This window comes from Narcine bancroftii, chromosome 2 (genome assembly GCF_036971445.1).
Source record: "Narcine bancroftii isolate sNarBan1 chromosome 2, sNarBan1.hap1, whole genome shotgun sequence".
Lineage (NCBI taxonomy): Eukaryota > Metazoa > Chordata > Chondrichthyes > Torpediniformes > Narcinidae > Narcine > Narcine bancroftii.
Window position 1 is genome coordinate 124,341,396 of NC_091470.1, and position 1,153,433 is coordinate 125,494,828.

Consider the following 1,153,433-nt stretch of genomic DNA (forward strand, 5'->3'; position numbering starts at 1 on the left):
CAGAGGCAGGGAATCAGATCTGGGGAATCAGTGGCGGGGAAGTAGAGTTGGGGAATCAGAGGCGGGGAATCAGAGGTGGGGAAACAGAGGCGGGGAATCAAACACGGGGAATCAGAGGTGGGGAATCAGAGGTTGGGAATCAGAGGCAGGGAATCAGAGGCGGGGAATCAGAGGCGGGGAATCAGAGGCAGGGAATCAGATGTGCGGAATCGGAGATGGGGAATCAGATGCAAGAAATCAGAGGCGGGGAATCAGAGGCGGGGAATCAGAGGCCGGGAATCAGATATGGTGAAACAGAGGCGGGGAATCAGAGGCGGGGAAACAGAGGCGGGGAATCAGATATGGGGAATCAGAGGTGGGGAATCAGAGTTTGGGAATCAGAGGCAGGGAATCAGAGGCTTGGAATCAGATGCAGGGAATCAGATGCGGGGAATCAGAGGCGGGGAATCAGAGCTGTGGAATCAGAGGTGGGGAATCAGAGTTGGGGAATCAGAGGCGGGGACTTAGATATTGGGAAACAGAGGCGGGGAATCAGAGGCGGGGAAACAGAGGCGGGGAATCAGAAATGGGGAATCAGAGGTTGGGAATCAGAGGCAGGGGATCAGATGTGCGGAATCAGAGATGGGGAATCAAAGGCACGGAATCAGAATCAGAAGCAGGGAATCAGAGGCCGGGAATCAGAGGCCGGAATCAGATGCCGGGAATAAGAGGCCGGGAATCAGAGGTGGGGAATCAGAGTCCAGGAATCAGAGATGGGGATTCAGAGGCGGGGAATGAGATATGGGGAATCAGAGGCTGGGAATCAGACGGGGTGAATCAAAGGCGGGGAATCAGAGCTGGGGAATCAGAGGCAGGGAATCAGAGTTGGGGATTCAGAGGCGGGGAATCAGATATGGGGAAACAGAGGCAGGGAATCAGAGGCGGGCAAACAGAGGCGGGGAATTAGATATGGGGAATCAGAGGTGGGGAATCAGAGGTGGTGAATCAGAGATGGGGAATCACAGGCGGGGAATCAGAGGCAGGGAATCAGAGCTGGGGAATCAGAGGCGGGGAACCATAGTGGGAATCAGAGGCGGGGAATCAGATATGGGGAAACAGAGGCGGGGAATCAGAGGCGGGGAAACAGAGGCGGGGAATCAGATATGGGGAATCGGATGCGGGGAATCAGAGGCGGGGAATCAGAGCTGGGGAATCAGAGGCGGGGAATCAGAGTTGGTGCATCAGAGGTGGGGAATTAGATATGGGGAAACAGAGGCGGGGAATCAGAGGCGGGGAAACAGAGGCGGGGAATCAGATATGGGGAATCAGAGGTGGGGAATCAGAGGCAGGGAATCAGATGTGCGGAATCAGAGATGGGGAATCAGAGGCAGGGAATCAGAATCAGAAGCAGGGAATCAGAGGCCTGGAATCAGATGCTGGGAATAAGAGGCCGGGAATCAGAGGTGGGGAATCAGAGTCCGGGAATCAGAGATTGGGATTAAAAGGCGGGGAATGATATATGGAGAATCAGAGGCGGGGAAACAGAGGTGGGGAATCAGATATGGGGAATCAGTGGTGGCGAATCAAAGGCGGTGAATCAGAGATGGGGAATCAGAGGCAGGGAATCAGAGGCAGGGAATCAAACACGGGGAATCAGAGGCGGGGAATCAGAGCTGGGGAATCAGAGGCGGGGAATCAGAGTTGGGGAATCAAAGGCGGGGAATCAGATATGGGGAAACAGGGGCGGGGAATCAGAGGCGTGGAAACAGAGGCGGGGAATCAGATATGGGGAATCAGAGGTCTGGAATCAGAGGTTCGGAATCAGAGGCAGGGAATCAGAGGCGGGGAAACAGAGGCAGGGAATCAGATCTGGGGAATCAGTGGCGGGGAAGTAGAGTTGGGGAATCAGAGGCGGGGAATCAGAGGCGGGGAAACAGAGGCGGGGAATCAAACACGGGGAATCAGAGGTGGGGAATCAGAGGTTGGGAATCAGAGGCAGGGAATCAGAGGCGGGGAATCAGAGGAGGGGAATCAGAGGCAGAGAATCAGATGTGCGGAATCGGAGATGGGGAATCAGATGCAAGAAATCAGAGGCGGGGAATCAGAGGCGGGGAATCAGAGGCCGGGAATCAGATATGGTGAAACAGAGGCGGGGAATCAGAGGCGGGGAAACAGAGGCGGGGAATCAGATATGGGGAATCAGAGGTGGGGAATCAGAGTTTGGGAATCAGATGCAGGGAATCAGATGCGGGGAATCAGAGGCGGGGAATCAGAGCTGTGGAATCAGAGGTGGGGAATCAGAGTTGGGGAATCAGAGGCGGGGACTTAGATATTGGGAAACAGAGGCGGGGAATCAGAGGCGGGGAAACAGAGGCGGGGAATCAGAAATGGGGAATCAGAGGTTGGGAATCAGAGGCAGGGGATCAGATGTGCGGAATCAGAGATGGGGAATCAAAGGCACGGAATCAGAATCAGAAGCAGGGAATCAGAGGCCGGGAATCAGAGGCCGGAATCAGATGCCGGGAATAAGAGGCCGGGAATCAGAGGTGGGGAATCAGAGTCCGGGAATCAGAGATGGGGATTCAGAGGCGGGGAATGAGATATGGGGAATCAGAGGCTGGGAATCAGACGGGGGGAATCAAAGGCGGGGAATCAGAGCTGGGGAATCAGAGGCAGGGAATCAGAGTTGGGGATTCAGAGGCGGGGAATCAGATATGGGGAAACAGAGGCGGGGAATCAGAGGCGGGCAAACAGAGGCGGGGAATTAGATATGGGGAATCAGAGGTGGGGAATCAGAGGTGGTGAATCAGAGATGGGGAATCACAGGCGGGGAATCAGAGGCAGGGAATAGAACGCGGGGAATCAGAGGCAGGGAATCAGAGCTGGGGAATCAGAGGCGGGGAATCATAGTGGGAATCAGAGGCGGGGAATCAGATATGGGGAAAAAGAGGCGGGGAATCAGAGGCGGGGAAACAGAGGCGGGGAATCAGATATGGGGAATCGGATGCGGGGAATCAGAGGCGGGGAATCAGAGCTGGGGAATCAGAGGTGGGGAATCAGAGTTGGTGCATCAGAGGTGGGGAATTAGATATGGGGAAACAGAGGCTTGGAATCAGAGGCGGGGAAACAGAGGCGGGGAATCAGATATGGGGAATCAGAGGTGGGGAATCAGAGGCAGGGAAACAGATGTGCGGAATCAGAGATGGGGAATCAGAGGCAGGGAATCAGAATCAGAAGCGGGGAATCAGAGGCCTGGAATCAGATGCTGGGAATAAGAGGCCGGGAATCAGAGGTGGGGAATCAGAGTCCGGGAATCAGAGATTGGGATTAAAAGGCGGGGAATGAGATATGGAGAATCAGAGGCGGGGAATCAGATATGGGGAATCAGTGGTGGCGAATCAAAGGCGGTGAATCAGAGATGGGGAATCAGAGGCGGGGAATCAGAGCTGGGGAATCAGAGGCGGGGAATCAGATTTGGGGAATCAGAGGCGGGGAATCAGATATGGGGAAACAGGGGCGGGGAATCAGAGGCGGGGAAACAGAGGCGGGGAATCAGATATGGGGAATCAGAGGTGTGGAATCAGAGGTTGGGAATCAGAGGCAGGGAATCAGAGGCGGGGAAACAGAGGCAGGGAATCAGATCTGGGGAATCAGTGGCGGGGAAGTAGAGTTGGGGAATCAGAGGCGGGGAATCAGAGGCGGGGAAACAGAGGCGGGGAATGAAACACGGGGAATCAGAGGTGGGGAATCAGAGGTTGGGAATCAGAGGCAGGGAATCAGAGGCGGGGAATCAGAGGCGGGGAATCAGAGGCAGGGAATCAGATGTGCGGAATCGGAGATGGGGAATCAGATGCAAGAAATCAGAGGCGGGGAATCAGAGGCGGGGAATCAGAGGCCGGGAATCAGATATGGTGAAACAGAGGCGGGGAATCAGAGGCGGGGAAACAGAGGCGGGGAATCAGATATGGGGAATCAGAGGTGGGGAATCAGAGTTTGGGAATCAGAGGCATGGAATCAGAGGCTTGGAATCAGATGCAGGGAATCAGATGCGGGGAATCAGAGGCGTGGAATCAGATCTGGGGAATCAGTGGCGGGGAAGTAGAGTTGGGGAATCAGAGGCGGGGAATCAGAGGCGGGGAAACAGAGGCGGGGAATCAAACACGGGGAATCAGAGGTGGGGAATCAGAGGTTGGGAATCAGAGGCAGGGAATCAGAGGCGGGGAATCAGAGGCGGGGAATCAGAGGCAGGGAATCAGATGTGCGGAATCGGAGATGGGGAATCAGATGCAAGAAATCAGAGGCGGGGAATCAGAGGCGGGGAATCAGAGGCCGGGAATCAGATATGGTGAAACAGAGGCGGGGAATCAGAGGCGGGGAAACAGAGGCGGGGAATCAGATATGGGGAATCAGAGGTGGGGAATCAGAGTTTGGGAATCAGAGGCATGGAATCAGAGGCTTGGAATCAGATGCAGGGAATCAGATGCGGGGAATCAGAGGCGGGGAATCAGAGCTGTGGAATCAGAGGTGGTGAATCAGAGTTGGGGAATCAGAGGCGGGGACTTAGATATTGGGAAACAGAGGCGGGGAATCAGAAATGGGGAATCAGAGGTTGGGAATCAGAGGCAGGGGATCAGATGTGCGGAATCAGAGATGGGGAATCAAAGGCAGGGAATCAGAATCAGAAGCAGGGAATCAGAGGCCGGGAATCAGAGGCCGGAATCAGATGCCGGGAATAAGAGGCCGGGAATCAGAGGTGGGGAATCAGAGTCCGGGAATCAGAGATGGGGATTCAGAGGCGGGGAATGAGATATGGGGAATCAGAGGCGGGGAATCAGAGGCGGGGAAACAGAGGCGGGGAATCAGATATGGGGAATCAAAGGTAGGGAATCAGGGGCGGGGTATCAGTGGCAGGGAATCAGAGGCGGGAAATCAGAGGCCGGGAATCAGAGGCGGTGAATCAGAGGCGGTGAATCAGAGGCAGGGAATCGGATGTGCGGAATCAGAGATGGGGAATCAGAGGTGGGGAATCAGAGGCGGTGAATCAGACATGGGTAATCAGAGGCGGGGAATCAGAGGCAGGAAATCAGACACGGGGAATCAGAGGCGGGGAATTAGAGCTGGGGAATTAGATGCAGGTAATCAGAGTTGGGGATTCAGAGGCGGGGAATCAGATATGGGGAAATAGAGGTGGGGAACCAGAGTTGGGCAAATAGAGGCGGGGAATCCGATATGGGGAAACAGAGGCGGGGATTCAGAGGCGTGGAAACAGAGGCAGGGAATCAGATATGGGGAATCAGAGGTGGGGAATCAGAGGTTGGGAATCAGAGGCAGGGAATCAGAGGCTGGGAATCAGATGCAGGGAATCAGATGCGGGGATCAGAGGCGGGGAATCAGAGCTGGGGAATCAGAGGTGGCGAATCAGAGTTGGGGAATCAGAGGCGGGGACTTAGATATGGGGAAACAGAGGCGGGGAATCAGAGGCGGGAGACAGAGGCGGGGAATCAGATATTGTGAATCAGAGATGGGGAATCAGAGGCAGGGAATCAGAATCAGAAGCGGGGAATCAGAGGCCTGGAATCAGATGCTGGGAATAAGAGGCCGGGAATCAGAGGTGGGGAATCAGAGTCCGGGAATCAGAGATTGGGATTAAAAGGCGGGGAATGAGATATGGAGAATCAGAGGCGGGGAATCAGAGGCGGGGAAACAGAGGTGGGGAATCAGATATGGGGAATCAGAGGTGGCGAATCAAAGTCGGTGAATCAGAGATGGGGAATCAGAGGCAGGGAATCAGAGGCAGGGAATCAAACACGGGGAATCAGAGGCGGGGAATCAGAGCTGGGGAATCAGAGGCGGGGAATCAGAGTTGGGGAATCAAAGGCGGGGAATCATATATGGGGAAATAGGGGCGGGGAATCAGAGGCGGGGAAACAGAGGCGGGGAATCAGATATGGGGAATCAGTGGCGGGGAAGTAGAGTTGGGGAATCAGAGGCAGGGAATCAGAGGCGGGGAAACAGAGGCGGGGAATCAAACACGGGGAATCAGAGGTGGGGAATCAGAGGTTGGGAATCAGAGGCAGGGAATCAGAGCCGGGGAATCAGAGGCGGGGAATCAGAGGCAGGGAATCAGATGTGCGGAATCGGAGATGGGGAATCAGATGCAAGAAATCAGAGGCGGGGAATCAGAGGCCGGGAATCAGATATGGTGAAACAGAGGCGGGGAATCAGAGGCGGGGAAACAGAGGCGGGGAATCAGATATGGGGAATCAGAGGTGGGGAATCAGAGTTTGGGAATCAGAGGCAGGGAATCAGAGGCTTGGAATCAGATGCAGGGAATCAGATGCGGGGAATCAGAGGCGGGGAATCAGAGCTGTGGAATCAGAGGTGGGGAATCAGAGTTGGGGAATCAGAGGCGGGGACTTAGATATTGGGAAACAGAGGCGGGGAATCAGAGGCGGGGAAACAGAGGCGGGGAATCAGAAATGGGGAATCAGAGGTTGGGAATCAGAGGCAGGGGATCAGATATGCGGAATCAGAGATGGGGAATCAAAGGCAGGGAATCAGAATCAGAAGCAGGGAATCAGAGGCCGGGAATCAGAGGCCGGAATCAGATGCCGGGAATAAGAGGCCGGGAATCAGAGGTGGGGAATCAGAGTCCGGGAATCAGAGATGGGGATTCAGAGGCGGGGAATGAGATATGGGGAATCAGAGGCTGGGAATCAGACGGGGGGAATCAAAGGCGGGGAATCAGAGCTGGGGAATCAGAGGCAGGGAATCAGAGTTGGGGATTCAGAGGCGGGGAATCAGATATGGGGAAACAGAGGCGGGGAATCAGAGGCGGGCAAACAGAGGCGGGGAATTAGATATGGGGAATCAGAGGTGGGGAATCAGAGGTGGTGAATCAGAGATGGGGAATCACAGGCGGGGAATCAGAGGCAGGGAATAGAACGCGGGGAATCAGAGGCAGTGAATCAGAGCTGGGGAATCAGTGGCAGGGAATCAGAGGCGGGAAATCAGAGGCCGGGAATCAGAGGCGGTGAATCAGAGGCGGTGAATCAGAGGCAGGGAATCGGATGTGCGGAATCAGAGATGGGGAATCAGAGGTGGGGAATCAGAGGCGGTGAATCAGACATGGGTAATCAGAGGCGGGGAATCAGAGGCAGGAAATCAGACACGGGGAATCAGAGGCGGGGAATTAGAGCTGGGGAATTAGATGCAGGGAATCAGAGTTGGGGATTCAGAGGCGGGGAATCAGATATGGGGAAATAGAGGTGGGGAACCAGAGTTGGGCAAATAGAGGCGGGGAATCCGATATGGGGAAACAGAGGCGGGGATTCAGAGGCGTGGAAACAGAGGCGGGGAATCAGATATGGGGAATCAGAGGTGGGGAATCAGAGGTTGGGAATCAGAGGCAGGGAATCAGAGGCTGGGAATCAGATGCAGGGAATCAGATACGGGGATCAGAGGCGGGGAATCAGAGCTGGGGAATCAGAGGTGGCGAATCAGAGTTGGGGAATCAGAGGCGGGGACTTAGATATGGGGAAACAGAGGCGGGGAATCAGAGGCGGGAAACAGAGGCGGGGAATCAGATATTGTGAATCAGAGATGGGGAATCAGAGGCAGGGAATCAGAATCAGAAGCGGGGAATCAGAGGCCTGGAATCAGATGCTGGGAATAAGAGGCCGGGAATCAGAGGTGGGGAATCAGAGTCCGGGAATCAGAGATTGGGATTAAAAGGCGGGGAATGAGATATGGAGAATCAGAGGCGGGGAATCAGAGGCGGGGAAACAGAGGTGGGGAATCAGATATGGGGAATCAGAGGTGGCGAATCAAAGGCGGTGAATCAGAGATGGGGAATCAGAGGCAGGGAATCAGAGGCAGGGAATCAAACACGGGGAATCAGAGGCGGGGAATCAGAGCTGGGGAATCAGAGGCGGGGAATCAGAGTTGGGGAATCAAAGGCGGGGAATCAGATATGGGGAAACAGGGGCGGGGAATCAGAGGCGGGGAAACAGAGGCGGGGAATCAGATATGGGGAATCAGAGGTGTGGAATCAGAGGTTGGGAATCAGAGGCAGGGAATCAGAGGCGGGGTAACAGAGGCAGGGAATCAGATCTGGGGAATCAGTGGCGGGGAAGTAGAGTTGGGGAATCAGAGGCGGGGAATCAGAGGCGGGGAAACAGAGGCGGGGAATCAAACACGGGGAATCAGAGGTGGGGAATCAGAGGTTGGGAATCAGAGGCAGGGAATCAGAGGCGGGGAATCAGAGGCGGGGAATCAGAGGCAGGGAATCAGATGTGCGGAATCGGAGATGGGGAATCAGATGCAAGAAATCAGAGGCGGGGAATCAGAGGCGGGGAATCAGAGGCCGGGAATCAGATATGGTGAAACAGAGGCGGGGAATCAGAGGCGGGGAAACAGAGGCGGGGAATCAGATATGGGGAATCAGAGGTGGGGAATCAGAGTTTGGGAATCAGAGGCAGGGAATCAGAGGCTTGGAATCAGATGCAGGGAATCAGATGCGGGGAATCAGAGGCGGGGAATCAGAGCTGTGGAATCAGAGGTGGGGAATCACAGTTGGGGAATCAGAGGCGGGGACTTAGATATTGGGAAACAGAGGCGGGGAATCACAGGCGGGGAAACAGAGGCGGGGAATCAGAAATGGGGAATCAGAGGTTGGGAATCAGAGGCAGGGGATCAGATGTGCGGTATCAGAGATGGGGAATCAAAGGCAGGGAATCAGAATCAGAAGCAGGGAATCAGAGGCCGGGAATCAGAGGCCGGAATCAGATGCCGGGAATAAGAGGCCGGGAATCAGAGGTAGGGAATCAGAGTCCGGGAATCAGAGATGGGGATTCAGAGGCGGGGAATGAGATATGGGGAATCAGAGGCTGGGAATCAGACGGGGGGAATCAAAGGCGGGGAATCAGAGCTGGGGAATCAGAGGCAGGGAATCAGAGTTGGGGATTCAGAGGCGGGGAATCAGATATGGGGAAACAGAGGCGGGGAATCAGAGGCGGGCAAACAGAGGCGTGGAATTAGATATGGGGAATCAGAGGTGGGGAATCAGAGGTGGTGAATCAGAGATGGGGAATCACAGGCGGGGAATCAGAGGCAGGTAATCAGAGCTGGGGAATCAGAGGCGGGGAACCATAGTGGGAATCAGAGGCGGGGAATCAGATATGGGGAAACAGAGGCGGGGAATCAGAGGCGGGGAAACAGAGGCGGGGAATCAGATATGGGGAATCGGATGCGGGGAATCAGAGGCGGGGAATCAGAGCTGGGGAATCAGAGGCGGGGAATCAGAGTTGGTGCATCAGAGGTGGGGAATTAGATATGGGGAAACAGAGGCGGGGAATCAGAGGCGGGGAAACAGAGGCGGGGAATCAGATATGGGGAATCAGAGGTGGGGAATCAGAGGCAGGGAATCAGATGTGCGGAATCAGAGATGGGGAATCAGAGGCAGGGAATCAGAATCAGAAGCAGGGAATCAGAGGCCTGGAATCAGATGCTGGGAATAAGAGGCCGGGAATCAGAGGTGGGGAATCAGAGTCCGGGAATCAGAGATTGGGATTAAAAGGCGGAGAATGATATATGGAGAATCAGAGGCGGGGAAACAGAGGTGGGGAATCAGATATGGGGAATCAGTGGTGGCGAATCAAAGGCGGTGAATCAGAGATGGGGAATCAGAGGCAGGGAATCAGAGGCAGGGAATCAAACACGGGGAATCAGAGGCGGGGAATCAGAGCTGGGGAATCAGAGGCGGGGAATCAGAGTTGGGGAATCAAAGGCGGGGAATCAGATATGGGGAAACAGGGGCGGGGAATCAGAGGCGTGGAAACAGAGGCGGGGAATCAGATATGGGGAATCAGAGGTGTGGAATCAGAGGTTCGGAATCAGAGGCAGGGAATCAGAGGCGGGGAAACAGAGGCAGGGAATCAGATCTGGGGAATCAGTGGCGGGGAAGTAGAGTTGGGGAATCAGAGGCGGGGAATCAGAGGTGGGGAAACAGAGGCGGGGAATCAAACACGGGGAATCAGAGGTGGGGAATCAGAGGTTGGGAATCAGAGGCAGGGAATCAGAGGCGGGGAATCAGAGGCGGGGAATCAGAGGCAGGGAATCAGATGTGCGGAATCGGAGATGGGGAATCAGATGCAAGAAATCAGAGGCGGGGAATCAGAGGCGGGGAATCAGAGGCCGGGAATCAGATATGGTGAAACAGAGGCGGGGAATCAGAGGCGGGGAAACAGAGGCGGGGAATCAGATATGGGGAATCAGAGGTGGGGAATCAGAGTTTGGGAATCAGAGTTTGGGAATCAGAGGCTTGGAATCAGATGCAGGGAATCAGATGCGGGGAATCAGAGGCGGGGAATCAGAGCTGTGGAATCAGAGGTGGGGAATCAGAGTTGGGGAATCAGAGGCGGGGACTTAGATATTGGGAAACAGAGGCGGGGAATCAGAGGCGGGGAAACAGAGGCGGGGAATCAGAAATGGGGAATCAGAGGTTGGGAATCAGAGGCAGGGGATCAGATGTGCGGAATCAGAGATGGGGAATCAAAGGCACGGAATCAGAATCAGAAGCAGGGAATCAGAGGCCGGGAATCAGAGGCCGGAATCAGATGCCGGGAATAAGAGGCCGGGAATCAGAGGTGGGGAATCAGAGTCCAGGAATCAGAGATGGGGATTCAGAGGCGGGGAATGAGATATGGGGAATCAGAGGCTGGGAATCAGACGGGGTGAATCAAAGGCGGGGAATCAGAGCTGGGGAATCAGAGGCAGGGAATCAGAGTTGGGGATTCAGAGGCGGGGAATCAGATATGGGGAAACAGAGGCAGGGAATCAGAGGCGGGCAAACAGAGGCGGGGAATTAGATATGGGGAATCAGAGGTGGGGAATCAGAGGTGGTGAATCAGAGATGGGGAATCACAGGCGGGGAATCAGAGGCAGGGAATCAGAGCTGGGGAATCAGAGGCGGGGAACCATAGTGGGAATCAGAGGCGGGGAATCAGATATGGGGAAACAGAGGCGGGGAATCAGAGGCGGGGAAACAGAGGCGGGGAATCAGATATGGGGAATCGGATGCGGGGAATCAGAGGCGGGGAATCAGAGCTGGGGAATCAGAGGCGGGGAATCAGAGTTGGTGCATCAGAGGTGGGGAATTAGATATGGGGAAACAGAGGCGGGGAATCAGAGGCGGGGAAACAGAGGCGGGGAATCAGATATGGGGAATCAGAGGTGGGGAATCAGAGGCAGGGAATCAGATGTGCGGAATCAGAGATGGGGAATCAGAGGCAGGGAATCAGAATCAGAAGCAGGGAATCAGAGGCCTGGAATCAGATGCTGGGAATAAGAGGCCGGGAATCAGAGGTGGGGAATCAGAGTCCGGGAATCAGAGATTGGGATTAAAAGGCGGGGAATGATATATGGAGAATCAGAGGCGGGGAAACAGAGGTGGGGAATCAGATATGGGGAATCAGTGGTGGCGAATCAAAGGCGGTGAATCAGAGATGGGGAATCAGAGGCAGGGAATCAGAGGCAGGGAATCAAACACGGGGAATCAGAGGCGGGGAATCAGAGCTGGGGAATCAGAGGCGGGGAATCAGAGTTGGGGAATCAAAGGCGGGGAATCAGATATGGGGAAACAGGGGCGGGGAATCAGAGGCGTGGAAACAGAGGCGGGGAATCAGATATGGGGAATCAGAGGTCTGGAATCAGAGGTTCGGAATCAGAGGCAGGGAATCAGAGGCGGGGAAACAGAGGCAGGGAATCAGATCTGGGGAATCAGTGGCGGGGAAGTAGAGTTGGGGAATCAGAGGCGGGGAATCAGAGGCGGGGAAACAGAGGCGGGGAATCAAACACGGGGAATCAGAGGTGGGGAATCAGAGGTTGGGAATCAGAGGCAGGGAATCAGAGGCGGGGAATCAGAGGAGGGGAATCAGAGGCAGGGAATCAGATGTGCGGAATCGGAGATGGGGAATCAGATGCAAGAAATCAGAGGCGGGGAATCAGAGGCGGGGAATCAGAGGCCGGGAATCAGATATGGTGAAACAGAGGCGGGGAATCAGAGGCGGGGAAACAGAGGCGGGGAATCAGATATGGGGAATCAGAGGTGGGGAATCAGAGTTTGGGAATCAGATGCAGGGAATCAGATGCGGGGAATCAGAGGCGGGGAATCAGAGCTGTGGAATCAGAGGTGGGGAATCAGAGTTGGGGAATCAGAGGCGGGGACTTAGATATTGGGAAACAGAGGCGGGGAATCAGAGGCGGGGAAACAGAGGCGGGGAATCAGAAATGGGGAATCAGAGGTTGGGAATCAGAGGCAGGGGATCAGATGTGCGGAATCAGAGATGGGGAATCAAAGGCACGGAATCAGAATCAGAAGCAGGGAATCAGAGGCCGGGAATCAGAGGCCGGAATCAGATGCCGGGAATAAGAGGCCGGGAATCAGAGGTGGGGAATCAGAGTCCGGGAATCAGAGATGGGGATTCAGAGGCGGGGAATGAGATATGGGGAATCAGAGGCTGGGAATCAGACGGGGGGAATCAAAGGCGGGGAATCAGAGCTGGGGAATCAGAGGCAGGGAATCAGAGTTGGGGATTCAGAGGCGGGGAATCAGATATGGGGAAACAGAGGCGGGGAATCAGAGGCGGGCAAACAGAGGCGGGGAATTAGATATGGGGAATCAGAGGTGGGGAATCAGAGGTGGTGAATCAGAGATGGGGAATCACAGGCGGGGAATCAGAGGCAGGGAATAGAACGCGGGGAATCAGAGGCAGGGAATCAGAGCTGGGGAATCAGAGGCGGGGAATCATAGTGGGAATCAGAGGCGGGGAATCAGATATGGGGAAAAAGAGGCGGGGAATCAGAGGCGGGGAAACAGAGGCGGGGAATCAGATATGGGGAATCGGATGCGGGGAATCAGAGGCGGGGAATCAGAGCTGGGGAATCAGAGGTGGGGAATCAGAGTTGGTGCATCAGAGGTGGGGAATTAGATATGGGGAAACAGAGGCTTGGAATCAGAGGCGGGGAAACAGAGGCGGGGAATCAGATATGGGGAATCAGAGGTGGGGAATCAGAGGCAGGGAAACAGATGTGCGGAATCAGAGATGGGGAATCAGAGGCAGGGAATCAGAATCAGAAGCGGGGAATCAGAGGCCTGGAATCAGATGCTGGGAATAAGAGGCCGGGAATCAGAGGTGGGGAATCAGAGTCCGGGAATCAGAGATTGGGATTAAAAGGCGGGGAATGAGATATGGAGAATCAGAGGCGGGGAATCAGATATGGGGAATCAGTGGTGGCGAATCAAAGGCGGTGAATCAGAGATGGGGAATCAGAGGCGGGGAATCAGAGCTGGGGAATCAGAGGCGGGGAATCAGATTTGGGGAATCAGAGGCGGGGAATCAGATATGGGGAAACAGGGGCGGGGAATCAGAGGCGGGGAAACAGAGGCGGGGAATCAGATATGGGGAATCAGAGGTGTGGAATCAGAGGTTGGGAATCAGAGGCAGGGAATCAGAGGCGGGGAAACAGAGGCAGGGAATCAGATCTGGGGAATCAGTGGCGGGGAAGTAGAGTTGGGGAATCAGAGGCGGGGAATCAGAGGCGGGGAAACAGAGGCGGGGAATGAAACACGGGGAATCAGAGGTGGGGAATCAGAGGTTGGGAATCAGAGGCAGGGAATCAGAGGCGGGGAATCAGAGGCGGGGAATCAGAGGCAGGGAATCAGATGTGCGGAATCGGAGATGGGGAATCAGATGCAAGAAATCAGAGGCGGGGAATCAGAGGCGGGGAATCAGAGGCCGGGAATCAGATATGGTGAAACAGAGGCGGGGAATCAGAGGCGGGGAAACAGAGGCGGGGAATCAGATATGGGGAATCAGAGGTGGGGAATCAGAGTTTGGGAATCAGAGGCATGGAATCAGAGGCTTGGAATCAGATGCAGGGAATCAGATGCGGGGAATCAGAGGCGTGGAATCAGATCTGGGGAATCAGTGGCGGGGAAGTAGAGTTGGGGAATCAGAGGCGGGGAATCAGAGGCGGGGAAACAGAGGCGGGGAATCAAACACGGGGAATCAGAGGTGGGGAATCAGAGGTTGGGAATCAGAGGCAGGGAATCAGAGGCGGGGAATCAGAGGCGGGGAATCAGAGGCAGGGAATCAGATGTGCGGAATCGGAGATGGGGAATCAGATGCAAGAAATCAGAGGCGGGGAATCAGAGGCGGGGAATCAGAGGCCGGGAATCAGATATGGTGAAACAGAGGCGGGGAATCAGAGGCGGGGAAACAGAGGCGGGGAATCAGATATGGGGAATCAGAGGTGGGGAATCAGAGTTTGGGAATCAGAGGCATGGAATCAGAGGCTTGGAATCAGATGCAGGGAATCAGATGCGGGGAATCAGAGGCGGGGAATCAGAGCTGTGGAATCAGAGGTGGTGAATCAGAGTTGGGGAATCAGAGGCGGGGACTTAGATATTGGGAAACAGAGGCGGGGAATCAGAAATGGGGAATCAGAGGTTGGGAATCAGAGGCAGGGGATCAGATGTGCGGAATCAGAGATGGGGAATCAAAGGCAGGGAATCAGAATCAGAAGCAGGGAATCAGAGGCCGGGAATCAGAGGCCGGAATCAGATGCCGGGAATAAGAGGCCGGGAATCAGAGGTGGGGAATCAGAGTCCGGGAATCAGAGATGGGGATTCAGAGGCGGGGAATGAGATATGGGGAATCAGAGGCGGGGAATCAGAGGCGGGGAAACAGAGGCGGGGAATCAGATATGGGGAATCAAAGGTAGGGAATCAGGGGCGGGGTATCAGTGGCAGGGAATCAGAGGCGGGAAATCAGAGGCCGGGAATCAGAGGCGGTGAATCAGAGGCGGTGAATCAGAGGCAGGGAATCGGATGTGCGGAATCAGAGATGGGGAATCAGAGGTGGGGAATCAGAGGCGGTGAATCAGACATGGGTAATCAGAGGCGGGGAATCAGAGGCAGGAAATCAGACACGGGGAATCAGAGGCGGGGAATTAGAGCTGGGGAATTAGATGCAGGTAATCAGAGTTGGGGATTCAGAGGCGGGGAATCAGATATGGGGAAATAGAGGTGGGGAACCAGAGTTGGGCAAATAGAGGCGGGGAATCCGATATGGGGAAACAGAGGCGGGGATTCAGAGGCGTGGAAACAGAGGCAGGGAATCAGATATGGGGAATCAGAGGTGGGGAATCAGAGGTTGGGAATCAGAGGCAGGGAATCAGAGGCTGGGAATCAGATGCAGGGAATCAGATGCGGGGATCAGAGGCGGGGAATCAGAGCTGGGGAATCAGAGGTGGCGAATCAGAGTTGGGGAATCAGAGGCGGGGACTTAGATATGGGGAAACAGAGGCGGGGAATCAGAGGCGGGAGACAGAGGCGGGGAATCAGATATTGTGAATCAGAGATGGGGAATCAGAGGCAGGGAATCAGAATCAGAAGCGGGGAATCAGAGGCCTGGAATCAGATGCTGGGAATAAGAGGCCGGGAATCAGAGGTGGGGAATCAGAGTCCGGGAATCAGAGATTGGGATTAAAAGGCGGGGAATGAGATATGGAGAATCAGAGGCGGGGAATCAGAGGCGGGGAAACAGAGGTGGGGAATCAGATATGGGGAATCAGAGGTGGCGAATCAAAGTCGGTGAATCAGAGATGGGGAATCAGAGGCAGGGAATCAGAGGCAGGGAATCAAACACGGGGAATCAGAGGCGGGGAATCAGAGCTGGGGAATCAGAGGCGGGGAATCAGAGTTGGGGAATCAAAGGCGGGGAATCATATATGGGGAAATAGGGGCGGGGAATCAGAGGCGGGGAAACAGAGGCGGGGAATCAGATATGGGGAATCAGTGGCGGGGAAGTAGAGTTGGGGAATCAGAGGCAGGGAATCAGAGGCGGGGAAACAGAGGCGGGGAATCAAACACGGGGAATCAGAGGTGGGGAATCAGAGGTTGGGAATCAGAGGCAGGGAATCAGAGCCGGGGAATCAGAGGCGGGGAATCAGAGGCAGGGAATCAGATGTGCGGAATCGGAGATGGGGAATCAGATGCAAGAAATCAGAGGCGGGGAATCAGAGGCCGGGAATCAGATATGGTGAAACAGAGGCGGGGAATCAGAGGCGGGGAAACAGAGGCGGGGAATCAGATATGGGGAATCAGAGGTGGGGAATCAGAGTTTGGGAATCAGAGGCAGGGAATCAGAGGCTTGGAATCAGATGCAGGGAATCAGATGCGGGGAATCAGAGGCGGGGAATCAGAGCTGTGGAATCAGAGGTGGGGAATCAGAGTTGGGGAATCAGAGGCGGGGACTTAGATATTGGGAAACAGAGGCGGGGAATCAGAGGCGGGGAAACAGAGGCGGGGAATCAGAAATGGGGAATCAGAGGTTGGGAATCAGAGGCAGGGGATCAGATATGCGGAATCAGAGATGGGGAATCAAAGGCAGGGAATCAGAATCAGAAGCAGGGAATCAGAGGCCGGGAATCAGAGGCCGGAATCAGATGCCGGGAATAAGAGGCCGGGAATCAGAGGTGGGGAATCAGAGTCCGGGAATCAGAGATGGGGATTCAGAGGCGGGGAATGAGATATGGGGAATCAGAGGCTGGGAATCAGACGGGGGGAATCAAAGGCGGGGAATCAGAGCTGGGGAATCAGAGGCAGGGAATCAGAGTTGGGGATTCAGAGGCGGGGAATCAGATATGGGGAAACAGAGGCGGGGAATCAGAGGCGGGCAAACAGAGGCGGGGAATTAGATATGGGGAATCAGAGGTGGGGAATCAGAGGTGGTGAATCAGAGATGGGGAATCACAGGCGGGGAATCAGAGGCAGGGAATAGAACGCGGGGAATCAGAGGCAGTGAATCAGAGCTGGGGAATCAGAGGCGGGGAATCATAGTGGGAATCAGAGGCGGGGAATCAGATATGGGGAAACAGAGGCGGGGAATCAGAGGCGGGGAAACAGAGGCGGGGAATCAGATATGGGGAATCGGATGCGGGGAATCAGAGGCGGGGAATCAGAGCTGGGGAATCAGAGGCGGGGAATCAGAGTTGGTGCATCAGAGGTGGGGAATTAGATATGGGGAAACAGAGGCGGGGAATCAGAGGCGGGGAAACAGAGGCGGGGAATCAGATATGGGGAATCAGAGGTGGGGAATCAGAGGCAGGGAATCAGATGTGCGGAATCAGAGATGGGGAATCAGAGGCAGGGAATCAGAATCAGAAGCGGGGAATCAGAGGCCTGGAATCAGATGCTGGGAATAAGAGGCCGGGAATCAGAGGTGGGGAATCAGAGTCCGGGAATCAGAGATTGGGATTAAAAGGCGGGGAATGAGATATGGAGAATCAGAGGCGGGGAATCAGAGGCGGGGAAACAGAGGTGGGGAATCAGATATGGGGAATCAGTGGTGGCGAATCAGAGGCGGGGAATCAGAGGCAGGGAATCAAACACGGGGAATCAGAGGCGGGGAATCAGAGCTGGGGAATCAGAGGCGGGGAATCAGAGTTGGGGAATCAGAGGCGGGGAATCAGATATGGGGAAACAGGGTCCGGGAATCAGAGGCGGGGAAACAGAGGCGGGGAATCAGATATGGGGAATCAGAGGTGTGGAATCAGAGGTTGGGAATCAGAGGCAGGGAATCAGAGGCGGGGAAACAGAGGCAGGGAATCAGATCTGGGGAATCAGTGGCGGGGAAGTAGAGTTGGGGAATCAGAGGCGGGGAATCAGAGGCAGGGAAACAGAGGCGGGGAATCAAACACGGGGAATCAGAGGTGGGGAATCAGAGGTTGGGAATCAGAGGCAGGGAATCAGAGGCGGGGAATCAGAGGCGGGGAATCAGAGGCAGGGAATCAGATGTGCGGAATCGGAGATGGGGAATCAGAGGCGGGGAATCAGAGGCGGGGAATCAGAGGCCGGGAATCAGATATGGTGAAACAGAGGCGGGGAATCAGAGGCGGGGAAACAGAGGCGGGGAATCAGATATGGGGAATCAGAGGTGGGGAATCAGAGTTTGGGAATCAGAGGCATGGAATCAGAGGCTTGGAATCAGATGCAGGGAATCAGATGCGGGGAATCAGAGGCGGGGAATCAGAGCTGTGGAATCAGAGGTGGTGAATCAGAGTTGGGGAATCAGAGGCGGGGACTTAGATATTGGGAAACAGAGGCGGGGAATCAGAGGCGAGGAAACAGAGGCGGGGAATCAGAAATGGGGAATCAGAGGTTGGGAATCAGAGGCAGGGGATCAGATGTGCGGAATCAGAGATGGGGAATCAAAGGCAGGGAATCAGAATCAGAAGCAGGGAATCAGAGGCCGGGAATCAGAGGCCGGAATCAGATGCCGGGAATAAGAGGCCGGGAATCAGAGGTGGGGAATCAGAGTCCGGGAATCAGAGATGGGGATTCAGAGGCGGGGAATGAGATATGGGGAATCAGAGGCGGGGAATCAGAGGCGGGGAAACAGAGGCGGGGAATCAGATATGGGGAATCAAAGGTAGGGAATCAGGGGCGGGGTATCAGTGGCAGGGAATCAGAGGCGGGAAATCAGAGGCCGGGAATCAGAGGCGGTGAATCAGAGGCGGTGAATCAGAGGCAGGGAATCGGATGTGCGGAATCAGAGATGGGGAATCAGAGGTGGGGAATCAGAGGCGGTGAATCAGACATGGGTAATCAGAGGCGGGGAATCAGAGGCAGGAAATCAGACACGGGGAATCAGAGGCGGGGAATTAGAGCTGGGGAATTAGATGCAGGGAATCAGAGTTGGGGATTCAGAGGCGGGGAATCAGATATGGGGAAATAGAGGTGGGGAACCAGAGTTGGGCAAATAGAGGCGGGGAATCCGATATGGGGAAACAGAGGCGGGGATTCAGAGGCGTGGAAACAGAGGCGGGGAATCAGATATGGGGAATCAGAGGTGGGGAATCAGAGGTTGGGAATCAGAGGCAGGGAATCAGAGGCTGGGAATCAGATGCAGGGAATCAGAAGTACGGAATCAGAGATGGGGAATCAGAGGCAGGGAATCAGAATCAGAAGCGGGGAATCAGAGGCCTGGAATCAGATGCTGGGAATAAGAGGCCGGGAATCAGAGGCGGGGAATCAGAGGCGGGGAAACAGAGGTGGGGAAACAGATATGGGGAATCAGTTGTGGCGAATCAAAGGCGGTGAATCAGAGATGGGGAATCAGAGGCGGGGAATCAGAGGCAGGGAATCAAACACGGGGAATCAGAGGCGGGGAATCAGAGCTGGGGAATCAGAGGCGGGGAATCAGAGTTGGGGAATCAGAGGCGGGGAATCAGATATGGGGAAACAGGGGCGGGGAATCAGAGGCGGGGAAACAGAGGCGGGGAATCAGATATGGGGAATCAGAGGTGTGGAATCAGAGGTTGGGAATCAGAGGCAGGGAATCAGAGGCGGGGAAACAGGGGCAGGGAATCAGATCTGGGGAATCAGTGGCGGGGAAGTAGAGGCAGGGAATCAGAGGTGTGGAATCAGAGGTTGGGAATCAGAGGCAGGGAATCAGAGGCGGGGAATCAGAGGCGGGGAATCAGAGGCAGGGAATCAGATGTGCGGAATCGGAGATGGGGAATCAGATGCAAGAAATCAGAGGCGGGGAATCAGAGGCGGGGAATCAGAGGCCGGGAATCAGATCTGGTGAAACAGAGGCGGGGAATCAGAGGTGGGGAAACAGAGGCGGGGAATCAGATATGGGGAATCAGAGGTGGGGAATCAGAGTTTGGGAATCAGAGGCATGGAATCAGAGGCTTGGAATCAGATGCAGGGAATCAGATGCTGGGAATCAGAGGCGGGGAATCAGAGCTGTGGAATCAGAGGTGGTGAATCAGAGTTGGGGAATCAGAGGCGGGGACTTAGATATTGGGAAACAGAGGCGGGGAATCAGAGGCGAGGAAACAGAGGTGGGGAATCAGAAATGGGGAATCAGAGGTTGGGAATCAGAGGCAGGGGATCAGATGTGCGGAATCAGAGATGGGGAATCAAAGGCAGGGAATCAGAATCAGAAGCAGGGAATCAGAGGCCGGGAATCAGAGGCCGGAATCAGATGCCGGGAATAAGAGGCCGGGAATCAGAGGTGGGGAATCAGAGTCCGGGAATCAGAGATGGGGATTCAGAGGCGGGGAATGAGATATGGGGAATCAGAGGCGGGGAATCAGAGGCGGGGAATCAGAGGCGGGGAATCAGATATGGGGAATCAAAGGTAGGGAATCAGGGGCGGGGTATCAGTGGCAGGGAATCAGAGGCGGGAAATCAGAGGCCGGGAATCAGAGGCGGTGAATCAGAGGCGGTGAATCAGAGGCAGGGAATCGGATGTGCGGAATCAGAGATGGGGAATCAGAGGTGGGGAATCAGAGGCGGTGAATCAGACATGGGTAATCAGAGGCGGGGAATCAGAGGCAGGAAATCAGACACGGGGAATCAGAGGCGAGGAATTAGAGCTGGGGAATTAGATGCAGGGAATCAGAGTTGGGGATTCAGAGGCGGGGAATCAGATATGGGGAAATAGAGGTGGGGAACCAGAGTTGGGCAAATAGAGGCGGGGAATCCGATATGGGGAAACAGAGGCGGGGATTCAGAGGCGTGGAAACAGAGGCGGGGAATCAGATATGGGGAATCAGAGGTGGGGAATCAGAGGTTGGGAATCAGAGGCAGGGAATCAGAGGCTGGGAATCAGATGCAGGGAATCAGATGCGGGGATCAGAGGCGGGGAATCAGAGCTGGGGAATCAGAGGTGGGGAATCAGAGGCGGGGAATCAGAGGCGGGGACTTAGATATGGGGAAACAGAGGCGGGGAATAGAGGCGGGAAACAGAGGCGGGGAATCAGATATTGTGAATCAGAGGTAGGGAATCAGAGGCAGGGAATCAGATGTGCGGAATCAGAGATGGGGAATCAGAGGCAGGGAATCAGAATCAGAAGCAGGGAATAAGACGCGGGGAATCAGAGGCGGGGAATCAGAGCTGGGGAAGCAGAGGCAGTGAATCAGAGGCAGGGAATCAGAGGCTGGGAATCAGTTGCAGGGAATCAGATGCGGGGATCAGAGGCGGGGAATCAGAGCTGGGGAATCAGAGGTGGGGAATCAGAGTTGGGGAATCAGATGCGGGGACTTAGATATGGGGAAACAGAGGCGGGGAATCAGAGGCGGGAAACAGAGGCGGGGAATCAGATATTGTGAATCAGAGGTGGGGAATCAGAGGCAGGGAATCAGATGTGCGGAATCAGAGATGGGGAATCAGAGGCAGGGAATCAGAATCAGAAGCAGGGAATAAGACGCGGGGAATCAGAGGCGGGGAATCAGAGCTGGGGAAGCAGAGGCAGTGAATCAGAGGCTGGGATTCAGAGGCAGGGAATCGGATGTGCGGAATCAGAGATGGGGAATCAGAGGTGGGGAATCAGAGGCGGTGAATCAGACATGGGTAATCAGAGGCGGGGAATCAGAGGCAGGAAATCAGACACGGGGAATCAGAGGCGGGGAATCAGAGCTGGGAAATTAGAGGCAGGGAATCAGAGTTGGGGATTCAGAGGCGGGGAATCAGATATGGGGAAACAGAGGCGGGGAATCAGAGGCGGGGACTTAGATATGGGGAAACAGGGGCGGGGAATCAGAGGCGGGGAAACAGAGGCGGGGAATCAGATATGGGGAATCAGAGGTGTGGAATCAGATGTTGGGAATCAGAGGCAGGGAAACAGAGGCGGGGAAACAGAGGCGGGGAATCAGATATGGGGAATCAGAGGTGGCGAATCAAAGGCGGTGAAACAGAGATGGGGAATCAGGGCAGGGAATCAGAGGCAGGGAATCAAACACGGGGAATCAGAGCTGGGGAATCAGAGGCGGGGAATTAGAGTTGGGGAATCAGAGGAGGGGAATCAGAGGCGGGGAAACGGAGGCGGGGAATCAGATATGGGGAATCAGAGGTGGGGAATCAGAGGTTGGGAATCAGAGGCAGGGAATCAGAGGCGGGGAATCAGAGGCAGGGAATCAGAGGCAGGGAATCAGATGTGCGGAATCGGAGATGGGGAATCAGAGGCAGGGAATCAGAGGCGGGGAATCAGAGGTGGGGAATCAGAGGCCGGGAATCAGATATGGGGAAACAGAGGCGGGGAATCAGAGGCGGGGAAACAGAGGCGGGGAATCAGATATGGGGAATCAGAGGTGGGGAATCAGAGGTTGGGAATCAGAGGCAGGTAATCAGAGGCTTGGAATCAGATGCAGGGAATCAGATGCGGGGAATCAGAGGCGGGGAATCAGAGCTGGGGAATCAGAGGTGGGGAATCAGAGTTGGTGAATCAGAGGCGGGGACTTAGATATTGAGAAACAGAGGCGGGGAATCAGAGGCGGGGAAACAGAGGCGGGGAATCAGATATGGGGAATCAGAGGTGGGGAATCAGAGGCAGGGAATCAGATGTACGGAATCAGAGATGGGGAATCAGAGGCAGGGAATCAGAATCAGAAGCAGGGAATCAGAGGCCGGGAATCAGAGGCCGGAATCAGATGCCGGGAATAAGAGGCCGGGAATCAGAGGTGGGGAATCAGAGTCCGGGAATCAGAGATGGGGATTCAGAGGCGGGGAATGAGATATGGGGAATCAGAGGCGGGGAATCAGAGGCGGGGAAACAGAGGCGGGGAATCAGATATGGGGAATCAGAGGTGGGGAATCTGGGGCGGGGTATCAGTGGCAGGGAATCAGAGGCGGGAATTCAGAGGCCGGGAATCAGAGGCGGTGAATCAGAGGCGGGGAATCAGAGGCAGGGAATCGGATGTGCGGATTCAGAGATGGGGAATCAGAGGTGGGGAATCAGAGGCGGTGAATCAGACATGGGTAATCAGAGGCGGGGAATCAGAGGACGGAAATCAGACACTGGGAATCAGAGGCGGGGAATCAGAGCTGGGGAATTAGATGCAGGGAATCAGAGTTGGGGATTCAGAGGCGGGGAATCAGATATGGGGAAACAGAGGTGGGGAATCAGAGGTGGGCAAATAGACGCGGGGAATCTGATATGGGGAAACAGAGGCGGGGAATCAGAGGCGTGGAAACAGAGGCGGGGAATCAGATATGGGGAATCAGAGGTGGGGAATCAGAGGTTGGGAATCAGAGGCAGGGAATCAGAGGCTGGGAATCAGATGCAGGGAATCAGATGCGGGTATCAGAGGCGGGGAATCAGAGCTGGGGAATCAGAGGTGGGGAATCAGAGTTGGGGAATCAGAGGCGGGGACTTAGATATGAGGAAACAGAGGCGGGGAATCAGAGGCGGGGAAACAGAGGCAGGGAATCAGATATGGGGAATCAGAGGTGGGGAATCAGAGGCAGGGAATCAGATGTGCGGAATCAGAGATGGGGAATCAGAGGCAGGGAATCAGAATCAGAAGCAGGGAATAAGACGCGGGGAATCAGAGGCGGGGAATCAGAGCTGGGGAAGCAGAGGCAGTGAATCAGAGGCGGGGAATCAGAGGCAGGGAATCGGATGTGCGGAATCAGAGATGGGGAATCAGAGGTGGGGAATCAGAGGCGGTGAATCAGACATGGGTAATCAGGGGCGGGGAATCAGAGGCAGGAAATCAGACACGGGGAATCAGACGCGGGAAATCAGAGCTGGGAAATTAGAGGCAGGGAATCAGAGTTGGGGATTCAGAGGCGGGGAATCAGATATAGGGAAACAGAGGCGGGGAATCAGAGGCGGGAATATAGAGGCGGGGAATCAGATATGGGGAAACAGAGGCGGGGAATCAGAGGCGGGGAAACAGAGGCGGGGAATCAGATATGGGGAATCAGAGGTGGGGAATCAGAGGTTGGGAATCAGAGGCAGGGAATCAGAGGCTGGGAATCAGATGCAGGGAATCAGATGCGGGGAATCAGAGGCGGGGAATCAGAGCTGGAGTATCAGAGGTGGGGAATCAAAGGCGGTGAAGCAGAGATGGGGAATCAGGGCAGGGAATCAGAGGCAGGGAATCAAACACGGGGAGTCAGAGGCGGGGACTTAGATATGGGGAATCAGATATGGGGAAACAGGGGCGGGGAATCAGAGGCGGGGAAACAGAGGCGGGGAATCAGATATGGGCAATCAGAGGTGTGGAATCAGAGGTTGGGAATCAGAGGCAGGGAATCAGAGGCGGGGAAACAGAGGCGGGGAATCAGATATGGGGAATCAGAGGTGGCGAATCAAAGGCGGTGAAGCAGAGATGGGGAATCAGGGCAGGGAATCAGAGGCAGGGAATCAAACACGGGGAATCAGAGCTGGGGAATCAGAGGCGGGGAATTAGAGTTGTGGAATCAGAGGAGGGGAATCAGAGGCGGGGAAACAGAGGCGGGGAATCAGATATGGGGAATCAGAGGTGGGGAATCAGAGGTTGGGAATCAGAGGCATGGAATCAGAGGCGGGGAATCAGAGGCCGGGAATCAGATATGGGGAAACAGAGGCGGGGAATCAGAGGCTGGGTATCAGAGGCGGGGAATCAGAGGCCGGGAATCAGATATGGGGAAACAGAGGCGGGGATTCAGAGGTGGGGAAACAGAGGCGGGGAATCAGATATGGGGAATCAGAGGTGGGGAATCAGAGGTTGGGAATCAGAGGCAGGGAATCAGAGGCTTGGAATCAGATGCAGGGAATCAGATGCGGGGAATCAGAGGCGGGGAATCAGAGCTGGGGAATCAGAGGTGGGGAATCAGATTTGGGGAATCAGAGGCGGGGACTTAGATATTGGGAAACAGAGGCGGGGAATCAGAGGCGGGGAAACAGAGGCGGGGAATCAGATATGGGGATTCAGAGGTGGCGAATCAAAGGCGGTGAATCAGAGATGGGGAATCAGAGGCCGGGAATCAGAGGCAGGGAATCAAACACGTGGAATCAGAGGCGGGGAATCAGAGCTGGGGAATCAGAGGCGGGGAATCAGAGTTGGAGAATCAGAGGCGGGGAATCAGACGCAGGGAATCAATATGGGAAATCAGAGGTGGGGAATCAGAGGTTGGGAATCAGAAGAAGGGAATCAGAGGCGAGGAATCAGAGCTGGGGAATCAGAGGCGGGGAATCAGAATTGGGGAATCAGAGATGGGGAATCAGAGATGGGGAATCAGAGGCGGGGAATCAGACGCGGGGAATCAGAGGTGGTGAATCAGAGATGTGGAATCAGAGGCGGGGAATCGGAGGCAGGGAATCAGACGCGGGGAATCAGAGGCGGGGAATCATAGCTGGCGAATCAGAGGCGGGGAATCAGAGGTGGGGAATCAGAGGCGGGGAATCAGATATTGGGAATCAGAGGTGGGGAATCAGAGGCGGTGAATCAGACATGGGTAATCAGAGGCGGGGAATCAGAGGCAGAAATTCAGACACGGGGAATCAGAGGCGGGGAATCAGAGCTGGGAAATTAGAGGCAGGGAATCAGAGTTGGGGATTCAGAGGCGGGGAATCAGATATGGGGAAACAGAGGCGGGGAATCAGAGGCGGGCAAATAGAGGCGGGGAATCAGATATGGGGAAACAGAGGCGGGGAATCAGAGGCAGGGAAACAGAGGCGGGGAATCAGATAAAGGGAATCAGAGGTGGGGAATCAGAGGTTGGGAATCAGAGGCAGGGAATCAGAGGCTGGGAATCAGATGCAGGGAATCAGATGCGGGGAATCAGAGCTGGGGAATCAGAGGTGGGGAATCAAAGTTGGGGAATCAGAGGCGGGGACTTAGATATGGGGAATCAGAGGCTGGTAATCAGATATGGGGAAACAGGGGCGGGGAATCAGAGGCGGGGAAACAGAGGCGGGGAATCAGATATGGGGAATCAGAGGTGTGGAATCAGAGGTTGGGAATCAGAGCTGGGGATTCAGAGGCGGGGAATTAGAGTTGGGGAATCAGAGGAGGGGAATCAGAGGCGGGGAAACAGAGGCGGGGAATCAGATATGGGGAATCAGAGGTGGCGAATCAAAGGCGGTGAATCAGAGATGGGGAATCAGAGGCCGGGAATCAGAGGCAGGGAATCAAACACGTGGAATCAGAGGCCGGGAATCAGATATGGGGAAACAGAGGCGGGGAATCAGAGGCTGGGTATCAGAGGCGGGGAATCAGAGGCTTGGAATCAGATGCAGGGAATCAGATGCGGGGAATCAGAGGCGGGGAATCAGAGCTGGGGAATCAGAGGTGGGGAATCAGATTTGGGGAATCAGAGGCGGGGACTTAGATATTGGGAAACAGAGGCGGGGAATCAGAGGCGGGGAAACAGAGGCGGGGAATCAGATATGGGGATTCAGAGGTGGCGAATCAAAGGCGGTGAATCAGAGATGGGGAATCAGAGGCCGGGAATCAGAGGCAGGGAATCAAACACGTGGAATCAGAGGCCGGGAATCAGATATGGGGAAACAGAGGCGGGGAATCAGAGGCTGGGTATCAGAGGCGGGGAATCAGAGGCCGGGAATCAGATATGGGGAAACAGAGGCGGGGAATCAGAGGTGGGGAAACAGAGGCGGGGAATCAGATATGGGGAATCAGAGGTGGGGAATCAGAGGTTGGGAATCAGAGGCAGGGAATCAGAGGCTTGGAATCAGATGCAGGGAATCAGATGCGGGGAATCAGAGGAGGGGAATCAGAGCTGGGGAATCAGAGGTGGGGAATCAGATTTGGGGAATCAGAGGCGGGGACTTAGATATTGGGAAACAGAGGCGGGGAATCAGAGGCGGGGAAACAGAGGCGGGGAATCAGATATGGGGATTCAGAGGTGGCGAATCAAAGGCGGTGAATCAGAGATGGGGAATCAGAGGCCGGGAATCAGAGGCAGGGAATCAAACACGTGGAATCAGAGGCGGGGAATCAGAGCTGGGGAATCAGAGGCGGGGAATCAGAGTTGGAGAATCAGAGGCGGGGAATCAGAGGCGGGGAAACAGAGGCGGGGAATCAGATATGGGGATTCAGAGGTGGCGAATCAAAGGCGGTGAATCAGAGATGGGGAATCAGAGGCCGGGAATCAGAGGCAGGGAATCAAACACGTGGAATCAGAGGCCGGGAATCAGATATGGGGAAACAGAGGCGGGGAATCAGAGGCTGGGTATCAGAGGCGGGGAATCAGAGGCCGGGAATCAGATATGGGGAAACAGAGGCGGGGAATCAGAGGTGGGGAAACAGAGGCGGGGAATCAGATATGGGGAATCAGAGGTGGGGAATCAGAGGTTGGGAATCAGAGGCAGGGAATCAGAGGCTGGGTATCAGAGGCGGGGAATCAGAGGCCGGGAATCAGATATGGGGAAACAGAGGCGGGGAATCAGAGGTGGGGAAACAGAGGCGGGGAATCAGATATGGGGAATCAGAGGTGGGGAATCAGAGGTGGGGAATCAGATTTGGGGAATCAGAGGCGGGGACTTAGATATTGGGAAACAGAGGCGGGGAATCAGAGGCGGGGAAACAGAGGCGGGGAATCAGATATGGGGATTCAGAGGTGGCGAATCAAAGGCGGTGAATCAGAGATGGGGAATCAGAGGCCGGGAATCAGAGGCAGGGAATAAAACACGTGGAATCAGAGGCGGGGAATCAGAGCTGGGGAATCAGAGGCGGGGAATCAGAGTTGGAGAATCAGAGGCGGGGAATCAGAGGCGGGAAACAGAGGCGGGGAATCAGATATGGGGATTCAGAGGTGGCGAATCAAAGGCGGTGAATCAGAGATGGGGAATCAGAGGCCGGGAATCAGAGGCAGGGAATCAAACACGTGGAATCAGAGGCCGGGAATCAGATATGGGGAAACAGAGGCAGGGAATCAGAGGCTGGGTATCAGAGGCGGGGAATCAGAGGCCGGGAATCAGATATGGGGAAACAGAGGCGGGGAATCAGAGGTGGGGAAACAGAGGCGGGGAATCAGATATGGGGAACCAGAGGTGGGGAATCAGAGGTTGGGAATCAGAGGCAGGGAATCAGAGGCTTGGAATCAGATGCAGGGAATCAGATGCGGGGAATCAGAGGCGGGGAATCAGAGCTGGGGAATCAGAGGTGGGGAATCAGATTTGGGGAATCAGAGGCGGGGACTTAGATATTGGGAAACAGAGGCGGGGAATCAGAGGCGGGGAAACAGAGGCGGGGAATCAGATATGGGGATTCAGAGGTGGCGAATCAAAGGCGGTGAATCAGAGATGGGGAATCAGATGCCGGGAATCAGAGGCAGGGAATCAAACACGTGGAATCAGAGGCGGGGAATCAGAGCTGGGGAATCAGAGGCGGGGAATCAGAGTTGGAGAATCAGAGGCGGGGAATCAGACGCAGGGAATCAATATGGGAAATCAGAGGTGGGGAATCAGAGGTTGGGAATCAGAAGAAGGGAATCAGAGGCGAGGAATCAGAGCTGGGGAATCAGAGGCGGGGAATCAGAATTGGGGAATCAGAGATGGGGAATCAGAGATGGGGAATCAGAGGCGGGGAATCAGACGCGGGGAATCAGAGGTGGTGAATCAGAGATGTGGAATCAGAGGCGGGGAATCGGAGGCAGGGAATCAGACGCGGGGAATCAGAGGCGGGGAATCATAGCTGGCGAATCAGAGGTGGGGAATCAGAGGTGGGGAATCAGAGGCGGGGAATCAGATATTGGGAATCAGAGGTGGGGAATCAGAGGCGGTGAATCAGACATGGGTAATCAGAGGCGGGGAATCAGAGGCAGAAATTCAGACACGGGGAATCAGAGGCAGGGAATCAGAGCTGGGAAATTAGAGGCAGGGAATCAGAGTTGGGGATTCAGAGGCGGGGAATCAGATATGGGGAAACAGAGGCGGGGAATCAGAGGCGGGCAAATAGAGGCGGGGAATCAGATATGGGGAAACAGAGGCGGGGAATCAGAGGCAGGGAAACAGAGGCGGGGAATCAGATATGGGGAATCAGAGGTGGGGAATCAGAGGTTGGGAATCAGAGGCAGGGAATCAGAGGCTGGGAATCAGATGCAGGGAATCAGATGCGGGGAATCAGAGCTGGGGAATCAGAGGTGGGGAATCAAAGTTGGGGATTCAGAGGCGGGGACTTAGATATGGGGAATCAGAGGCTGGGAATCAGATATGGGGAAACAGGGGCGGGGAATCAGAGGCGGGGAAACAGAGGCGGGGAATCAGAGGTTGGGAATCAGAGGCAGGAAATCAGAGGCTGGGTATCAGAGGTGGGGAAACAGAGGCGGGGAATCAGATATGGGGAAACAGAGGCGGGGAATCAGATATGGGGATTCAGAGGTGGCGAATCAAAGGCGGTGAATCAGAGATGGAGAATCAGAGGCCGGGAATCAGAGGCCGGGAATCAGATATGGGGAAACAGAGGCGGGGAATCAGAGGCTGGGTATCAGAGGCGGGGAATCAGAGGCTTGGAATCAGATGCAGGGAATCAGATGCGGGGAATCAGAGGCGGGGAATCAGAGCTGGGGAATCAGAGGTGGGGAATCAGATTTGGGGAATCAGAGGCGGGGACTTAGATATTGGGAAACAGAGGCGGGGAATCAGAGGCGGGGAAACAGAGGCGGGGAATCAGATATGGGGATTCAGAGGTGGCGAATCAAAGGCGGTGAATCAGAGATGGGGAATCAGAGGCCGGGAATCAGAGGCAGGGAATCAAACACGTGGAATCAGAGGCCGGGAATCAGATATGGGGAAACAGAGGCGGGGAATCAGAGGCTGGGTATCAGAGGCGGGGAATCAGAGGCCGGGAATCAGATATGGGGAAACAGAGGCGGGGAATCAGAGGTGGGGAAACAGAGGCGGGGAATCAGATATGGGGAATCAGAGGTGGGGAATCAGAGGTTGGGAATCAGAGGCAGGGAATCAGAGGCTTGGAATCAGATGCAGGGAATCAGATGCGGGGAATCAGAGGCGGGGAATCAGAGCTGGGGAATCAGAGGTGGGGAATCAGATTTGGGGAATCAGAGGCGGGGACTTAGATATTGGGAAACAGAGGCGGGGAATCAGAGGCGGGTAAACAGAGGCGGGGAATCAGATATGGGGATTCAGAGGTGGCGAATCAAAGGCGGTGAATCAGTGATGGGGAATCAGAGGCCGGGAATCAGAGGCAGGGAATCAAACACGTGGAATCAGAGGCGGGGAATCAGAGCTGGGGAATCAGAGGCGGGGAATCAGAGTTGGAGAATCAGAGGCGGGGAATCAGAGGCGGGGAAACAGAGGCGGGGAATCAGATATGGGGATTCAGAGGTGTCGAATCAAAGGCGGTGAATCAGAGATGGGGAATCAGAGGCCGGGAATCAGAGGCAGGGAATCAAACACGTGGAATCAGAGGCCGGGAATCAGATATGGGGAAACAGAGGCGGGGAATCAGAGGCTGGGTATCAGAGGCGGGGAATCAGAGGCCGGGAATCAGATATGGGGAAACAGAGGCGGGGAATCAGAGGTGGGGAAACAGAGGCGGGGAATCAGATATGGGGAATCAGAGGTGGGGAATCAGAGTTTGGGAATCAGAGGCAGGGAATCAGAGGCTGGGTATCAGAGGCGGGGATTCAGAGGCCGGGAATCAGATATGGGGAAACAGAGGCGGGGAATCAGAGGTGGGGAAACAGAGGCGGGGAATCAGATATGGGGAATCAGAGGTGGGGAATCAGAGGTGGGGAATCAGATTTGGGGAATCAGAGGCGGGGACTTAGATATTGGGAAACAGAGGCGGGGAATCAGAGGCGGGGAAACAGAGGCGGGGAATCAGATATGGGGATTCAGAGGTGGCGAATCAAAGGCGGTGAATCAGAGATGGGGAATCAGAGGCCGGGAATCAGAGGCAGGGAATCAAACACGTGGAATCAGAGGCGGGGAATCAGAGCTGGGGAATCAGAGGCGGGGAATCAGAGTTGGAGAATCAGAGGCGGGGAATCAGAGGCGGGGAAACAGAGGCGGGGAATCAGATATGGGGATTCAGAGGTGGCGAATCAAAGGCGGTGAATCAGAGATGGGGAATCAGAGGCCGGGAATCAGAGGCAGGGAATCAAACACGTGGAATCAGAGGCCGGGAATCAGATATGGGGAAACAGAGGCGGGGTATCAGAGGCGGGGAATCAGAGGCCGGGAATCAGATATGGGGAAACAGAGGCGGGGAATCAGAGGTGGGGAAACAGAGGCGGGGAATCAGATATGGGGATTCAGAGGTGGCGAATCAAAGGCGGTGAATCAGAGATGGGGAATCAGAGGCCGGGAATCAGAGGCAGGGAATCAAACACGTGGAATCAGAGGCCGGGAATCAGATATGGGGAAACAGAGGCAGGGAATCAGAGGCTGGGTATCAGAGGCGGGGAATCAGAGGCCGGGAATCAGATATGGGGAAACAGAGGCGGGGAATCAGAGGTGGGGAAACAGAGGCGGGGAATCAGATATGGGGAACCAGAGGTGGGGAATCAGAGGTTGGGAATCAGAGGCAGGGAATCAGAGGCTTGGAATCAGATGCAGGGAATCAGATGCGGGGAATCAGAGGCGGGGAATCAGAGCTGGGGAATCAGAGGTGGGGAATCAGATTTGGGGAATCAGAGGCGGGGACTTAGATATTGGGAAACAGAGGCGGGGAATCAGAGGCGGGGAAACAGAGGCGGGGAATCAGATATGGGGATTCAGAGGTGGCGAATCAAAGGCGGTGAATCAGAGATGGGGAATCAGATGCCGGGAATCAGAGGCAGGGAATCAAACACGTGGAATCAGAGGCGGGGAATCAGAGCTGGGGAATCAGAGGCGGGGAATCAGAGTTGGAGAATCAGAGGCGGGGAATCAGACGCAGGGAATCAATATGGGAAATCAGAGGTGGGGAATCAGAGGTTGGGAATCAGAAGAAGGGAATCAGAGGCGAGGAATCAGAGCTGGGGAATCAGAGGCGGGGAATCAGAATTGGGGAATCAGAGATGGGGAATCAGAGATGAGGAATCAGAGGCGGGGAATCAGACGCGGGGAATCAGAGGTGGTGAATCAGAGATGTGGAATCAGAGGCGGGGAATCGGAGGCAGGGAATCAGACGCGGGGAATCAGAGGCGGGGAATCATAGCTGGCGAATCAGAGGTGGGGAATCAGAGGTGGGGAATCAGAGGCGGGGAATCAGATATTGGGAATCAGAGGTGGGGAATCAGAGGCGGTGTATCAGACATGGGTAATCAGAGGCGGGGAATCAGAGGCAGAAATTCAGACACGGGGAATCAGAGGCAGGGAATCAGAGCTGGGAAATTAGAGGCAGGGAATCAGAGTTGGGGATTCAGAGGCGGGGAATCAGATATGGGGAAACAGAGGCGGGGAATCAGAGGCGGGCAAATAGAGGCGGGGAATCAGATATGGGGAAACAGAGGCGGGGAATCAGAGGCAGGGAAACAGAGGCGGGGAATCAGATATGGGGAATCAGAGGTGGGGAATCAGAGGTTGGGAATCAGAGGCAGGGAATCAGAGGCTGGGAATCAGATGCAGGGAATCAGATGCGGGGAATCAGAGCTGGGGAATCAGAGGTGGGGAATCAAAGTTGGGGATTCAGAGGCGGGGACTTAGATATGGGGAATCAGAGGCTGGGAATCAGATATGGGGAAACAGGGGCGGGGAATCAGAGGCGGGGAAACAGAGGCGGGGAATCAGAGGTTGGGAATCAGAGGCAGGAAATCAGAGGCTGGGTATCAGAGGTGGGGAAACAGAGGCGGGGAATCAGATATGGGGAAACAGAGGCGGGGAATCAGATATGGGGATTCAGAGGTGGCGAATCAAAGGCGGTGAATCAGAGATGGAGAATCAGAGGCCGGGAATCAGAGGCCGGGAATCAGATATGGGGAAACAGAGGCGGGGAATCAGAGGCTGGGTATCAGAGGCGGGAAATCAGAGGCTTGGAATCAGATGCAGGGAATCAGATGCGGGGAATCAGAGGCGGGGAATCAGAGCTGGGGAATCAGAGGTGGGGAATCAGATTTGGGGAATCAGAGGCGGGGACTTAGATATTGGGAAACAGAGGCGGGGAATCAGAGGCGGGGAAACAGAGGCGGGGAATCAGATATGGGGATTCAGAGGTGGCGAATCAAAGGCGGTGAATCAGAGATGGGGAATCAGAGGCCGGGAATCAGAGGCAGGGAATCAAACACGTGGAATCAGAGGCCGGGAATCAGATATGGGGAAACAGAGGCGGGGAATCAGAGGCTGGGTATCAGAGGCGGGGAATCAGAGGCCGGGAATCAGATATGGGGAAACAGAGGCGGGGAATCAGAGGTGGGGAAACAGAGGCGGGGAATCAGATATGGGGAATCAGAGGTGGGGACTCAGAGGTTGGGAATCAGAGGCAGGGAATCAGAGGCTTGGAATCAGATGCAGGGAATCAGATGCGGGGAATCAGAGGTGGGGAATCAGATTTGGGGAATCAGAGGCGGGGACTTAGATATTGGGAAACAGAGGCGGGGAATCAGAGGCGGGTAAACAGAGGCGGGGAATCAGATATGGGGATTCAGAGGTGGCGAATCAAAGGCGGTGAATCAGAGATGGGGAATCAGAGGCCGGGAATCAGAGGCAGGGAATCAAACACGTGGAATCAGAGGCAGGGAATCAGAGCTGGGGAATCAGAGGCGGGGAATCAGAGTTGGAGAATCAGAGGCGGGGAATCAGAGGCGGGGAAACAGAGGCGGGGAATCAGATATGGGGATTCAGAGGTGTCGAATCAAAGGCGGTGAATCAGAGATGGGGAATCAGAGGCCGGGAATCAGAGGCAGGGAATCAAACACGTGGAATCAGAGGCCGGGAATCAGATATGGGGAAACAGAGGCGGGGAATCAGAGGCTGGGTATCAGAGGCGGGGAATCAGAGGCCGGGAATCAGATATGGGGAAACAGAGGCGGGGAATCAGAGGTGGGGAAACAGAGGCGGGGAATCAGATATGGGGAATCAGAGGTGGGGAATCAGAGTTTGGGAATCAGAGGCAGGGAATCAGAGGCTGGGTATCAGAGGCGGGGATTCAGAGGCCGGGAATCAGATATGGGGAAACAGAGGCGGGGAATCAGAGGTGGGGAAACAGAGGCGGGGAATCAGATATGGGGAATCAGAGGTGGGGAATCAGAGGTGGGGAATCAGATTTGGGGAATCAGAGGCGGGGACTTAGATATTGGGAAACAGAGGCGGGGAATCAGAGGCGGGGAAACAGAGGCGGGGAATCAGATATGGGGATTCAGAGGTGGCGAATCAAAGGCGGTGAATCAGAGATGGGGAATCAGAGGCCGGGAATCAGAGGCAGGGAATCAAACACGTGGAATCAGAGGCGGGGAATCAGAGCTGGGGAATCAGAGTCGGGGAATCAGAGTTGGAGAATCAGAGGCGGGGAATCAGAGGCGGGGAAACAGAGGCGGGGAATCAGATATGGGGATTCAGAGGTGGCGAATCAAAGGCGGTGAATCAGAGATGGGGAATCAGAGGCCGGGAATCAGAGGCAGGGAATCAAACACGTGGAATCAGAGGCCGGGAATCAGATATGGGGAAACAGAGGCGGGGTATCAGAGGCGGGGAATCAGAGGCCGGGAATCAGATATGGGGAAACAGAGGCGGGGAATCAGAGGTGGGGAAACAGAGGCGGGGAATCAGATATGGGGAATCAGAGGTGGGGAATCAGAGGTTGGGAATCAGAGGCAGGGAATCAGAGGCTTGGAATCAGATGCAGGGAATCAGAGGCGGGGAATCAGAGGTGGAGAATCAGAGGCGGGGAATCAGAGCTGGGGAATCAGAGGCGGGGAATCAGAATTGGGGAATCAGAGATGGGGAATCAGAGATGGGGAATCAGAGGCGGGGAATCAGACGCGGGGAATCAGAGGTGGTGAATCAGAGATGTGGAATCAGAGGCGGGGAATCGGAGGCAGGGAATCAGACGCGGGGAATCAGAGGCGGGGAATCATAGCTGGCGAATCAGAGGCGGGGAATCAGAGGTGGGGAATCAGAGGCGGGGAATCAGATATTGGGAATCAGAGGTGGGGAATCAGAGGCGGTGAATCAGACATGGGTAATCAGAGGCGGGGAATCAGAGGCAGAAATTCAGACACGGGGAATCAGAGGCGGGGAATCAGAGCTGGGAAATTAGAGGCAGGGAATCAGAGTTGGGGATTCAGAGGCGGGGAATCAGATATGGGGAAACAGAGGCGGGGAATCAGAGGCGGGCAAATAGAGGCGGGGAATCAGATATGGGGAAACAGAGGCGGGGAATCAGAGGCAGGGAAACAGAGGCGGGGAATCAGATATGGGGAATCAGAGGTGGGGAATCAGAGGTTGGGAATCAGAGGCAGGGAATCAGAGGCTGGGAATCAGATGCAGGGAATCAGATGCGGGGAATCAGAGCTGGGGAATCAGAGGCTGGGAATCAGATGCAGGGAATCAGAGCTGGGGAATCAGAGGCCGGGAATCAGAGGCGGGGAAACAGAGGCGGGGAATCAGATATGGGGAATCAGAGGTGGGGAATCAGAGGTTGGGAATCAGAGGCAGGGAATCAGAGGCTGGGAATCAGATGCAGGGAATCAGATGCGGGGAATCAGAGGCGGGGAATCAGAGCTGGGGAATCAGAGGTGGGGAATCAAAGTTGGGGAATCAGAGGCGGGGACTTAGATATGGGGAAACAGAGGTGGGGAATCAGAGGCGGGGAAACAGAGGCAGGGAATCAGATATGGGGAATCAGAGGTGGGGAATCAGAGGCAGGGAATTAGATGTGCGGAATCAGAAATGGGGAATCAGAGGCAGGGAATCAGAATCAGAAGCAGGGAATCAGAGGCCGGGAATCAGAGGCCGGAATCAGATGCCAGGAATAAGATGCCGGGAATCAGAGTCCGCGAATCAGAGTCCGGGAATCAGAGATGGGGAATCAGAGGCGGGGAGTGAGATATGGGGAATCAGAGGCGGGGAATCACAGGCGGGGAAACAGAGGCGAGGAATCAGATATGGGGAATCAGAGGTGGCGAATCAAAGGCGGTGAATCAGAGATGGGGAATCAGAGGCGGGGAATGAGAGAAAGGGAATCAAACACGGGGAATCAGAGGCGGGGAATCAGAGCTGGGTTATCAGAGGCGGGGAATCAGAGTTGGGGAATCAGAGGCGGGGAATCAGAGCTGGGGAATCAGAGGTGGGGAATCAGAGGCAGGGAATCGGATGTGCGGAATCAGAGATGGGGAATCAGAGGTGGGAAATTCAGAGGCGGGGAATCAGAGATGGGGAATCAGACGCGGGGAATCAGAGGCGGGGAATCAGAGCTGGAGAATCAGAGGCGGGGAATCAGTGGCAGGGAATCAGAGGCGGGGAAACAGAGGCAGGGAATCAGAGGCAGGGAATCAGACACGGGGAATCAGAGGCGGGGAATCAGAGATGGGGAATCAGAGGCAGTGAATCAGAGGCAGGGAATCGGATGCCGGGAATCAGAGGCGGGGAATCAGAGCTGGGGAATCAGAGGCCGGGAATCAGAGTTGGGGAATCAGAGGCGGGGAATCAGATATGGAGAATCAGAGGTGGGGAAACAGGGGTGGGGAATCAGTCTCAGGGAATCAGAGAAGGGGAATCAGAGGCGGGGAATCAGAGGCAGGGAATCAGACACGTGGAATCAGAGGCGGGGAATCAGGGATGGGGAATCAGAGGCTGGTAATCAGAGGTGGGGAATCAGAGTCCGGGAATCAGAGATGGGGAATCAGAGGCGGGGAATCAGATATGGGGAATCAGAGGCGGGGAATCACACGCGGGGAAACAGAGGCGGTGAATCAGATATGGCGAATCAGTGGTGGCGAATCAGAGGTAGAGGATCAGAGATGGTGAAGCAGAGGTGGGGAATCAGATGTGATGAATAAGAGATGGGGAATCAGAGGCGGGGTATCAGAGGTGGGGAATCAGAGTCCGGGAATCAGAGATGGGGAATCAGAGTTGGGGAATCAGAGGCGGGGAATCAGATATGGGGAAACAGAGGCGGGGAATCAGAGGCAGGGAAACAGAGGCGGGGAATCTGATATTGGGAATCAGAGGTGGCGAATGAAAGGCGGTGACTCAGAGATGGGGAATCAGAGGCGGGGAATCTGAGGCAGGGAATCAAACACGGGGAATCAGAGGTGGGGAACTCAGAGCTGGGGAATCAGAGGCGGGGAATCAGAGTTGGGGAATCAGAGGCGGGGAATCAGATATGGGGAAACAGAGGTGGGGAATCAGAGGCAGGGAAACAGAGGCAGGGAATCAGAGGTGGGGAGTCAGAGGTGGGGAATCAGAGGCAGGGAATCAGATGTGCGGAATCAGAGATGGGGAATCAGAGGCAGCGAATCAGAGGCGGGGAACCAGAGGCGGGGAATCAGAGGCCAGGTATCAGAACCGGGAATGAGAGGCCGGGAATCAGAGGCCGGGAATCAGAGGCCGGGAATCAGAGATGGGGAATCAGAGGCGGGGAATCAGAGGCGGGCTATCAGGGGCGGGGAATCAGAGGCGCAGAAACAGAGGCGGGGTATCAGATATGGGGAATCAGAGGTGGGGAATCAGGGGCGGGGTATCAGAGGCTGGGTATCAGACACGGGGATTCAGAGGCGGGGAATCAGAGGCGTGGAATCAGAGGCGGGGAATCAGAGGCAGGGATGCGGATGTGCGGAATCAGAGGCGGGGAATCAGATATGGGGAAACAGAGGTGGGGAATCAGAGGCAGGGAAACAGAGGTGGGGAATCAGATATGGGGAATCAGAGGTGGGGAATCAGAGGTTGGGAAACAGAGGCAGGGAATCAGAGGTGGGGAGTCAGAGGTGGGGAATCAGAGGCAGGGAATCAGATGTGCGGAATCAGAGATGGGGAATCAGAGGCAGCGAATCAGAGGCGGGGAACCAGAGGCGGGGAATCAGAGGCCAGGTATCAGAATCGGGAATGAGAGGCCGGGAATCAGAGGCCGGGAATCAGAGGCCGGGAATCAGAGATGGGGAATCAGAGGCGGGGAATCAAACACGGGGAATCAGAGCTGGGGAATTAGAGGCGGGGAATCAGAGTTGGGGAATCAGAGGCGGGGAATCAGATATGGGGAAACAGAGGCGGGGAATCAGAGGCGGGCAATCAGAGGCGGGGAATCAGAGGCGCAGAAACAGAGGCGGGGTATCAGATATGGGGAATCAGAGGTGGGGAATCAGGGGCGGGGTATCAGAGGCTGGGTATCAGACACGGGGATTCAGAGGCGGGGAATCAGAGATGGGGAATCAGAGGCGGGGAATCAGAGGCAGGGAATCAGACGCGGGGAATCAGAGGCGGGGAATCAGAGCCTGGGAATCAAAGGCGGGGATTCAGAGGCGGGGAATCAGAGGCGGGGAATCAGAGGCAGGGATTCGGATGTGCGGAATCAGAGATGGGGAATCAGAGGTGGGGAATCAGAGTCCAGGAATCAGAGATGGGGAATCAGAGGCGGGGAATCAGAGGCGGGAAAACATAGGTGGGGAATCAGATACGGGGAATCAGAGGTGGGGAATGAGAGGCAGGGAATCAGAGTTGGGGATTCAGAGGCGGGGAATCAGAGCTGGGGAATCGGAGGCAGGGAATCAGAGGCGGGGAATCAGAGGCGGGGAATGAGAGGCAGGGAATCAGATATGGGGATTCAGAGGTGGGGAATCAGAGGTTGGGAATCAGAGGCGGGGAATTAGATATGGGGAAACAGAGGCGGGTAATCAGAGGTGGGGAAACAGAGTTGGGGAATCAGAGGCAGGGAATCAGAGTTGGGGAATCAGAGGTGGGGAATCAGATATGGGGAAACAGAGGCGGGGAATCAGAGGCGGGCAAATAGAGGCGGGGAATCAGATATGGGGAAACAGAGGCGGGGAATCAGAGGCGGGGAAACAGAGGCGGGGAATCAGATATGGGGAATCAGAGGTGGGGAATCAGAGGTTGGGAATCAGAGGCAGGGAATCAGAGGCTGGGAATCAGATGCAGGGAATCAGATGCGGGGAATCAGAGGCGGGGAATCAGAGCTGGGGAATCAGAGGTGGGGAATCAAAGTTGGGGAATCAGAGGCGGGGACTTAGATATGGGGAAACAGAGGTGGGGAATCAGAGGCGGGGAAACAGAGGCAGGGAATCAGATATGGGGAATCAGAGGTGGGGAATCAGAGGCAGGGAATTAGATGTGCGGAATCAGAAATGGGGAATCAGAGGCAGGGAATCAGAATCAGAAGCAGGGAATCAGAGGCCGGGAATCAGAGGCCGGAATCAGATGCCAGGAATAAGATGCCGGGAATCAGAGTCCGCGAATCAGAGTCCGGGAATCAGAGATGGGGAATCAGAGGCGGGGAGTGAGATATGGGGAATCAGAGGCGGGGAATCACAGGCGGGGAAACAGAGGCGAGGAATCAGATATGGGGAATCAGAGGTGGCGAATCAAAGGCGGTGAATCAGAGATGGGGAATCAGAGGCGGGGAATGAGAGAAAGGGAATCAAACACGGGGAATCAGAGGCGGGGAATCAGAGCTGGGTTATCAGAGGCGGGGAATCAGAGTTGGGGAATCAGAGGCGGGGAATCAGAGCTGGGGAATCAGAGGTGGGGAATCAGAGGCAGGGAATCGGATGTGCGGAATCAGAGATGGGGAATCAGAGGTGGGAAATTCAGAGGCGGGGAATCAGAGATGGGGAATCAGACGCGGGGAATCAGAGGCGGGGAATCAGAGCTGGAGAATCAGAGGCGGGGAATCAGTGGCAGGGAATCAGAGGCGGGGAAACAGAGGCAGGGAATCAGAGGCAGGGAATCAGACACGGGGAATCAGAGGCGGGGAATCAGAGATGGGGAATCAGAGGCAGTGAATCAGAGGCAGGGAATCGGATGCCGGGAATCAGAGGCGGGGAATCAGAGCTGGGGAATCAGAGGCCGGGAATCAGAGTTGGGGAATCAGAGGCGGGGAATCAGATATGGAGAATCAGAGGTGGGGAAACAGGGGTGGGGAATCAGTCTCAGGGAATCAGAGAAGGGGAATCAGAGGCGGGGAATCAGAGGCAGGGAATCAGACACGTGGAATCAGAGGTGGGGAATCAGGGATGGGGAATCAGAGGCTGGTAATCAGAGGTGGGGAATCAGAGTCCGGGAATCAGAGATGGGGAATCAGAGGCGGGGAATCAGATATGGGGAATCAGAGGCGGGGAATCACACGCGGGGAAACAGAGGCGGTGAATCAGATATGGCGAATCAGTGGTGGCGAATCAGAGGTAGAGGATCAGAGATGGTGAAGCAGAGGTGGGGAATCAGATGTGATGAATAAGAGATGGGGAATCAGAGGCGGGGTATCAGAGGTGGGGAATCAGAGTCCGGGAATCAGAGATGGGGAATCAGAGTTGGGGAATCAGAGGCGGGGAATCAGATATGGGGAAACAGAGGCGGGGAATCAGAGGCAGGGAAACAGAGGCGGGGAATCTGATATGGGGAATCAGAGGTGGCGAATGAAAGGCGGTGACTCAGAGATGGGGAATCAGAGGCGGGGAATCTGAGGCAGGGAATCAAACACGGGGAATCAGAGGTGGGGAACTCAGAGCTGGGGAATCAGAGGCGGGGAATCAGAGTTGGGGAATCAGAGGCGGGGAATCAGATATGGGGAAACAGAGGTGGGGAATCAGAGGCAGGGAAACAGAGGTGGGGAATCAGATATGGGGAATCAGAGGTGGGGAATCAGAGGTTGGGAAACAGAGGCAGGGAATCAGAGGTGGGGAGTCAGAGGTGGGGAATCAGAGGCAGGGAATCAGATGTGCGGAATCAGAGATGGGGAATCAGAGGCAGCGAATCAGAGGCGGGGAACCAGAGGCGGGGAATCAGAGGCCAGGTATCAGAACCGGGAATGAGAGGCCGGGAATCAGAGGCCGGGAATCAGAGGCCGGGAATCAGAGATGGGGAATCAGAGGCGGGGAATCAGAGGCGGGCAATCAGAGGCGGGGAATCAGAGGCTCAGAAACAGAGGCGGGGTATCAGATATGGGGAATCAGAGGTGGGGAATCAGGGGCGGGGTATCAGAGGCTGGGTATCAGACACGGGGATTCAGAGGCGGGGAATCAGAGATGGGGAATCAGAGGCGGGGAATCAGAGGCGTGGAATCAGAGGCGGGGAATCAGAGGCAGGGATTCGGATGTGCGGAATCAGAGGCGGGGAATCAGATATGGGGAAACAGAGGTGGGGAATCAGAGGCAGGGAAACAGAGGTGGGGAATCAGATATGGGGAATCAGAGGTGGGGAATCAGAGGTTGGGAAACAGAGGCAGGGAATCAGAGGTGGGGAGTCAGAGGTGGGGAATCAGAGGCAGGGAATCAGATGTGCGGAATCAGAGATGGGGAATCAGAGGCAGCGAATCAGAGGCGGGGAACCAGAGGCGGGGAATCAGAGGCCAGGTATCAGAACCGGGAATGAGAGGCCGGGAATCAGATATGGGGAAACAGAGGTGGGGAATCAGAGGCAGGGAAACAGAGGTGGGGAATCAGATATGGGGAATCAGAGGTGGGGAATCAGAGGTTGGGAAACAGAGGCAGGGAATCAGAGGTGGGGAGTCAGAGGTGGGGAATCAGAGGCAGGGAATCAGATGTGCGGAATCAGAGATGGGGAATCAGAGGCAGCGAATCAGAGGCGGGGAACCAGAGGCGGGGAATCAGAGGCCAGGTATCAGAACCGGGAATGAGAGGCCGGGAATCAGAGGCCGGGAATCAGAGGCCGGGAATCAGAGATGGGGAATCAGAGGCGGGGAATCAGAGGCGGGCAATCAGAGGCGGGGAATCAGAGGCGCAGAAACAGAGGCGGGGTATCAGATATGGGGAATCAGAGGTGGGGAATCAGGGGCGGGGTATCAGAGGCTGGGTATCAGACACGGGGATTCAGAGGCGGGGAATCAGAGATGGGGAATCAGAGGCGGGGAATCAGAGGCGTGGAATCAGAGGCGGGGAATCAGAGGCTGGGTATCAGACACGGGGATTCAGAGGCGGGGAATCAGAGATGGGGAATCAGAGGCGGGGAATCAGAGGCGTGGAATCAGAGGCGGGGAATCAGAGGCAGGGATTCGGATGTGCGGAATCAGAGGCGGGGAATCAGATATGGGGAAACAGAGGTGGGGAATCAGAGGCAGGGAAACAGAGGTGGGGAATCAGATATGGGGAATCAGAGGTGGGGAATCAGAGGTTGGGAAACAGAGGCAGGGAATCAGAGGTGGGGAGTCAGAGGTGGGGAATCAGAGGCAGGGAATCAGATGTGCGGAATCAGAGATGGGGAATCAGAGGCAGCGAATCAGAGGCGGGGAACCAGAGGCGGGGAATCAGAGGCCAGGTATCAGAACCGGGAATGAGAGGCCGGGAATCAGAGGCCGGGAATCAGAGGCCGGGAATCAGAGATGGGGAATCAGAGGCGGGGAATCAGAGGCGGGCAATCAGAGGCGGGGAATCAGAGGCGCAGAAACAGAGGCGGGGTATCAGATATGGGGAATCAGAGGTGGGGAATCAGGGGCGGGGTATCAGAGGCTGGGTATCAGACACGGGGATTCAGAGGCGGGGAATCAGAGATGGGGAATCAGAGGCGGGGAATCAGAGGCGTGGAATCAGAGGCGGGGAATCAGAGGCTGGGTATCAGACACGGGGATTCAGAGGCGGGGAATCAGAGATGGGGAATCAGAGGCGGGGAATCAGAGGCGTGGAATCAGAGGCGGGGAATCAGAGGCAGGGATTCGGATGTGCGGAATCAGAGGCGGGGAATCAGATATGGGGAAACAGAGGTGGGGAATCAGAGGCAGGGAAACAGAGGTGGGGAATCAGATATGGGGAATCAGAGGTGGGGAATCAGAGGTTGGGAAACAGAGGCAGGGAATCAGAGGTGGGGAGTCAGAGGTGGGGAATCAGAGGCAGGGAATCAGATGTGCGGAATCAGAGATGGGGAATCAGAGGCAGCGAATCAGAGGCGGGGAACCAGAGGCGGGGAATCAGAGGCCAGGTATCAGAACCGGGAATGAGAGGCCGGGAATCAGAGGCCGGGAATCAGAGGCCGGGAATCAGAGATGGGGAATCAGAGGCGGGGAATCAGAGGCGGGCAATCAGAGGCGGGGAATCAGAGGCGCAGAAACAGAGGCGGGGTATCAGATATGGGGAATCAGAGGTGGGGAATCAGGGGCGGGGTATCAGAGGCTGGGTATCAGACACGGGGATTCAGAGGCGGGGAATCAGAGATGGGGAATCAGAGGCGGGGAATCAGAGGCGTGGAATCAGAGGCGGGGAATCAGAGGCAGGGAATCAAACACGGGGAATCAGAGGTGGGGAACTCAGAGCTGGGGAATCAGAGGCGGGGAATCAGAGTTGGGGAATCAGAGGCCAGGTATCAGAACCGGGAATGAGAGGCCGGGAATCAGAGGCAGGGAATCAGAGGCCGGGAATCAGAGATGGGGAATCAGAGGCGGGGAATCAGAGGCGGGCAATCAGAGGCGGGGAATCAGAGGCGCAGAAACAGAGGCGGGGTATCAGATATGGGGAATCAGAGGTGGGGAATCAGGGGCGGGGTATCAGAGGCTGGGTATCAGACACGGGGATTCAGAGGCGGGGAATCAGAGATGGGGAATCAGAGGCGGGGAATCAGAGGCGTGGAATCAGAGGCGGGGAATCAGAGGCAGGGATTCGGATGTGCGGAATCAGAGGCGGGGAATCAGATATGGGGAAACAGAGGTGGGGAATCAGAGGCAGGGAAACAGAGGTGGGGAATCAGATATGGGGAATCAGAGGTGGGGAATCAGAGGTTGGGAAACAGAGGCAGGGAATCAGAGGTGGGGAGTCAGAGGTGGGGAATCAGAGGCAGGGAATCAGATGTGCGGAATCAGAGATGGGGAATCAGAGGCAGCGAATCAGAGGCGGGGAACCAGAGGCGGGGAATCAGAGGCCAGGTATCAGAACCGGGAATGAGAGGCCGGGAATCAGAGGCCGGGAATCAGAGGCCGGGAATCAGAGATGGGGAATCAGAGGCGGGGAATCAGAGGCGGGCAATCAGAGGCGGGGAATCAGAGGCGCAGAAACAGAGGCGGGGTATCAGATATGGGGAATCAGAGGTGGGGAATCAGGGGCGGGGTATCAGAGGCTGGGTATCAGACACGGGGATTCAGAGGCGGGGAATCAGAGATGGGGAATCAGAGGCGGGGAATCAGAGGCGTGGAATCAGAGGCGGGGAATCAGAGGCAGGGATTCGGATGTGCGGAATCAGAGGCGGGGAATCAGAGGCGGGAAAACATAGGTGGGGAATCAGATACGGGGAATCAGAGGTGGGGAATGAGAGGCAGGGAATCAGAGTTGGGGATTCAGAGGCGGGGAATCAGAGCTGGGGAATCGGAGGCAGGGAATCAGAGGCGGGGAATCAGAGGCGGGGAATGAGAGGCAGGGAATCAGATATGGGGATTCAGAGGTGGGGAATCAGAGGTTGGGAATCAGAGGCGGGGAATTAGATATGGGGAAACAGAGGCGGGGAATCAGAGGTGGGGAAACAGAGTTGGGGAATCAGAGGCGGGGAATCAGAGTTGGGGAATCAGAGGTGGGGAATCAGAGGTGGGGAATCAGGGGCGGGGAATCAGAGGTGCGGAAACAGAGGCGGGGAATCAGATATGGGGAATCAGAGGTGGGGAATCAGGGGCGGGGTATCAGAGGCTGGGTATCAGACACGAGGATTCAGAGGCGGGGAATCAGAGATGTGGAATCGAAGTTGGGGAATCAGAGGCGGGGACTTAGATATGGGGAATCAGAGGCTGGGAATCAGATATGGGGAAACAGGGGCGGGGAATCAGTGGCGGGGAAACAGAGGCGGGGAATCAGATATGGGGAATCAGAGGTGTGGAATCAGAGGTTGGGAATCAGAGGCAGGGAATCAGAGGCGGGGAAACAGAGGCGGGGAATCAGATATGGGGAATCAGAGGTGGCGAATCAAAGGCGGTAAAACAGAGATGGGGAATCAGGGCAGGGAATCAGAGGCAGGGAATCAAACACGGGGAATCAGAGCTGGGGAATCAGAGGCGGGGAATTAGAGTTGGGGAATCAGAGGAGGGGAATCAGAGGCGGGGAAACAGAGGCGGGGAATCAGATATGGGGAATCAGAGGCGGGGAATCAGAGGTTGGGAATCAGAGGCAGGGAATCAGAGGCGGGGAATCAGAGGCGGGGAATCAGAGGCAGGGAATCAGATGTGCGGAATCGGAGATGGGGAATCAGAGGCAGGGAATCAGAGGCTTGGAATCAGATGCAGGGAATCAGATGCGGGGAATCAGAGGCGGGAAATCAAAGCTGGGGAATCAGAGGTGGGGAATCAGAGTTGGGGAATCAGAGGCGGGGACTTAGATATTGGGAAACAGAGGCGGGGAATCAGAGGCGGGGAAACAGAGGCGGGGAATCAGATATGGGGAATCAGAGGTGGGGAATCAGAGGCAGGGAATCAGATGTACGGAATCAGAGATGGGGAATCAGAGGCAGGGAATCAGAATCAGAAGCAGGGAATCAGAGGCCGGGAATCAGAGGCCGGAATCAGATGCCGGGAATAAGAGGCCGGGAATCAGAGGTGGGGAATCAGAGGCCGGGAATCAGAGATGGGGATTCAGAGGCGGGGAATGAGATATGGGGAATCAGAGGCGGGGAATCAGAGGCGGGGAAACAGAGGCGGGGAATCAGATATGGGGAATCTGAGGTGGGGAATCAGGTGCGGGGTATCAGTGGCAGGGAATCAGAGGCGGGCAATCAGAGGCCGGGAATCAGAGGCGGTGAATCAGAGGCGGGGAATCAGAGGCATGGAATCGGATGTGCGGAATCAGAGATGGGAAATCAGAGGTGGGGAATCAGAGGCGGTGAATCAGACATGGGTAATCAGAGGCGGGGAATCAGAGGCAGGAAATCAGACACGGGGAATCAGAGGCGGGGAATCAGAACTGGGGAATTAGATGCAGGGAATCAGAGTTGGGGATTCAGAGGCGGGGAATCAGATATGGGAAAACAGAGGTGGGGAATCAGAGGTGGGCAAATAGAGGCGGGGAATCAGATATGGGGAAACAGAGGCGGGGAATCAGAGGTGTGGAAACAGAGGCGGGGAATCAGATATGGGGAATCAGAGGTGGGGAATCAGAGGTTGGGAATCAGAGGCAGGGAATCAGAGGCTGGGAATCAGATGCAGGGAATCAGATGCGGGGATCAGAGGCGGGGAATCAGAGCTGGGGAATCAGAGGTGGGGAATCAGAGTTGGGGAATCAGAGGCGGGGACTTAGATATGGGGAAACAGAGGCGGGGAATCAGAGGCGGGGAAACAGAGGCGGGGAATCAGACATGGGTAATCAGAGGCGGGGAATCAGAGGCAGGAAATCAGACACGGGGAATCAGAGGCGGGGAATCAGAGCTGGGGAATTAGATGCAGGGAATCAGAGTTGGGGATTCAGAGGCGGGGAATCAGATATGGGGAAACAGAGGTGGGGAATCAGAGGTGGGCAAATAGAGGCGGGGAATCAGATATGGGGAAACAGAGGCGGGGAATCAGAGGCGTGGAAACAGAGGCGGGGAATCAGATATGGGGAATCAGAGGTGGGGAATCAGAGGTTGGGAATCAGAGGCAGGGAATCAGAGGCTGGGAATCAGATGCAGGGAATCAGATGCGGGGATCAGAGGCGGGGAATCAGAGCTGGGGAATCAGAGGTGGGGAATCAGAGTTGGGGAATCAGAGGCGGGGACTTAGATATGGGGAAACAGAGGCGGGGAATCAGAGGCGGGGAAACAGAGGCGGGGAATCGGATATGGGGAATCAGTGGTGGGGAATCAGAGGCAGGGAATTAGATGTGCGGAATCAGAGATGGGCAATCAGAGGCAGGGTATCAGAATCAGAAGCAGGGAATAAGACGCGGGGAATCAGAGGCGGGGAATCAGAGCTGGGGAAGCAGAGGCAGTGAATCTGAGGCGGGGAATCAGAGGCAGGGAATCGGATGTGCGGAATCAGAGATGGGGAATCAGAGGTGGGGAATCAGAGGCAGTGAATCAAACATGGGTAATCAGAGGCGGGGAATAAGAGGCAGGAATTCAGACACGGGGAAACAGAGGCGGGGAATCAGAGGCGGGCAAATAGAGGCGGGGAATCAGATATGGGGAAACAGAGGCGGGGAATCAGAGGCGGGGAAACAGAGGCGGGGAATCAGATATGGGGAATCAGAGGTGGGGAATCAGAGGTTGGGAATCAGAGGCAGGGAATCAGAGGCTGGGAATCAGATGCAGGGAATCAGATGCGTGGAATCAGAGGCGGGGAATCAGAGCTGGGGAATCAGAGGTGGGGAATCAAAGTTGGGGAATCAGAGGCGGGGACTTAGATATTGGGAAACAGAGGCGGGGAATCAGAGCGGGGAAACAGAGGCGGGGAATCAGACATGGGTAATCAGAGGCGGGGAATCAGAGGCAGGAAATCAGAAACGGGGAATCAGAGGCGGGGAATCAGAGCTGGGAAATTAAAGGCAGGGAATCAGAGTTGGGGATTCAGAGGCGGGGAATCAGATATGGGGAAACAGAGGCGGGGAATCAGAGGCGGGTAAATAGAGGCGGGGAATCAGATATGGGGAAACAGAGGCGGGGAATCAGAGGCGGGGAAACAGAGGCGGGGAATCAGATATGGGGAATCAGAGGTGGGGAATCAGAGGTTGGGAATCAGAGGCAGGGAATCAGAGGCTGGGAATCAAATGCAGGGAATCAGATGCGGGGAATCAGAGGCGGGGAATCAGAGCTGGGGAATCAGAGGTGGGGAATCAAAGTTGGGGAATCAGAGGCGGGGCCTTAGATATGGGGAAACAGAGGTGCGGAATCAGAGGCGGGGAATCAGAGGCAGGGATTCGGATGTGCGGAATCAGAGGCGGGGAATCAGAGGCGGGAAAACATAGGTGGGGAATCAGATACGGGGAATCAGAGGTGGGGAATGAGAGGCAGGGAATCAGAGTTGGGGATTCAGAGGCGGGGAATCAGAGCTGGGGAATCGGAGGCAGGGAATCAGAGGCGGGGAATCAGAGGCGGGGAATGAGAGGCAGGGAATCAGATATGGGGATTCAGAGGTGGGGAATCAGAGGTTGGGAATCAGAGGCGGGGAATTAGATATGGGGAAACAGAGGCGGGGAATCAGAGGTGGGGAAACAGAGTTGGGGAATCAGAGGCGGGGAATCAGAGTTGGGGAATCAGAGGTGGGGAATCAGGGGCGGGGAATCAGAGGTGCGGAAACAGAGGCGGGGAATCAGATATGGGGAATCAGAGGTGGGGAATCAGGGGCGGGGTATCAGAGGCTGGGTATCAGACACGAGGATTCAGAGGCGGGGAATCAGAGATGGGGAATCAAAGTTGGGGAATCAGAGGCGGGGACTTAGATATGGGGAATCAGAGGCTGGGAATCAGATATGGGGAAACAGGGGCGGGGAATCAGTGGCGGGGAAGCAGAGGTGGGGAATCAGATATGGGGAATCAGAGGTGTGGAATCAGAGGTTGGGAATCAGAGGCAGGGAATCAGAGGCGGGGAAACAGAGGCTGGGAATCAGATATGGGGAATCAGAGGTGGCGAATCAAAGGCGGTATAACAGAGATGGGGAATCAGGGCAGGGAATCAGAGGCAGGGAATCAAACACGGGGAATCAGAGCTGGGGAATCAGAGGCGGGGAATTAGAGTTGGGGAATCAGAGGAGGGGAATCAGAGGCGGGGAAACAGAGGCGGGGAATCAGATATGGGGAATCAGAGGCGGGGAATCAGAGGTTGGGAATCAGAGGCAGGGAATCAGAGGCGGGGAATCAGAGGCGGGGAATCAGAGGCAGGGAATCAGATGTGCGGAATCGGAGATGGGGAATCAGAGGCAGGGAATCAGAGGCGGGGAATCAGAGGTGGGGAATCAGAGGCCGGGAATCAGATATGGGGAAACAGAGGCGGGGAATCAGAGGCAGGGAAACAGAGGCGGGGAATCAGATATGGGGAATCAGAGGTGGGGAATCAGAGTTTGGGAATCAGAGGCAGGGAATCAGAGGCTTGGAATCAGATGCAGGGAATCAGATGCGGGGAATCAGAGGCGGGGAATCAAAGCTGGGGAATCAGAGGTGGGGAATCAGAGTTGGGGAATCAGAGGCGGGGACTTAGATATTGGGAAACAGAGGCGGGGAATCAGAGGCGGGGAAACAGAGGCGGGGAATCAGATATGGGGAATCAGAGGTGGGGAATCAGAGGCAGGGAATCAGATGTACGGAATCAGAGATGGGGAATCAGAGGCAGGGAATCAGAATCAGAAGCAGGGAATCAGAGGCCGGGAATCAGAGGCCGGAATCAGATGCCGGGAATAAGAGGCCGGGAATCAGAGGTGGGGAATCAGAGGCCGGGAATCAGAGATGGGGATTCAGAGGCAGGGAATGAGATATGGGGAATCAGAGGCGGGGAATCAGAGGCGTGGAAACAGAGGCGGGGAATCAGATATGGGGAATCTGAGGTGGGGAATCAGGTGCGGGGTATCAGTGGCAGGGAATCAGAGGCGGGCAATCAGAGGCCGGGAATCAGAGGCGGTGAATCAGAGGCGGGGAATCAGAGGCATGGAATCGGATGTGCGGAATCAGAGATGGGGAATCAGAGGTGGGGAATCAGAGGCGGTGAATCAGACATGGGTAATCAGAGGCGGGGAATCAGAGGCAGGAAATCAGACACGGGGAATCAGAGGCGGGGAATCAGAACTGGGGAATTAGATGCAGGGAATCAGAGTTGGGGATTCAGAGGCGGGGAATCAGATATGGGGAAACAGAGGTGGGGAATCAGAGGTGGGCAAATAGAGGCGGGGAATCAAATATGGGGAAACAGAGGCGGGGAATCAGAGGCGTGGAAACAGAGGCGGGGAATCAGATATGGGGAATCAGAGGTGGGGAATCAGAGGTTGGGAATCAGAGGCAGGGAATCAGAGGCTGGGAATCAGATGCAGGGAATCAGATGCGGGGATCAGAGGCGGGGAATCAGAGCTGGGGAATCAGAGGTGGGGAATCAGAGTTGGGGAATCAGAGGCGGGGACTTAGATATGGGGAAACAGAGGCGGGGAATCAGAGGCGCGGAAACAGAGGCGGGGAATCAGACATGGGTAATCAGAGGCGGGGAATCAGAGGCAGGAAATCAGACACGGGGAATCAGAGGCGGGGAATCAGAGCTGGGGAATTAGATGCAGGGAATCAGAGTTGGGGATTCAGAGGCGGGGAATCAGATATGGGGAAACAGAGGTGGGGAATCAGAGGTGGGCAAATAGAGGCGGGGAATCAGATATGGGGAAACAGAGGCGGGGAATCAGAGGCGTGGAAACAGAGGCGGGGAATCAGATATGGGGAATCAGAGGTGGGGAATCAGAGGTTGGGAATCAGAGGCAGGGAATCAGAGGCTGGGAATCAGATGCAGGGAATCAGATGCGGGGATCAGAGGCGGGGAATCAGAGCTGGGGAATCAGAGGTGGGGAATCAGAGTTGGGGAATCAGAGGCGGGGACTTAGATATGGGGAAACAGAGGCGGGGAATCAGAGGCGGGGAAACAGAGGCGGGGAATCGGATATGGGGAATCAGAGGTGGGGAATCAGAGGCAGGGAATTAGATGTGCGGAATCAGAGATGGGCAATCAGAGGCAGGGTATCAGAATCAGAAGCAGGGAATAAGACGTGGGGAATCAGAGGCGGGGAATCAGAGCTGGGGAAGCAGAGGCAGTGAATCTGAGGCGGGGATTTCAGAGGCAGGGAATCGGATGTGCGGAATCAGAGATGGGGAATCAGAGGTGGGGAATCAGAGGCAGTGAATCAAACATGGGTAATCAGAGGCGGGGAATCAGAGGCAGGGAATCAGATGCAGGGAATCAGTTGCGGGGAATCAGAGGTGGGGAATCAGAGGCAGGGAATTAGATGTGCGGAATCAGAAATGGGGAATCAGAGGCAGGGAATCAGAATCAGAAGCAGGGAATCAGAGGCCGGGAATCACAGGCCGGAATCAGATGCCAGGAATAAGAGGCCGGGAATCAGAGTCCGCGAATCAGAGTCCGGGAATCAGAGATGGGGAATCAGAGGCGGGGAGTGAGATATGGGGAATCAGAGGCGGGGAATCACAGGCGGGGAAACAGAGGCGAGGAATCAGATATGGGGAATCAGAGGGGGCGAATCAAAGGCGGTGAATCAGAGATGGGGAATCAGAGGCGGGGAATGAGAGAAAGGGAATCAAACACGGGGAATCAGAGGCGGGGAATCAGAGCTGGGTTATCAGAGGCGGGGAATCAGAGTTGGGGAATCAGAGGCGGGGAATCAGAGCTGGGGAATCAGAGGTTGGGAATCAGAGGCAGGGAATCGGATGTGCGGAATCAGAGATGGGGAATCAGAGGTGGGAAATTCAGAGGCGGGGAATCAGAGATGGGGATTCAGAGGCGGGGAATCAGAGGCAGGGAATCAGACGCGGGGAATCAGAGGCGGGGAATCAGAGTCCAGGAATCAGAGGCGGGGAATCAGAGTTGGGGAATCAGAGGCAGGGAATCAAACACGGTGAATCAGAGGCAGGGAATCAGAGCTGGAGAATCAGAGGCGGGGAATCAGAGGTGGTGAATCAGGGGCGGGGAATCAGTGGCAGGGAATCAGAGGCGGGGAAACAGAGGCAGGGAATCAGAGGCAGGGAATCAGACACGGGGAATCAGAGGCGGGGAATCAGAGATGGGGAATCAGAGCTGGGGAATCAGAGGCCGGGAATCAGAGTTGGGGAATCAGAGGCGGGGAATCAGATATGGAGAATCAGAGGTGGGGAAACAGGGGCGGGGAATCAGTCTCAGGGAATCAGAGAAGGGGAATCAGAGGCGGGGAATCAGAGGCAGGGAATCAGACACGTGGAATCAGAGGCGGGGAATCAGGGATGGGGAATCAGAGGCTGGTAATCAGAGGTGGGGAATCAGAGTCCGGGAATCAGAGATGGGGAATCAGAGGCGGGGAATCAGATATGGGGAATCAGAGGCGGGGAATCACAGGCGGGGAAACAGAGGCGGTGAATCAGATATGGCGAATCAGTGGTGGCGAATCAGAGGTAGAGGATCAGAGATGGTGAAGCAGAGGTGGGGAATCAGATGTGATGAATAAGAGATGGGGAATCAGAGGCGAGGTATCAGAGGCGGAAATCAGATATGGGGAAACAGAGGCGGGGAATCAGAGGCAGGGAAACAGAGGCGGGGAATCTGATATGGGGAATCAGAGGTGGCGAATGAAAGGCGGTGACTCAGAGATGGGGAATCAGAGGCGGGGAATCAGAGTTGGGGAATCAGAGGCGGGGAATCAGATATGGGGAAACAGAGGTGGGGAATCAGAGGCAGGGAAACAGAGGTGGGGAATCAGATATGGGGAATCAGAGGTGGGGAATCAGAGGTTGGGAAACAGAGGCAGGGAATCAGAGGTGGGGAGTCAGAGGTGGGGAATCAGAGGCAGGGAATCAGATGTGCGGAATCAGAGATGGGGAATCAGAGGCAGCGAATCAGAGGCGGGGAACCAGAGGCGGGGAATCAGAGGCCAGGTATCAGAACCGGGAATGAGAGGCCGGGAATCAGAGGCCGGGAATCAGAGGCCGGGAATCAGAGATGGGGAATCAGAGGCGGGGAATCAGAGGCGCAGAAACAGAGGCAGGGTATCAGATATGGGGAATCAGAGGTGGGGAATCAGGGGCGGGGTATCAGAGGCTGGGTATCAGACACGGGGATTCAGAGGCGGGGAATCAGAGATGGGGAATCAGAGGCGGGGAATCAGAGGCGTGGAATCAGAGGCGGGGAATCAGAGGCAGGGATTCGGATGTGCGGAATCAGAGGCGGGGAATCAGAGGCGGGAAAACATAGGTGGGGAATCAGATACGGGGAATCAGAGGTGGGGAATGAGAGGCAGGGAATCAGAGGTGGGGATTCAGAGGCGGGGAATCAGAGCTGGGGAATCGGAGGCAGGGAATCAGAGGCGGGGAATCAGAGGCGGGGAATGAGAGGCAGGGAATCAGATATGGGGATTCAGAGGTGGGGAATCAGAGGTTGGGAATCAGAGGCGGGGAATTAGATATGGGGAAACAGAGGCGGGGAATCAGAGGTGGGGAAACAGAGTTGGGGAATCAGAGGCGGGGAATCAGAGTTGGGGAATCAGAGGTGGGGAATCAGAGGTGGGGAATCAGGGGCGGGGAATCAGAGGTGCGGAAACAGAGGCGGGGAATCAGATATGGGGAATCAGAGGTGGGGAATCAGGGGCGGGGTATCAGAGGCTGGGTATCAGACACGAGGATTCAGAGGCGGGGAATCAGAGATGGGGATTCAGAGGCGGGGAATCAGAGGCAGGGAATCAGACGCGGGGAATCAGAGGCGGGGAATCAGAGTCCAGGAATCAGAGGCGGGGAATCAGAGTTGGGGAATCAGAGGCAGGGAATCAAACACGGTGAATCAGAGGCAGGGAATCAGAGCTGGAGAATCAGAGGCGGGGAATCAGAGGTGGGGAATCAGAGGCGGGAAATCAGATATGGGGAAACAGAGGCGGGGAATCAGAGGCAGGGAAACACAGGTGGGGAATCAGATATGGGGAATCAGAGGTGGGGAATCAGAGGTTTGGAAACAGAGACAGGGAATCAGAGGCGGGGAGTCAGAGGCGGGGAATCAAAGGCAGGGAATCAGATGTGCGGAATCAGAGATGGGGAATCAGAGGCAGCGAAAAAGAGGTGGGGAACCAGAGGCGGGGAATCAGAGGCCGGGAATTAGAGGCCGGGAATGAGAGGCCGGGAATCAGAGGCCGGGGAATCATAGGCGGGGAATCAGAGATGGGGAATCAGAGGCGGGGAATCAAACACGGGGAATCAGAGCTGGGGAATCAGAGGCGGGGAATCAGAGTTGGGGAATCAGATTTGGGGAATCAGAGGTGGGGAATCAGGGGCGGGGAATCAGTGGCAGGGAATCAGAGGCGGGGAATCAGAGGCGGGGAATCAGAGGCAGGGAATCAGACACGGGGAATCAGAGGCGGGGAATCAGAGATGGGGAATCAGAGGCAGTGAATCAGAGGCAGGGAATCGGACGCCGGGAATCAGGGGCGGGGAATCAGAGCTGGGGAATCAGAGGCCGGGAATCAGAGTTGGGGAATCAGAGGCGGGGAATCAGATATGGAGAATCAGAGGTGGGGAATCAGGGGCGGGGAATCAGTCACAGGGAATCAGAGAAGGGGAATCAGAGGCGGGGAGTCAGAGGCAGGGAATCAGACACGTGGAATCAGAGGCGGGGAATCAGGGATGGGGAATCAGAGGCTGGTAATCAGAGGTGGGGAATCAGAGTCCGGGAATCAGAGATGGGGAATCAGAGGTGGGGAATCAGGGGCGGGGAATCAGAGGTGCGGAAACAGAGGCGGGGAATCAGATATGGGGAATCAGAGGTGGGGAATCAGGGGCGGGGTATCAGAGGCTGGGTATCAGACACGAGGATTCAGAGGCGGGGAATCAGAGATGTGGAATCGAAGTTGGGGAATCAGAGGCGGGGACTTAGATATGGGGAATCAGAGGCTGGGAATCAGATATGGGGAAACAGGGGCGGGGAATCAGTGGCGGGGAAACAGAGGCGGGGAATCAGATATGGGGAAACAGAGGTGTGGAATCAGAGGTTGGGAATCAGAGGCAGGGAATCAGAGGCGGGGAAACAGAGGCGGGGAATCAGATATGGGGAATCAGAGGTGGCGAATCAAAGGCGGTAAAACAGAGATGGGGAATCAGGGCAGGGAATCAGAGGCAGGGAATCAAACACGGGGAATCAGAGCTGGGGAATCAGAGGCGGGGAATTAGAGTTGGGGAATCAGAGGAGAGGAATCAGAGGCGGGGAAACAGAGGCGGGGAATCAGATATGGGGAATCAGAGGCGGGGAATCAGAGGTTGGGAATCAGAGGCAGGGAATCAGAGGCGGGGAATCAGAGGCGGGGAATCAGAGGCAGGGAATCAGATGTGCGGAATCGGAGATGGGGAATCAGAGGCAGGGAATCAGAGGCGGGGAATCAGAGGTGGGGAATCAGAGGCCGGGAATCAGATATGGGGAAACAGAGGCGGGGAATCAGAGGCAGGGAAACAGAGGCGGGGAATCAGATATGGGGAATCAGAGGTGGGGAATCAGAGTTTGGGAATCAGAGGCAGGGAATCAGAGGCTTGGAATCAGATGCAGGGAATCAGATGCGGGGAATCAGAGGCGGGAAATCAAAGCTGGGGAATCAGAGGTGGGGAATCAGAGTTGGGGAATCAGAGGCGGGGACTTAGATATTGGGAAACAGAGGCGGGGAATCAGAGGCGGGGAAACAGAGGCGGGGAATCAGATATGGGGAATCAGAGGTGGGGAATCAGAGGCAGGGAATCAGATGTACGGAATCAGAGATGGGGAATCAGAGGCAGGGAATCAGAATCAGAAGCAGGGAATCAGAGGCCGGGAATCAGAGGCCGGAATCAGATGCCGGGAATAAGAGGCCGGGAATCAGAGGTGGGGAATCAGAGGCCGGGAATCAGAGATGGGGATTCAGAGGCGGGGAATGAGATATGGGGAATCAGAGGCGGGGAATCAGAGGCGGGGAAACAGAGGCGGGGAATCAGATATGGGGAATCTGAGGTGGGGAATCAGGTGCGGGGTATCAGTGGCAGGGAATCAGAGGCGGGCAATCAGAGGCCGGGAATCAGAGGCGGTGAATCAGAGGCGGGGAATCAGAGGCATGGAATCGGATGTGCGGAATCAGAGATGGGAAATCAGAGGTGGGGAATCAGAGGCGGTGAATCAGACATGGGTAATCAGAGGCGGGGAATCAGAGGCAGGAAATCAGACACGGGGAATCAGAGGCGGGGAATCAGAACTGGGGAATTAGATGCAGGGAATCAGAGTTGGGGATTCAGAGGCGGGGAATCAGATATGGGAAAACAGAGGTGGGGAATCAGAGGTGGGCAAATAGAGGCGGGGAATCAGATATGGGGAAACAGAGGCGGGGAATCAGAGGTGTGGAAACAGAGGCGGGGAATCAGATATGGGGAATCAGAGGTGGGGAATCAGAGGTTGGGAATCAGAGGCAGGGAATCAGAGGCTGGGAATCAGATGCAGGGAATCAGATGCGGGGATCAGAGGCGGGGAATCAGAGCTGGGGAATCAGAGGTGGGGAATCAGAGTTGGGGAATCAGAGGCGGGGACTTAGATATGGGGAAACAGAGGCGGGGAATCAGAGGCGGGGAAACAGAGGCGGGGAATCAGACATGGGTAATCAGAGGCGGGGAATCTGAGGCAGGAAATCAGACACGGGGAATCAGAGGCGGGGAATCAGAGCTGGGGAATTAGATGCAGGGAATCAGAGTTGGGGATTCAGAGGCGGGGAATCAGATATGGGGAAACAGAGGTGGGGAATCAGAGGTGGGCAAATAGAGGCGGGGAATCAGATATGGGGAAACAGAGGCGGGGAATCAGAGGCGTGGAAACAGAGGCGGGGAATCAGATATGGGGAATCAGAGGTGGGGAATCAGAGGTTGGGAATCAGAGGCAGGGAATCAGAGGCTGGGAATCAGATGCAGGGAATCAGATGCGGGGATCAGAGGCGGGGAATCAGAGCTGGGGAATCAGAGGTGGGGAATCAGAGTTGGGGAATCAGAGGCGGGGACTTAGATATGGGGAAACAGAGGCGGGGAATCAGAGGCGGGGAAACAGAGGCGGGGAATCGGATATGGGGAATCAGTGGTGGGGCATCAGAGGCAGGGAATTAGATGTGCGGAATCAGAGATGGGCAATCAGAGGCAGGGTATCAGAATCAGAAGCAGGGAATAAGACGCGGGGAATCAGAGGCGGGGAATCAGAGCTGGGGAAGCAGAGGCAGTGAATCTGAGGCGGGGAATCAGAGGCAGGGAATCGGATGTGCGGAATCAGAGATGGGGAATCAGAGGTGGGGAATCAGAGGCAGTGAATCAAACATGGGTAATCAGAGGCGGGGAATAAGAGGCAGGAATTCAGACACGGGGAAACAGAGGCGGGGAATCAGAGGCGGGCAAATAGAGGCGGGGAATCAGATATGGGGAAACAGAGGCGGGGAATCAGAGGCGGGGAAACAGAGGCGGGGAATCAGATATGGGGAATCAGAGGTGGGGAATCAGAGGTTGGGAATCAGAGGCAGGGAATCAGAGGCTGGGAATCAGATGCAGGGAATCAGATGCGTGGAATCAGAGGCGGGGAATCAGAGCTGGGGAATCAGAGGTGGGGAATCAAAGTTGGGGAATCAGAGGCGGGGACTTAGATATTGGGAAACAGAGGCGGGGAATCAGAGCGGGGAAACAGAGGCGGGGAATCAGACATGGGTAATCAGAGGCGGGGAATCAGAGGCAGGAAATCAGAAACGGGGAATCAGAGGCGGGGAATCAGAGCTGGGAAATTAAAGGCAGGGAATCAGAGTTGGGGATTCAGAGGCGGGGAATCAGATATGGGGAAACAGAGGCGGGGAATCAGAGGCGGGTAAATAGAGGCGGGGAATCAGATATGGGGAAACAGAGGCGGGGAATCAGAGGCGGGGAAACAGAGGCGGGGAATCAGATATGGGGAATCAGAGGTGGGGAATCAGAGGTTGGGAATCAGAGGCAGGGAATCAGAGGCTGGGAATCAAATGCAGGGAATCAGATGCGGGGAATCAGAGGCGGGGAATCAGAGCTGGGGAATCAGAGGTGGGGAATCAAAGTTGGGGAATCAGAGGCGGGGCCTTAGATATGGGGAAACAGAGGTGCGGAATCAGAGGCGGGGAATCAGAGGCAGGGATTCGGATGTGCGGAATCAGAGGTGGGGAATCAGAGGCGGGAAAACATAGGTGGGGAATCAGATACGGGGAATCAGAGGTGGGGAATGAGAGGCAGGGAATCAGAGTTGGGGATTCAGAGGCGGGGAATCAGAGCTGGGGAATCGGAGGCAGGGAATCAGAGGCGGGGAATCAGAGGCGGGGAATGAGAGGCAGGGAATCAGATATGGGGATTCAGAGGTGGGGAATCAGAGGTTGGGAATCAGAGGCGGGGAATTAGATATGGGGAAACAGAGGCGGGGAATCAGAGGTGGGGAAACAGAGTTGGGGAATCAGAGGCGGGGAATCAGAGTTGGGGAATCAGAGGTGGGGAATCAGAGGTGGGGAATCAGGGGCGGGGAATCAGAGGTGCGGAAACAGAGGCGGGGAATCAGATATGGGGAATCAGAGGTGGGGAATCAGGGGCGGGGTATCAGAGGCTGGGTATCAGACACGAGGATTCAGAGGCGGGGAATCAGAGATGGGGAATCAAAGTTGGGGAATCAGAGGCGGGGACTTAGATATGGGGAATCAGAGGCTGGGAATCAGATATGGGGAAACAGGGGCGGGGAATCAGTGGCGGGGAAGCAGAGGTGGGGAATCAGATATGGGGAATCAGAGGTGTGGAATCAGAGGTTGGGAATCAGAGGCAGGGAATCAGAGGCGGGGAAACAGAGGCGGGGAATCAGATATGGGGAATCAGAGGTGGCGAATCAAAGGCGGTAAAACAGAGATGGGGAATCAGGGCAGGGAATCAGAGGCAGGGAATCAAACACGGGGAATCAGAGCTGGGGAATCAGAGGCGGGGAATTAGAGTTGGGGAATCAGAGGAGGGGAATCAGAGGCGGGGAAACAGAGGCGGGGAATCAGATATGGGGAATCAGAGGCGGGGAATCAGAGGTTGGGAATCAGAGGCAGGGAATCAGAGGCGGGGAATCAGAGGCGGGGAATCAGAGGCAGGGAATCAGATGTGCGGAATCGGAGATGGGGAATCAGAGGCAGGGAATCAGAGGCGGGGAATCAGAGGTGGGGAATCAGAGGCCGGGAATCAGATATGGGGAAACAGAGGCGGGGAATCAGAGGCAGGGAAACAGAGGCGGGGAATCAGATATGGGGAATCAGAGCTGGGGAATCAGAGTTTGGGAATCAGAGGCAGGGAATCAGAGGCTTGGAATCAGATGCAGGGAATCAGATGCGGGGAATCAGAGGCGGGGAATCAAAGCTGGGGAATCAGAGGTGGGGAATCAGAGTTGGGGAATCAGAGGCGGGGACTTAGATATTGGGAAACAGAGGCGGGGAATCAGAGGCGGGGAAACAGAGGCGGGGAATCAGATATGGGGAATCAGAGGTGGGGAATCAGAGGCAGGGAATCAGATGTACGGAATCAGAGATGGGGAATCAGAGGCAGGGAATCAGAATCAGAAGCAGGGAATCAGAGGCCGGGAATCAGAGGCCGGAATCAGATGCCGGGAATAAGAGGCCGGGAATCAGAGGTGGGGAATCAGAGGCCGGGAATCAGAGATGGGGATTCAGAGGCAGGGAATGAGATATGGGGAATCAGAGGCGGGGAATCAGAGGCGTGGAAACAGAGGCGGGGAATCAGATATGGGGAATCTGAGGTGGGGAATCAGGTGCGGGGTATCAGTGGCAGGGAATCAGAGGCGGGCAATCAGAGGCCGGGAATCAGAGGCGGTGAATCAGAGGCGGGGAATCAGAGGCATGGAATCGGATGTGCGGAATCAGAGATGGGGAATCAGAGGTGGGGAATCAGAGGCGGTGAATCAGACATGGGTAATCAGAGGCGGGGAATCAGAGGCAGGAAATCAGACACGGGGAATCAGAGGCGGGGAATCAGAACTGGGGAATTAGATGCAGGGAATCAGAGTTGGGGATTCAGAGGCGGGGAATCAGATATGGGGAAACAGAGGTGGGGAATCAGAGGTGGGCAAATAGAGGCGGGGAATCAAATATGGGGAAACAGAGGCGGGGAATCAGAGGCGTGGAAACAGAGGCGGGGAATCAGATATGGGGAATCAGAGGTGGGGAATCAGAGGTTGGGAATCAGAGGCAGGGAATCAGAGGCTGGGAATCAGATGCAGGGAATCAGATGCGGGGATCAGAGGCGGGGAATCAGAGCTGGGGAATCAGAGGTGGGGAATCAGAGTTGGGGAATCAGAGGCGGGGACTTAGATATTGGGAAACAGAGGCGGGGAATCAGAGGCGGGGAAACAGAGGCGGGGAATCAGATATGGGGAATCAGAGGTGGGGAATCAGAGGCAGGGAATCAGATGTACGGAATCAGAGATGGGGAATCAGAGGCAGGGAATCAGAATCAGAAGCAGGGAATCAGAGGCCGGGAATCAGAGGCCGGAATCAGATGCCGGGAATAAGAGGCCGGGAATCAGAGGTGGGGAATCAGAGGCCGGGAATCAGAGATGGGGATTCAGAGGCGGGGAATGAGATATGGGGAATCAGAGGCGGGGAATCAGAGGCGGGGAAACAGAGGCGGGGAATCAGATATGGGGAATCTGAGGTGGGGAATCAGGTGCGGGGTATCAGTGGCAGGGAATCAGAGGCGGGCAATCAGAGGCCGGGAATCAGAGGCGGTGAATCAGAGGCGGGGAATCAGAGGCATGGAATCGGATGTGCGGAATCAGAGATGGGAAATCAGAGGTGGGGAATCAGAGGCGGTGAATCAGACATGGGTAATCAGAGGCGGGGAATCAGAGGCAGGAAATCAGACACGGGGAATCAGAGGCGGGGAATCAGAACTGGGGAATTAGATGCAGGGAATCAGAGTTGGGGATTCAGAGGCGGGGAATCAGATATGGGAAAACAGAGGTGGGGAATCAGAGGTGGGCAAATAGAGGCGGGGAATCAGATATGGGGAAACAGAGGCGGGGAATCAGAGGTGTGGAAACAGAGGCGGGGAATCAGATATGGGGAATCAGAGGTGGGGAATCAGAGGTTGGGAATCAGAGGCAGGGAATCAGAGGCTGGGAATCAGATGCAGGGAATCAGATGCGGGGATCAGAGGCGGGGAATCAGAGCTGGGGAATCAGAGGTGGGGAATCAGAGTTGGGGAATCAGAGGCGGGGACTTAGATATGGGGAAACAGAGGCGGGGAATCAGAGGCGGGGAAACAGAGGCGGGGAATCAGACATGGGTAATCAGAGGCGGGGAATCAGAGGCAGGAAATCAGACACGGGGAATCAGAGGCGGGGAATCAGAGCTGGGGAATTAGATGCAGGGAATCAGAGTTGGGGATTCAGAGGCGGGGAATCAGATATGGGGAAACAGAGGTGGGGAATCAGAGGTGGGCAAATAGAGGCGGGGAATCAGATATGGGGAAACAGAGGCGGGGAATCAGAGGCGTGGAAACAGAGGCGGGGAATCAGATATGGGGAATCAGAGGTGGGGAATCAGAGGTTGGGAATCAGAGGCAGGGAATCAGAGGCTGGGAATCAGATGCAGGGAATCAGATGCGGGGATCAGAGGCGGGGAATCAGAGCTGGGGAATCAGAGGTGGGGAATCAGAGTTGGGGAATCAGAGGCGGGGACTTAGATATGGGGAAACAGAGGCGGGGAATCAGAGGCGGGGAAACAGAGGCGGGGAATCGGATATGGGGAATCAGTGGTGGGGCATCAGAGGCAGGGAATTAGATGTGCGGAATCAGAGATGGGCAATCAGAGGCAGGGTATCAGAATCAGAAGCAGGGAATAAGACGCGGGGAATCAGAGGCGGGGAATCAGAGCTGGGGAAGCAGAGGCAGTGAATCTGAGGCGGGGAATCAGAGGCAGGGAATCGGATGTGCGGAATCAGAGATGGGGAATCAGAGGTGGGGAATCAGAGGCAGTGAATCAAACATGGGTAATCAGAGGCGGGGAATAAGAGGCAGGAATTCAGACACGGGGAAACAGAGGCGGGGAATCAGAGGCGGGCAAATAGAGGCGGGGAATCAGATATGGGGAAACAGAGGCGGGGAATCAGAGGCGGGGAAACAGAGGCGGGGAATCAGATATGGGGAATCAGAGGTGGGGAATCAGAGGTTGGGAATCAGAGGCAGGGAATCAGAGGCTGGGAATCAGATGCAGGGAATCAGATGCGTGGAATCAGAGGCGGGGAATCAGAGCTGGGGAATCAGAGGTGGGGAATCAAAGTTGGGGAATCAGAGGCGGGGACTTAGATATTGGGAAACAGAGGCGGGGAATCAGAGCGGGGAAACAGAGGCGGGGAATCAGACATGGGTAATCAGAGGCGGGGAATCAGAGGCAGGAAATCAGAAACGGGGAATCAGAGGCGGGGAATCAGAGCTGGGAAATTAAAGGCAGGGAATCAGAGTTGGGGATTCAGAGGCGGGGAATCAGATATGGGGAAACAGAGGCGGGGAATCGGAGGCGGGTAAATAGAGGCGGGGAATCAGATATGGGGAAACAGAGGCGGGGAATCAGAGGCGGGGAAACAGAGGCGGGGAATCAGATATGGGGAATCAGAGGTGGGGAATCAGAGGTTGGGAATCAGAGGCAGGGAATCAGAGGCTGGGAATCAAATGCAGGGAATCAGATGCGGGGAATCAGAGGCGGGGAATCAGAGCTGGGGAATCAGAGGTGGGGAATCAAAGTTGGGGAATCAGAGGCGGGGCCTTAGATATGGGGAAACAGAGGTGCGGAATCAGAGGCGGGGAATCAGAGGCAGGGATTCGGATGTGCGGAATCAGAGGTGGGGAATCAGAGGCGGGAAAACATAGGTGGGGAATCAGATACGGGGAATCAGAGGTGGGGAATGAGAGGCAGGGAATCAGAGTTGGGGATTCAGAGGCGGGGAATCAGAGCTGGGGAATCGGAGGCAGGGAATCAGAGGCGGGGAATCAGAGGCGGGGAATGAGAGGCAGGGAATCAGATATGGGGATTCAGAGGTGGGGAATCAGAGGTTGGGAATCAGAGGCGGGGAATTAGATATGGGGAAACAGAGGCGGGGAATCAGAGGTGGGGAAACAGAGTTGGGGAATCAGAGGCGGGGAATCAGAGTTGGGGAATCAGAGGTGGGGAATCAGAGGTGGGGAATCAGGGGCGGGGAATCAGAGGTGCGGAAACAGAGGCGGGGAATCAGATATGGGGAATCAGAGGTGGGGAATCAGGGGCGGGGTATCAGAGGCTGGGTATCAGACACGAGGATTCAGAGGCGGGGAATCAGAGATGGGGAATCAAAGTTGGGGAATCAGAGGCGGGGACTTAGATATGGGGAATCAGAGGCTGGGAATCAGATATGGGGAAACAGGGGCGGGGAATCAGTGGCGGGGAAGCAGAGGTGGGGAATCAGATATGGGGATTCAGAGGTGTGGAATCAGAGGTTGGGAATCAGAGGCAGGGAATCAGAGGCGGGGAAACAGAGGCGGGGAATCAGATATGGGGAATCAGAGGTGGCGAATCAAAGGCGGTAAAACAGAGATGGGGAATCAGGGCAGGGAATCAGAGGCAGGGAATCAAACACGGGGAATCAGAGCTGGGGAATCAGAGGCGGGGAATTAGAGTTGGGGAATCAGAGGAGGGGAATCAGAGGCGGGGAAACAGAGGCGGGGAATCAGATATGGGGAATCAGAGGCGGGGAATCAGAGGTTGGGAATCAGAGGCAGGGAATCAGAGGCGGGGAATCAGAGGCGGGGAATCAGAGGCAGGGAATCAGATGTGCGGAATCGGAGATGGGGAATCAGAGGCAGGGAATCAGAGGCGGGGAATCAGAGGTGGGGAATCAGAGGCCGGGAATCAGATATGGGGAAACAGAGGCGGGGAATCAGAGGCAGGGAAACAGAGGCGGGGAATCAGATATGGGGAATCAGAGCTGGGGAATCAGAGTTTGGGAATCAGAGGCAGGGAATCAGAGGCTTGGAATCAGATGCAGGGAATCAGATGCGGGGAATCAGAGGCGGGGAATCAAAGCTGGGGAATCAGAGGTGGGGAATCAGAGTTGGGGAATCAGAGGCGGGGACTTAGATATTGGGAAACAGAGGCGGGGAATCAGAGGCGGGGAAACAGAGGCGGGGAATCAGATATGGGGAATCAGAGGTGGGGAATCAGAGGCAGGGAATCAGATGTACAGAATCAGAGATGGGGAATCAGAGGCAGGGAATCAGAATCAGAAGCAGGGAATCAGAGGCCGGGAATCAGAGGCCGGAATCAGATGCCGGGAATAAGAGGCCGGGAATCAGAGGTGGGGAATCAGAGGCCGGGAATCAGAGATGGGGATTCAGAGGCAGGGAATGAGATATGGGGAATCAGAGGCGGGGAATCAGAGGCGTGGAAACAGAGGCGGGGAATCAGATATGGGGAATCTGAGGTGGGGAATCAGGTGCGGGGTATCAGTGGCAGGGAATCAGAGGCGGGCAATCAGAGGCCGGGAATCAGAGGCGGTGAATCAGAGGCGGGGAATCAGAGGCATGGAATCGGATGTGCGGAATCAGAGATGGGGAATCAGAGGTGGGGAATCAGAGGCGGTGAATCAGACATGGGTAATCAGAGGCGGGGAATCAGAGGCAGGAAATCAGACACGGGGAATCAGAGGCGGGGAATCAGAACTGGGGAATTAGATGCAGGGAATCAGAGTTGGGGATTCAGAGGCGGGGAATCAGATATGGGGAAACAGAGGTGGGGAATCAGAGGTGGGCAAATAGAGGCGGGGAATCAAATATGGGGAAACAGAGGCGGGGAATCAGAGGCGTGGAAACAGAGGCGGGGAATCAGATATGGGGAATCAGAGGTGGGGAATCAGAGGTTGGGAATCAGAGGCAGGGAATCAGAGGCTGGGAATCAGATGCAGGGAATCAGATGCGGGGATCAGAGGCGGGGAATCAGAGCTGGGGAATCAGAGGTGGGGAATCAGAGTTGGGGAATCAGAGGCGGGGACTTAGATATTGGGAAACAGAGGCGGGGAATCAGAGGCGGGGAAACAGAGGCGGGGAATCAGATATGGGGAATCAGAGGTGGGGAATCAGAGGCAGGGAATCAGATGTACGGAATCAGAGATGGGGAATCAGAGGCAGGGAATCAGAATCAGAAGCAGGGAATCAGAGGCCGGGAATCAGAGGCCGGAATCAGATGCCGGGAATAAGAGGCCGGGAATCAGAGGTGGGGAATCAGAGGCCGGGAATCAGAGATGGGGATTCAGAGGCAGGGAATGAGATATGGGGAATCAGAGGCGGGGAATCAGAGGCGTGGAAACAGAGGCGGGGAATCAGATATGGGGAATCTGAGGTGGGGAATCAGGTGCGGGGTATCAGTGGCAGGGAATCAGAGGCGGGCAATCAGAGGCCGGGAATCAGAGGCGGTGAATCAGAGGCGGGGAATCAGAGGCATGGAATCGGATGTGCGGAATCAGAGATGGGGAATCAGAGGTGGGGAATCAGAGGCGGTGAATCAGACATGGGTAATCAGAGGCGGGGAATCAGAGGCAGGAAATCAGACACGGGGAATCAGAGGCGGGGAATCAGAACTGGGGAATTAGATGCAGGGAATCAGAGTTGGGGATTCAGAGGCGGGGAATCAGATATGGGGAAACAGAGGTGGGGAATCAGAGGTGGGCAAATAGAGGCGGGGAATCAAATATGGGGAAACAGAGGCGGGGAATCAGAGGCGTGGAAACAGAGGCGGGGAATCAGATATGGGGAATCAGAGGTGGGGAATCAGAGGTTGGGAATCAGAGGCAGGGAATCAGAGGCTGGGAATCAGATGCAGGGAATCAGATGCGGGGATCAGAGGCGGGGAATCAGAGCTGGGGAATCAGAGGTGGGGAATCAGAGTTGGGGAATCAGAGGCGGGGACTTAGATATGGGGAAACAGAGGCGGGGAATCAGAGGCGCGGAAACAGAGGCGGGGAATCAGACATGGGTAATCAGAGGCGGGGAATCAGAGGCAGGAAATCAGACACGGGGAATCAGAGGCGGGGAATCAGAGCTGGGGAATTAGATGCAGGGAATCAGAGTTGGGGATTCAGAGGCGGGGAATCAGATATGGGGAAACAGAGGTGGGGAATCAGAGGTGGGCAAATAGAGGCGGGGAATCAGATATGGGGAAACAGAGGCGGGGAATCAGAGGCGTGGAAACAGAGGCGGGGAATCAGATATGGGGAATCAGAGGTGGGGAATCAGAGGTTGGGAATCAGAGGCAGGGAATCAGAGGCTGGGAATCAGATGCAGGGAATCAGATGCGGGGATCAGAGGCGGGGAATCAGAGCTGGGGAATCAGAGGTGGGGAATCAGAGTTGGGGAATCAGAGGCGGGGACTTAGATATGGGGAAACAGAGGCGGGGAATCAGAGGCGGGGAAACAGAGGCGGGGAATCGGATATGGGGAATCAGAGGTGGGGAATCAGAGGCAGGGAATTAGATGTGCGGAATCAGAGATGGGCAATCAGAGGCAGGGTATCAGAATCAGAAGCAGGGAATAAGACGTGGGGAATCAGAGGCGGGGAATCAGAGCTGGGGAAGCAGAGGCAGTGAATCTGAGGCGGGGATTTCAGAGGCAGGGAATCGGATGTGCGGAATCAGAGATGGGGAATCAGAGGTGGGGAATCAGAGGCAGTGAATCAAACATGGGTAATCAGAGGCGGGGAATCAGAGGCAGGGAATCAGATGCAGGGAATCAGTTGCGGGGAATCAGAGGTGGGGAATCAGAGGCAGGGAATTAGATGTGCGGAATCAGAAATGGGGAATCAGAGGCAGGGAATCAGAATCAGAAGCAGGGAATCAGAGGCCGGGAATCACAGGCCGGAATCAGATGCCAGGAATAAGAGGCCGGGAATCAGAGTCCGCGAATCAGAGTCCGGGAATCAGAGATGGGGAATCAGAGGCGGGGAGTGAGATATGGGGAATCAGAGGCGGGGAATCACAGGCGGGGAAACAGAGGCGAGGAATCAGATATGGGGAATCAGAGGTGGCGAATCAAAGGCGGTGAATCAGAGATGGGGAATCAGAGGCGGGGAATGAGAGAAAGGGAATCAAACACGGGGAATCAGAGGCGGGGAATCAGAGCTGGGTTATCAGAGGCGGGGAATCAGAGTTGGGGAATCAGAGGCGGGGAATCAGAGCTGGGGAATCAGAGGTTGGGAATCAGAGGCAGGGAATCGGATGTGCGGAATCAGAGATGGGGAATCAGAGGTGGGAAATTCAGAGGCGGGGAATCAGAGATGGGGATTCAGAGGCGGGGAATCAGAGGCAGGGAATCAGACGCGGGGAATCAGAGGCGGGGAATCAGAGTCCAGGAATCAGAGGCGGGGAATCAGAGTTGGGGAATCAGAGGCAGGGAATCAAACACGGTGAATCAGAGGCAGGGAATCAGAGCTGGAGAATCAGAGGCGGGGAATCAGAGGTGGTGAATCAGGGGCGGGGAATCAGTGGCAGGGAATCAGAGGCGGGGAAACAGAGGCAGGGAATCAGAGGCAGGGAATCAGACACGGGGAATCAGAGGCGGGGAATCAGAGATGGGGAATCAGAGCTGGGGAATCAGAGGCCGGGAATCAGAGTTGGGGAATCAGAGGCGGGGAATCAGATATGGAGAATCAGAGGTGGGGAAACAGGGGCGGGGAATCAGTCTCAGGGAATCAGAGAAGGGGAATCAGAGGCGGGGAATCAGAGGCAGGGAATCAGACACGTGGAATCAGAGGCGGGGAATCAGGGATGGGGAATCAGAGGCTGGTAATCAGAGGTGGGGAATCAGAGTCCGGGAATCAGAGATGGGGAATCAGAGGCGGGGAATCAGATATGGGGAATCAGAGGCGGGGAATCACAGGCGGGGAAACAGAGGCGGTGAATCAGATATGGCGAATCAGTGGTGGCGAATCAGAAGTAGAGGATCAGAGATGGTGAAGCAGAGGTGGGGAATCAGATGTGATGAATAAGAGATGGGGAATCAGAGGCGAGGTATCAGAGGCGGAAATCAGATATGGGGAAACAGAGGCGGGGAATCAGAGGCAGGGAAACAGAGGCGGGGAATCTGATATGGGGAATCAGAGGTGGCGAATGAAAGGCGGTGACTCAGAGATGGGGAATCAGAGGCGGGGAATCAGAGTTGGGGAATCAGAGGCGGGGAATCAGATATGGGGAAACAGAGGTGGGGAATCAGAGGCAGGGAAACAGAGGTGGGGAATCAGATATGGGGAATCAGAGGTGGGGAATCAGAGGTTGGGAAACAGAGGCAGGGAATCAGAGGTGGGGAGTCAGAGGTGGGGAATCAGAGGCAGGGAATCAGATGTGCGGAATCAGAGATGGGGAATCAGAGGCAGCGAATCAGAGGCGGGGAACCAGAGGCGGGGAATCAGAGGCCAGGTATCAGAACCGGGAATGAGAGGCCGGGAATCAGAGGCCGGGAATCAGAGGCCGGGAATCAGAGATGGGGAATCAGAGGCGGGGAATCAGAGGCGGGCAATCAGAGGCGGGGAATCAGAGGCGCAGAAACAGAGGCAGGGTATCAGATATGGGGAATCAGAGGTGGGGAATCAGGGGCGGGGTATCAGAGGCTGGGTATCAGACACGGGGATTCAGAGGCGGGGAATCAGAGATGGGGAATCAGAGGCGGGGAATCAGAGGCGTGGAATCAGAGGCGGGGAATCAGAGGCAGGGATTCGGATGTGCGGAATCAGAGGCGGGGAATCAGAGGCGGGAAAACATAGGTGGGGAATCAGATACGGGGAATCAGAGGTGGGGAATGAGAGGCAGGGAATCAGAGGTGGGGATTCAGAGGCGGGGAATCAGAGCTGGGGAATCGGAGGCAGGGAATCAGAGGCGGGGAATCAGAGGCGGGGAATGAGAGGCAGGGAATCAGATATGGGGATTCAGAGGTGGGGAATCAGAGGTTGGGAATCAGAGGCGGGGAATTAGATATGGGGAAACAGAGGCGGGGAATCAGAGGTGGGGAAACAGAGTTGGGGAATCAGAGGCGGGGAATCAGAGTTGGGGAATCAGAGGTGGGGAATCAGAGGTGGGGAATCAGGGGCGGGGAATCAGAGGTGCGGAAACAGAGGCGGGGAATCAGATATGGGGAATCAGAGGTGGGGAATCAGGGGCGGGGTATCAGAGGCTGGGTATCAGACACGAGGATTCAGAGGCGGGGAATCAGAGATGGGGATTCAGAGGCGGGGAATCAGAGGCAGGGAATCAGACGCGGGGAATCAGAGGCGGGGAATCAGAGTCCAGGAATCAGAGGCGGGGAATCAGAGTTGGGGAATCAGAGGCAGGGAATCAAACACGGTGAATCAGAGGCAGGGAATCAGAGCTGGAGAATCAGAGGCGGGGAATCAGAGGTGGGGAATCAGAGGCGGGAAATCAGATATGGGGAAACAGAGGCGGGGAATCAGAGGCAGGGAAACACAGGTGGGGAATCAGATATGGGGAATCAGAGGTGGGGAATCAGAGGTTTGGAAACAGAGACAGGGAATCAGAGGCGGGGAGTCAGAGGCGGGGAATCAAAGGCAGGGAATCAGATGTGCGGAATCAGAGATGGGGAATCAGAGGCAGCGAAAAAGAGGTGGGGAACCAGAGGCGGGGAATCAGAGGCCGGGAATTAGAGGCCGGGAATGAGAGGCCGGGAATCAGAGGCCGGGGAATCATAGGCGGGGAATCAGAGATGGGGAATCAGAGGCGGGGAATCAAACACGGGGAATCAGAGCTGGGGAATCAGAGGCGGGGAATCAGAGTTGGGGAATCAGATTTGGGGAATCAGAGGTGGGGAATCAGGGGCGGGGAATCAGTGGCAGGGAATCAGAGGCGGGGAATCAGAGGCGGGGAATCAGAGGCAGGGAATCAGACACGGGGAATCAGAGGCGGGGAATCAGAGATGGGGAATCAGAGGCAGTGAATCAGAGGCAGGGAATCGGACGCCGGGAATCAGGGGCGGGGAATCAGAGCTGGGGAATCAGAGGCCGGGAATCAGAGTTGGGGAATCAGAGGCGGGGAATCAGATATGGAGAATCAGAGGTGGGGAATCAGGGGCGGGGAATCAGTCACAGGGAATCAGAGAAGGGGAATCAGAGGCGGGGAGTCAGAGGCAGGGAATCAGACACGTGGAATCAGAGGCGGGGAATCAGGGATGGGGAATCAGAGGCTGGTAATCAGAGGTGGGGAATCAGAGTCCGGGAATCAGAGATGGGGAATCAGAGGCGGGGAATCAGATATGGGGAATCAGAGGCGGGGAATCAGAGGCGGGGAAACAGAGGCGGTGAATCAGATATGGCGAATCAGTGGTGGCGAATCAGAGGTAGAGAATCAGAGATGGGGAAGCAGAGGTGGGGAATCAGATGTGATGAATAAGAGATGGGGAATCAGAGGCGGGGTATCAGAGGTGGGGAATCAGAGTCCGGGAATCAGAGATGGGGAATCAGAGGCGGGGAATCAGATATGGGGAATCAGAGGCAGGGAATCAGAGGCTGGGAATCAGATGCAGGGAATCAGATGCGGGGATGAGAGGCGGGGAATCAGAGCTGGGGAATCAGAGGTGGGGAATCAGAGTTGGGGAATCAGAGGCGGGGACTTAGATATGGGGAAACAGAGGCGGGGAATCAGAGGCGGGGAAACAGAGGCGGGGAATCGGATATGGGGAATCAGAGGTGGGGAATCAGAGGCAGGGAATTAGATGTGCGGAATCAGAGATGGGCAATCAGAGGCAGGGTATCAGAATCAGAAGCAGGGAATAAGACGCGGGGAATCAGAGGCGGGGAATCAGAGCTGGGGAAGCAGAGGCAGTGAATCTGAGGCGGGGAATCAGAGCTGGGGAAGCAGAGGCAGTGAATCAGAGGCGGGGAATCAGAGCTGGGAAATTAAAGGCAGGGAATCAGAGTTGGGGATTCAGAGGCGGGGAATCAGATATGGGGAAACAGAGGCGGGGAATCAGAGGCGGGTAAATAGAGGCGGGGAATCAGATATGGGGAAACAGAGGCGGGGAATCAGAGGCGGGGAAACAGAGGCGGGGAATCAGATATGGGGAATCAGAGGTGGGGAATCAGAGGTTGGGAATCAGAGGCAGGGAATCAGAGGCTGGGAATCAGATGCAGGGAATCAGTTGCGGGGAATCAGAGGCGGGGAATCAGAGCTGGGGAATCAGAGGTGGGGAATCAAAGTTGGGGAATCAGAGGCGGGGACTTAGATATGGGGAAACAGAGGTGCGGAATCAGAGGCGGGGAAACAGAGGCAGGGAATCAGATATGGGGAATCAGAGGTGGGGAATCAGAGGCAGGGAATTAGATGTGCAGAATCAGAAATGGGGAATCAGAGGCAGGGAATCAGAATCAGAAGCAGGGATTCAGAGGCCGGGAATCACAGGCCGGAATCAGATGCCAGGAATAAGAGGCCGGGAATCAGAGTCCGCGAATCAGAGTCCGGGAATCAGAGATGGGGAATCAGAGGCGGGGAGTGAGATATGGGGAATCAGAGGCGGGGAATCACAGGCGGGGAAACAGAGGCGAGGAATCAGATATGGGGAATCAGAGGTGGCGAATCAAAGGCGGTGAATCAGAGATGGGGAATCAGAGGCGGGGAATGAGAGAAAGGGAATCAAACACGGGGAATCAGAGGCGGGGAATCAGAGCTGGGTTATCAGAGGCGGGGAATCAGAGTTGGGGAATCAGAGGCGGGGAATCAGAGCTGGGGAATCAGAGGTGGGGAATCAGAGGCAGGGAATCGGATGTGCGGAATCAGAGATGGGGAATCAGAGGTGGGAAATTCAGAGGCGGGGAATCAGAGATGGGGATTCAGAGGCGGGGAATCAGAGGCAGGGAATCAGACGCGGGGAATCAGAGGCGGGGAATCAGAGTCCAGGAATCAGAGGCGGGGAATCAGAGTTGGGGAATCAGAGGCAGGGAATCAAACACGGTGAATCAGAGGCAGGGAATCAGAGCTGGAGAATCAGAGGCGGGGAATCAGAGGTGGGGAATCAGGGGCGGGGAATCAGTGGCAGGGAATCAGAGGCGGGGAAACAGAGGCAGGGAATCAGAGGCAGGGAATCAGACACGGGGAATCAGAGGCGGGGAATCAGAGATGGGGAATCAGAGCTGGGGAATCAGAGGCCGGGAATCAGAGTTGGGGAATCAGAGGCGGGGAATCAGATATGGAGAATCAGAGGTGGGGAAACAGGGGCGGGGAATCAGTCTCAGGGAATCAGAGAAGGGGAATCAGAGGCGGGGAATCAGAGGCAGGGAATCAGACACGTGGAATCAGAGGCGGGGAATCAGGGATGGGGAATCAGAGGCTGGTAATCAGAGGTGGGGAATCAGAGTCCGGGAATCAGAGATGGGGAATCAGAGGCGGGGAATCAGATATGGGGAATCAGAGGCGGGGAATCACAGGCGGGGAAACAGAGGCGGTGAATCAGATATGGCGAATCAGTGGTGGCGAATCAGAGGTAGAGGATCAGAGATGGTGAAGCAGAGGTGGGGAATCAGATGTGATGAATAAGAGATGGGGAATCAGAGGCGAGGTATCAGAGGCGGAAATCAGATATGGGGAAACAGAGGCGGGGAATCAGAGGCAGGGAAACAGAGGCGGGGAATCTGATATGGGGAATCAGAGGTGGCGAATGAAAGGCGGTGACTCAGAGATGGGGAATCAGAGGCGGGGAATCAGAGTTGGGGAATCAGAGGCGGGGAATCAGATATGGGGAAACAGAGGTGGGGAATCAGAGGCAGGGAAACAGAGGTGGGGAATCAGATATGGGGAATCAGAGGTGGGCAATCAGAGGTTGGGAAACAGAGGCAGGGAATCAGAGGTGGGGAGTCAGAGGTGGGGAATCAGAGGCAGGGAATCAGATGTGCGGAATCAGAGATGGGGAATCAGAGGCAGCGAATCAGAGGCGGGGAACCAGAGGCGGGGAATCAGAGGCCAGGTATCAGAACCGGGAATGAGAGGCCGGGAATCAGAGGCCGGGAATCAGAGGCCGGGAATCAGAGATGGGGAATCAGAGGCGGGGAATCAAACACGGGGAATCAGAGCTGGGGAATTAGAGGCGGGGAATCAGAGTTGGGGAATCAGAGGCGGGGAATCAGATATGGGGAAACAGAGGCGGGGAATCAGAGGCGGGCAATCAGAGGCGGGGAATCAGAGGCGCAGAAACGGAGGCGGGGTATCAGAGATGGGGAATCAGAGGTGGGGAATCAGGGGCGGGGTATCAGAGGCTGGGTATCAGACACGGGGATTCAGAGGCGGGGAATCAGAGATGGGGAATCAGAGGCGGGGAATCAGAGGCAGGGAATCAGACGCGGGGAATCAGAGGCGGGGAATCAGAGCCTGGGAATCAAAGGCGGGGATTCAGAGGCGGGGAATCAGAGGCGGGGAATCAGAGGCAGGGATTCGGATGTGCGGAATCAGAGATGGGGAATCAGAGGTGGGGAATCAGAGTCCAGGAATCAGAGATGGGGAATCAGAGGCGGGGAATCAGAGGCGGGAAAACATAGGTGGGGAATCAGATACGGGGAATCAGAGGTGGGGAATGAGAGGCAGGGAATCAGAGTTGGGGATTCAGAGGCGGGGAATCAGAGCTGGGGAATCGGAAGCAGGGAATCAGAGGCGGGGAATCAGAGGCGGGGAATGAGAGGCAGGGAATCAGATATGGGGATTCAGAGGTGGGGAATCAGAGGTTGGGAATCAGAGGCGGGGAATTAGATATGGGGAAACAGAGGCGGGTAATCAGAGGTGGGGAAACAGAGTTGGGGAATCAGAGGCAGGGAATCAGAGTTGGGGAATCAGAGGTGGGGAATCAGATATGGGGAAACAGAGGCGGGGAATCAGAGGCGGGCAAATAGAGTCGGGGAATCAGATATGGGGAAACAGAGGCGGGGAATCAGAGGCGGGGAAACAGAGGCGGGGAATCAGATATGGGGAATCAGAGGTGGGGAATCAGAGGTTGGGAATCAGAGGCAGGGAATCAGAGGCTGGGAATCAGATGCAGGGAATCAGATGCGGGGAATCAGAGGCGGGGAATCAGAGCTGGGGAATCAGAGGTGGGGAATCAAAGTTGGGGAATCAGAGGCGGGGACTTAGATATGGGGAAACAGAGGTGGGGAATCAGAGGCGGGGAAACAGAGGCAGGGAATCAGATATGGGGAATCAGAGGTGGGGAATCAGAGGCAGGGAATTAGATGTGCGGAATCAGAAATGGGGAATCAGAGGCAGGGAATCAGAATCAGAAGCAGGGAATCAGAGGCCGGGAATCAGAGGCCGGAATCAGATGCCAGGAATAAGATGCCGGGAATCAGAGTCCGCGAATCAGAGTCCGGGAATCAGAGATGGGGAATCAGAGGCGGGGAGTGAGATATGGGGAATCAGAGGCGGGGAATCACAGGCGGGGAAACAGAGGCGAGGAATCAGATATGGGGAATCAGAGGTGGCGAATCAAAGGCGGTGAATCAGAGATGGGGAATCAGAGGCGGGGAATGAGAGAAAGGGAATCAAACACGGGGAATCAGAGGCGGGGAATCAGAGCTGGGTTATCAGAGGCGGGGAATCAGAGTTGGGGAATCAGAGGCGGGGAATCAGAGCTGGGGAATCAGAGGTGGGGAATAAGAGGCAGGGAATCGGATGTGCGGAATCAGAGATGGGGAATCAGAGGTGGGAAATTCAGAGGCGGGGAATCAGAGATGGGGAATCAGACGCGGGGAATCAGAGGCGGGGAATCAGAGCTGGAGAATCAGAGGCGGGGAATCAGTGGCAGGGAATCAGAGGCGGGGAAACAGAGGCAGGGAATCAGAGGCAGGGAATCAGACACGGGGAATCAGAGGCGGGGAATCAGAGCTGGGGAATCAGAGGCCGGGAATCAGAGTTGGGGAATCAGAGGCGGGGAATCAGATATGGAGAATCAGAGGTGGGGAAACAGGGGTGGGGAATCAGTCTCAGGGAATCAGAGAAGGGGAATCAGAGGCGGGGAATCAGAGGCAGGGAATCAGACACGTGGAATCAGAGGCGGGGAATCAGGGATGGGGAATCAGAGGCTGGTAATCAGAGGTGGGGAATCAGAGTCCGGGAATCAGAGATGGGGAATCAGAGGCGGGGAATCAGATATGGGGAATCAGAGGCGGGGAATCACACGCGGGGAAACAGAGGCGGTGAATCAGATATGGCGAATCAGTGGTGGCGAATCAGAGGTAGAGGATCAGAGATGGTGAAGCAGAGGTGGGGAATCAGATGTGATGAATAAGAGATGGGGAATCAGAAGCGGGGTATCAGAGGTGGGGAATCAGAGTCCGGGAATCAGAGATGGGGAATCAGAGTTGGGGAATCAGAGGCGGGGAATCAGATATGGGGAAACAGAGGCGGGGAATCAGAGGCAGGGAAACAGAGGCGGGGAATCTGATATGGGGAATCAGAGGTGGCGAATGAAAGGCGGTGACTGAGAGATGGGGAATCAGAGGCGGGGAATCTGAGGCAGGGAATCAAACACGGGGAATCAGAGGTGGGGAACTCAGAGCTGGGGAATCAGAGGCGGGGAATCAGAGTTGGGGAATCAGAGGCGGGGAATCAGATATGGGGAAACAGAGGTGGGGAATCAGAGGCAGGGAAACAGAGGTGGGGAATCAGATATGGGGAATCAGAGGTGGGGAATCAGAGGTTGGGAAACAGAGGCAGGGAATCAGAGGTGGGGAGTCAGAGGTGGGGAATCAGAGGCAGGGAATCAGATGTGCGGAATCAGAGATGGGGAATCAGAGGCAGCGAATCAGAGGCGGGGAACCAGAGGCGGGGAATCAGAGGCCAGGTATCAGAACCGGGAATGAGAGGCCGGGAATCAGAGGCCGGGAATCAGAGGCCGGGAATCAGAGATGGGGAATCAGAGGCGGGGAATCAGAGGCGGGCAATCAGAGGCGGGGAATCAGAGGCGCAGAAACAGAGGCGGGGTATCAGATATGGAGAATCAGAGGTGGGGAATCAGGGGCGGGGAATCAGAGGCGTGGAATCAGAGGCGGGGAATCAGAGGCAGGGATTCGGATGTGCGGAATCAGAGGCGGGGAATCAGAGGCGGGAAAACATAGGTGGGGAATCAGATACGGGGAATCAGAGGTGGGGAATGAGAGGCAGGGAATCAGAGGTGGGGATTCAGAGGCGGGGAATCAGAGCTGGGGAATCGGAGGCAGGGAATCAGAGGCGGGGAATCAGAGGCGGGGAATGAGAGGCAGGGAATCAGATATGGGGATTCAGAGGTGGGGAATCAGAGGTTGGGAATCAGAGGCGGGGAATTAGATATGGGGAAACAGAGGCGGGGAATCAGAGGTGGGGAAACAGAGTTGGGGAATCAGAGGCGGGGAATCAGAGTTGGGGAATCAGAGGTGGGGAATCAGAGGTGGGGAATCAGGGGCGGGGAATCAGAGGTGCGGAAACAGAGGCGGGGAATCAGATATGGGGAATCAGAGGTGGGGAATCAGGGGCGGGGTATCAGAGGCTGGGTATCAGACACGAGGATTCAGAGGCGGGGAATCAGAGATGGGGATTCAGAGGCGGGGAATCAGAGGCAGGGAATCAGACGCGGGGAATCAGAGGCGGGGAATCAGAGTCCAGGAATCAGAGGCGGGGAATCAGAGTTGGGGAATCAGAGGCAGGGAATCAAACACGGTGAATCAGAGGCAGGGAATCAGAGCTGGAGAATCAGAGGCGGGGAATCAGAGTTGGGGAATCAGAGGCGGGAAATCAGATATGGGGAAACAGAGGCGGGGAATCAGAGGCAGGGAAACACAGGTGGGGAATCAGATATGGGGAATCAGAGGTGGGGAATCAGAGGTTTGGAAACAGAGACAGGGAATCAGAGGCGGGGAGTCAGAGGCGGGGAATCAAAGGCAGGGAATCAGATGTGCGGAATCAGAGATGGGGAAGCAGAGGTGGGGAATCAGATGTGATGAATAAGAGATGGGGAATCAGAGGCGGGGTATCAGAGGTGGGGAATCAGAGTCCGGGAATCAGAGATGGGGAATCAGAGGCGGGGAATCAGATATGGGGAATCAGAGGCAGGGAATCAGAGGCTGGGAATCAGATGCAGGGAATCAGATGCGGGGATCAGAGGCGGGGAATCAGAGCTGGGGAATCAGAGGTGGGGAATCAGAGTTGGGGAATCAGAGGCGGGGACTTAGATATGGGGAAACAGAGGCGGGGAATCAGAGGCGGGGAAACAGAGGCGGGGAATCGGATATGGGGAATCAGAGGTGGGGAATCAGAGGCAGGGAATTAGATGTGCGGAATCAGAGATGGGCAATCAGAGGCAGGGTATCAGAATCAGAAGCAGGGAATAAGACGCGGGGAATCAGAGGCGGGGAATCAGAGCTGGGGAAGCAGAGGCAGTGAATCTGAGGCGGGGAATCAGAGGCAGGGAATCGGATGTGCGGAATCAGAGATGGGGAATCAGAGGTGGGGAATCAGAGGCAGTGAATCAAACATGGGTAATCAGAGGTGGGGAATCAGAGGCAGGAATTCAGACACGGGGAAACAGAGGCGGGGAATCAGAGGTGGGCAAATAGAGGCGGGGAATCAGATATGGGGAAACAGAGGCGGAGAATCAGAGGCGGGGAAACAGAGGCGGGGAATCAGATATGGGGAATCAGAGGTGGGGAATCAGAGGTTGGGAATCAGAGGCAGGGAATCAGAGGCTGGGAATCAGATGCAGGGAATCAGATGCGTGGAATCAGAGGCGGGGAATCAGAGCTGGGGAATCAGAGGTGGGGAATCAAAGTTGGGGAATCAGAGGCGGGGACTTAGATATTGGGAAACAGAGGCGGGGAATCAAAGCGGGGAAACAGAGGCGGGGAATCAGACATGGGTAATCAGAGGCGGGGAATCAGAGGCGGGGAAACAGAGGCGGGGAATCAGATATGGGGAATCAGAGGTGGGGAATCAGAGGTTGGGAATCAGAGGCAGGGAATCAGAGGCTGGGAATCAGATGCAGGGAATCAGTTGCGGGGAATCAGAGGCGGGGAATCAGAGCTGGGGAATCAGAGGTGGGGAATCAAAGTTGGGGAATCAGAGGCGGGGACTTAGATATGGGGAAACAGAGGTGCGGAATCAGAGGCGGGGAAACAGAGGCAGGGAATCAGATATGGGGAATCAGAGGTGGGGAATCAGAGGCAGGGAATTAGATGTGCGGAATCAGAAATGGGGAATCAGAGGCAGGGAATCAGAATCAGAAGCAGGGAATCAGAGGCCGGGAATCACAGGCCGGAATCAGATGCCAGGAATAAGAGGCCGGGAATCAGAGTCCGCGAATCAGAGTCCGGGAATCAGAGATGGGGAATCATAGGCGGGGAGTGAGATATGGGGAATCAGAGGCGGGGAATCACAGGCGGGGAAACAGAGGCGAGGAATCAGATATGGGGAATCAGAGGTGGCGAATCAAAGGCGGTGAATCAGAGATGGGGAATCAGAGGCGGGGAATGAGAGAAAGGGAATCAAACACGGGGAATCAGAGGCGGGGAATCAGAGCTGGGTTATCAGAGGCGGGGAATCAGAGTTGGGGAATCAGAGGCGGGGAATCAGAGCTGGGGAATCAGAGGTGGGGAATCAGAGGCAGGGAATCGGATGTGCGGAATCAGAGATGGGGAATCAGAGGTGGGAAATTCAGAGGCGGGGAATCAGAGATGGGGATTCAGAGGCGGGGAATCAGAGGCAGGGAATCAGACGCGGGGAATCAGAGGCGGGGAATCAGAGTCCAGGAATCAGAGGCGGGGAATCAGAGTTGGGGAATCAGAGGCAGGGAATCAAACACGGTGAATCAGAGGCAGGGAATCAGAGCTGGAGAATCAGAGGCGGGGAATCAGAGGTGGGGAATCAGGGGCGGGGAATCAGTGGCAGGGAATCAGAGGCGGGGAAACAGAGGCAGGGAATCAGAGGCAGGGAATCAGACACGGGGAATCAGAGGCGGGGAATCAGAGATGGGGAATCAGAGCTGGGGAATCAGAGGCCGGGAATCAGAGTTGGGGAATCAGAGGCGGGGAATCAGATATGGAGAATCAGAGGTGGGGAAACAGGGGCGGGGAATCAGTCTCAGGGAATCAGAGAAGGGGAATCAGAGGCGGGGAATCAGAGGCAGGGAATCAGACACGTGGAATCAGAGGCGGGGAATCAGGGATGGGGAATCAGAGGCTGGTAATCAGAGGTGGGGAATCAGAGTCCGGGAATCAGAGATGGGGAATCAGAGGCGGGGAATCAGATATGGGGAATCAGAGGCGGGGAATCACAGGCGGGGAAACAGAGGCGGTGAATCAGATATGGCGAATCAGTGGTGGCGAATCAGAGGTAGAGGATCAGAGATGGTGAAGCAGAGGTGGGGAATCAGATGTGATGAATAAGAGATGGGGAATCAGAGGCGAGGTATCAGAGGCGGAAATCAGATATGGGGAAACAGAGGCGGGGAATCAGAGGCAGGGAAACAGAGGCGGGGAATCTGATATGGGGAATCAGAGGTGGCGAATGAAAGGCGGTGACTCAGAGATGGGGAATCAGAGGCGGGGAATCAGAGTTGGGGAATCAGAGGCGGGGAATCAGATATGGGGAAACAGAGGTGGGGAATCAGAGGCAGGGAAACAGAGGTGGGGAATCAGATATGGGGAATCAGAGGTGGGGAATCAGAGGTTGGGAAAAAGAGGCAGGGAATCAGAGGTGGGGAGTCAGAGGTGGGGAATCAGAGGCAGGGAATCAGATGTGCGGAATCAGAGATGGGGAATCAGAGGCAGCGAATCAGAGGCGGGGAACCAGAGGCGGGGAATCAGAGGCCAGGTATCAGAACCGGGAATGAGAGGCCGGGAATCAGAGGCCGGGAATCAGAGGCCGGGAATCAGAGATGGGGAATCAGAGGCGGGGAATCAAACACGGGGAATCAGAGCTGGGGAATTAGAGGCGGGGAATCAGAGTTGGGGAATCAGAGGCGGGGAATCAGATATGGGGAAACAGAGGCGGGGAATCAGAGGCGGGCAATCAGAGGCGGGGAATCAGAGGCGCAGAAACAGAGGCGGGGTATCAGATATGGGGAATCAGAGGTGGGGAATCAGGGGCGGGGTATCAGAGGCTGGGTATCAGACACGGGGATTCAGAGGCGGGGAATCAGAGATGGGGAATCAGAGGCAGGGAATCAGACACGGGGAATCAGAGGTGGGGAATCAGAGCCTGGGAATCAAAGGCGGGGATTCAGAGGCGGGGAATCAGAGGCGGGGAATCAGAGGCAGGGATTCGGATGTGCGGAATCAGAGATGGGGAATCAGAGGTGGGGAATCAGAGTCCAGGAATCAGAGATGGGGAATCAGAGGCGGGGAATCAGAGGCGGGAAAACATAGGTGGGGAATCAGATACGGGGAATCAGAGGTGGGGAATGAGAGGCATGGAATCAGAGTTGGGGATTCAGAGGCCGGGAATCAGAGGCCGGGAATCAGAGGCCGGGAATCAGAGATGGGGAATCAGAGGCGGGGAATCAGAGGCGGGCAATCAGAGGCGGGGAATCAGAGGCGCAGAAACAGAGGCGGGGTATCAGATATGGGGAATCAGAGGTGGGGAATCAGGGGCGGGGTATCAGAGGCTGGGTATCAGACACGGGGATTCAGAGGCGGGGAATCAGAGATGGGGAATCAGAGGCGGGGAATCAGAGGCGTGGAATCAGAGGCGGGGAATCAGAGGCAGGGATTCGGATGTGCGGAATCAGAGGCGGGGAATCAGAGGCGGGAAAACATAGGTGGGGAATCAGATACGGGGAATCAGAGGTGGGGAATGAGAGGCAGGGAATCAGAGGTGGGGATTCAGAGGCGGGGAATCAGAGCTGGGGAATCGGAGGCAGGGAATCAGAGGCGGGGAATCAGAGGCGGGGAATGAGAGGCAGGGAATCAGATATGGGGATTCAGAGGTGGGGAATCAGAGGTTGGGAATCAGAGGCGGGGAATTAGATATGGGGAAACAGAGGCGGGGAATCAGAGGTGGGGAAACAGAGTTGGGGAATCAGAGGCGGGGAATCAGAGTTGGGGAATCAGAGGTGGGGAATCAGAGGTGGGGAATCAGGGGCGGGGAATCAGAGGTGCGGAAACAGAGGCGGGGAATCAGATATGGGGAATCAGAGGTGGGGAATCAGGGGCGGGGTATCAGAGGCTGGGTATCAGACACGAGGATTCAGAGGCGGGGAATCAGAGATGGGGATTCAGAGGCGGGGAATCAGAGGCAGGGAATCAGACGCGGGGAATCAGAGGCGGGGAATCAGAGTCCAGGAATCAGAGGCGGGGAATCAGAGTTGGGGAATCAGAGGCAGGGAATCAAACACGGTGAATCAGAGGCAGGGAATCAGAGCTGGAGAATCAGAGGCGGGGAATCAGAGTTGGGGAATCAGAGGCGGGAAATCAGATATGGGGAAACAGAGGCGGGGAATCAGAGGCAGGGAAACACAGGTGGGGAATCAGATATGGGGAATCAGAGGTGGGGAATCAGAGGTTTGGAAACAGAGACAGGGAATCAGAGGCGGGGAGTCAGAGTCGGGGAATCAAAGGCAGGGAATCAGATGTGCGGAATCAGAGATGGGGAATCAGAGGCAGCGAAAAAGAGGTGGGGAACCAGAGGCGGGGAATCAGAGGCCGGGAATTAGAGGCCGGGAATGAGAGGCCGGGAATCAGAGGCCGGGGAATCATAGGCGGGGAATCAGAGATGGGGAATCAGAGGCGGGGAATCAAACACGGGGAATCAGAGCTGGGGAATCAGAGGCGGGGAATCAGAGTTGGGGAATCAGATTTGGGGAATCAGAGGTGGGGAATCAGGGGCGGGGAATCAGTGGCAGGGAATCAGAGGCGGGGAATCAGAGGCGGGGAATCAGAGGCAGGGAATCAGACACGGGGAATCAGAGGCGGGGAATCAGAGATGGGGAATCAGAGGCAGTGAATCAGAGGCAGGGAATCGGACGCCGGGAATCAGGGGCGGGGAATCAGAGCTGGGGAATCAGAGGCCGGGAATCAGAGTTGGGGAATCAGAGGCGGGGAATCAGATATGGAGAATCAGAGGTGGGGAATCAGGGGCGGGGAATCAGTCGCAGGGAATCAGAGAAGGGGAATCAGAGGCGGGGAGTCAGAGGCAGGGAATCAGACACGTGGAATCAGAGGCGGGGAATCAGGGATGGGGAATCAGAGGCTGGTAATCAGAGGTGGGGAATCAGAGTCCGGGAATCAGAGATGGGGAATCAGAGGCGGGGAATCAGATATGGGGAATCAGAGGCGGGGAATCAGAGGCGGGGAAACAGAGGCGGTGAATCAGATATGGCGAATCAGTGGTGGCGAATCAGAGGTAGAGAATCAGAGATGGGGAAGCAGAGGTGGGGAATCAGATGTGATGAATAAGAGATGGGGAATCAGAGGCGGGGTATCAGAGGTGGGGAATCAGAGTCCGGGAATCAGAGATGGGGAATCAGAGGCGGGGAATCAGATATGGGGAATCAGAGGCAGGGAATCAGAGGCTGGGAATCAGATGCAGGGAATCAGATGCGGGGATCAGAGGCGGGGAATCAGAGCTGGGGAATCAGAGGTGGGGAATCAGAGTTGGGGAATCAGAGGCGGGGACTTAGATATGGGGAAACAGAGGCGGGGAATCAGAGGCGGGGAAACAGAGGCGGGGAATCGGATATGGGGAATCAGAGGTGGGGAATCAGAGGCAGGGAATTAGATGTGCGGAATCAGAGATGGGCAATCAGAGGCAGGGTATCAGAATCAGAAGCAGGGAATAAGACGCGGGGAATCAGAGGCGGGGAATCAGAGCTGGGGAAGCAGAGGCAGTGAATCTGAGGCGGGGAATCAGAGGCAGGGAATCGGATGTGCGGAATCAGAGATGGGGAATCAGAGGTGGGGAATCAGAGGCAGTGAATCAAACATGGGTAATCAGAGGCGGGGAATCAGAGGCAGGAATTCAGACACGGGGAAACAGAGGCGGGGAATCAGAGGTGGGCAAATAGAGGCGGGGAATCAGATATGGGGAAACAGAGGCGGGGAATCAGAGGCGGGGAAACAGAGGCAGGGAATCAGATATGGGGAATCAGAGGTGGGGAATCAGAGGTTGGGAATCAGAGGCAGGGAATCAGAGGCTGGGAATCAGATGCAGGGAATCAGATGCGTGGAATCAGAGGCGGGGAATCAGAGCTGGGGAATCAGAGGTGGGGAATCAAAGTTGGGGATTCAGAGGCGGGGACTTAGATATTGGGAAACAGAGGCGGGGAATCAAAGCGGGGAAACAGAGGCGGGGAATCAGACATGGGTAATCAGAGGCGGGGAATCAGAGGCAGGAAATCAGAAACGGGGAATCAGAGGCGGGGAATCAGAGCTGGGAAATTAAAGGCAGGGAATCAGAGTTGGGGATTCAGAGGCGGGGAATCAGATATGGGGAAACAGAGGCGGGGAATCAGAGGCGGGTAAATAGAGGCGGGGAATCAGATATGGGGAAACAGAGGCGGGGAATCAGAGGCGGGGAAACAGAGGCGGGGAATCAGATATGGGGAATCAGAGGTGGGGAATCAGAGGTTGGGAATCAGAGGCAGGGAATCAGAGGCTGGGAATCAGATGCAGGGAATCAGTTGCGGGGAATCAGAGGCGGGGAATCAGAGCTGGGGAATCAGAGGTGGGGAATCAAAGTTGGGGAATCAGAGGCGGGGACTTAGATATGGGGAAACAGAGGTGCGGAATCAGAGGCGGGGAAACAGAGGCAGGGAATCAGATATGGGGAATCAGAGGTGGGGAATCAGAGGCAGGGAATTAGATGTGCGGAATCAGAAATGGGGAATCAGAGGCAGGGAATCAGAATCAGAAGCAGGGAATCAGAGGCCGGGAATCACAGGCCGGAATCAGATGCCAGGAATAAGAGGCCGGGAATCAGAGTCCGCGAATCAGAGTCCGGGAATCAGAGATGGGGCATCAGAGGCGGGGAGTGAGATATGGGGAATCAGAGGCGGGGAATCACAGGCGGGGAAACAGAGGCGAGGAATCAGATATGGGGAATCAGAGGTGGCGAATCAAAGGCGGTGAATCAGAGATTGGGAATCAGAGGCGGGGAATGAGAGAAAGGGAATCAAACACGGGGAATCAGAGGCGGGGAATCAGAGCTGGGTTATCAGAGGCGGGGAATCAGAGTTGGGGAATCAGAGGCGGGGAATCAGAGCTGGGGAATCAGAGGTGGGGAATCAGAGGCAGGGAATCGGATGTGCGGAATCAGAGATGGGGAATCAGAGGTGGGAAATTCAGAGGCGGGGAATCAGAGATGGGGATTCAGAGGCGGGGAATCAGAGGCAGGGAATCAGACGCGGGGAATCAGAGGCGGGGAATCAGAGTCCAGGAATCAGAGGCGGGGAATCAGAGTTGGGGAATCAGAGGCAGGGAATCAAACACGGTGAATCAGAGGCAGGGAATCAGAGCTGGAGAATCAGAGGCGGGGAATCAGAGGTGGGGAATCAGGGGCGGGGAATCAGTGGCAGGGAATCAGAGGCGGGGAAACAGAGGCAGGGAATCAGAGGCAGGGAATCAGACACGGGGAATCAGAGGCGGGGAATCAGAGATGGGGAATCAGAGCTGGGGAATCAGAGGCCGGGAATCAGAGTTGGGGAATCAGAGGCGGGGAATCAGATATGGAGAATCAGAGGTGGGGAAACAGGGGCGGGGAATCAGTCTCAGGGAATCAGAGAAGGGGAATCAGAGGCGGGGAATCAGAGGCAGGGAATCAGACACGTGGAATCAGAGGCGGGGAATCAGGGATGGGGAATCAGAGGCTGGTAATCAGAGGTGGGGAATCAGAGTCCGGGAATCAGAGATGGGGAATCAGAGGCGGGGAATCAGATATGGGGAATCAGAGGCGGGGAATCACAGGCGGGGAAACAGAGGCGGAAATCAGATATGGGGAATCAGAGGCGGGGAATCAGAGGCAGGGAAACAGAGGCGGGGAATCTGATATGGGGAATCAGAGGTGGCGAATGAAAGGCGGTGACTCAGAGATGGGGAATCAGAGGCGGGGAATCAGAGTTGGGGAATCAGAGGCGGGGAATCAGATATGGGGAAACAGAGGTGGGGAATCAGAGGCAGGGAAACAGAGGTGGGGAATCAGATATGGGGAATCAGAGGTGGGGAATCAGAGGTTGGGAAACAGAGGCAGGGAATCAGAGGTGGGGATTCAGAGGTGGGGAATCAGAGGCAGGGAATCAGATGTGCGGAATCAGAGATGGGGAATCAGAGGCAGCGAATCAGAGGCGGGGAACCAGAGGCGGGGAATCAGAGGCCAGGTATCAGAACCGGGAATGAGAGGCCGGGAGTCAGAGGCCGGGAATCAGAGGCCGGGAATCAGAGATGGGGAATCAGAGGCGGGGAATCAAACACGGGGAATCAGAGCTGGGGAATTAGAGGCGGGGAATCAGAGTTGGGGAATCAGAGGCGGGGAATCAGATATGGGGAAACAGAGGCGGGGAATCAGAGGCGGGCAATCAGAGGCGGGGAATCAGAGGCGCAGAAACAGAGGCGGGGTATCAGATATGGGGAATCAGAGGTGGGGAATCAGGGGCGGGGTATCAGAGGCTGGGTATCAGACACGGGGATTCAGAGGCGGGGAATCAGAGATGGGGAATCAGAGGCAGGGAATCAGACACGGGGAATCAGAGGCGGGGAATCAGAGCCTGGGAATCAAAGGCGGGGATTCAGAGGCGGGGAATCAGAGGCGGGGAATCAGAGGCAGGGATTCGGATGTGCGGAATCAGAGATGGGGAATCAGAGGTGGGGAATCAGAGTCCAGGAATCAGAGATGGGGAATCAGAGGCGGGGAATCAGAGGCGGGAAAACATAGGTGGGGAATCAGATACGGGGAATCAGAGGTGGGGAATGAGAGGCAGGGAATCAGAGTTGGGGATTCAGAGGCGGGGAATCAGAGCTGGGGAATCGGAGGCAGGGAATCAGAGGCGGGGAATCAGAGGCGGGGAATGAGAGGCAGGGAATCAGATATGGGGATTCAGAGGTGGGGAATCAGAGGTTGGGAATCAGAGGCGGGGAATTAGATATGGGGAAACAGAGGCGGGTAATCAGAGGTGGGGAAACAGAGTTGGGGAATCAGAGGCAGGGAATCAGAGTTGGGGAATCAGAGGTGGGGAATCAGATATGGGGAAACAGAGGCGGGGAATCAGAGGCGGGCAAATAGAGGCGGGGAATCAGATATGGGGAAACAGAGGCGGGGAATCAGAGGCGGGGAAACAGAGGCGGGGAATCAGATATGGGGAATCAGAGGTGGGGAATCAGAGGTTGGGAATCAGAGGCAGGGAATCAGAGGCTGGGAATCAGATGCAGGGAATCAGATGCGGGGAATCAGAGGCGGGGAATCAGAGCTGGGGAATCAGAGTCCAGGAATCAGAGGCGGGGAATCAGAGTTGGGGAATCAGAGGCAGGGAATCAAACACGGTGAATCAGAGGCAGGGAATCAGAGCTGGAGAATCAGAGGCGGGGAATCAGAGGTGGGGAATCAGGGGCGGGGAATCAGTGGCAGGGAATCAGAGGCGGGGAAACAGAGGCAGGGAATCAGAGGCAGGGAATCAGACACGGGGAATCAGAGGCGGGGAATCAGAGATGGGGAATCAGAGCTGGGGAATCAGAGGCCGGGAATCAGAGTTGGGGAATCAGAGGCGGGGAATCAGATATGGAGAATCAGAGGTGGGGAAACAGGGGCGGGGAATCAGTCTCAGGGAATCAGAGAAGGGGAATCAGAGGCGGGGAATCAGAGGCAGGGAATCAGACACGTGGAATCAGAGGCGGGGAATCAGGGATGGGGAATCAGAGGCTGGTAATCAGAGGTGGGGAATCAGAGTCCGGGAATCAGAGATGGGGAATCAGAGGCGGGGAATCAGATATGGGGAATCAGAGGCGGGGAATCACAGGCGGGGAAACAGAGGCGGTGAATCAGATATGGCGAATCAGTGGTGGCGAATCAGAGGTAGAGGATCAGAGATGGTGAAGCAGAGGTGGGGAATCAGATGTGATGAATAAGAGATGGGGAATCAGAGGCGAGGTATCAGAGGCGGAAATCAGATATGGGGAAACAGAGGCGGGGAATCAGAGGCAGGGAAACAGAGGCGGGGAATCTGATATGGGGAATCAGAGGTGGCGAATGAAAGGCGGTGACTCAGAGATGGGGAATCAGAGGCGGGGAATCAGAGTTGGGGAATCAGAGGCGGGGAATCAGATATGGGGAAACAGAGGTGGGGAATCAGAGGCAGGGAAACAGAGGTGGGGAATCAGATATGGGGAATCAGAGGTGGGGAATCAGAGGTTGGGAAAAAGAGGCAGGGAATCAGAGGTGGGGAGTCAGAGGTGGGGAATCAGAGGCAGGGAATCAGATGTGCGGAATCAGAGATGGGGAATCAGAGGCAGCGAATCAGAGGCGGGGAACCAGAGGCGGGGAATCAGAGGCCAGGTATCAGAACCGGGAATGAGAGGCCGGGAATCAGAGGCCGGGAATCAGAGATGGGGAATCAGAGGCGGGGAATCAAACACGGGGAATCAGAGCTGGGGAATTAGAGGCGGGGAATCAGAGTTGGGGAATCAGAGGCGGGGAATCAGATATGGGGAAACAGAGGCGGGGAATCAGAGGCGGGCAATCAGAGGCGGGGAATCAGAGGCGCAGAAACAGAGGCGGGGTATCAGATATGGGGAATCAGAGGTGGGGAATCAGGGGCGGGGTATCAGAGGCTGGGTATCAGACACGGGGATTCAGAGGCGGGGAATCAGAGATGGGGAATCAGAGGCAGGGAATCAGACACGGGGAATCAGAGGTGGGGAATCAGAGCCTGGGAATCAAAGGCGGGGATTCAGAGGCGGGGAATCAGAGGCGGGGAATCAGAGGCAGGGATTCGGATGTGCGGAATCAGAGATGGGGAATCAGAGGTGGGGAATCAGAGTCCAGGAATCAGAGATGGGGAATCAGAGGCGGGGAATCAGAGGCGGGAAAACATAGGTGGGGAATCAGATACGGGGAATCAGAGGTGGGGAATGAGAGGCATGGAATCAGAGTTGGGGATTCAGAGGCCGGGAATCAGAGGCCGGGAATCAGAGGCCGGGAATCAGAGATGGGGAATCAGAGGCGGGGAATCAGAGGCGGGCAATCAGAGGCGGGGAATCAGAGGCGCAGAAACAGAGGCGGGGTATCAGATATGGGGAATCAGAGGTGGGGAATCAGGGGCGGGGTATCAGAGGCTGGGTATCAGACACGGGGATTCAGAGGCGGGGAATCAGAGATGGGGAATCAGAGGCGGGGAATCAGAGGCGTGGAATCAGAGGCGAGGAATCAGAGGCAGGGATTCGGATGTGCGGAATCAGAGGCGGGGAATCAGAGGCGGGAAAACATAGGTGGGGAATCAGATACGGGGAATCAGAGGTGGGGAATGAGAGGCAGGGAATCAGAGGTGGGGATTCAGAGGCGGGGAATCAGAGCTGGGGAATCGGAGGCAGGGAATCAGAGGCGGGGAATCAGAGGCGGGGAATGAGAGGCAGGGAATCAGATATGGGGATTCAGAGGTGGGGAATCAGAGGTTGGGAATCAGAGGCGGGGAATTAGATATGGGGAAACAGAGGCGGGGAATCAGAGGTGGGGAAACAGAGTTGGGGAATCAGAGGCGGGGAATCAGAGTTGGGGAATCAGAGGTGGGGAATCAGAGGTGGGGAATCAGGGGCGGGGAATCAGAGGTGCGGAAACAGAGGCGGGGAATCAGATATGGGGAATCAGAGGTGGGGAATCAGGGGCGGGGTATCAGAGGCTGGGTATCAGACACGAGGATTCAGAGGCGGGGAATCAGAGATGGGGATTCAGAGGCGGGGAATCAGAGGCAGGGAATCAGACGCGGGGAATCAGAGGCGGGGAATCAGAGTCCAGGAATCAGAGGCGGGGAATCAGAGTTGGGGAATCAGAGGCAGGGAATCAAACACGGTGAATCAGAGGCAGGGAATCAGAGCTGGAGAATCAGAGGCGGGGAATCAGAGTTGGGGAATCAGAGGCGGGAAATCAGATATGGGGAAACAGAGGCGGGGAATCAGAGGCAGGGAAACACAGGTGGGGAATCAGATATGGGGAATCAGAGGTGGGGAATCAGAGGTTTGGAAACAGAGACAGGGAATCAGAGGCGGGGAGTCAGAGTCGGGGAATCAAAGGCAGGGAATCAGATGTGCGGAATCAGAGATGGGGAATCAGAGGCAGCGAAAAAGAGGTGGGGAACCAGAGGCGGGGAATCAGAGGCCGGGAATTAGAGGCCGGGAATGAGAGGCCGGGAATCAGAGGCCGGGGAATCATAGGCGGGGAATCAGAGATGGGGAATCAGAGGCGGGGAATCAAACACGGGGAATCAGAGCTGGGGAATCAGAGGCGGGGAATCAGAGTTGGGGAATCAGATTTGGGGAATCAGAGGTGGGGAATCAGGGGCGGGGAATCAGTGGCAGGGAATCAGAGGCGGGGAATCAGAGGCGGGGAATCAGAGGCAGGGAATCAGACACGGGGAATCAGAGGCGGGGAATCAGAGATGGGGAATCAGAGGCAGTGAATCAGAGGCAGGGAATCGGACGCCGGGAATCAGGGGCGGGGAATCAGAGCTGGGGAATCAGAGGCCGGGAATCAGAGTTGGGGAATCAGAGGCGGGGAATCAGATATGGAGAATCAGAGGTGGGGAATCAGGGGCGGGGAATCAGTCGCAGGGAATCAGAGAAGGGGAATCAGAGGCGGGGAGTCAGAGGCAGGGAATCAGACACGTGGAATCAGAGGCGGGGAATCAGGGATGGGGAATCAGAGGCTGGTAATCAGAGGTGGGGAATCAGAGTCCGGGAATCAGAGATGGGGAATCAGAGGCGGGGAATCAGATATGGGGAATCAGAGGCGGGGAATCAGAGGCGGGGAAACAGAGGCGGTGAATCAGATATGGCGAATCAGTGGTGGCGAATCAGAGGTAGAGAATCAGAGATGGGGAAGCAGAGGTGGGGAATCAGATGTGATGAATAAGAGATGGGGAATCAGAGGCGGGGTATCAGAGGTGGGGAATCAGAGTCCGGGAATCAGAGATGGGGAATCAGAGGCGGGGAATCAGATATGGGGAATCAGAGGCAGGGAATCAGAGGCTGGGAATCAGATGCAGGGAATCAGATGCGGGGATCAGAGGCGGGGAATCAGAGCTGGGGAATCAGAGGTGGGGAATCAGAGTTGGGGAATCAGAGGCGGGGACTTAGATATGGGGAAACAGAGGCGGGGAATCAGAGGCGGGGAAACAGAGGCGGGGAATCGGATATGGGGAATCAGAGGTGGGGAATCAGAGGCAGGGAATTAGATGTGCGGAATCAGAGATGGGCAATCAGAGGCAGGGTATCAGAATCAGAAGCAGGGAATAAGACGCGGGGAATCAGAGGCGGGGAATCAGAGCTGGGGAAGCAGAGGCAGTGAATCTGAGGCGGGGAATCAGAGGCAGGGAATCGGATGTGCGGAATCAGAGATGGGGAATCAGAGGTGGGGAATCAGAGGCAGTGAATCAAACATGGGTAATCAGAGGCGGGGAATCAGAGGCAGGAATTCAGACACGGGGAAACAGAGGCGGGGAATCAGAGGTGGGCAAATAGAGGCGGGGAATCAGATATGGGGAAACAGAGGCGGGGAATCAGAGGCGGGGAAACAGAGGCAGGGAATCAGATATGGGGAATCAGAGGTGGGGAATCAGAGGTTGGGAATCAGAGGCAGGGAATCAGAGGCTGGGAATCAGATGCAGGGAATCAGATGCGTGGAATCAGAGGCGGGGAATCAGAGCTGGGGAATCAGAGGTGGGGAATCAAAGTTGGGGATTCAGAGGCGGGGACTTAGATATTGGGAAACAGAGGCGGGGAATCAAAGCGGGGAAACAGAGGCGGGGAATCAGACATGGGTAATCAGAGGCGGGGAATCAGAGGCAGGAAATCAGAAACGGGGAATCAGAGGCGGGGAATCAGAGCTGGGAAATTAAAGGCAGGGAATCAGAGTTGGGGATTCAGAGGCGGGGAATCAGATATGGGGAAACAGAGGCGGGGAATCAGAGGCGGGTAAATAGAGGCGGGGAATCAGATATGGGGAAACAGAGGCGGGGAATCAGAGGCGGGGAAACAGAGGCGGGGAATCAGATATGGGGAATCAGAGGTGGGGAATCAGAGGTTGGGAATCAGAGGCAGGGAATCAGAGGCTGGGAATCAGATGCAGGGAATCAGTTGCGGGGAATCAGAGGCGGGGAATCAGAGCTGGGGAATCAGAGGTGGGGAATCAAAGTTGGGGAATCAGAGGCGGGGACTTAGATATGGGGAAACAGAGGTGCGGAATCAGAGGCGGGGAAACAGAGGCAGGGAATCAGATATGGGGAATCAGAGGTGGGGAATCAGAGGCAGGGAATTAGATGTGCGGAATCAGAAATGGGGAATCAGAGGCAGGGAATCAGAATCAGAAGCAGGGAATCAGAGGCCGGGAATCACAGGCCGGAATCAGATGCCAGGAATAAGAGGCCGGGAATCAGAGTCCGCGAATCAGAGTCCGGGAATCAGAGATGGGGCATCAGAGGCGGGGAGTGAGATATGGGGAATCAGAGGCGGGGAATCACAGGCGGGGAAACAGAGGCGAGGAATCAGATATGGGGAATCAGAGGTGGCGAATCAAAGGCGGTGAATCAGAGATTGGGAATCAGAGGCGGGGAATGAGAGAAAGGGAATCAAACACGGGGAATCAGAGGCGGGGAATCAGAGCTGGGTTATCAGAGGCGGGGAATCAGAGTTGGGGAATCAGAGGCGGGGAATCAGAGCTGGGGAATCAGAGGTGGGGAATCAGAGGCAGGGAATCGGATGTGCGGAATCAGAGATGGGGAATCAGAGGTGGGAAATTCAGAGGCGGGAAATCAGAGATGGGGATTCAGAGGCGGGGAATCAGAGGCAGGGAATCAGACGCGGGGAATCAGAGGCGGGGAATCAGAGTCCAGGAATCAGAGGCGGGGAATCAGAGTTGGGGAATCAGAGGCAGGGAATCAAACACGGTGAATCAGAGGCAGGGAATCAGAGCTGGAGAATCAGAGGCGGGGAATCAGAGGTGGGGAATCAGGGGCGGGGAATCAGTGGCAGGGAATCAGAGGCGGGGAAACAGAGGCAGGGAATCAGAGGCAGGGAATCAGACACGGGGAATCAGAGGCGGGGAATCAGAGATGGGGAATCAGAGCTGGGGAATCAGAGGCCGGGAATCAGAGTTGGGGAATCAGAGGCGGGGAATCAGATATGGAGAATCAGAGGTGGGGAAACAGGGGCGGGGAATCAGTCTCAGGGAATCAGAGAAGGGGAATCAGAGGCGGGGAATCAGAGGCAGGGAATCAGACACGTGGAATCAGAGGCGGGGAATCAGGGATGGGGAATCAGAGGCTGGTAATCAGAGGTGGGGAATCAGAGTCCGGGAATCAGAGATGGGGAATCAGAGGCGGGGAATCAGATATGGGGAATCAGAGGCGGGGAATCACAGGCGGGGAAACAGAGGCGGAAATCAGATATGGGGAATCAGAGGCGGGGAATCAGAGGCAGGGAAACAGAGGCGGGGAATCTGATATGGGGAATCAGAGGTGGCGAATGAAAGGCGGTGACTCAGAGATGGGGAATCAGAGGCGGGGAATCAGAGTTGGGGAATCAGAGGCGGGGAATCAGATATGGGGAAACAGAGGTGGGGAATCAGAGGCAGGGAAACAGAGGTGGGGAATCAGATATGGGGAATCAGAGGTGGGGAATCAGAGGTTGGGAAACAGAGGCAGGGAATCAGAGGTGGGGATTCAGAGGTGGGGAATCAGAGGCAGGGAATCAGATGTGCGGAATCAGAGATGGGGAATCAGAGGCAGCGAATCAGAGGCGGGGAACCAGAGGCGGGGAATCAGAGGCCAGGTATCAGAACCGGGAATGAGAGGCCGGGAGTCAGAGGCCGGGAATCAGAGGCCGGGAATCAGAGATGGGGAATCAGAGGCGGGGAATCAAACACGGGGAATCAGAGCTGGGGAATTAGAGGCGGGGAATCAGAGTTGGGGAATCAGAGGCGGGGAATCAGATATGGGGAAACAGAGGCGGGGAATCAGAGGCGGGCAATCAGAGGCGGGGAATCAGAGGCGCAGAAACAGAGGCGGGGTATCAGATATGGGGAATCAGAGGTGGGGAATCTGGGGCGGGGTATCAGAGGCTGGGTATCAGACACGGGGATTCAGAGGCGGGGAATCAGAGATGGGGAATCAGAGGCAGGGAATCAGACACGGGGAATCAGAGGCGGGGAATCAGAGCCTGGGAATCAAAGGCGGGGATTCAGAGGCGGGGAATCAGAGGCGGGGAATCAGAGGCAGGGATTCGGATGTGCGGAATCAGAGATGGGGAATCAGAGGTGGGGAATCAGAGTCCAGGAATCAGAGATGGGGAATCAGAGGCGGGGAATCAGAGGCGGGAAAACATAGGTGGGGAATCAGATACGGGGAATCAGAGGTGGGGAATGAGAGGCAGGGAATCAGAGTTGGGGATTCAGAGGCGGGGAATCAGAGCTGGGGAATCGGAGGCAGGGAATCAGAGGCGGGGAATCAGAGGCGGGGAATGAGAGGCAGGGAATCAGATATGGGGATTCAGAGGTGGGGAATCAGAGGTTGGGAATCAGAGGCGGGGAATTAGATATGGGGAAACAGAGGCGGGTAATCAGAGGTGGGGAAACAGAGTTGGGGAATCAGAGGCAGGGAATCAGAGTTGGGGAATCAGAGGTGGGGAATCAGATATGGGGAAACAGAGGCGGGGAATCAGAGGCGGGCAAATAGAGGCGGGGAATCAGATATGGGGAAACAGAGGCGGGGAATCAGAGGCGGGGAAACAGAGGCGGGGAATCAGATATGGGGAATCAGAGGTGGGGAATCAGAGGTTGGGAATCAGAGGCAGGGAATCAGAGGCTGGGAATCAGATGCAGGGAATCAGATGCGGGGAATCAGAGGCGGGGAATCAGAGCTGGGGAATCAGAGGTGGGGAATCAAAGTTGGGGAATCAGAGGCGGGGACTTAGATATGGGGAAACAGAGGTGGGGAATCAGAGGCGGGGAAACAGAGGCAGGGAATCAGATATGGGGAATCAGAGGTGGGGAATCAGAGGCAGGGAATTAGATGTGCGGAATCAGAAATGGGGAATCAGAGGCAGGGAATCAGAATCAGAAGCAGGGAATCAGAGGCCGGGAATCAGAGGCCGGAATCAGATGCCAGGAATAAGATGCCGGGAATCAGAGTCCGCGAATCAGAGTCCGGGAATCAGAGATGGGGAATCAGAGGCGGGGAGTGAGATATGGGGAATCAGAGGCGGGGAATCACAGGCGGGGAAACAGAGGCGAGGAATCAGATATGGGGAATCAGAGGTGGCGAATCAAAGGCGGTGAATCAGAGATGGGGAATCAGAGGCGGGGAATGAGAGACAGGGAATCAAACACGGGGAATCAGAGGCGGGGAATCAGAGCTGGGTTATCAGAGGCGGGGAATCAGAGTTGGGGAATCAGAGGCAGGGAATCAGAGCCTGGGAATCAAAGGCGGGGATTCAGAGGCGGGGAATCAGAGGCGGGGAATCAGAGGCAGGGATTCGGATGTGCGGAATCAGAGATGGGGAATCAGAGGTGGGGAATCAGAGTCCAGGAATCAGAGATGGGGAATCAGAGGCGGGCAATCAGAGGCGGGAAAACATAGGTGGGGAATCAGATACGGGGAATCAGAGGTGGGGAATGAGAGGCAGGGAATCAGAGTTGGGGATTCAGAGGCCGGGAATCAGAGGCCGGGAATCAGAGGCCGGGAATCAGAGATGGGGAATCAGAGGCGGGGAATCAGAGGCGGGCAATCAGAGGCGGGGAATCAGAGGCGCAGAAACAGAGGCGGGGTATCAGATATGGGGAATCAGAGGTGGGGAATCAGGGGCGGGGTATCAGAGGCTGGGTATCAGACACGGGGATTCAGAGGCGGGGAATCAGAGATGGGGAATCAGAGGCGGGGAATCAGAGGCGTGGAATCAGAGGCGGGGAATCAGAGGCAGGGATTCGGATGTGCGGAATCAGAGGCGGGGAATCAGAGGCGGGAAAACATAGGTGGGGAATCAGATACGGGGAATCAGAGGTGGGGAATGAGAGGCAGGGAATCAGAGGTGGGGATTCAGAGGCGGGGAATCAGAGCTGGGGAATCGGAGGCAGGGAATCAGAGGCGGGGAATCAGAGGCGGGGAATGAGAGGCAGGGAATCAGATATGGGGATTCAGAGGTGGGGAATCAGAGGTTGGGATTCAGAGGCGGGGAATTAGATATGGGGAAACAGAGGCGGGGAATCAGAGGTGGGGAAACAGAGTTGGGGAATCAGAGGCGGGGAATCAGAGTTGGGGAATCAGAGGTGGGGAATCAGAGGTGGGGAATCAGGGGCGGGGAATCAGAGGTGCGGAAACAGAGGCGGGGAATCAGATATGGGGAATCAGAGGTGGGGAATCAGGGGCGGGGTATCAGAGGCTGGGTATCAGACACGAGGATTCAGAGGCGGGGAATCAGAGATGGGGATTCAGAGGCGGGGAATCAGAGGCAGGGAATCAGACGCGGGGAATCAGAGGCGGGGAATCAGAGTCCAGGAATCAGAGGCGGGGAATCAGAGTTGGGGAATCAGAGGCAGGGAATCAAACACGGTGAATCAGAGGCAGGGAATCAGAGCTGGAGAATCAGAGGCGGGGAATCAGAGTTGGGGAATCAGAGGCGGGAAATCAGATATGGGGAAACAGAGGCGGGGAATCAGAGGCAGGGAAACACAGGTGGGGAATCAGATATGGGGAATCAGAGGTGGGGAATCAGAGGTTTGGAAACAGAGACAGGGAATCAGAGGCGGGGAGTCAGAGGCGGGGAATCAAAGGCAGGGAATCAGATGTGCGGAATCAGAGATGGGGAATCAGAGGCAGCGAAAAAGAGGTGGGGAACCAGAGGCGGGGAATCAGAGGCCGGGAATTAGAGGCCGGGAATGAGAGGCCGGGAATCAGAGGCCGGGGAATCATAGGCGGGGAATCAGAGATGGGGAATCAGAGGCGGGGAATCAAACACGGGGAATCAGAGCTGGGGAATCAGAGGCGGGGAATCAGAGTTGGGGAATCAGATTTGTGGAATCAGAGGTGGGGAATCAGGGGCGGGGAATCAGTGGCAGGGAATCAGAGGCGGGGAATCAGAGACGGGGAATCAGAGGCAGGGAATCAGACACGGGGAATCAGAGGCGGGGAATCAGAGATGGGGAATCAGAGGCAGTGAATCAGAGGCAGGGAATCGGACGCCGGGAATCAGGGGCGGGGAATCAGAGCTGGGGAATCAGAGGCCGGGAATCAGAGTTGGGGAATCAGAGGCGGGGAATCAGATATGGAGAATCAGAGGTGGGGAATCAGGGGCGGGGAATCAGTCGCAGGGAATCAGAGAAGGGGAATCAGAGGCGGGGAGTCAGAGGCAGGGAATCAGACACGTGGAATCAGAGGCGGGGAATCAGGGATGGGGAATCAGAGGCTGGTAATCAGAGGTGGGGAATCAGAGTCCGGGAATCAGAGATGGGGAATCAGAGGCGGGGAATCAGATATGGGGAATCAGAGGCGGGGAATCAGAGGCGGGGAAACAGAGGCGGTGAATCAGATATGGCGAATCAGTGGTGGCGAATCAGAGGTAGAGAATCAGAGATGGGGAAGCAGAGGTGGGGAATCAGATGTGATGAATAAGAGATGGGGAATCAGAGGCGGGGTATCAGAGGTGGGGAATCAGAGTCCGGGAATCAGAGATGGGGAATCAGAGGCGGGGAATCAGATATGGGGAATCAGAGGCAGGGAATCAGAGGCTGGGAATCAGATGCAGGGAATCAGATGCGGGGATCAGAGGCGGGGAATCAGAGCTGGGGAATCAGAGGTGGGGAATCAGAGTTGGGGAATCAGAGGCGGGGACTTAGATATGGGGAAACAGAGGCGGGGAATCAGAGGCGGGGAAACAGAGGCGGGGAATCGGATATGGGGAATCAGAGGTGGGGAATCAGAGGCAGGGAATTAGATGTGCGGAATCAGAGATGGGCAATCAGAGGCAGGGTATCAGAATCAGAAGCAGGGAATAAGACGCGGGGAATCAGAGGCGGGGAATCAGAGCTGGGGAAGCAGAGGCAGTGAATCTGAGGCGGGGAATCAGAGGCAGGGAATCGGATGTGCGGAATCAGAGATGGGGAATCAGAGGTGGGGAATCAGAGGCAGTGAATCAAACATGGGTAATCAGAGGCGGGGAATCAGAGGCAGGAATTCAGACACGGGGAAACAGAGGCGGGGAATCAGAGGTGGGCAAATAGAGGCGGGGAATCAGATATGGGGAAACAGAGGCGGTGAATCAGAGGCGGGGAAACAGAGGCAGGGAATCAGATATGGGGAATCAGAGGTGGGGAATCAGAGGTTGGGAATCAGAGGCAGGGAATCAGAGGCTGGGAATCAGATGCAGGGAATCAGATGCGTGGAATCAGAGGCGGGGAATCAGAGCTGGGGAATCAGAGGTGGGGAATCAAAGTTGGGGAATCAGAGGCGGGGACTTAGATATTGGGAAACAGAGGCGGGGAATCAAAGCGGGGAAACAGAGGCGGGGAATCAGACATGGGTAATCAGAGGCGGGGAATCAGAGGCAGGAAATCAGAAACGGGGAATCAGAGGCGGGGAATCAGAGCTGGGAAATTAAAGGCAGGGAATCAGAGTTGGGGATTCAGAGGCGGGGAATCAGATATGGGGAAACAGAGGCGGGGAATCAGAGGCGGGTAAATAGAGGCGGGGAATCAGATATGGGGAAACAGAGGCGGGGAATCAGAGGCGGGGAAACAGAGGCGGGGAATCAGATATGGGGAATCAGAGGTGGGGAATCAGAGGTTGGGAATCAGAGGCAGGGAATCAGAGGCTGGGAATCAGATGCAGGGAATCAGTTGCGGGGAATCAGAGGCGGGGAATCAGAGCTGGGGAATCAGAGGTGGGGAATCAAAGTTGGGGAATCAGAGGCGGGGACTTAGATATGGGGAAACAGAGGTGCGGAATCAGAGGCGGGGAAACAGAGGCAGGGAATCAGATATGGGGAATCAGAGGTGGGGAATCAGAGGCAGGGAATTAGATGTGCGGAATCAGAAATGGGGAATCAGAGGCAGGGAATCAGAATCAGAAGCAGGGAATCAGAGGCCGGGAATCACAGGCCGGAATCAGATGCCAGGAATAAGAGGCCGGGAATCAGAGTCCGCGAATCAGAGTCCGGGAATCAGAGATGGGGAATCAGAGGCGGGGAGTGAGATATGGGGAATCAGAGGCGGGGAATCACAGGCGGGGAAACAGAGGCGAGGAATCAGATATGGGGAATCAGAGGTGGCGAATCAAAGGAGGTGAATCAGAGATGGGGAATCAGAGGCGGGGAATGAGAGAAAGGGAATCAAACACGGGGAATCAGAGGCGGGGAATCAGAGCTGGGTTATCAGAGGCGGGGAATCAGAGTTGGGGAATCAGAGGCGGGGAATCAGAGCTGGGGAATCAGAGGTGGGGAATCAGAGGCAGGGAATCGGATGTGCGGAATCAGAGATGGGGAATCAGAGGTGGGAAATTCAGAGGCGGGGAATCAGAGATGGGGATTCAGAGGCGGGGAAACAGAGGCAGGGAATCAGACGCGGGGAATCAGAGGCGGGGAATCAGAGTCCAGGAATCAGAGGCGGGGAATCAGAGTTGGGGAATCAGAGGCAGGGAATCAAACACGGTGAATCAGAGGCAGGGAATCAGAGCTGGAGAATCAGAGGCGGGGAATCAGAGGTGGGGAATCAGGGGCGGGGAATCAGTGGCAGGGAATCAGAGGCGGGGAAACAGAGGCAGGGAATCAGAGGCAGGGAATCAGACACGGGGAATCAGAGGCGGGGAATCAGAGATGGGGAATCAGAGCTGGGGAATCAGAGGCCGGGAATCAGAGTTGGGGAATCAGAGGCGGGGAATCAGATATGGAGAATCAGAGGTGGGGAAACAGGGGCGGGGAATCAGTCTCAGGGAATCAGAGAAGGGGAATCAGAGGCGGGGAATCAGAGGCAGGGAATCAGACACGTGGAATCAGAGGCGGGGAATCAGGGATGGGGAATCAGAGGCTGGTAATCAGAGGTGGGGAATCAGAGTCCGGGAATCAGAGATGGGGAATCAGAGGCGGGGAATCAGATATGGGGAATCAGAGGCGGGGAATCACAGGCGGGGAAACAGAGGCGGTGAATCAGATATGGCGAATCAGTGGTGGCGAATCAGAGGTAGAGGATCAGAGATGGTGAAGCAGAGGTGGGGAATCAGATGTGATGAATAAGAGATGGGGAATCAGAGGCGAGGTATCAGAGGCGGAAATCAGATATGGGGAAACAGAGGCGGGGAATCAGAGGCAGGGAAACAGAGGCGGGGAATCTGATATGGGGAATCAGAGGTGGCGAATGAAAGGCGGTGACTCAGAGATGGGGAATCAGAGGCGGGGAATCAGAGTTGGGGAATCAGAGGCGGGGAATCAGATATGGGGAAACAGAGGTGGGTAATCAGAGGCAGGGAAACAGAGGTGGGGAATCAGATATGGGGAATCAGAGGTGGGGAATCAGAGGTTGGGAAACAGAGGCAGGGAATCAGAGGTGGGGATTCAGAGGTGGGGAATCAGAGGCAGGGAATCAGATGTGCGGAATCAGAGATGGGGAATCAGAGGCAGCGAATCAGAGGCGGGGAACCAGAGGCGGGGAATCAGAGGCCAGGTATCAGAACCGGGAATGAGAGGCCAGGAATCAGAGGCCGGGAATCAGAGGCCGGGAATCAGAGATGGGGAATCAGAGGCGGGGAATCAAACACGGGGAATCAGAGGCGGGCAATCAGAGGCGGGGAATCAGAGGCGCAGAAACAGAGGCGGGGTATCAGATATGGGGAATCAGAGGTGGGGAATCAGGGGCGGGGTATCAGAGGCTGGGTATCAGACACGGGGATTCAGAGGCGGGGAATCAGAGATGGGGAATCAGAGGCAGGGAATCAGACACGGGGAATCAGAGGCGGGGAATCAGAGCCTGGGAATCAAAGGCGGGGATTCAGAGGCGGGGAATCAGAGGCGGGGAATCAGAGGCAGGGATTCGGATGTGCGGAATCAGAGATGGGGAATCAGAGGTGGGGAATCAGAGTCCAGGAATCAGAGATGGGGAATCAGAGGCGGGGAATCAGAGGCGGGAAAACATAGGTGGGGAATCAGATACGGGGAATCAGAGGTGGGGAATGAGAGGCAGGGAATCAGAGTTGGGGATTCAGAGGCGGGGAATCAGAGCTGGGGAATCGGAGGCAGGGAATCAGAGGCGGGGAATCAGAGGCGGGGAATGAGAGGCAGGGAATCAGATATGGGGATTCAGAGGTGGGGAATCAGAGGTTGGGAATCAGAGGCGGGGAATTAGATATGGGGAAACAGAGGCGGGTAATCAGAGGTGGGGAAACAGAGTTGGGGAATCAGAGGCAGGGAATCAGAGTTGGGGAATCAGAGGTGGGGAATCAGATATGGGGAAACAGAGGCGGGGAATCAGAGGCGGGCAAATAGAGGCGGGGAATCAGATATGGGGAAACAGAGGCGGGGAATCAGAGGCGGGGAAACAGAGGCGGGGAATCAGATATGGGGAATCAGAGGTGGGGAATCAGAGGTTGGGAATCAGAGGCAGGGATTCAGAGGCTGGGAATCAGATGCAGGGAATCAGATGCGGGGAATCAGAGGCGGGGAATCAGAGCTGGGGAATCAGAGGTGGGGAATCAAAGTTGGGGAATCAGAGGCGGGGACTTAGATATGGGGAAACAGAGGTGGGGAATCAGAGGCGGGGAAACAGAGGCAGGGAATCAGATATGGGGAATCAGAGGTGGGGAATCAGAGGCAGGGAATTAGATGTGCGGAATCAGAAATGGGGAATCAGAGGCAGGGAATCAGAATCAGAAGCAGGGAATCAGAGTCCGCGAATCAGAGTCCGGGAATCAGAGATGGGGAATCAGAGGCGGGGAGTGAGATATGGGGAATCAGAGGCGGGGAATCACAGGCGGGGAAACAGAAGCGAGGAATCAGATATGGGGAATCAGAGGTGGCGAATCAAAGGCGGTGAATCAGAGATGGGGAATCAGAGGCGGGGAATGAGAGAAAGGGAATCAAACACGGGGAATCAGAGGCGGGGAATCAGAGCTGGGTTATCAGAGGCGGGGAATCAGAGTTGGGGAATCAGAGGCGGGGAATCAGAGCTGGGGAATCAGAGGTGGGGAATAAGAGGCAGGGAATCGGATGTGCGGAATCAGAGATGGGGAATCAGAGGTGGGAAATTCAGAGGCGGGGAATCAGAGATGGGGAATCAGACGCGGGGAATCAGAGGCGGGGAATCAGAGCTGGAGAATCAGAGGCGGGGAATCAGTGGCAGGGAATCAGAGGCGGGGAAACAGAGGCAGGGAATCAGAGGCAGGGAATCAGACACGGGGAATCAGAGGCGGGGAATCAGAGATGGGGAATCAGAGGCAGTGAATCAGAGGCAGGGAATCGGATGCCGGGAATCAGAGGCGGGGAATCAGAGCTGGGGAATCAGAGGCCGGGAATCAGAGTTGGGGAATCAGAGGCGGGGACTTAGATATGGGGAAACAGAGGCGGGGAATCAGAGGCGGGGAAACAGAGGCGGGGAATCGGATATGGGGAATCAGAGGTGGGGAATCAGAGGCAGGGAATTAGATGTGCGGAATCAGAGATGGGCAATCAGAGGCAGGGTATCAGAATCAGAAGCAGGGAATAAGACGCGGGGAATCAGAGGCGGGGAATCAGAGCTGGGGAAGCAGAGGCAGTGAATCTGAGGCGGGGAATCAGAGGCAGGGAATCGGATGTGCGGAATCAGAGATGGGGAATCAGAGGTGGGGAATCAGAGGCAGTGAATCAAACATGGGTAATCAGAGGCGGGGAATCAGAGGCAGGAATTCAGACACGGGGAAACAGAGGCGGGGAATCAGAGCTGGGCAAATAGAGGCGGGGAATCAGATATGGGGAAACAGAGGCGGGGAATCAGAGGCGGGGAAACAGAGGCGGGGAATCAGATATGGGGAATCAGAGGTGGGGAATCAGAGGTTGGGAATCAGAGGCAGGGAATCAGAGGCTGGGAATCAGATGCAGGGAATCAGATGCGTGGAATCAGAGGCGGGGAATCAGAGCTGGGGAATCAGAGGTGGGGAATCAAAGTTGGGGAATCAGAGGCGGGGACTTAGATATTGGGAAACAGAGGCGGGGAATCAAAGCGGGGAAACAGAGGCGGGGAATCAGACATGGGTAATCAGAGGCGGGGAATCAGAGGCAGGAAATCAGAAATGGGGAATCAGAGGCGGGGAATCAGAGCTGGGAAATTAAAGGCAGGGAATCAGAGTTGGGGATTCAGAGGCGGGGAATCAGATATGGGGAAACAGAGGCGGGGAATCAGAGGCGGGTAAATAGAGGCGGGGAATCAGATATGGGGAAACAGAGGCGGGGAATCAGAGGCGGGGAAACAGAGGCGGGGAATCAGATATGGGGAATCAGAGGTGGGGAATCAGAGGTTGGGAATCAGAGGCAGGGAATCAGAGGCTGGGAATCAGATGCAGGGAATCAGTTGCGGGGAATCAGAGGCGGGGAATCAGAGCTGGGGAATCAGAGGTGGGGAATCAAAGTTGGGGAATCAGAGGCGGGGACTTAGATATGGGGAAACAGAGGTGCGGAATCAGAGGCGGGGAAACAGAGGCAGGGAATCAGATATGGGGAATCAGAGGTGGGGAATCAGAGGCAGGGAATTAGATGTGCGGAATCAGAAATGGGGAATCAGAGGCAGGGAATCAGAATCAGAAGCAGGGAATCAGAGGCCGGGAATCACAGGCCGGAATCAGATGCCAGGAATAAGAGGCCGGGAATCAGAGTCCGCGAATCAGAGTCCGGGAATCAGAGATGGGGAATCAGAGGCGGGGAGTGAGATATGGGGAATCAGCGGCGGGGAATCACAGGCGGGGAAACAGAGGCGAGGAATCAGATATGGGGAATCAGAGGTGGCGAATCAAAGGCGGTGAATCAGAGATGGGGAATCAGAGGCGGGGAATGAGAGAAAGGGAATCAAACACGGGGAATCAGAGGCGGGGAATCAGAGCTGGGTTATCAGAGGCGGGGAATCAGAGTTGGGGAATCAGAGGCGGGGAATCAGAGCTGGGGAATCAGAGGTGGGGAATCAGAGGCAGGGAATCGGATGTGCGGAATCAGAGATGGGGAATCAGAGGTGGGAAATTCAGAGGCGGGGAATCAGAGATGGGGATTCAGAGGCGGGGAATCAGAGGCAGGGAATCAGACGCGGGGAATCAGAGGCGGGGAATCAGAGTCCAGGAATCAGAGGCGGGGAATCAGAGTTGGGGAATCAGAGGCAGGGAATCAAACACGGTGAATCAGAGGCAGGGAATCAGAGCTGGAGAATCAGAGGCGGGGAATCAGAGGTGGGGAATCAGGGGCGGGGAATCAGTGGCAGGGAATCAGAGGCGGGGAAACAGAGGCAGGGAATCAGAGGCAGGGAATCAGACACGGGGAATCAGAGGCGGGGAATCAGAGATGGGGAATCAGAGCTGGGGAATCAGAGGCCGGGAATCAGAGTTGGGGAATCAGAGGCGGGGAATCAGATATGGAGAATCAGAGGTGGGGAAACAGGGGCGGGGAATCAGTCTCAGGGAATCAGAGAAGGGGAATCAGAGGCGGGGAATCAGAGGCAGGGAATCAGACACGTGGAATCAGAGGCGGGGAATCAGGGATGGGGAATCAGAGGCTGGTAATCAGAGGTGGGGAATCAGAGTCCGGGAATCAGAGATGGGGAATCAGAGGCGGGGAATCAGATATGGGGAATCAGAGGCGGGGAATCACAGGCGGGGAAACAGAGGCGGTGAATCAGATATGGCGAATCAGTGGTGGCGAATCAGAGGTAGAGGATCAGAGATGGTGAAGCAGAGGTGGGGAATCAGATGTGATGAATAAGAGATGGGGAATCAGAGGCGAGGTATCAGAGGCGGAAATCAGATATGGGGAAACAGAGGCGGGGAATCAGAGGCAGGGAAACAGAGGCGGGGAATCTGATATGGGGAATCAGAGGTGGCGAATGAAAGGCGGTGACTCAGAGATGGGGAATCAGAGGCGGGGAATCAGAGTTGGGGAATCAGAGGCGGGGAATCAGATATGGGGAAACAGAGGTGGGGAATCAGAGGCAGGGAAACAGAGGTGGGGAATCAGATATGGGGAATCAGAGGTGGGGAATCAGAGGTTGGGAAACAGATGCAGGGAATCAGACGTGGGGAGTCAGAGGTGGGGAATCAGAGGCAGGGAATCAGATGTGCGGAATCAGAGATGGGGAATCAGAGGCAGCGAATCAGAGGCGGGGAACCAGAGGCGGGGAATCAGAGGCCAGGTATCAGAACCGGGAATGAGAGGCCGGGAATCAGAGGCCGGGAATCAGAGGCCGGGAATCAGAGATGGGGAATCAGAGGCGGGGAATCAAACACGGGGAATCAGAGCTGGGGAATTAGAGGCGGGGAATCAGAGTTGGGGAATCAGAGGCGGGGAATCAGATATGGGGAAACAGAGGCGGGGAATCAGAGGCGGGCAATCAGAGGCGGGGAATCAGAGGCGCAGAAACAGAGGCGGGGTATCAGATATGGGGAATCAGAGGTGGGGAATCAGGGGCGGGGTATCAGAGGCTGGGTATCAGACACGGGGATTCAGAGGCGGGGAATCAGAGATGGGGAATCAGAGGCAGGGAATCAGACACGGGGAATCAGAGGCGGGGAATCAGAGCCTGGGAATCAAAGGCGGGGATTCAGAGGCGGGGAATCAGATACGGGGAATCAGAGGTGGGGAATGAGAGGCAGGGAATCAGAGTTGGGGATTCAGAGGCGGGGAATCAGAGCTGGGGAATCGGAGGCAGGGAATCAGAGGCGGGGAATCAGAGGCGGTGAATGAGAGGCAGGGAATCAGATATGGGGATTCAGAGGTGGGGAATCAGAGGTTGGGAATCAGAGGCGGGGAATTAGATATGGGGAAACAGAGGCGGGTAATCAGAGGTGGGGAAACAGAGTTGGGGAATCAGAGGCAGGGAATCAGAGTTGGGGAATCAGAGGTGGGGAATCAGATATGGGGAAACAGAGGCGGGGAATCAGAGGCGGGCAAATAGAGGCGGGGAATCAGATATGGGGAAACAGAGGCGGGGAATCAGAGGCGGGGAAACAGAGGCGGGGAATCAGATATGGGGAATCAGAGGTGGGGAATCAGAGGTTGGGAATCAGAGGCAGGGAATCAGAGGCTGGGAATCAGATGCAGGGAATCAGATGCGGGGAATCAGAGGCGGGGAATCAGAGCTGGGGAATCAGAGGTGGGGAATCAAAGTTGGGGAATCAGAGGCGGGGACTTAGATATGGGGAAACAGAGGTGGGGAATCAGAGGCGGGGAAACAGAGGCAGGGAATCAGATATGGGGAATCAGAGGTGGGGAATCAGAGGCAGGGAATTAGATGTGCGGAATCAGAAATGGGGAATCAGAGGCAGGGAATCAGAATCAGAAGCAGGGAATCAGAGGCCGGGAATCAGAGGCCGGAATCAGATGCCAGGAATAAGATGCCGGGAATCAGAGTCCGTGAATCAGAGTCCGGGAATCAGAGATGGGGAATCAGAGGCGGGGAGTGAGATATGGGGAATCAGAGGCGGGGAATCACAGGCGGGGAAACAGAGGCGAGGAATCAGATATGGGGAATCAGAGGTGGCGAATCAAAGGCGGTGAATCAGAGATGGGGAATCAGAGGCGGGGAATGAGAGAAAGGGAATCAAACACGGGGAATCAGAGGCGGGGAATCAGAGCTGGGTTATCAGAGGCGGGGAATCAGAGTTGGGGAATCAGAGGCGGGGAATCAGAGCTGGGGAATCAGAGGTGGGGAATAAGAGGCAGGGAATCGGATGTGCGGAATCAGAGATGGGGAATCAGAGGTGGGAAATTCAGAGGCGGGGAATCAGAGATGGGGAATCAGACGCGGGGAATCAGAGGCGGGGAATCAGAGCTGGAGAATCAGAGGCGGGGAATCAGTGGCAGGGAATCAGAGGCGGGGAAACAGAGGCAGGGAATCAGAGGCAGGGAATCAGACACGGGGAATCAGAGGCGGGGAATCAGAGATGGGGAATCAGAGGCAGTGAATCAGAGGCAGGGAATCGGATGCCGGGAATCAGAGGCGGGGAATCAGAGCTGGGGAATCAGAGGCCGGGAATCAGAGTTGGGGAATCAGAGGCGGGGAATCAGATATGGAGAATCAGAGGTGGGGAAACAGGGGTGGGGAATCAGTCTCAGGGAATCAGAGAAGGGGAATCAGAGGCGGGGAATCAGAGGCAGGGAATCAGACACGTGGAATCAGAGGCGGGGAATCAGGGATGGGGAATCAGAGGCTGGTAATCAGAGGTGGGGAATCAGAGTCCGGGAATCAGAGATGGGGAATCAGAGGCGGGGAATCAGATATGGGGAATCAGAGGCGGGGAATCACACGCGGGGAAACAGAGGCGGTGAATCAGATATGGCGAATCAGTGGTGGCGAATCAGAGGTAGAGGATCAGAGATGGTGAAGCAGAGGTGGGGAATCAGATGTGATGAATAAGAGATGGGGAATCAGAGGCGGGGTATCAGAGGTGGGGAATCAGAGTCCGGGAATCAGAGATGGGGAATCAGAGTTGGGGAATCAGAGGCGGGGAATCAGATATGGGGAAACAGAGGCGGGGAATCAGAGGCAGGGAAACAGAGGCGGGGAATCTGATATGGGGAATCAGAGGTGGCGAATGAAAGGCGGTGACTCAGAGATGGGGAATCAGAGGCGGGGAATCTGAGGCAGGGAATCAAACACGGGGAATCAGAGGTGGGGAACTCAGAGCTGGGGAATCAGAGGCGGGGAATCAGAGTTGGGGAATCAGAGGCGGGGAATCAGATATGGGGAAACAGAGGTGGGGAATCAGAGGCAGGGAAACAGAGGTGGGGATTCAGATATGGGGAATCAGAGGTGGGGAATCAGAGGTTGGGAAACAGAGGCAGGGAATCAGAGGTGGGGAGTCAGAGGTGGGGAATCAGAGGCAGGGAATCAGATGTGCGGAATCAGAGATGGGGAATCAGAGGCAGCGAATCAGAGGCGGGGAACCAGAGGCGGGGAATCAGAGGCCAGGTATCAGAACCGGGAATGAGAGGCCGGGAATCAGAGGCCGGGAATCAGAGGCCGGGAATCAGAGATGGGGAATCAGAGGCGGGGAATCAGAGGCGGGCAATCAGAGGCGGGGAATCAGAGGCGCAGAAACAGAGGCGGGGTATCAGATATGGGGAATCAGAGGTGGGGAATCAGGGGCGGGGTATCAGAGGCTGGGTATCAGACACGGGGATTCAGAGGCGGGGAATCAGAGATGGGGAATCAGAGGCGGGGAATCAGAGGCGTGGAATCAGAGGCGGGGAATCAGAGGCAGGGATTCGGATGTGCGGAATCAGAGGCGGGGAATCAGAGGCGGGAAAACATAGGTGGGGAATCAGATACGGGGAATCAGAGGTGGGGAATGAGAGGCAGGGAATCAGAGGTGGGGATTCAGAGGCGGGGAATCAGAGCTGGGGAATTGGAGGCAGGGAATCAGAGGCGGGGAATCAGAGGCGGGGAATGAGAGGCAGGGAATCAGATATGGGGATTCAGAGGTGGGGAATCAGAGGTTGGGAATCAGAGGCGGGGAATTAGATATGGGGAAACAGAGGCGGGGAATCAGAGGTGGGGAAACAGAGTTGGGGAATCAGAGGCGGGGAATCAGAGTTGGGGAATCAGAGGTGGGGAATCAGAGGTGGGGAATCAGGGGCGGGGAATCAGAGGTGCGGAAACAGAGGCGGGGAATCAGATATGGGGAATCAGAGGTGGGGAATCAGGGGCGGGGTATCAGAGGCTGGGTATCAGACACGAGGATTCAGAGGCGGGGAATCAGAGATGGGGATTCAGAGGCGGGGAATCAGAGGCAGGGAATCAGACGCGGGGAATCAGAGGCGGGGAATCAGAGTCCAGGAATCAGAGGCGGGGAATCAGAGTTGGGGAATCAGAGGCAGGGAATCAAACACGGTGAATCAGAGGCAGGGAATCAGAGCTGGAGAATCAAAGGCGGGGAATCAGAGTTGGGGAAACAGAGGCGGGAAATCAGATATGGGGAAACAGAGGCGGGGAATCAGAGGCAGGGAAACACAGGTGGGGAATCAGATATGGGGAATCAGAGGTGGGGAATCAGAGGTTGGGAAACAGAGACAGGGAATCAGAGGCGGGGAGTCAGAGGCGGGGAATCAAAGGCAGGGAATCAGATGTGCGGAATCAGAGATGGGGAATCAGATGCAGCGAAAAAGAGGTGGGGAACCAGAGGCGGGGAATCAGAGGCCGGGAATTAGAGGCCGGGAATGAGAGGCCGGGAATCAGAGGCCGGGGAATCATAGGCGGGGAATCAGAGATGGGGAATCAGAGGCGGGGAATCAAACACGGGGAATCAGAGCTGGGGAATCAGAGGCGGGGAATCAGAGTTGGGGAATCAGATTTGGGGAATCAGAGGTGGGGAATCAGGGGCGGGGAATCAGTGGCAGGGAATCAGAGGCGGGGAATCAGAGGCGGGGAATCAGAGGCAGGGAATCAGACACGGGGAATCAGAGGCGGGGAATCAGAGATGGGGAATCAGAGGCAGTGAATCAGAGGCAGGGAATCGGACGCCGGTAATCAGGGGCGGGGAATCAGAGCTGGGGAATCAGAGGCCGGGAATCAGAGTTGGGGAATCAGAGGCGGGGAATCAGATATGGAGAATCAGAGGTGGGGAATCAGGGGCGGGGAATCAGTCGCAGGGAATCAGAGAAGGGGAATCAGAGGCGGGGAGTCAGAGGCAGGGAATCAGACACGTGGAATCAGAGGCGGGGAATCAGGGATGGGGAATCAGAGGCTGGTAATCAGAGGTGGGGAATCAGAGTCCGGGAATCAGAGATGGGGAATCAGAGGCGGGGAATCAGATATGGGGAATCAGAGGCGGGGAATCAGAGGCGGGGAAACAGAGGCGGTGAATCAGATATGGCGAATCAGTGGTGGCGAATCAGAGGTAGAGAATCAGAGATGGGGAAGCAGAGGTGGGGAATCAGATGTGATGAATAAGAGATGGGGAATCAGAGGCGGGGTATCAGAGGTGGGGAATCAGAGTCCGGGAATCAGAGATGGGGAATCAGAGGCGGGGAATCAGATATGGGGAATCAGAGGCGGGGAATCAGAGGCGGGAAAACAGAGGCGGTGAATCAGATATGGGGAATCAGAGGTGGCGAATCAGAGGTAGAGAATCAGAGATGGGGAAGCAGAGGTGGGGAATCAGATGTGATGAATTAGAGATGGGGAATCAGAGGCGGGGTATCAGAGACGGCCAATCAGAGGTGGGGAATCAGAGGCGGGGAATAAGAAATGGGGAATCAGAGGTGGGGAATCAGGGGCGGGGAATCAGTGGCAGGGAATCAGAGTCCGGGAATCAGAGGCGGGGAATCAGAACTGGGGAATCAGAGGCGGGGAATCAGAGTTGGGGAATCAGAGGAGGGGAAACAGATATGGGTAAACAGAGGCGGGGAATCAGAGGCAGGGAAACAGAGGCGGGGAATCAGATATAGGGAATCAGAGGTGGGGAATTAGAGTTTGCGAATCTGAGGCAGGGAATCAGAGGCGGGGAATCAGAGGCGTGGAATCAGAGGCAGGGAATCGGATGTGCGGAATCAGAGATGGGGAATCAGAGGTGGGGAATCAGAGGTGGTGAATCAGAGATGGGAAATCAGAGGCGGGGAATCAGAGGCAGGGAATCAGACGTGGAGAATCAGAGGCGGGGAATCATAGCTGGCAAATCAGAGGCAGGGAATCAGTGGCGGGGAATCAGAGGCGGGGAATCAGAGCTGGGGAATCAGAGGCGGGGAATCAGAGGTGGGGAATCAGAGGCGTGGAATAAGATATGGGGAAACAGAGGCGGGGAATCAGAGGTGGGGAAACAGAGGCGGGGAATCAGATATGGGGAATCAGAGGTGGGGAGTCAGAGGCAGGGAATCAGATGTGCGGAATCAGAGATGGGGAATCAGAGGCGGGGAATGAAATATGGGGAATCAGAGGCGGGGAACCAGAGGCGGGGATACAGAGGCGGGGAATCTGATATGGCAAATCAGAGGTGGCGAATCAAAGGCGGTGAATCGGAGATGGGGAATCAGACACGGGGAATCAGAGGCAGTGAATCAAACACGGGGAATCAGAGGCGGGGAATCAGAGCTGGGGAATCAGAGGCGGGGAATCAGAGTTGGGGAATCAGAGGCGTGGAATCAGATATCGGGAAACAGAGGTGGGGAATCAGAGGCAGGGAAACAGAGGTGGGGAATCAGATATGGGGAATCAGAGGTGGGGAATCAGAGGTTGGGAAACAGAGGCAGGGAATCAGAGGCGGGGAGTCAGAGGTGGGGAATCAGAGGCAGGGAATCAGATGTGCGGAATCAGAGATGGGGAATCAGAGGCAGCGAATCAGAGGCGGGGAACCAGAGGCGGGGAATCAGAGGCCAGGTATCAGAGGCCGGGAATGAGAGGCCGGGAATCAGAGGCCGGGAATCAGAGGCCGGGAATCAGAGATGGGGAATCAGAGGCGGGGAATCAAACACGGGGAATCAGAGCTGGGGAATCAGAGGCGGGGAATCAGAGTTGGGGAATCAGAGGCGGGGTATCAGATATGGGGAATCAGAGGTGGGGAATCAGGGGCGGGGTATCAGAGGCTGGGTATCAGACACGGGGATTCAGAGGCGGTGAATCAGAGATGGGGAATCAGAGGCGGGGAATCAGAGGCAGGGAATCAGACGCGGGGAATCAGAGGCGGGGAAACAGAGCCTGGGAATCAGAGGCGGGGATTCAGAGATGGGGAATCAGAGGCGGGGAATCAGAGGCAGGGAATCAGACGCGGGGAATCAGAGGCGGGGATTCATTGCTGGCAAATCAGAGGAGGGGAATCAGAGTTGGGGAATCAGAGGCGGGGAATCAGATATGGGGAAACAGAGGTGGGGAATCAGAGGCGGGGAAACAGAGGCGGGGAATCAGATATGGGGATTCAGAGGTGGGGAATCAGAGGTTGGGAATCAGTGGTTGGGAATCAGAGGCGGGGAATCAGAGGCAGGGAATCAGAGGCGGGGAATCAGAGGCGGGGAATCAGAGCTGGGGAATCAGAGGCGGGGAATCAGAGGTGGGGAATCTTAGGCGTGGAATTAGATATGGGGAAACAGAGGCGGGGAATCAGAGGCGGGGAAACAGATGCGGGGAATCAGATATGGGGAATCAGAGGTGGGGAATCAGAGGCATGGAATCAGATGTGCAGAATCAGAGATGGGGAATCAGAGGCGGGGAATGAGATATGGGGAATCAGAGGCGGGGAATCAGAGGCGGGGATATAGAGGCGGGGAATCTGATATGTGGAATCAGAGTTGGCGAATCAAAGGTGGTGAATCAGAGATGGGGAATCAGAGGTTGGGAATCAGAGGCAGGGAATCAGCGGCTGGGAATCAGATGCAGGGAATCAGATGCGGGGAATCAGAGCTGGGGAATCAGAGGTGGGGAATCAAAGTTGGGGAATCAGAGGCGGGGACTTAGATATGGGGAATCAGAGGCTGAGAATCAGATATGGGGAAACAGGGGCGGGGAATCAGAGGCGGGGAAACAGAGGCGGGGAATCAGATATGGGGAATCAGAGGTGTGGAATCAGAGGTTGGGAATCAGAGCTGGGGATTCAGAGGCGGGGAATTAGAGTTGGGGAATCAGAGGAGGGGAATCAGAGGCGGGGAAACAAGAGGCGGGGAATCAGATATGGGGAATCAGAGGCGGGGAATCAGAGGTTGGGAATCAGAGGCAGGGAATCAGAGGCGGGGAATCAGAGGCGGGGAATCAGAGGCAGGGAATCAGATGTGCGGAATCGGAGATGGGGAATCAGAGGCAGGGAATCAGAGGCGGGGAATCAGAGGTGGGGAATCAGAGGCCGGGAATCAGATATGGGGAAACAGAGGCGGGGAATCAGAGGCGGGGAAACAGAGGCGGGGAATCAGATATGGGGAATCAGAGGTGGGGAATCAGAGTTTGGGAATCAGAGGCAGGGAATCAGAGGCTTGGAATCAGATGCAGGGAATCAGATGCGGGGAATCAGAGGCGGGGAATCAAAGCTGGGGAATCAGAGGTGGGGAATCAGAGTTGGGGAATCAGAGGCGGGGACTTAGATATTGGGAAACAGAGGTGGGGAATCAGAGGCGGGGAAACAGAGGCGGGGAATCAGATATGGCGAATCAGAGGTGGGGAATCAGGAGCGGGGTATCAGTGGCAGGGAATCAGAGGCTGGAAATCAGAGGCCGGGAATCAGAGGCGGTGAATCAGAGGCGGGGAATCAGAGGCAGGGAATCGGATGTGCGGAATCAGAGATGGGGAATCAGAGGTGGGGAATCAGAGGCGGTGAATCAGACATGGGTAATCAGAGGCGGGGAATCAGAGGCAGGAAATCAGACACGGGGAATCAGAGGCGGGGAATCAGAGCTGGTGAATTAGATGCAGGGAATCAGAGTTGGGGATTCAGAGGCGGGGAATCAGATATGGGGAAACAGAGGTGGGGAATCAGAGGTGGGCAAATAGAGGCGGGGAATCAGATATGGGGAAACAGAGGCGGGGAATCAGAGGCGTGGAAACAGAGGTGGGGAATCAGATATGGGGAATCAGAGGTGGGGAATCAGAGGTTGGGAATCAGAGGCAGGGAATCGGAGGCTGGGAATCAGATGCAGGGAATCAGATGCGGGGATCAGAGGCGGGGAATCAGAGCTGGGGAATCAGAGTTGGGGAATCAGAGGCGGGGACTTAGATATGGGGAAACAGAGGCGGGGAATGAGAGGCGGGGAAACAGAGGCAGGGAATCAGATATGGGGAATCAGAGGTGGGGAATCAGAGGCAGGGAATCAGATGTGCGGAATCAGAGATGGGCAATCAGAGGCAGGGAATCAGAATCAGAAGCAGGGAATAAGACGCGGGGAATCAGAGGCGGGGAATCAGAGCTGGGGAAGCAGAGGCAGTGAATCTGAGGCGGGGAATCAGAGTCAGGGAATCGGATGTGCGGAATCAGAGATGGGGAATCAGAGGTGGGGAATCAGAGGCGGTGAATCAGACATGGGTAATCAGAGGCGGGGAATCAGAGGCAGGAATTCAGACACGGGGAATCAGAGGTGGGGAATCAGAGCTGGGAAATTAGAGGCGGGGAATCAGAGTTGGGGATTCAGAGGCGGGGAATCAGATATGGGGAAACAGAGGCGGGGAATCAGAGGCGGGCAAATAGAGGCGGGGAATCAGATATGGGGAAACAGAGGCGGGGAATCAGAGGCGGGGAAACAGAGGCGGGGAATCAGATATGGGGAATCAGAGGTGGGGAATCAGAGGTTGGGAATTAGAGGCAGGGAATCAGAGGCTGGGAATCAGATGCAGGGAATCAGATGCGTGGAATCAGAGGCGGGGAATCAGAGCTGGGGAATCAGAGGTGGGGAATCAAAGTTGGGGAATCAGAGGCGGGGACTTAGATATGGGGAAACAGAGGTGGGGAATCAGAGGCGGGGAAACAGAGTCGGGGAATCAGATATGGGGAATCAGAGGTGGGGAATCAGAGGCAGGGAATTAGATGTGCGGAATCACAAATGGGGAATCAGAGGCAGGGAATCAGAATCAGAAGCAGGGAATCAGAGTCCGGGAATCAGAGTCCGGGAATCAGAGATGGGGAATCAGAGGCGGGGAGTGAGATATGGGGAATCAGAGGCGGGGAATCACAGGCGGGGAAACAGAGGCGAGGAATCAGATATGGGGAATCAGAGGTGGCGAATCAAAGGCGGTGAATCAGAGATGGGGAATCAGAGGCGGGGAATTAGAGGCAGGGAATCAAACACGGGGAATCAGAGGTGGGGAATCAGAGCTGGGTTATCAGAGGCGGGGAATCAGAGTTGGGGAATCAGAGGCGGGGAATCAGAGCTGGGGAATCAGAGGTGGGGAATCAGAGTCGGGGAATCAGAGGCAGGGAATCGGATGTGCGGAATCAGAGATGGGGAATCAGAGGTGGGGAATCAGAGGCGGTGAATCTGAGATGGGGAATCAGAGGCGGGGAATCAGAGGCAGGATATCAGACACGGGGATTCAGAGGCTGGGAATCAGACGGGGGGAATCAAAGGCGGGGAATCAGAGCTGGGGAATCAGAGGCAGGGAATCAGAGTTGGGGATTCAGAGGCGGGGAATCAGATATGGGGAAACAGAGGCGGGGAATCAGAGGCGGGCAAACAGAGGCGGGGAATTAGATATGGGGAATCAGAGGTGGGGAATCAGAGGTGGTGAATCAGAGATGGGGAATCACAGGCGGGGAATCAGAGGCAGGGAATAGAACGCGGGGAATCAGAGGCAGGGAATCAGAGCTGGGGAATCAGAGGCGGGGAATCATAGTTGGGAATCAGAGGCGGGGAATCAGATATGGGGAAACAGAGGCGGGGAATCAGAGGCGGGGAAACAGAGGCGGGGAATCAGATATGGGGAATCGGATGCGGGGAATCAGAGGCGGGGAATCAGAGCTGGGGAATCAGAGGCGGGGAATCAGAGTTGGTGCATCAGAGGTGGGGAATTAGATATGGGGAAACAGAGGCGGGGAATCAGAGGCGGGGAAACAGAGGCGGGGAATCAGATATGGGGAATCAGAGGTGGGGAATCAGAGGCAGGGAATCAGATGTGCGGAATCAGAGATGGGGAATCAGAGGCAGGGAATCAGAATCAGAAGCGGGGAATCAGAGGCCTGGAATCAGATGCTGGGAATAAGAGGCCGGGAATCAGAGGTGGGGAATCAGAGTCCGGGAATCAGAGATTGGGATTAAAAGGCGGGGAATGAGATATGGAGAATCAGAGGCGGGGAATCAGAGGCGGAGAAACAGAGGTGGGGAATCAGATATGGGGAATCAGAGGTGGCGAATCAAAGGCGGTGAATCAGAGATGGGGAATCAGAGGCAGGGAATCAGAGGCAGGGAATCAAACACGGGGAATCAGAGGCGGGGAATCAGAGCTGGGGAATCAGAGGCGGGGAATCAGAGTTGGGGAATCAAAGGCGGGGAATCAGATATGGGGAAACAGGGGCGGGGAATCAGAGGCGGGGAAACAGAGGCGGGGAATCAGATATGGGGAATCAGAGGTGTGGAATCAGAGGTTGGGAATCAGAGGCAGGGAATCAGAGGCGGGGAAACAGAGGCAGGGAATCAGATCTGGGGAATCAGTGGCGGGGAAGTAGAGTTGGGGAATCAGAGGCGGGGAATCGGAGGCGGGGAAACAGAGGCGGGGAATCAAACACGGGGAATCAGAGGTGGGGAATCAGAGGTTGGGAATCAGAGGCAGGGAATCAGAGGCGGGGAATCAGAGGTGGGGAATCAGAGGCAGGGAATCAGATGTGCGGAATCGGAGATGAGGAATCAGATGCAAGAAATCAGAGGTGGGGAATCAGAGGCGGGGAATCAGAGGCCGGGAATCAGATATGGTGAAACAGAGGCGGGGAATCAGAGGCGGGGAAACAGAGGCGGGGAATCAGATATGGGGAATCAGAGGTGGGGAATCAGAGTTTGGGAATCAGAGGCAGGGAATCAGAGGCTTGGAATCAGATGCAGGGAATCAGATGCGGGGAATCAGAGGCGGGGAATCAGAGCTGTGGAATCAGTGGTGGGGAATCAGAGTTGGGGAATCAGAGGCGGGGACTTAGATATTTGGAAACAGATATGGGGAATCAGAGGCGGGGAAACAGAGGCGGGGAATCAGAAATGGGGAATCAGAGGTTGGGAATCAGAGGCAGGGGATCAGATGTGCGGAATCAGAGATGGGGAATCAAAGGCAGGGAATCAGAATCAGAAGCAGGGAATCAGAGGCCGGGAATCAGAGGCCGGAATCAGATGCCGGGAATAAGAGGGCGGGAATCAGAGGTGGGGAATCAGAGTCCGGGAATCAGAGATGGGGATTCAGAGGCGGGGAATGAGATATGGGGAATCAGAGGCTGGGAATCAGACGGGGGGAATCAAAGGCGGGGAATCAGAGCTGGGGAATCAGAGGCAGGGAATCAGAGGCGGGCAAACAGAGGCGGGGAATTAGATATGGGGAATTAGAGGTGGGGAATCAGAGGTGGTGAATCAGAGATGGGGAATCACAGGCGGGGAATCAGAGGCAGGGAATAGAACGCGGGGAATCAGAGGCAGGGAATCAGAGCTGGGGAATCAGAGGCGGGGAATCATAGTGGGAATCAGAGGCGGGGAATCAGATATGGGGAAACAGAGGCGGGGAATCAGAGGCGGGGAAACAGAGGCGGGGAATCAGATATGGGGAATCGGATGCGGGGAATCAGAGGCGGGGAATCAGAGCTGGGGAATCAGAGGCGGGGAATCAGAGTTGGTGCATCAGAGGTGGGGAATTAGATATGGGGAAACAGAGGCGGGGAATCAGAGGCGGGGAAAGAGAGGCGGGGAATCAGATATGGGGAATCAGAGGTGGGGAATCAGAGGCAGGGAATCAGATGTGCGGAATCAGAGATGGGGAATCAGAGGCAGGGAATCAGAATCAGAAGCGGGGAATCAGAGGCCTGGAATCAGATGCTGGGAATAAGAGGCCGGGAATCAGAGGTGGAGAATCAGAGTCCGTGAATCAGAGATTGGGATTAAAAGGCGGGGAATGAGATATGGAGAATCAGAGGCGGGGAATCAGAGGCGGGGTAACAGAGGTGGGGAATCAGATATGGGGAATCAGTGGTGGCGAATCAAAGGCGGTGAATCAGAGATGGGGAATCAGAGGCGGGGAATCAGAGGCGGGGAATCAAACACGGGGAATCAGAGGCGGGGAATCAGAGCTGGGGAATCAGAGGCGGGGAATCAGAGTTGGGGAATCAGAGGCGGGGAATCAGAGTTGGGGAAACAGAGGCGGGGAATCAGATATGGGGAATCAGAGGTGTGGAATCAGAGGTTGGGAATCAGAGGCAGGGAATCAGAGGCGGGGAAACAGAGGCAGGGAATCAGATCTGGGGAATCAGTGGCGGGGAAGTAGAGTTGGGGAATCAGAGGCGGGGAATCAGAGGCGGGGAAACAGAGGCGGGGAATCAAACACGGGGAATCAGAGGTGGGGAATCAGAGGTTGGGAATCAGAGGCAGGGAATCAGAGGCGGGGAATCAGAGGCGGGGAATCAGAGGCAGGGAATCAGATGTGCAGAATCGGAGATGGGGAATCAGATGCAAGAAATCAGAGGCGGGGAATCAGAGGCGGGGAATCAGAGGCCGGGAATCAGATATGGTGAAACAGAGGCGGGGAATCAGAGGCGGGGAAACAGAGGCGGGGAATCAGATATGGGGAATCAGAGGTGGGGAATCAGAGTTTGGGAATCAGAGGCATGGAATCAGAGGCTTGGAATCAGATGCAGGGAATCAGATGCGGGGAATCAGAGGCGGGGAATCAGAGCTGTGGAATCAGAGGTGGTGAATCAGAGTTGGGGAATCAGAGGCGGGTACTTAGATATTGGGAAACAGAGGCGGGGAATCAGAGGCGGGGAAACAGAGGCGGGGAATCAGAAATGGGGAATCAGAGGTTGGGAATCAGAGGCAGGGGATCAGATGTGCGGAATCAGAGATGGGGAATCAAAGGCAGGGAATCAGAATCAGAAGCAGGGAATCAGAGGCCGGGAATCAGAGGCCGGAATCAGATGCCGGGAATAAGAGGCCGGGAATCAGAGGTGGGGAATCAGAGTCCGGGAATCAGAGATGGGGATTCAGAGGCGGGGAATGAGATATGGGGAATCAGAGGCGGGGAATCAGAGGCGGGGAAACAGAGGCGGGGAATCAGATATGGGGAATCGGATGTGCGGAATCAGAGATGGGGAATCAGAGGTGGGGAATCAGAGGCGGTGAATCAGACATGGGTAATCAGAGGCGGGGAATCAGAGGCAGGAAATCAGACACGGGGAATCAGAGGCGGGGAATTAGAGCTGGGGAATTAGATGCAGGGAATCAGAGTTGGGGATTCAGAGGCGGGGAATCAGATATGGGGAAATAGAGGTGGGGAACCAGAGTTGGGCAAATAGAGGCGGGGAATCCGATATGGGAAAACAGAGGCGGGGAATCAGAGGCGTGGAAACAGAGGCGGGGAATCAGATATGGGGAATCAGAGGTGGGGAATCAGAGGTTGGGAATCAGAGGCAGGGAATCAGAGGCTGGGAATCAGATGCAGGGAATCAGATGCGGGGATCAGAGGCGGGGAATCAGAGCTGGGGAATCAGAGGTGGGGAATCAGAGTTGGGGAATCAGAGGCGGGGACTTAGATATGGGGAAACAGAGGCGGGGAATCAGAGGCGGGAAACAGAGGCGGGGAATCAGATATTGTGAATCAGAGGTGGGGAATCAGAGGCAGGGAATCAGATGTGCGGAATCAGAGATGGGGAATCAGAGGCAGGGAATCAGAATCAGAAGCAGGGAATAAGACGCGGGGAATCAGAGTCGGGGAATCAGAGCTGGGGAAGCAGAGGCAGTGAATCAGAGGCTGGGAATCAGAGGCAGGGAATCGGATGTGCGGAATCAGAGATGGGGAATCAGAGGTGGGGAATCAGAGGCGGTGAATCAGACATGGGTAATCAGAGGCGGGGAATCAGAGGCAGGAAATCAGACACGGGGAATGAGAGGCGGGGAATCAGAGCTGGGAAATTAGAGGCAGGGAATCAGAGTTGGGGATTCAGAGGCGGGGAATCAGATATGGGGAAACAGAGGCCGGGAATCAGAGGCGGGCAAATAGTGGCGGGGAATCAGATATGGGGAAACAGAGGCGGGGAATCAGAGGCGGGGAAACAGAGGCGGGGAATCAGATATGGGGAATCAGAGGTGGGGAATCAGAGGTTGGGAATCAGAGGCAGGGAATCAGAGGCTGGGAATCAGATGCAGGGAATCAGATGCGGGGTATCAGAGTAGGGGAATCAGAGCTGGGGAATCAGAGGTGGGGAATCAAAGTTGGGGAATCAGAGGCAGGGACTTAGATATGGGGAATCAGAGGCGGGGAATCAGATATGGGGAAACAGGGGCGGGGAATCAGAGGCGGGGAAACAGAGGCGGGGAATCAGATATGGGGAATCAGAGGTGTGGAATCAGATGTTGGGAATCAGAGGCAGGGAAACAGAGGCGGGGAAACAGAGGCGGGGAATCAGATATGGGGAATCAGAGGCGGGGAATCAGAGCTGGGAAATTAGAGGCAGGGAATCAGAGTTGGGGATTCAGAGGCGGGGAATCAGATATGGGGAAACAGAGGAGGGGAATCAGAGGCGGGCAAATAGAGGCGGGGAATCAGATATGGGGAAACAGAGGCGGGGAATCAGAGGCGGGGAAACAGAGGCGGGGAATCAGATATGGGGAATCAGAGGTGGGGAATCAGAGGTTGGGAATCAGAGGCAGGGAATCAGAGGCTGGGAATCAGATGCAGGGAATCAGATGCGGGGTATCAGAGGCGGGGAATCAGAGCTGGGGAATCAGAGGTGGGGAATCAAAGTTGGGGAATCAGAGGCGGGGATTTAGATATGGGGAATCAGAGGCGGGGAATCAGATATGGGGAAACAGGGGCGGGGAATCAGAGGCTGGGAAACAGAGGCGGGGAATCAGATATGGGGAATCAGAGGTGTGGAATCAGAGGTTGGGAATCAGAGGCAGGGAATTAGAGGCGGGGAAACAGAGGCGGGGAATCAGATATGGGGAATCAGAGGTGGCGAATCAAAGGCGGTGAAACAGAGATGGGGAATCAGGGCAGGGAATCAGAGGCAGGGAATCAAACACGGGGAATCAGAGCTGGGGAATCAGAGGCGGGGAATTAGAGTTGGGGAATCAGAGGAGGGGAATCAGAGGCGGGGAAACGGAGGCGGGGAATCAGATATGGGGAATCAGAGGTGGGGATTCAGAGGTTGGGAATCAGAGGCAGGGAATCAGATGTGCGGAATCGGAGATGGGGACTCAGAGGCAGGGAATCAGATGCGGGGAATCAGAGGTGGGGAATCAGAGGCCGGGAATCAGATATGGGGAAACAGAGGCGGGGAATCAGAGGCGGGGAAACAGAGGCGGGGAATCAGATATGGGGTATCAGAGGTGGGGAATCGGAGGTTGGGAATCAGAGGCAGGTAATCAGAGGCTTGGAATCAGATGCAGGGAATCAGATGCGGGGAATCAGAGGCGGGGAATCAGAGCTGGGGAATCAGAGGTGGGGAATCAGAGTTGGGGAATCAGAGGCGGGGACTTAGATATTGAGAAACAGAGGCGGGGAATCAGAGGCGGGGAAACAGATGCGGGGAATCAGATATGGGGAATCAGAGGTGGGGAATCAGAGGCAGGGAATCAGATGTACGGAATCAGAGATGGGGAATCAGAGGCAGGGAATCAGAATCTGAAGCAGGGAATCAGAGGCCGGGAATCAGAGGCCGGAATCAGATGCCGGGAATAAGAGGCCGGGAATCAGAGGTGGGGAATCAGAGTCCGGGAATCAGAGATGGGGATTCAGAGGCGGGGAATGAGATATGGGGAATCAGAGGCGGGGAATCAGAGGCGGGGAAACAGAGGCGGGGAATCAGATATGGGGAATCAGAGGTGGGGAATCTGGGGCGGGGTATCAGTGGCAGGGAATCAGAGGCGGGAATTCAGAGGCCGGGAATCAGAGGCGGTGAATCAGAGGCGGGGAATCAGAGGCAGGGAATCGGATGTGCGGAATCAGAGATGGGGAATCAGAGGTGGGGAATCAGAGGCGGTGAATCAGACATGGGTAATCAGAGGCGGGGAATCAGAGGCAGGAAATCAGACACTGGGAATCAGAGGCGGGGAATCAGAGCTTGGGAATTAGATGCAGGGAATCAGAGTTGGGGATTCAGAGGCGGGGAATCAGATATGGGGAAACAGAGGTGGGGAATCAGAGGTGGGCAAATAGAGGCGGGGAATCTGATATGGGGAAACAGAGGCGGGGAATCAGAGGCGTGGAAACAGAGGCGGGGAATCAGATATGGGGAATCAGAGGTGGGGAATCAGAGGTTGGGAATCAGAGGCAGGGAATCAGAGGCTGGGAATCAGATGCAGGGAATCAGATGCGGGTATCAGAGGCGGGGAATCAGAGCTGGGGAATCAGAGGTGGGGAATCAGAGTTGGGGAATCAGAGGCGGGGACTTAGATATGAGGAAACAGAGGCGGGGAATCAGAGGCGGGGAAACAGAGGCAGGGAATCAGATATGGGGAATCAGAGGTGGGGAATCAGAGGCAGGGAATCAGATGTGCGGAATCAGAGATGGGGAATCAGAGGCAGGGAATCAGAATCAGAAGCAGGGAATAAGACGCGGGGAATCAGAGGCGGGGAATCAGAGCTGGGGAAGCAGAGGCAGTGAATCAGAGGCGGGGAATCAGAGGCAGGGAATCGGATGTGCGGAATCAGAGATGGGGAATCAGAGGTGGGGAATCAGAGGCGGTGAATCAGACATGGGTAATCAGGGGCGGGGAATCAGAGGCAGGAAATCAGACACGGGGAATCAGAGGCGGGGAATCAGAGCTGGGAAATTAGAGGCAGGGAATCAGAGTTGGGGATTCAGAGGCGGGGAATCAGATATGGGGAAACAGAGGCGGGGAATCAGAGGCGGGCAAATAGAGGCGGGGAATCAGATATGGGGAAACAGAGGCGGGGAATCAGAGGCGGGGAAACAGAGGCGGGGAATCAGATATGGGGAATCAGAGGTGGGGAATCAGAGGTTGGGAATCAGAGGCAGGGAATCAGAGGCTGGGAATCAGATACAGGGAATCAGATGCGGGGAATCAGAGGCGGGGAATCAGAGTTGGAGTATCAGAGGTGGGGAATCAAAGTTGGGGAATCAGAGGCGGGGACTTAGATATGGGGAATCAGAGGCGTGGAATCAGATATGGGGAAACAGGGGCGGGGAATCAGAGGCGGGGAAACAGAGGCGGGGAATCAGATATGGGCAATCAGAGGTGTGGAATCAGAGGTTGGGAATCAGAGGCAGGGAATCAGAGGCGGGGAAACAGAGGCGGGGAATCAGATATGGGAAATCAGAGGTGGCGAATCAAAGGCGGTGAAGCAGAGATGGGGAATCAGGGCAGGGAATCAGAGGCAGGGAATCAAACACGGGGAATCAGAGCTGGGGAATCAGAGGTGGGGAATTAGAGTTGTGGAATTAGAGGAGGGGAATCAGAGGCGGGGAAACAGAGGCGGGGAATCAGATATGGGGAATCAGAGGTGGGGAATCAGAGGTTGGGAATCAGAGGCATGGAATCAGAGGCGGGGAATCAGAGGCGGGGAATCAGAGGCAGGGAATCAGATGTGCGGAATCGGAGATGGGGAATCAGAGGCAGGGAATCAGAGGCTGGGAATCAGAGGCGGGGAATCAGAGGCCGGGAATCAGATATGGGGAAACAGAGGCGGGGAATCAGAGGTGGGGAAACAGAGGCGGGGAATCAGATATGGGGAATCAGAGGTGGGGAATCAGAGGTTGGGAATCAGAGGCAGGGAATCAGAGGCTTGGAATCAGATGCAGGGAATCAGATGCGGGGAATCAGAGGCGGGGAATCAGAGCTGGGGAATCAGAGGTGGGGAATCAGATTTGGGGAATCAGAGGCGGGGACTTAGATATTGGGAAACAGAGGCGGGGAATCAGACGCGGGGAAACAGAGGCGGGGAATCAGATATGGGGATTCAGAGGTGGCGAATCAAAGGCGGTGAATCAGAGATGGGGAATCAGAGGCCGGGAATCAGAGGCAGGGAATCAAACACGTGGAATCAGAGGCGGGGAATCAGAGCAGGGGAATCAGAGGCGGGGAATCAGAGTTGGAGAATCAGAGGCGGGGAATCAGACGCAGGGAATCAATATGGGAAATCAGAGGTGGGGAATCAGAGGTTGGGAATCAGAGGAAGGGAATCAGAGGCGAGGAATCAGAGCTGGGGAATCAGAGGCGGGGAATCAGAATTGGGGAATCAGAGATGGGGAATCAGAGATGGGGAATCAGAGGCAGCGAAAAAGAGGTGGGGAACCAGAGGCGGGGAATCAGAGGCCGGGAATTAGAGGCCGGGAATGAGAGGCCGGGAATCAGAGGCCGGGGAATCATAGGCGGGGAATCAGAGATGGGGAATCAGAGGCGGGGAATCAAACACGGGGAATCAGAGCTGGGGAATCAGAGGCGGGGAATCAGAGTTGGGGAATCAGATTTGGGGAATTAGAGGTGGGGAATCAGGGGCGGGGAATCAGTGGCAGGGAATCAGAGGCGGGGAATCAGAGGCGGGGAATCAGAGGCAGAGAATCAGACACGGGGAATCAGAGGCGGGGAATCAGAGATGGGGAATCAGAGGCAGTGAATCAGAGGCAGGGAATCGGACGCCGGGAATCAGGGGCGGGGAATCAGAGCTGGGGAATCAGAGGCCGGGAATCAGAGTTGGGGAATCAGAGGCGGGGAATCAGATATGGAGAATCAGAGGTGGGGAATCAGGGGCGGGGAATCAGTCGCAGGGAATCAGAGAAGGGGAATCAGAGGCGGGGAGTCAGAGGCAGGGAATCAGACACGTGGAATCAGAGGCGGGGAATCAGGGATGGGGAATCAGAGGCTGGTAATCAGAGGTGGGGAATCAGAGTCCGGGAATCAGAGATGGGGAATCAGAGGCGGGGAATCAGATATGGGGAATCAGAGGCGGGGAATCAGAGGCGGGGAAACAGAGGCGGTGAATCAGATATGGCGAATCAGTGGTGGCGAATCAGAGGTAGAGAATCAGAGATGGGGAAGCAGAGGTGGGGAATCAGATGTGATGAATAAGAGATGGGGAATCAGAGGCGGGGTATCAGAGGTGGGGAATCAGAGTCCGGGAATCAGAGATGGGGAATCAGAGGCGGGGAATCTGATATGGGGAATCAGAGGCGGGGAATCAGAGGCGGGAAAACAGAGGCGGTGAATCAGATATGGGGAATCAGAGGTGGCGAATCAGAGGTAGAGAATCAGAGTTGGGGAAGCAGAGGTGGGGAATCAGATGTGATGAATTAGAGATGGGGAATCAGAGGCGGGGTATCAGAGGTTGGGAATCAGAGGCAGGGAATCAGAGGCTTGGAATCAGATGCAGGGAATCAGATGCGGGGAATCAGAGGCGGGGAATCAGAGCTGGGGAATCAGAGGTGGGGAATCAGATTTGGGGAATCAGAGGCGGGGACTTAGATATTGGGAAACAGAGGCGGGGAATCAGACGCGGGGAAACAGAGGCGGGGAATCAGATATGGGGATTCAGAGGTGGCGAATCAAAGGCGGTGAATCAGAGATGGGGAATCAGAGGCCGGGAATCAGAGGCAGGGAATCAAACACGTGGAATCAGAGGCGGGGAATCAGAGCAGGGGAATCAGAGGCGGGGAATCAGAGTTGGAGAATCAGAGGCGGGGAATCAGACGCAGGGAATCAATATGGGAAATCAGAGGTGGGGAATCAGAGGTTGGGAATCAGAGGAAGGGAATCAGAGGCGAGGAATCAGAGCTGGGGAATCAGAGGCGGGGAATCAGAATTGGGGAATCAGAGATGGGGAATCAGAGATGGGGAATCAGAGGCAGCGAAAAAGAGGTGGGGAACCAGAGGCGGGGAATCAGAGGCCGGGAATTAGAGGCCGGGAATGAGAGGCCGGGAATCAGAGGCCGGGGAATCATAGGCGGGGAATCAGAGATGGGGAATCAGAGGCGGGGAATCAAACACGGGGAATCAGAGCTGGGGAATCAGAGGCGGGGAATCAGAGTTGGGGAATCAGATTTGGGGAATTAGAGGTGGGGAATCAGGGGCGGGGAATCAGTGGCAGGGAATCAGAGGCGGGGAATCAGAGGCGGGGAATCAGAGGCAGAGAATCAGACACGGGGAATCAGAGGCGGGGAATCAGAGATGGGGAATCAGAGGCAGTGAATCAGAGGCAGGGAATCGGACGCCGGGAATCAGGGGCGGGGAATCAGAGCTGGGGAATCAGAGGCCGGGAATCAGAGTTGGGGAATCAGAGGCGGGGAATCAGATATGGAGAATCAGAGGTGGGGAATCAGGGGCGGGGAATCAGTCGCAGGGAATCAGAGAAGGGGAATCAGAGGCGGGGAGTCAGAGGCAGGGAATCAGACACGTGGAATCAGAGGCGGGGAATCAGGGATGGGGAATCAGAGGCTGGTAATCAGAGGTGGGGAATCAGAGTCCGGGAATCAGAGATGGGGAATCAGAGGCGGGGAATCAGATATGGGGAATCAGAGGCGGGGAATCAGAGGCGGGGAAACAGAGGCGGTGAATCAGATATGGCGAATCAGTGGTGGCGAATCAGAGGTAGAGAATCAGAGATGGGGAAGCAGAGGTGGGGAATCAGATGTGATGAATAAGAGATGGGGAATCAGAGGCGGGGTATCAGAGGTGGGGAATCAGAGTCCGGGAATCAGAGATGGGGAATCAGAGGCGGGGAATCTGATATGGGGAATCAGAGGCGGGGAATCAGAGGCGGGAAAACAGAGGCGGTGAATCAGATATGGGGAATCAGAGGTGGCGAATCAGAGGTAGAGAATCAGAGTTGGGGAAGCAGAGGTGGGGAATCAGATGTGATGAATTAGAGATGGGGAATCAGAGGCGGGGTATCAGAGACGGCCAATCAGAGGTGGGGAATCAGAGGCGGGGAATAAGAAATGGGGAATCAGAGGTGGGGAATCAGGGGCGGGGAATCAGTGGCAGGGAATCAGAGGCCTGGAATCAGAGGCGGGGAATCAGAACTGGGGAATCAGAGGCGGGGAATCAGAGTTGGGGAATCAGAGGAGGGGAAACAGATATGGGTAAACAGAGGCGGGGAATCAGAGGCAGGGAAACAGAGGCGGGGAATCAGATATAGGGAATCAGAGGTGGGGAATTAGAGTTTGCGAATCTGAGGCAGGGAATCAGAGGCGGGGAATCAGAGGCGTGGAATCAGAGGCAGGGAATCGGATGTGCCGAATCAGAGATGGGGAATCAGAGGTGGGGAATCAGAGGTGGTGAATCAGAGATGGGAAATCAGAGGCGGGGAATCAGAGGCAGGGAATCAGACGTGGAGAATCAGAGGCGGGGAATCATAGCTGGCAAATCAGAGGCAGGGAATCAGTGGCGGGGAATCAGAGGCGGGGAATCAGAGCTGGGGAATCAGAGGCGGGGAATCAGAGGTGGGGAATCAGAGGCGTGGAATAAGATATGGGGAAACAGAGGCGGGGAATCAGAGGTGGGGAAACAGAGGCGGGGAATCAGATATGGGGAATCAGAGGTGGGGAGTCAGAGGCAGGGAATCAGATGTGCGGAATCAGAGATGGGGAATCAGAGGCGGGGAATGAAATATGGGGAATCAGAGGCGGGGAACCAGAGGCGGGGATACAGAGGCGGGGAATCTGATATGGCAAATCAGAGGTGGCGAATCAAAGGCGGTGAATCGGAGATGGGGAATCAGACACGGGGAATCAGAGGCAGTGAATCAAACACGGGGAATCAGAGGCGGGGAATCAGAGCTGGGGAATCAGAGGCGGGGAATCAGAGTTGGGGAATCAGAGGCGTGGAATCAGATATCGGGAAACAGAGGTGGGGAATCAGAGGCAGGGAAACAGAGGTGGGGACTCAGATATGGGGAATCAGAGGTGGGGAATCAGAGGTTGGGATACAGAGGCAGGGAATCAGAGGCGGGGAGTCAGAGGTGGGGAATCAGAGGCAGGGAATCAGATGTGCGGAATCAGAGATGGGGAATCAGAGGCAGCGAATCAGAGGCGGGGAACCAGAGGCGGGGAATCAGAGGCCAGGTATCAGAGGCCGGGAATGAGAGGCCGGGAATCAGAGGCCGGGAATCAGAGGCCGGGAATCAGAGATGGGGAATCAGAGGCGGGGAATCAAACACGGGGAATCAGAGCTGGGGAATCAGAGGCGGGGAATCAGAGTTGGGGAATCAGAGGCGGGGAATCAGATATGGGGAAACAGAGGCGGGGAATCAGAGGCGGGGAATCAGAGGCGCAGAAACAGAGGCGCAGAAACAGAGGCGGGGTATCAGATATGGGGAATCAGAGGTGGGGAATCAGGGGCGGGGTATCAGAGGCTGGGTATCAGACACGGGGATTCAGAGGCGGTGAATCAGAGATGGGGAATCAGAGGCGGGGAATCAGAGGCAGGGAATCAGACGCGGGGAATCAGAGGCGGGGAAACAGAGCCTGGTAATCAGAGGCGGGGATTCAGAGATGGAGAATCAGAGGCGGGGAATCAGAGGCAGGGAATGAGACGCGGGGAATCAGAGGCGGGGATTCATTGCTGGCAAATCAGAGGAGGGGAATCAGAGTTGGGGAATCAGAGGCGGGGAATCAGATATGGGGAAACAGAGGTGGGGAATCTGAGGCGGGGAAACAGAGGCGGGGAATCAGATATGGGGATTCAGAGGTGGGGAATCAGAGGTTGGGAATCAGTGGTTGGGAATCAGAGGCGGGGAATCAGAGGCAGGGAATCAGAGGCGGGGAATCAGAGGCGGGGAATCAGAGCTGGGGAATCAGAGGCGGGGAATCAGAGGTGGGGAATCTTAGGCGTGGAATTAGATATGGGGAAACAGAGGCGGGGAATCAGAGGCGGGGAAACAGATGCGGGGAATCAGATATGGGGAATCAGAGGTGGGGAATCAGAGGCATGGAATCAGATGTGCAGAATCAGAGATGGGGAATCAGAGGCGGGGAATGAGATATGGGGAATCAGAGGCGGGGAATCAGAGGCGGGGATACAGAGGCGGGGAATCTGATATGTGGAATCAGAGTTGGCGAATCAAAGGTGGTGAATCAGAGATGGGGAATCAGAGGTTGGGAATCAGAGGCAGGGAATCAGCGGCTGGGAATCAGATGCAGGGAATCAGATGCGGGGTATCAGAGCTGGGGAATCAGAGGTGGGGAATCAAAGTTGGGGAATCAGAGGCGGGGACTTAGATATGGGGAATCAGAGGCTGGGAATCAGATATGGGGAAACAGGGGCGGGGAATCAGAGGCGGGGAAACAGAGGCGGGGAATCAGATATGGGGAATCAGAGGTGTGGAATCAGAGGTTGGGAATCAGAGCTGGGGATTCAGAGGCGGGGAATTAGAGTTGGGGAATCAGAGGAGGGGAATCAGAGGCGGGGAAACAGAGGCGGGGAATCAGATGCAGGGAATCAGATGCGGGGTATCAGAGGCGGGGAATCAGAGCTGGGGAATCAGAGGTGGGGAATCAAAGTTGGGGAATCAGAGGCGGGGATTTAGATATGGGGAATCAGAGGCGGGGAATCAGATATGGGGAAACAGGGGCGGGGAATCAGAGGCTGGGAAACAGAGGCGGGGAATCAGATATGGGGAATCAGAGGTGTGGAATCAGAGGTTGGGAATCAGAGGCAGGGAATTAGAGGCGGGGAAACAGAGGCAGGGAATCAGATATGGGGAATCAGAGGTGGCGAATCAAAGGCGGTGAAACAGAGATGGGGAATCAGGGCAGGGAATCAGAGGCAGGGAATCAAACACGGGGAATCAGAGCTGGGGAATCAGAGGCGGGGAATTAGAGTTGGGGAATCAGAGGAGGGGAATCAGAGGCGGGGAAACGGAGGCGGGGAATCAGATATGGGGAATCAGAGGTGGGGAATCAGAGGTTGGGAATCAGAGGCAGGGAATCAGATGTGCGGAATCGGAGATGGGGACTCAGAGGCAGGGAATCAGAGGCGGGGAATCAGAGGTGGGGAATCAGAGGCCGGGAATCAGATATGGGGAAACAGAGGCGGGGAATCAGAGGCGGGGAAACAGAGGCGGGGAATCAGATATGGGGTATCAGAGGTGGGGAATCAGAGGTTGGGAATCAGAGGCAGGTAATCAGAGGCTTGGAATCAGATGCAGGGAATCAGATGCGGGGAATCAGAGGCGGGGAATCAGAGCTGGGGAATCAGAGGTGGGGAATCAGAGTTGGGGAATCAGAGGCGGGGACTTAGATATTGAGAAACAGAGGCGGGGAATCAGAGGCGGGGAAACAGATGCGGGGAATCAGATATGGGGAATCAGAGGTGGGGAATCAGAGGCAGGGAATCAGATGTACGGAATCAGAGATGGGGAATCAGAGGCAGGGAATCAGAATCAGAAGCAGGGAATCAGAGGCCGGGAATCAGAGGCCGGAATCAGATGCCGGGAATAAGAGGCCGGGAATCAGAGGTGGGGAATCAGAGTCCGGGAATCAGAGATGGGGATTCAGAGGCGGGGAATGAGATATGGGGAATCAGAGGCGGGGAATCAGAGGCGGGGAAACAGAGGCAGGGAATCAGATATGGGGAATCAGAGGTGGGGAATCTGGGGCGGGGTATCAGTGGCAGGGAATCAGAGGCGGGAATTCAGAGGCCGGGAATCAGAGGCGGTGAATCAGAGGCGGGGAATCAGAGGCAGGGAATCGGATGTGCGGAATCAGAGATGGGGAATCAGAGGTGGGGAATCAGAGGCGGTGAATCAGACATGGGTAATCAGAGGCGGGGAATCAGAGGCAGGAAATCAGACACTGGGAATCAGAGGCGGGGAATCAGAGCTTGGGAATTAGATGCAGGGAATCAGAGTTGGGGATTCAGAGGCGGGGAATCAGATATGGGGAAACAGAGGTGGGGAATCAGAGGTGGGCAAATAGAGGCGGGGAATCTGATATGGGGAAACAGAGGCGGGGAATCAGAGGCGTGGAAACAGAGGCGGGGAATCAGATATGGGGAATCAGAGGTGGGGAATCAGAGGTTGGGAATCAGAGGCAGGGAATCAGAGGCTGGGAATCAGATGCAGGGAATCAGATGCGGGTATCAGAGGCGGGGAATCAGAGCTGGGGAATCAGAGGTGGGGAATCACAGTTGGGGAATCAGAGGCGGGGACAGATATGAGGAAACAGAGGCGGGGAATCAGAGGCGGGGAAACAGAGGCAGGGAATCAGATATGGGGAATCAGACGTGGGGAATCAGAGGCAGGGAATCAGATGTGCGGAATCAGAGATGGGGAATCAGAGGCAGGGAATCAGAATCAGAAGCAGGGAATAAGACGCGGGGAATCAGAGGCGGGGAATCAGAGCTGGGGAAGCAGAGGCAGTGAATCAGAGGCGGGGAATCAGAGGCAGGGAATCGGATGTGCGGAATCAGAGATGGGGAATCAGAGGTGGGGAATCAGAGGCGGTGAATCAGACATGGGTAATCAGGGGCGGGGAATCAGAGGCAGGAAATCAGACACGGGGAATCAGAGGCGGGGAATCAGAGCTGGGAAATTAGAGGCAGTGAATCAGAGTTGGGGATTCAGAGGCGGGGAATCAGATATGGGGAAACAGAGGCGGGGAATCAGAGGCGGGCAAATAGAGGCGGGGAATCAGATATGGGGAAACAGAGGCGGGGAATCAGAGGCGGGGAAACAGAGGCGGGGAATCAGATATGGGGAATCAGAGGTGGGGAATCAGAGGTTGGGAATCAGAGGCAGGGAATCAGAGGCTGGGAATCAGATGCAGGGAATCAGATGCGGGGAATCAGAGGCGGGGAATCAGAGTTGGAGTATCAGAGGTGGGGAATCAAAGTTGGGGAATCAGAGGCGGGGACTTAGATATGGGGAATCAGAGGCGTGGAATCAGATATGGGGAAACAGGGGCGGGGAATCAGAGGCGGGGAAACAGAGGCGGGGAATCAGATATGGGCAATCAGAGGTGTGGAATCAGAGGTTGGGAATCAGAGGCAGGGAATCAGAGGCGGGGAAACAGAGGCGGGGAATCAGATATGGGAAATCAGAGGTGGCGAATCAAAGGCGGTGAAGCAGAGATGGGGAATCAGGACAGGGAATCAGAGGCAGGGAATCAAACACGGGGAATCAGAGCTGGGGAATCAGAGGTGGGGAATTAGAGTTGTGGAATCAGAGGAGGGGAATCAGAGGCGGGGAAACAGAGGCGGGGAATCAGATATGGGGAATCAGAGGTGGGGAATCAGAGGTTGGGAATCAGAGGCATGGAATCAGAGGCGGGGAATCAGAGGCGGGGAATCAGAGGCAGGGAATCAGATGTGCGGAATCGGAGATGGGGAATCAGAGGCAGGGAATCAGAGGCTGGGAATCAGAGGCGGGGAATCAGAGGCCGGGAATCAGATATGGGGAAACAGAGGCGGGGAATCAGAGGTGGGGAAACAGAGGCGGGGAATCAGATATGGGGAATCAGAGGTGGGGAATCAGAGGTTGGGAATCAGAGGCAGGGAATCAGAGGCTTGGAATCAGATGCAGGGAATCAGATGCGGGGAATCAGAGGCGGGGAATCAGAGCTGGGGAATCAGAGGTGGGGAATCAGATTTGGGGAATCAGAGGCGGGGACTTAGATATTGGGAAACAGAGGCGGGGAATCAGACGCGGGGAAACAGAGGCGGGGAATCAGATATGGGGATTCAGAGGTGGCGAATCAATTGCGGTGAATCAGAGATGGGGAATCAGAGGCCGGGAATCAGAGGCAGGGAATCAAACACGTGGAATCAGAGGCGGGGAATCAGAGCAGGGGAATCAGAGGCGGGGAATCAGAGTTGGAGAATCAGAGGCGGGGAATCAGACGCAGGGAATCAATATGGGAAATCAGAGGTGGGGAATCAGAGGTTGGGAATCAGAGGAAGGGAATCAGAGGCGAGGAATCAGAGCTGGGGAATCAGAGGCGGGGAATCAGAATTGGGGAATCAGAGATGGGGAATCAGAGATGGGGAATCAGAGGCAGCGAAAAAGAGGTGGGGAACCAGAGGCGGGGAATCAGAGGCCGGGAATTAGAGGCCGGGAATGAGAGGCCGGGAATCAGAGGCCGGGGAATCATAGGCGGGGAATCAGAGATGGGGAATCAGAGGCGGGGAATCAAACACGGGGAATCAGAGCTGGGGAATCAGAGGCGGGGAATCAGAGTTGGGGAATCAGATTTGGGGAATCAGAGGTGGGGAATCAGGGGCGGGGAATCAGTGGCAGGGAATCAGAGGCGGGGAATCAGAGGCGGGGAATCAGAGGCAGGGAATCAGACACGGGGAATCAGAGGCGGGGAATCAGAGATGGGGAATCAGAGGCAGTGAATCAGAGGCAGGGAATCGGACGCCGGGAATCAGGGGCGGGGAATCAGAGCTGGGGAATCAGAGGCCGGGAATCAGAGTTGGGGAATCAGAGGCGGGGAATCAGATATGGAGAATCAGAGGTGGGGAATCAGGGGCGGGGAATCAGTCGCAGGGAATCAGAGAAGGGGAATCAGAGGCGGGGAGTCAGAGGCAGGGAATCAGACACGTGGAATCAGAGGCGGGGAATCAGGGATGGGGAATCAGAGGCTGGTAATCAGAGGTGGGGAATCAGAGTCCGGGAATCAGAGATGGGGAATCAGAGGCGGGGAATCAGATATGGGGAATCAGAGGAGGGGAATCAGAGGCGGGGAAACAGAGGCGGTGAATCAGATATGGCGAATCAGTGGTGGCGAATCAGAGGTAGAGAATCAGAGATGGGGAAGCAGAGGTGGGGAATCAGATGTGATGAATAAGAGATGGGGAATCAGAGGCGGGGTATCAGAGGTGGGGAATCAGAGTCCGGGAATCAGAGATGGGGAATCAGAGGCGGGGAATCTGATATGGGGAATCAGAGGCGGGGAATCAGAGGCGGGAAAACAGAGGCGGTGAATCAGATATGGGGAATCAGAGGTGGCGAATCAGAGGTAGAGAATCAGAGATGGGGAAGCAGAGGTGGGGAATCAGATGTGATGAATTAGAGATGGGGAATCAGAGGCGGGGTATCAGAGACGGCCAATCAGAGGTGGGGAATCAGAGGCGGGGAATAAGAAATGGGGAATCAGAGGTGGGGAATCAGGGGCGGGGAATCAGTGGCAGGGAATCAGAGGCCGGGAATCAGAGGCGGGGAATCAGAACTGGGGAATCAGAGGCGGGGAATCAGAGTTGGGGAATCAGAGGAGGGGAAACAGATATGGGTAAACAGAGGCGGGGAATCAGAGGCAGGGAAACAGAGGCGGGGAATCAGATATAGGGAATCAGAGGTGGGGAATTAGAGTTTGCGAATCTGAGGCAGGGAATCAGAGGCGGGGAATCAGAGGCGTGGAATCAGAGGCAGGGAATCGGATGTGCGGAATCAGAGATGGGGAATCAGAGGTGGGGAATCAGAGGTGGTGAATCAGAGATGGGAAATCAGAGGCGGGGAATCAGAGGCAGGGAATCAGACGTGGAGAATCAGAGGCGGGGAATCATAGCTGGCAAATCAGAGGCAGGGAATCAGTGGCGGGGAATCAGAGGCGGGGAATCAGAGGTGGGGAATCAGAGGCGGGGAATCAGAGGTGGGGAATCAGAGGCGTGGAATAAGATATGGGGAAAAAGAGGCGTGGAATCAGAGGTGGGGAAACAGAGGCGGGGAATCAGATATGGGGAATCAGAGGTGGGGAGTCAGAGGCAGGGAATCAGATGTGCGGAATCAGAGATGGGGAATCAGAGGCGGGGAATGAAATATGGGGAATCAGAGGCGGGGAACCAGAGGCGGGGATACAGAGGCGGGGAATCTGATATGGCAAATCAGAGGTGGCGAATCAAAGGCGGTGAATCGGAGATGGGGAATCAGACACGGGGAATCAGAGGCAGTGAATGAAACACGGGGAATCAGAGGCGGGGAATCAGAGCTGGGGAATCAGAGGTGGGGAATCAGAGTTGGGGAATCAGAGGCGGGGACTTAGATATTGAGAAACAGAGGCGGGGAATCAGAGGCGGGGAAACAGATGCGGGGAATCAGATATGGGGAATCAGAGGTGGGGAATCAGAGGCAGGGAATCAGATGTACGGAATCAGAGATGGGGAATCAGAGGCAGGGAATCAGAATCAGAAGCAGGGAATCAGAGGCCGGGAATCAGAGGCCGGAATCAGATGCCGGGAATAAGAGGCCGGGAATCAGAGGTGGGGAATCAGAGTCCGGGAATCAGAGATGGGGATTCAGAGGCGGGGAATGAGATATGGGGAATCAGAGGCGGGGAATCAGGGGCGGGGAAACAGAGGCGGGGAATCAGATATGGGGAATCAGAGGTGGGGAATCTGGGGCGGGGTATCAGTGGCAGGGAATCAGAGGCGGGAATTCAGAGGCCGGGAATCAGAGGCGGTGAATCAGAGGCGGGGAATCAGAGGCAGGGAATCGGATGTGCGGAATCAGAGATGGGGAATCAGAGGTGGGGAATCAGAGGCGGTGAATCAGACATGGGTAATCAGAGGCGGGGAATCAGAGGCAGGAAATCAGACACTGGGAATCAGAGGCGGGGAATCAGAGCTTGGGAATTTGATGCAGGGAATCAGAGTTGGGGATTCAGAGGCGGGGAATCAGATATGGGGAAACAGAGGTGGGGAATCAGAGGTGGGCAAATAGAGGCGGGGAATCTGATATGGGGAAACAGAGGCGGGGAATCAGAGGCGTGGAAACAGAGGCGGGGAATCAGATATGGGGAATCAGAGGTGGGGAATCAGAGGTTGGGAATCAGAGGCAGGGAATCAGAGGCTGGGAATCAGATGCAGGGAATCAGATGCGGGTATCAGAGGCGGGGAATCAGAGCTGGGGAATCAGAGGTGGGGAATCAGAGTTGAGAGAATCAGAGGCGGGGACTTAGATATGAGGAAACAGAGGCGGGGAATCAGAGGCGGGGAAACAGAGGCAGGGAATCAGATATGGGGAATCAGAGGTGGGGAATCAGAGGCAGGGAATCAGATGTGCGGAATCAGAGATGGGGAATCAGAGGCAGGGAATCAGAATCAGAAGCAGGGAATAAGACGCGGGGAATCAGAGGCGGGGAATCAGAGCTGGGGAAGCAGAGGCAGTGAATCAGAGGCGGGGAATCAGAGGCAGGGAATCGGATGTGCGGAATCAGAGATGGGGAATCAGAGGTGGGGAATCAGAGGCGGTGAATCAGACATGGGTAATCAGGGGCGGGGAATCAGAGGCAGGAAATCAGACACGGGGAATCAGAGGCGGGGAATCAGAGCTGGGAAATTAGAGGCAGGGAATCAGAGTTGGGGATTCAGAGGCGGGGAATCAGATATGGGGAAACAGAGGCGGGGAATCAGAGGCGGGCAAATAGAGGCGGGGAATCAGATATGGGGAAACAGAGGCGGGGAATCAGAGGCGGGGAAACAGAGGCGGGGAATCAGATATGGGGAATCAGAGGTGGGGAATCAGAGGTTGGGAATCAGAGGCAGGGAATCAGAGGCTGGGAATCAGATGCAGGGAATCAGATGCGGGGAATCAGAGGCGGGGAATCAGAGTTGGAGTATCAGAGGTGGGGAATCAAAGTTGGGGAATCAGAGGCGGGGACTTAGATATGGGGAATCAGAGGCGTGGAATCAGATATGGGGAAACAGGGGCGGGGAATCAGAGGCGGGGAAACAGAGGCGGGGAATCAGATATGGGCAATCAGAGGTGTGGAATCAGAGGTTGGGAATCAGAGGCAGGGAATCAGAGGCGGGGAAACAGAGGCGGGGAATCAGATATGGGAAATCAGAGGTGGCGAATCAAAGGCGGTGAAGCAGAGATGGGGAATCAGGGCAGGGAATCAGAGGCAGGGAATCAAACACGGGGAATCAGAGCTGGGGAATCAGAGGTGGGGAATTAGAGTTGTGGAATCAGAGGAGGGGAATCAGAGGCGGGGAAACAGAGGCGGGGAATCAGATATGGGGAATCAGAGGTGGGGAATCAGAGGTTGGGAATCAGAGGCATGGAATCAGAGGCGGGGAATCAGAGGCGGGGAATCAGAGGCAGGGAATCAGATGTGCGGAATCGGAGATGGGGAATCAGAGGCAGGGAATCAGAGGCTGGGAATCAGAGGCGGGGAATCAGAGGCCGGGAATCAGATATGGGGAAACAGAGGCGGGGAATCAGAGGTGGGGAAACAGAGGCGGGGAATCAGATATGGGGAATCAGAGGTGGGGAATCAGAGGTTGGGAATCAGAGGCAGGGAATCAGAGGCTTGGAATCAGATGCAGGGAATCAGATGCGGGGAATCAGAGGCGGGGAATCAGAGCTGGGGAATCAGAGGTGGGGAATCAGATTTGGGGAATCAGAGGCGGGGACTTAGATATTGGGAAACAGAGGCGGGGAATCAGACGCGGGGAAACAGAGGCGGGGAATCAGATATGGGGATTCAGAGGTGGCGAATCAAAGGCGGTGAATCAGAGATTGGGAATCAGAGGCCGGGAATCAGAGGCAGGGAATCAAACACGTGGAATCAGAGGCGGGGAATCAGAGCAGGGGAATCAGAGGCGGGGAATCAGAGTTGGAGAATCAGAGGCGGGGAATCAGACGCAGGGAATCAATATGGGAAATCAGAGGTGGGGAATCAGAGGTTGGGAATCAGAGGAAGGGAATCAGAGGCGAGGAATCAGAGCTGGGGAATCAGAGGCGGGGAATCAGAATTGGGGAATCAGAGATGGGGAATCAGAGATGGGGAATCAGAGGCAGCGAAAAAGAGGTGGGGAACCAGAGGCGGGGAATCAGAGGCCGGGAATTAGAGGCCGGGAATGAGAGGCCGGGAATCAGAGGCCGGGGAATCATAGGCGGGGAATCAGAGATGGGGAATCAGAGGCGGGGAATCAAACACGGGGAATCAGAGCTGGGGAATCAGAGGCGGGGAATCAGAGTTGGGGAATCAGATTTGGGGAATCAGAGGTGGGGAATCAGGGGCGGGGAATCAGTGGCAGGGAATCAGAGGCGGGGAATCAGAGGCGGGGAATCAGAGGCAGGGAATCAGACACGGGGAATCAGAGGCGGGGAATCAGAGATGGGGAATCAGAGGCAGTGAATCAGAGGCAGGGAATCGGACGCCGGGAATCAGGGGCGGGGAATCAGAGCTGGGGAATCAGAGGCCGGGAATTAGAGTTGGGGAATCAGAGGCGGGGAATCAGATATGGAGAATCAGAGGTGGGGAATCAGGGGCGGGGAATCAGTCGCAGGGAATCAGAGAAGGGGAATCAGAGGCGGGGAGTCAGAGGCAGGGAATCAGACACGTGGAATCAGAGGCGGGGAATCAGGGATGGGGAATCAGAGGCTGGTAATCAGAGGTGGGGAATCAGAGTCCGGGAATCAGAGATGGGGAATCAGAGGCGGGGAATCAGATATGGGGAATCAGAGGCGGGGAATCAGAGGCGGGGAAACAGAGGCGGTGAATCAGATATGGCGAATCAGTGGTGGCGAATCAGAAGTAGAGAAACAGAGATGGGGAAGCAGAGGTGGGGAATCAGATGTGATGAATAAGAGATGGGGAATCAGAGGCGGGGTATCAGAGGTGGGGAATCAGAGTCCGGGAATCAGAGATGGGGAATCAGAGGCGGGGAATCTGATATGGGGAATCAGAGGCGGGGAATCAGAGGCGGGAAAACAGAGGCGGTGAATCAGATATGGGGAATCAGAGGTGGCGAATCAGAGGTAGAGAATCAGAGATGGGGAAGCAGAGGTGGGGAATCAGATGTGATGAATTAGAGATGGGGAATCAGAGGCGGGGTATCAGAGACGGCCAATCAGAGGTGGGGAATCAGAGGCGGGGAATAAGAAATGGGGAATCAGAGGTGGGGAATCAGGGGCGGGGAATCAGTGGCAGGGAATCAGAGGCCGGGAATCAGAGGCGGGGAATCAGAACTGGGGAATCAGAGGCGGGGAATCAGAGTTGGGGAATCAGAGGAGGGGAAACAGATATGGGTAAACAGAGGCGGGGAATCAGAGGCAGGGAAACAGAGGCGGGGAATCAGATATAGGGAATCAGAGGTGGGGAATTAGAGTTTGCGAATCTGAGGCAGGGAATCAGAGGCGGGGAATCAGAGGCGTGGAATCAGAGGCAGGGAATCGGATGTGCGGAATCAGAGATGGGGAATCAGAGGTGGGGAATCAGAGGTGGTGAATCAGAGATGGGAAATCAGAGGCGGGGAATCAGAGGCAGGGAATCAGACGTGGAGAATCAGAGGCGGGGAATCATAGCTGGCAAATCAGAGGCAGGGAATCAGTGGCGGGGAATCAGAGGCGGGGAATCAGAGCTGGGGAATCAGAGGCGGGGAATCAGAGGTGGGGAATCAGAGGCGTGGAATAAGATATGGGGAAACAGAGGCGGGGAATCAGAGGTGGGGAAACAGAGGCGGGGAATCAGATATGGGGAATCAGAGGTGGGGAGTCAGAGGCAGGGAATCAGATGTGCGGAATCAGAGATGGGGAATCAGAGGCGGGGAATGAAATATGGGGAATCAGAGGCGGGGAACCAGAGGCGGGGATACAGAGGCGGGGAATCTGATATGGCAAATCAGAGGTGGCGAATCAAAGGCGGTGAATCGGAGATGGGGAATCAGACACGGGGAATCAGAGGCAGTGAATCAAACACGGGGAATCAGAGGCGGGGAATCAGAGCTGGGGAATCAGAGGCGGGGAATCAGAGTTGGGGAATCAGAGGCGTGGAATCAGATATCGTGAAACAGAGGTGGGGAATCAGAGGCAGGGAAACAGAGGTGGGGAATCAGATATGGGGAATCAGAGGTGGGGAATCAGAGGTTGGGATACAGAGGCAGGGAATCAGAGGCGGGGAGTCAGAGGTGGGGAATCAGAGGCAGGGAATCAGATGTGCGGAATCAGAGATGGGGAATCAGAGGCAGCGAATCAGAGGCGGGGAACCAGAGGCGGGGAATCAGAGGCCAGGTATCAGAGGCCGGGAATGAGAGGCCGGGAATCAGAGGCCGGGAATCAGAGGCCGGGAATCAGAGATGGGGAATCAGAGGCGGGGAATCAAACACGGGGAATCAGAGCTGGGGAATCAGAGGCGGGGAATCAGAGTTGGGGAATCAGAGGCGGGGAATCAGATATGGGGAAACAGAGGCGGGGAATCAGAGGCGGGGAATCAGAGGCGCAGAAACAGAGGCGCAGAAACAGAGGCGGGGTATCAGATATGGGGAATCAGAGGTGGGGAATCAGGGGCGGGGTATCAGAGGCTGGGTATCAGACACGGGGATTCAGAGGCGGTGAATCAGAGATGGGGAATCAGAGGCGGGGAATCAGAGGCAGGGAATCAGACGCGGGGAATCAGAGGCGGGGAAACAGAGCCTGGTAATCAGAGGCGGGGATTCAGAGATGGAGAATCAGAGGCGGGGAATCAGAGGCAGGGAATCAGACGCGGGGAATCAGAGGCGGGGATTCATTGCTGGCAAATCAGAGGAGGGGAATCAGAGTTGGGGAATCAGAGGCGGGGAATCAGATATGGGGAAACAGAGGTGGGGAATCAGAGGCGGGGAAACAGAGGCGGGGAATCAGATATGGGGATTCAGAGGTGGGGAATCAGAGGTTGGGAATCAGTGGTTGGGAATCAGAGGCGGGGAATCAGAGGCAGGGAATCAGAGGCGGGGAATCAGAGGCGGGGAATCAGAGCTGGGGAATCAGAGGCGGGGAATCAGAGGTGGGGAATCTTAGGCGTGGAATTAGATATGGGGAAACAGAGGCGGGGAATCAGAGGCGGGGAAACAGATGCGGGGAATCAGATATGGGGAATCAGAGGTGGGGAATCAGAGGCATGGAATCAGATGTGCAGAATCAGAGATGGGGAATCAGAGGCGGGGAATGAGATATGGGGAATCAGAGGCGGGGAATCAGAGGCGGGGATACAGAGGCGGGGAATCTGATATGTGGAATCAGAGTTGGCGAATCAAAGGTGGTGAATCAGAGATGGGGAATCAGAGGTTGGGAATCAGAGGCAGGGAATCAGCGGCTGGGGAATCAGAGGTGGGGAATCAAAGTTGGGGATTCAGAGGCGGGGACTTAGATATGGGGAATCAGAGGCTGGGAATCAGATATGGGGAAACAGGGGCGGGGAATCAGAGGCGGGGAAACAGAGGCGGGGAATCAGATATGGGGAATCAGAGGTGTGGAATCAGAGGTTGGGAATCAGAGCTGGGGATTCAGAGGCGGGGAATTAGAGTTGGGGAATCAGAGGAGGGGAATCAGAGGCGGGGAAACAGAGGCGGGGAATCAGATATGGGGAATCAGAGGCGGGGAATCAGAGGTTGGGAATCAGAGGCAGGGAATCAGAGGCGGGGAATCAGAGGCGGGGAATCAGAGGCAGGGAATCAGATGTGCGGAATCGGAGATGGGGAATCAGAGGCAGGGAATCAGAGGCGGGGAATCAGAGGTGGGGAATCAGAGGCCGGGAATCAGATATGGGGAAACAGAGGCGGGGAATCAGAGGCGGGGAAACAGAGGCGGGGAATCAAATATGGGGAATCAGAGGTGGGGAATCAGAGTTTGGGAATCAGAGGCAGGGAATCAGAGGCTTGGAATCAGATGCAGGGAATCAGATGCGGGGAATCAGAGGCGGGGAATCAAAGCTGGGGAATCAGAGGTGGGGAATCAGAGTTGGGGAATCAGAGGCGGGGACTTAGATATTGGGAAACAGAGGTGGGGAATCAGAGGCGGGGAAACAGAGGCGGGGAATCAGATATGGGGAATCAGAGGTGGGGAATCAGGAGCGGGGTATCAGTGGCAGGGAGTCAGAGGCGGGAAATCAGAGGCCGGGAATCAGAGGCGGTGAATCAGAGGCGGGGAATCAGAGGCAGGGAATCGGATGTGCGGAATCAGAGATGGGGAATCAGAGGTGGGGAATCAGAGGCGGTGAATCAGACATGGGTAATCAGAGGCGGGGAATCAGAGGCAGGAAATCAGACACGGGGAATCAGAGGCGGGGAATCAGAGCTGGTGAATTAGATGCAGGGAATCAGAGTTGGGGATTCAGAGGCGGGGAATCAGATATGGGGAAACAGAGGTGGCGAATCAGAGGTGGGCAAATAGAGGCGGGGAATCAGATATGGGGAAACAGAGGCGGGGAATCAGAGGCGTGGAAACAGAGGCGGGGAATCAGATATGGGGAATCAGAGGTGGGGAATCAGAGGTTGGGAATCAGAGGCAGGGAATCAGAGGCTGGGAATCAGATGCAGGGAATCAGATGCGGGGATCAGAGGCGGGGAATCAGAGCTGGGGAATCAGAGTTGGGGAATCAGAGGCGGGGACTTAGATATGGGGAAACAGAGGCGGGGAATGAGAGGCGGGGAAACAGAGGCGGGGAATCAGATATGGGGAATCAGAGGTGGGGAATCAGAGGCAGGGAATCAGATGTGCGGAATCAGAGATGGGCAATCAGAGGCAGGGAATCAGAATCAGAAGCAGGGAATAAGACGCGGGGAATCAGAGGCAGGGAATCAGAGCTGGGGAAGCAGAGGCAGTGAATCTGAGGCGGGGAATCAGAGGCGGGGAATCGGATGTGCGGAATCAGAGATGGGGAATCAGAGGTGGGGAATCAGAGGCGGTGAATCAGACATGGGTAATCAGAGGCGGGGAATCAGAGGCAGGAATTCAGACACGGGGAATCAGAGGTGGGGAATCAGAGCTGGGAAATTAGAGGCGGGGAATCAGAGTTGGGGATTCAGAGGCGGGGAATCAGATATGGGGAAAGAGAGGCGGGGAATCAGAGGCGGGCAAATAGAGGCGGGGAATCAGATATGGGGAAACAGAGGCGGGGAATCAGAGGCGGGGAAACAGAGGTGGGGAATCAGATATGGGGAATCAGAGGTGGGGAATCAGAGGTTGGGAATTAGAGGCAGGGAATCAGAGGCTGGGAATCAGATGCAGGGAATCAGATGCGTGGAATCAGAGGCGGGGAATCAGAGCTGGGGAATCAGAGGTGGGGAATCAAAGTTGGGGAATCAGAGGCGGGGACTTAGATATGGGGAAACGGAGGTGGGGAATCAGAGGCGGGGAAACAGAGGCGGGGAATCAGATATGGGGAATCAGAGGTGGGGAATCAGAGGCAGGGAATTAGATGTGCGGAATCAGAAATGGGGAATCAGAGGCAGGGAATCAGAATCAGAAGCAGGGAATCAGAGGCCGGGAATCAGAGGCCGGAATCAGATGCCGGGAATAAGAGGCCGGGAATCAGAGTCCGGGAATCAGAGTCCGGGAATCAGAGATGGGGAATCAGAGGCGGGGAGTGAGATATGGGGAATCAGAGGCGGGGAATCACAGGCGGGGAAACAGAGGCGAGGAATCAGATATGGGGAATCAGAGGTGGCGAATCAAAGGCGGTGAATCAGAGATGGGGAATCAGAGGCGGGGAATGAGAGGCAGGGAATCAAACACGGGGAATCAGAGGTGGGGAATCAGAGCTGGGTTATCAGAGGCGGGGAATCAGAGTTGGGGAATCAGAGGCGGGGAATCAGAGCTGGGGAATCAGAGGTGGGGAATCGGAGTCGGGGAATCAGAGGCAGGGAATCGGATGTGCGGAATCAGAGATGGGGAATCAGAGGTGGGGAATCAGAGGCGGTGAATCTGAGATGGGGAATCAGAGGCGGGGAATCAGAGGCAGGATATCAGACACGGGGATTCAGAGGCTGGGAATCAGACGGGGGGAAGCAAAGGCGGGGAATCAGAGCTGGGGAATCAGAGGCAGGGAATCAGAGTTGGGGATTAAGAGGCGGGGAATCAGATATGGGGAAACAGAGGCGGGGAATCAGAGGCGGGCAAACAGAGGCGGGGAATTAGATATGGGGAATCAGAGGTGGGGAATCAGAGGTGGTGAATCAGAGATGGGGAATCACAGGCGGGGAATCAGAGGCAGGGAATAGAACGCGGGGAATCAGAGGCAGGGAATCAGAGCTGGGGAATCAGAGGCGGGGAATCATAGTTGGGAATCAGAGGCGGGGAATCAGATATGGGGAAACAGAGGCGGGGAATCAGAGGCGGGGAAACAGAGGCGGGGAATCAGATATGGGGAATCGGATGCGGGGAATCAGAGGCGGGGAATCAGAGCTGGGGAATCAGAGGCGGGGAATCAGAGTTGGTGCATCAGAGGTGGGGAATTAGATATGGGGAAACAGAGGCGGGGAATCAGAGGCGGGGAAACAGAGGCGGGGAATCAGATATGGGGAATCAGAGGTGGGGAATCAGAGGCAGGGAATCAGATGTGCGGAATCAGAGATGGGGAATCAGAGGCAGGGAATCAGAATCAGAAGCGGGGAATCAGAGGCCTGGAATCAGATGCTGGGAATAAGAGGCCGGGAATCAGAGGTGGGGAATCAGAGTCCGGGAATCAGAGATTGGGATTAAAAGGCGGGGAATGAGATATGGAGAATCAGAGGCGGTGAATCAGAGGCGGAGAAACAGAGGTGGGGAATCAGATATGGGGAATCAGAGGTGGCGAATCAAAGGCGGTGAATCAGAGATGGGGAATCAGAGGCAGGGAATCAGAGGCAGGGAATCAAACACGGGGAATCAGAGGCGGGGAATCAGAGCTGGGGAATCAGAGGCGGGGAATCAGAGTTGGGGAATCAAAGGCGGGGAATCAGATATGGGGAAACAGGGGCGGGGAATCAGAGGCGGGGAAACAGAGGCGGGGAATCAGATATGGGGAATCAGAGGTGTGGAATCAGAGGTTGGGAATCAGAGGCAGGGAATCAGAGGCGGGGAAACAGAGGCAGGGAATCAGATCTGGGGAATCAGTGGCGGGGAAGTAGAGTTGGGGAATCAGAGGCGGGGAATCGGAGGCGGGGAAACAGAGGCGGGGAATCAAACACGGGGAATCAGAGGTGGGGAATCAGAGGTTGGGAATCAGAGGCAGGGAATCAGAGGCGGGGAATCAGAGGCAGGGAATCAGAGGCAGGGAATCAGATGTGCGGAATCGGAGATTGGGAATCAGATGCAAGAAATCAGAGGCGGGGAATCAGAGGCGGGGAATCAGAGGCCGGGAATCAGATATGGTGAAACAGAGGCGGGGAATCAGAGGCGGGGAATCAGAGGCGGGGAAACAGAGGCGGGGAATCAGATATGGGGAATCAGAGGTGGGGAATCAGAGTTTGGGAATCAGAGGCAGGGAATCAGAGGCTTGGAATCAGATGCAGGGAATCAGATGCGGGGAATCAGAGGCGGGGAATCAGAGCTGTGGAATCAGTGGTGGGGAATCAGAGTTGCGGAATCAGAGGCGGGGACTTAGATATTTGGAAACAGAGGCGGGGAATCAGAGGCGGGGAAACAGAGGCGGGGAATCAGAAATGGGGAATCAGAGGTTGGGAATCAGAGGCAGGGGATCAGATGTGCGGAATCAGAGATGGGGAATCAAAGGCAGGGAATCAGAATCAGAAGCAGGGAATCAGAGGCCGGGAATCAGAGGCCGGAATCAGATGCCGGGAATAAGAGGCCGGGAATCAGAGGTGGGGAATCAGAGTCCGGGAATCAGAGATGGGGATTCAGAGGCGGGGAATGAGATATGGGGAATCAGAGGCTGGGAATCAGACGGGGGGAATCAAAGGCGGGGAATCAGAGCTGGGGAATCAGAGGCAGGGAATCAGAGTTGGGGATTCAGAGGCGGGGAATGAGATATGGGGAAACAGAGGCGGGGAATCAGAGGCGGGCAAACAGAGGCGGGGAATTAGATATGGGGAATCAGAGGTGGGGAATCAGAGGTGGTGAATCAGAGATGGGGAATCACAGGCGGGGAATCAGAGGCAGGGAATAGAACGCGGGGAATCAGAGGCAGGGAATCAGAGCTGGGGAATCAGAGGCGGGGAATCATAGTGGGAATCAGAGGCGGGGAATCAGATATGGGGAAACAGAGGCGGGGAATCAGAGGCGGGGAAACAGAGGCGGGGAATCAGATATGGGGAATCGGATGCGGGGAATCAGAGGCGGGGAATCAGAGCTGGGGAATCAGAGGCGGGGAATCAGAGTTGGTGCATCAGAGGTGGGGAATTAGATATGGGGGAACAGAGGCGGGGAATCAGAGGCGGGGAAACAGAGGCGGGGAATCAGATATGGGGAATCAGAGGTGGGGAATCAGAGGCAGGGAATCAGATATGCGGAATCAGAGATGGGGAATCAGAGGCAGGGAATCAGAATCAGAAGCGGGGAATCAGAGGCCTGGAATCAGATGCTGGGAATAAGAGGCCGGGAATCAGAGGTGGGGAATCAGAGTCCGGGAATCAGAGATTGGGATTAAAAGGCGGGGAATGAGATATGGAGAATCAGAGGCGGGGAATCAGAGGCGGGGTAACAGAGGTGGGGAATCAGATATGGGGAAACAGTGGTGGCGAATCAAAGGCGGTGAATCAGAGATGGGGAATCAGAGGCGGGGAATCAGAGGCAGGGAATCAAACACGGGGAATCAGAGGCGGGGAATCAGAGCTGGGGAATCAGAGGCGGGGAATCAGAGTTGGGGAATCAGAGGCGGGGAATCAGAGTTGGGGAAACAGAGGCGGGGAATCAGATATGGGGAATCAGAGGTGTGGAATCAGAGGTTGGGAATCAGAGGCAGGGAATCAGAGGAGGGGAAACAGAGGCAGGGAATCAGATCTGGGGAATCAGTGGCGGGGAAGTAGAGTTGGGGAATCAGAGGCGGGGAATCAGAGGTGGGGAATCAGAGGTTGGGAATCAGAGGCAGGGAATCAGAGGCGGGGAATCAGAGGCGGGGAATCAGAGGCAGGGAATCAGATGTGCGGAATCGGAGATGGGGAATCAGATGCAAGAAATCAGAGGCGGGGAATCAGAGGCGGGGAATCAGAGGCCGGGAATCAGATATGGTGAAACAGAGGCGGGGAATCAGAGGCGGGGAAACAGAGGCGGGGAATCAGATATGGGGAATCAGAGGTGGGGAATCAGAGTGTGGGAATCAGAGGCATGGAATCAGAGGCTTGGAATCAGATGCAGGGAATCAGATGCGGGGAATCAGAGGCGGGGAATCAGAGCTGTGGAATCAGAGGTGGTGAATCAGAGTTGGGGAATCAGAGGCGGGGACTTAGATATTGGGAAACAGAGGCGGGGAATCAGACGCGGGGAAACAGAGGCAGGGAATCAGAAATGGGGAATCAGAGGTTGGGAATCAGAGGCAGGGGATCAGATGTGCGGAATCAGAGATGGGGAATCAAAGGCAGGGAATCAGAATCAGAAGCAGGGAATCAGAGGCCGGGAATCAGAGGCCGGAATCAGATGCCGGGAATAAGAGGCCGGGAATCAGAGGTGGGGAATCAGAGTCCGGGAATCAGAGATGGGGATTCAGAGGCGGGGAATGAGATATGGGGAATCAGAGGCGGGGAATCAGAGGCGGGGAAACAGAGGCGGGGAATCAGATATGGGGAACCAAAGGTAGGGAATCAGGGGCGGGGTATCAGTGGCAGGGAATCAGAGCGGGAAATCAGAGGCCGGGAATCAGAGGCGGTGAATCAGAGGCGGGAATCAGAGGCAGGGAATCGGATGTGCGGAATCAGAGATGGGGAATCAGAGGTGGGGAATCAGAGGCGGTGAATCAGACATGGGTAATCAGAGGCGGGGAATCAGAGGCAGGAAATCAGACACGGGGAATCAGAGGCGGGGAATTAGAGCTGGGGAATTAGATGCAGGGAATCAGAGTTGGGGATTCAGAGGCGGGGAATCAAATATGGGGAAATAGAGGTGGGGAACCAGAGTTGGGCAAATAGAGGCGGGGAATCCGATATGGGGAAACAGAGGCGGGGAATCAGAGGCGTGGAAACAGAGGCGGGGAATCAGAGGCGTGGAAACAGAGGCGGGGAATCAGATATGGGGAATCAGAGGTGGGGAATCAGAGGTTGGGAATCAGAGGCAGGGAATCAGAGGCTGGGAATCAGATGCAGGGAATCAGATGCGGGGATCAGAGGCGGGGAATCAGAGCTGGGGAATCAGAGGTGGGGAATCAGAGTTGGGGAATCAGAGGCGGGGACTTAGATATGGGGAAACAGAGGCGGGGAATCAGAGGCGGGAAACAGAGGCGGGGAATCAGATATTGTGAATCAGAGGTGGGGAATCAGAGGCAGGGAATCAGATGTGCTGAATCAGAGATGGGGAATCAGAGGCAGGGAATCAGAATCAGAAGCAGGGAATAAGACGCGGGGAATCAGAGTCGGGGAATCAGAGCTGGGGAAGCAGAGGCAGTGAATCAGAGGCTGGGAATCAGAGGCAGGGAATCGGATGTGCGGAATCAGAGATGGGGAATCAGAGGTGGGGAATCAGAGGCGGTGAATCAGACATGGGTAATCAGAGGCGGGGAATCAGAGGCAGGAAATCAGACACGGGGAATCAGAGGCGGGGAATCAGAGCTGGGAAATTAGAGGCAGGGAATCAGAGTTGGGGATTCAGAGGCGGGGAATCAGATATGGGGAAACAGAGGTGGGGAATCAGAGGCGGGCAAATAGTGGCGGGGAATCAGATATGGGGAAACAGAGGCGGGGAATCAGAGGCGGGGAAACAGAGGCGGGGAATCAGATATGGGGAATCAGAGGTGGGGAATCAGAGGTTGGGAATCAGAGGCAGGGAATCAGAGGCTGGGAATCAGATGCAGGGAATCAGATGCGGGGTATCAGAGTAGGGGAATCAGAGCTGGGGAATCAGAGGTGGGGAATCAAAGTTGGGGAATCAGAGGCAGGGACTTAGATATGGGGAATCAGAGGCGGGGAATCAGATATGGGGAAACAGGGGCGGGGAATCAGAGGCGGGGAAACAGAGGCGGGGAATCAGATATGGGGAATCAGAGGTGTGGAATCAGATGTTGTGAATCAGAGGCAGGGAAACAGAGGCGGGGAAACAGAGTCGGGGAATCAGATATGGGGAATCAGAGGCGGGGAATCAGAGCTGGGAAATTAGAGGCAGGGAATCAGAGTTGGGGATTCAGAGGCGGGGAATCAGATATGGGGAAACAGAGGAGGGGAATCAGAGGCGGGCAAATAGAGGCGGGGAATCAGATATGGGGAAACAGAGGCGGGGAATCAGAGGCGGGGAAACAGAGGCGGGGAATCAGATATGGGGAATCAGAGGTGGGGAATCAGAGGTTGGGAATCAGAGGCAGGGAATCAGAGGCTGGGAATCAGATGCAGGGAATCAGATGCGGGGTATCAGAGGCGGGGAATCAGAGCTGGGGAATCAGAGGTGGGGAATCAAAGTTGGGGAATCAGAGGCGGGGACTTAGATATGGGGAATCAGAGGCGGGGAATCAGATATGGGGAAACAGGGGCGGGGAATCAGAGGCTGGGAAACAGAGGCGGGGAATCAGATATGGGGAATCAGAGGTGTGGAATCAGAGGTTGGGAATCAGAGGCAGGGAATTAGAGGCGGGGAAACAGAGGCGGGGAATCAGATATGGGGAATCAGAGGTGGCGAATCAAAGGCGGTGAAACAGAGATGGGGAATCAGGGCAGGGAATCAGAGGCAGGGAATCAAACACGGGGAATCAGAGCTGGGGAATCAGAGGCGGGGAATTAGAGTTGGGGAATCAGAGGAGGGGAATCAGAGGCGGGGAAACGGAGGCGGGGAATCAGATATGGGGAATCAGAGGTGGGGAATCAGAGGTTGGGAATCAGAGGCAGGGAATCAGATGTGCGGAATCGGAGATGGGGAATCAGAGGCAGGGAATCAGAGGCGGGGAATCAGAGGTGGGGAATCAGAGGCCGGGAATCAGATATGGGGAAACAGAGGCGGGGAATCAGAGGCGGGGAAACAGAGGCGGGGAATCAGATATGGGGAATCAGGGGTGGGGAATCAGAGGTTGGGAATCAGAGGCAGGTAATCAGAGGCTTGGAATCAGATGCAGGGAATCAGATGCGGGGAATCAGAGGCGGGGAATCAGAGCTGGGGAATCAGAGGTGGGGAATCAGAGTTGGGGAATCAGAGGCGGGGACTTAGATATTGAGAAACAGAGGCGGGGAATCAGAGGCGGGGAAACAGATGCGGGGAATCAGATATGGGGAATCAGAGGTGGGGAATCAGAGGCAGGGAATCAGATGTACGGAATCAGAGATGGGGAATCAGAGGCAGGGAATCAGAATCAGAAGCAGGGAATCAGAGGCCGGGAATCAGAGGCCGGAATCAGATGCCGGGAATAAGAGGCCGGGAATCAGAGGTGGGGAATCAGAGTCCGGGAATCAGAGATGGGGATTCAGAGGCGGGGAATGAGATATGGGGAATCAGAGGCGGGGAATCAGAGGCGGGGAAACAGAGGCGGGGAATCAGATATGGGGAATCAGAGGTGGGGAATCTGGGGCGGGGTATCAGTGGCAGGGAATCAGAGGCGGGAATTCAGAGGCCGGGAATCAGAGGCGGTGAATCAGAGGCGGGGAATCAGAGGCAGGGAATCGGATGTGCGGAATCAGAGATGGGGAATCAGAGGTGGGGAATCAGAGGCGGTGAATCAGACATGGGTAATCAGAGGCGGGGAATCAGAGGCAGGAAATCAGACACTGGGAATCAGAGGCGGGGAATCAGAGCTTGGGAATTAGATGCAGGGAATCAGAGTTGGGGATTCAGAGGCGGGGAATCAGATATGGGGAAACAGAGGTGGGGAATCAGAGGTGGGCAAATAGAGGCGGGGAATCTGATATGGGGAAACAGAGGCGGGGAATCAGAGGCGTGGAAACAGAGGCGGGGAATCAGATATGGGGAATCAGAGGTGGGGAATCAGAGTTGGGGAATCAGAGGCGGGGACTTAGATATGAGGAAACAGAGGCGTGGAATCAGAGGCGGGGAAACAGAGGCAGGGAATCAGATATGGGGAATCAGAGGTGGGGAATCAGAGGCAGGGAATCAGATGTGCGGAATCAGAGATGGGGAATCAGAGGCAGGGAATCAGAATCAGAAGCAGGGAATAAGACGCGGGGAATCAGAGGCGGGGAATCAGAGCTGGGGAAGCAGAGGCAGTGAATCAGAGGCGGGGAATCAGAGGCAGGGAATCGGATGTGCGGAATCAGAGATGGGGAATCAGAGGTGGGGAATCAGAGGCGGTGAATCAGACATGGGTAATCAGGGGCGGGGAATCAGAGGCAGGAAATCAGACACGGGGAATCAGAGGCGGGGAATCAGAGCTGGGAAATTAGAGGCAGGGAATCAGAGTTGGGGATTCAGAGGCGGGGAATCAGATATGGGGAAACAGAGGCGGGGAATCAGAGGCGGGCAAATAGAGGCGGGGAATCAGATATGGGGAAACAGAGGCGGGGAATCAGAGGCGGGGAAACAGAGGCGGGGAATCAGATATGGGGAATCAGAGGTGGGGAATCAGAGGTTGGGAATCAGAGGCAGGGAATCAGAGGCTGGGAATCAGATGCAGGGAATCAGATGCGGGGAATCAGAGGCGGGGAATCAGAGCTGGAGTATCAGAGGTGGGGAATCAAAGTTGGGGAATCAGAGGCGGGGACTTAGATATGGGGAATCAGAGGCGTGGAATCAGATATGGGGAAACAGGGGCGGGGAATCAGAGGCGGGGAAACAGAGGCGGGGAATCAGATATGGGCAATCAGAGGTGTGGAATCAGAGGTTGGGAATCAGAGGCAGGGAATCAGAGGCGGGGAAACAGAGGCGGGGAATCAGATATGGGAAATCAGAGGTGGCGAATCAAAGGCGGTGAAGCAGAGATGGGGAATCAGGGCAGGGAATCAGAGGCAGGGAATCAAACACGGGGAATCAGAGCTGGGGAATCAGAGGTGGGGAATTAGAGTTGTGGAATCAGAGGAGGGGAATCAGAGGCGGGGAAACAGAGGCGGGGAATCAGATATGGGGAATCAGAGGTGGGGAATCAGAGGTTGGGAATCAGAGGCATGGAATCAGAGGCGGGGAATCAGAGGCGGGGAATCAGAGGCAGGGAATCAGATGTGCGGAATCGGAGATGGGGAATCAGAGGCAGGGAATCAGAGGCTGGGAATCAGAGGCGGGGAATGAGAGGCCGGGAATCAGATATGGGGAAACAGAGGCGGGGAATCAGAGGTGGGGAAACAGAGGCGTGGAATCAGATATGGGGAATCAGAGGTGGGGAATCAGAGGTTGGGAATCAGAGGCAGGGAATCAGAGGCTTGGAATCAGATGCAGGGAATCAGATGCGGGGAATCAGAGGCGGGGAATCAGAGCTGGGGAATCAGAGGTGGGGAATCAGATTTGGGGAATCAGAGGCGGGGACTTAGATATTGGGAAACAGAGGCGGGGAATCAGACGCGGGAAAACAGAGGCGGGGAATCAGATATGGGGATTCAGAGGTGGCGAATCAAAGGCGGTGAATCAGAGATGGGGAATCAGAGGCCGGGAATCAGAGGCAGGGGATCAAACACGTGGAATCAGAGGCGGGGAATCAGAGCAGGGGAATCAGAGGCGGGGAATCAGAGTTGGAGAATCAGAGGCGGGGAATCAGACGCAGGGAATCAATATGGGAAATCAGAGGTGGGGAATCAGAGGTTGGGAATCAGAGGAAGGGAATCAGAGGCGAGGAATCAGAGCTGGGGAATCAGAGGCGGGGAATCAGAATTGGGGAATAGGAGATGGGGAATCAGAGATGGGGAATCAGAGGCGGGGAATCAGACGCGGGGAATCAGAGGTGGTGAATCAGAGATGTGGAATCAGAGGCGGGGAATCGGAGGCAGGGAATCAGACGCGGGGAATCAGAGGCGGGGAATCATAGCTGGCGATTCAGAGGCGGGGAATGAGATATGGGGAATCAGAGGCGGGGAATCAGAGGCGGGGAAACAGAGGCGGGGAATCAGATATGGGGAACCAAAGGTAGGGAATCAGGGGCGGGGTATCAGTGGCAGGGAATCAGAGCGGGAAATCAGAGGCCGGGAATCAGAGGCGGTGAATCAGAGGCGGGAATCAGAGGCAGGGAATCGAATGTGCGGAATCAGAGATGGGGAATCAGAGGTGGGGAATCAGAGGCGGTGAATCAGACATGGGTAATCAGAGGCGGGGAATCAGAGGCAGGAAATCAGACACGGGGAATCAGAGGCGGGGAATTAGAGCTGGGGAATTAGATGCAGGGAATCAGAGTTGGGGATTCAGAGGCGGGGAATCAGATATGGGGAAATAGAGGTGGGGAACCAGAGTTGGGCAAATAGAGGCGGGGAATCCGATATGGGGAAACAGAGGCGGGGAATCAGAGGCGTGGAAACAGAGGCGGGGAATCAGATATGGGGAATCAGAGGTGGGGAATCAGAGGTTGGGAATCAGAGGCAGGGAATCAGAGGCTGGGAATCAGATGCAGGGAATCAGATGCGGGGATCAGAGGCGGGGAATCAGAGCTGGGGAATCAGAGGTGGGGAATCAGAGTTGGGGAATCAGAGGCGGGGACTTAGATATGGGGAAACAGAGGCGGGGAATCAGAGGCGGGAAACAGAGGCGGGGAATCAGATATTGTGAATCAGAGGTGGGGAATCAGAGGCAGGGAATCAGATGTGCTGAATCAGAGATGGGGAATCAGAGGCAGGGAATCAGAATCAGAAGCAGGGAATAAGACGCGGGGAATCAGAGTCGGGGAATCAGAGCTGGGGAAGCAGAGGCAGTGAATCAGAGGCTGGGAATCAGAGGCAGGGAATCGGATGTGCGGAATCAGAGATGGGGAATCAGAGGTGGTGAATCAGAGGCGGTGAATCAGACATGGGTAATCAGAGGCGGGGAATCAGAGGCAGGAAATCAGACACGGGGAATCAGAGGCGGGGAATCAGAGCTGGGAAATTAGAGGCAGGGAATCAGAGTTGGGGATTCAGAGGCGGGGAATCAGATATGGGGAAACAGAGGCGGGGAATCACAGGCGGGCAAATAGTGGCGGGGAATCAGATATGGGGAAACAGAGGCGGGGAATCAGAGGCGGGGAAACAGAGGCGGGGAATCAGATATGGGGAATCAGAGGTGGGGAATCAGAGGTTGGGAATCAGAGGCAGGGAATCAGAGGCTGGGAATCAGATGCAGGGAATCAGATGCGGGGTATCAGAGTAGGGGAATCAGAGCTGGGGAATCAGAGGTGGGGAATCAAAGTTGGGGAATCAGAGGCAGGGACTTAGATATGGGGAATCAGAGGCGGGGAATCAGATATGGGGAAACAGGGGCGGGGAATCAGAGGCGGGGAAACAGAGGCGGGGAATCAGAGGCTGGGAATCAGAGGCAGGGAATCGGATGTGCGGAATCAGAGATGGGGAATCAGAGGTGGGGAATCAGATGTGATGAATAAGAGATGGGGAATCAGAGGCGGGGTATCAGAGGTGGGGAATCAGAGTCCGGGAATCAGAGATGGGGAATCAGAGGCGGGGAATCTGATATGGGGAATCAGAGGCGGGGAATCAGAGGCGGGAAAACAGAGGCGGTGAATCAGATATGGGGAATCAGAGGTGGCGAATCAGAGGTAGAGAATCAGAGATGGGGAAGCAGAGGTGGGGAATCAGATGTGATGAATTAGAGATGGGGAATCAGAGGCGGGGTATCAGAGACGGCCAATCAGAGGTGGGGAATCAGAGGCGGGGAATAAGAAATGGGGAATCAGAGGTGGGGAATCAGGGGCGGGGAATCAGTGGCAGGGAATCAGAGGCCGGGAATCAGAGGCGGGGAATCAGAACTGGGGAATCAGAGGCGGGGAATCAGAGTTGGGGAATCAGAGGAGGGGAAACAGATATGGGTAAACAGAGGCGGGGAATCAGAGGCAGGGAAACAGAGGCGGGGAATCAGATATAGGGAATCAGAGGTGGGGAATTAGAGTTTGCGAATCTGAGGCAGGGAATCAGAGGCGGGGAATCAGAGGCGTGGAATCAGAGGCAGGGAATCGGATGTGCGGAATCAGAGATGGGGAATCAGAGGTGGGGAATCAGAGGTGGTGAATCAGAGATGGGAAATCAGAGGCGGGGAATCAGAGGCAGGGAATCAGACGTGGAGAATCAGAGGCGGGGAATCATAGCTGGCAAATCAGAGGCAGGGAATCAGTGGCGGGGAATCAGAGGCGGGGAATCAGAGCTGGGGAATCAGAGGCGGGGAATCAGAGGTGGGGAATCAGAGGCGTGGAATAAGATATGGGGAAACAGAGGCGGGGAATCAGAGGTGGGGAAACAGAGGCGGGGAATCAGATATGGGGAATCAGAGGTGGGGAGTCAGAGGCAGGGAATCAGATGTGCGGAATCAGAGATGGGGAATCAGAGGCGGGGAATGAAATATGGGGAATCAGAGGCGGGGAACCAGAGGCGGGGATACAGAGGCGGGGAATCTGATATGGCAAATCAGAGGTGGCGAATCAAAGGCGGTGAATCGGAGATGGGGAATCAGACACGGGGAATCAGAGGCAGTGAATCAAACACGGGGAATCAGAGGCGGGGAATCAGAGCTGGGGAATCAGAGGCGGGGAATCAGAGTTGGGGAATCAGAGGCGTGGAATCAGATATCGTGAAACAGAGGTGGGGAATCAGAGGCAGGGAAACAGAGGTGGGGAATCAGATATGGGGAATCAGAGGTGGGGAATCAGAGGTTGGGATACAGAGGCAGGGAATCAGAGGCGGGGAGTCAGAGGTGGGGAATCAGAGGCAGGGAATCAGATGTGCGGAATCAGAGATGGGGAATCAGAGGCAGCGAATCAGAGGCGGGGAACCAGAGGCGGGGAATCAGAGGCCAGGTATCAGAGGCCGGGAATGAGAGGCCGGGAATCAGAGGCCGGGAATCAGAGGCCGGGAATCAGAGATGGGGAATCAGAGGCGGGGAATCAAACACGGGGAATCAGAGCTGGGGAATCAGAGGCGGGGAATCAGAGTTGGGGAATCAGAGGCGGGGAATCAGATATGGGGAAACAGAGGCGGGGAATCAGAGGCGGGGAATCAGAGGCGCAGAAACAGAGGCGCAGAAACAGAGGCGGGGTATCAGATATGGGGAATCAGAGGTGGGGAATCAGGGGCGGGGTATCAGAGGCTGGGTATCAGACACGGGGATTCAGAGGCGGTGAATCAGAGATGGGGAATCAGAGGCGGGGAATCAGAGGCAGGGAATCAGACGCGGGGAATCAGAGGCGGGGAAACAGAGCCTGGTAATCAGAGGCGGGGATTCAGAGATGGAGAATCAGAGGCGGGGAATCAGAGGCAGGGAATCAGACGCGGGGAATCAGAGGCGGGGATTCATTGCTGGCAAATCAGAGGAGGGGAATCAGAGTTGGGGAATCAGAGGCGGGGAATCAGATATGGGGAAACAGAGGTGGGGAATCAGAGGCGGGGAAACAGAGGCGGGGAATCAGATATGGGGATTCAGAGGTGGGGAATCAGAGGTTGGGAATCAGTGGTTGGGAATCAGAGGCGGGGAATCAGAGGCAGGGAATCAGAGGCGGGGAATCAGAGGCGGGGAATCAGAGCTGGGGAATCAGAGGCGGGGAATCAGAGGTGGGGAATCTTAGGCGTGGAATTAGATATGGGGAAACAGAGGCGGGGAATCAGAGGCGGGGAAACAGATGCGGGGAATCAGATATGGGGAATCAGAGGTGGGGAATCAGAGGCATGGAATCAGATGTGCAGAATCAGAGATGGGGAATCAGAGGCGGGGAATGAGATATGGGGAATCAGAGGCGGGGAATCAGAGGCGGGGATACAGAGGCGGGGAATCTGATATGTGGAATCAGAGTTGGCGAATCAAAGGTGGTGAATCAGAGATGGGGAATCAGAGGTTGGGAATCAGAGGCAGGGAATCAGCGGCTGGGGAATCAGAGGTGGGGAATCAAAGTTGGGGATTCAGAGGCGGGGACTTAGATATGGGGAATCAGAGGCTGGGAATCAGATATGGGGAAACAGGGGCGGGGAATCAGAGGCGGGGAAACAGAGGCGGGGAATCAGATATGGGGAATCAGAGGTGTGGAATCAGAGGTTGGGAATCAGAGCTGGGGATTCAGAGGCGGGGAATTAGAGTTGGGGAATCAGAGGAGGGGAATCAGAGGCGGGGAAACAGAGGCGGGGAATCAGATATGGGGAATCAGAGGCGGGGAATCAGAGGTTGGGAATCAGAGGCAGGGAATCAGAGGCGGGGAATCAGAGGCGGGGAATCAGAGGCAGGGAATCAGATGTGCGGAATCGGAGATGGGGAATCAGAGGCAGGGAATCAGAGGCGGGGAATCAGAGGTGGGGAATCAGAGGCCGGGAATCAGATATGGGGAAACAGAGGCGGGGAATCAGAGGCGGGGAAACAGAGGCGGGGAATCAAATATGGGGAATCAGAGGTGGGGAATCAGAGTTTGGGAATCAGAGGCAGGGAATCAGAGGCTTGGAATCAGATGCAGGGAATCAGATGCGGGGAATCAGAGGCGGGGAATCAAAGCTGGGGAATCAGAGGTGGGGAATCAGAGTTGGGGAATCAGAGGCGGGGACTTAGATATTGGGAAACAGAGGTGGGGAATCAGAGGCGGGGAAACAGAGGCGGGGAATCAGATATGGGGAATCAGAGGTGGGGAATCAGGAGCGGGGTATCAGTGGCAGGGAGTCAGAGGCGGGAAATCAGAGGCCGGGAATCAGAGGCGGTGAATCAGAGGCGGGGAATCAGAGGCAGGGAATCGGATGTGCGGAATCAGAGATGGGGAATCAGAGGTGGGGAATCAGAGGCGGTGAATCAGACATGGGTAATCAGAGGCGGGGAATCAGAGGCAGGAAATCAGACACGGGGAATCAGAGGCGGGGAATCAGAGCTGGTGAATTAGATGCAGGGAATCAGAGTTGGGGATTCAGAGGCGGGGAATCAGATATGGGGAAACAGAGGTGGCGAATCAGAGGTGGGCAAATAGAGGCGGGGAATCAGATATGGGGAAACAGAGGCGGGGAATCAGAGGCGTGGAAACAGAGGCGGGGAATCAGATATGGGGAATCAGAGGTGGGGAATCAGAGGTTGGGAATCAGAGGCAGGGAATCAGAGGCTGGGAATCAGATGCAGGGAATCAGATGCGGGGATCAGAGGCGGGGAATCAGAGCTGGGGAATCAGAGTTGGGGAATCAGAGGCGGGGACTTAGATATGGGGAAACAGAGGCGGGGAATGAGAGGCGGGGAAACAGAGGCGGGGAATCAGATATGGGGAATCAGAGGTGGGGAATCAGAGGCAGGGAATCAGATGTGCGGAATCAGAGATGGGCAATCAGAGGCAGGGAATCAGAATCAGAAGCAGGGAATAAGACGCGGGGAATCAGAGGCAGGGAATCAGAGCTGGGGAAGCAGAGGCAGTGAATCTGAGGCGGGGAATCAGAGGCGGGGAATCGGATGTGCGGAATCAGAGATGGGGAATCAGAGGTGGGGAATCAGAGGCGGTGAATCAGACATGGGTAATCAGAGGCGGGGAATCAGAGGCAGGAATTCAGACACGGGGAATCAGAGGTGGGGAATCAGAGCTGGGAAATTAGAGGCGGGGAATCAGAGTTGGGGATTCAGAGGCGGGGAATCAGATATGGGGAAAGAGAGGCGGGGAATCAGAGGCGGGCAAATAGAGGCGGGGAATCAGATATGGGGAAACAGAGGCGGGGAATCAGAGGCGGGGAAACAGAGGTGGGGAATCAGATATGGGGAATCAGAGGTGGGGAATCAGAGGTTGGGAATTAGAGGCAGGGAATCAGAGGCTGGGAATCAGATGCAGGGAATCAGATGCGTGGAATCAGAGGCGGGGAATCAGAGCTGGGGAATCAGAGGTGGGGAATCAAAGTTGGGGAATCAGAGGCGGGGACTTAGATATGGGGAAACGGAGGTGGGGAATCAGAGGCGGGGAAACAGAGGCGGGGAATCAGATATGGGGAATCAGAGGTGGGGAATCAGAGGCAGGGAATTAGATGTGCGGAATCAGAAATGGGGAATCAGAGGCAGGGAATCAGAATCAGAAGCAGGGAATCAGAGGCCGGGAATCAGAGGCCGGAATCAGATGCCGGGAATAAGAGGCCGGGAATCAGAGTCCGGGAATCAGAGTCCGGGAATCAGAGATGGGGAATCAGAGGCGGGGAGTGAGATATGGGGAATCAGAGGCGGGGAATCACAGGCGGGGAAACAGAGGCGAGGAATCAGATATGGGGAATCAGAGGTGGCGAATCAAAGGCGGTGAATCAGAGATGGGGAATCAGAGGCGGGGAATGAGAGGCAGGGAATCAAACACGGGGAATCAGAGGTGGGGAATCAGAGCTGGGTTATCAGAGGCGGGGAATCAGAGTTGGGGAATCAGAGGCGGGGAATCAGAGCTGGGGAATCAGAGGTGGGGAATCGGAGTCGGGGAATCAGAGGCAGGGAATCGGATGTGCGGAATCAGAGATGGGGAATCAGAGGTGGGGAATCAGAGGCGGTGAATCTGAGATGGGGAATCAGAGGCGGGGAATCAGAGGCAGGATATCAGACACGGGGATTCAGAGGCTGGGAATCAGACGGGGGGAAGCAAAGGCGGGGAATCAGAGCTGGGGAATCAGAGGCAGGGAATCAGAGTTGGGGATTAAGAGGCGGGGAATCAGATATGGGGAAACAGAGGCGGGGAATCAGAGGCGGGCAAACAGAGGCGGGGAATTAGATATGGGGAATCAGAGGTGGGGAATCAGAGGTGGTGAATCAGAGATGGGGAATCACAGGCGGGGAATCAGAGGCAGGGAATAGAACGCGGGGAATCAGAGGCAGGGAATCAGAGCTGGGGAATCAGAGGCGGGGAATCATAGTTGGGAATCAGAGGCGGGGAATCAGATATGGGGAAACAGAGGCGGGGAATCAGAGGCGGGGAAACAGAGGCGGGGAATCAGATATGGGGAATCGGATGCGGGGAATCAGAGGCGGGGAATCAGAGCTGGGGAATCAGAGGCGGGGAATCAGAGTTGGTGCATCAGAGGTGGGGAATTAGATATGGGGAAACAGAGGCGGGGAATCAGAGGCGGGGAAACAGAGGCGGGGAATCAGATATGGGGAATCAGAGGTGGGGAATCAGAGGCAGGGAATCAGATGTGCGGAATCAGAGATGGGGAATCAGAGGCAGGGAATCAGAATCAGAAGCGGGGAATCAGAGGCCTGGAATCAGATGCTGGGAATAAGAGGCCGGGAATCAGAGGTGGGGAATCAGAGTCCGGGAATCAGAGATTGGGATTAAAAGGCGGGGAATGAGATATGGAGAATCAGAGGCGGTGAATCAGAGGCGGAGAAACAGAGGTGGGGAATCAGATATGGGGAATCAGAGGTGGCGAATCAAAGGCGGTGAATCAGAGATGGGGAATCAGAGGCAGGGAATCAGAGGCAGGGAATCAAACACGGGGAATCAGAGGCGGGGAATCAGAGCTGGGGAATCAGAGGCGGGGAATCAGAGTTGGGGAATCAAAGGCGGGGAATCAGATATGGGGAAACAGGGGCGGGGAATCAGAGGCGGGGAAACAGAGGCGGGGAATCAGATATGGGGAATCAGAGGTGTGGAATCAGAGGTTGGGAATCAGAGGCAGGGAATCAGAGGCGGGGAAACAGAGGCAGGGAATCAGATCTGGGGAATCAGTGGCGGGGAAGTAGAGTTGGGGAATCAGAGGCGGGGAATCGGAGGCGGGGAAACAGAGGCGGGGAATCAAACACGGGGAATCAGAGGTGGGGAATCAGAGGTTGGGAATCAGAGGCAGGGAATCAGAGGCGGGGAATCAGAGGCAGGGAATCAGAGGCAGGGAATCAGATGTGCGGAATCGGAGATTGGGAATCAGATGCAAGAAATCAGAGGCGGGGAATCAGAGGCGGGGAATCAGAGGCCGGGAATCAGATATGGTGAAACAGAGGCGGGGAATCAGAGGCGGGGAATCAGAGGCGGGGAAACAGAGGCGGGGAATCAGATATGGGGAATCAGAGGTGGGGAATCAGAGTTTGGGAATCAGAGGCAGGGAATCAGAGGCTTGGAATCAGATGCAGGGAATCAGATGCGGGGAATCAGAGGCGGGGAATCAGAGCTGTGGAATCAGTGGTGGGGAATCAGAGTTGCGGAATCAGAGGCGGGGACTTAGATATTTGGAAACAGAGGCGGGGAATCAGAGGCGGGGAAACAGAGGCGGGGAATCAGAAATGGGGAATCAGAGGTTGGGAATCAGAGGCAGGGGATCAGATGTGCGGAATCAGAGATGGGGAATCAAAGGCAGGGAATCAGAATCAGAAGCAGGGAATCAGAGGCCGGGAATCAGAGGCCGGAATCAGATGCCGGGAATAAGAGGCCGGGAATCAGAGGTGGGGAATCAGAGTCCGGGAATCAGAGATGGGGATTCAGAGGCGGGGAATGAGATATGGGGAATCAGAGGCTGGGAATCAGACGGGGGGAATCAAAGGCGGGGAATCAGAGCTGGGGAATCAGAGGCAGGGAATCAGAGTTGGGGATTCAGAGGCGGGGAATGAGATATGGGGAAACAGAGGCGGGGAATCAGAGGCGGGCAAACAGAGGCGGGGAATTAGATATGGGGAATCAGAGGTGGGGAATCAGAGGTGGTGAATCAGAGATGGGGAATCACAGGCGGGGAATCAGAGGCAGGGAATAGAACGCGGGGAATCAGAGGCAGGGAATCAGAGCTGGGGAATCAGAGGCGGGGAATCATAGTGGGAATCAGAGGCGGGGAATCAGATATGGGGAAACAGAGGCGGGGAATCAGAGGCGGGGAAACAGAGGCGGGGAATCAGATATGGGGAATCGGATGCGGGGAATCAGAGGCGGGGAATCAGAGCTGGGGAATCAGAGGCGGGGAATCAGAGTTGGTGCATCAGAGGTGGGGAATTAGATATGGGGGAACAGAGGCGGGGAATCAGAGGCGGGGAAACAGAGGCGGGGAATCAGATATGGGGAATCAGAGGTGGGGAATCAGAGGCAGGGAATCAGATATGCGGAATCAGAGATGGGGAATCAGAGGCAGGGAATCAGAATCAGAAGCGGGGAATCAGAGGCCTGGAATCAGATGCTGGGAATAAGAGGCCGGGAATCAGAGGTGGGGAATCAGAGTCCGGGAATCAGAGATTGGGATTAAAAGGCGGGGAATGAGATATGGAGAATCAGAGGCGGGGAATCAGAGGCGGGGTAACAGAGGTGGGGAATCAGATATGGGGAAACAGTGGTGGCGAATCAAAGGCGGTGAATCAGAGATGGGGAATCAGAGGCGGGGAATCAGAGGCAGGGAATCAAACACGGGGAATCAGAGGCGGGGAATCAGAGCTGGGGAATCAGAGGCGGGGAATCAGAGTTGGGGAATCAGAGGCGGGGAATCAGAGTTGGGGAAACAGAGGCGGGGAATCAGATATGGGGAATCAGAGGTGTGGAATCAGAGGTTGGGAATCAGAGGCAGGGAATCAGAGGAGGGGAAACAGAGGCAGGGAATCAGATCTGGGGAATCAGTGGCGGGGAAGTAGAGTTGGGGAATCAGAGGCGGGGAATCAGAGGTGGGGAATCAGAGGTTGGGAATCAGAGGCAGGGAATCAGAGGCGGGGAATCAGAGGCGGGGAATCAGAGGCAGGGAATCAGATGTGCGGAATCGGAGATGGGGAATCAGATGCAAGAAATCAGAGGCGGGGAATCAGAGGCGGGGAATCAGAGGCCGGGAATCAGATATGGTGAAACAGAGGCGGGGAATCAGAGGCGGGGAAACAGAGGCGGGGAATCAGATATGGGGAATCAGAGGTGGGGAATCAGAGTGTGGGAATCAGAGGCATGGAATCAGAGGCTTGGAATCAGATGCAGGGAATCAGATGCGGGGAATCAGAGGCGGGGAATCAGAGCTGTGGAATCAGAGGTGGTGAATCAGAGTTGGGGAATCAGAGGCGGGGACTTAGATATTGGGAAACAGAGGCGGGGAATCAGACGCGGGGAAACAGAGGCAGGGAATCAGAAATGGGGAATCAGAGGTTGGGAATCAGAGGCAGGGGATCAGATGTGCGGAATCAGAGATGGGGAATCAAAGGCAGGGAATCAGAATCAGAAGCAGGGAATCAGAGGCCGGGAATCAGAGGCCGGAATCAGATGCCGGGAATAAGAGGCCGGGAATCAGAGGTGGGGAATCAGAGTCCGGGAATCAGAGATGGGGATTCAGAGGCGGGGAATGAGATATGGGGAATCAGAGGCGGGGAATCAGAGGCGGGGAAACAGAGGCGGGGAATCAGATATGGGGAACCAAAGGTAGGGAATCAGGGGCGGGGTATCAGTGGCAGGGAATCAGAGCGGGAAATCAGAGGCCGGGAATCAGAGGCGGTGAATCAGAGGCGGGAATCAGAGGCAGGGAATCGGATGTGCGGAATCAGAGATGGGGAATCAGAGGTGGGGAATCAGAGGCGGTGAATCAGACATGGGTAATCAGAGGCGGGGAATCAGAGGCAGGAAATCAGACACGGGGAATCAGAGGCGGGGAATTAGAGCTGGGGAATTAGATGCAGGGAATCAGAGTTGGGGATTCAGAGGCGGGGAATCAAATATGGGGAAATAGAGGTGGGGAACCAGAGTTGGGCAAATAGAGGCGGGGAATCCGATATGGGGAAACAGAGGCGGGGAATCAGAGGCGTGGAAACAGAGGCGGGGAATCAGAGGCGTGGAAACAGAGGCGGGGAATCAGATATGGGGAATCAGAGGTGGGGAATCAGAGGTTGGGAATCAGAGGCAGGGAATCAGAGGCTGGGAATCAGATGCAGGGAATCAGATGCGGGGATCAGAGGCGGGGAATCAGAGCTGGGGAATCAGAGGTGGGGAATCAGAGTTGGGGAATCAGAGGCGGGGACTTAGATATGGGGAAACAGAGGCGGGGAATCAGAGGCGGGAAACAGAGGCGGGGAATCAGATATTGTGAATCAGAGGTGGGGAATCAGAGGCAGGGAATCAGATGTGCTGAATCAGAGATGGGGAATCAGAGGCAGGGAATCAGAATCAGAAGCAGGGAATAAGACGCGGGGAATCAGAGTCGGGGAATCAGAGCTGGGGAAGCAGAGGCAGTGAATCAGAGGCTGGGAATCAGAGGCAGGGAATCGGATGTGCGGAATCAGAGATGGGGAATCAGAGGTGGGGAATCAGAGGCGGTGAATCAGACATGGGTAATCAGAGGCGGGGAATCAGAGGCAGGAAATCAGACACGGGGAATCAGAGGCGGGGAATCAGAGCTGGGAAATTAGAGGCAGGGAATCAGAGTTGGGGATTCAGAGGCGGGGAATCAGATATGGGGAAACAGAGGTGGGGAATCAGAGGCGGGCAAATAGTGGCGGGGAATCAGATATGGGGAAACAGAGGCGGGGAATCAGAGGCGGGGAAACAGAGGCGGGGAATCAGATATGGGGAATCAGAGGTGGGGAATCAGAGGTTGGGAATCAGAGGCAGGGAATCAGAGGCTGGGAATCAGATGCAGGGAATCAGATGCGGGGTATCAGAGTAGGGGAATCAGAGCTGGGGAATCAGAGGTGGGGAATCAAAGTTGGGGAATCAGAGGCAGGGACTTAGATATGGGGAATCAGAGGCGGTGAATCAGATATGGGGAAACAGGGGCGGGGAATCAGAGGCGGGGAAACAGAGGCGGGGAATCAGATATGGGGAATCAGAGGTGTGGAATCAGATGTTGTGAATCAGAGGCAGGGAAACAGAGGCGGGGAAACAGAGTCGGGGAATCAGATATGGGGAATCAGAGGCGGGGAATCAGAGCTGGGAAATTAGAGGCAGGGAATCAGAGTTGGGGATTCAGAGGCGGGGAATCAGATATGGGGAAACAGAGGAGGGGAATCAGAGGCGGGCAAATAGAGGCGGGGAATCAGATATGGGGAAACAGAGGCGGGGAATCAGAGGCGGGGAAACAGAGGCGGGGAATCAGATATGGGGAATCAGAGGTGGGGAATCAGAGGTTGGGAATCAGAGGCAGGGAATCAGAGGCTGGGAATCAGATGCAGGGAATCAGATGCGGGGTATCAGAGGCGGGGAATCAGAGCTGGGGAATCAGAGGTGGGGAATCAAAGTTGGGGAATCAGAGGCGGGGACTTAGATATGGGGAATCAGAGGCGGGGAATCAGATATGGGGAAACAGGGGCGGGGAATCAGAGGCTGGGAAACAGAGGCGGGGAATCAGATATGGGGAATCAGAGGTGTGGAATCAGAGGTTGGGAATCAGAGGCAGGGAATTAGAGGCGGGGAAACAGAGGCGGGGAATCAGATATGGGGAATCAGAGGTGGCGAATCAAAGGCGGTGAAACAGAGATGGGGAATCAGGGCAGGGAATCAGAGGCAGGGAATCAAACACGGGGAATCAGAGCTGGGGAATCAGAGGCGGGGAATTAGAGTTGGGGAATCAGAGGAGGGGAATCAGAGGCGGGGAAACGGAGGCGGGGAATCAGATATGGGGAATCAGAGGTGGGGAATCAGAGGTTGGGAATCAGAGGCAGGGAATCAGATGTGCGGAATCGGAGATGGGGAATCAGAGGCAGGGAATCAGAGGCGGGGAATCAGAGGTGGGGAATCAGAGGCCGGGAATCAGATATGGGGAAACAGAGGCGGGGAATCAGAGGCGGGGAAACAGAGGCGGGGAATCAGATATGGGGAATCAGGGGTGGGGAATCAGAGGTTGGGAATCAGAGGCAGGTAATCAGAGGCTTGGAATCAGATGCAGGGAATCAGATGCGGGGAATCAGAGGCGGGGAATCAGAGCTGGGGAATCAGAGGTGGGGAATCAGAGTTGGGGAATCAGAGGCGGGGACTTAGATATTGAGAAACAGAGGCGGGGAATCAGAGGCGGGGAAACAGATGCGGGGAATCAGATATGGGGAATCAGAGGTGGGGAATCAGAGGCAGGGAATCAGATGTACGGAATCAGAGATGGGGAATCAGAGGCAGGGAATCAGAATCAGAAGCAGGGAATCAGAGGCCGGGAATCAGAGGCCGGAATCAGATGCCGGGAATAAGAGGCCGGGAATCAGAGGTGGGGAATCAGAGTCCGGGAATCAGAGATGGGGATTCAGAGGCGGGGAATGAGATATGGGGAATCAGAGGCGGGGAATCAGAGGCGGGGAAACAGAGGCGGGGAATCAGATATGGGGAATCAGAGGTGGGGAATCTGGGGCGGGGTATCAGTGGCAGGGAATCAGAGGCGGGAATTCAGAGGCCGGGAATCAGAGGCGGTGAATCAGAGGCGGGGAATCAGAGGCAGGGAATCGGATGTGCGGAATCAGAGATGGGGAATCAGAGGTGGGGAATCAGAGGCGGTGAATCAGACATGGGTAATCAGAGGCGGGGAATCAGAGGCAGGAAATCAGACACTGGGAATCAGAGGCGGGGAATCAGAGCTTGGGAATTAGATGCAGGGAATCAGAGTTGGGGATTCAGAGGCGGGGAATCAGATATGGGGAAACAGAGGTGGGGAATCAGAGGTGGGCAAATAGAGGCGGGGAATCTGATATGGGGAAACAGAGGCGGGGAATCAGAGGCGTGGAAACAGAGGCGGGGAATCAGATATGGGGAATCAGAGGTGGGGAATCAGAGTTGGGGAATCAGAGGCGGGGACTTAGATATGAGGAAACAGAGGCGTGGAATCAGAGGCGGGGAAACAGAGGCAGGGAATCAGATATGGGGAATCAGAGGTGGGGAATCAGAGGCAGGGAATCAGATGTGCGGAATCAGAGATGGGGAATCAGAGGCAGGGAATCAGAATCAGAAGCAGGGAATAAGACGCGGGGAATCAGAGGCGGGGAATCAGAGCTGGGGAAGCAGAGGCAGTGAATCAGAGGCGGGGAATCAGAGGCAGGGAATCGGATGTGCGGAATCAGAGATGGGGAATCAGAGGTGGGGAATCAGAGGCGGTGAATCAGACATGGGTAATCAGGGGCGGGGAATCAGAGGCAGGAAATCAGACACGGGGAATCAGAGGCGGGGAATCAGAGCTGGGAAATTAGAGGCAGGGAATCAGAGTTGGGGATTCAGAGGCGGGGAATCAGATATGGGGAAACAGAGGCGGGGAATCAGAGGCGGGCAAATAGAGGCGGGGAATCAGATATGGGGAAACAGAGGCGGGGAATCAGAGGCGGGGAAACAGAGGCGGGGAATCAGATATGGGGAATCAGAGGTGGGGAATCAGAGGTTGGGAATCAGAGGCAGGGAATCAGAGGCTGGGAATCAGATGCAGGGAATCAGATGCGGGGAATCAGAGGCGGGGAATCAGAGCTGGAGTATCAGAGGTGGGGAATCAAAGTTGGGGAATCAGAGGCGGGGACTTAGATATGGGGAATCAGAGGCGTGGAATCAGATATGGGGAAACAGGGGCGGGGAATCAGAGGCGGGGAAACAGAGGCGGGGAATCAGATATGGGCAATCAGAGGTGTGGAATCAGAGGTTGGGAATCAGAGGCAGGGAATCAGAGGCGGGGAAACAGAGGCGGGGAATCAGATATGGGAAATCAGAGGTGGCGAATCAAAGGCGGTGAAGCAGAGATGGGGAATCAGGGCAGGGAATCAGAGGCAGGGAATCAAACACGGGGAATCAGAGCTGGGGAATCAGAGGTGGGGAATTAGAGTTGTGGAATCAGAGGAGGGGAATCAGAGGCGGGGAAACAGAGGCGGGGAATCAGATATGGGGAATCAGAGGTGGGGAATCAGAGGTTGGGAATCAGAGGCATGGAATCAGAGGCGGGGAATCAGAGGCGGGGAATCAGAGGCAGGGAATCAGATGTGCGGAATCGGAGATGGGGAATCAGAGGCAGGGAATCAGAGGCTGGGAATCAGAGGCGGGGAATGAGAGGCCGGGAATCAGATATGGGGAAACAGAGGCGGGGAATCAGAGGTGGGGAAACAGAGGCGTGGAATCAGATATGGGGAATCAGAGGTGGGGAATCAGAGGTTGGGAATCAGAGGCAGGGAATCAGAGGCTTGGAATCAGATGCAGGGAATCAGATGCGGGGAATCAGAGGCGGGGAATCAGAGCTGGGGAATCAGAGGTGGGGAATCAGATTTGGGGAATCAGAGGCGGGGACTTAGATATTGGGAAACAGAGGCGGGGAATCAGACGCGGGAAAACAGAGGCGGGGAATCAGATATGGGGATTCAGAGGTGGCGAATCAAAGGCGGTGAATCAGAGATGGGGAATCAGAGGCCGGGAATCAGAGGCAGGGGATCAAACACGTGGAATCAGAGGCGGGGAATCAGAGCAGGGGAATCAGAGGCGGGGAATCAGAGTTGGAGAATCAGAGGCGGGGAATCAGACGCAGGGAATCAATATGGGAAATCAGAGGTGGGGAATCAGAGGTTGGGAATCAGAGGAAGGGAATCAGAGGCGAGGAATCAGAGCTGGGGAATCAGAGGCGGGGAATCAGAATTGGGGAATAGGAGATGGGGAATCAGAGATGGGGAATCAGAGGCGGGGAATCAGACGCGGGGAATCAGAGGTGGTGAATCAGAGATGTGGAATCAGAGGCGGGGAATCGGAGGCAGGGAATCAGACGCGGGGAATCAGAGGCGGGGAATCATAGCTGGCGATTCAGAGGCGGGGAATGAGATATGGGGAATCAGAGGCGGGGAATCAGAGGCGGGGAAACAGAGGCGGGGAATCAGATATGGGGAACCAAAGGTAGGGAATCAGGGGCGGGGTATCAGTGGCAGGGAATCAGAGCGGGAAATCAGAGGCCGGGAATCAGAGGCGGTGAATCAGAGGCGGGAATCAGAGGCAGGGAATCGAATGTGCGGAATCAGAGATGGGGAATCAGAGGTGGGGAATCAGAGGCGGTGAATCAGACATGGGTAATCAGAGGCGGGGAATCAGAGGCAGGAAATCAGACACGGGGAATCAGAGGCGGGGAATTAGAGCTGGGGAATTAGATGCAGGGAATCAGAGTTGGGGATTCAGAGGCGGGGAATCAGATATGGGGAAATAGAGGTGGGGAACCAGAGTTGGGCAAATAGAGGCGGGGAATCCGATATGGGGAAACAGAGGCGGGGAATCAGAGGCGTGGAAACAGAGGCGGGGAATCAGATATGGGGAATCAGAGGTGGGGAATCAGAGGTTGGGAATCAGAGGCAGGGAATCAGAGGCTGGGAATCAGATGCAGGGAATCAGATGCGGGGATCAGAGGCGGGGAATCAGAGCTGGGGAATCAGAGGTGGGGAATCAGAGTTGGGGAATCAGAGGCGGGGACTTAGATATGGGGAAACAGAGGCGGGGAATCAGAGGCGGGAAACAGAGGCGGGGAATCAGATATTGTGAATCAGAGGTGGGGAATCAGAGGCAGGGAATCAGATGTGCTGAATCAGAGATGGGGAATCAGAGGCAGGGAATCAGAATCAGAAGCAGGGAATAAGACGCGGGGAATCAGAGTCGGGGAATCAGAGCTGGGGAAGCAGAGGCAGTGAATCAGAGGCTGGGAATCAGAGGCAGGGAATCGGATGTGCGGAATCAGAGATGGGGAATCAGAGGTGGTGAATCAGAGGCGGTGAATCAGACATGGGTAATCAGAGGCGGGGAATCAGAGGCAGGAAATCAGACACGGGGAATCAGAGGCGGGGAATCAGAGCTGGGAAATTAGAGGCAGGGAATCAGAGTTGGGGATTCAGAGGCGGGGAATCAGATATGGGGAAACAGAGGCGGGGAATCACAGGCGGGCAAATAGTGGCGGGGAATCAGATATGGGGAAACAGAGGCGGGGAATCAGAGGCGGGGAAACAGAGGCGGGGAATCAGATATGGGGAATCAGAGGTGGGGAATCAGAGGTTGGGAATCAGAGGCAGGGAATCAGAGGCTGGGAATCAGATGCAGGGAATCAGATGCGGGGTATCAGAGTAGGGGAATCAGAGCTGGGGAATCAGAGGTGGGGAATCAAAGTTGGGGAATCAGAGGCAGGGACTTAGATATGGGGAATCAGAGGCGGGGAATCAGATATGGGGAAACAGGGGCGGGGAATCAGAGGCGGGGAAACAGAGGCGGGGAATCAGATATGGGGAATCAGAGGTGTGGAATCAGATGTTGGGAATCAGAGGCAGGGAAACAGAGGCGGGGAAACAGAGTCGGGGAATCAGATATGGGGAATCAGAGGCGGGGAATCAGAGCTGGGAAATTAGAGGCAGGGAATCAGAGTTGGGGATTCAGAGGCGGGGAATCAGATATGGGGAAACAGAGGAGGGGAATCAGAGGCGGGCAAATAGAGGCGGGGAATCAGATATGGGGAAACAGAGGCGGGGAATCAGAGGCGGGGAAACAGAGGCGGGGAATCAGATATGGGGAATCAGAGGTGGGGAATCAGAGGTTGGGAATCAGAGGCAGGGAATCAGAGGCTGGGAATCAGATGCAGGGAATCAGATGCGGGGTATCAGAGGCGGGGAATCAGAGCTGGGGAATCAGAGGTGGGGAATCAAAGTTGGGGAATCAGAGGCGGGGACTTAGATATGGGGAATCAGAGGCGGGGAATCAGATATGGGGAAACAGGGGCGGGGAATCAGAGGCTGGGAAACAGAGGCGGGGAATCAGATATGGGGAATCAGAGGTGTGGAATCAGAGGTTGGGAATCAGAGGCAGGGAATTAGAGGCGGGGAAACAGAGGCGGGGAATCAGATATGGGGAATCAGAGGTGGCGAATCAAAGGCGGTGAAACAGAGATGGGGAATCAGGGCAGGGAATCAGAGGCAGGGAATCAAACACGGGGAATCAGAGCTGGGGAATCAGAGGCGGGGAATTAGAGTTGGGGAATCAGAGGAGGGGAATCAGAGGCGGGGAAACGGAGGCGGGGAATCAGATATGGGGAATCAGAGGTGGGGAATCAGAGGTTGGGAATCAGAGGCAGGGAATCAGATGTGCGGAATCGGAGATGGGGAATCAGAGGCAGGGAATCAGAGGCGGGGAATCAGAGGTGGGGAATCAGAGGCCGGGAATCAGATATGGGGAAACAGAGGCGGGGAATCAGAGGCGGGGAAACAGAGGCGGGGAATCAGATATGGGGAATCAGGGGTGGGGAATCAGAGGTTGGGAATCAGAGGCAGGTAATCAGAGGCTTGGAATCAGATGCAGGGAATCAGATGCGGGGAATCAGAGGCGGGGAATCAGAGCTGGGGAATCAGAGGTGGGGAATCAGAGTTGGGGAATCAGAGGCGGGGACTTAGATATTGAGAAACAGAGGCGGGGAATCAGAGGCGGGGAAACAGATGCGGGGAATCAGATATGGGGAATCAGAGGTGGGGAATCAGAGGCAGGGAATCAGATGTACGGAATCAGAGATGGGGAATCAGAGACAGGGAATCAGAATCAGAAGCAGGGAATCAGAGGCCGGGAATCAGAGGCCGGAATCAGATGCCGGGAATAAGAGGCCGGGAATCAGAGGTGGGGAATCAGAGTCCGGGAATCAGAGATGGGGATTCAGAGGCGGGGAATGAGATATGGGGAATCAGAGGCGGGGAATCAGAGGCGGGGAAACAGAGGCGGGGAATCAGATATGGGGAATCAGAGGTGGGGAATCTGGGGCGGGGTATCAGTGGCAGGGAATCAGAGGCGGGAATTCAGAGGCCGGGAATCAGAGGCGGTGAATCAGAGGCGGGGAATCAGAGGCAGGGAATCGGATGTGCGGAATCAGAGATGGGGAATCAGAGGTGGGGAATCAGAGGCGGTGAATCAGACATGGGTAATCAGAGGCGGGGAATCAGAGGCAGGAAATCAGACACTGGGAATCAGAGGCGGGGAATCAGAGCTTGGGAATTAGATGCAGGGAATCAGAGTTGGGGATTCAGAGGCGGGGAATCAGATATGGGCAATCAGAGGTGTGGAATCAGAGGTTGGGAATCAGAGGCAGGGAATCAGAGGCGGGGAAACAGAGGCGGGGAATCAGATATGGGAAATCAGAGGTGGCGAATCAAAGGCGGTGAAGCAGAGATGGGGAATCAGGGCAGGGAATCAGAGGCAGGGAATCAAACACGGGGAATCAGAGCTGGGGAATCAGAGGTGGGGAATTAGAGTTGTGGAATCAGAGGAGGGGAATCAGAGGCGGGGAAACAGAGGCGGGGAATCAGATATGGGGAATCAGAGGTGGGGAATCAGAGGTTGGGAATCAGAGGCATGGAATCAGAGGCGGGGAATCAGAGGCGGGGAATCAGAGGCAGGGAATCAGATGTGCGGAATCGGAGATGGGGAATCAGAGGCAGGGAATCAGAGGCTGGGAATCAGAGGCGGGGAATGAGAGGCCGGGAATCAGATATGGGGAAACAGAGGCGGGGAATCAGAGGTGGGGAAACAGAGGCGGGGAATCAGATATGGGGAATCAGAGGTGGGGAATCAGAGGTTGGGAATCAGAGGCAGGGAATCAGAGGCTTGGAATCAGATGCAGGGAATCAGATGCGGGGAATCAGAGGCGGGGAATCAGAGCTGGGGAATCAGAGGTGGGGAATCAGATTTGGGGAATCAGAGGCGGGGACTTAGATATTGGGAAACAGAGGCGGGGAATCAGACGCGGGAAAACAGAGGCGGGGAATCAGATATGGGGATTCAGAGGTGGCGAATCAAAGGCGGTGAATCAGAGATGGGGAATCAGAGGCCGGGAATCAGAGGCAGGGGATCAAACACGTGGAATCAGAGGCGGGGAATCAGAGCAGGGGAATCAGAGGCGGGGAATCAGAGTTGGAGAATCAGAGGCGGGGAATCAGACGCAGGGAATCAATATGGGAAATCAGAGGTGGGGAATCAGAGGTTGGGAATCAGAGGAAGGGAATCAGAGGCGAGGAATCAGAGCTGGGGAATCAGAGGCGGGGAATCAGAATTGGGGAATAGGAGATGGGGAATCAGAGATGGGGAATCAGAGGCGGGGAATCAGACGCGGGGAATCAGAGGTGGTGAATCAGAGATGTGGAATCAGAGGCGGGGAATCGGAGGCAGGGAATCAGACGCGGGGAATCAGAGGCGGGGAATCATAGCTGGCGATTCAGAGGCGGGGAATGAGATATGGGGAATCAGAGGCGGGGAATCAGAGGCGGGGAAACAGAGGCGGGGAATCAGATATGGGGAACCAAAGGTAGGGAATCAGGGGCGGGGTATCAGTGGCAGGGAATCAGAGCGGGAAATCAGAGGCCGGGAATCAGAGGCGGTGAATCAGAGGCGGGAATCAGAGGCAGGGAATCGGATGTGCGGAATCAGAGATGGGGAATCAGAGGTGGGGAATCAGAGGCGGTGAATCAGACATGGGTAATCAGAGGCGGGGAATCAGAGGCAGGAAATCAGACACGGGGAATCAGAGGCGGGGAATTAGAGCTGGGGAATTAGATGCAGGGAATCAGAGTTGGGGATTCAGAGGCGGGGAATCAGATATGGGGAAATAGAGGTGGGGAACCAGAGTTGGGCAAATAGAGGCGGGGAATCCGATATGGGGAAACAGAGGCGGGGAATCAGAGGCGTGGAAACAGAGGCGGGGAATCAGATATGGGGAATCAGAGGTGGGGAATCAGAGGTTGGGAATCAGAGGCAGGGAATCAGAGGCTGGGAATCAGATGCAGGGAATCAGATGCGGGGATCAGAGGCGGGGAATCAGAGCTGGGGAATCAGAGGTGGGGAATCAGAGTTGGGGAATCAGAGGCGGGGACTTAGATATGGGGAAACAGAGGCGGGGAATCAGAGGCGGGAAACAGAGGCGGGGAATCAGATATTGTGAATCAGAGGTGGGGAATCAGAGGCAGGGAATCAGATGTGCTGAATCAGAGATGGGGAATCAGAGGCAGGGAATCAGAATCAGAAGCAGGGAATAAGACGCGGGGAATCAGAGTCGGGGAATCAGAGCTGGGGAAGCAGAGGCAGTGAATCAGAGGCTGGGAATCAGAGGCAGGGAATCGGATGTGCGGAATCAGAGATGGGGAATCAGAGGTGGTGAATCAGAGGCGGTGAATCAGACATGGGTAATCAGAGGCGGGGAATCAGAGGCAGGAAATCAGACACGGGGAATCAGAGGCGGGGAATCAGAGCTGGGAAATTAGAGGCAGGGAATCAGAGTTGGGGATTCAGAGGCGGGGAATCAGATATGGGGAAACAGAGGCGGGGAATCAGAGGCGGGCAAATAGTGGCGGGGAATCAGATATGGGGAAACAGAGGCGGGGAATCAGAGGCGGGGAAACAGAGGCGGGGAATCAGATATGGGGAATCAGAGGTGGGGAATCAGAGGTTGGGAATCAGAGGCAGGGAATCAGAGGCTGGGAATCAGATGCAGGGAATCAGATGCGGGGTATCAGAGTAGGGGAATCAGAGCTGGGGAATCAGAGGTGGGGAATCAAAGTTGGGGAATCAGAGGCAGGGACTTAGATATGGGGAATCAGAGGCGGGGAATCAGATATGGGGAAACAGGGGCGGGGAATCAGAGGCGGGGAAACAGAGGCGGGGAATCAGATATGGGGAATCAGAGGTGTGGAATCAGATGTTGGGAATCAGAGGCAGGGAAACAGAGGCGGGGAAACAGAGTCGGGGAATCAGATATGGGGAATCAGAGGCGGGGAATCAGAGCTGGGAAATTAGAGGCAGGGAATCAGAGTTGGGGATTCAGAGGCGGGGAATCAGATATGGGGAAACAGAGGAGGGGAATCAGAGGCGGGCAAATAGAGGCGGGGAATCAGATATGGGGAAACAGAGGCGGGGAATCAGAGGCGGGGAAACAGAGGCGGGGAATCAGATATGGGGAATCAGAGGTGGGGAATCAGAGGTTGGGAATCAGAGGCAGGGAATCAGAGGCTGGGAATCAGATGCAGGGAATCAGATGCGGGGTATCAGAGGCGGGGAGTCAGAGCTGGGGAATCAGAGGTGGGGAATCAAAGTTGGGGAATCAGAGGCGGGGACTTAGATATGGGGAATCAGAGGCGGGGAATCAGATATGGGGAAACAGGGGCGGGGAATCAGAGGCTGGGAAACAGAGGCGGGGAATCAGATATGGGGAATCAGAGGTGTGGAATCAGAGGTTGGGAATCAGAGGCAGGGAATTAGAGGCGGGGAAACAGAGGCGGGGAATCAGATATGGGGAATCAGAGGTGGCGAATCAAAGGCGGTGAAACAGAGATGGGGAATCAGGGCAGGGAATCAGAGGCAGGGAATCAAACACGGGGAATCAGAGCTGGGGAATCAGAGGCGGGGAATTAGAGTTGGGGAATCAGAGGAGGGGAATCAGAGGCGGGGAAACGGAGGCGGGGAATCAGATATGGGGAATCAGAGGTGGGGAATCAGAGGTTGGGAATCAGAGGCAGGGAATCAGATGTGCGGAATCGGAGATGGGGAATCAGAGGCAGGGAATCAGAGGCGGGGAATCAGAGGTGGGGAATCAGAGGCCGGGAATCAGATATGGGGAAACAGAGGCGGGGAATCAGAGGCGGGGAAACAGAGGCGGGGAATCAGATATGGGGAATCAGGGGTGGGGAATCAGAGGTTGGGAATCAGAGGCAGGTAATCAGAGGCTTGGAATCAGATGCAGGGAATCAGATGCGGGGAATCAGAGGCGGGGAATCAGAGCTGGGGAATCAGAGGTGGGGAATCAGAGTTGGGGAATCAGAGGCGGGGACTTAGATATTGAGAAACAGAGGCGGGGAATCAGAGGCGGGGAAACAGATGCGGGGAATCAGATATGGGGAATCAGAGGTATGGAATCAGAGGCAGGGAATCAGATGTACGGAATCAGAGATGGGGAATCAGAGGCAGGGAATCAGAATCAGAAGCAGGGAATCAGAGGCCGGGAATCAGAGGCCGGAATCAGATGCCGGGAATAAGAGGCCGGGAATCAGAGGTGGGGAATCAGAGTCCGGGAATCAGAGATGGGGATTCAGAGGCGGGGAATGAGATATGGGGAATCAGAGGCGGGGAATCAGAGGCGGGGAAACAGAGGCGGGGAATCAGATATGGGGAATCAGAGGTGGGGAATCTGGGGCGGGGTATCAGTGGCAGGGAATCAGAGGCGGGAATTCAGAGGCCGGGAATCAGAGGCGGTGAATCAGAGGCGGGGAATCAGAGGCAGGGAATCGGATGTGCGGAATCAGAGATGGGGAATCAGAGGTGGGGAATCAGAGGCGGTGAATCAGACATGGGTAATCAGAGGCGGGGAATCAGAGGCAGGAAATCAGACACTGGGAATCAGAGGCTGGGAATCAGACGGGGGGAAGCAAAGGCGGGGAATCAGAGCTGGGGAATCAGAGGCAGGGAATCAGAGTTGGGGATTAAGAGGCGGGGAATCAGATATGGGGAAACAGAGGCGGGGAATCAGAGGCGGGCAAACAGAGGCGGGGAATTAGATATGGGGAATCAGAGGTGGGGAATCAGAGGTGGTGAATCAGAGATGGGGAATCACAGGCGGGGAATCAGAGGCAGGGAATAGAACGCGGGGAATCAGAGGCAGGGAATCAGAGCTGGGGAATCAGAGGCGGGGAATCATAGTTGGGAATCAGAGGCGGGGAATCAGATATGGGGAAACAGAGGCGGGGAATCAGAGGCGGGGAAACAGAGGCGGGGAATCAGATATGGGGAATCGGATGCGGGGAATCAGAGGCGGGGAATCAGAGCTGGGGAATCAGAGGCGGGGAATCAGAGTTGGTGCATCAGAGGTGGGGAATTAGATATGGGGAAACAGAGGCGGGGAATCAGAGGCGGGGAAACAGAGGCGGGGAATCAGATATGGGGAATCAGAGGTGGGGAATCAGAGGCAGGGAATCAGATGTGCGGAATCAGAGATGGGGAATCAGAGGCAGGGAATCAGAATCAGAAGCGGGGAATCAGAGGCCTGGAATCAGATGCTGGGAATAAGAGGCCGGGAATCAGAGGTGGGGAATCAGAGTCCGGGAATCAGAGATTGGGATTAAAAGGCGGGGAATGAGATATGGAGAATCAGAGGCGGGGAATCAGAGGCGGAGAAACAGAGGTGGGGAATCAGATATGGGGAATCAGAGGTGGCGAATCAAAGGCGGTGAATCAGAGATGGGGAATCAGAGGCAGGGAATCAGAGGCAGGGAATCAAACACGGGGAATCAGAGGCGGGGAATCAGAGCTGGGGAATCAGAGGCGGGGAATCAGAGTTGGGGAATCAAAGGCGGGGAATCAGATATGGGGAAACAGGGGCGGGGAATCAGAGGCGGGGAAACAGAGGCGGGGAATCAGATATGGGGAATCAGAGGTGTGGAATCAGAGGTTGGGAATCAGAGGCAGGGAATCAGAGGCGGGGAAACAGAGGCAGGGAATCAGATCTGGGGAATCAGTGGCGGGGAAGTAGAGTTGGGGAATCAGAGGCGGGGAATCGGAGGCGGGGAAACAGAGGCGGGGAATCAAACACGGGGAATCAGAGGTGGGGAATCAGAGGTTGGGAATCAGAGGCAGGGAATCAGAGGCGGGGAATCAGAGGCAGGGAATCAGAGGCAGGGAATCAGATGTGCGGAATCGGAGATGGGGAATCAGATGCAAGAAATCAGAGGCGGGGAATCAGAGGCGGGGAATCAGAGGCCGGGAATCAGATATGGTGAAACAGAGGCGGGGAATCAGAGGCGGGGAAACAGAGGCGGGGAATCAGATATGGGGAATCAGAGGTGGGGAATCAGAGTTTGGGAATCAGAGGCAGGGAATCAGAGGCTTGGAATCAGATGCAGGGAATCAGATGCGGGGAATCAGAGGCGGGGAATCAGAGCTGTGGAATCAGTGGTGGGGAATCAGAGTTGCGGAATCAGAGGCGGGGACTTAGATATTTGGAAACAGAGGCGGGGAATCAGAGGCGGGGAAACAGAGGCGGGGAATCAGAAATGGGGAATCAGAGGTTGGGAATCAGAGGCAGGGGATCAGATGTGCGGAATCAGAGATGGGGAATCAAAGGCAGGGAATCAGAATCAGAAGCAGGGAATCAGAGGCCGGGAATCAGAGGCCGGAATCAGATGCCGGGAATAAGAGGCCGGGAATCAGAGGTGGGGAATCAGAGTCCGGGAATCAGAGATGGGGATTCAGAGGCGGGGAATGAGATATGGGGAATCAGAGGCTGGGAATCAGACGGGGGGAATCAAAGGCGGGGAATCAGAGCTGGGGAATCAGAGGCAGGGAATCAGAGTTGGGGATTCAGAGGCGGGGAATGAGATATGGGGAAACAGAGGCGGGGAATCAGAGGCGGGCAAACAGAGGCGGGGAATTAGATATGGGGAATCAGAGGTGGGGAATCAGAGGTGGTGAATCAGAGATGGGGAATCACAGGCGGGGAATCAGAGGCAGGGAATAGAACGCGGGGAATCAGAGGCAGGGAATCAGAGCTGGGGAATCAGAGGCGGGGAATCATAGTGGGAATCAGAGGCGGGGAATCAGATATGGGGAAACAGAGGCGGGGAATCAGAGGCGGGGAAACAGAGGCGGGGAATCAGATATGGGGAATCGGATGCGGGGAATCAGAGGCGGGGAATCAGAGCTGGGGAATCAGAGGCGGGGAATCAGAGTTGGTGCATCAGAGGTGGGGAATTAGATATGGGGGAACAGAGGCGGGGAATCAGAGGCGGGGAAACAGAGGCGGGGAATCAGATATGGGGAATCAGAGGTGGGGAATCAGAGGCAGGGAATCAGATATGCGGAATCAGAGATGGGGAATCAGAGGCAGGGAATCAGAATCAGAAGCGGGGAATCAGAGGCCTGGAATCAGATGCTGGGAATAAGAGGCCGGGAATCAGAGGTGGGGAATCAGAGTCCGGGAATCAGAGATTGGGATTAAAAGGCGGGGAATGAGATATGGAGAATCAGAGGCGGGGAATCAGAGGCGGGGTAACAGAGGTGGGGAATCAGATATGGGGAATCAGTGGTGGCGAATCAAAGGCGGTGAATCAGAGATGGGGAATCAGAGGCGGGGAATCAGAGGCAGGGAATCAAACACGGGGAATCAGAGACGGGGAATCAGAGCTGGGGAATCAGAGGCGGGGAATCAGAGTTGGGGAATCAGAGGCGGGGAATCAGAGTTGGGGAAACAGAGGCGGGGAATCAGATATGGGGAATCAGAGGTGTGGAATCAGAGGTTGGGAATCAGAGGCAGGGAATCAGAGGAGGGGAAACAGAGGCAGGGAATCAGATCTGGGGAATCAGTGGCGGGGAAGTAGAGTTGGGGAATCAGAGGCGGGGAATCAGAGGTGGGGAATCAGAGGTTGGGAATCAGAGGCAGGGAATCAGAGGCGGGGAATCAGAGGCGGGGAATCAGAGGCAGGGAATCAGATGTGCGGAATCGGAGATGGGGAATCAGATGCAAGAAATCAGAGGCGGGGAATCAGAGGCGGGGAATCAGAGGCCGGGAATCAGATATGGTGAAACAGAGGCGGGGAATCAGAGGCGGGGAAACAGAGGCGGGGAATCAGATATGGGGAATCAGAGGTGGGGAATCAGAGTGTGGGAATCAGAGGCATGGAATCAGAGGCTTGGAATCAGATGCAGGGAATCAGATGCGGGGAATCAGAGGCGGGGAATCAGAGCTGTGGAATCAGAGGTGGTGAATCAGAGTTGGGGAATCAGAGGCGGGGACTTAGATATTGGGAAACAGAGGCGGGGAATCAGAGGCGGGGAAACAGAGGCAGGGAATCAGAAATGGGGAATCAGAGGTTGGGAATCAGAGGCAGGGGATCAGATGTGCGGAATCAGAGATGGGGAATCAAAGGCAGGGAATCAGAATCAGAAGCAGGGAATCAGAGGCCGGGAATCAGAGGCCGGAATCAGATGCCGGGAATAAGAGGCCGGGAATCAGAGGTGGGGAATCAGAGGCGGTGAATCAGACATGGGTAATCAGGGGCGGGGAATCATAGGCAGGAAATCAGACACGGGGAATCAGAGGCGGGGAATCAGAGCTGGGAAATTAGAGGCAGGGAATCAGAGTTGGGGATTCAGAGGCGGGGAATCAGATATGGGGAAACAGAGGCGGGGAATCAGAGGCGGGCAAATAGAGGCGGGGAATCAGATATGGGGAAACAGAGGCGGGGAATCAGAGGCGGGGAAACAGAGGCGGGGAATCAGATATGGGGAATCAGAGGTGGGGAATCAGAGGTTGGGAATCAGAGGCAGGGAATCAGAGGCTGGGAATCAGATGCAGGGAATCAGATGCGGGGAATCAGAGGCGGGGAATCAGAGCTGGAGTATCAGAGGTGGGGAATCAAAGTTGGGGAATCAGAGGCGGGGACTTGGATATGGGGAATCAGAGGCGTGGAATCAGATATGGGGAAACAGGGGCGGGGAATCAGAGGCGGGGAAACAGAGGCGGGGAATCAGATATGGGCAATCAGAGGTGTGGAATCAGAGGTTGGGAATCAGAGGCAGGGAATCAGAGGCGGGGAAACAGAGGCGGGGAATCAGATATGGGAAATCAGAGGTGGCGAATCAAAGGCGGTGAAGCAGAGATGGGGAATCAGGGCAGGGAATCAGAGGCAGGGAATCAAACACGGGGAATCAGAGCTGGGGAATCAGAGGTGGGGAATTAGAGGTTGGGAATCAGAGGCATGGAATCAGAGGAGGGGAATCAGAGGCGGGGAAACAGAGGCGGGGAATCAGATATGGGGAATCAGAGGTGGGGAATCAGAGGTTGGGAATCAGAGGCATGGAATCAGAGGCGGGGAATCAGAGGCGGGGAATCAGAGGCAGGGAATCAGATGTGCGGAATCGGAGATGGGGAATCAGAGGCAGGGAATCAGAGGCTGGGAATCAGAGGCGGGGAATGAGAGGCCGGGAATCAGATATGGGGAAACAGAGGCGGGGAATCAGAGGTGGGGAAACAGAGGCGGGGAATCAGATATGGGGAATCAGAGGTGGGGAATCAGAGGTTGGGAATCAGAGGCAGGGAATCAGAGGCTTGGAATCAGATGCAGGGAATCAGATGCGGGGAATCAGAGGCGGGGAATCAGAGCTGGGGAATCAGAGGTGGGGAATCAGATTTGGGGAATCAGAGGCGGGGACTTAGATATTGGGAAACAGAGGCGGGGAATCAGACGCGGGAAAACAGAGGCGGGGAATCAGATATGGGGATTCAGAGGTGGCGAATCAAAGGCGGTGAATCAGAGATGGGGAATCAGAGGCCGGGAATCAGAGGCAGGGGATCAAACACGTGGAATCAGAGGCGGGGAATCAGAGCAGGGGAATCAGAGGCGGGGAATCAGAGTTGGAGAATCAGAGGCGGGGAATCAGACGCAGGGAATCAATATGGGAAATCAGAGGTGGGGAATCAGAGGTTGGGAATCAGAGGAAGGGAATCAGAGGCGAGGAATCAGAGCTGGGGAATCAGAGGCGGGGAATCAGAATTGGGGAATAGGAGATGGGGAATCAGAGATGGGGAATCAGAGGCGGGGAATCAGACGCGGGGAATCAGAGGTGGTGAATCAGAGATGTGGAATCAGAGGCGGGGAATCGGAGGCAGGGAATCAGACGCGGGGAATCAGAGGCGGGGAATCATAGCTGGCGATTCAGAGGCGGGGAATGAGATATGGGGAATCAGAGGCGGGGAATCAGAGGCGGGGAAACAGAGGCGGGGAATCAGATATGGGGAACCAAAGGTAGGGAATCAGGGGCGGGGTATCAGTGGCAGGGAATCAGAGCGGGAAATCAGAGGCCGGGAATCAGAGGCGGTGAATCAGAGGCGGGAATCAGAGGCAGGGAATCGGATGTGCGGAATCAGAGATGGGGAATCAGAGGTGGGGAATCAGAGGCGGTGAATCAGACATGGGTAATCAGAGGCGGGGAATCAGAGGCAGGAAATCAGACACGGGGAATCAGAGGCGGGGAATTAGAGCTGGGGAATTAGATGCAGGGAATCAGAGTTGGGGATTCAGAGGCGGGGAATCAGATATGGGGAAATAGAGGTGGGGAACCAGAGTTGGGAAAATAGAGGCGGGGAATCCGATATGGGGAAACAGAGGCGGGGAATTAGAGGCGTGGAAACAGAGGCGGGGAATCAGAGGCCGGGAATCAGATATGGTGAAACAGAGGCGGGGAATCAGAGGCGGGGAAACAGAGGCGGGGAATCAGATATGGGGAATCAGAGGTGGGGAATCAGAGTGTGGGAATCAGAGGCATGGAATCAGAGGCTTGGAATCAGATGCAGGGAATCAGATGCGGGGAATCAGAGGCGGGGAATCAGAGCTGTGGAATCAGAGGTGGTGAATCAGAGTTGGGGAATCAGAGGCGGGGACTTAGATATTGGGAAACAGAGGCGGGGAATCAGAGGCGGGGAAACAGAGGCAGGGAATCAGAAATGGGGAATCAGAGGTTGGGAATCAGAGGCAGGGGATCAGATGTGCGGAATCAGAGATGGGGAATCAAAGGCAGGGAATCAGAATCAGAAGCAGGGAATCAGAGGCCGGGAATCAGAGGCCGGAATCAGATGCCGGGAATAAGAGGCCGGGAATCAGAGGTGGGGAATCAGAGGCGGTGAATCAGACATGGGTAATCAGGGGCGGGGAATCATAGGCAGGAAATCAGACACGGGGAATCAGAGGCGGGGAATCAGAGCTGGGAAATTAGAGGCAGGGAATCAGAGTTGGGGATTCAGAGGCGGGGAATCAGATATGGGGAAACAGAGGCGGGGAATCAGAGGCGGGCAAATAGAGGCGGGGAATCAGATATGGGGAAACAGAGGCGGGGAATCAGAGGCGGGGAAACAGAGGCGGGGAATCAGATATGGGGAATCAGAGGTGGGGAATCAGAGGTTGGGAATCAGAGGCAGGGAATCAGAGGCTGGGAATCAGATGCAGGGAATCAGATGCGGGGAATCAGAGGCGGGGAATCAGAGCTGGAGTATCAGAGGTGGGGAATCAAAGTTGGGGAATCAGAGGCGGGGACTTGGATATGGGGAATCAGAGGCGTGGAATCAGATATGGGGAAACAGGGGCGGGGAATCAGAGGCGGGGAAACAGAGGCGGGGAATCAGATATGGGCAATCAGAGGTGTGGAATCAGAGGTTGGGAATCAGAGGCAGGGAATCAGAGGCGGGGAAACAGAGGCGGGGAATCAGATATGGGAAATCAGAGGTGGCGAATCAAAGGCGGTGAAGCAGAGATGGGGAATCAGGGCAGGGAATCAGAGGCAGGGAATCAAACACGGGGAATCAGAGCTGGGGAATCAGAGGTGGGGAATTAGAGTTGTGGAATCAGAGGAGGGGAATCAGAGGCGGGGAAACAGAGGCGGGGAATCAGATATGGGGAATCAGAGGTGGGGAATCAGAGGTTGGGAATCAGAGGCATGGAATCAGAGGCGGGGAATCAGAGGCGGGGAATCAGAGGCAGGGAATCAGATGTGCGGAATCGGAGATGGGGAATCAGAGGCAGGGAATCAGAGGCTGGGAATCAGAGGCGGGGAATGAGAGGCCGGGAATCAGATATGGGGAAACAGAGGCGGGGAATCAGAGGTGGGGAAACAGAGGCGGGGAATCAGATATGGGGAATCAGAGGTGGGGAATCAGAGGTTGGGAATCAGAGGCAGGGAATCAGAGGCTTGGAATCAGATGCAGGGAATCAGATGCGGGGAATCAGAGGCGGGGAATCAGAGCTGGGGAATCAGAGGTGGGGAATCAGATTTGGGGAATCAGAGGCGGGGACTTAGATATTGGGAAACAGAGGCGGGGAATCAGACGCGGGAAAACAGAGGCGGGGAATCAGATATGGGGATTCAGAGGTGGCGAATCAAAGGCGGTGAATCAGAGATGGGGAATCAGAGGCCGGGAATCAGAGGCAGGGGATCAAACACGTGGAATCAGAGGCGGGGAATCAGAGCAGGGGAATCAGAGGCGGGGAATCAGAGTTGGAGAATCAGAGGCGGGGAATCAGACGCAGGGAATCAATATGGGAAATCAGAGGTGGGGAATCAGAGGTTGGGAATCAGAGGAAGGGAATCAGAGGCGAGGAATCAGAGCTGGGGAATCAGAGGCGGGGAATCAGAATTGGGGAATAGGAGATGGGGGATCAGAGATGGGGAATCAGAGGCGGGGAATCAGACGCGGGGAATCAGAGGTGGTGAATCAGAGATGTGGAATCAGAGGCGGGGAATCGGAGGCAGGGAATCAGACGCGGGGAATCAGAGGCGGGGAATCATAGCTGGCGATTCAGAGGCGGGGAATGAGATATGGGGAATCAGAGGCGGGGAATCAGAGGCGGGGAAACAGAGGCGGGGAATCAGATATGGGGAACCAAAGGTAGGGAATCAGGGGCGGGGTATCAGTGGCAGGGAATCAGAGCGGGAAATCAGAGGCCGGGAATCAGAGGCGGTGAATCAGAGGCGGGAATCAGAGGCAGGGAATCGGATGTGCGGAATCAGAGATGGGGAATCAGAGGTGGGGAATCAGAGGCGGTGAATCAGACATGGGTAATCAGAGGCGGGGAATCAGAGGCAGGAAATCAGACACGGGGAATCAGAGGCGGGGAATTAGAGCTGGGGAATTAGATGCAGGGAATCAGAGTTGGGGATTCAGAGGCGGGGAATCAGATATGGGGAAATAGAGGTGGGGAACCAGAGTTGGGCAAATAGAGGCGGGGAATCCGATATGGGGAAACAGAGGCGGGGAATTAGAGGCGTGGAAACAGAGGCGGGGAATCAGATATGGGGAATCAGAGGTGGGGAATCAGAGGTTGGGAATCAGAGGCAGGGAATCAGAGGCTGGGAATCAGATGCAGGGAATCAGATGCGGGGATCAGAGGCGGGGAATCAGAGCTGGGGAATCAGAGGTGGGGAATCAGAGTTGGGGAATCAGAGGCGGGGACTTAGATATGGGGAAACAGAGGCGGGGAATCAGAGGCGGGAAACAGAGGCGGGGAATCAGATATTGTGAATCAGAGGTGGGGAATCAGAGGCAGGGAATCAGATGTGCTGAATCAGAGATGGGGAATCAGAGGCAGGGAATCAGAATCAGAAGCAGGGAATAAGACGCGGGGAATCAGAGTCGGGGAATCAGAGCTGGGGAAGCAGAGGCAGTGAATCAGAGGCTGGGAATCAGAGGCAGGGAATCGGATGTGCGGAATCAGAGATGGGGAATCAGAGGTGGTGAATCAGAGGCGGTGAATCAGACATGGGTAATCAGAGGCGGGGAATCAGAGGCAGGAAATCAGACACGGGGAATCAGAGGCGGGGAATCAGAGCTGGGAAATTAGAGGCAGGGAATCAGAGTTGGGGATTCAGAGGCGGGGAATCAGATATGGGGAAACAGAGGCGGGGAATCAGAGGCGGGCAAATAGTGGCGGGGAATCAGATATGGGGAAACAGAGGCGGGGAATCAGAGGCGGGGAAACAGAGGCGGGGAATCAGATATGGGGAATCAGAGGTGGGGAATCAGAGGTTGGGAATCAGAGGCAGGGAATCAGAGGCTGGGAATCAGATGCAGGGAATCAGATGCGGGGTATCAGAGTAGGGGAATCAGAGCTGGGGAATCAGAGGTGGGGAATCAAAGTTGGGGAATCAGAGGCAGGGACTTAGATATGGGGAATCAGAGGCGGGGAATCAGATATGGGGAAACAGGGGCGGGGAATCAGAGGCGGGGAAACAGAGGCGGGGAATCAGATATGGGGAATCAGAGGTGTGGAATCAGATGTTGGGAATCAGAGGCAGGGAAACAGAGGCGGGGAAACAGAGTCGGGGAATCAGATATGGGGAATCAGAGGCGGGGAATCAGAGCTGGGAAATTAGAGGCAGGGAATCAGAGTTGGGGATTCAGAGGCGGGGAATCAGATATGGGGAAACAGAGGAGGGGAATCAGAGGCGGGCAAATAGAGGCGGGGAATCAGATATGGGGAAACAGAGGCGGGGAATCAGAGGCGGGGAAACAGAGGCGGGGAATCAGATATGGGGAATCAGAGGTGGGGAATCAGAGGTTGGGAATCAGAGGCAGGGAATCAGAGGCTGGGAATCAGATGCAGGGAATCAGATGCGGGGTATCAGAGGCGGGGAATCAGAGCTGGGGAATCAGAGGTGGGGAATCAAAGTTGGGGAATCAGAGGCGGGGACTTAGATATGGGGAATCAGAGGCGGGGAATCAGATATGGGGAAACAGGGGCGGGGAATCAGAGGCTGGGAAACAGAGGCGGGGAATCAGATATGGGGAATCAGAGGTGTGGAATCAGAGGTTGGGAATCAGAGGCAGGGAATTAGAGGCGGGGAAACAGAGGCGGGGAATCAGATATGGGGAATCAGAGGTGGCGAATCAAAGGCGGTGAAACAGAGATGGGGAATCAGGGCAGGGAATCAGAGGCAGGGAATCAAACACGGGGAATCAGAGCTGGGGAATCAGAGGCGGGGAATTAGAGTTGGGGAATCAGAGGAGGGGAATCAGAGGCGGGGAAACGGAGGCGGGGAATCAGATATGGGGAATCAGAGGTGGGGAATCAGAGGTTGGGAATCAGAGGCAGGGAATCAGATGTGCGGAATCGGAGATGGGGAATCAGAGGCAGGGAATCAGAGGCGGGGAATCAGAGGTGGGGAATCAGAGGCCGGGAATCAGATATGGGGAAACAGAGGCGGGGAATCAGAGGCGGGGAAACAGAGGCGGGGAATCAGATATGGGGAATCAGGGGTGGGGAATCAGAGGTTGGGAATCAGAGGCAGGTAATCAGAGGCTTGGAATCAGATGCAGGGAATCAGATGCGGGGAATCAGAGGCGGGGAATCAGAGCTGGGGAATCAGAGGTGGGGAATCAGAGTTGGGGAATCAGAGGCGGGGACTTAGATATTGAGAAACAGAGGCGGGGAATCAGAGGCGGGGAAACAGATGCGGGGAATCAGATATGGGGAATCAGAGGTATGGAATCAGAGGCAGGGAATCAGATGTACGGAATCAGAGATGGGGAATCAGAGGCAGGGAATCAGAATCAGAAGCAGGGAATCAGAGGCCGGGAATCAGAGGCCGGAATCAGATGCCGGGAATAAGAGGCCGGGAATCAGAGGTGGGGAATCAGAGTCCGGGAATCAGAGATGGGGATTCAGAGGCGGGGAATGAGATATGGGGAATCAGAGGCGGGGAATCAGAGGCGGGGAAACAGAGGCGGGGAATCAGATATGGGGAATCAGAGGTGGGGAATCTGGGGCGGGGTATCAGTGGCAGGGAATCAGAGGCGGGAATTCAGAGGCCGGGAATCAGAGGCGGTGAATCAGAGGCGGGGAATCAGAGGCAGGGAATCGGATGTGCGGAATCAGAGATGGGGAATCAGAGGTGGGGAATCAGAGGCGGTGAATCAGACATGGGTAATCAGAGGGGGGAATCAGAGGCAGGAAATCAGACACTGGGAATCAGAGGCTGGGAATCAGACGGGGGGAAGCAAAGGCGGGGAATCAGAGCTGGGGAATCAGAGGCAGGGAATCAGAGTTGGGGATTAAGAGGCGGGGAATCAGATATGGGGAAACAGAGGCGGGGAATCAGAGGCGGGCAAACAGAGGCGGGGAATTAGATATGGGGAATCAGAGGTGGGGAATCAGAGGTGGTGAATCAGAGATGGGGAATCACAGGCGGGGAATCAGAGGCAGGGAATAGAACGCGGGGAATCAGAGGCAGGGAATCAGAGCTGGGGAATCAGAGGCGGGGAATCATAGTTGGGAATCAGAGGCGGGGAATCAGATATGGGGAAACAGAGGCGGGGAATCAGAGGCGGGGAAACAGAGGCGGGGAATCAGATATGGGGAATCGGATGCGGGGAATCAGAGGCGGGGAATCAGAGCTGGGGAATCAGAGGCGGGGAATCAGAGTTGGTGCATCAGAGGTGGGGAATTAGATATGGGGAAACAGAGGCGGGGAATCAGAGGCGGGGAAACAGAGGCGGGGAATCAGATATGGGGAATCAGAGGTGGGGAATCAGAGGCAGGGAATCAGATGTGCGGAATCAGAGATGGGGAATCAGAGGCAGGGAATCAGAATCAGAAGCGGGGAATCAGAGGCCTGGAATCAGATGCTGGGAATAAGAGGCCGGGAATCAGAGGTGGGGAATCAGAGTCCGGGAATCAGAGATTGGGATTAAAAGGCGGGGAATGAGATATGGAGAATCAGAGGCGGGGAATCAGAGGCGGAGAAACAGAGGTGGGGAATCAGATATGGGGAATCAGAGGTGGCGAATCAAAGGCGGTGAATCAGAGATGGGGAATCAGAGGCAGGGAATCAGAGGCAGGGAATCAAACACGGGGAATCAGAGGCGGGGAATCAGAGCTGGGGAATCAGAGGCGGGGAATCAGAGTTGGGGAATCAAAGGCGGGGAATCAGATATGGGGAAACAGGGGCGGGGAATCAGAGGCGGGGAAACAGAGGCGGGGAATCAGATATGGGGAATCAGAGGTGTGGAATCAGAGGTTGGGAATCAGAGGCAGGGAATCAGAGGCGGGGAAACAGAGGCAGGGAATCAGATCTGGGGAATCAGTGGCGGGGAAGTAGAGTTGGGGAATCAGAGGCGGGGAATCGGAGGCGGGGAAACAGAGGCGGGGAATCAAACACGGGGAATCAGAGGTGGGGAATCAGAGGTTGGGAATCAGAGGCAGGGAATCAGAGGCGGGGAATCAGAGGCAGGGAATCAGAGGCAGGGAATCAGATGTGCGGAATCGGAGATGGGGAATCAGATGCAAGAAATCAGAGGCGGGGAATCAGAGGCGGGGAATCAGAGGCCGGGAATCAGATATGGTGAAACAGAGGCGGGGAATCAGAGGCGGGGAAACAGAGGCGGGGAATCAGATATGGGGAATCAGAGGTGGGGAATCAGAGTTTGGGAATCAGAGGCAGGGAATCAGAGGCTTGGAATCAGATGCAGGGAATCAGATGCGGGGAATCAGAGGCGGGGAATCAGAGCTGTGGAATCAGTGGTGGGGAATCAGAGTTGCGGAATCAGAGGCGGGGACTTAGATATTTGGAAACAGAGGCGGGGAATCAGAGGCGGGGAAACAGAGGCGGGGAATCAGAAATGGGGAATCAGAGGTTGGGAATCAGAGGCAGGGGATCAGATGTGCGGAATCAGAGATGGGGAATCAAAGGCAGGGAATCAGAATCAGAAGCAGGGAATCAGAGGCCGGGAATCAGAGGCCGGAATCAGATGCCGGGAATAAGAGGCCGGGAATCAGAGGTGGGGAATCAGAGTCCGGGAATCAGAGATGGGGATTCAGAGGCGGGGAATGAGATATGGGGAATCAGAGGCTGGGAATCAGACGGGGGGAATCAAAGGCGGGGAATCAGAGCTGGGGAATCAGAGGCAGGGAATCAGAGTTGGGGATTCAGAGGCGGGGAATGAGATATGGGGAAACAGAGGCGGGGAATCAGAGGCGGGCAAACAGAGGCGGGGAATTAGATATGGGGAATCAGAGGTGGGGAATCAGAGGTGGTGAATCAGAGATGGGGAATCACAGGCGGGGAATCAGAGGCAGGGAATAGAACGCGGGGAATCAGAGGCAGGGAATCAGAGCTGGGGAATCAGAGGCGGGGAATCATAGTGGGAATCAGAGGCGGGGAATCAGATATGGGGAAACAGAGGCGGGGAATCAGAGGCGGGGAAACAGAGGCGGGGAATCAGATATGGGGAATCGGATGCGGGGAATCAGAGGCGGGGAATCAGAGCTGGGGAATCAGAGGCGGGGAATCAGAGTTGGTGCATCAGAGGTGGGGAATTAGATATGGGGGAACAGAGGCGGGGTATCAGAGGCGGGGAAACAGAGGCGGGGAATCAGATATGGGGAATCAGAGGTGGGGAATCAGAGGCAGGGAATCAGATATGCGGAATCAGAGATGGGGAATCAGAGGCAGGGAATCAGAATCAGAAGCGGGGAATCAGAGGCCTGGAATCAGATGCTGGGAATAAGAGGCCGGGAATCAGAGGTGGGGAATCAGAGTCCGGGAATCAGAGATTGGGATTAAAAGGCGGGGAATGAGATATGGAGAATCAGAGGCGGGGAATCAGAGGCGGGGTAACAGAGGTGGGGAATCAGATATGGGGAATCAGTGGTGGCGAATCAAAGGCGGTGAAACAGAGATGGGGAATCAGAGGCGGGGAATCAGAGGCAGGGAATCAAACACGGGGAATCAGAGGCGGGGAATCAGAGCTGGGGAATCAGAGGCGGGGAATCAGAGTTGGGGAATCAGAGGCGGGGAATCAGAGTTGGGGAAACAGAGGCGGGGAATCAGATATGGGGAATCAGAGGTGTGGAATCAGAGGTTGGGAATCAGAGGCAGGGAATCAGAGGAGGGGAAACAGAGGCAGGGAATCAGATCTGGGGAATCAGTGGCGGGGAAGTAGAGTTGGGGAATCAGAGGCGGGGAATCAGAGGTGGGGAATCAGAGGTTGGGAATCAGAGGCAGGGAATCAGAGGCGGGGAATCAGAGGCGGGGAATCAGAGGCAGGGAATCAGATGTGCGGAATCGGAGATGGGGAATCAGATGCAAGAAATCAGAGGCGGGGAATCAGAGGCGGGGAATCAGAGGCCGGGAATCAGATATGGTGAAACAGAGGCGGGGAATCAGAGGCGGGGAAACAGAGGCGGGGAATCAGATATGGGGAATCAGAGGTGGGGAATCAGAGTGTGGGAATCAGAGGCATGGAATCAGAGGCTTGGAATCAGATGCAGGGAATCAGATGCGGGGAATCAGAGGCGGGGAATCAGAGCTGTGGAATCAGAGGTGGTGAATCAGAGTTGGGGAATCAGAGGCGGGGACTTAGATATTGGGAAACAGAGGCGGGGAATTAGAGGCGGGGAAACAGAGGCAGGGAATCAGAAATGGGGAATCAGAGGTTGGGAATCAGAGGCAGGGGATCAGATGTGCGGAATCAGAGATGGGGAATCAAAGGCAGGGAATCAGAATCAGAAGCAGGGAATCAGAGGCCGGGAATCAGAGGCCGGAATCAGATGCCGGGAATAAGAGGCCGGGAATCAGAGGTGGGGAATCAGAGTCCGGGAATCAGAGATGGGGATTCAGAGGCGGGGAATGAGATATGGGGAATCAGAGGCGGGGAATCAGAGGCGGGGAAACAGAGGCGGGGAATCAGATATGGGGAACCAAAGGTAGGGAATCAGGGGCGGGGTATCAGTGGCAGGGAATCAGAGCGGGAAATCAGAGGCCGGGAATCAGAGGCGGTGAATCAGAGGCGGGAATCAGAGGCAGGGAATCGGATGTGCGGAATCAGAGATGGGGAATCAGAGGTGGGGAATCAGAGGCGGTGAATCAGACATGGGTAATCAGAGGCGGGGAATCAGAGGCAGGAAATCAGACACGGGGAATCAGAGGCGGGGAATTAGAGCTGGGGAATTAGATGCAGGGAATCAGAGTTGGGGATTCAGAGGCGGGGAATCAGATATGGGGAAATAGAGGTGGGGAACCAGAGTTGGGCAAATAGAGGCGGGGAATCCGATATGGGGAAACAGAGGCGGGGAATCAGAGGCGTGGAAACAGAGGCGGGGAATCAGAGGCGTGGAAACAGAGGCGGGGAATCAGATATGGGGAATCAGAGGTGGGGAATCAGAGGTTGGGAATCAGAGGCAGGGAATCAGAGGCTGGGAATCAGATGCAGGGAATCAGATGCGGGGATCAGAGGCGGGGAATCAGAGCTGGGGAATCAGAGGTGGGGAATCAGAGTTGGGGAATCAGAGGCGGGGACTTAGATATTGAGAAACAGAGGCGGGGAATCAGAGGCGGGGAAACAGATGCGGGGAATCAGATATGGGGAATCAGAGGTATGGAATCAGAGGCAGGGAATCAGATGTACGGAATCAGAGATGGGGAATCAGAGGCAGGGAATCAGAATCAGAAGCAGGGAATCAGAGGCCGGGAATCAGAGGCCGGAATCAGATGCCGGGAATAAGAGGCCGGGAATCAGAGGTGGGGAATCAGAGTCCGGGAATCAGAGATGGGGATTCAGAGGCGGGGAATGAGATATGGGGAATCAGAGGCGGGGAATCAGAGGCGGGGAAACAGAGGCGGGGAATCAGATATGGGGAATCAGAGGTGGGGAATCTGGGGCGGGGTATCAGTGGCAGGGAATCAGAGGCGGGAATTCAGAGGCCGGGAATCAGAGGCGGTGAATCAGAGGCGGGGAATCAGAGGCAGGGAATCGGATGTGCGGAATCAGAGATGGGGAATCAGAGGTGGGGAATCAGAGGCGGTGAATCAGACATGGGTAATCAGAGGCGGGGAATCAGAGGCAGGAAATCAGACACTGGGAATCAGAGGCTGGGAATCAGACGGGGGGAAGCAAAGGCGGGGAATCAGAGCTGGGGAATCAGAGGCAGGGAATCAGAGTTGGGGATTAAGAGGCGGGGAATCAGATATGGGGAAACAGAGGCGGGGAATCAGAGGCGGGCAAACAGAGGCGGGGAATTAGATATGGGGAATCAGAGGTGGGGAATCAGAGGTGGTGAATCAGAGATGGGGAATCACAGGCGGGGAATCAGAGGCAGGGAATAGAACGCGGGGAATCAGAGGCAGGGAATCAGAGCTGGGGAATCAGAGGCGGGGAATCATAGTTGGGAATCAGAGGCGGGGAATCAGATATGGGGAAACAGAGGCGGGGAATCAGAGGCGGGGAAACAGAGGCGGGGAATCAGATATGGGGAATCGGATGCGTGGAATCAGAGGCGGGGAATCAGAGCTGGGGAATCAGAGGCGGGGAATCAGAGTTGGTGCATCAGAGGTGGGGAATTAGATATGGGGAAACAGAGGCGGGGAATCAGAGGCGGGGAAACAGAGGCGGGGAATCAGATATGGGGAATCAGAGGTGGGGAATCAGAGGCAGGGAATCAGATGTGCGGAATCAGAGATGGGGAATCAGAGGCAGGGAATCAGAATCAGAAGCGGGGAATCAGAGGCCTGGAATCAGATGCTGGGAATAAGAGGCCGGGAATCAGAGGTGGGGAATCAGAGTCCGGGAATCAGAGATTGGGATTAAAAGGCGGGGAATGAGATATGGAGAATCAGAGGCGGGGAATCAGAGGCGGAGAAACAGAGGTGGGGAATCAGATATGGGGAATCAGAGTGGCGAATCAAAGGCGGTGAATCAGAGATGGGGAATCAGAGGCAGGGAATCAGAGGCAGGGAATCAAACACGGGGAATCAGAGGCGGGGAATCAGAGCTGGGGAATCAGAGGCGGGGAATCAGAGTTGGGGAATCAAAGGCGGGGAATCAGATATGGGGAAACAGGGGCGGGGAATCAGAGGCGGGGAAACAGAGGCGGGGAATCAGATATGGGGAATCAGAGGTGTGGAATCAGAGGTTGGGAATCAGAGGCAGGGAATCAGAGGCGGGGAAACAGAGGCAGGGAATCAGATCTGGGGAATCAGTGGCGGGGAAGTAGAGTTGGGGAATCAGAGGCGGGGAATCGGAGGCGGGGAAACAGAGGCGGGGAATCAAACACGGGGAATCAGAGGTGGGGAATCAGAGGTTGGGAATCAGAGGCAGGGAATCAGAGGCGGGGAATCAGAGGCAGGGAATCAGAGGCAGGGAATCAGATGTGCGGAATCGGAGATGGGGAATCAGATGCAAGAAATCAGAGGCGGGGAATCAGAGGCGGGGAATCAGAGGCCGGGAATCAGATATGGTGAAACAGAGGCGGGGAATCAGAGGCGGGGAAACAGAGGCGGGGAATCAGATATGGGGAATCAGAGGTGGGGAATCAGAGTTTGGGAATCAGAGGCAGGGAATCAGAGGCTTGGAATCAGATGCAGGGAATCAGATGCGGGGAATCAGAGGCGGGGAATCAGAGCTGTGGAATCAGTGGTGGGGAATCAGAGTTGCGGAATCAGAGGCGGGGACTTAGATATTTGGAAACAGAGGCGGGGAATCAGAGGCGGGGAAACAGAGGCGGGGAATCAGAAATGGGGAATCAGAGGTTGGGAATCAGAGGCAGGGGATCAGATGTGCGGAATCAGAGATGGGGAATCAAAGGCAGGGAATCAGAATCAGAAGCAGGGAATCAGAGGCCGGGAATCAGAGGCCGGAATCAGATGCCGGGAATAAGAGGCCGGGAATCAGAGGTGGGGAATCAGAGTCCGGGAATCAGAGATGGGGATTCAGAGGCGGGGAATGAGATATGGGGAATCAGAGGCTGGGAATCAGACGGGGGGAATCAAAGGCGGGGAATCAGAGCTGGGGAATCAGAGGCAGGGAATCAGAGTTGGGGATTCAGAGGCGGGGAATGAGATATGGGGAAACAGAGGCGGGGAATCAGAGGCGGGCAAACAGAGGCGGGGAATTAGATATGGGGAATCAGATGTGGGGAATCAGAGGTGGTGAATCAGAGATGGGGAATCACAGGCGGGGAATCAGAGGCAGGGAATAGAACGCGGGGAATCAGAGGCAGGGAATCAGAGCTGGGGAATCAGAGGCGGGGAATCATAGTGGGAATCAGAGGCGGGGAATCAGATATGGGGAAACAGAGGCGGGGAATCAGAGGCGGGGAAACAGAGGCGGGGAATCAGATATGGGGAATCGGATGCGGGGAATCAGAGGCGGGGAATCAGAGCTGGGGAATCAGAGGCGGGGAATCAGAGTTGGTGCATCAGAGGTGGGGAATTAGATATGGGGGAACAGAGGCGGGGAATCAGAGGCGGGGAAACAGAGGCGGGGAATCAGATATGGGGAATCAGAGGTGGGGAATCAGAGGCAGGGAATCAGATATGCGGAATCAGAGATGGGGAATCAGAGGCAGGGAATCAGAATCAGAAGCGGGGAATCAGAGGCCTGGAATCAGATGCTGGGAATAAGAGGCCGGGAATCAGAGGTGGGGAATCAGAGTCCGGGAATCAGAGATTGGGATTAAAAGGCGGGGAATGAGATATGGAGAATCAGAGGCGGGGAATCAGAGGCGGGGTAACAGAGGTGGGGAATCAGATATGGGGAATCAGTGGTGGCGAATCAAAGGCGGTGAATCAGAGATGGGGAATCAGAGGCGGGGAATCAGAGGCAGGGAATCAAACACGGGGAATCAGAGGCGGGGAATCAGAGCTGGGGAATCAGAGGCGGGGAATCAGAGTTGGGGAATCAGAGGCGGGGAATCAGAGTTGGGGAAACAGAGGCGGGGAATCAGATATGGGGAATCAGAGGTGTGGAATCAGAGGTTGGGAATCAGAGGCAGGGAATCAGAGGAGGGGAAACAGAGGCAGGGAATCAGATCTGGGGAATCAGTGGCGGGGAAGTAGAGTTGGGGAATCAGAGGCGGGGAATCAGAGGTGGGGAATCAGAGGTTGGGAATCAGAGGCAGGGAATCAGAGGCGGGGAATCAGAGGCGGGGAATCAGAGGCAGGGAATCAGATGTGCGGAATCGGAGATGGGGAATCAGATGCAAGAAATCAGAGGCGGGGAATCAGAGGCGGGGAATCAGAGGCCGGGAATCAGATATGGTGAAACAGAGGCGGGGAATCAGAGGCGGGGAAACAGAGGCGGGGAATCAGATATGGGGAATCAGAGGTGGGGAATCAGAGTGTGGGAATCAGAGGCATGGAATCAGAGGCTTGGAATCAGATGCAGGGAATCAGATGCGGGGAATCAGAGGCGGGGAATCAGAGCTGTGGAATCAGAGGTGGTGAATCAGAGTTGGGGAATCAGAGGCGGGGACTTAGATATTGGGAAACAGAGGCGGGGAATCAGAGGCGGGGAAACAGAGGCAGGGAATCAGAAATGGGGAATCAGAGGTTGGGAATCAGAGGCAGGGGATCAGATGTGCGGAATCAGAGATGGGGAATCAAAGGCAGGGAATCAGAATCAGAAGCAGGGAATCAGAGGCCGGGAATCAGAGGCCGGAATCAGATGCCGGGAATAAGAGGCCGGGAATCAGAGGTGGGGAATCAGAGTCCGGGAATCAGAGATGGGGATTCAGAGGCGGGGAATGAGATATGGGGAATCAGAGGCGGGGAATCAGAGGCGGGGAAACAGAGGCGGGGAATCAGATATGGGGAACCAAAGGTAGGGAATCAGGGGCGGGGTATCAGTGGCAGGGAATCAGAGCGGGAAATCAGAGGCCGGGAATCAGAGGCGGTGAATCAGAGGCGGGAATCAGAGGCAGGGAATCGGATGTGCGGAATCAGAGATGGGGAATCAGAGGTGGGGAATCAGAGGCGGTGAATCAGACATGGGTAATCAGAGGCGGGGAATCAGAGGCAGGAAATCAGACACGGGGAATCAGAGGCGGGGAATTAGAGCTGGGGAATTAGATGCAGGGAATCAGAGTTGGGGATTCAGAGGCGGGGAATCAGATATGGGGAAATAGAGGTGGGGAACCAGAGTTGGGCAAATAGAGGCGGGGAATCCGATATGGGGAAACAGAGGCGGGGAATCAGAGGCGTGGAAACAGAGGCGGGGAATCAGAGGCGTGGAAACAGAGGCGGGGAATCAGATATGGGGAATCAGAGGTGGGGAATCAGAGGTTGGGAATCAGAGGCAGGGAATCAGAGGCTGGGAATCAGATGCAGGGAATCAGATGCGGGGATCAGAGGCGGGGAATCAGAGCTGGGGAATCAGAGGTGGGGAATCAGAGTTGGGGAATCAGAGGCGGGGACTTAGATATGGGGAAACAGAGGCGGGGAATCAGAGGCGGGAAACAGAGGCGGGGAATCAGATATTGTGAATCAGAGGTGGGGAATCAGAGGCAGGGAATCAGATGTGCTGAATCAGAGATGGGGAATCAGAGGCAGGGAATCAGAATCAGAAGCAGGGAATAAGACGCGGGGAATCAGAGTCGGGGAATCAGAGCTGGGGAAGCAGAGGCAGTGAATCAGAGGCTGGGAATCAGAGGCAGGGAATCGGATGTGCGGAATCAGAGATGGGGAATCAGAGGTGGGGAATCAGAGGCGGTGAATCAGACATGGGTAATCAGAGGCGGGGAATCATAGGCAGGAAATCAGACACGGGGAATCAGAGGCGGGGAATCAGAGCTGGGAAATTAGAGGCAGGGAATCAGAGTTGGGGATTCAGAGGCGGGGAATCAGATATGGGGAAACAGAGGCGGGGAATCAGAGGCGGGCAAATAGTGGCGGGGAATCAGATATGGGGAAACAGAGGCGGGGAATCAGAGGCGGGGAAACAGAGGCGGGTAATCAGATATGGGGAATCAGAGGTGGGGAATCAGAGGTTGGGAATCAGAGGCAGGGAATCAGAGGCTGGGAATCAGATGCAGGGAATCAGATGCGGGGTATCAGAGTAGGGGAATCAGAGCTGGGGAATCAGAGGTGGGGAATCAAAGTTGGGGAATCAGAGGCAGGGACTTAGATATGGGGAATCAGAGGCGGGGAATCAGATATGGGGAAACAGGGGCGGGGAATCAGAGGCGGGGAAACAGAGGCGGGGAATCAGATATGGGGAATCAGAGGTGTGGAATCAGATGTTGTGAATCAGAGGCAGGGAAACAGAGGCGGGGAAACAGAGTCGGGGAATCAGATATGTGGAATCAGAGGCGGGGAATCAGAGCTGGGAAATTAGAGGCAGGGAATCAGAGTTGGGGATTCAGAGGCGGGGAATCAGATATGGGGAAACAGAGGAGGGGAATCAGAGGCGGGCAAATAGAGGCGGGGAATCAGATATGGGGAAACAGAGGCGGGGAATCAGAGGCGGGGAAACAGAGGCGGGGAATCAGATATGGGGAATCAGAGGTGGGGAATCAGAGGTTGGGAATCAGAGACAGGGAATCAGAGGCTGGGAATCAGATGCAGGGAATCAGATGCGGGGTATCAGAGGCGGGGAATCAGAGCTGGGGAATCAGAGGTGGGGAATCAAAGTTGGGGAATCAGAGGCGGGGACTTAGATATGGGGAATCAGAGGCGGGGAATCAGATATGGGGAAACAGGGGCGGGGAATCAGAGGCTGGGAAAAAGAGGCGGGGAATCAGATATGGGGAATCAGAGGTGTGGAATCAGAGGTTGGGAATCAGAGGCAGGGAATTAGAGGCGGGGAAACAGAGGCGGGGAATCAGATATGGGGAATCAGAGGTGGCGAATCAAAGGCGGTGAAACAGAGATGGGGAATCAGGGCAGGGAATCAGAGGCAGGGAATCAAACACGGGGAATCAGAGCTGGGGAATCAGAGGCGGGGAATTAGAGTTGGGGAATCAGAGGAGGGGAATCAGAGGCGGGGAAACGGAGGCGGGGAATCAGATATGGGGAATCAGAGGTGGGGAATCAGAGGTTGGGAATCAGAGGCAGGGAATCAGATGTGCGGAATCGGAGATGGGGAATCAGAGGCAGGGAATCAGAGGCGGGGAATCAGAGGTGGGGAATCAGAGGCCGGGAATCAGATATGGGGAAACAGAGGCGGGGAATCAGAGGCGGGGAAACAGAGGCGGGGAATCAGATATGGGGAATCAGGGGTGGGGAATCAGAGGTTGGGAATCAGAGGCAGGTAATCAGAGGCTTGGAATCAGATGCAGGGAATCAGATGCGGGGAATCAGAGGCGGGGAATCAGAGCTGGGGAATCAGAGGTGGGGAATCAGAGTTGGGGAATCAGAGGCGGGGACTTAGATATTGAGAAACAGAGGCGGGGAATCAGAGGCGGGGAAACAGATGCGGGGAATCAGATATGGGGAATCAGAGGTGGGGAATCAGAGGCAGGGAATCAGATGTACGGAATCAGAGATGGGGAATCAGAGGCAGGGAATCAGAATCAGAAGCAGGGAATCAGAGGCCGGGAATCAGAGGCCGGAATCAGATGCCGGGAATAAGAGGCCGGGAATCAGAGGTGGGGAATCAGAGTCCGGGAATCAGAGATGGGGATTCAGAGGCGGGGAATGAGATATGGGGAATCAGAGGCGGGGAATCAGAGGCGGGGAAACAGAGGCGGGGAATCAGATATGGGGAATCAGAGGTGGGGAATCTGGGGCGGGGTATCAGTGGCAGGGAATCAGAGGCGGGAATTCAGAGGCCGGGAATCAGAGGCGGTGAATCAGAGGCGGGGAATCAGAGGCAGGGAATCGGATGTGCGGAATCAGAGATGGGGAATCAGAGGTAGGGAATCAGAGGCGGTGAATCAGACATGGGTAATCAGAGGCGGGGAATCAGAGGCAGGAATTCAGACACTGGGAATCAGAGGCGGGGAATCAGAGCTTGGGAATTAGATGCAGGGAATCAGAGTTGGGGATTCAGAGGCGGGGAATCAGATATGGGGAAACAGAGGTGGGGAATCAGAGGTGGGCAAATAGAGGCGGGGAATCTGATATGGGGAAACAGAGGCGGGGAATCAGAGGCGTGGAAACAGAGGCGGGGAATCAGATATGGGGAATCAGAGGTGGGGAATCAGAGTTGGGGAATCAGAGGCGGGGACTTAGATATGAGGAAACAGAGGCGTGGAATCAGAGGCGGGGAAACAGAGGCAGGGAATCAGATATGGGGAATCAGAGGTGGGGAATCAGAGGCATGGAATCAGATGTGCGGAATCAGAGATGGGGAATCAGAGGCAGGGAATCAGAATCAGAAGCAGGGAATAAGACGCGGGGAATCAGAGGCGGGGAATCAGAGCTGGGGAAGCAGAGGCAGTGAATCAGAGGCGGGGAATCAGAGGCAGGGAATCGGATGTGCGGAATCAGAGATGGGGAATCAGAGGTGGGGAATCAGAGGCGGTGAATCAGACATGGGTAATCAGGGGCGGGGAATCAGAGGCAGGAAATCAGACACGGGGAATCAGAGGCGGGGAATCAGAGCTGGGAAATTAGAGGCAGGGAATCAGAGTTGGGGATTCAGAGGCGGGGAATCAGATATGGGGAAACAGAGGCGGGGAATCAGAGGCGGGCAAATAGAGGCGGGGAATCAGATATGGGGAAACAGAGGCGGGGAATCAGAGGCGGGGAAACAGAGGCGGGGAATCAGATATGGGGAATCAGAGGTGGGGAATCAGAGGTTGGGAATCAGAGGCAGGGAATCAGAGGCTGGGAATCAGATGCAGGGAATCAGATGCGGGGAATCAGAGGCGGGGAATCAGAGCTGGAGTATCAGAGGTGGGGAATCAAAGTTGGGGAATCAGAGGCGGGGACTTAGATATGGGGAATCAGAGGCGTGGAATCAGATATGGGGAAACAGGGGCGGGGAATCAGAGGCGGGGAAACAGAGGCGGGGAATCAGATATGGGCAATCAGAGGTGTGGAATCAGAGGTTGGGAATCAGAGGCAGGGAATCAGAGGCGGGGAAACAGAGGCGGGGAATCAGATATGGGAAATCAGAGGTGGCGAATCAAAGGCGGTGAAGCAGAGATGGGGAATCAGGGCAGGGAATCAGAGGCAGGGAATCAAACACGGGGAATCAGAGCTGGGGAATCAGAGGTGGGGAATTAGAGTTGTGGAATCAGAGGAGGGGAATCAGAGGCGGGGAAACAGAGGCGGGGAATCAGATATGGGGAATCAGAGGTGGGGAATCAGAGGTTGGGAATCAGAGGCATGGAATCAGAGGCGGGGAATCAGAGGCGGGGAATCAGAGGCAGGGAATCAGATGTGCGGAATCGGAGATGGGGAATCAGAGGCAGGGAATCAGAGGCTGGGAATCAGAGGCGGGGAATGAGAGGCCGGGAATCAGATATGGGGAAACAGAGGCGGGGAATCAGAGGTGGGGAAACAGAGGCGGGGAATCAGATATGGGGAATCAGAGGTGGGGAATCAGAGGTTGGGAATCAGAGGCAGGGAATCAGAGGCTTGGAATCAGATGCAGGGAATCAGATGCGGGGAATCAGAGGCGGGGAATCAGAGCTGGGGAATCAGAGGTGGGGAATCAGATTTGGGGAATCAGAGGCGGGGACTTAGATATTGGGAAACAGAGGCGGGGAATCAGACGCGGGAAAACAGAGGCGGGGAATCAGATATGGGGATTCAGAGGTGGCGAATCAAAGGCGGTGAATCAGAGATGGGGAATCAGAGGCCGGGAATCAGAGGCAGGGGATCAAACACGTGGAATCAGAGGCGGGGAATCAGAGCAGGGGAATCAGAGGCGGGGAATCAGAGTTGGAGAATCAGAGGCGGGGAATCAGACGCAGGGAATCAATATGGGAAATCAGAGGTGGGGAATCAGAGGTTGGGAATCAGAGGAAGGGAATCAGAGGCGAGGAATCAGAGCTGGGGAATCAGAGGCGGGGAATCAGAATTGGGGAATAGGAGATGGGGAATCAGAGATGGGGAATCAGAGGCGGGGAATCAGACGCGGGGAATCAGAGGTGGTGAATCAGAGATGTGGAATCAGAGGCGGGGAATCGGAGGCAGGGAATCAGACGCGGGGAATCAGAGGCGGGGAATCATAGCTGGCGATTCAGAGGCGGGGAATGAGATATGGGGAATCAGAGGCGGGGAATCAGAGGCGGGGAAACAGAGGCGGGGAATCAGATATGGGGAACCAAAGGTAGGGAATCAGGGGCGGGGTATCAGTGGCAGGGAATCAGAGCGGGAAATCAGAGGCCGGGAATCAGAGGCGGTGAATCAGAGGCGGGAATCAGAGGCAGGGAATCGGATGTGCGGAATCAGAGATGGGGAATCAGAGGTGGGGAATCAGAGGCGGTGAATCAGACATGGGTAATCAGAGGCGGGGAATCAGAGGCAGGAAATCAGACACGGGGAATCAGAGGCGGGGAATTAGAGCTGGGGAATTAGATGCAGGGAATCAGAGTTGGGGATTCAGAGGCGGGGAATCAGATATGGGGAAATAGAGGTGGGGAACCAGAGTTGGGCAAATAGAGGCGGGGAATCCGATATGGGGAAACAGAGGCGGGGAATCAGAGGCGTGGAAACAGAGGCGGGGAATCAGATATGGGGAATCAGAGGTGGGGAATCAGAGGTTGGGAATCAGAGGCAGGGAATCAGAGGCTGGGAATCAGATGCAGGGAATCAGATGCGGGGATCAGAGGCGGGGAATCAGAGCTGGGGAATCAGAGGTGGGGAATCAGAGTTGGGGAATCAGAGGCGGGGACTTAGATATGGGGAAACAGAGGCGGGGAATCAGAGGCGGGAAACAGAGGCGGGGAATCAGATATTGTGAATCAGAGGTGGGGAATCAGAGGCAGGGAATCAGATGTGCTGAATCAGAGATGGGGAATCAGAGGCAGGGAATCAGAATCAGAAGCAGGGAATAAGACGCGGGGAATCAGAGTCGGGGAATCAGAGCTGGGGAAGCAGAGGCAGTGAATCAGAGGCTGGGAATCAGAGGCAGGGAATCGGATGTGCGGAATCAGAGATGGGGAATCAGAGGTGGTGAATCAGAGGCGGTGAATCAGACATGGGTAATCAGAGGCGGGGAATCAGAGGCAGGAAATCAGACACGGGGAATCAGAGGCGGGGAATCAGAGCTGGGAAATTAGAGGCAGGGAATCAGAGTTGGGGATTCAGAGGCGGGGAATCAGATATGGGGAAACAGAGGCGGGGAATCAGAGGCGGGCAAATAGTGGCGGGGAATCAGATATGGGGAAACAGAGGCGGGGAATCAGAGGCGGGGAAACAGAGGCGGGGAATCAGATATGGGGAATCAGAGGTGGGGAATCAGAGGTTGGGAATCAGAGGCAGGGAATCAGAGGCTGGGAATCAGATGCAGGGAATCAGATGCGGGGTATCAGAGTAGGGGAATCAGAGCTGGGGAATCAGAGGTGGGGAATCAAAGTTGGGGAATCAGAGGCAGGGACTTAGATATGGGGAATCAGAGGCGGGGAATCAGATATGGGGAAACAGGGGCGGGGAATCAGAGGCGGGGAAACAGAGGCGGGGAATCAGATATGGGGAATCAGAGGTGTGGAATCAGATGTTGGGAATCAGAGGCAGGGAAACAGAGGCGGGGAAACAGAGTCGGGGAATCAGATATGGGGAATCAGAGGCGGGGAATCAGAGCTGGGAAATTAGAGGCAGGGAATCAGAGTTGGGGATTCAGAGGCGGGGAATCAGATATGGGGAAACAGAGGAGGGGAATCAGAGGCGGGCAAATAGAGGCGGGGAATCAGATATGGGGAAACAGAGGCGGGGAATCAGAGGCGGGGAAACAGAGGCGGGGAATCAGATATGGGGAATCAGAGGTGGGGAATCAGAGGTTGGGAATCAGAGGCAGGGAATCAGAGGCTGGGAATCAGATGCAGGGAATCAGATGCGGGGTATCAGAGGCGGGGAATCAGAGCTGGGGAATCAGAGGTGGGGAATCAAAGTTGGGGAATCAGAGGCGGGGACTTAGATATGGGGAATCAGAGGCGGGGAATCAGATATGGGGAAACAGGGGCGGGGAATCAGAGGCTGGGAAACAGAGGCGGGGAATCAGATATGGGGAATCAGAGGTGTGGAATCAGAGGTTGGGAATCAGAGGCAGGGAATTAGAGGCGGGGAAACAGAGGCGGGGAATCAGATATGGGGAATCAGAGGTGGCGAATCAAAGGCGGTGAAACAGAGATGGGGAATCAGGGCAGGGAATCAGAGGCAGGGAATCAAACACGGGGAATCAGAGCTGGGGAATCAGAGGCGGGGAATTAGAGTTGGGGAATCAGAGGAGGGGAATCAGAGGCGGGGAAACGGAGGCGGGGAATCAGATATGGGGAATCAGAGGTGGGGAATCAGAGGTTGGGAATCAGAGGCAGGGAATCAGATGTGCGGAATCGGAGATGGGGAATCAGAGGCAGGGAATCAGAGGCGGGGAATCAGAGGTGGGGAATCAGAGGCCGGGAATCAGATATGGGGAAACAGAGGCGGGGAATCAGAGGCGGGGAAACAGAGGCGGGGAATCAGATATGGGGAATCAGGGGTGGGGAATCAGAGGTTGGGAATCAGAGGCAGGTAATCAGAGGCTTGGAATCAGATGCAGGGAATCAGATGCGGGGAATCAGAGGCGGGGAATCAGAGCTGGGGAATCAGAGGTGGGGAATCAGAGTTGGGGAATCAGAGGCGGGGACTTAGATATTGAGAAACAGAGGCGGGGAATCAGAGGCGGGGAAACAGATGCGGGGAATCAGATATGGGGAATCAGAGGTGGGGAATCAGAGGCAGGGAATCAGATGTACGGAATCAGAGATGGGGAATCAGAGGCAGGGAATCAGAATCAGAAGCAGGGAATTAGAGGCCGGGAATCAGAGGCCGGAATTAGATGCCCGGAATAAGAGGCCGGGAATCAGAGGTGGGGAATCAGAGTCCGGGAATCAGAGATGGGGATTCAGAGGCGGGGAATGAGATATGGGGAATCAGAGGCGGGGAATCAGAGGCGGGGAAACAGAGGCGGGGAATCAGATATGGGGAATCAGAGGTGGGGAATCTGGGGCGGGGTATCAGTGGCAGGGAATCAGAGGCGGGAATTCAGAGGCCGGGAATCAGAGGCGGTGAATCAGAGGCGGGGAATCAGAGGCAGGGAATCGGATGTGCGGAATCAGAGATGGGGAATCAGAGGTGGGGAATCAGAGGCGGTGAATCAGACATGGGTAATCAGAGGCGGGGAATCAGAGGCAGGAAATCAGACACTGGGAATCAGAGGCGGGGAATCAGAGCTTGGGAATTAGATGCAGGGAATCAGAGTTGGGGATTCAGAGGCGGGGAATCAGATATGGGGAAACAGAGGTGGGGAATCAGAGGTGGGCAAATAGAGGCGGGGAATCTGATATGGGGAAACAGAGGCGGGGAATCAGAGGCGTGGAAACAGAGGCGGGGAATCAGATATGGGGAATCAGAGGTGGGGAATCAGAGGTTGGGAATCAGAGGCAGGGAATCAGAGGCTGGGAATCAGATGCAGGGAATCAGATGCGGGTATCAGAGGCGGGGAATCAGAGCTGGGGAATCAGAGGTGGGGAATCAGAGTTGGGGAATCAGAGGCGGGGACTTAGATATGAGGAAACAGAGGCGTGGAATCAGAGGCGGGGAAACAGAGGCAGGGAATCAGATATGGGGAATCAGAGGTGGGGAATCAGAGGCAGGGAATCAGATGTGCGGAATCAGAGATGGGGAATCAGAGGCAGGGAATCAGAATCAGAAGCAGGGAATAAGACGCGGGGAATCAGAGGCGGGGAATCAGAGCTGGGGAAGCAGAGGCAGTGAATCAGAGGCGGGGAATCAGAGGCAGGGAATCGGATGTGCGGAATCAGAGATGGGGAATCAGAGGTGGGGAATCAGAGGCGGTGAATCAGACATGGGTAATCAGGGGCGGGGAATCATAGGCAGGAAATCAGACACGGGGAATCAGAGGCGGGGAATCAGAGCTGGGAAATTAGAGGCAGGGAATCAGAGTTGGGGATTCAGAGGCGGGGAATCAGATATGGGGAAACAGAGGCGGGGAATCAGAGGCGGGCAAATAGAGGCGGGGAATCAGATATGGGGAAACAGAGGCGGGGAATCAGAGGCGGGGAAACAGAGGCGGGGAATCAGATATGGGGAATCAGAGGTGGGGAATCAGAGGTTGGGAATCAGAGGCAGGGAATCAGAGGCTGGGAATCAGATGCAGGGAATCAGATGCGGGGAATCAGAGGCGGGGAATCAGAGCTGGAGTATCAGAGGTGGGGAATCAAAGTTGGGGAATCAGAGGCGGGGACTTAGATATGGGGAATCAGAGGCGTGGAATCAGATATGGGGAAACAGGGGCGGGGAATCAGAGGCGGGGAAACAGAGGCGGGGAATCAGATATGGGCAATCAGAGGTGTGGAATCAGAGGTTGGGAATCAGAGGCAGGGAATCAGAGGCGGGGAAAAAGAGGCGGGGAATCAGATATGGGAAATCAGAGGTGGCGAATCAAAGGCGGTGAAGCAGAGATGGGGAATCAGGGCAGGGAATCAGAGGCAGGGAATCAAACACGGGGAATCAGAGCTGGGGAATCAGAGGTGGGGAATTAGAGTTGTGGAATCAGAGGAGGGGAATCAGAGGCGGGGAAACAGAGGCGGGGAATCAGATATGGGGAATCAGAGGTGGGGAATCAGAGGTTGGGAATCAGAGGCATGGAATCAGAGGCGGGGAATCAGAGGCGGGGAATCAGAGGCAGGGAATCAGATGTGCGGAATCGGAGATGGGGAATCAGAGGCAGGGAATCAGAGGCTGGGAATCAGAGGCGGGGAATGAGAGGCCGGGAATCAGATATGGGGAAACAGAGGCGGGGAATCAGAGGTGGGGAAACAGAGGCGGGGAATCAGATATGGGGAATCAGAGGTGGGGAATCAGAGGTTGGGAATCAGAGGCAGGGAATCAGAGGCTTGGAATCAGATGCAGGGAATCAGATGCGGGGAATCAGAGGCGGGGAATCAGAGCTGGGGAATCAGAGGTGGGGAATCAGATTTGGGGAATCAGAGGCGGGGACTTAGATATTGGGAAACAGAGGCGGGGAATCAGACGCGGGAAAACAGAGGCGGGGAATCAGATATGGGGATTCAGAGGTGGCGAATCAAAGGCGGTGAATCAGAGATGGGGAATCAGAGGCCGGGAATCAGAGGCAGGGGATCAAACACGTGGAATCAGAGGCGGGGAATCAGAGCAGGGGAATCAGAGGCGGGGAATCAGAGTTGGAGAATCAGAGGCGGGGAATCAGACGCAGGGAATCAATATGGGAAATCAGAGGTGGGGAATCAGAGGTTGGGAATCAGAGGAAGGGAATCAGAGGCGAGGAATCAGAGCTGGGGAATCAGAGGCGGGGAATCAGAATTGGGGAATAGGAGATGGGGAATCAGAGATGGGGAATCAGAGGCGGGGAATCAGACGCGGGGAATCAGAGGTGGTGAATCAGAGATGTGGAATCAGAGGCGGGGAATCGGAGGCAGGGAATCAGACGCGGGGAATCAGAGGCGGGGAATCATAGCTGGCGATTCAGAGGCGGGGAATGAGATATGGGGAATCAGAGGCGGGGAATCAGAGGCGGGGAAACAGAGGCGGGGAATCAGATATGGGGAACCAAAGGTAGGGAATCAGGGGCGGGGTATCAGTGGCAGGGAATCAGAGCGGGAAATCAGAGGCCGGGAATCAGAGGCGGTGAATCAGAGGCGGGAATCAGAGGCAGGGAATCGGATGTGCGGAATCAGAGATGGGGAATCAGAGGTGGGGAATCAGAGGCGGTGAATCAGACATGGGTAATCAGAGGCGGGGAATCAGAGGCAGGAAATCAGACACGGGGAATCAGAGGCGGGGAATTAGAGCTGGGGAATTAGATGCAGGGAATCAGAGTTGGGGATTCAGAGGCGGGGAATCAGATATGGGGAAATAGAGGTGGGGAACCAGAGTTGGGCAAATAGAGGCGGGGAATCCGATATGGGGAAACAGAGGCGGGGAATCAGAGGCGTGGAAACAGAGGCGGGGAATCAGATATGGGGAATCAGAGGTGGGGAATCAGAGGTTGGGAATCAGAGGCAGGGAATCAGAGGCTGGGAATCAGATGCAGGGAATCAGATGCGGGGATCAGAGGCGGGGAATCAGAGCTGGGGAATCAGAGGTGGGGAATCAGAGTTGGGGAATCAGAGGCGGGGACTTAGATATGGGGAAACAGAGGCGGGGAATCAGAGGCGGGAAACAGAGGCGGGGAATCAGATATTGTGAATCAGAGGTGGGGAATCAGAGGCAGGGAATCAGATGTGCTGAATCAGAGATGGGGAATCAGAGGCAGGGAATCAGAATCAGAAGCAGGGAATAAGACGCGGGGAATCAGAGTCGGGGAATCAGAGCTGGGGAAGCAGAGGCAGTGAATCAGAGGCTGGGAATCAGAGGCAGGGAATCGGATGTGCGGAATCAGAGATGGGGAATCAGAGGTGGTGAATCAGAGGCGGTGAATCAGACATGGGTAATCAGAGGCTGGGAATCAGAGGCAGGAAATCAGACACGGGGAATCAGAGGCGGGGAATCAGAGCTGGGAAATTAGAGGCAGGGAATCAGAGTTGGGGATTCAGAGGCGGGGAATCAGATATGGGGAAACAGAGGCGGGGAATCAGAGGCGGGCAAATAGTGGCGGGGAATCAGATATGGGGAAACAGAGGCGGGGAATCAGAGGCGGGGAAACAGAGGCGGAGAATCAGATATGGGGAATCAGAGGTGGGGAATCAGAGGTTGGGAATCAGAGGCAGGGAATCAGAGGCTGGGAATCAGATGCAGGGAATCAGATGCGGGGTATCAGAGTAGGGGAATCAGAGCTGGGGAATCAGAGGTGGGGAATCAAAGTTGGGGAATCAGAGGCAGGGACTTAGATATGGGGAATCAGAGGCGGGGAATCAGATATGGGGAAACAGGGGCGGGGAATCAGAGGCGGGGAAACAGAGGCGGGGAATCAGATATGGGGAATCAGAGGTGTGGAATCAGATGTTGGGAATCAGAGGCAGGGAAACAGAGGCGGGGAAACAGAGTCGGGGAATCAGATATGGGGAATCAGAGGCGGGGAATCAGAGCTGGGAAATTAGAGGCAGGGAATCAGAGTTGGGGATTCAGAGGCGGGGAATCAGATATGGGGAAACAGAGGAGGGGAATCAGAGGCGGGCAAATAGAGGCGGGGAATCAGATATGGGGAAACAGAGGCGGGGAATCAGAGGTGGGGAAACAGAGGCGGGGAATCAGATATGGGGAATCAGAGGTGGGGAATCAGAGGTTGGGAATCAGAGGCAGGGAATCAGAGGCTGGGAATCAGATGCAGGGAATCAGATGCGGGGTATCAGAGGCGGGGAATCAGAGCTGGGGAATCAGAGGTGGGGAATCAAAGTTGGGGAATCAGAGGCGGGGACTTAGATATGGGGAATCAGAGGCGGGGAATCAGATATGGGGAAACAGGGGCGGGGAATCAGAGGATGGGAAACAGAGGCGGGGAATCAGATATGGGGAATCAGAGGTGTGGAATCAGAGGTTGGGAATCAGAGGCAGGGAATTAGAGGCGGGGAAACAGAGGCGGGGAATCAGATATGGGGAATCAGAGGTGGCGAATCAAAGGCGGTGAAACAGAGATGGGGAATCAGGGCAGGGAATCAGAGGCAGGGAATCAAACACGGGGAATCAGAGCTGGGGAATCAGAGGCGGGGAATTAGAGTTGGGGAATCAGAGGAGGGGAATCAGAGGCGGGGAAACGGAGGCGGGGAATCAGATATGGGGAATCAGAGGTGGGGAATCAGAGGTTGGGAATCAGAGGCAGGGAATCAGATGTGCGGAATCGGAGATGGGGAATCAGAGGCAGGGAATCAGAGGCGGGGAATCAGAGGTGGGGAATCAGAGGCCGGGAATCAGATATGGGGAAACAGAGGCGGGGAATCAGAGGCGGGGAAACAGAGGCGGGGAATCAGATATGGGGAATCAGGGGTGGGGAATCAGAGGTTGGGAATCAGAGGCAGGTAATCAGAGGCTTGGAATCAGATGCAGGGAATCAGATGCGGGGAATCAGAGGCGGGGAATCAGAGCTGGGGAATCAGAGGTGGGGAATCAGAGTTGGGGAATCAGAGGCGGGGACTTAGATATTGAGAAACAGAGGCGGGGAATCAGAGGCGGGGAAACAGATGCGGGGAATCAGATATGGGGAATCAGAGGTATGGAATCAGAGGCAGGGAATCAGATGTACGGAATCAGAGATGGGGAATCAGAGGCAGGGAATCAGAATCAGAAGCAGGGAATCAGAGGCCGGGAATCAGAGGCCGGAATCAGATGCCGGGAATAAGAGGCCGGGAATCAGAGGTGGGGAATCAGAGTCCGGGAATCAGAGATGGGGATTCAGAGGCGGGGAATGAGATATGGGGAATCAGAGGCGGGGAATCAGAGGCGGGGAAACAGAGGCGGGGAATCAGATATGGGGAATCAGAGGTGGGGAATCTGGGGCGGGGTATCAGTGGCAGGGAATCAGAGGCGGGAATTCAGAGGCCGGGAATCAGAGGCGGTGAATCAGAGGCGGGGAATCAGAGGCAGGGAATCGGATGTGCGGAATCAGAGATGGGGAATCAGAGGTGGGGAATCAGAGGCGGTGAATCAGACATGGGTAATCAGAGGCGGGGAATCAGAGGCAGGAAATCAGACACTGGGAATCAGAGGCGGGGAATCAGAGCTTGGGAATTAGATGCAGGGAATCAGAGTTGGGGATTCAGAGGCGGGGAATCAGATATGGGGAAACAGAGGTGGGGAATCAGAGGTGGGCAAATAGAGGCGGGGAATCTGATATGGGGAAACAGAGGCGGGGAATCAGAGGCGTGGAAACAGAGGCGGGGAATCAGATATGGGGAATCAGAGGTGGGGAATCAGAGGTTGGGAATCAGAGGCAGGGAATCAGAGGCTGGGAATCAGATGCAGGGAATCAGATGCGGGTATCAGAGGCGGGGAATCAGAGCTGGGGAATCAGAGGTGGGGAATCAGAGTTGGGGAATCAGAGGCGGGGACTTAGATATGAGGAAACAGAGGCGTGGAATCAGAGGCGGGGAAACAGAGGCAGGGAATCAGATATGGGGAATCAGAGGTGGGGAATCAGAGGCAGGGAATCAGATGTGCGGAATCAGAGATGGGGAATCAGAGGCAGGGAATCAGAATCAGAAGCAGGGAATAAGACGCGGGGAATCAGAGGCGGGGAATCAGAGCTGGGGAAGCAGAGGCAGTGAATCAGAGGCGGGGAATCAGAGGCAGGGAATCGGATGTGCGGAATCAGAGATGGGGAATCAGAGGTGGGGAATCAGAGGCGGTGAATCAGACATGGGTAATCAGGGGCGGGGAATCAGAGGCAGGAAATCAGACACGGGGAATCAGAGGCGGGGAATCAGAGCTGGGAAATTAGAGGCAGGGAATCAGAGTTGGGGATTCAGAGACGGGGAATCAGATATGGGGAAACAGAGGCGGGGAATCAGAGGCGGGCAAATAGAGGCGGGGAATCAGATATGGGGAAACAGAGGCGGGGAATCAGAGGCGGGGAAACAGAGGCGGGGAATCAGATATGGGGAATCAGAGGTGGGGAATCAGAGGTTGGGAATCAGAGGCAGGGAATCAGAGGCTGGGAATCAGATGCAGGGAATCAGATGCGGGGAATCAGAGGCGGGGAATCAGAGCTGGAGTATCAGAGGTGGGGAATCAAAGTTGGGGAATCAGAGGCGGGGACTTAGATATGGGGAATCAGAGGCGTGGAATCAGATATGGGGAAACAGGGGCGGGGAATCAGAGGCGGGGAAACAGAGGCGGGGAATCAGATATGGGCAATCAGAGGTGTGGAATCAGAGGTTGGGAATCAGAGGCAGGGAATCAGAGGCGGGGAAACAGAGGCGGGGAATCAGATATGGGAAATCAGAGGTGGCGAATCAAAGGCGGTGAAGCAGAGATGGGGAATCAGGGCAGGGAATCAGAGGCAGGGAATCAAACACGGGGAATCAGAGCTGGGGAATCAGAGGTGGGGAATTAGAGTTGTGGAATCAGAGGAGGGGAATCAGAGGCGGGGAAACAGAGGCGGGGAATCAGATATGGGGAATCAGAGGTGGGGAATCAGAGGTTGGGAATCAGAGGCATGGAATCAGAGGCGGGGAATCAGAGGCGGGGAATCAGAGGCAGGGAATCAGATGTGCGGAATCGGAGATGGGGAATCAGAGGCAGGGAATCAGAGGCTGGGAATCAGAGGCGGGGAATGAGAGGCCGGGAATCAGATATGGGGAAACAGAGGCGGGGAATCAGAGGTGGGGAAACAGAGGCGGGGAATCAGATATGGGGAATCAGAGGTGGGGAATCAGAGGTTGGGAATCAGAGGCAGGGAATCAGAGGCTTGGAATCAGATGCAGGGAATCAGATGCGGGGAATCAGAGGCGGGGAATCAGAGCTGGGGAATCAGAGGTGGGGAATCAGATTTGGGGAATCAGAGGCGGGGACTTAGATATTGGGAAACAGAGGCGGGGAATCAGACGCGGGAAAACAGAGGCGGGGAATCAGATATGGGGATTCAGAGGTGGCGAATCAAAGGCGGTGAATCAGAGATGGGGAATCAGAGGCCGGGAATCAGAAGCAGGGAATCAAACACGTGGAATCAGAGGCGGGGAATCAGAGCAGGGGAATCAGAGGCGGGGAATCAGAGTTGGAGAATCAGAGGCGGGGAATCAGACGCAGGGAATCAATATGGGAAATCAGAGGTGGGGAATCAGAGGTTGGGAATCAGAGGAAGGGAATCAGAGGCGAGGAATCAGAGCTGGGGAATCAGAGGCGGGGAATCAGATTTGGGAATAGGAGATGGGGAATCAGAGATGGGGAATCAGAGGCGGGGAATCAGACGCGGGGAATCAGAGGTGGTGAATCAGAGATGTGGAATCAGAGGCGGGGAATCGGAGGCAGGGAATCAGACGCGGGGAATCAGAGGCGGGGAATCATAGCTGGCGAATCAGAGGCGGGGAATCAGATATTGGGAATCAGAGGTGGGGAATCAGAGGCGGGGAAACAGAGGCGGGGAACCAGATATGTGGAATCAGAGGTGGGGAATCAGAGGTTGTAAATCAGAGATGGGGAATCAGAGGCGGGGAATCAGAGGCCGGTAATCAGACGCGGGGAATCAGAGGCGGGGATTCAGAGCTGGGGAATCTGAGGTGGGGAATCAGAGTTGGGGAATCAGAGGCGGGGAATCAGATATGGGGAATCAGAGGCGGGGAGTCAGAGGCGGGGAAACAGAGGCGAGAAATCAGATATGGGGAATCAGAGGTGGCGAATCAAAGGCGGTGAATCAGAGATGGGGAATCAGAGGCGGGGAATGAGAGGCAGGGAATCAAACACGGGGAATCAGAGGTGGGGAATCAGAGCTGGGTTATCAGAGGCGGGGAATCAGAGTTGGGGAATCAGAGGCGGGGAATCAGAGCTGGGGAATCAGAGGTGGGGAATCAGAGTCGGGGAATCAGAGGCAGGGAATCGGATGTGCGGAATCAGAGATGGGGAATCAGAGGTGGGGAATCAGAGGCGGTGAATCTGAGATGGGGAATCAGAGGCGGGGAATCAGAGGCAGGATATCAGACACGGGGATTCAGAGGCTGGGAATCAGACGGGGGGAATCAAAGGCGGGGAATCAGAGCTGGGGAATCAGAGGCAGGGAATCAGAGTTGGGGATTAAGAGGCGGGGAATCAGATATGGGGAAACAGAGGCGGGGAATCAGAGGCAGGCAAACAGAGGCGGGGAATTAGATATGGGGAATCAGAGGTGGGGAATCAGAGGTGGTGAATCAGAGATGGGGAATCACAGGCGGGGAATCAGAGGCAGGGAATAGAACGCGGGGAATCAGAGGCAGGGAATCAGAGCTGGGGAATCAGAGGCGGGGAATCATAGTTGGGAATCAGAGGCGGGGAATCAGATATGGGGAAACAGAGGCGGGGAATCAGAGGCGGGGAAACAGAGGCGGGGAATCAGATATGGGGAATCGGATGCGGGGAATCAGAGGCGGGGAATCAGAGCTGGGAAATCAGAGGCGGGGAATCAGAGTTGGTGCATCAGAGGTGGGGAATTAGATATGGGGAAACAGAGGCGGGGAATCAGAGGCGGGGAAACAGAGGCGGGGAATCAGATATGGGGAATCAGAGGTGGGGAATCAGAGGCAGGGAATCAGATGTGCGGAATCAGAGATGGGGAATCAGAGGCAGGGAATCAGAATCAGAAGCGGGGAATCAGAGGCCTGGAATCAGATGCTGGGAATAAGAGGCCGGGAATCAGAGGTGGGGAATCAGAGTCCGGGAATCAGAGATTGGGATTAAAAGGCGGGGAATGAGATATGGAGAATCAGAGGCGGGGAATCAGAGGCGGAGAAACAGAGGTGGGGAATCAGATATGGGGAATCAGAGGTGGCGAATCAAAGGCGGTGAATCAGAGATGGGGAATCAGAGGCAGGGAATCAGAGGCAGGGAATCAAACACGGGGAATCAGAGGCGGGGAATCAGAGCTGGGGAATCAGAGGCGGGGAATCAGAGTTGGGGAATCAAAGGCGGGGAATCAGATATGGGGAAACAGGGGCGGGGAATCAGAGGCGGGGAAACAGAGGCGGGGAATCAGATATGGGGAATCAGAGGTGTGGAATCAGAGGTTGGGAATCAGAGGCAGGGAATCAGAGGCGGGGAAACAGAGGCAGGGAATCAGAGCTGGGGAATCAGTGGCGGGGAAGTAGAGTTGGGGAATCAGAGGCGGGGAATCGGAGGCGGGGAAACAGAGGCGGGGAATCAAACACGGGGAATCAGAGGTGGGGAAACAGAGGTTGGGAATCAGAGGCAGGGAATCAGAGGCGGGGAATCAGAGGCGGGGAATCAGAGGCAGGGAATCAGATGTGCGGAATCGGAGATGGGGAATCAGATGCAAGAAATCAGAGGCGGGGAATCAGAGGCGGGGAATCAGAGGCCGGGAATCAGATATGGTGAAACAGAGGCGGGGAATCAGAGGCGGGGAAACAGAGGCGGGGAATCAGATATGGGGAATCAGAGGTGGGGAATCAGAGTTTGGGAATCAGAGGCAGGGAATCAGAGGCTTGGAATCAGATGCAGGGAATCAGATGCGGGGAATCAGAGGCGGGGAATCAGAGCTGTGGAATCAGTGGTGGGGAATCAGAGTTGGGGAATCAGAGGCGGGGACTTAGATATTTGGAAACAGAGGCGGGGAATCAGAGGCGGGGAAACAGAGGCGGGGAATCAGAAATGGGGAATCAGAGGTTGGGAATCAGAGGCAGGGGATCAGATGTGCGGAATCAGAGATGGGGAATCAAAGGCAGGGAATCAGAATCAGAAGCAGGGAATCAGAGGCCGGGAATCAGAGGCCGGAATCAGATGCCGGGAATAAGAGGCCGGGAATCAGAGGTGGGGAATCAGAGGCGGGGAATGAGATATGGGGAATCAGAGGCTGGGAATCAGACGGGGGGAATCAAAGGCGGGGAATCAGAGCTGGGGAATCAGAGGCAGGGAATCAGAGTTGGGGATTCAGAGGCGGGGAATGAGATATGGGGAAACAGAGGCGGGGAATCAGAGGCGGGCAAACAGAGGCGGGGAATTAGATATGGGGAATCAGAGGTGGGGAATCAGAGGTGGTGAATCAGAGATGGGGAATCACAGGCGGGGAATCAGAGGCAGGGAATAGAACGCGGGGAATCAGAGGCAGGGAATCAGAGCTGGGGAATCAGAGGCGGGGAATCATAGTGGGAATCAGAGGCGGGGAATCAGATATGGGGAAACAGAGGCGGGGAATCAGAGGCGGGGAAACAGAGGCGGGGAATCAGATATGGGGAATCAGAGGCGGGGAATCAGAGGCGGGGAATCAGAGGCGGGGAAACAGAGGCGGGGAATCAGATATGGGGAATCGGATGCGGGGAATCAGAGGCGGGGAATCAGAGCTGGGGAATCAGAGGCGGGGAATCAGAGTTGGTGCATCAGAGGTGGGGAATTAGATATGGGGGAACAGAGGCGGGGAATCAGAGGCGGGGAAACAGAGGCGGGGAATCAGATATGGGGAATCAGAGGTGGGGAATCAGAGGCAGGGAATCAGATATGCGGAATCAGAGATGGGGAATCAGAGGCAGGGAATCAGAATCAGAAGCGGGGAATCAGAGGCCTGGAATCAGATGCTGGGAATAAGAGGCCGGGAATCAGAGGTGGGGAATCAGAGTCCGGGAATCAGAGATTGGGATTAAAAGGCGGGGAATGAGATATGGAGAATCAGAGGCGGGGAATCAGAGGCGGGGTAACAGAGGTGGGGAATCAGATATGGGGAATCAGTGGTGGCGAATCAAAGGCGGTGAATCAGAGATGGGGAATCAGAGGCGGGGAATCAGAGGCAGGGAATCAAACACGGGGAATCAGAGGCGGGGAATCAGAGCTGGGGAATCAGAGGCGGGGAATCAGAGTTGGGGAATCAGAGGCGGGGAATCAGAGTTGGGGAAACAGAGGCGGGGAATCAGATATGGGGAATCAGAGGTGTGGAATCAGAGGTTGGGAATCAGAGGCAGGGAATCAGAGGCGGGGAATCAGAGGCGGGGAATCAGAGGCAGGGAATCAGATGTGCGGAATCGGAGATGGGGAATCAGATGCAAGAAATCAGAGGCGGGGAATCAGAGGCGGGGAATCAGAGGCCGGGAATCAGATATGGTGAAACAGAGGCAGGGAATCAGAGGCGGGGAAACAGAGGCGGGGAATCAGATATGGGGAATCAGAGGTGGGGAATCAGAGTTTGGGAATCAGAGGCATGGAATCAGAGGCTTGGAATCAGATGCAGGGAATCAGATGCGGGGAATCAGAGGCGGGGAATCAGAGCTGTGGAATCAGAGGTGGTGAATCAGAGTTGGGGAATCAGAGGCGGGGACTTAGATATTGGGAAACAGAGGCGGGGAATCAGAGGCGGGGAAACAGAGGCGGGGAATCAGAAATGGGGAATCAGAGGTTGGGAATCAGAGGCAGGGGATCAGATGTGCGGAATCAGAGATGGGGAATCAAAGGCAGGGAATCAGAATCAGAAGCAGGGAATCAGAGGCCGGGAATCAGAGGCCGGAATCAGATGCCGGGAATAAGAGGCCGGGAATCAGAGGTGGGGAATCAGAGTCCGGGAATCAGAGACGGGGATTCAGAGGCGGGGAATGAGATATGGGGAATCAGAGGCGGGGAATCAGAGGCGGGGAAACAGAGGCGGGGAATCAGATATGGGGAATCAAAGGTAGGGAATCAGGGGCGGGGTATCAGTGGCAGGGAATCAGAGCGGGAAATCAGAGGCCGGGAATCAGAGGCGGTGAATCAGAGGCGGTGAATCAGAGGCATGGAATCGGATGTGCGGAATCAGAGATGGGGAATCAGAGGTGGGGAATCAGAGGCGGTGAATCAGACATGGGTAATCAGAGGCGGGGAATCAGAGGCAGGAAATCAGACACGGGGAATCAGAGGCGGGGAATTAGAGCTGGGGAATTAGATGCAGGGAATCAGAGTTGGGGATTCAGAGGCGGGGAATCAGATATGGGGAAATAGAGGTGGGGAACCAGAGTTGGGCAAATAGAGGCGGGGAATCCGATATGGGGAAACAGAGGCGGGGAATCAGAGGCGTGGAAACAGAGGCGGGGAATCAGATATGGGGAATCAGAGGTGGGGAATCAGAGGTTGGGAATCAGAGGCAGGGAATCAGAGGCTGGGAATCAGATGCAGGGAATCAGATGCGGGGATCAGAGGCGGGGAATCAGAGCTGGGGAATCAGAGGTGGGGAATCAGAGTTGGGGAATCAGAGGCGGGGACTTAGATATGGGGAAACAGAGGCGGGGAATCAGAGGCGGGAAACAGAGGCGGGGAATCAGATATTGTGAATCAGAGGTGTGGAATCAGAGGCAGGGAATCAGATGTGCTGAATCAGAGATGGGGAATCAGAGGCAGGGAATCAGAATCAGAAGCAGGGAATAAGACGCGGGGAATCAGAGTCGGGGAATCAGAGCTGGGGAAGCAGAGGCAGTGAATCAGAGGCTGGGAATCAGAGGCAGGGAATCGGATGTGCGGAATCAGAGATGGGGAATCAGAGGTGGGGAATCAGAGGCGGTGAATCAGACATGGGTAATCAGAGGCGGGGAATCAGAGGCAGGAAATCAGACACGGGGAATCAGAGGCGGGGAATCAGAGCTGGGAAATTAGAGGCAGGGAATCAGAGTTGGGGATTCAGAGGCGGGGAATCAGAGGCGGGCAAATAGCGGCGGGGAATCAGATATGGGGAAACAGAGGCGGGGAATCAGAGGCGGGGAAACAGAGGCGGGGAATCAGATATGGGGAATCAGAGGTTGGGAATCAGAGGTTGGGAATCAGAGGCAGGGAATCAGAGGCTGGGAATCAGATGCAGGGAATCAGATGCGGGGTATCAGAGTAGGGGAATCAGAGCTGGGGAATCAGAGGTGGGGAATCAAAGTTGGGGAATCAGAGGCAGGGACTTAGATATGGGGAATCAGAGGCGGGGAATCAGATATGGGGAAACAGGGGCGGGGAATCAGAGGCGGGGAAACAGAGGCGGGGAATCAGATATGGGGAATCAGAGGTGTGGAATCAGAAGTTGGGAATCAGAGACAGGGAAACAGAGGCGGGGAAACAGAGGCGGGGAATCAGATATGGGGAATCAGAGGCGGGGAATCAGAGCTGGGAAATTAGAGGCAGGGAATCAGAGTTGGGGATTCAGAGGCGGGGAATCAGATATGGGGAAACAGAGGAGGGGAATCAGAGGCGGGCAAATAGAGGCGGGGAATCAGATATGGGGAAACAGAGGCGGGGAATCAGAGGCGGGGAAACAGAGGCTGGGAATCAGATATGGGGAATCAGAGGTGGGGAATCAGAGGTTGGGAATCAGAGGCAGGGAATCAGAGGCTGGGAATCAGATGCAGGGAATCAGATGCTGGGTATCAGAGGTGGGGAATCAGAGCTGGGGAATCAGAGGTGGGGAATCAAAGTTGGGGAATCAGAGGCGGGGACTTAGATATGGGGAATCAGAGGCGGGGAATCAGATATGGGGAAACAGGGGCGGGGAATCAGAGGCTGGGAAACAGAGGCGGGGAATCAGATATGGGGAATCAGAGGTGTGGAATCAGAGGTTGGGAATCAGAGGCAGGGAATTAGAGGCGGGGAAACAGAGGCGGGGAATCAGATATGGGGAATCAGAGGTGGCGAATCAAAGGCGGTGAAACAGAGATGGGGAATCACGGCAGGGAATCAGAGGCAGGGAATCAAACACGGGGAATCAGAGCTGGGGAATCAGAGGCGGGGAATTAGAGTTGGGGAATCAGAGGAGGGGAATCAGAGGCGGGGAAACGGAGGCGGGGAATCAGATATGGGGAATCAGAGGTGGGGAATCAGAGGTTGGGAATCAGAGGCAGGGAATCAGATGTGCGGAATCGGAGATGGGGAATCAGAGGCAGGGAATCAGAGGCGGGGAATCAGAGGTGGGGAATCAGAGGCCGGGAATCAGATATGGGGAAACAGAGGCGGGGAATCAGAGGCGGGGAAACAGAGGCGGGGAATCAGATATGGGGAATCAGGGGTGGGGAATCAGAGGTTGGGAATCAGAGGCAGGTAATCAGAGGCTTGGAATCAGATGCAGGGAATCAGATGCGGGGAATCAGAGGCGGGGAATCAGAGCTGGGGAATCAGAGGTGGGGAATCAGAGTTGAGGAATCAGAGGCGGGGACTTAGATATTGAGAAACAGAGGCGGGGAATCAGAGGCGGGGAAACAGATGCGGGGAATCAGATATGGGGAATCAGAGGTGGGGAATCAGAGGCAGGGAATCAGATGTACGGAATCAGAGATGGGGAATCAGAGGCAGGGAATCAGAATCAGAAGCAGGGAATCAGAGGCCGGGAATCAGAGGCCGGAATCAGATGCCGGGAATAAGAGGCCGGGAATCAGAGGTGGGGAATTAGAGTCCGGGAATCAGAGATGGGGATTCAGAGGCGGGGAATGAGATATGGGGAATCAATCAGAGGCGGGGAAACAGAGGCGGGGAATCAGATATGGGGAATCAGAGGTGGGGAATCTGGGGCGGGGTATCAGTGGCAGGGAATCAGAGGCGGGAATTCAGAGGCCGGGAATCAGAGGCGGTGAATCAGAGGCGGGGAATCAGAGGCAGGGAATCGGATGTGCGGAATCAGAGATGGGGAATCAGAGGTGGGGAATCAGAGGCGGTGAATCAGACATGGGTAATCAGAGGCGGGGAATCAGAGGCAGGAAATCAGACACTGGGAATCAGAGGCGGGGAATCAGAGCTTGGGAATTAGATGCAGGGAATCAGAGTTGGGGATTCAGAGGCGGGGAATCAGATATGGGGAAACAGAGGTGGGGAATCAGAGGTGGGCAAATAGAGGCGGGGAATCTGATATGGGGAAACAGAGGCGGGGAATCAGAGGCGTGGAAACAGAGGCGGGGAATCAGATATGGGGAATCAGAGGTGGGGAATCAGAGGTTGGGAATCAGAGGCAGGGAATCAGAGGCTGGGAATCAGATGCAGGGAATCAGATGCGGGTATCAGAGGCGGGGAATCAGAGCTGGGGAATCAGAGGTGGGGAATCAGAGTTGGGGAATCAGAGGCGGGGACTTAGATATGAGGAAACAGAGGCGTGGAATCAGAGGCGGGGAAACAGAGGCAGGGAATCAGATATGGGGAATCAGAGGTGGGGAATCAGAGGCAGGGAATCAGATGTGCGGAATCAGAGATGGGGAATCAGAGGCAGGGAATCAGAATCAGAAGCAGGGAATAAGACGCGGGGAATCAGAGGCGGGGAATCAGAGCTGGGGAAGCAGAGGCAGTGAATCAGAGGCGGGGAATCAGAGGCAGGGAATCGGATGTGCGGAATCAGAGATGGGGAATCAGAGGTGGGGAATCAGAGGCGGTGAATCAGACATGGGTAATCAGGGGCGGGGAATCAGAGGCAGGAAATCAGACACGGGGAATCAGAGGCGGGGAATCAGAGCTGGGAAATTAGAGGCAGGGAATCAGAGTTGGGGATTCAGAGGCGGGGAATCAGATATGGGGAAACAGAGGCGGGGAATCAGAGGCGGGCAAATAGAGGCGGGGAATCAGATATGGGGAAACAGAGGCGGGGAATCAGAGGCGGGGAAACAGAGGCGGGGAATCAGATATGGGGAATCAGAGGTGGGGAATCAGAGGTTGGGAATCAGAGGCAGGGAATCAGAGGCTGGGAATCAGATGCAGGGAATCAGATGCGGGGAATCAGAGGCGGGGAATCAGAGCTGGAGTATCAGAGGTGGGGAATCAAAGTTGGGGAATCAGAGGCGGGGACTTAGATATGGGGAATCAGAGGCGTGGAATCAGATATGGGGAAACAGGGGCGGGGAATCAGAGGCGGGGAAACAGAGGCGGGGAATCAGATATGGGCAATCAGAGGTGTGGAATCAGAGGTTGGGAATCAGAGGCAGGGAATCAGAGGCGGGGAAACAGAGGCGGGGAATCAGATATGGGAAATCAGAGGTGGCGAATCAAAGGCGGTGAAGCAGAGATGGGGTATCAGGGCAGGGAATCAGAGGCAGGGAATCAAACACGGGGAATCAGAGCTGGGGAATCAGAGGTGGGGAATTAGAGTTGTGGAATCAGAGGAGGGGAATCAGAGGCGGGGAAACAGAGACGGGGAATCAGATATGGGGAATCAGAGGTGGGGAATCAGAGGTTGGGAATCAGAGGCATGGAATCAGAGGCGGGGAATCAGAGGCGGGGAATCAGAGGCAGGGAATCAGATGTGCGGAATCGGAGATGGGGAATCAGAGGCAGGGAATCAGAGGCTGGGAATCAGAGGCGGGGAATCAGAGGCCGGGAATCAGATATGGGGAAACAGAGGCGGGGAATCAGAGGTGGGGAAACAGAGGCGGGGAATCAGATATGGGGAATCAGAGGTGGGGAATCAGAGGTTGGGAATCAGAGGCAGGGAATCAGAGGCTTGGAATCAGATGCAGGGAATCAGATGCGGGGAATCAGAGGCGGGGAATCAGAGCTGGGGAATCAGAGGTGGGGAATCAGATTTGGGGAATCAGAGGCGGGGACTTAGATATTGGGAAACAGAGGCGGGGAATCAGACGCGGGGAAACAGAGGCGGGGAATCAGATATGGGGATTCAGAGGTGGCGAATCAAAGGCGGTGAATCAGAGATGGGGAATCAGAGGCCGGGAATCAGAGGCAGGGAATCAAACACGTGGAATCAGAGGCGGGGAATCAGAGCAGGGGAATCAGAGGCGGGGAATCAGAGTTGGAGAATCAGAGGCGGGGAATCAGACGCAGGGAATCAATATGGGAAATCAGAGGTGGGGAATCAGAGGTTGGGAATCAGAGGAAGGGAATCAGAGGCGAGGAATCAGAGCTGGGGAATCAGAGGCGGGGAATCAGAATTGGGGAATAGGAGATGGGGAATCAGAGATGGGGAATCAGAGGCGGGGAATCAGACGCGGGGAATCAGAGGTGGTGAATCAGAGATGTGGAATCAGAGGCGGGGAATCGGAGGCAGGGAATCAGACGCGGGGAATCAGAGGCGGGGAATCATAGCTGGCGAATCAGAGGCGGGGAATCAGATATTGGGAATCAGAGGTGGGCAATCAGAGGCGGGGAAACAGAGGCGGGGAATCAGATATGTGGAATCAGAGGTGGGGAATCAGAGGTTGTAAATCAGAGATGGGGAATCAGAGGCGGGGAATCAGAGGCCGGTAATCAGACGCGGGGAATCAGAGGCGGGGATTCAGAGCTGGGGAATCAGAGGTGGGGAATCAGAGTTGGGGAATCAGAGGCGGGGAATCAGATATGGGGAATCAGAGGCGGGGAGTCAGAGGCGGGGAAACAGAGGCGAGAAATCAGATATGGGGAATCAGAGGTGGGGTATCAGGGGCGGAGTATCAGTGGCAGGGAATCAGAGGCGGGAAATCAGAGGCCGGGAATCAGAGGTGGTGAATCAGAGGCGGGGAATCAGAGGCAGGGAATCGGATGTGCGGAATCAGAGATGGGGAATCAGAGGTGGGGAATCAGAGGCGGTGAATCAGACATGGGTAATCAGAGGCGGGGAATCAGAGGCAGGAAATCAGACACGGGAAATCAGAGGCGGGGAATCAGAGCTGGGGAATTAGATGCAGGGAATTAGAGGTGGGGATTCAGAGGCGGTGAATCAGATCTGGGGAAACAGAGGTGGGGAATCAGAGGCGGGCAAATAGAGGTTGGGAATCAGATATGGGGAAACAGTGGCGGGGAATCAGAGGCGGGGAAACAGAGGCGGGGAATCAGAGGCGTGGAAACAGAGGCGGGGAATCAGATATGGGGAATCAGAGGTGGGGAATCAGAGGTTGGGAATCAGAGGCAGGGAATCAGAGGCTGGGAATCAGATGCAGGGAATCAGATGCGGGTATCAGAGGCGGGGAATCAGAGCTGGGGAATCAGAGGTGGGGAATCAGAGTTGGGGAATCAGAGGCGGGGACTTAGATATGAGGAAACAGAGGCGGGGAATCAGAGGCGGGGAAACAGAGGCAGGGAATCAGATATGGGGAATCAGAGGTGGGGAATCAGAGGCAGGGAATCAGATGTGCGGAATCAGAGATGGGGAATCAGAGGCAGGGAATCAGAATCAGAAGCAGGGAATAAGACGCGGGGAATCAGAGGCGGGGAATCAGTGCTGGGGAAGCAGAGGCAGTGAATCAGAGGCGGGGAATCAGAGGCAGGGAATCGGATGTGCGGAATCAGAGATGGGGAATCAGAGGTGGGGAATCAGAGGCGGTGAATCAGACATGGGTAATCAGGGGCGGGGAATCAGAGGCAGGAAATCAGACACAAGGAATCAGAGGCGGGGAATCAGAGCTGGGAAATTAGAGGAAGGGAATCAGAGTTGGGGAATCAGAGGCGGGGAATCAGATATGGGGAAACAGAGGCGGGGAATCAGAGGCGGGCAAATAGAGGCGGGGAATCAGATATGGGGAAACAGAGGCGGGGAATCAGAGGCGGGGAAACAGAGGCAGGGAATCAGAGGCTGGTAATCAGATGCAGGGAATCAGATGCGGGGAATCAGAGGCGGGGAATCAGAGCTGGAGTATCAGAGGTGGGGAATCAAAGTTGGGGAATCAGAGGCGGGGACTTAGATATGGGGAATCAGAGGCGTGGAATCAGATATGGGGAAACAGGGGCGGGGAATCAGAGGCGGGGAAACAGAGGCGGGGAATCAGATATGGGCAATCAGAGGTGTGGAATCAGAGGTTGGGAATCAGAGGCAGGGAATCAGAGGCGGGGAAACAGAGGCGGGGAATCAGATATGGGGAATCAGAGGTGGCGAATCAAAGGCGGTGAAGCAGAGATGGGGAATCAGGGCAGGGAATCAGAGGCAGGGAATCAAACACGGGGAATCAGAGCTGGGGAATCAGAGGCGGGGAATTAGAGTTGTGGAATCAGAGGAGGGGAATCAGAGGCGGGGAAACAGAGGCGGGGAATCAGATATGGGGAATCAGAGGTGGGGAATCAGAGGTTGGGAATCAGAGGCATGGAATCAGAGGCGGGGAATCAGAGGCGGGGAATCAGAGGCAGGGAATTAGATGTGCGGAATCGGAGATGGGGAATCAGAGGCAGGGAATCAGAGGCTGGGAATCAGAGGCGGGGAATCAGAGGCCGGGAATCAGATATGGGGAAACAGAGGCGGGGAATCAGAGGTGGGGAAACAGAGGCGGGGAATCAGATATGGGGAATCAGAGGTGGGGAATCAGAGGTTGGGAATCAGAGGCAGGGAATCAGAGGCTTGGAATCAGATGCAGGGAATCAGATGCGGGGAATCAGAGGCGGGGAATCAGAGCTGGGGAATCAGAGGTGGGGAATCAGATTTGGGGAATCAGAGGCGGGGACTTAGATATTGGGAAACAGAGGCGGGGAATCAGAGGCGGGGAAACAGAGGCGGGGAATCAGATATGGGGATTCAAAGGTGGCGAATCAAAGGCGGTGAATCAGAGATGGGGAATCAGAGGCCGGGAATCAGAGGCAGGGAATCAAACACGTGGAATCAGAGGCGGGGAATCAGAGCTGGGGAATCAGAGGCGGGGAATCAGAGTTGGAGAATCAGAGGCGGGGAATCAGACGCAGGGAATCAATATGGGAAATCAGAGGTGGGGAATCAGAGGTTGGGAATCAGAGGAAGGGAATCAGAGGCGAGGAATCAGAGCTGGGGAATCAGAGGCGGGGAATCAGAATTGGGGAATCAGAGATGGGGAATCAGAGATGGGGAATCAGAGGCGGGGAATCAGACGCGGGGAATCAGAGGTGGTGAATCAGAGATGTGGAATCAGAGGCGGGGAATCGGAGGCAGGGAATCAGACGCGGGGAATCAGAGGCGGGGAATCAGAGGCGGGGAATCAGATATTGGGAATCAGAGGTGGGGAATCAGAGGCGGGGAAACAGACGCGGGGAATCAGATATGTGGAATCAGAGGTGGGGAATCAGAGGTTGTAAATCAGAGATGGGGAATCAGAGGCGGGGAATCAGAGGCCGGTAATCAGACGCGGGGAATCAGAGGCGGGGATTCAGAGCTGGGGAATCAGAGGCGGGGAATCAGAGTTGGGGAATCAGAGGCGGGGAATCAGATATGGGGAATCAGAGGCGGGGAGTCAGAGGCGGGGAAACAGAGGCGAGAAATCAGATATGGGGAATCAGAGGTGGGGAATCAGGTGCGGAGTATCAGTGGCAGGGAATCAGAGGCGGGAAATCAGAGGCCGGGAATCAGAGGCGGTGAATCAGAGGCGGGGAATCAGAGGCAGGGAATCGGATGTGCGGAATAAGAGATGGGGAATCAGAGGTGGGGAATCAGAGGCGGTGAATCAGACATGGGTAATCAGAGGCGGGGAATCAGAGGCAGGAAATCAGACACGGGAAATCAGAGGCGGGGAATCAGAGCTGGGGAATTAGATGCAGGGAATTAGAGTTGGGGATTCAGAGGCGGTGAATCAGATCTGGGGAAACAGAGGTGGGGAATCAGAGGCAGGCAAATAGAGGTGGGGAATCAGATATGGGGAAACAGTGGCGGGGAATCAGAGGCGGGGAAACAGAGGCGGGGAATCAGATATGGGGAATCAGAGGTGGGGAATCAGAGCTGGGGAATCAGAGGAGGGGAATCAGAGTTGGGGAATCAGAGGCGGGGTGTTAGATATGTGGAAACAGAGGCGGGGAATCAGAGTCGGGGAAACAGAGGCGGGGAATCAGATATGGGGAATCAGAGGTGGGGAATCAGAGGCAGGGAATCAGATGTGCGGAATCAGAGATGGGGAATCAGAGGCAGGGAATCAGAATCAGAAGCAGGGAATAAGACGCGGGGAATCAGAGGTGGGGAATCAGAGCTGGGGAAGCAGAGGCAGTGAATATGAGGCGGGGAATCAGAGGCAGGGAATCGGATGTGCGGAATCAGAGATGGGGAATCAGAGGTGGGGAATCAGAGGCGGTGAATCAGACATGGGTAATCAGAGGCGGGGAATCAGAGGCAGAAATTCAGACACGGGGAATCAGAGGCGGGGAATCAGAGCTGGGAAATTAGAGGCAGGGAATCAGAGTTGGGGATTCAGAGGCGGGGAATCAGATATGGGGAAACAGAGGCGGGGAATCAGAGGCGGGCAAATAGAGGCGGGGAATCAGATATGGGGAAACAGAGGCGGGGAATCAGAGGCGGGGAAACAGAGGCGGGGAATTAGATATGGGGAATCAGAGGTGGGGAATCAGAGGTTGGGAATCAGAGGCAGGGAATCAGAGGCTGGGAATCAGATGCAGGGAATCAGATGCGGTGAATCAGAGCTGGGGAATCAGAGGTGGGGAATCAAAGTTGGGGAATCAGAGGCGGGGACTTAGATATGGGGAATCAGAGGCTGGGAGTCAGATATGGGGAAACAGGGGCGGGGAATCAGAGGCGGGGAAACAGAGGCGGGGAATCAGATATGGGGAATCAGAGGTGTGGAATCAGAGGTTGGGAATCAGAGGCAGGGAATCAGAGGCGGGGAAACAGAGGCGGGGAATCAGATATGGGGAATCAGAGGTGGCGAATCAAAGGCGGTAAAACAGAGATGGGGAATCAGGGCAGGGAATCAGAGGCAGGGAATCAAACACGGGGAATCAGAGCTGGGGAATCAGAGGCGGGGAATTAGAGTTGGGGAATCAGAGGAGGGGAATCAGAGGCGGGGAAACAGAGGCGGGGAATCAGATATGGGGAATCAGAGGCGGGGAATCAGAGGTTGGGAATCAGAGGCAGGGAATCAGAGGCGGGGAATCAGAGGCGGGGAATCAGAGGCAGGGAATCAGATGTGCGGAATCGGAGATGGGGAATCAGAGGCAGGGAATCAGAGGCGGGGAATCAGAGGTGGGGAATCAGAGGCCGGGAATCAGATATGGGGAAACAGAGGCGGGGAATCAGAGGCAGGGAAACAGAGGCGGGGAATCAGATATGGGGAATCAGAGGTGGGGAATCAGAGTTTGGGAATCAGAGGCAGGGAATCAGAGGCTTGGAATCAGATGCAGGGAATCAGATGCGGGGAATCAGAGGCGGGGAATCAAAGCTGGGGAATCAGAGGTGGGGAATCAGAGTTGGGGAATCAGAGGCGGGGACTTAGATATTGGGAAACAGAGGCGGGGAATCAGAGGCGGGGAAAAAGAGGCGGGGAATCAGATATGGGGAATCAGAGGTGGGGAATCAGAGGCAGGGAATCAGATGTACGGAATCAGAGATGGGGAATCAGAGGCAGGGAATCAGAATCAGAAGCAGGGAATCAGAGGCCGGGAATCAGAGTCCGGAATCAGATGCCGGGAATAAGAGGCCGGGAATCAGAGGTGGGGAATCAGAGGCCGGGAATCAGAGATGGGGATTCAGAGGCGGGGAATGAGATATGGGGAATCAGAGGCGGGGAATCAGAGGCGGGAAAACAGAGGCGGGGAATCAGATATGGGGAATCTGAGGTGGGGAATCAGGTGCGGGGTATCAGTGGCAGGGAATCAGAGGCGGGAAATCAGAGGCCGGGAATCAGAGGCGGTGAATCAGAGGCGGGGAATCAGAGGCATGGAATCGGATGTGCGGAATCAGAGATGGGGAATCAGAGGTGGGGAATCAGAGGCGGTGAATCAGACATGGGTAATCAGAGGCGGGGTATCAGAGGCAGGAAATCAGACACGGGGAATCAGAGGCGGGGAATCAGAACTGGGGAATTAGATGCAGGGAATCAGAGTTGGGGATTCAGAGGCGGGGAATCAGATATAGGGAAACAGAGGTGGGGAATCAGAGGTGGGCAAATAGAGGCGGGGAATCAGATATGGGGAAACAGAGGCGGGGAATCAGAGGCGTGGAAACAGAGGCGGGGAATCAGATATGGGGAATCAGAGGTGGGGAATCAGAGGTTGGGAATCAGAGGCAGGGAATCAGAGGCTGGGAATCAGATGCAGGGAATCAGATGCGGGGAATCAGAGGCGGGGAATCAGAGCTGGGGAATCAGAGGTGGGGAATCAGAGTTGGGGAATCAGAGGCGGGGACTTAGATATGGGGAAACAGAGGCGGGGAGTCAGAGGCGGGGAAACAGAGGCGGGGAATCAGACATGGGTAATCAGAGGCGGGGAATCAGAGGCAGGAAATCAGACACGGGGAATCAGAGGCGGGGAATCAGAGCTGGGGAATTAGATGCAGGGAATCAGAGTTGGGGATTCAGAGGCGGGGAATCAGATATGGGGAAACAGAGGTGGGGAATCAGAGGTGGGCAAATAGAGGCGGGGAATCAGATATGGGGAAACAGAGGCGGGGAATCAGAGCTGGGGAATCAGATGCAGGGAATCAGATGCGGGGATCAGAGGCGGGGAATCAGAGCTGGGGAATCAGAGGTGGGGAATCAGAGTTGGGGAATCAGAGGCGGGGACTTAGATATGGGGAAACAGAGGCGGGGAATCAGAGGCGGGGAAACAGAGGCGGGGAATCAGATATGGGGAATCAGAGGTGGGGAATCAGAGGCAGGGAATCAGATGTGCGGAATCAGAGATGGGCAATCAGAGGCAGGGAATCAGAATCAGAAGCAGGGAATCAGAGGCGGGGACTTAGATATTGGGAAACAGAGGCGGGGAATCAGAGTGGGGAAACAGAGGCGGGGAATCAGACATGGGTAATCAGAGGCGGGGAATCAGAGGCAGGAAATCAGACACGGGGAATCAGAGGCGGGGAATCAGAGCTGGGAAATTAAAGGCAGGGAATCAGAGTTGGGGATTCAGAGGCGGGGAATCAGATATGGGGAAACAGAGGCGGGGAATCAGAGGCGGGCAAATAGAGGCGGGGAATCAGATATGGGGAAACATAGGCGGGGAATCAGAGGCGGGGAAACAGAGGCGGGGAATCAAACACGGGGAATCAGAGGTGGGGAATCAGAGGTTGGGAATCAGAGGCAGGGAATCAGAGGCTGGGAATCAGATGCTGGGAATCAGATGCGGGGAATCAGAGGCGGGGAATCAGAGCTGGGGAATCAGAGGTGGGGAATCAAAGTTGGGGAATCAGAGGCGGGGACTTAGATATGGGGAAACAGAGGTGGGGAATCAGAGGCGGGGAAACAGAGGCAGGGAATCAGATATGGGGAATCAGAGGTGGGGAATCAGAGGCAGGGAATTAGATGTGCGGAATCAGAAATGGGGAATCAGAGGCAGGGAATCAGAATCAGAAGCAGGGAATCAGAGGCCGGGAATCAGAGGCCGGAATCAACTGCCAGGAATAAGAGGCCGGGAATCAGAGTCCGCGAATCAGAGTCCGGGAATCAGAGATGGGGAATCAGAGGCGGGGAGTGAGATATGGGGAATCAGAGGCGGGGAATCACAGGCGGGGAAACAGAGGCGGGGAATCAGATATGGGGAATCAGAGGTGGCGAATCAAAGGCGGTGAATCAGAGATGGGGAATCAGAGTTGGGGAATCAGAGGCGGGGAATCAGAGCTGGGGAATCAGAGGTTGGGAATCAGAGGCAGGGAATCGGATGTGCGGAATCAGAGATGGGGAATCAGAGGTGGGAAATTCAGAGGCGGGGAATCAGAGATGGGGATTCAGAGGCGGGGAATCAGAGGCAGGGAATCAGACGCGGGGAATCAGAGGCGGGGAATCAGAGTCCAGGAATCAGAGGCGGGGAATCAGAGTTAGGGAATCAGAGGCAGGGAATCAAACACGGTGAATCAGAGGCAGGGAATCAGAGCTGGAGAATCAGAGGCGGGGAATCAGAGGTGGGGAATCAGGGGCGGGGAATCAGTGGCAGGGAATCAGAGGCGGGGAAACAGAGGCAGGGAATCAGAGGCAGGGAATCAGACACGGGGAATCAGAGGCGGGGAATCAGAGATGGGGAATCAGAGGCAGTGAATCAGAGGCAGGGAATCGGATGCCGGGAATCAGAGGCGGGGAAACAGAGGCGGGGAATCAGATATGGGGAATCAGAGGTGGGGAATCAGAGGCAGGGAATCAGATGTGCGGAATCAGAGATGGGGAATCAGAGGCAGGGAATCAGAATCAGAAGCGGGGAATCAGAGGCCTGGAATCAGATGCTGGGAATAAGAGGCCGGGAATCAGAGGTGGGGAATCAGAGTCCGGGAATCAGAGATTGGGATTCAAAGGCGGGGAATGAGATATGGAGAATCAGAGGCGGGGAATCAGAGGCGGGGAAACAGAGATGGGGAATCAGATATGGGGAATCAGAGGTGGCGAATCAAAGGCGATGAATCAGAGATGGGGAATCAGAGGCGGGGAATCAGAGCTGGGGAATCAGAGGCGGGCAATCAGAGTTGGGGAATCAGAGGCGGGGAATCAGATATGGGGAAACAGGGGCGGGGAATCGGAGGCGTGGAAACAGAGGCGGGGAATCAGATATGGGGAATCAGAGGTGTGGAATCAGAGGTTGGGAATCAGAGGCAGGGAATCAGAGGCGGGGAAACAGAGGCAGGGAATCAGATCTGGGGAATCAGTGGCGGGGAAGTAGAGTTGGGGAATCAGAGGCGGGGAATCAAACACGGGGAATCAGAGGTGGGGAATCAGAGGTTGGGAATCAGAGGCAGGGAATCAGAGGCGGGGAATCAGAGGCGGGGAATCAGAGGCAGGGAATCAGATGTGCAGAATCGGAGATGGGGAATCAGAGGCAAGAAATCAGAGGCGGGGAATCAGAGGCGGGGAATCAGAGGCCGGGAATCAGATATGGTGAAACAGAGGCGGGGAATCAGAGGCGGGGAATCAGAGGTGGGGAATCAGAGTTTGGGAATCAGAGGCAGGGAATCAGAGGCTTGGAATCAGATGCAGGGAATCAGATGCGGGGAATCAGAGGCGGGGAATCTGAGCTGTGGAATCAGAGGTGGGGAATCAGAGTTGGGGAATCAGAGGCGGGGACTTAGATATTGGGAAACAGAGGCGGGGAATCAGAGGCGGGGAAACAGAGGCGGGGAATCAGAAATGGGGAATCAGAGGTTGGGAATCAGAGGCAGGGAATCAGATGTGCGGAATCAGAGATGGGGAATCAAAGGCAGGGAATCAGAATCAGAAGCAGGGAATCAGAGGCCGGGAATCAGAGGCCGGAATCAGATGCCGGGAATAAGAGGCCGGGAATCAGAGGTGGGGAATCAGAGTCCGGGAATCAGAGATGGGGATTCAGAGGCGGGGAATGAGGTATGGGGAATCAGAGGCGGGGAATCAGAGGCGGGGAAACAGAGGCGGGGTATCAGATATGGGGAATCAGAGGTGGGGAATCAGGGGCGGGGTATCAGTGGCAGGGAATCAGAGGCGGGAAATCAGAGGCCGGGAATCAGAGGCGGTGAATCAGAGGCGGGGAATCAGAGGCAGGGAATCGGATGTGCGGAATCAGAGATGGGGAATCAGAGGTGGGGAATCAGAGGCGGTGAATCAGACATGGGTAATCAGAGGCGGGGAATCAGAGGCAGGAAATCAGACACGGGGAATCATTGGCGGGGAATTAGAGCTGGGGAATTAGATGCAGGGAATCAGAGTTGGGGATTCAGAGGCGGGGAATCAGATATGGGGAAATAGAGGTGGGGAACCAGAGGTGGGCAAATAGAGGCGGGGAATCCGATATGGGGAAACAGAGGCGGGGAATCAGAGGCGTGGAAACAGAGGCGGGGAATCAGATATGGGGAATCAGAGGTGGGGAATCAGAGGCAGGGAATCAGAGGCTGGGAATCAGATGCAGGGAATCAGAGGCTGGGAATCAGATGCAGGGAATCAGATGCGGGGAATCAGAGGCGGGGAATCAGAGCTGGGGTATCAGAGGTGGGGAATCAAAGTTGGGGAATCAGAGGCGGGGACTTAGATATGGGGAATCAGAGGCGTGGAATCAGATATGGGGAAACAGGGGCGGGGAATCAGAGGCGGGGAAACAGAGGCAGGGAATCATACACGGGGAATTAGAGGCGGGGAATCAGAGGCAGGGAATCATACACGGGGAATCAGAGGCGGGGAATCAGAGTTGGTGCATCAGAGGTGGGGAATTAGATATGGGGAATCAGAGGCGGGGAAACAGAGGCGGGAAATCAGTTATGGGGAATCAGAGGTGGGGAATCAGAGGCAGGGAATCAGATGTGCGGAATCAGAGATGGGGAATCAGAGGCAGGGAATCAGAATCAGAAGCAGGGAATAAGACGCGGGGAATCAGAGGCGGGGAATCAAAGCTGGGGAATCAGAGGCAGTGAATCAAAGGCTGGGAATCAGAGGCAGGGAATCGGATGTGCGGAATCAGAGATGGGGAATCAGAGGTGGGGAATCAGAGGCGGTGAATCAGACATGGGTAATCAGAGGTGGGGAATCAGAGGCAGGAAATCAGACACGGGGAATCAGAGGCGGGGAATCAGAGCTGGGAAATTAGAGGCAGGGAATCAGAGTTGGGGATTCAGAGGCGGGGAATCAGATATGGGGAAACAGAGGCGGGGAATCAGAGGCGGGCAAATAGAGGCGGGGAATCAGATATGGGGAAACAGAGGCGGGGAATCAGAGGCGGGGAAACAGAGGCGGGGAATCAGATATGGGGAGTCAGAGGTGGGGAATCAGAGGTTGTGAATCAGAGGCAGGGAATCAGAGGCTGGGAATCAGATGCAGGGAATCAGATGCGGGGAATCAGAAGCGGGGAATCAGAGCTGGGGAATCAGAGGTGGGGAATCAAAGTTGGGGAATCAGAGGCGGGGACTTAGATATGGGGAAACAGAGGTGGGGAATCAGAGGCGGGGAAACAGAGGCGGGGAATCAGATATGGGGAATCAGAGGTGGGGAATCTGAGGCAGGGAATTAGATGTGCGGAATCAGAAATGGGGAATCAGAGGCAGGGAATCAGAATCAGAAGCAGGGAATCAGAGGCCGGAATCGGATGCCGGGAATAAGAGGCCGGGAATCAGAGGTGGGGAATCAGAGTCCGGGAATCAGAGATGGGGAATCAGAGGCGGGGAGTGAGATATGGGGAATCAGAGGCGGGGAATCACAGGCGGGGAAATAGAGGCGAGGAATCAGATATGGGGAATCAGAGGTGGCGAATCAAAGGCGGTGAATCAGAGATGGGGAATCAGAGGCGGGGAATCAGAGGCAGGGAATCAAACACGGGGAATCAGAGGCGGGGAATCAGAGCTGGGTTATCAGAGGCGGGGAATCAGAGTTGGGGAATCAGAGGCGGGGCATCAGAGCTGGGGAATCAGAGGTGGGGAATCAGAGTCGGGGAATCAGAGGCAGGGAATCGGATGTGCGGAATCAGAGATGGGGAATCAGAGGTGGGGAATCAGAGGCTGTGAATCTGAGATGGGGAATCAGAGGCGGGGAATCAGAGGCAGGATATCAGACACGGGGATTCAGAGGCGGGGAATCAGACGGGGGGAGTCAAAGGCGGGGAATCAGAGCTGGGGAATCAGAGGCAGGGAATCAGAGTTGGGGATTCAGAGGCGGGGAATCAGATATGGGGAAACAGAGGCGGGGAATCAGAGGCGGGCAAACAGAGGCGGGGAATTAGATATGGGGAATCAGAGGTGGGGAATCAGAGGTGGTGAATCAGAGATGGGGAATCACAGGCGGGGAATCAGAGGTAGGGAATAGAACGCGGGGAATCAGAGGCAGGGAATCAGAGCTGGGGAATCAGAGGCGGGGAATCATAGTTGGGAATCAGAGGCGGGGAATCAGATATGGGGAAACAGAGGCGGGGAATCAGAGGCGGGGAAACAGAGGCGGGGAATCAGATATGGGGAATCGGATGCGGGGAATCAGAGGCGGTGAATCAGAGCTGGGGAATCAGAGTCGGGGAATCAGAGTTGGTGCATCAGAGGTGGGGAATTAGATATGGGGAAACAGAGGCGGGGAATCAGAGGCGGGGAAACAGAGGCGGGGAATCAGATATGGGGAATCAGAGGTGGGGAATCAGAGGCAGGGAATCAAATGTGCGGAATCAGAGATGGGGAATCAGAGGCAGGGAATCAGAATCAGAAGCGGGTATCAGAGGTGGGGAATCAGAGTCCGGGAATCAGAGATGGGGATTCAGAGGCGGGGAATGAGATATGGAGAATCAGAGGCGGGGATTCAGAGGCGGGGAAACAGAGGTGGGGAATCAGATATGGGGAATCAGAGGTGGCGAATCAAAGGTGGTGAATCAGAGATGGGGAATCAGAGGCGGGGAATCAGAGGCAGGGAATCATACACGGGGAATCAGAGGCGGGGAATCAGAGCTGGGGAATCAGAGGCGGGGAATCAGAGTTGGGGAATCAGAGGCGGGGAATCAGATATGGGGAAACAGGGGCGGGGAATCAGAGGCGGGGAAACAGAGGCGGGGAATCAGATATGGGGAATCAGAGGTGTGGAATCAGAGGTTGGGAATCAGAGGCAGGGAATAAGAGGCGGGGAAACAAATGCAGGGAATCAGATCTGGGGAATCAGAGGCGGGGAATTAGAGTTGGGGAATCAGAGGCGGGGAATCAGAGGCGGGGAAACAGAGGCGGGGAATCAAACACGGGGAATCAGAGGTGGGGAATCAGAGGTTGGGAATCAGAGGCAGGGAATCAGAGGCGGGGAATCAGAGGCGGGGAATCAGAGGCAGGGAATCAGATGTGCGGAATCGGAGATGGGGAATCAGAGGCAAGAAATCAGAGGCGGGGAATCAGAAGCGGGGAATCAGAGGCCGGGAATCAGATATGGTGAAACAGAGGCGGGGAATCAGAGGCGGGGAAACAGAGGCGGGGAATCAGATATGGGGAATCAGAGGTGGGGAATCAGAGTTTGGGAATCAGAGGCAGGGAATCAGAGGCTTGGAATCAGATGCAGGGAATCAGATGCGGGGAATCAGATGCGGGGAATCAGAGGTGGGGAATCAGAGTTGGGGAATCAGAGGCGGGGACTTAGATATGGGGAAACAGAGGCGGGGAATCAGAGGCGGGGAAACAAAGGCGGGAAATCAGATATGGGGAATCAGATGTGGGGAATCAGAGGCAGGGAATCAGATGTGCGGAATCAGAGATGGGGTATCAGAGGCAGGGAATCAGAATCAGAAGCAGGGAATAAGACGCGGGGAATCATAGGCGGGGAATCAGAGCTGGGGAATCAGAGGCAGTGAATCAGAGGCGGGGAATCAGAGGCAGGGAATCGGATGTGCGGAATCAGAGATGGGGAATCAGAGGTGGGGAATCAGAGTTGGTGAATCAGACATGGGTAATCAGAGGTGGGGAATCCGAGGCAGGAAATCAGACACAGGGAATCAGAGGCGGGGAATCAGAGCTGGGCAATTAGAGGCAGGAAATCAGAGTTGGGGATTCAGAGGCGGGGAATCAAATATGGGGAAACAGAGGCGGGGAATCAGAGGCGGGCAAATAGAGGCGGGGAATCAGATATGGGGAAACAGAGGCGGGGAATCAGAGGCGGGGAAACAGAGGCGGGGAATCAGATATGGGGAATCAGAGGTGGGGAATCAGAGCTTGTGAATCAGAGGCAGGGAATCAGAGGCTGGGAATCAGATGCAGGGAATCAGATGCGGGGAATCAGAGGCGGGGAATCAGAGCTGGGGAATCAGAGGTGGGGAATCAAAGTTGGGGAATCAGAGGCGGGGACTTAGATATGGGGAAACAGAGGCGGGGAATCAGAGGCGGGGAAACAGAGGCGGGGAATCAGATATAGTGAATCAGAGGTGGGGAATCAGAGGCAGGGAATTAGATGTGCGGAATCAGAAATGGGGAATCAGAGGCAGGGAATCAGAATCAGAAGCAGGGAATCAGAGGCCGGGAATCAGAGGCCGGAATCAGATGCCGGGAATAAGAGGCCGGGTATCAGAGGTGGGGAATCAGAGTCCGGGAATCAGAGATGGGGATTCAGAGGCGGGGAATGAGATATGGAGAATCAGAGGCGGGGAATCAGAGGCGGGGAAACAGAGGTGGGGAATCAGAGGCGGGGAATCAGAGGCGGGGAAACAGAGGCGGGGAATCAGAGGCGGGGAAACAGAGGCGGGGAAACAGAGGCGGGGAATCAGATATGGGGAATCAGAGGTGGCGAATCAAAGGCGGTGAATCAGAGATGGGGAATCAGAGGCGGGGAATGAGAGGCAGGGAATCAAACACGGGGAATCAGAGGCGGGGAATCAGAGCTGGGTTATCAGAGGCGGGGAATCAGAGTTGGGGAATCAGAGGCAGGGAATCAGAGCTGGGGAATCAGAGGTGGGGAATCAGAGTCGGGGAATCAGAGGCAGGGAATCGGATGTGCGGAATCAGAGATGGGGAATCAGAGGTGGGGAATCAGAGGCGGTGAATCAGACATGGGTAATCAGAGGCGGGGAATCATAGGCAGGAAATCAGACACGGGGAATCAGAGGCGGGGAATCAGAGCTGGGGAATTAGATGCAGGGAATCAGAGTTGGGGATTCAGAGGCGGGGAATCAGATATGGGGAAACAGAGGTGGGGAATCAGAGGTGGGCAAATAGAGGCGGGGAATCAGATATGGGGAAACAGAGGCGGGGAAACAGAGGCGTGGAAACAGAGGCGGCGAATCAGATATGGGGAATCAGAGGTGGGGAATCAGAGGTTGGGAATCAGAGGCAGGGAATCAGAGGCTGGGAATCAGATGCAGGGAATCAGATGCGGGGATCAGAGGCGGGGAATCAGAGCTGGGGAATCAGAGGTGGGGAATCAGAGTTGGGGAATCAGAGGCGGGGACTGAGATATGGGGAAACAGAGGCGGGGAATCAGAGGCGGGGAAACAGAGGCGGGGAATCAGATATGGGGAATCAGAGGTGGGGAATCAGAGGCAGGGAATCAGATGTGCGCAATCAGAGATGGGCAATCAGAGGCAGGGAATCAGAATCAGAAGCAGGGAATAAGACGCGGGGAATCAGAGGCGGGGAATCAGAGCTGGGGAAGCAGAGGCAGTGAATCTGAGGCGGTGAATCAGAGGCAGGGAATCGGATGTGCGGAATCAGAGATGGGGAATCAGAGGTGGGGAATCAGAGGCGGTGAATCAGACATGGGTAATCAGAGGCGGGGAATCAGAGGCAGGAATTCAGACACGGGGAATCAGAGGCGGGGAATCAGAGCTGGGAAATTAGAGGCAGGGAATCAGAGTTGGGGATTCAGAGGCGGGGAATCAGATATGGGGAAACAGGGGCGGGGAATCAGAGGCGGGGAAACAGAGGCGGGGAATCAGATATTGGGGAATCAGAGGTGTGGAATCAGAGGCGGGGAAACAGAGGCGGGGAATCAGACATGGGTAATCAGAGGGGGGGAATCAGAGGCAGGAAATCAGAAACGGGGAATCAGAGGCGGGGAATCAGAGCTGGGAAATTAGAGGCAGGGAATCAGAGTTGTGATTCAGAGGCGGGGAATCAGATATGGGGAAACAGAGGCGGGGAATCAGAGGCGGGAAATAGAGGCGGGGAATCAGATATGGGGAAACAGAGGCGGGGAATCAGAGGCGGGGAAACAGAGGCGGGGAATCAGATATGGGGAATCAGAGGTGGGGAATCAGAGGTTGGGAATCAGAGGCAGGGAATCAGAGGCTGGGAATCAGATGCAGGGAATCAGATGCGGGGAATCAGAGGCGGGGAATCAGAGCTGGGGAATCAGAGGTGGGGAATCAGAGGTGGGGAATCAGAGGCGGGGACTTAGATATGGGGAAACAGAGGTGGGGAATCAGAGGCGGGGAAAGAGAGGCGGGGAATCAGATATGGGGAATCAGAGGTGGGGAATCAGAGGCAGGGAATTAGATGTGCGGAATCAGAAATGGGGAATCAGAGGCAGGGAATCAGAATCAGAAGCAGGGAATCAGAGGCCGGGAATCAGTGGCCGGAATCAGATGCCGGGAATAAGAGGCCGGGAATCAGAGTCCGGGAATCAGAGTCCAGGAATCAGAGATGGGGAATCAGAGGCGGGGAGTGAGATATGGGGAATCAGAGGCGGGGAATCACAGGCGGGGAAACAGAGGCGAGGAATCAGATATGGGGAATCAGAGGTGGCGAATCAAAGGCGGTGAATCAGAGATGGGGAATCAGAGGCGGGGAATGAGAGGCAGGGAATCAAACACGGGGAATCAGAGGCGGGGAATCAGAGCTGGGTTATCAGAGGCGGGGAATCAGAGTTGGGGAATCAGAGGCGGGGAATCAGAGCTGGGGAATCAGAGGTGGGGAATCAGAGTCAGGGAATCAGAGGCATGGAATCGGATGTGCGGAATCAGAGATGGGGAATCAGAGGTGGGGAATCAGAGGCGGTGAATCTGAGATGGGGAATCAGAGGCGGGGAATCAGAGGCAGGATATCAGACACGGGGATTCAGAGGCTGGGAATCAGACGGGGGGAATCAAAGGCGGGGAATCAGAGCTGGGGAATCAGAGGCAGGGAATCAGAGTTGGGGATTCAGAGGCGGGGAATCAGATATGGGGAAACAGAGGCGGGGAATCAGAGGCGGGCAAACAGAGGCGGGGAATTAGATATGGGGAATCAGAGGTGGGGAATCAGAGGTGGTGAATCAGAGGTGGGGAATCAGAGGTGGGGAATCAGAGGTGGGGAATCAGAGCTGGGGAATCAGAGGCGGGGAATCATAGTTGGGAATCAGAGGCGGGGAATCAGATATGGGGAAACAGAGGCGGGGAATCAGAGGCGGGGAAACAGAGGCGGGGAATCAGATATGGGGAATCGGATGCGGGGAATCAGAGGCGGGGAATCAGAGCTGGGGAATCAGAGGCGGGGAATCAGAGTTGGTGCATCAGAGGTGGGGAATTAGATATGGGGAAACAGAGGAGGGGAATCAGAGGCAGGGAAACAGAGGCGGGGAATCAGATATGGGGAATCAGAGGTGGGGAATCAGAGGCAGGGAATCAGATGTGCGGAATCAGAGATGGGGAATCAGAGGCAGGGAATCAGAATCAGAAGCGGGGAATCAGAGGCCTGGAATCAGATGCTGGGAATAAGAGGCCGGGAATCAGAGGTGGGGAATCAGAGTCCGGGAATCAGAGATTGGGATTCAAAGGCGGGGAATGAGATATGGAGAATCAGAGGCGGGGAATCAGAGGCGGGGAAACAGAGGTGGGGAATCAGATCTGGGGAATCAGTGGCGGGGAAGTAGAGTTGGGGAATCAGAGGCGGGGAATCAGAGGCGGGGAAACAGAGGCGGGGAATCAAACACGGGGAATCAGAGGTGGGGAATCAGAGGTTGGGAATCAGAGGCAGGGAATCAGAGGCGGGGAATCAGAGGCGGGGAATCAGAGGCAGGGAATCAGATGTGCGGAATCGGAGATGGGGAATCAGAGGCAAGAAATCAGAGGCGGGGAATCAGAGGCGGGGAATCAGAGGCCGGGAATCAGATATGGTGAAACAGAGGCGGGGAATCAGAGGCGGGGAAACAGAGGCGGGGAATCAGATATGAGGAATCAGAGGTGGGGAATCAGAGTTTGGGAATAAGAGGCAGGGAATCAGAGGCTTGGAATCAGATGCAGGGAATCAGATGCGGGGAATCAGAGGCGGGGAATCTGAGCTGTGGAATCAGAGGTGGGGAATCAGAGTTGGGGAATCAGAGGCGGGGACTTAGATATTGGGAAACAGAGGCGGGGAATCAGAGGCGGGGAAACAGAGGCGGGGAATCAGAAATGGGGAATCAGAGGTTGGGAATCAGAGGCAGGGAATCAGATGTGCGGAATCAGAGATGGGGAATCAAAGGCAGGGAATCAGAATCAGAAGCAGGGAATCAGAGGCCGGGAATCAGAGGCCGGAATCAGATGCCGGGAATAAGAGGCCGGGAATCAGAGGTGGGGAATCAGAGTCCGGGAATCAGAGATGGGGATTCAGAGGCGGGGAATGAGATATGGGGAATCAGAGGCGGGGAATCAGAGGCGGGGAAACAGAGACGGGGAATCAGTGGCAGGGAATCAGAGGCGGGAAATCAGAGTCCGGGAATCAGAGGCGGTGAATCAGAGGCGGGGAATCAGAGGCAGGGAATCGGATGTGCGGAATCAGAGATGGGGAATCAGAGGTGGGGAATCAGAGGCGGTGAATCAGACATGGGTAATCAGAGGCGGGGAATCAGAGGCAGGAAATCAGACACGGGGAATCATTGGCGGGGAATTAGAGCTGGGGAATTAGATGCAGGGAATCAGAGTTGGGGATTCAGAGGCGGGGAATCAGATATGGGGAAATAGAGGTGGGGAACCAGAGGTGGGCAAATAGAGGCGGGGAATCCGATATGGGGAAACAGAGGCGGGGAATCAGAGGCGTGGAAACAGAGGCGGGGAATCAGATATGGGGAATCAGAGGTGGGGAATCAGAGGTTGGGAATCAGAGGCAGGGAATCAGAGGCTGGGAATCAGATGCAGGGAATCAGAGGCGGGGATCAGAGGCGGGGAATCAGAGCTGGGGAATCAGAGGTGGGGAATCAGAGTTGGGGAATCAGAGGCGGGGACTTAGATATGGGGAAAAAGAGGCGGGGAATCAGAGGCGGGAAACAGAGGCGGGGAATCAGATATTGTGAATCAGAGGTGGGGAATCAGAGGCAGTGAATCAGATGTGCGGAATCAGAGATGGGGAATCAGAGGCAGGGAATCAGAATCGGAAGCAGGGAATAAGACGCGGGGAATCAGAGGCGGGGAATCAGAGCTGGGGAAGCAGAGGCAGTGAATCAGAGGCGGGGAATCAGAGGCAGGGAATCGGATGTGCGGAATCAGAGATGGGGAATCAGAGGTGGGGAATCAGAGGCGGTGAATCAGACATGGGTAATCAGAGGCGGGGAATCAGAGGCAGGAAATCAGACACGGGGAATCAGAGGCGGGGAATCAGAGCTGGGAAATTAGAGGCAGGGAATCAGAGTTGGGGATTCAGAGGCGGGGAATCAGATATGGGGAAACAGAGGAGGGGAATCAGAGGCGGGCAAATAGAGGCGGGGAATCAGATATGGGGAAACAGAGGCGGGGAATCAGAGGCGGGGAAACAGAGGCGGGGAATCAGATATGGGGAATCAGAGGTGGGGAATCAGAGGTTGGGAATCAGAGGCAGGGAATCAGAGGCTGGGAATCAGATGCAGGGAATCAGATGCGGGGTATCAGAGGCGGGGAATCAGAGCTGGGGAATCAGAGGTGGGGAATCAAAGTTGGGGAATCAGAGGCGGGGACTTAGATATGGGGAATCAGAGGCGGGGAATCAGATATGGGGAAACAGGGGCGGGGAATCAGAGGCAGGAAATCAGACACGGGGAATCAGAGGCGGGGAATCAGAGCTGGGAAATTAGAGGCAGGGAATCAGAGTTGGGGATTCAGAGGCGGGGAATCAAATATGGGGAAACAGAGGCGGGGAATCAGAGGCAGGAAATCAGACACGGGGAATCAGAGGCGGGGAATCAGAGCTGGGAAATTAGAGGCAGGGAATCAGAGTTGGGGATTCAGAGGCGGGGAATCAAATATGGGGAAACAGAGGCGGGGAATCAGAGGCGGGCAAATAGAGGCGGGGAATCAGATATGGGGAAACAGAGGCGGGGAATCAGAGGCGGGGAAACAGAGGCGGGGAATCAGATATGGGGAATCAGAGGTGGGGAATCAGAGGTTGTGAATCAGAGGCAGGGAATCAGAGGCTGGGAATCAGATGCAGGGAATCAGATGCGGGGAATCAGAGGCGGGGAATTAGAGGCGGGGAAACAGAGGCGGGGAATCAGATATGGGGAATCAGAGGTGGGGAATCAGAGGCAGGGAATTAGATGTGCGGAATCAGAAATGGGGAATCAGAGTCAGGGAATCAGAATCAGAAGCAGGGAATCAGAGGCCGGGAATCAGAGGCCGGAATCAGATGCCGGGAATAAGAGGCCGGGTATCAGAGGTGGGGAATCAGAGTCCGGGAATCAGAGATGGGGATTCAGAGGCGGGGAATGAGATATGGAGAATCAGAGGCGGGGAATCAGAGGCGGGGAAACAGAGGTGGGGAATCAGAGGCGGGGAATCAGAGGCGGGGAAACAGAGGCGGGGAATCAGAGGCGGGGAAACTGAGGCGGGGAAACAGAGGCGGGGAATCAGATATGGGGAATCAGAGGTGGCGAATCCAAGGCGGTGAATCAGAGATGGGGAATCAGAGGCGGGGAATGAGAGGCAGGGAATCAAACACGGGGAATCAGAGGCGGGGAATCAGAGCTGGGTTATCAGAGGCGGGGAATCAGAGTTGGGGAATCAGAGGCGGGGAATCAGAGCTGGGGAATCAGAGGTGGGGAATCAGAGTCGGGGAATCAGAGGCAGGGAATCGGATGTGCGGAATCAGAGATGGGGAATCAGAGGTGGGGAATCAGAGGCGGTGAATCAGACATGGGTAATCAGAGGCGGGGAATCATAGGCAGGAAATCAGACACGGGGAATCAGAGGCGGGGAATCAGAGCTGGGGAATTAGATGCAGGGAATCAGAGTTGGGGATTCAGAGGCGGGGAATCAGATATGGGGAAACAGAGGTGGGGAATCAGAGGTGGGCAAATAGAGGCGTGGAATCAGATATGGGGAAACAGAGGCGGGGAATCAGATATGGGGAAACAGAGGCGGGGAATCAGAGGCGGGGAAACAGAGGCGGGGAATCAGATATGGGGAATCGGATGCGGGGAATCAGAGGCGGGGAATCAGAGCTGGGGAATCAGAGGCAGGGAATCAGAGTTGGTGCATCAGAGGTGGGGAATTAGATATGGGGAAACAGAGGCGGGGAATCAGAGGCGGGGAAACAGAGGCGGGGAATCAGATATGGGGAATCAGAGGTGGGGAATCAGAGGCAGGGAATCAGATGTGCGGAATCAGAGATGGGGAATCAGAGGCAGGGAATCAGAATCAGAAGCGGGGAATCAGAGGCCTGGAATCAGATGCTTGGAATAAGAGGCCGGGAATCAGAGGTGGGGAATCAGAGTCCGGGAATCAGAGATTGGGATTCAAAGGCGGGGAATGAGATATGGAGAATCAGAGGCGGGGAATCAGAGGCGGGGAAACAGAGGTGGGGAATCAGATATGGGGAATCAGAGGTGGCGAATCAAAGGCGATGAATCAGAGATGGGGAATCAGAGGCGGGGAATCAGAGCTGGGGAATCAGAGGCGGGGAATCAGAGTTGGGGAATCAGAGGCGGGGAATCAGATATGGGGAAACAGGGGCGGGGTATCAGAGGCGGGGAAACAGAGGCGGGGAATCAGATATGGGGAATCAGAGGTGTGGAATCAGAGGTTGGGAATCAGAGGCAGGGAATCAGAGGCGGGGAAACAGAGGCAGGGAATCAGATCTGGGGAATCAGTGGCGGGGAAGTAGAGTTGGGGAATCAGAGGCGGGGAATCAAACACGGGGAATCAGAGGTGGGGAATCAGAGGTTGGGAATCAGAGGCAGGGAATCAGAGGCGGGGAATCAGAGGCAGGGAATCAGATGTGCGGAATCGGAGATGGGGAATCAGAGGCAAGAAATCAGAGGCGGGGAATCAGAGGCGGGGAATCAGAGGCCGGGAATCAGATATGGTGAAACAGAGGCGGGGAATCAGAGGCGGGGAAACAGAGGCGGGGAATCAGATATGAGGAATCAGAGGTGGGGAATCAGAGTTTGGGAATCAGAGGCAGGGAATCAGAGGCTTTGAATCAGATGCAGGGAATCAGATGCGGGGAATCAGAGGCGGGGAATCTGAGCTGTGGATTCAGAGGTGGGGAATCAGAGTTGGGGAATCGGAGGCGGGGACTTAGATATTGGGAAACAGAGGCGGGGAATCAGAGGCGGGGAAACAGAGGCGGGGAATCAGAAATGGGGAATCAGAGGTTGGGAATCAGAGGCAGGGAATCAGATGTGCGGAATCAGAGATGGGGAATCAAAGGCAGGGAATCAGAATCAGAAGCAGGGAATCAGAGGCCGGGAATCAGAGGCCGGAATCAGATGCCGGGAATAAGAGGCCGGGAATCAGAGGTGGGGAATCAGAGTCCGGGAATCAGAGATGGGGATTCAGAGGCGGGGAATGAGGTATGGGGAATCAGAGGCGGGGAATCAGAGGCGGGGAAACAGAGGCGGGGAATCAGATATGGGGAATCAGAGGTGGGGAATCAGGGGCGGGGTATCAGTGGCAGGGAATCAGAGGCGGGAAATCAGAGGCCGGGAATCAGAGGCGGTGAATCAGAGGCGGGGAATCAGAGGCAGGGAATCGGATGTGCGGAATCAGAGATGGGGAATCAGAGGTGGGGAATCAGAGGCGGTGAATCAGACATGGGTAATCAGAGGCGGGGAATCAGAGGCAGGAAATCAGACACGGGGAATCATTGGCGGGGAATTAGAGCTGGGGAATTAGATGCAGGGAATCAGAGTTGGGGATTCAGAGGCGGGGAATCAGATATGGGGAAATAGAGGTGGGGAACCAGAGGTGGGCAAATAGAGGCGGAGAATCCGATATGGGGAAACAGAGGCGGGGAATCAGAGGCGTGGAAACAGAGGCGGGGAATCAGATATGGGGAATCAGAGGTGGGGAATCAGAGGCAGGGAATCAGAGGCTGGGAATCAGATGCAGGGAATCAGAGGCTGGGAATCAGATGCAGGGAATCAGATGCGGGGAATCACAGGCGGGGAATCAGAGCTGGGGTATCAGAGGTGGGGAATCAAAGTTGGGGAATCAGAGGCGGGGACTTAGATATGGGGAATCAGAGGCGTGGAATCAGATATGGGGAAACAGGGGCGGGGAATCAGAGGCGGGGAAACAGAGGCAGGGAATCATACACGGGGAATCAGAGGCGGGGAATCAGAGGCAGGGAATCATACACGGGGAATCAGAGGCGGGGAATCAGAGTTGGTGCATCAGAGGTGGGGAATTAGATATGGGGAATCAGAGGCGGGGAAACAGAGGCGGGAAATCAGTTATGGGGAATCAGAGGTGGGGAATCAGAGGCAGGGAATCAGATGTGTGGAATCAGAGATGGGGAATCAGAGGCAGGGAATCAGAATCAGAAGCAGGGAATAAGACGCGGGGAATCAGAGGCGGGGAATCAGAGCTGGGGAATCAGAGGCAGTGAATCAAAGGCTGGGAATCAGAGGCAGGGAATCGGATGTGCGGAATCAGAGATGGGGAATCAGAGGTGGGGAATCAAAGGCGGTGAATCAGACATGGGTAATCAGAGGTGGGGAATCAGAGGCAGGAAATCAGACACGGGGAATCAGAGGCGGGGAATCAGAGCTGGGAAATTAGAGGCAGGGAATCAGAGTTGGGGATTCAGAGGCGGGGAATCAGATATGGGGAAACAGAGGCGGGGAATCAGAGGCGGGCAAATAGAGGCGGGGAATCAGATATGGGGAAACAGAGGCGGGGAATCAGAGGCGGGGAAACAGAGGCGGGGAATCAGATATGGGGAGTCAGAGGTGGGGAATCAGAGGTTGTGAATCAGAGGCAGGGAATCAGAGGCTGGGAATCAGATGCAGGGAATCAGATGCGGGGAATCAGAAGCGGGGAATCAGAGCTGGGGAATCAGAGGTGGGGAATCAAAGTTGGGGAATCAGAGGCGGGGACTTAGATATGGGGAAACAGAGGCGGGGAATCAGAGGCGGGGAAACAGAGGCGGGGAATCAGATATGGGGAATCAGAGGTGGGGAATCTGAGGCAGGGAATTAGATGTGCGGAATCAGAAATGGGGAATCAGAGGCAGGGAATCAGAATCAGAAGCAGGGAATCAGAGGCCGGGAATCAGAGGCCGGAATCAGATGCCGGGAATAAGAGGCCGGGAATCAGAGGTGGGGAATCAGAGTCCGGGAATCAGAGATGGGGAATCAGAGGCGGGGAGTGAGATATGGGGAATCAGAGGCGGGGAATCACAGGCGGGGAAACAGAGGCGAGGAATCAGATATGGGGAATCAGTGGTGGCGAATCAAAGGCGGTGAATCAGAGATGGGGAATCAGAGGCGGGGAATCAGAGGCAGGGAATCAAACACGGGGAATCAGAGGCGGGGAATCAGAGCTGGGTTATCAGAGGCGGGGAATCAGAGTTGGGGAATCAGAGGCGGGGAATCAGAGCTGGGGAATCAGAGGTGGGGAATAAGAGTCGGGGAATCAGAGGCAGGGAATCGGATGTGCGGAATCAGAGATGGGGAATCAGAGGTGGGGAATCAGAGGCTGTGAATCTGAGATGGGGAATCAGAGGCGGGGAATCAGAGGCAGGATATCAGACACGGGGATTCAGAGGCGGGGAATCAGACGGGGGGAGTAAAAGGCGGGGAATCAGAGCTGGGGAATCAGAGGCAGGGAATCAGAGTTGGGGATTCAGAGGCGGGGAATCAGATATGGGGAAACAGAGGCGGGGAATCAGAGGCGGGCAAACAGAGGCGGGGACTTAGATATGGGGAATCAGAGGTGGGGAATCAGAGGTGGTGAATCAGAGATGGGGAATCACAGGCGGGGAATCAGAGGTAGGGAATAGAACGCGGGGAATCAGAGGCAGGGAATCAGAGCTGGGGAATCAGAGGCGGGGAATCATAGTTGGGAATCAGAGGCGGGGAATCAGATATGGGGAAACAGAGGCGGGGAATCAGAGGCGGGGCAACAGAGGCGGGGAATCAGATATGGGGAATCGGATGCGGGGAATCAGAGGCGGTGAATCAGAGCTGGGGAATCAGAGTCGGGGAATCAGAGTTGGTGCATCAGAGGTGGGGAATTAGATATGGGGAAATAGAGGCGGGGAATCAGAGGCGGGGAAACAGAGGCGGGGAATCAGATATGGGGAATCAGAGGTGGGGAATCAGAGGCAGGGAATCAAATGTGCGGAATCAGAGATGGGGAATCAGAGGCAGGGAATCAGAATCAGAAGCGGGGAATCAGAGGCCGGGAATCAGAGGCCTGGAATCAGATGCTGGGAATAAGAGGCACGTAATCGGATGTGCGGAATCAGAGATGGGGAATCAGAGTTGGGGAATCAGAGGCGGTGAATCAGACATGGGTAATCAGAGGCGGGGAATCAGAGGCAGGAAATCAGACACGGGGAATCATTGGCGGGGAATTAGAGCTGGGGAATTAGATGCAGGGAATCAGAGTTGGGGATTCAGAGGCGGGGAATCAGATATGGGGAAATAGAGGTGGGGAATCAGAGGTGGGCAAATAGAGGCGGGGAATCCGATATGGGGAAACAGAGGCGGGGAATCAGAGGCGTGGAAACAGAGGCGGGGAATCAGATATGGGGAATCAGAGGTGGGGAATCAGAGGCAGGGAATCAGAGGCTGGGAATCAGATGCAGGGAATCAGAGGCTGGGAATCAGATGCAGGGAATCAGATGCGGGGAATCAGAGGCGGGGAATCAGAGCTGGGGTATCAGAGGTGGGGAATCAAAGTTGGGGAATCAGAGGCGGGGACTTAGATATGGGGAATCAGAGGCGTGGAATCAGATATGGGGAAACAGGGGCGGGGAATCAGAGGCGGGGAAACAGAGGCAGGGAATCATACACGGGGAATCAGAGTTGGTGCATCAGAAGTGGGGAATTAGATATGGGGAATCAGAGGCGGGGAAACAGAGGCGGGAAATCAGTTATGGGGAATCAGAGGTGGGGAATCAGAGGCAGGGAATCAGATGTGCGGAATCAGAGATGGGGAATCAGAGGCAGGGAATCAGAATCAGAAGCAGGGAATAAGACGCGGGGAATCAGAGGCGGGTAATCAGAGCTGGGGAATCAGAGGCAGTGAATCAAAGGCTGGGAATCAGAGGCAGGGAATCGGATGTGCGGAATCAGAGATGGGGAATCAGAGGTGGGGAATCAGAGGCGGTGAATCAGACATGGGTAATCAGAGGTGGGGAATCAGAGGCAGGAAATCAGACACGGGGAATCAGAGGCGGGGAATCAGAGCTGGGAAATTAGAGGCAGGGAATCAGAGTTGGGGATTCAGAGGCGGGGAATCAGATATGGGGAAACAGAGGCGGGGAATCAGAGGCGGGCAAATAGAGGCGGGGAATCAGATATGGGGAAACAGAGGCGGGGAATCAGAGGCGGGGAAACAGAGGCGGGGAATCAGATATGGGGAGTCAGAGGTGGGGAATCAGAGGTTGTGAATCAGAGGCAGGGAATCAGAGGCTGGGAATCAGATGCAGGGAATCAGATGCGGGGAATCAGAAGCGGGGAATCAGAGCTGGGGAATCAGAGGTGGGGAATCAAAGTTGGGGAATCAGAGGCGGGGACTTAGATATGGGGAAACAGAGGCGGGGAATCAGAGGCGGGGAAACAGAGGCGGGGAATCAGATATGGGGAATCAGAGGTGGGGAATCTGAGGCAGGGAATTAGATGTACGGAATCAGAAATGGGGAATCAGAGGCAGGGAATCAGAATCAGAAGCAGGGAATCAGAGGCCGGGAATCAGAGGCCGGAATCAGATGCCGGGAATAAGAGGCCGGGAATCAGAGGTGGGGAATCAGAGTCCGGGAATCAGAGATGGGGAATCAGAGGCGGGGAGTGAGATATGGGGAATCAGAGGCGGGGAATCACAGGCGGGGAAACAGAGGCGAGGAATCAGATATGGGGAATCAGAGGTGGCGAATCAAAGGCGGTGAATCAGAGATGGGGAATCAGAGGCGGGGAATCAGAGGCAGGGAATCAAACACGGGGAATCAGAGGCGGGGAATCAGAGCTGGGTTATCAGAGGCGGGGAATCAGAGTTGGGGAATCAGAGGCGGGGAATCAGAGCTGGGGAATCAGAGGTGGGGAATCAGAGTCGGGGAATCAGAGGCAGGGAATCGGATGTGCGGAATCAGAGATGGGGAATCAGAGGTGGGGAATCAGAGGCTGTGAATCTGAGATGGGGAATCAGAGGCGGGGAATCAGAGGCAGGATATCAGAAACGGGGATTCAGAGGCGGGGAATCAGACGGGGGGAGTCAAAGGCGGGGAATCAGAGCTGGGGAATCAGAGGCAGGGAATCAGAGTTGGGGATTCAGAGGCGGGGAATCAGATATGGGGAAACAGAGGCGGGGAATCAGAGGCGGGCAAACAGAGGCGGGGAATTAGATATGGGGAATCAGAGGTGGGGAATCAGAGGTGGTGAATCAGAGATGGGGAATCACAGGCGGGGAATCAGAGGTAGGGAATAGAACGCGGGGAATCAGAGACAGGGAATCAGAGCTGGGGAATCAGAGGCGGGGAATCATAGTTGGGAATCAGAGGCGGGGAATCAGATATGGGGAAACAGAGGCGGGGAATCAGAGGCGGGGAAACAGAGGCGGGGAATCAGATATGGGGAATCGGATGCGGGGAATCAGAGGCGGTGAATCAGAGCTGGGGAATCAGAGTCGGGGAATCAGAGTTGGTGCATCAGAGGTGGGGAATTAGATATGGGGAAACAGAGGCGGGGAATCAGAGGCGGGGAAACAGAGGCGGGGAATCAGATATTGGGAATCAGAGGTGGGGAATCAGAGGCAGGGAATCAAATGTGCGGAATCAGAGATGGGGAATCAGAGGCAGGGAATAAGAATCAGAAGCGGGGAATCAGAGGCCGGGAATCAGAGGCCTGGAATCAGATGCTGGGAATAAGAGGCCGGGTATCAGAGGTGGGGAATCAGAGTCCGGGAATCAGAGATGGGGATTCAGAGGCGGGGAATGAGATATGGAGAATCAGAGGCGGGGAATCAGAGGAGGGGAAACAGAGGTGGGGAATCAGATATGGGGAATCAGAGGTGGCGAATCAAAGGTGGTGAATCAGAGATGGGGAATCAGAGGCGGGGAATCAGAGGCAGGGAATCATACACGGGGAATCAGAGGCGGGGAATCAGAGCTGGGGAATCAGAGGCGGGGAATCAGATTTGGGGAATCAGAGGCGGGGAATCAGATATGGGGAAACAGGGGCGGGGAATCAGAGGCGGGGAAACAGAGGCGGGGAATCAGATATGGGGAATCAGAGGTGTGGAATCAGAGGTTGGGAATCAGAGGCAGGGAATCAGAGGCGGGGAAACAAATGCAGGGAATCAGATCTGGGAAATCAGAGGCGGGGAATTAGAGTTGGGGAATCAGAGGCGGGGAATCAGAGGCGGGGAAACAGAGGCGGGGAATCAAACACGGGGAATCAGAGGTGGGGAATCAGAGGTTGGGAATCAGAGGCAGGGAATCAGAGGCGGGGAATCAGAGGCGGGGAATCAGAGGCAGGGAATCAGATGTGCGGAATCGGAGATGGGGAATCAGAGGCAAGAAATCAGAGGCCGGGAATCAGATATGGTGAAACAGAGGCGGGGAATCAGAGGCGGGGAAACAGAGGCGGGGAATCAGATATGGGGAATCAGAGGTGGGGAATCAGAGTTTGGGAATCAGAGGCAGGGAATCAGAGGCTTGGAATCAGATGCAGGGAATCAGATGCGGGGAATCAGATGCGGGGAATCAGAGGTGGGGAATCAGAGTTGGGGAATCAGAGGCGGGGACTTAGATATGGGGAAACAGAGGCGGGGAATCAGAGGCGGGGAAACAAAGGCGGGAAATCAGATATGGGGAATCAGAGGTGGGGAATCAGAGGCAGGGAATCAGATGTGCGGAATCAGAGATGGGGAATCAGAGGCAGGGAATCAGAATCAGAAGCAGGGAATAAGATGCGGGGAATCATAGGCGGGGAATCAGAGCTGGGGAATCAGAGGCAGTGAATCAGAGGCGGGGAATCAGAGGCAGGGAATCGGATGTGCGGAATCAGAGATGGGGAATCAGAGGTGGGGAATCAGAGGCGGTGAATCAGACATGGGTAATCAGAGGTGGGGAATCCGAGGCAGGAAATCAGACACGGGGAATCAGAGGCGGGGAATCAGAGCTGGGCAATTAGAGGCAGGGAATCAGAGTTGGGGATTCAGAGGCGGGGAATCAAATATGGGGAAACAGAGGCGGGGAATCAGAGGCGGGCAAATAGAGGCGGGGAATCAGATATGGGGAAACAGAGGCGGGGAATCAGAGGCGGGGAAACAGAGGCGGGGAATCAGATATGGGGAATCAGAGGTGGGGAATCTGAGGCAGGGAATTAGATGTACGGAATCAGAAATGGGGAATCAGAGGCAGGGAATCAGAATCAGAAGCAGGGAATCAGAGGCCGGGAATCAGAGGCCGGAATCAGATGCCGGGAATAAGAGGCCGGGAATCAGAGGTGGGGAATCAGAGTCCGGGAATCAGAGATGGGGAATCAGAGGCGGGGAGTGAGATATGGGGAATCAGAGGCGGGGAATCACAGGCGGGGAAACAGAGGCGAGGAATCAGATATGGGGAATCAGAGGTGGCGAATCAAAGGCGGTGAATCAGAGATGGGGAATCAGAGGCGGGGAATCAGAGGCAGGGAATCAAACACGGGGAATCAGAGGCGGGGAATCAGAGCTGGGTTATCAGAGGCGGGGAATCAGAGTTGGGGAATCAGAGGCGGGGAATCAGAGCTGGGGAATCAGAGGTGGGGAATCAGAGTCGGGGAATCAGAGGCAGGGAATCGGATGTGCGGAATCAGAGATGGGGAATCAGAGGTGGGGAATCAGAGGCTGTGAATCTGAGATGGGGAATCAGAGGCGGGGAATCAGAGGCAGGATATCAGAAACGGGGATTCAGAGGCGGGGAATCAGACGGGGGGAGTCAAAGGCGGGGAATCAGAGCTGGGGAATCAGAGGCAGGGAATAAGAGTTGGGGATTCAGAGGCGGGGAATCAGATATGGGGAAACAGAGGCGGGGAATCAGAGGCGGGCAAACAGAGGCGGGGAATTAGATATGGGGAATCAGAGGTGGGGAATCAGAGGTGGTGAATCAGAGATGGGGAATCACAGGCGGGGAATCAGAGGTAGGGAATAGAACGCGGGGAATCAGAGACAGGGAATCAGAGCTGGGGATTTCAGAGGCGGGGAATCATAGTTGGGAATCAGAGGCGGGGAATCAGATATGGGGAAACAGAGGCGGGGAATCAGAGGCGGGGAAACAGAGGCGGGGAATCAGATATGGGGAATCGGATGCGTGGAATCAGAGGCGGTGAATCAGAGCTGGGGAATCAGAGTCGGGGAATCAGAGTTGGTGCATCAGAGGTGGGGAATTAGATATGGGGAAACAGAGGCGGGGAATCAGAGGCGGGGAAACAGAGGCGGGGAATCAGATATTGGGAATCAGAGGTGGGGAATCAGAGGCAGGGAATCAAATGTGCGGAATCAGAGATGGGGAATCAGAGGCAGGGAATCAGAATCAGAAGCGGGGAATCAGAGGCCGGGAATCAGAGGCCTGGAATCAGATGCTGGGAATAAGAGGCCGGGTATCAGAGGTGGGGAATCAGAGTCCGGGAATCAGAGATGGGGATTCAGAGGCGGGGAATGAGATATGGAGAATCAGAGGCGGGGAATCAGAGGCGGGGAAACAGAGGTGGGGAATCAGATATGGGGAATCAGAGGTGGCGAATCAAAGGTGGTGAATCAGAGATGGGGAATCAGAGGCGGGGAATCAGAGGCAGGGAATCATACACGGGGAATCAGAGGCGGGGAATCAGAGCTGGGGAATCAGAGGCGGGGAATCAGAGTTGGGGAATCAGAGGCGGGGAATCAGATATGGGGAAACAGGGGCGGGGAATCAGAGGCGGGGAAACAGAGGCGGGGAATCAGATATGGGGAATCAGAGGTGTGGAATCAGAGGTTGGGAATCAGAGGCAGGGAATCAGAGGCGGGGAAACAAATGCAGGGAATCAGATCTGGGGAATCAGAGGCGGGGAATTAGAGTTGGGGAATCAGAGGCGGGGAATCAGAGGCGGGGAAACAGAGGCGGGGAATCAAACACGGGGAATCAGAGGTGGGGAATCAGAGGTTGGGAATCAGAGGCAGGGAATCAGAGGCGGGGAATCAGAGGCGGGGAATCAGAGGCAGGGAATCAGATGTGCGGAATCGGAGATGGGGAATCAGAGGCAAGAAATCAGAGGCCGGGAATCAGATATGGTGAAACAGAGGCGGGGAATCAGAGGCGGGGAAACAGAGGCGGGGAATCAGATATGGGGAATCAGAGGTGGGGAATCAGAGTTTGGGAATCAGAGGCAGGGAATCAGAGGCTTGGAATCAGATGCAGGGAATCAGATGCGGGGAATCAGATGCGGGGAATCAGAGGTGGGGAATCAGAGTTGGGGAATCAGAGGCGGGGACTTAGATATGGGGAAACAGAGGCGGGGAATCAGAGGCGGGGAAACAAAGGCGGGAAATCAGATATGGGGAATCAGAGGTGGGGAATCAGAGGCAGGGAATCAGATGTGCGGAATCAGAGATGGGGAATCAGAGGCAGGGAATCAGAATCAGAAGCAGGGAATAAGACGCGGGGAATCATAGGCGGGGAATCAGAGCTGGGGAATCAGAGGCAGTGAATCAGAGGCGGGGAATCAGAGGCAGGGAATCGGATGTGCGGAATCAGAGATGGGGAATCAGAGGTGGGGAATCAGAGGCGGTGAATCAGACATGGGTAATCAGAGGTGGGGAATCCGAGGCAGGAAATCAGACACGGGGAATCAGAGGCGGGGAATCAGAGCTGGGCAATTAGAGGCAGGGAATCAGAGTTGGGGATTCAGAGGCGGGGAATCAAATATGGGGAAACAGAGGCGGGGAATCAGAGGCGGGCAAATAGAGGCGGGGAATCAGATATGGGGAAACAGAGGCGGGGAATCAGAGGCGGGGAAACAGAGGCGGGGAATCAGATATGGGGAATCAGAGGTGGGGAATCAGAGGTTGTGAATCAGAGGCAGGGAATCAGAGGCTGGGAATCAGATGCAGGGAATCAGATGCGGGGAATCAGAGGCGGGGAATCAGAGCTGGGGAATCAGAGGTGGGGAATCAAATTTGGGGAATCAGAGGCGGGGACTTAGATATGGGGAAACAGAGGCGGGGAATCAGAGGCGGGGAAACAGAGGCGGGGAATCAGATATGGGGAATCAGAGGTGGGGAATCAGAATCAGAAGCAGGGAATCAGAGGCCGGGAATCAGAGGCCGGAATCAGATGCCGGGAATAAGAGGCCGGGTATCAGAGGTGGGGAATCAGTGCCCGGGAATCAGAGATGGGGATTCAGAGGCGGGGAATGAGATATGGAGAATCAGAGGCGGGGAATCAGAGGCGGGGAAACAGAGGCGGGGAATCAGATATGGGGAATCAGAGGTGGCGAATCAAAGGCGGTGAATCAGAGATGGGGAATCAGAGGCGGGGAATGAGAGGCAGGGAATCAAACACGGGGAATCAGATGCGGGGAATCAGAGCTGGGTTATCAGAGGCGGGGAATCAGAGTTGGGGAATCAGAGGCAGGGAATCAGAGCTGGGGAATCAGAGGTGGGGAATCAGAGTCGGGGAATCAGAGGCAGGGAATCGGATGTGCGGAATCAGAGATGGGGAATCAGAGGTGGGGAATCAGAGGCGGTGAATCAGACATGGGTAATCAGAGGCGGGGAATCATAGGCAGGAAATCAGACACGGGGAATCAGAGGCGGGGAATCAGAGCTGGGGAATTAGATGCAGGGAATCAGAGTTGGGGATTCAGAGGCGGGGAATCAGATATGGGGAAACAGAGGTGGGGAATCAGAGGTGGGCAAATAGAGGCGGGGAATCAGATATGGGGAAACAGAGGCGGGGAAACAGAGGCGTGGAAACAGAGGCGGGGAATCAGATATGGGGAATCAGAGGTGGGGAATCAGAGGTTGGGAATCAGAGGCAGGGAATCAGAGGCTGGGAATCAGATGCAGGGAATCAGATGCGGGGATCAGAGGCGGGGAATCAGAGCTGGGGAATCAGAGGTGGGGAATCAGAGTTGGGGAATCAGAGGCGGGGACTTAGATATGGGGAAACAGAGGCGGGGAATCAGAGGCGGGGAAACAGAGGCGGGGAATCAGATATGGGGAATCAGAGGTGGGGAATCAGAGGCAGGGAATCAGATGTGCGGAATCAGAGATGGGCAATCAGAGGCAGGGAATCAGAATCAGAAGCAGGGAATAAGACGCGGGGAATCAGAGGCGGGGAATCAGAGCTGGGGAAGCAGAGGCAGTGAATCTGAGGCGGTGAATCAGAGGCAGGGAATCGGATGTGCGGAATCAGAGATGGGGAATCAGAGGTGGGGAATCAGAGGCGGTGAATCAGACATGGGTAATCAGAGGCGGGGAATCAGAGGCAGGAATTCAGACACGGGGAATCAGAGGCGGGGAATCAGAGCTGGGAAATTAGAGGCAGGGAATCAGAGTTGGGGATTCAGAGGCGGGGAATCAGATATGGGGAATCAGAGGCGGGGAATGAGAGGCAGGGAATCAAACACGGGGAATCAGAGGCGGGGAATCAGAGCTGGGTTATCAGAGGCGGGGAATCAGAGTTGGGGAATCAGAGGCGGGGAATCAGAGCTGGGGAATCAGAGGAGGGGAATCAGAGTCGGGGAATCAGAGGCAGGGAATCGGATGTGCGGAATCAGAGATGGGGAATCAGAGGTGGGGAATCAGAGGCGGTGAATCTGAGATGGGGAATCAGAGGCGGGGAATCAGAGGCAGGATATCAGACACGGGGATTCAGAGGCTGGGAATCAGACGGGGGGAATCAAAGGCGGGGAATCAGAGCTGGGGAATTAGAGGCAGGGAATCAGAGTTGGGGATTCAGAGGCGGGGAATCAGATATGGGGAAACAGAGGCGGGGAATCAGAGGCGGGCAAACAGAGGCGGGGAATTAGATATGGGGAATCAGAGGTGGGGAATCAGAGGTGGTGAATCAGAGATGGGGAATCACAGGCGGGGAATCAGAGGCAGGGAATAGAACGCGGGGAATCAGAGGCAGGGAATCAGAGCTGGGGAATCAGAGGCGGGGAATCATAGTTGGGAATCAGAGGCGGGGAATCAGATATGGGGAAACAGAGGCGGGGAATCAGAGGCGGGGAAACAGAGGCGGGGTGTCAGATATGGGGAATCGGATGCGGGGAATCAGAGGCGGGGAATCAGAGCTGGGGAATCAGAGGCGGGGAATCAGAGTTGGTGCATCAGAGGTGGGGAATTAGATATGGGGAAACAGAGGCGGGGAATCAGAGGCCTGGAAACAGAGGCGGGGAATCAGATATGGGGAATCAGAGGTGGGGAATCAGAGGCAGGGAATCAGATGTGCGGAATCAGAGATGGGGAATCAGAGGCAGGGAATCAGAATCAGAAGCGGGGAATCAGAGGCCTGGAATCAGATGCTGGGAATAAGAGGCCGGGAATCAGAGGTGGGGAATCAGAGTCCGGGAATCAGAGATTGGGATTCAAAGGCGGGGAATGAGATATGGAGAATCAGAGGTGGGGAATCAGAGGCGGGGAAACAGAGGTGGGGAATCAGATATGGGGAATCAGAGGTGGCGAATCAAAGGCGATGAATCAGAGATGGGGAATCAGAGGCGGGGAATCAGAGGCAGGGAATCAAACACGGGGAATCAGAGGCGGGGAATCAGAGCTGGGGAATCAGAGGCGGGGAATTAGAGTTGGGGAATCAGAGGCGGGGAATCAGATATGGGGAAACAGGGGCGGGGAATCAGAGGCGGGGAATTAGAGTTGGGGAATCAGAGGCGGGGAATCAGATATGGGGAAACAGGGGCGGGGAATCAGAGGCGGGGAAACAGAGGCGGGGAATCATATATGGGGAATCAGAGGTGTGGAATCAGAGGTTGGGAATCAGAGGCAGGGAATCAGAGGCGGGGAAACAGAGGCAGGGAATCAGATCTGCGGAATCAGTGGCGGGGAAGTAGAGTTGGGGAATCAGAGGCGGGGAATCAGAGGCGGGGAAACAGAGGCGGGGAATCAAACACGGGGAATCAGAGGTGGGGAATCAGACGTTGGGAATCAGAGGCAGGGAATCAGAGGCGGGGAATCAGAGGCGGGGAATCAGAGGCAGGGAATCAGATGTGCGGAATCGGAGATGGGGAATCAGAGGCAAGAAATCAGAGGCGGGGAATCAGAGGCGGGGAATCAGAGGCCGGGAATCAGATATGGTGAAACAGAGGCGGGGAATCAGAGGCGGGGAAACAGAGGCGGGGAATCAGATATGAGGAATCAGAGGTGGGGAATCAGAGTTTGGGAATCAGAGGCAGGGAATCAGAGGCTTGGAATCAGATGCAGGGAATCAGATGCGGGGAATCAGAGGCGGGGAATCTGAGCTGTGGAATCAGAGGTGGGGAATCAGAGTTGGGGAATCAGAGGCGGGGACTTAGATATTGGGAAACAGAGGCGGGGAATCAGAGGCGGGGAAACAGAGGCGGGGAATCAGAAATGGGGAATCAGAGGTTGGGAATCAGAGGCAGGGAATCAGATGTGCGGAATCAGAGATGGGGAATCAAAGGCAGGGAATCAGAATCAGAAGCAGGGAATCAGAGGCCGGGAATCAGAGGCCGGAATCAGATGCCGGGAATAAGAGGCCGGGAATCAGAGGTGGGGAATCAGAGTCCGGGAATCAGAGATGGGGATTCAGAGGCGGGGAATGAGATATGGGGAATCAGAGGCGGGGAATCAGAGGCGGGGAAACAGAGGCGGGGAATCAGATATGGGGAATCAGAGGTGGGGAATCAGGGGCGGGGTATCAGTGGCAGGGAATCAGAGGCGGGAAATCAGAGTCCGGGAATCAGAGGCGGTGAATCAGAGGCGGGGAATCAGAGGCAGGGAATTGGATGTGCGGAATCAGAGATGGGGAATCAGAGGTGGGGAATCAGAGGCGGTGAATCAGACATGGGTAATCAGAGGCGGGGAATCAGAGGCAGGAAATCAGACACGGGGAATCATTGGCGGGGAATTAGAGCTGGGGAATTAGATGCAGGGAATCAGAGTTGGGGATTCAGAGGCGGGGAATCAGATATGCGGAAATAGAGGTGGGGAACCAGAGGTGGGCAAATAGAGGCGGGGAATCCGATATGGGGAAACAGAGGCGGGGAATCAGAGGCGTGGAAACAGAGGCGGGGAATCAGATATGGTGAATCAGAGGTGGGGAATCAGAGGTTGGGAATCAGAGGCAGGGAATCAGAGGCTGGGAATCAGATGCAGGGAATCAGATGCGGGGATCAGAGGCGGGGAATCAGAGCTGGGGAATCAGAGGTGGGGAATCAGAGTTGGGGAATCAGAGGCGGGGACTTAGATATGGGGAAACAGAGGCGGGGAATCAGAGGCGGGAAACAGAGGCGGGGAATCAGATATTGTGAATCAGAGGTGGGGAATCAGAGGCAGGGAATCAGATGTGCGGAATCAGAGATGGGGAATCAGAGCCAGGGAATCAGAATCGGAAGCAGGGAATAAGACGCGGGGAATCAGAGGCGGGGAATCAGAGCTGGGGAAGCAGAGGCAGTGAATCAGAGGCGGGGAATCAGAGGCAGGGAATCGGATGTGCGGAATCAGAGATGGGGAATCAGAGGTGGGGAATCAGAGGCGGTGAATCAGACATGGGTAATCAGAGGCGGGGAATCAGAGGCAGGAAATCAGACATGGGGAATCAGAGGCGGGGAATCAGAGCTGGGAAATTAGAGGCAGGGAATCAGAGTTGGGGATTCAGAGGCGGGGAATCAGATATGGGGAAACAGAGGAGGGGAATCAGAGGCGGGCAAATAGAGGCGGGGAATCAGATATGGGGAAACAGAGGCGGGGAATCAGAGGCGGGGAAACAGAGGCGGGGAATCAGATATGGGGAATCAGAGGTTGGGAATCAGAGGTTGGGAATCAGAGGCAGGGAATCAGAGGCTGGGAATCAGATGCAGGGAATCAGATGCGGGGTATCAGAGGCGGGTAATCAGAGCTGGGGAATCAGAGGTGGGGAATCAAAGTTGGGGAATCAGAGGCGGGGACTTAGATATGGGGAATCAGAGGCGGGGAATCAGATATGGGGAAACAGGGGCGGGGAATCAGAGGCAGGAAATCAGACACGGGGAATCAGAGGCGGGGAATCAGAGCTGGGAAATTAGAGGCAGGAAATCAGAGTTGGGGATTCAGAGGCGGGGAATCAAATATGGGGAAACAGAGGCGGGGAATCAGAGGCAGGAAATCAGACACGGGGAATCAGAGGCGGGGAATCAGAGCTGGGAAATTAGAGGCAGGGAATCAGAGGCTTGGAATCAGATGCAGGGAATCAGATGCGGGGAATCAGAGGCGGGGAATCTGAGCTGTGGAATCAGAGGTGGGGAATCAGAGTTGGGGAATCAGAGGCGGGGACTTAGATATTGGGAAACAGAGGCGGGGAATCAGAGGCGGGGAAACAGAGGCGGGGAATCAGAAATGGGGAATCAGAGGTTGGGAATCAGAGGCAGGGAATCAGATGTGCGGAATCAGAGATGGGGAATCAAAGGCAGGGAATCAGAATCAGAAGCAGGGAATCAGAGGCCGGGAATCAGAGGCCGGAATCAGATGCCGGGAATAAGAGGCCGGGAATCAGAGGTGGGGAATCAGAGTCCGGGAATCAGAGATGGGGATTCAGAGGCGGGGAATGAGATATGGGGAATCAGAGGCGGGGAATCAGAGGCGGGGAAACAGAGGCGGGGAATCAGATATGGGGAATCAGAGGTGGGGAATCAGGGGCGGGGTATCAGTGGCAGGGAATCAGAGGCGGGAAATCAGAGTCCGGGAATCAGAGGCGGTGAATCAGAGGCGGGGAATCAGAGGCAGGGAATTGGATGTGCGGAATCAGAGATGGGGAATCAGAGGTGGGGAATCAGAGGCGGTGAATCAGACATGGGTAATCAGAGGCGGGGAATCAGAGGCAGGAAATCAGACACGGGGAATCATTGGCGGGGAATTAGAGCTGGGGAATTAGATGCAGGGAATCAGAGTTGGGGATTCAGAGGCGGGGAATCAGATATGCGGAAATAGAGGTGGGGAACCAGAGGTGGGCAAATAGAGGCGGGGAATCCGATATGGGGAAACAGAGGCGGGGAATCAGAGGCGTGGAAACAGAGGCGGGGAATCAGATATGGTGAATCAGAGGTGGGGAATCAGAGGTTGGGAATCAGAGGCAGGGAATCAGAGGCTGGGAATCAGATGCAGGGAATCAGATGCGGGGATCAGAGGCGGGGAATCAGAGCTGGGGAATCAGAGGTGGGGAATCAGAGTTGGGGAATCAGAGGCGGGGACTTAGATATGGGGAAACAGAGGCGGGGAATCAGAGGCGGGAAACAGAGGCGGGGAATCAGATATTGTGAATCAGAGGTGGGGAATCAGAGGCAGGGAATCAGATGTGCGGAATCAGAGATGGGGAATCAGAGCCAGGGAATCAGAATCGGAAGCAGGGAATAAGACGCGGGGAATCAGAGGCGGGGAATCAGAGCTGGGGAAGCAGAGGCAGTGAATCAGAGGCGGGGAATCAGAGGCAGGGAATCGGATGTGCGGAATCAGAGATGGGGAATCAGAGGTGGGGAATCAGAGGCGGTGAATCAGACATGGGTAATCAGAGGCGGGGAATCAGAGGCAGGAAATCAGACACGGGGAATCAGAGGCGGGGAATCAGAGCTGGGAAATTAGAGGCAGGGAATCAGAGTTGGGGATTCAGAGGCGGGGAATCAGATATGGGGAAACAGAGGAGGGGAATCAGAGGCGGGCAAATAGAGGCGGGGAATCAGATATGGGGAAACAGAGGCGGGGAATCAGAGGCGGGGAAACAGAGGCGGGGAATCAGATATGGGGAATCAGAGGTTGGGAATCAGAGGTTGGGAATCAGAGGCAGGGAATCAGAGGCTGGGAATCAGATGCAGGGAATCAGATGCGGGGTATCAGAGGCGGGTAATCAGAGCTGGGGAATCAGAGGTGGGGAATCAAAGTTGGGGAATCAGAGGCGGGGACTTAGATATGGGGAATCAGAGGCGGGGAATCAGATATGGGGAAACAGGGGCGGGGAATCAGAGGCAGGAAATCAGACACGGGGAATCAGAGGCGGGGAATCAGAGCTGGGAAATTAGAGGCAGGAAATCAGAGTTGGGGATTCAGAGGCGGGGAATCAAATATGGGGAAACAGAGGCGGGGAATCAGAGGCAGGAAATCAGACACGGGGAATCAGAGGCGGGGAATCAGAGCTGGGAAATTAGAGGCAGGGAATCAGAGTTGGGGATTCAGAGGCGGGGAATCAAATATGGTGAAACAGAGGCGGGGAATCAGAGGCGGGCAAATAGAGGCGGGGAATCAGATATGGGGAAACAGAGGCGGGGAATCAGAGGCGGGGAAACAGAGGCGAGGAATCAGATATGGGGAATCAGAGGCAGGGAATCAGAGGCTGGGAATCAGATGCAGGGAATCAGATGCGGGGAATCAGAGGCGGGGAATCAGAGGCGGGGAAACAGAGGCGGGGAATCAGATATGGGGAATCAGAGGTGGGGAATCAGAGGCAGGGAATTAGATGTGCGGAATCAGAAATGGGGAATCAGAGGCGGGGAATCAGAGGCGGGGAAACAGAGGCGGGGAATCAGAGGCGGGGAAACAGAGGCGGGGAAACAGAGGCGGGGAATCAGATATGGGGAATCAGAGGTGGCGAATCCAAGGCGGTGAATCAGAGATGGGGAATCAGAGGCAGGGAATCAGAATCAGAAGCAGGGAATCAGAGGCCGGGAATCAGAGGCCGGAATCAGATGCCGGGAATAAGAGGCCGGGAATCAGAGTCCGGGAATCAGAGTCCAGGAATCAGAGATGGGGAATCAGAGGCGGGGAGTGAGATATGGGGAATCAGAGGCGGGGAATCACAGGCGGGGAAACAGAGGCGAGGAATCAGATATGGGGAATCAGAGGTGGCGAATCAAAGGCGGTGAATCAGAGATGGGGAATCAGAGGCGGGGAATGAGAGGCAGGGAATCAAACACGGGGAATCAGAGGCGGGGAATCAGAGCTGGGTTATCAGAGGCGGGGAATCAGAGTTGGGGAATCAGAGGCGGGGAATCAGAGCTGGGGAATCAGAGGTGGGGAATCAGAGTCGGGGAATCAGAGGCAGGGAATCGGATGTGCGGAATCAGAGATGGGGAATCAGAGGTGGGGAATCAGAGGCGGTGAATCTGAGATGGGGAATCAGAGGCGGGGAATCAGAGGCAGGATATCAGACACGGGGATTCAGAGGCTGGGAATCAGAGCTGGGGAATCAGAGGCAGGGAATCAGAGTTGGGGATTCAGAGGCGGGGAATCAGATATGGGGAAACAGAGGCGGGGAATCAGAGGCGGGCAAACAGAGGCGGGGAATTAGATATGGGGAATCAGAGGTGGGGAATCAGAGGTGGTGAATCAGAGATGGGGAATCACAGGCGGGGAATCAGAGGCAGGGAATAGAACGCGGGGAATCAGAGGCAGGGAATCAGAGCTGGGGAATCAGAGGCGGGGAATCATAGTTGGGAATCAGAGGCGGGGAATCAGATATGGGGAAACAGAGGCGGGCAATCAGAGGCGGGGAAACAGAGGCGGGGTGTCAGATATGGGGAATCGGATGCGGGGAATCAGAGGCGGGGAATCAGAGCTGGGGAATCAGAGGCGGGGAATCAGAGTTGGTGCATCAGAGGTGGGGAATTAGATATGGGGAAACAGAGGCGGGGAATCAGAGGCGGGGAAACAGAGGCGGGGAATCAGATATGGGGAATCAGAGGTGGGGAATCAGAGGCAGGGAATCAGATGTGCGGAATCAGAGATGGGGAATCAGAGGCAGGGAATCAGAATCAGAAGCGGGGAATCAGAGGCCTGGAATCAGATGCTGGGAATAAGAGGCCGGGAATCAGAGGTGGGTAATCAGAGTCCGGGAATCAGAGATTGGGATTCAAAGGCGGGGAATGAGATATGGAGAATCAGAGGTGGGGAATCAGAGGCGGGGAAACAGAGGTGGGGAATCAGATATGGGGAATCAGAGGTGGCGAATCAAAGGCGATGAATCAGAGATGGGGAATCAGAGGCGGGGAATCAGAGGCAGGGAATCAAACACGGGGAATCAGAGGCGGGGAATCAGAGCTGGGGAATCAGAGGCGGGGAATTAGAGTTGGGGAATCAGAGGCGGGGAATCAGATATGGGGAAACAGGGGCGGGGAATCAGAGGCGGGGAATTAGAGTTGGGGAATCAGAGGCGGGGAATCAGATATGGGGAAACAGGGGCGGGGAATCAGAGGCGGGGAAACAGAATCGGGGAATCAGATATGGGGAATCAGAGGTGTGGAATCAGAGGTTGGGAATCAGAGGCAGGGAATCAGAGGCGGGGAAACAGAGGCAGGGAATCAGATCTGCGGAATCAGTGGCGGGGAAGTAGAGTTGGGGAATCAGAGGCGGGGAATCAGAGGCGGGGAAACAGAGGCGGGGAATCAAACACGGGGAATCAGAGTTGGGGAATCAGAGGTTGGGAATCAGAGGCAGGGAATCAGAGGCGGGGAATCAGAGGCGGGGAATCAGAGGCAGGGAATCAGATGTGCGGAATCGGAGATGGGGAATCAGAGGCAAGAAATCAGAGGCGGGGAATCAGAGGCGGGGAATCAGAGGCCGGGAATCAGATATGGTGAAACAGAGGCGGGGAATCAGAGGCGGGGAAACAGAGGCGGGGAATCAGATATGAGGAATCAGAGGTGGGGAATCAGAGTTTGGGAATCAGAGGCAGGGAATCAGAGGCTTGGAATCAGATGCAGGGAATCAGATGCGGGGAATCAGAGGCGGGGAATCTGAGCTGTGGAATCAGAGGTGGGGAATCAGAGTTGGGGAATCAGAGGCGGGGACTTAGATATTGGGAAACAGAGGCGGGGAATCAGAGGCGGGGAAACAGAGGCGGGGAATCAGAAATGGGGAATCAGAGGTTGGGAATCAGAGGCAGGGAATCAGATGTGCGGAATCAGAGATGGGGAATCAAAGGCAGGGAATCAGAATCAGAAGCAGGGAATCAGAGGCCGGGAATCAGAGGCCGGAATCAGATGCCGGGAATAAGAGGCCGGGAATCAGAGGTGGGGAATCAGAGTCCGGGAATCAGAGATGGGGATTCAGAGGCGTGGAATGAGATATGGGGAATCAGAGGCGGGGAATCAGAGGCGGGGAAACAGAGGCGGGGAATCAGATATGGGGAATCAGAGGTGGGGAATCAGGGGCGGGGTATCAGTGGCAGGGAATCAGAGGCGGGAAATCAGAGTCCGGGAATCAGAGGCGGTGAATCAGAGGCGGGGAATCAGAGGCAGGGAATCGGATGTGCGGAATCAGAGATGGGGAATCAGAGGTGGGGAATCAGAGGCGGTGAATCAGACATGGGTAATCAGAGGTGGGGAATCAGAGGCAGGAAATCAGACACGGGGAATCATTGGCGGGGAATTAGAGCTGGGGAATTAGATGCAGGGAATCAGAGTTGGGGATTCAGAGGCGGGGAATCAGATATGCGGAAATAGAGGTGGGGAACCAGAGGTGGGCAAATAGAGGCGGGGAATCCGATATGGGGAAACAGAGGCGGGGAATCAGAGGCGTGGAAACAGAGGCGGGGAATCAGATATGGGGAATCAGAGGTGGGGAATCAGAGGTTGGGAATCAGAGGCAGGGAATCAGAGGCTGGGAATCAGATGCAGGGAATCAGATGCGGGGATCAGAGGCGGGGAATCAGAGCTGGGGAATCAGAGGTGGGGAATCAGAGTTGGGGAATCAGAGGCGGGGACTTAGATATGGGGAAACAGAGGCGGGGAATCAGAGGCGGGAAACAGAGGCGGGGAATCAGATATTGTGAATCAGAGGTGGGGAATCAGAGGCAGGGAATCAGATGTGCGGAATCAGAGATGGGGAATCAGAGGCAGGGAATCAGAGGCGGTGAATCAGACATGGGTAATAAGAGGTGGGGAATCAGAGGCGGTGAATCAGACATGGGTAATCAGAGGCGGGGAATCAGAGGCAGGAAATCAGACACGGGGAATCAGAGGCGGGGAATCAGAGCTGGGAAATTAGAGGCAGGGAATCAGAGTTGGGGATTCAGAGGCGGGGAATCAGATATGGGGAAACAGAAGAGGGGAATCAGAGGCGGGCAAATAGAGGCGGGGAATCAGATATGGGGAAACAGAGGCGGGGAATCAGAGGCGGGGAAACAGAGGCGGGGAATCAGATATGGGGAATCAGAGGTGGGGAATCAGAGGTTGGGAATCAGAGGCAGGGAATCAGAGGCTGGGAATCAGATGCAGGGAATCAGATGCGGGGTATCAGAGGCGGGGAATCAGAGCTGGGGAATCAGAGGTGGGGAATCAAAGTTGGGGAATCAGAGGCGGGGACTTAGATATGGGGAATCAGAGGCGGGGAATCAGATATGGGGAAACAGGGGCGGGGAATCAGAGGCAGGAAATCAGACACGGGGAATCAGAGGCGGGGAATCAGAGCTGGGAAATTAGAGGCAGGAAATCAGAGTTGGGGATTCAGAGGCGGGGAATCAAATATGGGGAAACAGAGGCGGGGAATCAGAGGCAGGAAATCAGACACGGGGAATCAGAGGCGGGGAATCAGAGCTGGGAAATTAGAGGCAGGGAATCAGAGTTGGGGATTCAGAGGCGGGGAATCAAATATGGGGAAACAGAGGCGGGGAATCAGAGTCGGGCAAATAGAGGCGGGGAATCAGATATGGGGAAACAGAGGCGGGGAATCAGAGGCGGGGAAACAGAGGCGGGGAATCAGATATGGGGAATCAGAGGTGGGGAATCAGAGGTTGTGAATCAGAGGCAGGGAATCAGAGGCTGGGAATCAGATGCAGGGAATCAGATGCGGGGAATCAGAGGCGGGGAATCAGAGGCGGGGAAACAGAGGCGGGGAATCAGATATGGGGAATCAGAGGTGTGGAATCAGAGGCGGGGAAACAGAGGTGGGGAATCAGATATGGGGAATCAGAGGTGGCGAATCAAAGGCGATGAATCAGAGATGGGGAATCAGAGGCGGGGAATCAGAGGCAGGGAATCAAACACGGGGAATCAGAGGCGGGGAATCAGAGCTGGGGAATCAGAGGCGGGGAATTAGAGTTGGGGAATCAGAAGCGGGGAATCAGATATGGGGAAACAGGGGCGGGGAATCAGAGGCGGGGAATTAGAGTTGGGGAATCAGAGGCGGGGAATCAGATATGGGGAAACAGGGGCGGGGAATCAGAGGCGGGGAAACAGAGGCGGGGAATCAGATATGGGGAATCAGAGGTGTGGAATCAGAGGTTGGGAATCAGAGGCAGGGAATCAGAGGCGGGGAAACAGAGGCAGGGAATCAGATCTGCGGAATCAGTGGCGGGGAAGTAGAGTTGGGGAATCAGAGGCGGGGAATCAGAGGCGGGGAAACAGAGGCGGGGAATCAAACACGGGGAATCAGAGGTGGGGAATCAGAGGTTGGGAATCAGAGGCAGGGAATCAGAGGCGGGGAATCAGAGGCGGGGAATCAGAGGCAGGGAATCAGATGTGCGGAATCGGAGATGGGGAATCAGAGGCAAGAAATCAGAGGCGGGGAATCAGAGGCGGGGAATCAGAGGCCGGGAATCAGATATGGTGAAACAGAGGCGGGGAATCAGAGGCGGGGAAACAGAGGCGGGGAATCAGATATGAGGAATCAGAGGTGGGGAATCAGAGTTTGGGAATCAGAGGCAGGGAATCAGAGGCTTGGAATCAGATGCAGGGAATCAGATGCGGGGAATCAGAGGCGGGGAATCTGAGCTGTGGAATCAGAGGTGGGGAATCAGAGTTGGGGAATCAGAGGCGGGGACTTAGATATTGGGAAACAGAGGCGGGGAATCAGAGGCGGAGAAACAGAGGCGGGGAATCAGAAATGGGGAATCAGAGGTTGGGAATCAGAGGCAGGGAATCAGATGTGCGGAATCAGAGATGGGGAATCAAAGGCAGGGAATCAGAATCAGAAGCAGGGAATCAGAGGCCGGGAATCAGAGGCCGGAATCAGATGCCGGGAATAAGAGGCCGGGAATCAGAGGTGGGGAATCAGAGTCCGGGAATCAGAGATGGGGATTCAGAGGCGGGGAATGAGATATGGGGAATCAGAGGCGGGGAATCAGAGGCGGGGAAACAGAGGCGGGGAATCAGATATGGGGAATCAGAGGTGGGGAATCAGGGGCGGGGTATCAGTGGCAGGGAATCAGAGGCGGGAAATCAGAGTCCGGGAATCAGAGGCGGTGAATCAGAGGCGGGGAATCAGAGGCAGGGAATCGGATGTGCGGAATCAGAGATGGGGAATCAGAGGTGGGGAATCAGAGGCGGTGAATCAGACATGGGTAATCAGAGGCGGGGAATCAGAGGCAGGAAATCAGACACGGGGAATCATTGGCGGGGAATTAGAGCTGGGGAATTAGATGCAGGGAATCAGAGTTGGGGATTCAGAGGCGGGGAATCAGATATGCGGAAATAGAGGTGGGGAACCAGAGGTGGGCAAATAGAGGCGGGGAATCCGATATGGGGAAACAGAGTCGGGGAATCAGAGGCGTGGAAACAGAGGCGGGGAATCAGATATGGGGAATCAGAGGTGGGGAATCAGAGGTTGGGAATCAGAGGCAGGGAATCAGAGGCTGGGAATCAGATGCAGGGAATCAGATGCGGGGATCAGAGGCGGGGAATCAGAGCTGGGGAATCAGAGGTGGGGAATCAGAGTTGGGGAATCAGAGGCGGGGACTTAGATATGGGGAAACAGAGGCGGGGAATCAGAGGCGGGAAACAGAGGCGGGGAATCAGATATTGTGAATCAGAGGTGGGGAATCAGAGGCAGGGAATCAGATGTGCGGAATCAGAGATGGGGAATCAGAGGCAGGGAATCAGAATCGGAAGCAGGGAATAAGACGCGGGGAATCAGAGGCGGGGAAACAGAGCTGGGGAAGCAGAGGCAGTGAATCAGAGGCGGGGAATCAGAGGCAGGGAATCGGATGTGCGGAATCAGAGATGGGGAATCAGAGGTGGGGAATCAGAGGCGGTGAATCAGACATGGGTAATCAGAGGTGGGGAATCAGAGGCAGGAAATCAGACACGGGGAATCAGAGGCGGGGAATCAGAGCTGGGAAATTAGAGGCAGGGAATCAGAGTTGGGGATTCAGAGGCGGGGAATCAGATATGGGGAAACAGAGGAGGGGAATCAGAGGCGGGCAAATAGAGGCGGGGAATCAGATATGGGGAAACAGAGGCGGGGAATCAGAGGCGGGGAAACAGAGGCGGGGAATCAGATATGGGGTATCAGAGGTGGGGAATCAGAGGTTGGGAATCAGAGGCAGGGAATCAGAGGCTGGGAATCAGATGCAGGGAATCAGATGCGGGGTATCAGAGGCGGGGAATCAGAGCTGGGGAATCAGAGGTGGGGAATCAAAGTTGGGGAATCAGAGGCGGGGACTTAGATATGGGGAATCAGAGGCGGGGAATCAGATATGGGGAAACAGGGGCGGGGAATCAGAGGCAGGAAATCAGACACGGGGAATCAGAGGCGGGGAATCAGAGCTGGGAAATTAGAGGCAGGAAATCAGAGTTGGGGATTCAGAGGCGGGGAATCAAATATGGGGAAACAGAGGCGGGGAATCAGAGGCAGGAAATCAGACACGGGGAATCAGAGGCGGGGAATCAGAGCTGGGAAATTAGAGGCAGGGAATCAGAGTTGGGGATTCAGAGGCGGGGAATCAAATATGGGGAAACAGAGGCGGGGAATCAGAGTCGGGCAAATAGAGGCGGGGAATCAGATATGGGGAAACAGAGGCGGGGAATCAGAGGCGGGGAAACAGAGGCGGGGAATCAGATATGGGGAATCAGAGGCGGGGAATCAGAGGCGGGGAAACAGAGGCGGGGAATCAGATATGGGGAATCAGAGGTGGGGAATCAGAGGCAGGGAATTAGATGTGCGGAATCAGAAATGGGGAATCAGAGGCGGGGAATCAGAGGCGGGGAAACAGAGGCGGGGAATCAGAGGCGGGGAAACAGAGGCGGGGAAACAGAGGCGGGGAATCAGATATGGGGAATCAGAGGTGGCGAATCCAAGGCGGTGAATCAGAGATGGGGAATCAGAGGCGGGGAATGAGAGGCAGGGAATCAAACACGGGGAATCAGAGGCGGGGAATCAGAGCTGGGTTATCAGAGGCGGGGAATCAGAGTTGGGGAATCAGAGGCGGGGAATCAGAGCTGGGGAATCAGAGGTGGGGAATCAGAGTCGGGGAATCAGAGGCAGGGAATCGGATGTGCGGAATCAGAGATGGGGAATCAGAGGTGGGGAATCAGAGGCGGTGAATCAGACATGGGTAATCAGAGGCGGGGAATCATAGGCAGGAAATCAGACACGGGGAATCAGAGGCGGGGAATCAGAGCTGGGGAATTAGATGCAGGGAATCAGAGTTGGGGATTCAGAGGCGGGGAATCAGATATGGGGAAACAGAGGTGGGGAATCAGAGGTGGGCAAATAGAGGCGTGGAATCAGATATGGGGAAACAGAGGCGGGGAATCAGAGGCGTGGAAACAGAGGCGGGGAATCAGATATGGGGAATCAGAGGTGGTGAATCAGAGGTTGGGAATCAGAGGCAGGGAATCAGAGGCTGGGAATCAGATGCAGGGAATCAGATGCGGGGATCAGAGGCGGGGAATCGGAGCTGGGGAATCAGAGGTGGGGAATCAGAGTTGGGGAATCAGAGGCGTGGACTTAGATATGGGGAAACAGAGGCGGGGAATCAGAGGCGGGGAAACAGAGGCGGGGAATCAGATATGGGGAATCAGAGGTGGGGAATCAGAGGCAGGGAATCAGATGTGCGGAATCAGAGATGGGCAATCAGAGGCAGGGAATCAGAATCAGAAGCAGGGAATAAGACGCGGGGAATCAGAGGCGGGGAATCAGAGCTGGGGAAGCAGAGGCAGTGAATCTGAGGCGGTGAATCAGAGGCAGGGAATCGGATGTGCGGAATCAGAGATGGGGAATCAGAGGTGGGGAATCAGAGGCGGTGAATCAGACATGGGTAATCAGAGGCGGGGAATCAGAGGCAGGAATTCAGACACGGGGAATCAGAGGCGGGGAATCAGAGCTGGGAAATTAGAGGCAGGGAATCAGAGTTGGGGATTCAGAGGCGGGGAATCAGATATGGGGAAACAGAGGCGGGGAATCAGAGGCGGGCAAATAGAGGCGGGGAATCAGATAAGGGGAAACAGAGGCGGGGAATCAGAGGCGGGGAAACAGAGGCGGGGAATCAGATATGGGGAATCAGTGGTGGGGAATCAGAGGTTGGGAATCAGAGGCAGGGAATCAGAGGCTGGGAATCAGATGCAGGGAATCAGATGCGTGGAATCAGAGGCGGGGAATCAGAGCTGGGGAATCAGAGGTGGGGAATCAAAGTTGGGGAATCAGAGGCGGGGACTTAGATATTGGGAAACAGAGGCGGGGAATCAGAGGCGGGGAAACAGAGGCGGGGAATCAGACATGGGTAATCAGAGGCGGGGAATCAGAGGCAGGAAATCAGACACGGGGAATCAGAGGCGGGGAATCAGAGCTGGGAAATTAGAGGCAGGGAATCAGAGTTGGGGATTCAGAGGCGGGGAATCAGATATGGGGAAACAGAGGTGGGGAATCAGAGGCGGGCAAATAGAGGCGGGGAATCAGATATGGGGAAACAGAGGCGGGGAATCAGAGGCGGGGAAACAGAGGCGGGGAATCAGATATGGGGAATCAGAGGTGGGGAATCAGAGGTTGGGAATCAGAGGCAGGGAATCAGAGGCTGGGAATCAGATGCAGGGAATCAGATGCGGGGAATCAGAGGCGGGGAATCAGAGCTGGGGAATCAGAGGTGGGGAATCAAAGTTGGGGAATCAGAGGCGGGGACTTAGATATGGGGAAACAGAGGTGGGGAATCAGAGGCGGGGAAACAGAGGCGGGGAATCAGATATGGGGATTCAGAGGTGGGGAATCAGAGGCAGGGAATTAGATGTGCGGAATCAGAAATGGGGAATCAGAGGCAGGGAATCAGAATCAGAAGCAGGGAATCAGAGGCCGGGAATCAGAGGCCGGAATCAGATGCCGGGAATAAGAGGCCGGGAATCAGAGTCCGGGAATCAGAGTCCGGGAATCAGAGATGGGGAATCAGAGGCGGGGATTGAGATATGGGGAATCAGAGGCGGGGAATCACAGGCGGGGAAACAGAGGCGAGGAATCAGATATGGGGAATCAGAGGTGGCGAATCAAAGGCGGTGAATCAGAGATGGGGAATCAGAGGCGGGGAATGAGAGGCAGGGAATCAAACACGGGGAATCAGAGGCGGGGAATCAGAGCTGGGTTATCAGAGGCGGGGAATTAGAGTTGGGGAATCAGAGGCGGGGAATCAGAGCTGGGGAATCAGAGGTGGGGAATCAAAGTCGGGGATTCAGAGGCAGGGAATCGGATGTGCGGAATCAGAGATGGGGAATCAGAGGTGGGGAATCAGAGGCGGTGAATCTGAGATGGGGAATCAGAGGCGGGGAATCAGAGGCAGGATATCAGACACGGGGATTCAGAGGCTGGGAATCAGACGGGGGGAATCAAAGGCGGGGAATCAGAGCTGGGGAATCAGAGGCAGGGAATCAGAGTTGGGGATTCAGAGGCGGGGAATCAGATATGGGGAAACAGAGGCGGGGAATCAGAGGCGGGCAAACAGAGGCGGGGAATTAGATATGGGGAATCAGAGGTGGGGAATCAGAGGTGGTGAATCAGAGATGGGGAATCACAGGCGGGGAATCAGAGGCAGGGAATAGAACGCGGGGAATCAGAGGCAGGGAATCAGAGCTGGGGAATCAGAGGCGGGGAATCATAGTTGGGAATCAGAGGCGAGGAATCAGATATGGGGAAACAGAGGCGGGGAATCAGAGGCGGGGAAACAGAGGCGGGGAATCAGATATGGGGAATCGGATGCGGGGAATCAGAGGCGGGGAATCAGAGCTGGGGAATCAGAGGCGGGGAATCAGAGTTGGTGCATCAGAGGTGGGGAATTAGATATGGGGAAACAGAGGCGGGGAATCAGAGGCGGGGAAACAGAGGCGGGGAATCAGATATGGGGAATCAGAGGTGGGGAATCAGAGGCAGGGAATCAGATGTGCGGAATCAGAGATGGGGAATCAGAGGCAGGGAATCAGAATCAGAAGCGGGGAATCAGAGGCCTGGAATCAAATGCTGGGAATAAGAGGCCGGGAATCAGAGGTGGGGAATCAGAGTCCGGGAATCAGAGATTGGGATTCAAAGGCGGGGAATGAGATATGGAGAATCAGAGGTGGGGAATCAGAGGCGGGGAAACAGAGGTGGGGAATCAGATATGGGGAATCAGAGGTGGCGAATCAAAGGCGATGAATCAGAGATGGGGAATCAGAGGCGGGGAATCAGAGGCAGGGAATCAAACACGGGGAATCAGAGGCGGGGAATCAGAGCTGGGGAATCAGAGGCGGGGAATTAGAGTTGGGGAATCAGAGGCGGGGAATCAGATATGGGGAAACAGGGGCGGGGAATCAGAGGCGGGGAATTAGAGTTGGGGAATCAGAGGCGGGGAATCAGATATGGGGAAACAGGGGCGGGGAATCAGAGGCGGGGAAACAGAGGCGGGGAATCAGATATGGGGAATCAGAGGTGTGGAATCAGAGGTTGGGAATCAGAGGCAGGGAATCAGAGGCGGGGAAACAGAGGCAGGGAATCAGATCTGCGGAATCAGTGGCGGGGAAGTAGAGTTGGGGAATCAGAGGCGGGGAATCAGAGGCGGGGAAACAGAGGCGGGGAATCAAACACGGGGAATCAGAGTTGGGGAATCAGAGGTTGGGAATCAGAGGCAGGGAATCAGAGGCGGGGAATCAGAGGCGGGGAATCAGAGGCAGGGAATCAGATGTGCGGAATCGGAGATGGGGAATCAGAGGCAAGAAATCAGAGGCGGGGAATCAGAGGCGGGGAATCAGAGGCCGGGAATCAGATATGGTGAAACAGAGGCGGGGAATCAGAGGCGGGGAAACAGAGGCGGGGAATCAGATATGAGGAATCAGAGGTGGGGAATCAGAGTTTGGGAATCAGAGGCAGGGAATCAGAGGCTTGGAATCAGATGCAGGGAATCAGATGCGGGGAATCAGAGGCGGGGAATCTGAGCTGCGGAATCAGAGGTGGGGAATCAGAGTTGGGGAATCAGAGGCGGGGACTTAGATATTGGGAAACAGAGGCGGGGAATCAGAGGCGGGGAAACAGAGGCGGGGAATCAGAAATGGGGAATCAGAGGTTGGGAATCAGAGGCAGGGAATCAGATGTGCGGAATCAGAGATGGGGAATCAAAGGCAGGGAATCAGAATCAGAAGCAGGGAATCAGAGGCCGGGAATCAGAGGCCGGAATCAGATGCCGGGAATAAGAGGCCGGGAATCAGAGGTGGGGAATCAGAGTCCGGGAATCAGAGATGGGGATTCAGAGGCGTGGAATGAGATATGGGGAATCAGAGGCGGGGAATCAGAGGCGGGGAAACAGAGGCGGGGAATCAGATATGGGGAATCAGAGGTGGGGAATCAGGGGCGGGGTATCAGTGGCAGGGAATCAGAGGCGGGAAATCAGAGTCCGGGAATCAGAGGCGGTGAATCAGAGGCGGGGAATCAGAGGCAGGGAATCGGATGTGCGGAATCAGAGATTGGGAATCAGAGGTGGGGAATCAGAAGCGGTGAATCAGACATGGGTAATCAGAGGTGGGGAATCAGAGGCAGGAAATCAGACACGGGGAATCATTGGCGGGGAATTAGAGCTGGGGAATTAGATGCAGGGAATCAGAGTTGGGGATTCAGAGGCGGGGAATCAGATATGCGGAAATAGAGGTGGGGAACCAGAGGTGGGCAAATAGAGGCGGGGAATCCGATATGGGGAAACAGAGGCGGGGAATCAGAGGCGTGGAAACAGAGGCGGGGAATCAGATATGGGGAATCAGAGGTGGGGAATCAGAGGTTGGGAATCAGAGGCAGGGAATCAGAGGCTGGGAATCAGATGCAGGGAATCAGATGCGGGGATCAGAGGCGGGGAATCAGAGCTGGGGAATCAGAGGTGGGGAATCAGAGTTGGGGAATCAGAGGCGGGGACTTAGATATGGGGAAACAGAGGCGGGGAATCAGAGGCGGGAAACAGAGGCGGGGAATCAGATATTGTGAATCAGAGGTGGGGAATCAGAGGCAGTGAATCAGATGTGCGGAATCAGAGATGGGGAATCAGAGGCAGGGAATCAGAGGCGGTGAATCAGACATGGGTAATCAGAGGTGGGGAATCAGAGGCGGTGAATCAGACATGGGTAATCAGAGGCGGGGAATCAGAGGCAGGAAATCAGACACGGGGAATCAGAGGCGGGGAATCAGAGCTGGGAAATTAGAGGCAGGGAATCAGAGTTGGGGATTCAGAGGCGGGGAATCAGATATGGGGAAACAGAGGAGGGGAATCAGAGGCGGGCAAATAGAGGCGGGGAATCAGATATGGGGAAACAGAGGCGGGGAATCAGAGGCGGGGAAACAGAGGCGGGGAATCAGATATGGGGAATCAGAGGTGGGGAATCAGAGGTTGGGAATCAGAGGCAGGGAATCAGAGGCTGGGAATCAGATGCAGGGAATCAGATGCGGGGTATCAGAGGCGGGGAATCAGAGCTGGGGAATCAGAGGTGGGGAATCAAAGTTGGGGAATCAGAGGCGGGGACTTAGATATGGGGAATCAGAGGCGGGGAATCAGATATGGGGAAACAGGGGCGGGGAATCAGAGGCAGGAAATCAGACACGGGGAATCAGAGGCGGGGAATCAGAGCTGGGAAATTAGAGGCAGGAAATCAGAGTTGGGGATTCAGAGGCGGGGAATCAAATATGGGGAAACAGAGGCGGGGAATCAGAGGCAGGAAATCAGACACGGGGAATCAGAGGCGGGGAATCAGAGCTGGGAAATTAGAGGCAGGGAATCAGAGTTGGGGATTCAGAGGCGGGGAATCAAATATGGGGAAACAGAGGCGGGGAATCAGAGTCGGGCAAATAGAGGCGGGGAATCAGATATGGGGAAACAGAGGCGGGGAATCAGAGGCGGGGAAACAGAGGCGGGGAATCAGATATGGGGAATCAGAGGTGGGGAATCAGAGGTTGTGAATCAGAGGCACGGAATCAGAGGCTGGGAATCAGATGCAGGGAATCAGATGCGGGGAATCAGAGGCGGGGAATCAGAGGCGGGGAAACAGAGGCGGGGAATCAGATATGGGGAATCAGAGGTGTGGAATCAGAGGCGGGGAAACAGAGGTGGGGAATCAGATATGGGGAATCAGAGGTGGCGAATCAAAGGCGATGAATCAGAGATGGGGAATCAGAGGCGGGGAATCAGAGGCAGGGAATCAAACACGGGGAATCAGAGGCGGGGAATCAGAGCTGGGGAATCAGAGGCGGGGAATTAGAGTTGGGGAATCAGAGGCGGGGAATCAGATATGGGGAAACAGGGGCGGGGAATCAGAGGCGGGGAATTAGAGTTGGGGAATCAGAGGCGGGGAATCAGATATGGGGAAACAGGGGTGGGGAATCAGAGGCGGGGAAACAGAGGCGGGGAATCAGATATGGGGAATCAGAGGTGTGGAATCAGAGGTTGGGAATCAGAGGCAGGGAATCAGAGGCGGGGAAACAGAGGCAGGGAATCAGATCTGCGGAATCAGTGGCGGGGAAGTAGAGTTGGGGAATCAGAGGCGGGGAATCAGAGGCGGGGAAACAGAGGCGGGGAATCAAACACGGGGAATCAGAGGTGGGGAATCAGAGGTTGGGAATCAGAGGCAGGGAATCAGAGGCGGGGAATCAGAGGCGGGGAATCAGAGGCAGGGAATCAGATGTGCGGAATCGGAGATGGGGAATCAGAGGCAAGAAATCAGAGGCGGGGAATCAGAGGCGGGGAATCAGAGGCCGGGAATCAGATATGGTGAAACAGAGGCGGGGAATCAGAGGCGGGGAAACAGAGGCGGGGAATCAGATATGAGGAATCAGAGGTGGGGAATCAGAGTTTGGGAATCAGAGGCAGGGAATCAGAGGCTTGGAATCAGATGCAGGGAATCAGATGCGGGGAATCAGAGGCGGGGAATCTGAGCTGTGGAATCAGAGGTGGGGAATCAGAGTTGGGGAATCAGAGGCGGGGACTTAGATATTGGGAAACAGAGGCGGGGAATCAGAGGCGGAGAAACAGAGGCGGGGAATCAGAAATGGGGAATCAGAGGTTGGGAATCAGAGGCAGGGAATCAGATGTGCGGAATCAGAGATGGGGAATCAAAGGCAGGGAATCAGAATCAGAAGCAGGGAATCAGAGGCCGGGAATCAGAGGCCGGAATCAGATGCCGGGAATAAGAGGCCGGGAATCAGAGGTGGGGAATCAGAGTCCGGGAATCAGAGATGGGGATTCAGAGGCGGGGAATGAGATATGGGGAATCAGAGGCGGGGAATCAGAGGCGGGGAAACAGAGGCGGGGAATCAGATATGGGGAATCAGAGGTGGGGAATCAGGGGCGGGGTATCAGTGGCAGGGAATCAGAGGCGGGAAATCAGAGTCCGGGAATCAGAGGCGGTGAATCAGAGGCGGGGAATCAGAGGCAGGGAATCGGATGTGCGGAATCAGAGATGGGGAATCAGAGGTGGGGAATCAGAGGCGGTGAATCAGACATGGGTAATCAGAGGCGGGGAATCAGAGGCAGGAAATCAGACACGGGGAATCATTGGCGGGGAATTAGAGCTGGGGAATTAGATGCAGGGAATCAGAGTTGGGGATTCAGAGGCGGGGAATCAGATATGCGGAAATAGAGGTGGGGAACCAGAGGTGTGCAAATAGAGGCGGGGAATCCGATATGGGGAAACAGAGGCGGGGAATCAGAGGCGTGGAAACAGAGGCGGGGAATCAGATATGGGGAATCAGAGGTGGGGAATCAGAGGTTGGGAATCAGAGGCAGGGAATCAGAGGCTGGGAATCAGATGCAGGGAATCAGATGCGGGGATCAGAGGCGGGGAATCAGAGCTGGGGAATCAGAGGTGGGGAATCAGAGTTGGGGAATCAGAGGCGGGGACTTAGATATGGGGAAACAGAGGCGGGGAATCAGAGGCGGGAAACAGAGGCGGGGAATCAGATATTGTGAATCAGAGGTGGGGAATCAGAGGCAGGGAATCAGATGTGCGGAATCAGAGATGGGGAATCAGAGGCAGGGAATCAGAATCGGAAGCAGGGAATAAGACGCGGGGAATCAGAGGCGGGGAATCAGAGCTGGGGAAGCAGAGGCAGTGAATCAGAGGCGGGGAATCAGAGGCAGGGAATCGGATGTGCGGAATCAGAGATGGGGTATCAGAGGTGGGGAATCAGAGGCGGTGAATCAGACATGGGTAATCAGAGGCGGGGAATCAGAGGCAGGAAATCAGACACGGGGAATCAGAGGCGGGGAATCAGAGCTGGGAAATTAGAGGCAGGGAATCAGAGTTGGGGATTCAGAGGCGGGGAATCAGATATGGGGAAACAGAGGAGGGGAATCAGAGGCGGGCAAATAGAGGCGGGGAATCAGATATGGGGAAACAGAGGCGGGGAATCAGAGGCGGGGAAACAGAGGCGGGGAATCAGATATGGGGAATCAGAGGTGGGGAATCAGAGGTTGGGAATCAGAGGCAGGGAATCAGAGGCTGGGAATCAGATGCAGGGAATCAGATGCGGGGTATCAGAGGCGGGGAATCAGAGCTGGGGAATCAGAGGTGGGGAATCAAAGTTGGGGAATCAGAGGCGGGGACTTAGATATGGGGAATCAGAGGCGGGGAATCAGATATGGGGAAACAGGGGCGGGGAATCAGAGGCAGGAAATCAGACACGGGGAATCAGAGGCGGGGAATCAGAGCTGGGAAATTAGAGGCAGGAAATCAGAGTTGGGGATTCAGAGGCGGGGAATCAAATATGGGGAAACAGAGGCGGGGAATCAGAGGCAGGAAATCAGACACGGGGAATCAGAGGCGGGGAATCAGAGCTGGGAAATTAGAGGCAGGGAATCAGAGTTGGGGATTCAGAGGCGGGGAATCAAATATGGGGAAACAGAGGCGGGGAATCAGAGTCGGGCAAATAGAGGCGGGGAATCAGATATGGGGAAACAGAGGCGGGGAATCAGAGGCGGGGAAACAGAGGCGGGGAATCAGATATGGGGAATCAGAGGTGGGGAATCAGAGGTTGTGAATCAGAGGCAGGGAATCAGAGGCTGGGAATCAGATGCAGGGAATCAGATGCGGGGAATCAGAGGCGGGGAATCAGAGGCGGGGAAACAGAGGCGGGGAATCAGATATGGGGAATCAGAGGTGGGGAATCAGAGGCAGGGAATTAGATGTGCGGAATCAGAAATGGGAAATCAGAGGCGGGGAATCAGAGGCGGGGAAACAGAGGCGGGGAATCAGAGGCGGGGAAACAGAGGCGGGGAAACAGAGGCGGGGAATCAGATATGGGGAATCAGAGGTGGCGAATCCAAGGCGGTGAATCAGAGATGGGGAATCAGAGGCGGGGAATGAGAGGCAGGGAATCAAACACGGGGAATCAGAGGCGGGGAATCAGAGCTGGGTTATCAGAGGCGGGGAATCAGAGTTGGGGAATCAGAGGCGGGGAATCAGAGCTGGGGAATCAGAGGTGGGGAATCAGAGTCGGGGAATCAGAGGCAGGGAATCGGATGTGCGGAATCAGAGATGGGGAATCAGAGGTGGGGAATCAGAGGCGGTGAATCAGACATGGGTAATCAGAGGCGGGGAATCATAGGCAGGAAATCAGACACGGGGAATCAGAGGCGGGGAATCAGAGCTGGGGAATTAGATGCAGGGAATCAGAGTTGGGGATTCAGAGGCGGGGAATCAGATATGGGGAAACAGAGGTGGGGAATCAGAGGTGGGCAAATAGAGGCGTGGAATCAGATATGGGGAAACAGAGGCGGGGAATCAGAGGCGTGGAAACAGAGGCGGGGAATCAGATATGGGGAATCAGAGGTGGTGAATCAGAGGTTGGGAATCAGAGGCAGGGAATCAGAGGCTGGGAATCAGATGCAGGGAATCAGATGCGGGGATCAGAGGCGGGGAATCGGAGCTGGGGAATCAGAGGTGGGGAATCAGAGTTGGGGAATCAGAGGCGTGGACTTAGATATGGGGAAACAGAGGCGGGGAATCAGATGCGGGGAAACAGAGGCGGGGAATCAGATATGGGGAATCAGAGGTGGGGAATCAGAGGCAGGGAATCAGATGTGCGGAATCAGAGATGGGCAATCAGAGGCAGGGAATCAGAATCAGAAGCAGGGAATAAGACGCGGGGAATCAGAGGTGGGGAATCAGAGCTGGGGAAGCAGAGGCAGTGAATCTGAGGCGGTGAATCAGAGGCAGGGAATCGGATGTGCGGAATCAGAGATGGGGAATCAGAGGTGGGGAATCAGAGGCGGTGAATCAGACATGGGTAATGAGAGGCGGGGAATCAGAGGCAGGAATTCAGACACGGGGAATCAGATGCGGGGAATCAGAGCTGGGAAATTAGAGGCAGGGAATCAGAGTTGGGGATTCAGAGGCGGGGAATCAGATATGGGGAAACAGAGGCGGGGAATCAGAGGCGGGCAAATAGAGGCGGGGAATCAGATAAGGGGAAACAGAGGCGGGGAATCAGAGGCGGGGAAACAGAGGCGGGGAATCAGATATGGGGAATCAGTGGTGGGGAATCAGAGGTTGGGAATCAGAGGCAGGGAATCAGAGGCTGGGAATCAGATGCAGGGAATCAGATGCGTGGAATCAGAGGCGGGGAATCAGAGCTGGGGAATCAGAGGTGGGGAATCAAAGTTGGGGAATCAGAGGCGGGGACTTAGATATTGGGAAACAGAGGCGGGGAATCAGAGGCGGGGAAACAGAGGCGGGGAATCAGACATGGGTAATCAGAGGCGGGGAATCAGAGGCAGGAAATCAGACACGGGGAATCAGAGGCGGGGAATCAGAGCTGGGAAATTAGAGGCAGGGAATCAGAGTTGGGGATTCAGAGGCGGGGAATCAGATATGGGGAAACAGAGGTGGGGAATCAGAGGCGGGCAAATAGAGGCGGGGAATCAGATATGGGGAAACAGAGGCGGGGAATCAGAGGCGGGGAAACAGAGGCGGGGAATCAGATATGGGGAATCAGAGGTGGGGAATCAGAGGTTGGGAATCAGAGGCAGGGAATCAGAGGCTGGGAATCAGATGCAGGGAATCAGATGCGGGGAATCAGAGGCGGGGAATCAGAGCTGGGGAATCAGAGGTGGGGAATCAAAGTTGGGGAATCAGAGGCGGGGACTTAGATATGGGGAAACAGAGGTGGGGAATCAGAGGCGGGGAAACAGAGGCGGGGAATCAGATATGGGGATTCAGAGGTGGGGAATCAGAGGCAGGGAATTAGATGTGCGGAATCAGAAATGGGGAATCAGAGGCAGGGAATCAGAATCAGAAGCAGGGAATCAGAGGCCGGGAATCAGAGGCCGGAATCAGATGCCGGGAATAAGAGGCCGGGAATCAGAGTCCGGGAATCAGAGTCCGGGAATCAGAGATGGGGAATCAGAGGCGGGGATTGAGATATGGGGAATCAGAGGCGGGGAATCACAGGCGGGGAAACAGAGGCGAAGAATCAGATATGGGGAATCAGAGGTGGCGAATCAAAGGCGGTGAATCAGAGATGGGGAATCAGAGGCGGGGAATGAGAGGCAGGGAATCAAACACGGGGAATCAGAGGCGGGGAATCAGAGCTGGGTTATCAGAGGCGGGGAATTAGAGTTGGGGAATCAGAGGCGGGGAATCAGAGCTGGGGAATCAGAGGTGGGGAATCAAAGTCGGGGATTCAGAGGCAGGGAATCGGATGTGCGGAATCAGAGATGGGGAATCAGAGGTGGGGAATCAGAGGCGGTGAATCTGAGATGGGGAATCAGAGGCGGGGAATCAGAGGCAGGATATCAGACACGGGGATTCAGAGGCTGGGAATCAGACGGGGGGAATCAAAGGCGGGGAATCAGAGCTGGGGAATCAGAGGCAGGGAATCAGAGTTGGGGATTCAGAGGCGGGGAATCAGATATGGGGAAACAGAGGCGGGGAATCAGAGGCGGGCAAACAGAGGCGGGGAATTAGATATGGGGAATCAGAGGTGGGGAATCAGAGGTGGTGAATCAGAGATGGGGAATCACAGGCGGGGAATCAGAGGCAGGGAATAGAACGCGGGGAATCAGAGGCAGGGAATCAGAGCTGGGAATCAGAGGCGGGGAATCATAGTTGGGAATCAGAGGCGAGGAATCAGATATGGGGAAACAGAGGCGGGGAATCAGAGGCGGGGAAACAGAGGCGGGGAATCAGATATGGGGAATCGGATGCGGGGAATCAGAGGCGGGGAATCAGAGCTGGGGAATCAGAGGCGGGGAATCAGAGTTGGTGCATCAGAGGTGGGGAATTAGATATGGGGAAACAGAGGCGGGGAATCAGAGGCGGGGAAACAGAGGCGGGGAATCAGATATGGGGAATCAGAGGTGGGGAATCAGAGGCAGGGAATCAGATGTGCGGAATCAGAGATGGGGAATCAGAGTCCGGGAATCAGAGATTGGGATTCAAAGGCGGGGAATGAGATATGGAGAATCAGAGGCGGGGAATCAGAGGCGGGGAAACAGAGGTGGGGAATCAGATATGGGGAATCAGAGGTGGCGAATCAAAGGCGATGAATCAGAGATGGGGAATCAGAGGCGGGGAATCAGAGGCAGGGAATCAAACACGGGGAATCAGAGGCGGGGAATCAGAGCTGGGGAATCAGAGGCGGGGAATCAGAGTTGGGGAATCAGAGGCGGGGAATCAGATATGGGGAAACAGGGGCGGGGAATCAGAGGCGGGGAAACAGAGGCGGGGAATCAGATATGGGGAATCAGAGGTGTGGAATCAGAGGTTGGGAATCAGAGGCAGGGAATCAGAGGCGGGGAAACAGATCTGGGGAATCAGTGGCGGGGAAGTAGAGTTGGGGAATCAGAGGCGGGGAATCAGAGGCGGGGAAACAGAGGCGGGGAATCAAACACGGGGAATCAGAGGTGGGGAATCAGAGGTTGGGAATCAGAGGCAGGGAATCAGAGGCGGGGAATCAGAGGCGGGGAATCAGAGGCAGGGAATCAGATGTGCGGAATCGGAGATGGGGAATCAGAGGCAAGAAATCAGAGGCGGGGAATCAGAGGCGGGGAATCAGAGGCCGGGAATCAGATATGGTGAAACAGAGGCGGGGAATCAGAGGCGGGGAAACAGAGGCGGGGAATCAGATATGAGGAATCAGAGGTGGGGAATCAGAGTTTGGGAATCAGAGGCAGGGAATCAGAGGCTTGGAATCAGATGCAGGGAATCAGATGCGGGGAATCAGAGGCGGGGAATCTGAGCTGTGGAATCAGAGGTGGGGAATCAGAGGCGGGGACTTAGATATTGGGAAACAGAGGCGGGGAATCAGAGGCGGGGAAACAGAGGCGGGGAATCAGAAATGGGGAATCAGAGGTTGGGAATCAGAGGCAGGGAATCAGATGTGCGGAATCAGAGATGGGGAATCAAAGGCAGGGAATCAGAATCAGAAGCAGGGAATCAGAGGCCGGGAATCAGAGGTGGGGAATCAGAGTCCGGGAATCAGAGATGGGGATTCAGAGGCGGGGAATGAGATATGGGGAATCAGAGGCGGGGAATCAGAGGCGGGGAAACAGAGGCGGGGAATCAGATATGGGGAATCAGAGGTGGGGAATCAGGGGCGGGGTATCAGTGGCAGGGAATCAGAGGCGGGAAATCAGAGTCCGGGAATCAGAGGCGGTGAATCAGAGGCGGGGAATCAGAGGCAGGGAATCGGATGTGCGGAATCAGAGATGGGGAATCAGAGGTGGGGAATCAGAGGCGGTGAATCAGACATGGGTAATCAGAGGCGGGGAATCAGTGGCAGGAAATCAGACACGGGGAATCATTGGCGGGGAATTAGAGCTGGGGAATTAGATGCAGGGAATCAGAGTTGGGGATTCAGAGGCGGAGAATCAGATATGCGGAAATAGAGGTGGGGAACCAGAGGTGGGCAAATAGAGGCGGGGAATCCGATATGGGGAAACAGAGGCGGGGAATCAGAGGCGTGGAAACAGAGGCGGGGAATCAGATATGGGGAATCAGAGGTGGGGAATCAGAGGTTGGGAATCAGAGGCAGGGAATCAGAGGCTGGGAATCAGATGCAGGGAATCAGATGCGGGGATCAGAGGCGGGGAATCAGAGCTGGGGAATCAGAGGTGGGGAATCAGAGTTGGGGAATCAGAGGCGGGGACTTAGATATGGGGAAACAGAGGCGGGGAATCAGAGGCGGGAAACAGAGGCGGGGAATCAGATATTGTGAATCAGAGGTGGGGAATCAGAGGCAGGGAATCAGATGTGCGGAATCAGAGATGGGGAATCAGAGGCAGGGAATCAGAATCGGAAGCAGGGAATAAGACGCGGGGAATCAGAGGCGGGGAATCAGAGCTGGGGAAGCAGAGGCAGTGAATCAGAGGCGGGGAATCAGAGGCAGGGAATCGGATGTGCGGAATCAGAGATGGGGAATCAGAGGTGGGGAATCAGAGGCGGTGAATCAGACACGGGTAATCAGAGGCGGGGAATCAGAGCTGGGAAATTAGAGGCAGGGAATCAGAGTTGGGGATTCAGAGGCGGGGAATCAGATATGGGGAAACAGAGGAGGGGAATCAGAGGCGGGCAAATAGAGGCGGGGAATCAGATATGGGGAAACAGAGGCGGGGAATCAGAGGCGGGGAAACAGAGGCGGGGAATCAGATATGGGGAATCAGAGGTGGGGAATCAGAGGTTGGGAATCAGAGGCAGGGAATCAGAGGCTGGGAATCAGATGCAGGGAATCAGATGCGGGGTATCAGAGGCGGGGAATCAGAGCTGGGGAATCAGAGGTGGGGAATCAAAGTTGGGGAATCAGAGGCGGGGACTTAGATATGGGGAATCAGAGGCGGGGAATCAGAGGCAGGGAATCAGATGTGCGGAATCAGAGATGGGGAATCAGAGGCAGGGAATCAGATATGGGGAAACAGGGGCGGGGAATCATAGGCAGGAAATCAGACACGGGGAATCAGAGGCGGGGAATCAGAGCTGGGAAATTAGAGGCAGGAAATCAGAGTTGGGGATTCAGAGGCGGGGAATCAAATATGGGGAAACAGAGGCGGGGAATCAGAGGCAGGGAATCGGATGTGCGGAATCAGAGATGGGGAATCAGAGGTGGGGAATCAGAGGCGGTGAATCTGAGATGGGGAATCAGAGGCGGGGAATCAGATGCAGGATATCAGACACGGGGATTCAGAGGCTGGGAATCAGACGGGGGGAATCAAAGGCGGGGAATCAGAGCTGGGGAATCAGAGGCAGGGAATCAGAGTTGGGGATTCAGAGGCGGGGAATCAGATATGGGGAAACAGAGGCGGGGAATCAGAGGCGGGCAAACAGAGGCGGGGAATTAGATATGGGGAATCAGAGGTGGGGAATCAGAGGTGGTGAATCAGAGATGGGGAATCACAGGCGGGGAATCAGAGGCAGGGAATAGAACGCGGGGAATCAGAGGCAGGGAATCAGAGCTGGGGAATCAGAGGCGGGGAATCATAGTTGGGAATCAGAGGCGGGGAATCAGATATGGGGAAACAGAGGCGGGGAATCAGAGGCGGGGAAACAGAGGCGGGGAATCAGATATGGGGAATCGGATGCGGGGAATCAGAGGCGGGGAATCAGAGCTGGGTAATCAGAGGCGGGGAATCAGAGTTGGTGCATCAGAGGTGGGGAATTAGATATGGGGAAACAGAGGCGGGGAATCAGAGGCGGGGAAACAGAGGCGGGGAATCAGATATGGGGAATCAGAGGTGGGGAATCAGAGGCAGGGAATCAGAATCAGAAGCGGGGAATCAGAGGCCTGGAATCAGATGCTGGGAATAAGAGGCCGGGAATCAGAGGTGGGGAATCAGAGTCCGGGAATCAGAGATTGGGATTCAAAGGCGGGGAATGAGATATGGAGAATCAGAGGCGGGGAATCAGAGGCGGGGAAACAGAGGTGGGGAATCAGATATGGGGAATCAGAGGTGGCGAATCAAAGGCGATGAATCAGAGATGGGGAATCAGAGGCGGGGAATCAGAGGCAGGGAATCAAACACGGGGAATCAGAGGCGGGGAATCAGAGCTGGGGAATCAGAGGCGGGGAATCAGAGTTGGGGAATCAGAGGCGGGGAATCAGATATGGGGAAACAGGGGCGGGGAATCAGAGGCGGGGAAACAGAGGCGGGGAATCAGATATGGGGAATCAGAGGTGTGGAATCAGAGGTTGGGAATCAGAGGCAGGGAATCAGAGGCGGGGAAACAGATCTGGGGAATCAGTGGCGGGGAAGTAGAGTTGGGGAATCAGAGGCGGGGAATCAGAGGCGGGGAATCAGAGGCGGGGAATCAAACACGGGGAATCAGAGGTGGGGAATCAGAGGTTGGGAATCAGAGGCAGGGAATCAGAGGCGGGGAATCAGAGGCGGGGAATCAGAGGCCGGGAATCAGATATGGTGAAACAGAGGCGGGGAATCAGAGGCGGGGAAACAGAGGCGGGGAATCAGATATGAGGAATCAGAGGTGGGGAATCAGAGTTTGGGAATCAGAGGCAGTGAATCAGAGGCTTGGAATCAGATGCAGGGAATCAGATGCGGGGAATCAGAGGCGGGGAATCTGAGCTGTGGAATCAGAGGTGGGGAATCAGAGGCGGGGACTTAGATATTGGGAAACAGAGGCGGGGAATCAGAGGCGGGGAAACAGAGGCGGGGAATCAGAAATGGGGAATCAGAGGTTGGGAATCAGAGGCAGGGAATCAGATGTGCGGAATCAGAGATGGGGAATCAAAGGCAGGGAATCAGAATCAGAAGCAGGGAATCAGAGGCCGGGAATCAGAGGCCGGAATCAGATGCCGGGAATAAGAGGCCGGGAATCAGAGGTGGGGAATCAGAGTCCGGGAATCAGAGATGGGGATTCAGAGGCGGGGAATGAGATATGGGGAATCAGAGGCGGGGAATCAGAGGCGGGGAAACAGAGGCGGGGTATCAGATATGGGGAATCAGAGGTGGGGAATCAGGGGCGGGGTATCAGTGGCAGGGAATCAGAGGCGGGAAATCAGAGTCCGGGAATCAGAGGCGGTGAATCAGAGGCGGGGAATCAGAGGCAGGGAATCGGATGTGCGGAATCAGAGATGGGGAATCAGAGGTGGGGAATCAGAGGCGGTGAATCAGACATGGGTAATCAGAGGCGGGGAATCAGAGGCAGGAAATCAGACACGGGGAATCATTGGCGGGGAATTAGAGCTGGGGAATTAGATGCAGGGAATCAGAGTTGGGGATTCAGAGGCGGGGAATCAGATATGCGGAAATAGAGGTGGGGAACCAGAGGTGGGCAAATAGAGGCGGGGAATCCGATATGGGGAAACAGAGGCGGGGAATCAGAGGCGTGGAAACAGAGGCGGGGAATCAGATATGGGGAATCAGAGGTGGGGAATCAGAGGTTGGGAATCAGAGGCAGGGAATCAGAGGCTGGGAATCAGATGCAGGGAATCAGATGCGGGGATCAGAGGCGGGGAATCAGAGCTGGGGAATCAGAGGTGGGGAATCAGAGTTGGGGAATCAGAGGCGGGGACTTAGATATGGGGAAACAGAGGCGGGGAATCAGAGGCGGGAAACAGAGGCGGGGAATCAGATATTGTGAATCAGAGGTGGGGAATCAGAGGCAGGGAATCAGATGTGCGGAATCAGAGATGGGGAATCAGAGGCAGGGAATCAGAATCGGAAGCAGGGAATAAGACGCGGGGAATCAGAGGCGGGGAATCAGAGCTGGGGAAGCAGAGGCAGTGAATCAGAGGCGGGGAATCAGAGGCAGGGAATCGGATGTGCGGAATCAGAGATGGGGAATCAGAGGTGGGGAATCAGAGGCGGTGAATCAGACATGGGTAATCAGAGGCGGGGAATCAGAGGCAGGAAATCAGACACGGGGAATCAGAGGCGGGGAATCAGAGCTGGGAAATTAGAGGCAGGGAATCAGAGTTGGGGATTCAGAGGCGGGGAATCAGATATGGGGAAACAGAGGAGGGGAATCAGAGGCGGGCAAATAGAGGCGGGGAATCAGATATGGGGAAACAGAGGCGGGGAATCAGAGGCGGGGAAACAGAGGCGGGGAATCAGATATGGGGAATCAGAGGTGGGGAATCAGAGGTTGGGAATCAGAGGCAGGGAATCAGAGGCTGGGAATCAGATGCAGGGAATCAGATGCGGGGTATCAGAGGCGGGGAATCAGAGCTGGGGAATCAGAGGTGGGGAATCAAAGTTGGGGAATCAGAGGCGGGGACTTAGATATGGGGAATCAGAGGCGGGGAATCAGATATGGGGAAACAGGGGCGGGGAATCAGAGGCAGGAAGTCAGACACGGGGAATCAGAGGCGGGGAATCAGAGCTGGGAAATTAGAGGCAGGAAATCAGAGTTGGGGATTCAGAGGCGGGGAATCAAATATGGGGAAACAGAGGCGGGGAATCAGAGGCAGGAAATCAGACACGGGGAATCAGAGGCGGGGAATCAGAGCTGGGAAATTAGAGGCAGGGAATCAGAGTTGGGGATTCAGAGGCGGGGAATCAAATATGGGGAAACAGAGGCGGGGAATCAGAGGCGGGCAAATAGAGGCGGGGAATCAGATATGGGGAAACAGAGGCGGGGAATCAGAGGCGGGGAAACAGAGGCGGGGAATCAGATATGGGGAATCAGAGGTGGGGAATCAGAGGTTGTGAATCAGAGGCAGGGAATCAGAGGCTGGGAATCAGATGCAGGGAATCAGATGCGGGGAATCAGAGGCGGGGAATCAGAGGCGGGGAAACAGAGGCGGGGAATCAGATATGGGGAATCAGAGGTGGGGAATCAGATGCAGGGAATTAGATGTGCGGAATCAGAAATGGGGAATAAGAGGCGGGGAATCAGAGGCGGGGTAACAGAGGCGGGGAATCAGAGGCGGGGAAACAGAGGCGGGGAAACAGAGGCGGGGAATCAGATATGGGGAATCAGAGGTGGCGAATCCAAGGCGGTGAATCAGAGATGGGGAATCAGAGGCGGGGAATGAGAGGCAGGGAATCAAACACGGGAAATCAGAGGCGGGGAATCAGAGCTGGGTTATCAGAGGCGGGGAATCAGAGTTGGGGAATCAGAGGCGGGGAATCAGAGCTGGGGAATCAGAGGTGGGGAATCATTGTCGGGGAATCAGAGGCAGGGAATCGGATGTGCGGAATCAGAGATGGGGAATCAGAGGTGGGGAATCAGAGGCGGTGAATCAGACATGGGTAATCAGAGGCGGGGAATCATAGGCAGGAAATCAGACACGGGGAATCAGAGGCGGGGAATCAGAGCTGGGGAATTAGATGCAGGGAATCAGAGTTGGGGTTTCAGAGGCGGGGAATCAGATATGGGGAAACAGAGGTGGGGAATCAGAGGTGGGCAAATAGAGGCGTGGAATCAGATATGGGGAAACAGAGGCGGGGAATCAGAGGCGTGGAAACAGAGGCGGGGAATCAGATATGGGGAATCAGATATGGGGAATCAGTGGTGGGGAATCAGAGGTTGGGAATCAGAGGCAGGGAATCAGAGGCTGGGAATCAGATGCAGGGAATCAGATGCGTGGAATCAGAGTCGGGGATTCAGAGCTGGGGAATCAGAGGTGGGGAATCAAAGTTGGGGAATCAGAGGCGGGGACTTAGATATTGGGAAACAGAGGCGGGGAATCAGAGGCGGGGAAACAGAGGCGGGGAATCAGACATGGGTAATCAGAGGCGGGGAATCAGAGGCACGAAATCAGACACGGGGAATCAGAGGCGGGGAATCTGAGCTGGGAAATTAGAGGCAGGGAATCAGAGTTGGGGATTCAGAGGCGGGGAATCAGATATGGGGAAACAGAGGCGGGGAATCAGAGGCGGGCAAATAGAGGCGGGGAATCAGATATGGGGAAACAGAGGCGGGGAATCAGAGGCGGGGAAACAGAGGCGGGGAATCAGATATGGGGAATCAGAGGTGGGGAATCAGAGGTTGGGAATCAGAGGCAGGGAATCAGAGGCTGGGAATCAGATGCAGGGAATCAGATGCGGGGAATCAGAGGCGGGGAATCAGAGCTGGGGAATCAGAGGTGGGGAATCAAAGTTGGGGAATCAGAGGCGGGGACTTAGATATGGGGAAACAGAGGTGGGGAATCAGAGGCGGGGAAACAGAGGCGGGGAATCAGATATGGGGAATCAGAGGTGGGGAATCAGAGGCAGGGAATTAGATGTGCGGAATCAGAAATGGGGAATCAGAGGCAGGGAATCAGAATCAGAAGCAGGGAATCAGAGGCCGGGAATCAGAGGCCGGAATCAGATGCCGGGAATAAGAGGCCGGGAATCAGAGTCCGGGAATCAGAGTCCGGGAATCAGAGATGGGGAATCAGAGGCGGGGATTGAGATATGGGGAATCAGAGGCGGGGAATCGCAGGCGGGGAAACAGAGGCGAGGAATCAGATATGGGGAATCAGAGGTGGCGAATCAAAGGCGGTGAATCAGAGATGGGGAATCAGAGGCGGGGAATGAGAGGCAGGGAATCAAACACGGGGAATCAGAGGCGGGGAATCAGAGCTGGGTTATCAGAGGCGGGGAATTAGAGTTGGGGAATCAGAGGCGGGGAATCAGAGCTGGGGAATCAGAGGTGGGGAATCAAAGTCGGGGAATCAGAGGCAGGGAATCGGATGTGCGGAATCAGAGATGGGGAATCAGAGGTGGGGAATCAGAGGCGGTGAATCTGAGATGGGGAATCAGAGGCGGGGAATCAGAGGCAGGATATCAGACACGGGGATTCAGAGGCTGGGAATCAGACGGGGGGAATCAAAGGCGGGGAATCAGAGCTGGGGAATTAGAGGCAGGGAATCAGAGTTGGGGATTCAGAGGCGGGGAATCAGATATGGGGAAACAGAGGCGGGGAATCAGAGGCGGGCAAACAGAGGCGGGGAATAAGATATGGGGAATCAGAGGTGGGGAATCAGAGGTGGTGAATCAGAGATGGGGAATCACAGGCGGGGAATCAGAGGCAGGGAATAGAACGCGGGGAATCAGAGGCAGGGAATCAGAGCTGGGGAATCAGAGGCGGGGAATCATAGTTGGGAATCAGAGGCGGGGAATCAGATATGGGGAAACAGAGGCGGGGAATCAGAGGCGGGGAAACAGAGGCGGGGAATCAGATATGGGGAATCGGATGCGGGGAATCAGAGGCGGGGAATCAGAGCTGGGGAATCAGAGGCGGGGAATCAGAGTTGGTGCATCAGAGGTGGGGAATTAGATATGGGGAAACAGAGGTGGGGAATCAGAGGCGGGGAAACTGAGGCGGGGAATCAGATATGGGGAATCAGAGGTGGGGAATCAGAGGCAGGGAATCAGATGTGCGGAATCAGAGATGGGGAATCAGAGGCAGGGAATCAGAATCAGAAGCGGGGAATCAGAGGCCTGGAATCAGATGCTGGGAATAAGAGGCCGGGAATCAGAGGTGGGGAATCAGAGTCCGGGAATCAGAGATTGGGATTCAAAGGCGGGGAATGAGATATGGAGAATCAGAGGCGGGGAATCAGAGGCGGGGAAACAGAGGTGGGGAATCAGATATGGGGAATCAGAGGTGGCGAATCAAAGGCGATGAATCAGAGATGGGGAATCAGAGGCGGGGAATCAGAGGCAGGGAATCAAACACGGGGAATCAGAGGCGGGGAATCAGAGCTGGGGAATCAGAAGCGGGGAATCAGAGTTGGGGAATCAGAGGCGGGGAATCAGATATGGGGAAACAGGGGCGGGGAATCAGAGGCGGGGAAACAGAGGCGGGGAATCAGATATGGGGAATCAGAGGTGTGGAATCAGAGGTTGGGAATCAGAGGCAGGGAATCAGAGGCGGGGAAACAGATCTGGGGAATCAGTGGCGGGGAAGTAGAGTTGGGGAATCAGAGGCGGGGAATCAGAGGCGGGGAAACAGAGGCGGGGAATCAAACACGGGGAATCAGAGGTGGGGAATCAGAGGTTGGGAATCAGAGGCAGGGAATCAGAGGCGGGGAATCAGAGGCGGGGAATCAGAGGCAGGGAATCAGATGTGCGGAATCGGAGATGGGGAATCAGAGGCAAGAAATCAGAGGCGGGGAATCAGAGGCGGGGAATCAGAGGCCGGGAATCAGATATGGTGAAACAGAGGCGGGGAATCAGAGGCGGGGAAACAGAGGCGGGGAATCAGTTATGAGGAATCAGAGGTGGGGAATCAGAGTTTGGGAATCAGAGGCAGGGAATCAGAGGCTTGGAATCAGATGCAGGGAATCAGATGCGGGGAATCAGAGGCGGGGAATCTGAGCTGTGGAATCAGAGGTGGGGAATCAGAGGCGGGGACTTAGATATTGGGAAACAGAGGCGGGGAATCAGAGGCGGGGAAACAGAGGCGGGGAATCAGAAATGGGGAATCAGAGGTTGGGAATCAGAGGCAGGGAATCAGATGTGCGGAATCAGAGATGGGGAATCAAAGGCAGGGAATCAGAATCAGAAGCAGGGAATCAGAGGCCGGGAATCAGAGGCCGGAATCAGATGCCGGGAATAAGAGGCCGGGAATCAGAGGTGGGGAATCAGAGTCCGGGAATCAGAGATGGGGATTCAGAGGCGGGGAATGAGATATGGGGAATCAGAGGCGGGGAATCAGAGGCGGGGAAACAGAGGCGGGGAATCAGATATGGGGAATCAGAGGTGGGGAATCAGGGGCGGGGTATCAGTGGCAGGGAATCAGAGGCGGGAAATCAGAGTCCGGGAATCAGAGGCGGTGAATCAGAGGCGGGGAATCAGAGGCAGGGAATCGGATGTGCGGAATCAGAGATGGGGAATCAGAGGTGGGGAATCAGAGGCGGTGAATCAGACATGGGTAATCAGAGGCGGGGAATCAGAGGCAGGAAATCAGACACGGGGAATCATTGGCGGGGAATTAGAGCTGGGGAATTAGATGCAGGGAATCAGAGTTGGGGATTCAGAGGCGGGGAATCAGATATGCGGAAATAGAGGTGGGGAACCAGAGGTGGGCAAATAGAGGCGGGGAATCCGATATGGGGAAACAGAGGCGGGGAATCAGAGGCGTGGAAACAGAGGCGGGGAATCAGATATGGGGAATCAGAGGTGGGGAATCAGAGGTTGGGAATCAGAGGCAGGGAATCAGAGGCTGGGAATCAGATGCAGGGAATCAGATGCGGGGATCAGAGGCGGGGAATCAGAGCTGGGGAATCAGAGGTGGGGAATCAGAGTTGGGGAATCAGAGGCGGGGACTTAGATATGGGGAAACAGAGGCGGGGAATCAGAGGCGGGAAACAGAGGCGGGGAATCAGATATTGTGAATCAGAGGTGGGGAATCAGAGGCAGGGAATCAGATGTGCGGAATCAGAGATGGGGAATCAGAGGCAGGGAATCAGAATCGGAAGCAGGGAATAAGACGCGGGGAATCAGAGGCGGGGAATCAGAGCTGGGGAAGCAGAGGCAGTGAATCAGAGGCGGGGAATCAGAGGCAGGGAATCGGATGTGCGGAATCAGAGATGGGGAATCAGAGGTGGGGAATCAGAGGCGGTGAATCAGACATGGGTAATCAGAGGCGGGGAATCAGAGGCAGGAAATCAGACACGGGGAATCATTGGCGGGGAATTAGAGCTGGGGAATTAGATGCAGGGAATCAGAGTTGGGGATTCAGAGGCGGGGAATCAGATATGCGGAAATAGAGGTGGGGAACCAGAGGTGGGCAAATAGAGGCGGGGAATCCGATATGGGGAAACAGAGGCGGGGAATCAGAGGCGTGGAAACAGAGGCGGGGAATCAGATATGGGGAATCAGAGGTGGGGAATCAGAGGTTGGGAATCAGAGGCAGGGAATCAGAGGCTGGGAATCAGATGCAGGGAATCAGATGCGGGGATCAGAGGCGGGGAATCAGAGCTGGGGAATCAGAGGTGGGGAATCAGAGTTGGGGAATCAGAGGCGGGGACTTAGATATGGGGAAACAGAGGCGGGGAATCAGAGGCGGGAAACAGAGGCGGGGAATCAGATATTGTGAATCAGAGGTGGGGAATCAGAGGCAGGGAATCAGATGTGCGGAATCAGAGATGGGGAATCAGAGGCAGGGAATCAGAATCGGAAGCAGGGAATAAGACGCGGGGAATCAGAGGCGGGGAATCAGAGCTGGGGAAGCAGAGGCAGTGAATCAGAGGCGGGGAATCAGAGGCAGGGAATCGGATGTGCGGAATCAGAGATGGGGAATCAGAGGTGGGGAATCAGAGGCGGTGAATCAGACATGGGTAATCAGAGGCGGGGAATCAGAGGCAGGAAATCAGACACGGGGAATCAGAGGCGGGGAATCAGAGCTGGGAAATTAGAGGCAGGGAATCAGAGTTGGGGATTCAGAGGCGGGGAATCAGATATGGGGAAACAGAGGAGGGGAATCAGAGGCGGGCAAATAGAGGCGGGGAATCAGATATGGGGAAACAGAGGCGGGGAATCAGAGGCGGGGAAACAGAGGCGGGGAATCAGATATGGGGAATCAGAGGTGGGGAATCAGAGGTTGGGAATCAGAGGCAGGGAATCAGAGGCTGGGAATCAGATGCAGGGAATCAGATGCGGGGTATCAGAGGCGGGGAATCAGAGCTGGGGAATCAGAGGTGGGGAATCAAAGTTGGGGAATCAGAGGCGGGGACTTAGATATGGGGAATCAGAGGCGGGGAATCAGATATGGGGAAACAGGGGCGGGGAATCAGAGGCAGGAAGTCAGACACGGGGAATCAGAGGCGGGGAATCAGAGCTGGGAAATTAGAGGCAGGAAATCAGAGTTGGGGATTCAGAGGCGGGGAATCAAATATGGGGAAACAGAGGCGGGGAATCAGAGGCAGGAAATCAGACACGGGGAATCAGAGGCGGGGAATCAGAGCTGGGAAATTAGAGGCAGGGAATCAGAGTTGGGGATTCAGAGGCGGGGAATCAAATATGGGGAAACAGAGGCGGGGAATCAGAGGCGGGCAAATAGAGGCGGGGAATCAGATATGGGGAAACAGAGGCGGGGAATCAGAGGCGGGGAAACAGAGGCGGGGAATCAGATATGGGGAATCAGAGGTGGGGAATCAGAGGTTGTGAATCAGAGGCAGGGAATCAGAGGCTGGGAATCAGATGCAGGGAATCAGATGCGGGGAATCAGAGGCGGGGAATCAGAGGCGGGGAAACAGAGGCGGGGAATCAGATATGGGGAATCAGAGGTGGGGAATCAGATGCAGGGAATTAGATGTGCGGAATCAGAAATGGGGAATAAGAGGCGGGGAATCAGAGGCGGGGAAACAGAGGCGGGGAATCAGAGGCGGGGAAACAGAGGCGGGGAAACAGAGGCGGGGAATCAGATATGGGGAATCAGAGGTGGCGAATCCAAGGCGGTGAATCAGAGATGGGGAATCAGAGGCGGGGAATGAGAGGCAGGGAATCAAACACGGGAAATCAGAGGCGGGGAATCAGAGCTGGGTTATCAGAGGCGGGGAATCAGAGTTGGGGAATCAGAGGCGGGGAATCAGAGCTGGGGAATCAGAGGTGGGGAATCATTGTCGGGGAATCAGAGGCAGGGAATCGGATGTGCGGAATCAGAGATGGGGAATCAGAGGTGGGGAATCAGAGGCGGTGAATCAGACATGGGTAATCAGAGGCGGGGAATCATAGGCAGGAAATCAGACACGGGGAATCAGAGGCGGGGAATCAGAGCTGGGGAATTAGATGCAGGGAATCAGAGTTGGGGTTTCAGAGGCGGGGAATCAGATATGGGGAAACAGAGGTGGGGAATCAGAGGTGGGCAAATAGAGGCGTGGAATCAGATATGGGGAAACAGAGGCGGGGAATCAGAGGCGTGGAAACAGAGGCGGGGAATCAGATATGGGGAATCAGATATGGGGAATCAGTGGTGGGGAATCAGAGGTTGGGAATCAGAGGCAGGGAATCAGAGGCTGGGAATCAGATGCAGGGAATCAGATGCGTGGAATCGGAGTCGGGGATTCAGAGCTGGGGAATCAGAGGTGGGGAATCAAAGTTGGGGAATCAGAGGCGGGGACTTAGATATTGGGAAACAGAGGCGGGGAATCAGAGGCGGGGAAACAGAGGCGGGGAATCAGACATGGGTAATCAGAGGCGGGGAATCAGAGGCACGAAATCAGACACGGGGAATCAGAGGCGGGGAATCAGAGCTGGGAAATTAGAGGCAGGGAATCAGAGTTGGGGATTCAGAGGCGGGGAATCAGATATGGGGAAACAGAGGCGGGGAATCAGAGGCGGGCAAATAGAGGCGGGGAATCAGATATGGGGAAACAGAGGCGGGGAATCAGAGGCGGGGAAACAGAGGCGGGGAATCAGATATGGGGAATCAGAGGTGGGGAATCAGAGGTTGGGAATCAGAGGCAGGGAATCAGAGGCTGGGAATCAGATGCAGGGAATCAGATGCGGGGAATCAGAGGCGGGGAATCAGAGCTGGGGAATCAGAGGTGGGGAATCAAAGTTGGGGAATCAGAGGCGGGGACTTAGATATGGGGAAACAGAGGTGGGGAATCAGAGGCGGGGAAACAGAGGCGGGGAATCAGATATGGGGAATCAGAGGTGGGGAATCAGAGGCAGGGAATTAGATGTGCGGAATCAGAAATGGGGAATCAGAGGCAGGGAATCAGAATCAGAAGCAGGGAATCAGAGGCCGGGAATCAGAGGCCGGAATCAGATGCCGGGAATAAGAGGCCGGGAATCAGAGTCCGGGAATCAGAGTCCGGGAATCAGAGATGGGGAATCAGAGGCGGGGATTGAGATATGGGGAATCAGAGGCGGGGAATCGCAGGCGGGGAAACAGAGGCGAGGAATCAGATATGGGGAATCAGAGGTGGCGAATCAAAGGCGGTGAATCAGAGATGGGGAATCAGAGGCGGGGAATGAGAGGCAGGGAATCAAACACGGGGAATCAGAGGCGGGGAATCAGAGCTGGGTTATCAGAGGCGGGGAATTAGAGTTGGGGAATCAGAGGCGGGGAATCAGAGCTGGGGAATCAGAGGTGGGGAATCAAAGTCGGGGAATCAGAGGCAGGGAATCGGATGTGCGGAATCAGAGATGGGGAATCAGAGGTGGGGAATCAGAGGCGGTGAATCTGAGATGGGGAATCAGAGGCGGGGAATCAGAGGCAGGATATCAGACACGGGGATTCAGAGGCTGGGAATCAGACGGGGGGAATCAAAGGCGGGGAATCAGAGCTGGGGAATCAGAGGCAGGGAATCAGAGTTGGGGATTCAGAGGCGGGGAATCAGATATGGGGAAACAGAGGCGGGGAATCAGAGGCGGGCAAACAGAGGCGGGGAATTAGATATGGGGAATCAGAGGTGGGGAATCAGAGGTGGTGAATCAGAGATGGGGAATCACAGGCGGGGAATCAGAGGCAGGGAATAGAACGCGGGGAATCAGAGGCAGGGAATCAGAGCTGGGGAATCAGAGGCGGGGAATCATAGTTGGGAATCAGAGGCGGGGAATCAGATATGGGGAAACAGAGGCGGGGAATCAGAGGCGGGGAAACAGAGGCGGGGAATCAGATATGGGGAATCGGATGCGGGGAATCAGAGGCGGGGAATCAGAGCTGGGGAATCAGAGGCGGGGAATCAGAGTTGGTGCATCAGAGGTGGGGAATTAGATATGGGGAAACAGAGGTGGGGAATCAGAGGCGGGGAAACTGAGGCGGGGAATCAGATATGGGGAATCAGAGGTGGGGAATCAGAGGCAGGGAATCAGATGTGCGGAATCAGAGATGGGGAATCAGAGGCAGGGAATCAGAATCAGAAGCGGGGAATCAGAGGCCTGGAATCAGATGCTGGGAATAAGAGGCCGGGAATCAGAGGTGGGGAATCAGAGTCCGGGAATCAGAGATTGGGATTCAAAGGCGGGGAATGAGATATGTAGAATCAGAGGCGGGGAATCAGAGGCGGGGAAACAGAGGTGGGGAATCAGATATGGGGAATCAGAGGTGGCGAATCAAAGGCGATGAATCAGAGATGGGGAATCAGAGGCGGGGAATCAGAGGCAGGGAATCAAACACGGGGAATCAGAGGCGGGGAATCAGAGCTGGGGAATCAGAAGCGGGGAATCAGAGTTGGGGAATCAGAGGCGGGGAATCAGATATGGGGAAACAGGGGCGGGGAATCAGAGGCGGGGAAACAGAGGCGGGGAATCAGATATGGGGAATCAGAGGTGTGGAATCAGAGGTTGGGAATCAGAGGCAGGGAATCAGAGGCGGGGAAACAGATCTGGGGAATCAGTGGCGGGGAAGTAGAGTTGGGGAATCAGAGGCGGGGAATCAGAGGCGGGGAAACAGAGGCGGGGAATCAAACACGGGGAATCAGAGGTGGGGAATCAGAGGTTGGGAATCAGAGGCAGGGAATCAGAGGCGGGGAATCAGAGGCGGGGAATCAGAGGCAGGGAATCAGATGTGCGGAATCGGAGATGGGGAATCAGAGGCAAGAAATCAGAGGCGGGGAATCAGAGGCGGGGAATCAGAGGCCGGGAATCAGATATGGTGAAACAGAGGCGGGGAATCAGAGGCGGGGAAACAGAGGCGGGGAATCAGTTATGAGGAATCAGAGGTGGGGAATCAGAGTTTGGGAATCAGAGGCAGGGAATCAGAGGCTTGGAATCAGATGCAGGGAATCAGATGCGGGGAATCAGAGGCGGGGAATCTGAGCTGTGGAATCAGAGGTGGGGAATCAGAGGCGGGGACTTAGATATTGGGAAACAGAGGCGGGGAATCAGAGGCGGGGAAACAGAGGCGGGGAATCAGAAATGGGGAATCAGAGGTTGGGAATCAGAGGCAGGGAATCAGATGTGCGGAATCAGAGATGGGGAATCAAAGGCAGGGAATCAGAATCAGAAGCAGGGAATCAGAGGCCGGGAATCAGAGGCCGGAATCAGATGCCGGGAATAAGAGGCCGGGAATCAGAGGTGGGGAATCAGAGTCCGGGAATCAGAGATGGGGATTCAGAGGCGGGGAATGAGATATGGGGAATCAGAGGCGGGGAATCAGAGGCGGGGAAACAGAGGCGGGGAATCAGATATGGGGAATCAGAGGTGGGGAATCAGGGGCGGGGTATCAGTGGCAGGGAATCAGAGGCGGGAAATCAGAGTCCGGGAATCAGAGGCGGTGAATCAGAGGCGGGGAATCAGAGGCAGGGAATCGGATGTGCGGAATCAGAGATGGGGAATCAGAGGTGGGGAATCAGAGGCGGTGAATCAGACATGGGTAATCAGAGGCGGGGAATCAGAGGCAGGAAATCAGACACGGGGAATCATTGGCGGGGAATTAGAGCTGGGGAATTAGATGCAGGGAATCAGAGTTGGGGATTCAGAGGCAGGGAATCAGATATGCGGAAATAGAGGTGGGGAACCAGAGGTGGGCAAATAGAGGCGGGGAATCCGATATGGGGAAACAGAGGCGGGGAATCAGAGGCGTGGAAACAGAGGCGGGGAATCAGATATGGGGAATCAGAGGTGGGGAATCAGAGGTTGGGAATCAGAGGCAGGGAATCAGAGGCTGGGAATCAGATGCAGGGAATCAGATGCGGGGATCAGAGGCGGGGAATCAGAGCTGGGGAATCAGAGGTGGGGAATCAGAGTTGGGGAATCAGAGGCGGGGACTTAGATATGGGGAAACAGAGGCGGGGAATCAGAGGCGGGAAACAGAGGCGGGGAATCAGATATTGTGAATCAGAGGTGGGGAATCAGAGGCAGGGAATCAGATGTGCGGAATCAGAGATGGGGAATCAGAGGCAGGGAATCAGAATCGGAAGCAGGGAATAAGACGCGGGGAATCAGAGGCGGGGAATCAGAGCTGGGGAAGCAGAGGCAGTGAATCAGAGGCGGGGAATCAGAGGCAGGGAATCGGATGTGCGGAATCAGAGATGGGGAATCAGAGGTGGGGAATCAGAGGCGGTGAATCAGACATGGGTAATCAGAGGCGGGGAATCAGGGGCAGGAATTCAGACACGGGGAATCAGAGGCGGGGAATCAGAGCTGGGAAATTAGAGGCAGGGAATCAGAGTTGGGGATTCAGAGGCGGGGAATCAGATATGGGGAAACAGAGGAGGGGAATCAGAGGCGGGCAAATAGAGGCGGGGAATCAGATATGGGGAAACAGAGGCGGGGAATCAGAGGCGGGGAAACAGAGGCGGGGAATCAGATATGGGGAATCAGAGGTGGGGAATCAGAGGTTGGGAATCAGAGGCAGGGAATCAGAGGCTGGGAATCAGATGCAGGGAATCAGATGCGGGGTATCAGAGGCGGGGAATCAGAGCTGGGGAATCAGAGGTGGGGAATCAAAGTTGGGGAATCAGAGGCGGGGACTTAGATATGGGGAATCAGAGGCGGGGAATCAGATATGGGGAAACAGGGGCGGGGAATCAGAGGCAGGAAATCAGACACGGGGAATCAGAGGCGGGGAATCAGAGCTGGGAAATTAGAGGCAGGAAAACAGAGTTGGGGATTCAGAGGCGGGGAATCAAATATGGGGAAACAGAGGCGGGGAATCAGAGGCAGGGAATCGGATGTGCGGAATCAGAGATGGGGAATCAGAGGTGGGGAATCAGAGGCGGTGAATCTGAGATGGGGAATCAGAGGCGGGGAATCAGAGGCAGGATATCAGACACGGGGATTCAGAGGCTGGGAATCAGATGGGGGGAATCAAAGGCGGGGAATCAGAGCTGGGGAATCAGAGGCAGGGAATCAGAGTTGGGGATTCAGAGGCGGGGAATCAGATATGGGGAAACAGAGGCGGGGAATCAGAGGCGGGCAAACAGAGGCGGGGAATTAGATATGGGGAATCAGAGGTGGGGAATCAGAGGTGGTGAATCAGAGATGGGGAATCACAGGCGGGGAATCAGAGGCAGGGAATAGAACGCGGGGAATCAGAGGCAGGGAATCAGAGCTGGGGAATCAGAGGCGGGGAATCATAGTTGGGAATCAGAGGCGGGGAATCAGATATGGGGAAACAGAGGCGGGGAATCAGAGGCGGGGAAACAGAGGCGGGGAATCAGATATGGGGAATCGGATGCGGGGAATCAGAGGCGGGGAATCAGAGCTGGGGAATCAGAGGCGGGGAATCAGAGTTGGTGCATCAGAGGTGGGGAATTAGATATGGGGAAACAGAGGCGGGGAATCAGAGGCGGGGAAACAGAGGCGGGGAATCAGATATGGGGAATCAGAGGTGGGGAATCAGAGGCAGGGAATCAGATGTGCGGAATCAGAGATGGGGAATCAGAGGCAGGGAATCAGAATCAGAAGCGGGGAATCAGAGGCCTGGAATCAGATGCTGGGAATAAGAGGCCGGGAATCAGAGGTGGGGAATCAGAGTCCGGGAATCAGAGATTGGGATTCAAAGGCGGGGAATGAGATATGGAGAATCAGAGGCGGGGAATCAGAGGCGGGGAAACAGAGGTGGGGAATCAGATATGGGGAATCAGAGGTGGCGAATCAAAGGCGATGAATCAGAGATGGGGAATCAGAGGCGGGGAATCAGAGGCAGGGAATCAAACACGGGGAATCAGAGGCGGGGAATCAGAGCTGGGGAATCAGAGGCGGGGAATCAGAGTTGGGGAATCAGAGGCGGGGAATCAGATATGGGGAAACAGAGGCGGGGAATCAGAGGCGGGGAAACAGAGGCGGGGAATCAGATATGGGGAATCAGAGGTGTGGAATCAGAGGTTGGGAATCAGAGGCAGGGAATCAGAGGCGGGGAAACAGATCTGGGGAATCAGTGGCGGGGAAGTAGAGTTGGGGAATCAGAGGCGGGGAATCAGAGGCGGGGAAACAGAGGCGGGGAATCAAACACGGGGAATCAGAGGTGGGGAATCAGAGGTTGGGAATCAGAGGCAGGGAATCAGAGGCGGGGAATCAGAGGCGGGGAATCAGAGGCAGGGAATCAGATGTGCGGAATCGGAGATGGGGAATCAGAGGCAAGAAATCAGAGGCGGGGAATCAGAGGCGGGGAATCAGAGGCCGGGAATCAGATATGGTGAAACAGAGGCGGGGAATCAGAGGCGGGGAAACAGAGGCGGGGAATCAGATATGAGGAATCAGAGGTGGGGAATCAGAGTTTGGGAATCAGAGGCAGGGAATCAGAGGCTTGGAATCAGATGCAGGGAATCAGATGCGGGGAATCAGAGGCGGGGAATCTGAGCTGTGGAATCAGAGGTGGGGAATCAGAGGCGGGGACTTAGATATTGGGAAACAGAGGCGGGGAATCAGAGGCGGGGAAACAGAGGCGGGGAATCAGAAATGGGGAATCAGAGGTTGGGAATCAGAGGCAGGGAATCAGATGTGCGGAATCAGAGATGGGGAATCAAAGGCAGGGAATCAGAATCAGAAGCAGGGAATCAGAGGCCGGGAATCAGAGGCCGGAATCAGATGCCGGGAATAAGAGGCCGGGAATCAGAGGTGGGGAATCAGAGTCCGGGAATCAGAGATGGGGATTCAGAGGCGGGGAATGAGATATGGGGAATCAGAGGCGGGGAATCAGAGGCGGGGAAACAGAGGCGGGGAATCAGATATGGGGAATCAGAGGTGGGGAATCAGGGGCGGGGTATCAGTGGCAGGGAATCAGAGGCGGGAAATCAGAGTCCGGGAATCAGAGGCGGTGAATCAGAGGCGGGGAATCAGAGGCAGGGAATCGGATGTGCGGAATCAGAGATGGGGAATCAGAGGTGGGGAATCAGAGGCGGTGAATCAGACATGGGTAATCAGAGGCGGGGAATCAGAGGCAGGAAATCAGACACGGGGAATCATTGGCGGGGAATTAGAGCTGGGGAATTAGATGCAGGGAATCAGAGTTGGGGATTCAGAGGCGGGGAATCAGATATGCGGAAATAGAGGTGGGGAACCAGAGGTGGGCAAATAGAGGCGGGGAATCCGATATGGGGAAACAGAGGCGGGGAATCAGAGGCGTGGAAACAGAGGCGGGGAATCAGATATGGGGAATCAGAGGTGGGGAATCAGAGGTTGGGAATCAGAGGCAGGGAATCAGAGGCTGGGAATCAGATGCAGGGAATCAGATGCGGGGATCAGAGGCGGGGAATCAGAGCTGGGGAATCAGAGGTGGGGAATCAGAGTTGGGGAATCAGAGGCGGGGACTTAGATATGGGGAAACAGAGGCGGGGAATCAGAGGCGGGAAACAGAGGCGGGGAATCAGATATTGTGAATCAGAGGTGGGGAATCAGAGGCAGGGAATCAGATGTGCGGAATCAGAGATGGGGAATCAGAGGCAGGGAATCAGAATCGGAAGCAGGGAATAAGACGCGGGGAATCAGAGGCGGGGAATCAGAGCTGGGGAAGCAGAGGCAGTGAATCAGAGGCGGGGAATCAGAGGCAGGGAATCGGATGTGCGGAATCAGAGATGGGGAATCAGAGGTGGGGAATCAGAGGCGGTGAATCAGACATGGGTAATCAGAGGCGGGGAATCAGAGGCAGGAAATCAGACACGGGGAATCATTGGCGGGGAATTAGAGCTGGGGAATTAGATGCAGGGAATCAGAGTTGGGGATTCAGAGGCGGGGAATCAGATATGCGGAAATAGAGGTGGGGAACCAGAGGTGGGCAAATAGAGGCGGGGAATCCGATATGGGGAAACAGAGGCGGGGAATCAGAGGCGTGGAAACAGAGGCGGGGAATCAGATATGGGGAATCAGAGGTGGGGAATCAGAGGTTGGGAATCAGAGGCAGGGAATCAGAGGCTGGGAATCAGATGCAGGGAATCAGATGCGGGGATCAGAGGCGGGGAATCAGAGCTGGGGAATCAGAGGTGGGGAATCAGAGTTGGGGAATCAGAGGCGGGGACTTAGATATGGGGAAACAGAGGCGGGGAATCAGAGGCGGGAAACAGAGGCGGGGAATCAGATATTGTGAATCAGAGGTGGGGAATCAGAGGCAGGGAATCAGATGTGCGGAATCAGAGATGGGGAATCAGAGGCAGGGAATCAGAATCGGAAGCAGGGAATAAGACGCGGGGAATCAGAGGCGGGGAATCAGAGCTGGGGAAGCAGAGGCAGTGAATCAGAGGCGGGGAATCAGAGGCAGGGAATCGGATGTGCGGAATCAGAGATGGGGAATCAGAGGTGGGGAATCAGAGGCGGTGAATCAGACATGGGTAATCAGAGGCGGGGAATCAGAGGCAGGAAATCAGACACGGGGAATCAGAGGCGGGGAATCAGAGCTGGGAAATTAGAGGCAGGGAATCAGAGTTGGGGATTCAGAGGCGGGGAATCAGATATGGGGAAACAGAGGAGGGGAATCAGAGGCGGGCAAATAGAGGCGGGGAATCAGATATGGGGAAACAGAGGCGGGGAATCAGAGGCGGGGAAACAGAGGCGGGGAATCAGATATGGGGAATCAGAGGTGGGGAATCAGAGGTTGGGAATCAGAGGCAGGGAATCAGAGGCTGGGAATCAGATGCAGGGAATCAGATGCGGGGTATCAGAGGCGGGGAATCAGAGCTGGGGAATCAGAGGTGGGGAATCAAAGTTGGGGAATCAGAGGCGGGGACTTAGATATGGGGAATCAGAGGCGGGGAATCAGATATGGGGAAACAGGGGCGGGGAATCAGAGGCAGGAAGTCAGACACGGGGAATCAGAGGCGGGGAATCAGAGCTGGGAAATTAGAGGCAGGAAATCAGAGTTGGGGATTCAGAGGCGGGGAATCAAATATGGGGAAACAGAGGCGGGGAATCAGAGGCAGGAAATCAGACACGGGGAATCAGAGGCGGGGAATCAGAGCTGGGAAATTAGAGGCAGGGAATCAGAGTTGGGGATTCAGAGGCGGGGAATCAAATATGGGGAAACAGAGGCGGGGAATCAGAGGCGGGCAAATAGAGGCGGGGAATCAGATATGGGGAAACAGAGGCGGGGAATCAGAGGCGGGGAAACAGAGGCGGGGAATCAGATATGGGGAATCAGAGGTGGGGAATCAGAGGTTGTGAATCAGAGGCAGGGAATCAGAGGCTGGGAATCAGATGCAGGGAATCAGATGCGGGGAATCAGAGGCGGGGAATCAGAGGCGGGGAAACAGAGGCGGGGAATCAGATATGGGGAATCAGAGGTGGGGAATCAGAGGCAGGGAATTAGATGTGCGGAATCAGAAATGGGGAATCAGAGGCGGGGAATCAGAGGCGGGGAAACAGAGGCGGGGAATCAGAGGCGGGGAAACAGAGGCGGGGAAACAGAGGCGGGGAATCAGATATGGGGAATCAGAGGTGGCGAATCCAAGGCGGTGAATCAGAGATGGGGAATCAGAGGCGGGGAATGAGAGGCAGGGAATCAAACACGGGGAATCAGAGGCGGGGAATCAGAGCTGGGTTATCAGAGGCGGGGAATCAGAGTTGGGGAATCAGAGGCGGGGAATCAGAGCTGGGGAATCAGAGGTGGGGAATAGAGTCGGGGAATCAGAGGCAGGGAATCGGATGTGCGGAATCAGAGATGGGGAATCAGAGGTGGGGAATCAGAGGCGGTGAATCAGACATGGGTAATCAGAGGCGGGGAATCATAGGCAGGAAATCAGACACGGGGAATCAGAGGCGGGGAATCAGAGCTGGGGAATTAGATGCAGGGAATCAGAGTTGGGGATTCAGAGGCGGGGAATCAGATATGGGGAAACAGAGGTGGGGAATCAGAGGTGGGCAAATAGAGGCGTGGAATCAGATATGGGGAAACAGAGGCGGGGAATCAGAGGCGTGGAAACAGAGGCGGGGAATCAGATATGGGGAATCAGAGGTGGTGAATCAGAGGTTGGGAATCAGAGGCAGGGAATCAGAGGCTGGGAATCAGATGCAGGGAATCAGATGCGGGGATCAGAGGCGGGGAATCGGAGCTGGGGAATCAGAGGTGGGGAATCAGAGTTGGGGAATCAGAGGCGTGGACTTAGATATGGGGAAACAGAGGCGGGGAATCAGAGGCGGGGAAACAGAGGCGGGGAATCAGATATGGGGAATCAGAGGTGGGGAATCAGAGGCAGGGAATCAGATGTGCGGAATCAGAGATGGGCAATCAGAGGCAGGGAATCAGAATCAGAAGCAGGGAATAAGACGCGGGGAATCAGAGGCGGGGAATCAGAGCTGGGGAAGCAGAGGCAGTGAATCTGAGGCGGTGAATCAGAGGCAGGGAATCGGATGTGCGGAATCAGAGATGGGGAATCAGAGGTGGGGAATCAGAGGCGGTGAATCAGACATGGGTAATCAGAGGCGGGGAATCAGAGGCAGGAATTCAGACACGGGGAATAAGAGGCGGGGAATCAGAGCTGGGAAATTAGAGGCAGGGAATCAGAGTTGGGGAATCAGAGGCGGGGACTTAGATATGGGGAATCAGAGGCGGGGAATCAGATATGGGGAAACAGGGGCGGGGAATCAGAGGCAGGAAGTCAGACACGGGGAATCAGAGGCGGGGAATCAGAGCTGGGAAATTAGAGGCAGGAAATCAGAGTTGGGGATTCAGAGGCGGGGAATCAAATATGGGGAAACAGAGGCGGGGAATCAGAGGCAGGAAATCAGACACGGGGAATCAGAGGCGGGGAATCAGAGCTGGGAAATTAGAGGCAGGGAATCAGAGTTGGGGATTCAGAGGCGGGGAATCAAATATGGGGAAACAGAGGCGGGGAATCAGAGGCGGGCAAATAGAGGCGGGGAATCAGATATGGGGAAACAGAGGCGGGGAATCAGAGGCGGGGAAACAGAGGCGGGGAATCAGATATGGGGAATCAGAGGTGGGGAATCAGAGGTTGTGAATCAGAGGCAGGGAATCAGAGACTGGGAATCAGATGCAGGGAATCAGATGCGGGGAATCAGAGGCGGGGAATCAGAGGCGGGGAAACAGAGGCGGGGAATCAGATATGGGGAATCAGAGGTGGGGAATCAGAGGCAGGGAATTAGATGTGCGGAATCAGAAATGGGGAATCAGAGGCGGGGAAACAGAGGCGGGGAAACAGAGGCGGGGAATCAGAGGCGGGGAAACAGAGGCGGGGAAACAGAGGCGGGGAATCAGATATGGGGAATCAGAGGTGGCGAATCCAAGGCGGTGAATCAGAGATGGGGAATCAGAGGCGGGGAATGAGAGGCAGGGAATCAAACACGGGGAATCAGAGGCGGGGAATCAGAGCTGGGTTATCAGAGGCGGGGAATCAGAGTTGGGGAATCAGAGGCGGGGAATCAGAGCTGGGGAATCAGAGGTGGGGAATCAGAGTCGGGGAATCAGAGGCAGGGAATCGGATGTGCGGAATCAGAGATGGGGAATCAGAGGTGGGGAATCAGAGGCGGTGAATCAGACATGGGTAATCAGAGGCGGGGAATCATAGGCAGGAAATCAGACACGGGGAATCAGAGGCGGGGAATCAGAGCTGGGGAATTAGATGCAGGGAATCAGAGTTGGGGATTCAGAGGCGGGGAATCAGATATGGGGAAACAGAGGTGGGGAATCAGAGGTGGGCAAATAGAGGCGTGGAATCAGATATGGGGAAACAGAGGCGGGGAATCAGAGGCGTGGAAACAGAGGCGGGGAATCAGATATGGGGAATCAGAGGTGGTGAATCAGAGGTTGGGAATCAGAGGCAGGGAATCAGAGGCTGGGAATCAGATGCAGGGAATCAGATGCGGGGATCAGAGGCGGGGAATCGGAGCTGGGGAATCAGAGGTGGGGAATCAGAGGCGGGGAAACAGAGGCGGGGAATCAGATATGGGGAATCAGAGGTGGGGAATCAGAGGCAGGGAATCAGATGTGCGGAATCAGAGATGGGCAATCAGAGGCAGGGAATCAGAATCAGAAGCAGGGAATAAGACGCGGGGAATCAGAGGCGGGGAATCAGAGCTGGGGAAGCAGAGGCAGTGAATCTGAGGCGGTGAATCAGAGGCAGGGAATCGGATGTGCGGAATCAGAGATGGGGAATCAGAGGTGGGGAATCAGAGGCGGTGAATCAGACATGGGTAATCAGAGGCGGGGAATCAGAGGCAGGAATTCAGACACGGGGAATAAGAGGCGGGGAATCAGAGCTGGGAAATTAGAGGCAGGGAATCAGAGTTGGGGATTCAGAGGCGGGGAATCAGATATGGGGAAACAGAGGCGGGGAATCAGAGGCGGGCAAATAGAGGCGGGGAATCAGATAAGGGGAAACAGAGGCGGGGAATCAGAGGCGGGGAAACAGAGGCGGGGAATCAGATATGGGGAATCAGTGGTGGGGAATCAGAGGTTGTGAATCAGAGGCAGGGAATCAGAGGCTGGGAATCAGATGCAGGGAATCAGATGCGTGGAATCAGAGGCGGGGAATCAGAGCTGGGGAATCAGAGGTGGGGAATCAAAGTTGGGGAATCAGAGGCGGGGACTTAGATATTGGGAAACAGAGGCGGGGAATCAGAGGCGGGGAAACAGAGGCGGGGAATCAGACATGGGTAATCAGAGGCGGGGAATCAGAGGCAGGAAATCAGACACGGGGAATCAGAGGCGGGGAATCAGAGCTGGGAAATTAGAGGCAGGGAATCAGAGTTGGGGATTCAGAGGCGGGGAATCAGATATGGGGAAACAGAGGCGGGGAATCAGAGGCGGGCAAATAGAGGCGGGGAATCAGATATGGGGAAACAGTGGCGGGGAATCAGAGGCGGGGAAACAGAGGCGGGGAATCAGATATGGGGAATCAGAGGTGGGGAATCAGAGGTTGATAATCAGAGGCAGGGAATCAGAGGCTGGGAATCAGATGCAGGGAATCAGATGCGGGGAATCAGAGGCGGGGAATCAGAGCTGGGGAAACAGAGGTGGGGAATGAGAGGCGGGGAAACAGAGGCGGGGAATCAGATATGGGGAATCAGAGGTGGGGAATCAGAGGCAGGGATTTAGATGTGCGGAATCAGAAATGGGGAATCAGAGGCAGCGAATCAGAATCAGAAGCAGGGAATCAGAGGCCGGGAATCAGAGGCCGGAATCAGATGCCGGGAATAAGAGGCCGGGAATCAGAGTCCGGGAATCAGAGTCCGGGAATCAGAGATGGGGAATCAGAGGCGGGGATTGAGATATGGGGAATCACAGGCGGGGAATCACAGGCGGGGAAACAGAGGCGAGGAATCAGATATGGGGAATCAGAGGTGGCGTATCAAAGGCGGTGAATCAGAGATGGGGAATCAGAGGCGGGGAATGAGAGGCAGGGAATCAAACACGGGGAATCAGAGGCGGGGAATCAGAGCTGGGTTATCAGAGGCGGGGAATTAGAGTTGGGGAATCAGAGGCGGGGAATCAGAGCTGGGGAATCAGAGGTGGGGAATCAAAGTCGGGGAATCAGAGGCAGGGAATCGGATGTGCGGAATCAGAGATGGGGAATCAGAGGTGGGGAATCAGAGGCGGTGAATCTGAGATGGGGAATCAGATGCAGGGAATCAGAGGCAGGATATCAGACACGGGGAATCTGAGCTGTGGAATCAGAGGTGGGGAATCAGAGGCGGGGACTTAGATATTGGGAAACAGAGGCGGGGAATCAGAGGCGGGGAAACAGAGGCGGGGAATCAGAAATGGGGAATCAGAGGTTGGGAATCAGAGGCAGGGAATCAGATGTGCGGAATCAGAGATGGGGAATCAAAGGCAGGGAATCAGAATCAGAAGCAGGGAATCAGAGGCCGGGAATCAGAGGCCGGAATCAGATGCCGGGAATAAGAGGCCGGGAATCAGAGGTGGGGAATCAGAGTCCGGGAATCAGAGATGGGGATTCAGAGGCGGGGAATGAGATATGGGGAATCAGAGGCGGGGAATCAGAGGCGGGGAAACAGAGGCGGGGAATCAGATATGGGGAATCAGAGGTGGGGAATCAGGGGCGGGGTATCAGTGGCAGGGAATCAGAGGCGGGAAATCAGAGTCCGGGAATCAGAGGCGGTGAATCAGAGGCGGGGAATCAGAGGCAGGGAATCGGATGTGCGGAATCAGAGATGGGGAATCAGAGGTGGGGAATCAGAGGCGGTGAATCAGACATGGGTAATCAGAGGCGGGGAATCAGAGGCAGGAAATCAGACACGGGGAATCATTGGCGGGGAATTAGAGCTGGGGAATTAGATGCAGGGAATCAGAGTTGGGGATTCAGAGGCGGGGAATCAGATATGCGGAAATAGAGGTGGGGAACCAGAGGTGGGCAAATAGAGGCGGGGAATCCGATATGGGGAAACAGAGGCGGGGAATCAGAGGCGTGGAAACAGAGGCGGGGAATCAGATATGGGGAATCAGAGGTGGGGAATCAGAGGTTGGGAATCAGAGGCAGGGAATCAGAGGCTGGGAATCAGATGCAGGGAATCAGATGCGGGGATCAGAGGCGGGGAATCAGAGCTGGGGAATCAGAGGTGGGGAATCAGAGTTGGGGAATCAGAGGCGGGGACTTAGATATGGGGAAACAGAGGCGGGGAATCAGAGGCGGGAAACAGAGGCGGGGAATCAGATATTGTGAATCAGAGGTGGGGAATCAGAGGCAGGGAATCAGATGTGCGGAATCAGAGATGGGGAATCAGAGGCAGGGAATCAGAATCGGAAGCAGGGAATAAGACGCGGGGAATCAGAGGCGGGGAATCAGAGCTGGGGAAGCAGAGGCAGTGAATCAGAGGCGGGGAATCAGAGGCAGGGAATCGGATGTGCGGAATCAGAGATGGGGAATCAGAGGTGGGGAATCAGAGGCGGTGAATCAGACATGGGTAATCAGAGGCGGGGAATCAGAGGCAGGAAATCAGACACGGGGAATCAGAGGCGGGGAATCAGAGCTGGGAAATTAGAGGCAGGGAATCAGAGTTGGGGATTCAGAGGCGGGGAATCAGATATGGAGAAACAGAGGAGGGGAATCAGAGGCGGGCAAATAGAGGCGGGGAATCAGATATGGGGAAACAGAGGCGGGGAATCAGAGGCGGGGAAACAGAGGCGGGGAATCAGATATGGGGAATCAGAGGTGGGGAATCAGAGGTTGGGAATCAGAGGCAGGGAATCAGAGGCTGGGAATCAGATGCAGGGAATCAGATGCGGGGTATCAGAGGCGGGGAATCAGAGCTGGGGAATCAGAGGTGGGGAATCAAAGTTGGGGAATCAGAGGCGGGGACTTAGATATGGGGAATCAGAGGCGGGGAATCAGATATGGGGAAACAGGGGCGGGGAATCAGAGGCAGGAAGTCAGACACGGGGAATCAGAGGCGGGGAATCAGAGCTGGGAAATTAGAGGCAGGAAATCAGAGTTGGGGATTCAGAGGCGGGGAATCAAATATGGGGAAACAGAGGCGGGGAATCAGAGGCAGGAAATCAGACACGGGGAATCAGAGGCGGGGAATCAGAGCTGGGAAATTAGAGGCAGGGAATCAGAGTTGGGGATTCAGAGGCGGGGAATCAAATATGGGGAAACAGAGGCGGGGAATCAGAGGCGGGCAAATAGAGGCGGGGAATCAGATATGGGGAAACAGAGGCGGGGAATCAGAGGCGGGGAAACAGAGGCGGGGAATCAGATATGGGGAATCAGAGGTGGGGAATCAGAGGTTGTGAATCAGAGGCAGGGAATCAGAGGCTGGGAATCAGATGCAGGGAATCAGATGCGGGGAATCAGAGGCGGGGAATCAGAGGCGGGGAAACAGAGGCGGGGAATCAGATATGGGGAATCAGAGGTGGGGAATCAGAGGCAGGGAATTAGATGTGCGGAATCAGAAATGGGGAATCAGAGGCGGGGAATCAGAGGCGGGGAAACAGAGGCGGGGAATCAGAGGCGGGGAAACAGAGGCGGGGAAACAGAGGCGGGGAATCAGATATGGGGAATCAGAGGTGGCGAATCCAAGGCGGTGAATCAGAGATGGGGAATCAGAGGCGGGGAATGAGAGGCAGGGAATCAAACACGGGGAATCAGAGGCGGGGAATCAGAGCTGGGTTATCAGAGGCGGGGAATCAGAGTTGGGGAATCAGAGGCGGGGAATCAGAGCTGGGGAATCAGAGGTGGGGAATAGAGTCGGGGAATCAGAGGCAGGGAATCGGATGTGCGGAATCAGAGATGGGGAATCAGAGGTGGGGAATCAGAGGCGGTGAATCAGACATGGGTAATCAGAGGCGGGGAATCATAGGCAGGAAATCAGACACGGGGAATCAGAGGCGGGGAATCAGAGCTGGGGAATTAGATGCAGGGAATCAGAGTTGGGGATTCAGAGGCGGGGAATCAGATATGGGGAAACAGAGGTGGGGAATCAGAGGTGGGCAAATAGAGGCGTGGAATCAGATATGGGGAAACAGAGGCGGGGAATCAGAGGCGTGGAAACAGAGGCGGGGAATCAGATATGGGGAATCAGAGGTGGTGAATCAGAGGTTGGGAATCAGAGGCAGGGAATCAGAGGCTGGGAATCAGATGCAGGGAATCAGATGCGGGGATCAGAGGCGGGGAATCGGAGCTGGGGAATCAGAGGTGGGGAATCAGAGTTGGGGAATCAGAGGCGTGGACTTAGATATGGGGAAACAGAGGCGGGGAATCAGAGGCGGGGAAACAGAGGCGGGGAATCAGATATGGGGAATCAGAGGTGGGGAATCAGAGGCAGGGAATCAGATGTGCGGAATCAGAGATGGGCAATCAGAGGCAGGGAATCAGAATCAGAAGCAGGGAATAAGACGCGGGGAATCAGAGGCGGGGAATCAGAGCTGGGGAAGCAGAGGCAGTGAATCTGAGGCGGTGAATCAGAGGCAGGGAATCGGATGTGCGGAATCAGAGATGGGGAATCAGAGGTGGGGAATCAGAGGCGGTGAATCAGACATGGGTAATCAGAGGCGGGGAATCAGAGGCAGGAATTCAGACACGGGGAATAAGAGGCGGGGAATCAGAGCTGGGAAATTAGAGGCAGGGAATCAGAGTTGGGGAATCAGAGGCGGGGACTTAGATATGGGGAATCAGAGGCGGGGAATCAGATATGGGGAAACAGGGGCGGGGAATCAGAGGCAGGAAGTCAGACACGGGGAATCAGAGGCGGGGAATCAGAGCTGGGAAATTAGAGGCAGGAAATCAGAGTTGGGGATTCAGAGGCGGGGAATCAAATATGGGGAAACAGAGGCGGGGAATCAGAGGCAGGAAATCAGACACGGGGAATCAGAGGCGGGGAATCAGAGCTGGGAAATTAGAGGCAGGGAATCAGAGTTGGGGATTCAGAGGCGGGGAATCAAATATGGGGAAACAGAGGCGGGGAATCAGAGGCGGGCAAATAGAGGCGGGGAATCAGATATGGGGAAACAGAGGCGGGGAATCAGAGGCGGGGAAACAGAGGCGGGGAATCAGATATGGGGAATCAGAGGTGGGGAATCAGAGGTTGTGAATCAGAGGCAGGGAATCAGAGACTGGGAATCAGATGCAGGGAATCAGATGCGGGGAATCAGAGGCGGGGAATCAGAGGCGGGGAAACAGAGGCGGGGAATCAGATATGGGGAATCAGAGGTGGGGAATCAGAGGCAGGGAATTAGATGTGCGGAATCAGAAATGGGGAATCAGAGGCGGGGAAACAGAGGCGGGGAAACAGAGGCGGGGAATCAGAGGCGGGGAAACAGAGGCGGGGAAACAGAGGCGGGGAATCAGATATGGGGAATCAGAGGTGGCGAATCCAAGGCGGTGAATCAGAGATGGGGAATCAGAGGCGGGGAATGAGAGGCAGGGAATCAAACACGGGGAATCAGAGGCGGGGAATCAGAGCTGGGTTATCAGAGGCGGGGAATCAGAGTTGGGGAATCAGAGGCGGGGAATCAGAGCTGGGGAATCAGAGGTGGGGAATCAGAGTCGGGGAATCAGAGGCAGGGAATCGGATGTGCGGAATCAGAGATGGGGAATCAGAGGTGGGGAATCAGAGGCGGTGAATCAGACATGGGTAATCAGAGGCGGGGAATCATAGGCAGGAAATCAGACACGGGGAATCAGAGGCGGGGAATCAGAGCTGGGGAATTAGATGCAGGGAATCAGAGTTGGTGATTCAGAGGCGGGGAATCAGATATGGGGAAACAGAGGTGGGGAATCAGAGGTGGGCAAATAGAGGCGTGGAATCAGATATGGGGAAACAGAGGCGGGGAATCAGAGGCGTGGAAACAGAGGCGGGGAATCAGATATGGGGAATCAGAGGTGGTGAATCAGAGGTTGGGAATCAGAGGCAGGGAATCAGAGGCTGGGAATCAGATGCAGGGAATCAGATGCGGGGATCAGAGGCGGGGAATCGGAGCTGGGGAATCAGAGGTGGGGAATCAGAGGCGGGGAAACAGAGGCGGGGAATCAGATATGGGGAATCAGAGGTGGGGAATCAGAGGCAGGGAATCAGATGTGCGGAATCAGAGATGGGCAATCAGAGGCAGGGAATCAGAATCAGAAGCAGGGAATAAGACGCGGGGAATCAGAGGCGGGGAATCAGAGCTGGGGAAGCAGAGGCAGTGAATCTGAGGCGGTGAATCAGAGGCAGGGAATCGGATGTGCGGAATCAGAGATGGGGAATCAGAGGTGGGGAATCAGAGGCGGTGAATCAGACATGGGGAATCAGAGGCGGGGAATCAGAGGCAGGAATTCAGACACGGGGAATAAGAGGCGGGGAATCAGAGCTGGGAAATTAGAGGCAGGGAATCAGAGTTGGGGATTCAGAGGCGGGGAATCAGATATGGGGAAACAGAGGCGGGGAATCAGAGGCGGGCAAATAGAGGCGGGGAATCAGATAAGGGGAAACAGAGGCGGGGAATCAGAGGCGGGGAAACAGAGGCGGGGAATCAGATATGGGGAATCAGTGGTGGGGAATCAGAGGTTGTGAATCAGAGGCAGGGAATCAGAGGCTGGGAATCAGATGCAGGGAATCAGATGCGTGGAATCAGAGGCGGGGAATCAGAGCTGGGGAATCAGAGGTGGGGAATCAAAGTTGGGGAATCAGAGGCGGGGACTTAGATATTGGGAAACAGAGGCGGGGAATCAGAGGCGGGGAAACAGAGGCGGGGAATCAGACATGGGTAATCAGAGGCGGGGAATCAGAGGCAGGAAATCAGACACGGGGAATCAGAGGCGGGGAATCAGAGCTGGGAAATTAGAGGCAGGGAATCAGAGTTGGGGATTCAGAGGCGGGGAATCAGATATGGGGAAACAGAGGCGGGGAATCAGAGGCGGGCAAATAGAGGCGGGGAATCAGATATGGGGAAACAGTGGCGGGGAATCAGAGGCGGGGAAACAGAGGCGGGGAATCAGATATGGGGAATCAGAGGTGGGGAATCAGAGGTTGGGAATCAGAGGCAGGGAATCAGAGGCTGGGAATCAGATGCAGGGAATCAGATGCGGGGAATCAGAGGCGGGGAATCAGAGCTGGGGAAACAGAGGTGGGGAATGAGAGGCGGGGAAACAGAGGCGGGGAATCAGATATGGGGAATCAGAGGTGGGGAATCAGAGGCAGGGATTTAGATGTGCGGAATCAGAAATGGGGAATCAGAGGCAGCGAATCAGAATCAGAAGCAGGGAATCAGAGGCCGGGAATCAGAGGCCGGAATCAGATGCCGGGAATAAGAGGCCGGGAATCAGAGTCCGGGAATCAGAGTCCGGGAATCAGAGATGGGGAATCAGAGGCGGGGATTGAGATATGGGGAATCAGAGGCGGGGAATCACAGGCGGGGAAACAGAGGCGAGGAATCAGATATGGGGAATCAGAGGTGGCGTATCAAAGGCGGTGAATCAGAGATGGGGAATCAGAGGCGGGGAATGAGAGGCAGGGAATCAAACACGGGGAATCAGAGGCGGGGAATCAGAGCTGGGTTATCAGAGGCGGGGAATTAGAGTTGGGGAATCAGAGGCGGGGAATCAGAGCTGGGGAATCAGAGGTGGGGAATCAAAGTCGGGGAATCAGAGGCAGGGAATCGGATGTGCGGAATCAGAGATGGGGAATCAGAGGTGGGGAATCAGAGGCGGTGAATCTGAGATGGGGAATCAGAGGCGGGGAATCAGAGGCAGGATATCAGACACGGGGATTCAGAGGCTGGGAATCAGACGGGGGGAATCAAAGGCGGGGAATCAGAGCTGGGGAATCAGAGGCAGGGAATCAGAGTTGGGGATTCAGAGGCGGGGAATCAGATATGGGGAAACAGAGGCGGGGAATCAGAGGCGGGCAAACAGAGGCGGGGAATTAGATATGGGGAATCAGAGGTGGGGAATCAGAGGTGGTGAATCAGAGATGGGGAATCACAGGCGGGGAATCAGAGGCAGGGAATAGAACGCGGGGAATCAGAGGCAGGGAATCAGAGCTGGGGAATCAGAGGCGGGGAATCATAGTTGGGAATCAGAGGCGGGGAAACAGAGGCGGGGAATCAGATATGGGGAATCGGATGCGGGGAATCAGAGGCGGGGAATCAGAGCTGGGGAATCAGAGGCGGGGAATCAGAGTTGGTGCATCAGAGGTGGGGAATTAGATATGGGGAAACAGAGGCGGGGAATCAGAGGCGGGGAAACAGAGGCGGGGAATCAGATATGGGGAATCAGAGGTGGGGAATCAGAGGCAGGGAATCAGATGTGCGGAATCAGAGATGGGGAATCAGAGGCAGGGAATCAGAATCAGAAGCGGGGAATCAGAGGCCTGGAATCAGATGCTGGGAATAAGAGGCCGGGAATCAGAGGTGGGGAATCAGAGTCCGGGAATCAGAGATTGGGATTCAAAGGCGGGGAATGAGATATGGAGAATCAGAGGCGGGGAATCAGAGGCGGGGAAACAGAGGTGGGGAATCAGATATGGGGAATCAGAGGTGGCGAATCAAAGGCGATGAATCAGAGATGGGGAATCAGAGGCGGGGAATCAGAGGCAGGGAATCAAACACGGGGAATCAGAGGCGGGGAATCAGAGGCAGGGAATCAAACACGGGGAATCAGAGGCGGGGAATCAGAGCTGGGGAATCAGAGGCGGGGAATCAGAGTTGGGGAATCAGAGGCGGGGAATCAGATATGGGGAAACAGGGGCGGGGAATCAGAGGCGGGGAAACAGAGGCGGGGAATCAGATATGGGGAATCAGAGGTGTGGAATCAGAGGTTGGGAATCAGAGGCAGGGAATCAGAGGCGGGGAAACAGATCTGGGGAATCAGTGGCGGGGAAGTAGAGTTGGGGAATCAGAGGCGGGGAATCAGAGGTGGGGAAACAGAGGCGGGGAATCAAACACGGGGAATCAGAGGTGGGGAATCAGAGGTTGGGAATCAGAGGCAGGGAATCAGAGGCGGGGAATCAGAGGCGGGGAATCAGAGGCCGGGAATCAGATATGGTGAAACAGAGGCGGGGAATCAGAGGCGGGGAAACAGAGGCGGGGAATCAGATATGAGGAATCAGAGGTGGGGAATCAGAGTTTGGGAATCAGAGGCAGGGAATCAGAGGCTTGGAATCAGATGCAGGGAATCAGATGCGGGGAATCAGAGGCGGGGAATCTGAGCTGTGGAATCAGAGGTGGGGAATCAGAGTTGGGGAATCAGAGGCGGGGACTTAGATATTGGGAAACAGAGGCGGGGAATCAGAGGCGGGGAAACAGAGGCGGGGAATCAGAAATGGGGAATCAGAGGTTGGGAATCAGAGGCAGGGAATCAGATGTGCGGAATCAGAGATGGGGAATCAAAGGCAGGGAATCAGAATCAGAAGCAGGGAATCAGAGGCCGGGAATCAGAGGCCGGAATCAGATGCCGGGAATAAGAGGCCGGGAATCAGAGGTGGGGAATCAGAGTCCGGGAATCAGAGATGGGGATTCAGAGGCGGGGAATGAGATAATGGGAATCAGAGGCGGGGAATCAGAGGCGGGGAAACAGAGGCGGGGAATCAGATATGGGGAATCAGAGGTGGGGAATCAGGGGCGGGGTATCAGTGGCAGGGAATCAGAGGCGGGAAATCAGAGGTCGGGAATCAGAGGCGGTGAATCAGAGGCGGGGAATCAGAGGCAGGGAATCGGATGTGCGGAATCAGAGATGGGGAATCAGAGGTGGGGAATCAGAGGCGGTGAATCAGACATGGGTAATCAGAGGCGGGGAATCAGAGGCAGGAAATCAGACACGGGGAATCATTGGCGGGGAATTAGAGCTGGGGAATTAGATGCAGGGAATCAGAGTTGGGGATTCAGAGGCGGGGAATCGGATATGGGGAAATAGAGGTGGGGAACCAGAGGTAGGCAAATAGAGGCGGGGAATCCGATATGGGGAAACAGAGGCGGGGAATCAGAGGCGTGGAAACAGAGGCGGTGAATCAGAGGCGGGGAATCAGAGGCAGGGAATCGGATGTGCGGAATCAGAGATGGGGAATCAGAGGTGGGGAATCAGAGGCGGTGAATCAGACATGGGTAATCAGAGGCGGGGTATCAGAGGCAGGAATTCAGACACGGGGAATCAGAGGCGGGGAATCAGAGCTGGGAAATTAGAGGCAGGGAATCAGAGTTGGGGATTCAGAGGCGGGGAATCAGATATGGGGAAACAGAGGCGGGGAATCAGAGGCGGGCAAATAGAGGCGGGGAATCAGATAAGGGGAAACAGAGGCGGGGAATCAGAGGCGGGGAAACAGAGGCGGGGAATCAGATATGGGGAATCAGTGGTGGGGAATCAGAGGTTGTGAATCAGAGGCAGGGAATCAGAGGCTGGGAATCAGATGCAGGGAATCAGATGCGTGGAATCAGAGGCGGGGAATCAGAGCTGGGGAATCAGAGGTGGGGAATCAAAGTTGGGGAATCAGAGGCGGGGACTTAGATATTGGGAAACAGAGGCGGGGAATCAGAGGCGGGGAAACAGAGGCGGGGAATCAGACATGGGTAATCAGAGGCGGGGAATCAGAGGCAGGAAATCAGACACGGGGAATCAGAGGCGGGGAATCAGAGCTGGGAAATTAGAGGCAGGGAATCAGAGTTGGGGATTCAGAGGCGGGGAATCAGATATGGGGAAACAGAGGCGGGGAATCAGAGGCGGGCAAATAGAGGCGGGGAATCAGATATGGGGAAACAGAGGCGGGGAATCAGAGGCGGGGAAACAGAGGCGGGGAATCAGATATGGGGAATCAGAGGTGGGGAATCAGAGGTTGGGAATCAGAGGCAGGGAATCAGAGGCTGGGAATCAGATGCAGGGAATCAGATGCGGGGAATCAGAGGTGGGGAATCAGAGCTGGGGAATCAGAGGTGGGGAATCAAAGTTGGGGAATCAGAGGCGGGGACTTAGATATGGGGAAACAGAGGTGGGGAATCAGAGGCGGGGAAACAGAGGCGGGGAATCAGATATGGGGAATCAGATGTGGGGAATAAGAGGCAGGGAATTAGATGTGCGGAATCAGAAATGGGGAATCAGAGGCAGGGAATCAGAATCAGAAGCAGGGAATCAGAGGCCGGGAATCAGAGGCCGGAATCAGATGCCGGGAATAAGAGGCCGGGAATCAGAGTCCGGGAATCAGAGTCCGGGAATCAGAGATGGGGAATCAGAGGCGGGGATTGAGATATGGGGAATCAGAGGCGGGGAATCACAGGCGGGAAAACAGAGGCGAGGAATGAGATATGGGGAATCAGAGGTGGCGTATCAAAGGCGGTGAATCAGAGATGGGGAATCAGAGGCGGGGAATGAGAGGCAGGGAATCAAACACGGGGAATCAGAGGCGGGGAATCAGAGCTGGGTTATCAGAGGCGGGGAATTAGAGTTGGGGAATCAGAGGCGGGGAATCAGAGCTGGGGAATCAGAGGTGGGGAATCAAAGTCGGGGAATCAGAGGCAGGGAATCGGATGTGCGGAATCAGAGATGGGGAATCAGAGGTGGGGAATCAGAGGCGGTGAATCTGAGATGGGGAATCAGAGGCGGGGAATCAGAGGCAGGATATCAGACACGGGGATTCAGAGGCTGGGAATCAGACGGGGGGAATCAAAGGCGGGGAATCAGAGCTGGGGAATCAGAGGCAGGGAATCAGATTTGGGGATTCAGAGGCGGGGAATCAGATATGGGGAAACAGAGGCGGGAATCAGAGGCGGGCAAACAGAGGCGGGGAATTAGATATGGGGAATCAGAGGTGGGGAATCAGAGGTGGTGAATCAGAGATGGGGAATCAGAGGCAGGGAATAGAACGCGGGGAATCAGAGGCAGGGAATCAGAGCTGTGGAATCAGAGGCGGGGAATCATAGTTGGGAATCAGAGGCGGGGAATCAGATATGGGGAAACAGAGGCGGGGAATCAGAGGCGGGGAAACAGAGGCGGGGAATCAGATATGGGGAATCGGATGCGGGGAATCAGAGGCGGGGAATCAGAGCTGGGGAATCAGAGGCGGGGAATCAGAGTTGGTGCATCAGAGGTGGGGAATTAGATATGGGGAAACAGAGGCGGGGAATCAGAGGCGGGGAAACAGAGGCGGGGAATCAGATATGGGGAATCAGAGGTGGGGAATCAGAGGCAGGGAATCAGATGTGCGGAATCAGAGATGGGGAATCAGAGGCAGGGAATCAGAATCAGAAGCGGGGAATCAGAGGCCTGGAATCAGATGCTGGGAATAAGAGGCCGGGAATCAGAGGTGGGGAATCAGAGTCAGGGAATCAGAGATTGGGATTCAAAGGCGGGGAATGAGTTATGGAGAATCAGAGGCGGGGAATCAGAGGCGGGGAAACAGAGGTGGGGAATCAGATATGGGGAATCAGAGGTGGCGAATCAAAGGCGATGAATCAGAGATGGGGAATCAGAGGCGGGGAATCAGAGGCAGGGAATCAAACACGGGGAATCAGAGGCGGGGAATCAGATATGGGGAAACAGGGCCGGGGAATCAGAGGCGGGGAAACAGAGGCGGGGAATCAGATATGGGGAATCAGAGGTGTGGAATCAGAGGTTGGGAATCAGAGGCAGGGAATCAGAGGCGGGGAAACAGATCTGGGGAATCAGTGGCGGGGAAGTAGAGTTGGGGAATCAGAGGCGGGGAATCAGAGGCGGGGAAACAGAGGCGGCGAATCAAACACGGGGAATCAGAGGTGGGGAATCAGAGGTTGGGAATCAGAGGCAGGGAATCAGAGGCGGGGAATCAGAGGCGGGGAATCAGAGGCCGGGAATCAGATATGGTGAAACAGAGGCGGGGAATCAGAGGCGGGGAAACAGAGGCGGGGAATCAGATATGAGGAATCAGAGGTGGGGAATCAGAGTTTGGGAATCAGAGGCAGGGAATCAGAGGCTTGGAATCAGATGCAGGGAATCAGATGCGGGGAATCAGAGGCGGGGAATCTGAGCTGTGGAATCAGAGGTGGGGAATCAGAGTTGGGGAATCAGAGGCGGGGACTTAGATATTGGGAAACAGAGGCGGGGAATCAGAGGCGGGGAAACAGAGGCGGGGAATCAGAAATGGGGAATCAGAGGCAGGGAATCAGATGTGCGGAATCAGAGATGGGGAATCAAAGGCAGGGAATCAGAATCAGAAGCAGGGAATCAGAGGCCGGGAATCAGAGGCCGGAATCAGATGCCGGGAATAAGAGGCCGGGAATCAGAGGTGGGGAATCAGAGTCCGGGAAACAGAGATGGGGATTCAGAGGCGGGGAATGAGATATGGGGAATCAGAGGCGGGGAATCAGAGGCGGGGAAACAGAGGCGGGGAATCAGATATGGGGAATCAGAGGTGGGGAATCAGGGGCGGGGTATCAGTGGCAGGGAATCAGAGGCGGGAAATCAGAGGCCGGGAATCAGAGGCGGTGAATCAGAGGCGGGGAATCAGAGGCAGGGAATCGGATGTGCGGAATCAGAGATGGGGAATCAGAGGTGGGGAATCAGAGGCGGTGAATCAGACATGGGTAATCAGAGGCGGGGAATCAGAGGCAGGAAATCAGACACGGGGAATCATTGGCGGGGAATTAGAGCTGGGGAATTTGATGCAGGGAATCAGAGTTGGGGATTCAGAGGCGGGGAATCGGATATGGGGAAATAGAGGTGGGGAACCAGAGGTGGGCAAATAGAGGCGGGGAATCCGATATGGGGAAACAGAGGCGGGGAATCAGAGGCGTGGAAACAGAGGCGGGGAATCAGATATGGGGAATCAGAGGTGGGGAATCAGAGGTTGGGAATCAGAGGCAGGGAATCAGAGGCTGGGAATCAGATGCAGGGAATCAGATGCGGGGATCAGAGGCGGGGAATCAGAGCTGGGGAACCAGAGGTGGGGAATCAGAGTTGGGGAATCAGAGGCGGGGACTTAGATATGGGGAAACAGAGGCGGGGAATCAGAGGCGGGAAACAGAGGCGGGGAATCAGATATTGTGAATCAGAGGTGGGGAATCAGAGGCAGGGAATCAGATGTGCGGAATCAGAGATGGGGAATCAGAGGCAGGGAATCAGAATCGGAAGCAGGGAATAAGACGCGGGGAATCAGAGGCGGGGAATCAGAGCTGGGGAAGCAGAGGCAGTGAATCAGAGGCGGGGAATCAGAGGCAGGGAATCGGATGTGCGGAATCAGAGATGGGGAATCAGAGGTGGGGAATCAGAGGCGGTGAATCAGACATGGGTAATCAGAGGCGGGGAATCAGAGGCAGGAAATCAGACACGGGGAATCAGAGGCGGGGAATCAGAGCTGGGAAATTAGAGGCAGGGAATCAGAGTTGGGGATTCAGAGGCGGGGAATCAGATATGGGGAAACAGAGGAGGGGAATCAGAGGCGGGCAAATAGAGGCGGGGAATCAGATATGGGGAATCAGAGGCGGGGAATCAGAGGCGGGGAAACAGAGGCGGGGAATCAGATATGGGGAATCAGAGGTGGGGAATCAGAGGTTGGGAATCAGAGGCAGGGAATCAGAGGCTGGGAATCAGATGCAGGGAATCAGATGCGGGGTATCAGAGGCGGGGAATCAGAGCTGGGGAATCAGAGGTGGGGAATCAAAGTTGGGGAATCAGAGGCGGGGACTTAGATATGGGGAATCAGAGGCGGGGAATCAGATATGGGGAAACAGGGGCGGGGAATCAGAGGTTGGGAAACAGAGGCGGGGAATCAGATATGGGGAATCAGAGGTGTGGAATCAGAGGTTGGGAATCAGAGGCAGGGAATTAGAGGCGGGGAAACAGAGGCGGGGAATCAGATATGGGGAATCAGAGGTGGCGAATCAAAGGCGGTGAAACAGAGATGGGGAATCAGGGCAGGGAATCAGAGGCAGGGAATCAAACACGGGGAATCAGAGCTGGGGAATCAGAGGCGGGGAATTAGAGTTGGGGAATCAGACACGGGGAATCATTGGCGGGGAATTAGAGCTGGGGAATTTTATGCAGGGAATCAGAGTTGGGGATTCAGAGGCGGGGAATCAGATATGGGGAAATAGAGGTGGGGAACCAGAGGTGGGCAAATAGAGGCGGGGAATCCGATATGGGGAAACAGTGGCGGGGAATCAGAGGCGTGGAAACAGAGGCGGGGAATCAGATATGGGGAATCAGAGGTGGGGAATCAGAGGTTGGGAATCAGAGGCAGGGAATCAGAGGCTGGGAATCAGATGCAGGGAATCAGATGCGGGGATCAGAGGCGGGGAATCAGAGCTGGGGAATCAGAGGTGGGGAATCAGAGTTGGGGAATCAGAGGCGGGGACTTAGATATGGGGAAACAGAGGCGGGGAATCAGAGGCGGGAAACAGAGGCGGGGAATCAGATATTGTGAATCAGAGGTGGGGAATCAGAGGCAGGGAATCAGATGTGCGGAATCAGAGATGGGGAATCAGAGGCAGGGAATCAGAATCGGAAGCAGGGAATAAGACGCGGGGAATCAGAGGCGGGGAATCAGAGCTGGGGAAGCAGAGGCAGTGAATCAGAGGCGGGGAATCAGAGGCAGGGAATCGGATGTGCGGAATCAGAGATGGGGAATCAGAGGTGGGGAATCAGAGGCGGTGAATCAGACATGGGTAATCAGAGGCGGGGAATCAGAGGCAGGAAATCAGACACGGGGAATCAGAGGCGGGGAATCAGAGCTGGGAAATTAGAGGCAGTGAATCAGAGTTGGGGATTCAGAGGCGGGGAATCAGATATGGGGAAACAGAGGAGGGGAATCAGAGGCGGGCAAATAGAGGCGGGGAATCAGATATGGGGAAACAGAGGCGGGGAATCAGAGGCGGGGAAACAGAGGCGGGGAATCAGATATGGGGAATCAGAGGTGGGGAATCAGAGGTTGGGAATCAGAGGCAGGGAATCAGAGGCTGGGAATCAGATGCAGGGAATCAGATGCGGGGTATCAGAGGCGGGGAATCAGAGCTGGGGAATCAGAGGTGGGGAATCAAAGTTGGGGAATCAGAGGCGGGGACTTAGATATGGGGAATCAGAGGCGGGGAATCAGATATGGGGAAACAGGGGCGGGGAATCAGAGGCTGGGAAACAGAGGCGGGGATTCAGATATGGGGAATCAGAGGTGTGGAATCAGAGGTTGGGAATCAGAGGCAGGGAATCAGAGGCGGGGAAACAGAGGCGGGGAATCAGATATGGGGAATCAGAGGTGGCGAATCAAAGGCGGTGAAACAGAGATGGGGAATCAGGGCAGGGAATCAGAGGCAGGGAATCAAACACGGGGAATCAGAGCTGGGGAATCAGAGGCGGGGAATTAGAGTTGGGGAATCAGAGGAGGGGAATCAGAGGCGGGGAAACAGAGGCGGGGAATCAGATATGGGGAATCAGAGGTGGGGAATCAGAGGTTGGGAATCAGAGGCAGGGAATCAGAGGCGGGGAATCAGAGGCAGGGAATCAGAGGCAGGGAATCAGATGCGCGGAATCGGAGATGGGGAATCAGAGGCAGGGAATCGGAGGCGGGGAATCAGAGGTGGGGAATCAGAGGCCGGGAAACAGATATGGGGAAACAGAGGCGGGGAATCAGAGGCGGGGAAACAGAGGCGGGGAATCAGATATGGGGAATCAGAGGTGGGGAATCAGAGGTTGGGAATCAGAGGCAGGTAATCAGAGGCTTGGAATCAGATGCAGGGAATCAGATGCGGGGAATCAGAGGCGGGGAATCAGAGCTGGGGAATCAGAGGTGGGGAATCAGAGTTGGGGAATCAGAGGCGGGGACTTAGATATTGGGAAACAGAGGCGGGGAATCAGAGGCGGGGAAACAGAGGCGGGGAATCAGATATGGGGAATCAGAGGTGGGGAATCAGAGGCAGGGAATCAGATGTACGGAATCAGAGATGGGGAATCAGAGGCAGGGAATCAGAATCTGAAGCAGGGAATCAGAGGCCGGGAATCAGAGGCCGGAATCAGATGCCGGGAATAAGAGGCCAGGAATCAGAGGTGGGGAATCAGAGTCCGGGAATCAGAGATGGGGATTCAGAGGCGGGGAATGAGATATGGGGAATCAGAGGCGGGGAATCAGAGGCGGGGAAACAGAGGCGGGGAATCAGATATGGGGAATCAGAGGTGGGGAATCAGGGGCGGGGTATCAGTGGCAGGGAATCAGAGGCGGGAAATCAGAGGCCGGGAATCAGAGGCGGTGAATCAGAGGCGGGGAATCAGATATGGGGAATCAGAGGTGGGGAATCAGGGGAGGGGTATCAGTGGCATGGAATCAGAGGCGGGAAATCAGAGGCCGGGAATCAGAGGCGGTGAATCAGACGCGGGGAATCAGAGGCAGGGAATCGGATGTGCGGAATCAGAGATGGGGAATCAGAGTTGGGGAATCAGAGGCGGTGAATCAGACATGGGTAATCAGAGGCGGGGAATCAGAGGCAGGAAATCAGACACGGGGAATCATTGGCGGGGAATTAGAGCTGGGGAATTAGATGCAGGGAATCAGAGTTGGGGATTCAGAGGCGGGGAATCAGATATGGGGAAATAGAGGTGGGGAACCAGAGGTGGGCAAATAGAGGCGGGTAATCCGATATGGGGAAACAGAGGCGGGGAATCAGAGGCGTGGAAACAGAGGCGGGGAATCAGATATGGGGAATCAGAGGTGGGGAATCAGAGGTTGGGAATCAGAGGCAGGGAATCAGAGGCTGGGAATCAGATGCAGGGAATCAGATGCGGGGATCAGAGGCGGGGAATCAGAGCTGGGGAATCAGAGGCGGGGAATCGGATATGGGGAAATAGAGGTGGGGAACCAGAGGTGGGCAAATAGAGGCGGGGAATCCGATATGGGGAAACAGAGGCGGGGAATCAGAGGCGTGGAAACAGAGGCGGTGAATCAGAGGCGGGGAATCAGAGGCAGGGAATCGGATGTGCGGAATCAGAGATGGGGAATCAGAGGTGGGGAATCAGAGGCGGTGAATCAGACATGGGTAATCAGAGGCGGGGTATCAGAGGCAGGAATTCAGACACGGGGAATCAGAGGCGGGGAATCAGAGCTGGGAAATTAGAGGCAGGGAATCAGAGTTGGGGATTCAGAGGCGGGGAATCAGATATGGGGAAACAGAGGCGGGGAATCAGAGGCGGGCAAATAGAGGCGGGGAATCAGATAAGGGGAAACAGAGGCGGGGAATCAGAGGCGGGGAAACAGAGGCGGGGAATCAGATATGGGGAATCAGTGGTGGGGAATCAGAGGTTGTGAATCAGAGGCAGGGAATCAGAGGCTGGGAATCAGATGCAGGGAATCAGATGCGTGGAATCAGAGGCGGGGAATCAGAGCTGGGGAATCAGAGGTGGGGAATCAAAGTTGGGGAATCAGAGGCGGGGACTTAGATATTGGGAAACAGAGGCGGGGAATCAGAGGCGGGGAAACAGAGGCGGGGAATCAGACATGGGTAATCAGAGGCGGGGAATCAGAGGCAGGAAATCAGACACGGGGTATCAGAGGCGGGGAATCAGAGCTGGGAAATTAGAGGCAGGGAATCAGAGTTGGGGATTCAGAGGCGGGGAATCAGATATGGGGAAACAGAGGCGGGGAATCAGAGGCGGGCAAATAGAGGCGGGGAATCAGATATGGGGAAACAGAGGCGGGGAATCAGAGGCGGGGAAACAGAGGCGGGGAATCAGATATGGGGTATCAGAGGTGGGGAATCAGAGGTTGGGAATCAGAGGCAGGGAATCAGAGGCTGGGAATCAGATGCAGGGAATCAGATGCGGGGAATCAGAGGCGGGGAATCAGAGCTGGGGAATCAGAGGTGGGGAATCAAAGTTGGGGAATCAGAGGCGGGGACTTAGATATGGGGAAACAGAGGTGGGGAATCAGAGGCGGGGAAATAGAGGCGCGGAATCAGATATGGGGAATCAGAGGTGGGGAATCAGAGGCAGGGAATTAGATGTGCGGAATCAGAAATGGGGAATCAGAGGCAGGGAATCAGAATCAGAAGCAGGGAATCAGAGGCCGGGAATCAGACGCCGGAATCAGATGCCGGGAATAAGAGGCCGGGAATCAGAGTCCGGAAATCAGAGTCCGGGAATCAGAGATGGGGAATCAGAGGCGGGAATTGAGATATGGGGAATCAGAGGCGGGGAATCACAGGCGGGAAAACAGAGGCGAGGAATGAGATATGGGGAATCAGAGGTGGCGTATCAAAGGCGGTGAATCAGAGATGGGGAATCAGAGGCGGGGAATGAGAGGCAGGGAATCAAACACGGGGAATCAGAGGCGGGGAATCAGAGCTGGGTTATCAGAGGCGGGGAATTAGAGTTGGGGAATCAGAGGCGGGGAATAAGAGCTGGGGAATCAGAGGTGGGGAATCAAAGTCGGGGAATCAGAGGCAGGGAATCGGATGTGCGGAATCAGAGATGGGGAATCAGAGGTGGGGAATCAGAGGCGGTGAATCTGAGATGGGGAATCAGAGGCGGGGAATCAGAGGCAGGATATCAGACACGGGGATTCAGAGGCTGGGAATCAGACGGGGGGAATCAAAGGCGGGGAATCAGAGCTGGGGAATCAGAGGCAGGGAATCAGATTTGGGGATTCAGAGGCGGGGAATCAGATATGGGGAAACAGAGGCGGGGAATCAGAGGCGGGCAAACAGAGGCGGGGAATTAGATATGGGGAATCAGAGGTGGGGAATCAGAGGTGGTGAATCAGAGATGGGGAATCAGAGGCAGGGAATAGAACGCGGGGAATCAGAGGCAGGGAATCAGAGCTGGGGAATCAGAGGCGGGGAATCATAGTTGGGAATCAGAGGCGGGGAATCAGATATGGGGAAACAGAGGCGGGGAATCAGAGGCGGGGAAACAGAGGCGGGGAATCAGATATGGGGAATCGGATGCGGGGAATCAGAGGCGGGGAATCAGAGCTGGGGAATCAGAGGCGGGGAATCAGAGTTGGTGCATCAGAGGTGGGGAATTAGATATGGGGAAACAGAGGCGGGGAATCAGAGGCGGGGAAACAGAGGCGGGGAATCAGATATGGGGAATCAGAGGTGGGGAATCAGAGGCAGGGAATCAGATGTGCGGAATCAGAGATGGGGAATCAGAGGCAGGGAATCAGAATCAGAAGCGGGGAATCAGAGGCCTGGAATCAGATGCTGGGAATAAGAGGCCGGGAATCAGAGGTGGGGAATCAGAGTCCGGGAATCAGAGATTGGGATTCAAAGGCGGGGAATGAGTAATGGAGAATCAGAGGCGGGGAATCAGAGGCGGGGAAACAGAGGTGGGGAATCAGATATGGGGAATCAGAGGTGGCGAATCAAAGGCGATGAATCAGAGATGGGGAATCAGAGGCGAGGAATCAGAGGCAGGGAATCAAACACGGGGAATCAGAGGCGGGGAATCAGAGCTGGGGAATCAGAGGCGGGGAATCAGAGTTGGGGAATCAGAGGCGGGGAATCAGATATGGGGAAACAGGGGCGGGGAATCAGAGGCGGGGAAACAGAGGCGGGGAATCAGATATGGGGAATCAGAGGTGTGGAATCAGAGGTTGGGAATCAGAGGCAGGGAATCAGAGGCGGGGAAACAGATCTGGGGAATCAGTGGCGGGGAAGTAGAGTTGGGGAATCAGAGGCGGGGAATCAGAGGCGGGGAAACAGAGGCGGGGAATCAAACACGGGGAATCAGAGGTGGGGAATCAGAGGTTGGGAATCAGAGGCAGGGAATCAGAGGCGGGGAATCAGAGGCGGGGACTTAGATATGGGGAAACAGAGGCGGGGAATCAGAGGCGGGAAACAGAGGCGGGGAATCAGATATTGTGAATCAGAGGTGGGGAATCAGAGGCAGGGAATCAGATGTGCGGAATCAGAGATGGGGAATCAGAGGCAGGGAATCAGAATCGGAAGCAGGGAATAAGACGCGGGGAATCAGAGGCGGGGAATCAGAGCTGGGGAAGCAGAGCCAGTGAATCAGAGGCGGGGAATCAGAGGCAGGGAATCGGATGTGCGGAATCAGAGATGGGGAATCAGAGGTGGGGAATCAGAGGCGGTGAATCAGACATGGGTAATCAGAGGCGGGGAATCAGAGGCAGGAAATCAGACACGGGGAATCAGAGGCGGGGAATCAGAGCTGGGAAATTAGAGGCAGGGAATCAGAGTTGGGGATTCAGAGGCGGGGAATCAGATATGGGGAAACAGAGGAGGGGAATCAGAGGCGGGCAAATAGAGGCGGGGACTCAGATATGGGGAATCAGAGGCGGGGAATCAGAGGCGGGGAAACAGAGGCGGGGAATCAGATATGGGGAATCAGAGGTGGGGAATCAGAGGTTGGGAATCAGAGGCAGGGAATCAGAGGCTGGGAATCAGATGCAGGGAATCAGATGCGGGGTATCAGAGGCGGGGAATCAGAGCTGGGGAATCAGAGGTGGGGAATCAAAGTTGGGGAATCAGAGGCGGGGACTTAGATATGGGGAATCAGAGGCGGGGAATCAGATATGGGGAAACAGGGGCGGGGAATCAGAGGTTGGGAAACAGAGGCGGGGAATCAGATATGGGGAATCAGAGGTGTGGAATCAGAGGTTGGGAATCAGAGGCAGGGAATTAGAGGCGGGGAAACAGAGGCGGGGAATCAGATATGGGGAATCAGAGGTGGCGAATCAAAGGCGGTGAAACAGAGATGGGGAATCAGGGCAGGGAATCAGAGGCAGGGAATCAAACACGGGGAATCAGAGCTGGGGAATCAGAGGCGGGGAATTAGAGTTGGGGAATCAGACACGGGGAATCATTGGCGGGGAATTAGAGCTGGGGAATTAGATGCAGGGAATCAGAGTTGGGGATTCAGAGGCGGGGAATCAGATATGGGGAAATAGAGGTGGGGAACCAGAGGTGGGCAAATAGAGGCGGGGAATCCGATATGGGGAAACAGTGGCGGGGAATCAGAGGCGTGGAAACAGAGGCGGGGAATCAGATATGGGGAATCATAGGTGGGGAATCAGAGGTTGGGAATCAGAGGCAGGGAATCAGAGGCTGGGAATCAGATGCAGGGAATCAGATGCGGGGATCAGAGGCGGGGAATCAGAGCTGGGGAATCAGAGGTGGGGAATCAGAGTTGGGGAATCAGAGGCGGGGACTTAGATATGGGGAAACAGAGGCGGGGAATCAGAGGCGGGAAACAGAGGCGGGGAATCAGATATTGTGAATCAGAGGTGGGGAATCAGAGGCAGGGAATCAGATGTGCGGAATCAGAGATGGGGAATCAGAGGCAGGGAATCAGAATCGGAAGCAGGGAATAAGACGCGGGGAATCAGAGGCGGGGAATCAGAGCTGGGGAAGCAGAGGCAGTGAATCAGAGGTGGGGAATCAGAGGCAGGGAATCGGATGTGCGGAATCAGAGATGGGGAATCAGAGGTGGGGAATCAGAGGCGGTGAATCAGACATGGGTAATCAGAGGCGGGGAATCAGAGGCAGGAAATCAGACACGGGGAATCAGAGGCGGGGAATCAGAGCTGGGAAATTAGAGGCAGGGAATCAGAGTTGGGGATTCAGAGGCGGGGAATCAGATATGGGGAAACAGAGGAGGGGAATCAGAGGCGGGCAAATAGAGGCGGGGAATCAGATATGGGGAAACAGAGGCGGGGAATCAGAGGCGGGGAAACAGAGGCGGGGAATCAGATATGGGGAATCAGAGGTGGGGAATCAGAGGTTGGGAATCAGAGGCAGGGAATCAGAGGCTGGGAATCAGATGCAGGGAATCAGATGCGGGGTATCAGAGGCGGGGAATCAGAGCTGGGGAATCAGAGGTGGGGAATCAAAGTTGGGGAATCAGAGGCGGGGACTTAGATATGGGGAATCAGAGGCGGGGATTCAGATATCGGGAATCAGAGGTGTGGAATCAGAGGTTGGGAATCAGAGGCAGGGAATCAGAGGCGGGGAAACAGAGGCGGGGAATCAGATATGGGGAATCAGAGGTGGCGAATCAAAGGCGGTGAAACAGAGATGGGGAATCAGGGCAGGGAATCAGAGGCAGGGAATCAAACACGGGGAATCAGAGCTGGGGAATCAGAGGCGGGGAATTAGAGTTGGGGAATCAGAGGAGGGGAATCAGAGGCGGGGAAACAGAGGCGGGGAATCAGATATGGGGAATCAGAGGTGGGGAATCAGAGGTTGGGAATCAGAGGCAGGGAATCAGAGGCGGGGAATCAGAGGCAGGGAATCAGATGCGCGGAATCGGAGATGGGGAATCAGAGGCAGGGAATCGGAGGCGCGGAATCAGAGGTGGGGAATCAGAGGCCGGGAAACAGATATGGGGAAACAGAGGCGGGGAATCAGAGGCGGGGAAACAGAGGCGGGGAATCAGATATGGGGAATCAGAGGTGGGGAATCAGAGGTTGGGAATCAGAGGCAGGTAATCAGAGGCTTGGAATCAGATGCAGGGAATCAGATGCGGGGAATCAGAGGCGGGGAATCAGAGCTGGGGAATCAGAGGTGGGGAATCAGAGTTGGGGAATCAGAGGCGGGGACTTAGATATTGGGAAACAGAGGCGGGGAATCAGAGGCGGGGAAACAGAGGCGGGGAATCAGATATGGGGAATCAGAGGTGGGGAATCAGAGGCAGGGAATCAGATGTACGGAATCAGAGATGGGGAATCAGAGGCAGGGAATCAGAATCAGAAGCAGGGAATCAGAGGCCGGGAATCAGAGGCCGGAATCAGATGCCGGGAATAAGAGGCCGGGAATCAGAGGTGGGGAATCAGAGTCCGGGAATCAGAGATGGGGATTCAGAGGCGGGGAATGAGATATGGGGAATCAGAGGCGGGGAATCAGAGGCGGGGAAACAGAGGCGGGGAATCAGATATGGGGAATCAGAGGTGGGGAATCAGGGGCGGGGTATCAGTGGCAGGGAATCAGAGGCGGGAAATCAGAGGCCGGGAATCAGAGGCGGTGAATCAGAGGCGGGGAATCAGATATGGGGAATCAGAGGTGGGGAATCAGGGGCGGGGTATCAGTGGCATGGAATCAGAGGCGGGAAATCAGAGGCCGGGAATCAGAGGCGGTGAATCAGACGCGGGGAATCAGAGGCAGGGAATCGGATGTGCGGAATCAGAGATGGGGAATCAGAGTTGGGGAATCAGAGGCGGTGAATCAGACATGGGTAATCAGAGGCGGGGAATCAGAGGCAGGAAATCAGACACGGGGAATCATTGGCGGGGAATTAGAGCTGGGGAATTAGATGCAGGGAATCAGAGTTGGGGATTCAGAGGCGGGGAATCAGATATGGGGAAATAGAGGTGGGGAACCAGAGGTGGGCAAATAGAGGCGGGGAATCCGATATGGGGAAACAGAGGCGGGGAATCAGAGGCGTGGAAACAGAGGCGGGGAATCAGATATGGGGAATCAGAGGTGGGGAATCAGAGGTTGGGAATCAGAGGCAGGGAATCAGAGGCTGGGAATCAGATGCAGGGAATCAGATGCGGGGATCAGAGGCGGGGAATCAGAGCTGGGGAATCAGAGGCGGGGAATCGGATATGGGGAAATAGAGGTGGGGAACCAGAGGTGGGCAAATAGAGGCGGGGAATCCGATATGGGGAAACAGAGGCGGGGAATCAGAGGCGTGGAAACAGAGGCGGTGAATCAGAGGCGGGGAATCAGAGGCAGGGAATCGGATGTGCGGAATCAGAGATGGGGAATCAGAGGTGGGGAATCAGAGGCGGTGAATCAGACATGGGTAATCAGAGGCGGGGTATCAGAGGCAGGAATTCAGACACGGGGAATCAGAGGCGGGGAATCAGAGCTGGGAAATTAGAGGCAGGGAATCAGAGTTGGGGATTCAGAGGCGGGGAATCAGATATGGGGAAACAGAGGCGGGGAATCAGAGGCGGGCAAATAGAGGCGGGGAATCAGATAAGGGGAAACAGAGGCGGGGAATCAGAGGCGGGGAAACAGAGGCGGGGAATCAGATATGGGGAATCAGTCGTGGGGAATCAGAGGTTGTGAATCAGAGGCAGGGAATCAGAGGCTGGGAATCAGATGCAGGGAATCAGATGCGTGGAATCAGAGGCGGGGAATAAGAGCTGGGGAATCAGAGGTGGGGAATCAAAGTTGGGGAATCAGAGGCGGGGACTTAGATATTGGGAAACAGAGGCGGGGAATCAGAGGCGGGGAAACAGAGGCGGGGAATCAGACATGGGTAATCAGAGGCGGGGAATCAGAGGCAGGAAATCAGACACGGGGAATCAGAGGCGGGGAATCAGAGCTGGGAAATTAGAGGCAGGGAATCAGAGTTGGGGATTCAGAGGCGGGGAATCAGATATGGGGAAACAGAGGCGGGGAATCAGAGGCGGGCAAATAGAGGCGGGGAATCAGATATGGGGAAACAGAGGCGGGGAATCAGAGGCGGGGAAACAGAGGCGGGGAATCAGATATGGGGAATCAGAGGTGGGGAATCAGAGGTTGGGAATCAGAGGCAGGGAATCAGAGGCTGGGAATCAGATGCAGGGAATCAGATGCGGGGAATCAGAGGCGGGGAATCAGAGCTGGGGAATCAGAGGTGGGGAATCAAAGTTGGGGAATCAGAGGCGGGGACTTAGATATGGGGAAACAGAGGTGGGGAATCAGAGGCGGGGAAATAGAGGCGCGGAATCAGATATGGGGAATCAGAGGTGGGGAATCAGAGGCAGGGAATTAGATGTGCGGAATCAGAAATGGGGAATCAGAGGCAGGGAATCAGAATCAGAAGCAGGGAATCAGAGGCCGGGAATCAGAGGCCGGAATCAGATGCCGGGAATAAGAGGCCGGGAATCAGAGTCCGGGAATCAGAGTCCGGGAATCAGAGATGGGGAATCAGAGGCGGGAATTGAGATATGGGGAATCAGAGGCGGGGAATCACAGGCGGGAAAACAGAGGCGAGGAATGAGATATGGGGAATCAGAGGTGGCGTATCAAAGGCGGTGAATCAGAGATGGGGAATCAGAGGCGGGGAATGAGAGGCAGGGAATCAAACACGGGGAATCAGAGGCGGGGAATCAGAGCTGGGTTATCAGAGGCGGGGAATTAGAGTTGGGGAATCAGAGGCAGGGAATCAGAGCTGGGGAATCAGAGGTGGGGAATCAAAGTCGGGGAATCAGAGGCAGGGAATCGGATGTGCGGAATCAGAGATGGGGAATCAGAGGTGGGGAATCAGAGGCGGTGAATCTGAGATGGGGAATCAGAGGCGGGGAATCAGAGGCAGGATATCAGACACGGGGATTCAGAGGCTGGGAATCAGACGGGGGGAATCAAAGGCGGGGAATCAGAGCTGGGGAATCAGAGGCAGGGAATCAGATTTGGGGATTCAGAGGCGGGGAATCAGATATGGGGAAACAGAGGCGGGGAATCAGAGGCGGGCAAACAGAGGCGGGGAATTAGATATGGGGAATCAGAGGTGGGGAATCAGAGGTGGTGAATCAGAGATGGGGAATCAGAGGCAGGGAATAGAACGCGGGGAATCAGAGGCAGGGAATCAGAGCTGGGGAATCAGAGGCGGGGAATCATAGTTGGGAATCAGAGGCGGGGAATCAGATATGGGGAAACAGAGGCGGGGAATCAGAGGCGGGGAAACAGAGGCGGGGAATCAGATATGGGGAATCGGATGCGGGGAATCAGAGGCGGGGAATCAGAGCTGGGGAATCAGAGGCGGGGAATCAGAGTTGGTGCATCAGAGGTGGGGAATTAGATATGGGGAAACAGAGGCGGGGAATCAGAGGCGGGGAAACAGAGGCGGGGAATCAGATATGGGGAATCAGAGGTGGGGAATCAGAGGCAGGGAATCAGATGTGCGGAATCAGAGATGGGGAATCAGAGGCAGGGAATCAGAATCAGAAGAGGGGAATCAGAGGCCTGGAATCAGATGCTGGGAATAAGAGGCCGGGAATCAGAGGTGGGGAATCAGAGTCCGGGAATCAGAGATTGGGAATCAAAGGCGGGGAATAAGTTATGGAGAATCAGAGGCGGGGAATCAGAGGCGGGGAAACAGAGGTGGGGAATCAGATATGGGGAATCAGAGGTGGCGAATCAAAGGCGATGAATCAGAGATGGGGAATCAGAGGCGGGGAATCAGAGGCAGGGAATCAAACACGGGGAATCAGAGGCGGGGAATCAGAGCTGGGGAATCAGAGGCGGGGAATCAGAGTTGGGGAATCAGAGGCGGGGAATCAGATATGGGGAAACAGGGGCGGGGAATCAGAGGCGGGGAAACAGAGGCGGGGAATCAGATATGGGGAATCAGAGGTGTGGAATCAGAGGTTGGGAATCAGAGGCAGGGAATCAGAGGCGGGGAAACAGATCTGGGGAATCAGTGGCGGGGAAGTAGAGTTGGGGAATCAGAGGCGGGGAATCAGAGGCGGGGAAACAGAGGCGGGGAATCAAACACGGGGAATCAGAGGTGGGGAATCAGAGGTTGGGAATCAGAGGCAGGGAATCAGAGGCGGGGAATCAGAGGCGGGGAATCAGAGGCCGGGAATCAGATATGGTGAAACAGAGGCGGGGAATCAGAGGCGGGGAAACTGAGGCGGGGAATCAGATATGAGGAATCAGAGGTGGGGAATCAGAGTTTGGGAATCAGAGGCAGGGAATCAGAGGCTTGGAATCAGATGCAGGGAATCAGATGCGGGGAATCAGAGGAGGGGAATCTGAGCTGTGGAATCAGAGGTGGGGAATCAGAGTTGGGGAATCAGAGGCGGGGACTTAGATATTGGGAAACAGAGGCGGGGAATCAGAGGCGGGGAAACAGAGGCGGGGAATCAGAAATGGGGAATCAGAGGCAGGGAATCAGATGTGCGGAATCAGAGATGGGGAATCAAAGGCAGGGAATCAGAATCAGAAGCAGGGAATCAGAGGCCGGGAATCAGAGGCCGGAATCAGATGCCGGGAATAAGAGGCCGGGAATCAGAGGTGGGGAATCAGAGTCCGGGAAACAGAGATGGGGATTCAGAGGCGGGGAATGAGATATGGGGAATCAGAGGCGGGGAATCAGAGGCGGGGAAACAGAGGCGGGGAATCAGATATGGGGAATCAGAGGTGGGGAATCAGGGGCGGGGTATCAGTGGCAGGGAATCAGAGGCGGGAAATCAGAGGCCGGGAATCAGAGGCGGTGAATCAGAGGCGGGGAATCAGAGGCAGGGAATCGGATGTGCGGAATCAGAGATGGGGAATCAGAGGTGGGGAATCAGAGGCGGTGAATCAGACATGGGTAATCAGAGGCGGGGAATCAGAGGCAGGAAATCAGACACGGGGAATCATTGGCGGGGAATTAGAGCTGGGGAATTTGATGCAGGGAATCAGAGTTGGGGATTCAGAGGCGGGGAATCGGATATGGGGAAATAGAGGTGGGGAACCAGAGGTGGGCAAATAGAGGCGGGGAATCCGATATGGGGAAACAGAGGCGGGGAATCAGAGGCGTGGGAACAGAGGCGGGGAATCAGATATGGGGAATCAGAGGTGGGGAATCAGAGGTTGGGAATCAGAGGCAGGGAATCAGAGGCTGGGAATCAGATGCAGGGAATCAGATGCGGGGATCAGAGGCGGGGAATCAGAGCTGGGGAATCAGAGGTGGGGAATCAGAGTTGGGGAATCAGAGGCGGGGACTTAGATATGGGGAAACAGAGGCGGGGAATCAGAGGCGGGAAACAGAGGCGGGGAATCAGATATTGTGAATCAGAGGTGGGGAATCAGAGGCAGGGAATCAGATGTGCGGAATCAGAGATGGGGAATCAGAGGCAGGGAATCAGAATCGGAAGCAGGGAATAAGACGCGGGGAATCAGAGGCGGGGAATCAGAGCTGGGGAAGCAGAGGCAGTGAATCAGAGGCGGGGAATCAGAGGCAGGGAATCGGATGTGCGGAATCAGAGATGGGGAATCAGAGGTGGGGAATCAGAGGCGGTGAATCAGACATGGGTAATCAGAGGCGGGGAATCAGAGGCAGGAAATCAGACACGGGGAATCAGAGGCGGGGAATCAGAGCTGGGAAATTAGAGGCAGGGAATCAGAGTTGGGGATTCAGAGGCGGGGAATCAGATATGGGTAAACAGAGGAGGGGAATCAGAGGCGGGCAAATAGAGGCGGGGAATCAGATATGGGGAATCAGAGGCGGGGAATCAGAGGCGGGGAAACAGAGGCGGGGAATCAGATATGGGGAATCAGAGGTGGGGAATCAGAGGTTGGGAATCAGAGGCAGGGAATCAGAGGCTGGGAATCAGATGCAGGGAATCAGATGCGGGGTATCAGAGGCGGGGAATCAGAGCTGGGGTATCAGAGGTGGGGAATCAAAGTTGGGGAATCAGAGGCGGGGACTTAGATATGGGGAATCAGAGGCGGGGAATCAGATATGGGGAAACAGGGGCGGGGAATCAGAGGTTGGGAAACAGAGGCGGGGAATCAAATATGGGGAATCAGAGGTGTGGAATCAGAGGTTGGGAATCAGAGGCAGGGAATTAGAGGCGGGGAAACAGAGGCGGGGAATCAGATATGGGGAATCAGAGGTGGCGAATCAAAGGCGGTGAAACAGAGATGGGGAATCAGGGCAGGGAATCAGAGGCAGGGAATCAAACACGGGGAATCAGAGCTGGGGAATCAGAGGCGGGGAATTAGAGTTGGGGAATCAGACACGGGGAATCATTGGCGGGGAATTAGAGCTGGGGAATTAGATGCAGGGAATCAGAGTTGGGGATTCAGAGGCGGGGAATCAGATATGGGGAAATAGAGGTGGGGAACCAGAGGTGGGCAAATAGAGGCGGGGAATCCGATATGGGGAAACAGTGGCGGGGAATCAGAGGCGTGGAAACAGAGGCGGGGAATCAGATATGGGGAATCAGAGGTGGGGAATCAGAGGTTGGGAATCAGAGGCAGGGAATCAGAGGCTGGGAATCAGATGCAGGGAATCAGATGCGGGGATCAGAGGCGGGGAATCAGAGCTGGGGAATCAGAGGTGGGGAATCAGAGTTGGGGAATCAGAGGCGGGGACTTAGATATGGGGAAACAGAGGCGGGGAATCAGAGGCGGGAAACAGAGGCGGGGAATCAGATATTGTGAATCAGAGGTGGGGAATCAGAGGCAGGGAATCAGATGTGCGGAATCAGAGATGGGGAATCAGAGGCAGGGAATCAGAATCGGAAGCAGGGAATAAGACGCGGGGAATCAGAGGCGGGGAATCAGAGCTGGGGAAGCAGAGGCAGTGAATCAGAGGCGGGGAATCAGAGGCAGGGAATCGGATGTGCGGAATCAGAGATGGGGAATCAGAGGTGGGGAATCAGAGGCGGTGAATCAGACATGGGTAATCAGAGGCGGGGAATCAGAGGCAGGAAATCAGACACGGGGTATCAGAGGCGGGGAATCAGAGCTGGGAAATTAGAGGCAGGGAATCAGAGTTGGGGATTCAGAGGCGGGGAATCAGATATCGGGAAACAGAGGAGGGGAATCAGAGGCGGGCAAATAGAGGCGGGGAATCAGATATGGGGAAACAGAGGCGGGGAATCAGAGGCGGGGAAACAGAGGCGGGGAATCAGATATGGGGAATCAGAGGTGGGGAATCAGAGGTTGGGAATCAGAGGCAGGGAATCAGAGGCTGGGAATCAGATGCAGGGAATCAGATGCGGGGTATCAGAGGCGGGGAATCAGAGCTGGGGAATCAGAGGTGGGGAATCAAAGTTGGGGAATCAGAGGCGGGGACTTAGATATGGGGAATCAGAGGCGGGGAATCAGATATGGGGAAACAGGGGCGGGGAATCAGAGGCTGGGAAACAGAGGCGGGGAATCAGATATGGGGAATCAGAGGTGTGGAATAAGAGGTTGGGAATCAGAGGCAGGGAATCAGAGGCGGGGAAACAGAGGCGGGGAATCAGATATGGGGAATCAGAGGTGGCGAATCAAAGGCGGTGAAACAGAGATGGGGAATCAGGGCAGGGAATCAGAGGCAGGGAATCAAACACGGGGAATCAGAGCTGGGGAATCAGAGGCGGGGAATTAGAGTTGGGGAATCAGAGGAGGGGAATCAGAGGCGGGGAAACAGAGGCGGGGAATCAGATATGGGGAATCAGAGGTGGGGAATCAGAGGTTGGGAATCAGAGGCAGGGAATCAGAGGCGGGGAATCAGAGGCAGGGAATCAGAGGCAGGGAATCAGATGCGCGGAATCGGAGATGGGGTATCAGAGGCAGGGAATCGGAGGCGGGGAATCAGAGGTGGGGAATCAGAGGCCGGGAAACAGATATGGGGAAACAGAGGCGGGGAATCAGAGGCGGGGAAACAGAGGCGGGGAATCAGATATGGGGAATCAGAGGTGGGGAATCAGAGGTTGGGAATCAGAGGCAGGTAATCAGAGGCTTGGAATCAGATGCAGGGAATCAGATGCGGGGAATCAGAGGCGGGGAATCAGAGCTGGGGAATCAGAGGTGGGGAATCAGAGTTGGGGAATCAGAGGCGGGGACTTAGATATTGGGAAACAGAGGCGGGGAATCAGAGGCGGGGAAACAGAGGCGGGGAATCAGATATGGGGAATCAGAGGTGGGGAATCAGAGGCAGGGAATCAGATGTACGGAATCAGAGATGGGGAATCAGAGGCAGGGAATCAGAATCAGAAGCAGGGAATCAGAGGCCGGGAATCAGAGGCCGGAATCAGATGCCGGGAATAAGAGGCCGGGAATCAGAGGTGGGGAATCAGAGTCCGGGAATCAGAGATGGGGATTCAGAGGCGGGGAATGAGATATGGGGAATCAGAGGCGGGGAATCAGAGGCGGGGAAACAGAGGCGGGGAATCAGATATGGGGAATCAGAGGTGGGAAATCAGGGGCGGGGTATCAGTGGCAGGGAATCAGAGGCGGGAAATCAGAGGCCGGGAATCAGAGGCGGTGAATCAGAGGCGGGGAATCAGATATGGGGAATCAGAGGTGGGGAATCAGGGGCGGGGTATCAGTGGCAGGGAATCAGAGGCGGGAAATCAGAGGCCGGGAATCAGAGGCGGTGAATCAGACGCGGGGAATCAGAGGCAGGGAATCGGATGTGCGGAATCAGAGATGGGGAATCAGAGTTGGGGAATCAGAGGCGGTGAATCAGACATGGGTAATCAGAGGCGGGGAATCAGAGGCAGGAAATCAGACACGGGGAATCATTGGCGGGGAATTAGAGCTGGGGAATTAGATGCAGGGAATCAGAGTTGGGGATTCAGAGGCGGGGAATCAGATATGGGGAAATAGAGGTGGGGAACCAGAGGTGGGCAAATAGAGGCGGGGAATCCGATATGGGGAAACAGAGTCGGGGAATCAGAGGCGTGGAAACAGAGGCGGGGAATCAGAGGCGTGGAAACAGAGGCGGGGAATCAGATATGGGGAATCAGAGGTGGGGAATCAGAGGTTGGGAATCAGAGGCAGGGAATCAGAGGCTGGGAATCAGATGCAGGGAATCAGATGCGGGGATCAGAGGCGGGGAATCAGAGCTGGGGAATCAGAGGTGGGGAATCAGAGTTGGGGAATCAGAGGCGGGGACTTAGATATGGGGAAACAGAGGCGGGGAATCAGAGGCGGGAAACAGAGGCGGGGAATCAGATATTGTGAATCAGAGGTGGGGAATCAGAGGCAGGGAATCAGATGTGCGGAATCAGAGATGGGGAATCAGAGGCAGGGAATCAGAATCAGAAGCAGGGAATAAGACGCGGGGAATCAGAGGCGGGGAATCAGAGCTGGGGAAGCAGAGGCAGTGAATCAGAGGCGGGGAATCAGAGGCAGGGAATCGGATGTGCGGAATCAGAGATGGTGAATCAGAGGTGGGGAATCAGAGGAGGTGAATCAGACATGGGTAATCAGAGGCGGGGAATCAGAGGCAGGAAATCAGACACGGGGATTCAGAGGCGGGGAATCAGATATGGGGAAACAGAGGAGGGGAATCAGAGGCGGGCAAATAGAGGCGGGGAATCAGATATGGGGAAACAGAGGCGGGGAATCAGAGGAGGGGAAACAGAGGCGGGGAATCAGATATGGGGAATCAGAGGTGGGGAATCAGAGGTTGGGAATCAGAGGCAGGGAATCAGAGGCTTGGAATCAGATGCAGGGAATCAGATGCGGGGTATCAGAGGCGGGGAATCAGAGCTGGGGAATCAGAGGTGGGGAATCAAAGTTGGGGAATCAGAGGCGGGGACTTAGATATGGGGAATCAGAGGCGGGGAATCAGATATGGGGAAACAGGGGCGGGGAATCAGAGGCTGGGAAACAGAGGCGGGGAATCAGATATGGGGAATCAGAGGTGTGGAATCAGAGGTTGGGAATCAGAGGCGGGGAATCAGATATGGGGAAACAGAGGCGGGGAATCAGAGGCGGGGAAACAGAGGCGGGGAATCAGATATGGGGAATCTGAGGTGGCGAATCAAAGGCGGTGAAACAGAGATGGGGAATCAGGGCAGGGAATCAGAGGCAGGGAATCAAACACGGGGAATCAGAGCTGGGGAATCAGAGGCGGGGAATTAGAGTTGGGGAATCAGAGGAGGGGAATCAGAGGCGGGGAAACAGAGGCGGGGAATCAGATATGGGGAATCAGAGGTGGGGAATCAGAGGTTGGGAATCAGAGGCAGGGAATCAGAGGCGGGGAATCAGAGGCAGGGAATCAGAGGCAGGGAATCAGATGTGCGGAATCGGAGATGGGGAATCAGAGGTGGGGAATCAGAGGCCGGGAAACAGATATGGGGAAACAGAGGCGGGGAATCAGAGGCGGGGAAACAGAGGCGGGGAATCAGATATGGGGAATCAGAGGTGGGGAATCAGAGGTTGGGAATCAGAGGCAGGTAATCAGAGGCTTGGAATCAGATGCAGGGAATCAGATGCGGGGAATCAGAGGCGGGGAATCAGAGCTGGGGAATCAGAGGTGGGGAATCAGAGTTGGGGAATCAGAGGCGGGGACTTAGATATTGGGAAACAGAGGCGGGGAATCAGAGGCGGGGAAACAGAGGCGGGGAATCAGATATGGGGAATCAGAGGTGGGGAATCAGAGGCAGGGAATCAGATGTACGGAATCAGAGATGGGGAATCAGAGGCAGGGAATCAGAATCAGAAGCAGGGAATCAGAGGCCGGGAATCAGAGGCCGGAATCAGATGCCGGGAATAAGAGGCCGGGAATCAGAGATGGGGATTCAGAGGCGGGGAATGAGATATGGGGAATCAGAGGCGGGGAATCAGAGGCGGGGAAACAGAGGCGGGGAATCAGATATGGGGAATCAGAGGTGGGGAATCAGGGGCGGGGTATCAGTGGCAGGGAATCAGAGGCGGGAAATCAGAGGCCGGGAATCAGAGGCGGTGAATCAGAGGCGGGGAATCAGAGGCAGGGAATCGGATGTGCGGAATCAGAGATGGGGAATCAGAGGTGGGGAATCAGAGGCGGTGAATCAGACATGGGTAATCAGAGGTGGGGAATCAGAGGCAGGAAATCAGACGCGGGGAATCAGAGGCGGGGAATCAGAGCTGGGGAATTAGATGCAGGGAATCAGAGTTGGGGATTCAGAGGCGGGGAATCAGATATGGGGAAACAGAGGTGGGGAATCAGAGGTGGGCAAATAGAGGCGGGGAATAAGATATGGGGAAACAGAGGCGGGGAATCAGAGGCGTGGAAACAGAGGCAGGGAATCAGAGGCTGGGAATCAGATGCAGGGAATCAGATGCGGGTATCAGAGGCAGGGAATCAGAGCTGGGGAATCAGAGGTGGGGAATCAGAGGTTGGGAATCAGAGGCAGGGAATCAGAGGCTGGGAATCAGATGCAGGGAATCAGATGCGGGGATCAGAGGCGGGGAATCAGAGCTGGGGAATCAGAGGTGGGGAATCAGAGTTGGGGAATCAGAGGCGGGGACTTAGATATGGGGAAACAGAGGCGGGGAATCAGAGGCGGGAAACAGAGGCGGGGAATCAGATATTGTGAATCAGAGGTGGGGAATCAGAGGCAGGGAATCAGATGTGCGGAATCAGAGCTGGGGAAGCAGAGGCAGTGAATCAGAGGCGGGGAATCAGAGGCAGGGAATCGGATGTGCGGAATCAGAGATGGGGAATCAGAGGTGGGGAATCAGAGGCGGTGAATCAGACATGGGTAATCAGAGGCGGGGAATCAGAGGCAGGAAATCAGACACGGGGAATCAGAGGCGGGGAATCAGAGCTGGGAAATTAGAGGCAGGGAATCAGAGTTGGGGATTCAGAGGCGGGGAATCAGATATGGGGAAACAGAGGAGGGGAATCAGAGGCGGGCAAATAGAGGCGGGGAATCAGATATGGGGAAACAGAGGCGGGGAATCAGAGGCGGGGAATCAGAGGCGGGGAATCAGATATGGGGAATCAGAGGTGGGGAATCAGAGGTTGGGAATCAGAGGCAGGGAATCAGAGGCTGGGAATCAGATGCAGGGAATCAGATGCGGGGTATCAGAGGCGGGGAATCAGAGCTGGGGAATCAGAGGTGGGGAATAAAAGTTGGGGAATCAGAAGCGGGGACTTAGATATGGGGAATCAGAGGCGGGGAATCAGATATGGGGAAACAGGGGCGGGGAATCAGAGGCTGGGAAACAGAGGCGGGGAATCAGATATGGGGAATCAGAGGTGTGGAATCAAAGGTTGGGAATCAGAGGCAGGGAATCAGAGGCGGGGAAACAGAGGCGGGGAATCAGATATGGGGAATCAGAGGTGGCGAATCAAAGGCGGTGAAACAGAGATGGGGAATCAGGGCAGGGAATCAGAGGCAGGGAATCAAACACGGGGAATCAGAGCTGGGGAAACAGAGGCGGGGAATTAGAGTTGGGGAATCAGAGGAGGGGAATCAGAGGCGGGGAAACAGAGGCGGGGTATCAGATATGGGGAATCAGAGGTGGGGAATCAGAGGTTGGGAATCAGAGGCAGGGAATCAGAGGCGGGGAATCAGAGGCAGGGAATCAGAGGCAGGGAATCAGATGTGCGGAATCGGAGATGGGGAATCAGAGGCAGGGAATCGGAGGCTGGGAATCAGAGGCCGGGAATCAGAGGCGGGGACTTAGATATTGGGAAACAGAGGCGGGGAATCAGAGGCGGGGAAACAGAGGCGGGGAATCAGATATGGGGAATCAGAGGTGGGGAATCAGAGGCAGGGAATCAGATGTACGGAATCAGAGATGGGGAATCAGAGGCAGGGAATCAGAATCAGAAGCAGGGAATCAGAGGCCGGGAATCAGAGGCCGGAATCAGATGCCGGGAATAAGATGCCGGGAATCAGAGATGGGGATTCAGAGGCGGGGAATGAGATATGGGGAATCAGAGGCGGGGAATCAGAGGCGGGGAAACAGAGGCGGGGAATCAGATATGGGGAATCAGAGGTGGGGAATCAGGGGCGGGGTATCAGTGGCAGGGAATCAGAGGCGGGAAATCAGAGGCCGGGAATCAGAGGCGGTGAATCAGAGGCGGGGAATCAGAGGCAGGGAATCGGATGTGCGGAATCAGAGATGGGGAATCAGAGGTGGGGAATCAGAGGCGGTGAATCAGACATGGGTAATCAGAGGTGGGGAATCAGAGGCAGGAAATCAGACGCGGGGAATCAGAGGCGGGGAATCAGAGCTGGGGAATTAGATGCAGGGAATCAGAGTTGGGGATTCAGAGGCGGGGAATCAGATATGGGGAAACAGAGGTGGGGAATCAGAGGTGGGCAAATAGAGGCGGGGAATAAGATATGGGGAAACAGAGGCGGGGAATCAGAGGCGTGGAAAGAGAGGCAGGGAATCAGAGGCTGGGAATCAGATGCAGGGAATCAGATGCGGGTATCAGAGGCAGGTAATCAGAGCTGGGGAATCAGAGGTGGGGAATCAGAGGTTGGGAATCAGAGGCAGGGAATCAGAGGCTGGGAATCAGATGCAGGGAATCAGATGCGGGGATCAGAGGCGGGGAATCAGAGCTGGGGAATCAGAGGTGGGGAATCAGAGTTGGGGAATCAGAGGCGGGGACTTAGATATGGGGAAACAGAGGCGGGGAATCAGAGGCGGGAAACAGAGGCGGGGAATCAGATATTGTGAATCAGAGGTGGGGAATCAGAGGCAGGGAATCAGATGTGCGGAATCAGAGATGGGGAATCAGAGGCAGGGAATCAGAATCGGAAGCAGGGAATAAGACGCGGGGAATCAGAGGCGGGGAATCAGAGCTGGGGAAGCAGAGGCAGTGAATCAGAGGCGGGGAATCAGAGGCAGGGAATCGGATGTGCGGAATCAGAGATGGGTAATCAGAGGTGGGGAATCAGAGGCGGTGAATCAGACATGGGTAATCAGTGGCGGGGAATCAGAGGCAGGAAATCAGACACGGGGAATCAGAGGCGGGGAATCAGAGCTGGGAAATTAGAGGCAGGGAATCAGAGTTGGGGATTCAGAGGCGGGGAATCAGATATGGGGAAACAGAGGAGGGGAATCAGAGGCGGGCAAATAGAGGCGGGGAATCAGATATGGGGAAACAGAGGCGGGGAATCAGAGGCGGGGAATCAGAGGCGGGGAATCAGATATGGGGAATCAGAGGTGGGGAATCAGAGGTTGGGAATCAGAGGCAGGGAATCAGAGGCTGGGAATCAGATGCAGGGAATCAGATGCGGGGTATCAGAGGCGGGGAATCAGAGCTGGGGAATCAGAGGTGGGGAATCAAAGTTGGGGAATCAGAGGCGGGGACTTAGATATGGGGAATCAGAGGCGGGGAATCAGATATGGGGAAACAGGGGCGGGGAATCAGAGGCTGGGAAACAGAGGCGGGGAATCAGATATGGGGAATCAGAGGTGTGGAATCAAAGGTTGGGAATCAGAGGCAGGGAATCAGAGGCGGGGAAACAGAGGCGGGGAATCAGATATGGGGAATCAGAGGTGGCGAATCAAAGGCGGTGAAACAGAGATGGGGAATCAGGGCAGGGAATCAGAGGCAGGGAATCAAACACGGGGAATCAGAGCTGGGGAAACAGAGGCGGGGAATTAGAGTTGGGGAATCAGAGGAGGGGAATCAGAGGCGGGGAAACAGAGGCGGGGAATCAGATATGGGGAATCAGAGGTGGGGAATCAGAGGTTGGGAATCAGAGGCAGGGAATCAGAGGCGGGGAATCAGAGGCAGGGAATCAGAGGCAGGGAATCAGATGTGCGGAATCGGAGATGGGGAATCAGAGGCAGGGAATCGGAGGCGGGGAATCAGAGGTGGGGAATCAGAGGCCGGGAAACAGATATGGGGAAACAGAGGCGGGGAATCAGAGGCGGGGAAACAGAGGCGGGGAATCAGATATGGGGAATCAGAGGTGGGGAATCAGAGGTTAGGAATCAGAGGCAGGTAATCAGAGGCTTGGAATCAGATGCAGGGAATCAGATGCGGGGAATCAGAGGCGGGGAATCAGAGCTGGGGAATCAGAGGTGGGGAATCAGAGTTGGGGAATCAGAGGCGGGGACTTAGATATTGGGAAACAGAGGCGGGGAATCAGAGGCGGGGAAACAGAGGCGGGGAATCAGATATGGGGAATCAGAGGTGGGGAATCAGAGGCAGGGAATCAGATGTACGGAATCAGAGATGGGGAATCAGAGGCAGGGAATCAGAATCAGAAGCAGGGAATCAGAGGCCGGGAATCAGAGGCCGGAATCAGATGCCGGGAATAAGAGGCCGGGAATCAGAGGTGGGGAATCAGAGTCCGGGAATCAGAGATGGGGATTCAGAGGCGGGGAATGAGATATGGGGAATCAGAGGCGGGGAATCAGAGGGGGGGAAACAGAGGCGGGGAATCAGATATGGGGAATCAGAGGTGGGGAATCAGGGGCGGGGTATCAGTGGCAGGGAATCAGAGGCGGGAAATCAGAGGCCGGGAATCAGAGGCGGTGAATCAGAGGCGGGGAATCAGATATGGGGAATCAGAGGTGGGGAATCAGGGGCGGGGTATCAGTGGCAGGGAATCAGAGGCGGGAAATCAGAGGCCGGGAATCAGAGGCCTGGAATCAGATGCTGGGAATAAGAGGCACGTAATCGGATGTGCGGAATCAGAGATGGGGAATCAGAGTTGGGGAATCAGAGGCGGTGAATCAGACATGGGTAATCAGAGGCGGGGAATCAGAGGCAGGAAATCAGACACGGGGAATCATTGGCGGGGAATTAGAGCTGGGGAATTAGATGCAGGGAATCAGAGTTGGGGATTCAGAGGCGGGGAATCAGATATGGGGAAATAGAGGTGGGGAACCAGAGGTGGGCAAATAGAGGCGGGGAATCCGATATGGGGAAACAGAGGCGGGGAATCAGAGGCGTGGAAACAGAGGCGGGGAATCAGATATTGTGAATCAGAGGTGGGGAATCAGAGGCAGGGAATCAGATGTGCGGAATCAGAGATGGGGAATCAGAGGCAGGGAATCAGAATCAGAAGCAGGGAATAAGACGCGGGGAATCAGAGGCGGGGAATCAGAGGTGGGGAATCAGAGGCAGGGAATCAGATGTGCGGAATCAGAGATGGGGAATCAGAGTTGGGGAATCAGAGGAGGTGAATCAGACATGGGTAATCAGAGGCGGGGAATCAGAGGCAGGAAATCAGACACGGGGAATCAGAGGCGGGGAATCAGAGCTGGGAAATTAGAGGCAGGGAATCAGAGTTGGGGATTCAGAGGCGGGGAATCAGATATGGGGAAACAGAGGAGGGGAATCAGAGGCGGGCAAATAGAGGCGGGGAATCAGATATGGGGAAACAGAGGCGGGGAATCAGAGGCGGGGAAACAGAGGCGGGGAATCAGATATGGGGAATCAGAGGTGGGGAATCAGAGGCAGGGAATCAGATGTGCGGAATCAGAGATGGGGAATCAGAGGCAGGGAATCAGAATCAGAAGCAGGGAATAAGACGCGGGGAATCAGAGGCGGGGAATCAGAGCTGGGGAAGCAGAGGCAGTGAATCAGAGGCGGGGAATCAGAGGCAGGGAATCGGATGTGCGGAATCAGAGATGGTGAATCAGAGGTGGGGAATCAGAGGAGGTGAATCAGACATGGGTAATCAGAGGCGGGGAATCAGAGGCAGGAAATCAGACACGGGGATTCAGAGGCGGGGAATCAGATATGGGGAAACAGAGGAGGGGAATCAGAGGCGGGCAAATAGAGGCGGGGAATCAGATATGGGGAAACAGAGGCGGGAAATCAGAGGCGGGGAAACAGAGGCGGGGAATCAGATATGGGGAATCAGAGGTGGGGAATCAGAGGTTGGGAATCAGAGGCAGGGAATCAGAGGCTGGGAATCAGATGCAGGGAATCAGATGCGGGGTATCAGAGGCGGGGAATCAGAGCTGGGGAATCAGAGGTGGGGAATCAAAGTTGGGGAATCAGAGGCGGGGACTTAGATATGGGGAATCAGAGGCGGGGAATCAGATATGGGGAAACAGGGGCGGGGAATCAGAGGCTGGGAAACAGAGGCGGGGAATCAGATATGGGGAATCAGAGGTGTGGAATCAGAGGTTGGGAATCAGAGGCAGGGAATCAGAGGCGGGGAAACAGAGGCGGGGAATCAGATATGGGGAATCTGAGGTGGCGAATCAAAGGCGGTGAAACAGAGATGGGGAATCAGGGCAGGGAATCAGAGGCAGGGAATCAAACACGGGGAATCAGAGCTGGGGAATCAGAGGCGGGGAATTAGAGTTGGGGAATCAGAGGAGGGGAATCAGAGGCGGGGAAACAGAGGCGGGGAATCAGATATGGGGAATCAGAGGTGGGGAATCAGAGGTTGGGAATCAGAGGCAGGGAATCAGAGGCGGGGAATCAGAGGCAGGGAATCAGAGGCAGGGAATCAGATGTGCGGAATCGGAGATGGGGAATCAGAGGTGGGGAATCAGAGGCCGGGAAACAGATATGGGGAAACAGAGGCGGGGAATCAGAGGCGGGGAAACAGAGGCGGGGAATCAGATATGGGGAATCAGAGGTGGGGAATCAGAGGTTGGGAATCAGAGGCAGGTAATCAGAGGCTTGGAATCAGATGCAGGGAATCAGATGCGGGGAATCAGAGGCGGGGAATCAGAGCTGGGGAATCAGAGGTGGGGAATCAGAGTTGGGGAATCAGAGGCGGGGACTTAGATATTGGGAAACAGAGGCGGGGAATCAGAGGCGGGGAAACAGAGGCGGGGAATCAGATATGGGGAATCAGAGGTGGGGAATCAGAGGTTGGGAATCAGAGGCAGGGAATCAGATGTACGGAATCAGAGATGGGGAATCAGAGGCAGGGAATCAGAATCAGAAGCAGGGAATCAGAGGCCGGGAATCAGAGGCCGGAATCAGATGCCGGGAATAAGAGGCCGGGAATCAGAGATGGGGATTCAGAGGCGGGGAATGAGATATGGGGAATCAGAGGCGGGGAATCAGAGGCGGGGAAACAGAGGCGGGGAATCAGATATGGGGAATCAGAGGTGGGGAATCAGGGGCGGGGTATCAGTGGCAGGGAATCAGAGGCGGGAAATCAGAGGCCGGGAATCAGAGGCGGTGAATCAGAGGCGGGGAATCAGAGGCAGGGAATCGGATGTGCGGAATCAGAGATGGGGAATCAGAGGTGGGGAATCAGAGGCGGTGAATCAGACATGGGTAATCAGAGGTGGGGAATCAGAGGCAGGAAATCAGACGCGGGGAATCAGAGGCGGGGAATCAGAGCTGGGGAATTAGATGCAGGGAATCAGAGTTGGGGATTCAGAGGCGGGGAATCAGATATGGGGAAACAGAGGTGGGGAATCAGAGGTGGGCAAATAGAGGCGGGGAATAAGATATGGGGAAACAGAGGCGGGGAATCAGAGGCGTGGAAACAGAGGCAGGGAATCAGAGGCTGGGAATCAGATGCAGGGAATCAGATGCGGGTATCAGAGGCAGGGAATCAGAGCTGGGGAATCAGAGGTGGGGAATCAGAGGTTGGGAATCAGAGGCAGGGAATCAGAGGCTGGGAATCAGATGCAGGGAATCAGATGCGGGGATCAGAGGCGGGGAATCAGAGCTGGGGAATCAGAGGTGGGGAATCAGAGTTGGGGAATCAGAGGCGGGGACTTAGATATGGGGAAACAGAGGCGGGGAATCAGAGGCGGGAAACAGAGGCGGGGAATCAGATATTGTGAATCAGAGGTGGGGAATCAGAGGCAGGGAATCAGATGTGCGGAATCAGAGATGGGGAATCAGAGGCAGGGAATCAGAATCGGAAGCAGGGAATAAGACGCGGGGAATCAGAGGCGGGGAATCAGAGCTGGGGAAGCAGAGGCAGTGAATCAGAGGCGGGGAATCAGAGGCAGGGAATCGGATGTGCGGAATCAGAGATGGGGAATCAGAGGTGGGGAATCAGAGGCGGTGAATCAGACATGGGTAATCAGAGGCGGGGAATCAGAGGCAGGAAATCAGACACGGGGAATCAGAGGCGGGGAATCAGAGCTGGGAAATTAGAGGCAGGGAATCAGAGTTGGGGATTCAGAGGCGGGGAATCAGATATGGGGAAACAGAGGAGGGGAATCAGAGGCGGGCAAATAGAGGCGGGGAATCAGATATGGGGAAACAGAGGCGGGGAATCAGAGGCGGGGAATCAGAGGCGGGGAATCAGATATGGGGAATCAGAGGTGGGGAATCAGAGGTTGGGAATCAGAGGCAGGGAATCAGAGGCTGGGAATCAGATGCAGGGAATCAGATGCGGGGTATCAGAGGCGGGGAATCAGAGCTGGGGAATCAGAGGTGGGGAATAAAAGTTGGGGAATCAGAGGCGGGGACTTAGATATGGGGAATCAGAGGCGGGGAATCAGATATGGGGAAACAGGGGCGGGGAATCAGAGGCTGGGAAACAGAGGCGGGGAATCAGATATGGGGAATCAGAGGTGTGGAATCAAAGGTTGGGAATCAGAGGCAGGGAATCAGAGGCGGGGAAACAGAGGCGGGGAATCAGATATGGGGAATCAGAGGTGGCGAATCAAAGGCGGTGAAACAGAGATGGGGAATCAGGGCAGGGAATCAGAGGCAGGGAATCAAACACGGGGAATCAGAGCTGGGGAAACAGAGGCGGGGAATTAGAGTTGGGGAATCAGAGGAGGGGAATCAGAGGCGGGGAAACAGAGGCGGGGTATCAGATATGGGGAATCAGAGGTGGGGAATCAGAGGTTGGGAATCAGAGGCAGGGAATCAGAGGCGGGGAATCAGAGGCAGGGAATCAGAGGCAGGGAATCAGATGTGCGGAATCGGAGATGGGGAATCAGAGGCAGGGAATCGGAGGCTGGGAATCAGAGGCCGGGAATCAGAGGCGGGGACTTAGATATTGGGAAACAGAGGCGGGGAATCAGAGGCGGGGAAACAGAGGCGGGGAATCAGATATGGGGAATCAGAGGTGGGGAATCAGAGGCAGGGAATCAGATGTACGGAATCAGAGATGGGGAATCAGAGGCAGGGAATCAGAATCAGAAGCAGGGAATCAGAGGCCGGGAATCAGAGGCCGGAATCAGATGCCGGGAATAAGATGCCGGGAATCAGAGATGGGGATTCAGAGGCGGGGAATGAGATATGGGGAATCAGAGGCGGGGAATCAGAGGCGGGGAAACAGAGGCGGGGAATCAGATATGGGGAATCAGAGGTGTGGAATCAGGGGCGGGGTATCAGTGGCAGGGAATCAGAGGCGGGAAATCAGAGGCCGGGAATCAGAGGCGGTGAATCAGAGGCGGGGAATCAGAGGCAGGGAATCGGATGTGCGGAATCAGAGATGGGGAATCAGAGGTGGGGAATCAGAGGCGGTGAATCAGACATGGGTAATCAGAGGTGGGGAATCAGAGGCAGGAAATCAGACGCGGGGAATCAGAGGCGGGGAATCAGAGCTGGGGAATTAGATGCAGGGAATCAGAGTTGGGGATTCAGAGGCGGGGAATCAGATATGGGGAAACAGAGGTGGGGAATCAGAGGTGGGCAAATAGAGGCGGGGAATAAGATATGGGGAAACAGAGGCGGGGAATCAGAGGCGTGGAAAGAGAGGCAGGGAATCAGAGGCTGGGAATCAGATGCAGGGAATCAGATGCGGGTATCAGAGGCAGGGAATCAGAGCTGGGGAATCAGAGGTGGGGAATCAGAGGTTGGGAATCAGAGGCAGGGAATCAGAGGCTGGGAATCAGATGCAGGGAATCAGATGCGGGGATCAGAGGCGGGGAATCAGAGCTGGGGAATCAGTGGTGGGGAATCAGAGTTGGGGAATCAGAGGCGGGGACTTAGATATGGGGAAACAGAGGCGGGGAATCAGAGGCGGGAAACAGAGGCGGGGAATCAGATATTGTGAATCAGAGGTGGGGAATCAGAGGCAGGGAATCAGATGTGCGGAATCAGAGATGGGGAATCAGAGGCAGGGAATCAGAATCGGAAGCAGGGAATAAGACGCGGGGAATCAGAGGCGGGGAATCAGAGCTGGGGAAGCAGAGGCAGTGAATCAGAGGCGGGGAATCAGAGGCAGGGAATCGGATGTGCGGAATCAGAGATGGGGAATCAGAGGTGGGGAATCAGAGGCGGTGAATCAGACATGGGTAATCAGAGGCGGGGAATCAGAGGCAGGAAATCAGACACGGGGAATCAGAGGCGGGGAATCAGAGCTGGGAAATTAGAGGCAGGGAATCAGAGTTGGGGATTCAGAGGCGGGGAATCAGATATGGGGAAACAGAGGAGGGGAATCAGAGGCGGGCAAATAGAGGCGGGGAATCAGATATGGGGAAACAGAGGCGGGGAATCAGAGGCGGGGAATCAGAGGCGGGGAATCAGATATGGGGAATCAGAGGTGGGGAATCAGAGGTTGGGAATCAGAGGCAGGGAATCAGAGGCTGGGAATCAGATGCAGGGAATCAGATGCGGGGTATCAGAGGCGGGGAATCAGAGCTGGGGAATCAGAGGTGGGGAATCAAAGTTGGGGAATCAGAGGCGGGGACTTAGATATGGGGAATCAGAGGCGGGGAATCAGATATGGGGAAACAGGGGCGGGGAATCAGAGGCTGGGAAACAGAGGCGGGGAATCAGATATGGGGAATCAGAGGTGTGGAATCAAAGGTTGGGAATCAGAGGCAGGGAATCAGAGGCGGGGAAACAGAGGCGGGGAATCAGATATGGGGAATCAGAGGTGGCGAATCAAAGGCGGTGAAACAGAGATGGGGAATCAGGGCAGGGAATCAGAGGCAGGGAATCAAACACGGGGAATCAGAGCTGGGGAAACAGAGGCGGGGAATTAGAGTTGGGGAATCAGAGGAGGGGAATCAGAGGCGGGGAAACAGAGGCGGGGAATCAGATATGGGGAATCAGAGGTGGGGAATCAGAGGTTGGGAATCAGAGGCAGGGAATCAGAGGCGGGGAATCAGAGGCAGGGAATCAGAGGCAGGGAATCAGATGTGTGGAATCGGAGATGGGGAATCAGAGGCAGGGAATCGGAGGCGGGGAATCAGAGGTGGGGAATCAGAGGCCGGGAAACAGATATGGGGAAACAGAGGCGGGGAATCAGAGGCGGGGAAACAGAGGCGGGGAATCAGATATGGGGAATCAGAGGTGGGGAATCAGAGGTTAGGAATCAGAGGCAGGTAATCAGAGGCTTGGAATCAGATGGAGGGAATCAGATGCGGGGAATCAGAGGCGGGGAATCAGAGCTGGGGAATCAGAGGTGGGGAATCAGAGTTGGGGAATCAGAGGCGGGGACTTAGATATTGGGAAACAGAGGCGGGGAATCAGAGGCGGGGAAACAGAGGCGGGGAATCAGATATGGGGAATCAGAGGTGGGGAATCAGAGGCAGGGAATCAGATGTACGGAATCAGAGATGGGGAATCAGAGGCAGGGAATCAGAATCAGAAGCAGGGAATCAGAGGCCGGGAATCAGAGGCCGGAATCAGATGCCGGGAATAAGAGGCCGGGAATCAGAGGTGGGGAATCAGAGTCCGGGAATCAGAGATGGGGATTCAGAGGCGGGGAATGAGATATGGGGAATCAGAGGCGGGGAATCAGAGGCGGGGAAACAGAGGCGGGGAATCAGATATGGGGAATCAGAGGTGGGGAATCAGGGGCTGGGTATCAGTGGCAGGGAATCAGAGGCGGGAAATCAGAGGCCGGGAATCAGAGGCGGTGAATCAGAGGCGGGGAATCAGATATGGGGAATCAGTGGTGGGGAATCAGGGGCGGGGTATCAGTGGCAGGGAATCAGAGGCGGGAAATCAGAGGCCGGGAATCAGAGGCGGTGAATCAGACGCGGGGAATCAGAGGCACGGAATCGGATGTGCGGAATCAGAGATGGGGAATCAGAGTTGGGGAATCAGAGGCGGTGAATCAGACATGGGTAATCAGAGGCGGGGAATCAGAGGCAGGAAATCAGACACGGGGAATCATTGGCGGGGAATTAGAGCTGGGGAATTAGATGCAGGGAATCAGAGTTGGGGATTCAGAGGCGGGGAATCAGATATGGGGAAATAGAGGTGGGGAACCAGAGGTGGGCAAATAGAGGCGGGGAATCCGATATGGGGAAACAGAGGCGGGGAATCAGAGGCGTGGAAACAGAGGCGGGGAATCAGATATGGGGAATCAGAGGTGGGGAATCAGAGGTTGGGAATCAGAGGCAGGGAATCAGAGGCTGGGAATCAGATGCAGGGAATCAGATGCGGGGATCAGAGGCGGGGAATCAGAGCTGGGGAATCAGACGTGGGGAATCAGAGTTGGGGAATCAGAGGCGGGGACTTAGATATGGGGAAACAGAGGCGGGGAATCAGAGGCGGGAAACAGAGGCGGGGAATCAGATATTGTGAATCAGAGGTGGGGAATCAGAGGCAGGGAATCAGATGTGCGGAATCAGATGCGGGGTATCAGAGGCGGGGAATCAGAGCTGGGGAATCAGAGGTGGGGAATCAAAGTTGGGGAATCAGAGGCGGGGACTTAGATATGGGGAATCAGAGGCGGGGAATCAGATATGGGGAATCAGAGGTGTGGAATCAAAGGTTGGGAATCAGAGGCAGGGAATCAGAGGCGGGGAAACAGAGGCGGGGAATCAGATATGGGGAATCAGAGGTGGCGAATCAAAGGCGGTGAAACAGAGATGGGGAATCAGGGCAGGGAATCAGAGGCAGGGAATCAAACACGGGGAATCAGAGCTGGGGAAACAGAGGCGGGGAATTAGAGTTGGGGAATCAGAGGAGGGGAATCAGAGGCGGGGAAACAGAGGCGGGGAATCAGATATGGGGAATCAGAGGTGGGGATTCAGAGGTTGGGAATCAGAGGCAGGGAATCAGAGGCGGGGAATCAGAGGCAGGGAATCAGAGGCAGGGAATCAGATGTGCGGAATCGGAGATGGGGAATCAGAAGCAGGGAATCGGAGGCGGGGAATCAGAGGTGGGGAATCAGAGGCCGGGAAACAGATATGGGGAAACAGAGGCGGGGAATCAGAGGCGGGGAAACAGAGGCGGGGAATCAGATATGGGGAATCAGAGGTGGGGAATCAGAGGTTGGGAATCAGAGGCAGGTAATCAGAGGCTTGGAATCAGATGCAGGGAATCAGATGCGGGGAATCAGAGGCGGGGAATCAGAGCTGGGGAATCAGAGGTGGGGAATCAGAGTTGGGGAATCAGAGGCGGGGACTTTGATATTGGGAAACAGAGGCGGGGAATCAGAGGCGGGGAAACAGAGGCGGGGAATCAGATATGGGGAATCAGAGGTGGGGAATCAGAGGCAGGGAATCAGATGTACGGAATCAGAGATGGGGAATCAGAGGCAGGGAATCAGAATCAGAAGCAGGGAATCAGAGGCCGGGAATCAGAGGCCGGAATCAGATGCCGGGAATAAGAGGCCGGGAATCAGAGGTGGGGAATCAGAGTCCGGGAATCAGAGATGGGGATTCAGAGGCGGGGAATGAGATATGGGGAATCAGAGGCGGGGAATCAGAGGCGGGGAAACAGAGGCGGGGAATCAGATATGGGGAATCAGAGGTGGGGAATCAGGGGCGGGGTATCAGTGGCAGGGAATCAGAGGCGGGAAATCAGAGGCCGGGAATCAGAGGCGGTGAATCAGAGGCGGGGAATCAGATATGGGGAATCAGAGGTGGGGAATCAGGGGCGGGGTATCAGTGGCAGGGAATCAGAGGCGGGAAATCAGAGGCCGGGAATCAGAGGCGGTGAATCAGACGCAGGGAATCAGAGGCACGGAATCGGATGTGCGGAATCAGAGATGGGGAATCAGAGTTGGGGAATCAGAGGCGGTGAATCAGACATGGGTAATCAGAGGCGGGGAATCAGAGGCAGGAAATCAGACACGGGGAATCATTGGCGGGGAATTAGAGCTGGGGAATTAGATGCAGGGAATCAGAGTTGGGGATTCAGAGGCGGGGAATCAGATATGGGGAAATAGAGGTGGGGAACCAGAGGTGGGCAAATAGAGGCGGGGAATCCGATATGGGGAAACAGAGGCGGGGAATCAGAGGCGTGGAAACAGAGGCGGGGAATCAGATATGGGGAATCAGAGGTGGGGAATCAGAGGTTGGGAATCAGAGGCAGGGAATCAGAGGCTGGGAATCAGATGCAGGGAATCAGATGCGGGGATCAGAGGCGGGGAATCAGAGCTGGGGAATCAGAGGTGGCGAATCAGAGTTGGGGAATCAGAGGCGGGGACTTAGATATGGGGAAACAGAGGCGGGGAATCAGAGGCGGGAAACAGAGGCGGGGAATCAGATATTGTGAATCAGAGGTGGGGAATCAGAGGCAGGGAATCAGATGTGCGGAATCAGAGATGGGGAATCAGAGGCAGGGAATCAGAATCAGAAGCAGGGAATAAGACGCGGGGAATCAGAGGCGGGGAATCAGAGGTGGGGAATCAGAGGCAGGGAATCAGATGTGCGGAATCAGAGATGGGGAATCAGAGGTGGGGAATCAGAGGAGGTGAATCAGACATGGGTAATCAGAGGCGGGGAATCAGAGGCAGGAAATCAGACACGGGGAATCAGAGGCGGGGAATCAGAGCTGGGAAATTAGAGGCAGGGAATCAGAGTTGGGGATTCAGAGGCGGGGAATCAGATATGGGGAAACAGAGGAGGGGAATCAGAGGCGGGCAAATAGAGGCGGGGAATCAGATATGGGGAAACAGAGGCGGGGAATCAGAGGCGGGGAAACAGAGGCGGGGAATCAGATATGGGGAATCAGAGGTGGGGAATCAGAGGTTGGGAATCAGAGGCAGGGAATCAGAGGCTGGGAATCAGATGCAGGGAATCAGATGCGGGGTATCAGAGGCGGGGAATCAGAGCTGGGGAATCAGAGGTGGGGAATCAAAGTTGGGGAATCAGAGGCGGGGACTTAGATATGGGGAATCAGAGGCGGGGAATCAGATATGGGGAAACAGGGGCGGGGAATCAGAGGCTGGGAAACAGAGGCGGGGAATCAGATATGGGGAATCAGAGGTGTGGAATCAGAGGTTGGGAATAAGAGGCAGGGAATCAGAGGCGGGGAAACAGAGGCGGGGAATCAGATATGGGGAATCAGAGGTGGCGAATCAAAGGCGGTGAAACAGAGATGGGGAATCAGGGCAGGGAATCAGAGGCAGGGAATCAAACACGGGGAATCAGAGCTGGGGAATCAGAGGCGGGGAATTAGAGTTGGGGAATCAGAGGAGGGGAATCAGAGTTGGGGAATCAGAGGCGGGGACTTAGATATGGGGAAACAGAGGCGGGGAATCAGAGGCGGGGACTTAGATATGGGGAAACAGAGGCGGGGAATCAGAGGCGGGAAACAGAGGCGGGGAATCAGATATTGTGAATCAGAGGTGGGGAATCAGAGGCAGGGAATCAGATGTGCGGAATCAGAGATGGGGAATCAGAGGCAGGGAATCAGAATCAGAAGCAGGGAATAAGACGCGGGGAATCAGAGGCGGGGAATCAGAGGTGGGGAATCAGAGGCAGGGAATCAGATGTGCGGAATCAGAGATGGGGAATCAGAGGTGGGGAATCAGAGGAGGTGAATCAGACATGGGTAATCAGAGGCGGGGAATCAGAGGCAGGAAATCAGACACGGGGAATCAGAGGCGGGGAATCGGAGCTGGGAAATTAGAGGCAGGGAATCAGAGTTGGGGATTCAGAGGCGGGGAATCAGATATGGGGAAACAGAGGAGGGGAATCAGAGGCGGGCAAATAGAGGCGGGGAATCAGATATGGGGAAACAGAGGCGGGGAATCAGAGGCGGGGAAACAGAGGCGGTGAATCAGATATGGGGAATCAGAGGTGGGGAATCAGAGGTTGGGAATCAGAGGCAGGGAATCAGAGGCTGGGAATCAGATGCAGGGAATCAGATGCGGGGTATCAGAGGCGGGGAATCAGAGCTGGGGAATCAGAGGTGGGGAATCAAAGTTGGGGAATCAGAGGCGGGGACTTAGATATGGGGAATCAGAGGCGGGGAATCAGATATGGGGAAACAGGGGCGGGGAATCAGAGGCTGGGAAACAGAGGCGGGGAATCAGATATGGGGAATCAGAGGTGTGGAATCAGAGGTTGGGAATAAGAGGCAGGGAATCAGAGGCGGGGAAACAGAGGCGGGGAATCAGATATGGGGAATCAGAGGTGGCGAATCAAAGGCGGTGAAACAGAGATGGGGAATCAGGGCAGGGAATCAGAGGCAGGGAATCAAACACGGGGAATCAGAGCTGGGGAATCAGAGGCGGGGAATTAGAGTTGGGGAATCAGAGGAGGGGAATCAGAGGCAGGGAAACAGAGGCGGGGAATCAGATATGGGGAATCAGAGGTGGGGAATCAGAGGTTGGGAATCAGAGGCAGGGAATCAGAGGCGGGGAATCAGAGGCAGGGAATCAGAGGCAGGGAATCAGATGTGCGGAATCGGAGATGGGGAATCAGAGGTGGGGAATCAGAGGCCGGGAAACAGATATGGGGAAACAGAGGCGGGTAATCAGAGGCGGGGTAACAGAGTCGGGGAATCAGATATGGGGAATCAGAGGTGGGGAATCAGAGGTTGGGAATCAGAGGCAGGTAATCAGAGGCTTGGAATCAGATGCAGGGAATCAGATGCGGGGAATCAGAGGCGGGGAATCAGAGCTGGGGAATCAGAGGTGGGGAATCAGAGTTGGGGAATCAGAGGCGGGGACTTAGATATTGGGAAACAGAGGCGGGGAATCAGAGGCGGGGAAACAGAGGCGGGGAATCAGATATGGGGAATCAGAGGTGGGGAATCAGAGGCAGGGAATCAGATGTACGGAATCAGAGATGGGGAATCAGAGGCAGGGAATCAGAATCAGAAGCAGGGAATCAGAGGCCGGGAATCAGAGGCCGGAATCAGATGCCGGGAATAAGAGGCCGGGAATCAGAGGTGGGGAATCAGAGTCCGGGAATCAGAGATGGGGATTCAGAGGCGGGGAATGAGATATGGGGAATCAGAGGCGGGGAATCAGAGGCGGGGAAACAGAGGTGGGGAATCAGATATGGGGAATCAGAGGTGGGGAATCAGGGGCGGGGTATCAGTGGCAGGGAATCAGAGGCGGGAAATCAGAGGCCGGGAATCAGAGGCGGTGAATCAGAGGCGGGGAATCAGAGGCAGGGAATCGGATGTGCGGAATCAGAGATGGGGAATCAGAGGTGGGGAATCAGAGGCGGTGAATCAGACATGGGTAATCAGAGGTGGGGATTCAGAGGCAGGAAATCAGACACGGGGAATCAGAGGCGGGGAATCAGAGCTGGGGAATTAGATGCAGGGAATCAGAGTTGGGGATTCAGAGGCGGGGAATCAGATATGGGGAAACAGAGGTGGGGAATCAGAGGTGGGCAAATAGAGGCGGGGAATAAGATATGGGGAAACAGAGGCGGGGAATCAGAGGCGTGGAAACAGAGGCAGGGAATCAGAGGCTGGGAATCAGATGCAGGGAATCAGATGCGGGTATCAGAGGCAGGGAATCAGAGCTGGGGAATCAGAGGTGGGGAATCAGAGTTGGGGAATCAGAGGCGGGGACTTAGATATGAGGAAACAGAGGCGGGGAATCAGATGCGGGGAAACAGAGGCAGGGAATCAGATATGGGGAATCAGAGGTGGGGAATTAGAGGCAGTGAATCAGATGTGCGGAATAAGAGATGGGGAATCAGAGGCAGGGAATCAGAATCAGAAGCAGGGAATAAGACGCGGGGAATCAGAGGCGGGGTATCAGAGCTGGGGAAGCAGAGGCGGGGAATCAGAGGCGGGGAAACAGAGGTGGGGAATCAGATATGGGGAATCAGAGGTGGCGAATCAAAGGCGGTGAACCAGAGATGGGGAATCAGAGGCGGGGAATCAGAGGCAAGGAATCAAACACGGTGAATCAGAGGCGGGGAATCAGAGCTGGGGAATCAGAGGCGGGGAATCAGAGTTGGGGAATCAGAGGCGGGGAATCAGATATGGGGAAACAGGGGCGGGGAATCAGAGGCGGGGAAACAGAGGCGGGGAATAAGATATGGGGAATCAGAGGTGTGGAATCAGAGGTTGGGAATCAGAGGCAGGGAATCAGAGGCGGGGAAACAGAGGCAGGGAATCAGATCTGGGGATTCAGAGGCGGGGAATGAGATATGGGGAATCAGAGGCGGGGAATCTGAGGCGGGGAAACAGAGGCGGGGAATCAGATATGGGGAATCAGAGGTGGGGAATCAGGGGCGGGGTATCAGTGGCAGGGAATCAGAGGCGGGAAATCGGAGGCCGGGAATCAGAGGCGGTGAATCAGAGGCGGGGAATCAGAGGCAGGGAATCGGATGTGCGGAATCAGAGATGGGGAATCAGAGGTGGGGAATCAGAGGCGGTGAATCAGACATGGGTAATCAGAGGCGGGGAATCAGAGGCAGGAAATCAGACACGGGGTATCATTGGCGGGGAATTAGAGCTGGGGAATTAGATGCAGGGAATCAGAGTTGGGGATTCAGAGGCGGGGAATCAGATATGGGGAAATAGAGGTGGGGAACCAGAGGTGGGCAAATAGAGGCGGGGAATCCGATATGGGGAAACAGAGGCGGGGAATCAGAGGCGTGGAAACAGAGGCGGGGAATCAGATATGGGGAATCAGAGGTGGGGAATCAGAGGTTGGGAATCAGAGGCAGGGAATCAGAGGCTGGGAATCAGATGCAGGGAATCAGATGCGGGGATCAGAGGCGGGGAATCAGAGCTGGGGAATCAGAGGTGGGGAATCAGAGTTGGGGAATCAGAGGCGGGGACTTAGATATGGGGAAACAGAGGCGGGGAATCAGAGGCGGGAAACAGAGGCGGGGAATCAGATATTGTGAATCAGAGGTGGGGAATCAGAGGCAGGGAATCAGATGTGCGGAATCAGAGATGGGGAATCAGAGGCAGGGAATCAGAATCAGAAGCAGGGAATAAGACGCGGGGAATCAGAGGCGGGGAATCAGAGCTGGGGAAGCAGAGGCAGTGAAACAGAGGCGGGGAATCAGAGGCAGGGAATCGGATGTGCGGAATCAGAGATGGGTAATCAGAGGCGGGGAATCAGAGGCAGGAAATCAGACACGGGGAATCAGAGGCGGGGAATCAGAGCTGGGAAATTAGAGGCAGGGAATCAGAGTTGGGGATTCAGAGGCGGGGAATCAGATATGGGGAAACAGAGGAGGGGAATCAGAGGCGGGGAATCAGATATGGGGAAACAGAGGCGGGGAATCAGAGGCGGGGAAACAGAGGCGGGGAATCAGATATGGGGAATCAGAGGTGGGGAATCAGAGGTTGGGAATCAGAGGCAGGTAATCAGAGGCTGGGAATCAGATGCAGGGAAAGATGCGGGGTATCAGAGGCGGGGAATCAGAGCTGGGGAATCAGAGGTGGGGAATCAAAGTTGGGGAATCAGAGGCGGGGACTTAGATATGGGGAATCAGAGGCGGGGAATCAGATATGGGGAAACAGGGGCGGGGAATCAGAGGCTGGGAAACAGAGGCGGGGAATCAGATATGGGGAATCAGAGGTGTGGAATCAGAGGTTGGGAATCAGAGGCAGGGAATCAGAGGCGGGGAAACAGAGGCGGGGAATCAGATATGGGGAATCAGAGGTGGCGAATCAAAGGCGGTGAAACAGAGATGGGGAATCAGGGCAGGGAATCAGAGGCAGGGGATCAAACACGGGGAATCAGAGCTGGGGAATCAGAGGCGGGGAATTAGAGTTGGGGAATCAGAGGAGGGGAATCAGAGGCGGGGAAACAGAGGTGGGGAATCAGATATGGGGAATCAGAGGTGGGGAATCAGAGGTTGGGAATCAGAGGCAGGGAATCAGAGGCGGGGAATCAGAGGCAGGGAATCAGAGGCAGGGAATCAGATGTGCGGAATCGGAGATGGGGAATCAGAGGCAGGGAATCAGAGGCGAGGAATCAGAGGTGGGGAATCAGAGGCCGGGAAACAGATATGGGGAAACAGAGGCGGGGAAACAGAGGCGAGGAATCAGATATGGGGAATCAGAGGTGGGGAATCAGAGTTTGGGAATCAGAGGCAGGGAATCAGAGGCTGGGAATCAGATGCAGGGAATCAGATGCGGGTATCAGAGGCAGGGAATCAGAGCTGGGGAATCAGAGGTGGGGAATCAGAGGCAGGGAATCAGAGGTGGGGAATCAGAGGCAGGGAATCAGATATGGGGAATCAGAGGTGGGGAATTAGAGGCAGGGAATCAGATGTGCGGAATCAGAGATGGGGAATCAGAGGTGGGGAATCAGAGGCGGTGAATCAGACATGGGTAATCAGAGGCGGGGAATCAGAGGCAGGAAATCAGACACGGGGAATCAGAGGCGGGGAATCAGAGCTGGGAAATTAGAGGCAGGGAATCAGAGTTGGGGATTCAGAGGCGGGGAATCAGATATGGGGAAAGAGAGGCGGGGAATCAGAGGCGGGCAAATAGAGGCGGGGAATCAGATATGGGGAAACAGAGGCGGGGAATCAGAGGCGGGGAAACAGAGGCGGGGAATCAGATATGGGGAATCAGAGGTGGGGAATCAGAGGTTGGGAATCAGAGGCAGGGAATCAGAGGCTGGGAATCAGATGCAGGGAATCAGATGCGGGGAATCAGAGGCGTGGAATCAGAGCTGGGGTATCAGAGGTGGGGAATCAAAGTTGGGGAATCAGAGGCGGGGACTTAGATATGGGGAATCAGAGGCGGGGAATCAGATATGGGGAAACAGGGGCGGGGAATCAGAGGCGGGGAAACAGATGCGGGGAATCAGATATGGGCAATCAGAGGTGTGGAATCAGAGGTTGGGAATCAGAGGCAGGGAATCAGAGGCGGGGAAACAGAGGCGGGGAATCAGATATGGGGAATCAGAGGTGGCGAATCAAAGGCAGTGAAACAGAGATGGGGAATCAGGGCAGGGAATCAGAGGCAAGGAATCAAACACGGGGAATCAGAGCTGTGGAATCAGAGGCGGGGAATTAGAGTTGTGGAATCAGAGGAGGGGAATCAGAGGCGGGGAAACAGAGGCGGGGAATCAGATATGGGGAATCAGAGGTGGGGAATCAGAGGTTGGGAATCAGAGGCATGGAATCAGAGGCGGGGAATCAGAGGCGGGGAATCAGAGGCAGGGAATCTGATGTGCGGAATCGGAGATGGGGAATCAGAGGCAGGGAATCAGAGGCTGGGAATCAGAGGCGGGGAATCAGAGGCCGGGAATCAGATATGGGGAAACAGAGGCGGGGAATCAGAGGCGGGGAAACAGAGGAGGGGAATCAGATATGGGGAATCAGAGGTGGGGAATCAGAGGCAGGGAATTAGATGTGCGGAATCAGAAATGGGGAATCAGAGGCAGGGAATCAGAATCAGAAGCAGGGAATCAGAGGCCGGGAATCAGAGGCCGGAATCAGATGCCGGGAATAAGAGGCCGGGAATCAGAGTCCGGGAATCAGAGTCCGGGAATCAGAGATGGGGAATCAGAGGCGGGGAGTGAGATATGGGGAATCAGAGGCGGGGAATCACAGGCGGGGAAACAGAGGCGAGGAATCAGATATGGGGAATCAGAGGTGGCGAATCAAAGGCGGTGAATCAGAGATGGGGAATCAGAGGCGGGGAATGAGAGGCAGGGAATCAAACACGGGGAATCAGAGGCGGGGAATCAGAGCTGGGTGATCAGAGGCGGGGAATCAGAGTTGGGGAATCAGAGGCGGGGAATCAGAGCTGGGGAATCAGAGGTGTGGAATCAGAGTCGGGGAATCAGAGGCAGGGAATCGGATGTGCGGAATCAGAGATGGGGAATCAGAGGTGGGGAATCAGAGGCGGGGAATCAGAGCTGGGAAATTAGAGGCAGGGAATCAGAGTTGGGGATTCAGAGGCGGGGAATCAGATATGGGGAAACAGAGGAGGGGAATCAGAGGCGGGGAATCAGATATGGGGAAACAGAGGCGGGGAATCAGAGGCGGGGAAACAGAGGCGGGGAATCAGATATGGGGAATCAGAGGTGGGGAATCAGAGGTTGGGAATCAGAGGCAGGTAATCAGAGGCTGGGAATCAGATGCAGGGAAAGATGCGGGGTATCAGAGGCGGGGAATCAGAGCTGGGGAATCAGAGGTGGGGAATCAAAGTTGGGGAATCAGAGGCGGGGACTTAGATATGGGGAATCAGAGGCGGGGAATCAGATATGGGGAAACAGGGGCGGGGAATCAGAGGCTGGGAAACAGAGGCGGGGAATCAGATATGGGGAATCAGAGGTGTGGAATCAGAGGTTGGGAATCAGAGGCAGGGAATCAGAGGCGGGGAAACAGAGGCGGGGAATCAGATATGGGGAATCAGAGGTGGCGAATCAAAGGCGGTGAAACAGAGATGGGGAATCAGGGCAGGGAATCAGAGGCAGGGGATCAAACACGGGGAATCAGAGCTGGGGAATCAGAGGCGGGGAATTAGAGTTGGGGAATCAGAGGAGGGGAATCAGAGGCGGGGAAACAGAGGTGGGGAATCAGATATGGGGAATCAGAGGTGGGGAATCAGAGGTTGGGAATCAGAGGCAGGGAATCAGAGGCGGGGAATCAGAGGCAGGGAATCAGAGGCAGGGAATCAGATGTGCGGAATCGGAGATGGGGAATCAGAGGCAGGGAATCAGAGGCGAGGAATCAGAGGTGGGGAATCAGAGGCCGGGAAACAGATATGGGGAAACAGAGGCGGGGAAACAGAGGCGAGGAATCAGATATGGGGAATCAGAGGTGGGGAATCAGAGTTTGGGAATCAGAGGCAGGGAATCAGAGGCTGGGAATCAGATGCAGGGAATCAGATGCGGGTATCAGAGGCAGGGAATCAGAGCTGGGGAATCAGAGGTGGGGAATCAGAGGCAGGGAATCAGAGGTGGGGAATCAGAGGCAGGGAATCAGATATGGGGAATCAGAGGTGGGGAATTAGAGGCAGGGAATCAGATGTGCGGAATCAGAGATGGGGAATCAGAGGTGGGGAATCAGAGGCGGTGAATCAGACATGGGTAATCAGAGGCGGGGAATCAGAGGCAGGAAATCAGACACGGGGAATCAGAGGCGGGGAATCAGAGCTGGGAAATTAGAGGCAGGGAATCAGAGTTGGGGATTCAGAGGCGGGGAATCAGATATGGGGAAAGAGAGGCGGGGAATCAGAGGCGGGCAAATAGAGGCGGGGAATCAGATATGGGGAAACAGAGGCGGGGAATCAGAGGCGGGGAAACAGAGGCGGGGAATCAGATATGGGGAATCAGAGGTGGGGAATCAGAGGTTGGGAATCAGAGGCAGGGAATCAGAGGCTGGGAATCAGATGCAGGGAATCAGATGCGGGGAATCAGAGGCGTGGAATCAGAGCTGGGGTATCAGAGGTGGGGAATCAAAGTTGGGGAATCAGAGGCGGGGACTTAGATATGGGGAATCAGAGGCGGGGAATCAGATATGGGGAAACAGGGGCGGGGAATCAGAGGCGGGGAAACAGATGCGGGGAATCAGATATGGGCAATCAGAGGTGTGGAATCAGAGGTTGGGAATCAGAGGCAGGGAATCAGAGGCGGGGAAACAGAGGCGGGGAATCAGATATGGGGAATCAGAGGTGGCGAATCAAAGGCAGTGAAACAGAGATGGGGAATCAGGGCAGGGAATCAGAGGCAAGGAATCAAACACGGGGAATCAGAGCTGTGGAATCAGAGGCGGGGAATTAGAGTTGTGGAATCAGAGGAGGGGAATCAGAGGCGGGGAAACAGAGGCGGGGAATCAGATATGGGGAATCAGAGGTGGGGAATCAGAGGTTGGGAATCAGAGGCATGGAATCAGAGGCGGGGAATCAGAGGCGGGGAATCAGAGGCAGGGAATCTGATGTGCGGAATCGGAGATGGGGAATCAGAGGCAGGGAATCAGAGGCTGGGAATCAGAGGCGGGGAATCAGAGGCCGGGAATCAGATATGGGGAAACAGAGGCGGGGAATCAGAGGCGGGGAAACAGAGGAGGGGAATCAGATATGGGGAATCAGAGGTGGGGAATCAGAGGCAGGGAATTAGATGTGCGGAATCAGAAATGGGGAATCAGAGGCAGGGAATCAGAATCAGAAGCAGGGAATCAGAGGCCGGGAATCAGAGGCCGGAATCAGATGCCGGGAATAAGAGGCCGGGAATCAGAGTCCGGGAATCAGAGTCCGGGAATCAGAGATGGGGAATCAGAGGCGGGGAGTGAGATATGGGGAATCAGAGGCGGGGAATCACAGGCGGGGAAACAGAGGCGAGGAATCAGATATGGGGAATCAGATGTGGCGAATCAAAGGCGGTGAATCAGAGATGGGGAATCAGAGGCGGGGAATGAGAGGCAGGGAATCAAACACGGGGAATCAGAGGCGGGGAATCAGAGCTGGGTTATCAGAGGCGGGGAATCAGAGTTGGGGAATCAGAGGCGGGGAATCAGAGCTGGGGAATCAGAGGTGTGGAATCAGAGTCGGGGAATCAGAGGCAGGGAATCGGATGTGCGGAATCAGAGATGGGGAATCAGAGGTGGGGAATCAGAGGCGGTGAATCTGAGATGGGGAATCAGAGGCGGGGAATCAGAGGCAGGATATCAGACACGGGGATTCAGAGGCTGGGAATCAGACGGGGGGAATCAAAGGCGGGGAATCAGAGCTGGGGAATCAGAGGCAGGGAATCAGAGTTGGGGATTCAGAGGCGGGGAATCAGATATGGGGAAACAGAGGCGGGGAATCAGAGGCGGGCAAACAGAGGCGGGGAATTAGATATGGGGAATCAGAGGTGGGGAATCAGAGGTGCTGAATCAGAGATGGGGAATCACAGGCGGGGAATCAGAGGCAGGGAATAGAACGCGGGGAATCAGAGGCAGGGAATCAGAGCTGGGGAATCAGAGGCGGGGAATCATAGTTGGGAATCAGAGGCGGGGAATCAGATATGGGGAAACAGAGGCGGGGAATCAGAGGCGGGGAAACAGAGGCGGGGAAACAGATATGGGGAATCGGATGCGGGGAATCAGAGGCGGGGAATCAGAGCTGGGGAATCAGAGGCAGGGAATCAGAGTTGGTGCATCAGAGGTGGGGAATTAGATATGGGGAAACAGAGGTGGGGAATCAGAGGCGGGGAAACAGAGGCGGGGAATCAGATATGGGGAATCAGATGTGGGGAATCAGAGGCATGGAATCAGATGTGCGGAATCAGAGATGGGGAATCAGAGATTGGGATTCAAAGGCGGGGAATGAGATATGGAGAATCAGAGGAGGGGAATCAGAGGCCTGGAATCAGATGCTGGGAATAAGAGGCCGGGAATCAGAGGTGGGGAATCAGAGTCCGGGAATCAGAGGCAGGGAATCGGATGTGCGGAATCAGAGATGGGGAATCAGAGGTGGGGAATCCGAGGCGGTGAATCTGAGATGGGGAATCAGAGGCGGGGAATCAGAGGCAGGATATCAGACACGGGGATTCAGAGGCTGGGAATCAGATGCTGGGAATAAGAGGCCGGGAATCAGAGGTGGAGAATCAGAGTCCAGGAATCAGAGATTGGGATTCAAAGGCGGGGAATGAGATATGGAGAATCAGAGGCGGGGAATCAGAGGCGGGGAAACAGAGGTGGGGAATCAGATATGGGGAATCAGAGGAGGCGAGTCAAAGGCGGTGAATCAGAGATGGGGAATCAGAGGCGGGGAATCAGAGGCAGGGAATCAAACACGGGGAATCAGAGGCGGGGAATCAGAGCTGGGGAATCAGAGGCGGGGAATCAGAGTTGGGGAATCAGAGGCGGGTAATCAGATATGGGGAAACAGGGGCGGGGAATCAGAGGCGGGGAAACAGAGGCGGGGAATCAGATATGGGGAATCTGAGGTTTGGAATCAGAGGTTGGGAATCAGAGGCAGGGAATCAGAGGCGGGGAAACAGAGGCAGGGAATCAGATCTGGGGATTCAGAGGCGGGGAATGAGATATGGGGAATCAGAGGCGGGGAATCAGAGGCGGGGAAACAGAGGCGGGGAATCAGATATGGGGAATCAGAGGTGGGGAATCAGGGGCGGGGTATCAGTGGCAGGGAATCAGAGGCGGGAAATCAGAGGCCGGGAATCAGAGGCGGTGAATCAGAGGCGGGGAATCAGATATGGGGAATCAGACGTGGGGAATCAGGGGCGGGGTATCAGTGGCAGGGAATCAGAGGCGGGAAATCAGAGGCCGGGAATCAGAGGCGGTGAATCAGAGGCGGAGAATCAGAGGCAGGGAATCGGATGTGCGGAATCAGAGATGGGGAATCAGAGGTGGGGAATCAGAGGCGGTGAATCAGACATGGGTAATCAGAGGCGGGGAATCAGAGGCAGGAAATCAGACACGGGGAATCATTGGCGGGGAATTAGAGCTGGGGAATTAGATGCAGGGAATCAGAGTTGGGGATTCAGAGGCGGGGAATCAGATATGGGGAAATAGAGGTGGGGAACCAGAGGTGGGCAAATAGAGGCGGGGAATCCGATATGGGGAAACAGAGGCGGGGAATCAGAGGCGTGGAAACAGAGGCGGGGAATCAGATATGGGGAATCAGAGGTGGGGAATCAGAGGTTGGGAATCAGAGGCAGGGAATCAGAGGCTGGGAATCAGATGCAGGGAATCAGATGCGGGGATCAGAGGCGGAGAATCAGAGCTGGGGAATCAGAGGTGGGGAATCAGAGTTGGGGAATCAGAGGCGGGGACTTAGATATGGGGAAACAGAGGCGGGGAATCAGAGGCGGGAAACAGAGGCGGGGAATCAGATATTGTGAATCAGAGGTGGGGAATCAGAGGCAGGGAATCAGATGTGCGGAATCAGAGATGGGGAATCAGAGGCAGGGAATCAGAATCAGAAGCAGGGAATAAGACGCGGGGAATCAGAGGCGGGGAATCAGAGCTGGGGAAGCAGAGGCAGTGAATCAGAGGCGGGGAATCAGAGGCAGGGAATCGGATGTGCGGAATCAGAGATGGGGAATCAGAGGTGGGGAATCAGAGGCGGTGAATCAGACATGGGTAATCAGAGGCGGGGAATCAGAGGCAGGAAATCAGACACGGGGAATCAGAGGCGGGGAATCAGAGCTGGGAAATTAGAGGCAGGGAATCAGAGTTGGGGATTCAGAGGCGGGGAATCAGATATGGGGAAACAGAGGAGGGGAATCAGAGGCGGGCAAATAGAGGCGGGGAATCAGATATGGGGAAACAGAGGCGGGGAATCAGAGGCGGGGAAACAGAGGCGGGGAATCAGATATGGGGAATCAGAGGTGGGGAATCAGAGGTTGGGAATCAGAGGCAGGGAATGAGAGGCTGGGAATCAGATGCAGGGAATCAGATGCGGGGTATCAGAGGCGGGGAATCAGAGCTGGGGAATCAGAGGTGGGGAATCAAAGTTGGGGAATCAGAGGCGGGGACAGATATGGGGAATCAGAGGCGGGGAATCAGATATGGGGAAACAGGGGCGGGGAAACAGAGGCTGGGAAACAGAGGCGGGGAATCAGATATGGGGAATCAGAGGTGTGGAATCAGAGGTTGGGAATCAGAGGCAGGGAATCAGAGGCGGGGAAACAGAGGCGGGGAATCAGATATGGGGAATCAGAGGTGGCGAATCAAAGGCGGTGAAACAGAGATGGGGAATCAGGGCAGGGAATCAGAGGCAGGGGATCAAACACGGGGAATCAGAGCTGGGGAATCAGAGGCGGGGAATTAGAGTTGGGGAATCAGAGGAGGGGAATCAGAGGCGGGGAAACAGAGGCGGGGAATCAGATATGGGGAATCAGAGGTGGGGAATCAGAGGTTGGGAATCAGAGGCAGGGAATCAGAGGCGGGGAATCAGAGGCAGGGAATCAGAGGCAGGGAATCAGAGGCGAGGAATCAGAGGTGGGGAATCAGAGGCCGGGAAACAGATATGGGGAAACAGAGGCGGGGAATCAGAGGCGGGGAAACAGAGGCGGGGAATCAGATATGGGGAATCAGAGGTGGGGTATCAGAGGTTGGGAATCAGAGGCAGGTAATCAGAGGCTTGGAATCAGATGCAGGGAATCAGATGCGGGGAATCAGAGGCGGGGAATCAGAGCTGGGGAATCAGAGGTGGGGAATCAGAGTTGGGGAATCAGAGGCGGGGACTTAGATATTGGGAAACAGAGGCGGGGAATCAGAGGCGGGGAAACAGAGGCGGGGAATCAGATATGGGGAATCAGAGGTGGGGAATCAGAGGCAGGGAATCAGATGTACGGAATCAGAGGCCGGGAATCAGAGGCCGGAATCAGATGCCGGGAATAAGAGGCCGGGAATCAGAGGTGGGGAATCAGAGTCCGGGAATCAGAGATGGGGATTCAGAGGCGGGGAATGAGATATGGGGAATCAGAGGCGGGGAAACAGAGGCGGGGAAACAGAGGCGGGGAATCAGATATGGGGAATCAGAGGTGGGGAATCAGGGGCGGGGTATCAGTGGCAGGGAATCAGAGGCGGGAAATCAGAGGCCGGGAATCAGAGGCGGTGAATCAGAGGCGGGGAATCAGAGGCAGTGAATCGGATGTGCGGAATCAGAGATGGGGAATCAGAGGTGGGGAATCAGAGGCGGTGAATCAGACATGGGTAATCAGAGGCAGGGATTCAGAGGCAGGAAATCAGACACGGGGAATCAGAGGCGGGGAATCAGAGCTGGGGAATTAGATGCAGGGAATCAGAGTTGGGGATTCAGAGGCGGGGAAACAGAGGCGGGGAATCAGATATGGGGAATCAGAGGTGTGGAATCAGAGGTTGGGAATCAGAGGCAGGGAATCAGAGGCGGGGAAAAAGAGGCGGGGAATCAGATATGGGGAATCAGAGGTGGCGAATCAAAGGCGGTGAAACAGAGATGGGGAATCAGGGCAGGTAATCAGAGGCAGGGGATCAAACACGGGGAATCAGAGCTGGGGAATCAGAGGCGGGGAATTAGAGTTGGGGAATCAGAGGAGGGGAATCAGAGGTGGGGAAACAGAGGCGGGGAATCAGATATGGGGAATCAGAGGTGGGGAATCAGAGGTTGGGAATCAGAGGCAGGGAATCAGAGGCGGGGAATCAGAGGCAGGGAATCAGAGGCAGGGAATCAGATGTGCGGAATCGGAGATGGGGAATCAGAGGCAGGGAATCAGAGGCGAGGAATCAGAGGTGGGGAATCAGAGGCCGGGAAACAGATATGGGGAAACAGAGGCGGGGAATCAGAGGCGGGGAAACAGAGGCGGGGAATCAGATATGGGGAATCAGGGGTGGGGTATCAGACGTTGGGAATCAGAGGCAGGTAATCAGAGGCTTGGAATCAGATGCAGGGAATCAGATGCGGGGAATCAGAGGCGGGGAATCAGAGCTGGGGAATCAGAGGTGGGGAATCAGAGTTGGGGAATCAGAGGCGGGGACTTAGATATTGGGAAACAGAGGCGGGGAATCAGAGGCGGGGAAACAGAGGCGGGGAATCAGATATGGGGAATCAGAGGTGGGGAATCAGAGGCAGGGAATCAGATGTACGGAATCAGAGGCCGGGAATCAGAGGCCGGAATCAGATGCCGGGAATAAGAGGGCGGGAATCAGAGGTGGGGAATCAGAGTCCGGGAATCAGAGATGGGGATTCAGAGGCGGGGAATGAGATATGGGGAATCAGAGGCGGGGAATCAGAGGCGGGGAAACAGAGGCGGGGAATCAGATATGGGGAATCAGAGGTGGGGAATCAGGGGCGGGGTATCAGTGGCAGGGAATCAGAGGCGGGAAATCAGAGGCCGGGAATCAGAGGCGGTGAATCAGAGGCGGGGAATCAGAGGCAGGGAATCGAATGTGTGGAATCAGAGATGGGGAATCAGAGGTGGGGAATCAGGGGCGGGGTATCAGTGGCAGGGAATCAGAGGCGGGAAATCAGAGGCCGGGAATCAGAGGCGGTGAATCAGAGGCGGGGAATCAGATATGGGGAATCAGAGGTGGGGAATCAGGGGCGGGGTATCAGTGGCAGGGAATCAGAGGCGGGAAATCAGAGGCCGGGAATCAGAGGCGGTGAATCAGAGGCGGGGAATCAGAGGCAGGGAATCGGATGTGCGGAATCAGAGATGGGGAATCAGAGGTGGGGAATCAGAGGCGGTGAATCAGACATGGGTAATCAGAGGCGGGGAATCAGAGGCAGGAAATCAGACACGGGGAATCATTGGCGGGGAATTAGAGCTGGGGAATTAGATGCAGGGAATCAGAGTTGGGGATTCAGAGGCGGGGAATCAGATATGGGGAAATAGAGGTGGGGAACCAGAGGTGGGCAAATAGAGGCGGGGAATCCGATATGGGGAAACAGAGGCGGGGAATCAGAGGCGTGGAAACAGAGGCGGGGAATCAGATATGGGGAATCAGAGGTGGGGAATCAGAGGTTGGGAATCAGAGGCAGGGAATCAGAGGCTGGGAATCAGATGCAGGGAATCAGATGCGGGGATCAGAGGCGGGGAATCAGAGCTGGGGAATCAGAGGTGGGGAATCAGAGTTGGGGAATCAGAGGCGGGGACTTAGATATGGGGAAACAGAGGCGGGGAATCAGAGGCGGGAAACAGAGGCGGGGAATCAGATATTGTGAATCAGAGGGGGGGAATCAGAGGCAGGGAATCAGATGTGCGGAATCAGAGATGGGGAATCAGAGGCAGGGAATCAGAATCAGAAGCAGGGAATAAGACGCGGGGAATCAGAGGCGGGGAATCAGAGCTGGGGAAGCAGAGGCAGTGAATCAGAGGCGGGGAATCAGAGGCAGGGAATCGGATGTGCGGAATCAGAGATGGGGAATCAGAGGTGGGGAATCAGAGGCGGTGAATCAGACATGGGTAATCAGAGGCGGGGAATCAGAGGCAGGAAATCAGACACGGGGAATCAGAGGCGGGGAATCAGAGCTGGGAAATTAGAGGCAGGGAATCAGAGTTGGGGATTCAGAGGCGGGGAATCAGATATGGGGAAACAGAGGAGGGGAATCAGAGGCGGGCAAATAGAGGCGGGGAATCAGATATGGGGAAACAGAGGCGGGGAATCAGAGGCGGGGAAACAGAGGCGGGGAATCAGATATGGGGAATCAGAGGTGGGGAATCAGAGGTTGGGAATCAGAGGCAGGGAATCAGAGGCTGGGAATCAGATGCAGGGAATCAGATGCGGGGTATCAGAGGCGGGGAATCAGAGCTGGGGAATCAGAGGTGGGGAATCAAAGTTGGGGAATCAGAGGCGGGGACAGATATGGGGAATCAGAGGCGGGGAATCAGATATGGGGAAACAGGGGCGGGGAATCAGAGGCTGGGAAACAGAGGCGGGGAATCAGATATGGGGAATCAGAGGTGTGGAATCAGAGGTTGGGAATCAGAGGCAGGGAATCAGAGGCGGGGAAACAGAGGCGGGGAATCAGATATGGGGAATCAGAGGTGGCGAATCAAAGGCGGTGAAACAGAGATGGGGAATCAGGGCAGGGAATCAGAGGCAGGGGATCAAACACGGGGAATCAGAGCTGGGGAATCAGAGGCGGGGAATTAGAGTTGGGGAATCAGAGGAGGGGAATCAGAGGCGGGGAAACAGAGGCGGGGAATCAGATATGGGGAATCAGAGGTGGGGAATCAGAGGTTGGGAATCAGAGGCAGGGAATCAGAGGCGGGGAATCAGAGGCAGGGAATCAGAGGCAGGGAATCAGATGTGCGGAATCGGAGATGGGGAATCAGAGGCAGGGAATCAGAGGCGAGGAATCAGAGGTGGGGAATCAGAGGCCGGGAAACAGATATGGGGAAACAGAGGCGGGGAATCAGAGGCGGGGAAACAGAGGCGGGGAATCAGATATGGGGAATCAGAGGTGGGGTATCAGAGGTTGGGAATCAGAGGCAGGTAATCAGAGGCTTGGAATCAGATGCAGGGAATCAGATGCGGGGAATCAGAGGCGGGGAATCAGAGCTGGGGAATCAGAGGTGGGGAATCAGAGTTGGGGAATCAGAGGCGGGGACTTAGATATTGGGAAACAGAGGCGGGGAATCAGAGGCGGGGAAACAGAGGCGGGGAATCAGATATGGGGAATCAGAGGTGGGGAATCAGAGGCAGGGAATCAGATGTACGGAATCAGAGGCCGGGAATCAGAGGCCGGAATCAGATGCCGGGAATAAGAGGCCGGGAATCAGAGGTGGGGAATCAGAGTCCGGGAATCAGAGATGGGGATTCAGAGGCGGGGAATGAGATATGTGGAATCAGAGGCGGGGAATCAGAGGCGGGGAAACAGAGGCGGGGAATCAGATATGGGGAATCAGAGGTGGGGAATCAGGGGCGGGGTATCAGTGGCAGGGAATCAGAGGCGGGAAATCAGAGGCCGGGAATCAGAGGCGGTGAATCAGAGGCGGGGAATCAGAGGTAGGGAATCGGATGTGCGGAATCAGAGATGGGGAATCAGAGGTGGGGAATCAGAGGCGGTGAATCAGACATGGGTAATCAGAGGCAGGGATTCAGAGGCAGGAAATCAGACACGGGGAATCAGAGGCGGGGAATCAGAGCTGGGGAATTAGATGCAGGGAATCAGAGTTGGGGATTCAGAGGCGGGGAAACAGAGGCGGGGAATCAGATATGGGGAATCAGAGGTGTGGAATCAGAGGTTGGGAATCAGAGGCAGGGAATCAGAGGCGGGGAAACAGAGGCGGGGAATCAGATATGGGGAATCAGAGGTGGCGAATCAAAGGCGGTGAAACAGAGATGGGGAATCAGGGCAGGGAATCAGAGGCAGGGGATCAAACACGGGGAATCAGAGCTGGGGAATCAGAGGCGGGGAATTAGAGTTGGGGAGTCTGAGGAGGGGAATCAGAGGCGGGGAAACAGAGGCGGGGAATCAGATATGGGGAATCAGAGGTGGGGAATCAGAGGTTGGGAATCAGAGGCAGGGAATCAGAGGCGGGGAATCAGAGGCAGGGAATCAGAGGCAGGGAATCAGATGTGCGGAATCGGAGATGGGGAATCAGAGGCAGGGAATCAGAGGCGAGGAATCAGAGGTGGGGAATCAGAGGCCGGGAAACAGATATGGGGAAACAGAGGCGGGGAATCAGAGGCGGGGAAACAGAGGCGGGGAATCAGATATGGGGAATCAGAGGTGGGGTATCAGAGGTTGGGAATCAGAGGCAGGTAATCAGAGGCTTGGAATCAGATGCAGGGAATCAGATGCGGGGAATCAGAGGCGGGGAATCAGAGCTGGGGAATCAGAGGTGGGGAATCAGAGTTGGGGAATCAGAGGCGGGGACTTAGATATTGGGAAACAGAGGCGGGGAATCAGAGGCTGGGAAACAGAGGCGGGGAATCAGATATGGGGAATCAGAGGTGGGGAATCAGAGGCAGGGAATCAGATGAATGGAATCAGAGGCCGGGAATCAGAGGCCGGAATCAGATGCCGGGAATAAGAGGCCGGGAATCAGAGGTGGGGAATCAGAGTCCGGGAATCAGAGATGGGGATTCAGAGGCGGGGAATGAGATATGGGGAGTCAGAGGCGGGGAATCAGAGGCGGGGAAACAGAGGCGGGGAATCAGATATGGGGAATCAGAGGTGGGGAATCAGGGGCGGGGTATCAGTGGCAGGGAATCAGAGGCGGGAAATCAGAGGCCGGGAATCAGAGGCGGTGAATCAGAGGCGGGGAATCAGAGGCAGGATATTGGATGTGCGGAATCAGAGATGGGGAATCAGAGGTGGGGAATCAGAGGCGGTGAATCAGACATGGGTAATCAGAGGCAGGGATTCAGAGGCAGGAAATCAGACACGGGGAATCAGAGGCGGGGAATCAGAGCTGGGGAATTAGATGCAGGGAATCAGAGTTGGGGATTCAGAGGCGGGGAATCAGATATGGGGAAATAGAGTTGGGGAACCAGAGGTGGGCAAATAGAGGCGGGGAATCCGATATGGGGAAACAGAGGCGGGGAATCAGAGGCGTGGAAACAGAGGCGGGGAATCAGATATGGGGAATCAGAGGTGGGGAATCAGAGGTTGGGAATCAGAGGCAGGGAATCAGAGGCTGGGAATCAGATGCAGGGAATCAGATGCGGGGATCAGAGGCGGGGAATCAGAGCTGGGGAATCAGAGGTGGGGAATCAGAGTTGGGGAATCAGAGGCGGGGACTTAGATATGGGGAAACAGAGGCGGGGAATCAGAGGCGGGAAACAGAGGCGGGGAATCAGATATTGTGAATCAGAGGTGGGGAATCAGAGGCAGGGAATCAGATGTGCGGAATCAGAGATGGGCAATCAGAGGCAGGGAATCAGAATCAGAAGCAGGGAATAAGACGCGGGGAATCAGAGGCGGGGAATCAGAGCTGGGGAAGCAGAGGCAGTGAATCTGAGGCGGTGAATCAGAGGCAGGGAATCGGATGTGCGGAATCAGAGATGGGGAATCAGAGGTGGGGAATCAGAGGTGGTGAATCAGACATGGGTAATCAGAGGCGGGGAATCAGAGGCAGGAATTCAGACACGGGGAATCAGAGGCGGGGAATCAGAGCTGGGAAATTAGAGGCAGGGAATCAGAGTTGGGGATTCAGAGGCGGGGAATCAGATATGGGGAAACAGAGGCGGGGAATCAGAGGCGGGCAAATAGAGGCGGGGAATCAGATATGGGGAAACAGAGGCGGGGAATCAGAGGCGGGGAAACAGAGGCGGGGAATCAGATATGGGGAATCAGTGGTGGGGAATCAGAGGTTGGGAATCAGAGGCAGGGAATCAGAGGCTGGGAATCAGATGCAGGGAATCAGATGCGTGGAATCAGAGGCGGGGAATCAGAGCTGGGGAATCAGAGGTGGGGAATCAAAGTTGGGGAATCAGAGGCGGGGACTTAGATATTGGGAAACAGAGGCGGGGAATCAGAGGCGGGGAAACAGAGGCGGAGAATCAGACATGGGTAATCAGAGGCGGGGAATCAGAGGCAGGAAATCAGACACGGGGAATCAGAGGCGGGGAATCAGAGCTGGGAAATTAGAGGCAGGGAATCAGAGTTGGGGATTCAGAGGCGGGGAATCAGATATGGGGAAACAGAGGCGGGGAATCAGAGGCGGGCAAATAGAGGCGGGGAATCAGATATGGGGAAACAGAGGCGGGGAATCAGAGGCGGGGAAACAGAGGCGGGAAATCAGATATGGGGAATCAGAGGTGGGGAATCAGATGTTGGGAATCAGAGGCAGGGAATCAGAGGCTGGGAATCAGATGCAGGGAATCAGATGCGGGGAATCAGAGGCGGGGAATCAGAGCTGGGGAATCAGAGGTGGGGAATCAAAGTTGGGGAATCAGAGGCGGGGACTTAGATATGGGGAAACAGAGGTGGGGAATCAGAGGCGGGGAAACAGAGGCGGGGAATCAGATATGGTGAATCAGAGGTGGGGAATCAGAGGCAGGGAATGAGATGTGCGGAATCAGAAATGGGGAATCAGAGGCAGGGAATCAGAATCAGAAGCAGGGAATCAGAGGCCGGGAATCAGAGGCCGGAATCAGATGCCGGGAATAAGAGGACGGGAATCAGAGTCCGGGAATCAGAGTCCGGGAATCAGAGATGGGGAATCAGAGGCGGGGAGTGAGATATGGGGAATCACAGGCGGGGAATCACAGGCGGGGAAACAGAGGCGAGGAATCAGATATGGGGAATCAGAGGTGGCGAATCAAAGGCGATGAATCAGAGATGGGGAATCAGAGGCGGGGAATGAGAGGTAGGGAATCAAACACGGGGAATCAGAGGCGGGGAATCAGAGCTGGGTTATCAGAGGCGGGGAATCAGAGTTGGGGAATCAGAGGCAGGGAATCAGATGTGGGGAATCAGAGTCCGTGAATCAGAGATGGGGATTCAGAGGCGGGGAATGAGATATGGGGAATCAGAGGCGGGGAATCAGAGGCGGGGAAACAGAGGCGGGGAATCAGATATGGGGAATCAGAGGTGGGGAATCAGGGGCGGGGTATCAGTGGCAGGGAATCAGAGGCGGGAAATCAGAGGCCGGGAATCAGAGGCGGTGAATCAGACATGGGTAATCAGAGGCGGGGAATCAGAGGCAGGAATTCAGACACGGGGAATCAGAGGCGGGGAATCAGAGCTGGGAAATTAGAGGCAGGGAATCAGAGTTGGGGATTCAGAGGCGGGGAATCAGATATGGGGAAACAGAGGCGGGGAATCAGAGGCGGGCAAATAGAGGCGGGGAATCAGATATGGGGAAACAGAGGCGGGGAATCAGAGGCGGGGAAACAGAGGCGGGGAATCAGATATGGGGAATCAGTGGTGGGGAATCAGAGGTTGGGAATCAGAGGCAGGGAATCAGAGGCTGGGAATCAGATGCAGGGAATCAGATGCGTGGAATCAGAGGCGGGGAATCAGAGCTGGGGAATCAGAGGTGGGGAATCAAAGTTGGGGAATCAGAGGCGGGGACTTAGATATTGGGAAACAGAGGCGGGGAATCAGAGGCGGGGAAACAGAGGCGGAGAATCAGACATGGGTAATCAGAGGCGGGGAATCAGAGGCAGGAAATCAGACATGGGGAATCAGAGGCGGGGAATCAGAGCTGGGAAATTAGAGGCAGGGAATCAGAGTTGGGGATTCAGAGGCGGGGAATCAGATATGGGGAAACAGAGGCGGGGAATCAGAGGCGGGCAAATAGAGGCGGGGAATCAGATATGGGGAAACAGAGGCGGGGAATCAGAGGCGGGGAAACAGAGGCGGGAAATCAGATATGGGGAATCAGAGGTGGGGAATCAGAGGTTGGGAATCAGAGGCAGGGAATCAGAGGCTGGGAATCAGATGCAGGGAATCAGATGCGGGGAATCAGAGGCGGGGAATCAGAGCTGGGGAATCAGAGGTGGGGAATCAAAGTTGGGGAATCAGAGGCGGGGACTTAGATATGGGGAAACAGAGGTGGGGAATCAGAGGCGGGGAAACAGAGGCGGGGAATCAGATATGGGGAATCAGAGGTGGGGAATCAGAGGCAGGGAATTAGATGTGCGGAATCAGAAATGGGGAATCAGAGGCAGGGAATCAGAATCAGAAGCAGGGAATCAGAGGCCTGGAATCAGAGGCCGGAATCAGATGCCGGGAATAAGAGGCCGGGAATCAGAGTCCGGGAATCAGAGTCCGGGAATCAGAAATGGGGAATCAGAGGCGGGGAGTGAGATATGGGGAATCACAGGCGGGGAATCACAGGCGGGGAAACAGAGGCGAGGAATCAGATATGGGGAATCAGAGGTGGCGAATCAAAGGCGGTGAATCAGAGATGGGGAATCAGAGGCGGGGAATGAGAGGCAGGGAATCAAACACGGGGAATCAGAGGCGGGGAATCAGAGCAGGGTTATCAGAGGCGGGGAATCAGAGTTGGGGAATCAGAGGCAGGGAATCAGATGTGGGGAATCAGAGTCCGGGAATCAGAGATGGGGATTCAGAGGCGGGGAATGAGATATGGGGAATCAGAGGCGGGGAATCAGAGGCGGGGAAACAGAGGCGGGGAATCAGATATGGGGAATCAGAGGTGGGGAATCAGGGGCGGGGTATCAGTGGCAGGGAATCAGAGGCGGGAAATCAGAGGCCGGGAATCAGAGGCGGTGAATCAGAGGCGGGGAATCAGAGGCAGGGAATCGGATGTGCGGAATCAGAGATGGGGAATCAGAGGTGGGGAATCAGGGGCGGGGTATCAGTGGCAGGGAATCAGAGGCGGGAAATCAGAGGCCGGGAATCAGAGGCGGTGAATCAGAGGCGGGGAATCAGATATGGGGAATCAGAGGTGGGGAATCAGGGGCGGGGTATCAGTGGCAGGGAATCAGAGGCGGGAAATCAGAGGCCGGGAATCAGAGGCGGTGAATCAGAGGCGGGGAATCAGAGGCAGGGAATCGGATGTGCGGAATCAGAGATGGGGAATCAGAGGTGGGGAATCAGAGGCGGTGAATCAGACATGGGTAATCAGAGGCGGGGAATCAGAGGCAGGAAATCAGACACGGGGAATCATTGGCGGGGAATTAGAGCTGGGGAATTAGATGCAGGGAATCAGAGTTGGGGATTCAGAGGCGGGGAATCAGATATGGGGAAATAGAGGTGGGGAACCAGAGGTGGGCAAATAGAGGCGGGGAATCCGATATGGGGAAACAGAGGCGGGGAATCAGAGGCGTGGAAACAGAGGCGGGGAATCAGATATGGGGAATCAGAGGTGGGGAATCAGAGGTTGGGAATCAGAGGCAGGGAATCAGAGGCTGGGAATCAGATGCAGGGAATCAGATGCGGGGATCAGAGGCGGGGAATCAGAGCTGGGGAATCAGAGGTGGGGAATCAGAGTTGGGGAATCAGAGGCGGGGACTTAGATATGGGGAAACAGAGGCGGGGAATCAGAGGCGGGAAACAGAGGCGGGGAATCAGATATTGTGAATCAGAGGTGGGGAATCAGAGGCAGGGAATCAGATGTGCGGAATCAGAGATGGGGAATCAGAGGCAGGGAATCAGAATCAGAAGCAGGGAATAAGACGCGGGGAATCAGAGGCGGGGAATCAGAGCTGGGGAAGCAGAGGCAGTGAATCAGAGGCGGGGAATCAGAGGCAGGGAATCGGATGTGCGGAATCAGAGATGGGGAATCAGAGGTGGGGAATCAGAGGCGGTGAATCAGACATGGGTAATCAGAGGCGGGGAATCAGAGGCAGGAAATCAGACACGGGGAATCAGAGGCGGGGAATCAGAGCTGGGAAATTAGAGGCAGGGAATCAGAGTTGGGGATTCAGAGGCGGGGAATCAGATATGGGGAAACAGAGGAGGGGAATCGGAGGCGGGCAAATAGAGGCGGGGAATCAGATATGGGGAAACAGAGGCGGGGAATCAGAGGCGGGGAAACAGAGGCGGGGAATCAGATATGGGGAATCAGAGGTGGGGAATCAGAGGTTGGGAATCAGAGGCAGGGAATCAGAGGCTGGGAATCAGATGCAGGGAATCAGATGCGGGGTATCAGAGGCGGGGAATCAGAGCTGGGGAATCAGAGGTGGGGAATCAAAGTTGGGGAATCAGAGGCGGGGACAGATATGGGGAATTAGAGGCGGGGAATCAGATATGGGGAAACAGGGGCGGGGAATCATAGGCTGGGAAACAGAGGCGGGGAATCAGATATGGGGAATCAGAGGTGTGGAATCAGAGGTTGGGAATCAGAGGCAGGGAATCAGAGGCGGGGAAACAGAGGCGGGGAATCAGATATGGGGAATCAGAGGTGGCGAATCAAAGGCGGTGAAACAGAGATGGGGAATCAGGGCAGGGAATCAGAGGCAGGGGATCAAACACGGGGAATCAGAGCTGGGGAATCAGAGGCGGGGAATTAGAGTTGGGGAATCAGAGGAGGGGAATCAGAGGCGGGGAAACAGAGGCGGGGAATCAGATATGGGGAATCAGAGGTGGGGAATCAGAGGTTGGGAATCAGAGGCAGGGAATCAGAGGCGGGGAATCAGAGGCAGGGAATCAGAGGCAGGGAATCAGATGTGCGGAATCAGAGATGGGGAATCAGAGGCAGGGAATCAGAGGCGAGGAATCAGAGGTGGGGAATCAGAGGCCGGGAAACAGATATGGGGAAACAGAGGCGGGGAATCAGAGGCGGGGAAACAGAGGCGGGGAATCAGATATGGGGAATCAGAGGTGGGGTATCAGAGGTTGGGAATCAGAGGCAGGTAATCAGAGGCTTGGAATCAGATGCAGGGAATCAGATGCGGGGAATCAGAGGCGGGGAATCAGAGCTGGGGAATCAGAGGTGGGGAATCAGAGTTGGGGAATCAGAGGCGGGGACTTAGATATTGGGAAACAGAGGCGGGGAATCAGAGGCGGGGAAACAGAGGCGGGGAATCAGATATGGGGAATCAGAGGTGGGGAATCAGAGGCAGGGAATCAGATGTACGGAATCAGAGGCCGGGAATCAGAGGCCGGAATCAGATGCCGGGAATAAGAGGCCGGGAATCAGAGTTGGGGAATCAGAGTCCGGGAATCAGAGATGGGGATTCAGAGGCGGGGAATGAGATATGGGGAATCAGAGGCGGGGAATCAGAGGCGGGGAAACAGAGGCGGGGAATCAGATATGGGGAATCAGAGGTGGGGAATCAGGGGCGGGGTATCAGTGGCAGGGAATCAGAGGCGGGAAATCAGAGGCCGGGCATCAGAGGCGGTGAATCAGAGGCGGGGAATCAGAGGCAGGGAATCGGATGTGCGGAATCAGAGATGGGGAATCAGAGCTGGGGAATCAGAGGCGGTGAATCAGACATGGGTAATCAGAGGCAGGGATTCAGAGGCAGGAAATCAGACACGGGGAATCAGAGGCGGGGAATCAGAGCTGGGGAATTAGATGCAGGGAATCAGAGTTGGGGATTCAGAGGCGGGGAATCAGATATGGGGAAACAGAGGTGGGGAATCAGAGGTGGGCAAATAGAGGCGGGGAATCAGATATGGGGAAACAGAGGCGGGGAATCAGAGGCGTGGAAACAGAGGCGGGGAATCAGATATGGGGAATCAGAGGTGGGGAATCAGAGGCGGGGAATCAGAGGCGGGGAAACAGAGGCGGGGAATCAGATATGGGGAATCAGAGGTGGGGTATCAGAGGTTGGGAATCAGAGGCAGGTAATCAGAGGCTTGGAATCAGATGCAGGGAATCAGATGCGGGGAATCAGAGGCGGGGAATCAGAGCTGGGGAATCAGAGGTGGGGAATCAGAGTTGGGGAATCAGAGGCGGGGACTTAGATATTGGGAAACAGAGGCGGGGAATCAGAGGCGGGGAAACAGAGGCGGGGAATCAGATATGGGGAATCAGAGGTGGGGAATCAGAGGCAGGGAATCAGATGTACGGAATCAGAGGCCGGGAATCAGAGGCCGGAATCAGATGCCGGGAATAAGAGGCCGGGAATCAGAGGTGGGGAATCAGAGTCCGGGAATCAGAGATGGGGATTCAGAGGCGGGGAATGAGATATGGGGAATCAGAGGCGGGGAATCAGAGGCGGGGAAACAGAGGCGGGGTATCAGATATGGGGAATCAGAGGTGGGGAATCAGGGGCGGGGTATCAGTGGCAGGGAATCAGAGGCGGGAAATCAGAGGCCGGGAATCAGAGGCGGTGAATCAGAGGCGGGGAATCAGAGGTAGGGAATCGGATGTGCGGAATCAGAGATGGGGAATCAGAGGTGGGGAATCAGAGGCGGTGAATCAGACATGGGTAATCAGAGGCAGGGATTCAGAGGCAGGAAATCAGACACGGGGAATCAGAGGCGGGGAATCAGAGCTGGGGAATTAGATGCAGGGAATCAGAGTTGGGGATTCAGAGGCGGGGAAACAGAGGCGGGGAATCAGATATGGGGAATCAGAGGTGTGGAATCAGAGTTTGGGAATCAGAGGCAGGGAATCAGAGGCGGGGAAACAGAGGCGGGGAATCAGATATGGGGAATCAGAGGTGGCGAATCAAAGGCGGTGAAACAGAGATGGGGAATCAGGGCAGGGAATCAGAGGCAGGGGATCAAACACGGGGAATCAGAGCTGGGGAATCAGAGGCGGGGAATTAGAGTTGGGGAATCAGAGGAGGGGAATCAGAGGCGGGGAAACAGAGGCGGGGAATCAGATATGGGGAATCAGAGGTGGGGAATCAGAGGTTGGGAATCAGAGGCAGGGAATCAGAGGCGGGGAATCAGAGGCAGGGAATCAGAGGCAGGGAATCAGATGTGCGGAATCGGAGATGGGGAATCAGAGGCAGGGAATCAGAGGCGAGGAATCAGAGGTGGGGAATCAGAGGCCGGGAAACAGATATGGGGAAACAGAGGCGGGGAATCAGAGGCGGGGAAACAGAGGCGGGGAATCAGATATGGGGAATCAGAGGTGGGGTATCAGAGGTTGGGAATCAGAGGCAGGTAATCAGAGGCTTGGAATCAGATGCAGGGAATCAGATGCGGGGAATCAGAGGCGGGGAATCAGAGCTGGGGAATCAGAGGTGGGGAATCAGAGTTGGGGAATCAGAGGCGGGGACTTAGATATTGGGAAACAGAGGCGGGGAATCAGAGGCGGGGAAACAGAGGCGGGGAATCAGATATGGGGAATCAGAGGTGGGGAATCAGAGGCAGGGAATCAGATGTACGGAATCAGAGGCCGGGAATCAGAGGCCGGAATCAGATGCCGGGAATAAGAGGCCGGGAATCAGAGGTGGGGAATCAGAGTCCGGGAATCAGAGATGGGGATTCAGAGGCGGGGAATGAGATATGGGGAATCAGAGGCGGGGAATCAGAGGCGGGGAAACAGAGGCGGGGAATCAGATATGGGGAATCAGAGGTGGGGAATCAGGGGCGGGGTATCAGTGGCAGGGAATCAGAGGCGGGAAATCAGAGGCCGGGAATCAGAGGCGGTGAATCAGAGGCGGGGAATCAGAGGCAGGGAATCGGATGTGCGGAATCAGAGATGGGGAATCAGAGCTGGGGAATCAGAGGCGGTGAATCAGACATGGGTAATCAGAGGCAGGGATTCAGAGGCAGGAAATCAGACACGGGGAATCAGAGGCGGGGAATCAGAGCTGGGGAATTAGATGCAGGGAATCAGAGTTGGGGATTCAGAGGCGGGGAATCAGATATGGGGAAACAGAGGTGGGGAATCAGAGGTGGGCAAATAGAGGCGGGGAATCAGATATGGGGAAACAGAGGCGGGGAATCAGAGGCGTGGAAACAGAGGCGGGGAATCAGATATGGGGAATCAGAGGTGGGGAATCAGAGGCGGGGAATCAGAGGCAGGGAATCAGAGGCTGGGAATCAGATGCAGGGAATCAGATGCGGGGATCAGAGGCGGGGAATCAGAGCTGGGGAATCAGAGGTGGGGAATCAGAGTTGGGGAATCAGAGGCGGGGAATCAGAGGCGGGGAATCAGAGGCAGGGAATCAGAGGCTGGGAATCAGATGCAGGGAATCAGATGCGGGGATCAGAGGCGGGGAATCAGAGCTGGGGAATCAGAGGTGGGGAATCAGAGTTGGGGAATCAGAGGCGGGGACTTAGATATGGGGAAACAGAGGCGGGGAATCAGAGGCGGGAAACAGAGGCGGGGAATCAGATATTGTGAATCAGAGGTGGGGAATCAGAGGCAGGGAATTAGATGTGCGGAATCAGAAATGGGGAATCAGAGGCAGGGAATCAGAATCAGAAGCAGGGAATCAGAGGCCTGGAATCAGAGGCCGGAATCAGATGCCGGGAATAAGAGGCCGGGAATCAGAGTCCGGGAATCAGAGTCCGGGAATCAGAAATGGGGAATCAGAGGCGGGGAGTGAGATATGGGGAATCACAGGCGGGGAATCACAGGCGGGGAAACAGAGGCGAGGAATCAGATATGGGGAATCAGAGGTGGCGAATCAAAGGCGGTGAATCAGAGATGGGGAATCAGAGGCGGGGAATGAGAGGCAGGGAATCAAACACGGGGAATCAGAGGCGGGGAATCAGAGCAGGGTTATCAGAGGCGGGGAATCAGAGTTGGGGAATCAGAGGCAGGGAATCAGATGTGGGGAATCAGAGTCCGGGAATCAGAGATGGGGATTCAGAGGCGGGGAATGAGATATGGGGAATCAGAGGCGGGGAATCAGAGGCGGGGAAACAGAGGCGGGGAATCAGATATGGGGAATCAGAGGTGGGGAATCAGGGGCGGGGTATCAGTGGCAGGGAATCAGAGGCGGGAAATCAGAGGCCGGGAATCAGAGGCGGTGAATCAGAGGCGGGGAATCAGAGGCAGGGAATCGGATGTGCGGAATCAGAGATGGGGAATCAGAGGTGGGGAATCAGGGGCGGGGTATCAGTGGCAGGGAATCAGAGGCGGGAAATCAGAGGCCGGGAATCAGAGGCGGTGAATCAGAGGCGGGGAATCAGATATGGGGAATCAGAGGTGGGGAATCAGGGGCGGGGTATCAGTGGCAGGGAATCAGAGGCGGGAAATCAGAGGCCGGGAATCAGAGGCGGTGAATCAGAGGCGGGGAATCAGAGGCAGGGAATCGGATGTGCGGAATCAGAGATGGGGAATCAGAGGTGGGGAATCAGAGGCGGTGAATCAGACATGGGTAATCAGAGGCGGGGAATCAGAGGCAGGAAATCAGACACGGGGAATCATTGGCGGGGAATTAGAGCTGGGGAATTAGATGCAGGGAATCAGAGTTGGGGATTCAGAGGCGGGGAATCAGATATGGGGAAATAGAGGTGGGGAACCAGAGGTGGGCAAATAGAGGCGGGGAATCCGATATGGGGAAACAGAGGCGGGGAATCAGAGGCGTGGAAACAGAGGCGGGGAATCAGATATGGGGAATCAGAGGTGGGGAATCAGAGGTTGGGAATCAGAGGCAGGGAATCAGAGGCTGGGAATCAGATGCAGGGAATCAGATGCGGGGATCAGAGGCGGGGAATCAGAGCTGGGGAATCAGAGGTGGGGAATCAGAGTTGGGGAATCAGAGGCGGGGACTTAGATATGGGGAAACAGAGGCGGGGAATCAGAGGCGGGAAACAGAGGCGGGGAATCAGATATTGTGAATCAGAGGTGGGGAATCAGAGGCAGGGAATCAGATGTGCGGAATCAGAGATGGGGAATCAGAGGCAGGGAATCAGAATCAGAAGCAGGGAATAAGACGCGGGGAATCAGAGGCGGGGAATCAGAGCTGGGGAAGCAGAGGCAGTGAATCAGAGGCGGGGAATCAGAGGCAGGGAATCGGATGTGCGGAATCAGAGATGGGGAATCAGAGGTGGGGAATCAGAGGCGGTGAATCAGACATGGGTAATCAGAGGCGGGGAATCAGAGGCAGGAAATCAGACACGGGGAATCAGAGGCGGGGAATCAGAGCTGGGAAATTAGAGGCAGGGAATCAGAGTTGGGGATTCAGAGGCGGGGAATCAGATATGGGGAAACAGAGGAGGGGAATCGGAGGCGGGCAAATAGAGGCGGGGAATCAGATATGGGGAAACAGAGGCGGGGAATCAGAGGCGGGGAAACAGAGGCGGGGAATCAGATATGGGGAATCAGAGGTGGGGAATCAGAGGTTGGGAATCAGAGGCAGGGAATCAGAGGCTGGGAATCAGATGCAGGGAATCAGATGCGGGGTATCAGAGGCGGGGAATCAGAGCTGGGGAATCAGAGGTGGGGAATCAAAGTTGGGGAATCAGAGGCGGGGACAGATATGGGGAATTAGAGGCGGGGAATCAGATATGGGGAAACAGGGGCGGGGAATCATAGGCTGGGAAACAGAGGCGGGGAATCAGATATGGGGAATCAGAGGTGTGGAATCAGAGGTTGGGAATCAGAGGCAGGGAATCAGAGGCGGGGAAACAGAGGCGGGGAATCAGATATGGGGAATCAGAGGTGGCGAATCAAAGGCGGTGAAACAGAGATGGGGAATCAGGGCAGGGAATCAGAGGCAGGGGATCAAACACGGGGAATCAGAGCTGGGGAATCAGAGGCGGGGAATTAGAGTTGGGGAATCAGAGGAGGGGAATCAGAGGCGGGGAAACAGAGGCGGGGAATCAGATATGGGGAATCAGAGGTGGGGAATCAGAGGTTGGGAATCAGAGGCAGGGAATCAGAGGCGGGGAATCAGAGGCAGGGAATCAGAGGCAGGGAATCAGATGTGCGGAATCAGAGATGGGGAATCAGAGGCAGGGAATCAGAGGCGAGGAATCAGAGGTGGGGAATCAGAGGCCGGGAAACAGATATGGGGAAACAGAGGCGGGGAATCAGAGGCGGGGAAACAGAGGCGGGGAATCAGATATGGGGAATCAGAGGTGGGGTATCAGAGGTTGGGAATCAGAGGCAGGTAATCAGAGGCTTGGAATCAGATGCAGGGAATCAGATGCGGGGAATCAGAGGCGGGGAATCAGAGCTGGGGAATCAGAGGTGGGGAATCAGAGTTGGGGAATCAGAGGCGGGGACTTAGATATTGGGAAACAGAGGCGGGGAATCAGAGGCGGGGAAACAGAGGCGGGGAATCAGATATGGGGAATCAGAGGTGGGGAATCAGAGGCAGGGAATCAGATGTACGGAATCAGAGGCCGGGAATCAGAGGCCGGAATCAGATGCCGGGAATAAGAGGCCGGGAATCAGAGTTGGGGAATCAGAGTCCGGGAATCAGAGATGGGGATTCAGAGGCGGGGAATGAGATATGGGGAATCAGAGGCGGGGAATCAGAGGCGGGGAAACAGAGGCGGGGAATCAGATATGGGGAATCAGAGGTGGGGAATCAGGGGCGGGGTATCAGTGGCAGGGAATCAGAGGCGGGAAATCAGAGGCCGGGCATCAGAGGCGGTGAATCAGAGGCGGGGAATCAGAGGCAGGGAATCGGATGTGCGGAATCAGAGATGGGGAATCAGAGCTGGGGAATCAGAGGCGGTGAATCAGACATGGGTAATCAGAGGCAGGGATTCAGAGGCAGGAAATCAGACACGGGGAATCAGAGGCGGGGAATCAGAGCTGGGGAATTAGATGCAGGGAATCAGAGTTGGGGATTCAGAGGCGGGGAATCAGATATGGGGAAACAGAGGTGGGGAATCAGAGGTGGGCAAATAGAGGCGGGGAATCAGATATGGGGAAACAGAGGCGGGGAATCAGAGGCGTGGAAACAGAGGCGGGGAATCAGATATGGGGAATCAGAGGTGGGGAATCAGAGGCGGGGAATCAGAGGCGGGGAAACAGAGGCGGGGAATCAGATATGGGGAATCAGAGGTGGGGTATCAGAGGTTGGGAATCAGAGGCAGGTAATCAGAGGCTTGGAATCAGATGCAGGGAATCAGATGCGGGGAATCAGAGGCGGGGAATCAGAGCTGGGGAATCAGAGGTGGGGAATCAGAGTTGGGGAATCAGAGGCGGGGACTTAGATATTGGGAAACAGAGGCGGGGAATCAGAGGCGGGGAAACAGAGGCGGGGAATCAGATATGGGGAATCAGAGGTGGGGAATCAGAGGCAGGGAATCAGATGTACGGAATCAGAGGCCGGGAATCAGAGGCCGGAATCAGATGCCGGGAATAAGAGGCCGGGAATCAGAGGTGGGGAATCAGAGTCCGGGAATCAGAGATGGGGATTCAGAGGCGGGGAATGAGATATGGGGAATCAGAGGCGGGGAATCAGAGGCGGGGAAACAGAGGCGGGGTATCAGATATGGGGAATCAGAGGTGGGGAATCAGGGGCGGGGTATCAGTGGCAGGGAATCAGAGGCGGGAAATCAGAGGCCGGGAATCAGAGGCGGTGAATCAGAGGCGGGGAATCAGAGGTAGGGAATCGGATGTGCGGAATCAGAGATGGGGAATCAGAGGTGGGGAATCAGAGGCGGTGAATCAGACATGGGTAATCAGAGGCAGGGATTCAGAGGCAGGAAATCAGACACGGGGAATCAGAGGCGGGGAATCAGAGCTGGGGAATTAGATGCAGGGAATCAGAGTTGGGGATTCAGAGGCGGGGAAACAGAGGCGGGGAATCAGATATGGGGAATCAGAGGTGTGGAATCAGAGTTTGGGAATCAGAGGCAGGGAATCAGAGGCGGGGAAACAGAGGCGGGGAATCAGATATGGGGAATCAGAGGTGGCGAATCAAAGGCGGTGAAACAGAGATGGGGAATCAGGGCAGGGAATCAGAGGCAGGGGATCAAACACGGGGAATCAGAGCTGGGGAATCAGAGGCGGGGAATTAGAGTTGGGGAATCAGAGGAGGGGAATCAGAGGCGGGGAAACAGAGGCGGGGAATCAGATATGGGGAATCAGAGGTGGGGAATCAGAGGTTGGGAATCAGAGGCAGGGAATCAGAGGCGGGGAATCAGAGGCAGGGAATCAGAGGCAGGGAATCAGATGTGCGGAATCGGAGATGGGGAATCAGAGGCAGGGAATCAGAGGCGAGGAATCAGAGGTGGGGAATCAGAGGCCGGGAAACAGATATGGGGAAACAGAGGCGGGGAATCAGAGGCGGGGAAACAGAGGCGGGGAATCAGATATGGGGAATCAGAGGTGGGGTATCAGAGGTTGGGAATCAGAGGCAGGTAATCAGAGGCTTGGAATCAGATGCAGGGAATCAGATGCGGGGAATCAGAGGCGGGGAATCAGAGCTGGGGAATCAGAGGTGGGGAATCAGAGTTGGGGAATCAGAGGCGGGGACTTAGATATTGGGAAACAGAGGCGGGGAATCAGAGGCGGGGAAACAGAGGCGGGGAATCAGATATGGGGAATCAGAGGTGGGGAATCAGAGGCAGGGAATCAGATGTACGGAATCAGAGGCCGGGAATCAGAGGCCGGAATCAGATGCCGGGAATAAGAGGCCGGGAATCAGAGGTGGGGAATCAGAGTCCGGGAATCAGAGATGGGGATTCAGAGGCGGGGAATGAGATATGGGGAATCAGAGGCGGGGAATCAGAGGCGGGGAAACAGAGGCGGGGAATCAGATATGGGGAATCAGAGGTGGGGAATCAGGGGCGGGGTATCAGTGGCAGGGAATCAGAGGCGGGAAATCAGAGGCCGGGAATCAGAGGCGGTGAATCAGAGGCGGGGAATCAGAGGCAGGGAATCGGATGTGCGGAATCAGAGATGGGGAATCAGAGCTGGGGAATCAGAGGCGGTGAATCAGACATGGGTAATCAGAGGCAGGGATTCAGAGGCAGGAAATCAGACACGGGGAATCAGAGGCGGGGAATCAGAGCTGGGGAATTAGATGCAGGGAATCAGAGTTGGGGATTCAGAGGCGGGGAATCAGATATGGGGAAACAGAGGTGGGGAATCAGAGGTGGGCAAATAGAGGCGGGGAATCAGATATGGGGAAACAGAGGCGGGGAATCAGAGGCGTGGAAACAGAGGCGGGGAATCAGATATGGGGAATCAGAGGTGGGGAATCAGAGGCGGGGAATCAGAGGCAGGGAATCAGAGGCTGGGAATCAGATGCAGGGAATCAGATGCGGGGATCAGAGGCGGGGAATCAGAGCTGGGGAATCAGAGGTGGGGAATCAGAGTTGGGGAATCAGAGGCGGGGACTTAGATATGGGGAAACAGAGGCGGGGAATCAGAGGCGGGAAACAGAGGCGGGGAATCAGATATTGTGAATCAGAGGTGGGGAATCAGAGGCAGGGAATCAGATGTGCGGAATCAGAGATGGGCAATCAGAGGCAGGGAATCAGAATCAGAAGCAGGGAATAAGACGCGGGGAATCAGAGGCGGGGAATCAGAGCTGGGGAAGCAGAGGCAGTGAATCTGAGGCGGTGAATCAGAGGCAGGGAATCGGATGTGCGGAATCAGAGATGGGGAATCAGAGGTGGGGAATCAGAGGCGGTGAATCAGACATGGGTAATCAGAGGCGGGGAATCAGAGGCAGGAATTCAGACACGGGGAATCAGAGGCGGGGAATCAGAGCTGGGAAATTAGAGGCAGGGAATCAGAGTTGGGGATTCAGAGGCGGGGAATCAGATATGGGGAAACAGAGGCGGGGAATCAGAGGCGGGCAAATAGAGGCAGGGAATCAGATATGGGGAAACAGAGGCGTGGAATCAGAGGCGGGGAAACAGAGGCGGGGAATCAGATATGGGGAATCAATGGTGGGGAATCAGAGGTTGGGAATCAGAGGCAGGGAATCAGAGGCTGGGAATCAGATGCAGGGAATCAGATGCGTGGAATCAGAGGCGGGGAATCAGAGCTGGGGAATCAGAGGTGGGGAATCAAAGTTGGGGAATCAGAGGCGGGGACTTAGATATTGGGAAACAGAGGCGGGGAATCAGAGGCGGGGAAACAGAGGCGGAGAATCAGACATGGGTAATCAGAGGCGGGGAATCAGAGGCAGGAAATCAGACACGGGGAATCAGAGGCGGGGAATCAGAGCTGGGAAATTAGAGGCATGGAATCAGAGTTGGGGATTCAGAGGCGGGGAATCAGATATGGGGAAACAGAGGCGGGGAATCAGAGGCGGGCAAATAGAGGCGGGGAATCAGATATGGGGAAACAGAGGCGGGGAATCAGAGGCGGGGAAACAGAGGCGGGAAATCAGATATGGGGAATCAGAGGTGGGGAATCAGAGGTTGGGAATCAGAGGCAGGGAATCAGAGGCTGGGAATCAGATGCAGGAAATCAGATGCGGGGAATCAGAGGCGTGGAATCAGAGCTGGGGAATCAGAGGTGGGGAATCAAAGTTGGGGAATCAGAGGCGGGGACTTAGATATGGGGAAACAGAGGTGGGGAATGAGTGGCGGGGAAACAGAGGCGGGGAATCAGATATGGGGAATCAGAGGTGGGGAATCAGAGGCAGGGAATTAGATGTGCGGAATCAGAAATGGGGAATCAGAGGCAGGGAATCAGAATCAGAAGCAGGGAATCAGAGGCCGGGAATCAGAGGCCGGAATCAGATGCCGGGAATAAGAGGCCGGGAATCAGAGTCCGGGAATCAGAGTCCGGGAATCAGAGATGGGGAATCAGAGGCGGGGAGTGAGATATGGGGAATCAGAGGCGGGGAATCACAGGCGGGGAAACAGAGGCGAGGAATCAGATATGGGGAATCAGAGGTGGCGAATCAAAGGCGGTGAATCAGAGATGGGGAATCAGAGGCGGGGAATGAGAGGCAGGGAATCAAACACGGGGAATCAGAGGCGGGGAATCAGAGCTGGGTTATCAGAGGTGGGGAATCAGAGGTTGGGAATCAGAGGCAGGGAATCAGAGGCGGGGAATCAGAGGCAGGGAATCAGAGGCAGGGAATCAGATGTGCGGAATCGGAGATGGGGAATCAGAGGCAGGGAATCAGAGGCGAGGAATCAGAGGTGGGGAATCAGAGGCCGGGAAAAAGATATGGGGAAACAGAGGCGGGGAATCAGAGGCGGGGAAACAGAGGCGGGGAATCAGATATGGGGAATCAGAGGTGGGGTATCAGAGGTTGGGAATCAGAGGCAGGTAATCAGAGGCTTGGAATCAGATGCAGGGAATCAGATGCGGGGAATCAGAGGCGGGGAATCAGAGCTGGGGAATCAGAGGTGGGGAATCAGAGTTGGGGAATCAGAGGCGGGGACTTAGATATTGGGAAACAGAGGCGGGGAATCAGAGGCGGGGAAACAGGCGGGGAATCAGATATGGGGAATCAGAGGTGGGGAATCAGAGGCAGGGAATCAGATGTACGGAATCAGAGGCCGGGAATCAGAGGCCGGAATCAGATGCCGGGAATAAGAGGCCGGGAATCAGAGGTGGGGAATCAGAGTCCGGGAATCAGAGATGGGGATTCAGAGGCGGGGAATGAGATATGGGGAATCAGAGGCGGGGAATCAGAGGCGGGGAAACAGAGGCGGGGAATCAGATATGGGGAATCAGAGGTGGGGAATCAGGGGCGGGGTATCAGTGGCAGGGAATCAGAGGCGGGAAATCAGAGGCCGGGAATCAGAGGCGGTGAATCAGAGGCGGGGAATCAGAGGTAGGGAATCGGATGTGCGGAATCAGAGATGGGGAATCAGAGGTGGGGAATCAGAGGCGGTGAATCAGACATGGGTAATCAGAGGCAGGGATTCAGAGGCAGGAAATCAGACACGGGGAATCAGAGGCGGGGAATCAGAGCTGGGGAATTAGATGCAGGGAATCAGAGTTGGGGATTCAGAGGCGGGGAAACAGAGGCGGGGAATCAGATATGGGGAATCAGAGGTGTGGAATCAGAGGTTGGGAATCAGAGGCAGGGAATCAGAGGCGGGGAAACAGAGGCGGGGAATCAGATATGGGGAATCAGAGGTGGCGAATCAAAGGCGGTGAAACAGAGATGGGGAATCAGGGCAGGGAATCAGAGGCAGGGGATCAAACACGGGGAATCAGAGCTGGGGAATCAGAGGCGGGGAATTAGAGTTGGGGAATCAGAGGAGGGGAATCAGAGGCGGGGAAACAGAGGCGGGGAATCAGATATGGGGAATCAGAGGTGGGGAATCAGAGGTTGGGAATCAGAGGCAGGGAATCAGAGGCGGGGAATCAGAGGCAGGGAATCAGAGGCAGGGAATCAGATGTGCGGAATCGGAGATGGGGAATCAGAGGCAGGGAATCAGAGGCGAGGAATCAGAGGTGGGGAATCAGAGGCCGGGAAACAGATATGGGGAAACAGAGGCGGGGAATCAGAGGCGGGGAAACAGAGGCGGGGAATCAGATATGGGGAATCAGAGGTGGGGTATCAGAGGTTGGGAATCAGAGGCAGGTAATCAGAGGCTTGGAATCAGATGCAGGGAATCAGATGCGGGGAATCAGAGGCGGGGAATCAGAGCTGGGGAATCAGAGGTGGGGAATCAGAGTTGGGGAATCAGAGGCGGGGACTTAGATATTGGGAAACAGAGGCGGGGAATCAGAGGCGGGGAAACAGAGGCGGGGAATCAGATATGGGGAATCAGAGGTGGGGAATCAGAGGCAGGGAATCAGATGTACGGAATCAGAGGCCGGGAATCAGAGGCCGGAATCAGATGCCGGGAATAAGAGGCCGGGAATCAGAGGTGGGGAATCAGAGTCCGGGAATCAGAGATGGGGATTCAGAGGCGGGGAATGAGATATGGGGAATCAGAGGCGGGGAATCAGAGGCGGGGAAACAGAGGCGGGGAATCAGATATGGGGAATCAGAGGTGGGGAATCAGGGGCGGGGTATCAGTGGCAGGGAATCAGAGGCGGGAAATCAGAGGCCGGGAATCAGAGGCGGTGAATCAGAGGCGGGGAATCAGAGGCAGGGAATCGGATGTGCGGAATCAGAGATGGGGAATCAGAGCTGGGGAATCAGAGGCGGTGAATCAGACATGGGTAATCAGAGGCAGGGATTCAGAGGCAGGAAATCAGACACGGGGAATCAGAGGCGGGGAATCAGAGCTGGGGAATTAGATGCAGGGAATCGGAGTTGGGGATTCAGAGGCGGGGAATCAGATATGGGGAAACAGAGGTGGGGAATCAGAGGTGGGCAAATAGAGGCGGGGAATCAGATATGGGGAAACAGAGGCGGGGAATCAGAGGCGTGGAAACAGAGGCGGGGAATCAGATATGGGGAATCAGAGGTGGGGAATCAGAGGTTGGGAATCAGACGCAGGGAATCAGAGGCTGGGAATCAGATGCAGGGAATCAGATGCGGGGATCAGAGGCGGGGAATCAGAGCTGGGGAATCAGAGGTGGGGAATCAGAGTTGGGGAATCAGAGGCGGGGACTTAGATATGGGGAAACAGAGGCGGGGAATCAGAGGCGGGAAACAGAGGCGGGGAATCAGATATTGTGAATCAGAGGTGGGGAATCAGAGGCAGGGAATCAGATGTGCGGAATCAGAGATGGGCAATCAGAGGCAGGGAATCAGAATCAGAAGCAGGGAATAAGACGCGGGGAATCAGAGGCGGGGAATCAGAGCTGGGGAAGCAGAGGCAGTGAATCTGAGACGGTGAATCAGAGGCAGGGAATCGGATGTGCGGAATCAGAGATGGGGAATCAGAGGTGGGGAATCAGAGGCGGTGAATCAGACATGGGTAATCAGAGGCGGGGAATCAGAGGCAGGAATTCAGACACGGGGAATCAGAGGCGGGGAATCAGAGCTGGGAAATTAGAGGCAGGGAATCAGAGTTGGGGATTCAGAGGCGGGGAATCAGATATGGGGAAACAGAGGCGGGGAATCAGAGGTGGGCAAATAGAGGCGGGGAATCAGATATGGGGAAACAGAGGCGGGGAATCAGAGGCGGGGAAACAGAGGCGGGGAATCAGATATGGGGAATCAGTGGTGGGGAATCAGAGGTTGGGAATCAGAGGCAGGGAATCAGAGGCTGGGAATCAGATGCAGGGAATCAGATGCGTGGAATCAGAGGCGGGGAATCAGAGCTGGGGAATCAGAGGTGGGGAATCAAAGTTGGGGAATCAGAGGCGGGGACTTAGATATTGGGAAACAGAGGCGGGGAATCAGAGGCGGGGAAACAGAGGCGGAGAATCAGACATGGGTAATCAGAGGCGGGGAATCAGAGGCAGGAAATCAGACACGGGGAATCAGAGGCGGGGAATCAGAGCTGGGGAAACAGAGGCGGGGAATCAGAGGCGGGGAAACAGAGGCGGGAAATCAGATATGGGGAATCAGAGGTGGGGAATCAGAGGTTGGGAATCAGAAGCAGGGAATCAGAGGCTGGGAATCAGATGCAGGGAATCAGATGCGGGGAATCAGAGGCGGGGAATCAGAGCTGGGGAATCAGAGGTGGGGAATCAAAGTTGGGGAATCAGAGGCGGGGACTTAGATATGGGGAAACAGAGGTGGGGAATCAGAGGCGGGGAAACAGAGGCGGGGAATCAGATATGGGGAATCAGAGGTGGGGAATCAGAGGCAGGGAATTAGATGTGCGGAATCAGAAATGGGGAATCAGAGGCAGGGAATCAGAATCAGAAGCAGGGAATCAGAGGCCGGGAATCAGAGGCCGGAATCAGATGCCGGGAATAAGAGGCCGGGAATCAGAGTCCGGGAATCAGAGTCCGGGAATCAGAGATGGGGAATCAGAGGCGGGGAGTGAGATATGGGGAATCACAGGCGGGGAATCACAGGCGGGGAAACAGAGGCGAGGAATCAGATATGGGGAATCAGAGGTGGCGAATCAAAGGCGGTGAATCAGAGATGGGGAATCAGAGGCGGGGAATGAGAGGCATGGAATCAAACACGGGGAATCAGAGGCGGGGAATCAGAGCTGGGTTATCAGAGGCGGGGAATCAGAGTTGGGGAATCAGAGGCAGGGAATCAGATGTGGGGAATCAGAGTCCGGGAATCAGAGATGGGGATTCAGAGGCGGGGAATGAGATATGGGGAATCAGAGGCGGGGAATCAGAGGCGGGGAAACAGAGGCGGGGAATCAGATATGGGGAATCAGAGGTGGGGAATCAGGGGCGGGGTATCAGTGGCAGGGAATCAGAGGCAGGAAATCAGAGGCCGGGAATCAGAGGCGGTGAATCAGAGGCGGGGAATCAGAGGCAGGGAATCGGATGTGCGGAATCAGAGATGGGGAATCAGAGGTGGGGAATCAGGGGCGGGGTATCAGTGGCAGGGAATCAGAGGCGGGAAATCAGAGGCCGGGAATCAGAGGCGGTGAATCAGAGGCGGGGAATCAGATATGGGGAATCAGAGGTGGGGAATCAGGGGCGGGGTATCAGTGGCAGGGAAACAGAGGCGGGAAATCAGAGGCCGGGAATCAGAGGCGGTGAATCAGAGGCGGGGAATCAGAGGCAGGGAATCGGATGTGCGGAATCAGAGATGGGGAATCAGAGGTGGGGAATCAGAGGCGGTGAATCAGACATGGGTAATCAGAGGCGGGGAATCAGAGGCAGGAAATCAGACACGGGGAATCATTGGCGGGGAATTAGAGCTGGGGAATTAGATGCAGGGAATCAGAGTTGGGGATTCAGAGGCGGGGAATCAGATATGGGGAATCAGAGGTGGGGAATCAGAGGCAGGGAATCAGATGTACGGAATCAGAGGCCGGGAATCAGAGGCCGGAATCAGATGCCGGGAATAAGAGGCCGGGAATCAGAGGTGGGGAATCAGAGTCCGGGAATCAGAGATGGGGATTCAGAGGCGGGGAATGAGATATGGGGAATCAGAGGCGGGGAATCAGAGGCGGGGAAACAGAGGCGGGGAATCAGATATGGGGAATCAGAGGTGGGGAATCAGGGGCGGGGTATCAGTGGCAGGGAATCAGAGGCGGGAAATCAGAGGCCGGGAATCAGAGGCGGTGAATCAGAGGCGGGGAATCAGAGGTAGGGAATCGGATGTGCGGAATCAGAGATGGGGAATCAGAGGTGGGGAATCAGAGGCGGTGAATCAGACATGGGTAATCAGAGGCAGGGATTCAGAGGCAGGAAATCAGACACGGGGAATCAGAGGCGGGGAATCAGAGCTGGGGAATTAGATGCAGGGAATCAGAGTTGGGGATTCACAGGCGGGGAAACAGAGGCGGGGAATCAGATTTGGGGAATCAGAGGTGTGGAATCAGAGGTTGGGAATCAGAGGCAGGGAATCAGAGGCGGGGAAACAGAGGCGGGGAATCAGATATGGGGAATCAGAGGTGGCGAATCAAAGGCGGTGAAACAGAGATGGGGAATCAGGGCAGGGAATCAGAGGCAGGGGATCAAACACGGGGAATCAGAGCTGGGGAATCAGAGGCGGGGAATTAGAGTTGGGGAATCAGAGGAGGGGAATCAGAGGCGGGGAAACAGAGGCGGGGAATCAGATATGGGGAATCAGAGGTGGGGAATCAGAGGTTGGGAATCAGAGGCAGGGAATCAGAGGCGGGGAATCAGAGGCAGGGAATCAGAGGCAGGGAATCAGATGTGCGGAATCGGAGATGGGGTATCAGAGGCAGGGAATCAGAGGCGAGGAATCAGAGGTGGGGAATCAGAGGCCGGGAAACAGATATGGGGAAACAGAGGCGGGGAATCAGAGGCGGGGAAACAGAGGCGGGGAATCAGATATGGGGAATCAGAGGTGGGGTATCAGAGGTTGGGAATCAGAGGCAGGTAATCAGAGGCTTGGAATCAGATGCAGGGAATCAGATGCGGGGAATCAGAGGCGGGGAATCAGAGCTGGGGAATCAGAGGTGGGGAATCAGAGTTGGGGAATCAGAGGCGGGGACTTAGATATTGGGAAACAGAGGCGGGGAATCAGAGGCGGGGAAACAGAGGCGGGGAATCAGATATGGGGAATCAGAGGTGGGGAATCAGAGGCAGGGAATCAGATGTACGGAATCAGAGGCCGGGAATCAGAGGCCGGAATCAGATGCCGGGAATAAGAGGCCGGGAATCAGAGGTGGGGAATCAGAGTCCGGGAATCAGAGATGGGGATTCAGAGGCGGGGAATGAGATATGGGGAATCAGAGGCGGGGAATCAGAGGCGGGGAAACAGAGGCGGGGAATCAGATATGGGGAATCAGAGGTGGGGAATCAGGGGCGGGGTATCAGTGGCAGGGAATCAGAGGCGGGAAATCAGAGGCCGGGAATCAGAGGCGGTGAATCAGAGGCGGGGAATCAGAGGCAGGGAATCGGATGTGCGGAATCAGAGATGGGGAATCAGAGCTGGGGAATCAGAGGCGGTGAATCAGACATGGGTAATCAGAGGCAGGGATTCAGAGGCAGGAAATCAGACACGGGGAATCAGAGGCGGGGAATCAGAGCTGGGGAATTAGATGCAGGGAATCAGAGTTGGGGATTCAGAGGCGGGGAATCAGATATGGGGAAACAGAGGTGGGGAATCAGAGGTGGGCAAATAGAGGCGGGGAATCAGATATGGGGAAACAGAGGCGGGGAATCAGAGGCGTGGAAACAGAGGCGGGGAATCAGATATGGGGAATCAGAGGTGGGGAATCAGAGGTTGGGAATCAGAGGCAGGGAATCAGAGGCTGGGAATCAGATGCAGGGAATCAGATGCGGGGATCAGAGGCGGGGAATCAGAGCTGGGGAATCAGAGGTGGGGAATCAGAGTTGGGGAATCAGAGGCGGGGACTTAGATATGGGGAAACAGAGGCGGGGAATCAGAGGCGGGAAACAGAGGCGGGGAATCAGATATTGTGAATCAGAGGTGGGGAATCAGAGGCAGGGAATCAGATGTGCGGAATCAGAGATGGGCAATCAGAGGCAGGGAATCAGAATCAGAAGCAGGGAATAAGACGCGGGGAATCAGAGGCGGGGAATCAGAGCTGGGGAAGCAGAGGCAGTGAATCTGAGGCGGTGAATCAGAGGCAGGGAATCGGATGTGCGGAATCAGAGATGGGGAATCAGAGGTGGGGAATCAGAGGCGGTGAATCAGACATGGGTAATCAGAGGCGGTGAATCAGAGGCGGGGAATCAGAGGTAGGGTATCGGATGTGCGGAATCAGAGATGGGGAATCAGAGGTGGGGAATCAGAGGCGGGGAATCAGAGCTGGGAAATTAGAGGCAGGGAATCAGAGTTGGGGATTCAGAGGCGGGGAATCAGATATGGGGAAACAGAGGCGGGGAATCAGAGGCGGGCAAATAGAGGCGGGGAATCAGATATGGGGAAACAGAGGCGGGGAATCAGAGGCGGGGAAACAGAGGCGGGGAATCAGATATGGGGAATCAGTGGTGGGGAATCAGAGGTTGGGAATCAGAGGCAGGGAATCAGAGGCTGGGAATCAGATGCAGGGAATCAGATGCGTGGAATCAGAGGCGGGGAATCAGAGCTGGGGAATCAGAGGTGGGGAATCAAAGTTGGGGAATCAGAGGCGGGGACTTAGATATTGGGAAACAGAGGCGGGGAATCAGAGGCGGGGAAACAGAGGCGGAGAATCAGACATGGGTAATCAGAGGCGGGGAATCAGAGGCAGGAAATCAGACACGGGGAATCAGAGGCGGGGAATCAGAGCTGGGAAATTAGAGGCAGGGAATCAGAGTTGGGGATTCAGAGGCGGGGAATCAGATATGGGGAAACAGAGGCGGGGAATCAGAGGCGGGCAAATAGAGGCGGGGAATCAGATATGGGGAAACAGAGGCGGGGAATCAGAGGCGGGGAAACAGAGGCGGGAAATCAGATATGGGGAATCAGAGGTGGGGAATCAGAGGTTGGGAATCAGAGGCAGGGAATCAGAGGCTGGGAATCAGATGCAGGGAATCAGATGCGGGGAATCAGAGGCGGGGAATCAGAGCTGGGGAATCAGAGGTGGGGAATCAAAGTTGGGGAATCAGAGGCGGGGACTTAGATATGGGGAAACAGAGGTGGGGAATCAGAGGCGGGGAAACAGAGGCGGGGAATCAGATATGGGGAATCAGAGGTGGGGAATCAGAGGCAGGGAATTAGATGTGCGGACTCAGAAATGGGGAATCAGAGGCAGGGAATCAGAATCAGAAGCAGGGAATCAGAGGCCGGGAATCAGAGGCCGGAATCAGATGCCGGGAATAAGAGGCCGGGAATCAGAGTCCGGGAATCAGAGTCCGGGAATCAGAGATGGGGAATCAGAGGCGGGGAGTGAGATATGGGGAATCAGAGGCGGGGAATCACAGGCGGGGAAACAGAGGCGAGGAATCAGATATGGGGAATCAGAGGTGGCGAATCAAAGGCGGTGAATCAGAGATGGGGAATCAGAGGCGGGGAATGAGAGGCAGGGAATCAAACACGGGGAATCAGAGGCGGGGAATCAGAGCTGGGTTATCAGAGGTGGGGAATCAGAGGTTGGGAATCAGAGGCAGGGAATCAGAGGCGGGGAATCAGAGGCAGGGATTCAGAGGCAGGGAATCAGATGTGCGGAATCGGAGATGGGGAATCAGAGGCAGGGAATCAGAGGCGAGGAATCAGAGGTGGGGAATCAGAGGCCGGGAAACAGATATGGGGAAACAGAGGCGGGGAATCAGAGGCGGGGAAACAGAGGCGGGGAATCAGATATGGGGAATCAGAGGTGGGGTATCAGAGGTTGGGAATCAGAGGCAGGTAATCAGAGGCTTGGAATCAGATGCAGGGAATCAGATGCGGGGAATCAGAGGCGGGGAATCAGAGCTGGGGAATCAGAGGTGGGGAATCAGAGTTGGGGAATCAGAGGCGGGGACTTAGATATTGGGAAACAGAGGCGGGGAATCAGATATGGGGAATCAGAGGTGGGGAATCAGAGGCAGGGAATCAGATGTACGGAATCAGAGGCCGGGAATCAGAGGCCGGAATCAGATGCCGGGAATAAGAGGCCGGGAATCAGAGGTGGGGAATCAGAGTCCGGGAATCAGAGATGGGGATTCAGAGGCGGGGAATGAGATATGGGGAATGAGAGGCGGGGAATCAGAGGCGGGGAAACAGAGGCGGGGAATCAGATATGGGGAATCAGAGGTGGGGAATCAGGGGCGGGGTATCAGTGGCAGGGAATCAGAGGCGGGAAATCAGAGGCCGGGAATCAGAGGCGGTGAATCAGAGGCGGGGAATCAGAGGTAGGGAATCGGATGTGCGGAATCAGAGATGGGGAATCAGAGGTGGGGAATCAGAGGCGGTGAATCAGAGCTGGGGAATTAGATGCAGGGAATCAGAGTTGGGGATTCAGAGGCGGGGAAACAGAGGCGGGGAATCAGATATGGGGAATCAGAGGTGTGGAATCAGAGGTTGGGAATCAGAGGCAGGGAATCAGAGGCGGGGAAACAGAGGCGGGGAATCAGATATGGGGAATCAGAGGTGGCGAATCAAAGGCGGTGAAACAGAGATGGGGAATCAGGGCAGGAAATCAGAGGCAGGGGATCAAACACGGGGAATCAGAGCTGGGGAATCAGAGGCGGGGAATTAGAGTTGGGGAATCAGAGGAGGGGAATCAGAGGCGGGGAAACAGAGGCGGGGAATCAGATATGGGGAATCAGAGGTGGGGAATCAGAGGTTGGGAATCAGAGGCAGGGAATCAGAGGCGGGGAATCAGAGGCAGGGAAACAGAGGCGGAGAATCAGACATGGGTAATCAGAGGCGGGGAATCAGAGGCAGGAAATCAGACACGGGGAATCAGAGGCGGGGAATCAGAGCTGGGAAATTAGAGGCAGGGAATCAGAGTTGGGGATTCAGAGGCGGGGAATCAGATATGGGGAAACAGAGGCGGGGAATCAGAGGCGGGCAAATAGAGGCGGGGAATCAGATATGGGGAAACAGAGGCGGGGAATCAGAGGCGGGGAAACAGAGGCGGGAAATCAGATATGGGGAATCAGAGGTGGGGAATCAGAGGTTGGGAATCAGAGGCAGGGAATCAGAGGCTGGGAATCAGATGCAGGGAATCAGATGCGGGGAATCAGAGGCGGGGAATCAGAGCTGGGGAATCAGAGGTGGGGAATCAAAGTTGGGGAATCAGAGGCGGGGACTTAGATATGGGGAAACAGAGGTGGGGAATCAGAGGCGGGGAAACAGAGGCGGGGAATCAGATATGGGGAATCAGAGGTGGGGAATCAGAGGCAGGGAATTAGATGTGCGGAATCAGAAATGGGGAATCAGAGGCAGGGAATCAGAATCAGAAGCAGGGAATCAGAGGCCGGGAATCAGAGGCCGGAATCAGATGCCGGGAATAAGAGGCCGGGAATCAGAGTCCGGGAATCAGAGTCCGGGAATCAGAGATGGGGAATCAGAGGCGGGGAGTGAGATATGGGGAATCAGAGGCGGGGAATCACAGGCGGGGAAACAGAGGCGAGGAATCAGATATGGGGAATCAGAGGTGGCGAATCAAAGGCGGTGAATCAGAGATGGGGAATCAGAGGCGGGGAATGAGAGGCAGGGAATCAAACACGGGGAATCAGAGGCGGGGAATCAGAGCTGGGTTATCAGAGGTGGGGAATCAGAGGTTGGGAATCAGAGGCAGGGAATCAGAGGCGGGGAATCAGAGGCAGGGAATCAGAGGCAGGGAATCAGATGTGCAGAATCGGAGATGGGGAATCAGAGGCAGGGAATCAGAGGCGAGGAATCAGAGGTGGGGAATCAGAGGCCGGGAAACAGATATGGGGAAACAGAGGCGGGGAATCAGAGGCGGGGAAACAGAGGCGGGGAATCAGATATGGGGAATCAGAGGTGGGGTATCAGAGGTTGGGAATCAGAGGCAGGTAATCAGAGGCTTGGAATCAGATGCAGGGAATCAGATGCGGGGAATCAGAGGCGGGGAATCAGAGCTGGGGAATCAGAGGTGGGGAATCAGAGTTGGGGAATCAGAGGCGGGGACTTAGATATTGGGAAACAGAGGCGGGGAATCAGAGGCGGGGAAACAGAGGCGGGGAATCAGATATGGGGAATCAGAGGTGGGGAATCAGAGGCAGGGAATCAGATGTACGGAATCAGAGGCCGGGAATCAGTGGCCGGAATCAGATGCCGGGAATAAGAGGCCGGGAATCAGAGGTGGGGAATCAGAGTCCGGGAATCAGAGATGGGGATTCAGAGGCGGGGAATGAGATATGGGGAATCAGAGGCGGGGAATCAGAGGCGGGGAAACAGAGGCGGGGAATCAGATATGGGGAATCAGAGGTGGGGAATCAGGGGCGGGGTATCAGTGGCAGGGAATCAGAGGCGGGAAATCAGAGGCCGGGAATCAGAGGCGGTGAATCAGAGGCGGGGAATCAGAGGTAGGGAATCGGATGTGCGGAATCAGAGATGGGGAATCAGAGGTGGGGAATCAGAGGCGGTGAATCAGAGCTGGGGAATTAGATGCAGGGAATCAGAGTTGGGGATTCAGAGGCGGGGAAACAGAGGCGGGGAATCAGATATGGGGAATCAGAGGTGTGGAATCAGAGGTTGGGAATCAGAGGCAGGGAATCAGAGGCGGGGAAACAGAGGCGGGGAATCAGATATGGGGAATCAGAGGTGGCGAATCAAAGGCGGTGAAACAGAGATGGGGAATCAGGGCAGGGAATCAGAGGCAGGGGATCAAACACGGGGAATCAGAGCTGGGGAATCAGAGGCGGGGAATTAGAGTTGGGGAATCAGAGGAGGGGAATCAGAGGCGGGGAAACAGAGGCGGGGAATCAGATATGGGGAATCAGAGGTGGGGAATCAGAGGTTGGGAATCAGAGGCAGGGAATCAGAGGCGGGGAATCAGCGGCAGGGAATCAGAGGCAGGGAATCAGATATGCGGAATCGGAGATGGGGAATCAGAGGCAGGGAATCAGAGGCGAGGAATCAGAGGTGGGGAATCAGAGGCCGGGAAACAGATATGGGGAAGCAGAGGCGGGGAATCAGAGGCGGGGAAACAGAGGCGGGGAATCAGATATGGGGAATCAGAGGTGGGGTATCAGAGGTTGGGAATCAGAGGCAGGTAATCAGAGGCTTGGAATCAGATGCAGGGAATCAGATGCGGGGAATCAGAGGCGGGGAATCAGAGCTGGGGAATCAGAGGTGGGGAATCAGAGTTGGGGAATCAGAGGCGGGGACTTAGATATTGGGAAACAGAGGCGGGGAATCAGAGGCGGGGAAACAGAGGCGGGGAATCAGATATGGGGAATCGGAGGTGGGGAATCAGAGGCAGGGAATCAGATGTACGGAATCAGAGGCCGGGAATCAGAGGCCGGAATCAGATGCCGGGAATAAGAGGCCGGGAATCAGAGGTGGGGAATCAGAGTCCGGGAATCAGAGATGGGGATTCAGAGGCGGGGAATGAGATATGGGGAATCAGAGGCGGGGAATCAGAGGCGGGGAAACAGAGGCAGGGAATCAGATATGGGGAATCAGAGGTGGGGAATCAGGGGCGGGGTATCAGTGGCAGGGAATCAGAGGCGGGAAATCAGAGGCCGGGAATCAGAGGCGGTGAATCAGAGGCGGGGAATCAGAGGCAGGGAATCGGATGTGCGGAATCAGAGATGGGGAATCAGAGCTGGGGAATCAGAGGCGGTGAATCAGACATGGGTAATCAGAGGCAGGGAATCAGAGCTGGAGAATTAGATGCAGGGAATCAGAGTTGGGGATTCAGAGGCGGGGAATCAGATATGGGGAAACAGAGGTGGGGAATCAGAGGTGGGCAAATAGAGGCGGGGAATCAGATATGGGGAAACAGAGGCGGGGAATCAGAAGCGTGGAAACAGAGGCGGGGAATCAGATATGGGGAATCAGAGGTGGGGAATCAGAGGTTGGGAATCAGAGGCAGGGAATCAGAGGCTGGGAATCAGATGCAGGGAATCAGATGCGGGGATCAGAGGCGGGGAATCAGAGCTGGGGAATCAGAGGTGGGGAATCAGAGTTGGGGAATCAGAGGCGGGGACTTAGATATGGGGAAACAGAGGCGGGGAATCAGAGGCGGGAAACAGAGGCGGGGAATCAGATATTGTGAATCAGAGGTGGGGAATCAGAGGCAGGGAATCAGATGTGCGGAATCAGAGATGGGCAATCAGAGGCAGGGAATCAGAATCAGAAGCAGGGAATAAGACGCGGGGAATCAGAGGCGGGGAATCAGAGCTGGGGAAGCAGAGGCAGTGAATCTGAGGCGGTGAATCAGAGGCAGGGAATCGGATGTGCGGAATCAGAGATGGGGAATCAGAGGTGGGGAATCAGAGGCGGTGAATCAGACATGGGTAATCAGAGGCGGGGTATCAGAGGCAGGAATTCAGACACGGGGAATCAGAGGCGGGGAATCAGAGCTGGGAAATTAGAGGCAGGGTATCAGAGTTGGGGATTCAGAGGCGGGGAATCAGATATGGGGAAACAGAGGCGGGGAATCAGAGGCGGGCAAATAGAGGTGGGGAATCAGATATGGGGAAACTGAGGCGGGGAATCAGAGGCGGGGAAACAGAGGCGGGGAATCAGATATGGGGAATCAGTGGTGGGGAATCAGAGGTTGGGAATCAGAGGCAGGGAATCAGAGGCTGGGAATCAGATGCAGGGAATCAGATGAATGGAATCAGAGGCGGGGAATCAGAGCTGGGGAATCAGAGGTGGGGAATCAAAGTTGGGGAATCAGAGGCGGGGACTTAGATATTGGGAAACAGAGGCGGGGAATCAGAGGCGGGGAAACAGAGGCGGAGAATCAGACATGGGTAATCAGAGGCGGGGAATCAGATGCAGGAAATCAGACACGGGGAATCAGAGGCGGGGAATCAGAGCTGGGAAATTAGAGGCAGGGAATCAGAGTTGGGGATTCAGAGGCGGGGAATCAGATATGGGGAAACAGAGGCGGGGAATCAGAGGCGGGCAAATAGAGGCGGGGAATCAGATATGGGGAAACAGAGGCGGGGAATCAGAGGCGGGGAAACAGAGGCGGGAAATCAGATATGGGGAATCAGAGGTGGGGAATCAGAGGTTGGGAATCAGAGGCAGGGAATCAGAGGCTGGGAATCAGATGCAGGGAATCAGATGCGGGGAATCAGAGGCGGGGAATCAGAGCTGGGGAATCAGAGGTGGGGAATCAAAGTTGGGGAATCAGAGGCGGGGACTTAGATATGGGGAAACAGAGGTGGGGAATCAGAGGCGGGGAAACAGAGGCGGGGAATCAGATATGGGGAATCAGAGGTGGGGAATCATAGGCAGGGAATTAGATGTGCGGAATCAGAAATGGGGAATCAGAGGCAGGGAATCAGAATCAGAAGCAGGGAATCAGAGGCCGGGAATCAGAGGCCGGAATCAGATGCCGGGAATAAGAGGCCGGGAATCAGAGTCCGGGAATCAGAGTCCGGGAATCAGAGATGGGGAATCAGAGGCGGGGAGTGAGATATGGGGAATCAGAGGCGGGGAATCACAGGCGGGGAAACAGAGGCGAGGAATCAGATATGGGGAATCAGAGGTGGCGAATCAAAGGCGGTGAATCAGAGATGGGGAATCAGAGGCGGGGAATGAGAGGCAGGGAATCAAACACGGGGAATCAGAGGCGGGGAATCAGAGCTGGGTTATCAGAGGCGGGGAATCAGAGTTGGGGAATCAGAGGCAGGGAATCAGATGTGGGGAATCAGAGTCCGGGAATCAGAGATGGGGATTCAGAGGCGGGGAATGAGATATGGGGAATCAGAGGCGGGGAATCAGAGGCGGGGAAACAGAGGCGGGGAATCAGATATGGGGAATCAGAGGTGGGGAATCAGGGGCAGGGTATCAGTGGCAGGGAATCAGAGGCGGGAAATCAGAGGCCGGGAATCAGAGGCGGTGAATCAGAGGCGGGGAATCAGAGGCAGGGAATCGGATGTGCGGAATCAGAGATGGGGAATCAGAGGTGGGGAATCAGGGGCGGGGTATCAGTGGCAGGGAATCAGAGGCGGGAAATCAGAGGCCGGGAATCAGAGGCGGTGAATCAGAGGCGGGGAATCAGATATGGGGAATCAGAGGTGGGGAATCAGGGGCGGGGTATCAGTGGCAGGGAATCAGAGGTGGGAAATCAGAGGCCGGGAATCAGAGGCGGTGAATCAGAGGCGGGGAATCAGAGGCAGGGAATCGGATGTGCGGAATCAGAGATGGGGAATCAGAGGTGGGGAATCAGAGGCGGTGAATCAGACATGGGTAATCAGAGGCGGGGAATCAGAGGCAGGAAATCAGACACGGGGAATCATTGGCGGGGAATTAGAGCTGGGGAATTAGATGCAGGGAATCAGAGTTGGGGATTCAGAGGCGGGGAATCAGATATGGGGAAATAGAGGTGGGGAACCAGAGGTGGGCAAATAGAGGCGGGTAATCCGATATGGGGAAACAGAGGCGGGGAATCAGAGGCGTGGAAACAGAGGCGGGGAATCAGATATGGGGAATCAGAGGTGGGGAATCAGAGGTTGGGAATCAGAGGCAGGGAATCAGAGGCTGGGAATCAGATGCAGGGAATCAGATGCGGGGATCAGAGGCGGGGAATCAGAGCTGGGGAATCAGAGGTGGGGAATCAGAGTTGGGGAATCAGAGGCGGGGACTTAGATATGGGGAAACAGAGGCGGGGAATCAGAGGCGGGAAACAGAGGCGGGGAATCAGATATTGTGAATCAGAGGTGGGGAATCAGAGGCAGGGAATCAGATGTGCGGAATCAGAGATGGGGAATCAGAGGCAGGGAAACAGAATCAGAAGCAGGGAATAAGACGCGGGGAATCAGAGGCGGGGAATCAGAGCTGGGGAAGCAGAGGCAGTGAATCAGAGGCGGGGAATCAGAGGCAGGGAATCGGATGTGCGGAATCAGAGATGGGGAATCAGAGGTGGGGAATCAGAGGCGGTGAATCAGACATGGGTAATCAGAGGCGGGGAATCAGAGGCAGGAAATCAGACACGGGGAATCAGAGGCGGGGAATCAGAGCTGGGAAATTAGAGGCAGGGAATCAGAGTTGGGGATTCAGAGGCGGGGAATCAGATATGGGGAAACAGAGGAGGGGAATCAGAGGCGGGCAAATAGAGGCGGGGAATCAGATATGGGGAAACAGAGGCGGGGAATCAGAGGCGGGGAAACAGAGGCGGGGAATCAGATATTGGGAATCAGAGGTGGGGAATCAGAGATGGGGAATCAGAGGCGGGGAGTGAGATATGGGGAATCAGAGGCGGGGAATCAGAGGCGGGGAAACAGAGGCGGGGAATCAGAGCTGGGAAATTAGAGGCAGGGAATCAGAGTTGGGGATTCAGAGGCGGGGAATCAGATATGGGGAATCAGAGGTGTGGAATCAGAGGTTGGGAATCAGAGGCAGGGAATCAGAGGCGGGGAAACAGAGGTGGGGTATCAGAGGTTGGGAATCAGAGGCAGGTAATCAGAGGCTTGGAATCAGATGCAGGGAATCAGATGCGGGGAATCAGAGGCGGGGAATCAGAGCTGGGGAATCAGAGGTGGGGAATCAGAGTTGGGGAATCAGAGGCGGGGACTTAGATATTGGGAAACAGAGGCGGGGAATCAGAGGCGGGGAAACAGAGGCGGGGAATCAGATATGGGGAATCAGAGGTGGGGAATCAGAGGCAGGGAATCAGATGTACGGAATCAGAGGCCGGGAATCAGAGGCCGGAATCAGATGCCGGGAATAAGAGGCCGGGAATCAGAGGTGGGGAATCAGAGTCCGGGAATCAGAGATGGGGATTCAGAGGCGGGGAATGAGATATGGGGAATCAGAGCCTCTGAATCAGAGGCGGGGAAACAGAGGCGGGGAATCAGATATGGGGAATCAGAGGTGGGGAATCAGGGGCGGGGTATCAGTGGCAGGGAATCAGAGGCGGGAAATCAGAGGCCGGGAATCAGAGGCGGTGAATCAGAGGCGGGGAATCAGAGGCAGGGAATCGGATGTGCGGAATCAGAGATGGGGAATCAGAGCTGGGGAATCAGAGGCGGTGAATCAGACATGGGTAATCAGAGGCAGGGATTCAGAGGCAGGAAATCAGACACGGGGAATCAGAGGCGGGGAATCAGAGCTGGGGAATTAGATGCAGGGAATCAGAGTTGGGGATTCAGAGGCGGGGAATCAGATATGGGGAAACAGAGGTGGGGAATCAGAGGTGGGCAAATAGAGGCGGGGAATCAGATATGGGGAAACAGAGGCGGGGAATCAGAGGCGTGGAAACAGAGGCGGGGAATCAGATATGGGGAATCAGAGGTGGGGAATCAGAGGTTGGGAATCAGAGGCAGGGAATCAGAGGCTGGGAATCAGATGCAGGGAATCAGATGCGGGGATCAGAGGCGGGGAATCAGAGCTGGGGAATCAGAGGTGGGGAATCAGAGTTGGGGAATCAGAGGCGGGGACTTAGATATGGGGAAACAGAGGCGGGGAATCAGAGGCGGGAAACAGAGGCGGGGAATCAGATATTGTGAATCAGAGGTGGGGAATCAGAGGCAGGGAATCAGAATCAGAAGCAGGGAATAAGACGCGGGGAATCAGAGGCGGGGAATCAGAGCTGGGGAAGCAGAGGCAGTGAATCTGAGGCGGTGAATCAGAGGCAGGGAATCGGATGTGCGGAATCAGAGATGGGGAATCAGAGGTGGGGAATCAGAGGCGGTGAATCAGACATGGGTAATCAGAGGCGGGGAATCAGAGGCAGGAATTCAGACACGGGGAATCAGAGGCGGGGAATCAGAGCTGGGAAATTAGAGGCAGGGAATCAGAGTTGGGGATTCAGAGGCGGGGAATCAGATATGGGGAAACAGAGGCGGGGAATCAGAGGCGGGCAAATAGAGGCGGGGAATCAGATATGGGGAAACTGAGGCGGGGAATCAGAGGCGGGGAAACAGAGGCGGGGAATCAGATATGGGGAATCAGTGGTGGGGAATCAGAGGTTGGGAATCAGAGGCAGGGAATCAGAGGCTGGGAATCAGATGCAGGGAATCAGATGCGTGGAATCAGAGGCGGGGAATCAGAGCTGGGGAATCAGAGGTGGGGAATCAAAGTTGGGGAATCAGAGGCAGGGAATCAGATGTGGGGAATCAGAGTCCGGGAATCAGAGATGGGGATTCAGAGGCGGGGAATGAGATATGGGGAATCAGAGGCGGGGAATCAGAGGCGGGGAAACAGAGGCGGGGAATCAGATATGGGGAATCAGAGGTGGGGAATCAGGGGCAGGGTATCAGTGGCAGGGAATCAGAGGCGGGAAATCAGAGGCCGGGAATCAGAGGCGGTGAATCAGAGGCGGGGAATCAGAGGCAGGGAATCGGATGTGCGGAATCAGAGATGGGGAATCAGAGGTGGGGAATCAGGGGCGGGGTATCAGTGGCAGGGAATCAGAGGCGGGAAATCAGAGGCCGGGAATCAGAGGCGGTGAATCAGAGGCGGGGAATCAGATATGGGGAATCAGAGGTGGGGAATCAGGGGCGGGGTATCAGTGGCAGGGAATCAGAGGCGGGAAATCAGAGGCCGGGAATCAGAGGCGGTGAATCAGAGGCGGGGAATCAGAGGCAGGGAATCGGATGTGCGGAATCAGAGATGGGGAATCAGAGGTGGGGAATCAGAGGCGGTGAATCAGACATGGGTAATCAGAGGCGGGGAATCAGAGGCAGGAAATCAGACACGGGGAATCATTGGCGGGGAATTAGAGCTGGGGAATTAGATGCAGGGAATCAGAGTTGGGGATTCAGAGGCGGGGAATCAGATATGGGGAAATAGAGGTGGGGAACCAGAGGTGGGCAAATAGAGGCGGGGAATCCGATATGGGGAAACAGAGGCGGGGAATCAGAGGCGTGGAAACAGAGGCGGGGAATCAGATATGGGGAATCAGAGGTGGGGAATCAGAGTTTGGGAATCAGAGGCAGGGAATCAGAGGCTGGGAATCAGATGCAGGGAATCAGATGCGGGGATCAGAGGCGGGGAATCAGAGCTGGGGAATCAGAGGTGGGGAATCAGAGTTGGGGAATCAGAGGCGGGGACTTAGATATGGGGAAACAGAGGCGGGGAATCAGAGGCGGGAAACAGAGGCGGGGAATCAGATATTGTGAATCAGAGGTGGGGAATCAGAGGCAGGGAATCAGATGTGCGGAATCAGAGATGGGGAATCAGAGGCAGGGAATCAGAATCAGAAGCAGGGAATAAGACGCGGGGAATCAGAGGCGGGGAATCAGAGCTGGGTAAGCAGAGGCAGTGAATCAGAGGCGGGGAATCAGAGGCAGGGAATCGGATGTGCGGAATCAGAGATGGGGAATCAGAGGTGGGGAATCAGAGGCGGTGAATCAGACATGGGTAATCAGAGGCGGGGAATCAGATCCAGGAAATCAGACACGGGGAATCAGAGGCGGGGAATCAGAGCTGGGAAATTAGAGGCAGGGAATCAGAGTTGGGGATTCAGAGGCGGGGAATCAGATATGGGGAAACAGAGGAGGGGAATCAGAGGCGGGCAAATAGAGGCGGGGAATCAGATATGGGGAAACAGAGGCGGGGAATCAGAGGCGGGGAAACAGAGGCGGGGAATCAGATATGGGGAATCAGAGGTGGGGAATCAGAGATGGGGAATCAGAGGCGGGGAGTGAGATATGGGGAATCAGAGGCGGGGAATCACAGGCGGGGAAACAGAGGCGAGGAATCAGATATGGGGAATCAGAGGTGGCGAATCAAAGGCGGTGAATCAGAGATGGGGAATCAGAGGCGGGGAATGAGAGGCAGGGAATCAAACACGGTGAATCAGAGGCGGGGAATCAGAGCTGGGTTATCAGAGGCGGGGAATCAGAGTTGGGGAATCAGAGGCAGGGAATCAGATGTGGGGAATCAGAGTCCGGGAATCAGAGATGGGGATTCAGAGGCGGGGAATGAGATATGGGGAATCAGAGGCGGGGAATCAGAGGCGGGGAAACAGAGGCGGGGAATCAGATATGGGGAATCAGAGGTGGGGAATCAGGGGCGGGGTATCAGTGGCAGGGAATCAGAGGCGGGAAATCAGAGGCCGGGAATCAGAGGCGGTGAATCAGAGGCGGGGAATCAGAGGCAGGGAATCGGATGTGCGGAATCAGAGATGGGGAATCAGAGGTGGGGAATCAGGGGCGGGGTATCAGTGGCAGGGAATCAGAGGCGGGAAATCAGAGGCCGGGAATCAGAGGCGGTGAATCAGAGGCGGGGAATCAGATATGGGGAATCAGAGGTGGGGAATCAGGGGCGGGGTATCAGTGGCAGGGAATCAGAGGCGGGAAATCAGAGGCCGGGAATCAGAGGCGGTGAATCAGAGGCGGGGAATCAGAGGCAGGGAATCGGATGTGCGGAATCAGAGATGGGGAATCAGAGGTGGGGAATCAGAGGCGGTGAATCAGACATGGGTAATCAGAGGCGGGGAATCAGAGGCAGGAAATCAGACACGGGGAATCATTGGCGGGGAATTAGAGCTGGGGAATTAGATGCAGGGAATCAGAGTTGGGGATTCAGAGGCGGGGAATCAGATATGGGGAAATAGAGGTGGGGAACCAGAGGTGGGCAAATAGAGGCGGGGAATCCGATATGGGGAAACAGAGGCGGGGAATCAGAGGCGTGGAAACAGAGGCGGGGAATCAGATATGGGGAATCAGAGGTGGGGAATCAGAGGTTGGGAATCAGAGGCAGGGAATCAGAGGCTGGGAATCAGATGCAGGGAATCAGATGCGGGGATCAGAGGCGGGGAATCAGAGCTGGGGAATCAGAGGTGGGGAATCAGAGTTGGGGAATCAGAGGCGGGGACTTAGATATGGGGAAACAGAGGCGGGGAATCAGAGGCGGGAAACAGAGGCGGGGAATCAGATATTGTGAATCAGAGGTGGGGAATCAGAGGCAGGGAATCAGATGTGCGGAATCAGAGATGGGGAATCAGAGGCAGGGAATCAGAATCAGAAGCAGGGAATAAGACGCGGGGAATCAGAGGCGGGGAATCAGAGCTGGGGAAGCAGAGGCAGTGAATCAGAGGCGGGGAATCAGAGGCAGGGAATCGGATGTGCGGAATCAGAGATGGGGAATCAGAGGTGGGGAATCAGAGGCGGTGAATCAGACATGGGTAATCAGAGGCGGGGAATCAGAGGCAGGAAATCAGACACGGTGAATCAGAGGCGGGGAATCAGAGCTTGGAAATTAGAGGCAGGGAATCAGAGTTGGGGATTCAGAGGCGGGGAATCAGATATGGGGAAAAAGAGGAGGGGAATCAGAGGCGGGCAAATAGAGGCGGGGAATCAGATATGGGGAAACAGAGGCGGGGAATCAGAGGTGGGGAAACAGAGGCGGGGAATCAGATATGGGGAATCAGAGGTGGGGAATCAGAGGTTGGGAATCAGAGGCAGGGAATCAGAGGCTGGGAATCAGATGCAGGGAATCAGATGCGGGGTATAGAGGCGGGGAATCAGAGCTGGGGAATCAGAGGTGGGGAATCAAAGTTGGGGAATCAGAGGCGGGGACAGATATGGGGAATCAGAGGCGGGGAATCAGATATGGGGAAACAGGGGCGGGGAATCAGAGGCTGGGAAACAGAGGCGGGGAATCAGATATGGGGAATCAGAGGTGTGGAATCAGAGGTTGGGAATCAGAGGCAGGGAATCAGAGGCGGGGAAACAAAGGCGGGGAATCAGATATGGGGAATCAGAGGTGGCGAATCAAAGGCGGTGAAACAGAGATGGGGAATCAGGGCAGGGAATCAGAGGCAGGGGATCAAACACGGGGAATCAGAGCTGGGGAATCAGAGGCGGGGAATTAGAGTTGGGGAATCAGAGGAGGGGAATCAGAGGCGGGGAAACAGAGGCGGGGAATCAGATATGGGGAATCAGAGGTGGGGAATCAGAGGTTGGGAATCAGAGGCAGGGAATCAGAGGCGGGGAATCAGAGGCAGGGAATCAGAGGCAGGGAATCAGATGTGCGGAATCGGAGATGGGGAATCAGAGGCAGGGAATCAGAGGCGAGGAATCAGAGGTGGGGAATCAGAGGCCGGGAAACAGATATGGGGAAACAGAGGCGGGGAATCAGAGGCGGGGAAACAGAGGCGGGGAATCAGATATGGGGAATCAGTGGTGGGGTATCAGAGGTTGGGAATCAGAGGCAGGTAATCAGAGGCTTGGAATCAGATGCAGGGAATCAGATGCGGGGAATCAGAGGCGGGGAATCAGAGCTGGGGAATCAGAGGTGGGGAATCAGAGTTGGGGAATCAGAGGCGGGGACTTAGATATTGGGAAACAGAGGCGGGGCATCAGAGGCGGGGAAACAGAGGCGGGGAATCAGATATGGGGAATCAGAGGTGGGGAATCAGAGGCAGGGAATCAGATGTACGGAATCAGAGGCCGGGAATCAGAGGCCGGAAACAGATGCCGGGAATAAGAGGCCGGGAATCAGAGGTGGGGAATCAGAGTCCGGGAATCAGAGATGGGGATTCAGAGGCGGGGAATGAGATATGGGGAATCAGAGGCGGGGAATCAGAGGCAGGGAAACAGAGGCGGGGAATCAGATATGGGGAATCAGAGGTGGGGAATCAGGGGCGGGGTATCAGTGGCAGGGAATCAGAGGCGGGAAATCAGAGGCCGGGAATCAGAGGCGGTGAATCAGAGGCGGGGAATCAGAGGTAGGGAATCGGATGTGCGGAATCAGAGATGGGGAATCAGAGGTGGGGAATCAGAGGCAGTGAATCAGACATGGGTAATCAGAGGCAGGGATTCAGAGGCAGGAAATCAGACACGGGGAATCAGAGGCGGGGAATCAGAGCTGGGGAATTAGATGCAGGGAATCAGAGTTGGGGATTCAGAGGCGGGGAAACAGAGGCGGGGAATCAGATATGGGGAATCAGAGGTGTGGAATCAGAGGTTGGGAATCAGAGGCAGGGAATCAGAGGCGGGGAAACAGAGGCGGGGAATCAGATATGGGGAATCAGAGGTGGCGAATCAAAGGCGGTGAAACAGAGATGGGGAATCAGGGCAGGGAATCAGAGGCAGGGGATCAAACACGGGGAATCAGAGCTGGGGAATCAGAGGCGGGGAATTAGAGTTGGGGAATCAGAGGAGGGGAATCAGAGGCGGGGAAACAGAGGCGGGGAATCAGATATGGGGAATCAGAGGTGGGGAATCAGAGGTTGGGAATCAGAGGCAGGGAATCAGAGGCGGGGAATCAGAGGCAGGGAATCAGAGGCAGGGAATCAGATGTGCGGAATCGGAGATGGGGAATCAGAGGCAGGGAATCAGAGGCTAGGAATCAGAGGTGGGGAATCAGAGGCCGGGAAACAGATATGGGGAAACAGAGGCGGGGAATCAGAGGCGGGGAAACAGAGGCGGGGAATCAGATATGGGGAATCAGAGGTGGGTTATAAGAGGTTGGGAATCAGAGGCAGGTAATCAGAGGCTTGGAATCAGATGCAGGGAATCAGATGCGGGGAATCAGAGGCGGGGAATCAGAGCTGGGGAATCAGAGGTGGGGAATCAGAGATGGGGAATCAGAGGCGGGGACTTAGATATTGGGAAACAGAGGCGGGGAATCAGAGGCGGGGAAACAGAGGCGGGGAATCAGATATGGGGAATCAGAGGTGGGGAATCAGAGGCAGGGAATCAGATGTACGGAATCAGAGGCCGGGAATCAGAGGCCGGAATCAGATGCCGGGAATAAGAGGCCGGGAATCAGAGGTGGGGAATCAGAATCCGGGAATCAGAGATGGGGATTCAGAGGCGGGGAATGAGATATGGGGAATCAGAGGCGGGGAATCAGAGGCGGGGAAACAGAGGCGGGGAATCAGATATGGGGAATCAGAGGTGGGGAATCAGGGGCGGGGTATCAGTGGCAGGGAATCAGAGGCGGGAAATCAGAGGCCGGGAATCAGAGGCGGTGAATCAGAGGCGGGGAATCAGAGGCAGGGAATCGGATGTGCGGAATCAGAGATGGGGAATCAGAGGTGGGGAATCAGAGGCGGTGAATCAGACATGGGTAATCAGAGGCAGGGATTCAGAGGCAGGAAATCAGACACGGGGAATCAGAGGCGGGGAATCAGAGCTGGGGAATTAGATGCAGGGAATCAGAGTTGGGGATTCAGAGGCGGGGAATCAGATATGGGGAAACAGAGGTGGGGAATCAGAGGTGTGCAAATAGAGGCGGGGAATCAGATATGGGGAAACAGAGGCGGGGAATCAGAGGCGTGGAAACAGAGGCGGGGAATCAGATATGGGGAATCAGAGGTGGGGAATCAGAGGTTGGGAATCAGAGGCAGGGAATCAGAGGCTGGGAATCAGATGCAGGGAATCAGATGCGGGGATCAGAGGCGGGGAATCAGAGCTGGGGAATCAGAGGTGGGGAATCAGAGTTGGGGAATCAGAGGCGGGGACGTAGATATGGGGAAACAGAGGCGGGGAATCAGAGGCGGGAAACAGAGGCGGGGAATCAGATATTGTGAATCAGAGGTGGGGAATCAGAGGCAGGGAATCAGATGTGCGGAATCAGAGATGGGCAATCAGAGGCAGGGAATCAGAATCAGAAGCAGGGAATAAGACGCGGCGATTCAGAGGCGGGGAATCAGAGCTGGGGAAGCAGAGGCAGTGAATCTGAGGCGGTGAATCAGAGGCAGGGAATCGGATGTGCGGAATCAGAGATGGGGAATCAGAGGTGGGGAATCAGAGGTTGGGAATCAGAGGCAGGGAATCAGAGGCTGGGAATCAGATGCAGGGAATCAGATGCGTGGAATCAGAGGCGGGGAATCAGAGCTGGGGAATCAGAGGTGGGGAATCAAAGTTGGGGAATCAGAGGCGGGGACTTAGATATTGGGAAACAGAGGCGGGGAATCAGAGGCGGGGAAACAGAGGCGGAGAATCAGACATGGGTAATCAGAGGCGGGGAATCAGAGGCAGGAAATCAGACACGGGGAATCAGAGGCGGGGAATCAGAGCTGGGAAATTAGAGGCAGGGAATCAGAGTTGGGGATTCAGAGGCGGGGAATCAGATATGGGGAAACAGAGGCGGGGAATCAGAGGCGGGCAAATAGAGGCGGGGAATCAGATATGGGGAAACAGAGGCGGGGAATCAGAGGCGGGGAAACAGAGGCGGGAAATCAGATATGGGGAATCAGAGGTGGGGAATCAGAGGTTGGGAATCAGAGGTAGGGAATCAGAGGCTGGGAATCAGATGCAGGGAATCAGATGCGGGGAATCAGAGGCGGGGAATCAGAGCTGGGGAATCAGAGGTGGGGAATCAAAGTTGGGGAATCAGAGGCGGGGACTTAGATATGGGGAAACAGAGGTGGGGAATCAGAGGCGGGGAAACAGAGGCGGGGAATCAGATATGGGGAATCAGAGGTGGGGAATCAGAGGCAGGGAATTAGATGTGCGGAATCAGAAATGGGGAATCAGAGGCAGGGAATCAGAATCAGAAGCAGGGAATCAGAGGCCGGGAATCAGAGGCCGGAATCAGATGCTGGGAATAAGAGGCCGGGAATCAGAGTCCGGGAATCAGAGTCCGGGAATCAGAGATGGGGAATCAGAGGCAGGGAGTGAGATATGGGGAATCAGAGGCGGGGAATCACAGGCGGGGAAACAGAGGCGAGGAATCAGATATGGGGAATCAGAGGTGGCAAATCAAAGGCGGTGAATCAGAGATGGGGAATCAGAGGCGGGGAATGAGAGGCAGGGAATCAAACACGGGGAATCAGAGGCGGGGAATCAGAGCTGGGTTATCAGAGGTGGGGAATCAGAGTTGGGGAATCAGAGGCGGGGAATCAGAGCTGGGGAATCAGAGGTGGGGAATCAGAGTCGGGGAATCAGAGGCAGGGAATCGGATGTGCGGAATCAGAGATGGGGAATCAGAGGTGGGGAATCAGAGGCGGTGAATCTGAGATGGGGAATCAGAGGCGTGGAATCAGAGGCAGGATATCAGACACGGGGATCCAGAGGCTGGGAATCAGACGGGGGGAATCAAAGGCGGGGAATCAGAGCTGGGGAATCAGAGGCAGGGAATCAGAGTTGGGGATTCAGAGGCGGGGAATTAGATATGGGGAATCAGAGGTGGGGAATCAGAGGTGGTGAATCAGAGATGGGGAATCACAGGCGGGGAATCAGAGGCAGGGAATAGAACGCGGGGAATCAGAGGCAGGGAATCAGAGCTGGGGAATCAGAGGCGGGGAATCATAGTTGGGAATCAGAGGCGGGGAAACAGAGGCGGGGAATCAGATATGGGGAATCGGATGCGGGGAATCAGAGGCGGGGAATCAGAGCTGGGGAATCAGAGGCGGGAAATCAGAGTTGGTGCATCAGAGGTGGGGAATTAGATATGGGGAAACAGAGGCGGGGAATCAGAGGCGGGGAAACAGAGGCGGGGAATCAGATATGGGGAATCAGAGGTGGGGAATCAGAGGCAGGGAATCAGATGTGCGGAATCAGAGATGGGGAATCAGAGGCAGGGAATCAGAATCAGAAGCGGGGAATCAGAGGCCTGGAATCAGATGCTGGGAATAAGAGGCCGGGAATCAGAGGTGGGGAATCAGAGTCCGAGAATCAGAGATTGGGATTCAAAGGCGGGGAATGAGATATGGAGAATCAGAGCCGGGGAATCAGAGGCGGGGAAACAGAGGTGGGGAATCAGATATGGGGAATCAGAGGTGGCGAATCAAAGGCGATGAATCAGAGATGGGGAATCAGAGGCGGGGAATCAGAGGCAGGGAATCAAACACGGGGAATCAGAGGCGGGGAATCAGAGCTGGGGAATCAGAGGTGTGGAATCAGAGGTTGGGAATCAGAGGCAGGGAATCAGAGGCGGGGAAACAGAGGCAGGGAATCAGATCTGGGGAATCAGTGGCGGGGAAGTAGAGTTGGGGAATCAGAGGCGGGGAATCAGAGGCGGGGAAACAGAGGCGGGGAATCAAACACGGGGAATCAGAGGTGGGGAATCAGAGGTTGGGAATCAGAGGCAGGGAATCAGAGGCGGGGAATCAGAGGCGGGGAATCAGAGGCAGGGAATCAGATGTGCGGAATCGGAGATGGGGAATCAGAGGCAAGAAATCAGAGGCGGGGAATCAGAGGCGGGGAATCAGAGGCCGGGAATCAGATATGGTGAAACAGAGGCGGGGAATCAGAGGCGGGGAAACAGAGGCGGGGAATCAGATATGAGGAATCAGAGGTGGGGAATCAGAGTTTGGGAATCAGAGGCAGGGAATCAGAGGCTTGGAATCAGATGCAGGGAATCAGACATGGGTAATCAGAGGCAGGGATTCAGAGGCAGGAAATCAGACACGGGGAATCAGAGGCGGGGAATCAGAGCTGGGGAATTAGATGCAGGGAATCAGAGTTGGGGATTCAGAGGCGGGGAATCAGATATGGGGAAACAGAGGTGGGGAATCAGAGGTGTGCAAATAGAGGCGGGGAATCAGATATGGGGAAACAGAGGCGGGGAATCAGAGGCGTGGAAACAGAGGCGGGGAATCAGATATGGGGAATCAGAGGTGGGGAATCAGAGGTTGGGAATCAGAGGCAGGGAATCAGAGGCTGGGAATCAGATGCAGGGGATCAGATGCGGGGATCAGAGGCGGGGAATCAGAGCTGGGGAATCAGAGGTGGGGAATCAGAGTTGGGGAATCAGAGGCGGGGACGTAGATATGGGGAAACAGAGGCGGGGAATCAGAGGCGGGAAACAGAGGCGGGGAATCAGATATTGTGAATCAGAGGTGGGGAATCAGAGGCAGGGAATCAGATGTGCGGAATCAGAGATGGGCAATCAGAGCTGGGGAAGCAGAGGCAGTGAATCTGAGGCGGTGAATCAGAGGCAGGGAATCGGATGTGCGGAATCAGAGATGGGGAATCAGAGGTGCGGAATCAGAGGTTGGGAATCAGAGGCAGGGAATCAGAGGCTGGGAATCAGATGCAGGGAATCAGATGCGTGGAATCAGAGGCGGGGAATCAGAGCTGGGGAATCAGAGGTGGGGAATCAAAGTTGGGGAATCAGAGGCGGGGAATCAGAGGCGGGGAAACAGAGGCGGAGAATCAGACATGGGTAATCAGAGGCGGGGAATCAGAGGCAGGAAATCAGACACGGGGAATCAGAGGCGGGGAATCAGAGCTGGGAAATTAGAGGCAGGGAATCAGAGTTGGGGATTCAGAGGCGGGGAATCAGATATGGGGAAACAGAGGCGGGGAATCAGAGGCGGGCAAATAGAGGCGGGGAATCAGATATGGGGAATCAGAGGTGGGGAATCAGAGGTGGTGAATCAGAGATGGGGAATCACAGGCGGGGAATCAGAGGCAGGGAATAGAACGCGGGGAATCAGAGGCAGGGAATCAGAGCTGGGGAATCAGAGGCGGGGAATCATAGTTGGGAATCAGAGGCGGGGAAACAGAGGCGGGGAATCAGATATGGGGAATCGGATGCAGGGAATCAGAGGCGGGGAATCAGAGCTGGGGAATCAGAGGCGGGAAATCAGAGTTGGTGCATCAGAGGTGGGGAATTAGATATGGGGAAACAGAGGCGGGGAATCAGAGGCGGGGAATCAGAGGTGTGGAATCAGAGGTTGGGAATCAGAGGCAGGGAATCAGAGGCGGGGAAACAGAGGCAGGGAATCAGATCTGGGGAATCAGTGGCGGGGAAGTAGAGTTGGGGAATCAGAGGCGGGGAATCAGAGGCGGGGAAACAGAGGCGGGGAATCAAACACGGGGAATCAGAGGTGGGGAATCAGAGGTTGGGAATCAGAGGCAGGGAATCAGAGGCGGGGAATCAGAGGCGGGGAATCAGAGGCAGGGAATCAGATGTGCGGAATCGGAGATGGGGAATCAGAGGCAAGAAATCAGAGGCGGGGAATCAGAGGCGGGGAATCAGAGGCCGGGAATCAGATATGGTGAAACAGAGGCGGGGAATCAGAGGCGGGGAAACAGAGGCGGGGAATCAGATATGAGGAATCAGAGGTGGGGAATCAGAGTTTGGGAATCAGAGGCAGGGAATCAGAGGCTTGGAATCAGATGCAGGGAATCAGATATGGGGAAACAGAGGCGGGGAATCAGATATGGGGAATCGGATGCGGGGAATCAGAGGCGGGGAATCTGAGCTGTGGAATCAGAGGTGGGGAATCAGAGTTGGGGAATCAGAGGCGGGGACTTAGATATTGGGAAACAGAGGCGGGGAATCAGAGGCAGGGAATCAAACACGGGGAATCAGAGGCGGGGAATCAGAGCTGGGGAATCAGAGGTGTGGAATCAGAGGTTGGGAATCAGAGGCAGGGAATCAGAGGCGGGGAAACAGAGGCAGGGAATCAGATCTGGGGAATCAGTGGCGGGGAAGTAGAGTTGGGGAATCAGAGGCGGGGAATCAGAGGCGGGGAAACAGAGGTGGGGAATCAGGGGCGGGGTATCAGTGGCAGGGAATCAGAGGCGGGAAATCAGAGGCCGGAATCAGATGCCGGGAATAAGAGGCCGGGAATCAGAGTCCGGGAATCAGAGTCCGGGAATCAGAGATGGGGAATCAGAGGCGGGGAGTGAGATATGGGGAATCACAGGCGGGGAATCACAGGCGGGGAAACAGAGGCGAGGAATCAGATATGGGGAATCAGAGGTGGCGAATCAAAGGCGGTGAATCAGAGATGGGGAATCAGAGGCGGGGAATGAGAGGCAGGGAATCAAACACGGGGAATCAGAGGCGGGGAATCAGAGCTGGGTTATCAGAGGCGGGGAATCAGAGTTGGGGAATCAGAGGCAGGGAATCAGATGTGGGGAATCAGAGTCCGGGAATCAGAGATGGGGATTCAGAGGCGGGGAATGAGATATGGGGAATCAGAGGCGGGGAATCAGAGGCGGGGAAACAGAGGCGGGGAATCAGATATGGGGAATCAGAGGTGGGGAATCAGGGGCGGGGTATCAGTGGCAGGGAATCAGAGGCGGGAAATCAGAGGCCGGGAATCAGAGGCGGTGAATCAGAGGCGGGGAATCAGAGGCAGGGAATCGGATGTGCGGAATCAGAGATGGGGAATCAGAGGTGGGGAATCAGGGGCGGGGTATCAGTGGCAGGGAATCAGAGGCGGGAAATCAGAGGCCGGGAATCAGAGGCGGTGAATCAGAGGCGGGGAATCAGATATGGGGAATCAGAGGTGTGGAATCAGAGGTTGAGAATCAGAGGCAGGGAATCAGAGGCGGGGAAACAGAGGCGGGGAATCAGATATGGGGAATCAGAGGTGGCGAATCAAAGGCGGTGAAACAGAGATGGGGAATCAGGGCATGGAATCAGAGGCAGGGGATCAAACACGGGGAATCAGAGCTGGGGAATCAGAGGCGGGGAATTAGAGTTGGGGAATCAGAGGAGGGGAATCAGAGGCGGGGAAACAGAGGCGGGGAATCAGATATGGGGAATCAGAGGTGGGGAATCAGAGGTTGGGAATCAGAGGCAGGGAATCAGAGGCGGGGAATCAGAGGCAGGGAATCAGAGGCAGGGAATCAGATGTGCGGAATCGGAGATGGGGAATCAGAGGCAGGGAATCAGAGGCGAGGAATCAGAGGTGGGGAAACAGAGGCCGGGAAACAGATATGGGGAAACAGAGTCGGGGAATCAGAGGCGGGGAAACAGAGGCGGGGAATCAGATATGGGGAATCAGAGGTGGGGTATCAGAGGTTGGGAATCAGAGGCAGGTAATCAGAGGCTTGGAATCAGATGCAGGGAATCAGATGCGGGGAATCAGAGGCGGGGAATCAGAGCTGGGGAATCAGAGGTGGGGAATCAGAGTTGGGGAATCAGAGGCGGGGACTTAGATATTGGGAAACAGAGGAGGGGAATCAGAGGCGGGGAAACAGAGGCGGGGAATCAGATATGGGGAATCAGAGGTGGGGAATCAGAGGCAGGGAATCAGATGTACGGAATCAGAGGCCGGGAATCAGAGGCCGGAATCAGATGCCGGGAATAAGAGGCCGGGAATCAGAGGTGGGGAATCAGAGTCCGGGAATCAGAGATGGGGATTCAGAGGCGGGGAATGAGATATGGGGAATCAGAGGCGGGGAATCAGAGGCGGGGAAACAGAGGCGGGGAATCAGATATGGGGAATCAGAGGTGGGGAATCAGGGGCGGGGTATCAGTGGCAGGGAATCAGAGGCGGGAAATCAGAGGCCGGGAATCAGAGGCGGTGAATCAGACGCGGGGAATCAGAGGCAGGGAATCGGATGTGCGGAATCAGAGATGGGGAATCAGAGCTGGGGAATCAGAGGCGGTGAATCAGACATGGGTAATCAGAGGCAGGGATTCAGAGGCAGGAAATCAGACACGGGGAATCAGAGGAGGGGAATCAGAGCTGGGGAATTAGATGCAGGGAATCAGAGTTGGGGATTCAGAGGCGGGGAATCAGATATGGGGAAACAGAGGTGGGGAATCAGAGGTGGGCAAATAGAGGCGGGGAATCAGATATGGGGAAACAGAGGCGGGGAATCAGAGGCGTGGAAACAGAGGCGGGGAATCAGATATGGGGAATCAGAGGTGGGGAATCAGAGGTTGGGAATCAGAGGCAGGGAATCAGAGGCTGGGAATCAGATGCAGGGAATCAGATGCGGGGATCAGAGGCGGGGAATCAGAGCTGGGGAATCAGAGGTGGGGAATCAGAGTTGGGGAATCAGAGGCGGGGACTTAGATATGGGGAAACAGAGGCGGGGAATCAGAGGCGGGAAACAGAGGCGGGGAATCAGATATTGTGAATCAGAGGTGGGGAATCAGAGGCAGGGAATCAGATGTGCGGAATCAGAGATGGGCAATCAGAGGCAGGGAATCAGAATCAGAAGCAGGGAATAAGACGCGGGGAATCAGAGGCGGGGAATCAGAGCTGGGGAAGCAGAGGCAGTGAATCTGAGGCGGTGAATCAGAGGCAGGGAATCGGATGTGCGGAATCAGAGATGGGGAATCAGAGGTGGGGAATCAGAGGCGGTGAATCAGACATGGGTAATCAGAGGCGGGGAATCAGAGGGAGGAATTCAGACACGGGGAATCAGAGGCGGGGAATCAGAGCTGGGAAATTAGAGGCAGGGAATCAGAGTTGGGGATTCAGAGGCGGGGAATCAGATATGGGGAAACAGAGGCGGGGAATCAGAGGCGGGCAAATAGAGGCGGGGAATCAGATATGGGGAAACAGAGGCGGGGAATCAGAGGCGGGGAAACAGAGGCGGGGAATCAGATATGGGGAATCAGTGGTGGGGAATCAGAGGTTGGGAATCAGAGGCAGGGAATCAGAGGCTGGGAATCAGATGCAGGGAATCAGATGCGTGGAATCAGAGGCGGTGAATCAGAGCTGGGGAATCAGAGGTGGGGAATCAAAGTTGGGGAATCAGAGGCGGGGACTTAGATATTGGGAAACAGAGGCGGGGAATCAGAGGCGGGGAAACAGAGGCGGAGAATCAGACATGGGTAATCAGAGGCGGGGAATCAGAGGCAGGAAATCAGACACGGGGAATCAGAGGCGGGGAATCAGAGCTGGGAAATTAGAGGCAGGGAATCAGAGTTGGGGATTCAGAGGCGGGGAATCAGATATGGGGAAACAGAGGCGGGGAATCAGAGGCGGGCAAATAGAGGCGGGGAATCAGATATGGGGAAACAGAGGCGGGGAATCAGAGGCGGGGAAACAGAGGCGGGAAATCAGATATGGGGAATCAGAGGTGGGGAATCAGAGGTTGGGAATCAGAGGCAGGGAATCAGAGGCTGGGAATCAGATGCAGGGAATCAGATGCGGGGAATCAGAGGCGGGGAATCAGAGCTGGGGAATCAGAGGTGGGGAATCAAAGTTGGGGAATCAGAGGCGGGGACTTAGATATGGGGAAACAGAGGTGGGGAATCAGAGGCGGGGAAACAGAGGCGGTGAATCAGATATGGGGAATCAGAGGTGGGGAATCAGAGGCAGGGAATTAGATGTGCGGAATCAAAAATGGGGAATCAGAGGCAGGGAATCAGAATCAGAAGCAGGGAATCAGAGGCCGGGAATCAGAGGCCGGAATCAGATGCCGGGAATAAGAGGCCGGGAATCAGAGTCCGGGAATCAGAGTCCGGGAATCAGAGATGGGGAATCAGAGGCGGGGAGTGAGATATGGGGAATCAGAGGCGGGGAATCACAGGCGGGGAAACAGAGGCGAGGAATCAGATATGGGGAATCAGAGGTGGCGAATCAAAGGCGGTGAATCAGAGATGGGGAATCAGAGGCGGGGAATGAGAGGCAGGGAATCAAACACGGGGAATCAGAGGTGGGGAATCAGAGCTGGGTTATCAGAGGTGGGGAATCAGATGTTGGGAATCAGAGGCAGGGAATCAGAGGCGGGGAATCAGAGGCAGGGTATCAGAGGCAGGGAATCAGATGTGCGGAATCGGAGATGGGGAATCAGAGGCAGGGAATCAGAGGCGAGGAATCAGAGGTGGGGAATCAGAGGCCGGGAAACAAATATGGGGAAACAGAGGCGGGGAATCAGAGGCGGGGAAACAGAGGCGGGGAATCAGATATGGGGAATCAGAGGTGGGGTATCAGAGGTTGGGAATCAGAGGCAGGTAATCAGAGGCTTGGAATCAGATGCAGGGAATCAGATGCGGGGAATCAGAGGCGGGGAATCAGAGCTGGGGAATCAGAGGTGGGGAATCAGAGTTGGGGAATCAGAGGCGGGGACTTAGATATTGGGAAACAGAGGCGGGGAATCAGAGGCGGGGAAACAGAGGCGGGGAATCAGATATGGGGAATCAGAGGTGGGGAATCAGAGGCAGGGAATCAGATGTACGGAATCAGAGGCCGGGAATCAGAGGCCGGAATCAGATGCCGGGAATAAGAGGCCGGGAATCAGAGGTGGGGAATCAGAGTCCGGGAATCAGAGATGGGGATTCAGAGGCGGGGAATGAGATATGGGGAATCAGAGGCGGGGAATCAGAGGCGGGGAAACAGAGGCGGGGAATCAGATATGGGGAATCAGAGGTGGGGAATCAGGGGCGGGGTATCAGTGGCAGGGAATCAGAGGCGGGAAATCAGAGGCCGGGAATCAGAGGCGGTGAATCAGAGGCGGGGAATCAGAGGTAGGGAATCGGATGTGCGGAATCAGAGATGGGGAATCAGAGGTGGGGAATCAGAGGCGGTGAATCAGACATGGGTAATCAGAGGCAGGGATTCAGAGGCAGGAAATCAGACACGGGGAATCAGAGGCGGGGAATCAGAGCTGGGGAATTAGATGCAGGGAATCAGAGTTGGGGATTCAGAGGCGGGGAAACAGAGGCGGGGAATCAGATATGGGGAATCAGAGGTGTGGAATCAGAGGTTGGGAATCAGAGGCAGGGAATCAGAGGCGGGGAAACAGAGGCGGGGAATCAGATATGGGGAATCAGAGGTGGCGAATCAAAGGCGGTGAAACAGAGATGGGGAATCAGGGCAGGGAATCAGAGGCAGGGGATCAAACACGGGGAATCAGAGCTGGGGAATCAGAGGCGGGGAATTAGAGTTGGGGAATCAGAGGAGGGGAATCAGAGGCGGGGAAACAGAGGCGGGGAATCAGATATGGGGAATCAGAGGTGGGGAATCAGAGGTTGGGAATCAGAGGCAGGGAATCAGAGGCGGGGAATCAGAGGCAGGGAATCAGAGGCAGGGAATCAGATGTGCGGAATCGGAGATGGGGAATCAGAGGCAGGGAATCAGAGGCTAGGAATCAGAGGTGGGGAATCAGAGGCCGGGAAACAGATATGGGGAAACAGAGGCGGGGAATCAGAGGCGGGGAAACAGAGGCGGGGAATCAGATATGGGGAATCAGAGGTGGGTTATAAGAGGTTGGGAATCAGAGGCAGGTAATCAGAGGCTTGGAATCAGATGCAGGGAATCAGATGCGGGGAATCAGAGGCGGGGAATCAGAGCTGGGGAATCAGAGGTGGGGAATCAGAGATGGGGAATCAGAGGCGGGGACTTAGATATTGGGAAACAGAGGCGGGGAATCAGAGGCGGGGAAACAGAGGCGGGGAATCAGATATGGGGAATCAGAGGTGGGGAATCAGAGGCAGGGAATCAGATGTACGGAATCAGAGGCCGGGAATCAGAGGCCGGAATCAGATGCCGGGAATAAGAGGCCGGGAATCAGAGGTGGGGAATCAGAATCCGGGAATCAGAGATGGGGATTCAGAGGCGGGGAATGAGATATGGGGAATCAGAGGCGGGGAATCAGAGGCGGGGAAACAGAGGCGGGGAATCAGATATGGGGAATCAGAGGTGGGGAATCAGGGGCGGGGTATCAGTGGCAGGGAATCAGAGGCGGGAAATCAGAGGCCGGGAATCAGAGGCGGTGAATCAGAGGCGGGGAATCAGAGGCAGGGAATCGGATGTGCGGAATCAGAGATGGGGAATCAGAGGTGGGGAATCAGAGGCGGTGAATCAGACATGGGTAATCAGAGGCAGGGATTCAGAGGCAGGAAATCAGACACGGGGAATCAGAGGCGGGGAATCAGAGCTGGGGAATTAGATGCAGGGAATCAGAGTTGGGGATTCAGAGGCGGGGAATCAGATATGGGGAAACAGAGGTGGGGAATCAGAGGTGTGCAAATAGAGGCGGGGAATCAGATATGGGGAAACAGAGGCGGGGAATCAGAGGCGTGGAAACAGAGGCGGGGAATCAGATATGGGGAATCAGAGGTGGGGAATCAGAGGTTGGGAATCAGAGGCAGGGAATCAGAGGCTGGGAATCAGATGCAGGGAATCAGATGCGGGGATCAGAGGCGGGGAATCAGAGCTGGGGAATCAGAGGTGGGGAATCAGAGTTGGGGAATCAGAGGCGGGGACGTAGATATGGGGAAACAGAGGCGGGGAATCAGAGGCGGGAAACAGAGGCGGGGAATCAGATATTGTGAATCAGAGGTGGGGAATCAGAGGCAGGGAATCAGATGTGCGGAATCAGAGATGGGCAATCAGAGGCAGGGAATCAGAATCAGAAGCAGGGAATAAGACGCGGGGATTCAGAGGCGGGGAATCAGAGCTGGGGAAGCAGAGGCAGTGAATCTGAGGCGGTGAATCAGAGGCAGGGAATCGGATGTGCGGAATCAGAGATGGGGAATCAGAGGTGGGGAATCAGAGGTTGGGAATCAGAGGCAGGGAATCAGAGGCTGGGAATCAGATGCAGGGAATCAGATGCGTGGAATCAGAGGCGGGGAATCAGAGCTCGGGAATCAGAGGTGGGGAATCAAAGTTGGGGAATCAGAGGCGGGGACTTAGATATTGGGAAACAGAGGCGGGGAATCAGAGGCGGGGAAACAGAGGCGGAGAATCAGACATGGGTAATCAGAGGCGGGGAATCAGAGGCAGGAAATCAGACACGGGGAATCAGAGGCGGGGAATCAGAGCTGGGAAATTAGAGGCAGGGAATCAGAGTTGGGGATTCAGAGGCGGGGAATCAGATATGGGGAAACAGAGGCGGGGAATCAGAGGCGGGCAAATAGAGGCGGGGAATCAGATATGGGGAAACAGAGGCGGGGAATCAGAGGCGGGGAAACAGAGGCGGGAAATCAGATATGGGGAATCAGAGGTGGGGAATCAGAGGTTGGGAATCAGAGGTAGGGAATCAGAGGCTGGGAATCAGATGCAGGGAATCAGATGCGGGGAATCAGAGGCGGGGAATCAGAGCTGGGGAATCAGAGGTGGGGAATCAAAGTTGGGGAATCAGAGGCGGGGACTTAGATATGGGGAAACAGAGGTGGGGAATCAGAGGCGGGGAAACAGAGGCGGGGAATCAGATATGGGGAATCAGAGGTGGGGAATCAGAGGCAGGGAATTAGATGTGCGGAATCAGAAATGGGGAATCAGAGGCAGGGAATCAGAATCAGAAGCAGGGAATCAGAGGCCGGGAATCAGAGGCCGGAATCAGATGCTGGGAATAAGAGGCCGGGAATCAGAGTCCGGGAATCAGAGTCCGGGAATCAGAGATGGGGAATCAGAGGCAGGGAGTGAGATATGGGGAATCAGAGGCGGGGAATCACAGGCGGGGAAACAGAGGCGAGGAATCAGATATGGGGAATCAGAGGTGGCAAATCAAAGGCGGTGAATCAGAGATGGGGAATCAGAGGCGGGGAATGAGAGGCAGGGAATCAAACACGGGGAATCAGAGGCGGGGAATCAGAGCTGGGTTATCAGAGGTGGGGAATCAGAGTTGGGGAATCAGAGGCGGGGAATCAGAGCTGGGGAATCAGAGGTGGGGAATCAGAGTCGGGGAATCAGAGGCAGGGAATCGGATGTGCGGAATCAGAGATGGGGAATCAGAGGTGGGGAATCAGAGGCGGTGAATCTGAGATGGGGAATCAGAGGCGTGGAATCAGAGGCAGGGTATCAGACACGGGGATCCAGAGGCTGGGAATCAGACGGGGGGAATCAAAGGCGGGGAATCAGAGCTGGGGAATCAGAGGCAGGGAATCAGAGTTGGGGATTCAGAGGCGGGGAATTAGATATGGGGAATCAGAGGTGGGGAATCAGAGGTGGTGAATCAGAGATGGGGAATCACAGGCGGGGAATCAGAGGCAGGGAATAGAACGCGGGGAATCAGAGGCAGGGAATCAGAGCTGGGGAATCAGAGGCGGGGAATCATAGTTGGGAATCAGAGGCGGGGAAACAGAGGCGGGGAATCAGATATGGGGAATCGGATGCGGGGAATCAGAGGCGGGGAATCAGAGCTGGGGAATCAGAGGCGGGAAATCAGAGTTGGTGCATCAGAGGTGGGGAATTAGATATGGGGAAACAGAGGCGGGGAATCAGAGGCGGGGAAACAGAGGCGGGGAATCAGATATGGGGAATCAGAGGTGGGGAATCAGAGGCAGGGAATCAGATGTGCGGAATCAGAGATGGGGAATCAGAGGCAGGGAATCAGAATCAGAAGCGGGGAATCAGAGGCCTGGAATCAGATGCTGGGAATAAGAGGCCGGGAATCAGAGGTGGGGAATCAGAGTCCGAGAATCAGAGATTGGGATTCAAAGGCGGGGAATGAGATATGGAGAATCAGAGCCGGGGAATCAGAGGCGGGGAAACAGAGGTGGGGAATCAGATATGGGGAATCAGAGGTGGCGAATCAAAGGCGATGAATCAGAGATGGGGAATCAGAGGCGGGGAATCAGAGGCAGGGAATCAAACACGGGGAATCAGAGGCGGGGAATCAGAGCTGGGGAATCAGAGGTGTGGAATCAGAGGTTGGGAATCAGAGGCAGGGAATCAGAGGCGGGGAAACAGAGGCAGGGAATCAGATCTGGGGAATCAGTGGCGGGGAAGTAGAGTTGGGGAATCAGAGGCGGGGAATCAGAGGCGGGGAAACAGAGGCGGGGAATCAAACACGGGGAATCAGAGGTGGGGAATCAGAGGTTGGGAATCAGAGGCAGGGAATCAGAGGCGGGGAATCAGAGGCGGGGAATCAGAGGCAGGGAATCAGATGTGCGGAATCGGAGATGGGGAATCAGAGGCAAGAAATCAGAGGCGGGGAATCAGAGGCGGGGAATCAGAGGCCGGGAATCAGATATGGTGAAACAGAGGCGGGGAATCAGAGGCGGGGAAACAGAGGCGGGGAATCAGATATGAGGAATCAGAGGTGGGGAATCAGAGTTTGGGAATCAGAGGCAGGGAATCAGAGGCTTGGAATCAGATGCAGGGAATCAGACATGGGTAATCAGAGGCAGGGATTCAGAGGCAGGAAATCAGACACGGGGAATCAGAGGCGGGGAATCAGAGCTGGGGAATTAGATGCAGGGAATCAGAGTTGGGGATTCAGAGGCGGGGAATCAGATATGGGGAAACAGAGGTGGGGAATCAGAGGTGTGCAAATAGAGGCGGGGAATCAGATATGGGGAAACAGAGGCGGGGAATCAGAGGCGTGGAAACAGAGGCGGGGAATCAGATATGGGGAATCAGAGGTGGGGAATCAGAGGTTGGGAATCAGAGGCAGGGAATCAGAGGCTGGGAATCAGATGCAGGGGATCAGATGCGGGGATCAGAGGCGGGGAATCAGAGCTGGGGAATCAGAGGTGGGGAATCAGAGTTGGGGAATCAGAGGCGGGGACGTAGATATGGGGAAACAGAGGCGGGGAATCAGAGGCGGGAAACAGAGGCGGGGAATCAGATATTGTGAATCAGAGGTGGGGAATCAGAGGCAGGGAATCAGATGTGCGGAATCAGAGATGGGCAATCAGAGCTGGGGAAGCAGAGGCAGTGAATCTGAGGCGGTGAATCAGAGGCAGGGAATCGGATGTGCGGAATCAGAGATGGGGAATCAGAGGTGCGGAATCAGAGGTTGGGAATCAGAGGCAGGGAATCAGAGGCTGGGAATCAGATGCAGGGAATCAGATGCGTGGAATCAGAGGCGGGGAATCAGAGCTGGGGAATCAGAGGTGGGGAATCAAAGTTGGGGAATCAGAGGCGGGGAATCAGAGGCGGGGAAACAGAGGCGGAGAATCAGACATGGGTAATCAGAGGCGGGGAATCAGAGGCAGGAAATCAGACACGGGGAATCAGAGGCGGGGAATCAGAGCTGGGAAATTAGAGGCAGGGAATCAGAGTTGGGGATTCAGAGGCGGGGAATCAGATATGGGGAAACAGAGGCGGGGAATCAGAGGCGGGCAAATAGAGGCGGGGAATCAGATATGGGGAATCAGAGGTGGGGAATCAGAGGTGGTGAATCAGAGATGGGGAATCACAGGCGGGGAATCAGAGGCAGGGAATAGAACGCGGGGAATCAGAGGCAGGGAATCAGAGCTGGGGAATCAGAGGCGGGGAATCATAGTTGGGAATCAGAGGCGGGGAAACAGAGGCGGGGAATCAGATATGGGGAATCGGATGCAGGGAATCAGAGGCGGGGAATCAGAGCTGGGGAATCAGAGGCGGGAAATCAGAGTTGGTGCATCAGAGGTGGGGAATTAGATATGGGGAAACAGACGCGGGGAATCAGAGGCGGGGAATCAGAGGTGTGGAATCAGAGGTTGGGAATCAGAGGCAGGGAATCAGAGGCGGGGAAACAGAGGCAGGGAATCAGATCTGGGGAATCAGTGGCGGGGAAGTAGAGTTGGGGAATCAGAGGCGGGGAATCAGAGGCGGGGAAACAGAGGCGGGGAATCAAACACGGGGAATCAGAGGTGGGGAATCAGAGGTTGGGAATCAGAGGCAGGGAATCAGAGGCGGGGAATCAGAGGCGGGGAATCAGAGGCAGGGAATCAGATGTGCGGAATCGGAGATGGGGAATCAGAGGCAAGAAATCAGAGGCGGGGAATCAGAGGCGGGGAATCAGAGGCCGGGAATCAGATATGGTGAAACAGAGGCGGGGAATCAGAGGCGGGGAAACAGAGGCGGGGAATCAGATATGAGGAATCAGAGGTGGGGAATCAGAGTTTGGGAATCAGAGGCAGGGAATCAGAGGCTTGGAATCAGATGCAGGGAATCAGATATGGGGAAACAGAGGCGGGGAATCAGATATGGGGAATCGGATGCGGGGAATCAGAGGCGGGGAATCTGAGCTGTGGAATCAGAGGTGGGGAATCAGAGTTGGGGAATCAGAGGCGGGGACTTAGATATTGGGAAACAGAGGCGGGGAATCAGAGGCAGGGAATCAAACACGGGGAATCAGAGGCGGGGAATCAGAGCTGGGGAATCAGAGGTGTGGAATCAGAGGTTGGGAATCAGAGGCAGGGAATCAGAGGCGGGGAAACAGAGGCAGGGAATCAGATCTGGGGAATCAGTGGCGGGGAAGTAGAGTTGGGGAATCAGAGGCGGGGAATCAGAGGCGGGGAAACAGAGGTGGGGAATCAGGGGCGGGGTATCAGTGGCAGGGAATCAGAGGCGGGAAATCAGAGGCCGGAATCAGATGCCGGGAATAAGAGGCCGGGAATCAGAGTCCGGGAATCAGAGTCCGGGAATCAGAGATGGGGAATCAGAGGCGGGGAGTGAGATATGGGGAATCACAGGCGGGGAATCACAGGCGGGGAAACAGAGGCGAGGAATCAGATATGGGGAATCAGAGGTGGCGAATCAAAGGCGGTGAATCAGAGATGGGGAATCAGAGGCGGGGAATGAGAGGCAGGGAATCAAACACGGGGAATCAGAGGCGGGGAATCAGAGCTGGGTTATCAGAGGCGGGGAATCAGAGTTGGGGAATCAGAGGCAGGGAATCAGATGTGGGGAATCAGAGTCCGGGAATCAGAGATGGGGATTCAGAGGCGGGGAATGAGATATGGGGAATCAGAGGCGGGGAATCAGAGGCGGGGAAACAGAGGCGGGGAATCAGATATGGGGAATCAGAGGTGGGGAATCAGGGGCGGGGTATCAGTGGCAGGGAATCAGAGGCGGGAAATCAGAGGCCGGGAATCAGAGGCGGTGAATCAGAGGCGGGGAATCAGAGGCAGGGAATCGGATGTGCGGAATCAGAGATGGGGAATCAGAGGTGGGGAATCAGGGGCGGGGTATCAGTGGCAGGGAATCAGAGGCGGGAAATCAGAGGCCGGGAATCAGAGGCGGTGAATCAGAGGCGGGGAATCAGATATGGGGAATCAGAGGTGTGGAATCAGAGGTTGAGAATCAGAGGCAGGGAATCAGAGGCGGGGAAACAGAGGCGGGGAATCAGATATGGGGAATCAGAGGTGGCGAATCAAAGGCGGTGAAACAGAGATGGGGAATCAGGGCATGGAATCAGAGGCAGGGGATCAAACACGGGGAATCAGAGCTGGGGAATCAGAGGCGGGGAATTAGAGTTGGGGAATCAGAGGAGGGGAATCAGAGGCGGGGAAACAGAGGCGGGGAATCAGATATGGGGAATCAGAGGTGGGGAATCAGAGGTTGGGAATCAGAGGCAGGGAATCAGAGGCGGGGAATCAGAGGCAGGGAATCAGAGGCAGGGAATCAGATGTGCGGAATCGGAGATGGGGAATCAGAGGCAGGGAATCAGAGGCGAGGAATCAGAGGTGGGGAAACAGAGGCCGGGAAACAGATATGGGGAAACAGAGTCGGGGAATCAGAGGCGGGGAAACAGAGGCGGGGAATCAGATATGGGGAATCAGAGGTGGGGTATCAGAGGTTGGGAATCAGAGGCAGGTAATCAGAGGCTTGGAATCAGATGCAGGGAATCAGATGCGGGGAATCAGAGGCGGGGAATCAGAGCTGGGGAATCAGAGGTGGGGAATCAGAGTTGGGGAATCAGAGGCGGGGACTTAGATATTGGGAAACAGAGGAGGGGAATCAGAGGCGGGGAAACAGAGGCGGGGAATCAGATATGGGGAATCAGAGGTGGGGAATCAGAGGCAGGGAATCAGATGTACGGAATCAGAGGCCGGGAATCAGAGGCCGGAATCAGATGCCGGGAATAAGAGGCCGGGAATCAGAGGTGGGGAATCAGAGTCCGGGAATCAGAGATGGGGATTCAGAGGCGGGGAATGAGATATGGGGAATCAGAGGCGGGGAATCAGAGGCGGGGAAACAGAGGCGGGGAATCAGATATGGGGAATCAGAGGTGGGGAATCAGGGGCGGGGTATCAGTGGCAGGGAATCAGAGGCGGGAAATCAGAGGCCGGGAATCAGAGGCGGTGAATCAGACGCGGGGAATCAGAGGCAGGGAATCGGATGTGCGGAATCAGAGATGGGGAATCAGAGCTGGGGAATCAGAGGCGGTGAATCAGACATGGGTAATCAGAGGCAGGGATTCAGAGGCAGGAAATCAGACACGGGGAATCAGAGGAGGGGAATCAGAGCTGGGGAATTAGATGCAGGGAATCAGAGTTGGGGATTCAGAGGCGGGGAATCAGATATGGGGAAACAGAGGTGGGGAATCAGAGGTGGGCAAATAGAGGCGGGGAATCAGATATGGGGAAACAGAGGCGGGGAATCAGAGGCGTGGAAACAGAGGCGGGGAATCAGATATGGGGAATCAGAGGTGGGGAATCAGAGGTTGGGAATCAGAGGCAGGGAATCAGAGGCTGGGAATCAGATGCAGGGAATCAGATGCGGGGATCAGAGGCGGGGAATCAGAGCTGGGGAATCAGAGGTGGGGAATCAGAGTTGGGGAATCAGAGGCGGGGACTTAGATATGGGGAAACAGAGGCGGGGAATCAGAGGCGGGAAACAGAGGCGGGGAATCAGATATTGTGAATCAGAGGTGGGGAATCAGAGGCAGGGAATCAGATGTGCGGAATCAGAGATGGGCAATCAGAGGCAGGGAATCAGAATCAGAAGCAGGGAATAAGACGCGGGGAATCAGAGGCGGGGAATCAGAGCTGGGGAAGCAGAGGCAGTGAATCTGAGGCGGTGAATCAGAGGCAGGGAATCGGATGTGCGGAATCAGAGATGGGGAATCAGAGGTGGGGAATCAGAGGCGGTGAATCAGACATGGGTAATCAGAGGCGGGGAATCAGAGGGAGGAATTCAGACACGGGGAATCAGAGGCGGGGAATCAGAGCTGGGAAATTAGAGGCAGGGAATCAGAGTTGGGGATTCAGAGGCGGGGAATCAGATATGGGGAAACAGAGGCGGGGAATCAGAGGCGGGCAAATAGAGGCGGGGAATCAGATATGGGGAAACAGAGGCGGGGAATCAGAGGCGGGGAAACAGAGGCGGGGAATCAGATATGGGGAATCAGTGGTGGGGAATCAGAGGTTGGGAATCAGAGGCAGGGAATCAGAGGCTGGGAATCAGATGCAGGGAATCAGATGCGTGGAATCAGAGGCGGTGAATCAGAGCTGGGGAATCAGAGGTGGGGAATCAAAGTTGGGGAATCAGAGGCGGGGACTTAGATATTGGGAAACAGAGGCGGGGAATCAGAGGCGGGGAAACAGAGGCGGAGAATCAGACATGGGTAATCAGAGGCGGGGAATCAGAGGCAGGAAATCAGACACGGGGAATCAGAGGCGGGGAATCAGAGCTGGGAAATTAGAGGCAGGGAATCAGAGTTGGGGATTCAGAGGCGGGGAATCAGATATGGGGAAACAGAGGCGGGGAATCAGAGGCGGGCAAATAGAGGCGGGGAATCAGATATGGGGAAACAGAGGCGGGGAATCAGAGGCGGGGAAACAGAGGCGGGAAATCAGATATGGGGAATCAGAGGTGGGGAATCAGAGGTTGGGAATCAGAGGCAGGGAATCAGAGGCTGGGAATCAGATGCAGGGAATCAGATGCGGGGAATCAGAGGCGGGGAATCAGAGCTGGGGAATCAGAGGTGGGGAATCAAAGTTGGGGAATCAGAGGCGGGGACTTAGATATGGGGAAACAGAGGTGGGGAATCAGAGGCGGGGAAACAGAGGCGGTGAATCAGATATGGGGAATCAGAGGTGGGGAATCAGAGGCAGGGAATTAGATGTGCGGAATCAAAAATGGGGAATCAGAGGCAGGGAATCAGAATCAGAAGCAGGGAATCAGAGGCCGGGAATCAGAGGCCGGAATCAGATGCCGGGAATAAGAGGCCGGGAATCAGAGTCCGGGAATCAGAGTCCGGGAATCAGAGATGGGGAATCAGAGGCGGGGAGTGAGATATGGGGAATCAGAGGCGGGGAATCACAGGCGGGGAAACAGAGGCGAGGAATCAGATATGGGGAATCAGAGGTGGCGAATCAAAGGCGGTGAATCAGAGATGGGGAATCAGAGGCGGGGAATGAGAGGCAGGGAATCAAACACGGGGAATCAGAGGTGGGGAATCAGAGCTGGGTTATAAGAGGTGGGGAATCAGATGTTGGGAATCAGAGGCAGGGAATCAGAGGCGGGGAATCAGAGGCAGGGTATCAGAGGCAGGGAATCAGATGTGCGGAATCGGAGATGGGGAATCAGAGGCAGGGAATCAGAGGCGAGGAATCAGAGGTGGGGAATCAGAGGCCGGGAAACAAATATGGGGAAACAGAGGCGGGGAATCAGAGGCGGGGAAACAGAGGCGGGGAATCAGATATGGGGAATCAGAGGTGGGGTATCAGAGGTTGGGAATCAGAGGCAGGTAATCAGAGGCTTGGAATCAGATGCAGGGAATCAGATGCGGGGAATCAGAGGCGGGGAATCAGAGCTGGGGAATCAGAGGTGGGGAATCAGAGTTGGGGAATCAGAGGCGGGGACTTAGATATTGGGAAACAGAGGCGGGGAATCAGAGGCGGGGAAACAGAGGCGGGGAATCAGATATGGGGAATCAGAGGTGGGGAATCAGAGGCAGGGAATCAGATGTACGGAATCAGAGGCCGGGAATCAGAGGCCGGAATCAGATGCCGGGAATAAGAGGCCGGGAATCAGAGGTGGGGAATCAGAGTCCGGGAATCAGAGATGGGGATTCAGAGGCGGGGAATGAGATATGGGGAATCAGAGGCGGGGAATCAGAGGCGGGGAAACAGAGGCGGGGAATCAGATATGGGGAATCAGAGGTGGGGAATCAGGGGCGGGGTATCAGTGGCAGGGAATCAGAGGCGGGAAATCAGAGGCCGGGAATCAGAGGCGGTGAATCAGAGGCGGGGAATCAGAGGTAGGGAATCGGATGTGCGGAATCAGAGATGGGGAATCAGAGGTGGGGAATCAGAGGCGGTGAATCAGACATGGGTAATCAGAGGCAGGGATTCAGAGGCAGGAAATCAGACACGGGGAATCAGAGGCGGGGAATCAGAGCTGGGGAATTAGATGCAGGGAATCAGAGTTGGGGATTCAGAGGCGGGGAAACAGAGGCGGGGAATCAGATATGGGGAATCAGAGGTGTGGAATCAGAGGTTGGGAATCAGAGGCAGGGAATCAGAGGCGGGGAAACAGAGGCGGGGAATCAGATATGGGGAATCAGAGGTGGCGAATCAAAGGCGGTGAAACAGAGATGGGGAATCAGGGCAGGGAATCAGAGGCAGGGGATCAAACACGGGGAATCAGAGCTGGGGAATCAGAGGCGGGGAATTAGAGTTGGGGAATCAGAGGAGGGGAATCAGAGGCGGGAAACAGAGGCGGGGAATCAGATATGGGGAATCAGAGGTGGGGAATCAGAGGTTGGGAATCAGAGGCAGGGAATCAGAGGCGGGGAATCAGAGGCAGGGAATCAGAGGCAGGGAATCAGATGTGCGGAATCGGAGATGGGGAATCAGAGGCAGGGAATCAGAGGCGAGGAATCAGAGGTGGGGAATCAGAGGCCGGGAAACAGATATGGGGAAACAGAGGCGGGGAATCAGAGGCGGGGAAACAGAGGCGGGGAATCAGATATGGGGAATCAGAGGTGGGGTATCAGAGGTTGGGAATCAGAGGCAGGTAATCAGAGGCTTGGAATCAGATGTAGGGAATCAGATGCGGGGAATCAGAGGCGGGGAATCAGAGCTGGGGAATCAGATGTGGGGAATCAGAGTTGGGGAATCAGAGGCGGGGACTTAGATATTGGGAAACAGAGGCGGGGAATCAGAGGCGGGGAAACAGATGCGGGGAATCAGATATGGGGAATCAGAGGTGGGGAATCAGAAGCAGGGAATCAGATGTACGGAATCAGAGGCCGGGAATCAGAGGCCGGAATCAGATGCCGGGAATAAGAGGCCGGGAATCAGAGGTGGGGAATCAGAGTCCGGGAATCAGAGATGGGGATTCAGAGGCGGGGAATGAGATATGGGGAATCAGAGGCGGGGAATCAGAGGCGGGGAAACAGAGGCGGGGAATCAGATATGGGGAATCAGAGGTGGGGAATCAGGGGCGGGGTATCAGTGGCAGGGAATCAGAGGCGGGAAATCAGAGGCCGGGAATCAGAGGCGGTGAATCAGAGGCGGGGAATCAGAGGCAGGGAATCGGATGTGCGGAATCAGAGATGGGGAATCAGAGCTGGGGAATCAGAGGCGGTGAATCAGACATGGGTAATCAGAGGCAGGGATTCAGAGGCAGGAAATCAGACACGGGGAATCAGAGGCGGGGAATCAGAGCTGGGGAATTAGATGCAGGGAATCAGAGTTGGGGATTCAGAGGCGGGGAATCAGATATGGGGAAACAGAGGTGGGGAATCAGAGGTGGGCAAATAGAGGCGGGGAATCAGATATGGGGAAACAGAGGCGGGGAATCAGAGGCGTGGAAACAGAGGCGGGGAATCAGATATGGGGAATCAGAGGTGGGGAATCAGAGGTTGGGAATCAGAGGCAGGGAATCAGAGGCTGGGAATCAGATGCAGGGAATCAGATGCGGGGATCAGAGGCGGGGAATCAGAGCTGGGGAATCAGAGGTGGGGAATCAGAGTTGGGGAATCAGAGGCGGGGACTTAGATATGGGGAAACAGAGGCGGGGAATCAGAGGCGGGAAACAGAGGCGGGGAATCAGATATTGTGAATCAGAGGTGGGGAATCAGAGGCAGGGAATCAGATGTGCGGAATCAGAGATGGGCAATCAGAGGCAGGGAATCAGAATCAGAAGCAGGGAATAAGACGCGGCGAATCAGAGGCGGGGAATCAGAGCTGGGGAAGCAGAGGCAGTGAATCTGAGGCGGTGAATCAGAGGCAGGGAATCGGATGTGCGGAATCGGAGATGGGGAATCAGAGGTGGGGAATCAGAGGCGGTGAATCAGACATGGGTAATCAGAGGCGGGGAATCAGAGGCAGGAATTCAGACACGGGGAATCAGAGGCGGGGAATCGGAGCTGGGAAATTAGAGGCAGGGAATCATAGTTGGGGATTCAGAGGCGGGGAATCAGATATGGGGAAACAGAGGCGGGGAATCAGAGGCGGGCAAATAGAGGCGGGGAATCAGATATGGGGAAACAGAGGCGGGGAATCAGAGGCGGGGAAACAGAGGCGGGGAATCAGATATGGGGAATCAGTGCTGGGGAATCAGAGGTTGGGAATCAGAGGCAGGGAATCAGAGGCTGGGAATCAGATGCAGGGAATCAGATGCGTGGAATCAGAGGCGGGGAATCAGAGCTGGGGAATCAGAGCTGGGGAATCAAAGTTGGGGAATCAGAGGCGGGGACTTAGATATTGGGAAACAGAGGCGGGGAATCAGAGGCGGGGAAACAGAGGCGGAGAATCAGACATGGGTAATCAGAGGCGGGGAATCAGAGGCAGGAAATCAGACACGGGGAATCAGAGGCGGGGAATCAGAGCTGGGAAATTAGAGGCAGGGAATCAGAGTTGGGGATTCAGAGGCGGGGAATCAGATATGGGGAAACAGAGGCGGGGAATCAGAGGCGGGCAAATAGAGGCGGGGAATCAGATATGGGGAAACAGAGGCGGGGAATCAGAGGCGGGGAAACAGAGGCGGGAAATCAGATATGGGGAATCAGAGGTGGGGAATCAGAGGTTGGGAATCAGAGGCAGGGAATCAGAGGCTGGGAAAGATGCAGGGAATCAGATGCGGGGAATCAGAGGCGGGGAATCAGAGCTGGGGAATCAGAGGTGGGGAATCAAAGTTGGGGAATCAGAGGCGGGGACTTAGATATGGGGAAACAGAGGTGGGGAATCAGAGGCGGGGAAACAGAGGCGGGGAATCAGATATGGGGAATCAGAGGTGGGGAATCAGAGGCAGGGAATTAGATGTGCGGAATCAGAAATGGGGAATCAGAGGCAGGGAATCAGAATCAGAAGCAGGGAATCAGAGGCCGGGAATCAGAGGCCGGAATCAGATGCCGGGAATAAGAGGCCGGGAATCAGAGTCCGGGAATCAGAGTCCGGGAATCAGAGATGGGGAATCAGAGGCGGGGAGTGAGATATGGGGAATCAGAGGCGGGGAATCAGAGGCGGGGAAACAGAGGCGGAGAATCAGACATGGGTAATCAGAGGCGGGGAATCAGAGGCAGGAAATCAGACACGGGGAATCAGAGGCGGGGAATCAGAGCTGGGAAATTAGAGGCAGGGAATCAGAGTTGGGGATTCAGAGGCGGGGAATCAGATATGGGGAAACAGAGGCGGGGAATCAGAGGCGGGCAAATAGAGGCGGGGAATCAGATATGGGGAAACAGAGGCGGGGAATCAGAGGCGGGGAAACAGAGGCGGGAAATCAGATATGGGGAATCAGAGGTGGGGAATCAGAGGTGGGGAATCAGAGGCAGGGAATCAGAGGCTGGGAATCAGATGCAGGGAATCAGATGCGGGGAATCAGAGGCGGGGAATCAGAGCTGGGGAATCAGAGGTGGGGAATCAAAGTTGGGGAATCAGAGGCGGGGACTTAGATATGGGGAAACAGAGGTGGGGAATCAGAGGCGGGGAAACAGAGGCGGTGAATCAGATATGGGGAATCAGAGGTGGGGAATCAGAGGCAGGGAATTAGATGTGCGGAATCAGAAATGGGGAATCAGAGGCAGGGAATCAGAATCAGAAGCAGGGAATCAGAGGCCGGGAATCAGAGGCCGGAATCAGATGCCGGGAATAAGAGGCCGGGAATCAGAGTCCGGGAATCAGAGTCCGGGAATCAGAGATGGGGAATCAGAGGCGGGGAGTGAGATATGGGGAATCACAGGCGGGGAATCACAGGCGGGGAAACAGAGGCGAGGAATCAGATATGGGGAATCAGAGGTGGCGAATCAAAGGCGGTGAATCAGAGATGGGGAATCAGAGGCGGGGAATGAGAGGCAGGGAATCAAACACGGGGAATCAGAGGCGGGGAATCAGAGCTGGGTTATCAGAGGTGGGGAATCAGAGGTTGGGAATCAGAGGCAGGGAATCAGAGGCGGGGAATCAGAGGCAGGGAATCAGAGGCAGGGAATCAGATGTGCGGAATCGGTGATGGGGAATCAGAGGCAGGGAATCAGAGGCGAGGAATCAGAGGTGGGGAATCAGAGGCCGGGAAACAGATATGGGGAAACAGAGGCGGGGAATCAGAGGCGGGGAAACAGAGGCGGGGAATCAGATATGGGGAATCAGAGGTGGGGTATCAGAGGTTGGGAATCAGAGGCAGGTAATCAGAGGCTTGGAATCAGATGCAGGGAATCAGATGCGGGGAATCAGAGGCGGGGAATCAGAGCTGGGGAATCAGAGGTGGGGAATCAGAGTTGGGGAATCAGAGGCGGGGACTTAGATATTGGGAAACAGAGGCGGGGAATCAGAGGCGGGGAAACAGAGGCGGGGAATCAGATATGGGGAATCAGAGGTGGGGAATCAGAGGCAGGGAATCAGATGTACGGAATCAGAGGCCGGGAATCAGAGGCCGGAATCAGATGCCGGGAATAAGAGGCCGGGAATCAGAGGTGGGGAATCAGAGTCCGGGAATCAGAGATGGGGATTCAGAGGCGGGGAATCAGAGGCGGGGAAACAGAGGCGGGGAATCAGATATGGGGAATCAGAGGTGGGGAATCAGGGGCGGGGTATCAGTGGCAGGGAATCAGAGGCGGGAAATCAGAGGCCGGGAATCAGAGGCGGTGAATCAGAGGCGGGGAATCAGAGGTAGGGAATCGGATGTGCGGAATCAGAGATGGGGAATCAGAGGTGGGGAATCAGAGGCGGTGAATCAGACATGGGTAATCAGAGGCAGGGATTCAGAGGCAGGAAATCAGACACGGGGAATCAGAGGCGGGGAATCAGAGCTGGGGAATTAGATGCAGGGAATCAGAGTTGGGGATTCAGAGGCGGGGAAACAGAGGCGGGGAATCAGATATGGGGAATCAGAGGTGTGGAATCAGAGGTTGGGAATCAGAGGCAGGGAATCAGAGGCGGGGAAACAGAGGCGGGGAATCAGATATGGGGAATCAGAGGTGGCGAATCAAAGGCGGTGAAACAGAGATGGGGAATCAGGGCAGGGAATCAGAGGCAGGGGATCAAACACGGGGAATCAGAGCTGGGGAATCAGAGGCGGGGAATTAGAGTTGGGGAATCAGAGGAGGGGAATCAGAGGCGGGGAATCAGAGGTGGGGAATCAGAGGTTGGGAATCAGAGGCAGGGAATCAGAGGCGGGGAATCAGAGGCAGGGAATCAGAGGCAGGGAATCAGATGTGCGGAATCGGAGATGGGGAATCAGAGGCAGGGAATCAGAGGCGAGGAATCAGAGGTGGGGAATCAGAGGCCGGGAAACAGATATGGGGAAACAGAGACGGGGAATCAGAGGCGGGGAAACAGAGGCGGGGAATCAGATATGGGGAATCAGAGGTGGGGTATCAGAGGTTGGGAATCAGAGGCAGGTAATCAGAGGCTTGGAATCAGATGCAGGGAATCAGATGCGGGGAATCAGAGGCGGGGAATCAGAGCTGGGGAATTAGAGACAGGGAATCAGAGTTGGGGATTCAGAGGCGGGGAATCAGATATGGGGAAACAGAGGCGGGGAATCAGAGGCGGGCAAATAGAGGCGGGGAATCAGATATGGGGAAACAGAGGCGGGGAATCAGAGGCGGGGAAACAGAGGCGGGAAATCAGATATGGGGAATCAGAGGTGGGGAATCAGAGGTTGGGAATCAGAGGCAGGGAATCAGAGGCTGGGAATCAGATGCAGGGAATCAGATGCGGGGAATCAGAGGCGGGGAATCAGAGCTGGGGAATCAGAGGTGGGGAATCAAAGTTGGGGAATCAGAGGCGGGGACTTAGATATGGGGAAACAGAGGTGGGGAATCAGAGGCGGGGAAACAGAGGCGGGGAATCAGATATGGGGAATCAGAGGTGGGGAATCAGAGGCAGGGAATTAGATGTGCGGAATCAGAAATGGGGAATCAGAGGCAGGGAATCAGAATCAGAAGCAGGGAATCAGAGGACGGGAATCAGAGGCCGGAATCAGATGCCGGGAATAAGAGGCCGGGAATCAGAGTCCGGGAATCAGAGTCCGGGAATCAGAGATGGGGAATCAGAGGCGGGGAGTGAGATATGGGGAATCAGAGGTGGGGAATCAGAGGCGGGGAAACAGAGGCGGAGAATCAGACACGGGTAATCAGAGGCGGGGAATCAGAGGCAGGAAATCAGACACGGGGAATCAGAGGCGGGGAATCAGAGCTGGGAAATTAGAGGCAGGGAATCAGAGTTGGGGATTCAGAGGCGGGGAATCAGATATGGGGAAACAGAGGCGGGGAATCAGAGGCGGGCAAATAGAGGCGGGGAATCAGATATGGGGAAACAGAGGCGGGGAATCAGAGGCGGGGAAACAGAGGCGGGAAATCAGATATGGGGAATCAGAGGTGGGGAATCAGAGGTTGGGAATCAGAGGCAGGGAATCAGAGGCTGGGAATCAGATGCAGGGAATCAGATGCGGGGAATCAGAGGCGGGGAATCAGAGCTGGGGAATCAGAGGTGGGGAATCAAAGTTGGGGAATCAGAGGCGGGGACTTAGATATGGGGAAACAGAGGTGGGGAATCAGAGGCGGGGAAACAGAGGCGGTGAATCAGATATGGGGAATCAGAGGTGGGGAATCAGAGGCAGGGAATTAGATGTGCGGAATCAGAAATGGGGAATCAGAGGCAGGGAATCAGAATCAGAAGCAGGGAATCAGAGGCCGGGAATCAGAGGCCGGAATCAGATGCCGGGAATAAGAGGCCGGGAATCAGAGTCCGGGAATCAGAGTCCGGGAATCAGAGATGGGGAATCAGAGGCGGGGAGTGAGATATGGGGAATCAGAGGCGGGGAATCACAGGCGGGGAAACAGAGGCGAGGAATCAGATATGGGGAATCAGAGGTGGCGAATCAAAGGCGGTGAATCATAGATGGGGAATCAGAGGCGGGGAATGAGAGGCAGGGAATCAAACACGGGGAATCAGAGGCGGGGAATCAGAGCTGGGTTATCAGAGGTGGGGAATCAGAGGTTGGGAATCAGAGGCAGGGAATCAGAGGCGGGGAATCAGAGGCAGGGAATCAGAGGCAGGGAATCAGATGTGCGGAATCGGAGATGGGGAATCAGAGGCAGGGAATCAGAGGCGAGGAATCAGAGGTGGGGACAGAGGCCGGGAAACAGATATGGGGAAACAGAGGCGGGGAATCAGAGGCGGGGAAACAGAGGCGGGGAATCAGATATGGGGAATCAGAGGTGGGGTATCAGAGGTTGGGAATCAGAGGCAGGTAATCAGAGGCTTGGAATCAGATGCAGGGAATCAGATGCGGGGAATCAGAGGCGGGGAATCAGAGCTGGGGAATCAGAGGTGGGGAATCAGAGTTGGGGAATCAGAGGCGGGGACTTAGATATTGGGAAACAGAGGCGGGGAATCAGAGGCGGGGAAACAGAGGCGGGGAATCAGATATGGGGAATCAGAGGTGGGGAATCAGAGGCAGGGAATCAGATGTACGGAATCAGAGGCCGGGAATCAGAGGCCGGAATCAGATGCCGGGAATAAGAGGCCGGGAATCAGAGGTGGGGAATCAGAGTCCGGGAATCAGAGATGGGGATTCAGAGGCGGGGAATGAGATATGGGGAATCAGAGGCGGGGAATCAGAGGCGGGGAAACAGAGGCGGGGAATCAGATATGGGGAATCAGAGGTGGGGAATCAGGGGCGGGGTATCAGTGGCAGGGAATCAGAGGCGGGAAATCAGAGGACGGGAATCAGAGGCGGTGAATCAGAGGCGGGGAATCAGAGGTAGGGAATCGGATGTGCGGAATCAGAGATGGGGAATCAGAGGTGGGGAATCAGAGGCGGTGAATCAGACATGGGTAATCAGAGGCAGGGATTCAGAGGCAGGAAATCAGACACGGGGAATCAGAGGCGGGGAATCAGAGCTGGGGAATTAGATGCAGGGAATCAGAGTTGGGGATTCAGAGGCGGGGAAACAGAGGCGGGGAATCAGATATGGGGAATCAGAGGTGTGGAATCAGAGGTTGGGAATCAGAGGCAGGGAATCAGAGGCGGGGAAACAGAGGCGGGGAATCAGATATGGGGAATCAGAGGTGGCGAATCAAAGGCGGTGAAACAGAGATGGGGAATCAGGGCAGGGAATCAGAGGCAGGGGATCAAACACGGGGAATCAGAGCTGGGGAATCAGAGGCGGGGAATTAGAGTTGGGGAATCAGAGGAGGGGAATCAGAGGCGGGGAATCAGAGGTGGGGAATCAGAGGTTGGGAATCAGAGGCAGGGAATCAGAGGCGGGGAATCAGAGGCAGGGAATCAGAGGCAGGGAATCAGATGTGCGGAATCGGAGATGGGGAATCAGAGGCAGGGAATCAGAGGCGAGGAATCAGAGGTGGGGAATCAGAGGCCGGGAAACAGATATGGGGAAACAGAGACGGGGAATCAGAGGCGGGGAAACAGAGGCGGGGAATCAGATATGGGGAATCAGAGGTGGGGTATCAGAGGTTGGGAATCAGAGGCAGGTAATCAGAGGCTTGGAATCAGATGCAGGGAATCAGATGCGGGGAATCAGAGGCGGGGAATCAGAGCTGGGGAATTAGAGACAGGGAATCAGAGTTGGGGATTCAGAGGCGGGGAATCAGATATGGGGAAACAGAGGCGGGGAATCAGAGGCGGGCAAATAGAGGCGGGGAATCAGATATGGGGAAACAGAGGCGGGGAATCAGAGGCGGGGAAACAGAGGCGGGAAATCAGATATGGGGAATCAGAGGTGGGGAATCAGAGGTTGGGAATCAGAGGCAGGGAATCAGAGGCTGGGAATCAGATGCAGGGAATCAGATGCGGGGAATCAGAGGCGGGGAATCAGAGCTGGGGAATCAGAGGTGGGGAATCAAAGTTGGGGAATCAGAGGCGGGGACTTAGATATGGGGAAACAGAGGTGGGGAATCAGAGGCGGGGAAACAGAGGCGGGGAATCAGATATGGGGAATCAGAGGTGGGGAATCAGAGGCAGGGAATTAGATGTGCGGAATCAGAAATGGGGAATCAGAGGCAGGGAATCAGAATCAGAAGCAGGGAATCAGAGGCCGGGAATCAGAGGCCGGAATCAGATGCCGGGAATAAGAGGCCGGGAATCAGAGTCCGGGAATCAGAGTCCGGGAATCAGAGATGGGGAATCAGAGGCGGGGAGTGAGATATGGGGAATCAGAGGTGGGGAATCAGAGGCGGGGAAACAGAGGCGGAGAATCAGACATGGGTAATCAGAGGCGGGGAATCAGAGGCAGGAAATCAGACACGGGGAATCAGAGGCGGGGAATCAGAGCTGGGAAATTAGAGGCAGGGAATCAGAGTTGGGGATTCAGAGGCGGGGAATCAGATATGGGGAAACAGAGGCGGGGAATCAGAGGCGGGCAAATAGAGGCGGGGAATCAGATATGGGGAAACAGAGGCGGGGAATCAGAGGCGGGGAAACAGAGGCGGGAAATCAGATATGGGGAATCAGAGGTGGGGAATCAGAGGTTGGGAATCAGAGGCAGGGAATCAGAGGCTGGGAATCAGATGCAGGGAATCAGATGCGGGGAATCAGAGGCGGGGAATCAGAGCTGGGGAATCAGAGGTGGGGAATCAAAGTTGGGGAATCAGAGGCGGGGACTTAGATATGGGGAAACAGAGGTGGGGAATCAGAGGCGGGGAAACAGAGGCGGTGAATCAGATATGGGGAATCAGAGGTGGGGAATCAGAGGCAGGGAATTAGATGTGCGGAATCAGAAATGGGGAATCAGAGGCAGGGAATCAGAATCAGAAGCAGGGAATCAGAGGCCGGGAATCAGAGGCCGGAATCAGATGCCGGGAATAAGAGGCCGGGAATCAGAGTCCGGGAATCAGAGTCCGGGAATCAGAGATGGGGAATCAGAGGCGGGGAGTGAGATATGGGGAATCAGAGGCGGGGAATCACAGGCGGGGAAACAGAGGCGAGGAATCAGATATGGGGAATCAGAGGTGGCGAATCAAAGGCGGTGAATCAGAGATGGGGAATCAGAGGCGGGGAATGAGAGGCAGGGAATCAAACACGGGGAATCAGAGGCGGGGAATCAGAGCTGGGTTATCAGAGGTGGGGAATCAGAGGTTGGGAATCAGAGGCAGGGAATCAGAGGCGGGGAATCAGAGGCAGGGAATCAGAGGCAGGGAATCAGATGTGCGGAATCGGAGATGGGGAATCAGAGGCAGGGAATCAGAGGCGAGGAATCAGAGGTGGGGATCAGAGGCCGGGAAACAGATATGGGGAAACAGAGGCGGGGAATCAGAGGCGGGGAAACAGAGGCGGGGAATCAGATATGGGGAATCAGAGGTGGGGTATCAGAGGTTGGGAATCAGAGGCAGGTAATCAGAGGCTTGGAATCAGATGCAGGGAATCAGATGCGGGGAATCAGAGGCGGGGAATCAGAGCTGGGGAATCAGAGGTGGGGAATCAGAGTTGGGGAATCAGAGGCGGGGACTTAGATATTGGGAAACAGAGGCGGGGAATCAGAGGCGGGGAATCAGATATGGGGAATCAGAGGTGGGGAATCAGAGGCAGGGAATCAGATGTACGGAATCAGAGGCCGGGAATCAGAGGCCGGAATCAGATGCCGGGAATAAGAGGCCGGGAATCAGAGGTGGGGAATCAGAGTCCGGGAATCAGAGATGGGGATTCAGAGGCGGGGAATGAGATATGGGGAATCAGAGGCGGGGAATCAGAGGCGGGGAAACAGAGGCGGGGAATCAGATATGGGGAATCAGAGGTGGGGAATCAGGGGCGGGGTATCAGTGGCAGGGAATCAGAGGCGGGAAATCAGAGGACGGGAATCAGAGGCGGTGAATCAGAGGCGGGGAATCAGAGGTAGGGAATCGGATGTGCGGAATCAGAGATGGGGAATCAGAGGTGGGGAATCAGAGGCGGTGAATCAGACATGGGTAATCAGAGGCAGGGATTCAGAGGCAGGAAATCAGACACGGGGAATCAGAGGCGGGGAATCAGAGCTGGGGAATTAGATGCAGGGAATCAGAGTTGGGGATTCAGAGGCGGGGAAACAGAGGCGGGGAATCAGATATGGGGAATCAGAGGTGTGGAATCAGAGGTTGGGAATCAGAGGCAGGGAATCAGAGGCGGGGAAACAGAGGCGGGGAATCAGATATGGGGAATCAGAGGTGGCGAATCAAAGGCGGTGAAACAGAGATGGGGAATCAGGGCAGGGAATCAGAGGCAGGGGATCAAACACGGGGAATCAGAGCTGGGGAATCAGAGGCGGGGAATTAGAGTTGGGGAATCAGAGGAGGGGAATCAGAGGCGGGGAATCAGAGGTGGGGAATCAGAGGTTGGGAATCAGAGGCAGGGAATCAGAGGCGGGGAATCAGAGGCAGGGAATCAGAGGCAGGGAATCAGATGTGCGGAATCGGAGATGGGGAATCAGAGGCAGGGAATCAGAGGCGAGGAATCAGAGGTGGGGAATCAGAGGCCGGGAAACAGATATGGGGAAACAGAGGCGGGGAATCAGAGGCGGGGAAACAGAGGCGGGGAATCAGATATGGGGAATCGGAGGTGGGGTATCAGAGGTTGGGAATCAGAGGCAGGTAATCAGAGGCTTGGAATCAGATGCAGGGAATCAGATGCGGGGAATCAGAGGCGGGGAATCAGAGCTGGGGAATCAGAGGTGGGGAATCAGAGTTGGGGAATCAGAGGCGGGGACTTAGATATTGGGAAACAGAGGCGGGGAATCAGAGGCGGGGAAACAGAGGCGGGGAATCAGATATGGGGAATCAGAGGTGGGGAATCATAGGCAGGGAATCAGATGTACGGAATCAGAGGCCGGGAATCAGAGGCCGGAATCAGATGCCGGGAATAAGAGGCCGGGAATCAGAGGTGGGGAATCAGAGTCCGGGAATCAGAGATGGGGATTCAGAGGCGGGGAATGAGATATGGGGAATCAGAGGCGGGGAATCAGAGGCGGGGAAACAGAGGCGGGGAATCAGATATGGGGAATCAGAGGTGGGGAATCAGGGGCGGGGTATCAGTGGCAGGGAATCAGAGGCGGGAAATCAGAGGCCGGGAATCAGAGGCGGTGAATCAGAGGCGGGGAATCAGAGGCAGGGAATCGGATGTGCGGAATCAGAGATGGGGAATCAGAGCTGGGGAATCAGAGGCGGTGAATCAGACATGGGTAATCAGAGGCAGGGATTCAGAGGCAGGAAATCAGACACGGGGAATCAGAGGCGGGGAATCAGAGCTGGGGAATTAGATGCAGGGAATCAGAGTTGGGGATTCAGAGGCGGGGAATCAGATATGGGGAAACAGAGGTGGGGAATCAGAGGTGGGCAAATAGAGGCGGGGAATCAGATATGGGGAAACAGAGGCGGGGAATCAGAGGCGTGGAAACAGAGGCGGGGAATCAGATATGGGGAATCAGAGGTGGGGAATCAGAGGTTGGGAATCAGAGGCAGGGAATCAGAGGCTGGGAATCAGATGCAGGGAATCAGATGCGGGGATCAGAGGCGGGGAATCAGAGCTGGGGAATCAGAGGTGGGGAATCAGAGTTGGGGAATCAGAGGCGGGGACTTAGATATGGGGAAACAGAGGCGGGGAATCAGAGGCGGGAAACAGAGGCGGGGAATCAGATATTGTGAATCAGAGGTGGGGAATCAGAGGCAGGGAATCAGATGTGCGGAATCAGAGATGGGCAATCAGAGGCAGGGAATCAGAATCAGAAGCAGGGAATAAGACGCGGGGAATCAGAGGCGGGGAATCAGAGCTGGGGAAGCAGAGGCAGTGAATCTGAGGCGGTGAATCAGAGGCAGGGAATCGGATGTGCGGAATCAGAGATGGGGAATCAGAGGTGGGGAATTAGAGTTGGGGAATCAGAGGAGGGGAATCAGAGGCGGGGAATCAGAGGTGGGGAATCAGAGGTTGGGAATCAGAGGCAGGAATTCAGACACGGGGAATCAGAGGCGGGGAATCAGAGCTGGGAAATTAGAGGCAGGGAATCAGAGTTGGGGATTCAGAGGCGGGGAATCAGATATGGGGAAACAGAGGCGGGGAATCAGAGGCGGGCAAATAGAGGCGGGGAATCAGATATGGGGAAACAGAGGCGGGGAATCAGAGGCGGGGAAACAGAGGCGGGGAATCAGATATGGGGAATCAGTGGTGGGGAATCAGAGGTTGGGAATCAGAGGCAGGGAATCAGAGGCTGGGAATCAGATGCAGGGAATCAGATGCGTGGAATCAGAGGCGGGGAATCAGAGCTGGGGAATCAGAGGTGGGGAATCAAAGTTGGGGAATCAGAGGCGGGGACTTAGATATTGGGAAACAGAGGCGGGGAATCAGAGGCGGGGAAACAGAGGCGGAGAATCAGACATGGGTAATCAGAGGCGGGGAATCAGAGGCAGGAAATCAGACACGGGGAATCAGAGGCGGGGAATCAGAGCTGGGAAATTAGAGGCAGGGAATCAGAGTTGGGGATTCAGAGGCGGGGAATCAGATATGGGGAAACAGAGGCGGGGAATCAGAGGCGGGCAAATAGAGGCGGGGAATCAGATATGGGGAAACAGAGGCGGGGAATCAGAGGCGGGGAAACAGAGGCGGGAAATCAGATATGGGGAATCAGAGGTGGGGAATCAGAGGTTGGGAATCAGAGGCAGGGAATCAGAGGCTGGGAATCAGATGCAGGGAATCAGATGCGGGGAATCAGAGGCGGGGAATCAGAGCTGGGGAATCAGAGGTGGGGAATCAAAGTTGGGGAATCAGAGGCGGGGACTTAGATATGGGGAAACAGAGGTGGGGAATCAGAGGCGGGGAAACAGAGGCGGGGAATCAGATATGGGGAATCAGAGGTGGGGAATCAGAGGCAGGGAATTAGATGTGCGGAATCAGAAATGGGGAATCAGAGGCAGGGAATCAGAATCAGAAGCAGGGAATCAGAGGCCGGGAATCAGAGGGCGGAATCAGATGCCGGGAATAAGAGGCCGGGAATCAGAGTCCGGGAATCAGAGTCCGGGAATCAGAGATGGGGAATCAGAGGCGGGGAGTGAGATATGGGGAATCAGAGGCGGGGAATCACAGGCGGGGAAACAGAGGCGAGGAATCAGATATGGGGAATCAGAGGTGGCGAATCAAAGGCGGTGAATCAGAGATGGGGAATCAGAGGCGGGGAATGAGAGGCAGGGAATCAAACACGGGGAATCAGAGGCGGGGAATCAGAGCTGGGTTATCAGAGGCGGGGAATCAGAGTTGGGGAATCAGAGATGGGGATTCAGAGGCGGGGAATGAGATATGGGGAATCAGAGGCGGGGAATCAGAGGCGGGGAAACAGAGGCGGGGAATCAGATATGGGGAATCAGAGGTGGGGAATCAGGGGCGGGGTATCAGTGGCAGGGAATCAGAGGCGGGAAATCAGAGGCCGGGAATCAGAGGCGGTGAATCAGAGGCGGGGAATCAGAGGCAGGGAATCGGATGTGCGGAATCAGAGATGGGGAATCAGAGGTGGGGAATCAGGTGCGGGGTATCAGTGGCAGGGAATCAGAGGCGGGAAATCAGAGGCCGGGAATCAGAGGCGGTGAATCAGAGGCGGGGAATCAGATATGGGGAATCAGAGGTGGGGAATCAGGGGCGGGGTATCAGTGGCAGGGAATCAGAGGCGGGAAATCAGAGGCCGGGAATCAGAGGCGGTGAATCAGAGGCGGGGAATCAGAGGCAGGGAATCGGATGTGCGGAATCAGAGATGGGGAATCAGAGGTGGGGAATCAGAGGCGGTGAATCAGACATGGGTAATCAGAGGCGGGGAATCAGAGGCAGGAAATCAGACATGGGGAATCATTGGCGGGGAATTAGAGCTGGGGAATTAGATGCAGGGAATCAGAGTTGGGGATTCAGAGGCGGGGAATCAGATATGGGGAAATAGAGGTGGGGAACCAGAGGTGGGCAAATAGAGGCGGGGAATCCGATATGGGGAAACAGAGGCGGGGAATCAGAGGCGTGGAAACAGAGGCGGGGAATCAGATATGGGGAATCAGAGGTGGGGAATCAGAGGTTGGGAATCAGAGGCAGGGAATCAGAGGCTGGGAATCAGATGCAGGGAATCAGATGCGGGGATCAGAGGCGGGGAATCAGAGCTGGGGAATCAGAGGTGGGGAATCAGAGTTGGGGAATCAGAGGCGGGGACTTAGATATGGGGAAACAGAGGCGGGGAATCAGAGGCGGGAAACAGAGGCGGGGACTCAGATATTGTGAATCAGAGGTGGGGAATCAGAGGCAGGGAATCAGATGTGCGGAATCAGAGATGGGGAATCAGAGGCAGGGAATCAGAATCAGAAGCAGGGAATAAGACGCGGGGAATCAGAGGCGGGGAATCAGAGCTGGGGAAGCAGAGGCAGTGAATCAGAGGCGGGGAATCAGAGGCAGGGAATCGGATGTGCGGAATCAGAGATGGTGAATCAGAGGTGGGGAATCAGAGGAGGTGAATCAGACATGGGTAATCAGAGGCGGGGAATCAGAGGCGAGGAATCAGAGGTGGGGAATCAGAGGCCGGGAAACAGATATGGGGAAACAGAGGCGGGGAATCAGAGGCGGGGAAACAGAGGCGGGGAATCAGATATGGGGAATCAGAGGTGGGGTATCAGAGGTTGGGAATCAGAGGCAGGTAATCAGAGGCTTGGAATCAGATACAGGGAATCAGATGCGGGGAATCAGAGGCGGGGAATCAGAGCTGGGGAATCAGAGGTGGGGAATCAGAGTTGGGGAATCAGAGGCGGGGACTTAGATATTGGGAAACAGAGGCGGGGAATCAGAGGCGGTGAAACAGAGGCGGGGAATCAGATATGGGGAATCAGAGGTGGGGAATCAGAGGCAGGGAATCAGATGTACGGAATCAGAGGCCGGGAATCAGAGGCCGGAATCAGATGCCGGGAATAAGAGGCCGGGAATCAGAGGTGGGGAATCAGAGTCCGGGAATCAGAGATGGGGATTCAGAGGCGGGGAATGAGATATGGGGAATCAGAGGCGGGGAATCAGAGGCGGGGAAACAGAGGCGGGGAATCAGATATGGGGAATCAGAGGTGGGGAATCAGGGGCGGGGTATCAGTGGCAGGGAATCAGAGGCGGGAAATCAGAGGCCGGGAATCAGAGGCGGTGAATCAGAGGCGGGGAATCAGAGGCAGGGAATCGGATGTGCGGAATCAGAGATGGGGAATCAGAGCTGGGGAATCAGAGGCGGTGAATCAGACATGGGTAATCAGAGGCAGGGATTCAGAGGCACGAAATCAGACACGGGGAATCAGAGGCGGGGAATCAGAGCTGGGGAATTAGATGCAGGGAATCAGAGTTGGGGATTCAGAGGCGGGGAATCAGATATGGGGAAACAGAGGTGGGGAATCAGAGGTGGGCAAATAGAGGCGGGGAATCAGATATGGGGAAACAGAGGCGGGGAATCAGAGGCGTGGAAACAGAGGCGGGGAATCAGATATGGGGAATCAGAGGTGGGGAATCAGAGGTTGGCAATCAGAGGCAGGGAATCAGAGGCTGGGAATCAGATGCAGGGAATCAGATGCGGGGATCAGAGGCGGGGAATCAGAGCTGGGGAATCAGAGGTGGGGAATCAGAGTTGGGGAATCAGAGGCGGGGACTTAGATATGGGGAAACAGAGGCGGGGAATCAGAGGCGGGAAACAGAGGCGGGGAATCAGATATTGTGAATCAGAGGTGGGGAATCAGAGGCAGGGAATCAGATGTGCGGAATCAGAGATGGGCAATCAGAGGCAGGGAATCAGAATCAGAAGCAGGGAATAAGACGCGGGGAATCAGAGGCGGGGAATCAGAGCTGGGGAAGCAGAGGCAGTGAATCTGAGGCGGTGAATCAGAGGCAGGGAATCGGATGTGCGGAATCAGAGATGGGGAATCAGAGGTGGGGAATCAGAGGCGGTGAATCAGACATGGGTAATCAGAGGCGGGGAATCAGAGGCAGGAATTCAGACACGGGGAATCAGAGGCGGGGAATCAGAGCTGGGAAATTAGAGGCAGGGAATCAGAGTTGGGGATTCAGAGGCGGGGAATCAGATATGGGGAAACAGAGGCGGGGAATCAGAGGCGGGCAAATAGAGGCGGGGAATCAGATATGGGGAAACAGAGGCGGGGAATCAGAGGCGGGGAAACAGAGGCGGGGAATCAGATATGGGGAATCAGTGGTGGGGAATCAGAGGTTGGGAATCAGAGGCAGGGAATCAGAGGCTGGGAATCAGATGCAGGGAATCAGATGCGTGGAATCAGAGGCGGTGAATCAGAGCTGGGGAATCAGAGGTGGGGAATCAAAGTTGGGGAATCAGAGGCGGGGACTTAGATATTGGGAAACAGAGGCGGGGAATCAGAGGCGGGGAAACAGAGGCGGAGAATCAGACATGGGTAATCAGAGGCGGGGAATCAGAGGCAGGAAATCAGACACGGGGAATCAGAGGCGGGGAATCAGAGCTGGGAAATTAGAGGCAGGGAATCAGAGTTGGGGATTCAGAGGCGGGGAATCAGATATGGGGAAACAGAGGCGGGGAATCAGAGGCGGGCAAATAGAGGCGGGGAATCAGATATGGGGAAACAGAGGCGGGGAATCAGAGGCGGGGAAACAGAGGCGGGAAATCAGATATGGGGAATCAGAGGTGGGGAATCAGAGGTTGGGAATCAGAGGCAGGGAATCAGAGGCTGGGAATCAGATGCAGGGAATCAGATGCGGGGAATCAGAGGCGGGGAATCAGAGCTGGGGAATCAGAGGTGGGGAATCAAAGTTGGGGAATCAGAGGCGGGGACTTAGATATGGGGAAACAGAGGTGGGGAATCAGAGGCGGGGAAACAGAGGCGGTGAATCAGATATGGGGAATCAGAGGTGGGGAATCAGAGGCAGGGAATTAGATGTGCGGAATCAAAAATTGGGAATCAGAGGCAGGGAATCAGAATCAGAAGCAGGGAATCAGAGGCCGGGAATCAGAGGCCGGAATCAGATGCCGGGAATAAGAGGCCGGGAATCAGAGTCCGGGAATCAGAGTCCGGGAATCAGAGATGGGGAATCAGAGGCGGGGATTGAGATATGGGGAATCAGAGGCGGGGAATCACAGGCGGGGAAACAGAGGCGAGGAATCAGATATGGGGAATCAGAGGTGGCGAATCAAAGGCGGTGAATCAGAGATGGGGAATCAGAGGCGGGGAATGAGAGGCAGGGAATCAAACACGGGGAATCAGAGGCGGGGAATCAGAGCTGGGTTATCAGAGGTGGGGAATCAGAGGTTGGGAATCAGAGGCAGGGAATCAGAGGCGGGGAATCAGAGGCAGGGTATCAGAGGCAGGGAATCAGATGTGCTGAATCGGAGATGGGGAATCAGAGGCAGGGAATCAGAGGCGAGGAATCAGAGGTGGGGAATCAGAGGCCGGGAAACAGATATGGGGAAACAGAGGCGGGGAATCAGAGGCGGGGAAACAGAGGCGGGGAATCAGATATGGGGAATCAGAGGTAGGGTATCAGAGGTTGGGAATCAGAGGCAGGTAATCAGAGGCTTGGAATCAGATGCAGGGAATCAGATGCGGGGAATCAGAGGCGGGGAATCAGAGCTGGGGAATCAGAGGTGGGGAATCAGAGTTGGGGAATCAGAGGCGGGGACTTAGATATTGGGAAACAGAGGCGGGGAATCAGAGGCGGGGAAACAGAGGCGGGGAATGAGATATGGGGAATCAGAGGTGGGGAATCAGAGGCAGGGAATCAGATGTACGGAATCAGAGGCCGGGAATCAGAGGCCGGAATCAGATGCCGGGAATAAGAGGCCGGGAATCAGAGGTGGGGAATCAGAGTCCGGGAATCAGAGATGGGGATTCAGAGGCGGGGAATGAGATATGGGGAATCAGAGGCGGGGAATCAGAGGCGGGGAAACAGAGGCGGGGAATCAGATATGGGGAATCAGAGGTGGGGAATCAGGGGCGGGGTATCAGTGGCAGGGAATCAGAGGCGGGAAATCAGAGGCCGGGAATCAGAGGCGGTGAATCAGAGGCGGGGAATCAGAGGTAGGGAATCGGATGTGCGGAATCAGAGATGGGGAATCAGAGGTGGGGAATCAGAGGCGGTGAATCAGACATGGGTAATCAGAGGCAGGGATTCAGAGGCAGGAAATCAGACACGGGGAATCAGAGGCGGGGAATCAGAGCTGGGGAATTAGATGCAGGGAATCAGAGTTGGGGATTCAGAGGCGGGGAAACAGAGGAGGGGAATCAGATATGGGGAATCAGAGGTGTGGAATCAGAGGTTGGGAATCAGAGGCAGGGAATCAGAGGCGGGGAAACAGAGGCGGGGAATCAGATATGGGGAATCAGAGGTGGCGAATCAAAGGCGGTGAAACAGAGATGGGGAATCAGGGCAGGGAATCAGAGGCAGGGGATCAAACACGGGGAATCAGAGCTGGGGAATCAGAGGCGGGGAATTAGAGTTGGGGAATCAGAGGAGGTGAATCAGAGGCGGGGAAACAGAGGCGGGGAATCAGATATGGGGAATCAGAGGTGGGGAATCAGAGGTTGGGAATCAGAGGCAGGGAATCAGAGGCGGGGAATCAGAGGCAGGGAATCAGAGGCAGGGAATCAGATGTGCGGAATCGGAGATGGGGAATCAGAGGCAGGGAATCAGAGGCGAGGAATCAGAGGTGGGGAATCAGAGGCCGGGAAACAGATATGGGGAAACAGAGGCGGGGAATCAGAGGCGGGGAAACAGAGGCGGGGAATCAGATATGGGGAATCAGAGGTGGGGTATCAGAGGTTGGGAATCAGAGGCAGGTAATCAGAGGCTTGGAATCAGATGCAGGGAATCAGATGCGGGGAATCAGAGGCGGGGAATCAGAGCTGGGGAATCAGAGGTGGGGAATCAGAGTTGGGGAATCAGAGGCGGGGACTTAGATATTGGGAAACAGAGGCGGGGAATCAGAGGCGGGGAAACAGAGGCGGGGAATCAGATATGGGGAATCAGAGGTGGGGAATCAGAGGCAGGGAATCAGATGTACGGAATCAGAGGCCGGGAATCAGAGGCCGGAATCAGATGCCGGGAATAAGAGGCCGGGAATCAGAGGTGGGGAATCAGAGTCCGGGAATCAGAGATGGGGATTCAGAGGCGGGGAATGAGATATGGGGAATCAGAGGCGGGGAATCAGAGGCGGGGAAACAGAGGCGGGGAATCAGATATGGGGAATCAGAGGTGGGGAATCAGGGGCGGGGTATCAGTGGCAGGGAATCAGAGGCGGGAAATCAGAGGCCGGGAATCAGAGGCGGTGAATCAGAGGCGGAGAATCAGAGGCAGGGAATCGGATTTGCGGAATCAGAGATGGGGAATCAGAGCTGGGGAATCAGAGGCGGTGAATCAGACATGGGTAATCAGAGGCAGGGATTCAGAGGCAGGAAATCAGACACGGGGAATCAGAGGCGGGGAATCAGAGCTGGGGAATTAGATGCAGGGAATCAGAGTTGGGGATTCAGAGGCGGGGAATCAGATATGGGGAAACAGAGGTGGGGAATCAGAGGTGGGCAAATAGAGGCGGGGAATCAGATATGGGGAAACAGAGGCGGGGAATCAGAGGCGTGGAAACAGAGGCGGGGAATCAGATATGGGGAATCAGAGGTGGGGAATCAGAGGTTGGGAATCAGAGGCAGGGAATCAGAGGCTGGGAATCAGATGCAGGGAATCAGATGCGGGGATCAGAGGCGGGGAATCAGAGCTGGGGAATCAGAGGTGGGGAATCAGAGTTGGGGAATCAGAGGCGGGGACTTAGATATGGGGAAACAGAGGCGGGGAATCAGAGGCGGGAAACAGAGGCGGGGAATCAGATATTGTGAATCAGAGGTGGGGAATCAGAGGCAGGGAATCAGATGTGCGGAATCAGAGATGGGCAATCAGAGGCAGGGAATCAGAATCAGAAGCAGGGAATAAGACGCGGGGAATCAGAGGCGGGGAATCAGAGCTGGGGAAGCAGAGGCAGTGAATCTGAGGCGGTGAATCAGAGGCAGGGAATCGGATGTGCGGAATCAGAGATGGGGAATCAGAGGTGGGGAATCAGAGGCGGTGAATCAGACATGGGTAATCAGAGGCGGGGAATCAGAGGCAGGAATTCAGACACGGGGAATCAGAGGCGGGGAATCAGAGCTGGGAAATTAGAGGCAGGGAATCAGAGTTGGGGATTCAGAGGCGGGGAATCAGATATGGGGAAACAGAGGCGGGGAATCAGAGGCGGGCAAATAGAGGCGGGGAATCAGATATGGGGAAACAGAGGCGGGGAATCAGAGGCGGGGAAACAGAGGCGGGGAATCAGATATGGGGAATCAGTGGTGGGGAATCAGAGGTTTGGAATCAGAGGCAGGGAATCAGAGGCTGGGAATCAGATGCAGGGAATCAGATGCGTGGAATCAGAGGCGGGGAATCAGAGCTGGGGAATCAGAGGTGGGGAATCAAAGTTGGGGAATCAGAGGCGGGGACTTAGATATTGGGAAACAGAGGCGGGGAATCAGAGGCGGGGAAACAGAGGCGGAGAATCAGACATGGGTAATCAGAGGCGGGGAATCAGAGGCAGGAAATCAGACACGGGGAATCAGAGGCGGGGAATCAGAGCTGGGAAATTAGAGGCAGGGAATCAGAGTTGGGGATTCAGAGGCGGGGAATCAGATATGGGGAAACAGAGGCGGGGAATCAGAGGCGGGCAAATAGAGGCGGGGAATCAGATATGGGGAAACAGAGGCGGGGAATCAGAGGCGGGGAAACAGAGGCGGGAAATCAGATATGGGGAATCAGAGGTGGGGAATCAGAGGTTGGGAATCAGAGGCAGGGAATCAGAGGCTGGGAATCAGATGCAGGGAATCAGATGCGGGGAATCAGAGGCGGGGAATCAGAGCTGGGGAATCAGAGGTGGGGAATCAAAGTTGGGGAATCAGAGGCGGGGACTTAGATATGGGGAAACAGAGGTGGGGAATCAGAGGCGGGGAAACAGAGGCGGGGAATCAGATATGGGGAATCAGAGGTGGGGAATCAGAGGCAGGGAATTAGATGTGCGGAATCAGAAATGGGGAATCAGAGGCAGGGAATCAGAATCAGAAGCAGGGAATCAGAGGCCGGGAATCAGAGGCCGGAATCAGATGCCGGGAATAAGAGGCCGGGAATCAGAGTCCGGGAATCAGAGTCCGGGAATCAGAGATGGGGAATCAGAGGCGGGGAGTGAGATATGGGGAATCAGAGGCGGGGAATCAGAGGCGGGGAAACAGAGGCGGAGAATCAGACATGGGTAATCAGAGGCGGGGAATCAGAGGCAGGAAATCAGACACGGGGAATCAGAGGCGGGGAATCAGAGCTGGGAAATTAGAGGCAGGGAATCAGAGTTGGGGATTCAGAGGCGGGGAATCAGATATGGGGAAACAGAGGCGGGGAATCAGAGGCGGGCAAATAGAGGCGGGGAATCAGATATGGGGAAACAGAGGCGGGGAATCAGAGGCGGGGAAACAGAGGCGGGAAATCAGATATGGGGAATCAGAGGTGGGGAATCAGAGGTTGGGAATCAGAGGCAGGGAATCAGAGGCTGGGAATCAGATGCAGGGAATCAGATGCGGGGAATCAGAGGCGGGGAATCAGAGCTGGGGAATCAGAGGTGGGGAATCAAAGTTGGGGAATCAGAGGCGGGGACTTAGATATGGGGAAACAGAGGTGGGGAATCAGAGGCGGGGAAACAGAGGCGGGGAATCAGATATGGGGAATCAGAGGTGGGGAATCAGAGGCAGGGAATTAGATGTGCGGAATCAGAAATGGGGAATCAGAGGCAGGGAATCAGAATCAGAAGCAGGGAATCAGAGGCCGGGAATCAGAGGCCGGAATCAGATGCCGGGAATAAGAGGCCGGGAATCAGAGTCCGGGAATCAGAGTCCGGGAATCAGAGATGGGGAATCAGAGGCGGGGAGTGAGATATGGGGAATCAGAGGCGGGGAATCACAGGCGGGGAAACAGAGGCGAGGAATCAGATATGGGGAATCAGAGGTGGCGAATCAAAGGCGGTGAATCAGAGATGGGGAATCAGAGGCGGGGAATGAGAGGCAGGGAATCAAACACGGGGAATCAGAGGCGGGGAATCAGAGCTGGGTTATCAGAGGTGGGGAATCAGAGGTTGGGAATCAGAGGCAGGGAATCAGAGGCGGGGAATCAGAGGCAGGGAATCAGAGGCAGGGAATCAGATGTGCGGAATCGGAGATGGGGAATCAGAGGCAGGGAATCAGAGGCGAGGAATCAGAGGTGGGGAATCAGAGGCCGGGAAACAGATATGGGGAAAGAGAGGCGGGGAATCAGAGGCGGGGAAACAGAGGCGGGGAATCAGATATGGGGAATCAGAGGTGGGGTATCAGAGGTTGGGAATCAGAGGCAGGTAATCAGAGGCTTGGAATCAGATGCAGGGAATCAGATGCGGGGAATCAGAGGCGGGGAATCAGAGCTGGGGAATCAGAGGTGGGGAATCAGAGTTGGGGAATCAGAGGCGGGGACTTAGATATTGGGAAACAGAGGCGGGGAATCAGAGGCGGGGAAACAGAGGCGGGGAATCAGATATGGGGAATCAGAGGTGGGGAATCAGAGGCAGGGAATCAGATGTACGGAATCAGAGGCCGGGAATCAGAGGCCGGAATCAGATGCCGGGAATAAGAGGCCGGGAATCAGAGGTGGGGAATCAGAGTCCGGGAATCAGAGATGGGGATTCAGAGGCGGGGAATGAGATATGGGGAATCAGAGGCGGGGAATCAGAGGCGGGGAAACAGAGGCGGGGAATCAGATATGGGGAATCAGAGGTGGGGAATCAGGGGCGGGGTATCAGTGGCAGGGAATCAGAGGCGGGAAATCAGAGGCCGGGAATCAGAGGCGGTGAATCAGAGGCGGGGAATCAGAGGTAGGGAATCGGATGTGCGGAATCAGAGATGGGGAATCAGAGGTGGGGAATCAGAGGCGGTGAATCAGACATGGGTAATCAGAGGCAGGGATTCAGAGGCAGGAAATCAGACACGGGGAATCAGAGGCGGGGAATCAGAGCTGGGGAATTAGATGCAGGGAATCAGAGTTGGGGATTCAGAGGCGGGGAAACAGAGGCGGGGAATCAGATATGGGGAATCAGAGGTGTGGAATCAGAGGTTGGGAATCAGAGGCAGGGAATCAGAGGCGGGGAAACAGAGGCGGGGAATCAGATATGGGGAATCAGAGGTGGCGAATCAAAGGCGGTGAAACAGAGATGGGGAATCAGGGCAGGGAATCAGAGGCAGGGGATCAAACACGGGGAATCAGAGCTGGGGAATCAGAGGCGGGGAATTAGAGTTGGGGAATCAGAGGAGGGGAATCAGAGGCGGGGAAACAGAGGCGGGGAATCAGATATGGGGAATCAGAGGTGGGGAATCAGAGGTTGGGAATTCGAGGCAGGGAATCAGAGGCGGGGAATCAGAGGCAGGGAATCAGAGGCAGGGAATCAGATGTGCGGAATCGGAGATGGGGAATCAGAGGCAGGGAATCAGAGGCGAGGAATCAGAGGTGGGGAATCAGAGGCCGGGAAACAGATATGGGGAAACAGAGGCGGGGAATCAGAGGCGGGGAAACAGAGGCGGGGAATCAGATATGGGGAATCAGAGGTGGGGTATCAGAGGTTGGGAATCAGAGGCAGGTAATCAGAGGCTTGGAATCAGATGCAGGGAATCAGATGCGGGGAATCAGAGGCGGGGAATCAGAGCTGGGGAATCAGAGGTGGGGAATCAGAGTTGGGGAATCAGAGGCGGGGACTTAGATATTGGGAAACAGAGGCGGGGAATCAGAGGCGGGGAAACAGAGGCGGGGAATCAGATATGGGGAATCAGAGGTGGGGAATCAGAGGCAGGGAATCAGATGTACGGAATCAGAGGCCGGGAATCAGAGGCCGGAATCAGATGCCGGGAATAAGAGGCCGGGAATCAGAGGTGGGGAATCAGAGTCCGGGAATCAGAGATGGGGATTCAGAGGCGGGGAATGAGATATGGGGAATCAGAGGCGGGGAATCAGAGGCGGGGAAACAGAGGCGGGGAATCAGATATGGGGAATCAGAGGTGGGGAATCAGGGGCGGGGTATCAGTGGCAGGGAATCAGAGGCGGGAAATCAGAGGCCGGGAATCAGAGGCGGTGAATCAGAGGCGGGGAATCAGAGGCAGGGAATCGGATGTGCGGAATCAGAGATGGGGAATCAGAGGCAGGGATTCAGAGGCAGGAAATCAGACACGGGGAATCAGAGGCGGGGAATCAGAGCTGGGGAATTAGATGCAGGGAATCAGAGTTGGGGATTCAGAGGCGGGGAATCAGATATGGGGAAACAGAGGTGGGGAATCAGAGGTGGGCAAATAGAGGCGGGGAATCAGATATGGGGAAACAGAGGCGGGGAATCAGAGGCGTGGAAACAGAGGCGGGGAATCAGATATGGGGAATCAGAGGTGGGGAATCAGAGGTTGGGAATCAGAGGCAGGGAATCAGAGGCTGGGAATCAGATGCAGGGAATCAGATGCGGGGATCAGAGGCGGGGAATCAGAGCTGGGGAATCAGAGTTGGGGAATCAGAGGCGGGGACTTAGATATGGGGAAACAGAGGCGGGGAATCAGAGGCGGGAAACAGAGGCGGGGAATCAGATATTGTGAATCAGAGGTGGGGAATCAGAGGCAGGGAATCAGATGTGCGGAATCAGAGATGGGCAATCAGAGGCAGGGAATCAGAATCAGAAGCAGGGAATAAGACGCGGGGAATGAGAGGCGGGGAATCAGAGCTGGGGAAGCAGAGGCAGTGAATCTGAGGCGGTGAATCAGAGGCAGGGAATCGGATGTGCGGAATCAGAGATGGGGAATCAGAGGTGGGGAATCAGAGGCGGTGAATCAGACATGGGTAATCAGAGGCGGGGAATCAGAGGCAGGAATTCAGACACGGGGAATCAGAGGCGGGGAATCAGAGCTGGGAAATTAGAGGCAGGGAATCAGAGTTGGGGATTCAGAGGCGGGGAATCAGATATGGGGAAACAGAGGCGGGGAATCAGAGGCGGGCAAATAGAGGCGGGGAATCAGATATGGGGAAACAGAGGCGGGGAATCAGAGGCGGGGAAACAGAGGCGGGGAATCAGATATGGGGAATCAGTGGTGGGGAATCAGAGGTTGGGAATCAGAGGCAGGGAATCAGAGGCTGGGAATCAGATGCAGGGAATCAGATGCGTGGAATCAGAGGCGGGGAATCAGAGCTGGGGAATCAGAGGTGGGGAATCAAAGTTGGGGAATCAGAGGCGGGGACTTAGATATTGGGAAACTGAGGCGGGGAATCAGAGGCGGGGAAACAGAGGCGGAGAATCAGACATGGGTAATCAGAGGCGGGGAATCAGAGGCAGGAAATCAGACACGGGGAATCAGAGGCGGGGAATCAGAGCTGGGAAATTAGAGGCAGGGAATCAGAGTTGGGGATTCAGAGGCGGGGAATCAGATATGGGGAAACAGAGGCGGGGAATCAGAGGCGGGCAAATAGAGGCGGGGAATCAGATATGGGGAAACAGAGGCGGGGAATCAGAGGCGGGGAAACAGAGGCGGGAAATCAGATATGGGGAATCAGAGGTGGGGAATCAGAGGTTGGGAATCAGAGGCAGGGAATCAGAGGCTGGGAATCAGATGCAGGGAATCAGATGCGGGGAATCAGAGGCGGGGAATCAGAGCTGGGGAATCAGAGGTGGGGAATCAAAGTTGGGGAATCAGAGGCAGGGACTTAGATATGGGGAAACAGAGGTGGGGAATCAGAGGCGGGGAAACATAGGCGGGGAATCAGATATGGGGAATCAGAGGTGGGGAATCAGAGGCAGGGAATTAGATGTGCGGAATCAGAAATGGGGAATCAGAGGCAGGGAATCAGAATCAGAAGCAGGGAATCAGAGGCCGGGGATCAGAGGCCGGAATCAGATGCCGGGAATAAGAGGCCGGGAATCAGAGTCCGGGAATCAGAGTCCGGGAATCAGAGATGGGGAATCAGAGGCGGGGAGTGAGATATGGGGAATCAGAGGCGGGGAATCAAAGGCGGTGAATCAGAGATGGGGAATCAGAGGCGGGGAATGAGAGGCAGGGAATCAAACACGGGGAATCAGAGGCGGGGAATCAGAGCTGGGTTATCAGAGGCGGGGAATCAGAGTTGGGGAATCAGAGGCAGGGAATCAGATGTGGGGAATCAGAGTCCGGGAATCAGAGATGGCGATTCAGAGGCGGGGAATGAGATATGGGGAATCAGAGGCGGGGAATCAGAGGCGGGGAAACAGAGAAGGGGAATCAGATATGGGGAATCAGAGGTGGGGAATCAGGGGCGGGGTATCAGTGGCAGGGAATCAGAGGCGGGAAATCAGAGGCCGGGAATCAGAGGCGGTGAATCAGAGGCGGGGAATCAGAGGCAGGGAATCGGATGTGCGGAATCAGAGATGGGGAATCAGAGGTGGGGAATCAGGGGCGGGGTATCAGTGGCAGGGAATCAGAGGCGGGAAATCAGAGGCCGGGAATCAGAGGCGGTGAATCAGAGGCGGGGAATCAGATATGGGGAATCAGAGGTGGGGAATCAGGGGCGGTGTATCAGTGGCAGGGAATCAGAGGCGGGAAATCAGAGGCCGGGAATCAGAGGCGGTGAATCAGAGGCGGGGAATCAGAGGCAGGGAATCGGATGTGCGGAATCAGAGATGGGGAATCAGAGGTGGGGAATCAGAGGCGGTGAATCAGACATGGGTAATCAGAGGCGGGGAATCAGAGGCAGGAAATCAGACACGGGGAATCATTGGCGGGGAATTAGAGCTGGGGAATTAGATGCAGGGAATCAGAGTTGGGGATTCAGAGGCGGGGAATCAGATATGGGGAAATAGAGGTGGGGAACCAGAGGTGGGCAAATAGAGGCGGGGAATCCGATATGGGGAAACAGAGGCGGGGAATCAGAGGCGTGGAAACAGAGGCGGGGAATCAGATATGGGGAATCAGAGGTGGGGAATCAGAGGTTGGGAATCAGAGGCAGGGAATCAGAGGCTGGGAATCAGATGAAGGGAATCAGATGCGGGGATCAGAGGCGGGGAATCAGAGCTGGGGAATCAGAGGTGGGGAATCAGAGTTGGGGAATCAGAGGCGGGGACTTAGATATGGGGAAACAGAGGCGGGGAATCAGAGGCGGGAAACAGAGGCGGGGAATCAGATATTGTGAATCAGAGGTGGGGAATCAGAGGCAGGGAATCAGATGTGCGGAATCAGAGATGGGGAATCAGAGGCAGGGAATCAGAATCAGAAGCAGGGAATAAGACGCGGGGAATCAGAGGCGGGGAATCAGAGCTGGGGAAGCAGAGGCAGTGAATCAGAGGCGGGGAATCAGAGGCAGGGAATCGGATGTGCGGAATCAGAGATGGGGAATCAGAGGTGGGGAATCAGAGGCGGTGAATCAGACATGGGTAATCAGAGGCGGGGAATCAGAGGCAGGAAATCAGACACGGGGAATCAGAGGCGGGGAATCAGAGCTGGGAAATTAGAGGCAGGGAATCAGAGTTGGGGATTCAGAGGCGGGGAATCAGATATGGGGAAACAGAGGAGGGGAATCAGAGGCGGGCAAATAGAGGCGGGGAATCAGATATGGGGAAACAGAGGCAGGGAATCAGAGGCGGGGAAACAGAGGCGGGGAATCAGATATGGGGAATCAGAGGTGGGGAATCAGAGGTTGGGAATCAGAGGCAGGGAATCAGAGGCTGGGAATCAGATGCAGGGAATCAGATGCGGGGTATCAGAGGCGGGGAATCAGAGCTGGGGAATCAGAGGTGGGGAATCAAAGTTGGGGAATCAGAGGCGGGGACAGATATGGGGAATCAGAGGCGGGGAATCAGATATGGGGAAACAGGGGCGGGGAATCAGAGGCTGGGAAACAGAGGCGGGGAATCAGATATGGGGAATCAGAGGTGTGGAATCAGAGGTTGGGAATCAGAGGCAGGGAATCAGAGGCGGGGAAACAGAGGCGGGGAATCAGATATGGGGAATCAGAGGTGGCGAATCAAAGGCGGTGAAACAGAGATGGGGAATCAGGGCAGGGAATCAGAGGCAGGGGATCAAACACGGGGAATCAGAGCTGGGGAATCAGAGGCGGGGAATTAGAGTTGGGGAATCAGAGGAGGGGAATCAGAGGCGGGGAAACAGAGGCGGGGAATCAGATATGGGGAATCAGAGGAGGGGAATCAGAGGTTGGGAATCAGAGGCAGGGAATCAGAGGCGGAGAATCAGAGGCAGGGAATCAGAGGCAGGGAATCAGATGTGCGGAATCGGAGATGGGGAATCAGAGGCAGGGAATCAGAGGCGAGGAATCAGAGGTGGGGAATCAGAGGCCGGGAAACAGATATGGGGAAACAGAGGCGGGGAATCAGAGGCGGGGAAACAGAGGCGGGGAATCAGATATGGGGAATCAGAGGTGGGGTATCAGAGGTTGGGAATCAGAGGCAGGTAATCAGAGGCTTGGAATCAGATGCAGGGAATCAGATGCGGGGAATCAGAGGCGGGGAATCAGAGCTGGGGAATCAGAGGTGGGGAATCAGAGTTGGGGAATCAGAGGCGGGGACTTAGATATTGGGAAACAGAGGCGGGGAATCAGAGGCGGGGAAACAGAGGCGGGGAATCAGATATGGGGAATCAGAGGTGGGGAATCAGAGGCAGGGAATCAGATGTACGGAATCAGAGGCCGGGAATCAGAGGCCGGAATCAGATGCCGGGAATAAGAGGCCGGGAATCAGAGGTGGGGAATCAGAGTCCGGGAATCAGAGATGGGGATTCAGAGGCGGGGAATGAGATATGGGGAATCAGAGGCGGGGAATCAGAGGCGGGGAAACAGAGGCGGGGAATCAGATATGGGGAATCAGAGGTGGGGAATCAGGGGCGGGGTATCAGTGGCAGGGAATCAGAGGCGGGAAATCAGAGGCCGGGAATCAGAGGCGGTGAATCAGAGGCGGGGAATCAGAGGTAGGGAATCGGATGTGCGGAATCAGAGATGGGGAATCAGAGGTGGGGAATCAGAGGCAGTGAATCAGACATGGGTAATCAGAGGCAGGGATTCAGAGGCAGGAAATCAGACACGGGGAATCAGAGGCGGGGAATCAGAGCTGGGGAATTAGATGCAGGGAATCAGAGTTGGGGATTCAGAGGCGGGGAAACAGAGGCGGGGAATCAGATATGGGGAATCAGAGGTGTGGAATCAGAGGTTGGGAATCAGAGGCAGGGAATCAGAGACGGGGAAACAGAGGCGGGGAATCAGATATGGGGAATCAGAGGTGGCGAATCAAAGGCGGTGAAACAGAGATGGGGAATCAGGGCAGGGAATCAGAGGCAGGGGATCAAACACGGGGAATCAGAGCTGGGGAATCAGAGGCGGGGAATTAGAGTTGGGGAATCAGAGGAGGGGAATCAGAGGCGGGGAAACAGAGGCGGGGAATCAGATATGGGGAATCAGAGGTGGGGAATCAGAGGTTGGGAATCAGAGGCAGGGAATCAGAGGCGGGGAATCAGAGGCAGGGAATCAGAGGCAGGGAATCAGATGTGCGGAATCGGAGATGGGGAATCAGAGGCAGGGAATCAGAGGCGAGGAATCAGAGGTGGGGAATCAGAGGCCGGGAAACAGATATGGGGAAACAGAGGCGGGGAATCAGAGGCGGGGAAACAGAGGCGGGGAATCAGATATGGGGATTCAGAGGTGGGTTATCAGAGGTTGGGAATCAGAGGCAGGTAATCAGAGGCTTGGAATCAGATGCAGGGAATCAGATGCGGGGAATCAGAGGCGGGGAATCAGAGCTGGGGAATCAGAGGTGGGGAATCAGAGTTGGGGAATCAGAGGCGGGGACTTAGATATTGGGAAACAGAGGCGGGGAATCAGAGGCGGGGAAACAGAGGCGGGGAATCAGATATGGGGAATCAGAGGTGGGGAATCAGAGGCAGGGAATCAGATGTACGGAATCAGAGGCCGGGAATCAGAGGCCGGAATCAGATGCCGGGAATAAGAGGCCGGGAATCAGAGGTGGGGAATCAGAGTCCGGGAATCAGAGATGGGGATTCAGAGGCGGGGAATGAGATATGGGGAATCAGAGGCGGGGAATCAGAGGCAGGGAAACAGAGGCGGGGAATCAGATATGGGGAATCAGAGGTGGGGAATCAGGGGCGGGGTATCAGTGGCAGGGAATCAGAGGCGGGAAATCAGAGGCCGGGAATCAGAGGCGGTGAATCAGAGGCGGGGAATCAGAGGCAGGGAATCGGATGTGCGGAATCAGAGATGGGGAATCAGAGGTGGGGAATCAGAGGCGGTGAATCAGACATGGGTAATCAGAGGCAGGGATTCAGAGGCAGGAAATCAGACACGGGGAATCAGAGGCGGGGAATCAGAGCTGGGGAATTAGATGCAGGGAATCAGAGTTGGGGATTCAGAGGCGGGGAATCAGATATGGGGAAACAGAGGTGGGGAATCAGAGGTGGGCAAATAGAGGCGGGGTATCAGATATGGGGAAACAGAGGCGGGGAATCAGAGGCGTGGAAACAGAGGCGGGGAATCAGATATGGGGAATCAGAGGTGGGGAATCAGAGGTTGGGAATCAGAGGCAGGGAATCAGAGGCTGGGAATCAGATGCAGGGAATCAGATGCGGGGATCAGAGGCGGGAAATCAGAGCTGGGGAATCAGAGGTGGGGAATCAGAGTTGGGGAATCAGAGGCGGGGACTTAGATATGGGGAAACAGAGGCGGGGAATCAGAGGCGGGAAACAGAGGCGGGGAATCAGATATTGTGAATCAGAGGTGGGGAATCAGAGGCAGGGAATCAGATGTGCGGAATCAGAGATGGGCAATCAGAGGCAGGGAATCAGAATCAGAAGCAGGGAATAAGACGCGGGGATTCAGAGGCGGGGAATCAGAGCTGGGGAAGCAGAGGCAGTGAATCTGAGGCGGTGAATCAGAGGCAGGGAATCGGATGTGCGGAATCAGAGATGGGGAATCAGAGGTGGGGAATCAGAGGCGGTGAATCAGACATGGGTAATCAGAGGCGGGGAATCAGAGGCAGGAATTCAGACACGGGGAATCAGAGGCGGGGAATCAGAGCTGGGAAATTAGAGGCAGGGAATCAGAGTTGGGGATTCAGAGGCGGGGAATCAGATATGGGGAAAGAGAGGCGGGGAATCAGAGGCGGGCAAATAGAGGCGGGGAATCAGATATGGGGAAACAGAGGCGGGGAATCAGAGGCGGGGAAACAGAGGCGGGGAATCAGATATGGGGAATCAGTGGTGGGGAATCAGAGGTTGGGAATCAGAGGCAGGGAATCAGAGGCTGGGAATCAGATGCAGGGAATCAGATGCGTGGAATCAGAGGCGGGGAATCAGAGCTGGGGAATCAGAGGTGGGGAATCAAAGTTGGGGAATCAGAGGCGGGGACTTAGATATTGGGAAACAGAGGCGGGGAATCAGAGGCGGGGAAACAGAGGCGGAGAATCAGACATGGGTAATCAGAGGCGGGGAATCAGAGGCAGGAAATTAGACACGGGGAATCAGAGGCGGGGAATCAGAGCTGGGAAATTAGAGGCAGGGAATCAGAGTTGGGGATTCAGAGGCGGGGAATCAGATATGGGGAAACAGAGGCGGGGAATCAGAGGCGGGCAAATAGAGGCGGGGAATCAGATATGGGGAAACAGAGGCGGGGAATCAGAGGCGGGGAAACAGAGGCGGGAAATCAGATATGGGGAATCAGAGGTGGGGAATCAGAGGTTGGGAATCAGATGCAGGGAATCAGATGCGGGGAATCAGAGGCGGGGAATCAGAGCTGGGGAATCAGAGGTGGGGAATCAAAGTTGGGGAATCAGAGGCGGGGACTTAGATATGGGGAAACAGAGGCGGGGAATCAGAGGCGGGAAACAGAGGCGGGGAATCAGATATTGTGAATCAGAGGTGGGGAATCAGAGGCAGGGAATCAGATGTGCGGAATCAGAGATGGGCAATCAGAGGCAGGGAATCAGAATCAGAAGCAGGGAATAAGACGCGGGGATTCAGAGGCGGGGAATCAGAGCTGGGGAAGCAGAGGCAGTGAATCTGAGGCGGTGAATCAGAGGCAGGGAATCGGATGTGCGGAATCAGAGATGGGGAATCAGAGGTGGGGAATCAGAGGCGGTGAATCAGACATGGGTAATCAGAGGCGGGGAATCAGAGGCAGGAATTCAGACACGGGGAATCAGAGGCGGGGAATCAGAGCTGGGAAATTAGAGGCAGGGAATCAGAGTTGGGGATTCAGAGGCGGGGAATCAGATATGGGGAAAGAGAGGCGGGGAATCAGAGGCGGGCAAATAGAGGCGGGGAATCAGATATGGGGAAACAGAGGCGGGGAATCAGAGGCGGGGAAACAGAGGCGGGGAATCAGATATGGGGAATCAGTGGTGGGGAATCAGAGGTTGGGAATCAGAGGCAGGGAATCAGAGGCTGGGAATCAGATGCAGGGAATCAGATGCGTGGAATCAGAGGCGGGGAATCAGAGCTGGGGAATCAGAGGTGGGGAATCAAAGTTGGGGAATCAGAGGCGGGGACTTAGATATTGGGAAACAGAGGCGGGGAATCAGAGGCGGGGAAACAGAGGCGGAGAATCAGACATGGGTAATCAGAGGTGGGGAATCAGAGGCAGGAAATCAGACACGGGGAATCAGAGGCGGGGAATCAGAGCTGGGAAATTAGAGGCAGGGAATCAGAGTTGGGGATTCAGAGGCGGGGAATCAGATATGGGGAAACAGAGGCGGGGAATCAGAGGCGGGCAAATAGAGGCGGGGAATCAGATATGGGGAAACAGAGGCGGGGAATCAGAGGCGGGGAAACAGAGGCGGGAAATCAGATATGGGGAATCAGAGGTGGGGAATCAGAGGTTGGGAATCAGAGGCAGGGAATCAGAGGCTGGGAATCAGATGCAGGGAATCAGATGCGGGGAATCAGAGGCGGGGAATCAGAGCTGGGGAATCAGAGGTGGGGAATCAAAGTTGGGGAATCAGAGGCGGGGACTTAGATATGGGGAAACAGAGGTGGGGAATCAGAGGCGGGGAAACAGAGGCGGGGAATCAGATATGGGGAATCAGAGGTGGGGAATCAGAGGCAGGGAATTAGATGTGCGGAATCAGAAATGGGGAATCAGAGGCAGGGAATCAGAATCAGAAGCAGGGAATCAGAGGCCGGGAATCAGAGGCCGGAATCAGATGCCGGGAATAAGAGGCCGGGAATCAGAGTCCGGGAATCAGAGTCCGGGAATCAGAGATGGGGAATCAGAGGCAGGGAGTGAGATATGGGGAATCAGAGGCGGGGAATCACAGGCGGGGAAACAGAGGCGAGGAATCAGATATGGGGAATCAGAGGTGGCAAATCAAAGGCGGTGAATCAGAGATGGGGAATTAGAGGCGGGGAATGAGAGGCAGGGAATCAAACACGGGGAATCAGATGCGGGGAATCAGAGCTGGGTTATCAGAGGCGGGGAATCAGAGTTGGGGAATCAGAGGCGGGGAATCAGAGCTGGGGAATCAGAGGTGGGGAATCAGAGTCGGGGAATCAGAGGCAGGGAATCGGATGTGCGGAATCAGAGATGGGGAATCAGAGGTGGGGAATCAGAGGCGGTGAATCTGAGATGGGGAATCAGAGGCGTGGAATCAGAGGCAGGATATCAGACACGGGGATCCAGAGGCTGGGAATCAGACGGGGGGAATCAAAGGCGGGGAATCAGAGCTGGGGAATCAGAGGCAGGGAATCAGAGTTGGGGATTCAGAGGCGGGGAATTAGATATGGGGAATCAGAGGTGGGGAATCAGAGGTGGTGAATCAGAGATGGGGAATCACAGGCGGGGAATCAGAGGCAGGGAATAGAACGCGGGGAATCAGAGGCAGGGAATCAGAGCTGGGGAATCAGAGGCGGGGAATCATAGTTGGGAATCAGAGGCGGGGAAACAGAGGCGGGGAATCAGATATGGGGAATCGGATGCGGGGAATCAGAGGCGGGGAATCAGAGCTGGGGAATCAGAGGCGGGAAATCAGAGTTGGTGCATCAGAGGTGGGGAATTAGATATGGGGAAACAGAGGCGGGGAATCAGAGGCGGGGAAACAGAGGCGGGGAATCAGATATGGGGAATCAGAGGTGGGGAATCAGAGGCAGGGAATCAGATGTGCGGAATCAGAGATGGGGAATCAGAGGCAGGGAATCAGAATCAGAAGCGGGGAATCAGAGGCCTGGAATCAGATGCTGGGAATAAGAGGCCGGGAATCAGAGGTGGGGAATCAGAGTCCGGGAATCAGAGCTTGGGATTCAAAGGCGGGGAATGAGATATGGAGAATCAGAGGCGGGGAATCAGAGGCGGGGAAACAGAGGTGGGGAATCAGATATGGGGAATCAGAGGTGGCGAATCAAAGGCGATGAATCAGAGATGGGGAATCAGAGGCGGGGAATCAGAGGCAGGGAATCAAACACGGGGAATCAGAGGCGGGGAATCAGAGCTGGGGAATCAGAGGTGTGGAATCAGAGGTTGGGAATCAGAGGCAGGGAATCAGAGGCGGGGAAACAGAGGCAGGGAATCAGATCTGGGGAATCAGTGGCGGGGAAGTAGAGTTGGGGAATCAGAGGCGGGGAATCAGAGGCGGGGAAACAGAGGCGGGGAATCAAACACGGGGAATCAGAGGTGGGGAATCAGAGGTTGGGAATCAGAGGCAGGGAATCAGAGGCGGGGAATCAGAGGCGGGGAATCAGAGGCAGGGAATCAGATGTGCGGAATCGGAGATGGGGAATCAGAGGCAAGAAATCAGAGGCGGGGAATCAGAGGCGGGGAATCAGAGGCCGGGAATCAGATATGGTGAAACAGTGGCGGGGAATCAGAGGCGGGGAAACAGAGGCGGGGAATCAGATATGAGGTATCAGAGGTGGGGAATCAGAGTTTGGGAATCAGAGGCAGGGAATCAGAGGCTTGGAATCAGATGCAGGGAATCAGATATGGGGAAACAGAGGCGGGGAATCAGGTATGGGGAATCGGATGCGGGGAATCAGAGGCGGGGAATCTGAGCTGTGGAATCAGAGGTGGGGAATCAGAGTTGGGGAATCAGAGGCGGGGACTTAGATATTGGGAAACAGAGGCGGGGATTCAGAGGCGGGGAAACAGAGGCGGGGAATCAGAAATGGGGAATCAGAGGTTGGGAATCAGAGGCAGGGAATCAGATGTGCGGAATCAGAGATGGGGAATCAAAGGTAGGGAATCAGAATCAGAAGCAGGGAATCAGAGGCCGGGAATCAGAGGGCGGAATCAGATGCCGGGAATAAGAGGCCGGGAATCAGAGATGGGGATTCAGAGGCGGGGAATGAGATATGGGGAATCAGAGGCGGGGAATCAGAGGCGGGGAAACAGAGGCGGGGAATCAGATATGGGGAATCAGAGGTGGGGAATCAGGGGCGGGGTATCAGTGGCAGGGAATCAGAGGCGGGAAATCAGAGGCCGGGAATCAGAGGCGGGGAATCAGAGGCGGGGAATCAGAGGCAGGGAATCGGATGTGCGGAATCAGAGATGGGGAATCAGAGGTGGGGAATCAGAGGCGGTGAATCAGACATGGGTAATCAGAGGCAGGGATTCAGAGGCAGGAAATCAGACACGGGGAATCAGAGGCGGGGAATCAGAGCTGGGGAATTAGATGCAGGGAATCAGAGTTGGGGATTCAGAGGCGGGGAATCAGATATGGGGAAACAGAGGTGGGGAATCAGAGGTGGGCAAATAGAGGCGGGGAATCAGATATGGGGAAACAGAGGCGGGGAATCAGAGGCGTGGAAACAGAGGCGGGGAATCAGATATGGGGAATCAGAGGTGGGGAATCAGAGGTTGGGAATCAGAGGCAGGGAATCAGAGGCTGGGAATCAGATGCAGGGAATCAGATGCGGGGATCAGAGGCGGGGAATCAGAGCTGGGGAATCAGAGGTGGGGAATCAGAGTTGGGGAATCAGAGGCGGGGACTTAGATATGGGGAAACAGAGGCGGGGAATCAGAGGCGGGAAACAGAGGCGGGGAATCAGATATTGTGAATCAGAGGTGGGGAATCAGAGGCAGGGAATCAGATGTGCGGAATCAGAGATGGGCAATCAGAGGCAGGGAATCAGAATCAGAAGCAGGGAATAAGACGCGGGGAATCAGAGGCGGGGAATCAGAGCTGGGGAAGCAGAGGCAGTGAATCTGAGGCGGTGAATCAGAGGCAGGGAATCGGATGTGCGGAATCAGAGATGGGGAATCAGAGGTGGGGAATCAGAGGCGGTGAATCAGACATGGGTAATCAGAGGCGGGGAATCAGAGGCAGGAATTCAGACACGGGGAATCAGAGGCGGGGAATCAGAGCTGGGAAATTAGAGGCAGGGAATCAGAGTTGGGGATTCAGAGGCGGGGAATCAGATATGGGGAAACAGAGGCGGGGAATCAGAGGCGGGCAAATAGAGGCGGGGAATCAGATATGGGGAAACAGAGGCGGGGAATCAGAGGCGGGGAAACAGAGGCGGGGAATCAGATATGGGGAATCAGTGGTGGGGAATCAGAGGTTGGGAATCAGAGGCAGGGAATCAGAGGCTGGGAATCAGATGCAGGGAATCAGATGCGTGGAATCAGAGGCGGGGAATCAGAGCTGGGGAATCAGAGGTGGGGAATCAAAGTTGGGGAATCAGAGGCGGGGACTTAGATATTGGGAAACAGAGGCGGGGAATCAGAGGCGGGGAAACAGAGGCGGAGAATCAGACATGGGTAATCAGAGGCGGGGAATCAGAGGCAGGAAATCAGACACGGGGAATCAGAGGCGGGGAATCAGAGCTGGGAAATTAGAGGCAGGGAATCAGAGTTGGGGATTCAGAGGCGGGGAATCAGATATGGGGAAACAGAGGCGGGGAATCAGAGGCGGGCAAATAGAGGCGGGGAATCAGATATGGGGAAACAGAGGCGGGGAATCAGAGGCGGGGAAACAGAGGCGGGAAATCAGATATGGGGAATCAGAGGTGGGGAATCAGAGGTTGGGAATCAGAGGCAGGGAATCAGAGGCTGGGAATCAGATGCAGGGAATCAGATGCGGGGAATCAGAGGCGGGGAATCAGAGCTGGGGAATCAGAGGTGGGGAATCAAAGTTGGGGAATCAGAGGCGGGGATTTAGATATGGGGAAACAGAGGTGGGGAATCAGAGGCGGGGAAACAGAGGCGGGGAATCAGATATGGGGAATCAGAGGTGGGGAATCAGAGGCAGGGAATTAGATGTGCGGAATCAGAAATGGGGAATCAGAGGCAGGGAATCAGAATCAGAAGCAGGGAATCAGAGGCCGGGAATCAGAGGCCGGAATCAGATGCCGGGAATAAGAGGCCGGGAATCAGAGTCCGGGAATCAGAGTCCGGGAATCAGAGATGGGGAATCAGAGGCGGGGAGTGAGATATGGGGAATCAGAGGCGGGGAATCACAGGCGGGGAAACAGAGGCGAGGAATCAGATATGGGGAATCAGAGGTGGCGAATCAAAGGCGGTGAATCAGAGATGGGGAATCAGAGGCGGGGAATGAGAGGCAGGGAATCAAACACGGGGAATCAGAGGCGGGGAATCAGAGCTGGGTTATCAGAGGCGGGGAATCAGAGTTGGGGAATCAGAGGCGGGGAATCAGAGCTGGGGAATCAGAGGTGGGGAATCAGAGTCGGGGAATCAGAGGCAGGGAATCGGATGTGCGGAATCAGAGATGGGGAATCAGAGGTGGGGAATCAGAGGCGGTGAATCTGAGATGGGGAATCAGAGGCGTGGAATCAGAGGCAGGATATCAGACACGGGGATCCAGAGGCTGGGAATCAGACGGGGGGAATCAAAGGCGGGGAATCAGAGCTGGGGAATCAGAGGCAGGGAATCAGAGTTGGGGATTCAGAGGCGGGGAATTAGATATGGGGAATCAGAGGTGGGGAATCAGAGGTGGTGAATCAGAGATGGGGAATCACAGGCGGGGAATCAGAGGCAGGGAATAGAACGCGGGGAATCAGAGGCAGGGAATCAGAGCTGGGGAATCAGAGGCGGGGAATCATAGTTGGGAATCAGAGGCGGGGAAACAGAGGCAGGGAATCAGATATGGGGAATCGGATGCGGGGAATCAGAGGCGGGGAATCAGAGCTGGGGAATCAGAGGCGGGAAATCAGAGTTGGTGCATCAGAGGTGGGGAATTAGATATGGGGAAACAGAGGCGGGGAATCAGAGGCGGGGAAACAGAGGCGGGGAATCAGATATGGGGAATCAGAGGTGGGAAATCAGAGGCAGGGAATCAGATGTGCGGAATCAGAGATGGGGAATCAGAGGCAGGGAATCAGAATCAGAAGCGGGGAATCAGAGGCCTGGAATCAGATGCTGGGAATAAGAGGCCGGGAATCAGAGGTGGTGAATCAGAGTCCGGGAATCAGAGATTGGGATTCAAAGGCGGGGAATGAGATATGGAGAATCAGAGGCGGGGAATCAGAGGCGGGGAAACAGAGGTGGGGAATCAGATATGGGGAATCAGAGGTGGCGAATCAAAGGCGATGAATCAGAGATGGGGAATCAGAGGCGGGGAATCAGAGGCAGGGAATCAAACACGGGGAATCAGAGGCGGGGAATCAGAGCTGGGGAATCAGAGGTGTGGAATCAGAGGTTGGGAATCAGAGGCAGGGAATCAGAGGCGGGAAACAGAGGCAGGGAATCAGATCTGGGGAATCAGTGGCGGGGAAGTAGAGTTGGGGAATCAGAGGCGGGGAATCAGAGGCGGGGAAACAGAGGCGGGGAATCAAACATGGGGATTCAGAGGTGGGGAATCAGAGGTTGGGAATCAGAGGCAGGGAATCAGAGGCGGGGAATCAGAGGCGGGGAATCAGAGGCAGGGAATCAGATGTGCGGAATCGGAGATGGGGAATCAGAGGCAAGAAATCAGAGGCGGGGAATCAGAGGCGGGGAATCAGAGGCCGGGAATCAGATATGGTGAAACAGAGGCGGGGAATCAGAGGCGGGGAAACAGGGGCGGGGAATCAGATATGAGGAATCAAAGGTGGGGAATCAGAGTTTGGGAATCAGAGGCAGGGAATCAGAGGCTTGGAATCAGATGCAGGGAATCAGATATGGGGAAACAGAGGCGGGGAATCAGATATGGGGAATCGGATGCGGGGAATCAGAGGCGGGGAATCTGAGCTGTGGAATCAGAGGTGGGGAATCAGAGTTGGGGAATCAGAGGCGGGGACTTAGATATTGGGAAACAGAGGCGGGGAATCAGAGGCGGGGAAACAGAGGCGGGGAATCAGAAATGGGGAATCAGAGGCTGGGAATCAGAGGCAGGGAATCAGATGTGCGGAATCAGAGATGGGGAATCAAAGGCATGGAATCAGAATCAGAAGCAGGGAATCAGAGGCCGGGAATCAGAGGCCGGAATCAGATGCCGGGAATAAGAGGCCGGGAATCAGAGGTGGGGAATCAGAGTCCGGGAATCAGAGATGGGGATTCAGAGGCGGGGAATGAGATATGGGGAATCAGAGGCGGGGAATCAGAGGCGGGGAAACAGAGGCGGGGAATCAGATATGGGGAATCAGAGGTGGGGAATCAGGGACGGGGTATCAGTGGCAGGGAATCAGAGGCAGGAAATCAGAGGCCGGGAATCAGAGGCGGTGAATCAGAGGCGGGGAATCAGAGGCAGGGAATCGGATGTGCGGAATCAGAGATGGGGAATCAGAGGTGGGGAATCAGAGGCGGTGAATCAGACATGGGTAATCAGAGGCGGGGAATCAGAGGCAGGAAATCAGACACGGGGAATCATTGGCGGGGAATTAGAGCTGGGGAATTAGATGCAGGGAATCAGAGTTGGGGATTCAGAGGCGGGGAATCAGATATGGGGAAATAGAGGTGGGGAACCAGAGGTGGGCAAATAGAGGCGGGGAATCCGATATGGGGAAACAGAGGCAGGGAATCAGAGGCGTGGAAACAGAGGCGGGGAATCAGATATGGGGAGTCAGAGGTGGGGAATCAGAGGTTGGGAATCAGAGGCAGGGAATCAGAGGCTGGGAATCAGATGCAGGGAATCAGATGCGGGGATCAGAGGCGGGGAATCAGAGCTGGGGAATCAGAGGTGGGGAATCAGAGTTGGGGAATCAGAGGCGGGGACTTAGATATGGGGAAACAGAGGCGGGGAATCAGAGGCGGGAAACAGAGGCGGGGAATCAGATATTGTGAATCAGAGGTGGGGAATCAGAGGCAGGGAATCAGATGTGCAGAATCAGAGATGGGGAATCAGAGGCAGGGAATCAGAATCGGAAGCAGGGAATAAGACGCGGGGAATCAGAGGCGGGGAATCAGAGCTGGGGAAGCAGAGGCAGTGAATCAGAGGCGGGGAATCAGAGGCAGGGAATCGGATGTGCGGAATCAGAGATGGGGAATCAGAGGTGGGGAATCAGAGGCGGTGAATCAGACATGGGTAATCAGAGGCGGGGAATCAGAGGCAGGAAATCAGACATGGGGAATCAGAGGCGGGGAATCAGAGCTGGGAAATTAGAGGCAGGGAATCAGAGTTGGGGATTCAGAGGCGGGGAATCAGATATGGGGAAACAGAGGAGGGGAATCAGAGGCGGGCAAATAGAGGCGGGGAATCAGATATGGGGAAACAGAGGCGGGGAATCAGAGGCGGGGAAACAGAGGCGGGGAATCAGATATGGGGAATCAGAGGTGGGGAATCAGAGGTTGGGAATCAGAGGCAGGGAATCAGAGGCTGGGAATCAGATGCAGGGAATCAGATGGGGGGTATCAGAGGCGGGGAATCAGAGCTGGGGAATCAGAGGTGGGGAATCAAAGTTGGGGAATCAGAGGCGGGACTTAGATATGGGGAATCAGAGGCGGGGAATCAGATATGGGGAAACAGGGGCGGGGAATCAGAGGCTGGGAAACAGAGGCGGGGAATCAGATATGGGGAATCAGAGGTGTGGAATCAGAGGTTGGGAATCAGAGGCAGGGAATCAGAGGCGGGGAAACAGAGGCGGGGAATCAGATATGGGGAATCAGAGGTGGCGAATCAAAGGCGGTGAAACAGAGATGGGGAATCAGGGCAGGGAATCAGAGGCAGGGAATCAAACACGGGGAATCAGAGCTGGGGAATCAGAGGCGGGGAATTAGAGTTGGGGAATCAGAGGAGGGGAATCAGAGGCGGGGAAACAGAGGCGGGGAATCAGATATGGGGAATCAGAGGTGGGGAATCAGAGGTTGGGAATCAGAGGCAGGGAATCAGAGGCGGGGAATCAGAGGCAGGGAATCAGAGGCAGGGAATCAGATGTGCGGAATCGGAGATGGGGAATCAGAGGCAGGGAATCAGAGGCGGGGAATCAGAGGTGGGGAATCAGAGGCCGGGAAACAGATATGGGGAAACAGAGGCGGGGAATCAGAGGCGGGGAAACAGAGGCGGGGAATCAGATATGGGGAATCAGAGGTGGGGAATCAGAGGTTGGGAATCAGAGGCAGGTAATCAGAGGCTTGGAATCAGATGCAGGGAATCAGATGCGGGGAATCAGAGGCGGGGAATCAGAGCTGGGGAATCAGAGGTGGGGAATCAGAGTTGGGGAATCAGAGGCGGGGACTTAGATATTGGGAAACAGAGGCGGGGAATCAGAGGCGGGGAAACAGAGGCGGGGAATCAGATATGGGGAATCAGAGGTGGGGAATCAGAGGCAGGGAATCAGATGTACGGAATCAGAGATGGGGAATCAGAGGCAGGGAATCAGAATCAGAAGCAGGGAATCAGAGGCCGGGAATCAGAGGCCGGAATCAGATGCCGGGAATAAGAGGCCGGGAATCAGAGGTGGGGAATCAGAGTCCGGGAATCAGAGATGGGGATTCAGAGGCGGGGAATGAGATATGGGGAATCAGAGGCGGGGAATCAGAGGCGGGGAAACAGAGGCGGGGAATCAGATATGGGGAATCAGAGGTGGGGAATCAGGGGCGGGGTATCAGTGGCAGGGAATCAGAGGCGGGAAATCAGAGGCCGGGAATCAGAGGCGGTGAATCAGAGGCGGGGAATCAGATATGGGGAATCAGAGGTGGGGAATCAGGGGCGGGGTATCAGTGGCAGGGAATCAGAGGCGGGAAATCAGAGGCCGGGAATCAGAGGCGGTGAATCAGAGGCGGGGAATCAGAGGCAGGGAATCGGATGTGCGGAATCAGAGATGGGGAATCAGAGGTGGGGAATCAGAGGCGGTGAATCAGACATGGGTAATCAGAGGTGGGGAATCAGAGGCAGGAAATAAGACACGGGGAATCAGAGGCGGGGAATCAGAGCTGGGGAATTAGATGCAGGGAATCAGAGTTGGGGATTCAGAGGCGGGGAATCAGATATGGGGAAACAGAGGTGGGGAATCAGAGGTGGGCAAATAGAGGCGGGGAATCAGATATGGGGAAACAGAGGCAGGGAAGCAGAGGCGTGGAAACAGAGGCGGGGAATCAGATATGGGGAATCAGAGGTGGGGAATCAGAGGTTGGGAATCAGAGGCAGGGAATCAGAGGCTGGGAATCAGATGCAGGGAATCAGATGCGGGTATCAGAGGCAGGGAATCAGAGCTGGGGAATCAGAGGTGGGGAATCAGAGTTGGTGAATCAGAGGCGGGGACTTAGATATGAGGAAACAGAGGCGGGGAATCAGAGGCGGGGAAACAGAGGCAGGGAATCAGATATGGGGAATCAGAGGTGGGGAATTAGAGGCAGGGAATCAGATGTGCGGAATCAGAGATGGGGAATCAGAGGCAGGGAATCAGAATCAGAAGCAGGGAATAAGACGCGGGGAATCAGAGGCGGGGAATCAGAGCTGGGGAAGCAGAGGCAGTGAATCAGAGGCGGGAAATCAGAGGCAGGGAATCGGATGTGCGGAATCAGAGATGGGGAATCAGAGGTGGGGAATCAGAGGCGGTGAATCAGACATGGGTAATCAGAGGCGGGGAATCAGAGGCAGGAAATCAGACACGGGGAATCAGAGGCGGGGAATCAGAGCTGGGAAATTAGAGGCAGGGAATCAGAGTTGGGGATTCAGAGGCGGGGACTTAGATATGGGGAAACAGAGGCGGGGAATCAGAGGCGGGAAACAGAGGCGGGGAATCAGATATTGTGAATCAGAGGTGGGGAATCAGAGGCAGGGAATCAGATGTGCGGAATCAGAGATGGGGAATCAGAGGCAGGGAATCAGAATCAGAAGCAGGGAATAAGACGCGGGGAATCAGAGGCGGGGAATCAGAGCTGGGGAAGCAGAGGCAGTGAATCAGAGGCGGGGAATCAGAGGCAGGGAATCGGATGTGCGGAATCAAAGGTGGGGAATCAGAGGTGGGGAATCAGAGGCGGTGAATCAGACATGGGTAATCAGAGGCGGGGAATCAGAGGCAGGAAATCAGACACGGGGAATCAGAGGCGGGGAATCAGAGCTGGGAAATTAGAGGCAGGGAATCAGAGTTGGGGATTCAGAGGCGGGGAATCAGATATGGGGAAACAGAGGAGGGGAATCAGAGGCGGGCAAATAGAGGCGGGGAATCAGATATGGGGAAACAGAGGCGGGGAATCAGAGGCGGGGAAACAGAGGCGGGGAATCAGATATGGGGAATCAGAGGTGGGGAATCAGAGGTTGGGAATCAGAGGCAGGGAATCAGAGGCTGGGAATCAGATGCAGGGAATCAGATGCGGGGTATCAGAGTCGGGGAATCAGAGCTGGGGAATCAGAGGTGGGGAATCAAAGTTGGGGAATCAGAGGCGGGGGATCAGATATGGGGAATCAGAGGTGTGGAATCAGAGGTTGGGAATCAGAGGCAGGGAATCAGAGGCGGGGATACAGAGGCGGGGAATCAGATATGGGGAATAAGAGGTGGCGAATCAAAGGCGGTGAAACAGAGATGGGGAATCAGGGCAGGGAATCAGAGGCAGGGAATCAAACACGGGGAATCAGAGCTGGGGAATCAGAGGCGGGGAATTAGAGTTGGGGAATCAGAGGAGGGGAATCAGAGGCGGGGAAACAGAGGCGGGGAATCAGATATGGCGAATCAGAGGTGGGGAATCAGAGGTTGGGAATCAGAGGCAGGGAATCAGAGGCGGGGAATCAGAGGCAGGGAATCAGAGGCAGGGAATCAGATGTGCGGAATCGGAGATGGGGAATCAGAGGCAGGGAATCAGAGGCGGGGAATCAGAGGTGGGGAATCAGAGGCCGGGAAACAGATATGGGGAAACAGAGGCGGGGAATCAGAGGCGGGGAAACAGAGGCGGGGAATCAGATATGGGGAATCAGAGGTGGGGAATCAGAGGTTGGGAATCAGAGGCAGGTAATCAGAGGCTTGGAATCAGATGCAGGGAATCAGATGCGGGGAATCAGAGGCGGGGAATCAGAGCTGGGGAATCAGAGGTGGGGAATCAGAGTTGGGGAATCAGAGGCGGGGACTTAGATATTGGGAAACAGAGGCGGGGAATCAGAGGCGGGGAAACAGAGGCGGGGAATCAGATATGGGGAATCAGAAGTGGGGAATCAGAGGCAGGGAATCAGATGTACGGAATCAGAGATGGGGAATCAGAGGCAGGGAATCAGAATCAGAAGCAGGGAATCAGAGGCCGGGAATCAGAGGCCGGAATCAGATGCCGGGAATAAGAGGCCGGGAATCAGAGGTGGGGAATCAGAGTCCGGGAATCAGAGATGGGGATTCAGAGGCGGGGAATGAGATATGGGGAATCAGAGGCGGGGAATCAGAGGCGGGGAAACAGAGGCGGGGAATCAGATATGGGGAATCAGATGTGGGGAATCAGGGGCGGGGTATCAGTGGCAGGGAATCAGAGGCGGGAAATCAGAGGCCGGGAATCAGAGGCGGTGAATCAGAGGTGGGGAATCAGAGGCAGGGAATCGGATGTGCGGAATCAGAGATGGGGAATCAGAGGTGGGGAATCAGAGGCGGTGAATCAGACATGGGTAATCAGAGGTGGGGAATCAGAGGCAGGAAATCAGACACGGGGAATCAGAGGCGGGGAATCAGAGCTGGGGAATTAGATGCAGAGAATCAGAGTTGGGGATTCAGAGGCGGGGAATCAGATATGGGGAAACAGAGGTGGGGAATCAGAGGTGGGCAAATAGAGGCGGGGAATCAGATATGGGGAAACAGAGGCAGGGAATCAGAGGCGTGGAAATAGAGGCGGGGAATCAGATATGGGGAATCAGAGGTGGGGAATCAGAGGTTGGGAATCAGAGGCAGGGAATCAGAGGCTGGGAATCAGATGCAGGGAATCAGATGCGGGTATCAGAGGCAGGGAATCAGAGCTGGGGAATCAGAGGTGGGGAATCAGAGTTGGGGAATCAGAGGCGGGGACTTAGATATGAGGAAACAGAGGCGGGGAATCAGAGGCGGGGAAACAGAGGCAGGGAATCAGATATGGGGAATCAGAGGTGGGGAATTAGAGGCAGGGAATCAGATGTGCGGAATCAGAGATGGGGAATCAGAGGCAGGGAATCAGAATCAGAAGCAGGGAATAAGACGCGGGGAATCAGAGGCGGGGAATCAGAGCTGGGGAAGCAGAGGCAGTGAATCAGAGGCGGGGAATCAGAGGCAGGGAATCGGATGTGCGGAATCAGAGATGGGGAATCAGAGGTGGGGAATCAGAGGCGGTGAATCAGACATGGGTAATCAGAGGCGGGGAATCAGAGGCAGGAAATCAGACACGGGGAATCAGAGGCGGGGAATCAGAGCTGGGAAATTAGAGGCAGGGAATCAGAGTTGGGGATTCAGAGGCGGGGAATCAGATATGGGGAAAGAGAGGCGGGGAATCAGAGGCGGGCAAATAGAGGCGGGGAATCAGATATGGGGAAACAGAGGCGGGGAATCAGAGGCGGGGAAACAGAGGCGGGGAATCAGATATGGGGAATCAGAGGTGGGGAATCAGAGGTTGGGAATCTGAGGCAGGGAATCAGAGGCTGGGAATCAGATGCAGGGAATCAGATGCGGGGAATCAGAGGCGGGGAATCAGAGCTGGGGTATCAGAGGTGGGGATTCAAAGTTGGGGAATCAGAGTTCGGGAATCAGAGATGGGGATTCAGAGGCGGGGAATGAGATATGGGGAATCAGAGGCGGGGAATCAGAGGCGGGGAAACAGAGGCGGGGAATCAGATATGGGGAATCAGAGGTGGGGAATCAGGGGCGGGGTATCAGTGGCAGGGAATCAGAGGCGGGAAATCAGAGGCCGGGAATCAGAGGCGGTGAATCAGAGGCGGGGAATCAGAGGCAGGGAATCGGATGTGCGGAATCAGAGATGGGGAATCAGAGGTGGGGAATCAGAGGCGGTGAATCAGACATGGGTAATCAGAGGTGGGGAATCAGAGGCAGGAAATCAGACACGGGGAATCAGAAGCGGGGAATCAGAGCTGGGGAATTAGATGCAGGGAATCAGAGGTGGGGATTCAGAGGCGGGGAATCAGATATGGGGAAACAGAGGTGGGGAATCAGAGGTGGGCAAATAGAGGCGGGGAATCAGATATGGGGAAACAGAGGCAGGGAATCAGAGGCGTGGAAACAGAGGCGGGGAATCAGATATGGGGAATCAGAGGTGGGGAATCAGACGTTGGGAATCAGAGGCAGGGAATCAGAGGCTGGGAATCAGATGCAGGGAATTAGATGCGGGTATCAGAGGCTGGGAATCAGAGCTGGGGAATCAGAGGTGGGGAATCAGAGTTGGGGAATCAGAGGCGGGGACTTAGATATGAGGAAACAGAGGTGGGGAATCAGAGGCGGGGAAACAGAGGCAGGGAATCAGATATGGGGAATCAGAGGTGGGGAATTAGAGGCAGGGAATCAGATGTGCGGAATCAGAGATGGGGAATCAGAGGCAGGGAATCAGAATCAGAAGCAGGGAATAAGACGCGGGGAATCAGAGGCGGGGAATCAGAGCTGGGGAAGCAGAGGCAGTGAATCAGAGGCGGGGAATCAGAGGCAGGGAATCGGATGTGCGGAATCAGAGATGGGGAATCAGAGGTGGGGAATCAGAGGCGGTGAATCAGACATGGGTAATCAGAGGCGGGGAATCAGAGGCAGGAAATCAGACACGGGGAATCAGAGGCGGGGAATCAGAGCTGGGAAATTAGAGGCAGGGAATCAGAGTTGGGGATTCAGAGGCGGGGAATCAGATATGGGGAAAGAGAGGCGGGGAATCAGAGGCGGGCAAATAGAGGCGGGGAATCAGATATGGGGAAACAGAGGCGGGGAATCAGAGGCGGGGAAACAGAGGCGGGGAATCAGATATGGGGAATCAGAGGTGGGGAATCAGAGGTTGGGAATCAGAGGCAGGGAATCAGAGGCTGGGAATCAGATGCAGGGAATCAGATGCGGGGAATCAGAGGCGGGGAATCAGAGCTGGGGTATCAGAGGTGGGGAATCAAAGTTGGGGAATCAGAGGCGGGGACTTAGATATGGGGAATCAGAGGCGTGGAATCAGATATGGGGAAACAGGGGCGGGGAATCAGAGGCGGGGAAACAGATGCGGGGAATCAGATATGGGCAATCAGAGGTGTGGAATCAGAGGTTGGGAATCAGAGGCAGGGAATCAGAGGCGGGGAAACAGAGGCGGGGAATCAGATATGGGGAATCAGAGGTGGCGAATCAAAGGCAGTGAAACAGAGATGGGGAATCAGGGCAGGGAATCAGAGGCAGGGAATCAAACACGGGGAATCAGAGCTGGGGAATCAGAGGCGGGGAATTAGAGTTGTGGAATCAGAGGAGGGGAATCAGAGGCGGGGAAACAGAGGCGGGGAATCAGATATGGGGAATCAGAGGTGGGGAATCAGAGGTTGGGAATCAGAGGCATGGAATCAGAGGCGGGGAATCAGAGGCGGGGAATCAGAGGCAGGGAATCAGATGTGCGGAATCGGGGATGGGGAATCAGAGGCAGGGAATCAGAGGCTGGGAATCAGAGGCGGGGAATCAGAGGCCTGGAATCAGATATGGGGAAACAGAGACGGGGAATCAGAGGCGGGGAAACAGAGGCGGGGAATCAGATATGGGGAATCAGAGGTGGGGAATCAGAGGCAGGGAATTAGATGTGCGGAATCAGAAATGTGGAATCAGAGGCATGGAATCAGAATCAGAAGCAGGGAATCAGAGGCCGGGAATCAGAGGCCGGAATCAGATGCCGGGAATAAGAGGCCGGGAATCAGAGTCCGGGAATCAGAGTCCGGGAATCAGAGATGGGGAATCAGAGGCGGGGAGTGAGATATGGGGAATCAGAGGCGGGGAATCACAGGCGGGGAAACAGAGGCGAGGAATCAGATATGGGGAATCAGAGGTGGCGAATCAAAGGCGGTGAATCAGAGATGGGGAATCAGAGGCGGGGAATGAGAGGCAGGGAACCAAACACGGGGAATCAGAGGCGGGGAATCAGAGCTGGGTTATCAGAGGCGGGGAATCAGAGTTGGGGAAGCAGAGGCAGTGAATCAGAGGCGGGGAATCAGAGGCAGGGAATCGGATGTGCGGAATCAGAGATGGGGAATCAGAGGTGGGGAATCAGAGGCGGTGAATCAGACATGGGTAATCAGAGGCGGGGAATCAGAGGCAGGAAATCAGACACGGGGAATCAGAGGCGGGGAATCAGAGGCAGGGAATCAGAGTTGGGGATTCAGAGGCGGGGAATCAGATATGGGGAAACAGAGGAGGGGAATCAGAGGCGGGCAAATAGAGGCGGGGAATCAGATATGGGGAAACAGAGGCGGGGAATCAGAGGCGGGGAAACAGAGGCGGGGAATCAGATATGGGGAATCAGAGGTGGGGAATCAGAGGTTGGGAATCAGAGTCCGGGAATCAGAGGCTGGGAATCAGATGCAGGGAATCAGATGCGGGGTATCAGAGGCGGGGAATCAGAGCTGGGGAATCAGAGGTGGGGAATCAAAGTTGGGGAATCAGAGGCGGGGACTTAGATATGGGGAATCAGAGGCGGGGAATCAGATATGGGAAAACAGGGGCGGGGAATCAGAGGCTGGGAAACGAGGCGGGGAATCAGATATGGGGAATCAGAGGTGTGGAATCAGAGGTTGGGAATCAGAGGCAGGGAATCAGAGGCGGGAAACAGAGGCGGGGAATCAGATATGGGGAATCAGAGGTGGCGAATCAAAGGCGGTGAAACAGAGATGGGGAATCAGGGCAGGGAATCAGAGGCAGGGAATCAAACACGGGGAATTAGAGTTGGGGAATCAGAGGAGGGGAATCAGAGGCGGGGAAACAGAGGCGGGGAATCAGATATTGTGAATCAGAGGTGGGGAATCAGAGGCAGGGAATCAGATGTGCGGAATCAGAGATGGGGAATCAGAGGCAGGGAATCAGAATCAGAAGCAGGGAATAAGACGCGGGGAATCAGAGGCGGGGAATCAGAGCTGGGGAAGCAGAGGCAGTGAATCAGAGGCGGGGAATCAGAGGCAGGGAATCGGATGTGCGGAATCAGAGGTGGGGAATCAGAGGTGGGGAATCAGAGGCGGTGAATCAGACATGGGTAATCAGAGGCGGGGAATCAGAGGCAGGAAATCAGACACGGGGAATCAGAGGCGGGGAATCAGAGCTGGGAAATTAGAGGCAGGGAATCAGAGTTGGGGATTCAGAGGCGGGGAATCAGATATGGGGAAACAGAGGAGGGGAATCAGAGGCGGGCAAATAGAGGCGGGGAATCAGATATGGGGAAACAGAGGCGGGGAATCAGAGGCGGGGAAACAGAGGCGGGGAATCAGATATGGGGAATCAGAGGTGGGGAATCAGAGGTTGGGAATCAGAGGCAGGGAATCAGAGGCTGGGAATCAGATGCAGGGAATCAGATGCGGGGTATCAGAGGCGGGGAATCAGAGCTGGGGAATCAGAGGTGGGGAATCAAAGTTGGGGAATCAGAGGCGGGGACTTAGATATGGGGAATCAGAGGCGGGGAATCAGATATGGGGAAACAGGGGCGGGGAATCAGAGGCTGGGAAACAGAGGCGGGGCATCAGATATGGGGAATCAGAGGTGTGGAATCAGAGGTTGGGAATCAGAGGCAGGGAATCAGAGGCAGGGAAACAGAGGCGGGGAATCAGATATGGGGAATCAGAGGTGGCGAATCAAAGGCGGTGAAACAGAGATGGGGAATCAGGGCAGGGAATCAGAGGCAGGGAATCAAACACGGGGAATCAGAGCTGGGGAATCAGAGGCGGGGAATTAGAGTTGGGGAATCAGAGGAGGGGAATCAGAGGCGGGGAAACAGAGGCGGGGAATCAGATATGGGGAATCAGAGGTGGGGAATCAGAGGTTGGGAATCAGAGGCAGGGAATCAGAGGCGGGGAATCAGAGGCAGGGAATCAGAGGCAGGGAATCAGATGTGCGGAATCGGAGATGGGGAATCAGAGGCAGGGAATCAGAGGCGAGGAATCAGAGGTGGGGAATCAGAGGCCGGGAAACAGATATGGGGAAACAGAGGCGGGGAATCAGAGGCGGGGAAACAGAGGCGGGGAATCAGATATGGGGAATCAGAGGTGGGGAATCAGAGGTTGGGAATCAGAGGCAGGTAATCAGAGGCTTGGAATCAGATGCAGGGAATCAGATGCGGGGAATCAGAGGCTTGGAATCAGATGCAGAGAATCAGAGCTGGGGAATCAGAGGTGGGGAATCAGAGTTGGGGAATCAGAGGCGGGGACTTAGATATTGGGAAACAGAGGCGGGGAATCAGAGGCGGGGAAACAGAGGCGGGGAATCAGATATGGGGAATCAGAGGTGGGGAATCAGAGGCAGGGAATCAGATGTACGGAATCAGAGATGGGGAATCAGAGGCAGGGAATCAGAATCAGAAGCAGGGAATCAGAGGCCGGGAATCAGAGGCCGGAATCAAATGCCGGGAATAAGAGGCCGGGAATCAGAGGTGGGGTATCAGAGTCCGGGAATCAGAGATGGGGATTCAGAGGCGGGGAATGAGATATGGGGAATCAGAGGCGGGGAATCAGAGGCGGGGAAACAGAGGCAGGGAATCAGATATGGGGAATCAGAGGTGGGGAATCAGGGGCGGGGTATCAGTGGCAGGGAATCAGAGGCGGGGAATCAGAGGCGGGGAATCAGAGGCAGGGAATCGGATGTGCGGAATCAGAGATGGGGAATCAGAGGTGGGGAATCAGAGGCGGTGAATCAGACATGGGTAATCAGAGGGGGGGAATCAGAGGCAGGAAATCAGACATGGGGAATCAGAGGCGGGGAATCAGAGCTGGGGAATTAGATGCAGGGAATCAGAGTTGGGGATTCAGAGGCGGGGAATCAGATATGGGGAAACAGAGGTGGGGAATCAGAGGTGGGCAAATAGAGGCGGGGAATCAGATATGGGGAAACAGAGGCGGGGAATCAGAGGCGTGGAAACAGAGGCGGGGAATCAGATATGGGGAATCAGAGGTGGGGAATCAGAGGTTGGGAATCAGAGGCAGGGAATCAGAGGCTGGGAATCAGATGCAGGGAATCAGATGCGGGTATCAGAGGCAGGGAATCAGAGCTGGTGAATCAGAGGTGGGGAATCAGAGTTGGGGAATCAGAGGCGGGGACTTAGATATGAGGAAACAGAGGCGGGGAATCAGAGGCGGGGAAACAGAGGCAGGGAATCAGATATGGGGAATCAGAGGTGGGGAATCAGAGGCAGGGAATCAGAATCAGAAGCAGGGAATAAGACGCGGGGAATCAGAGGCGGGGAATCAGAGCTGGGGAAGCAGAGGCAGTGAATCAGAGGCGGGGAATCAGAGGCAGGGAATCGGATGTGCGGAATCAGAGATGGGGAATCAGAGGTGGGGAATCAGAGGCGGTGAATCAGACATGGGTAATCAGAGGCGGGGAATCAGAGGCAGGAAATCAGACACGGGGAATCAGAGGCGGGGAATCAGAGCTGGGAAATTATAGGCAGGGAATCAGAGTTGGGAATTCAGAGGCGGGGAATCAGATATGGGGAAAGAGAGGCGGGGAATCAGAGGCGGGCAAATAGAGGCGGGGAATCAGATATGGGGAAACAGAGGCGGGGAATCAGAGGCGGGGAAACAGAGGCGGGGAATCAGATATGGGGAATCAGAGGTGGGGAATCAGAGGTTGGGAATCAGAGGCAGGGAATCAGAGGCTGGGAATCAGATGCAGGGAATCAGATGCGGGGAATCAGAGGCGGGGAATCAGAGCTGGGGTATCAGAGGTGGGGAATCAAAGTTGGGGAATCAGAGGCGGGGACTTAGATATGGGGAATCAGAGGCGTGGAATCAGATATGGGGAAACAGGGGCGGGGAATCAGAGGCGGGGAAACAGATGCGGGGAATCAGATATGGGCAATCAGAGGTGTGGAATCAGAGGTTGGGAATCAGAGGCAGGGAATCAGAGGCGGGGAAACAGAGGCGGGGAATCAGATATGGGGAATCAGAGGTGGCGAATCAAAGGCGGGAAATCAGAGCTGGGGAATCAGAGGCGGGGAATTAGAGTTGTGGAATCAGAGGAGGGGAATCAGAGGCGGGGAAACAGAGGCGGGGAATCAGATATGGGGAATCAGAGGTGGGGAATCAGAGGTGGGGAATCAGAGGTTGGGAATCAGAGGCATGGAATCAGAGGCGGGGAATCAGAGGCGGGGAATCAGAGGCAGGGAATCAGATGTGCGGAATCGGAGATGGGGAATCAGAGGCAGGGAATCAGAGGCTGGGAATCAGAGGCGGGGAATCAGAGGCCGGGAATCAGATATGGGGAAACAGAGGCGGGGAATCAGAGGCGGGGAAACAGAGGCGGGGAATAAGATATGGGGAATCAGAGGTGGGGAATCAGAGGCAGGGAATTAGATGTGCGGAATCAGAAATGGGGAATCAGAGGCAGGGAATCAGAATCAGAAGCAGGGAATCAGAGGCCGGGAATCAGAGGCCGGAATCAGATGCCGGGAATAAGAGGCCGGGAATCAGAGTCCGGGAATCAGAGTCCGGGAATCAGAGATGGGGATCAGAGGCGGGGAGCGAGAGGCAGGGAATCAAACACGGGGAATCAGAGGCGGGGAATCAGAGCTGGGTTATCAGAGGCGGGGAATCAGAGTTGGGGAATCAGAGGCGGGGAATCAGAGCTGGGGAATCAGAGGTGGGGAATCAGAGTCGGGGAATCAGAGGCAGGGAATCGGATGTGCGTAATCAGAGATGGGGAATCAGAGGTGGGGAATCAGAGGCGGTGAATCTGAGATGGGGAATCAGAGGCGGGGAATCAGAGGCAGGATATCAGACACGGGGATTCAGAGGCTGGGAATCAGACGGGGGGAATCAAAGGCGGGGAATCAGAGCTGGGGAATCAGAGGCATGGAATCAGAGTTGGGGATTCAGAGGCGGGGAATCAGATATGGGGAAACAGAGGCGGGGAATCAGAGGCGGGCAAACAGAGGCGGGGAATTAGATATGGGGAATCAGAGGTGGGGAATCAGAGGTGGTGAATCAGAGATGGGGAATCACAGGCGGGGAATCAGAGGCAGGGAATAGAACGCGGGGAATCAGAGGCAGGGAATCAGAGCTGGGGAATCAGAGGCGGGGAATCATAGTTGGGAATCAGAGGCGGGGAATCAGATATGGGGAAACAGAGGCGGGGAATCAGAGGCGGGGAAACAGAGGCGGGGAATCAGATATGGGGAATCGGATGCTGGGAATCAGAGGCGGGGAATCAGAGCTGGGGAATCAGAGGCAGGGAATCAGAGTTGGTGCATCAGAGGTGGGGAATTAGATATGGGGAAACAGAGGCGGGGAATCAGAATCAGAAGCAGGGAATCAGAGGCCTGGAATCAGATGCTGGGAATAAGAGGCCGGGAATCAGAGGTGGGGAATCAGAGTCCGGGAATCAGAGATTGGGATTCAAAGGCGGGGAATGAGATATGGAGAATCAGAGGCGGGGAATCAGAGGCGGGGAAACAGAGGTGGGGAATCAGATATGGGGAATCAGAGGTGGCGAATCAAAGGCGGTGAATCAGAGATGGGGAATCAGAGGCGGGGAATCAGAGGCAGGGAATCAAACACGGGGAATCAGAGGCGGGGAATCAGAGCTGGGGAATCAGAGGCGGGGAATCAGAGTTGGGGAATCAGAGGCGGGGAATCAGATATGGGGAAACAGGGGCGGGGAATCAGAGGCGGGGAAACAGAGGCGGGGAATCAGATATGGGGAATCAGAGGTGTGGAATCAGAGGTTGGGTATCAGAGGCAGGGAATCAGAGGCGGGGAAACAGAGGCAGGGAATCAGATCTGGGGAATCAGTGGCGGGGAAGTAGAGTTGGGGAATCAGAGGCGGGGAATCAGAGGCGGGGAAACAGAGGCGGGGAATCAAACACGGGGAATCAGAGGTGGGGAATCAGAGGTTGGGAATCAGAGGCAAGAAATCAGAGGAGGGGAATCAGAGGCGGGGAATCAGAGGCCGGGAATCAGATATGGTGAAACAGAGGCGGGGAATCAGAGGCGGGGAAACAGAGGTGGGGAATCAGGGCAGGGAATCAGAGGCAGGGAATCAAACACGGGGAATTAGAGTTGGGGAATCAGAGGAGGGGAATCAGAGGCGGGGAAACAGAGGCGGGGAATCAGATATTGTGAATCAGAGGTGGGGAATCAGAGGCAGGGAATCAGATGTGCGGAATCAGAGATGGGGAATCAGAGGCAGGGAATCAGAATCAGAAGCAGGGAATAAGACGCGGGGAATCAGAGGCGGGGAATCAGAGCTGGGGAAGCAGAGGCAGTGAATCAGAGGCGGGGAATCAGAGGCAGGGAATCGGATGTGCGGAATCAGAGGTGGGGAATCAGAGGTGGGGAATCAGAGGCGGTGAATCAGACATGGGTAATCAGAGGCGGGGAATCAGAGGCAGGAAATCAGACACGGGGAATCAGAGGCGGGGAATCAGAGCTGGGAAATTAGAGGCAGGGAATCAGAGTTGGGGATTCAGAGGCGGGGAATCAGATATGGGGAAACAGAGGAGGGGAATCAGAGGCGGGCAAATAGAGGCGGGGAATCAGATATGGGGAAACAGAGGCGGGGAATCAGAGGCGGGGAAACAGAGGCGGGGAATCAGATATGGGGAATCAGAGGTGGGGAATCAGAGGTTGGGAATCAGAGGCAGGGAATCAGAGGCTGGGAATCAGATGCAGGGAATCAGATGCGGGGTATCAGAGGCGGGGAATCAGAGCTGGGGAATCAGAGGTGGGGAATCAGAGTTGGGGAATCAGAGGCGGGGACTTAGATATGAGGAAACAGAGGCGGGGAATCAGAGGCGGGGAAACAGAGGCAGGGAATCAGATATGGGGAATCAGAGGTGGGGAATCAGAGGCAGGGAATCAGAATCAGAAGCAGGGAATAAGACGCGGGGAATCAGAGGCGGGGAATCAGAGCTGGGGAAGCAGAGGCAGTGAATCAGAGGCGGGGAATCAGAGGCAGGGAATCGGATGTGCGGAATCAGAGATGGGGAATCAGAGGTGGGGAATCAGAGGCGGTGAATCAGACATGGGTAATCAGAGGCGGGGAATCAGAGGCAGGAAATCAGACACGGGGAATCAGAGGCGGGGAATCAGAGCTGGGAAATTATAGGCAGGGAATCAGAGTTGGGAATTCAGAGGCGGGGAATCAGATATGGGGAAAGAGAGGCGGGGAATCAGAGGCGGGCAAATAGAGGCGGGGAATCAGATATGGGGAAACAGAGGCGGGGAATCAGAGGCGGGGAAACAGAGGCGGGGAATCAGATATGGGGAATCAGAGGTGGGGAATCAGAGGTTGGGAATCAGAGGCAGGGAATCAGAGGCTGGGAATCAGATGCAGGGAATCAGATGCGGGGAATCAGAGGCGGGGAATCAGAGCTGGGGTATCAGAGGTGGGGAATCAAAGTTGGGGAATCAGAGGCGGGGACTTAGATATGGGGAATCAGAGGCGTGGAATCAGATATGGGGAAACAGGGGCGGGGAATCAGAGGCGGGGAAACAGATGCGGGGAATCAGATATGGGCAATCAGAGGTGTGGAATCAGAGGTTGGGAATCAGAGGCAGGGAATCAGAGGCGGGGAAACAGAGGCGGGGAATCAGATATGGGGAATCAGAGGTGGCGAATCAAAGGCGGGAAATCAGAGCTGGGGAATCAGAGGCGGGGAATTAGAGTTGTGGAATCAGAGGAGGGGAATCAGAGGCGGGGAAACAGAGGCGGGGAATCAGATATGGGGAATCAGAGGTGGGGAATCAGAGGTGGGGAATCAGAGGTTGGGAATCAGAGGCATGGAATCAGAGGCGGGGAATCAGAGGCGGGGAATCAGAGGCAGGGAATCAGATGTGCGGAATCGGAGATGGGGAATCAGAGGCAGGGAATCAGAGGCTGGGAATCAGAGGCGGGGAATCAGAGGCCGGGAATCAGATATGGGGAAACAGAGGCGGGGAATCAGAGGCGGGGAAACAGAGGCGGGGAATAAGATATGGGGAATCAGAGGTGGGGAATCAGAGGCAGGGAATTAGATGTGCGGAATCAGAAATGGGGAATCAGAGGCAGGGAATCAGAATCAGAAGCAGGGAATCAGAGGCCGGGAATCAGAGGCCGGAATCAGATGCCGGGAATAAGAGGCCGGGAATCAGAGTCCGGGAATCAGAGTCCGGGAATCAGAGATGGGGATCAGAGGCGGGGAGCGAGAGGCAGGGAATCAAACACGGGGAATCAGAGGCGGGGAATCAGAGCTGGGTTATCAGAGGCGGGGAATCAGAGTTGGGGAATCAGAGGCGGGGAATCAGAGCTGGGGAATCAGAGGTGGGGAATCAGAGTCGGGGAATCAGAGGCAGGGAATCGGATGTGCGTAATCAGAGATGGGGAATCAGAGGTGGGGAATCAGAGGCGGTGAATCTGAGATGGGGAATCAGAGGCGGGGAATCAGAGGCAGGATATCAGACACGGGGATTCAGAGGCTGGGAATCAGACGGGGGGAATCAAAGGCGGGGAATCAGAGCTGGGGAATCAGAGGCATGGAATCAGAGTTGGGGATTCAGAGGCGGGGAATCAGATATGGGGAAACAGAGGCGGGGAATCAGAGGCGGGCAAACAGAGGCGGGGAATTAGATATGGGGAATCAGAGGTGGGGAATCAGAGGTGGTGAATCAGAGATGGGGAATCACAGGCGGGGAATCAGAGGCAGGGAATAGAACGCGGGGAATCAGAGGCAGGGAATCAGAGCTGGGGAATCAGAGGCGGGGAATCATAGTTGGGAATCAGAGGCGGGGAATCAGATATGGGGAAACAGAGGCGGGGAATCAGAGGCGGGGAAACAGAGGCGGGGAATCAGATATGGGGAATCGGATGCTGGGAATCAGAGGCGGGGAATCAGAGCTGGGGAATCAGAGGCAGGGAATCAGAGTTGGTGCATCAGAGGTGGGGAATTAGATATGGGGAAACAGAGGCGGGGAATCAGAATCAGAAGCAGGGAATCAGAGGCCTGGAATCAGATGCTGGGAATAAGAGGCCGGGAATCAGAGGTGGGGAATCAGAGTCCGGGAATCAGAGATTGGGATTCAAAGGCGGGGAATGAGATATGGAGAATCAGAGGCGGGGAATCAGAGGCGGGGAAACAGAGGTGGGGAATCAGATATGGGGAATCAGAGGTGGCGAATCAAAGGCGGTGAATCAGAGATGGGGAATCAGAGGCGGGGAATCAGAGGCAGGGAATCAAACACGGGGAATCAGAGGCGGGGAATCAGAGCTGGGGAATCAGAGGCGGGGAATCAGAGTTGGGGAATCAGAGGCGGGGAATCAGATATGGGGAAACAGGGGCGGGGAATCAGAGGCGGGGAAACAGAGGCGGGGAATCAGATATGGGGAATCAGAGGTGTGGAATCAGAGGTTGGGTATCAGAGGCAGGGAATCAGAGGCGGGGAAACAGAGGCAGGGAATCAGATCTGGGGAATCAGTGGCGGGGAAGTAGAGTTGGGGAATCAGAGGCGGGGAATCAGAGGCGGGGAAACAGAGGCGGGGAATCAAACACGGGGAATCAGAGGTGGGGAATCAGAGGTTGGGAATCAGAGGCAAGAAATCAGAGGAGGGGAATCAGAGGCGGGGAATCAGAGGCCGGGAATCAGATATGGTGAAACAGAGGCGGGGAATCAGAGGCGGGGAAACAGAGGTGGGGAATCAGGGCAGGGAATCAGAGGCAGGGAATCAAACACGGGGAATTAGAGTTGGGGAATCAGAGGAGGGGAATCAGAGGCGGGGAAACAGAGGCGGGGAATCAGATATTGTGAATCAGAGGTGGGGAATCAGAGGCAGGGAATCAGATGTGCGGAATCAGAGATGGGGAATCAGAGGCAGGGAATCAGAATCAGAAGCAGGGAATAAGACGCGGGGAATCAGAGGCGGGGAATCAGAGCTGGGGAAGCAGAGGCAGTGAATCAGAGGCGGGGAATCAGAGGCAGGGAATCGGATGTGCGGAATCAGAGGTGGGGAATCAGAGGTGGGGAATCAGAGGCGGTGAATCAGACATGGGTAATCAGAGGCGGGGAATCAGAGGCAGGAAATCAGACACGGGGAATCAGAGGCGGGGAATCAGAGCTGGGAAATTAGAGGCAGGGAATCAGAGTTGGGGATTCAGAGGCGGGGAATCAGATATGGGGAAACAGAGGAGGGGAATCAGAGGCGGGCAAATAGAGGCGGGGAATCAGATATGGGGAAACAGAGGCGGGGAATCAGAGGCGGGGAAACAGAGGCGGGGAATCAGATATGGGGAATCAGAGGTGGGGAATCAGAGGTTGGGAATCAGAGGCAGGGAATCAGAGGCTGGGAATCAGATGCAGGGAATCAGATGCGGGGTATCAGAGGCGGGGAATCAGAGCTGGGGAATCAGAGGTGGGGAATCAAAGTTGGGGAATCAGAGGCGGGGACTTAGATATGGGGAATCAGAGGCGGGGAATCAGATATGGGGAAACAGGGGCGGGGAATCAGAGGCTGGGAAACAGAGGCGGGGCATCAGATATGGGGAATCAGAGGTGTGGAATCAGAGGTTGGGAATCAGAGGCAGGGAATCAGAGGCAGGGAAACAGAGGCGGGGAATCAGATATGGGGAATCAGAGGTGGCGAATCAAAGGCGGTGAAACAGAGATGGGGAATCAGGGCAGGGAATCAGAGGCAGGGAATCAAACACGGGGAATCAGAGCTGGGGAATCAGAGGCGGGGAATTAGAGTTGGGGAATCAGAGGAGGGGAATCAGAGGCGGGGAAACAGAGGCGGGGAATCAGATATGGGGAATCAGAGGTGGGGAATCAGAGGTTGGGAATCAGAGGCAGGGAATCAGAGGCGGGGAATCAGAGGCAGGGAATCAGAGGCAGGGAATCAGATGTGCGGAATCGGAGATGGGGAATCAGAGGCAGGGAATCAGAGGCGAGGAATCAGAGGTGGGGAATCAGAGGCCGGGAAACAGATATGGGGAAACAGAGGCGGGGAATCAGAGGCGGGGAAACAGAGGCGGGGAATCAGATATGGGGAATCAGAGGTGGGGAATCAGAGGTTGGGAATCAGAGGCAGGTAATCAGAGGCTTGGAATCAGATGCAGGGAATCAGATGCGGGGAATCAGAGGCTTGGAATCAGATGCAGAGAATCAGAGCTGGGGAATCAGAGGTGGGGAATCAGAGTTGGGGAATCAGAGGCGGGGACTTAGATATTGGGAAACAGAGGCGGGGAATCAGAGGCGGGGAAACAGAGGCGGGGAATCAGATATGGGGAATCAGAGGTGGGGAATCAGAGGCAGGGAATCAGATGTACGGAATCAGAGATGGGGAATCAGAGGCAGGGAATCAGAATCAGAAGCAGGGAATCAGAGGCCGGGAATCAGAGGCCGGAATCAAATGCCGGGAATAAGAGGCCAGGAATCAGAGGTGGGGTATCAGAGTCCGGGAATCAGAGATGGGGATTCAGAGGCGGGGAATGAGATATGGGGAATCAGAGGCGGGGAATCAGAGGCGGGGAAACAGAGGCGGGGAATCAGATATGGGGAATCAGAGGTGGGGAATCAGGGGCGGGGTATCAGTGGCAGGGAATCAGAGGCGGGGAATCAGAGGCGGGGAATCAGAGGCAGGGAATCGGATGTGCGGAATCAGAGATGGGGAATCAGAGGTGGGGAATCAGAGGCGGTGAATCAGACATGGGTAATCAGAGGGGGGGAATCAGAGGCAGGAAATCAGACATGGGGAATCAGAGGCGGGGAATCAGAGCTGGGGAATTAGATGCAGGGAATCAGAGTTGGGGATTCAGAGGCGGGGAATCAGATATGGGGAAACAGAGGTGGGGAATCAGAGGTGGGCAAATAGAGGCGGGGAATCAGATATGGGGAAACAGAGGCGGGGAATCAGAGGCGTGGAAACAGAGGCGGGGAATCAGATATGGGGAATCAGAGGTGGGGAATCAGAGGTTGGGAATCAGAGGCAGGGAATCAGAGGCTGGGAATCAGATGCAGGGAATCAGATGCGGGTATCAGAGGCAGGGAATCAGAGCTGGTGAATCAGAGGTGGGGAATCAGAGGCGGGGACTTAGATATGAGGAAACAGAGGCGGGGAATCAGAGGCGGGGAAACAGAGGCAGGGAATCAGATATGGGGAATCAGAGGTGGGGAATCAGAGGCAGGGAATCAGAATCAGAAGCAGGGAATATGACGCGGGGAATCAGAGGCGGGGAATCAGAGCTGGGGAAGCAGAGGCAGTGAATCAGAGGCGGGGAATCAGAGGCAGGGAATCGGATGTGCGGAATCAGAGATGGGGAATCAGAGGTGGGGAATCAGAGGCGGTGAATCAGACATGGGTAATCAGAGGCGGGGAATCAGAGGCAGGAAATCAGACACGGGGAATCAGAGGCGGGGAATCAGAGCTGGGAAATTATAGGCAGGGAATCAGAGTTGGGAATTCAGAGGCGGGGAATCAGATATGGGGAAAGGGAGGCGGGGAATCAGAGGCGGGCAAATAGAGGTGGGGAATCAGATATGGGGAAACAGAGGCGGGGAATCAGAGGCGGGGAAACAGAGGCGGGGAATCAGATATGGGGAATCAGAGGTGGGGAATCAGAGGTTGGGAATCAGAGGCAGGGAATCAGAGGCTGGGAATCAGATGCAGGGAATCAGATGCGGGGAATCAGAGGCGGGGAATCAGAGCTGGGGTATCAGAGGTGGGGAATCAAAGTTGGGGAATCAGAGGCGGGGACTTAGATATGGGGAATCAGAGGCGTGGAATCAGATATGGGGAAACAGGGGCGGGGAATCAGAGGCGGGGAAACAGATGCGGGGAATCAGATATGGGCAATCAGAGGTGTGGAATCAGAGGTTGGGAATCAGAGGCAGGGAATCAGAGGCGGGGAAACAGAGGCGGGGAATCAGATATGGGGAATCAGAGGTGGCGAATCAAAGGCGGGAAATCAGAGCTGGGGAATCAGAGGCGGGGAATTAGAGTTGTGGAATCAGAGGAGGGGAATCAGAGGCGGGGAAACAGAGGCGGGGAATCAGATATGGGGAATCAGAGGTGGGGAATCAGAGGTGGGGAATCAGAGGTTGGGAATCAGAGGCATGGAATCAGAGGCGGGGAATCAGAGGCGGGGAATCAGAGGCAGGGAATCAGATGTGCGGAATCGGAGATGGGGAATCAGAGGCAGGGAATCAGAGGCTGGGAATCAGAGGCGGGGAATCAGAGGCCGGGAATCAGATATGGGGAAACAGAGGCGGGGAATCAGAGGCGGGGAAACAGAGGCGGGGAATCAGATATGGGGAATCAGAGGTGGGGAATCAGAGGCAGGGAATTAGATGTGCGGAATCAGAAATGGGGAATCAGAGGCAGGGAATCAGAATCAGAAGCAGGGAATCAGAGGCCGGGAATCAGAGGCCGGAATCAGATGCCGGGAATAAGAGGCCGGGAATCAGAGTCCGGGAATCAGAGTCCGGGAATCAGAGATGGGGAATCAGAGGCGGGGAGCGAGAGGCAGGGAATCAAACACGGGGAATCAGAGGCGGGGAATCAGAGCTGGGTTATCAGAGGCGGGGAATCAGAGTTGGGGAATCAGAGGCGGGGAATCAGAGCTGGGGAATCAGAGGTGGGGAATCAGAGTCGGGGAATCAGAGGCAGGGAATCGGATGTGCGTAATCAGAGATGGGGAATCAGAGGTGGGGAATCAGAGGCGGTGAATCTGAGATGGGGAATCAGAGGCGGGGAATCAGAGGCAGGATATCAGACACGGGGATTCAGAGGCTGGGAATCAGACGGGGGGAATCAAAGGCGGGGAATCAGAGCTGGGGAATCAGAGGCATGGAATCAGAGTTGGGGATTCAGAGGCGGGGAATCAGATATGGGGAAACAGAGGCGGGGAATCAGAGGCGGGCAAACAGAGGCGGGGAATTAGATATGGGGAATCAGAGGTGGGGAATCAGAGGTGGTGAATCAGAGATGGGGAATCACAGGCGGGGAATCAGAGGCAGGGAATAGAACGCGGGGAATCAGAGGCAGGGAATCAGAGCTGGGGAATCAGAGGCGGGGAATCATAGTTGGGAATCAGAGGCGGGGAATCAGATATGGGGAAACAGAGGCGGGGAATCAGAGGCGGGGAAACAGAGGCGGGGAATCAGATATGGGGAATCGGATGCTGGGAATCAGAGGCGGGGAATCAGAGCTGGGGAATCAGAGGCAGGGAATCAGAGTTGGTGCATCAGAGGTGGGGAATTAGATATGGGGAAACAGAGGCGGGGAATCAGAATCAGAAGCAGGGAATCAGAGGCCTGGAATCAGATGCTGGGAATAAGAGGCCGGGAATCAGAGGTGGGGAATCAGAGTCCGGGAATCAGAGATTGGGATTCAAAGGCGGGGAATGAGATATGGAGAATCAGAGGCGGGGAATCAGAGGCGGGGAAACAGAGGTGGGGAATCAGATATGGGGAATCAGAGGTGGCGAATCAAAGGCGGTGAATCAGAGATGGGGAATCAGAGGCGGGGAATCAGAGGCAGGGAATCAAACACGGGGAATCAGAGGCGGGGAATCAGAGCTGGGGAATCAGAGGCGGGGAATCAGAGTTGGGGAATCAGAGGCGGGGAATCAGATATGGGGAAACAGGGGCGGGGAATCAGAGGCGGGGAAACAGAGGCGGGGAATCAGATATGGGGAATCAGAGGTGTGGAATCAGAGGTTGGGTATCAGAGGCAGGGAATCAGAGGCGGGGAAACAGAGGCAGGGAATCAGATCTGGGGAATCAGTGGCGGGGAAGTAGAGTTGGGGAATCAGAGGCGGGGAATCAGAGGCGGGGAAACAGAGGCGGGGAATCAAACACGGGGAATCAGAGGTGGGGAATCAGAGGTTGGGAATCAGAGGCAAGAAATCAGAGGAGGGGAATCAGAGGCAGGGAATCAGAGGCAGGGAATCAGAGGCTTGGAATCAGATGCAGGGAATCAGATGCGGGGAATCAGAGGCGGGGAATCTGAGCTGTGGAATCAGAGGTGGGGAATCAGAGTTGGGGAATCAGAGGCGGGGACTTAGATATTGGGAAACAGAGGCGGGGAATCAGAGGCGGGGAAACAGAGGCGGGGAATCAGAAATGGGGAATCAGAGGTTGGGAATCAGAGGCAGGGAATCAGATGTGCGGAATCAGAGATGGGGAATCAAAGGCAGGGAATCAGAATCAGAAGCAGGGAATCAGAGGCAGGGAATCAGAGGCCGGAATCAGATGCCGGGAATAAGAGGCTGGGAATCAGAGGTGGGGAATCAGAGTCCGGGAATCAGAGATGGGGATTCAGAGGCGGGGTATGAGATATGGGGAATCAGAGGCGGGGAATCAGAGGCGGGGAAACAGAGGCGGGGAATCAGATATGGGGAATCAGAGGTGGGGAATCAGGGGCGGGGTATCAGTGGCAGGGAATCAGAGGCGGGAAATCAGAGGCCGGGAATCAGAGGCGGTGAATCAGAGGCGGGGAATCAGAGGCAGGGAATCGGATGTGCGGAATCAGAGATGGGGAATCAGAGGTGGGGAATCAGAGGCGGTGAATCAGACATGGGTAATCAGAGGCGGGGAATCAGAGGCAGGAAATCAGACACGGGGAATCAGAGGCGGGGAATTAGAGCTGGGGAATTAGATGCAGGGACTCAGATTTGGGGATTCAGAGGCGGGGAATCAGATATGGGGAAATAGAGGTGGGGAACCAGAGGTGGGCAAATAGAGGCGGGGAATCCGATATGGGGAAACAGAGGCGGGGAATCAGAGGCCTGGAAACAGAGGCGGGGAATCAGATATGGGGAATCAGAGGTGGGGAATCAGAGGTTGGGAATCAGAGGCAGGGAATCAGAGGCTGGGAATCAGATGCAGGGAATCAGATGCGGGGATCAGAGGCGGGGAATCAGAGCTGGGGAATCAGAGGTGGGGAATCAGAGTTGGGGAATCAGAGGCGGGGACTTAGATATGGGGAAACAGAGGCGGGGAATCAGAGGCGGGAAACAGAGGCGGGGAATCAGATATTGTGAATCAGAGGTGGGGAATCAGAGGCAGGGAATCAGATGTGCGGAATCAGAGATGGGGAATCAGAGGCAAAGAATCAGAATCAGAAGCAGGGAATAAGACGCGGGGAATCAGAGGCGGGGAATCAGAGCTGGGAAGCAGAGGCAGTGAATCAGAGGCGGGGAATCAGAGGCAGGGAATCGGATGTGCGGAATCAGAGATGGGGAATCAGAGGTGGGGAATCAGAGGCGGTGAATCAGACATGGGTAATCAGAGGCGGGGAATCAGAGGCAGGAAATCAGACACGGGGAATCAGAGGCGGGGAATCAGAGCTGGGAAATTAGAAGCAGGGAATCAGAGTTGGGGATTCAGAGGCGGGGAATCAGATATGGGGAAAGAGAGGCGGGGAATCAGAGGCGGGCAAATAGAGGCGGGGAATCAGATATGGGGAAACAGATGCGGGGAATCAGAGGCGGGGAAACAGAGGCGGGGAATCAGATATGGGGAATCAGAGGTGGGGAATCAGAGGTTGGGAATCAGAGGCAGGGAATCAGAGGCTGGGAATCAGATGCAGGGAATCAGATGCGGGGTATCAGAGGCGGGGAATCAGAGCTGGGGAATCAGAGGTGGGGAATCAAAGTTGGGGAATCAGAGGCGGGGACTTAGATATGGGATATCAGAGGCGGGGAATCAGATATGGGGAAACAGGGGCGGGGAATCAGAGGCGGGGAAACAGAGGCGGGGAATCAGATATGGGGAATCAGAGGCGGGGAATCAGAGCTGGGGAATCAGAGGTGGGGAATCAGAGTTGGGGAATCAGAGGCGGGGACTTAGATATGGGGAAACAGAGGCGGGGAATCAGAGGCGGGAAACAGAGGCGGGGAATCAGATATTGTGAATCAAAGGTGGGGAATCAGAGGCAGGGAATCAGATGTGCGGAATCAGAGATGGGGAATCAGAGGCAGGGAATCAGAATCAGAAGCAGGGAATAAGACGCGGGGAATCAGAGGCGGGGAATCAGAGGTGGGAAGCAGAGGCAGTGAATCAGAGGCGGGGAATCAGAGGCAGGGAATCGGATGTGCGGAATCAGAGATGGGGAATCAGAGGTGGGGAATCAGAGGCGGTGAATCAGACATGGGAAATTAGAGGCAGGGAATCAGAGTTGGGGATTCAGAGGCGGGGAATCAGATATGGGGAAAGAGAGGCGGGGAATCAGAGGCGGGCAAATAGAGGCGGGGAATCAGATATGGGGAAACAGATGCGGGGAATCAGAGGCGGGGAAACAGAGGCGGGGAATCAGATATGGGGAATCAGAGGTGGGGAATCAGAGGTTGGGAATCAGAGGCAGGGAATCAGAGGCTGGGAATCAGATGCAGGGAATCAGATGCGGGGTATCAGAGGCGGGGAATCAGAGCTGGGGAATCAGAGGTGGGGAATCAAAGTTGGGGAATCAGAGGCGGGGACTTAGATATGGGATATCAGAGGCGGGGAATCAGATATGGGGAAACAGGGGCGGGGAATCAGAGGCGGGGAAACAGAGGCGGGGAATCAGATATGGGGAATCAGAGGTGTGGAATCAGAGGTTGGGAATCAGAGGCAGGGAATCAGAGGCGGGGAAACAGAGGCGGGGAATTAGATATGGGGAATCAGAGGTGGCGAATCAAAGGCGGTGAAACAGAGATGGGGAATCAGGGCAGGGAATCAGAGGCAGGGAATCAAACACGGGGAATCAGAGCTGGGGAATCAGAGGCGGGGAATTAGTGTTGGGGAATCAGAGGCGGGAAATCAGAGGCCGGGAATCAGAGGCGGTGAATCAGAGGCGGGGAATCAGAGGTAGGGAATCGGATGTGCGGAATCAGAGATGGGGAATCAGAGGTGGGGAATCAGAGGCGGTGAATCAGACATGGGTAATCAGAGGCGGGGAATCAGAGGCAGGAAATCAGACACGGGGAATCAGAGGCGGGGAATTAGAGCTGGGGAATTAGATGCAGGGAATCAGATTTGGGGATTCAGAGGCGGGGAATCAGATATGGGGAAATAGAGGTGGGGAACCAGAGGTGGGCAAATAGAGGCGGGGAATCCGATATGGGGAAACAGAGGCGGGGAATCAGAGGCGTGGAAACAGAGGTTGGGAATCAGATATGGGGAATCAGAGGTGGGGAATCAGAGGTTGGGAATCAGAGGCAGGGAATCAGAGGCTGGGAATCAGATGCAGGGAATCAGATGCGGGGATCAGAGGCGGGGAATCAGAGCTGGGGAATCAGAGGTGGGGAATCAGAGTTGGGGAATCAGAGGCGGGGACTTAGATATGGGGAAACAGAGGCGGGGAATCAGAGGCGGGAAACAGAGGCGGGGAATCAGATATTGTGAATCAGAGGTGGGGAATCAGAGGCAGGGAATCAGATGTGCGGAATCAGGGATGGGGAATCAGAGGCAGGGAATCAGAATCAGAAGCAGGGAATAAGACGCGGGGAATCAGAGGCGGGGAATCAGAGCTGGGAAGCAGAGGCAGTGAATCAGAGGCGGGGAATCAGAGGCAGGGAATCGGATGTGCGGAATCAGAGATGGGGAATCAGAGGTGGGGAATCAGAGGCGGTGAATCAGACATGGGTAATCAGAGTCGGGGAATCAGAGGCAGGAAATCAGACACGGGGAATCAGAGGCGGGGAATCAGAGCTGGGAAATTAGAGGCAGGGAATCAGAGTTGGGGATTCAGAGGCGGGGAATCAGATATGGGGAAAGAGAGGCGGGGAATCAGAGGCGGGCAAATAGAGGCGGGGAATCAGATATGGGGAAACAGATGCGGGGAATCAGAGGCGGGGAAACAGAGGCGGGGAATCAGATATGGGGAATCAGAGGTGGGGAATCAGAGGTTGGGAATCAGAGGCAGGGAATCAGAGGCTGGGAATCAGATGCAGGGAATCAGATGCGGGGTATCAGAGGCGGGGAATCAGAGCTGGGGAATCAGAGGTGGGGAATCAAAGTTGGGGAATCAGAGGCGGGGACTTAGATATGGGATATCAGAGGCGGGGAATCAGATATGGGGAAACAGGGGCGGGGAATCAGAGGCGGGGAAACAGAGGCGGGGAATCAGATATGGGGAATCAGAGGCGGGGAATCAGAGCTGGGGAATCAGAGGTGGGGAATCAGAGTTGGGGAATCAGAGGCGGGGACTTAGATATGGGGAAACAGAGGCGGGGAATCAGAGGCGGGAAACAGAGGCGGGGAATCAGATATTGTGAATCAGAGGTGGGGAATCAGAGGCAGGGAATCAGATGTGCGGAATCAGAGATGGGGAATCAGAGGCAGGGAATCAGTATCAGAAGCAGGGAATAAGACGCGGGGAATCAGAGGCGGGGAATCAGAGCTGGGAAGCAGAGGCAGTGAATCAGAGGCGGGGAATCAGAGGCAGGGAATCGGATGTGCGGAATCAGAGATGGGGAATCAGAGGTGGGGAATCAGAGGCGGTGAATCAGACATGGGAAATTAGAGGCAGGGAATCAGAGTTGGGGATTCAGAGGCGGGGAATCAGATATGGGGAAAGAGAGGCGGGGAATCAGAGGCGGGCAAATAGAGGCGGGGAATCAGATATGGGGAAACAGATGCGGGGAATCAGAGGCGGGGAAACAGAGGCGGGGAATCAGATATGGGGAATCAGAGGTGGGGAATCAGAGGTTGGGAATCAGAGGCAGGGAATCAGAGGCTGGGAATCAGATGCAGGGAATCAGATGCGGGGTATCAGAGGCGGGGAAACAGAGGCGGGGAATCAGATATGGGGAATCAGAGGCAGGGAATCAGATGTGCGGAATCGGAGATGGGGAATCAGAGGCAGGGAATCAGAGGCGGGGAATCAGAGGTGGGGAATCAGAGGCCGGGAATCAGATATGGGGAAACAGATGCGGGGAATCAGAGGCGGGGAAACAGAGGCGGGGAATCAGATATGGGGAATCAGAGGTGGGGAATCAGAGGTTGGGATTCAGAGGCAGGTAATCAGAGGCTTGGAATCAGATGCAGGGAATCAGATGCGGGGAATCAGAGGTGGGGAATCAGAGCTGGGGAATCAGAGGTGGGGAATCAGAGTTGGGGAATCAGAGGCGGGGACTTAGATATTGGGAAACAGAGGAGGGGAATCAGAGGCGGGGAAACAGAGGCGGGGAATCAGATATGGGGAATCAGAGGTGGGGAATCAGAGGCAGGGAATCAGATGTACGGAATCAGAGATGGGGAATCAGAGGCAGGGAATCAGAATCAGAAGCAGGGAATCAGAGGTCGGGAATCAGAGGCCTGGAATCAGAGGCGGTGAATCAGAGGCGGGGAATCAGAGGCAGGGAATCGGAGGTGCGGAATCAGAGATGGGGAATCAGAGGTGGGGAATCAGAGGCGGTGAATCAGACATGGGTAATCAGAGGCGGGGAATCAGAGGCAGGAAATCAGACACGGGGAATCAGAGGCGGGGAATCAGAGCTGGGGAATTAGATGCAGGGAATCAGAGTTGGGGATTCAGAGGCGGGGAATCAGATATGGGGAAACAGAGGTGGGGAATCAGAGGTGGGCAAATAGAGGCGGGGAATCAGATATGGGGAAACAGAGGCGGGGAATCAGAGGCGTGGAAACAGAGGCGGGTATCAGATATGGGGAATCAGAGGTTGGGAATCAGAGGTTGGGAATCAGAGGCAGGGAATCAGAGGCTGGGAATCAGATGCAGGGAATCAGATGCGGGTATCAGAGGCGGGGAATCAGAGCTGGGGAATCAGAGGTGGGGAATCAGAGTTGGGGAATCAGAGGCGGGGACTTAGATATGAGGAAACAGAGGCGGGGAATCAGAGGCGGGAAACAGAGGCAGGGAATCAGATATGGGGAATCAGAGGTGGGGAATCAGAGGCAGGGAATCAGATGTGCGGAATCAGAGATGGGGAATCAGAGGCAGGGAATCAGAATCAGAAGCAGGGAATAAGACGCGGGGAATCAGAGGCGGGGAATCGGAGCTGGGGAAGCAGAAGCAGTGAATCAGAGGCGGGGAATCAGAGGCCGGGAATCGGATGTGCGGAATCAGAGATGGGGAATCAGAGGTGGGGAATCAGAGGCGGTGAATCAGACATGGGTAATCAGAGGCGGGGAATCAGAGGCAGGAAATCAGACACGGGGAATCAGAGGCAGGGAATCAGAGCTGGGAAATTAGAGGCAGGGAATCAGAGTTGGGGATTCAGAGGCGGGGAATCAGATATGGGGAAAGAGAGGCGGGGAATCAGAGGCGGGCAAATAGAGGCGGGGAATCAGATATGGGGAAACAGAGGCGGGGATTCAGAGGCGGGGAAACAGAGGCGGGGAATCAGATATGGGGAATCAGAGGAGGGGAATCAGAGGTTGGGAATCAGAGGCAGGGAATCTGAGGCTGGGAATCAGATGCAGGGAATCAGATGTGGGGAATCAGAGGCGGGGAATCAGAGCTGGGGTATCAGAGCTGGGGAATCAAAGTTGGGGAATCAGAGGCGGGGACTTAGATATGGGGAATCAGAGGCGTGGAATCAGATATGGGGAAACAGGGGCGGGGAATCAGAGGCGGGGAAACAGATGCGGGGAATCAGATATAGGCAATCAGAGGTGTGGAATCAGAGGTTGGGAATCAGAGGCAGGGAATCAGAGGCGGGGAAACAGAGGCGGGGAATCAGATATGGGGAATCAGAGGTGGCGAATCAAAGGTGGGGAATCAGAGGCATGGAATCAGAGGTGGGGAATCAGAGGCGGGGAATCAGAGGTGGGGAATCAGAGGTTGGGAATCAGAGGCATGGAATCAAACACGGGAAATCAGAGCTGGGGAATCAGAGGCGGGGAATTAGAGTTGTGGAATCAGAGGAGGGGAATCAGAGGCGGGGAAACAGAGGCGGGGAATCAGATATGGGGAATCAGAGGTGGGGAATCAGAGGCATGGAATCAGAGGTGGGGAATCAGAGGCGGGGAATCAGAGGTGGGGAATCAGAGGTTGGGAATCAGAGGCATGGAATCAGAGGCGGGGCATCAGAGGCGGGGAATCAGAGGCAGGGAATCAGATGTGCGGAATCGGAGATGGGGAATCAGAGGCAGGGAATCAGAGGCTGGGAATCAGAGGCGGGGAATCAGAGGCCGGGAATCAGATATGGGGAAACAGAGGTGGGGAATCAGAGGCGGGGAAACAGAGGCGGGGAATCAGATATGGGGAATCAGAGGTGGGGAATCAGAGGCAGGGAATCAGATGCAGGGAATCAGATGCGTGGAATCAGAGGCGGGGAATCAGATGCGGGGAATCAGAGGTGGGGAATCAGATGCAGGGAATCAGATGCAGGGAATCAGATGCGGGGAATCAGAGGCAGGGAATCAGAGGCTTGGAATCAGATGCAGGGAATCAGATGCGGGGAATCAGAGCTGGGGAATCAAAGTTCGGGAATCAGAGGCGGGGACTTAGATATGGGGAATCAGAGGCGTGGAATCAGATATGGGGAAACAGGGGCGGGGAATCAGAGGCGGGGAAACAGATGCGGGGAATCAGATATTGTGAATCAAAGGTGGGGAATCAGAGGCAGGGAATCAGATGTGCGGAATCAGAGATGGGGAATCAGAGGCAGGGAATCAGAATCAGAAGCAGGGAATAAGACGCGGGGAATCAGAGGCGGGGAATCAGAGGTGGGAAGCAGAGGCAGTGAATCAGAGGCGGGGAATCAGAGGCAGGGAATCGGATGTGCGGAATCAGAGATGGGGAATCAGAGGTGGGGAATCAGAGGCGGTGAATCAGACATGGGAAATTAGAGGCAGGGAATCAGAGTTGGGGATTCAGAGGCGGGGAATCAGATATGGGGAAAGAGAGGCGGGGAATCAGAGGCGGGCAAATAGAGGCGGGGAATCAGATATGGGGAAACAGATGCGGGGAATCAGAGGCGGGGAAACAGAGGCGGGGAATCAGATATGGGGAATCAGAGGTGGGGAATCAGAGGTTGGGAATCAGAGGCAGGGAATCAGAGGCTGGGAATCAGATGCAGGGAATCAGATGCGGGGTATCAGAGGCGGGGAATCAGAGCTGGGGAATCAGAGGTGGGGAATCAAAGTTGGGGAATCAGAGGCGGGGACTTAGATATGGGATATCAGAGGCGGGGAATCAGATATGGGGAAACAGGGGCGGGGAATCAGAGGCGGGGAAACAGAGGCGGGGAATCAGATATGGGGAATCAGAGGTGTGGAATCAGAGGTTGGGAATCAGAGGCAGGGAATCAGAGGCGGGGAAACAGAGGCGGGGAATTAGATATGGGGAATCAGAGGTGGCGAATCAAAGGCGGTGAAACAGAGATGGGGAATCAGGGCAGGGAATCAGAGGCAGGGAATCAAACACGGGGAATCAGAGCTGGGGAATCAGAGGCGGGGAATTAGTGTTGGGGAATCAGAGGCGGGAAATCAGAGGCCGGGAATCAGAGGCGGTGAATCAGAGGCGGGGAATCAGAGGTAGGGAATCGGATGTGCGGAATCAGAGATGGGGAATCAGAGGTGGGGAATCAGAGGCGGTGAATCAGACATGGGTAATCAGAGGCGGGGAATCAGAGGCAGGAAATCAGACACGGGGAATCAGAGGCGGGGAATTAGAGCTGGGGAATTAGATGCAGGGAATCAGATTTGGGGATTCAGAGGCGGGGAATCAGATATGGGGAAATAGAGGTGGGGAACCAGAGGTGGGCAAATAGAGGCGGGGAATCCGATATGGGGAAACAGAGGCGGGGAATCAGAGGCGTGGAAACAGAGGTTGGGAATCAGATATGGGGAATCAGAGGTGGGGAATCAGAGGTTGGGAATCAGAGGCAGGGAATCAGAGGCTGGGAATCAGATGCAGGGAATCAGATGCGGGGATCAGAGGCGGGGAATCAGAGCTGGGGAATCAGAGGTGGGGAATCAGAGTTGGGGAATCAGAGGCGGGGACTTAGATATGGGGAAACAGAGGCGGGGAATCAGAGGCGGGAAACAGAGGCGGGGAATCAGATATTGTGAATCAGAGGTGGGGAATCAGAGGCAGGGAATCAGATGTGCGGAATCAGGGATGGGGAATCAGAGGCAGGGAATCAGAATCAGAAGCAGGGAATAAGACGCGGGGAATCAGAGGCGGGGAATCAGAGCTGGGAAGCAGAGGCAGTGAATCAGAGGCGGGGAATCAGAGGCAGGGAATCGGATGTGCGGAATCAGAGATGGGGAATCAGAGGTGGGGAATCAGAGGCGGTGAATCAGACATGGGTAATCAGAGTCGGGGAATCAGAGGCAGGAAATCAGACACGGGGAATCAGAGGCGGGGAATCAGAGCTGGGAAATTAGAGGCAGGGAATCAGAGTTGGGGATTCAGAGGCGGGGAATCAGATATGGGGAAAGAGAGGCGGGGAATCAGAGGCGGGCAAATAGAGGCGGGGAATCAGATATGGGGAAACAGATGCGGGGAATCAGAGGCGGGGAAACAGAGGCGGGGAATCAGATATGGGGAATCAGAGGTGGGGAATCAGAGGTTGGGAATCAGAGGCAGGGAATCAGAGGCTGGGAATCAGATGCAGGGAATCAGATGCGGGGTATCAGAGGCGGGGAATCAGAGCTGGGGAATCAGAGGTGGGGAATCAAAGTTGGGGAATCAGAGGCGGGGACTTAGATATGGGATATCAGAGGCGGGGAATCAGATATGGGGAAACAGGGGCGGGGAATCAGAGGCGGGGAAACAGAGGCGGGGAATCAGATATGGGGAATCAGAGGCGGGGAATCAGAGCTGGGGAATCAGAGGTGGGGAATCAGAGTTGGGGAATCAGAGGCGGGGACTTAGATATGGGGAAACAGAGGCGGGGAATCAGAGGCGGGAAACAGAGGCGGGGAATCAGATATTGTGAATCAGAGGTGGGGAATCAGAGGCAGGGAATCAGATGTGCGGAATCAGAGATGGGGAATCAGAGGCAGGGAATCAGTATCAGAAGCAGGGAATAAGACGCGGGGAATCAGAGGCGGGGAATCAGAGCTGGGAAGCAGAGGCAGTGAATCAGAGGCGGGGAATCAGAGGCAGGGAATCGGATGTGCGGAATCAGAGATGGGGAATCAGAGGTGGGGAATCAGAGGCGGTGAATCAGACATGGGAAATTAGAGGCAGGGAATCAGAGTTGGGGATTCAGAGGCGGGGAATCAGATATGGGGAAAGAGAGGCGGGGAATCAGAGGCGGGCAAATAGAGGCGGGGAATCAGATATGGGGAAACAGATGCAGGGAATCAGAGGCGGGGAAACAGAGGCGGGGAATCAGATATGGGGAATCAGAGGTGGGGAATCAGAGGTTGGGAATCAGAGGCAGGGAATCAGAGGCTGGGAATCAGATGCAGGGAATCAGATGCGGGGTATCAGAGGCGGGGAAACAGAGGCGGGGAATCAGATATGGGGAATCAGAGGCAGGGAATCAGATGTGCGGAATCGGAGATGGGGAATCAGAGGCAGGGAATCAGAGGCGGGGAATCAGAGGTGGGGAATCAGAGGCCGGGAATCAGATATGGGGAAACAGATGCGGGGAATCAGAGGCGGGGAAACAGAGGCGGGGAATCAGATATGGGGAATCAGAGGTGGGGAATCAGAGGTTGGGATTCAGAGGCAGGTAATCAGAGGCTTGGAATCAGATGCAGGGAATCAGATGCGGGGAATCAGAGGTGGGGAATCAGAGCTGGGGAATCAGAGGTGGGGAATCAGAGTTGGGGAATCAGAGGCGGGGACTTAGATATTGGGAAACAGAGGAGGGGAATCAGAGGCGGGGAAACAGAGGCGGGGAATCAGATATGGGGAATCAGAGGTGGGGAATCAGAGGCAGGGAATCAGATGTACGGAATCAGAGATGGGGAATCAGAGGCAGGGAATCAGAATCAGAAGCAGGGAATCAGAGGTCGGGAATCAGAGGCCTGGAATCAGAGGCGGTGAATCAGAGGCGGGGAATCAGAGGCAGGGAATCGGAGGTGCGGAATCAGAGATGGGGAATCAGAGGTGGGGAATCAGAGGCGGTGAATCAGACATGGGTAATCAGAGGCGGGGAATCAGAGGCAGGAAATCAGACACGGGGAATCAGAGGCGGGGAATCAGAGCTGGGGAATTAGATGCAGGGAATCAGAGTTGGGGATTCAGAGGCGGGGAATCAGATATGGGGAAACAGAGGTGGGGAATCAGAGGTGGGCAAATAGAGGCGGGGAATCAGATATGGGGAAACAGAGGCGGGGAATCAGAGGCGTGGAAACAGAGGCGGGTATCAGATATGGGGAATCAGAGGTTGGGAATCAGAGGTTGGGAATCAGAGGCAGGGAATCAGAGGCTGGGAATCAGATGCAGGGAATCAGATGCGGGTATCAGAGGCGGGGAATCAGAGCTGGGGAATCAGAGGTGGGGAATCAGAGTTGGGGAATCAGAGGCGGGGACTTAGATATGAGGAAACAGAGGCGGGGAATCAGAGGCGGGAAACAGAGGCAGGGAATCAGATATGGGGAATCAGAGGTGGGGAATCAGAGGCAGGGAATCAGATGTGCGGAATCAGAGATGGGGAATCAGAGGCAGGGAATCAGAATCAGAAGCAGGGAATAAGACGCGGGGAATCAGAGGCGGGGAATCGGAGCTGGGGAAGCAGAAGCAGTGAATCAGAGGCGGGGAATCAGAGGCCGGGAATCGGATGTGCGGAATCAGAGATGGGGAATCAGAGGTGGGGAATCAGAGGCGGTGAATCAGACATGGGTAATCAGAGGCGGGGAATCAGAGGCAGGAAATCAGACACGGGGAATCAGAGGCAGGGAATCAGAGCTGGGAAATTAGAGGCAGGGAATCAGAGTTGGGGATTCAGAGGCGGGGAATCAGATATGGGGAAAGAGAGGCGGGGAATCAGAGGCGGGCAAATAGAGGCGGGGAATCAGATATGGGGAAACAGAGGCGGGGATTCAGAGGCGGGGAAACAGAGGCGGGGAATCAGATATGGGGAATCAGAGGAGGGGAATCAGAGGTTGGGAATCAGAGGCAGGGAATCTGAGGCTGGGAATCAGATGCAGGGAATCAGATGTGGGGAATCAGAGGCGGGGAATCAGAGCTGGGGTATCAGAGCTGGGGAATCAAAGTTGGGGAATCAGAGGCGGGGACTTAGATATGGGGAATCAGAGGCGTGGAATCAGATATGGGGAAACAGGGGCGGGGAATCAGAGGCGGGGAAACAGATGCGGGGAATCAGATATAGGCAATCAGAGGTGTGGAATCAGAGGTTGGGAATCAGAGGCAGGGAATCAGAGGCGGGGAAACAGAGGCGGGGAATCAGATATGGGGAATCAGAGGTGGCGAATCAAAGGTGGGGAATCAGAGGCATGGAATCAGAGGTGGGGAATCAGAGGCGGGGAATCAGAGGTGGGGAATCAGAGGTTGGGAATCAGAGGCATGGAATCAAACACGGGAAATCAGAGCTGGGGAATCAGAGGCGGGGAATTAGAGTTGTGGAATCAGAGGAGGGGAATCAGAGGCGGGGAAACAGAGGCGGGGAATCAGATATGGGGAATCAGAGGTGGGGAATCAGAGGCATGGAATCAGAGGTGGGGAATCAGAGGCGGGGAATCAGAGGTGGGGAATCAGAGGTTGGGAATCAGAGGCATGGAATCAGAGGCGGGGCATCAGAGGCGGGGAATCAGAGGCAGGGAATCAGATGTGCGGAATCGGAGATGGGGAATCAGAGGCAGGGAATCAGAGGCTGGGAATCAGAGGCGGGGAATCAGAGGCCGGGAATCAGATATGGGGAAACAGAGGTGGGGAATCAGAGGCGGGGAAACAGAGGCGGGGAATCAGATATGGGGAATCAGAGGTGGGGAATCAGAGGCAGGGAATCAGATGCAGGGAATCAGATGCGTGGAATCAGAGGCGGGGAATCAGATGCGGGGAATCAGAGGTGGGGAATCAGATGCAGGGAATCAGATGCAGGGAATCAGATGCGGGGAATCAGAGGCAGGGAATCAGAGGCTTGGAATCAGATGCAGGGAATCAGATGCGGGGAATCAGAGCTGGGGAATCAAAGTTCGGGAATCAGAGGCGGGGACTTAGATATGGGGAATCAGAGGCGTGGAATCAGATATGGGGAAACAGGGGCGGGGAATCAGAGGCGGGGAAACAGATGCGGGGAATCAGATATAGGCAATCAGAGGTGTGGAATCAGAGGTTGGGAATCAGAGGCAGGGAATCAGAGGCGGGGAAACAGAGGCGGGGAATCAGATATGGGGAATCAGAGGTGGCGAATCAAAGGTGGGGAATCAGAGGCATGGAATCAGAGGTGGGGAATCAGAGGCGGGGAATCAGAGGTGGGGAATCAGAGGTTGGGAATCAGAGGCATGGAATCAAACACGGGAAATCAGAGCTGGGGAATCAGAGGCGGGGAATTAGAGTTGTGGAATCAGAGGAGGGGAATCAGAGGCGGGGAAACAGAGGCGGGGAATCAGATATGGGGAATCAGAGGTGGGGAATCAGAGGCATGGAATCAGAGGTGGGGAATCAGAGGCGGGGAATCAGAGGTGGGGAATCAGAGGTTGGGAATCAGAGGCATGGAATCAGAGGCGGGGCATCAGAGGCGGGGAATCAGAGGCAGGGAATCAGATGTGCGGAATCGGAGATGGGGAATCAGAGGCAGGGAATCAGAGGCTGGGAATCAGAGGCGGGGAATCAGAGGCCGGGAATCAGATATGGGGAAACAGAGGTGGGGAATCAGAGGCGGGGAAACAGAGGCGGGGAATCAGATATGGGGAATCAGAGGTGGGGAATCAGAGGCAGGGAATCAGATGCAGGGAATCAGATGCGTGGAATCAGAGGCGGGGAATCAGATGCGGGGAATCAGAGGTGGGGAATCAGATGCAGGGAATCAGATGCAGGGAATCAGATGCGGGGAATCAGAGGCAGGGAATCAGAGGCTTGGAATCAGATGCAGGGAATCAGATGCGGGGAATCAGAGGCGGGGAATCAGAGCTGGGGAATCAGAGGTGGGGAATCAGAGTTAGGGAATCAGAGGCGGGGACTTAGATATGGGGAAACAGAGGCGGGGAATCAGAGGCGGGGAAACAGAGGCGGGGAATCAGATATGGGGAATCAGAGGTGGGGAATCAGAGGCAGGGAATCAGATGTACGGAATCAGAGATGGGGAATCAGAGGCAGGGAATCAGAATCAGAAGCAGGGAATCAGAGGCCGGGAATCAGAGGCCGGAATCAGATGCCGGGAATAAGAGGCTGGGAATCAGAGGTGGGGAATCAGAGTCCGGGAATCAGAGATGGGGATTCAGAGGCGGGGAATGAGATATGGGGAATCAGAGGCGGGGAATCAGAGGCGGGGAAACAGATGTGGGGAATCAGATATGGGGAATCAGAAGTGGCGAATCAAAGGCGGTGAATCAGAGATGGGGAATCAGAGGCCGGGAATCAGAGTCAGGGAATCAAACACGTGGAATCAGAGGCGGGAAATCAGAGCAGGGGAATCATAGGCGGGGAATCAGAGTTGGGGAATCAGAGGCGGGGAATCAGACGCAGGGAATCAATATGGGAAATCAGAGGTGGGGAATCAGAGGTTGGGAATCAGAGGAAGGGAATCAGAGGCGAGGAATCAGAGCTGGGGAATCAGAGGCGGGGAATCAGAATTGGGGAATCAGAGATTGGGAATCAGAGATGGGGAATCAGAGGCGGGGAATCAGACGCGGGGAATCAGAGGTGGTGAATCAGAGATGTGGAATCAGAGGCGGGGAATCAGAGGCAGGGAATCAGACGCGGGGAATCAGAGGCGGGGAATCAGAGGCGGGGAATCATAGCTGGCGAATCAGAGGTGGGGAATCAGAGGCGGGGAAGCAGAGGCGGGGAATCAGATATGTGGAATCAGAGGTGGGGAATCAGAGGTTGTGAATCAGAGATGGGGAATCAGAGGCGGGGAATCAGAGGCCGGTAATCAGACGCGGGGAATCAGAGGCGGGGATTCAGAGCTCGGGAATCAGAGGCGGGGAATCTGAGTTGGGGAATCAGAGGCGGGGAATCAGATATGGGGAATCAGAGGCGGGGAGTCAGAGGCGGGGAAACAGAGGCGAGAAATCAGATATGGGGAATCAGAAGTGGGGAATCAGGGGCGGAGTATCAGTGGCAGGGAATCAGAGGCGGGATATCAGATATGGGGAAACAGAGGTGGGGAATCAGAGGCAGGGAAACAGAGGTGGGGAATCAGATATGGGGAATCAGAGGTGGGGAATCAGAGGTTGGGAAACAGAGGCAGGGAATCAGAGGCGGGGAGTCAGAGGCGGGGAATCAGAGGCAGGGAATCAGATGTGCGGAATCAGAGATGGGGAATCAGAGGCAGCGAATCAGAGGCGGGGAACCAGAGGCTGGGAATCAGAGGCGGAGGATCAGAGCCTGGGAATCAGAGGCGGGGAATCAGAGGCGGGGAAACAGAGGCGGGGAAACAGATATGGGGACTCAGAGGTGGGTAATCAGAGGTTGGGAATCAGAGGCAGGGAATCAGAGGCAGGGAATCAGAGGCAGGGAATCAGAGTTGGGGAATCAGAGGCGGGGAATCAGAGGCAGGGAATCAGAGGCGGGGAATCAGAGGCAGGGAATCAGATATGGGGAAACAGAGGTGGGGAATCAGAGGTGGGTAAATAGAGGCGGGGAATCAGATATGGGGAAACAGAGGCGGGGAATCAGAGGCGTGGAAACAGAGGCGGGGAATCAGATATGGGGAATCAGAGGTGGGGAATCAGAGGTTGGGAATCAGAGGCAGGGAATCAGAGGCTGGGAATCAGATGCAGGGAATCAGATGCGGGTATCAGAGGCGGGGAATCAGAGCTGGGGAATAAGAGGTGGGGAATCAGAGTTGGGGAATCAGAGGCGGGGACTTAGATATGAGGAAACAGAGGTGGGGAATCAGAGTTGGGGAATCAGAGGCGGGGACAGATATGAGGAAACAGAGGCGGGGAATCAGAGGCGGGGAAACAGAGGCAGGGAATCAGATATGGGGAATCAGAGGTGGGGAATCAGAGGCAGGGAATCAGATGTGCGGAATCAGAGATGGGGAATCAGAGGCAGGGAATCAGAATCAGAAGCAGGGAATAAGACGCGGGGAATCAGAGGCGGGGAATCAGAGCTGGGGAAGCAGAGGCAGTGAATCAGAGGCGGGGAATCAGAGGCAGGGAATCGGATGTGCGGAATCAGAGATGGGGAATCAGAGGTGGGGAATCAGAGGCGGTGAATCAGACATGGGTAATCAGAGGCGGGGAATCAGAGGCAGGAAATCAGACACGGGGAATCAGAGGCGGGGAATCAGAGCTGGGAAATTAGAGGCAGGGTATCAGAGTTGGGGATTCAGAGGCGGGGAATCAGATATGGGGAAAAAGAGGCGGGGAATCAGAGGCGGGCAAATAGAGGCGGGGAATCAGATATGGCAAAACAGAGGCGGGGAATCAAAGGCGGGGAAACAGAGGCGGAGAATCAGATATGGGGAATCAGAGGTGGGGAATCAGAGGTTGGGAATCAGAGGCAGGGAATCAGAGGCTGGGAATCAGATGCAGGGAATCAGATGCGGGGAATCAGAGGTGGGGAATCAGAGCTGGGGTATCAGAGGTGGGGAATCAAAGTTGGGGAATCAGAGGCGGGGACTTTGATATGGGGAATCAGAGGCGTGGAATCAGATATGGGGAAACAGGGGCGGGGAATCAGAGGCGGGGAAACAGATGCGGGGAATCAGATATGGGCAATCAGAGGTGTGGAATCAGAGGTTGGGAATCAGAGGCAGGGAATCAGAGGCGGGGAAACAGAGGCGTGGAATCAGATATGGGGAATCAGAGGTGGCGAATCAAAGGCGGTGAAACAGAGATGGGGAATCAGGGCAGGGAATCAGAGGCAGGGAATCAAACACGGGGAATCAGAGCTGGTGAATCAGAGGCGGGGAATTAGAATTGTGGAATCAGAGGAGGGGAATCAGAGGCGGGGAAACAGAGGCGGGGAATCAGATATGGGGAATCAGAGGTGGGGAATCAGAGGTTGGGAATCAGAGGCATGGAATCAGAGGCGGGGCATCAGAAGCGGGGAATCAGAGGCAGGGAATCAGATGTGCGGAATCGGAGATGGGGAATCAGAGGCAGGGAATCAGAGGCTGGGAATCAGAGGCGGGGAATCAGAGGCCTTGAATCAGATATGGGGAAACAGAGGTGGGGAATCAGAGGTTGGGAATCAGAGGCAGGGAATCAGAGGCTTGGAATCAGATGCAGGGAATCAGATGCGGGGAATCAGAGGCGGGGAATCAGAGCTGGGGAATCAGAGGTGGGGAATCAGAGTTGGGGAATCAGAGGCGGGGACTTAGATATGGGGAAACAGAGGCGGGGAATTAGAGGCGGGGAAACAGAGGCGGGGAATCAGATATGGGGAATCAGAGGTGGGGAATCAGAGGCAGGGAATCAGATGTACGGAATCAGAGATGGGGAATCAGAGGCAGGGAATCAGAATCAGAAGCAGGGAATCAGAGGCCGGGAATCAGAGGCCGGAATCAGATGCCGGGAATAAGAGGCTGGGAATCAGAGGTGGGGAATCAGAGTCCGGGAATCAGAGATGTGGATTCAGAGGCGGGGAATGAGATATGGGGAATCAGAGGCGGGGAATCAGAGGCGGGGAAACAGATGTGGGGAATCAGATATGGGGAATCAGAGGTGGCGAATCAAAGGCGGTGAATCAGAGATGGGGAATCAGAGGCCGGGAATCAGAGGCAGGGAATCAAACACGTGGAATCAGAGGCGGGGAATCAGAGCAGGGGAATCAGAGGCGGGGAATCAGAGTTGGGGAATCAGAGGCGGGGAATCAGATGCAGGGAATCAATATGGGAAATCAGAGGCGGGGAATCAGAGGTTGGGAATCAGAGGAAGGGAATCAGAGGCGAGGAATCAGAGCTGGGGAATCAGAGGCGGGGAATCAGAATTGGGGAATCACAGATGGGGAATCAGAGATGGGGAATCAGAGGCGGGGAATCAGACGCGGGGAATCAGAGGTGGTGAATCAGAGTTGGGGAATCAGAGGCGGGGAATCAGATATGGGGAATCAGAGGCGGGGAGTCAGAGGCGGGGAAACAGAGGCGAGAAATCAGATATGGGGAATCAGAGGTGGGGAATCAGGGGCGGAGTATCAGTGGCAGGGAATCAGAGGCGGGAAATCAGAGGCCGGGAATCAGAGGCGGTGAATCAGAGGCGGGGAATCAGAGGCAGGGAATCGGATGTGCGGAATCAGAGATGGGGAATCAGAGGTGGGGAATCAGAGGCGGTGAATCAGACATGGGTAATCAGAGGCGGGGAATCAGAGGCAGGAAATCAGACACGGGGAATCGGAGGCGGGGAATCAGAGGCGGGGAATCAGATATGGGGAAACAGTGGCGGGGAATCAGAGGCGGGGAAACAGAGGCGGGGAATCAGATATGGGGAATCGGAGGTGTGGAATCAGAGGTTGGGAATCAGAGGCAGGGAATCAGAGGCGGGGAAACAGAGGCAGGGAATCAGATCTGGGGAATCAGTGGCGGGGAAGTAGAGTTTGGGAATCAGAGGCGGGGAATCAGAGGCGGGGAAACAGAGGCGGGGTATCAGAGGTGGGCAAATAGAGGCGGGGAATCAGATATGGGGAAACAGAGGCGGGGAATCAGAGGCGTGGAAACAGAGGCGGGGAATCAGATATGGGGAATCAGAGGTGGGGAATCAGAGGTTGGGAATCAGAGGCAGGGAATCAGAGGCTGGGAATCAGATGCAGGGAATCAGATGCGGGTATCAGAGGCGGGGAATCAGAGCTGGGGAATCAGAGGTGGGGAATCAGAGTTGGGGAATCAGAGGCGGGGACTTAGATATGAGGAAACAGAGGTGGGGAATCAGAGTTGGGGAATCAGAGGCGGGGACTTAGATATGAGGAAACAGAGGCGGGGAATCAGAGGCGGGGAAACAGAGGCAGGGAATCAGATATGGGGAATCAGAGGTGGGGAATCAGAGGCAGGGAATCAGATGTGCGGAATCAGAGATGGGGAATCAGAGGCAGGGAATCAGAATCAGAAGCAGGGAATAAGACGCGGGGAATCAGAGGCGGGGAATCAGAGCTGGGGAAGCAGAGGCAGTGAATCAGAGGCGGGGAATCAGAGGCAGGGAATCGGATGTGCGGAATCAGACTTGGGGAATCAGAGGTGGGGAATCAGAGGCGGTGAATCAGACATGGGTAATCAGAGGCGGGGAATCAGAGGCAGGAAATCAGACACGGGGAATCAGAGGCGGGGAATCAGAGCTGGGAAATTAGAGGCAGGGAATCAGAGTTGGGGATTCAGAGGCGGGGAATCAGATATGGGGAAAGAGAGGCGGGGAATCAGAGGCGGGCAAATAGAGGCGGGGAATCAGATATGGGGAAACAGAGGCGGGGAATCAGAGGCGGGGAAACAGAGGCGGGGAATCAGATATGGGGAATCAGAGGTGGGGAATCAGAGGTTGGGAATCAGAGGCAGGGAATCAGAGGCTGGGAATCAGATGCAGGGAATCAGATGCGGGGAATCAGAGGCGGGGAATCAGAGCTGGGGTATCAGAGGATGGGAATCAAAGTTGGGGAATCAGAGGCGGGGACTTAGATATGGGGAATCAGAGGCGTGGAATCAGATATGGGGAAACAGGGGCGGGGAATCAGAGGCGGGGAAACAGATGCGGGGAATCAGATATGGGCAATCAGAGGTGTGGAATCAGAGGTTGGGAATCAGAGGCAGGGAATCAGAGGCGGGGAAACAGAGGCGGGGAATCAGATATGGGGAATCAGAGGTGGCGAATCAAAGGCGGTGAAACAGAGATGGGGAATCAGGGCAGGGAATCAGAGGCAGGGAATCAAACACGGGGAATCAGAGCTGGGGAATCAGAGGCGGGGAATTAGAGTTGTGGAATCAGAGGAGGGGAATCAGAGGCGGGGAAACAGAGGCGGGGAATCAGATATGGGGAATCAGAGGTGGGGAATCAGAGGTTGGGAATCAGAGGCATGGAATCAGAGGCGGGGCATCAGACGCGGGGAATCAGAGGCAGGGAATCAGATGTGCGGAATCGGAGATGGGGAATCAGAGGCAGGGAATCAGAGGCTGGGAATCAGAGGCGGGGAATCAGAGGCCGGGAATCAGATATGGGGAAACAGAGGTGGGGAATCAGAGGCGGGGAAACAGAGGCGGGGAATCAGATATGGGGAATCAGAGGTGGGGAATCAGAGGTTGGGAATCAGAGGAAGGGAATCAGAGGCTTGGAATCAGATGCAGGGAATCAGATGCGGGGAATCAGAGGCGGGGAATCAGAGCTGGGGAATCAGAGGTGGGGAATCAGAGTTGGGGAATCAGAGGCGGGGACTTAGATATGGGGAAACAGAGGCGGGGAATCAGAGGCGGGGAAACAGAGGCGGGGATTCAGATATGGGGAATCAGAGGTGGGGAATCAGAAGCAGGGAATCAGAGGCCGGGAATCAGAGGCCGGAATCAGATGCCGGGAATAAGAGGCTGGGAATCAGAGGTGGGGAATCAGAGTCCGGGAATCAGAGATGGGGATTCAGAGGCGGGGAATGAGATATGGGGAATCAGAGGCGGGGAATCAGAGGCGGGGAAACAGATGTGGGGAATCAGATATGGGGAATCAGAGGTGGCGAATCAAAGGCGGTGAATCAGAGATGGGGAATCAGAGGCCGGGAATCAGAGGCAGGGAATCAAACACGTGGAATCAGAGGCGGGGAATCAGAGGTGGGGAATCAGAGGTTGGGAATCAGAGGAAGGGAATCAGAGGCGAGGAATCAGAGCTGGGGAATCAGAGGCGGGGAATCAGAATTGGGGAATCAGAGATGGGGAATCAGAGATGGGGAATCAGAGGCGGGGAATCAGATGCGGGGAATCAGATGTGGTGAATCAGAGTTGGGGAATCAGAGGCGGGGAATCAGATATGGGGAATCAGAGGCGGGGAGTCAGAGGCGGGGAAACAGAGGCGAGAAATCAGATATGGGGAATCAGAGGTGGGGAATCAGGGGCGGAGTATCAGTGGCAGGGAATCAGAGGCGGGAAATCAGAGGCCGGGAATCAGAGGCGGTGAATCAGAGGCGGGGAATCAGAGGCAGGGAATCGGATGTGCGGAATCAGAGATGGGGAATCAGAGGTGGGGAATCAGAGGCGGTGAATCAGACATGGGTAATCAGAGGCGGGGAATCAGAGGCAGGAAATCAGACACGGGGAATCAGAGGCGGGGAATCAGAGCTGGGGAATTAGATGCAGGGAATTAGAGGCGGGGAAACAGAGGCGGGGAATCAGATATGGGTAATTGGATGCGGGGAATCAGAGGCGGGGAATCAGAGCTGGGGAATCAGAGCCGGGGAATCAGAGTTGGTGCATCAGAGGTGGGGAATTAGATATGGGGAAACAGAGGCGGGGAATCAGAGGCGGGGAAACAGAGGCGGGGAATCAGATATGGGGAATCAGAGGTGGGGAATCAGAGGCAGGGAATTAGATGTGCGGAATCAGAGATGGGGAATCAGAGGCAGGGAATCAGAATCAGAAGCGGGGAATCAGAGGCCGGGAATCAGAGGCCTGGAATCAGATGCTGGGAATAAGAGGCCTGGAATCAGAGGTGGGGAATCAGAGTCCGGGAATCAGAGATGGGGATTCAGAGGCGGGGAATGAGATATGGAGAATCAGAGGCGGGGAATCAGAGGCGGGGAAACAGAGGTGGGGAATCAGATATGGGGAATCAGAGGTGGCGAATCAAAGGCGGTGAATCAGAGATGGGGAATCAGAGGCAGGGAATCAGAGGCAGGGAATCAAACACGGGGAATCAGAGGCGGGGAATCAGAGCTGGGGAATCAGAGGCGGGGAATCAGAGTTGGGGAATCAGAGGCGGGGAATCAGATATGGGGAAACAGGGGCGGGGAATCAGAGGCGGGGAAACAGAGGCGGGGAATCAGATATGGGGAATCAGAGGTGTGGAATCAGAGGTTGGGAATCAGAGGCAGGGAATCAGAGGCGGGGAAACAGAGGCAGGGAATCAGATCTGGGGAATCAGTGGCGGGGAAGTAGAGTTTGGGAATCAGAGGCGGGGAATCAGAGGCGGGGAAACAGAGGCGGGGAATCAAACACGGGGAATCAGAGGTGGGGAATCAGAGGTTGGGAATCAGAGGCGGGGAATCAGAGGCGGGGAATCAGATGTGCGGAATCGGAGATGGGGAATCAGAGGCAAGAAATCAGAGGCGGGGAATCAGAGGCGGGGAATCAGAGGCCGGGAATCAGATATGGTGAAACAGAGGCGGGAAATCAGAGGCGGGGAAACAGAGGCGGGTAATCAGATATGGGGAATCAGAGGTGGGGAATCAGAGTTTGGGAATCAGAGGCAGGGAATCAGAGGCTTGGAATCAGATGCAGGGAATCAGATGCGGGGAATCAGAGGCGGGGAATCAGAGCTGGGGAATCAGAGGTGGGGAATCAGAGTTGGGGAATCAGAGGCGGGGACTTAGATATTGGGAAACAGAGGCGGGGAATCAGAGGCGGGGAAACAGAGGCGGGGAATCAGATATGGGGAATCAGAGGTGGGAATCAGAGGCAGGGAATCAGATGTGCGGAATCAGAGATGGGGAATCAGAGGCCGGGAATCAGAGACCGGAATCAGATGCCGGGAATACGAGGCCGGGAATCAGAGGTGGAGAATCAGATTCCGGGAATCAGAGATGGGGATTCAGAGGCGGGGAATGAGATATGGGGAATCAGAGGCGGGGAATCAAAGGCGGGGAAACAGAGGCGGGGAATCAGATATGGGGAATCAGAGGTGGGGAATCAGGGGCGGGGTATCAGTGGCAGGGAATCAGAGGCGGGAAATCAGAGGCCGGGAATCAGAGGCGGTGAATCAGAGGCGGGGAATCAGAGGCAGGGAATCGGATGCGGGGAATCAGAGGCGGGGAATCAGAGGTGGGGAATCAGACTCCGGGAATCAGAGATGGGGATTCAGAGGCGGGGAATGAGATATGGGGAATCAGAGGCGGGGAATCAGAGGCGGGGAAACAGAGGCGGGGAATCAGATATGGGGAATCAGAGGTGGGGAATCAGAGGTGGGGTATCAGTGGCAGGGAATCAGAGGCGGGAAATCAGAGGCCGCGAATCAGAGGCGGTGAATCAGAGGCGGGGAATCAGAGGCAGGGAATCGGATGTGCGGAATCAGAGATGGGGAATCAGAGGTGGGGAATCAGAGGCAGTGAATCAGACATGGGTAATCAGAGGCGGGGAATCAGAGGCAGGAAATCAGACACGGGGAATCAGAGGCGGGGAATCAGAGCTGGGGAATTAGATGCAGGGAATCAGAGTTGGGGATTCAGAGGCGGGGAATCAGATATGGGGAAACAGAGGTGGGGAATCAGAGGTGGGCAAATAGAGGCGGGGAATCAGATATGGGGAAACAGAGGCGGGGAATCAGAGGCGTGGAAACAGAGGCGGGGAATCAGATATGGGGAATCAGAGGTGGGCAATCAGAGGTTGGGAATCAGAGGCAGGGAATCAGAGGCTGGGAATCAGATGCAGGGAATCAGATGCGGGGATCAGAGGCGGGGAATCAGAGCTGGGGAATCAGAGGTGGGGAATCAGAGTTGGGGAATCAGAGGCGGGGCTTAGATATGGGGAAACAGAGGCGGGGAAACAGAGGCGGGGAAACAGATGCGGGGAATCAGATATGGGGAATCAGAGGTGGGGAATCTGAGGCAGGGAATCAGATGTGCGGAATCAGAGATGGGGAATCAGAGGCAGGGAATCAGAATCAGAAGCAGGGAATAAGACGCGGGGAATCAGAGGTGGGGAATCAGAGCTGGGGAAGCAGAGGCAGTGAATCTGAGGCGGGGAATCAGAGGCAGGGAATCGGATGTGCGGAATCAGAGATGGGGAATCAGAGGTGGGGAATCAGAGGCGGTGAATCAGACATGGGTAATCAGAGGCGGGTAATCAGAGGCAGAAATTCAGACACGGGGAATCATAGGCGGGGAATCAGAGCTGGGAAATTAGAGGCAGGGAATCAGAGTTGGGGATTCAGAGGCGGGGAATCAGATATGGGGAAACAGAGGCGGGGAATCAGAGGCGGGCAAATAGAGGCGGGGAATCAGATATGGGGAAACAGAGGCGGGGAATCAGAGGCGGGGAAACAGAGGCGGGGAATCAGATATGGGGAATCAGAGGTGGGGAATCAGAGGTTGGGAATCAGAGGCAGGGAATCAGAGGCTGGGAATCAGATGCAGGGAATCAGATGCGGGGAATCAGAGCTGGGGAATCAGAGGTGGGGAATCAAAGTTGGGGAATCAGAGGCGGGGACTTAGATATGGGGAATCAGAGGCTGGGAATCAGATATGGGGAAACAGGGGCGGGGAATCAGAGGCGGGGAAACAGAGGCGGGGAATCAGATATGGGGAATCAGAGGTGTGGAATCAGAGGTTGGGAATCAGAGCTGGGGATTCAGAGGCGGGGAATTAGAGTTGGGGAATCAGAGGAGGGGAATCAGAGGCGGGGAAACAGAGGCGGGGAATCAGATATGGGGTATCAGAGGCGGGGAATCAGAGGTTGGGAATCAGAGGCAGGGAATCAGAGGCGGGGAATCAGAGGCGGGGAATTAGAGGCAGGGAATCAGATGTGCGGAATCGGAGATGGGGAATCAGAGGCAGGGAATCAGAGGCGGGGAATCAGAGGTGGGGAATCAGAGGCCGGGAATCAGATATGGGGAAACAGAGGCGGGGAATCAGAGGCGGGGAAACAGAGGCGGGGAATCAGATATGGGGAATCAGAGGTGGGGAATCAGAGTTTGGGAATCAGAGGCAGGGAATCAGAGGCTTGGAATCAGATGCAGGGAATCAGATGCGGGGAATCAGAGGCGGGGAATAAAAGCTGGGGAATCAGAGGTGGGGAATCAGAGTTGGGGAATCAGAGGCGGGGACTTAGATATTGGGAAACAGAGGTGGGGAATCAGAGGCGGGGAAACAGAGGCGGGGAATCAGATATGGGGAATCAGAGGTGGGGAATCAGGAGCGGGGTATCAGTGGCAGGGAATCAGAGGCGGTGAATCAGAGGCGGGGAATCAGAGGCAGGGAATCGGATGTGCGGAATCAGAGATGGGGAATCAGAGGTGGGGAATCAGAGGCGGTGAATCAGACATGGGTAATCAGAGGCGGGGAATCAGAGGCAGGAAATCAGACACGGGGAATCAGAGGCGGGGAATCAGAGCTGGGGAATTAGATGCAGGGAATCAGAGTTGGGGATTCATAGGCGGGGAATCAGATATGGGGAAACAGAGGTGGGGAATCAGAGGTGGGCAAATAGAGGCGGGGAATCAGATATGGGGAAACAGAGGCGGGGAATCAGAGGCGTGGAAACAGAGGCGGGGAATCAGATATGGGGAATCAGAGGTGGGGAATCAGTGGTTGGGAATCAGAGGCAGGGAATCAGAGGCTGGGAATCAGATGCAGAGAATCAGATGCGGGGATCAGAGGCGGGGAATCAGAGCTGGGGAATCAGAGTTGGGGAATCAGAGGCGGGTACTTAGATATGGGGAAACAGAGGCGGGGAATCAGAGGCGGGGAAACAGAGGCGGGGAATCAGATATGGGGAATCAGAGGTGGGGAATCAGAGGCAGGGAATCAGATGTGCGGAATCAGAGATGGGCGATCAGAGGCAGGGAATCAGAATCAGAAGCAGGGAATAAGACGCGGGGAATCAGAGGCGGGGAATCAGAGCTGGGGAAGCAGAGGCAGTGAATCTGAGGCGGGGAATCAGAGGCAGGGAATCGGATGTGCGGAATCAGAGATGGGGAATCAGAGGTGGGGAATCAGAGGCGGTGAATCAGACATGGGTAATCAGAGGCGGGGAATCAGAGGCAGGAATTCAGACACGGGGAATCAGAGGTGGGGAATCAGAGCTGGGAAATTAGAGGCGGGGAATCAGAGTTGGGGATTCAGAGGCGGGGAATCAGATATGGGGAAACAGAGGCGGGGAATCAGAGGCGGGCAAATAGAGGCGGGGAATCAGATATGGGGAAACAGAGGCGGGGAATCAGAGGCGGGGAAACAGAGGCGGGGAATCAGATATGGGGAATCAGAGGTGGGGAATCAGAGGTTGGGAATCAGAGGCAGGGAATCAGAGGCTGGGAATCAGATGCAGGGAATCGGATGCGTGGAATCAGAGGCGGGGAATCAGAGCTGGGGAATCAGAGGTGGGGAATCAAAGTTGGGGAATCAGTGGCGGGGACTTAGATATTGGGAAACAGAGGCGGGGAATCAGAGGCGGTGAAGCAGAGGCGGGGAATCAGACATGGGTAATCAGAGGCGGGGAATCAGAGGCAGGAAATCAGACACGGGGAATCAGAGGCGGGGAATCAGAGCTGGGAAATTAGAGGCAGGGAATCAGAGTTGGGGATTCAGAGGCGGGGAATCAGATATGGGGAAACAGAGGCGGGGAATCAGAGGCGGGCAAATAGAGGCGGGGAATCAGATATGGGGAAACAGAGGCGTGGAATCAGAGGTGGGGAAACAGAGGCGGGGAATCAGATATGGGGAATCAGAGGTGGGGAATCAGAGGTTGGGAATCAGAGGCAGGGAATCAGAGGCTGGGAATCAGATGCAGGGAATCAGATGCGGGGAATCAGAGGCGGGGAATCAGAGCTGGGGAATCAGAGGTGGGGAATCAAAGTTGGGGAATCAGAGGCGGGGACTTAGATATGGGGAAACAGAGGTGGGGAATCAGAGGCGGGGAAACAGAGGCGGGGAATCAGATATGGGGAATCAGAGGTGGGGAATCAGAGGCAGGGAATTAGATGTGCGGAATCAGAAATGGGGAATCAGAGGCAGGGAATCAGAATCAGAAGCAGGGAATCAGAGGCCGGGAATCAGAGGCCGGAATCAGATGCCGGGAATAAGAGGCCGGGAATCAGAGTCCGGGAATCAGAGTCCGGGAATCAGAGATGGGGAATCAGAGGCGGGGAGTGAGATATGGGGAATCAGAGGCGGGGAATCACAGGCGGGGAAACAGAGGCGAGGAATCAGATATGGGGAATCAGAGGTGGCGAATCAAAGGCGGTGAATCAGAGATGGGGAATCAGAGGCGGGGAATGAGAGGCAGGGAATCAAACACGGGGAATCAGAGGTGGGGAATCAGAGCTGGGTTATCAGAGGCGGGGAATCAGAGTTGGGGAATCAGAGGCGGGGAATCAGAGCTGGGGAATCAGAGGTGGGGAATCAGAGTCGGGGAATCAGAGGCAGGGAATCGGATGTGCGGAATCGGAGATGGGGAATCAGAGGTGGGGAATCAGAGGCGGTGAATCTGAGATGGGGAATCAGAGGCGGGGAATCAGAGGCAGGATATCAGACACGGGGATTCAGAGGCTGGGAATCAGACGGGGGGAATCAAAGGCGGGGAATCAGAGCTGGGGAATCAGAGGCAGGGAATCAGAGTTGGGGATTCAGAGGCGGGGAATCAGATATGGGGAAACAGAGGCGGGGAATCAGAGGCGGGCAAACAGAGGCGGGGAATTAGATATGGGGAATCAGAGGTTGGGAATCAGAGGTGGTGAATCAGAGATGGGGAATCACAGGCGGGGAATCAGAGGCAGGGAATAGAACGCGGGGAATCAGAGGCAGGGAATCAGAGCTGGGGTATCAGAGGCGGGGAATCATAGTTGGGAATCAGAGGCGGGGAATCAGATATGGGGAAACAGAGGCGGGGAATCAGAGGCGGGGAAACAGAGGCGGGGAATCAGATATGGGGAATCGGATGCGGGGAATCAGAGGCGGGGAATCAGAGCTGGGGAATCAGAGGCGGGGAATCAGAGTTGGTGCATCAGAGGTGGGGAATTAGATATGGGGAAACAGAGGCGGGGAATCAGAGGCGGGGAAACAGAGGCGGGGAATCAGATATGGGGAATCAGAGGTGGGGAATCAGAGGCAGGGAATCAGATGTGCGGAATCAGAGATGGGGAATCAGAGGCAGGGAATCAGAATCAGAAGCGGGGAATCAGAGGCCTGGAATCAGATGCTGGGAATAAGAGGCCGGGAATCAGAGGTGGGGAATCAGAGTCCGGGAATTAGAGATTGGGATTAAAAGGCGGGGAATGAGGTATGGAGACTCAGAGGCGGGGAATCAGAGGCGGGGAAACAGAGGTGGGGTATCAGATATGGGGAATCAGAGGTGGCGAATCAAAGGCGGTGAATCAGAGATGGGGAATCAGAGGCAGGGAATCAGAGGCAGGGAATCAAACACGGGGAATCAGAGGCGGGGAATCAGAGCTGGGGAATCAGAGGCGGGGAATCAGAGTTGGGGAATCAAAGTCGGGGAATCAGATATGGGGAAACAGGGGCGGGGAATCAGAGGCGGGGAAACAGAGGCGGGGAATCAGATATGGGGAATCAGAGGTGTGGAATCAGAGGTTGGGAATCAGAGGCAGGGAATCAGAGGCGGGGAAACAGAGGCAGGGAATCAGATCTGGGGAATCAGTGGCGGGGAAGTAGAGTTGGGGAATCAGAGGCGGGGAATCAGAGGCGGGGAAACAGAGGCGGGGAATCAAACACGGGGAATCAGAGGTGGGGAATCAGAGGTTGGGAATCAGAGGCAGGGAATCAGAGGCGGGGAATCAGAGGCGGGGAATCAGAGGCAGGGAATCAGATGTGCGGAATCGGAGATGGGGAATCAGATGCAAGAAATCAGAGGCGGGGAATCAGAGGCGGGGAATCAGAGGCCGGGAATTAGATATGGTGAAACAGAGGCGGGGAATCAGAGGCGGGGAAAGAGAGGCGGGGAATCAGATATGGGGAATCAGAGGTGGGGAATCAGAGTTTGGGAATCAGAGGCAGGGAATCAGAGGCTTGGAATCAGATGCAGGGAATCAGATGCGGGGAATCAGAGGCGGGGAATCAGAGCTGTGGAATCAGAGGTGGGGAATCAGAGTTGGGGAATCAGAGGCGGGGACTTAGATATTGGGAAACAGAGGCGGGGAATCAGAGGCGGGGAAACAGAGGCGGGGAATCAGAAATGGGGAATCAGAGGTTGGGAATCAGAGGCAGGGGATCAGATGTGCGGAATCAGAGATGGGGAATCAAAGGCAGGGAATCAGAATCAGAAGCAGGGAATCAGAGGCCGGGAATCAGAGGCAGGGAATCAGAGTTGGGGATTCAGAGGCGGGGAATCAGATATGGGGAAACAGAGGCGGGGAATCAGAGGCGGGCAAACAGAGGCGGGGAATTAGATATGGGGAATCAGAGCTGGGGAATCAGAGGCAGGGAATAGAACGCGGGGAATCAGAGGCAAGGAATCAGAGCTGGGGAATCAGAGGCGGGGAAACAGAGGCGGGGAAACAGAGGCGGGGAATCAGAAATGGGGAATCAGAGTTTGGGAATCAGAGGCGGGGAAACAGAGGCGGGGAATCAGATATGGGGAATCAGAGGTTGGGAATCAGAGGCAGGGGATCAGATGTGCGGAATCAGAGATGGGGAATCAAAGGCAGGGAATCAGAATCAGAAGCAGGGAATCAGAGCTGGGGAATCAGAGGCAGGGAATCAGAGTTGGGGATTCAGAGGCGGGGAATCAGATATGGGGAAACAGAGGCGGGGAGTCAGAGGCGGGCAAACAGAGGCGGGGAATTAGATATGGGGAATCAGAGGTGGGGAATCAGAGGCAGGGAATAGAACGCGGGGAATCAGAGGCAAGGAATCAGAGCTGGGGAATCAGAGGCGGGGAATCATAGTGGGAATCAGAGGCGGGGAATCAGATATGGGGAAACAGAGGCGGGGAATCAGAGGCGGGGAAACAGAGGCGGGGATTCAGATATGGGGAATCGGATGCGGGGAATCAGATGCGGGGAATCAGAGCTGGGGAATCAGAGGCGGGGAATCAGAGTTGGTGCATCAGAGGTGGGGAATTAGATATGGGGAAACAGAGGCGGGGAATCAAAGGCGGGGAAACAGAGGCGGGGAATCAGATATGGGGAATCAGAGGTGGGGAATCAGAGGCAGGGAATCAGATGTGCGGAATCAGAGATGGGGAATCAGAGGCAGGGAATCAGAATCAGAAGCGGGGAATCAGAGGCCTGGAATCAGATGCTGGGAATAAGAGGCCGGGAATCAGAGGTGGGGAATCAGAGTCCGGGAATCAGAGATTGGGATTAAAAGGCGGGGAATGAGATATGGAGAATCAGAGGCGGGGAATCAGAGGCGGGGAAAGAGAGGTGGGGAATCAGATATGGGGAATCAGTGGTGGCGAATCAAAGGCGGTGAATCAGAGATGGGGAATCAGAGGCGGGGAATCAGAGGCAGGGAATCAAACACGGGGAATCAGAGGCGGGGAATCAGAGCTGGGGAATCAGAGGCGGGGAATCAGAGTTGGGGAATCAGAGGCGGGGAATCAGATATGGGGAAACAGGGGCGGGGAATCAGAGGCGGGGAAACAGAGGTGGGGAATCAGATATGGGGAATCAGAGGTGTGGAATCAGAGGTTGGGAATCAGAGGCAGGGAATCAGAGGCGGGGAAACAGAGGCAGGGAATCAGATCTGGGGAATCAGTGGCGGGGAAGTAGAGTTGGGGAATCAGAGGCGGGGAATCAGAGGCGGGGAAACAGAGGCGGGGAATCAAACACGGGGAATCAGAGGTGGGGAATCAGAGGTTGGGAATCAGAGGCAGGGAATCAGAGGCGGGGAATCAGAGGCGGGGAATCAGAGGCAGGGAATCAGATGTGCGGAATCGGAGATGGGGAATCAGATGCAAGAAATCAGAGGCGGGGAATCAGAGGCGGGGAATCAGAGGCCGGGAATCAGATATGGTGAAACAGAGGCGGGGAATCAGAGGCGGGGAAACAGAGGCGGGGAATCAGATATGGGGAATCAGAGGTGGGGAATCAGAGTTTGGGAATCAGAGGCATGGAATCAGAGGCTTGGAATCAGATGCAGGGAATCAGATGCGGGGAATCAGAGGCGGGGAATCAGAGCTGTGGAATCAGAGGTGGTGAATCAGAGTTGGGGAATCAGAGGCGGGGACTTAGATATTGGGAAACAGAGGCGGGGAATCAGAGGCGAGGAAACAGAGGCGGGGAATCAGAAATGGGGAATCAGAGGTTGGGAATCAGAGGCAGGGGATCAGATGTGCGGAATCAGAGATGTGGAATCAAAGGCAGGGAATCAGAATCAGAAGCAGGGAATCAGAGGCCGGGAATCAGAGGCCGGAATCAGATGCCGGGAATAAGAGGCCGGGAATCAGAGGTGGGGAATCAGAGTCCGGGAATCAGAGATGGGGATTCAGAGGCGGGGAATGAGATATGGGGAATCAGAGGCGGGGAATCAGAGGCGGGGAAACAGAGGCGGGGAATCAGATATGGGGAATCAAAGGTAGGGAATCAGGGGCGGGGTATCAGTGGCAGGGAATCAGAGGCGGGAAATCAGAGGCCGGGAATCAGAGGCGGTGAATCAGAGGCGGTGAATCAGAGGCAGGGAATCGGATGTGCGGAATCAGAGATGGGGAATCAGAGGTGGGGAATCAGAGGCGGTGAATCAGACATGGGTAATCAGAGGCGGGGAATCAGAGGCAGGAAATCAGACACGGGGAATCAGAGGCGGGGAATTAGAGCTGGGGAATTAGATGCAGGGAATCAGAGTTGGGGATTCAGAGGCGGGGAATCAGATATGGGGAAATAGAGGTGGGGAACCAGAGTTGGGCAAATAGAGGCGGGGAATCCGATATGGGGAAACAGAGGCGGGGATTCAGAGGCGTGGAAACAGAGGCGGGGAATCAGATATGGGGAATCAGAGGTGGGGAATCAGAGGTTGGGAATCAGAGGCAGGGAATCAGAGGCTGGGAATCAGATGCAGGGAATCAGATGCGGGGATCAGAGGCGGGGAATCAGAGCTGGGGAAACAGAGGTGGCGAATCAGAGTTGGGGAATCAGAGGCGGGGACTTAGATATGGGGAAACAGAGGCGGGGAATCAGAGGCGGGAAACAGAGGTGGGGAATCAGAGGCGGGGAATCAAACACGGGGAATCAGAGGTGGGGAATCAGAGGTTGGGAATCAGAGGCAGGGAATCAGAGGCGGGGAATCAGAGGCGGGGAATCAGAGGCAGGGAATCAGATGTGCGGAATCGGAGATGGGGAATCAGATGCAAGAAATCAGAGGCGGGGAATCAGAGGCGGGGAATCAGAGGCCGGGAATTAGATATGGTGAAACAGAGGCGGGGAATCAGAGGCGGGGAAACAGAGGCGGGGAATCAGATATGGGGAATCAGAGGTGGGGAATCAGAGTTTGGGAATCAGAGGCAGGGAATCAGAGGCAGGGGATCAGATGCAGGGAATCAGATGCGGGGAATCAGAGGCGGGGAATCAGAGCTGTGGAATCAGAGGTGGGGAATCAGAGTTGGGGAATCAGAGGCGGGGACTTAGATATTGGGAAACAGAGGCGGGGAATCAGAGGCGGGGAAACAGAGGCGGGGAATCAGAAATGGGGAATCAGAGGTTGGGAATCAGAGGCAGGGGATCAGATGTGCGGAATCAGAGATGGGGAATCAAAGGCAGGGAATCAGAATCAGAAGCAGGGAATCAGAGGCCGGGAATCAGAGGCAGGGAATCAGAGTTGGGGATTCAGAGGCGGGGAATCAGATATGGGGAAACAGAGGCGGGGAATCAGAGGCGGGCAAACAGAGGCGGGGAATTAGATATGGGGAATCAGAGCTGGGGAATCAGAGGCAGGGAATAGAATGCGGGGAATCAGAGGCAAGGAATCAGAGCTGGGGAATCAGAGGCGGGGAAACAGAGGCGGGGAAACAGAGGCGGGGAATCAGAAATGGGGAATCAGAGGTTGGGAATCAGAGGCGGGGAAACAGAGGCGGGGAATCAGATATGGGGAATCAGAGGTTGGGAATCAGAGGCAGGGGATCAGATGTGCGGAATCAGAGATGGGGAATCAAAGGCAGGGAATCAGAATCAGAAGCAGGGAATCAGAGCTGGGGAATCAGAGGCAGGGAATCAGAGTTGGGGATTCAGAGGCGGGGAATCAGATATGGGGAAACAGAGGCGGGGAGTCAGAGGCGGGCAAACAGAGGCGGGGAATTAGATATGGGGAATCAGAGGTGGGGAATCAGAGGCAGGGAATAGAACGCGGGGAATCAGAGGCAAGGAATCAGAGCTGGGGAATCAGAGGCGGGGAATCATAGTGGGAATCAGAGGCGGGGAATCAGATATGGGGAAACAGAGGCGGGGAATGAGAGGCGGGGAAACAGAGGCGGGGATTCAGATATGGGGAATCGGATGCGGGGAATCAGATGCGGGGAATCAGAGCTGGGGAATCAGAGGCGGGGAATCAGAGTTGGTGCATCAGAGGTGGGGAATTAGATATGGGGAAACAGAGGCGGGGAATCAAAGGCGGGGAAACAGAGGCGGGGAATCAGATATGGGGAATCAGAGGTGGGGAATCAGAGGCAGGGAATCAGATGTGCGGAATCAGAGATGGGGAATCAGAGGCAGGGAATCAGAATCAGAAGCGGGGAATCAGAGGCCTGGAATCAGATGCTGGGAATAAGAGGCCGGGAATCAGAGGTGGGGAATCAGAGTCCGGGAATCAGAGATTGGGATTAAAAGGCGGGGAATGAGATATGGAGAATCAGAGGCGGGGAATCAGAGGCGGGGAAAGAGAGGTGGGGAATCAGATATGGGGAATCAGTGGTGGCGAATCAAAGGCGGTGAATCAGAGATGGGGAATCAGAGGCGGGGAATCAGAGGCAGGGAATCAAACACGGGGAATCAGAGGCGGGGAATCAGAGCTGGGGAATCAGAGGCGGGGAATCAGAGTTGGGGAATCAGAGGCGGGGAATCAGATATGGGGAAACAGGGGCGGGGAATCAGAGGCGGGGAAACAGAGTTGGGGAATCAGATATGGGGAATCAGAGGTGTGGAATCAGAGGTTGGGAATCAGAGGCAGGGAATCAGAGGCGGGGAAACAGAGGCAGGGAATCAGATCTGGGGAATCAGTGGCGGGGAAGTAGAGTTGGGGAATCAGATGCGGGGAATCAGAGGCGGGGAAACAGAGGCGGGGAATCAAACACGGGGAATCAGAGGTGGGGAATCAGAGGTTGGGAATCAGAGGCAGGGAATCAGAGGCGGGGAATCAAAGGCGGGGAATCAGAGGCAGGGAATCAGATGTGCGGAATCGGAGATGGGGAATCAGATGCAAGAAATCAGAGGCGGGGAATCAGAGGCGGGGAATCAGAGGCCGGGAATCAGATATGGTGAAACAGAGGCGGGGAATCAGAGGCGGGGAAACAGAGGCGGGGAATCAGATATGGGGAATCAGAGGTGGGGAATCAGAGTTTGGGAATCAGAGGCATGGAATCAGAGGCTTGGAATCAGATGCAGGGAATCAGATGCGGGGAATCAGAGGCGGGGAATCAGAGCTGTGGAATCAGAGGTGGTGAATCAGAGTTGGGGAATCAGAGGCGGGGACTTAGATATTGGGAAACAGAGGCGGGGAATCAGAGGCGAGGAAACAGAGGCGGGGAATCAGAAATGGGGAATCAGAGGTTGGGAATCAGAGGCAGGGGATCAGATGTGCGGAATCAGAGATGTGGAATCAAAGGCAGGGAATCAGAATCAGAAGCAGGGAATCAGAGGCCGGGAATCAGAGGCCGGAATCAGATGCCGGGAATAAGAGGCCGGGAATCAGAGGTGGGGAATCAGAGTCCGGGAATCAGAGATGGGGATTCAGAGGCGGGGAATGAGATATGGGGAATCAGAGGCGGGGAATCAGAGGCGGGGAAACAGAGGCGGACAATCAGATATGGGGAATCAAAGGTAGGGAATCAGGGGCGGGGTATCAGTGGCAGGGAATCAGAGGCGGGAATTCAGAGGCCGGGAATCAGAGGCGGTGAATCAGAGGCGGTGAATCAGAGGCAGGGAATCGGATGTGCGGAATCAGAGATGGGGAATCAGAGGTGGGGAATCAGAGGCGGTGAATCAGACATGGGTAATCAGAGGCGGGGAATCAGAGGCAGGAAATCAGACACGGGGAATCAGAGGCGGGGAATTAGAGCTGGGGAATTAGATGCAGGGAATCAGAGTTGGGGATTCAGAGGCGGGGAATCAGATATGGGGAAATAGAGGTGGGGAACCAGAGTTGGGCAAATAGAGGCGGGGAATCCGATATGGGGAAACAGAGGCGGGGATTCAGAGGCGTGGAAACAGAGGCGGGGAATCAGATATGGGGAATCAGAGGTGGGGAATCAGAGGTTGGGAATCAGAGGCAGGGAATCAGAGGCTGGGAATCAGATGCAGGGAATCAGATGCGGGGATCAGAGGCGGGGAATCAGAGCTGGGGAATCAGAGGTGGCGAATCAGAGTTGGGGAATCAGAGGCGGGGACTTAGATATGGGGAAACAGAGGCGGGGAATCAGAGGCGGGAAACAGAGGCGGGGAATCAGATATTGTGAATCAGAGATGGGGAATCAGAGGCAGGGAATCAGAATCAGAAGCGGGGAATCAGAGGCCTGGAATCAGATGCTGGGAATAAGAGGCCGGGAATCAGAGGTGGGGAATCAGAGTCCGGGAATCAGAGATTGGGATTAAAAGGCGGGGAATGAGATATGGAGAATCAGAGGCGGGGAATCAGAGGCGGGGAAACAGAGGTGGGGAATCAGATATGGGGAATCAGAGGTGGCGAATCAAAGGCGGTGAATCAGAGATGGGGAATCAGAGGCAGGGAATCAGAGGCAGGGAATCAAACACGGGGAATCAGAGGCGGGGAATCAGAGCTGGGGAATCAGAGGCGGGGAATCAGAGTTGGGGAATCAAAGGCGGGGAATCAGATATGGGGAAACAGGGGCGGGGAATCAGAGGCGGGGAAACAGAGGCGGGGAATCAGATATGGGGAATCAGAGGTGTGGAATCAGAGGTTGGGAATCAGAGGCAGGGAATCAGAGGCGGGAAAACAGAGGCAGGGAATCAGATCTGGGTAATCAGTGGCGGGGAAGTAGAGTTGGGGAATCAGAGGCGGGGAATCAGAGGCGGGGAAACAGAGGCGGGGAATCAAACACGGGGAATCAGAGGTGGGGAATCAGAGGTTGGGAATCAGAGGCAGGGAATCAGAGGCGGGGAATCAGAGGCGGGGAATCAGAGGCAGGGAATCAGATGTGCGGAATCGGAGATGGGGAATCAGATGCAAGAAATCAGAGGCGGGGAATCAGAGGCGGGGAATCAGAGGCCGGGAATCAGATATGGTGAAACAGAGGCGGGGAATCAGAGGCGGGGAAACAGAGGCGGGGAATCAGATATGGGGAATCAGAGGTGGGGAATCAGAGTTTGGGAATCAGAGGCAGGGAATCAGAGGCTTGGAATCAGATGCAGGGAATCAGATGCGGGGAATCAGAGGCGGGGAATCAGAGCTGTGGAATCAGAGGTGGGGAATCAGAGTTTGGGAATCAGAGGCGGGGACTTAGATAATGGGAAACAGAGGCGGGGAATCACAGGCGGGGAAACAGAGGCGGGGAATCAGAAATGGGGAATCAGAGGTTGGGAATCAGAGGCAGGGGATCAGATGTGCGGAATCAGAGATGGGGAATCAAAGGCAGGGAATCAGAATCAGAAGCAGGGAATCAGAGGCCGGGAATCAGAGGCCGGAATCAGATGCCGGGAATAAGAGGCCGGGAATCAGAGGTGGGGAATCAGAGTCCGGGAATCAGAGATGGGGATTCAGAGGCGGGGAATGAGATATGGGGAATCAGAGGCTGGGAATCAGACGGGGGGAATCAAAGGCGGGGAATCAGAGCTGGGGAATCAGAGGCAGGGAATCAGAGTTGGGGATTCAGAGGCGGGGAATCAGATATGGGGAAACAGAGGCGGGGAATCAGAGGCGGGCAAACAGAGGCGTGGAATTAGATATGGGGAATCAGAGGTGGGGAATCAGAGATGGGGAATCACAGGCGGGGAATCAGGCAGGGAATAGAACGCGGGGAATCAGAGGCAGGGAATCAGAGCTGGGGAATCAGAGGCGGGGAATCATAGTGGGAATCAGAGGCGGGGAATCAGATATGGGGAAACAGAGGCGGGGAATCAGAGGCGGGGAAACAGAGGCGGGGAATCAGATATGGGGAATCGGATGCGGTGAATCAGAGGCGGGGAATCAGAGCTGGGGAATCAGAGGCGGGGAATCAGAGTTGGTGCATCAGAGGTGGGGAATTAGATATGGGGAAACAGAGGCGGGGAATCAGAGGCGGGGAAACAGAGGCGGGGAATCAGATATGGGGAATCAGAGGTGGGGAATCAGAGGCAGGGAATCAGATGTGCGGAATCGGAGATGGGGAATCAGAGGCAGGGAATCAGAATCAGAAGCAGGGAATCAGAGGCCTGGAATCAGATGCTGGGAATAAGAGGCCGGGAATCAGAGGTGGGGAATCAGAGTCCGGGAATCAGAGATTGGGATTAAAAGGCGGGGAATGATATATGGAGAATCAGAGGCGGGGAAACAGAGGTGGGGAATCAGATATGGGGAATCAGTGGTGGCGAATCAAAGGCGGTGAATCAGAGATGGGGAATCAGAGGCAGGGAATCAGAGGCAGGGAATCAAACACGGGGAATCAGAGGCGGGGAATAAGAGCTGGGGAATCAGAGGCGGGGAATCAGAGTTGGGGAATCAAAGGCGGGGAATCAGATATGGGGAAACAGGGGCGGGGAATCAGAGGCGTGGAAACAGAGGCGGGGAATCAGATATGGGGAATCAGAGGTGTGGAATCAGAGGTTCGGAATCAGAGGCAGGGAATCAGAGGCGGGGAAACAGAGGCAGGGAATCAGATCTGGGGAATCAGTGGCGGGGAAGTAGAGTTGGGGAATCAGAGGCGGGGAATCAGAGGTGGTGAATCAGAGATGGGGAATCACAGGCGGGGAATCAAGCAGGGAATAGAACGCGGGGAATCAGAGGCAGGGAATCAGAGCTGGGGAATCAGAGGCGGGGAATCATAGTGGGAATCAGAGGCGGGGAATCAGATATGGGGAAACAGAGGCGGGGAATCAGAGGCGGGGAAACAGAGGCGGGGAATCAGATATGGGGAATCGGATGCGGTGAATCAGAGGCGGGGAATCAGAGCTGGGGAATCAGAGGCGGGGAATCAGAGTTGGTGCATCAGAGGTGGGGAATTAGATATGGGGAAACAGAGGCGGGGAATCAGAGGCGGGGAAACAGAGGCGGGGAATCAGATATGGGGAATCAGAGGTGGGGAATCAGAGGCAGGGAATCAGATGTGCGGAATCAGAGATGGGGAATCAGAGGCAGGGAATCAGAATCAGAAGCAGGGAATCAGAGGCCTGGAATCAGATGCTGGGAATAAGAGGCCGGGAATCAGAGGTGGGGAATCAGAGTCCGGGAATCAGAGATTGGGATTAAAAGGCGGGGAATGATATATGGAGAATCAGAGGCGGGGAAACAGAGGTGGGGAATCAGATATGGGGAATCAGAGTTGGGGAATCAAAGGCGGGGAATCAGATATGGGGAAACAGGGGCGGGGAATCAGAGGCGTGGAAACAGAGGCGGGGAATCAGATATGGGGAATCAGAGGTGTGGAATCAGAGGTTCGGAATCAGAGGCAGGGAATCAGAGGCGGGGAAACAGAGGCAGGGAATCAGAGGCGGGGAAACAGAGGCGGGGAATCAGATATGGGGAATCAGAGGTGGGGAATCAGAGGCAGGGAATCAGATGTGCGGAATCAGAGATGGGGAATCAGAGGCAGGGAATCAGAGTTGGTGCATCAGAGGTGGGGAATTAGATATGGGGAAACAGAGGCGGGGAATCAGAGGCGGGGAAACAGAGGCGGGGAATCAGATATGGGGAATCAGAGGTGGGGAATCAGAGGCAGGGAATCAGATGTGCGGAATCAGAGATGGGGAATCAGAGGCAGGGAATCAGAATCAGAAGCAGGGAATCAGAGGCCTGGAATCAGATGTTTGGAATAAGAGGCCGGGAATCAGAGGTGGGGAATCAGAGTCCGGGAATCAGAGATTGGGATTAAAAGGCGGGGAATGATATATGGAGAATCAGAGGCGGGGAATCAGAGGCGGGGATACAGAGGTGGGGAATCAGATATGGGGAATCAGTGGTGGCGAATCAAAGGCGGTGAATCAGAGATGGGGAATCAGAGGCGGGGAATCAGAGGCAGGGAATCAAACACGGGGAATCAGAGGCGGGGAATCAGAGCTGGGGAATCAGAGGCGGGGAATCAGATTTGGGGAATCAGAGGCGGGGAATCAGATATGGGGAAACAGGGGCGGGGAATCAGAGGCGGGGAAACAGAGGCGGGGAATCAGATATGGGGAATCAGAGGTGTGGAATCAGAGGTTGGGAATCAGAGGCGGGGAAACTGAGGCGGGGAATCAGATATGGGGAATCAGAGTTGGGGAATCAGAGGCGGGGACTTAGATATTGGGAAACAGAGGCGGGGAATCAGAGGCGGGGAAACAGAGGCGGGGAATCAGAAATGGGGAATCAGAGGTTGGGAATCAGAGGCAGGGGATCAGATGTGCGGAATCAGAGATGGGGAATCAAAGGCAGGGAATCAGAATCAGAAGCAGGGAATCAGAGGCCGGGAATCAGAGGCCGGAATCAGATGCCGGGAATAAGAGGCCGGGAATCAGAGGTGGGGAATCAGAGTCCGGGAATCAGAGATGGGGATTCAGAGGCGGGGAATGAGATATGGGGAATCAGAGGCTGGGAATCAGACGGGGGGAATCAAAGGCGGGGAATCAGAGCTGGGGAATCAGAGGCAGGGAATCAGAGTTGGGGATTCAGAGGCGGGGAATCAGATATGGGGAAACAGAGGCGGGGAATCAGAGGCGGGCAAACAGAGGCGGGGAATTAGATATGGGGAATCAGAGGTGGGGAATCAGAGGTGGTGAATCAGAGATGGGGAATCACAGGCGGGGAATCAGAGGCAGGGAATAGAACGCGGGGAATCAGAGGCAGGGAATCAGAGCTGGGGAATCAGAGGCGGGGAATCATAGTGGGAATCAGAGGCGGGGAATCAGATATGGGGAAACAGAGGCGGGGAATCAGAGGCGGGGAAACAGAGGCGGGGAATCAGATATGGGGAATCGGATGCGGGGAATCAGAGGCGGGGAATCAGAGCTGGGGAATCAGAGGTGGGGAATCAGAGTTGGTGCATCAGAGGTGGGGAATTAGATATGGGGAAACAGAGGCGGGGAATCAGAGGCGGGGAAACTGAGGCGGGGAATCAGATATGGGGAATCAGAGGTGGGGAATCAGAGGCAGGGAATCAGATGTGCGGAATCAGAGATGGGGAATCAGAGGCAGGGAATCAGAATCAGAAGCGGGGAATCAGAGGCCTGGAATCAGATGCTGGGAATAAGAGGCCGGGAATCAGAGGTGGGGAATCAGAGTCCGGGAATCAGAGATTGGGATTAAAAGGCGGGGAATGAGATATGGAGAATCAGAGGCGGGGAATCAGAGGCGGGGATACAGAGGTGGGGAATCAGATATGGGGAATCAGTGGTGGCGAATCAAAGGCGGTGAATCAGAGATGGGGAATCAGAGGCGGGGAATCAGAGGCAGGGAATCAAACACGGGGAATCAGAGGCGGGGAATCAGAGCTGGGGAATCAGAGGCGGGGAATCAGATTTGGGGAATCAGAGGCGGGGAATCAGATATGGGGAAACAGGGGCGGGGAATCAGAGGCGGGGAAACAGAGGCGGGGAATCAGATATGGGGAATCAGAGGTGTGGAATCAGAGGTTGGGAATCAGAGGCAGGGAATCAGAGGCGGGGAATCAGAGGCGGGGAAACAGAGGCAGGGAATCAGATCTGGGGAATCAGTGGCGGGGAAGTAGAGTTGGGGAATCAGAGGCGGGGAATCAGAGGCGGGGAAACAGAGGCGGGGAATCAAACACGGGGAATCAGAGGTGGGGAATCAGAGGTTGGGAATCAGAGGCAGGGAATCAGAGGCGAGGAATCAGAGGCGGGGAATCAGAGGCAGGGAATCAGATGTGCGGAATCGGAGATGGGGAATCAGATGCAAGAAATCAGAGGCGGGGAATCAGAGGCGGGGAATCAGAGGCCGGGAATCAGATATGGTGAAACAGAGGCGGGGAATCAGAGGCGGGGAAACAGAGGCGGGGAATCAGATATGGGGAATCAGAGGTGGGGAATCAGAGTTTGGGAATCAGAGGCATGGAATCAGAGGCTTGGAATCAGATGCAGGGAATCAGATGCGGGGAATCAGAGGCGGGGAATCGGAGCTGTGGAATCAGAGGTGGTGAATCAGAGTTGGGGAATCAGAGGCGGGGACTTAGATATTGGGAAACAGAGGCGGGGAATCAGAGGCGAGGAAACAGAGGCGGGGAATCAGAAATGGGGAATCAGAGGTTGGGAATCAGAGGCAGGGGATCAGATGTGCGGAATCAGAGATGGGGAATCAAAGGCAGGGAATCAGAATCAGAAGCAGGGAATCAGAGGCCGGGAATCAGAGGCCGGAATCAGATGCCGGGAATAAGAGGCCGGGAATCAGAGGTGGGGAATCAGAGTCCGGGAATCAGAGATGGGGATTCAGAGGCGGGGAATGAGATATGGGGAATCAGAGGCGGGGAATCAGAGGCGGGGAAACAGAGGCGGGGAATCAGATATGGGGAATCAAAGGTAGGGAATCAGGGGCGGGGTATCAGTGGCAGGGAATCAGAGGCGGGAAATCAGAGGCCGGGAATCAGAGGCGGTGAATCAGAGGCGGTGAATCAGAGGCAGGGAATCGGATGTGCAGAATCAGAGATGGGGAATCAGAGGTGGGGAATCAGAGGCGGTGAATCAGACATGGGTAATCAGAGGCGGGGAATCAGAGGCAGGAAATCAGACACGGGTAATCAGAGGCGGGGAATTAGAGCTGGGGAATTAGATGCAGGGAATCAGAGTTGGGGATTCAGAGGCGGGGAATCAGATATGGGGAAATAGAGGTGGGGAACCAGAGTTGGGCAAATAGAGGCGGGGAATCCGATATGGGGAAACAGAGGCGGGGATTCAGAGGCGTGGAAACAGAGGCAGGGAATCAGATATGGGGAATCAGAGGTGGGGAATCAGAGGTTGGGAATCAGAGGCAGGGAATCAGAGGCTGGGAATCAGATGCAGGGAATCAGATGCGGGGATCAGAGGCGGGGAATCAGAGCTGGGGAATCAGAGGTGGCGAATCAGAGTTGGGGAATCAGAGGCGGGGACTTAGATATGGGGAAACAGAGGCGGGGAATCAGAGGCGGGAGACAGAGGCGGGGAATCAGATATTGTGAATCAGAGATGGGGAATCAGAGGCAGGGAATCAGAATCAGAAGCGGGGAATCAGAGGCCTGGAATCAGATGCTGGGAATAAGAGGCCGGGAATCAGAGGTGGGGAATCAGAGTCCGGGAATCAGAGATTGGGATTAAAAGACGGGGAATGAGATATGGAGAATCAGAGGCGGGGAATCAGAGGCGGGGAAACAGAGGTGGGGAATCAGATATGGGGAATCAGAGGTGGCGAATCAAAGGCGGTGAATCAGAGATGGGGAATCAGAGGCAGGGAATCAGAGGCAGGGAATCAAACACGGGGAATCAGAGGCGGGGAATCAGAGCTGGGGAATCAGAGGCGGGGAATCAGAGTTGGGGAATCAAAGGCGGGGAATCAGATATGGGGAAACAGGGGCGGGGAATCAGAGGCGGGGAAACAGAGGCGGGGAATCAGATATGGGGAATCAGTGGCGGGGAAGTAGAGTTGGGGAATCAGAGGCAGGGAATCAGAGGCGGGGAAACAGAGGCGGGGAATCAGAGGCGGGGAATCAGAGGCGGGGAATCAGAGCTGTGGAATCAGTGGTGGGGAATCAGAGTTGGGGAATCAGAGGCGGGGAATCAGAGGCGGGGAATCAGAGGCAGGGAATCAGATGTGCGGAATCGGAGATGGGGAATCAGATGCAAGAAATCAGAGGCGGGGAATCAGAGGCGGGGAATCAGAGGCCGGGAATCAGATATGGTGAAACAGAGGCGGGGAATCAGAGGCGGGGAAACAGAGGCGGGGAATCAGATATGGGGAATCAGAGGTGGGGAATCAGAGTTTGGGAATCAGAGGCAGGGAATCAGAGGCTTGGAATCAGATGCAGGGAATCAGATGCGGGGAATCAGAGGCGGGGAATCAGAGCTGTGGAATCAGAGGTGGGGAATCAGAGTTGGGGAATCAGAGGCGGGGACTTAGATATTGGGAAACAGAGGCGGGGAATCAGAGGCGGGGAAACAGAGGCGGGGAATCAGAAATGGGGAATCAGAGGTTGGGAATCAGAGGCAGGGGATCAGATGTGCGGAATCAGAGATGGGGAATCAAAGGCAGGGAATCAGAATCAGAAGCAGGGAATCAGAGGCCGGGAATCAGAGGCCGGAATCAGATGACGGGAATAAGAGGCCGGGAATCAGAGGTGGGGAATCAGAGTCCGGGAATCAGAGATGGGGATTCAGAGGCGGGGAATGAGATATGGGGAATCAGAGGCTGGGAATCAGACGGGGGGAATCAAAGGCGGGGAATCAGAGCTGGGGAATCAGAGGCAGGGAATCAGAGTTGGGGATTCAGAGGCGGGGAATCAGATATGGGGAAACAGAGGCGGGGAATCAGAGGCGGGCAAACAGAGGCGGGGAATTAGATATGGGGAATCAGAGGTGGGGAATCAGAGGTGGTGAATCAGAGATGGGGAATCACAGGCGGGGAATCAGAGGCAGGGAATAGAACGCGGGGAATCAGAGGCAGGGAATCAGAGCTGGGGAATCAGAGGCGGGGAATCATAGATATGGGGAAACAGAGGCGGGGAATCAGAGGCGGGGAAACAGAGGCGGGGAATCAGATATGGGGAATAGGATGCGGGGAATCAGAGGCGGGGAATCAGAGCTGGGGAATCAGAGGCGGGGAATCAGAGTTGGTGCATCAGAGGTGGGGAATTAGATATGGGGAAACAGAGGCGGGGAATCAGAGGCGGGGAAACAGAGGCGGGGAATCAGATATGGGGAATCAGAGGTGGGGAATCAGAGGCAGGGAATCAGATGTGCGGAATCAGAGATGGGGAATCAGAGGCAGGGAATCAGAATCAGAAGCGGGGAATCAGAGGCCTGGAATCAGATGCTGGGAATAAGAGGCCGGGAATCAGAGGTGGGGAATCAGAGTCCGGGAATCAGAGATTGGGATTAAAAGGCGGGGAATGAGATATGGAGAATCAGAGGCGGGGAATCAGAGGCGGGGAAACAGAGGTGGGGAATCAGATATGGGGAATCAGTGGTGGCGAATCAGAGGCGGGGAATCAGAGGCAGGGAATCAAACACGGGGAATCAGAGGCGGGGAATCAGAGCTGGGGAATCAGAGGCGGGGAATCAGAGTTGGGGAATCAGAGGTGGGGAATCAGATATGGGGAAACAGGGTCGGGGAATCAGAGGCGGGGAAACAGAGGCGGGGAATCAGATATGGGGAATCAGAGGTGTGGAATCAGAGGTTGGGAATCAGAGGCAGGGAATCAGAGGCGGGGAAACAGAGGCAGTGAATCAGATCTGGGGAATCAGTGGCGGGGAAGTAGAGTTGGGGAATCAGAGGCGGGGAATCAGAGGCAGGGAAACAGAGGCGGGGAATCAAACACGGGGAATCAGAGGTGGGGAATCAGAGGTTGGGAATCAGAGGCAGGGAATCAGAGGCGGGGAATCAGAGGCGGGGAATCAGAGGCAGGGAATCAGATGTGCGGAATCGGAGATGGGGAATCAGATGCAAGAAATCAGAGGCGGGGAATCAGAGGCGGGGAATCAGAGGCCGGGAATCAGATATGGTGAAACAGAGGCGGGGAATCAGAGGCGGGGAAACAGAGGCGGGGAATCAGATATGGGGAATCAGAGGTGGGGAATCAGAGTTTGGGAATCAGAGGCATGGAATCAGAGGCTTGGAATCAGATGCAGGGAATCAGATGCGGGGAATCAGAGGCGGGGAATCAGAGCTGTGGAATCAGAGGTGGTGAATCAGAGTTGGGGAATCAGAGGCGGGGACTTAGATATTGGGAAACAGAGGCGGGGAATCAGAGGCGAGGAAACAGAGGCGGGGAATCAGAAATGAGGAATCAGAGGTTGGGAATCAGAGGCAGGGGATCAGAATCAGAAGCAGGGAATCAGAGGCCGGGAATCAGAGGCCGGAATCAGATGCCGGGAATAAGAGGCCGGGAATCAGAGGTGGGGAATCAGAGTCCGGGAATCAGAGATGGGGATTCAGAGGCGGGGAATGAGATATGGGGAATCAGAGGCGGGGCATCAGAGGCGGGGAAACAGAGGCGGGGAATCAGATATGGGGAATCAAAGGTAGGGAATCAGGGGCGGGGTATCAGTGGCAGGGAATCAGAGGCGGGAAATCAGAGGCCGGGAATCAGAGGCGGTGAATCAGAGGCGGTGAATCAGAGGCAGGGAATCGGATGTGCGGAATCAGAGATGGGGAATCAGAGGTGGGGAATCAGAGGCGGTGAATCAGACATGGGTAATCAGAGGCGGGGAATCAGAGGCAGGAAATCAGACACGGGGAATCAGAGGCGGGGAATTAGAGCTGGGGAATTAGATGCAGGGAATCAGAGTTGGGGATTCAGAGGCGGGGAATCAGATATGGGGAAATAGAGGTGGGGAACCAGAGTTGGGCAAATAGAGGCGGGGAATCCGATATGGGGAAACAGAGGCGGGGATTCAGAGGCGTGGAAACAGAGGCGGGGAATCAGATATGGGGAATCAGAGGTGGGGAATCAGAGGTTGGGAATCAGAGGCAGGGAATCAGAGGCTGGGAATCAGATGCAGGGAATCAGATGTGCGGAATCAGAGATGGGGAATCAGAGGCAGGGAATCAGAATCAGAAGCGGGGAATCAGAGGCCTGGAATCAGATGCTGGGAATAAGAGGCCGGGAATCAGAGGTGGGGAATCAGAGTCCGGGAATCAGAGATTGGGATTAAAAGGCGGGGAATGAGATATGGAGAATCAGAGGCGGGGAAACAGAGGCGGGGAAACAGAGGTGGGGAAACAGATATGGGGAATCAGTGGTGGCGAATCAAAGGCGGTGAATCAGAGATGGGGAATCAGAGGCGGGGAATCAGAGGCAGGGAATCAAACACGGGGAATCAGAGGCGGGGAATCAGAGCTGGGGAATCAGAGGCGGGGAATCAGAGTTGGGGAATCAGAGGCGGGGAATCAGATATGGGGAAACAGGGGCGGGGAATCAGTGGCGGGGAAACAGAGGCGGGGAATCAGATATGGGGAATCAGAGGTGTGGAATCAGAGGTTGGGAATCAGAGGCAGGGAATCAGAGGCTGGGAATCAGATGCAGGGAATCAGATGTGCGGAATCAGAGATGGGGAATCAGAGGCAGGGAATCAGAATCAGAAGCGGGGAATCAGAGGCCTGGAATCAGATGCTGGGAATAAGAGGCCGGGAATTAGAGGTGGGGAATCAGAGTCCGGGAATCAGAGATTGGGATTAAAAGGCGGGGAATGAGATATGGAGAATCAGAGGCGGGGAATCAGAGGCGGGGATACAGAGGTGGGGAATCAGATATGGGGAATCAGTGGTGGCGAATCAAAGGCGGTGAATCAGAGCTGGGGAATCAGAGGCGGGGAATCAGAGGCAGGGAATCAAACACGGGGAATCAGAGGCGGGGAATCAGAGCTGGGGAATCAGAGGCGGGGAATCAGATTTGGGGAATCAGAGGCGGGGAATCAGATATGGGGAAACAGTGGCGGGGAATCAGAGGCGGGGAAACAGAGGCGGGGAATCAGATATGGGGAATCAGAGGTGTGGAATCAGAGGTTGGGAATCAGAGGCAGGGAATCAGAGGCGGGGAATCAGAGGCGGGGAAACAGAGGCAGGGAATCAGATCTGGGGAATCAGTGGCGGGGAAGTAGAGTTGGGGAATCAGAGGCGGGGAATCAGAGGCGGGGAAACAGAGGCGGGGAATCAAACACGGGGAATCAGAGGTGGGGAATCAGAGGTTGGGAATCAGAGGCAGGGAATCAGAGGCGGGGAATCAGAGGCGGGGAATCAGAGGCAGGGAATCAGATGTGCGGAATCGGAGATGGGGAATCAGATGCAAGAAATCAGAGGCGGGGAATCAGAGGCGGGGAATCAGAGGCCGGGAATCAGATATGGTGAAACAGAGGCGGGGAATCAGAGGCGGGGAAACAGAGGCGGGGAATCAGATATGGGGAATCAGAGGTGGGGAATCAGAGTTTGGGAATCAGAGGCATGGAATCAGAGGCTTGGAATCAGATGCAGGGAATCAGATGCGGGGAATCAGAGGCGGGGAATCAGAGCTGTGGAATCAGAGGTGGTGAATCAGAGTTGGGGAATCAGAGGCGGGGACTTAGATATTGGGAAACAGAGGCGGGGAATCAGAGGCGAGGAAACAGAGGCGGGGAATCAGAAATGGGGAATCAGAGGTTGGGAATCAGAGGCAGGGGATCAGATGTGCGGAATCAGATATGGGGAATCAAAGGCAGGGAATCAGAATCAGAAGCAGGGAATCAGAGGCCGGGAATCAGAGGCCGGAATCAGATGCCGGGAATAAGAGGCCGGGAATCAGAGGTGGGGAATCAGAGTCCGGGAATCAGAGATGGGGATTCAGAGGCGGGGAATGAGATATGGGGAATCAGAGGCGGGGAATCAGAGGCGGGGAAACAGAGGCGGGGAATCAGATATGGGGAATCAAAGGTAGGGAATCAGGGGCGGGGTATCAGTGGCAGGGAATCAGAGGCGGGAAATCAGAGGCCGGGAATCAGAGGCGGTGAATCAGAGGCGGTGAATCAGAGGCAGGGAATCGGATGTGCGGAATCAGAGATGGGGAATCAGAGGTGGGGAATCAGAGGCGGTGAATCAGACATGGGTAATCAGAGGCGGGGAATCAGAGGCAGGAAATCAGACACGGGGAATCAGAGGCGGGGAATTAGAGCTGGGGAATTAGATGCAGGGAATCAGAGTTGGGGATTCAGAGGCGGGGAATCAGATATGGGGAAATAGAGGTGGGGAACCAGAGTTGGGCAAATAGAGGCGGGGAATCCGATATGGGGAAACAGAGGCGGGGATTCAGAGGCGTGGAAACAGAGGCAGGGAATCAGATATGGGGAATCAGAGGTGGGGAATCAGAGGTTGGGAATCAGAGGCAGGGAATCAGAGGCTGGGAATCAGATGCAGGGAATCAGATGCGGGGATCAGAGGCGGGGAATCAGAGCTGGGGAATCAGAGGTGGCGAATCAGAGTTGGGGAATCAGAGGCGGGGACTTAGATATGGGGAAACAGAGGCGGGGAATCAGAGGCGGGAGACAGAGGCGGGGAATCAGATATTGTGAATCAGAGATGGGGAATCAGAGGCAGGGAATCAGAATCAGAAGCGGGGAATCAGAGGCCTGGAATCAGATGCTGGGAATAAGAGGCCGGGAATCAGAGGTGGGGAATCAGAGTCCGGGAATCAGAGATTGGGATTAAAAGGCGGGGAATGAGATATGGAGAATCAGAGGCGGGGAATCAGAGGCGGGGAAACAGAGGTGGGGAATCAGATATGGGGAATCAGAGGTGGCGAATCAAAGGCGGTGAATCAGAGATGGGGAATCAGAGGCAGGGAATCAGAGGCAGGGAATCAAACACGGGGAATCAGAGGCGGGGAATCAGAGCTGGGGAATCAGAGGCGGGGAATCAGAGTTGGGGAATCAAAGGCGGGGAATCAGATATGGGGAAACAGGGGCGGGGAATCAGAGGCGGGGAAACAGAGGCGGGGAATCAGATATGGGGAATCAGTGGCGGGGAAGTAGAGTTGGGGAATCAGAGGCAGGGAATCAGAGGCGGGGAAACAGAGGCGGGGAATCAGAGGCGGGGAATCAGAGGCGGGGAATCAAAGCTGTGGAATCAGAGGTGGGGAATCAGAGTTGGGGAATCAGTGGCGGGGAATCAGAGGCGGGGAATCAGAGGCAGGGAATCAGATGTGCGGAATCGGAGATGGGGAATCAGATGCAAGAAATCAGAGGCAGGGAATCAGAGGCGGGGAATCAGAGGCCGGGAATCAGATATGGTGAAACAGAGGCGGGGAATCAGAGGCGGGGAAACAGAGGCGGGGAATCAGATATGGGGAATCAGAGGTGGGGAATCAGAGTTTGGGAATCAGAGGCAGGGAATCAGAGGCTTGGAATCAGATGCAGGGAATCAGATGCGGGGAATCAGAGGCGGGGAATCAGAGCTGTGGAATCAGAGGTGGGGAATCAGAGTTTGGGAATCAGAGGCGGGGACTTAGATATTGGGAAACAGAGGCGGGGAATCAGAGGCGGGGAAACAGAGGCGGGGAATCAGAAATGGGGAATCAGAGGTTGGGAATCAGAGGCAGGGGATCAGATGTGCGGAATCAGAGATGGGGAATCAAAGGCAGGGAATCAGAATCAGAAGCAGGGAATCAGAGGCCGGGAATCAGAGGCCGGAATCAGATGCCGGGAATAAGAGGCCGGGAATCAGAGGTGGGGAATCAGAGTCCGGGAATCAGAGATGGGGATTCAGAGGCGGGGAATGAGATATGGGGAATCAGAGGCTGGGAATCAGACGGGGGGAATCAAAGGCGGGGAATCAGAGCTGGGGAATCAGAGGCAGGGAATCAGAGTTGGGGATTCAGAGGCGTGGAATCAGATATGGGGAAACAGAGGCGGGGAATCAGAGGCGGGCAAACAGAGGCGGGGAATTAGATATGGGGAATCAGAGGTGGGGAATCAGAGGTGGTGAATCAGAGATGGGGAATCACAGGCGGGGAATCAGAGGCAGGGAATAGAACGCGGGGAATCAGAGGCAGGGAATCAGAGCTGGGGAATCAGAGGCGGGGAATCATAGTGGGAATCAGAGGCGGGGAATCAGATATGGGGAAACAGAGGCGGGGAATCAGAGGCGGGGAAACAGAGGCGGGGAATCAGATATGGGGAATAGGATGCGGGGAATCAGAGGCGGGGAATCAGAGCTGGGGAATCAGAGGCGGGGAATCAGAGTTGGTGCATCAGAGGTGGGGAATTAGATATGGGGAAACAGAGGCGGGGAATCAGAGGCGGGGAAACAGAGGCGGGGAATCAGATATGGGGAATCAGAGGTGGGGAATCAGAGGCAGGGAATCAGATGTGCGGAATCAGAGATGGGGAATCAGAGGCAGGGAATCAGAATCAGAAGCGGGGAATCAGAGGCCTGGAATCAGATGCTGGGAATAAGAGGCCGGGAATCAGAGGTGGGGAATCAGAGTCCGGGAATCAGAGATTGGGATTAAAAGGCGGGGAATGAGATATGGAGAATCAGAGGCGGGGAATCAGAGGCGGGGAAACAGAGGTGGGGAATCAGATATGGGGAATCAGTGGTGGCGAATCAGAGGCGGGGAATCAGAGGCAGGGAATCAAACACGGGGAATCAGAGGCGGGGTATCAGAGCTGGGGAATCAGAGGCGGGGAATCAGAGTTGGGGAATCAGAGGTGGGGAATCAGATATGGGGAAACAGGGTCGGGGAATCAGAGGCGGGGAAACAGAGGCGGGGAATCAGATATGGGGAATCAGAGGTGTGGAATCAGAGGTTGGGAATCAGAGGCAGGGAATCAGAGGCGGGGAAACAGAGGCAGGGAATCAGATCTGGGGAATCAGTGGCGGAAAAGTAGAGTTGGGGAATCAGAGGCGGGGAATCAGAGGCAGGGAAACAGAGGCGGGGAATCAAACACGGGGAATCAGAGGTGGGGAATCAGAGGTTGGGAATCAGAGGCAGGGAATCAGAGGCGGGGAATCAGAGGCGGGGAATCAGAGGCAGGGAATCAGATGTGCGGAATCGGAGATGGGGAATCAGATGCAAGAAATCAGAGGCGGGGAATCAGAGGCGGGGAATCAGAGGCCGGGAATCAGATATGGTGAAACAGAGGCGGGGAATCAGAGGCGGGGAAACAGAGGCGGGGAATCAGATATGGGGAATCAGAGGTGGGGAATCAGAGTTTGGGAATCAGAGGCATGGAATCAGAGGCTTGGAATCAGATGCAGGGAATCAGATGCGGGGAATCAGAGGCGGGGAATCAGAGCTGTGGAATCAGAGGTGGTGAATCAGAGTTGGGGAATCAGAGGCGGGGACTTAGATATTGGGAAACAGAGGCGGGGAATCAGAGGCGAGGAAACAGAGGCGGGGAATCAGAAATGAGGAATCAGAGGTTGGGAATCAGAGGCAGGGGATCAGAATCAGAAGCAGGGAATCAGAGGCCGGGAATCAGAGGCCGGAATCAGATGCCGGGAATAAGAGGCCGGGAATCAGAGGTGGGGAATCAGAGTCCGGGAATCAGAGATAGGGATTCAGAGGCGGGGAATGAGATATGGGGAATCAGAGGCGGGGAATCAGAGGCGGGGAAACAGAGGCGGGGAATCAGATATGGGGAATCAAAGGTAGGGAATCAGGGGCGGGGTATCAGTGGCAGGGAATCAGAGGCGGGAAATCAGAGGCCGGGAATCAGAGGCGGTGAATCAGAGGCGGTGAATCAGAGGCAGGGAATCGGATGTGCGGAATCAGAGATGGGGAATCAGAGGTGGGGAATCAGAGGCGGTGAATCAGACATGGGTAATCAGAGGCGGGGAATCAGAGGCAGGAAATCAGACACGGGGAATCAGAGGCGGGGAATTAGAGCTGGGGAATTAGATGCAGGGAATCAGAGTTGGGGATTCAGAGGCGGGGAATCAGATATGGGGAAATAGAGGTGGGGAACCAGAGTTGGGCAAATAGAGGCGGGGAATCCGATATGGGGAAACAGAGGCGGGGATTCAGAGGCGTGGAAACAGAGGCGGGGAATCAGATATGGGGAATCAGAGGTGGGGAATCAGAGGTTGGGAATCAGAGGCAGGGAATCAGAGGCTGGGAATCAGATGCAGGGAATCAGATGTGCGGAATCAGAGATGGGGAATCAGAGGCAGGGAATCAGAATCAGAAGCGGGGAATCAGAGGCCTGGAATCAGATGCTGGGAATAAGAGGCCGGGAATCAGAGGTGGGGAATCAGAGTCCGGGAATCAGAGATTGGGATTAAAAGGCGGGGAATGAGATATGGAGAATCAGAGGCGGGGAATCAGAGGCGGGGAAACAGAGGTGGGGAAACAGATATGGGGAATCAGTGGTGGCGAATCAAAGGCGGTGAATCAGAGATGGGGAATCAGAAGCGGGGAATCAGAGGCAGGGAATCAAACACGGGGAATCAGAGGCGGGGAATCAGAGCTGGGGAATCAGAGGCGGGGAATCAGAGTTGGGGAATCAGAGGCGGGGAATCAGATATGGGGAAACAGGGGCGGGGAATCAGAGGCGGGGAAACAGAGGCGGGGAATCAGATATGGGGAATCAGAGGTGTGGAATCAGAGGTTGGGAATCATAGGCAGGGAATCAGAGGCGGGGAAACAGAGGCAGGGAATCAGATCTGGGGAATCAGTGGCGGGGAAGTAGAGTTGGGGAATCAGAGGCGGGGAATCAGAGGCGGGGAAACAGAGGCGGGGAATCAAACACGGGGAATCAGAGGTGGGGAATCAGAGGTTGGGAATCAGAGGCAGGGAATCAGAGGCGGGGAATCAGAGGCGGGGAATCAGAGGCAGGGAATCAGATGTGCGGAATCGGAGATGGGGAATCAGATGCAAGAAATCAGAGGCGGGGAATCAGAGGCGGGGAATCAGAGGCCGGGAATCAGATATGGTGAAACAGAGGCGGGGAATCAGAGGCGGGGAAACAGAGGCGGGGAATCAGATATGGGGAATCAGAGGTGGGGAATCAGAGTTTGGGAATCAGAGGCATGGAATCAGAGGCTTGGAATCAGATGCAGGGAATCAGATGCGGGGAATCAGAGGCGGGGAATCAGAGCTGTGGAATCAGAGGTAGTGAATCAGAGTTGGGGAATCAGAGGCGGGGACTTAGATATTGGGAAACAGAGGCGGGGAATCAGAGGCGAGGAAACAGAGGCGGGGAATCAGAAATGGGGAATCAGAGGTTGGGAATCAGAGGCAGGGGATCAGATATGGTGAAACAGAGGCGGGGAATCAGAGGCGGGGAAACAGAGGCCGGGAATCAGATATGGTGAAACAGAGGCGGGGAATCAGAGGCGGGGAAACAGAGGCGGGGAATCAGATATGGGGAATCAGAGGTGGGGAATCAGAGTTTGGGAATCAGAGGCAGGGAATCAGAGGCTTGGAATCAGATGCAGGGAATCAGATGCGGGGAATCAGAGGCGGGGAATCAGAGCTGTGGAATCAGAGGTGGGGAATCAGAGTTGGGGAATCAGAGGCGGGGACTTAGATATTGGGAAACAGAGGCGGGGAATCAGAGGCGGGGAAACAGAGGCGGGGAATCAGAAATGGGGAATCAGAGGTTGGGAATCAAAGGCAGGGGATCAGATGTGCGGAATCAGAGATGGGGAATCAAAGGCAGGGAATCAGAATCAGAAGCAGGGAATCAGAGGCCGGGAATCAGAGGCCGGAATCAGATGCCGGGAATAAGAGGCCGGGAATCAGAGGTGGGGAATCAGAGTCCGGGAATCAGAGATGGGGATTCAGAGGCGGGGAATGAGATATGGGGAATCAGAGGCTGGGAATCAGACGGGGGGAATCAAAGGCGGGGAATCAGAGCTGGGGAATCAGAGGCAGGGAATCAGAGTTGGGGATTCAGAGGCGGGGAATCAGATATGGGGAAACAGAGGCGGGGAATCAGAGGCGGGCAAACAGAGGCGGGGAATTAGATATGGGGAATCAGAGGTGGGGAATCAGAGGTGGTGAATCAGAGATGGGGAATCACAGGCGGGGAATCAGAGGCAGGGAATAGAACGCGGGGAATCAGAGGCAGGGAATCAGAGCTGGGGAATCAGAGGCGGGGAATCATAGTGGGAATCAGAGGCGGGGAATCAGATATGGGGAAACAGAGGCGGGGAATCAGAGGCGGGGAAACAGAGGCGGGGAATCAGATATGGGGAATAGGATGCGGGGAATCAGAGGCGGGGAATCAGAGCTGGGGAATCAGAGGCGGGGAATCAGAGTTGGTGCATCAGAGGTGGGGAATTAGATATGGGGAAACAGAGGCGGGGAATCAGAGGCGGGGAAACAGAGGCGGGGAATCAGATATGGGGAATCAGAGGTGGGGAATCAGAGGCAGGGAATCAGATGTGCGGAATCAGAGATGGGGAATCAGAGGCAGGGAATCAGAATCAGAAGCGGGGAATCAGAGGCCTGGAATCAGATGCTGGGAATAAGAGGCCGGGAATCAGAGGTGGGGAATCAGAGTCCGGGAATCAGAGATTGGGATTAAAAGGCGGGGAATGAGATATGGAGAATCAGAGGCGGGGAATCAGAGGCGGGGAAACAGAGGTGGGGAATCAGATATGGGGAATCAGTGGTGGCGAATCAGAGGCGGGGAATCAGAGGCAGGGAATCAAACACGGGGAATCAGAGGCGGGGAATCAGAGCTGGGGAATCAGAGGCGGGGAATCAGAGTTGGGGAATCAGAGGTGGGGAATCAGATATGGGGAAACAGGGTCGGGGAATCAGAGGCGGGGAAACAGAGGCGGGGAATCAGATATGGGGAATCAGAGGTGTGGAATCAGAGGTTGGGAATCAGAGGCAGGGAATCAGAGGCGGGGAAACAGAGGCAGGGAATCAGATCTGGGGAATCAGTGGCGGGGAAGTAGAGTTGGGGAATCAGAGGCGGGGAATCAGAGGCAGGGAAACAGAGGCGGGGAATCAAACACGGGGAATCAGAGGTGGGGAATCAGAGGTTGGGAATCAGAGGCAGGGAATCAGAGGCGGGGAATCAGAGGCGGGGAATCAGAGGCAGGGAATCAGATGTGCGGAATCGGAGATGGGGAATCAGATGCAAGAAATCAGAGGCGGGGAATCAGAAGCGGGGAATCAGAGGCCGGGAATCAGATATGGTGAAACAGAGGCGGGGAATCAGAGGCGGGGAAACAGAGACGGGGAATCAGATATGGGGAATCAGAGGTGGGGAATCAGAGTTTGGGAATCAGAGGCATGGAATCAGAGGCTTGGAATCAGATGCAGGGAATCAGATGCGGGGAATCAGAGGCGGGGAATCAGAGCTGTGGAATCAGAGGTGGTGAATCAGAGTTGGGGAATCAGAGGCGGGGACTTAGATATTGGGAAACAGAGGCGGGGAATCAGAGGCGAGGAAACAGAGGCGGGGAATCAGAAATGAGGAATCAGAGGTTGGGAATCAGAGGCAGGCATCAGAATCAGAAGCAGGGAATCAGAGGCCGGGAATCAGAGGCCGGAATCAGATGCCGGGAATAAGAGGCCGGGAATCAGAGGTGGGGAATCAGAGTCCGGGAATCAGAGATGGGGATTCAGAGGCGGGGAATGAGATATGGGGAATCAGAGGCGGGGAATCAGAGGCGGGGAAACAGAGGCGGGGAATCAGATATGGGGAATCAAAGGTAGGGAATCAGGGGCGGGGTATCAGTGGCAGGGAATCAGAGGCGGGAAATAAGAGGCCGGGAATCAGAGGCGGTGAATCAGAGGCGGTGAATCAGAGGCAGGGAATCGGATGTGCGGAATCAGAGATGGGGAATCAGAGGTGGGGAATCAGAGGCGGTGAATCAGACATGGGTAATCAGAGGCGGGGAATCAGAGGCAGGAAATCAGACACGGGGAATCAGAGGCGGGGAATTAGAGCTGGGGAATTAGATGCAGGGAATCAGAGTTGGGGATTCAGAGGCGGGGAATCAGATATGGGGAAATAGAGGTGGGGAACCAGAGTTGGGCAAATAGAGGCGGGGAATCCGATATGGGGAAACAGAGGCGGGGATTCAGAGGCGTGGAAACAGAGGCGGGGAATCAGATATGGGGAATCAGAGGTGGGGAATCAGAGGTTGGGAATCAGAGGCAGGGAATCAGAGGCTGGGAATCAGATGCAGGGAATCAGATGTGCGGAATCAGAGATGGGGAATCAGAGGCAGGGAATCAGAATCAGAAGCGGGGAATCAGAGGCCTGGAATCAGATGCTGGGAATAAGAGGCCGGGAATCAGAGGTGGGGAATCAGAGTCCGGGAATCAGAGATTGGGATTAAAAGGCGGGGAATGAGATATGGAGAATCAGAGGCGGGGAATCAGAGGCGGGGAAACAGAGGTGGGGAAACAGATATGGGGAATCAGTGGTGGCGAATCAAAGGCGGTGAATCAGAGATGGGGAATCAGAGGCGGGGAATCAGAGGCAGGGAATCAAACACGGGGAATCAGAGGCGGGGAATCAGAGCTGGGGAATCAGAGGCGGGGAATCAGAGTTGGGGAATCAGAGGCGGGGAATCAGATATGGGGAAACAGGGGCGGGGAATCAGAGGCGGGGAAACAGAGGCGGGGAATCAGATATGGGGAATCAGAGGTGTGGAATCAGAGGTTGGGAATCAGAGGCAGGGAATCAGAGGCTGGGAATCAGATGCAGGGAATCAGATGTGCGGAATCAGAGATGGGGAATCAGAGGCAGGGAATCAGAATCAGAAGCGGGGAATCAGAGGCCTGGAATCAGATGCTGGGAATAAGAGGCCGGGAATCAGAGGTGGGGAATCAGAGTCCGGGAATCAGAGATTGGGATTAAAAGGCGGGGAATGAGATATGGAGAATCAGAGGCGGGGAATCAGAGGCGGGGATACAGAGGTGGGGAATCAGATATGGGGAATCAGTGGTGGCGAATCAAAGGCGGTGAATCAGAGATGGGGAATCAGAGGCGGGGAATCAGAGGCAGGGAATCAAACACGGGGAATCAGAGGCGGGGAATCAGAGCTGGGGAATCAGAGGCGGGGAATCAGATTTGGGGAATCAGAGGCGGGGAATCAGATATGGGGAAACAGGGGCGGGGAATCAGAGGCGGGGAAACAGAGGCGGGGAATCAGATATGGGGAATCAGAGGTGTGGAATCAGAGGTTGGGAATCAGAGGCAGGGAATCAGAGGCGGGGAATCAGAGGCGGGGAAACAGAGGCAGGGAATCAGATCTGGGGAATCAGTGGCGGGGAAGTAGAGTTGGGGAATCAGAGGCGGGGAATCAGAGGCGGGGAAACAGAGGCGGGGAATCAAACACGGGGAATCAGAGGTGGGGAATCAGAGGTTGGGAATCAGAGGCAGGGAATCAGAGGCGGGGAATCAGAGGCGGGGAATCAGAGGCAGGGAATCAGATGTGCGGAATCGGAGATGGGGAATCAGATGCAAGAAATCAGAGGCGGGGAATCAGAGGCGGGGAATCAGAGGCCGGGAATCAGATATGGTGAAACAGAGGCGGGGAATCAGAGGCGGGGAAACAGAGGCGGGGAATCAGATATGGGGAATCAGAGGTGGGGAATCAGAGTTTGGGAATCAGAGGCATGGAATCAGAGGCTTGGAATCAGATGCAGGGAATCAGATGCGGGGAATCAGAGGCGGGGAATCAGAGCTGTGGAATCAGAGGTGGTGAATCAGAGTTGGGGAATCAGAGGCGGGGACTTAGATATTGGGAAACAGAGGCGGGGAATCAGAGGCGAGGAAACAGAGGCGGGGAATCAGAAATGGGGAATCAGAGGTTGGGAATCAGAGGCAGGGGATCAGATGTGCGGAATCAGAGATGGGGAATCAAAGGCAGGGAATCAGAATCAGAAGCAGGGAATCAGAGGCCGGGAATCAGAGGCCGGAATCAGATGCCGGGAATAAGAGGCCGGGAATCAGAGGTGGGGAATCAGAGTCCGGGAATCAGAGATGGGGATTCAGAGGCGGGGAATGAGATATGGGGAATCAGAGGCGGGGAATCAGAGGCGGGGAAACAGATGCGGGGAATCAGATATGGGGAATCAAAGGTAGGGAATCAGGGGCGGGGTATCAGTGGCAGGGAATCAGAGGCGGGAAATCAGAGGCCGGGAATCAGAGGCGGTGAATCAGAGGCGGTGAATCAGAGGCAGGGAATCGGATGTGCGGAATCAGAGATGGGGAATCAGAGGTGGGGAATCAGAGGCGGTGAATCAGACATGGGTAATCAGAGGCGGGGAATCAGAGGCAGGAAATCAGACACTGGGAATCAGAGGCGGGGAATTAGAGCTGGGGAATTAGATGCAGGGAATCAGAGTTGGGGATTCAGAGGCGTGGAATCAGATATGGGGAAATAGAGGTGGGGAACCAGAGTTGGGCAAATAGAGGCGGGGAATCCGATATGGGGAAACAGAGGCGGGGATTCAGAGGCGTGGAAACAGAGGCAGGGAATCAGATATGGGGAATCAGAGGTGGGGAATCAGAGGTTGGGAATCAGAGGCAGGGAATCAGAGGCTGGGAATCAGATGCAGGGAATCAGATGCGGGGATCAGAGGCGGGGAATCAGAGCTGGGGAATCAGAGGTGGCGAATCAGAGTTGGGGAATCAGAGGCGGGGACTTAGATATGGGGAAACAGAGGCGGGGAATCAGAGGCGGGAGACAGAGGCGGGGAATCAGATATTGTGAATCAGAGATGGGGAATCAGAGGCAGGGAATCAGAATCAGAAGCGGGGAATCAGAGGCCTGGAATCAGATGCTGGGAATAAGAGGCCGGGAATCAGAGGTGGGGAATCAGAGTCCGGGAATCAGAGATTGGGATTAAAAGGCGGGGAATGAGATATGGAGAATCAGAGGCGGGGAATCAGAGGCGGGGAAACAGAGGTGGGGAATCAGATATGGGGAATCAGAGGTGGCGAATCAAAGGCGGTGAATCAGAGATGGGGAATCAGAGGCAGGGAATCAGAGGCAGGGAATCAAACACGGGGAATCAGAGGCGGGGAATCAGAGCTGGGGAATCAGAGGCGGGGAATCAGAGTTGGGGAATCAAAGGCGGGGAATCAGATATGGGGAAACAGGGGCGGGGAATCAGAGGCGGGGAAACAGAGGCGGGGAATCAGATATGGGGAATCAGTGGCGGGGAAGTAGAGTTGGGGAATCAGAGGCAGGGAATCAGAGGCGGGGAAACAGAGGCGGGGAATCAGAGGCGGGGAATCAGAGGCGGGGAATCAGAGCTGTGGAATCAGAGGTGGGGAATCAGAGTTGGGGAATCAGAGGCGGGGAATCAGAGGCGGGGAATCAGAGGCAGGGAATCAGATGTGCGGAATCGGAGATGGGGAATCAGATGCAAGAAATCAGAGGCGGGGAATCAGAGGCGGGGAATCAGAGGCCGGGAATCAGATATGGTGAAACAGAGGCGGGGAATCAGAGGCGGGGAAACAGAGGCGGGGAATCAGATATGGGGAATCAGAGGTGGGGAATCAGAGTTTGGGAATCAGAGGCAGGGAATCAGAGGCTTGGAATCAGATGCAGGGAATCAGATGCGGGGAATCAGAGGCGGGGAATCAGAGCTGTGGAATCAGAGGTGGGGAATCAGAGTTGGGGAATCAGAGGCGGGGACTTAGATATTGGGAAACAGAGGCGGGGAATCAGAGGCGGGGAAACAGAGGCGGGGAATCAGAAATGGGGAATCAGAGGTTGGGAATCAGAGGCAGGGGATCAGATGTGCGGAATCAGAGATGGGGAATCAAAGGCAGGGAATCAGAATCAGAAGCAGGGAATCAGAGGCCGGGAATCAGAGGCCGGAATCAGATGCCGGGAATAAGAGGCCGGGAATCAGAGGTGGGGAATCAGAGTCCGGGAATCAGAGATGGGGATTCAGAGGCGGGGAATGAGATATGGGGAATCAGAGGCTGGGAATCAGACGGGGGGAATCAAAGGCGGGGAATCAGAGCTGGGGAATCAGAGGCAGGGAATCAGAGTTGGGGATTCAGAGGCGGGGAATCAGATATGGGGAAACAGAGGCGGGGAATCAGAGGCGGGCAAACAGAGGCGGGGAATTAGATATGGGGAATCAGAGGTGGGGAATCAGAGGTGGTGAATCAGAGATGGGGAATCACAGGCGGGGAATCAGAGGCAGGGAATAGAACGCGGGGAATCAGAGGCAGGGAATCAGAGCTGGGGAATCAGAGGCGGGGAATCATAGTGGGAATCAGAGGCGGGGAATCAGATATGGGGAAACAGAGGCGGGGAATCAGAGGCGGGGAAACAGAGGCGGGGAATCAGATATGGGGAATAGGATGCGGGGAATCAGAGGCGGGGAATCAGAGCTGGGGAATCAGAGGCGGGGAATCAGAGTTGGTGCATCAGAGGTGGGGAATTAGATATGGGGAAACAGAGGCGGGGAATCAGAGGCGGGGAAACAGAGGCGGGGAATCAGATATGGGGAATCAGAGGTGGGGAATCAGAGGCAGGGAATCAGATGTGCGGAATCAGAGATGGGGAATCAGAGGCAGGGAATCAGAATCAGAAGCGGGGAATCAGAGGCCTGGAATCAGATGCTGGGAATAAGAGGCCGGGAATCAGAGGTGGGGAATCAGAGTCCGGGAATCAGAGATTGGGATTAAAAGGCGGGGAATGAGATATGGAGATTCAGAGGCGGGGAATCAGAGGCGTGGAAACAGAGGTGGGGAATCAGATATGGGGAATCAGTGGTGGCGAATCAGAGGCGGTGAATCAGAGGCAGGGAATCAAACACGGGGAATCAGAGGCGGGGAATCAGAGCTGGGGAATCAGAGGCGGGGAATCAGAGTTGGGGAATCAGAGGTGGGGAATCAGATATGGGGAAACAGGGTCGGGGAATCAGAGGCGGGGAAACAGAGGCGGGGAATCAGATATGGGGAATCAGAGGTGTGGAATCAGAGGTTGGGAATCAGAGGCAGGGAATCAGAGGCGGGGAAACAGAGGCAGGGAATCAGATCTGGGGAATCAGTGGCGGGGAAGTAGAGTTGGGGAATCAGAGGCGGGGAATCAGAGGCAGGGAAACAGAGGCGGGGAATCAAACACGGGGAATCAGAGGTGGGGAATCAGAGGTTGGGAATCAGAGGCAGGGAATCAGAGGCGGGGAATCAGAGGCGGGGAATCAGAGGCAGGGAATCAGATGTGTGGAATCGGAGATGGGGAATCAGATGCAAGAAATCAGAGGCGGGGAATCAGAGGCGGGGAATCAGAGGCCGGGAATCAGATATGGTGAAACAGAGGCGGGGAATCAGAGGCGGGGAAACAGAGGCGGGGAATCAGATATGGGGAATCAGAGGTGGGGAATCAGAGTTTGGGAATCAGAGGCATGGAATCAGAGGCTTGGAATCAGATGCAGGGAATCAGATGCGGGGAATCAGAGGCGGGGAATCAGAGCTGTGGAATCAGAGGTGGTGAATCAGAGTTGGGGAATCAGAGGCGGGGACTTAGATATTGGGAAACAGAGGCGGGGAATCAGAGGCGAGGAAACAGAGGCGGGGAATCAGAAATGAGGAATCAGAGGTTGGGAATCAGAGGCAGGGGATCAGAATCAGAAGCAGGGAATCAGAGGCCGGGAATCAGAGGCCGGAATCAGATGCCGGGAATAAGAGGCCGGGAATCAGAGGTGGGGAATCAGAGTCCGGGAATCAGAGATGGGGATTCAGAGGCGGGGAATGAGATATGGGGAATCAGAGGCGGGGAATCAGAGGCGGGGAAACAGAGGCGGGGAATCAGATATGGGGAATCAAAGGTAGGGAATCAGGGGCGGGGTATCAGTGGCAGGGAATCAGAGGCGGGAAATCAGAGGCCGGGAATCAGAGGCGGTGAATCAGAGGCGGTGAATCAGAGGCAGGGAATCGGATGTGCGGAATCAGAGATGGGGAATCAGAGGTGGGGAATCAGAGGCGGTGAATCAGACATGGGTAATCAGAGGCGGGGAATCAGAGGCAGGAAATCAGACACGGGGAATCAGAGGCGGGGAATTAGAGCTGGGGAATTAGATGCAGGGAATCAGAGTTGGGGATTCAGAGGCGGGGAATCAGATATGGGGAAATAGAGGTGGGGAACCAGAGTTGGGCAAATAGAGGCGGGGAATCCGATATGGGGAAACAGTGGCGGGGATTCAGAGGCGTGGAAACAGAGGCGGGGAATCAGATATGGGGAATCAGAGGTGGGGAATCAGAGGTTGGGAATCAGAGGCAGGGAATCAGAGGCTGGGAATCAGATGCAGGGAATCAGATGTGCGGAATCAGAGATGGGGAATCAGAGGCAGGGAATCAGAATCAGAAGCGGGGAATCAGAGGCCTGGAATCAGATGCTGGGAATAAGAGGCCGGGAATCAGAGGTGGGGAATCAGAGTCCGGGAATCAGAGATTGGGATTAAAAGGCGGGGAATGAGATATGGAGAATCAGAGGCGGGGAATCAGAGGCGGGGAAACAGAGGTGGGGAAACAGATATGGGGAATCAGTGGTGGCGAATCAAAGGCGGTGAATCAGAGATGGGGAATCAGAGGCGGGGAATCAGAGGCAGGGAATCAAACCCGGGGAATCAGAGGCGGGGAATCAGAGCTGGGGAATCAGAGGCGGGGAATCAGAGTTGGGGAATCAGAGGCGGGGAATCAGATATGGGGAAACAGGGGCGGGGAATAAGAGGCGGGGAAACAGAGGCGGGGAATCAGATATGGGGAATCAGAGGTGTGGAATCAGAGGTTGGGAATCAGAGGCAGGGAATCAGAGGCGGGGAAACAGAGGCAGGGAATCAGATCTGGGGAATCAGTGGCGGGGAAGTAGAGTTGGGGAATCAGAGGCGGGGAATCAGAGGCGGGGAAACAGAGGCGGGGAATCAAACACGGGGAATCAGAGGTGGGGAATCAGAGGTTGGGAATCAGAGGCAGGGAATCAGAGGCGGGGAATCAGAGGCGGGGAATCAGAGGCAGGGAATCAGATGTGCGGAATCGGAGATGGGGAATCAGATGCAAGAAATCAGAGGCGGGGAATCAGAGGCGGGGAATCAGAGGCCGGGAATCAGATATGGTGAAACAGAGGCGGGGAATCAGAGGCGGGGAAACAGAGGCGGGGAATCAGATATGGGGAATCAGAGGTGGGGAATCAGAGTTTGGGAATCAGAGGCATGGAATCAGAGGCTTGGAATCAGATGCAGGGAATCAGATGCGGGGAATCAGAGGCGGGGAATCAGAGCTGTGGAATCAGAGGTAGTGAATCAGAGTTGGGGAATCAGAGGCGGGGACTTAGATATTGGGAAACAGAGGCGGGGAATCAGAGGCGAGGAAACAGAGGCGGGGAATCAGAAATGGGGAATCAGAGGTTGGGAATCAGAGGCAGGGGATCAGATGTGCGGAATCAGAGATGGGGAATCAAAGGCAGGGAATCAGAATCAGAAGCAGGGAATCAGAGGCCGGGGATCAGAGGCCGGAATCAGATGCCGGGAATAAGAGGCCGGGAATCAGAGGTGGGGAATCAGAGTCCGGGAATCAGAGATGGGGATTCAGAGGCGGGGAATGAGATATGGGGAATCAGAGGCGGGGAATCAGAGGCGGGGAATCAGAGGCGGGGAATCAGATATGGGGAATCAAAGGTAGGGAATCAGGGGCGGGGTATCAGTGGCAGGGAATCAGAGGCGGGAAATCAGAGGCCGGGAATCAGAGGCGGTGAATCAGAGGCGGTGAATCAGAGGCAGGGAATCGGATGTGCGGAATCGGAGATGGGGAATCAGAGGTGGGGAATCAGAGGCGGTGAATCAGACATGGGTAATCAGAGGCGGGGAATCAGAGGCAGGAAATCAGACACGGGGAATCAGAGGCGGGGAATTAGAGCTGGGGAATTAGATGCAGGGAATCAGAGTTGGGGATTCAGAGGCGGGGAATCAGATATGGGGAAATAGAGGTGGGGAACCAGAGTTGGGCAAATAGAGGCGGGGAATCCGATATGGGGAAACAGAGGCGGGGATTCAGAGGCGTGGAAACAGAGGCGGGGAATCAGATATGGGGAATCAGAGGTGGGGAATCAGAGGTTGGGAATCAGAGGCAGGGAATCAGAGGCTGGGAATCAGATGCAGGGAATCAGATGCGGGGATCAGAGGCGGGGAATCAGAGCTGGGGAATCAGAGGTGGGGAATCAGAGTTGGGGAATCAGAGGCGGGGACTTAGATATGGGGATACAGAGGCGGGGAATAGAGGCGGGAAACAGAGGCGGGGAATCAGATATTGTGAATCAGAGGTGGGGAATCAGAGGCAGGGAATCAGATGTGCGGAATCAGAGATGGGGAATCAGAGGCAGGGAATCAGAATCAGAAGCAGGGAATAAGACGCGGGGAATCAGAGGCGGGGAATCAGAGCTGGGGAAGCAGAGGCAGTGCATCAGAGGCAGGGAATCAGAGGCTGGGAATCAGATGCAGGGAATCAGATGCGGGGATCAGAGGCGGGGAATCAGAGCTGGGGAATCAGAGGTGGGGAATCAGAGTTGGGGAATCAGAGGCGGGGACTTAGATATGGGGAAACAGAGGCGGGGAATCAGAGGCGGGAAACAGAGGCGGGGAATCAGATATTGTGAATCAGAGGTGGGGAATCAGAGGCAGGGAATCAGATGTGCGGAATCAGAGATGGGGAATCAGAGGCAGGGAATCAGAATCAGAAGCAGGGAATAAGACGCGGGGAATCAGAGGCGGGGAATCAGAGCTGGGGAAGCAGAGGCAGTGAATCAGAGGCTGGGATTCAGAGGCAGGGAATCGGATGTGCGGAATCAGAGATGGGGAATCAGAGGTGGGGAATCAGAGGCGGTGAATCAGACATGGGTAATCAGAGGCGGGGAATCAGAGGCAGGGAATCGGATGTGCGGAATCAGAGATGGGGAATCAGAGGTGGGGAATCAGAGGCGGTGAATCAGACATGGGTAATCAGAGGCGGGGAATCAGAGGCAGGAAATCAGACACGGGGAATCAGAGGCGGGGAATTAGAGCTGGGGAATTAGATGCAGGGAATCAGAGTTGGGGATTCAGAGGCGGGGAATCAGATATGGGGAAATAGAGGTGGGGAACCAGAGTTGGGCAAATAGAGGCGGGGAATCCGATATGGGGAAACAGAGGCGGGGATTCAGAGGCGTGGAAACAGAGGCGGGGAATCAGATATGGGGAATCAGAGGTGGGGAATCAGAGGTTGGGAATCAGAGGCAGGGAATCAGAGGCTGGGAATCAGATGCAGGGAATCAGATGTGCGGAATCAGAGATGGGGAATCAGAGGCAGGGAATCAGAATCAGAAGCGGGGAATCAGAGGCCTGGAATCAGATGCTGGGAATAAGAGGCCGGGAATCAGAGGTGGGGAATCAGAGTCCGGGAATCAGAGATTGGGATTAAAAGGCGGGGAATGAGATATGGAGAATCAGAGGCGGGGAATCAGAGGCGGGGAAACAGAGGTGGGGAAACAGATATGGGGAATCAGTGGTGGCGAACCAAAGGCGGTGAATCAGAGATGGGGAATCAGAGGCGGGGAATCAGAGGCAGGGAATCAAACACGGGGAATCAGAGGCGGGGAATCAGAGCTGGGGAATCAGAGGCGGGGAATCAGAGTTGGGGAATCAGAGGCGGGGAATCAGATATGGGGAAACAGGGGCGGGGAATCAGAGGCGGGGAAACAGAGGCGGGGAATCAGATATGGGGAATCAGAGGTGTGGAATCAGAGGTTGGGAATCAGAGGCAGGGAATCAGAGGCGGGGAAACAGAGGCAGGGAATCAGATCTGGGGAATCAGTGGCGGGGAAGTAGAGTTGGGGAATCAGAGGCGGGGAATCAGAGGCGGGGAAACAGAGGCGGGGAATCAAACACGGGGAATCAGAGGTGGGGAATCAGAGGTTGGGAATCAGAGGCAGGGAATCAGAGGCGGGGAATCAGAGGCGGGGAATCAGAGGCAGGGAATCAGATGTGCGGAATCGGAGATGGGGAATCACATGCAAGAAATCAGAGGCGGGGAATCAGAGGCGGGGAATCAGAGGCCGGGAATCAGATATGGTGAAACAGAGGCGGGGAATCAGAGGCGGGGAAACAGAGGCGGGGAATCAGATATGGGGAATCAGAGGTGGGGAATCAGAGTTTGGGAATCAGAGGCATGGAATCAGAGGCTTGGAATCAGATGCAGGGAATCAGATGCGGGGAATCAGAGGCGGGGAATCAGAGCTGTGGAATCAGAGGTGTTGAATCAGAGTTGGGGAATCAGAGGCGGGGACTTAGATATTGGGAAACAGAGGCGGGGAATCAGAGGCGAGGAAACAGAGGCGGGGAATCAGAAATGGGGAATCAGAGGTTGGGAATCAGAGGCAGGGGATCAGATGTGCGGAATCAGAGATGGGGAATCAGAGGCAGGGAATCAGAATCAGAAGCAGGGAATAAGACGCGGGGAATCAGAGGCGGGGAATCAGAGCTGGGGAAGCAGAGGCAGTGAATCAGAGGCTGGGATTCAGAGGCAGGGAATCGGATGTGCGGAATCAGAGATGGGGAATCAGAGGTGGGGAATCAGAGGCGGTGAATCAGACATGGGTAATCAGAGGCGGGGAATCAGAGGCAGGAAATCAGACACGGGGAATCAGAGGCGGGGAATCAGAGCTGGGAAATTAGAGGCAGGGAATCAGAGTTGGGGATTCAGAGGCGGGGAATCAGATATGGGGAAACAGAGGCGGGGAATCAGAGGCGGGGACTTAGATATGGGGAATCAGAGGCGGGGAATCAGATATGGGGAAACAGGGGCGGGGAATCAGAGGCGGGGAAACAGAGGCGGGGAATCAGATATGGGGAATCAGAGGTGTGGAATCAGATGTTGGGAATCAGAGGCAGGGAAACAGAGGCGGGGAAACAGAGGCGGGGAATCAGATATGGGGAATCAGAGGTGGCGAATCAAAGGCGGTGAAACAGAGATGGGGAATCAGGGCAGGGAATCAGAGGCAGGGAAACAAACACGGGGAATCAGAGCTGGGGAATCAGAGGCGGGGAATTAGAGTTGGGGAATCAGAGGAGGGAAATCAGAGGCGGGGAAACGGAGGCGGAGAATCAGATATGGGGAATCAGAGGTGGGGAATCAGAGGTTGGGAATCAGAGGCAGGGAATCAGAGGCGAAAATCAGAGGCAGGGAATCAGAGGCAGGGAATCAGATGTGCGGAATCGGAGATGGGGAATCAGAGGCAGGGAATCAGAGGCGGGGAATCAGAGGTGGGGAATCAGAGGCCGGGAATCAGATATGGGGAAACAGAGGCGGGGAATCAGAGGCGGGGAAACAGAGGCGGGGAATCAGATATGGGGAATCAGAGGTGGGGAATCAGAGGTTGGGAATCAGAGGCAGGTAATCAGAGGCTTGAAATCAGATGCAGGGAATCAGATGCGGGGAATCAGAGGCGGGGAATCAGAGCTGGGGAATCAGAGGTGGGGAATCAGAGTTGGGGAATCAGAGGCGGGGACTTAGATATTGAGAAACAGAGGCGGGGAATCAGAGGCGGGGAAACAGAGGCGGGGAATCAGATATGGGGAATCAGAGGTGGGGAATCAGAGGCAGGGAATCAGATGTACGGAATCAGAGATGGGGAATCAGAGGCAGGGAATCAGAATCAGAAGCAGGGAATCAGAGGCCGGGAATCAGAGGCCGGAATCAGATGCCGGGAATAAGAGGCCGGGAATCAGAGGTGGGGAATCAGAGTCCGGGAATCAGAGATGGGGATTCAGAGGCGGGGAATGAGATATGGGGAATCAGAGGCGGGGAATCAGAGGCGGTGAAACAGAGGCGGGGAATCAGATATGGGGAATCAGAGGTGGGGAATCTGGGGCGGGGTATCAGTGGCAGGGAATCAGAGGCGGGTATTCAGAGGCCGGGAATCAGAGGCGGTGAATCAGAGGCGGGGAATCAGAGGCAGGGAATCGGATGTGCGGATTCAGAGATGGGGAATCAGAGGTGGGGAATCAGAGGCGGTGAATCAGACATGGGTAATCAGAGGCGGGGAATCAGAGGACGGAAATCAGACACTGGGAATCAGAGGCGGGGAATCAGAGCTGGGGAATTAGATGCAGGGAATCAGAGTTGGGGATTCAGAGGCGGGGAATCAGATATGGGGAAACAGAGGTGGGGAATCAGAGGTGGGCAAATAGATGCGGGGAATCTGATATGGGGAAACAGAGGCGGGGAATCAGAGGCGTGGAAACAGATGCGGGGAATCAGATATGGGGAATCAGAGGTGGGGAATCAGAGGTTGGGAATCAGAGGCAGGGAATCAGAGGCTGGGAATCAGATGCAGGGAATCAGATGCGGGTATCAGAGGCGGGGAATCAGAGCTGGGGAATCAGAGGTGGGGAATCAGAGTTGGGGAATCAGAGGCGGGGACTTAGATATGAGGAAACAGAGGCGGGGAATCAGAGGCGGGGAAACAGAGGCAGGGAATCAGATATGGGGAATCAGAGGTGGGGAATCAGAGGCAGGGAATCAGATGTGCGGAATCAGAGATGGGGAATCAGAGGCAGGGAATCAGAATCAGAAGCAGGGAATAAGACGCGGGGAATCAGAGGCGGGGAATCAGAGCTGGGGAAGCAGAGGCAGTGAATCAGAGGCGGGGAATCAGAGGCAGGGAATCGGATGTGCGGAATCAGAGATGGGGAATCAGAGGTGGGGAATCAGAGGCGGTGAATCAGACATGGGTAATCAGGGGCGGGGAATCAGAGGCAGGAAATCAGACACGGGGAATCAGAGGCTGGAAATCAGAGCTGGGAAATTAGAGGCAGGGAATCAGAGTTGGGGATTCAGAGGCGGGGAATCAGATATGGGGAAACAGAGGCGGGGAATCAGAGGCGGGAAAATAGAGGCGGGGAATCAGATATGGGGAAACAGAGGCGGGGAATCAGAGGCGGGGAAACAGAGGCGGGGAATCAGATATGGGGAATCAGAGGTGGGGAATCAGAGGTTGGGAATCAGAGGCAGGGAATCAGAGGCTGGGAATCAGATGCAGGGAATCAGATGCGGGGAATCAGAGGCGGGGAATCAGAGCTGGAGTATCAGAGGTGGGGAATCAAAGTTGGGGAATCAGAGGCGGGGACTTAGATATGGGGAATCAGATATGGGGAAACAGGGGCGGGGAATCAGAGGCGGGGAAACAGAGGCGGGGAATCAGATATGGGCAATCAGAGGTGTGGAATCAGAGGTTGGGAATCAGAGGCAGGGAATCAGAGGCGGGGAAACAGAGGCGGGGAATCAGATATGGGGAATCAGAGGTGGCGAATCAAAGGCGGTGAAGCAGAGATGGGGAATCAGGGCAGGGAATCAGAGGCAGGGAATCAAACACGGGGAATCAGAGCTGGGGAATCAGAGGCGGGGAATTAGAGTTGTGGAATCAGAGGAGGGGAATCAGAGGCGGGGAAACAGAGGCGGGGAATCAGATATGGGGAATCAGAGGTGGGGAATCAGAGGTTAGGAATCAGAGGCATGGAATCAGAGGCGGGGAATCAGAGGCCGGGAATCAGATATGGGGAAACAGAGGCGGGGAATCAGAGGCCGGGTATCAGAGGCGGGGAATCAGAATCAGAAGCAGGGAATAAGACGCGGGGAATCAGAGGCGGGGAATCAGAGCTGGGGAAGCAGAGGCAGTGAATCAGAGGCGGGGAATCAGAGGCAGGGAATCGGATGTGCGGAATCAGAGATGGGGAATCAGATGTGCGGAATCGGAGATGGGGAATCAGAGGCAGGGAATCAGAGGCGGGGAATCAGAGGTGGGGAATCAGAGGCCGGGAATCAGATATGGGGAAACAGAGGCGGGGAATCAGAGGCGTGGAAACAGATGCGGGGAATCAGATATGGGGAATCAGAGGTGGGGAATCAGAGGTTGGGAATCAGAGGCAGGGAATCAGAGGCTGGGAATCAGATGCAGGGAATCAGATGCGGGTATCAGAGGCGGGGAATCAGAGCTGGGGAATCAGAGGTGGGGAATCAGAGTTGGGGAATCAGAGGTGGGGACTTAGATATGAGGAAACAGAGGCGGGGAATCAGAGGCGGGGAAACAGAGGCAGGGAATCAGATATGGGGATTCAGAGGTGGGGAATCAGAGGCAGGGAATCAGATGTGCGGAATCAGAGATGGGGAATCAGAGGCAGGGAATCAGAATCAGAAGCAGGGAATAAGACGCGGGGAATCAGAGGCGGGGAATCAGAGCTGGGGAAGCAGAGGCAGTGAATCAGAGGCGGGGAATCAGAGGCAGGGAATCGGATGTGCGGAATCAGAGATGGGGAATCAGAGGTGGGGAATCAGAGGCGGTGAATCAGACATGGGTAATCAGGGGCGGGGAATCAGAGGCAGGAAATCAGACACGGGGAATCAGAGGCGGGAAATCAGAGCTGGGAAATTAGAGGCAGGGAATCAGAGTTGGGGATTCAGAGGCGGGGAATCAGATATGGGGAAACAGAGGCGGGGAATCAGAGGCGGGAAAATAGAGGCGGGGAATCAGATATGGGGAAACAGAGGCGGGGAATCAGAGGCGGGGAAACAGAGGCGGGGAATCAGATATGGGGAATCAGAGGTGGGGATCCAGAGTTGGGCAAATAGAGGCGGGGAATCCGATATGGGGAAACAGAGGCGGGGATTCAGAGGCGTGGAAACAGAGGCGGGGAATCAGATATGGGGAATCAGAGGTGGGGAATCAGAGGTTGGGAATCAGAGGCAGGGAATCAGAGGCGAGGAAACAGAGCTGGGGAATCAGAGGCGGTGAATCAGAATTGGGGAATCAGAGATGGGGAATCAGAGATGGTGAATCAGAGGCGGGGAATCAGACGCGGGGAATCAGAGGTGGTGAATCAGAGATGTGGTATCAGAGGCGGGGAATCAGAGGCAGGGAATCAGACGCGGGGAATCAGACGCGGGGAATCATAGCTGGCGAATCAGAGGCGGGGAATCAGAGGTGGTGAATCAGAGGCGGGGAAACAGAGGCGGCAAATCAGATATGGGGAACCAGAGGTGGGGAATCAGAGGTTGTGAATCAGAGATGGGGAATCAGATATGGGGAGTCAGAGGTGGCGAATCAAAGGCGATGAATCAGAGATGGGGAATCAGAGGCCGGGAATCAGAGGCAGGGAATCAAACACGGGGAATCAGAGGCGGGGAATCAGAGCTGGGGAATCAGAGGCGGGGAATCAGAGGTGGGGAATCAGAGGCGGTGAATCAGACATGGGTAATCAGAGGCGGGGAATCAGAGGACGGAAATCAGACACTGGGAATCAGAGGCGGGGAATCAGAGCTGGGGAATTAGATGCAGGGAATCAGAGTTGGGGATTCAGAGGCGGGGAATCAGATATGGGGAAACAGAGGTGGGGAATCAGAGGTGGGCAAATAGATGCGGGGAATCTGATATGGGGAAACAGAGGCGGGGAATCAGAGGCGTGGAAACAAATGCGGGGAATCAGATATGGGGAATCAGAGGTGGGGAATCAGAGGTTGGGAACCAGAGGCAGGGAATCAGAGGCTGGGAATCAGATGCAGGGAATCAGATGCGGGTATCAGAGGCGGGGAATCAGAGCTGGGGAATCAGAGGTGGGGAATCAGAGTTGGGGAATCAGAGGCGGGGACTTAGATATGAGGAAACAGAGGCGGGGAATCAGAGGCGGGGAAACAGAGGCAGGGAATCAGATATGGGGAATCAGAGGTGGGGAATCAGAGGCAGGGAATCAGATGTGCGGAATCAGAGATGGGGAATCAGAGGCAGGGAATCAGAATCAGAAGCAGGGAATAAGACGCGGGGAATCAGAGGCGGGGAATCAGAGCTGGGGAAGCAGAGGCAGTGAATCAGAGGCGGGGAATCAGAGGCAGGGAATCGGATGTGCGGAATCAGAGATGGGGAATCAGAGGTGGGGAATCAGAGGCGGTGAATCAGACATGGGTAATCAGGGGCGGGGAATCAGAGGCAGGAAATCAGACACGGGGAATCAGAGGCGGGAAATCAGAGCTGGGAAATTAGAGGCAGGGAATCAGAGTTGGGGATTCAGAGGCGGGGAATCAGATATGGGGAAACAGAGGCGGGGAATCAGAGGCGGGAAAATAGAGGCGGGGAATCAGATATGGGGAAACAGAGGCGGGGAATCAGAGGCGGGGAAACAGAGGCGGGGAATCAGATATGGGGAATCAGAGGTGGGGATCCAGAGTTGGGCAAATAGAGGCGGGGAATCCGATATGGGGAAACAGAGGCGGGGATTCAGAGGCGTGGAAACAGAGGCGGGGAATCAGATATGGGGAATCAGAGGTGGGGAATCAGAGGTTGGGAATCAGAGGCAGGGAATCAGAGGCTGGGAATCAGATGCAGGGAATCAGATGCGGGGATCAGAGGCGGGGAATCAGAGCTGGGGAATCAGAGGTGGGGAATCAGAGTTGGGGAATCAAAGGCGGGGACTTAGATATGGGGAAACAGAGGCGAGGAATAGAGGCGGGAAACAGAGGCGGGGAATCAGATATTGTGAATCAGAGGTGGGGAATCAGAGGCAGGGAATCAGATGTGCGGAATCAGAGATGGGGAATCAGAGGCAGGGAATCAGAATCAGAAGCAGGGAATAAGACGCGGGGAATCAGAGGCGGGGAATCAGAGCTGGGGAAGCAGAGGCAGTGAATCAGAGGCAGGGAATCAGAGGCTGGGAATCAGATGCAGGGAATCAGATGCGGGGATCTGAGGCGGGGAATCAGAGCTGGGGAATCAGAGGTGGGGAATCAGAGTTGGGGAATCAGAGGCGGGGACTTAGATATGGGGAAACAGAGGCGGGGAATCAGAGGCGGTAAACAGAGGCGGGGAATCAGATATTGTGAATCAGAGGTGGGGAATCAGAGGCAGGGAATCAGATGTGCGGAATCAGAGATGGGGAATCAGAGGCAGGGAATCAGAATCAGAAGCAGGGAATAAGACGCGGGGAATCAGAGGCGGGGAATCAGAGCTGGGGAAGCAGAGGCAGTGAATCAGAGGCTGGGATTCAGAGGCAGGGAATCGGATGTGCGGAATCAGAGATGGGGAATCAGAGGTGGGGAATCAGAGGCGGTGAATCAGACATGGGTAATCAGAGGCGGGGAATCAGAGGCAGGAAATCAGACACGGGGAATCAGAGGCGGGGAATCAGAGCTGGGAAATTAGAGGCAGGGAATCAGAGTTGGGGATTCAGAGGCGGGGAATCAGATATGGGGAAACAGAGGCGGGGAATCAGAGGCGGGGTCTTAGATATGGGGAATCAGAGGCGGGGAATCAGATATGGGGAAACAGGGGCGGGGAATCAGAGGCGGGGAAACAGAGGCGGGGAATCAGATATGGGGAATCAGAGGTGTGGAATCAGATGTTGGGAATCAGAGGCAGGGAAACAGAGGCGGGGAAACAGAGGCGGGGAATCAGATATGGGGAATCAGAGGTGGCGAATCAAAGGCGGTGAAACAGAGATGGGGAATCAGGGCAGGGAATCAGAGGCAGGGAAACAAACACGGGGAATCAGAGCTGGGGAATCAGAGGCGGGGAATTAGAGTTGGGGAATCAGAGGAGGGGAATCAGAGGCGGGGAAACGGAGGCGGAGAATCAGATATGGGGAATCAGAGGTGGGGAATCAGAGGTTGGGAATCAGAGGCAGGGAATCAGAGGCGGGGAATCAGAGGCAGGGAATCAGAGGCAGGGAATCAGATGTGCGGAATCGGAGATGGGGAATCAGAGGCAGGGAATCAGAGGCGGGGAATCAGAGGTGGGGAATCAGAGGCCGGGAATCAGATATGGGGAAACAGAGGCGGGGAATCAGAGGCGGGGAAACAGAGGCGGGGAATCAGATATGGGGAATCAGAGGTGGGGAATCAGAGGTTGGGAATCAGAGGCAGGTAATCAGAGGCTTGGAATCAGATGCAGGGAATCAGATGCGGGGAATCAGAGGCGGGGAATCAGAGCTGGGGAATCAGAGGTGGGGAATCAGAGTTGGGGAATCAGAGGCGGGGACTTAGATATTGAGAAACAGAGGCGGGGAATCAGAGGCGGGGAAACAGAGGCGGGGAATCAGATATGGGGAATCAGAGGTGGGGAATCAGAGGCAGGGAATCAGATGTACGGAATCAGAGATGGGGAATCAGAGGCAGGGAATCAGAATCAGAAGCAGGGAATCAGAGGCCGGGAATCAGAGGCCGGAATCAGATGCCGGGAATAAGAGGCCGGGAATCAGAGGTGGGGAATCAGAGTCCGGGAATCAGAGATGGGGATTCAGAGGCGGGGAATGAGATATGGGGAATCAGAGGCGGGGAATCATAGGCGGGGAAACAGAGGCGGGGAATCAGATATGGGGAATCAGAGGTGGGGAATCTGGGGCGGGGTATCAGTGGCAGGGAATCAGAGGCGGGAATTCAGAGGCCGGGAATCAGAGGCGGTGAATCAGAGGCGGGGAATCAGAGGCAGGGAATCGGATGTGCGGATTCAGAGATGGGGAATCAGAGGTGGGGAATCAGAGGCGGTTAATCAGACATGGGTAATCAGAGGCCGGGAATCAGAGGACGGAAATCAGACACTGGGAATCAGAGGCGGGGAATCAGAGCTGGGGAATTAGATGCAGGGAATCAGAGTTGGGGATTCAGAGGCGGGGAATCAGATATGGGGAAACAGAGGTGGGGAATCAGAGGTGGGCAAATAGATGCGGGGAATCTGATATGGGGAAACAGAGGCGGGGAATCAGAGGCGTGGAAACAGATGCGGGGAATCAGATATGGGGAATCAGAGGTGGGGAATCAGAGGTTGGGAATCAGAGGCAGGGAATCAGAGGCTGGGAATCAGATGCAGGGAATCAGATGCGGGTATCAGAGGCGGGGAATCAGAGCTGGGGAATCAGAGGTGGGGAATCAGAGTTGGGGAATCAGAGGCGGGGACTTAGATATGAGGAAACAGAGGCGGGGAATCAGAGGCGGGGAAACAGAGGCAGGGAATCAGATATGGGGAATCAGAGGTGGGGAATCAGAGGCAGGGAATCAGATGTGCGGAATCAGAGATGGGGAATCAGAGGCAGGGAATCAGAATCAGAAGCAGGGAATAAGACGCGGGGAATCAGAGGCGGGGAATCAGAGCTGGGGAAGCAGAGGCAGTGAATCAGAGGCGGGGAATCAGAGGCAGGGAATCGGATGTGCGGAATCAGAGATGGGGAATCAGAGGTGGGGAATCAGAGGCGGTGAATCAGACATGGGTAATCAGGGGCGGGGAATCAGAGGCAGGAAATCAGACACGGGGAATCAGAGGCGGGAAATCAGAGCTGGGAAATTAGAGGCAGGGAATCAGAGTTGGGGATTCAGAGGCGGGGAATCAGATATGGGGAAACAGAGGCGGGGAATCAGAGGCGGGAAAATAGAGGCGGGGAATCAGATATGGGGAAACAGAGGCGGGGAATCAGAGGCGGGGAAACAGAGGCGGGGAATCAGATATGGGGAATCAGAGGTGGGGAATCAGAGGTTGGGAATCAGAGGCAGGGAATCAGAGGCTGGGAATCAGATGCAGGGAATCAGATGCGGGGAATCAGAGGCGGGGAATCAGAGCTGGAGTATCAGAGGAGGGGAATCAAAGTTGGGGAATCAGAGGCGGGGACTTAGATATGGGGAATCAGATATGGGGAAACAGGGGCGGGGAATCAGAGGCGGGGAAACAGAGGCGGGGAATCAGATATGGGCAATCAGAGGTGTGGAATCAGAGGTTGGGAATCAGAGGCAGGGAATCAGAGGCGGGGAAACAGAGGCGGGGAATCAGATATGGGGAATCAGAGGTGGCGAATCAAAGGCGGTGAAGCAGAGATGGGGAATCAGGGCAGGGAATCAGAGGCAGGGAATCAAACACGGGGAATCAGAGCTGGGGAATCAGAGGCGGGGAATTAGAGTTGTGGAATCAGAGGAGGGGAATCAGAGGCGGGGAAACAGAGGCGGGGAATCAGATATGGGGAATCAGAGGTGGGGAATCAGAGGTTGGGAATCAGAGGCATGGAATCAGAGGCGGGGAATCAGAGGCCGGGAATCAGATATGGGGAAACAGAGGCGGGGAATCAGAGGCCGGGTATCAGAGGCGGGGAATCAGAGGCCGGGAATCAGATATGGGGAAACAGAGGCGGGGAATCAGAGGTGGGGAAACAGAGGCGGGGAATCAGATATGGGGAATGAGAGGTGGGGAATCAGAGGTTGGGAATCAGAGGCAGGGAATCAGAGGCTTGGAATCAGATGCAGGGAATCAGATGCGGGGAATCAGAGGCGGGGAATCAGAGCTGGGGAATCAGAGGTGGGGAATCAGATTTGGGGAATCAGAGGCGGGGACTTAGATATTGGGAAACAGAGGCGGGGAATCAGAGGCGGGGAAACAGAGGCGGGGAATCAGATATGGGGATTCAGAGGTGGCGAATCAAAGGCGGTGAATCAGAGATGGGGAATCAGAGGCCGGGAATCAGAGGCAGGGAATCAAACACGTGGAATCAGAGGCGGGGAATCAGAGCTGGGGAATCAGAGGCGGGGAATCAGAGTTGGAGAATCAGAGGCGGGGAATCAGACGCAGGGAATCAATATGGGAAATCAGAGGTGGGGAATCAGAGGTTGGGAATCAGAAGAAGGGAATCAGAGGCGAGGAATCAGAGCTGGGGAATCAGAGGCGGGGAATCAGAATTGGGGAATCAGAGATGGGGAATCAGAGATGGGGAATCAGAGGCGGGGAATCAGACGCGGGGAATCAGAGGTGGTGAATCAGAGATGTGGAATCAGAGGCGGGGAATCGGAGGAAGGGAATCAGACGCGGGGAATCAGAGGCGGGGAATCATAGCTGGCGAATCAGAGGCGGGGAATCAGAGGTGGGGAATCAGAGGCGGGGAATCAGATATTGGGAATCAGAGGTGGGGAATCAGAGGCGGGGTAACAGAGGCGGGGAATCAGATATGTGGAATCAGAGGTGGGGAATCAGAGGTTGTAAATCAGAGATGGGGAATCAGAGGCGGGGAATCAGAGGCCGGTAATCAGACGCGGGGAATCAGAGGCGGGGATTCAGAGCTGGGGAATCAGAGGCGGGGAATCAGAGTTGGGGAATCAGAGGCGGGGAATCAGATATGGGGAATCAGAGGCGGGGAGTCAGAGGCGGGGAAACAGAGGCGAGAAATCAGATATGGGGAATCAGAGGTGGGGAATCAGGGGCGCAGTATCAGTGGCAGGGAATCAGAGGCGGGAAATCAGAGGCCGGGAATCAGAGGCGGTGAATCAGAGGCGGGGAATCAGAGGCAGGGAATCGGATGTGCGGAATCAGAGATGGGGAATCAGAGGTGGGGAATCAGAGGCGGTGAATCAGACATGGGTAATCAGAGGCGGGGAATCAGAGGCAGGAAATCAGACACGGGAAATCAGAGGCGGGGAATCAGAGCTGGGGAATTAGATGCAGGGAATTAGAGTCGGGGATTCAGAGGCGGTGAATCAGATCTGGGGAAACAGAGGTGGGGAATCAGAGGCGGGCAAGTAGAGGTGGGGAATCAGATATGGGGAAACAGTGGCGGGGAATCAGAGGCGGGGAAACAGAGGCGGGGAATCAGATATGGGGAATCAGAGGTGGGGAATCAGAGCTGGGGAATCAGAGGTGGGGAATCAGAGTTGGGGAATCAGAGGCGGGGTGTTAGATATGTGGAAACAGAGGCGGGGAATCAGAGTCGGGGAAACAGAGGCGGGGAATCAGATATGGGGAATCAGAGGTGGGGAATCAGAGGCAGGGAATCAGATGTGCGGAATCAGTGATGGGGAATCAGAGGCAGGGAATCAGATATGGGGAAACAGGGGCGGGGAATCGGAGGCGGGGAAACAGAGGCGGGGAATCAGATATGGGGAATCAGAGGTGTGGAATCAGAGGTTGGGAATCAGAGGCAGGGAATCAGAGGCGGGGAAACAGAGGCGGGGAATCAGATATGGGGAATCAGAGGTGGCGAATCAAAGGCGGTAAAACAGAGATGGGGAATCAGGGCAGGGAATCAGAGGCAGGGAATCAAACACGGGGAATCAGAGCTGGGGAATCAGAGGCGGGGAATTAGAGTTGGGGAATCAGAGGAGGGGAATCAGAGGCGGGGAAACAGAGGCGGGGAATCAGAGGTGGGGAATCAGAGGTGGGGAATCAGAGGCCGGGAATCAGATATGGGGAAACAGAGGCGGGGAATCAGAGGCAGGGAAACAGAGGCGGGGAATCAGATATGGGGAATCAGAGGTGGGGAATCAGAGTTTGGGAATCAGAGGCAGGGAATCAGAGGCTTGGAATCAGATGCAGGGAATCAGATGCGGGGAATCAGAGGCGGGGAATCAAAGCTGGGGAATCAGAGGTGGGGAATCAGAGTTGGGGAATCAGAGGCGGGGACTTAGATATTGGGAAACAGAGGCGGGGAATCAGAGGCGGGGAAACAGAGGCGGGGAATCAGATATGGGGAATCAGAAGTGGGGAATCAGAGGCAGGGAATCAGATGTACGGAATCAGAGATGGGGAATCAGAGACAGGGAATCAGAATCAGAAGCAGGGAATAAGACGCGGGGAATCAGAGGTGGGGAATCAGAGCTGGGGAAGCAGAGGCAGTGAATATGAGGCGGGGAATCAGAGGCAGGGAATCGGATGTGCAGAATCAGAGGCGGGGAATCAGAGGCAGGCAAATAGAGGCGGGGAATCAGATATGGGGAAACAGAGGCGGGGAATCGGAGGCGGGGAAACAGACATGGGTAATCAGAGGCGGGGAATCAGAGGCAGAAATTCAGACACGGGGAATCAGAGGCGGGGAATCAGAGCTGGGAAATTAGAGGCAGGGAATCAGAGTTGGGGATTCAGAGGCGGGGAATCAGACATGGGGAAACAGAGGCGGGGAATCAGAGGCGGGGAATCAGATATGGGGAAACAGAGGCAGGGAATCAGAGGCGGGGAATCAGAGGCGGGGAATCACAGGCGGGGAATCAGAGGCAGGGAATAGAACGCGGGGAATCAGAGGCAGGGAATCAGAGCTGGGGAATCAGAGGCGGGGAATCATAGTGGGAATCAGAGGCGGGGAATCAGATATGGGGAAACAGAGGCGGGGAATCAGAGGCGGGGAAACAGAGGCGGGGAATCAGATATGGGGAATAGGATGCGGGGAATCAGAGGCGGGGAATCAGAGCTGGGGAATCAGAGGCGGGGAATCAGAGTTGGTGCATCAGAGGTGGGGAATTAGATATGGGGAAACAGAGGCGGGGAATCAGAGGCGGGGAAACAGAGGCGGGGAATCAGATATGGGGAATCGGAGGTGGGGAATCAGAGGCAGGGAATCAGATGTGCGGAATCAGAGATGGGGAATCAGAGGCAGGGAATCAGAATCAGAAGCGGGGAATCAGAGGCCTGGAATCAGATGCTGGGAATAAGAGGCCGGGAATCAGAGGTGGGGAATCAGAGTCCGGGAATCAGAGATTGGGATTAAAAGGCGGGGAATGAGATATGGAGAATCAGAGGCGGGGAATCAGAGGCGGGGAAACAGAGGTGGGGAATCAGATATGGGGAATCAGTGGTGGCGAATCAAAGGCGGTGAATCAGAGATGGGGAATCAGAGGCGGGGAATCAGAGGCAGGGAATCAAACACGGGGAATCAGAGGCGGGGAATCAGAGCTGGGGAATCAGAGGCGGGGAATCAGAGTTGGGGAATCAGAGGCGGGGAATCAGATATGGGGAAACAGGGTCGGGGAATCAGAGGCGGGGAAACAGAGGCGGGGAATCAGATATGGGGAATCAGAGGTGTGGAATCAGAGGTTGGGAATCAGAGGCAGGGAATCAGAGGCGGGGAAACAGAGGCAGGGAATCAGATCTGGGGAATCAGTGGCGGGGAAGTAGAGTTGGGGAATCAGAGGCGGGGAATCAGAGGCAGGGAAACAGAGGCGGGGAATCAAACACGGGGAATCAGAGGTGGGGAATCAGAGGTTGGGAATCAGAGGCAGGGAATCAGAGGCGGGGAATCAGAGGCGGGGAATCAGAGGCAGGGAATCAGATGTGCGGAATCGGAGATGGGGAATCAGATGCAAGAAATCAGAGGCGGGGAATCAGAGGCGGGGAATCAGAGGCCGGGAATCAGATATGGTGAAACAGAGGCGGGGAATCAGAGGCGGGGAAACAGAGGCGGGGAATCAGATATGGGGAATCAGAGGTGGGGAATCAGAGTTTGGGAATCAGAGGCATGGAATCAGAGGCTTGGAATCAGATGCAGGGAATCAGATGCGGGGAATCAGAGGCGGGGAATCAGAGCTGTGGAATCAGAGGTGGTGAATCAGAGTTGGGGAATCAGAGGCGGGGACTTAGATATTGGGAAACAGAGGCGGGGAATCAGAGGCGAGGAAACAGAGGCGGGGAATCAGAAATGGGGAATCAGAGGTTGGGAATCAGAGGCAGGGGATCAGATGTGCGGAATCAGAGATGGGGAATCAAAGGCAGGGAATCAGAATCAGAAGCAGGGAATCAGAGGCCGGGAATCAGAGGCCGGAATCAGATGCCGGGAATAAGAGGCCGGGAATCAGAGGTGGGGAATCAGAGTCCGGGAATCAGAGATGGGGATTCAGAGGCGGGGAATGAGATATGGGGAATCAGAGGCGGGGAATCAGAGGCGAGGAAACAGAGGCGGGGAATCAGATATGGGGAATCAAAGGTAGGGAATCAGGGGCGGGGTATCAGTGGCAGGGAATCAGAGGCGGGAAATCAGAGGCCGGGAATCAGAGGCGGTGAATCAGAGGCGGTGAATCAGAGGCAGGGAATCGGATGTGCGGAATCAGAGATGGGGAATCAGAGGTGGGGAATCAGAGGCGGTGAATCAGACATGGGTAATCAGAGGCGGGGAATCAGAGGCAGGAAATCAGACACGGGGAATCAGAGGCGGGGAATTAGAGCTGGGGAATTAGATGCAGGGAATCAGAGTTCGGGATTCAGAGGCGGGGAATCAGATATGGGGAAATAGAGGTGGGGAACCAGAGTTGGGCAAATAGAGGCGGGGAATCCGATATGGGGAAACAGAGGCGGGGATTCAGAGGCGTGGAAACAGAGGCGGGGAATCAGATATGGGGAATCAGAGGTGGGGAATCAGAGGTTGGGAATCAGAGGCAGGGAATCAGAGGCTGGGAATCAGATGCAGGGAATCAGATGTGCGGAATCAGAGATGGGGAATCAGAGGCAGGGAATCAGAATCAGAAGCGGGGAATCAGAGGCCTGGAATCAGATGCTGGGAATAAGAGGCCGGGAATCAGAGGTGGGGAATCAGAGTCCGGGAATCAGAGATTGGGATTAAAAGGCGGGGAATGAGATATGGAGAATCAGAGGCGGGGAATCAGAGGCGGGGAAACAGAGGTGGGGAAACAGATAATGGGAATCAGTGGTGGCGAATCAAAGGCGGTGAATCAGAGATGGGGAATCAGAGGCGGGGAATCAGAGGCAGGGAATCAAACACGGGGAATCAGAGGCGGGGAATCAGAGCTGGGGAATCAGAGTCGGGGAATCAGAGTTGGGGAATCAGAGGCGGGGAATCAGATATGGGGAAACAGGGGCGGGGAATCAGAGGCGGGGAAACAGAGGCGGGGAATCAGATATGGGGAATCAGAGGTGTGGAATCAGAGGCGGGGAAACAGAGGCGGGGAATCAAACACGGGGAATCAGAGGCGGGGAATTAGAGCTGGGGAATTAGATGCAGGGAATCAGAGTTGGGGATTCAGAGGCGGGGAATCAGATATGGGGAAATAGAGGTGGGGAACCAGAGTTGCGCAAATAGAGGCGGGGAATCCGATATGGGGAAACAGAGGCGGGGATTCAGAGGCGTGGAAACAGAGGCGGGGAATCAGATATGGGGAATCAGAGGTGGGGAATCAGAGGTTGGGAATCAGAGGCAGGGAATCAGAGGCTGGGAATCAGATGCAGGGAATCAGATGTGCGGAATCAGAGATGGGGAATCAGAGGCAGGGAATCAGAATCAGAAGCGGGGAATCAGAGGCCTGGAATCAGATGCTGGGAATAAGAGGCCGGGAATCAGAGGTGGGGAATCAGAGTCCGGGAATCAGAGATTGGGATTAAAAGGCGGGGAATGAGATATGGAGAATCAGAGGCGGGGAATCAGAGGCGGGGAAACAGAGGTGGGGAAACAGATATGGGGAATCAGTGGTGGCGAATCAAAGGCGGTGAATCAGAGATGGGGAATCAGAGGCGGGGAATCAGAGGCAGGGAATCAAACACGGGGAATCAGAGGCGGGGAATCAGAGCTGGGGAATCAGAGGCGGGGAATCAGAGTTGGGGAGTCAGAGGCGGGGAATCAGATATGGGGAAACAGGGGCGGGGAATCAGAGGCGGGGAAACAGAGGCGGGGAATCAGATATGGGGAATCAGAGGTGTGGAATCAGAGGTTGGGAATCAGAGGCAGGGAATCAGAGGCGGGGAAACAGAGGCAGGGAATCAGATCTGGGGAATCAGTGGCGGGGAAGTAGAGTTGGGGAATCAGAGGCGGGGAATCAGAGGCGGGGAAACAGAGGCGGGGAATCAAACACGGGGAATCAGAGGCGGGGAATTAGAGCTGGGGAATTAGATGCAGGGAATCAGAGTTGGGGATTCAGAGGCGGGGAATCAGATATGGGGAAATAGAGGTGGGGAACCAGAGTTGGGTAAATAGAGGCGGGGAATCCGATATGGGGAAACAGAGGCGGGGATTAAGAGGCGTGGAAACAGAGGCGGGGAATCAGATATGGGGAATCAGAGGTGGGGAATCAGAGGTTGGGAATCAGAGGCAGGGAATCAGAGGCTGGGAATCAGATGCAGGGAATCAGATGTGCGGAATCAGAGATGGGGAATCAGAGGCAGGGAATCAGAATCAGAAGCGGGGAATCAGAGGCCTGGAATCAGATGCTGGGAATAAGAGGCCGGGAATCAGAGGTGGGGAATCAGAGTCCGGGAATCAGAGATTGGGATTAAAAGGCGGGGAATGAGATATGGAGAATCAGAGGCGGGGAATCAGAGGCGGGGAAACAGAGGTGGGGAAACAGATATGGGGAATCAGTGGTGGCGAATCAAAGGCGGTGAATCAGAGATGGGGAATCAGAGGCGGGGAATCAGAGGCAGGGAATCAAACACGGGGAATCAGAGGCGGGGAATCAGAGCTGGGGAATCAGAGGCGGGGAATCAGAGTTGGGGAATCAGAGGCGGGGAATCAGATATGGGGAAACAGGGTCGGGGAATCAGAGGCGGGGAAACAGAGGCGGGGAATCAGATATGGGGAATCAGAGGTGTGGAATCAGAGGTTGGGAATCAGAGGCAGGGAATCAGAGGCGGGGAAACAGAGGCAGGGAATCAGATCTGGGGAATCAGTGGCGGGGAAGTAGAGTTGGGGAATCAGAGGCGGGGAATCAGAGGCGGGGAAACAGAGGCGGGGAATCAAACACGGGGAATCAGAGGTGGGGAATCAGAGGTTGGGAATCAGAGGCAGGGAATCAGAGGCGGGGAATCAGAGGCGGGGAATCAGAGGCAGGGAATCAGATGTGCGGAATCGGAGATGGGGAATCAGATGCAAAAAATCAGAGGCGGGGAATCAGAGGCGGGGAATCAGAGGCCGGGAATCAGATATGGTGAAACAGAGGCGGGGAATCAGAGGCGGGGAAACAGAGGCGGGGAATCAGATATGGGGAATCAGAGGCGGGGAATCAGATATGGGGAAACAGGGGCGGGGAATCAGAGGCGGGGAAACAGAGGCGGGGAATCAGATATGGGGAATCAGAGGTGTGGAATCAGAGGTTGGGAATCAGAGGCAGGGAATCAGAGGCGGGGAAACAGAGGCAGGGAATCAGATCTGGGGAATCAGTGGCGGGGAAGTAGAGTTGGGGAATCAGAGGCGGGGAATCAGAGGCGGGGAAACAGAGGCGGGGAATCAAACACGGGGAATCAGAGGCGGGGAATTAGAGCTGGGGAATTAGATGCAGGGAATCAGAGTTGGGGATTCAGAGGCGGGGAATCAGATATGGGGAAATAGAGGTGGGGAACCAGAGTTGGGCAAATAGAGGCGGGGAATCCGATATGGGGAAACAGAGGCGGGGATTCAGAGGCGTGGAAACAGAGGCGGGGAATCAGATATGGGGAATCAGAGGTGGGGAATCAGAGGTTGGGAATCAGAGGCAGGGAATCAGAGGCTGGGAATCAGATGCAGGGAATCAGATGTGCGGAATCAGAGATGGGGAATCAGAGGCAGGGAATCAGAATCAGAAGCGGGGAATCAGAGGCCTGGAATCAGATGCTGGGAATAAGAGGCCGGGAATCAGAGGTGGGGAATCAGAGTCCGGGAATCAGAGATTGGGATTAAAAGGCGGGGAATGAGATATGGAGAATCAGAGGCCGGGAATCAGAGGCGGGGAAACAGAGGTGGGGAAACAGATATGGGGAATCAGTGGTGGCGAATCAAAGGCGGTGAATCAGAGATGGGGAATCAGAGGCGGGGAATCAGAGGCAGGGAATCAAACACGGGGAATCAGAGGCGGGGAATCAGAGCTGGGGAATCAGAGGCGGGGAATCAGAGTTGGGGAATCAGAGGCGGGGAATCAGATATGGGGAAACAGGGGCGGGGAATCAGAGGCGGGGAAACAGAGGCGGGGAATCAGATATGGGGAATCAGAGGTGTGGAATCAGAGGTTGGGAATCAGAGGCAGGGAATCAGAGGCGGGGAAACAGAGGCAGGGAATCAGATCTGGGGAATCAGTGGCGGGGAAGTAGAGTTGGGGAATCAGAGGCGGGGAATCAGAGGCGGGGAAACAGAGGAGGGGAATCAAACACGGGGAATCAGAGGTGGGGAATCAGAGGTTGGGAATCAGAGGCAGGGAATCAGAGGCGGGGAATCAGAGGCGGGGAATCAGAGGCAGGGATTCAGATGTGCGGAATCGGAGATGGGGAATCAGATGCAAGAAATCAGAGGCGGGGAATCAGAGGCGGGGAATCAGAGGCCGGGAATCAGATATGGTGAAACAGAGGCGGGGAATCAGAGGCGGGGAAACAGAGGCGGGGAATCAGATATGGGGAATCAGAGGTGGGGAATCAGAGTTTGGGAATCAGAGGCATGGAATCAGAGGCTTGGAATCAGATGCAGGGAATCAGATGCGGGGAATCAGAGGCGGGAATCAGAGCTGTGGAATCAGAGGTGGTGAATCAGAGTTGGGGAATCAGAGGCGGGGACTTAGATATTGGGAAACAGAGGCGGGGAATCAGAGGCGAGGAAACAGAGGCGGGGAATCAGAAATGGGGAATCAGAGGTTGGGAATCAGAGGCAGGGGATCAGATGTGCGGAATCAGAGATGGGGAATCAAAGGCAGGGAATCAGAATCAGAAGCAGGGAATCAGAGGCCGGGAATCAGAGGCCGGAATCAGATGCCGGGAATAAGAGGCCGGGAATCAGAGGTGGGGAATCAGAGTCCGGGAATCAGAGATGGGGATTCAGAGGCGGGGAATGAGATATGGGGAATCAGAGGCGGGGAATCAGAGGCGGGGAATCAGAGGCGGGGAATCAGATATGGGGAATCAAAGGTAGGGAATCAGGGGCGGGGTATCAGTGGCAGGGAATCAGAGGCGGGAAATCAGAGGCCGGGAATCAGAGGCGGTGAATCAGAGGCGGTGAATCAGAGGCAGGGAATCGGATGTGCGGAATCAGAGATGGGGAATCAGAGGTGGGGAATCAGAGGCGGTGAATCAGACATGGGTAATCAGAGGCGGGGAATCAGAGGCAGGAAATCAGACACGGGGAATCAGAGGCGGGGAATTAGAGCTGGGGAATCAGAGGTTGGGAATCAAACACGGGGAATCAGAGGTGGGGAATCAGAGGTTGGGAATCAGAGGCAGGGAATCAGAGGCGGGGAATCAGAGGCGGGGAATCAGAGGCAGGGAATCAGATGTGCGGAATCGGAGATGGGGAATCAGATGCAAGAAATCAGAGGCGGGGAATCAGAGGCGGGGAATCAGAGGCCGGGAATCAGATATGGTGAAACAGAGGCGGGGAATCAGAGGCGGGGAAACAGAGGCGGGGAATCAGATATGGGGAATCAGAGGCGGGGAATCAGATATGGGGAAACAGGGGCGGGGAATCAGAGGCGGGGAAACAGAGGCGGGGAATCAGATATGGGGAATCAGAGGTGTGGAATCAGAGGTTGGGAATCAGAGGCAGGGAATCAGAGGCGGGGAAACAGAGGCAGGGAATCAGATCTGGGGAATCAGTGGCGGGGAAGTAGAGTTGGGGAATCAGAGGCGGGGAATCAGAGGCGGGGAAACAGAGGCGGGGAATCAAACACGGGGAATCAGAGGCGGGGAATTAGAGCTGGGGAATTAGATGCAGGGAATCAGAGTTGGGGATTCAGAGGCGGGGAATCAGATATGGGGAAATAGAGGTGGGGAACCAGAGTTGGGCAAATAGAGGCGGGGAATCCGATATGGGGAAACAGAGGCGGGGATTCAGAGGCGTGGAAACAGAGGCGGGGAATCAGATATGGGGAATCAGAGGTGGGGAATCAGAGGTTGGGAATCAGAGGCAGGGAATCAGAGGCTGGGAATCAGATGCAGGGAATCAGATGTGCGGAATCAGAGATGGGGATCAGAGGCAGGGAATCAGAATCAGAAGCGGGGAATCAGAGGCCTGGAATCAGATGCTGGGAATAAGAGGCGGGGAATCAGAGGTGGGGAATCAGAGTCCGGGAATCAGAGATTGGGATTAAAAGGCGGGGAATGAGATATGGAGAATCAGAGGCGGGGAATCAGAGGCGGGGAAACAGAGGTGGGGAAACAGATATGGGGAATCAGTGGTGGCGAATCAAAGGCGGTGAATCAGAGATGGGGAATCAGAGGCGGGGAATCAGAGGCAGGGAATCAAACACGGGGAATCAGAGGCGGGGAATCAGAGCTGGGGAATCAGAGGCGGGGAATCAGAGTTGGGGAATCAGAGGCGGGGAATCAGATATGGGGAAACAGGGGCGGGGAATCAGAGGCGGGGAAACAGAGGCGGGGAATCAGATATGGGGAATCAGAGGTGTGGAATCAGAGGTTGGGAATCAGAGGCAGGGAATCAGAGGCGGGGAAACAGAGGCAGGGAATCAGATCTGGGGAATCAGTGGCGGGGAAGTAGAGTTGGGGAATCAGAGGCGGGGAATCAGAGGCGGGGAAACAGAGGAGGGGAATCAAACACGGGGAATCAGAGGTGGGGAATCAGAGGTTGGGAATCAGAGGCAGGGAATCAGAGGCGGGGAATCAGAGGCGGGGAATCAGAGGCAGGGAATCAGATGTGCGGAATCGGAGATGGGGAATCAGATGCAAGAAATCAGAGGCGGGGAATCAGAGGCGGGGAATCAGAGGCCGGGAATCAGATATGGTGAAACAGAGGCGGGGAATCAGAGGCGGGGAAACAGAGGCGGGGAATCAGATATGGGGAATCAGAGGTGGGGAATCAGAGTTTGGGAATCAGAGGCATGGAATCAGAGGCTTGGAATCAGATGCAGGGAATCAGATGCGGGGAATCAGAGGCGGGGAATCAGAGCTGTGGAATCAGAGGTGGTGAATCAGAGTTGGGGAATCAGAGGCGGGGACTTAGATATTGGGAAACAGAGGCGGGGAATCAGAGGCGAGGAAACAGAGGCGGGGAATCAGAAATGGGGAATCAGAGGTTGGGAATCAGAGGCAGGGGATCAGATGTGCGGAATCAGAGATGGGGAATCAAAGGCAGGGAATCAGAATCAGAAGCAGGGAATCAGAGGCCGGGAATCAGAGGCCGGAATCAGATGCCGGGAATAAGAGGCCGGGAATCAGAGGTGGGGAATCAGAGTCCGGGAATCAGAGATGGGGATTCAGAGGCGGGGAATCAGAGGTTGGGAATCAGAGGCAGGGAATCAGAGGCTGGGAATCAGATGCAGGGAATCAGATGCGGGGATCAGAGGCGGGGAATCAGAGCTGGGGAATCTGAGGTGGGGAATCAGAGTTGGGGAATCAGAGGCGGGGACTTAGATATGGGGAAACAGAGGCGGGGAATAGAGGCGGGAAACAGAGGCGGGGAATCAGATATTGTGAATCAGAGGTGGGGAATCAGAGGCAGGGAATCAGATGTGCGGAATCAGAGATGGGGAATCAGAGGCAGGGAATCAGAATCAGAAGCAGGGAATAAGACGCGGGGAATCAGAGGCGGGGAATCAGAGCTGGGGAAGCAGAGGCAGTGAATCAGAGGCAGGGAATCAGAGACTGGGAATCAGATGCAGGGAATCAGATGCGGGGATCAGAGGCGGGGAATCAGAGCTGGGGAATCAGAGGTGGGGAATCAGAGTTGGGGAATCAGAGGCGGGGACTTAGATATGGGGAAACAGAGGCGGGGAATCAGAGGCGGGAAACAGAGGCGGGGAATCAGATATTGTGAATCAGAGGTGGGGAATCAGAGGCAGGGAATCAGATGTGCGGAATCAGAGATGGGGAATCAGAAGCAGGGAATCAGAATCAGAAGCAGGGAATAAGACGCGGGGAATCAGAGGCGGGGAATCAGAGCTGGGGAAGCAGAGGCAGTGAATCAGAGGCTGGGATTCAGAGGCAGGGAATCGGATGTGCGGAATCAGAGATGGGGAATCAGAGGTGGGGAATCAGAGGCGGTGAATCAGACATGGGTAATCAGAGGCGGGGAATCAGAGGCAGGAAATCAGACACGGGGAATCAGAGGCGGGGAATCAGAGCTGGGAAATTAGAGGCAGGGAATCAGAGTTGGGGATTCAGAGGCGGGGAATCAGATATGGGGAAACAGAGGCGGGGAATCAGAGGCGGGGACTTAGATATGGGGAATCAGAGGCGGGGAATCAGATATGGGGAAACAGGGGCGGGGAATCAGAGGCGGGGAAACAGAGGCGGGGAATCAGATATGGGGAATCAGAGGTGTGGAATCAGATGTTGGGAATCAGAGGCAGGGAAACAGAGGCGGGGAAACAGAGGCGGGGAATCAGATATGGGGAATCAGAGGTGGCGAATCAAAGGCGGTGAAACAGAGATGGGGAATCAGGGCAGGGAATCAGAGGCAGGGAATCAAACACGGGGAATCATAGCTGGGGAATCAGAGGCGGGGAATTAGAGTTGGGGAATCAGAGGAGGGGAATCAGAGGCGGGGAAACGGAGGCGGGGAATCAGATATGGGGAATCAGAGGTGGGGAATCAGAGGTTGGGAATCAGAGGCAGGGAATCAGAGGCGGGGAATCAGAGGCAGGGAATCAGAGGCAGGGAATCAGATGTGCGGAATCGGAGATGGGGAATCAGAGGCAGGGAATCAGAGGCGGGGAATCAGAGGTGGGGAATCAGAGGCCGGGAATCAGATATGGGGAAACAGAGGCGGGGAATCAGAGGCGGGGAAACAGAGGCGGGGAATCAGATATGGGGAATCAGAGGTGGGGAATCAGAGGTTGGGAATCAGAGGCAGGTAATCAGAGGCTTGGAATCAGATGCAGGGAATCAGATGCGGGGAATCAGAGGCGGGGAATCAGAGCTGGGGAATCAGAGCTGGGGAATCAGAGTTGGGGAATCAGAGGCGGGGACTTAGATATTGAGAAACAGAGGCGGGGAATCAGAGGCGGGGAAACAGAGGCGGGGAATCAGATATGGGGAATCAGAGGTGGGGAATCAGAGGCAGGGAATCAGATGTACGGAATCAGAGATGGGGAATCAGAGGCAGGGAATCAGAATCAGAAGCAGGGAATCAGAGGCCGGGAATCAGAGGCCGGAATCAGATGCCGGGAATAAGAGGCCGGGAATCAGAGGTGGGGAATCAGAGTCCGGGAATCAGAGATGGGGATTCAGAGGCGGGGAATGAGATATGGGGAATCAGAGGCGGGGAATCAGAGGCGGGGAAACAGAGGCGGGGAATCAGATATGGGGAATCAGAGGTGGGGAATCTGGGGCGGGGTATCAGTGGCAGGGAATCAGAGGCGGGAATTCAGAGGCCGGGAATCAGAGGCGGTGAATCAGAGGCGGGGAATCAGAGGCAGGGAATCGGATGTGCGGATTCAGAGATGGGGAATCAGAGGTGGGGAATCAGAGGCGGTGAATCAGACATGGGTAATCAGAGGCGGGGAATCAGAGGACGGAAATCAGACACTGGGAATCAGAGGCGGGGAATCAGAGCTGGGGAATTAGATGCAGGGAATCAGAGTTGGGGATTCAGAGGCGGGGAATCAGATATGGGGAAACAGAGGTGGGGAATCAGAGGTGGGCAAATAGACGCGGGGAATCTGATATGGGGAAACAGAGGCGGGGAATCAGAGGCGTGGAAACAGAGGCGGGGAATCAGATATGGGGAATCAGAGGTGGGGAATCAGAGGTTGGGAATCAGAGGCAGGGAATCAGAGGCTGGGAATCAGATGCAGGGAATCAGATGCGGGTATCAGAGGCGGGGAATCAGAGCTGGGGAATCAGAGGTGGGGAATCAGAGTTGGGGAATCAGAGGCGGGGACTTAGATATGAGGAAACAGAGGCGGGGAATCAGAGGCGGGGAAACAGAGGCAGGGAATCAGATATGGGGAATCAGAGGTGGGGAATCAGAGGCAGGGAATCAGATGTGCGGAATCAGAGATGGGGAATCAGAGGCAGGGAATCAGAATCAGAAGCAGGGAATAAGACGCGGGGAATCAGAGGCGGGGAATCAGAGCTGGGGAAGCAGAGGCAGTGAATCAGAGGCGGGGAATCAGAGGCAGGGAATTGGATGTGCGGAATCAGAGATGGGGAATCAGAGGTGGGGAATCAGAGGCGGTGAATCAGACATGGGTAATCAGGGGCGGGGAATCAGAGGCAGGAAATCAGACACGGGGAATCAGAGGCGGGAAATCAGAGCTGGGAAATTAGAGGCAGGGAATCAGAGTTGGGGATTCAGAGGCGGGGAATCAGATATGGGGAAACAGAGGCGGGGAATCAGAGGCGGGAAAATAGAGGCGGGGAATCAGATATGGGGAAACAGAGGCGGGGAATCAGAGGCGGGGAAACAGAGGCGGGGAATCAGATATGGGGAATCAGAGGTGGGGAATCAGAGGTTGGGAATCAGAGGAAGGGAATCAGAGGCTGGGAATCAGATGCAGGGAATCAGATGCGGGGAATCAGAGGCGGGGAATCAGAGCTGGAGTATCAGAGGTGGGGAATCAAAGTTGGGGAATCAGAGGCGGGGACTTAGATATGGGGAATCAGATATGGGGAAACAGGGGCGGGGAATCAGAGGCGGGGAAACAGAGGCGGGGAATCAGATATGGGCAATCAGAGGTGTGGAATCAGAGGTTGGGAATCAGAGGCAGGGAATCAGAGGCGGGGAAACAGAGGCGGGGAATCAGATATGGGGAATCAGAGGTGGCGAATCAAAGGCGGTGAAGCAGAGATGGGGAATCAGGGCAGGGAATCAGAGGCAGGGAATCAAACACGGGGAATCAGAGCTGGGGAATCAGAGGCGGGGAATTAGAGGCTGGGTATCAGAGGCGGGGAATCAGAGGCCGGGAATCAGATATGGGGAATCAAAGGTAGGGAATCAGGGGCGGGGTATCAGTGGCAGGGAATCAGAGGCAGGAAATCAGAGGCCGGGAATCAGAGGCGGTGAATCAGAGGCGGTGAATCAGAGGCAGGGAATCGGATGTGCGGAATCAGAGATGGGGAATCAGAGGTGGGGAATCAGAGGCGGTGAATCAGACATGGGTAATCAGAGGCGGGGAATCAGAGGCAGGAAATCAGACACGGGGAATCAGAGGCGGGGAATTAGAGCTGGGGAATTAGATGCAGGGAATCAGAGTTGGGGATTCAGAGGCGGGGAATCAGATATGGGGAAATAGAGGTGGGGAACCAGAGTTGGGCAAATAGAGGCGGGGAATCCGATATGGGGAAACAGAGGCGGGGATTCAGAGGCGTGGAAACAGAGGCGGGGAATCAGATATGGGGAATCAGAGGTGGGGAATCAGAGGTTGGGAATCAGAGGCAGGGAATCAGAGGCTGGGAATCAGATGCAGGGAATCAGATGTGCGGAATCAGAGATGGGGAATCAGAGGCAGGGAATCAGAATCAGAAGCGGGGAATCAGAGGCCTGGAATCAGATGCTGGGAATAAGAGGCCGGGAATCAGAGGTGGGGAATCAGAGTCCGGGAATCAGAGATTGGGATTAAAAGGCGGGGAATGAGATATGGAGAATCAGAGGCGGGGAATCAGAGGCGGGGAAACAGAGGTGGGGAAACAGATATGGGGAATCAGTGGTGGCGAATCAAAGGCGGTGAATCAGAGATGGGGAATCAGAGGCGGGGAATCAGAGGCAGGGAATCAAACACGGGGAATCAGAGGCGGGGAATCAGAGCTGGGGAATCAGAGGCGGGGAATCAGAGTTGGGGAATCAGAGGCGGGGAATCAGATATGGGGAAACAGGGGCGGGGAATCAGAGGCGGGGAAACAGAGGCGGGGAATCAGATATGGGGAATCAGAGGTGTGGAATCAGAGGTTGGGAATCAGAGGCAGGGAATCAGAGGCGGGGAAACAGAGGCAGGGAATCAGATCTGGGGAATCAGTGGCGGGGAAGTAGAGTTGGGGAATCAGAGGCGGGGAATCAGAGGCGGGGAAACAGAGGCGGGGAATCAAACACGGGGAATCAGAGGCGGGGAATTAGAGCTGGGGAATTAGATGCAGGGAATCAGAGTTGGGGATTCAGAGGCGGGGAATCAGATATGGGGAAATAGAGGTGGGGAACCAGAGTTGCGCAAATAGAGGCGGGGAATCCGATATGGGGAAACAGAGGCGGGGATTCAGAGGCGTGGAAACAGAGGCGGGGAATCAGATATGGGGAATCAGAGGTGGGGAATCAGAGGTTGGGAATCAGAGGCAGGGAATCAGAGGCTGGGAATCAGATGCAGGGAATCAGATGTGCGGAATCAGAGATGGGGAATCAGAGGCAGGGAATCAGAATCAGAAGCGGGGAATCAGAGGCCTGGAATCAGATGCTGGGAATAAGAGGCCGGGAATCAGAGGTGGGGAATCAGAGTCCGGGAATCAGAGATTGGGATTAAAAGGCGGGGAATGAGATATGGAGAATCAGAGGCGGGGAATCAGAGGCGGGGAAACAGAGGTGGGGAAACAGATATGGGGAATCAGTGGTGGCGAATCAAAGGCGGTGAATCAGAGATGGGGAATCAGAGGCGGGGAATCAGAGGCAGGGAATCAAACACGGGGAATCAGAGGCGGGGAATCAGAGCTGGGGAATCAGAGGCGGGGAATCAGAGTTGGGGAATCAGAGGCGGGGAATCAGATATGGGGAAACAGGGGCGGGGAATCAGAGGCGGGGAAACAGAGGCGGGGAATCAGATATGGGGAATCAGAGGTGTGGAATCAGAGGTTGGGAATCAGAGGCAGGGAATCAGAGGCGGGGAAACAGAGGCAGGGAATCAGATCTGGGGAATCAGTGGCGGGGAAGTAGAGTTGGGGAATCAGAGGCGGGGAATCAGAGGCGGGGAAACAGAGGCGGGGAATCAAACACGGGGAATCAGAGGCGGGGAATTAGAGCTGGGGAATTAGATGCAGGGAATCAGAGTTGGGGATTCAGAGGCGGGGAATCAGATATGGGGAAATAGAGGTGGGGAACCAGAGTTGCGCAAATAGAGGCGGGGAATCCGATATGGGGAAACAGAGGCGGGGATTCAGAGGCGTGGAAACAGAGGCGGGGAATCAGATATGGGGAATCAGAGGTGGGGAATCAGAGGTTGGGAATCAGAGGCAGGGAATCAGAGGCTGGGAATCAGATGCAGGGAATCAGATGTGCGGAATCAGAGATGGGGAATCAGAGGCAGGGAATCAGAATCAGAAGCGGGGAATCAGAGGCCTGGAATCAGATGCTGGGAATAAGAGGCCGGGAATCAGAGGTGGGGAATCAGAGTCCGGGAATCAGAGATTGGGATTAAAAGGCGGGGAATGAGATATGGAGAATCAGAGGCGGGGAATCAGAGGCGGGGAAACAGAGGTGGGGAAACAGATATGGGGAATCAGTGGTGGCGAATCAAAGGCGGTGAATCAGAGATGGGGAATCAGAGGCGGGGAATCAGAGGCAGGGAATCAAACACGGGGAATCAGAGGCGGGGAATCAGAGCTGGGGAATCAGAGGCGGGGAATCAGAGTTGGGGAATCAGAGGCGGGGAATCAGATATGGGGAAACAGGGGCGGGGAATCAGAGGCGGGGAAACAGAGGCGGGGAATCAGATATGGGGAATCAGAGGTGTGGAATCAGAGGTTGGGAATCAGAGGCAGGGAATCAGAGGCGGGGAAACAGAGGCAGGGAATCAGATCTGGGGAATCAGTGGCGGGGAAGTAGAGTTGGGGAATCAGAGGCGGGGAATCAGAGGCGGGGAAACAGAGGCGGGGAATCAAACACGGGGAATCAGAGGTGGGGAATCAGAGGTTGGGAATCAGAGGCAGGGAATCAGAGGCGGGGAATCAGAGGCGGGGAATCAGAGGCAGGGAATCAGATGTGCGGAATCGGAGATGGGGAATCAGATGCAAAAAATCAGAGGCGGGGAATCAGAGGCGGGGAATCAGAGGCCGGGAATCAGATATGGTGAAACAGAGGCAGGGAATCAGAGGCGGGGAAACAGAGGCGGGGAATCAGATATGGGGAATCAGAGGCGGGGAATCAGATATGGGGAAACAGGGGCGGGGAATCAGAGGCGGGGAAACAGAGGCGGGGAATCAGATATGGGGAATCAGAGGTGTGGAATCAGAGGTTGGGAATCAGAGGCAGGGAATCAGAGGCGGGGAAACAGAGGCAGGGAATCAGATCTGGGGAATCAGTGGCGGGGAAGTAGAGTTGGGGAATCAGAGGCGGGGAATCAGAGGCGGGGAAACAGAGGCGGGGAATCAAACACGGGGAATCAGAGGCGGGGAATTAGAGCTGGGGAATTAGATGCAGGGAATCAGAGTTGGGGATTCAGAGGCGGGGAATCAGATATGGGGAAATAGAGGTGGGGAACCAGAGTTGGGCAAATAGAGGCGGGGAATCCGATATGGGGAAACAGAGGCGGGGATTCAGAGGCGTGGAAACAGAGGCGGGGAATCAGATATGGGGAATCAGAGGTGGGGAATCAGAGGTTGGGAATCAGAGGCAGGGAATCAGAGGCTGGGAATCAGATGCAGGGAATCAGATGTGCGGAATCAGAGATGGGGAATCAGAGGCAGGGAATCAGAATCAGAAGCGGGGAATCAGAGGCCTGGAATCAGATGCTGGGAATAAGAGGCCGGGAATCAGAGGTGGGGAATCAGAGTCCGGGAATCAGAGATTGGGATTAAAAGGCGGGGAATGAGATATGGAGAATCAGAGGCGGGGAATCAGAGGCGGGGAAACAGAGGTGGGGAAACAGATATGGGGAATCAGTGGTGGCGAATCAAAGGCGGTGAATCAGAAATGGGGAATCAGAGGCGGGGAATCAGAGGCAGGGAATCAAACACGGGGAATCAGAGGCGGGGAATCAGAGCTGGGGAATCAGAGGCGGGGAATCAGAGTTGGGGAATCAGAGGCGGGGAATCAGATATGGGGAAACAGGGGCGGGGAATCAGAGGCGGGGAAACAGAGGCGGGGAATCAGATATGGGGAATCAGAGGTGTGGAATCAGAGGTTGGGAATCAGAGGCAGGGAATCAGAGGCGGGGAAACAGAGGCAGGGAATCAGATCTGGGGAATCAGTGGCGGGGAAGTAGAGTTGGGGAATCAGAGGCGGGGAATCAGAGGCGGGGAAACAGAGGAGGGGAATCAAACACGGGGAATCAGAGGTGGGGAATCAGAGGTTGGGAATCAGAGGCAGGGAATCAGAGGCGGGGAATCAGAGGCGGGGAATCAGAGGCAGGGATTCAGATGTGCGGAATCGGAGATGGGGAATCAGATGCAAGAAATCAGAGGCGGGGAATCAGAGGCGGGGAATCAGAGGCCGGGAATCAGATATGGTGAAACAGAGGCGGGGAATCAGAGGCGGGGAAACAGAGGCGGGGAATCAGATATGGGGAATCAGAGGTGGGGAATCAGAGTTTGGGAATCAGAGGCATGGAATCAGAGGCTTGGAATCAGATGCAGGGAATCAGATGCGGGGAATCAGAGGCGGGAATCAGAGCTGTGGAATCAGAGGTGGTGAATCAGAGTTGGGGAATCAGAGGCGGGGACTTAGATATTGGGAAACAGAGGCGGGGAATCAGAGGCGAGGAAACAGAGGCGGGGAATCAGAAATGGGGAATCAGAGGTTGGGAATCAGAGGCAGGGGATCAGATGTGCGGAATCAGAGATGGGGAATCAAAGGCAGGGAATCAGAATCAGAAGCAGGGAATCAGAGGCCGGGAATCAGAGGCCGGAATCAGATGCCGGGAATAAGAGGCCGGGAATCAGAGGTGGGGAATCAGAGTCCGGGAATCAGAGATGGGGATTCAGAGGCGGGGAATGAGATATGGGGAATCAGAGGCGGGGAATCAGAGGCGGGGAATCAGAGGCGGGGAATCAGATATGGGGAATCAAAGGTAGGGAATCAGGGGCGGGGTATCAGTGGCAGGGAATCAGAGGCGGGAAATCAGAGGCCGGGAATCAGAGGCGGTGAATCAGAGGCGGTGAATCAGAGGCAGGGAATCGGATGTGCGGAATCAAAGATGGGGAATCAGAGGTGGGGAATCAGAGGCGGTGAATCAGACATGGGTAATCAGAGGCGGGGAATCAGAGGCAGGAAATCAGACACGGGGAATCAGAGGCGGGGAATTAGAGCTGGGGAATCAGAGGTTGGGAATCAAACACGGGGAATCAGAGGTGGGGAATCAGAGGTTGGGAATCAGAGGCAGGGAATCAGAGGCGGGGAATCAGAGGCGGGGAATCAGAGGCAGGGAATCAGATGTGCGGAATCGGAGATGGGGAATCAGATGCAAGAAATCAGAGGCGGGGAATCAGAGGCGGGGAATCAGAGGCCGGGAATCAGATATGGTGAAACAGAGGCGGGGAATCAGAGGCGGGGAAACAGAGGCGGGGAATCAGATATGGGGAATCAGAGGCGGGGAATCAGATATGGGGAAACAGGGGCGGGGAATCAGAGGCGGGGAAACAGAGGCGGGGAATCAGATATGGGGAATCAGAGGTGTGGAATCAGAGGTTGGGAATCAGAGGCAGGAATCAGAGGCGGGGAAACAGAGGCAGGGAATCAGATCTGGGGAATCAGTGGCGGGGAAGTAGAGTTGGGGAATCAGAGGCGGGGAATCAGAGGCGGGGAAACAGAGGCGGGGAATCAAACACGGGGAATCAGAGGCGGGGAATTAGAGCTGGGGAATTAGATGCAGGGAATCAGAGTTGGGGATTCAGAGGCGGGGAATCAGATATGGGGAAATAGAGGTGGGGAACCAGAGTTGGGCAAATAGAGGCGGGGAATCCGATATGGGGAAACAGAGGCGGGGATTCAGAGGCGTGGAAACAGAGGCGGGGAATCAGATATGGGGAATCAGAGGTGGGGAATCAGAGGTTGGGAATCAGAGGCAGGGAATCAGAGGCTGGGAATCAGATGCAGGGAATCAGATGTGCGGAATCAGAGATGGGGAATCAGAGGCAGGGAATCAGAATCAGAAGCGGGGAATCAGAGGCCTGGAATCAGATGCTGGGAATAAGAGGCGGGGAATCAGAGGTGGGGAATCAGAGTCCGGGAATCAGAGATTGGGATTAAAAGGCGGGGAATGAGATATGGAGAATCAGAGGCGGGGAATCAGAGGCGGGGAAACAGAGGTGGGGAAACAGATATGGGGAATCAGTGGTGGCGAATCAAAGGCGGTGAATCAGAGATGGGGAATCAGAGGCGGGGAATCAGAGGCAGGGAATCAAACACGGGGAATCAGAGGCGGGGAATCAGAGCTGGGGAATCAGAGGCGGGGAATCAGAGTTGGGGAATCAGAGGCGGGGAATCAGATATGGGGAAACAGGGGCGGGGAATCAGAGGCGGGGAAACAGAGGCGGGGAATCAGATATGGGGAATCAGAGGTGTGGAATCAGAGGTTGGGAATCAGAGGCAGGGAATCAGAGGCGGGGAAACAGAGGCAGGGAATCAGATCTGGGGAATCAGTGGCGGGGAAGTAGAGTTGGGGAATCAGAGGCGGGGAATCAGAGGCGGGGAAACAGAGGAGGGGAATCAAACACGGGGAATCAGAGGTGGGGAATCAGAGGTTGGGAATCAGAGGCAGGGAATCAGAGGCGGGGAATCAGAGGCGGGGAATCAGAGGCAGGGAATCAGATGTGCGGAATCGGAGATGGGGAATCAGATGCAAGAAATCAGAGGCGGGGAATCAGAGGCGGGGAATCAGAGGCCGGGAATCAGATATGGTGAAACAGAGGCGGGGAATCAGAGGCGGGGAAACAGAGGCGGGGAATCAGATATGGGGAATCAGAGGTGGGGAATCAGAGTTTGGGAATCAGAGGCATGGAATCAGAGGCTTGGAATCAGATGCAGGGAATCAGATGCGGGGAATCAGAGGCGGGGAATCAGAGCTGTGGAATCAGAGGTGGTGAATCAGAGTTGGGGAATCAGAGGCGGGGACTTAGATATTGGGAAACAGAGGCGGGGAATCAGAGGCGAGGAAACAGAGGCGGGGAATCAGAAATGGGGAATCAGAGGTTGGGAATCAGAGGCAGGGGATCAGATGTGCGGAATCAGAGATGGGGAATCAAAGGCAGGGAATCAGAATCAGAAGCAGGGAATCAGAGGCCGGGAATCAGAGGCCGGAATCAGATGCCGGGAATAAGAGGCCGGGAATCAGAGGTGGGGAATCAGAGTCCGGGAATCAGAGATGGGGATTCAGAGGCGGGGAATGAGATATGGGGAATCAGAGGCGGGGAATCAGAGGCGGGGAATCAGAGGCGGGGAATCAGATATGGGGAATCAAAGGTAGGGAATCAGGGGCGGGGTTTCAGTGGCAGGGAATCAGAGGCGGGAAATCAGAGGCCGGGAATCAGAGGCGGTGAATCAGAGGCGGTGAATCAGAGGCAGGGAATCGGATGTGCAGAATCAGAGATGGGGAATCAGAGGTGGGGAATCAGAGGCGGTGAATCAGACATGGGTAATCAGAGGCGGGGAATCAGAGGCAGGAAATCAGACACGGGGAATCAGAGGCGGGGAATTAGAGCTGGGGAATTAGATGCAGGGAATCAGAGTTGGGGATTCAGAGGCGGGGAATCAGATATGGGGAAATAGAGGTGGGGAACCAGAGTTGGGCAAATAGAGGCGGGGAATCCGATATCGGGAAACAGAGGCGGGGATTCAGAGGCGTGGAAACAGAGGCGGGGAATCAGATATGGGGAATCAGAGGTGGGGAATCAGAGGTTGGGAATCAGAGGCAGGGAATCAGAGGCTGGGAATCAGATGCAGGGAATCAGATGCGGGGATCAGAGGCGGGGAATCAGAGCTGGGGAATCAGAGGTGGGGAATCAGAGTTGGGGAATCAGAGGCGGGGACTTAGATATGGGGAAACAGAGGCGGGGAATAGAGGCGGGAAACAGAGGCGGGGAATCAGATATTGTGAATCAGAGGTGGGGAATCAGAGGCAGGGAATCAGATGTGCGGAATCAGAGATGGGGAATCAGAGGCAGGGAATCAGAATCAGAAGCAGGGAATAAGACGCGGGGAATCAGAGGCGGGGAATCAGAGCTGGGGAAGCAGAGGCAGTGAATCAGAGGCAGGAAATCAGAGGCTGGGAATCAGATGCAGGGAATCAGATGCGGGGATCAGAGGCGGGGAATCAGAGCTGGGGAATCAGAGGTGGGGAATCAGAGTTGGGGAATCAGAGGCGGGGACTTAGATATGGGGAATCAGAGGCGGGGAATCAGAGGCGGGAAACAGAGGCGGGGAATCAGATATTGTGAATCAGAGGTGGGGAATCAGAGGCAGGGAATCAGATGTGCGGAATCAGAGATGGGGAATCAGAAGCAGGGAATCAGAATCAGAAGCAGGGAATAAGACGCGGGGAGTCAGAGGCGGGGAATCAGAGCTGGGGAAGCAGAGGCAGTGAATCAGAGGCTGGGATTCAGAGGCAGGGAATCGGATGTGCGGAATCAGAGATGGGGAATCAGAGGTGGGGAATCAGAGGCGGTGAATCAGACATGGGTCATCAGAGGCGGGGAATCAGAGGCAGGAAATCAGACACGGGGAATCAGAGGCGGGGAATCAGAGCTGGGAAATTAGAGGCAGGGAATCAGAGTTGGGGATTCAGAGGCGGGGAATCAGATATGGGGAAACAGAGGCGGGGAATCAGAGGCGGGGACTTAGATATGGGGAATCAGAGGCGGGGAATCAGATATGGGGAAACAGGGGCGGGGAATCAGAGGCGGGGAAACAGAGGCGGGGAATCAGATATGGGGAATCAGAGGTGTGGAATCAGATGTTGGGAATCAGAGGCAGGGAAACAGAGGCGGGGAAACAGAGGCGGGGAATCAGATATGGGGAATCAGAGGTGGCGAATCAAAGGCGGTGAAACAGAGATGGGGAATCAGGGCAGGGAATCAGAGGCAGGGAATCAAACACGGGGAATCATAGCTGGGGAATCAGAGGCGGGGAATTAGAGTTGGGGAATCAGAGGAGGGGAATCAGAGGCGGGGAAACGGAGGTGGGGAATCAGATATGGGGAATCAGAGGTGGGGAATCAGAGGTTGGGAATCAGAGGCAGGGAATCAGAGGCGGGGAATCAGAGGCAGGGAATCAGAGGCAGGGAATCAGATGTGCGGAATCGGAGATGGGGAATCAGAGGCAGGGAATCAGAGGCGGGGAATCAGAGGTGGGGAATCAGAGGCCGGGAATCAGATATGGGGAAACAGAGGCGGGGAATCAGAGGCGGGGAAACAGAGGCGGGGAATCAGATATGGGGAATCAGAGGTGGGGAATCAGAGGTTGGGAATCAGAGGCAGGTAATCAGAGGCTTGGAATCAGATGCAGGGAATCAGATGCGGGGAATCAGAGGCGGGGAATCAGAGCTGGGGAATCAGAGCTGGGGAATCAGAGTTGGGGAATCAGAGGCGGGGACTTAGATATTGAGAAACAGAGGCGGGGAATCAGAGGCGGGGAAACAGAGGCGGGGAATCAGATATGGGGAATCAGAGGTGGGGAATCAGAGGCAGGGAATCAGATGTACGGAATCAGAGATGGGGAATCAGAGGCAGGGAATCAGAATCAGAAGCAGGGAATCAGAGGCCGGGAATCAGAGGCCGGAATCAGATGCCGGGAATAAGAGGCCGGGAATCAGAGGTGGGGAATCAGAGTCCGGGAATCAGAGATGGGGATTCAGAGGCGGGGAATGAGATATGGGGAATCAGAGGCGGGGAATCAGAGGCGGGGAAACAGAGGCGGGGAATCAGATATGGGGAATCAGAGGTGGGGAATCTGGGGCGGGGTATCAGTGGCAGGGAATCAGAGGCGGGAATTCAGAGGCCGGGAATCAGAGGCGGTGAATCAGAGGCGGGGAATCAGAGGCAGGGAATCGGATGTGCGGATTCAGAGATGGGGAATCAGAGGTGGGGAATCAGAGGCGGTGAATCAGACATGGGTAATCAGAGGCGGGGAATCAGAGGACGGAAATCAGACACTGGGAATCAGAGGCGGGGAATCAGAGCTGGGGAATTAGATGCAGGGAATCAGAGTTGGGGATTCAGAGGCGGGGAATCAGATATGGGGAAACAGAGGTGGGGAATCAGAGGTGGGCAAATAGACGCGGGGAATCTGATATGGGGAAACAGAGGCGGGGAATCAGAGGCGTGGAAACAGAGGCGGGGAATCAGATATGGGGAATCAGAGGTGGGGAATCAGAGGTTGGGAATCAGAGGCAGGGAATCAGAGGCTGGGAATCAGATGCAGGGAATCAGATGCGGGTATCAGAGGCGGGGAATCAGAGCTGGGGAATCAGAGGTGGGGAATCAGAGTTGGGGAATCAGAGGCGGGGACTTAGATATGAGGAAACAGAGGCGGGGAATCAGAGGCGGGGAAACAGAGGCAGGGAATCAGATATGGGGAATCAGAGGTGGGGAATCAGAGGCAGGGAATCAGATGTGCGGAATCAGAGATGGGGAATCAGAGGCAGGGAATCAGAATCAGAAGCAGGGAATAAGACGCGGGGAATCAGAGGCGGGGAATCAGAGCTGGGGAAGCAGAGGCAGTGAATCAGAGGCGGGGAATCAGAGGCAGGGAATCGGATGTGCGGAATCAGAGATGGGGAATCAGAGGTGGGGAATCAGAGGCGGTGAATCAGACATGGGTAATCAGGGGCGGGGAATCAGAGGCAGGAAATCAGACACGGGGAATCAGAGGCGGGAAATCAGAGCTGGGAAATTAGAGGCAGGGAATCAGAGTTGGGGATTCAGAGGCGGGGAATCAGATATGGGGAAACAGAGGCGGGGAATCAGAGGCGGGAAAATAGAGGCGGGGAATCAGATATGGGGAAACAGAGGCGGGGAATCAGAGGCGGGGAAACAGAGGCGGGTAATCAGATATGGGGAATCAGAGGTGGGGAATCAGAGGTTGGGAATCAGAGGAAGGGAATCAGAGGCTGGGAATCAGATGCAGGGAATCAGATGCGGGGAATCAGAGGCGGGGAATCAGAGCTGGAGTATCAGAGGTGGGGAATCAAAGTTGGGGAATCAGAGGCGGGGACTTAGATATGGGGAATCAGATATGGGGAAACAGGGGCGGGGAATCAGAGGCGGGGAAACAGAGGCGGGGAATCAGATATGGGCAATCAGAGGTGTGGAATCAGAGGTTGGGAATCAGAGGCAGGGAATCAGAGGCGGGGAAACAGAGGCGGGGAATCAGATATGGGGAATCAGAGGTGGCGAATCAAAGGCGGTGAAGCAGAGATGGGGAATCAGGGCAGGGAATCAGAGGCAGGGAATCAAACACGGGGAATCAGAGCTGGGGAATCAGAGGCGGGGAATTAGAGGCTGGGTATCAGAGGCGGGGAATCAGAGGCCGGGAATCAGATATGGGGAAACAGAGGCGGGGAATCAGAGGTGGGGAAACAGAGGCGGGGAATCAGATCTGGGGAATCAGAGGTGGGGAATCAGAGGTTGGGAATCAGAGGCAGGGAATCAGAGGCTTGGAATCAGATGCAGGGAATCAGATGCGGGGAATCAGAGGCGGGGAATCAGAGCTGGGGAATCAGAGGTGGGGAATCAGATTTGGGGAATCAGAGGCGGGGACTTAGATATTGGGAAACAGAGGCGGGGAATCAGAGGCGGGGAAACAGAGGCGGGGAATCAGATATGGGGATTCAGAGGTGGCGAATCAGAGGTTGGGAATCAGAAGAAGGGAATCAGAGGCGAGGAATCAGAGCTGGGGAATCAGAGGCGGGGAATCAGAATTGGGGAATCAGAGATGGGGAATCAGAGATGGGGAATCAGAGGCGGGGAATCAGACGCGGTGAATCAGAGGTGGTGAATCAGAGATGTGGAATCAGAGGCGGGGAATCGGAGGCAGGGAATCAGACGCGGGGAATCAGAGGCGGGGAATCATAGCTGGCGAATCAGAGGCGGGGAATCAGAGGTGGGGAATCAGAGGCGGGGAATCAGATATTGGGAATCAGAGGTGGGGAATCAGAGGCGGGGAAACAGAGGCGGGGAATCAGATATGTGGAATCAGAGGTGGGGAATCAGAGGTTGTAAATCAGAGATGGGGAATCAGAGGCGGGGAATCAGAGGCCGGTAATCAGACGCGGGGAATCAGAGGCGGGGATTCAGAGCTGGGGAATCAGAGGCGGGGAATCAGAGTTGGGGAATCAGAGGCGGGGAATCAGATATGGGGAATCAGAGGCGGGGAGTCAGAGGCGGGGAAACAGAGGCGAGAAATCAGATATGGGGAATCAGAGGTGGGGAATCAGGGGCGGAGTATCAGTGGCAGGGAATCAGAGGCGGGAAATCAGAGGCCGGGAATCAGAGGCGGTGAATCAGAGGCGGGGAATCAGAGGCAGGGAATCGGATGTGCGGAATCAGAGATGGGGAATCAGAGGTGGGGAATCAGAGGCGGTGAATCAGACATGGGTAATCAGAGGCGGGGAATCAGAGGCAGGAAATCAGACACGGGAAATCAGAGGCGGGGAATCAGAGCTGGGGAATTAGATGCAGGGAATTAGAGTTGGGGATTCAGAGGCGGTGAATCAGATCTGGGGAAACAGAGGTGGGGAATCAGAGGCGGGCAAATAGAGGTGGGGAATCAGATATGGGGAAACAGTGGCGTGGAATCAGAGGCGGGGAAACAGAGGCGGGGAATCAGATATGGGGAATCAGAGGTGGGGAATCAGAGCTGGGGAATCAGAGGTGGGGAATCAGAGTTGGGGAATCAGAGGCGGGGTGTTAGATATGTGGAAACAGAGGCGGGGAATCAGAGTCGGGGAAACAGAGGCGGGGAATCAGATATGGGGAATCAGAGGTGGGGAATCAGAGGCAGGGAATCAGATGTGCGGAATCAGAGATGGGGAATCAGAGGCAGGGAATCAGAATCAGAAGCAGGGAATAAGACGCGGGGAATCAGAGGTGGTGAATCAGAGGCGGGCAAATAGAGGCGGGGAATCAGATATGGGGAAACAGAGGCGGGGAATCAGAGGCGGGGAAACAGACATGGGTAATCAGAGGCGGGGAATCAGAGGCAGAAATTCAGACACGGGGAATCAGAGGCGGGGAATCAGAGCTGGGAAATTAGAGGCAGGGAATCAGAGTTGGGGATTCAGAGGCGGGGAATCAGATATGGGGAAACAGAGGCGGGGAATCAGAGGCGGGCAAATAGAGGCGGGGAATCAGATATGGGGAAACAGAGGCGGGGAATCAGAGGCGGGGAAACAGAGGCGGGGAATTAGATATGGGGAATCAGAGGTGGGGAATCAGAGGTTGGGAATCAGAGGCAGGGAATCAGAGGCTGGGAATCAGATGCAGGGAATCAGATGCGGTGAATCAGAGCTGGGGAATTAGAGGTGGGGAATCAAAGTTGGGGAATCAGAGGCGGGGACTTAGATATGGGGAATCAGAGGCTGGGAATCAGATATGGGGAAACAGGGGCGGGGAATCAGAGGCGGGGAAACAGAGGCGGGGAATCAGATATGGGGAATCAGAGGTGTGGAATCAGAGGTTGGGAATCAGAGGCAGGGAATCAGAGGCGGGGAAACAGAGGCGGGGAATCAGATATGGGGAATCAGAGGTGGCGAATCAAAGGCGGTAAAACAGAGATGGGGAATCAGGGCAGGGAATCAGAGGCAGGGAATCAAACACGGGGAATCAGAGCTGGGGAATCAGAGGCGGGGAATTAGAGTTGGGGAATCAGAGGAGGGGAATCAGAGGCGGGGAAACAGAGGCGGGGAATCAGATATGGGGAATCAGAGGCGGGGAATCAGAGGTTGGGAATCAGAGGCAGGGAATCAGAGGCAGGGAATCAGATGTGCGGAATGGGAGATGGGGAATCAGAGGCAGGGAATCAGAGGCGGGGAATCAGAGGTGGGGAATCAGAGGCCGGGAATCAGATATGGGGAAACAGAGGCGGGGAATCAGAGGCAGGGAAACAGAGGCGGGGAATCAGATATGGGGAATCAGAGGTGGGGAATCAGAGTTTGGGAATCAGAGGCAGGGAATCAGAGGCTTGGAATCAGATGCAGGGAATCAGATGCGGGGAATCAGAGGCGGGGAATCAAAGCTGGGGAATCAGAGGTGGGGAATCGGATGTGCGGATTCAGAGATGGGGAATCAGAGGTGGGGAATCAGAGGCGGTGAATCAGACATGGGTAATCAGAGGCGGGGAATCAGAGGACGGAAATCAGACACTGGGAATCAGAGGCGGGGAATCAGAGCTGGGGAATTAGATGCAGGGAATCAGAGTTGGGGATTCAGAGGCGGGGAATCAGATATGGGGAAACAGAGGTGGGGAATCAGAGGTGGGCAAATAGACGCGGGGAATCTGATATGGGGAAACAGAGGCGGGGAATCAGAGGCGTGGAAACAGAGGCGGGGAATCAGATATGGGGAATCAGAGGTGGGGAATCAGAGGTTGGGAATCAGAGGCAGGGAATCAGAGGCTGGGAATCAGATGCAGGGAATCAGATGCGGGTATCAGAGGCGGGGAATCAGAGCTGGGGAATCAGAGGTGGGGAATCAGAGTTGGGGAATCAGAGGCGGGGACTTAGATATGAGGAAACAGAGGCGGGGAATCAGAGGCGGGGAAACAGAGGCAGGGAATCAGATATGGGGAATCAGAGGTGGGGAATCAGAGGCAGGGAATCAGATGTGCGGAATCAGAGATGGGGAATCAGAGGCAGGGAATCAGAATCAGAAGCAGGGAATAAGACGCGGGGAATCAGAGGCGGGGAATCAGAGCTGGGGAAGCAGAGGCAGTGAATCAGAGGCGGGGAATCAGAGGCAGGGAATCGGATGTGCGGAATCAGAGATGGGGAATCAGAGGTGGGGAATCAGAGGCGGTGAATCAGACATGGGTAATCAGGGGCGGGGAATCAGAGGCAGGAAATCAGACACGGGGAATTAGAGGCGGGAAATCAGAGCTGGGAAATTAGAGGCAGGGAATCAGAGTTGGGGATTCAGAGGCGGGGAATCAGATATGGGGAAACAGAGGCGGGGAATCAGAGGCGGGAAAATAGAGGCGGGGAATCAGATATGGGGAAACAGAGTCGGGGAATCAGAGGCGGGGAAACAGAGGCGGGGAATCAGATATGGGGAATCAGAGGTGGGGAATCAGAGGTTGGGAATCAGAGGAAGGGAATCAGAGGCTGGGAATCAGATGCAGGGAATCAGATGCGGGGAATCAGAGGCGGGGAATCAGAGCTGGAGTATCAGAGGTGGGGAATCAAAGTTGGGGAATCAGAGGCGGGGACTTAGATATGGGGAATCAGATATGGGGAAACAGGGGCGGGGAATCAGAGGCGGGGAAACAGAGGCGGGGAATCAGATATGGGCAATCAGAGGTGTGGAATCAGAGGTTGGGAATCAGAGGCAGGGAATCAGAGGCGGGGAAACAGAGGCGGGGAATCAGATATGGGGAATAAGAGGTGGCGAATCAAAGGCGGTGAAGCAGAGATGGGGAATCAGGGCAGGGAATCAGAGGCAGGGAATCAAACACGGGGAATCAGAGCTGGGGAATCAGAGGCGGGGAATTAGAGTTGTGGAATCAGAGGAGGGGAATCAGAGGCGGGGAAACAGAGGCGGGGAATCAGATATGGGGAATCAGAGGTGGGGAATCAGAGGTTGGGAATCAGAGGCATGGAATCAGAGGCGGGGAATCAGAGGCCGGGAATCAGATATGGGGAAACAGAGGCGGGGAATCAGAGGCTGGGTATCAGAGGCGGGGAATCAGAGGCCGGGAATCAGATATGGGGAAACAGAGGCGGGGAATCAGAGGTGGGGAAACAGAGGCGGGGAATCAGAGGCTTGGAATCAGATGCAGGGAATCAGATGCGGGGAATCAGAGGCGGGGAATCAGAGCTGGGGAATCAGAGGTGGGGAATCAGAGGTTGGGAATCAGAGGCAGGGAATCAGAGGCTTGGAATCAGATGCAGGGAATCAGATGCGGGGAATCAGAGGCGGGGAATCAGAGCTGGGGAATCAGAGGTGGGGAATCAGATTTGGGGAATCAGAGGCGGGGACTTAGATATTGGGAAACAGAGGCGGGGAATCAGAGGCGGGGAAACAGAGGCGGGGAATCAGATATGGGGATTCAGAGGTGGCGAATCAAAGGCGGTGAATCAGAGATGGGGAATCAGAGGCCGGGAATCAGAGGCAGGGAATCAAACACGTGGAATCAGAGGCGGGGAATCAGAGCTGGGGAATCAGAGGCGGGGAATCAGAGTTGGAGAATCAGAGGCGGGGAATCAGACGCAGGGAATCAATATGGGAAATCAGAGGTGGGGAATCAGAGGTTGGGAATCAGAAGAAGGGAATCAGAGGCGAGGAATCAGAGCTGGGGAATCAGAGGCGGGGAATCAGAATTGGGGAATCAGAGATGGGGAATCAGAGATGGGGAATCAGAGGCGGGGAATCAGACGCGGGGAATCAGAGGTGGTGAATCAGAGATGTGGAATCAGAGGCGTGGAATCGGAGGCAGGGAATCAGACGCGGGGAATCAGAGGCGGGGAATCATAGCTGGCGAATCAGAGGCGGGGAATCAGAGGTGGGGAATCAGAGGCGGGGAATCAGATATTGGGAATCAGAGGTGGGGAATCAGAGGCGGGGAAACAGAGGCGGGGAATCAGATATGTGGAATCAGAGGTGGGGAATCAGAGGTTGTAAATCAGAGATGGGGAATCAGAGGTGGGGAATCAGAGGCCGGTAATCAGACGCGGGGAATCAGAGGCGGGGATTCAGAGCTGGGGAATCAGAGGCGGGGAATCAGAGTTGGGGAATCAGAGGCGGGGAATCAGATATGGGGAATCAGAGGCGGGGAGTCAGAGGCGGGGAAACAGAGGCGAGAAATCAGATATGGGGAATCAGAGGTGGGGAATCAGGGGCGGAGTATCAGTGGCAGGGAATCAGAGGCGGGAAATCAGAGGCCGGGAATCAGAGGCGGTGAATCAGAGGCGGGGAATCAGAGGCAGGGAATCGGATGTGCGGAATCAGAGATGGGGAATCAGAGGTGGGGAATCAGAGGCGGTGAATCAGACATGGGTAATCAGAGGCGGGGAATCAGAGGCAGGAAATCAGACACGGGAAATCAGAGGCGGGGAATCAGAGCTGGGGAATTAGATGCAGGGAATTAGAGTTGGGGATTCAGAGGCGGTGAATCAGATCTGGGGAAACAGAGGTGGGGAATCAGAGGCGGGCAAATAGAGGTGGGGAATCAGATATGGGGAAACAGTGGCGGGGAATCAGAGGCGGGGAAACAGAGGCGGGGAATCAGATATGGGGAATCAGAGGTGGGGAATCAGAGCTGGGGAATCAGAGGTGGGGAATCAGAGTTGGGGAATCAGAGGCGGGGTGTTAGATATGTGGAAACAGAGGCGGGGAATCAGAGTCGGGGAAACAGAGGCGGGGAATCAGATATGGGGAATCAGAGGTGGGGAATCAGAGGCAGGGAATAAGACGCGGGGAATCAGAGGTGGGGAATCAGAGGCGGGCAAATAGAGGCGGGGAATCAGATATGGGGAAACAGAGGCGGGGAATCAGAGGCGGGGAAACAGACATGGGTAATCAGAGGCGGGGAATCAGAGGCAGAAATTCAGACACGGGGAATCAGAGGCGGGGAATCAGAGCTGGGAAATTAGAGGCAGGGAATCAGAGTTGGGGATTCAGAGGCGGGGAATCAGATATGGGGAAACAGAGGCGGGGAATCAGAGGCGGGCAAATAGAGGCGGGGAATCAGATATGGGGAAACAGAGGCGGGGAATCAGAGGCGGGGAAACAGAGGCGGGGAATTAGATATGGGGAATCAGAGGTGGGGAATCAGAGGTTGGGAATCAGAGGCAGGGAATCAGAGGCTGGGAATCAGATGCAGGGAATCAGATGCGGTGAATCAGAGCTGGGGAATTAGAGGTGGGGAATCAAAGTTGGGGAATCAGAGGCGGGGACTTAGATATGGGGAATCAGAGGCTGGGAATCAGATATGGGGAAACAGGGGCGGGGAATCAGAGGCGGGGAAACAGAGGCGGGGAATCAGATATGGGGAATCAGAGGTGTGGAATCAGAGGTTGGGAATCAGAGGCAGGGAATCAGAGGCGGGGAAACAGAGGCGGGGAATCAGATATGGGGAATCAGAGGTGGCGAATCAAAGGCGGTAAAACAGAGATGGGGAATCAGGGCAGGGAATCAGAGGCAGGGAATCAAACACGGGGAATCAGAGCTGGGGAATCAGAGGCGGGGAATTAGAGTTGGGGAATCAGAGGAGGGGAATCAGAGGCGGGGAAACAGAGGCGGGGAATCAGATATGGGGAATCAGAGGCGGGGAATCAGAGGTTGGGAATCAGAGGCAGGGAATCAGAGGCGGGGAATCAGAGGCGGGGAATCAGAGGCAGGGAATCAGATGTGCGGAATGGGAGATGGGGAATCAGAGGCAGGGAATCAGAGGCGGGGAATCAGAGGTGGGGAATCAGAGGCCGGGAATCAGATATGGGGAAACAGAGGCGGGGAATCAGAGGCAGGGAAACAGAGGCGGGGAATCAGATATGGGGAATCAGAGGTGGGGAATCAGAGTTTGGGATTCAGAGGCAGGGAATCAGAGGCTTGGAATCAGATGCAGGGAATCAGATGCGGGGAATCAGAGGCGGGGAATCAAAGCTGGGGAATCAGAGGTGGGGAATCAGAGTTGGGGAATCAGAGGCGGGGACTTAGATATTGGGAAACAGAGGCGGGGAATCAGAGGCGGGGAAACAGAGGCGGGGAATCAGATATGGGGAATCAGAAGTGGGGAATCAGAGGCAGGGAATCAGATGTACGGAATCAGAGATGGGGAATCAGAGGCAGGGAATCAGAATCAGAAGCAGGGAATAAGACGCGGGGAATCAGAGGTGGGGAATCAGAGCTGGGGAAGCAGAGGCAGTGAATATGAGGCGGGGAATCAGAGGCAGGGAATCGGATGTGCGGAATCAGAGGCGGGGAATCAGAGGCGGGCAAATAGAGGCGGGGAATCAGATATGCGAAACAGAGGCGGGGAATCAGAGGCTTGGAAACAGACATGGGTAATCAGAGGCGGGGAATCAGAGGCAGAAATTCAGACACGGGGAATCAGAGGCGGGGAATCAGAGCTGGGAAATTAGAGGCAGGGAATCAGAGTTGGGGATTCAGAGGCGGGGAATCAGATATGGGGAAACAGAGGCGGGGAATCAGAGGCGGGGAATCAGATATGGGGAAACAGAGGCAGGGAATCAGAGGCGGGGAATGAGAGGCGGGGAATCACAGGCGGGGAATCAGAGGCAGGGAATAGAACGCGGGGAATCAGAGGCAGGGAATCAGAGCTGGGGAATCAGAGGCGGGGAATCATAGTGGGAATCAGAGGCGGGGAATCAGATATGGGGAAACAGAGGCGGGGAATCAGAGGCGGGGAAACAGAGGCGGGGAATCAGATATGGGGAATAGGATGCGGGGAATCAGAGGCGGGGAATCAGAGCTGGGGAATCAGAGGCGCGGAATCAGAGTTGGTGCATCAGAGGTGGGGAATTAGATATGGGGAAACAGAGGCGGGGAATCAGAGGCGGGGAAACAGAGGCGGGGAATCAGATATGGGGAATTAGAGGTGGGGAATCAGAGGCAGGGAATCAGATGTGCGGAATCAGAGATGGGGAATCAGAGGCAGGGAATCAGAATCAGAAGCGGGGAATCAGAGGCCTGGAATCAGATGCTGGGAATAAGAGGCCGGGAATCAGAGGTGGGGAATCAGAGTCCGGGAATCAGAGATTGGGATTAAAAGGCGGGGAATGAGATATGGAGAATCAGAGGCGGGGAATCAGAGGCGGGGAAACAGAGGTGGGGATTCACATATGGGGAATCAGTGGTGGCGAATCAAAGGCGGTGAATCAGAGATGGGGAATCAGAGGCGGGGAATCAGAGGCAGGGAATCAAACACGGGGAATCAGAGGCGGGGAATCAGAGCTGGGGAATCAGAGGCGGGGAATCAGAGTTGGGGAATCAGAGGCGGGGAATCAGATATGGGGAAACAGGGTCGGGGAATCAGAGGCGGGGAAACAGAGGCGGGGAATCAGATATGGGGAATCAGAGGTGTGGAATCAGAGGTTGGGAATCAGAGGCAGGGAATCAGAGGCGGGGAAACAGAGGCAGGGAATCAGATCTGGGGAATCAGTGGCGGGGAAGTAGAGTTGGGGAATCAGAGGCGGGGAATCCGAGGCAGGGAAACAGAGGCGGGGAATCAAACACGGGGAATCAGAGGTGGGGAATCAGAGGTTGGGAATCAGAGGCAGGGAATCAGAGGCGGGGAATCGGAGGCGGGGAATCAGAGGCAGGGAATCAGATGTGCGGAATCGGAGATGGGGAATCAGATGCAAGAAATCAGAGGCGGGGAATCAGAGGCGGGGAATCAGATATGGTGAAACAGAGGCGGGGAATCAGAGGCGGGGAAACAGAGGCGGGGAATCAGATATGGGGAATCAGAGGTGGGGAATCAGAGTTTGGGAATCAGAGGCATGGAATCAGAGGCTTGGAATCAGATGCAGGGAATCAGATGCGGGGAATCAGAGGCGGGGAATCAGAGCTGTGGAATCAGAGGTGGTGAATCAGAGTTGGGGAATCAGAGGCGGGGACTTAGATATTGGGAAACAGAGGCGGGGAATCAGAGGCGAGGAAACAGAGGCGGGGAATCAGAAATGGGGAATCAGAGGTTGGGAATCAGAGGCAGGGGATCAGATGTGCGGAATCAGAGATGGGGAATCAAAGGCAGGGAATCAGAATAAGAAGCAGGGAATCAGAGGCCGGGAATCAGAGGCCGGAATCAGATGCCGGGAATAAGAGGCCGGGAATCAGAGGTGGGGAATCAGAGTCCGGGAATCAGAGATGGGGAATCAGATATGGGGAAACAGAGGCAGGGAATCAGAGGCGGGGAATGAGAGGCGGGGAATCAGATATGGGGAAACAGAGGCGGGGAATCAGAGGCGGGGAATCAGATATGGGGAAACAGAGGCAGGGAATCAGAGGCGGGGAATGAGAGGCGGGGAATCACAGGCGGGGCATCAGAGGCAGGGAATAGAACGCGGGGAATCAGAGGCAGGGAATCAGAGCTGGGGAATCAGAGGCGGGGAATCATAGTGGGAATCAGAGGCGGGGAATCAGATATGGGGAAACAGAGGCGGGGAATCAGAGGCGGGGAAACAGAGGCGGGGAATCAGATATGGGGAATAGGATGCGGGGAATCAGAGGCGGGGAATCAGAGCTGGGGAATCAGAGGCGGGGAATCAGAGTTGGTGCATCAGAGGTGGGGAATTAGATATGGGGAAACAGAGGCGGGGAATCAGAGGCGGGGAAACAGAGGCGGGGAATCAGATATGGGGAATCAGAGGTGGGGAATCAGAGGCAGGGAATCAGATGTGCGGAATCAGAGATGGGGAATCAGAGGCAGGGAATCAGAATCAGAAGCGGGGAATCAGAGGCCTGGAATCAGATGCTGGGAATAAGAGGCCGGGAATCAGAGGTGGGGAAACAGAGGTGGGGAATCAGATATGGGGAATCAGTGGTGGCGAATCAAAGGCGGTGAATCAGAGATGGGGAATCAGAGGCGGGGAATCAGAGGCAGGGAATCAAACACGGGGAATCAGAGGCGGGGAATCAGAGCTGGGGAATCAGAGGCGGGGAATCAGAGTTGGGGAATCAGAGGCGGGGAATCAGATATGGGGAAACAGGGTCGGGGAATCAGAGGCGGGGAAACAGAGGCGGGGAAGTAGAGTTGGGGAATCAGAGGCGGGGAATCAGAGGCAGGGAAACAGAGGCGGGGAATCAAACACGGGGAATCAGAGGTGGGGAATCAGAGGTTGGGAATCAGAGGCAGGGAATCAGAGGCAGGGAATCAGAGGCGGGGAATCAGAGGCAGGGAATCAGATGTGCGGAATCGGAGATGGGGAATCAGATGCAAGAAATCAGAGGCGGGGAATCAGAGGCGGGGAATCAGAGGCCGGGAATCAGATATGGTGAAACAGAGGCGGGGAATCAGAGGCGGGGAAACAGAGGCGGGGAATCAGATATGGGGAATCAGAGGCGGGGAATCAGAGTTTGGGAATCAGAGGCATGGAATCAGAGGCTTGGAATCAGATGCAGGGAATCAGATGCGGGGAATCAGAGGCGGGGAATCAGAGCTGTGGAATCAGAGGTGGTGAATCAGAGTTGGGGAATCAGAGGCGGGGACTTAGTTATTGGGAAACAGAGGCGGGGAATCAGAGGCGAGGAAACAGAGGCGGGGAATCAGAAATGGGGAATCAGAGGTTGGGAATCAGAGGCAGGGGATCAGATGTGCGGAATCAGAGATGGGGAATCAAAGGCAGGGAATCAGAATCAGAAGCAGGGAATCAGAGGCCAGGAATCAGAGGCCGGAATCAGATGCCGGGAATAAGAGGCCGGGAATCAGAGGTGGGGAATCAGAGTCCGGGAATCAGAGATGGGGATTCAGAGGCGGGGAATGAGATATGGGGAATCAGAGGCGGGGAATCAGAGGCGGGGAAACAGAGGCGGGGAATCAGATATGGGGAATCAAAGGTAGGGAATCAGGGGCGGGGTATCAGTGGCAGGGAATCAGAGGCGGGAAATCAGAGGCCGGGAATCAGAGGCGGTGAATCAGAGGCGGTGAATCAGAGGCAGGGAATCGGATGTGCGGAATCAGAGATGGGGAATCAGAGGTGGGGAATCAGAGGCGGTGAATCAGACATGGGTAATCAGAGGCGGGGAATGAGAGGCAGGAAATCAGACACGGGGAATCAGAGGCGGGGAATTAGAGCTAGGGAATTAGATGCAGGGAATCAGAGTTGGGGATTCAGAGGCGGGGAATCAGATATGGGGAAATAGAGGTGGGGAACCAGAGTTGGGCAAATAGAGGCGGGGAATCCGATATGGGGAAACAGAGGCGGGGATTCAGAGGCGTGGAAACAGAGGCGGGGAATCAGATATGGGGAATCAGAGGTGGGGAATCAGAGGTTGGGAATCAGAGGCAGGGAATCAGAGGCTGGGAATCAGATGCAGGGAATCAGATGTGCGGAATCAGAGATGGGGAATCAGAGGCAGGGAATCAGAATCAGAAGCGGGGAATCAGAGGCCTGGAATCAGATGCTGGGAATAAGAGGCCGGGAATCAGAGGTGGGGAATCAGAGTCCGGGAATCAGAGATTGGGATTAAAAGGCGGGGAATGAGATATGGAGAATCAGAGGCGGGGAATCAGAGGCGGGGAAACAGAGGTAGGGAAACAGATATGGGGAATCAGTGGTGGCGAATCAAAGGCGGTGAATCAGAGATGGGGAATCAGAGGCGGGGAATCAGAGGCAGGGAATCAAACACGGGGAATCAGAGGCGGGGAATCAGAGCTGGGGAATCAGAGGCGGGGAATCAGAGTTGGGGAATCAGAGGCGGGGAATCAGATATGGGGAAACAGGGGCGGGGAATCAGAGGCGGGAAAACAGAGGCGGGGAATCAGATATGGGGAATCAGAGGTGTGGAATCAGAGGTTGGGAATCAGAGGCAGGGAATCAGAGGCGGGGAAACAGAGGCAGGGAATCAGATCTGGGGAATCAGTGGCGGGGAAGTAGAGTTGGGGAATCAGAGGCGGGGAATCAGAGGCGGGGAAACAGAGGCGGGGAATCAAACACGGGGAATCAGAGGTGGGGAATCAGAGGTTGGGAATCAGAGGCAGGGAATCAGAGGCGGGGAATCAGAGGCGGGGAATCAGAGGCAGGGAATCAGATGTGCGGAATCGGAGATGGGGAATCAGATGCAAGAAATCAGAGGCGGGGAATCAGAGGCGGGGAATCAGAGGCCGGGAATCAGATATGGTGAAACAGAGGCGGGGAATCAGAGGCGGGGAAACAGAGGCGGGGAATCAGATATGGGGAATCAGAGGTGGGGAATCAGAGTTTGGGAATCAGAGGCATGGAATCAGAGGCTTGGAATCAGATGCAGGGAATCAGATGCGGGGAATCAGAGGCGGGGAATCAGAGCTGTGGAATCAGAGGTGGTGAATCAGAGTTGGGGAATCAGAGGCGGGGACTTAGATATTGGGAAACAGAGGCGGGGAATCAGAGGCGAGGAAACAGAGGCGGGGAATCAGAAATGGGGAATCAGAGGTTGGGAATCAGAGGCAGGGGATCAGATGTGCGGAATCAGAGATGGGGAATCAAAGGCAGGGAATCAGAATCAGAAGCAGGGAATCAGAGGCCGGGAATCAAGGCCGGAATCAGATGCCGGGAATAAGAGGCCGGGAATCAGAGGTGGGGAATCAGAGTCCGGGAATCAGAGATGGGGATTCAGAGGCGGGGAATGAGATATGGGGAATCAGAGGCGGGGAATCAGAGGCGGGGAATCAGAGGCGGGGAATCAGATATGGGGAATCAAAGGTAGGGAATCAGGGGCGGGGTATCAGTGGCAGGGAATCAGAGGCGGGAAATCAGAGGCCGGGAATCAGAGGCGGTGAATCAGAGGCGGTGAATCAGAGGCAGGGAATCGGATGTGCGGAATCAGAGATGGGGAATCAGAGGTGGGGAATCAGAGGCGGTGAATCAGACATGGGTAATCAGAGGCGGGGAATCAGAGGCAGGAAATCAGACACGGGGAATCAGAGGCGGGGAATTAGAGCTGGGGAATTAGATGCAGGGAATCAGAGTTGGGGATTCAGAGGCGGGGAATCAGATATGGGGAAATAGAGGTGGGGAACCAGAGTTGGGCAAATAGAGGCGGGGAATCCGATATGGGGAAACAGAGGCGGGGATTCAGAGGCGTGGAAACAGAGGCGGGGAATCAGATATGGGGAATCAGAGGTGGGGAATCAGAGGTTGGGAATCAGAGGCAGGGAATCAGAGGCTGGGAATCAGATGCAGGGAATCAGATGCGGGGATCAGAGGCGGGGAATCCGAGCTGGGGAATCAGAGGTGGGGAATCAGAGTTGGGGAATCAGAGGCGGGGACTTAGATATGGGGAAACAGAGGCGGGGAATAGAGGCGGGAAACAGAGGCGGGGAATCAGATATTGTGAATCAGAGGTGGGGAATCAGAGGCAGGGAGTCAGATGTGCGGAATCAGAGATGGGGAATCAGAGGCAGGGAATCAGAATCAGAAGCAGGGAATGAGATGCGGGGAATCAGAGGCGGGGAATCAGAGCTGGGGAAGCAGAGGCAGTGAATCAGAGGCAGGGAATCAGAGGCTGGGAATCAGATGCAGGGAATCAGATGCGGGGATCAGAGGCGGGGAATCAGAGCTGGGGAATCAGAGGTGGGGAATCAGAGTTGGGGAATCAGAGGCGGGGACTTAGATATGGGGAAACAGAGGCGGGGAATCAGAGGCGGGAAACAGAGGCGGGGAATCAGATATTGTGAATCAGAGGTGGGGAATCAGAGGCAGGGAATCAGATGTGCGGAATCAGAGATGGGGAATCAGAGGCAGGGAATCAGAATCAGAAGCAGGGAATAAGACGCGGGGAATCAGAGGCGGGGAATCAGAGCTGGGGAAGCAGAGGCAGTGAATCAGAGGCTGGGATTCAGAGGCAGGGAATCGGATGTGCGGAATCAGAAATGGGGAATCAGAGGTGGGGAATCAGAGGCGGTGAATCAGACATGGGTAATCAGAGGCGGGGAATCAGAGGCAGGAAATCAGACACGGGGAATCAGAGGCGGGGAATCAGAGCTGGGAAATTAGAGGCAGGGAATCAGAGTTGGGGATTCAGAGGCGGGGAATCAGATATGGGGAAACAGAGCCGGGGAATCAGAGGCGGGGACTTAGATATGGGGAATCAGAGGCGGGGAATCAGATATGGGGAAACAGGGGCGGGGAATCAAAGGCGGGGAAACAGAGGCGGGGAATCAGATATGGGGAATCAGAGGTGTGGAATCAGATGTTGGGAATCAGAGGCAGGGAAACAGAGGCGGGGAAACAGAGGCGGGGAATCAGATATGGGGAATCAGAGGTGGCGAATCAAAGGCGGTGAAACAGAGAGGGGGAATCAGGGCAGGGAATCAGAGGCAGGGAATCAAACACGGGGAATCAGAGCTGGGGAATCAGAGGCGGGGAATTAGAGTTGGGGAATCAGAGGAGGGGAATGAGAGGCGGGGAAACGGAGGCGGGGAATCAGATATGGGGAATCAGAGGTGGGGAATCAGAGGTTGGGAATCAGAGGCAGGGAATCAGAGGCGGGGAATCAGAGGCAGGGAATCAGAGGCAGGGAATCAGATGTGCGGAATCGGAGATGGGGAATCAGAGGCAGGGAAACAGAGGCGGGGAATCAGAGGTGGGGAATCAGAGGCCGGGAATCAGATATGGGGAAACAGAGGCGGGGAATCAGAGGCGGGGAAACAGAGGCGGGGAATCAGATATGGGGAATCAGAGGTGGGGAATCAGAGGTTGGGAATCAGAGGCAGGTAATCAGAGGCTTGGAATCAGATGCAGGGAATCAGATGCGGGGAATCAGAGGCGGGGAATCAGAGCTGGGGAATCAGAGGTGGGGAATCAGAGTTGGGGAATCAGAGGCGGGGACTTAGATATTGAGAAACAGAGGCGGGGAATCAGAGGCGGGGAAACAGAGGCGGGGAATCAGATATGGGGAATCAGAGGTGGGGAATCAGAGGCAGGGAATCAGATGTACGGAATCAGAGATGGGGAATCAGAGGCAGGGAATCAGAATCAGAAGCAGGGAATCAGAGGCCGGGAATCAGAGGCCGGAATCAGATGCCGGGAATAAGAGGCCGGGAATCAGAGGTGGGGAATCAGAGTCCGGGAATCAGAGATGGGGATTCAGAGGCGGGGAATGAGATATGGGGAATCAGAGGCGGGGAATCAGAGGCGGGGAAACAGAGGCGGGGAATCAGATATGGGGAATCAGAGGTGGGGAATCTGGGGCGGGGTATCAGTTGCAGGGAATCAGAGGCGGGAATTCAGAGGCCGGGAATCAGAGGCGGTGAATCAGAGGCGGGGAATCAGAGGCAGGGAATCGGATGTGCGGATTCAGAGATGGGGAATCAGAGGTGGGGAATCAGAGGCGGTGAATCAGACATGGGTAATCAGAGGCGGGGAATCAGAGGACGGATATCAGACACTGGGAATCAGAGGCGGGGAATCAGAGCTGGGGAATTAGATGCAGGGAATCAGAGTTGGGGATTCAGAGGCGGGGAATCAGATATGGGGAAACAGAGGTGGGGAATCAGAGGTGGGCAAATAGACGCGGGGAATCTGATATGGGGAAACAGAGGCGGGGAATCAGAGGCGTGGAAACAGAGGCGGGGAATCAGATATGGGGAATCAGAGGTGGGGAATCAGAGGTTGGGAATCAGAGGCAGGGAATCAGAGGCTGGGAATCAGATGCAGGGAATCAGATGCGGGTATCAGAGGCGGGGAATCAGAGCTGGGGAAGCAGAGGTGGGGAATCAGAGTTGGGGAATCAGAGGCGGGGACTTAGATATGAGGAAACAGAGGCGGGGAATCAGAGGCGGGGAAACAGAGGCAGGGAATCAGATATGGGGAATCAGAGGTGGGGAATCAGAGGCAGGGAATCAGATGTGCGGAATTAGAGATGGGGAATCAGAGGCAGGGAATCAGAATCAGAAGCAGGGAATAAGACGCGGGGAATCAGAGGCGGGGAATCAGAGCTGGGGAAGCAGAGGCAGTGAATCAGAGGCGGGGAATCAGAGGCAGGGAATCGGATGTGCGGAATCAGAGATGGGGAATCAGAGGTGGGGAATCAGAGGCGGTGAATCAGACATGGGTAATCAGGGGCGGGGAATCAGAGGCAGGAAATCAGACACGGGGAATCAGAGGCGGGAAATCAGAGGCGGGAAAATAGAGGCGGGGAATCAGATATGGGGAAACAGAGGCGGGGAATCAGAGGCGGGGAAACAGAGGCGGGGAATCAGATATGGGGAATCAGAGGTGGGGAATCAGAGGTTGGGAATCAGAGGCAGGGAATCAGAGGCTGGGAATCAGATGCAGGGAATCAGATGCGGGGAATCAGAGGCGGGGAATCAGAGCTGGAGTATCAGAGGTGGGGAATCAAAGTTGGGGAATCAGAGGCGGGGACTTAGATATGGGGAATCAGATATGGGGAAACAGGGGCGGGGAATCAGAGGCGGGGAAACAGAGGCGGGGAATCAGATATGGGCAATCAGAGGTGTGGAATCAGAGGTTGGGAATCAGAGGCAGGGAATCAGAGGCGGGGAAACAGAGGCGGGGAATCAGATATGGGGAATCAGAGGTGGCGAATCAAAGGCGGTGAAGCAGAGATGGGGAATCAGGGCAGGGAATCAGAGGCAGGGAATCAAACACGGGGAATCAGAGCTGGGGAATCAGAGGCGGGGAATTAGAGTTGTGGAATCAGAGGAGGGGAATCAGAGGCGGGGAAACAGAGGCGGGGAATCAGATATGGGGAATCAGAGGTGGGGAATCAGAGGTTGGGAATCAGAGGCATGGAATCAGAGGCGGGGAATCAGAGGCCGGGAATCAGATATGGGGAAACAGAGGCGGGGAATCAGAGGCTGGGTATCAGAGGCGGGGAATCAGAGGCCGGGAATCAGATATGGGGAAACAGAGGCGGGGAATCAGAGGTGGGGAAACAGAGGCGGGGAATCAGATATGGGGAATCAGAGGTGGGGAATCAGAGGTTGGGAATCAGAGGCAGGGAATCAGAGGCTTGGAATTAGATGCAGGGAATCAGATGCGGGGAATCAGAGGCGGGGAATCAGAGCTGGGGAATCAGAGGTGGGGAATCAGATTTGGGGAATCAGAGGCGGGGACTTAGATATTGGGAAACAGAGGCGGGGAATCAGAGGCGGGGAAACAGAGGCGGGGAATCAGATATGGGGATTCAGAGGTGGCGAATCAAAGGCGGTGAATCAGAGATGGGGAATCAAGGCGGGGAATCAGAGGCAGGGAATCAAACACGTGGAATCAGAGGCGGGGAATCAGAGCTGGGGAATCAGAGGCGGGGAATCAGAGTTGGAGAATCAGAGGCGGGGAATCAGACGCAGGGAATCAATATGGGAAATCAGAGGTGGGGAATCAGAGGTTGGGAATCAGAAGAAGGGAATCAGAGGCGAGGAATCAGAGCTGGGGAATCAGAGGCGGGGAATCAGAATTGGGGAATCAGAGATGGGGAATCAGAGATGGGGAATCAGAGGCGGGGAATCAGACGCGGGGAATCAGAGGTGGTGAATCAGAGATGTGGAATCAGAGGCGGGGAATCGGAGGCAGGGAATCAGACGCGGGGAATCAGAGGCGGGGAATCATAGCTGGCGAATCAGAGGCGGGGAATCAGAGGTGGGGAATTAGAGGCGGGGAATCAGATATTGGGAATCAGAGGTGGGGAATCAGAGGCGGGGAAACAGAGGCGGGGAATCAGATATGTGGAATCAGAGGTGGGGAATCAGAGGTTGTAAATCAGAGATGGGGAATCAGAGGCGGGGAATCAGAGGCCGGTATTCAGACGCGGGGAATCAGAGGCGGGGATTCAGAGCTGGGGAATCAGAGGCGGGGAATCAGAGTTGGGGAATCAGAGGCGGGGAATCAGATATGGGGAATCAGAGGCGGGGAGTCAGAGGCGGGGAAACAGAGGCGAGAAATCAGATATGGGGAATCAGTGGTGGGGAATCAGGGGCGGAGTATCAGTGGCAGGGAATCAGAGGCGGGAAATCAGAGGCCGGGAATCAGAGGCGGTGAATCAGAGGCGGGGAATCAGAGGCAGGGAATCGGATGTGCGGAATCAGAGATGGGGAATCAGAGGTGGGGAATCAGAGGCGGTGAATCAGACATGGGTAATCAGAGGCGGGGAATCAGAGGCAGGAAATCAGACACGGGAAATCAGAGGCGGGGAATCAGAGCTGGGGAATTAGATGCAGGGAATTAGAGTTGGGGATTCAGAGGCGGTGAATCAGATCTGGGGAAACAGAGGTGGGGAATCAGAGGCGGGCAAATAGAGGTGGGGAATCAGATATGGGGAAACAGTGGCGGGGAATCAGAGGCGGGGAAACAGAGGCGGGGAATCAGATATGGGGAATCAGAGGTGGGGAATCAGAGCTGGGGAATCAGAGGTGGGGAATCAGAGTTGGGGAATCAGAGGCGGGGTGTTAGATATGTGGAAACAGAGGCGGGGAATCAGAGTCGGGGAAACAGAGGCGGGGAATCAGATATGGGGAATCAAAGGTGGGGAATCAGAGGCAGGGAATCAGATGTGCGGAATCAGAGATGGGGAATCAGAGGCAGGGAATCAGAATCAGAAGCAGGGAATAAGACGCGGGGAATCAGAGGTGGGGAATCAGAGGCGGGCAAATAGAGGCGGGGAATCAGATATGGGGAAACAGAGGCGGGGAATCAGAGGCGGGGAAACAGACATGGGTAATCAGAGGCGGGGAATCAGAGGCAGAAATTCAGACACGGGGAATCAGAGGCGGGGAATCAGAGCTGGGAAATTAGAGGCAGGGAATCAGAGTTGGGGATTCAGAGGCGGGGAATCAGATATGGGGAAACAGAGGCGGGGAATCAGAGGCGGGCATATAGAGGCGGGGAATCAGATATGGGGAAACAGAGGCGGGGAATCAGAGGCGGGGAAACAGAGGCGGGGAATTAGATATGGGGAATCAGAGGTGGGGAATCAGAGGTTGGGAATCAGAGGCAGGGAATCAGAGGCTGGGAATCAGATGCAGGGAATCAGATGCGGTGAATCAGAGCTGGGGAATTAGAGGTGGGGAATCAAAGTTGGGGAATCAGAGGCGGGGACTTAGATATGGGGAATCAGAGGCTGGGAATCAGATATGGGGAAACAGGGGCGGGGAATCAGAGGCGGGGAAACAGAGGCGGGGAATCAGATATGGGGAATCAGAGGTGTGGAATCAGAGGTTGGGAATCAGAGGCAGGGAATCAGAGGCGGGGAAACAGAGGCGGGGAATCAGATATGGGGAATCAGAGGTGGCGAATCAAAGGCGGTAAAACAGAGATGGGGAATCAGGGCAGGGAATCAGAGGCAGGGAATCAAACACGGGGAATCAGAGCTGGGGAATCAGAGGCGGGGAATTAGAGTTGGGGAATCAGAGGAGGGGAATCAGAGGCGGGGAAACAGAGGCGGGGAATCAGATATGGGGAATCAGAGGCGGGGAATCAGAGGTTGGGAATCAGAGGCAGGGAATCAGAGGCGGGGAATCAGAGGCGGGGAATCAGAGGCAGGGAATCAGATGTGCGGAATGGGAGATGGGGAATCAGAGGCAGGGAATCAGAGGCGGGGAATCAGAGGTGGGGAATCAGAGGCCGGGAATCAGATATTGGGAAACAGAGGCGGGGAATCAGAGGCAGGGAAACAGAGGCGGGGAATCAGATATGGGGAATCAGAGGTGGGGAATCAGAGTTTGGGAATCAGAGGCAGGGAATCAGAGGCTTGGAATCAGATGCAGGGAATCAGATGCGGGGAATCAGAGGCGGGGAATCAAAGCTGGGGAATCAGAGGTGGGGAATCAGAGTTGGGGAATCAGAGGCGGGGACTTAGATATTGGGAAACAGAGGCGGGGAATCAGAGGCGGGGAAACAGGCGGGGAATCAGATATGGGGAATCAGAAGTGGGGAATCAGAGGCAGGGAATCAGATGTACGGAATCAGAGATGGGGAATCAGAGGCAGGGAATCAGAATCAGAAGCAGGGAATAAGACGCGGGGAATCAGAGGTGGGGAATCAGAGCTGGGGAAGCAGAGGCAGTGAATATGAGGCGGGGAATCAGAGGCAGGGAATCGGATGTGCGGAATCAGAGGCGGGGAATCAGAGGCGGGCAAATAGAGGCGGGGACTCAGATATGGGGAAACAGAGGCGGGGAATCAGAGGCGGGGAAACAGACATGGGTAATCAGAGGCGGGGAATCAGAGGCAGAAATTCAGACACGGGGAATCAGAGGCGGGGAATCAGAGCTGGGAAATTAGAGGCAGGGAATCAGAGTTGGGGATTCAGAGGCGGGGAATCAGATATGGGGAAACAGAGGCGGGGAATCAGAGGCGGGCAAATAGAGGCGGGGAATCAGATATGGGGAAACAGAGGCGGGGAATCAGAGGCGGGGAAACAGAGGCGGGGAATTAGATATGGGGAATCAGAGGTGGGGAATCAGAGGTTGGGAATCAGAGGCAGGGAATCAGAGGCTGGGAATCAGATGCAGGGAATCAGATGCGGTGAATCAGAGCTGGGGAATCAGAGGTGGGGAATCAAAGTTGGGGAATCAGAGGCGGGGACTTAGATATGGGGAATCAGAGGCTGGGAATCAGATATGGGGAAACAGGGGCGGGGAATCAGTGGCGGGGAAACAGAGGCGGGGAATCAGATATGGGGAATCAGAGGTGTGGAATCAGAGGTTGGGAATCAGAGGCAGGGAATCAGAGGCGGGGAAACAGAGGCGGGGAATCAGATATGGGGAATCAGAGGTGGCGAATCAAAGGCGGTAAAACAGAGATGGGGAATCAGGGCAGGGAATCAGAGGCAGGGAATCAAACACGGGGAATCAGAGCTGGGGAATCAGAGGCGGGGAATTAGAGTTGGGGAATCAGAGGAGGGGAATCAGAGGCGGGGAAACAGAGGCGGGGAATCAGATATGGGGAATCAGAGGCGGGGAATCAGAGGTTGGGAATCAGAGGCAGGGAATCAGCGGCGGGGAATCAGAGGCGGGGAATCAGAGGCAGGGAATCAGATGTGCGGAATCGGAGATGGGGAATCAGAGGCAGGGAATCAGAGGCGGGGAATCAGAGGTGGGGAATCAGAGGCCGGGAATCAGATATGGGGAAACAGAGGCGGGGAATCAGAGGCAGGGAAACAGAGGCGGGGAATCAGATATGGGGAATCAGAGGTGGGGAATCAGAGTTTGGGAATCAGAGGCAGGGAATCAGAGGCTTGGAATCAGATGCAGGGAATGAGATGCGGGGAATCAGAGGCGGGGAATCAAAGCTGGGGAATCAGAGGTGGGGAATCAGAGTTGGGGAATCAGAGGCGGGGACTTAGATATTGGGAAACAGAGGCGGGGAATCAGAGGCGGGGAAACAGAGGCGGGGAATCAGATATGGGGAATCAGAGGTGGGGAATCAGAGGCAGGGAATCAGATGTACGGAATCAGAGATGGGGAATCAGAGGCAGGGAATCAGAATCAGAAGCAGGGAATCAGAGGCCGGGAATCAGAGGCCGGAATCAGATGCCGGGAATAAGAGGCCGGGAATCAGAGGTGGGGAATCAGAGGCCGGGAATCAGAGATGGGGATTCAGAGGCGGGGAATGAGATATGGGGAATCAGAGGCGGGGAATCAGAGGCGGGGAAACAGAGGCGGGGAATCAGATATGGGGAATCTGAGGTGGGGAATCAGGTGCGGGGTATCAGTGGCAGGGAATCAGAGGCGGGCAATCAGAGGCCGGGAATCAGAGGCGGTGAATCAGAGGCGGGGAATCAGAGGCATGGAATCGGATGTGCGGAATCAGAGATGGGGAATCAGAGGTGGGGAATCAGAGGCGGTGAATCAGACATGGGTAATCAGAGGCAGGGAATCAGAGGCAGGAAATCAGACACGGGGAATCAGAGGCGGGGAATCAGAACTGGGGAATTAGATGCAGGGAATCAGAGTTGGGGATTCAGAGGCGGGGAATCAGATATGGGGAAACAGAGGTGGGGAATCAGAGGTGGGCAAATAGAGGCGGGGAATCAGATATGGGGAAACAGAGGCGGGGAATCAGAGGCGTGGAAACAGAGGCGGGGAATCAGATATGGGGAATCAGAGGTGGGGAATCAGAGGTTGGGAATCAGAGGCAGGGAATCAGAGGCTGGGAATCAGATGCAGGGAATCAGATGCGGGGATCAGAGGCGGGGAATCAGAGCTGGGGAATCAGAGGTGGGGAATCAGAGTTGGGGAATCAGAGGCGGGCACTTAGATATGGGGAAACAGAGGCGGGGAATCAGAGGCGGGGAAACAGAGGCGGGGAATCAGACATGGGTAATCAGAGGCGGGGAATCAGAGGCAGGAAATCAGACACGGGGAATCAGAGGCGGGGAATCAGAGCTGGGGAATTAGATGCAGGGAATCAGAGTTGGGGATTCAGAGGCGGGGAATCAGATATGGGGAAACAGAGGTGGGGAATCAGAGGTGGGCAAATAGAGGCGGGGAATCAGATATGGGGAAACAGAGGCGGGGAATCAGAGGCGTGGAAACAGAGGCGGGGAATCAGATATGGGGAATCAGAGGTGGGGAATCAGAGGTTGGGAATCAGAGGCAGGGAATCAGAGGCTGGGAATCAGATGCAGGGAATCAGATGCGGGGATCAGAGGCGGGGAATCAGAGCTGGGGAATCAGAGGTGGGGAATCAGAGTTGGGGAATCAGAGGCGGGGACTTAGATATGGGGATACAGAGGCGGGGAATCAGAGGTGGGGAATCAGAGGCAGGGAATTAGATTTGCGGAATCAGAGATGGGCAATCAGAGGCAGGGTATCAGAATCAGAAGCAGGGAATAAGACGCGGGGAATCAGAGGCGGGGAATCAGAGCTGGGGAAGCAGAGGCAGTGAATCTGAGGCGGGGAATCAGAGGCAGGGAATCGGATGTGCGGAATCAGAGATGGGGAATCAGAGGTGGGGAATCAGAGGCAGTGAATCAAACATGGGTAATCAGAGGCGGGGAATCAGAGGCAGGAATTCAGACACGGGGAAACAGAGGTGGGGAATCAGAGGCGGGCAAATAGAGGCGGGGAATCAGATATGGGGAAACAGAGGTGGGGAATCAGAGGTTGGGAATCAGAGGCAGGGAATCAGAGGCTGGGAATCAGATGCAGGGAATCAGATGCGTGGAATCAGAGGCGGGGTATCAGAGCTGGGGAATCAGAGGTGGGGAATCAAAGTTGGGGAATCAGAGGCGGGGACTTAGATATTGGGAAACAGAGGCGGGGAATCAGAGCTGGGAAACAGAGGCGGGGATTCAGACATGGGTAATCAGAGGCGGGGAATCAGAGGCAGGAAATCAGAAACGGGGAATCAGAGGCGGGGAATCAGAGCTGGGAAATTAAAGGCAGGGAATCAGAGTTGGGGATTCAGAGGCAGGGAATCAGATATGGGGAAACAGAGGTGGGGAATCAGAGGCGGGTAAATAGAGGCGGGGAATCAGATATGGGGAAACAGAGGCGGGGAATCAGAGGCGGGGAAACAGAGGCGGGGAATCAGATATGGGGAATCAGAGGTGGGGAATCAGAGGTTGGGAATCAGAGGCAGGGAATCAGAGGCTGGGAATCAGATGCAGGGAATCAGATGCGGGGAGTCAGAGGCGGGGAATCAGAGCTGGGGAATCAGAGGTGGGGAATCAAAGTTGGGGAATCAGAGGCGGGGACTTAGATATGGGGAAACAGAGGTGCGGAATCAGAGGCGGGGAAACAGAGGCAGGGAATCAGATATGGGGAATCAGAGGTGGGGAATCAGAGGCAGGGAATTAGATGTGCGGAATCAGAAATGGGGAATCAGAGGCAGGGAATCAGAATCAGAAGCAGGGAATCAGAGGCCGGGAATCAGAGGCCGGAATCAGATGCCAGGAATAAGAGGCCGGGAATCAGAGTCCGCGAATCAGAGTCCGGGAATCAGAGATGGGGAATCAGAGGCGGGGAGTGAGATATGGGGAATCAGAGGCGGGGAATCACAGGCGGGGAAACAGAGGCGAGGAATCAGATATGGGGAATCAGAGGTGGCGAATCAAAGGCGGTGAATCAGAGATGGGGAATCAGAGGCGGGGAATGAGAGAAAGGGAATCAAACACGGGGAATCAGAGGCGGGGAATCAGAGCTGGGTTATCAGAGGCGGGGAATCAGAGTTGGGGAATCAGAGGCGGGGAATCAGAGCTGGGGAATCAGAGGTGGGGAATCAGAGGCAGGGAATCGGATGTGCGGAATCAGAGATGGGGAATCAGAGGTGGGAAATTCAGAGGCGGGGAATCAGAGATGGGGATTCAGAGGCGGGGAATCAGAGGCAGGGAATCAGACGCGGGGAATAAGAGGCGGGGAATCAGAGTCCAGGAATCAGAGGCGGGGAATCAGAGTTGGGGAATCAGAGGCAGGGAATCAAACACGGTGAATCAGAGGCAGGGAATCAGAGCTGGAGAATCAGAGGCGGGGAATCAGAGGTGGGGAATCAGGGGCGGGGAATCAGTGGCAGGGAATCAGAGGCGGGGAAACAGAGGCAGGGAATCAGAGGCAGGGAATCAGACACGGGGAATCAGAGGCGGGGAATCAGAGATGGGGAATCAGAGGCAGTGAATCAGAGGCAGGGAATCGGATGCCGGGAATCAGAGGCGGGGAATCAGAGCTGGGGAATCAGAGGCCGGGAATCAGAGTTGGGGAATCAGAGGCGGGGAATCAGATATGGAGAATCAGAGGTGGGGAAACAGGGGCGGGGAATCAGTCTCAGGGAATCAGAGAAGGGGAATCAGAGGCGGGGAATCAGAGGCAGGGAATCAGACACGTGGAATCAGAGGCGCGGAATCAGATATGGGGAATCAGAGGTGGCGAATCAAAGGCGGTGAATCAGAGATGGGGAATCAGAGGCGGGGAATGAGAGAAAGGGAATCAATCACGGGGAATCAGAGGCGGGGAATCAGAGCTGGGTTATCAGAGGCGGGGAATCAGAGTTGGGGAATCAGAGGCGGGGAATCAGAGCTGGGGAATCAGAGGTGGGGAATCAGAGGCAGGGAATCGGATGTGCGGAATCAGAGATGGGGAATCAGAGGTGGGAAATTCAGAGGCGCGGAATCAGAGATGGGGATTCAGAGGCGGGGAATCAGAGGCAGGGAATCAGAGGTGGGGAGTCAGAGGTGGGGAATCAGAGGCAGGGAATCAGATGTGCGGAATCAGAGATGGGGAATCAGAGGCAGCGAATCAGAGGCGGGGAACCAGAGGCGGAGAATCAGAGGCCAGGTATCAGAACCGGGAATGAGAGGCCGGGAATCAGAGGCCGGGAATCAGAGGCCGGGAATCAGAGATGGGGAATCAGAGGCGGGGAATCAGAGGCAGGGAAACAGAGGCGGGGAATCTGATATGGGGAATCTGAGGTGGCGAATGAAAGGCGGTGACTCAGAGATGGGGAATCAGAGGCGGGGAATCAGAGTTGGGGAATCAGAGGCGGGGAATCAGATATGGGGAAACAGAGGTGGGGAATCAGAGGCAGGGAAACAGAGGTGGGGAATCAGATATGGGGAATCAGAGGTGGGGAATCAGAGGTTGGGAAACAGAGGCAGGGAATCAGAGGTGGGGAGTCAGAGGTGGGGAATCAGAGGCAGGGAATCAGATGTGCGGAATCAGAGATGGGGAATCAGAGGCAGCGAATCAGAGGCGGGGAACCAGAGGCGGAGAATCAGAGGCCAGGTATCAGAACCGGGAATGAGAGGCCGGGAATCAGAGGCCGGGAATCAGAGGCCGGGAATCAGAGATGGGGAATCAGAGGCGGGGAATCAAACACGGGGAATCAGAGCTGGGGAATTAGAGGCGGGGTATCAGAGTTGGGGAATCAGAGGCGGGGAATCAGATATGGGGAAACAGAGGCGGTGAATCAGAGGCGGGCAATCAGAGGCGGGGAATCAGAGGCGCAGAAACAGAGGCGGGGTATCAGATATGGGGAATCAGAGGTGGGGAATCAGGGGCGGGGTATCAGAGGCTGGGTATCAGACACGGGGATTCAGAGGCGGGGAATCAGAGATGGGGAATCAGAGGCGGGGAATCAGAGGCAGGGAATCAGACGCGGGGAATCAGAGGCGGGGAATCAGAGCCTGGGAATCAAAGGCGGGGATTCAGAGGCGGGGAATCAGAGGCGGGGAATCAGAGGCAGGGATTCGGATGTGCGGAATCAGAGATGGGGAATCAGAGGTGGGGAATCAGAGTCCAGGAATCAGAGATGGGGAATCAGAGGCGGGGAATCAGAGGCGGGAAAACATAGGTGGGGAATCAGATACGGGGAATCAGAGGTGGGGAATGAGAGGCAGGGAATCAGAGTTGGGGATTCAGAGGCGGGGAATCAGAGCTGGGGAATCGGAGGCAGGGAATCAGAGGCGGGGAATCAGAGGCGGGGAATGAGAGGCAGGGAATCAGATATGGGGATTCAGAGGTGGGGAATCAGAGGTTGGGAATCAGAGGCGGGGAATTAGATATGGGGAAACAGAGGCGGGTAATCAGAGGTGGGGAAACAGAGTTGGGGAATCAGAGGCAGGGAATCAGAGTTGGGGAATCAGAGGTGGGGAATCAGATATGGGGAAACAGAGGCGGGGAATCAGAGGCGGGCAAATAGAGGCGGGGAATCAGATATGGGGAAACAGAGGCGGGGAATCAGAGGCGGGGAAACAGAGGCGGGGAATCAGATATGGGGAATCAGAGGTGGGGAATCAGAGGTTGGGAATCAGAGGCAGGGAATCAGAGGCTGGGAATCAGATGCAGGGAATCAGATGCGGGGAATCAGAGGCGGGGAATCAGAGCTGGGGAATCAGAGGTGGGGAATCAAAGTTGTGGAATCAGAGGCGGGGACTTAGATATGGGGAAACAGAGGTGGGGAATCAGAGGCGGGGAAACAGAGGCAGGGAATCAGATATGGGGAATCAGAGGTGGGGAATCAGAGGCAGGGAATTAGATGTGCGGAATCAGAAATGGGGAATCAGAGGCAGGGAATCAGAATCAGAAGCAGGGAATCAGAGGCCGGGAATCAGAGGCCGGAATCAGATGCCAGGAATAAGATGCCGGGAATCAGAGTCCGCGAATCAAAGTCCGGGAATCAGAGATGGGGAATCAGAGGCGGGGAGTGAGATATGGGGAATCAGAGGCGGGGAATCACAGGCGGGGAAACAGAGGCGAGGAATCAGATATGGGGAATCAGAGGTGGCGAATCAAAGGCGGTGAATCAGAGATGGGGAATCAGAGGCGGGGAATGAGAGAAAGGGAATCAAACACGGGGAATCAGAGGCGGGGAATCAGAGCTGGGTTATCAGAGGCGGGGAATCAGAGTTGGGGAATCAGAGGCGGGGAATCAGAGCTGGGGAATCAGAGGTGGGGAATCAGAGGCAGGGAATCGGATGTGCGGAATCAGAGATGGGGAATCAGAGGTGGGAAATTCAGAGGCGGGGAATCAGAGATGGGGAATCAGACGCGGGGAATCAGAGGCGGGGAATCAGAGCTGGAGAATCAGAGGTGGGGAATCAGTGGCAGGGAATCAGAGGCGGGGAAACAGAGGCAGGGAATCAGAGGCAGGGAATCAGACACGGGGAATCAGAGGCGGGGAATCAGAGATGGGGAATCAGAGGCAGTGAATCAGAGGCAGGGAATCGGATGCCGGGAATCAGAGGCGGGGAATCAGAGCTGGGGAATCAGAGGCCGGGAATCAGAGTTGGGGAATCAGAGGCGGGGAATCAGATATGGAGAATCAGAGGTGGGGAAACAGGGGTGGGGAATCAGTCTCAGGGAATCAGAGAAGGGGAATCAGAGGCGGGGAATCAGAGGCAGGGTATCAGACACGTGGAATCAGAGGCGGGGAATCAGGGATGGGGAATCAGAGGCTGGTAATCAGAGGTGGGGAATCAGAGTCCGGGAATCAGAGATGGGGAATCAGAGGCGGGGAATCAGATATGGGGAATCAGAGGCGGGGAATCACACGCGGGGAAACAGAGGCGGTGAATCAGATATGGCGAATCAGTGGTGGCGAATCAGAGGTAGAGGATCAGAGATGGTGAAGCAGAGGTGGGGAATCAGATGTGATGAATAAGAGATGGGGAATCAGAGGCGGGGTATCAGAGGTGGGGAATCAGAGTCCGGGAATCAGAGATGGGGAATCAGAGTTGGGGAATCAGAGGCGGGGAATCAGATATGGGGAAACAGAGGCGGGGAATCAGAGGCAGGGAAACAGAGGCGGGGAATCTGATATGGGGAATCAGAGGTGGCGAATGAAAGGCGGTGACTCAGAGATGGGGAATCAGAGGCGGGGAATCTGAGGCAGGGAATCAAACACGGGGAATCAGAGGTGGGGAACTCAGAGCTGGGGAATCAGAGGCGGGGAATCAAAGTTGGGGAATCAGAGGCGGGGAATCAGATATGGGGAAACAGAGGTGGGGAATCAGAGGCAGGGAAACAGAGGTGGGGAATCAGATATGGGGAATCAGAGGTGGGGAATCAGAGGTTGGGAAACAGAGGCAGGGAATCAGAGGTGGGGAGTCAGAGGTGGGGAATCAGAGGCAGGGAATCAGATGTGCGGAATCAGAGATGGGGAATCAGAGGCAGCGAATCAGAGGCGGGGAACCAGAGGCGGGGAATCAGAGGCCAGGTATCAGAACCGGGAATGAGAGGCCGGGAATCAGAGGCCGGGAATCAGAGGCCGGGAATCAGAGATGGGGAATCAGAGGCGGGGAATCAGAGGCGGGCAATCAGAGGCGGGGAATCAGAGGCGCAGAAACAGAGGCGGGGTATCAGATATGGGGAATCAGAGGTGGGGAATCAGGGGCGGGGTATCAGAGGCTGGGTATCAGACACGGGGATTCAGAGGCGGGGAATCAGAGATGGGGAATCAGAGGCGGGGAATCAGAGGCGTGGAATCAGAGGCGGGGAATCAGAGGCAGGGATTCGGATGTGCGGAATCAGAGGCGGGGAATCAGATATGGGGAAACAGAGGTGGGGAATCAGAGGCAGGGAAACAGAGGTGGGGAATCAGATATGGGGAATCAGAGGTGGGGAATCAGAGGTTGGGAAACAGAGGCAGGGAATCAGAGGTGGGGAGTCAGAGGTGGGGAATCAGAGGCAGGGAATCAGATGTGCGGAATCAGAGATGGGGAATCAGAGGCAGCGAATCAGAGGCGGGGAACCAGAGGCGGGGAATCAGAGGCCAGGTATCAGAACCGGGAATGAGAGGCCGGGAATCAGATATGGGGAAACAGAGGTGGGGAATCAGAGGCAGGGAAACAGAGGTGGGGAATCAGATATGGGGAATCAGAGGTGGGGAATCAGAGGTTGGGAAACAGAGGCAGGGAATCAGAGGTGGGGAGTCAGAGGTGGGGAATCAGAGGCAGGGAATCAGATGTGCGGAATCAGAGATGGGGAATCAGAGGCAGCGAATCAGAGGCGGGGAACCAGAGGCGGGGAATCAGAGGCCAGGTATCAGAACCGGGAATGAGAGGCCGGGAATCAGAGGCCGGGAATCAGAGGCCGGGAATCAGAGATGCGGAATCAGAGGCGGGGAATCAGAGGCGGGCAATCAGAGGCGGGGAATCAGAGGCGCAGAAAGAGAGGCGGGGTATCAGATATGGGGAATCAGAGGTGGGGAATCAGGGGCGGGGTATCAGAGGCTGGGTATCAGACACGGGGATTCAGAGGCGGGGAATCAGAGATGGGGAATCAGAGGCGGGGAATCAGAGGCGTGGAATCAGAGGCGGGGAATCAGATATGGGAAAACAGAGGCGGTGAATCAGAGGCGGGCAATCAGAGGCGGGGAATCAGAGGCGCAGAAACAGAGGCGGGGTATCAGATATGGGGAATCAGAGGTGGGGAATCAGGGGCGGGGTATCAGAGGCTGGGTATCAGACACGGGGATTCAGAGGCGGGGAATCAGAGATGGGGAATCAGAGGCGGGGAATCAGAGGCAGGGAATCAGACGCGGGGAATCAGAGGCGGGGAATCAGAGCCTGGGAATCAAAGGCGGGGATTCAGAGGCGGGGAATCAGAGGCGGGGAATCAGAGGCAGGGATTCGGATGTGCGGAATCAGAGATGGGGAATCAGAGGTGGGGAATCAGAGTCCAGGAATCAGAGATGGGGAATCAGAGGCGGGGAATCAGAGGCGGGAAAACATAGGTGGGGAATCAGATACGGGGAATCAGAGGTGGGGAATGAGAGGCAGGGAATCAGAGTTGGGGATTCAGAGGCGGGGAATCAGAGCTGGGGAATCGGAGGCAGGGAATCAGAGGCGGGGAATCAGAGGCGGGGAATGAGAGGCAGGGAATCAGATATGGGGATTCAGAGGTGGGGAATCAGAGGTTGGGAATCAGAGGCGGGGAATTAGATATGGGGAAACAGAGGCGGGTAATCAGAGGTGGGGAAACAGAGTTGGGGAATCAGAGGCAGGGAATCAGAGTTGGGGAATCAGAGGTGGGGAATCAGATATGGGGAAACAGAGGCGGGGAATCAGAGGCGGGCAAATAGAGGCGGGGAATCAGATATGGGGAAACAGAGGCGGGGAATCAGAGGCGGGGAAACAGAGGCGGGGAATCAGATATGGGGAATCAGAGGTGGGGAATCAGAGGTTGGGAATCAGAGGCAGGGAATCAGAGGCTGGGAATCAGATGCAGGGAATCAGATGCGGGGAATCAGAGGCGGGGAATCAGAGCTGGGGAATCAGAGGTGGGGAATCAAAGTTGTGGAATCAGAGGCGGGGACTTAGATATGGGGAAACAGAGGTGGGGAATCAGAGGCGGGGAAACAGAGGCAGGGAATCAGATATGGGGAATCAGAGGTGGGGAATCAGAGGCAGGGAATTAGATGTGCGGAATCAGAAATGGGGAATCAGAGGCAGGGAATCAGAATCAGAAGCAGGGAATCAGAGGCCGGGAATCAGAGGCCGGAATCAGATGCCAGGAATAAGATGCCGGGAATCAGAGTCCGCGAATCAAAGTCCGGGAATCAGAGATGGGGAATCAGAGGCGGGGAGTGAGATATGGGGAATCAGAGGCGGGGAATCACAGGCGGGGAAACAGAGGCGAGGAATCAGATATGGGGAATCAGAGGTGGCGAATCAAAGGCGGTGAATCAGAGATGGGGAATCAGAGGCGGGGAATGAGAGAAAGGGAATCAAACACGGGGAATCAGAGGCGGGGAATCAGAGCTGGGTTATCAGAGGCGGGGAATCAGAGTTGGGGAATCAGAGGCGGGGAATCAGAGCTGGGGAATCAGAGGTGGGGAATCAGAGGCAGGGAATCGGATGTGCGGAATCAGAGATGGGGAATCAGAGGTGGGAAATTCAGAGGCGGGGAATCAGAGATGGGGAATCAGACGCGGGGAATCAGAGGCGGGGAATCAGAGCTGGAGAATCAGAGGTGGGGAATCAGTGGCAGGGAATCAGAGGCGGGGAAACAGAGGCAGGGAATCAGAGGCAGGGAATCAGACACGGGGAATCAGAGGCGGGGAATCAGAGATGGGGAATCAGAGGCAGTGAATCAGAGGCAGGGAATCGGATGCCGGGAATCAGAGGCGGGGAATCAGAGCTGGGGAATCAGAGGCCGGGAATCAGAGTTGGGGAATCAGAGGCGGGGAATCAGATATGGAGAATCAGAGGTGGGGAAACAGGGGTGGGGAATCAGTCTCAGGGAATCAGAGAAGGGGAATCAGAGGCGGGGAATCAGAGGCAGGGTATCAGACACGTGGAATCAGAGGCGGGGAATCAGGGATGGGGAATCAGAGGCTGGTAATCAGAGGTGGGGAATCAGAGTCCGGGAATCAGAGATGGGGAATCAGAGGCGGGGAATCAGATATGGGGAATCAGAGGCGGGGAATCACACGCGGGGAAACAGAGGCGGTGAATCAGATATGGCGAATCAGTGGTGGCGAATCAGAGGTAGAGGATCAGAGATGGTGAAGCAGAGGTGGGGAATCAGATGTGATGAATAAGAGATGGGGAATCAGAGGCGGGGTATCAGAGGTGGGGAATCAGAGTCCGGGAATCAGAGATGGGGAATCAGAGTTGGGGAATCAGAGGCGGGGAATCAGATATGGGGAAACAGAGGCGGGGAATCAGAGGCAGGGAAACAGAGGCGGGGAATCTGATATGGGGAATCAGAGGTGGCGAATGAAAGGCGGTGACTCAGAGATGGGGAATCAGAGGCGGGGAATCTGAGGCAGGGAATCAAACACGGGGAATCAGAGGTGGGGAACTCAGAGCTGGGGAATCAGAGGCGGGGAATCAAAGTTGGGGAATCAGAGGCGGGGAATCAGATATGGGGAAACAGAGGTGGGGAATCAGAGGCAGGGAAACAGAGGTGGGGAATCAGATATGGGGAATCAGAGGTGGGGAATCAGAGGTTGGGAAACAGAGGCAGGGAATCAGAGGTGGGGAGTCAGAGGTGGGGAATCAGAGGCAGGGAATCAGATGTGCGGAATCAGAGATGGGGAATCAGAGGCAGCGAATCAGAGGCGGGGAACCAGAGGCGGGGAATCAGAGGCCAGGTATCAGAACCGGGAATGAGAGGCCGGGAATCAGAGGCCGGGAATCAGAGGCCGGGAATCAGAGATGGGGAATCAGAGGCGGGGAATCAGAGGCGGGCAATCAGAGGCGGGGAATCAGAGGCGCAGAAACAGAGGCGGGGTATCAGATATGGGGAATCAGAGGTGGGGAATCAGGGGCGGGGTATCAGAGGCTGGGTATCAGACACGGGGATTCAGAGGCGGGGAATCAGAGATGGGGAATCAGAGGCGGGGAATCAGAGGCGTGGAATCAGAGGCGGGGAATCAGAGGCAGGGATTCGGATGTGCGGAATCAGAGGCGGGGAATCAGATATGGGGAAACAGAGGTGGGGAATCAGAGGCAGGGAAACAGAGGTGGGGAATCAGATATGGGGAATCAGAGGTGGGGAATCAGAGGTTGGGAAACAGAGGCAGGGAATCAGAGGTGGGGAGTCAGAGGTGGGGAATCAGAGGCAGGGAATCAGATGTGCGGAATCAGAGATGGGGAATCAGAGGCAGCGAATCAGAGGCGGGGAACCAGAGGCGGGGAATCAGAGGCCAGGTATCAGAACCGGGAATGAGAGGCCGGGAATCAGATATGGGGAAACAGAGGTGGGGAATCAGAGGCAGGGAAACAGAGGTGGGGAATCAGATATGGGGAATCAGAGGTGGGGAATCAGAGGTTGGGAAACAGAGGCAGGGAATCAGAGGTGGGGAGTCAGAGGTGGGGAATCAGAGGCAGGGAATCAGATGTGCGGAATCAGAGATGGGGAATCAGAGGCAGCGAATCAGAGGCGGGGAACCAGAGGCGGGGAATCAGAGGCCAGGTATCAGAACCGGGAATGAGAGGCCGGGAATCAGAGGCCGGGAATCAGAGGCCGGGAATCAGAGATGCGGAATCAGAGGCGGGGAATCAGAGGCGGGCAATCAGAGGCGGGGAATCAGAGGCGCAGAAAGAGAGGCGGGGTATCAGATATGGGGAATCAGAGGTGGGGAATCAGGGGCGGGGTATCAGAGGCTGGGTATCAGACACGGGGATTCAGAGGCGGGGAATCAGAGATGGGGAATCAGAGGCGGGGAATCAGAGGCGTGGAATCAGAGGCGGGGAATCAGAGGCTGGGTATCAGACACGGGGATTCAGAGGCGGGGAATCAGAGATGGGGAATCAGAGGCGGGGAATCAGAGGCGTGGAATCAGAGGCGGGGAATCAGAGGCAGGGATTCGGATGTGCGGAATCAGAGGCGGGGAATCAGATATGGGGAAACAGAGGTGGGGAATCAGAGGCAGGGAAACAGATGTGGGGAATCAGATATGGGGAATCAGAGGTGGGGAATCAGAGGTTGGGAAACAGAGGTGGGGAATCAGAGGTGGGGAGTCAGAGGTGGGGAATCAGAGGCAGGGAATCAGATGTGCGGAATCAGAGATGGGGAATCAGAGGCAGCGAATCAGAGGCGGGGAACCAGAGGCGGGGAATCAGAGGCCAGGTATCAGAACCGGGAATGAGAGGCCGGGAATCAGAGGCCGGGAATCAGAGGCCGGGAATCAGAGGCCGGGAATCAGAGATGGGGAATCAGAGGCGGGGAATCAGAGGCGGGCAATCAGAGGCGGGGAATCAGAGGCGCAGAAACAGAGGCGGGGTATCAGATATGGGGAATCAGAGGTGGGGAATCAGGGGCGGGGTATCAGAGGCTGGGTATCAGACACGGGGATTCAGAGGCGGGGAATCAGAGATGGGGAATCAGAGGCGGGGAATCAGAGGCGTGGAATCAGAGGCGGGGAATCAGAGGCAGGGAATCAAACACGGGGAATCAGAGGTGGGGAACTCAGAGCTGGGGAATCAGAGGCGGGGAATCAGAGTTGGGGAATCAGAGGCCAGGTATCAGAACCGGGAATGAGAGGCCGGGAATCAGAGGCCGGGAATCAGAGGCCGGGAATCAGAGATGGGGAATCAGAGGCGGGGAATCAGAGGCGGGCAATCAGAGGCGGGGAATCAGAGGCGCAGAAACAGAGGCGGGGTATCAGATATGGGGAATCAGATGTGGGGAATCAGGGGCGGGGTATCAGAGGCTGGGTATCAGACACGGGGATTCAGAGGCGGGGAATCAGAGATGGGGAATCAGAGGCGGGGAATCAGAGGCGTGGAATCAGAGGCGGGGAATCAGAGGCAGGGATTCGGATGTGCGGAATCAGAGGCGGGGAATCAGATATGGGGAAACAGAGGTGGGGAATCAGAGGCAGGGAAACAGAGGTGGGGAATCAGATATGGGGAATCAGAGGTGGGGAATCAGAGGTTGGGAAACAGAGGCAGGGAATCAGAGGTGGGGAGTCAGAGGTGGGGAATCAGAGGCAGGGAATCAGATGTGCGGAATCAGAGATGGGGAATCAGAGGCAGCGAATCAGAGGCGGGGAACCAGAGGCGGGGAATCAGAGGCCAGGTATCAGAACCGGGAATGAGAGGCCGGGAATGAGAGGCCGGGAATCAGAGGCCGGGAATCAGAGTTGGGGAATCAGAGGCGGGGAATCAGAGGCGGGCAATCAGAGGCGGGGAATCAGAGGCGCAGACACAGAGGTGGGGTATCAGATATGGGGAATCAGAGGTGGGGAATCAGGGGCGGGGTATCAGAGGCTGGGTATCAGACACGGGGATTCAGAGGCGGGGAATCAGAGATGGGGAATCAGAGGCGGGGAATCAGAGGCGTGGAATCAGAGGCGGGGAATCAGAGGCAGGGATTCGGATGTGCGGAATCAGAGGCGGGGAATCAGAGGCGGGAAAACATAGGTGGGGAATCAGATACGGGGAATCAGAGGTGGGGAATGAGAGGCAGGGAATCAGAGTTGGGGATTCAGAGGCGGGGAATCAGAGCTGGGGAATCGGAGGCAGGGAATCAGAGGCGGGGAATCAGAGGCGGGGAATGAGAGGCAGGGAATCAGATATGGGGATTCAGAGGTGGGGAATCAGAGGTTGGGAATCAGAGGCGGGGAATTAGATATGGGGAAACAGAGGCGGGGAATCAGAGGTGGGGAAACAGAGTTGGGGAATCAGAGGCGGGGAATCAGAGTTGGGGAATCAGAGGTGGGGAATCAGAGGTGGGGAATCAGGGGCGGGGAATCAGAGGTGCGGAAACAGAGGCGGGGAATCAGATATGGGGAATCAGAGGTGGGGAATCAGGGGCGGGGTATCAGAGGCTGGGTATCAGACACGAGGATTCAGAGGCGGGGAATCAGAGATGGGGAATCAAAGTTGGGGAATCAGAGGCGGGGACTTAGATATGGGGAATCAGAGGCTGGGAATCAGATATGGGGAAACAGGGGCGGGGAATCAGTGGCGGGGAAACAGAGGCGGGGAATCAGATATGGGGAATCAGAGGTGTGGAATCAGAGGTTGGGAATCAGAGGCAGGGAATCAGAGGCGGGGAAACAGAGGCGGGGAATCAGATATGGGGAATCAGAGGTGGCGAATCAAAGGCGGTAAAACAGAGATGGGGAATCAGGGCAGGGAATCAGAGGCAGGGAATCAAACACGGGGAATCAGAGCTGGGGAATCAGAGGCGGGGAATTAGAGTTGGGGAATCAGAGGAGGGGAATCAGAGGCGGGGAAACAGAGGCGGGGAATCAGATATGGGGAATCAGAGGCGGGGAATCAGAGGTTGGGAATCAGAGGCAGGGAATCAGAGGCGGGGAATCAGAGGCGGGGAATCAGAGGCAGGGAATCAGATGTGCGGAATCGGAGATGGGGAATCAGAGGCAGGGAATCAGATATGGGGAAACAGAGGCGGGGAATCAGAGGCAGGGAAACAGAGGCGGGGAATCAGATATGGGGAATCAGAGGTGGGGAATCAGAGTTTGGGAATCAGAGGCAGGGAATCAGAGGCTTGGAATCAGATGCAGGGAATCAGATGCGGGGAATCAGAGGCGGGGAATCAAAGCTGGGGAATCAGAGGTGGGGAATCAGAGTTGGGGAATCAGAGGCGGGGACTTAGATATTGGGAAACAGAGGCGGGGAATCAGAGGCGGGGAAACAGAGGCGGGGAATCAGATATGGGGAATCAGAGGTGGGGAATCAGAGGCAGGGAATCAGATGTACGGAATCAGAGATGGGGAATCAGAGGCAGGGAATCAGAATCAGAAGCAGGGAATCAGAGGCCGGGAATCAGAGGCCGGAATCAGATGCCGGGAATAAGAGGCCGGGAATCAGAGGTGGGGAATCAGAGGCCGGGAATCAGAGATGGGGATTCAGAGGCGGGGAATGAGATATGGGGAATCAGAGGCGGGGAATCAGAGGCGGGGAAACAGAGGCGGGGAATCAGATATGGGGAATCTGAGGTGGGGAATCAGGTGCGGGGTATCAGTGGCAGGGAATCAGAGGCGGGCAATCAGAGGCCGGGAATCAGAGGCGGTGAATCAGAGGCGGGGAATCAGAGGCATGGAATCGGATGTGCGGAATCAGAGATGGGGAATCAGAGGTGGGGAATCAGAGGCGGTGAATCAGACATGGGTAATCAGAGGCGGGGAATCAGAGGCAGGAAATCAGACACGGGGAATCAGAGGCGGGGAATCAGAACTGGGGAATTAGATGCAGGGAATCAGAGTTGGGGATTCAGAGGCGGGGAATCAGATATGGGGAAACAGAGGTGGGGAATCAGAGGTGGGCAAATAGAGGCGGGGAATCAGATATGGGGAAACAGAGGCGGGGAATCAGAGGCGTGGAAACAGAGGCGGGGAATCAGATATGGGGAATCAGAGGTGGGGAATCAGAGGTTGGGAATCAGAGGCAGGGATTCAGAGGCTGGGAATCAGATGCAGGGAATCAGATGCGGGGATCAGAGGCGGGGAATCAGAGCTGGGGAATCAGAGGTGGGGAATCAGAGTTGGGGAATCAGAGGCGGGGACTTAGATATGGGGAAACAGAGGCGGGGAATCAGAGGTGGGGAAACAGAGGCGGGGAATCAGACATGGGTAATCAGAGGCGGGGAATCAGAGGCAGGAAATCAGACACGGGGAATCAGAGGCGGGGAATCAGAGCTGGGGAATTAGATGCAGGGAATCAGAGTTGGGGATTCAGAGGCGGGGAATCAGATATGGGGAAACAGAGGTGGGGAATCAGAGGTGGGCAAATAGAGGCGGGGAATCAGATATGGGGAAACAGAGGCGGGGAATCAGAGGCGTGGAAACAGAGGCGGGGAATCAGATATGGGGAATCAGAGGTGGGGAATCAGAGGTTGGGAATCAGAGGCAGGGAATCAGAGGCTGGGAATCAGATGCAGGGAATCAGATGCGGGGATCAGAGGCGGAGAATCAGAGCTGGGGAATCAGAGGTGGGGAATCAGAGTTGGGGAATCAGAGGCGGGGACTTAGATATGGGGAAACAGAGGCGGGGAATCAGAGGCGGGGAAACAGAGGCGGGGAATCGGATATGGGGAATCAGAGGTGGGGAAACAGAGTTGGGGAATCAGAGGCGGGGAATCAGAGTTGGGGAATCAGAGGTGGGGAATCAGAGGTGGGGAATCAGGGGCGGGGAATCAGAGGTGCGGAAACAGAGGCGGGGAATCAGATATGGGGAATCAGAGGTGGGGAATCAGGGGCGGGGTATCAGAGGCTGGGTATCAGACACGAGGATTCAGAGGCGGGGAATCAGAGATGGGGAATCAAAGTTGGGGAATCAGAGGCGGGGACTTAGATATGGGGAATCAGAGGCTGGGAATCAGATATGGGGAAACAGGGGCGGGGAATCAGTGGCGGGGAAACAGAGGCGGGGAATCAGATATGGGGAATCAGAGGTGTGGAATCAGAAGTTGGGAATCAGAGGCAGGGAATCAGAGGCGGGGAAACAGAGGCGGGGAATCAGATATGGGGAATCAGAGGTGGCGAATCAAAGGCGGTAAAACAGAGATGGGGAATCAGGGCAGGGAATCAGAGGCAGGGAATCAAACACGGGGAATCAGAGCTGGGGAATCAGAGGCGGGGAATTAGAGTTGGGGAATCAGAGGAGGGGAATCAGAGGTGGGGAAACAGAGGCGGGGCATCAGATATGGGGAATCAGAGGCGGGGAATCAGAGGTTGGGAATCAGAGGCAGGGAATCAGAGGCGGGGAATCAGAGGCGGGGAATCAGAGGCAGGGAATCAGATGTGCGGAATCGGAGATGGGGAATCAGAGGCAGGGAATCAGATATGGGGAAACAGAGGCGGGGAATCAGAGGCAGGGAAACAGAGGCGGGGAATCAGATATGGGGAATCAGAGGTGGGGAATCAGAGGTTGGGAATCAGAGGCAGGGAATCAGAGGCTTGGAATCAGATGCAGGGAATCAGATGCGGGGAATCAGAGGCGGGGAATCAAAGCTGGGGAATCAGAGGTGGGGAATCAGAGTTGGGGAATCAGAGGCGGGGACTTAGATATTGGGAAACAGAGGCGGGGAATCAGAGGCGGGGAAACAGAGGCGGGGAATCAGATATGGGGAATCAGAGGTGGGGAATCAGAGGCAGGGAATCAGATGTACGGAATCAGAGATGGGGAATCAGAGGCAGGGAATCAGAATCAGAAGCAGGGAATCAGAGGCCGGGAATCAGAGGCCGGAATCAGATGCCGGGAATAAGAGGCCGGGAATCAGAGGTGGGGAATCAGAGGCCGGGAATCAGAGATGGGGATTCAGAGGCGGGGAATGAGATATGGGGAATCAGAGGCGGGGAATCAGAGGCGGGGAAACAGAGGCGGGGAATCAGATATGGGGAATCTGAGGTGGGGAATCAGGTGCGGGGTATCAGTGGCAGGGAATCAGAGGCGGGCAATCAGAGGCCGGGAATCAGAGGCGGTGAATCAGAGGCGGGGAATCAGAGGCATGGAATCGGATGTGCGGAATCAGAGATGGGGAATCAGAGGTGGGGAATCAGAGGCGGTGAATCAGACATGGGTAATCAGAGGCGGGGAATCAGAGGCAGGGAATCAGATGTACGGAATCAGAGATGGGGAATCAGAGGCAGGGAATCAGAATCAGAAGCAGGGAATCAGAGGCCGGGAATCAGAGGCCGGAATCAGATGCCGGGAATAAGAGGCCGGGAATCAGAGGTGGGGAATCAGAGGCCGGGAATCAGAGATGGGGATTCAGAGGCGGGGAATGAGATATGGGGAATCAGAGGCGGGGAATCAGAGGCGGGGAAACAGAGGCGGGGAATCAGATATGGGGAATCTGAGGTGGGGAATCAGGTGCGGGGTATCAGTGGCAGGGAATCAGAGGCGGGCAATCAGAGGCCGGGAATCAGAGGCGGTGAATCAGAGGCGGGGAATCAGAGGCATGGAATCGGATGTGCGGAATCAGAGATGGGGAATCAGAGGTGGGGAATCAGAGGCGGTGAATCAGACATGGGTAATCAGAGGCGGGGAATCAGAGGCAGGAAATCAGACACGGGGAATCAGAGGCGGGGAATCAGAACTGGGGAATTAGATGCAGGGAATCAGAGTTGGGGATTCAGAGGCGGGGAATCAGATATGGGGAAACAGAGGTGGGGAATCAGAGGTGGGCAAATAGAGGCGGGGAATCAGATATGGGGAAACAGAGGCGGGGAATCAGAGGCGTGGAAACAGAGGCGGGGAATCAGATATGGGGAATCAGAGGTGGGGAATCAGAGGTTGGGAATCAGAGGCAGGGATTCAGAGGCTGGGAATCAGATGCAGGGAATCAGATGCGGGGATCAGAGGCGGGGAATCAGAGCTGGGGAATCAGAGGTGGGGAATCAGAGTTGGGGAATCAGAGGCGGGGACTTACATATGGGGAAACAGAGGCGGGGAATCAGAGGTGGGGAAACAGAGGCGGGGAATCAGACATGGGTAATCAGAGGCGGGGAATCAGAGGCAGGAAATCAGACACGGGGAATCAGAGGCGGGGAATCAGAGCTGGGGAATTAGATGCAGGGAATCAGAGTTGGGGATTCAGAGGCGGGGAATCAGATATGGGGAAACAGAGGTGGGGAATCAGAGGTGGGCAAATAGAGGCGGGGAATCAGATATGGGGAAACAGAGGCGGGGAATCAGAGGCGTGGAAACAGAGGCGGGGAATCAGATATGGGGAATCAGAGGTGGGGAATCAGAGGTTGGGAATCAGAGGCAGGGAATCAGAGGCTGGGAATCAGATGCAGGGAATCAGATGCGGGGATCAGAGGCGGGGAATCAGAGCTGGGGAATCAGAGGTGGGGAATCAGAGTTGGGGAATCAGAGGCGGGGACTTAGATATGGGGAAACAGAGGCGGGGAATCAGAGGCGGCGAAACAGAGGCGGGGAATCGGATATGGGGAATCAGAGGTGGGGAATCAGAGGCAGGGAATTGGATGTGCGGAATCAGAGATGGGCAATCAGAGGCAGGGTATCAGAATCAGAAGCAGGGAATAAGACGCGGGGAATCAGAGGCGGGGAATCAGAGCTGGGGAAGCAGAGGCAGTGAATCTGAGGCGGGGAATCAGAGGCAGGGAATCGGATGTGCGGAATCAGAGATGGGGAATCAGAGGTGGGGAATCAGAGGCAGTGAATCAAACATGGGTAATCAGAGGCGGGGAATCAGAGGCAGGAATTCAGACACGGGGAAACAGAGGCGGGGAATCAGAGGCGGGCAAATAGAGGCGGGGAATCAGATATGGGGAAACAGAGGCGGGGAATCAGAGGCGGGGAAACAGAGGCGGGGAATCAGATATGGGGAATCAGAGGTGGGGAATCAGAAGTTGGGAATCAGAGGCAGGGAATCAGAGGCTGGGAATCAGATGCAGGGAATCAGATGCATGGAATCAGAGGCGGGGAATCAGAGCTGGGGAATCAGAGGTGGGGAATCAAAGTTGGGGAATCAGAGGCGGGGACTTAGATATTGGGAAACAGAGGCGGGGAATCAGAGCGGGGAAACAGAGGCGGGGAATCAGACATGGGTAATCAGAGGCGGGGAATCAGAGGCAGGAAATCAGAAACGGGGAATCAGAGGCGGGGAATCAGAGCTGGGAAATTAAAGGCAGGGAATCAGAATTGGGGATTCAGAGGCGGGGAATCAGATATGGGGAAACAGAGGCGGGGAATCAGAGGCGGGTAAATAGAGGCGGGGAATCAGATATGTGGAAACAGAGGCGGGGAATCAGAGGCGGGGAAACAGAGGCGGGGAATCAGATATGGGGAATCAGAGGTGTTGAATCAGAGGTTGGGAATCAGAGGCAGGGAATCAGAGGCTGGGAATCAGATGCAGGGAATCAGATGTGGGGAATCAGAGGCGGGGAATCAGAGCTGGGGAATCAGAGGTGGGGAATCAAAGTTGGGGAATCAGAGGCGGGGACTTAGATATGGGGAAACAGAGGTGCGGAATCAGAGGCGGGGAATCAGAGGCAGGGATTCGGATGTGCGGAATCAGAGGCGGGGAATCAGAGGCGGGAAAACATAGGTGGGGAATCAGATACGGGGAATCAGAGGTGGGGAATGAGAGGCAGGGAATCAGAGTTGGGGATTCAGAGGCGGGGAATCAGAGCTGGGGAATCGGAGGCAGGGAATCAGAGGCGGGGAATCAGAGGCGGGGAATGAGAGGCAGGGAATCAGATATGGGGATTCAGAGGTGGGGAATCAGAGGTTGGGAATCAGAGGCGGGGAATTAGATATGGGGAAACAGAGGCGGGGAATCAGAGGTGGGGAAACAGAGTTGGGGAATCAGAGGCGGGCAATCAGAGGCGGGGAATCAGAGGCGCAGAAACAGAGGCGGGGTATCAGATATGGGGAATCAGAGGTGGGGAATCAGGGGCGGGGTATCAGAGGCTGGGTATCAGACACGGGGATTCAGAGGCGGGGAATCAGAGATGGGGAATCAGAGGCGGGGAATCAGAGGCGTGGAATCAGAGGCGGGGAATCAGAGGCAGGGATTCGGATGTGCGGAATCAGAGGCGGGGAATCAGAGGCGGGAAAACATAGGTGGGGAATCAGATACGGGGAATCAGAGGTGGGGAATGAGAGGCAGGGAATCAGAGTTGGGGATTCAGAGGCGGGGAATCAGAGCTGGGGAATCGGAGGCAGGGAATCAGAGGCGGGGAATCAGAGGCGGGGAATGAGAGGCAGGGAATCAGATATGGGGATTCAGAGGTGGGGAATCAGAGGTTGGGAATCAGAGGCGGGGAATTAGATATGGGGAAACAGAGGCGGGGAATCAGAGGTGGGGAAACAGAGTTGGGGAATCAGAGGCGGGGAATCAGAGTTGGGGAATCAGAGGTGGGGAATCAGAGGTGGGGAATCAGGGGCGGGGAATCAGAGGTGCGGAAACAGAGGCGGGGAATCAGATATGGGGAATCAGAGGTGGGGAATCAGGGGCGGGGTATCAGAGGCTGGGTATCAGACACGAGGATTCAGAGGCGGGGAATCAGAGATGGGGAATCAAAGTTGGGGAATCAGAGGCGGGGACTTAGATATGGGGAATCAGAGGCTGGGAATCAGATATGGGGAAACAGGGGCGGGGAATCAGTGGCGGGGAAACAGAGGCGGGGAATCAGATATGGGGAATCAGAGGTGTGGAATCAGAGGTTGGGAATCAGAGGCAGGGAATCAGAGGCGGGGAAACAGAGGCGGGGAATCAGATATGGGGAATCAGAGGTGGCGAATCAAAGGCGGTAAAACAGAGATGGGGAATCAGGGCAGGGAATCAGAGGCAGGGAATCAAACACGGGGAATCAGAGCTGGGGAATCAGAGGCGGGGAATTAGAGTTGGGGAATCAGAGGAGGGGAATCAGAGGTGGGGAAACAGAGGCGGGGAATCAGATATGGGGAATCAGAGGCGGGGATTCAGAGGTTGGGAATCAGAGGCAGGGAATCAGAGGCGGGGAATCAGAGGCGGGGAATCAGAGGCAGGGAATCAGATGTGCGGAATCGGAGATGGGGAATCAGAGGCAGGGAATCAGATATGGGGAAACAGAGGCGGGGAATCAGAGGCAGGGAAACAGAGGCGGGGAATCAGATATGGGGAATCAGAGGTGGGGAATCAGAGTTTGGGAATCAGAGGCAGGGAATCAGAGGCTTGGAATCAGATGCAGGGAATCAGATGCGGGGAATCAGAGGCGGGGAATCAAAGCTGGGGAATCAGAGGTGGGGAATCAGAGTTGGGGAATCAGAGGCGGGGACTTAGATATTGGGAAACAGAGGCGGGGAATCAGAGGCGGGGAAACAGAGGCGGGGAATCAGATATGGGGAATCAGAGGTGGGGAATCAGAGGCAGGGAATCAGATGTACGGAATCAGAGATGGGGAATCAGAGGCAGGGAATCAGAATCAGAAGCAGGGAATCAGAGGCCGGGAATCAGAGGCCGGAATCAGATGCCGGGAATAAGAGGCCGGGAATCAGAGGTGGGGAATCAGAGGCCGGGAATCAGAGATGGGGATTCAGAGGCGGGGAATGAGATATGGGGAATCAGAGGCGGGGAATCAGAGGCGGGGAAACAGAGGCGGGGAATCAGATATGGGGAATCTGAGGTGGGGAATCAGGTGCGGGGTATCAGTGGCAGGGAATCAGAGGCGGGCAATCAGAGGCCGGGAATCAGAGGCGGTGAATCAGAGGCGGGGAATCAGAGGCATGGAATCGGATGTGCGGAATCAGAGATGGGGAATCAGAGGTGGGGAATCAGAGGCGGTGAATCAGACATGGGTAATCAGAGGCGGGGAATCAGAGGCAGGAAATCAGACACGGGGAATCAGAGGCGGGGAATCAGAACTGGGGAATTAGATGCAGGGAATCAGAGTTGGGGATTCAGAGGCGGGGAATCAGATATGGGGAAACAGAGGTGGGGAATCAGAGGTGGGCAAATAGAGGCGGGGAATCAGATATGGGTAAACAGAGGCGGGGAATCAGAGGCGTGGAAACAGAGGCGGGGAATCAGATATGGGGAATCAGAGGTGGGGAATCAGAGGTTGGGAATCAGAGGCAGGGAATCAGAGGCTGGGAATCAGATGCAGGGAATCAGATGCGGGGATCAGAGGCGGGGAATCAGAGCTGGGGAATCAGAGGTGGGGAATCAGAGTTGGGGAATCAGAGGCGGGGACTTAGATATGGGGAAACAGAGGCGGGGAATCAGAGGCGGGGAAACAGAGGCGGGGAATCAGACATGGGTAATCAGAGGCGGGGAATCAGAGGCAGGAAATCAGACACGGGGAATCAGAGGCGGGGAATCAGAGCTGGGGAATTAGATGCAGGGAATCAGAGTTGGGGATTCAGAGGCGGGGAATCAGATATGGGGAAACAGAGGTGGGGAATCAGAGGTGGGCAAATAGAGGCGGGGAATCAGATATGGGGAAACAGAGGCGGGGAATCAGAGGCGTGGAAACAGAGGCGGGGAATCAGATATGGGGAATCAGAGGTGGGGAATCAGAGGTTGGGAATCAGAGGCACGGAATCAGAGGCTGGGAATCAGATGCAGGGAATCAGATGCGGGGATCAGAGGCGGGGAATCAGAGCTGGGGAATCAGAGGTGGGGAATCAGAGTTGGGGAATCAGAGGCGGGGACTTAGATATGGGGAAACAGAGGCGGGGAATCGGAGGCGGGGAAACAGAGGCGGGGAATCGGATATGGGGAATCAGAGGTGGGGAATCAGAGGCAGGGAATTAGATGTGCGGAATCAGAGATGGGCAATCAGAGGCAGGGTATCAGAATCAGAAGCAGGGAATAAGACGCGGGGAATCAGAGGCGGGGAATCAGAGCTGGGGAAGCAGAGGCAGTGAATCTGAGGCGGGGAATCAGAGGCAGGGAATCGGATGTGCGGAATCAGAGATGGGGAATCAGAGGTGGGGAATCAGAGGCAGTGAATCAAACATGGGTAATCAGAGGCGGGGAATCAGAGGCAGGAATTCAGACACGGGGAAACAGAGGCGGGGAATCAGAGGCGGGCAAATAGAGGTGGGGAATCAGATATGGGGAAACAGAGGCGGGGAATCAGAGGCGGGGAAACAGAGGCGGGGAATCAGATATGGGGAATCAGAGGTGGGGAATCAGAAGTTGGGAATCAGAGGCAGGGAATCAGAGGCTGGGAATCAGATGCAGGGAATCAGATGCATGGAATCAGAGGCGGTGAATCAGAGCTGGGGAATCAGAGGTGGGGAATCAAAGTTGGGGAATCAGAGGCGGGGACTTAAATATTGGGAAACAGAGGCGGGGAATCAGAGCGGGGAAACAGAGGCGGGGAATCAGACATGGGTAATCAGAGGCGGGGAATCAGAGGCAGGAAATCAGAAACGGGGAATCAGAGGCGGGGAATCAGAGCTGGGAAATTAAAGGCAGGGAATCAGAGTTGGGGATTCAGAGGCGGGGAATCAGATATGGGGAAACAGAGGCGGGGAATCAGAGGCGGGTAAATAGAGGCGGGGAATCAGATATGGGGAAACAGAGGCGGGGAATCAGAGGCGGGGAAACAGAGGCGGGGAATCAGATATGGGGAATCAGAGGTGGGGAATCAGAGGTTGGGAATCAGAGGCAGGGAATCAGAGGCTGGGAATCAGATGCAGGGAATCAGATGCGGGGAATCAGAGGCGGGGAATCAGAGCTGGGGAATCAGAGGTGGGGAATCAAAGTTGGGGAATCAGAGGCGGGGACTTAGATATGGGGAAACAGAGGTGCGGAATCAGAGGCGGGGAATCAGAGGCAGGGATTCGGATGTGCGGAATCAGAGGCGGGGAATCAGAGGCGGGAAAACATAGGTGGGGAATCAGATACGGGGAATCAGAGGTGGGGAATGAGAGGCAGGGAATCAGAGTTGGGGATTCAGAGGTGGGGAATCAGAGCTGGGGAATCGGAGGCAGGGAATCAGAGGCGGGGAATCAGAGGCGGGGAATGAGAGGCAGGGAATCAGATATGGGGATTCAGAGGTGGGGAATCAGAGGTTGGGAATCAGAGGCGGGGAATTAGATATGGGGAAACAGAGGCGGGGAATCAGAGGTGGGGAAACAGAGTTGGGGAATCAGAGGCGGGGAATCAGAGTTGGGGAATCAGAGGTGGGGAATCAGAGGTGGGGAATCAGGGGCGGGGAATCAGAGGTGCGGAAACAGAGGCGGGGAATCAGATATGGGGAATCAGAGGTGGGGAATCAGGGGCGGGGTATCAGAGGCTGGGTATCAGACACGAGGATTCAGAGGCGGGGAATCAGAGATGGGGAATCAAAGTTGGGGAATCAGAGGCGGGGACTTAGATATGGGGAATCAGAGGCTGGGAATCAGATATGGGGAAACAGGGGCGGGGAATCAGTGGCGGGGAAACAGAGGCGGGGAATCAGATATGGGGAATCAGAGGTGTGGAATCAGAGGTTGGGAATCAGAGGCAGGGAATCAGAGGCGGGGAAACAGAGGCGGGGAATCAGATATGGGGAATCAGATGTGGCGAATCAAAGGCGGTAAAACAGAGATGGGGAATCAGGGCAGGGAATCAGAGGCAGGGAATCAAACACGGGGAATCAGAGCTGGGGAATCAGAGGCGGGGAATTAGAGTTGGGGAATCAGAGGAGGGGAATCAGAGGCGGGGAAACAGAGGCGGGGAATCAGATATGGGGAATCAGAGGCGGGGAATCAGAGGTTGGGAATCAGAGGCAGGGAATCAGAGGCGGGGAATCAGAGGCGGGGAATCAGAGGCAGGGAATCAGATGTGCGGAATCGGAGATGGGGAATCAGAGGCAGGGAATCAGAGGCGGGGAATCAGAGGTGGGGAATCAGAGGCCGGGAATCAGATATGGGGAAAAAGAGGCGGGGAATCAGAGGCAGGGAAACAGAGGCAGGGAATCAGATATGGGGAATCAGAGGTGGGGAATCAGAGTTTGGGAATCAGAGGCAGGGAATCAGAGGCTTGGAATCAGATGCTGGGAATCAGATGCGGGGAATCAGAGGCGGGGAATCAAAGCTGGGGAATCAGAGGTGGGGAATCAGAGTTGGGGAATCAGAGGCGGGGACTTAGATATTGGGAAACAGAGGCGGGGAATCAGAGGCGGGGAAACAGAGGCGGGGAATCAGATATGGGGAATCAGAGGTGGGGAATCAGAGGCAGGGAATCAGATGTACGGAATCAGAGATGGGGAATCAGAGGCAGGGAATCAGAATCAGAAGCAGGGAATCAGAGGCCGGGAATCAGAGGCCGGAATCAGATGCCGGGAATAAGAGGCCGGGAATCAGAGGTGAGGAATCAGAGGCCGGGAATCAGAGATGGGGATTCAGAGGCGGGGAATGAGATATGGGGAATCAGAGGCGGGGAATCAGAGGCGGGGAAACAGAGGCGGGGAATCAGATATGGGGAATCTGAGGTGGGGTATCAGGTGCGGGGTATCAGTGGCAGGGAATCAGAGGCGGGCAATCAGAGGCCGGGAATCAGAGGCGGTGAATCAGAGGCGGGGAATCAGAGGCATGGAATCGGATGTGCGGAATCAGAGATGTGGAATCAGAGGTGGGGAATCAGAGGCGGTGAATCAGACATGGGTAATCAGAGGCGGGGAATCAGAGGCAGGAAATCAGACACGGGGAATCAGAGGCGGGGAATCAGAACTGGGGAATTAGATGCAGGGAATCAGAGTTGGGGATTCAGAGGCGGGGAATCAGATATGGGGAAACAGAGGTGGGGAATCAGAGGTGGGCAAATAGAGGCGGGGAATCAGATATGGGGAAACAGAGGCGGGGAATCAGAGGCGTGGAAACAGAGGCGGGGAATCAGATATGGGGAATCAGAGGTGGGGAATCAGAGGTTGGGAATCAGAGGCAGGGAATCAGAGGCTGGGAATCAGATGCAGGGAATCAGATGCGGGGATCAGAGGCGGGGAATCAGAGCTGGGGAATCAGAGGTGGGGAATCAGAGTTGGGGAATCAGAGGCGGGGACTTAGATATGGGGAAACAGAGGCGGGGAATCAGAGGCGGGGAAACAGAGGCGGGGAATCAGACATGGGTAATCAGAGGCGGGGAATCAGAGGCAGGAAATCAGACACGGGGAATCAGAGGCGGGGAATCAGAGCTGGGGAATTAGATGCAGGGAATCAGAGTTGGGGATTCAGAGGCGGGGAATCAGATATGGGGAAACAGAGGTGGGGAATCAGAGGTGGGCAAATAGAGGCGGGGAATCAGATATGGGGAAACAGAGGCGGGGAATCAGAGGCGTGGAAACAGAGGCGGGGAATCAGATATGGGGAATCAGAGGTGGGGAATCAGAGGTTGGGAATCAGAGGCACGGAATCAGAGGCTGGGAATCAGATGCAGGGAATCAGATGCGGGGATCAGAGGCGGGGAATCAGAGCTGGGGAATCAGAGGTGGGGAATCAGAGTTGGGGAATCAGAGGCGGGGACTTAGATATGGGGAAACAGAGGCGGGGAATCGGAGGCGGGGAAACAGAGGCGGGGAATCGGATATGGGGAATCAGAGGTGGGGAATCAGAGGCAGGGAATTAGATGTGCGGAATCAGAGATGGGCAATCAGAGGCAGGGTATCAGAATCAGAAGCAGGGAATAAGACGCGGGGAATCAGAGGCGGGGAATCAGAGCTGGGGAAGCAGAGGCAGTGAATCTGAGGCGGGGAATCAGAGGCAGGGAATCGGATGTGCGGAATCAGAGATGGGGAATCAGAGGTGGGGAATCAGAGGCAGTGAATCAAACATGGGTAATCAGAGGCGGGGAATCAGAGGCAGGAATTCAGACACGGGGAAACAGAGGCGGGGAATCAGAGGCGGGCAAATAGAGGTGGGGAATCAGATATGGGGAAACAGAGGCGGGGAATCAGAGGCGGGGAAACAGAGGCGGGGAATCAGATATGGGGAATCAGAGGTGGGGAATCAGAAGTTGGGAATCAGAGGCAGGGAATCAGAGGCTGGGAATCAGATGCAGGGAATCAGATGCATGGAATCAGAGGCGGGGAATCAGAGCTGGGGAATCAGAGGTGGGGAATCAAAGTTGGGGAATCAGAGGCGGGGACTTAAATATTGGGAAACAGAGGCGGGGAATCAGAGCGGGGAAACAGAGGCGGGGAATCAGACATGGGTAATCAGAGGCGGGGAATCAGAGGCAGGAAATCAGAAACGGGGAATCAGAGGCGGGGAATCAGAGCTGGGAAATTAAAGGCAGGGAATCAGAGTTGGGGATTCAGAGGCGGGGAATCAGATATGGGGAAACAGAGGCGGGGAATCAGAGGCGGGTAAATAGAGGCGGGGAATCAGATATGGGGAAACAGAGGCGGGGAATCAGAGGCGGGGAAACAGAGGCGGGGAATCAGATATGGGGAATCAGAGGTGGGGAATCAGAGGTTGGGAATCAGAGGCAGGGAATCAGAGGCTGGGAATCAGATGCAGGGAATCAGATGCGGGGAATCAGAGGCGGGGAATCAGAGCTGGGGAATCAGAGGTGGGGAATCAAAGTTGGGGAATCAGAGGCGGGGACTTAGATATGGGGAAACAGAGGTGCGGAATCAGAGGCGGGGAATCAGAGGCAGGGATTCGGATGTGCGGAATCAGAGGCGGGGAATCAGAGGCGGGGAAACAGAGGCGGGGAATCAGATATGGGGAATCAGAGGTGGGGAATCAGAGGCAGGGAATCAGATGTACGGAATCAGAGATGGGGAATCAGAGGCAGGGAATCAGAATCAGAAGCAGGGAATCAGAGGCCGGGAATCAGAGGCCGGAATCAGATGCCGGGAATAAGAGGCCGGGAATCAGAGGTGGGGAATCAGAGGCCGGGAATCAGAGATGGGGATTCAGAGGCGGGGAATGAGATATGGGGAATCAGAGGCGGGGAATCAGAGGCGGGGAAACAGAGGCGGGGAATCAGATATGGGGAATCTGAGGTGGGGAATCAGGTGCGGGGTATCAGTGGCAGGGAATCAGAGGCGGGCAATCAGAGGCCGGGAATCAGAGGCGGTGAATCAGAGGCGGGGAATCAGAGGCATGGAATCGGATGTGCGGAATCAGAGATGGGGAATCAGAGGTGGGGAATCAGAGGCGGTGAATCAGACATGGGTAATCAGAGGCGGGGAATCAGAGGCAGGAAATCAGACATGGGGAATCAGAGGCGGGGAATCAGAACTGGGGAATTAGATGCAGGGAATCAGAGTTGGGGATTCAGAGGCGGGGAATCAGATATGGGGAAACAGAGGTGGGGAATCAGAGGTGGGCAAATAGAGGCGGGGAATCAGATATGGGTAAACAGAGGCGGGGAATCAGAGGCGTGGAAACAGAGGCGGGGAATCAGATATGGGGAATCAGAGGTGGGGAATCAGAGGTTGGGAATCAGAGGCAGGGAATCAGAGGCTGGGAATCAGATGCAGGGAATCAGATGCGGGGATCAGAGGCGGGGAATCAGAGCTGGGGAATCAGAGGTGGGGAATCAGAGTTGGGGAATCAGAGGCGGGGACTTAGATATGGGGAAACAGAGGCGGGGAATCAGAGGCGGGGAAACAGAGGCGGGGAATCAGACATGGGTAATCAGAGGCGGGGAATCAGAGGCAGGAAATCAGACACGGGGAATCAGAGGCGGGGAATCAGAGCTGGGGAATTAGATGCAGGGAATCAGAGTTGGGGATTCAGAGGCGGGGAATCAGATATGGGGAAACAGAGGTGGGGAATCAGAGGTGGGCAAATAGAGGCGGGGAATCAGATATGGGGAAACAGAGGCGGGGAATCAGAGGCGTGGAAACAGAGGCGGGGAATCAGATATGGGGAATCAGAGGTGGGGAATCAGAGGTTGGGAATCAGAGGCACGGAATCAGAGGCTGGGAATCAGATGCAGGGAATCAGATGCGGGGATCAGAGGCGGGGAATCAGAGCTGGGGAATCAGAGGTGGGGAATCAGAGTTGGGGAATCAGAGGCGGGGACTTAGATATGGGGAAACAGAGGCGGGGAATCGGAGGCGGGGAAACAGAGGCGGGGAATCGGATATGGGGAATCAGAGGTGGGGAATCAGAGGCAGGGAATTAGATGTGCGGAATCAGAGATGGGCAATCAGAGGCAGGGTATCAGAATCAGAAGCAGGGAATAAGACGCGGGGAATCAGAGGCGGGGAATCAGAGCTGGGGAAGCAGAGGCAGTGAATCTGAGGCGGGGAATCAGAGGCAGGGAATCGGATGTGCGGAATCAGAGATGGGGAATCAGAGGTGGGGAATCAGAGGCAGTGAATCAAACATGGGTAATCAGAGGCGGGGAATCAGAGGCAGGAATTCAGACACGGGGAAACAGAGGCGGGGAATCAGAGGCGGGCAAATAGAGGTGGGGAATCAGATATGGGGAAACAGAGGCGGGGAATCAGAGGCGGGGAAACAGAGGCGGGGAATCAGATATGGGGAATCAGAGGTGGGGAATCAGAAGTTGGGAATCAGAGGCAGGGAATCAGAGGCTGGGAATCAGATGCAGGGAATCAGATGCATGGAATCAGAGGCGGTGAATCAGAGCTGGGGAATCAGAGGTGGGGAATCAAAGTTGGGGAATCAGAGGCGGGGACTTAAATATTGGGAAACAGAGGCGGGGAATCAGAGCGGGGAAACAGAGGCGGGGAATCAGACATGGGTAATCAGAGGCGGGGAATCAGAGGCAGGAAATCAGAAACGGGGAATCAGAGGCGGGGAATCAGAGCTGGGAAATTAAAGGCAGGGAATCAGAGTTGGGGATTCAGAGGCGGGGAATCAGATATGGGGAAACAGAGGCGGGGAATCAGAGGCGGGTAAATAGAGGCGGGGAATCAGATATGGGGAAACAGAGGCGGGGAATCAGAGGCGGGGAAACAGAGGCGGGGAATCAGATATGGGGAATCAGAGGTGGGGAATCAGAGGTTGGGAATCAGAGGCAGGGAATCAGAGGCTGGGAATCAGATGCAGGGAATCAGATGCGGGGAATCAGAGGCGGGGAATCAGAGCTGGGGAATCAGAGGTGGGGAATCAAAGTTGGGGAATCAGAGGCGGGGACTTAGATATGGGGAAACAGAGGTGCGGAATCAGAGGCGGGGAATCAGAGGCAGGGATTCGGATGTGCGGAATCAGAGGCGGGGAATCAGAGGCGGGAAAACATAGGTGGGGAATCAGATACGGGGAATCAGAGGTGGGGAATGAGAGGCAGGGAATCAGAGTTGGGGATTCAGAGGTGGGGAATCAGAGCTGGGGAATCGGAGGCAGGGAATCAGAGGCGGGGAATCAGAGGCGGGGAATGAGAGGCAGGGAATCAGATATGGGGATTCAGAGGTGGGGAATCAGAGGTTGGGAATCAGAGGCGGGGAATTAGATATGGGGAAACAGAGGCGGGGAATCAGAGGTGGGGAAACAGAGTTGGGGAATCAGAGGCGGGGAATCAGAGTTGGGGAATCAGAGGTGGGGAATCAGAGGTGGGGAATCAGGGGCGGGGAATCAGAGGTGCGGAAACAGAGGCGGGGAATCAGATATGGGGAATCAGAGGTGGGGAATCAGGGGCGGGGTATCAGAGGCTGGGTATCAGACACGAGGATTCAGAGGCGGGGAATCAGAGATGGGGAATCAAAGTTGGGGAATCAGAGGCGGGGACTTAGATATGGGGAATCAGAGGCTGGGAATCAGATATGGGGAAACAGGGGCGGGGAATCAGTGGCGGGGAAACAGAGGCGGGGAATCAGATATGGGGAATCAGAGGTGTGGAATCAGAGGTTGGGAATCAGAGGCAGGGAATCAGAGGCGGGGAAACAGAGGCGGGGAATCAGATATGGGGAATCAGATGTGGCGAATCAAAGGCGGTAAAACAGAGATGGGGAATCAGGGCAGGGAATCAGAGGCAGGGAATCAAACACGGGGAATCAGAGCTGGGGAATCAGAGGCGGGGAATTAGAGTTGGGGAATCAGAGGAGGGGAATCAGAGGCGGGGAAACAGAGGCGGGGAATCAGATATGGGGAATCAGAGGCGGGGAATCAGAGGTTGGGAATCAGAGGCAGGGAATCAGAGGCGGGGAATCAGAGGCGGGGAATCAGAGGCAGGGAATCAGATGTGCGGAATCGGAGATGGGGAATCAGAGGCAGGGAATCAGAGGCGGGGAATCAGAGGTGGGGAATCAGAGGCCGGGAATCAGATATGGGGAAAAAGAGGCGGGGAATCAGAGGCAGGGAAACAGAGGCAGGGAATCAGATATGGGGAATCAGAGGTGGGGAATCAGAGTTTGGGAATCAGAGGCAGGGAATCAGAGGCTTGGAATCAGATGCTGGGAATCAGATGCGGGGAATCAGAGGCGGGGAATCAAACCTGGGGAATCAGAGGTGGGGAATCAGAGTTGGGGAATCAGAGGCGGGGACTTAGATATTGGGAAACAGAGGCGGGGAATCAGAGGCGGGGAAACAGAGGCGGGGAATCAGATATGGGGAATCAGAGGTGGGGAATCAGAGGCAGGGAATCAGATGTACGGAATCAGAGATGGGGAATCAGAGGCAGGGAATCAGAATCAGAAGCAGGGAATCAGAGGCCGGGAATCAGAGGCCGGAATCAGATGCCGGGAATAAGAGGCCGGGAATCAGAGGTGAGGAATCAGAGGCCGGGAATCAGAGATGGGGATTCAGAGGCGGGGAATGAGATATGGGGAATCAGAGGCGGGGAATCAGAGGCGGGGAAACAGAGGCGGGGAATCAGATATGGGGAATCTGAGGTGGGGTATCAGGTGCGGGGTATCAGTGGCAGGGAATCAGAGGCGGGCAATCAGAGGCCGGGAATCAGAGGCGGTGAATCAGAGGCGGGGAATCAGAGGCATGGAATCGGATGTGCGGAATCAGAGATGTGGAATCAGAGGTGGGGAATCAGAGGCGGTGAATCAGACATGGGTAATCAGAGGCGGGGAATCAGAGGCAGGAAATCAGACACGGGGAATCAGAGGCGGGGAATCAGAACTGGGGAATTAGATGCAGGGAATCAGAGTTGGGGATTCAGAGGCGGGGAATCAGATATGGGGAAACAGAGGTGGGGAATCAGAGGTGGGCAAATAGAGGCGGGGAATCAGATATGGGGAAACAGAGGCGGGGAATCAGAGGCGTGGAAACAGAGGTGGGGAATCAGATATGGGGAATCAGAGGTGGGGAATCAGAGGTTGGGAATCAGAGGCAGGGAATCAGAGGCTGGGAATCAGATGCAGGGAATCAGATGCGGGGATCAGAGGCGGGGAATCAGAGCTGGGGAATCAGAGGTGGGGAATCAGAGTTGGGGAATCAGAGGCGGGGACTTAGATATGGGGAAACAGAGGCGGGGAATCAGAGGCGGGGAAACAGAGGCGGGGAATCAGACATGGGTAATCAGAGGCGGGGAATCAGAGGCAGGAAATCAGACACGGGGAATCAGAGGCGGGGAATCAGAGCTGGGGAATTAGATGCAGGGAATCAGAGTTGGGGATTCAGAGGCGGGGTATCAGATATGGGGAAACAGAGGTGGGGAATCAGAGGTGGGCAAATAGAGGCGGGGAATCAGATATGGGGAAACAGAGGCGGGGAATCAGAGGCGTGGAAACAGAGGCGGGGAATCAGATATGGGGAATCAGAGGTGGGGAATCAGAGGTTGGGAATCAGAGGCAGGGAATCAGAGGCTGGGAATCAGATGCAGGGAATCAGATGCGGGGATCAGAGGCGGGGAATCAGAGCTGGGGAATCAGAGGTGGGGAATCAGAGTTGGGGAATCAGAGGCGGGGACTTAGATATGGGGAAACAGAGGCGGGGAATCAGAGGCGGGGAAACAGAGGCGGGGAATCGGATATGGGGAATCAGAGGTGGGGAATCAGAGGCAGGGAATTAGATGTGCGGAATCAGAGATGGGCAATCAGAGGCAGGGTATCAGAATCAGAAGCAGGGAATAAGACGCGGGGAATCAGAGGCGGGGAATCAGAGCTGGGGAAGCAGAGGCAGTGAATCTGAGGCGGGGAATCAGAGGCAGGGAATCGGATGTGCGGAATCAGAGATGGGGAATCAGAGGTGGGGAATCAGAGGCAGTGAATCAAACATGGGTAATCAGAGGCGGGGAATCAGAGGCAGGAATTCAGACACGGGGAAACAGAGGCGGGGAATCAGAGGCGGGCAAATAGAGGCGGGGAATCAGATATGGGGAAACAGATGCGGGGAATCAGAGGCGGGGAAACAGAGGCGGGGAATCAGATATGGGGAATCAGAGGTGGGGAATCAGAGGTTGGGAATCAGAGGCAGGGAATCAGAGGCTGGGAATCAGATGCAGGGAATCAGATGCGTGGAATCAGAGGCGGGGAATCAGAGCTGGGGAATCAGAGGTGGGGAATCAAAGTTGGGGAATCAGAGGCGGGGACTTAGATATTGGGAAACAGAGGCGGGGAATCAAAGCGGGGAAACAGAGGCGGGGAATCAGACATGGGTAATCAGAGGCGGGGAATCAGAGGCAGGAAATCAGAAACGGGGAATCAGAGGCGGGGAATCAGAGCTGGGAAATTAAAGGCAGGGAATCAGAGTTGGGGATTCAGAGGCGGGGAATCAGATATGGGGAAACAGAGGCGGGGAATCAGAGGCGGGTAAATAGAGGCGGGGAATCAGATATGGGGAAACAGAGGCGGGGAATCAGAGGCGGGGAAACAGAGGCGGGGAATCAGATATGGGGAATCAGAGGTGGGGAATCAGAGGTTGGGAATCAGAGGCAGGGAATCAGAGGCTGGGAATCAGATGCAGGGAATCAGATGCGGGGAATCAGAGGCGGGGAATCAGAGCTGGGGAATCAGAGGTGGGGAATCAAAGTTGGGGAATCAGAGGCGGGGACTTAGATATGGGGAAACAGAGGTGCGGAATCAGAGGCGGGGAAACAGAGGCAGGGAATTAGATGTGCGGAATCAGAAATGGGGAATCAGAGGCAGGGAATCAGAATCAGAAGCAGGGAATCAGAGGTCGGGAATCAGAGGCCGGAATCAGATGCCAGGAATAAGAGGCCGGGAATCAGAGTCCGCGAATCAGAGTCCGGGAATCAGAGATGGGGAATCAGAGGCGGGGAGTGAGATATGGGGAATCAGAGGTGGGGAATCACAGGCGGGGAAACAGAGGCGAGGAATCAGATATGGGGAATCAGAGGTGGCGAATCAAAGGCGGTGAATCAGAGATGGGGAATCAGAGGCGGGGAATGAGAGAAAGGGAATCAAACACGGGGAATCAGAGGCGGGGAATCAGAGCTGGGTTATCAGAGGCGGGGAATCAGAGTTGGGGAATCAGAGGCGGGGAATCAGAGCTGGGGAATCAGAGGTGGGGAATCAGAGGCAGGGAATCGGATGTGCGGAATCAGAGATGGGGAATCAGAGGTGGGAATTTCAGAGGCGGGGAATCAGAGATGGGGATTCAGAGGCGGGGAATCAGAGGCAGGGAATCAGACGCGGGGAATCAGAGGCGGGGAATCAGAGTCCAGGAATCAGAGGCGGGGAATCAGAGTTTGGGAATCAGAGGCAGGGAATCAAACACGGTGAATCAGAGGCAGGGAATCAGAGCTGGAGAATCAGAGGCGGGGAATCAGAGGTGGGGAATCAGGGGCGGGGAATCAGTGGCAGGGAATCAGAGGCGGGGAAACAGAGGCAGGGAATCAGAGGCAGGGAATCAGACACGGGGAATCAGAGGCGGGGAATCAGAGATGGGGAATCAGAGGCAGTGAATCAGAGGCAGGGAATCGGATGCCGGGAATCAGAGGCGGGGAATCAGAGCTGGGGAATCAGAGGCCGGGAATCAGAGTTGGGGAATCAGAGGCGGGGAATCAGATATGGAGAATCAGAGGTGGGGAAACAGGGGCGGGGAATCAGTCTCAGGGAATCAGAGAAGGGGAATCAGAGGCGGGGAATCAGAGGCAGGGAATCAGACACGTGGAATCAGAGGCGGGGAATCAGGGATGGGGAATCAGAGGCTGGTAATCAGAGGTGGGGAATCAGAGTCCGGGAATCAGAGATGGGGAATCAGAGGCGGGGAATCAGATATGGGGAATCAGAGGCGGGGAATCACAGGCGGGGAAACAGAGGCGGTGAATCAGATATGGCGAATCAGTGGTGGCGAATCAGAGGTAGAGGATCAGAGATGGTGAAGCAGAGGTGGGGAATCAGATGTGATGAATAAGAGATGGGGAATCAGAGGCGGGGTATCAGAGGCGGAAATCAGATATGGGGAAACAGAGGCGGGGAATCAGAGGCAGGGAAACAGAGGCGGGGAATCTGATATGGGGAATCAGAGGTGGCGAATGAAAGGCGGTGACTCAGAGATGGGGAATCAGAGGCGGGGAATCAGAGTTGGGGAATCAGAGGCGGGGAATCAGATATGGGGAAACAGAGGTGGGGAATCAGAGGCAGGGAAACAGAGGTGGGGAATCAGATATGGGGAATCAGAGGTGGGGAATCAGAGGTTGGGAAACAGAGGCAGGGAATCAGAGGTGGGGAGTCAGAGGTGGGGAATCAGAGGCAGGGAATCAGATGTGCGGAATCAGAGATGGGGAATCAGAGGCAGCGAATCAGAGGCGGGGAACCAGAGGCGGGGAATCAGAGGCCAGGTATCAGAACCGGGAATGAGAGGCCGGGAATCAGAGGCCGGGAATCAGAGGCCGGGAATCAGAGATGGGGAATCAGAGGCGGGGAATCAAACACGGGGAATCAGAGCTGGGGAATTAGAGGCGGGGAATCAGAGTTGGGGAATCAGAGGCGGGGAATCAGATATGGGGAAACAGAGGCGGGGAATCAGAGGCGGGCAATCAGAGGCGGGGAATCAGAGGCGCAGAAACAGAGGCGGGGTATCAGATATGGGGAATCAGAGGTGGGGAATCAGGGGCGGGGTATCAGAGGCTGGGTATCAGACACGGGGATTCAGAGGCGGGGAATCAGAGATGGGGAATCAGAGGCGGGGAATCAGAGGCAGGGAATCAGATATGGGGAATCAGAGGTGGCGAATCAAAGGCGGTGAAACAGAGATTGGGAATCAGGGCAGGGAATCAGAGGCAGGGAATCAAACACGGGGAATCAGAGCTGGGGAATCAGAGGCGGGGAATTAGAGTTGGGGAATCAGAGGAGGGGAATCAGAGGCGGGGAAACAGAGGCGGGGAATCAGATATGGGGAATCAGAGGTGGGGAATCAGAGGTTGGGAATCAGAGGCAGGGAATCAGAGGCGGGGAATCAGAGGCAGGGAATCAGAGGCAGGGAATCAGATGTGCGGAATCGGAGATGGGGAATCAGAGACAGGGAATCAGAGGCGGGGAATCAGAGGTGGGGAATCAGAGGCCGGGAAACAGATATGGGGAAACAGAGGCGGGGAATCAGAGGCGGGAAAACAGAGGCGGGGAATCAGATATGGGGAATCAGAGGTGGGGAATCAGAGGTTGGGAATCAGAGGCAGGTAATCAGAGGCTTGGAATCAGATGCAGGGAATCAGATGCGGGGAATCAGAGGCGGGGAATCAGAGCTGGGGAATCAGAGGTGGGGAATCAGAGTTGGGGAATCAGAGGCGGGGACTTAGATATTGGGAAACAGAGGCGGGGAATCAGAGGCGGGGAAACAGAGGCGGGGAATCAGATATGGGGAATCAGAGGTGGGGAATCAGAGGCAGGGAATCAGATGTACGGAATCAGAGATGGGGAATCAGAGGCAGGGAATCAGAATCAGAAGCAGGGAATCAGAGGCCGGGAATCAGAGGCCGGAATCAGATGCCGGGAATAAGAGGCCGGGAATCAGAGGTGGGGAATCAGAGTCCGGGAATCAGAGATGGGGATTCAGAGGCGGGGAATGAGATATGGGGAATCAGAGGCGGGGAATCAGAGGCGGGGAAACAGAGGCGGGGAATCAGATATGGGGAATCAGAGGTGGGGAATCAGGGGCGGGGTATCAGTGGCAGGGAATCAGAGGCGGGAAATCAGAGGCCGGGAATCAGAGGCGGTGAATCAGAGGCGGGGAATCAGATATGGGGAATCAGAGGTGGGGAATCAGGGGCGGGGTATCAGTGGCAGGGAATCAGAGGCGGGAAATCAGAGGCCGGGAATCAGAGGCGGTGAATCAGAGGCGGGGAATCAGAGGCAGGGAATCGGATGTGCGGAATCAGAGATGGGGAATCAGAGGTGGGGAATCAGAGGCGGTGAATCAGACATGGGTAATCAGAGGCGGGGAATCAGAGGCAGGAAATCAGACACGGGGAATCATTGGCGGGGAATTAGAGCTGGGGAATTAGATGCAGGGAATCAGAGTTGGGGATTCAGAGGCGGGGAATCAGATATGGGGAAATAGAGGTGGGGAACCAGAGGTGGGCAAATAGAGGCGGGGAATCTGATATGGGGAAACAGAGGCGGGGAATCAGAGGCGTGGAAACAGAGGCGGGGAATCAGATATGGGGAATCAGAGGTGGGGAATCAGAGGTTGGGAATCAGAGGCAGGGAATCAGAGGCTGGGAATCAGATGCAGGGAATCAGATGCGGGGATCAGAGGCGGGGAATCAGAGCTGGGGAATCAGAGGTGGGGAATCAGAGTTGGGGAATCAGAGGCGGGGACTTAGATATGGGGAAACAGAGGCGGGGAATCAGAGGCCGGAAACAGAGGCGGGGAATCAGATATTGTGAATCAGAGGTGGGGAATCAGAGGCAGGGAATCAGATGTGCGGAATCAGAGATGGGGAATCAGAGGCAGGGAATCAGAATCAGAAGCAGGGAATAAGACGCGGGGAATCAGAGGCGGGGAATCAGAGCTGGGGAAGCAGAGGCAGTGAATCAGAGGCGGGGAATCAGAGGCAGGGAATCGGATGTGCGGAATCAGAGATGGGGAATCAGAGGTGGGGAATCAGAGGCGGTGAATCAGACATGGGTAATCAGAGGCGGGGAATCAGAGGCAGGAAATCAGACACGGGGAATCAGAGGCGGGGAATCAGAGATGGGAAATTAGAGGCAGGGAATCAGAGTTGGGGATTCAGAGGCGGGGAATCAGATATGGGGAAACAGAGGAGGGGAATCAGAGGCGGGCAAATAGAGGCGGGGAATCAGATATGGGGAAACAGAGGCGGGGAATCAGAGGCGGGGAAACAGAGGCGGGGAATCAGATATGGGGAATCAGAGGTGGGGAATCAGAGGTTGGGAATCAGAGGCAGGGAATCAGAGGCTGGGAATCAGATGCAGGGAATCAGATGCGGGGTATCAGAGGCGGGGAATCAGAGCTGGGGAATCAGAGGTGGGGAATCAGAGTTGGGGAATCAGAGGCGGGGACTCAGATATGGGGAATCAGAGGCGGGGAATCAGATATGGGGAAACAGGGGCGGGGAATCAGTGGCTGGGAAACAGAGGCGGGGAATCAGATATGGGGAATCAGAGGTGTGGAATCAGAGGTTGGGAATCAGAGGCAGGGAATCAGAGGCGGGGAAACAGAGGCGGGGAATCAGATATGGGGAATCAGAGGTGGCGAATCAAAGGCGGTGAAACAGAGATGGGGAATCAGGGCAGGGAATCAGAGGCAGGGAATCAAACACGGGGAATCAGAGCTGGGGAATCAGAGGCGGGGAATTAGAGTTGGGGAATCAGAGGAGGGGAATCAGAGGCGGGGAAACAGAGGCGGGGAATCAGATATGGGGAATCAGAGGTGGGGAATCAGAGGTTGGGAATCAGAGGCAGGGAATCAGAGGCGGGGAATCAGAGGCAGGGAATCAGAGGCAGGGAATCAGATGTGCGGAATCGGAGATGGGGAATCAGAGGCAGGGAATCAGAGGCGGGGAATCAGAGGTGGGGAATCAGAGTTGGGGAATCAGAGGCGGGGAATCAGATATGGGGAATCAGAGGTGGGGAATCAGAGGTTGGGAATCAGAGGCAGGTAATCAGAGGCTTGGAATCAGATGCAGGGAATCAGATGCGGGGAATCAGAGGCGGGGAATCAGAGCTGGGGAATCAGAGGTGGGGAATCAGAGTTGGGGAATCAGAGGCGGGGACTTAGATATTGGGAAACAGAGGCGGGGAATCAGAGGCGGGGAAACAGAGGCGGGGAATCAGATATGGGGAATCAGAGGTGGGGAATCAGAGGCAGGGAATCAGATGTACGGAATCAGAGATGGGGAATCAGAGGCAGGGAATCAGAATCAGAAGCAGGGAATCAGAGGCCGGGAATCAGAGGCCGGAATCAGATGCCGGGAATAAGAGGCCGGGAATCAGAGGTGGGGAATCAGAGTCCGGGAATCAGAGATGGGGATTCAGAGGTGGGGAATGAGATATGGGGAATCAGAGGCGGGGAATCAGAGGCGGGGAAACAGAGGCGGGGAATCAGATATGGGGAATCAGAGGTGGGGAATCAGGGGCGGGGTATCAGTGGCAGGGAATCAGAGGCGGGAAATCAGAGGCCGGGAATCAGAGGCGGTGAATTAGAGGCGGGGAATCAGAGGCAGGGAATCGGATGTGCGGATTCAGAGATGGGGAATCAGAGGTGGGGAATCAGAGGCGGTGAATCAGACATGGGTAATCAGAGGTGGGGAATCAGAGGCAGGAAATAAGACACGGGGAATCAGAGGCGGGGAATCAGAGCTGGGGAATTAGATGCAGGGAATCAGAGTTGGGGATTCAGAGGCGGGGAATCAGATATGGGGAAACAGAGGTGGGGAATCAGAGGTGGGCAAATAGAGGCGGGGAATCAGATATGGGGAAACAGAGGCAGGGAATCAGAGGCGTGGAAACAGAGGCGGGGAATCAGATATGGGGAATCAGAGGTGGGGAATCAGAGGTTGGGAATCAGAGGCAGGGAATCAGAGGCTGGGAATCAGATGCAGGGAATCAGATGCGGGTATCAGAGGCAGGGAATCAGAGCTGGGGAATCAGAGGTGGGGAATCAGAGTTGGGGAATCAGAGGCGGGGACTTAGATATGAGGAAACAGAGGCGGGGAATCAGAGGCGGGGAAACAGAGGCAGGGAATCAGATATGGGGAATCAGAGGTGGGGAATTAGAGGCAGGGAATCAGATGTGCGGAATCAGAGATGGGGAATCAGAGGCAGGGAATCAGAATCAGAAGCAGGGAATAAGACGCGGGGAATCAGAGGCGGGGAATCAGAGCTGGGGAAGCAGAGGCAGTGAATCAGAGGCGGGGAATCAGAGGCAGGGAATCGGATGTGCGGAATCAGAGATGGGGAATCAGAGGTGGGGAATCAGAGGCGGTGAATCAGACATGGGTAATCAGAGGCGGGGAATCAGAGGCAGGAAATCAGACACGGGGAATCAGAGGCGGGGAATCAGAGCTGGGAAATTAGAGGCAGGGAATCAGAGTTGGGGATTCAGAGGCGGGGAATCAGATATGGGGAAACAGAGGCGGGGAATCAGAGGAGGGCAAATAGAGGCGGGGAATCAGATATGGGGAAACAGAGGCGGGGAATCAGAGGCGGGGAAACAGAGGCGGGGAATCAGATATGGGGAATCAGAGGTGGGGAATCAGAGGTTGGGAATCAGAGTCAGGGAATCAGAGGCTGGGAATCAGATGCAGGGAATCAGATGCGGGGAATCAGAGGCGGGGAATCAGAGCTGGGGTATCAGAGGTGGGGAATCAAAGTTGGGGAATCAGAGTCCGGGAATCAGAGATGGGGATTCAGAGGCGGGGAATGAGATATGGGGAATCAGAGGCGGGGAATCAGAGGCGGGGAAACAGAGGCGGGGAATCAGATATGGGGAATCAGAGGTGGGGAATCAGGGGCGGGGTATCAGTGGCAGGGAATCAGAGGCGGGAAATCAGAGGCCGGGAATCAGAGGCGGTGAATCAGAGGCGGGGAATAAGAGGCAGGGAATCGGATGTGCGGAATCAGAGATGGGGAATCAGAGGTGGGGAATCAGAGGCGGTGAATCAGACATGGGTAATCAGAGGTGGGGAATCAGAGGCAGGAAATCAGACACGGGGAATCAGAGGCGGGGAATCAGAGCTGGGGAATTAGATGCAGGGAATCAGAGTTGGGGATTCAGAGGCGGGGAATCAGATATGGGGAAACAGAGGCAGGGAATCAGAGGCGTGGAAACAGAGGCGGGGAATCAGATATGGGGAATCAGAGGTGGGGAATCAGAGGTTGGGAATCAGAGGCAGGGAATCAGAGGCTGGGAATCAGATGCAGGGAATCAGATGCGGGTATCAGAGGCAGGGAATCAGAGCTGGGGAATCAGAGGTGGGGAATCAGAGTTGGGGAATCAGAGGCGGGGACTTAGATATGAGGAAACAGAGGCGGGGAATCAGAGGCGGGGAAACAGAGGCAGGGAATCAGATATGGGGAATCAGAGGTGGGGAATTAGAGCCAGGGAATCAGATGTGCGGAATCATAGATGGGGAATCAGAGGCAGGGAATCAGAATCAGAAGCAGGGAATAAGACGCGGGGAATCAGAGGCGGGGAATCAGAGCTGGGGAAGCAGAGGCAGTGAATCAGAGGCGGGGAATCAGAGGCAGGGAATCGGATGTGCGGAATCAGAGATGGGGAATCAGAGGTGGGGAATCAGAGGCGGTGAATCAGACATGGGTAATCAGAGGCGGGGAATCAGAGGCAGGAAATCAGACACGGGGAATCAGAGGCGGGGAATCAGAGCTGGGAAATTAGAGGCAGGGAATCAGAGTTGGGGATTCAGAGGCGGGGACTTAGATATGGGGAAACAGAGGCGGGGAATCAGAGGCGGGAAACAGAGGCGGGGAATCAGATATTGTGATTCAGAGGTGGGGAATCAGAGGCAGGGAATCAGATGTGCGGAATCAGAGATGGGGAATCAGAGGCAGGGAATCAGAATCAGAAGCAGGGAATAAGACGCGGGGAATCAGAGGCGGGGAATCAGAGCTGGGGAAGCAGAGGCAGTGAATCAGAGGCGGGGAATCAGAGGCAGGGAATCGGATGTGCGGAATCAGAGGTGGGGAATCAGAGGTGGGGAATCAGAGGCGGTGAATCAGACATGGGTAATCAGAGGCGGGGAATCAGAGGCAGGAAATCAGACACGGGGAATCAGAGGCGGGGAATCAGAGCTGGGAAATTAGAGGCAGGGAATCAGAGTTGGGGATTCAGAGGCGGGGAATCAGATATGGGGAAACAGAGGAGGGGAATCAGAGGCGGGCAAATAGAGGCGGGGAATCAGATATGGGGAAACAGAGGCGGGGAATCAGAGGCGGGGAAACAGAGGCGGGGAATCAGATATGGGGAATCAGAGGTGGGGAATCAGAGGTTGGGAATCAGATGCAGGGAATCAGATGCGGGGTATCAGAGGCGGGGAATCAGAGCTGGGGAATCAGAGGTGGGGAATCAAAGTTGGGGAATCAGAGGCGGGGGATCAGATATGGGGAATCAGAGGTGGGGAATCAGGGGCGGGGTATCAGTGGCAGGGAATCAGAGGCGGGAAATCAGAGGCCGGGAATCAGAGGCGGTGAATCAGAGGCGGGGAATCAGAGGCAGGGAATCGGATTTGCGGAATCAGAGATGGGGAATCAGAGGTGGGGAATCAGAGGCGGTGAATCAGACATGGGTAATCAGAGGCGGGGAATCAGAGGCAGGAAATCAGACACGGGGAATCATTGGCGGGGAATTAGAGCTGGGGAATTAGATGCAGGGAATCAGAGTTGGGGATTCAGAGGCGGGGAATCAGATATGGGGAAATAGAGGTGGGGAACCAGAGGTGGGCAAATAGAGGCGGGGAATCCGATATGGGGAAACAGAGGCGGGGAATCAGAGGCGTGGAAACAGAGGCGGGGAATCAGATATGGGGAATCAGAGGTGGGGAATCAGAGGTTGGGAATCAGAGGCAGGGAATCAGAGGCTGGGAATCAGATGCAGGGAATCAGATGCGGGGATCAGAGGCGGGGAATCAGAGCTGGGGAATCAGAGGTGGGGAATCAGAGTTGGGGAATCAGAGGCGGGGACTTAGATATGGGGAAACAGAGGCGGGGAATCAGAGGCGGGAAACAGAGGCGGGGAATCAGATATTGTGAATCAGAGGTGGGGAATCAGAGGCAGGGAATCAGATGTGCGGAATCAGAGATGGGGAATCAGAGGCAGGGAATCAGAATCAGAAGCAGGGAATAAGACGCGGGGAATCAGAGGCGGGGAATCAGAGCTGGGGAAGCAGAGGCAGTGAATCAGAGGCGGGGAATCAGAGGCAGGGAATCGGATGTGCGGAATCAGAGATGGGGAATCAGAGGTGGGGAATCAGAGGCGGTGAATCAGACATGGGTAATCAGAGGCGGGGAATCAGAGGCAGGAAATCAGACACGGGGAATCAGAGGCGGGGAATCAGAGATGGGAAATTAGAGGCAGGGAATCAGAGTTGGGGATTCAGAGGCGGGGAATCAGATATGGGGAAACAGAGGAGGGGAATCAGAGGCGGGCAAATAGAGGCGGGGAATCAGATATGGGGAAACAGAGGCGGGGAATCAGAGGCGGGGAAACAGAGGCGGGGAATCAGATATGGGGAATCAGAGGTGGGGAATCAGAGGTTGGGAATCAGAGGCAGGGAATCAGAGGCTGGGAATCAGATGCAGGGAATCAGATGCGGGGTATCAGAGGCGGGGAATCAGAGCTGGGGAATCAGAGGTGGGGAATCAGAGTTGGGGAATCAGAGGCGGGGACTCAGATATGGGGAATCAGAGGCGGGGAATCAGATATGGGGAAACAGGGGCGGGGAATCAGTGGCTGGGAAACAGAGGCGGGGAATCAGATATGGGGAATCAGAGGTGTGGAATCAGAGGTTGGGAATCAGAGGCAGGGAATCAGAGGCGGGGAAACAGAGGCGGGGAATCAGATATGGGGAATCAGAGGTGGCGAATCAAAGGCGGTGAAACAGAGATGGGGAATCAGGGCAGGGAATCAGAGGCAGGGAATCAAACACGGGGAATCAGAGCTGGGGAATCAGAGGCGGGGAATTAGAGTTGGGGAATCAGAGGAGGGGAATCAGAGGCGGGGAAACAGAGGCGGGGAATCAGATATGGGGAATCAGAGGTGGGGAATCAGAGGTTGGGAATCAGAGGCAGGGAATCAGAGGCGGGGAATCAGAGGCAGGGAATCAGATGCAGGGAATCAGATGTGCGGAATCGGAGATGGGGAATCAGAGGCAGGGAATCAGAGGCGGGGAATCAGAGGTGGGGAATCAGAGTTGGGGAATCTGAGGCGGGGAATCAGATATGGGGAATCAGAGGTGGGGAATCAGAGGTTGGGAATCAGAGGCAGGTAATCAGAGGCTTGGAATCAGATGCAGGGAATCAGATGCTGGGAATCAGAGGCGGGGAATCAGAGCTGGGGAATCAGAGGTGGGGAATCAGAGTTGGGGAATCAGAGGCGGGGACTTAGATATTGGGAAACAGAGGCGGGGAATCAGAGGCGGGGAAACAGAGGCGGGGAATCAGATATGGGGAATCAGAGGTGGGGAATCAGAGGCAGGGAATCAGATGTACGGAATCAGAGATGGGGAATCAGAGGCAGGGAATCAGAATCAGAAGCAGGGAATCAGAGGCCGGGAATCAGAGGCCGGAATCAGATGCCGGGAATAAGGGGCCGGGAATCAGACGTGGGGAATCAGAGTCCGGGAATCAGAGATGGGGATTCAGAGGTGGGGAATGAGATATGGGGAATCAGAGGCGGGGAATCAGAGGCGGGGAAACAGAGGCGGGGAATCAGATATGGGGAATCAGAGGTGGGGAATCAGGGGCGGGGTATCAGTGGCAGGGAATCAGAGGCGGGAAATCAGAGGCCGGGAATCAGAGGCGGTGAATTAGAGGCGGGGAATCAGAGGCAGGGAATCGGATGTGCGGAATCAGAGATGGGGAATCAGAGGTGGGGAATCAGAGGCGGTGAATCAGACATGGGTAATCAGAGGTGGGGAATCAGAGGCAGGAAATAAGACACGGGGAATCAGAGGCGGGGAATCAGAGCTGGGGAATTAGATGCAGGGAATCAGAGTTGGGGATTCAGAGGCGGGGAATCAGATATGGGGAAACAGAGGTGGGGAATCAGAGGTGGGCAAATAGAGGCGGGGAATCAGATATGGGGAAACAGAGGCAGGGAATCAGAGGCGTGGAAACAGAGGCGGGGAATCAGATATGGGGAATCAGAGGTGGGGAATCAGAGGTTGGGAATCAGAGGCAGGGAATCAGAGGCTGGGAATCAGATGCAGGGAATCAGATGCGGGTATCAGAGGCAGGGAATCAGAGCTGGGGAATCAGAGGTGGGGAATCAGAGTTGGGGAATCAGAGGCGGGGACTTAGATATGAGGAAACAGAGGCGGGGAATCAGAGGCGGGGAAACAGAGGCAGGGAATCAGATATGGGGAATCAGAGGTGGGGAATTAGAGGCAGGGAATCAGATGTGCGGAATCAGAGATGGGGAATCAGAGGCAGGGAATCAGAATCAGAAGCAGGGAATAAGACGCGGGGAATCAGAGGCGGGGAATCAGAGCTGGGGAAGCAGAGGCAGTGGATCAGAGGCGGGGAATCAGAGGCAGGGAATCGGATGTGCGGAATCAGAGATGGGGAATCAGAGGTGGGGAATCAGAGGCGGTGAATCAGACATGGGTAATCAGAGGCGGGGAATCAGAGGCAGGAAATCAGACACGGGGAATCAGAGGCGGGGAATCAGAGCTGGGAAATTAGAGGCAGGGAATCAGAGTTGGGGATTCAGAGGCGGGGAATCAGATATGGGGAAACAGAGGCGGGGAATCAGAGGCGGGCAAATAGAGGCGGGGAATCAGATATGGGGAAACAGAGGCGGGGAATCAGAGGCGGGGAAACAGAGGCGGGGAATCAGATATGGGGAATCAGAGGTGGGGAATCAGAGGTTGGGAATCAGAGTCAGGGAATCAGAGGCTGGGAATCAGATGCAGGGAATCAGATGCGGGGAATCAGAGGCGGGGAATCAGAGCTGGGGTATCAGAGGTGGGGAATCAAAGTTGGGGAATCAGAGTCCGGGAATCAGAGATGGGGATTCAGAGGCGGGGAATGAGATATGGGGAATCAGAGGCGGGGAATCAGAGGCGGGGAAACAGAGGCGGGGAATCAGATATGGGGAATCAGAGGTGGGGAATCAGGGGCGGGGTAACAGTGGCAGGGAATCAGAGGCGGGAAATCAGAGGCTGGGAATCAGAGGCGGTGAATCAGAGGCGGGGAATAAGAGGCAGGGAATCGGATGTGCGGAATCAGAGATGGGGAATCAGAGGTGGGGAATCAGAGGCGGTGAATCAGACATGGGTAATCAGAGGTGGGGAATCAGAGGCAGGAAATCAGACACGGGGAATCAGAGGCGGGGAATCAGAGCTGGGGAATTAGATGCAGGGAATCAGAGTTGGGGATTCAGAGGCGGGGAATCAGATATGGGGAAACAGAGGCAGGGAATCAGAGGCGTGGAAACAGAGGCGGGGAATCAGATATGGGGAATCAGAGGTGGGGAATCAGAGGTTGGGAATCAGAGGCAGGGAATCAGAGGCTGGGAATCAGATGCAGGGAATCAGATGCGGGTATCAGAGGCAGGGAATCAGAGCTGGGGAATCAGAGGTGGGGAATCAGAGTTGGGGAATCAGAGGCGGGGACTTAGATATGAGGAAACAGAGGCGGGGAATCAGAGGCGGGGAAACAGAGGCAGGGAATCAGATATGGGGAATCAGAGGTGGGGAATTAGAGCCAGGGAATCAGATGTGCGGAATCATAGATGGGGAATCAGAGGCAGGGAATCAGAATCAGAAGCAGGGAATAAGACGCGGGGAATCAGAGGCGGGGAATCAGAGCTGGGGAAGCAGAGGCAGTGAATCAGAGGCGGGGAATCAGAGGCAGGGAATCGGATGTGCGGAATCAGAGATGGGGAATCAGAGGTGGGGAATCAGAGGCAGGAAATCAGACACGGGGAATCAGAGGCGGGGAATCAGAGCTGGGAAATTAGAGGCAGGGAATCAGAGTTGGGGATTCAGAGGCGGGGACTTAGATATGGGGAAACAGAGGCGGGGAATCAGAGGCGGGAAACAGAGGCGGGGAATCAGATATTGTGAATCAGAGGTGGGGAATCAGAGGCAGGGAATCAGATGTGCGGAATCAGAGATGGGGAATCAGAGGCAGGGAATCAGAATCAGAAGCAGGGAATAAGACGCGGGGAATCAGAGGCGGGGAATCAGAGCTGGGGAAGCAGAGGCAGTGAATCATAGGCGGGGAATCAGAGGCAGGGAATCGGATGTGCGGAATCAGAGGTGGGGAATCAGAGGCGGGGAATCAGAGCTGGGGAAGCAGAGGCAGTGAATCATAGGCGGGGAATCAGAGGCAGGGAATCGGATGTGCGGAATCAGAGGTGGGGAATCAGAGGTGGGGAATCAGAGGCGGTGAATCAGACATGGGTAATCAGAGGCGGGGAATCAGAGGCAGGAAATCAGACACGGGGAATCAGAGGCGGGGAATCAGAGCTGGGAAATTAGAGGCAGGGAATCAGAGTTGGGGATTCAGAGGCGGGGAATCAGATATGGGGAAACAGAGGAGGGGAATCAGAGGCGGGCAAATAGAGGCGGGGAATCAGATATGGGGAAACAGAGGCGGGGAATCAGAGGCGGGGAAACAGAGGCGGGGAATCAGATATGGGGAATCAGAGGTGGGGAATCAGAGGTTGGGAATCAGATGCAGGGAATCAGATGCGGGGTATCAGAGGCGGGGAATCAGAGCTGGGGAATCAGAGGTGGGGAATCAAAGTTGGGGAATCAGAGGCTGGGGATCAGATATGGGGAATCAGAGGTGTGGAATCAGAGGTTGGGAATCAGAGGCAGGGAATCAGAGGCGGGGAAACAGAGGCGGGGAATCAGATATGGGGAATAAGAGGTGGCGAATCAAAGGCGGTGAAACAGAGATGGGGAATCAGGGCAGGGAATCAGAGGCAGGGAATCAAACACGGGAAATCAGAGCTGGGGAATCAGAGGCGGGGAATTAGAGTTGGGGAATCAGAGGAGGGGAATCAGAGGCGGGGAAACAGAGGCGGGGAATCAGATATGGCGAATCAGAGGTGGGGAATCAGAGGTTGGGAATCAGAGGCAGGGAATCAGAGGCGGGGAATCAGAGGCAGGGAATCAGAGGCAGGGAATCAGATGTGCGGAATCGGAGATGGGGAATCAGAGGCAGGGAATCAGAGGCGGGGAATCAGAGGTGGGGAATCAGAGGCCGGGAAACAGATATGGGGAAACAGAGGCGGGGAATCAGAGGCGGGGAAACAGAGGCGGGGAATCAGATATGGGGAATCAGAGGTGGGGAATCAGAGGTTGGGAATCAGAGGCAGGTAATCAGAGGCTTGGAATCAGATGCAGGGAATCAGATGCGGGGAATCAGAGGCGGGGAATCAGAGCTGGGGAATCAGAGGTGGGGAATCAGAGTTGGGGAATCAGAGGCGGGGACTTAGATATTGGGAAACAGAGGCGGGGAATCAGAGGCGGGGAAACAGAGGCGGGGAATCAGATATGGGGAATCAGAGGTGGGGAATCAGAGGCAGGGAATCAGATGTACGGAATCAGAGATGGGGAATCAGAGGCAGGGAATCAGAATCAGAAGCAGGGAATCAGAGGCCGGGAATCAGAGGCCGGAATCAGATGCCGGGAATAAGAGGCCGGGAATCAGAGGTGGGGAATCAGAGTCCGGGAATCAGAGATGGGGATTCAGAGGCGGGGAATGAGATATGGGGAATCAGAGGCGGGGAATCAGAGGCGGGGAAACAGAGGCGGGGAATCAGATATGGGGAATCAGATGTGGGGAATCAGGGGCGGGGTATCAGTGGCAGGGAATCAGAGGCGGGAAATCAGAGGCCGGGAATCAGAGGCGGTGAATCAGAGGTGGGGAATCAGAGGCAGGGAATCGGATGTGCGGAATCAGAGATGGGGAATCAGAGGTGGGGAATCAGAGGCGGTGAATCAGACATGGGTAATCAGAGGTGGGGAATCAGAGGCAGGAAATCAGACACGGGGAATCAGAGGCGGGGAATCAGAGCTGGGGAATTAGATGCAGAGAATCAGAGTTGGGGATTCAGAGGCGGGGAATCAGATATGGGGAAAGAGAGGCGGGGAATCAGAGGCGGGCAAATAGAGGCGGGGAATCAGATATGGGGAAACAGAGGCGGGGAATCAGAGGCGGGGAAACAGAGGCGGGGAATCAGATATGGGGAATCAGAGGTGGGGAATCAGAGGTTGGGAATCAGAGGCAGGGAATCAGAGGCTGGGAATCAGATGCAGGGAATCAGATGCGGGGAATCAGAGGCGGGGAATCAGAGCTGGGGTATCAGAGGTGGGGAATCAAAGTTGGGGAATCAGAGTTCGGGAATCAGAGATGGGGATTCAGAGGCGGGGAATGAGATATGGGGAATCAGAGGCGGGGAATCAGAGGCGGGGAAACAGAGGCGGGGAATCAGATATGGGGAATCAGAGGTGGGGGATCAGGGGCGGGGTATCAGTGGCAGGGAATCAGAGGCGGGAAATCAGAGGCCGGGAATCAGAGGCGGTGAATCAGAGGCGGGGAATCAGAGGCAGGGAATCGGATGTGCGGAATCAGAGATGGGGAATCAGAGGTGGGGAATCAGAGGCGGTGAATCAGACATGGGTAATCAGAGGTGGGGAATCAGAGGCAGGAAATCAGACACGGGGAATCAGAAGCGGGGAATCAGAGCTGGGGAATTAGATGCAGGGAATCAGAGGTGGGGATTCAGAGGCGGGGAATCAGATATGGGGAAACAGAGGTGGGGAATCAGAGGTGGGCAAATAGAGGCGGGGAATCAGATATGGGGAAACAGAGGCAGGGAATCAGAGGCGTGGAAACAGAGGCGGGGAATCAGATATGGGGAATCAGAGGTGGGGAATCAGAGGTTGGGAATCAGAGGCAGGGAATCAGAGGCTGGGAATCAGATGCAGGGAATTAGATGCGGGTATCAGAGGCAGGGAATCAGAGCTGGGGAATCAGAGGTGGGGAATCAGAGTTGGGGAATCAGAGGCGGGGACTTAGATATGAGGAAACAGAGGTGGGGAATCAGAGGCGGGGAAACAGAGGCAGGGAATCAGATATGGGGAATCAGAGGTGGGGAATTAGAGGCAGGGAATCAGATGTGCGGAATCAGAGATGGGGAATCAGAGGCAGGGAATCAGAATCAGAAGCAGGGAATAAGACGCGGGGAATCAGAGGCGGGGAATCAGAGCTGGGGAAGCAGAGGCAGTGAATCAGAAGCGGGGAATCAGAGGCAGGGAATCGGATGTGCGGAATCAGAGATGGGGAATCAGAGGTGGGGAATCAGAGGCGGTGAATCAGACATGGGTAATCAGAGGCGGGGAATCAGAGGCAGGAAATCAGACACGGGGAATCAGAGGCGGGGAATCAGAGCTGGGAAATTAGAGGCAGGGAATCAGAGTTGGGGATTCAGAGGCGGGGAATCAGATATGGGGAAAGAGAGGCGGGGAATCAGAGGCGGGCAAATAGAGGCGGGGAATCAGATATGGGGAAACAGAGGCGGGGAATCAGAGGCGGGGAAACAGAGGCGGGGAATCAGATATGGGGAATCAGAGGTGGGGAATCAGAGGTTGGGAATCAGAGGCAGGGAATCAGAGGCTGGGAATCAGATGCAGGGAATCAGATGCGGGGAATCAGAGGCGGGGAATCAGAGCTGGGGTATCAGAGGTGGGGAATCAAAGTTGGGGAATCAGAGGCGTGGAATCAGATATGGGGAAACAGGGGCGGGGAATCAGAGGCGGGGAAACAGATGCGGGGAATCAGATATGGGCAATCAGAGGTGTGGAATCAGAGGTTGGGAATCAGAGGCAGGGAATCAGAGGCGGGGAAACAGAGGCGGGGAATCAGATATGGGGAATCAGAGGTGGCGAATCAAAGGCAGTGAAACAGAGATGGGGAATCAGGGCAGGGAATCAGAGGCAGGGAATCAAACACGGGGAATCAGAGCTGGGGAATCAGAGGCGGGGAATTAGAGTTGTGGAATCAGAGGAGGGGAATCAGAGGCGGGGAAACAGAGGCGGGGAATCAGATATGGGGAATCAGAGGTGGGGAATCAGAGGTTGGGAATCAGAGGCATGGAATCAGAGGCGGGGAATCAGAGGTGGGGAATCAGAGGCAGGGAATCAGATGTGCGGAATCGGAGATGGGGAATCAGAGGCAGGGAATCAGAGGCTGGGAATCAGAGGCGGGGAATCAGAGGCCGGGAATCAGATATGGGGAAACAGAGGCGGGGAATCAGAGGCGGGGAAACAGAGGCGGGGAATCAGATATGGGGAATCAGAGGTGGGGAATCAGAGGCAGGGAATTAGATGTGCGGAATCAGAAATGTGGAATCAGAGGCAGGGAATCAGAATCAGAAGCAGGGAATCAGAGGCCGGGAATCAGAGGCCGGAATCAGATGCCGGGAATAAGAGGCCGGGAATCAGAGTCCGGGAATCAGAGTCCGGGAATCAGAGATGGGGAATCAGAGGCGGGGAGTGAGATATGGGGAATCAGAGGCGGGGAATCACAGGCGGGGAAACAGAGGCGAGGAATCAGATATGGGGAATCAGAGGTGGCGAATCAAAGGCGGTGAATCAGAGATGGGGAATCAGAGGCGGGGAATGAGAGGCAGGGAACCAAACACGGGGAATCAGAGGCGGGGAATCAGAGCTGGGTTATCAGAGGCGGGGAATCAGAGTTGGGGAAGCAGAGGCAGTGAATCAGAGGCGGGGAATCAGAGGCAGGGAATCGGATGTGCGGAATCAGAGATGGGGAATCAGAGGTGGGGAATCAGAGGCGGTGAATCAGACATGGGTAATCAGAGGCGGGGAATCAGAGGCAGGAAATCAGACACGGGGAATCAGAGGCGGGGAATCAGAGGCAGGGAATCAGAGTTGGGGATTCAGAGGTGGGGAATCAGATATGGGGAAACAGAGGAGGGGAATCAGAGGCGGGCAAATAGAGGCGGGGAATCAGATATGGGGAAACAGAGGCGGGGAATCAGAGGCGGGGAAACAGAGGCGGGGAATCAGATATGGGGAATCAGAGGTGGGGAATCAGAGGTTGGGAATCAGAGGCCGGGAATCAGAGGCTGGGAATCAGATGCAGGGAATCAGATGCGGGGTATCAGAGGCGGGGAATCAGAGCTGGGGAATCAGAGGTGGGGAATCAAAGTTGGGGAATCAGAGGCGGGGACTTAGATATGGGGAATCAGAGGCGGGGAATCAGATATGGGGAAACAGGGGCGGGGAATCAGAGGCTGGGAAACAGAGGCAGGGAATCAGATATGGGGAATCAGAGGTGTGGAATCAGAGGTTGGGAATCAGAGGCAGGGAATCAGAGGCGGGAAACAGAGGCGGGGAATCAGATATGGGGAATCAGAGGTGGCGAATCAAAGGCGGTGAAACAGAGATGGGGAATCAGGGCAGGGAATCAGAGGCAGGGAATCAAACACGGGGAATCAGAGCTGGGGAATCAGAGGCGGGGAATTAGAGTTGGGGAATCAGAGGAGGGGAATCAGAGGCGGGGAAACAGAGTCGGGGAATCAGATATTGTGAATCAGAGGTGGGGAATCAGAGGCAGGGAATCAGATGTGCGGAATCAGAGATGGGGAATCAGAGGCAGGGAATCAGAATCAGAAGCAGGGAATAAGACGCGGGGAATCAGAGGCGGGGAATCAGAGCTGGGGAAGCAGAGGCAGTGAATCAGAGGCGGGGAATCAGAGGCAGGGAATCGGATGTGCGGAATCACAGGTGGGGAATCAGAGGTGGGGAATCAGAGGCGGTGAATCAGACATGGGTAATCAGAGGCGGGGAATCAGAGGCAGGAAATCAGACACGGGGAATCAGAGGCGGGGAATCAGAGCTGGGAAATTAGAGGCAGGGAATCAGAGTTGGGGATTCAGAGGCGGGGAATCAGATATGGGGAAACAGAGGAGGGGAATCAGAGGCGGGCAAATAGAGGCGGGGAATCAGATATGGGGAAACATAGGCGGGGAATCAGAGGCGGGGAAACAGAGGCGGTGAATCAGACATGGGTAATCAGAGGCGGGGAATCAGAGGCAGGAAATCAGACACGGGGAATCAGAGGCGGGGAATCAGAGGCAGGGAATCAGAGTTGGGGATTCAGAGGTGGGGAATCAGATATGGGGAAACAGAGGAGGGGAATCAGAGGCGGGCAAATAGAGGCGGGGAATCAGATATGGGGAAACAGAGGCGGGGAATCAGAGGCGGGGAAACAGAGGCGGGGAATCAGATATGGGTAATCAGAGGCGGTGAATCAGACATGGGTAATCAGAGGCAGGGAATCAGAGGCTGGGAATCAGATGCAGGGAATCAGATGCGGGGTATCAGAGGCGGGGAATCAGAGCTGGGGAATCAGAGGTGGGGAATCAAAGTTGGGGAATCAGAGGCGGGGACTTAGATATGGGGAATCAGAGGCGGGGAATCAGATATGGGGAAACAGGGGCGGGGAATCAGAGGCTGGGAAACAGAGGCGGGGCATCAGATATGGGGAATCAGAGGTGTGGAATCAGAGGTTGGGAATCAGAGGCAGGGAATCAGAGGCAGGGAAACAGAGGCGGGGAATCAGATATGGGGAATCAGAGATGGCGAATCAAAGGCGGTGAAACAGAGATGGGGAATCAGGGCAGGGAATCAGAGGCAGGGAATCAAACACGGGGAATCAGAGCTGGGGAATCAGAGGCGGGGAATTAGAGTTGGGGAATCAGAGGAGGGGAATCAGAGGCGGGGAAACAGAGGCGGGGAATCAGATATGGGGAATCAGAGGTGGGGAATCAGAGGTTGGGAATCAGAGGCAGGGAATCAGAGGCGGGGAATCAGAGGCAGGGAATCAGAGGCAGGGAATCAGATGTGCGGAATCGGAGATGGGGAATCAGAGGCAGGGAATCAGAGGCGAGGAATCAGAGGTGGGGAATCAGAGGCCGGGAAACAGATATGGGGAAACAGAGGCGGGGAATCAGAGGCGGGGAAACAGAGGCGGGGAATCAGATATGGGGAATCAGAGGTGGGGAATCAGAGGTTGGGAATCAGAGGCAGGTAATCAGAGGCTTGGAATCAGATGCAGGGAATCAGATGCGGGGAATCAGAGGCTTGGAATCAGATGCAGAGAATCAGAGCTGGGGAATCAGAGGTGGGGAATCAGAGTTGGGGAATCAGAGGCGGGGACTTAGATATTGGGAAACAGACGCGGGGAATCAGAGGCGGGGAAACAGAGGCGGGGAATCAGATATGGGGAATCAGAGGTGGGGAATCAGAGGCAGGGAATCAGATGTACGGAATCAGAGATGGGGAATCAGAGGCAGGGAATCAGAATCAGAAGCAGGGAATCAGAGGCCGGGAATCAGAGGCCGGAATCAAATGCCGGGAATAGGAGGCCGGGAATCAGAGGTGGGGAATCAGAGTCCGGGAATCAGAGATGGGGATTCAGAGGCGGGGAATGAGATATGGGGAATCAGAGGCGGGGAATCAGAGGCGGGGAAACAGAGGCGGGGAATCAGATATGGGGAATCAGAGGTGGGGAATCAGGGGCGGGGTATCAGTGGCAGGGAATCAGAGGCGGGGAATCAGAGGCGGGGAATCAGAGGCAGGGAATCGGATGTGCGGAATCAGAGATGGGGAATCAGAGGTGGGGAATCAGAGGCGGTGAATCAGACATGGGTAATCAGAGGCGGGGAATCAGAGGCAGGAAATCAGACATGGGGAATCAGAGTCGGGGAATCAGAGCTGGGGAATTAGATGCAGGGAATCAGAGTTGGGGATTCAGAGGCGGGGAATCAGATATGGGGAAACAGAGGTGGGGAATCAGAGGTGGGCAAATAGAGGCGGGGAATCAGATATGGGGAAACAGAGGCGGGGAATCAGAGGCGTGGAAACAGAGGCGGGGAATCAGATATGGGGAATCAGAGGTGGGGAATCAGAGGTTGGGAATCAGAGGCAGGGAATCAGAGGCTGGGAATCAGATGCAGGGAATCAGATGCGGGTATCAGAGGCAGGGAATCAGAGCTGGTGAATCAGAGGTGGGGAATCAGAGTTGGGGAATCAGAGGCGGGGACTTAGATATGAGGAAACAGAGGCGGGGAATCAGAGGCGGGGAAACAGAGGCAGGGAATCAGATATGGGGAATCAGAGGTGGGGAATCAGAGGCAGGGAATCAGAATCAGAAGCAGGGAATAAGACGCGGGGAATCAGAGGCGGGGAATCAGAGCTGGGGAAGCAGAGGCAGTGAATCAGAGGCGGGGAATCAGAGGCAGGGAATCGGATGTGCGGAATCAGAGATGGGGAATCAGAGGTGGGGAATCAGAGGCGGTGAATCAGACATGGGTAATCAGAGGCGGGGAATCAGAGGCAGGAAATCAGACACGGGGAATCAGAGGCGGGGAATCAGAGCTGGGAAATTATAGGCAGGGAATCAGAGTTGGGAATTCAGAGGCGGGGAATCAGATATGGGGAAAGAGAGGCGGGGAATCAGAGGCGGGCAAATAGAGGCGGGGAAACAGAGGTGGGGAATCAGATATGGGGAATCAGAGGTGGGGAATCAGAGGTTGGGAATCAGAGGCAGGGAATCAGAGGCTGGGAATCAGATGCAGGGAATCAGATGCGGGGAATCAGAGGCGGGGAATCAGAGCTGGGGTATCAGAGGTGGGGAATCAAAGTTGGGGAATCAGAGGCGGGGACTTAGATATGGGGAATCAGAGGCGTGGAATCAGATATGGGGAAACAGGGGCGGGGAATCAGAGGCGGGGAAACAGATGCGGGGAATCAGATATGGGCAATCAGAGGTGTGGAATCAGAGGTTGGGAATCAGAGGCAGGGAATCAGAGGCGGGGAAACAGAGGCGGGGAATCAGATATGGGGAATCAGAGGTGGCGAATCAAAGGCGGGAAATCAGAGCTGGGGAATCAGAGGCGGGGAATTAGAGTTGTGGAATCAGAGGAGGGGAATCAGAGGCGGGGAAACAGAGGCGGGGAATCAGATATGGGGAATCAGAGGTGGGGAATCAGAGGTTGGGAATCAGAGGCATGGAATCAGAGGCGGGGAATCAGAGGCGGGGAATCAGAGGCAGGGAATCAGATGTGCGGAATCGGAGATGGGGAATCAGAGGCAGGGAATCAGAGGCTGGGAATCAGAGGCGGGGAATCAGAGGCCGGGAATCAGATATGGGGAAACAGAGGCGGGGAATCAGAGGCGGGGAAACAGAGGCGGGGAATCAGATATGGGGAATCAGAGGTGGGGAATCAGAGGCAGGGAATTAGATGTGCGGAATCAGAAATGGGGAATCAGAGGCAGGGAATCAGAATCAGAAGCAGGGAATCAGAGGCCGGGAATCAGAGGCCGGAATCAGATGCCGGGAATAAGAGGCCGGGAATCAGAGTCCGGGAATCAGAGTCCGGGAATCAGAGATGGGGAATCAGAGGCGGGGAGCGAGAGGCAGGGAATCAAACACGGGGAATCAGAGGCGGGGAATCAGAGCTGGGTTATCAGAGGCGGGGAATCAGAGGCAGGGAATCGGATGTGCGGAATCACAGGTGGGGAATCAGAGGTGGGGAATCAGAGGCGGTGAATCAGACATGGGTAATCAGAGGCGGGGAATCAGAGGCAGGAAATCAGACACGGGGAATCAGAGGCGGGGAATCAGAGCTGGGAAATTAGAGGCAGGGAATCAGAGTTGGGGATTCAGAGGCGGGGAATCAGATATGGGGAAACAGAGGAGGGGAATCAGAGGCGGGCAAATAGAGGCGGGGAATCAGATATGGGGAAACAGAGGCGGGGAATCAGAGGCGGGGAAACAGAGGCGGTGAATCAGACATGGGTAATCAGAGGCGGGGAATCAGAGGCAGGAAATCAGACACGGGGAATCAGAGGCGGGGAATCAGAGGCAGGGAATCAGAGTTGGGGATTCAGAGGTGGGGAATCAGATATGGGGAAACAGAGGAGGGGAATCAGAGGCGGGCAAATAGAGGCGGGGAATCAGATATGGGGAAACAGAGGCGGGGAATCAGAGGCGGGGAAACAGAGGCGGGGAATCAGATATGGGTAATCAGAGGCGGTGAATCAGACATGGGTAATCAGAGGCAGGGAATCAGAGGCTGGGAATCAGATGCAGGGAATCAGATGCGGGGTATCAGAGGCGGGGAATCAGAGCTGGGGAATCAGAGGTGGGGAATCAAAGTTGGGGAATCAGAGGCGGGGACTTAGATATGGGGAATCAGAGGCGGGGAATCAGATATGGGGAAACAGGGGCGGGGAATCAGAGGCTGGGAAACAGAGGCGGGGCATCAGATATGGGGAATCAGAGGTGTGGAATCAGAGGTTGGGAATCAGAGGCAGGGAATCAGAGGCAGGGAAACAGAGGCGGGGAATCAGATATGGGGAATCAGAGATGGCGAATCAAAGGCGGTGAAACAGAGATGGGGAATCAGGGCAGGGAATCAGAGGCAGGGAATCAAACACGGGGAATCAGAGCTGGGGAATCAGAGGCGGGGAATTAGAGTTGGGGAATCAGAGGAGGGGAATCAGAGGCGGGGAAACAGAGGCGGGGAATCAGATATGGGGAATCAGAGGTGGGGAATCAGAGGTTGGGAATCAGAGGCAGGGAATCAGAGGCGGGGAATCAGAGGCAGGGAATCAGAGGCAGGGAATCAGATGTGCGGAATCGGAGATGGGGAATCAGAGGCAGGGAATCAGAGGCGAGGAATCAGAGGTGGGGAATCAGAGGCCGGGAAACAGATATGGGGAAACAGAGGCGGGGAATCAGAGGCGGGGAAACAGAGGCGGGGAATCAGATATGGGGAATCAGAGGTGGGGAATCAGAGGTTGGGAATCAGAGGCAGGTAATCAGAGGCTTGGAATCAGATGCAGGGAATCAGATGCGGGGAATCAGAGGCTTGGAATCAGATGCAGAGAATCAGAGCTGGGGAATCAGAGGTGGGGAATCAGAGTTGGGGAATCAGAGGCGGGGACTTAGATATTGGGAAACAGAGGCGGGGAATCAGAGGCGGGGAAACAGAGGCGGGGAATCAGATATGGGGAATCAGAGGTGGGGAATCAGAGGCAGGGAATCAGATGTACGGAATCAGAGATGGGGAATCAGAGGCAGGGAATCAGAATCAGAAGCAGGGAATCAGAGGCCGGGAATCAGAGGCCGGAATCAAATGCCGGGAATAGGAGGCCGGGAATCAGAGGTGGGGAATCAGAGTCCGGGAATCAGAGATGGGGATTCAGAGGCGGGGAATGAGATATGGGGAATCAGAGGCGGGGAATCAGAGGCGGGGAAACAGAGGCGGGGAATCAGATATGGGGAATCAGAGGTGGGGAATCAGGGGCGGGGTATCAGTGGCAGGGAATCAGAGGCGGGGAATCAGAGGCGGGGAATCAGAGGCAGGGAATCGGATGTGCGGAATCAGAGATGGGGAATCAGAGGTGGGGAATCAGAGGCGGTGAATCAGACATGGGTAATCAGAGGCGGGGAATCAGAGGCAGGAAATCAGACATGGGGAATCAGAGTCGGGGAATCAGAGCTGGGGAATTAGATGCAGGGAATCAGAGTTGGGGATTCAGAGGCGGGGAATCAGATATGGGGAAACAGAGGTGGGGAATCAGAGGTGGGCAAATAGAGGCGGGGAATCAGATATGGGGAAACAGAGGCGGGGAATCAGAGGCGTGGAAACAGAGGCGGGGAATCAGATATGGGGAATCAGAGGTGGGGAATCAGAGGTTGGGAATCAGAGGCAGGGAATCAGAGGCTGGGAATCAGATGCAGGGAATCAGATGCGGGTATCAGAGGCAGGGAATCAGAGCTGGTGAATCAGAGGTGGGGAATCAGAGTTGGGGAATCAGAGGCGGGGACTTAGATATGAGGAAACAGAGGCGGGGAATCAGAGGCGGGGAAACAGAGGCAGGGAATCAGATATGGGGAATCAGAGGTGGGGAATCAGAGGCAGGGAATCAGAATCAGAAGCAGGGAATAAGACGCGGGGAATCAGAGGCGGGGAATCAGAGCTGGGGAAGCAGAGGCAGTGAATCAGAGGCGGGGAATCAGAGGCAGGGAATCGGATGTGCGGAATCAGAGATGGGGAATCAGAGGTGGGGAATCAGAGGCGGTGAATCAGACATGGGTAATCAGAGGCGGGGAATCAGAGGCAGCAAATCAGACACGGGGAATCAGAGGCGGGGAATCAGAGCTGGGAAATTATAGGCAGGGAATCAGAGTTGGGAATTCAGAGGCGGGGAATCAGATATGGGGAAAGAGAGGCGGGGAATCAGAGGCGGGCAAATAGAGGCGGGGAATCAGATATGGGGAAACAGAGGCGGGGAATCAGAGGCGGGGAAACAGAGGTGGGGAATCAGATATGGGGAATCAGAGGTGGGGAATCAGAGGTTGGGAATCAGAGGCAGGGAATCAGAGGCTGGGAATCAGATGCAGGGAATCAGATGCGGGGAATCAGAGGCGGGGAATCAGAGCTGGGGTATCAGAGGTGGGGAATCAAAGTTGGGGAATCAGAGGCGGGGACTTAGATATGGGGAATCAGAGGCGTGGAATCAGATATGGGGAAACAGGGGCGGGGAATCAGAGGCGGGGAAACAGATGCGGGGAATCAGATATGGGCAATCAGAGGTGTGGAATCAGAGGTTGGGAATCAGAGGCAGGGAATCAGAGGCGGGGAAACAGAGGCGGGGAATCAGATATGGGGAATCAGAGGTGGCGAATCAAAGGCGGGAAATCAGAGCTGGGGAATCAGAGGCGGGGAATTAGAGTTGTGGAATCAGAGGAGGGGAATCAGAGGCGGGGAAACAGAGGCGGGGAATCAGATATGGGGAATCAGAGGTGGGGAATCAGAGGTTGGGAATCAGAGGCATGGAATCAGAGGCGGGGAATCAGAGGCGGGGAATCAGAGGCAGGGAATCAGATGTGCGGAATCGGAGATGGGGAATCAGAGGCAGGGAATCAGAGGCTGGGAATCAGAGGCGGGGAATCAGAGGCCGGGAATCAGATATGGGGAAACAGAGGCGGGGAATCAGAGGCGGGGAAACAGAGGCGGGGAATCAGATATGGGGAATCAGAGGTGGGGAATCAGAGGCAGGGAATTAGATGTGCGGAATCAGAAATGGGGAATCAGAGGCAGGGAATCAGAATCAGAAGCAGGGAATCAGAGGCCGGGAATCAGAGGCCGGAATCAGATGCCGGGAATAAGAGGCCGGGAATCAGAGTCCGGGAATCAGAGTCCGGGAATCAGAGATGGGGAATCAGAGGCGGGGAGCGAGAGGCAGGGAATCAAACACGGGGAATCAGAGGCGGGGAATCAGAGCTGGGTTATCAGAGGCGGGGAATCAGAGTTGGGGAATCAGAGGCGGGGAATCAGAGCTGGGGAATCAGAGGTGGGGAATCAGAGTCGGGGAATCAGAGGCAGGGAATCGGATGTGCGTAATCAGAGATGGGGAATCAGAGGTGGGGAATCAGAGGCGGTGAATCTGAGATGGGGAATCAGAGGCGGGGAATCAGAGGCAGGATATCAGACACGGGGATTCAGAGGCTGGGAATCAGACGGGGGGAATCAAAGGCGGGGAATCAGAGCTGGGGAATCAGAGGCAGGGAATCAGTGTTGGGGATTCAGAGGCGGGGAATCAGATATGGGGAAACAGAGGCGGGGAATCAGAGGCGGGCAAACAGAGGCGGGGAATTAGATATGGGGAATCAGAGGTGGGGAATCAGAGGTGGTGAATCAGAGATGGGGAAACACAGGCGGGGAATCAGAGGCAGGGAATAGAACGCGGGGAATCAGAGGCAGGGAATCAGAGCTGGGGAATCAGAGGCGGGGAATCATAGTTGGGAATCAGAGGCGGGGAATCAGATATGGGGAAACAGAGGCGGGGAATCAGAGGCGGGGAAACAGAGGCGGGGAATCAGATATGGGGAATCGGATGCTGGGAATCAGAGGCGGGGAATCAGAGCTGGGGAATCAGAGGCAGGGAATCAGAGTTGGTGCATCAGAGGTGGGGAATTAGATATGGGGAAACAGAGGCGGGGAATCAGAGGCGGGGAAACAGAGGCGGGGAATCAGATATGGGGAATCAGATGTGGGGAATCAGAGGCAGGGAATCAGATGTGCGGAATCAGAGATGGGGAATCAGAGGAAGGGAATCAGAATCAGAAGCAGGGAATCAGAGGCCTGGAATCAGATGCTGGGAATAAGAGGCCGGGAATCAGAGGTGGGGAATCAGAGTCCGGGAATCAGAGATTGGGATTCAAAGGCGGGGAATGAGATATGGAGAATCAGAGGCGGGGAATCAGAGGCTGGGAAACAGAGGTGGGGAATCAGATATGGGGAATCAGAGGTGGCGAATCAAAGGCGGTGAATCAGAGATGGGGAATCAGAGGCGGGGAATCAGAGGCAGGGAATCAAACACGGGGAATCAGAGGCGGGGAATCAGAGCTGGGGAATCAGAGGCGGGGAATCAGAGTTGGGGAATCAGAGGCGGGGAATCAGATATGGGGAAACAGGGGCGGGGAATCAGAGGCGGGGAAACAGAGGCGGGGAATCAGATATGGGGAATCAGAGGTGTGGAATCAGAGGTTGGGTATCAGAGGCAGGGAATCAGAGGCGGGGAAACAGAGGCAGGGAATCAGATCTGGGGAATCAGTGGCGGGGAAGTAGAGTTGGGGAATCAGAGGCGGGGAATCAGAGGCGGGGAAACAGAGGCGGGGAATCAAACACGGGGAATCAGAGGTGGGGAATCAGAGGTTGGGAATCAGAGGCAAGAAATCAGAGGAGGGGAATCAGAGGCGGGGAATCAGAGGCCGGGAATCAGATATGGTGAAACAGAGGTGGGGAATCAGAGTTTGGGAATCAGAGGCAGGGAATCAGAGGCTTGGAATCAGATGCAGGGAATCAGATGCGGGGAATCAGAGGCGGGGAATCTGAGCTGTGGAATCAGAGGTGGGGAATCAGAGTTGGGGAATCAGAGGCGGGGACTTAGATATTGGGAAACAGAGGCGGGGAATCAGAGGCGGGGAAACAGAGGCGGGGAATCAGAAATGGGGAATCAGAGGTTGGGAATCAGAGGCAGGGAATCAGATGTGCGGAATCAGAGATGGGGAATCAAAGGCAGGGAATCAGAATCAGAAGCAGGGAATCAGAGGCAGGGAATCAGAGGCCGGAATCAGATGCCGGGAATAAGAGTCTGGGAATCAGAGGTGGGGAATCAGAGTCCGGGAATCAGAGATGGGGATTCAGAGGCGGGGAATGAGATATGGGGAATCAGAGGCGGGGAATCAGAGGCGGGGAAACAGAGGCGGGGAATCAGATATGGGGAATCAGAGGTGGGGAATCAGGGGCGGGGTATCAGTGGCAGGGAATCAGAGGCGGGAAATCAGAGGCCGGGAATCAGAGGCGGTGAATCAGAGGCGGGGAATCAGAGGCAGGGAATCGGATGTGCGGAATCAGAGATGGGGAATCAGAGGTGGGGAATCAGAGGCGGTGAATCAGACATGGGTAATCAGAGGCGGGGAATCAGAGGCAGGAAATCAGACACGGGGAATCAGAGGCGGGGAATTAGAGCTGGGGAATTAGATGCAGGGAATCAGATTTGGGGATTCAGAGGCGGGGAATCAGATATGGGGAAATAGAGGTGGGGAACCAGAGGTGGGCAAATAGAGGCGGGGAATCCGATATGGGGAAACAGAGGCGGGGAATCAAAGGCGTGGAAACAGAGGCGGGGAATCAGATATGGGGAATCAGAGGTGGGGAATCAGAGGTTGGGAATCAGAGGCAGGGAATCAGAGGCTGGGAATCAGATGCAGGGAATCAGATGCGGGGATCAGAGGCGGGGAATCAGAGCTGGGGAATCAGAGGTGGGGAATCAGAGTTGGGAAATCAGAGGCGGGGACTTAGATATGGGGAAACAGAGGCGGGGAATCAGAGGCGGGAAACAGAGGCGGGGAATCAGATATTGTGAATCAGAGGTGGGGAATCAGAGGCAGGGAATCAGATGTGCGGAATCAGAGATGGGGAATCAGAGGCAGGGAATCAGAATCAGAAGCAGGGAATAAGACGCGGGGAATCAGAGGCGGGGAATCAGAGCTGGGAAGCAGAGGCAGTGAATCAGAGGCGGGGAATCAGATGCAGGGAATCGGATGTGCGGAATCAGAGATGGGGAATCAGAGGTGGGGAATCAGAGGCGGTGAATCAGACATGGGTAATCAGAGGCGGGGAATCAGAGGCAGGAAATCAGACACGGGGAATCAGAGGCGGGGAATCAGAGCTGGGAAATTAGAGGCAGGGAATCAGAGTTGGGGATTCAGAGGCGGGGAATCAGATATGGGGAAAGAGAGGCGGGGAATCAGAGGCGGGCAAATAGAGGCGGGGAATCAGATATGGGGAAACAGATGCGGGGAATCAGAGGCGGGGAAACAGAGGCGGGGAATCAGATATGGGGAATCAGAGGTGGGGAATCAGAGGTTGGGAATCAGAGGCAGGGAATCAGAGGCTGGGAATCAGATGCAGGGAATCAGATGCGGGGTATCAGAGACGGGGAATCAGAGCTGGGGAATCAGAGGTGGGGAATCAAAGTTGGGGAATCAGAGGCGGGGACTTAGATATGGGATATCAGAGGCGGGGAATCAGATATGGGGAAACAGGGGCGGGGAATCAGAGGCGGGGAAACAGAGGCTGGGAATCAGATATGGGGAATCAGAGGCGGGGAATCAGAGCTGGGGAATCAGAGGTGGGGAATCAGAGTTGGGGAATCAGATGCGGGGACTTAGATATGGGGAAACAGAGGCGGGGAATCAGAGGCGGGAAACGAGGCGGGGAATCAGATATTGTGAATCAGAGGTGGGGAATCAGAGGCAGGGAATCAGATGTGCGGAATCAGAGATGGGGAATCAGAGGCAGGGAATCAGAATCAGAAGCAGGGAATAAGACGCGGGGAATCAGAGGCGGGGAATCAGAGCTGGGAAGCAGAGGCAGTGAATCAGAGGCGGGGAATCAGAGGAAGGGAATCGGATGTGCGGAATCAGAGATGGGGAATCAGAGGTGGGGAATCAGAGGCGGTGAATCAGACATGGGAAATTAGAGGCAGGGAATCAGAGTTGGGGATTCAGAGGCGGGGAATCAGATATGGGGAAAGAGAGGCGGGGAATCAGAGGTGGGCAAATAGAGGCGGGGAATCAGATATGGGAAACAGATGCGGGGAATCAGAGGCGGGGAAACAGAGGCGGGGAATCAGATATGGGGAATCAGAGGTGGGGAATCAGAGGTTGGGAATCAGAGGCAGGGAATCAGAGGCTGGGAATCAGATGCAGGGAATCAGATGCGGGGTATCAGAGGCGGGGAATCAGAGCTGGGGAATCAGAGGTGGGGAATCAAAGTTGGGGAATCAGAGGCGGGGACTTAGATATGGGATATCAGAGGCGGGGAATCAGATATGGGGAAACAGGGGCGGGGAATCAGAGGCGGGGAAACAGAGGCGGGAAATCAGATATGGGGAATCAGAGGTGTGGAATCAGAGGTTGGGAATCAGAGGCAGGGAATCAGATGCGGGGAAACAGAGGCGGGGAATTAGATATGGGGAATCAGAGGTGGCGAATCAAAGGCGGTGAAACAGAGATGGGGAATCAGGGCAGGGAATCAGAGGCAGGGAATCAAACACGGGGAATCAGAGCTGGGGAATCAGAGGCGGGGAATTAGTGTTGGGGAATCAGAGGCGGGAAATCAGAGGCCGCGAATCAGAGGCGGTGAATCAGAGGCGGGGAATCAGAGGCAGGGAATCGGATGTGCGGAATCAGAGATGGGGAATCAGAGGTGGGGAATCAGAGGCGGTGAATCAGACATGGGTAATCAGAGGCGGGGAATCAGAGGCAGGAAATCAGACACGGGGAATCAGAGGCGGGGAATTAGAGCTGGTGAATTAGATGCAGGGAATCAGATTTGGGGATTCAGAGGCGGGGAATCAGATATGGGGAAATAGAGGTGGGGAACCAGAGGTGGGCAAATAGAGGCGGGGAATCCGATATGGGGAAACAGAGGCGGGGAATCAGAGGCGTGGAAACAGAGGCGGGGAATCAGATATGGGGAATCAGAGGTGGGGAATCAGAGGTTGGGAATCAGAGGCAGGGAATCAGAGGCTGGGAATCAGATGCAGGGAATCAGATGCGGGGATCAGAGGCGGGGAATCAGAGCTGGGGAATCAGAGGTGGGGAATCAAAGTTGGGGAATCAGAGGCGGGGACTTAGATATGGGATATCAGAGGCGGGGAATCAGATATGGGGAAACAGGGGCGGGGAATCAGAGGCGGGGAAACAGAGGCGGGGAATCAGATATGGGGAATCAGAGGCGGGGAATCAGAGCTGGGGAATCAGAGGTGGGGAATCAGAGTTGGGGAATCAGAGGCGGGGACTTAGATATGGGGAAACAGAGGCGGGGAATCAGAGGCGGGAAACAGAGGCGGGGAATCAGATATTGTGAATCAGAGGTGGGGAATCAGAGGCAGGGAATCAGATGTGCGGAATCAGAGATGGGGAATCAGAGGCAGGGAATCAGAATCAGAAGCAGGGAATAAGACGCGGGGAATCAGAGGCGGGGAATCAGAGCTGGGAAGCAGAGGCAGTGAATCAGAGGCGGGGAATCAGAGGCAGGGAATCGGATGTGCGGAATCAGAGATGGGGAATCAGAGGTGGGGAATCAGAGGCGGTGAATCAGACATGGGAAATTAGAGGCAGGGAATCAGAGTTGGGGATTCAGAGGCGGGGAATCAGATATGGGGAAAGAGAGGCGGGGAATCAGAGGTGGGCAAATAGAGGCGGGGAATCAGATATGGGGAAACAGATGCGGGGAATCAGAGGCGGGGAAACAGAGGCGGGGAATCAGATATGGGGAATCAGAGGTGGGGAATCAGAGGTTGGGAATCAGAGGCAGGGAATCAGAGGCTGGGAATCAGATGCAGGGAATCAGATGCGGGGTATCAGAGGCGGGGAATCAGAGCTGGGGAATCAGAGGTGGGGAATCAAAGTTGGGGAATCAGAGGCGGGGACTTAGATATGGGATATCAGAGGCGGGGAATCAGATATGGGGAAACAGGGGCGGGGAAGCAGAGGCGGGGAAACAGAGGCGGGGAATCAGATATGGGGAATCCGAGGTGTGGAATCAGAGGTTGCGAATCAGAGGCAGGGAATCAGAGGCGGGGAAACAGAGGCGGGGAATTAGATATGGGGAATCAGAGGTGGCGAATCAAAGGCGGTGAAACAGAGATGGGGAATCAGGGCAGGGAATCAGAGGCAGGGAATCAAACACGGGGAATCAGAGCTGGGGAATCAGAGGCGGGGAATTAGAGTTGGGGAATCAGAGGAGGGGAATCAGAGGCGGGGAAACAGAGGCGGGGAATCAGATATGGGGAATCAGAGGTGGGGAATCAGAGGTTGGGAATCAGAGGCATGGAATCAGAGGCGGGGAATCAGAGGCAGGGAATCAGAGGCAGGGAATCAGATGTGCGGAATCGGAGATGGGGAATCAGAGGCAGGGAATCAGAGGCGGGGAATCAGAGGTGGGGAATCAGAGGCCGGGAATCAGATATGGGGAAACAGATGCGGGGAATCAGAGGCGGGGAAACAGAGGTGGGGAATCAGATATGGGGAATCAGAGGTGGGGAATCAGAGGTTGGGATTCAGAGGCAGGTAATCAGAGGCTTGGAATCAGATGCAGGGAATCAGATGCGGGGAATCAGAGGCGGGGAATCAGAGCTGGGGAATCAGAGGTGGGGAATCAGAGTTGGGGAATCAGAGGCGGGGACTTAGATATTGGGAAACAGAGGAGGGGAATCAGAGGCGGGGAAACAGAGGCGGGGAATCAGATATGGGGAATCAGAGGTGGGGAATCAGAGGCAGGGAATCAGATGTACGGAATCAGAGATGGGGAATCAGAGGCAGGGAATCAGAATCAGAAGCAGGGAATCAGAGGTCGGGAATCAGAGGCCTGGAATCAGAGGCGGTGAATCAGAGGCGGGGAATCAGAGGCAGGGAATCGGATGTGCGGAATCAGAGATGGGGAATCAGAGGTGGGGAATCAGAGGCGGTGAATCAGACATGGGTAATCAGAGGCGGGGAATCAGAGGCAGGAAATCAGACACGGGGAATCAGAGGCGGGGAATCAGAGCTGGGGAATTAGATGCAGGGAATCAGAGTTGGGGATTCAGAGGCGGGGAATCAGATATGGGGAAACAGAGGTGGGGAATCAGTGTTGGGCAAATAGAGGCGGGGAATCAGATATGGGGAAACAGAGGCGGGGAATCAGAGGCGTGGAAACAGAGGCGGGTATCAGATATGGGGAATCAGAGGTGGGGAATCAGAGGTTGGGAATCAGAGGCAGGGAATCAGAGGCTGGGAATCAGATGCAGGGAATCAGATGCGGGTATCAGAGGCGGGGAATCAGAGCTGGGGAATCAGAGGTGGGGAATCAGAGTTGGGGAATCAGAGGCGGGGACTTAGATATGAGGAAACAGAGGCGGGGAATCAGAGGCGGGGAAACAGAGGCAGGGAATCAGATATGGGGAATCAGAGGTGGGGAATCAGAGGCAGGGAATCAGATGTGCGGAATCAGAGATGGGGAATCAGAGGCAGGGAATCAGAATCAGAAGCAGGGAATAAGACACGGGGAATCAGAGGCGGGGAATCAGAGCTGGGGAAGCAGAGGCAGTGAATCAGAGGCGGGGAATCAGAGGCAGGGAATCGGATGTGCGGAATCAGAGATGGGGAATCAGAGGTGGGGAATCAGAGGCGGTGAATCAGACATGGGTAATCAGAGGCGGGGAATCAGAGGCAGGAAATCAGACACGGGGAATCAGAGGCGGGGAATCAGAGCTGGGAAATTAGAGGCAGGGAATCAGAGTTGGGGATTCAGAGGCGGGGAATCAGATATGGGGAAAGAGAGGCGGGGAATCAGAGGCGGGCAAATAGAGTCGGGGAATCAGATATGGGGAAACAGAGGCGGGGATTCAGAGGCGGGGAAACAGAGGCGGGGAATCAGATATGGGGAATCAGAGGTGGGGAATCAGAGGTTGGGAATCAGAGGCAGGGAATCAGAGGCTGGGAATCAGATGCAGGGAATCAGATGTGGGGAATCAGAGGCGGGGAATCAGAGCTGGGGTATCAGAGCTGGGGAATCAAAGTTGGGGAATCAGAGGCGGGGACTTAGATATGGGGAATCAGAGGCGTGGAATCAGATATGGGGAAACAGGGGCGGGGAATCAGAGGCGGGGAAACAGATGCGGGGAATCAGATATAGGCAATCAGAGGTGTGGAATCAGAGGTTGGGAATCAGAGGCAGGGAATCAGAGGCGGGGAATCAGAGGCCGGGAATCAGATATGGGGAAACAGAGGCGGGGAATCAGAGGCGGGGAAACAGAGGCGGGGAATCAGATATGGGGAATCAGAGGTGGGGAATCAGAGGCAGGGAATTAGATGTGCGGAATCAGAAATGGGGAATCAGAGGCAGGGAATCAGAATCAGAAGCAGGGAATCAGAGGCCGGGAATCAGAGGCCGGAATCAGATGCCGGGAATAAGAGGCCGGGAATCAGAGTCCGGGAATCAGAGTCCGGGAATCAGAGATGGGGAATCAGAGGCGGGGAGCGAGAGGCAGGGAATCAAACACGGGGAATCAGAGGCGGGGAATCAGAGCTGGGTTATCAGAGGCGGGGAATCAGAGTTGGGGAATCAGAGGCGGGGAATCAGAGCTGGGGAATCAGAGGTGGGGAATCAGAGTCGGGGAATCAGAGGCAGGGAATCGGATGTGCGTAATCAGAGATGGGGAATCAGAGGTGGGGAATCAGAGGCGGTGAATCTGAGATGGGGAATCAGAGGCGGGGAATCAGAGGCAGGATATCAGACACGGGGATTCAGAGGCTGGGAATCAGACGGGGGGAATCAAAGGCGGGGAATCAGAGCTGGGGAATCAGAGGCAGGGAATCAGTGTTGGGGATTCAGAGGCGGGGAATCAGATATGGGGAAACAGAGGCGGGGAATCAGAGGCGGGCAAACAGAGGCGGGGAATTAGATATGGGGAATCAGAGGTGGGGAATCAGAGGTGGTGAATCAGAGATGGGGAATCACAGGCGGGGAATCAGAGGCAGGGAATAGAACGCGGGGAATCAGAGGCAGGGAATCAGAGCTGGGGAATCAGAGGCGGGGAATCATAGTTGGGAATCAGAGGCGGGGAATCAGATATGGGGAAACAGAGGCGGGGAATCAGAGGCGGGGAAACAGAGGCGGGGAATCAGATATGGGGAATCGGATGCTGGGAATCAGAGGCGGGGAATCAGAGCTGGGGAATCAGAGGCAGGGAATCAGAGTTGGTGCATCAGAGGTGGGGAATTAGATTTGGGATAACAGAGGCGGGGAATCAGAGGCGGGGAAACAGAGGCGGGGAATCAGATATGGGGAATCAGATGTGGGGAATCAGAGGCAGGGAATCAGATGTGCGGAATCAGAGATGGGGAATCAGAGGCAGGGAATCAGAATCAGAAGCAGGGAATCAGAGGCCTGGAATCAGATGCTGGGAATAAGAGGCCGGGAATCAGAGGTGGGGAATCAGAGTCCGGGAATCAGAGATTGGGATTCAAAGGCGGGGAATGAGATATGGAGAATCAGAGGCGGGGAATCAGAGGCGGGGAAACAGAGGTGGGGAATCAGATATGGGGAATCAGAGGTGGCGAATCAAAGGCGGTGAATCAGAGATGGGGAATCAGAGGCGGGGAATCAGAGGCAGGGAATCAAACACGGGGAATCAGAGGCGGGGAATCAGAGCTGGGGAATCAGAGGCGGGGAATCAGAGTTGGGGAATCAGAGGCGGGGAATCAGATATGGGGAAACAGGGGCGGGGAATCAGAGGCGGGGAAACAGAGGCGGGGAATCAGATATGGGGAATCAGAGGTGTGGAATCAGAGGTTGGGTATCAGAGGCAGGGAATCAGAGGCGGGGAAACAGAGGCAGGGAATCAGATCTGGGGAATCAGTGGCGGGGAAGTAGAGTTGGGGAATCAGAGGCGGGGAATCAGAGGCGGGGAAACAGAGGCGGGGAATCAAACACGGGGAATCAGAGGTGGGGAATCAGAGGTTGGGAATCAGAGGCAAGAAATCAGAGGAGGGGAATCAGAGGCGGGGAATCAGAGGCCGGGAATCAGATATGGTGAAACAGAGGTGGGGAATCAGAGTTTGGGAATCAGAGGCAGGGAATCAGAGGCTTGGAATCAGATGCAGGGAATCAGATGCGGGGAATCAGAGGCGGGGAATCTGAGCTGTGGAATCAGAGGTGGGGAATCAGAGTTGGGGAATCAGAGGCGGGGACTTAGATATTGGGAAACAGAGGCGGGGAATCAGAGGCGGGGAAACAGAGGCGGGGAATCAGAAATGGGGAATCAGAGGTTGGGAATCAGAGGCAGGGAATCAGATGTGCGGAATCAGAGATGGGGAATCAAAGGCAGGGAATCAGAATCAGAAGCAGGGAATCAGAGGCAGGGAATCAGAGGCCGGAATCAGATGCCGGGAATAAGAGGCTGGGAATCAGAGGTGGGGAATCAGAGTCCGGGAATCAGAGATGGGGATTCAGAGGCGGGGAATGAGATATGGGGAATCAGAGGCGGGGAATCAGAGGCGGGGAAACAGAGGCGGGGAATCAGATATGGGGAATCAGAGGTGGGGAATCAGGGGCGGGGTATCAGTGGCAGGGAATCAGAGGCGGGAAATCAGAGGCCGGGAATCAGAGGCGGTGAATCAGAGGCGGGGAATCAGAGGCAGGGAATCGGATGTGCGGAATCAGAGATGGGGAATCAGAGGTGGGGAATCAGAGGCGGTGAATCAGACATGGGTAATCAGAGGCGGGGAATCAGAGGCAGGAAATCAGACACGGGGAATCAGAGGCGGGGAATTAGAGCTGGGGAATTAGATGCAGGGAATCAGATTTGGGGATTCAGAGGCGGGGAATCAGATATGGGGAAATAGAGGTGGGGAACCAGAGGTGGGCAAATAGAGGCGGGGAATCCGATATGGGGAAACAGAGGCGGGGAATCAGAGGCGTGGAAACAGAGGCGGGGAATCAGATATGGGGAATCAGAGGTGGGGAATCAGAGGTTGGGAATCAGAGGCAGGGAATCAGAGGCTGGGAATCAGATGCAGGGAATCAGATGCGGGGATCAGAGGCAGGGAATCAGAGCTGGGGAATCAGAGGTGGGGAATCAGAGTTGGGAAATCAGAGGCGGGGACTTAGATATGGGGAAACAGAGGCGGGGAATCAGAGGCGGGAAACAGAGGCGGGGAATCAGATATTGTGAATCAGAGGTGGGGAATCAGAGGCAGGGAATCAGATGTGCGGAATCAGAGATGGGGAATCAGAGGCAGGGAATCAGAATCAGAAGCAGGGAATAAGACGCGGGGAATCAGAGGCGGGGAATCAGAGCTGGGAAGCAGAGGCAGTGAATCAGAGGCGGGGAATCAGAGGCAGGGAATCGGATGTGCGGAATCAGAGATGGGGAATCAGAGGTGGGGAATCAGAGGCGGTGAATCAGACATGGGTAATCAGAGGCGGGGAATCAGAGGCAGGAAATCAGACACGGGGAATCAGAGGCGGGGAATCAGAGCTGGGAAATTAGAGGCAGGGAATCAGAGTTGGGGATTCAGAGGCGGGGAATCAGATATGGGGAAAGAGAGGCGGGGAATCAGAGGCGGGCAAATAGAGGCGGGGAATCAGATATGGGGAAACAGATGCGGGGAATCAGAGGCGGGGAAACAGAGGCGGGGAATCAGATATGGGGAATCAGAGGTGGGGAATCAGAGGTTGGGAATCAGAGGCAGGGAATCAGAGGCTGGGAATCAGATGCAGGGAATCAGATGCGGGGTATCAGAGGCGGGGAATCAGAGCTGGGGAATCAGAGGTGGGGAATCAAAGTTGGGGAATCAGAGGCGGGGACTTAGATATGGGATATCAGAGGCGGGGAATCAGATATGGGGAAACAGGGGCGGGGAATCAGAGGCGGGGAAACAGAGGCGGGGAATCAGATATGGGGAATCAGAGGCGGGGAATCAGAGCTGGGGAATCAGAGGTGGGGAATCAGAGTTGGGGAATCAGAGGCGGGGACTTAGATATGGGGAAACAGAGGCGGGGAATCAGAGGCGGGAAACAGAGGCGGGGAATCAGATATTGTGAATCAGAGGTGGGGAATCAGAGGCAGGGAATCAGATGTGCGGAATCAGAGATGGGGAATCAGAGGCAGGGAATCAGAATCAGAAGCAGGGAATAAGACGAGGGGAATCAGAGGCGGGGAATCAGAGCTGGGAAGCAGAGGCAGTGAATCAGAGGCGGGGAATCAGAGGAAGGGAATCGGATGTGCGGAATCAGAGATGGGGAATCAGAGGTGGGGAATCAGAGGCGGTGAATCAGACATGGGAAATTAGAGGCAGGGAATCAGAGTTGGGGATTCAGAGGCGGGGAATCAGATATGGGGAAAGAGAGGCGGGGAATCAGAGGTGGGCAAATAGAGGCGGGGAATCAGATATGGGGAAACAGATGCGGGGAATCAGAGGCGGGGAAACAGAGGCGGGGAATCAGATATGGGGAATCAGAGGTGGGGAATCAGAGGTTGGGAATCAGAGGCAGGGAATCAGAGGCTGGGAATCAGATGCAGGGAATCAGATGCGGGGTATCAGAGGCGGGGAATCAGAGCTGGGGAATCAGAGGTGGGGAATCAAAGTTGGGGAATCAGAGGCGGGGAATTAGATATGGGATATCAGAGGCGGGGAATCAGATATGGGGAAACAGGGGCGGGGAATCAGAGGCGGGGAAACAGAGGCGGGGAATCAGATATGGGGAATCAGAGGTGTGGAATCAGAGGTTGGGAATCAGAGGCAGGGAATCAGAGGCGGGGAAACAGAGGCGGGGAATTAGATATGGGGAATCAGAGGTGGCGAATCAAAGGCGGTGAAACAGAGATGGGGAATCAGGGCAGGGAATCAGAGGCAGGGAATCAAACACGGGGAATCAGAGCTGGGGAATCAGAGGCGGGGAATTAGTGTTGGGGAATCAGAGGCGGGAAATCAGAGGCCGCGAATCAGAGGCGGTGAATCAGAGGCGGGGAATCAGAGGCAGGGAATCGGATGTGCGGAATCAGAGATGGGGAATCAGAGGTGGGGAATCAGAGGCGGTGAATCAGACATGGGTAATCAGAGGCGGGGAATCAGAGGCAGGAAATCAGACACGGGGAATCAGAGGCGGGGAATTAGAGCTGGGGAATTAGATGCAGGGAATCAGATTTGGGGATTCAGAGGGGGGGAATCAGATATGGGGAAATAGAGGTGGGGAACCAGAGGTGGGCAAATAGAGGCGGGGAATCCGATATGGGGAAACAGAGGCGGGGAATCAGAGGCGTGGAAACAGAGGCGGGGAATCAGATATGGGGAATCAGAGGTGGGGAATCAGAGGTTGGGAATCAGAGGCAGGGAATCAGAGGCTGGGAATCAGATGCAGGGAATCAGATGCGGGGATTAGAGGCGGGGAATCAGAGCTGGGGAATCAGAGGTGGGGAATCAGAGTTGGGGAATCAGAGGCGGGGACTTAGATATGGGGAAACAGAGGCGGGGAATCAGAGGCGGGAAACAGAGGCGGGGAATCAGATATTGTGAATCAGAGGTGGGGAATCAGAGGCAGGGAATCAGATGTGCGGAATCAGAGATGGGGAATCAGAGGCAGGGAATCAGAATCAGAAGCAGGGAATAAGACGCGGGGAATCAGAGGCGGGGAATCAGAGCTGGGAAGCAGAGGCAGTGAATCAGAGGCGGGGAATCAGAGGCAGGGAATCGGATGTGCGGAATCAGAGATGGGGAATCAGAGGTGGGGAATCAGAGGCGGTGAATCAGACATGGGTAATCAGAGGCAGGGAATCAGAGGCAGGAAATCAGACACGGGGAATCAGAGGCGGGGAATCAGAGCTGGGAAATTAGAGGCAGGGAATCAGAGTTGGGGATTCAGAGGCGGGGAATCAGATATGGGGAAAGAGAGGCGGGGAATCAGAGGCGGGCAAATAGAGGCGGGGAATCAGACATGGGGAAACAGATGCGGGGAATCAGAGGCGGGGAAACAGAGGCGGGGAATCAGATATGGGGAATCAGAGGTGGGGAATCAGAGGTTGGGAATCAGAGGCAGGGAATCAGAGGCTGGGAATCAGATGCAGGGAATCAGATGCGGGGTATCAGAGGCGGGGAATCAGAGCTGGGGAATCAGAGGTGGGGAATCAAAGTTGGGGAATCAGAGGCGGGGACTTAGATATGGGATATCAGAGGCGGGGAATCAGATATGGGGAAACAGGGGCGGGGAATCAGAGGCGGGGAAACAGAGGCGGGGAATCAGATATGGGGAATCAGAGGCGGGGAATCAGAGCTGGGGAATCAGAGGTGGGGAATCAGAGTTGGGGAATCAGAGGCGGGGACTTAGATATGGGGAAACAGAGGCGGGGAATCAGAGGCGGGAAACAGAGGCGGGGAATCAGATATTGTGAATCAGAGGTGGGTAATCAGAGGCAGGGAATCAGAATCAGAAGCAGGGAATAAGACGCGGGGAATCAGAGGCGGGGAATCAGAGCTGGGAAGCAGAGGCAGTGAATCAGAGGCGGGGAATCAGAGGCAGGGAATCGGATGTGCGAAATCAGAGATGGGGAATCAGAGGTGGGGAATCAGAGGCGGTGAATCAGACATGGGTAATCAGAGGCGGGGAATCAGAGGCAGGAAATCAGACACGGGGAATCAGAGGCGGGGAATCAGAGCTGGGAAATTAGAGGCATGGAATCAGAGTTGGGGATTCAGAGGCGGGGAATCAGATATGGGGAAAGAGAGGCGGGGAATCAGAGGCGGGCAAATAGAGGCGGGGAATCAGATATGGGGAAACAGATGCGGGGAATCAGAGGCGGGGAAACAGAGGCGGGGAATCAGATATGGGGAATCAGAGGTGGGGAATCAGAGGTTGGGAATCAGAGGCAGGGAATCAGAGGCTGGGAATCAGATGCAGGGAATCAGATGCGGGGTATCAGAGGCGGGGAATCAGAGCTGGGGAATCAGAGGTGGGGAATCAAAGTTGGGGAATCAGAGGCGGGGACTTAGATATGGGATATCAGAGGCGGGGAATCAGATATGGGGAAACAGGGGCGGGGAATCAGAGGCGGGGAAACAGAGGCGGGGAATCAGATATGGGGAATCAGAGGCGGGGAATCAGAGCTGGGGAATCAGAGGTGGGGAATCAGAGTTGGGGAATCAGAGGCGGGGACTTAGATATGGGGAAACAGAGGCGGGGAATCAGAGGCGGGAAACAGAGGCGGGGAATCAGATATTGTGAATCAGAGGTGGGGAATCAGAGGCAGGGAATCAGATGTGCGGAATCAGAGATGGGGAATCAGAGGCAGGGAATCAGAATCAGAAGCAGGGAATAAGACGCGGGGAATCAGAGGCGGGGAATCAGAGCTGGGAAGCAGAGGCAGTGAATCAGAGGCGGGGAATCAGAGGAAGGGAATCGGATGTGCGGAATCAGAGATGGGGAATCAGAGGTGGGGAATCAGAGGCGGTGAATCAGACATGGGAAATTAGAGGCAGGGAATCAGAGTTGGGGATTCAGAGGCGGGGAATCAGATATGGGGAAAGAGAGGCGGGGAATCAGAGGTGGGCAAATAGAGGCGGGGAATCAGATATGGGGTAACAGATGCGGGGAATCAGAGGCGGGGAAACAGAGGCGGGGAATCAGATATGGGGAATCAGAGGTGGGGAATCAGAGGTTGGGAATCAGAGGCAGGGAATCAGAGGCTGGGAATCAGATGCAGGGAATCAGATGCGGGGTATCAGAGGCGGGGAATCAGAGCTGGGGAATCAGAGGTGGGGAATCAAAGTTGGGGAATCAGAGGCGGGGAATTAGATATGGGATATCAGAGGCGGGGAATCAGATATGGGGAAACAGGGGCGGGGAATCAGAGGCGGGGAAACAGAGGCGGGGAATCAGATATGGGGAATCAGAGGTGTGGAATCAGAGGTTGGGAATCAGAGGCAGGGAATCAGAGGCGGGGAAACAGAGGCGGGGAATTAGATATGGGGAATCAGAGGTGGCGAATCAAAGGCGGTGAAACAGAGATGGGGAATCAGGGCAGGGAATCAGAGGCAGGGAATTAAACACGGGGAATCAGAGCTGGGGAATCAGAGGCGGGGAATTAGTGTTGGGGAATCAGAGGCGGGAAATCAGAGGCCGCGAATCAGAGGCGGTGAATCAGAGGCGGGGAATCAGAGGCAGGGAATCGGATGTGCGGAATCAGAGATGGGGAATCAGAGGTGGGGAATCAGAGGCGGTGAATCAGACATGGGTAATCAGAGGCGGGGAATCAGAGGCAGGAAATCAGACACGGGGAATCAGAGGCGGGGAATTAGAGCTGGGGAATTAGATGCAGGGAATCAGATTTGGGGATTCAGAGGCGGGGAATCAGATATGGGGAAATAGAGGTGGGGAACCAGAGGTGGGCAAATAGAGGCGGGGAATCCGATATGGGGAAACAGAGGCGGGGAATCAGAGGCGTGGAAACAGAGGCGGGGAATCAGATATGGGGAATCAGAGGTGGGGAATCAGAGGTTGGGAATCAGAGGCAGGGAATCAGAGGCTGGGAATCAGATGCAGGGAATCAGATGCGGGGATTAGAAGCGGGGAATCAGAGCTGGGGAATCAGAGGTGGGGAATCAGAGTTGGGGAATCAGAGGCGGGGACTTAGATATGGGGAAACAGAGGCGGGGAATCAGAGGCGGGAAACAGAGGCGGGGAATCAGATATTGTGAATCAGAGGTGGGGAATCAGAGGCAGGGAATCAGATGTGCGGAATCAGAGATGGGGAATCAGAGGCAGGGAATCAGAATCAGAAGCAGGGAATAAGACGCGGGGAATCAGAGGCGGGGAATCAGAGCTGGGAAGCAGAGGCAGTGAATCAGAGGCGGGGAATCAGAGGAAGGGAATCGGATGTGCGGAATCAGAGATGGGGAATCAGAGGTGGGGAATCAGAGGCGGTGAATCAGACATGGGAAATTAGAGGCAGGGAATCAGAGTTGGGGATTCAGAGGCGGGGAATCAGATATGGGGAAAGAGAGGCGGGGAATCAGAGGTGGGCAAATAGAGGCGGGGAATCAGATATGGGGAAACAGATGCGGGGAATCAGAGGCGGGGAAACAGAGGCGGGGAATCAGATATGGGGAATCAGAGGTGGGGAATCAGAGGTTGGGAATCAGAGGCAGGGAATCAGAGGCTGGGAATCAGATGCAGGGAATCAGATGCGGGGTATCAGAGGCGGGGAATCAGAGCTGGGGAATCAGAGGTGGGGAATCAAAGTTGGGGAATCAGAGGCGGGGAATTAGATATGGGATATCAGAGGCGGGGAATCAGATATGGGGAAACAGGGGCGGGGAATCAGAGGCGGGGAAACAGAGGCGGGGAATCAGATATGGGGAATCAGAGGTGTGGAATCAGAGGTTGGGAATCAGAGGCAGGGAATCAGAGGCGGGGAAACAGAGGCGGGGAATTAGATATGGGGAATCAGAGGTGGCGAATCAAAGGCGGTGAAACAGAGATGGGGAATCAGGGCAGGGAATCAGAGGCAGGGAATCAAACACGGGGAATCAGAGCTGGGGAATCAGAGGCGGGGAATTAGTGTTGGGGAATCAGAGGCGGGAAATCAGAGGCCGCGAATCAGAGGCGGTGAATCAGAGGCGGGGAATCAGAGGCAGGGAATCGGATGTGCGGAATCAGAGATGGGGAATCAGAGGTGGGGAATCAGAGGCGGTGAATCAGACATGGGTAATCAGAGGCGGGGAATCAGAGGCAGGAAATCAGACACGGGGAATCAGAGGCGGGGAATTAGAGCTGGGGAATTAGATGCAGGGAATCAGATTTGGGGATTCAGAGGGGGGGAATCAGATATGGGGAAATAGAGGTGGGGAACCAGAGGTGGGCAAATAGAGGCGGGGAATCCGATATGGGGAAACAGAGGCGGGGAATCAGAGGCGTGGAAACAGAGGCGGGGAATCAGATATGGGGAACCAGAGGTGGGGAATCAGAGGTTGGGAATCAGAGGCAGGGAATCAGAGGCTGGGAATCAGATGCAGGGAATCAGATGCGGGGATTAGAGGCGGGGAATCAGAGCTGGGGAATCAGAGGTGGGGAATCAGAGTTGGGGAATCAGAGGCGGGGACTTAGATATGGGGAAACAGAGGCGGGGAATCAGAGGCGGGAAACAGAGGCGGGGAATCAGATATTGTGAATCAGAGGTGGGGAATCATAGGCAGGGAATCAGATGTGCGGAATCAGAGATGGGGAATCAGAGGCAGGGAATCAGAATCAGAAGCAGGGAATAAGACGCGGGGAATCAGAGGCGGGGAATCAGAGCTGGGAAGCAGAGGCAGTGAATCAGAGGCGGGGAATCAGAGGCAGGGAATCGGATGTGCGGAATCAGAGATGGGGAATCAGAGGTGGGGAATCAGAGGCGGTGAATCAGACATGGGTAATCAGAGGCAGGGAATCAGAGGCAGGAAATCAGACACGGGGAATCAGAGGCGGGGAATCAGAGCTGGGAAATTAGAGGCAGGGAATCAGAGTTGGGGATTCAGAGGCGGGGAATCAGATATGGGGAAAGAGAGGCGGGGAATCAGAGGCGGGCAAATAGAGGCGGGGAATCAGATATGGGGAAACAGATGCGGGGAATCAGAGGCGGGGAAACAGAGGCGGGGAATCAGATATGGGGAATCAGAGGTGGGGAATCAGAGGTTGGGAATCAGAGGCAGGGAATCAGAGGCTGGGAATCAGATGCAGGGAATCAGATGCGGGGTATCAGAGGCGGGGAATCAGAGCTGGGGAATCAGAGGTGGGGAATCAAAGTTGGGGAATCAGAGGCGGGGACTTAGATATGGGATATCAGAGGCGGGGAATCAGATATGGGGAAACAGGGGCGGGGAATCAGAGGCGGGGAAACAGAGGCGGGGAATCAGATGTGGGGAATCAGAGGCGGGGAATCAGAGCTGGGGAATCAGAGGTGGGGAATCAGAGTTGTGGAATCAGAGGCGGGGACTTAGATATGGGGAAACAGAGGCGGGGAATCAGAGGCGGGAAACAGAGGCGGGGAATCAGATATTGTGAATCAGAGGTGGGGAATCAGAGGCAGGGAATCAGAATCAGGAGCAGGGAATAAGACGCGGGGAATCAGAGGCGGGGAATCAGAGCTGGGAAGCAGAGGCAGTGAATCAGAGGCGGGGAATCAGAGGCAGGGAATCGGATGTGCGGAATCAGAGATGGGGAATCAGAGGTGGGGAATCAGAGGCGGTGAATCAGACATGGGTAATCAGAGGCGAGGAATCAGAGGCAGGAAATCAGACACGGGGAATCAGAGGCGGGGAATCAGAGCTGGGAAATTAGAGGCATGGAATCAGAGTTGGGGATTCAGAGGCGGGGAATCAGATATGGGGAAAGAGAGGCGGGGAATCAGAGGCGGGCAAATAGAGGCGGGGAATCAGATATGGGGAAACAGATGCGGGGAATCAGAGGCGGGGAAACAGAGGCGGGGAATCAGATATGGGGAATCAGAGGTGGGGAATCAGAGGTTGGGAATCAGAGGCAGGGAATCAGAGGCTGGGAATCAGATGCAGGGAATCAGATGCGGGGTATCAGAGGCGGGGAATCAGAGCTGGGGAATCAGAGGTGGGGAATCAAAGTTGGGGAATCAGAGGCGGGGACTTAGATATGGGATATCAGAGGCGGGGAATCAGATATGGGGAAACAGGGGCGGGGAATCAGAGGCGGGGAAACAGAGGCGGGGAATCAGATATGGGGAATCAGAGGCGGGGAATCAGAGCTGGGGAATCAGAGGTGGGGAATCAGAGTTGGGGAATCAGAGGCGGGGACTTAGATATGGGGAAACAGAGGCGGGGAATCAGAGGCGGGAAACAGAGGCGGGGAATCAGATATTGTGAATCAGAGGTGGGGAATCAGAGGCAGGGAATCAGATGTGCGGAATCAGAGATGGGGAATCAGAGGCAGGGAATCAGAATCAGAAGCAGGGAATAAGACGCGGGGAATCAGAGGCGGGGAATCAGAGCTGGGAAGCAGAGGCAGTGAATCAGAGGCGGGGAATCAGAGGAAGGGAATCGGATGTGCGGAATCAGAGATGGGGAATCAGAGGTGGGGAATCAGAGGCGGTGAATCAGACATGGGAAATTAGAGGCAGGGAATCAGAGTTGGGGATTCAGAGGCGGGGAATCAGATATGGGGAAAGAGAGGCGGGGAATCAGAGGTGGGCAAATAGAGGCGGGGAATCAGATATGGGGAAACAGATGCGGGGAATCAGAGGCGGGGAAACAGAGGCGGGGAATCAGATATGGGGAATCAGAGGTGGGGAATCAGAGGTTGGGAATCAGAGGCAGGGAATCAGAGGCTGGGAATCAGATGCAGGGAATCAGATGCGGGGTATCAGAGGCGGGGAATCAGAGCTGGGGAATCAGAGGTGGGGAATCAAAGTTGGGGAATCAGAGGCGGGGAATTAGATATGGGATATCAGAGGCGGGGAATCAGATATGGGGAAACAGGGGCGGGGAATCAGAGGCGGGGAAACAGAGGCGGGGAATCAGATATGGGGAATCAGAGGTGTGGAATCAGAGGTTGGGAATCAGAGGCAGGGAATCAGAGGCGGGGAAACAGAGGCGGGGAATTAGATATGGGGAATCAGAGGTGGCGAATCAAAGGCGGTGAAACAGAGATGGGGAATCAGGGCAGGGAATCAGAGGCAGGGAATCAAACACGGGGAATCAGAGCTGGGGAATCAGAGGCGGGGAATTAGTGTTGGGGAATCAGAGGCGGGAAATCAGAGGCCGCGAATCAGAGGCGGTGAATCAGAGGCGGGGAATCAGAGGCAGGGAATCGGATGTGCGGAATCAGAGATGGGGAATCAGAGGTGGGGAATCAGAGGCGGTGAATCAGACATGGGTAATCAGAGGCGGGGAATCAGAGGCAGGAAATCAGACACGGGGAATCAGAGGCGGGGAATTAGAGCTGGGGAATTAGATGCAGGGAATCAGATTTGGGGATTCAGAGGCGGGGAATCAGATATGGGGAAATAGAGGTGGGGAACCAGAGGTGGGCAAATAGAGGCGGGGAATCCGATATGGGGAAAAAGAGGCGGGGAATCAGAGGCGTGGAAACAGAGGCGGGGAATCAGATATGGGGAATCAGAGGTGGGGAATCAGAGGTTGGGAATCAGAGGCAGGGAATCAGAGGCTGGGAATCAGATGCAGGGAATCAGATGCGGGGATTAGAAGCGGGGAATCAGAGCTGGGGAATCAGAGGTGGGGAATCAGAGTTGGGGAATCAGAGGCGGGGACTTAGATATGGGGAAACAGAGGCGGGGAATCAGAGGCGGGAAACAGAGGCGGGGAATCAGATATTGTGAATCAGAGGTGGGGAATCAGAGGCAGGGAATCAGATGTGCGGAATCAGAGATGGGGAATCAGAGGCAGGGAATCAGAATCAGAAGCAGGGAATAAGACGCGGGGAATCAGAGGCGGGGAATCAGAGCTGGGAAGCAGAGGCAGTGAATCAGAGGCGGGGAATCAGAGGCAGGGAATCGGATGTGCGGAATCAGAGATGGGGAATCAGAGGTGGGGAATCAGAGGCGGTGAATCAGACATGGGTAATCAGAGGCAGGGAATCAGAGGCAGGAAATCAGACACGGGGAATCAGAGGCGGGGAATCAGAGCTGGGAAATTAGAGGCAGGGAATCAGAGTTGGGGATTCAGAGGCGGGGAATCAGATATGGGGAAAGAGAGGCGGGGAATCAGAGGCGGGCAAATAGAGGCGGGGAATCAGATATGGGGAAACAGATGCGGGGAATCAGAGGCGGGGAAACAGAGGCGGGGAATCAGATATGGGGAATCAGAGGTGGGGAATCAGAGGTTGGGAATCAGAGGCAGGGAATCAGAGGCTGGGAATCAGATGCAGGGAATCAGATGCGGGGTATCAGAGGCGGGGAATCAGAGCTGGGGAATCAGAGGTGGGGAATCAAAGTTGGGGAATCAGAGGCGGGGACTTAGATATGGGATATCAGAGGCGGGGAATCAGATATGGGGAAACAGGGGCGGGGAATCAGAGGCGGGGAAACAGAGGCGGGGAATCAGATATGGGGAATCAGAGGCGGGGAATCAGAGCTGGGGAATCAGAGGTGGGGAATCAGAGTTGGGGAATCAGAGGCGGGGACTTAGATATGGGGAAACAGAGGCGGGGAATCAGAGGCGGGAAACAGAGGCGGGGAATCAGATATTGTGAATCAGAGGTGGGGAATCAGAGGCAGGGAATCAGATGTGCGGAATCAGAGATGGGGAATCAGAGGCAGGGAATCAGAATCAGAAGCAGGGAATAAGACGCGGGGAATCAGAGGCGGGGAATCAGAGCTGGGAAGCAGAGGCAGTGAATCAGAGGCGGGGAATCAGGGGCAGGGAATCGGATGTGCGGAATCAGAGATGGGGAATCAGAGGTGGGGAATCAGAGGCGGTGAATCAGACATGGGAAATTAGAGGCAGGGAATCAGAGTTGGGGATTCAGAGGCGGGGAATCAGATATGGGGAAAGAGAGGCGGGGAATCAGAGGTGGGCAAATAGAGGCGGGGAATCAGATATGGGGAAACAGATGCGGGGAATCAGAGGCGGGGAAACAGAGGCGGGGAATCAGATATGGGGAATCAGAGGTGGGGAATCAGAGGTTGGGAATCAGAGGCAGGGAATCAGAGGCTGGGAATCAGATGCAGGGAATCAGATGCGGGGTATCAGAGGCGGGGAATCAGAGCTGGGGAATCAGAGGTGGGGAATCAAAGTTGGGGAATCAGAGGCGGGGACTTAGATATGGGATATCAGAGGCGGGGAATCAGATATGGGGAAACAGGGGCGGGGAAGCAGAGGCGGGGAAACAGAGGCGGGGAATCAGATATGGGGAATCAGAGGTGTGGAATCAGAGGTTGCGAATCAGAGGCAGGGAATCAGAGGCGGGGAAACAGAGGCGGGGAATTAGATATGGGGAATCAGAGGTGGCGAATCAAAGGCGGTGAAACAGAGATGGGGAATCAGGGCAGGGAATCAGAGGCAGGGAATCAAACACGGGGAATCAGAGCTGGGGAATCAGAGGCGGGGAATTAGAGTTGGGGAATCAGAGGAGGGGAATCAGAGGCGGGGAAACAGAGGCGGGGAATCAGATATGGGGAATCAGAGGTGGGGAATCAGAGGTTGGGAATCAGAGGCATGGAATCAGAGGCGGGGAATCAGAGGCAGGGAATCAGAGGCAGGGAATCAGATGTGCGGAATCGGAGATGGGGAATCAGAGGCAGGGAATCAGAGGCGGGGAATCAGAGGTGGGGAATCAGAGGCCGGGAATCAGATATGGGGAAACAGATGCGGGGAATCAGAGGCGGGGAAACAGAGGTGGGGAATCAGATATGGGGAATCAGAGGTGGGGAATCAGAGGTTGGGATTCAGAGGCAGGTAATCAGAGGCTTGGAATCAGATGCAGGGAATCAGATGCGGGGAATCAGAGGCGGGGAATCAGAGCTGGGGAATCAGAGGTGGGGAATCAGAGTTGGGGAATCAGAGGCGGGGACTTAGATATTGGGAAACAGAGGAGGGGAATCAGAGGCGGGGAAACAGAGGCGGGGAATCAGATATGGGGAATCAGAGGTGGGGAATCAGAGGCAGGGAATCAGATGTACGGAATCAGAGATGGGGAATCAGAGGCAGGGAATCAGAATCAGAAGCAGGGAATCAGAGGTCGGGAATCAGAGGCCTGGAATCAGAGGCGGTGAATCAGAGGCGGGGAATCAGAGGCAGGGAATCGGATGTGCGGAATCAGAGATGGGGAATCAGAGGTGGGGAATCAGAGGCGGTGAATCAGACATGGGTAATCAGAGGCGGGGAATCAGAGGCAGGAAATCAGACACGGGGAATCAGAGGCGGGGAATCAGAGCTGGGGAATTAGATGCAGGGAATCAGAGTTGGGGATTCAGAGGCGGGGAATCAGATATGGGGAAACAGAGGTGGGGAATCAGAGGTGGGCAAATAGAGGCGGGGAATCAGATATGGGGAAACAGAGGCGGGGAATCAGAGGCGTGGAAACAGAGGCGGGTATCAGATATGGGGAATCAGAGGTGGGGAATCAGAGGTTGGGAATCAGAGGCAGGGAATCAGAGGCTGGGAATCAGATGCAGGGAATCAGATGCGGGTATCAGAGGCGGGGAATCAGAGCTGGGGAATCAGAGGTGGGGAATCAGAGTTGGGGAATCAGAGGCGGGGACTTAGATATGAGGAAACAGAGGCGGGGAATCAGAGGCGGGGAAACAGAGGCAGGGAATCAGATATGGGGAATCAGAGGTGGGGAATCAGAGGCAGGGAATCAGATGTGCGGAATCAGAGATGGGGAATCAGAGGCAGGGAATCAGAATCAGAAGCAGGGAATAAGACGCGGGGAATCAGAGGCGGGGAATCGGAGCTGGGGAAGCAGAGGCAGTGAATCAGAGGCGGGGAATCAGAGGCAGGGAATCGGATGTGCGGAATCAGAGATGGGGAATCAGAGGTGGGGAATCAGAGGCGGTGAATCAGACATGGGTAATCAGAGGCGGGGAATCAGAGGCAGGAAATCAGACACGGGGAATCAGAGGCGGGGAATCAGAGCTGGGAAATTAGAGGCAGGGAATCAGAGTTGGGGATTCAGAGGCGGGGAATCAGATATGGGGAAAGAGAGGCGGGGAATCAGAGGCGGGCAAATAGAGGCGGGGAATCAGATATGGGGAAACAGAGGCGGGGATTCAGAGGCGGGGAAACAGAGGCGGGGAATCAGATATGGGGAATCAGAGGTGGGGAATCAGAGGTTGGGAATCAGAGGCAGGGAATCAGAGGCTGGGAATCAGATGCAGGGAATCAGATGTGGGGAATCAGAGGCGGGGAATCAGAGCTGGGGTATCAGAGCTGGGGAATCAAAGTTGGGGAATCAGAGGCGGGGACTTAGATATGGGGAATCAGAGGCGTGGAATCAGATATGGGGAAACAGGGGCGGGGAATCAGAGGCGGGGAAACAGATGCGGGGAATCAGATATAGGCAATCAGAGGTGTGGAATCAGAGGTTGGGAATCAGAGGCAGGGAATCAGAGGCGGGGAAACAGAGGCGGGGAATCAGATATGGGGAATCAGAGGTGGCGAATCAAAGGTGGGGAATCAGAGGCGGGGAATCAGAGCTGGGGAATCAGAGGTGGGGAATCAGAGTTGGGGAATCAGAGGCGGGGACTTAGATATGGGGAAACAGAGGCGGGGAATCAGAGGCGGGGAAACAGAGGCGGGGAATCAGATATGGGGAATCAGAGGTGGGGAATCAGAGGCAGGGAATCAGATGTACGGAATCAGAGATGGGGAATCAGAGGCAGGGAATCAGAATCAGAAGCAGGGAATCAGAGGCCGGGAATCAGAGGCCGGAATCAGATGCCGGGAATAAGAGGCTGGGAATCAGAGGTGGGGAATCAGAGTCCGGGAATCAGAGATGCGGATTCAGAGGCGGGGAATGAGATATGGGGAATCAGAAGTGGCGAATCAAAGGCGGTGAATCAGAGATGGGGAATCAGAGGCCGGGAATTAGAGGCAGGGAATCAAACACGTGGAATCAGAGGCGGGAAATCAGAGCAGGGGAATCAGAGGCGGGGAATCAGAGTTGGGGAATCAGAGGCGGGGAATCAGACGCAGGGAATCAATATGGGAAATCAGAGGTGGGGAATCAGAGGTTGGGAATCAGAGGAAGGGAATCAGAGGCGAGGAATCAGAGCTGGGGAATCAGAGGCGGGGAATCAGAATTGGGGAATCAGAGATGGGGAATCAGAGATGGGAAATCAGAGGCGGGGAATCAGACGCGGGGAATCAGAGGTGGTGAATCAGAGATGTGGAATCAGAGGCGGGGAATCAGAGGCAGGGAATCAGACGCGGGGAATCAGAGGCGGGGAATCAGAGGCGGGGAATCATAGCTGGCGAATCAGAGGTGGGGAATCAGAGGCGGGGAAGCAGAGGCGGGGAATCAGATATGTGGAATCAGAGGTGGGGAATCAGAGGTTGTGAATCAGAGATGGGGAATCAGAGGCGGGGAATCAGAGGCCGGTAATCAGACGCGGGGAATCAGAGGCGGGGATTCAGAGCTCGGGAATCAGAGGCGGGGAATCTGAGTTGGGGAATCAGAGGCGGGGAATCAGATATGGGGAATCAGAGGCGGGGAGTCAGAGGCGGGGAAACAGAGGCGAGAAATCAGATATGGGGAATCAGAGGTGGGGAATCAGGGGCGGAGTATCAGTGGCAGGGAATCAGAGGCGGGATATCAGATATGGGGAAACAGAGGTGGGGAATCAGAGGCAGGGAAACAGAGGTGGGGAATCAGATATGGGGAATCAGAGGTGGGGAATCAGAGGTTGGGAAACAGAGGCAGGGAATCAGAGGCGGGGAGTCAGAGGCGGGGAATCAGAGGCAGGGAATCAGATGTGCGGAATCAGAGATGGGGAATCAGAGGCAGCGAATCAGAGGCGGGGAACCAGAGGCGGGGAATCAGAGGCGGAGAATCAGAGCCTGGGAATCAGAGGCGGGGAATCAGAGGCGGGGAAACAGAGGCGGGGAAACAGATATGGGGACTCAGAGGTGGGTAATCAGAGGTTGGGAATCAGAGGCAGGGAATCAGAGGCAGGGAATCAGAGGCAGGGAATCAGAGTTGGGGAATCAGAGGCGGGGAATCAGAGGCAGGGAATCAGAGGCGGGGAATCAGAGGCAGGGAATCAGATATGGGGAAACAGAGGTGGGGAATCAGAGGTGGGTAAATAGAGGCGGGGAATCAGATATGGGGAAACAGAGGCGGGGAATCAGAGGCGTGGAAACAGAGGCGGGGAATCAGATATGGGGAATCAGAGGTGGGGAATCAGAGGTTGGGAATCAGAGGCATGGAATCAGAGGCTGGGAATCAGATGCAGGGAATCAGATGCGGGTATCAGAGGCGGGGAATCAGAGCTGGGGAATCAGAGGTGGGGAATCAGAGTTGGGGAATCAGAGGCGGGGACTTAGATATGAGGAAACAGAGGTGGGGAATCAGAGTTGGGGAATCAGAGGCGGGGACAGATATGAGGAAACAGAGGCGGGGAATCAGAGGCGGGGAAACAGAGGCAGGGAATCAGATATGGGGAATCAGAGGTGGGGAATCAGAGGCAGGGAATCAGATGTGCGGAATCAGAGATGGGGAATCAGAGGCAGGGAATCAGAATCAGAAGCAGGGAATAAGACGCGGGGAATCAGAGGCGGGGAATCAGAGCTGGGGAAGCAGAGGCAGTGAATCAGAGGCGGGGAATCAGAGGCAGGGAATCGGATGTGCGGAATCAGAGATGGGGAATCAGAGGTGGGGAATCAGAGGCGGTGAATCAGACATGGGTAATCAGAGGCGGGGAATCAGAGGCAGGAAATCAGACACGGGGAATCAGAGGCGGGGAATCAGAGCTGGGAAATTAGAGGCAGGGAATCAGAGTTGGGGATTCAGAGGCGGGGAATCAGATATGGGGAAAAAGAGGCGGGGAATCAGAGGCGGGCAAATAGAGGCGGGGAATCAGATATGGCGAAACAGAGGCGGGGAATCAGAGGCGGGGAAACAGAGGCGGAGAATCAGATATGGGGAATCAGAGGTGGGGAATCAGAGGTTGGGAATCAGAGGCAGGGAATCAGAGGCTGGGAATCAGATGCAGGGAATCAGATGCGGGGAATCAGAGGTGGGGAATCAGAGCTGGGGTATCAGAGGTGGGGAATCAAAGTTGGGGAATCAGAGGCGGGGACTTAGATATGGGGAATCAGAGGCGTGGAATCAGATATGGGGAAACAGGGGCGGGGAATCAGAGGCGGGGAAACAGATGCGGGGAATCAGATATGGGCAATCAGAGGTGTGGAATCAGAGGTTGGGAATCAGAGGCAGGGAATCAGAGGCGGGGAAACAGAGGCGGGGAATCAGATATGGGGAATCAGAGGTGGCGAATCAAAGGCGGTGAAACAGAGATGGGGAATCAGGGCAGGGAATCAGAGGCAGGGAATCAAACACGGGGAATCAGAGCTGGGGAATCAGAGGCGGGGAATTAGAGTTGTGGAATCAGAGGAGGGGAATCAGAGGCGGGGAAACAGAGGCGGGGAATCAGATATGGGGAATCAGAGGTGGGGAATCAGAGGTTGGGAATCAGAGGCATGGAATCAGAGGCGGGGCATCAGAAGCGGGGAATCAGAGGCAGGGAATCAGATGTGCGGAATCGGAGATGGGGAATCAGAGGCAGGGAATCAGAGGCTGGGAATCAGAGGCGGGGAATCAGAGGCCGGGAATCAGATATGGGGAAACAGAGGTGGGGAATCAGAGGTTGGGAATCAGAGGCAGGGAATCAGAGGCTTGGAATCAGATGCAGGGAATCAGATGCGGGGAATCAGAGGCGGGGAATCAGAGCTGGGGAATCAGAGGTGGGGAATCAGAGTTGGGGAATCAGAGGCGGGGACTTAGATATGGGGAAACAGAGGCGGGGAATCAGAGGCGGGGAAACAGAGGCGGGGAATCAGATATGGGGAATCAGAGGTGGGGAATCAGAGGCAGGGAATCAGATGTACGGAATCAGAGATGGGGAATCAGAGGCAGGGAATCAGAATCAGAAGCAGGGAATCAGAGGCCGGGAATCAGAGGCCGGAATCAGATGCCGGGAATAAGAGGCTGGGAATCAGAGGTGGGGAATCAGAGTCCGGGAATCAGAGATGTGGATTCAGAGGCGGGGAATGAGATATGGGGAATCAGAGGCGGGGAATCAGAGGCGGGGAAACAGATGTGGGGAATCAGATATGGGGAATCAGAGGTGGCGAATCAAAGGCGGTGAATCAGAGATGGGGAATCAGAGGCGGGGAATCAGATGCAGGGAATCAAACACGTGGAATCAGAGGCGGGGAATCAGAGCAGGGGAATCAGAGGCGGGGAATCAGAGTTGGGGAATCAGAGGCGGGGAATCAGATGCAGGGAATCAATATGGGAAATCAGAGGCGGGGAATCAGAGGTTGGGAATCAGAGGAAGGGAATCAGAGGCGAGGAATCAGAGCTGGGGAATCAGAGGCGGGGAATCAGAATTGGGGAATCACAGATGGGGAATCAGAGATGGGGAATCAGAGGCGGGGAATCAGACGCGGGGAATCAGAGGTGGTGAATCAGAGTTGGGGAATCAGAGGCGGGGAATCAGATATGGGGAATCAGAGGCGGGGAGTCAGAGGCGGGGAAACAGAGGCGAGAAATCAGATATGGGGAATCAGAGGTGGGGAATCAGGGGCGGAGTATCAGTGGCAGGGAATCAGAGGCGGGAAATCAGAGGCCGGGAATCAGAGGCGGTGAATCAGAGGCGGGGAATCAGAGGCAGGGAATCGGATGTGCGGAATCAGAGATGGGGAATCAGAGGTGGGGAATCAGAGGCGGTGAATCAGACATGGGTAATCAGAGGCGGGGAATCAGAGGCAGGAAATCAGACACGGGGAATCGGAGGCGGGGAATCAGAGGCGGGGAATCAGATATGGGGAAACAGGGGCGTGGAATCAGAGGCGGGGAAACAAAGGCGGGGAATCAGATATGGGGAATCAGAGGTGTGGAATCAGAGGTTGGGAATGAGAGGCAGGGAATCAGAGTCGGGGAAACAGAGGCAGGGAATCAGATCTGGGGAATCAGTGGCGGGGAAGTAGAGTTTGGGAATCAGAGGCGGGGAATCAGAGGCGGGGAAACAGAGGCGGGGAATCAGAGGTGGGCAAATAGAGGCGGGGAATCAGATATGTGGAAACAGAGGCGGGGAATCAGAGGCGTGGAAACAGAGGCGGGGAATCAGATATGGGGAATCAGAGGTGGGGAATCAGAGGTTGGGAATCAGAGGCAGGGAATCAGAGGCTGGGAATCAGATGCAGGGAATAAGATGCGGGTATCAGAGGCGGGGAATCAGAGCTGGGGAATCAGAGGTGGGGAATCAGAGTTGGGGAATCAGAGGCGGGGACTTAGATATGAGGAAACAGAGGTGGGGAATCAGAGTTGGGGAATCAGAGGCGGGGACTTAGATATGAGGAAACAGAGGCGGGGAATCAGAGGCGGGGAAACAGAGGCAGGGAATCAGATATGGGGAATCAGAGGTGGGGAATCAGAGGCAGGGAATCAGATGTGCGGAATCAGCGATGGGGAATCAGAGGCAGGGAATCAGAATCAGAAGCAGGGAATAAGACGCGTGGAATCAGAGGCGGGGAATCAGAGCTGGGGAAGCAGAGGCAGTGAATCAGAGGCGGGGAATCAGAGGCAGGGAATCGGATGTGCGGAATCAGAGATGGGGAATCAGAGGTGGGGAATCAGAGGCGGTGAATCAGACATGGGTAATCAGAGGCGGGGAATCAGAGGCAGGAAATCAGACACGGGGAATCAGAGGCGGGGAATCAGAGCTGGGAAATTAGAGGCAGGGAATCAGAGTTGGGGAGTCAGAGGCGGGGAATCAGATATGGGGAAAGAGAGGCGGGGAATCAGAGGCGGGCAAATAGAGGCGGGGAATCAGATATGGGGAAACAGAGGCGGGGAATCAGAGGCGGGGAAACAGAGGCGGGGAATCAGATATGGGGAATCAGAGGTGGGGAATCAGAGGTTGGGAATCAGAGGCAGGGAATCAGAGGCTGGGAATCAGATGCAGGGAATCAGATGCGGGGAATCAGAGGCGGGGAATCAGAGCTGGGGTATCAGAGGATGGGAATCAAAGTTGGGGAATCAGAGGCGGGGACTTAGATATGGGGAATCAGAGGCGTGGAATCAGATATGGGGAAACAGGGGCGGGGAATCAGAGGCGGGGAAACAGATGCGGGGAATCAGATATGGGCAATCAGAGGTGTGGAATCAGAGTTTGGGAATCAGAGGCAGGGAATCAGAGGCGGGGAAACAGAGGCGGGGAATCAGATATGGGGAATCAGAGGTGGCGAATCAAAGGCGGTGAAACAGAGATGGGGAATCAGGGCAGGGAATCAGAGGCAGGGAATCAAACACGGGGAATCAGAGCTGGGGAATCAGAGGCGGGGAATTAGAGTTGTGGAATCAGAGGAGGGGAATCAGAGGCGGGGAAACAGAGGCGGGGAATCAGATATGGGGAATCAGAGGTGGGGAATCAGAGGTTGGGAATCAGAGGCATGGAATCAGAGGCGGGGCATCAGACGCGGGGAATCAGAGGCAGGGAATCAGATGTGCAGAATCGGAGATGGGGAATCAGAGGCAGGGAATCAGAGGCTGGGAATCAGAGGCGGGGAATCAGAGACCGGGAATCAGATATGGGGAAACAGAGGTGGGGAATCAGAGGCGGGGAAACAGAGGCGGGGAATCAGATATGGGGAATCAGAGGTGGGGAATCAGAGGTTGGGAATCAGAGGCAGGGAATCAGAGGATTGGAATCAGATGCAGGGAATCAGATGCGGGGAATCAGAGGCGGGGAATCAGAGCTGGGGAATCAGAGGTGGGGAATCAGAGTTGGGGAATCAGAGGCGGGGACTTAGATATGGGGAAACAGAGGCGGGGAATCAGAGGCGGGGAAACAGAGGCGGGGAATCAGATATGGGGAATCAGAGGTGGGGAATCAGAGGCAGGGAATCAGATGTACGGAATCAGAGATGGGGAATCAGAGGCAGGGAATCAGAATCAGAAGCAGGGAATCAGAGGCCGGGAATCAGAGGCCGGAATCAGATGCCGGGAATAAGAGGCTGGGAATCAGAGGTGGGGAATCAGAGTCCGGGAATCAGAGATGGGGATTCAGAGGCGGGGAATGAGATATGGGGAATCAGAGGCGGGGAATCAGAGGTGGGGAAACAGATGTGGGGAATCAGATATGGGGAATCAGAGGTGGCGAATCAAAGGCGGTGAATCAGAGATGGGGAATCAGAGGCCGGGAATCAGAGGCAGGGAATCAAACACGTGGAATCAGAGGCGGGGAATCAGAGCAGGGGAATCAGAGGCGGGGAATCAGAGTTGGGGAATCAGAGGCGGGGAATCAGACGCAGGGAATCAATATGGGAAATCAGAGGTGGGGAATCAGAGGTTGGGAATCAGAGGAAGGGAATCAGAGGCGAGGAATCAGAGCTGGGGAATCAGAGGCGGGGAATCAGAATTGGGGAATCAGAGATGGGGAATCAGAGATGGGGAATCAGAGGCGGGGAATCAGACGCGGGGAATCAGAGGTGGTGAATCAGAGTTGGGGAATCAGAGGCGGGGAATCAGATATGGGGAATCAGAGGTGGCGAATCAAAGGCGGTGAATCAGAGATGGGGAATCAGAGGCGGGGAATCAGAGGCGTGGAAACAGAGGCGGGGAATCAGATATGGGGAATCAGAGGTGGGGAATCAGAGGTTGGGAATCAGAGGCAGGGAATCAGAGGCTGGGAATCAGATGCAGGGAATAAGATGCGGGTATCAGAGGCGGGGAATCAGAGCTGGGGAATCAAAGGTGGGGAATCAGAGTTGGGGAATCAGAGGCGGGGACTTAGATATGAGGAAACAGAGGTGGGGAATCAGAGTTGGGGAATCAGAGGCGGGGACTTAGATATGAGGAAACAGAGGCGGGGAATCAGAGGCGGGGAAACAGAGGCAGGGAATCAGATATGGGGAATCAGAGGTGGGGAATCAGAGGCAGGGAATCAGATGTGCGGAATCAGAGATGGGGAATCAGAGGCAGGGAATCAGAATCAGAAGCAGGGAATAAGACGCGGGGAATCAGAGGCGGGGAATCAGAGCTGGGGAAGCAGAGGCAGTGAATCAGAGGCGGGGAATCAGAGGCAGGGAATCGGATGTGCGGAATCAGAGATGGGGAATCAGAGGTGGGGAATCAGAGGCGGTGAATCAGACATGGGTAATCAGAGGCGGGGAATCAGAGGCAGGAAATCAGACACGGGGAATCAGAGGCGGGGAATCAGAGCTGGGAAATTAGAGGCAGGGAATCAGAGTTGGGGAGTCAGAGGCGGGGAATCAGATATGGGGAAAGAGAGGCGGGGAATCAGAGGCGGGCAAATAGAGGCGGGGAATCAGATATGGGGAAACAGAGGCGGGGAATCAGAGGCGGGGAAACAGAGGCGGGGAATCAGATATGGGGAATCAGAGGTGGGGAATCAGAGGTTGGGAATCAGAGGCAGGGAATCAGAGGCTGGGAATCAGATGCAGGGAATCAAACACGGGGAATCAGAGCTGGGGAATCAGAGGCGGGGAATTAGAGTTGTGGAATCAGAGGAGGGGAATCAGAGGCGGGGAAACAGAGGCGGGGAATCAGATATGGGGAATCAGAGGTGGGGAATCAGAGGTTGGAAATCAGAGGCATGGTATCAGAGGCGGGGCATCAGACGCGGGGAATCAGAGGCAGGGAATCAGATGTGCGGAATCGGAGATGGGGAATCAGAGGCAGGGAATCAGAGGCTGGGAATCAGAGGCGGGGAATCAGAGGCCGGGAATCAGATATGGGGAAACAGAGGTGGGGAATCAGAGGCGGGGAAACAGAGGCGGGGAATCAGATATGGGGAATCAGAGGTGGGGAATCAGAGTTTGGGAATCAGAGGCAGGGAATCAGAGGCTTGGAATCAGATGCAGGGAATCAGATGCGGGGAATCAGAGGCGGGGAATCAGAGCTGGGGAATCAGAGGTGGGGAATCAGAGTTGGGGAATCAGAGGCGGGGACTTAGATATGGGGAAACAGAGGCGGGGAATCAGATGTGCGGAATCAGAGATGGGGAATCAGAGGCAGCGAATCAGAGGCGGGGAACCAGAGGCGGGGAATCAGAGGCGGAGAATCAGAGCCTGGGAATCAGAGGCGGGGAATCAGAGGCGGGGAAACAGAGGCGGGGAAACAGATATGGGGACTCAGAGGTGGGTAATCAGAGGTTGGGAATCAGAGGCAGGGAATCAGAGGCAGGGAATCAGAGGCAGGGAATCAGAGTTGGGGAATCAGAGGCGGGGAATCAGAGGCAGGGAATCAGAGGCGGGGAATCAGAGGCAGGGAATCAGATATGGGGAAACAGAGGTGGGGAATCAGAGGTGGGTAAATAGAGGCGGGGAATCAGATATGGGGAAACAGAGGCGGGGAATCAGAGGCGTGGAAACAGAGGCGGGGAATCAGATATGGGGAATCAGAGGTGGGGAATCAGAGGTTGGGAATCAGAGGCAGGGAATCAGAGGCTGGGAATCAGATGCAGGGAATCAGATGCGGGTATCAGAGGCGGGGAATCAGAGCTGGGGAATCAGAGGTGGGGAATCAGAGTTGGGGAATCAGAGGCGGGGACTTAGATATGAGGAAACAGAGGTGGGGAATCAGAGTTGGGGAATCAGAGGCGGGGACAGATATGAGGAAACAGAGGCGGGGAATCAGAGGCGGGGAAACAGAGGCAGGGAATCAGATATGGGGAATCAGAGGTGGGGAATCAGAGGCAGGGAATCAGATGTGCGGAATCAGAGATGGGGAATCAGAGGCAGGGAATCAGAATCAGAAGCAGGGAATAAGACGCGGGGAATCAGAGGCGGGGAATCAGAGCTGGGGAAGCAGAGGCAGTGAATCAGAGGCGGGGAATCAGAGGCAGGGAATCGGATGTGCGGAATCAGAGATGGGGAATCAGAGGTGGGGAATCAGAGGCGGTGAATCAGACATGGGTAATCAGAGGCGGGGAATCAGAGGCAGGAAATCAGACACGGGGAATCAGAGGCGGGGAATCAGAGCTGGGAAATTAGAGGCAGGGAATCAGAGTTGGGGATTCAGAGGCGGGGAATCAGATATGGGGAAAAAGAGGCGGGGAATCAGAGGCGGGCAAATAGAGGCGGGGAATCAGATATGGCGAAACAGAGGCGGGGAATCAGAGGCGGGGAAACAGAGGCGGAGAATCAGATATGGGGAATCAGAGGTGGGGAATCAGAGGTTGGGAATCAGAGGCAGGGAATCAGAGGCTGGGAATCAGATGCAGGGAATCAGATGCGGGGAATCAGAGGTGGGGAATCAGAGCTGGGGTATCAGAGGTGGGGAATCAAAGTTGGGGAATCAGAGGCGGGGACTTAGATATGGGGAATCAGAGGCGTGGAATCAGATATGGGGAAACAGGGGCGGGGAATCAGAGGCGGGGAAACAGATGCGGGGAATCAGATATGGGCAATCAGAGGTGTGGAATCAGAGGTTGGGAATCAGAGGCAGGGAATCAGAGGCGGGGAAACAGAGGCGGGGAATCAGATATGGGGAATCAGAGGTGGCGAATCAAAGGCGGTGAAACAGAGATGGGGAATCAGGGCAGGGAATCAGAGGCAGGGAATCAAACACGGGGAATCAGAGCTGGGGAATCAGAGGCGGGGAATTAGAGTTGTGGAATCAGAGGAGGGGAATCAGAGGCGGGGAAACAGAGGCGGGGAATCAGATATGGGGAATCAGAGGTGGGGAATCAGAGGTTGGGAATCAGAGGCATGGAATCAGAGGCGGGGCATCAGAAGCGGGGAATCAGAGGCAGGGAATCAGATGTGCGGAATCGGAGATGGGGAATCAGAGGCAGGGAATCAGAGGCTGGGAATCAGAGGCGGGGAATCAGAAGCCGGGAATCAGATATGGGGAAACAGAGGTGGGGAATCAGAGGTTGGGAATCAGAGGCAGGGAATCAGAGGCTTGGAATCAGATGCAGGGAATCAGATGCGGGGAATCAGAGGCGGGGAATCAGAGCTGGGGAATCAGAGGTGGGGAATCAGAGTTGGGGAATCAGAGGCGGGGACTTAGATATGGGGAAACAGAGGCGGGGAATCAGAGGCGGGGAAACAGAGGCGGGGAATCAGATATGGGGAATCAGAGGTGGGGAATCAGAGGCAGGGAATCAGATGTACGGAATCAGAGATGGGGAATCAGAGGCAGGGAATCAGAATCAGAAGCAGGGAATCAGAGGCCGGGAATCAGAGGCCGGAATCAGATGCCGGGAATAAGAGGCTGGGAATCAGAGGTGGGGAATCAGAGTCCGGGAATCAGAGATGTGGATTCAGAGGCGGGGAATGAGATATGGGGAATCAGAGGCGGGGAATCAGAGGCGGGGAAACAGATGTGGGGAATCAGATATGGGGAATCAGAGGTGGCGAATCAAAGGCGGTGAATCAGAGATGGGGAATCAGAGGCGGGGAATCAGATGCAGGGAATCAAACACGTGGAATCAGAGGTTGGGAATCAGAGGAAGGGAATCAGAGGCGAGGAATCAGAGCTGGGGAATCAGAGGCGGGGAATCAGAATTGGGGAATCACAGATGGGGAATCAGAGATGGGGAATCAGAGGCGGGGAATCAGACGCGGGGAATCAGAGGTGGTGAATCAGAGTTGGGGAATCAGAGGCGGGGAATCAGATATGGGGAATCAGAGGCGGGGAGTCAGAGGCGGGGAAACAGAGGCGAGAAATCAGATATGGGGAATCAGAGGTGGGGAATCAGGGGCGGAGTATCAGTGGCAGGGAATCAGAGGCGGGAAATCAGAGGCCGGGAATCAGAGGCGGTGAATCAGAGGCGGGGAATCAGAGGCAGGGAATCGGATGTGCGGAATCAGAGATGGGGAATCAGAGGTGGGGAATCAGAGGCGGTGAATCAGACATGGGTAATCAGAGGCGGGGAATCAGAGGCAGGAAATCAGACACGGGGAATCGGAGGCGGGGAATCAGAGGCGGGGAATCAGATATGGGGAAACAGGGGCGTGGAATCAGAGGCGGGGAAACAAAGGCGGGGAATCAGATATGGGGAATCAGAGGTGTGGAATCAGAGGTTGGGAATGAGAGGCAGGGAATCAGAGTCGGGGAAACAGAGGCAGGGAATCAGATCTGGGGAATCAGTGGCGGGGAAGTAGAGTTTGGGAATCAGAGGCGGGGAATCAGAGGCGGGGAAACAGAGGCGGGGAATCAGAGGTGGGCAAATAGAGGCGGGGAATCAGATATGTGGAAACAGAGGCGGGGAATCAGAGGCGTGGAAACAGAGGCGGGGAATCAGATATGGGGAAAGAGAGGCGGGGAATCAGATATGGGGAAAGAGAGGCGGGGAATCAGAGGCGGGCAAATAGAGGCGGGGAATCAGATATGGGGAAACAGAGGCGGGGAATCAGAGGCGGGGAAACAGAGGCGGGGAATCAGATATGGGGAATCAGAGGTGGGGAATCAGAGGTTGGGAATCAGAGGCAGGGAATCAGAGGCTGGGAATCAGATGCAGGGAATCAGATGCGGGGAATCAGAGGCGGGGAATCAGAGCTGGGGTATCAGAGGATGGGAATCAAAGTTGGGGAATCAGAGGCGGGGACTTAGATATGGGGAATCAGAGGCGTGGAATCAGATATGGGGAAACAGGGGCGGGGAATCAGAGGCGGGGAAACAGATGCGGGGAATCAGATATGGGCAATCAGAGGTGTGGAATCAGAGTTTGGGAATCAGAGGCAGGGAATCAGAGGCGGGGAAACAGAGGCGGGGAATCAGATATGGGGAATCAGAGGTGGCGAATCAAAGGCGGTGAAACAGAGATGGGGAATCAGGGCAGGGAATCAGAGGCAGGGAATCAAACACGGGGAATCAGAGCTGGGGAATCAGAGGCGGGGAATTAGAGTTGTGGAATCAGAGGAGGGGAATCAGAGGCGGGGAAACAGAGGCGGGGAATCAGATATGGGGAATCAGAGGTGGGGAATCAGAGGTTGGGAATCAGAGGCATGGAATCAGAGGCGGGGCATCAGACGCGGGGAATCAGAGGCAGGGAATCAGATGTGCGGAATCGGAGATGGGGAATCAGAGGCAGGGAATCAGAGGCTGGGAATCAGAGGCGGGGAATCAGAGACCGGGAATCAGATATGGGGAAACAGAGGTGGGGAATCAGAGGCGGGGAAACAGAGGCGGGGAATCAGATATGGGGAATCAGAGGTGGGGAATCAGAGGTTGGGAATCAGAGGCAGGGAATCAGAGGATTGGAATCAGATGCAGGGAATCAGATGCGGGGAATCAGAGGCGGGGAATCAGAGCTGGGGAATCAGAGGTGGGGAATCAGAGTTGGGGAATCAGAGGCGGGGACTTAGATATGGGGAAACAGAGGCGGGGAATCAGAGGCGGGGAAACAGAGGCGGGGAATCAGATATGGGGAATCATAGGTGGGGAATCAGAGGCAGGGAATCAGATGTACGGAATCAGAGATGGGGAATCAGAGGCAGGGAATCAGAATCAGAAGCAGGGAATCAGAGGCCGGGAATCAGAGGCCGGAATCAGATGCCGGGAATAAGAGGCTGGGAATCAGAGGTGGGGAATCAGAGTCCGGGAATCAGAGATGGGGATTCAGAGGCGGGGAATGAGATATGGGGAATCAGAGGCGGGGAATCAGAGGCGGGGAAACAGATGTGGGGAATCAGATATGGGGAATCAGAGGTGGCGAATCAAAGGCGGTGAATCAGAGATGGGGAATCAGAGGCCGGGAATCAGAGGCAGGGAATCAAACACGTGGAATCAGAGGCGGGGAATCAGAGCAGGGGAATCAGAGGCGGGGAATCAGAGTTGGGGAATCAGAGGCGGGGAATCAGACGCAGGGAATCAATATGGGAAATCAGAGGTGGGGAATCAGAGGTTGGGAATCAGAGGAAGGGAATCAGAGGCGAGGAATCAGAGCTGGGGAATCAGAGGCGGGGAATCAGAATTGGGGAATCAGAGATGGGGAATCAGAGATGGGGAATCAGAGGCGGGGAATCAGACGCGGGGAATCAGAGGTGGTGAATCAGAGTTGGGGAATCAGAGGCGGGGAATCAGATATGGGGAATCAGAGGTGGCGAATCAAAGGCGGTGAATCAGAGATGGGGAATCAGAGGCGGGGAATCAGAGGCGTGGAAACAGAGGCGGGGAATCAGATATGGGGAATCAGAGGTGGGGAATCAGAGGTTGGGAATCAGAGGCAGGGAATCAGAGGCTGGGAATCAGATGCAGGGAATAAGATGCGGGTATCAGAGGCGGGGAATCAGAGCTGGGGAATCAAAGGTGGGGAATCAGAGTTGGGGAATCAGAGGCGGGGACTTAGATATGAGGAAACAGAGGTGGGGAATCAGAGTTGGGGAATCAGAGGCGGGGACTTAGATATGAGGAAACAGAGGCGGGGAATCCGAGGCGGGGAAACAGAGGCAGGGAATCAGATATGGGGAATCAGAGGTGGGGAATCAGAGGCAGGGAATCAGATGTGCGGAATCAGAGATGGGGAATCAGAGGCAGGGAATCAGAATCAGAAGCAGGGAATAAGACGCGGGGAATCAGAGGCGGGGAATCAGAGCTGGGGAAGCAGAGGCAGTGAATCAGAGGCGGGGAATCAGAGGCAGGGAATCGGATGTGCGGAATCAGAGATGGGGAATCAGAGGTGGGGAATCAGAGGCGGTGAATCAGACATGGGTAATCAGAGGCGGGGAATCAGAGGCAGGAAATCAGACACGGGGAATCAGAGGCGGGGAATCAGAGCTGGGAAATTAGAGGCAGGGAATCAGAGTTGGGGAGTCAGAGGCGGGGAATCAGATATGGGGAAAGAGAGGCGGGGAATCAGAGGCGGGCAAATAGAGGCGGGGAATCAGATATGGGGAAACAGAGGCGGGGAATCAGAGGCGGGGAAACAGAGGCGGGGAATCAGATATGGGGAATCAGAGGTGGGGAATCAGAGGTTGGGAATCAGAGGCAGGGAATCAGAGGCTGGGAATCAGATGCAGGGAATCAGATGCGGGGAAACAGAGGCGGGGAATCAGAGCTGGGGTATCAGAGGATGGGAATCAAAGTTGGGGAATCAGAGGCGGGGACTTAGATATGGGGAATCAGAGGCGTGGAATCAGATATGGGGAAACAGGGGCGGGGAATCAGAGGCGGGGAAACAGATGCGGGGAATCAGATATGGGCAATCAGAGGTGTGGAATCAGAGGTTGGGAATCAGAGGCAGGGAATCAGAGGCGGGGAAACAGAGGCGGGGAATCAGATATGGGGAATCAGAGGTGGCGAATCAAAGGCGGTGAAACAGAGATGGGGAATCAGGGCAGGGAATCAGAGGCAGGGAATCAAACACGGGGAATCAGAGCTGGGGAATCAGAGGCGGGGAATTAGAGTTGTGGAATCAGAGGAGGGGAATCAGAGGCGGGGAAACAGAGGCGGGGAATCAGATATGGGGAATCAGAGGTGGGGAATCAGAGGTTGGAAATCAGAGGCATGGTATCAGAGGCGGGGCATCAGACGCGGGGAATCAGAGGCAGGGAATCAGATGTGCGGAATCGGAGATGGGGAATCAGAGGCAGGGAATCAGAGGCTGGGAATCAGAGGCGGGGAATCAGAGGCCGGGAATCAGATATGGGGAAACAGAGGTGGGGAATCAGAGGCGGGGAAACAGAGGCGGGGAATCAGATATGGGGAATCAGAGGTGGGGAATCAGAGTTTGGGAATCAGAGGCAGGGAATCAGAGGCTTGGAATCAGATGCAGGGAATCAGATGCGGGGAATCAGAGGCGGGGAATCAGAGCTGGGGAATCAGAGGTGGGGAATCAGAGTTGGGGAATCAGAGGCGGGGACTTAGATATGGGGAAACAGAGGCGGGGAATCAGAGGCGGGGAAACAGAGGCGGGGAATCAGATATGGGGAATCAGAGGTGGGGAATCAGAGGCAGGGAATCAGATGTACGGAATCAGAGATGGGGAATCAGAGGCAGGGAATCAGAATCAGAAGCAGGGAATCAGAGGCCGGGAATCAGAGGCCGGAATCAGATGCCGGGAATAAGAGGCTGGGAATCAGAGGTGGGGAATCAGAGTCCGGGAATCAGAGATGGGGATTCAGAGGCGGGGAATGAGATATGGGGAATCAGAGGCGGGGAATCAGAGGCGGGGAAACAGATGTGGGGAATCAGATATTGGGAATCAGAGGTGGCGAATCAAAGGCGGTGAATCAGAGATGGGGAATCAGAGGCCGGGAATCAGAGGCAGGGAATCAAACACGTGGAATCAGAGGCGGGGAATCAGAGCAGGGGAATCAGAGGCGGGGAATCAGAGTTGGGGAATCAGAGGCGGGGAATCAGACGCAGGGAATCAATATGGGAAATCAGAGGTGGGGAATCAGAGGTTGGGAATCAGAGGAAGGGAATCAGAGGCGAGGAATCAGAGCTGGGGAATCAGAGGCGGGGAATCAGAATTGGGGAATCAGAGATGGGGAATCAGAGATGGGGAATCAGAGGCGGGGAATCAGACGCGGGGAATCAGAGGTGGTGAATCAGAGTTGGGGAATCAGAGGCGGGGAATCAGATATGGGGAATCAGAGGTGGGGAGTCAGAGGCGGGGAAACAGAGGCGAGAAATCAGATATGGGGAATCAGAGGTGGGGAATCAGGGGCGGAGTATCAGTGGCAGGGAATCAGAGGCGGGAAATCAGAGGCCGGGAATCAGAGGCGGTGAATCAGAGGCGGGGAATCAGAGGCAGGGAATCGGATGTGCGGAATCAGAGATGGGGAATCAGAGGTGGGGAATCAGAGGCGGTGAATCAGACATGGGTAATCAGAGGCGGGGAATCAGAGGCAGGAAATCAGACACGGGGAATCAGAGGCGGGGAATCAGAGCTGGGGAATTAGATGCAGGGTATTAGAGGCGGGGAAACAGAGGCGGGGAATCAGATATGGGTAATTGGATGCGGGGAATCAGAGGCGGGGAATCAGAGCTGGGGAATCAGAGCCGGGGAATCAGAGTTGGTGCATCAGAGGTGGGGAATTAGATATGGGGAAACAGAGGCGGGGAATCAGAGGCGGGGAAACAGAGGCGGGGAATCAGATATGGGGAATCAGAGGTGGGGAATCAGAGGCAGGGAATCAGATGTGCGGAATCAGAGATGGGGAATCAGAGGCAGGGAATCAGAATCAGAAGCGGGGAATCAGAGGCCGGGAATCAGAGGCCTGGAATCAGATGCTGGGAATAAGAGGCCGGGAATCAGAGGTGGGGAATCAGAGTCCGGGAATCAGAGATGGGGATTCAGAGGCGGGGAATGAGATATGGAGAATCAGAGGCGGGGAATCAGAGGCGGGGAAACAGAGGTGGGGAATCAGATATGGGGAATCAGAGGTGGCGAATCAAAGGCGGTGAATCAGAGATGGGGAATCAGAGGCAGGGAATCAGAGGCAGGGAATCAAACACGGGGAATCAGAGGCGGGGAATCAGAGCTGGGGAATCAGAGGCGGGGAATCAGAGTTGGGGAATCAGAGGCGGGGAATCAGATATGGGGAAACAGGGGCGGGGAATCAGAGGCGGGGAAACAGAGGCGGGGAATCAGATATGGGGAATCAGAGGTGTGGAATCAGAGGTTGGGAATCAGAGGCAGGGAATCAGAGGCGGGGAAACAGAGGCAGGGAATCAGATCTGGGGAATCAGTGGCGGGGAAGTAGAGTTTGGGAATCAGAGGCGGGGAATCAGAGGCGGGGAAACAGAGGCGGGGAATCAAACACGGGGAATCAGAGGTGGGGAATCAGAGGTTGGGAATCAGAGGCGGGGAATCAGAGGCGGGGAATCAGAGGCAGGGAATCAGATGTGCGGAATCGGAGATGGGGAATCAGAGGCAAGAAATCAGAGGCGGGGAATCAGAGGCGGGGAATCAGAGGCCGGGAATCAGATATGGTGAAACAGAGGCGTGAAATCAGAGGCGGGGAAACAGAGGCGGGGAATCAGATATGGGGAATCAGAGGTGGGGAATCAGAGTTTGGGAATCAGAGGCAGGGAATCAGAGGCTTGGAATCAGATGCAGGGAATCAGATGCGGGGAATCAGAGGCGGGGAATCAGAGCTGGGGAATCAGAGGTGGGGAATCAGAGTTGGGGAATCAGAGGCGGGGACTTAGATATTGGGAAACAGAGGCGGGGAATCAGAGGCGGGGAAACAGAGGCGGGGAATCAGATATGGGGAATCAGAGGTGGGAATCAGAGGCAGGGAATCAGATGTGCGGAATCAGAGATGGGGAATCAGAGGCCGGGAATCAGAGACCGGAATCAGATGCCGGGAATACGAGGCCGGGAATCAGAGGTGGGGAATCAGATATGGGGAATCAGAGGTGGGGAATCAGGGGCGGGGTATCAGTGGCAGGGAATCAGAGGCGGGAAATCAGAGGCCGGGAATCAGAGGCGGTGAATCAGAGGCGGGGAATCAGAGGCAGGGAATCGGATGCGGGGAATCAGAGGCGGGGAATCAGAGGTGGGGAATCAGACTCCGGGAATCAGAGATGGGGATTCAGAGGCGGGGAATGAGATATGGGGAATCAGAGGCGGGGAATCAGAGGCGGGGAAACAGAGGCGGGGAATCAGATATGGGGAATCAGAGGTGGGGAATCAGAGGTGGGGTATCAGTTGCAGGGAATCAGAGGCGGGAAATCAGAGGCCGCGAATCAGAGGCGGTGAATCAGAGGCGGGGAATCAGAGGCAGGGAATCGGATGTGCGGAATCAGAGATGGGGAATCAGAGGCGGGGAATCAGAGGCAGGAAATCAGACACGGGGAATCAGAGGCGGGGAATCAGAGCTGGGGAATTAGATGCAGGGAATCAGAGTTGGGGATTCAGAGGCGGGGAATCAGATATGGGGAAACAGAGGTGGGGAATCAGAGGTGGGCAAATAGAGGCGGGGAATCAGATATGGGGAAACAGAGGCGGGGAATCAGAGGCGTGGAAACAGAGGCGGGGAATCAGATATGGGGAATCAGAGGTGGGCAATCAGAGGTTGGGAATCAGAGGCAGGGAATCAGAGGCTGGGAATCAGATGCAGGGAATCAGATGCGGGGATCAGAGGCGGGGAATCAGAGCTGGGGAATCAGAGGTGGGGAATCAGAGTTGGGGAATCAGAGGCGGGGCTTAGATATGGGGAAACAGAGGCGGGGAATCAGAGGCGGGGAAACAGATGCGGGGAATCAGATATGGGGAATCAGAGGTGGGGAATCTGAGGCAGGGAATCAGATGTGCGGAATCAGAGATGGGGAATCAGAGGCAGGGAATCAGAATCAGAAGCAGGGAATAAGACGCGGGGAATCAGAGGTGGGGAATCAGAGCTGGGGAAGCAGAGGCAGTGAATCTGAGGCGGGGAATCAGAGGCAGGGAATCGGATGTGCGGAATCAGAGATGGGGAATCAGAGGTGGGGAATCAGAGGCGGTGAATCAGACATGGGTAATCAGAGGCGGGGAATCAGAGGCAGAAATTCAGACACGGGGAATCAGAGGCGGGGAATCAGAGCTGGGAAATTAGAGGCAGGGAATCAGAGTTGGGGATTCAGAGGTGGGGAATCAGATATGGGGGAACAGAGGCGGGGAATCAGAGGCGGGCAAATAGAGGCGGGGAATCAGATATGGGGAAACAGAGGCGGGGAATCAGAGGCGGGGAAACAGAGGCGGGGAATCAGATATGGGGAATCAGAGGTGGGGAATCAGAGGTTGGGAATCAGAGGCAGGGAATCAGAGGCTGGGAATCAGATGCAGGGAATCAGATGCGGGGAATCAGAGCTGGGGAATCAGAGGTGGGGAATCAAAGTTGGGGAATCAGAGGCGGGGACGTAGATATGGGGAATCAGAGGCTGGGAATCAGATATGGGGAAACAGGGGCGGGGAATCAGAGGCGGTGAAACAGAGGCGGGGAATCAGATATGGGGAATCAGAGGTGTGGAATCAGAGGTTGGGAATCAGAGCTGGGGATTCAGAGGCGGGGAATTAGAGTTGGGGAATCAGAGGAGGGGAATCAGAGGCGGGGAAACAGAGGCGGGGAATCAGATATGGGGAATCAGAGGCGGGGAATCAGAGGTTGGGAATCAGAGGCAGGGAATCAGAGGCGGGGAATCAGAGGCGGGGAATCAGAGGCAGGGAATCAGATGTGCGGAATCGGAGATGGGGAATCAGAGGCAGGGAATCAGAGGCGGGGAATCAGAGGTGGGGAATCAGAGGCCGGGAATCAGATATGGGGAAACAGAGGCGGGGAATCAGAGGCGGGGAAACAGAGGCGGGGAATCAGATATGGGGAATCAGAGGTGGGGAATCAGAGTTTGGGAATCAGAGGCAGGGAATCAGAGGCTTGGAATCAGATGCAGGGAATCAGATGCGGGGAATCAGAGGCGGGGAATCAAAGCTGGGGAATCAGAGGTGGGGAATCAGAGTTGGGGAATCAGAGGCGGGGACTTAGATATTGGGAAACAGAGGTGGGGAATCAGAGGCGGGGAAACAGAGGCGGGGAATCAGATATGGGGAATCAGAGGTGGGGAATCAGGAGCGGGGTATCAGTGGCAGGGAATCTGAGGCGGGATATCAGAGGCCGGGAATCAGAGGCGGTGAATCAGAGGCGGGGAATCAGAGGCAGGGAATCGGATGTGCGGAATCAGAGATGGGGAATCAGAGGTGGGGAATCAGAGGCGGTGAATCAGACATGGGTAATCAGAGGCGGGGAATCAGAGGCAGGAAATCAGACACGGGGAATCAGAGGCGGGGAATCAGAGCTGGGGAATTAGATGCAGGGAATCAGAGTTGGGGATTCAGAGGCGGGGAATCAGATATGGGGAAACAGAGGTGGGGAATCAGAGGTGGGCAAATAGAGGCGGGGAATCAGATATGGGGAAACAGAGGCGGGGAATCAGAGGCGTGGAAACAGAGGCGGGGAATCAGATATGGGGAATCAGAGGTGGGGAATCAGTGGTTGGGAATCACAGGCAGGGAATCAGAGGCTGGGAATCAGATGCAGGGAATCAGATGCGGGGATCAGAGGCGGGGAATCAGAGCTGGGGAATCAGAGTTGGGGAATCAGAGGCGGGGACTTAGATATGGGGAAACAGAGGCGGGGAATCAGAGGCGGGGAAACAGAGGCGGGGATTCAGATATGGGGAATCAGAGGTGGGGAATCAGAGGCAGGGAATCAGATGTGCGGAATCAGAGATGGGCAATCAGAGGCAGGGAATCAGAATCAGAAGCAGGGAATAAGACGCGGGGAATCAGAGGTGGTGAATCAGAGTTGGGGAATCAGAGGCGGGGAATCAGATATGGGGAATCAGAGGTGGGGAGTCAGAGGCGGGGAAACAGAGGCGAGAAATCAGATATGGGGAATCAGAGGTGGGGAATCAGGGGCGGAGTATCAGTGGCAGGGAATCAGAGGCGGGAAATCAGAGGCCGGGAATCAGAGGCGGTGAATCAGAAGCGGGGAATCAGAGGCAGGGAATCGGATGTGCGGAATCAGAGATGGGGAATCAGAGGTGGGGAATCAGAGGCGGTGAATCAGACATGGGTAATCAGAGGCGGGGAATCAGAGGCAGGAAATCAGACACGGGGAATCAGAGGCGGGGAATCAGAGCTGGGGAATTAGATGCAGGGTATTAGAGGCGGGGAAACAGAGGCGGGGAATCAGATATGGGTAATTGGATGCGGGGAATCAGAGGCGGGGAATCAGAGCTGGGGAATCAGAGCCGGGGAATCAGAGTTGGTGCATCAGAGGTGGGGAATTAGATATGGGGAAACAGAGGCGGGGAATCAGAGGCGGGGAAACAGAGGCGGGGAATCAGATATGGGGAATCAGAGGTGGGGAATCAGAGGCAGGGAATCAGATGTGCGGAATCAGAGATGGGGAATCAGAGGCAGGGAATCAGAATCAGAAGCGGGGAATCAGAGGCCGGGAATCAGAGGCCTGGAATCAGATGCTGGGAATAAGAGGCCGGGAATCAGAGGTGGGGAATCAGAGTCCGGGAATCAGAGATGGGGATTCAGAGGCGGGGAATGAGATATGGAGAATCAGAGGCGGGGAATCAGAGGCGGGGAAACAGAGGTGGGGAATCAGATATGGGGAATCAGAGGTGGCGAATCAAAGGCGGTGAATCAGAGATGGGGAATCAGAGGCAGGGAATCAGAGGCAGGGAATCAAACACGGGGAATCAGAGGCGGGGAATCAGAGCTGGGGAATCAGAGGCGGGGAATCAGAGTTGGGGAATCAGAGGCGGGGAATCAGATATGGGGAAACAGGGGCGGGGAATCAGAGGCGGGGAAACAGAGGCGGGGAATCAGATATGGGGAATCAGAGGTGTGGAATCAGAGGTTGGGAATCAGAGGCAGGGAATCAGAGGCGGGGAAACAGAGGCAGGGAATCAGATCTGGGGAATCAGTGGCGGGGAAGTAGAGTTTGGGAATCAGAGGCGGGGAATCAGAGGCGGGGAAACAGAGGCGGGGAATCAAACACGGGGAATCAGAGGTGGGGAATCAGAGGTTGGGAATCAGAGGCGGGGAATCAGAGGCGGGGAATCGGAGGCAGGGAATCAGATGTGCGGAATCGGAGATGGGGAATCAGAGGCAAGAAATCAGAGGCGGGGAATCAGAGGCGGGGAATCAGAGGCCGGGAATCAGATATGGTGAAACAGAGGCGTGAAATCAGAGGCGGGGAAACAGAGGCGGGGAATCAGATATGGGGAATCAGAGGTGGGGAATCAGAGTTTGGGAATCAGAGGCAGGGAATCAGAGGCTTGGAATCAGATGCAGGGAATCAGATGCGGGGAATCAGAGGCGGGGAATCAGAGCTGGGGAATCAGAGGTGGGGAATCTGAGTTGGGGAATCAGAGGCGGGGACTTAGATATTGGGAAACAGAGGCGGGGAATCAGAGGCGGGGAAACAGAGGCTGGGAATCAGATATGGGGAATCAGAGGTGGGAATCAGAGGCAGGGAATCAGATGTGCGGAATCAGAGATGGGGAATCAGAGGCCGGGAATCAGAGACCGGAATCAGATGCCGGGAATACGAGGCCGGGAATCAGAGGTGGGGAATCAGATTCCGGGAATCAGAGATGGGGATTCAGAGGCGGGGAATGAGATATGGGGAATCAGAGGCGGGGAATCAAAGGCGGGGAAACAGAGGCGGGGAATCAGATATGGGGAATCAGAGGTGGGGAATCAGGGGCGGGGTATCAGTGGCAGGGAATCAGAGGCGAGAAATCAGAGGCCGGGAATCAGAGGCGGTGAATCAGAGGCGGGGAATCAGAGGCAGGGAATCGGATGCGGGGAATCAGAGGCGGGGAATCAGAGGTGGGGAATCAGACTCCGGGAATCAGAGATGGGGATTCAGAGGCGGGGAATGAGATATGGGGAATCAGAGGCGGGGAATCAGAGGCGGGGAAACAGAGGCGGGGAATCAGATATGGGGAATCAGAGGTGGGGAATCAGAGGTGGGGTATCAGTGGCAGGGAATCAGAGGCGGGAAATCAGAGGCCGCGAATCAGAGGCGGTGAATCAGAGGCGGGGAATCAGAGGCAGGGAATCGGATGTGCGGAATCAGAGATGGGGAATCAGAGGTGGGGAATCAGAGGCAGTGAATCAGACATGGGTAATCAGAGGCGGGGAATCAGAGGCAGGAAATCAGACACGGGGAATCAGAGGCGGGGAATCAGAGCTGGGGAATTAGATGCAGGGAATCAGAGTTGGGGATTCAGAGGCGGGGAATCAGATATGGGGAAACAGAGGTGGGGAATCAGAGGTGGGCAAATAGAGGCGGGGAATCAGATATGGGGAAACAGAGGCGGGGAATCAGAGGCGTGGAAACAGAGGCGGGGAATCAGATATGGGGAATCAGAGGTGGGCAATCAGAGGTTGGGAATCAGAGGCAGGGAATCAGAGGCTGGGAATCAGATGCAGGGAATCAGATGCGGGGATCAGAGGCGGGGAATCAGAGCTGGGGAATCAGAGGTGGGGAATCAGAGTTGGGGAATCAGAGGCGGGGCTTAGATATGGGGAAACAGAGGCGGGGAATCAGAGGCGGGGAAACAGATGCGGGGAATCAGATATGGGGAATCAGAGGTGGGGAATCTGAGGCAGGGAATCAGATGTGCGGAATCAGAGATGGGGAATCAGAGGCAGGGAATCAGAATCAGAAGCAGGGAATAAGACGCGGGGAATCAGAGGTGGGGAATCAGAGCTGGGGAAGCAGAGGCAGTGAATCTGAGGCGGGGAATCAGAGGCAGGGAATCGGATGTGCGGAATCAGAGATGGGGAATCAGAGGTGGGGAATCAGAGGCGGTGAATCAGACATGGGTAATCAGAGGCGGGGAATCAGAGGCAGAAATTCAGACACGGGGAATCAGAGGCGGGGAATCAGAGCTGGGAAATTAGAGGCAGGGAATCAGAGTTGGGGATTCAGATGTGGGGAATCAGATATGGGGAAACAGAGGCGGGGAATCAGAGGCGGGCAAATAGAGGCGGGGAATCAGATATGGGGAAACAGAGGCGGGGAATCAGAGGCGGGGAAACAGAGGCGGGGAATCAGATATGGGGAATCAGAGGTGGGGAATCAGAGGTTGGGAATCAGAGGCAGGGAATCAGAGGCTGGGAATCAGATGCAGGGAATCAGATGCGGGGAATCAGAGCTGGGGAATCAGAGGTGGGGAATCAAAGTTGGGGAATCAGAGGCGGGGACTTAGATATGGGGAATCAGAGGCTGGGAATCAGATATGGGGAAACAGGGGCGGGGAATCAGAGGCGGGGAAACAGAGGCGGGGAATCAGATATGGGGAATCAGAGGTGTGGAATCAGAGGTTGGGAATCAGAGCTGGGGATTCAGAGGCGGGGAATTAGAGTTGGGGAATCAGAGGAGGGGAATCAGAGGCGGGGAAACAGAGGCGGGGAATCAGATATGGGGAATCAGAGGCGGGGAATCAGAGGTTGGGAATCAGAGGCAGGGAATCAGAGGCGGGGAATCAGAGGCGGGGAATCAGAGGCAGGGAATCAGATGTGCGGAATCGGAGATGGGGAATCAGAGGCAGGGAATCAGAGGCGGGGAATCAGAGGTGGGGAATCAGAGGCCGGGAATCAGATATGGGGAAACAGAGGCGGGGAATCAGAGGCGGGGAAACAGAGGCGGGGAATCAGATATGGGGAATCAGAGGTGGGGAATCAGAGTTTGGGAATCAGAGGCAGGGAATCAGAGGCTTGGAATCAGATGCAGGGAATCAGATGCGGGGAATCAGAGGCGGGGAATCAAAGCTGGGGAATCAGAGGTGGGGAATCAGAGTTGGGGAATCAGAGGCGGGGACTTAGATATTGGGAAACAGAGGTGGGGAATCAGAGGCGGGGAAACAGAGGCGGGGAATCAGATATGGGGAATCAGAGGTGGGGAATCAGGAGCGGGGTAACAGTGGCAGGGAATCAGAGGCGGGATATCAGAGGCCGGGTATCAGAGGCGGTGAATCAGAGGCGGGGAATCAGAGGCAGGGAATCGGATGTGCGGAATCAGAGATGGGGAATCAGAGGTGGGGAATCAGAGGCGGTGAATCAGACATGGGTAATCAGAGGCGGGGAATCAGAGGCAGGAAATCAGACACGGGGAATCAGAGGCGGGGAATCAGAGCTGGGGAATTAGATGCAGGGAATCAGAGTTGGGGATTCAGAGGCGGGGAATCAGATATGGGGAAACAGGGGCGGGGAATCAGAGGCGGGGAAACAGAGGCGGGGAATCAGATATGGGGAATCAGAGGTGTGGAATCAGAGGTTGGGAATCAGAGGCAGGGAATCAGAGGCGGGGAAACAGAGGCAGGGAATCAGATCTGGGGAATCAGTGGCGGGGAAGTAGAGTTTGGGAATCAGAGGCGGGGAATCAGAGGCGGGGAAACAGAGGCGGGGAATCAAACACGGGGAATCAGAGGTGGGGAATCAGAGGTTGGGAATCAGAGGCGGGGAATCAGAGGCGGGGAATCAGAGGCAGGGAATCAGATGTGCGGAATCGGAGATGGGGAATCAGAGGCAAGAAATCAGAGGCGGGGAATCAGAGGCGGGGAATCAGAGGCCGGGAATCAGATATGGTGAAACAGAGGCGTGAAATCAGAGGCGGGGAAACAGAGGCGGGGAATCAGATATGGGGAATCAGAGGTGGGGAATCAGAGTTTGGGAATCAGAGGCAGGGAATCAGAGGCTTGGAATCAGATGCAGGGAATCAGATGCGGGGAATCAGAGGCGGGGAATCAGAGCTGGGGAATCAGAGGTGGGGAATCAGAGTTGGGGAATCAGAGGCGGGGACTTAGATATTGGGAAACAGAGGCGGGGAATCAGAGGCGGGGAAACAGAGGCGGGGAATCAGATATGGGGAATCAGAGGTGGGAATCAGAGGCAGGGAATCAGATGTGCGGAATCAGAGATGGGGAATCAGAGGCCGGGAATCAGAGACCGGAATCAGATGCCGGGAATACGAGGCCGGGAATCAGAGGTGGGGAATCAGATTCCGGGAATCAGAGATGGGGATTCAGAGGCGGGGAATGAGATATGGGGAATCAGAGGCGGGGAATCAAAGGCGGGGAAACAGAGGCGGGGAATCAGATATGGGGAATCAGAGGTGGGGAATCAGGGGCGGGGTATCAGTGGCAGGGAATCAGAGGCGGGAAATCAGAGGCCGGGAATCAGAGGCGGTGAATCAGAGGCGGGGAATCAGAGGCAGGGAATCGGATGCGGGGAATCAGAGGCGGGGAATCAGAGGTGGGGAATCAGACTCCGGGAATCAGAGATGGGGATTCAGAGGCGGGGAATGAGATATGGGGAATCAGAGGCGGGGAATCAGAGGCGGGGAAACAGAGGCGGGGAATCAGATATGGGGAATCAGAGGTGGGGAATCAGAGGTGGGGTATCAGTGGCAGGGAATCAGAGGCGGGAAATCAGAGGCCGCGAATCAGAGGCGGTGAATCAGAGGCGGGGAATCAGAGGCAGGGAATCGGATGTGCGGAATCAGAGATGGGGAATCAGAGGTGGGGAATCAGAGGCAGTGAATCAGACATGGGTAATCAGAGGCGGGGAATCAGAGGCAGGAAATCAGACACGGGGAATCAGAGGCGGGGAATCAGAGCTGGGGAATTAGATGCAGGGAATCAGAGTTGGGGATTCAGAGGCGGGGAATCAGATATGGGGAAACAGAGGTGGGGAATCAGAGGTGGGCAAATAGAGGCGGGGAATCAGATATGGGGAAACAGAGGCGGGGAATCAGAGGCGTGGAAACAGAGGCGGGGAATCAGATATGGGGAATCAGAGGTGGGCAATCAGAGGTTGGGAATCAGAGGCAGGGAATCAGAGGCTGGGAATCGAATGCAGGGAATCAGATGCGGGGATCAGAGGCGGGGAATCAGAGCTGGGGAATCAGAGGTGGGGAATCAGAGTTGGGGAATCAGAGGCGGGGCTTAGATATGGGGAAACAGAGGCGGGGAATCAGAGGCGGGGAAACAGATGCGGGGAATCAGATATGGGGAATCAGAGGTGGGGAATCTGAGGCAGGGAATCAGATGTGCGGAATCAGAGATGGGGAATCAGAGGCAGGGAATCAGAATCAGAAGCAGGGAATAAGACGCGGGGAATCAGAGGTGGGGAATCAGAGCTGGGGAAGCAGAGGCAGTGAATCTGAGGCGGGGAATCAGAGGCAGGGAATCGGATGTGCGGAATCAGAGATGGCGAATCAGAGGTGGGGAATCAGAGGCGGTGAATCAGACATGGGTAATCAGAGGCGGGGAATCAGAGGCAGAAATTCAGACACGGGGAATCAGAGGCGGGGAATCAGAGCTGGGAAATTAGAGGCAGGGAATCAGAGTTGGGGATTCAGAGGTGGGGAATCAGATATGGGGAAACAGAGGCGGGGAATCAGAGGCGGGCAAATAGAGGCGGGGAATCAGATATGGGGAAACAGAGGCGGGGAATCAGAGGCGGGGAAACAGAGGCGGGGAATCAGATATGGGGAATCAGAGGTGGGGAATCAGAGGTTGGGAATCAGAGGCAGGGAATCAGAGGCTGGGAATCAGATGCAGGGAATCAGATGCGGGGAATCAGAGCTGGGGAATCAGAGGTGGGGAATCAAAGTTGGGGAATCAGAGGCGGGGACGTAGATATGGGGAATCAGAGGCTGGGAATCAGATATGGGGAAACAGGGGCGGGGAATCAGAGGCGGGGAAACAGAGGCGGGGAATCAGATATGGGGAATCAGAGGTGTGGAATCAGAGGTTGGGAATCAGAGCTGGGGATTCAGAGGCGGGGAATTAGAGTTGGGGAATCAGAGGAGGGGAATCAGAGGCGGGGAAACAGAGGCGGGGAATCAGAGATGGGGATTCAGAGGCGGGGAATGAGATATGGAGAATCAGAGGCGGGGAATCAGAGGCGGGGAAACAGAGGTGGGGAATCAGATATGGGGAATCAGAGGTGGCGAATCAAAGGCGGTGAATCAGAGATGGGGAATCAGAGGCAGGGAATCAGAGGCAGGGAATCAAACACGGGGAATCAGAGGCGGGGAATCAGAGCTGGGGAATCAGAGGCGGGGAATCAGAGTTGGGGAATCAGAGGCGGGGAATCAGATATGGGGAAACAGGGGCGGGGAATCAGAGGCGGGGAAACAGAGGCGGGGAATCAGATATGGGGAATCAGAGGTGTGGAATCAGAGGTTGGGAATCAGAGGCAGGGAATCAGAGGCGGGGAAACAGAGGCAGGGAATCAGATCTGGGGAATCAGTGGCGGGGAAGTAGAGTTTGGGAATCAGAGGCGGGGAATCAGAGGCGGGGAAACAGAGGCGGGGAATCAAACACGGGGAATCAGAGGTGGGGAATCAGAGGTTGGGAATCAGAGGCGGGGAATCAGAGGCGGGGAATCGGAGGCAGGGAATCAGATGTGCGGAATCGGAGATGGGGAATCAGAGGCAAGAAATCAGAGGCGGGGAATCAGAGGCGGGGAATCAGAGGCCGGGAATCAGATATGGTGAAACAGAGGCGTGAAATCAGAGGCGGGGAAACAGAGGCGGGGAATCAGATATGGGGAATCAGAGGTGGGGAATCAGAGTTTGGGAATCAGAGGCAGGGAATCAGAGGCTTGGAATCAGATGCAGGGAATCAGATGCGGGGAATCAGAGGCGGGGAATCAGAGCTGGGGAATCAGAGGTGGGGAATCAGAGTTGGGGAATCAGAGGCGGGGACTTAGATATTGGGAAACAGAGGCGGGGAATCAGAGGCGGGGAAACAGAGGCTGGGAATCAGATATGGGGAATCAGAGGTGGGAATCAGAGGCAGGGAATCAGATGTGCGGAATCAGAGATGGGGAATCAGAGGCCGGGAATCAGAGACCGGAATCAGATGCCGGGAATACGAGGCCGGGAATCAGAGGTGGGGAATCAGATTCCGGGAATCAGAGATGGGGATTCAGAGGCGGGGAATGAGATATGGGGAATCAGAGGCGGGGAATCAAAGGCGGGGAAACAGAGGCGGGGAATCAGATATGGGGAATCAGAGGTGGGGAATCAGGGGCGGGGTATCAGTGGCAGGGAATCAGAGGCGAGAAATCAGAGGCCGGGAATCAGAGGCGGTGAATCAGAGGGGGGGAATCAGAGGCAGGGAATCGGATGCGGGGAATCAGAGGCGGGGAATCAGAGGTGGGGAATCAGACTCCGGGAATCAGAGATGGGGATTCAGAGGCGGGGAATGAGATATGGGGAATCAGAGGCGGGGAATCAGAGGCGGGGAAACAGAGGCGGGGAATCAGATATGGGGAATCAGAGGTGGGGAATCAGAGGTGGGGTATCAGTGGCAGGGAATCAGAGGCGGGAAATCAGAGGCCGCGAATCAGAGGCGGTGAATCAGAGGCGGGGAATCAGAGGCAGGGAATCGGATGTGCGGAATCAGAGATGGGGAATCAGAGGTGGGGAATCAGAGGCAGTGAATCAGACATGGGTAATCAGAGGCGGGGAATCAGAGGCAGGAAATCAGACACGGGGAATCAGAGGCGGGGAATCAGAGCTGGGGAATTAGATGCAGGGAATCAGAGTTGGGGATTCAGAGGCGGGGAATCAGATATGGGGAAACAGAGGTGGGGAATCAGAGGTGGGCAAATAGAGGCGGGGAATCAGATATGGGGAAACAGAGGCGGGGAATCAGAGGCGTGGAAACAGAGGCGGGGAATCAGATATGGGGAATCAGAGGTGGGCAATCAGAGGTTGGGAATCAGAGGCAGGGAATCAGAGGCTGGGAATCAGATGCAGGGAATCAGATGCGGGGATCAGAGGCGGGGAATCAGAGCTGGGGAATCAGAGGTGGGGAATCAGAGTTGGGGAATCAGAGGCGGGGCTTAGATATGGGGAAACAGAGGCGGGGAATCAGAGGCGGGGAAACAGATGCGGGGAATCAGATATGGGGAATCAGAGGTGGGGAATCTGAGGCAGGGAATCAGATGTGCGGAATCAGAGATGGGGAATCAGAGGCAGGGAATCAGAATCAGAAGCAGGGAATAAGACGCGGGGAATCAGAGGTGGGGAATCAGAGCTGGGGAAGCAGAGGCAGTGAATCTGAGGCGGGGAATCAGAGGCAGGGAATCGGATGTGCGGAATCAGAGATGGGGAATCAGAGGTGGGGAATCAGAGGCGGTGAATCAGACATGGGTAATCAGAGGCGGGGAATCAGAGGCAGAAATTCAGACACGGGGAATCAGAGGCGGGGAATCAGAGCTGGGAAATTAGAGGCAGGGAATCAGAGTTGGGGATTCAGATGTGGGGAATCAGATATGGGGAAACAGAGGCGGGGAATCAGAGGCGGGCAAATAGAGGCGGGGAATCAGATATGGGGAAACAGAGGCGGGGAATCAGAGGCGGGGAAACAGAGGCGGGGAATCAGATATGGGGAATCAGAGGTGGGGAATCAGAGGTTGGGAATCAGAGGCAGGGAATCAGAGGCTGGGAATCAGATGCAGGGAATCAGATGCGGGGAATCAGAGCTGGGGAATCAGAGGTGGGGAATCAAAGTTGGGGAATCAGAGGCGGGGACTTAGATATGGGGAATCAGAGGCTGGGAATCAGATATGGGGAAACAGGGGCGGGGAATCAGAGGCGGGGAAACAGAGGCGGGGAATCAGATATGGGGAATCAGAGGTGTGGAATCAGAGGTTGGGAATCAGAGCTGGGGATTCAGAGGCGGGGAATTAGAGTTGGGGAATCAGAGGAGGGGAATCAGAGGCGGGGAAACAGAGGCGGGGAATCAGATATGGGGAATCAGAGGCGGGGAATCAGAGGTTGGGAATCAGAGGCAGGGAATCAGAGGCGGGGAATCAGAGGCGGGGAATCAGAGGCAGGGAATCAGATGTGCGGAATCGGAGATGGGGAATCAGAGGCAGGGAATCAGAGGCGGGGAATCAGAGGTGGGGAATCAGAGGCCGGGAATCAGATATGGGGAAACAGAGGCGGGGAATCAGAGGCGGGGAAACAGAGGCGGGGAATCAGATATGGGGAATCAGAGGTGGGGAATCAGAGTTTGGGAATCAGAGGCAGGGAATCAGAGGCTTGGAATCAGATGCAGGGAATCAGATGCGGGGAATCAGAGGCGGGGAATCAAAGCTGGGGAATCAGAGGTGGGGAATCAGAGTTGGGGAATCAGAGGCGGGGACTTAGATATTGGGAAACAGAGGTGGGGAATCAGAGGCGGGGAAACAGAGGCGGGGAATCAGATATGGGGAATCAGAGGTGGGGAATCAGGAGCGGGGTAACAGTGGCAGGGAATCAGAGGCGGGATATCAGAGGCCGGGTATCAGAGGCGGTGAATCAGAGGCGGGGAATCAGAGGCAGGGAATCGGATGTGCGGAATCAGAGATGGGGAATCAGAGGTGGGGAATCAGAGGCGGTGAATCAGACATGGGTAATCAGAGGCGGGGAATCAGAGGCAGGAAATCAGACACGGGGAATCAGAGGCGGGGAATCAGAGCTGGGGAATTAGATGCAGGGAATCAGAGTTGGGGATTCAGAGGCGGGGAATCAGATATGGGGAAACAGGGGCGGGGAATCAGAGGCGGGGAAACAGAGGCGGGGAATCAGATATGGGGAATCAGAGGTGTGGAATCAGAGGTTGGGAATCAGAGGCAGGGAATCAGAGGCGGGGAAACAGAGGCAGGGAATCAGATCTGGGGAATCAGTGGCGGGGAAGTAGAGTTTGGGAATCAGAGGCGGGGAATCAGAGGCGGGGAAACAGAGGCGGGGAATCAAACACGGGGAATCAGAGGTGGGGAATCAGAGGTTGGGAATCAGAGGCGGGGAATCAGAGGCGGGGAATCAGAGGCAGGGAATCAGATGTGCGGAATCGGAGATGGGGAATCAGAGGCAAGAAATCAGAGGCGGGGAATCAGAGGCGGGGAATCAGAGGCCGGGAATCAGATATGGTGAAACAGAGGCGTGAAATCAGAGGCGGGGAAACAGAGGCGGGGAATCAGATATGGGGAATCAGAGGTGGGGAATCAGAGTTTGGGAATCAGAGGCAGGGAATCAGAGGCTTGGAATCAGATGCAGGGAATCAGATGCGGGGAATCAGAGGCGGGGAATCAGAGCTGGGGAATCAGAGGTGGGGAATCAGAGTTGGGGAATCAGAGGCGGGGACTTAGATATTGGGAAACAGAGGCGGGGAATCAGAGGCGGGGAAACAGAGGCGGGGAATCAGATATGGGGAATCAGAGGTGGGAATCAGAGGCAGGGAATCAGATGTGCGGAATCAGAGATGGGGAATCAGAGGCCGGGAATCAGAGACCGGAATCAGATGCCGGGAATACGAGGCCGGGAATCAGAGGTGGGGAATCAGATTCCGGGAATCAGAGATGGGGATTCAGAGGCGGGGAATGAGATATGGGGAATCAGAGGCGGGGAATCAAAGGCGGGGAAACAGAGGCGGGGAATCAGATATGGGGAATCAGAGGTGGGGAATCAGGGGCGGGGTATCAGTGGCAGGGAATCAGAGGCGGGAAATCAGAGGCCGGGAATCAGAGGCGGTGAATCAGAGGCGGGGAATCAGAGGCAGGGAATCGGATGCGGGGAATCAGAGGCGGGGAATCAGAGGTGGGGAATCAGACTCCGGGAATCAGAGATGGGGATTCAGAGGCGGGGAATGAGATATGGGGAATCAGAGGCGGGGAATCAGAGGCGGGGAAACAGAGGCGGGGAATCAGATATGGGGAATCAGAGGTGGGGAATCAGAGGTGGGGTATCAGTGGCAGGGAATCAGAGGCGGGAAATCAGAGGCCGCGAATCAGAGGCGGTGAATCAGAGGCGGGGAATCAGAGGCAGGGAATCGGATGTGCGGAATCAGAGATGGGGAATCAGAGGTGGGGAATCAGAGGCAGTGAATCAGACATGGGTAATCAGAGGCGGGGAATCAGAGGCAGGAAATCAGACACGGGGAATCAGAGGCGGGGAATCAGAGCTGGGGAATTAGATGCAGGGAATCAGAGTTGGGGATTCAGAGGCGGGGAATCAGATATGGGGAAACAGAGGTGGGGAATCAGAGGTGGGCAAATAGAGGCGGGGAATCAGATATGGGGAAACAGAGGCGGGGAATCAGAGGCGTGGAAACAGAGGCGGGGAATCAGATATGGGGAATCAGAGGTGGGCAATCAGAGGTTGGGAATCAGAGGCAGGGAATCAGAGGCTGGGAATCAGATGCAGGGAATCAGATGCGGGGATCAGAGGCGGGGAATCAGAGCTGGGGAATCAGAGGTGGGGAATCAGAGTTGGGGAATCAGAGGCGGGGCTTAGATATGGGGAAACAGAGGCGGGGAATCAGAGGCGGGGAAACAGATGCGGGGAATCAGATATGGGGAATCAGAGGTGGGGAATCTGAGGCAGGGAATCAGATGTGCGGAATCAGAGATGGGGAATCAGAGGCAGGGAATCAGAATCAGAAGCAGGGAATAAGACGCGGGGAATCAGAGGTGGGGAATCAGAGCTGGGGAAGCAGAGGCAGTGAATCTGAGGCGGGGAATCAGAGGCAGGGAATCGGATGTGCGGAATCAGAGATGGCGAATCAGAGGTGGGGAATCAGAGGCGGTGAATCAGACATGGGTAATCAGAGGCGGGGAATCAGAGGCAGAAATTCAGACACGGGGAATCAGAGGCGGGGAATCAGAGCTGGGAAATTAGAGGCAGGGAATCAGAGTTGGGGATTCAGAGGTGGGGAATCAGATATGGGGAAACAGAGGCGGGGAATCAGAGGCGGGCAAATAGAGGCGGGGAATCAGATATGGGGAAACAGAGGCGGGGAATCAGAGGCGGGGAAACAGAGGCGGGGAATCAGATATGGGGAATCAGAGGTGGGGAATCAGAGGTTGGGAATCAGAGGCAGGGAATCAGAGGCTGGGAATCAGATGCAGGGAATCAGATGCGGGGAATCAGAGCTGGGGAATCAGAGGTGGGGAATCAAAGTTGGGGAATCAGAGGCGGGGACGTAGATATGGGGAATCAGAGGCTGGGAATCAGATATGGGGAAACAGGGGCGGGGAATCAGAGGCGGGGAAACAGAGGCGGGGAATCAGATATGGGGAATCAGAGGTGTGGAATCAGAGGTTGGGAATCAGAGCTGGGGATTCAGAGGCGGGGAATTAGAGTTGGGGAATCAGAGGAGGGGAATCAGAGGCGGGGAAACAGAGGCGGGGAATCAGATATGGGGAATCAGAGGCGGGGAATCAGAGGTTGGGAATCAGAGGCAGGGAATCAGAGGCGGGGAATCAGAGGCGGGGAATCAGAGGCAGGGAATCAGATGTGCGGAATCGGAGATGGGGAATCAGAGGCAGGGAATCAGAGGCGGGGAATCAGAGGTGGGGAATCAGAGGCCGGGAATCAGATATGGGGAAACAGAGGCGGGGAATCAGAGGCGGGGAAACAGAGGCGGGGAATCAGATATGGGGAATCAGAGGTGGGGAATCAGAGTTTGGGAATCTGAGGCAGGGAATCAGAGGCTTGGAATCAGATGCAGGGAATCAGATGCGGGGAATCAGAGGCGGGGAATCAAAGCTGGGGAATCAGAGGTGGGGAATCAGAGTTGGGGAATCAGAGGCGGGGACTTAGATATTGGGAAACAGAGGTGGGGAATCAGAGGCGGGGAAACAGAGGCGGGGAATCAGATATGGGGAATCAGAGGTGGGGAATCAGGAGCGGGGTATCAGTGGCAGGGAATCAGAGGCGGGATATCAGAGGCCGGGAATCAGAGGCGGTGAATCAGAGGCGGGGAATCAGAGGCAGGGAATCGGATGTGCGGAATCAGAGATGGGGAATCAGAGGTGGGGAATCAGAGGCGGTGAATCAGACATGGGTAATCAGAGGCGGGGAATCAGAGGCAGGAAATCAGACACGGGGAATCAGAGGCGGGGAATCAGAGCTGGGGAATTAGATGCAGGGAATCAGAGTTGGGGATTCAGAGGCGGGGAATCAGATATGGGGAAACAGAGGTGGGGAATCAGAGGTGGGCAAATAGAGGCGGGGAATCAGATATGGGGAAACAGAGGTGGGGAATCAGAGGCGTGGAAACAGAGGCGGGGAATCAGATATGGGGAATCAGAGGTGGGGAATCAGTGGTTGGGAATCAGAGGCAGGGAATCAGAGGCTGGGAATCAGATGCAGGGAATCAGATGCGGGGATCAGAGGCGGGGAATCAGAGCTGGGGAATCAGAGTTGGGGAATCAGAGGCGGGGACTTAGATATGGGGAAACAGAGGCGGGGAATCAGAGGCGGGGAAACAGAGGCGGGGAATCAGATATGGGGAATCAGAGGTGGGGAATCAGAGGCAGGGAATCAGATGTGCGGAATCAGAGATGGGCAATCAGAGGGAGGGAATCAGAATCAGAAGCAGGGAATAAGACGCGGGGAATCAGAGGCGGGGAATCAGAGCTGGGGAAGCAGAGGCAGTGAATCTGAGGCGGGGAATCAGATGCAGGGAATCGGATGTGCGGAATCAGAGATGGGGAATCAGAGGTGGGGAATCAGAGGCGGTGAATCAGACATGGGTAATCAGAGGCGGGGAATCAGAGGCAGGAATTCAGACACGGGGAATCAGAGGTGGGGAATCAGAGCTGTGAAATTAGAGGCGGGGAATCAGAGTTGGGGATTCAGAGGCGGGGAATCAGATATGGGGAAACAGAGGCGGGGAATCAGAGGCGGGCAAATAGAGGCGGGGAATCAGATATGGGGAAACAGAGGCGGGGAATCAGAGGCGGGGAAACAGAGGCGGGGAATCAGATATGGGGAATCAGAGGTGGGGAATCAGAGGTTGGGAATCAGAGGCAGGGAATCAGAGGCTGGGAATCAGATGCAGGGAATCAGATGCGTGGAATCAGAGGCGGGGAATCAGAGCTGGGGAATCAGAGGTGGGGAATCAAAGTTGGGGAATCAGTGGCGGGGACTTAGATATTGGGAAACAGAGGCGGGGAATCAGAGGCGGTGAAGCAGAGGCGGGGAATCAGACATGGGTAATCAGAGGCGGGGAATCAGAGGCAGGAAATCAGACACGGGGAATCAGAGGCGGGGAATCAGAGCTGGGAAATTAGAGGCAGGGAATCAGAGTTGGGGATTCAGAGGCGGGGAATCAGATATGGGGAAACAGAGGCGGGGAATCAGAGGCGGGCAAATAGAGGCGGGGAATCAGATATGGGGAAACAGAGGCGTGGAATCAGAGGCGGGGAAACAGAGGCGGGGAATCAGATATGGGGAATCAGAGGTGGGGAATCAGAGGTTGGGAATCAGAGGCAGGGAATCAGAGGCTGGGAATCAGATGCAGGGAATCAGATGCGGGGAATCAGAGGCGGGGAATCAGAGCTGGGGAATCAGAGGTGGGGAATCAAAGTTGGGGAATCAGAGGCGGGGACTTAGATATGGGGAAACAGAGGTGGGGAATCAGAGGCGGGGAAACAGAGGCGGGGAATCAGATATGGGGAATCAGAGGTGGGGAATCAGAGGCAGGGAATTAGATGTGCGGAATCAGAAATGGGGAATCAGAGGCAGGGAATCAGAATCAGAAGCAGGGAATCAGAGGCCGGGAATCAGAGGCCGGAATCAGATGCCGGGAATAAGAGGCCGGGAATCAGAGTCCGGGAATCAGAGTCCGGGAATCAGAGATGGGGAATCAGAGGCGGGGAGTGAGATATGGGGAATCAGAGGCGGGGAATCACAGGCGGGGAAACAGAGGCGAGGAATCAGATATGGGGAATCAAAGGTGGCGAATCAAAGGCGGTGAATCAGAGATGGGGAATCAGAGGCGGGGAATGAGAGGCAGGGAATCAAACACGGGGAATCAGAGGTGGGGAATCAGAGCTGGGTTATCAGAGGCGGGGAATCAGAGTTGGGGAATCAGAGGCGGGGAATCAGAGCTGGGGAATCAGAGGTGGGGAATCAGAGTCGGGGAATCAGAGGCAGGGAATCGGATGTGCGGAATCGGAGGTGGGGAATCAGAGGCGGTGAATCTGAGATGGGGAATCAGAGGCGGGGAATCAGAGGCGGGGAATCAGAGGCAGGATATCAGACACGGGGATTCAGAGGCTGGGAATCAGACGGGGGGAATCAAAGGCGGGGAATCAGAGCTGGGGAATCAGAGGCAGGGAATCAGAGTTGGGGATTCAGAGGCGGGGAATCAGATATGGGGAAACAGAGGCGGGGAATCAGAGGCGGGCAAACAGAGGCGGGGAATTAGATATGGGGAATCAGAGGTTGGGAATCAGAGGTGGTGAATCAGAGATGGGGAATCACAGGCGGGGAATCAGAGGCAGGGAATAGAACGCGGGGAATCAGAGGCAGGGAATCAGAGCTGGGGTATCAGAGGCGGGGAATCATAGTTGGGAATCAGAGGCGGGGAATCAGATATGGGGAAACAGAGGCGGGGAATCAGAGGCGGGGAAACAGAGGCGGGGAATCAGATATGGGGAATCGGATGCGGGGAATCAGAGGCGGGGAATCAGAGCTGGGGAATCAGAGGCGGGGAATCAGAGTTGGTGCATCAGAGGTGGGGAATTAGATATGGGGAAACAGAGGCGGGGAATCAGAGGCGGGGAAACAGAGGCGGGGAATCAGATATGGGGAATCAGAGGTGGGGAATCAGAGGCAGGGAATCAGATGTGCGGAATCAGAGATGGGGAATCAGAGGCAGGGAATCAGAATCAGAAGCGGGGAATCAGAGGCCTGGAATCAGATGCTGGGAATAAGAGGCCGGGAATCAGAGGTGGGGAATCAGAGTCCGGGAATCAGAGATTGGGATTAAAAGGCGGGGAATGAGATATGGAGAATCAGAGGCGGGGAATCAGAGGCGGGGAAACAGAGGTGGGGTATCAGATATGGGGAATCAGAGGTGGCGAATCAACGGCGGTGAATCAGAGATGGGGAATCAGAGGCAGGGAATCAGAGGCAGGGAATCAAACACGGGGAATCAGAGGCGGGGAATCAGAGCTGGGGAATCAGAGGCGGGGAATCAGAGTTGGGGAATCAAAGGCGGGGAATCAGATATGGGGAAACAGGGGCGGGGAATCAGAGGCGGGGAAACAGAGGCGGGGAATCAGATATGGGGAATCAGAGGTGTGGAATCAGAGGTTGGGAATCAGAGGCAGGGAATCAGAGGCGGGGAAACAGAGGCAGGGAATCAGATCTGGGGAATCAGTGGCGGGGAAGTAGAGTTGGGGAATCAGAGGCGGGGAATCAGAGGCGGGGAAACAGAGGCGGGGAATCAAACACGGGGAATCAGAGGTGGGGAATCAGAGGTTGGGAATCAGAGGCAGGGAATCAGAGGCGGGGAATCAGAGGCGGGGAATCAGGGGCAGGGAATCAGATGTGCGGAATCGGAGATGGGGAATCAGATGCAAGAAATCAGAGGCGGGGAATCAGAGGCGGGGAATAAGAGGCCGGGAATCAGATATGGTGAAACAGAGGCGGGGAATCAGAGGCGGGGAAACAGAGGCGGGGAATCAGATATGGGGAATCAGAGGTGGGGAATCAGAGTTTGGGAATCAGAGGCAGGGAATCAGAGGCTTGGAATCAGATGCAGGGAATCAGATGCGGGGAATCAGAGGCGGGGAATCAGAGCTGTGGAATCAGAGGTGGGGAATCAGAGTTGGGGAATCAGAGGCGGGGACTTAGATATTGGGAAACAGAGGCGGGGAATCAGAGGCGGGGGATCAGATGTGCGGAATCAGAGATGGGGAATCAAAGGCAGGGAATCAGAATCAGAAGCAGGGAATCAGAGGCCGGGAATCAGAGGCCGGAATCAGATGCCGGGAATAAGAGACCGGGAATCAGAGGTGGGGAATCAGAGTCCGGGAATCAGAGATGGGGATTCAGAGGCGGGGAATGAGATATGGGGAATCAGAGGCTGGGAATCAGACGGGGGGAATCAAAGGCGGGGAATCAGAGCTGGGGAATCAGAGGCAGGGAATCAGAGTTGGGGATTCAGAGGCGGGGAATCAGATATGGGGAAACAGAGGCGGGGAATCAGAGGCGGGCAAACAGAGGCGGGGAATTAGATATGGGGAATCAGAGGTGGGGAATCAGAGGCAGGGAATAGAACGCGGGGAATCAGAGGCAGGGAATCAGAGCTGGGGAATCAGAGGTGGGGAATCATAGTGGGAATCAGAGGCGGGGAATCAGATATGGGGAAACAGAGGCGGGGAATCAGAGGCGGGGAAACAGAGGCGGGGAATCATATATGGGGAATCGGATGCGGGGAATCAGATGCGGGGAATCAGAGCTGGGGAATCAGAGGCGGGGAATCAGAGTTGGTGCATCAGAGGTGGGGAATTAGATATGGGGAAACAGAGGCGGGGAATCAGAGGCGGGGAAACAGAGGCGGGGAATCAGATATGGGGAATCAGAGGTGGGGAATCAGAGGCCTGGAATCAGATGCTGGGAATAAGAGGCCGGGAATCAGAGGTGGGGAATCAGAGTCCGGGAATCAGAGATTGGGATTAAAAGGCGGGGAATGAGATATGGAGAATCAGAGGCGGGGAATCAGAGGCGGGGAAACAGAGGTGGGGAATCAGATATGGGGAATCAGTGGTGGCGAATCAAAGGCGGTGAATCAGAGATGGGGAATCAGAGGCGGGGAATCAGAGGCAGGGAATCAAACACGGGGAATCAGAGGCGGGGAATCAGAGCTGGGGAATCAGAGGCGGGGAATCAGAGTTGGGGAATCAGAGGCGGGGAATCAGATATGGGGAAACAGGGGCGGGGAATCAGAGGCGGGGAAACAGAGGTGGGGAATCAGATATGGGGAATCAGAGGTGTGGAATCAGAGGTTGGGAATCAGAGGCATGGAATCAGAGGCGGGGAAACAGAGGCAGGGAATCAGATCTGGGGAATCAGTGGCGGGGAAGTAGAGTTGGGGAATCAGAGGCGGGGAAACAGAGGCGGGGAATCAAACACGGGGAATCAGAGGTGGGGAATCAGAGGCGGGGAATCAGACGCGGGGAATCAGAGGCAGGGAATCAGATGTGCGGAATCGGAGATGGGGAATCAGATGCAAGAAATCAGAGGCGGGGAATCAGAGGCGGGGAATCAGAGGCCGGGAATCAGATATGGTTAAACAGAGGCGGGGAATCAGAGGCGGGGAAACAGAGGCGGGGAATCAGATATGGGGAATCAGAGGTGGGGAATCAGAGTTTGGGAATCAGAGGCATGGAATCAGAGGCTTGGAATCAGATGCAGGGAATCAGATGCGGGGAATCAGAGGCGGGGAATCAGAGCTGTGGAATCAGAGGTGGTGAATCAGAGTTGGGGAATCAGAGGCGGGGACTTAGATATTGGGAAACAGAGGCGGGGAATCAGAGGCGAGGAAACAGAGGCGGGGAATCAGAAATGGGGAATCAGAGGTTGGGAATCAGAGGCAGGGGATCAGATGTGCGGAATCAGAGATGGGGAATCAAAGGCAGGGAATCAGAATCAGAAGCAGGGAATCAGAGGCCGGGAATCAGAGGCCGGAATCAGATGCCGGGAATAAGAGGCCGGGAATCAGAGATGGGGATTCAGAGGCGGGGAATGAGATATGGGGAATCAGAGGCGGGGAATCAGAGGCGGGGAAACAGAGGCGGGGAATCAGATATGGGGAATCAAAGGTAGGGAATCAGGGGCGGGGTATCAGTGGCAGGGAATCAGAGGCGGGAAATCAGAGGCCGGGAATCAGAGGCGGTGAATCAGAGGCGGTGAATCAGAGGCAGGGAATCGGATGTGCGGAATCAGAGATGGGGAATCAGAGGTGGGGAATCAGAGGCGGTGAATCAGACATGGGTAATCAGAGGCGGGGAATCAGAGGCAGGAAATCAGACACGGGGAATCAGAGGCGGGGAATTAGAGCTGGGGAATTAGATGCAGGGAATCAGAGTTGGGGATTCAGAGGCGGGGAATCAGATATGGGGAAATAGAGGTGGGGAACCAGAGTTGGGCAAATAGAGGCGGGGAATCCGATATGGGGAAACGGAGGCGGGGATTCAGAGGCGTGGAAACAGAGGCGGGGAATCAGATATGGGGAATCAGAGGTGGGGAATCAGAGGTTGGGAATCAGAGGCAGGGAATCAGAGGCTGGGAATCAGATGCAGGGAATCAGATGCGGGGATCAGAGGCGGGGAATCAGAGCTGGGGAATCAGAGGTGGCGAATCAGAGTTGGGGAATCAGAGGCGGGGACTTAGATATGGGGAAACAGAGGCGGGGAATCAGAGGCGGGAAACAGAGGCGGGGAATCAGATATTGTGAATCAGAGATGGGGAATCAGAGGCAGGGAATCAGAATCAGAAGCGGGGAATCAGAGGCCTGGAATCAGATGCTGGGAATAAGAGGCCGGGAATCAGAGGTGGGGAATCAGAGTCCGGGAATCAGAGATTGGGATTAAAAGGCGGGGAATGAGATATGGAGAATCAGAGGCGGGGAATCAGAGGCGGGGAAACAGAGGTGGGGAATCAGATATGGGGAATCAGAGGTGGCGAATCAAAGGCGGTGAATCAGAGATGGGGAATCAGAGGCAGGGAATCAGAGGCAGGGAATCAAACACGGGGAATCAGAGGCGGGGAATCAGAGCTGGGGAATCAGAGGCGGGGAATCAGAGTTGGGGAATCAAAGGCGGGGAATCAGATATGGGGAAACAGGGGCGGGGAATCAGAGGCGGGGAAACAGAGGCGGGGAATCAGATATGGGGAATCAGAGGTGTGGAATCAGAGGTTGGGAATCAGAGGCAGGGAATCAGAGGCGGGGTAACAGAGGCAGGGAATCAGATCTGGGGAATCAGTGGCGGGGAAGTAGAGTTGGGGAATCAGAGGCGGGGAATCAGAGGCGGGGAAACAGAGGCGGGGAATCAAACACGGGGAATCAGAGGTGGGGAATCAGAGGTTGGGAATCAGAGGCAGGGAATCAGAGGCGGGGAATCAGAGGCGGGGAATCAGAGGCAGGGAATCAGATGTGCGGAATCGGAGATGGGGAATCAGATGCAAGAAATCAGAGGCGGGGAATCAGAGGCGGGGAATCAGAGGCCGGGAATCAGATATGGTGAAACAGAGGCGGGGAATCAGAGGCGGGGAAACAGAGGCGGGGAATCAGATATGGGGAATCAGAGGTGGGGAATCAGAGTTTGGGAATCAGAGGCAGGGAATCAGAGGCTTGGAATCAGATGCAGGGAATCAGATGCGGGGAATCAGAGGCGGGGAATCAGAGCTGTGGAATCAGAGGTGGGGAATCAGAGTTGGGGAATCAGAGGCGGGGACTTAGATATTGGGAAACAGAGGCGGGGAATCACAGGCGGGGAAACAGAGGCGGGGAATCAGAAATGGGGAATCAGAGGTTGGGAATCAGAGGCAGGGGATCAGATGTGCGGAATCAGAGATGGGGAATCAAAGGCAGGGAATCAGAATCAGAAGCAGGGAATCAGAGGCCGGGAATCAGAGGCCGGAATCAGATGCCGGGAATAAGAGGCCGGGAATCAGAGGTGGGGAATCAGAGTCCGGGAATCAGAGATGGGGATTCAGAGGCGGGGAATGAGATATGGGGAATCAGAGGCTGGGAATCAGACGGGGGGAATCAAAGGCGGGGAATCAGAGCTGGGGAATCAGAGGCAGGGAATCAGAGTTGGGGATTCAGAGGCGGGGAATCAGATATGGGGAAACAGAGGCGGGGAATCAGAGGCGGGCAAACAGAGGCGTGGAATTAGATATGGGGAATCAGAAGTGGGGAATCAGAGGTGGTGAATCAGAGATGGGGAATCACAGGCGGGGAATCAGAGGCAGGGAATCAGAGCTGGGGAATCAGAGGCGGGGAACCATAGTGGGAATCAGAGGCGGGGAATCAGATATGGGGAAACAGAGGCGGGGAATCAGAGGCGGGGAAACAGAGGCGGGGAATCAGATATGGGGAATCGGATGCGGGGAATCAGAGGCGGGGAATCAGAGCTGGGGAATCAGAGGCGGGGAATCAGAGTTGGTGCATCAGAGGTGGGGAATTAGATATGGGGAAACAGAGGCGGGGAATCAGAGGCGGGGAAACAGAGGCGGGGAATCAGATATGGGGAATCAGAGGTGGGGAATCAGAGGCAGGGAATCAGATGTGCGGAATCAGAGATGGGGAATCAGAGGCAGGGAATCAGAATCAGAAGCAGGGAATCAGAGGCCTGGAATCAGATGCTGGGAATAAGAGGCCGGGAATCAGAGGTGGGGAATCAGAGTCCGGGAATCAGAGATTGGGATTAAAAGGCGGGGAATGATATATGGAGAATCAGAGGCGGGGAAACAGAGGTGGGGAATCAGATATGGGGAATCAGTGGTGGCGAATCAAAGGCGGTGAATCAGAGATGGGGAATCAGAGGCAGGGAATCAGAGGCAGGGAATCAAACACGGGGAATCAGAGGCGGGGAATCAGAGCTGGGGAATCAGAGGCGGGGAATCAGAGTTGGGGAATCAAAGGCGGGGAATCAGATATGGGGAAACAGGGGCGGGGAATCAGAGGCGTGGAAACAGAGGCGGGGAATCAGATATGGGGAATCAGAGGTGTGGAATCAGAGGTTGGGAATCAGAGGCAGGGAATCAGAGGCGGGGAAACAGAGGCAGGGAATCAGATCTGGGGAATCAGTGGCGGGGAAGTAGAGTTGGGGAATCAGAGGCGGGGAATCAGAGGCGGGGAAACAGAGGCGGGGAATCAAACACGGGGAATCAGAGGTGGGGAATCAGAGGTTGGGAATCAGAGGCAGGGAATCAGAGGCGGGGAATCAGAGGCGGGGAATCAGAGGCAGGGAATCAGATGTGCGGAATCGGAGATGGGGAATCAGATGCAAGAAATCAGAGGCGGGGAATCAGAGGCGGGGAATCAGAGGCCGGGAATCAGATATGGTGAAACAGAGGCGGGGAATCAGAGGCGGGGAAACAGAGGCGGGGAATCAGATATGGGGAATCAGAGGTGGGGAATCAGAGTTTGGGAATCAGAGGCAGGGAATCAGAGGCTTGGAATCAGATGCAGGGAATCAGATGCGGGGAATCAGAGGCGGGGAATCAGAGCTGTGGAATCAGAGGTGGGGAATCAGAGTTGGGGAATCAGAGGCGGGGACTTAGATATTGGGAAACAGAGGCGGGGAATCAGAGGCGGGGAAACAGAGGCGGGGAATCAGAAATGGGGAATCAGAGGTTGGGAATCAGAGGCAGGGGATCAGATGTGCGGAATCAGAGATGGGGAATCAAAGGCACGGAATCAGAATCAGAAGCAGGGAATCAGAGGCCGGGAATCAGAGGCCGGAATCAGATGCCGGGAATAAGAGGCCGGGAATCAGAGGTGGGGAATCAGAGTCCGGGAATCAGAGATGGGGATTCAGAGTCGGGGAATGAGATATGGGGAATCAGAGGCTGGGAATCAGACGGGGGGAATCAAAGGCGGGGAATCAGAGCTGGGGAATCAGAGGCAGGGAATCAGAGTTGGGGATTCAGAGGCGGGGAATCAGATATGGGGAAACAGAGGCGGGGAATCAGAGGCGGGCAAACAGAGGCGGGGAATTAGATATGGGGAATCAGAGGTGGGGAATCAGAGGTGGTGAATCAGAGATGGGGAATCACAGGCGGGGAATCAGAGGCAGGGAATCAGAGCTGGGGAATCAGAGGCGGGGAACCATAGTGGGAATCAGAGGCGGGGAATCAGATATGGGGAAACAGAGGCGGGGAATCAGAGGCGGGGAAACAGAGGCGGGGAATCAGAGGCGGGGAATCAGAGCTGGGGAATCAGAGGCGGGGAATCAGAGTTGGTGCATCAGAGGTGGGGAATTAGATATGGGGAAACAGAGGCGGGGAATCAGAGGCGGGGAAACAGAGGCGGGGAATCAGATATGGGGAATCAGAGGTGGGGAATCAGAGGCAGGGAATCAGATGTGCGGAATCAGAGATGGGGAATCAGAGGCAGGGAATCAGAATCAGAAGCAGGGAATCAGAGGCCTGGAATCAGATGCTGGGAATAAGAGGCCGGGAATCAGAGGTGGGGAATCAGAGTCCGGGAATCAGAGATTGGGATTAAAAGGCGGGGAATGATATATGGAGAATCAGAGGCGGGGAAACAGAGGTGGGGAATCAGATATGGGGAATCAGTGGTGGCGAATCAAAGGCGGTGAATCAGAGATGGGGAATCAGAGGCAGGGAATCAGAGGCAGGGAATCAAACACTGGGAATCAGAGGCGGGGAATCAGAGCTGGGGAATCAGAGGCGGGGAATCAGAGTTGGGGAATCAAAGGCGGGGAATCAGATATGGGGAAACAGGGGCGGGGAATCAGAGGCGTGGAAACAGAGGCGGGGAATCAGATATGGGGAATCAGAGGTGTGGAATCAGAGGTTCGGAATCAGAGGCAGGGAATCAGAGGCGGGGAAACAGAGGCAGGGAATCATATCTGGGGAATCAGTGGCGGGGAAGTAGAGTTGGGGAATCAGAGGCGGGGAATCAGAGGCGGGGAAACAGAGGCGGGGAATCAAACACGGGGAATCAGAGGTGGGGAATCAGAGGTTGGGAATCAGAGGCAGGGAATCAGAGGCGGGGAATCAGAGGCGGGGAATCAGAGGCAGGGAATCAGATGTGCGGAATCGGAGATGGGGAATCAGATGCAAGAAATCAGAGGCGGGGAATCAGAGGCGGGGAATCAGAGGCCGGGAATCAGATATGGTGAAACAGAGGCGGGGAATCAGAGGCGGGGAAACAGAGGCGGGGAATCAGATATGGGGAATCAGAGGTGGGGAATCAGAGTTTGGGAATCAGAGGCAGGGAATCAGAGGCTTGGAATCAGATGCAGGGAATCAGATGCGGGGAATCAGAGGCGGGGAATCAGAGCTGTGGAATCAGAGGTGGGGAATCAGAGTTGGGGAATCAGAGGCGGGGACTTAGATATTGGGAAACAGAGGCGGGGAATCAGAGGCGGGGAAACAGAGGCGGGGAATCAGAAATGGGGAATCAGAGGTTGGGAATCAGAGGCAGGGGATCAGATGTGCGGAATCAGAGATGGGGAATCAAAGGCAGGGAATCAGAATCAGAAGCAGGGAATCAGAGGCCGGGAATCAGAGGCCGGAATCAGATGCCGGGAATAAGAGGCCGGGAATCAGAGGTGGGGAATCAGAGTCCGGGAATCAGAGATGGGGATTCAGAGGCGGGGAATGAGATATGGGGAATCAGAGGCTGGGAATCAGACGGGGGGAATCAAAGGCGGGGAATCAGAGCTGGGGAATCAGAGGCAGGGAATCAGAGTTGGGGATTCAGAGGCGGGGAATCAGATATGGGGAAACAGAGGCGGGGAATCAGAGGCGGGCAAACAGAGGCGGGGAATTAGATATTGGGAATCAGAGGTGGGGAATCAGAGGTGGTGAATCAGAGATGGGGAATCACAGGCGGGGAATCAGAGGCAGGGAATAGAACGCGGGGAATCAGAGGCAGGGAATCAGAGCTGGGGAATCAGAGGCGGGGAATCATAGTGGGAATCAGAGGCGGGGAATCAGATATGGGGAAAAAGAGGCGGGGAATCAGAGGCATGGGAAACAGAGGCGGGGAATCAGATATGGGGAATCGGATGCGGGGAATCAGAGGCGGGGAATCAGAGCTGGGGAATCAGAGGTGGGGAATCAGAGTTGGTGCATCAGAGGTGGGGAATTAGATATGGGGAAACAGAGGCGGGGAATCAGAGGCGGGGAAACAGAGGCGGGGAATCAGATATGGGGAATCAGAGGTGGGGAATCAGAGGCAGGGAAACAGATGTGCGGAATCAGAGATGGGGAATCAGAGGCAGGGAATCAGAATCAGAAGCGGGGAATCAGAGGCCTGGAATCAGATGCTGGGAATAAGAGGCCGGGAATCAGAGGTGGGGAATCAGAGTCCGGGAATCAGAGATTGGGATTAAAAGGCGGGGAATGAGATATGGAGAATCAGAGGCGGGGAATCAGATATGGGGAATCAGTGGTGACGAATCAAAGGCGGTGAATCAGAGATGGGGAATCAGAGGCGGGGAATCAGAGCTGGGGAATCAGAGGCGGGGAATCAGATTTGGGGAATCAGAGGCGGGGAATCAGATATGGGGAAACAGGGGCGGGGAATCAGAGGCGGGGAAACAGAGGCGGGGAATCAGATATGGGGAATCAGAGGTGTGGAATCAGAGGTTGGGAATCAGAGGCAGGGAATCAGAGGCGGGGAAACAGAGGCAGGGAATCAGATCTGGGGAATCAGTGGCGGGGAAGTAGAGTTGGGGAATCAGAGGCGGGGAATCAGAGGCGGGGAAACAGAGGCGGGGAATCAAACACGGGGAATCAGAGGTGGGGAATCAGAGGATGGGAATCAGAGGCAGGGAATCAGAGGCGGGGAATCAGAGGCGGGGAATCAGAGGCAGGGAATCAGATGTGCGGAATCGGAGATGGGGAATCAGATGCAAGAAATCAGAGGCGGGGAATCAGAGGCGGGGAATCAGAGGCCGGGAATCAGATATGGTGAAACAGAGGCGGGGAATCAGAGGCGGGGAAACAGAGGCGGGGAATCAGATATGGGGAATCAGAGGTGGGGAATCAGAGTTTGGGAATCAGAGGCATGGAATCAGAGGCTTGGAATCAGATGCAGGGAATCAGATGCGGGGAATCAGAGGCGGGGAATCAGATCTGGGGAATCAGTGGCGGGGAAGTAGAGTTGGGGAATCAGAGGCGGGGAATCAGAGGCGGGGAAACAGAGGCGGGGAATCAAACACGGGGAATCAGAGGTGGGGAATCAGAGGTTGGGAATCAGAGGCAGGGAATCAGAGGCGGGGAATCAGAGGCGGGGAATCAGAGGCAGGGAATCAGATGTGCGGAATCGGAGATGGGGAATCAGATGCAAGAAATCAGAGGCGGGGAATCAGAGGCGGGGAATCAGAGGCCGGGAATCAGATATGGTGAAACAGAGGCGGGGAATCAGAGGCGGGGAAACAGAGGCGGGGAATCAGATATGGGGAATCAGAGGTGGGGAATCAGAGTTTGGGAATCAGAGGCATGGAATCAGAGGCTTGGAATCAGATGCAGGGAATCAGATGCGGGGAATCAGAGGCGGGGAATCAGAGCTGTGGAATCAGAGGTGGTGAATCAGAGTTGGGGAATCAGAGGCGGGGACTTAGATATTGGGAAACAGAGGCGGGGAATCAGAGGCGAGGAAACAGAGGCGGGGAATCAGAAATGGGGAATCAGAGGTTGGGAATCAGAGGCAGGGGATCAGATGTGCGGAATCAGAGATGGGGAATCAAAGGCAGGGAATCAGAATCAGAAGCAGGGAATCAGAGGCCGGGAATCAGAGGCCGGAATCAGATGCCGGGAATAAGAGGCCGGGAATCAGAGGTGGGGAATCAGAGTCCGGGAATCAGAGATGGGGATTCAGAGGCGGGGAATGAGATATGGGGAATCAGAGGCGGGGAATCAGAGGCGGGGAAACAGAGGCGGGGAATCAGATATGGGGAATCAAAGGTAGGGAATCAGGGGCGGGGTATCAGTGGCAGGGAATCAGAGGCGGGAAATCAGAGGCCGGGAATCAGAGGCGGTGAATCAGAGGCGGTGAATCAGAGGCAGGGAATCGGATGTGCGGAATCAGAGATGGGGAATCAGAGGTGGGGAATCAGAGGCGGTGAATCAGACATGGGTAATCAGAGGCGGGGAATCAGAGGCAGGAAATCAGACACGGGGAATCAGAGGCGGGGAATTAGAGCTGGGGAATTAGATGCAGGTAATCAGAGTTGGGGATTCAGAGGCGGGGAATCAGATATGGGGAAATAGAGGTGGGGAACCAGAGTTGGGCAAATAGAGGCGGGGAATCCGATATGGGGAAACAGAGGCGGGGATTCAGAGGCGTGGAAACAGAGGCAGGGAATCAGATATGGGGAATCAGAGGTGGGGAATCAGAGGTTGGGAATCAGAGGCAGGGAATCAGAGGCTGGGAATCAGATGCAGGGAATCAGATGCGGGGATCAGAGGCGGGGAATCAGAGCTGGGGAATCAGAGGTGGCGAATCAGAGTTGGGGAATCAGAGGCGGGGACTTAGATATGGGGAAACAGAGGCGGGGAATCAGAGGCGGGAGACAGAGGCGGGGAATCAGATATTGTGAATCAGAAATGGGGAATCAGAGGCAGGGAATCAGAATCAGAAGCGGGGAATCAGAGGCCTGGAATCAGATGCTGGGAATAAGAGGCCGGGAATCAGAGGTGGGGAATCAGAGTCCGGGAATCAGAGATTGGGATTAAAAGGCGGGGAATGAGATATGGAGAATCAGAGGCGGGGAATCAGAGGCGGGGAAACAGAGGTGGGGAATCAGATATGGGGAATCAGAGGTGGCGAATCAAAGGCGGTGAATCAGAGATGGGGAATCAGAGGCAGGGAATCAGAGGCAGGGAATCAAACACGGGGAATCAGAGGCGGGGAATCAGAGCTGGGGAATCAGAGGCGGGGAATCAGAGTTGGGGAATCAAAGGCGGGGAATCATATATGGGGAAACAGGGGCGGGGAATCAGAGGCGGGGAAACAGAGGCGGGGAATCAGATATGGGGAATCAGTGGCGGGGAAGTAGAGTTGGGGAATCAGAGGCAGGGAATCAGAGGCGGGGAAACAGAGGCGGGGAATCAAACACGGGGAATGAGAGGTGGGGAATCAGAGGTTGGGAATCAGAGGCAGGGAATCAGAGGCGGGGAATCAGAGGCGGGGAATCAGAGGCAGGGAATCAGATGTGCGGAATCGGAGATGGGGAATCAGATGCAAGAAATCAGAGGCGGGGAATCAGAGGCCGGGAATCAGATATGGTGAAACAGAGGCGGGGAATCAGAGGCGGGGAAACAGAGGCGGGGAATCAGATATGGGGAATCAGAGGTGGGGAATCAGAGTTTGGGAATCAGAGGCAGGGAATCAGAGGCTTGGAATCAGATGCAGGGAATCAGATGCGGGGAATCAGAGGCGGGGAATCAGAGCTGTGGAATCAGAGGTGGGGAATCAGAGTTGGGGAATCAGAGGCGGGGACTTAGATATTGGGAAACAGAGGCGGGGAATCAGAGGCGGGGAAACAGAGGCGGCGAATCAGAAATGGGGAATCAGAGGTTGGGAATCAGAGGCAGGGGATCAGATGTGCGGAATCAGAGATGGGGAATCAAAGGCAGGGAATCAGAATCAGAAGCAGGGAATCAGAGGCCGGGAATCAGAGGCCGGAATCAGATGCCGGGAATAAGAGGCCGGGAATCAGAGGTGGGGAATCAGAGTCCGGGAATCAGAGATGGGGATTCAGAGGCGGGGAATGAGATATGGGGAATCAGAGGCTGGGAATCAGACGGGGGGAATCAAAGGCGGGGAATCAGAGCTGGGGAATCAGAGGCAGGGAATCAGAGTTGGGGATTCAGAGGCGGGGAATCAGATATGGGGAAACAGAGGCGGGGAATCAGAGGCGGGCAAACAGAGGCGGGGAATTAGATATGGGGAATCAGAGGTGGGGAATCAGAGGTGGTGAATCAGAGATGGGGAATCACAGGCGGGGAATCAGAGGCAGGGAATAGAACGCGGGGAATCAGAGGCAGGGAATCAGAGCTGGGGAATCAGAGGCGGGGAATCATAGTGGGAATCAGAGGCGGGGAATCAGATATGGGGAAACAGAGGCGGGGAATCAGAGGCGGGGAAACAGAGGCGGGGAATCAGATATGGGGAATAGGATGCGGGGAATCAGAGGCGGGGAATCAGAGCTGGGGAATCAGAGGCGGGGAATCACAGTTGGTGCATCAGAGGTGGGGAATTAGATATGGGGAAACAGAGGCGGGGAATCAGAGGCGGGGAAACAGAGGCGGGGAATCAGATATGGGGAATCAGAGGTGGGGAATCAGAGGCAGGGAATCAGATGTGCGGAATCAGAGATGGGGAATCAGAGGCAGGGAATCAGAATCAGAAGCGGGGAATCAGAGGCCTGGAATCAGATGCTGGGAATAAGAGGCCGGGAATCAGAGGTGGGGAATCAGAGTCCGGGAATCAGAGATTGGGATTAAAAGGCGGGGAATGAGATATGGAGAATCAGAGGCGGGGAATCAGAGGCGGGGAAACAGAGGTGGGGAATCAGATATGGGGAATCAGAGGTGTGGAATCAGAGGTTGGGAATCAGAGGCAGGGAATCAGAGGCGGGGAAACAGAGGCAGGGAATCAGATCTGGGGAATCAGTGGCGGGGAAGTAGAGTTGGGGAATCAGAGGCGGGGAATCAGAGGCGGGGAAACAGAGGCGGGGAATCAAACACGGGGAATCAGAGGTGGGGAATCAGAGGTTGGGAATCAGAGGCAGGGAATCAGATGTGCGGAATCAGAGATGGGGAATCAGAGGCAGGGAATCAGAATCAGAAGCGGGGAATCAGAGGCCTGGAATCAGATGCTGGGAATAAGAGGCCGGGAATCAGAGGTGGGGAATCAGAGTCCGGGAATCAGAGATTGGGATTAAAAGGCGGGGAATGAGATATGGAGAATCAGAGGCGGGGAATCAGAGGCGGGGAAACAGAGGTGGGGAATCAGATATGGGGAATCAGTGGTGGCGAATCAGAGGCGGGGAATCAGAGGCAGGGAATCAAACACGGGGAATCAGAGGCGGGGAATCAGAGCTGGGGAATCAGAGGCGGGGAATCAGAGTTGGGGAATCAGAGGCGGGGAATCAGATATGGGGAAACAGGGTCGGGGAATCAGAGGCGGGGAAACAGAGGCGGGGAATCAGATATGGGGAATCAGAGGTGTGGAATCAGAGGTTGGGAATCAGAGGAAGGGAATCAGAGGCGGGGAAACAGAGGCAGGGAATCAGATCTGGGGAATCAGTGGCGGGGAAGTAGAGTTGGGGAATCAGAGGCGGGGAATCAGAGGCAGGGAAACAGAGGCGGGGAATCAAACACGGGGAATCAGAGGTGGGGAATCAGAGGTTGGGAATCAGAGGCAGGGAATCAGAGGCGGGGAATCAGAGGCGGGGAATCAGAGGCAGGGAATCAGATGTGCGGAATCGGAGATGGGGAATCAGAGGCGGGGAATCAGAGGCGGGGAATCAGAGGCCGGGAATCAGATATGGTGAAACAGAGGCGGGGAATCAGAGGCGGGGAAACAGAGGCGGGGAATCAGATATGGGGAATCAGAGGTGGGGAATCAGAGTTTGGGAATCAGAGGCATGGAATCAGAGGCTTGGAATCAGATGCAGGGAATCAGATGCGGGGAATCAGAGGCGGGGAATCAGAGCTGTGGAATCAGAGGTGGTGAATCAGAGTTGGGGAATCAGAGGCGGGGACTTAGATATTGGGAAACAGAGGCGGGGAATCAGAGGCGAGGAAACAGAGGCGGGGAATCAGAAATGGGGAATCAGAGGTTGGGAATCAGAGGCAGGGGATCAGATGTGCGGAATCAGAGATGGGGAATCAAAGGCAGGGAATCAGAATCAGAAGCAGGGAATCAGAGGCCGGGAATCAGAGGCCGGAATCAGATGCCGGGAATAAGAGGCCGGGAATCAGAGGTGGGGAATCAGAGTCCGGGAATCAGAGATGGGGATTCAGAGGCGGGGAATGAGATATGGGGAATCAGAGGCGGGGAATCAGAGGCGGGGAAACAGAGGCGGGGAATCAGATATGGGGAATCAAAGGTAGGGAATCAGGGGCGGGGTATCAGTGGCAGGGAATCAGAGGCGGGAAATCAGAGGCCGGGAATCAGAGGCGGTGAATCAGAGGCGGTGAATCAGAGGCAGGGAATCGGATGTGCGGAATCAGAGATGGGGAATCAGAGGTGGGGAATCAGAGGCGGTGAATCAGACATGGGTAATCAGAGGCGGGGAATCAGAGGCAGGAAATCAGACACGGGGAATCAGAGGCGGGGAATTAGAGCTGGGGAATTAGATGCAGGGAATCAGAGTTGGGGATTCAGAGGCGGGGAATCAGATATGGGGAAATAGAGGTGGGGAACCAGAGTTGGGCAAATAGAGGCGGGGAATCCGATATGGGGAAACAGAGGCGGGGATTCAGAGGCGTGGAAACAGAGGCGGGGAATCAGATATGGGGAATCAGAGGTGGGGAATCAGAGGTTGGGAATCAGAGGCAGGGAATCAGAGGCTGGGAATCAGATGCAGGGAATCAGAAGTACGGAATCAGAGATGGGGAATCAGAGGCAGGGAATCAGAATCAGAAGCGGGGAATCAGAGGCCTGGAATCAGATGCTGGGAATAAGAGGCCGGGAATCAGAGGCGGGGAATCAGAGGCGGGGAAACAGAGGTGGGGAAACAGATATGGGGAATCAGTGGTGGCGAATCAAAGGCGGTGAATCAGAGATGGGGAATCAGAGGCGGGGAATCAGAGGCAGGGAATCAAACACGGGGAATCAGAGGCGGGGAATCAGAGCTGGGGAATCAGAGGCGGGGAATCAGAGTTGGGGAATCAGAGGCGGGGAATCAGATATGGGGAAACAGGGGCGGGGAATCAGAGGCGGGGAAACAGAGGCGGGGAATCAGATATGGGGAATCAGAGGTGTGGAATCAGAGGTTGGGAATCAGAGGCAGGGAATCAGAGGCGGGGAAACAGGGGCAGGGAATCAGATCTGGGGAATCAGTGGCGGGGAAGTAGAGTTGGGGAATCAGAGGCGGGGAATCAGAGGCGGGGAAACAGAGGCGGGGAATCAAACACGGGGAATCAGAGGTGGGGAATCAGAGGTTGGGAATCAGAGGCAGGGAATCAGAGGCGGGGAATCAGAGGCGGGGAATCAGAGGCAGGGAATCAGATGTGCGGAATCGGAGATGGGGAATCAGATGCAAGAAATCAGAGGCGGGGAATCAGAGGCGGGGAATCAGAGGCCGGGAATCAGATATGGTGAAACAGAGGCGGGGAATCAGAGGTGGGGAAACAGAGGCGGGGAATCAGATATGGGGAATCAGAGGTGGGGAATCAGAGTTTGGGAATCAGAGGCATGGAATCAGAGGCTTGGAATCAGATGCAGGGAATCAGATGCTGGGAATCAGAGGCGGGGAATCAGAGCTGTGGAATCAGAGGTGGTGAATCAGAGTTGGGGAATCAGAGGCGGGGACTTAGATATTGGGAAACAGAGGCGGGGAATCAGAGGCGAGGAAACAGAGGTGGGGAATCAGAAATGGGGAATCAGAGGTTGGGAATCAGAGGCAGGGGATCAGATGTGCGGAATCAGAGATGGGGAATCAAAGGCAGGGAATCAGCATCAGAAACAGGGAATCAGAGGCCGGGAATCAGAGGCCGGAATCAGATGCCGGGAATAAGAGGCCGGGAATCAGAGGTGGGGAATCAGAGTCCGGGAATCAGAGATGGGGATTCAGAGGCGGGGAATGAGATATGGGGAATCAGAGGCGGGGAATCAGAGGCGGGGAATCAGAGGCGGGGAATCAGAATGGGGAATCAAAGGTAGGGAATCAGGGGCGGGGTATCAGTGGCAGGGAATCAGAGGCGGGAAATCAGAGGCCGGGAATCAGAGGCGGTGAATCAGAGGCGGTGAATCAGAGGCAGGGAATCGGATGTGCGGAATCAGAGATGGGGAATCAGAGGTGGGGAATCAGAGGCGGTGAATCAGACATGGGTAATCAGAGGCGGGGAATCAGAGGCAGGAAATCAGACACGGGGAATCAGAGGCGAGGAATTAGAGCTGGGGAATTAGATGCAGGGAATCAGAGTTGGGGATTCAGAGGCGGGGAATCAGATATGGGGAAATAGAGGTGGGGAACCAGAGTTGGGCAAATAGAGGCGGGGAATCCGATATGGGGAAATAGAGGCGGGGATTCAGAGGCGTGGAAACAGAGGCGGGGAATCAGATATGGGGAATGAGAGGTGGGGAATCAGAGGTTGGGAATCAGAGGCAGGGAATCAGAGGCTGGGAATCAGATGCAGGGAATCAGATGCGGGGATCAGAGGCGGGGAATCAGAGCTGGGGAATCAGAGGTGGGGAATCAGAGGCGGGGAATCAGAGGCGGGGACTTAGATATGGGTAAACAGAGGCGGGGAATAGAGGCGGGAAACAGAGGCGGGGAATCAGATATTGTGAATCAGAGGTAGGGAATCAGAGGCAGGGAATCAGATGTTCGGAATCAGAGATGGGGAATCAGAGGCAGGGAATCAGAATCAGAAGCAGGGAATAAGACGCGGGGAATCAGAGGCGGGGAATCAGAGCTGGGGAAGCAGAGGCAGTGAATCAGAGGCAGGGAATCAGAGGCTGGGAATCAGATGCAGGGAATCAGATGCGGGGATCAGAGGCGGGGAATCAGAGCTGGGGAATCAGAGGTGGGGAATCAGAGTTGGGGAATCAGATGCGGGGACTTAGATATGGGGAAACAGAGGCGGGGAATCAGAGGCGGGAAACAGAGGCGGGGAATCAGATATTGTGAATCAGAGGTGGGGAATCAGAGGCAGGGAATCAGATGTGCGGAATCAGAGATGGGGAATCAGAGGCAGGGAATCAGAATCAGAAGCAGGGAATAAGACGCGGGGAATCAGAGGCGGGGAATCAGAGCTGGGGAAGCAGAGGCAGTGAATCAGAGGCTGGGATTCAGAGGCAGGGAATCGGATGTGCGGAATCAGAGATGGAGAATCAGAGGTGGGGAATCAGAGGCGGTGAATCAGACATGGGTAATCAGAGGCGGGGAATCAGAGGCAGGAAATCAGACACGGGGAATCAGAGGCGGGGAATCAGAGTTGGGGATTCAGAGGCGGGGAATCAGATATGGGGAAACAGAGGCGGGGAATCAGAGGCGGGGACTTAGATATGGGGAAACAGGGGCGGGGAATCAGAGGCGGGGAAACAGAGGCGGGGAATCAGATATGGGGAATCAGAGGTGTGGAATCAGATGTTGGGAATCAGAGGCAGGGAAACAGAGGCGGGGAAACAGAGGCGGGGAATCAGATATGGGGAATCAGAGGTGGCGAATCAAAGGCGGTGAAACAGAGATGGGGAATCAGGGCAGGGAATCAGAGGCAGGGAATCAAACACGGGGAATCAGAGCTGGGGAATCAGAGGCGGGGAATTAGAGTTGGGGAATCAGAGGAGGGGAATCAGAGGCGGGGAAACGGAGGCGGGGAATCAGATATGGGGAATCAGAGGTGGGGAATCAGAGGTTGGGAATCAGAGGCAGGGAATCAGAGGCGGGGAATCAGAGGCAGGGAATCAGAGGCAGGGAATCAGATGTGCGGAATCGGAGATGGGGAATCAGAGGCAGGGAATCAGAGGCGGGGAATCAGAGGTGGGGAATCAGAGGCCGGGAATCAGATATGGGGAAACAGAGGCGGGGAATCAGAGGCGGGGAAACAGAGGCGGGGAATCAGATATGGGGAATCAGAGGTGGGGATTCAGAGGTTGGGAATCAGAGGCAGGTAATCAGAGGCTTGGAATCAGATGCAGGGAATCAGATGCGGGGAATCAGAGGCGGGGAATCAGAGCTGGGGAATCAGAGCTGGGGAATCAGAGTTGGGGAATCAGAGGCGGGGACTTAGATATTGAGAAACAGAGGCGGGGAATCAGAGGCGGGGAAACAGAGGCGGGGAATCAGATATGGGGAATCAGAGGTGGGGAATCAGAGGCAGGGAATCAGATGTACGGAATCAGAGATGGGGAATCAGAGGCAGGGAATCAGAATCAGAAGCAGGGAATCAGAGGCCGGGAATCAGAGGCCGGAATCAGATGCCGGGAATAAGAGGCCGGGAATCAGAGGTGGGGAATCGGAGTCCGGGAATCAGAGATGGGGATTCAGAGGCGGGGAATGAGATATGGGGAATCAGAGGCGGGGAATCAGAGGCGGGGAAACAGAGGCGGGTAATCAGATATGGGGAATCAGAGGTGGGGAATCTGGGGCGGGGTATCAGTGGCAGGGAATCAGAGGCGGGAATTCAGAGGCCGGGAATCAGAGGCGGTGAATCAGAGGCGGGGAATCAGAGGCAGGGAATCGGATGTGCGGATTCAGAGATGGGGAATCAGAGGTGGGGAATCAGAGGCGGTGAATCAGACATGGGTAATCAAAGGCGGGGAATCAGAGGACGGAAATCAGACACTGGGAATCAGAGGCGGGGAATCAGAGCTGGGGAATTAGATGCAGGGAATCAGAGTTGGGGATTCAGAGGTGGGGAATCAGATGTGGGGAAACAGAGGTGGGGAATCAGAGGTGGGCAAATAGACGCGGGGAATCTGATATGGGGAAACAGAGGCGGGGAATCAGAGGCGTGGAAACAGAGGCGGGGAATCAGATATGGGGAATCAGAGGTGGGGAATCAGAGGTTGGGAATCAGAGGCAGGGAATCAGAGGCTGGGAATAGGATGCAGGGAATCAGATGCGGGTATCAGAGGCGGGGAATCAGAGCTGGGGAATCAGAGGTGGGGAATCAGAGTTGGGGAATCAGAGGCGGGGACTTAGATATGAGGAAACAGAGGCGGGGAATCAGAGGCGGGGAAACAGAGGCAGGGAATCAGATATGGGGAATCAGAGGTGGGGAATCAGAGGCAGGGAATCAGATGTGCGGAATCAGAGATGGGGAATCAGAGGCAGGGAATCAGAATCAGAAGCAGGGAATAAGACGCGGGGAATCAGAGGCGGGGAATCAGAGCTGGGGAAGCAGAGGCAGTGAATCAGAGGCGGGGAATCAGAGGCAGGGAATCGGATGTGCGGAATCAGAGATGGGGAATCAGAGGTGGGGAATCAGAGGCGGTGAATCAGACATGGGTAATCAGGGGCGGGGAATCAGAGGCAGGAAATCAGACACGGGGAATCAGACGCGGGAAATCAGAGCTGGGAAATTAGAGGCAGGGAATCAGAGTTGGGGATTCAGAGGCGGGGAATCAGATATAGGGAAACAGAGGCGGGGAATCAGAGGCGGGAAAATAGAGGCGGGGAATCAGATATGGGGAAACAGAGGCGGGGAATCAGAGGCAGGGAAACAGAGGCGGGGAATCAGATATGGGGAATCAGAGGTGGGGAATCAGAGGTTGGGAATCAGAGGCAGGGAATCAGAGGCTGGGAATCAGATGCAGGGAATCAGATGCGGGGAATCAGAGGCGGGGAATCAGAGCTGGAGTATCAGAGGTGGGGAATCAAAGTTGGGGAATCAGAGGCGGGGACTTAGATATGGGGAATCAGATATGGGGAAACAGGGGCGGGGAATCAGAGGCGGGGAAACAGAGGCGGGGAATCAGATATGGGCAATCAGAGGTGTGGAATCAGAGGTTGGGAATCAGAGGCAGGGAATCAGAGGCGGGGAAACAGAGGCGGGGAATCAGATATGGGGAATCAGAGGTGGCGAATCAAAGGCGGTGAAGCAGAGATGGGGAATCAGGGCAGGGAATCAGAGGCAGGGAATCAAACACGGGGAATCAGAGCTGGGGAATCAGAGGCGGGGAATTAGAGTTGTGGAATCAGAGGAGGGGAATCAGAGGCGGGGAAACAGAGGCGGGGAATCAGATATGGGGAATCAGAGGTGGGGAATCAGAGGTTGGGAATCAGAGGCATGGAATCAGAGGCGGGGAATCAGAGGCCGGGAATCAGATATGGGGAAACAGAGGCGGGGAATCAGAGGCTGGGTATCAGAGGCGGGGAATCAGAGGCCGGGAATCAGATATGGGGAAACAGAGGCGGGGAATCAGAGGTGGGGAAACAGAGGCGGGGAATCAGATATGGGGAATCAGAGGTGGGGAATCAGAGGTTGGGAATCAGAGGCAGGGAATCAGAGGCTTGGAATCAGATGCAGGGAATCAGATGCGGTGAATCAGAGGCGGGGAATCAGAGCTGGGGAATCAGAGGTGGGGAATCAGATTTGGGGAATCAGAGGCGGGGACTTAGATATTGGGAAACAGAGGCGGGGAATCAGAGGCGGGGAAACAGAGGCAGGGAATCAGATATGGGGATTCAGAGGTGGCGAATCAAAGGCGGTGAATCAGAGATGGGGAATCAGAGGCCGGGAATCAGAGGCAGGGAATCAAACACGTGGAATCAGAGGCGGGGAATCAGAGCTGGGGAATCAGAGGCGGGGAATCAGAGTTGGAGAATCAGAGGCGGGGAATCAGACGCAGGGAATCAATATGGGAAATCAGAGGTGGGGAATCAGAGGTTGGGAATCAGAAGAAGGGAATCAGAGGCGAGGAATCAGAGCTGGGGAATCAGAGGCGGGGAATCAGAATTGGGGAATCAGAGATGGGGAATCAGAGATGGGGAATCAGAGGCGGGGAATCAGACGCGGGGAATCAGAGGTGGTGAATCAGAGATGTGGAATCAGAGGCGGGGAATCGGAGGCAGGGAATCAGACGCGGGGAATCAGAGGCGGGGAATCATAGCTGGCGAATCAGAGGCGGGGAATCAGAGGTGGGGAATCAGAGGCGGGGAATCAGATATTGGGAATCAGAGGTGGGGAATCAGAGGCGGTGAATCAGACATGGGTAATCAGAGGCGGGGAATCAGAGGCAGAAATTCAGACACGGGGAATCAGAGGCGGGGAATCAGAGCTGGGAAATTAGAGGCAGGGAATCAGAGTTGGGGATTCAGAGGCGGGGAATCAGATATGGGGAAACAGAGGCGGGGAATCAGAGGCGGGCAAATACAGACGGGGAATCAGATATGGGGAAACAGAGGCGGGGAATCAGAGGCAGGGAAACAGAGGCGGGGAATCAGATAAAGGGAATCAGAGGTGGGGAATCAGAGGTTGGGAATCAGAGGCAGGGAATCAGAGGCTGGGAAGCAGATGCAGGGAATCAGATGCGGGGAATCAGAGCTGGGGAATCAGAGGTGGGGAATCAAAGTTGGGGAATCAGAGGCGGGGACTTAGATATGGGGAATCAGAGGCTGGGAATCAGATATGGGGAAACAGGGGCGGGGAATCAGAGGCGGGGAAACAGAGGCGGGGAATCAGATATGGGGAATCAGAGGTGTGGAATCAGAGGTTGGGAATCAGAGCTGGGGATTCAGAGGCGGGAAATTAGAGTTGGGGAATCAGAGGAGGGGAATCAGAGGCGGGGAAACAGAGGCAGGGAATCAGATATGGGGAATCAGAGGTGGCGAATCAAAGGCGGTGAATCAGAGATGGGGAATCAGAGGCCGGGAATCAGAGGCAGGGAATCAAACACGTGGAATCAGAGGCCGGGAATCAGATATGGGGAAACAGAGGCGGGGAATCAGAGGCTGGGTATCAGAGGCGGGGAATCAGAGGCTTGGAATCAGATGCAGGGAATCAGATGCGGGGAATCAGAGGCGGGGAATCAGAGCTGGGGAATCAGAGGTGGGGAATCAGATATGGGGAATCAGAGGTGGGGAATCAGAGGTTGGGAATCAGAGGCAGGGAATCAGAGGCGGGGAATCAGAGGCAGGGAATCAGAGGCAGGGAATCAGATGTGCGGAATCGGAGATGGGGAATCAGAGGCAGGGAATCAGAGGCGGGGAATCAGAGGTGGGGAATCAGAGGCCGGGAATCAGATATGGGGAAACAGAGGCGGGGAATCAGAGGCGGGGAAACAGAGGCGGGGAATCAGATATGGGGAATCAGAGGTGGGGATTCAGAGGTTGGGAATCAGAGGCAGGTAATCAGAGGCTTGGAATCAGATGCAGGGAATCAGATGCGGGGAATCAGAGGCGGGGAATCAGAGCTGGGGAATCAGAGCTGGGGAATCAGAGTTGGGGAATCAGAGGCGGGGACTTAGATATTGAGAAACAGAGGCGGGGAATCAGAGGCGGGGAAACAGAGGCGGGGAATCAGATATGGGGAATCAGAGGTGGGGAATCAGAGGCAGGGAATCAGATGTACGGAATCAGAGATGGGGAATCAGAGGCAGGGAATCAGAATCAGAAGCAGGGAATCAGAGGCCGGGAATCAGAGGCCGGAATCAGATGCCGGGAATAAGAGGCCGGGAATCAGAGGTGGGGAATCGGAGTCCGGGAATCAGAGATGGGGATTCAGAGGCGGGGAATGAGATATGGGGAATCAGAGGCGGGGAATCAGAGGCGGGGAAACAGAGGCGGGTAATCAGATATGGGGAATCAGAGGTGGGGAATCTGGGGCGGGGTATCAGTGGCAGGGAATCAGAGGCGGGAATTCAGAGGCCGGGAATCAGAGGCGGTGAATCAGAGGCGGGGAATCAGAGGCAGGGAATCGGATGTGCGGATTCAGAGATGGGGAATCAGAGGTGGGGAATCAGAGGCGGTGAATCAGACATGGGTAATCAAAGGCGGGGAATCAGAGGACGGAAATCAGACACTGGGAATCAGAGGCGGGGAATCAGAGCTGGGGAATTAGATGCAGGGAATCAGAGTTGGGGATTCAGAGGTGGGGAATCAGATGTGGGGAAACAGAGGTGGGGAATCAGAGGTGGGCAAATAGACGCGGGGAATCTGATATGGGGAAACAGAGGCGGGGAATCAGAGGCGTGGAAACAGAGGCGGGGAATCAGATATGGGGAATCAGAGGTGGGGAATCAGAGGTTGGGAATCAGAGGCAGGGAATCAGAGGCTGGGAATAGGATGCAGGGAATCAGATGCGGGTATCAGAGGCGGGGAATCAGAGCTGGGGAATCAGAGGTGGGGAATCAGAGTTGGGGAATCAGAGGCGGGGACTTAGATATGAGGAAACAGAGGCGGGGAATCAGAGGCGGGGAAACAGAGGCAGGGAATCAGATATGGGGAATCAGAGGTGGGGAATCAGAGGCAGGGAATCAGATGTGCGGAATCAGAGATGGGGAATCAGAGGCAGGGAATCAGAATCAGAAGCAGGGAATAAGACGCGGGGAATCAGAGGCGGGGAATCAGAGCTGGGGAAGCAGAGGCAGTGAATCAGAGGCGGGGAATCAGAGGCAGGGAATCGGATGTGCGGAATCAGAGATGGGGAATCAGAGGTGGGGAATCAGAGGCGGTGAATCAGACATGGGTAATCAGGGGCGGGGAATCAGAGGCAGGAAATCAGACACGGGGAATCAGACGCGGGAAATCAGAGCTGGGAAATTAGAGGCAGGGAATCAGAGTTGGGGATTCAGAGGCGGGGAATCAGATATAGGGAAACAGAGGCGGGGAATCAGAGGCGGGAAAATAGAGGCGGGGAATCAGATATGGGGAAACAGAGGCGGGGAATCAGAGGCAGGGAAACAGAGGCGGGGAATCAGATATGGGGAATCAGAGGTGGGGAATCAGAGGTTGGGAATCAGAGGCAGGGAATCAGAGGCTGGGAATCAGATGCAGGGAATCAGATGCGGGGAATCAGAGGCGGGGAATCAGAGCTGGAGTATCAGAGGTGGGGAATCAAAGTTGGGGAATCAGAGGCGGGGACTTAGATATGGGGAATCAGATATGGGGAAACAGGGGCGGGGAATCAGAGGCGGGGAAACAGAGGCGGGGAATCAGATATGGGCAATCAGAGGTGTGGAATCAGAGGTTGGGAATCAGAGGCAGGGAATCAGAGGCGGGGAAACAGAGGCGGGGAATCAGATATGGGGAATCAGAGGTGGCGAATCAAAGGCGGTGAAGCAGAGATGGGGAATCAGGGCAGGGAATCAGAGGCAGGGAATCAAACACGGGGAATCAGAGCTGGGGAATCAGAGGCGGGGAATTAGAGTTGTGGAATCAGAGGAGGGGAATCAGAGGCGGGGAAACAGAGGCGGGGAATCAGATATGGGGAATCAGAGGTGGGGAATCAGAGGTTGGGAATCAGAGGCATGGAATCAGAGGCGGGGAATCAGAGGCCGGGAATCAGATATGGGGAAACAGAGGCGGGGAATCAGAGGCTGGGTATCAGAGGCGGGGAATCAGAGGCCGGGAATCAGATATGGGGAAACAGAGGCGGGGAATCAGAGGTGGGGAAACAGAGGCGGGGAATCAGATATGGGGAATCAGAGGTGGGGAATCAGAGGTTGGGAATCAGAGGCAGGGAATCAGAGGCTTGGAATCAGATGCAGGGAATCAGATGCGGTGAATCAGAGGCGGGGAATCAGAGCTGGGGAATCAGAGGTGGGGAATCAGATTTGGGGAATCAGAGGCGGGGACTTAGATATTGGGAAACAGAGGCGGGGAATCAGAGGCGGGGAAACAGAGGCAGGGAATCAGATATGGGGATTCAGAGGTGGCGAATCAAAGGCGGTGAATCAGAGATGGGGAATCAGAGGCCGGGAATCAGAGGCAGGGAATCAAACACGTGGAATCAGAGGCGGGGAATCAGAGCTGGGGAATCAGAGGCGGGGAATCAGAGTTGGAGAATCAGAGGCGGGGAATCAGACGCAGGGAATCAATATGGGAAATCAGAGGTGGGGAATCAGAGGTTGGGAATCAGAAGAAGGGAATCAGAGGCGAGGAATCAGAGCTGGGGAATCAGAGGCGGGGAATCAGAATTGGGGAATCAGAGATGGGGAATCAGAGATGGGGAATCAGAGGCGGGGAATCAGACGCGGGGAATCAGAGGTGGTGAATCAGAGATGTGGAATCAGAGGCGGGGAATCGGAGGCAGGGAATCAGACGCGGGGAATCAGAGGCGGGGAATCATAGCTGGCGAATCAGAGGCGGGGAATCAGAGGTGGGGAATCAGAGGCGGGGAATCAGATATTGGGAATCAGAGGTGGGGAATCAGAGGCGGTGAATCAGACATGGGTAATCAGAGGCGGGGAATCAGAGGCAGAAATTCAGACACGGGGAATCAGAGGCGGGGAATCAGAGCTGGGAAATTAGAGGCAGGGAATCAGAGTTGGGGATTCAGAGGCGGGGAATCAGATATGGGGAAACAGAGGCGGGGAATCAGAGGCGGGCAAATACAGACGGGGAATCAGATATGGGGAAACAGAGGCGGGGAATCAGAGGCAGGGAAACAGAGGCGGGGAATCAGATAAAGGGAATCAGAGGTGGGGAATCAGAGGTTGGGAATCAGAGGCAGGGAATCAGAGGCTGGGAAGCAGATGCAGGGAATCAGATGCGGGGAATCAGAGCTGGGGAATCAGAGGTGGGGAATCAAAGTTGGGGAATCAGAGGCGGGGACTTAGATATGGGGAATCAGAGGCTGGGAATCAGATATGGGGAAACAGGGGCGGGGAATCAGAGGCGGGGAAACAGAGGCGGGGAATCAGATATGGGGAATCAGAGGTGTGGAATCAGAGGTTGGGAATCAGAGCTGGGGATTCAGAGGCGGGGAATTAGAGTTGGGGAATCAGAGGAGGGGAATCAGAGGCGGGGAAACAGAGGCAGGGAATCAGATATGGGGAATCAGAGGTGGCGAATCAAAGGCGGTGAATCAGAGATGGGGAATCAGAGGCCGGGAATCAGAGGCAGGGAATCAAACACGTGGAATCAGAGGCCGGGAATCAGATATGGGGAAACAGAGGCGGGGAATCAGAGGCTGGGTATCAGAGGCGGGGAATCAGAGGCTTGGAATCAGATGCAGGGAATCAGATGCGGGGAATCAGAGGCGGGGAATCAGAGCTGGGGAATCAGAGGTGGGGAATCAGATTTGGGGAATCAGAGGCGGGGACTTAGATATTGGGAAACAGAGGCGGGGAATCAGAGGCGGGGAAACAGAGGCGGGGAATCAGATATGGGGATTCAGAAGTGGCGAATCAAAGGCGGTGAATCAGAGATGGGGAATCAGAGGCCGGGAATCAGAGGCAGGGAATCAAACACGTGGAATCAGAGGCCGGGAATCAGATATGGGGAAACAGAGGCGGGGAATCAGAGGCTGGGTATCAGAGGCGGGGAATCAGAGGCCGGGAATCAGATATGGGGAAACAGAGGCGGGGAATCAGAGGTGGGGAAACAGAGGCGGGGAATCAGATATGGGGAATCAGAGGTGGGGAATCAGAGGTTGGGAATCAGAGGCAGGGAATCAGAGGCTTGGAATCAGATGCAGGGAATCAGATGCGGGGAATCAGAGGAGGGGAATCAGAGCTGGGGAATCAGAGGTGGGGAATCAGATTTGGGGAATCAGAGGCGGGGACTTAGATATTGGGAAACAGAGGCGGGGAATCAGAGGCGGGGAAACAGAGGCGGGGAATCAGATATGGGGATTCAGAGGTGGCGTATCAAAGGCGGTGAATCAGAGATGGGGAATCAGAGGCCGGGAATCAGAGGCAGGGAATCAAACACGTGGAATCAGAGGCGGGGAATCAGAGCTGGGGAATCAGAGGCGGGGAATCAGAGTTGGAGAATCAGAGGCGGGGAATCAGAGGCGGGGAAACAGAGGCGGGGAATCAGATATGGGGATTCAGAGGTGGCGAATCAAAGGCGGTGAATCAGAGATGGGGAATCAGAGGCCGGGAATCAGAGGCAGGGAATCAAACACGTGGAATCAGAGGCCGGGAATCAGATATGGGGAAACAGAGGCGGGGAATCAGAGGCTGGGTATCAGAGGCGGGGAATCAGAGGCCGGGAATCAGATATGGGGAAACAGAGGCGGGGAATCAGAGGTGGGGAAACAGAGGCGGGGAATCAGATATGGGGAATCAGAGGTGGGGAATCAGAGGTTGGGAATCAGAGGCAGGGAATCAGAGGCTGGGTATCAGAGGCGGGGAATCAGAGGCCGGGAATCAGATATGGGGAAACAGAGGCGGGGAATCAGAGGTGGGGAAACAGAGGCGGGGAATCAGATATGGGGAATCAGAGGTGGGGAATCAGAGGTGGGGAATCAGATTTGGGGAATCAGAGGCGGGGACTTAGATATTGGGAAACAGAGGCGGGGAATCAGAGGCGGGGAAACAGAGGCGGGGAATCAGATATGGGGATTCAGAGGTGGCGAATCAAAGGCGGTGAATCAGAGATGGGGAATCAGAGGCCGGGAATCAGAGGCAGGGAATCAAACACGTGGAATCAGAGGTGGGGAATCAGAGCTGGGGAATCAGAGGCGGGGAATCAGAGTTGGAGAATCAGAGGCGGGGAATCAGAGGCGGGAAACAGAGGCGGGGAATCAGATATGGGGATTCAGAGGTGGCGAATCAAAGGCGGTGAATCAGAGATTGGGAATCAGAGGCCGGGAATCAGAGGCAGGGAATCAAACACGTGGAATCAGAGGCCGGGAATCAGATATGGGGAAACAGAGGCGGGGAATCAGAGGCTGGGTATCAGAGGCGGGGAATCAGAGGCCGGGAATCAGATATGGGGAAACAGAGGCGGGGAATCAGAGGTGGGGAAACAGAGGCGGGGAATCAGATATGGGAAATCAGAGGTGGGGAATCAGAGGTTGGGAATCAGAGGCAGGGAATCAGAGGCTTGGAATCAGATGCAGGGAATCAGATGCGGGGAATCAGAGGCGGGGAATCTTAGCTGGGGAATCAGAGGTGGGGAATCAGATTTGGGGAATCAGAGGCGGGGACTTAGATATTGGGAAACAGAGGCGGGGAATCAGAGGCGGGGAAACAGAGGCGGGGAATCAGATATGGGGATTCAGAGGTGGCGAATCAAAGGCGGTGAATCAGAGATGGGGAATCAGATGCCGGGAATCAGAGGCAGGGAATCAAACACGTGGAATCAGAGGCGGGGAATCAGAGCTGGGGAATCAGAGGCGGGGAATCAGAGTTGGAGAATCAGAGGCGGGGAATCAGACGCAGGGAATCAATATGGGAAATCAGAGGTGGGGAATCAGAGGTTGGGAATCAGAAGAAGGGAATCAGAGGCGAGGAATCAGAGCTGGGGAATCAGAGGCGGGGAATCAGAATTGGGGAATCAGAGATGGGGAATCAGAGATGGGGAATCAGAGGCGGGGAATCAGACGCGGGGAATCAGAGGTGGTGAATCAGAGATGTGGAATCAGAGGCGGGGAATCGGAGGCAGGGAATCAGACGCGGGGAATCAGAGGCGGGGAATCATAGCTGGCGAATCAGAGGTGGGGAATCAGAGGTGGGGAATCAGAGGCGGGGAATCAGATATTGGGAATCAGAGGTGGGGAATCAGAGGCGGTGAATCAGACATGGGTAATCAGAGGCGGGGAATCAGAGGCAGAAATTCAGACACGGGGAATCAGAGGCAGGGAATCAGAGCTGGGAAATTAGAGGCAGGGAATCAGAGTTGGGGATTCAGAGGCGGGGAATCAGATATGGGGAAACAGAGGCGGGGAATCAGAGGCGGGCAAATAGAGGCGGGGAATCAGATATGGGGAAACAGAGGCGGGGAATCAGAGGCAGGGAAACAGAGGCGGGGAATCAGATATGGGGAATCAGAGGTGGGGAATCAGAGGTTGGGAATCAGAGGCAGGGAATCAGAGGCTGGGAATCAGATGCAGGGAATCAGATGCGGGGAATCAGAGCTGGGGAATCAGAGGTGGGGAATCAAAGTTGGGGATTCAGAGGCGGGGACTTAGATATGGGGAATCAGAGGCTGGGAATCAGATATGGGGAAACAGGGGCGGGGAATCAGAGGCGGGGAAACAGAGGCGGGGAATCAGAGGTTGGGAATCAGAGGCAGGAAATCAGAGGCTGGGTATCAGAGGTGGGGAAACAGAGGCGGGGAATCAGATATGGGGAAACAGAGGCGGGGAATCAGATATGGGGATTCAGAGGTGGCGAATCAAAGGCGGTGAATCAGAGATGGAGAATCAGAGGCCGGGAATCAGAGGCCGGGAATCAGATATGGGGAAACAGAGGCGGGGAATCAGAGGCTGGGTATCAGAGGCGGGGAATCAGAGGCTTGGAATCAGATGCAGGGAATCAGATGCGGGGAATCAGAGGCGGGGAATCAGAGCTGGGGAATCAGAGGTGGGGAATCAGATTTGGGGAATCAGAGGCGGGGACTTAGATATTGGGAAACAGAGGCGGGGAATCAGAGGCGGGGAAACAGAGGCAGGGAATCAGATATGGGGATTCAGAGGTGGCGAATCAAAGGCGGTGAATCAGAGATGGGGAATCAGAGGCCGGGAATCAGAGGCAGGGAATCAAACACGTGGAATCAGAGGCCGGGAATCAGATATGGGGAAACAGAGGCGGGGAATCAGAGGCTGGGTATCAGAGGCGGGGAATCAGAGGCCGGGAATCAGATATGGGGAAACAGAGGCGGGGAATCAGAGGTGGGGAAACAGAGGCGGGGAATCAGATATGGGGAATCAGAGGTGGGGAATCAGAGGTTGGGAATCAGAGGCAGGGAATCAGAGGCTTGGAATCAGATGCAGGGAATCAGATGCGGGGAATCAGAGGCGGGGAATCAGAGCTGGGGAATCAGAGGTGGGGAATCAGATTTGGGGAATCAGATGCGGGGACTTAGATATTGGGAAACAGAGGCGGGGAATCAGAGGCGGGGAAACAGAGGCGGGGAATCAGATATGGGGATTCAGAGGTGGCGAATCAAAGGCGGTGAATCAGAGATGGGGAATCAGAGGCCGGGAATCAGAGGCAGTGAATCAAACACGTGGAATCAGAGGCGGGGAATCAGAGCTGGGGAATCAGAGGCGGGGAATCAGATTTGGAGAATCAGAGGCGGGGAATCAGAGGCGGGGAAACAGAGGCGGGGAATCAGATATGGGGATTCAGAGGTGGCGAATCAAAGGCGGTGAATCAGAGATGGGGAATCAGAGGCCGGGAATCAGAGGCAGGGAATCAAACACGTGGAATCAGAGGCCGGGAATCAGATATGGGGAAACAGAGGCGGGGAATCAGAGGCTGGGTATCAGAGGCGGGGAATCAGAGGCCGGGAATCAGATATGGGGAAACAGAGGCGGGGAATCAGAGGTGGGGAAACAGAGGCGGGGAATCAGATATGGGGAATCAGAGGTGGGGAATCAGAGTTTGGGAATCAGAGGCAGGGAATCAGAGGCTGGGTATCAGAGGCGGGGATTCAGAGGCCGGGAATCAGATATGGGGAAACAGAGGCGGGGAATCAGAGGTGGGGAAACAGAGGCGGGGAATCAGATTTGGGGAATCAGAGGTGGGGAATCAGAGGTGGGGAATCAGATTTGGGGAATCAGAGGCGGGGACTTAGATATTGGGAAACAGAGGCGGGGAATCAGAGGCGGGGAAACGGAGGCGGGGAATCAGATATGGGGATTCAGAGGTGGCGAATCAAAGGCGGTGAATCAGAGATGGGGAATCAGAGGCCGGGAATCAGAGGCAGGGAATCAAACACGTGGAATCAGAGGCGGGGAATCAGAGCTGGGGAATCAGAGGCGGGGAATCAGAGTTGGAGAATCAGAAGCGGGGAATCAGAGGCGGGGAAACAGAGGCGGGGAATCAGATATGGGGATTCAGAGGTGGCGAATCAAAGGCGGTGAATCAGAGATGGGGAATCAGAGGCCGGGAATCAGAGGCAGGGAATCAAACACGTGGAATCAGAGGCCGGGAATCAGATATGGGGAAACAGAGGCGGGTTATCAGAGGCGGGGAATCAGAGGCCGGGAATCAGATATGGGGAAACAGAGGCGGGGAATCAGAGGTGGGGAAACAGAGGCGGGGAATCAGATATGGGGAATCAGAGGTGGGGAATCAGAGGTTGGGAATCAGAGGCAGGGAATCAGAGGCTTGGAATCAGATGCAGGGAATCAGATGCGGGGAATCAGAGGTGGAGAATCAGAGGCGGGGAATCAGAGCTGGGGAATCAGAGGCGGGGAATCAGAATTGGGGAATCAGAGATGGGGAATCAGAGATGGGGAATCAGAGGCGGGGAATCAGACGCGGGGAATCAGAGGTGGTGAATCAGAGATGTGGAATCAGAGGCGGGGAATCGGAGGCAGGGAATCAGACGCGGGGAATCAGAGGCGGGGAATCATAGCTGGCGAATCAGAGGCGGGGAATCAGAGGTGGGGAATAAGAGGCGGGGAATCAGATATTGGGAATCAGAGGTGGGGAATCAGAGGCGGTGAATCAGACATGGGTAATCAGAGGCGGGGAATCAGAGGCAGAAATTCAGACACGGGGAATCAGAGGCGGGGAATCAGAGCTGGGAAATTACAGGCAGGGAATCAGAGTTGGGGATTCAGAGGCGGGGAATCAGATATGGGGAAACAGAGGCGGGGAATCAGAGGCGGGCAAATAGAGGCGGGGAATCAGATATGGGGAAACAGAGGCGGGGAATCAGAGGCAGGGAAACAGAGGCGGGGAATCAGATATGGGGAATCAGAGGTGGGGAATCAGAGGTTGGGAATCAGAGGCAGGGAATCAGAGGCTGGGAATCAGATGCAGGGAATCAGATGCGGGGAATCAGAGCTGGGGAATCAGAGGTGGGGAATCAAAGTTGGGGAATCAGAGGCGGGGACTTATATATGGGGAATCAGAGGCTGGGAATCAGATATGGGGAAACAGGGGCGGGGAATCAGAGGCGGGGAAACAGAGGCGGGGAATCAGATATGGGGAATCAGAGGTGGGGAATCAGATTTGGGGAATCAGAGGCGGGGATTTAGATATTGGGAAACAGAGGCGGGGAATCAGAGGCGGGGAAACAGAGGCGGGGAATCAGATATGGGGATTCAGAGGTGGCGAATCAAAGGCGGTGAATCAGAGATGGGGAATCAGAGGCCGGGAATCAGAGGCAGGGAATCAAACACGTGGAATCAGAGGCGGGGAATCAGAGCTGGGGAATCAGAGGCCGGGAATCAGATATGGGGAAACAGAGGCGGGGAATCAGAGGCTGGGTATCAGAGGCGGGGAATCAGAGGCTTGGAATCAGATGCAGGGAATCAGATGCGGGGAATCAGAGGCGGGGAATCAGAGCTGGGGAATCAGAGGTGGGGAATCAGATTTGGGGAATCAGAGGCGGGGACTTAGATATTGGGAAACAGAGGCGGGGAATCAGAGGCGGGGAAACAGAGGCGGGGAATCAGATATGGGGATTCAGAGGTGGCGAATCAAAGGCGGTGAATCAGAGATGGGGAATCAGAGGCCGGGAATCAGAGGCAGGGAATCAAACACGTGGAATCAGAGGCGGGGAATCAGAGCTGGGGAATCAGAGGCGGGGAATCAGAGTTGGAGAATCAGAGGCGGGGAATCAGACGCAGGGAATCAATATGGGAAATCAGAGGTGGGGAATCAGAGGTTGGGAATCAGAAGAAGGGAATCAGAGGCGAGGAATCAGAGCTGGGGAATCAGAGGCGGGGAATCAGAATTGGGGAATCAGAGATGGGGAATCAGAGATGGGGAATCAGAGGCGGGGAATCAGACGCGGGGAATCAGAGGTGGTGAATCAGAGATGTGGAATCAGAGGCGGGGAATCGGAGGCAGGGAATCAGACGCGGGGAATCAGAGGCGGGGAATCATAGCTGGTGAATCAGAGGCGGGGAATCAGAGGTGGGGAATCAGAGGCGGGGAATCAGATATTGGGAATCAGAGGTGGGGAATCAGAGGCGGTGAATCAGACATGGGTAATCAGAGGCGGGGAATCAGAGGCAGAAATTCAGACACGGGGAATCAGAGGCGGGGAATCAGAGCTGGGAAATTAGAGGCAGGGAATCAGAGTTGGGGATTCAGAGGCGGGGAATCAGATATGGGGAAACAGAGGTGGGGAATCAGAGGCGGGCAAATAGAGGCGGGGAATCAGATATGGGGAAACAGAGGCGGGGAATCAGAGGCAGGGAAACAGAGGCGGGGAATCAGATATGGGGAATCAGAGGTGGGGAATCAGAGGTTGGGAATCAGAGGCAGGGAATCAGAGGCTGGGAATCAGATGCAGGGAATCAGATGCGGGGAATCAGAGCTGGGGAATCAGAGGTGGGGAATCAAAGTTGGGGAATCAGAGGCGGGGACTTAGATATGGGGAATCAGAGGCTGGGAATCAGATATGGGGAAACAGGGGCGGGGAATCAGAGGCGGGGAAACAGAGGCGGGGAATCAGATATGGGGAATCAGAGGTGTGGAATCAGAGGTTGGGAATCAGAGCTGGGGATTCAGAGGCGGGGAATTAGAGTTGGGGAATCAGAGGAGAGGAATCAGAGGCGGGGAAACAGAGGCGGGGAATCAGATATGGGGAATCAGAGGCGGGGAATCAGAGGTTGGGAATCAGAGGCAGGGAATCAGAGGAGGGGAATCAGAGGCGGGGAATCAGAGGCAGGGAATCAGATGTGCGGAATCGGAGATGGGGAATCAGAGGCAGGGAATCAGAGGCGGGGAATCAGAGGTGGGGAATCAGAGGCCGGGAATCAGATATGGGGAAACAGAGGCGGGGAATCAGAGGCGGGGAAACAGAGGCGGAAAATCAGATATGGGGAATCAGAGGTGGGGAATCAGAGTTTGGGAATCAGAGGCAGGGAATCAGAGGCTTGGAATCAGATGCAGGGAATCAGATGCGGGGAATCAGAGGCGGGGAATCAAAGCTGGGGAATCAGAGGTGGGGAATCAGAGTTGGGGAATCAGAGGCGGGGACTTAGATATTGGGAAACAGAGGTGGGGAATCAGAGGCGGGTAAACAGAGGCGGGGAATCAGATATGGGGAATCAGTGGTGGGGAATCAGGAGCGGGGTATCAGTGGCAGGGAATCAGAGGCGGGATATCAGAGGCCGGGAATCAGAGGCGGTGAATCAGAGGCGGGGAATCAGAGGCAGGGAATCGGATGTGCGGAATCAGAGATGGGGAATCAGAGGTGGGGAATCAGAGGCGGTGAATCAGACATGGGTAATCAGAGGCGGGGAATCAGAGGCAGGAAATCAGACACGGGGAATCAGAGGCGGGGAATCAGAGCTGGGGAATTAGATGCAGGGAATCAGAGTTGGGGATTCAGAGGCGGGGAATCAGATATGGGGAAACAGAGGTGGGGAATCAGAGTTGGGCAAATAGAGGCGGGGAATCAGATATGGGGAAACAGAGGCGGGGAATCAGAGGCGTGGAAACAGAGGCGGGGAATCAAATATGGGGAATCAGAGGTGGGGAATCAGTGGTTGGGAATCAGAGGCAGGGAATCAGAGGCTGGGAATCAGATGCAGGGAATCAGATGCGGGGATCAGAGGCGGGGAATCAGAGCTGGGGAATCAGAGTTGGGGAATCAGAGGCGGGGACTTAGATATGGGGAAACAGAGGCGGGGAATCAGAGGCGGGGAAACAGAGGCGGGGAATCAGATATGGGGAATCAGAGGTGGGGAATCAGAGGCAGGGAATCAGATGTGCGGAATCAGAGATGGGCAATCAGAGGCAGGGAATCAGAATCAGAAGCAGGGAATAAGACGCGGGGAATCAGAGGCGGGGAATCAGAGCTGGGGAAGCAGAGGCAGTGAATCTGAGGCGGGGAATCAGAGGCAGGGAATCGGATGTGCGGAATCAGAGATGGGGAATCAGAGGTGGGGAATCAGAGGCGGTGAATCAGACATGGGTAATCAGAGGCGGGGAATCAGAGGCAGCAATTCAGACACGGGGAATCAGAGGTGGGGAATCAGAGCTGGGAAATTAGAGGCGGGGAATCAGAGTTGGGGATTCAGAGGCGGGGAATCAGATATGGGGAAACAGAGGCGGGGAATCAGAGGCGGGCAAATAGAGGCGGGGAATCAGATATGGGGAAACAGAGGCGGGGAATCAGAGGCGGGGAAACAGAGGCGGGGAATCAGATATGGGGAATCAGAGGTGGGGAATCAGAGGTTGGGAATCAGAGGCAGGGAATCAGAGGCTGGGAATCAGATGCAGGGAATCAGATGCGGGGAATCAGAGGCGGGGAATCAGAGCTGGGGAATCAGAGGTGGGGAATCAAAGTTGGGGAATCAGTGGCGGGGACTTAGATATTGGGAAACAGAGGCGGGGAATCAGAGGCGGTGAAGCAGAGGCGGGGAATCAGACATGGGTAATCAGAGGCGGGGAATCAGAGGCAGGAAATCAGACACGGGGAATCAGAGGCGTGGAATCAGAGCTGGGAAATTAGAGGCAGGGAATCAGAGTTGGGGATTCAGAGGCGGGGAATCAGATATGGGGAAACAGAGGCGGGGAATCAGAGGCGGGCAAATAGAGGCGGGGAATCAGATATGGGGAAACAGAGGCGTGGAATCAGAGGCGGGGAAACAGAGGCGGGGAATCAGATATGGGGAATCAGAGGTGGGGAATCAGAGGTTGGGAATCAGAGGCAGGGAATCAGAGGCTGGGAATCAGATGCAGGGAATCAGATGCGGGGAATCAGAGGCGGGGAATCAGAGCTGGGGAATCAGAGGTGGGGAATCAAAGTTGGGGAATCAGAGGCGGGGACTTAGATATGGGGAAACAGAGGTGGGGAATCAGAGGCGGGGAAACAGAGGCGGGGAATCAGATATGGGGAATCAGAGGTGGGGAATCAGAGGCAGGGAATTAGATGTGCGGAATCAGAAATGGGGAATCAGAGGCAGGGAATCAGAATCAGAAGCAGGGAATCAGAGGCCGGGAATCAGAGGCCGGAATCAGATGCCGGGAATAAGAGGCCGGGAATCAGAGTCCGGGAATCAGAGTCCGGGAATCAGAGATGGGGAATCAGAGGCGGGGAGTGAGATATGGGGAATCAGAGGCGGGGAATCACAGGCGGGGAAACAGAGGCGAGGAATCAGATATGGGGAATCAGAGGTGGCGAATCAAAGGCGGTGAATCAGAGATGGGGAATCAGAGGCGGGGAATGAGAGGCAGGGAATCAAACACGGGGAATCAGAGGTGGGGAATCAGAGCTGGGTTATCAGAGGCGGGGAATCAGAGTTGGGGAATCAGAGGCGGGGAATCAGAGCTGGGGAATCAGAGGTGGGGAATCAGAGTCGGGGAATCAGAGGCAGGGAATCGGATGTGCGGAATCGGAGATGGGGAATCAGAGGTGGGGAATCAGAGGCGGTGAATCTGAGATGGGGAATCAGAGGCGGGGAATCAGAGGCAGGATATCAGACACGGGGATTCAGAGGCTGTGAATCAGACGGGGGGAATCAAAGGCGGGGAATCAGAGCTGGGGAATCAGAGGCAGGGAATCAGAGTTGGGGATTCAGAGGCGGGGAATCAGATATGGGGAAACAGAGGCGGGGAATCAGAGGCGGGCAAACAGAGGCGGGGAATTAGATATGGGGAATCAGAGGTTGGGAATCAGAGGTGGTGAATCAGAGATGGGGAATCACAGGCGGGGAATCAGAGGCAGGGAATAGAACGCGGGGAATCAGAGGCAGGGAATCAGAGCTGGGGTATCAGAGGCGGGGAATCATAGTTGGGAATCAGAGGCGGGGAATCAGATATGGGGAAACAGAGGCGGGGAATCAGAGGCGGGGAAACAGGGGCGGGGAATCAGATATGGGGAATCGGATGCGGGTAATCAGAGGCGGGGAATCAGAGCTGGGGAATCAGAGGCGGGGAATCAGAGTTGGTGCATCAGAGGTGGGGAATTAGATATGGGGAAACAGAGGCGGGGAATCAGAGGCGGGGAAACAGAGGCGGGGAATCAGATATGGGGAATCAGAGGTGGGGAATCAGAGGCAGGGAATCAGATGTCCGGAATCAGAGATGGGGAATCAGAGGCAGGGAATCAGAATCAGAAGCGGGGAATCAGAGGCCTGGAATCAGATGCTGGGAATAAGAGGCCGGGAATCAGAGGTGGGGAATCTGAGTCCGGGAATCAGAGATTGGGATTAAAAGGCGGGGAATGAGATATGGAGAATCAGAGGCGGGGAATCAGAGGCGGGGAATCAGATATGGGGAATCAGAGGTGGGGAATCAGAGTTTGGGAATCAGAGGCAGGGAATCAGAGGCTTGGAATCAGATCCAGGGAATCAGATGCGGGGAATCAGAGGCGGGGAATCAGAGCTGTGGAATCAGAGGTGGGGAATCAGAGTTGGGGAATCAGAGGCGGGGACTTAGATATTGGGAAACAGAGGCGGGGAATCAGAGGCGGGGAAACAGAGGCGGGGAATCAGAAATGGGGAATCAGAGGTTGGGAATCAGAGGCAGGGGATCAGATGTGCGGAATCAGAGATGGGGAATCAAAGGCAGGGAATCAGAATCAGAAGCAGGGAATCAGAGGCCGGGAATCAGAGGCAGGAATCAGATGCCGGGAATAAGAGGCCGGGAATCAGAGGTGGGGAATCAGAGTCCGGGAATCAGAGATGGGGATTCAGAGGCGGGGAATGAGATATGGGGAATCAGAGGCTGGGAATCAGACGGGGGGAATCAAAGGCGGGGAATCAGAGCTGGGGAATCAGAGGCAGGGAATCAGAGTTGGGGATTCAGAGGCGGGGAATCAGATATGGGGAAACAGAGGCGGGGAATTAGAGGCCGGCAAACAGAGGCGGGGAATTAGATATGGGGAATCAGAGGTGGGGAATCAGAGGCAGGGAATAGAACGCGGGGAATCAGAGGCAGGGAATCAGAGCTGGGGAATCAGAGGCGGGGAATCATAGTGGGAATCAGAGGCGGGGAATCAGATATGGGGAAACAGAGGCGGGGAATCAGAGGCGGGGAAACAGAGGCGGGGAATCAGATATGGGGAATCGGATGCGGGGAATCAGATGCGGGGAATCAGAGCTGGGGAATCAGAGGTGGGGAATCAGAGTTGGTGCATCAGAGGTGGGGAATTAGATATGGGGAAACAGAGGCGGGGAATCAGAGGCGGGGAAACAGAGGCGGGGAATCAGATATGGGGAATCAGAGGTGAGGAATCAGAGGCAGGGAATCAGATGTGCGGAATCAGAGATGGGGAATCAGAGGCAGGGAATCAGAATCAGAAGCGGGGAATCAGAGGCCTGGAATCAGATGCTGGGAATAAGAGGCCGGGAATCAGAGGTGGGGAATCAGAGTCCGGGAATCAGAGATTGGGATTAAAAGGCGGGGAATTAGATATGGAGAATCAGAGGCGGGGAATCAGAGGCGGGGAAACAGAGGTGGGGAATCAGATATGGGGAATCAGTGGTGGCGAATCAAAGGTGGTGAATCAGAGATGGGGAATCAGAGGCGGGGAATCAGAAACAGGGAATCAAACACGGGGAATCAGAGGCGGGGAATCAGAGCTGGGGAATCAGAGGCGGGGAATCAGAGTTGGGGAATCAGAGGCGGGGAATCAGATATGGGGAAACAGGGGCGGGGAATCAGAGGCGGGGAAACAGAGGTGGGGAATCAGATATGGGGAATCAGAGGTGTGGAATCAGAGGTTGGGAATCAGAGGCAGGGAATCAGAGGCGGGGAAACAGAGGCAGGGAATCAGATCTGGGGAATCAGTGGCGGGGAAGTAGAGTTGGGGAATCAGAGGCGGGGAATCAGAGGCGGGGAATCAGAGCTGGGAAATTAGAGGCAGGGAATCAGAGTTGGGGATTCAGAGGCGGGGAATCAGATATGGGGAAACAGAGGCGGGGAATCAGAGGCGGGCAAATAGAGGCGGGGAATCAGATATGGGGAAACAGAGGCGTGGAATCAGAGGCGGGGAAACAGAGGCGGGGAATCAGATATGGGGAATCAGAGGTGGGGAATCAGAGGTTGGGAATCAGAGGCAGGGAATCAGAGGCTGGGAATCAGATGCAGGGAATCAGATGCGGGGAATCAGAGGCGGGGAATCAGAGCTGGGGAATCAGAGGTGGGGAATCAAAGTTGGGGAATCAGAGGCGGGGACTTAGATATGGGGAAACAGAGGTGGGGAATCAGAGGCGGGGAAACAGAGGCGGGGAATCAGATATGGGGAATCAGAGGTGGGGAATCAGAGGCAGGGAATTAGATGTGCGGAATCAGAAATGGGGAATCAGAGGCAGGGAATCAGAATCAAAAGCAGGGAATCAGAGGCCGGGAATCAGAGGCCGGAATCAGATGCCGGGAATAAGAGGCCGGGAATCAGAGTCCGGGAATCAGAGTCCGGGAATCAGAGATGGGGAATCAGAGGCGGGGAGTGAGATATGGGGAATCAGAGGCGGGGAATCACAGGCGGGGAAACAGAGGCGAGGAATCAGATATGGGGAATCAGAGGTGGCGAATCAAAGGCGGTGAATCAGAGATGGGGAATCAGAGGCGGGGAATGAGAGGCAGGGAATCAAACACGGGGAATCAGAGGTGGGGAATCAGAGCTGGGTTATCAGAGGCGGGGAATCAGAGTTGGGGAATCAGAGGCGGGGAATCAGAGCTGGGGAATCAGAGGTGGGGAATCAGAGTCGGGGAATCAGAGGCAGGGAATCGGATGTGCGGAATCGGAGATGGGGAATCAGAGGTGGGGAATCAGAGGCGGTGAATCTGAGATGGGGAATCAGAGGCGGGGAATCAGAGGCAGGATATCAGACACGGGGATTCAGAGGCTGTGAATCAGATGGGGGGAATCAAAGGCGGGGAATCAGAGCTGGGGAATCAGAGGCAGGGAATCAGAGTTGGGGATTCAGAGGCGGGGAATCAGATATGGGGAAACAGAGGCGGGGAATCAGAGGCGGGCAAACAGAGGCGGGGAATTAGATATGGGGAATCAGAGGTTGGGAATCAGAGGTGGTGAATCAGAGATGGGGAATCACAGGCGGGGAATCAGAGGCAGGGAATAGAACGCGGGGAATCAGAGGCAGGGAATCAGAGCTGGGGTATCAGAGGCGGGGAATCATAGTTGGGAATCAGAGGCGGGGAATCAGATATGGGGAAACAGAGGCGGGGAATCAGAGGCGGGGAAACAGAGGCGGGGAATCAGATATGGGGAATCGGATGCGGGTAATCAGAGGCGGGGAATCAGAGCTGGGGAATCAGAGGCGGGGAATCAGAGTTGGTGCATCAGAGGTGGGGAATTAGATATGGGGAAACAGAGGCGGGGAATCAGAGGCGGGGAAACAGAGGCGGGGAATCAGATATGGGGAATCAGAGGTGGGGAATCAGAGGCAGGGAATCAGATGTCCGGAATCAGAGATGGGGAATCAGAGGCATGGAATCAGAATCAGAAGCGGGGAATCAGAGGCCTGGAATCAGATGCTGGGAATAAGAGGCCGGGAATCAGAGGTGGGGAATCTGAGTCCGGGAATCAGAGATTGGGATTAAAAGGCGGGGAATGAGATATGGAGAATCAGAGGCGGGGAATCAGAGGCGGGGAATCAGATATGGGGAATCAGAGGTGGGGAATCAGAGTTTGGGAATCAGAGGCAGGGAATCAGAGGCTTGGAATCAGATCCAGGGAATCAGATGCGGGGAATCAGAGGCGGGGAATCAGAGCTGTGGAATCAGAGGTGGGGAATCAGAGTTGGGGAATCAGAGGCGGGGACTTAGATATTGGGAAACAGAGGCGGGGAATCAGAGGCGGGGAAACAGAGGCGGGGAATCAGAAATGGGGAATCAGAGGTTGGGAATCAGAGGCAGGGGATCAGATGTGCGGAATCAGAGATGGGGAATCAAAGGCAGGGAATCAGAATCAGAAGCAGGGAATCAGAGGCCGGGAATCAGAGGCCGGAATCAGATGCCGGGAATAAGAGGCCGGGAATCAGAGGTGGGGAATCAGAGTCCGGGAATCAGAGATGGGGATTCAGAGGCGGGGAATGAGATATGGGGAATCAGAGGCTGGGAATCAGACGGGGGGAATCAAAGGCGGGGAATCAGAGCTGGGGAATCAGAGGCAGGGAATCAGAGTTGGGGATTCAGAGGCGGGGAATCAGATATGGGGAAACAGAGGCGGGGAATCAGAGGCCGGCAAACAGAGGCGGGGAATTAGTTATGGGGAATCAGAGGTGGGGAATCAGAGGCAGGGAATAGAACGCGGGGAATCAGAGGCAGGGAATCAGAGCTGGGGAATCAGAGGCGGGGAATCATAGTGGGAATCAGAGGCGGGGAATCAGATATGGGGAAACAGAGGCGGGGAATCAGAGGCGGGGAAACAGAGGCGGGGAATCAGATATGGGGAATCGGATGCGGGGAATCAGATGCGGGGAATCAGAGCTGGGGAATCAGAGGTGGGGAATCAGAGTTGGTGCATCAGAGGTGGGGAATTAGATATGGGGAAACAGAGGCGGGGAATCAGAGGCGGGGAAACAGAGGCGGGGAATCAGATATGGGGAATCAGAGGTGGGGAATCAGAGGCAGGGAATCAGATGTGCGGAATCAGAGATGGGGAATCAGAGGCAGGGAATCAGAATCAGAAGCGGGGAATCAGAGGCCTGGAATCAGATGCTGGGAATAAGAGGCCGGGAATCAGAGGTGGGGAATCAGAGTCCGGGAATCAGAGATTGGGATTAAAAGGCGGGGAATGAGATATGGAGAATCAGAGGCGGGGAATCAGAGGCGGGGAAACAGAGGTGGGGAATCAGATATGGGGAATCAGTGGTGGCGAATCAAAGGCGGTGAATCAGAGATGGGGAATCAGAGGCGGGGAATCAGAAACAGGGAATCAAACACGGGGAATCAGAGGCGGGGAATCAGAGCTGGGGAATCAGAGGCGGGGAATCAGAGTTGGGGAATCAGAGGCGGGGAATCAGATATGGGGAAACAGGGGCGGGGAATCAGAGGCGGGGAAACAGAGGTGGGGAATCAGATATGGGGAATCAGAGGTGTGGAATCAGAGGTTGGGAATCAGAGGCAGGGAATCAGAGGCGGGGAAACAGAGGCAGGGAATCAGATCTGGGGAATCAGTGGCGGGGAAGTAGAGTTGGGGAATCAGAGGCGGGGAATCAGAGGCGGGGAATCAGAGCTGGGAAATTAGAGGCAGGGAATCAGAGTTGGGGATTCAGAGGCGGGGAATCAGATATGGGGAAACAGAGGCGGGGAATCAGAGGCGGGCAAATAGAGGCGGGGAATCAGATATGGGGAAACAGAGGCGTGGAATCAGAGGCGGGGAAACAGAGGCGGGGAATCAGATATGGGGAATCAGAGGTGGGGAATCAGAGGTTGGGAATCAGAGGCAGGGAATCAGAGGCTGGGAATCAGATGCAGGGAATCAGATGCGGGGAATCAGAGGCGGGGAATCAGAGCTGGGGAATCAGAGGTGGGGAATCAAAGTTGGGGAATCAGAGGCGGGGACTTAGATATGGGGAAACAGAGGTGGGGAATCAGAGGCGGGGAAACAGAGGCGGGGAATCAGATATGGGGAATCAGAGGTGGGGAATCAGAGGCAGGGAATTAGATGTGCGGAATCAGAAATGGGGAATCAGAGGCAGGGAATCAGAATCAGAAGCAGGGAATCAGAGGCCGGGAATCAGAGGCCGGAATCAGATGCCGGGAATAAGAGGCCGGGAATCAGAGTCCGGGAATCAGAGTCCGGGAATCAGAGATGGGGAATCAGAGGCGGGGAGTGAGATATGGGGAATCAGAGGCGGGGAATCACAGGCTGGGAAACAGAGGCGAGGAATCAGATATGGGGAATCAGAGGTGGCGAATCAAAGGCGGTGAATCAGAGATGGGGAATCAGAGGCGGGGAATGAGAGGCAGGGAATCAAACACGGGGAATCAGAGGTGGGGAATCAGAGCTGGGTTATCAGAGGCGGGGAATCAGAGTTGGGGAATCAGAGGCGGGGAATCAGAGCTGGGGAATCAGAGGTGGGGAATCAGAGTCGGGGAATCAGAGGCAGGGAATCGGATGTGCGGAATCGGAGATGGGGAATCAGAGGTGGGGAATCAGAGGCGGTGAATCTGAGATGGGGAATCAGAGGCGGGGAATCAGAGGCAGGATATCAGACACGGGGATTCAGAGGCTGTGAATCAGACGGGGGGAATCAAAGGCGGGGAATCAGAGCTGGGGAATCAGAGGCAGGGAATCAGAGTTGGGGATTCAGAGGCGGGGAATCAGATATGGGGAAACAGAGGCGGGGAATCAGAGGCGGGCAAACAGAGGCGGGGAATTAGATATGGGGAATCAGAGGTTGGGAATCAGAGGTGGTGAATCAGAGATGGGGAATCACAGGCGGGGAATCAGAGGCAGGGAATAGAACGCGGGGAATCAGAGGCAGGGAATCAGAGCTGGGGTATCAGAGGCGGGGAATCATAGTTGGGAATCAGAGGCGGGGAATCAGATATGGGGAAAGAGAGGCGGGGAATCAGAGGCGGGGAAACAGAGGCGGGGAATCAGATATGGGGAATCGGATGCGGGTAATCAGAGGCGGGGAATCAGAGCTGGGGAATCAGAGGCGGGGAATCAGAGTTGGTGCATCAGAGGTGGGGAATTAGATATGGGGAAACAGAGGCGGGGAATCAGAGGCGGGGAAACAGAGGCGGGGAATCAGATATGGGGAATCAGAGGTGGGGAATCAGAGGCAGGGAATCAGATGTGCGGAATCAGAGATGGGGAATCAGAGGCAGGGAATCAGAATCAGAAGCGGGGAATCAGAGGCCTGGAATCAGATGCTGGGAATAAGAGGCCGGGAATCAGAGGTGGGGAATCTGAGTCCGGGAATCAGAGATTGGGATTAAAAGGCGGGGAATGAGATATGGAGAATCAGAGGCGGGGAATCAGAGGCGGGGAATCAGATATGGGGAATCAGAGGTGGGGAATCAGAGTTTGGGAATCAGAGGCAGGGAATCAGAGGCTTGGAATCAGATCCAGGGAATCAGATGCGGGGAATCAGAGGCGGGGAATCAGAGCTGTGGAATCAGAGGTGGGGAATCAGAGTTGGGGAATCAGAGGCGGGGACTTAGATATTGGGAAACAGAGGCGGGGAATCAGAGGCGGGGAAACAGAGGCGGGGAATCAGAAATGGGGAATCAGAGGTTGGGAATCAGAGGCAGGGGATCAGATGTGCGGAATCAGAGATGGGGAATCAAAGGCAGGGAATCAGAATCAGAAGCAGGGAATCAGAGGCCGGGAATCAGAGGCCGGAATCAGATGCCGGGAATAAGAGGCCGGGAATCAGAGGTGGGGAATCAGAGTCCGGGAATCAGAGATGGGGATTCAGAGGCGGGGAATGAGATATGGGGAATCAGAGGCTGGGAATCAGACGGGGGGAATCAAAGGCGGGGAATCAGAGCTGGGGAATCAGAGGCAGGGAATCAGAGTTGGGGATTCAGAGGCGGGGAATCAGATATGGGGAAACAGAGGCGGGGAATCAGAGGCCGGCAAACAGAGGCGGGGAATTAGATATGGGGAATCAGAGGTGGGGAATCAGAGGCAGGGAATAGAACGCGGGGAATCAGAGGCAGGGAATCAGAGCTGGGGTATCAGAGGCGGGGAATCATAGTGGGAATCAGAGGCGGGGAATCAGATATGGGGAAACAGAGGCGGGGAATCAGAGGCGGGGAAACAGAGGCGGGGAATCAGATATGGGGAATCGGATGCGGGGAATCAGATGCGGGGAATCAGAGCTGGGGAATCAGAGGCGGGGAATCAGAGTTGGTGCATCAGAGGTGGGGAATTAGATATGGGGAAACAGAGGCGGGGAATCAGAGGCGGGGAAACAGAGGCGGGGAATCAGATATGGGGAATCAGAGGTGGGGAATCAGAGGCAGGGAATCAGATGTGCGGAATCAGAGATGGGGAATCAGAGGCAGGGAATCAGAATCAGAAGCGGGGAATCAGAGGCCTGGAATCAGATGCTGGGAATAAGAGGCCGGGAATCAGAGGTGGGGAATCAGAGTCCGGGAATCAGAGATTGGGATTAAAAGGCGGGGAATGAGATATGGAGAATCAGAGGCGGGGAATCAGAGGCGGGGAAACAGAGGTGGGGAATCAGATATGGGGAATCAGTGGTGGCGAATCAAAGGCGGTGAATCAGAGATGGGGAATCAGAGGCGGGGAATCAGAGGCAGGGAATCAAACACGGGGAATCAGAGGCGGGGAATCAGAGCTGGGGAATCAGAGGCGGGGAATCAGAGTTGGGGAATCAGAGGCGGGGAATCAGATATGGGGAAACAGGGGCGGGGAATCAGAGGCGGGGAAACAGAGGTGGGGAATCAGATATGGGGAATCAGAGGTGTGGAATCAGAGGTTGGGAATCAGAGGCAGGGAATCAGAGGCGGGGAAACAGAGGCAGGGAATCAGATCTGGGGAATCAGTGGCGGGGAAGTAGAGTTGGGGAATCAGAGGCGGGGAAACAGAGGCGGGGAATCAAACACGGGGAATCAGAGGTGGGGAATCAGAGGTTGGGAATCAGAGGCAGGGAATCAGAGGCGGGGAATCAGAGGCGGGGAATCAGAGGCAGGGAATCAGATGTGCGGAATCGGAGATGGGGAATCAGATGCAAGAAATCAGAGGCGGGGAATCAGAGGCGGGGAATCAGAAGCAGGGAATCAGAGGCCTGGAATCAGATGCTGGGAATAAGAGGCCGGGAATCAGAGGTGGGGAATCAGAGTCCGGGAATCAGAGATTGGGATTAAAAGGCGGGGAATGATATATGGAGAATCAGAGGCGGGGAAACAGAGGTGGGGAATCAGATATGGGGAATCAGTGGTGGCGAATCAAAGGCGGTGAATCAGAGATGGGGAATCAGAGGCAGGGAATCAGAGGCAGGGAATCAAACACGGGGAATCAGAGGCGGGGAATCAGAGCTGGGGAATCAGAGGCGGGGAATCAGAGTTGGGGAATCAAAGGCGGGGAATCAGATATGGGGAAACAGGTGCGGGGAATCAGAGGCGTGGAAACAGAGGCGGGGAATCAGATATGGGGAATCAGAGGTGTGGAATCAGAGGTTCGGAATCAGAGGCAGGGAATCAGAGGCGGGGAAACAGAGGCAGGGAATCAGATCTGGGGAATCAGTGGCGGGGAAGTAGAGTTGGGGAATCAGAGGCGGGGAATCAGAGGCGGGGAAACAGAGGCGGGGAATCAAACACGGGGAATCAGAGGTGGGGAATCAGAGGTTGGGAATCAGAGGCAGGGAATCAGAGGCGGGGAATCAGAGGCGGGGAATCAGAGGCAGGGAATCAGATGTGCGGAATCGGAGATGGGGAATCAGATGCAAGAAATCAGAGGAGGGGAATCAGAGGCGGGGAATCAGAGGCCGGGAATCAGATATGGTGAAACAGAGGCGGGGAATCAGAGGCGGGGAAACAGAGGCGGGGAATCAGATATGGGGAATCAGAGGTGGGGAATCAGAGTTTGGGAATCAGAGGCAGGGAATCAGAGGCTTGGAATCAGATGCAGGGAATCAGATGCGGGGAATCAGAGGCGGGGAATCAGAGCTGTGGAATCAGAGGTGGGGAATCAGAGTTGGGGAATCAGAGGCGGGGACTTAGATATTGGGAAACAGAGGCGGGGAATCAGAGGCGGGGAAACAGAGGCGGGGAATCAGAAATGGGGAATCAGAGGTTGGGAATCAGAGGCAGGGGATCAGATGTGCGGAATCAGAGATGGGGAATCAAAGGCAGGGAATCAGAATCAGAAGCAGGGAATCAGAGGCCGGGAATCAGAGGCCGGAATCAGATGCCGGGAATAAGAGGCCGGGAATCAGAGGTGGGGAATCAGAGTCCGGGAATCAGAGATGGGGATTCAGAGGCGGGGAATGAGATATGGGGAATCAGAGTCTGGGAATCAGACGGGGGGAATCAAAGGCGGGGAATCAGAGCTGGGGAATCAGAGGCAGGGAATCAGAGTTGGGGATTCAGAGGCGGGGAATCAGATATGGGGAAACAGAGGCGGGGAATCAGAGGCGGGCAAACAGAGGCGGGGAATTAGATATGGGGAATCAGAGGTGGGGAATCAGAGGTGGTGAATCAGAGATGGGGAATCACAGGCGGGGAATCAGAGGCAGGGAATAGAACGCGGGGAATCAGAGGCAGGGAATCAGAGCTGGGGAATCAGAGGCGGGGAATCATAGTGGGAATCAGAGGCGGGGAATCAGATATGGGGAAACAGAGGCGGGGAATCAGAGGCGGGGAAACAGAGGCGGGGAATCAGATATGGGGAATCGGATGCGGGGAATCAGAGGCGGGGAATCAGAGCTGGGGAATCAGAGGTGGGGAATCAGAGTTGGTGCATCAGAGGTGGGGAATTAGATATGGGGAAACAGAGGCGGGGAATCAGAGGCGGGGAAACAGAGGCGGGGAATCAGATATGGGGAATCAGAGGTGGGGAATCAGAGGCAGGGAATCAGATGTGCGGAATCAGAGATGGGGAATCAGAGGCAGGGAATCAGAATCAGAAGCGGGGAATCAGAGGCCTGGAATCAGATGCTGGGAATAAGAGGCCGGGAATCAGAGGTGGGGAATCAGAGTCCGGGAATCAGAGATTGGGATTAAAAGGCGGGGAATGAGATATGGAGAATCAGAGGCGGGGAATCAGAGGCGGGGATACAGAGGTGGGGAATCAGATATGGGGAATCAGTGGTGGCGAATCAAAGGCGGTGAATCAGAGATGGGGAATCAGAGGCGGGGAATCAGAGGCAGGGAATCAAACACGGGGAATCAGAGGCGGGGAATCAGAGCTGGGGAATCAGAGGCGGGGAATCAGATTTGGGGAATCAGAGGCGGGGAATCAGATATGGGGAAACAGGGGCGGGGAATCAGAGGCGGGGAAACAGAGGCGGGGAATCAGATATGGGGAATCAGAGGTGTGGAATCAGAGGTTGGGAATCATAGGCAGGGAATCAGAGGCGGGGAAACAGAGGCAGGGAATCAGATCTGGGGAATCAGTGGCGGGGAAGTAGAGTTGGGGAATCAGAGGCGGGGAATCAGAGGCGGGGAAACAGAGGCGGGGAATCAAACACGGGGAATCAGAGGTGGGGAATCAGAGGTTGGGAATCAGAGGCAGGGAATCAGAGGCGGGGAATCAGAGGCGGGGAATCAGAGGCAGGGAATCAGATGTGCGGAATCGGAGATGGGGAATCAGATGCAAGAAATCAGAGGCGGGGAATCAGAGGCGGGGAATCAGAGGCCGGGAATCAGATATGGTGAAACAGAGGCGGGGAATCAGAGGCGGGGAAACAGAGGCGGGGAATAAGATATGGGGAATCAGAGGTGGGGAATCAGAATTTGGGAATCAGAGGCATGGAATCAGAGGCTTGGAATCAGATGCAGGGAATCAGATGCGGGGAATCAGAGGCGGGGAATCAGAGCTGTGGAATCAGAGGTGGTGAATCAGAGTTGGGGAATCAGAGGCGGGGACTTAGATATTGGGAAACAGAGGCGGGGAATCAGAGGCGAGGAAACAGAGGCGGGGAATCAGAAATGGGGAATCAGAGGTTGGGAATCAGAGGCAGGGGATCAGATGTGCGGAATCAGAGATGGGGAATCAAAGGCAGGGAATCAGAATCAGAAGCAGGGAATCAGAGGCCGGGAATCAGAGGCCGGAATCAGATGCCGGGAATAAGAGGCCGGGAATCAGAGGTGGGGAATCAGAGTCCGGGAATCAGAGATGGGGATTCAGAGGCGGGGAATGAGATATGGGGAATCAGAGGCGGGGAATCAGAGGCGGGGAAACAGAGGCGGGGAATCAGATATGGGGAATCAGAGGTGGGGAATCAGAGGTTGGGAATCAGAGGCAGGGAATCAGAGGCTGGGAATCAGATGCAGGGAATCAGATGCGGGGAATCAGAGGCGGGGAATCAGAGCTGGGGAATCAGAGGTGGGGAATCAAAGTTGGGGAATCAGAGGCGGGGACTTAGATATGGGGAAACAGAGGTGCGGAATCAGAGGCGGGGAAACAGAGGCAGGGAATCAGATATGGGGAATCAGAGGTGGGGAATCAGATGCAGGGAATTAGATGTGCGGAATCAGAAATGGGGAATCAGAGGCAGGGAATCAGAATCAGAAGCAGGGAATCAGAGGCCGGGAATCAGAGGCCGGAATCAGATGCCAGGAATAAGAGGCCGGGAATCAGAGTCCGTGAATCAGAGTCCGGGAATCAGAGATGGGGAATCAGAGGCGGGGAGTGAGATATGGGGAATCAGAGGTGGGGAATCACAGGCGGGGAAACAGAGGCGAGGAATCAGATATGGGGAATCAGAGGTGGCGAATCAAAGGCGGTGAATCAGAGATGGGGAATCAGAGGCGGGGAATGAGAGAAAGGGAATCAAACACGGGGAATCAGAGGCGGGGAATCAGAGCTGGGTTATCAGAGGCGGGGAATCAGAGTTGGGGAATCAGAGGCGGGGAATCAGAGCTGGGGAATCAGAGGTGGGGAATCAGAGGCAGGGAATCGGATGTGCGGAATCAGAGATGGGGAATCAGAGGTGGGAAATTCAGAGGCGGGGAATCAGAGATGGGGATTCAGAGGCGGGGAATCAGAGGCAGGGAATCAGACGCGGGGAATCAGAGGCGGGGAATCAGAGTCCAGGAATCAGAGGCGGGGAATCAGAGTTGGGGAATCAGAGGCAGGGAATCAAACACGGTGAATCAGAGGCAGGGAATCAGAGCTGGAGAATCAGAGGCGGGGAATCAGAGGTGGGGAATCAGGGGCGGGGAATCAGTGGCAGGGAATCAGAGGCGGGGAAACAGAGGCAGGGAATCAGAGGCAGGGAATCAGACACGGGGAATCAGAGGCGGGGAATCAGAGATGGGGAATCAGAGGCAGTGAATCAGAGGCAGGGAATCGGATGCCGGGAATCAGAGGCGGGGAATCAGAGCTGGGGAATCAGAGGCCGGGAATCAGAGTTGGGGAATCAGAGGCGGGGAATCAGATATGGAGAATCAGAGGTGGGGAAACAGGGGCGGGGAATCAGTCTCAGGGAATCAGAGAAGGGGAATCAGAGGCGGGGAATCAGAGGCAGGGAATCAGACACGTGGAATCAGAGGCGGGGAATCAGGGATGGGGAATCAGAGGCTGGTAATCAGAGGTGGGGAATCAGAGTCCGGGAATCAGAGATGGGGAATCAGAGGCGGGGAATCAGATATGGGGAATCAGAGGCGGGGAATCACAGGCGGGGAAACAGAGGCGGTGAATCAGATATGGCGAATCAGTGGTGGCGAATCAGAGGTAGAGGATCAGAGATGGTGAAGCAGAGGTGGGGAATCAGATGTGATGAATAAGAGATGGGGAATCAGAGGCGGGGTATCAGAGGCGGAAATCAGATATGGGGAAACAGAGGCGGGGAATCAGAGGCAGGGAAACAGAGGCGGGGAATCTGATATGGGGAATCAGAGGTGGCGAATGAAAGGCGGTGACTCAGAGATGGGGAATCAGAGGCGGGGAATCAGAGTTGGGGAATCAGAGGCGGGGAATCAGATATGGGGAAACAGAGGTGGGGAATCAGAGGCAGGGAAACAGAGGTGGGGAATCAGATATGGGGAATCAGAGGTGGGGAATCAGAGGTTGGGAAACAGAGGCAGGGAATCAGAGGTGGGGAGTCAGAGGTGGGGAATCAGAGGCAGGGAATCAGATGTGCGGAATCAGAGATGGGGAATCAGAGGCAGCGAATCAGAGGCGGGGAACCAGAGGCGGGGAATCAGAGGCCAGGTATCAGAACCGGGAATGAGAGGCCGGGAATCAGAGGCCGGGAATCAGAGGCCGGGAATCAGAGATGGGGAATCAGAGGCGGGGAATCAAACACGGGGAATCAGAGCTGGGGAATTAGAGGCGGGGAATCAGAGTTGGGGAATCAGAGGCGGGGAATCAGATATGGGGAAACAGAGGCGGGGAATCAGAGGCGGGCAATCAGAGGCGGGGAATCAGAGGCGCAGAAACAGAGGCGGGGTATCAGATATGGGGAATCAGAGGTGGGGAATCAGGGGCGGGGTATCAGAGGCTGGGTATCAGACACGGGGATTCAGAGGCGGGGAATCAGAGATGGGGAATCAGAGGCGGGGAATCAGAGGCAGGGAATCAGATATGGGGAATCAGAGGTGGCGAATCAAAGGCGGTGAAACAGAGATGGGGAATCAGGGCAGGGAATCAGAGGCAGGGAATCAAACACGGGGAATCAGAGCTGGGGAATCAGAGGCGGGGAATTAGAGTTGGGGAATCAGAGGAGGGGAATCAGAGGCGGGGAAACAGAGGCGGGGAATCAGATATGGGGGAATCAGAGGTGGGGAATCAGAGGTTGGGAATCAGAGGCAGGGAATCAGAGGCGGGGAATCAGAGGCAGGGAATCAGAGGCAGGGAATCAGATGTGCGGAATCGGAGATGGGGAATCAGAGGCAGGGAATCAGAGGCGGGGATTCAGAGGTGGGGAATCAGAGGCCGGGAAACAGATATGGGGAAACAGAGGCGGGGAATCAGAGGCGGGGAAACAGAGGCGGGGAATCAGATATGGGGAATCAGAGGTGGGGAATCAGAGGTTGGGAATCAGAGGCAGGTAATCAGAGGCTTGGAATCAGATGCAGGGAATCAGATGCGGGGAATCAGAGGCGGGGAATCAGAGCTGGGGAATCAGAGGTGGGGAATCAGAGTTGGGGAATCAGAGGCGGGGACTTAGATATTGGGAAACAGAGGCGGGGAATCAGAGGCGGGGAAACAGAGGCGGGGAATCAGATATGGGGAATCAGAGGTGGGGAATCAGAGGCAGGGAATCAGATGTACGGAATCAGAGATGGGGAATCAGAGGCAGGGAATCAGAATCAGAAGCAGGGAATCAGAGGCCGGGAATCAGAGGCCGGAATCAGATGCCGGGAATAAGAGGCCGGGAATCAGAGATGGGGAATCAGAGGTGGGGAATCAGAGGCGGTGAATCAGACATGGGTAATCAGAGGTGGGGAATCAGAGGCAGGAAATAAGACACGGGGAATCAGAGGCGGGGAATCAGAGCTGGGGAATTAGATGCAGGGAATCAGAGTTGGGGATTCAGAGGCGGGGAATCAGATATGTGGAAACAGAGGTGGGGAATCAGAGGTGGGCAAATAGAGGCGGGGAATCAGATATGGGGAAACAGAGGCGGGGAATCAGAGGCGGGGAAACAGAGGCGGGGAATCAGATATGGGGAATCAGAGGTGGGGAATCAGAGGTTGGGAATCAGAGGCAGGGAATCAGAGGCTGGGAATCAGATGCAGGGAATCAGATGCGGGGTATCAGAGGCGGGGAATCAGAGCTGGGGAATCAGAGGTGGGGAATCAGAGTTGGGGAATCAGAGGCGGGGACTCAGATATGGGGAATCAGAGGCGGGGAATCAGATATGGGGAAACAGGGGCGGGGAATCAGTGGCTGGGAAACAGAGGCGGGGAATCAGATATGGGGAATCAGAGGTGTGGAATCAGAGGTTGGGAATCAGAGGCAGGGAATCAGAGGCGGGGAAACAGAGGCGGGGAATCAGATATGGGGAATCAGAGGTGGCGAATCAAAGGCGGTGAAACAGAGATGGGGAATCAGGGCAGGGAATCAGAGGCAGGGAATCAAACACGGGGAATCAGAGCTGGGGAATCAGAGGCGGGGAATTAGAGTTGGGGAATCAGAGGAGGGGAATCAGAGGCGGGGAAACAGAGGCGGGGAATCAGATATGGGGAATCAGAGGTGGGGAATCAGAGGTTGGGAATCAGAGGCAGGGAATCAGAGGCAGGGAATCAGAGGCGGGGAATCAGAGGCAGGGAATCAGAGGTGGGGAATCAGGGGCGGGGAAACAGAGGCGGGGAATCAGATATGGGGATTCAGAGGTGGCGAATCAAAGGCGGTGAATCAGAGATGGGGAATCAGAGGCCGGGAATCAGAGGCAGGGAATCAAACACGTGGAATCAGAGGCCGGGAATCAGATATGGGGAAACAGAGGCGGGGAATCAGAGGCTGGGTATCAGAGGCGGGGAATCAGAGGCCGGGAATCAGATATGGGGAAACAGAGGCGGGGAATCAGAGGTGGGGAAACAGAGGCGGGGAATCAGATATGGGGAATCAGAGGTGGGGAATCAGAGGTTGGGAATCAGAGGCAGGGAATCAGAGGCTTGGAATCAGATGCAGGGAATCAGATGCGGAAAATCAGAGGCGGGGAATCAGAGCTGGGGAATCAGAGGTGGGGAATCAGATTTGGGGAATCAGAGGCGGGGACTTAGATATTGGGAAACAGAGGCGGGGAATCAGAGGCGGGGAAACAGAGGCGGGGAATCAGATATGGGGATTCAGAGGTGGCGAATCAAAGGCGGTGAATCAGAGATGGGGAATCAGAGGCCGGGAATCAGAGGCAGGGAATCAAACACGTGGAATCAGAGGCGGGGAATCAGAGCTGGGGAATCAGAGGCGGGGAATCAGAGTTGGAGAATCAGAGGCGGGGAATCAGACGCAGGGAATCAATATGGGAAATCAGAGGTGGGGAATCAGAGGTTGGGAATCAGAAGAAGGGAATCAGAGGCGAGGAATCAGAGCTTGGGAATCAGAGGCGGGGAATCAGAATTGGGGAATCAGAGATGGGGAATCAGAGATGGGGAATCAGAGGCGGGGAATCAGACGCGGGGAATCAGAGGTGGTGAATCAGAGATGTGGAATCAGAGGCGGGGAATCGGAGGCAGGGAATCAGACGCGGGGAATCAGAGGCGGGGAATCATAGCTGGCGAATCAGAGGCGGGGAATCAGAGGTGGGGAATCAGAGGCGGGGAATCAGATATTGGGAATCAGAGGTGGGGAATCAGAGGCGGTGAATCAGACATGGGTAATCAGAGGCGGGGAATCAGAGGCAGAAATTCAGACACGGGGAATCAGAGGCGGGGAATCAGAGCTGGGAAATTAGAGGCAGGGAATCAGAGTTGGGGATTCAGAGGCGGGGAATCAGATATGGGGAAACAGAGGCGGGGAATCAGAGGCGGGCAAATAGAGGCGGGGAATCAGATATGGGGAAACAGAGGCGGGGCATCAGAGGCAGGGAAACAGAGGCGGGGAATCAGATATGGGGAATCAGAGGTGGGGAATCAGAGGTTGGGAATCAGAGGCAGGGAATCAGAGGCTGGGAATCAGATGCAGGGAATCAGATGCGGGGAATCAGAGCTGGGGAATCAGAGGTGGGGAATCAAAGTTGGGGAATCAGAGGCGGGGACTTAGATATGGGGAATCAGAGGCTGGGAATCAGATATGGGGAAACAGGGGCGGGGAATCAGAGGCGGGGAAACAGAGGCGGGGAATCAGAGGTTGGGAATCAGAGGCAGGAAATCAGAGGCTGGGTATCAGAGGTGGGGAAACAGAGGCGGGGAATCAGATATGGGGAAACAGAGGCGGGGAATCAGACATGGGGATTCAGAGGTGGCGAATCAAAGGCGGTGAATCAGAGATGGAGAATCAGAGGCCGGGAATCAGAGGCCGGGAATCAGATATGGGGAAACAGAGGCGGGGAATCAGAGGCTGGGTATCAGAGGCGGGGAATCAGAGGCTTGGAATCAGATGCAGGGAATCAGATGCGGGGAATCAGAGGCGGGGAATCAGAGCTGGGGAATCAGAGGTGGGGAATCAGATTTGGGGAATCAGAGGCGGGGACTTAGATATTGGGAAACAGAGGCGGGGAATCAGAGGCGGGGAAACAGAGGCGGGGAATCAGATATGGGGATTCAGAGGTGGCGAATCAAAGGCGGTGAATCAGAGATGGGGAATCAGAGGCCGGGAATCAGAGGCAGGGAATCAAACACGTGGAATCAGAGGCCGGGAATCAGATATGGGGAAACAGAGGCGGGGAATCAGAGGCTGGGTATCAGAGGCGGGGAATCAGAGGCCGGGAATCAGATATGGGGAAACAGAGGCGGGGAATCAGAGGTGGGGAAACAGAGGCGGGGAATCAGATATGGGGAATCAGAGGTGGGGAATCAGAGGTTGGGAATCAGAGGCAGGGAATCAGAGGCTTGGAATCTGATGCAGGGAATCAGATGCGGGGAATCAGAGGCGGGGAATCAGAGCTGGGGAATCAGAGGTGGGGAATCAGATTTGGGGAATCATAGGCGGGGACTTAGATATTGGGAAACAGAGGCGGGGAATCAGAGGCGGGGAAACAGAGGCGGGGAATCATATATGGGGATTCAGAGGTGGCGAATCAAAGGCAGTGAATCAGAGATGGGGAATCAGAGGCCGGGAATTAGAGGCAGGGAATCAAACACGTGGAATCAGAGGCGGGGAATCAGAGCTGGGGAATCAGAGGCGGGGAATCAGAGTTGGAGAATCAGAGGCGGGGAATCAGAGGCGGGGAAACAGAGGCGGGGAATCAGATATGGGGATTCAGAGGTGGCGAATCAAAGGCGGAGAATCAGAGATGGGGAATCAGAGGCCGGGAATCAGAGGCAGGGAATCAAACACGTGGAATCAGAGGCCGGGAATCAGATATGGGGAAACAGAGGCGGGGAATCAGAGGCTGGGTATCAGAGGCGGGGAATCAGAGGCCGGGAATCAGATATGGGGAAACAGAGGCGGGGAATCAGAGGTGGGGAAACAGAGGCGGGGAATCAGATATGGGGAATCAGAGGTGGGGAATCAGAGGTGGGGAATCAGATTTGGGGAATCAGAGGCGGGGACTTAGATATTGGGAAACAGAGGCGGGGAATCAGAGGCGGGGAAACAGAGGCGGGGAATCAGATATGGGGATTCAGAGGTGGCGAATCAAAGGCGGTGAATCAGAGATGGGGAATCAGAGGCCGGGAATCAGAGGCAGGGAATCAAACACGTGGAATCAGAGGCGGGGAATCAGAGCTGGGGAATCAGAGGCGGGGAATCAGAGTTGGAGAATCAGAGGCGGGGAATCAGAGGCGGGGAAACAGAGGCGGGGAATCAGATATGGGGATTCAGAGGTGGCGAATCAAAGGCGGTGAATCAGAGATGGGGAATCAGAGGCCGGGAATCAGAGGCAGGGAATCAAACACGTGGAATCAGAGGCCGGGAATCAGATATGGGGAAACAGAGGCGGGGTATCAGAGGCGGGGAATCAGAGGCCGGGAATCAGATATGGGGAAACAGAGGCGGGGAATCAGAGGTGGGGAAACAGAGGCGGGGAATCAGATATGGGGAATCAGAGGTGGGGAATCAGAGGTTGGGAATCAGAGGCAGGGAATCAGAGGCTTGGAATCAGATGCAGGGAATCAGATGCGGGGAATCAGAGGTGGAGAATCAGAGGCGGGGAATCAGAGCTGGGGAATCAGAGGCGGGGAATCAGAATTGGGGAATCAGAGATGGGGAATCAGAGATGGGGAATCAGAGGCGGGGAATCAGACGCGGGGAATCAGAGGTGGTGAATCAGAGATGTGGAATCAGAGGCGGGGAATCGGAGGCAGGGAATCAGACGCGGGGAATCAGAGGCGGGGAATCATAGCTGGCGAATCAGAGGCGGGGAATCAGAGGTGGGGAATCAGAGGCGGGGAATCAGATATTGGGAATCAGAGGTGGGGAATCAGAGGCGGTGAATCAGACATGGGTAATCAGAGGCGGGGAATCAGAGGCAGAAATTCAGAAACGGGGAATCAGAGGCGGGGAATCAGAGCTGGGAAATTAGAGGCAGGGAATCAGAGTTGGGGATTCAGAGGCGGGGAATCAGATATGGGGAAACAGAGGCGGGGAATCAGAGGCGGGCAAATAGAGGCGGGGAATCAGATATGGGGAAACAGAGGCGGGGAATCAGAGGCAGGGAAACAGAGGCGGGGAATCAGATATGGGGAATCAGAGGTGGGGAATCAGAGGTTGGGAATCAGAGGCAGGGAATCAGAGGCTGGGAATCAGATGCAGGGAATCAGATGCGGGGAATCAGAGCTGGGGAATCAGAGGTGGGGAATCAAAGTTGGGGAATCAGAGGCGGGGACTTAGATATGGGGAATCAGAGGCTGGGAATCAGATATGGGGAAACAGGGGCGGGGAATCAGAGGCGGGGAAACAGAGGCGGGGAATCAGATATGGGGAATCAGAGGTGGGAAATCAGATTTGGGGAATCAGAGGCGGGGACTTAGATGTTGGGAAACAGAGGCGGGGAATCAGAGGCGGGGAAACAGAGGCGGGGAATCAGATATGGGGATTCAGAGGTGGCGAATCAAAGGCGGTGAATCAGAGATGGGGAATCAGAGGCCGGGAATCAGAGGCAGGGAATCAAACACGTGGAATCAGAGGCGGGGAATCAGAGCTGGGGAATCAGAGGCCGGGAATCAGATATGGGGAAACAGAGGCGGGGAATCAGAGGCTGGGTATCAGAGGCGGGGAATCAGAGGCTTGGAATCAGATGCAGGGAATCAGATGCGGGGAATCAGAGGCGGGGAATCAGAGCTGGGGAATCAGAGGTGGGGAATCAGATTTGGGGAATCAGAGGCGGGGACTTAGATATTGGGAAACAGAGGCGGGGAATCAGAGGCGGGGAAACAGAGGCGGGGAATCAGATATGGGGATTCAGAGGTGGCGAATCAAAGGCGGTGAATCAGAGATGGGGAATCAGAGGCCGGGAATCAGAGGCAGGGAATCAAACACGTGGAATCAGAGGCGGGGAATCAGAGCTGGGGAATCAGAGGCGGGGAATCAGAGTTGGAGAATCAGAGGCGGGGAATCAGACGCAGGGAATCAATATGGGAAATCAGAGGTGGGGAATCAGAGGTTGGGAATCAGAAGAAGGGAATCAGACTCGAGGAATCAGAGCTGGGGAATCAGAGGCGGGGAATCAGAATTGGGGAATCAGAGATCGGGAATCAGAGATGGGGAATCAGAGGCGGGGAATCAGACGCGGGGAATCAGAGGTGGTGAATCAGAGATGTGGAATCAGAGGCGGGGAATCGGAGGCAGGGAATCAGACGCGGGGAATCAGAGGCGGGGAATCATAGCTGGCGAATCAGAGGCGGGGAATCAGAGGTGGGGAATCAGAGGCGGGGAATCAGATATTGGGAATCAGAGGTGGGGAATCAGAGGCGGTGAATCAGACATGGGTAATCAGAGGCGGGGAATCAGAGGCAGAAATTCAGACACGGGGAATCAGAGGCGGGGAATCAGAGCTGGGAAATTAGAGGCAGGGAATCAGAGTTGGGGATTCAGAGGCGGGGAATCAGATATGGGGAAACAGAGGCGGGGAATCAGAGGCGGGCAAATAGAGGCGGGGAATCAGATATGGGGAAACAGAGGCGGGGAATCAGAGGCAGGGAAACAGAGGCGGGGAATCAGATATGGGGAATCAGAGGTGGGGAATCAGAGGTTGGGAATCAGAGGCAGGGAATCAGAGGCTGGGAATCAGATGCAGGGAATCAGATGCGGGGAATCAGAGCTGGGGAATCAGAGGTGGGGAATCAAAGTTGGGGAATCAGAGGCGGGGACTTAGATATGGGGAATCAGAGGCTGGGAGTCAGATATGGGGAAACAGGGGCGGGGAATCAGAGGCGGGGAAACAGAGGCGGGGAATCAGATATGGGGAATCAGAGGTGTGGAATCAGAGGTTGGGAATCAGAGCTGGGGATTCAGAGGCGGGGAATTAGAGTTGGGGAATCAGAGGAGAGGAATCAGAGGCGGGGAAACAGAGGCGGGGAATCAGATATGGGGAATCAGAGGCGGGGAATCAGAGGTTGGGAATCAGAGGCAGGGAATCAGAGGAGGGGAATCAGAGGCGGGGAATCAGAGGCAGGGAATCAGATGTGCGGAATCGGAGATGGGGAATCAGAGGCAGGGAATCAGAGGCGGGGAATCAGAGGTGGGGAATCAGAGGCCGGGAATCAGATATGGGGAAACAGAGGCGGGGAATCAGAGGCGGGGAAACAGAGGCGGGGAATCAGATATGGGGAATCAGAGGTGGGGAATCAGAGTTTGGGAATCAGAGGCAGGGAATCAGAGGCTTGGAATCAGATGCAGGGAATCAGATGCGGGGAATCAGAGGCGGGGAATCAAAGCTGGGGAATCAGAGGTGGGGAATCAGAGTTGGGGAATCAGAGGCGGGGACTTAGATATTGGGAAACAGAGGTGGGGAATCAGAGGCGGGGAAACAGAGGCGGGGAATCAGATATGGGGAATCAGAGGTGGGGAATCAGGAGCGGGGTATCAGTGGCAGGGAATCAGAGGCGGGATATCAGAGGCCGGGAATCAGAGGCGGTGAATCAGAGGCGGGGAATCAGAGGCAGGGAATCGGATGTGCGGAATCAGAGATGGGGAATCAGAGGTGGGGAATCAGAGGCGGTGAATCAGACATGGGTAATCAGAGGCGGGGAATCAGAGGCAGGAAATCAGACACGGGGAATCAGAGGCGGGGAATCAGAGCTGGGGAATTAGATGCAGGGAATCAGAGTTGGGGATTCAGAGGCGGGGAATCAGATATGGGGAAACAGAGGTGGGGAATCAGAGGTGGGCAAATAGAGGCGGGGAATCAGATATGGGGAAACAGAGGCGGGGAATCAGAGGCGTGGAAACAGAGGCGGGGAATCAAATATGGGGAATCAGAGGTGGGGAATCAGTGGTTGGGAATCAGAGGCAGGGAATCAGAGGCTGGGAATCAGATGCAGGGAATCAGATGCGGGGATCAGAGGCGGGGAATCAGAGCTGGGGAATCAGAGTTGGGGAATCAGAGGCGGGGACTTAGATATGGGGAAACAGAGGCGGGGAATCAGAGGCGGGGAAACAGAGGCGGGGAATCAGATATGGGGAATCAGAGGTGGGGAATCAGAGGCAGGGAATCAGATGTGCGGAATCAGAGATGGGCAATCAGAGGCAGGGAATCAGAATCAGAAGGAGGGAATAAGCCGCGGGGAATCAGAGGCGGGGAATCAGAGCTGGGGAAGCAGAGGCAGTGAATCTGAGGCGGGGAATCAGAGGCAGGGAATCGGATGTGCGGAATCAGAGATGGGGAATCAGAGGTGGGGAATCAGAGGCGGTGAATCAGACATGGGTAATCAGAGGCGGGGAATCAGAGGCAGGAATTCAGACACGGGGAATCAGAGGTGGGGAATAAGAGCTGGGAAATTAGAGGCGGGGAATCAGAGTTGGGGATTCAGAGGCGGGGAATCAGATATGGGGAAACAGAGGCGGGGAATCAGAGGCGGGCAAATAGAGGCGGGGAATCAGATATGGGGAAACAGAGGCGTGGAATCAGAGGCGGGGAAACAGAGGCGGGGAATCAGATATGGGGAATCAGAGGTGGGGAATCAGAGGTTGGGAATCAGAGGCAGGGAATCAGAGGCTGGGAATCAGATGCAGGGAATCAGATGCGTGGAATCAGAGGCGGGGAATCAGAGCTGGGGAATCAGAGGTGGGGAATCAAAGTTGGGGAATCAGTGGCGGGGACTTAGATATTGGGAAACAGAGGCGGAGAATCAGAGGCGGTGAAGCAGAGGCGGGGAATCAGACATGGGTAATCAGAGGCGGGGAATCAGAGGCAGGAAATCAGACACGGGGAATCAGAGGCGGGGAATCAGAGCTGGGAAATTAGAGGCAGGGAATCAGAGTTGGGGATTCAGAGGCGGGGAATCAGATATGGGGAAACAGAGGCGGGGAATCAGAGGCGGGCAAATAGAGGCGGGGATCAGATATGGGGAAACAGAGGCGTGGAATCAGAGGCGGGGAAACAGAGGCGGGGAATCAGATATGGGGAATCAGAGGTGGGGAATCAGAGGTTGGGAATCAGAGGCAGGGAATCAGAGGCTGGGAATCAGATGCAGGGAATCAGATGCGGGGAATCAGAGGCGGGGAATCAGAGCTGGGGAATCAGAGGTGGGGAATCAAAGTTGGGGAATCAGAGGCGGGGACTTAGATATGGGGAAACAGAGGTGGGGAATCAGAGGCGGGGAAACAGAGGCGGGAAATCAGATATGGGGAATCAGAGGTGGGGAATCAGAGGCAGGGAATTAGATGTGCGGAATCAGAAATGGGGAATCAGAGGCAGGGAATCAGAATCAGAAGCAGGGAATCAGAGGCCGGGAATCAGAGGCCGGAAGCAGATGCCGGGAATAAGAGGCCGGGAATCAGAGTCCGGGAATCAGAGTCCGGGAATCAGAGATGGGGAATCAGAGGCGGGGAGTGAGATATGGGGAATCAGAGGCGGGGAATCACAGGCGGGGAAACAGAGGCGAGGAATCAGATATGGGGAATCAGAGGTGGCGAATCAAAGGCGGTGAATCAGAGATGGGGAATCAGAGGCGGGGAATGAGAGGCAGGGAATCAAACACGGGGAATCAGAGGTGGGGAATCAGAGCTGGGTTATCAGAGGCGGGGAATCAGAGTTGGGGAATCAGAGGCGGGGAATCAGAGCTGGGGAATCAGAGGTGGGGAATCAGAGTCGGGGAATCAGAGGCAGGGAATCGGATGTGCGGAATCGGAGATGGGGAATCAGAGGTGGGGAATCAGAGGCGGTGAATCTGAGATGGGGAATCAGAGGCGGGGATTCAGAGGCAGGATATCAGACACGGGGATTCAGAGGCTGGGAATCAGACGGGGGGAATCAAAGGCGGGGAATCAGAGCTGGGGAATCAGAGGCAGGGAATCAGAGTTGGGGATTCAGAGGCGGGGAATCAGATATGGGGAAACAGAGGCGGGGAATCAGAGGCGGGCAAACAGAGGCGGGGAATTAGATATGGGGAATCAGAGGTTGGGAATCAGAGGTGGTGAATCAGAGATGGGGAATCACAGGCGGGGAATCAGAGGCAGGGAATAGAACGCGGGGAATCAGAGGCAGGGAATCAGAGCTGGGGTATCAGAGGCGGGGAATCATAGTTGGGAATCAGAGGCGGGGAATCAGATATGGGGAAACAGAGGCGGGGAATCAGAGGCGGGGAAACAGAGGCGGGGAATCAGATATGGGGAATCGGATGCGGGTAATCAGAGGCGGGGAATCAGAGCTGGGGAATCAGAGGCGGGGAATCAGAGTTGGTGCATCAGAGGTGGGGAATTAGATATGGGGAAACAGAGGCGGGGAATCAGAGGCGGGGAAACAGAGGCGGGGAATCAGATATGGGGAATCAGAGGTGGGGAATCAGAGGCAGGGAATCAGATGTGCGGAATCAGAGATGGGGAATCAGAGGCAGGGAATCAGAATCAGAAGCGGGGAATCAGAGGCCTGGAATCAGATGCTGGGAATAAGAGGCCGGGAATCAGAGGTGGGGAATCAGAGTCCGGGAATCAGAGATTGGGATTAAAAGGCGGGGAATGAGATATGGAGAATCAGAGGCGGGGAATCAGAGGCGGGGAAACAGAGGTGGGGTATCAGATATGGGGAATCAGAGGTGGCGAATCAAAGGCGGTGAATCAGAGATGCAGAATTAGAGGCAGGGAATCAGAGGCAGGGAATCAAACACGGGGAATCAGAGGCGGGGAATCAGAGCTGGGGAATCAGAGGCGGGGAATCAGAGTTGGGGAATCAAAGGCGGGGAATCAGATATGGGGAAACAGGGGCGGGGAATCAGAGGCGGGGAAACAGAGGCGGGGAATCAGATATGGGGAATCAGAGGTGTGGAATCAGAGGTTGGGAATCAGAGGCAGGGAATCAGAGGCGGGGAAACAGAGGCAGGGAATCAGATCTGGGGAATCAGTGGCGGGGAAGTAGAGTTGGGGAATCAGAGGCGGGGAATCAGAGGCGGGGAAACAGAGGCGGGGAATCAAACACGGGGAATCAGAGGTGGGGAATCAGAGGTTGGGAATCTGAGGCAGGGAATCAGAGGCGGGGAATCAGAAGCGGGGAATCAGAGGCAGGGAATCAGATGTGCGGAATCGGAGATGGGGAATCAGATGCAAGAAATCAGAGGCGGGGAATCAGAGGCGGGGAATCAGAGGCCGGGAATCAGATATGGTGAAACAGAGGCGGGGAATCAGAGGCGGGGAAACAGAGGCGGGGAATCAGATATGGGGAATCAGAGGTGGGGAATCAGAGTTTGGGAATCAGAGGCAGGGAATCAGAGGCTTGGAATCAGATGCAGGGAATCAGATGCGGGGAATCAGAGGCGGGGAATCAGAGCTGTGGAATCAGAGGTGGGGAATCAGAGTTGGGGAATCAGAGGCGGGGACTTAGATATTGGGAAACAGAGGCGGGGAATCAGAGGCGGGGAAACAGAGGCGGGGAATCAGAAATGGGGAATCAGAGGTTGGGAATCAGAGGCAGGGGATCAGATGTGCGGAATCAGAGATGGGGAATCAAAGGCAGGGAATCAGAATCAGAAGCAGGGAATCAGAGGCCGGGAATCAGAGGCCGGAATCAGATGCCGGGAATAAGAGGCCGGGAATCAGAGGTGGGGAATCAGAGTCCGGGAATCAGAGATGGGGATTCAGAGGCGGGGAATGAGATATGGGGAATCAGAGGCTGGGAATCAGACGGGGGGAATCAAAGGCGGGGAATCAGAGCTGGGGAATCAGAGGCAGGGAATCAGAGTTGGGGATTCAGAGGCGGGGAATCAGATATGGGGAAACAGAGGCGGGGAGTCAGAGGCCGGCAAACAGAGGCGGGGAATTAGATATGGGGAATCAGAGGTGGGGAATCAGAGGCAGGGAATAGAACGCGGGGAATCAGAGGCAGGGAATCAGAGCTGGGGAATCAGAGGCGGGGAATCATAGTGGGAATCAGAGGCGGGGAATCAGATATGGGGAAACAGAGGCGGGGAATCAGAGGCGGGGAAACAGAGGCGGGGAATCAGATATGGGGAATCGGATGCGGGGAATCAGATGCGGGGAATCAGAGCTGGGGAATCAGAGGCGGGGAATCAGAGTTGGTGCCTCAGAGGTGGGGAATTAGATATGGGGAAACAGAGGCGGGGAATCAGAGGCGGGGAAACAGAGGCGGGGAATCAGATATGGGGAATCAGAGGTGGGGAATCAGAGATTGGGAATCAGAGGCAGGGAATCAGAATCAGAAGCGGGGAATCAGAGGCCTGGAATCAGATGCTGGGAATAAGAGGCCGGGAATCAGAGGTGGGGAATCAGAGTCCGGGAATCAGAGATTGGGATTAAAAGGCGGGGAATGAGATATGGAGAATCAGAGGCGGGGAATCAGAGGCGGGGAAACAGAGGTGGGGAATCAGATATGGGGAATCAGTGGTGGCGAATCAAAGGCGGTGAATCAGAGATGGGGAATCAGAGGCGGGGAATCAGAGGCAGGGAATCAAACACGGGGAATCAGAGGCGGGGAATCAGAGCTGGGGAATCAGAGGCGGGGAATCAGAGTTGGGGAATCAGAGGCGGGGAATCAGATATGGGGAAACAGGGGCGGGGAATCAGAGGCGGGGAAACAGAGGTGGGGAATCAGATATGGGGAATCAGAGGTGTGGAATCAGAGGTTGGGAATCAGAGGCAGGGAATCAGAGGCGGGGAAACAGAGGCAAGGAATCAGATCTGGGGAATCAGTGGCGGGGAAGTAGAGTTGGGGAATCAGAGGCGGGGAAACAGAGGCGGGGAATCAAACACGGGGAATCAGAGGTGGGGAATCAGAGGTTGGGAATCAGAGGCAGGGAATCAGAGGCGGGGAATCAGAGGCGGGGAATCAGAGGCAGGGAATCAGATGTGCGGAATCGGAGATGGGGAATCAGATGCAAGAAATCAGAGGCGGGGAATCAGAGGCGGGGAATCAGAAGCAGGGAATCAGAGGCCTGGAATCAGATGCTGGGAATAAGAGGCCGGGAATCAGAGGTGGGGAATCAGAGTCCGGGAATCAGAGATTGGGATTAAAAGGCGGGGAATGATATATGGAGAATCAGAGGCGGGGAAACAGAGGTGGGGAATCAGATATGGGGAATCAGTGGTGGCGAATCAAAGGCGGTGAATCAGAGATGGGGAATCAGAGGCAGGGAATCAGAGGCAGGGAATCAAACACGGGGAATCAGAGGCGGGGAATCAGAGCTGGGGAATCAGAGGCGGGGAATCAGAGTTGGGGAATCAAAGGCGGGGAATCAGATATGGGGAAACAGGGGCGGGGAATCAGAGGCGTGGAAACAGAGGCGGGGAATCAGATATGGGGAATCAGAGGTGTGGAATCAGAGGTTCGGAATCAGAGGCAGGGAATCAGAGGCGGGGAAACAGAGGCAGGGAATCAGATCTGGGGAATCAGTGGCGGGGAAGTAGAGTTGGGGAATCAGAGGCGGGGAATCAGAGGCGGGGAAACAGAGGCGGGGAATCAAACACGGGGAATCAGAGGTGGGGAATCAGAGGTTGGGAATCAGAGGCAGGGAATCAGAGGCGGGGAATCAGAGGCGGGGAATCAGAGGCAGGGAATCAGATGTGCGGAATCGGAGATGGGGAATCAGATGCAAGAAATCAGAGGCGGGGAATCAGAGGCGGGGAATCAGAGGCCGGGAATCAGATATGGTGAAACAGAGGCGGGGAATCAGAGGCGGGGAAACAGAGGCGGGGAATCAGATATGGGGAATCAGAGGTGGGGAATCAGAGTCTGGGAATCAGAGGCAGGGAATCAGAGGCTTGGAATCAGATGCAGGGAATCAGATGCGGGGAATCAGAGGCGGGGAATCAGAGCTGTGGAATCAGAGGTGGGGAATCAGAGTTGGGGAATCAGAGGCGGGGACTTAGATATTGGGAAACAGAGGCGGGGAATCAGAGGCGGGGAAACAGAGGCGGGGAATCAGAAATGGGGAATCAGAGGTTGGGAATCAGAGGCAGGGGATCAGATGTGCGGAATCAGAGATGGGGAATCAAAGGCAGGGAATCAGAATCAGAAGCAGGGAATCAGAGGCCGGGAATCAGAGGCCGGAATCAGATGCCGGGAATAAGAGGCCGGGAATCAGAGGTGGGGAATCAGAGTCCGGGAATCAGAGATGGGGATTCAGAGGCGGGGAATGAGATATGGGGAATCAGAGTCTGGGAATAAGACGGGGGGAATCAAAGGCGGGGAATCAGAGCTGGGGAATCAGAGGCAGGGAATCAGAGTTGGGGATTCAGAGGCGGGGAATCAGATATGGGGAAACAGAGGCGGGGAATCAGAGGCGGGCAAACAGAGGCGGGGAATTAGATATGGGGAATCAGAGGTGGGGAATCAGAGGTGGTGAATCAGAGATGGGGAATCACAGGCGGGGAATCAGAGGCAGGGAATAGAACGCGGGGAATCAGAGGCAGGGAATCAGAGCTGGGGAATCAGAGGCGGGGAATCATAGTGGGAATCAGAGGCGGGGAATCAGATATGGGGAAACAGAGGTGGGGAATCAGAGGCGGGGAAACAGAGGCGGGGAATCAGATATGGGGAATCGGATGCGGGGAATCAGAGGCGGGGAATCAGAGCTGGGGAATCAGAGGTGGGGAATCAGAGTTGGTGCATCAGAGGTGGGGAATTAGATATGGGGAAACAGAGGCGGGGAATCAGAGGCGGGGAAACAGAGGCGGGGAATCAGGTATGGTGAATCAGAGGTGGGGAATCAGAGGCAGGGAATCAGATGTGCGGAATCAGAGATGGGGAATCAGAGGCAGGGAATCAGAATCAGAAGCGGGGAATCAGAGGCCTGGAATCAGATGCTGGGAATAAGAGGCCGGGAATCAGAGGTGGGGAATCAGAGTCCGGGAATCAGAGATTGGGATTAAAAGGCGGGGAATGAGATATGGAGAATCAGAGGCGGTGAATAAGAGGCGGGGTTACAGAGGTGGGGAATCAGATATGGGGAATCAGTGGTGGCGAATCAAAGGCGGTGAATCAGAGATGGGGAATCAGAGGCGGGGAATCAGAGGCAGGGAATCAAACACGGGGAATCAGAGGCGGGGAATCAGAGCTGGGGAATCAGAGGCGGGGAATCAGATTTGCGGAATCAGAGGCGGGGAATCAGATATGGGGAAACAGGGGCGGGGAATCAGAGGCGGGGAAACAGAGGCGGGGAATCAGATATGGGGAATCAGAGGTGTGGAATCAGAGGTTGGGAATCAGAGGCAGGGAATCAGAGGCGGGGAAACAGAGGCAGGGAATCAGATCTGGGGAATCAGTGGCGGGGAAGTAGAGTTGGGGAATCAGAGGCGGGGAATCAGAGGCGGGGAAACAGAGGCGGGGAATCAAACACGGGGAATCAGAGGTGGGGAATCAGAGGTTGGGAATCAGAGGCAGGGAATCAGAGGCGGGGAATCAGAGGCGGGGAATCAGAGGCAGGGAATCAGATGTGCGGAATCGGAGATGGGGAATCAGATGCAAGAAATCAGAGGCGGGGAATCAGAGGCGGGGAATCAGAGGCCGGGAATCAGATATGGTGAAACAGAGGCGGGGAATCAGAGGCGGGGAAACAGAGGCGGGGAATCAGATATGGGGAATCAGAGGTGGGGAATCAGAGTTTGGGAATCAGAGGCATGGAATCAGAGGCTTGGAATCAGATGCAGGGAATCAGATGCGGGGAATCAGAGGCGGGGAATCAGAGCTGTGGAATCAGAGGTGGTGAATCAGAGTTGGGGAATCAGAGGCGGGGACTTAGATATTGGGAAACAGAGGCGGGGAATCAGAGGCGAGGAAACAGAGGCAGGGAATCAGAAATGGGGAATCAGAGGTTGGGAATCAGAGGCAGGGGATCAGATGTGCGGAATCAGAGATGGGGAATCAAAGGCAGGGAATCAGAATCAGAAGCAGGGAATCAGAGGCCGGGAATCAGAGGCCGGAATCAGATGCCGGGAATAAGAGGCCGGGAATCAGAGGTGGGGAATCAGAGTCCGGGAATCAGAGATGGGGATTCAGAGGCGGGGAATGAGATATGGGGAATCAGAGGCGGGGAATCAGAGGCGGGGAAACAGAGGCTGGGAATCAGATATGGGGAATCAAAGGTAGGGAATCAGGGGCGGGGTATCAGTGGCAGGGAATCAGAGGCGGGAAATCAGAGGCTGGGAATCAGAGGCGGTGAATCAGAGGCGGTGAATCAGAGGCAGGGAATCGGATGTGCGGAATCAGAGATGGGGAATCAGAGGTGGGGAATCAGAGGCGGTGAATCAGACATGGGTAATCAGAGGCGGGGAATCAGAGGCGGGGAATCAGAGGCAGGGAATCAGATGTGCGGAATCGGAGATGGGGAATCAGATGCAAGAAATCAGAGGCGGGGAATCAGAGGCGGGGAATCAGAGGCCGGGAATCAGATATGGTGAAACAGAGGCGGGGAATCAGAGGCGGGGAAACAGAGGCGGGGAATCAGATATGGGGAATCAGAGGTGGGGAATCAGAGTTTGGGAATCAGAGGCAGGGAATCAGAGGCTTGGAATCAGATGCAGGGAATCAGATGCGGGGAATCAGAGGCGGGGAATCAGAGCTGTGGAATCAGAGGTGGGGAATCAGAGTTGGGGAATCAGAGGCGGGGACTTAGATATTGGGAAACAGAGGCGGGGAATCAGAGGCGGGGAAACAGAGGCGGGGAATCAGAAATGGGGAATCAGAGGTTGGGAATCAGAGGCAGGGGATCAGATGTGCGGAATCAGAGATGGGGAATCAAAGGCAGGGAATCAGAATCAGAAGCAGGGAATCAGAGGCCGGGAATCAGAGGCCGGAATCAGATGCCGGGAATAAGAGGCCGGGAATCAGAGGTGGGGAATCAGAGTCCGGGAATCAGAGATGGGGATTCAGAGGCGGGGAATGAGATATGGGGAATCAGAGTCTGGGAATAAGACGGGGGGAATCAAAGGCGGGGAATCAGAGCTGGGGAATCAGAGGCAGGGAATCAGAGTTGGGGATTCAGAGGCGGGGAATCAGATATGGGGAAACAGAGGCGGGGAATCAGAGGCGGGCAAACAGAGGCGGGGAATTAGATATGGGGAATCAGAGGTGGGGAATCAGAGGTGGTGAATCAGAGATGGGGAATCACAGGCGGGGAATCAGAGGCAGGGAATAGAACGCGGGGAATCAGAGGCAGGGAATCAGAGCTGGGGAATCAGAGGCGGGGAATCATAGTGGGAATCAGAGGCGGGGAATCAGATATGGGGAAACAGAGGTGGGGAATCAGAGGCGGGGAAACAGAGGCGGGGAATCAGATATGGGGAATCGGATGCGGGGAATCAGAGGCGGGGAATCAGAGCTGGGGAATCAGAGGTGGGGAATCAGAGTTGGTGCATCAGAGGTGGGGAATTAGATATGGGGAAACAGAGGCGGGGAATCAGAGGCGGGGAAACAGAGGCGGGGAATCAGGTATGGTGAATCAGAGGTGGGGAATCAGAGGCAGGGAATCAGATGTGCGGAATCAGAGATGGGGAATCAGAGGCAGGGAATCAGAATCAGAAGCGGGGAATCAGAGGCCTGGAATCAGATGCTGGGAATAAGAGGCCGGGAATCAGAGGTGGGGAATCAGAGTCCGGGAATCAGAGATTGGGATTAAAAGGCGGGGAATGAGATATGGAGAATCAGAGGCGGGGAATAAGAGGCGGGGTTACAGAGGTGGGGAATCAGATATGGGGAATCAGTGGTGGCGAATCAAAGGCGGTGAATCAGAGATGGGGAATCAGAGGCGGGGAATCAGAGGCAGGGAATCAAACACGGGGAATCAGAGGCGGGGAATCAGAGCTGGGGAATCAGAGGCGGGGAATCAGATTTGCGGAATCAGAGGCGGGGAATCAGATATGGGGAAACAGGGGCGGGGAATCAGAGGCGGGGAAACAGAGGCGGGGAATCATATATGGGGAATCAGAGGTGTGGAATCAGAGGTTGGGAATCAGAGGCAGGGAATCAGAGGCGGGGAAACAGAGGCAGGGAATCAGATCTGGGGAATCAGTGGCGGGGAAGTAGAGTTGGGGAATCAGAGGCGGGGAATCAGAGGCGGGGAAACAGAGGCGGGGAATCAAACACGGGGAATCAGAGGTGGGGAATCAGAGGTTGGGAATCAGAGGCAGGGAATCAGAGGCGGGGAATCAGAGGCGGGGAATCAGAGGCAGGGAATCAGATGTGCGGAATCGGAGATGGGGAATCAGATGCAAGAAATCAGAGGCGGGGAATCAGAGGCGGGGAATCAGAGGCCGGGAATCAGATATGGTGAAACAGAGGCGGGGAATCAGAGGCGGGGAAACAGAGGCGGGGAATCAGATATGGGGAATCAGAGGTGGGGAATCAGAGTTTGGGAATCAGAGGCATGGAATCAGAGGCTTGGAATCAGATGCAGGGAATCAGATGCGGGGAATCAGAGGCGGGGAATCAGAGCTGTGGAATCAGAGGTGGTGAATCAGAGTTGGGGAATCAGAGGCGGGGACTTAGATATTGGGAAACAGAGGCGGGGAATCAGAGGCGGGGAAACAGAGGCGGGGAATCAGATATGGGGAATCAGAGGTGGGGAATCAGAGTTTGGGAATCAGAGGCAGGGAATCAGAGGCTTGGAATCAGATGCAGGGAATCAGATGCGGGGAATCAGAGGCGGGGAATCAGAGCTGTGGAATCAGAGGTGGGGAATCAGAGTTGGGGAATCAGAGGCGGGGACTTAGATATTGGGAAACAGAGGCGGGGAATCAGAGGCGGGGAAACAGAGGCGGGGAATCAGAAATGGGGAATCAGAGGTTGGGAATCAGAGGCAGGGGATCAGATGTGCGGAATCAGAGATGGGGAATCAAAGGCAGGGAATCAGAATCAGAAGCAGGGAATCAGAGGCCGGGAATCAGAGGCCGGAATCAGATGCCGGGAATAAGAGGCCGGGAATCAGAGGTGGGGAATCAGAGTCCGGGAATCAGAGATGGGGATTCAGAGGCGGGGAATGAGATATGGGGAATCAGAGTCTGGGAATAAGACGGGGGGAATCAAAGGCGGGGAATCAGAGCTGGGGAATCAGAGGCAGGGAATCAGAGTTGGGGATTCAGAGGCGGGGAATCAGATATGGGGAAACAGAGGCGGGGAATCAGAGGCGGGCAAACAGAGGCGGGGAATTAGATATGGGGAATCAGAGGTGGGGAATCAGAGGTGGTGAATCAGAGATGGGGAATCACAGGCGGGGAATCAGAGGCAGGGAATAGAACGCGGGGAATCAGAGGCAGGGAATCAGAGCTGGGGAATCAGAGGCGGGGAATCATAGTGGGAATCAGAGGCGGGGAATCAGATATGGGGAAACAGAGGTGGGGAATCAGAGGCGGGGAAACAGAGGCGGGGAATCAGATATGGGGAATCGGATGCGGGGAATCAGAGGCGGGGAATCAGAGCTGGGGAATCAGAGGTGGGGAATCAGAGTTGGTGCATCAGAGGTGGGGAATTAGATATGGGGAAACAGAGGCGGGGAATCAGAGGCGGGGAAACAGAGGCGGGGAATCAGGTATGGTGAATCAGAGGTGGGGAATCAGAGGCAGGGAATCAGATGTGCGGAATCAGAGATGGGGAATCAGAGGCAGGGAATCAGAATCAGAAGCGGGGAATCAGAGGCCTGGAATCAGATGCTGGGAATAAGAGGCCGGGAATCAGAGGTGGGGAATCAGAGTCCGGGAATCAGAGATTGGGATTAAAAGGCGGGGAATGAGATATGGAGAATCAGAGGCGGGGAATAAGAGGCGGGGTTACAGAGGTGGGGAATCAGATATGGGGAATCAGTGGTGGCGAATCAAAGGCGGTGAATCAGAGATGGGGAATCAGAGGCGGGGAATCAGAGGCAGGGAATCAAACACGGGGAATCAGAGGCGGGGAATCAGAGCTGGGGAATCAGAGGCGGGGAATCAGATTTGCGGAATCAGAGGCGGGGAATCAGATATGGGGAAACAGGGGCGGGGAATCAGAGGCGGGGAAACAGAGGCGGGGAATCATATATGGGGAATCAGAGGTGTGGAATCAGAGGTTGGGAATCAGAGGCAGGGAATCAGAGGCGGGGAAACAGAGGCAGGGAATCAGATCTGGGGAATCAGTGGCGGGGAAGTAGAGTTGGGGAATCAGAGGCGGGGAATCAGAGGCGGGGAAACAGAGGCGGGGAATCAAACACGGGGAATCAGAGGTGGGGAATCAGAGGTTGGGAATCAGAGGCAGGGAATCAGAGGCGGGGAATCAGAGGCGGGGAATCAGAGGCAGGGAATCAGATGTGCGGAATCGGAGATGGGGAATCAGATGCAAGAAATCAGAGGCGGGGAATCAGAGGCGGGGAATCAGAGGCCGGGAATCAGATATGGTGAAACAGAGGCGGGGAATCAGAGGCGGGGAAACAGAGGCGGGGAATCAGATATGGGGAATCAGAGGTGGGGAATCAGAGTTTGGGAATCAGAGGCATGGAATCAGAGGCTTGGAATCAGATGCAGGGAATCAGATGCGGGGAATCAGAGGCGGGGAATCAGAGCTGTGGAATCAGAGGTGGTGAATCAGAGTTGGGGAATCAGAGGCGGGGACTTAGATATTGGGAAACAGAGGCGGGGAATCAGAGGCGAGGAAACAGAGGCGGGGAATCAGAAATGGGGAATCAGAGGTTGGGAATCAGAGGCAGGGGATCAGATGTGCGGAATCAGAGATGGGGAATCAAAGGCAGGGAATCAGAATCAGAAGCAGGGAATCAGAGGCCGGGAATCAGAGGCCGGAATCAGATGCCGGGAATAAGAGGCCGGGAATCAGAGGTGGGGAATCAGAGTCCGGGAATCAGAGATGGGGATTCAGAGGCGGGGAATGAGATATGGGGAATCAGAGGCGGGGAATCAGAGGCGGGGAAACAGAGGCTGGGAATCAGATATGGGGAATCAAAGGTAGGGAATCAGGGGCGGGGTATCAGTGGCAGGGAATCAGAGGCGGGAAATCAGAGGCTGGGAATCAGAGGCGGTGAATCAGAGGCGGTGAATCAGAGGCAGGGAATCGGATGTGCGGAATCAGAGATGGGGAATCAGAGGTGGGGAATCAGAGGCGGTGAATCAGACATGGGTAATCAGAGGCGGGGAATCAGAGGCAGGAAATCAGACACGGGGAATCAGAGGCGGGGAATTAGAGCTGGGGAATTAGATGCAGGGAATCAGAGTTGGGGATTCAGAGGCGGGGAATCAGATATGGGGAAATAGAGGTGGGGAACCAGAGTTGGGCAAATAGAGGCGGGGAATCCGATATGGGGAAACAGAGGCGGGGATTCAGAGGCGTGGAAACAGAGGCAGGGAATCAGATATGGGGAATCAGAGGTGGGGAATCAGAGGTTGGGAATCAGAGGCAGGGAATCAGAGGCTGGGAATCAGATGCAGGGAATCAGATGCGGGGATCAGAGGCGGGGAATCAGAGCTGGGGAATCAGAGGTGGCGAATCAGAGTTGGGGAATCAGAGGCGGGGACTTAGATATGGGGTAACAGAGGCGGGGAATCAGAGGCGGGAGACAGAGGCGGGGAATCAGATATTGTGAATCAGAGATGGGGAATCAGAGGCAGGGAATCAGAATCAGAAGCGGGGAATCAGAGGCCTGGAATCAGATGCTGGGAATAAGAGGCCGGGAATCAGAGGTGGGGAATCAGAGTCCGGGAATCAGAGATTGGGATTAAAAGACGGGGAATGAGATATGGAGAATCAGAGGCGGGGAATCAGAGGCGGGGAAACAGAGGTGGGGAATCAGATATGGGGAATCAGAGGTGGCGAATCAAAGGCAGTGAATCAGAGATGGGGAATCAGAGGCAGGGAATCAAACACGGGGAATCAGAGGCGGGGAATCAGAGCTGGGGAATCAGAGGCGGGGAATCAGAGTTGGGGAATCAAAGGCGGGGAATCAGATATGGGGAAACAGGGGCGGGGAATCAGAGGCGGGGAAACAGAGGCGGGGAATAAGATATGGGGAATCAGTGGCGGGGAAGTAGAGTTGGGGAATCAGAGGCAGGGAATCAGAGGCGGGGAAACAGAGGCGGGGAATCAAACACGGGGAATCAGAGGTGGGGAATCAGAGGTTGGGAATCAGAGGAAGGGAATCAGAGGCGGGGAATCAGAGGCGGGGAATCAGAGGCAGGGAATCAGATGTGCGGAAATGGAGATGGGGAATCAGATGCAAGAAATCAGAGGCGTGGAATCAGAGGCGGGGAATCAGAGGCCGGGAATCAGATATGGTGAAACAGAGGCGGGGAATCAGAGGCGGGGAAACAGAGGCGGGGAATCAGATATGGGGAATCAGAGGTGGGGAATCAGAGTTTGAGAATCAGAGGCAGGGAATCAGAGGCTTGGAATCAGATGCAGGGAATCAGATGCGGGGAATCAGAGGCGGGGAATCAGAGCTGTGGAATCAGAGGTGGGGAATCAGAGTTGGGGAATCAGAGGCGGGGACTTAGATATTGGGAAACAGAGGCGGGGAATCAGAGGCGGGGAAACAGAGGCGGGGAATCAGAAATGGGGAATCAGAGGTTGGGAATCAGAGGCAGGGGATCAGATGTGCGGAATCAGAGATGGGGAATCAAAGGCAGGGAATCAGAATCAGAAGCAGGGAATCAGAGGCCGGGAATCAGAGGCCGGAATCAGATGCCGGGAATAAGAGGCCGGGAATCAGAGGTGGGGAATCAGAGTCCGGGAATCAGAGATGGGGATTCAGAGGCGGGGAATGAGATATGGGGAATCAGAGGCTGGGAATCAGACGGGGGGAATCAAAGGCGGGGAATCAGAGCTGGGGAATCAGAGGCAGGGAATCAGAGTTGGGGATTCAGAGGCGGGGAATCAGATATGGGGAAACAGAGGCGGGGAATCAGAGGCGGGCAAACAGAGGCGGGGAATTAGATATGGGGAATCAGAGGTGGGGAATCAGAGGTGGTGAATCAGAGATGGGGAATCACAGGCGGGGAATCAGAGGCAGGGAATAGAACGCGGGGAATCAGAGGCAGGGAATCAGAGCTGGGGAATCAGAGGCGGGGAATCATAGTGGGAATCAGAGGTGGGGAATCAGATATGGGGAAACAGAGGCGGGGAATCAGAGGCGGGGAAACAGAGGCGGGGAATCAGATATGGGGAATAGGATGCGGGGAATCAGAGGCGGGGAATCAGAGCTGGGGAATCAGAGGCGGGGAATCAGAGTTGGTGCATCAGAGGTGGGGAATTAGATATGGGGAAACAGAGGCGGGGAATCAGAGGCGGGGAAACAGAGGCGGGGAATCAGATATGGGGAATCAGAGGTGGGGAATCAGAGGCAGGGAATCAGATGTGCGGAATCAGAGATGGGGAATCAGAGGCAGGGAATCAGAATCAGAAGCGGGGAATCAGAGGCCTGGAATCAGATGCTGGGAATAAGAGGCCGGGAATCAGAGGTGGGGAATCAGAGTCCGGGAATCAGAGATTGGGATTAAAAGGCGGGGAATGAGATATGGAGAATCAGAGGCGGGGAATCAGAGGCGGGGAAACAGAGGTGGGGAATCAGATATGGGGAATCAGTGGTGGCGAATCAGAGGCGGGGAATCAGAGGCAGGGAATCAAACACGGGGAATCAGAGGCGGGGAATCAGAGCTGGGGAGTCAGAGGCGGGGAATCAGAGTTGGGGAATCAGAGGCGGGGAATCAGATATGGGGAAACAGGGTCGGGGAATCAGAGGCGGGGAAACAGAGGCGGGGAATCAGATATGGGGAATCAGAGGTGTGGATTCAGAGGTTGGGAATCAGAGGCAGGGAATCAGAGGCGGGGAAACAGAGGCAGGGAATCAGATCTGGGGAATCAGTGGCGGGGAAGTAGAGTTGGGGAATCAGAGGCGGGGAATCAGAGGCAGGGAAACAGAGGCGGGGAATCAAACACGGGGAATCAGAGGTGGGGAATCAGAGGTTGGGAATCAGAGGCAGGGAATCAGAGGCGGGGAATCAGAGGCGGGGAATCAGAGGCAGGGAATCAGATGTGCGGAATCGGAGATGGGGAATCAGATGCAAGAAATCAGAGGCGGGGAATCAGAGGCGGGGAATCAGAGGCCGGGAATCAGATATGGTGAAACAGAGGCGGGGAATCAGAGGCGGGGAAACAGAGGCGGGGAATCAGATATGGGGAATCAGAGGTGGGGAATCAGAGTTTGGGAATCAGAGGCATGGAATCAGAGGCTTGGAATCAGATGCAGGGAATCAGATGCGGGGAATCAGAGGCGGGGAATCAGAGCTGTGGAATCAGAGGTGGTGAATCAGAGTTGGGGAATCAGAGGCGGGGACTTAGATATTGGGAAACAGAGGCGGGGAATCAGAGGCGAGGAAACAGAGGCGGGGAATCAGAAATGGGGAATCAGAGGTTGGGAATCAGAGGCAGGGGATCAGATGTGCGGAATCAGAGATGGGGAATCAAAGGCAGGGAATCAGAATCAGAAGCAGGGAATCAGAGGCCGGGAATCAGAGGCCGGAATCAGATGCCGGGAATAAGAGGCCGGGAATCAGAGGTGGGGAATCAGAGTCCGGGAATCAGAGATGGGGATTCAGAGGCGGGGAATGAGATATGGGGAATCAGAGGCGGGGAATCAGAGGCGGGGAAACAGAGGCGGGGAATCAGATATGGGGAATCAAAGGTAGGGAATCAGGGGCGGGGTATCAGTGGCAGGGAATCAGAGGCGGGAAATCAGAGGCCGGGAATCAGAGGCGGTGAATCAGAGGCGGTGAATCAGAGGCAGGGAATCGGATGTGCGGAATCAGAGATGGGGAATCAGAGGTGGGGAATCAGAGGCGGTGAATCAGACATGGGTAATCAGAGGCGGGGAATCAGAGGCAGGAAATCAGACACGGGGAATCAGAGGCGGGGAATTAGAGCTGGGGAATTAGATGCAGGGAATCAGAGTTGGGGATTCAGAGGCGGGGAATCAGATATGGGGAAATAGAGGTGGGGAACCAGAGTTGGGCTAATAGAGGCGGGGAATCCGATATGGGGAAACAGAGGCGGGGATTCAGAGGCGTGGAAACAGAGGCGGGGAATCAGATATGGGGAATCAGAGGTGGGGAATCAGAGGTTGGGAATCAGAGGCAGGGAATCAGAGGCTGGGAATCAGATGCAGGGAATCAGATGTGCGGAATCAGAGATGGGGAATCAGAGGCAGGGAATCAGAATCAGAAGCGGGGAATCAGAGGCCTGGAATCAGATGCTGGGAATAAGAGGCCGGGAATCAGAGGTGGGGAATCAGAGTCCGGGAATCAGAGATTGGGATTAAAAGGCGGGGAATGAGATATGGAGAATCAGAGGCGGGGAATCAGAGGCGGGGAAACAGAGGTGGGGAAACAGATATGGGGAATCAGTGGTGGCGAATCAAAGGCGGTGAATCAGAGATGGGGAATCAGAGGCGGGGAATCAGAGGCAGGGAATCAAACACGGGGAATCAGAGGCGGGGAATCAGAGCTGGGGAATCAGAGGCGGGGAATCAGAGTTGGGGAATCAGAGGCGGGGAATCAGATATGGGGAAACAGGGGCGGGGAATCAGAGGCGGGGAAACAGAGGCGGGGAATCAGATATGGGGAATCAGAGGTGTGGAATCAGAGGTTGGGAATCAGAGGCAGGGAATCAGAGGCGGGGAAACAGGGGCAGGGAATCAGATCTGGGGAATCAGTGGCGGGGAAGTAGAGTTGGGGAATCAGAGGCGGGGAATCAGAGGCGGGGAAACAGAGGCGGGGAATCAAACACGGGGAATCAGAGGTGGGGAATCAGAGGTTGGGAATCAGAGGCAGGGAATCAGAGGCGGGGAATCAGAGGCGGGGAATCAGAGGCAGGGAATCAGATGTGCGGAATCGGAGATGGGGAATCAGATGCAAGAAATCAGAGGCGGGGAATCAGAGGCGGGGAATCAGAGGCCGGGAATCAGATATGGTGAAACAGAGGCGGGGAATCAGAGGCGGGGAAACAGAGGCGGGGAATCAGATATGGGGAATCAGAGGTGGGGAATCAGAGTTTGGGAATCAGAGGCATGGAATCAGAGGCTTGGAATCAGATGCAGGGAATCAGATGCGGGGAATCAGAGGCGGGGAATCAGAGCTGTGGAATCAGAGGTGGTGAATCAGAGTTGGGGAATCAGAGGCGGGGACTTAGATATTGGGAAACAGAGGCGGGGAATCAGAGGCGAGGAAACAGAGGCGGGGAATCAGAAATGGGGAATCAGAGGTTGGGAATCAGAGGCAGGGGATCAGATGTGCGGAATCAGAGATGGGGAATCAAAGGCAGGGAATCAGAATCAGAAGCAGGGAATCAGAGGTGGGGAATCAGAGCTGGGGAAGCAGAGGCAGTGAATCAGAGGCAGGGAATCAGAGGCTGGGAATCAGATGCAGGGAATCAGATGCGGGGATCAGAGGCGGGGAATCAGAGCTGGGGAATCAGAGGTGGGGAATCAGAGTTGGGGAATCAGAGGCGGGGACTTAGATATGGGGAAACAGAGGCGGGGAATCAGAGGAGGGAAACAGAGGCGGGGAATCAGATATTGTGAATCAGAGGTGGGGAATCAGAGGCAGGGAATCAGATGTGCGGAATCAGAGATGGGGAATCAGAGGCAGGGAATCAGAATCAGAAGCAGGGAACAAGACGCGGGGAATCAGAGGCGGGGAATCAGAGCTGGGGAAGCAGAGGCAGTGAATCAGAGGCTGGGATTCAGAGGCAGGGAATCGGATGTGCGGAATCAGAGATGGGGAATCAGAGGTGGGGAATCAGAGGCGGTGAATCAGACATGGGTAATCAGAGGCGGGGAATCAGAGGCAGGAAATCAGACACGGGGAATCAGAGGCGGGGAATCAGAGCTGGGAAATTAGAGGCAGGGAATCAGAGTTGGGGATTCAGAGGCGGGGAATCAGATATGGGGAAACAGAGGCGGTGAATCAGAGGCGGGGACTTAGATATGGGGAATCAGAGGCGGGGAATCAGATATGGGGAAACAGGGGCGGGGAATCAGAGGCGGGGAAACAGAGGCGGGGAATCAGATATGGGGAATCAGAGGTGTGGAATCAGATGTTGGGAATCAGAGGCAGGGAAACAGAGGCGGGGAAACAGAGGCGGGGAATCAGATATGGGGAATCAGAGGTGGCGAATCAGATGTACGGAATCAGAGATGGGGAATCAGAGGCAGGGAATCAGAATCAGAAGCAGGGAATCAGAGGCCGGGAATCAGAGGCCGGAATCAGATGCCGGGAATAAGAGGCCGGGAATCAGAGGTGGGGAATCAGAGTCCGGGAATCAGAGATGGGGATTCAGAGGCGGGGAATGAGATATGGGGAATCAGAGGCTGGGAATCAGAGGCGGGGAAACAGAGGCGGGGAATCAGATATGGGGAATCAGAGGTGGGGAATCTGGGGCGGGGTATCAGTGGCAGGGAATCAGAGGCGGGAATTCAGAGGCCGGGAATCAGAGGCGGTGAATCAGAGGCGGCGAATCAGAGGCAGGGAATCGGATGTGCGGATTCAGAGATGGGGAATCAGAGGTGGGGAATCAGAGGCGGTGAATCAGACATGGGTAATCAGAGGCGGGGAATCAGAGGACGGAAATCAGACACTGGGAATCAGAGGCGGGGAATCAGAGCTGGGGAATTAGATGCAGGGAATCAGAGTTGGGGATTCAGAGGCGGGGAATCAGATATGGGGAAACAGAGGTGGGGAATCAGAGGTGGGCAAATAGACGCGGGGAATCTGATATGGGGAAACAGAGGCGGGGAATCAGAGGCGTGGAAACAGAGGCGGGGAATCAGATATGTGGAATCAGAGGTGGGGAATCAGAGGTTGGGAATCAGAGGCAGGGAATCAGAGGCTGGGAATCAGATGCAGGGAATGAGATGCGGGTATCAGAGGCGGGGAATCAGAGCTGGGGAATCAGAGGTGGGGAATCAGAGTTGGGGAATCAGAGGCGGGGACTTAGATATGAGGAAACAGAGGCGGGGAATCAGAGGCGGGGAAACAGAGGCAGGGAATCAGATATGGGGAATCAGAGGTGGGGAATCAGAGGCAGGGAATCAGATGTGCGGAATCAGAGATGGGGAATCAGAGGCAGGGAATCAGAATCAGAAGCAGGGAATAAGACGCGGGGAATCAGAGGCGGGGAATCAGAGCTGGGGAAGCAGAGGCAGTGAATCAGAGGCGGGGAATCAGAGGCAGGGAATCGGATGTGCGGAATCAGAGATGGGGAATCAGAGGTGGGGAATCAGAGGCGGTGAATCAGACATGGGTAATCAGGGGCGGGGAATCAGAGGCAGGAAATCAGACACGGGTAATCAGAGGCGGGAAATCAGAGCTGGGAAATTAGAGGCAGGGAATCAGAGTTGGGGATTCAGAGGCGGGGAATCAGATATGGGGAAACAGAGGCGGGGAATCAGAGGCGGGAAAATAGAGGCGGGGAATCAGATATGGGGAAACAGAGGCGGGGAATCAGAGGCGGGGAAACAGAGGCGGGGAATCAGATATGGGGAATCAGAGGTGGGGAATCAGAGGTTGGGAATCAGAGGCAGGGAATCAGAGGCTGGGAATCAGATGCAGGGAATCAGATGCGGGGAATCAGAGGCGGGGAATCAGAGCTGGAGTATCAGAGGTGGGGAATCAAAGTTGGGGAATCAGAGGCGGGGACTTAGATATGGGGAATCAGATATGGGGAAACAGGGGCGGGGAATCAGTGGCGGGGAAACAGAGGCGGGGAATCAGATATGGGCAATCAGAGGTGTGGAATCAGAGGTTGGGAATCAGAGGCAGGGAATCAGAGGCGGGGAAACAGAGGCGGGGAATCAGATATGGGGAATCAGAGGTGGCGAATCAAAGGCGGTGAAGCAGAGATGGGGAATCAGGGCAGGGAATCAGAGGCAGGGAATCAAACACGGGGAGTCAGAGCTGGGGAATCAGAGGCGGGGAATTAGAGTTGTGGAATCAGAGGAGGGGAATCAGAGTCCGGGAATCAGAGATGGGGATTCAGAGGCGGGGAATGAGATATGGGGAATCAGAGTCTGGGAATCAGACGGGGGGAATCAAAGGCGGGGAATCAGAGCTGGGGAATCAGAGGCAGGGAATCAGAGTTGGGGATTCAGAGGCGGGGAATCAGATATGGTGAAACAGAGGCGGGGAATCAGAGGCGGGCAAACAGAGGCGGGGAATTAGATATGGGGAATCAGAGGTGGGGAATCAGAGGTGGTGAATCAGAGATGGGGAATCACAGGCGGGGAATCAGAGGCAGGGAATAGAACGCAGGGAATCAGAGGCAGGGAATCAGAGCTGGGGAATCAGAGGCGGGGAATCATAGTGGGAATCAGAGGCGGGGAATCAGATATGGGGAAACAGAGGCGGGGAATCAGAGGCGGGGAAACAGAGGCGGGGAATCAGATATGGGGAATCGGATGCGGGGAATCAGAGGCGGGGAATCAGAGCTGGGGAATCAGAGGTGGGGAATCAGAGTTGGTGCATCAGAGGTGGGGAATTAGATATGGGGAAACAGAGGCGGGGAATCAGAGGCGGGGAAACAGAGGCGGGGAATCAGATATGGGGAATCAGAGGTGGGGAATCAGAGGCAGGGAATCAGATGTGCGGAATCAGAGATGGGGAATCAGAGGCAGGGAATCAGAATCAGAAGCGGGGAATCAGAGGCCTGGAATCAGATGCTGGGAATAAGAGGCCGGGAATCATAGGTGGGGAATCAGAGTCCGGGAATCAGAGATTGGGATTAAAAGGCGGGGAATGAGATATGGAGAATCAGAGGCGGGGAATCAGAGGCGGGGATACAGAGGTGGGGAATCAGATATGGGGAATCAGTGGTGGCGAATCAAAGGCGGTGAATCAGAGATGGGGAATCAGAGGCGGGGAATCAGAGGCAGGGAATCAAACACGGGGAATCAGAGGCGGGGAATCAGAGCTGGGGAATCAGAGGCGGGGAATCAGATTTGGGGAATCAGAGGCGTGGAATCAGATATGGGGAAACAGGGGCGGGGAATCAGAGGCGGGGAAACAGAGGCGGGGAATCAGATATGGGGAATCAGAGGTGTGGAATCAGAGGTTGGGAATCAGAGGCAGGGAATCAGAGGCGGGGAAACAGAGGCAGGGAATCAGATCTGGGGAATCAGTGGCGGGGAAGTAGAGTTGGGGAATCAGAGGCGGGGAATCAGAGGCGGGGAAACAGAGGCGGGGAATCAAACACGGGGAATCAGAGGTGGGGAATCAGAGGTTGGGAAACAGAGGCAGGGAATCAGAGGCGGGGAATCAGAGGCGGGGAATCAGAGGCAGGGAATCAGATGTGCAGAATCGGAGATGGGGAATCAGATGCAAGAAATCAGAGGCGGGGAATCAGAGGCGGGGAATCAGAGGCCGGGAATCAGATATGGTGAAACAGAGGCGGGGAATCAGAGGCGGGGAAACAGAGGCGGGGAATCAGATATGGGGAATCAGAGGTGGGGAATCAGAGTTTGGGAATCAGAGGCATGGAATCAGAGGCTTGGAATCAGAGGCAGGGAATCGGATGTGCGGATTCAGAGATGGGGAATCAGAGGTGGGGAATCAGAGGCGGTGAATCAGACATGGGTAATCAGAGGCGGGGAATCAGAGGACGGAAATCAGACACTGGGAATCAGAGGCGGGGAATCAGAGCTGGGGAATTAGATGCAGGGAATCAGAGTTGGGGATTCAGAGGCGGGGAATCAGATATGGGGAAACAGAGGTGGGGAATCAGAGGTGGGCAAATAGACGCGGGGAATCTGATATGGGGAAACAGAGGCGGGGAATCAGAGGCGTGGAAACAGAGGCGGGGAATCAGATATGGGGAATCAGAGGTGGGGAATCAGAGGTTGGGAATCAGAGGCAGGGAATCAGAGGCTGGGAATCAGATGCAGGGAATCAGATGCGGGTATCAGAGGCGGGGAATCAGAGCTGGGGAATCAGAGGTGGGGAATCAGAGTTGGGGAATCAGAGGCGGGGAGTTAGATATGAGGAAACAGAGGCGGGGAATCAGAGGCGGGGAAACAGAGGCAGGGAATCAGATATGGGGAATCAGAGGTGGGGAATCAGAGGCAGGGAATCAGATGTGCGGAATCAGAGATGGGGAATCAGAGGCAGGGAATCAGAATCAGAAGCAGGGAATAAGACGCGGGGAATCAGAGGCGGGGAATCAGAGCTGGGGAAGCAGAGGCAGTGAATCAGAGGCGGGGAATCAGAGGCAGGGAATCGGATGTGCGGAATCAGAGATGGGGAATCAGAGGTGGGGAATCAGAGGCGGTGAATCAGACATGGGTAATCAGGGGCGGGGAATCAGAGGCAGGAAATCAGACACGGGGAATCAGAGGCGGGAAATCAGAGCTGGGAAATTAGAGGCAGGGAATCTGAGTTGGGGATTCAGAGGCGGGGAATCAGATATGGGGAAACAGAGGCGGGGAATCAGAGGCGGGAAAATAGAGGCGGGGAATCAGATATGGGGAAACAGAGGCGGGGAATCAGAGGCGGGGAAACAGAGGCGGGGAATCAGATATGGGGAATCAGAGGTGGGGAATCAGAGGTTGGGAATCAGAGGCAGGGAATCAGAGGCTGGGAATCAGATGCAGGGAATCAGATGCGGGGAATCAGAGGCGGGGAATCAGAGCTGGAGTATCAGAGGTGGGGAATCAAAGTTGGGGAATCAGAGGCGGGGACTTAGATATGGGGAATCAGATATGGGGAAACAGGGGCGGGGAATCAGAGGCGGGGAAACAGAGGCGGGGAATCAGATATGGGCAATCAGAGGTGTGGAATCAGAGGTTGGGAATCAGAGGCAGGGAATCAGAGGCGGGGAAACAGAGGCGGGGAATCAGATATGGGGAATCAGAGGTGGCGAATCAAAGGCGGTGAAGCAGAGATGGGGAATCAGGGCAGGGAATCAGAGGCAGGGAATCAAACACGGGGAATCAGAGCTGGGGAATCAGAGGCGGGGAATTAGAGTTGTGGAATCAGAGGAGGGGAATCAGAGGCGGGGAAACAGATGCGGGGAATCAGATATGGGGAATCAGAGGTGGGGAATCAGAGGTTGGGAATCAGAGGCATGGAATCAGAGGCGGGGAATCAGAGGCCGGGAATCAGATATGGGGAAACAGAGGCGGGGAATCAGAGGCTGGGTATCAGAGGCGGGGAATCAGAGGCCGGGAATCAGATATGGGGAAACAGAGGCGGGGAATCAGAGGTGGGGAAACAGAGGCGGGGAATCAGAGGTGGGGAAACAGAGGCGGGGAATCAGAGGTTGGGAATCAGAGGCAGGGAATCAGAGGCTTGGAATCAGATGCAGGGAATCAGATGCGGGGAATCAGAGGCGGGGAATCAGAGCTGGGGAATCAGAGGTGGGGAATCAGATTTGGGGAATCAGAGGCGGGGACTTAGATATTGGGAAACAGAGGCGGGGAATCAGAGGCGGGGAAACAGAGGCGGGGAATCAGATATGGGGAATCAGAGGTGGGGAATCAGAGTTTGGGAATCAGAGGCAGGGAATCAGAGGCTTGGAATCAGATGCAGGGAATCAGATGCGGGGAATCAGAGGCGGGGAATCAAAGCTGGGGAATCAGAGGTGGGGAATCAGAGTTGGGGAATCAGAGGCGGGGACTTAGATATTGGGAAACAGAGGCGGGGAATCAGAGGCGGGGAAACAGAGGCGGGGAATCAGATATGGGGAATCAGAAGTGGGGAATCAGAGGCAGGTAATCAGATGTACGGAATCAGAGATGGGGAATCAGAGGCAGGGAATCAGAATCAGAAGCAGGGAATAAGACGCGGGGAATCAGAGGTGGGGAATCAGAGCTGGGGAAGCAGAGGCAGTGAATATGAGGCGGGGAATCAGAGGCAGGGAATCGGATGTGCGGAATCAGAGGCGGGGAATCAGAGGCGGGCAAATAGAGGCGGGGAATCAGATATGGGGAAACAGAGGCGGGGAATCAGAGGCGGGGAAACAGACATGGGTAATCAGAGGCGGGGAATCAGAGGCAGAAATTCAGACACGGGGAATCAGAGGCGGGCAATCAGAGCTGGGAAATTAGAGGCAGGGAATCAGAGTTGGGGATTCAGAGGCGGGGAATCAGATATGGGGAAACAGAGGCGGGGAATCAGAGGCGGGGAATCAGATATGGGGAAACAGAGGCAGGGAATCAGAGGCGGGGAATCAGAGGCGGGGAATCTCAGGCGGGGAATCAGAGGCAGGGAATCGGATGTGCGGAATCAGATATGGGGAATCAAAGGTAGGGAATCAGGGGCGGGGTATCAGTGGCAGGGAATCAGAGGCGGGAAATCAGAGGCCGGGAATCAGAGGCGGTGAATCAGAGGCGGTGAATCAGAGGCAGGGAATCGGATGTGCGGAATCAGAGATGGGGAATCAGAGGTGGGGAATCAGAGGCGGTGAATCAGACATGGGTAATCAGAGGCGGGGAATCAGAGGCAGGAAATCAGACACGGGGAATCAGAGGCGGGGAATTAGAGCTGGGGAATTAGATGCAGGGAATCAGAGTTGGGGATTCAGAGGCGGGGAATCAGATATGGGGAAATAGAGGTGGGGAACCAGAGTTGGGCAAATAGAGGCGGGGAATCCGATATGGGGAAACAGAGGCGGGGATTCAGAGGCGTGGAAACAGAGGCGGGGAATCAGATATGGGGAATCAGAGGTGGGGAATCAGAGGTTGGGAATCAGAGGCAGGGAATCAGAGGCTGGGAATCAGATGCAGGGAATCAGATGTGCGGAATCAGAGATGGGGAATCAGAGGCAGGGAATCAGAATCAGAAGCGGGGAATCAGAGGCCTGGAATCAGATGCTGGGAATAAGAGGCCGGGAATCAGAGGTGGGGAATCAGAGTCCGGGAATCAGAGATTGGGATTAAAAGGCGGGGAATGAGATATGGAGAATCAGAGGCGGGGAATCAGAGGCGGGGAAACAGAGGTGGGGAAACAGATATGGGGAATCAGTGGTGGCGAATCAAAGGCGGTGAATCAGAGATGGGGAATCAGAGGCGGGGAATCAGAGGCAGGGAATCAAACACGGGGAATCAGAGGCGGGGAATCAGAGCTGGGGAATCAGAGGCGGGGAATCAGAGTTGGGGAATCAGAGGCGGGGAATCAGATATGGGGAAACAGGGGCGGGGAATCAGAGGCGGGGAAACAGAGGCGGGGAATCAGATATGGGGAATCAGAGGTGTGGAATCAGAGGTTGGGAATCAGAGGCAGGGAATCAGAGGCGGGGAAACAGAGGCAGGGAATCAGATCTGGGGAATCAGTGGCGGGGAAGTAGAGTTGGGGAATCAGAGGCGGGGAATCAGAGGCGGGGAAACAGATGCGGGGAATCAAACACGGGGAATCAGAGGTGGGGAATCAGAGGTTGGGAATCAGAGGCAGGGAATCAGAGGCGGGGAATCAGAGGCGGGGAATCAGAGGCAGGGAATCAGATGTGCGGAATCGGAGATGGGGAATCAGATGCAAGAAATCAGAGGCGGGGAATCAGAGGCGGGGAATCAGAGGCCGGGAATCAGATATGGTGAAACAGAGGCGGGGAATCAGAGGCGGGGAAACAGAGGCGGGGAATCAGATATGGGGAATCAGAGGTGGGGAATCAGAGTTTGGGAATCAGAGGCATGGAATCAGAGGCTTGGAATGAGATGCAGGGAATCAGATGCGGGGAATCAGAGGCGGGGAATCAGAGCTGTGGAATCAGAGGTGGTGAATCAGAGTTGGGGAATCAGAGGCGGGGACTTAGATATTGGGAAACAGAGGCGGGGAATCAGAGGCGAGGAAACAGAGGCGGGGAATCAGAAATGGGGAATCAGAGGTTGGGAATCAGAGGCAGGGGATCAGATGTGCGGAATCAGAGATGGGGAATCAAAGGCAGGGAATCAGAATCAGAAGCAGGGAATCAGAGGCCGGGAATCAGAGGCCGGAATCAGATGCCGGGAATAAGAGGCCGGGAATCAGAGGTGGGGAATCAGAGTCCGGGAATCAGAGATGGGGATTCAGAGGCGGGGAATGAGATATGGGGAATCAGAGGCGGGGAATCAGAGGCGGGGAATCAGAGGCGGGGAATCAGATATGGGGAATCAAAGGTAGGGAATCAGGGGCGGGGTATCAGTGGCAGGGAATCAGAGGCGGGAAATCAGAGGCCGGGAATCAGAGGCGGTGAATCAGAGGCGGTGAATCAGAGGCAGGGAATCGGATGTGCGGAATCAGAGATGGGGAATCAGAGGTGGGGAATCAGAGGCGGTGAATCAGACATGGGTAATCAGAGGCGGGGAATCAGAGGCAGGAAATCAGACACGGGGAATCAGAGGCGGGGAATTAGAGCTGGGGAATTAGATGCAGGGAATCAGAGTTGGGGATTCAGAGGCGGGGAATCAGATATGGGGAAATAGAGGTGGGGAACCAGAGTTGGGCAAATAGAGGCGGGGAATCAGATATGGGGAAACAGAGGCGGGGAATCAGAGGTGGGGAAACAGAGGCGGGGAATCAGATATGGGGAATCAGAGGTGGGGAATCAGAGGTTGGGAATCAGAGGCAGGGAATCAGAGGCTGGGTATCAGAGGCGGGGAATCAGAGGCCGGGAATCAGATATGGGGAAACAGAGGCGGGGAATCAGAGGTGGGGAAACAGAGGCGGGGAATCAGATATGGGGAATCAGAGGTGGGGAATCAGAGGTGGGGAATCAGATTTGGGGAATCAGAGGCGGGGACTTAGATATTGGGAAACAGAGGCGGGGAATCAGAGGCCGGGAAACAGAGGCGGGGAATCAGATATGGGGATTCAGAGGTGGCGAATCAAAGGCGGTGAATCAGAGATGGGGAATCAGAGGCCGGGAATCAGAGGCAGGGAATCAAACACGTGGAATCAGAGGCGGGGAATCAGAGCTGGGGAATCAGAGGCGGGGAATCAGAGTTGGAGAATCAGAGGCGGGGAATCAGAGGCGGGGAAACAGAGGCGGGGAATCAGATATGGGGATTCAGAGGTGGCGAATCAAAGGCGGTGAATCAGAGATGGGGAATCAGAGGCCGGGAATCAGAGGCAGGGAATCAAACACGTGGAATCAGAGGCCGGGAATCAGATATGGGGAAACAGAGGCGGGGAATCAGAGGCTGGGTATCAGAGGCGGGGAATCAGAGGCCGGGAATCAGATATGGGGAAACAGAGGCGGGGAATCAGAGGTGGGGAAACAGAGGCGGGGAATCAGATATGGGGAATCAGAGGTGGGGAATCAGAGGTTGGGAATCAGAGGCAGGGAATCAGAGGCTTGGAATCAGATGCAGGGAATCAGATGCGGAAAATCAGAGGCGGGGAATCAGAGCTGGGGAATCAGAGGTGGGGAATCAGATTTGGGGAATCAGAGGCGGGGACTTAGATATTGGGAAACAGAGGCGGGGAATCAGAGGCGGGGAAACAGAGGCGGGGAATCAGATATGGGGATTCAGAGGTGGCGAATCAAAGGCGGTGAATCAGAGATGGGGAATCAGAGGCCGGGAATCAGAGGCAGGGAATCAAACACGTGGAATCAGAGGCGGGGAATCAGAGCTGGGGAATCAGAGGCGGGGAATCAGAGTTGGAGAATCAGAGGCGGGGAATCAGACGCAGGGAATCAATATGGGAAATCAGCGGTGGGGAATCAGAGGTTGGGAATCAGAAGAAGGGAATCAGAGGCGAGGAATCAGAGCTTGGGAATCAGAGGCGGGGAATCAGAATTGGGGAATCAGAGATGGGGAATCAGAGATGGGGAATCAGAGGCGGGGAATCAGACGCGGGGAATCAGAGGTGGTGAATCAGAGATGTGGAATCAGAGGTGGGGAATCGGAGGCAGGGAATCAGACGCGGGGAATCAGAGGCGGGGAATCATAGCTGGCGAATCAGAGGCGGGGAATCAGAGGTGGGGAATCAGAGGCGGGGAATCAGATATTGGGAATCAGAGGTGGGGAATCAGAGGCGGTGAATCAGACATGGGTAATCAGAGGCGGGGAATCAGAGGCAGAAATTCAGACACGGGGAATCAGAGGCGGGGAATCAGAGCTGGGAAATTAGAGGCAGGGAATCAGAGTTGGGGATTCAGAGGCGGGGAATCAGATATGGGGAAACAGAGGCGGGGAATCAGAGGCTGGCAAATAGAGGCGGGGAATCAGATATGGGGAAACAGAGGCGGGGAATCAGAGGCAGGGAAACAGAGGCGGGGAATCAGATATGGGGAATCAGAGGTGGGGAATCAGAGGTTGGGAATCAGAGGCAGGGAATCAGAGGCTGGGAATCAGATGCAGGGAATCAGATGCGGGGAATCAGAGCTGGGGAATCAGAGGTGGGGAATCAAAGTTGGGGAATCAGAGGCGGGGACTTAGATATGGGGAATCAGAGGCTGGGAATCAGATATGGGGAAACAGGGGCGGGGAATCAGAGGCGGGGAAACAGAGGCGGGGAATCAGAGGTTGGGAATCAGAGGCAGGAAATCAGAGGCTGGGTATCAGAGGTGGGGAAACAGAGGCGGGGAATCAGATATGGGGAAACAGAGGCGGGGAATCAGACATGGGGATTCAGAGGTGGCGAATCAAAGGCGGTGAATCAGAGATGGAGAATCAGAGGCCGGGAATCAGAGGCCGGGAATCAGATATGGGGAAACAGAGGCGGGGAATCAGAGGCTGGGTATCAGAGGCGGGGAATCAGAGGCTTGGAATCAGATGCAGGGAATCAGATGCGGGGAATCAGAGGCGGGGAATCAGAGCTGGGGAATCAGAGGTGGGGAATCAGATTTGGGGAATCAGAGGCGGGGACTTAGATATTGGGAAACAGAGGCGGGGAATCAGAGGCGGGGAAACAGAGGCGGGGAATCAGATATGGGGATTCAGAGGTGGCGAATCAAAGGCGGTGAATCAGAGATGGGGAATCAGAGGCCGGGAATCAGAGGCAGGGAATCAAACACGTGGAATCAGAGGCCGGGAATCAGATATGGGGAAACAGAGGCGGGGAATCAGAGGCTGGGTATCAGAGGCGGGGAATCAGAGGCCGGGAATCAGATATGGGGAAACAGAGGCGGGGAATCAGAGGTGGGGAAACAGAGGCGGGGAATCAGATATGGGGAATCAGAGGTGGGGAATCAGAGGTTGGGAATCAGAGGCAGGGAATCAGAGGCTTGGAATCTGATGCAGGGAATCAGATGCGGGGAATCAGAGGCGGGGAATCAGAGCTGGGGAATCAGAGGTGGGGAATCAGATTTGGGGAATCAGAGGCGGGGACTTAGATATTGGGAAACAGAGGCGGGGAATCAGAGGCGGGGAAACAGAGGCGGGGAATCAGATATGGGGATTCAGAGGTGGCGAATCAAAGGCGGTGAATCAGAGATGGGGAATCAGAGGCCGGGAATCAGAGGCAGGGAATCAAACACGTGGAATCAGAGGCGGGGAATCAGAGCTGGGGAATCAGAGGCGGGGAATCAGAGTTGGAGAATCAGAGGCGGGGAATCAGAGGCGGGGAAACAGAGGCGGGGAATCAGATATGGGGATTCAGAGGTGGCGAATCAAAGGCGGAGAATCAGAGATGGGGAATCAGAGGCCGGGAATCAGAGGCAGGGAATCAAACACGTGGAATCAGAGGCCGGGAATCAGATATGGGGAAACAGAGGCGGGGAATCAGAGGCTGGGTATCAGAGGCGGGGAATCAGAGGCCGGGAATCAGATATGGGGAAACAGAGGCGGGGAATCAGAGGTGGGGAAACAGAGGCGGGGAATCAGATATGGGGAATCAGAGGTGGGGAATCAGAGGTTGGGAATCAGAGGCAGGGAATCAGAGGCTGGGTATCAGAGGCGGGGATTCAGAGGCCGGGAATCAGATATGGGGAAACAGAGGCGGGGAATCAGAGGTGGGGAAACAGAGGCGGGAATCAGATATGGGGAATCAGAGGTGGGGAATCAGAGGTGGGGAATCAGATTTGGGGAATCAGAGGCGGGGACTTAGATATTGGGAAACAGAGGCGGGGAATCAGAGGCGGGGAAACAGAGGCGGGGAATCAGATATGGGGATTCAGAGGTGGCGAATCAAAGGCGGTGAATCAGAGATGGGGAATCAGAGGCCGGGAATCAGAGGCAGGGAATCAAACACGTGGAATCAGAGGCGGGGAATCAGAGCTGGGGAATCAGAGGCGGGGAATCAGAGTTGGAGAATCAGAGGCGGGGAATCAGAGGCGGGGAAACAGAGGCGGGGAATCAGATATGGGGATTCAGAGGTGGCGAATCAAAGGCGGTGAATCAGAGATGGGGAATCAGAGGCCGGGAATCAGAGGCAGGGAATCAAACACGTGGAATCAGAGGCCGGGAATCAGATATGGGGAAACAGAGGCGGGGTATCAGAGGCGGGGAATCAGAGGCCGGGAATCAGATATGGGGAAACAGAGGCGGGGAATCAGAGGTGGGGAAACAGAGGCGGGGAATCAGATATGGGGAATCAGAGGTGGGGAATCACAGGTTGGGAATCAGAGGCAGGGAATCAGAGGCTTGGAATCAGATGCAGGGAATCAGATGCGGGGAATCAGAGGTGGAGAATCAGAGGCGGGGAATCAGAGCTGGGGAATCAGAGGCGGGGAATCAGAATTGGGGAATCAGAGATGGGGAATCAGAGATGGGGAATCAGAGGCGGGGAATCAGACGCGGGGAATCAGAGGTGGTGAATCAGAGATGTGGAATCAGAGGCGGGGAATCGGAGGCAGGGAATCAGACGCGGGGAATCAGAGGCGGGGAATCATAGCTGGCGAATCAGAGGTGGGGAATCAAAGTTGGGGAATCAGAGGCGGGGACTTAGATATGGGGAATCAGAGGCTGGGAATCAGATATGGGGAAACAGGGGCGGGGAATCAGAGGCGGGGAAACAGAGGCTGGGAATCAGAGGTTGGGAATCAGAGGCAGGAAATCAGAGGCTGGGTATCAGAGGTGGGGAAACAGAGGCGGGGAATCAGATATGGGGAAACAGAGGCGGGGAATCAGACATGGGGATTCAGAGGTGGCGAATCAAAGGCGGTGAATCAGAGATGGAGAATCAGAGGCCGGGAATCAGAGGCCGGGAATCAGATATGGGGAAACAGAGGCGGGGAATCAGAGGCTGGGTATCAGAGGCGGGGAATCAGAGGCTTGGAATCAGATGCAGGGAATCAGATGCGGGGAATCAGAGGCGGGGAATCAGAGCTGGGGAATCAGAGGTGGGGAATCAGATTTGGGGAATCAGAGGCGGGGACTTAGATATTGGGAAACAGAGGCGGGGAATCAGAGGCGGGGAAACAGAGGCGGGGAATCAGATATGGGGATTCAGAGGTGGCGAATCAAAGGCGGTGAATCAGAGATGGGGAATCAGAGGCCGGGAATCAGAGGCAGGGAATCAAACACGTGGAATCAGAGGCCGGGAATCAGATATGGGGAAACAGAGGCGGGGAATCAGAGGCTGGGTATCAGAGGCGGGGAATCAGAGGCCGGGAATCAGATATGGGGAAACAGAGGCGGGGAATCAGAGGTGGGGAAACAGAGGCGGGGAATCAGATATGGGGAATCAGAGGTGGGGAATCAGAGGTTGGGAATCAGAGGCAGGGAATCAGAGGCTTGGAATCTGATGCAGGGAATCAGATGCGGGGAATCAGAGGCGGGGAATCAGAGCTGGGGAATCAGAGGTGGGGAATCAGATTTGGGGAATCAGAGGCGGGGACTTAGATATTGGGAAACAGAGGCGGGGAATCAGAGGCGGGGAAACAGAGGCGGGGAATCAGATATGGGGATTCAGAGGTGGCGAATCAAAGGCGGTGAATCAGAGATGGGGAATCAGAGGCCGGGAATCAGAGGCAGGGAATCAAACACGTGGAATCAGAGGCGGGGAATCAGAGCTGGGGAATCAGAGGTGGGGAATCAGAGTTGGAGAATCAGAGGCGGGGAATCAGAGGCGGGGAAACAGAGGCGGGGAATCAGATATGGGGATTCAGAGGTGGCGAATCAAAGGCGGAGAATCAGAGATGGGGAATCAGAGGCCGGGAATCAGAGGCAGGGAATCAAACACGTGGAATCAGAGGCCGGGAATCAGATATGGGGAAACAGAGGCGGGGAATCAGAGGCTGGGTATCAGAGGCGGGGAATCAGAGGCCGGGAATCAGATATGGGGAAACAGAGGCGGGGAATCAGAGGTGGGGAAACAGAGGCGGGGAATCAGATATGGGGAATCAGAGGTGGGGAATCAGAGGTTGGGAATCAGAGGCAGGGAATCAGAGGCTGGGTATCAGAGGCGGGGATTCAGAGGCCGGGAATCAGATATGGGGAAACAGAGGCGGGGAATCAGAGGTGGGGAAACAGAGGCGGGGAATCAGATATGGGGAATCAGAGGTGGGGAATCAGAGGTGGGGAATCAGATTTGGGGAATCAGAGGCGGGGACTTAGATATTGGGAAACAGAGGCGGGGAATCAGAGGCGGGGAAACAGAGGCGGGGAATCAGATATGGGGATTCAGAGGTGGCGAATCAAAGGCGGTGAATCAGAGATGGGGAATCAGAGGCCGGGAATCAGAGGCAGGGAATCAAACACGTGGAATCAGAGGCGGGGAATCAGAGCTGGGGAATCAGAGGCGGGGAATCAGAGTTGGAGAATCAGAGGCGGGGAATCAGAGGTGGGGAAACAGAGGCGGGGAATCAGATATGGGGATTCAGAGGTGGCGAATCAAAGGCGGTGAATCAGAGATGGGGAATCAGAGGCCGGGAATCAGAGGCAGGGAATCAAACACGTGGAATCAGAGGCCGGGAATCAGATATGGGGAAACAGAGGCGGGGTATCAGAGGCGGGGAATCAGAGGCCGGGAATCAGATATGGGGAAACAGAGGCGGGGAATCAGAGGTGGGGAAACAGAGGCGGGGAATCAGATATGGGGAATCAGAGGTGGGGAATCAGAGGTTGGGAATCAGAGGCAGGGAATCAGAGGCTTGGAATCAGATGCAGGGAATCAGATGCGGGGAATCAGAGGTGGAGAATCAGAGGCGGGGAATCAGAGCTGGGGAATCAGAGGCGGGGAATCAGAATTGGGGAATCAGAGATGGGGAATCAGAGATGGGGAATCAGAGGCGGGGAATCAGACGCGGGGAATCAGAGGTGGTGAATCAGAGATGTGGAATCAGAGGCGGGGAATCGGAGGCAGGGAATCAGACGCGGGGAATCAGAGGCGGGGAATCATAGCTGGCGAATCAGAGGCGGGGAATCAGAGGTGGGGAATCAGAGGCGGGGAATCAGATATTGGGAATCAGAGGTGGGGAATCAGAGGCGGTGAATCAGACATGGGTAATCAGAGGCGGGGAATCAGAGGCAGAAATTCAGAAACGGGGAATCAGAGGCGGGGAATCAGAGCTGGGAAATTAGAGGCAGGGAATCAGAGTTGGGGATTCAGAGGCGGGGAATCAGATATGGGGAAACAGAGGCGGGGAATCAGAGGCGGGCAAATAGAGGCGGGGAATCAGATATGGGGAAACAGAGGCGGGGAATCAGAGGCAGGGAAACAGAGGCGGGGAATCAGATATGGGGAATCAGAGGTGGGGAATCAGAGGTTGGGAATCAGAGGCAGGGAATCAGAGGCTGGGAATCAGATGCAGGGAATCAGATGCGGGGAATCAGAGCTGGGGAATCAGAGGTGGGGAATCAAAGTTGGGGAATCAGAGGCGGGGACTTAGATATGGGGAATCAGAGGCTGGGAATCAGATATGGGGAAACAGGGGCGGGGAATCAGAGGCGGGGAAACAGAGGCGGGGAATCAGATATGGGGAATCAGAGGTGGGGAATCAGATTTGGGGAATCAGAGGCGGGGAATTAGATGTTGGGAAACAGAGGCGGGGAATCAGAGGCGGGGAAACAGAGGCGGGGAATCAGATATGGGGATTCAGAGGTGGCGAATCAAAGGCGGTGAATCAGAGATGGGGAATCAGAGGCCGGGAATCAGAGGCAGGGAATCAAACACGTGGAATCAGAGGCGGGGAATCAGAGCTGGGGAATCAGAGGCCGGGAATCAGATATGGGGAAACAGAGGCGGGGAATCAGAGGCTGGGTATCAGAGGCGGGGAATCAGAGGCTTGGAATCAGATGCAGGGAATCAGATGCGGGGAATCAGAGGCGGGGAATCAGAGCTGGGGAATCAGAGGTGGGGAATCAGATTTGGGGAATCAGAGGCGGGGACTTAGATATTGGGAAACAGAGGCGGGGAATCAGAGGCGGGGAAACAGAGGCGGGGAATCAGATATGGGGATTCAGAGGTGGCGAATCAAAGGCGGTGAATCAGAGATGGGGAATCAGAGGCCGGGAATCAGAGGCAGGGAATCAAACACGTGGAATCAGAGGCGGGGAATCAGAGCTGGGGAATCAGAGGCGGGGAATCAGAGTTGGAGAATCAGAGGCGGGGAATCAGACGCAGGGAATCAATATGGGAAATCAGAGGTGGGGAATCAGAGGTTGGGAATCAGAAGAAGGGAATCAGAGGCGAGGAATCAGAGCTGGGGAATCAGAGGCGGGGAATCAGAATTGGGGAATCAGAGATCGGGAATCAGAGATGGGGAATCAGAGGCGGGGAATCAGACGCGGGGAATCAGAGGTGGTGAATCAGAGATGTGGAATCAGAGGCGGGGAATCGGAGGCAGGGAATCAGACGCGGGGAATCAGAGGCGGGGAATCATAGCTGGCGAATCAGAGGTGGGGAATCAGAGGTGGGGAATCAGAGGCGGGGAATCAGATATTGGGAATCAGAGGTGGGGAATCAGAGGCGGTGAATCAGACATGGGTAATCAGAGGCGGGGAATCAGAGGCAGAAATTCAGACACGGGGAATCAGAGGCGGGGAATCAGAGCTGGGAAATTAGAGGCAGGGAATCAGAGTTGGGGATTCAGAGGCGGGGAATCAGATATGGGGAAACAGAGGCGGGGAATCAGAGGCGGGCAAATAGAGGCGGGGAATCAGATATGGGGAAACAGAGGCGGGGAATCAGAGGCAGGGAAACAGAGGCGGGGAATCAGATATGGGGAATCAGAGGTGGGGAATCAGAGGTTGGGAATCAGAGGCAGGGAATCAGAGGCTGGGAATCAGATGCAGGGAATCAGATGCGGGGAATCAGAGCTGGGGAATCAGAGGTGGGGAATCAAAGTTGGGGAATCAGAGGCGGGGACTTAGATATGGGGAATCAGAGGCTGGGAATCAGATATGGGGAAACAGGGGCGGGGAATCAGAGGCGGGGAAACAGAGGCGGGGAATCAGATATGGGGAATCAGAGGTGTGGAATCAGAGGTTGGGAATCAGAGCTGGGGATTCAGAGGCGGGGAATTAGAGTTGGGGAATCAGAGGAGAGGAATCAGAGGCGGGGAAACAGAGGCGGGGAATCAGATATGGGGAATCAGAGGCGGGGAATCAGAGGTTGGGAATCAGAGGCAGGGAATCAGAGGAGGGGAATCAGAGGCGGGGAATCAGAGGCAGGGAATCAGATGTGCGGAATCGGAGATGGGGAATCAGAGGCAGGGAATCAGAGGCGGGGAATCAGAGGTGGGGAATCAGAGGCCGGGAATCAGATATGGGGAAACAGAGGCGGGGAATCAGAGGCGGGGAAACAGAGGCGGGGAATCAGATATGGGGAATCAGAGGTGGGGAATCAGAGTTTGGGAATCAGAGGCAGGGAATCAGAGGCTTGGAATCAGATGCAGGGAATCAGATGCGGGGAATCAGAGGCGGGGAATCAAAGCTGGGGAATCAGAGGTGGGGAATCAGAGTTGGGGAATCAGAGGCGGGGACTTAGATATTGGGAAACAGAGGTGGGGAATCAGAGGCGGGGAAACAGAGGCGGGGAATCAGATATGGGGAATCAGAGGTGGGGAATCAGGAGCGGGGTATCAGTGGCAGGGAATCAGAGGCGGGATATCAGAGGCCGGGAATCAGAGGCGGTGAATCAGAGGCGGGGAATCAGAGGCAGGGAATCGGATGTGCGGAATCAGAGATGGGGAATCAGAGGTGGGGAATCAGAGGCGGTGAATCAGACATGGGTAATCAGAGGCGGGGAATCAGAGGCAGGAAATCAGACACGGGGAATCAGAGGCGGGGAATCAGAGCTGGGGAATTAGATGCAGGGAATCAGAGTTGGGGATTCAGAGGCGGGGAATCAGATATGGGGAAACAGAGGTGGGGAATCAGAGGTGGGCAAATAGAGGCGGGGAATCAGATATGGGGAGACAGAGGCGGGGAATCAGAGGCGTGGAAACATAGGCGGGGAATCAAATATGGGGAATCAGAGGTGGGGAATCAGTGGTTGGGAATCAGAGGCAGGGAATCAGAGGCTGGGAATCAGATGCAGGGAATCAGATGCGGGGATCAGAGGCGGGGAATCAGAGCTGGGGAATCAGAGTTGGGGAATCAGAGGCGGGGACTTAGATATGGGGAAACAGAGGCGGGGAATCAGAGGCGGGGAAACAGAGGCGGGGAATCAGATATGGGGAATCAGAGGTGGGGAATCAGAGGCAGGGAATCAGATGTGCGGAATCAGAGATGGGCAATCAGAGGCAGGGAATCAGAATCAGAAGCAGGGAATAAGCCGCGGGGAATCAGAGGCGGGGAATCAGAGCTGGGGAAGCAGAGGCAGTGAATCTGAGGCGGGGAATCAGAGGCAGGGAATCGGATGTGCGGAATCAGAGATGGGGAATCAGAGGTGGGGAATCAGAGGCGGTGAATCAGACATGGGTAATCAGAGGCGGGGAAACAGAGGCGGGGAATCAGATATGGGGAATCAGAGGTGGGGAATCAGAGGTTGGGAATCAGAGGCAGGGAATCAGAGGCTGGGAATCAGATGCAGGGAATCAGATGCGTGGAATCAGAGGCGGGGAATCAGAGCTGGGGAATCAGAGGTGGGGAATCAAAGTTGGGGAATCAGTGGCGGGGACTTAGATATTGGGAAACAGAGGCGGGGAATCAGAGGCGGTGAAGCAGAGGCGGGGAATCAGACATGGGTAATCAGAGGCGGGGAATCAGAGGCAGGAAATCAGACACGGGGAATCAGAGGCGGGGAATCAGAGCTGGGAAATTAGAGGCAGGGAATCAGAGTTGGGGATTCAGAGGCGGGGAATCAGATATTGGGAAACAGAGGCGGGGAATCAGAGGCGGGCAAATAGAGGCGGGGAATCAGATATGGGGAAACAGAGGCGTGGAATCAGAGGCGGGGAAACAGAGGCGGGGAATCAGATATGGGGAATCAGAGGTGGGGAATCAGAGGTTGGGAATCAGAGGCAGGGAATCAGAGGCTGGGAATCAGATGCAGGGAATCAGATGCGGGGAATCAGAGGCGGGGAATCAGAGCTGGGGAATCAGAGGTGGGGAATCAAAGTTGGGGAATCAGAGGCGGGGACTTAGATATGGGGAAACAGAGGTGGGGAATCAGATATGGGGAATCAGAGGTGGGGAATCAGAGGCAGGGAATTAGATGTGCGGAATCAGAAATGGGGAATCAGAGGCAGGGAATCAGAATCAGAAGCAGGGAATCAGAGGCCGGGAATCAGAGGCCGGAAGCAGATGCCGGGAATAAGAGGCCGGGAATCAGAGTCCGGGAATCAGAGTCCGGGAATCAGAGATGGGGAATCAGAGGCGGGGAGTGAGATATGGGGAATCAGAGGCGGGGAATCACAGGCGGAGAAACAGAGGCGAGGAATCAGATATGGGGAATCAGAGGTGGCGAATCAAAGGCGGTGAATCAGAGATGGGGAATCAGAGGCGGGGAATGAGAGGCAGGGAATCAAACACGGGGAATCAGAGGTGGGGAATCAGAGCTGGGTTATCAGAGGCGGGGAATCAGAGTTGGGGAATCAGAGGCGGGGAATCAGAGCTGGGGAATCAGAGGTGGGGAATCAGAGTCGGGGAATCAGAGGCAGGGAATCGGATGTGCGGAATCGGAGATGGGGAATCAGAGGTGGGGAATCAGAGGCGGTGAATCTGAGATGGGGAATCAGAGGCGGGGATTCAGAGGCAGGATATCAGACACGGGGATTCAGAGGCTGGGAATCAGACGGGGGGAATCAAAGGCGGGGAATCAGAGCTGGGGAATCAGAGGCAGGGAATCAGAGTTGGGGATTCAGAGGCGGGGAATCAGATATGGGGAAACAGAGGCGGGGAATCAGAGGCGGGCAAACAGAGGCGGGGAATTAGATATGGGGAATCAGAGGTTGGGAATCAGAGGTGGTGAATCAGAGATGGGGAATCACAGGCGGGGAATCAGAGGCAGGGAATAGAACGCGGGGAATCAGAGGCAGGGAATCAGAGCTGGGGTATCAGAGGCGGGGAATCATAGTTGGGAATCAGAGGCGGGGAATCAGATATGGGGAAACAGAGGCGGGGAATCAGAGGCGGGGAAACAGAGGCGGGGAATCAGATATGGGGAATCGGATGCGGGTAATCAGAGGCGGGGAATCAGAGCTGGGGAATCAGAGGCGGGGAATCAGAGTTGGTGCATCAGAGGTGGGGAATTAGATATGGGGAAACAGAGGCGGGGAATCAGAGGCGGGGAAACAGAGGCGGGGAATCAGATATGGGGAATCAGAGGTGGGGAATCAGAGGCAGGGAATCAGATGTGCGGAATCAGAGATGGGGAATCAGAGGCAGGGAATCAGAATCAGAAGCGGGGAATCAGAGGCCTGGAATCAGATGCTGGGAATAAGAGGCCGGGAATCAGAGGTGGGGAATCAGAGTCCGGGAATCAGAGATTGGGATTAAAAGGCGGGGAATGAGATATGGAGAATCAGAGGCGGGGAATCAGAGGCGGGGAAACAGAGGTGGGGTATCAGATATGGGGAATCAGAGGTGGCGAATCAAAGGCGGTGAATCAGAGATGCAGAATCAGAGGCAGGGAATCAGAGGCAGGGAATCAAACACGGGGAATCAGAGGCGGGGAATCAGAGCTGGGGAATCAGAGGCGGGGAATCAGAGTTGGGGAATCAAAGGCGGGGAATCAGATATGGGGAAACAGGGGCGGGGAATCAGAGGCGGGGAAACAGAGGCGGGGAATCAGATATGGGGAATCAGAGGTGTGGAATCAGAGGTTGGGAATCAGAGGCAGGGAATCAGAGGCGGGGAAACAGAGGCAGGGAATCAGATCTGGGGAATCAGTGGCGGGGAAGTAGAGTTGGGGAATCAGAGGCGGGGAATCAGAGGCGGGGAAACAGAGGCGGGGAATCAAACACGGGGAATCAGAGGTGGGGAATCAGAGGTTGGGAATCTGAGGCAGGGAATCAGAGGCGGGGAATCAGAGGCGGGGAATCAGAGGCAGGGAATCAGATGTGCGGAATCGGAGATGGGGAATCAGATGCAAGAAATCAGAGGCGGGGAATCAGAGGCGGGGAATCAGAGGCCGGGAATCAGATATGGTGAAACAGAGGCGGGGAATCAGAGGCGTGGAAACAGAGGCGGGGAATCAGATATGGGGAATCAGAGGTGGGGAATCAGAGTTTGGGAATCAGAGGCAGGGAATCAGAGGCTTGGAATCAGATGCAGGGAATCAGATGCGGGGAATCAGAGGCGGGGAATCAGAGCTGTGGAATCAGAGGTGGGGAATCAGAGTTGGGGAATCAGAGGCGGGGACTTAGATATTGGGAAACAGAGGCGGGGAATCAGAGGCGGGGAAACAGAGGCGGGGAATCAGAAATGGGGAATCAGAGGTTGGGAATCAGAGGCAGGGGATCAGATGTGCGGAATCAGAGATGGGGAATCAAAGGCAGGGAATCAGAATCAGAAGCAGGGAATCAGAGGCCGGGAATCAGAGGCCGGAATCAGATGCCGGGAATAAGAGGCCGGGAATCAGAGGTGGGGAATCAGAGTCCGGGAATCAGAGATGGGGATTCAGAGGCGGGGAATGAGATATGGGGAATCAGAGGCTGGGAATCAGACGGGGGGAATCAAAGGCGGGGAATCAGAGCTGGGGAATCAGAGGCAGGGAATCAGAGTTGGGGATTCAGAGGCGGGGAATCAGATATGGGGAAACAGAGGCGGGGAGTCAGAGGCCGGCAAACAGAGGCGGGGAATTAGATATGGGGAATCAGAGGTGGGGAATCAGAGGCAGGGAATAGAACGCGGGGAATCAGAGGCAGGGAATCAGAGCTGGGGAATCAGAGGCGGGGAATCATAGTGGGAATCAGAGGCGGGGAATCAGATATGGGGAAACAGAGGCGGGGAATCAGAGGCGGGGAAACAGAGGCGGGGAATCAGATATGGGGAATCGGATGCGGGGAATCAGATGCGGGGAATCAGAGCTGGGGAATCAGAGGCGGGGAATCAGAGTTGGTGCATCAGAGGTGGGGAATTAGATATGGGGAAACAGAGGCGGGGAATCAGAGGCGGGGAAACAGAGGCGGGGAATCAGATATGGGGAATCAGAGGTGGGGAATCAGAGATGGGGAATCAGAGGCAGGGAATCAGAATCAGAAGCGGGGAATCAGAGGCCTGGAATCAGATGCTGGGAATAAGAGGCCGGGAATCAGAGGTGGGGAATCAGAGTCCGGGAATCAGAGATTGGGATTAAAAGGCGGGGAATGAGATATGGAGAATCAGAGGCGGGGAATCAGAGGCGGGGAAACAGAGGTGGGGAATCAGATATGGGGAATCAGTGGTGGCGAATCAAAGGCGGTGAATCAGAGATGGGGAATCAGAGGCGGGGAATCAGAGGCAGGGAATCAAACACGGGGAATCAGAGGCGGGGAATCAGAGCTGGGGAATCAGAGGCGGGGAATCAGAGTTGGGGAATCAGAGGCGGGGAATCAGATATGGGGAAACAGGGGCGGGGAATCAGAGGCGGGGAAACAGAGGTGGGGAATCAGATATGGGGAATCAGAGGTGTGGAATCAGAGGTTGGGAATCAGAGGCAGGGAATCAGAGGCGGGGAAACAGAGGCAGGGAATCAGATCTGGGGAATCAGTGGCGGGGAAGTAGAGTTGGGGAATCAGAGGCGGGGAAACAGAGGCGGGGAATCAAACACGGGGAATCAGAGGTGGGGAATCAGAGGTTGGGAATCAGAGGCAGGGAATCAGAGGCGGGGAATCAGAGGCGGGGAATCAGAGGCAGGGAATCAGATGTGCGGAATCGGAGATGGGGAATCAGATGCAAGAAATCAGAGGCGGGGAATCAGAGGCGGGGAATCAGAAGCAGGGAATCAGAGGCCTGGAATCAGATGCTGGGAATAAGAGGCCGGGAATCAGAGGTGGGGAATCAGAGTCCGGGAATCAGAGATTGGGATTAAAAGGCGGGGAATGATATATGGAGAATCAGAGGCGGGGAAACAGAGGTGGGGAATCAGATATGGGGAATCAGTGGTGGCGAATCAAAGGCGGTGAATCAGAGATGGGGAATCAGAGGCAGGGAATCAGAGGCAGGGAATCAAACACGGGGAATCAGAGGCGGGGAATCAGAGCTGGGGAATCAGAGGCGGGGAATCAGAGTTGGGGAATCAAAGGCGGGGAATCAGATATGGGGAAACAGGGGCGGGGAATCAGAGGCGTGGAAACAGAGGCGGGGAATCAGATATGGGGAATCAGAGGTGTGGAATCAGAGGTTCGGAATCAGAGGCAGGGAATCAGAGGCGGGGAAACAGAGGCAGGGAATCAGATCTGGGGAATCAGTGGCGGGGAAGTAGAGTTGGGGAATCAGAGGCGGGGAATCAGAGGCGGGGAAACAGAGGCGGGGAATCAAACACGGGGAATCAGAGGTGGGGAATCAGAGGTTGGGAATCAGAGGCAGGGAATCAGAGGCGGGGAATCAGAGGCGGGGAATCAGAGGCAGGGAATCAGATGTGCGGAATCGGAGATGGGGAATCAGATGCAAGAAATCAGAGGCGGGGAATCAGAGGCGGGGAATCAGAGGCCGGGAATCAGATATGGTGAAACAGAGGCGGGGAATCAGAGGCGGGGAAACAGAGGCGGGGAATCAGATATGGGGAATCAGAGGTGGGGAATCAGAGTTTGGGAATCAGAGGCAGGGAATCAGAGGCTTGGAATCAGATGCAGGGAATCAGATGCGGGGAATCAGAGGCGGGGAATCAGAGCTGTGGAATCAGAGGTGGGGAATCAGAGTTGGGGAATCAGAGGCGGGGACTTAGATATTGGGAAACAGAGGCGGGGAATCAGAGGCGGGGAAACAGAGGCGGGGAATCAGAAATGGGGAATCAGAGGTTGGGAATCAGAGGCAGGGGATCAGATGTGCGGAATCAGAGATGGGGAATCAAAGGCAGGGAATCAGAATCAGAAGCAGGGAATCAGAGGCCGGGAATCAGAGGCCGGAATCAGATGCCGGGAATAAGAGGCCGGGAATCAGAGGTGGGGAATCAGAGTCCGGGAATCAGAGATGGGGATTCAGAGGCGGGGAATGAGATATGGGGAATCAGAGTCTGGGAATCAGACGGGGGGAATCAAAGGCGGGGAATCAGAGCTGGGGAATCAGAGGCAGGGAATCAGAGTTGGGGATTCAGAGGCGGGGAATCAGATATGGGGAAACAGAGGCGGGGAATCAGAGGGGGGCAAACAGAGGCGGGGAATTAGATATGGGGAATCAGAGGTGGGGAATCAGAGGTGGTGAATCAGAGATGGGGAATCACAGGCGGGGAATCAGAGGCAGGGAATAGAACGCGGGGAATCAGAGGCAGGGAATCAGAGCTGGGGAATCAGAGGCGGGGAATCATAGTGGGAATCAGAGGCGGGGAATCAGATATGGGGAAACAGAGGTGGGGAATCAGAGGCGGGGAAACAGAGGCGGGGAATCAGATATGGGGAATCGGATGCGGGGAATCAGAGGCGGGGAATCAGAGCTGGGGAATCAGAGGTGGGGAATCAGAGTTGGTGCATCAGAGGTGGGGAATTAGATATGGGGAAACAGAGGCGGGGAATCAGAGGCGGGGAAACAGAGGCGGGGAATCAGGTATGGGGAATCAGAGGTGGGGAATCAGAGGCAGGGAATCAGATGTGCGGAATCAGAGATGGGGAATCAGAGGCAGGGAATCAGAATCAGAAGCGGGGAATCAGAGGCCTGGAATCAGATGCTGGGAATAAGAGGCCGGGAATCAGAGGTGGGGAATCAGAGTCCGGGAATCAGAGATTGGGATTAAAAGGCGGGGAATGAGATATGGAGAATCAGAGGCGGGGAATAAGAGGCGGGGTTACAGAGGTGGGGAATCAGATATGGGGAATCAGTGGTGGCGAATCAAAGGCGGTGAATCAGAGATGGGGAATCAGAGGCGGGGAATCAGAGGCAGGGAATCAAACACGGGGAATCAGAGGCGGGGAATCAGAGCTGGGGAATCAGAGGCGGGGAATCAGATTTGGGGAATCAGAGGCGGGGAATCAGATATGGGGAAACAGGGGCGGGGAATCAGAGGCGGGGAAACAGAGGCGGGGAATCAGATATGGGGAATCAGAGGTGTGGAATCAGAGGTTGGGAATCAGAGGCAGGGAATCAGAGGCGGGGAAACAGAGGCAGGGAATCAGATCTGGGGAATCAGTGGCGGGGAAGTAGAGTTGGGGAATCAGAGGCGGGGAATCAGAGGCGGGGAAACAGAGGCGGGGAATCAAACACGGGGAATCAGAGGTGGGGAATCAGAGGTTGGGAATCAGAGGCAGGGAATCAGAGGCGGGGAATCAGAGGCGGGGAATCAGAGGCAGGGAATCAGATGTGCGGAATCGGAGATGGGGAATCAGATGCAAGAAATCAGAGGCGGGGAATCAGAGGCGGGGAATCAGAGGCCGGGAATCAGATATGGTGAAACAGAGGCGGGGAATCAGAGGCGGGGAAACAGAGGCGGGGAATCAGATATGGGGAATCAGAGGTGGGGAATCAGAGTTTGGGAATCAGAGGCATGGAATCAGAGGCTTGGAATCAGATGCAGGGAATCAGATGCGGGGAATCAGAGGCGGGGAATCAGAACTGTGGAATCAGAGGTGGTGAATCAGAGTTGGGGAATCAGAGGCGGGGACTTAGATATTGGGAAACAGAGGCGGGGAATCAGAGGCGAGGAAACAGAGGCGGGGAATCAGAAATGGGGAATCAGAGGTTGGGAATCAGAGGCAGGGGATCAGATGTGCGGAATCAGAGATGGGGAATCAAAGGCAGGGAATCAGAATCAGAAGCAGGGAATCAGAGGCCGGGAATCAGAGGCCGGAATCAGATGCCGGGAATAAGAGGCCGGGAATCAGAGGTGGGGAATCAGAGTCCGGGAATCAGAGATGGGGATTCAGAGGCGGGGAATGAGATATGGGGAATCAGAGGCGGGGAATCAGAGGCGGGGAAACAGAGGCTGGGAATCAGATATGGGGAATCAAAGGTAGGGAATCAGGGGCGGGGTATCAGTGGCAGGGAATCAGAGGCGGGAAATCAGAGGCTGGGAATCAGAGGCGGTGAATCAGAGGCGGTGAATCAGAGGCAGGGAATCGGATGTGCGGAATCAGAGATGGGGAATCAGAGGTGGGGAATCAGAGGCGGTGAATCAGACATGGGTAATCAGAGGCGGGGAATCAGAGGCAGGAAATCAGACACGGGGAATCAGAGGCGGGGAATTAGAGCTGGGGAATTAGATGCAGGGAATCAGAGTTGGGGATTCAGAGGCGGGGAATCAGATATGGGGAAATAGAGGTGGGGAACCAGAGTTGGGCAAATAGAGGCGGGGAATCCGATATGGGGAAACAGAGGCGGGGATTCAGAGGCGTGGAAACAGAGGCAGGGAATCAGATATGGGGAATCAGAGGTGGGGAATCAGAGGTTGGGAATCAGAGGCAGGGAATCAGAGGCTGGGAATCAGATGCAGGGAATCAGATGCGGGGATCAGAGGCGGGGAATCAGAGCTGGGGAATCAGAGGTGGCGAATCAGAGTTGGGGAATCAGAGGCGGGGACTTAGATATGGGGTAACAGAGGCGGGGAATCAGAGGCGGGAGACAGAGGCGGGGAATCAGATATTGTGAATCAGAGATGGGGAATCAGAGGCAGGGAATCAGAATCAGAAGCGGGGAATCAGAGGCCTGGAATCAGATGCTGGGAATAAGAGGCCGGGAATCAGAGGTGGGGAATCAGAGTCCGGGAATCAGAGATTGGGATTAAAAGACGGGGAATGAGATATGGAGAATCAGAGGCGGGGAATCAGAGGCGGGGAAACAGAGGTGGGGAATCAGATATGGGGAATCAGAGGTGGCGAATCAAAGGCAGTGAATCAGAGATGGGGAATCAGAGGCAGGGAATCAGAGGCAGGGAATCAAACACGGGGAATCAGAGGCGGGGAATCAGAGCTGGGGAATCAGAGGCGGGGAATCAGAGTTGGGGAATCAAAGGCGGGGAATCAGATATGGGGAAACAGGGGCGGGGAATCAGAGGCGGGGAAACAGAGGCGGGGAATCAGATATGGGGAATCAGTGACGGGGAAGTAGAGTTGGGGAATCAGAGGCAGGGAATCAGAGGCGGGGAAACAGAGGCGGGGAATCAAACACGGGGAATCAGAGGTGGGGAATCAGAGGTTGGGAATCAGAGGAAGGGAATCAGAGGCGGGGAATCAGAGGCGGGGAATCAGAGGCAGGGAATCAGATGTGCGGAAATGGAGATGGGGAATCAGATGCAAGAAATCAGAGGCGTGGAATCAGAGGCGGGGAATCAGAGGCCGGGAATCAGATATGGTGAAACAGAGGCGGGGAATCAGAGGCGGGGAAACAGAGGCGGGGAATCAGATATGGGGAATCAGAGGTGGGGAATCAGAGTTTGAGAATCAGAGGCAGGGAATCAGAGGCTTGGAATCAGATGCAGGGAATCAGATGCGGGGAATCAGAGGCGGGGAATCAGAGCTGTGGAATCAGAGGTGGGGAATCAGAGTTGGGGAATCAGAGGCGGGGACTTAGATATTGGGAAACAGAGGCGGGGAATCAGAGGCGGGGAAACAGAGGCGGGGAATCAGAAATGGGGAATCAGAGGTTGGGAATCAGAGGCAGGGGATCAGATGTGCGGAATCAGAGATGGGGAATCAAAGGCAGGGAATCAGAATCAGAAGCAGGGAATCAGAGGCCGGGAATCAGATGCCGGAATCAGATGCCGGGAATAAGAGGCCGGGAATCAGAGGTGGGGAATCAGAGTCCGGGAATCAGAGATGGGGATTCAGAGGCGGGGAATGAGATATGGGGAATCAGAGGCTGGGAATCAGACGGGGGGAATCAAAGGCGGGGAATCAGAGCTGGGGAATCAGAGGCAGGGAATCAGAGTTGGGGATTCAGAGGCGGGGAATCAGATATGGGGAAACAGAGGCGGGAAATCAGAGGCGGGCAAACAGAGGCGGGGAATTAGATATGGGGAATCAGAGGTGGGGAATCAGAGGTGGTGAATCAGAGATGGGGAATCACAGGCGGGGAATCAGAGGCAGGGAATAGAACGCGGGGAATCAGAGGCAGGGAATCAGAGCTGGGGAATCAGAGGCGGGGAATCATAGTGGGAATCAGAGGTGGGGAATCAGATATGGGGAAACAGAGGCGGGGAATCAGAGGCGGGGAAACAGAGGCGGGGAATCAGATATGGGGAATAGGATGCGGGGAATCAGAGGCGGGGAATCAGAGCTGGGGAATCAGAGGCGGGGAATCAGAGTTGGTGCATCAGAGGTGGGGAATTAGATATGGGGAAACAGAGGCGGGGAATCAGAGGCGGGGAAACAGAGGCGGGGAATCAGATATGGGGAATCAGAGGTGGGGAATCAGAGGCAGGGAATCAGATGTGCGGAATCAGAGATGGGGAATCAGAGGCAGGGAATCAGAATCAGAAGCGGGGAATCAGAGGCCTGGAATCAGATGCTGGGAATAAGAGGCCGGGAATCAGAGGTGGGGAATCAGAGTCCGGGAATCAGAGATTGGGATTAAAAGGCGGGGAATGAGATATGGAGAATCAGAGGCGGGGAATCAGAGGCGGGGAAACAGAGGTGGGGAATCAGATATGGGGAATCAGTGGTGGCGAATCAGAGGCGGGGAATCAGAGGCAGGGAATCAAACACGGGGAATCAGAGGCGGGGAATCAGAGCTGGGGAGTCAGAGGCGGGGAATCAGAGTTGGGGAATCAGAGGCGGGGAATCAGATATGGGGAAACAGGGTCGGGGAATCAGAGGCGGGGAAACAGAGGCGGGGAATCAGATATGGGGAATCAGAGGTGTGGATTCAGAGGTTGGGAATCAGAGGCAGGGAATCAGAGGCGGGGAAACAGAGGCAGGGAATCAGATCTGGGGAATCAGTGGCGGGGAAGTAGAGTTGGGGAATCAGAGGCGGGGAATCAGAGGCAGGGAAACAGAGGCGGGGAATCAAACACGGGGAATCAGAGGTGGGGAATCAGAGGTTGGGAATCAGAGGCAGGGAATCAGAGGCGGGGAATCAGAGGCGGGGAATCAGAGGCAGGGAATCAGATGTGCGGAATCGGAGATGGGGAATCAGATGCAAGAAATCAGAGGCGGGGAATCAGAGGCGGGGAATCAGAGGCCGGGAATCAGATATGGTGAAACAGAGGCGGGGAATCAGAGGCGGGGAAACAGAGGCGGGGAATCAGATATGGGGAATCAGAGGTGGGGAATCAGAGTTTGGGAATCAGAGGCATGGAATCAGAGGCTTGGAATCAGATGCAGGGAATCAGATGCGGGGAATCAGAGGCGGGGAATCAGAGCTGTGGAATCAGAGGTGGTGAATCAGAGTTGGGGAATCTGAGGCGGGGACTTAGATATTGGGAAACAGAGGCGGGGAATCAGAGGCGAGGAAACAGAGGCGGGGAATCAGAAATGGGGAATCAGAGGTTGGGAATCAGAGGCAGGGGATCAGATGTGCGGAATCAGAGATGGGGAATCAAAGGCAGGGAATCAGAATCAGAAGCAGGGAATCAGAGGCCGGGAATCAGAGGCCGGAATCAGATGCCGGGAATAAGAGGCCGGGAATCAGAGGTGGGGAATCAGAGTCCGGGAATCAGAGATGGGGATTCAGAGGCGGGGAATGAGATATGGGGAATCAGAGGCGGGGAATCAGAGGCGGGGAAACAGAGGCTGGGAATCAGATATGGGGAATCAAAGGTAGGGAATCAGGGGCGGGGTATCAGTGGCAGGGAATCAGAGGCGGGAAATCAGAGGCTGGGAATCAGAGGCGGTGAATCAGAGGCGGTGAATCAGAGGCAGGGAATCGGATGTGCGGAATCAGAGATGGGGAATCAGAGGTGGGGAATCAGAGGCGGTGAATCAGACATGGGTAATCAGAGGCGGGGAATCAGAGGCAGGAAATCAGACACGGGGAATCAGAGGCGGGGAATTAGAGCTGGGGAATTAGATGCAGGGAATCAGAGTTGGGGATTCAGAGGCGGGGAATCAGATATGGGGAAATAGAGGTGGGGAACCAGAGTTGGGCAAATAGAGGCGGGGAATCCGATATGGGGAAACAGAGGCGGGGATTCAGAGGCGTGGAAACAGAGGCAGGGAATCAGATATGGGGAATCAGAGGTGGGGAATCAGAGGTTGGGAATCAGAGGCAGGGAATCAGAGGCTGGGAATCAGATGCAGGGAATCAGATGCGGGGATCAGAGGCGGGGAATCAGAGCTGGGGAATCAGAGGTGGCGAATCAGAGTTGGGGAATCAGAGGCGGGGACTTAGATATGGGGTAACAGAGGCGGGGAATCAGAGGCGGGAGACAGAGGTGGGGAATCAGATATTGTGAATCAGAGATGGGGAATCAGAGGCAGGGAATCAGAATCAGAAGCGGGGAATCAGAGGCCTGGAATCAGATGCTGGGAATAAGAGGCCGGGAATCAGAGGTGGGGAATCAGAGTCCGGGAATCAGAGATTGGGATTAAAAGACGGGGAATGAGATATGGAGAATCAGAGGCGGGGAATCAGAGGCGGGGAAACAGAGGTGGGGAATCAGATATGGGGAATCAGAGGTGGCGAATCAAAGGCAGTGAATCAGAGATGGGGAATCAGAGGCAGGGAATCAGAGGCAGGGAATCAAACACGGGGAATCAGAGGCGGGGAATCAGAGCTGGGGAATCAGAGGCGGGGAATCAGAGTTGGGGAATCAAAGGCGGGGAATCAGATATGGGGAAACAGGGGCGGGGAATCAGAGGCGGGGAAACAGAGGCGGGGAATCAGATATGGGGAATCAGTGGCGGGGAAGTAGAGTTGGGGAATCAGAGGCAGGGAATCAGAGGCGGGGAAACAGAGGCGGGGAATCAAACACGGGGAATCAGAGGTGGGGAATCAGAGGTTGGGAATCAGAGGAAGGGAATCAGAGGCGGGGAATCAGAGGCGGGGAATCAGAGGCAGGGAATCAGATGTGCGGAAATGGAGATGGGGAATCAGATGCAAGAAATCAGAGGCGTGGAATCAGAGGCGGGGAATCAGAGGCCGGGAATCAGATATGGTGAAACAGAGGCGGGGAATCAGAGGCGGGGAAACAGAGGCGGGGAATCAGATATGGGGAATCAGAGGTGGGGAATCAGAGTTTGAGAATCAGAGGCAGGGAATCAGAGGCTTGGAATCAGATGCAGGGAATCAGATGCGGGGAATCAGAGGCGGGGAATCAGAGCTGTGGAATCAGAGGTGGGGAATCAGAGTTGGGGAATCAGAGGCGGGGACTTAGATATTGGGAAACAGAGGCGGGGAATCAGAGGCGGGGAAACAGAGGCGGGGAATCAGAAATGGGGAATCAGAGGTTGGGAATCAGAAGCAGGGGATCAGATGTGCGGAATCAGAGATGGGGTATCAAAGGCAGGGAATCAGAATCAGAAGCAGGGAATCAGAGGCCGGGAATCAGAGGCCGGAATCAGATGCCGGGAATAAGAGGCCGGGAATCAGAGGTGGGGAATCAGAGTCCGGGAATCAGAGATGGGGATTCAGAGGCGGGGAATGAGATATGGGGAATCAGAGGCTGGGAATCAGACGGGGGGAATCAAAGGCGGGGAATCAGAGCTGGGGAATCAGAGGCAGGGAATCAGAGTTGGGGATTCAGAGGCGGGGAATCAGATATGGGGAAACAGAGGCGGGGAATCAGAGGCGGGCAAACAGAGGCGGGGAATTAGATATGGGGAATCAGAGGTGGGGAATCAGAGGTGGTGAATCAGAGATGGGGAATCACAGGCGGGGAATCAGAGGCAGGGAATAGAACGCGGGGAATCAGAGGCAGGGAATCAGAGCTGGGGAATCAGAGGCGGGGAATCATAGTGGGAATCAGAGGTGGGGAATCAGATATGGGGAAACAGAGGCGGGGAATCAGAGGCGGGGAAACAGAGGCGGGGAATCAGATATGGGGAATAGGATGCGGGGAATCAGAGGCGGGGAATCAGAGCTGGGGAATCAGAGGCGGGGAATCAGAGTTGGTGCATCAGAGGTGGGGAATTAGATATGGGGAAACAGAGGCGGGGAATCAGAGGCGGGGAAACAGAGGCGGGGAATCAGATATGGGGAATCAGAGGTGGGGAATCAGAGGCAGGGAATCAGATGTGCGGAATCAGAGATGGGGAATCAGAGGCAGGGAATCAGAATCAGAAGCGGGGAATCAGAGGCCTGGAATCAGATGCTGGGAATAAGAGGCCGGGAATCAGAGGTGGGGAATCAGAGTCCGGGAATCAGAGATTGGGATTAAAAGGCGGGGAATGAGATATGGAGAATCAGAGGCGGGGAATCAGAGGCGGGGAAACAGAGGTGGGGAATCAGATATGGGGAATCAGTGGTGGCGAATCAGAGGCGGGGAATCAGAGGCAGGGAATCAAACACGGGGAATCAGAGGCGGGGAATCAGAGCTGGGGAGTCAGAGGCGGGGAATCAGAGTTGGGGAATCAGAGGCGGGGAATCAGATATGGGGAAACAGGGTCGGGGAATCAGAGGCGGGGAAACAGAGGCGGGGAATCAGATATGGGGAATCAGAGGTGTGGATTCAGAGGTTGGGAATCAGAGGCAGGGAATCAGAGGCGGGGAAACAGAGGCAGGGAATCAGATCTGGGGAATCAGTGGCGGGGAAGTAGAGTTGGGGAATCAGAGGCGGGGAATCAGAGGCAGGGAAACAGAGGCGGGGAATCAAACACGGGGAATCAGAGGTGGGGAATCAGAGGTTGGGAATCAGAGGCAGGGAATCAGAGGCGGGGAATCAGAGGCGGGGAATCAGAGGCAGGGAATCAGATGTGCGGAATCGGAGATGGGGAATCAGATGCAAGAAATCAGAGGCGGGGAATCAGAGGCGGGGAATCAGAGGCCGGGAATCAGATATGGTGAAACAGAGGCGGGGAATCAGAGGCGGGGAAACAGAGGCGGGGAATCAGATATGGGGAATCAGAGGTGGGGAATCAGAGTTTGGGAATCAGAGGCATGGAATCAGAGGCTTGGAATCAGATGCAGGGAATCAGATGCGGGGAATCAGAGGCGGGGAATCAGAGCTGTGGAATCAGAGGTGGTGAATCAGAGTTGGGGAATCAGAGGCGGGGACTTAGATATTGGGAAACAGAGGCGGGGAATCAGAGGCGAGGAAACAGAGGCGGGGAATCAGAAATGGGGAATCAGAGGTTGGGAATCAGAGGCAGGGGATCAGATGTGCGGAATCAGAGATGGGGAATCAAAGGCAGGGAATCAGAATCAGAAGCAGGGAATCAGAGGCCGGGAATCAGAGGCCGGAATCAGATGCCGGGAATAAGAGGCCGGGAATCAGAGGTGGGGAATCAGAGTCCGGGAATCAGAGATGGGGATTCAGAGGCGGGGAATGAGATATGGGGAATCAGAGGCGGGGAATCAGAGGCGGGGAAACAGAGGCTGGGAATCAGATATGGGGAATCAAAGGTAGGGAATCAGGGGCGGGGTATCAGTGGCAGGGAATCAGAGGCGGGAAATCAGAGGCTGGGAATCAGAGGCGGTGAATCAGAGGCGGTGAATCAGAGGCAGGGAATCGGATGTGCGGAATCAGAGATGGGGAATCAGAGGTGGGGAATCAGAGGCGGTGAATCAGACATGGGTAATCAGAGGCGGGGAATCAGAGGCAGGAAATCAGACACGGGGAATCAGAGGCGGGGAATTAGAGCTGGGGAATTAGATGCAGGGAATCAGAGTTGGGGATTCAGAGGCGGGGAATCAGATATGGGGAAACAGAGGCGGGGAATCAGAGGCGGGCAAATAGAGGCGGGGAATCAGATATGGGGAAACAGAGGCGTGGAATCAGAGGCGGGGAAACAGAGGCGGGGATTCAGATATGGGGAATCAGAGGTGGGGAATCAGAGGTTGGGAATCAGAGGCAGGGAATCAGATGCGGGGAATCAGAGGCGGGGAATCAGAGCTGGGGAATCAGAGGTGGGGAATCAAAGTTGGGGAATCAGAGGCGGGGACTTAGATATGGGGAAACAGAGGTGGGGAATCAGAGGCGGGGAAACAGAGGCGGGAAATCAGATATGGGGAATCAGAGGTGGGGAATCAGAGGCAGGGAATTAGATGTGCGGAATCAGAAATGGGGAATCAGAGGCAGGGAATCAGAATCAGAAGCAGGGAATCAGAGGCCGGGAATCAGAGGCCGGAAGCAGATGCCGGGAATAAGAGGCCGGGAATCAGAGTCCGGGAATCAGAGTCCGGGAATCAGAGATGGGGAATCAGAGGCGGGGAGTGAGATATGGGGAATCAGAGGCGGGGAATCACAGGCGGGGAAACAGAGGCGAGGAATCAGATATGGGGAATCAGAGGTGGCGAATCAAAGGCGGTGAATCAGAGATGGGGAATCAGAGGCGGGGAATGAGAGGCAGGGAATCAAACACGGGGAATCAGAGGTGGGGAATCAGAGCTGGGTTATCAGAGGCGGGGAATCAGAGTTGGGGAATCAGAGGCGGGGAATCAGAGCTGGGGAATCAGAGGTGGGGAATCAGAGGCGGTGAATCTGAGATGGGGAATCAGAGGCGGGGATTCAGAGGCAGGATATCAGACACGGGGATTCAGAGGCTGGGAATCAGACGGGGGGAATCAAAGGCAGGGAATCAGAGCTGGGGAATCAGAGGCAGGGAATCAGAGTTGGGGATTCAGAGGCGGGGAATCAGATATGGGGAAACAGAGGCGGGGAATCAGAGGCGGGCAAACAGAGGCGGGGAATTAGATATGGGGAATCAGAGGTTGGGAATCAGAGGTGGTGAATCAGAGATGGGGAATCACAGGCGGGGAATCAGAGGCAGGGAATAGAACGCGGGGAATCAGAGGCAGGGAATCAGAGCTGGGGTATCAGAGGCGGGGAATCATAGTTGGGAATCAGAGGCGGGGAATCAGATATGGGGAAACAGAGGCGGGGAATCAGAGGCGGGGAAACAGAGGCGGGGAATCAGATATGGGGAATCGGATGCGGGTAATCAGAGGCGGGGAATCAGAGCTGGGGAATCAGAGGCGGGGAATCAGAGTTGGTGCATCAGAGGTGGGGAATTAGATATGGGGAAACAGAGGCGGGGAATCAGAGGCGGGGAAACAGAGGCGGGGAATCAGATATGGGGAATCAGAGGTGGGGAATCAGAGGCAGGGATTCAGATGTGCGGAATCAGAGATGGGGAATCAGAGGCAGGGAATCAGAATCAGAAGCGGGGAATCAGAGGCCTGGAATCAGATGCTGGGAATAAGAGGCCGGGAATCAGAGGTGGGGAATCAGAGTCCGGGAATCAGAGATTGGGATTAAAAGGCGGGGAATGAGATATGGAGAATCAGAGGCGGGGAATCAGAGGCGGGGAAACAGAGGTGGGGTATCAGATATGGGGAATCAGAGGTGGCGAATCAAAGGCGGTGAATCAGAGATGCAGAATCAGAGGCAGGGAATCAGAGGCAGGGAATCAAACACGGGGAATCAGAGGCGGGGAATCAGAGCTGGGGAATCAGAGGCGGGGAATCAGAGTTGGGGAATCAAAGGCGGGGAATCAGATATGGGGAAACAGGGGCGGGGAATCAGAGGCGGGGAAACAGAGGCGGGGAATCAGATATGGGGAATCAGAGGTGTGGAATCAGAGGTTGGGAATCAGAGGCAGGGTATCAGAGGCGGGGAAACAGAGGCAGGGAATCAGATCTGGGGAATCAGTGGCGGGGAAGTAGAGTTGGGGAATCAGAGGCGGGGAATCAGAGGCGGGGAAACAGAGGCGGGGAATCAAACACGGGGAATCAGAGGTGGGGAATCAGAGGTTGGGAATCTGAGGCAGGGAATCAGAGGCGGGGAATCAGAGGCGGGGAATCAGAGGCAGGGAATCAGATGTGCGGAATCGGAGATGGGGAATCAGATGCAAGAAATCAGAGGCGGGGAATCAGAGGCGGGGAATCAGAGGCGGGGAAACAGAGGCGGGGAATCAGATATGGGGAATCAGAGGTGGGGAATCAGAGTTTGGGAATCAGAGGCAGGGAATCAGAGGCTTGGAATCAGATGCAGGGAATCAGATGCGGGGAATCAGAGGCGGGGAATCAGAGCTGTGGAATCAGAGGTGGGGAATCAGAGTTGGGGAATCAGATGCGGGGACTTAGATATTGGGAAACAGAGGCGGGGAATCAGAGGCGGGGAAACAGAGGCGGGGAATCAGAAATGGGGAATCAGAGGTTGGGAATCAGAGGCAGGGGATCAGATGTGCGGAATCAGAGATGGGGAATCAAAGGCAGGGAATCAGAATCAGAAGCAGGGAATCAGAGGCCGGGAATCAGAGGCCGGAATCAGATGCCGGGAATAAGAGGCCGGGAATCAGAGGTGGGGAATCAGAGTCCGGGAATCAGAGATGGGGATTCAGAGGCGGGGAATGAGATATGGGGAATCAGAGGCTGGGAATCAGACGGGGGGAATCAAAGGCGGGGAATCAGAGCTGGGGAATCAGAGGCAGGGAATCAGAGTTGGGGATTCAGAGGCGGGGAATCAGATATGGGGAAACAGAGGCGGGGAGTCAGAGGCCGGCAAACAGAGGCGGGGAATTAGATATGGGGAATCAGAGGTGGGGAATCAGAGGCAGGGAATAGAACGCGGGGAATCAGAGGCAGGGAATCAGAGCTGGGGAATCAGAGGCGGGGAATCATAGTGGGAATCAGAGGCGGGGAATCAGATATGGGGAAACAGAGGCGGGGAATCAGAGGCGGGGAAACAGAGGCGGGGAATCAGATATGGGGAATCGGATGCGGGGAATCAGATGCGGGGAATCAGAGCTGGGGAATCAGAGGCGGGGAATCAGAGTTGGTGCATCAGAGGTGGGGAATTAGATATGGGGAAACAGAGGCGGGGAATCAGAGGCGGGGAAACAGAGGCGGGGAATCAGATATGGGGAATCAGAGGTGGGGAATCAGAGATGGGGAATCAGAGGCAGGGAATCAGAATCAGAAGCGGGGAATCAGAGGCCTGGAATCAGATGCTGGGAATAAGAGGCCGGGAATCAGAGGTGGGGAATCAGAGTCCGGGAATCAGAGATTGGGATTAAAAGGCGGGGAATGAGATATGGAGAATCAGAGGCGGGGAATCAGAGGCGGGGAAACAGAGGTGGGGAATCAGATATGGGGAATCAGTGGTGGCGAATCAAAGGCGGTGAATCAGAGATGGGGAATCAGAGGCGGGGAATCAGAGGCAGGGAATCAAACACGGGGAATCAGAGGCGGGGAATCAGAGCTGGGGAATCAGAGGCGGGGAATCAGAGTTGGGGAATCAGAGGCGGGGAATCAGATATGGGGAAACAGGGGCGGGGAATCAGAGGCGGGGAAACAGAGGTGGGGAATCAGATATGGGGAATCAGAGGTGTGGAATCAGAGGTTGGGAATCAGAGGCAGGGAATCAGAGGCGGGGAAACAGAGGCAGGGAATCAGATCTGGGGAATCAGTGGCGGGGAAGTAGAGTTGGGGAATCAGAGGCGGGGAAACAGAGGCGGGGAATCAAACACGGGGAATCAGAGGTGGGGAATCAGAGGTTGGGAATCAGAGGCAGGGAATCAGAGGCGGGGAATCAGAGGCGGGGAATCAGAGGCAGGGAATCAGATGTGCGGAATCGGAGATGGGGAATCAGATGCAAGAAATCAGAGGCGGGGAATCAGAGGCGGGGAATCAGAAGCAGGGAATCAGAGGCCTGGAATCAGATGCTGGGAATAAGAGGCCGGGAATCAGAGGTGGGGAATCAGAGTCCGGGAATCAGAGATTGGGATTAAAAGGCGGGGAATGATATATGGAGAATCAGAGGCGGGGAAACAGAGGTGGGGAATCAGATATGGGGAATCAGTGGTGGCGAATCAAAGGCGGTGAATCAGAGATGGGGAATCATAGGCAGGGAATCAGAGGCAGGGAATCAAACACGGGGAATCAGAGGCGGGGAATCAGAGCTGGGGAATCAGAGGCGGGGAATCAGAGTTGGGGAATCAAAGGCGGGGAATCAGATATGGGGAAACAGGGGCGGGGAATCAGAGGCGTGGAAACAGAGGCGGGGAATCAGATATGGGGAATCAGAGGTGTGGAATCAGAGGTTCGGAATCAGAGGCAGGGAATCAGAGGCGGGGAAACAGAGGCAGGGAATCAGATCTGGGGAATCAGTGGCGGGGAAGTAGAGTTGGGGAATCAGAGGCGGGGAATCAGAGGCGGGGAAACAGAGGCGGGGAATCAAACACGGGGAATCAGAGGTGGGGAATCAGAGGTTGGGAATCAGAGGCAGGGAATCAGAGGCGGGGAATCAGAGGCGGGGAATCAGAGGCAGGGAATCAGATGTGCGGAATCGGAGATGGGGAATCAGATGCAAGAAATCAGAGGCGGGGAATCAGAGGCGGGGAATCAGAGGCCGGGAATCAGATATGGTGAAACAGAGGCGGGGAATCAGAGGCGGGGAAACAGAGGCGGGGAATCAGATATGGGGAATCAGAGGTGGGGAATCAGAGTTTGGGAATCAGAGGCAGGGAATCAGAGGCTTGGAATCAGATGCAGGGAATCAGATGCGGGGAATCAGAGGCGGGGAATCAGAGCTGTGGAATCAGAGGTGGGGAATCAGAGTTGGGGAATCAGAGGCGGGGACTTAGATATTGGGAAACAGAGGCGGGGAATCAGAGGCGGGGAAACAGAGGCGGGGAATCAGAAATGGGGAATCAGAGGTTGGGAATCAGAGGCAGGGGATCAGATGTGCGGAATCAGAGATGGGGAATCAAAGGCAGGGAATCAGAATCAGAAGCAGGGAATCAGAGGCCGGGAATCAGAGGCCGGAATCAGATGCCGGGAATAAGAGGCCGGGAATCAGAGGTGGGGAATCAGAGTCCGGGAATCAGAGATGGGGATTCAGAGGCGGGGAATGAGATATGGGGAATCAGAGTCTGGGAATCAGACGGGGGGAATCAAAGGCGGGGAATCAGAGCTGGGGAATCAGAGGCAGGGAATCAGAGTTGGGGATTCAGAGGCGGGGAATCAGATATGGGGAAACAGAGGCGGGGAATCAGAGGGGGGCAAACAGAGGCGGGGAATTAGATATGGGGAATCAGAGGTGGGGAATCAGAGGTGGTGAATCAGAGATGGGGAATCACAGGCGGGGAATCAGAGGCAGGGAATAGAACGCGGGGAATCAGAGGCAGGGAATCAGAGCTGGGGAATCAGAGGCGGGGAATCATAGTGGGAATCAGAGGCGGGGAATCAGATATGGGGAAACAGAGGTGGGGAATCAGAGGCGGGGAAACAGAGGCGGGGAATCAGATATGGGGAATCGGATGCGGGGAATCAGAGGCGGGGAATCAGAGCTGGGGAATCAGAGGTGGGGAATCAGAGTTGGTGCATCAGAGGTGGGGAATTAGATATGGGGAAACAGAGGCGGGGAATCAGAGGCGGGGAAACAGAGGCGGGGAATCAGGTATGGGGAATCAGAGGTGGGGAATCAGAGGCAGGGAATCAGATGTGCGGAATCAGAGATGGGGAATCAGAGGCAGGGAATCAGAATCAGAAGCGGGGAATCAGAGGCCTGGAATCAGATGCTGGGAATAAGAGGCCGGGAATCAGAGGTGGGGAATCAGAGTCCGGGAATCAGAGATTGGGATTAAAAGGCGGGGAATGAGATATGGAGAATCAGAGGCGGGGAATAAGAGGCGGGGTTACAGAGGTGGGGAATCAGATATGGGGAATCAGTGGTGGCGAATCAAAGGCGGTGAATCAGAGATGGGGAATCAGAGGCGGGGAATCAGAGGCAGGGAATCAAACACGGGGAATCAGAGGCGGGGAATCAGAGCTGGGGAATCAGAGGCGGGGAATCAGATTTGGGGAATCAGAGGCGGGGAATCAGATATGGGGAAACAGGGGCGGGGAATCAGAGGCGGGGAAACAGAGGCGGGGAATCAGATATGGGGAATCAGAGGTGTGGAATCAGAGGTTGGGAATCAGAGGCAGGGAATCAGAGGCGGGGAAACAGAGGCAGGGAATCAGATCTGGGGAATCAGTGGCGGGGAAGTAGAGTTGGGGAATCAGAGGCGGGGAATCAGAGGCGGGGAAACAGAGGCGGGGAATCAAACACGGGGAATCAGAGGTGGGGAATCAGAGGTTGGGAATCAGAGGCAGGGAATCAGAGGCGGGGAATCAGAGGCGGGGAATCAGAGGCAGGGAATCAGATGTGCGGAATCGGAGATGGGGAATCAGATGCAAGAAATCAGAGGCGGGGAATCAGAGGCGGGGAATCAGAGGCCGGGAATCAGATATGGTGAAACAGAGGCGGGGAATCAGAGGCGGGGAAACAGAGGCGGGGAATCAGATATGGGGAATCAGAGGTGGGGAATCAGAGTTTGGGAATCAGAGGCATGGAATCAGAGGCTTGGAATCAGATGCAGGGAATCAGATGCGGGGAATCAGAGGCGGGGAATCAGAGCTGTGGAATCAGAGGTGGTGAATCAGAGTTGGGGAATCAGAGGCGGGGACTTAGATATTGGGAAACAGAGGCGGGGAATCAGAGGCGAGGAAACAGAGGCGGGGAATCAGAAATGGGGAATCAGAGGTTGGGAATCAGAGGCAGGGGATCAGATGTGCGGAATCAGAGATGGGGAATCAAAGGCAGGGAATCAGAATCAGAAGCAGGGAATCAGAGGCCGGGAATCAGAGGCCGGAATCAGATGCCGGGAATAAGAGGCCGGGAATCAGAGGTGGGGAATCAGAGTCCGGGAATCAGAGATGGGGATTCAGAGGCGGGGAATGAGATATGGGGAATCAGAGGCGGGGAATCAGAGGCGGGGAAACAGAGGCTGGGAATCAGATATGGGGAATCAAAGGTAGGGAATCAGGGGCGGGGTATCAGTGGCAGGGAATCAGAGGCGGGAAATCAGAGGCTGGGAATCAGAGGCGGTGAATCAGAGGCGGTGAATCAGAGGCAGGGAATCGGATGTGCGGAATCAGAGATGGGGAATCAGAGGTGGGGAATCAGAGGCGGTGAATCAGACATGGGTAATCAGAGGCGGGGAATCAGAGGCAGGAAATCAGACACGGGGAATCAGAGGCGGGGAATTAGAGCTGGGGAATTAGATGCAGGGAATCAGAGTTGGGGATTCAGAGGCGGGGAATCAGATATGGGGAAATAGAGGTGGGGAACCAGAGTTGGGCAAATAGAGGCGGGGAATCCGATATGGGGAAACAGAGGCGGGGATTCAGAGGCGTGGAAACAGAGGCAGGGAATCAGATATGGGGAATCAGAGGTGGGGAATCAGAGGTTGGGAATCAGAGGCAGGGAATCAGAGGCTGGGAATCAGATGCAGGGAATCAGATGCGGGGATCAGAGGCGGGGAATCAGAGCTGGGGAATCAGAGGTGGCGAATCAGAGTTGGGGAATCAGAGGCGGGGACTTAGATATGGGGTAACAGAGGCGGGGAATCAGAGGCGGGAGACAGAGGCGGGGAATCAGATATTGTGAATCAGAGATGGGGAATCAGAGGCAGGGAATCAGAATCAGAAGCGGGGAATCAGAGGCCTGGAATCAGATGCTGGGAATAAGAGGCCGGGAATCAGAGGTGGGGAATCAGAGTCCGGGAATCAGAGATTGGGATTAAAAGACGGGGAATGAGATATGGAGAATCAGAGGCGGGGAATCAGAGGCGGGGAAACAGAGGTGGGGAATCAGATATGGGGAATCAGAGGTGGCGAATCAAAGGCAGTGAATCAGAGATGGGGAATCAGAGGCAGGGAATCAGAGGCAGGGAATCAAACACGGGGAATCAGAGGCGGGGAATCAGAGCTGGGGAATCAGAGGCGGGGAATCAGAGTTGGGGAATCAAAGGCGGGGAATCAGATATGGGGAAACAGGGGCGGGGAATCAGAGGCGGGGAAACAGAGGCGGGGAATCAGATATGGGGAATCAGTGACGGGGAAGTAGAGTTGGGGAATCAGAGGCAGGGAATCAGAGGCGGGGAAACAGAGGCGGGGAATCAAACACGGGGAATCAGAGGTGGGGAATCAGAGGTTGGGAATCAGAGGAAGGGAATCAGAGGCGGGGAATCAGAGGCGGGGAATCAGAGGCAGGGAATCAGATGTGCGGAAATGGAGATGGGGAATCAGATGCAAGAAATCAGAGGCGTGGAATCAGAGGCGGGGAATCAGAGGCCGGGAATCAGATATGGTGAAACAGAGGCGGGGAATCAGAGGCGGGGAAACAGAGGCGGGGAATCAGATATGGGGAATCAGAGGTGGGGAATCAGAGTTTGAGAATCAGAGGCAGGGAATCAGAGGCTTGGAATCAGATGCAGGGAATCAGATGCGGGGAATCAGAGGCGGGGAATCAGAGCTGTGGAATCAGAGGTGGGGAATCAGAGTTGGGGAATCAGAGGCGGGGACTTAGATATTGGGAAACAGAGGCGGGGAATCAGAGGCGGGGAAACAGAGGCGGGGAATCAGAAATGGGGAATCAGAGGTTGGGAATCAGAGGCAGGGGATCAGATGTGCGGAATCAGAGATGGGGAATCAAAGGCAGGGAATCAGAATCAGAAGCAGGGAATCAGAGGCCGGGATTCAGAGGCCGGAATCAGATGCCGGGAATAAGAGGCCGGGAATCAGAGGTGGGGAATCAGAGTCCGGGAATCAGAGATGGGGATTCAGAGGCGGGGAATGAGATATGGGGAATCAGAGGCTGGGAATCAGACGGGGGGAATCAAAGGCGGGGAATCAGAGCTGGGGAATCAGAGGCAGGGAATCAGAGTTGGGGATTCAGAGGCGGGGAATCAGATATGGGGAAACAGAGGCGGGGAATCAGAGGCGGGCAAACAGAGGCGGGGAATTAGATATGGGGAATCAGAGGTGGGGAATCAGAGGTGGTGAATCAGAGATGGGGAATCACAGGCGGGGAATCAGAGGCAGGGAATAGAACGCGGGGAATCAGAGGCAGGGAATCAGAGCTGGGGAATCAGAGGCGGGGAATCATAGTGGGAATCAGAGGTGGGGAATCAGATATGGGGAAACAGAGGCGGGGAATCAGAGGCGGGGAAACAGAGGCGGGGAATCAGATATGGGGAATAGGATGCGGGGAATCAGAGGCGGGGAATCAGAGCTGGGGAATCAGAGGCGGGGAATCAGAGTTGGTGCATCAGAGGTGGGGAATTAGATATGGGGAAACAGAGGCGGGGAATCAGAGGCGGGGAAACAGAGGCGGGGAATCAGATATGGGGAATCAGAGGTGGGGAATCAGAGGCAGGGAATCAGATGTGCGGAATCAGAGATGGGGAATCAGAGGCAGGGAATCAGAATCAGAAACGGGGAATCAGAGGCCTGGAATCAGATGCTGGGAATAAGAGGCCGGGAATCAGAGGTGGGGAATCAGAGTCCGGGAATCAGAGATTGGGATTAAAAGGCGGGGAATGAGATATGGAGAATCAGAGGCGGGGAATCAGAGGCGGGGAAACAGAGGTGGGGAATCAGATATGGGGAATCAGTGGTGGCGAATCAGAGGCGGGGAATCAGAGGCAGGGAATCAAACACGGGGAATCAGAGGCGGGGAATCAGAGCTGGGGAGTCAGAGGCGGGGAATCAGAGTTGGGGAATCAGAGGCGGGGAATCAGATATGGGGAAACAGGGTCGGGGAATCAGAGGCGGGGAAACAGAGGCGGGGAATCAGATATGGGGAATCAGAGGTGTGGATTAAGAGGTTGGGAATCAGAGGCAGGGAATCAGAGGCGGGGAAACAGAGGCAGGGAATCAGATCTGGGGAATCAGTGGCGGGGAAGTAGAGTTGGGGAATCAGAGGCGGGGAATCAGAGGCAGGGAAACAGAGGCGGGGAATCAAACACGGGGAATCAGAGGTGGGGAATCAGAGGTTGGGAATCAGAGGCAGGGAATCAGAGGCGGGGAATCAGAGGCGGGGAATCAGAGGCAGGGAATCAGATGTGCGGAATCGGAGATGGGGAATCAGATGCAAGAAATCAGAGGCGGGGAATCAGAGGCGGGGAATCAGAGGCCGGGAATCAGATATGGTGAAACAGAGGCGGGGAATCAGAGGCGGGGAAACAGAGGCGGGGAATCAGATATGGGGAATCAGAGGTGGGGAATCAGAGTTTGGGAATCAGAGGCATGGAATCAGAGGCTTGGAATCAGATGCAGGGAATCAGATGCGGGGAATCAGAGGCGGGGAATCAGAGCTGTGGAATCAGAGGTGGTGAATCAGAGTTGGGGAATCAGAGGCGGGGACTTAGATATTGGGAAACAGAGGCGGGGAATCAGAGGCGAGGAAACAGAGGCGGGGAATCAGAAATGGGGAATCAGAGGTTGGGAATCAGAGGCAGGGGATCAGATGTGCGGAATCAGAGATGGGGAATCAAAGGCAGGGAATCAGAATCAGAAGCAGGGAATCAGAGGCCGGGAATCAGAGGCCGGAATCAGATGCCGGGAATAAGAGGCCGGGAATCAGAGGTGGGGAATCAGACTCCGGGAATCAGAGATGGGGATTCAGAGGCGGGGAATGAGATATGGGGAATCAGAGGCGGGGAATCAGAGGCGGGGAAACAGAGGCTGGGAATCAGATATGGGAAATCAAAGGTAGGGAATCAGGGGCGGGGTATCAGTGGCAGGGAATCAGAGGCGGGAAATCAGAGGCTGGGAATCAGAGGCGGTGAATCAGAGGCGGTGAATCAGAGGCAGGGAATCGGATGTGCGGAATCAGAGATGGGGAATCAGAGGTGGGGAATCAGAGGCGGTGAATCAGACATGGGTAATCAGAGGCGGGGAATCAGAGGCAGGAAATCAGACACGGGGAATCAGAGGCGGGGAATTAGAGCTGGGGAATTAGATGCAGGGAATCAGAGTTGGGGATTCAGAGGCGGGGAATCAGATATGGGGAAATAGAGGTGGGGAACCAGAGTTGGGCAAATAGAGGCGGGGAATCCGATATGGGGAAACAGAGGCGGGGATTCAGAGGCGTGGAAACAGAGGCAGGGAATCAGATATGGGGAATCAGAGGTGGGGAATCAGAGGTTGGGAATCAGAGGCAGGGAATCAGAGGCTGGGAATCAGATGCAGGGAATCAGATGCGGGGATCAGAGGCGGGGAATCAGAGCTGGGGAATCAGAGGTGGCGAATCAGAGTTGGGGAATCAGAGGCGGGGACTTAGATATGTGGTAATAGAGGCGGGGAATCAGAGGCGGGAGACAGAGGTGGGGAATCAGATATTGTGAATCAGAGATGGGGAATCAGAGGCAGGGAATCAGAATCAGAAGCGGGGAATCAGAGGCCTGGAATCAGATGCTGGGAATAAGAGGCCGGGAATCAGAGGTGGGGAATCAGAGTCCGGGAATCAGAGATTGGGATTAAAAGACGGGGAATGAGATATGGAGAATCAGAGGCGGGGAATCAGAGGCGGGGAAACAGAGGTGGGGAATCAGATATGGGGAATCAGAGGTGGCGAATCAAAGGCAGTGAATCAGAGATGGGGAATCAGAGGCAGGGAATCAGAGGCAGGGAATCAAACACGGGGAATCAGAGGCGGTGAATCAGAGCTGGGGAATCAGAGGCGGGGAATCAGAGTTGGGGAATCAAAGGCGGGGAATCAGATATGGGGAAACAGGGGCGGGGAATCAGAGGCGGGGAAACAGAGGCGGGGAATCAGATATGGGGAATCAGTGGCGGGGAAGTAGAGTTGGGGAATCAGAGGCAGGGAATCAGAGGCGGGGAAACAGAGGCGGGGAATCAAACACGGGGAATCAGAGGTGGGGAATCAGAGGTTGGGAATCAGAGGAAGGGAATCAGAGGCGGGGAATCAGAGGCGGGGAATCAGAGGCAGGGAATCAGATGTGCGGAAATGGAGATGGGGAATCAGATGCAAGAAATCAGAGGCGTGGAATCAGAGGCGGGGAATCAGAGGCCGGGAATCAGATATGGTGAAACAGAGGCGGGGAATCAGAGGCGGGGAAACAGAGGCGGGGAATCAGATATGGGGAATCAGAGGTGGGGAATCAGAGTTTGAGAATCAGAGGCAGGGAATCAGAGGCTTGGAATCAGATGCAGGGAATCAGATGCGGGGAATCAGAGGCGGGGAATCAGAGCTGTGGAATCAGAGGTGGGGAATCAGAGTTGGGGAATCAGAGGCGGGGACTTAGATATTGGGAAACAGAGGCGGGGAATCAGAGGCGGGGAAACAGAGGCGGGGAATCAGAAATGGGGAATCAGAGGTTGGGAATCAGAGGCAGGGGATCAGATGTGCGGAATCAGAGATGGGGTATCAAAGGCAGGGAATCAGAATCAGAAGCAGGGAATCAGAGGCCGGGAATCAGAGGCCGGAATCAGATGCCGGGAATAAGAGGCCGGGAATCAGAGGTGGGGAATCAGAGTCCGGGAATCAGAGATGGGGATTCAGAGGCGGGGAATGAGATATGGGGAATCAGAGGCTGGGAATCAGACGGGGGGAATCAAAGGCGGGGAATCAGAGCTGGGGAATCAGAGGCAGGGAATCAGAGTTGGGGATTCAGAGGCGGGGAATCAGATATGGGGAAACAGAGGCGGGGAATCAGAGGCGGGCAAACAGAGGCGGGGAATTAGATATGGGGAATCAGAGGTGGGGAATCAGAGGTGGTGAATCAGAGATGGGGAATCACAGGCGGGGAATCAGAGGCAGGGAATAGAACGCGGGGAATCAGAGGCAGGGAATCAGAGCTGGGGAATCAGAGGCGGGGAATCATAGTGGGAATCAGAGGTGGGGAATCAGATATGGGGAAACAGAGGCGGGGAATCAGAGGCGGGGAAACAGAGGCGGGGAATCAGATATGGGGAATAGGATGCGGGGAATCAGAGGCGGGGAATCAGAGCTGGGGAATCAGAGGCGGGGAATCAGAGTTGGTGCATCAGAGGTGGGGAATTAGATATGGGGAAACAGAGGCGGGGAATCAGAGGCGGGGAAACAGAGGCGGGGAATCAGATATGGGGAATCAGAGGTGGGGAATCAGAGGCAGGGAATCAGATGTGCGGAATCAGAGATGGGGAATCAGAGGCAGGGAATCAGAATCAGAAGCGGGGAATCAGAGGCCTGGAATCAGATGCTGGGAATAAGAGGCCGGGAATCAGAGGTGGGGAATCAGAGTCCGGGAATCAGAGATTGGGATTAAAAGGCGGGGAATGAGATATGGAGAATCAGAGGCGGGGAATCAGAGGCGGGGAAACAGAGGTGGGGAATCAGATATGGGGAATCAGTGGTGGCGAATCAGAGGCGGGGAATCAGAGGCAGGGAATCAAACACGGGGAATCAGAGGCGGGGAATCAGAGCTGGGGAGTCAGAGGCGGGGAATCAGAGTTGGGGAATCAGAGGCGGGGAATCAGATATGGGGAAACAGGGTCGGGGAATCAGAGGCGGGGAAACAGAGGCGGGGAATCAGATATGGGGAATCAGAGGTGTGGATTCAGAGGTTGGGAATCAGAGGCAGGGAATCAGAGGCGGGGAAACAGAGGCAGGGAATCAGATCTGGGGAATCAGTGGCGGGGAAGTAGAGTTGGGGAATCAGAGGCGGGGAATCAGAGGCAGGGAAACAGAGGCGGGGAATCAAACACGGGGAATCAGAGGTGGGGAATCAGAGGTTGGGAATCAGAGGCAGGGAATCAGAGGCGGGGAATCAGAGGCGGGGAATCAGAGGCAGGGAATCAGATGTGCGGAATCGGAGATGGGGAATCAGATGCAAGAAATCAGAGGCGGGGAATCAGAGGCGGGGAATCAGAGGCCGGGAATCAGATATGGTGAAACAGAGGCGGGGAATCAGAGGCGGGGAAACAGAGGCGGGGAATCAGATATGGGGAATCAGAGGTGGGGAATCAGAGTTTGGGAATCAGAGGCATGGAATCAGAGGCTTGGAATCAGATGCAGGGAATCAGATGCGGGGAATCAGAGGCGGGGAATCAGAGCTGTGGAATCAGAGGTGGTGAATCAGAGTTGGGGAATCAGAGGCGGGGACTTAGATATTGGGAAACAGAGGCGGGGAATCAGAGGCGAGGAAACAGAGGCGGGGAATCAGAAATGGGGAATCAGAGGTTGGGAATCAGAGGCAGGGGATCAGATGTGCGGAATCAGAGATGGGGAATCAAAGGCAGGGAATCAGAATCAGAAGCAGGGAATCAGAGGCCGGGAATCAGAGGCCGGAATCAGATGCCGGGAATAAGAGGCCGGGAATCAGAGGTGGGGAATCAGAGTCCGGGAATCAGAGATGGGGATTCAGAGGCGGGGAATGAGATATGGGGAATCAGAGGCGGGGAATCAGAGGCGGGGAAACAGAGGCTGGGAATCAGATATGGGGAATCAAAGGTAGGGAATCAGGGCGGGGTATCAGTGGCAGGGAATCAGAGGCGGGAAATCAGAGGCTGGGAATCAGAGGCGGTGAATCAGAGGCGGTGAATCAGAGGCAGGGAATCGGATGTGCGGAATCAGAGATGGGGAATCAGAGGTGGGGAATCAGAGGCGGTGAATCAGACATGGGTAATCAGAGGCGGGGAATCAGAGGCAGGAAATCAGACACGGGGAATCAGAGGCGGGGAATTAGAGCTGGGGAATTAGATGCAGGGAATCAGAGTTGGGGATTCAGAGGCGGGGAATCAGATATGGGGAAATAGAGGTGGGGAACCAGAGTTGGGCAAATAGAGGCGGGGAATCCGATATGGGGAAACAGAGGCGGGGATTCAGAGGCGTGGAAACAGAGGCAGGGAATCAGATATGGGGAATCAGAGGTGGGGAATCAGAGGTTGGGAATCAGAGGCAGGGAATCAGAGGCTGGGAATCAGATGCAGGGAATCAGATGCGGGGATCAGAGGCGGGGAATCAGAGCTGGGGAATCAGAGGTGGCGAATCAGAGTTGGGGAATCAGAGGCGGGGACTTAGATATGGGGTAACAGAGGCGGGGAATCAGAGGCGGGAGACAGAGGTGGGGAATCAGATGTTGTGAATCAGAGATGGGGAATCAGAGGCAGGGAATCAGAATCAGAAGCGGGGAATCAGAGGCCTGGAATCAGATGCTGGGAATAAGAGGCCGGGAATCAGAGGTGGGGAATCAGAGTCCGGGAATCAGAGATTGGGATTAAAAGACGGGGAATGAGATATGGAGAATCAGAGGCGGGGAATCAGAGGCGGGGAAACAGAGGTGGGGAATCAGATATGGGGAATCAGAGGTGGCGAATCAAAGGCAGTGAATCAGAGATGGGGAATCAGAGGCAGGGAATCAGAGGCAGGGAATCAAACACGGGGAATCAGAGGCGGGGAATCAGAGCTGGGGAATCAGAGGCGGGGAATCAGAGTTGGGGAATCAAAGGCGGGGAATCAGATATGGGGAAACAGGGGCGGGGAATCAGAGGCGGGGAAACAGAGGCGGGGAATCAGATATGGGGAATCAGTGGCGGGGAAGTAGAGTTGGGGAATCAGAGGCAGGGAATCAGAGGCGGGGAAACAGAGGCGGGGAATCAAACACGGGGAATCAGAGGTGGGGAATCAGAGGTTGGGAATCAGAGGAAGGGAATCAGAGGCGGGGAATCAGAGGCGGGGAATCAGAGGCAGGGAATCAGATGTGCGGAAATGGAGATGGGGAATCAGATTCAAGAAATCAGAGGCGTGGAATCAGAGGCGGGGAATCAGAGGCCGGGAATCAGATATGGTGAAACAGAGGCGGGGAATCAGAGGCGGGGAAACAGAGGCGGGGAATCAGATATGGGGAATCAGAGGTGGGGAATCAGAGTTTGAGAATCAGAGGCAGGGAATCAGAGGCTTGGAATCAGATGCAGGGAATCAGATGCGGGGAATCAGAGGCGGGGAATCAGAGCTGTGGAATCAGAGGTGGGGAATCAGAGTTGGGGAATCAGAGGCGGGGACTTAGATATTGGGAAACAGAGGCGGGGAATCAGAGGCGGGGAAACAGAGGCGGGGAATCAGAAATGGGGAATCAGAGGTTGGGAATCAGAGGCAGGGGATCAGATGTGCGGAATCAGAGATGGGGAATCAAAGGCAGGGAATCAGAATCAGAAGCAGGGAATCAGAGGCCGGGAATCAGAGGCCGGAATCAGATGCCGGGAATAAGAGGCCGGGAATCAGAGGTGGGGAATCAGAGTCCGGGAATCAGAGATGGGGATTCAGAGGCGGGGAATGAGATATGGGGAATCAGAGGCTGGGAATCAGACGGGGGGAATCAAAGGCGGGGAATCAGAGCTGGGGAATCAGAGGCAGGGAATCAGAGTTGGGGATTCAGAGGCGGGGAATCAGATATGGGGAAACAGAGGCGGGGAATCAGAGGCGGGCAAACAGAGGCGGGGAATTAGATATGGGGAATCAGAGGTGGGGAATCAGAGGTGGTGAATCAGAGATGGGGAATCACAGGCGGGGAATCAGAGGCAGGGAATAGAACGCGGGGAATCAGAGGCAGGGAATCAGAGCTGGGGAATCAGAGGCGGGGAATCATAGTGGGAATCAGAGGTGGGGAATCAGATATGGGGAAACAGAGGCGGGGAATCAGAGGCGGGGAAACAGAGGCGGGGAATCAGATATGGGGAATAGGATGCGGGGAATCAGAGGCGGGGAATCAGAGCTGGGGAATCAGAGGCGGGGAATCAGAGTTGGTGCATCAGAGGTGGGGAATTAGATATGGGGAAACAGAGGCGGGGAATCAGAGGCGGGGAAACAGAGGCGGGGAATCAGATATGGGGAATCAGAGGTGGGGAATCAGAGGCAGGGAATCAGATGTGCGGAATCAGAGATGGGGAATCAGAGGCAGGGAATCAGAATCAGAAGCGGGGAATCAGAGGCCTGGAATCAGATGCTGGGAATAAGAGGCCGGGAATCAGAGGTGGGGAATCAGAGTCCGGGAATCAGAGATTGGGATTAAAAGGCGGGGAATGAGATATGGAGAATCAGAGGCGGGGAATCAGAGGCGGGGAAACAGAGGTGGGGAATCAGATATGGGGAATCAGTGGTGGCGAATCAGAGGCGGGGAATCAGAGGCAGGGAATCAAACACGGGGAATCAGAGGCGGGGAATCAGAGCTGGGGAGTCAGAGGCGGGGAATCAGAGTTGGGGAATCAGAGGCGGGGAATCAGATATGGGGAAACAGGGTCGGGGAATCAGAGGCGGGGAAACAGAGGCGGGGAATCAGATATGGGGAATCAGAGGTGTGGATTCAGAGGTTGGGAATCAGAGGCAGGGAATCAGAGGCGGGGAAACAGAGGCAGGGAATCAGATCTGGGGAATCAGTGGCGGGGAAGTAGAGTTGGGGAATCAGAGGCGGGGAATCAGAGGCAGGGAAACAGAGGCGGGGAATCAAACACGGGGAATCAGAGGTGGGGAATCAGAGGTTGGGAATCAGAGGCAGGGAATCAGAGGCGGGGAATCAGAGGCGGGGAATCAGAGGCAGGGAATCAGATGTGCGGAATCGGAGATGGGGAATCAGATGCAAGAAATCAGAGGCGGGGAATCAGAGGCGGGGAATCAGAGGCCGGGAATCAGATATGGTGAAACAGAGGCGGGGAATCAGAGGCGGGGAAACAGAGGCGGGGAATCAGATATGGGGAATCAGAGGTGGGGAATCAGAGTTTGGGAATCAGAGGCATGGAATCAGAGGCTTGGAATCAGATGCAGGGAATCAGATGCGGGGAATCAGAGGCGGGGAATCAGAGCTGTGGAATCAGAGGTGGTGAATCAGAGTTGGGGAATCAGAGGCGGGGACTTAGATATTGGGAAACAGAGGCGGGGAATCAGAGGCGAGGAAACAGAGGCGGGGAATCAGAAATGGGGAATCAGAGGTTGGGAATCAGAGGCAGGGGATCAGATGTGCGGAATCAGAGATGGGGAATCAAAGGCAGGGAATCAGAATCAGAAGCAGGGAATCAGAGGCCGGGAATCAGAGGCCGGAATCAGATGCCGGGAATAAGAGGCCGGGAATCAGAGGTGGGGAATCAGAGTCCGGGAATCAGAGATGGGGATTCAGAGGCGGGGAATGAGATATGGGGAATCAGAGGCGGGGAATCAGAGGCGGGGAAACAGAGGCGGGGAATCAGATATGGGGAATCAAAGGTAGGGAATCAGGGGCGGGGTATCAGTGGCAGGGAATCAGAGGCGGGAAATCAGAGGCCGGGAATCAGAGGCGGTGAATCAGAGGCGGTGAATCAGAGGCAGGGAATCGGATGTGCGGAATCAGAGATGGGGAATCAGAGGTGGGGAATCAGAGGCGGTGAATCAGACATGGGTAATCAGAGGCGGGGAATCAGAGGCAGGAAATCAGACACGGGGAATCAGAGGCGCGGAATTAGAGCTGGGGAATTAGATGCAGGGAATCAGAGTTGGGGATTCAGAGGCGGGGAATCAGATATGGGGAAATAGAGGTGGGGAACCAGAGTTGGGCAAATAGAGGCGGGGAATCCGATATGGGGAAACAGAGGCGGGGATTCAGAGGCGTGGAAACAGAGGCGGGGAATCAGATATGGGGAATCAGAGGTGGGGAATCAGAATCAGAAGCGGGGAATCAGAGGCCTGGAATCAGATGCTGGGAATAAGAGGCCGGGAATCAGAGGTGGGGAATCAGAGTCCGGGAATCAGAGATTGGGATTAAAAGGCGGGGAATGAGATATGGAGAATCAGAGGCGGGGAATCAGAGGCGGGGAAACAGAGGTGGGGAAACAGATATGGGGAATCAGTGGTGGCGAATCAAAGGCGGTGAATCAGAGATGGGGAATCAGAGGCGGGGAATCAGAGGCAGGGAATCAAACACGGGGAATCAGAGGCGGGGAATCAGAGCTGGGGAATCAGAGGCGGGGAATCAGAGTTGGGGAATCAGAGGCGGGGAATCAGATATGGGGAAACAGGGGCGGGGAATCAGAGGCGGGGAAACAGAGGCGGGGAATCAGATATGGGGAATCAGAGGTGTGGAATCAGAGGTTGGGAATCAGAGGCAGGGAATCAGAGGCGGGGAAACAGGGGCAGGGAATCAGATCTGGGGAATCAGTGGCGGGGAAGTAGAGTTGGGGAATCAGAGGCGGGGAATCAGAGGCGGGGAAACAGAGGCGGGGAATCAAACACGGGGAATCAGAGGTGGGGAATCAGAGGTTGGGAATCAGAGGCAGGGAATCAGAGGCGGGGAATCAGAGGCGGGGAATCAGAGGCAGGGAATCAGATGTGCGGAATCGGAGATGGGGAATCAGATGCAAGAAATCAGAGGCGGGGAATCAGAGGCGGGGAATCAGAGGCCGGGAATCAGATATGGTGAAACAGAGGCGGGGAATCAGAGGCGGGGAAACAGAGGCGGGGAATCAGATATGGGGAATCAGAGGTGGGGAATCAGAGTTTGGGAATCAGAGGCATGGAATCAGAGGCTTGGAATCAGATGCAGGGAATCAGATGCGGGGAATCAGAGGCGGGGAATCAGAGCTGTGGAATCAGAGGTGGTGAATCAGAGTTGGGGAATCAGAGGCGGGGACTTAGATATTGGGAAACAGAGGCGGGGAATCAGAGGCGAGGAAACAGAGGCGGGGAATCAGAAATGGGGAATCAGAGGTTGGGAATCAGAGGCAGGGGATCAGATGTGCGGAATCAGAGATGGGGAATCAAAGGCAGGGAATCAGAATCAGAAGCAGGGAATCAGAGGCCGGGAATCAGAGGCCGGAATCAGATGCCGGGAATAAGAGGCCGGGAATCAGAGGTGGGGAATCACAGTCCGGGAATCAGAGATGGGGATTCAGAGGCGGGGAATGAGATATGGGGAATCAGAGGCGGGGAATCAGAGGCGGGGAATCAGAGGCGGGGAATCAGATATGGGGAATCAAAGGTAGGGAATCAGGGGCGGGGTATCAGTGGCAGGGAATCAGAGGCGGGAAATCAGAGGCCGGGAATCAGAGGCGGTAAATCAGAGGCGGTGAATCAGAGGCAGGGAATCGGATGTGCGGAATCAGAGATGGGGAATCAGAGGTGGGGAATCAGAGGCGGTGAATCAGACATGGGTAATCAGAGGCGGGGAATTAGAGGCAGGAAATCAGACACGGGGAATCAGAGGCGGGGAATTACAGCTGGGGAATTAGATGCAGGGAATCAGAGTTGGGGATTCAGAGGCGGGGAATCAGATATGGGGAAATAGAGGTGGGGAACCAGAGTTGGGCAAATAGAGGCGGGGAATCCGATATGGGGAAACAGAGGCGGGGATTCAGAGGCGTGGAAACAGAGGCGGGGAATCAGATATGGGGAATCAGAGGTGGGGAATCAGAGGTTGGGAAACAGAGGCAGGGAATCAGAGGCTGGGAATCAGATGCAGGGAATCAGATGCGGGGATCAGAGGCGGGGAATCAGAGCTGGGGAATCAGAGGTGGGGAATCAGAGTTGGGGAATCAGAGGCGGGGACTTAGATATGGGGAAACAGAGGCGGGGAATAGAGGCGGGAAACAGAGGCGGGGAATCAGATATTGTGAATCAGAGGTGGGGAATCAGAGGCAGGGAATCAGATGTGCGGAATCAGAGATGGGGAATCAGAGGCAGGGAATCAGAATCAGAAGCAGGGAATAAGACGCGGGGAATCAGAGGCGGGGAATCAGAGCTGGGGAAGCAGAGGCAGTGAATCAGAGGCAGGGAATCAGAGCCTGGGAATCAGATGCAGGGAATCAGATGCGGGGATCAGAGGCGGGGAATCAGAGCTGGGGAATCAGAGGTGGGGAATCAGAGTTGGGGAATCAGAGGCGGGGACTTAGATATGGGGAAACAGAGGCGGGGAATCAGAGGAGGGAAACAGAGGCGGGGAATCAGATATTGTGAATCAGAGGTGGGGAATCAGAGGCAGGGAATCAGATGTGCGGAATCAGAGATGGGGAATCAGAGGCAGGGAATCAGAATCAGAAGCAGGGAACAAGACGCGGGGAATCAGAGGCGGGGAATCAGAGCTGGGGAAGCAGAGGCAGTGAATCAGAGGCTGGGATTCAGAGGCAGGGAATCGGATGTGCGGAATCAGAGATGGGGAATCAGAGGTGGGGAATCAGAGGCGGTGAATCAGACATGGGTAATCAGAGGCGGGGAATCAGAGGCAGGAAATCAGACACGGGGAATCAGAGGCGGGGAATCAGAGCTGGGAAATTAGAGGCAGGGAATCAGAGTTGGGGATTCAGAGGCGGGGAATCAGATATGGGGAAACAGAGGCGGGGAATCAGAGGCGGGGACTTAGATATGGGGAATCAGAGGCGGGGAATCAGATATGGGGAAACAGGGGCGGGGAATCAGAGGCGGGGAAACAGAGGCGGGGAATCAGATATGGGGAATCAGAGGTGTGGAATCAGATGTTGGGAATCAGAGGCAGGGAAACAGAGGCGGGGAAACAGAGGCGGGGAATCAGATATGGGGAATCAGAGGTGGCGAATCAAAGGCGGTGAAACAGAGATGGGGAATCAGGGCAGGGAATCAGAGGCAGGGAATCAAACACGGGGAATCAGAGCTGGGGAATCAGAGGCGGGGAATTAGAGTTGGGGAATCAGAGGAGGGGAATCAGAGGCGGGGAAACGGAGGCGGGGAATCAGATATGGGGATTCAGAGGTGGGGAATCAGAGGTTGGGAATCAGAGGCAGGGAATCAGAGGCGGGGAATCAGAGGCAGGGAATCAGAGCCAGGGAATCAGATGTGCGGAATCGGAGATGGGGAATCAGAGGCAGGGAATCAGAGGCGGGGAATCAGAGGTGGGGAATCAGAGGCCGGGAATCAGATATGGGGAAACAGAGGCGGGGAATCAGAGGCGGGGAAACAGAGGCGGGGAATCAGATATGGGGAATCAGAGGTGGGGAATCAGAGGTTGGGAATCAGAGGCAGGTAATCAGAGGCTTGGAATCAGATGCAGGGAATCAGATGCGGGGAATCAGAGGCGGGGAATCAGAGCTGGGGAATCAGAGGTGGGGAATCAGAGTTGGGGAATCAGAGGCGGGGACTTAGATATTGAGAAACAGAGGCGGGGAATCAGAGGCGGGGAAACAGAGGCGGGGAATCAGATATGGGGAATCAGAGGTGGGGAATCAGAGGCAGCGAATCAGATGTACGGAATCAGAGATGGGGAATCAGAGGCAGGGAATCAGAATCAGAAGCAGGGAATCAGAGGCCGGGAATCAGAGGCCGGAATCAGATGCCGGGAATAAGAGGCCGGGAATCAGAGGTGGGGAATCAGAGTCCGGGAATCAGAGATGGGGATTCAGAGGCGGGGAATGAGATATGGGGAATCAGAGGCTGGGAATCAGAGGCGGGGAAACAGAGGCGGGGAATCAGATATGGGGAATCAGAGGTGGGGAATCTGGGGCGGGGTATCAGTGGCAGGGAATCAGAGGCGGGAATTCAGAGGCCGGGAATCAGAGGCGGTGAATCAGAGGCGGGGAATCAGAGGCAGGGAATCGGATGTGCGGATTCAGAGATGGGGAATCAGAGGTGGGGAATCAGAGGCGGTGAATCAGACATGGGTAATCAGAGGCGGGGAATCAGAGGACGGAAATCAGACACTGGGAATCAGAGGCGGGGAATCAGAGCTGGGGAATTAGATGCAGGGAATCAGAGTTGGGGATTCAGAGGCGGGGAATCAGATATGGGGAAACAGAGGTGGGGAATCAGAGGTGGGCAAATAGACGCGGGGAATCTGATATGGGGAAACCGAGGCGGGGAATCAGAGGCGTGGAAACAGAGGCGGGGAATCAGATATGGGGAATCAGAGGTGGGGAATCAGAGGTTGGGAATCAGAGGCAGGGAATCAGAGGCTGGGAATCAGATGCAGGGAATGAGATGCGGGTATCAGAGGCGGGGAATCAGAGCTGGGGAATCAGAGGTGGGGAATCAGAGTTGGGGAATCAGAGGCGGGGACTTAGATATGAGGAAACAGAGGCGGGGAATCAGAGGCGGGGAAACAGAGGCAGGGAATCAGATATGGGGAATCAGAGGTGGGGAATCAGAGGCAGGGAATCAGATGTGCGGAATCAGAGATGGGGAATCAGAGGCAGGGAATCAGAATCAGAAGCAGGGAATAAGACGCGGGGAATCAGAGGCGGGGAATCAGAGCTGGGGAAGCAGAGGCAGTGAATCAGAGGCGGGGAATCAGAGGCAGGGAATCGGATGTGCGGAATCAGAGATGGGGAATCAGAGGTGGGGAATCAGAGGCGGTGAATCAGACATGGGTAATCAGGGGCGGGGAATCAGAGGCAGGAAATCAGACACGGGGAATCAGAGGCGGGAAATCAGAGCTGGGAAATTAGAGGCAGGGAATCAGAGTTGGGGATTCAGAGGCGGGGAATCAGATATGGGGAAACAGAGGCGGGGAATCAGAGGCGGGAAAATAGAGGCGGGGAATCAGATATGGGGAAACAGAGGCGGGGAATCAGAGGCGGGGAAACAGAGGCGGGGAATCAGATATGGGGAATCAGAGGTGGGGAATCAGAGGTTGGGAATCAGAGGCAGGGAATCAGAGGCTGGGAATCAGATGCAGGGAATCAGATGCGGGGAATCAGAGGCGGGGAATCAGAGCTGGAGTATCAGAGGTGGGGAATCAAAGTTGGGGAATCAGAGGCGGGGACTTAGATATGGGGAATCAGATATGGGGAAACAGGGGCGGGGAATCAGTGGCGGGGAAACAGAGGCGGGGAATCAGATATGGGCAATCAGAGGTGTGGAATCAGAGGTTGGGAATCAGAGGCAGGGAATCAGAGGCGGGGAAACAGAGGCGGGGAATCAGATATGGGGAATCAGAGGTGGCGAATCAAAGGCGGTGAAGCAGAGATGGGGAATCAGGGCAGGGAATCAGAGGCAGGGAATCAAACACGGGGAATCAGAGCTGGGGAATCAGAGGCGGGGAATTAGAGTTGTGGAATCAGAGGAGGGGAATCAGAGTCCGGGAATCAGAGATGGGGATTCAGAGGCGGGGAATGAGATATGGGGAATCAGAGTCTGGGAATCAGACGGGGGGAATCAAAGGCGGGGAATCAGAGCTGGGGAATCAGAGGCAGGGAATCAGAGTTGGGGATTCAGAGGCGGGGAATCAGATATGGTGAAACAGAGGCGGGGAATCAGAGGCGGGCAAACAGAGGCGGGGAATTAGATATGGGGAATCAGAGGTGGGGAATCAGAGGTGGTGAATCAGAGATGGGGAATCACAGGCGGGGAATCAGAGGCAGGGAATAGAACGCAGGGAATCAGAGGCAGGGAATCAGAGCTGGGGAATCAGAGGCGGGGAATCATAGTGGGAATCAGAGGCGGGGAATCAGATATGGGGAAACAGAGGCGGGGAATCAGAGGCGGGGAAACAGAGGCGGGGAATCAGATATGGGGAATCGGATGCGGGGAATCAGAGGCGGGGAATCAGAGCTGGGGAATCAGAGGTGGGGAATCAGAGTTGGTGCATCAGAGGTGGGGAATTAGATATGGGGAAACAGAGGCGGGGAATCAGACGCGGGGAAACAGAGGCGGGGAATCAGATATGGGGAATCAGAGGTGGGGAATCAGAGGCAGGGAATCAGATGTGCGGAATCAGAGATGGGGAATCAGAGGCAGGGAATCAGAATCAGAAGCGGGGAATCAGAGGCCTGGAATCAGATGCTGGGAATAAGAGGCCGGGAATCAGAGGTGGGGAATCAGAGTCCGGGAATCAGAGATTGGGATTAAAAGGCGGGGAATGAGATATGGAGAATCAGAGGCGGGGAATCAGAGGCGGGGATACAGAGGTGGGGAATCAGATATGGGGAATCAGTGGTGGCGAATCAAAGGCGGTGAATCAGAGATGGGGAATCAGAGGCGGGGAATCAGAGGCAGGGAATCAAACACGGGGAATCAGAGGCGGGGAATCAGAGCTGGGGAATCAGAGGCGGGGAATCAGATTTGGGGAATCAGAGGCGTGGAATCAGATATGGGGAAACAGGGGCGGGGAATCAGAGGCGGGGATACAGAGGCGGGGAATCAGATATGGGGAATCAGAGGTGTGGAATCAGAGGTTGGGAATCAGAGGCAGGGAATCAGAGGCGGGGAAACAGAGGCAGGGAATCAGATCTGGGGAATCAGTGGCGGGGAAGTAGAGTTGGGGAATCAGAGGCGGGGAATCAGAGGCGGGGAAACAGAGGCGGGGAATCAAACACGGGGAATCAGAGGTGGGGAATCAGAGGTTGGGAATCAGAGGCAGGGAATCAGAGGCGGGGAATCAGAGGCGGGGAATCAGAGGCAGGGAATCAGATGTGCAGAATCGGAGATGGGGAATCAGATGCAAGAAATCAGAGGCTGGGAATCAGAGGCGGGGAATCAGAGGCCGGGAATCAGATATGGTGAAACAGAGGCGGGGAATCAGAGGCGGGGAAACAGAGGCGGGGAATCAGATATGGGGAATCAGAGGTGGGGAATCAGAGTTTGGGAATCAGAGGCATGGAATCAGAGGCTTGGAATCAGAGGCAGGGAATCGGATGTGCGGATTCAGAGATGGGGAATCAGAGGTGGGGAATCAGAGGCGGTGAATCAGACATGGGTAATCAGAGGCGGGGAATCAGAGGACGGAAATCAGACACTGGGAATCAGAGGCGGGGAATCAGAGCTGGGGAATTAGATGCAGGGAATCAGAGTTGGGGATTCAGAGGCGGGGAATCAGATATGGGGAAACAGAGGTGGGGAATCAGAGGTGGGCAAATAGACGCGGGGAATCTGATATGGGGACACAGAGGCGGGGAATCAGAGGCGTGGAAACAGAGGCGGGGAATCAGATATGGGGAATCAGAGGTGGGGAATCAGAGGTTGGGAATCAGAGGCAGGGAATCAGAGGCTGGGAATCAGATGCAGGGAATCAGATGCGGCTATCAGAGGCGGGGAATCAGGGCTGGGGAATCAGAGGTGGGGAATCAGAGTTGGGGAATCAGAGGCGGGGACTTAGATATGAGGAAACAGAGGCGGGGAATCAGAGGCGGGGAAACAGAGGCAGGGAATCAGATATGGGGAATCAGAGGTGGGGAATCAGAGGCAGGGAATCAGATGTGCGGAATCAGAGATGGGGAATCAGAGGCAGGGAATCAGAATCAGAAGCAGGGAATAAGACGCGGGGAATCAGAGGCGGGGAATCAGAGCTGGGGAAGCAGAGGCAGTGAATCAGAGGCGGGGAATCAGAGGCAGGGAATCGGATGTGCGGAATCAGAGATGGGGAATCAGAGGTGGGGAATCAGAGGCGGTGAATCAGACATGGGTAATCAGGGGCGGGGAATCAGAGGCAGGAAATCAGACACGGGGAATCAGAGGCGGGAAATCAGAGCTGGGAAATTAGAGGCAGGGAATCAGAGTTGGGGATTCAGAGGCGGGGAATCAGATATGGGGAAACAGAGGCGGGGAATCAGAGGCGGGAAAATAGAGGCGGGGAATCAGATATGGGGAAACAGAGGCGGGGAATCAGAGGCGGGGAAACAGAGGCGGGGAATCAGATATGGGGAATCAGAGGTGGGGAATCAGAGGTTGGGAATCAGAGGCAGGGAATCAGAGGCTGGGAATCAGATGCAGGGAATCAGATGCGGGGAATCAGAGGCGGGGAATCAGAGCTGGAGTATCAGAGGTGGGGAATCAAAGTTGGGGAATCAGAGGCGGGGACTTAGATATGGGGAATCAGATATGGGGAAACAGGGGCGGGGAATCAGAGGCGGGGAAACAGAGGTGGGGAATCAGATATGGGCAATCAGAGGTGTGGAATCAGAGGTTGGGAATCAGAGGCAGGGAATCAGAGGCGGGGAAACAGAGGCGGGGAATCAGATATGGGGAATCAGAGGTGGCGAATCAAAGGCGGTGAAGCAGAGATGGGGAATCAGGGCAGGGAATCAGAGGCAGGGAATCAAACACGGGGAATCAGAGCTGGGGAATCAGAGGCGGGGAATTAGAGTTGTGGAATCAGAGGAGGGGAATCAGAGGCGGGGAAACAGATGCGGGGAATCAGATATGGGGAATCAGAGGTGGGGAATCAGAGGTTGGGAATCAGAGGCATGGAATCAGAGGCGGGGAATCAGAGGCCGGGAATCAGATATGGGGAAACAGAGGCGGGGAATCAGAGGCTGGGTATCAGAGGCGGGGAATCAGAGGCCGGGAATCAGATATGGGGAAACAGAGGCGGGGAATCAGAGGTGGGGAAACAGAGGCGGGGAATCAGATATGGGGAATCAGAGGTGGGGAATCAGAGGTTGGGAATCAGAGGCAGGGAATCAGAGGCTTGGAATCAGATGCAGGGAATCAGATGCGGGGAATCAGAGGCGGGGAATCAGAGCTGGGGAATCAGAGGTGGGGAATCAGATTTGGGGAATCAGAGGCGGGGACTTAGATATTGGGAAACAGAGGCGGGGAATCAGAGGCGGGGAAACAGAGGCGGGGAATCAGATATGGGGATTCAGAGGTGGCGAATCAAAGGCGGTGAATCAGAGATGGGGAATCAGAGGCCGGGAATCAGAGGCAGGGAATCAAACACGTGGAATCAGAGGCGGGGAATCAGAGCTGGGGAATCAGAGGCGGGGAATCAGAGTTGGAGAACCAGAGGCGGGGAATCAGACGCAGGGAATCAATATGGGAAATCAGAGGTGGGGAATCAGAGGTTGGGAATCAGAAGAAGGGAATCAGAGGCGAGGAATCAGAGCTGGGGAATCAGAGGCGGGGAATCAGAATTGGGGAATCAGAGATGGGGAATCAGAGATGGGGAATCAGAGGCGGGGAATCAGACGCGGGGAATCAGAGGTGGTGAATCAGAGATGTGGAATCAGAGGCGGGGAATCGGAGGCAGGGAATCAGACGCGGGGAATCAGAGGCGGGGAATCATAGCTGGCGAATCAGAGGCGGGGAATCAGAGGTGGGGAATCAGAGGCGGGGAATCAGATATTGGGAATCAGAGGTGGGGAATCAGAGGCGGGGAAACAGAGGCGGGGAATCAGATATGTGGAATCAGAGGTGGGGAATCAGAGGTTGTAAATCAGAGATGGGGAATCAGAGGCGGGGAATCAGAGGCCGGTAATCAGACGCGGGGAATCAGAGGCGGGGATTCAGAGCTGGGGAATCAGAGGCGGGGAATCAGAGTTGGGGAATCAGAGGCGGGGAATCAGATATGGGGAATCAGAGGCGGGGAGTCAGAGGCGGGGAAACAGAGGCGAGAAATCAGATATGGGGAATCAGAGGTGGGGAATCAGAGGCGGAGTATCAGTGGCAGGGAATCAGAGGCGGGAAATCAGAGGCCGGGAATCAGAGGCGGTGAATCAGAGGCGGGGAATCAGAGGCAGGGAATCGGATGTGCGGAATCAGAGATGGGGAATCAGAGGTGGGGAATCAGAGGCGGTGAATCAGACATGGGTAATCAGAGGCGGGGAATCAGAGGCAGGAAATCAGACACGGGAAATCAGAGGCGGGGAATCAGAGCTGGGGAATGAGATGCAGGGAATTAGAGTTGGGGATTCAGAGGCGGTGAATCAGATCTGGGGAAACAGAGGTGGGGAATCAGAGGCGGGCAAATAGAGGTGGGGAATCAGATATGGGGAAACAGTGGCGGGGAATCAGAGGCGGGGAAACAGAGGCGGGGAATCAGATATGGGGAATCAGAGGTGGGGAATCAGAGCTGGGGAATCAGAGGTGGGGAATCAGAGTTGGGGAATCAGAGGCGAGGTGTTAGATATGTGGAAACAGAGGCGGGGAATCAGAGTCGGGGAAACAGAGGCGGGGAATCAGATATGGGGAATCAGAGGTGGGGAATCAGAGGCAGGGAATCAGATGTGCGGAATCAGAGATGGGGAATCAGAGGCAGGGAATCAGAATCAGAAGCAGGGAATAAGACGCGGGGAATCAGAGGTGGAGAATCAGAGGCGGGCAAATAGAGGCGGGGAATCAGATATGGGGAAACAGAGGCGGGGAATCAGAGGCGGGGAAACAGACATGGGTAATCAGAGGCGGGGAATCAGAGGCAGAAATTCAGACACGGGGAAACAGAGGCGGGGAATCAGAGGCGGGCAAATAGAGGCGGGGAATCAGATATGGGGAAACAGAGGCGGGGAATCAGAGGCGGGGAAACAGAGGCGGGGAATTAGATATGGGGAATCAGAGGTGGGGAATCAGAGGTTGGGAATCAGAGGCAGGGAATCAGAGGCTGGGAATAAGATGCAGGGAATCAGATGCGGTGAATCAGAGCTGGGGAATTAGAGGTGGGGAATCAAAGTTGGGGAATCAGAGGCGGGGACTTAGATATGGGGAATCAGAGGCTGGGAATCAGATATGGGGAAACAGGGGCGGGGAATCAGAGGCGGGGAAACAGAGGCGGGGAATCAGATATGGGGAATCAGAGGTGTGGAATCAGAGGTTGGGAATCAGAGGCAGGGAATCAGAGGCGGGGAAACAGAGGCGGGGAATCAGATATGGGGAATCAGAGGTGGCGAATCAAAGGCGGTAAAACAGAGATGGGGAATCAGGGCAGGGAATCAGAGGCAGGGAATCAAACACGGGGAATCAGAGCTGGGGAATCAGAGGCGGGGAATTAGAGTTGGGGAATCAGAGGAGGGGAATCAGAGGCGGGGAAACAGAGGCGGGGAATCAGATATGGGGAATCAGAGGCGGGGAATCAGAGGTTGGGAATCAGAGGCAGGGAATCAGAGGCGGGGAATCAGAGGCGGGGAATCAGAGGCAGGGAATCAGATGTGCGGAATGGGAGATGGGGAATCAGAGGCAGGGAATCAGAGGCGGGGAATCAGAGGTGGGGAATCAGAGGCCGGGAATCAGATATGGGGAAACAGAGGCGGGGAATCAGAGGCAGGGAAACAGAGGCGGGGAATCAGATATGGGGAATCAGAGGTGGGGAATCAGAGTTTGGGAATCAGAGGCAGGGAATCAGAGGCTTGGAATCAGATGCAGGGAATCAGATGCGGGGAATCAGAGGCGGGGACTTAGATATTGGGAAACAGAGGCGGGGAATCAGAGGCGGGGAAACAGAGGCGGGGAATCAGATATGGGGAATCAGAAGTGGGGAATCAGAGGCAGGTAATCAGATGTACGGAATCAGAGATGGGGAATCAGAGGCAGGGAATCAGAATCAGAAGCAGGGAATAAGACGCGGGGAATCAGAGGTGGGGAATCAGAGCTGGGGAAGCAGAGGCAGTGAATATGAGGCGGGGAATCAGAGGCAGGGAATCGGATGTGCGGAATCAGAGGCGGGGAATCAGAGGCGGGCAAATAGAGGCGGGGAATCAGATATGGGGAAACAGAGGCGGGGAATCAGAGGCGGGGAAACAGACATGGGTAATCAGAGGCGGGGAATCAGAGGCAGAAATTCAGACACGGGGAATCAGAGGCGGGGAATCAGAGCTGGGAAATTAGAGGCAGGGAATCAGAGTTGGGGATTCAGAGGCGGGGAATCAGATATGGGGAAACAGAGGCGGGGAATCAGAGGCGGGGAATCAGATATGGGGAAACAGAGGCAGGGAATCAGAGGCGGGGAATCAGAGGCGGGGAATCTCAGGCGGGGAATCAGAGGCAGGGAATCGGATGTGCGGAATCAGATATGGGGAATCAAAGGTAGGGAATCAGGGGCGGGGTATCAGTGGCAGGGAATCAGAGGTGGGAAATCAGAGGCCGGGAATCAGAGGCGGTGAATCAGAGGCGGTGAATCAGAGGCAGGGAATCGGATGTGCGGAATCAGAGATGGGGAATCAGAGGTGGGGAATCAGAGACGGTGAATCAGACATGGGTAATCAGAGGCGGGGAATCAGAGGCAGGAAATCAGACACGGGGAATCAGAGGCGGGGAATTAGAGCTGGGGAATTAGATGCAGGGAATCAGAGTTGGGGATTCAGAGGCGGGGAATCAGATATGGGGAAATAGAGGTGGGGAACCAGAGTTGGGCAAATAGAGGCGGGGAATCCGATATGGGGAAACAGAGGCGGGGATTCAGAGGCGTGGAAACAGAGGCGGGGAATCAGATATGGGGAATCAGAGGTGGGGAATCAGAGGTTGGGAATCAGAGGCAGGGAATCAGAGGCTGTGAATCAGATGCAGGGAATCAGATGTGCGGAATCAGAGATGGGGAATCAGAGGCAGGGAATCAGAATCAGAAGCGGGGAATCAGAGGCCTGGAATCAGATGCTGGGAATAATAGGCCGGGAATCAGAGGTGGGGAATCAGAGTCCGGGAATCAGAGATTGGGATTAAAAGGCGGGGAATGAGATATGGAGAATCAGAGGCGGGGAATCAGAGGCGGGGAAACAGAGGTGGGGAAACAGATATGGGGAATCAGTGGTGGCGAATCAAAGGCGGTGAATCAGAGATGGGGAATCAGAGGCGGGGAATCAGAGGCAGGGAATCAAACACGGGGAATCAGAGGCGGGGAATCAGAGCTGGGGAATCAGAGGCGGGGAATCAGAGTTGGGGAATCAGAGGCGGGGAATCAGATATGGGGAAACAGGGGCGGGGAATCAGAGGCGGGGAAACAGAGGCGGGGAATCAGATATGGGGAATCAGAGGTGTGGAATCAGAGGTTGGGAATCAGAGGCAGGGAATCAGAGGCGGGGAAACAGAGGCAGGGAATCAGATCTGGGGAATCAGTGGCGGGGAAGTAGAGTTGGGGAATCAGAGGCGGGGAATCAGAGGCGGGGAAACAGATGCGGGGAATCAAACACGGGGAATCAGAGGTGGGGAATCAGAGGTTGGGAATCAGAGGCAGGGAATCAGAGGCGGGGAATCAGAGGCGGGGTATCAGAGGCATGGAATCAGATGTGCGGAATCGGAGATGGGGAATCAGATGCAAGAAATCAGAGGCGGGGAATCAGAGGCGGGGAATCAGAGGCCGGGAATCAGATATGGTGAAACAGAGGCGGGGAATCAGAGGCGGGGAAACAGAGGCGGGGAATCAGATATGGGGAATCAGAGGTGGGGAATCAGAGTTTGGGAATCAGAGGCATGGAATCAGAGGCTTGGAATGAGATGCAGGGAATCAGATGCGGGGAATCAGAGGCGGGGAATCAGAGCTGTGGAATCAGAGGTGGTGAATCAGAGTTGGGGAATCAGAGGCGGGGACTTAGATATTGGGAAACAGAGGCGGGGAATCAGAGGCGAGGAAACAGAGGCGGGGAATCAGAAATGGGCAATCAGAGGTTGGGAATCAGAGGCAGGGGATCAGATGTGCGGAATCAGAGATGGGGAATCAAAGGCAGGGAATCAGAATCAGAAGCAGGGAATCAGAGGCCGGGAATCAGAGGCCGGAATCAGATGCCGGGAATAAGAGGCCGGGAATCAGAGGTGGGGAATCAGAGTCCGGGAATCAGAGATGGGGATTCAGAGGCGGGGAATGAGATATGGGGAATCAGAGGCGGGGAATCAGAGGCGGGGAATCAGAGGCGGGGAATCAGATATGGGGAATCAAAGGTAGGGAATCAGGGGCGGGGTATCAGTGGCAGGGAATCAGAGGCGGGAAATCAGAGGCCGGGAATCAGAGGCGGTGAATCAGAGGCGGTGAATCAGAGGCAGGGAATCGGATGTGCGGAATCAGAGATGGGGAATCAGAGGTGGGGAATCAGAGGCGGTGAATCAGACATGGGTAATCAGAGGCGGGGAATCAGAGGCAGGAAATCAGACACGGGGAATCAGAGGCGGGGAATTAGAGCTGGGGAATTAGATGCAGGGAATCAGAGTTGGGGATTCAGAGGCGGGGAATCAGATATGGGGAAATAGAGGTGGGGAACCAGAGTTGGGCAAATAGAGGCGGGGAATCCGATATGGGGAAACAGAGGCGGGGATTCAGAGGCGTGGAAACAGAGGCGGGGAATCAGATATGGGGAATCAGAGGTGGGGAATCAGAGGTTGGGAATCAGAGGCAGGGAATCAGAGGCTGGGAATCAGATGCAGGGAATCAGATGTGCGGAATCAGAGATGGGGAATCAGAGGCAGGGAATCAGAATCAGAAGCGGGGAATCAGAGGCCTGGAATCAGATGCTGGGAATAAGAGGCCGGGAATCAGAGGTGGGGAATCAGAGTCCGGGAATCAGTGATTGGGATTAAAAGGCGGGGAATGAGATATGGAGAATCAGAGGCGGGGAATCAGAGGCGGGGAAACAGAGGTGGGGAAACAGATATGGGGAATCAGTGGTGGCGAATCAAAGGCGGTGAATCAGAGATGGGGAATCAGAGGCGGGGAATCAGAGGCAGGGAATCAAACACGGGGAATCAGAGGCGGGGAATCAGAGCTGGGGAATCAGAGGCGGGGAATCAGAGTTGGGGAATCAGAGGCGGGGAATCAGATATGGGGAAACAGGGGCGGGGAATCAGAGGCGGGGAAACAGAGGCGGGGAATCAGATATGGGGAATCAGAGGTGTGGAATCAGAGGTTGGGAATCAGAGGCAGGGAATCAGAGGCGGGGAAACAGAGGTGGGGAATCAGATATGGGGAAACAGGGGCGGGGAATCAGAGGCGGGGAAACAGAGGCGGGGAATCAGATATGGGGAATCAGAGGTGTGGAATCAGAGGTTGGGAATCAGAGGCAGGGAATCAGAGGCGGGGAAACAGAGGCAGGGAATCAGATCTGGGGAATCAGTGGCGGGGAAGTAGAGTTGGGGAATCAGAGGCGGGGAATCAGAGGCGGGGAAACAGAGGCGGGGAATCAAACACGGGGAATCAGAGGCGGGGAATTAGAGCTGGGGAATTAGATGCAGGGAATCAGAGTTGGGGATTCAGAGGCGGGGAATCAGATATGGGGAAATAGAGGTGGGGAACCAGAGTTGGGCAAATAGAGGCGGGGAATCCGATATGGGGAAAAAGAGGTGGGGATTCAGAGGCGTGGAAACAGAGGCAGGGAATCAGATATGGGGAATCAGAGGTGGGGAATCAGAGGTTGGGAATCAGAGGCAGGGAATCAGAGGCTGGGAATCAGATGCAGGGAATCAGATGTGCGGAATCAGAGATGGGGAATCAGAGGCAGGGAATCAGAATCAGAAGCGGGGAATCAGAGGCCTGGAATCAGATGCTGGGAATAAGAGGCCGGGAATCAGAGGTGGGGAATCAGAGTCCGGGAATCAGAGATTGGGATTAAAAGGCGGGGAATGAGATATGGAGAATCAGAGGCGGGGAATCAGAGGCGGGGAAACAGAGGTGGGGAAACAGATATGGGGAATCAGTGGTGGCGAATCAAAGGCGGTGAATCAGAGATGGGGAATCAGAGGCGGGGAATCAGAGGCAGGGAATCAAACACGGGGAATCAGAGGCGGGGAATCAGAGCTGGGGAATCAGAGGCGGGGAATCAGAGTTGGGGAATCAGAGGCGGGGAATCAGATATGGGGAAACAGGGGCGGGGAATCAGAGGCGGGGAAACAGAGGCGGGGAATCAGATATGGGGAATCAGAGGTGTGGAATCAGAGGTTGGGAATCAGAGGCAGGGAATCAGAGGCGGGGAAACAGAGGCAGGGAATCAGATCTGGGGAATCAGTGGCGGGGAAGTACAGTTGGGGAATCAGAGGCGGGGAATCAGAGGCGGGGAAACAGAGGCGGGGAATCAAACACGGGGAATCAGAGGTGGGGAATCAGAGGTTGGGAATCAGAGGCAGGGAATCAGAGGCGGGGAATCAGAGGCGGGGAATCAGAGGCAGGGAATCAGATGTGCGGAATCGGAGATGGGGAATCAGATGCAAGAAATCAGAGGCGGGGAATCAGAGGCGGGGAATCAGAGGCCGGGAATCAGATATGGTGAAACAGAGGCGGGGAATCAGAGGCGGGGAAACAGAGGCGGGGAATCAGATATGGGGAATCAGAGGTGGGGAATCAGAGTTTGGGAATCAGAGGCATGGAATCAGAGGTTTGGAATCAGATGCAGGGAATCAGATGCGGGGAATCAGAGGCGGGGAATCAGAGCTGTGGAATCAGAGGTGGTGAATCAGAGTTGGGGAATCAGAGGCGGGGACTTAGATATTGGGAAACAGAGGCGGGGAATCAGAGGCGAGGAAACAGAGGCGGGGAATCAGAAATGGGGAATCAGAGGTTGGGAATAAGAGGCAGGGGATCAGATGTGCGGAATCAGAGATGGGGAATCAAAGGCAGGGAATCAGAATCAGAAGCAGGGAATCAGAGGCCGGGAATCAGAGGCCGGAATCAGATGCCGGGAATAAGAGGCCGGGAATCAGAGGTGGGGAATCAGAGTCCGGGAATCAGAGATGGGGATTCAGAGGCGGGGAATGAGATATGGGGAATCAGAGGCGGGGAAACAGAGGCGGGGAATCAGAGGCGGGGAATCAGATATGGGGAATCAAAGGTAGGGAATCAGGGGCGGGGTATCAGTGGCAGGGAATCAGAGGCGGGAAATCAGAGGCCGGGAATCAGAGGCGGTGAATCAGAGGCGGTGAATCAGAGGCAGGGAATCGGATGTGCGGAATCAGAGATGGGGAATCAGAGGTGGGGAATCAGAGGCGGTGAATCAGACATGGGTAATCAGAGGCGGGGAATCAGAGGCAGGAAATCAGACACGGGGAATCAGAGGCGGGGAATTAGAGCTGGGGAATTAGATGCAGGGAATCAGAGTTGGGGATTCAGAGGCGGGGAATCAGATATGGGGAAATAGAGGTGGGGAACCAGAGTTGGGCAAATAGAGGCGGGGAATCCGATATGGGGAAACAGAGGCGGGGATTCAGAGGCGTGGAAACAGAGGCGGGGAATCAGATATGGGGAATCAGAGGTGGGGAATCAGAGGTTGGGAATCAGAGGCAGGGAATCAGAGGCTGGGAATCAGATGCAGGGAATCAGATGCGGGGATCAGAGGCGGGGAATCAGAGCTGGGGAATCAGAGGTGGGGAATCAGAGTTGGGGAATCAGAGGCGGGGACTTAGATATGGGGAAACAGAAGCGGGGAATAGAGGCGGGAAACAGAGGCGGGGAATCAGATATTGTGAATCAGAGGTGGGGAATCAGAGGGAGGGAATCAGATGTGCGGAATCAGAGATGGGGAATCAGAGGCAGGGAATCAGAATCAGAAGCAGGGAATAAGACGCGGGGAATCAGAGGCGGGGAATCAGAGCTGGGGAAGCAGAGGCAGTGAATCAGAGGCAGGGAATCAGAGGCTGGGAATCAGATGCAGGGAATCAGATGCGGGGATCAGAGGCTGGGAATCAGAGCTGGGGAATCAGAGGTGGGGAATCAGAGTTGGGGAATCAGAGGCGGGGACTTAGATATGGGGAAACAGAGGTGGGGAATCAGAGGCGGGAAACAGAGGCGGGGAATCAGATATTGTGAATCAGAGGTGGGGAATCAGAGGCAGGGAATCAGATGTGCGGAATCAGAGATGGGGAATCAGAGGCAGTGAATCAGAATCAGAAGCAGGGAATAAGACGCGGGGAATCAGAGGCGGGGAATCAGAGCTGGGGAAGCAGAGGCAGTGAATCAGAGGCTGGGATTCAGAGGCAGGGAATCGGATGTGCGGAATCAGAGATGGGGAATCAGAGGTGGGGAATCAGAGGCGGTGAATCAGACATGGGTAATCAGAGGCGGGGAATCAGAGGCAGGAAATCAGACACGGGGAATCAGAGGCGGGGAATCAGAGCTGGGAAATTAGAGGCAGGGAATCAGAGTTGGGGATTCAGAGGCGGGGAATCAGATATGGGGAAACAGAGGCGGGGAATCAGAGGCGGGGAAACAGAGGCGGGGAATCAGATATGGGGAATCAGAGGTGGGGAATCAGAGTTTGGGAATCAGAGGCATGGAATCAGAGGCTTGGAATCAGATGCAGGGAATCAGATGCGGGGAATCAGAGGCGGGGAATCAGAGCTGTGGAATCAGAGGTGGTGAATCAGAGTTGGGGAATCAGAGGCGGGGACTTAGATATTGGGAAACAGAGGCGGGGAATCAGAGGCGAGGAAACAGAGGCGGGGAATCAGAAATGGGGAATCAGAGGTTGGGAATCAGAGGCAGGGGATCAGATGTGCGGAATCAGAGATGGGGAATCAAAGGCAGGGAATCAGAATCAGAAGCAGGGAATCAGAGGCCGGGAATCAGAGGCCGGAATCAGATGCCGGGAATAAGAGGCCGGGAATCAGAGGTGGGGAATCAGAGTCCGGGAATCAGAGATGGGGATTCAGAGGCGGGGAATGAGATATGGGGAATCAGAGGCGGGGAAACAGAGGCGGGGAATCAGAGGCGGGGAATCAGATATGGGGAATCAAAGGTAGGGAATCAGGGGCGGGGTATCAGTGGCAGGGAATCAGAGGCGGGAAATCAGAGGCCGGGAATCAGAGGCGGTGAATCAGAGGCGGTGAATCAGAGGCAGGGAATCGGATGTGCGGAATCAGAGATGGGGAATCAGAGGTGGGGAATCAGAGGCGGTGAATCAGACATGGGTAATCAGAGGCGGGGAATCAGAGGCAGGAAATCAGACACGGGGAATCAGAGGCGGGGAATTAGAGCTGGGGAATTAGATGCAGGGAATCAGAGTTGGGGATTCAGAGGCGGGGAATCAGATATGGGGAAATAGAGGTGGGGAACCAGAGTTGGGCAAATAGAGGCGGGGAATCCGATATGGGGAAACAGAGGCGGGGATTCAGAGGCGTGGAAACAGAGGCGGGGAATCAGATATGGGGAATCAGAGGTGGGGAATCAGAGGTTGGGAATCAGAGGCAGGGAATCAGAGGCTGGGAATCAGATGCAGGGAATCAGATGCGGGGATCAGAGGCGGGGAATCAGAGCTGGGGAATCAGAGGTGGGGAATCAGAGTTGGGGAATCAGAGGCGGGGACTTAGATATGGGGAAACAGAAGCGGGGAATAGAGGCGGGAAACAGAGGCGGGGAATCAGATATTGTGAATCAGAGGTGGGGAATCAGAGGGAGGGAATCAGATGTGCGGAATCAGAGATGGGGAATCAGAGGCAGGGAATCAGAATCAGAAGCAGGGAATAAGACGCGGGGAATCAGAGGCGGGGAATCAGAGCTGGGGAAGCAGAGGCAGTGAATCAGAGGCAGGGAATCAGAGGCTGGGAATCAGATGCAGGGAATCAGATGCGGGGATCAGAGGCTGGGAATCAGAGCTGGGGAATCAGAGGTGGGGAATCAGAGTTGGGGAATCAGAGGCGGGGACTTAGATATGGGGAAACAGAGGTGGGGAATCAGAGGCGGGAAACAGAGGCGGGGAATCAGGTATTGTGAATCAGAGGTGGGGAATCAGAGGCAGGGAATCAGATGTGCGGAATCAGAGATGGGGAATCAGAGGCAGGGAATCAGAATCAGAAGCAGGGAATAAGACGCGGGGAATCAGAGGCGGGGAATCAGAGCTGGGGAAGCAGAGGCAGTGAATCAGAGGCTGGGATTCAGAGGCAGGGAATCGGATGTGCGGAATCAGAGATGGGGAATCAGAGGTGGGGAATCAGAGGCGGTGAATCAGACATGGGTAATCAGAGGCGGGGAATCAGAGGCAGGAAATCAGACACGGGGAATCAGAGGCGGGGAATCAGAGCTGGGAAATTAGAGGCAGGGAATCAGAGTTGGGGATTCAGAGGCGGGGAATCAGATATGGGGAAACAGAGGCGGGGAATCAGAGGCGGGGACTTAGATATGGGGAATCAGAGGCGGGGAATCAGATATGGGGAAACAGGGGCGGGGAATCAGAGGCGGGGAAACAGAGGCGGGGAATCAGATATGGGGAATCAGAGGTGTGGAATCAGATGTTGGGAATCAGAGGCAGGGAAACAGAGGCGGGGAAACAGAGGCAGGGAATCAGATATGGAGAATCAGAGGCGGGGAATCAGAGGCGGGGAAACAGAGGTGGGGAAACAGATATGGGGAATCAGTGGTGGCGAATCAAAGGCGGTGAATCAGAGATGGGGAATCAGAGGCGGGGAATCAGAGGCAGGGAATCAAACACGGGGAATCAGAGGCGGGGAATCAGAGCTGGGGAATCAGAGGCGGGGAATCAGAGTTGGGGAATCAGAGGCGGGGAATCAGATATGGGGAAACAGGGGCGGGGAATCAGAGGCGGGGAAACAGAGGCGGGGAATCAGATATGGGGAATCAGAGGTGTGGAATCAGAGGTTGGGAATCAGAGGCAGGGAATCAGAGGCGGGGAAACAGAGGTGGGGAATCAGATATGGGGAAACAGGGGCGGGGAATCAGAGGCGGGGAAACAGAGGCGGGGAATCAGATATGGGGAATCAGAGGTGTGGAATCAGAGGTTGGGAATCAGAGGCAGTGAATCAGAGGCGGGGAAACAGAGGCAGGGAATCAGATCTGGGGAATCAGTGGCGGGGAAGTAGAGTTGGGGAATCAGAGGCGGGGAATCAGAGGCGGGGAAACAGAGGCGGGGAATCAAACACGGGGAATCAGAGGCGGGGAATTAGAGCTGGGGAATTAGATGCAGGGAATCAGAGTTGGGGATTCAGAGGCGGGGAATCAGATATGGGGAAATAGAGGTGGGGAACCAGAGTTGGGCAAATAGAGGCGGGGAATCCGATATGGGGAAAAAGAGGTGGGGATTCAGAGGCGTGGAAACAGAGGCAGGGAATCAGATATGGGGAATCAGAGGTGGGGAATCAGAGGTTGGGAATCAGAGGCAGGGAATCAGAGGCTGGGAATCAGATGCAGGGAATCAGATGTGCGGAATCAGAGATGGGGAATCAGAGGCAGGGAATCAGAATCAGAAGCGGGGAATCAGAGGCCTGGAATCAGATGCTGGGAATAAGAGGCCGGGAATCAGAGGTGGGGAATCAGAGTCCGGGAATCAGAGATTGGGATTAAAAGGCGGGGAATGAGATATGGAGAATCAGAGGCGGGGAATCAGAGGCGGGGAAACAGAGGTGGGGAAACAGATATGGGGAATCTGTGGTGGCGAATCAAAGGCGGTGAATCAGAGATGGGGAATCAGAGGCGGGGAATCAGAGGCAGGGAATCAAACACGGGGAATCAGAGGCGGGGAATCAGAGCTGGGGAATCAGAGGCGGGGAATCAGAGTTGGGGAATCAGAGGCGGGGAATCAGATATGGGGAAACAGGGGCGGGGAATCAGAGGCGGGGAAACAGAGGCGGGGAATCAGATATGGGGAATCAGAGGTGTGGAATCAGAGGTTGGGAATCAGAGGCAGGGAATCAGAGGCGGGGAAACAGAGGCAGGGAATCAGATCTGGGGAATCAGTGGCGGGGAAGTACAGTTGGGGAATCAGAGGCGGGGAATCAGAGGCGGGGAAACAGAGGCGGGGAATCAAACACGGGGAATCAGAGGTGGGGAATCAGAGGTTGGGAATCAGAGGCAGGGAATCAGAGGCGGGGAATCAGAGGCGGGGAATCAGAGGCAGGGAATCAGATGTGCGGAATCGGAGATGGGGAATCAGATGCAAGAAATCAGAGGCGGGGAATCAGAGGCGGGGAATCAGAGGCCGGGAATCAGATATGGTGAAACAGAGGCGGGGAATCAGAGGCGGGGAAACAGAGGCGGGGAATCAGATATGGGGAATCAGAGGTGGGGAATCAGAGTTTGGGAATCAGAGGCATGGAATCAGAGGCTTGGAATCAGATGCAGGGAATCAGATGCGGGGAATCAGAGGCGGGGAATCAGAGCTGTGGAATCAGAGGTGGTGAATCAGAGTTGGGGAATCAGAGGCGGGGACTTAGATATTGGGAAACAGAGGCGGGGAATCAGAGGCGAGGAAACAGAGGCGGGGAATCAGAAATGGGGAATCAGAGGTTGGGAATCAGAGGCAGGGGATCAGATGTGCGGAATCAGAGATGGGGAATCAAAGGCAGGGAATCAGAATCAGAAGCAGGGAATCAGAGGCCGGGAATCAGAGGCCGGAATCAGATGCCGGGAATAAGAGGCCGGGAATCAGAGGTGGGGAATCAGAGTCCGGGAATCAGAGATGGGGATTCAGAGGCGGGGAATGAGATATGGGGAATCAGAGGCGGGGAAACAGAGGCGGGGAATCAGAGGCGGGGAATCAGATATGGGGAATCAAAGGTAGGGAATCAGGGGCGGGGTATCAGTGGCAGGGAATCAGAGGCGGGAAATCAGAGGCCGGGAATCAGAGGCGGTGAATCAGAGGCGGTGAATCAGAGGCAGGGAATCGGATGTGCGGAATCAGAGATGGGGAATCAGAGGTGGGGAATCAGAGGCGGTGAATCAGACATGGGTAATCAGAGGCGGGGAATCAGAGGCAGGAAATCAGACACGGGGAATCAGAGGCGGGGAATTAGAGCTGGGGAATTAGATGCAGGGAATCAGAGTTGGGGATTCAGAGGCGGGGAATCAGATATGGGGAAATAGAGGTGGGGAACCAGAGTTGGGCAAATAGAGGCGGGGAATCCGATATGGGGAAACAGAGGCGGGGATTCAGAGGCGTGGAAACAGAGGCGGGGAATCAGATATGGGGAATCAGAGGTGGGGAATCAGAGGTTGGGAATCAGAGGCAGGGAATCAGAGGCTGGGAATCAGATGCAGGGAATCAGATGCGGGGATCAGAGGCGGGGAATCAGAGCTGGGGAATCAGAGGTGGGGAATCAGAGTTGGGGAATCAGAGGCGGGGACTTAGATATGGGGAAACAGAAGCGGGGAATAGAGGCGGGAAACAGAGGCGGGGAATCAGATATTGTGAATCAGAGGTGGGGAATCAGAGGGAGGGAATCAGATGTGCGGAATCAGAGATGGGGAATCAGAGGCAGGGAATCAGAATCAGAAGCAGGGAATAAGACGCGGGGAATCAGAGGCGGGGAATCAGAGCTGGGGAAGCAGAGGCAGTGAATCAGAGGCAGGGAATCAGAGGCTGGGAATCAGATGCAGGGAATCAGATGCGGGGATCAGAGGCTGGGAATCAGAGCTGGGGAATCAGAGGTGGGGAATCAGAGTTGGGGAATCAGAGGCGGGGACTTAGATATGGGGAAACAGAGGTGGGGAATCAGAGGCGGGAAACAGAGGCGGGGAATCAGATATTGTGAATCAGAGGTGGGGAATCAGAGGCAGGGAATCAGATGTGCGGAATCAGAGATGGGGAATCAGAGGCAGTGAATCAGAATCAGAAGCAGGGAATAAGACGCGGGGAATCAGAGGCGGGGAATCAGAGCTGGGGAAGCAGAGGCAGTGAATCAGAGGCTGGGATTCAGAGGCAGGGAATCGGATGTGCGGAATCAGAGATGGGGAATCAGAGGTGGGGAATCAGAGGCGGTGAATCAGACATGGGTAATCAGAGGCGGGGAATCAGAGGCAGGAAATGAGACACGGGGAATCAGAGGCGGGGAATCAGAGCTGGGAAATTAGAGGCAGGGAATCAGAGTTGGGGATTCAGAGGCGGGGAATCAGATATGGGGAAACAGAGGCGGGGAATCAGAGGCGGGGAAACAGAGGCGGGGAATCAGATATGGGGAATCAGAGGTGGGGAATCAGAGTTTGGGAATCAGAGGCATGGAATCAGAGGCTTGGAATCAGATGCAGGGAATCAGATGCGGGGAATCAGAGGCGGGGAATCAGAGCTGTGGAATCAGAGGTGGTGAATCAGAGTTGGGGAATCAGAGGCGGGGACTTAGATATTGGGAAACAGAGGCGGGGAATCAGAGGCGAGGAAACAGAGGCGGGGAATCAGAAATGGGGAATCAGAGGTTGGGAATCAGAGGCAGGGGATCAGATGTGCGGAATCAGAGATGGGGAATCAAAGGCAGGGAATCAGAATCAGAAGCAGGGAATCAGAGGCCGGGAATCAGAGGCCGGGAATCAGATGCCGGGAATAAGAGGCCGGGAATCAGAGGTGGGGAATCAGAGTCCGGGAATCAGAGATGGGGATTCAGAGGCGGGGAATGAGATATGGGGAATCAGAGGCGGGGAAACAGAGGCGGGGAATCAGAGGCGGGGAATCAGATATGGGGAATCAAAGGTAGGGAATCAGGGGCGGGGTATCAGTGGCAGGGAATCAGAGGCGGGAAATCAGAGGCCGGGAATCAGAGGCGGTGAATCAGAGGCGGTGAATCAGAGGCAGGGAATCGGATGTGCGGAATCAGAGATGGGGAATCAGAGGTGGGGAATCAGAGGCGGTGAATCAGACATGGGTAATCAGAGGCGGGGAATCAGAGGCAGGAAATCAGACACGGGGAATCAGAGGCGGGGAATTAGAGCTGGGGAATTAGATGCAGGGAATCAGAGTTGGGGATTCAGAGGCGGGGAATCAGATATGGGGAAATAGAGGTGGGGAACCAGAGTTGGGCAAATAGAGGCGGGGAATCCGATATGGGGAAACAGAGGCGGGGATTCAGAGGCGTGGAAACAGAGGCGGGGAATCAGATATGGGGAATCAGAGGTGGGGAATCAGAGGTTGGGAATCAGAGGCAGGGAATCAGAGGCTGGGAATCAGATGCAGGGAATCAGATGCGGGGATCAGAGGCGGGGAATCAGAGCTGGGGAATCAGAGGTGGGGAATCAGAGTTGGGGAATCAGAGGCGGGGACTTAGATATGGGGAAACAGAAGCGGGGAATAGAGGCGGGAAACAGAGGCGGGGAATCAGATATTGTGAATCAGAGGTGGGGAATCAGAGGGAGGGAATCAGATGTGCGGAATCAGAGATGGGGAATCAGAGGCAGGGAATCAGAATCAGAAGCAGGGAATAAGACGCGGGGAATCAGAGGCGGGGAATCAGAGCTGGGGAAGCAGAGGCAGTGAATCAGAGGCAGGGAATCAGAGGCTGGGAATCAGATGCAGGGAATCAGATGCGGGGATCAGAGGCTGGGAATCAGAGCTGGGGAATCAGAGGTGGGGAATCAGAGTTGGGGAATCAGAGGCGGGGACTTAGATATGGGGAAACAGAGGTGGGGAATCAGAGGCGGGAAACAGAGGCGGGGAATCAGGTATTGTGAATCAGAGGTGGGGAATCAGAGGCAGGGAATCAGATGTGCGGAATCAGAGATGGGGAATCAGAGGCAGGGAATCAGAATCAGAAGCAGGGAATAAGACGCGGGGAATCAGAGGCGGGGAATCAGAGCTGGGGAAGCAGAGGCAGTGAATCAGAGGCTGGGATTCAGAGGCAGGGAATCGGATGTGCGGAATCAGAGATGGGGAATCAGAGGTGGGGAATCAGAGGCGGTGAATCAGACATGGGTAATCAGAGGCGGGGAATCAGAGGCAGGAAATCAGACACGGGGAATCAGAGGCGGGGAATCAGAGCTGGGAAATTAGAGGCAGGGAATCAGAGTTGGGGATTCAGAGGCGGGGAATCAGATATGGGGAAACAGAGGCGGGGAATCAGAGGCGGGGACTTAGATATGGGGAATCAGAGGCGGGGAATCAGATATGGGGAAACAGGGGCGGGGAATCAGAGGCGGGGAAACAGAGGCGGGGAATCAGATATGGGGAATCAGAGGTGTGGAATCAGATGTTGGGAATCAGAGGCAGGGAAACAGAGGCGGGGAAACAGAGGCGGGGAATCAGATATGGGGAATCAGAGGTGGCGAATCAAAGGCGGTGAAACAGAGATGGGGAATCAGGGCAGGGAATCAGAGGCAGGGAATCAAACACGGGGAATCAGAGCTGGGGAATCAGAGGCGGGGAATTAGAATTGGGGAATCAGAGGAGGGGAATCAGAGGCGGGGAAACGGAGGCGGGGAATCAGATATGGGGAATCAGAGGTGGGGAATCAGAGGTTGGGAATCAGAGGCAGGGAATCAGAGGCGGGGAATCAGAGGCAGGGAATCAGAGGCAGGGAATCAGATGTGCGGAATCGGAGATGGGGAATCAGAGGCAGGGAATCAGAGGCGGGGAATCAGAGGTGGGGAATCAGAGGCCGGGAATCAGATATGGGGAAACAGAGGCGGGGAATCAGAGGCGGGGAAACAGAGGCGGGGAATCAGATATGGGGAATCAGAGGTGGGGAATCAGAGGTTGGGAATCAGAGGCAGGTAATCAGAGGCTTGGAATCAGATGCAGGGAATCAGATGCGGGGAATCAGAGGCGGGGAATCAGAGCTGGGGAATCAGAGGTGGGGAATCAGAGTTGGGGAATCAGAGGCGGGGACTTAGATATTGAGAAACAGAGGCGGGGAATCAGAGGCGGGGAAACAGAGGCGGGGAATCAGATATGGGGAATCAGAGGTGGGGAATCAGAGGCAGGGAATCAGATGTACGGAATCAGAGATGGGGAATCAGAGGCAGGGAATCAGAATCAGAAGCAGGGAATCAGAGGCCGTGAATCAGAGGCCGGAATCAGATGCCGGGAATAAGAGGCCGGGAATCAGAGGTGGGGAATCAGAGGCGGGGAATCAGAAATGGGGAATCAGAGGTTGGGAATCAGAGGCAGGGGATCAGATGTGCGGAATCAGAGATGGGGAATCAAAGGCAGGGAATCAGAATCAGAAGCAGGGAATCAGAGGCCGGGAATCAGAGGCCGGAATCAGATGCCGGGAATAAGAGGCCGGGAATCAGAGGTGGGGAATCAGAGTCCGGGAATCAGAGATGGGGATTCAGAGGCGGGGAATGAGATATGGGGAATCAGAGGCGGGGAAACAGAGGCGGGGAATCAGAGGCGGGGAATCAGATATGGGGAATCAAAGGTAGGGAATCAGGGGCGGGGTATCAGTGGCAGGGAATCAGAGGCGGGAAATCAGAGGCCGGGAATCAGAGGCGGTGAATCAGAGGCGGTGAATCAGAGGCAGGGAATCGGATGTGCGGAATCAGAGATGGGGAATCAGAGGTGGGGAATCAGAGGCGGTGAATCAGACATGGGTAATCAGAGGCGGGGAATCAGAGGCAGGTAATCAGACACGGGGAATCAGAGGCGGGGAATTAGAGCTGGGGAATTAGATGCAGGGAATCAGAGTTGGGGATTCAGAGGCGGGGAATCAGATATGGGGAAATAGAGGTGGGGAACCAGAGTTGGGCAAATAGAGGCGGGGAATCCGATATGGGGAAACAGAGGCGGGGATTCAGAGGCGTGGAAACAGAGGCGGGGAATCAGATATGGGGAATCAGAGGTGGGGAATCAGAGGTTGGGAATCAGAGGCAGGGAATCAGAGGCTGGGAATCAGATGCAGGGAATCAGATGCGGGGATCAGAGGCGGGGAATCAGAGCTGGGGAATCAGAGGTGGGGAATCAGAGTTGGGGAATAAGAGGCGGGGACTTAGATATGGGGAAACAGAAGCGGGGAATAGAGGCGGGAAACAGAGGCGGGGAATCAGATATTGTGAATCAGAGGTGGGGAATCAGAGGGAGGGAATCAGATGTGCGGAATCAGAGATGGGGAATCAGAGGCAGGGAATCAGAATCAGAAGCAGGGAATAAGACGCGGGGAATCAGAGGCGGGGAATCAGAGCTGGGGAAGCAGAGGCAGTGAATCAGAGGCAGGGAATCAGAGGCTGGGAATCAGATGCAGGGAATCAGATGCGGGGATCAGAGGCTGGGAATCAGAGCTGGGGAATCAGAGGTGGGGAATCAGAGTTGGGGAATCAGAGGCGGGGACTTAGATATGGGGAAACAGAGGTGGGGAATCAGAGGCGGGAAACAGAGGCGGGGAATCAGATATTGTGAATCAGAGGTGGGGAATCAGAGGCAGGGAATCAGATGTGCGGAATCAGAGATGGGGAATCAGAGGCAGTGAATCAGAATCAGAAGCAGGGAATAAGACGCGGGGAATCAGAGGCGGGGAATCAGAGCTGGGGAAGCAGAGGCAGTGAATCAGAGGCTGGGATTCAGAGGCAGGGAATCGGATGTGCGGAATCAGAGATGGGGAATCAGAGGTGGGGAATCAGAGGCGGTGAATCAGACATGGGTAATCAGAGGCGGGGAATCAGAGGCAGGAAATGAGACACGGGGAATCAGAGGCGGGGAATCAGAGCTGGGAAATTAGAGGCAGGGAATCAGAGTTGGGGATTCAGAGGCGGGGAATCAGATATGGGGAAACAGAGGCGGGGAATCAGAGGCGGGGAAACAGAGGCGGGGAATCAGATATGGGGAATCAGAGGTGGGGAATCAGAGTTTGGGAATCAGAGGCATGGAATCAGAGGCTTGGAATCAGATGCAGGGAATCAGATGCGGGGAATCAGAGGCGGGGAATCAGAGCTGTGGAATCAGAGGTGGTGAATCAGAGTTGGGGAATCAGAGGCGGGGACTTAGATATTGGGAAACAGAGGCGGGGAATCAGAGGCGAGGAAACAGAGGCGGGGAATCAGAAATGGGGAATCAGAGGTTGGGAATCAGAGGCAGGGGATCAGATGTGCGGAATCAGAGATGGGGAATCAAAGGCAGGGAATCAGAATCAGAAGCAGGGAATCAGAGGCCGGGAATCAGAGGCCGGAATGAGATGCCGGGAATAAGAGGCCGGGAATCAGAGGTGGGGAATCAGAGTCCGGGAATCAGAGATGGGGATTCAGAGGCGGGGAATGAGATATGGGGAATCAGAGGCGGGGAAACAGAGGCGGGGAATCAGAGGCGGGGAATCAGATATGGGGAATCAAAGGTAGGGAATCAGGGGCGGGGTATCAGTGGCAGGGAATCAGAGGCGGGAAATCAGAGGCCGGGAATCAGAGGCGGTGAATCAGAGGCGGTGAATCAGAGGCAGGGAATCGGATGTGCGGAATCAGAGATGGGGAATCAGAGGTGGGGAATCAGAGGCGGTGAATCAGACATGGGTAATCAGAGGCGGGGAATCAGAGGCAGGAAATCAGACACGGGGAATCAGAGGCGGGGAATTAGAGCTGGGGAATTAGATGCAGGGAATCAGAGTTGGGGATTCAGAGGCGGGGAATCAGATATGGGGAAATAGAGGTGGGGAACCAGAGTTGGGCAAATAGAGGCGGGGAATCCGATATGGGGAAACAGAGGCGGGGATTCAGAGGCGTGGAAACAGAGGCGGGGAATCAGATATGGGGAATCAGAGGTGGGGAATCAGAGGTTGGGAATCAGAGGCAGGGAATCAGAGGCTGGGAATCAGATGCAGGGAATCAGATGCGGGGATCAGAGGCGGGGAATCAGAGCTGGGGAATCAGAGGTGGGGAATCAGAGTTGGGGAATCAGAGGCAGGGACTTAGATATGGGGAAACAGAAGCGGGGAATAGAGGCGGGAAACAGAGGCGGGGAATCAGATATTGTGAATCAGAGGTGGGGAATCAGAGGGAGGGAATCAGATGTGCGGAATCAGAGATGGGGAATCAGAGGCAGGGAATCAGAATCAGAAGCAGGGAATAAGACGCGGGGAATCAGAGGCGGGGAATCAGAGCTGGGGAAGCAGAGGCAGTGAATCAGAGGCAGGGAATCAGAGGCTGGGAATCAGATGCAGGGAATCAGATGCGGGGATCAGAGGCTGGGAATCAGAGCTGGGGAATCAGAGGTGGGGAATCAGAGTTGGGGAATCAGAGGCGGGGACTTAGATATGGGGAAACAGAGGTGGGGAATCAGAGGCGGGAAACAGAGGCGGGGAATCAGGTATTGTGAATCAGAGGTGGGGAATCAGAGGCAGGGAATCAGATGTGCGGAATCAGAGATGGGGAATCAGAGGCAGGGAATCAGAATCAGAAGCAGGGAATAAGACGCGGGGAATCAGAGGCGGGGAATCAGAGCTGGGGAAGCAGAGGCAGTGAATCAGAGGCTGGGATTCAGAGGCAGGGAATCGGATGTGCGGAATCAGAGATGGGGAATCAGAGGTGGGGAATCAGAGGCGGTGAATCAGACATGGGTAATCAGAGGCGGGGAATCAGAGGCAGGAAATCAGACACGGGGAATCAGAGGCGGGGAATCAGAGCTGGGAAATTAGAGGCAGGGAATCAGAGTTGGGGATTCAGAGGCGGGTAATCAGATATGGGGAAACAGAGGCGGGGAATCAGAGGCGGGGACTTAGATATGGGGAATCAGAGGCGGGGAATCAGATATGGGGAAACAGGGGCGGGGAATCAGAGGCGGGGAAACAGAGGCGGGGAATCAGATATGGGGAATCAGAGGTGTGGAATCAGATGTTGGGAATCAGAGGCAGGGAAACAGAGGCGGGGAAACAGAGGCGGGGAATCAGAGGCAGGGAATCGGATGTGCGGAATCAGAGATGGGGAATCAGAGGTGGGGAATCAGAGGCGGTGAATCAGACATGGGTAATCAGAGGCGGGGAATCAGAGGCAGGAAATCAGACACGGGGAATCAGAGGCGGGGAATTAGAGCTGGGGAATTAGATGCAGGGAATCAGAGTTGGGGATTCAGAGGCGGGGAATCAGATATGGGGAAATAGAGGTGGGGAACCAGAGTTGGGCAAATAGAGGCGGGGAATCCGATATGGGGAAACAGAGGCGGGGATTCAGAGGCGTGGAAACAGAGGCGGGGAATCAGATATGGGGAATCAGAGGTGGGGAATCAGAGGTTGGGAATCAGAGGCAGGGAATCAGAGGCTGGGAATCAGATGCAGGGAATCAGATGCGGGGATCAGAGGCGGGGAATCAGAGCTGGGGAATCAGAGGTGGGGAATCAGAGTTGGGGAATCAGAGGCGGGGACTTAGATATGGGGAAACAGAAGCGGGGAATAGAGGCGGGAAACAGAGGCGGGGAATCAGATATTGTGAATCAGAGGTGGGGAATCAGAGGGAGGGAATCAGATGTGCGGAATCAGAGATGGGGAATCAGAGGCAGGGAATCAGAATCAGAAGCAGGGAATAAGACGCGGGGAATCAGAGGCGGGGAATCAGAGCTGGGGAAGCAGAGGCAGTGAATCAGAGGCAGGGAATCAGAGGCTGGGAATCAGATGCAGGGAATCAGATGCGGGGATCAGAGGCTGGGAATCAGAGCTGGGGAATCAGAGGTGGGGAATCAGAGTTGGGGAATCAGAGGCGGGGACTTAGATATGGGGAAACAGAGGTGGGGAATCAGAGGCGGGAAACAGAGGCGGGGAATCAGGTATTGTGAATCAGAGGTGGGGAATCAGAGGCAGGGAATCAGATGTGCGGAATCAGAGATGGGGAATCAGAGGCAGGGAATCAGAATCAGAAGCAGGGAATAAGACGCGGGGAATCAGAGGCGGGGAATCAGAGCTGGGGAAGCAGAGGCAGTGAATCAGAGGCTGGGATTCAGAGGCAGGGAATCGGATGTGCGGAATCAGAGATGGGGAATCAGAGGTGGGGAATCAGAGGCGGTGAATCAGACATGGGTAATCAGAGGCGGGGAATCAGAGGCAGGAAATCAGACACGGGGAATCAGAGGCGGGGAATCAGAGCTGGGAAATTAGAGGCAGGGAATCAGAGTTGGGGATTCAGAGGCGGGGAATCAGATATGGGGAAACAGAGGCGGGGAATCAGAGGCGGGGACTTAGATATGGGGAATCAGAGGCGGGGAATCAGATATGGGGAAACAGGGGCGGGGAATCAGAGGCGGGGAAACAGAGGCGGGGAATCAGATATGGGGAATCAGAGGTGTGGAATCAGATGTTGGGAATCAGAGGCAGGGAAACAGAGGCGGGGAAACAGAGGCGGGGAATCAGATATGGGGAATCAGAGGTGGCGAATCAAAGGCGGTGAAACAGAGATGGGGAATCAGGGCAGGGAATCAGAGGCAGGGAATCAAACACGGGGAATCAGAGCTGGGGAATCAGAGGCGGGGAATTAGAATTGGGGAATCAGAGGAGGGGAATCAGAGGCGGGGAAACGGAGGCGGGGAATCAGATATGGGGAATCAGAGGTGGGGAATCAGAGGTTGGGAATCAGAGGCAGGGAATCAGAGGCGGGGAATCAGAGGCAGGGAATCAGAGGCAGGGAATCAGATGTGCGGAATCGGAGATGGGGAATCAGAGGCAGGGAATCAGAGGCGGGGAATCAGAGGTGGGGAATCAGAGGCCGGGAATCAGATATGGGGAAACAGAGGCGGGGAATCAGAGGCGGGGAAACAGAGGCGGGGAATCAGATATGGGGAATCAGAGGTGGGGAATCAGAGGTTGGGAATCAGAGGCAGGTAATCAGAGGCTTGGAATCAGATGCAGGGAATCAGATGCGGGGAATCAGAGGCGGGGAATCAGAGCTGGGGAATCAGAGGTGGGGAATCAGAGTTGGGGAATCAGAGGCGGGGACTTAGATATTGAGAAACAGAGGCGGGGAATCAGAGGCGGGGAAACAGAGGCGGGGAATCAGATATGGGGAATCAGAGGTGGGGAATCAGAGGCAGGGAATCAGATGTACGGAATCAGAGATGGGGAATCAGAGGCAGGGAATCAGAATCAGAAGCAGGGAATCAGAGGCCGTGAATCAGAGGCCGGAATCAGATGCCGGGAATAAGAGGCCGGGAATCAGAGGTGGGGAATCAGAGGCGGGGAATCAGAAATGGGGAATCAGAGGTTGGGAATCAGAGGCAGGGGATCAGATGTGCGGAATCAGAGATGGGGAATCAAAGGCAGGGAATCAGAATCAGAAGCAGGGAATCAGAGGCCGGGAATCAGAGGCCGGAATCAGATGCCGGGAATAAGAGGCCGGGAATCAGAGGTGGGGAATCAGAGTCCGGGAATCAGAGATGGGGATTCAGAGGCGGGGAATGAGATATGGGGAATCAGAGGCGGGGAAACAGAGGCGGGGAATCAGAGGCGGGGAATCAGATATGGGGAATCAAAGGTAGGGAATCAGGGGCGGGGTATCAGTGGCAGGGAATCAGAGGCGGGAAATCAGAGGCCGGGAATCAGAGGCGGTGAATCAGAGGCGGTGAATCAGAGGCAGGGAATCGGATGTGCGGAATCAGAGATGGGGAATCAGAGGTGGGGAATCAGAGGCGGTGAATCAGACATGGGTAATCAGAGGCGGGGAATCAGAGGCAGGTAATCAGACACGGGGAATCAGAGGCGGGGAATTAGAGCTGGGGAATTAGATGCAGGGAATCAGAGTTGGGGATTCAGAGGCGGGGAATCAGATATGGGGAAATAGAGGTGGGGAACCAGAGTTGGGCAAATAGAGGCGGGGAATCCGATATGGGGAAACAGAGGCGGGGATTCAGAGGCGTGGAAACAGAGGCGGGGAATCAGATATGGGGAATCAGAGGTGGGGAATCAGAGGTTGGGAATCAGAGGCAGGGAATCAGAGGCTGGGAATCAGATGCAGGGAATCAGATGCGGGGATCAGAGGCGGGGAATCAGAGCTGGGGAATCAGAGGTGGGGAATCAGAGTTGGGGAATAAGAGGCGGGGACTTAGATATGGGGAAACAGAAGCGGGGAATAGAGGCGGGAAACAGAGGCGGGGAATCAGATATTGTGAATCAGAGGTGGGGAATCAGAGGGAGGGAATCAGATGTGCGGAATCAGAGATGGGGAATCAGAGGCAGGGAATCAGAATCAGAAGCAGGGAATAAGACGCGGGGAATCAGAGGCGGGGAATCAGAGCTGGGGAAGCAGAGGCAGTGAATCAGAGGCAGGGAATCAGAGGCTGGGAATCAGATGCAGGGAATCAGATGCGGGGATCAGAGGCTGGGAATCAGAGCTGGGGAATCAGAGGTGGGGAATCAGAGTTGGGGAATCAGAGGCGGGGACTTAGATATGGGGAAACAGAGGTGGGGAATCAGAGGCGGGAAACAGAGGCGGGGAATCAGATATTGTGAATCAGAGGTGGGGAATCAGAGGCAGGGAATCAGATGTGCGGAATCAGAGATGGGGAATCAGAGGCAGTGAATCAGAATCAGAAGCAGGGAATAAGACGCGGGGAATCAGAGGCGGGGAATCAGAGCTGGGGAAGCAGAGGCAGTGAATCAGAGGCTGGGATTCAGAGGCAGGGAATCGGATGTGCGGAATCAGAGATGGGGAATCAGAGGTGGGGAATCAGAGGCGGTGAATCAGACATGGGTAATCAGAGGCGGGGAATCAGAGGCAGGAAATGAGACACGGGGAATCAGAGGCGGGGAATCAGAGCTGGGAAATTAGAGGCAGGGAATCAGAGTTGGGGATTCAGAGGCGGGGAATCAGATATGGGGAAACAGAGGCGGGGAATCAGAGGCGGGGAAACAGAGGCGGGGAATCAGATATGGGGAATCAGAGGTGGGGAATCAGAGTTTGGGAATCAGAGGCATGGAATCAGAGGCTTGGAATCAGATGCAGGGAATCAGATGCGGGGAATCAGAGGCGGGGAATCAGAGCTGTGGAATCAGAGGTGGTGAATCAGAGTTGGGGAATCAGAGGCGGGGACTTAGATATTGGGAAACAGAGGCGGGGAATCAGAGGCGAGGAAACAGAGGCGGGGAATCAGAAATGGGGAATCAGAGGTTGGGAATCAGAGGCAGGGGATCAGATGTGCGGAATCAGAGATGGGGAATCAAAGGCAGGGAATCAGAATCAGAAGCAGGGAATCAGAGGCCGGGAATCAGAGGCCGGAATGAGATGCCGGGAATAAGAGGCCGGGAATCAGAGGTGGGGAATCAGAGTCCGGGAATCAGAGATGGGGATTCAGAGGCGGGGAATGAGATATGGGGAATCAGAGGCGGGGAAACAGAGGCGGGGAATCAGAGGCGGGGAATCAGATATGGGGAATCAAAGGTAGGGAATCAGGGGCGGGGTATCAGTGGCAGGGAATCAGAGGCGGGAAATCAGAGGCCGGGAATCAGAGGCGGTGAATCAGAGGCGGTGAATCAGAGGCAGGGAATCGGATGTGCGGAATCAGAGATGGGGAATCAGAGGTGGGGAATCAGAGGCGGTGAATCAGACATGGGTAATCAGAGGCGGGGAATCAGAGGCAGGAAATCAGACACGGGGAATCAGAGGCGGGGAATTAGAGCTGGGGAATTAGATGCAGGGAATCAGAGTTGGGGATTCAGAGGCGGGGAATCAGATATGGGGAAATAGAGGTGGGGAACCAGAGTTGGGCAAATAGAGGCGGGGAATCCGATATGGGGAAACAGAGGCGGGGATTCAGAGGCGTGGAAACAGAGGCGGGGAATCAGATATGGGGAATCAGAGGTGGGGAATCAGAGGTTGGGAATCAGAGGCAGGGAATCAGAGGCTGGGAATCAGATGCAGGGAATCAGATGCGGGGATCAGAGGCGGGGAATCAGAGCTGGGGAATCAGAGGTGGGGAATCAGAGTTGGGGAATCAGAGGCGGGGACTTAGATATGGGGAAACAGAAGCGGGGAATAGAGGCGGGAAACAGAGGCGGGGAATCAGATATTGTGAATCAGAGGTGGGGAATCAGAGGGAGGGAATCAGATGTGCGGAATCAGAGATGGGGAATCAGAGGCAGGGAATCAGAATCAGAAGCAGGGAATAAGACGCGGGGAATCAGAGGCGGGGAATCAGAGCTGGGGAAGCAGAGGCAGTGAATCAGAGGCAGGGAATCAGAGGCTGGGAATCAGATGCAGGGAATCAGATGCGGGGATCAGAGGCTGGGAATCAGAGCTGGGGAATCAGAGGTGGGGAATCAGAGTTGGGGAATCAGAGGCGGGGACTTAGATATGGGGAAACAGAGGTGGGGAATCAGAGGCGGGAAACAGAGGCGGGGAATCAGGTATTGTGAATCAGAGGTGGGGAATCAGAGGCAGGGAATCAGATGTGCGGAATCAGAGATGGGGAATCAGAGGCAGGGAATCAGAATCAGAAGCAGGGAATAAGACGCGGGGAATCAGAGGCGGGGAATCAGAGCTGGGGAAGCAGAGGCAGTGAATCAGAGGCTGGGATTCAGAGGCAGGGAATCGGATGTGCGGAATCAGAGATGGGGAATCAGAGGTGGGGAATCAGAGGCGGTGAATCAGACATGGGTAATCAGAGGCGGGGAATCAGAGGCAGGAAATCAGACACGGGGAATCAGAGGCGGGGAATCAGAGCTGGGAAATTAGAGGCAGGGAATCAGAGTTGGGGATTCAGAGGCGGGTAATCAGATATGGGGAAACAGAGGCGGGGAATCAGAGGCGGGGACTTAGATATGGGGAATCAGAGGCGGGGAATCAGATATGGGGAAACAGGGGCGGGGAATCAGAGGCGGGGAAACAGAGGCGGGGAATCAGATATGGGGAATCAGAGGTGTGGAATCAGATGTTGGGAATCAGAGGCAGGGAAACAGAGGCGGGGAAACAGAGGCGGGGAATCAGATATGGGGAATCAGAGGTGGCGAATCAAAGGCGGTGAAACAGAGATGGGGAATCAGGGCAGGGAATCAGAGGCAGGGAATCAAACACGGGGAATCAGAGCTGGGGAATCAGAGGCGGGGAATTAGAATTGGGGAATCAGAGGAGGGGAATCAGAGGCGGGGAAACGGAGGCGGGGAATCAGATATGGGGAATCAGAGGTGGGGAATCAGAGGTTGGGAATCAGAGGCAGGGAATCAGAGGCGGGGAATCAGAGGCAGGGAATCAGAGGCAGGGAATCAGATGTGCGGAATCGGAGATGGGGAATCAGAGGCAGGGAATCAGAGGCGGGGAATCAGAGGTGGGGAATCAGAGGCCGGGAATCAGATATGGGGAAACAGAGGCGGGGAATCAGAGGCGGGGAAACAGAGGCGGGGAATCAGATATGGGGAATCAGAGGTGGGGAATCAGAGGTTGGGAATCAGAGGCAGGTAATCAGAGGCTTGGAATCAGATGCAGGGAATCAGATGCGGGGAATCAGAGGCGGGGAATCAGAGCTGGGGAATCAGAGGTGGGGAATCAGAGTTGGGGAATCAGAGGCGGGGACTTAGATATTGAGAAACAGAGGCGGGGAATCAGAGGCGGGGAAACAGAGGCGGGGAATCAGATATGGGGAATCAGAGGTGGGGAATCAGAGGCAGGGAATCAGATGTACGGAATCAGAGATGGGGAATCAGAGGCAGGGAATCAGAATCAGAAGCAGGGAATCAGAGGCCGTGAATCAGAGGCCGGAATCAGATGCCGGGAATAAGAGGCCGGGAATCAGAGGTGGGGAATCAGAGTCCGGGAATCAGAGATGGGGATTCAGAGGCGGGGAATGAGATATGGGGAATCAGAGGCGGGGAATCAGAGGCGGGGAAACAGAGGCGGGGAATCAGATATGGGGAATCAGAGGTGGGGAATCTGGGGCGGGGTATCAGTGGCAGGGAATCAGAGGCGGGAATTCAGAGGCCGGGAATCAGAGGCGGTGAATCAGAGGCGGGGAATCAGAGGCAGGGAATCGGATGTGCGGATTCAGAGATGGGGAATCAGAGGTGGGGAATCAGAGGCGGTGAATCAGACATGGGTAATCAGAGGCGGGGAATCAGAGGACGGAAATCAGACACTGGGAATCAGAGGCGGGGAATCAGAGCTGGGGAATTAGATGCAGGGAATCAGAGTTGGGGATTCAGAGGCGGGGAATCAGATATGGGGAAACAGAGGTGGGGAATCAGAGGTGGGCAAATAGACGCGGGGAATATGATATGGGGAAACAGAGGCGGGGAATCAGAGGCGTGGAAACAGAGGCGGGGAATCAGATATGGGGAATCAGAGGTGGGGAATCAGAGGTTGGGAATCAGAGGCAGGGAATCAGAGGCTGGGAATCAGATGCAGGGAATCAGATGCGGGTATCAGAGGCGGGGAATCAGAGCTGGGGAATCAGAGGTGGGGAATCAGAGTTGGGGAATCAGAGGCGGGGACTTAGATATGAGGAAACAGAGGCGGGGAATCAGAGGCGGGGAAACAGAGGCAGGGAATCAGATATGGGGAATCAGAGGTGGGGAATCAGAGGCAGGGAATCAGATGTGCGGAATCAGAGATGGGGAATCAGAGGCAGGGAATCAGAATCAGAAGCAGGGAATAAGACGCGGGGAATCAGAGGCGGGGAATCAGAGCTGGGGAAGCAGAGGCAGTGAATCAGAGGCGGGGAATCAGAGGCAGGGAATCGGATGTGCGGAATCAGAGATGGGGAATCAGAGGTGGGGAATCAGAGGCGGTGAATCAGACATGGGTAATCAGGGGCGGGGAATCAGAGGCAGGAAATCAGACACGGGGAATCAGAGGCGGGAAATCAGAGCTGGGAAATTAGAGGCAGGGAATCAGAGTTGGGGATTCAGAGGCGGGGAATCAGATATGGGGAAACAGAGGCGGGGAATCAGAGGCGGGAAAATAGAGGCGGGGAATCAGATATGGGGAAACAGAGGCGGGGAATCAGAGGCGGGGAAACAGAGGCGGGGAATCAGATATGGGGAATCAGAGGTGGGGAATCAGAGGTTGGGAATCAGAGGCAGGGAATCAGAGGCTGGGAATCAGATGCAGGGAATCAGATGCGGGGAATCAGAGGCGGGGAATCAGAGCTGGAGTATCAGAGGTGGGGAATCAAAGTTGGGGAATCAGAGGCGGGGACTTAGATATGGGGAATCAGATATGGGGAAACAGGGGCGGGGAAACAGAGGCGGGGAATCAGATATGGGCAATCAGAGGTGTGGAATCAGAGGTTGGGAATCAGAGGCAGGGAATCAGAGGCGGGGAAACAGAGGCGGGGAATCAGATATGGGGAATCAGAGGTTGCGAATCAAAGGCGGTGAAGCAGAGATGGGGAATCAGGGCAGGGAATCAGAGGCAGGGAATCAAACACGGGGAATCAGAGCTGGGGAATCAGAGGCGGGGAATTAGAGTTGTGGAATCAGAGGAGGGGAATCAGAGGCGGGGAAACAGAGGCGGGAAATCAGATATGGGGAATCAGAGGTGGGGAATCAGAGGTTGGGAATCAGAGGCATGGAATCAGAGGCGGGGAATCAGAGGCCGGGAATCAGATATGGGGAAACAGAGGCGGGGAATCAGAGGCAGGGTATCAGAGGCGGGGAATCAGAGGCCGGGAATCAGATATGGGGAAACAGAGGCGGGGAATCAGAGGTGGGGAAACAGAGGCGGGGAATCAGATATGGGGAATCAGAGGTGGGGAATCAGAGGTTGGGAATCAGAGGCAGGGAATCAGAGGCTTGGAATCAGATGCAGGGAATCAGATGCGGGGAATCAGAGGCGGGGAATCAGAGCTGGGGAATCAGAGGTGGGGAATCAGATTTGGGGAATCAGAGGCGGGGACTTAGATATTGGGAAACAGAGGCGGGGAATCAGAGGCGGGGAAACAGAGGCGGGGAATCAGATATGGGGATTCAGAGGTGGCGAATCAAAGGCGGTGAATCAGAGATGGGGAATCAGAGGCCGGGAATCAGAGGCAGGGAATCAAACACGTGGAATCAGAGGCGGGGAATCAGAGCTGGGGAATCAGAGGCGGGGAATCAGAGTTGGAGAATCAGAGGCGGGGAATCAGACGCAGGGAATCAATATGGGAAATCAGAGGTGGGGAATCAGAGGTTGGGAATCAGAAGAAGGGAATCAGAGGCGAGGAATCAGAGCTGGGGAATCAGAGGCGGGGAATCAGAATTGGGGAATCAGAGATGGGGAATCAGAGATGGGGAATCAGAGGCGGGGAATCAGACGCGGGGAATCAGAGGTGGTGAATCAGAGATGTGGAATCAGAGGCGGGAAATCGGAGGCAGGGAATCAGACGCGGGGAATCAGAGGCGGGGAATCATAGCTGGCGAATCAGATGCGGGGAATCAGAGGTGGGGAATCAGAGGCGGGGAATCAGATATTGGGAATCAGAGGTGGGGAATCAGAGGCGGGGAAACAGAGGCGGGGAATAAGATATGTGGAATCAGAGGTGGGGAATCAGAGGTTGTGAATCAGAGATTGGGAATCAGAGGCGGGGAATCAGAGGCCGGTAATCAGACGCGGGGAATCAGAGGCGGGGATTCAGAGCTGGGGAATCAGAGGCGGGGAATCAGAGTTGGGGAATCAGAGGCGGGGAATCAGATATGGGGAATCAGAGGCGGGGAGTCAGAGGCGGGGAAACAGAGGCGAGAAATCAGATATGGGGAATCAGAGGTGGGGAATCAGGGGCGGAGTATCAGTGGCAGGGAATCATAGGCGGGAAATCAGAGGCCGGGAATCAGAGGTGGTGAATCAGAGGCGGGGAATCAGAGGCAGGGAATCGGATGTGCGGAATCAGAGATGGGGAATCAGAGGTGGGGAATCAGAGGCGGTGAATCAGACATGGGTAATCAGAGGCGGGGAATCAGAGGCAGGAAATCAGACACGGGAAATCAGAGGCGGGGAATCAGAGCTGGGGAATTAGATGCAGGGAATTAGAGTTGGGGATTCAGAGGCGGTGAATCAGATCTGGGGAAACAGAGGTGGGGAATCAGAGGCGGGCAAATAGAGGTGGGGAATCAGATATGGGGAAACAGTGGCGGGGAATCAGAGGCGGGGAAACAGAGGCGGGGAATCAGATATGGGGAATCAGAGGTGGGGAATCAGAGCTGGGGAATCAGAGGTGGGGAATCAGAGTTGGGGAATCAGAGGCGGGGTGTTAGATATGTGGAAACAGAGGCGGGGAATCAGAGTCGGGGAAACAGAGGCGGGGAATCAGATATGGGGAATCAGAGGTGGGGAATCAGAGGCAGGGAATCAGATGTGCGGAATCAGAGATGGGGAATCAGAGGCAGGGAATCAGAATCAGAAGCAGGGAATAAGACGCGGGGAATCAGAGGTGGGGAATCAGAGGCGGGCAAATAGAGGCGGGGAATCAGATATGGGGAAACAGAGGCGGGGAATCAGAGGCGGGGAAACAGACATGGGTAATCAGAGGCGGGGAATCAGAGGCAGAAATTCAGACACGGGGAATCAGAGGCGGGGAATCAGAGCTGGGAAATTAGAGGCAGGGAATCAGAGTTGGGGATTCAGAGGCGGGGAATCAGATATGGGGAAACAGAGGCGGGGAATCAGAGGCGGGCAAATAGAGGCGGGGAATCAGATATGGGGAAACAGAGGCGGGGAATCAGAGGCGGGGAAACAGAGGCGGGGAATTAGATATGGGGAATCAGAGGTGGGGAATCAGAGTTTGGGAATCAGAGGCAGGGAATCAGAGGCTGGGAATCAGATGCAGGGAATCAGATGCGGTGAATCAGAGCTGGGGAATTAGAGGTGGGGAATCAAAGTTGGGGAATCAGAGGCGGGGACTTAGATATGGGGAATCAGAGGCTGGGAATCAGATATGGGGAAACAGGGCCGGGGAATCAGAGGTTGGGAATCAGAGGCAGGGAATCAGAGGCGGGGAAACAGAGGCGGGGAATCAGATATGGGGAATCAGAGGTGGCGAATCAAAGGCGGTAAAACAGAGATGGGGAATCAGGGCAGGGAATCAGAGGCAGGGAATCAAACACGGGGAATCAGAGCTGGGGAATCAGAGGCGGGGAATTAGAGTTGGGGAATCAGAGGAGGGGAATCAGAGGCGGGGAAACAGAGGCGGGGAATCAGATATGGGGAATCAGAGGCGGGGAATCAGAGGTTGGGAATCAGAGGCAGGGAATCAGAGGCGGGGAATCAGAGGCGGGGAATCAGAGGCAGGGAATCAGATGTGCGGAATGGGAGATGGGGAATCAGAGGCAGGGAATCAGAGGCGGGGAATCAGAGGTGGGGAATCAGAGGCCGGGAATCAGATATGGGGAAACAGAGGCGGGGAATCAGAGGCAGGGAATCAGATGCGGGGAATCAGAGGCGGGGAATCAAAGCTGGGGAATCAGAGGTGGGGAATCAGAGTTGGGGAATCAGAGGCGGGGACTTAGATATTGGGAAACAGAGGCGGGGAATCAGAGGCGGGGAAACAGAGGCGGGGAATCAGATATGGGGAATCAGAAGTGGGGAATCAGAGGCAGGGAATCAGATGTACGGAATCAGAGATGGGGAATCAGAGGCAGGGAATCAGAATCAGAAGCAGGGAATAAGACGCGGGGAATCAGAGGTGGGGAATCAGAGCTGGGGAAGCAGAGGCAGTGAATATGAGGCGGGGAATCAGAGGCAGGGAATCGGATGTGCGGAATCAGAGGCGGGGAATCAGAGGCGGGCAAATAGAGGCGGGGAATCAGATATGGGGAAACAGAGGCGGGGAATCAGAGGCGGGGAAACAGACATGGGTAATCAGAGGCGGGGAATCAGAGGCAGAAATTCAGACACGGGGAATCAGAGGCGGGGAATCAGAGCTGGGAAATTAGAGGCAGGGAATCAGAGTTGGGGATTCAGAGGCGGGGAATCAGATATGGGGAAACAGAGGCGGGGAATCAGAGGCGGGGAATCAGATATGGGGAAACAGAGGCAGGGAATCAGAGGCGGGGAATGAGAGGCGGGGAATCACAGGCGGGGAATCAGAGGCAGGGAATAGAACGCGGGGAATCAGAGGCGGGGACTTAGATATGGGGAAACAGAGGTGGGGAATCAGAGGCGGGAAACAGAGGCGGGGAATCAGGTATTGTGAATCAGAGGTGGGGAATCAGAGGCAGGGAATCAGATGTGCGGAATCAGATATGGGGAATCAGAGGCAGGGAATCAGAATCAGAAGCAGGGAATAAGACGCGGGGAATCAGAGGCGGGGAATCAGAGCTGGGGAAGCAGAGGCAGTGAATCAGAGGCTGGGATTCAGAGGCAGGGAATCGGATGTGCGGAATCAGAGATGGGGAATCAGAGGTGGGGAATCAGAGGCGGTGAATCAGACATGGGTAATCAGAGGCGGGGAATCAGAGGCAGGAAATCAGACACGGGGAATCAGAGGCGGGGAATCAGAGCTGGGAAATTAGAGGCAGGGAATCAGAGTTGGGGATTCAGAGGCGGGGAATAAGATATGGGGAAACAGAGGCGGGGAATCAGAGGCGGGGACTTAGATATGGGGAATCAGAGGCGGGGAATCAGATATGGGGAAACAGGGGCGGGGAATCAGAGGCGGGGAAACAGAGGCGGGGAATCAGATATGGGGAATCAGAGGTGTGGAATCAGATGTTGGGAATCAGAGGCAGGGAAACAGAGGCGGGGAAACAGAGGCGGGGAATCAGATATGGGGAATCAGAGGTGGCGAATCAAAGGCGGTGAAACAGAGATGGGGAATCAGGGCAGGGAATCAGAGGCAGGGAATCAAACACGGGGAATCAGAGCTGGGGAATCAGAGGCGGGGAATTAGAATTGGGGAATCAGAGGAGGGGAATCAGAGGCGGGGAAACGGAGGCGGGGAATCAGATATGGGGAATCAGAGGTGGGGAATCAGAGGTTGGGAATCAGAGGCAGGGAATCAGAGGCGGGGAATCAGAGGCAGGGAATCAGAGGCAGGGAATCAGATGTGCGGAATCGGAGATGGGGAATCAGAGGCAGGGAATCAGAGGCGGGGAATCAGAGGTGGGGAATCAGAGGCCGGGAATCAGATATGGGGAAACAGAGGCGGGGAATCAGAGGCGGGGAAACAGAGGCGGGGAATCAGATATGGGGAATCAGAGGTGGGGAATCAGAGGTTGGGAATCAGAGGCAGGTAATCAGAGGCTTGGAATCAGATGCAGGGAATCAGATGCGGGGAATCAGAGGCGGGGAATCAGAGCTGGGGAATCAGAGGTGGGGAATCAGAGTTGGGGAATCAGAGGCGGGGACTTAGATATTGAGAAACAGAGGCGGGGAATCAGAGGCGGGGAAACAGAGGCGGGGAATCAGATATGGGGAATCAGAGGTGGGGAATCAGAGGCAGGGAATCAGATGTACGGAATCAGAGATGGGGAATCAGAGGCAGGGAATCAGAATCAGAAGCAGGGAATCAGAGGCCGTGAATCAGAGGCCGGAATCAGATGCCGGGAATAAGAGGCCGGGAATCAGAGGTGGGGAATCAGAGGCGGGGAATCAGAAATGGGGAATCAGAGGTTGGGAATCAGAGGCAGGGGATCAGATGTGCGGAATCAGAGATGGGGAATCAAAGGCAGGGAATCAGAATCAGAAGCAGGGAATCAGAGGCCGGGAATCAGAGGCCGGAATCAGATGCCGGGAATAAGAGGCCGGGAATCAGAGGTGGGGAATCAGAGTCCGGGAATCAGAGATGGGGATTCAGAGGCGGGGAATGAGATATGGGGAATCAGAGGCGGGGAAACAGAGGCGGGGAATCAGAGGCGGGGAATCAGATATGGGGAATCAAAGGTAGGGAATCAGGGGCGGGGTATCAGTGGCAGGGAATCAGAGGCGGGAAATCAGAGGCCGGGAATCAGAGGCGGTGAATCAGAGGCGGTGAATCAGAGGCAGGGAATCGGATGTGCGGAATCAGAGATGGGGAATCAGAGGTGGGGAATCAGAGGCGGTGAATCAGACATGGGTAATCAGAGGCGGGGAATCAGAGGCAGGTAATCAGACACGGGGAATCAGAGGCGGGGAATTAGAGCTGGGGAATTAGATGCAGGGAATCAGAGTTGGGGATTCAGAGGCGGGGAATCAGATATGGGGAAATAGAGGTGGGGAACCAGAGTTGGGCAAATAGAGGCGGGGAATCCGATATGGGGAAACAGAGGCGGGGATTCAGAGGCGTGGAAACAGAGGCGGGGAATCAGATATGGGGAATCAGAGGTGGGGAATCAGAGGTTGGGAATCAGAGGCAGGGAATCAGAGGCTGGGAATCAGATGCAGGGAATCAGATGCGGGGATCAGAGGCGGGGAATCAGAGCTGGGGAATCAGAGGTGGGGAATCAGAGTTGGGGAATAAGAGGCGGGGACTTAGATATGGGGAAACAGAAGCGGGGAATAGAGGCGGGAAACAGAGGCGGGGAATCAGATATTGTGAATCAGAGGTGGGGAATCAGAGGGAGGGAATCAGATGTGCGGAATCAGAGATGGGGAATCAGAGGCAGGGAATCAGAATCAGAAGCAGGGAATAAGACGCGGGGAATCAGAGGCGGGGAATCAGAGCTGGGGAAGCAGAGGCAGTGAATCAGAGGCAGGGAATCAGAGGCTGGGAATCAGATGCAGGGAATCAGATGCGGGGATCAGAGGCTGGGAATCAGAGCTGGGGAATCAGAGGTGGGGAATCAGAGTTGGGGAATCAGAGGCGGGGACTTAGATATGGGGAAACAGAGGTGGGGAATCAGAGGCGGGAAACAGAGGCGGGGAATCAGATATTGTGAATCAGAGGTGGGGAATCAGAGGCAGGGAATCAGATGTGCGGAATCAGAGATGGGGAATCAGAGGCAGTGAATCAGAATCAGAAGCAGGGAATAAGACGCGGGGAATCAGAGGCGGGGAATCAGAGCTGGGGAAGCAGAGGCAGTGAATCAGAGGCTGGGATTCAGAGGCAGGGAATCGGATGTGCGGAATCAGAGATGGGGAATCAGAGGTGGGGAATCAGAGGCGGTGAATCAGACATGGGTAATCAGAGGCGGGGAATCAGAGGCAGGAAATGAGACACGGGGAATCAGAGGCGGGGAATCAGAGCTGGGAAATTAGAGGCAGGGAATCAGAGTTGGGGATTCAGAGGCGGGGAATCAGATATGGGGAAACAGAGGCGGGGAATCAGAGGCGGGGAAACAGAGGCGGGGAATCAGATATGGGGAATCAGAGGTGGGGAATCAGAGTTTGGGAATCAGAGGCATGGAATCAGAGGCTTGGAATCAGATGCAGGGAATCAGATGCGGGGAATCAGAGGCGGGGAATCAGAGCTGTGGAATCAGAGGTGGTGAATCAGAGTTGGGGAATCAGAGGCGGGGACTTAGATATTGGGAAACAGAGGCGGGGAATCAGAGGCGAGGAAACAGAGGCGGGGAATCAGAAATGGGGAATCAGAGGTTGGGAATCAGAGGCAGGGGATCAGATGTGCGGAATCAGAGATGGGGAATCAAAGGCAGGGAATCAGAATCAGAAGCAGGGAATCAGAGGCCGGGAATCAGAGGCCGGAATCAGATGCCGGGAATAAGAGGCCGGGAATCAGAGGTGGGGAATCAGAGTCCGGGAATCAGAGATGGGGATTCAGAGGCGGGGAATGAGATATGGGGAATCAGAGGCGGGGAAACAGAGGCGGGGAATCAGAGGCGGGGAATCAGATATGGGGAATCAAAGGTAGGGAATCAGGGGCGGGGTATCAGTGGCAGGGAATCAGAGGCGGGAAATCAGAGGCCGGGAATCAGAGGCGGTGAATCAGAGGCGGTGAATCAGAGGCAGGGAATCGGATGTGCGGAATCAGAGATGGGGAATCAGAGGTGGGGAATCAGAGGCGGTGAATCAGACATGGGTAATCAGAGGCGGGGAATCAGAGGCAGGAAATCAGACACGGGGAATCAGAGGCGGGGAATTAGAGCTGGGGAATTAGATGCAGGGAATCAGAGTTGGGGATTCAGAGGCGGGGAATCAGATATGGGGAAATAGAGGTGGGGAACCAGAGTTGGGCAAATAGAGGCGGGGAATCCGATATGGGGAAACAGAGGCGGGGATTCAGAGGCGTGGAAACAGAGGCGGGGAATCAGATATGGGGAATCAGAGGTGGGGAATCAGAGGTTGGGAATCAGAGGCAGGGAATCAGAGGCTGGGAATCAGATGCAGGGAATCAGATGCGGGGATCAGAGGCGGGGAATCAGAGCTGGGGAATCAGAGGTGGGGAATCAGAGTTGGGGAATCAGAGGCGGGGACTTAGATATGGGGAAACAGAAGCGGGGAATAGAGGCGGGAAACAGAGGCGGGGAATCAGATATTGTGAATCAGAGGTGGGGAATCAGAGGGAGGGAATCAGATGTGCGGAATCAGAGATGGGGAATCAGAGGCAGGGAATCAGAATCAGAAGCAGGGAATAAGACGCGGGGAATCAGAGGCGGGGAATCAGAGCTTGGGAAGCAGAGGCAGTGAATCAGAGGCAGGGAATCAGAGGCTGGGAATCAGATGCAGGGAATCAGATGCGGGGATCAGAGGCTGGGAATCAGAGCTGGGGAATCAGAGGTGGGGAATCAGAGTTGGGGAATCAGAGGCGGGGACTTAGATATGGGGAAACAGAGGTGGGGAATCAGAGGCGGGAAACAGAGGCGGGGAATCAGGTATTGTGAATCAGAGGTGGGGAATCAGAGGCAGGGAATCAGATGTGCGGAATCAGAGATGGGGAATCAGAGGCAGGGAATCAGAATCAGAAGCAGGGAATAAGACGCGGGGAATCAGAGGCGGGGAATCAGAGCTGGGGAAGCAGAGGCAGTGAATCAGAGGCTGGGATTCAGAGGCAGGGAATCGGATGTGCGGAATCAGAGATGGGGAATCAGAGGTGGGGAATCAGAGGCGGTGAATCAGACATGGGTAATCAGAGGCGGGGAATCAGAGGCAGGAAATCAGACACGGGGAATCAGAGGCGGGGAATCAGAGCTGGGAAATTAGAGGCAGGGAATCAGAGTTGGGGATTCAGAGGCGGGGAATCAGATATGGGGAAACAGAGGCGGGGAATCAGAGGCGGGGACTTAGATATGGGGAATCAGAGGCGGGGAATCAGATATGGGGAAACAGGGGCGGGGAATCAGAGGCGGGGAAACAGAGGCGGGGAATCAGATATGGGGAATCAGAGGTGTGGAATCAGATGTTGGGAATCAGAGGCAGGGAAACAGAGGCGGGGAAACAGAGGCGGGGAATCAGATATGGGGAATCAGAGGTGGCGAATCAAAGGCGGTGAAACAGAGATGGGGAATCAGGGCAGGGAATCAGAGGCAGGGAATCAAACACGGGGAATCAGAGCTGGGGAATCAGAGGCGGGGAATTAGAATTGGGGAATCAGAGGAGGGGAATCAGAGGCGGGGAAACGGAGGCGGGGAATCAGATATGGGGAATCAGAGGTGGGGAATCAGAGGTTGGGAATCAGAGGCAGGGAATCAGAGGCGGGGAATCAGAGGCAGGGAATCAGAGGCAGGGAATCAGATGTGCGGAATCGGAGATGGGGAATCAGAGGCAGGGAATCAGAGGCGGGGAATCAGAGGTGGGGAATCAGAGGCCGGGAATCAGATATGGGGAAACAGAGGCGGGGAATCAGAGGCGGGGAAACAGAGGCGGGGAATCAGATATGGGGAATCAGAGGTGGGGAATCAGAGGTTGGGAATCAGAGGCAGGTAATCAGAGGCTTGGAATCAGATGCAGGGAATCAGATGCGGGGAATCAGAGGCGGGGAATCAGAGCTGGGGAATCAGAGGTGGGGAATCAGAGTTGGGGAATCAGAGGCGGGGACTTAGATATTGAGAAACAGAGGCGGGGAATCAGAGGCGGGGAAACAGAGGCGGGGAATCAGATATGGGGAATCAGAGGTGGGGAATCAGAGGCAGGGAATCAGATGTACGGAATCAGAGATGGGGAATCAGAGGCAGGGAATCAGAATCAGAAGCAGGGAATCAGAGGCCGTGAATCAGAGGCCGGAATCAGATGCCGGGAATAAGAGGCCGGGAATCAGAGGTGGGGAATCAGAGTCCGGGAATCAGAGATGGGGATTCAGAGGCGGGGAATGAGATATGGGGAATCAGAGGCGGGGAATCAGAGGCGGGGAAACAGAGGCGGGGAATCAGATATGGGGAATCAGAGGTGGGGAATCTGGGGCGGGGTATCAGTGGCAGGGAATCAGAGGCGGGAATTCAGAGGCCGGGAATCAGAGGCGGTGAATCAGAGGCGGGGAATCAGAGGCAGGGAATCGGATGTGCGGATTCAGAGATGGGGAATCAGAGGTGGGGAATCAGAGGCGGTGAATCAGACATGGGTAATCAGAGGCGGGGAATCAGAGGACGGAAATCAGACACTGGGAATCAGAGGCGGGGAATCAGAGCTGGGGAATTAGATGCAGGGAATCAGAGTTGGGGATTCAGAGGCGGGGAATCAGATATGGGGAAACAGAGGTGGGGAATCAGAGGTGGGCAAATAGACGCGGGGAATATGATATGGGGAAACAGAGGCGGGGAATCAGAGGCGTGGAAACAGAGGCGGGGAATCAGATATGGGGAATCAGAGGTGGGGAATCAGAGGTTGGGAATCAGAGGCAGGGAATCAGAGGCTGGGAATCAGATGCAGGGAATCAGATGCGGGTATCAGAGGCGGGGAATCAGAGCTGGGGAATCAGAGGTGGGGAATCAGAGTTGGGGAATCAGAGGCGGGGACTTAGATATGAGGAAACAGAGGCGGGGAATCAGAGGCGGGGAAACAGAGGCAGGGAATCAGATATGGGGAATCAGAGGTGGGGAATCAGAGGCAGGGAATCAGATGTGCGGAATCAGAGATGGGGAATCAGAGGCAGGGAATCAGAATCAGAAGCAGGGAATAAGACGCGGGGAATCAGAGGCGGGGAATCAGAGCTGGGGAAGCAGAGGCAGTGAATCAGAGGCGGGGAATCAGAGGCAGGGAATCGGATGTGCGGAATCAGAGATGGGGAATCAGAGGTGGGGAATCAGAGGCGGTGAATCAGACATGGGTAATCAGGGGCGGGGAATCAGAGGCAGGAAATCAGACACGGGGAATCAGAGGCGGGAAATCAGAGCTGGGAAATTAGAGGCAGGGAATCAGAGTTGGGGATTCAGAGGCGGGGAATCAGATATGGGGAAACAGAGGCGGGGAATCAGAGGCGGGAAAATAGAGGCGGGGAATCAGATATGGGGAAACAGAGGCGGGGAATCAGAGGCGGGGAAACAGAGGCGGGGAATCAGATATGGGGAATCAGAGGTGGGGAATCAGAGGTTGGGAATCAGAGGCAGGGAATCAGAGGCTGGGAATCAGATGCAGGGAATCAGATGCGGGGAATCAGAGGCGGGGAATCAGAGCTGGAGTATCAGAGGTGGGGAATCAAAGTTGGGGAATCAGAGGCGGGGACTTAGATATGGGGAATCAGATATGGGGAAACAGGGGCGGGGAAACAGAGGCGGGGAATCAGATATGGGCAATCAGAGGTGTGGAATCAGAGGTTGGGAATCAGAGGCAGGGAATCAGAGGCGGGGAAACAGAGGCGGGGAATCAGATATGGGGAATCAGAGGTTGCGAATCAAAGGCGGTGAAGCAGAGATGGGGAATCAGGGCAGGGAATCAGAGGCAGGGAATCAAACACGGGGAATCAGAGCTGGGGAATCAGAGGCGGGGAATTAGAGTTGTGGAATCAGAGGAGGGGAATCAGAGGCGGGGAAACAGAGGCGGGAAATCAGATATGGGGAATCAGAGGTGGGGAATCAGAGGTTGGGAATCAGAGGCATGGAATCAGAGGCGGGGAATCAGAGGCCGGGAATCAGATATGGGGAAACAGAGGCGGGGAATCAGAGGCAGGGTATCAGAGGCGGGGAATCAGAGGCCGGGAATCAGATATGGGGAAACAGAGGCGGGGAATCAGAGGTGGGGAAACAGAGGCGGGGAATCAGATATGGGGAATCAGAGGTGGGGAATCAGAGGTTGGGAATCAGAGGCAGGGAATCAGAGGCTTGGAATCAGATGCAGGGAATCAGATGCGGGGAATCAGAGGCGGGGAATCAGAGCTGGGGAATCAGAGGTGGGGAATCAGATTTGGGGAATCAGAGGCGGGGACTTAGATATTGGGAAACAGAGGCGGGGAATCAGAGGCGGGGAAACAGAGGCGGGGAATCAGATATGGGGATTCAGAGGTGGCGAATCAAAGGCGGTGAATCAGAGATGGGGAATCAGAGGCCGGGAATCAGAGGCAGGGAATCAAACACGTGGAATCAGAGGCGGGGAATCAGAGCTGGGGAATCAGAGGCGGGGAATCAGAGTTGGAGAATCAGAGGCGGGGAATCAGACGCAGGGAATCAATATGGGAAATCAGAGGTGGGGAATCAGAGGTTGGGAATCAGAAGAAGGGAATCAGAGGCGAGGAATCAGAGCTGGGGAATCAGAGGCGGGGAATCAGAATTGGGGAATCAGAGATGGGGAATCAGAGATGGGGAATCAGAGGCGGGGAATCAGACGCGGGGAATCAGAGGTGGTGAATCAGAGATGTGGAATCAGAGGCGGGGAATCGGAGGCAGGGAATCAGACGCGGGGAATCAGAGGCGGGGAATCATAGCTGGCGAATCAGATGCGGGGAATCAGAGGTGGGGAATCAGAGGCGGGGAATCAGATATTGGGAATCAGAGGTGGGGAATCAGAGGCGGGGAAACAGAGGCGGGGAATAAGATATGTGGAATCAGAGGTGGGGAATCAGAGGTTGTGAATCAGAGATTGGGAATCAGAGGCGGGGAATCAGAGGCCGGTAATCAGACGCGGGGAATCAGAGGCGGGGATTCAGAGCTGGGGAATCAGAGGCGGGGAATCAGAGTTGGGGAATCAGAGGCGGGGAATCAGATATGGGGAATCAGAGGCGGGGAGTCAGAGGCGGGGAAACAGAGGCGAGAAATCAGATATGGGGAATCAGAGGTGGGGAATCAGGGGCGGAGTATCAGTGGCAGGGAATCATAGGCGGGAAATCAGAGGCCGGGAATCAGAGGTGGTGAATCAGAGGCGGGGAATCAGAGGCAGGGAATCGGATGTGCGGAATCAGAGATGGGGAATCAGAGGTGGGGAATCAGAGGCGGTGAATCAGACATGGGTAATCAGAGGCGGGGAATCAGAGGCAGGAAATCAGACACGGGAAATCAGAGGCGGGGAATCAGAGCTGGGGAATTAGATGCAGGGAATTAGAGTTGGGGATTCAGAGGCGGTGAATCAGATCTGGGGAAACAGAGGTGGGGAATCAGAGGCGGGCAAATAGAGGTGGGGAATCAGATATGGGGAAACAGTGGCGGGGAATCAGAGGCGGGGAAACAGAGGCGGGGAATCAGATATGGGGAATCAGAGGTGGGGAATCAGAGCTGGGGAATCAGAGGTGGGGAATCAGAGTTGGGGAATCAGAGGCGGGGTGTTAGATATGTGGAAACAGAGGCGGGGAATCAGAGTCGGGGAAACAGAGGCGGGGAATCAGATATGGGGAATCAGAGGTGGGGAATCAGAGGCAGGGAATCAGATGTGCGGAATCAGAGATGGGGAATCAGAGGCAGGGAATCAGAATCAGAAGCAGGGAATAAGACGCGGGGAATCAGAGGTGGGGAATCAGAGGCGGGCAAATAGAGGCGGGGAATCAGATATGGGGAAACAGAGGCGGGGAATCAGAGGCGGGGAAACAGACATGGGTAATCAGAGGCGGGGAATCAGAGGCAGAAATTCAGACACGGGGAATCAGAGGCGGGGAATCAGAGCTGGGAAATTAGAGGCAGGGAATCAGAGTTGGGGATTCAGAGGCGGGGAATCAGATATGGGGAAACAGAGGCGGGGAATCAGAGGCGGGCAAATAGAGGCGGGGAATCAGATATGGGGAAACAGAGGCGGGGAATCAGAGGCGGGGAAACAGAGGCGGGGAATTAGATATGGGGAATCAGAGGTGGGGAATCAGAGTTTGGGAATCAGAGGCAGGGAATCAGAGGCTGGGAATCAGATGCAGGGAATCAGATGCGGTGAATCAGAGCTGGGGAATTAGAGGTGGGGAATCAAAGTTGGGGAATCAGAGGCGGGGACTTAGATATGGGGAATCAGAGGCTGGGAATCAGATATGGGGAAACAGGGCCGGGGAATCAGAGGTTGGGAATCAGAGGCAGGGAATCAGAGGCGGGGAAACAGAGGCGGGGAATCAGATATGGGGAATCAGAGGTGGCGAATCAAAGGCGGTAAAACAGAGATGGGGAATCAGGGCAGGGAATCAGAGGCAGGGAATCAAACACGGGGAATCAGAGCTGGGGAATCAGAGGCGGGGAATTAGAGTTGGGGAATCAGAGGAGGGGAATCAGAGGCGGGGAAACAGAGGCGGGGAATCAGATATGGGGAATCAGAGGCGGGGAATCAGAGGTTGGGAATCAGAGGCAGGGAATCAGAGGCGGGGAATCAGAGGCGGGGAATCAGAGGCAGGGAATCAGATGTGCGGAATGGGAGATGGGGAATCAGAGGCAGGGAATCAGAGGCGGGGAATCAGAGGTGGGGAATCAGAGGCCGGGAATCAGATATGGGGAAACAGAGGCGGGGAATCAGAGGCAGGGAATCAGATGCGGGGAATCAGAGGCGGGGAATCAAAGCTGGGGAATCAGAGGTGGGGAATCAGAGTTGGGGAATCAGAGGCGGGGACTTAGATATTGGGAAACAGAGGCGGGGAATCAGAGGCGGGGAAACAGAGGCGGGGAATCAGATATGGGGAATCAGAAGTGGGGAATCAGAGGCAGGGAATCAGATGTACGGAATCAGAGATGGGGAATCAGAGGCAGGGAATCAGAATCAGAAGCAGGGAATAAGACGCGGGGAATCAGAGGTGGGGAATCAGAGCTGGGGAAGCAGAGGCAGTGAATATGAGGCGGGGAATCAGAGGCAGGGAATCGGATGTGCGGAATCAGAGGCGGGGAATCAGAGGCGGGCAAATAGAGGCGGGGAATCAGATATGGGGAAACAGAGGCGGGGAATCAGAGGCGGGGAAACAGACATGGGTAATCAGAGGCGGGGAATCAGAGGCAGAAATTCAGACACGGGGAATCAGAGGCGGGGAATCAGAGCTGGGAAATTAGAGGCAGGGAATCAGAGTTGGGGATTCAGAGGCGGGGAATCAGATATGGGGAAACAGAGGCGGGGAATCAGAGGCGGGGAATCAGATATGGGGAAACAGAGGCAGGGAATCAGAGGCGGGGAATGAGAGGCGGGGAATCACAGGCGGGGAATCAGAGGCAGGGAATAGAACGCGGGGAATCAGAGGCAGGGAATCAGAGCTGGGGAATCAGAGGCGGAGAATCATAGTGGGAATCAGAGGCGGGGAATCAGATATGGGGAAACAGAGGCGGGGAATCAGAGGCGGGGAAACAGAGGCGGGGAATCAGATATGGGGAATAGGATGCGGGGAATCAGAGGCGGGGTATCAGAGCTGGGGAATCAGAGGCGGGGAATCAGAGTTGGTGCATCAGAGGTGGGGAATTAGATATGGGGAAACAGAGGCGGGGAATCAGAGGCGGGGAAACAGAGGCGGGGAATCAGATATGGGGAATCAGAGGTGGGGAATCAGAGGCAGGGAATCAGATGTGCGGAATCAGAGATGGGGAATCAGAGGCAGGGAATCAGAATCAGAAGCGGGGAATCAGAGGCCTGGAATCAGATGCTGGGAATAAGAGGCCGGGAATCAGAGGTGGGGAATCAGAGTCCGGGAATCAGAGATTGGGATTAAAAGGCGGGGAATGAGATATGGAGAATCAGAGGCGGGGAATCAGAGGCGGGGAAACAGAGGTGGGGAATCAGATATGGGGAATCAGTGGTGGCGAATCAAATGCGGTGAATCAGAGATGGGGAATCAGAGGCGGGGAATCAGAGGCAGGGAATCAAACACGGGGAATCAGAGGCGGGGAATCAGAGCTGGGGAATCAGAGGCGGGGAATCAGAGTTGGGGAATCAGAGGCGGGGAATCAGATATGGTGAAACAGGGTCGGGGAATCAGAGGCGGGGAAACAGAGGCGGGGAATCAGATATGGGGAATCAGAGGTGTGGAATCAGAGGTTGGGAATCAGAGGCAGGGAATCAGAGGCGGGGAAACAGAGGCAGGGAATCAGATCTGGGGAATCAGTGGCGGGGAAGTAGAGTTGGGGAATCAGAGGCGGGGAATCAGAGGCAGGGAAACAGAGGCGGGGAATCAAACACGGGGAATCAGAGGTGGGGAATCAGAGGTTGGGAATCAGAGGCAGGGAATCAGAGGCGGGGAATCAGAGGCGGGGAATCAGAGGCAGGGAATCAGATGTGCGGAATCGGAGATGGGGAATCAGATGCAAGAAATCAGAGGCGGGGAATCAGAGGCGGGGAATCAGAGGCCGGGAATCAGATATGGTGAAACAGAGGCGGGGAATCAGAGGCGGGGAAACAGAGGCGGGGAATCAGATATGGGGAATCAGAGGTGGGGAATCAGAGTTTGGGAATCAGTGGCAAGGAATCAGAGGCTTGGAATCAGATGCAGGGAATCAGATGCGGGGAATCAGAGGCGGGGAATCAGAGCTGTGGAATCAGAGGTGGTGAATCAGAGTTGGGGAATCAGAGGCGGGGACATAGATATTGGGAAACAGAGGCGGGGAATCAGAGGCGAGGAAACAGAGGCGGGGAATCAGAAATGGGGAATCAGAGGTTGGGAATCAGAGGCAGGGGATCAGATGTGCGGAATCAGAGATGGGGAATCAAAGGCAGGGAATCAGAATCAGAAGCAGGGAATCAGAGGCCGGGAATCAGAGGCCGGAATCAGATGCCGGGAATAAGAGGCCGGGAATCAGAGGTGGGGAATCAGAGTCCGGGAATCAGAGATGGGGATTCAGAGGCGGGGAATGAGATATGGGGAATCAGAGGCGGGGAATCAGAGGCGGGGAATCAGAGGCCGGGAATCAGATATGGTGAAACAGAGGCGGGGAATCAGAGGCGGGGAAACAGAGGCGGGGAATCAGATATGGGGAATCAGAGGTGGGGAATCAGAGTTTGGGAATCAGAGGCATGGAATCAGAGGCTTGGAATCAGATGCAGGGAATCAGATGCGGGGAATCAGAGGCGGGGAATCAGAGCTGTGGAATCAGAGGTGGTGAATCAGAGTTGGGGAATCAGAGGCGGGGACTTAGATATTGGGAAACAGAGGCGGGGAATCAGAGGCGAGGAAACAGAGGCGGGGAATCAGAAATGGTGAATCAGAGGTTGGGAATCAGAGGCAGGGGATCAGATGTGCGGAATCAGAGATGGGGAATCAAAGGCAGGGAATCAGAATCAGAAGCAGGGAATCAGAGGCCGGGAATCAGAGGCCGGAATCAGATGCCGGGAATAAGAGGCCGGGAATCAGAGGTGGGGAATCAGAGTCCGGGAATCAGAGATGGGGATTCAGAGGCGGGGAATGAGATATGGGGAATCAGAGGCGGGGAATCAGAGGCGGGGAAACAGAGGCGGGGAATCAGATATGGGGAATCAAAGGTAGGGAATCAGGGGCGGGGTATCAGTGGCAGGGAATCAGAGGCGGGAAATCAGAGGCCGGGAATCAGAGGCGGTGAATCAGAGGCGGTGAATCAGAGGCAGGGAATCGGATGTGCGGAATCAGAGATGGGGAATCAGAGGTGGGGAATCAGAGGCGGTGAATCAGACATGGGTAATCAGAGGCGGGGAATCAGAGGCAGGAAATCAGACACGGGGAATCAGAGGCGGGGAATTAGAGCTGGGGAATTAGATGCAGGGAATCAGAGTTGGGGATTCAGAGGCGGGGAATCAGATATGGGGAAATAGAGGTGGGGAACCAGAGTTGGGCAAATAGAGGCGGGGAATCCGATATGGGGAAACAGAGACGGGGATTCAGAGGCGTGGAAACAGAGGCGGGGAATCAGATATGGGGAATCAGAGGTGGGGAATCAGAGGTTGGGAATCAGAGGCAGGGAATCAGAGGCTGGGAATCAGATGCAGGGAATCAGATGTGCGGAATCAGAGATGGGGAATCAGAGGCAGGGAATCAGAATCAGAAGCGGGGAATCAGAGGCCTGGAATCAGATGCTGGGAATAAGAGGCCGGGAATCAGAGGTGGGGAATCAGAGTCCGGGAATCAGAGATTGGGATTAAAAGGCGGGGAATTAGATATGGAGAATCAGAGGCGGGGAATCAGAGGCGGGGAAACAGAGGTGGGGAAACAGATATGGGGAATCAGTGGTGGCGAATCAAAGGCGGTGAATCAGAGATGGGGAATCAGAGGCGGGGAATCAGAGGCAGGGAATCAAACACGGGGAATCAGAGGCGGGGAATCAGAGCTGGGGAATCAGAGGCGGGGAATCAGAGTTGGGGAATCAGAGGCGGGGAATCAGATATGGGGAAACAGGGGCGGGGAATCAGAGGCGGGGAAACAGAGGCGGGGAATCAGATATGGGGAATCAGAGGTGTGGAATCAGAGGTTGGGAATCAGAGGCAGGGAATCAGAGGCGGGGAAACAGAGGCAGGGAATCAGATCTGGGGAATCAGTGGCGGGGAAGTAGAGTTGGGGAATCAGAGGCGGGGAATCAGAGGCGGGGAAACAGAGGCGGGGAATCAAACATGGGGAATCAGAGGTGGGGAATCAGAGGTTGGGAATCAGAGGCAGGAAATCAGAGGCGGGGAATCAGAGGCGGGGAATCAGAGGCAGGGAATCAGATGTGCGGAATCGGAGATGGGGAATCAGATGCAAGAAATCAGAGGCGGGGAATCAGAGGCGGGGAATCAGAGGCCGGGAATCAGATATGGTGAAACAGAGGCGGGAATCAGAGGCGGGGAAACAGAGGCGGGGAATCAGATATGGGGAATCAGAGGTGGGGAATCAGAGTTTGGGAATCAGAGGCATGGAATCAAAGGCTTGGAATCAGATGCAGGGAATCAGATGCGGGGAATCAGAGGCGGGGAATCAGAGCTGTGGAATCAGAGGTGGTGAATCAGAGTTGGGGAATCAGAGGCGGGGACTTAGATATTGGGAAACAGAGGCGGGGAATCAGAGGCGAGGAAACAGAGGCGGGGAATCAGAAATGGGGAATCAGAGGTTGGGAATCAGAGGCAGGGGATCAGATGTGCGGAATCAGAGATGGGGAATCAAAGGCAGGGAATCAGAATCAGAAGCAGGGAATCAGAGGCCGGGAATCAGAGGCCGGAATCAGATGCCGGGAATAAGAGGCCGGGAATCAGAGGTGGGGAATCAGAGTCCGGGAATCAGAGATGGGGATTCAGAGGCGGGGAATGAGATATGGGGAATCAGAGGCGGGGAATCAGAGGCGGGGAATCAGATATGGGGAATCAGAGGTGGCGAATCAAAGGCGGTGAAACAGAGATGGGGAATCAGGGCAGGGAATCAGAGGCAGGGAATCAAACACGGGGAATCAGAGCTGGGGAATCAGAGGCGGGGAATTAGAGTTGGGGAATCAGAGGAGGGGAATCAGAGGCGGGGAAACGGAGGCGGGGAATCAGATATGGGGAATCAGAGGTAGGGAATCAGAGGTTGGGAATCAGAGGCAGGGAATCAGAGGCGGGGAATCAGAGGCAGGGAATCAGAGGCAGGGAATCAGATGTGCGGAATCGGAGATGGGGAATCAGAGGCAGGGAATCAGAGGCGGGGAATCAGAGGTGGGGAATCAGAGGCCGGGAATCAGATATGGGGAAACAGAGGCGGGGAATCAGAGGCGGGGAAACAGAGGCGGGGAATCAGATATGGGGAATCAGAGGTGGGGAATCAGAGGTTGGGAATCAGAGGCAGGTAATCAGAGGCTTGGAATCAGATGCAGGGATTCAGATGCGGGGAATCAGAGGCGGGGAATCAGAGCTGGGGAAGCAGAGGTGGGGAATCAGAGTTGGGGAATCAGAGGCGGGGACTTAGATATTGAGAAACAGAGGCGGGGAATCAGAGGCGGGGAAACAGAGGCGGGGAATCAGATATGGGGAATCAGAGGTGGGGAATCAGAGGCAGGGAATCAGATGTACGGAATCAGAGATGGGGAATCAGAGGCAGGGAATCAGAATCAGAAGCATGGAATAAGACGCGGGGAATCAGAGGCGGGGAATCAGAGCTGGGGAAGCAGAGGCAGTGAATCAGAGGCTGGGATTCAGAGGCAGGGAATCGGATGTGCGGAATCAGAGATGGGGAATCAGAGGTGGGGAATCAGAGGCGGTGAATCAGACATGGGTAATCAGAGGCGGGGAATCAGAGGCAGGAAATCAGACACGGGGAATCAGAGGCGGGGAATCAGAGCTGGGAAATTAGAGGCAGGGAATCAGAGTTGGGGATTCAGAGGCGGGGAATCAGATATGGGGAAACAGAGGCGGGGAATCAGAGGCGGGGACTTAGATATGGGGAATCAGAGGCGGGGAATCAGATATGGGGAAACAGGGGCGGGGAATCAGAGGCGGGGAAACAGAGGCGGGGAATCAGATATGGGGAATCAGAGGTGTGGAATCAGATGTTGGGAATCAGAGGCAGGGAAAAAGAGGCGGGGAAACAGAGGCGGGGAATCAGATATGGGGAATCAGAGGTGGCAAATCAAAGGCGGTGAAACAGAGATGGGGAATCAGGGCAGGGAATCAGAGGCAGGGAATCAAACACGGGGAATCAGAGCTGGGGAATCAGAGGCGGGGAATTAGAGTTGGGGAATCAGAGGAGGGGAATCAGAGGCGGGGAAACGGAGGCGGGGAATCAGATATGGGGAATCAGAGGTGGGGAATCAGAGGTTGGGAATCAGAGGCAGGGAATCAGAGGCGGGGAATCAGAGGCAGGGAATCAGAGGCAGGGAATCAGATGTGCGGAATCGGAGATGGGGAATCAGAGGCAGGGAATCAGAGGCGGGGAATCAGAGGTGGGGAATCAGAGGCCGGGAATCAGATATGGGGAAACAGAGGCGGGGAATCAGAGGCGGGGAAACAGAGACGGGGAATCAGATATGGGGAATCAGAGGTGGGGAATCAGAGGTTGGGAATCAGAGGCAGGTAATCAGAGGCTTGGAATCAGATGCAGGGAATCAGATGCGGGGAATCAGAGGCGGGGAATCAGAGCTGGGGAATCAGAGGTGGGGAATCAGAGTTGGGGAATCAGAGGCGGGGACTTAGATATTGAGAAACAGAGGCGGGGAATCAGCGACGGGGAAACAGAGGCGGGGAATCAGATATGGGGAATCAAAGGTGGGGAATCAGAGGCAGGGAATCAGATGTACGGAATCAGAGATGGGGAATCAGAGGCAGGGAATCAGAATCAGAAGCAGGGAATCAGAGGCCGGGAATCAGAGGCCGGAATCAGATGCCGGGAATAAGAGGCCGGGAATCAGAGGTGGGGAATCAGAGTCCGGGAATCAGAGATGGGGATTCAGAGGCGGGGAATGAGATATGGGGAATCAGAGGCGGGGAATCAGAGGCGGGGAAACAGAGGCGGGGAATCAGATATGGGGAATCAGAGGTGGGGAATCTGGGGCGGGGTATCAGTGGCAGGGAATCAGAGGCGGGAATTCAGAGGCCGGGAATCAGAGGCGGTGAATCAGAGGCGGGGAATCAGAGGCAGGGAATCGGATGTGCGGATTCAGAGATGGGGAATCAGAGGTGGGGAATCAGAGGCGGTGAATCAGACATGGGTAATCAGAGGCGGGGAATCAGAGGACGGAAATCAGACACTGGGAATCAGAGGCGGGGAATCAGAGCTGGGGAATTAGATGCAGGGAATCAGAGTTGGGGATTCAGAGGCGGGGAATCAGATATGGGGAAACAGAGGTGGGGAATCAGAGGTGGGCAAATAGACGCGGGGAATCTGATATGGGGAAACAGAGGCGGGGAATCAGAGGCGTGGAAACAGAGGCGGGGAATCAGATATGGGGAATCAGAGGTGGGAAATCAGAGGTTTGGAATCAGAGGCAGGGAATCAGAGGCTGGGAATCAGATGCAGGGAATCAGATGCGGGTATCAGAGGCGGGGAATCAGAGCTGGGGAATCAGAGGTGGGGAATCAGAGTTGGGGAATCAGAGGCGGGGACTTAGATATGAGGAAACAGAGGCGGGGAATCAGAGGCGGGGAAACAGAGGCAGGGAATCAGATATGGGGAATCAGAGGTGGGGAATCAGAGGCAGGGAATCAGATGTGCGGAATCAGAGATGGGGAATCAGAGGCAGGGAATCAGAATCAGAAGCAGGGAATAAGACGCGGGGAATCAGAGGCGGGGAATCAGAGCTGGGGAAGCAGAGGCATTGAATCAGAGGCGGGGAATCAGAGGCAGGGAATCGGATGTGCGGAATCAGAGATGGGGAATCAGAGGTGGGGAATCAGAGGCGGTGAATCAGACATGGGTAATCAGGGGCGGGGAATCAGAGGCAGGAAATCAGACACGGGGAATCAGAGGCGGGAAATCAGAACTGGGAAATTAGAGGCAGGGAATCAGAGTTGGGGATTCAGAGGCGGGGAATCAGATATGGGGAAACAGAGGCGGGGAATCAGAGGCGGGAAAATAGAGGCGGGGAATCAGATATGGGGAAACAGAGGCGGGGAATCAGAGGCGGGGAAACAGAGGCGGGGAATCAGATATGGGGAATCAGAGGTGGGGAATCAGAGGTTGGGAATCAGAGGCAGGGAATCAGAGGCTGGGAATCAGATGCAGGGAATCAGATGCGGGGAATCAGAGGCGGGGAATCAGAGCTGGAGTATCAGAGGTGGGGAATCAAAGTTGGGGAATCAGACGCGGGGACTTAGATATGGGGAATCAGATATGGGGAAACAGGGGCGGGGAATCAGAGGCGGGGAAACAGAGGCGGGGAATCAGATATGGGCAATCAGAGGTGTGGAATCAGAGGTTGGGAATCAGAGGCAGGGAATCAGAGGCGGGGAAACAGAGGCGGGGAATCAGATATGGGGAATCAGAGGTGGCGAATCAAAGGCGGTGAAGCAGAGATGGGGAATCAGGGCAGGGAATCAGAGGCAGGGAATCAAACACGGGGAATCAGAGCTGGGGAATCAGAGGCGGGGAATTAGAGTTGTGGAATCAGAGGAGGGGAATCAGAGGCGGGGAAACAGAGGCGGGGAATCAGATATGGGGAATCAGAGGTGGGGAATCAGAGGTTGGGAATCAGAGGCATGGAATCAGAGGCGGGGAATCAGAGGCCGGGAATCAGATATGGGGAAACAGAGGCGGGGAATCAGAGGCTGGGTATCAGAGGCGGGGAATCAGAGGCCGGGAATCAGATATGGGGAAACAGAGGCGGGGAATCAGAGGTGGGGAAACAGAGGCGGGGAATCAGATATGGGGAATCAGAGGTGGGGAATCAGAGGTTGGGAATCAGAGGCAGGGAATCAGAGGCTTGGAATCAGATGCAGGGAATCAGATGCGGGGAATCAGAGGCGGGGAATCAGAGCTGGGGAATCAGAGGTGGGGAATCAGATTTGGGGAATCAGAGGCGGGGACTTAGATATTGGGAAACAGAGGCGGGGAATCAGAGGCGGGGAAACAGAGGCGGGGAATCAGATATGGGGATTCAGAGGTGGCGAATCAAAGGCGGTGAATCAGAGATGGGGAATCAGAGGCCGGGAATCAGAGGCAGGGAATCAAACACGTGGAATCAGAGGCGGGGAATCAGAGCTGGGGAATCAGAGGCGGGGAATCAGAGTTGGAGAATCAGAGGCGGGGAATCAGACGCAGGGAATCAATATGGGAAATCAGAGGTGGGGAATCAGAGGTTGGGAATCAGAAGAAGGGAATCAGAGGCGAGGAATCAGAGCTGGGGAATCAGAGGCGGGGAATCAGAATTGGGGAATTAGAGATGGGGAATCAGAGATGGGGAATCAGAGGCGGGGAATCAGACGCGGGGAATCAGAGGTGGTGAATCAGAGATGTGGAATCAGAGGCGGGGAATCGGAGGCAGGGAATCAGACGCGGGGAATCAGAGGCGGGGAATCATAGCTGGCGAATCAGAGGCGGGGAATCAGAGGTGGGGAATCAGAGGCGGGGAATCAGATATTGGGAATCAGAGGTGGGGAATCAGAGGCGGGGAAACAGAGGCGGGGAATCAGATATGTGGAATCAGAGGTGGGGAATCAGAGGTTGTAAATCAGAGATGGGGAATCAGAGGCGGGGAATCAGAGGCCGGTAATCAGACGCGGGGAATCAGAGGCGGGGATTCAGAGCTGGGGAATCGGAGGCGGGGAATCAGAGTTGGGGAATCAGAGGCGGGGAATCAGATATATGGAATCAGAGGCGGGGAGTCAGAGGCGGGGAAACAGAGGCGAGAAATCAGATATGGGGAATCAGAAGTGGGGAATCAGGGGCGGAGTATCAGTGGCAGGGAATCAGAGGCAGTGAATCGGATGTGCGGAATCAGAGATGGGGAATCAGAGGTGGGGAATCAGAGGCGGTGAATCAGACATGGGTAATCAGAGGCGGGGAATTAGAGGCAGGGAATCAGAATCAGAAGCAGGGAATAAGACGCGGGGAATCAGAGGCGGGGAATCAGAGCTGGGAAATTAGAGGCAGGGAATCAGAGTTGGGGATTCAGAGGCGGGTAATCAGATATGGGGAAACAGAGGCGGGGAATCAGAGGCGGGCAAATAGAGGTGGGGAATCAGATATGGGGAAACAGAGGCGGGGAATCAGAGGCGGGGAAACAGAGGCGGGGAATCAGATATGGGGAATCAGAGGTGGGGAATCAGAGTTTGGGAATCAGAGGCAGGGAATCAGAGGCTGGGAATCAGATGCAGGGAATCAGATGCGGGGAATCAGAGGCGGGGAATCAGAGCTGGGGAATCAGTGGTGGGGAACCAAAGTTGGGGAATCAGAGGCGGGGACTTAGATATGGGGAAACAGAGGCGGGGAATCAGAGGCGGGGAAACAGAGGCGGGGAATCAGATATGGGGAATCAGAGGTGGGGAATCAGAGGCAGGGAATTAGATGTGCGGAATCAGAGATGGGGAATCAGAGGCAGGGAATCAGAATCAGAAGCAGCGAATCAGAGGCCGGGAATCAGAGGTGGGGAATCAGAGTCCGGGAATCAGAGATGGGGAATCAGAGTTGGGGAATGAGATATGGGGAATCAGAGGTGGGAAATCAGAGGCGGGGAAACAGAGGCGAGGAATCAGATATGGGGAATCGGAGGTGGCGAATCGAAGGCGGTGAATCAGAGATGGGGAATCAGAGGCGGGGAATCAGAGGCAGGGAATCAAACACGGGGAATCAGAGGTGGGGAATCAGAGCTGGGGAATCAGAGTTGGGGAATCAGAGGCGGGGACTTAGATATGGGGAAACAGAGGCGGGGAATCAGAGGCGGGGAATCAGAGTTGGGGAATCAGAGGCGGGGAAACAGAGATGGGGAATCAGAGTTGGGGAATCAGAGGCGGGGACTTAGATATGGGGAAACAGAGGTGGGGAATCAGAGGCGGGGAATCAGAGTTGGGGAATCAGAGGCGGGGAAACAGAGCTGGGGAATCAGAGGTGGGGAATCAGAGTCGGGGAATCAGAGGCAGGGAATCGGATGTGCGGAATCAGAGATGGGGAATCAGAGGTGGGGAATCAGAGGCGGTGAATCTGAGATGGGGAATCAGAGGCGGGGAATCAGAGGCAGGATATCAGACACGGGGATTCAGAGGCTGGGAATCAGATGGGGGGAATCAAAGGCGGGGAATCAGAGCTGGGGAATCAGAGGCAGGCAATCAGAGTTGGGGATTCAGTGGCGGGGAATCAGATATGGGGAAACAGAGGCGGGGAATCAGAGGCGGGGAAACAGAGGTGGGGAATCAGATATGGGGAATCAGAGGTGGGGAATCAGAGGTTGGGGAACAGAGGCAGGGAATCAGAGGCGGGGAGTCAGAGGCGGGGAATCAGAGGCAGGGAATCAGATGTGCGGAATCAGAGATGGTGAATCAGAGGCAGCGAATCAGAGGCGGGGAACCAGAGCTGGGGAATCAGAGGTGGGGAATCAGAGTTGGGGAATCAGAGGCGGGGACTTAGATATGGGGAAACAGAGGCGGGGAATCAGAGGCGGGGAAACAGAGGCGGGGAATCAGATATGGCGAATCAGAGGTGGGGAATCAGAGGCAGGGAATCAGATGTGCAGAATCAGAGATGGGGAATCAGAGGCAGGGAATCAGAATCAGAAGCAGGGAATAAGACGCGGGGAATCAGAGGCGGGGAATCAGAGCTGGGGAATCAGAGGCAGTGAATCGGATGTGCGGAATCAGAGATGGGGAATCAGAGGTGGGGAATCAGAGGCGGTGAATCAGACATGGGTAATCAGAGGCGGGGAATTAGAGGCAGGGAATCAGAATCAGAAGCAGGGAATAAGACGCGGGGAATCAGAGGCGGGGAATCAGAGCTGGGAAATTAGAGGCAGGGAATCAGAGTTGGGGATTCAGAGGCGGGTAATCAGATATGGGGAAACAGAGGCGGGGAATCAGAGGCGGGCAAATAGAGGTGGGGAATCAGATATGGGGAAACAGAGGCGGGGAATCAGAGGCGGGGAAACAGAGGCGGGGAATCAGATATGGGGAATCAGAGGTGGGGAATCAGAGTTTGGGAATCAGAGGCAGGGAATCAGAGGCTGGGAATCAGATGCAGGGAATCAGATGCGGGGAATCAGAGGCGGGGAATCAGAGCTGGGGAATCAGAGGTGGGGAACCAAAGTTGGGGAATCAGAGGCGGGGACTTAGATATGGGGAAACAGAGGCGGGGAATCAGAGGCGGGGAAACAGAGGCGGGGAATCAGATATGGGGAATCAGAGGTGGGGAATCAGAGGCAGGGAATTAGATGTGCGGAATCAGAGATGGGGAATCAGAGGCAGGGAATCAGAATCAGAAGCAGCGAATCAGAGGCCGGGAATCAGAGGTGGGGAATCAGAGTCCGGGAATCAGAGATGGGGAATCAGAGTTGGGGAATGAGATATGGGGAATCAGAGGTGGGAAATCAGAGGCGGGGAAACAGAGGCGAGGAATCAGATATGGGGAATCAGAGGTGGCGAATCGAAGGCGGTGAATCAGAGATGGGGAATCAGAGGCGGGGAATCAGAGGCAGGGAATCAAACACGGGGAATCAGAGGTGGGGAATCAGAGCTGGGGAATCAGAGTTGGGGAATCAGAGGCGGGGACTTAGATATGGGGAAACAGAGGCGGGGAATCAGAGGCGGGGAATCAGAGTTGGGGAATCAGAGGCGGGGAAACAGAGATGGGGAATCAGAGTTGGGGAATCAGAGGCGGGGACTTAGATATGGGGAAACAGAGGTGGGGAATCAGAGGCGGGGAATCAGAGTTGGGGAATCAGAGGCGGGGAAACAGAGCTGGGGAATCAGAGGTGGGGAATCAGAGTCGGGGAATCAGAGGCAGGGAATCGGATGTGCGGAATCAGAGATGGGGAATCAGAGGTGGGGAATCAGAGGCGGTGAATCTGAGATGGGGAATCAGAGGCGGGGAATCAGAGGCAGGATATCAGACACGGGGATTCAGAGGCTGGGAATCAGATGGGGGGAATCAAAGGCGGGGAATCAGAGCTGGGGAATCAGAGGCAGGCAATCAGAGTTGGGGATTCAGTGGCGGGGAATCAGATATGGGGAAACAGAGGCGGGGAATCAGAGGCGGGCAAACAGAGGCAGGGAATTAGATATGGGGAATCAGAGGTGGGGAATCAGAGGTGGTGAATCAGAGATGGGGAATCACAGGCGGGGAATCAGAGGCAGGGAATAGAACGCGGGGAATCATAGTTGGGAATCAGAGGCGGGGAATCAGATATGGGGAAACAGAGGCGGGGAATCAGAGGCGGGGAAACAGAGGCGGGGAATCAGATATGGGGAGTCGGATGCGGGGAATCAGAGGCGGGGAATCAGAGCTGGGGAATCAGAGGCGGGGAATCAGAGTTGGTGCATCAGAGGTGGGGAATTAGATATGGGGAAACAGAGGCGGGGAATCAGAGGCGGGGAAACAGAGGCGGGGAATCAGATATGGGGAATCAGAGGTGGGGAATCAGAGGCAGGGAATCAGATGTGCGGAATCAGAGATGGGGAATCAGAGGCAGTGAATCGGATGTGTGGAATCAGAGATGGGGAATCAGAGGTGGGGAATCAGAGGCGGTGAATCAGACATGGGTAATCAGAGGCGGGGAATCAGAGGCAGGAAATCAGACACGGGGAATCAGAGGCGGGGAATCAGAGCTGGGAAATTAGAGGCAGGGAATCAGAGTTGGGGATTCAGAGGCGGGTAATCAGATATGGGGAAACAGAGGCGGGGAATCAGAGGCGGGCAAATAGAGGCGGGGAATCAGATATGGGGAAACAGAGGTGGGGAATCAGAGGCGGGGAATCAGAGGTGGGGAATCAGAGGTTGGGAATCAGAGGCAGGGAATCAGAGGCTGGGAATCAGATGCAGGGAATCAGATGCGGGGAATCAGAGGCGGGGAATCAGAGCTGCGGAATCAGAGGTGGGGAATCAAAGTTGGGGAATCAGAGGCGGGGACTTAGATATGGGGAAACAGAGGCGGGGAATCAGAGGCGGGGAAACAGAGGTGGGGAATCATATATGGGGAATCAGAGGTGGGGAATCAGAGGCAGGGAATTAGATGTGCGGAATCAGAGATGGGGAATCAGAGGCAGGGAATCAGAATCAGAAGCAGGGAATCAGAGGCCGGGAATCAGAGGTGGGGAATCAGAGTCCGGGAATCAGAGATGGGGAATCAGAGGCGGGGAATGAGATATGGGGAATCAGAGGCGGGGAATCAGAGGCGGGTAAACAGAGGCGAGGAATCAGATATGGGGAATCAGAGGTGGGGAATCAAAGGCGGTGAATCAGAGATGGGGAATCAGAGGCGGGGAATCAGAGGCAGGGAATCAAACACGGGGAATCAGAGGCGGGGAATCAGAGCTGGGGAATCGGAGGTGGGGAATCAGAGTTGGGGAATCAGAGGCGGGGAATCAGAGATGGGGAATCAGAGGCTGGGAATCGGATGTGCGGAATCAGAGATGGGTAATCAGAGGTGGGGAATCAGAGGCGGTGAATCAGACATGGGTAATCAGAGGCGGGGAATCAAAGCTGGTGAATCAGAGGCGGGGAATCAGAGTTTGTGAATCAGAGGCGGGGAATTAGATATGGGGAAACAGAGGCGGGGATTCAGAGGCGGGGAAACAGAGCTGGGGAATCAGAGGCGGCGAATCAGAGTTGGGGAATCAGAGGCGGGGAATCAGAGGCGGGGAACCAGAGGCGGGGAATCAGAGGCCGGGAATCAGAGGCCGGGAACGAGAGGCCGGGAATCAGAGGCCGGGAATCAGAGGCCGGGAATCAGAGATGGGGAATCAGAGGCGGGGAATCAAACACGGGGAATCAGAGCTGGGGAATCAGAGGCGGGGAATCAGAGTAGGGGAATCAGAGGCGGGGAATCAGATATGGGGAAACAGAGGCGGGGAATCAGAGGCGCAGAAACAGAGGCGGGGAATCTGATATGGGGAATCAGAGGTGGGGAATCAGAGGCGGGGAATCAGATATGGGGAAACAGAGAAGGGGAATCAGAGGCGGGGAAACAGAGGCGGGGAATCTGATATGGGGAGTCAGAGGTGGCGAATGAAAGGAAGTGAATCAGAGATGGGGAATCAAAGGCGGGGAATCAGAGGCAGGGAATCAAACACGGTGAATCAGAGGCGGGGAATCAGAGCTGGTGAATCAGAGACGGGGAATCAGAGTTGGGGAATCAGAGGCGGGGAATCAGATATGGGGAAACAGAGGCGGGGAATCAGATGCAGGGAAACAGAGGTGAGGAATCAGATATGGGGAATCCGAGGTAGGGAATCAGAGGTTGGGAAACAGAGGCAGGGAATCAGAGGCTGGGAATCAGAGGCCGGGAATCAGAGGCCGGGAATGAGAGGCCGGGAATGAGAGGCCGGGGAATCAGAGGCGGGGAATCAGAGATGGGAAATCAGAGGCGGGGAATCAGTGGCAGGGAATCAGAAGCGGGAAATCAGAGGCGGGGAATCAGAGGCAGGGAATCAGACACGGGGAATCAGAGGCGGGGAATCAGAGATGGGGAATCAGAGGCGGTGAATCAGAGGCAGGGAATCGGATGCCGGGAATCAGAGGCGGGAAATCAGTGCTGGGGAATCAGAGGTGGGGAATCAGAGCTGGGGAATCAGAGGCGGGGAATCAGAGTTGGGGAATCAGAGGCGGGGAATCAGATATGGTGAATCAGAGGTGGGGAATCAGAGGTTGTGAATCAGAGATGGGGAATCAAAGGCGGGAAATCAGAGGCAGGGAATCAGAGGTGGGGTATCAGAGGCGGGGAATCAGAGCTGGGGAATCAGAGGCAGGGTGTCAGAGTTGGGGATTCAGAGGCGGGGAATCAGAGCTGGGGAATCAGAAGCGGGGAATCAGAGGCGGGGAATCAGAGGCAGGGAATCAGAGGCAGGCAATCAGATATGGGGATTCAGAGGTGGGGAATCAGAGGTTGGGAATCAGAGGCAGGGAATCAGAGGCGGGAAATCAGAGGCAGGGAATCAGATGTGGGGAATCAGAGGCGGGGAATCAGAGCTGGTGAATCAGAGGCGGGTAAACAGAGCTGGGGAATCAGAGGCGGGGAATCAGAGTTGGGGAATCAGAGGCGGGGAATCGGAGGCGGGGAAACAGAGCTGGGGAATCAGAGTTGGGGAATCAGAGGCGGGGAAACAGAGCTGGGGAATCAGAGGTGGGGAATCAGAGTCGGGGAATCAGAGGCAGGGAATCGGATGTGCGGAATCAGAGATGGGGAATCAGAGGTGGGGAATCAGAGGCGGTGAATTTGAGATGGGGAATCAGAGGCGGGGAATCAGAGGCAGGATATCAGACACGGGGATTCAAAGGCTGGGAATCAGATGGGGGGAATCAAAGGCGGGGAATCAGAGCTGGGGAATCAGAGGCAGGGAATCAGAGTTGGGGATTCAGTGGCGGGGAATCAGATATGGGGAAACAGAGGCGGGGAATCAGAGGCGGGCAAACAGAGGCGGGGAATTAGATATGGGGAATCAGAGGTGGGGAATCAGAGGTGGTGAATCAGAGATGGGGAATCACAGGCGGGGAATCAGAGGCAGGGAATAGAACGCGGGGAATCATAGTTGGGAATCAGAGGCGGGGAATCAGATATGGGGAAACAGAGGCGGGGAATCAGAGGCGGGGAAACAGAGGCGGGGAATCAGATATGGGGAATCGGATGCGGGGAATCAGAGGCGGGGAATCAGAGCTGGGGAATCAGAGGCGGGGAAACAGAGGCGGGGAATCAGATATGGGGAGTCGGATGCGGGGAATCAGAGGCGGGGAATCAGAGCTGGGGAATCAGAGGCGGGGAATCAGAGTTGGTGCATCAGAGGTGGGGAATTAGATATGGGGAAACAGAGGCGGGGAATCAGAGGCGGGGAAACAGAGGCGGGGAATCAGATATGGGGAATCAGAGGTGGGGAATCAGAGGCAGGGAATCAGATGTGCGGAATCAGAGATGGGGAATCAGAGGCAGTGAATCGGATGTGTGGAATCAGAGATGGGGAATCAGAGGTGGGGAATCAGAGGCGGTGAATCAGACATGGGTAATCAGAGGCGGGGAATCAGAGGCAGGAAATCAGACACGGGGAATCAGAGGCGGGGAATCAGAGCTGGGAAATTAGAGGCAGGGAATCAGAGTTGGGGATTCAGAGGCGGGTAATCAGATATGGGGAAACAGAGGCGGGGAATCAGAGGCGGGCAAATAGAGGCGGGGAATCAGATATGGGGAAACAGAGGTGGGGAATCAGAGGCGGGGAATCAGAGGTGGGGAATCAGAGGTTGGGAATCAGAGGCAGGGAATCAGAGGCTGGGAATCAGATGCAGGGAATCAGATGCGGGGAATCAGAGGCGGGGAATCAGAGCTGCGGAATCAGAGGTGGGGAATCAAAGTTGGGGAATCAGAGGCGGGGACTTAGATATGGGGAAACAGAGGCGGGGAATCAGAGGCGGGGAAACAGAGGTGGGGAATCATATATGGGGAATCAGAGGTGGGGAATCAGAGGCAGGGAATTAGATGTGCGGAATCAGAGATGGGGAATCAGAGGCAGGGAATCAGAATCAGAAGCAGGGAATCAGAGGCCGGGAATCAGAGGTGGGGAATCAGAGTCCGGGAATCAGAGATGGGGAATCAGAGGCGGGGAATGAGATATGGGGAATCAGAGGCGGGGAATCAGAGGCGGGTAAACAGAGGCGAGGAATCAGATATGGGGAATCAGAGGTGGGGAATCAAAGGCGGTGAATCAGAGATGGGGAATCAGAGGCGGGGAATCAGAGGCAGGGAATCAAACACGGTGAATCAGAGGCGGGGAATCAGAGCTGGGGAATCGGAGGTGGGGAATCAGAGTTGGGGAATCAGAGGCGGGGAATCAGAGATGGGGAATCAGAGGCTGGGAATCGGATGTGCGGAATCAGAGATGGGTAATCAGAGGTGGGGAATCAGAGGCGGTGAATCAGACATGGGTAATCAGAGGCGGGGAATCAAAGCTGGTGAATCAGAGGCGGGGAATCAGAGTTTGTGAATCAGAGGCGGGGAATTAGATATGGGGAAACAGAGGCGGGGATTCAGAGGCGGGGAAACAGAGCTGGGGAATCAGAGGCGGCGAATCAGAGTTGGGGAATCAGAGGCGGGGAATCAGAGGCGGGGAACCAGAGGCGGGGAATCAGAGGCCGGGAATCAGAGGCCGGGAACGAGAGGCCGGGAATCAGAGGCCGGGAATCAGAGGCCGGGAATCAGAGATGGGGAATCAGAGGCGGGGAATCAAACACGGGGAATCAGAGCTGGGGAATCAGAGGCGGGGAATCAGAGTAGGGGAATCAGAGGCGGGGAATCAGATATGGGGAAACAGAGGCGGGGAATCAGAGGCGCAGAAACAGAGGCGGGGAATCTGATATGGGGAATCAGAGGTGGGGAATCAGAGGCGGGGAATCAGATATGGGGAAACAGAGAAGGGGAATCAGAGGCGGGGAAACAGAGGCGGGGAATCTGATATGGGGAGTCAGAGGTGGCGAATGAAAGGAAGTGAATCAGAGATGGGGAATCAAAGGCGGGGAATCAGAGGCAGGGAATCAAACACGGTGAATCAGAGGCGGGGAATCAGAGCTGGTGAATCAGAGACGGGGAATCAGAGTTGGGGAATCAGAGGCGGGGAATCAGATATGGGGAAACAGAGGCGGGGAATCAGATGCAGGGAAACAGAGGTGAGGAATCAGATATGGGGAATCCGAGGTAGGGAATCAGAGGTTGGGAAACAGAGGCAGGGAATCAGAGGCTGGGAATCAGAGGCCGGGAATCAGAGGCCGGGAATGAGAGGCCGGGAATGAGAGGCCGGGGAATCAGAGGCGGGGAATCAGAGATGGGAAATCAGAGGCGGGGAATCAGTGGCAGGGAATCAGAAGCGGGAAATCAGAGGCGGGGAATCAGAGGCAGGGAATCAGACACGGGGAATCAGAGGCGGGGAATCAGAGATGGGGAATCAGAGGCGGTGAATCAGAGGCAGGGAATCGGATGCCGGGAATCAGAGGCGGGGAATCAGTGCTGGGGAATCAGAGGTGGGGAATCAGAGCTGGGGAATCAGAGGCGGGGAATCAGAGTTGGGGAATCAGAGGCGGGGAATCAGATATGGTGAATCAGAGGTGGGGAATCAGAGGTTGTGAATCAGAGATGGGGAATCAAAGGCGGGAAATCAGAGGCAGGGAATCAGAGGTGGGGTATCAGAGGCGGGGAATCAGAGCTGGGGAATCAGAGGCAGGGTGTCAGAGTTGGGGATTCAGAGGCGGGGAATCAGAGCTGGGGAATCAGAAGCGGGGAATCAGAGGCGGGGAATCAGAGGCAGGGAATCAGAGGCAGGCAATCAGATATGGGGATTCAGAGGTGGGGAATCAGAGGTTGGGAATCAGAGGCAGGGAATCAGAGGCGGGAAATCAGAGGCAGGGAATCAGATGTGGGGAATCAGAGGCGGGGAATCAGAGCTGGTGAATCAGAGGCGGGTAAACAGAGCTGGGGAATCAGAGGCGGGGAATCAGAGTTGGGGAATCAGAGGCGGGGAATCGGAGGCGGGGAAACAGAGCTGGGGAATCAGAGTTGGGGAATCAGAGGCGGGGAAACAGAGCTGGGGAATCAGAGGTGGGGAATCAGAGTCGGGGAATCAGAGGCAGGGAATCGGATGTGCGGAATCAGAGATGGGGAATCAGAGGTGGGGAATCAGAGGCGGTGAATCTGAGATGGGGAATCAGAGGCGGGGAATCAGAGGCAGGATATCATACACGGGGATTCAAAGGCTGGGAATCAGATGGGGGGAATCAAAGGCGGGGAATCAGAGCTGGGGAATCAGAGGCAGGGAATCAGAGTTGGGGATTCAGTGGCGGGGAATCAGATATGGGGAAACAGAGGCGGGGAATCAGAGGCGGGCAAACAGAGGCGGGGAATTAGATATGGGGAATCAGAGGTGGGGAATCAGAGGTGGTGAATCAGAGATGGGGAATCACAGGCGGGGAATCAGAGGCAGGGAATAGAACGCGGGGAATCATAGTTGGGAATCAGAGGCGGGGAATCAGATATGGGGAAACAGAGGCGGGGAATCAGAGGCGGGGAAACAGAGGCGGGGAATCAGATATGGGGAATCGGATGCGGGGAATCAGAGGCGGGGAATCAGAGCTGGGGAATCAGAGGCGGGGAATCAGAGTTGGTGCATCAGAGGTGGGGAATTAGATATGGGGAAACAGAGGCGGGGAATCAGAGGCGGGGAAACAGAGGCGGGGAATCAGATATGGGGAATCAGAGGTGGGGAATCAGAGGCAGGGAATCAGATGTGCGGAATCAGAGATGGGGAATCAGAGGCAGTGAATCGGATGTGCGGAATCAGAGATGGGGAATCAGAGGTGGGGAATCAGAGGCGGTGAATCAGACATGGGTAATCAGAGGCGGGGAATCAGAGGCAGGACATCAGACACGGGGAATCAGAGGCGGGGAATCAGAGCTGGGAAATTAGAGGCAGGGAATCAGAGTTGGGGATTCAGAGGCGGGTAATCAGATATGGGGAAACAGAGGCGGGGAATCAGAGGCGGGCAAATAGAGGCGGGGAATCAGATATGGGGAAACAGAGGTGGGGAATCAGAGGCGGGGAATCAGAGGTGGGGAATCAGAGGTTGGGAATCAGAGGCAGGGAATCAGAGGCTGGGAATCAGATGCAGGGAATCAGATGCGGGGAATCAGAGGCGGGGAATCAGAGCTGGGGAATCAGAGGTGGGGAATCAAAGTTGGGGAATCAGAGGCGGGGACTTAGATATGGGGAAACAGAGGCGGGGAATCAGAGGCGGGGAAACAGAGGCGGGGAATCATATATGGGGAATCAGAGGTGGGGAATCAGAGGCAGGGAATTAGATGTGCGGAATCAGAGATGGGGAATCAGAGGCAGGGAATCAGAATCAGAAGCAGGGAATCAGAGGCCGGGAATCAGAGGTGGGGAATCAGAGTCCGGGAATCAGAGATGGGGAATCAGAGGCGGGGAATGAGATATGGGGAATCAGAGGCGGGGAATCAGAGGCGGGTAAACAGAGGCGAGGAATCAGATATGGGGAATCAGAGGTGGCGAATCAAAGGCGGTGAATCAGAGATGGGGAATCAGAGGCGGGGAATCAGAGGCAGGGAATCAAACACGGGGAATCAGAGGCGGGGAATCAGAGCTGGGGAATCGGAGGTGGGGAATCAGAGTTGGGGAATCAGAGGCGGGGAATCAGAGATGGGGAATCAGAGGCTGGGTATCGGATGTGCGGAATCAGAGATGGGTAATCAGAGGTGGGGAATCAGAGGCGGTGAATCAGACATGGGTAATCAGAGGCGGGGAATCAAAGCTGGTGAATCAGAGGCGGGGAATCAGAGTTTGTGAATCAGAGGCGGGGAATTAGATATGGGGAAACAGAGGCGGGGATTCAGAGGCGGGGAAACAGAGCTGGGGAATCAGAGGCGGCGAATCAGAGTTGGGGAATCAGAGGCGGGGAATCAGAGGCGGGGAACCAGAGGCGGGGAATCAGAGGCCGGGAATCAGAGGCCGGGAACGAGAGGCCGGGAATCAGAGGCCGGGAATCAGAGGCCGGGAATCAGAGATGGGGAATCAGAGGCGGGGAATCAAACACGGGGAATCAGAGCTGGGGAATCAGAGGCGGGGAATCAGAGTAGGGGAATCAGAGGAGGGGAATCAGAGGTTGGGAATCAGAGGCAGGGAATCAGATTTGCGGGATCGGAGATGGGGAATCAGAGGCAGGGAATCAGAGGCGGGGAAACAGAGGTGGGGAATCAGATATGGCGAAACAGAGGCGGGGAAACAGAGGTGGGGAATCAGATATGGGGAATCAGAGGTGGGGAATCAGAGGTTGGGAAACAGAGGCAGGGAATCAGAGGCGGGGAGTCAGAGGCGGGGAATCAAAGGCAGGGAATCAGATGTGCGGAATCAGAGATGGTGAATCAGAGGCAGCGAATCAGAGGCGGGGAACCAGAGGCGGGTAATCAGATATGGGGAAACAGAGGCGGGGAATCAGAGGCGGGCAAATAGAGGTGGGGAATCAGATATGGGGAAACAGAGGCGGGGAATCAGAGGCGGGGAAACAGAGGCGGGGAATCAGATATGGGGAATCAGAGGTGGGGAATCAGAGTTTGGGAATCAGAGGCAGGGAATCAGAGGCTGGGAATCAGATGCAGGGAATCAGATGCGGGGAATCAGAGGCGGGGAATCAGAGCTGGGGAATCAGAGGTGGGGAACCAAAGTTGGGAAATCAGAGGCGGGGACTTAGATATGGGGAAACAGAGGCGGGGAATCAGAGGCGGGGAAACAGAGGCGGGGAATCAGATATGGGGAATCAGAGGTGGGGAATCAGAGGCAGGGAATTAGATGTGCGGAATCAGAGATGGGGAATCAGAGGCCGGGAATCAGAGGTGGGGAATCAGAGTCCGGGAATCAGAGATGGGGAATCAGAGTTGGGGAATGAGATATGGGGAATCAGAGGCGGGAAATCAGAGGCGGGGAAACAGAGGCGAGGAATCAGATATGGGGAATCAGAGGTGGCGAATGAAAGGCGGTGAATCAGAGATGGGGAATCAGAGGCGGGGAATCAGAGGCAGGGAATCAAACACGGGGAATCAGAGGTGGGGAATCAGAGCTGGGGAATCAGAGGTGGGGAATCAGAGTTGGGGAATCAGAGGCGGGGAATCAGAGATGGGGAATCAGAGTTGGGGAATCAGAGGCGGGGACTTAGATATGGGGAAACAGAGGCGGGGAATCAGAGGCGGGGAATCAGATATGGGGAAACAGAGGCGGGGAATCAGAGGTGGGCAAACAGAGGCGGGGAATTAGATATGGGGAATCAGAGGTGGGGAATCAGAGGTGGTGAATCAGAGATGGGGAATCACAGGCGGGGAATCAGAGGCAGGGAATAGAACGCGGGGAATCAGAGGCAGGGAATCAGAGCTGGGGAATCAGAGGCGGGGAATCATAGTTGGGAAACAGAGGCGGGGAATCAGAGGCGGGGAAACAGAGGCGGGGAATCAGATATGGGGAATCGGATGCGGGGAATCAGAGGCGGGGAATCAGAGCTGGGGAATCAGAGGCGGGGAATCAGAGTTGGTGCATCAGAGGTGGGGAAACTGAGGCGGGGAATCAGAGGCGGGGAAACAGAGGCGGGGAATCAGATATGGGGAATCAGAGGTGGGGAATCAGAGGCAGGGAATCAGATGTGCGGAATCAGAGATGGGGAATCAGAGGCAGGGAATCAGAATCAGAAGCGGGGAATCAGAGGCCGGGAATCAGAGGCCTGGAATCAGATGCTGGTAATAAGAGGCCGGGAAACAGAGGCGGGGAATCAGATATGGGGAATCAGAGGTGGGGAATCAGAGGCAGTGAATCAGATGTGCAGAATCAGAGCTGGGGAATCAGAGGCAGTGAATCGGATGTGCGGAATCAGAGATGGGGAATCAGAGGTGGGGAATCAGAGGCGGTGAATCAGACATGGGTAATCAGAGGCGGGGAATCAGAGGCAGGAAATCAGACACGGGGAATCAGAGGCGGGGAATCAGAGCTGGGAAATTAGAGGCTGGGAATCAGAGTTGGGGATTCAGAGGCGGGTAATCAGATATGGGGAAACAGAGGCGGGGAATCAGAGGCGGGCAAATAGAGGCGGGGAATCAGATATGGGGAAACAGAGGTGGGGAATCAGAGGCGGGGAATCAGAGGTGGGGAATCAGAGGTTGGGAATCAGAGGCAGGGAATCAGAGGCTGGGAATCAGATGCAGGGAATCAGAGCTGGGGAATCAGAGGTGGGGAATCAAAGTTGGGGAATCAGAGGCGGGGACTTAGATATGGGGAAACAGAGGCGGGGATTCAGAGGTGGGGAAACAGAGGCGGGGAATCATATATGGGGAATCAGAGGTGGGGAATCAGAGGCAGGGAATTAGATGTGCGGAATCAGAGATGGGGAATCAGAGGCAGGGAATCAGAATCAGAAGCAGGGAATCAGAGGCCGGGAATCAGAGTTGGGGAATCAGAGTCCGGGAATCAGAGATGGGGAATCAGAGGCGGGGAATGAGATATGGGGAATCAGAGGCGGGGAATCAGAGGCGGGTAAACAGAGGCGAGGAATCAGATATGGGGAATCAGAGGTGGCGAATCAAAGGCGGTGAATCAGAGATGGGGAATCAGAGGCGGGGAATCAGAGGCAGGGAATCAAACACGGGGAATCAGAGGCGGGGAATCAGAGCTGGGGAATCGGAGGTGGGGAATCAGAGTTGGGGAATCAGAGGCGGGGAATCAGAGATGGGGAATCAGAGGCTGGGAATCGGATGTGCGGAATCAGAGATGGGGAATCAGAGGTGGGGAATCAGAGGCGGGGAATCAGAGGCAGGAAATCAGACAAGGGGAATCAGAGGCGGGGAATCAGAGCTGGGGAATTAGATGCAGGGAGTCAGAGTTGGGGATTCAGAGGCGGGGAATCAGATATGGGGAAACAGTGGCGGGGAATCAGAGGCGGGGAAACAGAGGCGGGGAATCAGATATGGGGAATCAGAGGTGGGTAATCAGAGCTGGGGAATCAGAGGTGGGGAATCAGAGTTGGGGAATCAGAGGCGGGGTCTTAGATATGGGGAAGCAGAGGTGGGGAATCAGAGGCGGGGAAACAGAGGCGGGGAATCAGATATGGGGAATCAGAGGTGGGGAATCAGAGGCAGGGAATTAGATGTGCGGAATCAGAAATGGGGAATCAGAGGCAGGGAATCAGAATCAGAAGCAGGGAATCAGAGGCCGGGAATCGGAGGCCGGAATCTGATGCCGGGAATAAGAGGCCGGGAATCAGAGGTGGGGAATCAGAGTCCGGGAATCAGAGATGGGGAATCAGAGGCGGGGAATGAGAGGCGGGGAAACAGAGGCGGGGAAACAGAGGCGAGGAATCAGATATGGGGAATCAGAGGTGGCGAATCAAAGGCGGTGAATCAGAGATGGGGAATCAGAGGCGGGGAATCAGAGGCAGGGAATCAAACACTGGGAATCAGAGGCGGGGAATCAGAGCTGGGTTATCAGAGGCGGGGAATCAGAGTTGGGGAATCAGAGGCGGGGAATCAGAGCTGGGGAATCAGAGGTGGGGAATCAGAGTCGGGGAATCAGAGGCAGGGAATCGGATGTGCGGAATCAGAGATGGGGAATCAGAGGTGGGGAATCAGAGGCGGTGAATCTGAGATGAGGAATCAGAGGCGGGGAATCAGAGGCAGGATATCAGACACGGGGATTCAGAGGCTGGGAATCAGACGGGGGGAATCAAAGGCGGGGAATCAGAGCTGGGGAATCAGAGGCAGGGAATCAGAGTTGGGGATTCAGAGGCGGGGAATCAGATATGGGGAAACAGAGGCGGGGAATCAGAGGCGGGCAAACAGAGGCGGGGAATTAGATATGGGGAATCAGAGGTGGGGAATCAGAGGTGGTGAATCAGAGATGGGGAACCACAGGCGGGGTATCAGAGGCAGGGAATAGAACGCGGAGAATCAGGCAGGGAATCAGAGCTGGGGTATCAGAGGTGGGGAATCATAGTTGGGAATCAGAGTCGGGGAATCAGATATGGGGAAACAGAGGCGGGGAATCAGATATGGGGAATCGGATGCGGGGAATCAGAGGCGGGGAATCAGAGCTGGGGAATCAGAGGCGGGGAATCAGAGGTTGCGCATCAGAGGTGGGGAATTAGATATGGGGAAACAGAGGCGGGGAATCAGAGGCGGGGAAACAGAGGTGGGGAATCAGATATGGGGAATCAGAGGTGGGGAATCAGAGGCAGGGAATCAGATGTGCGGAATCAGAGATGGGGAATCAGAGGCAGGGAATCAGAATCAGAAGCGGGGAATCAGAGGCCGGGAATCAGAGGCCTGGAATCAGATGCTGGGAATAAGAGGCCGGGAATCAGAGGTGGGGAATCAGAGTCCGGGAATCAGAGATGGGGATTCAGAGGCGCGGAATGAGATATGGAGAATCAGAGGCGGGTAATCAGAGGCGGGGAAACAGAGGCGAGGAATCAGATATGGGGAATCAGAGGTGGCGAATCAAATGCGGTGAATCAGAGATGGGGAATCAGAGGCGGGGAATCAGAGGCAGGGAATCAAACACGGGGAATCAGAGGCGGGGAATCAGAGCTGGGGAATCAGAGGCGGGGAATCAGAGTTGGCGAATCAGAGGCGGGGAATCAGATATGGGGAAACAGGGGCGGGGAATCAGAGGCCGGGAATTAGAGTTGGGGAATCAGAGGCGGGGAATCAGAGGCGGGGAAACAGAGGCGGGGAATCAAACATGGGGAATCAGAGGTGGGGAATCAGAGGTTGGGAATCAGAGGCAGGGAATCAGAGGCGGGGAATCAGAGGCGGGGAATCAGAGGCAGGGAATCAGATGTGCGGAATCGGAGATGGGGTATCTGAGGCAAGGATTCAGAGGCGGGGAATCAGAGGCGGGGAATCAGAGGCCGGCAATCAGATATGGTGAAACAGAGGCGGGGAATCAGAGGTGGGGAAACAGAGGCGGGGAATCAGATATGGGGAATCAGAGGTGGGGAATCAGAGGCAGGGAATCAGAGGCAGGGAATCAGAGGCTTGGAATCAGATGCAGGGAATCACATGCGGGGAATCAGAGGCGGGGAATCAGAGCTGGGGAATCAGAGGTGGGGATTCAGAGTTGGGGAATCAGAGGCGGGGACTTAGATATTGGGAAACAGAGGCGGGGAATCAGAGGCGGGGAAACAGAGGCGGGGAATCAGATATGGGGAATCAGAGGTGGGGAATCAGAGGCAGGGAATCAGATGTGCGGAATCAGAGATGGGGAATCAAAGGCAGGGAATCAGAATCAGAAGCAGGGAATAAGAGGCCGGGAATCAGAGGCCGGAATCAGATGCCGGGAATAAGAGGCCGGGAATCATAGGTGGGGAATCAGAGTCCGGGAATCAGAGATGGGGATTCAGAGGCGGGGAATGAGATATGGGGAATCAGAGGCGGGGAATCAGAGGCGGGGAAACAGAGGCGGGGAATCAGATATGGGGAATCAGAAGCGGGGAATCAGAGGCAGGGAAACGGATGTGCGGAATCAGAGATGGGGAATCAGAGGTGGGGAATCAGAGGCGGTGAATCAGACATGGGTAATCAGAGGCGGGGAATCAGAGGCAGGAAATCAGACACGGGGAATCAGAGGTGGGGAATTAGAGCTGGGGAATTAGATGCAGGGAATCAGAGTTGGGGATTCAGAGGCGGGGAATCAGATATGGGGAAATAGAGGTGGGGAACCAGAGGTGGGCAAATAGAGGCGGGGAATCCGATATGGGGAAACAGAGGCGGGGAATCAGAGGCGGGGAAACAGAGGCGGGGAATCAGATATGGGGAATCAGAGGTGGGGAATCAGAGGTTGGGAATCAGAGGCAGGGAATCAGAGGCTGGGAATCAGATGCAGGGAATCAGATGCGGGGATCAGAGGCGGGGAATCAGAGCTGGGGAATCAGAGGTGGGGAATCAGAGTTGGGGAATCAGAGGCGGGGACTTAGATATGGGGAAACAGAAGCGGGGAATCAGAGGCGGGAAACAGAGGCGGGGAATCAGATATTGTGAATCAGAGGTGGGGAATCAGAGGCAGGGAATCAGATGTGCGGAATCAGAGATGGGGAATCAGAGGCAGGGAATCAGAATCAGAAGCAGGGAATAAGACGCGGGGAATCAGAGGCGGGGAATCAGAGCTGGGGAAGCAGAGGCAGTGAATCAGATGCGGGAAATCAGAGGCCGGGAATCAGAGGCGGTGAATCAGAGGTCGGGAATCAGATATGGGGAAACAGAGGCGGGGAATCAGAGGCGGGCAAACAGAGGCGGGGAATTAGATATGGGGAATCAGTGGTGGGGAATCAGAGGTGGTGAATCAGAGATGGGGAATCACAGGCGGGGAATCAGTGGCAGGGAATAGAACGCGGGGAATCAGAGGCAGGGAATCATAGTTGGGAATCAGAGGCGGGGAATCAGATATGGGGAAACAGAGGCGGGGAATCAGGGGCGGGGTAACAGAGGCGGGGAATCAGATATGGGGAATCAGAGGTGGCGAATCAAAGACGGTGAATCAGAGATGGGGAATCAGAGGCCGGGAATCAGAGGCAGGGAATCAAACACGGGGAATCAGAGGCGGGGAATCAGAGCTGGTGAATCAGAGGCAGGGAATCAGAGGCAGGGAATCAATATGGGAAATCAGAGGTGGGGAATCAGAGGTTGGGAATCAGAGGCAGGGAATCAGAGGCGGGGAATAAGAATTGGGGAATCAGAGACAGGGAATCAGAGATGGGGAATCAGAGGCGGGGAATCAGACGCGGGGAATCAGAGGTGGTGAATCAGAGATGTGGAATCAGAGGCGGGGAATCAGAGGCAGGGAATCAGACGCGGGGAATCAGAGGCGGGGAATCATAGCTGGCGAATCACAGGCGGGGAATCAGAGGTGGGGAATCAGAGGCGGGGAATCAGAGGTGGGGAATCAGAGGTTGGGAATCAGAGGCAGGGAATCAGACGCTGGGAATCAGATGCAGGGAATCAGAGCTGGGGAATCAGAGGTGGGGAATCAAAGTTGGGGAATCAGAGGCGGGGACTTAGATATGGGGAAACAGAGGCGGGGATTCAGAGGCGGGGAAACAGAGGCGGGGAATCATATATGGGGAATCAGAGGTGGGGAATCAGAGGCAGGGAATTAGATGTGCGGAATCAGAGATGGGGAATCAGAGGCAGGGAATCAGAATCAGAAGCAGGGAATCAGAGGCCGGGAATCAGAGTTGGGGAATCAGAGTCCGGGAATCAGAGATGGGGAATCAGAGGCGGGGAATGAGATATGGGGAATCAGAGGCGGGGAATCAGAGGCGGGTAAACAGAGGCGAGGAATCAGATATGGGGAATCAGAGGTGGCGAATCAAAGGCGGTGAATCAGAGATGGGGAATCAGAGGCGGGGAATCAGAGGCAGGGAATCAAACACGGGGAATCAGAGGCGGGGAATCAGAGCTGGGGAATCGGAGGTGGGGAATCAGAGTTGGGGAATCAGAGGCGGGGAATCAGAGATGGGGAATCAGAGGCTGGGAATCGGATGTGCGGAATCAGAGATGGGGAATCAGAGGTGGGGAATCAGAGGCGGGGAATCAGAGGCAGGAAATCAGACAAGGGGAATCAGAGGCGGGGAATCAGAGCTGGGGAATTAGATGCAGGGAGTCAGAGTTGGGGATTCAGAGGCGGGGAATCAGATATGGGGAAACAGTGGCGGGGAATCAGAGGCGGGGAAACAGAGGCGGGGAATCAGATATGGGGAATCAGAGGTGGGTAATCAGAGCTGGGGAATCAGAGGTGGGGAATCAGAGTTGGGGAATCAGAGGCGGGGTCTTAGATATGGGGAAGCAGAGGTGGGGAATCAGAGGCGGGGAAACAGAGGCGGGGAATCAGATATGGGGAATCAGAGGTGGGGAATCAGAGGCAGGGAATTAGATGTGCGGAATCAGAAATGGGGAATCAGAGGCAGGGAATCAGAATCAGAAGCAGGGAATCAGAGGCCGGGAATCAGAGGCCGGAATCTGATGCCGGGAATAAGAGGCCGGGAATCAGAGGTGGGGAATCAGAGTCCGGGAATCAGAGATGGGGAATCAGAGGCGGGGAATGAGAGGCGGGGAAACAGAGGCGGGGAAACAGAGGCGAGGAATCAGATATGGGGAATCAGAGGTGGCGAATCAAAGGCGGTGAATCAGAGATGGGGAATCAGAGGCGGGGAATCAGAGGCAGGGAATCAAACACTGGGAATCAGAGGCGGGGAATCAGAGCTGGGTTATCAGAGGCGGGGAATCAGAGTTGGGGAATCAGAGGCGGGGAATCAGAGCTGGGGAATCAGAGGTGGGGAATCAGAGTCGGGGAATCAGAGGCAGGGAATCGGATGTGCGGAATCAGAGATGGGGAATCAGAGGTGGGGAATCAGAGGCGGTGAATCTGAGATGAGGAATCAGAGGCGGGGAATCAGAGGCAGGATATCAGACACGGGGATTCAGAGGCTGGGAATCAGACGGGGGGAATCAAAGGCGGGGAATCAGAGCTGGGGAATCAGAGGCAGGGAATCAGAGTTGGGGATTCAGAGGCGGGGAATCAGATATGGGGAAACAGAGGCGGGGAATCAGAGGCGGGCAAACAGAGGCGGGGAATTAGATATGGGGAATCAGAGGTGGGGAATCAGAGGTGGTGAATCAGAGATGGGGAACCACAGGCGGGGTATCAGAGGCAGGGAATAGAACGCGGAGAATCAGGCAGGGAATCAGAGCTGGGGTATCAGAGGTGGGGAATCATAGTTGGGAATCAGAGGCGGGGAATCAGATATGGGGAAACAGAGGCGGGGAATCAGATATGGGGAATCGGATGCGGGGAATCAGAGGCGGGGAATCAGAGCTGGGGAATCAGAGGCGGGGAATCAGAGTTTGCGCATCAGAGGTGGGGAATTAGATATGGGGAAACAGAGGCGGGGAATCAGAGGCGGGGAAACAGAGGTGGGGAATCAGATATGGGGAATCAGAGGTGGGGAATCAGAGGCAGGGAATCAGATGTGCGGAATCAGAGATGGGGAATCAGAGGCAGGGAATCAGAATCAGAAGCGGGGAATCAGAGGCCGGGAATCAGAGGCCTGGAATCAGATGCTGGGAATAAGAGGCCGGGAATCAGAGGTGGGGAATCAGAGTCCGGGAATCAGAGATGGGGATTCAGAGGCGCGGAATGAGATATGGAGAATCAGAGGCGGGTAATCAGAGGCGGGGAAACAGAGGCGAGGAATCAGATATGGGGAATCAGAGGTGGCGAATCAAATGCGGTGAATCAGAGATGGGGAATCAGAGGCGGGGAATCAGAGGCAGGGAATCAAACACGGGGAATCAGAGGCGGGGAATCAGAGCTGGGGAATCAGAGGCGGGGAATCAGAGTTGGCGAATCAGAGGCGGGGAATCAGATATGGGGAAACAGGGGCGGGGAATCAGAGGCCGGGAATTAGAGTTGGGGAATCAGAGGCGGGGAATCAGAGGCGGGGAAACAGTGGCGGGGAATCAAACATGGGGAATCAGAGGTGGGGAATCAGAGGTTGGGAATCAGAGGCAGGGAATCAGAGGCGGGGAATCAGAGGCGGGGAATCAGAGGCAGGGAATCAGATGTGCGGAATCGGAGATGGGGTATCTGAGGCAAGGAATCAGAGGCGGGGAATCAGAGGCGGGGAATCAGAGGCCGGCAATCAGATATGGTGAAACAGAGGCGGGGAATCAGAGGTGGGGAAACAGAGGCGGGGAATCAGATATGGGGAATCAGAGGTGGGGAATCAGAGGCAGGGAATCAGAGGCAGGGAATCAGAGGCTTGGAATCAGATGCAGGGAATCAGATGCGGGGAATCAGAGGCGGGGAATCAGAGCTGGGGAATCAGAGGTGGGGATTCAGAGTTGGGGAATCAGAGGCGGGGACTTAGATATTGGGAAACAGAGGCGGGGAATCAGAGGCGGGGAAACAGAGGCGGGGAATCAGATATTGGGAATCAGAGGTGGGGAATCAGAGGCAGGGAATCAGATGTGCGGAATCAGAGATGGGGAATCAAAGGCAGGGAATCAGAATCAGAAGCAGGGAATAAGAGGCCGGGAATCAGAGGCCGGAATCAGATGCCGGGAATAAGAGGCCGGGAATCATAGGTGGGGAATCAGAGTCCGGGAATCAGAGATGGGGATTCAGAGGCGGGGAATGAGATATGGGGAATCAGAGGCGGGGAATCAGAGGCGGGGAAACAGAGGCGGGGAATCAGATATGGGGAATCAGAGGCGGGGAATCAGAGGCAGGGAAACGGATGTGCGGAATCAGAGATGGGGAATCAGAGGTGGGGAATCAGAGGCGGTGAATCAGACATGGGTAATCAGAGGCGGGGAATCAGAGGCAGGAAATCAGACACGGGGAATCAGAGGTGGGGAATTAGAGCTGGGGAATTAGATGCAGGGAATCAGAGTTGGGGATTCAGAGGCGGGGAATCAGATATGGGGAAATAGAGGTGGGGAACCAGAGGTGGGCAAATAGAGGCGGGGAATCCGATATGGGGAAACAGAGGCGGGGAATCAGAGGCGGGGAAACAGAGGCGGGGAATCAGATATGGGGAATCAGAGGTGGGGAATCAGAGGTTGGGAATCAGAGGCAGGGAATCAGAGGCTGGGAATCAGATGCAGGGAATCAGATGCGGGGATCAGAGGCGGGGAATCAGAGCTGGGGAATCAGAGGTGGGGAATCAGAGTTGGGGAATCAGAGGCGGGGACTTAGATATGGGGAAACAGAAGCGGGGAATCAGAGGCGGGAAACAGAGGCGGGGAATCAGATATTGTGAATCAGAGGTGGGGAATCAGAGGCAGGGAATCAGATGTGCGGAATCAGAGATGGGGAATCAGAGGCAGGGAATCAGAATCAGTAGCAGGGAATAAGACGCGGGGAATCAGAGGCGGGGAATCAGAGCTGGGGAAGCAGAGGCAGTGAATCAGATGCGGGAAATCAGAGGCCGGGAATCAGAGGCGGTGAATCAGAGGTCGGGAATCAGATATGGGGAAACAGAGGCGGGGAATCAGAGGCGGGCAAACAGAGGCGGGGAATTAGATATGGGGAATCAGTGGTGGGGAATCAGAGGTGGTGAATCAGAGATGGGGAATCACAGGCGGGGAATCAGTGGCAGGGAATAGAACGCGGGGAATCAGAGGCAGGGAATCAGAGCAGGGGAATCAGAGGCGGGGAATCATAGTTGGGAATCAGAGGCGGGGAATCAGATATGGGGAAACAGAGGCGGGGAATCAGGGGCGGGGTAACAGAGGCGGGGAATCAGATATGGGGAATCAGAGGTGGCGAATCAAAGACGGTGAATCAGAGATGGGGAATCAGAGGCCGGGAATCAGAGGCAGGGAATCAAACACGGGGAATCAGAGGCGGGGAATCAGAGCTGGTGAATCAGAGGCAGGGAATCAGAGGCAGGGAATCAATATGGGAAATCAGAGGTGGGGAATCAGAGGTTGGGAATCAGAGGCAGGGAATCAGAGGCGGGGAATAAGAATTGGGGAATCAGAGACAGGGAATCAGAGATGGGGAATCAGAGGCGGGGAATCAGACGCGGGGAATCAGAGGTGGTGAATCAGAGATGTGGAATCAGAGGCGGGGAATCAGAGGCAGGGAATCAGACGCGGGGAATCAGAGGCGGGGAATCATAGCTGGCGAATCACAGGCGGGGAATCAGAGGTGGGGAATCAGAGGCGTGGAAACAGAGGCAGCAAATCAGATATGGGGAATCAGAGGTGGGGAATCAGAGGTTGTGAATCAGAGATGGGGAATCAGAGCGGGGAATCAGAGGCCGGTAATCAGACGCGGCGAATCAGAGGCGGGGAATCAGATATGGGGAATCAGAGGCGGGGAATCAGAGGCGGGGAAATAGAGGCGGGGAATCAGATATGGGGAAACAGAGGCGGGGAATCAGAGGCGGGGAAACAGAGGCGGGGAATCAGATATGGGGAATCAGAGGTGGAGAATAAGAGGTTGGGAATCAGAGGCAGGGAATCAGAGGCTGGGAATCAGATGCAGGGAATCAGATGCGGGGAATCAGAGGCGGGGAATCAGAGCTGGGGAATCAGAGGTGGGGAATCAGAGTTGGGGAATCAGTGGCGGGGACTTAGCTATGGGGAAACAGAGGCGGGGAATCAGAGGCGGGGAAACAGAGGCGGGGAATCAGATATGGGGAATCAGAGGTGGGGAATCAGAGGCAGGGAATCAGATGTGCAGAATCAGAGATCGGGAATCAGAGGCAGGGAATCAGAATCAGAAGCAGGGAATAAGACGCGGGGAATCAGAGCGGTGGAATCAAAGGCAGTGAATCGGATGTGCGGAATCAGAGATGGGGAATCAGAGGTGGGGAATCAGAGGCGGTGAATCAGACATGGGTAATCAGAGGCGGGGAATCAGAGGCAGGAAATCAGACACGGGGAATCAGAGGCGGGGAATCAGAGCTGGGAAATTAGAGGCAGAGAATCAGAGTTGGGGATTCAGAGGCGGGTAATCAGATATGGGGAAACAGAGGCGGGGAATCAGAGGCGGGCAAATAGAGGCGGGGAATCAGATATGGGGAAACAGAGGCGGGGAATCAGAGGCGGGGAAACAGAGGCGGGGAATCAGATATGGGGAATCAGAGGTGGGGAATCAGAGTTTGGGAATCAGAGGCAGGGAATCAGAGGCTGGGAATCAGATGCAGGGAATCAGATGCGGGGAATCAGAGGCGGGGAATCAGAGCTGGGGAATCAGAGGTGGGGAATCAAAGTTGGGGAATCAGAGGTGGGGAATCAGAGATGGGGAATTAGAGGATGTGAATCGGATGTGCGGAATCAGAGATGGGGAATCAGAGGTGGGGAATCAGAGGCGGTGAATCAGACATGGGTAATCAGAAGCGGGGAATCAGAGGCAGGAAATCAGACACGGGGAATCAGAGGCGGGGAATCAGAGCTGGGGAATTAGATGCAGGGAATCAGAGTTGGGGATTCAGAGGCGGGGAATCAGATATGGGGAAACAGTGGCGGGGAATCAGAGGCGGGGAAACAGAGGCGGGGAATCAGATATGGGGAATCAGAGGTGGGTAATCAGAGCTGGGGAATCAGAGGTGGGGAATCAAAGTTGGGGAATCAGAGGCGGGGACTTAGATGTGGGAAACAGAGGCGGGGAATCAGAGGCGGGGAAACAGACGCGGGGAATCAGATATGGGGAATCAGAGGTGGGGAATCAGAGGCAGGGAATCAGATGTGCGGAATCAGAGATGGGGAATCAGAGGCAGGGAATCAGAATCAGAAGCAGGGAATAAGACGCGGGGAATCAGAGGCGGGGAATCAGAGCTGGGGAATCAGAGGCAGTGAATCAGAGGCGGGGAATCAGAGGCAGGGAATCGGATGTGCGGAATCAGAGATGGGGAATCAGAGGTGGGGAATCAGAGGCGGGGAATGAGATATGGGGAATCAGAGGCGGGGAATCAGAGGCGGGGAAACAGAGGCGGGGAATCAGATATGGGGAATCATAGGTGGGGAATCAGGGGCGGGGTATCAGTGGCAGGGAATCAGATGCGGGAAATCAGAGGCCGGGAATCAGAGGCGGTGAATCAGAGGCGGGGAATCAGAGATGGGGAATCAGAGGCGGGGAATAAGAGGCAGGAAATCAGACACGGGGAATCAGAGGCGGGGAATCAGAGCTGGGGAATTAGATGCAGGGAATCAGATTTGGGGATTCAGAGGCGGGGAATCAGATATGGGGAAACAGAGGTGGGGAATCAGAGGTGGGCAAATAGAGGCGGGGAATCAGATATGGGGAAACAGAGGCGGGGAATCAGAGACGGGGAAACAGAGGCGGGGAATCAGATATGGGGAATCAGAGGTGGGGAATCAGAGGTTGGGAATCAGAGGCAGGGAATCAGAGGCTGGGAATCAGATGCAGGGAATCAGATGCGGGGATCAGAGGCGGGGAATCAGAGCTGGGGAATCAGAGGTGGGGAATCAGAGTTGGGAAATCAGAGGCGGGGACTTAGATATGGGGAAACAGAGGCGGGGAATCAGAGGCGGGGAAACAGAGGCGGGGAATCAGATATGGGGAATCAGAGGTGGGGAGTCAGAGGCAGGGAATCAGATGTGCGGAATCAGAGATGGGGAATCAGAGGCAGGGAATCAGAATCAGAAGCAGGGGATAAGACACGTGGAATCAGAGGCGGGGAATCAGAGCTGGGGAAGCAGAGGCAGTGAATCAGAGGCAGGGAATCAGAGGCAGGGAATCGGATGTGCGGAATCAGAGATGTGGAATCAGAGGTGGGGAATCAGAGGCGGTGAATCAGACATGGGTAATCAGAGGCGGGGAATCAGAGGCAGGAAATCAGACATGGGGAATCAGAGGCGGGGAATCAGGGCTGGGAAATTAGAGGCAGGGAATCAGAGTTGGGGATTCAGAGGCGGGGAATCAGATATGGGGAAACAGAGGCGGGGAATCAGAGGCAGGGAATCAAACACGGGGAATCAGAGGTGGGGAATCAGAGCTGGGGAATCAGAGGTGGGGAATCAGTGTTGGGGAATCAGAGGCGGGGAATCAGAGATGGGGAATCAGAGTTGGGGAATCAGAGGCGGGGACTTAGATATGGGGAAACAGAGGCGGGGAATCAGAGGCGGGGAATCAGAGTTGGGGAATCAGAGGCGGGGAAACAGAGCTGGGGAATCAGAGGTGGGGAATCAGAGTCGGGGAATCAGAGGCAGGGAATCGGATGTGCGGAATCAGAGATGGGGAATCAGAGGTGGGGAATCAGAGGCGGGGAATCAGAGGCAGGAAATCAGACAAGGGGAATCAGAGGCGGGGAATCAGAGCTGGGGAATTAGATGCAGGGAGTCAGAGTTGGGGATTCAGAGGCGGGGAATCAGATATGGGGAAACAGTGGCGGGGAATCAGAGGCGGGGAAACAGAGGCGGGGAATCAGATATGGGGAATCAGAGGTGGGTAATCAGAGCTGGGGAATCAGATGTGGGGAATCAGAGTTGGGGAATCAGAGGCGGGGTCTTAGATATGGGGAAGCAGAGGTGGGGAATCAGAGGCGGGGAAACAGAGGCGGGGAATCAGATATGGGGAATCAGAGGTGGGGAATCAGAGGCAGGGAATTAGATGTGCGGAATCAGAAATGGGGAATCAGAGGCAGGGAATCAGAATCAGAAGCAGGGAATCAGAGGCCGGGAATCAGAGGCCGGAATCTGATGCCGGGAATAAGAGGCCGGGAATCAGAGGTGGGGAATCAGAGTCCGGGAATCAGAGATGGGGAATCAGAGGCGGGGAATGAGAGGCGGGGAAACAGAGGCGGGGAAACAGAGGCGAGGAATCAGATATGGGGAATCAGAGGTGGCGAATCAAAGGCGGTGAATCAGAGATGGGGAATCAGAGGCGGGGTATCAGAGGCAGGGAATCAAACACTGGGAATCAGAGGCGGGGAATCAGAGCTGGGTTATCAGAGGCGGGGAATCAGAGTTGGGGAATCAGAGGCGGGGAATCAGAGCTGGGGAATCAGAGGTGGGGAATCAGAGTCGGGGAATCAGAGGCAGGGAATCGGATGTGCGGAATCAGAGATGGGGAATCAGAGGTGGGGAATCAGAGGCGGTGAATCTGAGATGAGGAATCAGAGGCGGGGAATCAGAGGCAGGATATCAGACACGGGGATTCAGAGGCTGGGAATCAGACGGGGGGAATCAAAGGCGGGGAATCAGAGCTGGGGAATCAGAGGCAGGGAATCAGAGTTGGGGATTCAGAGGCGGGGAATCAGATATGGGGAAACAGAGGCGGGGAATCAGAGGCGGGCAAACAGAGGCGGGGAATTAGATATGGGGAATCAGAGGTGGGGAATCAGAGGTGGTGAATCAGAGATGGGGAACCACAGGCGGGGTATCAGAGGCAGGGAATAGAACGCGGAGAATCAGGCAGGGAATCAGAGCTGGGGTATCAGAGGTGGGGAATCATAGTTGGGAATCAGAGGCGGGGAATCAGATATGGGGAAACAGAGGCGGGGAATCAGATATGGGGAATCGGATGCGGGGAATCAGAGGCGGGGAATCAGAGCTGGGGAATCAGAGGCGGGGAATCAGAGTTTGCGCATCAGAGGTGGGGAATTAGATATGGGGAAACAGAGGCGGGGAATCAGAGGCGGGGAAACAGAGGTGGGGAATCAGATATGGGGAATCAGAGGTGGGGAATCAGAGGCAGGGAATCAGATGTGCGGAATCAGAGATGGGGAATCAGAGGCAGGGAATCAGAATCAGAAGCGGGGAATCAGAGGACGGGAATCAGAGGCCTGGAATCAGATGCTGGGAATAAGAGGCCGGGAATCAGAGGTGGGGAATCAGAGTCCGGGAATCAGAGATGGGGATTCAGAGGCGCGGAATGAGATATGGAGAATCAGAGGCGGGTAATCAGAGGCGGGGAAACAGAGGCGAGGAATCAGATATGGGGAATCAGAGGTGGCGAATCAAATGCGGTGAATCAGAGATGGGGAATCAGAGGCGGGGAATCAGAGGCAGGGAATCAAACACGGGGAATCAGAGGCGGGGAATCAGAGCTGGGGAATCAGAGGCGGGGAATCAGAGTTGGCGAATCAGAGGCGGGGAATCAGATATGGGGAAACAGGGGCGGGGAATCAGAGGCCGGGAATTAGAGTTGGGGAATCAGAGGCGGGGAATCAGAGGCGGGGAAACAGAGGCGGGGAATCAAACATGGGGAATCAGAGGTGGGGAATCAGAGGTTGGGAATCAGAGGCAGGGAATCAGAGGCGGGGAATCAGAGGCGGGGAATCAGAGGCAGGGAATCAGATGTGCGGAATCGGAGATGGGGTATCTGAGGCAAGGAATCAGAGGCGGGGAATCAGAGGCGGGGAATCAGAGGCCGGCAATCAGATATGGTGAAACAGAGGCGGGGAATCAGAGGTGGGGAAACAGAGGCGGGGAATCAGATATGGGGAATCAGAGGTGGGGAATCAGAGGCAGGGAATCAGAGGCAGGGAATCAGAGGCTTGGAATCAGATGCAGGGAATCAGATGCGGGGAATCAGAGGCGGGGAATCAGAGCTGGGGAATCAGAGGTGGGGATTCAGAGTTGGGGAATCAGAGGCGGGGACTTAGATATTGGGAAACAGAGGCGGGGAATCAGAGGCGGGGAAACAGAGGCGGGGAATCAGATATGGGGAATCAGAGGTGGGGAATCAGAGGCAGGGAATCAGATGTGCGGAATCAGAGATGGGGAATCAAAGGCAGGGAATCAGAATCAGAAGCAGGGAATAAGAGGCCGGGAATCAGAGGCCGGAATCAGATGCCGGGAATAAGAGGCCGGGAATCATAGGTGGGGAATCAGAGTCCGGGAATCAGAGATGGGGATTCAGAGGCGGGGAATGAGATATGGGGAATCAGAGGCGGGGAATCAGAGGCGGGGAAACAGAGGCGGGGAATCAGATATGGGGAATCAGAGGCGGGGAATCAGAGGCAGGGAAACGGATGTGCGGAATCAGAGATGGGGAATCAGAGGTGGGGAATCAGAGGCGGTGAATCAGACATGGGTAATCAGAGGCGGGGAATCAGAGGCAGGAAATCAGACACGGGGAATCAGAGGTGGGGAATTAGAGCTGGGGAATTAGATGCAGGGAATCAGAGTTGGGGATTCAGAGGCGGGGAATCAGATATGGGGAAATAGAGGTGGGGAACCAGAGGTGGGCAAATAGAGGCGGGGAATCCGATATGGGGAAACAGAGGCGGGGAATCAGAGGCGGGGAAACAGAGGCGGGGAATCAGATATGGGGAATCAGAGGCGGGGACTTAGATATGGGGAAACAGAAGCGGGGAATCAGAGGCGGGAAACAGAGGCGGGGAATCAGATATTGTGAATCAGAGGTGGGGAATCAGAGGCAGGGAATCAGATGTGCGGAATCAGAGATGGGGAATCAGAGGCAGGGAATCAGAATCAGAAGCAGGGAATAAGACGCGGGGAATCAGAGGCGGGGAATCAGAGCTGGGGAAGCAGAGGCAGTGAATCAGATGCGGGAAATCAGAGGCCGGGAATCAGAGGCGGTGAATCAGAGGTCGGGAATCAGATATGGGGAAACAGAGGCGGGGAATCAGAGGCGGGCAAACAGAGGCGGGGAATTAGATATGGGGAATCAGTGGTGGGGAATCAGAGGTGGTGAATCAGAGATGGGGAATCACAGGCGGGGAATCAGTGGCAGGGAATAGAACGCGGGGAATCAGAGGCAGGGAATCAGAGCAGGGGAATCAGAGGCGGGGAATCATAGTTGGGAATCAGAGGCGGGGAATCAGATATGGGGAAACAGAGGCGGGGAATCAGGGGCGGGGTAACAGAGGCGGGGAATCAGATATGGGGAATCAGAGGTGGCGAATCAAAGACGGTGAATCAGAGATGGGGAATCAGAGGCCGGGAATCAGAGGCAGGGAATCAAACACGGGGAATCAGAGGCGGGGAATCAGAGCTGGTGAATCAGAGGCAGGGAATCAGAGGCAGGGAATCAATATGGGAAATCAGAGGTGGGGAATCAGAGGTTGGGAATCAGAGGCAGGGAATCAGAGGCGGGGAATAAGAATTGGGGAATCAGAGACAGGGAATCAGAGATGGGGAATCAGAGGCGGGGAATCAGACGCGGGGAATCAGAGGTGGTGAATCAGAGATGTGGAATCAGAGGCGGGGAATCAGAGGCAGGGAATCAGACGCGGGGAATCAGAGGCGGGGAATCATAGCTGGCGAATCACAGGCGGGGAATCAGAGGTGGGGAATCAGAGGCGGGGAATCAGAGGTGGGGAATCAGAGGTTGGGAATCAGAGGCAGGGAATCAGAGGCTGGGAATCAGATGCAGGGAATCAGAGCTGGGGAATCAGAGGTGGGGAATCAAAGTTGGGGAATCAGAGGCGGGGACTTAGATATGGGGAAACAGAGGCGGGGATTCAGAGGCGGGGAAACAGAGGCGGGGAATCATATATGGGGAATCAGAGGTGGGGAATCAGAGGCAGGGAATTAGATGTGCGGAATCAGAGATGGGGAATCAGAGGCAGGGAATCAGAATCAGAAGCAGGGAATCAGAGGCCGGGAATCAGAGTTGGGGAATCAGAGTCCGGGAATCAGAGATGGGGAATCAGAGGCGGGGAATGAGATATGGGGAATCAGAGGCGGGGAATCAGAGGCGGGTAAACAGAGGCGAGGAATCAGATATGGGGAATCAGAGGTGGCGAATCAAAGGCGGTGAATCAGAGATGGGGAATCAGAGGCGGGGAATCAGAGGCAGGGAATCAAACACGGGGAATCAGAGGCGGGGAATCAGAGCTGGGGAATCGGAGGTGGGGAATCAGAGTTGGGGAATCAGAGGCGGGGAATCAGAGATGGGGAATCAGAGGCTGGGAATCGGATGTGCGGAATCAGAGATGGGGAATCAGAGGTGGGGAATCAGAGGCGGGGAATCAGAGGCAGGAAATCAGACAAGGGGAATCAGAGGCGGGGAATCAGAGCTGGGGAATTAGATGCAGGGAGTCAGAGTTGGGGATTCAGAGGCGGGGAATCAGATATGGGGAAACAGTGGCGGGGAATCAGAGGCGGGGAAACAGAGGCGAGGAATCAGATATGGGGAATCAGAGGTGGGTAATCAGAGCTGGGGAATCAGAGGTGGGGAATCAGAGTTGGGGAATCAGAGGCGGGGTCTTAGATATGGGGAAGCAGAGGTGGGGAATCAGAGGCGGGGAAACAGAGGCGGGGAATCAGATATGGGGAATCAGAGGTGGGGAATCAGAGGCAGGGAATTAGATGTGCGGAATCAGAAATGGGGAATCAGAGGCAGGGAATCAGAATCAGAAGCAGGGAATCAGAGGCCGGGAATCAGAGGCCGGAATCTGATGCCGGGAATAAGAGGCCGGGAATCAGAGGTGGGGAATCAGAGTCCGGGAATCAGAGATGGGGAATCAGAGGCGGGGAATGAGAGGCGGGGAAACAGAGGCGGGGAAACAGAGGCGAGGAATCAGATATGGGGAATCAGAGGTGGCGAATCAAAGGCGGTGAATCAGAGATGGGGAATCAGAGGCGGGGAATCAGAGGCAGGGAATCAAACACTGGGAATCAGAGGCGGGGAATCAGAGCTGGGTTATCAGAGGCGGGGAATCAGAGTTGGGGAATCAGAGGCGGGGAATCAGAGCTGGGGAATCAGAGGTGGGGAATCAGAGTCGGGGAATCAGAGGCAGGGAATCGGATGTGCGGAATCAGAGATGGGGAATCAGAGGTGGGGAATCAGAGGCGGTGAATCTGAGATGAGGAATCAGAGGCGGGGAATCAGAGGCAGGATATCAGACACGGGGATTCAGAGGCTGGGAATCAGACGGGGGGAATCAAAGGCGGGGAATCAGAGCTGGGGAATCAGAGGCAGGGAATCAGAGTTGGGGATTCAGAGGCGGGGAATCAGATATGGGGAAACAGAGGCGGGGAATCAGAGGCGGGCAAACAGAGGCGGGGAATTAGATATGGGGAATCAGAGGTGGGGAATCAGAGGTGGTGAATCAGAGATGGGGAACCACAGGCGGGGTATCAGAGGCAGGGAATAGAACGCGGAGAATCAGGCAGGGAATCAGAGCTGGGGTATCAGAGGTGGGGAATCATAGTTGGGAATCAGAGGCGGGGAATCAGATATGGGGAAACAGAGGCGGGGAATCAGATATGGGGAATCGGATGCGGGGAATCAGAGGCGGGGAATCAGAGCTGGGGAATCAGAGGCGGGGAATCAGAGTTTGCGCATCAGAGGTGGGGAATTAGATATGGGGAAACAGAGGCGGGGAATCAGAGGCGGGGAAACAGAGGTGGGGAATCAGATATGGGGAATCAGAGGTGGGGAATCAGAGGCAGGGAATCAGATGTGCGGAATCAGAGATGGGGAATCAGAGGCAGGGAATCAGAATCAGAAGCGGGGAATCAGAGGCCGGGAATCAGAGGCCTGGAATCAGATGCTGGGAATAAGATGCCGGGAATCAGAGGTGGGGAATCAGAGTCCGGGAATCAGAGATGGGGATTCAGAGGCGCGGAATGAGATATGGAGAATCAGAGGCGGGTAATCAGAGGCGGGGAAACAGAGGCGAGGAATCAGATATGGGGAATCAGAGGTGGCGAATCAAATGCGGTGAATCAGAGATGGGGAATCAGAGGCGGGGAATCAGAGGCAGGGAATCAAACACGGGGAATCAGAGGCGGGGAATCAGAGCTGGGGAATCAGAGGCGGGGAATCAGAGTTGGCGAATCAGAGGCGGGGAATCAGATATGGGGAAACAGGGGCGGGGAATCAGAGGCCGGGAATTAGAGTTGGGGAATCAGAGGCGGGGAATCAGAGGCGGGGAAACAGAGGCGGGGAATCAAACATGGGGAATCAGAGGTGGGGATTCCGAGGTTGGGAATCAGAGGCAGGGAATCAGAGGCGGGGAATCAGAGGCGGGGAATCAGAGGCAGGGAATCAGATGTGCGGAATCGGAGATGGGGTATCTGAGGCAAGGAATCAGAGGCGGGGAATCAGAGGCGGGGAATCAGAGGCCGGCAATCAGATATGGTGAAACAGAGGCGGGGAATCAGAGGTGGGGAAACAGAGGCGGGGAATCAGATATGGGGAATCAGAGGTGGGGAATCAGAGGCAGGGAATCAGAGGCAGGGAATAAGAGGCTTGGAATCAGATGCAGGGAATCAGATGCGGGGAATCAGAGGCGGGGAATCAGAGCTGGGGAATCAGAGGTGGGGATTCAGAGTTGGGGAATCAGAGGCGGGGACTTAGATATTGGGAAACAGAGGCGGGGAATCAGAGGCGGGGAAACAGAGGCGGGGAATCAGATATGGGGAATCAGAGGTGGGGAATCAGAGGCAGGGAATCAGATGTGCGGAATCAGAGATGGGGAATCAAAGGCAGGGAATCAGAATCAGAAGCAGGGAATAAGAGGCCGGGAATCAGAGGCCGGAATCAGATGCCGGGAATAAGAGGCCGGGAATCATAGGTGGGGAATCAGAGTCCGGGAATCAGAGATGGGGATTCAGAGGCGGGGAATGAGATATGGGGAATCAGAGGCGGGGAATCAGAGGCGGGGAAACAGAGGCGGGGAATCAGATATGGGGAATCAGAGGCGGGGAATCAGAGGCAGGGAAACGGATGTGCGGAATCAGAGATGGGGAATCAGAGGTGGGGAATCAGAGGCGGTGAATCAGACATGGGTAATCAGAGGCGGGGAATCAGAGGCAGGAAATCAGACACGGGGAATCAGAGGTGGGGAATTAGAGCTGGGGAATTAGATGCAGGGAATCAGAGTTGGGGATTCAGAGGCGGGGAATCATAGTTGGGAATCAGAGGCGGGGAATCAGATATGGGGAAATAGAGGCGGGGAATCAGGGGCGGGGTAACAGAGGCGGGGAATCAGATATGGGGAATCAGAGGTGGCGAATCAAAGACGGTGAATCAGAGATGGGGAATCAGAGGCCGGGAATCAGAGGCAGGGAATCAAACACGGGGAATCAGAGGCGGGGAATCAGAGCTGGTGAATCAGAGGCAGGGAATCAGAGGCAGGGAATCAATATGGGAAATCAGAGGTGGGGAATCAGAGGTTGGGAATCAGAGGCAGGGAATCAGAGGCGGGGAATAAGAATTGGGGAATCAGAGACAGGGAATCAGAGATGGGGAATCAGAGGCGGGGAATCAGACGCGGGGAATCAGAGGTGGTGAATCAGAGATGTGGAATCAGAGGCGGGGAATCAGAGGCAGGGAATCAGACGCGGGGAATCAGAGGCGGGGAATCATAGCTGGCGAATCACAGGCGGGGAATCAGAGGTGGGGAATCAGAGGCGTGGAAACAGAGGCAGCAAATCAGATATGGGGAATCAGAGGTGGGGAATCAGAGGTTGTGAATCAGAGATGGGGAATCAGAGCGGGGAATCAGAGGCCGGTAATCAGACGCGGGGAATCAGAGGCGGGGAATCAGATATGGGGAATCAGAGGCGGGGAATCAGAGGCGGGGAAATAGAGGCGGGGAATCAGATATGGGGAAACAGAGGCGGGGAATCAGAGGCGGGGAAACAGAGGCGGGGAATCAGATATGGGGAATCAGAGGTGGGGAATCAGAGGTTGGGAATCAGAGGCAGGGAATCAGAGGCTGGGAATCAGATGCAGGGAATCATATGCGGGGAATCAGAGGCGGGGAATCAGAGCTGGGGAATCAGAGGTGGGGAATCAGAGTTGGGGAATCAGTGGCGGGGACTTAGCTATGGGGAAACAGAGGCGGGGAATCAGAGGCGGGGAAACAGCGGCGGGGAATCAGATATGGGGAATCAGAGGCGGGGAATCAGATATGGGGAATCGGATGCGGGGAATCAGAGGCGGGGAATCAGAGCTGGGGAATCAGAGGCGGGGAATCAGAGTTTGCGCATCAGAGGTGGGGAATTAGATATGGGGAAACAGAGGCGGGGAATCAGAGGCGGGGAAACAGAGGTGGGGAATCAGATATGGGGAATCAGAGGTGGGGAATCAGAGGCAGGGAATCAGATGTGCGGAATCAGAGATGGGGAATCAGAGGCAGGGAATCAGAATCAGAAGCGGGGAATCAGAGGCCGGGAATCAGAGGCCTGGAATCAGATGCTGGGAATAAGAGGCCGGGAATCAGAGGTGGGGAATCAGAGTCCGGGAATCAGAGATGGGGATTCAGAGGCGCGGAATGAGATATGGAGAATCAGAGGCGGGTAATCAGAGGCGGGGAAACAGAGGCGAGGAATCAGATATGGGGAATCAGAGGTGGCGAATCAAATGCGGTGAATCAGAGATGGGGAATCAGAGGCGGGGAATCAGAGGCAGGGAATCAAACACGGGGAATCAGAGGCGGGGAATCAGAGCTGGGGAATCAGAGGCGGGGAATCAGAGTTGGCGAATCAGAGGCGGGGAATCAGATATGGGGAAACAGGGGCGGGGAATCAGAGGCCGGGAATTAGAGTTGGGGAATCAGAGGCGGGGAATCAGAGGCGGGGAAACAGAGGCGGGGAATCAAACATGGGGAATCAGAGGTGGGGAATCAGAGGTTGGGAATCAGAGGCAGGGAATCAGAGGCGGGGAATCAGAGGCGGGGAATCAGAGGCAGGGAATCAGATGTGCGGAATCGGAGATGGGGTATCTGAGGCAAGGAATCAGAGGCGGGGAATCAGAGGCGGGGAATCAGAGGCCGGCAATCAGATATGGTGAAACAGAGGCGGGGAATCAGAGGTGGGGAAACAGAGGCGGGGAATCAGATATGGGGAATCAGAGGTGGGGAATCAGAGGCAGGGAATCAGAGGCAGGGAATCAGAGGCTTGGAATCAGATGCAGGGAATCAGATGCGGGGAATCAGAGGCGGGGAATCAGAGCTGGGGAATCAGAGGTGGGGATTCAGAGTTGGGGAATCAGAGGCGGGGACTTAGATATTGGGAAACAGAGGCGGGGAATCAGAGGCGGGGAAACAGAGGCGGGGAATCAGATATGGGGAATCAGAGGTGGGGAATCAGAGGCAGGGAATCAGATGTGCGGAATCAGAGATGGGGAATCAAAGGCAGGGAATCAGAATCAGAAGCAGGGAATAAGAGGCCGGGAATCAGAGGCCGGAATCAGATGCCGGGAATAAGAGGCCGGGAATCATAGGTGGGGAATCAGAGTCCGGGAATCAGAGATGGGGATTCAGAGGCGGGGAATGAGATATGGGGAATCAGAGGCGGGGAATCAGAGGCGGGGAAACAGAGGCGGGGAATCAGATATGGGGAATCAGAGGCGGGGAATCAGAGGCAGGGAAACGGATGTGCGGAATCAGAGATGGGGAATCAGAGGTGGGGAATCAGAGGCGGTGAATCAGACATGGGTAATCAGAGGCGGGGAATCAGAGGCAGGAAATCAGACACGGGGAATCAGAGGTGGGGAATTAGAGCTGGGGAATTAGATGCAGGGAATCAGAGTTGGGGATTCAGAGGCGGGGAATCAGATATGGGGAAATAGAGGTGGGGAACCAGAGGTGGGCAAATAGAGGCGGGGAATCCGATATGGGGAAACAGAGGCGGGGAATCAGAGGCGGGGAAACAGAGGCGGGGAATCAGATATGGGGAATCAGAGGTGGGGAATCAGAGGTTGGGAATCAGAGGCAGGGAATCAGAGGCTGGGAATCAGATGCAGGGAATCAGATGCGGGGATCAGAGGCGGGGAATCAGAGCTGGGGAATCAGAGGTGGGGAATCAGAGTTGGGGAATCAGAGGCGGGGACTTAGATATGGGGAAACAGAAGCGGGGAATCAGAGGCGGGAAACAGAGGCGGGGAATCAGATATTGTGAATCAGAGGTGGGGAATCAGAGGCAGGGAATCAGATGTGCGGAATCAGAGATGGGGAATCAGAGGCAGGGAATCAGAATCAGAAGCAGGGAATAAGACGCGGGGAATCAGAGGCGGGGAATCAGAGCTGGGGAAGCAGAGGCAGTGAATCAGATGCGGGAAATCAGAGGCCGGGAATCAGAGGCGGTGAATCAGAGGTCGGGAATCAGATATGGGGAAACAGAGGCGGGGAATCAGAGGCGGGCAAACAGAGGCGGGGAATTAGATATGGGGAATCAGTGGTGGGGAATCAGAGGTGGTGAATCAGAGATGGGGAATCACAGGCGGGGAATCAGTGGCAGGGAATAGAACGCGGGGAATCAGAGGCAGGGAATCAGAGCAGGGGAATCAGAGGCGGGGAATCATAGTTGGGAATCAGAGGCGGGGAATCAGATATGGGGAAACAGAGGCGGGGAATCAGGGGCGGGGTAACAGAGGCGGGGAATCAGATATGGGGAATCAGAGGTGGCGAATCAAAGACGGTGAATCAGAGATGGGGAATCAGAGTCCGGGAATCAGAGGCAGGGAATCAAACACGGGGAATCAGTGGCGGGGAATCAGAGCTGGTGAATCAGAGGCAGGGAATCAGAGGCAGGGAATCAATATGGGAAATCAGAGGTGGGGAATCAGAGGTTGGGAATCAGAGGCAGGGAATCAGAGGCGGGGAATAAGAATTGGGGAATCAGAGACAGGGAATCAGAGATGGGGAATCAGAGGCGGGGAATCAGACGCGGGGAATCAGAGGTGGTGAATCAGAGATGTGGAATCAGAGGCGGGGAATCAGAGGCAGGGAATCAGACGCGGGGAATCAGAGGCGGGGAATCATAGCTGGCGAATCACAGGCGGGGAATCAGAGGTGGGGAATCAGAGGCGTGGAAACAGAGGCAGCAAATCAGATATGGGGAATCAGAGGTGGGGAATCAGAGGTTGTGAATCAGAGATGGGGAATCAGAGCGGGGAATCAGAGGCCGGTAATCAGACGCGGGGAATCAGAGGCGGGGAATCAGATATGGGGAATCAGAGGCGGGGAATCAGAGGCGGGGAAATAGAGGCGGGGAATCAGATATGGGGAAACAGAGGCGGGGAATCAGAGGCGGGGAAACAGAGGCGGGGAATCAGATATGGGGAATCAGAGGTGGGGAATCAGAGGTTGGGAATCAGAGGCAGGGAATCAGAGGCTGGGAATCAGATGCAGGGAATCAGATGCGGGGAATCAGAGGCGGGGAATCAGAGCTGGGGAATCAGAGGTGGGGAATCAGAGTTGGGGAATCAGTGGCGGGGACTTAGCTATGGGGAAACAGAGGCGGGGAATCAGAGGCGGGGAAACAGAGGCGGGGAATCAGATATGGGGAATCAGAGGTGGGGAATCAGAGGCAGGGAATCAGATGTGCAGAATCAGAGATCGGGAATCAGAGGCAGGGAATCAGAATCAGAAGCAGGGAATAAGACGCGGGGAATCAGAGGCGGGGAATCAGAGCGGTGGAATCAAAGGCAGTGAATCGGATGTGCGGAATCAGAGATGGGGAATCAGAGGTGGGGAATCAGAGGCGGTGAATCAGACATGGGTAATCAGAGGCGGGGAATCAGAGGCAGGAAATCAGACACGGGGAATCAGAGGCGGGGAATCAGAGCTGGGAAATTAGAGGCAGAGAATCAGAGTTGGGGATTCAGAGGCGGGTAATCAGATATGGGGAAACAGAGGCGGGGAATCATAGGCGGGCATATAGAGGCGGGGAATCAGATATGGGGAAACAGAGGCGGGGAATCAGAGGCGGGGAAACAGAGGCGGGGAATCAGATATGGGGAATCAGAGGTGGGGAATCAGAGTTTGGGAATCAGAGGCAGGGAATCAGAGGCTGGGAATCAGATGCAGGGAATCAGATGCGGGGAATCAGAGGCGGGGAATCAGAGCTGGGGAATCAGAGGTGGGGAATCAAAGTTGGGGAATCAGAGGTGGGGAATCAGAGATGGGGAATTAGAGGATGTGAATCGGATGTGCGGAATCAGAGATGGGGAATCAGAGGTGGGGAATCAGAGGCGGTGAATCAGACATGGGTAATCAGAAGCGGGGAATCAGAGGCAGGAAATCAGACACGGGGAATCAGAGGCGGGGAATCAGAGCTGGGGAATTAGATGCAGGGAATCAGAGTTGGGGATTCAGAGGCGGGGAATCAGATATGGGGAAACAGTGGCGGGGAATCAGAGGCGGGGAAACAGAGGCGGGGAATCAGATATGGGGAATCAGAGGTGGGTAATCAGAGCTGGGGAATCAGAGGTGGGGAATCAAAGTTGGGGAATCAGAGGCGGGGAATCAGAGTTTGCGCATCAGAGGTGGGGAATTAGATATGGGGAAACAGAGGCGGGGAATCAGAGGCGGGGAAACAGAGGTGGGGAATCAGATATGGGGAATCAGAGGTGGGGAATCAGAGGCAGGGAATCAGATGTGCGGAATCAGAGATGGGGAATCAGAGGCAGGGAATCAGAATCAGAAGCGGGGAATCAGAGGCCGGGAATCAGAGGCCTGGAATCAGATGCTGGGAATAAGAGGCCGGGAATCAGAGGTGGGGAATCAGAGTCCGGGAATCAGAGATGGGGATTCAGAGGCGCGGAATGAGATATGGAGAATCAGAGGCGGGTAATCAGAGGCGGGGAAACAGAGGCGAGGAATCAGATATGGGGAATCAGAGGTGGCGAATCAAATGCGGTGAATCAGAGATGGGGAATCAGAGGCGGGGAATCAGAGGCAGGGAATCAAACACGGGGAATCAGAGGCGGGGAATCAGAGCTGGGGAATCAGAGGCGGGGAATCAGAGTTGGCGAATCAGAGGCGGGGAATCAGATATGGGGAAACAGGGGCGGGGAATCAGAGGCCGGGAATTAGAGTTGGGGAATCAGAGGCGGGGAATCAGAGGCGGGGAAACAGAGGCGGGGAATCAAACATGGGGAATCAGAGGTGGGGAATCAGAGGTTGGGAATCAGAGGCAGGGAATCAGAGGCGGGGAATCAGAGGCGGGGAATCAGAGGCAGGGAATCAGATGTGCGGAATCGGAGATGGGGTATCTGAGGCAAGGAATCAGAGGCGGGGAATCAGAGGCGGGGAATCAGAGGCCGGCAATCAGATATGGTGAAACAGAGGCGGGGAATCAGAGGTGGGGAAACAGAGGCGGGGAATCAGATATGGGGAATCAGAGGTGGGGAATCAGAGGCAGGGAATCAGAGGCAGGGAATCAGAGGCTTGGAATCAGATGCAGGGAATCAGATGCGGGGAATCAGAGGCGGGGAATCAGAGCTGGGGAATCAGAGGTGGGGATTCAGAGTTGGGGAATCAGAGGCGGGGACTTAGATATTGGGAAACAGAGGCGGGGAATCAGAGGCGGGGAAACAGAGGCGGGGAATCAGATATGGGGAATCAGAGGTGGGGAATCAGAGGCAGGGAATCAGATGTGCGGAATCAGAGATGGGGAATCAAAGGCAGGGAATCAGAATCAGAAGCAGGGAATAAGAGGCCGGGAATCAGAGGCCGGAATCAGATGCCGGGAATAAGAGGCCGGGAATCATAGGTGGGGAATCAGAGTCCGGGAATCAGAGATGGGGATTCAGAGGCGGGGAATGAGATATGGGGAATCAGAGGCGGGGAATCAGAGGCGGGGAAACAGAGGCGGGGAATCAGATATGGGGAATCAGAGGCGGGGAATCAGAGGCAGGGAAACGGATGTGCGGAATCAGAGATGGGGAATCAGAGGTGGGGAATCAGAGGCGGTGAATCAGACATGGGTAATCAGAGGCGGGGAATCAGAGGCAGGAAATCAGACACGGGGAATCAGAGGTGGGGAATTAGAGCTGGGGAATTAGATGCAGGGAATCAGAGTTGGGGATTCAGAGGCGGGGAATCAGATATGGGGAAATAGAGGTGGGGAACCAGAGGTGGGCAAATAGAGGCGGGGAATCCGATATGGGGAAACAGAGGCGGGGAATCAGAGGCGGGGAAACAGAGGCGGGGAATCAGATATGGGGAATCAGAGGTGGGGAATCAGAGGTTGGGAATCAGAGGCAGGGAATCAGAGGCTGGGAATCAGATGCAGGGAATCAGATGCGGGGATCAGAGGCGGGGAATCAGAGCTGGGGAATCAGAGGTGGGGAATCAGAGTTGGGGAATCAGAGGCGGGGACTTAGATATGGGGAAACAGAAGCGGGGAATCAGAGGCGGGAAACAGAGGCGGGGAATCAGATATTGTGAATCAGAGGTGGGGAATCAGAGGCAGGGAATCAGATGTGCGGAATCAGAGATGGGGAATCAGAGGCAGGGAATCAGAATCAGAAGCAGGGAATAAGACGCGGGGAATCAGAGGCGGGGAATCAGAGCTGGGGAAGCAGAGGCAGTGAATCAGATGCGGGAAATCAGAGGCCGGGAATCAGAGGCGGTGAATCAGAGGTCGGGAATCAGATATGGGGAAACAGAGGCGGGGAATCAGAGGCGGGCAAACAGAGGCGGGGAATTAGATATGGGGAATCAGTGGTGGGGAATCAGAGGTGGTGAATCAGAGATGGGGAATCACAGGCGGGGAATCAGTGGCAGGGAATAGAACGCGGGGAATCAGAGGCAGGGAATCAGAGCAGGGGAATCAGAGGCGGGGAATCATAGTTGGGAATCAGAGGCGGGGAATCAGATATGGGGAAACAGAGGCGGGGAATCAGGGGCGGGGTAACAGAGGCGGGGAATCAGATATGGGGAATCAGAGGTGGCGAATCAAAGACGGTGAATCAGAGATGGGGAATCAGAGGCCGGGAATCAGAGGCAGGGAATCAAACACGGGGAATCAGAGGCGGGGAATCAGAGCTGGTGAATCAGAGGCAGGGAATCAGAGGCAGGGAATCAATATGGGAAATCAGAGGTGGGGAATCAGAGGTTGGGAATCAGAGGCAGGGAATCAGAGGCGGGGAATAAGAATTGGGGAATCAGAGACAGGGAATCAGAGATGGGGAATCAGAGGCGGGGAATCAGACGCGGGGAATCAGAGGTGGTGAATCAGAGATGTGGAATCAGAGGCGGGGAATCAGAGGCAGGGAATCAGACGCGGGGAATCAGAGGCGGGGAATCATAGCTGGCGAATCACAGGCGGGGAATCAGAGGTGGGGAATCAGAGGCGTGGAAACAGAGGCAGCAAATCAGATATGGGGAATCAGAGGTGGGGAATCAGAGGTTGTGAATCAGAGATGGGGAATCAGAGCGGGGAATCAGAGGCCGGTAATCAGACGCGGGGAATCAGAGGCGGGGAATCAGATATGGGGAATCAGAGGCGGGGAATCAGAGGCGGGGAAATAGAGGCGGGGAATCAGATATGGGGAAACAGAGGCGGGGAATCAGAGGCGGGGAAACAGAGGCGGGGAATCAGATATGGGGAATCAGAGGTGGGGAATCAGAGGTTGGGAATCAGAGGCAGGGAATCAGAGGCTGGGAATCAGATGCAGGGAATCAGATGCGGGGAATCAGAGGCGGGGAATCAGAGCTGGGGAATCAGAGGTGGGGAATCAGAGTTGGGGAATCAGTGGCGGGGACTTAGCTATGGGGAAACAGAGGCGGGGAATCAGAGGCGGGGAAACAGAGGCGGGGAATCAGATATGGGGAATCAGAGGTGGGGAATCAGAGGCAGGGAATCAGATGTGCAGAATCAGAGATCGGGATTCAGAGGCAGGGAATCAGAATCAGAAGCAGGGAATAAGAAGCGGGGAATCAGAGGCGGGGAATCAGAGCGGTGGAATCAAAGGCAGTGAATCGGATGTGCGGAATCAGAGATGGGGAATCAGAGGTGGGGAATCAGAGGCGGTGAATCAGACATGGGTAATCAGAGGCGGGGAATCAGAGGCAGGAAATCAGACACGGGGAATCAGAGGCGGGGAATCAGAGCTGGGAAATTAGAGGCAGAGAATCAGAGTTGGGGATTCAGAGGCGGGTAATCAGATATGGGGAAACAGAGGCGGGGAATCAGAGGCGGGCAAATAGAGGCGGGGAATCAGATATGGGGAAACAGAGGCGGGGAATCAGAGGCGGGGAAACAGAGGCGGGGAATCAGATATGGGGAATCAGAGGTGGGGAATCAGAGTTTGGGAATCAGAGGCAGGGAATCAGAGGCTGGGAATCAGATGCAGGGAATCAGATGCGGGGAATCAGAGGCGGGGAATCAGAGCTGGGGAATCAGAGGTGGGGAATCAAAGTTGGGGAATCAGAGGTGGGGAATCAGAGATGGGGAATTAGAGGATGTGAATCGGATGTGCGGAATCAGAGATGGGGAATCAGAGGTGGGGAATCAGAGGCGGTGAATCAGACATTGGTAATCAGAAGCGGGGAATCAGAGGCAGGAAATCAGACACGGGGAATCAGAGGCGGGGAATCAGAGCTGGGGAATTAGATGCAGGGAATCAGAGTTGGGGATTCAGAGGCGGGGAATCAGATATGGTGAAACAGTGGCGGGGAATCAGAGGCGGGGAAACAGAGGCGGGGAATCAGATATGGGGAATCAGAGGTGGGTAATCAGAGCTGGGGAATCAGAGGTGGGGAATCAAAGTTGGGGAATCAGAGGCGGGGACTTAGATGTGGGAAACAGAGGCGGGGAATCAGAGGCGGGGAAACAGACGCGGGGAATCAGATATGGGGAATCAGAGGTGGGGAATCAGAGGCAGGGAATCAGATGTGCGGAATCAGAGATGGGGAATCAGAGGCAGGGAATCAGATATGGGGAAACAGGGGCGGGGAATCAGAGGCCGGGAATTAGAGTTGGGGAATCAGAGGCGGGGAATCAGAGGCGGGGAAACAGAGGCGGGGAATCAAACATGGGGAATCAGAGGTGGGGAATCAGAGGTTGGGAATCAGAGGCAGGGAATCAGAGGCGGGGAATCAGAGGCGGGGAATCAGAGGCAGGGAATCAGATGTGCGGAATCGGAGATGGGGTATCTGAGGCAAGGAATCAGAGGCGGGGAATCAGAGGCGGGGAATCAGAGGCCGGCAATCAGATATGGTGAAACAGAGGCGGGGAATCAGAGGTGGGGAAACAGAGGCGGGGAATCAGATATGGGGAATCAGAGGTGGGGAATCAGAGGCAGGGAATCAGAGGCAGGGAATAAGAGGCTTGGAATCAGATGCAGGGAATCAGATGCGGGGAATCAGAGGCGGGGAATCAGAGCTGGGGAATCAGAGGTGGGGATTCAGAGTTGGGGAATCAGAGGCGGGGACTTAGATATTGGGAAACAGAGGCGGGGAATCAGAGGCGGGGAAACAGAGGCGGGGAATCAGATATGGGGAATCAGAGGTGGGGAATCAGAGGCAGGGAATCAGATGTGCGGAATCAGAGATGGGGAATCAAAGGCAGGGAATCAGAATCAGAAGCAGGGAATAAGAGGCCGGGAATCAGAGGCCGGAATCAGATGCCGGGAATAAGAGGCCGGGAATCATAGGTGGGGAATCAGAGTCCGGGAATCAGAGATGGGGATTCAGAGGCGGGGAATGAGATATGGGGAATCAGAGGCGGGGAATCAGAGGCGGGGAAACAGAGGCGGGGAATCAGATATGGGGAATCAGAGGCGGGGAATCAGAGGCAGGGAAACGGATGTGCGGAATCAGAGATGGGGAATCAGAGGTGGGGAATCAGAGGCGGTGAATCAGACATGGGTAATCAGAGGCGGGGAATCAGAGGCAGGAAATCAGACACGGGGAATCAGAGGTGGGGAATTAGAGCTGGGGAATTAGATGCAGGGAATCAGAGTTGGGGATTCAGAGGCGGGGAATCATAGTTGGGAATCAGAGGCGGGGAATCAGATATGGGGAAATAGAGGCGGGGAATCAGGGGCGGGGTAACAGAGGCGGGGAATCAGATATGGGGAATCAGAGGTGGCGAATCAAAGACGGTGAATCAGAGATGGGGAATCAGAGGCCGGGAATCAGAGGCAGGGAATCAAACACGGGGAATCAGAGGCGGGGAATCAGAGCTGGTGAATCAGAGGCAGGGAATCAGAGGCAGGGAATCAATATGGGAAATCAGAGGTGGGGAATCAGAGGTTGGGAATCAGAGGCAGGGAATCAGAGGCGGGGAATAAGAATTGGGGAATCAGAGACAGGGAATCAGAGATGGGGAATCAGAGGCGGGGAATCAGACGCGGGGAATCAGAGGTGGTGAATCAGAGATGTGGAATCAGAGGCGGGGAATCAGAGGCAGGGAATCAGACGCGGGGAATCAGAGGCGGGGAATCATAGCTGGCGAATCACAGGCGGGGAATCAGAGGTGGGGAATCAGAGGCGTGGAAACAGAGGCAGCAAATCAGATATGGGGAATCAGAGGTGGGGAATCAGAGGTTGTGAATCAGAGATGGGGAATCAGAGCGGGGAATCAGAGGCCGGTAATCAGACGCGGGGAATCAGAGGCGGGGAATCAGATATGGGGAATCAGAGGCGGGGAATCAGAGGCGGGGAAATAGAGGCGGGGAATCAGATATGGGGAAACAGAGGCGGGGAATCAGAGGCGGGGAAACAGAGGCGGGGAATCAGATATGGGGAATCAGAGGTGGGGAATCAGAGGTTGGGAATCAGAGGCAGGGAATCAGAGGCTGGGAATCAGATGCAGGGAATCATATGCGGGGAATCAGAGGCGGGGAATCAGAGCTGGGGAATCAGAGGTGGGGAATCAGAGTTGGGGAATCAGTGGCGGGGACTTAGCTATGGGGAAACAGAGGCGGGGAATCAGAGGCGGGGAAACAGCGGCGGGGAATCAGATATGGGGAATCAGAGGCGGGGAATCAGATATGGGGAATCGGATGCGGGGAATCAGAGGCGGGGAATCAGAGCTGGGGAATCAGAGGCGGGGAATCAGAGTTTGCGCATCAGAGGTGGGGAATTAGATATGGGGAAACAGAGGCGGGGAATCAGAGGCGGGGAAACAGAGGTGGGGAATCAGATATGGGGAATCAGAGGTGGGGAATCAGAGGCAGGGAATCAGATGTGCGGAATCAGAGATGGGGAATCAGAGGCAGGGAATCAGAATCAGAAGCGGGGAATCAGAGGCCGGGAATCAGAGGCCTGGAATCAGATGCTGGGAATAAGAGGCCGGGAATCAGAGGTGGGGAATCAGAGTCCGGGAATCAGAGATGGGGATTCAGAGGCGCGGAATGAGATATGGAGAATCAGAGGCGGGTAATCAGAGGCGGGGAAACAGAGGCGAGGAATCAGATATGGGGAATCAGAGGTGGCGAATCAAATGCGGTGAATCAGAGATGGGGAATCAGAGGCGGGGAATCAGAGGCAGGGAATCAAACACGGGGAATCAGAGGCGGGGAATCAGAGCTGGGGAATCAGAGGCGGGGAATCAGAGTTGGCGAATCAGAGGCGGGGAATCAGATATGGGGAAACAGGGGCGGGGAATCAGAGGCCGGGAATTAGAGTTGGGGAATCAGAGGCGGGGAATCAGAGGCGGGGAAACAGAGGCGGGGAATCAAACATGGGGAATCAGAGGTGGGGAATCAGAGGTTGGGAATCAGAGGCAGGGAATCAGAGGCGGGGAATCAGAGGCGGGGAATCAGAGGCAGGGAATCAGATGTGCGGAATCGGAGATGGGGTATCTGAGGCAAGGAATCAGAGGCGGGGAATCAGAGGCGGGGAATCAGAGGCCGGCAATCAGATATGGTGAAACAGAGGCGGGGAATCAGAGGTGGGGAAACAGAGGCGGGGAATCAGATATGGGGAATCAGAGGTGGGGAATCAGAGGCAGGGAATCAGAGGCAGGGAATCAGAGGCTTGGAATCAGATGCAGGGAATCAGATGCGGGGAATCAGAGGCGGGGAATCAGAGCTGGGGAATCAGAGGTGGGGATTCAGAGTTGGGGAATCAGAGGCGGGGACTTAGATATTGGGAAACAGAGGCGGGGAATCAGAGGCGGGGAAACAGAGGCGGGGAATCAGATATGGGGAATCAGAGGTGGGGAATCAGAGGCAGGGAATCAGATGTGCGGAATCAGAGATGGGGAATCAAAGGCAGGGAATCAGAATCAGAAGCAGGGAATAAGAGGCCGGGAATCAGAGGCCGGAATCAGATGCCGGGAATAAGAGGCCGGGAATCATAGGTGGGGAATCAGAGTCCGGGAATCAGAGATGGGGATTCAGAGGCGGGGAATGAGATATGGGGAATCAGAGGCGGGGAATCAGAGGCGGGGAAACAGAGGCGGGGAATCAGATATGGGGAATCAGAGGCGGGGAATCAGAGGCAGGGAAACGGATGTGCGGAATCAGAGATGGGGAATCAGAGGTGGGGAATCAGAGGCGGTGAATCAGACATGGGTAATCAGAGGCGGGGAATCAGAGGCAGGAAATCAGACACGGGGAATCAGAGGTGGGGAATTAGAGCTGGGGAATTAGATGCAGGGAATCAGAGTTGGGGATTCAGAGGCGGGGAATCAGATATGGGGAAATAGAGGTGGGGAACCAGAGGTGGGCAAATAGAGGCGGGGAATCCGATATGGGGAAACAGAGGCGGGGAATCAGAGGCGGGGAAACAGAGGCGGGGAATCAGATATGGGGAATCAGAGGTGGGGAATCAGAGGTTGGGAATCAGAGGCAGGGAATCAGAGGCTGGGAATCAGATGCAGGGAATCAGATGCGGGGATCAGAGGCGGGGAATCAGAGCTGGGGAATCAGAGGTGGGGAATCAGAGTTGGGGAATCAGAGGCGGGGACTTAGATATGGGGAAACAGAAGCGGGGAATCAGAGGCGGGAAACAGAGGCGGGGAATCAGATATTGTGAATCAGAGGTGGGGAATCAGAGGCAGGGAATCAGATGTGCGGAATCAGAGATGGGGAATCAGAGGCAGGGAATCAGAATCAGAAGCAGGGAATAAGACGCGGGGAATCAGAGGCGGGGAATCAGAGCTGGGGAAGCAGAGGCAGTGAATCAGATGCGGGAAATCAGAGGCCGGGAATCAGAGGCGGTGAATCAGAGGTCGGGAATCAGATATGGGGAAACAGAGGCGGGGAATCAGAGGCGGGCAAACAGAGGCGGGGAATTAGATATGGGGAATCAGTGGTGGGGAATCAGAGGTGGTGAATCAGAGATGGGGAATCACAGGCGGGGAATCAGTGGCAGGGAATAGAACGCGGGGAATCAGAGGCAGGGAATCAGAGCAGGGGAATCAGAGGCGGGGAATCATAGTTGGGAATCAGAGGCGGGGAATCAGATATGGGGAAACAGAGGCGGGGAATCAGGGGCGGGGTAACAGAGGCGGGGAATCAGATATGGGGAATCAGAGGTGGCGAATCAAAGACGGTGAATCAGAGATGGGGAATCAGAGTCCGGGAATCAGAGGCAGGGAATCAAACACGGGGAATCAGTGGCGGGGAATCAGAGCTGGTGAATCAGAGGCAGGGAATCAGAGGCAGGGAATCAATATGGGAAATCAGAGGTGGGGAATCAGAGGTTGGGAATCAGAGGCAGGGAATCAGAGGCGGGGAATAAGAATTGGGGAATCAGAGACAGGGAATCAGAGATGGGGAATCAGAGGCGGGGAATCAGACGCGGGGAATCAGAGGTGGTGAATCAGAGATGTGGAATCAGAGGCGGGGAATCAGAGGCAGGGAATCAGACGCGGGGAATCAGAGGCGGGGAATCATAGCTGGCGAATCACAGGCGGGGAATCAGAGGTGGGGAATCAGAGGCGTGGAAACAGAGGCAGCAAATCAGATATGGGGAATCAGAGGTGGGGAATCAGAGGTTGTGAATCAGAGATGGGGAATCAGAGCGGGGAATCAGAGGCCGGTAATCAGACGCGGGGAATCAGAGGCGGGGAATCAGATATGGGGAATCAGAGGCGGGGAATCAGAGGCGGGGAAATAGAGGCGGGGAATCAGATATGGGGAAACAGAGGCGGGGAATCAGAGGCGGGGAAACAGAGGCGGGGAATCAGATATGGGGAATCAGAGGTGGGGAATCAGAGGTTGGGAATCAGAGGCAGGGAATCAGAGGCTGGGAATCAGATGCAGGGAATCAGATGCGGGGAATCAGAGGCGGGGAATCAGAGCTGGGGAATCAGAGGTGGGGAATCAGAGTTGGGGAATCAGTGGCGGGGACTTAGCTATGGGGAAACAGAGGCGGGGAATCAGAGGCGGGGAAACAGAGGCGGGGAATCAGATATGGGGAATCAGAGGTGGGGAATCAGAGGCAGGTAATCAGATGTGCAGAATCAGAGATCGGGAATCAGAGGCAGGGAATCAGAATCAGAAGCAGGGAATAAGACGCGGGGAATCAGAGGCGGGGAATCAGAGCGGTGGAATCAAAGGCAGTGAATCGGATGTGCGGAATCAGAGATGGGGAATCAGAGGTGGGGAATCAGAGGCGGTGAATCAGACATGGGTAATCAGAGGCGGGGAATCAGAGGCAGGAAATCAGACACGGGGAATCAGAGGCGGGGAATCAGAGCTGGGAAATTAGAGGCAGAGAATCAGAGTTGGGGATTCAGAGGCGGGTAATCAGATATGGGGAAACAGAGGCGGGGAATCATAGGCGGGCATATAGAGGCGGGGAATCAGATATGGGGAAACAGAGGCGGGGAATCAGAGGCGGGGAAACAGAGGCGGGGAATCAGATATGGGGAATCAGAGGTGGGGAATCAGAGTTTGGGAATCAGAGGCAGGGAATCAGAGGCTGGGAATCAGATGCAGGGAATCAGATGCGGGGAATCAGAGGCGGGGAATCAGAGCTGGGGAATCAGAGGTGGGGAATCAAAGTTGGGGAATCAGAGGTGGGGAATCAGAGATGGGGAATTAGAGGATGTGAATCGGATGTGCGGAATCAGAGATGGGGAATCAGAGGTGGGGAATCAGAGGCGGTGAATCAGACATGGGTAATCAGAAGCGGGGAATCAGAGGCAGGAAATCAGACACGGGGAATCAGAGGCGGGGAATCAGAGCTGGGGAATTAGATGCAGGGAATCAGAGTTGGGGATTCAGAGGCGGGGAATCAGATATGGGGAAACAGTGGCGGGGAATCAGAGGCGGGGAAACAGAGGCGGGGAATCAGATATGGGGAATCAGAGGTGGGTAATCAGAGCTGGGGAATCAGAGGTGGGGAATCAAAGTTGGGGAATCAGAGGCGGGGAATCAGAGTTTGCGCATCAGAGGTGGGGAATTAGATATGGGGAAACAGAGGCGGGGAATCAGAGGCGGGGAAACAGAGGTGGGGAATCAGATATGGGGAATCAGAGGTGGGGAATCAGAGGCAGGGAATCAGATGTGCCGAATCAGAGATGGGGAATCAGAGGCAGGGAATCAGAATCAGAAGCGGGGAATCAGAGGCCGGGAATCAGAGGCCTGGAATCAGATGCTGGGAATAAGAGGCCGGGAATCAGAGGTGGGGAATCAGAGTCCGGGAATCAGAGATGGGGATTCAGAGGCGCGGAATGAGATATGGAGAATCAGAGGCGGGTAATCAGAGGCGGGGAAACAGAGGCGAGGAATCAGATATGGGGAATCAGAGGTGGCGAATCAAATGCGGTGAATCAGAGATGGGGAATCAGAGGCGGGGAATCAGAGGCAGGGAATCAAACACGGGGAATCAGAGGCGGGGAATCAGAGCTGGGGAATCAGAGGCGGGGAATCAGAGTTGGCGAATCAGAGGCGGGGAATCAGATATGGGGAAACAGGGGCGGGGAATCAGAGGCCGGGAATTAGAGTTGGGGAATCAGAGGCGGGGAATCAGAGGCGGGGAAACAGAGGCGGGGAATCAAACATGGGGAATCAGAGGTGGGGAATCAGAGGTTGGGAATCAGAGGCAGGGAATCAGAGGCGGGGAATCAGAGGCGGGGAATCAGAGGCAGGGAATCAGATGTGCGGAATCGGAGATGGGGTATCTGAGGCAAGGAATCAGAGGCGGGGAATCAGAGGCGGGGAATCAGAGGCCGGCAATCAGATATGGTGAAACAGAGGCGGGGAATCAGAGGTGGGGAAACAGAGGCGGGGAATCAGATATGGGGAATCAGAGGTGGGGAATCAGAGGCAGGGAATCAGAGGCAGGGAATCAGAGGCTTGGAATCAGATGCAGGGAATCAGATGCGGGGAATCAGAGGCGGGGAATCAGAGCTGGGGAATCAGAGGTGGGGATTCAGAGTTGGGGAATCAGAGGCGGGGACTTAGATATTGGGAAACAGAGGCGGGGAATCAGAGGCGGGGAAACAGAGGCGGGGAATCAGATATGGGGAATCAGAGGTGGGGAATCAGAGGCAGGGAATCAGATGTGCGGAATCAGAGATGGGGAATCAAAGGCAGGGAATCAGAATCAGAAGCAGGGAATAAGAGGCCGGGAATCAGAGGCCGGAATCAGATGCCGGGAATAAGAGGCCGGGAATCATAGGTGGGGAATCAGAGTCCGGGAATCAGAGATGGGGATTCAGAGGCGGGGAATGAGATATGGGGAATCAGAGGCGGGGAATCAGAGGCGGGGAAACAGAGGCGGGGAATCAGATATGGGGAATCAGAGGCGGGGAATCAGAGGCAGGGAAACGGATGTGCGGAATCAGAGATGGGGAATCAGAGGTGGGGAATCAGAGGCGGTGAATCAGACATGGGTAATCAGAGGCGGGGAATCAGAGGCAGGAAATCAGACACGGGGAATCAGAGGTGGGGAATTAGAGCTGGGGAATTAGATGCAGGGAATCAGAGTTGGGGATTCAGAGGCGGGGAATCAGATATGGGGAAATAGAGGTGGGGAACCAGAGGTGGGCAAATAGAGGCGGGGAATCCGATATGGGGAAACAGAGGCGGGGAATCAGAGGCGGGGAAACAGAGGCGGGGAATCAGATATGGGGAATCAGAGGTGGGGAATCAGAGGTTGGGAATCAGAGGCAGGGAATCAGAGGCTGGGAATCAGATGCAGGGAATCAGATGCGGGGATCAGAGGCGGGGAATCAGAGCTGGGGAATCAGAGGTGGGGAATCAGAGTTGGGGAATCAGAGGCGGGGACTTAGATATGGGGAAACAGAAGCGGGGAATCAGAGGCGGGAAACAGAGGCGGGGAATCAGATATTGTGAATCAGAGGTGGGGAATCAGAGGCAGGGAATCAGATGTGCGGAATCAGAGATGGGGAATCAGAGGCAGGGAATCAGAATCAGAAGCAGGGAATAAGACGCGGGGAATCAGAGGCGGGGAATCAGAGCTGGGGAAGCAGAGGCAGTGAATCAGATGCGGGAAATCAGAGGCCGGGAATCAGAGGCGGTGAATCAGAGGTCGGGAATCAGATATGGGGAAACAGAGGCGGGGAATCAGAGGCGGGCAAACAGAGGCGGGGAATTAGATATGGGGAATCAGTGGTGGGGAATCAGAGGTGGTGAATCAGAGATGGGGAATCACAGGCGGGGAATCAGTGGCAGGGAATAGAACGCGGGGAATCAGAGGCAGGGAATCAGAGCAGGGGAATCAGAGGCGGGGAATCATAGTTGGGAATCAGAGGCGGGGAATCAGATATGGGGAAACAGAGGCGGGGAATCAGGGGCGGGGTAACAGAGGCGGGGAATCAGATATGGGGAATCAGAGGTGGCGAATCAAAGACGGTGAATCAGAGATGGGGAATCAGAGGCCGGGAATCAGAGGCAGGGAATCAAACACGGGGAATCAGAGGCGGGGAATCAGAGCTGGTGAATCAGAGGCAGGGAATCAGAGGCAGGGAATCAATATGGGAAATCAGAGGTGGGGAATCAGAGGTTGGGAATCAGAGGCAGGGAATCAGAGGCGGGGAATAAGAATTGGGGAATCAGAGACAGGGAATCAGAGATGGGGAATCAGAGGCGGGGAATCAGACGCGGGGAATCAGAGGTGGTGAATCAGAGATGTGGAATCAGAGGCGGGGAATCAGAGGCAGGGAATCAGACGCGGGGAATCAGAGGCGGGGAATCATAGCTGGCGAATCACAGGCGGGGAATCAGAGGTGGGGAATCAGAGGCGTGGAAACAGAGGCAGCAAATCAGATATGGGGAATCAGAGGTGGGGAATCAGAGGTTGTGAATCAGAGATGGGGAATCAGAGCGGGGAATCAGAGGCCGGTAATCAGACGCGGGGAATCAGAGGCGGGGAATCAGATATGGGGAATCAGAGGCGGGGAATCAGAGGCGGGGAAATAGAGGCGGGGAATCAGATATGGGGAAACAGAGGCGGGGAATCAGAGGCGGGGAAACAGAGGCGGGGAATCAGATATGGGGAATCAGAGGTGGGGAATCAGAGGTTGGGAATCAGAGGCAGGGAATCAGAGGCTGGGAATCAGATGCAGGGAATCAGATGCGGGGAATCAGAGGCGGGGAATCAGAGCTGGGGAATCAGAGGTGGGGAATCAGAGTTGGGGAATCAGTGGCGGGGACTTAGCTATGGGGAAACAGAGGCGGGGAATCAGAGGCGGGGAAACAGAGGCGGGGAATCAGATATGGGGAATCAGAGGTGGGGAATCAGAGGCAGGGAATCAGATGTGCAGAATCAGAGATCGGGATTCAGAGGCAGGGAATCAGAATCAGAAGCAGGGAATAAGAAGCGGGGAATCAGAGGCGGGGAATCAGAGCGGTGGAATCAAAGGCAGTGAATCGGATGTGCGGAATCAGAGATGGGGAATCAGAGGTGGGGAATCAGAGGCGGTGAATCAGACATGGGTAATCAGAGGCGGGGAATCAGAGGCAGGAAATCAGACACGGGGAATCAGAGGCGGGGAATCAGAGCTGGGAAATTAGAGGCAGAGAATCAGAGTTGGGGATTCAGAGGCGGGTAATCAGATATGGGGAAACAGAGGCGGGGAATCAGAGGCGGGCAAATAGAGGCGGGGAATCAGATATGGGGAAACAGAGGCGGGGAATCAGAGGCGGGGAAACAGAGGCGGGGAATCAGATATGGGGAATCAGAGGTGGGGAATCAGAGTTTGGGAATCAGAGGCAGGGAATCAGAGGCTGGGAATCAGATGCAGGGAATCAGATGCGGGGAATCAGAGGCGGGGAATCAGAGCTGGGGAATCAGAGGTGGGGAATCAAAGTTGGGGAATCAGAGGTGGGGAATCAGAGATGGGGAATTAGAGGATGTGAATCGGATGTGCGGAATCAGAGATGGGGAATCAGAGGTGGGGAATCAGAGGCGGTGAATCAGACATGGGTAATCAGAAGCGGGGAATCAGAGGCAGGAAATCAGACACGGGGAATCAGAGGCGGGGAATCAGAGCTGGGGAATTAGATGCAGGGAATCAGAGTTGGGGATTCAGAGGCGGGGAATCAGATATGGGGAAACAGTGGCGGGGAATCAGAGGCGGGGAAACAGAGGCGGGGAATCAGATATGGGGAATCAGAGGTGGGTAATCAGAGCTGGGGAATCAGAGGTGGGGAATCAAAGTTGGGGAATCAGAGGCGGGGACTTAGATGTGGGAAACAGAGGCGGGGAATCAGAGGCGGGGAAACAGACGCGGGGAATCAGATATGGGGAATCAGAGGTGGGGAATCAGAGGCAGGGAATCAGATGTGCGGAATCAGAGATGGGGAATCAGAGGCAGGGAATCAGAATCAGAAGCAGGGAATAAGACGCGGGGAATCAGAGGCGGGGAATCAGAGCTGGGGAATCAGAGGCAGTGAATCAGAGGCGGGGAATCAGAGGCAGGGAATCGGATGTGCGGAATCAGAGATGGGGAATCAGAGGTGGGGAATCAGAGGCGGGGAATGAGATATGGGGAATCAGAGGCGGGGAATCAGAGGCGGGGAAACAGAGGCGGGGAATCAGATATGGGGAATCAGAGGTGGGGAATCAGGGGCGGGGTATCAGTGGCAGGGAATCAGATGCGGGAAATCAGAGGCCGGGAATCAGAGGCGGTGAATCAGAGGCGGGGAATCAGAGATGGGGAATCAGAGGCGGGGAATAAGAGGCAGGAAATCAGACACGGGGAATCAGAGGCGGGGAATCAGAGCTGGGGAATTAGATGCAGGGAATCAGATTTGGGGATTCAGAGGCGGGGAATCAGATATGGGGAAACAGAGGTGGGGAATCAGAGGTGGGCAAATAGAGGCGGAGAATCAGATATGGGGAAACAGAGGCGGGGAATCAGAGACGGGGAAACAGAGGCGGGGAATCAGATATGGGGAATCAGAGGTGGGGAATCAGAGGTTGGGAATCAGAGGCAGGGAATCAGAGGCTGGGAATCAGATGCAGGGAATCAGATGCGGGGATCAGAGGCGGGGAATCAGAGCTGGGGAATCAGAGGTGGGGAATCAGAGTTGGGAAATCAGAGGCGGGGACTTAGATATGGGGAAACAGAGGCGGGGAATCAGAGGCGGGGAAACAGAGGCGGGGAATCAGATATGGGGAATCAGAGGTGGGGAGTCAGAGGCAGGGAATCAGATGTGCGGAATCAGAGATGGGGAATCAGAGGCAGGGAATCAGAATCAGAAGCAGGGGATAAGACACGGGGAATCAGAGGCGGGGAATCAGAGCTGGGGAAGCAGAGGCAGTGAATCAGAGGCAGGGAATCAGAGGCAGGGAATCGGATGTGCGGAATCAGAGATGTGGAATCAGAGGTGGGGAATCAGAGGCGGTGAATCAGACATGGGTAATCAGAGGCGGGGAATCAGAGGCAGGAAATCAGACATGGGGAATCAGAGGCGGGGAATCAGGGCTGGGAAATTAGAGGCAGGGAATCAGAGTTGGGGATTCAGAGGCGGGGAATCAGATATGGGGAAACAGAGGCGGGGAATCAGAGGCAGGGAATCAAACACGGGGAATCAGAGGTGGGGAATCAGAGCTGGGGAATCAGAGGTGGGGAATCAGTGTTGGGGAATCAGAGGCGGGGAATCAGAGATGGGGAATCAGAGTTGGGGAATCAGAGGCGGGGACTTAGATATGGGGAAACAGAGGCGGGGAATCAGAGGCGGGGAATCAGAGTTGGGGAATCAGAGGCGGGGAAACAGAGCTGGGGAATCAGAGGTGGGGAATCAGAGTCGGGGAATCAGAGGCAGGGAATCGGATGTGCGGAATCAGAGATGGGGAATCAGAGGTGGGGAATCAGAGGCGGTGAATCTGAGATGGGGAATCAGAGGCGGGGAATCAGAGGCAGGATATCAGACACGGGGATTCAGAGGCTGGGAATCAGATGGGGGGAATCAAAGGCGGGGAATCAGAGCTGGGGAATCAAAGGCAGGGAATCAGAGTTGGGGATTCAGTGGCGGGGAATCAGATATGGGGAAACAGAGGCGGGGAATCAGAGGCGGGCAAACAGAGGCGGGGAATTAGATATGGGGAATCGGATGCGGGGAATCAGAGGCGGGGAATCAGAGCTGGGGAATCAGAGGCGGGGAATCAGAGGTGGTGAATCAGAGATGGGGAATCACAGGCGGGGAATCAGAGGCAGGGAATAGAACGCGGGGAATCATAGTTGGGAATCAGAGGCGGGGAATCAGATATGGGGAAACAGAGGCGGGGAATCAGAGGCGGGGAAACAGAGGCGGGGAATCAGATATGGGGAATCGGATGCGGGGAATCAGAGGCGGGGAATCAGAGCTGGGGAATCAGAGGCGGGGAATCAGAGTTGGTGCATCAGAGGTGGGGAATTAGATATGGGGAAACAGAGGCGGGGAATCAGAGGCGGGGAAACAGAGGCGGGGAATCAGAAATGGGGAATCAGAGGTGGGGAATCAGAGGCAGGGAATCAGATGTGCGGAATCAGAGATGGGGAATCAGAGGCAGGGAATCAGAATCAGAAGCGGGGAATCAGAGGCCGGGAATCAGAGGCCTGGAATCAGATGCTGGTAATAAGAGGCCGGGAATCAGAGGTGGGGAATCAGAGTCCGGGAATCAGAGATGGGGATTCAGAGGCGGGGAATCAGATATGGGGAATCAGAGGTGGGGAATCAGAGGCATGGAATCAGATGTGCAGAATCAGAGATGGGGAATCAGAGGCAGGGAATCAGAATCAGAAGCAGGGAATAAGACGCGGGGAATCAGAGGCGGGGAATCAGAGCTGGGGAATCAGAGGCAGTGAATCGGATGTGCGGAATCAGAGATGGGGAATCAGAGGTGGGGAATCAGAGGCGGTGAATCAGACATGGGTAATCAGAGGCGGGGAATCAGAGGCGGGGAATCAGAGGCGGGGAACCAGAGGCGGGGAATCAGAGGCCGGGAATCAGAGGCCGGGAACGAGAGGCCAGGAATCAGAGGCCGGGAATCAGAGGCCGGGAATCAGAGATGGGGAATCAGAGGCGGGGAATCAAACACGGGGAATCAGAGCTGGGGAATCAGAGGCGGGGAATCAGAGTAGGGGAATCAGAGGCGGGGAATCAGATATGGGGAAACAGAGGCGGGGAATCAGAGGCGGGGAATCAGATATGGGGAAACAGAGGCGGGGAATCTGATATGGGGAATCAGAGGTGGCGAATGAAAGGAAGTGAATCAGAGATGGGGTATCAAAGGCGGGGAATCAGAGGCAGGGAATCAAACACGGTGAATCAGAGGCGGGAAATCAGAGCTGGAGAATCAGAGACGGGGAATCAGAGTTGGGGAAACAGAGGCGGGGAATCAGATGCAGGGAAACAGAGGTGAGGAATCAGATATGGGGAATCCGAGGTAGGGAATCAGAGGTTGGGAAACAGAGGCGGGGAATCAGATATGGGGAATCAGAGGTGGGGAATCAGAGTTTGGGAATCAGAGGCAGGGAATCAGAGGCTGGGAATCAGATGCAGGGAATCAGATGCGGGGAATCAGAGGCGGGGAATCAGAGCTGGGGAATCAGAGGTGGGGAACCAAAGTTGGGGAATCAGAGGCGGGGACTTAGATATGGGGAAACAGAGGCGGGGAATCAGAGGCGGGGAAACAGAGGCGGGGAATCAGATATGGGGAATCAGAGGTGGGGAATCAGAGGCAGGGAATTAGATGTGCGGAATCAGAGATGGGGAATCAGAGGCAGGGAATCAGAATCAGAAGCAGCGAATCAGAGGCCGGGAATCAGAGGTGGGGAATCAGAGTCCGGGAATCAGAGATGGGGAATCAGAGTTGGGGAATGAGATATGGGGAATCAGAGGCGGGAAATCAGAGGCGGGGAAACAGAGGCGAGGAATCAGATATGGGGAATCAGAGGTGGCGAATCAAAGGCGGTGAATCAGAGATGGGGAATCAGAGGCGGGGAATCACAGGCAGGGAATCAAACACGGGGAATCAGAGGTGGGGAATCAGAGCTGGGGAATCAGAGGTGGGGAATCAGAGTTGGGGAATCAGAGGCGGGGAATCAGAGATGGGGAATCAGAGTTGGGGAATCAGAGGCGGGGACTTAGATATGGGGAAACAGAGTTGGGGAATCAGAGGCGGGGAAACAGAGCTGGGGAATCAGAGGTGGGAAATCAGAGTCGGGGAATCAGAGGCAGGGAATCGGATGTGCGGAATCAGAGATGGGGAATCAGAGGTGGGGAATTAGAGGCGGTGAATCTGAGATGGGGAATCAGAGGCGGGGAATCAGAGGCAGGATATCAGACACGGGGATTCAGAGGCTGGGAATCAGATGGGGGGAATCAAAGGCGGGGAATCAGAGCTGGGGAATCAGAGGCAGGGAATCAGAGTTGGGGATTCAGTGGCGGGGAATCAGATATGGGGAAACAGAGGCGGGGAATCAGAGGCGGACAAACAGAGGCGGGGAATTAGATATGGGGAATCGGATGTGGGGAATCAGAGGCGGGGAATCAGAGCTGGGGAATCAGAGGCGGGGAATCAGAGGTGGTGAATCAGAGATGGGGAATCACAGGCGGGGAATCAGAGGCATGGAATAGAACGCGGGGAATCAGAGGCAGGGAATCAGATATGGGGAAACAGAGGCGGGGAATCAGAGGCGGGGAAACAGAGGCGGGGAATCAGATATGGGGAATCAGAGGCGGCGAAACAGAGGCGGGGAAACAGAGGCGGGGAATCAGAGGCGGGGAAACAGAGGCGGGGAATCAGATATGGGGAATCGGATGCGGGGAATCAGAGGTGGGGAATCAGAGCTGGGGAATCAGAGGCGGGGAATCAGAGTTGGTGCATCAGAGGTGGGGAATTAGATATGGGGAAACAGAGGCGGGGAATCAGAGGCGGGGAAACAGAGGCGGGGAATCAGATATGGGGAATCAGAGGTGGGGAATCAGAGGCAGGGAATCAGATGTGCGGAATCAGAGATGGGGAATCAGAGGCAGGGAATCAGAATCAGAAGCGGGGAATCAGAGGCCGGGAATCAGAGGCCTGGAATCAGAGTCCGGGAATCAGAGATGGGGATTCAGAGGCGGGGAATCAGATATGGGGAATCAGAGGTGGGGAATCAGAGGCAGGGAATCAGATGTGCAGAATCAGAGATGGGGAATCAGAGGCAGGGAATCAGAATCAGAAGCAGGGAATAAGACGCGGGGAATCAGAGGCGGGGAATCAGAGCTGGGGAATCAGAGGCAGTGAATCGGATGTGCGGAATCAGAGATGGGGAATCAGAGGTGGGGAATCAGAGGCAATGAATCAGACATGGGTAATCAGAGGCGGGGAATCAGAGGCGGGGAATCAGAGGCGGGGAACCAGAGGCGGGGAATCAGAGGCCGGGAATCAGAGGCCGGGAACGAGAGGCCAGGAATCAGAGGCCGGGAATCAGAGGCCGGGAATCAGAGATGGGGAATCAGAGGCGGGGAATCAAACACGGGGAATCAGAGCTGGGGAATCAGAGGCGGGGAATCAGAGTAGGGGAATCAGAGGCGGGGATTCAGATATGGGGAAACAGAGGCGGGGAATCAGAGGCGGGGAATCAGAGTTGGGGAATGAAAGGAAGTGAATCAGAGATGGGGAATCAAAGGCGGGGAATCAGAGGCAGGGAATCAAACACGGTGAATCAGATGCGGGAAATCAGAGCTGGAGAATCAGAGACGGGGAATCAGAGTTGGGGAATCAGAGGCGGGGAATCAGATATGGGGAAACAGAGGCGGGGAATCAGATGCAGGGAAACAGAGGTGAGGAATCAGATATGGGGAATCCGAGGTAGGGAATCAGAGGTTGGGAAACAGAGGCAGGGAATCAGAGGCAGGGAATCAGATGTGCGGAATCAGAGATGGAAAATCAGAGGCAGCGAAAAAGAGGCGGGGAACCAGAGGCGGGGAATCAGAGGCCGGGAATCAGAGGCCGGGAATGAGAGGCCGAGAATGAGAGGCCGGGGAATCAGAGGCGGGGAATCAGAGATGGGAAATCAGAGGCGGGGAATCAAACACGGGGAATCAGAGCTGGGGAATCAGAGGCGGGGAATCAGAGTTGGGGAATCGGATATGGGGAATCAGAGGTGGGGAATCAGGTGCGGGGAATCAGTGGCAGGGAATCAGAGGCGGGAAATCAGAGGCGGGGAATCAGAGGCAGGGAATCAGACACGGGGAATCAGAGGCGGGGAATCAGAGCTGGGGAATCAGAGGTGGGGAATCAGAGTTGGGGAATCAGAGGCGGGGAATCAGATATGGTGAATCAGAGGTGGGGAATCAGAGGTTGTGAATCAGAGATGGGGAATCACAGGCGGGAAATCAGAGGCAGGGAATCAGAGGTGGGGTATCAGAGGCGGGGAATCAGAGCTGGGGAATCAGAGGCAGGGTGTCAGAGTTGGGGATTCAGAGGCGGGGAATCAGAGCTGGGGAATCAGAAGCGGGGAATCAGAGGCGGGGAATCAGAGGCAGGGAATCAGAGGCAGGCAATCAGATATGGGGATTCAGAGGTGGGGAATCAGAGGTTGGGAATCAGAGGTAGGGAATCAGAGGCGGGAAATCAGAGGCAGGGAATCAGATGTGGGGAATCAGAGGCGGGGAATCAGAGCTGGTGAATCAGAGGCGGGCAATCAGAGTTGTGAATCAGAGGCGGGGAATTAGATATGGGGAAACCGAGGCAGGAAATCAGAGGCGGGTAAACAGAGCTGGGGAATCAGAGGCGAGGAATCAGAGTTGGGGAATCAGAGGCGGGGAATCGGAGGCGGGGAATCAGAGGCCGGGAATCAGAGGCCGGGAATCAGAGGCCGGGAATCAGAGGCCGGGAATCAGAGCTGGGGAATCAGAGGCGGGGAATCAGAGTAGGGGAATCAGAGGCGGGGAATCAGATATGGGGAAACAGAGGCCGGGAATCAGAGGCAGGGAATCAGAGGCGGGGAATCAGAGGCGCAGAAACAGAGGCGGGGTATCAGATATGGGGAATCAGAGGCAGGGAATCAGAGGCAGGGAATCAGATGTGCGGAATCAGAGATGGGGAATCAGAGGCAGCGAATCAGAGGCGGGGAATCAGAGGCAGGGAATCAGATTTGCGGGATCGGAGATGGGGAATCAGAGGCAGGGAATCAGAGGCGGGGAATCAGAGGCGGGGAATCAGAGGCCGGGAAACAGATATGGGGAAACAGCGGCGGGGAATCAGAGGCGGTTAAACAGAGGCTGGGAATCAGATATGGGGAATCAGTGGTGGGGAATCAGAGGTTGGGAATCAGAGGCAGGGAATCAGAGGCATGGAATCAGATGCAGGGAATCAGATGCGGGGAATGAGAGGCGTGGAATCAGAGCTGGGGAATCAGAGATGGGGAATCAGAGTTGGGGAATCAGAGGCGGGGACTTAGATATTGGGAAACAGAGGCGGGGAATCAGAGGCGGGGAAACAGAGGCGGGGAATCAGATATGGGGAATCAGAGATGGGGAATCAGAGGCAGTGAATCAGATGTGCGGAATCAGAGATGGGGAATCAAAGGCAGGGAATCAGAATCAGAAGCAGGGAATCAGAGGCCGGGAATCAGATGCCGGGAATAAGAGGCCGGGAATCAGAGGTGGGGAATCAGAGTCCGTGAATCAGAGATGGGGATTCAGAGGCGGGGAATGAGATATGGGGAATCAGAGGCGGGGAATCAGAGGCAGGGAAACAGAGGCGGGGAATCAGATATGGGGAATCAGATGTGGCGAATCAAAGGCGATGAATCAGAGATGGGGAATCAGAGGCCGGGAATCAGAGGCAGGGAATCAAACACGGGGAATCAGAGGCGGGGAATCAGAGCTGGGGAATCAGAGGCGGGGAATCAGAGTTGGGGAATCAGAGGCGGGGAATCAGAGGCAGGGAATCATTATGGGAAATCAGAGATGTGGAATCAGAGGCGGGGAATCAGAGGCAGGGAATCAGACGCGGGGAATCAGAGGCGGGGAATCATAGCTGGCGAATCAGAGGCGGGGAATCAGAGGTGGGGAATCAGAGGCGGGGAAACAGAGGCGGCAAATCAGATATGGGGAATCAGAGGTGGGGAATCAGAGGTTGTGAATCAGAGATGGGGAATCAGAGCGGGGAATCAGAGGCCGGTAATCAGACGCGGGGAATCAGAGGCGGGGATTCAGAGCTGGGGAATCAGATGCGGGGAATCAGAGGCTGGGAAATAGAGGCGGGGAATCAGAGGCGGGGAAACAGAGGCGGGGAATCAGATATGGGGAATCAGAGGTGGGGAATCAGAGGTTGGGAATCAGAGGCAGGGAATCAGAGGCGGGGAATCAGAGGCAGGGAATCAGATTTGCGGGATCGGAGATGGGGAATCAGAGGCAGGGAATCAGAGGCGGGGAAACAGAGGTGGGGAATCAGATATGGCGAAACAGAGGCGGGGAATCAGAGGCAGGGAAACAGAGGTGGGGAATCAGATATGGGGAATCAGAGGTGGGGAATCAGAGGTTGGGGAACAGAGGCAGGGAATCAGAGGCGGGGAGTCAGAGGCGGGGAATCACAGGCAGGGAATCAGATGTGCGGAATCAGAGATGGTGAATCAGAGGCAGCGAATCAGAGGCGGGGAACCAGAGCTGGGGAATCAGAGGTGGGGAATCAGAGTTGGGGAATCAGAGGCGGGGACTTAGATATGGGGAAACAGAGGCGGGGAATCAGAGTCGGGGAAACAGAGGCGGGGAATCAGATATGGCGAATCAGAGGTGGGGAATCAGAGGCAGGGAATCAGATGTGCAGAATCAGAGATGGGGAATCAGAGGCAGGGAATCAGAATCAGAAGCAGGGAATAAGACGCGGGGAATCAGAGGCGGGGAATCAGAGCTGGGGAATCAGAGGCAGTGAATCGGATGTGCGGAATCAGAGATGGGGAATCAGAGGTGGGGAATCAGAGGTGGTGAATCAGAGGCAGGAAATCAGACACGGGGAATCAGAGGCGGGGAATCAGAGCTGTGAAATTAGAGGCAGGGAATCAGAGTTGGGGATTCAGAGGCGGGTAATCAGATATGGGGAAACAGAAGCGGGGAATCAGAGGCGGGCAAATAGAGGTGGGGAATCAGATATGGGGAAACAGAGGCGGGGAATCAGAGGCGGGGAAACAGAGGCGGGGAATCAGATATGGGGAATCAGAGGTGGGGAATCAGAGTTTGGGAATCAGAGGCAGGGAATCAGAGGCTGGGAATCAGATGCAGGGAATCAGATGCGGGGAATCAGAGGCGGGGAATCAGAGCTGGGGAATCAGAGGTGGGGAACCAAAGTTGGGGAATCAATGGCGGGGACTTAGATATGGGGAAACAGAGGCGGGGAATCAGATATGGGGAATCAGAGGTGGGGAATCAGAGGCAGGGAATTAGATGTGCAGAATCAGAGATGGGGAATCAGAGGCAGGGAATCAGAATCAGAAGCAGCGAATCAGAGGCCGGGAATCAGAGGTGGGGAATCAGAGTCCGGGAATCAGAGATGGGGAATCAGAGGCGGGGAATGAGATATGGGGAATCAGAGGCGGGAAATCAGAGGCGGGGAAACAGAGGCGAGGAGTCAGATATGGGGAATCAGAGGTGGCGAATCAAAGGCGGTGAATCAGAGATGGGGAATCAGAGGCGGGGAATAAGAGGCAGGGAATCAAACACGGGGAATCAGAGGTGGGGAATCAGAGCTGGGGAATCAGAGGTGGGAAATCAGAGCTGGGGAATCAGAGGTGGGGAATCACAGTCGGGGAATCAGAGGCGGGGAAACAGAGCTGGGGAATCAGAGGTGGGGAATCAGAGTCGGGGAATCAGAGGCAGGGAATCGGATGTGCGGAATCAGAGATGGGGAATCAGAGGTGGGGAGTCAGAGGCCGGGAATCAGAGATGGGGATTCAGAGGCGGGGAATCAGATATGGGGAATCAGAGGTGGGGAATCAGAGGCGGGGAAACAGAGGTGGGGAATCAGATATGGCGAAACAGAGGCGGGGAATCAGAGGCAGGGAAACAGAGGTGGGGAATCAGATATGGGGAATCAGAGGTGGGGAATCAGAGGTTGGGGAACAGAGGCAGGGAATCAGAGGCGGGGAGTCAGAGGCGGGGAATCAGAGGCAGGGAATCAGATGTGCGGAATCAGAGATGGTTAATCAGAGGCAGCGAATCAGAGGCGGGGAACCAGAGCTGGGGAATCAGAGGTGGGGAATCAGAGTTGGGGAATCAGAGGCGGGGACTTAGATATGGGGAAACAGAGGCGGGGAATCAGAGGCGGGGAAACAGAGGCGGGGAATCAGATATGGCGAATCAGAGGTGGGGAATCAGAGGCAGGGAATCAGATGTGCAGAATCAGAGATGGGGAATCAGAGGCAGGGAATCAGAATCAGAAGCAGGGAATAAGACGCGGGGAATCAGAGGCGGGGAATCAGAGCTGGGGAATCAGAGGCAGTGAATCGGATGTGCGGAATCAGAGATGGGGAATCAGAGGTGGGGAATCAGAGGCGGTGAATCAGACATGGGTAATCAGAGGCGGGGAATCAGAGGCAGGGAATCAGAATCAGAAGCAGGGAATAAGACGCGGGGAATCAGAGGCGGGGAATCAGAGCTGGGAAATTAGAGGCAGGGAATCAGAGTTGGGGATTCAGAGGCGGGTAATCAGATATGGGGAAACAGAGGCGGGGAATCAGAGGCGGGCAAATAGAGGTGGGGAATCAGATATGGGGAAACAGAGGCGGGGAATCAGAGGCGGGGAAACAGAGGCGGGGAATCAGATATGGGGAATCAGAGGTGGGGAATCAGAGTTTGGGAATCAGAGGCAGGGAATCAGAGGCTGGGAATCAGATGCAGGGAATCAGATGCGGGGAATCAGAGGCAGGGAATCAGAGCTGGGGAATCAGAGGTGGGGAACCAAAGTTGGGGAATCAGAGGCGGGGACTTAGATATGGGGAAACAGAGGCGGGGAATCAGAGGCGGGGAAACAGAGGCGGGGAATCAGATATGGGGAATCAGAGGTGGGGAATCAGAGGCAGGGAATTAGATGTGCGGAATCAGAGATGGGGAATCAGAGGCAGGGAATCAGAGCTGGGGAATCAGAGGTGGGAAATCAGAGCTGGGGAATCAGAGGTGGGGAATCACAGTCGGGGAATCAGAGGCGGGGAAACAGAGCTGGGGAATCAGAGGTGGGGAATCAGAGTCGGGGAATCAGAGGCAGGGAATCGGATGTGCGGAATCAGAGATGGGGAATCAGAGGTGGGGAGTCAGAGGCCGGGAATCAGAGATGGGGATTCAGAGGCGGGGAATCAGATATGGGGAATCAGAGGTGGGGAATCAGAGGCGGGGAAACAGAGGTGGGGAATCAGATATGGCGAAACAGAGGCGGGGAATCAGAGGCAGGGAAACAGAGGTGGGGAATCAGATATGGGGAATCAGAGGTGGGGAATCAGAGGTTGGGGAACAGAGGCAGGGAATCAGAGGCGGGGAGTCAGAGGCGGGGAATCAGAGGCAGGGAATCAGATGTGCGGAATCAGAGATGGTGAATCAGAGGCAGCGAATCAGAGGCGGGGAACCACAGCTGGGGAATCAGAGGTGGGGAATCAGAGTTGGGGAATCAGAGGCGGGGACTTAGATATGGGGAAACAGAGGCGGGGAATCAGAGGCGGGGAAACAGAGGCGGGGAATCAGATATGGCGAATCAGAGGTGGGGAATCAGAGGCAGGGAATCAGATGTGCAGAATCAGAGATGGGGAATCAGAGGCAGGGAATCAGAATCAGAAGCAGGGAATAAGACGCGGGGAATCAGAGGCGGGGAATCAGAGCTGGGGAATCAGAGGCAGTGAATCGGATGTGCGGAATCAGAGATGGGGAATCAGAGGTGGGGAATCAGAGGCGGTGAATCAGACATGGGTAATCAGAGGCGGGGAATCAGAGGCAGGGAATCAGAATCAGAAGCAGGGAATAAGACGCGGGGAATCAGAGGCGGGGAATCAGAGCTGGGAAATTAGAGGCAGGGAATCAGAGTTGGGGATTCAGAGGCGGGTAATCAGATATGGGGAAACAGAGGCGGGGAATCAGAGGCGGGCAAATAGAGGTGGGGAATCAGATATGGGGAAACAGAGGCGGGGAATCAGAGGCGGGGAAACAGAGGCGGGGAATCAGATATGGGGAATCAGAGGTGGGGAATCAGAGTTTGGGAATCAGAGGCAGGGAATCAGAGGCTGGGAATCAGATGCAGGGAATCAGATGCGGGGAATCAGAGGCGGGGAATCAGAGCTGGGGAATCAGAGGTGGGGAACCAAAGTTGGGGAATCAGAGGCGGGGACTTAGATATGGGGAAACAGAGGCGGGGAATCAGAGGCGGGGAAACAGAGGCGGGGAATCAGATATGGGGAATCAGAGGTGGGGAATCAGAGGCAGGGAATTAGATGTGCGGAATCAGAGATGGGGAATCAGAGGCAGGGAATCAGAATCAGAAGCAGCGAATCAGAGGCCGGGAATCAGAGGTGGGGAATCAGAGTCCGGGAATCAGAGATGGGGAATCAGAGTTGGGGAATGAGATATGGGGAATCAGAGGTGGGAAATCAGAGGCGGGGAAACAGAGGCGAGGAATCAGATATGGGGAATCAGAGGTGGCGAATCAAAGGCGGTGAATCAGAGATGGGGAATCAGAGGCAGGGAATCAGAGGCAGGGAATCAAACACGGGGAATCAGAGGTGGGGAATCAGAGCTGGGGAATCAGAGTTGGGGAATCAGAGGCGGGGACTTAGATATGGGGAAACAGAGGCGGGGAATCAGAGGCGGGGAATCAGAGTTGGGGAATCCGAGGCGGGGAAACAGAGATGGGGAATCAGAGTTGGGGAATCAGAGGCGGGGACTTAGATATGGGGAAACAGAGGTGGGGAATCAGAGGCGGGGAATCAGAGTTGGGGAATCAGATATGGGGAATCAGAGGTGGCGAATCAAAGGCGGTGAATCAGAGATGGGGAATCAGAGGCGGGGAATCAGAGGCAGGGAATCAAACACGGGGAATCAGAGGTGGGGAATCAGAGCTGGGGAATCAGAGTTGGGGAATCAGAGGCGGGGACTTAGATATGGGGAAACAGAGGCGGGGAATCAGAGGCGGGGAATCAGAGTTGGGGAATCAGAGGCGGGGAAACAGAGATGGGGAATCAGAGTTGGGGAATCAGAGGCGGGGACTTAGATATGGGGAAACAGAGGTGGGGAATCAGAGGCGGGGAATCAGAGTTGGGGAATCAGAGGCGGGGAAACAGAGCTGGGGAATCAGAGGTGGGGAATCAGAGTCGGGGAATCAGAGGCAGGGAATCGGATGTGCGGAATCAGAGATGGGGAATCAGAGGTGGGGAATCAGAGGCGGTGAATCTGAGATGGGGAATCAGAGGCGGGGAATCAGAGGCAGGATATCAGACACGGGGATTCAGAGGCTGGGAATCAGATGGGGGGAATCAAAGGCGGGGAATCAGAGCTGGGGAATCAGAGGCAGGCAATCAGAGTTGGGGATTCAGTGGTGGGGAATCAGATATGGGGAAACAGAGGCGGGGAATCAGAGGCGGGCAAACAGAGGCGGGGAATTAGATATGGGGAATCAGAGGTGGGGAATCAGAGGTGGTGAATCAGAGATGGGGAATCACAGGCGGGGAATCAGAGGCAGGGAATAGAACGCGGGGAATCATAGTTGGGAATCAGAGGCGGGGAATCAGATATGGGGAAACAGAGGCCGGGAATCAGAGGCGGGGAAACAGAGGCGGGGAATCAGATATGGGGAATCGGATGCGGGGAATCAGAGGCGGGGAATCAGAGCTGGGGAATCAGAGGCGGGGAATCAGAGTTGGTGCATCAGAGGTGGGGAATTAGATATGGGGAAACAGAGGCGGGGAATCAGAGGCGGGGAAACAGAGGCGGGGAATCAGATATGGGGAATCAGAGGTGGGGAATCAGAGGCAGGGAATCAGATGTGCGGAATCAGAGATGGGGAATCAGAGGCAGTGAATCGGATGTGCGGAATCAGAGATGGGGAATCAGAGGTGGGGAATCAGAGGCGGTGAATCAGAGGCAGGAAATCAGACACGGGGAATCAGAGGCGGGGAATCAGAGCTGGGAAATTAGAGGCAGGGAATCAGAGTTGGGGATTCAGAGGCGGGTAATCAGATATGGGGAAACAGAGGCGGGCAAATAGAGGCGGGGAATCAGATATGGGGAAACAGAGGTGGGGAATCAGAGGCGGGGAATCAGAGGCAGGAAATCAGACACGGGGAATCAGAGGCGGGGAATCAGAGCTGGGAAATTAGAGGCAGGGAATCAGAGTTGGGGATTCAGAGGCGGGTAATCAGATATGGGGAAACAGAGGCGGGGAATCAGAGGCGGGCAAATAGAGGCGGGGAATCAGATATGGGGAAACAGAGGTGGGGAATCAGAGGCGGGGAATCAGAGGTGGGGAATCAGAGGTTGGGAATCAGAGGCAGGGAATCAGAGGCTGGGAATCAGATGCAGGGAATCAGATGCGGGGAATCAGAGGCGGGGAATCAGAGCTGGGGAATCAGAGGTGGGGAATCAAAGTTGGGGAATCAGAGGCGGGGACTTAGATATGGGGAAACAGAGGCGGGGAATCAGAGGCGGGGAAACAGAGGTGGGGAATCATATATGGGGAATCAGAGGTGGGGAATCAGAGGCAGGGAATTAGATGTGCGGAATCAGAGATGGGGAATCAGAGGCAGGGAATCAGAATCAGAAGCAGGGAATCAGAGGCCGGGAATCAGAGGTGGGGAATCAGAGTCCGGGAATCAGAGATGGGGAATCAGAGGCGGGGAATGAGATATGGGGAATCAGAGGCGGGGAATCAGAGGCGGGTAAACAGAGGCGAGGAATCAGATATGGGGAATCAGAGGTGGGGAATCAAAGGCGGTGAATCAGAGATGGGGAATCAGAGGCGGGGAATCAGAGGCAGGGAATCAAACACGGGGAATCAGAGGCGGGGAATCAGAGCTGGGGAATCGGAGGTGGGGAATCAGAGTTGGGGAATCAGAGGCGGGGAATCAGAGATGGGGAATCAGAGGCTGGGAATCGGATGTGCGGAATCAGAGATGGGTAATCAGAGGTGGGGAATCAGAGGCGGTGAATCAGACATGGGTAATCAGAGGCGGGGAATCAAAGCTGGTGAATCAGAGGCGGGGAATCAGAGTTTGTGAATCAGAGGCGGGGAATTAGATATGGGGAAACAGAGGCGGGGATTCAGAGGTGGGGAAACAGAGCTGGGGAATCAGAGGCGGCGAATCAGAGTTGGGGAATCAGAGGCGGGGAATCAGAGGCGGGGAACCAGAGGCGGGGAATCAGAGGCCGGGAATCAGAGGCCGGGAACGAGAGGCCGGGAATCAGAGGCCGGGAATCAGAGGCCGGGAATCAGAGATGGGGAATCAGAGGCGGGGAATCAAACACGGGGAATCAGAGCTGGGGAATCAGAGGCGGGGAATCAGAGTAGGGGAATCAGAGGCGGGGAATCAGATATGGGGAAACAGAGGCGGGGAATCAGAGGCGCAGAAACAGAGGCGGGGAATCTGATATGGGGAATCAGAGGTGGGGAATCAGAGGCGGGGAATCAGATATGGGGAAACAGAGAAGGGGAATCAGAGGCGGGGAAACAGAGGCGGGGAATCTGATATGGGGAGTCAGAGGTGGCGAATGAAAGGAAGTGAATCAGAGATGGGGAATCAAAGGCGGGGAATCAGATGCAGGGAATCAAACACGGTGAATCAGAGGCGGGGAATCAGAGCTGGTGAATCAGAGACGGGGAATCAGAGTTGGGGAATCAGAGGCGGGGAATCAGATATGGGGAAACAGAGGCGGGGAATCAGATGCAGGGAAACAGAGGTGAGGAATCAGATATGGGGAATCCGAGGTAGGGAATCAGAGGTTGGGAAACAGAGGCAGGGAATCAGAGGCTGGGAACCAGAGGCCGGGAATCAGAGGCCGGGAATGAGAGGCCGGGAATGAGAGGCCGGGGAATCAGAGGCGGGGAATCAGAGATGGGAAATCAGAGGCGGGGAATCAGTGGCAGGGAATCAGAAGCGGGAAATCAGAGGCGGGGAATCAGAGGCAGGGAATCAGACACGGGGAATCAGAGGCGGGGAATCAGAGATGGGGAATCAGAGGCGGTGAATCAGAGGCAGGGAATCGGATGCCGGGAATCAGAGGCGGGGAATCAGAGCTGGGGAATCAGAGGTGGGGAATCAGAGCTGGGGAATCAGAGGCGGGGAATCAGAGTTGGGGAATCAGAGGCGGGGAATCAGATATGGTGAATCAGAGGTGGGGAATCAGAGGTTGTGAATCAGAGATGGGGAATCAAAGGCGGGAAATCAGAGGCAGGGAATCAGAGGTGGGGTATCAGAGGCGGGGAATCAGAGCTGGGGAATCAGAGGCAGGGTGTCAGAGTTGGGGATTCAGAGGCGGGGAATCAGAGCTGGGGAATCAGAAGCGGGGAATCAGAGGCGGGGAATCAGAGGCAGGGAATCAGAGGCAGGCAATCAGATATGGGGATTCAGAGGTGGGGAATCAGAGGTTGGGAATCAGAGGCAGGGAATCAGAGGCGGGAAATCAGAGGCAGGGAATCAGATGTGGGGAATCAGAGGCGGGGAATCAGAGCTGGTGAATCAGAGGCGGGTAAACAGAGCTGGGGAATCAGAGGCGGGGAATCAGAGTTGGGGAATCAGAGGCGGGGAATCGGAGGCGGGGAAACAGAGCTGGGGAATCAGAGTTGGGGAATCAGAGGCGGGGAAACAGAGCTGGGGAATCAGAGGTGGGGAATCAGAGTCGGGGAATCAGAGGCAGGGAATCGGATGTGCGGAATCAGAGATGGGGAATCAGAGGTGGGGAATCAGAGGCGGTGAATCTGAGATGGGGAATCAGAGGCGGGGAATCAGAGGCAGGATATCAGACACGGGGATTCAAAGGCTGGGAATCAGATGGGGGGAATCAAAGGCGGGGAATCAGAGGCAGGGAATCAGATGTGCGGAATCAGAGATGGGGAATCAGAGGCAGTGAATCGGATGTGCGGAATCAGAGATGGGGAATCAGAGGTGGGGAATCAGAGGCGGTGAATCAGACATGGGTAATCAGAGGCGGGGATTCAGAGGCAGGAAATCAGACACGGGGAATCAGAGGCGGGGAATTAGAGCTGGGAAATTAGAGGCAGGGAATCAGAGTTGGGGATTCAGAGGCGGGTAATCAGATATGGGGAAACAGAGGCGGGGAATCAGAGGCGGGCAAATAGAGGCGGGGAATCAGATATGGGGAAACAGAGGTGGGGAATCAGAGGCGGGGAATCAGAGGTGGGGAATCAGAGGTTGGGAATCAGAGGCAGGGAATCAGATGCGGGGAATCAGAGGCGGGGAATCAGAGCTGGGGAATCAGAGGTGGGGAATCAAAGTTGGGGAATCAGAGGCGGGGACTTAGATATGGGGAAACAGAGGCGGGGAATCAGAGGCGGGGAAACAGAGGTGGGGAATCATATATGGGGAATCAGAGGTGGGGAATCAGAGGCAGGGAATTAGATGTGCGGAATCAGAGATGGGGAATCAGAGGCAGGGAATCAGAATCAGAAGCAGGGAATCAGAGGCCGGGAATCAGAGGTGGGGAATCAGAGTCCGGGAATCAGAGATGGGGAATCAGAGGCGGGGAATGAGATATGGGGAATCAGAGGCGGGGAATCAGAGGCGGGTAAACAGAGGCGAGGAATCAGATATGGGGAATCAGAGGTGGGGAATCAAAGGCGGTGAATCAGAGATGGGGAATCAGAGGCGGGGAATCAGAGGCAGGGAATCAAACACGGGGAATCAGAGGCGGGGAATCAGAGCTGGGGAATCGGAGGTGGGGAATCAGAGTTGGGGAATCAGAGGCGGGGAATCAGAGATGGGGAATCAGAGGCTGGGAATCGGATGTGCGGAATCAGAGATGGGTAATCAGAGGTGGGGAATCAGAGGCGGTGAATCAGACATGGGTAATCAGAGGCGGGGAATCAAAGCTGGTGAATCAGAGGCGGGGAATCAGAGTTTGTGAATCAGAGGCGGGGAATTAGATATGGGGAAACAGAGGCGGGGATTCAGAGGCGGGGAAACAGAGCTGGGGAATCAGAGGCGGCGAATCAGAGTTGGGGAATCAGAGGCGGGGAATCAGAGGCGGGGAACCAGAGGCGGGGAATCAGAGGCCGGGAATCAGAGGCCGGGAACGAGAGGCCGGGAATCAGAGGCCGGGAATCAGAGGCCGGGAATCAGAGATGGGGAATCAGAGGCGGGGAATCAAACACGGGGAATCAGAGCTGGGGAATCAGAGGCGGGGAATCAGAGTAGGGGAATCAGAGGCGGGGAATCAGATATGGGGAAACAGAGGCGGGGAATCAGAGGCGCAGAAACAGAGGCGGGGAATCTGATATGGGGAATCAGAGGTGGGGAATCAGAGGCGGGGAATCAGATATGGGGAAACAGAGAAGGGGAATCAGAGGCGGGGAAACAGAGGCGGGGAATCTGATATGGGGAGTCAGAGGTGGCGAATGAAAGGAAGTGAATCAGAGATGGGGAATCAAAGGCGGGGAATCAGAGGCAGGGAATCAAACACGGTGAATCAGAGGCGGGGAATCAGAGCTGGTGAATCAGAGACGGGGAATCAGAGTTGGGGAATCAGAGGCGGGGAATCAGATATGGGGAAACAGAGGCGGGGAATCAGATGCAGGGAAACAGAGGTGAGGAATCAGATATGGGGAATCCGAGGTAGGGAATCAGAGGTTGGGAAACAGAGGCAGGGAATCAGAGGCTGGGAATCAGAGGCCGGGAATCAGAGGCCGGGAATGAGAGGCCGGGAATGAGAGGCCGGGGAATCAGAGGCGGGGAATCAGAGATGGGAAATCAGAGGCGGGGAATCAGTGGCAGGGAATCAGAAGCGGGAAATCAGAGGCGGGGAATCAGAGGCAGGGAATCAGACACGGGGAATCAGAGGCGGGGAATCAGAGATGGGGAATCAGAGGCGGTGAATCAGAGGCAGGGAATCGGATGCCGGGAATCAGAGGCGGGGAATCAGAGCTGGGGAATCAGAGGCGGGGAATCAGATATGGTGAATCAGAGGTGGGGAATCAGAGGTTGTGAATCAGAGATGGGGAATCAAAGGCGGGAAATCAGAGGCAGGGAATCAGAGGTGGGGTATCAGAGGCGGGGAATCAGAGCTGGGGAATCAAAGGCAGGGTGTCAGAGTTGGGGATTCAGAGGCGGGGAATCAGAGCTGGGGAATCAGAAGCGGGGAATCAGAGGCGGGGAATCAGAGGCAGGGAATCAGAGGCAGGCAATCAGATATGGGGATTCAGAGGTGGGGAATCAGAGGTTGGGAATCAGAGGCAGGGAATCAGAGGCGGGAAATCAGAGGCAGGGAATCAGATGTGGGGAATCAGAGGCGGGGAATCAGAGCTGGTGAATCAGAGGCGGGTAAACAGAGCTGGGGAATCAGAGGCGGGGAATCAGAGTTGGGGAATCAGAGGCGGGGAATCGGAGGCGGGGAAACAGAGCTGGGGAATCAGAGTTGGGGAATCAGAGGCGGGGAAACAGAGCTGGGGAATCAGAGGTGGGGAATCAGAGTCGGGGAATCAGCGGCAGGGAATCGGATGTGCGGAATCAGAGATGGGGAATCAGAGGTGGGGAATCAGAGGCGGTGAATCTGAGATGGGGAATCAGAGGCGGGGAATCAGAGGCAGGATATCAGACACGGGGATTCAAAGGCTGGGAATCAGATGGGGGGAATCAAAGGCGGGGAATCAGAGCTGGGGAATCAGAGGCAGGGAATCAGAGTTGGGGATTCAGTGGCGGGGAATCAGATATGGGGAAACAGAGGCGGGGAATCAGAGGCGGGCAAACAGAGGCGGGGAATTAGATATGGGGAATCAGAGGTGGGGAATCAGAGGTGGTGAATCAGAGATGGGGAATCACAGGCGGGGAATCAGAGGCAGGGAATAGAACGCGTGGAATCATAGTTGGGAATCAGAGGCGGGGAATCAGATATGGGGAAACAGAGGCGGGGAATCAGAGGCGGGGAAACAGAGGCGGGGAATCAGATATGGGGAATCGGATGCGGGGAATCAGAGGCGGGGAATCAGAGCTGGGGAATCAGAGGCGGGGAATCAGAGTTGGTGCATCAGAGGTGGGGAATTAGATATGGGGAAACAGAGGCGGGGAATCAGAGGCGGGGAAACAGAGGCGGGGAATCAGATATGGGGAATCAGAGGTGGGGAATCAGAGGCAGGGAATCAGATGTGCGGAATCAGAGATGGGGAATCAGAGGCAGTGAATCGGATGTGCGGAATCAGAGATGGGGAATCAGAGGTGGGGAATCAGAGGCGGTGAATCAGACATGGGTAATCAGAGGCGGGGAATCAGAGGCAGGACATCAGACACGGGGAATCAGAGGCGGGGAATCAGAGCTGGGAAATTAGAGGCAGGGAATCAGAGTTGGGGATTCAGAGGCGGGTAATCAGATATGGGGAAACAGAGGCGGGGAATCAGAGGCGGGCAAATAGAGGCGGGGAATCAGATATGGGGAAACAGAGGTGGGGAATCAGAGGCGGGGAATCAGAGGTGGGGAATCAGAGGTTGGGAATCAGAGGCAGGGAATCAGAGGCTGGGAATCAGATGCAGGGAATCAGATGCGGGGAATCAGAGGCGGGGAATCAGAGCTGGGGAATCAGAGGTGGGGAATCAAAGTTGGGGAATCAGAGGCGGGGACTTAGATATGGGGAAACAGAGGCGGGGAATCAGAGTCGGGGAAACAGAGGCGGGGAATCATATATGGGGAATCAGAGGTGGGGAATCAGAGGCAGGGAATTAGATGTGCGGAATCAGAGATGGGGAATCAGAGGCAGGGAATCAGAATCAGAAGCAGGGAATCAGAGGCCGGGAATCAGAGGTGGGGAATCAGAGTCCGGGAATCAGAGATGGGGAATCAGAGGCGGGGAATGAGATATGGGGAATCAGAGGCGGGGAATCAGAGGCGGGTAAACAGAGGCGAGGAATCAGATATGGGGAATCAGAGGTGGCGAATCAAAGGCGGTGAATCAGAGATGGGGAATCAGAGGCGGGGAATCAGAGGCGGGGAATCAGAGCTGGGGAATCGGAGGTGGGGAATCAGAGTTGGGGAATCAGAGGCGGGGAATCAGAGATGGGGAATCAGAGGCTGGGAATCGGATGTGCGGAATCAGAGATGGGTAATCAGAGGTGGGGAATCAGAGGCGGTGAATCAGACATGGGTAATCAGAGGCGGGGAATCAAAGCTGGTGAATCAGAGGCGGGGAATCAGAGTTTGTGAATCAGAGGCGGGGAATTAGATATGGGGAAACAGAGGCGGGGATTCAGAGGCGGGGAAACAGAGCTGGGGAATCAGAGGCGGCGAATCAGAGTTGGGGAATCAGAGGCGGGGAATCAGAGGCGGGGAACCAGAGGCGGGGAATCAGAGGCCGGGAATCAGAGGCCGGGAACGAGAGGCCGGGAATCAGAGGCCGGGAATCAGAGGCCGGGAATCAGAGATGGGGAATCAGAGGCGGGGAATCAAACACGGGGAATCAGAGCTGGGGAATCAGAGGCGGGGAATCAGAGTAGGGGAATCAGAGGAGGGGAATCAGATATGGGGAAACAGAGGCGGGGAATCAGAGGCGCAGAAACAGAGGCGGGGTATCAGATATATGGAAATCAGAGTTGGGGAATCAGAGGCGGGGAATCAGATATGGGGAATCAGAGGTGGCGAATGAAAGGAAGTGAATCAGAGATGGGGAATCAAAGGCGGGGAATCAGAGGCAGGGAATCAAACACGGGGAATCAGAGGCGGGGAATCAGAGCTGGTGAATCAGAGACGGGGAATCAGAGTTGGGGAATCAGAGGCGGGGAATCAGATATGGGGAAACAGAGGCGGGGAATCAGATGCAGGGAAACAGAGGTGAGGAATCAGATATGGGGAATCCGAGGTAGGGAATCAGAGGTTGGGAAACAGAGGCAGGGAATCAGAGGCAGGGAATCAGATGTGCGGAATCAGAGATGGAAAATCAGAGGCAGCGAAAAAGAGGCGGGGAACCAGAGGCGGGGAATCAGAGGCCGGGAATCAGAGGCCGGGAATGAGAGGCCGGGAATGAGAGGCCGGGGAATCAGAGGCGGGGAATCAGAGATGGGAAATCAGAGGCGGGGAATCAGTGGCAGGGAATCAGAAGCGGGAAATCAGAGGCGGGGAATCAGAGGCAGGGAATCAGACACGGGGAATCAGAGGCGGGGAATCAGAGATGGGGAATCAGAGGCGGTGAATCAGAGGCAGGGAATCGGATGCCGGGAATCAGAGGCGGGGAATCAGAGCTGGGGAATCAGAGGCGGGGTATCAGAGTTGGGGAATCAGAGGCGGGGAATCAGATATGGTGAATCAGAGGTGGGGAATCAGAGGTTGTGAATCAGAGATGGGGAATCAAAGGCGGGAAATCAGAGGCAGGGAATCAGAGGTGGGGTATCAGAGGCGGGGATTCAGAGCTGGGGAATCAGAGGCAGGGTGTCAGAGTTGGGGATTCAGAAGCGGGGAATCAGAGCTGGGGAATCAGAAGCGGGGAATCAGAGGCGGGGAATCAGAGGCAGGGAATCAGAGGCAGGCAATCAGATATGGGGATTCAGAGGTGGGGAATCAGAGGTTGGGAATCAGAGGCAGGGAATCAGAGGCGGGAAATCAGAGGCAGGGAATCAGATGTGGGGAATCAGAGGCGGGGAATCAGAGCTGGTGAATCAGAGGCGGGTAAACAGAGCTGGGGAATCAGAGGCGGGGAATCAGAGTTGGGGAATCAGAGGCGGGGAATCGGAGGCGGGGAACCAGAGGCGGGGAATCAGAGGCCGGGAATCAGAGGCCGGGAATCAGAGGCCGGGAATCAGAGGCCGGGAATCAGAGCTGGGGAATCAGAGGCGGGGAATCAGATATTGGGAAACAGAGGCCGGGAATCAGAGGCAGGGAATCAGAGGCGGGGAATCAGAGGCAGGGAATCAGAGGCCGGGAATCAGAGGCCGGGAATCAGATATGGGGAAACAGAGGCAGCGAATCAGAGGCGGGGAATCAGAGGCGGGGAATCAGAGGCCGGGAATCAGATATGGGGAAACAGAGGCGGGGAATCAGAGGCGGGGAAACAGAGGCTGGGAATCAGATATGGGGAATCAGTGGTGGGGAATCAGAGGTTGGGAATCAGAGGCAGGGAATCAGAGGCATGGAATCAGATGCAGGGAATCAGATGCGGGGAATGAGAGGCGGGGAATCAGAGCTGGAGAAAATAGAGATGGGGAATCAGAGTTGGGGAATCAGAGGCGGGGACTTAGATATTGGGAATCAGAGGCGGGGAATCAGAGGCGGGGAATCAGAGATGGGGAATCAGAGGCAGTGAATCAGATGTGCGGAATCAGAGATGGGGAATCAAAGGCAGGGAATCAGAATCAGAAGCAGGGAATCAGAGGCCGGGAATCAGAGGCCGGAATCAGTTGCCGGGAATAAGAGGCCGGGAATCAGAGGTGGGGAATCAGAGTCCGGGAATCAGAGATGGGGATTCAGAGGCGGGGAATGAGATATGGGGAATCAGAGGCGGGGAATCAGAGGCGGGGAAACAGAGGCGGGGAATCAGATATGGGGAATCAGAGGTGGCGAATCAAAGGCGATGAATCAGAGATGGGGAATCAGAGGCCGGGAATCAGAGGCAGGGAATCAAACACGGGGAATCAGAGGCGGGGAATCAGAGCTGGGGAATCAGAGGCGGGGAATCAGAGTTGGGGAATCAGAGGCGGGGAATCAGAGGCAGGGAATCAATATGGGAAATCAGAGGTGGGGAATCAGAGGTTGGGAATCAGAGGCAGGGAATCAGAGGCGAGGAAACAGAGCTGGGGGATCAGATGCGGTGAATCAGAATTGGGGAATCAGAGATGGGGAATCAGAGATGGGGAATCAGAGGCGGGGAATCAGACGCGGGGAATCAGAGGTGGTGAATCAGAGATGTGGAATCAGAGGCGGGGAATCAGAGGCAGGGAATCAGACGCGGGGAATCAGAGGCGGGGAATCATAGCTGGCGAATCAGAGGCGGGGAATCAGAGGTGAGGAATCAGAGGCGGGGAAACAGAGGCGGCAAATCAGATATGGGGAATCAGAGGTGGGGAATCAGAGGTTGTGAATCAGAGATGGGGAATCAGAGCGGGGAATCAGAGGCCGGTAATCAGACGCGGGGAATCAGAGGCGGGGATTCAGAGCTGGGGAATCAGAGGCGGGGAATCAGAGTTGGGGAATCAGAGGCGGGGAATCAGAGGCGGGGAAACAGAGGCGGGGAATCAGATATGGGGAATCAGAGGTGGGGAATCAGAGGTTGGGAATCAGAGGCAGGGAATCAGATTTGCGGGATCGGAGATGGGGAATCAGAGGCAGGGAATCAGAGGCGGGGAAACAGAGGTGGGGAATCAGATATGGCGAAACAGAGGCGGGGAAACAGAGGTGGGGAATCAGATATGGGGAATCAGAGGTGGGGAATCAGAGGTTGGGAAACAGAGGCAGGGAATCAGAGGCGGGGAGTCAGAGGCGGGGAATCAAAGGCAGGGAATCAGATGTGCGGAATCAGAGATGGTGAATCAGAGGCAGCGAATCAGAGGCGGGGAACCAGAGGCGGGGACTTAGATATGGGGAAACAGAGGCGGGGAATCAGAGGCGGGGAAACAGAGGCGGGGAATGAGATATGGCGAATCAGAGGTGGGGAATCAGAGGCAGCGAATCAGATGTGCAGAATCAGAGATGGGGAATCAGAGGCAGGGAATCAGAATCAGAAGCAGGGAATAAGACGCGGGGAATCAGAGGCAGGGAATCAGAGGCAGTGAATCGGATGTGCGGAATCAGAGATGGGGAATCAGAGGTGGGGAATCAGAGGCGGTGAATCAGACATGGGTAATCAGAGGCGGGGAATCAGAGGCAGGAAATCAGACACGGGGAATCAGAGGCGGGGAATCAGAGCTGGGAAATTAGAGGCAGGGAATCAGAGTTGGGGATTCAGAGGCGGGTAATCAGATATGGGGAAACAGAGGCGGGGAATCAGAGGCGGGCAAATAGAGGTGGGGAATCAGATATGGGGAAACAGAGGCGGGGAATCAGAGGCGGGGAAACAGAGGCGGGGAATCAGATATGGGGAATCAGAGGTGGGGAATAAGAGTTTGGGAATCAGAGGCAGGGAATCAGAGGCTGGGAATCAGATGCAGGGAATCAGATGCTTGGAATCAGAGGCGGGGAATCAGAGCTGGGGAATCAGAGGTGGGGAACCAAAGTTGGGGAATCAGAGGCGGGGACTTAGATATGGGGAAACAGAGGCGGGGAATCAGAGGCGGGGAAACAGAGGCGGGGAATCAGATATGGGGAATCAGAGGTGGGGAATCAGAGGCAGGGAATTAGATGTGCGGAATCAGAGATGGGGAATCAGAGGCAGGGAATCAGAATCAGAAGCAGCGAATCAGAGGCCGGGAATCAGAGGTGGGGAATCAGAGTCCGGGAATCAGAGATGGGGAATCAGAGTTGGGGAATGAGATATGGGGAATCAGAGGCGGGGAATCAGAGGCGGGTAAACAGAGGCGAGGAATCAGATATGGGGAATCAGAGGTGGGGAATCAAAGGCGGTGAATCAGAGATGGGGAATCAGAGGCGGGGAATCAGAGGCAGGGAATCAAACACGGGGAATCAGAGGCGGGGAATCAGAGCTGGGGAATCGGAGGTGGGGAATCAGAGTTGGGGAATCAGAGGCGGGGAATCAGAGATGGGGAATCAGAGGCTGGGAATCGGATGTGCGGAATCAGAGATGGGTAATCAGAGGTGGGGAATCAGAGGCGGTGAATCAGACATGGGTAATCAGAGGCGGGGAATCAAAGCTGGTGAATCAGAGGCGGGGAATCAGAGTTTGTGAATCAGAGGCGGGGAATTAGATATGGGGAAACAGAGGCGGGGATTCAGAGGCGGGGAAACAGAGCTGGGGAATCAGAGGCGGCGAATCAGAGTTGGGGAATCAGAGGCGGGGAATCAGAGGCGGGGAACCAGAGGCGGGGAATCAGAGGCCGGGAATCAGAGGCCGGGAACGAGAGGCCGGGAATCAGAGGCCGGGAATCAGAGGCCGGGAATCAGAGATGGGGAATCAGAGGCGGGGAATCAAACACGGGGAATCAGAGCTGGGGAATCAGAGGCGGGGAATCAGAGTAGGGGAATCAGAGGCGGGGAATCAGATATGGGGAAACAGAGGCGGGGAATCAGAGGCGCAGAAACAGAGGCGGGGTATCAGATATATGGAAATCAGAGTTGGGGAATCAGAGGCGGGGAATCAGATATGGGGAAACAGAGAAGGGGAATCAGAGGCGGGGAAACAGAGGCGGGGAATCTGATATGGGGAATCAGAGGTGGCGAATGAAAGGAAGTGAATCAGAGATGGGGAATCAAAGGCGGGGAATCAGAGGCAGGGAATCAAACACGGTGAATCAGAGGCGGGGAATCAGAGCTGGTGAATCAGAGACGGGGAATCAGAGTTGGGGAATCAGAGGCGGGGAATCAGATATGGGGAAACAGAGGCGGGGAATCAGATGCAGGGAAACAGAGGTGAGGAATCAGATATGGGGAATCCGAGGTAGGGAATCAGAGGTTGGGAAACAGAGGCAGGGAATCAGAGGCAGGGAATCAGATGTGCGGAATCAGAGATGGAAAATCAGAGGCAGCGAAAAAGAGGCGGGGAACCAGAGGCGGGGAATCAGAGGCCGGGAATCAGAGGCCGGGAATGAGAGGCCGGGAATGAGAGGCCGGGGAATCAGAGGCGGGGAATCAGAGATGGGAAATCAGAGGCGGGGAATCAGTGGCAGGGAATCAGAAGCGGGAAATCAGAGGCGGGGAATCAGAGGCAGGGAATCAGACACGGGGAATCAGAGGCGGGGAATCAGAGATGGGGAATCAGAGGCGGTGAATCAGAGGCAGGGAATCGGATGCCGGGAATCAGAGGCGGGGAATCAGAGCTGGGGAATCAGAGGCGGGGAATCAGAGTTGGGGAATCAGAGGCGGGGAATCAGATATGGTGAATCAGAGGTGGGGAATCAGAGGTTGTGAATCAGAGATGGGGAATCAAAGGCGGGAAATCAGAGGCAGGGAATCAGAGGTGGGGTATCAGAGGCGGGGAATCAGAGCTGGGGAATCAGAGGCAGGGTGTCAGAGTTGGGGATTCAGAGGCGGGGAATCAGAGCTGGGGAATCAGAAGCGGGGAATCAGAGGCGGGGAATCAGAGGCAGGGAATCAGAGGCAGGCAATCAGATATGGGGATTCAGAGGTGGGGAATCAGAGGTTGGGAATCAGAGGCAGGGAATCAGAGGCGGGAAATCAGAGGCAGGGAATCAGATGTGGGGAATCAGAGGCGGGGAATCAGAGCTGGTGAATCAGAGGCGGGTAAACAGAGCTGGGGAATCAGAGGCGGGGAATCAGAGTTGGGGAATCAGAGGCGGGGAATCGGAGGCGGGGAACCAGAGGCGGGGAATCAGAGGCCGGGAATCAGAGGCCGGGAATCAGAGGCCGGGAATCAGAGGCCGGGAATCAGAGCTGGGGAATCAGAGGCGGGGAATCAGATATGGGGAAACAGAGGCCGGGAATCAGAGGCAGGGAATCAGAGGCGGGGAATCAGAGGCAGGGAATCAGAGGCGGGGAATCAGAGGCCGGGAATCAGATATGGGGAAACAGAGGCAGCGAATCAGAGGCGGGGAATCAGAGGCGGGGAATCAGAGGCCGGGAATCAGATATGGGGAAACAGAGGCGGGGAATCAGAGGCGGGGAAACAGAGGCTGGGAATCAGATATGGGGAATCAGTGGTGGGGAATCAGAGGTTGGGAATCAGAGGCAGGGAATCAGAGGCATGGAATCAGATGCAGGGAATCAGATGCGGGGAATGAGAGGCGGGGAATCAGAGCTGGAGAATCAGAGATGGGGAATCAGAGTTGGGGAATCAGAGGCTGGGACTTAGATATTGGGAAACAGAGGCGGGGAATCAGAGGCGGGGAATCAGAGATGGGGAATCAGAGGCAGTGAATCAGATGTGCGGAATCAGAGATGGGGAATCAAAGGCAGGGAATCAGAATCAGAAGCAGGGAATCAGAGGCCGGGAATCAGAGGCCGGAATCAGTTGCCGGGAATAAGAGGCCGGGAATCAGAGGTGGGGAATCAGAGTCCGGGAATCAGAGATGGGGATTCAGAGGCGGGGAATGAGATATGGGGAATCAGAGGCGGGGAATCAGAGGCGGGGAAACAGAGGCGGGGAATCAGATATGGGGAATCAGAGGTGGCGAATCAAAGGCGATGAATCAGAGATGGGGAATCAGAGGCCGGGAATCAGAGGCAGGGAATCAAACACGGGGAATCAGAGGCGGGGAATCAGAGCTGGGGAATCAGAGGCGGGGAATCAGAGTTGGGGAATCAGAGGCGGGGAATCAGAGGCAGGGAATCAATATGGGAAATCAGAGGTGGGGAATCAGAGGTTGGGAATCAGAGGCAGGGAATCAGAGGCGAGGAAACAGAGCTGGGGGATCAGATGCGGTGAATCAGAATTGGGGAATCAGAGATGGGGAATCAGAGATGGGGAATCAGAGGCGGGGAATCAGACGCGGGGAATCAGAGGTGGTGAATCAGAGATGTGGAATCAGAGGCGGGGAATCAGAGGCAGGGAATCAGACGCGGGGAATCAGAGGCGGGGAATCATAGCTGGCGAATCAGAGGCGGGGAATCAGAGGTGGGGAATCAGAGGCGGGGAAACAGAGGCGGCAAATCAGATATGGGGAATCAGAGGTGGGGAATCAGAGGTTGTGAATCAGAGATGGTGAATCAGAGCGGGGAATCAGAGGCCGGTAATAAGACTCGGGGAATCAGAGGCGGGGATTCAGAGCTGGGGAATCAGAGGCGGGGAATCAGAGTTGGGGAATCAGAGGCGGGGAATCAGAGGCGGGGAAACAGAGGCGGGGAATCAGATATGGGGAATCAGAGGTGGGGAATCAGAGGTTGGGAATCAGAGGCAGGGAATCAGATTTGCGGGATCGGAGATGGGGAATCAGAGGCAGGGAATCAGAGGCGGGGAAACAGAGGTGGGGAATCAGATATGGCGAAACAGAGGCGGGGAAACAGAGGTGGGGAATCAGATATGGGGAATCAGAGGTGGGGAATCAGAGGTTGGGAAACAGAGGCAGGGAATCAGAGGCGGGGAGTCAGAGGCGGGGAATCAAAGGCAGGGAATCAGATGTGCGGAATCAGAGATGGTGAATCAGAGGCAGCGAATCAGAGGCGGGGAACCAGAGGCGGGGACTTAGATATGGGGAAACAGAGGCGGGGAATCAGAGGCGGGGAAACAGAGGCGGGGAATGAGATATGGCGAATCAGAGGTGGGGAATCAGAGGCAGCGAATCAGATGTGCAGAATCAGAGATGGGGAATCAGAGGCGGGGAATCAGAGGCAGTGAATCGGATGTGCGGAATCAGAGATGGGGAATCAGAGGTGGGGAATCAGAGGCGGTGAATCAGACATGGGTAATCAGAGGCGGGGAATCAGAGGCAGGAAATCAGACACGGGGAATCAGAGGCGGGGAATCAGAGCTGGGAAATTAGAGGCAGGGAATCAGAGTTGGGGATTCAGAGGCGGGTAATCAGATATGGGGAAACAGAGGCGGGGAATCAGAGGCGGGCAAATAGAGGTGGGGAATCAGATATGGGGAAACAGAGGCGGGGAATCAGAGGCGGGGAAACAGAGGCGGGGAATCAGATATGGGGAATCAGAGGTGGGGAATCAGAGTTTGGGAATCAGAGGCAGGGAATCAGAGGCTGGGAATCAGATGCAGGGAATCAGATGCGGGGAATCAGAGGCGGGGAATCAGAGCTGGGGAATCAGAGGTGGGGAACCAAAGTTGGGGAATCAGAGGCGGGGACTTAGATATGGGGAAACAGAGGCGGGGAATCAGAGGCGGGGAAACAGAGGCGGGGAATCAGATATGGGGAATCAGAGGTGGGGAATCAGAGGCAGGGAATTAGATGTGCGGAATCAGAGATGGGGAATCAGAGGCAGGGAATCAGAATCAGAAGCAGCGAATCAGAGGCCGGGAATCAGAGGTGGGGAATCAGAGTCCGGGAATCAGAGATGGGGAATCAGAGTTGGGGAATGAGATATGGGGAATCAGAGGCGGGAAATCAGAGGCGGGGAAACAGAGGCGAGGAATCAGATATGGGGAATCAGAGGTGGCGAATCAAAGGCGGTGAATCAGAGATGGGGAATCAGAGGCGGGGAATCAGAGGCAGGGAATCAAACACGGGGAATCAGAGGTGGGGAATCAGAGCTGGGGAATCAGAGGTGGGGAATCAGAGTTGGGGAATCAGAGGCGGGGAATCAGAGATGGGGAATCAGAGTTGGGGAATCAGAGGCGGGGACTTAGATATGGGGAAACAGAGGCGGGGAATCAGAGGCGGGGAATCAGATATGGGGAAACAGAGGCGGGGAATCAGAGGTGGGCAAACAGAGGCGGGGAATTAGATATGGGGAATCAGAGGTGGGGAATCAGAGGTGGTGAATCAGAGATGGGGAATCACAGGCGGGGAATCAGAGGCAGGGAATAGAACGCGGGGAATCAGAGGCAGGGAATCAGAGCTGGGGAATCAGAGGCGGGGAATCATAGTTGGGAAACAGAGGCGGGGAATCAGAGGCGGGGAAACAGAGGCGGGGAATCAGATATGGGGAATCGGATGCGGGGAATCAGAGGCGGGGAATCAGAGCTGGGGAATCAGAGGCGGGGAATCAGAGTTGGTGCATCAGAGGTGGGGAATTAGATATGGGGAAACAGAGGCGGGGAATCAGAGGCGGGGAAACAGAGGCGGGGAATCAGATATGGGGAATCAGAGGTGGGGAATCAGAGGCAGGGAATCAGATGTGCGGAATCAGAGATGGGGAATCAGAGGCAGGGAATCAGAATCAGAAGCGGGGAATCAGAGGCCGGGAATCAGAGGCCTGGAATCAGATGCTGGTAATAAGAGGCCGGGAAACAGAGGCGGGGAATCAGATATGGGGAATCAGAGGTGGGGAATCAGAGGCAGTGAATCAGATGTGCAGAATCAGAGCTGGGGAATCAGAGGCAGTGAATCGGATGTGCGGAATCAGAGATGGGGAATCAGAGGTGGGGAATCAGAGGCGGTGAATCAGACATGGGTAATCAGAGGCGGGGAATCAGAGGCAGGAAATCAGACACGGGGAATCAGAGGCGGGGAATCAGAGCTGGGAAATTAGAGGCTGGGAATCAGAGTTGGGGATTCAGAGGCGGGTAATCAGATATGGGGAAACAGAGGCGGGGAATCAGAGGCGGGCAAATAGAGGCGGGGAATCAGATATGGGGAAACAGAGGTGGGGAATCAGAGGCGGGGAATCAGAGGTGGGGAATCAGAGGTTGGGAATCAGAGGCAGGGAATCAGAGGCTGGGAATCAGATGCAGGGAATCAGAGCTGGGGAATCAGAGGTGGGGAATCAAAGTTGGGGAATCAGAGGCGGGGACTTAGATATGGGGAAACAGAGGCGGGGAATCAGAGGCGGGGAAACAGAGGCGGGGAATCATATATGGGGAATCAGAGGTGGGGAATCAGAGGCAGGGAATTAGATGTGCGGAATCAGAGATGGGGAATCAGAGGCAGGGAATCAGAATCAGAAGCAGGGAATCAGAGTCCGGGAATCAGAGTTGGGGAATCAGAGTCCGGGAATCAGAGATGGGGAATCAGAGGCGGGGAATGAGATATGGGGAATCAGAGGCGGGGAATCAGAGGCGGGTAAACAGAGGCGAGGAATCAGATATGGGGAATCAGAGGTGGCGAATCAAAGGCGGTGAATCAGAGATGGGGAATCAGAGGCGGGGAATCAGAGGCAGGGAATCAAACACGGGGAATCAGAGGCGGGGAATCAGAGCTGGGGAATCGGAGGTGGGGAATCAGAGTTGGGGAATCAGAGGCGGGGAATCAGAGATGGGGAATCAGAGGCTGGGAATCGGATGTGCGGAATCAGAGATGGGGAATCAGAGGTGGGGAATCAGAGGCGGGGAATCAGAGGCAGGAAATCAGACACGGGGAATCAGAGGCGGGGAATCAGAGCTGGGGAATTAGATGCAGGGAGTCAGAGTTGGGGATTCAGAGGCGGGGAATCAGATATGGGGAAACAGTGGCGGGGAATCAGAGGCGGGGAAACAGAGGCGGGGAATCAGATATGGGGAATCAGAGGTGGGTAATCAGAGCTGGGGAATCAGAGGTGGGGAATCAGAGTTGGGGAATCAGAGGCGGGGTCTTAGATATGGGGAAGCAGAGGTGGGGAATCAGAGGCGGGGAAACAGAGGCGGGGAATCAGATATGGGGAATCAGAGGTGGGGAATCAGAGGCAGGGAATTAGATGTGCGGAATCAGAAATGGGGAATCAGAGGCAGGGAATCAGAATCAGAAGCAGGGAATCAGAGGCCGGGAATCAGAGGCCGGAATCTAATGCCGGGAATAAGAGGCCGGGAATCAGAGGTGGGGAATCAGAGTCCGGGAATCAGAGATGGGGAATCAGAGGCGGGGAATGAGAGGCGGGGAAACAGAGGCGGGGAAACAGAGGCGAGGAATCAGATATGGGGAATCAGAGGTGGCGAATCAAAGGCGGTGAATCAGAGATGGGGAATCAGAAGCGGGGAATCAGAGGCAGGGAATCAAACACGGGGAATCAGAGGCGGGGAATCAGAGCTGGGTTATCAGAGGCGGGGAATCAGAGTTGGGGAATCAGAGGCGGGGAATCAGAGCTGGGGAATCAGAGGTGGGGAATCAGAGTCGGGGAATCAGAGGCAGGGAATCGGATGTGCGGAATCAGAGATGGGGAATCAGAGGTGGGGAATCAGAGGCGGTGAATCTGAGATGAGGAATCAGAGGCGGGGAATCAGAGGCAGGATATCAGACACGGGGATTCAGAGGCTGGGAATCAGACGGGGGGAATCAAAGGCGGGGAATCAGAGCTGGGGAATCAGAGGCAGGGAATCAGAGTTGGGGATTCAGAGGCGGGGAATCAGATATGGGGAAACAGAGGCGGGGAATCAGAGGCGGGCAAACAGAGGCGGGGAATTAGATATGGGGAATCAGAGGTGGGGAATCAGAGGTGGTGAATCAGAGATGGGGAACCACAGGCGGGGTATCAGAGGCAGGGAATAGAACGCGGAGAATCAGGCAGGGAATCAGAGCTGGGGTATCAGAGGCGGGGAATCATAGTTGGGAATCAGAGGCGGGGAATCAGATATGGGGAAACAGAGGCGGGGAATCAGATATGGGGAATCGGATGCGGGGAATCAGAGGCGGGGAATCAGAGCTGGGGAATCAGAGGCGGGGAATCAGAGTTTGCGCATCAGAGGTGGGGAATTAGATATGGGGAAACAGAGGCGGGGAATCAGAGGCGGGGAAACAGAGGTGGGGAATCAGATATGGGGAATCAGAGGTGGGGAATCAGAGGCAGGGAATCAGATGTGCGGAATCAGAGATGGGGAATCAGAGGCAGGGAATCAGAATCAGAAGTGGGGAATCAGAGGCCGGGAATCAGAGGCCTGGAATCAGATGCTGGGAATAAGAGGCCGGGAATCAGAGGTGGGGAATCAGAGTCCGGGAATCAGAGATGGGGATTCAGAGGCGCGGAATGAGATATGGAGAATCAGAGGCGGGTAATCAGAGGCGGGGAAACAGAGGCGAGGAATCAGATATGGGGAATCAGAGGTGGCGAATCAAATGCGGTGAATCAGAGATGGGGAATCAGAGGCGGGGAATCAGAGGCAGGGAATCAAACACGGGGAATCAGAGGCGGGGAATCAGAGCTGGGGAATCAGAGGCGGGGAATCAGAGTTGGCGAATCAGAGGCGGGGAATCAGATATGGGGAAACAGGGGCGGGGAATCAGAGGCCGGGAATTAGAGTTGGGGAATCAGAGGCGGGGAATCAGAGGCGGGGAAACAGAGGCGGGGAATCAAACATGGGGAATCAGAGGTGGGGAATCAGAGGTTGGGAATCAGAGGCAGGGAATCAGAGGCGGGGAATCAGAGGCGGGGAATCAGAGGCAGGGAATCAGATGTGCGGAATCGGAGATGGGGTATCTGAGGCAAGGAATCAGAGGCGGGGAATCAGAGGCGGGGAATCAGAGGCCGGCAATCAGATATGGTGAAACAGAGGCGGGGAATCAGAGGTGGGGAAACAGAGGCGGGGAATCAGATATGGGGAATCAGAGGTGGGGAATCAGAGGCAGGGAATCAGAGGCAGGGAATCAGAGGCTTGGAATCAGATGCAGGGAATCAGATGCGGGGAATCAGAGGCGGGGAATCAGAGCTGGGGAATCAGAGGTGGGGAATCAGAGTTGGGGAATCAGAGGCGGGGACTTAGATATTGGGAAACAGAGGCGGGGAATCAGAGGCGGGGAAACAGAGGCGGGGAATCAGAGGCGGGGAAACAGAGGCGGGGAATCAGAGGCAGGGAATCAGATGTGCGGAATCAGAGATGGGGAATCAAAGGCAGGGAATCAGAATCAGAAGCAGGGAATAAGAGGCCGGGAATCAGAGGCCGGAATCAGATGCCGGGAATAAGAGGCCGGGAATCATAGGTGGGGAATCAGAGTCCGGGAATCAGAGATGGGGATTCAGAGGCGGGGAATGAGATATGGGGAATCAGAGGCGGGGAATCAGAGGCGGGGAAACAGAGGCGGGGAATCAGATATGGGGAATCAGAGGTGGGGAATCAGGGGCGGGGTATCAGTGGCAGGGAATCAGAGGCGGGAAATCAGAGGCCGGGAATCAGAGGCGGTGAATCAGAGGCGGGGAATCAGAGGCAGGGAAACGGATGTGCGGAATCAGAGATGGGGAATCAGAGGTGGGGAATCAGAGGCGGTGAATCAGACATGGGTAATCAGAGGCGGGGAATCAGAGGCAGGAAATCAGACACGGGGAATCAGAGGTGGGGAATTAGAGCTGGGGAATTAGATGCAGGGAATCAGAGTTGGGGATTCAGAGGCGGGGAATGAGATATGGGGAAATAGAGGTGGGGAACCAGAGGTGGGCAAATAGAGGCGGGGAATCCGATATGGGGAAACAGAGGCGGGGAATCAGAGGCGGGGAAACAGAGGCGGGGAATCAGATATGGGGAATCAGAGGTGGGGAATCAGAGGTTGGGAATCAGAGGCAGGGAATCAGAGTTGGGGATTCAGAGGCGGGGAATGAGATATGGGGAAATAGAGGTGGGGAATCAGAGGTGGGGAATCAGAGGTTGTGAATCAGAGATGGGGAATCAGAGCGGGGAATCAGAGGCCGGTAATCAGACGCGGGGAATCAGAGGCGGGGATTCAGAGCTGGGGAATCAGAGGCGGGGAATCAGAGGCTGGGAAATAGAGGCGGGGAATCAGAGGCGGGGAAACAGAGGCGGGGAATCAGATATGGGGAATCAGAGGTGGGGAATCAGAGGTTGGGAATCAGAGGCAGGGAATCAGAGGCGGGGAATCAGAGGCAGGGAATCAGATTTGCGGGATCGGAGATGGGGAATCAGAGGCAGGGAATCAGAGGCGGGGAAACAGAGGTGGGGAATCAGATATGGCGAAACAGAGGCGGGGAATCAGAGGCAGGGAAACAGAGGTGGGGAATCAGATATGGGGAATCAGAGGTGGGGAATCAGAGGTTGGGGAACAGAGGCAGGGAATCAGAGGCGGGGAGTCAGAGGCGGGGAATCAGAGGCAGGGAATCAGATGTGCGGAATCAGAGATGGTGAATCAGAGGCAGCGAATCAGAGGCGGGGAACCAGAGCTGGGGAATCAGAGGTGGGGAATCAGAGTTGGGGAATCAGAGGCGGGGACTTAGATATGGGGAAACAGAGGCGGGGAATCAGAGTCGGGGAAACAGAGGCGGGGAATCAGACATGGGGAATCAGAGGTGGGGAATCAGAGGCAGGGAATCAGATGTGCAGAATCAGAGATGGGGAATCAGAGGCAGGGAATCAGAATCAGAAGCAGGGAATAAGACGCGGGGAATCAGAGGCGGGGAATCAGAGCTGGGGAATCAGAGGCAGTGAATCGGATGTGCGGAATCAGAGATGGGGAATCAGAGGTGGGGAATCAGAGGCGGTGAATCAGAGGCAGGAAATCAGACACGGGGAATCAGAGGCGGGGAATCAGAGCTGGGAAATTAGAGGCAGGGAATCAGAGTTGGGGATTCAGAGGCGGGTAATCAGATATGGGGAAACAGAAGCGGGGAATCAGAGGCGGGCAAATAGAGGTGGGGAATCAGATATGGGGAAACAGAGGCGGGGAATCAGAGGCGGGGAAACAGAGGCGGGGAATCAGATATGGGGAATCAGAGGTGGGGAATCAGAGTTTGGGAATCAGAGGCAGGGAATCAGAGGCTGGGAATCAGATGCAGGGAATCAGATGCGGGGAATCAGAGGCGGGGAATCAGAGCTGGGGAATCAGAGGTGGGGAACCAAAGTTGGGGAATCAGAGGCGGGGACTTAGATATGGGATAACAGAGGCGGGGAATCAGATATGGGGAATCAGAGGTGGGGAATCAGAGGCAGGGAATTAGATGTGCAGAATCAGAGATGGGGAATCAGAGGCAGGGAATCAGAATCAGAAGCAGCGAATCAGAGGCCGGGAATCAGAGGTGGGGAATCAGAGTCCGGGAATCAGAGATGGGGAATCAGAGGCGGGGAATGAGATATGGGGAATCAGAGGCGGGAAATCAGAGGCGGGGAAACAGAGGCGAGGAATCAGATATGGGGAATCAGAGGTGGCGAATCAAAGGCGGTGAATCAGAGATGGGGAATCAGAGGCGGGGAATAAGAGGCAGGGAATCAAACACGGGGAATCAGAGGTGGGGAATCAGAGCTGGGGAATCAGAGGTGGGAAATCAGAGCTGGGGAATCAGAGGTGGGGAATCACAGTCGGGGAATCAGAGGCGGGGAAACAGAGCTGGGGAATCAGAGGTGGGGAATCAGAGTCGGGGAATCAGAGGCAGGGAATCGGATGTGCGGAATCAGAGATGGGGAATCAGAGGTGGGGAGTCAGAGGCCGGGAATCAGAGATGGGGATTCAGAGGCGGGGAATCAGATATGGGGAATCAGAGGTGGGGAATCAGAGGCGGGGAAACAGAGGTGGGGAATCAGATATGGCGAAACAGAGGCGGGGAATCAGAGGCAGGGAAAGAGAGGTGGGGAATCAGATATGGGGAATCAGAGGTGGGGAATCAGAGGTTGGGGAACAGAGGCAGGGAATCAGAGGCGGGGAGTCAGAGGCGGGGAATCAGAGGCAGGGAATCAGATGTGCGGAATCAGAGATGGTGAATCAGAGGCAGCGAATCAGAGGCGGGGAACCAGAGCTGGGGAATCAGAGGTGGGGAATCAGAGTTGGGGAATCAGAGGCGGGGACTTAGATATGGGGAAACAGAGGCGGGGAATCAGAGGCGGGGAAACAGAGGCGGGGAATCAGATATGGCGAATCAGAGGTGGGGAATCAGAGGCAGGGAATCAGATGTGCAGAATCAGAGATGGGGAATCAGAGGCAGGGAATCAGAATCAGAAGCAGGGAATAAGACGCGGGGAATCAGAGGCGGGGAATCAGAGCTGGGGAATCAGAGGCAGTGAATCGGATGTGCGGAATCAGAGATGGGGAATCAGAGGTGGGGAATCAGAGGCGGTGAATCAGACATGGGTAATCAGAGGCGGGGAATCAGAGGCAGGGAATCAGAATCAGAAGCAGGGAATAAGACGCGGGGAATCAGAGGCGGGGAATCAGAGCTGGGAAATTAGAGGCAGGGAATCAGAGTTGGGGATTCAGAGGCGGGTAATCAGATATGGGGAAACAGAGGCGGGGAATCAGAGGCGGGCAAATAGAGGTGGGGAATCAGATATGGGGAAACAGAGGCGGGGAATCAGAGGCGGGGAAACAGAGGCGGGGAATCAGATATGGGGAATCAGAGGTGGGGAATCAGAGTTTGGGAATCAGAGGCAGGGAATCAGAGGCTGGGAATCAGATGCAGGGAATCAGATGCGGGGAATCAGAGGCGGGGAATCAGAGCTGGGGAATCAGAGGTGGGGAACCAAAGTTGGGGAATCAGAGGCGGGGACTTAGATATGGGGAAACAGAGGCGGGGAATCAGAGGCGGGGAAACAGAGGCGCGGAATCAGATATGGGGAATCAGAGGTGGGGAATCAGAGGCAGGGAATTAGATGTGCGGAATCAGAGATGGGGAATCAGAGGCAGGGAATCAGAATCAGAAGCAGCGAATCAGAGGCCGGGAATCAGAGGTGGGGAATCAGAGTCCGGGAATCAGAGATGGGGAATCAGAGTTGGGGAATGAGATATGGGGAATCAGAGGTGGGAAATCAGAGGCGGGGAAACAGAGGCGAGGAATCAGATATGGGGAATCAGAGGTGGCGAATCAAAGGCGGTGAATCAGAGATGGGGAATCAGAGGCGGGGAATCAGAGGCAGGGAATCAAACACGGGGAATCAGAGGTGGGGAATCAGAGCTGGGGAATCAGAGTTGGGGAATCAGAGGCGGGGACTTAGATATGGGGAAACAGAGGCGGGGAATCAGAGGCGGGGAATCAGAGTTGGGGAATCAGAGGCGGGGAAACAGAGATGGGGAATCAGAGTTGGGGAATCAGAGGCGGGGACTTAGATATGGGGAAACAGAGGTGGGGAATCAGAGGCGGGGAATCAGAGTTGGGGAATCAGAGGCGGGGAAACAGAGCTGGGGAATCAGAGGTGGGGAATCAGAGTCGGGGAATCAGAGGCAGGGAATCGGATGTGCGGAATCAGAGATGGGGAATCAGAGGTGGGGAATCAGAGGCGGTGAATCTGAGATGGGGAATCAGAGGCGGGGAATCAGAGGCAGGATATCAGACACGGGGATTCAGAGGCTGGGAATCAGATGGGGGGAATCAAAGGCGGGGAATCAGAGCTGGGGAATCAGAGGCAGGCAATCAGAGTTGGGGATTCAGTGGCGGGGAATCAGATATGGGGAAACAGAGGCGGGGAATCAGAGGCGGGCAAACAGAGGCGGGGAATTAGATATGGGGAATCAGAGGTGGGGAATCAGAGGTGGTGAATCAGAGATGGGGAATCACAGGCGGGGAATCAGAGGCAGGGAATAGAACGCGGGGAATCATAGTTGGGAATCAGAGGCGGGGAATCAGATATGGGGAAACAGAGGCGGGGAATCAGAGGCGGGGAAACAGAGGCGGGGAATCAGATATGGGGAATCGGATGCGGGGAATCAGAGGCGGGGAATCAGAGCTGGGGAATCAGAGGCGGGGAATCAGAGTTGGTGCATCAGAGGTGGGGAATTAGATATGGGGAAACAGAGGCGGGGAATCAGAGGCGGGGAAACAGAGGCGGGGAATCAGATATGGGGAATCAGAGGTGGGGAATCAGAGGCAGGGAATCAAATGTGCGGAATCAGAGATGGGGAATCAGAGGCAGTGAATCGGATGTGCGGAATCAGAGATGGGGAATCAGAGGTGGGGAATCAGAGGTGGGGAACCAAAGTTGGGGAATCAGAGGCGGGGACTTAGATATGGGGAAACAGAGGCGGGGAATCAGATATGGGGAATCAGAGGTGGGGAATCAGAGGCAGGGAATTAGATGTGCAGAATCAGAGATGGGGAATCAGAGGCAGGGAATCAGAATCAGAAGCAGCGAATCAGAGGCCGGGAATCAGAGGTGGGGAATCAGAGTCCGGGAATCAGAGATGGGGAATCAGAGGCGGGGAATGAGATATGGGGAATCAGAGGCGGGAAATCAGAGGCGGGGAAACAGAGGCGAGGAATCAGATATGGGGAATCAGAGGTGGCGAATCAAAGGCGGTGAATCAGAGATGGGGAATCAGAGGCGGGGAATAAGAGGCAGGGAATCAAACACGGGGAATCAGAGGTGGGGAATCAGAGCTGGGGAATCAGAGGTGGGAAATCAGAGCTGGGGAATCAGAGGTGGGGAATCACAGTCGGGGAATCAGAGGCGGGGAAACAGAGCTGGGGAATCAGAGGTGGGGAATCAGAGTCGGGGAATCAGAGGCAGGGAATCGGATGTGCGGAATCAGAGATGGGGAATCAGAGGTGGGGAGTCAGAGGCCGGGAATCAGAGATGGGGATTCAGAGGCGGGGAATCAGATATGGGGAATCAGAGGTGGGGAATCAGAGGCGGGGAAACAGAGGTGGGGAATCAGATATGGCGAAACAGAGGCGGGGAATCAGAGGCAGGGAAAGAGAGGTGGGGAATCAGATATGGGGAATCAGAGGTGGGGAATCAGAGGTTGGGGAACAGAGGCAGGGAATCAGAGGCGGGGAGTCAGAGGCGGGGAATCAGAGGCAGGGAATCAGATGTGCGGAATCAGAGATGGTGAATCAGAGGCAGCGAATCAGAGGCGGGGAACCAGAGCTGGGGAATCAGAGGTGGGGAATCAGAGTTGGGGAATCAGAGGCGGGGACTTAGATATGGGGAAACAGAGGCGGGGAATCAGAGGCGGGGAAACAGAGGCGGGGAATCAGATATGGCGAATCAGAGGTGGGGAATCAGAGGCAGGGAATCAGATGTGCAGAATCAGAGATGGGGAATCAGAGGCAGGGAATCAGAATCAGAAGCAGGGAATAAGACGCGGGGAATCAGAGGCGGGGAATCAGAGCTGGGGAATCAGAGGCAGTGAATCGGATGTGCGGAATCAGAGATGGGGAATCAGAGGTGGGGAATCAGAGGCGGTGAATCAGACATGGGTAATCAGAGGCGGGGAATCAGAGGCAGGGAATCAGAATCAGAAGCAGGGAATAAGACGCGGGGAATCAGAGGCGGGGAATCAGAGCTGGGAAATTAGAGGCAGGGAATCAGAGTTGGGGATTCAGAGGCGGGTAATCAGATATGGGGAAACAGAGGCGGGGAATCAGAGGCGGGCAAATAGAGGTGGGGAATCAGATATGGGGAAACAGAGGCGGGGAATCAGAGGCGGGGAAACAGAGGCGGGGAATCAGATATGGGGAATCAGAGGTGGGGAATCAGAGTTTGGGAATCAGAGGCAGGGAATCAGAGGCTGGGAATCAGATGCAGGGAATCAGATGCGGGGAATCAGAGGCGGGGAATCAGAGCTGGGGAATCAGAGGTGGGGAACCAAAGTTGGGGAATCAGAGGCGGGGACTTAGATATGGGGAAACAGAGGCGGGGAATCAGAGGCGGGGAAACAGAGGCGCGGAATCAGATATGGGGAATCAGAGGTGGGGAATCAGAGGCAGGGAATTAGATGTGCGGAATCAGAGATGGGGAATCAGAGGCAGTGAATCAGAATCAGAAGCAGCGAATCAGAGGCCGGGAATCAGAGGTGGGGAATCAGAGTCCGGGAATCAGAGATGGGGAATCAGAGTTGGGGAATGAGATATGGGGAATCAGAGGTGGGAAATCAGAGGCGGGGAAACAGAGGCGAGGAATCAGATATGGGGAATCAGAGGTGGCGAATCAAAGGCGGTGAATCAGAGATGGGGAATCAGAGGCGGGGAGTCAGAGGCAGGGAATCAAACACGGGTAATCAGAGGTGGGGAATCAGAGCTGGGGAATCAGAGTTGGGGAATCAGAGGCGGGGACTTAGATATGGGGAAACAGAGGCGGGGAATCAGAGGCGGGGAATCAGAGTTGGGGAATCAGAGGCGGGGAAACAGAGATGGGGAATCAGAGTTGGGGAATCAGAGGCGGGGACTTAGATATGGGGAAACAGAGGTGGGGAATCAGAGGCGGGGAATCAGAGTTGGGGAATCAGAGGCGGGGAAACAGAGCTGGGGAATCAGAGGTGGGGAATCAGAGTCGGGGAATCAGAGGCAGGGAATCGGATGTGCGGAATCAGAGATGGGGAATCAGAGGTGGGGAATCAGAGGCGGTGAATCTGAGATGGGGAATCAGAGGCGGGGAATCAGAGGCAGGATATCAGACACGGGGATTCAGAGGCTGGGAATCAGATGGGGGGAATCAAAGGCGGGGAATCAGAGCTGGGGAATCAGAGGCAGGCAATCAGAGTTGGGGATTCAGTGGCGGGGAATCAGATATGGGGAAACAGAGGCGGGGAATCAGAGGCGGGCAAACAGAGGCGGGGAATTAGATATGGGGAATCAGAGGTGGGGAATCAGAGGTGGTGAATCAGAGATGGGGAATCACAGGCGGGGAATCAGAGGCAGGGAATAGAACGCGGGGAATCATAGTTGGGAATCAGAGGCGGGGAATCAGATATGGGGAAACAGAGGCGGGGAATCAGAGGCGGGGAAACAGAGGCGGGGAATCAGATATGGGGAATCGGATGCGGGGAATCAGAGGCGGGGAATCAGAGCTGGGGAATCAGAGGCGGGGAATCAGAGTTGGTGCATCAGAGGTGGGGAATTAGATATGGGGAAACAGAGGCGGGGAATCAGAGGCGGGGAAACAGAGGCGGGGAATCAGATATGGGGAATCAGAGGTGGGGAATCAGAGGCAGGGAATCAGATGTGCGGAATCAGAGATGGGGAATCAGAGGCAGTGAATCGGATGTGCGGAATCAGAGATGGGGAATCAGAGGTGGGGAATCAGAGGCGGTGAATCAGACATGGGTAATCAGAGGCGGGGAATCAGAGGCAGGAAATCAGACACGGGGAATCAGAGGCGGGGAATCAGAGCTGGGAAATTAAAGGCAGGGAATCAGAGTTGGGGATTCAGAGGCGGGTAATCAGATATGGGTCAACAGAGGCGGGGAATCAGAGGCGCGCAAATAAAGGCGGGGAATCAGATATGGGGAAACAGAGGTGGGGAATCAGAGGCGGGGAATCAGAGGTGGGGAATCAGAGGTTGGGAATCAGAGGCAGGGAATCAGAGGCTGGGAATCAGATGCAGGGAATCAGATGCGGGGAATCAGAGGCGGGGAATCAGAGCTGGGGAATCAGAGGTGGGGAATCAAAGTTGGGGAATCAGAGGCGGGGACTTAGATATGGGGAAACAGAGGCGGGGAATCAGAGGCGGGGAAACAGAGGTGGGGAATCATATATGGGGAATCAGAGGTGGGGAATCAGAGGCAGGGAATTAGATGTGCGGAATCAGAGATGGGGAATCAGAGGCAGGGAATCAGAATCAGAAGCAGGGAATCAGAGGCCGGGAATCAGAGGTGGGGAATCAGAGTCCGGGAATCAGAGATGGGGAATCAGAGGCGGGGAATGAGATATGGGGAATCAGAGGCGGGGAATCAGAGGCGGGTAAACAGAGGCGAGGAATCAGATATGGGGAATCAGAGGTGGGGAATCAAAGGCGGTGAATCAGAGATGGGGAATCAGAGGCGGGGAATCAGAGGCAGGGAATCAAACACGGGGAATCAGAGGCGGGGAATCAGAGCTGGGGAATCGGAGGTGGGGAATCAGAGTTGGGGAATCAGAGGCGGGGAATCAGAGATGGGGAATCAGAGGCTGGGAATCGGATGTGCGGAATCAGAGATGGGTAATCAGAGGTGGGGAATCAGAGGCGGTGAATCAGACATGGGTAATCAGAGGCGGGGAATCAAAGCTGGTGAATCAGAGGCGGGGAATCAGAGTTTGTGAATCAGAGGCGGGGAATTAGATATGGGGAAACAGAGGCGGGGATTCAGAGGCGGGTAAACAGAGCTGGGGAATCAGAGGCGGCGAATCAGAGTTGGGGAATCAGAGGCGGGGAATCAGAGGCGGGGAACCAGAGGCGGGGAATCAGAGGCCGGGAATCAGAGGCCGGGAACGAGAGGCCGGGAATCAGAGGCCGGGAATCAGAGGCCGGGAATCAGAGATGGGGAATCAGAGGCGGGGAATCAAACACGGGGAATCAGAGCTGGGGAATCAGAGGCGGGGAATCAGAGTAGGGGAATCAGAGGCGGGGAATCAGATATGGGGAAACAGAGGCGGGGAATCAGAGGCGCAGAAACAGAGGCGGGGAATCTGATATGGGGAATCAGAGGTGGGGAATCAGAGGCGGGGAATCAGATATGGGGAAACAGAGAAGGGGAATCAGAGGCGGGGAAACAGAGGCGGGGAATCTGATATGGGGAGTCAGAGGTGGCGAATGAAAGGAAGTGAATCAGAGATGGGGAATCAAAGGCGGGGAATCAGAGGCAGGGAATCAAACACGGTGAATCAGAGGCGGGGAATCAGAGCTGGTGAATCAGAGACGGGGAATCAGAGTTGGGGAATCAGAGGCGGGGAATCAGATATGGGGAAACAGAGGCGGGGAATCAGATGCAGGGAAACAGAGGTGAGGAATCAGATATGGGGAATCCGAGGTAGGGAATCAGAGGTTGGGAAACAGAGGCAGGGAATCAGAGGCTGGGAATCAGAGGCCGGGAATCAGAGGCCGGGAATGAGAGGCCGGGAATGAGAGGCCGGGGAATCAGAGGCGGGGAATCAGAGATGGGAAATCAGAGGCGGGGAATCAGTGGCAGGGAATCAGAAGCGGGAAATCAGAGGCGGGGAATCAGAGGCAGGGAATCAGACACGGGGAATCAGAGGCGGGGAATCAGAGATGGGGAATCAGAGGCGGTGAATCAGAGGCAGGGAATCGGATGCCGGGAATCAGAGGCGGGGAATCAGAGCTGGGGAATCAGAGGTGGGGAATCAGAGCTGGGGAATCAGAGGCGGGGAATCAGAGTTGGGGAATCAGAGGCGGGGAATCAGATATGGTGAATCAGAGGTGGGGAATCAGAGGTTGTGAATCAGAGATGGGGAATCAAATGCGGGAAATCAGAGGCAGGGAATCAGAGGTGGGGTATCAGAGGCGGGGAATCAGAGCTGGGGAATCAGAGGCAGGGTGTCAGAGTTGGGGATTCAGAGGCGGGGAATCAGAGCTGGGGAAGAGAAGCGGGGAATCAGAGGCGGGGAATCAGAGGCAGGGAATCAGAGGCAGGCAATCAGATATGGGGATTCAGAGGTGGGGAATCAGAGGTTGGGAATCAGAGGCAGGGAATCAGAGGCGGGAAATCAGAGGCAGGGAATCAGATGTGGGGAATCAGAGGCGGGGAATCAGAGCTGGTGAATCAGAGGCGGGTAAACAGAGCTGGGGAATCAGAGGCGGGGAATCAGAGTTGGGGAATCAGAGGCGGGGAATCGGAGGCGGGGAAACAGAGCTGGGGAATCAGAGTTGGGGAATCAGAGGCGGGGAAACAGAGCTGGGGAATCAGAGGTGGGGAATCAGAGTCGGGGAATCAGAGGCAGGGAATCGGATGTGCGGAATCAGAGATGGGGAATCAGAGGTGGGGAATCAGAGGCGGTGAATCTGAGATGGGGAATCAGAGGCGGGGAATCAGAGGCAGGATATCAGACACGGGGATTCAAAGGCTGGGAATCAGATGGGGGGAATCAAAGGCGGGGAATCAGAGGCAGGGAATCAGATGTGCGGAATCAGAGATGGGGAATCAGAGGCAGTGAATCGGATGTGCGGAATCAGAGATGGGGAATCAGAGGTGGGGAATCAGAGGCGGTGAATCAGACATGGGTAATCAGAGGCGGGGAATCAGAGGCAGGAAATCAGACACGGGGAATCAGAGGCGGGGAATCAGAGCTGGGAAATTAGAGGCAGGGAATCAGAGTTGGGGATTCAGAGGCGGGGAATCAGATATGGGGAAACAGAGGCGGGGAATCAGAGGCGGGCAAATAGAGGCGGGGAATCAGATATGGGGAAACAGAGGTGGGGAATCAGAGGCGGGGAATCAGAGGTGGGGAATCAGAGGTTGGGAATCAGAGGCAGGGAATCAGAGGCTGGGAATCAGATGCAGGGAATCAGATGCGGGGAATCAGAGGCGGGGAATCAGAGCTGGGGAATCAGAGGTGGGGAATCAAAGTTGGGGAATCAGAGGCGGGGACTTAGATATGGGGAAACAGAGGCGGGGAATCAGAGGCGGGGAAACAGAGGTGGGGAATCATATATGGGGAATCAGAGGTGGGGAATCAGAGGCAGGGAATTAGATGTGCGGAATCAGAGATGGGGAATCAGAGGCAGGGAATCAGAATCAGAAGCAGGGAATCAGAGGCCGGGAATCAGAGGTGGGGAATCAGAGTCCGGGAATCAGAGATGGGGAATCAGAGGCGGGGAATGAGATATGGGGAATCAGAGGCGGGGAATCAGAGGCGGGTAAACAGAGGCGAGGAATCAGATATGGGGAATCAGAGGTGGGGAATCAAAGGCGGTGAATCAGAGATGGGGAATCAGAGGCGGGGAATCAGAGGCAGGGAATCAAACACGGGGAATCAGAGGCGGGGAATCAGAGCTGGGGAATCGGAGGTGGGGAATCAGAGTTGGGGAATCAGAGGCGGGGAATCAGAGATGGGGAATCAGAGGCTGGGAATCGGATGTGCGGAATCAGAGATGGGTAATCAGAGGTGGGGAATCAGAGGCGGTGAATCAGACATGGGTAATCAGAGGCGGGGAATCAAAGCTGGTGAATCAGAGGCGGGGAATCAGAGTTTGTGAATCAGAGGCGGGGAATTAGATATGGGGAAACAGAGGCGGGGATTCAGAGGCGGGGAAACAGAGCTGGGGAATCAGAGGCGGCGAATCAGAGTTGGGGAATCAGAGGCGGGGAATCAGAGGCGGGGAACCAGAGGCGGGGAATCAGAGGCCGGGAATCAGAGGCCGGGAACGAGAGGCCGGGAATCAGAGGCCGGGAATCAGAGGCCGGGAATCAGAGATGGGGAATCAGAGGCGGGGAATCAAACACGGGGAATCAGAGCTGGGGAATCAGAGGCGGGGAATCAGAGTAGGGGAATCAGAGGCGGGGAATCAGATATGGGGAAACAGAGGCGGGGAATCAGAGGCGCAGAAACAGAGGCGGGGAATCTGATATGGGGAATCAGAGGTGGGGAATCAGAGGCGGGGAATCAGATATGGGGAAACAGAGAAGGGGAATCAGAGGCGGGGAAACAGAGGCGGGGAATCTGATATGGGGAGTCAGAGGTGGCGAATGAAAGGAAGTGAATCAGAGATGGGGAATCAAAGGCGGGGAATCAGAGGCAGGGAATCAAACACGGTGAATCAGAGGCGGGGAATCAGAGCTGGTGAATCAGAGACGGGGAATCAGAGTTGGGGAATCAGAGGCGGGGAATCAGATATGGGGAAACAGAGGCGGGGAATCAGATGCAGGGAAACAGAGGTGAGGAATCAGATATGGGGAATCCGAGGTAGGGAATCAGAGGTTGGGAAACAGAGGCAGGGAATCAGAGGCTGGGAATCAGAGGCCGGGAAATAGAGGCCGGGAATGAGAGGCCGGGAATGAGAGGCCGGGGAATCAGAGGCGGGGAATCAGAGATGGGAAATCAGAGGCGGGGAATCAGTGGCAGGGAATCAGAAGCGGGAAATCAGAGGCGGGGAATCAGAGGCAGGGAATCAGACACGGGGAATCAGAGGCGGGGAATCAGAGATGGGGAATCAGAGGCGGTGAATCAGAGGCAGGGAATCGGATGCCGGGAATCAGAGGCGGGGAATCAGAGCTGGGGAATCAGAGGTGGGGAATCAGAGCTGGGGAATCAGAGGCGGGGAATCAGAGTTGGGGAATCAGAGGCGGGGAATCAGATATGGTGAATCAGAGGTGGGGAATCAGAGGTTGTGAATCAGAGATGGGGAATCAAAGGCGGGAAATCAGAGGCAGGGAATCAGAGGTGGGGTATCAGAGGCGGGGAATCAGAGCTGGGGAATCAGAGGCAGGGTGTCAGAGTTGGGGATTCAGAGGCGGGGAATCAGAGCTGGGGAATCAGAAGCGGGGAATCAGAGGCGGGGAATCAGAGGCAGGGAATCAGAGGCAGGCAATCAGATATGGGGATTCAGAGGTGGGGAATCAGAGGTTGGGAATCAGAGGCAGGGAATCAGAGGCGAGAAATCAGAGGCAGGGAATCAGATGTGGGGAATCAGAGGCGGGGAATCAGAGCTGGTGAATCAGAGGCGGGTAAACAGAGCTGGGGAATCAGAGGCGGGGAATCAGAGTTGGGGAATCAGAGGCGGGGAATCGGAGGCGGGGAAACAGAGCTGTGGAATCAGAGTTGGGGAATCAGAGGCGGGGAAACAGAGCTGGGGAATCAGAGGTGGGGAATCAGAGTCGGGGAATCAGAGGCAGGGAATCGGATGTGCGGAATCAGAGATGGGGAATCAGAGGTGGGGAATCAGAGGCGGTGAATCTGAGATGGGGAATCAGAGGCGGGGAATCAGAGGCAGGATATCAGACACGGGGATTCAAAGGCTGGGAATCAGATGGGGGGAATCAAAGGCGGGGAATCAGAGGCAGGGAATCAGATGTGCGGAATCAGAGATGGGGAATCAGAGGCAGTGAATCGGATGTGCGGAATCAGAGATGGGGAATCAGAGGTGGGGAATCAGAGGCGGTGAATCAGACATGGGTAATCAGAGGCGGGGAATCAGAGGCAGGAAATCAGACACGGGGAATCAGAGGCGGGGAATCAGAGCTGGGAAATTAGAGGCAGGGAATCAGAGTTGGGGATTCAGAGGCGGGTAATCAGATATGGGGAAACAGAGGCGGGGAATCAGAGGCGGGCAAATAGAGGCGGGGAATCAGATATGGGGAAACAGAGGTGGGGAATCAGAGGCGGGGAATCAGAGGTGGGGAATCAGAGGTTGGGAATCAGAGGCAGGGAATCAGAGGCTGGGAATCAGATGCAGGGAATCAGATGCGGGGAATCAGAGGCGGGGAATCAGAGCTGGGGAATCAGAGGTGGGGAATCAAAGTTGGGGAATCAGAGGCGGGGACTTAGATATGGGGAAACAGAGGCGGGGAATCAGAGGCGGGGAAACAGAGGTGGGGAATCATATATGGGGAATCAGAGGTGGGGAATCAGAGGCAGGGAATTAGATGTGCGGAATCAGAGATGGGGAATCAGAGGCAGGGAATCAGAATCAGAAGCAGGGAATCAGAGGCCGGGAATCAGAGGTGGGGAATCAGAGTCCGGGAATCAGAGATGGGGAATCAGAGGCGGGGAATGAGATATGGGGAATCAGAGGCGGGGAATCAGAGGCGGGTAAACAGAGGCGAGGAATCAGATATGGGGAATCAGAGGTGGGGAATCAAAGGCGGTGAATCAGAGATGGGGAATCAGAGGCGGGGAATCAGAGGCAGGGAATCAAACACGGGGAATCAGAGGCGGGGAATCAGAGCTGGGGAATCGGAGGTGGGGAATCAGAGTTGGGGAATCAGAGGCGGGGAATCAGAGATGGGGAATCAGAGGCTGGGAATCGGATGTGCGGAATCAGAGATGGGTAATCAGAGGTGGGGAATCAGAGGCGGTGAATCAGACATGGGTAATCAGAGGCGGGGAATCAAAGCTGGTGAATCAGAGGCGGGGAATCAGAGTTTGTGAATCAGAGGCGGGGAATTAGATATGGGGAAACAGAGGCGGGGATTCAGAGGCGGGGAAACAGAGCTGGGGAATCAGAGGCGGCGAATCAGAGTTGGGGAATCAGAGGCGGGGAATCAGAGGCGGGGAACCAGAGGCGGGGAATCAGAGGCCGGGAATCAGAGGCCGGGAACGAGAGGCCGGGAATCAGAGGCCGGGAATCAGAGGCCGGGAATCAGAGATGGGGAATCAGAGGCGGGGAATCAAACACGGGGAATCAGAGCTGGGGAATCAGAGGCGGGGAATCAGAGTAGGGGAATCAGAGGCGGGGAATCAGATATGGGGAAACAGAGGCGGGGAATCAGAGGCGCAGAAACAGAGGCGTGGAATCTGATATGGGGAATCAGAGGTGGGGAATCAGAGGCGGGGAATCAGATATGGGGAAACAGAGAAGGGGAATCAGAGGCGGGGAAACAGAGGCGGGGAATCTGATATGGGGAGTCAGAGGTGGCGAATGAAAGGAAGTGAATCAGAGATGGGGAATCAAAGGCGGGGAATCAGAGGCAGGGAATCAAACACGGTGAATCAGAGGCGGGGAATCAGAGCTGGTGAATCAGAGACGGGGAATCAGAGTTGGGGAATCAGAGGCGGGGAATCAGATATGGGGAAACAGAGGCGGGGAATCAGATGCAGGGAAACAGAGGTGAGGAATCAGATATGGGGAATCCGAGGTAGGGAATCAGAGGTTGGGAAACAGAGGCAGGGAATCAGAGGCTGGGAATCAGAGGCCGGGAAATAGAGGCCGGGAATGAGAGGCCGGGAATGAGAGGCCGGGGAATCAGAGGCGGGGAATCAGAGATGGGAAATCAGAGGCGGGGAATCAGTGGCAGGGAATCAGAAGCGGGAAATCAGAGGCGGGGAATCAGAGGCAGGGAATCAGACACGGGGAATCAGAGGCGGGGAATCAGAGATGGGGAATCAGAGGCGGTGAATCAGAGGCAGGGAATCGGATGCCGGGAATCAGAGGCGGGGAATCAGAGCTGGGGAATCAGAGGTGGGGAATCAGAGCTGGGGAATCAGAGGCGGGGAATCAGAGTTGGGGAATCAGAGGCGGGGAATCAGATATGGTGAATCAGAGGTGGGGAATCAGAGGTTGTGAATCAGAGATGGGGAATCAAAGGCGGGAAATCAGAGGCAGGGAATCAGAGGTGGGGTATCAGAGGCGGGGAATCAGAGCTGGGGAATCAGAGGCAGGGTGTCAGAGTTGGGGATTCAGAGGCGGGGAATCAGAGCTGGGGAATCAGAAGCGGGGAATCAGAGGCGGGGAATCAGAGGCAGGGAATCAGAGGCAGGCAATCAGATATGGGGATTCAGAGGTGGGGAATCAGAGGTTGGGAATCAGAGGCAGGGAATCAGAGGCGAGAAATCAGAGGCAGGGAATCAGATGTGGGGAATCAGAGGCGGGGAATCAGAGCTGGTGAATCAGAGGCGGGTAAACAGAGCTGGGGAATCAGAGGCGGGGAATCAGAGTTGGGGAATCAGAGGCGGGGAATCGGAGGCGGGGAAACAGAGCTGGGGAATCAGAGTTGGGGAATCAGAGGCGGGGAAACAGAGCTGGGGAATCAGAGGTGGGGAATCAGAGTCGGGGAATCAGAGGCAGGGAATCGGATGTGCGGAATCAGAGATGGGGAATCAGAGGTGGGGAATCAGAGGCGGTGAATCTGAGATGGGGAATCAGAGGCGGGGAATCAGAGGCAGGATATCAGACACGGGGATTCAAAGGCTGGGAATCAGATGGGGGGAATCAAAGGCGGGGAATCAGAGCTGGGGAATCAGAGGCAGGGAATCAGAGTTGCGGATTCAGTGGCGGGGAATCAGATATGGGGAAACAGAGGCGGGGAATCAGAGGCGGGCAAACAGAGGCGGGGAATTAGATATGGGTAATCAGAGGTGGGGAATCAGAGGTGGTGAATCAGAGATGGGGAATCACAGGCGGGGAATCAGAGGCAGTGAATAGAACGCGGGGAATCATAGTTGGGAATCAGAGGCGGGGAATCAGATATGGGGAAACAGAGGCGGGGAATCAGAGGCGGGGAAACAGAGGCGGGGAATCAGATATGGGGAATCGGATGCGGGGAATCAGAGGCGGGGAATCAGAGCTGGGGAATCAGAGGCGGGGAATCAGAGTTGGTGCATCAGAGGTGGGGAATTAGATATGGGGAAACAGAGGCGGGGAATGAGAGGCGGGGAAACAGAGGCGGGGAATCAGATATGGGGAATCAGAGGTGGGGAATCAGAGGCAGGGAATCAGATGTGCGGAATCAGAGATGGGGAATCAGAGGCAGTGAATCGGATGTGCGGAATCAGAGATGGGGAATCAGAGGTGGGGAATCAGAGGCGGTGAATCAGACATGGGTAATCAGAGGCGGGGAATCAGAGGCAGGACATCAGACACGGGGAATCAGAGGCGGGGAATCAGAGCTGGGAAATTAGAGGCAGGGAATCAGAGTTGGGGATTCAGAGGCGGGTAATCAGATATGGGGAAACAGAGGCGGGGAATCAGAGGCGGGCAAATAGAGGCGGGGAATCAGATATGGGGAAACAGAGGTGGGGAATCAGAGGCGGGGAATCAGAGGTGGGGAATCAGAGGTTGGGAATCAGAGGCAGGGAATCAGAGGCTGGGAATCAGATGCAGGGAATCAGATGCAGGGAATCAGAGGCGGGGAATCAGAGCTGGGGAATCAGAGGTGGGGAATCAAAGTTGGGGAATCAGAGGCGGGGACTTAGATATGGGGAAACAGAGGCGGGGAATCAGAGGCGGGGAAACAGAGGCGGGGAATCATATATGGGGAATCAGAGGTGGGGAATCAGAGGCAGGGAATTAGATGTGCGGAATCAGAGATGGGGAATCAGAGGCAGGGAATCAGAATCAGAAGCAGGGAATCAGAGGCCGGGAATCAGAGGTGGGGAATCAGAGTCCGGGAATCAGAGATGGGGAATCAGAGGCGGGGAATGAGATATGGGGAATCAGAGGCGGGGAATCAGAGGCGGGTAAACAGAGGCGAGGAATCAGATATGGGGAATCAGAGGTGGCGAATCAAAGGCGGTGAATCAGAGATGGGGAATCAGAGGCGGGGAATCAGAGGCAGGGAATCAAACACGGGGAATCAGAGGCGGGGAATCAGAGCTGGGGAATCGGAGGTGGGGAATCAGAGTTGGGGAATCAGAGGCGGGGAATCAGAGATGGGGAATCAGAGGCTGGGAATCGGATGTGCGGAATCAGAGATGGGTAATAAGAGGTGGGGAATCAGAGGCGGTGAATCAGACATGGGTAATCAGAGGCGGGGAATCAAAGCTGGTGAATCAGATGCGGGGAATCAGAGTTTGTGAATCAGAGGCGGGGAATTAGATATGGGGAAACAGAGGCGGGGATTCAGAGGCGGGGAAACAGAGCTGGGGAATCAGAGGCGGCGAATCAGAGTTGGGGAATCAGAGGCGGGGAATCAGAGGCGGGGAACCAGAGGCGGGGAATCAGAGGCCGGGAATCAGAGGCCGGGAACGAGAGGCCGAGAATCAGAGGCCGGGAATCAGAGGCCGGGAATCAGAGATGGGGAATCAGAGGCGGGGAATCAAACACGGGGAATCAGAGCTGGGGAATCAGAGGCGGGGAATCAGAGTAGGGGAATCAGAGGAGGGGAATCAGATATGGGGAAACAGAGGCGGGGAATCAGAGGCGCAGAAACAGAGGCGGGGTATCAGATATATGGAAATCAGAGTTGGGGAATCAGAGGCGGGGAATCAGATATGGGGAATCAGAGGTGGCGAATGAAAGGAAGTGAATCAGAGATGGGGAATCAAAGGCGGGGAATCAGAGGCAGGGAATCAAACACGGGGAATCAGAGGCGGGGAATCAGAGCTGGTGAATCAGAGACGGGGAATCAGAGTTGGGGAATCAGAGGCGGGGAATCAGATATGGGGAAACAGAGGCGGGGAATCAGATGCAGGGAAACAGAGGTGAGGAATCAGATATGGGGAATCCGAGGTAGGGAATCAGAGGTTGGGAAACAGAGGCAGGGAATCAGAGGCAGGGAATCAGATGTGCGGAATCAGAGATGGAAAATCAGAGGCAGCGAAAAAGAGGCGGGGAACCAGAGGCGGGGAATCAGAGGCCGGGAATCAGAGGCCGGGAATGAGAGGCTGGGAATGAGAGGCCGGGGAATCAGAGGCGGGGAATCAGAGATGGGAAATCAGAGGCGGGGAATCAGTGGCAGGGAATCAGAAGCGGGAAATCAGAGGCGGGGAATCAGAGGCAGGGAATCAGACACGGGGAATCAGAGGCGGGGAATCAGAGATGGGGAATCAGAGGCGGTGAATCAGAGGCAGGGAATCGGATGCCGGGAATCAGAGGCGGGGAATCAGAGCTGGGGAATCAGAGGCGGGGTATCAGAGTTGGGGAATCAGAGGCGGGGAATCAGATATGGTGAATCAGAGGTGGGGAATCAGAGGTTGTGAATCAGAGATGGGGAATCAAAGGCGGGAAATCAGAGGCAGGGAATCAGAGGTGGGGTATCAGAGGCGGGGATTCAGAGCTGGGGAATCAGAGGCAGGGTGTCAGAGTTGGGGATTCAGAGGCGGGGAATCAGAGCTGGGGAATCAGAAGCGGGGAATCAGAGGCGGGGAATCAGAGGCAGGGAATCAGAGGCAGGCAATCAGATATGGGGATTCAGAGGTGGGGAATCAGAGGTTGGGAATCAGAGGCAGGGAATCAGAGGCGGGAAATCAGAGGCAGGGAATCAGATGTGGGGAATCAGAGGCGGGGAATCAGAGCTGGTGAATCAGAGGCGGGTAAACAGAGCTGGGGAATCAGAGGCGGGGAATCAGAGTTGGGGAATCAGAGGCGGGGAATCGGAGGCGGGGAACCAGAGGCGGGGAATCAGAGGCCGGGAATCAGTGGCCGGGAATCAGAGGCCGGGAATCAGAGGCCGGGAATCAGAGCTGGGGAATCAGAGGCGGGGAATCAGATATGGGGAAACAGAGGCCGGGAATCAGAGGCAGGGAATCAGAGGCGGGGAATCAGAGGCAGGGAATCAGAGGCCGGGAATCAGAGGCCGGGAATCAGATATGGGGAAACAGAGGCAGCGAATCAGAGGCGGGGAATCAGAGGCGGGGAATCAGAGGCCGGGAATCAGATATGGGGAAACAGAGGCGGGGAATCAGAGGCGGGGAAACAGAGGCTGGGAATCAGATATGGGGAATCAGTGGTGGGGAATCAGAGGTTGGGAATCAGAGGCAGGGAATCAGAGGCATGGAATCAGATGCAGGGAATCAGATGCGGGGAATGTGAGGCGGGGAATCAGAGCTGGAGAATCAGAGATGGGGAATCAGAGTTGGGGAATCAGAGGCGGGGACTTAGATATTGGGAAACAGAGGCGGGGAATCAGAGGCGGGGAATCAGAGATGGGGAATCAGAGGCAGTGAATCAGATGTGCGGAATCAGAGGCAGTGAATCAGATGTGCGGAATCAGAGATGGGGAATCAAAGGCAGGGAATCAGAATCAGAAGCAGGGAATCAGAGGCCGGGAATCAGAGGCCGGAATCAGTTGCCGGGAATAAGAGGCCGGGAATCAGAGGTGGGGAATCAGAGTCCGGGAATCAGAGATGGGGATTCAGAGGCGGGGAATGAGATATGGGGAATCAGAGGCGGGGAATCAGAGGCGGGGAAACAGAGGCGGGGAATCAGATATGGGGAATCAGAGGTGGCGAATCAAAGGCGATGAATCAGAGATGGGGAATCAGAGGCCGGGAATCAGAGGCAGGGAATCAAACACGGGGAATCAGAGGCGGGGAATCAGAGCTGGGGAATCAGAGGCTGGGAATCAGAGTTGGGGAATCAGAGGCGGGGAATCAGAGGCAGGGAATCAATATGGGAAATCAGAGGTGGGGAATCAGAGGTTGGGAATCAGAGGCAGGGAATCAGAGGCGAGGAAACAGAGCTGGGGGATCAGATGCGGTGAATCAGAATTGGGGAATCAGAGATGGGGAATCAGAGATGGGGAATCAGAGGCGGGGAATCAGACGCGGGGAATCAGAGGTGGTGAATCAGAGATGTGGAATCAGAGGCGGGGAATCAGAGGCAGGGAATCAGACGCGGGGAATCAGAGGCGGGGAATCATAGCTGGCGAATCAGAGGCGGGGAATCAGAGGTGGGGAATCAGAGGCGGGGAAACAGAGGCGGCAAATCAGATATGGGGAATCAGAGGTGGGGAATCAGAGGTTGTGAATCAGAGATGGGGAATCAGAGCGGGGAATCAGAGGCCGGTAATCAGACGCGGGGAATCAGAGGCGGGGATTCAGAGCTGGGGAATCAGAGGCGGGGAATCAGAGTTGGGGAATCAGAGGCGGGGAATCAGAGGCGGGGAAACAGAGGCGGGGAATCAGATATGGGGAATCAGAGTTGGGGAATCAGAGGTTGGGAATCAGAGGCAGGGAATCAGATTTGCGGGATCGGAGATGGGGAATCAGAGGCAGGGAATCAGAGGCGGGGAAACAGAGGTGGGGATTCAGATATGGCGAAACAGAGGCGGGGAAACAGAGGTGGGGAATCAGATATGGGGAATCAGAGGTGGGGAATCAGAGGTTGGGAAACAGAGGCAGGGAATCAGAGGCGGGGAGTCAGAGGCGGGGAATCAAAGGCAGGGAATCAGATGTGCGGAATCAGAGATGGTGAATCAAAGGCAGCGAATCAGAGGCGGGGAACCAGAGGCGGGGACTTAGATATGGGGAAACAGAGGCGGGGAATCAGAGGCGGGGAAACAGAGGCGGGGAATGAGATATGGCGAATCAGAGGTGGGGAATCAGAGGCAGCGAATCAGATGTGCAGAATCAGAGATGGGGAATCAGAGGCAGGGAATCAGAATCAGAAGCAGGGAATAAGACGCGGGGAATCAGAGGCAGGGAATCAGAGGCAGTGAATCGGATGTGCGGAATCAGAGATGGGGAATCAGAGGTGGGGAATCAGAGGCGGTGAATCAGACATGGGTAATCAGAGGCGGGGAATCAGAGGCAGGAAATCAGACACGGGGAATCAGAGGCGGGGAATCAGAGTTGGGAAATTAGAGGCAGGGAATCAGAGTTGGGGATTCAGAGGCGGGTAATCAGATATGGGGAAACAGAGGCGGGGAATCAGAGGCGGGCAAATAGAGGTGGGGAATCAGATATGGGGAAACAGAGGCGGGGAATCAGAGGCGGGGAAACAGAGGCGGGGAATCAGATATGGGGAATCAGAGGTGGGGAATCAGAGTTTGGGAATCAGAGGCAGGGAATCAGAGGCTGGGAATCAGATGCAGGGAATCAGATGCGGGGAATCAGAGGCGGGGAATCAGAGCTGGGGAATCAGAGGTGGGGAACCAAAGTTGGGGAATCAGAGGCGGGGACTTAGATATGGGGAAACAGAGGCGGGGAATCAGAGGCGGGGAAACAGAGGCGGGGAATCAGATATGGGGAATCAGAGGTGGGGAATCAGAGGCAGGGAATTAGATGTGCGGAATCAGAGATGGGTAATCAGAGGCAGGGAATCAGAATCAGAAGCAGGGAATCAGAGGCCGGGAATCAGAGGTGGGGAATCAGAGTCCGGGAATCAGAGATGGGGAATCAGAGTTGGGGAATGAGATATGGGGAATCAGAGGCGGGGAATCAGAGGCGGGTAAACAGAGGCGAGGAATCAGATATGGGGAATCAGAGGTGGCGAATCAAAGGCGGTGAATCAGAGATGGGGAATCAGAGGCGGGGAATCAGAGGCAGGGAATCAAACACTGGGAATCAGAGGCGGGGAATCAGAGCTGGGGAATCGGAGGTGGGGAATCAGAGTTGGGGAATCAGAGGCGGGGAATCAGAGATGGGGAATCAGAGGCTGGGAATCGGATGTGCGGAATCAGAGATGGGTAATCAGAGGTGGGGAATCAGAGGCGGTGAATCAGACATGGGTAATCAGAGGCGGGGAATCAAAGCTGGTGAATCAGAGGCGGGGAATCAGAGTTTGTGAATCAGAGGCGGGGAATTAGATATGGGGAAACAGAGGCGGGGATTCAGAGGCGGGGAAACAGAGCTGGGGAATCAGAGGCGGCGAATCAGAGTTGGGGAATCAGAGGCGGGGAATCAGAGGCGGGGAACCAGAGGCGGGGAATCAGAGGCCGGGAATCAGAGGCCGGGAACGAGAGGCCGGGAATCAGAGGCCGGGAATCAGAGGCCGGGAATCAGAGATGGGGAATCAGAGGCGGGGAATCAAACACGGGGAATCAGAGCTGGGGAATCAGAGGCGGGGAATCAGAGTAGGGGAATCAGAGGCGGGGAATCAGATATGGGGAAACAGAGGCGGGGAATCAGAGGCGCAGAAACAGAGGCGGGGTATCAGATATATGGAAATCAGAGTTGGGGAATCAGAGGCGGGGAATCAGATATGGGGAAACAGAGAAGGGGAATCAGAGGCGGGGAAACAGAGGTGGGGAATCTGATATGGGGAATCAGAGGTGGCGAATGAAAGGAAGTGAATCAGAGATGGGGAATCAAAGGCGGGGAATCAGAGGCAGGGAATCAAACACGGTGAATCAGAGGCGGGGAATCAGAGCTGGTGAATCAGAGACGGGGAATCAGAGTTGGGGAATCAGAGGCGGGGAATTAGATATGGGGAAACAGAGGCGGGGAATCAGATGCAGGGAAACAGAGGTGAGGAATCAGATATGGGGAATCCGAGGTAGGGAATCAGAGGTTGGGAAACAGAGGCAGGGAATCAGAGGCAGGGAATCAGATGTGCGGAATCAGAGATGGAAAATCAGAGGCAGCGAAAAAGAGGCGGGGAACCAGAGGCGGGGAATCAGAGGCCGGGAATCAGAGGCCGGGAATGAGAGGCCGGGAATGAGAGGCCGGGGAATCAGAGGCGGGGAATCAGAGATGGGAAATCAGAGGCGGGGAATCAGTGGCAGGGAATCAGAAGCGGGAAATCAGAGGCGGGGAATCAGAGGCAGGGAATCAGACACGGGGAATCAGAGGCGGGGAATCAGAGATGGGGAATCAGAGGCGGTGAATCAGAGGCAGGGAATCGGATGCCGGGAATCAGAGGCGGGGAATCAGAGCTGGGGAATCAGAGGCGGGGAATCAGAGTTGGGGAATCAGAGGCGGGGAATCAGATATGGTGAATCAGAGGTGGGGAATCAGAGGTTGTGAATCAGAGATGGGGAATAAAAGGCGGGAAATCAGAGGCAGGGAATCAGAGGTGGGGTATCAGAGGCGGGGAATCAGAGCTGGGGAATCAGAGGCAGGGTGTCAGAGTTGGGGATTCAGAGGCGGGGAATCAGAGCTGGGGAATCAGAAGCGGGGAATCAGAGGCGGGGAATCAGAGGCAGGGAATCAGAGGCAGGCAATCAGATATGGGGATTCAGAGGTGGGGAATCAGAGGTTGGGAATCAGAGGCAGGGAATCAGAGGCGGGAAATCAGAGGCAGGGAATCAGATGTGGGGAATCAGAGGCGGGGAATCAGAGCTGGTGAATCAGAGGCGGGTAAACAGAGCTGGGGAATCAGAGGCGGGGAATCAGAGTTGGGGAATCAGAGGCGGGGAATCGGAGGCGGGGAACCAGAGGCGGGGAATCAGAGGCCGGGAATCAGAGGACGGGAATCAGAGGCCGGGAATCAGAGGCCGGGAATCAGAGCTGGGGAATCAGAGGCGGGGAATCAGATATGGGGAAACAGAGGCCGGGAATCAGAGGCAGGGAATCAGAGGCGGGGAATCAGAGGCAGGGAATCAGAGGCGGGGAATCAGAGGCCGGGAATCAGATATGGGGAAACAGAGGCAGCGAATCAGAGGCGGGGAATCAGAGGCGGGGAATCAGAGGCCGGGAATCAGATATGGGGAAACAGAGGCGGGGAATCAGAGGCGGGGAAACAGAGGCTGGGAATCAGATATGGGGAATCAGTGGTGGGGAATCAGAGGTTGGGAATCAGAGGCAGGGAATCAGAGGCATGGAATCAGATGCAGGGAATCAGATGCGGGGAATGAGAGGCGGGGAATCAGAGCTGGAGAATCAGAGATGGGGAATCAAAGTTGGGGAATCAGAGGCGGGGACTTAGATATGGGGAAACAGAGGCGGGGAATCAGAGGTGGGGAAACAGAGGCGGGGAATCATATATGGGGAATCAGAGGTGGGGAATCAGAGGCAGGGAATTAGATGTGCGGAATCAGAGATGGGGAATCAGAGGCAGGGAATCAGAATCAGAAGCAGGGAATCAGAGGCCGGGAATCAGAGGTGGGGAATCAGAGTCCGGGAATCAGAGATGGGGAATCAGAGGCGGGGAATGAGATATGGGGAATCAGAGGCGGGGAATCAGAGGCGGGTAAACAGAGGCGAGGAATCAGATATGGGGAATCAGAGGTGGGGAATCAAAGGCGGTGAATCAGAGATGGGGAATCAGAGGCGGGGAATCAGAGGCAGGGAATCAAACACGGGGAATCAGAGGCGGGGAATCAGAGCTGGGGAATCGGAGGTGGGGAATCAGAGTTGGGGAATCAGAGGCGGGGAATCAGAGATGGGGAATCAGAGGCTGGGAATCGGATGTGCGGAATCAGAGATGGGTAATCAGAGGTGGGGAATCAGAGGCGGTGAATCAGACATGGGTAATCAGAGGCGGGGAATCAAAGCTGGTGAATCAGAGGCGGGGAATCAGAGTTTGTGAATCAGAGGCGGGGAATTAGATATGGGGAAACAGAGGCGGGGATTCAGAGGCGGGGAAACAGAGCTGGGGAATCAGAGGCGGCGAATCAGAGTTGGGGAATCAGAGGCGGGGAATCAGAGGCGGGGAACCAGAGGCGGGGAATCAGAGGCCGGGAATCAGAGGCCGGGAACGAGAGGCCGGGAATCAGAGGCCGGGAATCAGAGGCCGGGAATCAGAGATGGGGAATCAGAGGCGGGGAATCAAACACGGGGAATCAGAGCTGGGGAATCAGAGGCGGGGAATCAGAGTAGGGGAATCAGAGGAGGGGAATCAGATATGGGGAAACAGAGGCGGGGAATCAGAGGCGCAGAAACAGAGGCGGGGTATCAGATATATGGAAATCAGAGTTGGGGAATCAGAGGCGGGGAATCAGATATGGGGAATCAGAGGTGGCGAATGAAAGGAAGTGAATCAGAGATGGGGAATCAAAGGCGGGGAATCAGAGGCAGGGAATCAAACACGGGGAATCAGAGGCGGGGAATCAGAGCTGGTGAATCAGAGACGGGGAATCAGAGTTGGGGAATCAGAGGCGGGGAATCAGATATGGGGAAACAGAGGCGGGGAATCAGATGCAGGGAAACAGAGGTGAGGAATCAGATATGGGGAATCCGAGGTAGGGAATCAGAGGTTGGGAAACAGAGGCAGGGAATCAGAGGCAGGGAATCAGATGTGCGGAATCAGAGATGGAAAATCAGAGGCAGCGAAAAAGAGGCGGGGAACCAGAGGCGGGGAATCAGAGGCCGGGAATCAGAGGCCGGGAATGAGAGGCTGGGAATGAGAGGCCGGGGAATCAGAGGCGGGGAATCAGAGATGGGAAATCAGAGGCGGGGAATCAGTGGCAGGGAATCAGAAGCGGGAAATCAGAGGCGGGGAATCAGAGGCAGGGAATCAGACACGGGGAATCAGAGGCGGGGAATCAGAGATGGGGAATCAGAGGCGGTGAATCAGAGGCAGGGAATCGGATGCCGGGAATCAGAGGCGGGGAATCAGAGCTGGGGAATCAGAGGCGGGGTATCAGAGTTGGGGAATCAGAGGCGGGGAATCAGATATGGTGAATCAGAGGTGGGGAATCAGAGGTTGTGAATCAGAGATGGGGAATCAAAGGCGGGAAATCAGAGGCAGGGAATCAGAGGTGGGGTATCAGAGGCGGGGATTCAGAGCTGGGGAATCAGAGGCAGGGTGTCAGAGTTGGGGATTCAGAGGCGGGGAATCAGAGCTGGGGAATCAGAAGCGGGGAATCAGAGGCGGGGAATCAGAGGCAGGGAATCAGAGGCAGGCAATCAGATATGGGGATTCAGAGGTGGGGAATCAGAGGTTGGGAATCAGAGGCAGGGAATCAGAGGCGGGAAATCAGAGGCAGGGAATCAGATGTGGGGAATCAGAGGCGGGGAATCAGAGCTGGTGAATCAGAGGCGGGTAAACAGAGCTGGGGAATCAGAGGCGGGGAATCAGAGTTGGGGAATCAGAGGCGGGGAATCGGAGGCGGGGAACCAGAGGCGGGGAATCAGAGGCCGGGAATCAGTGGCCGGGAATCAGAGGCCGGGAATCAGAGGCCGGGAATCAGAGCTGGGGAATCAGAGGCGGGGAATCAGATATGGGGAAACAGAGGCCGGGAATCAGAGGCAGGGAATCAGAGGCGGGGAATCAGAGGCAGGGAATCAGAGGCCGGGAATCAGAGGCCGGGAATCAGATATGGGGAAACAGAGGCAGCGAATCAGAGGCGGGGAATCAGAGGCGGGGAATCAGAGGCCGGGAATCAGATATGGGGAAACAGAGGCGGGGAATCAGAGGCGGGGAAACAGAGGCTGGGAATCAGATATGGGGAATCAGTGGTGGGGAATCAGAGGTTGGGAATCAGAGGCAGGGAATCAGAGGCATGGAATCAGATGCAGGGAATCAGATGCGGGGAATGTGAGGCGGGGAATCAGAGCTGGAGAATCAGAGATGGGGAATCAGAGTTGGGGAATCAGAGGCGGGGACTTAGATATTGGGAAACAGAGGCGGGGAATCAGAGGCGGGGAATCAGAGATGGGGAATCAGAGGCAGTGAATCAGATGTGCGGAATCAGAGGCAGTGAATCAGATGTGCGGAATCAGAGATGGGGAATCAAAGGCAGGGAATCAGAATCAGAAGCAGGGAATCAGAGGCCGGGAATCAGAGGCCGGAATCAGTTGCCGGGAATAAGAGGCCGGGAATCAGAGGTGGGGAATCAGAGTCCGGGAATCAGAGATGGGGATTCAGAGGCGGGGAATGAGATATGGGGAATCAGAGGCGGGGAATCAGAGGCGGGGAAACAGAGGCGGGGAATCAGATATGGGGAATCAGAGGTGGCGAATCAAAGGCGATGAATCAGAGATGGGGAATCAGAGGCCGGGAATCAGAGGCAGGGAATCAAACACGGGGAATCAGAGGCGGGGAATCAGAGCTGGGGAATCAGAGGCGGGGAATCAGAGTTGGGGAATCAGAGGCGGGGAATCAGAGGCAGGGAATCAATATGGGAAATCAGAGGTGGGGAATCAGAGGTTGGGAATCAGAGGCAGGGAATCAGAGGCGAGGAAACAGAGCTGGGGGATCAGATGCGGTGAATCAGAATTGGGGAATCAGAGATGGGGAATCAGAGATGGGGAATCAGAGGCGGGGAATCAGACGCGGGGAATCAGAGGTGGTGAATCAGAGATGTGGAATCAGAGGCGGGGAATCAGAGGCAGGGAATCAGACGCGGGGAATCAGAGGCGGGGAATCATAGCTGGCGAATCAGAGGCGGGGAATCAGAGGTGGGGAATCAGAGGCGGGGAATCAGAGGTTGTGAATCAGAGATGGGGAATCAGAGCGGGGAATCAGAGGCCGGTAATCAGACGCGGGGAATCAGAGGCGGGGATTCAGAGCTGGGGAATCAGAGGCGGGGAATCAGAGTTGGGGAATCAGAGGCGGGGAATCAGAGGCGGGGAAACAGAGGCGGGGAATCAGATATGGGGAATCAGAGTTGGGGAATCAGAGGTTGGGAATCAGAGGCAGGGAATCAGATTTGCGGGATCGGAGATGGGGAATCAGAGGCAGGGAATCAGAGGCGGGGAAACAGAGGTGGGGATTCAGATATGGCGAAACAGAGGCGGGGAAACAGAGGTGGGGAATCAGATATGGGGAATCAGAGGTGGGGAATCAGAGGTTGGGAAACAGAGGCAGGGAATCAGAGGCGGGGAGTCAGAGGCGGGGAATCAAAGGCAGGGAATCAGATGTGCGGAATCAGAGATGGTGAATCAGAGGCAGCGAATCAGAGGCGGGGAACCAGAGGCGGGGACTTAGATATGGGGAAACAGAGGCGGGGAATCAGAGGCGGGGAAACAGAGGCGGGGAATGAGATATGGCGAATCAGAGGTGGGGAATCAGAGGCAGCGAATCAGATGTGCAGAATCAGAGATGGGGAATCAGAGGCAGGGAATCAGAATCAGAAGCAGGGAATAAGACGCGGGGAATCAGAGGCAGGGAATCAGAGGCAGTGAATCGGATGTGCGGAATCAGAGATGGGGAATCAGAGGTGGGGAATCAGAGGCGGTGAATCAGACATGGGTAATCAGAGGCGGGGAATCAGAGGCAGGAAATCAGACACGGGGAATCAGAGGCGGGGAATCAGAGTTGGGAAATTAGAGGCAGGGAATCAGAGTTGGGGATTCAGAGGCGGGTAATCAGATATGGGGAAACAGAGGCGGGGAATCAGAGGCGGGCAAATAGAGGTGGGGAATCAGATATGGGGAAACAGAGGCGGGGAATCAGAGGCGGGGAAACAGAGGCGGGGAATCAGATATGGGGAATCAGAGGTGGGGAATCAGAGTTTGGGAATCAGAGGCAGGGAATCAGAGGCTGGGAATCAGATGCAGGGAATCAGATGCGGGGAATCAGAGGCGGGGAATCAGAGCTGGGGAATCAGAGGTGGGGAACCAAAGTTGGGGAATCAGAGGCGGGGACTTAGATATGGGGAAACAGAGGCGGGGAATCAGAGGCGGGGAAACAGAGGCGGGGAATCAGATATGGGGAATCAGAGGTGGGGAATCAGAGGCAGGGAATTAGATGTGCGGAATCAGAGATGGGTAATCAGAGGCAGGGAATCAGAATCAGAAGCAGGGAATCAGAGGCCGGGAATCAGAGGTGGGGAATCAGAGTCCGGGAATCAGAGATGGGGAATCAGAGTTGGGGAATGAGATATGGGGAATCAGAGGCGGGGAATCAGAGGCGGGTAAACAGAGGCGAGGAATCAGATATGGGGAATCAGAGGTGGCGAATCAAAGGCGGTGAATCAGAGATGGGGAATCAGAGGCGGGGAATCAGAGGCAGGGAATCAAACACTGGGAATCAGAGGCGGGGAATAGGAGCTGGGGAATCGGAGGTGGGGAATCAGAGTTGGGGAATCAGAGGCGGGGAATCAGAGATGGGGAATCAGAGGCTGGGAATCGGATGTGCGGAATCAGAGATGGGTAATCAGAGGTGGGGAATCAGAGGCGGTGAATCAGACATGGGTAATCAGAGGCGGGGAATCAAAGCTGGTGAATCAGAGGCGGGGAATCAGAGTTTGTGAATCAGAGGCGGGGAATTAGATATGGGGAAACAGAGGCGGGGATTCAGAGGCGGGGAAACAGAGCTGGGGAATCAGAGGCGGCGAATCAGAGTTGGGGAATCAGAGGCGGGGAATCAGAGGCGGGGAACCAGAGGCGGGGAATCAGAGGCCGGGAATCAGAGGCCGGGAACGAGAGGCCGGGAATCAGAGGCCGGGAATCAGAGGCCGGGAATCAGAGATGGGGAATCAGAGGCGGGGAATCAAACACGGGGAATCAGAGCTGGGGAATCAGAGGCGGGGAATCAGAGTAGGGGAATCAGAGGCGGGGAATCAGATATGGGGAAACAGAGGCGGGGAATCAGAGGCGCAGAAACAGAGGCGGGGTATCAGATATATGGAAATCAGAGTTGGGGAATCAGAGGCGGGGAATCAGATATGGGGAAACAGAGAAGGGGAATCAGAGGCGGGGAAACAGAGGTGGGGAATCTGATATGGGGAATCAGAGGTGGCGAATGAAAGGAAGTGAATCAGAGATGGGGAATCAAAGGCGGGGAATCAGAGGCAGGGAATCAAACACGGTGAATCAGAGGCGGGGAATCAGAGCTGGTGAATCAGAGACGGGGAATCAGAGTTGGGGAATCAGAGGCGGGGAATTAGATATGGGGAAACAGAGGCGGGGAATCAGATGCAGGGAAACAGAGGTGAGGAATCAGATATGGGGAATCCGAGGTAGGGAATCAGAGGTTGGGAAACAGAGGCAGGGAATCAGAGGCAGGGAATCAGATGTGCGGAATCAGAGATGGAAAATCAGAGGCAGCGAAAAAGAGGCGGGGAACCAGAGGCGGGGAATCAGAGGCCGGGAATCAGAGGCCGGGAATGAGAGGCCGGGAATGAGAGGCCGGGGAATCAGAGGCGGGGAATCAGAGATGGGAAATCAGAGGCGGGGAATCAGTGGCAGGGAATCAGAAGCGGGAAATCAGAGGCGGGGAATCAGAGGCAGGGAATCAGACACGGGGAATCAGAGGCGGGGAATCAGAGATGGGGAATCAGAGGCGGTGAATCAGAGGCAGGGAATCGGATGCCGGGAATCAGAGGCGGGGAATCAGAGCTGGGGAATCAGAGGCGGGGAATCAGAGTTGGGGAATCAGAGGCGGGGAATCAGATATGGTGAATCAGAGGTGGGGAATCAGAGGTTGTGAATCAGAGATGGGGAATCAAAGGCGGGAAATCAGAGGCAGGGAATCAGAGGTGGGGTATCAGAGGCGGGGAATCAGAGCTGGGGAATCAGAGGCAGGGTGTCAGAGTTGGGGATTCAGAGGCGGGGAATCAGAGCTGGGGAATCAGAAGCGGGGAATCAGAGGCGGGGAATCAGAGGCAGGGAATCAGAGGCAGGCAATCAGATATGGGGATTCAGAGGTGGGGAATCAGAGGTTGGGAATCAGAGGCAGGGAATCAGAGGCGGGAAATCAGAGGCAGGGAATCAGATGTGGGGAATCAGAGGCGGGGAATCAGAGCTGGTGAATCAGAGGCGGGTAAACAGAGCTGGGGAATCAGAGGCGGGGAATCAGAGTTGGGGAATCAGAGGCGGGGAATCGGAGGCGGGGAACCAGAGGCGGGGAATCAGAGGCCGGGAATCAGAGGACGGGAATCAGAGGCCGGGAATCAGAGGCCGGGAATCAGAGCTGGGGAATCAGAGGCGGGGAATCAGATATGGGGAAACAGAGGCCGGGAATCAGAGGCAGGGAATCAGAGGCGGGGAATCAGAGGCAGGGAATCAGAGGCGGGGAATCAGAGGCCGGGAATCAGATATGGGGAAACAGAGGCAGCGAATCAGAGGCGGGGAATCAGAGGCGGGGAATCAGAGGCCGGGAATCAGATATGGGGAAACAGAGGCGGGGAATCAGAGGCGGGGAAACAGAGGCTGGGAATCAGATATGGGGAATCAGTGGTGGGGAATCAGAGGTTGGGAATCAGAGGCAGGGAATCAGAGGCATGGAATCAGATGCAGGGAATCAGATGCGGGGAATGAGAGGCGGGGAATCAGAGCTGGAGAATCAGAGATGGGGAATCAAAGTTGGGGAATCAGAGGCGGGGACTTAGATATGGGGAAACAGAGGCGGGGAATCAGAGGTGGGGAAACAGAGGCGGGGAATCATATATGGGGAATCAGAGGTGGGGAATCAGAGGCAGGGAATTAGATGTGCGGAATCAGAGATGGGGAATCAGAGGCAGGGAATCAGAATCAGAAGCAGGGAATCAGAGGCCGGGAATCAGAGGTGGGGAATCAGAGTCCGGGAATCAGAGATGGGGAATCAGAGGCGGGGAATGAGATATGGGGAATCAGAGGCGGGGAATCAGAGGCGGGTAAACAGAGGCGAGGAATCAGATATGGGGAATCAGAGGTGGGGAATCAAAGGCGGTGAATCAGAGATGGGGAATCAGAGGCGGGGAATCAGAGGCAGGGAATCAAACACGGGGAATCAGAGGCGGGGAATCAGAGCTGGGGAATCGGAGGTGGGGAATCAGAGTTGGGGAATCAGAGGCGGGGAATCAGAGATGGGGAATCAGAGGCTGGGAATCGGATGTGCGGAATCAGAGATGGGTAATCAGAGGTGGGGAATCAGAGGCGGTGAATCAGACATGGGTAATCAGAGGCGGGGAATCAAAGCTGGTGAATCAGAGGCGGGGAATCAGAGTTTGTGAATCAGAGGCGGGGAATTAGATATGGGGAAACAGAGGCGGGGATTCAGAGGCGGGGAAACAGAGCTGGGGAATCAGTGGCGGCGAATCAGAGTTGGGGAATCAGAGGCGGGGAATCAGAGGCGGGGAACCAGAGGCGGGGAATCAGAGGCCGGGAATCAGAGGCCGGGAACGAGAGGCCGGGAATCAGAGGCCGGGAATCAGAGGCCGGGAATCAGAGATGGGGAATCAGAGGCGGGGAATCAAACACGGGGAATCAGAGCTGGGGAATCAGAGGCGGGGAATCAGAGTAGGGGAATCAGAGGAGGGGAATCAGATATGGGGAAACAGAGGCGGGGAATCAGAGGCGCAGAAACAGAGGCGGGGTATCAGATATATGGAAATCAGAGTTGGGGAATCAGAGGCGGGGAATCAGAGGCAGGGAATCAAACACGGGGAATCAGAGGCGGGGAATCAGAGCTGGTGAATCAGAGACGGGGAATCAGAGTTGGGGAATCAGAGGCGGGGAATCAGATATGGGGAAACAGAGGCGGGGAATCAGATGCAGGGAAACAGAGGTGAGGAATCAGATATGGGGAATCCGAGGTAGGGAATCAGAGGTTGGGAAACAGAGGCAGGGAATCAGAGGCAGGGAATCAGATGTGCGGAATCAGAGATGGAAAATCAGAGGCAGCGAAAAAGAGGCGGGGAACCAGAGGCGGGGAATCAGAGGCCGGGAATCAGAGGCCGGGAATGAGAGGCCGGGAATGAGAGGCCGGGGAATCAGAGGCGGGGAATCAGAGATGGGAAATCAGAGGCGGGGAATCAGTGGCAGGGAATCAGAAGCGGGAAATCAGAGGCGGGGAATCAGAGGCAGGGAATCAGACACGGGGAATCAGAGGCGGGGAATCAGAGATGGGGAATCAGAGGCGGTGAATCAGAGGCAGGGAATCGGATGCCGGGAATCAGAGGCGGGGAATCAGAGCTGGGGAATCAGAGGCGGGGTATCAGAGTTGGGGAATCAGAGGCGGGGAATCAGATATGGTGAATCAGAGGTGGGGAATCAGAGGTTGTGAATCAGAGATGGGGAATCAAAGGCGGGAAATCAGAGGCAGGGAATCAGAGGTGGGGTATCAGAGGCGGGGATTCAGAGCTGGGGAATCAGAGGCAGGGTGTCAGAGTTGGGGATTCAGAGGCGGGGAATCAGAGCTGGGGAATCAGAAGCGGGGAATCAGAGGCGGGGAATCAGAGGCAGGGAATCAGAGGCAGGCAATCAGATATGGGGATTCAGAGGTGGGGAATCAGAGGTTGGGAATCAGAGGCAGGGAATCAGAGGCGGGAAATCAGAGGCAGGGAATCAGATGTGGGGAATCAGAGGCGGGGAATCAGAGCTGGTGAATCAGAGGCGGGTAAACAGAGCTGGGGAATCAGAGGCGGGGAATCAGAGTTGGGGAATCAGAGGCGGGGAATCGGAGGCGGGGAACCAGAGGCGGGGAATCAGAGGCCGGGAATCAGTGGCCGGGAATCAGAGGCCGGGAATCAGAGGCCGGGAATCAGAGCTGGGGAATCAGAGGCGGGGAATCAGATATGGGGAAACAGAGGCCGGGAATCAGAGGCAGGGAATCAGAGGCGGGGAATCAGAGGCAGGGAATCAGAGGCCGGGAATCAGAGGCCGGGAATCAGATATGGGGAAACAGAGGCAGCGAATCAGAGGCGGGGAATCAGAGGCGGGGAATCAGAGGCCGGGAATCAGATATGGGGAAACAGAGGCGGGGAATCAGAGGCGGGGAAAAAGAGGCTGGGAATCAGATATGGGGAATCAGTGGTGGGGAATCAGAGGTTGGGAATCAGAGGCAGGGAATCAGAGGCATGGAATCAGATGCAGGGAATCAGATGCGGGGAATGAGAGGCGGGGAATCAGAGCTGGAGAATCAGAGATGGGGAATCAGAGTTGGGGAATCAGAGGCGGGGACTTAGATATTGGGAAACAGAGGCGGGGAATCAGAGGCGGGGAATCAGAGATGGGGAATCAGAGGCAGTGAATCAGATGTGCGGAATCAGAGATGGGGAATCAAAGGCAGGGAATCAGAATCAGAAGCAGGGAATCAGAGGCCGGGAATCAGAGGCCGGAATCAGTTGCCGGGAATAAGAGGCCGGGAATCAGAGGTGGGGAATCAGAGTCCGGGAATCAGAGATGGGGATTCAGAGGCGGGGAATGAGATATGGGGAATCAGAGGCGGGGAATCAGAGTCGGGGAAACAGAGGCGGGGAATCAGATATGGGGAATCAGAGGTGGCGAATCAAAGGCGATGAATCAGAGATGGGGAATCAGAGGCCGGGAATCAGAGGCAGGGAATCAAACACGGGGAATCAGAGGCGGGGAATCAGAGCTGGGGAATCAGAGGCGGGGAATCAGAGTTGGGGAATCAGAGGCGGGGAATCAGAGGCAGGGAATCAATATGGGAAATCAGAGGTGGGGAATCAGAGGTTGGGAATCAGAGGCAGGGAATCAGAGGCGAGGAAACAGAGCTGGGGGATCAGATGCGGTGAATCAGAATTGGGGAATCAGAGATGGGGAATCAGAGATGGGGAATCAGAGGCGGGGAATCAGACGCGGGGAATCAGAGGTGGTGAATCAGAGATGTGGAATCAGAGGCGGGGAATCAGAGGCAGGGAATCAGACGCGGGGAATCAGAGGCGGGGAATCATAGCTGGCGAATCAGAGGCGGGGAATCAGAGGTGGGGAATCAGAGGCGGGGAAACAGAGGCGGCAAATCAGATATGGGGAATCAGAGGTGGGGAATCAGAGGTTGTGAATCAGAGATGGGGAATCAGAGCGGGGAATCAGAGGCCGGTAATCAGACGCGGGGAATCAGAGGCGGGGATTCAGAGCTGGGGAATCAGAGGCGGGGAATCAGAGTTGGGGAATCAGAGGCGGGGAATCAGAGGCGGGGAAACAGAGGCGGGGAATCAGATATGGGGAATCAGAGGTGGGGAATCAGAGGTTGGGAATCAGAGGCAGGGAATCAGATTTGCGGGATCGGAGATGGGGAATCAGAGGCAGGGAATCAGAGGCGGGGAAACAGAGGTGGGGATTCAGATATGGCGAAACAGAGGCGGGGAAACAGAGGTGGGGAATCAGATATGGGGAATCAGAGGTGGGGAATCAGAGGTTGGGAAACAGAGGCAGGGAATCAGAGGCGGGGAGTCAGAGGCGGGGAATCAAAGGCAGGGAATCAGATGTGCGGAATCAGAGATGGTGAATCAGAGGCAGCGAATCAGAGGCGGGGAACCAGAGGCGGGGACTTAGATATGGGGAAACAGAGGCGGGGAATCAGAGGCGGGGAAACAGAGGCGGGGAATGAGATATGGCGAATCAGAGGTGGGGAATCAGAGGCAGCGAATCAGATGTGCAGAATCAGAGATGGGGAATCAGAGGCAGGGAATCAGAATCAGAAGCAGGGAATAAGACGCGGGGAATCAGAGGCAGGGAATCAGAGGCAGTGAATCGGATGTGCGGAATCAGAGATGGGGAATCAGAGGTGGGGAATCAGAGGCGGTGAATCAGACATGGGTAATCAGAGGCGGGGAATCAGAGCTGGGAAATTAGAGGCAGGGAATCAGAGTTGGGGATTCAGAGGCGGGTAATCAGATATGGGGAAACAGAGGCGGGGAATCAGAGGCGGGCAAATAGAGGTGGGGAATCAGATATGGGGAAACAGAGGCGGGGAATCAGAGGCGGGGAAACAGAGGCGGGGAATCAGATATGGGGAATCAGAGGTGGGGAATCAGAGTTTGGGAATCAGAGGCAGGGAATCAGAGGCTGGGAATCAGATGCAGGGAATCAGATGCGGGGAATCAGAGGCGGGGAATCAGAGCTGGGGAATCAGAGGTGGGGAACCAAAGTTGGGGAATCAGAGGCGGGGACTTAGATATGGGGAAACAGAGGCGGGGAATCAGAGGCGGGGAAACAGAGGCGGGGAATCAGATATGGGGAATCAGAGGTGGGGAATCAGAGGCAGGGAATTAGATGTGCGGAATCAGAGATGGGTAATCAGAGGCAGGGAATCAGAATCAGAAGCAGGGAATCAGAGGCCGGGAATCAGAGGTGGGGAATCAGAGTCCGGGAATCAGAGATGGGGAATCAGAGTTGGGGAATGAGATATGGGGAATCAGAGGCGGGGAATCAGAGGCGGGTAAACAGAGGCGAGGAATCAGATATGGGGAATCAGAGGTGGCGAATCAAAGGCGGTGAATCAGAGATGGGGAATCAGAGGCGGGGAATCAGAGGCAGGGAATCAAACACTGGGAATCAGAGGCGGGGAATCAGAGCTGGGGAATCGGAGGTGGGGAATCAGAGTTGGGGAATCAGAGGCGGGGAATCAGAGATGGGGAATCAGAGGCTGGGAATCGGATGTGCGGAATCAGAGATGGGTAATCAGAGGTGGGGAATCAGAGGCGGTGAATCAGACATGGGTAATCAGAGGCGGGGAATCAAAGCTGGTGAATCAGAGGCGGGGAATCAGAGTTTGTGAATCAGAGGCGGGGAATTAGATATGGGGAAACAGAGGCGGGGATTCAGAGGCGGGGAAACAGAGCTGGGGAATCAGAGGCGGCGAATCAGAGTTGGGGAATCAGAGGCGGGGAATCAGAGGCGGGGAACCAGAGGCGGGGAATCAGAGGCCGGGAATCAGAGGCCGGGAACGAGAGGCCGGGAATCAGAGGCCGGGTATCAGAGGCCGGGAATCAGAGATGGGGAATCAGAGGCGGGGAATCAAACACGGGGAATCAGAGCTGGGGAATCAGAGGCGGGGAATCAGAGTAGGGGAATCAGAGGCGGGGAATCAGATATGGGGAAACAGAGGCGGGGAATCAGAGGCGCAGAAACAGAGGCGGGGTATCAGATATATGGAAATCAGAGTTGGGGAATCAGAGGCGGGGAATCAGATATGGGGAAACAGAGAAGGGGAATCAGAGGCGGGGAAACAGAGGTGGGGAATCTGATATGGGGAATCAGAGGTGGCGAATGAAAGGAAGTGAATCAGAGATGGGGAATCAAAGGCGGGGAATCAGAGGCAGGGAATCAAACACGGTGAATCAGAGGCGGGGAATCAGAGCTGGTGAATCAGAGACGGGGAATCAGAGTTGGGGAATCAGAGGCGGGGAATTAGATATGGGGAAACAGAGGCGGGGAATCAGATGCAGGGAAACAGAGGTGAGGAATCAGATATGGGGAATCCGAGGTAGGGAATCAGAGGTTGGGAAACAGAGGCAGGGAATCAGAGGCAGGGAATCAGATGTGCGGAATCAGAGATGGAAAATCAGAGGCAGCGAAAAAGAGGCGGGGAACCAGAGGCGGGGAATCAGAGGCCGGGAATCAGAGGCCGGGAATGAGAGGCCGGGAATGAGAGGCCGGGGAATCAGAGGCGGGGAATCAGAGATGGGAAATCAGAGGCGGGGAATCAGTGGCAGGGAATCAGAAGCGGGAAATCAGAGGCGGGGAATCAGAGGCAGGGAATCAGACACGGGGAATCAGAGGCGGGGAATCAGAGATGGGGAATCAGAGGCGGTGAATCAGAGGCAGGGAATCGGATGCCGGGAATCAGAGGCGGGGAATCAGAGCTGGGGAATCAGAGGCGGGGAATCAGAGTTGGGGAATCAGAGGCGGGGAATCAGATATGGTGAATCAGAGGTGGGGAATCAGAGGTTGTGAATCAGAGATGGGGAATCAAAGGCGGGAAATCAGAGGCAGGGAATCAGAGGTGGGGTATCAGAGGCGGGGAATCAGAGCTGGGAAATCAGAGGCAGGGTGTCAGAGTTGGGGATTCAGAGGCGGGGAATCAGAGCTGGGGAATCAGAAGCGGGGAATCAGAGGCGGGGAATCAGAGGCAGGGAATCAGAGGCAGGCAATCAGATATGGGGATTCAGAGGTGGGGAATCAGAGGTTGGGAATCAGAGGCAGGGAATCAGAGGCGGGAAATCAGAGGCAGGGAATCAGATGTGGGGAATCAGAGGCGGGGAATCAGAGCTGGTGAATCAGAGGCGGGTAAACAGAGCTGGGGAATCAGAGGCGGGGAATCAGAGTTGGGGAATCAGAGGCGGGGAATCGGAGGCGGGGAACCAGAGGCGGGGAATCAGAGGCCGGGAATCAGAGGCCGGGAATCAGAGGCCGGGAATCAGAGGCCGGGAATCAGAGCTGGGGAATCAGAGGCGGGGAATCAGATATGGGGAAACAGAGGCCGGGAATCAGAGGCAGGGAATCAGAGGCGGGGAATCAGAGGCAGGGAATCAGAGGCGGGGAATCAGAGGCCGGGAATCAGATATGGGGAAACAGAGGCAGCGAATCAGAGGCGGGGAATCAGAGGCGGGGAATCAGAGGCCGGGAATCAGATATGGGGAAACAGAGGCGGGGAATCAGAGGCGGGGAAACAGAGGCTGGGAATCAGATATGGGGAATCAGTGGTGGGGAATCAGAGGTTGGGAATCAGAGGCAGGGAATCAGAGGCATGGAATCAGATGCAGGGAATCAGATGCGGGGAATGAGAGGCGGGGAATCAGAGCTGGAGAATCAGAGATGGGGAATCAGAGTTGGGGAATCAGAGGCGGGGACTTAGATATTGGGAAACAGAGGCGGGGAATCAGAGGCGGGGAATCAGAGATGGGGAATCAGAGGCAGTGAATCAGATGTGCGGAATCAGAGATGGGGAATCAAAGGCAGGGAATCAGAATCAGAAGCAGGGAATCAGAGGCCGGGAATCAGAGGCCGGAATCAGTTGCCGGGAATAAGAGGCCGGGAATCAGAGGTGGGGAATCAGAGTCCGGGAATCAGAGATGGGGATTCAGAGGCGGGGAATGAGATATGGGGAATCAGAGGCGGGGAATCAGAGGCGGGGAAACAGAGGCGGGGAATCAGATATGGGGAATCAGAGGCCGGGAATCAGAGGCAGGGAATCAAACACGGGGAATCAGAGGCGGGGAATCAGAGCTGGGGAATCAGAGGCGGGGAATCAGAGTTGGGGAATCAGAGGCGGGGAATCAGAGGCAGGGAATCAATATGGGAAATCAGAGGTGGGGAATCAGAGGTTGGGAATCAGAGGCAGGGAATCAGAGGCGAGGAAACAGAGCTGGGGGATCAGATGCGGTGAATCAGAATTGGGGAATCAGAGATGGGGAATCAGAGATGGGGAATCAGAGGCGGGGAATCAGACGCGGGGAATCAGAGGTGGTGAATCAGAGATGTGGAATCAGAGGCGGGGAATCAGAGGCAGGGAATCAGACGCGGGGAATCAGAGGCGGGGAATCATAGCTGGCGAATCAGAGGCGGGGAATCAGAGGTGGGGAATCAGAGGCGGGGAAACAGAGGCGGCAAATCAGATATGGGGAATCAGAGGTGGGGAATCAGAGGTTGTGAATCAGAGATGGGGAATCAGAGCGGGGAATCAGAGGCCGGTAATCAGACTCGGGGAATCAGAGGCGGGGATTCAGAGCTGGGGAATCAGAGGCAGGGAATCAGAGTTGGGGAATCAGAGGCGGGGAATCAGAGGCGGGGAAACAGAGGCGGGGAATCAGATATGGGGAATCAGAGGTGGGGAATCAGAGGTTGGGAATCAGAGGCAGGGAATCAGATTTGCGGGATCGGAGATGGGGAATCAGAGGCAGGGAATCAGAGGCGGGGAAACAGAGGTGGGGAATCAGATATGGCGAAACAGAGGCGGGGAAACAGAGGTGGGGAATCAGATATGGGGAATCAGAGGTGGGGAATCAGAGGTTGGGAAACAGAGGCAGGGAATCAGAGGCGGGGAGTCAGAGGCGGGGAATCAAAGGCAGGGAATCAGATGTGCGGAATCAGAGATGGTGAATCAGAGGCAGCGAATCAGAGGCGGGGAACCAGAGGCGGGGACTTAGATATGGGGAAACAGAGGCGGGGAATCAGAGGCGGGGAAACAGAGGCGGGGAATGAGATATGGCGAATCAGAGGTGGGGAATCAGAGGCAGCGAATCAGATGTGCAGAATCAGAGATGGGGAATCAGAGGCGGGGAATCAGAGGCAGTGAATCGGATGTGCGGAATCAGAGATGGGGAATCAGAGGTGGGGAATCAGAGGCGGTGAATCAGACATGGGTAATCAGAGGCGGGGAATCAGAGGCAGGAAATCAGACACGGGGAATCAGAGGCGGGGAATCAGAGCTGGGAAATTAGAGGCAGGGAATCAGAGTTGGGGATTCAGAGGCGGGTAATCAGATATGGGGAAACAGAGGCGGGGAATCAGAGGCGGGCAAATAGAGGTGGGGAATCAGATATGGGGAAACAGAGGCGGGGAATCAGAGGCGGGGAAACAGAGGCGGGGAATCAGATATGGGGAATCAGAGGTGGGGAATCAGAGTTTGGGAATCAGAGGCAGGGAATCAGAGGCTGGGAATCAGATGCAGGGAATCAGATGCGGGGTATCAGAGGCGGGGAATCAGAGCTGGGGAATCAGAGGTGGGGAACCAAAGTTGGGGAATCAGAGGCGGGGACTTAGATATGGGGAAACAGAGGCGGGGAATCAGAGGCGGGGAAACAGAGGCGGGGAATCAGATATGGGGAATCAGAGGTGGGGAATCAGAGGCAGGGAATTAGATGTGCGGAATCAGAGATGGGGAATCAGAGGCAGGGAATCAGAATCAGAAGCAGGGAATCAGAGGCCGGGAATCAGAGGTGGGGAATCAGAGTCCAGGAATCAGAGATGGGGAATCAGAGTTGGGGAATGAGATATGGGGAATCAGAGGCGGGAAATCAGAGGCGGGGAAACAGAGGCGAGGAATCAGATATGGGGAATCAGAGGTGGCGAATCAAAGGCGGTGAATCAGAGATGGGGAATCAGAGGCGGGGAATCAGAGGCAGGGAATCAAACACGGGGAATCAGAGGTGGGGAATCAGAGCTGGGGAATCAGAGGTGGGGAATCAGAGTTGGGGAATCAGAGGCGGGGAATCAGAGATGGGGAATCAGAGTTGGGGAATCAGAGGCGGGGACTTAGATATGGGGAAACAGAGGCGGGGAATCAGAGGCGGGGAATCAGATATGGGGAAACAGAGGCGGGGAATCAGAGGTGGGCAAACAGAGGCGGGGAATTAGATATGGGGAATCAGAGGTGGGGAATCAGAGGTGGTGAATCAGAGATGGGGAATCACAGGCGGGGAATCAGAGGCAGGGAATAGAACGCGGGGAATCAGAGGCAGGGAATCAGAGCTGGGGAATCAGAGGCGGGGAATCATAGTTGGGAAACAGAGGCGGGGAATCAGAGGCGGGGAAACAGAGGCGGGGAATCAGATATGGGGAATCGGATGCGGGGAATCAGAGGCGGGGAATCAGAGCTGGGGAATCAGAGGCGGGGAATCAGAGTTGGTGCATCAGAGGTGGGGAATTAGATATGGGGAAACAGAGGCGGGGAATCAGAGGCGGGGAAACAGAGGCGGGGAATCAGATATGGGGTATCAGAGGTGGGGAATCAGAGGCAGGGAATCAGATGTGCGGAATCAGAGATGGGGAATCAGAGGCAGGGAATCAGAATCAGAAGCGGGGAATCAGAGGCCGGGAATCAGAGGCCTGGAATCAGATGCTGGTAATAAGAGGCCGGGAAACAGAGGCGGGGAATCAGATATGGGGAATCAGAGGTGGGGAATCAGAGGCAGTGAATCAGATGTGCAGAATCAGAGCTGGGGAATCAGAGGCAGTGAATCGGATGTGCGGAATCAGAGATGGGGAATCAGAGGTGGGGAATCAGAGGCGGTGAATCAGACATGGGTAATCAGAGGCGGGGAATCAGAGGCAGGAAATCAGACACGGGGAATCAGAGGCGGGGAATCAGAGCTGGGAAATTAGAGGCTGGGAATCAGAGTTGGGGATTCAGAGGCGGGTAATCAGATATGGGGAAACAGAGGCGGGGAATCAGAGGCGGGCAAATAGAGGCGGAGAATCAGATATGGGGAAACAGAGGTGGGGAATCAGAGGCGGGGAATCAGAGGTGGGGAATCAGAGGTTGGGAATCAGAGGCAGGGAATCAGAGGCTGGGAATCAGATGCAGGGAATCAGAGCTGGGGAATCAGAGGTGGGGAATCAAAGTTGGGGAATCAGAGGCGGGGACTTAGATATGGGGAAACAGAGGCGGGGAATCAGAGGCGGGGAAACAGAGGCGGGGAATCATATATGGGGAATCAGAGGTGGGGAATCAGAGGCAGGGAATTAGATGTGCGGAATCAGAGATGGGGAATCAGAGGCAGGGAATCAGAATCAGAAGCAGGGAATCAGAGGCCGGGAATCAGAGTTGGGGAATCAGAGTCCGGGAATCAGAGATGGGGAATCAGAGGCGGGGAATGAGATATGGGGAATCAGAGGCGGGGAATCAGAGGCGGGTAAACAGAGGCGAGGAATCAGATATGGGGAATCAGAGGTGGCGAATCAAAGGCGGTGAATCAGAGATGGGGAATCAGAGGCGGGGAATCAGAGGCAGGGAATCAAACACGGGGAATCAGAGGCGGGGAATCAGAGCTGGGGAATCGGAGGTGGGGAATCTGAGTTGGGGAATCAGAGGCGGGGAATCAGAGATGGGGAATCAGAGGCTGGGAATCGGATGTGCGGAATCAGAGATGGGGAATCAGAGGTGGGGAATCAGAGGCGGGGAATCAGAGGCAGGAAATCAGACACGGGGAATCAGAGGCGGGGAATCAGAGCTGGGGAATTAGATGCAGGGAGTCAGAGTTGGGGATTCAGAGGCGGGGAATCAGATATGGGGAAACAGTGGCGGGGAATCAGAGGCGGGGAAACAGAGGCGGGGAATCAGATATGGGGAATCAGAGGTGGGTAATCAGAGCTGGGGAATCAGAGGTGGGGAATCAGAGTTGGGGAATCAGAGGCGGGGTCTTAGATATGGGGAAGCAGAGGTGGGGAATCAGAGGCGGGGAAACAGAGGCGGGGAATCAGATATGGGGAATCAGAGGTGGGGAATCAGAGGCAGGGAATTAGATGTGCGGAATCAGAAATGGGGAATCAGAGGCAGGGAATCAGAATCAGAAGCAGGGAATCAGAGGCCGGGAATCAGAGGCCGGAATCTGATGCCGGGAATAAGAGGCCGGGAATCAGAGGTGGGGAATCAGAGTCCGGGAATCAGAGATGGGGAATCAGAGGCGGGGAATGAGAGGCGGGGAAACAGAGGCGGGGAAACAGAGGCGAGGAATCAGATATGGGGAATCAGAGGTGGCGAATCAAAGGCGGTGAATCAGAGATGGGGAATCAGAGGCGGGGAATCAGAGGCAGGGAATCAAACACGGGGAATCAGAGGCGGGGAATCAGAGCTGGGTTATCAGAGGCGGGGAATCAGAGTTGGGGAATCAGAGGCGGGGAATCAGAGCTGGGGAATCAGAGGTGGGGAATCAGAGTCGGGGAATCAGAGGCAGGGAATCGGATGTGCGGAATCAGAGATGGGGAATCAGAGGTGGGGAATCAGAGGCGGTGAATCTGAGATGAGGAATCAGAGGCGGGGAATCAGAGGCAGGATATCAGACACGGGGATTCAGAGGCTGGGAATCAGACGGGGGGAATCAAAGGCGGGGAATCAGAGCTGGGGAATCAGAGGCAGGGAATCAGAGTTGGGGATTCAGAGGCGGGGAATCAGATATGGGGAAACAGAGGCGGGGAATCAGAGGCGGGCAAACAGAGGCGGGGAATTAGATATGGGGAATCAGAGGTGGGGAATCAGAGGTGGTGAATCAGAGATGGGGAACCACAGGCGGGGTATCAGAGGCAGGGAATAGAACGCGGAGAATCAGGCAGGGAATCAGAGCTGGGGTATCAGAGGCGGGGAATCATAGTTGGGAATCAGAGGCGGGGAATCAGATATGGGGAAACAGAGGCGGGGAATCAGATATGGGGAATCGGATGAGGGGAATCAGAGGCGGGGAATCAGAGCTGGGGAATCAGAGGCGGGGAATCAGAGTTTGCGCATCAGAGGTGGGGAATTAGATATGGGGAAACAGAGGCGGGGAATCAGAGGCGGGGAAACAGAGGTGGGGAATCAGATATGGGGAATCAGAGGTGGGGAATCAGAGGCAGGGAATCAGATGTGCGGAATCAGAGATGGGGAATCAGAGGCAGGGAATCAGAATCAGAAGCGGGGAATCAGAGGCCGGGAATCAGAGGCCTGGAATCAGATGCTGGGAATAAGAGGCTGGGAATCAGAGGTGGGGAATCAGAGTCCGGGAATCAGAGATGGGGATTCAGAGGCGCGGAATGAGATATGGAGAATCAGAGGCGGGTAATCAGAGGCGGGGAAACAGAGGCGAGGAATCAGATATGGGGAATCAGAGGTGGCGAATACAATGCGGTGAATCAGAGATGGGGAATCAGAGGCGGGGAATCAGAGGCAGGGAATCAAACACGGGGAATCAGAGGCGGGGAATCAGAGCTGGGGAATCAGAGGCGGGGAATCAGAGTTGGCGAATCAGAGGCGGGGAATCAGATATGGGGAAACAGGGGCGGGGAATCAGAGGCCGGGAATTAGAGTTGGGGAATCAGAGGCGGGGAATCAGAGGCGGGGAAACAGAGGCGGGGAATCAAACATGGGGAATCAGAGGTGGGGAATCAGAGGTTGGGAATCAGAGGCAGGGAATCAGAGGCGGGGAATCAGAGGCGGGGAATCAGAGGCAGGGAATCAGATGTGCGGAATCGGAGATGGGGTATCTGAGGCAAGGAATCAGAGGCGGGGAATCAGAGGCGGGGAATCAGAGGCCGGCAATCAGATATGGTGAAACAGAGGCGGGGAATCAGAGGTGGGGAAACAGAGGCGGGGAATCAGATATGGGGAATCAGAGGTGGGGAATCAGAGGCAGGGAATCAGAGGCAGGGAATCAGAGGCTTGGAATCAGATGCAGGGAATCAGATGCGGGGAATCAGAGGCGGGGAATCAGAGCTGGGGAATCAGAGGTGGGGAATCAGAGTTGGGGAATCAGAGGCGGGGACTTAGATATTGGGAAACAGAGGCGGGGAATCAGAGGCGGGGAAACAGAGGCGGGGAATCAGATATGGGGAATCAGAGGTGGGGAATCAGAGGCAGGGAATCAGATGTGCGGAATCAGAGATGGGGAATCAAAGGCAGGGAATCAGAATCAGAAGCAGGGAATAAGAGGCCGGGAATCAGAGGCCGGAATCAGATGCCGGGAATAAGAGGCCGGGAATCATAGGTGGGGAATCAGAGTCCGGGAATCAGAGATGGGGATTCAGAGGCGGGGAATGAGATATGGGGAATCAGAGGCGGGGAATCAGAGGCGGGGAAACAGAGGCGGGGAATCAGATATGGGGAATCAGAGGTGGGGAATCAGGGGCGGGGTATCAGTGGCAGGGAATCAGAGGCGGGAAATCAGAGGCCGGGAATCAGAGGCGGTGAATCAGAGGCGGGGAATCAGAGGCAGGGAAACGGATGTGCGGAATCAGAGATGGGGAATCAGAGGTGGGGAATCAGAGGCGGTGAATCAGACATGGGTAATCAGAGGCGGGGAATCAGAGGCAGGAAATCAGACACGGGGAATCAGAGGTGGGGAATTAGAGCTGGGGAATTAGATGCAGGGAATCAGAGTTGGGGATTCAGAGGCGGGGAATGAGATATGGGGAAATAGAGGTGGGGAACCAGAGGTGGGCAAATAGAGGCGGGGAATCCGATATGGGGAAACAGAGGCGCGGAATCAGAGGCGGGGAAACAGAGGCGGGGAATCAGATATGGGGAATCAGAGGTGGGGAATCAGAGGTTGGGAATCAGAGGCAGGGAATCAGAGGCTGGGAATCAGATGCAGGGAATCAGATGCGGGGATCAGAGGCGGGGAATCAGAGCTGGGGAATCAGAGGTGGGGAATCAGAGTTGGGGAATCAGAGGCGGGGACTTAGATATGGGGAAACAGAAGCGGGGAATCAGAGGCGGGAAACAGAGGCGGGGAATCAGATATTGTGAATCAGAGGTGGGGAATCAGAGGCAGGGAATCAGATGTGCGGAATCAGAGATGGGGAATCAGAGGCAGGGAATCAGAATCAGAAGCAGGGAATAAGACGCGGGGAATCAGAGGCGGGGAATCAGAGCTGGGGAAGCAGAGGCAGTGAATCAGATGCGGGAAATCAGAGGCCGGGAATCAGAGGCGGTGAATCAGAGGTCGGGAATCAGATATGGGGAAACAGAGGCGGGGAATCAGAGGCGGGCAAACAGAGGCGGGGAATTAGATATGGGGAATCAGTGGTGGGGAATCAGAGGTGGTGAATCAGAGATGGGGAATCACAGGCGGGGAATCAGTGGCAGGGAATAGAACGCGGGGAATCAGAGGCAGGGAATCAGAGCAGGGGAATCAGAGGCGGGGAATCATAGTTGGGAATCAGAGGCGGGGAATCAGATATGGGGAAACAGAGGCGGGGAATCAGGGGCGGGGTAACAGAGGCGGGGAATCAGATATGGGGAATCAGAGGTGGCGAATCAAAGACGGTGAATCAGAGATGGGGAATCAGAGGCCGGGAATCAGAGGCAGGGAATCAAACACGGGGAATCAGAGGCGGGGAATCAGAGCTGGTGAATCAGAGGCAGGGAATCAGAGGCAGGGAATCAATATGGGAAATCAGAGGTGGGGAATCAGAGGTTGGGAATCAGAGGCAGGGAATCAGAGGCGGGGAATAAGAATTGGGGAATCAGAGACAGGGAATCAGAGATGGGGAATCAGAGGCGGGGAATCAGACGCGGGGAATCAGAGGTGGTGAATCAGAGATGTGGAATCAGAGGCGGGGAATCAGAGGCAGGGAATCAGACGCGGGGAATCAGAGGCGGGGAATCATAGCTGGCGAATCACAGGCGGGGAATCAGAGGTGGGGAATCAGAGGCGTGGAAACAGAGGCAGCAAATCAGATATGGGGAATCAGAGGTGGGGAATCAGAGGTTGTGAATCAGAGATGGGGAATCAGAGCGGGGAATCAGAGGCCGGTAATCAGACGCGGGGAATCAGAGGCGGGGAATCAGATATGGGGAATCAGAGGCGGGGAATCAGAGGCGGGGAAATAGAGGCGGGGAATCAGATATGGGGAAACAGAGGCGGGGAATCAGAGGCGGGGAAACAGAGGCGGGGAATCAGATATGGGGAATCAGAGGTGGGGAATCAGAGGTTGGGAATCAGAGGCAGGGAATCAGAGGCTGGGAATCAGATGCAGGGAATCAGATGCGGGGAATCAGAGGCGGGGAATCAGAGCTGGGGAATCAGAGGTGGGGAATCAGAGTTGGGGAATCAGTGGCGGGGACTTAGCTATGGGGAAACAGAGGCGGGGAATCAGAGGCGGGGAAACAGAGGCGGGGAATCAGATATGGGGAATCAGAGGTGGGGAATCAGAGGCAGGGAATCAGATGTGCAGAATCAGAGATCGGGAATCAGAGGCAGGGAATCAGAATCAGAAGCAGGGAATAAGACGCGGGGAATCAGAGGCGGGGAATCAGAGCGGTGGAATCAAAGGCAGTGAATCGGATGTGCGGAATCAGAGATGGGGAATCAGAGGTGGGGAATCAGAGGCGGTGAATCAGACATGGGTAATCAGAGGCGGGGAATCAGAGGCAGGAAATCAGACACGGGGAATCAGAGGCGGGGAATCAGAGCTGGGAAATTAGAGGCAGAGAATCAGAGTTGGGGATTCAGAGGCGGGTAATCAGATATGGGGAAACAGAGGCGGGGAATCAGAGGCGGGCAAATAGAGGCGGGGAATCAGATATGGGGAAACAGAGGCGGGGAATCAGAGGCGGGGAAACAGAGGCGGGGAATCAGATATGGGGAATCAGAGGTGGGGAATCAGAGTTTGGGAATCAGAGGCAGGGAATCAGAGGCTGGGAATCAGATGCAGGGAATCAGATGCGGGGAATCAGAGGCGGGGAATCAGAGCTGGGGAATCAGAGGTGGGGAATCAAAGTTGGGGAATCAGAGGTGGGGAATCAGAGATGGGGAATCAGAGGCTGTGAATCGGATGTGCGGAATCAGAGATGGGGAATCAGAGGTGGGGAATCAGAGGCGGTGAATCAGACATGGGTAATCAGAAGCGGGGAATCAGAGGCAGGAAATCAGACACGGGGAATCAGAGGCGGGGAATCAGAGCTGGGGAATTAGATGCAGGGAATCAGAGTTGGGGATTCAGAGGCGGGGAATCAGATATGGGGAAACAGTGGCGGGGAATCAGAGGCGGGGAAACAGAGGCGGGGAATCAGATATGGGGAATCAGAGGTGGGTAATCAGAGCTGGGGAATCAGAGGTGGGAAATCAAAGTTGGGGAATCAGAGGCGGGGACTTAGATGTGGGAAACAGAGGCGGGGAATCAGAGGCGGGGAAACAGACGCGGGGAATCAGATATGGGGAATCAGAGGTGGGGAATCAGAGGCAGGGAATCAGATGTGCGGAATCAGAGATGGGGAATCAGAGGCAGGGAATCAGAATCAGAAGCAGGGAATAAGACGCGGGGAATCAGAGGCGGGGAATCAGAGCTGGGGAATCAGAGGCAGTGAATCAGAGGCGGGGAATCAGAGGCAGGGAATCGGATGTGCGGAATCAGAGATGGGGAATCAGAGGTGGGGAATCAGAGGCGGGGAATGAGATATGGGGAATCAGAGGCGGGGAATAGGAGGCGGGGAAACAGAGGCGGGGAATCAGATATGGGGAATCAGAGGTGGGGAATCAGGGGCGGGGTATCAGTGGCAGGGAATCAGATGCGGGAAATCAGAGGCCGGGAATCAGAGGTGGTGAATCAGAGGCGGGGAATCAGAGATGGGGAATCAGAGGCGGGGAATAAGAGGCAGGAAATCAGACACGGGGAATCAGAGGCGGGGAATCAGAGCTGGGGAATTAGATGCAGGGAATCAGATTTGGGGATTCAGAGGCGGGGAATCAGATATGGGGAAACAGAGGTGGGGAATCAGAGGTGGGCAAATAGAGGCGGGGAATCAGATATGGGGAAACAGAGGCGGGGAATCAGAGACGGGGAAACAGAGGCGGGGAATCAGATATGGGGAATCAGAGGTGGGGAATCAGAGGTTGGGAATCAGAGGCAGGGAATCAGAGGCTGGGAATCAGATGCAGGGAATCAGATGCGGGGATCAGAGGCGGGGAATCAGAGCTGGGGAATCAGAGGTGGGGAATCAGAGTTGGGAAATCAGAGGCGGGGACTTAGATATGGGGAAACAGAGGCGGGGAATCAGAGGCGGGGAAACAGAGGCGGGGAATCAGATATGGGGAATCAGAGGTGGGGAGTCAGAGGCAGGGAATCAGATGTGCGGAATCAGAGATGGGGAATCAGAGGCAGGGAATCAGAATCAGAAGCAGGGGATAAGACACGGGGAATCAGAGGCGGGGAATCAGAGCTGGGGAAGCAGAGGCAGTGAATCAGAGCAGGGGAATCAGAGGCGGGGAATCATAGTTGGGAATCAGAGGCGGGGAATCAGATATGGGGAAACAGAGGCGGGGAATCAGGGGCGGGGTAACAGAGGCGGGGAATCAGATATGGGGAATCAGAGGTGGCGAATCAAAGACGGTGAATCAGAGATGGGGAATCAGAGGCCGGGAATCAGAGGCAGGGAATCAAACACGGGGAATCAGAGGCGGGGAATCAGAGCTGGTGAATCAGAGGCAGGGAATCAGAGGCAGGGAATCAATATGGGAAATCAGAGGTGGGGAATCAGAGGTTGGGAATCAGAGGCAGGGAATCAGAGGCGGGGAATAAGAATTGGGGAATCAGAGACAGGGAATCAGAGATGGGGAATCAGAGGCGGGGAATCAGACGCGGGGAATCAGAGGTGGTGAATCAGAGATGTGGAATCAGAGGCGGGGAATCAGAGGCAGGGAATCAGACGCGGGGAATCAGAGGCGGGGAATCATAGCTGGCGAATCACAGGCGGGGAATCAGAGGTGGGGAATCAGAGGCGTGGAAACAGAGGCAGCAAATCAGATATGGGGAATCAGAGGTGGGGAATCAGAGGTTGTGAATCAGAGATGGGGAATCAGAGCGGGGAATCAGAGGCCGGTAATCAGACGCGGGGAATCAGAGGCGGGGAATCAGATATGGGGAATCAGAGGCGGGGAATCAGAGGCGGGGAAATAGAGGCGGGGAATCAGATATGGGGAAACAGAGGCGGGGAATCAGAGGCGGGGAAACAGAGGCGGGGAATCAGATATGGGGAATCAGAGGTGGGGAATCAGAGGTTGGGAATCAGAGGCAGGGAATCAGAGGCTGGGAATCAGATGCAGGGAATCAGATGCGGGGAATCAGAGGCGGGGAATCAGAGCTGGGGAATCAGAGGTGGGGAATCAGAGTTGGGGAATCAGTGGCGGGGACTTAGCTATGGGGAAACAGAGGCGGGGAATCAGAGGCGGGGAAACAGAGGCGGGGAATCAGATATGGGGAATCAGAGGTGGGGAATCAGAGGCAGGGAATCAGATGTGCAGAATCAGAGATCGGGAATCAGAGGCAGGGAATCAGAATCAGAAGCAGGGAATAAGACGCGGGGAATCAGAGGCGGGGAATCAGAGCGGTGGAATCAAAGGCAGTGAATCGGATGTGCGGAATCAGAGATGGGGAATCAGAGGTGGGGAATCAGAGGCGGTGAATCAGACATGGGTAATCAGAGGCGGGGAATCAGAGGCAGGAAATCAGACACGGGGAATCAGAGGCGGGGAATCAGAGCTGGGAAATTAGAGGCAGAGAATCAGAGTTGGGGATTCAGAGGCGGGTAATCAGATATGGGGAAACAGAGGCGGGGAATCAGAGGCGGGCAAATAGAGGCGGGGAATCAGATATGGGGAAACAGAGGCGGGGAATCAGAGGCGGGGAAACAGAGGCGGGGAATCAGATATGGGGAATCAGAGGTGGGGAATCAGAGTTTGGGAATCAGAGGCAGGGAATCAGAGGCTGGGAATCAGATGCAGGGAATCAGATGCGGGGAATCAGAGGCGGGGAATCAGAGCTGGGGAATCAGAGGTGGGGAATCAAAGTTGGGGAATCAGAGGTGGGGAATCAGAGATGGGGAATCAGAGGCTGTGAATCGGATGTGCGGAATCAGAGATGGGGAATCAGAGGTGGGGAATCAGAGGCGGTGAATCAGACATGGGTAATCAGAAGCGGGGAATCAGAGGCAGGAAATCAGACACGGGGAATCAGAGGCGGGGAATCAGAGCTGGGGAATTAGATGCAGGGAATCAGAGTTGGGGATTCAGAGGCGGGGAATCAGATATGGGGAAACAGTGGCGGGGAATCAGAGGCGGGGAAACAGAGGCGGGGAATCAGATATGGGGAATCAGAGGTGGGTAATCAGAGCTGGGGAATCAGAGGTGGGAAATCAAAGTTGGGGAATCAGAGGCGGGGACTTAGATGTGGGAAACAGAGGCGGGGAATCAGAGGCGGGGAAACAGACGCGGGGAATCAGATATGGGGAATCAGAGGTGGGGAATCAGAGGCAGGGAATCAGATGTGCGGAATCAGAGATGGGGAATCAGAGGCAGGGAATCAGAATCAGAAGCAGGGAATAAGACGCGGGGAATCAGAGGCGGGGAATCAGAGCTGGGGAATCAGAGGCAGTGAATCAGAGGCGGGGAATCAGAGGCAGGGAATCGGATGTGCGGAATCAGAGATGGGGAATCAGAGGTGGGGAATCAGAGGCGGGGAATGAGATATGGGGAATCAGAGGCGGGGAATAGGAGGCGGGGAAACAGAGGCGGGGAATCAGATATGGGGAATCAGAGGTGGGGAATCAGGGGCGGGGTATCAGTGGCAGGGAATCAGATGCGGGAAATCAGAGGCCGGGAATCAGAGGTGGTGAATCAGAGGCGGGGAATCAGAGATGGGGAATCAGAGGCGGGGAATAAGAGGCAGGAAATCAGACACGGGGAATCAGAGGCGGGGAATCAGAGCTGGGGAATTAGATGCAGGGAATCAGATTTGGGGATTCAGAGGCGGGGAATCAGATATGGGGAAACAGAGGTGGGGAATCAGAGGTGGGCAAATAGAGGCGGGGAATCAGATATGGGGAAACAGAGGCGGGGAATCAGAGACGGGGAAACAGAGGCGGGGAATCAGATATGGGGAATCAGAGGTGGGGAATCAGAGGTTGGGAATCAGAGGCAGGGAATCAGAGGCTGGGAATCAGATGCAGGGAATCAGATGCGGGGATCAGAGGCGGGGAATCAGAGCTGGGGAATCAGAGGTGGGGAATCAGAGTTGGGAAATCAGAGGCGGGGACTTAGATATGGGGAAACAGAGGCGGGGAATCAGAGGCGGGGAAACAGAGGCGGGGAATCAGATATGGGGAATCAGAGGTGGGGAGTCAGAGGCAGGGAATCAGATGTGCGGAATCAGAGATGGGGAATCAGAGGCAGGGAATCAGAATCAGAAGCAGGGGATAAGACACGGGGAATCAGAGGCGGGGAATCAGAGCTGGGGAAGCAGAGGCAGTGAATCAGAGGCAGGGAATCAGAGGCAGGGAATCGGATGTGCGGAATCAGAGATGTGGAATCAGAGGTGGGGAATCAGAGGCGGTGAATCAGACATGGGTAATCAGAGGCGGGGAATCAGAGGCAGGAAATCAGACATGGGGAATCAGAGGCGGGGAATCAGGGCTGGGAAATTAGAGGCAGGGAATCAGAGTTGGGGATTCAGAGGCGGGGAATCAGATATGGGGAAACAGAGGCGGGGAATCAGAGGCGGGCAAATATAGGCGGGGATTCAGATATGGGGAAACAGAGGCGGGGAATCAGAGGCGGGGAAACAGAGGCGGGGAATCAGATATGGGGAATCAGAGGTGGGGAATCAGAGGTTGGGAATCAGAGGCAGGGAATCAGAGGCTGGGAATCAGATGCAGGGAATCAGATGCGGGGAATCTGAGGCGGAGAATCAGAGCTGGGGAATCAGAGGTGGGGAATCAAAGTTGGGGAATGAGAGGCGGGGACTTAGATATGGGGAAACAGAGGCGGGGAATCAGAGACGGGGAAACAGAGGCGGGGATTCAGATATGGGGAATCAGAGTTGGGGAATCAGAGGCAGGGAATTAGATGTGCGGAATCAGAAATGGGGAATCAGAGGCAGGGAATCAGAATCAGAAGCAGGGAATCAGAGGCCGGGAATCAGAGGCCGGAATCAGATGCCGGGAATAAAAGGTCGGGAATCAGAGGTGGGGAATCAGAGTCCGGGAATCAGAGATGGGGAATCAGAGGCGGGGAATGAGATATGGGGAATCAGAGGCGGGGAATCAGAGGCGGGGAAACAGTGGCGAGGAATCAGATATGGGGAATCAGAGGTGGCGAATCAAAGGCGGTGAATCAGAGATGGGGAATCAGAGGCGGGGAATCAGAGGCAGGGGATCAAACACGGGGAATCAGAGGTGGGGAATCAGAACTGGGGAATCAGAGGCGGGGAATCAGAGTTGGGGAATCGGAGGCGGGGAATCAGAGCTCGGGAATCAGAGGTGGGGAATCAGAGTCGGGGAATCAGAGGCAGGGAATCGGATGTGCGGAATCAGATATGGGGAATCAGAGGTGGGGAATCAGAGGTGGTGAATCTGAGATGGGGAATCAGAGGCGGGGAATCAGAGGCAGGTTATCAGACACGGGGATACAGAGGCTGGGAATCAGACGGGGGGAATCAAAGGCGGGGAATGAAGCTGGGGAATCAGAGGCAGGGAATCAGAGTTGGGGATTCAGAGGCGGGGAATCAGATATGGGGAAACAGAGGCGGGGAATCAGAGGCGGGCAAACAGAGGCGGGGAATTAGATATGGGGAATCAGTGGTGGGGAATCAGAGGTGGTGAATCAGAGATGGGGAATCACAGGCGGGGAATCAGAGGCAGGGAATAGAACGCGGGGAATCAGAGGCAGGGAAATAGAGCAGGGGAATCAGAGGCGGGGAATCATAGTTGGGAATCAGAGGCGGGGAATCAGATATGGGGAAACAGAGGCGGGGAATCAGGGGCGGGGAAACAGAGGCGGGGAATCAGATATGGGGAATCAGAGGTGGCGAATCAAAGGCGGTGAATCAGAGATGGGGAATCAGAGGCCGGGAATCAGAGGCAGGGAATCAAACACGGGGAATCAGAGGCGGGGAATCAGAGCTGGTGAATCAGAGGCGGGGAATCAGAGTTGGGGAATCAGAGGCAGGGAATCAGAGGCAGGGAATCAATATGGGGAATCAGAGGTTGGGAATCAGAGGCAGGGAATCAGAGGCGAGGAAACAGAGCTGGGGAATCAGAGGCGGGGAATCAGAATTGGGGAATCAGAGATGGGGAATCAGAGATGGGGAATCAGAGGCGGGTAATCAGACGAGGGGAATCAGAGGTGGTGAATCAGAGATGTGGAATCAGAGGCGGGGAATCAGAGGCAGGGAATCAGACGCGGGGAATCAGAGGCGGGGAATCATAGCTGGCGAATCACAGGCGGGGAATCAGAGGTGGGGAATCAGAGGCGTGGAAACAGAGGCAGCAAATCAGATATGGGGAATCAGAGGTGGGGAATCAGAGGTTGTGAATCAGAGATGGGGAATCAGAGCGGGGAATCAGAGGCCGGTAATCAGACGCGGGGAATCAGAGGCGGGGAATCAGATATGGGGAATCAGAGGCGGGGAATCAGAGGCGGGGAAATAGAGGCGGGGAATCAGATATGGGGAAACAGAGGCGGGGAATCAGAGGCGGGGAAACAGAGGCGGGGAATCAGATATGGGGAATCAGAGGTGGGGAATCAGAGGTTGGGAATCAGAGGCAGGGAATCAGAGGCTGGGAATCAGATGCAGGGAATCAGATGCGTGGAATCAGAGGCGGGGAATCAGAGCTGGGGAATCAGAGGTGGGGAATCAGAGTTGGGGAATCAGAGGTGGGGACTTAGCTATGGGGAAACAGAGGCGGGGATTCAGAGGCGGGGAAACAGAGGCGGGGAATCAGATATGGGGAATCAGAGGTTTGGAATCAGAGGCAGGGAATCAGATGTGCAGAATCAGAGATGGGGAATCAGAGGCAGGGAATCAGAATCAGAAGCAGGGAATAAGACGCGGGGAATCAGAGGCGGGGAATCAGAGCTGGGGAATAAAAGGCAGTGAATCGGATGTGCGGAATCAGAGATGGGGAATCAGAGGTGGGGAATCAGAGGCGGTGAATCAGACATGGGTAATCAGAGGCGGGGAATCAGAGGCAGGAAATCAGACACGGGGAATCAGAGGCGGGGAATCAGAGCTGGGAAATTAGAGGCAGGGAATCAGAGTTGGGGATTCAGAGGCGGGTAATCAGATATGGGGAAACAGAGGCGGGGAATCAGAGGCGGGCAAATAGAGGCGGGGAATCAGATATGGGGAAACAGAGGCGGGGAATCAGAGGCGGGGAAACAGAGGCGGGGAATCAGATATGGGGAATCAGAGGTGGGGAATCAGAGTTTGGGAATCAGAGGCAGGGAATCAGAGGCTGGGAATCAGATGCAGGGAATCAGATGCGGGGAATCAGAGGCGGGGAATCAGAGCTGGGGAATCAGAGGTGGGGAATCAAAGTTGGGGAATCAGAGGTGGGGAATCAGAGATGGGGAATCAGAGGTGGGGAATCAGAGGCGGTGAATCAGACATGGGTAATCAGAAGCGGGGAATCAGAGGCAGGAAATCAGACATGGGGAATCAGAGGAGGGGAATCAGAGCTGGGGAATTAGATGAAGGGAATCAGAGTTGGGGATTCAGAGGCGGGGAATCAGATATGGGGAAACAGTGGCGGGGAATCAGAGGCGGGGAAACAGAGGCGGGGAATCAGATATGGGGAATCAGAGGTGGGTAATCAGAGCTGGGGAATCAGAGGTGGGGAATCAAAGTTGGGGAATCAGAGGCGGGGACTTAGATATGGGAAACAGAGGCGGGGAATCAGAGGTGGGGAAACAGAGGCGGGGAATCAGATATGGGGAGTCAGAGGTGGGGAATCAGAGGCGGGGAATCAGAGCTGGGGAATCAGAGGCAGTGAATCAGAGGCGGGGAATCAGAGGCAGGGAATCGGATGTGCGGAATCAGAGATGGGGAATGAGAGGTGGGGAATCAGAGGCGGTGAATCAGACATGGGTAATCAGAGGCGGTGTATCAGAGGCAGTAAATCAGACATGGGGAATCAGAGGCGGGGAATCAGAACTGGGAAATTAGAGGCAGGGAATCAGAGTTGGGGATTCAGAGGCGGGGAATCAGTTATGGGGAAACAGAGGCGGGGAATCAGAGGCGGGCAAATAGAGGCGGGGAATCAGATATGGGGAAACAGAGGTGGGGAATCAGAGGCGGGGAAACAGAGGCGGGGAATCAGATATGGGGAATCAGAGGTGGGGAATCAGAGGTGGGGAATCAGAGGCAGGGAATCAGAGGCTGGGAATCAGATGCAGGGAATCAGATGCGGGGAATCAGAGGCGGGGAATCAGAGCTGGGGAATCAGAGGTGGGGAATCAAAGTTGGGGAATCAGAGGCGGGGACTTAGATATGGGGAAACAGAGGCGGGGAATCAGAGGCGGGGAAACAGAGGAGCGGAATCAGATATGGGGAATCAGAGGTGGGGAATCAGAGGCCGGGAATTAGATGTGCGGAATCAGAAATGGGGAATCAGAGGCCGGGAATCAGAGGCCGGAATCAGATGCCGGGAATAAGAGGCCGGGAATCAGAGGTGGGGAATCTGAGTCCGGGAATCAGAGATGGGGAATCAGAGGCGGGGAATGAGATAAGGGGAATCAGAGGCGGGGAATCAGAGGCGGGGAAACAGAGGCGAGGAATCAGATATGGGGAATCAGAGGTGGCGAATCAAAGGCGGTGAATCAGAGATGGGGAATCAGAGGCGGGGAATCAGATGCAGGGAATCAAACACGGGGAATCAGAGGCGGGGAATCAGAGCTGGGTTATCAGAGGCGGGGAATCAGAGGCGGGGAATCAGAGCTGGGGAATTAGATGCAGGGAATCAGATTTGGGGATTCAGAGGCGGGGAATCAGAGATGGGGAATCAGAGCGGGGAATCAGAGGCCGGTAATCAGACGCGGGGAATCAGAGGCAGGGAATCAGACGCGGGGAATCAGAGGCGGGGAATCATAGCTGGCGAATCACAGGCGGGGAATCAGAGGTGGGGAATCAGAGGCGTGGAAACAGAGGCAGCAAATCAGATATGGGGAATCAGAGGTGGGGAATCAGAGGTTGTGAATCAGAGATGGGGAATCAGAGCGGGGAATCAGAGGCCGGTAATCAGACGCGGGGAATCAGAGGCGGGGAATCAGATATGGGGAATCAGAGGCGGGGAATCAGAGGCGGGGAAATAGAGGCGGGGAATCAGATATGGGGAAACAGAGGCGGGGAATCAGAGGCGGGGAAACAGAGGCGGGGAATCAGATATGGGGAATCAGAGGTGGGGAATCAGAGGTTGGGAATCAGAGGCAGGGAATCAGAGGCTGGGAATCAGATGCAGGGAATCAGATGCGGGGAATCAGAGGCGGGGAATCAGAGCTGGGGAATCAGAGGTGGGGAATCAGAGTTGGGGAATCAGTGGCGGGGACTTAGCTATGGGGAAACAGAGGCGGGGAATCAGAGGCGGGGAAACAGAGGCGGGGAATCAGATATGGGGAATCAGAGGTGGGGAATCAGAGGCAGGGAATCAGATGTGCAGAATCAGAGATCGGGAATCAGAGGCAGGGAATCAGAATCAGAAGCAGGGAATAAGACGCGGGGAATCAGAGGCGGGGAATCAGAGCGGTGGAATCAAAGGCAGTGAATCGGATGTGCGGAATCAGAGATGGGGAATCAGAGGTGGGGAATCAGAGGCGGTGAATCAGACATGGGTAATCAGAGGCGGGGAATCAGAGGCAGGAAATCAGACACGGGGAATCAGAGGCGGGGAATCAGAGCTGGGAAATTAGAGGCAGAGAATCAGAGTTGGGGATTCAGAGGCGGGTAATCAGATATGGGGAAACAGAGGCGGGGAATCAGAGGCGGGCAAATAGAGGCGGGGAATCAGATATGGGGAAACAGAGGCGGGGAATCAGAGGCGGGGAAACAGAGGCGGGGAATCAGATATGGGGAATCAGAGGTGGGGAATCAGAGTTTGGGAATCAGAGGCAGGGAATCAGAGGCTGGGAATCAGATGCAGGGAATCAGATGCGGGGAATCAGAGGCGGGGAATCAGAGCTGGGGAATCAGAGGTGGGGAATCAAAGTTGGGGAATCAGAGGTGGGGAATCAGAGATGGGGAATCAGAGGCTGTGAATCGGATGTGCGGAATCAGAGATGGGGAATCAGAGGTGGGGAATCAGAGGCGGTGAATCAGACATGGGTAATCAGAAGCGGGGAATCAGAGGCAGGAAATCAGACACGGGGAATCAGAGGAGGGGAATCAGAGCTGGGGAATTAGATGCAGGGAATCAGAGTTGGGGATTCAGAGGCGGGGAATCAGATATGGGGAAACAGTGGCGGGGAATCAGAGGCGGGGAAACAGAGGCGGGGAATCAGATATGGGGAATCAGAGGTGGGTAATCAGAGCTGGGGAATCAGAGGTGGGAAATCAAAGTTGGGGAATCAGAGGCGGGGACTTAGATGTGGGAAACAGAGGCGGGGAATCAGAGGCGGGGAAACAGACGCGGGGAATCAGATATGGGGAATCAGAGGTGGGGAATCAGAGGCAGGGAATCAGATGTGCGGAATCAGAGATGGGGAATCAGAGGCAGGGAATCAGAATCAGAAGCAGGGAATAAGACGCGGGGAATCAGAGGCGGGGAATCAGAGCTGGGGAATCAGAGGCAGTGAATCAGAGGCGGGGAATCAGAGGCAGGGAATCGGATGTGCGGAATCAGAGATGGGGAATCAGAGGTGGGGAATCAGAGGCGGGGAATGAGATATGGGGAATCAGAGGCGGGGAATCAGAGGCGGGGAAACAGAGGCGGGGAATCAGATATGGGGAATCAGAGGTGGGGAATCAGGGGCGGGGTATCAGTGGCAGGGAATCAGATGCGGGAAATCGGAGGCCGGGAATCAGAGGCGGTGAATCAGAGGCGGGGAATCAGACATGGGGAATCAGAGGCGGGGAATAAGAGGCAGGAAATCAGACACGGGGAATCAGAGGCGGGGAATCAGAGCTGGGGAATTAGATGCAGGGAATCAGATTTGGGGATTCAGAGGCGGGGAATCAGATATGGGGAAACAGAGGTGGGGAATCAGAGGTGGGCAAATAGAGGCGGGGAATCAGATATGGGGAAACAGAGGCGGGGAATCAGAGACGGGGAAACAGAGGCGGGGAATCAGATATGGGGAATCAGAGGTGGGGAATCAGAGGTTGGGAATCAGAGGCAGGGAATCAGAGGCTGGGAATCAGATGCAGGGAATCAGATGCGGGGATCAGAGGCGGGGAATCAGAGCTGGGGAATCAGAGGTGGGGAATCAGAGTTGGGAAATCAGAGGCGGGGACTTAGATATGGGGAAACAGAGGCGGGGAATCAGAGGCGGGGAAACAGAGGCGGGGAATCAGATATGGGGAATCAGAGGTGGGGAGTCAGAGGCAGGGAATCAGATGTGCGGAATCAGAGATGGGGAATCAGAGGCAGGGAATCAGAATCAGAAGCAGGGGATAAGACACGGGGAATCAGAGGCGGGGAATCAGAGCTGGGGAAGCAGAGGCAGTGAATCAGAGGCAGGGAATCAGAGGCAGGGAATCGGATGTGCGGAATCAGAGATGTGGAATCAGAGGTGGGGAATCAGAGGCGGTGAATCAGACATGGGTAATCAGAGGCGGGGAATCAGAGGCAGGAAATCAGACATGGGGAATCAGAGGCGGGGAATCAGGGCTGGGAAATTAGAGGCAGGGAATCAGAGTTGGGGATTCAGAGGCGGGGAATCAGATATGGGGAAACAGAGGCGGGGAATCAGAGGCGGGCAAATATAGGCGGGGATTCAGATATGGGGAAACAGAGGCGGGGAATCAGAGGCGGGGAAACAGAGGCGGGGAATCAGATATGGGGAATCAGAGGTGGGGAATCAGAGGTTGGGAATCAGAGGCAGGGAATCAGAGGCTGGGAATCAGATGCAGGGAATCAGATGTGGGGAATCTGAGGCGGAGAATCAGAGCTGGGGAATCAGAGGTGGGGAATCAAAGTTGGGGAATGAGAGGCGGGGACTTAGATATGGGGAAACAGAGGCGGGGAATCAGAGACGGGGAAACAGAGGCGGGGATTCAGATATGGGGAATCAGAGTTGGGGAATCAGAGGCAGGGAATTAGATGTGCGGAATCAGAAATGGGGAATCAGAGGCAGGGAATCAGAATCAGAAGCAGGGAATCAGAGGCCGGGAATCAGAGGCCGGAATCAGATGCCGGGAATAAAAGGTCGGGAATCAGAGGTGGGGAATCAGAGTCCGGGAATCAGAGATGGGGAATCAGAGGCGGGGAATGAGATATGGGGAATCAGAGGCGGGGAATCAGAGGCGGGGAAACAGTGGCGAGGAATCAGATATGGGGAATCAGAGGTGGCGAATCAAAGGCGGTGAATCAGAGATGGGGAATCAGAGGCGGGGAATCAGAGGCAGGGGATCAAACACGGGGAATCAGAGGTGGGGAATCAGAACTGGGGAATCAGAGGCGGGGAATCAGAGTTGGGGAATCGGAGGCGGGGAATCAGAGCTCGGGAATCAGAGGTGGGGAATCAGAGTCGGGGAATCAGAGGCAGGGAATCGGATGTGCGGAATCAGATATGGGGAATCAGAGGTGGGGAATCAGAGGTGGTGAATCTGAGATGGTGAATCAGAGGCGGGGAATCAGAGGCAGGTTATCAGACACGGGGATACAGAGCCTGGGAATCAGACGGGGGGAATCAAAGGCGGGGAATGAAGCTGGGGAATCAGAGGCAGGGAATCAGAGTTGGGGATTCAGAGGCGGGGAATCAGATATGGGGAAACAGAGGCGGGGAATCAGAGGCGGGCAAACAGAGGCGGGGAATTAGATATGGGGAATCAGTGGTGGGGAATCAGAGGTGGTGAATCAGAGATGGGGAATCACAGGCGGGGAATCAGAGGCAGGGAATAGAACGCGGGGAATCAGAGGCAGGGAATCAGAGCAGGGGAATCAGAGGCGGGGAATCATAGTTGGGAATCAGAGGCGGGGAATCAGATATGGGGAAACAGAGGCGGGGAATCAGGGGCGGGGAAACAGAGGCGGGGAATCAGATATGGGGAATCAGAGGTGGCGAATCAAAGGCGGTGAATCAGAGATGGGGAATCAGAGGCCGGGAATCAGAGGCAGGGAATCAAACACGGGGAATCAGAGGCGGGGAATCAGAGCTGGTGAATCAGAGGCGGGGAATCAGAGTTGGGGAATCAGAGGCAGGGAATCAGAGGCAGGGAATCAATATGGGGAATCAGAGGTTGGGAATCAGAGGCAGGGAATCAGAGGCGAGGAAACAGAGCTGGGGAATCAGAGGCGGGGAATCAGAATTGGGGAATCAGAGATGGGGAATCAGAGATGGGGAATCAGAGGCGGGTAATCAGACGCGGGGAATCAGAGGTGGTGAATCAGAGATGTGGAATCAGAGGCGGGGAATCAGAGGCAGGGAATCAGACGCGGGGAATCAGAGGCGGGGAATCATAGCTGGCGAATCACAGGCGGGGAATCAGAGGTGGGGAATCAGAGGCGTGGAAACAGAGGCAGCAAATCAGATATGGGGAATCAGAGGTGGGGAATCAGAGGTTGTGAATCAGAGATGGGGAATCAGAGCGGGGAATCAGAGGCCGGTAATCAGACGCGGGGAATCAGAGGCGGGGAATCAGATATGGGGAATCAGAGGCGGGGAATCAGAGGCGGGGAAATAGAGGCGGGGAATCAGATATGGGGAAACAGAGGCGGGGAATCAGAGGCGGGGAAACAGAGGCGGGGAATCAGATATGGGGAATCAGAGGTGGGGAATCAGAGGTTGGGAATCAGAGGCAGGGAATCAGAGGCTGGGAATCAGATGCAGGGAATCAGATGCGGGGAATCAGAGGCGGGGAATCAGAGCTGGGGAATCAGAGGTGGGGAATCAGAGTTGGGGAATCAGAGGTGGGGACTTAGCTATGGGGAAACAGAGGCGGGGATTCAGAGGCGGGGAAACAGAGGCGGGGAATCAGATATGGGGAATCAGAGGTTTGGAATCAGAGGCAGGGAATCAGATGTGCAGAATCAGAGATGGGGAATCAGAGGCAGGGAATCAGAATCAGAAGCAGGGAATAAGACGCGGGGAATCAGAGGCGGGGAATCAGAGCTGGGGAATAAAAGGCAGTGAATCGGATGTGCGGAATCAGAGATGGGGAATCAGAGGTGGGGAATCAGAGGCGGTGAATCAGACATGGGTAATCAGAGGCGGGGAATCAGAGGCAGGAAATCAGACACGGGGAATCAGAGGCGGGGAATCAGAGCTGGGAAATTAGAGGCAGGGAATCAGAGTTGGGGATTCAGAGGCGGGTAATCAGATATGGGGAAACAGAGGCGGGGAATCAGAGGCGGGCAAATAGAGGCGGGGAATCAGATATGGGGAAACAGAGGCGGGGAATCAGAGGCGGGGAAACAGAGGCGGGGAATCAGATATGGGGAATCAGAGGTGGGGAATCAGAGTTTGGGAATCAGAGGCAGGGAATCAGAGGCTGGGAATCAGATGCAGGGAATCAGATGCGGGGAATCAGAGGCGGGGAATCAGAGCTGGGGAATCAGAGGTGGGGAATCAAAGTTGGGGAATCAGAGGTGGGGAATCAGAGATGGGGAATCAGAGGTGGGGAATCAGAGGCGGTGAATCAGACATGGGTAATCAGAAGCGGGGAATCAGAGGCAGGAAATCAGACATGGGGAATCAGAGGAGGGGAATCAGAGCTGGGGAATTAGATGAAGGGAATCAGAGTTGGGGATTCAGAGGCGGGGAATCAGATATGGGGAAACAGTGGCGGGGAATCAGAGGCGGGGAAACAGAGGCGGGGAATCAGATATGGGGAATCAGAGGTGGGTAATCAGAGCTGGGGAATCAGAGGTGGGGAATCAAAGTTGGGGAATCAGAGGCGGGGACTTAGATATGGGAAACAGAGGCGGGGAATCAGAGGCGGGGAATCAGAGCTGGGGAATCAGAGGCAGTGAATCAGAGGCGGGGAATCAGAGGCAGGGAATCGGATGTGCGGAATCAGAGATGGGGAATCAGAGGTGGGGAATCAGAGGCGGTGAATCAGACATGGGTAATCAGAGGCGGTGTATCAGAGGCAGTAAATCAGACATGGGGAATCAGAGGCGGGGAATCAGAACTGGGAAATTAGAGGCAGGGAATCAGAGTTGGGGATTCAGAGGCGGGGAATCAGTTATGGGGAAACAGAGGCGGGGAATCAGATATGGGGAATCAGAGGTGGGGAATCAGAGGTTGGGAATCAGAGGCAGGGAATCAGAGGCTGGGAATCAGATGCAGGGAATCAGATGCGGGGAATCAGAGGCGGGGAATCAGAGCTGGGGAATCAGAGGTGGGGAATCAGAGTTGGGGAATCAGTGGCGGGGACTTAGCTATGGGGAAACAGAGGCGGGGAATCAGAGGCGGGGAAACAGAGGCGGGGAATCAGATATGGGGAATCAGAGGTGGGGAATCAGAGGCAGGGAATCAGATGTGCAGAATCAGAGATCGGGAATCAGAGGCAGGGAATCAGAATCAGAAGCAGGGAATAAGACGCGGGGAATCAGAGGCGGGGAATCAGAGCGGTGGAATCAAAGGCAGTGAATCGGATGTGCGGAATCAGAGATGGGGAATCAGAGGTGGGGAATCAGAGGCGGTGAATCAGACATGGGTAATCAGAGGCGGGGAATCAGAGGCAGGAAATCAGACACGGGGAATCAGAGGCGGGGAATCAGAGCTGGGAAATTAGAGGCAGAGAATCAGAGTTGGGGATTCAGAGGCGGGTAATCAGATATGGGGAAACAGAGGCGGGGAATCAGAGGCGGGCAAATAGAGGCGGGGAATCAGATATGGGGAAACAGAGGCGGGGAATCAGAGGCGGGGAAACAGAGGCGGGGAATCAGATATGGGGAATCAGAGGTGGGGAATCAGAGTTTGGGAATCAGAGGCAGGGAATCAGAGGCTGGGAATCAGATGCAGGGAATCAGATGCGGGGAATCAGAGGCGGGGAATCAGAGCTGGGGAATCAGAGGTGGGGAATCAAAGTTGGGGAATCAGAGGTGGGGAATCAGAGATGGGGAATCAGAGGCTGTGAATCGGATGTGCGGAATCAGAGATGGGGAATCAGAGGTGGGGAATCAGAGGCGGTGAATCAGACATGGGTAATCAGAAGCGGGGAATCAGAGGCAGGAAATCAGACACGGGGAATCAGAGGCGGGGAATCAGAGCTGGGGAATTAGATGCAGGGAATCAGAGTTGGGGATTCAGAGGCGGGGAATCAGATATGGGGAAACAGTGGCGGGGAATCAGAGGCGGGGAAACAGAGGCGGGGAATCAGATATGGGGAATCAGAGGTGGGTAATCAGAGCTGGGGAATCAGAGGTGGGAAATCAAAGTTGGGGAATCAGAGGCGGGGACTTAGATGTGGGAAACAGAGGCGGGGAATCAGAGGCGGGGAAACAGACGCGGGGAATCAGATATGGGGAATCAGAGGTGGGGAATCAGAGGCAGGGAATCAGATGTGCGGAATCAGAGATGGGGAATCAGAGGCAGGGAATCAGAATCAGAAGCAGGGAATAAGACGCGGGGAATCAGAGGCGGGGAATCAGAGCTGGGGAATCAGAGGCAGTGAATCAGAGGCGGGGAATCAGAGGCAGGGAATCGGATGTGCGGAATCAGAGATGGGGAATCAGAGGTGGGGAATCAGAGGCGGGGAATGAGATATGGGGAATCAGAGGCGGGGAATCAGAGGCGGGGAAAAGGAGGCGGGGAATCAGATATGGGGAATCAGAGGTGGGGAATCAGGGGCGGGGTATCAGTGGCAGGGAATCAGATGCGGGAAATCAGAGGCCGGGAATCAGAGGCGGTGAATCAGAGGCGGGGAATCAGACATGGGGAATCAGAGGCGGGGAATAAGAGGCAGGAAATCAGACACGGGGAATCAGAGGCGGGGAATCAGAGCTGGGGAATTAGATGCAGGGAATCAGATTTGGGGATTCAGAGGCGGGGAATCAGATATGGGGAAACAGAGGTGGGGAATCAGAGGTGGGCAAATAGAGGCGGGGAATCAGATATGGGGAAACAGAGGCGGGGAATCAGAGACGGGGAAACAGAGGCGGGGAATCAGATATGGGGAATCAGAGGTGGGGAATCAGAGGTTGGGAATCAGAGGCAGGGAATCAGAGGCTGGGAATCAGATGCAGGGAATCAGATGCGGGGATCAGAGGCGGGGAATCAGAGCTGGGGAATCAGAGGTGGGGAATCAGAGTTGGGAAATCAGAGGCGGGGACTTAGATATGGGGAAACAGAGGCGGGGAATCAGAGGCGGGGAAACAGAGGCGGGGAATCAGATATGGGGAATCAGAGGTGGGGAGTCAGAGGCAGGGAATCAGATGTGCGGAATCAGAGATGGGGAATCAGAGGCAGGGAATCAGAATCAGAAGCAGGGGATAAGACACGGGGAATCAGAGGCGGGGAATCAGAGCTGGGGAAGCAGAGGCAGTGAATCAGAGGCAGGGAATCAGAGGCAGGGAATCGGATGTGCGGAATCAGAGATGTGGAATCAGAGGTGGGGAATCAGAGGCGGTGAATCAGACATGGGTAATCAGAGGCGGGGAATCAGAGGCAGGAAATCAGACATGGGGAATCAGAGGCGGGGAATCAGGGCTGGGAAATTAGAGGCAGGGAATCAGAGTTGGGGATTCAGAGGCGGGGAATCAGATATGGGGAAACAGAGGCGGGGAATCAGAGGCGGGCAAATATAGGCGGGGATTCAGATATGGGGAAACAGAGGCGGGGAATCAGAGGCGGGGAAACAGAGGCGGGGAATCAGATATGGGGAATCAGAGGTGGGGAATCAGAGGTTGGGAATCAGAGGCAGGGAATCAGAGGCTGGGAATCAGATGCAGGGAATCAGATGCGGGGAATCTGAGGCGGAGAATCAGAGCTGGGGAATCAGAGGTGGGGAATCAAAGTTGGGGAATGAGAGGCGGGGACTTAGATATGGGGAAACAGAGGCGGGGAATCAGAGACGGGGAAACAGAGGCGGGGATTCAGATATGGGGAATCAGAGTTGGGGAATCAGAGGCAGGGAATTAGATGTGCGGAATCAGAAATGGGGAATCAGAGGCAGGGAATCAGAATCAGAAGCAGGGAATCAGAGGCCGGGAATCAGAGGCCGGAATCAGATGCCGGGAATAAAAGGTCGGGAATCAGAGGTGGGGAATCAGAGTCCGGGAATCAGAGATGGGGAATCAGAGGCGGGGAATGAGATATGGGGAATCAGAGGCGGGGAATCAGAGGCGGGGAAACAGTGGCGAGGAATCAGATATGGGGAATCAGAGGTGGCGAATCAAAGGCGGTGAATCAGAGATGGGGAATCAGAGGCGGGGAATCAGAGGCAGGGGATCAAACACGGGGAATCAGAGGTGGGGAATCAGAACTGGGGAATCAGAGGCGGGGAATCAGAGTTGGGGAATCGGAGGCGGGGAATCAGAGCTCGGGAATCAGAGGTGGGGAATCAGAGTCGGGGAATCAGAGGCAGGGAATCGGATGTGCGGAATCAGATATGGGGAATCAGAGGTGGGGAATCAGAGGTGGTGAATCTGAGATGGTGAATCAGAGGCGGGGAATCAGAGGCAGGTTATCAGACACGGGGATACAGAGCCTGGGAATCAGACGGGGGGAATCAAAGGCGGGGAATGAAGCTGGGGAATCAGAGGCAGGGAATCAGAGTTGGGGATTCAGAGGCGGGGAATCAGAGGCGGGCAAACAGAGGCGGGGAATTAGATATGGGGAATCAGTGGTGGGGAATCAGAGGTGGTGAATCAGAGATGGGGAATCACAGGCGGGGAATCAGAGGCAGGGAATAGAACGCGGGGAATCAGAGGCAGGGAATCAGAGCAGGGGAATCAGAGGCGGGGAATCATAGTTGGGAATCAGAGGCGGGGAATCAGATATGGGGAAACAGAGGCGGGGAATCAGGGGCGGGGAAACAGAGGCGGGGAATCAGATATGGGGAATCAGAGGTGGCGAATCAAAGGCGGTGAATCAGAGATGGGGAATCAGAGGCCGGGAATCAGAGGCAGGGAATCAAACACGGGGAATCAGAGGCGGGGAATCAGAGCTGGTGAATCAGAGGCGGGGAATCAGAGTTGGGGAATCAGAGGCAGGGAATCAGAGGCAGGGAATCAATATGGGGAATCAGAGGTTGGGAATCAGAGGCAGGGAATCAGAGGCGAGGAAACAGAGCTGGGGAATCAGAGGCGGGGAATCAGAATTGGGGAATCAGAGATGGGGAATCAGAGATGGGGAATCAGAGGCGGGTAATCAGACGCGGGGAATCAGAGGTGGTGAATCAGAGATGTGGAATCAGAGGCGGGGAATCAGAGGCAGGGAATCAGACGCGGGGAATCAGAGGCGGGGAATCATAGCTGGCGAATCACAGGCGGGGAATCAGAGGTGGGGAATCAGAGGCGTGGAAACAGAGGCAGCAAATCAGATATGGGGAATCAGAGGTGGGGAATCAGAGGTTGTGAATCAGAGATGGGGAATCAGAGCGGGGAATCAGAGGCCGGTAATCAGACGCGGGGAATCAGAGGCGGGGAATCAGATATGGGGAATCAGAGGCGGGGAATCAGAGGCGGGGAAATAGAGGCGGGGAATCAGATATGGGGAAACAGAGGCGGGGAATCAGAGGCGGGGAAACAGAGGCGGGGAATCAGATATGGGGAATCAGAGGTGGGGAATCAGAGGTTGGGAATCAGAGGCAGGGAATCAGAGGCTGGGAATCAGATGCAGGGAATCAGATGCGGGGAATCAGAGGCGGGGAATCAGAGCTGGGGAATCAGAGGTGGGGAATCAGAGTTGGGGAATCAGAGGTGGGGACTTAGCTATGGGGAAACAGAGGCGGGGATTCAGAGGCGGGGAAACAGAGGCGGGGAATCAGATATGGGGAATCAGAGGTTTGGAATCAGAGGCAGGGAATCAGATGTGCAGAATCAGAGATGGGGAATCAGAGGCAGGGAATCAGAATCAGAAGCAGGGAATAAGACGCGGGGAATCAGAGGCGGGGAATCAGAGCTGGGGAATAAAAGGCAGTGAATCGGATGTGCGGAATCAGAGATGGGGAATCAGAGGTGGGGAATCAGAGGCGGTGAATCAGACATGGGTAATCAGAGGCGGGGAATCAGAGGCAGGAAATCAGACACGGGGAATCAGAGGCGGGGAATCAGAGCTGGGAAATTAGAGGCAGGGAATCAGAGTTGGGGATTCAGAGGCGGGTAATCAGATATGGGGAAACAGAGGCGGGGAATCAGAGGCGGGCAAATAGAGGCGGGGAATCAGATATGGGGAAACAGAGGCGGGGAATCAGAGGCGGGGAAACAGAGGCGGGGAATCAGATATGGGGAATCAGAGGTGGGGAATCAGAGTTTGGGAATCAGAGGCAGGGAATCAGAGGCTGGGAATCAGATGCAGGGAATCAGATGCGGGGAATCAGAGGCGGGGAATCAGAGCTGGGGAATCAGAGGTGGGGAATCAAAGTTGGGGAATCAGAGGTGGGGAATCAGAGATGGGGAATCAGAGGTGGGGAATCAAAGTTGGGGAATCAGAGGCGGGGAATCAGATATGGGGAATCAGAGGCGGGGAATCAGAGGCGGGGAAATAGAGGCGGGGAATCAGATATGGGGAAACAGAGGCGGGGAATCAGAGGCGGGGAAACAGAGGCGGGGAATCAGATATGGGGAATCAGAGGTGGGGAATCAGAGGTTGGGAATCAGAGGCAGGGAATCAGAGGCTGGGAATCAGATGCAGGGAATCAGATGCGGGGAATCAGAGGCGGGGAATCAGAGCTGGGGAATCAGAGGTGGGGAATCAGAGTTGGGGAATCAGAGGTGGGGACTTAGCTATGGGGAAACAGAGGCGGGGATTCAGAGGCGGGGAAACAGAGGCGGGGAATCAGATATGGGGAATCAGAGGTTTGGAATCAGAGGCAGGGAATCAGATGTGCAGAATCAGAGATGGGGAATCAGAGGCAGGGAATCAGAATCAGAAGCAGGGAATAAGACGCGGGGAATCAGAGGCGGGGAATCAGAGCTGGGGAATAAAAGGCAGTGAATCGGATGTGCGGAATCAGAGATGGGGAATCAGAGGTGGGGAATCAGAGGCGGTGAATCAGACATGGGTAATCAGAGGCGGGGAATCAGAGGCAGGAAATCAGACACGGGGAATCAGAGGCGGGGAATCAGAGCTGGGAAATTAGAGGCAGGGAATCAGAGTTGGGGATTCAGAGGCGGGTAATCAGATATGGGGAAACAGAGGCGGGGAATCAGAGGCGGGCAAATAGAGGCGGGGAATCAGATATGGGGAAACAGAGGCGGGGAATCAGAGGCGGGGAAACAGAGGCGGGGAATCAGATATGGGGAATCAGAGGTGGGGAATCAGAGTTTGGGAATCAGAGGCAGGGAATCAGAGGCTGGGAATCAGATGCAGGGAATCAGATGCGGGGAATCAGAGGCGGGGAATCAGAGCTGGGGAATCAGAGGTGGGGAATCAAAGTTGGGGAATCAGAGGTGGGGAATCAGAGATGGGGAATCAGAGGTGGGGAATCAGAGGCGGTGAATCAGACATGGGTAATCAGAAGCGGGGAATCAGAGGCAGGAAATCAGACATGGGGAATCAGAGGAGGGGAATCAGAGCTGGGGAATTAGATGAAGGGAATCAGAGTTGGGGATTCAGAGGCGGGGAATCAGATATGGGGAAACAGTGGCGGGGAATCAGAGGCGGGGAAACAGAGGCGGGGAATCAGATATGGGGAATCAGAGGTGGGTAATCAGAGCTGGGGAATCAGAGGTGGGGAATCAAAGTTGGGGAATCAGAGGCGGGGACTTAGATATGGGAAACAGAGGCGGGGAATCAGAGGTGGGGAAACAGAGGCGGGGAATCAGATATGGGGAGTCAGAGGTGGGGAATCAGAGGCGGGGAATCAGAGCTGGGGAATCAGAGGCAGTGAATCAGAGGCGGGGAATCAGAGGCAGGGAATCGGATGTGCGGAATCAGAGATGGGGAATCAGAGGTGGGGAATCAGAGGCGGTGAATCAGACATGGGTAATCAGAGGCGGTGTATCAGAGGCAGTAAATCAGACATGGGGAATCAGAGGCGGGGAATCAGAACTGGGAAATTAGAGGCAGGGAATCAGAGTTGGGGATTCAGAGGCGGGGAATCAGTTATGGGGAAACAGAGGCGGGGAATCAGAGGCGGGCAAATAGAGGCGGGGAATCAGATATGGGGAAACAGAGGTGGGGAATCAGAGGCGGGGAAACAGAGGCGGGGAATCAGATATGGGGAATCAGAGGTGGGGAATCAGAGGTGGGGAATCAGAGGCAGGGAATCAGAGGCTGGGAATCAGATGCAGGGAATCAGATGCGGGGAATCAGAGGCGGGGAATCAGAGCTGGGGAATCAGAGGTGGGGAATCAAAGTTGGGGAATCAGAGGCGGGGACTTAGATATGGGGAAACAGAGGCGGGGAATCAGAGGCGGGGAAACAGAGGAGCGGAATCAGATATGGGGAATCAGAGGTGGGGAATCAGAGGCCGGGAATTAGATGTGCGGAATCAGAAATGGGGAATCAGAGGCCGGGAATCAGAGGCCGGAATCAGATGCCGGGAATAAGAGGCCGGGAATCAGAGGTGGGGAATCTGAGTCCGGGAATCAGAGATGGGGAATCAGAGGCGGGGAATGAGATAAGGTGAATCAGAGGCGGGGAATCAGAGGCGGGGAAACAGAGGCGAGGAATCAGATATGGGGAATCAGAGGTGGCGAATCAAAGGCGGTGAATCAGAGATGGGGAATCAGAGGCGGGGAATCAGATGCAGGGAATCAAACACGGGGAATCAGAGGCGGGGAATCAGAGCTGGGTTATCAGAGGCGGGGAATCAGAGTTGGGGAATCAGAGGCGGGGAATCAGAGCTGGGGAATCAGAGGCAGGGAATCGGATGTGCGGAATCAGAGATGGGGAATCAGAGGTGGGGAATCAGAGGCGGTGAATCTGAGATGGGGAATCAGATGCGGGGAATCAGAGGCAGGATATCAGACACGGGGATTCAGAGGCTGGGAATCAGACGGGGGGAATCAAAGGCGGGGAATCAGAGCTGGGGAATCAGAGGTAGGGAATCAGAGTTGGGGATTCAGAGGCGGGGAATCAGATATGGGGAAACGGAGGCGGGGAATCAGAGGCGGGCAAACAGAGGCGGGGAATTAGATATGGGGAATCAGAGGTGGGGAATCATAGGTGGTGAATCAGACAATGGGGAATCACAGGCGGGGAATCAGAGGCAGGGAATAGAACGCGGGGAATCAGAGGCAGGGAATCAGAGCTGGGGAATCAGAGGCGGGGAATCATAGTTGGGAATCAGAGGCGGGGAATCAGATATGGGGAAACAGAGGCGGGGAATCAGAGGCGGGGAAACAGAGGCGGGGAATCAGATATGGGGAATCGGATGCGGGGAATCGGAGGCGGGGAATCAGAGCTGGGGAATCAGAGGCGGGGAATCAGAGTTGGTGCATCAGAGGTGGGGAATTAGATATGGGGAAACAGAGGCGGGGAATCAGAGGCGGGGAAACAGAGGCGGGGAATAAGATATGGGGAATCAGAGGTGGGGAATCAGAGTTTGGGAATCAGAGGCAGGGAATCAGAGGCTTGGAATCAGATGCAGGGAATCAGATGCGGGGAATCAGAGGCGGGGAATCAGAGCTGGGGAATCAGAGGTGGGGAATCAGAGTTGGGGAATCAGAGGCGGGGACTTAGATATTGGGAAACAGAGGTGTGGAATCAGAGGCGGGGAAACAGAGGTGGGGAATCAGATATGGGGATTCAGAGGTTGGGAATCAGAGGCAGGGAATCAGATGTGCGGAATCAGAGATGGGGAATCAAAGGCAGGGAATCAGAATCAGAAGCAGGGAATCAGAGGCCGGGAATCAGAGGCCGGAATCAGATGCCGGGAATAAGAGGCCGGGAATCAGAGGTGGGGAATCAGAGTCCGGGAATCAGAGATGGGGATTCAGAGGCGGGGAATGAGATATGGGGAATCAGAGGCGGGGAATCAGAGGTGGGGAAACAGAGGCGGGGAATCAGATATGGGGATTCAGAGGTGGGGAATCAGGGGCGGGGTATCAGTGGCAGGGAATCAGAGGCGGGAAATCAGAGGCCGGGAATCAGAGGCGGTGAATCAGAGGCGGGGATTCAGAGGCAGGGAATCGGATGTGCGGAATCAGAGATAGGGAATCAGAGGTGGGGAATCAGAGGCGGTGAATCAGACATGGGTAATCAGAGGCGGGGAATCAGAGGCAGGAAATCAGACACGGGGAATCAGAGGCGGGGAATCAGAGCTGGGGAATTAGATGCAGGGAATCAGAGTTGGGGATTCAGTGGCGGGGAATCAGATATGGGGAAACAGAGGTGGGGAATCAGAGGTGGGCAAATAGAGGCGCAGAATCAGATATGGGGAAACAGAGGCGGGGAATCAGAGACGGGGAAACAGAGGCGGGGAATCAGATATGGGGAATCAGAGGTGGGGAATCAGAGGTTGGGAATCAGAGGCAGGGAATCAGAGGCTGGGAATCAGATGCAGGGAATCAGATGCGGGGATCAGAGGCGGGGAATCAGAGCTGGGGAATCAGAGGTGGGGAATCAGAGTTGGGGAATCAGAGGCGGGGACTTAGATATGGGGAAACAGAGGCGGGGAATCAGAGGCGGGGAAATAGAGGCGGGGAATCAGATATGGGGAATCAGAGGTGGGGAATCAGAGGCAGGGAATCAGATGTGCGGAATCAGAGATGGGGAATCAAAGGCAGGGAATCAGAATCAGAAGCAGGGAATCAGAGGCCGGGAATCAGAGGCCGGAATCAGATGCCGGGAATAAAAGGTCGGGAATCAGAGGTGGGGAATCAGAGTCCGGGAATCAGAGATGGGGAATCAGAGGCGGGGAATGAGATATGGGGAATCAGAGGCGGGGAATCAGAGGCGGGGAAACAGTGACGAGGAATCAGATATGGGGAATCAGAGGTGGCGAATCAAAGGCGGTGAATCAGAGATGGGGAATCAGAGGCGGGGAATCAGAGGCAGGGGATCAAACACGGGGAATCAGAGCTGGGGAATCAGAGGTGGGGAATCAGAGTCGGGGAATCAGAGGCAGGGAATCGGATGTGCGGAATCAGAGATGGGGAATCAGAGGTGGGGAATCAGAGGCGGTGAATCTGAGATGGGGAATCAGAGGCGGGGAATCAGAGGCAGGATATCAGACACGGGGATTCAGAGGCTGGGAATCAGACGGGGGGAATCAAAGGCGGGGAATCAGAGCTGGGGAATCAGAGGTAGGGAATCAGAGTTGGGGATTCAGAGGCGGGGAATCAGATATGGGGAAACGGAGGCGGGGAATCAGGGGCGGGCAAACAGAGGCGGGGAATTAGATATGGGGAATCAGAGGTGGCGAATCAAAGGCGGTGAATCAGAGATGGGGAATCAGAGATGGGGAATCAGAGGCAGGGAATCAGAATCAGAAGCAGGGAATAAGACGCGGGGAATCAGAGGCGGGGAATCAGAGCTGGGGAATCAAAGGCAGTGAATCGGATGTGCGGAATCAGAGATGGGGAATCAGAGGTGGGGAATCAGAGGCGGTGAATCAGACATGGGTAATCAGAGTCGGGGAATCAGAGGCAGGAAATCAGACACGGGGAATCAGAGGCGGGGAATCAGAGCTGGGAAATTAGAGGCAGGGAATCAGAGTTGGGGATTCAGAGGCGGGTAATCAGATATGGGGAAACAGAGGCGGGGAATCAGAGGCGGGCAAATAGAGGCGGGGAATCAGATATGGGGAAACAGAGGCGGGGAATCAGAGGCGGGGAAACAGAGGCGGGGAATCAGATATGGGGAATCAGAGGTGGGGAATCAGAGTTTGGGAATCAGAGGCAGGGAATCAGAGGCTGGGAATCAGATGCAGGGAATCAGATGCGGGGAATCAGAGGCGGGGAATCAGAGCTGTGGAATCAGAGGTGGGGAATCTAAGTTGGGGAATCAGAGGTGGGGAATCAGATATGGGGAATCAGAGGCTGGGAATCGAATGTGCGGAATCAGAGATGGGGAATCAGAGGTGGGGAATCAGAGGCGGTGAATCAGACATGGGTAATCAGAAGCGGGGAATCAGAGGCAGGAAATCAGACATGGGGAATCAGAGGCGGGGAATCAGAGCTGGGGAATTAGATGCAGGGAATCAGAGTTGGGGATTCAGAGGCGGGGAATCAGATATGGGGAAACAGTGGCGGGGAATCAGAGGCGGGGAAACAGAGGCGGGGAATCAGATATGGGGAATCAGAGGTGGGTAATCAGAGCTGGGGAATCAGAGGTGGGGAATCAAAGTTGGGGAATCAGAGGCGGGGACTTAGATATGGGAAACAGAGGCGGGGAATCAGAGGCGGGGAAACAGAGGCGGGGAATCAGATATGGGGAATCAGAGGTGGGGAATCAGAGGCGGGGAATCAGAGCTGGGGAATCAGAGGCAGTGAATCAGAGGCGGGGAATCAGAGGCAGGGAATCGGATGTGCGGAATCAGAGATGGGGAATCAGAGGTGGGGAATCAGAGGCGGTGAATCAGACATGGGTAATCAGAGGCGGTGTATCAGAGGCAGGAAATCAGACACGGGGAATCAGAGGCGGGGAATCAGAACTGGGAAATTAGAGGCAGGGAATCAGAGTTGGGGATTCAGAGGCGGGGAATCAGTTATGGGGAAACAGAGGCGGGGAATCAGAGGCGGGCAAATAGAGGCGGGGAATCAGATATGGGGAAACAGAGGTGGGGAATCAGAGGCGGGGAAACAGAGGCGGGGAATCAGATATGGGGAATCAGAGGTGGGGAATCAGAGGTTGGGAATCAGAGGCAGGGAATCAGAGGCTGGGAATCAGATGCAGGGAATCAGATGCGGGGAATCAGAGGCGGGGAATCAGAGCTAGGGAATCAGAGGTGGGGAATCAAAGTTGGAGAATCAGAGGCGGGGACTTAGATATGGGGAAACAGAGGCGGGGAATCAGAGGCGGGGAAACAGAGGAGCGGATTCAGATATGGGGAATCAGAGGTGGGGAATCAGAGGCAGGGAATTAGATGTGCGGAATCAGAAATGGGGAATCAGAGGCCGGGAATCAGAGGCCGGAATCAGATGCCGGGAATAAGAGGCCGGGAATCAGAGGTGGGGAATCTGAGTCCGGGAATCAGAGATGGGGAATCAGAGGCGGGGAATGAGATATGGTGAATCAGAGGCGGGGAATCAGAGGCGGGGAAACAGAGGCGAGGAATCAGATATGGGGAATCAGAGGTGGCGAATCAAAGGCGGTGAATCAGAGATGGGGAATCAGAGGCGGGGAATCAGAGGCAGGGAATCAAACACGGGGAATCAGAGGCGGGGAATCAGAGCTGGGTTATCAGAGGCGGGAAATCAGAGTTGGGGAATCAGAGGCGGGGAATCAGAGCTGGGGAATCAGAGGTGGGGAATCAGAGTCGGGGAATCAGAGGCAGGGAATCGGATGTGCGGAATCAGAGATGGGGAATCAGAGGTGGGGAATCAGAGGCGGTGAATCTGAGATGGGGAATCAGAGGCGGGGAATCAGAGGCAGGATATCAGACACGGGGATTCAGAGGCTGGGAATCAGACGGGGGGAATCAAAGGCGGGGAATCAGAGCTGGGGAATCAGAGGTAGGGAATCAGAGTTGGGGATTCAGAGGCGGGGAATCAGATATGGGGAAACGGAGGCGGGGATACAGAGGCGGGCAAACAGAGGCGGGGAATTAGATATGGGGAATCAGAGGTGGGGAATCATAGGTGGTGAATCAGACAATGGGGAATCACAGGCGGGGAATCAGAGGCAGGGAATAGAACGCGGGGAATCAGAGGCAGGGAATCAGAGCTGGGGAATCAGAGGCGGGGAATCATAGTTGGGAATCAGAGGCGGGGAATCAGATATGGGGAAACAGAGGCGGGGAATCAGAGGCGGGGAAACAGAGGCGGGGAATCAGATATGGGGAATCGGATGCGGGGAATCGGAGGCGGGGAATCAGAGCTGGGGAATCAGAGGCGGGGAATCAGAGTTGGTGCATCAGAGGTGGGGAATTAGATATGGGTAAACAGAGGCGGGGAATCAGAGGCGGGGAAACAGAGGCGGGGAATCAGATATGGGGAATCAGAGGTGGGGAATCAGAGTTTGGGAATCAGAGGCAGGGAATCAGAGGCTTGGAATCAGATGCAGGGAATCAGATGCGGGGAATCAGAGGCGGGGAATCAGAGCTGGGGAATCAGAGGTGGGGAATCAGAGTTGGGGAATCAGAGGCGGGGACTTAGATATTGGGAAACAGAGGTGTGGAATCAGAGGCGGGGAAACAGAGGTGGGGAATCAGATATGGGGATTCAGAGGTTGGGAATCAGAGGCAGGGAATCAGATGTGCGGAATCAGAGATGGGGAATCAAAGGCAGTGAATCAGAATCAGAAGCAGGGAATCAGAGGCCGGGAATCAGAGGCCGGAATCAGATGCCGGGAATAAGAGGCCGGGAATCAGAGGTGGGGAATCAGAGTCCGGGAATCAGAGATGGGGATTCAGAGGCGGGGAATGAGATATGGGGAATCAGAGGCGGGGAATCAGAGGTGGGGAAACAGAGGCGGGGAATCAGATATGGGGATTCAGAGGTGGGGAATCAGGGGCGGGGTATCAGTGGCAGGGAATCAGAGGCGGGAAATCAGAGGCCGGGAATCAGAGGCGGTGAATCAGAGGCGGGGATTCAGAGGCAGGGAATCGGATGTGCGGAATCAGAGATAGGGAATCAGAGGTGGGGAATCAGAGGCGGTGAATCAGACATGGGTAATCAGAGGCGGGGAATCAGAGGCAGGAAATCAGACACGGGGAATCAGAGGCGGGGAATCAGAGCTGGGGAATTAGATGCAGGGAATCAGAGTTGGGGATTCAGTGGCGGGGAATCAGATATGGGGAAACAGAGGTGGGGAATCAGAGGTGGGCAAATAGAGGCGGGGAATCAGAGGCAGGGAATAGAACGCGGGGAATCAGAGGCGGGGAATCATAGTTGGGAATCAGAGGCGGGGAATCAGATATGGGGAAACAGAGGCGGGGAATCAGAGGCGGGGAAACAGAGGCGGGGAATCAGATATGGGAAATCGGATGCGGGGAATCAGAGGCGGGGAATCAGAGCTGGGGAATCAGAGGCGGGGAATCAGAGTTGGTGCATCAGAGGTGGGGAATTCGATATGGGGAAACAGAGGCGGGGAATCAGAGGCGGGGAAACAGAGGCGGGGAATCAGATATGGGGAATCAGAGGTGGGGAATCAGAGGCAGGGAATCAGATGTGCGGAATCAGAGATGGAGAATCAGAGGCAGGGAATCAGAATCAGAAGCGGGGAATCAGAGGCCGGGTATCAGAGGCCTGGAATCAGATGCTGGTAATAAGAGGCCGGGAATCACAGATGGGGATTCAGAGGCGGGGAATCAGATATGGGGAATCAGAGGTGGGGAATCAGAGGCAGGGAATCAGATGTGCAGAATCAGAGATGGGGAATCAGAGGCAGGGAATCAGAATCAGAAGCAGGGAATAAGACGCGGGGAATCAGAGGCGGGGAATCAGAGCTGGGGAAGCAGAGGCAGTGAATCAGAGGCAGGGAATCAGAGGCAGGGACTTAGATATGGGGAAACAGAGGCGGGGAATCAGAGGCGGGGAAACAGAGGCGGGGAATCAGATATGGGGAATCAGAGATGGGGAATCAGAGGCAGGGAATCAGAATCAGAAGCAGGGGATAAGACACGGGGAATCAGAGGCGGGGAATCAGAGCTGGGGAAGCAGAGGCAGTGAATCAGAGGCAGGGAATCAGAGGCAGGGAATCGGATGTGCGGAATCAGAGATGTGGAATCAGAGGTGGGGAATCAGAGGCGGTTAATCAGACATGGGTAATCAGAGGCGGGGAATCAGAGGCAGGAAATCAGACACGGGGAATCAGAGGCGGGGAATCAGGGCTGTGAAATTAGAGGCAGGGAATCAGAGTTGGGGATTCAGAGGCGGGGAATCAGATATGGGGAAACAGAGGCGGGGAATCAGAGGCGGGGAAACAGAGGCGGGGAATCAGATATGGGGAATCAGAGGTGGGGAATCAGAGGTTGGGAATCAGATGCAGGGAATCAGAGGCTGGGAATCAGACGCAGGGAATCAGATGCGGGGAATCAGAAGCGGGGAATCAGAGCTGGGGAATCAGAGGTGGGGAATCAAAGTTGGGGAATCAGAGGCGGGGTCTTAGATATGGGGAAACAGAGGCGGGGAATCAGAGACGGGGTAACAGAGGCGGGGATTCAGATATGGGGAATCAGAGTTGGGGAATCAGAGGCAGGGAATTAGATGTGTGGAATCAGAAATGGGGAATCAGAGGCAGGGAATCAGAATCAGAAGCAGGGAATCAGAGGCCGGGAATCAGAGGCCGGAATCAGATGCCGGGAATAAAAGGTCGGGAATCAGAGGTGGGGAATCAGAGTCCGGGAATCAGAGATGGGGAATCAGAGGCGGGGAATGAGATATGGGGAATCAGAGGCGGGGAATCAGAATTGGGGAATCAGAGATGGGGAATCAGAGATGGGGAATCAGAGGCGGGGAATCAAACGCGGGGAATCAGAGGTGGTGAATCAGAGATGTGGAATCAGAGGCGTGGAATCAGAGGCAGGGAATCAGACGCGGGGAATCAGAGGCGGGGAATCATAGCTGGCGAATCAGAGGCGGGGAATGAGATATGGGGAATCAGAGGCGGGGAATCAGAGGCGGTGAAACAGTGGCGAGGAATCAGATATGGGGAATCAGAGGTGGCGAATCAAAGGCGGTGAATCAGAGATGGGGAATCAGAGGCGGGGAATCAGAGGCGGGGAATCAGAGGTGGGGAATCAGAGGTTGAGAATCAGAGGCAGGGAATCAGAGGCTGGGAATCAGATGCAGGGAATCAGATGCGGGGAATCAGAGGCGGGGAATCAGAGCTGGGGAATCAGAGGTGGGGAATCAAAGTTGGGGAATCAGAGGCGGGGACTTAGATATGGGGAAACAGAGGCGGGGAATCATATATGGGGAATCAGAGGTGGGGAATCAGAGGCAGGGAATTAGATGTGCGGAATCAGAGATGGGGAATCAGAGGCAGGGAATCAGAATCAGAAGCAGGGAATCAGAGGCCGGGAATCGGAGGTGGGGAATCAGAGTCCGGGAATCAGAGATGGGGAATCAGAGGCGCGGAATGAGATATGGGGAATCAGAGGCGGGGAATCAGAGGCGGGTAAACAGAGGCGAGGAATCAGATATGGGGAATCAGATGTGGCGAATCAAAGGCGGTGAATCAGAGATGGATAATCAGAGGCGGGGAATCAGAGGCAGGGAATCAAACACGGGTAATCAGAGGCGGGGAATCAGAGCTGGGGAATCGGAGGTGGGGAATCAAAGTTGGGGAATCAGAGGCGGGGAATCAGAGATGGGGAACCAGAGGCTGGGAATCGGATGTGCGGAATCAGAGATGGGGAATCAGAGGTGGGGAATCAGAGGCGGTGAATCAGACATGGGTAATCAGAGGCGGGGAATCAGAGGCAGGAAATCAGACACGGGGAATCAGAGGCGGGGAATCAGAGCTGGGGAATTAGATGCAGGGAGTCAGAGTTGGGGATTCAGAGGCGGGGAATCAGATATGGGGAAACAGTGGCGTGGAATCAGAGGCGGGGAAACAGAGGCGGGGAATCAGATATGGGGAATCAGAGGTGGGTAATCAGAGCTGGGGAATCAGAGGTGGGGAATCAGAGTTGGGGAATCAGAGGCGGGGTCTTAGATATGGGGAAACAGAGGCGGGGAATCAGAGGCGGGGAAACAGAGGCGGGGAATCAGATATGGGGAATCAGAGGTGGGGAATCAGAGGCAGGGAATTAGATGTGCGGAATCAGAAATGGGGAATCAGAGGCAGGGAATCAGAATCAGAAGCAGGGAATCAGAGGCCAGGAATCAGAGGCCGGAATCTGATGCCGGGAATAAGAGGCCGGGAATCAGAGGTGGGGAATCAGAGTCCGGGAATCAGAGATGGGGAATCAGAGGCGGGGAATGAGATATGGGGAATCAGAGGCGGGGAATCAGAGGCTGGGAAACAGAGGCGAGGAATCAGATATGGGGAATCAGAGGTGGCGAATCAAAGGCGGTGAATCAGAGATGGGGAATCAGAGGCGGGGAATCAGAGGCAGGGAATCAAACACGGGGAATCAGAGGCGGGGAATCAGAGCTGGGTTATCAGAGGCGGGGAATCAGAGTTGGGGAATCAGAGGCGGGGAATCAGAGCTGGGGAATCAGAGGTGGGGAATCAGAGTCGGGGAATCAGAGGCAGGGAATCGGATGTGCGGAATCAGAGATGGGGAATCAGAGGTGGGGAATCAGAGGCGGTGAATCTGAGATGAGGAATCAGAGGCGGGGAATCAGAGGCAGGATATCAGACACGGGGATTCAGAGGCTGGGAATCAGACGGGGGGAATCAAAGGCGGGGAATCAGAGCTGGGGAATCAGAGGCAGGGAATCAGAGTTGGGTATTCAGAGGCGGGGAATCAGATATGGGGAAACAGAGGCGGGGAATCAGAGGCGGGCAAACAGAGGCGGGGAATTAGATATGGGGAATCAGAGGTGGGGAATCAGAGGCAGGGAATAGAACGCGGAGAATCAGGCAGGGAATCAGAGCTGGGGTATCAGAGGCGGGGAATCATAGTTGGGAATCAGAGGCGGGGAATCAGATATGGGGAAACGGAGGCGGGGAATCAGATATGGGGAATCGGATGCGGGGAATCAGAGGCGGGGAATCAGAGCTGGGGAATCAGAGGCGGGGAATCAGAGTTGGTGCATCAGAGGTGGGGAATTAGATATGGGGAAACAGAGGCGGGGAATCAGAGGCGGGGAAACAGAGGTGGGGAATCAGATATGGGGAATCAGAGGTGGGGAATCAGAGGCAGGAAATCAGATGTGCGGAATCAGAGATGGGGAATCAGAGGCAGGGAATCAGAATCAGAAGCGGGGAATCAGAGGCCGGGAATCAGAGGCCTGGAATCAGATGCTGGGAATAAGAGGCCGGGAATCAGAGGTGGGGAATCAGAGTCCGGGAATCAGAGATGGGGATTCAGAGGCGCTGAATGAGATATGGAGAATCAGAGGTGGGTAATCAGAGGCGGGGAAACAGAGGCGAGGAATCAGATATGGGGAATCAGAGGTGGCGAATCAAATGCGGTGAATCAGAGATGGGGAATCAGAGGCGGGGAATCAGAGGCAGGGAATCAAACACGGGGAATCAGAGGCGGGGAATCAGAGCTGGGGAATCAGAGGCGGGGAATCAGAGTTGGCGAATCAGAGGCGGGGAATCAGATATGGGGAAACAGGGGCGGGGAATCAGAGGCCGGGAATTAGAGTTGGGGAATCAGAGGCGGGGAATCAGAGGCGGGGAAACAGAGGCGGGGAATCAAACATGGGGAATCAGAGGTGGGGAATCAGAGGTTGGGAATCAGAGGCAGGGAATCAGAGGCGGGGAATCAGAGGCGGGGAATCAGAGGCAGTGAATCAGATGTGCGGAATCGGAGATGGGGAATCTGAGGCAAGGAATCAGAGGCGGGGAATCAGAGGCGGGGAATCAGAGGCCGGGAATCAGATATGGTGAAACCGAGGCGGGGAATCAGAGGCGGGGAAACAGAGGCGGGGAATCAGATATGGGGAATCAGAGGTGGGGAATCAGAGTTTGGGAATCAGAGGCAGGGAATCAGAGGCTTGGAATCAGATGCAGGGAATCAGATGCGGGGAATCAGAGGCGGGGAATCAGAGCTGGGGAATCAGAGGTGGGGAATCAGAGTTGGGGAATCAGAGGCGGGGACTTAGATATTGGGAAACAGAGGCGGGGAATCAGAGGCGGGGAAACAGAGGCGGGGAATCAGATATGGGGAATCAGAGGTGGGGAATCAGAGGCAGGGAATCAGATGTGCGGAATCAGAGATGGGGAATCAAAGGCAGGGAATCAGAATCAGAAGCAGGGAATAAGAGGCCGGGAATCAGAGGCCGGAATCAGATGCCGGGAATAAGAGGCCGGGAATCATAGGTGGGGAATCAGAGTCCGGGAATCAGAGATGGGGATTCAGAGGCGGGGAATGAGATATGTGGAATCAGAGGCGGGGAATCAGAGGCGGGGAAACAGAGGCGGGGAATCAGAAATGGGGAATCAGAGGTGGGGAATCAGGGGCGGGGTATCAGTGGCAGGGAATCAGATGCGGGAAATCAGAGGCCGGGAATCAGAGGCGGTGAATCAGTGGCGGGGAATCAGATATGGGGAAACAGAGGCGGGGAATCAGAGGCGGGCAAACAGAGGCGGGGAATTAGATATGGGGAATCAGTGGTGGGGAATCAGAGGTGGTGAAACAGAGATGGGGAATCACAGGCGGGGAATCAGTGGCAGGGAATAGAACGCGGGGAATCAGAGGCAGGGAATCAGAGCTGGGGAATCAGAGGCGGGGAATCATAGTTGGGAATCAGAGGCGGGGAATCAGATATGGGGAAACAGAGGCGGGGAATCAGGGGCGGGGAAACAGAGGCGGGGAATCAGATATGGGGAATCAGATGTGGCGAATCAAAGACGGTGAATCAGAGATGGGGAATCAGAGGCAGGGAATCAGAGGCGAGGAAACAGAGCTGGGGAATCAGAGGCGGGGAATCAGAATTGGGGAATCAGAGATGGGGAATCAGAGATGGGGAATCAGAGGCGGGGTATCAGACGCGGGGAATCAGAGGTGGTGAATCAGAGATGTGGAATCAGAGGCGGGGAATCAGAGGCAGGGAATCAGACGCGGGGAATCAGAGGCGGGGAATCATAGCTGGCGAATCACAGGCGGGGAATCAGAGGTGGGGAATCAGAGGCGTGGAAACAGAGGCAGCAAATCAGATATGGGGAATCAGAGGTGGGGAATCAGAGGTTGTGAATCAGAGATGGGGAATCAGAGCGGGGAATCAGAGGCCGGTAATCAGACTCGGGGAATCAGAGGCGGGGAATCAGATATGGGGAATCAGAGGCGGGGAATCAGAGGCGGGGAAATAGAGGCGGGGAATCAGATATGGGGAAACAGAGGCGGGGAATCAGAGGCGGGGAAACAGAGGCGGGGAATCAGATATGGGGAATCAGAGGTGGGGAATCAGAGGTTGGGAATCAGAGGCAGGGAATCAGACGCTGGGAATCAGATGCAGGGAATCAGATGCGGGGAATCAGAGGCGGGGAATCAGAGCTGGGGAATCAGAGGTGGGGAATCAGAGTTGGGGAATCAGTGGCGGGGACTTAGCTATGGGGAAACAGAGGCGGGGAATCAGAGGCGGGGAAACAGAGGCGGGGAATCAGATATGGGGAATCAGAGGTGGGGAATCAGAGGCAGGGAATCAGATGTGCAGAATCAGAGATGGGGAATCAGAGGCAGGGAATCAGAATCAGAAGCAGGGAATAAGACGCGGGGAATCAGAGGCGGGGAATCAGAGCTGGGGAATCAAAGGCAGTGAATCGGATGTGCGGAATCAGAGATGGGGAATCAGAGGTGGGGAAACAGAGGCGGTGAATCAGCCATGGGTAATCAGAGGCGGGGAATCAGAGGCAGGAAATCAGACACGGGGAATCAGAGGCGGGGAATCAGAGCTGGGAAATTAGAGGCAGGGAATCAGAGTTGGGGATTCAGAGGAGGGTAATCAGATATGGGGAAACAGAGGCGGGGAATCAGAGGCGGGCAAATAGAGGCGGGGAATCAGATATGGGGAAACAGAGGCGGGGAATCAGAGGCGGGGAAACAGAGGCGGGGAATCAGATATGGGGAATCAGAGGTGGGGAATCAGAGTTTGGGAATCAGAGGCAGGGAATCAGAGGCTGGGAATCAGATGCAGGGAATCAGATGCGGGGAATCAGAGGCGGGGAATCAGAGCTGGGGAATCAGAGGTGGGGAATCAAAGTTGGGGAATCAGAGGTGTGGAATCAGAGATGTGGAATCAGAGGCTGTGAATCGGATGTGCGGAATCAGAGATGGGGAATCAGAGGTGGGGAATCAGAGGCGGTGAATCAGACATGGGTAATCAGAAGCGGGGAATCAGAGGCAGGAAATCAGACACGGGGAATCAGAGGCGGGGAATCAGAGCTGGGGAATTAGATGCAGGGAATCAGAGTTGGGGATTCAGAGGCGGGGAATCAGATATGGGGAAACAGTGGCGGGGAATCAGAGGCGGGGAAACAGAGGCGGGGAATCAGATATGGGGAATCAGAGGTGGGTAATCAGAGCTGGGGAATCAGAGGTGGGGAATCAAAGTTGGGGAATCAGAGGCGGGGACTTAGATATGGGAAACAGAGGCGGGGAATCAGAGGCAGGGAAACAGAGGCGGGGAATCAGATATGGGGAATCAGAGGTGGGGAATCAGAGGCAGGGAATCAGATGTGCGGAATCAGAGATGGGGAATCAGAGGCAGGGAATCAGAATCAGAAGCAGGGAATAAGACGCGGGGAATCAGAGGCGGGGAATCAGATCTGGGGAATCAGAGGCAGTGAATCAGAGGCGGGGAATCAGAGGCAGGGAATCGGATGTGCGGAATCAGAGATGGGGAATCAGAGGTGGGGAATCAGAGGCGGGGAATGAGATATGGGGAATAAGAGGCGGGTAATCAGAGGCGGGGAAACAGAGGCGGGGAATCAGATATGGGGAATCAGAGGTGGGGAATCAGGGGCGGGGTATCAGTGGCAGGGAATCAGATGCGGGAAATCAGAGGCCGGGAATCAGAGGCAGTTAATCAGAGGCGGGGAATCAGAGATGGGGAATCAGAGGCGGGGAATCAGAGCTGGGGAATTAGATGCAGGGAATCAGATTTGGGGATTCAGAGGCGGGGAATCAGATATGGGGAAACAGAGGTGGGGAATCAGAGGTGGGCAAATAGAGGCGGGGAATCAGATATGGGGAAACAGAGGCGGGGAATCAGAGACGGGGAATCAGAGGCGGGGAATCAGATATGGGGAATCAGAGGTGGGGAATCAGAGGTTGGGAATCAGAGGCAGGGAATCAGAGGCTGGGAATCAGATGCAGGGAATCAGATGCGGGGATCAGAGGCGGGGAATCAGAGCTGGGGAATCAGAGGTGGGGAATCAGAGTTGGGGAATCAGAGGCGGGGACTTAGATATGGGGAAACAGAGGCGGGGAATCAGAGCTGGGGAATTAGATGCAGGGAATCAGATTTGGGGATTCAGAGGCGGGGAATCAGATATGGGGAAACAGAGGTGGGGAATCAGAGGTGGGCAAATAGAGGCGGGGAATCAGATATGGGGAAACAGAGGCGGGGAATCAGAGACGGGGAATCAGAGGCGGGGAATCAGATATGGGGAATCAGAGGTGGGGAATCAGAGGTTGGGAATCAGAGGCAGGGAATCAGAGGCTGGGAATCAGATGCAGGGAATCAGATGCGGGGATCAGAGGCGGGGAATCAGAGCTGGGGAATCAGAGGTGGGGAATCAGAGTTGGGGAATCAGAGGCGGGGACTTAGATATGGGGAAACAGAGGCGGGGAATCAGAGGTGGGGAAACAGAGGCGGGGAATCAGATATGGGGAATCAGAGGTGGGGAGTCAGAGGCAGGGAATCAGATGTGCGGAATCAGAGATGGGGAATCAGAGGCAGGGAATCAGAATCAGAAGCAGGGGATAAGACACGGGGAATCAGAGGCGGGGAATCAGAGCTGGGGAAGCAGAGGCAGTGAATCAGAGGCAGGGAATCAGAGGCAGGGAATCGGATGTGCGGAATCAGAGATGTGGAATCAGAGGTGGGGAATCAGAGGCGGTGAATCAGACATGGGTAATCAGAGGCGGGGAATCAGAGGCAGGAAATCAGACACGGGGAATCAGAGGCGGGGAATCAGGGCTGGGAAATTAGAGGCAGGGAATCAGAGTTGGGGATTCAGAGGCGGGGAATCAGATATGGGGAAACAGAGGCGGGGAATCAGAGGCGGGCAAATATAGGCGGGGATTCAGATATGGGGAAACAGAGGCGGGGAATCAGAGGCGGGGAAACAGAGGCGGGGAATCAGATATGGGGAATCAGAGGTGGGGAATCAGAGGTTGGGAATCAGAGGCAGGGAATCAGAGGCTGGGAATCAGATGCAGGGAATCAGATGCGGGGAATCTGAGGCGGAGAATCAGAGCTGGGGAATCAGAGGTGGGGAATCAGAGGCGGGGAAACAGAGGCGGGGAAACAGAGGCGGGGATTCAGATATGGGGAATCAGAGTTGGGGAATCAGAGGCAGGGAATTAGATGTGCGGAATCAGAAATGGGGAATCAGAGGCAGGGAATCAGAATCAGAAGCAGGGAATCAGAGGCCGGGAATCAGAGGCCGGAATCAGATGCCATGAATAAAAGGTCGGGAATCAGAGGTGGGGAATCAGAGTCCGGGAATCAGAGATGGGGAATCAGAGGCGGGGAATGAGATATGGGGAATCAGAGGCGGGGAATCAGAGGCGGGGAAACAGTGGCGAGGAATCAGATATGGGGAATCAGAGGTGGCGAATCAAAGGCGGTGAATCAGAGATGGGGAATCAGAGGCGGGGAATCAGAGTTGGGGAATCGGAGGCGGGGAATCAGAGCTCGGGAATCAGAGGTGGGGAATCAGAGTCGGGGAATCAGAGGCAGGGAATCGGATGTGCGGAATCAGAGATGGGGAATCAGAGGTGGGGAATCAGAGGCGGTGAATCTGAGATGGGGAATCAGAGGCGGGGAATCAGAGGCAGGTTATCAGACACGGGGATACAGAGGCTGGGAATCAGACGGGGGGAATCAAAGGCGGGGAATGAAGCTGGGGAATCAGAGGCAGGGAATCAGAGTTAGGGATTCAGAGGCGGGGAATCAGATATGGGGAAACAGAGGCGGGGAATCAGAGGCGGGCAAACAGAGGCGGGGAATTAGATATGGGGAATCAGTGGTGGGGAATCAGAGGTGGTGAATCAGAGATGGGGAATCACAGGCGGGGAATCAGAGGCAGGGAATAGAACGCGGGGAATCAGAGGCAGGGAATCAGAGCAGGGGAATCAGAGGCGGGGAATCATAGTTGGGAATCAGAGGCGGGGAATCAGATATGGGGAAACAGAGGCGGGGAATCAGGGGCGGGGAAACAGAGGCGGGGAATCAGATATGGGGAATCAGAGGTGGCGAATCAAAGGCGGTGAATCAGAGATGGGGAATCAGAGGCCGGGAATCAGAGGCAGGGAATCAAACACGGGGAATCAGAGGCGGGGAATCAGAGCTGGTGAATCAGAGGCGGGGAATCAGAGTTGGGGAATCAGAGGCAGGGAATCAGAGGCAGGGAATCAATATGGGGAATCAAAGGTTGGGAATCAGAGGCAGGGAATCAGAGGCGAGAAAACAGAGCTGGGGAATCAGAGGCGGGGAATCAGGATTGGGGAATCAGAGATGGGGAATCAGAGATGGGGAATCAGAGGCGGGGAATCAGACGCGGGGAATCAGAGGCGGGGAATCATAGCTGGCGAATCACAGGCGGGGAATCAGAGGCAGCAAATCAGACATGGGGAATCAGAGGTGGGGAATCAGAGGTTGTGAATCAGAGATGGGGAATCAGAGCGGGGAATCAGAGGCCGGTAATCAGACGCGGGGAATCAGATATGGGGAATCAGAGGCGGGGAATCAGAGGCGGGGAAATAGAGGCGGGGAATCAGATATGGGGAAACAGAGGCGGGGATTCAGAGGCGGGGAAACAGAGGCGGGGAATCAGATATGGGGAATCAGAGGTGGGGAATCAGAGGTTGGGAATCAGAGGCAGGGAATCAGAGGCTGGGAATCAGATGCAGGGAATCAGATGCGGGGAATCAGAGGCGGGGAATCAGAGCTGGGGAATCAGAGGTGGGGAATCAGAGTTGGGGAATCAGAGGCGGGGACTTAGCTATGGGGAAACAGAGGCGGGGATTCAGAGGCGGGGAAACAGAGGCGGGGAATCAGATATGGGGAATCAGAGGTTTGGAATCAGAGGCAGGGAATCAGATGTGCAGAATCAGAGATGGGGAATCAGAGGCAGGGAATCAGAATCAGAAGCAGGGAATAAGACGCGGGGAATCAGAGGCGGGGAATCAGAGCTGGGGAATCAAAGGCAGTGAATCGGATGTGCGGAATCAGAGATGGGGAATCAGAGGTGGGGAATCAGAGGCGGTGAATCAGACATGGGTAATCAGAGGCAGGGACTTAGATATGGGGAAACAGAGGCGGGGAATCAGAGGCGGGGAAACAGAGGCGGGGAATCAGATATGGGGAATCAAAGGTGGGGAGTCAGAGGCAGGGAATCAGATGTGCGGAATCAGAGATGGGGAATCAGAGGCAGGGAATCAGAATCAGAAGCAGGGGATAAGACACGGGGAATCAGAGGCGGGGAATCAGAGCTGGGGAAGCAGAGGCAGTGAATCAGAGGCAGGGAATCAGAGGCAGGGAATCGGATGTGCGGAATCAGAGATGTGGAATCAGAGGTGGGGAATCAGAGGCGGTGAATCAGACATGGGTAATCAGAGGCGGGGAATCAGAGGCAGGAAATCAGACACGGGGAATCAGAGGCGGGGAATCAGGGCTGGGAAATTAGAGGCAGGGAATCAGAGTTGGGGATTCAGAGGCGGGGAATCAGATATGGGGAAACAGAGGCGGGGAATCAGAGGCGGGCAAATATAGGCGGGGATTCAGATATGGGGAAACAGAGGCGGGGAATCTGAGGCGGGGAAACAGAGGCGGGGAATCTGATATGGGGAATCAGAGGTGGGGAATCAGAGGTTGGGAATCAGAGGCAGGGAATCAGAGGCTGGGAATCAGATGCAGGGAATCAGATGCGGGGAATCTGAGGCGGAGAATCAGAGCTTGGGAATCAGAGGTGGGGAATCAAAGTTGGGGAATCAGAGGCGGGGACTTAGATATGGGGAAACAGAGGCGGGGAATCAGAGACGGGGAAACAGAGGCGGGGATTCAGATATGGGGAATCAGAGTTGGGGAATCAGAGGCAGGGAATTAGATGTGCGGAATCAGAAATGGGGAATCAGAGGCAGGGAATCAGAATCAGAAGCAGGGAATCAGAGGCCGGGAATCAGAGGCCGGAATCAGATGCCGGGAATAACAGGTCGGGAATCAGAGGTGGGGAATCAGAGTCCGGGAATCAGAGATGGGGAATCAGAGGCGGGGAATGAGATATGGGGAATCAGAGGCGGGGAATCAGAGATGGGGAATCAGAGGCGGGGAATCAGAGGCAGGGGATCAAACACGGGGAATCAGAGGTGAGGAATCAGAACTGGGGAATCAGAGGCGGGGAATCAGAGTTGGGGAATCGGAGGCGGGGAATCAGAGCTCGGGAATCAGAGGTGGGGAATCAGAGTCGGGGAATCAGAGGCAGGGAATCGGATGTGCGGAATCAGAGATGGGGAATCAGAGGTGGGGAATCAGAGGCGGTGAATCTGAGATGGGGAATCAGAGGCGGGGAATCAGAGGCAGGTTATCAGACACGGGGATACAGAGGCTGGGAATCAGACGGGGGGAATCAAAGGTGGGGAATGAAGCTGGGGAATCAGAGGCAGGGAATCAGAGTTGGGGATTCAGAGGCGGGGAATCAGATATGGGGTAACAGAGGCGGGGAATCAGAGGCGGGCAAACAGAGGCGGGGAATTAGATATGGGGAATCAGTGGTGGGGAATCAGAGGTGGTGAATCAGAGATGGGGAATCACAGGCGGGGAATCAGAGGCAGGGAATAGAACGCGGGGAATCAGAGGCAGGGAATCAGAGCAGGGGAATCAGAGGCGGGGAATCATAGTTGGGAATCAGAGGCGGGGAATCAGATATGGGGAAACAGAGGCGGGGAATCAGGGGCGGGGAAACAGAGGCGGGGAATCAGATATGGGAAATCAGAGGTGGCGAATCAAAGGCGGTGAATCAGAGATGGGGAATCAGAGGCCGGGAATCAGAGGCAGGGAATCAGAGGCAGGGAATCAGAGGCAGGGAATCAATATGGGGAATCAGAGGTTGGGAATCAGAGGCAGGGAATCAGAGGCGAGGAAACAGAGCTGTGGAATCAGAGGCGGGGAATCAGAATTGGGGAATCAGAGATGGGGAATCAGAGATGGGGAATCAGAGGCGGGGAATCAGACGCGGGGAATCAGAGGTGGTGAATCAGAGATGTGGAATCAGAGGCGGGGAATCAGAGGCAGGGAATCAGACGCGGGGTATCAGAGGCGGGGAATCATAGCTGGCGAATCACAGGCGGGGAATCAGAGGTGGGGAATCAGAGGCGTGGAAACAGAGGCAGCAAATCAGATATGGGGAATCAGAGGTGGGGAATCAGAGCGGGGAATCAGAGGCCGGTAATCAGACGCGGGGAATCAGAGGCGGGGAATCAGATATGGGGAATCAGAGGCGGGGAATCAGAGGCGGGGAAATAGAGGCGGGGAATCAGATATGGGGAAACAGAGGCGGGGAATCAGAGGCGGGGAAACAGAGGCGGGGAATCAGATATGGGGAATCAGAGGTGGGGAATCAGAGGTTGGGAATCAGAGGCAGGGAATCAGAGGCTGGGAATCAGATGCAGGGAATCAGATGCGGGGAATCAGAGGCGGGGAATCAGAGCTGGGGAATCAGAGGTGGGGAATCAGAGTTGGGGAATCAGAGGCGGGGACTTAGCTATGGGGAAACAGAGGCGGGGATTCAGAGGCGGGGAAACAGAGGCGGGGAATCAGATATGGGGAATCAGAGGTTTGGAATCAGAGGCAGGGAATCAGATGTGCAGAATCAGAGATGGGGAATCAGAGGCAGGGAATCAGAATCAGAAGCAGGGAATAAGACGCGGGGAATCAGAGGCGGGGAATCAGAGCTGGGGAATCAAAGGCAGTGAATCGGATGTGCGGAATCAGAGATGGGGAATCAGAGGTGGGGAATCAGAGGCGGTGAATCAGACATGGGTAATCAGAGGCGGGGAATCAGAGGCAGGAAATCAGACACGGGGAATCAGAGGCGGGGAATCAGAGCTGGGGAATCAGAGGCGGGGAATCAGAGCTGGGGAATCAGAGGCGGGGAATCAGAGTTGGTGCATCAGAGGTGGGGAATTAGATATGGGGAAACAGAGGCGGGGAATCAGAGGCGGGGAAACAGAGTTTGGGAATCAGAGGCAGGGAATCAGAGGCTTGGAATCAGATGCAGGGAATCAGATGCGGGGAATCAGAGGCGGGGAATGAGAGCTGGGGAATCAGAGGTGGGGAATCAGAGTTGGGGAATCAGAGGCGGGGACTTAGATATTGGGAAACAGAGGTGTGGAATCAGAGGCGGGGAAACAGAGGTGGGGAATCAGATATGGGGATTCAGAGGTTGGGAATCAGAGGCAGGGAATCAGATGTGCGGAATCAGAGATGGGGAATCAAAGGCAGGGAATCAGAATCAGAAGCAGGGAATCAGAGGCCGGGAATCAGAGGCCGGAATCAGATGCCGGGAATAAGAGGCCGGGAATCAGAGGTGGGGAATCAGAGTCCGGGAATCAGAGATGGGGATTCAGAGGCGGGGAATGAGATATGGGGAATCAGAGGCGGGGAATCAGAGGTGGGGAAACAGAGGCGGGGAATCAGATATGGGGATTCAGAGGTGGGGAATCAGGGGCGGGGTATCAGTGGCAGGGAATCAGAGGCGGGAAATCAGAGGCCGGGAATCAGAGGCGGTGAATCAGAGGCGGGGATTCAGAGGCAGGGAATCGGATGTGCGGAATCAGAGATGGGGAATCAGAGGTGGGGAATCAGAGGCGGTGAATCAGACATGGGTAATCAGAGGCGGGGAATCAGAGGCAGGAAATCAGACACGGGGAATCAGAGGCGGGGAATCAGAGCTGGGGAATTAGATGCAGGGAATCAGAGTTGGGGATTCAGTGGCGGGGAATCAGATATGGGGAAACAGTGGTGGGGAATCAGAGGTGGGCAAATAGAGGCGGGGAATCAGATATGGGGAAACAGAGGCGGGGAATCAGAGACGGGGAAACAGAGGCGGGGAATCAGATATGGGGAATCAGAGGTGGGGAATCAGAGGTTGGGAATCAGAGGCAGGGAATCAGAGGCTGGGAATCAGATGCAGGGAATCAGATGCGGGGATCAGAGGCGGGGAATCAGAGCTGGGGAATCAGAGGTGGGGAATCAGAGTTGGGGAATCAGAGGCGGGGACTTAGATATGGGGAAACAGAGTCGGGGAAACAGAGGCGGGGAATCAGAATCAGAAGCAGGGGATAAGACGCGGGGAATCAGAGGCGGGGAATCAGAGCTGGGGAAGCAGAGGCAGTGAATCAGAGGCAGGGAATCAGAGGCAGGGAATCGGATGTGCGGAATCAGAGATGGGGAATCAGAGGTGGGGAATCAGAGGCGGTCAATCAGACATGGGTAATCAGAGGCGGGGAATCAGAGATGGGGAATCAGAGGCGGGGAATCATAGTTGGGAATCAGAGGCAGGAAATCAGACACGGGGAAACAGAGGCGGGGAATCAGAGCTGGGAAATTAGAGGCAGGGAATCAGAGTTGGGGAAACAGAGGCGGGGAATCAGATATGGGGAATCAGAGGTGGCGAATCAAAGGCGGTGAATCAGAGATGGGGAATCAGAGGCCGGGAATCAGAGGCAGGGAATCAAACACGGGGAATCAGAGGCGGGGAATCAGAGCTGGTGAATCAGAGGCGGGGAATCAGAGTTGGGGAATCAGAGGCAGGGAATCAGAGGCAGGGAATCAATATGGGGAATCAGAGGTTTGGAATCAGAGGCAGGGAATCAGAGGCGAGGAAACAGAGCTGGGGAATCAGAGGCGGGGACTTAGATATGGGGAAACAGAGGTGGGGAATCAGAGGCAGGGAATCAGATGTGCGGAATCAGAGATGGGGAATCAGAGGTGGGTAATCAGAGCTGGGGAATCAGAGGTGGGGAATCAGAGTTGGGGAATCAGAGGCGGGGACTTAGATATGGGGAAACAGAGGCGGGGAATCAGAGGCGGGGAATCAGAGTTGGGGAATCAGAGGCGGGGAATCAGAGCTGGGGAATCAGAGGTGGTGAATCAGAGTCGGGGAATCAGAGGCAGGGAATCGGATGTGCGGAATCAGAGATGGGGAATCAGAGGTGGGGAATCAGAGGCGGTGAATCTGAGATGGGGAATCAGAGGCGGGGAATCAGAGGCAGGATATCAGACACGGGGATTCAGAGGCTGGGAATCAGACGGGGGGAATCAAAGGCGGGGAATCAGAGCTGGGGAATCAGAGGCAGGGAATCAGAGTTGGGGATTCAGTGGCGGGGAATCAGATATGGGGAAACAGAGGCGGGGAATCAGGCGGGCAAACAGAGGCGGGGAATTAGATATGGGGAATCACAGGTGGGGAATCAGAGGTGGTGAATCAGAGATGGGGAATCACAGGCGGGGAATCAGAGGCAGGGAATAGAACGCGGGGAATCAGAGGCAGGGAATCAGAGCTGGGGAATCAGAGGCGGGGAATCATAGTTGGGAATCAGAGGCGGGGAATCAGATATGGGGAAACAGAGGCGGGGAATCAGAGGCGGGGAAACAGAGGCGGGGAATCAGATATGGGGAATCGGATGCGGGGAATCAGAGGCGGGGAATCAGAGCTGGGGAATCAGAGGCGGGGAATCAGAGTTGGTGCATCAGAGGTGGGGAATTCGATATGGGGAAACAGAGGCGGGGAATCAGAGGCGGGGAAACAGAGGCGGGGAATCAGATATGGGGAATCAGAGGTGGGGAATCAGAGGCAGGGAATCAGATGTGCGGAATCAGAGATGGAGAATCAGAGGCAGGGAATCAGATTCAGAAGCGGGGAATCAGAGGCCGGGTATCAGAGGCCTGGAATCAGATGCTGGTAATAAGAGGCCGGGAATCAGAGGTGGGGAATCAGAGTCCGGGAATCAGAGATGGGGATTCAGAGGCGGGGAATCAGATATGGGGAATCAGAGGTGGGGAATCAGAGGCAGGGAATCAGATGTGCAGAATCAGAGATGGGGAATCAGAGGCAGGGAATCAGAATCAGAAGCAGGGAATAAGACGCGGGGAATCAGAGGCGGGGAATCAGAGCTGAGGAAGCAGAGGCAGTGAATCAGAGGCAGGGAATCAGAGGCAGGGACTTAGATATGGGGAAACAGAGGCGGGGAATCAGAGGCGGGGAAACAGAGGCGGGGAATCAGATATGGGGAATCAGATGTGGGGAGTCAGAGGCAGGGAATCAGATGTGCGGAATCAGAGATGGGGAATCAGAGGCAGGGAATCAGAATCAGAAGCAGGGGATAAGACACGGGGAATCAGAGGCGGGGAATCAGAGCTGGGAAGCAGAGGCAGTGAATCAGAGGCAGGGAATCAGAGGCAGGGAATCGGATGTGCGGAATCAGAGATGTGGAATCAGAGGTGGGGAATCAGAGGCGGGGAATCAGAGGCAGGAAATCAGACACGGGGAATCAGAGGCGGGGAATCAGGGCTGGGAAATTAGAGGCAGGGAATCAGAGTTGGGGATTCAGAGGCGGGGAATCAGATATGGGGAAACAGAGGCGGGGAATCAGAGGCGGGCAAATATAGGCGGGGATTCAGATATGGGGAAACAGAGGCGGGGAATCAGAGGCGGGGAAACAGAGGCGGGGAATCAGATATGGGGAATCAGAGGTTGGGAATCAGAGGTTGGGAATCAGAGGCAGGGAATCAGAGGCTGGGAATCAGATGCAGGGAATCAGATGCGGGGAATCTGAGGCGGAGAATCAGAGCTGGGGAATCAGAGGTGGGGAATCAAAGTTGGGGAATCAGAGGTTGGACTTAGATATGGGGAAACAGAGGCGGGGAATCAGAGAAGGGGAAACAGAGGCGGGGATTCAGATATGGGGAATCAGAGTTGGGGAATCAGAGGCAGGGAATTAGATGTGCGGAATCAGAGGCGGGGAATCAGAGTTGGGGAATCGGAGGCGGGGAATCAGAGCTCGGGAATCAGAGGTGGGGAATCAGAATCAGAAGCAGGGAATCAGAGTCCGGGAATCAGAGATGGGGAATCAGAGGCGAGGAATGAGATATGGGGAATCAGAGGCGGGGAATCAGAGGCGGGGAAACAGTGGCGAGGAATCAGATATGGGGAATCAGAGGTGGCGAATCAAAGGCGGTGAATCAGAGATGGGGAATCAGAGGCGGGGAATCAGAGGCAGGGGATCAAACACGGGGAATCAGAGGTGGGGAATCAGAACTGGGGAATCAGAGGCGGGGAATCAGAGTTGGGGAATCGGAGGCGGGGAATCAGAGCTCGGGAATCAGAGGTGGGGAATCAGAGTCGGGGAATCAGAGGCAGGGAATCGGATGTGCGGAATCAGAGATGGGGAATCAGAGGTGGGGAATCAGAGGCGGTGAATCTGAGATGGAGAATCAGAGGCGGGGAATCAGAGGCAGGTTATCAGACACGGGGATACAGAGGCTGGGAATCAGACGGGGGGAATCAAAGGTGGGGAATGAAGCTGGGGAATCAGAGGCAGGGAATCAGAGTTGGGGATTCAGAGGCGGGGAATCAGATATGGGGAAACAGAGGCGGGGAATCAGAGGCGGGCAAACAGAGGCGGGGAATTAGATATGGGGAATCAGTGGTGGGGAATCAGAGGTGGTGAATCAGAGATGGGGAATCACAGGCGGGGAATCAGAGGCAGGGAATAGAACGCGGGGAATCAGAGGCAGGGAATCAGAGCTGGGGAATCAGAGGCGGGGAATCAGATATGGGGAATCAGAGGCGGGGAATCATAGTTGGGAATCAGAGGCGGGGAATCAGATATGGGGAAACAGAGGCGGGGAATCAGGGGCGGGGAAACAGAGGCGGGGAATCAGATATGGGGAATCAGAGGTGGCGAATCAAAGGCGGGGAATCAGAATCAGAAGCAGGGGATAAGACGCGGGGAATCAGAGGCGGGGAATCAGAGCTGGGGAAGCAGAGGCAGTGAATCAGAGGCAGGGAATCAGAGGCAGGGAATCGGATGTGCGGAATCAGAGATGGGGAATCAGAGGTGGGGAATCAGAGGCGGTCAATCAGACATGGGTAATCAGAGGCGGGGAATCAGAGATGGGGAATCAGAGGCGGGGAATCATAGTTGGGAATCAGAGGCGGGGAATCAGATATGGGGAAACAGAGGCGGGGAATCAGAGGCGGGGAAACAGAGGCGGGGAATCAGATATGGGGAATCGGATGCGGGGAATCAGAGGCGGGGAATCAGAGCTGGGGAATCAGAGGCGGGGAATCAGAGTTGGTGCATCAGAGGTGGGGAATTCGATATGGGGAAACAGAGGCGGGGAATCAGAGGCGGGGAAACAGAGGCGGGGAATCAGATATGGGGAATCAGAGGTGGGGAATCAGAGGCAGGGAATCAGATGTGCGGAATCAGAGATGGAGAATCAGAGGCAGGGAATCAGAATCAGAAGCGGGGAATCAGAGGCCGGGTATCAGAGGCCTGGAATCAGATGCTGGTAATAAGAGGCCGGGAATCAGAGGTGGGGAATCAGAGTCCGGGAATCAGAGATGGGGATTCAGAGGCGGGGAATCAGATATGGGGAATCAGAGGTGGGGAATCAGAGGCAGGGAATCAGATGTGCAGAATCAGAGATGGGGAATCAGAGGCAGGGAATCAGAATCAGAAGCAGGGAATAAGACGCGGGGAATCAGAGTCGGGGAATCAGAGCTGGGGAAGCAGAGGCAGTGAATCAGAGGCAGGGAATCAGAGGCAGGGACTTAGATATGGGGAAACAGAGGCGGGGAATCAGAGGCGGGGAAACAGAGGCGGGGAATCAGATATGGGGAATCAGAGGTGGGGAGTCAGAGGCAGGGAATCAGATGTGCGGAATCAGAGATGGGGAATCAGAGGCAGGGAATCAGAATCAGAAGCAGGGGATAAGACACGGGGAATCAGAGGCGGGGAATCAGAGATGGGAAGCAGAGGCAGTGAATCAGAGGCAGGGAATCAGAGGCAGGGAATCGGATGTGCGGAATCAGAGATGTGGAATCAGAGGTGGGGAATCAGAGGCGGGGAATCAGAGGCAGGAAATCAGACACGGGGAATCAGAGGCGGGGAATCAGGGCTGGGAAATTAGAGGCAGGGAATCAGAGTTGGGGATTCAGAGGCGGGGAATCAGATATGGGGAAACAGAGGCGGGGAATCAGAGGCGGGCAAATATAGGCGGGGATTCAGATATGGGGAAACAGAGGCGGGGAATCAGAGGCGGGGAAACAGAGGCGGGGAATCAGATATGGGGAATCAGAGGTGGGGAATCAGAGGTTGGGAATCAGAGGCAGGGAATCAGAGGCTGGGAATCAGATGCAGGGAATCAGATGCGGGGAATCTGAGGCGGAGAATCAGAGCTGGGGAATCAGAGGTGGGGAATCAAAGTTGGGGAATCAGAGGTTGGACTTAGATATGGGGAAACAGAGGCGGGGAATCAGAGACGGGGAAACAGAGGCGGGGATTCAGATATGGGGAATCAGAGTTGGGGAATCAGAGGCAGGGAATTAGATGTGCGGAATCAGAGGCGGGGAATCAGAGTTGGGGAATCGGAGGCGGGGAATCAGAGCTCGGGAATCAGAGGTGGGGAATCAGAATCAGAAGCAGGGAATCAGAGTCCGGGAATCAGAGATGGGGAATCAGAGGCGAGGAATGAGATATGGGGAATCAGAGGCGGGGAATCAGAGGCGGGGAAACAGTGGCGAGGAATCAGATATGGGGAATCAGAGGTGGCGAATCAAAGGCGGTGAATCAGAGATGGGGAATCAGAGGTGGGGAATCAGAGGCAGGGGATCAAACACGGGGAATCAGAGGTGGGGAATCAGAACTGGGGAATCAGAGGCGGGGAATCAGAGTTGGGGAATCGGAGGCGGGGAATCAGAGCTCGGGAATCAGAGGTGGGGAATCAGAGTCGGGGAATCAGAGGCAGGGAATCGGATGTGCGGAATCAGAGATGGGGAATCAGAGGTGGGGAATCAGAGGCGGTGAATCTGAGATGGAGAATCAGAGGCGGGGAATCAGAGGCAGGTTATCAGACACGGGGATACAGAGGCTGGGAATCAGACGGGGGGAATCAAAGGTGGGGAATGAAGCTGGGGAATCAGAGGCAGGGAATCAGAGTTGGGGATTCAGAGGCGGGGAATCAGATATGGGGAAACAGAGGCGGGGAATCAGAGGCGGGCAAACAGAGGCGGGGAATTAGATATGGGGAATCAGTGGTGGGGAATCAGAGGTGGTGAATCAGAGATGGGGAATCACAGGCGGGGAATCAGAGGCAGGGAATAGAACGCGGGGAATCAGAGGCAGGGAATCAGAGCTGGGGAATCAGAGGCGGGGAATCAGATATGGGGAATCAGAGGCGGGGAATCATAGTTGGGAATCAGAGGCGGGGAATCAGATATGGGGAAACAGAGGCGGGGAATCAGGGGCGGGGAAACAGAGGCGGGGAATCAGATATGGGAATCAGAGGTGGCGAATCAAAGGCGGTGAATCAGAGATGGGGAATCAGAGGCCGGGAATCAGAGGCAGGGAATCAAACACGGGGAATCAGAGGCGGGGAATCAGAGCTGGTGAATCAGAGGCGGGGAATCAGAGTTGGGGAATCAGAGGCAGGGAATCAGAGGCAGGGAATCAATATGGGGAATCAGAGGTTGGGAATCAGAGGCAGGGAATCAGAGGCGAGGAAACAGAGCTGGGGAATCAGAGGCGGGGACTTAGATATGGGGAAACAGAGGTGGGGAATCAGAGGCAGGGAATCAGATGTGCGGAATCAGAGATGGGGAATCAGAGGTGGGTAATCAGAGCTGGGGAATCAGAGGTGGGGAATCAGAGTTGGGGAATCAGAGGCGGGGACTTAGATATGGGGAAACAGAGGCGGGGAATCAGAGGCGGGGAATCAGAGTTGGGGAATCAGAGGCGGGGAATCAGAGCTGGGGAATCAGAGGTGGTGAATCAGAGTCGGGGAATCAGAGGCAGGGAATCGGATGTGCGGAATCAGAGATGGGGAATCAGAGGTGGGGAATCAGAGGCGGTGAATCTGAGATGGGGAATCAGAGGCGGGGAATCAGAGGCAGGATATCAGACACGGGGATTCAGAGGCTGGGAATCAGACGGGGGGAATCAAAGGCGGGGAATCAGAGCTGGGGAATCAGAGGCAGGGAATCAGAGTTGGGGATTCAGTGGCGGGGAATCAGATATGGGGAAACAGAGGCGGGGAATCAGGCGGGCAAACAGAGGCGGGGAATTAGATATGGGGAATCAGAGGTGGGGAATCAGAGGTGGTGAATCAGAGATGGGGAATCACAGGCGGGGAATCAGAGGCAGGGAATAGAACGCGGGGAATCAGAGGCAGGGAATCAGAGCTGGGGAATCAGAGGCGGGGAATCATAGTTGGGAATCAGAGGCGGGGAATCAGATATGGGGAAACAGAGGCGGGGAATCAGAGGCGGGGAAACAGAGGCGGGGAATCAGATATGGGGAATCGGATGCGGGGAATCAGAGGCGGGGAATCAGAGCTGGGGAATCAGAGGCGGGGAATCAGAGTTGGTGCATCAGAGGTGGGGAATTCGATATGGGGAAACAGAGGCGGGGAATCAGAGGCGGGGTAACAGAGGCGGGGAATCAGATATGGGGAATCAGAGGTGGGGAATCAGAGGCAGGGAATCAGATGTGCGGAATCAGAGATGGAGAATCAGAGGCAGGGAATCAGAATCAGAAGCGGGGAATCAGAGGCCGGGTATCAGAGACCTGGAATCAGATGCTGGTAATAAGAGGCCGGGAATCAGAGGTGGGGAATCAGAGTCCGGGAATCAGAGATGGGGATTCAGAGGCGGGGAATCAGATATGGGGAATCAGAGGTGGGGAATCAGAGGCAGGGAATCAGATGTGCAGAATCAGAGATGGGGAATCAGAGGCAGGGAATCAGAATCAGAAGCAGGGAATAAGACGCGGGGAATCAGAGGCGGGGAATCAGAGCTGGTGAAGCAGAGGCAGTGAATCAGAGGCAGGGAATCAGAGGCAGGGACTTAGATATGGGGAAACAGAGGCGGGGAATCAGAGGCGGGGAAACAGAGGCGGGGAATCAGATATGGGGAATCAGAGTTGGGGAGTCAGAGGCAGGGAATCAGATGTGCGGAATCAGAGATGGGGAATCAGAGGCAGGGAATCAGAATCAGAAGCAGGGGATAAGACACGGGGAATCAGAGGCGGGGAATCAGAGCTGGGAAGCAGAGGCAGTGAATCAGAGGCAGGGAATCAGAGGCAGTGAATCGGATGTGCGGAATCAGAGATGTGGAATCAGAGGTGGGGAATCAGAGGCGGTGAATCAGACATGGGTAATCAGAGGCGGGGAATCAGAGGCAGGAAATCAGACACGGGGAATCAGAGGCGGGGAATCAGGGCTGGGAAATTAGAGGCAGGGAATCAGAGTTGGGGATTCAGAGGCGGGGAATCAGATATGGGGAAACAGAGGCGGGGAATCAGAGGCGGGCAAATATAGGCGGGGATTCAGATATGGGGAAACAGAGGCGGGGAATCAGAGGCGGGGAAACAGAGGCGGGGAATCAGATATGGGGAATCAGAGGTGGGGAATCAGAGGTTGGGAATCAGAGGCAGGGAATCAGAGGCTGGGAATCAGATGCAGGGAATCAGATGCGGGGAATCTGAGGCGGAGAATCAGAGCTGGGGAATCAGAGGTGGGGAATCAAAGTTGGGGAATCAGAGGCGGGGACTTAGATATGGGGAAACAGAGGCGGGGAATCAGAGACGGGGAAACAGAGGCGGGGATTCAGATATGGGGAATCAGAGTTGGGGAATCAGAGGCAGGGAATTAGATGTGCGAAATCAGAGGCGGGGAATCAGAGTTGGGGAATCGGAGGCGGGGAATCAGAGCTCGGGAATCAGAGGTGGGGAATCAGAATCAGAAGCAGGGAATCAGAGGCCGGGAATCAGAGGCCGGAATCAGATGCCGGGAATAACAGGTCGGGAATCAGAGGTGGGGAATCAGAGTCCGGGAATCAGAGATGGGGAATCAGAGGCGGGGAATGAGATATGGGGAATCAGAGGCGGGGAATCAGAGGCGGGGAAACAGTGGCGAGGAATCAGATATGGGGAATCAGAGGTGGCGAATCAAAGGCGGTGAATCAGAGATGGGGAATCAGAGGCGGGGAATCAGAGGCAGGGGATCAAACACGGGGAATCAGAGGTGGGGAATCAGAACTGGGGAATCAGAGGCGGGGAATCAGAGTTGGGGAATCGGAGGCGGGGAATCAGAGCTCGGGAATCAGAGGTGGGGAATCAGAGTCGGGGAATCAGAGGCAGGGAATCGGATGTGCGGAATCAGAGATGGGGAATCAGAGGTGGGGAATCAGAGGCGGTGAATCTGAGATGGAGAATCAGAGGCGGGGAATCAGAGGCAGGTTATCAGACACGGGGATACAGAGGCTGGGAATCAGACGGGGGGAATCAAAGGTGGGGAATGAAGCTGGGGAATCAGAGGCAGGGAATCAGAGTTGGGGATTCAGAGGCGGGGAATCAGATATGGGGAAACAGAGGCGGGGAATCAGAGGCGGGCAAACAGAGGCGGGGAATTAGATATGGGGAATCAGTGGTGGGGAATCAGAGGTGGTGAATCAGAGATGGGGAATCACAGGCGGGGAATCAGAGGCAGGGAATAGAACGCGGGGAATCAGAGGCAGGGAATCAGAGCTGGGGAATCAGAGGCGGGGAATCAGATATGGGGAATCAGAGGCGGGGAATCATAGTTGGGAATCAGAGGCGGGGAATCAGATATGGGGAAACAGAGGCGGGGAAACAGTGGCGAGGAATCAGATATGGGGAATCAGAGGTGGCGAATCAAAGGCGGTGAATCAGAGATGGGGAATCAGAGGCGGGGAATCAGAGGCAGGGAATCAAACACGGGGAATCAGAGGCGGGGAATCAGAGCTGGTGAATCAGAGGCGGGGAATCAGAGTTGGGGAATCAGAGGCAGGGAATCAGAGGCAGGGAATCAATATGGGGAATCAGAGGTTGGGAATCAGAGGCAGGGAATCAGAGGCGAGGAAACAGAGCTGGGGAATCAGAGGCGGGGAATCAGAATTGGGGAATCAGAGATGGGGAATCAGAGATGGGGAATCAGAGGCGGGGAATCAGACGCGGGGAATCAGAGGTGGTGAATCAGAGATGTGGAATCAGAGGCGGGGAATCAGAGGCAGGGAATCAGACGCGGGGTATCAGAGGCGGGGAATCATAGCTGGCGAATCACAGGCGGGGAATCAGAGGTGGGGAATCAGAGGCGTGGAAACAGAGGCAGCAAATCAGATATGGGGAATCAGAGGTGGGGAATCAGAGCGGGGAATCAGAGGCCGGTAATCAGACGCGGGGAATCAGAGGCGGGGAATCAGATATGGGGAATCAGAGGCGGGGAATCAGAGGCGGGGAAATAGAGGCGGGGAATCAGATATGGGGAAACAGAGGCGGGGAATCAGAGGCGGGGAAACAGAGGCGGGGAATCAGATATGGGGAATCAGAGGTGGGGAATCAGAGGTTGGGAATCAGAGGCAGGGAATCAGAGGCTGGGAATCAGATGCAGGGAATCAGGTGCGGGGAATCAGAGGCGGGGAATCAGAGCTGGGGAATCAGAGGTGGGGAATCAGAGTTGGGGAATCAGAGGCGGGGACTTAGCTATGGGGAAACAGAGGCGGGGAATCAGAGGCGGGGAAACAGAGGCGGGGAATCAGATATGGGGAATCAGAGGTGGGGAATCAGAGGCGGGGAATCAGAGCTGGGGAATCAGAGGCAGTGAATCAGAGGCAGGGAATCAGAGGCAGGGAATCGGATGTGCGGAATCAGAGATGGGGAATCAGAGGTGGGGAATCAGAGGCGGTGAATCAGACATGGGTAATCAGAGGCGGTGTATCAGAGGCAGGAAATCAGACACGGGGAATCAGAGGCGGGGAATCAGAACTGGGAAATTAGAGGCAGGGAATCAGAGTTGGGGATTCAGAGGCGGGGAATCAGTTATGGGGAAACAGAGGCGGGGAATCAGAGGCGGGCAAATAGAGGCGGGGAATCAGATATGGGGAAACAGAGGTGGGGAATCAGAGGCGGGGAAACAGAGGCGGGGAATCAGATATGGGGAATCAGAGGTGGGGAATCAGAGGTTGGGAATCAGAGGCAGGGAATCAGAGGCTGGGAATCAGATGCAGGGAATCAGATGCGGGGAATCAGAGGCGGGGAATCAGAGCTAGGGAATCAGAGGTGGGGAATCAAAGTTGGAGAATCAGAGGCGGGGTCTTAGATATGGGGAAACAGAGGCGGGGAATCAGAGGCGGGGAAACAGAGGAGCGGATTCAGATATGGGGAATCAGAGGTGGGGAATCAGAGGCAGGGAATTAGATGTGCGGAATCAGAAATGGGGAATCAGAGGCCGGGAATCAGAGGGCGGAATCAGATGCCGGGAATAAGAGGCCGGGAATCAGAGGTGGGGAATCTGAGTCCGGGAATCAGAGATGGGGAATCAGAGGCGGGGAATGAGATATGGTGAATCAGAGGCGGGGAATCAGAGGCGGGGAAACAGAGGCGAGGAATCAGATATGGGGAATCAGAGGTGGCGAATCAAAGGCGGTGAATCAGAGATGGGGAATCAGAGGCGGGGAATCAGAGGCAGGGAATCAAACACGGGGAATCAGAGGCGGGGAATCAGAGCTGGGTTATCAGAGGCGGGGAATCAGAGTTGGGGAATCAGAGGCGGGGAATCAGAGCTGGGGAATCAGAGGTGGGGAATCAGAGTCGGGGAATCAGAGGCAGGGAATCGGATGTGCGGAATCAGAGATGGGGAATCAGAGGTGGGGAATCAGAGGCGGTGAATCTGAGATGGGGAATCAGAGGCGGGGAATCAGAGGCAGGATATCAGACACGGGGATTCAGAGGCTGGGAATCAGACGGGGGGAATCAAAGGCGGGGAATCAGAGCTGGGGAATCAGAGGTAGGGAATCAGAGTTGGGGATTCAGAGGCGGGGAATCAGATATGGGGAAACGGAGGCGGGGATACAGAGGCGGGCAAACAGAGGCGGGGAATTAGATATGGGGAATCAGAGGTGGGGAATCATAGGTGGTGAATCAGACAATGGGGAATCACAGGCGGGGAATCAGAGGCAGGGAATAGAACGCGGGGAATCAGAGGCAGGGAATCAGAGCTGGGGAATCAGAGGCGGGGAATCATAGTTGGGAATCAGAGGCGGTGAATCAGATATGGGGAAACAGAGGCGGGGAATCAGAGGCGGGGAAACAGAGGCGGGGAATCAGATATGGGGAATCGGATGCGGGGAATCGGAGGCGGGGAATCAGAGCTGGGGAATCAGAGGCGGGGAATCAGAGTTGGTGCATCAGAGGTGGGGAATTCGATATGGGTAAACAGAGGCGGGGAATCAGAGGCGGGGAAACAGAGGCGGGGAATCAGATATGGGGAATCAGAGGTGGGGAATCAGAGTTTGGGAATCAGAGGCAGGGAATCAGAGGCTTGGAATCAGATGCAGGGAATCAGATGCGGGGAATCAGAGGCGGGGAATCAGAGCTGGGGAATCAGAGGTGGGGAATCAGAGTTGGGGAATCAGAGGCGGGGACTTAGATATTGGGAAACAGAGGTGTGGAATCAGAGGCGGGGAAACAGAGGTGGGGAATCAGATATGGGGATTCAGAGGTTGGGAATCAGAGGCAGGGAATCAGATGTGCGGAATCAGAGATGGGGAATCAAAGGCAGGGAATCAGAATCAGAAGCAGGGAATCAGAGGCCGGGAATCAGAGGCCGGAATCAGATGCCGGGAATAAGAGGCCGGGAATCAGAGGTGGGGAATCAGAGTCCGGGAATCAGAGATGGGGATTCAGAGGCGGGGAATGAGATATGGGGAATCAGAGGCGGGGAATCAGAGGTGGGGAAACAGAGGCGGGGAATCAGATATGGGGATTCAGAGGTGGGGAATCAGGGGCGGGGTATCAGTGGCAGGGAATCAGAGGCGGGAAATCAGAGGCCGGGAATCAGAGGCGGTGAATCAGAGGCGGGGAATCAGAGGCAGGGAATCGGATGTGCGGAATCAGAGATAGGGAATCAGAGGTGGGGAATCAGAGGCGGTGAATCAGACATGGGTAATCAGAGGCGGGGAATCAGAGGCAGGAAATCAGACACGGGGAATCAGAGGCGGGGAATCAGAGCTGGGGAATTAGATGCAGGGAATCAGAGTTGGGGATTCAGTGGCGGGGAATCAGATATGGGGAAACAGAGGTGGGGAATCAGAGGTGGGCAAATAGAGGCGGGGAATCAGAGGCAGGGAATAGAACGCGGGGAATCAGAGGCGGGGAATCATAGTTGGGAATCAGAGGCGGGGAATCAGATATGGGGAAACAGAGGCGGGGAATCAGAGGCGGGGAAACAGAGGCGGGGAATCAGATATGGGAAATCGGATGCGGGGAATCAGAGGCGGGGAATCAGAGCTGGGGAATCAGAGGCGGGGAATCAGAGTTGGTGCATCAGAGGTGGGGAATTCGATATGGGGAAACAGAGGCGGGGAATCAGAGGCGGGGAAACAGAGGCGGGGAATCAGATATGGGGAATCAGAGGTGGGGAATCAGAGGCAGGGAATCAGATGTGCGGAATCAGAGATGGAGAATCAGAGGCAGGGAATCAGAATCAGAAGCGGGGAATCAGAGGCCGGGTATCAGAGGCCTGGAATCAGATGCTGGTAATAAGAGGCCGGGAATCACAGATGGGGATTCAGAGGCGGGGAATCAGATATGGGGAATCAGAGGTGGGGAATCAGAGGCAGGGAATCAGATGTGCAGAATCAGAGATGGGGAATCAGAGGCAGGGAATCAGAATCAGAAGCAGGGAATAAGACGCGGGGAATCAGAGGCGGGGAATCAGAGCTGGGGAAGCAGAGGCAGTGAATCAGAGGCAGGGAATCAGAGGCAGGGACTTAGATATGGGGAAACAGAGGCGGGGAATCAGAGGCGGGGAAACAGAGGCGGGGAATCAGATATGGGGAATCAGAGATGGGGAATCAGAGGCAGGGAATCAGAATCAGAAGCAGGGGATAAGACACGGGGAATCAGAGGCGGGGAATCAGAGCTGGGGAAGCAGAGGCAGTGAATCAGAGGCAGGGAATCAGAGGCAGGGAATCGGATGTGCGGAATCAGAGATGTGGAATCAGAGGTGGGGAATCAGAGGCGGTGAATCAGACATGGGTAATCAGAGGCGGGGAATCAGAGGCAGGAAATCAGACACGGGGAATCAGAGGCGGGGAATCAGGGCTGTGAAATTAGAGGCAGGGAATCAGAGTTGGGGATTCAGAGGCGGGGAATCAGATATGGGGAAACAGAGGCGGGGAATCAGAGGCGGGGAAACAGAGGCGGGGAATCAGATATGGGGAATCAGAGGTGGGGAATCAGAGGTTGGGAATCAGATGCAGGGAATCAGAGGCTGGGAATCAGACGCAGGGAATCAGATGCGGGGAATCAGAAGCGGGGAATCAGAGCTGGGGAATCAGAGGTGGGGAATCAAAGTTGGGGAATCAGAGGCGGGGTCTTAGATATGGGGAAACAGAGGCGGGGAATCAGAGACGGGGTAACAGAGGCGGGGATTCAGATATGGGGAATCAGAGTTGGGGAATCAGAGGCAGGGAATTAGATGTGTGGAATCAGAAATGGGGAATCAGAGGCAGGGAATCAGAATCAGAAGCAGGGAATCAGAGGCCGGGAATCAGAGGCCGGAATCAGATGCCGGGAATAAAAGGTCGGGAATCAGAGGTGGGGAATCAGAGTCCGGGAATCAGAGATGGGGAATCAGAGGCGGGGAATGAGATATGGGGAATCAGAGGCGGGGAATCAGAATTGGGGAATCAGAGATGGGGAATCAGAGATGGGGAATCAGAGGCGGGGAATCAAACGCGGGGAATCAGAGGTGGTGAATCAGAGATGTGGAATCAGAGGCGTGGAATCAGAGGCAGGGAATCAGACGCGGGGAATCAGAGGCGGGGAATCATAGCTGGCGAATCAGAGGCGGGGAATGAGATATGGGGAATCAGAGGCGGGGAATCAGAGGCGGTGAAACAGTGGCGAGGAATCAGATATGGGGAATCAGAGGTGGCGAATCAAAGGCGGTGAATCAGAGATGGGGAATCAGAGGCGGGGAATCAGAGGCGGGGAATCAGAGGTGGGGAATCAGAGGTTGAGAATCAGAGGCAGGGAATCAGAGGCTGGGAATCAGATGCAGGGAATCAGATGCGGGGAATCAGAGGCGGGGAATCAGAGCTGGGGTATCAGAGGTGGGGAATCAAAGTTGGGGAATCAGAGGCGGGGACTTAGATATGGGGAAACAGAGGCGGGGAATCATATATGGGGAATCAGAGGTGGGGAATCAGAGGCAGGGAATTAGATGTGCGGAATCAGAGATGGGGAATCAGAGGCAGGGAATCAGAATCAGAAGCAGGGAATCAGAGGCCGGGAATCGGAGGTGGGGAATCAGAGTCCGGGAATCAGAGATGGGGAATCAGAGGCGCGGAATGAGATATGGGGAATCAGAGGCGGGGAATCAGAGGCGGGTAAACAGAGGCGAGGAATCAGATATGGGGAATCAGATGTGGCGAATCAAAGGCGGTGAATCAGAGATGGATAATCAGAGGCGGGGAATCAGAGGCAGGGAATCAAACACGGGTAATCAGAGGCGGGGAATCAGAGCTGGGGAATCGGAGGTGGGGAATCAAAGTTGGGGAATCAGAGGCGGGGAATCAGAGATGGGGAACCAGAGGCTGGGAATCGGATGTGCGGAATCAGAGATGGGGAATCAGAGGTGGGGAATCAGAGGCGGTGAATCAGACATGGGTAACCAGAGGCGGGGAATCAGAGGCAGGAAATCAGACACGGGGAATCAGAGGCGGGGAATCAGAGCTGGGGAATTAGATGCAGGGAGTCAGAGTTGGGGATTCAGAGGCGGGGAATCAGATATGGGGAAACAGTGGCGTGGAATCAGAGGCGGGGAAACAGAGGCGGGGAATCAGATATGGGGAATCAGAGGTGGGTAATCAGAGCTGGGGAATCAGAGGTGGGGAATCAGAGTTGGGGAATCAGAGGCGGGGTCTTAGATATGGGGAAACAGAGGCGGGGAATCAGAGGCGGGGAAACAGAGGCGGGGAATCAGATATGGGGAATCAGAGGTGGGGAATCAGAGGCAGGGAATTAGATGTGCGGAATCAGAAATGGGGAATCAGAGGCAGGGAATCAGAATCAGAAGCAGGGAATCAGAGGCCAGGAATCAGAGGCCGGAATCTGATGCCGGGAATAAGAGGCCGGGAATCAGAGGTGGGGAATCAGAGTCCGGGAATCAGAGATGGGGAATCAGAGGCGGGGAATGAGATATGGGGAATCAGAGGCGGGGAATCAGAGGCTGGGAAACAGAGGCGAGGAATCAGATATGGGGAATCAGAGGTGGCGAATCAAAGGCGGTGAATAAGAGATGGGGAATCAGAGGCGGGGAATCAGAGGCAGGGAATCAAACACGGGGAATCAGAGGCGGGGAATCAGAGCTGGGTTATCAGAGGCGGGGAATCAGAGTTGGGGAATCAGAGGCGGGGAATCAGAGCTGGGGAATCAGAGGTGGGGAATCAGAGTCGGGGAATCAGAGGCAGGGAATCGGATGTGCGGAATCAGAGATGGGGAATCAGAGGTGGGGAATCAGAGGCGGTGAATCTGAGATGAGGAATCAGAGGCGGGGAATCAGAGGCAGGATATCAGACACGGGGATTCAGAGGCTGGGAATCAGACGGGGGGAATCAAAGGCGGGGAATCAGAGCTGGGGAATCAGAGGCAGGGAATCAGAGTTGGGTATTCAGAGGCGGGGAATCAGATATGGGGAAACAGAGGCGGGGAATCAGAGGCGGGCAAACAGAGGCGGGGAATTAGATATGGGGAATCAGAGGTGGGGAATCAGAGGCAGGGAATAGAACGCGGAGAATCAGGCAGGGAATCAGAGCTGGGGTATCAGAGGCGGGGAATCATAGTTGGGAATCAGAGGCGGGGAATCAGATATGGGGAAACGGAGGCGGGGAATCAGATATGGGGAATCGGATGCGGGGAATCAGAGGCGGGGAATCAGAGCTGGGGAATCAGAGGCGGGGAATCAGAGTTGGTGCATCAGAGGTGGGGAATTAGATATGGGGAAACAGAGGCGGGGAATCAGAGGCGGGGAAACAGAGGTGGGGAATCGGATATGGGGAATCAGAGGTGGGGAATCAGAGGCAGGAAATCAGATGTGCGGAATCAGAGATGGGGAATCAGAGGCAGGGAATCAGAATCAGAAGCGGGGAATCAGAGGCCGGGAATCAGAGGCCTGGAATCAGATGCTGGGAATAAGAGGCCGGGAATCAGAGGTGGGGAATCAGAGTCCGGGAATCAGAGATGGGGATTCAGAGGCGCTGAATGAGATATGGAGAATCAGAGGTGGGTAATCAGAGGCGGGGAAACAGAGGCGAGGAATCAGATATGGGGAATCAGAGGTGGCGAATCAAATGCGGTGAATCAGAGATGGGGAATCAGAGGCGGGGAATCAGAGGCAGGGAATCAAACACGGGGAATCAGAGGCGGGGAATCAGAGCTGGGGAATCAGAGGCGGGGAATCAGAGTTGGCGAATCAGAGGCGGGGAATCAGATATGGGGAAACAGGGGCGGGGAATCAGAGGCCGGGAATTAGAGTTGGGGAATCAGAGGCGGGGAATCAGAGGCGGGGAAACAGAGGCGGGGAATCAAACATGGGGAATCAGAGGTGGGGAATCAGAGGTTGGGAATCAGAGGCAGGGAATCAGAGGCGGGGAATCAGAGGCGGGGAATCAGAGGCAGTGAATCAGATGTGCGGAATCGGAGATGGGGAATCTGAGGCAAGGAATCAGAGGCGGGGAATCAGAGGCGGGGAATCAGAGGCCGGGAATCAGATATGGTGAAACCGAGGCGGGGAATCAGAGGCGGGGAAACAGAGGCGGGGAATCAGATATGGGGAATCAGAGGTGGGGAATCAGAGTTTGGGAATCAGAGGCAGGGAATCAGAGGCTTGGAATCAGATGCAGGGAATCAGATGCGGGGAATCAGAGGCGGGGAATCAGAGCTGGGGAATCAGAGGTGGGGAATCAGAGTTGGGGAATCAGAGGCGGGGACTTAGATATTGGGAAACAGAGGCGGGGAATCAGAGGCGGGGAAACAGAGGCGGGGAATCAGATATGGGGAATCAGAGGTGGGGAATCAGAGGCAGGGAATCAGATGTGCGGAATCAGAGATGGGGAATCAAAGGCAGGGAATCAGAATCAGAAGCAGGGAATAAGAGGCCGGGAATCAGAGGCCGGAATCAGATGCCGGGAATAAGAGGCCGGGAATCATAGGTGGGGAATCAGAGTCCGGGAATCAGAGATGGGGATTCAGAGGCGGGGAATGAGATATGTGGAATCAGAGGCGGGGAATCAGAGGCGGGGAAACAGAGGCGGGGAATCAGAAATGGGGAATCAGAGGTGGGGAATCAGGGGCGGGGTATCAGTGGCAGGGAATCAGATGCGGGAAATCAGAGGCCGGGAATCAGAGGCGGTGAATCAGAGGCGGGGAATCAGATATGGGGAAACAGAGGCGGGGAATCAGAGGCGGGCAAACAGAGGCGGGGAATTAGATATGGGGAATCAGTGGTGGGGAATCAGAGGTGGTGAAACAGAGATGGGGAATCACAGGCGGGGAATCAGTGGCAGGGAATAGAACGCGGGGAATCAGAGGCAGGGAATCAGAGCTGGGGAATCAGAGGCGGGGAATCATAGTTGGGAATCAGAGGCGGGGAATCAGATATGGGGAAACAGAGGCGGGGAATCAGGGGCGGGGAAACAGAGGCGGGGAATCAGATATGGGGAATCAGATGTGGCGAATCAAAGACGGTGAATCAGAGATGGGGAATCAGAGGCAGGGAATCAGAGGCGAGGAAACAGAGCTGGGGAATCAGAGGCGGGGAATCAGAATTGGGGAATCAGAGATGGGGAATCGGAGATGGGGAATCAGAGGCGGGGTATCAGACGCGGGGAATCAGAGGTGGTGAATCAGAGATGTGGAATCAGAGGCGGGGAATCAGAGGCAGGGAATCAGACGCGGGGAATCAGAGGCGGGGAATCATAGCTGGCGAATCACAGGCGGGGAATCAGAGGTGGGGAATCAGAGGCGTGGAAACAGAGGCAGCAAATCAGATATGGGGAATCAGAGGTGGGGAATCAGAGGTTGTGAATCAGAGATGGGGAATCAGAGCGGGGAATCAGAGGCCGGTAATCAGACGCGGGGAATCAGAGGCGGGGAATCAGATATGGGGAATCAGAGGCGGGGAATCAGAGGCGGGGAAATAGAGGCGGGGAATCAGATATGGGGAAACAGAGGCGGGGAATCAGAGGCGGGGAAACAGAGGCGGGGAATCAGATATGGGGAATCAGAGGTGGGGAATCAGAGGTTGGGAATCAGAGGCAGGGAATCAGAGGCTGGGAATCAGATGCAGGGAATCAGATGCGGGGAATCAGAGGCGGGGAATCAGAGCTGGGGAATCAGAGGTGGGGAATCAGAGTTGGGGAATCAGTGGCGGGGACTTAGCTATGGGGAAACAGAGGCGGGGAATCAGAGGCGGGGAAACAGAGGCGGGGAATCAGATATGGGGAATCAGAGGTGGGGAATCAGAGGCAGGGAATCAGATGTGCAGAATCAGAGATGGGGAATCAGAGGCAGGGAATCAGAATCAGAAGCAGGGAATAAGACGCGGGGAATCAGAGGCGGGGAATCAGAGCTGGGGAATCAAAGGCAGTGAATCGGATGTGCGGAATCAGAGATGGGGAATCAGAGGTGGGGAAACAGAGGCGGTGAATCAGCCATGGGTAATCAGAGGCGGGGAATCAGAGGCAGGAAATCAGACACGGGGAATCAGAGGCGGGGAATCAGAGCTGGGAAATTAGAGGCAGGGAATCAGAGTTGGGGATTCAGAGGAGGGTAATCAGATATGGGGAAACAGAGGCGGGGAATCAGAGGCGGGCAAATAGAGGCGGGGAATCAGATATGGGGAAACAGAGGCGGGGAATCAGAGGCGGGGAAACAGAGGCGGGGAATCAGATATGGGGAATCAGAGGTGGGGAATCAGAGTTTGGGAATCAGAGGCAGGGAATCAGAGGCTGGGAATCAGATGCAGGGAATCAGATGCGGGGAATCAGAGGCGGGGAATCAGAGCTGGGGAATCAGAGGTGGGGAATCAAAGTTGGGGAATCAGAGGTGGGGAATCAGAGATGGGGAATCAGAGGCTGTGAATCGGATGTGCGGAATCAGAGATGGGGAATCAGAGGTGGGGAATCAGAGGCGGTGAATCAGACATGGGTAATCAGAAGCGGGGAATCAGAGGCAGGAAATCAGACACGGGGAATCAGAGGCGGGGAATCAGAGCTGGGGAATTAGATGCAGGGAATCAGAGTTGGGGATTCAGAGGCGGGGAATCAGATATGGGGAAACAGTGGCGGGGAATCAGAGGCGGGGAAACAGAGGCGGGGAATCAGATATGGGGAATCAGAGGTGGGTAATCAGAGCTGGGGAATCAGAGGTGGGGAATCAAAGTTGGGGAATCAGAGGCGGGGACTTAGATATGGGAAACAGAGGCGGGGAATCAGAGGCAGGGAAACAGAGGCGGGGAATCAGATATGGGGAATCAGAGGTGGGGAATCAGAGGCAGGGAATCAGATGTGCGGAATCACAGATGGGGAATCAGAGGCAGGGAATCAGAATCAGAAGCAGGGAATAAGACGCGGGGAATCAGAGGCGGGGAATCAGATCTGGGGAATCAGAGGCAGTGAATCAGAGGCGGGGAATCAGAGGCAGGGAATCGGATGTGCGGAATCAGAGATGGGGAATCAGAGGTGGGGAATCAGAGGCGGGGAATGAGATATGGGGAATCAGAGGCGGGTAATCAGAGGCGGGGAAACAGAGGCGGGGAATCAGATATGGGGAATCAGAGGTGGGGAATCAGGGGCGGGGTATCAGTGGCAGGGAATCAGATGCGGGAAATCAGAGGCCGGGAATCAGAGGCAGTTAATCAGAGGCGGGGAATCAGAGATGGGGAATCAGAGGCGGGGAATCAGAGCTGGGGAATTAGATGCAGGGAATCAGATTTGGGGATTCAGAGGCGGGGAATCAGATATGGGGAAACAGAGGTGGGGAATCAGAGGTGGGCAAATAGAGGCGGGGAATCAGATATGGGGAAACAGAGGCGGGGAATCAGAGACGGGGAATCAGAGGCGGGGAATCAGATATGGGGAATCAGAGGTGGGGAATCAGAGGTTGGGAATCAGAGGCAGGGAATCAGAGGCTGGGAATCAGATGCAGGGAATCAGATGCGGGGATCAGAGGCGGGGAATCAGAGCTGGGGAATCAGAGGTGGGGAATCAGAGTTGGGGAATCAGAGGCGGGGACTTAGATATGGGGAAACAGAGGCGGGGAATCAGAGCTGGGGAATTAGATGCAGGGAATCAGATTTGGGGATTCAGAGGCGGGGAATCAGATATGGGGAAACAGAGGTGGGGAATCAGAGGTGGGCAAATAGAGGCGGGGAATCAGATATGGGGAAACAGAGGCGGGGAATCAGAGACGGGGAATCAGAGGCGGGGAATCAGATATGGGGAATCAGAGGTGGGGAATCAGAGGTTGGGAATCAGAGGCAGGGAATCAGAGGCTGGGAATCAGATGCAGGGAATCAGATGCGGGGATCAGAGGCGGGGAATCAGATATGGGGAATCAGAGGTGGGGAATCAGAGGTTGGGAATCAGAGGCAGGGAATCAGAGGCTGGGAATCAGATGCGGGGAATCAGAGGCGGGGAATCAGGGCTGGGAAATTAGAGGCAGGGAATCAGAGGCAGGAAATCAGACACGGGGAATCAGAGGCGGGGAATCAGGGCTGGGAAATTAGAGGCAGGGAATCAGAGTTGGGGATTCAGAGGCGGGGAATCAGATATGGGGAAACAGAGGCGGGGAATCAGAGGCGGGCAAATATAGGCGGGGATTCAGATATGGGGAAACAGAGGCGGGGAATCAGAGGCGGGGAAACAGAGGCGGGGAATCAGATATGGGGAATCAGTGGTGGGGAATCAGAGGTTGGGAATCAGAGGCAGGGAATCAGAGGCTGGGAATCAGATGCAGGGAATCAGATGCGGGGAATCTGAGGCGGAGAATCAGAGCTGGGGAATCAGAGGTGGGGAATCAGAGGCGGGGAAACAGAGGCGGGGAAACAGAGGCGGGGATTCAGATATGGGGAATCAGAGTTGGGGAATCAGAGGAAGGGAATTAGATGTGCGGAATCAGAAATGGGGAATCAGAGGCAGGGAATCAGAATCAGAAGCAGGGAATCAGAGGCCGGGAATCAGAGGCCGGAATCAGATGCCGTGAATAAAAGGTCGGGAATCAGAGGTGGGGAATCAGAGTCCGGGAATCAGAGATGGGGAATCAGAGGCGGGGAATGAGATATGGGGAATCAGAGGCGGGGAATCAGAGGCGGGGAAACAGTGGCGAGGAATCAGATATGGGGAATCAGAGGTGGCGAATCAAAGGCGGTGAATCAGAGATGGGGAATCAGAGGCGGGGAATCAGAGTTGGGGAATCGGAGGCGGGGAATCAGAGCTCGGGAATCAGAGGTGGGGAATCAGAGTCGGGGAATCAGAGGCAGGGAATCGGATGTGCGGAATCAGAGATGGGGAATCAGAGGTTGGGAATCAGAGGCGGTGAATCTGAGATGGGGAATCAGAGGCGGGGAATCAGAGGCAGGTTATCAGACACGGGGATACAGAGGCTGGGAATCAGACGGGGGGAATCAAAGGCGGGGAATGAAGCTGGGGAATCAGAGGCCGGGAAAACAGAGGCGGGGAATTAGATATGGGGAATCAGTGGTGGGGAATCAGAGGTGGTGAATCAGAGATGGGGAATCACAGGCGGGGAATCAGAGGCAGGGAATAGAACGCGGGGAATCAGAGGCAGGGAATCAGAGCAGGGGAATCAGAGGCGGGGAATCATAGTTGGGAATCAGAGGCGGGGAATCAGATATGGGGAAACAGAGGCGGGGAATCAGGGGCGGGGAAACAGAGGCGGGGAATCAGAGGCGGGCAAACAGAGGCGGGGAATTAGATATGGGGAATCAGTGGTGGGGAATCAGAGGTGGTGAATCAGAGATGGGGAATCACAGGCGGGGAATCAGAGGCAGGGAATAGAACGCGGGGAATCAGAGGCAGGGAATCAGAGCAGGGGAATCAGAGGCGGGGAATCATAGTTGGGAATCAGAGGCGGGGAATCAGATATGGGGAAACAGAGGCGGGGAATCAGGGGCGGGGAAACAGAGGCGGGGAATCAGATATGGGGAATCAGAGGTGGCGAATCAAAGGCGGTGAATCAGAGATGGGGAATCAGAGGCCGGGAATCAGAGGCAGGGAATCAAACACGGGGAATCAGAGGCGGGGAATCAGAGCTGGTGAATCAGAGGCGGGGAATCAGAGTTGGGGAATCAGAGGCAGGGAATCAGAGGCAGGGAATCAATATGGGGAATCAAAGGTTGGGAATCAGAGGCAGGGAATCAGAGGCGAGGAAACAGAGCTGGGGAATCAGAGGCGGGGAATCAGGATTGGGGAATCAGAGATGGGGAATCAGAGATGGGGAATCAGAGGCGGGGAATCAGACGCGGGGAATCAGAGGCGGGGAATCATAGCTGGCGAATCACAGGCGGGGAATCAGAGGCAGCAAATCAGACATGGGGAATCAGAGGTGGGGAATCAGAGGTTGTGAATCAGAGATGGGGAATCAGAGCGGGGAATCAGAGGCCGGTAATCAGACGCGGGGAATCAGATATGGGGAATCAGAGGCGGGGAATCAGAGGCGGGGAAATAGAGGCGGGGAATCAGATATGGGGAAACAGAGGCGGGGATTCAGAGGCGGGGAAACAGAGGCGGGGAATCAGATATGGGGAATCAGAGGTGGGGAATCAGAGGTTGGGAATCAGAGGCAGGGAATCAGAGGCTGGGAATCAGATGCAGGGAATCAGATGCGGGGAATCAGAGGCGGGGAATCAGAGCTGGGGAATCAGAGGTGGGGAATCAGAGTTGGGGAATCAGAGGCGGGGACTTAGCTATGGGGAAACAGAGGCGGGGATTCAGAGGCGGGGAAACAGAGGCGGGGAATCAGATATGGGGAATCAGAGGTTTGGAATCAGAGGCAGGGAATCAGATGTGCAGAATCAGAGATGGGGAATCAGAGGCAGGGAATCAGAATCAGAAGCAGGGAATAAGACGCGGGGAATCAGAGGCGGGGAATCAGAGCTGGGGAATCAAAGGCAGTGAATCGGATGTGCGGAATCAGAGATGGGGAATCAGAGGTGGGGAATCAGAGGCGGTGAATCAGACATGGGTAATCAGAGGCAGGGACTTAGATATGGGGAAACAGAGGCGGGGAATCAGAGGCGGGGAAACAGAGGCGGGGAATCAGATATGGGGAATCAAAGGTGGGGAGTCAGAGGCAGGGAATCAGATGTGCGGAATCAGAGATGGGGAATCAGAGGCAGGGAATCAGAATCAGAAGCAGGGGATAAGACACGGGGAATCAGAGGCGGGGAATCAGAGCTGGGGAAGCAGAGGCAGTGAATCAGAGGCAGGGAATCAGAGGCAGGGAATCGGATGTGCGGAATCAGAGATGTGGAATCAGAGGTGGGGAATCAGAGGCGGTGAATCAGACATGGGTAATCAGAGGCGGGGAATCAGAGGCAGGAAATCAGACACGGGGAATCAGAGGCGGGGAATCAGGGCTGGGAAATTAGAGGCAGGGAATCAGAGTTGGGGATTCAGAGGCGGGGAATCAGATATGGGGAAACAGAGGCGGGGAATCAGAGGCGGGCAAATATAGGCGGGGATTCAGATATGGGGAAACAGAGGCGGGGAATCTGAGGCGGGGAAACAGAGGCGGGGAATCTGATATGGGGAATCAGAGGTGGGGAATCAGAGGTTGGGAATCAGAGGCAGGGAATCAGAGGCTGGGAATCAGATGCAGGGAATCAGATGCGGGGAATCTGAGGCGGAGAATCAGAGCTTGGGAATCAGAGGTGGGGAATCAAAGTTGGGGAATCAGAGGCGGGGACTTAGATATGGGGAAACAGAGGCGGGGAATCAGAGACGGGGAAACAGAGGCGGGGATTCAGATATGGGGAATCAGAGTTGGGGAATCAGAGGCAGGGAATTAGATGTGCGGAATCAGAAATGGGGAATCAGAGGCAGGGAATCAGAATCAGAAGCAGGGAATCAGAGGCCGGGAATCAGAGGCCGGAATCAGATGCCGGGAATAACAGGTCGGGAATCAGAGGTGGGGAATCAGAGTCCGGGAATCAGAGATGGGGAATCAGAGGCGGGGAATGAGATATGGGGAATCAGAGGCGGGGAATCAGAGATGGGGAATCAGAGGCGGGGAATCAGAGGCAGGGGATCAAACACGGGGAATCAGAGGTGAGGAATCAGAACTGGGGAATCAGAGGCGGGGAATCAGAGTTGGGGAATCGGAGGCGGGGAATCAGAGCTCGGGAATCAGAGGTGGGGAATCAGAGTCGGGGAATCAGAGGCAGGGAATCGGATGTGCGGAATCAGAGATGGGGAATCAGAGGTGGGGAATCAGAGGCGGTGAATCTGAGATGGGGAATCAGAGGCGGGGAATCAGAGGCAGGTTATCAGACACGGGGATACAGAGGCTGGGAATCAGACGGGGGGAATCAAAGGTGGGGAATGAAGCTGGGGAATCAGAGGCAGGGAATCAGAGTTGGGGATTCAGAGGCGGGGAATCAGATATGGGGTAACAGAGGCGGGGAATCAGAGGCGGGCAAACAGAGGCGGGGAATTAGATATGGGGAATCAGTGGTGGGGAATCAGAGGTGGTGAATCAGAGATGGGGAATCACAGGCGGGGAATCAGAGGCAGGGAATAGAACGCGGGGAATCAGAGGCAGGGAATCAGAGCAGGGGAATCAGAGGCGGGGAATCATAGTTGGGAATCAGAGGCGGGGAATCAGATATGGGGAAACAGAGGCGGGGAATCAGGGGCGGGGAAACAGAGGCGGGGAATCAGATATGGGAAATCAGAGGTGGCGAATCAAAGGCGGTGAATCAGAGATGGGGAATCAGAGGCCGGGAATCAGAGGCAGGGAATCAGAGGCAGGGAATCAGAGGCAGGGAATCAATATGGGGAATCAGAGGTTGGGAATCAGAGGCAGGGAATCAGAGGCGAGGAAACAGAGCTGTGGAATCAGAGGCGGGGAATCAGAATTGGGGAATCAGAGATGGGGAATCAGAGATGGGGAATCAGAGGCGGGGAATCAGACGCGGGGAATCAGAGGTGGTGAATCAGAGATGTGGAATCAGAGGCGGGGAATCAGAGGCAGGGAATCAGACGCGGGGTATCAGAGGCGGGGAATCATAGCTGGCGAATCACAGGCGGGGAATCAGAGGTGGGGAATCAGAGGCGTGGAAACAGAGGCAGCAAATCAGATATGGGGAATCAGAGGTGGGGAATCAGAGCGGGGAATCAGAGGCCGGTAATCAGACGCGGGGAATCAGAGGCGGGGAATCAGATATGGGGAATCAGAGGCGGGGAATCAGAGGCGGGGAAATAGAGGCGGGGAATCAGATATGGGGAAACAGAGGCGGGGAATCAGAGGCGGGGAAACAGAGGCGGGGAATCAGATATGGGGAATCAGAGGTGGGGAATCAGAGGTTGGGAATCAGAGGCAGGGAATCAGAGGCTGGGAATCAGATGCAGGGAATCAGATGCGGGGAATCAGAGGCGGGGAATCAGAGCTGGGGAATCAGAGGTGGGGAATCAGAGTTGGGGAATCAGAGGCGGGGACTTAGCTATGGGGAAACAGAGGCGGGGATTCAGAGGCGGGGAAACAGAGGCGGGGAATCAGATATGGGGAATCAGAGGTTTGGAATCAGAGGCAGGGAATCAGATGTGCAGAATCAGAGATGGGGAATCAGAGGCAGGGAATCAGAATCAGAAGCAGGGAATAAGACGCGGGGAATCAGAGGCGGGGAATCAGAGCTGGGGAATCAAAGGCAGTGAATCGGATGTGCGGAATCAGAGATGGGGAATCAGAGGTGGGGAATCAGAGGCGGTGAATCAGACATGGGTAATCAGAGGCGGGGAATCAGAGGCAGGAAATCAGACACGGGGAATCAGAGGCGGGGAATCAGAGCTGGGGAATCAGAGGCGGGGAATCAGAGCTGGGGAATCAGAGGCGGGGAATCAGAGTTGGTGCATCAGAGGTGGGGAATTAGATATGGGGAAACAGAGGCGGGGAATCAGAGGCGGGGAAACAGAGTTTGGGAATCAGAGGCAGGGAATCAGAGGCTTGGAATCAGATGCAGGGAATCAGATGCGGGGAATCAGAGGCGGGGAATGAGAGCTGGGGAATCAGAGGTGGGGAATCAGAGTTGGGGAATCAGAGGCGGGGACTTAGATATTGGGAAACAGAGGTGTGGAATCAGAGGCGG